The 1,096,155-nt window shown below is 40.8% G+C and overlaps 6 protein-coding genes and 1 non-coding gene across 9 annotated transcripts; 5 read left to right on the forward strand and 2 right to left on the reverse strand.

Moving 5' to 3' along the window:
- Positions 1 to 14,553: 14,553 nt before the first annotated feature.
- LOC136884557 (uncharacterized) lies at positions 14,554 to 69,851 on the forward strand. The gene is made up of 8 exons (XM_067156813.2): positions 14,554 to 14,614; positions 17,822 to 17,986; positions 30,640 to 31,082; positions 36,910 to 37,956; positions 49,070 to 49,196; positions 55,363 to 55,789; positions 64,050 to 64,387; positions 69,413 to 69,851. The coding sequence occupies exons 1-8, from the start codon at positions 14,571 to 14,573 to the stop codon at positions 69,609 to 69,611; spliced, it is 2,790 nt and encodes a 929-aa protein (XP_067012914.2). The 5' UTR covers positions 14,554 to 14,570; the 3' UTR covers positions 69,612 to 69,851.
- A 21,971-nt stretch (positions 69,852 to 91,822) lies between these two features.
- LOC136884449 (carboxyl-terminal PDZ ligand of neuronal nitric oxide synthase protein) lies at positions 91,823 to 719,776 on the forward strand. 2 transcript variants are annotated; one of them, XM_067156624.2, is made up of 10 exons: positions 91,823 to 93,002; positions 449,303 to 449,374; positions 491,058 to 491,150; positions 501,762 to 501,817; positions 526,106 to 526,214; positions 650,646 to 650,808; positions 679,423 to 679,604; positions 683,582 to 683,800; positions 687,862 to 688,026; positions 716,971 to 719,776. In XM_067156624.2, exons 1-10 carry the CDS (start codon positions 92,895 to 92,897, stop codon positions 717,958 to 717,960), a joined length of 2,157 nt encoding a protein of 718 aa, XP_067012725.2. In that variant the 5' UTR covers positions 91,823 to 92,894; the 3' UTR covers positions 717,961 to 719,776. The 2 variants fall into 2 exon arrangements, with proteins under 2 accessions (XP_067012725.2, XP_067012726.2); XM_067156625.2 differs by lacking the exons at positions 91,823 to 93,002; positions 449,303 to 449,374; positions 491,058 to 491,150; positions 501,762 to 501,817; positions 526,106 to 526,214 and adding an exon at positions 631,916 to 632,326.
- Positions 643,895 to 644,013, forward strand: LOC136884595 (5S ribosomal RNA). Its single transcript, XR_010861383.2, has one exon. It is a non-coding gene; the product is annotated as a 5S ribosomal RNA (ribosomal RNA).
- Positions 719,777 to 767,992: 48,216 nt separating the features above from the next.
- On the reverse strand, positions 767,993 to 811,628 carry LOC136884036 (uncharacterized). Its single transcript, XM_067156054.2, has 8 exons — positions 811,446 to 811,628; positions 809,957 to 811,350; positions 801,010 to 801,306; positions 794,101 to 794,232; positions 788,644 to 788,839; positions 783,656 to 783,870; positions 771,481 to 771,717; positions 767,993 to 768,464 (listed from the first exon to the last, which is right to left on the reverse strand). The coding sequence occupies exons 1-8, from the start codon at positions 811,540 to 811,542 to the stop codon at positions 768,183 to 768,185; spliced, it is 2,850 nt and encodes a 949-aa protein (XP_067012155.2). The 5' UTR covers positions 811,543 to 811,628; the 3' UTR covers positions 767,993 to 768,182.
- A 330-nt stretch (positions 811,629 to 811,958) lies between these two features.
- Mvd (mevalonate diphosphate decarboxylase) lies at positions 811,959 to 862,724 on the forward strand. 2 transcript variants are annotated; one of them, XM_067156039.2, is made up of 10 exons: positions 811,959 to 812,283; positions 816,690 to 816,760; positions 827,458 to 827,525; positions 830,489 to 830,535; positions 834,218 to 834,349; positions 837,568 to 837,767; positions 839,629 to 839,751; positions 843,234 to 843,404; positions 856,637 to 856,795; positions 862,132 to 862,724. In XM_067156039.2, the coding sequence occupies exons 1-10, from the start codon at positions 812,232 to 812,234 to the stop codon at positions 862,270 to 862,272; spliced, it is 1,164 nt and encodes a 387-aa protein (XP_067012140.2). In that variant the 5' UTR covers positions 811,959 to 812,231; the 3' UTR covers positions 862,273 to 862,724. The 2 variants fall into 2 exon arrangements, with proteins under 2 accessions (XP_067012140.2, XP_067012141.2); XM_067156040.2 differs by lacking the exons at positions 811,959 to 812,283; positions 830,489 to 830,535 and having other exon boundaries at positions 816,731 to 816,760.
- Positions 862,725 to 888,461: 25,737 nt separating this feature from the next.
- LOC136884482 (arrestin domain-containing protein 2) lies at positions 888,462 to 942,022 on the forward strand. Its single transcript, XM_068229835.1, has 7 exons — positions 888,462 to 888,627; positions 896,086 to 896,238; positions 901,426 to 901,637; positions 914,013 to 914,198; positions 919,689 to 919,883; positions 931,801 to 932,371; positions 940,484 to 942,022. Exons 1-7 carry the CDS (start codon positions 888,510 to 888,512, stop codon positions 940,606 to 940,608), a joined length of 1,560 nt encoding a protein of 519 aa, XP_068085936.1. The 5' UTR covers positions 888,462 to 888,509; the 3' UTR covers positions 940,609 to 942,022.
- Positions 942,023 to 965,920: 23,898 nt separating this feature from the next.
- On the reverse strand, positions 965,921 to 1,056,205 carry LOC136884381 (hexokinase type 2). The gene is made up of 8 exons (XM_067156520.2): positions 1,056,049 to 1,056,205; positions 1,030,464 to 1,030,603; positions 1,028,316 to 1,028,531; positions 1,019,258 to 1,019,357; positions 1,007,343 to 1,007,532; positions 986,372 to 986,527; positions 974,512 to 974,782; positions 965,921 to 966,273 (listed from the first exon to the last, which is right to left on the reverse strand). Exons 1-8 carry the CDS (start codon positions 1,056,155 to 1,056,157, stop codon positions 966,181 to 966,183), a joined length of 1,275 nt encoding a protein of 424 aa, XP_067012621.2. The 5' UTR covers positions 1,056,158 to 1,056,205; the 3' UTR covers positions 965,921 to 966,180.
- Positions 1,056,206 to 1,096,155: the final 39,950 nt, after the last annotated feature.

Raw genomic sequence — 1,096,155 nt, forward strand, 5'->3', positions numbered from 1 at the left:
TAAAAACCAAGATGTAAATCCTGTGCAAAATGCCGAGGCTTTATTTAAGTCATTTATCGAAGAACATAACCTGCCTGTAAATTGTGCCGACGACGCGGGGCTTTTGTTTCGCAAAATGTTTACTGATTCGGAAATCGCTAAATGATAAGGGTGAGCTAGAACGAAAATAGCACCTGTCATAACAGAAACGCGCATGGAAGAAAGAGCGAAAATTGTATCACATTTGCAGGAGAATGCATTTTCCGTTGCTAGGCCTACTGATGGTAGCAATAAAAGAGACTTGAAAATATTCTATTGTTGTAAAGCATTTTAGGCCTAAACTCAAGGAATTCAGAGTTGTCGACTCTCTGCGCCTAATTTAGAAGGGAATGCTACTGGAGCTAACATTGCCACTCTTTTGCTCTCAACTTTTCAGAAATTCCGCATTCCATTAAAAAAACTGCCTACCGGGCAAGTTGGTCGTGCGGTTAAGGGCACACAGCTGTGAGCTTGCATCCGGGAGATGGTGAGCTCTAACCCCACTGTCGGCAGCCCTGAAGATGGTTTTCCGTGGTTTCCCATTTTCACACAAGGCAAATGTTGGGGCTGTAACTTAATTAAGGCCAAGGCCGCTTCCTCTACTGTATTTAGTTACAGTAACTGCTGCTGCGTCTTGAAGATTGTGGTGCAGAATAGTAGCTGTGCGTGTAAGATGTGTACATGTAGATATGCATGTATACCAGTCTTTTATCCCATGCAATGATGTTTTTTTATTGAATGGATGCCTTGGAACTTTTGCCACAACCTGAAGACAACATTGTGATTCAAGTGAACAATGTTTGGCTATGCCTACTTGTCTCATGTTTTGTTGCATCAAACTGCTCATTTTGATGCAATCTGCCATAGACAGCATATGACGAGCCATTTTAGTGTATACAAATTAGACATACTGACACTGCTTGGACATTACCTCTGCTATTGTGTACCGTGCTAGATTTGTTTACCAGTCATGAGTCAAATGCTGTGAAAAAGGCGCGGTTACCATGATTTAAGCTTTAGAATGTCAGACAACTATATATCGTTGTTGGGGCACTTGTTTAAGTGCCAGGAACGATATATCTTTGTTTGTACATCGCACCTTACTATCTGCATTCAGTACTATTGTGAACGGCAGATGGCAACATCTCACGAGTTCTTTCGTTAGAGTGAAAAACGTAGTTCCTAATTTGATCACTAGGAAGCACATTTGTATATTAATTTTATGGGTGCTGGGCTGAGTGGCTCAGACGGAAGAGCGCTGACCTCCTGACCCCAACTTGGCTAGTTCTATCCTGGCTCAATACGGTGGTATTTAAAGGTGCTCAAGTAAGGCAGCCGCTACTCGGTTTTGAGAATATGTAATTCTCATGCAATTCTGCTTAAAGTCTGTTGGCTCTGTGGAGATATCGCTGACGACTGAACAAGCCAATCTTCGCATGAAATATGCGGTCACACAGGTTACATCTAAAAGTGGGCGGAGGACATGGTAGGATCTGACGTTTCCGCTTTTCATAGGTTTCAATTTCTTTTCTGCGATGTGCCTGCTTAAAAAGTGATACACCTTATGCAAGAGCTTTGTACCAAAGTACACTGTGTTGTGCAGTTTTTGCCCAGCTGTTAGCCAGGTCCTATTCATAGTCTTCTTAAGCTGGTCTTCATAACGTTTCAAAGGAGCATCTTGAGGTCTTTTGCCATGACCAATCTCACTGTAGAGAAGTTGTTTAGACAGTCTGCTACCATTCATACCCTGGATGTGTATCAGACCATCTAAGCCAATAAGGGATGATGAAAGGCTTATATGGTGTTCATATGTACCTTGTCAAGAACTGTCACTTTCGAAACCGACTTTCAACCTATTAGGTCGTGTTACGTACATTTAGTACGTGTTGAAGAGATGTTAAGTACAGAACAAAAATATGACTTTTTGTTGTATCTCCATTTTACGTTAGATTTGGCTGTATTTCTCGATGGTACGTAAATTTTGTGATTTTACGCGTATATTTCATTGTTTGACACACTTATAAGAAAGTTACAGTCATCAAATTTTGTACGGTAAGCACATTGATACGACCAATGGCCATACGGGAACCAAACTGCAGGATTCTAGCTTATACATACGTATGCAAAAAATAATATAAAGTGTAAAAAATGTACCCAAATATCACACTATTCAAAAATGTAGAACGATAAATGGGGCATCTGACGGCGCGAACCGTTTGTTGATGTGATGTACCGTTTAGGAGCAGTGTATCTCGAAACGAAGGTCTGCACTTATAAATGTGCCATGCTTGTGTGTCATCTATAGAAATAAAATCGTAACGACTGAATGTCTGTACATTGACTATTTTGGCGAAATTTCCCTACAGTTATCCGTTTCAGGTGTAATAATGACCATCTGCATATTTTTTAGCTTTTGTGTTTGTTTGTTTCTCTGAGTTCTTATAACTTGAAAACTACTGGATATATTTCTACCAAACTTGATATTTGGAATCCACCTGTACTTGGGTAGGGTTTAGGGCCAATATTATTTCTGAATACCTAAGTTTATTGGGGGTTTATTCGAAACCGAAACCATGATTTTGCACTCCCTCAAAATATGCACTCCCAAAATTAATGGAAATCTACCGTCTTTAATGGAAATCAATTTTTAAAACTTTTCACATGAGTGCATCACTTTGATAGGAAGATTAATAAGGGAGATAACATGAACGGTCGGTTTTTCAGGTTCAGTCCAGCGGACATAGCCCAAATGTATTGTACGTGGAGCAGGTTCCTTAACTATCTACATAAATAAAATCATAACGACTGTTGAGTATTTTGGCTATGTTTTCGTATTGCTATCCGTTTAAAGGATACTAATGATCATCTGCAGATTTTTGGGCTTTAGTTTCCTGAAAGTCCTAATTTTTACCGCCCCCCCCCCACCCCCCAAAAATCATGAATGGAGCACAATCTGTCCGACGAGGTAGAAGTTTTAAATTTGACAAAATTATACGTTTTAGCCTGTAACCGACGGAAAACTGCCAAGATTTTCCAATTTTTATCTCCGAAGAATATCGAAATATCGAAGCAATTCTAATGAAGTTGCGGACCTTCGTTTCGATGTATTTCGTGGCTAAATAATAAGTCCTATCACAAAACGGATTGCACAATCTCCGTTCAAATTATTGGAGTGATCTATACCTTTGGTCCTATGTCTTTTTGTCGTATTTCTATCCCTTATATGTTAGATTTGTCTCTATTTCTCAATTGTAAGTAAATTTTGCACTTTTTACACGCATCATTCACACTTTGAATCACTTATAGGAAGGATAGAATCATCAAATTCTACACGATCATTGGCCCACCCAATAGCCATATATGTGAGCCAAATGCTATGTTTGTAGCTGTCAAATCTTCCATGGTCGCTGACAGCTGTCAAAAAAGCACCTGTAACTTTTTAATTGCCCGCTACCACATTTCAAAGTTAGTAGCTAAAGACAGCACCACGATGCTTTGTTGATTAAAGATGGCCGCTGTTAAAAAGCACGTGGGTTTGAAGAGCTGTGGAATTTCAAATTGGCCTCTACCGCATGCATAACACCAGCCGCCATCTTGCGCTGTAGCCTCTAAGCTAGCTTTCTTCATAAGAGCAGCCGCCATCTTGCGCAAGCTTCCCTGGGGCGTCTCATAGGAGCTGCAGCTATCTTGTGCGAGCACCCATAGGCCATCTCATAAGGAGCTGTGTATAGCCGCCATCTTGTAGAATTAGATAGCCGCCATCTTGCGTAAGCGTTTCTAGGGCGTCTCATAAGAGCAGCAGCCATCTTATGCAAGCGCCCTTAGCCGTCTTATAAGAAGCTATGTATAGCCGCCATCTTGTAGAATTAGATAGCCGCAATCTTGCGCAAGCATCCCCAGGGCATCTCATAAGACCCTATGTATAGCAGCCATCTTGCGGCCACCATCTTGCGCAAGCACCCTTAAGGCGTCTCATAAGAGTCTATGTATAGCCACCATCTTGTAGCCGTTATCTTGCGCAAGCATCCCTAGGGAGTCTCATAAGAGCCTATATATGGCAGCCATCTTGCGCAAGCACCCTTAAGGCGTCTCATAAGAGCCTATGTATAGCAGCCATCTTGTGCAAGCGACCTTAAGCCGTCTCATAAGGAGCTATGTATAGCCGCCATCTTGCGCAAGCATTCCTAGGAAGTCTCATAAGAGCCGATGTATAGCAGCCATCTTGCAGCCGCCATCTTGTGCAAGCGCCTTTAAGCCGTCTCATAAGGAGCTGTGTATGGCCGCCATCTTGTTCAAGCATCCCTAAGGCGTCTCATAAGAGTCTATGGGCCGAATTCATAGACAGCACTTATACATAAGTGCCCCTTATAAGCCAGGTTTCATTTCATATTACTTACTTAAGTGTCCCACTTATTGCTATAAGTGGACCTCCAACACACATATAAGTGTCTCACTTATGTTGCAGCAAGATGGAGGATAATGATTTTGCTGAATATGTTGCATTTCGTTCACAGAATGCTTTCCGTGCACACAGTAGAGATGGAAAATCCTGTCGAAATGTAATGTGACCAACAATTTAATGAAGGTTTCGTTTTAGTAAAGTGAGAGTTTTGAATATTCTCTTTCCTTTGATTGAGAGAGTGAACATAATCTCTAGAGGACTCACAATCTCACCATTAATGAAGATATTGTTTTGAGATTTTATGCCACCTCTTAATTTCAGGTTATTATTATTATTATTATTATTGTTATTATTATCATCACCATCATCATTACCGGTATTTCACTTAATTTATTGGAAACGTGTTACCAGTTGATAAGTTATCAAGACTGTAGGCCTACGGAATAGCAGTGGCGGCTGGTCGTATCTGAGGCTGGGTGTTGCACCAACATGTTCAATGTTGCAATTTTAAATGAGAATCTAATAGAAATAACAAGAATCCCTAGTATCCGTATGTAATGAACTGCATTCATATTAAAATTGAAATACATATCCAGCAATTAAAACACAGGAAATAAGAATATAACTACAGTTATTCTTATCTCACTTGAATTGAAAATTCGCCCTCCTGTTTTTCATTGATGCAAACTTGTCAGTCACCCGTTGATTGAAGTCCGCGATTTCCATCAGCAGATCTCTTTCTATAGAAAGCATCGCCAAGGCCGACAATCTTTCCTGGGTCATAGAGTTCCTTAAGGAAGTTTTTATTTTATTCAAAGTAGAAAAACATCTTTCTGCTTCGACAGACGTCATAGGGATTGTAAAATTAAACTTCAGCAGTTTCAAGCACTCAGTTCAGTGAACGTCCTCTCCAGGTTGTTGGTTATTATAAACTCTGCTAAACTAACAGGACCCGACAATGATCTGAATTCTTGTGCTAAATAGGGGCTGTCTGGCCGAGGCGGTAAAGGCGTGCTCGGTTCGCCCGGAAGGACGTGGGTTCGAATCCCCGTCAGGAAGTAGTAAACTTTAAGAAACGAGATTTCCACTTCCGGACGTGCATATGGCCCTGAGGTTCACTCAGCTTACACCAAAAATGAGTACCAGGTTAATTTCTAGGGGCAAAGGTGGCCAGGCGTAGAGCTAACCACTCTACCCCATCATGTGCCGAGGTTAACAATGGTGGAAGCCTTTACCTTCCACTCCTACAAGGGCTTTCATGGCCTGTACGTAGGTGACTTTGCTTTGCTTTCTTGTGCTAAATAGATGGACGATAGTTCATGGCGTAGTTTCAGTTTGTCCAAAACCGTATACACTATTTGTTGAAACTAAACTACACAAACACCGGCAGCTTTGTGACGAACTCTTACTCACAATTTAGAATCCATCAGTTTTAATAATAACGCACAGAAAAATTATCTAGAACCAAAATACTCAATCACCTGAAAACACACCAAGGCCTGCACGTGATAAATGTAAACATAACGTCTAAACACCAACAACTCCATGTCGCAATAGTCCAGCCGTTTACCAACATGTGACAATGTTGGCACAAAGCTCGTTTTACGGTTGGCAAATGCATAACATGAAGTTATGCTGATGAGAAAACGTTTCCTCCGAAAGTATATCCTCAAAACAAATTTTGGGATTTAATAAAAGGTTATGATTGCCCGTGAATTACCAATGTTGGTAACATTGTGAATGGTGCGGTGCAGCTTACCCTTACCCTAGTGGCGTGGAAAAGAAATTACCGTTGCGAGTGGAGAGAAAGCAGGGATGAAGTCATCTCTGCAGAGTGGTGCAATCTAACGGGGACATTTGGAGTTGTTTTTCGATAGGGGACTTGCTGGTCTCATGCAACTCCCTAGGACCGATACTGGCGGGCTTGCTACCTGATGCTATACATCGTATACAGGCTTAGGCTCGACCCTGCTGAAACTAAATAGCGGCGCGCTGTGCGCTAGGGAGTTTGGCGTAGGAAAGTCAACCCCCTGAGTTTGATTTAAAGACGGCGGAGTTTAATGGTTCGTTACGAAGTATTAGTACATCGAACGATAAAAGGTGCTTGGTTTTAACACATTTTAGAGTACATGTTAGGTTTATTAAACTGCAAAATAGGAAGAAAAGACGACAAATCAAGCGTAAAATTATTGGGAGTTGTGCAAACCTGCAACAATACCACGCACCGCCCCTGCGAAATAGTAAAGAACTGTACTGAGTTATAAGAAAAATGAACGTGTTGCACTACAACAATTTATTTTAAGGTTGATCTGTGCTAATTATATCAGGTTAGTCAACGAATCGTTTGCCAGATTATATTAGAAGTTTCTGACATTATGGCATCACACACCAAAACATACTATTTACATTTTATTGGGGGAAGTAATTAGGCCTATTACAACGTAACGGTTGTGGATATACTTGTCAAATCATTAAAAGCGTTGTAAGGCTAGATATTCTACATTTCGATGAATATTTGTATAGGTTCGAGTACCTGAATAACTATAAACATATGAAGAAGAAAATTAGACTCTGGACATTTTCGTAGTTTGCATTGTCCACAACAAGTTTTTCCCACGTCATTCATATTCTGATGAGAAACTGCGTCGGTCTGTTTGTTCTACATTATGCGCAAGTTCTTGCAGGTGTCGTCTCAGCTCGCTGTTTTGTTATCCATTCTGATAACCAAATACAATATAGACGGTCTTTTAATCTCTTCTTCTTCTTCTTCTTCTTCTCCCTGATGGGGGTTTTGGGTTTTTTAAACATCTTTTAACCTCAAATATTACCCGCGCGGTCATGCGATGTCCTTCGATTAACAAAGCACAATAGATCACCCCACTATTCGGTAGCCAGAACTGCACGATCCAGGAAGCATGGGGCCTATAACAACTTTCCTCTGTAATAATTAAGTCATGCAGGACGTGTGAAGGTTGTTGATTACTATACAAGTCTGTAATAATATTACAAGTGATGTTTACATGATGGACATCGAAGAGTATTATAGGTTGATCAGGCTCATAACGTACGTTCGGTATGAGCTTTCTTGGTGAAAATCCAAGCAATGGTCCAGTCAACCCAGGTGGTGATTTGAAGTCAATCTTGAATGAAGACTCAATAACACATTTATGTGTGATGTTGCTCACGGTAATTGAGAACTTGTAATTATTATTACTAAAACTCTCATCACTAAACTGTTCGATTAACGTACTTTCAATGTAGTCATGCATATCGTCTATTGAATAACTGCCTGACGGTAGCGTTAGCACATACTTGTCGTATTAGAACTTGTTTACGCCATCACACGCATTATAGATTTTATTGTAGCTTTCAAACGACACAAGTCCAAGACTAACTGGCTAATGACCTAGTTCGATCGGTGGATTAAAGTAGACGTTTGTTTCAGGTTCTTCTCCGCGTAGGTACAGCGAACGTTCAACTGAGTTGAGGGGGTTCGATTCCCACCTCAGCCATCTTCGAAATGTTTTTCTGTGGTTTCCCACTTCTCCTCCAGGCAAATATCGGAATGGTACCTAATTTAAGCCCCCTCCCCCTCCGACTAAGAGTCTCACGCTCCAGGACACTGCCCTTGAGGCGGTAGAGGTCTAATCAACCCTCGTTGAGTCCGAGGGAAAACCACCCCTGGAGGGTAAACGGATTAAGAAAGAAGTTTTACAAAAAAGGCTGAAGTTACAATTATCCTGCCACCTCCTCCGTACAGCATATGCTTCCCCTTCCTTCCTCCGGATAGACACAACCGCCGTTTAACAGTCCGTCGCTTTCAATCAATCAGTCAGAGCCGTTAGAGATAGGCTGCGGAGTCGCGAGGAGTCGACTCCAAGGCGACAAGCAGAGCCATCACGCGAGTATACGAGGAAATTGAATGCCACCAACACGGGGAGGCCACAGCTGTGGGGTCACCGATGTCGTACATTTTTAAAAAAATTTTGTTTGACGTCGCACCGACACAGATAGGTCTTACGGCGACGATGGGACGGGAAAGGCCTAGGAATGGGAAGGAAGCGGTCGTGGCCTTAATTAAGGTACAGCCCCACCATCTGTCTGGTGTGAAAATGGGAAACCATGGAAAACCATCTTCGGCGCTGCCGACAGTGGGATTCGAACCCACTATCTCCTGGATGCGAGCTCACAGCTGCGCGCTCCTAACCGCACGGCCAACTGGCCCCGTCGTTCGAAATTTAGGAGGTTGATCCTCGTCAAAGTAAACAGATGCAGGTACGTGTTGGAAGGTACTTGCCAATAACTCGTATCAAATATAGTCTCTACTGTATTTGCTCGTATCTAACAAGAAAGACCACCAGACAAATGCTAGGGCTGTACCCTAATCAAGGTCACAGCCCCTTCCTTCCCACTCCTAAGCCTTTCCTATCCCATCGTCGCCATTACACCTATCTGTGCCGGTGAGACGTAAAGCAAATTGAAAAAAAAAAAAAACAAGAAAGACCCTTTAAATATAACAGTATTTATATGTGTTGGCAGTTTGCTAGAGAACGTATCGCCGTTGGGCTAGTGGTTAACGCTCCTGACAGTCACGCGGGCACCTCGAGTTCGAGGAGGGTGATCTGTGGCACCATTCTTTTCTTTTACTTCTCCTTTTTTCTTTCTTGCCTACTTCTTTGCAGTTTGCTTTACGTCGCACCGACACAGATACGTCTTATGGTGACAATGGGATAGGAGGGGCCTAGGAGTAGGAAGGAAGTGGCCTTAATTAAGGTACAGCCCCAGCATTTGCCTGGTGTGAAAATTGGAAACCACGGAAAACCATCTTCAGGGCTGCCGACAGTGGGGTTCATACTCATTATCTTCCGTATGCAAGCTCACAGCGGCGCGACTCTTACCGCACGGCCAACTCGCCCGGTTTACCTAAGCTGTGGTTTGTCAAATCATCGCTTTTCCGTTTCTTTCATAACCATTGATGTAATTATGATTAAGAGATAAATTTGTAGCAATATGCAGTAAAAAGTAAACAAAATATAAGGAGAGAAGTAAATACATACTAGGCCCTGCTATGTTCGTTCTAAGCACACTTATTTCCGGCCTGTTCAAAGGGAGACGGAAATTTGCGATGTATTCCGCTACGCAGCGAATAATATTAGATATAATTGCTGATGTATGCGTTATTATTTTCTTTCTTTTCTCTGTTATGGCAAAACGGGTGTACCACATTCCCCTCCTAGAAAAGGGAAGGAAACGACTGTTGATGTAAAGCCCCAGCGAATGTCTGGCATGAAAATGGAAAACTACGGAAAATCATTCAACGCAAGCGATAGTATGGCTCGAACTCACTACATCCCGAATGCAAAGTTCACGCAGTTCGTTCACATTCAAATGACGTGCTATTATACTCGAAGTCGACTCTTCGCATGCGCACCGACAGTCGAGAAAGTCGACTTTCGCGATCCCGGTGTTCATTCGCGCGCTACTCGTCTCCTAGTAGAGTACCTCAAATGTCAAACTCGCCATACTGACGCAACTTTCATGATCACAATCACAGCTGCCTCATTTAAATGTAAGTTATCATTTGCTTCACGCGTGTGTTTTTATTTGCAAAGTTATTTATCTTATCTAGTAAAGTAAATCTTCTCTCATTCTTTGTAGACACGGAGAATTTTCATACATCCTGGCAGGCATAAAAAATTAAGTGCAGACTGGAACGTTTTTGGACGGGCTATGTTTACTTACCGTACAAACATGGTTATTAGGCAAATTAGTTCGTAGATATATTGATAATGGACTTTTGAGGCACTATATGATTTAAATGTGATTATCTTAGGTTGAATTTGTTTATACTCTTTGTTTTTAATTGTACAGCCAAACGCAAATTGAAAATACTGTAGGGCCTATTGTTTCTTTACGGGTATATTTAAATTTGTCATAACTTATCACATACGGAACATTACAACTATTATAACTTTTTTATAAGGTCATCACACGTCGTTCAGCAAATTTGTGATTCAATGTGTTTAAAACCATAGATTACGGTACGGTACAGTATATTTTAAGTGCATTTCATGATTTTGTATGTTAAAGAGGTTTTAGAATTTTTGAGCTGGTGAAGAGAACTGAAGGTTCTCGAAACATGTTGATACTCTCAGAATTAATGGAAAGTAGTGATTGTAGATTTAGGTATTGACAAGGCGGACCCAATAAAAGAAAAGAAACACTAATTGTAACAGTTAATAGGGATGAATTGAACCAAAATAGTCAAAATGCTTCCGCATTTTATCAGATGGCTTTATACCGTTCATTGAACTACCTTTTATTCGTCATAAAAAATGTATTTTCTTTTATATCTATCTTCTGTCTCTTATTCTTAATACTTTTCAGACTTTTTTGGTTACAACTCAGTTTTAATTTTTTTAAATAGTTTGCTTTACAGTACGGCGTACCGACCGTCTTACGGCGTCGATGGGATAGGAAAGGGCTGGGAGTGGGAATGAAGCGACCGTCATATTAACATGCAGACCAAGCATGTGCCTGGTGTGAAAATGGGAGACCATGAAAAACATGGAAAACCATCTTCAGGGCTGCCAACAGTGGGGTTTGAACCCACTATTTCTCGAATGCAAGCTGATAGGTACGTGGCCCAAACCGCGCAGGCATCCACTCGGTTACAACACTTTAGTTCTACCAAGCTTTCCTAGAGCTATATAATCAAAATCTTTCAGGCTATTCTGAAGTGGTCCACTCCTCTCATTCCTGCCAGTTCCTAGAGCTCCTGTATTTGGCATTAATTTATCCCATACTATCTATGTTTGTAACACTCTAAGGAAGTAGAAGTTAATGAAATCTTACTCGGAAAGAGTGTCAGGAGAGATGTGTTCTTTGCGATGTCTGGTAACCCACAATCCCGCCCCAGAAGTACATTTATTTTTATAACGTAAAGAAGAGCAATATACTCCATTTTTCTTTCCTGAAGTAGCAACTTCCATTCCTACTGGCCAACGTAAAGTTGCAAGTGGCACCATTCCTAGCACTCATAATAAGTAGATTCTATTACTAACCCGAGCACAATAAAAGCGCAGTGGGCTTGTCTAGTCCCTACCCTAACCAGTGCAGACCAGTGGTCTTGTCCAGGCCCTACCCTAACCAATACAGACCAATGGTGTTAGCACAGGAAGCTAAAGGCCTAACGCTGCTTCGCAGCTTCTAACCTGGGGGTTATGCCCCAGCCCCCTTTGTTGGTCCCCATCCAGTGGTCTTGTCCAGGCCCTTCCCTAACCAGTACAGACCAGTGGTCTAGTACAGGCCCTTCCCTAACCAGTACAGACCAGTGGTCTGGTACAAGCCCTTCCCTAACCAGTACAGGCCAATGGTCTTGTCCAGGCCTTTCCCTAACCAGTACAGGCCAATGGTCTTGTACAGGCCCTTCCCTAACCAGTACAGGCCATTGGTCTTTTCCAGGCCCTACCCTAATTAGTTCCGACCAATGCTGTTTCCACAGGAAGGTAGAGGCCTAACGGACCCCCTTTGCTTGTGCCCATATGACTAGCTTCCCAGCTCCATCCAATGGCCTTAGTAGAAGTAGAGAGATTGGCAGCCTTGTGCTCTGCTTGACTACATCCGTCGCGAGAAGGCCATGCGATGTAAACAAAATCTACTCCAATAAATATGCCTTTGATAATTAACGATCAGCCTTGTCAATACTTAGTATTGTTTAATTAATCATTTTTATCACCTCATACACCATACATGTTTCAGAGACCTTACTGTCCTTTTCCTCAGCAGTTTCCTCTCTCACTACCAGTTGTCTCTTGGAGCTCTTTACTTACTATTACACATAAAACACGAAAGTTCTTTACATCTCTTAATAGAAATCTAATATGTGTCATAATTAAAATAAAATATATCCTAAATCTCATAAAAGAACATTAAAACTATACCTGTACTTTTCTATTTACAATTTTCTTAAAATGTCATCCTTGTCTAAGAACACAATCAATTTATTAAAATTAGCGTCTCATAAAATTTTTATTAATATCTTCCAATTCAAAAATCATGTCAGTTAAATTTTGTTGATATTTTCATCTGTCCTCGAAAATCGCTAGTTGTAGCTCTGCACTCCAACCTAAATTGACAAAGGACAGTTGTTCCGCGCATACGTGTATGCGGCAAAAGTTTGGTAATACGGGCGTAAGTGTTGATCCAAGCTTGTCTAGAGCTCCTGTATGCTGTAGTTCTCGTTTCTGTATACTGCAGTTCCTGTTACTCATAGCTGATTTTCTTTTCCGTCTTCTATACCTGGAAAAGCACAGACGAGCTTCTGCATGCAGCTGTCTCGTTTTTTGGCAGTACGATCAGACGTACTTCTGCGTTCTATTGTACTGCTTCATGCAGCTCATTGAAGTAACTTGTATGTGTCATACACATCTTATCTTCTTTTCTCTTATCCGGTTGGTAGGTGCAGAGTGGGTGTCGGCCCACAAGTGGCCACGGCTGGTCCCCACCGTTGGCTGTCCTGAGAATGTTTTTTTGTTGTTGTTGTGGTTTTTCATTCTTCTGCACTAAGGCGAATGCTGGGACAGTTCCTAGTATAGGCCATGGCTGCCAGCCCCCTCACCTTCTCAGAGTGTCTCCTTCACTGTAACAAATCTGGCCTGAGAGACAGCGTTACAGTGTAAGAGACACCTCCCCTTCAAGGGAAGAATGAAAACATTTTAGTATTCTTAATACTTTCCACCTTTTCAGACTCATTTTGGTCACAACATTATAGGTAATAAATAATAATCGTATGGCCTCAGCTACCGTGTAGACCAGGGCCTCTCAAACGCCCAAACTCTCACGCGTGCAGAGCGAGGTGCATAGGCTCTGTGCACTGTGCATCGGTACGCTTCGCCTCAACTCGGCTTGACTCGGATGGTGTAGTGTGCTGAGAGCGACGAAGCGTTTGGTGGTAGACGACGTGTTTATCAGTGAAATAGACAAGCGCACGACAACAACATAATAATGGAGCAACCTGTTTCGAAGAAAGCAAAGACTTCCGAAAGTCCATTCCAATCGAACTGGGAACTTTCGTATTTTTTTTTGTTTGTTTGTCGTGACGATAACGCCAAATGCTTAATCTGTGGCACGATAATTAGGTGCGTAAGAAAATCATCTATTGAAAGACACTACAACAGACTACATTCGGAAAATTATTGTGAAATCATAGGAGACGTCAGAGAGAAAGAATTAAGGAAGTTGAAACAGCTTCTATATCTACAAATGAGTTTTGTTCCAGTACTGTAGCATTTTCATTTTGGTTACGGGTTCTGCATTTTTTAAAATTATGTTTACATTCCTCTCAAACATGTATGTGTATTTCTAATTCACTTTTTTAATTTTTTTAATAACACTGGTAACCTTGTCCCATACAACTGTGCGTCTCCGCTCACCACACGTAAACATTTCGCAGTGGGGGAGAAACAGCAGTGAAGGTGAGGAACGCGGAGACAGGCCGAACGGGGAGACAGGTGTAGGGAGAGAGGAGTGGGGGGTCTGCACTCTGGTCAACCAAGCGAAGTCGTCTTTTGCACCGTGCACAGTGCATGCACCACGCGCATGCACCCTGAGAGGCCCTGGTGTAGACATTTTAATTTGATGCCATCTGGCTGTCTGCTTGTCAGTTTCGATGTTCCATTTTACTCTAGGCCTACTAGAGAGCAGAGTATACTGAAACTCTCTTGGGCGTCCGCGGCCAAAATTTAATGAATTTTATCGGGTAAACACCAAATGTGTCACCAGAGATCTTTTACATGCCGATATCGTACGACATGGAGTGTCAAATGGACTTTCTTCCGTCCTTCAAAAATCAGATTACCTCTGCTAGGTTTGAACCCGCTACCTAGGGATCCGTTTATATTGGCTGGCACTCTACTGCTGATCCACAGAGACAGCTAACATTATAGGTTTTCTACAAGGTTTTCATTTCTCTTTACAGACAGCCCCTGTATACTGTAGTTCCTCGGCCTTAACCCTCACCGTGAAACTGCATTAGATCTAGGCAGAACATATCTATCTACTTGCCAAACATGTTATATTAAAATAATATTTACATTGTTGTATTTATTTGATGTGTTTATTTGCAGAACCTTCAACGAATCCGAAAGAAATGGCCGACGATAAGGAAAACATGAATACTACGAACCGTCAGAGGTAAGTTACATTCAGTAATAGTGAGTTATATTATACCCTGGGGGTCAGTTCCTATCAGTATTTGATATATCTGTATTATTAATAAAATTTTGTTGTACATCTGCTTGGTTTTTTAAAATTCTGGTTAGGCTCGAAACTACTTTGATCAATTGAGCTAAAATTTGGTGAGGATTTGGCTTGAAATCCTGAATCGCACAAGGGATGCATTTTGATATATTTCACTGTTTTGAAGTAGTGGAGGATTTTACGTTGGTTGGCAGGCAAGGAGGCTGAATACTTCATCACATTTTCTAACACCAGAACTTACACAGCTGGAAACTATCTCAAACACAAGTTACACTCAGTGTTATCACAATTGTCTCTCTCACAGCTCTTTATACAAAAATTTAAAGAATACATATGTTGTTTATAATAATTTTATCTGTCCAAGTTCAGTAGTATGAAGCACAGTATAATGAAATGGAAAAGAAACGTTTGCTAGGAGGATTTGAAACTACTCTAGCTCCCTGTTTCTACACTCGCATAGGTAACATGCGTCTCCCCAACTTGTTTCTAACGTATTCCCACGTTGTCTTGTTTTTAGAGATTTCAGTTAAGTATGGCACATTTCTACATTTGTTTACTTCTCGAGCCCAGAGCCAAAAGTCAAGGGAATGAGTGGAGGGTAGCCTTGTGATATTTAATTGATAATACCTGATATGGTTGTATAGATTCTCATGTAAACCTGGCGGTTGAAACTTGGCCAAACCGTTATGAAGAGTGTGCTTTTTTTTCTCTTAGGGACTGTACATATTTACACTGATAATTGTCAAATATGAACAGTACACATTTCTCTCAAGTCACTGAAACAAATACACTTGTGAACTTCTTCACTGTATTGTACTTTTGCGTTATATTTATTATATGAATTTATCAACTCGATGAGCAGCCGCAACATAAAGTGATGTAACACACTGCCTGGTTTATTATGAGACAGTACACAGCCAGGTACTGCAATTAAAGAAATTTTATTCATTTAGCTATGCCATCCATTCAGTTCATCACCAGTCATATTTTCTGATGCATTTCCAGCACCGTATAAGTCTGTGGGAGATGTCATTCTCTCCAGATTCAGATTAAGCCTCATTCTCTTCAATTGTATCATCACTTTCATCACCTCTGTTGCACACTCTTCCGACAGCTGTAAAATTGTACTATTCATGCTTCCATATGCCTCTTCTGCCATTTTGTGAATATGTACAGAGAACATGATGCAATGCGATGAGAGGTCTTGAAAACCATGAAATGGTGTAAAGTTCTTCGCGTCTGCAGCAGTGAAGTGTGGTGCTATGTATTCATGACAAAAAGTTATGTACCTAATCGGTGTTTACACAAAATATCAACAATCTTTGTTGTCAGAGATAAGTAAAAGCTTATGCTGACTTTGCCCATCATATGAGCTGTATGGAAAAACTGTCACACAAATATTCTGAGAAATAAAACTATTGAGGTTCCACCTTAATATTCCTTAAAAGGAAACAATCTAAGTTCTGCCTTATTCAGTACATTTTAAATGTGAATAAGGTGGAACCTTTGTTTCCTTTCACCCCCTGTGGGTGGAGGACACAGATGAAGAATTCACCCACGGTATCCCGTGCCTGACGTAAGAGACGACTAAAAGGGGCGACCAAGGGATGATCGAATTAGAACCATGAGACTACTTGTGATTAGTACCACCCCGTGGGGAACACCGTGGGTCGCTTTTACTGGCGTGTAGTACCACTATGTTGGATACCAAGTAGGTTTGTGATTAGTACAAAACGAGAGCGCAACGGCTTTTACAGTACCTGTGATTAGTAGCACTATACGAGCGACACCATGGGATGAGGGAAGCCATGGTTCAGGCTTGCTTATGGTTAGTACCCACTATATGAGGAACACCACGGGTTAGTACGAGTCCCTGTGGTTAGTACTCTTTTGTGATGAACACCATAGGTTTGCGTTGCCTGTAAATGGCGCCGCAATGTGTGAAACACCATAGGTCTGTAATACATGTGCAAATTTCATTACCTGTGAGTAGTACCATAATGTGTGGAATACCGCGAGTCTACACTACTCTTGATTAGTACCACAACATGACAAATACCATCGTTCTACTTTCCTAGCGATAAGTACCATTGTGAGGGCCCGCTGTCTTGGATTTTGGACCCCTTTCAACTAAAAGTATCATCGATTCAGTATTGTTCTATAGAAGCAGTCCCTTGGCGAGTAATACTATTGTTCTACGCCAGCTTTTGTGCATGTGAGGCACTGTGGGTCAGTTCCACTGGTCCTTTTAAATTCATATCCATCCATTCATTCCTCGTCCTCACATTTGTAATTTTGGTCAGTGGATGTTTTTGGGCTGTTAATTTGTCATTTCTCATTTTATCTCATTTCGTACAATTAGGGGCCAATGACCTAGATGTTAAGCCCTTTTAAACATCATCATCATCATCATCATCATCGTTTCCTTTCAAGGAGTGTTTGTGTGATAAACAAAGTCAATACAGAACAAACAAACAAAAAAAGTGATATTCATAAACTGTAAGGAAACCTATGTCGGCCAGTGTCCAGCTTACAAGTGATAAGGTTTAATTATTTAAATATAAGAGTTGTAGAACTAAACAAAGACACAGGACTAGTTGTAAATTGAGGGTGGTAGAGGTGCTTTGTTAATTCAGAGGTTCGGAAACTAGATGCTGAAAGTTATTAGTCTATAATGGAGATATATGGAGAAAGTCCATTTGACACTCCATGTCGTACGATGTCGGCATGTAAAAGATCTCTGGTGACACATTTGGTGTTTACCCGACAAAATTCATTAAATTTGGAAACTAGATGCTGAAATTTATTAGTCTATAATGGAGATATATGGGGGATTTTTATTTTAAATCTGTTTCCACTACTGGAAAATGTCAAGGAGGAGGAGATCATCTGTTGGCTTTTGACTAAGAATATTCTGCATTATTAGATAAAAACTTAAAAAAATATATTTGAATGCAAACGTTCATGTAAAGAAGATACTATTTGTCTTGACGATACTAATTCCTTCTTCCTTCTGCTTTATTGTACTGAAGTAAATAGGACTTTTAGCTGCTTTTATTAAATATTGGCCTAGACCTAAAGGTGAAATGCTAGATACTGAAGGTTTGATCACAATTGTAATAAGTTTTTCTTGACTTTCAGACATACCTCAACAGTGAAACCCGTACAAAAAAGGAACGTGCTGAGTAAGGATAAACCCCAGGTTAAGAAAACTGAAGTTTTGAAACAGGTTCATCACCCACCTGAGGAGAATTCTCAGCCCAGAACTCGACGTGTGCAAGAGAATCAAGATAAAGAGAAGTTGCAGTAAGTTACTAATTAATTTGTATCAAATGTAGCTTGTCTTTTTGTAATAATGCAGGTTAGCTTCTCTCTGACTATTTATAGTACAGTGGAACCTTGGATTGAGAGCTTAATTCGTTCCGGCAACATGCTCGTAATCCAAATCGCTCGTATATCAAAGCTCATTTTCCCATAAGAAACTATTGAAACTCGGATGATTCGTCCACAACACAAAAACATTTATTCGCATAACATTTCTAGAACAAAATATAACGTAAAACAAACTGCACCTTACAATAGAATCATTGTTGGTGTGAGGGTGACGAGAGATGACATGAGAAGAGTTACTGTGTAGCATGAATTTCACTAACGGAATCGCTGCTATCGGTTGACTCATTGGAAGTGTTTTCTTTTCGTGCAGCTTTAACGAGGAGCCTGTCCAATGGCTGTTGCTTTTGCCTCTTTTTGAGGATTTCACGAATATATGACATTGCATTGTCATTGAACATATTCATCCACTGTAATCATCTCCTTCTTCCGACCGAATTCATTTTTAGCCTTCTTTTCGTTCACAGGGCCCATCGTTGCAGAACAGTTATATCACAGATGACAGAAACAAAACATGTACACTCGTACGGTGTTGACTATGCGAGCGATGCACGCCAACTGAAGGCCAGCGCGGGAAATGATTACACACACACTTTCCCAGCAAAAAGAGTGGCAGGGGGAGGGGAAAACAAAGGCACAGGGGAGGTGGAAACGTACGTACACATGATGCTCGTATTGCAAAACCTCACTCGCTTATCAAGTTACAATTTATTTAAAATATTTGCTCGTCTTGCAAAATACTTGTAGACCAAGTTATTCGCAATCCGAGGTTCCACTGTACTTTATTTCATCTTGGCATTAATCCAGTAGACTGTGCAGTTGACGTGGATATGGAACTGAGAGGTGTTTGACCTTAAGTCATGGGTATATTCCCCCCTAGATTGAGAAACACTGGTATGTTTAATTTTGAATATTTATTCTCCCCCTCCTACCCTACAATTATCTAGGATGATATTCTAAAAGTCTCTTCCCACTGGACACAACATTAGATTGTTTCTCGTATGACTGCTCGCTCATAGGTAATATATATATTGGAACTGCCACGGGTTTGTTATTCACTACACATTTTCCTTTCTATTGAGAGAGTTTGTACTTTTTCATTGATTGTACTATATCAAGTACAGTGAAAATGGATTGGAAGGAAGCAGAGACTTCCCCATAGTACCAAAAATTTCTGAATTACTTAAAATAATATAAGAAAAGACTGGACAAACGATTGATAGGGAATATGCCATGTGGGTGATTGCTGTAAATGCAGATTAATTATTTATTGATTGATTGAATTATTTATTTATTTATTTATTTATTTATTTATTTATTTATTTATTTATTTATTTATTTATTTATTTATTTATTTATATTGATATTTATTTATTTACAAAACTTTTGCCAAAATTTCAGATTCACTAATAGAACTCTCCAGTACAACAGTATTTGAGATCATTAAGTGGTATAAGAAGGGAGTTCCGTGCAGGACTGAATAATCCCAGTACTGGTAGATTATCAAAACTGAGTCTAAGGGAACGGAGGGAAACGGCGAATCGTGTGAAGAAAATCTCCAGTGATTACTGAACAGGAGAGTACAGCACAATTAAAGGACTAGTTGAGCAAGTTCATATTGGGACTGTTTCGAGGGTACTTAGAATGGGTATGGTGCCAAAACTCCTACAGGAAAATAAATTTGTAAGTAAGGTTAATCAGAAGCAGTATTCGCTGTTGGCAAAGGAATATATGCCATATTTACTTGCATATTCGAATTTTTGTTTTTTTGCTATAAAAAGTGGGAAGTGTGTCAGTGTCCCATTTTGTTTGGTACATACCGGTACCGTATTGATTCATATCATAATGAATGCCACTGCATAATGGTCGCACCCCAGTTTTTTTCCTTAAAATTTTTGAAAAAGAATATCCCCTCTAAATGGACACTTTTATTTTCAACAGAAATTCTTAGTAATATTCAAAATGGCTCATTTGGATGAATTGCAGAATAAAACTGCTTGACAGAGATCAACAGCAGGCTTAGCTGTGCTCATCACTTAACCGTACAGCTTCTGTGAAAGATAGAAGTTATTTCCATAGCGTATGTGTAAAGCGGGTGACAGTGTGCTGAATTTTTAGAGAGTGTGTGTGGGGGGGGGGGCGTAATTGATTATGATAAATGAATGTTGGAGTAGTCGTGTTGAAATTAAAGTATGAAAACAATGCATGAAAACTCACAAATGGCAACTTATTCTTCTTAACAGGCACAAAATACACTGAACTAGATGATAATAATAGATGTAGTAATGATCATCACCAAATGACCTCGACTACCTTTGTGCAGGTCTTCCGAAGTGGTGCCATCTAGGTGACCTTCCTACCAATTTCAACTTTCTGATTGTGCTGCTATCTAGGAATGCAACTGGAACTCTGTCACGTGATAAATTTCATTTTAATCTATGTTGACAATTGATCACAAGTTACTAAAGTAGGAATGGGTCTACGTATTCAGTAAACTTTAGAAATTTTTAATATGTCGTCCTATTCAAACCCATAACATAACTCCATCATTATGGTTAGTCCACACCAAAGTTAATAAACAATGTTAACTAAACAAAGTTAATAAACAATGTTAACGAAAACATTTCTCAAGATGTTAATAAACTCTTGTTAACAAACCTCTTTAACATTGTGTCCGCACCAAATAAACTTTTGTTAACAAACTTCTTTAACATTGTGTCCACACCAAAATATCTGTTTGTGAGGTTACAATGGATAAGGTCAGGAAGAAGAAAATACAGCTACAGCTTTCATTGTTTTAATGAGTGCAATTAGAGAAAAATGCAGACGCAAAGTGTGGCAAAGAAAAATATTGGAAAAGCGTTTAGAATTAAGTTTGGAGAGGACACTTAGGCCTATGTCAGAACTTTCAATTCATGATGCAGCAGGCTTTCAAAACTTTCTGAGAATGTCCCCACAAGACTTTCAGTTCTTGTTGACAGTAATTGAGTCTGAAATTGGAAGAAAGGATACAAATTTATCGGAATGTCATCTGCATTAATGTTAGACTAAGTATAACTTGAAGATTCCTAGCGACTGGTGACTCCTACCAATGATCATGTAAGAGTGTAAGAGAAATACTCCTACACTTCACTTATGTATTTGTATGGTGTATATGAGTTGCTTGCAATTCGACAGTCGATTTCAAAAATTAATAAAAATATTGTATTCCGCGCTACGAATTTGCGTGTTCTAATTGCGTCTTTGCGCATGTGCGAACCGAAATGTTAACGAAAACACGAAATGTTAATGAAAAGTTTCATTCACAAAAGTTAAAGAAATTTTGTTTGTCAACATGCTGGAAAAGTTAATGAACACGCTATTTTGTTTATTAACAGACAGAAATGTTCATGAACATTGTTCATTAACAGTGTTTATTAACAAAGTTAACGAAAACATCTTGGTGTGGACGCACCTTTAGATGGAGTAATAAAAGTCAAACTTGTTTCAACTCGTTTGAGCCATCTTCAGAGAAGAAGCTGGTAAGCGGAAGTGAGCTTGTCTGAGACTGAGAACATTTATGTTGAACAGCTGGGACTGGTGCGCATAGAGCCTATTTATTCAAAGACAACAGTGTGTGAAGATGTCAAGATTGTCCTTGTCCTTTTGTGTTTTCATGTTTGTTGTCTGATCTTTCTGTTGTTCCCTCTTCCTATATCAAGCAATTCCAACTGAGGTGCTCCCACGGCCCCGGCAGCAGCCCCGGTGCCGTGCTAAAGTACCGTTGAGGTGGTGGGGGAAGGAGGGTAAGTGGCAGAGGCAGAACCACAGTTCGTCAAGTCAGCGTGCAGCTTATGAAAACAATATTATTTATGACAGTTCTGTGAACATATAAACACAAAATTCATTCTGTACATACTTTGCGTTTGCCTTAATGTTCATTTAGCGTTTAAGTAGATTGCTGACATCGTACAATCGATATGGGAGTAGAAATTTTAAGTATAACCTCCAAGTCCGTATCAGACAGAGAAGTCCTAGTTCTCCATTTATTTAAAGTCAGAATTGAAAACATCTATTCGCATGCATACGTTGTACCGAACATTGACGTAAATTTTAAGGCAACTGTTTGAAGTTATGGAAATTCTTGTGGTTGAATACCTTTTGTAAAAGGATATTAAAACACCACTGTAGTGGTAGTACCTGTCCTATAGGATTGCGTCGCACTCTAGTCTTATCAGCTCTGTTTGGAAATATGGTGATTTTTCAAGACCTGCTGAAAATGGGGTCATAAATATTTCAAGTTGAGGTGCCATATCATTCATTTCTTTGAATCGGGCATTGAGTTCAGAGTGCAAAGTCTGTAACGACGTCTCATAGTCTCCAAGATTTTCATAAGTAGACAAACGTAAGTTCCTGTACATGACGAGAGATGGTTTGTTTTGACAAGCTTTTCGCCTCAAAGTGAGCCACAGCGCGTGGACCCAATACTTCCGAGCACTCTGTTAAACATTCTTTTACAAATTCACCATCAGTAAAGGGTCACCCACTTTTTTGCAATTTTCAGAGCAACAGTAGCCCACAACGTGCTTGAACTGCGCCTTTCAAAGTGTTGGGTTCAAGTATCTGTGGGGCAGGGAGATAAAATAATTAAAATAATTATTTCTGTGGGTCCTTTTTTGCAATAGGACTTATGGCGATGATGGGATAGGAAAAGGCTAGGAATGGGAAGAAAGTGGCCATGGCCTCAATTAAGGAACAGCCCCAGCATTTTCTTGGTTTGAAAATGGGAAACCACGGAAAACCATCTTCAGCGCTACCGACGCTAGGGTTCGAACCCACTGTCTCCCGGATGCAACCTCAGAGCTGAACGCCCCTGACCGCGCCGCCTCCTCGCCCGGTGTGTTTTCTTAGCAGCACATCTAAGTCTAATTCTAAACATTTCTTAATAATAAAAACAAAAATAGATCTAAATTGCATGTAAAACAATTCCTAATGAGTAAGTTATTATGTATCTCTGAAGAACTTGGCAATTCCAATTTTAACTTAGCAATTTGTTCGGTTCTTGCTGCGCCAACGTCATCATAGGTGGAAACATGTTTATTGTGGTAGTGTAGTCGAACAGTTGAAGACTTTACGCTTAAAATGACATGACAAATTAAACATTGAGCTTTCCCTTCGGCATTGAGAACAAAATATGAATCCCCCCATGAAGGATTAACATTTTTAATGAAGGAGAAACCAACTGCTCCACTGTTCTATTGAATAGATTCTACTGAGAATGACACACACACACACACACACACACACACACACACACACACACACACACACACACACACACACACACACACACACACACAGAATGAGTATGAATGAACTGTCTCTTACGTACACATGCAATGACCACTGCGCGGGGTAGGTGGGGAAGGAGGGGAATGGTGCTGCTGAGTGCAGCGCTGGTGCGCCCGGGCACTAAGTGCTTGAGTTGGAAAGGCCTATCCTATACTGACCTCCCATTATGTTCATCCTGTTGTGTGTTCCTGTCTCTCAACTTATGACTCTATTTCACCCACTCATTTTCAAGCTTAGTATGGTAGTGAATTACAAGCTAGAATGTAATACATAGAGTAGCTATCACGCTGTGTAAGCGAGTGTGAAAGAGAGCTGGAAAATTATTTTTTCACACAGATCTGATTCATTGGGTATAATAGTTAGAAATCAGTGTTCTCCCCAGAAAGTTTAGTCAGGCGAACTTCTCGTGTTCTACTGCTCGTTCATAATCTTGCACTCGGTTACTGTAGAGTGTCCTATGGGTTTGTGACCTCATGCGGAATCAAGTGCTCACATGCGTGCACGACATTACATGAGGTGGTGGTGATTGTTGTTTTAAGAGGAAGTAGATTGATGATTTCACGGCCCGTAATTGTAAACATTGTACTAGCTTTTGGGCTTTTCCGTGTCAGAAAACAAGATGAAATTCTTTATGTTTTGCAGAAAACTTTCTCCGCATCTTCAGAAGAAAATCTCGACTGCTCATGAGAAGGACTTCTCCATTAGTCAAGCTAAACATTTAAACTCTGGTGTTATGGATACAGTTATGCTGACAATAATGAATTGTCATTTAAATAAACAGTTTTATATTTAAATTTAAATTTGGAACACCTAATGACTCAAATGTATGTTAATATTGTGTAACTAGCACATACTAAGGTTGTTAGCCGGCTGCTCTGTAAAAAGGGATTATTTGAGTATATGAAATTATCGGATAGAAAGTGTAACTATTTGATGCGAAGTTTTCCTTAATCAGATGTACCCTACGCAGTCGCTATGTACTGGAAATTAAAATTGAATATACACAATATGTAACAGTTTAGTTTTTTATGAATTGATATGTTGTTGAAAATTGTTAAATCAATAACTGTTTTATCACAAAGATGTGGAGATATCCAGGCACCTCCAATTTATCACACACTAATGAATTGTCATACATTTCAAACGAAACCTTTCTACACAACATTTTAATAATATGGACTGGAAATAAAATTGAACAAATTGTATATTCATCTCTTTCCTGATTCAAAACAGCTCTCTGATTCACATGAACTGATATGCATCTTCTTGCTCTGATTCACTGTTCCACGCTCTGTTCCATGAAAAGTATGAATTTTGTATACGTATGCCATATGGTTACTCCTTTCAGTTCTTGCATAATAACTCTGAATCTGTGGTACAGTCTAATATAAAATGCTGCTTTAAGAAACGTTTTGTCATGCTGGCGTAATGGGTTTCCTTACTGAACTCTGTACCAGTAAATATATTTTATGTATCTCTACAACTGCTCTGCAACTGACGAGAGAACTTCAGTCTAATTTTAACATGAGGTTTGTTATATCTTCGTGACAGTGACTTTCATAACATAATGAGTTGGATAAAGAGACTGTATGTTACATATTTCTAGGCAATGAGCTCTTTCTTCTCTTTAAAATGCTGAGCAAACATAACCTTCGGAGAGTCGTGCCTTTTAATTTTCTTTCCTACCTCACGGATGTCATTTCCTGCTGTGTACTAAACATTTTCAGAGTACTTGGTGAATGACTTGTAATTTGTAGCACAGCAGTCATGATCAGTATTGGTGCTGTCATCAGAAGGAACCATAATACGTAGATAAGAGAAGCATCACTTCTGTCGATTGGTTAGTCCGTCCCAGTAAACACTTCTTTGTGCTAATCTTAATTGCTCTGCATTGGAATTATTTTTGTTTCCTCTCCTATTACATTTGGATGAGAAGAGGAATTCTAAATTGTCGGTAATGCCTTGGGCAGCTACCATCTCCTATCATTAACTAAACACTCTTACCCTATAGAGAAATGGGACAAGGTTTGGACACACACATACAATGCTCTTCAAATGTTCTGAATAGAGTATTTTGCTGCTTGGGATACCACTTGTCTCTCTTCATGTTATTCACGTACGACGTAGTCAGCTATTTGTCTTGTAGCAAAAACCTGTGACGAGAATTTGTGCTTTACGGTAGCGAAAATTAAGATCTTTCAATCTACGTAGCCTTCTTATAATAGAAAAGATATGAACTTACTTAAAATAAGATACACTGTATTGCTTGAACATAAGCGTGCAAAACAGAATATAGGCATATTCACACTACGATAAATAAATCCAAAATATAAAATACTTACGGCAGCAGGAGTCCAGGGTTTACAATGGCTACACAGAGTGTTCAGTGTAGTTTGAAAAGATAAGATACCTACTGGTTGGAGCAAGGGTGTCATTATCCCCCCTGTTTAAGAAAGGAAATTGCCAAAAATGCTCCAACTACCGGGGAATAACACTCCTTTCTCACGGGCTTAAGATTCTTGAGAAAATCTTGCAGAGCAGATAGTGAGTCATCTTAGAGCCACAGTTAGAAGAGGAACAATATGCCTTCAAGCCTAACAGGTCCTCAACAGACCTAATTTTCAGTGTCCGTATGTTGCTGGAGAAATATTGGGAACAAGACGAAGATCTGTTTATGGTTTTCCTTGATATTGAGAAGGCATATGACAACATTGCAAGAAGGAAGGAATGAGAATGCCTAAGAAAAAGGAATGTGCTGGAGGGACTGGTGAGGAAAGTTCAGATGCTGTATGAGCACTGTACCAGCTATGTGTGACTGGGTGACGGACATTCATCCTGGTTCCAGACCAAAAGTGGAGTCAGCAAGGCAGTGCACTATCCCCATTATTGTTTATCATGATCATGGATGACATAATGAAGAACATCAAGAAAACCTCTTAACTAAATGCAATGGCTTTTGTTGTTATAATCTGAGGAGAAACTGGGGAACAAGTACAATTGACACAGTGAATGGAAGGCTGAGTTCCAGGAGTTCAATGTCGTGATGGCAATAAACAGATAGGGACGACCTGCGAACATCCACTAGAAAGTGTCGAAAACATTACATACCTCGGCAGTGTAATATCTCAAGATACACTAGCCACCAAGTAAGTGGCAAATAGAGTGCAGAAGGGTACTTTTACCAGCAAGTACGAACACTCCTCTGGGATCCCAAAGTATCAACAAAATCAAAGCTGGTGGTGTTCAGTCTTAACCTATGGTATTGAAACCTGCATCTTCACCAAGAAAGACTCCTCAAGGTTGCAGGCATCTGAGATGAAGTTCCTTAGGACCACAATTCATAAAACCAAACTGGAGAAATTAAAGAATGACGTGGTTAGAAAGGAAGCTGGGATTGAGACATCGTTGTTAGATCGAGTCAGCAAGTCCAGATTAAGGTGGTTTGGGCATGTAATGAGGAAGGAGCCAACAAGAACAGATTATGTTAACTTGGAGAGACATGTGGCAGGAAAACGGATGGTGGGAAGACCAAGAGCCCACTGAATGGACATCGTACAGATGGATATTGCAGATCAGGGAAGGACACTGGAGGATGACTTTAACAACAAAACACATCTCAACAAGACAGAATGGAAGAGGCTCACAGACAGTACCCGGGAAACTGAAACTGCAAAATGATATAAAATAATTTCTGTCAATGATGAATTTGACACACATGTGAGAGTAATCAGACAGCTACAGACACCTGTTGTCTTTAGATTGTACATGTATATCATGGCAGCTGTAGTGCTGCTTGCCTCTGCCCGGAGCGCTAATCGAGCTGCTATAGCCACTCTATATGTATTATATTCTAGCTCACTGGTAGTGAACACACATTCCTCATAATGTAACCAAGCCACATGCCATGCATCTTGCACTCTCCTTATTTGTCTCTTTAAATGATGTGCAAGTAAGTTGACACTGATGACTTTTGCAACTTGAAGGTGGTTGGGTTTGGGAGATCCAAGATAATTACCACTATAATTACTGTATGACTTGTAAGAGAACAGATGGTTAAACAAGCGGTGTGCAGTATTCATTTAAGTTGACCCCCTTTGGTTTTTGGCAAACCTGGTCAATCCAAAATAGCCAAGGAAACTGTTCTGTAATAAAGACATTTTTTCTAGGTGAGGGGTAATCTCTCAAGTATTTTTCTTGTAGAATACTCTTATTTCAAGGTGTAATAGGAACTGACATGTTCACTAGGGCTCCATTTGACTTGGATAATGTAATAGTGATGACAAGGGGAAGGAAGGAAGAGGAAAGATAAAACTTAATGGTAAAATTCTGGAAGTGGTTAAAAGTTTCAAGTACATGGGAAGTGTGATCACAGAAGGTGGAAAGATAACCGAGGAAATTGGGAAAAGAATACAACAAGCCAACAGCTTCTATCAGACTGTAAGGGGTATTTTGTGGAACCAAGATGTCCCGAAGAAATGTTATATTGGACCTATTATGAACCCGTACTGACCTATGCAGCTGGATCATGGACTATAACAAAACGAGAGGAGAGTGGAATACAGGTAGCGGAGAGGAAATTCCTAAGAGGTATCGAGGGCAAGGCCAGAAAGGATAAACTTAGAAATGAAGAGAGAAGGAAAAGGACAGGAATCTAGAAACTTAGACAGGATAGAAACAACAAAGCTAAAGTGGTATGGGCATATGATGAGAATGGGAGAAGAGAGAGTTTTCCAGCTAACTCATTCCCGGTTGCTTGCATTTTGCCCATTGTGCTAAGTTGGGTTCATCAGTTGGTAATAGCACACCCAGCAAGATGCATGGCTAGTGTGTACCGTGGAGGCCTGGGGTGAAACGCTGGCAACCAGGAATGAGTTAACTGGAAAATTTATAATGTCCAATAACGGACCATATACATTGGTATTATAAATTGAAATGGAGGGGAAACAGCTACAGATGAACCATCAGTTCAAATATCTTCCAAGTGTTCGTTATCTCTGATACTGGTTCTATAGACAAGGAAATTTCCCACAGAATTCGGGCAGGCAGCAACTTTTACAAAATAGTTAGACATAATATGGAACAAGAAAATACCAACAAAATGTAACAGTCATATATGAAACCAATCCCCACCTACGGTTGTGAAACATGGACCATGAGAAATAAAGATGTTAGTAGAATTCAGGCAGCAGAAATGAGATTTGTTCGTAGCATGATCGGTAAAACACGGAGGGACATATTCCGTAATGAGGAAATCTGCAAGCAGGCTCAAGTTGTAAGACTGCAGGACAGAATAACAGCGCGGCGACTGAGATGGTATGGACATATGCGACGCATGGGAGATAACAATTACCGAAACAAATGTATGATCTAAAACTTGAAGACAAAAGACCAAGAAGGCGACCAAGACTCAGGTACAAGGACATGGTGAAGATTGACATTCAACAGCGAGGACATACTTTGGAAAGCATCGAAGAAGGGGAGAAGTTCAGAGACCACAGGTGGTGAAGCTTCATTCGCCGACCCATTTCTTAAGATGGAACGACGTGGGATATGTATGTATGTATGTATAAATTTACTCATTCGGGACAAATATTTCAGGTTCCCTATGGGAATCAACATCTATATCAGAAGAGAGTGTGCCAAAGAAAGCTTTTTCAGAGAAGTTAACAGGAAAGAGACCATGAGGAAGAACTTGAAAGAGGTGGACAGTTTCATTGTGGGAGTGCATAGGAAAACCAGAAGATGTACTATAAAAAGAAGAGTGGTGGAGAGACAGGCAACGATGGAGGTCCTTGATTCACAACCCGACCCGGGAAGTTGGAAATGGGGTACAGTATTGTAATGCAGTATTTGTCCTCACTTGCTTTGAAGTCAGTGTATTTGTGAAATTTGGAAAAAAATGATGCAAAAATTCCATTTCTGATTTTTTACATTTTTACTTTGTTCATACCTTGTACTTTCATTTTGCACTTTGTTTTATTTAAGCATCAGCCATTTAAAGCCCTTAGCGGCCATTTAAATGACTCTGCCCGAGTGGGTGTTGCCTCACATTGTCACCATTGTCTTAAATATGTTTAGTTTTGTTCTTCGTAGATTCACCAAAGCATGACAGTAGCAACATGAAGACTATATTATCTCGCCAGGTAGTATGTAAAATAATACCTGTTTATCAAAGACTTGCTTTGAATGTGATGTTGGAGCGTTGCACAGTGGGTAAAACACAGAATGCCAATGAATCATTGCATAGTGTAATTTGGGCTAAGAGCCTGAAGGAAGTGTGTGTCAAAGAAAAAACTGAAGATTGCTGGAACATCAGCAATTGCTGAAATTAACATGGACTGTGAAGCAAGTGAGAAACGAAAAGCTAGTGTTAAGGGTGTGAAGTTAGCAGAATTAGTGTAATGAGGAATAAATGTAGACTTGACCTGAAGGAAACTAAAACTCTCAAACTGCTGGTGAAACTAGGAAGAAGGCAGCAGAGGGTCCAACATATGGTACTGGGGAATTTTAAGTCAACTATATTTAGGTACTGGACTATTGTTCATCTCAAAAATTTCAATCTCATTTTTCTCAGAATTTTTTTCCCAGCAAAATGCTCCTCATGCCACAATTTTTAATCAGTCTATTTGAAACTCTTATAATAGTTTCATACACCGTACAACAGAATAATAAACTGATGTGCAAATTTTAGAATGTGTGCTTGCGTTCAGGAGCAATTGCTTTTTTCCCCCCATGATCATCATAAATATGAAAATTGAGTTATGCCTATGTGAAATAATTTGTTCCTTTTAGCGTAATTAAAATTTTTCAAAGCCCACACATCACATCTTTTATATTAGTACTTTAAAACTGAGATAAAATTTTCAGCCAGATCTGGTGAGCCGGTTGGTCTGAGGAGCATTTTATAAATACATTGAGAAGCTTTAAAAGTTTAGTTAAATTTTTAATACCTCAAAAACTGTTGATAGAAACTTTGTATATTGTATCATACTGATACTGACATAAAATTATTAAAATCCTAAGGTGAAAGGATGAAAATTGTTGATTTTAGGTAATATATTTTGTGTAACTTGACCACCTGTCTATGTTAACCAGGTTTTACTCTACTTGTCCTAGGTACTCTGATCCTCAATCTTCAATGGATAATGTTATTTGTATTGTCTCAAACCTTCACTTCTTTGAATTAAGGTACTGCTGAATATTTGGTTCGTCCTTTAGAAAGTACAATCCGATTTCAGAAACTTGGTGCAGCAATGGCGAGCTGAACGTCAAGCTCGTCTGATGTCCAGGTTGATGAAGAAGACTGGCCATGGAGGATATTCCAGTGCCGTGTTTGGTACCGTACCTGCTTTGGATCAGGAAAATCATGCCCCCATCCCTAAAAAGATGGAGAAACGGGCCGCAAAAACTGTGGACCCTGCAACTCGTTCTTTGGTTCATGCGTTACGCCCAAACCCTGAAGCTCCAAAAACTCGCAGAAAGCCTCCTCAGAAGGCACTTAATATTGAAGAGCGCAGGTCAGCAATACATGCCTTTGCTGGTAGATCTACCACAGTACCACCAAGGCTCCCGAGCAGAACCGATTCACCTTCAAGACTGCGACCTGACCGACATGGGACTGTGTCATTGGCATCCAAGGAAATAAAGGAAACTGTTCCAAAGAAAGCTCCGAACGTGGATGGTGAGTGAAATTCCTGTATCTGTTTCTCTCACTCCATATTCCGCTATGCCTCAATTTTTAAGGTGTCCTTGTAGTGTGTTCGTGGGGGAAGACTGCTTCTTTTCATATGGGTGAGCAGAAAGTGAAAGAAAAAATAGTTCCAAATAGGTAAACATTTATGTGGCCTGAATGCTGCTAAGTTGCATGTGTATTTGAAAGTAATGAACATGAAAGGTGACAAATGTTGGGATTAGATTTGCAACTCAGGTATAGAGTTAAAATCTTCAATGACTGAGGACACTGCCATCTTTTAATTATGTTAGCAGCCACATCTGACCTTCAGAAATATCAGACACCTTGGCATAGTTTCTAGTTGGGCGCTAGTAACCCAAATCATCCACATCCCACAAGCCAGGAAAGTAATGATGTGTAAGCATAAGCTCTTATGGTTCCTATGACAGCTTGCTGTAATCCCAGTCATAATTGTCCTTGCTATTATCCCTGTCAAGTACACGTAGGATATTAGATTAATTTAACTGAATTGATTCATTTGATTCCCTTCACGTTACTGAATCGATACAGTGAGCCGATTCACGGCTCATTGGTCATCGATCCTATTGCGTCTGTGTAGTGTGTACTGATAAGACAGCAGCAACAACATTCACTGCTTGTTGCTGCCATCCGGTCTTCATTCTATGAACTGCATTCCTATGCATCATCTAGCTTTCAGATTCCCGATCCTCCTGCAGTCGCTTCTTCGCATCAAGTTTTGATGTTACAAAGCCTTCCCCCGTCAGTTACAACTCCATTAAAGGAGTGTATAGAATTAGATGAAAAATATTTGTACACACAGTCATCAGATAAGAACACAAAACTTATGTAGTTATTGTTATTATAATAATAATAATAATAATAATAATTTTCTTAATACAGGTAGATCTCATTATACGCAATAGTTACGTTCCGTGGAATTCCCGCGCGTACCGAATTCGCTTAAATTGAAAGTCATTTTATATGTAAAATATAGGGTTAGGTTTCCATTTACTCACATCGTAAGTTTAAAATAGCAGAGATTGTTGGTATTTTTACAAAAATAACCATTATCATGTTTTTGAAACACACTTTAATGCAAAATTTATGCATTTAAAAATTTAACACTGAAACACACAATAATAAACTAAACTCTGCATACAAGCTCTTGGCTTTAGCTTGAATAGCAGCTCCAGAAAGAGGCATGTGTTGTTGGTTGTGATGCTCAATCCAACCCATTCTTTTCATCGCTTCCAAGCGGAATTTGGTCACTGTAGTCACACGAGTTATTAGAAGATTGAGCAGTTTTTTGAAATGATTCTGCATTGTCACAAATAGTTCTCACAGTGGATTCATTAAGCCTCAAAGCACGCTGAGTGTCAACAATACGCTCATCTTTCTCATAGTGATCCAAAACAACTTTGTTTCTAACGTATACGACTTTGGTACACGCTTCTTTCCTTCGACAGGCACACTTTCTTTCCTTTTACCTGGTGTGTTAAATACGAAAACTTTAAAGTGCAACTTCACAGATCTACTGACCAGAACTGATGATTCACGTCTCGACAAACACGTGAAATTTTCTGACTTGAATGTATTTCAGATAGTTGTCTCGGGGACAGTTTCCGGTGTTTTCTCTTCACATTATGGCCGCAAAACCTATGAAATAGAATTTTCTTTCATTTTACACTCTAATAAAAGAAACTATTAAGCATTTTCTGCCGTGTTCGTTACATTTTCTTGTAACCATTTTTATGTTTTCTTAGTTTAAGATTTTAAATGTAATGCTCAACCCGTATTGTAACTGTAGATATGTATGCCTTTTATGTTGTCTTTTTTTTTTTCCACCAACACTGTGGTGCAACATACGTGATGAAATCCAAGAATTAAAATGTCTTCCTATTTTTTATTTCTAAAAGTTGGCAGGTATGTTATCTTTTTAGGGTACACCTGAGGCACTGTTGATGGAAGACAGGTTTTTTTTTGGGGGGGGGGGGGTCACCTTCACCTATTACCAAAATCTTAGACTATTTATATCAGCACGATACTTTCTAATACAGGCGCACTCTATATTATTTGGGCCTGTCCACTGTATGAGCCACATAATTTTATGGTCGTCCTTGCTTGCTAGGCAATTGACTATCGCTCACATAAAATGTATGTTCCTTATATGCATTTGCATGCGTATGTACAGTTTTAAATTGAAGATCACACCTTTTCCATTCCAAAATAACATTCTTGTTTAAATTTGACAACCAACAATTATTGTAATATAAAAATCAAGTCAACAATGTTAGGTAGTCATACTTCCCTTCACCCCTTCCATGGCATGACCTCCATGTCCATAAGTATCTAGAGTATTATTATTGCTATACTAGCCTTCTCCTTTTATGACTGGTATTTGTCTTGGAAGCAACATTTCACTGTTATACCGTCTCAATTTCATTGTTTACAGTATGTCAGTTACTGTAAACACTTGTTGGATGAGTGCATGATAAACAATGAAACTGGTTGTGCGTTTTGCATTTTTTTCCCCCCAGGTTTAAATAAAATAATATGCTTTCTTCAGAATCACTCATATTAAGTTGAAAGTGCACATTGCCATAATATCAATGTAAGCATCAATTTGCAATAACAGAACTAGTCTTAAATATTGGCAGTTATGGTGAGAGATGAAGAAAAGTGGAAGAAGGCTCTGAAGGCGTGCTCTTTATTTTCATTCCTTTTATCACAGTTCTGAGATCATATTTCTCCAGATCCAAAACTAATCTGAATAAAAGATGGCCCTCACTTTTTCCTCCAAAAAAATTAAATCAGACTTAAAAAGTGCTTTGTAAAATCATATAAATGCCTTTCTTGTACAGTACGCATTTTTAGACAATCTTTGTCTTCGCGCCAACACTGGACGTTGGCTTCAGTTATGCCGTATTTTCTTGCGGCTGCACAGTTATTCTTTATTTCCGCGGGTTTAACAGTCATTAACTTAAAATTGGCATAGTAATTTCAAAGAGAATCTGTTGGAAATTTGCCTGCTGTACCTTTTCCGCGCATCTCTACAATACTATCGATAAACTTAACCATAATAGGTTAATATGGTTGTTTGATCCTGTATTGACTTGTCTGAATCTATTACAGAACTATTTTAAATAGTTTTGCAAGATTTTCTACAATACGACTATCCATGAGGAAAATATTCTTGCTGTCTATAAAACTGTTACATTTATTAAACGTCAGGTACGACCGGCTGCTGCTACACGCACATCTCGCTTGCCGGGTTCGGCCGACTTAAGCAGCTAGCGATGTATGTAGGCCTAATAACGACATGGACATTGAAGGTCAATGAACGAGTTTATTGCCCCATGGTATGGCCATCTGCTCTTGCATTTTTCGCACACATACCTCACAATTTCACCGTAGACTTCTTTAAAGTGTCCTTGTTGTGGGCCACTGAGGCATTTTTTAAGCTATCTTTGTCTACTAGAAAAATGAATTTCATTTTATGGGTCTGTATTGAACTTTGATTAAACCAAATAAAATACTAGAGTTATTCACTTTTTTAGTACAAATTAAATATTGTTTGTTAAATAAACATTTAATGGGACTGGTTTCGACCTATTTAAAGGTCATCTTCAGCCATATCGCATGTAAAGTATTTGAAACACAGTTGTTTTAAAGATGATCTTAAAACATATAAGTTTGACACTGAAAAATTGTTTATAGAATTTCCTGAAAACACATTTGTTGTAAGAAATTAGTTCACTTAGCTCTAGGAATATACAAGAAGGAAGTCTTAAAATATTCTTTGCAGTATTCAAGAATGTAGATAAAATTCAAAATTCAGTCTCGATGAGATGTGGAAAAGGGCATATATGCATAGTGTTGTTGTTGTAGAGGAGAAGTCGTCTTATGATATTCTTCTTATCACTGTGAAGCATAGATACACTTTAAACTCATTCATAATCTTCATGATTAATAGACATTTAATTTGTATTGAAAAGGTGGAATAACTCGCTTATTATTTAATTTGGTTTCATCTTTGTCTTCACGTTAATGCCGTATATTGGCTTTGATTTGGCCTATTCCATATTTTCTTGCACCTGCACAATTATTCTTCATTTCCGCATGTTTAATAACCATTAACTTAAAATTGTCATCATATTATCGACAAGAACTCGTTAAAAGTTTGCTGGAAATACTTGTTCCACCTATCTTTACAATAAAACGATCCATCACGAAAATATTCCTGCTGTCTATAAAACTTTACTAAGCGTCAGGTACAGTAGATGCAGTATAACTCTGCCACTGAGTAGCCGTGGCCTTTAAAAGAATTCGAAGGTTCGCATGTTTTGATGGCATTTTTCAGATATGAGAAACATTTTTGTAGAGGCTAATAGAATGTCATTCTGTCTTCACTATTTGTTGAGATCCAGTGATGTTAGAGGCACTGTACAACTGGTTGCCACGGCTAGCGATGTGTAATAAAGGGGCGGACTATAGTTGTCAACAAGTTTTGGGTATGCACGGGTTGGATGGGGGTGTCTGAAAAGAAGCACCGTTGTTACCATGGTAGTTGCCAATGGTGTTCATTACTGTTAGGTCGTGGATGCAAGACGACCCTTGATTTTTCACGAGATTCTGAGAAAAAAGGGTCGTCTTAGATTCAGAGAAATACAGTGTTTTCCTGTCTCTACCAATTTTTTAAAAGATTTTAGTTTTTAAAAAAAGTATGTGGTGAAGTTTGCAGAATGACATTTTGACATGAAATATGCAGATTTCTGGTTCAGGGAATCTATTGAAGAAGGTCCCAACACTACATCTTCAACAGTTCTGGTGTTTTTTCCTTGCTTTCTTTGAGAGTTTTCCAATAAAATTGCTACCTTAGCTGCTCTCGGAATCCATTCGGCAAAATTTTTTGGGTGATACGAAAATGGTTTAAATCTACCTGGCAAATGTCCAGAAATAGCATTAAAGTATGATGCCTTAGACATTTTTTCTCTTCTTACATCAGAACCATGATTATCTGTCTTAATGAAGTGGGTGGGATAATCAGAAAAGAGGGATAATCTGTTTGATTTGTTTTTACTGGGGTTTTTTTCCATGATCATTTAAGAAGTCTGTAATGTACTTCTGAACTTCACTACCAGCATTTTTTTCTCTCTCATTTGTTCTAATTCTCATTTTGCTCCATAAACAGCATTGAGGCTTTCTGCATTCATTTGTTGCAACAGCCTCATTTATCAATGAACCAACATCAAAATAAGGATCACTATCACGGAGTTGCTACAAAGTTTGTTCGAAAGCAGAGAAATACGCTTGTGATATAGATTCCCACAGGATACTTGAAATATTTGTCCTTATTGAGTATGTAATTCCAGTATAATTGGTCCTTTATTGGAAATTACAAATTTTCAAGCTAAATCATTCTTGGTTGCCAGAGTTTTTCCCCATTGTGCCAATTTGAGCTCATCAGTAACACAGCTATCAAGATGCTTGGGCTAGTGCATGTAGTGGGGGGCCACTGCACAAGCTACTTGAAGCCTCCAGCAGTGCCAATGCATTCCAAGAGACTTGGCCTCTCACAAAAATTGATGCCTGCCAGGCCATCAGCTGATATAGATTTTGATTCCCTTGGAGAATTTGAAATATTTGTTCTGAATGAGTAAATTCATAATTCCAATGATTGACAGATCTTTCTGAAATGAGGTCTTGAATGTTCCATTTATTAATGCCAACTTTTCTTGTTTTGTAATTATCAGTGCAATTTTATTTCCAATTTATTATTGCCGTTCATTTTTAATAATGTATTTTTCCATTACAGGTCCAAGACTCAACAGTGTCGTGAAAGAAAAATTTAAACCTCTTATCATAAGACACACCTTGGCAAGCAGACTGCGTATGGAGAAAGCTAACCCTTTGATAGGGCTTAATGTACCATCCCAGACTTTCAATGCTGTAAATGCAGAAAGAGCTTTGGATCCTGACCCAAATAAACCTGGCCCTTCAAATGCACGACAGTCTCGTTCTACTTCTGTTCCTGCTGTGCGTAAAGTAAATTTAAGTCATGCTAACTCTTTGATAGGGTTTAATGTACCATCCCTGTCTCTCAATACCATAAATGCAGAAAGCACTTTGGATTCTGACCCAAATAAACCTGGCCCTTCAAATGCACGACAGTCTCGTTCAACTTCTGTTCCTGCTGCGCGTAAAGTAAATTTAAGTCATGCTAACCCTTTGATGGGGCTTAATGTACCATCCCTGTCCCTCAATACCATAAATGCAGAAAGCACTTTGGATCCTGACCCAAATGAACCTGGCCCTTCAAATGCACGACAGTCTCGTTCAACTTCTGTTCCTGCTGCGCGTAAAGTAAATTTAAGTCATGCTAACCCTTTGATGGGACTTAATGTACCATCCCTGTCCCTCAATACCATAAACACAGAAAGCACTTTGGACCCTGACCCAAATGAACCTGGCCCTTCAAATGCACGACAGCGATCTAATTCTGTTCCTGCTGCACATAATGTAAATTTAAGTCATGCTAAAACCCCATCGAAGGTGATGGTCAATAATCCTCAGAAGGCTCCAGTTGCTTCACATACTGTTCCAAAGAAGTCAACTCTTGCTGGATCAAGGCAGAAGAAAGAAACAACTTCCCTGGAAAAGCCTAAAGCAAGTGGTAGGAAAAGTGTTTACAATGGAGTTACCTCCAAGGTGTCTTCTAGACCCAGTAGCATCAGACGGTCTCTATCCTGTATCTACTTCAATCGCTTGGACAAGTGCGACGCTCAAAAATATGTCATAAGAGGTCAGTCTGAGCCAGCCATGAAGGATGCAGATGAACATCATTCTGCAATGAAGTTTCAAGGTAATGTCAAACTCTTTGGTAAGCAAATATCTTATACATAAGCAGGGTTCCCAGTGACCTGGGAAGTCAGGGATTATCAGGGAATTACAAAATTGTCAGGGAAGTCTTTTAAAAATTGGTGTGTGTCTGGGAAAGTCAGGAAAGTTGACTGAAATTTGTTGTGTGTCAGGTAATTCATACTGATGACTTAACTGCAACCTGTGAATCCTTTGAAGAGAGGAAAAGTGATCAGTTGATGAGGTAAGTTGAATTTTATTTTAAAAAAATTAAAATTGTACATGTTTTGGACCATGGTAGCATTAAAACAAGATGAGTTTGTTGAAATGCTTAACAGTTTGTGGCGGCTCTGGCCCTACCAAGCTGTACAAGTATATTTTTATCTCAAAAAGGTTTCTTTACATTATCACAAATATATACGTCATCTTCAGTACGGAACCAAAATGAGAATAGTTACTTGTAACTTATCTTTACATTGCCGAGATAAGTGTATTTGTGCTTTGATATAGTTCTTGTGTACAGTTAACATGCTTTTCTTTTGTTTCAGGTCAGGCCTATGCATGAGATAAGATGGCAGGAAAAAAAATTTCTAATATCAGTGGCTGTATTTAACCCTTAATCCAGAGTTTGTAGATTGGCTCAGTGATGTACTGAACAATGAATTTGAAGCCTACTGTAATGTGTGCAGAAAGAAGTTTAAACTCAGCAGTATGGGGCGCCAGGCAATTCATTCACATAGAACTGGACCAAAACACACTCAGCTTCAGAATATTAAATCTAGACAGCCATCATTGTCATAATTTTTTGTCAAACCTAGCACTATAGTTCCGTTTTTATGAGTTTCGACGTGACAGTTAGCCGGAAGTCAGCCGCTGGTGCCAAATTGCCACGAATACAAACAGCTGATTTACGATACACAACACGAACAGAAATGTAAATACTGGAATATAAGTCCATAATCGGTTATTCTTTGTAGCAACATACATGATTCATGTAAGATCAATAATGCACAACACATTTAGGATAAGGCTACAAGATAAAAATATGTCAATGCTCGAGCAGATAAACTGTGAGAAAATTAAATTAAATGTCTACTCACCATGTAGAAGATCTCGCGTTGCTGTTAGATTCAGTTTCCCGTAACGAACGAAATAATCCTACAAAGCGAATATACCACTCTTTTCTCAGTCACTATCGGCATTGTCATCGTCTGAGGTTTCACTCTCGCTTGGCCCTAAAGAGATAATAAAGTCTTCAACATAATCGTCTGAACTACTTTATGCCCGTTCCTTCTGGCTATCCACCACATAAACTGGGTACTGGGGTTTGTTTTGTTTCAAGAGATGCATAAGATCCCCCATGTCATCGTGAACCGAAATATTGTGCTCCTTCAACCACTTAATCAACTCATTCTTTCTAGCTGCCATTGTTGGTGCTTTGTCAAGAATGACTCTCTAACATTACAAACAATTTCCCAGGCCCGGCTCCTTAGTGGAGTACCTCGTCCGAAGGGCTTTCTTCTCTTGGGAGCTTCATCCTTAAACGTAGGCGTCGACATAACAGAACATCAAATTCGCACACGGGCCTAAAATTAACCTACTATATAATTACCGAACGAAATGTTAAACTAAGCTACTATATAAAATAGATCACCTGTTAGACACTATTTACTACAATATAACGCGCTATACTATTAAAAATACTAAACAATACATTTATAAACTCTAAACTGCGAAATATAAACGAACAACAACCTAGCACAAAGACCGCGAAAAGAACTGAGCACAATACAACTCACAGCTGATAGCACGTGGTTACAGTAAACAACAAATCGACAACACTGCTAACCGCAACTGGAGTCTAACGAGCTCTATCGGAGCGATCGGCTGTCTATGATTGGCTGTTGATTAATTCACTTACCCTCCACCAAACGGCAGCGCTCAAACGTCAAGTCGAAACTCATAATAACTGAACTATAGTTCAACAGAATTAAGAAGTGTAGCTACTAGTTAAACAGAAACAAGTGTAGACGTTGGACGTGGATCTCGTGATCATGCCGCTGTCAAACCTTGTGTTAGTTCAACAGAAACAGTAAAGACTGAGGCAGGGATAGAACGTGGAAAGTCGGTACACTGTGCTACTTCTTATTTTAATAAAGATGAAGTAGCCAAAGCAGAAATTTTATTGGGCGTTAAAAGATCTTGCTAGTAAATACAAGAGGAGTTCATGTGCAGATATACGTGGTACATTTAAACTTATGTCCCAGATAGTGTAATTGCATCGAAAATCACCTTTGAAAGTGTTCCTACATGATTAATCGTGGTATTGCACCACATTTCAGCGAGTTATTAACAAACTCGTGAAGTTTCTTTTGATGAGTCACTCAGTAAGGTAACACAACAAGACAAATGGATCTCATTGTCAGATTTTTTGATATCAACACTCATAAAGTTGTTTCTATATATTGGAACAGTGTTTTTCTGGGTCATGTTACTGCCCAAGATCTTATGCAGTAATTTCATCCTGAACTGCAACCTCTTCAAAGAAGGTCTCAGTGGATAGGTCTAATGTGAACGTGAGCTTTCTCAGGAAGCTTAAAATGAAAATGGAGACAGAAAATCCTCAAAGTTATTGAACCTGGAAGTGTGTGGTTTGTATGATAGGTTGTGTGACTGTTATTATTATTATTATTATTATTATTATTATTATTATTATTATTATTATTATAGTGTAATGTACATAATATTTAGCTTCTTACTCATGTACATAGATCACTTTTATTGCCATACTTATATTTCCATTTACTTTATTACTTATTGTGTTCTCTTTATGTATTGCTTATTTTTTCAGTTTGTATCTTACTTTATCATTATGACTTTGTCTCTTTCTCATTATCTATATGCTCCGAATTTTATTCTATTTTATTTGTTGAACTCTGCTTTCTTTCTTCATTATATGTTGTCCAAATCTGTAATTTTTAGCTTATCTTTGATTTTATGATAGAATAGTACATTTCTTTTATATATGTATTATCTGTAGATCAATTATGTGGTTAAGTGTAAGAGAGGGCCACGAGCCCTAACTTCGCCACTGCTAAAGTCAATAAATAAATAAATAAATAACTAAATAAATAAATAAATATATAAAACAGATTTAATGATTGTAAATTGGGAGCTTAACTCATTCCTGCATAACATATATTATTTATTCAAAGACTCACCAGCTCGCCGGGCCCAGTTCACTGCAGTGACTGGTAGTACAATGTTCCCACTGAAGTATTGTACAGTCCGATGGCTTGAAAATGTTCATTGTCTGGAATGAGCCTTAGAAGCATTTCACCTTGTCAAGGCATATGTTGCATATGCTAAGTTGCCAGAAAGTAAGTCCTATAAAAATATTAAAGAACGAATCCAAGACCCTGTAATAAAATGCAAACTAGCATTTTTCAAAACCATTTCTTTGGAATGTGAGCCTTTTCTTACGCAATTTCAAAGTAACAAACCACTTGTTCCATTTTTATACTACCATCTGAATGAACTATTAAGAAGTTTGATTAATTGCTTTGTAAAGCATAGTGAAATCACAAATGCCATTGATGTTAGGAGTGCCGGGCTGAGTGACTCAGACGGTTGAGGCGCTGGCCTTCTGACCCCAACTTGACAGGTTCGATCCTGGCTCAGTCCGGTGGTATTTGAAGGTGCTCAAATACGTCAGCCTCGTGTCGGTAGATTTACTGGCACGTAAAAGAACTCCTGCGGGACTAAATTCCGGCACCTCGGCGTCTCCGAAAACCGTAAAAGAGTAGTTAGTGGGACGTAAAACAAATAACATTATTATTTATGATATTAGGAGTGTGATTTTGCTTGATCTACAGGACCCAACAAACTAATATAAGTAAATTTGATGTTGGATTTAGTATGAAAAAGGTACTTAAAGAACTAAAATTGTCAGAGAAATTCTTGGTTTTAAACATGAATGTCAGAAAATACTAGTGGCAGTTGTAAAAAAAAAAAAAAAACCTGTTGGATAAGATTCCTTTAAAGTATAGATTAGTGAAAGGTTTTAAGAGTTTGAACCCACATATAACATAGCACCAACAAAGTTTTGGTGAGACCCGAATGGAATATGTCTCGGAAATGTTGCATAAAGCTAACAAAATAACTGATAATATGGCCGATAGGGCTAAAGCGCAATATATTTCTTCATGTTGTGAATCAAAGGAAGCTTTGGAAACTAAAATCAAAGAATATATCTCAATATCTGATGACAGTATTACACCCTTTTTTTTCACCGATAGTCAACATCTGCCTCTGGCTCTTGATAATGTAGACTCTTCTAATCTCAGAGGGTTCCAGGCTCTTCATTCACTTGTTGACATAATTAGCGGGTAGCATAAGGAAATCTAATTACTACTTGAAATAAAATTTAAGAAGTGAGCTAAAATGGATTTTGTTATTATTCAAATAACCCTTTTGAGGGTACAATAAATCAACTTTGGTTACTTTTCTTTGCATTTAACTTCATTTCCAAACTTCCTTCTTTTTCTGAGAATGTTCCAGTTCCTCTTGAGTCCATTTTCTTCCAGTTAATTTCTTTCTCTCCTGAAATCCTGCCTTTTGTGTTACTTCTCTGAAACTTATTCTGTTTTCTGTCGTATCTATTTTAATTCCAGCGTTTTTCATATCCTTCTCAATTTCAATGAACCATGTTGGCTTGGACTTGTAACTGTTCAATAAGTTAAAGATTTGTTTAATTAGTCTATTGTTATTCTATAAATGTGTCCAAAAAACTGGAGTCGTCTTTTCCTCATTACAGTTGTCAGTTTTTGAACTTTTAAATATAGCTCTCTGTTTGATCGTAGTCTACATTCAGCATTTGTTGTTTCTTATAGGTCCCAGTATTTTTCTCAAGATTCTTCTTTCAACTTTTTCTCATTTTTCAAGATCCCCAATTCTTGTAAGTTTAAGAGTTCGTGCTGCATATAAAAATTCTAGCCGGGCCACTGTTTGATAATGTCTTGATTTCAAGTTCCCGGATAGAGATTTCTTACTGTATATATTTTTGTCATATGAAACATCCTTTCCATTTTGTTTACTCTTATTTCAATAGTTACTTTTTCTTTTGTGTTGTTTGTTATCCATTCTCCCAGGTATTTAAAGCAAGTTCAAGATGCGGTGGACTTATTTTATGATTGGACGCTTGCTGTGATTCGGGACCTCATTCCTACTCGTTCGATGTCCAGAAAATTCCCTCCATGGAAGAAGAGTGATACTAAAAGTGCTGAACTACAAAAATCGGTAGCCTGGAGACAATGGAAGAATGCGCCTTCCGAGAGTAATTATAAAATATTCTCGGACCTTCGCAAACACCACAAGTACTTATTAAGGCGGGATTACTCTGACTATATTAACGGAGCCTGCATTGAAGTAAGACACAACAGTAAGAGGTTCTGGTCACTTATAAATAGCAGAAGAGACAATAAACTAATACCGGAAGTAGTAACCTGGGACCAGTCTGTAGCCAGTGGAGCAGATAGATCTGAATTATTCAATGAATATTTTACCTCTAATTTTGTTAAACCTGTACAGTATGCTGATTTTCCTAAAATCAAACCTGTTATTTCCCATAGCTTCAGTAATATTTCCACCATTGAATCTGAAGTGTACTCCCTACTTTTGTCTTTGTCAGAAAATAAACCCACTGGTCCTGATGGTCTTAGCCCTATCTTTCTTAAGAATACAGCAGTAACTCTTTCATACCCTGTTAGTGTGATATTCAATCGGTGCTTCTCAGTCGGCTACTTTCCGAGCTCCTGGAAACTTGCGTATATCACACCCGTTCTTAAAGGTGGACAGAGGTCGGATATTGCAAATTATCGCCCGGTCTCTATTACCTGCTTTATCAATCATTTGTGAAAGGATCATCCATCAGCATTTGCTTGTGTTTACAAATCCATATATATCCCCTCAGCAGCATGGTTTCCTTCCTGGAAGCTCCTGCGTAACTAACTTGGCTATCCTCCTCCATCATGCCACGTCTGCCATCCACGCGGGCTCTCAACTTGATGTATGCTATATCGACATCGCGAAGGCCTTCGATACCGTGGATCACACCCGTCTTGCGCACAAACTTTCTGAACGATTTAACGTTCATGGGAGACTCCTAGCTCTAATTAATAGCTTTCTGAGCGAAAGACTACAGCGCGTTGTTCTTGATGGATGCAGTTCTTCTCTCACCACCACCCTCTCTGGTGTCCTGCAGGGTAGTGTCCTTGGTCCACTTCTTTTTGCCCTGTTCATTGATGACCTTATCGATACTGTTTCCCACCATTCATGTGAAATACTGCTCTTTGCTGATGATTGTAAAATCTTCAAGCAGATCGATTCTCCTTCAGATACAATCCAATTGCAAAATGCACTTGATTCACTGTCAGGTTGGTGTACTACATGGCGTCTTAAACCTCATCCCTCCAAGTGTTCCACCATTTCGTTCACACTTCGTAAATCCCCCGTTCTACAAGAATATCGCCTACTGAGCCAACCGATTGCTCTTGTTGACAATCAAAAAGACCTAGGAGTGCATTTTGACAGTAAATTGTTGTTTGTCTCGCACATAAACAGGATTACCTCACGTGCTATGTCACTCCTTGGTTTACTGTACAGGTTTTCTGACATCACAGATGTAAATGCCCTCAGAGCATTCTACGTTTCCTGTATCTTACCTATTGTTGAATACGCCTCTCCAGTCTGGTCCATTTCTGCTTCTTCAAACCTCAGTCACCTTGACCGTGTACAATCTTTTTTCTGTGCTATCGTCAGAGGCAGGGTCCCTGCATGTCGCAATCTAAGCACTATCCAAGTGCTTGGGAAACTGAACCTCAAGACTCTTTCTGCTCGGAGGAAAGTAGCCGACCTAAAGCTGCTATACAAAGCAGTTAATGGTCTGTTTAGGTCTCCAGATTTAGCTTCCTTATTCCCCCTCCACGTCCCATCCCGTAATACCAGAATGAAGACCCTATTCCATACTCCTTACTCCCGGCTTTCTCTCACCCAAAGGTCCCTTTCGGTACGTATTCCAGCAATGTTTAATACATTATCTATCAACAACAACCTAGATCTCTTCGTAACGTTTCCTTCCTTCTGTCATGATATTTATCACATAACTTAATTTTCCTTCTTGTTCTTTCCCGTTCTGCTTCTGTATTTACTGTAAATGTATTCTTCTTTGTTAATAACGTTGTTTATGTAAATATGTATTATATAGAATTGTACAGTTTTCATTGTGTATATTTGTGTCCTTTTTAAATATTTATATATCTTTAATTTTAAATTTATATCTGTTGTACATAGCTCAGATTGTTGTAATTCGGTGTTATGCTTTTTCTGATCCTGAATAAATAAATAAATAAATAAATAAATAAATAAATAAATAAAAATCTGTCTGAGATATTATGTTATTGTTAATTGTGGAATTTTGAGGGGCATTAATGATGTTTGTCATGAATTTGTTTTTTCAAATGATATTTGTAATCCTATTTTGACCGTCTGTTACTGTAATTCTCTTATTTGTTCTTGAGCATTATCTAATGAGTCTGTAACTAGCGCCATGTCATCAGCGAAAGCTAAACAATCTATTATTTTATTTGGATTTCTTCCTAGTTGAACACCTTTAGTATTGATGGCTTTCCTCCATTCTCGAACTACCTTCTCTAATGCACAATTGAAGAGTAGAGGCGACAAACCATCTCTGTGTCATACACCTGATCTCATTTCAAATGGTTTTGAGAAATATCCCAAAAATTTTACTTTGGATGTTGTGTTTGTTAATGTTGTTTTAATTATTTCAATTGTTTTCTTATCAAATCCAAATTCCTTTAAAATATCAAATAGAGTATTTCTATCAATTAAACCCTAGGCTTTTTTAAAGTCTACAAAAGTGATTACAAATTTAGAGTTTCAGATCTTCCTCATAGCTATTGTATTCTTTAGATTTAAAATTTGTTCTGAACATGACCTTCCCTTTCTAAATCCTGCTTGATACTCTCCTAATTGTGGGTCTAGTATTTCTTCAGCTCTTTTTAAGAGTACCTTGGACAAAATCGTGTATGTAATTTGTAAAAGGGAAATTGTCTTATAGTTGTTAGGGTCTGATTTATTCCCCTTTTTGTTCAGAGGATGTATTAATGTTGATGTCCATCCTGCTGGTAAAGTGCCTGTTCAGATTTGTTTGATTTCTGTTAAACCTTGTATCATATTGTCACTAGAGTATTTCCACAATACAGCAACTATATTATCTTCCCCAGGTGCTTTATTATTTTTAAGTTCCCTTATGATTTCTTTGAACTCCTCTTTTGTTGGTGGTTTTGAGTCTGGTTGTATTGTTGTTGTATTATCACAATTAGATTTCTCTTCTGGTGGATCGCTGTTATATAGTTCTTTGAATTATTCTGCAAGTATCCTACAATTTTTGGTGTTATTATAACCAATTTTCTGTGTTTTTGGATCTCTGAAATGTAAACTCGGTGGTGTGTGTTTTCTTACGCTGTTTTTGAATGCTTTGTAAAAGTCTCTTGAGTTCTGTTTGAAGTCCAATTCCATTGTCGTTAGTTGGTCTTTCATATGTTATATTTTGATCTTTTTGAGGCCTTTTGATGCAAGCTTCCTGGCTTCAATACAGGTGCTTCTATTTTTAATATTTTTGTTTGCATTTCATATTGAACCCTTTTGGAGGTCCATAAAGGATACCTACCTTCCTTACCTATCAGCAATTAGCATGAGATCTGTCTCTTGTGCCGTTAATGGGTTCGTCACTTGCTTCGGTAAGAGATGGGTTTCAGTATTTCTAATCTATCTACCAAATGAAAGATCAAATTTAAGAAATTATGGTTTATTTAAGCAATATTTTAATGAGGAAAATTCAGAAATCAACATTATAATTCAAACTTATCCAGTCAACACAACACTAGTTACAACGCAGAGGAGAGGTATACTGGTTTGAGGAGCTTTGACTTAACTGCCTAATGGGCATCCTTACTAGAAACCATTGTCACAAGTTAAGAGTGAGGAAAGAAATTCTGGAAATCCTTAAATTCAGCTTCCATGTGAGACTACATGTACTATCATAATGATTCGTGATGGTCCAGCCCTCGTAACACAAACTCTGGACTCTTGGTATAATTAAGGCAGTCCAATTGGTATGTGCCACACAGTGGTTGTACGGCATGGACCCTTAATTGAATCGATGTGACCTGTGACTGTCATGGACTGATATCTAACCTAATTTACTTTAAAGTCATTGTGGATGGTGACTGCAAGGAAAGTGATGCTAGAATGGCATATGGCCTTAATCTAAGTCACTGAGGTTGATGACCCCATGACCATCCAATTTTCTAAGCTGAAGGCTTAACATAATTGTTACATTGGTTGATGACCAAGGTTTCCACTTTACTAATCCCAGCACATTTAATGCTCAATCAATCAAAGTCAAAAAATACAATAACAATGTTCACAGTACTTTGTGACAATAAAATCCATTGCATTCGGACAAGTCCCCTTGAGCATTACATTAATAATTGAACTTTCCCAGCAAAATAAACTAAGATTTCCAGAATACATCGTCAAGTTATTTACTTGGCTTTAAGTTATTTCACAAATACGGTTTCCACTGAGTTTAATAATTTAATAAATTTAAAATGATTTTATAAATCCTAATTAACAACAAATTCTATCTCCGTGGACGAATGGTTTCTTTAACAAGTCCCTACTCAAATTTATTTATGCTTTTTTTAATAATGTTTATCGTCGCTTGATATCGTGCAGCTAGAAAAAATTTACGTATCATTTATTTCTAGTATTATATCTTGTTTCATGACATCCCACCATAACAAAACAATAAGCTAAATTGTACAAGATCCACCTTTTAAATACAAGATATGTTGTTGATTAAAATTACAACCTCATTCATTAAATGGTACCGGTTTCAACATGCATGGATGTCATCAGCCAAATAGGGTTATTATACAAAGATACACATTAAAGTTTAAACACACAAAATTGACCCTCATAATTAAACTACCTATAAGAAGTTAAAATAGAAAGCATGCTAAATGTCCACGTTTGAATGTGTAATTAGTACAAGATTGACAACTTGTTAATCACGAATAAAATAAAAAGCTGAGGCTGAGAAGCCTCATAGAAATAAGTTTGAAGTCTTTGACAGTCTTAAAATTTTTAGATTTGGGTGCTTTGTACAGCATTGGCATAAACGTATGTAGAGAAATGTATGCTAAGTGCAGTGCAGTAATGTTAAATACGTTGGAAGAAGTGGATGATGTTCCTCTGTGATCGTAAAAACAATACTAAGTCAGTAGATTATACATATAAAAACCATCTTCGTAAATACGATGTTATGTCGTATTTTTGGGGAGCGAGTGGACCTTGTGACCGGAACTGTTTGTTGAAGAAGTTAAAATATTCTCGATCCAATGCGGGCCTGTAGTATGAAAGATAAAAACGAATTAAACTCGGATGGTGGAAATGAGGAAAGAAAGTAAAGCTTTATGAAGAGACTCACCTTTTGGTTGGCTGGCTGTACACTGGTAATAGATTTTCCGTGGTAGGCCAGCATATACACGATGCTAAGCACAAATTTTACAGAATAGACCAGGATATTGAGATCCTTGACACACTTAGCAAGGGCCCTCTTTTAGATACTACCGAAAGCTGCTACATTCACTTAGACCAATTTTGTAATTCAAACTTTAATTTAAATGGCATCTCTGAGAAACTAGAAAATCCTGTTTGACATTCTCATTGCAGTGTTTAATATGTTCCTGAAACTAGCTCACAGATAGGACGTAACTCTTTGACGCGATACCCCCTCCTACCTCCAAAACCCCCTGATCCCGCCTCGTTTATCACCCCTCCCCCTACCTAATACACTCCACCCTCTCCCCTTGCTTCCCCACTCGGTCCACACGACTCCCTTGCCAGTTCTTCAACTCGACTCCACCTATTATGAAATACCAAATAGTATATCATCAACTCCAGTACTCTTTAGTATGAATTGTGGGAAAAGTTGACCATAGGTTTAAAATTGATGTGATTTCATTGTTTAGGTGTACCTTCTCCAATAGTAGAGGAGCCAAGCCTAACTGTTCCTCTCTGTAAGAGGAGTGTGACTTTCGTTACTCCTGTAGCCAATACCCCAGGGAATTGTTACACTCCTGAACCAGAAGTTCTCAGGTAAACAAATTCTCTTCTCAAAACAATTGTTCAACAATCAACTTTTTTTTGTGTATTGTATGTATTTCTTTCAAACAAAATATTGATAAAAATGTGAGCTTCATCTCTTTCCCACCTGGCTGACACAATCGTGCAGGTTAGTTTTTAAAAACCTGGCTTTTGCTATGTCTACTTGGATTGCAGTGATTGTGTGGGTCTCGCTGAGAGTATTTCTATTGTATCAGTTGCTGTGGTTGGCCAACAGGCGCCAGGCCTAGAATTTGTCGTCGCAAAATTGGAACCAAACTCTCTGTGTAAAGACAAACTTGCAAGTCCAGTATTCTTCAGCATGCAACCTGCAGGAAAAAGTGAGACGTAAACTTTTACCTGTGCCACTCAAAGAAAAGCAACTGCTTCAAAATGTTCGACGCACAAGTGTAATGTTGAGAAATTACCTATGAACAAAGTAAGCAGCACATCTGACTGAATTGTTTCCTTGTAAATTGCTCCAATTATGTCAATAATTTCAGTTCTTTGTATTTCCTTCCCAAATAATTTGTTACAAGCCATTTGAAATATTCTACTTTTTAGAACATGTATAGCAGAAATGATTTTTAAGTAATTCTTCCGTTTTCCATACCTTGTTACTATCACTATTCCAAAGAATATTCAGCTTAAAAGGGCTAAAAAAACAGGTGAAACGAAAAATCTTGCATCGTGATTCAAGAGAAGAACTTATATTTCTCATTTTATTACAAGAAGAGTGCATGTCATTTTCTTTAAGTATTCTTGTAGGATAGATACTTCGTACCTGTCAACTTTTCCGATTTAGGCAGGAGAGTCCCAAATTCGGACAGTTTTTCCCGCCTCCCGATTGTTCTATTATTTCTCTCAATTTTAGCTCTTTTTTTTTTTTTAATTAACTTCATATATTCGTTTTCAAATTCTGCCATTTCAGTTTTGTACGCCAGTGGCCGGAAGTCCTTCACTCATTGGCCGCTTTCAAATGAAATATCGACGTATATTGTTGGAGGAATTTGAGACGTTTATTGAAACCTGTATATCGGGATTGTCAATCTCTCGTTCTTGCGTGCTATGTTCATATTTATTCACATCAGTCTAATAGATTCTAGAGACTAGTCGCTAGATTTAGTCTTCTTTTAGTAATTTAGTGACAGAATTTCATAGTTAGCAATTAGTGACTTCTAGAGATTTTAGGAGCCATTTGGAGACAATTCTGACAAATTTGAATTTATTACTTGATAAAAATAACATTGCATTTCACATAATCATGTGGGCGTCTGGTGTAGTAAAATAATCTATGCATTTTCTAAGTAATGGTATCAGAAGTGTATGACAGATTCACATGTGTGGTGCATGAGTTCATACTATCTTCGGAAGTCTTATCAGAGACCGATCATCTCACTCGCATACTTCCTGTGAGGGAATAGAGATGTCATTTTTAGCCTTGTAGCCTTGTATAGCAAAAGTCAGGTTTTGAGATAAGTGTTATAATACACCCATGTTCATAAGAAACATAACACCTTGAAAGACTAGAGATAGGAAGTTCATATTCACAGGTCATGTTCAATAGTATGCTCTGCAGAAACGATTAGCATTTCAGTCACCTAAGTTCAGCATGTGTCCTGTTGTCTAGTAGGCACTAGATCCTCCATGGGTACTGACAACTTGTTCCATGCGTGATGGCATGGACGTGAATAAGGTGCAAATAGCGTCCTGGAGTATAGCCATCCATGCTGCGTTCACCTGGTTCCACAGTTCATCTTTGGTGGTTGGCATTGGGTCACAGCGCCGTACCATATCAATTTTCGATTGGCATCAAGTCTGGTGATCGGGCGGGCCAGGGCAACAGTCTGACATCCTGTAGCAAGAAGGGGGCATGCGTTCGTGCAGCAACACGTGGGCGCACATAGTCCTGCGTCTGGGGTGTCGTGCACAAAAGGTATGGCTACAGATCGCAGCATGTCATTCACATAGGTCAAACTGATCACAGTGCCCTGGACACGCACCAGCTGTGATTTGTGGTTGTACCCAATAGCACCCCACACCATAAGGCCGTGAGTTGGCGCTGTATGCCGTGTGTGAATGCAGTAAATGTGATGCCTCTCCCCCGTCTGCAGCGAACCAAAATGCGGCCATTATTTTCAAACAAACTGAACCTGGATTCATCTGAAAACACTGTGTGCTGCCATTTCTGTCCCCAGTTCCGCCGTTCCATACACCATTGTAGTCTAGCATGTTTATGCACATTAGTCAAAGGTAGGTGGAGAAGTGGACGACGCGCTGGTAACCCAGATAGTAATAAACGGCGATGGACTGTGACTCCTGATAGTACGATGTGTTATTCTGTTGCGCCAGAGCCGAGGAGGACACAGATCTGTCCTGCAATGCCATTCGGACAAGGTGTCAATCTCCTCGGGGAGTTGGTCTGGGTGGTGCGATCAGACCCATCTTAAAGTGATAAAAATCATTTTTGTCCGTATTGAAAGTTTCATGAAGTGTATAGGAAATATTTAAAATTTATTTCCACCTATTCATTACAATACAAGATGTTGGCATTTCAGTTAAAACATTTTTCAAATGTGAGACATGTTTCGCCTCTTGTTGTGAAGCATCTTCAGTCAGTGATCAAACCATTAAACATTACGGGCAAATATACGCTAACGTCAATAACAATTGCCCAGCATTTGGAATGTTTTTCCTTTACATTTAAATATTCATCCATGTAATCTTTTTTCATATCCATGTATTATATATTAGCATGTTATTTTACTTATACTTCAAACTCTGACAATGGCTTTAATCCATCAATTGTCACTTGTAATTATACGATACCTCCATTTTTAAATATATCATCCAAGAATCTACTATTTTAATATCATTTAAATGTATTTTATATTTTCAATGAAATGATTTTATATGCCTTCCACTATGTATTTAAAATCTAATATTGACTAAGGCTTCAAGCCATCATCTGTACTACTGTACCATCTAATGACATCCTATTCATCAAGTGAACTACACGATTTTATCATTATATAAGATTTTTAGTTATTTTATGAACAATTTTTATAATAACTGTAAAATGTTTGGAAATGTTGTCTGACAAAGATAATTAGGTTTTGATTAGTGACTGAAGATGCCTCACAACAAGAGGCGAAACATGTCTCACATTTAAAAAATGTTTTAACTTAAATGCCAACATCTTGTATTGTATTGAATAGGTGGAAATAAATATTAAATATTTCCTATATACTTTCAGACCCTTCTTGTTGTGATCTACGGCCTTCTGTGAACCATTCTGTACACACCCGTTGCACTGCCGACACACTTTGTCCCACAGGAGCAGCAATTTTCCAGATGGATGGATGGATGAATCCCGTTCTCTCATATCAATAATGCTCCCTCTTTCAAACTTAACTCATTTGATGGTACGGTTCTCGCACACGTCTGCGAGGCATCCTGCAAGTCTTCTGAAGTCACTGATCCATTACCCTCGGTTTATAGCGACAACGAGAGCCGCAGGCACATTTTACCAGTCGGTGGTGGTGTGCCGAGAAATTGATGTGGACCTTGAACCTGAGGGCCGACATGGTTCAAATGCTAATTATTTCTTCAGAACATACTAGTGCACATGTCCTCTAAATATGAACTTCCTATCTCTATAATTTCAAGGTGTTATGGCTTTTATGAACATGAGTGTATATAATACCAATATAAATGGTCCGTTATTGGACATTATAAATTTTCCAGTATACTCATTCCTGCTTGCCAGCGTTTTGCCCCTGTGTGCTAAGTTGGGATCATCAGTTGGTACTTAGCACACCCACCAAGAGGCATGCCTAATGCATACCGTGGAGGCCACTGCGTAGGCTACTTGGAGCCACAGGCAATGGCAATGCATTATGAGAGACTTTCTCATTACCAAAAATTGATGCCTGCTTGGCCATCAGATGATATAGATGTTATTCCCATAGGGATTTACTCATTCGGGACCAATATTTCAGGTTCCCTATGGGAATAAACATCTATATCATGAAAATATATAGCATAGTACTCGTGTATTGTGCAAGACATGTAGAATAAGCAATTTTGACCAATTGTATCTCCTGATTTTCATTTCATAATCTCCCAGTTTTTGATTTTGTAAAGTTGGCAAGTATGCTACTTAACAATTTTAACAAAACTTCTAGAACAGTAGATTCAGTTCACCCTAGACCATATTCAGTGGATGTATTCATGCAGAAAGAATGAACAAAACTATCTGAATTTTGTTACCACTTGAGGACGAGAGAGAACTTTTTTTACTCTGTAGTGAATGTAGATTTAGTGGGAGGGTAAAATAAGTTGGAAGAAGCAAAGATTGTTTTAGTAAACCAATAATGATAGCCCAGAATGTTGATAGCAATCAATGCCGTCTCACGAATGTCGGTATTGTCAGCAAGACTCGATAATAAGTAAATTACAACACCTATTTTAAAAGAAGTATCCAATCAGTGAATGAAAAGGACAAAGAGAAGACGGGTTATGGAACATGCACTATTTTCAAGCCAGGAATTGAATTTTGACTTGCCCTGTAATGTTGACTGTAACTGGCAAATGCCAAGTTTGTGTGTTGTTTCTCTGCAGACTTTGGTAGTATAAATTAGTCTTAAAGAGTTGGCACTGGTGCTAGATTCATATATACTAGCGAGGTTGCCAATTCCTTCATTCTGGCCTACAATGGATGTTTTTAAGGAGCTTTATTATTGTTAAGCCTCCCAGGTCTTTGATGGAGAACATTGTTCAATATAGCTAAGGTAAAGGAATATAAATAGGAGAAACAAAATTACTGGTCAGTGTGAGAAGAGCAAGCAACTGAAAGAGGACACAAGGACAAAGTTGAAAATGTGAAAGAACAAGGATGATCTCCCTCCTCTTCATACACTATAGTCTTCAAAGAGATAAGTGTTCTCCTGATCCATCTCTTTTCAGTCCCCGTTGAGCTTGTTCCTGTTTCATGCTGCCTTTGAAGGGCCGAGTACAACATTCATTGAGGTGCCATTTTCACAGATAGGCCTACTCGGTCTTGATTATGGAAGTGTAGGATAAGAAGAATGCCCGATAAATTTACAAAAAGATAAAGATGAATGCATGTGGTAAAAAACTAGGAACAGTGGACAAAAGTTCAAAAAGGAACCCAATAGTTCAATATAATATTTGTTTATTCTTTCCCATTACTTAAAAAATCAAATCAGAGTGGGAAGAGAAGGTAAAACTTGACAATACAAAACATTGTCTTGTGTTCCTAGTCTCTTCAAGCTTATATTCCTATATCTCCTCCTTTGTCCAGTATTTATCTACTTTTCTTCTATTCCTACACTTTCCACACTAAGATTGAAGCTCTATCATGACCCCGAAAGAGCGTTGATGCCCTCTCTTCTGGAGAAAGTGGGGAGAGTCTGATCGTATCAGGGGTTAAGAAGAAATTGATACAGAAGAACTGGGATTCGTGAAGCAAGAACCTATTTATTTCAAGACAGTAGTGAATGAAGATGTGAAGAATTGTTCTCGAAAGCAAATTCTTCATGAAATGTTAGTGTTACCTAAGAGTTAACTTCTTTTATATGGCAAAACTCCAAAAGATATATCTATAATATGGACTGTGAAATCATCAGTCTAAAATAAAAAAAGAATATATTATGTATTTCTACCAGCCGCAGCTTGAGAACAAACAAGTGAAAATCTAAAAGATGTATGTTCTGTCATTAAAATATATTTATCTACAAAAGTGAACATGAAATTAGGGTTAGAGTAATTTGTTACTGTGCACTGAATTCTGCATTTACTAACCAATAGCATATTGGGGTGGCAAAGGGTGGGAAATGCAGAATTGTGTTTGCCTTTATTTTATTGCAAAAAGGCTGTAGAAGCACCACCTTCCTCAGCCTCACTTTCATATTGTTAACTGGTAGTCCTTTTAAATGCATTGCACCCATTTTCATCAATATGTGGCTTGATATCAGTTATAACTTAAAATATGCCATCTTCATTCAGCAAACTATAGTTTACCACTAAATGTTTTAGTCAGACACAGCTGCAGTGGACCCTGGCTGGGATTTAATATGTTAATTGTTACAATTAGACATTTTGAGGAATGGTAATTTGTGTACTAAAACTGTTTCAGGAAGAGGCTGGTGAACTGGTTATCAAAACATGGTAAATCTCTTGATAACTATCATCATCTGAACTGGTTTGGCATCGATGCTAAATCCATGAGCCAGCCACATTTCAGTCTCCCCAGACCACGAACGCCGATGCTATCAGAAGTATCGTCTACAACTCCAGAGACTCCTGTGAACGAAACTATGACTTTGGAATCGGCAAGCGAGTCATCTCGTGAAACCCAAATGGAGACGGAAGCTGTGTCATCCAGACAGAGGTCTCCATTAGCTGCCATTTCTCTGAACGAAACTGTTACATCCTCCACTCTGCACTCTACACCACAGTTGGATGTGGTGAAGTCCACTGAAAGCGAAGAGAAAGAAAATGTTGGTACTAAAGAATTATTCATTCCTGAGGTACTTGGAGACCTGTACAAATTGATCCAACTGGTAAGTTTTCTATTGATATTCTTAATTGTGATAAAGAGGACCTGATGTTTGGTTACTTTTTTTGTGGCTAAATGCAGTAAAACTCATATCATCCAAAGTAATTGGGCCTGTGGTCTTTTTGGATTCGTGAATGTTCAGATTATCCTTTCAAAGAAATATACAGCTACAGTATTAACAACCACAAGGTAACGTAGCTTAGTGACGAGACAGAGGAGCTAGCATAGTGTCTCTTTGAGTGAAAGTGTCATAGTTGTCACACTTAAATATAAATGCTGCAAATGCTGTTGAATTGGCATTACACTATGTAGAACAGCAGACTTCTGCCACACTAACCGACACAATGTCTGTGGTGCTGGCGCAAGTTGCTGTGCAGTTTAGGTCACATGGCTATCAGCTTGCATTCGGGAGGCAGTGAGATCGAATCCCTCTCTTGGCAGCCCTGAAGATGGTTTTTTCGTGGTTTCCCATGTTTACACCAGGCAAATGCTGGGGCTGTACCTTGAGGCCACGGTTGCTTCCATCCCACTCCTAGCCCTTTCCTATCCCATCATGACCTGTGTCGATGCGACATAAAGCAGATCGGTGGGTGGAAGGTCTTTAACTATAAGTAGATTACTGAGTTTTCTGTTACTAAGATTTCTAGTTCATGCAAAAATTACTGTGTGTTCACACAACTGAGAAATGGTAAAACATGGAGGTGAAGTGTTGGTGAAGAAAATGCACGCGATAATTAAAAAGTTATGGGAAACAGGTACAATGCTGGAGGACTGGACACTAGCAAATATATGTCCTATACATAAGAAGGGGTCACGCATGCAATGCAAGAATTATCGAGGTATATCCTTACTGAGTATAGTATACAAAATCCTCTCTACAGCCATAACAAAGAGAGTTAGTAATAGAGCAGAAAGAAATATAGGGGAGTACCAAGCTGGTTTCAGACCTGGAAGATTGACGATGGGCCATATTTTCACCATGAGAATGACTCTGGAAAAGACATATGAATACAACGTTCGACTAGGGCATCTTTTTATAGATTTTAAACAAGCCTATGGCAAAGTTAAGAGATCGACATTGTGGGAAACAATGAAGGAGTTTAAATTCCCACAGAAGTTAATGAAATTGACAAAGATAACCCTGGAGAACAGCAGAAGTCAGGTAAAAGTGCAGGGAAGTCTGTCAAGATCTTTCAGAACTGAAGAAGGCCTAAGGCAGGGAGACCCCTTATCACCAGTGTTATTTAATCTAGTGTTGGAGAAAGCTGTAAGATCAGTAACTACTAATCCGGTTGGTAATATTTACAATAGACTGATCCAGATTTTGGCTTATGCAGATGATGTGGTGATATCTGCTAGAAGTAACGAGGCACTTACAACTGCCTTGAGGGAGCTGAAAGATGCGGCTGGGTCCTTGGGCTTGGAGATAAGCGAGGCTAAATCTAAATATATGGTAACGGAGTGAAATGGAAGGAACACTGAAAAACTCCAAGTGGATGGTTACACCTTTGAAGCAGTAGATAGCTTCACATATCTTGGCTCAGTAATAACATCAAAAAATAAAGTTGAGACAGATATTGTAAATCGAATTAAGGCTGCCAACAGATCCTACAGGGCACTGTATCCCCTTCTGAGAAGTAAAGACTTAAGCAGGAAATTAAAAACTGACACTCTACAAAACAATAATTAAACCAGTGCTTATGTATGGGAGGGAGGCATGGGTATTGACATAGGCCACAGAGAGGAGATTAAATGTGTGGGAAAGGAAAGTACTGAGGAAAATATTTGGACCAGTGAAGGAGGGAGATTTATGGAGAATCAGAACAAATGAAGAAATAAGATTATTGTATAAGGAGCTGGACTTGGTGACATCAATCAAAATGAGACTAATTGGATGGCTGGGGCATGTACAACGGATGGAGGAGGGAAGACTTCCAAGGAAAGCACCGACAGGACACCCTGGGAGCAGGAGAAGGAGAGGTCGGCCCTGGATGAGATGGCAGGAGGATGTGGAGACTGATCTGAGGACCGCTAGAGTCAGGAGGTGGCGTAGGCGTGCTGAAGACCGGGACGACTGGAGAGCTGTGGTCAAGGAGGCCAAGGTCCTTCAAGGACTGTAGAGCCATGGAGTAAGTAAGTTCACACAACTGTGGAAGTTAACAAAATGAACAGGATTAACAATATTGGTAAACATAGCATTACAAAATACACTAAAACCTCGTTAAGGCGTTTCAGCAAGGGACAACCGAAATGAAAGTATTAAGCGAGAAAACAGATGCTAGTAGAAGCCTTTTATTTTGGAGCAGCGGGTTATAAAACATTATTTTCTGGTCACACTCTTAGACAATGAATTGGAGGTTACACTCAATCGCATTCAAATCAGGAGGAATGACTTTGACTGCCATTATGAAAAATGAAGTCGAAGGTTTAAAGATAAAAATTTCATGATGTTCCGTATTGAACTGTATCACAATTAAATTTAAATAACAAATAACGTAGTTCAACCTATTCAATACAAGTAAATAAGAAATGTAGTGTTACATTCTTTTTTAATTATAACCAGAAGTGGTACTGGTTTCGACCCCAGTCTGGGTCATCATCAGCCGAATAAAAATGCAAAAACAATGCATAGGTAAATAAGAAATTAAAGGATGCGTCTTTCATAAAAACAGTTTAAGAAGCAATATAAGATAATGGGGATTAGCACTGCATGATTTTAAATAGTAAAATCTAGAAGTAGGTCGGTCACTTGTATGAAGTAAAGCGCAATCTTCTGAATAGTAGCACAAGACACGCAGCAAAGTTCGGCACTGTGTCTCAAAATGTTTACAAGAAGAGGTGAACAGTTAAGTGAACCAGCCTGCATATATTATCAGGCGTGAAGTCACAACACAATTTAATAAATATGAAGTCCCATAATTGTGTAGAAGTTGAAGATTGAAGCAAGTCGAAGGATCAGAGTCGAAACTCAAAGATGAGAGTTAAACATTTGCGACCTCTGCACGCTTAAAGATGCAGATGCCAGTCCAGTTTATTAACAAGGAATTTCATGACTTTTTCCGTATCCATAAATAGGCTATAACAAGACAACTATGCACCCTGCCAGTCAATTTCACACGATTGTGCTCCTCGTGCAACAAAACTTCACTGTAAAACTCAACAAAAAATACATTTATTTCTGAATGGAATGCAAAATAAAAGCACAAAAAGGCTCACTTTTTCCGTAAACACACAACTGTGGCGACGGCTCTTACCCGAGTTGTAAATCATGTTTCTTTCACAAGGGATGACAAATAACATTTTCAGGGCTAGGAATAATGTGATCGTACTTGTAAGCAGTAATAGCAAAAATTTGTGATGCAATAGGTATGTTTATATGCTCCTAATCCAGATATAGACTACCATATCATGCAACAAATATTTGCTTTGATAAAAGGAGAAACAGATATGTTTATGGCATTTTTCGATCGATTAATAGTTATTTCAGTGAAAATCCACAGCCTATTTCCAGCCATTCGACAGGTCAGGAATGGAATGAATGAAGCCTCCATCTAGCAGCGAGGGTAGAAATTGCGCTGTTTGCCGAAAACTGTTACACTCCTCTGCGGCAGTGATTAATTACTGACAAATGAAATGTTGGAGAGTGTTGCTGGAATAAAAGATGACAGGTAAAACCGGAGTACTCGGAGAAAAACCTGTCCCGCCTCCGCTTTGTCCAGCACAAATCTCACATGAGTGACCAGGATTTGTCTCAGAACCCACCAGTGAGAAGCCGGTACACTGCCGCATGAACCATGGAGGCTCTGCAATTAATTTCAGTAATAATTAAAACAGATGCGGAGATCACTAGCTGAATCACCCAGGTTATAACCATAACATCCAGACTTAGTTGTGGAAATCGCTAACTAGGGATGAAGAACAGAGTGTGGACGTGCAAACTACTGACAGTAAATACTAAAATATGGGTCTACAGTGAATGTGTCCTCAGTTCGCTTCTTTACAGCAGCAAGAGCAAGATCGGGAGTACCCTTGTCAGATAAGAGAAAATAATGTACAGCTTTGCTGTCTTAGGCAGGTCTTCCAGAACTCGTCCAGAGACAAAGTACCAAACACTGAAGTTCTACAGCATTCAGGGATCTCCAGTTTGTATGCTTACTCAGTCACAGATGACTCTTATAGCTGGGCCATGGAAGACTGACTAATGGACCCTGAGCGAATGCTTTACGGAGAATTGCTTTAGGGTACAAGGCCATTTAACATCATCGCTTCAGAGATTTCTGTAACACATGATATGAGCCAGTCTGATATTCAACTTTTGTCTCAGCAGGTGCTGCCATCAACTGAGACACTTTGCATTTGGCTGTGAGAAATGAGGAGCAGAGAAGAAACTGAACGAAGACCCGAAGGCAAAAAGAGCCAGATGGTGGGAGTGAGAGGCTTCTTCTACAGCTCCCTCATCCTTAACAGATCATAACTACAGAAGGGATTATCTCTCTAGGGTTTCCCTCTTCAGTCACTTAAAACACTGCAGAAACGGAATCAGATTGCTGTACCATGGACAAACATGCCTTCTATGATTAATAACAATATCCAAACTTCCAATTACTAACTCATTTTGTTTAAAACATATTCTGTGTTAGTTTGGACTGAAACTTCAGGATGGGTAGAAAAGTAAAATCTATTCTCGATCTCGTTCGGTCCAGAGAGGCCCAAGGCGACCTCTACTGTCTGCTGTCGACTATTTTGCGACAAGCAGGAGATACCGTGGATGTATTTCCCACCCCCAACCCACATGGCAGAGGGAGCAGTTGCACTTAGGTCATTGTTTATATTCTTCGTGTTACTATCCTTTCCTAATCTTCCATCTTTGGTATACACATAGCCGGGCTGAGTGGCTAAGACTGTTAAGGCGCTGGCCTTCCAAGCCCAAGCTGGCTGAATCCAGCGTCTTTGAAGGTGCTCAGATACATCAGCCCTGTGTCATTAACTTTACCGGTGCCGGACTGAGTGGCTCAGTCCGGTGGTATTTAATGGTGCCCAAATAAGTCATCCTCATGTTGGTAGCCTTACTGGCATACAAAAGAACTCGTGCGGGACTAAAGTAGTTTGTGGGATAAGGCCAATAATATTATTTGATTTCTCGGCACGCTAAAATATCCTGCGGGCAAAATCGCGGCATCTCCGGGAACCGTTAAAGTATTCAGTGAGACGTAAAGCCAGCAATATTATTATTAATCTTATTGGCTTTATATCCCACTAACTGCTATTACGGTTTTCGGAGACGCCGAGGTTGCAGAATTTTGTCATGCATGAATTTTTACGGGCCGTAAATCTAGTGACATGAGGCTGACTGACATATCTGAGCACCTTCAAACACTACCAGACTGAGCCAGGATCAATCCTCTGAGAAGGCCAACGCTTCCACCGTCTGAACCATTCAGCCCAACTATTATTATTATTATTATTATTATTATTATTATTATTATTATTATTATTATTATTATTGTACCGGGCGGTACACCTCCACGCCGCTAATTTAAAATTTGCGCCAGTTGAAACTCCTCTGCTGGAGGAAGTCTGAACTTTATATACGCTACTAATTCGCTACCTTCTCAAAAGATGTCACCACGTGGAAAGTTTTGAGTTTGAGACTGTGTCATTTTTGATGTGTTTTTGTTTTGCTTGAAGTAAGAAGTGTGAACTTTCTCTTCTAGAGGACACTACTGAAGATCAACAATAGTGCACCCTAGTGCGAAGTCAAAGAACTATTTTGTTGGAGACATTTTTATTTCAAATGTTTGTCTTTGCTAAATTTTTTTTCAGTTATTGTTTAAGTTGGCTGTATACCCCTCTCTTTCCCCTTGTTTTGCATTTAACCAATCCCGAATTTCTGTTATTAATTTCTGACCAATCGTAGGTATCTTCCCCCAACTTGGATATGTTTCTGTACCCTAGCCAATAAAGAGTTTGTGGGAGGGTGTTCTTATTCCCCTAACGCCTAGAACCTTCCGCGAGAGGATATAAACTGCTGATTTTAGGGTCTCCAGGCCACTTCAGTTCCATCTTTCAGTGTATTAAGTACATAGCAGGAGGCGGGAAGCGCCTCTTTCCTCGGCAACGGTCAACAACAAGGTAATGGCCGATTAATAACTTCTTTCTTTGCTTGCTCAGCAGTTTAACTCTCGGGGCGGGTTCTAAGCGTTCCACCATGTAACCTTTTCCTAAATGTAACTACTCTTTTCATATATTCTCTTTTAAAGCTACATACTGGGATAGAGAGTGCTAACCCTCTCGAGCTCCCACTCATATTGTTTTGAGGTGAACTTATTTTTCTCAACCTATTCTCGTTAACGTTAAACAAATTGTTCTCTTCTTAAGTCACCTCTTTAGTATGGGATTAGCCCTGGTATTATCGGCCTAGTGCCAAGTAGGTCTTAATCAAAGTGTATTAGGAGTGCAAGTTCGCCTCCTCTCAAATTGTTACCTTAGAGGTCATTTAATTAACCTTCTTTTTATTTTATAGACCTCAGTAGATTGGGTATTTTATCCCTGTGTTTATGTCCGTTGAGGACAACTTGAAGGTGGAGTTTGGTGTGGCCTGGGAGAGGCTTAAATTTGAGAGCGAGTGGCTCTTTTGAAAATTGAGTGTTGTATGCCTCGTGGAGGCTTTTCAGTGTAATTTGGAGCTAGGGCTCCTAGGCATGAATGGGGTTTTCTGCCCCTCTGTTGAAACTTGTGTTTGGAGGTAAAACTGAGCTGTTTGCCCAGGCATTGTGTTTTCAGGGCTCGAAGCCCAAATCCTGTAAATATTGTAACTACCCTTTGACTTGCTACTTTGTACCTGCCATGCTTGTTATTTCTTTGTCTTTGAAAAGAAAATATAACCTGGTTAAATTTTAATTAATTTTACTTTAGTAGCTTGAGACCCGTTCACCACCCCGCACCTTCTTTCACGCATACCTACCACTAAAACACGGTAACAATTATTATTATTATTATTATTATTATTATTATTATTATTATTATTATTATTGAAATGCACATAAAAGGAATTATCAGCAAAACTTACAAGATCGTGTGATTAAGCTTCATTGAGGCAAGTGTAAGGGAGGAACTGAGGTGGAGAATATTATAAACAAGCAAATTTATTTACGTGATGAAATTTGAAAACTTGCATTAAAATGGAATTTCACTCTGCTGCAGATGGTTTTACAGCCCACTAACTAATTTTACGGATTCCATAGACGCCGAGGTACAGTAATTTTATCTCGCAGGCCTTTGCTTTAAATTATTCATTCCTTTAAATACTTCAACATTCAAACATGAATGTTGTGAAAATGATTGCAGATACAAACATATGGGAACAGTGGCATGGGGGGGGGTAGTCGAAATGAGGAGATAAAAGCTATGTCGCGTATCAACTTGATAAAGATGGGTATATTAACAGACTTCGGTGGTGGGGTCTTGTGACGTAAATGAAGAACAGTCACCTGGGAGAAGAATGGGCTTGGATATTAGGTAGAGAAGCAGAGGAAGACAAAAGTGATAATGGTTAGGTTCAATTTTTAAAGATGATTTATAACTGTTCGGTTCTTCACTCTGTCAAAAAACTAATTTTCCGTGCGGTTAGGAGCGTGCAGCTGTGAGCTCGCATCCGGGAGATAGTGCGTTCGAACCCCACTGTCGGCAGCCCTGAAAATGGTTTTCCGTGGTTTCCCATTTTCACACCAGGCAAATGCTGGAGCTGTACCTTAATTAAGGCCACGGCCGCTTCCTTCCCATTCCTAGCCCTTTCCTATCCCATCGTCGCCATAAGACCTATCTGTGTTGGTGCGACGTAAAGCAACTAGCCAAAAAAAAAAATGAATTTTGAATAATGAACAAGAAAACATATGGTGACAGTGTTATCAACTTAATTAAAATAGGATGACTTGTTTTGTTCTTGAAATATCATCAGATTCAATGTGATTCGATACAATAAACAGGAAGAGGACAAGAACAAGCTCAAAAGGTCAATAATAAACATAAACTCCACATTTTCACATGCTGCAGTCTTCACACAAAAGGATCTTTTTGAATATCACAAGGATCTAGTATACTATAGTAAGTGAAATAATAAAACAGATTTGTGAATTGTAGCACAGTCAGTGTTTTAACATGACGATTGCAGTTCCCTTCCTGACCCGTCATTGTGTTTGTCCTATTTTTAGTTTTATATACTTCATCTTAAAGATAGGCTATAGAGATAATAATTCTTGTTACAGGGCTACCCGAGAGATCAGTGTGATGAGTGGCTCGTTCTGATCCGACGAGCCAACAAAGGTATTACCAATATGCCTCAGTATTGGGAGTGTTTAGCTGCTCTTGAAGAAGCTCGTGGGGACTTCAGTGCTGCCATTGACTGTTATGGAAGAGCAGTGGTCCGTGGAGCAGAAACTACACAGATCGAAGCCTCGCTGGAAGTCTTGTGGGATAAATTCAGTGCTCTTAATGTGACTAACACTCCAAAGAAAACTCCTTCAAAAAGAAAGACTCTTGATCCCAAACAAGTGTTCACGTCTTCCATCATAAAATTTGCTCTTCAACAAAGAGCAGTTAAGAGGTGAGCAGCAAGCCTTGTAAAAGGATGGTTATTCAGTTTTAGATCCCATTTAAACAATGATTACCACCATTAGTTAACTTTGTCTAAAATCTGAAGTGTGTATGGTATTTAAAGCCAGTCCTGTGGTGTGGAGGAGAAAGCCCTGAGCATCCAGGTTTGATTTCCAGTCATTGAAGTGATTTTAACCCTTTCCACTCAGGAATTTGATGTAGTCTGATGGTGCATTCTTCCAGTTCTATTCCTTGTGTTGAACATAGACCACAACTGCCTTTACATACCTGTAGCATGGAATAGGAATGGCTCTTTTGAAAACTCCATGATTTAGTGCATAGAAAACGTACAAATGTACTGGATGATTCAACAGGTTGTGCAGGAACTGAAGTACTTCATAGAGATCAGAGAGAATAACCTTCCAAATAGTAACTTGTAGTTTATGACAATACCCTACGTCAGGGAGAAAGCCTGGGAATGTCATCTTTTGTAACCGCCATTCAAGTGTTCATTGTCTAACTGCACCTTGTGTACAAACGACTATCACTTCATTGTCAGTCCTGAATGTTTTAGGAATGTAGAGCATTTTGGAGAAAATAACTATTATCCATTGCTGTGTTCCTTACATTCCCCTGCTTGCCCTGATGTAGGGTTTCATCCTAGATTATACATTCCTATGATCTGCATTCAGGGATGTCACCCAGGTGGCAGATTCCCTATGAGTTGTTTACCTGAACGTTTCTCAAATGTTTTTGTGCTGGGAAATTTATCAAACATTTCTATGATAAATTATACCAGTCCCTTTGTGGAGTAACAACACTGTGTTTATTACAAGCTAATCCTTTTATTAACAATCCCCGGAGTCTACCTAAACACATACATACACGTTACAACAACCGCTAGATAACGTGTGGTATCGCCTTGAGTCCTTCACACCCTTACATTTTATCCTATAAATGAATATTTGCCCCAGTTTGTCCTCTTGAATTCATCTTCATATTATGATCCTTCTTTACTTTAAAAGCTCTGTGCAGTATAACGTCATTCGCAAATTGCCTTACCTGCGATTCCAGTTAAGGGGGATATGGGTTCGAACCTCGCTAATTGCTGCACTCAATCTGCTGAAATCAAAAAGTATTAAAGATATCCACTTCAAACTTGGAACATGTAATCACCATGTTGATTAGAAGTTCTGTACATTGTGATACCTTTCAAAATATTAGCCTCTGTTTGATCCTCACTACATACAAAGGGAAATGATGTTAGAGGATGGATCATTATCTCATTGATCTTCATTGACACTCTCATGCATTTTAGCATTCAGCCAGCAAACCTCTGCGAATTAACCAAGTGCTTCCATAATCCTCCATTTGTAACTGGCTCTCTAGCTTCTTTTAGTTGCATACCTCTTAAAACTTTGTCTCCCTCTATGTCTCTTGGTTAAGAAATTGTTTTCAGTGTTATTTAAGAATATGTTTGCTATCATTCCTGATAACTAGTCCAGGGTTAACCCTTCCATTTGACGGTTGATTTTTGTTGGTGAATGCAAATCTGCTTCGGTTTAAGACTGTTCTTATTGGGTTATACACAATTTTCTATATGGGTCAGAAAAGATACCAAACATACGAAAACACATTAAAATCGGTATGAAACAGCAATCGATTTGTTTTTCACAGATGTTTCCCAAACAGCGGCTTACTCATTAGCACGGTATTTTCTAATTCCAATAGCCTGAACACACACATTCTTAAAAATTGTAATAGCATCACTGCAGAGGCTTGTGGCAAACATTTCCATTTTCTTACTTCGAATGGCATCACCTAACCTAGGTTTACGTGCACGAGTTATGAAAACACATTTCAAGCTCCCTGTAATGATTAACCTTTTCACAATAAATTTCCATGGGAACAGCCTATGAAGTTAGTTATGCACACTACCGTACTTGCGGAGAAGTATAACATTCCTATTTTATTTCGGTACCTAGTATTAAAATTAGGGAGTATTTTGAGGATACATGCAAAAAGGAGGTCCCTCATCCACCTCTACCTACAGCTGATCCCATTCACGGCCCAGTGCCCACTATCACCACGGAAGTGTCCACTGCCATAAAAACTGTTTCATCTAACCAGTGTGGCTTTGTTAAAAACAACAGAACAACAGATGCCATCCATGCACTTTGTCTATTGATGGAAAGACACCATGAGAAAGACTTGGCCTTTTGTTATTTGGAAAAGGTGTTCGACACAGTACCGCATGATCTCATTTGACTGGCAATGAAACTATACAGTGTATGTGAAGCCTATGTCAATTGGGTGAAACTTCTGTACCAAAAGACCACAAGTTGAGTACGGTGTGCAGCAGGAATGTCCGATACCTTCCAAATCAATCTTGGTGTCCATCAAGGATCAGCCTTGTCCCCACTGCTCTTCATACTCTGCATGAACGCCATCACTAGCGACATCCAGTCCAGGCATCCATAGACATTATTATATGTGGACGATGTCATGTTAGCTAACGAGACACGCGATGGCCTAGACCAGCAAGATGCGTCTTGAAGAATTTGGGATGCATTTAAATCTGAAGAAGACAGAGTACCTGGAATGCGGTGACCAAACTGATGCCACAATCACTGTGGGTGGGGTTCAACTTAATAAAGTGCCCTAGTTCAAATACCTTGGGTCATGCATTACCTCAGGCTGCAGTACGATTTCTGATGTCAAGACAAAAGTTAGCGCCGCACGGATGAAATGGTGTCAAGTTACTGGAGTCCTGTGTGATAAAATTCCATTGCATCTAAAATCTTATGTTTATTGCACAGTGATTAGACCGGTGGCCCTTTATGGATCTGAATGTTGGCCTACAACATCGAAGCACGAACAGGCACTTCATGCAATGGAAATGAAGATGCTGCAGTGGTCCAATTGCTTGACTCAACTAGACCACATCAGGAATGATGCTGTGCGAAAGAAAGTCAAGACTGCCGCAATCACAGAGGAAATGCATGAATCACGTCTGTGATGGTATGGGCATGTACTCTGTAGCAGTGAAACCTCTGCTGCAAAGACTGCCGTTCAACTGAAAGTGGAGTGTTGTCGAACTTGAGGACGACCTCAAACACACTGGCTGGATAGGGTGAGAGATAACAAGCGGCTCACCAAACTCAGCCCTCGCGACGCTACAGATCGATTGAAGTGGGGGAAACATTGCAAGAAGGCAGACCCCACAAAAATGGGAAAATGCAAAGATGATGAATCATTCACTTCAGCCTTTGTTTCTAAGGAGTTAACAACTGCTGTCAGTGCACTTATTGCAAAAACATGTTCTCCCAATGTTTGTTTGCACTAGTCCACAAGTTGGGGGGCATCATTAATAAACGTCAAAATCACCTTTGAATGTCTGGGAAAGCTCGCTCGTGCAGGTAGTGAGTAATCGGTAAGGAAGACAATCGATCGCATTCAGTGTAAATGCTGGAGTAGAGGGTATGAATATTGATAACGAAAAAACGAACACACCCAAATTTGTCCATAATGCACAGATTAATATGGGAATTTTCAAAGGACATAATAATATTGTCATTACAACGGAGTTCTATTCTAATGTACTACAATGGCCGCGGTCGAATTTGTATCTGAGTAACATCTCACTAGTGCCCTAAGCGCCCACGCTCTAAATTCTTCTTTTGCCTTGAATCATCCTTCGCAAGCTTATGACATCTTTTTCTTAGGTTCTTAATGTCCCATAACCATAATGAATAGAAATACAGTAAATACTTGAGAATTTTAACATTTCCTCATGCTAAATACGGGCTTAGCCCTAACGTGAATTACGTTAAATAAAATTTAAAATTGCATTGCTCTTATGGAATAATTTTCAGGACTTCAAATTTGTTCCTTCAAATTCAGGGTTACATTAGAGGTCATGCAAAATCGGGGTTGTACTGTATGTATTTAATAATAATCTTAAAAACACTCCTAAACCAAACCATAGTCCTAATGGGTCTTGACCTACCAAGTGACTGCTGCTCAGCAATTTATTGTTCAGCTGGGTTCTGAAAATAACCTAGGCGGGTTAATCTGATGATAGTGCAAAGTACATGTATTTATTTGTTTGTTTGTTTGTTTGTTTGTTTGTTTGTTTGTTTGTTTGTTTGTTTATTTGTTTGTTTGTTTGTTTATGTATTTATTTATGTATTTATTTATTTATTTATTTTCAAAGAGCACTCTGAGCCAAAGCTATTTATGGCACAATACAGGTCTCTTTCTTAAACAGCAAGTGCAGTTTATCACAAGAGTAATGTACAGTAGGAAGTTGTAACTACAGTACAGTGTGTAGGGTAGATATCTCCTTGTTTTATGCTGTCACTGTGTAAATAATGTGTGATAGTGCAATTTATGTTAAATCAGGCGAAGGTTTGAGGAAAAGTTATGCTTTCTATTGAAAACCTGATTTAAGGTTTAAAAAAATATCAGGTCCCTGTAAAAACCCTAAATGGGGTTCTACTGTATTTCACTATTGTGATGTTAACAAAATTGTTCATGGATTTTTTTCCCAGATATTCCGGTTTCCTGTATTGAGCAGTTTTTCCCCGTGCTCCTTCCATAAACGGAGAATCGAGGTTCCACTGTAGTACCATGCTGTACACTCATTCATTATAGGAATACTCTTGTTGTTTCACTGTAATTTATATTGATTAAATAAGGTGTTACCCAGTCGGTGATACTTTTAATATACTGTAGACCCTTCAGTTGTTATTCATGTAATGAAATAGACTTCTGCTCCAATTTTTAGATTTCTTAACCCTAATTTAGTGGCCACCTATACTAACAGCCTTTCTTAAGGTCGACTGGTGGCTGCTTGAGGCAGGTCTCTGTGGATAGAGACTTTTTTTGGGACATAAATGTATGATAAAAATACCATTATGCTTAATCTCTACTTCCTCCTAACAGTATGACCTGGTTTAAATTCTAATTTCTTTCTGTATGTTGCTGAGAACAGTCTCTTTTATTATAAAAGGAACTATCTGACATATTCTAGGTTGAGCTCTGACCTTGGTGTGGAAGCTGTGTCCTGTAACTACATTGTTACTCCTGTCCGACGCAGCACGAGGAAATCCACGTGCCAGTTTAAATCAACCCCAACTTCTCAAGTTTTTAGTAAGTTAGAAGAAATAGCCCCCGGAGTTCTTCAGGCGATGATGTTCCAGAAGAATGTAGCCTTAGAGCCTCGAGAATGAAGAGTGTTGGTATCCACCAGAGTTGACAATCCTGAAAGGGGTGCAGGAAGAATTTATTTCGTTCAGTGTTGTGTGACATGAATTCTTTTTCTCTGATTTCATAGCTTCCATCCATTGTTTCACAGGAACCTTTGTGTTTCTCTTTTAATTCCTTATTGAAGATCCCTACTGTAACATCTTATATTCTCACAGCATGTCTATATTCCTGAAGTATGTATTGCTGTAACAAGTTTTTTGTTTTATACCCCTTCATAATGGAAATATTATTGGGAAGAATATACTGTCATTATTTCATTGAGAATTAGAAATCTTTTGATATCTGGCACACCTTTAATATATTTAAGGCTAGAATGTTACCTTTTTTGTAAATAGATATTAACATTTTATAATGTAAATATAATATATTGAGAAATATCATATTTTTATAGTATGCATTGAATGTATCTGATAATCAGGTGAAAACAAATATTTTAATAAAATTTGTGTATGACACTAAATGAATGCCAATGTATGCTTAAGGGTGAAAAATTTTTAAAGAACTTGTATTAACAGAGTTATTTCAATGTTATAACACACAAACTGATGTAAGCTTTGTAAAGAAAGGACTCTGTTATTTTTCTTTGACTGCTACTGAAGATCTGGAAGGTCCTTTTAAAGAATATTTAACATTTAAAATGACTTTCTAGACAAAATTAGCTGTGGATTACTGTGAGAAGTAATGCATTAACAAATAGGCTACAAATGCTGATTTTCTTCTTGAAATCTTATTTTTTCTTGCACCATTTATTTTTTGTACTTTGCCTTGTGAAAGATGCAATATGAATTACAGAATTTGTTTGTAAAACCACTGACTTTGTATTAGGTTCTCGCTCTCTCTCATTTTACTGGAAATTCTGGATTGGAAACAATGGAACCTTTCCTTTTGGAATGTCAGGGGTTTATAATTTGCTTTCATGAAACTATAGATGTTAATTTTCTTATGCCTTGTCTGTATAATAGAGATTGTGGCCTCGATTCTGTCCATAGGTATATATGTAATTAATATAGTGTATAAAATCATAATTTACAGTGTGTTTAAAAGTTTTGTTTTGGGAGAAATATGACTGTACTGAACTTGTCTTATGCGTGTTATATTGTTAATTGTGTATATACGGTATTTCATCTTTGAGATACTAAATTATATTTGTACAGTAGCTGAGAATAAAAGAGAAATAATCCTGTACAAATTCTGTTGTGTTTAGTCAGAACGAATGTAATATTACTTAATGCGAAACTTAGAATAGTAAATAGAAAACATACACTTCTTGGTAACTCGAAGAAAAGAAAAAAAACTATCTGTACGTGACTAAACCAAACAAATAAAAGAACCTCCTCAGTTAGACCAGCACAAATTAGACTGTTTTCAATGGAGTTGTACGAGTCAGTGATGTGTTTGTACTCTGCCAACCCTGAGGTGCGACAGGAGATGCTCGGTACAAAATGATTAGCATTTCTTGAGACAGTCTTTTTCCTCGAGGCAGTATCTTTTAGGGCCTGAATCGTTCGTGGTGGATGTTGTCTGTTGGAAATTGCTCTTTAAGAAGGTCCACACATGCTCTATGCAGTTCGTATCTGGACAAGACTGGCCCGTCCATCCTCTGTATCTTGCGTCCCTCCAGGGACCCATTCACCATCCTGTAGAGTAAAACTTTCTCCTACGGTTTCTGCAAAATCAGTTGCTATGGGTTGGAGAATTTTTGTTCGTACACTGCTGCCTTCATGTTTCCTTGAATGTGAATCAGTGGTGCACAGCTGCTGGAAATGATACCTGCTCAGAATAGTACTAAACCTCCAAGCTGTTGGCGACATTCTACTGAGAGTGATTATTGTAAGGACTCTCCCGATTTAGGTGGGATACTCCCGATTTTTCATCGTTCTTCCCGATCGCCGAGACCTATCCCCCTCCCCCCGATTTTCAGAGCAGTTTCAATAATTTTTGTATTATATTAAACTCTAGCGCATTTCCTCGTATCGATATATGGCTGGTAAATAGTAATTCTAATAATCACAACCGGATGGCAGTCAAATACTGTACTCAAATAGCTTAATAATAGGAAGTGGAAGTTGCAAGCGAGTAACCTAACCTCACAAGTAGCATGCCATAGATGTCTTCCCGGGGCGGGACCTGCAGAAGTGCTCGTGTTACGTCACATAGTTGTGCTTCTTGGTTGTATGTCTTTAATATTTGTTTTGGCCAAAATGTCAAAAAAAAAAAAAATTTTGATTCAGTGTTTAAAAGTGCTGATAGGAAGGAGTTTCTGTGAATCCAGGAAGGGACCAACGTTCACGTTCTGTACTATATGTAGGTGAGATTTCTCAGTTGTGGGTGGTGGGAAGTGCAATATACTCAAACATTTGCAAACAAAAGAACATAAGGAGTGTCCATTGTGTAGAAAGACACCAGAAACTGAACTTAAAACCAAAATGTAAATCCTGTGACAAATGCCGAGGCTCGATTTAAGTCATTTATCGTAGAACATAACCTGCTTGTAAATTGTGCCGACTATGCGGGGCCTTTGTTTCGCAAAATGTTTCCTGATTCGGAAATCTCTAAACGATATGGGTGTGCTAGAACGAAAATTGTGGCTATCATTACAGAAATGTGCATGGAAGAACGGGCGAAAATTGTATCACATTTGCAGGTGAATGAATTTTCTGTTGCCAGGCCTACTGATTAGGATTGAGCATTATGTCCCTGTTTCGGCACACTGTGCCGGTGCATAGTTATGTTCCGGAACACGGAACGTCAGTTGTTCCAAAACATTCTCAAGCTAGACAGTTACTCTCTGTCCCATCAGAGGCGTCGCTATGCACTGCCCTTCACCTACTAGCTGACTGTCTATCCCGGCAGTGTGCCGCCATGTGCTGGAGTGTTCCGTGTTTCATCGTATCCTCTTTGTCCTGTGAGTTCCGTTGCACCGGCAACTGGCTTTCGGTACATGCAGATAATTTAGTGCGTTCTGTTTTGTAAAAGTGTTTTCATTGAAGCCTAGTAATATATACCATACGAAAGATGGTAAACTTTGAATAATGTCACACCAGAGTCCTCTTTACGACTTTTTTACTAGAATAAAACCGGACAGAGTGACATGCAATTTATGTTCTGCTATTTTGTCTGCAAAGGGATCAAGCGGCACAATGATGAGACATTTGAAACTTCCTGCAGTTTTTATTTTTGTGTTCTGCTTGTATAGGCATATTTTATTTTTAATCTCCTGTTCTGCTTGTATATAGTGTTTAATGTTTATCCTTGTGTTTTGCTTGTATGGGTTTTTTATTTTCGTGTTCCGCTTATATATTGTGTACGTAAATAGAGTACAGGCAAATGTTTCTTCAACTGTGCGAGTATATTTTTAATTGGTGAAAATAACATTGTGACATTTGTAAACACACCTACTGCCAGTGTAATTGTGACAGGTGTATTTCAGAATGAATGAAAACGTTCTTATCCTAAAAACAACATTTAGGCATGATTTTCTGGGTACCTATTTGAGTTCCTACTGCTTTTTCACGTATTAAATAACACTAGTATATTTTTTCACGTATATTTTCGCGTGTCGTAAATTTTTAACCTGGCCCTAATTTACTCGCAATATAGGCTGATACATTCAACTGTGGAAAATATCCTTTGATTAGTTACTTTTAAACACGTGTACTGCCATTGTAACAGGTTTATGTGTATTTCATATTGACCAAAAAAATCTTCACCTAAAAGCAGCCTTTAAACATTATTGGGCACGAATTTCAGTGTTCCGACTGTTCTGTGCAGCTTATGCTGGTCCTAACTACACACAGCTCGTCCGGTACAGCAGCACATTCCTGCTGAAGTGGAGCATGTCATGTTGCCTCACGAAGTTCTCTACCACGCAGTTACTCTGCCGTGTGCTAGAATACTGTACCGAAACGCTCCACCTCAAGCTCCTAATGTTCTGGAACAACTGATTGTTCTGGTCTGCCCAACCTTACTACTGATAGCAGCAAAAAAAGCGATTTGAAAATATCCTATTGTAAAAATGTTTAGGGCTGCTGAAATCAAGGAAATTCAGAGTTGTCTATTCCTTGTGCATAATTTATAAGGGAATGCTGCTGGAGCTAACATTGCCACTCTTTTGCTCTCAACTTCAGGAATTCTACATTTCATTGAAAAGCTGCCTAGCACTTAGTGCTGATAATGCTCCATTAATGGTAGGATTAAAGAATTGTGTGGCAGGATGTTTGAAGCGGGAAAATAGTGACATAATCACCGTAGGCTGCTCTTGTTGCCTAATTAACCTTGCTGCAGAGAAGGGTGCTGCATGCTTGCCTGTAAATGTAGATGAAAGTATAATTGATATATTTTATATGGAAAGGAGTGCAAAGACGAAAGAAAAGTTAAGAGAATTTCAGACTTTACACAACACACGAGATCAGGAAAATTCTGAAGTATGTGCCTACTCCTTGGTTATCACTAAGAAGGTGTTTAGATAAGATATTGCTGCAGTAGATCCCTTTGTTACTTAATTCAGGAGTGAAATTTTTAGTAAGGATTCTCAGATGATAACTTTGAAGACTTACGAAATTCCTAAGCACAGTCTAAGTGTAGATGTCTTGTTTGTCTGAAAAGGTGAAGCATTAATACCAATATAAATGGCCTGTTATTGGACATAAATTTTACAGCTAACTCAATCTTGGTTGCTAGAGTTTTGCCCCGTGTGCTAAGTTGGGGTCATCGGTTGGTACCTAGCACACCCACCAAGATGCATGGCTAGTGCATACTGTAGAGGCCACTGCGTAGGCTACTTGGAACCATCGGTAGTGCCAATGCACTATGGGAGACTTTCTCTCATTACCAAAAATTGATGCGTGTAAAGATGAAGTTTTAATTAATGCAGAAGTTGCAAATACAGTATTTCTGCTATAAGTAAGGCATCATTTTCTAGCCTTAGATTTTTCATTAACAAATTGCCAAACATTCTGACTGGTGAAATGGAACATTTAGATAAAGAAACCGATATTTTGTACTCCAGTTCTGTAACAATCAGCTCGAAGAAACAGACCTGGCGAAAGGAAGAATTAATATTCAGTGGAAATTGTCAGATGAAATCAGTTGATAAAAACAACAAACCAAACCCCATGGCGCAACAACCCCGAAGTGGCCACTGCTCAGTCTGGAGGCCTGCAGATTATGAAGTGTCATGTGGTCAGCACGAGGAATCCTCTCGGCAGTTATTCTTGGCTTTGTAGACCAGGGCCGCCATCTCACCGTCAGATAACTCCTCAATATTGTAATCACGGAGGCTGAGTGGACCTCGAACCAGCCCTCAGATCCAGGTAAAAATCTCTGTCCGGGAGTCGAATCCGGGGCTTCCGGGTAAGAGCCAGGCACGCTACCCCTGCACCGCGGGGCCGGCACGAAATCAGCTGATGGTGTACTTGAATATGGCAGACACTCTAAGGTGATGCCAAACCCCAATTCCACATAGCAATGCAGAATGTGAAAGGATTTTTAAGAGTTGCAAAAACAAAAACACAGTTCAGATCCTTGCTGCCTGAACAAACTTTGGAAAAAAAATTAACGTTGAAATCAGTTAAGCAAGGAAAGTGCTTTGAGCAGAAAGTTATTTAAGATTTTCTAAAGAGGGCTAAGTCAGCTACGGGTGTGTTGAACAACATTTAGTCGTAATGTGTTCAGCATGTTGAAGGATGAGAAGTCCCATGTTCCTAAAGTTCAGGTATGTCCAGTATTTAGTATTCACATTAGTGATGGGCGGTGTGAGACGAGGTCTCGAGATTTCTCGAGACTAGCGAAGACACTTTATTTCGAGAGCGTTGTCCCCGCATTGTGTGGCGAGCAGCGTGTCGTAGGCCTACAGGTAGCCTGGGCTTAATGTTGTTTGTGCCGAGTATGCGAATAGCCAACCACGAGCCTTTTCGATGCCGTCGGTGCTTGTCAAAAAACGGCTAGGGCGTTCATTTGTTTCATTTCTACCGAGGTCAGTTTCTACGCAGTATAACAATTATAAAGGATGAGCCTTCTGGCATTGTATGCAGCAGTGAGTACACGAATGAGTAGGTTAAGTACAGAAACTGACGGCTACTGTAGGTACCCCTACCTGGATACTGGAGACGTGCATTATTCGAATTCGAGACGGGACAAAATGCGCCTTTCTGCATATGCAACCACCATTACGCACGAGTGGAACGTGCAATCTAAAATGCCCGAGTTTCCTCGAGTTCTTTCGTCAGGTTGATGTACATCGTTCATCAGATCCCACATTCAATATCATATGGCCACTCTTTGTGTTGGCCACTCTTTGTGTTTACCGATATTTTGGTGACGAAGGAAATAATTCCTTACAATGTCATAAGAGTATTCGCGTCATAATTAGGTACTTCGGTATATGACGGTGCAATGCGTAATTGTACGCGACAACTTTAAGACCATGTCCGAAAGGCAACGTAAGTCATGGATGTACGTTATTTTGAAGAGATGCCACATAGCACAGCCAGCTGTGTTTATTCAAAAGGAGTAAAATACGTCGGCAGAAATACTTCTGGGATGATCCGGCACTTAAAAACAGTAGCGGCGATAGGGGGAAGGTTGAGGCAGTTGCTCCCACTTTGTGGAGAACACATTGCATTTGTATTCCATTTTAGGCGGCTGAAACTGGTAATTCTTTTTTTAAAGCAATTTATTCAAGCCTTGTTGTCTTTTCAGCTCTTACTCTATTTTCTTAAATGATTACAAACGTTTTGGCGAAAATGCGCACAAAATGTCGTTTGTCGCGGCTAAGCGATTTGTATAGCGCCACAGCAAGCAGTGAAGACTTCGCATTTGCATGTGCTGTGAGGAAGGGTAGCAGTCTTTTATTTGCCGAAGTTATGGACACTCACTGCCTTTGCTGGCGGGACCTGGTGTTTACAGTGTACTATGTTTTCTGGTATATGCTAGAGCAATTGTGTTACTTTCATTGATCTGTCTCAGTCTTATCCTTGGCTTTGACAATATGAAAGTGACTGAGGTATGAGCGATGCTAGTAAATTCATTCCTTATGCAGCCAGTCCCTGCTATGAATGGTGTGAAAATGTTGCTCATAGGGTCGGTTGATTGCATACATTTTAGTGGGCTTGGCAGACTGATATATAATAGCAACTTATGGCTTGGTGAGGAAAGCAACGGGAAACTACCTCACACCTCATTTCCCTAGTACGCCTCTTCAGTGATGCCTAGGCCATCTATGACAGCTAATGGCGAAGCTGTTGAGGATCGAACTGCACATGTATATATGGACACTCGGGTATGATTCACCCGCTTGCCTGCGCATTCGTCAGTCTGACAGCCAGTTTAGTGTCGGTTAGTTTCTTAGTATGTAGTCAATTAATAAATGATTGTAATTGTATTATCACGCCTTACTTCTATTAAATTGTAATGCGTGTGTAACTGTTCCTTCGATGAAAGTTTTATTGTATAGTATTGAATAAAAATCTCGAAAGAAACTATTATTACCGCTCTTAAGTTCGTAAAATGTTACCTCTCTGTCGAAATTCACTGAGAAAACTTCAACAACTTACCATTTTGTAGATTTTTTCCCTTTTATGTACACTCCCCTGTCGCATTATCCCACAATCCCGGGTATTGTTTTGTTGTCTGTGCAGTTTTTGTCTCCTCGCTTCTAATTCCCACCCGCCGCTTCTGCTTAAAAACGCATATCTATGAAGGGGAATCGTCACAGAAACCCCCTGTGGGTGGAAGCGGTATAGTAATACCCACGGTATCCCCTGCGTGTCGGAAGACGACTAAAAGTGGCTCTTAACTTGGGAGCGTAGGTTGGCGACCACAGGGCCCTCAGCTGAGTAATGATATTGCTTCCACTTACTTGTGGCAGGCTCCTAACTTTCATCTATCCTATCCGACCTCCCTCGGTCAACTCTTGTTTTCTTCCAACCCCGACGGTATTACAGCACATTCTCTTTTCACTTTCCAGAAGGCAGGCATTCGCCTGAGCACGTAACAACATTGTACCAAAATCTGCAACTTGACTGAAGAGTTCGATTCTGAGAAGAGAGCTAGTGTAGAGACTTGCGTAAATGCTAATAATAATCCATCCTCCACATACCTTTCCAGGCCTAATCCCACCATCTTGGTTTTGGTGGCCGCCTTCTCCCTTGTACACTACATCACATTTTGTTGATTATTGTATACGGTATAACTAGGAATATCCAATATCTACAACAAAAAGTGTTTATCGAAAAGCCTCAAAATACAACTGTACAAAACAGTAGTCAAACCGGAATGCCTATACGCGAGTGAATGTCTAGTACAGAATGAAATAATAATAATAATAATAATAATAATAATAATAATAATAATAATAATTGTACCGGGAGGTACAGTCAACTCCTCACATTCAAAATAAGCGCCTTAATGAACTCCTCTACCGACCAAAATGTGAAATTGGTACTACATAAAGTTGAGAATTTAATCAGAAGATGTCAGTACTGAAATATTAATTGTGTTATTGTGCAGTTTCCTAAACTGATTGAATTTCTCTTGGTTTTGTTTTTGCTGTAAATCAAGAAGTTTGGACATTTTTCCACAGATGTCACTACAAAAAGCTATAGTCATGCACTCTGGTGCAAGGTAAAGGAAGTGTTATTGAAAGAAATTTTGTGTTTATAGGTTTTCTCAACTTTCATTTGTTTGTTTATGTAATTCTAGGTTTGCAACACTTCTGCCTCATTCCGCCAGTTTTGAATCTGGCCAATGAAAATTTTCTGTAATTAATTTTCAGCCTATCACAGGCGTCTTGTTCGGTTTTGAGTGTAACTTTTGGGTTCAGCCAATAAAAATGAGAAGGTGTGTCCGGATTAGTCCTGAATTCTCTCGAACCTCCCCTGAGGGTATATAAGTTGCGACTTGTCCAGTTTCCTTGTCTATTGATCGTCGTCTTTCTGAGTGTGTGTGTTAGGGCAGTACATCAGCCAGGTAATGGCCACATAAATTCAATCTTTCTTGCTGTTTCCGCATACTTATCCGAGGGGAAGGTCGGAATTTTTAACTATGTAACCGTTTTAATGGAAACGTCTTCTTTTTCATGTAAAATTTCATAAAGTCTTTAACTGTAAATCGGGGATAGAGAGTGAGTTACCCTCTCGAGCTACCCTTCATCTTGGTTTGAGGTGACTACGATTTCGTAACTGTTTTCTTTTCTGTAATATATTAAAGTTATTTCCATGCGAGCCACCTCAGTAGCTTGGGACTAGCCCCAGTTTCATCGGCCGAGAGCCCTGTAGGTTTTTAATATTTCATTATCTGGGAGCGCAGTGTACGCCTCCATCCAGTTTGTGTTCGGGCCATTTATTTAACCTGTTCCTTTTCGCAAAGGCCCGGTAGGTTGGGTACTAGATACCCCTGTGTAAAACTATTTCCATTCGTAAGTCATGTCTTATGAGGCCAGAGAGTGTAAGATTTTGGTGTAATGTTGCCTTGAGTGGGCTGTAAAAAATCGAGAGCATGTAAGCGCTTTTCAAAGTTTTGTATTAGTGAAGGGTGCCTCTGGAAGGCTAGATATTGTATTTTTTGGAGCAAGTGCTCTTGAATTGGGGGATTTCTGCCCTTGGCTAAATTATTCCTCATTTTGAATTGTAAATTGTGTAAACTTGATCTTGTAGCTCGGCTCTTGTAACTCGAGGGCTTGAAGCCCACAATTGTTAAATGCCCTATTCTGGGGTTCTCTATTTTAATCCACAAATTAGTTATTGTTCACTCAGTGAAGAAATTTGTTAAGTTGGAAATTCTAAAAGAAATATAACCTTTAGTTAAATTTTTAATTCAATTTTTGATATTGTAGTTAGACCCATTCATCCCAGCACCTTCTTTCATCTCTTTCTGCTCCACGGATATCACCGTAATAATAATAATAATAATAATAATAATAATAATAATAATAATATTGGCTTTAGTCCCACAACTACTTTTACGGTTTTCTGAGACGCCGAGGTGCCGGAATGTAGTCCCGCAGGAGTTCTTTTACGTGCCAATAGATCTACCGACACCAGGCTGACGTCTTTGAGTACCTTCAAATATCACCGGACTGAGGCAGGATCGAACATGCCACGTTGGGGTCAGAAGGCCAGCTCCTCAACCGTCTGAGCCACTCAACCCGGCATTCTGAATTACAAACTGACTAAATTAGAAGTACCGGTACTGGAAAGAAGAATTATACGGAAAATACTCCGTTCGCTAAGAACTATAGAACGATGGAAACCAAGAAGTAATGATGAAATATATCGGAACATAGAACACATAAAAGAAACAATACGAAAGAGGCGTTTGATATATATATATTTTTGTAACTTTCCATGTTTCACAGCCGTATAGAAGAATCGACTTTACATTGCTGTTGAAGAGGCGAAGCTTAGTCTTCCTGGAGATGTTTCTATTCTTCCACACGGGATAGAGCTGGACAAACGCACCATTTGCCTTCCGGATACGGCTTCGAACATGTTCCTCTGCTCCCTCATCCGTTGTAACTATACTTCCAAGGTAGAGGAAGAATTCAACTCGCTCAATTCCCTTTCCATTTACTGTCAAGCTGGTAATGACATCCGAATTAAGTTACAAAACAGATCAATAACCAGCTACAGGTGTTCATAAATAGATGTCTGCGTCGCATAACAAATGTGAGGTGGTCAGACATAATCTCTAATGAAGATCTTTGGACCGTGACCAATCAGCAGCCGATTGACATCCAGATCAAGGAGAGGAAATGGCGCTGGATCGGCCACACATTCAGGAAGCCGGATGGAGCTGTTGAGAGGGCGATGCTGGACTGGAACCCTCAAGGCACCAGAAAGCGAGGTCAGCCAAAGAAGACCTGGAAGAGGACGATCGAAAAGGAAATCGCAGAGGTTGACAAGACCTGGAGCGAAGTGAAGAGAGTGGCCGAGAACCGTACTGTTTGGAGAAATTTCGCCAAGGCCGTATGCTCCAGAGGGAGCAACAGGAAATAAGTCAAGTAAGTAAGTTTGATATTTTTTGGACATTTATACACAATGGATGACAAGAGGTTAACCAAACAGTTCTTCAAATATTTTTGGAACAGAAGTCAACAACAAACTGCATTCATAAAGTCAAGAAAGATTTAGAATATATATATAGAATAAGAAGAGAGAGATTTTTAGAAAGAAAGTGTTAAAAATGGAAGTGTTCCAAGTTCTCAAGGGAAAGAAAACAGGGTCAAAATGGTCCGAGGAAACGAAAAGGAGGCAGGGTGGGGAGGTGAAGGAGTATTGGAGGAACAAGAAAGAGCAACAAAGGATAAATCATTGAAATTGACACGTGGTTCCCAGAAGACCCTAATGGAAAAATAAATAAATAAATAAATAATAATAATTACTTATGGTTAATTCGTTTGACTTGAGGCATGGAGGAGTGGAGGTTTTTTTTTTTTACAAGTTGCTTTACGTCGCACCGACACAGATAGGTCTTATGGCGACGATGGGACAGGAAGGGGTTAGGAGTGGGATGGAAGCGGCCGTGGCCTTAATTAAGGTACAGCCGCAGCATTTGCCTGGTGTGAAAATGGGAAACCACGGAAAACCATCTTCAGGGCTGCCGACAGTGGGGTTCGAACCTAAAGTTTTTAAAGGTAGTAAATATCATAATATGAAGATAAAATTGAAATGGTGATTTCAAAACATCCCAAATCCAGAGACTAAAATTTTTCAAGAGAAACCAAATAAAATGGATTTTTTTTTACAAATTATTATTTCAGCTAAATTGTTTAAACCCCGCACAATAGTTATCCTTTGTAACCCACCGACGGGTCACAGACAAGACTTCCCCTCTTCTGGGAATAGAGACCGAATGGATAACTATTGTGCGGGGTTTAAACAATTTAGCTGAAATAATAATTTGGCGAATGGCCCACTTCGTACCGTGATTTCTCAGCCGACAGTCATTGTAGAACGTGTTGTCGTATGCCACAGGACACGTGTATAGCTAAGAATGCCAGGCCGCCGTCAACGGAGGCATTTCCAGCAGACAGACGACTTTACGAGGGGTATGGTGATCGGGCTGAGAAGGGCAGGTTGGTCGCTTCGTCAAATCGCAGCCGATACCCATAGGGATGTGTCCACGGTGCAGCGCCTGTGGCGAAGATGGTTGGCGCAGGGACATGTGGCACGTGCGAGGGGTCCAGGCGCAGCCCGAGTGACGTCAGCACGCGAGGATCGGCGCATCCGCCGCCATGCGCCGCCAAGCGGTGGCAGCCCCGCACGCCACGTCAACCGCCATTCTTCAGCATGTGCAAGACACTCTGGCTGTTCCAATATCGACCAGAACAATTTCCCGTCGATTGGTTGAAGGAGGCCTGCACTCCCGGCGTCCGCTCAGAAGACTACCATTGACTCCACAGCATAGATGTGCACGCCTGGCATGGTGCCGGGCTAGAGCGACTTGGATGAGGGAATGGCGGAACGTCGTGTTCTCCGATGAGTCACGCTTCTGTTCTGTCAGTGATAGTCACCGCAGACGAGTGTGGCGTCGGCGTGGAGAAAGGTCAAATCCGGCAGTAACTGTGGAGCGCCCTACCGCTAGACAACGCGGCATCATGGTTTGGGGCGCTATTGCGTATGATTCCACGTCACCTCTAGTGCGTATTCAAGGCACGTTAAATGCCCACCGCTACGTGCAGCATGTGGCACTCCCGTACCTTCAGGGGCTGCCCAATGCTCTGTTTCAGCAGGAGAATGCCCGCCCACACACTGCTCGCATCTCCCAACAGGCTCTACGAGGTGTACAGATGCTTCCGTGGCCAGCGTACTCTCCGGATCTCTCACCAATCGAACACGTGTGGGATCTCATTGGACGCCGTTTGCAAACTCTGCCCCAGCCTCGTACGGACGACCAACTGTGGCAAATGGTTGACAGAGAATGGAGAACCATCCCTCAGGACACCATCCGCACTCTTATTGACTCTGTACCTCGACGTGTTTCTGCGTGCATCGCCGCTCGCGGTGGTCCTACATCCTACTGAGTCGATGCCGTGCGCATTGTGTAACCTGCATATCGGTTTGAAATAAACACCAATTATTCGTTCGTGCCGTCTCTGTTTTTTCCCCAACTTTCATCCCTTTCGAACCACTCCTTCTTGGTGTTGCATTTGCTCTGTCAGTCAGTGTATTTAGAAACATATGCAGTTTTCAATAGGCTCTCTACTGGGTTTTCCATATTAACAAATACGCAAACCACCCCAACACATGTACAGATTCCTCCTACAAAAATAATTAAACACACAATAACACCTCCAATGACAAAACATTCACGAACTCAGAAACAGTTGCTGTGAACGCGGAAAAACAGAACTTCTCAATGTTACCAAAATCACTGAAATAAAACCAGCAACGTCACAATGCAAAATTACGTGTTATATTGTTAAAGTGAAATTTATAAACTAGACATGTTGTAATTAAAGGAAATCACAGTATCTTGTCCTTATTTTGACAACGTAAAAATTACAATTCGTAGTTAATCGATTTACAAATGTGGCTATGGAATAGGCAAGTTCGGAGTATTAAAGGACCTACACACAATAACACCTCCAATGACAAAACATTCACGAACTCAGAAACAGTTGCTGTGAACGCGGAAAAACAGAACTTCTCAATGTTACCAAAATCACTGAAATAAAACCAGCAACGTCGCAATGCAAAATTACGTGTTATATTGTTAAAGTGAAATTTATAAACTAGACATGTTGTAATTAAAGGAAATCACAGTATCTTGTCCTTATTTTGACAACGTAAAAATTACAATTCGTAGTTAATCGATTTACAAATGTGGCTATGGAATAGGCAAGTTCGGAGTATTAAAGGACCTGGCGGGAACAACTGATGGCTTCCTCTACAGTAATTTGTTTTGAGCGATCCCCGCTTAAATACTACCGCTGAGTCAAGAAGGTGCCTCCTGCCATGTTCTCATTTCGTTGGAAATGCAAGTGTCACCAGTGCTGCTTCTCTGAGGTCCAACGAATCGCTGTGAAGTGATGTCTTGGCTATTCTTTCCACAGCACATCGGAGAAGGTGGGCACGCATGCGCAAAAGGTAGAGTTCCTGATTTCTGGCAAAAAGCTTAGAAATTCTCGCTGAGCTGTGATCTGCACAGCACCCGGCGAGGAGCGCACGACTAGCTACCTGACTGTGAGGGGAGCTGAATGACTTCCTATTCTTTGGCTGACGTCTTTTTAATGCACTGTATTTGACTGTAGATAATATTATTAGTTTATTCTTAAAATAGACCATGTGCTGCAGCACTTCAGCCAATAAAGTAGGGCCTCCCCTGGTTCTAAGTACGTAAATACACACCAAATGGATCCAATCATACCCACTGCACAATTCGCAGAGCATTCCATAAAGTATTCTTTAGTGGATTTTCTGCAACAACACCATAATCTCTGTCCTTGCGCTCGTTACGTGGATCATCAGATCCAACAAGTGACTTCATGAACTGCACGGTATGTGGTTGTAAATACTTCATCAGAGGGACTAAACATCATCAAATTTCGGTTACGTGAACGAATTCGATCCACGAAATGTCACTGTATTATTTGTCCCAAATGGAAGATGATAATTGCTTTTACTCGAAGAAAGTGTAAAATTTGCGGTAAATTAAGAAAATGTATGAAATATTTTACTTGTAGAGAATAATAATGGATACATACTTTACTACCTTACAACTATTTTTTCCGCCACATCGCAGCGCTTCCGTATGTGTTTTTGTTTGTCTAACACTTTCGTGTGTGATGTCTTTACTCAGTGAAGTTGTTTGAATTAATTATGTCGTTTTCTTCATGTTGCTCATTCGTTTTGTGCCCTAACTCATTCATTAAATGATATATTTATTGGTCCAGGGATCATGCTGTTTTGCTGTTTGAACTGCCTGCGCTAGTCATATGGACAATGATGAGAATTCACAGACATAGCACTCCCATTCGTTGGTGCTACTCCTGGACCTCAAGAAAGAAACAAAAGACGGCGCGAGCAGCGGAATGCAACATAACGGAGTCCCAACGATAAGTGGTTGGGGAGTCCTGTCTACAGCCCGTAAGTACTTATTTCTCTAGATTTTTCTCTAGTAACGACGATATTTGGTTCATTTACCGCAGATTTTACACCTTATTTGAGTAAAAGCAATTATTATCTTCCATTAGGGGCAAATATTACAGTGACATTTAATGGATCGGATTCGTTCACATAACCTCAAATTTATTTTGCTGAATTGTGATCGTATTGTTGTAAGTCGGGGATTATCGGCTTCATATTATATTTTAAGAAGCGGAAGTACTCTGGATCACCCCACTTACTATTATTTTGTCTACACTAACACATGGCGTGTGGTGACTATGAAATTTGAAAAGATAATACTTTGTCTTTTGTTATGCTGGATTTAAAGTATGTCATGAAACCTTCTTTCGTTCTTTGAAATCAATAATGTCATCTCTTTCTAAGCAGTACAAAGGGAATTTCTTCTTTATTACTTACACCCGTCGTACCTACATCTCCATTGTCTCCACACGTCTCTTCATCCCGGGTTTGTTCGGTGGTATTTGAAGGTGCTTATTTGCGTAAGTCGGTAGATTTACTGGTACGTGAAAATACTCTTGTAGGACAAAATTCCGGCACCTCGAATTCTCCAAAAACTGTAAAACCAATAACATTACATTAGACCTCTGGGCAGATTTTTCCCAGAAACCATAAGCAATTTAACTCAGTATATCATTCTTTAATTGCTTGAAAGCTACAAGAAAGATTTGGGAAAAAAACATATTTTCCTTTAAATATAGAGTAATATAGCACTAACCAACCCCAGATTTTTCAAGGAAAGAATTTCCTTTTTAAGAGCCCATTTTAATACGGTAAAATAGTTTTATTCCATGCTATAAAGAATTCGACATATTTTCAGACTCAGAAGTGTACGGAAAATGACACTTTACAGTATAGTAACTACTTTTCGGACACTTTTATTAGAACTCCTGATTGGTAGAACTCCGCTTCACAGTAATAAAAACGCTGATAGTCGGAGAGATTACGAATCTGCGAACACCAAACTTTACCTTGTTGGATTGTCTCTCCGCCTGATTGCAGCACTGTGATTCCATGCCCATCAACACACCAAAAAACGCCGCCTCTGCATTTCCATATCAATTCATCTTCCGCCATAACCATCATCATCATTTTACAGTTCCAGTTTCCCGGGTACTGTTGGCGAGCGTCTTCCACTCTGTACGTTCTGTTGATAATGACGTCCTCCAAAATCCTTCCCCGATCTGCAATGTCCTTCTTTACGATGTGCGTCCGATGTGTTCTTGGTCTTCTCACCTTCCGTTTTCCTGCCACATGTCTCCAAGTTAACATAAGCTGTCCTTGTTGGCTCCATCCTCTTTACTTGCCCAAACCACCTCAATCTGGACATGCTGACCCTATCTAACCATGATGTCTCAATCATAGGTTATAAACTTCATGGTTCTGATCCGTATTGAATTGTAAGTACAATATAATTATTAAATTAATGTAGTAATGGTCCACCTTTCAATACTATAACATGTAATATTCTAAATTACATTAATTAGGGACTAGTTTCGGCCGGGGCTGGCCATCTTCAGCCTTAATGTAAAACACCTAATAACTAAACAAATGTACATGCACACAATTGACATAAAACAAATGAAAACAAATATATACAAAGTGACAATAACTGGGATGGAATTATAAATAAATTTGAAAATGAACTAGGTTCTAACATCTTGAGTATGTTCATCATTGAGAATAATTTCAAGTATTAATTTATATACACAGAACTGTTAGTTCTAATACTGCTGATCATTAATATTTCAATAGTAAATGGGAACTGGTAAATGTTGATTCTGTACTTTGTCATCAAATCTATTTGTGTGGTGTTAGCTATATGTAATCCATTGGACACCGCTGTAAATAACCACTAGCTGACGGGGAACTTTTTTCAAATATTTTACCATTAACATAACCATCTTGACTATAATTTAAGTTAATCCATTTCCGACAGATAAATATCCCGTATTTCATAAAGTTCGTACTTCCTTCATTACTCCAGGACCGGAGGACCATGCTTACGATTCTGGTAGCTTAGTGGACTGTTCACTGCTTCAGATATGATATAAAAACCTAGGTGTCACCCGGGTGACAGCCCTAAATGCAGATCAGTGGTATATGACTGACTGTTTATTGAATGTTAGTCTATAAACAAAGTCATTTCCATACAGGCCATGAAGTCTCTTGGAGGGATGGAAGGTAAAGGCTTCCACTATTCGTAACGTTGGTGAGGTAGAGTCGTTAGCTTTACGCCCGGTCGCCTTTGCCCCGAGGAATTAACCTGGTACTCATTGTTGTTGCAGGCTGAGTGAACCTCAGGGCCACGTGCATCTCTAGAAGTGGAAGCCTCATTTCTTAAAATTTTCAACTCCCTTCCGGTGAATTGAACCCATGTCTATCCGGGTGAATCGAACATGCCTTTACTGCCTCCTCCAGGCAAACTGAAGAGGTAAATGAAGGTAACATTGAAATAATGTGTATTAAAGTTTTAATGAGTGTGTTCGAATTACGAAATAACATTAACAGTTAACAAGTTTGATAAAACTCTGAATGTACAGTATATTAAATAACGTGCAAGTACAAGCCCACAATAAGAGGATATATTGCATTAGATCAGTTTAGCTTAGTTTTGATTATGATAGGCTGCCAATCCCGGAGGTCCGAGTTCGATTCCCGGCTCTACCACGAAATTTGAAAAGGTGGTGGTGATTATTGTTTTAAGAGGAAGTAAAACTAGGCAACCATCCTCTATATAACACTAATCAGAGGGAAAAAATTGAAGGGATCCGACACTTCGAAAAATGAAGATATCGGCCAAAGGAAGACAAGGGCCACGAAGGGCGTGAAAATGAAAGACTCCCTAGCCCTCGCAAACCTAATAGTGTCGGGATCGGAAAAGAACAAGAGTTGACCAAGGGAGATTGGATAGGATAGACGAAAGTGAGAAGCCTGGCACAAGTAAGTGGAAGCAATGTCAGGACTCATCTAAGGGCCCCGTGGTCGCCAACCTGCGCTCCAAGTTCAGAGCCCCTGGGGCCCCTTTTAGTCGCCTCTTACGACAGGCAGTAAATACCGTGGGTGTTATTCTACCGCCCCCACCCACAAGGGGTCGAAATTTGAAAAGTTGTACGGGTGCTGGAACGGAATTACTCAGCCTCGGGAAGTCAACTGAGTGGAGAGGCGTCTGATTTCCACCTCAGCCATTCTCGAAGTGGTTTTCCGTTTCCCACTTCTCCTCCAGGCAAATGCCAGGACGGTACCCAACTTAAGGCCACGACCGCTTCGTTCCCTCTTCCTTGTCTATCCCTTTCTATCTTCCCATCCCTCCACCCTCCCACAAGCATAGCAGGTGAGACCGCCTGGACGAGGTACTGATCCTTCTCCACAGTTGTATCCCCGGACCCAAAGTTTCACGCTCCAGTACAATGCCCTTGAGACGGTAGAGGTAGGATCCCTCGCTGAGTCCGAGGGAAAGACCAACCCTGGGTGGTTAACGGATTAAGAAAGAAAGAAAGAAAGAAAGAAAGAAAGAAAGAAAGAGCTTTGCTCTGCGTTTTCAGAAGAAAATATCGTATGTTCACGAGCAAGACTTCTGTAATAATGCAGCAAGCAATAAATTAAATTAAAATAAGGGTGTAGCCTCCAATACTGATTTCTAAACGTGTGTTTTGTCAAATTCATACGTTTGTCTTCCCCTTTCGTTTCTACCGCCTACACATGCTCAAAAAGTAACTGAACAATAACTCCTGGGTTCCTTAAGATGTGTTTTCTTATTTCATCTCTTCTTCTGGTTTGCCAACGGCCGTAGCCATGTTGAGACACCGATCCCGTGAGATCTCCGAAGTTAAACCACATTGGGCGTGGTCAAGATTTGGATGGGTTGCCGCAAATACAGTAGAGACAATACGCGACACTTCCGGATTTAGCCTTGTTAAAATGGGAGACAATTCGCAAGTGGCGCTCCTAGTGGCGTGACCTGAAAATTCGCGCTAAATTCAAATATCAATGGAAATATATATACTGAAATGGATAAATAAATTATATCTAGAAAGAAATTGTTGCTAAAATATTAACTTCAAAGTTGCTAAAGCAATTCTGGGTACATGAATGAAGAATTATTTAACAGGTTATTATGTAAAGACTGACATTAGACATATAATCAAGATGTGAAATGGACTGCTGTGAAAGGGCTTGATCTTTCATTTATGCATTACTATTTTAGCTTTAGCATGCCTGCCTGAACTTTCATGGCTGGATTTTTTTTCTCATTTAAAAGCATTGTACTTCACATTAGGACAGTTGTCAATAAAAATAAAACTATTGGCACATTGCTTACACATATGATTCAGTGAATTTACATTTAAGAGCTGGACAATTTTCCTTTTAACTTGAAAGCCTACTAACAGAAAGAAAATATATCAATTTAGCCGCAAAAACATTCAAAAATTCCCTATAAGCAATACTTGCCATTACATTAGGGTAAAGCAAATTTGCATCATCATCACATTTCTATAATCACCCATATTTTCTTCAGTGCTTGACAACGCATTACGGCATTCCAAATGGGGTAACTTGGAACACAACCAGCCACACACATATGCATAGGCATTTTCCTGAATTAAATCAAAACCCACAGATCACACCTACAACAACACATCGGTAGGCCTATTGAAGGTTAACTGCTGCACTAATACAATAAAATATGCTTATTTTATTTTAAGCCAGTTAAAATATGGGTCGCGCAGGGCAGAAGTTTAGGAAGTAGGCCTTCTATAAAAATATATTTGTAACTGGAAAAACATATATGCAAACACAGTATTTACTTACAAATTCTTGTCACGAGGGAAACGGAAGAAAGACCGCGAATCCTTCTGCACTTTATAGTTATTGCAGCCAAACGCAGCACATATTTTTCCACTTATATTGATAGGAGATATAACGGAATGACACACGCTACTATTTACTTATGTCAACTTAATGCAAACGCAAATTGTCTCTACTGTATTTGGTTGACGCGCGCTGTTGGTGGGGGGGGGGGGGGGTAAGGGAATGGAGGAGTGGCAAGAAACTGGCCACCCTACCGCACGAAAACTCCGGCTCAGGCACACCTCTGCGGAGGTTCGGACCTGCCTTCGGGCAGAATACACCCTAAAGCGCTATTCAGAATGCAAACGTAACGTAACGTAACCTGAACCTAAAATTAACGTTTAACTTAGAAGTTTGGGCCATGTTATCTGATGGAACCATTCACAATGAGCTGACGTAAACTTAAGTGCGAGTCCGTAAAATTAAGGAATTGCAAACTCCAAGCTCTTGCGGTTAATTTTACGTTAGGTTTAAGAACCAGCCAATGAGAGCAGACGTAAACAATGTATTTTGTGAGCGATATCATGACTTCTTTCGACGAAACACTTGTAATTTTCTTTCAAAATAATCGTTGTGTGTATGTATGATAAAAGGAAAAAGAATTACAAAGACGCTGTGCCGAAAGAGGGTACGTGGAAATAAATATGCGGTAGCAATGAAATCTGACGGTAAATGGCGAGAGAAAAGCTCGCAGCGCTAGCGACCGGGCGAGAGACAATCCCTATCGTATTTCTTAACGTTATGACAGACTACTAGTTTGCAAAAACGATATCATTCAAACATCTCATCGGTGTGATAGCTAGGAGAATAGATGTCGGTAAGTTTTATTAGGAATCAAATCGTAAGATTTCATCCGCATGTACAAAACGAACTGCAATGCAGCAGATGACCGAAATCGCCCTGAAATGGAAATGCCGGGATGTGTCCGAAGTCTTCGGCTCGCCAGGTGCAGGTGTTTTGATTTGACACCTGTAGGCGACCTGCGCGTCGTGATGAGGATGAAATGATGATGAAGACGACACATACACCCAGTCCTCGTGCCAGGGGAATTAACCAATTATGGTTAAAATTCTTGTCCCTGCCGAACCCGGGATCCCTGTGGCCAAAGGCCAGCACGCTAACAATTTAGCCATGGAGCCGGACACCGAAATCACCCTGAGATAACCTACTTTGATTCAAGTGATGAACCCATTTTCCGCACGGTTATTTAGTTCGCCTTTTCATGTACACAGCTCCCAGGAGCAAAGCAAGAGATGTTTGAAGTACGGAAATATGAATTCCGTTACGACGTTGTTTGATTCCATCGAGGTATTAAAATATAAAACTGCGAGATACCTTAAAACCCGACTTCCGTGCCAAATAACATGGCAGTGTTTTGATTGGCTGCTGTGTACTCTTTACGTTCAAGCATTGTGAATACCACAAATTTTACGTTAATTTTACGGTTACGTTACGTCCTTACGTTTACGGTTACGGTTGCATTGTGAATGGGACCTTACTTCTTCTGGTTTCATTTAGTTAAAACAAATCTTTGAAAATCCAGTAGTTGGTGCGTTGATATTTAATATAGGCTACTATTTTCCATTCATTCGAAAATATCGCTTCCACTGTAAAAGGCTTCAATATAATAAATTCTACCACTAATAATTCCGAAAAATGCTAAATTTAATTTTTTAAGTGCTAAATTCCTAGTTTTAAAATGATATAGGCTAATATTCGTTCCTTTTAGCAAGAAGCTACGGTAGTCATGTGACATTGACTCATTTGGAATGCAAAACCGGAAAACCCTCAACTCCATTGTCTTGCATAATCTCTCAAAATATGTTTGAAGGGTCAGAGAAACTTCATTAAGAGCAACTAAAGAGCAACAAAAGAGCAACTAATCCTGCTTTTTTTTTTTAGCTGAATAGTCTAGTATGTCTTAAAATAATGAAGTAATTAAAGGATTGTTGACTGCTAACTTCATAATGCTAATATTTCTATAATAAACCTGGGCATTGTTTGTAGAGTGCGTAATTCATTGATGAGCCACCGGCTTCTCTTGGCAATAGTTTCGCGAGCTTGCCGTGAGATAGCAGCATCGCTGCCATGCATATGATGCCAGAGCCCGTCCCTCATTCCATGGTTTGCTGTTGCCGAAGCTGCGTCTGTTGTCCGGGGCCAAGCCAAGCGCCTGCACATGTGTACCGCGACTGACGGGGGCCGGTTGGGTCGGTAGTTAAACGGGGCGAAGTCGTGTTTTGAAAGTGAGCGTGAATGCAGTTCATTGTGAATGTGGTTTTCTCTTCCGGCTGTGAACATGAGTACACAAAAATATACAGCGGCACCAAGACGTAGATATTACATCCTTGTTTCTGTAATTACTCCGAATTTTTTATAAGTTTAATTAATTTCAGCAGTGCTTTCTTCTGTCCATTGAACAGTTAAAAGAGTATCTCCAATAGTTTTGTCAAAATAAGAGTAATTAATCTTGCACATAATTGGGTATCGCATTTCACTAGCATAATCTTCTGATTTGTTAATTCATTTCACTATCGTTAACAAACATAATCATATCGACAGCTTAAAGTATACTTCGTAGTGATTCTTATGTGTAAAAGAAGATTAAAAACAGGCTTTCACTCAAAAACAAGAACCGGCGAAGTTCGACCTTCAAGTTAATATTCCCGGCAAAAAATCATTGCCAACACAAGCTGTTCCTTCCGTGCGTTGTCAAAAGACTGATTTTTCCACGTTATTTCCTGACTTTATTTCTGGTGAATGCTGTAGGAGGAAAACAAAAGATCACAAAAGCTTGAAGGAGTAGCTTTAGAGTTATTTCTGTCTGGTGTTGTCGTTTCTGTATGTGTGTGTGAGTGAGAAGAAAGAGATGTTGTGGGCAACGTTGCCAGATTGGCATTGATGCTGTGTGGTCCATACAAACACGAGTTGAATGAATGACATTAGCTGTCAAATACGAACTCGCTAAAGATATTTACATATATCCGGTACTAGAATAGCCCGCTCCCTTATTAAAGACAGTGAAATATTCGAGCCATGACATCACATTGGTTCACGAGAAAGTGACGGAAGGAGTAGAGGGTGTTGAAGTGTGGGTTGTGAAAGGATTACTCGGAATTTTGTGGTAATCCAGAGTGTGACTGATAGTTTTTTGGATGAATCATCGCTGCTGTTACTAGTGTTGTGGACATAGTGTGGTGAAGTTGTGTGTGGGAATGCCCGTGTAAAGTAGTGAATTGTTAAAAGTGTGTGTTCAACATCTCCTCAGCCATGCCATCCAAGAAGCAGTACAACCTCGTCCAGAATGACGACTACGATACCCGTATCCCTCTACATTCCGAAGAAGCTTTTCAGCATGGGATTACATTTCAAGCAAAGGTAAGATGCTCAACCGGTGTTTTCTTGTTTGTTTGCTTGGTTTTTGTTGTTGCCTTTTTTGTTTATATCCAGGGTTCTAATGAAATGTTTTGACGAGGGGGAGAGGAATTAATTGTTAGTGCTAAATAGTAACATAATAATGTTAAACTTCATATAAGAATAAAATATAAATGTAATAATACGAAGTAGTTTGATGATTAATAGTATCGGTAAATGATATTTTAGTAAATATTATAATAAGAACGCTGTCACCGAATTTACTGGAGCAGCTTACTTTGACGTGATATTTTTTCTGTAGACTCTTTCCTGTGTGAAGTGTCTGTTGCAGAACGATACATACAGTCTTTATCGTCTCCGGTACACCATTCGATTCTGTTATCTTAATTTTAAAAATATAACTGTCTTCCTTTTGACGTTTTCCAAGTATTATTTCTTAATACATTCACCACTGGTAACGCTTATAGCGTCCTTTCATTTATAACGCTCCGATGTTAAGAAATTATCGTAGAATTCAATATTTAGTTATTACAGAACTTGAACTTCAAAATTTCATACTCCACCGCACGAAACTTGCCCATCGCAGAAGATGACTTCCCTTGAAAATGAACATATTGTGCAGGTGGTAGGATTCCAGACACTTCGGCCACCGGCTATCCGCAGTTCGAGAATATATTTCTTTGTCGGCCAGTTATTTTTTTTATTATTATTATTTTTTTTGCGGTTGAGTGTCAATAATTAAGTTTTCAGCTCCTCGATGATGAAAGAATCTACATCCCCAGCAGCTTTCGTGTTGATACAGCCTAACATTAACTGATGTAGTCTCTTTAAAGAAACTAAACTGAAACGGACTACTGAGACTGGTTTATACATTTAAGTTCAGATGAACATGCTTCATTAGCTGTGTATAGCATTGCAGATTCACATTTTTCAGACGATTACTTCAAGAATTGTTTGACAGGTGATAATTCATAAAATGGAGTAAATATTTTACCCCTGTCAAGGAAGGAGTCCTGTCTTTGATGAGTAGGGGAAACCTTCATTTTTTTTCCTCCTCCCCTTTAATTCGTGTTCTGGTCAGAAACCGGTATCTGATTGACAGGTATCCAAGACTAAATTTTTTTCAGACGCTTCCAAGGCAATTTTAAAACGTTTTATGTAAAAGTGTACATCTTTCGTTATTTGTAAAACTGGAGTCGACCCCATGGCACGGGCAATTGGTCATTGTAGTCAAGATAGCAACCAGGTTCAGTCTCCCGGTTGAGGTCAGTTAACTTTAGAGGGCGTTTAGATTTGACAACTCTGTCAGCTTATGGCGCGGTAAAGAAAAACCGACACCCCGGTGTCTTGAAACCTGTACGAACATTTAAGCAGTTATTATAAGCGTTTCTCCAATGAATATACTATCTTTAAATCAGTCTGTTTTCAGACTGACTTTGCTGTATGCGTCTATGGGAATGGAAGTTAACTGGACTCGGGATAATATCTTATTCCAACCAGTAGGATTTATGCCTTACTGTACTGCCAGAAATTTAAGGATGGCAGGAGGGCTAGTATGTGGTTGAAATGGTACATGCAGCTCACCTCAATTCGAGGTGTGTCTGAAAAGAGCTGCACCACCTCAGGATGAGGAAACGAGTTTACTTTTTTTTTCTACTTTAGTACAAACACGATGGATAGATGAAAGTTGTGGTGGCGGTGATTATTGTTTTAAGAGAAAGTACTCTATATAACACTAATCAGAGGGAAAAATGGAAGGGATCCGACACTTCGAAAAATGAAGACATCGGCCAAAGGAAGACAACCTAATAGCGTCGGGGTCGGAAAAGAACAAGAGTTGACAAAGAGAGGTCGGATATGATAGATGAAAGTGAGGAGCCTGGCTTAAGTAAGCGGAAGCAATGTCAGAACTCTGCTAAGGATCCCGTGGTCGCCAACCCACGCTCCAAAATTCGGATCCCCTTGGGCCCCATTTAGTCGCCTCTTACGACAGGCAGGGGATACCGTGGGTGTTATTCTACCGCCCCCACCCACAGGAGAGATGGATAGGAAGGGGCTCATCATAATCATAGATATTTCTTGATTCTCTAAAATAAATTTATTTAAAAAAAAACTGGTTTTCGGTTGTTTGCCATTCAGCCAGCCTATATTTGTAAGAAATAAAACAGAATTGTAATGTTAAACATCACACACCCACGCGTAGTCCCCAAGCTAGTGAAATTAACCGGTTAAGGTAAAAATCCCCTACCCGGCGGGGAATCTGACTAAAAAGGTTGCATTTATACGCTATTAGATCGCGTTTAAATTATAACATCCACTACAAATGACCCTAAATGCGGCTCGTTACTTACCTAACATAACGGAATCACCATTCCAGGTAGCCTATATGGCAAAGTCTGTATTGGAAAATATTAACCCATAATTAACACACACGGTTATAAATGACACGTTTGCAAATTTTCCCCGCCAGCGGTATATGATGGAAATAAAAGAAGTCACGTGTGGTTAAAATAATGCACGTAATTTATTTTAATAACATTGTTTTTCAATATTTTTACTAATTTGACAATGAATTTATAAAACAAAAAAGGGGTGTGCTAATAAAACACTGATTCTTCTCATATTGCTGTTATCACATCCTGGTGGGGTCGTGGCTGTGAACTGTGTAGCACATGTGGATTTGGCCCTGTTTTACAACCCTTCCTGACGTCAAACCTATGTGGTGGGATGTTTTCACTACTGCATGTTTCTGTGTGACATGTTGTATGAATATGAAGCAGAGCGTGTTGGGACAAACACAAACGCCCAGTCCTCGAGTCAGAGGAATTAACCAGACGCGATTAAAATCCCCGACTCGACTGGGAATCGAACCCGGTACCCTCAGAACCGAAGGCCTCAACGCTGGCCGAGGAGCCGGGTTGTGCTGATCTATAGTAATTGCCACGTAAGGAAATACCCCAGAAAGTAAATATCGCCGCCTGATGCTCTTCTTTTCTCTTTTTTGTAATGGCTGATCACTGCTGCAAACATGCCTGGTTACATATTAAAATCATCAGACATAACCATAACAAACTAACCTCAATGTAAACACCGATAATGAATGTTTCCCTACCCTAGTAAATGATAAATAAGATGAAATAAATCAAGATAATTATGAATATCTCTTCAATGAGGAATTAAGGAAATAAACACACTTTCTCACTTAAATTATCTGTCTTTATTTTGATATACAGTAGGCGTACTATAACCATATTCTTGAAAAGAGGGGCGTGTTAAACGATGCAATTTATTTAATAAGTCTTTGCAGTGTGATTTTCGAAAGTTCCAGACATCCAATGACTTCCCTTTCTTTTGCGCGAATTTTTCCTTCTCTCTTCAATACCGGTAACCAGTAAGGAGAGAGATTATTGGGCATATTTTCAGCCTGCAGGCTGGTTATATCTTCAAGCTTATCAGGAAACATATAGGAATACTAATGTGCCAAGCTCCGTGAACGGAATTTAGGTCGGCTTTCAAGTTCACTGCGGATTTGAAAATAATAATGTTATAAGTTATACTGCCAAAATTTCGTCCCGCAAGAGTTATTTCATGTACCGGTAGATCTAGACATGAGACTGACGTATTTGAGCACTTTCATCATTTCACAGAAACTATGTTATTAAATGCATTATCCGAACATGCCACAATCCTACTTACCTGGTATTAGCCAAATAGATTTACAATCCCACAGAAAAAGAAAATATGCTTTAAATATTCTCGCAAATGTATCACTAGTGACTTTAACGGCGATGCGGTGGCAACACGCACTTCACGCTAGAGCAGTGATTGAACGTTGCCAACGTGCCAGATTAACGGTAAATGTAAGACGTCGTATCGGCAAGTAGGGTCCCTAAACTGTATGGTTACCGACACTGAAAAAGACCCAACAGCAAGAAAAGTCACTATAAATCAATATATTAATATTACAGGGGAGAAAGGGTAAGGTTGCACCCTTAGGGTACGTCATTACACGGAGAGGACTAAGCGTAAGGCCGCGTGCACACCGAGCGCGCTTCGCATAGTGTGTCGCGTGTAGCGTGAAATGCTATGCATAGCGCAAGGCGTGCTTGCTGTTCACACCGAAAACTCTACGCCGTGCTCTCAGCTTAGTTTGGCACGGGCGTTTTAGGGTCGTCACAAACTAATGCCGTTATCCAAGTACACTAGAAACAGTTTACTGATGGATAACAGTTACCTAAAATTAAAAATTAGAAAGAAGAATCGAAAGTGGATTCATGAATTTAATGAAGAACGAATTACTTTCGGAGAATTCCATCGTTTGTACAGAGATGAAAGACTTTATCGCGATCAATTTCATGATTACTTAAGAATGACAAAAAATACTTTTGACGTCCCAGACCCTACAACTGAAATGTGGCGACAAGTAGCAGAGAAGTATTGGGAGAAATTCAATTTTCCCAGTTGTCCAGGAGCACCGTGCAGCAAACACGTGGAAATTAAATTTCCGGCTAAATCACGCTCTTTATATAATAATTATAAATAGTATTTTACAATACTGTTACAATTAGCATACACAATTTATCATCGTAACAAAAGTGAAGTAAGTATGTGAAATATTATATTTACTTCCAAGCCCACTCCTAGCCTGCAGAGTGATATTCTTCACGATACCACCCTCCATTTGCAAAATTATAGATTCTATGCACTTTGTCACAAAGTGTCCGGCTACATGGCTAAATGGTTACCGTACTGGCCTTTGGTCACAGGAGTCCCGAGTTCGATTCCCGGCAGTGTCGGGAATTGTAATCATAATTAGTAAATTCCAGGTCACCTACGGGAGTCAATTCAAAAGACCTGCACCTGGCAAGCCGAACTTCTCCTCGGCACTTCCGACACTAAAACCCATACACAATTTCATCCTGTCACAATGTTAAGCTCAGTAAAGTGTGACAGTAGAAGTAATATTACTGTATATGTTTACTGTAGGAATGCGATAAAACTGTTGTAGATACGTAAGTCCACTTATTTTGCAAAACAGTTACATTTTTATAGTTTTTGTGTCTTTGGTTCCATATTTCTTCTCTTTGAAACACTGCATTAATAATTTCTTCTTTCATAGCTGCAGATCCAGCTAGGTAACGCTAAGCAATTAACCAACACTGCGCGTTGTCTGGCGCTTCGCTTAGCTGTAAGGTAGGCGTTGAGCGCAGCAGAGCTCGGACGATGTGAACACCTGGCTTAGGAACAAAGCACTGGTTACGCTTAGCGTGACGTTTAGCGTTGAGCAACACGCGACACACTATGCGAAGCGCGCTCGGTGTGCACGCGGCCTAACTGGCTCCTGCCCTGAATTAGTGGAAGGACAAAAGTTCCGAAAGAAAACAGCTCAGTATGTCGCTGGTCGCAAGAGGAAATCTTTCATAAACCTGTGACTATAGGAGTTCTGGTGCCAGGACGGTGTCAGACCTGTTGTATAATCTTACCGTAACACATCTATCCGTTTCAGTACCTTCGGTGTAATATAGTTCAATATTTACAATAACCGCGGATGAAGGAAGTGCGGTTGCGGATAATACAGTGTTTTGTATATCCGCGTAGAGCTCTAACGATAGGCCCTATGTGTACGAGTATATTAAAACAACAAATACTATTGTACTATATACAGTACATACAAACATCATTATAGACCGTTATGCCTTCCAAGTGTTCGGTCTGCAAGCCTCTGTGAATTTACCAAACGTCACCACAATCCTCTATTTGCATAGTAGTGCTGTGGCCTCAGTTAGTTATATACATCTTATCTATAAATCGTTAGAAACTGAGTCTAACCATAGTCGTCTTGGTCTCCCTCTACTTCTCTTACGCTCCAAAACAGAGTCCATTATTCTCTGGGGACGATGACCTAGCTGTTAGGCCCTTTTAAACAACAAACACCATCATTATTCTGCTAGGTAACATCCTCCATTCGCAACATATGATTCCACCACCGAAGCCGGTTTATGCCTGCAGCTTCATCCATCGAGTTCATTCCTAACTTAGCCTTTATCTCCTCATACCTATCCTCGGACCTATATACAATACTACTGAAAAAAAAAGTTCAATGCAGCATAAGTAAGCATTTTTAGTCCGGCCCCCCCGGTGTAGGGGGCAACGCGTCTGCCTGTCACCCGGCGGCCCCGGGTTCGATTCCCGGCCGGGTCAGGGTTTTTGAATTGTAATGATTAATATCCCTGGTCTGGGATATGTTCCTTTCCTCCTCACCAACAACACTTCACACTTTCGCCATTACAATTACACGCAGGTTTCATATAACATGATGCCAGTAGGGGCAAAAGATCCACAAGGGTCGACGCCCCGAACAAATACCGCTAAAAAAAGAAAAAAAAATGACGTACCTAGTCAATGGGAGGTACAAACTGACACATATTTTAGAATGAATAGTTTGGAAATGGAACTGTCCGACTCGTTGGCTGAATGGTCAGCGAACTGGCCTGCCTTCGGTTCAGAGGGTCCCAGATTCGATTCCCGGCAGGGTCGGGTTTTTAATCGCTTCTGATTAATTCTTCTGGCTCGGGGACTGAGTTTGTGTTCATCCCAACACTCTTCTCATCATATTCAGACAACATACCACACTACCCAACCACCACAGAAACACGCAATCGTGATTACATCCCTCCATATAGGGTTGGCGTCAGGAAGGGCATCCGGTCATAAAACAGGGCCAAATCAACAAGTGTGACGCAGTTCGCACCCGCGACTCCACAGGGGTGGGAAAAAGTGGTAGGATAATAATTATAATAATAAGAAGAAGATGACGTTCGGAAAGGCAACTATGTGTAATGGTTGACAAAAGCACTAAATCAAAATAATATTTTATTGTGACTGAGCAGGCTCACCTCATTTCTGAACAGCTCGCTGGAAACAGAAGCCACACTTTAAAACCAATGCTGTAGAGGACAGATTAGGAGGGACGATAATCAAACTACAATATCATGTTAAGGCCAATTGGACAGGAGAAGCGTACGTAGTAGCCTCTTCCAGTCTCTTGAGACAAGAAATGGAAAACAAACTTGTCTTGAGTCTCCTGCACCTACTGTTTGTGTGCCAGTTGCGGGTTCAAGAGCAAGAAAAGAAATATTTTATTGCGAATGACCATAGCACGGGACGAGTGATACAGGTTCGCTTAGGTCTTCTTTCAGGTACTGAACAATACAGTGTTGTGTACGATTGTAACTGTTAGCAGTATGTCGAATAAAGGAGGGTTGTTATCAACATGCGTCAATTTCTGTTCATATTGTTTATTCGACTTGTTTCGGACTAAATGTTCAACACAATAAAAAGAGGGCAGGAAAGGACACGAGGCTTGTATGACTGCTATGTCCGCGCCAATGCCTGTAGCTCGCCAGGCTAGGGGCATGGCGGGTGCCTTATTGCTTTGTTTGGTGTTGAAGGAGAAGAATGCGACCTGGCAGGGTGGGGAGAAGTGGTAGGACTTCCTTTCATATAGCCTGCTCCCCTCCTTGAACCTCCAAGAATTCCTCACCTCTGTGTAACATTTAACTCGACAGTACTGTAACAAGCAGGAGGGAGAAGTAAGTGCGTGGCTTTCTAAATAGTGGCTGCATTCTCGTTTTAATAGTTTAACGTTAATTGTAACACGTTCGATGCCCCAGGTAATATTATTACAGCAAAAACCCTCTTCGACGGAATTACAAGGGAACAGGGAAGATTACCGCTGAAAACTGCTTCTGCTTAATGTAGGACAGAAGTGTACATTCTGTTTATTCGCACTGGATAGGCTACTTGAAAACACGTCAAACATAAGAATTCTTTAAATTGATCACTTCTTTCCTTCTGGTACAGAAATGTGCCTCAGTTTTGCCTGAAAGGAGATTGATCTGGGCCTCTTAAGTATCATGGTACAGTTTAAAGGGTATGAAATATTATTTCCGGTTTAATGGCTAAATGGTTAGCATGCTGGCAGTCGGTGCAAGGGGCCTCACCCAGATTCGATTCCCGGTTAGATCGAGGTTGTAGCTCGATTTTCGTGCCGTATTCAATTTTAGAGTCCGCCTCTCTGATGTAGTTGTTAGTGTAATTAGACTATACTCAAGGATGTCCGGGTTCGAGTCCCAGCTCTGCCACGAAATTTGAAAACTGGTACGAGGTCTGCCTTGAAAGGTCAACCGAGTATAGGGGGTTCGATTCCCACCTCAGCCATCCTCGAAGTGGTTTTCCGTGGTTTCCTACTTCTCCAGGCAAATGCTGGGATGGTACCTAACTTAAGGCCCCGGCCTATTCTTTCCCTCTTCATTGCCTATCCCGTCCAATCTTCCCTTCCGCCCCTGTTCAGCTTAGCAGGTAAGGCCGCTTGGGCGAGGTACTGGTCCTCCTCTTCGGATGTATCCCCGACCAAAATAATGTCTCCTGGTCCAGGACCCTGTCCTCGAGGCGGTAGAGGAGGGACCCCTCGCCGAGTCCGAGAGAAAAACCAACCCTGGGTGGTAAACTACTACTGCTTCTTCTGTTTCGTCCACCGCTTATCCCACATCTCTGGGGTCGCGGGTGCAAACTGCGCCGAACATGGGGATTTGACCCTGTTTTACGGCCGGATGCCCTTCCTGACACCAACCCTATGTGGTGGAGTGTATTCAGTATTGCTTGTTTCTTTAGCGGTTGGTAGTGTGTACCAACAGGGTCCATAGAGACAAATACCAACATCCAGTCCCCAAGTCGGTGAAGACGGCCAGGACTGGTTAAAAAGCCTCATCCGGCCGGGAATCGAAACCGGATCATCTGAAACGGAAGGCAAAAAAGCTGACCATTTCAGCCAAGGAGTCGGACATAAATTATAATACTTTATAAAAATTAATAATATTATAAAATACAATTTAGAAACTTAATTTTTCCTTTGTGTTATTCTTCTTTTGGCGAGCAGTGTATATTATCTACAAGGCAAGACTATACCTGCTGACTCTGTAGTACCGTACGCCCTGTTCACGATAAATGCCATCTAATGAACAGTGTCAACAGAACTAGCCGCTTAGTACATTTGCCAAAGACTGGTAAAAATATGCATTTTAAGTAGGCCTACCGTATGTTTCACGTATTCATTTATATATTGTCCGGGTCCATGGCTAAATGGTTAGCGTGCTGGTCTTTGGTCACAGGGGTCCCGGGCTCGATTCCCGGCGGGGTCGGGAATTTTAACCATCATTGGTTAATTTCCCTAGCACGGTGGCTGGGTGTATGTGTTGTCTTCATCATCATTTCGTCCTCATCACGACCTGTACCTGGCGAGCCGGACCCGTCCTGGGATCTCCCGGCACTTCTTTTTTGTAGCGAGTTGACCCTCTGCGTGATAACAATCAATTTCAGTCCAATGTCTTGTTCTTCTCCGGGCTTTGACTTCCTCCCAGTATTTCTTGAGCCAATCAGTCAGCGTCTTCTTGTGCTCTTTGGGTAGGGCTACAGGTTTTTTGTGTTTTGACTTTAATTAAGATTTGCTTTACGACACACAGATAGGTCTTACAGGGACGATGGGATAGGAAAGGGCTAGGAGTAGGAAGGAAGGAAGGAAGGAAGGGGCCGTGGCCTTAATTATGGTACAACCCCATCATTTGCATGGTGTGAAAATGGGAAAGCACGGATCATCATCTTCAGGACTGGCGACAGTGAGGTTCGAACTCATTATCTCCTGAATGCAAGCTCACAGTTGTGCGACCCTAACCACATGCCCAACTCGCTCGGTGGTTTTAATTACTGTACGGCTTAAAGCGTTGGTAGGTATACCTCTTTACCATCTATCTAAATTTGATCCCGTTTCACTTCTGTGATTATTATTATTATTATTATTATTATTATTATTATTATTATTATTATTATTATTATTATTATTATTCGAACTTTTGAAGGGTGGGATGAAGTCCATCCGGTGCTCCATGCCGTACGATGTCGGCGTGTAAAATATCTCGGTGACGCTTTTGATGTTTACACGACAACATTAATTAAAACAGCCGTAGATTGCCCAAGAGATATCCGGATTACACTGAAAGCTGATAGACTAAAACGGGAACTGGATATTTGCATGCAGGCAACATAAATAACGTCACATTAAAATGCCTGCGCACGACAGCTGAGACCGTACAGTTTGATGATGATAATGATAATCATCTGTGCATTGGAAAAAGTTGTAGAGAATGGGTTCAAATATTTAAAGCAAAATTAATCTACGAATCAGTTTTAATGGGACCATCAAACAAAATAATTTTAACACACCACTTAGCTTTCGCAGAGAATGGGAGAAGGAATTGAAAGTTCAGAGGCACTGGAAACACATTCAACTTGGCCGAAAGAACGATGACATAAAAGTCAGTTGTTTAGCTTTCGCAGACGACCTAGCGATACTAACAGACAGTGATATTTCAGCGATCAAACAGATTGAAGTCCTCAAGGAATGCGCTGAGAAAACTGGACTACAAATCTCATTCGAGAAGACCAAGTTTATTTGCACTAAATTCGACATTCAGGAATTACAAACAAAATATGGGCTGATCAGACGAGTTCCATACTTTAAATATCTCAGTGAGATCCTTGAACCAACAGGGTTGGAAAAGAAAGCACAGAAAGTTCGATTACAAAAACTCAGAAGAGTATATTGGAGAACCTGTGACATCTACAACAAGAAATGCGTGTCTATATATACAAAAATCAAACATAATACGGTGATTAAGCCTGAAGTGCTGTATGCATGAGAAATCTTGGTACCTAATAATAAAGGTGATCTAGAAAACATCTTGCAGGAGGTAAGGAAGATCTTGAGGAAAATTCTGGGCCCAGAGAAAAAAGAAGGGTGTAGACTCAAATCACGCAAAGCTACGGAAAGACTGTCCAACCTTGCCGCAGACGTCAGGAAACGAAGACTGAAATTCTATGGACACGTTCACAGACTATCATCTTCAAGGCTAACCCACAAGATTTTAACATATACTGAAAAAGTGAAGAACGTACCATGGATACAAGATGATAAAAATGATCTGGAAAAGGCCCAGATAGAAACATCAGAAATACTGGACAGAAACATTTACCGTCACAAGATAAATAGTTGGGTAGAAAAGCCAGAGAATGAAGTCCCTAAAAGATCGGGAACTAAGTGGACAGAAGAAAGGAAACAGGCACAGAGTGAATGAAAGCAATATGGTCTGTTAGAAAGGCGAATCATAAATGTAATGCGTAATCCACCAGGGTCCATACGCAAATAATAATAATAATAATAATAATAATAATAATAATAATAATAATAATAATAAAACCAATTAAAGATAAAATCCCCGACTCTGCTGGGAATCGAACCCGGGATCCCCCCTGGACCGAATGCCAGTATGCTAACCATTTAGCCATGGAACCGGACAGCTTATGCAGATCTAGTCATACTAGCAAAAACCCGAGGAAAATGAAAGATAAAAGTAGAATACCTTTGAAAAGTGTGTGGCTAAAATAGGATTACAAGTTTCCTGTGAATAAACGAATGGATCACTAGTATCAAAAATGCACGTGCAGAAATTGAAATATCCAAAAAGAATTAAGAGTCAACAAATACAAATAATTAGGTGATAGTAACAGTGGTGGAGAAGGAGAGCATGAAAGCACGATTTCCCAAAATGGAAAATTCTTATCACGTAATGATGAATATATACAACTAAAGGTCAGTGTCCAGAAATGCTAAATTGAGACACTACAAAAAACTGTAATTCTCACAGTAGCTTTGTATGCAACAGAGTTATAATAATAATAATGATAATAATAATAATAATAATAATAATAATAATAATAATGTTATTTGCTGTACGTCCCACGAACTACTTTTACGGAGACTCCGAGGTGCCGGAATTTAGTCCCGCAGGAGTTCTTTTATGTGCCAATAAATCTACCGACACGTGGCTGACGTATTTGAGCACCTTCAAATACCACCGGACTGAGCCAGGCCAGGATCGAAACTGCCAAGTTGAGGTCGGAAGGCCAGCGCCATAACAGTCTGAGCCATTCAGTACTGCATGCAACAGAGGGGTTGAATACCTTTTCAGATAGAAGAATAAGCAAAACAGAGAAGAGAATCCTAAGGAAAATGATGGGATCTGTTTGGGAGAATGGCATATACAAACTGACACCAGAACAAGATTTATACAAAACATTCTTTCGTTCTTTCTTAATCCGTTTCTCCTCCATGGTTAGATTTTAGCACGGAGTCAGCGAGAGATCCCACTTTTACCGCCTCAAGCGTGAGATTTTGGGTCGGGTGATACAACTAGGAAGGAGGACCACTACCTCGTCCAGGCGGCCTCACCTGAACAAGGGCCTTGTGGGGGGATGGGAAGATCGGAAAGGACAGACAAGGAAGACGGAAGGAAATGGCCGTGGCCTTATGTTAGATACCATTTCGGCATTTACCCGGAGACGTGGAAAACCACGGAAAACCACTTCGAGGATGGCTGAGGTGGGAATCGAACCCCTCTCTACTTAGTTGACCTCCCGAGGCTGAGTGGACCCCGATCCAGCCATCGTACCACTTTTCAAATTTCGTGGCAGAGCCGGGAATCGAACCCAGGCCTTCGGGCGTGGCAGCTAATCACACTAACCACTACACCACAGAAGCGAACTTGTCAGGAAAAAAGGGTCATGCTTTCAGAAAAAGATGATTAAGATTCTTTGGTCACCTGTACAGAATGGACAAAAGCAGATTAACAAAACAAATTTTGAAGACTCTGCTAATCTTCTTCTTTTTTTCCTATTGCTTTTCCCACAGCTGTCGGGTCGCGGGTGCGAACTGTGTCGCACATGAGGATTTGGCACTGTTTTATGGCCGGATGCCCTTCCTGACGCTAACCCTATATGGAGGGATGTAAATACTATTGCTTCTGTGGTGGTTGTAGTGTAGTGTGCTGTGTGAGTATGAGGAGGAGAGTGTTGGGACGGGCACAAACACCCAGTCCCTGAGCCAGAAGAATTAATCAGAAGCGATTAAAATCCCCGACCCGGCCGGGAATCGAACCCGGGACCCTCTGAACCGAAGGCCAGGACGCTGACCATTTTGAACACTCTGCTAATAAAATTTTAAAACTAGCATTTTTCAAAGAAGCCGAAAAAGATTTGGATGTAGCCTACTCAACATTAATGGAAGAGCAAATCGCTAATAGAAAACAATTTAGGAAAATATTTTTAATGGTAAATTTCCAGAGAAAGCCAAGAAAAAATCGGGCAGCAAATGGACGGAAGAAAGGAAACAACACGGAGAAAGGATGAAGTAGTTGTGGGAAGACAAGAAGAGGTGGCCTATACGATTGCCTAATCCAATAAATGAAAAAAATATATATATATATATATATATTTTTAAATGGATTACAATGTGTAGTGTCAGATTTTTGGCCTGGACCCAGCATGAAAGCAAATCTATAAAAGCGGATCTCGGGCATTAAGGCATTCTCGGTTGCCAATTGGCTGTGCCGAAATTCAATCACGCATCATTACGCGCTAAGTCAACTGCACTACGCAGCTGCCCCAAGCAGGCTACTTCCGTTGAGTTTTCTCCCGAAAAAGCAACACGATGAGAAAGAGAATGAAGGAGTAGCAGCGAAAGTCAATAGCGTGAGTTTGCATTCGTAGTCTGCCATATTTCGGATTCACTTGACTAAACTATTCTTCTTTTTGTTAAATTTTCTTGTTGCTATTTAAGGTGGCAGCTACTGTAGATTAGGGTTAATATAAATATTTACTTTTTAATTAAAATTGTCTTAAAGCCCATTTGAATTCACCCGCGAAGAGATCTGATTGGCTAACTTCAATCAGAACCTAATAAAATAACAACGGCAGAGATATCGAATTAATCTTTTCAAATTACTTATCAGTATAACCAACCCTCTAACACACATATACCCGGTTCATGTTGTTTGCGACCACCCTGTAAAAAAATTAGATGGCCTATTTATTAATTCAGAATCCTTAATTTTATAAAAGCGTTCTGTAAGCAACTAAGATAGTCTTTAGTTCATTGTAAAAGGAGAGTTTAAAACTCCTTTCTTCCATTGCGAGAATATTCTTGTTTGAATTTTTTTTAGAACAATTAGTTATAAAGTAAATTAATCCCGAGGTGTTTTAGCTCTTTATTGGCACACCCGTAATGGAAGTGAGCTGCATGTGCCCGGCAGTCTCCCTGCCATTCTTAAATCTCTGGCAGTACCAGTAATCTAACCCGGGTTTCCGATAAGCGTACGCAAGGGGAGGGATGTTTACCGGATTTGATCCCCTCCCTGAGCATTTGAACATCTCTCGTTTTTCAATTTGCAACATATAATGATAGGTTCGAATCTCATCGTCAGCAGCCCTGAAGTTTCAGCAGTTTCCCATTTTCACACCAGGCTGTAGCTTAATTAGGGCCACGGCCGCTTCCCACTCCTAGCCCTTTCCTGTCCCAGCGTCGGGGTAAGGCCTATCTGTGTCAGTACAACAAAAGCAAATTAAAAACCTGTTGAAAATAATATTATTCTTCTACCGCGTTTCCCACACCTGTGGATTCGTGGGTGCAAGTGTGTCGCTCATGTGGACTTGGCTCTGTTTTATGACCTGACGCTAAGCCTATATTTTGTGTTTCTGTGGTGGTTGGTAGTGTAGTGGGTTGTCTGTACATGAAGAGGAGAGTCCTGGGACAAACACAAACATCCGCCGGGCTGAGTAGCTGAGACGGTTAAGGCGCTGGCCTTCTGACCCCAGTTTGGCAGGTTCGATCCTGGCTCAGTCCGGTGGTATTTGAAGATGCTCAAATACGTCAGCCTCGTGTCGGTAGATTTAATGGCACGTAAAATAACTAATGTGGGACTAAATTCCGGCATCTCGCCGTTCCGAAAACCGTAAAGGTAGTTAGTGGGGCGTAAATCAAATATTTTTATTGTTATTATTATTATTATTATTATTATTATTATTATTATTAATAACACAAACACCCAGTCCCAGGGCCAGAACAATTAACCAAGTAATCAAGTGCGATTAAAATCCCTGACCGTGCCGAGAATCGAACCCGGGACCCTCTGATCCGAAGACCCAAATGCTGACAATTCTGCCAAGGACTTTAAAATAATGTCGGCCCCTCCTCCCGGTGTAGCGGTAGCGTGCCTGCCTCATACCCGGAGGCCCCGGGTTCGATTCCTGGCCAGGTCAGGGATTCTTACCTTGGTCTGAGGGCTGGTTCGAGGTTCACTCAGCCTACGTGATTACAATTGAGGAGCTATCTGACGGTGATATAGTGGCCCCGGTCTAGAAAGCCAAGAATAACGGCCGAGAGGATTTGTCGTACTGACCACACGACACCTCATAATCTGCAGGCCTTCCGGCTGATCAGCTTGGTAGGCCAAGGCCCTTCGGGGCTGTTGCGCCATGTGGGTAGTTGAAAATAATAATAATAATAATAATAATAATAATAGCCGGGCTGAGTGGCTCAGACGGTTAAGGCGCTGGCTTTCTAACCTCAACTTGGCAGGTTCGATCCTGGCTCAGTCCGGTGGTTTTTGAAGGTGCTCAAATACGACAGCCCCGTGTCGGTAGATTTGCTGGCACGTCAAAGAACTCCTGCGGGACTAAATTCCGGCACCTCGGCGTCTCCGAAGACCTTAAAACGTAGTTAGTGGGGCCTAAAACAAATAACATTAATAATAATAATAATAATAATAATAGCATTTCAACCACACGTATACCGCTACGGCCCATGGGATTTAAAGAAAATGCTATTTGTTCGGGGCGTAGACCTATAGAGATCTTTTGGCCCTACTTGCACCATGTTATATGAAGGTGCGTGTAATTGGAATGGAGGGGGTGGTGAATGTGAGAAAAGGGACGTTTTAAGGACGACACCCAGTCCCCAGGCCAGGGATATTAATAATTTACAATTTAAAACCCCTGTCCCAGCCGGGAATCGAAGCCGGGGCCACCGGGTGATAAGCGGACGCGTTGCCCCCTACACTGTGGGGCCGGACGCCCACGGGATTAGTCTACATTCTACCTTAAACATAAGGTCGAACCATCCTCTATATAACACTAATCAGAGGGAAAAATTGAAGGGGTCCGACACTTCGAAAAATGAAGATTTCGGCCAAAGGAGGACAAGGGCCACGAAGGGCGTGAAAATGAAAGACTCCCTAGCCCTCGTAAACCTAATAGCGTCGGGGTCGGAAAAGAACAAGAGTTGACCAAGGGAGGTCGGATAGGATAGATGAAAGTGAGGAGCGTGGCACAAGTAAGTGGAAGTAATGCCAGGACTCAGCTGAGGGCCCCGTGGTCGCCAACTCACGCTCCAAAGTTCAGAGCCCCTGGGGCCCTTAAACTTAATCCCGCTGTTTTTTACTGCGTCACGTTCGTGTGTGGGGGGGAAATATTAAAGCTTATTGTAAAATGAACGTACCTTGTAATAAAAATAAAACCGACGCTGGTCGGCAGTCTGCTCCATAATGAAGTGCAACAGCTTGTAAAACACATTGTTAATATTTGTATCGTATCGTATCGTAATATGTTTACCCTCCAGGGTCGGTTTTTCCCTCGGACTCAGCGAGGTATCCCACCTCTTCCGCCTCAAGGGCAGTGTCCTAGAGCTCCAGACTCTGGGTCTGGGATACAACTGGGGAGAATGACCAGTAACTCGCCCAGGCGACCTCACATGCTATGCTGAACAGGGGCCTTGTGTGGGATGGGAAGATTGGAAGGGATAGACAAGGAAGTGGGAAGAAAGCCTCCGTGGCGTTAAGTTAGGTACCATCCCGGCATTTGCCTGGAGGAGAAGTGGGAAACCACGGAAAACCACTTCCACAATGGCTGAGGTGGGAATGGAACCCACCTCTACTCAGTTGACCTCCCGAGGCTGAGTGGACCCCGTTCCAGCCCTCGTACCACTTTTCAAATTTCGTGGCAGAGCTGGGAATCGAACCCGGACCTCTGGGGGTGGCAGCTAATCACACTAACCACTACACCACAGAGGCGTTAATATTTGTAAGAACGGCAAAATAGCCCAGCTGTCCACCTGATGTGACAATATCGTGCACCGCGGATTTTTTTCTTTGAGACATGCCTTAACATTAAGGAACTTACCCCCTCTCACTCCCACTCCCCAGCCAGGATGAAAACGAAGTTTGTTATGGCATGTCTCGCTGGCTATTGACCCACCAGTTTGTGTTTTGCTTTCTCTGTGGAACATTACTTCACAAATTATTATTATTATTATTATTATTATTATTATTATTATTATTATTATTATTGCAGGTAATATTAGATTAGGGAATGAAGTCTTAAAGGAAGCAGATGAATATTGTTACTGTGGTAGTAAAATAACTAACGACTGAGCTCGATGGCTGCAGTTGCTTAAGTGCGGCCAGTATCCAGTATTCGGGAGATAGTAGGTTCGAACCCCACTGTCGGCAGCCGGAAGATGGTTTTCCGTGGTTTCCCATTTTCACACCAGGAAAATGCTGGGTCTGTACCTTAATTAAGGCCACGGCCGCTTCCTTCCCACTCCTAGCCCTTCCCTGTCCCATCGTCGCCATAAGACCTATCTGTGCTGGTGCGACGTAAAGCAACTAGCAAAAAAAAAAAAAAAAAAAAAAATTAAAAAAATAACTAACGATGGCAGAAGTAAGGAGGAGATAAAATGCAGACTGACACAAGCAAGGAAGGTCTTTCTTAAAAAAGAAATTTGCTCATTTCGAACATTGATATAGGAATTAGAAATATGTTGTTGAAGAATTTCGTATGGAGCGTGACATTGTATGGAAGTGAAACATTCACGATAATACTACCTTCGAAAGAAAGAGAATAGAACATTTTGGAATGTCGTGTAATTGAAGAATACTGAAGGTGAGTTGGGCAGATTAAATCACGAATGAAGAGATACTGAATCGAATTGGTGAGAGGAGATCGATTTGGCTAGATTTTACGAAAAGAAGATGTAGAATGATAGGACACATCTTAAGACACTCAGGACTTGTTCAGATACTTTTTGAGGGAAGTGTGGGTGGTAAGAACGGTAGGCGTAGACCGAGGTATGAATATGACAAGCAGATTAGAGAAGTTGTAGGATATAACAGTTACGTAGAATTGAAAAGATTAGCACAGAATAGGATGGCATGGAGAGCTGTACCAAACAAGTATGCGACTGATGACTCAACAGCAGTGACCTTTAATCAGTCGTTTGGCATCGATCGATATATCTAAGTGGTCGCAAGTTCTGTCAAACTTTTCTTTTCCAAACATCGCGTGTCGAACCTGTCTGTCTGTTAGGTCATCAGCCCAGAGGCTGGTTGGATCCTCAAATAGTACCACCAATGGCTATGCGGTTATAAGGAAACCGCAAAAACCAACGAGAGCACCAAAATGAGGCGTACTAGGCAAGATGAGGAGTGAGGTAGTTTGCCATTGCTTTCCCCTCTGGGCCAGAAAGTGCTACTGCAGCACGACTAACCGTATGAGCCAACACCTTTCATAACACTCAAACGTACAAGTCGTACACCGAATGTCATTACTTAGCACCACCCATACCCCAGCAACTTCCATATCGTCACAGCCATGGATGAGACTGGGACTTCGGTGGAAGCTACACTTTACTCTGGCCTGTGCCAAGAGATGGATGCAAAAATACTGCATCCATCAAGAAATGACAGCAGGCAATATTGAACCTAACTGGCAAATATTTCGTCAGCATAAAGGAGACTACCCAAAAGTTGCTGTATGTTACGTATGTGTAACCGCAACATTTTCCCAAATACATTTTCATTGCTAGAAATTTTAGCTGTGTTGCCTGTACAAACGAACGATCTTCTTCAACATAATGTCGCCTAAAAACATATTTTGCGTAATTCCACCTGGAAAAGCAAGGCACTCCTGAACTTACATAGGAGTTAAGTTCCTAATTCCTAATTCAGGATGTGTTGAATGAACTAATGAAGAAATCAAGAAAATGCGCCGTTTGGACATTGCTTTGTGATCCCCATATTTAGTGTCAACAGTTTGTAGCTAGTACATAGTGTATATAATATGTCGATTTCCTCGTACTGGAACTTGTAAACAGGTATACCGTATTCAGTACAATAATAAACTGAAAAATGGAATGGAGTAGGAAATCTTCGTAGAGTGCGAATTCAACATTATCTTGACCGAGTTCCATTCTTTCATTTATTAAAAGCAGTTTATTTTAATATAATCATTCAGGCGTACTAATACATATTAGTAATAGCAATATACTTAAAGTATCATTAAATTGGATTTGAATAGCCTGTCTTAAAAATTAACCCTCATCCAATTGTACAAATCAGTTTCATTTGGATATAGTTGGTGCTGAGTGGAAATAACGAGCGCAAAGAATATCTTTTTCGCTTTTATTAATAAGTTAATATTGTGTTTATTTCATGCTCATGAAAAGAATGTTAGCCGTACTGGAGATTATGGGATTAAGAGTAGATTAATAATAATAATAATAATAATAATAATAATAATAATAATAATAATGTTATTTGTTTTACGTCCCACTAACTACTTTTTAAGGTCTTCGGAGACGCCAGTAGATTATTATAAAAGCAACCAAAGGCAATTATGTGGACAATTGGGCTGCAGTGAGAATTGATTATTGGATGAGTTTTTGGTTCAAGGTACTGACTTGTGTTGTTCAGTTTACATGGACCATCTGCTAAAAGCTATAAAGTGGCAGGAAGTGAATCAATTAGGTGTACAAGTAGTGAGCAGTTTGATCTTTGCCGATGACTTGGAACTTGGACTTGGATGTTGAAAATATGTGCAGTGAGGATGATAAGAAAATTAGCCATCCAATATAAGGTGATGTCAGTAGGAAAGTCCGGCCTCTTGGCTAAATGGTTAGAGTGCTGGCCTTTGGGCACAGGGGTCCCGGGTTCAATTCCCGGCAGGGTCAGGACTTTTAACCATCATTGGTTAATTTCGCTGGCACGAGGGCTGGGTGTGTGTATCGTCTTCATTATCATTTCATCCTCATCACGCCGAGCAGGTCGCTTACGGGTGTCAAATCAAAAGACCTGCACCTGGCGAGTCGAACATGTCCTCGGACACTCCCGGCACTAAAAAGCCATACGCCATTTTATTTCATTTCAGTAGGAAAGAAACCTAAGAGAATTGAATGTCAGGTTGGGGATGCAAAACTGGAACACGTAGATCATTTCATTTATTTAGGATATGTATTTTCCCAGTGAGATTGAATCAAGGTGTAGCAAAGCTAATACAGTGAGCTCACAGTCGCGATCAACAGTATTCTGTAAGCAAGAAGTTAGCTCCCGGATGAAACTATCTTTACACCGGTCTGTTTTCAGACTGATTTTGCTTTACGAGTGTGAAAGCTAGATGGACTCGAGATATCTTATGCATAAGTTAGAAGTAAGAAACATGACAGTAGCGAGAATGATTGCTGGTACAAACCGGTGGGAACAATAGCAGGAGGGTACTCGAAATGAGCAGATCAAAGCTAAGTTAGGAATATAATAATTTCGTGTGGCTATTTCTAGCAGAGTGCAGCCCTTGTAAGGTAGACCCTCCGATGAGGGTGGGCGGCATCTGCCTTGTGTAGGTAGCTGCGTGTTATTGTGGTGGAGGATAGTGTTATGTGTGGTGTGTGAATTGCAGGGATGTTGGGGACAGCACAAACACCCAGCCCCCGGGCCATTGGAATGAACCAACGAAGGTTAAAATCCCTGACCCGGCCGGAAATCGAACCCGGGACCCTCTGAACCGAAGGCTAGTACGCTGACCATTCAGCAAACGAGTCGGACAAGTTAGGAATGAACTCGATTCATGAAGCCCTCCGAAACCACTGCTACTCGTTTCTTAAAGTTTTTGAACTTAGGGTAAACTTCCCCAGCGATTGGCTTAGAGTTTATCTCAAAAATCAATGAGTATTGGCTTGCGTCTTTTCGGGAATAACGACAGAAAATATGCTAAATTCACGAGTTATAGGATTTTCCGATTTTTTGGGGAGTGTTTCGCGAGTTAAAACATGTAATTACATGGTATTTTTAATGTGAACCATATTTTAAACTGTTTATTTGGTTTTTATGTTTTTCGCGAATTTTGACTGTCTGTAGCAATGAGTGTAGAACAATTGGTGTTTTAAAATTCATTTACCAGACACAGAACATTAATAGACGAAATAGGACAACGATATTTCAAAATACATTAAGCAAAACCAGTCATGTGGTACTTGTCAATGGACAGTGGCGTTAAGCACCCCGCGGGGCATGGCTTGTGAGGGGCCCATGACTATTTTTGGATTCAGTAGCTGAAGAGTGATTGTACATATTGATAAAACTACAGCGCACAGCACAGTATTATTTGTATTACATAGGGTTATTCCAAACGTAGTCCGACTCATTGGTTGAATGGTCACCGTACTGGCCTTCGGTTCAGAGGGCCTCGGGTTCGATTCCCGGCCGAGTCGGGGATTTTCACCTAAATTGGTTAATTCCATTGGCCCGGGGGCTGGGTGTTTGTACTGTCCCCAACATCCCTGCAACTCACACATAACACTATCCTCCACCACAATAACACGCAGTTACCTACACATGGCGGATGCCGCCCACCCTCGATGGAGGGTCTGCCTTACAAGGGCTGCACTTGGCTAGAAATAGCCCCACGAAATTCCAAACGTAGGCCGTCGTAGCGCAGAGCTTCTCTCGTCAATAGGAGTACGGTAGTTATTTCTGAAAGTGGGTTTTCCAATCTGTTCCAATAACAACCATCGCTTGCTGCCACTCACAACAACCAACAAGGCTTTTGAAGTAATTAGCCAGTTCTCAGAACCCAGTAGTCAGCGAATATGCGATAACAAAGGCATCCTCCTTATCTAAACTCTAAATACTGAAGTTTCGAGCCTGTTTATAACTCTCAGCAGCCAGTGTACCTAATAAGCCTACGATGGACGGTTGAGTTGTAAATAGTAGTAAATTATTTGGTCCTAGGAACGAGATTATTTCTTAATGTTGTTTCTTAATGTTGTGATGGTCAGCGTGTTTTGGTTACTGTAATTGGAATATTCGTTTCTTGTGTGTATGTGTTCGTACCATATGCGTGTATTATTTTTATACCTTCGGGTTTGAAAACTAAATTGTGTAAATTACTATATTATTATTATTATTATTATTATTATTATTATTATTATTATTATGCATCAAATCAAAAGACCTGCCCCTGGCGAGCCGATTTCCTCGGACACCTCTCGGCACTAAAAGCCATACTCCATTAATAATAAAAATAATAATAGTAATATCCTCCACCACAATAACCCGCAGTTACCTACACATGGCAGATGCCGCCCACCCTCGATGGAGGGTCTGCCTTACAAGGGCTGCACTTGGCTAGAAATAGCCCCACGAAATTCCAAACGTAGGCCGTCGTAGCGCAGAGCTTGCCTCGCTGTTCATTGTAATAATATACAACCTTGTACAACAAAATAAACTTGTAACTTTCCTTATCAGGAAACAAGGAGCCCATTTTCAGTTATTGCATGGGCGGGGGGGGGGGGGGAGCGAGCTTCCTAACGCCGCTACCCCTATCAATGGACGAAATTAAATAAATGAAACAAAAAAAATCAACGGGATTTGAACAAAGACACTGTGCGCACGTGTTTAGGATGTGTTCATCTCGAGCTTCAAGCCCTCTGAGACGGAGTTCAGATACCTATTGATTTTTCGTAACGGGTATTTTGGAGTCCTTGGCTTCCTGTAAGTTCTGCTTGGACTCTTTCGCTTGCTTTCCACTGAAGTGGAGGCCCGTTGCATTGTCATAATTCACGCCCGACCAAGCTGTGAGAGAAAGATAATTACTTCTCAGAATTACGCCTGCTGTCTTGCAAAGCTTCGGGGCGTAATTAACGGAATCGTTTGGGTTGTTAACCGTGTTTCAACACCTAACTCGTTCATTCATTCATTTTCGACGTGGACAATATCGAGAATGACATCTATAGCGATATTAATATCTAATAAGGTTGACAGCTTTTATTAGAGCAGCTACTGGACATTTTAACATACAATGAATACTACCTTCTTCTTCTTCTTCTGTCCGGCTCCATGGCTAAATGGTTAGTGTGCTGGCCTTTCGTCCAGAGGGTCCGGGGTTCGATTCCCGGCCGGGTCGGGGATTATTGGTTGATTCCAATGGCTCGGGGGCTGGGTGTGTGTGTTGTATTCAGCATTAGAAATCATCCTAGGTAGGGCCCTCATCTTCACAGACATGCAGGTCGCCTAATAGGCCGTCTACGAGAAAAAGACCCGCACCCGGCCTCTCCGGGGGCCATACGCCATTAATTGTTATTATTATAGGCGATGCAATGCCCACTTATCGATAATTAAGATATAGTTCATTTCATTATCCCTTTAACTTTTAGGGTTGGTTTTTCCCTAGGAATAGGCGAGGGATCGCACCTCTACCGCCTCAAAGACAGTGTCCTAGAGCGTGACACATTTGGTCGGGAATACTACTGGAGGAGGAGGACTAGTACCTCTCCCGGGCGCCCTCACCTGCTATGCTGAACAAAGGCTTTGTAGCGGAATGGGAAGATTGGAGGGGATAGGCAAAAGAGAGGGAAGGAAGCGACTGTGACCTTAAGTTAGGTACCATCCCAGGATTTGCACGGAGAAGAAGTGGGAAACAACGGAAAACCGCTTCCAGATGGCTGAGGTGGGAACCGAAACCAGCTCTTCTAAGCAATTAACCTCCCGAGGCTGAGTGAACCCCGTTCCAGCCCTAGTAAGCCCTACCACTTTTCAAATTTCGTGGGAAAGCTGGGGATCGAACCCGAGCCTCCGGGGTTGGCAGCTAATAACACTAACTGCTACACCACAGAGGCGGACAGATAATTATATACCGTACAAAAATATAAGCATAGCCTTTTTCTTACAGCGAATCTCTTAGTTTAGTTAAGACCGGGCCTAGGTGATCTCTTCACTTTGAAATTGTATTTCCCCACTCCCGCTCAGAAATCGCAGCTTTGAGAACTTTTATTCCAATGCCGAAAGAGAAATGCTGTGAATCCTGCATTTCTAACTCTGCAGGATGCACAATTCGAGTCCTTGAGCCTCTAGTCATTAAAATGGCATTCCCGTTTCGATTATTTATTTATTTATTTATTTATTTATTTATTTATTTATTTATTTATTTATTTATGGCCGCGCGGTTAGGGTCACTTAGCTATCATCTCGCCTAAGTGAGATAGTGGGTTCGAACCCCACTGTCGGCAGCTTTGAAGATGTTTTTCCGTGGTTTCCCATTTTCACACCAGGCAAATGCTGGGGCTGTACCACAATTAAAGCCACGGCCGCTTCCTTCCCAATCCTAGCCCTTTCCTATCCCATCGTCGCCAAAAGACCTATCTGTGTCGGTGCGACATAAAGATAATCGAAAAAAAAGCCTTGTTTTGCTTGGCGTAGTTCAGGCTTTAAAAAGCCTTCTCTTACAATAAACCGATGTTAATTACTAACCTAGGCCTACATGATACTGTACAATTTTTTATATTTTTTTTATTTTTATTTTTTTCTAGGGGATTTACGTCGCACCGACACAGATAGGTCTTATGGCGACGATGGGATAAGAAAGGCCTAGGAGTTGGAAGGAAGCGGCCGTGGCCTTAATTAAGGTACAGCCCCAGCATTTGCCTGGTGTGAAAATGGGAAACCACGGAAAACCATTTTCAGGGCTGCCGATAGTGGGATTCGAACCTACTATCTCCCGGATGCAAGCTCACAGCCGCGCGCCTCTACGCGCACGGCCAACTCGCCCGGTGATACTGTACAATTTAAGTAACTAGGAACTCATTTGAAGAACTAACTCGTAAGTAACTGTTTTACGAAATAATAATAATAATAAAAATAAAAATAACCGAACTCGATAGCTGCAGTCGCTTAAGTGCGGCCAGTATCCAGTAATCGGGAGATAGTGGGTTCGAGCCCCACTGTCGGCAGACCTGAAGATGGTTTTCCGCGGTTTCCCATTTTCACACCAGGCAAATGCCGGGGCTGTACCTTAATTAAGGCCACGGCCGCTTCCTTCCAATTCCTAGGCCTTTCCTATCCCATCGTCGCCATAAGACATATCTATATCGGTGCGACGTAAAGCAAACAGCAAAAAAATTGTATTTATTTATTTATTTATTTATTTATTTATTTATTTATTTATTTATTTATTACCGAGCAAGTTGCCGCGCGGTATGGGTCACGTAATTATCACCTCCCCTACGGGAGATAGTGGGTTCGAACCCCACTGGCGGCAGCCTTGAAGATGTTTTTCGGTGGTTTCCCCATTTTCACACCAGGCAAATGCTGTACCTTAATGAAAGCCGTTCGTGCTCAGAACAGATCTTTAACCTGAAGAGCATCATCAGGTAGGCTACAAGAAGACAGGAGGACACAGCTACGTGGTTGTGTTTGTTGACTTTCAGAAAGCATATGACTCCATTGACCGCGATCATTAATGAATGTTTTGGAAGAGTTTGGAATGGACGATACGTCAAGAAATTTGATCAAACAAACTCTAACCAACACAGTGTCGAAAGTAAAATTTCTGGGTGAGATCTCAGAACCGTTTACAATCAGAACGGGTGTCAGACAGGGAGATGGACTATCCCCACTCCTCTTCAACTATGTTTTGGAAAAGTCATTCGAGAGTGGAGGAAGTTGTTAGACCAAGAAGAAACAAAGGAAGATCAGTTCAGACTTGGTCCTAAGCACAAAGGAGTGTACGTTGACTGCCTGGCCTTTACGGATGATCTGACCATTTTTGTTAACACAGATTCAGCAGTCAACAAGATCAATAGGCTGTCAGAAGTTGCTGAAAAGGTAAGACCAAGGGTGCCCATACCCGGGCGCAAGGTGGGGCCGCTCCCCCCCCCCCCCCCCCTAGCTCTCAGGGAAAGGCAAAAATCTAGTCTAGTCAGGTGTTTTACTTTCAAGAAAATGATTTAAAAGTCAGTATTACGTAGAAGCGGTAGTACCGTTCCCCACCAACAGGCAGGGAACATCGTGGGTTATTCTACCGCAGAATACAAGTCGCCATTTATCTTCCAAAATATTAAAAATACTACGTACCCCCAGGTGTGACCCCCCCCCCTTACAAACTGTCATATGGGCGCTGATGGGTAGGACTCCAGATTTCTATTCCGAAGACAAAATATATGACAGATCTGTAATGGACCTGAATGGATGATCACTAATCTTGGAAAAATCGGTCAAGAATTTCAGATATCTTGGTGAAGTCATCCAGCAGAATGGATCAGAAGAGGAAGCAATCAATGTCAGGATGAGGAAGTTAGACCAGGCATACCAGATGACAAACAATATCTACAATAAAAAGTCTATGAGTATAGGGGACAAGTTCTGACACTATAACACAGTTGTAAAACCTGAAGTATTATATGCGTCTGAAACTTCGACCTTAAGTAGTAAAGGTCAAGCTGACCGGCTGGAAGAAAGAGAGCGCAGGATACTAAGAAACATCGTAGGTAATAGTTGGGTTGATGGACAGTGGCGAATGAGACCAAATGAGAATTTGTACACAAGGACAGAACCGTGGATGTTATTCTACCGCTCCCACCCACAGGGGGAGCCTTGTCTTAAGCACTCTCCGCTAAGTAACTTGAAATGAGACAACTGGGTGATGATACTAATCTTAAGCATGTCATATACACGTGTCTTTGAGTGCGGAAAATAGAAGCACGAATACTTGTAAATGTTCAGCGAACACGTACACCGGATTTTTTTTTTTTTTTACAAGTTGCTTTACGTCGCTCCGACACAGACAGGTCTTATGGCGACATTGGGAGAAGAAACGGCTAGAAGTGGGAAGGAAGCGGCCGTGGCCTTAATTAAGGTACAGCCCCAGCATTTGCCTGGTGTGTAATTGGGAAACCACGGGAAATCATCTTCAGAGCTGCCGACAGTGGAGTTCGAGGACACTATCTTCCGCAGTATCTCGCCCTTTGCTGAGTTTCTGGCATTGCTTCCACTTACTTGTGCCATGCTCCTCACTTTCATCTATTCTATCCGCCCTCCCTTGGTAACTCTTGTTCCTTTCCAACCCCGACAGTTTTAGAGCACTCGAGGCCTAGGGAGTCTTTCATTTTCTCGTCCTTCGTAGCCCTTGTCTTCCTTTCGAAGTGTCGGATTCCTTCCATTTTTTATCTCTGATTAGTGTTTTATAGAGGATGGTTGCCCAGTTGTACTTCCTCTTAAAACAATAATCACCATCACCACCTTAGGCCACTTCACAGCCCCCAGCAAGCGGTTTATAGTATGGGATGACAGTCTGAAGAGATAATACTTGAAATCCTACCACATCCATGATATGTTCAGTCTTTTTCAAACAACGTGATTTTGAAAGAAAGTCATCTTTTGAGACCGCCAATTTGTGTGCGCTTGAGTGTACAAATGTGTATTAAGACCAGACGGTTTATTGCAGACAAAGCAAAGGATTACATACAGTACTGTTCACATTGAGTATTGTGTCAGCTTGCTTAGCCGTTCAGAACAATAGCGCGAGAAGTTCATGACTCAGCTTAGACTGTCTCCCTGAATAGTAATATAATTTACATTTATGGCTTTTGACCCTAAGAACCATGCAGCCAGCAAAATACAAGAATGTAGATACCGTATATGTACATATATTAACACATTTTTGCTCTATACTGTAGTTACCTTTAGGTGAAAGAGAGATTGCCATAGGACGTAATTAGCTTCACTTGCAAAGAAAATTGACAAAAATGCACTTGTGGTAATAATAATAATGGCCGCCTCCGAGCATAACGGTTAGCACAATTATCTGTCGTCCTCAGAGGCCCGGGTTCGATTCCCGGTAATGCCAGAGATTTAAGAATGACAGGAGGGATAGTGAAATGAAAATCCACAGCCTGTTTCCACTCATACGACCGGGTCAGAGATGGATGAATGAAGCCCCTTCTAGCGGCGAGGATAATCTGCCGAAGCCCGTAGCACTCCTCTGGGACAATAATTAATGACTGACAAATGAAATGAAATGGTACTGGAGAGTATTGCTGGAATAAATGAGGACAGGGAAAACCGGAGTACTTGGAGAAAAACCTCTCCTGCCTCCTCTTCGTCCAGCACAAATCTCACATGGAGTGACCGCGATTTGAACCACGCAACCTAGCTATGAGAGGCCGGGCGCGCTGCCTCCTGAGCCACGGAGGCTTTCTAGGAGGGCTGGTACTGTATGTGTCTAAAATGGTACACGCTGCTCACCTCCATTGAGGGGTGTGCAGAGCTGCACCACCTCGGGACAAGGACACGATTTTACTTACTAACTGCTACTTGTAATAATAATAATAATAATAATAATAATAATAATAATAATAATAATAATAATAATAATAATAATAATAATAATTGACTTCAAAAAGGCGTATGATTCCATAGATCGGCAGACCCTGTTCAACATTTCAAGTCGATAGGAAAACGAGGGAATTGATGGAACAAACTCTGACCAACACAACATCAAAAGTTAAGTTCTTGGGAGAAATTTCTGAACCGTTCGAAATCAGAACTGGTGTCCGACAGGGAGATGGACTATCCCCGCTACTATTCAATTTAGTTTTGGAAAAAGTGATTCGTGAATGGAGAAAAGAAACTAAAAGTATAAACATTGGCAGACTTCTTGAAGACAAAATTCACCTTGATTGCTTAGCTTTCGCAGATGACCTTGCGATCCTTTCGAACAACAGACAAGAAGCAATCTACTCCATAGAAAAATTGAATGAAATAGCCGCAAAAACCGGACTTCAAATTTTATTTGAAAAGACGCAGTTTATGGAAGGAACTAAATCAAGATTCGACAATCAACCATTAATCACCAAATGTGGAATAATTTCCCAAGCAGACAAATTCAAGTATCTAGGTGAAATTATTCAGCCAGCAGGGTTAAATCAGGAAGCTAACAAAGAAAGAACTGCTAAACTGCAAAGGGCTTACAAAATCACATGGAACAGATACAACAAAAGATGTATATAAAAAAATGCAAAATTACGACACTACAATACAGTATCAAACCAGAGGCACTTTATGCATCTGAAACACTGATCATTGGCGGCAGGTCACGAATAAAAAGCATTGAGAAACAAGAGAGGACAATTCTCAGAAAAATCCTAGGACCAAAGTTCGAAAATGGAATTTGGATGAAAAAAGAAACCACACGAAATTTTTCAATTCACAGAAAAAATCACAGATACCATCAGAAAGAGACGACTAAAATTCTACGGACACCTACACAGAATGGATAACAACACGCTGACAAAGAAAATTCTAAATCTAGCTCTAACCCTGAAAATCCGCAACAATTGGTTAGCAGAAATTCATGAAGATCTACAAGAAATGGGTATTGAGGACAAAACCATTCAAGATAGAATGAAATTTAGAAGCTTAGTAAACAAACACAAATTTGCAGAGATACCAACAAGAAAAAATACAGCCTGGACAGAAACACGCAGAAAGGAACACAGTGAAAAAATGAAGAGATATTGGGAAGAAAAGAAGAAGAAACATTGTGCAAAATAAGTTCAAATGCGCTCCATAGTTGGGCACAACGAATCAAAATAATAATAATAATAATAATAATAATAATAATAATAATAATAATAATAATAATAATTGCCGTCATGGTAGACCTGATCAGTGGAGATGGTAGCCTAAGGTTTAGCAAATTAAAGTCCATCTTTGTGCCTAATGGATAGAATGCTTGCCTTTTGGTCCGGTGGCCGCGGTTTAGTTCTCAGAATCAACCCCCTTGAACCGTAATTTACGCTGGCTTGGACACTGGGTGTTAATGACGTCTTCGCCATTCATTTAATCCTCATTAGGTCACGACCAAACCTATACAGATACCGTGCATCATTATTATTATTATTATTATTATTATTATTATTATTATTATTATTATTACATACAAATGTTGAATTTACCAGTGATCGTACGTATCGTTAAACAATGCGTCAGATGCTTACATTATGACGTGCTCTAGATTTCCATCGTTCTCAATTGAGCTTTGGGCTTGACCGATAGCCTTGGTAGCCCTCAGTATACATCACTGTTGGATAGTTTGTTGCTCCCCGCAATCGCAGAAGTCTGACTGATCTTTCAAATACCCCCCCCCCCCCTATTCTTAGATTTACCTATTCCACTCCTCAAACGATTCAGTGCCTTCCAGGTTGTCCATTCCAAATGATGACCAGGAGGTGGAGATTCAGAAGGCACCATCCAGTCAGAAAGATTCTCCATTCTTGCTCGCCACATATCAGAACGTGTTGTTCTTGTTGGTTTATCCAGAACCTTGGAGACATTGAAGAAAATTTTCCTGGACATCAGTCTTCTGGTTGGAGGTTGATGTCCAAATAACGGGTGGATATTTGTGAGATCCACCTTCGACCTCTCTTGCCGTGCAAACACTTCTCGCCGAATGTTTGGAGGAGCAATACCAGCTAAGCAGTAAAGTTTGTCAGTGGGCATAGGTTTCAGACACCCAGTAACTATTCTGCATGTTTCATTAAGGGCTTTATCCACTCGCTTCGTATGGGCTGAGCTGAACCAGACAGGATATGTATATTAGACTGTGGTATGACCGACTGACTTTTAATTTATTGCGTGCAGCAGACAAGACATAAAAACAAATGTGGCAGCCCATGCGAAAAACTTCCAGGTCTGGTCCCCGCGGGCACAATCTACAGAACAATCACCCCGAGCAACTCGTGCTATTGCCTTTGATCTGTCAGACGGTACTCGGAACTCCTTCAAATCATGGAACAATGACGATGAAAACTGTGAAAGCTGTTATAGTATTTCTATTTAAAATAGTTCTATATAATACTAATTAAATATATTCAGTATATTATAATAATAAAATTATTATTGAGTCCAACTCTTTCGCTGAATATTCAGCTTCGCGGCCTTCCGTTCAGAGGGCTGTGAGTTCGATTCCCGGCCAGATCGAGGATCTTAGACGCGTTTGGTTAATTCTTGTGCCTCGATGACCGGGTAACTTATATGTGTTTGACCCTAAACCCATCTCCATATACATACTACTACACTGCTACCCTCAAAAGAAACGCAGTATAGTGAATACCACCCTCAAGTGGTATACGCAAAATTTCGCATGGGCGGGGAGGGTGTCACTTTTAAACTGGCTATTCAAATGCCATTTATCGGTAGGCCCCTACATTAATTGTGTTCCCTACTATTACAAAATACGTACCGGTTAACATCGCGCAGCTGTGAGTTTGCATGCGGGAGATAATGGGTTCGAACCCCACTGTCGGCAGCCCTGAAGATGGCTTTCCTTGGTCTCTCATTTTCACATCAGATACCTTAATTAAGATCACGGCCTCTTCCCTTTCACTTCTAGGCCTATCCTATCGTGGACATGACATATTGAGAATTTCCTAACTGCTGACTAAATTTACAAACATATAAATCTGCATTTAACTTGAAAATCTGAACATCTGCATTTAAAATGGAAATTATGAAAATTAACATTCATTAAATAAAATACACACTCGTCGAACCTTGTACTCACACTTACTTGTTACCTGCTTACTTACACATACGTTATTTGAAGGGCGCCAGCTGTCACTCAGTACAGCAATAATAGAATGAGACTCTTGACTATCTCTAGGGTGTGGGGTAATAAGCTTACTTTCGACAACATACCATATAAGTTCTGGGAAAAGGAGATTGGCGTTCGGTTTCCCCATTAATTTTGAGGTTAAGATATTTTACTGTCAATGAAATGAAACCATGAATTCGTTTGATAGAACAATATATATTCTTTAAATAATATATCAAAAAATAGTGAGTCTTGTTGCGATAAACAGATGAGAATATGAAATTATGACATTGCAACTGAAAGAAACTAGGCATGAATTTGAATTCTTCTTGACCGGACATTTAACAATTTATACGAAATATTTCCCTCACTGATTCACTTGACTGTACCTTCAACACTTTTAGTGTAATTACGACGTATTCCTTTGATCTGGTGTTTACTGTAGATGTGTCACGCCTAACTTGGTGATATATCCTTGTGACTGCTTCTTCTCCATATCATCTGACTTCTTTGTAAGTCAATATGGTATTACCTCTTGGCAGGTCCAGGGTTGCCCTCTCTGACTTCATGGTAAGCCCTTGCGTTCGTGTCTTCCACTAAGTGACGGACCAACTAACTTTTGGCCTCACTCTCTCAATGACCAATGATTAATGGCTCACTGAGTCTTCTCCATCTCTCGTTCACACTCGTTCACTGACAAACTAAGGCCTCTTGATCTAGTAGACTTCTTCACTGTACTGCATCCGTATAACTAATGACTGACGCTACAATATGCATCCACCTTATATAGACGTTGGTTGACACAGCTACGTGATCTCCAAAAATAACAATGACATACTCCCACCTACGCGACAGATATTACATACAGTGGTGAAATAGCCCGCAGGCGGCTAACTCCGTGAGCGCATATCTAAATAAATACAATGCCGTAGCCATGGCGCGGCGATGACTTGGCAGAATCGCCACTAATCTTGCACAATGTCCCAACGTCACACCCAATCTCTGATATATACAACAATTCTCACTGTACAGGTATTGAATGTTATTCTACACATACGTATATATGCATACATCTAAGTACAATCTTGCAAGCAACAGGCAATTGCAAAATCGAATTAAATAAGACTGATAATTACAATAATAGTAACAATATCACAGATAAAATAATAATAATACTAACATAATAATAATAATAATAATATAGATAAAATCATACAATAATAAAAATACAGATATCATCTTGTAACGGGATTTGAACCGTTACAATATCTGTGTCGGTGCGACGTAAAGCAAATTGTATTTTTTTAAAAATCCGAATAAATGACATGACACCACACTGACAGCACAGAGGTTGTATGTCGAGAAGGGTAGCTTGCCATAATATGATAGGTATGTCGAGAAGGACAGCTTTCTTTTAACTTTATTTACTCTGGGGGATCACTTATTACACAACTCGCATAATTGCTTCAAGTTATCTTATAGATGGTCGCCATCACTGTTATATTTATATAAGCAAATTCGTTCTGAAGAAAACTTCGTCAGCTGATAAAGTGACAAGGGCGCTAGATTTCAAATTATTTTTTTCAAGTTGTTTATCAATATGACCAACAAAAACATACCAGGTGCACAAAAACAACTTGATATTCTACAAGAACAAGCAGCAAAAGTCGGACTTCAAATATCATACGAAAAAACTAAGTAGCCTATATTTAGTCTGATATCAAAAATGCACCACAAGAACTTATTGGCAGTAACAAAATCTCAAGGGTGAATGAATTCAAATACCTAGGTGAATGGATTACAGAAAATTGTAATGAAAGGAAATCCATAACTTCAAGAATTCAAAACATGGAAACTGCTTTCCAACTAACAAGAACCCTTTACAGTGATGTAGTTGGAACAAAATATTTACAGGAACTCACCCTATTAATTCAGCAATTTCCAAATGGACTCGTATTAGGTGTCAAAATCAGAGGCCTTATGTTTCCGACAAGTTGTTTCATCAGCTGAACGTTTCCCCTTTCGTAGCCATGACTTGACATATGGTTGTGGGTTAAATATATGCACAGGGGGTCCAACGCTGCTTATGAAAATAAGTAAGCTTGATCTTGCAACCAGCAGCCTATTTCTCTTTTCGGCGTGGATCTCATTGTACACCCATGACGTTTCAGCGCTATGTATAGATATAATTTATTCTTACTGAGTGTAAAAATGTTATAACGTCATTCTAAAGCGGCAAAATATTTTCCGGAACGGCGTTCCGGCCCGTTCCGGTCCAACTAAACCACTGCCTTTACAATAAACAATGTCTTTCATGGAACAATAAGATACATTACAATACAGGGGACAATCTTTGAATTTTTGTGTATCTTGCTTTCGGTTATTGGTTTGTTGGCTTGGAGTACGGTCAAATTTAACTACATGTAATGATTTAGATTACAATAAACGAATACGCTCTCCCCAGTTGGTGGACATCCGTAACTGGGAGAGAAGTGTATTCATTCATTCATTCATTCATTCATTCATTGCAATACAGTAGTTAAACCAGAAGCATTTTACGCTGCTGAAACTCTCAACTTACAATAAAAGAGATTAAAGGAACAATTAGAAATGAAAAAAACGAAAACTCATGAGAAAAATCTTAGGACCAAGAATCATAAACGGAACTCATTACCATAAACCTAATAGAAAATATAACAAAGGCTTTTCAGTCTGTCAAACACACAGCAAATACAATGTAAATTATAACACTATAAACATACCTGTAAAAAACACACTAACGTACAAAGAATGACATGTTTCGTTCTACAAGAACATCCTCAGATTCTATCAAATCACTTTAAAAACAATCTTATATATGTACAGTATTGTTTACGTAGCGTAAACTTGTCAATGAAAGAGAGTTTAGTGATAACATGAAACAGTAATGACAAAAATAAAATACATACAAGTATTAATATAATTAAAACTTACGTACTTATCTAGACTGCCGATGTTCAATCAATCAATAAGTCCTTTGTCACCAAATACTATTTCAAGACTGTGTATATTTTTATTTTTGTCATTACTGTTTCATGTTATCACTAAACTCTCTATCATTGACAAGTTTACGCCACGTAAACAATACTGTACATATATAAGATTGTTTTAAAAGTGATTTGATAGAATCTGAGGATGTTCTTGCAGAACGAAACATGCCATTCTTTGTATGTTAATGTATATTTTACAGGTATGTTTATAGCGTTATAATTTACATTGTATTTGCTGTGTGTTTGACAGACTGAACAGCCTTTGTTACATTTAACTAAGTCAACACTGGAAAACATGGCCTCATTCTTAACAAAATAAACCTAATAGTGAAATATACAAGCACATTTCCAAAATTACAGATGCAATTCGAATGGGACGAATCCAATTTTGAGGGCATTTGGAACGAATGAACTCTAACAAAGTTTCACATCAAATTTACACATTTCTACAAAACAAGGCCACTAGACCAAAGTGGTACAAATTGTTAGAGAAAGACCTCACTGAATTAGGATCGCCAAATCTACCAGATCGAAAGGAAATACAAAACATCATTCAGGCACGGGGATTTGAGGAACTAGAAAAAGAAACCCACACGATCGGCATGGTCGGAAGACCGGAGATGTGCACAATCAGTGAAGATGAGGAACTACTGGGCGAAAATGAAGGCCGAAAAATGTTGATTCCGCGTGGTCCTAGGTGACCCATTCGCGAAGAAGAATAAGAATAAGAACAACAACTTCTGACGCTCAAATTCCCGGTTCACTTTGTTTCCGACCTTCCTCTTTGTATGCAAATATCTGAAATGTATCCTTGTTTCCTGTGGTTTAAACTCCAGTACATGCAGAGGCGAATACAGGGAGGGGCCAAGGGGTGCTTTAGTACCCCCCGCCATCCCAACACACACACCTAGTTAAATTTAAAAGTTTGCGAAGTAGTTGTTGTTTAATGAAATTATAAGTAACAGTTTTTTTTGTTTTTTGTTTTTTTGCCCCCTGCAGTAAATACGTAGGCTGTGTCACCAAGGTGGTTAGCGTGCTGGCCTTTGGTCACACGGGTCCCGGGTTAGATTACTGGCAGGGTCGCGAATTTTAGCCATCATTGGTTAATTTCTCTGGCACGGGGGCTGGGTGTATGTGTCGTCATCATCATTATTTCATCCTCATCACGACGCGCAGGTCGCCTACGGGAGTCAAATAGAAATACCTGCACCTGAAAGACCTGCACCTGGCGAGCCGAACATGTCCTCAGTAAGGAAAAAATAGAAGGCCAAAAAATTGTATGTATTAAGATTTATTTCCCAATATTAGACTATTCCTACAGATGTTTGCCACCCTGCCAGTCACAACAGCCTCTACAGACAGAAGTTTCTCGGCTCTTCGTAAGCTAAAAACATTCAAGTAAACTGGGAGAGGACCGGCATAATGGCCTTGCATTAGCAAACGTCTATAAGGACAGGACAATACATGTTAAGTTTTCTTTGATCAAAGCCACGAGTGCTGGATATTTATAACTGGTCAAATGTTGAATGATGTGAATAGCTAATAATACGTAACTGTACGTAGTGAAGTTTATGCAGTACTTTAAACATTATATTATGGAATTTTGTGGTGAAATAAATATCAAGTTGCCTTAACTATCGTTTATTGTACTGTAACAATTTCCTTAAAGTAAACTTTACCGAGCTCGATAGCTGCAGTCGCTTAAGTGCGGCCAGTATCCAGTATTCGGGAGATAGTGGGTTCGAGCCCCACTGTCGGCAGTCCTGAAGATAGTTTTCCGTGGTTTTCCAGGCAAATGTTGGGGCTGTACCTTAATTAAGGCCACGGCCGCTTCCTTCCTATTCCTAGCCCTTTCCTGTCCCATCGTCGCCGTAAGACCTATCTGTGTCGGTGCGACGTAAAGCCAATAGCAAAAAAAAAAAAAAAAAAAAAAAAAAAAGAAAACTTTGCCGGGCTGAGTGGATCAGACGGTTGAGGCGCTGGCCTTCTGACCCTAACTTGGCAGGTTCGATCCTGGCTCAGTCTGGTGGTATTTGAAGGTGCTCAAATACGTCAGCCTCGTGTCTGTAGATTTACTGGCACATAAAAGAACTCCTGCGGGACTACATTCCGGCACCTCTTCGTCTCCGAAAAAACTCGTAAAAGTAGTTAGTGGGACGTAAAGCCAGTGACATCATTATTGAAATAAACTTTGGAAATTTCATCACTACGGAAGTAAAATGACCCAATTTCTCGTTTTTGCTTTGTGGTACCTAGTTTTTCTGTTAGCTCCTCCCTCTGGAGAATCCTGGATCCGCCTTTGAGTAGGCCCTACATGTAGTTTCAATGCGACGTTCAGCCCGCAACAGCACGGCAGTAACTAAGAGATGTAGGTTTGAAATCTGTGAGCAAGCAGGCAAGCAGTCAATAGGCCGTGACCCAAACTGCGTTGTGTTCCCAACCCTCACTGTGCCGCGTTAATGTTATATTGTTCTCTATTTCCGTCCTGACCCTCCACCTTTCCGCTCATTAAACAGGCCTTTTTCTCCCCTCCCCATAACCCTAAATCCTTTATGAAGTTTGAGTTAGGTCAGTAAGTGAAACTCACTTTTGATTACTAACGCTTGGATCTGCGTTTATATTATACTGACACTTTTTCATTGACCCTTTGGTAAATAATGGCGCAACATCCAAGATGAAAAGTAGGCCTATGTTTTAATATCTTCGTGAGGCTTGTTCCGCGCGATACCTGTGTAGGACAGTCACGATATCCCAGCTGAACCCGACACTGCCTCCGCTTACTTGTGCCAGACTTTTAATGTTAAAAAAACATTTTTTAGAAAAGTAAAACGTAAAATTAAGCAATTTCCCCTCGAGCCTGCTACGCTGGTGTAGCAGGGAGAGGGGTGATACTCCCACGTGGCGCGTCCCAGGTGGCGGATGGGGGGGTCCTAACCGGCTTGCCGGCGGACTTGAGGGAAATAAAATACCTCTCGCGGACCACACACACACTCCCTATGGGTGGGGGAGGCAGACGAAGAATTCCCCCACGGTATCCCCTGCCTGTCGTAAGATGCGACTAAAAGGGGCGACCAAGGAATGATCCAATTAGAACCATGAAGCTACTTGTAATTAGTACCATCACGCAGGGAACACCATGGGTTGCATTTACTTGCGCGTAGGACCACTATGTTAGGTACGCAATAGGTTTGTGGTTAGTAGCGGTCAGGATGTGGGTCCTACAGTACCTGTTATTCGTACCCCTATATGAGCGACATCATGGTTCTGCCTTACCTATGCTCACTATGTGAGAAATTCCACGGGATAGTACGAGTCCCTGTGGTTAGTCCACTTATGTGAGGAACGCCATAAGTTTGCGTTGCCTCTAAATAGCGCCGCAATGTGCGAAACAACATAGGTCTGTGTTACATGTGCGCATTACACTACCTGTGAATAGTACCATAATGTGTGGAGTACGCTGCGTTGTCATAGTTACCTCCCTTTGCGGCTTTTCGCTCTTTCATACAGGCTGAATATCTAATAAAACATGTAGGCTTAAAGCAATTCAATAAACTTTGCCCCGTTCTTGAGCTCATGCTAATAATTCTAGCATTTAAGACAGAACACGTCTTTGTCGATAAATATGAGATTTCATAATCACTAAACTGACAAGCATATCGTCGTTGCCGGGACAAAACCTCCTATGTGATAATATTTTTGGAGATACACTGACCCGCAGCACATACATTGTGAAGAGCGAGAATGCCTTGACAATCTTCACACAGTATTGCACCTTAGATGACAGAACGTTACCGGCCAAAGTTCTAAGCTAAAATATTTCACATAGGAGGTTTTGTCCCGGCAACGACGATATGTTAAATAGATAATAGAACTGCCGACAGTTGGGTTCGAACCCACTATCTCCCGAATACAATCTCACAGCTCCGGGACCCTAATCGCACGACCAACTTGTTCGGTTAGGATGTATTCTACATTGAGTTGCTTGCTTGAAGGGCTAGAACTGTGGATTTTTTTAAAAATTTGATTTTAATTATTCTGATAGGCAGAATCGTAGCCGATAAGACCTGTGCACGCACATACTTTTGAACATTTATGGAAAAATGAAATGGCGTATGGCTTTTAGTGTCGGGTGTGTCCGAGGACATGTTCGGCTCGCCAGGTGGAGGTCTTTCGATTTGATTCCCTTAGGCGACCTGCGCGTCATGAGGAGGATGTAATGATGATGAAGACGACACATACACCCAGTCCCCGTGCCAGAGAAATTAACCAATGATGGTTTAAATTCCCGACCCTGCCGGGAATCGAACCCGGGACCCCTGTGACCAAAGGCCAGCACACTAACCATTTAGCCATGGAGCCGGACAACATTTATGGAGAACAAGTTAAGCGAGTGCAGAAGATTACTGAGAACTACCCCCTGTGGGTGGGGGACGCAGACGAAAAATACACCCGCGGTATCCCCTGCCTGTCGTAAGAGGCAACTAAAAGCGGCGACCAAGGGATGATAACATTAGAACCATGAAACTACTTGTGCTTAGTACCATTACGTGAGGAACACCATGGGTCGACGTTACTTGCAGTTAGTGCCACCATGTGAGGAACACCATGGATCTAAGTTACCATTGAATTATGCCTTTATGTGAGGAACACCACTGTTCTGTGGTTAGTAGAGTTTGCGATCGTGTGTGTTCCACCGAAGTGGGGGAGCGGGCATTCGGCTGCGCGAACTAATGTCCATGTGCCGTAACATTGTGCTGGAATATGTCGGTTCCCCAGGGTTCAGAATAGATCTGCGCTACCTATGAGTAGTACCACTTCACGAGAAACACCTTGGGTGCACGTTGCCTGTGGTTAGTACCATTATGTGAGAAAAGACACGGGTTTGGCTGGCGGCCGTGGTAAGTTCCACTATGTACGAAAAGCATGGGTGTGTGGTATATGAGAGTAGTTCCATTATGTGACGAATACCGTGGGGTTGTATTAACTGTTGTGATGATGCTTGTTGTTTTTTTTTTTTTTTTTTTTTGCTACGGGCTTTACGTCGCACCGACACAGATAGGTCTTTTGGCGACGATGGGATAGGAAAGGCCTAGGAGTTGGAAGGAAGCGGCCGTGGCCTTAATTAAGGTACAGCCCCAGCATTTGCCTGGTGTGAAAATGGGAAACCACGGAAAACCATCTTCAGGGCTGCCGATAGTGGGATTCGAACCTACTATCTCCCGGATGCAAGCTCACAGCCGCGCGCCTCTACACGCACGGCCAACTAGCCCGGTGCTTGTTGTTTTAAGGGGCCTAACATCGAAGGTCATCGGCCCCTAATGGAACGAGATGGACGACATGATACATGATGTTTAAAATTTTAAAATGTATCCATTGAAGAGTTAAAAAAAATGGTGATGAGAAAATGAGTATGAGATAAAAACAGCAGTGGATCTAATTCGCAGTGCCTTATTTTCTAATAAAATAAGAGAAAATACAGGAAAAAAAGGAATAAGGCATTGCCTGGAAGTGCAGATATATATATACATAATTTACATTAGACGTTAAAATAATACATTAAAATACGCAACACAAACTAAAATGAAGTCAATGGGATAAAAGCTTAATTGACACAAATACACGAGGACAAAGGACATCATTAGACACTATAAAACAGACCACTATCCTTCATAAAGCGGATGACGAGGTCTGCTGACTGCTCGTCATCTCGCAAGATAAGGGAGATGGTACCCGGGAGGTGAAGACTACGGCGAAGATCGACCAGGTCCATACACTCCGTAAGGATATGTACCACTGTATTAACTGTGGTTGTTACCATAATGCGTCGTACACCGTTGGTCTACATTGCCTATGATTAGTAGCTCTTTGTGAGCAACACCATGAGTATACGTTGCCTCTGATTAGTTCCACTTAGTGAGGTACACTACACGAATATCGGCGCCCGTGATTAGTCCCACTATGTGCGGAGCACCATGGGTCTGCGTTGCTTGTGAGTAGTACCCTTAGGTGCGAAACACCATGGGTTTGTGTTACCTGTGAGTGATGCCACTGTGTGCGACATATGATAGGTCTACATTTCCTGTGATTAATACCACCATTAGAGAAACACCATGCGTCTACGTTACCTGTGATTAGTACCATTATGAGGGGCCGGCGACCTGGATTTTCGAAGTAATTCAGGCTTTGTGAATTGGATCCACTGATTGTTTTTGATTTCACAATCATTTTTTTTCATAATCATTCGTTTTAGAGTCTAGTCAGTGGATAAATGTTGAAGTTTTAATTTTCGTTTCGTGGCCCCTTTAAACAACAAACATCTGCATCATCATCATCATCATCACTGAGAACTTGGACCTGGATTTAGAGATCCGTGTACGAATACAAATGGCTCGTTCTAGCTTTCTGAGAATGAAGAATCTACCTACTGTGTGATGATAGAAGCTTCAGCGTGGAGACACGTCACAACTACGTTAAATGCTATGTATATTTAGTGCTTCTGTATGGCGCTGAAACATGGATTCTGTAAAGTAACACCACAGTCTAATATAACAGTCGCGAAGCTCTGATGATATTTTTCATCCGAGGCGACTACAGCGCTCCAAGCGACGAGGTAGAGGCAACTTGCTAGCAGACAACAGGGAACGAATTACCACCACAGTCTAAAATGGTTATAACTTCTGAAACATTCATGCAAATAATGTCCTGAAAAGATTATTGTAATCCTTATGAAATAGTGGAGGAGGTCAAACAATTTATTTCGATGAGGAGTTCGAGGATAATATCGAAATATTTATTTAATCTTAAGGAGTTATTTTTCTTTACCGCGGACTATAACATAAACTCGCTTTTAGAGGGCAACCAGTTCGAAAGTATATACCATCGCGGACTTTTTTGTAGAGGTTTCTATGCTTTACAGTTCGTACGCTTACACTTGGTGTCTATCGTTGACGGTTCAGGCGGCGTAAGCCAAGAAAGCAAAGGGTGACCGACCGACCGACATCGAACCTGCCAAGTTGGTCTAAGAAGGCCAGCGCTCTACCATGGTGGGTCACTTTCATTTTCATTTTCCTCCACCTGTGTTGTTCTGGTACAAGCCTCGTGTAGTCCCTCACTCTGTGAACCGCCGGCAGCTCACTTCTGTAGTGAAGTCATCTGCAGTATTAATTTGTTGCGTGTGTGTTTTTAGGTTTTAAATCGGTGCGTACTTGTATTGTGTTGAGTGAGAGTTGGTTGTATATTGCATAGTATTTGTGTGTGTTCATTATTTTCGTACTGTACAGAAGTTGCTACTGAAGATGTTGGTGTTGTAGTGTGCAGCGATACGCCATGGCACAACTAGTATTGATAAAAAATTTGTCGTGTGGTTTATTTATGCTTTAAATTTGACCACTTATTTTTACGACCGCATTTAATTTTTACTAATTTTGTGAATGATACGACAGCACAGTAGTACCCCGCGTTGCCTGGGGAAATGCATTAAATGCATCCTCACCCCTCGAACCCATAAACAATTTTTTTTTTTCTATTTCCTCCCCCCCCCCCCCTGTTTGCCTTACACTTCAATGCTGAGGTTTTTTTTTTTTAATGTGCCATAGTTTACCTCTGATTCTGTACAAAACAAAAATAGCCCCTATAAAACCTTCGTCCGCTTTAGTTCATAAAAATAATTTGTAGCTTACTTTCTTCCACATTTGTCTTGAATTTAAATACTGAATTTCACAAATTTATGTTCCGCCGTTTGTCCGTGATGCTGATGAGCAGAGCCATTCGATATGGCAACCCTGTTATCATAAGAGCAATACTGTTTTCATAACATGGAATGACCTATAAACATTCAGAGGCTTGCAGACTGAACGCTTAAAGGCATAGCAGTCTGTTATGACGATGTATGTATGCACGCGTGATTTTGCATTGCCTTATAAATGTGGGTTTTTTTTCATGTTACATGGTTCAGCCTATATCAATTTTAAATGAAAGTATACTTTTATTATACTTTATGCATTTTTATTTTACTAATTACTTTGTAATACAAATGCGATTTTTATTTCACATTACTTTTACCTGTGTATTTACCAGAATTAATTCAAATTCATGGTTCGTTGTGTGGGTTGCTCTAGTCACGTTCTAGTTCGTGAACCATGCGCAACGGCTGATTGGTCTGGTAAGCAGTCCTCAGAGTCGGGATACCTATTGCTCTGAAATAGAAGTGGGCATGTCGGACGTATTCTGAGTCGTGGCTCTCCTTGTGCCCAGACTGCTAGGACTATATACAGTAATCCACCAGGGTCTCTAACCCGTAAGAGGAGAGATTCTCATGGGGACTGTGTTAATAGGGTAGCATCCCCCTGTGGGTGGGGAACGCAGACGGAGAATACACTCACGGTATCCCCTGTCTGTCGTAAAAGGTGACTAAAAGGGGCGACCAAAGGATGATTGAATTAGAACCATGAAACTACTTGTGATTAGTACCATCACGCGGGGAAAGCCATGGGTCGCCTTTACTTGGGAGTAGTACAACTATGTTAGGTACACAGTAGGTTTATGATCACTAGCAGCAGAGCGGTTCACTGTGGGTTTCCAGTACCTGTGGTTAGTACCACCATATGCGGAACATCACGGGCTTTCGTTGCCTGTGATTAGTGTCATTAAGTGAGAAACCCCACGGGTCTGGGCGTTGCCTGTGATTAGTACCACTATGTGAGCGACACTGTTGGTCTGCGTTGCCTGTGATTTGTACCCACTATGTGAGGAACACCACGGGATAGTACGAGTCCCTGTGTATACCTATGTGAGGTGCAACATGGGTTTGCGTTGCCTGCGAGTGGTGCCATTATGTGAGAAATACCATAGGTCTGTGTTACCTGTACGACGTAACAATACTTGTGAGTAGTACCATAATGTTTGGAACACCGAGAGTTTACGCTACCTTTAATAAGTATCGCAACTTCTGCTTTACTAGCGATAAGTGCCATTATGAGGGACTGATGACCTGGATATCGAACGCCTTCAGACAAAAAACATCATCGATTCAGGATTGTGATATGGAAGCAGTCCCTTGGTCAGTAATATTGTTTCTGGGAAGGTGAGGCATTGCGGGTCGGATCCGCTGATTGTTTTTCGTTCATATGCATCCATTCGTTGTTCATCATCACGTTTTGAATTCTGGTCAGTTGATGGATTTTGTACTTTTAAATTGTCATTGCATTTCTTCTCAGTTCGTACCATTAGGATGCGATGTCCTAGATGTTAGGCCCCTTTAGGCTAAACAACAAGCATCATCATCAACATCAGAGTGGGTTTCGGGGCACAAGTGGCCACGGCTGTCCATGGTCCGACAACTCTACACTCCAACCGGTCAACCGAGCAGAGGAGGGATCTATTCGGGAGACGGAGAGGGGTTGGTTCCCACTGCCAGCTGTGTTGATCATGGTTTTCCATGTTTGTAGTGTCCGACTCGCTGGCTGCATGGTCAGCGTACTGGCCTTCGGTTCAGAGGGTCCCGGGTTCGATTCCCGGCCGGGTCGGGGATTTTAACCTTCATTGGTTAATTCCAATGGCCCGGGGGCTGGGTGTTTGTGCTGTCCCCAACATCCCTGCAACTCACACACCACACATAACACTATCCTCCACCACAATAACACGCAGTTACCTACACATGGCAGATGCCGCCCACCCTCATCGGAGGGTCTGCCTTACAAGGGCTGCACTCGGCTAGAAATAGCCACACGAAATTATTTATTATATGTTTGTAGTAAGGCGCATGCCGGGACAATTCATAGTATAGACCACGGCCGCCAACCCTCTCACCTTCTCCGCACGTCATCTCCTCCGATACAGATCTCCTGGCCTTAGAGACGGCGTCACCGTGTAGGAGGAATGAAAACATTTAGTAGTAGTGTATTAGCCCGGCTTTGGTGAACTTTTACCGAGCACGCTCAGAATGTTTTAAGCAATCTCCGGATCTATGGGAGTGACGGAGCCCCACTTCCATTTGACAGGCGAGGGACTCCTTGGATGGAACGAAACGAAGGGAGGAGTTTAGAAAATGCAGAGACTTGCAGTTGAACGCTGAAAGGCTTAAGAGTCTATAATAAAGATGTATGTATGTTGTTTTTCTTCATAACGTTACGAAAGGCTAAACTACAAATTTATAAGCGTTCTTCTTCTGAGGACGGCGTTTCCCTTCGGATATTGGTGATCCAGTTGATTATAATAACCCCCGAAATAGCGGCTCGAAAGATGTCAATGGAAGTTCGTTCATACTAGCGGCGCAGGTCTTTAAGCTGGGGATTTCTCCGTGCCCCACAGATCGTTGTCGTCCAGTTTTCCTGTCAGTGATGAGTTGGAGGAAGTTCAGATCATTCTCCTCTCATGATGTGTCCTATGTACAATCGCGATTACAAGAAGTTCGGGTGGAAAAGGAAACAGGTAACGTTTGGGCGAAGTAGTAATCAAGGCAACGTCACATGTGTTACATGTGTTCGTCTTCTAGGAGGTGTGGCTTGCCACGTTGCGCACTCAGAGGTAGTGGTGGTGGTGATAATTGTTTTAAGAGGAAGTACAACTAGGCAACCATCCTCTATATAACACTAATCAGAGGGAAAAATGGAAGGGGTCCGACACTTCGAAAAATGAAGGTATCGGCCAAAGGAAGACAAGGGCCACGAAGGGCATGAAAATGAAAGACTCCCTAGCCCTCGCAAACCTAATAGCGTCGGGGTCGGAAAAGAACAAGAGTTGACCAAGGGAGGTCGGATAGGATAGGTGAAAGTGAGGAGCCTGGCACAAGTAAGTGGAGCAATGCCAGGACTCAGCTAAGGGCCCCTTTTAGTCGCCTCTTACGACAGGCAGGGGATACCGTGGGTGTTATTCTACTACCCCCACCCACAGGGGGTGCACTCAGAGGCCAGTCCCAACTCCATTTTTTCGGGAACTGATTAAGATGGTTCTGTGGTTCAACGTTCTGGCTATACTAGCTTTTCCTAATCAAGGAAAACAATTAATTGACTGTAATTTAATTGCGATGAAGTGTGCACCACCCCAATATGTGGCATTTAATTGTTTGATCAGCACTGTCCGACTCGTTGGCTGAACGGTCAGCGTACTGACCTTCGGTTCAGAGGGTCCCGGGTTCGATTCCCAGCCGGGTCGGTGATTTTAACCTTAATTGGTTAATTCCAATGGTACGGGAGCTGGGTGTATGTGTTTTCTTCATCATCATTTCATCCCCATCACGACGCGCAGGTCGCCTACGGATGTCAAATAGAAAGACCTGCACCTGGCGACCCGAACCCGTCCTGGGATATCCCGGCACTAAAAGCCATACGACATTTCATTTCATTAGCACTGACAGTAACTTCATAAGAACGGTTTTCCTAACGCCCTTGCGTCTCTCATAATCATTTAATGCCAGGTTATTTTTACTTTGGCTTTTGAGGATAATAATAATAGTAGTAGTATTTAACAGGGCCTATATTGACGAAAATAAGGGTCATTCTTTCTTACAGTGGTTGAGCGCGATGCAATTTGATAATGAAGTCATAGTCGAGACCGCTAACATTTCAGCCCGACTTCGCACACAAGAATTACAAAGAAACTGAAGAATTTGACCCTCAATGAGTTGACCTACACATTACGTTTGTTGCCTTGAAGGAGTCGTGTGGTTCCTCCATTCATTCCCCTCTCCCTTCATTGTCGAGCCAGTTGGACGTGTGGGCAGGCGGGGAAGCAAGTATCTTCCCCTACGCGTGTGTTTTGTTCATGCTAGATATCCTCGTACTTCCGTTTATCCACCTCCCCTCACTCTTCAAATGCGTGCATGTGTTAACGCGTCTAATGGTTGTGACCAGTGAGAGAGTGTGTACGCAGGTACTGGGTGGTTCTGAGGGCTGTACTGATTTCTCGCCTGAAATTAATAATTTTGGCCACGAGATACTAAATACCTGAGCTTTCGTTTCTTGATGGTTGTTAGAAGCTTTTTTTTTTTTTTTTTCCTATTTAACAATTTGAGGACTTGCTCATTGGTCTTCCTTTCTACCCAGAATATTTGAAGCATTCTTCTGTACAAGTACATATGGAAAGCTTCAGTCCGCCTCTCCAGCAAAGGACGGAGCTCCCAGCCTTCAAAACCTACAGAACGGCAGGGAAAACATAGCCTCGCAACATGCGAACTTGGAGCCGATGGTTGAGATCTTTACTGGTGAATAGCGCCTTCGTACTGTTTTTATAAACGTTATAGAATGCTAAATGAACAAATCAAAATGTCAAATTTCATTATTTCGAAACGGTAAACGTTGGAGAAACTCCGAGCTTGTCGATTAATATGAAGAAAAGAAGGAATACATGGATTGGACATGTAATCAGACAGGAGAGTTTACTAGCCCTCATCCTGGAGGGCATGGTGGAAGGAACAAATTTTAGGGGAAGGCCTAGACTGGAATATATTGGTCATCTGGTGGAGGAGCTGTGATGCCGATCTTATGTAGAACTGAAGAGAATGGTACGAAACCAGAACCTTTACAACGCTTCTGGCAACCAACTTTAGGGTTGTAAACTTTAGTAGTAAAAGAACATCGCTTTGAAATATTATTTATTCGGGTGTGAAGTAACAGTGCACTCTCGTATATGAAATTGTATTTCGCTTTCAACTTGACCTTCACATGATTTCACCATTTTACATTAATAAGACCGGATACGACAGTGTACTACTGCAGTGGTATTGATTCCTACGAACGTGTCTGTAGGGTAGTTACTGTAGTTATAAAAACGATCTGAGATGAAATTGCAAACATTGCAAAGAATAAATGACACGCTGTTCACTTCGAGTGTTGTGTCAGCTTGCTTTGCCATTGAGGACAATTGTGTGGGAAGTTCATGACTCAGCTCTGGCAGTCGGTCTTTGTAAATAAAATAATAATAATAATAATAATAATAATAATAATAATAATAATAATAATAATAATAATAATAATAATAATGTATTGATTTATCCTTTCATGACTTAGTAATATTAGCATGTTAAGCTTCTGAGCTCAGACGGTGCGAAGCGAGATAATCTCCTGGTTCTTCTCCTTTCCTTCCTTCCTTCCTTCCTTCCTTCCTTCCTTCCTTCCTTCCTTCCTTCCTTCCTTCCTTCCCCACAACCAGTGCGTCTGAGTGTTATGAAAGGTGTTGCTCATAGGGTCAGTCGTGCTACAATAACACTGTCTGGCCCAGTGAGGAAAGCAATGGCAGACTACCTCACTCCTCATCTTGCCTAGTGCGCCTCATTTTGGTGCTGTCATTGCTTGTTGTGGTTTTCCTATAACTGCGTAGCCCTTGGTGGTGTTATTGGAGGATTCAACCGGACAGTCTGCTTTACGTCGCACCGACACAGATAGGTCTTACAGTGGCGATGGGATAGGAAAGGGCCGAGAGTGGAAAGGAAGCGGCCATAGCCTTAATTAAGCCCTCCCCCCTCCCCCCCCCCCGAGCATTAGCCTGGTGTGAAAATGGGAAATCACGGAAAGCCATCTTCAGGGCTGCCGACAATGGGGTTCCAACCTACTATCTCCAGAATGCAAGTTCACAGCTGTGTGCCCCTAACCGCACGGCCATCTCGGTCGGTATCTTGTCGTGTTTTGTTTTTTGTCACAACGTTGTGCCCAACTAAGGTCCGACTCGTTGGCTGAATGGTCAGCGTACTGGCCTTCGGTTCAGAGGGTCCCGGGTTCGATTCCCGGCCAGGTCGGGGATTTTAATCGCTTCTGATTAATTCTTCTGGCTCGGGGACTGGGTGTTTGTGTCCGTCCCAACACTCTCCTCTTCATATTCAGACAACACACTACACTACCAACCACCACAGAAACACGCAATAGTGATCACATCCCTCCATATAGGGTTGGCGTCAGGAAGGGCATCCGGCCGTAAAACAGGGCCAGATCCACATGTGCGACGCAGTTCGCACCCGCGACCCCACAGGTGTGGGAAAAGCGGTAGGAAAAGAAGTTGTGCCCAACTAAGGAACGTGGTTGAACTGATTCAGCAGATGAATTTGCTCTCTTCTCTTCCCAGAATCACGTCGTCTTTTTGCTGTGTTTTTCTTCTGTTCATGCAGTATTAGGTCTCATCTTGGGTTTTTCATCAAAATGATGTTTGTTCACCAGCATTCTTAAGCCTACGTCTGTCACATATAATTTCACCTGTTATGCTCATTTCTAGAAGGTCTTTTTCAATTTCGATTATTCTTGACTTTTAATGAGGAGGCGTAATGAATTATATTTTTAGTACCTAGGTCTTTCATTGTTCATTCTTTGAATACCGCCATAAAACTTCAGTCGTCTTTTTTCTAATAGTGTCTAATATAATGCTGGTATATTTCAGGAACCTCCTCTTCATACACGTGATATTATTATTATTATTATTATTATTATTATTATTATTATTATTATTATTATTATTATTATTACAGCAGAACCCCGCTTAACCGAACTTCGCTTAACCGAAATGTTCTTACAAAATTGTATTTTAATGCTTTGTTTTTAACCTCTCGTTCTTAGCCGTCGATATTAGTCATTCTCTTGCTATATGTGCAGAGAGCTACTTTGGCAAACCCTATTTTTATATTATGACTTATGCCAGAATGCACGCGTACCATGAAACAAAATAGTTTCTTACCCTCTAGTTCGTTCCATGATACATTTTTCTTGAACAAGGAGGAATTATTATTATTATTATTATTATTATTATTATTATTATTATTATTATTATTATTATTATTATTATTTGCGTATGGGCCCAATTGATCACGCAAAGCTCTAACGATTCTGTTTTCTGAGTTGCCAAACAGCTCTCATCCTTTCTCCGTGGATCCTTTTTCGTTCTTCTGTCCACTTTGCTCCAGTCTTCTTTTTTACTTCGTTCTCTGGTTGCACTTTCCATCCATTAATTTTTTTCCTGTAGAGGTTTCTGTCCGCGGTGTCAGTTGAGTCCATATGGGCTTTTTCCAGATCCTCATTATTATTATTATTATTATTATTATTATTATTATTATTATTATTATTATTATTTCTTAATCTGTTTACCCTCCAGGGTTGGTTTTTTCCTCGGAATCAGCGAGGGATCCCACCTTTACCGCCTCAAGGGCAGTGTCCTGGAGCGTGAGACATTGGGCCGGGGGATACAGCTGGGGAGGATGACCAGTACCTCGCCCAGACGGCCTCACCTGCTATGCTGAACAGGGGCCTTGCGGGAGTATGGGAAGATTGGAAGAGATAGACAAGGAATAGGGAAGGAAGCGGCCGTGGCGTTAAGTTAGGTACTGTTACCGTGTTTTGGTGGTAGGTAGAGGTGAAAGAAGGTGCGGGGTGGTGAACAGGTCTCAAGCTACGAAGGTAAAATTAATTTAAAATTTAACAAGGTTATATTTTCTTTTCAAAATTAAGAAATAACAATTACGGCAGGTACAGAGTAGCAAGGCAACAACAGTTCCAATTACCGGATTTACAGGATTTGGGCTTCGAGCCCCAAATTCACAATTCTTGAGCAATTAGCCCGACTTTACTCCAAAATAAATTTTACCAGAGGGGCCGAAAACCCCGTTCATGTTCCAGAGCACTTGCTCCAAATTACACAAAAAAGCCTCCTCGAGGCATACAACACTTAATTTTCAAGAAAGAGTCACTCGCTCTCAACTTTAAGCCTCTCAAAGGCCACACCAAACTCCACCTTCAAGTTGTCCTCTCTGGACATAGACACAGGGGTAAAATACCCAACCTACTGAGTGAGAAAAGATTAATTACTTGACCTCTAAAATAACAATTTGAGAGGAGGCGAACTTGCGCTCCTAATACGCTTTGTTTAAAACCTACTTGGCACTAGGCCGTTAATACAAGGGCTAATCCCATACTAAAGAGGTGACTTAAGAAGGAAACAATTTACATTAAGTCGAAGAAGAATAGGTTGAGAAAAATATAAGTTCACCTCAAAACAATATGAGTGGGAGCTCGAGAGGGTTAAGCACTCTCTATCCCAATATGCAGTTTAAAAGATAGAATAGATACAAGATTCTTTACATTTTAAGGAAGGTTACATAATGGAAAAACTTCGGACCCGCCCCGAGAGTTAAACTGCTGAGCAAGCAAGAAAAGAAGTAATTAGTCGGCCATTACCTGGTTGTTGACTGTCGCCGAAGAAAGAGGCGCTTCCCGCCCCCTGCTATGTACTTTACACACTGAAAGATGGAACAGAAGTGGCCCGGAGACCCTAAAATCAGCAGTTTATATCCTCTCGCGGAAAGTTCGAGGCGTTAGGGGAATGAGAACACCCTCCCACAAAAACTTTATTGGGTAGGATACAGCAACATATTCAAGTTGGGGGAAGATACATCCGATTGGTCAGAAATTAATAAAAGAAATTCGGGATTGGCTAAATACAAAACAAGGGGAAAGAGAGGGGTATACAGCCAACTTAAACAATAACAAAAATAAATTTAACAAGAAACAAACTTTTGAAATAAAAATTTCTCCAAAAAAAACCAGTTCTTTCACTCCGCACTAGGGTGCACTATTGTTGATCTTCAGTAGTGTCCTCTGGAAGAGAAAGTTCACACTTCTTTCTACAAGCAAAACAAAAATACGTCGAAAATGACACAGTTCAAAAACTCCAAATTTTCCACGTAGTGACATCTTCTGAGAAATTTGAAAATTAATACCGTCAATAAAGTTCAGACTTCCTCCAGCAGAGGAGTTTCAATTGGCGCACATTTTAAATTAGCGGCGTGGAGGTGTACCGCCCGGTACAGGTACCATCCCGGCATTTGCCTAGAGGAGAAACGGGAAACCACGGAAAACCACTCCACCTCTACTCAGTTGACCTCCCGAGGCTGAGTGGATCCCGTTCCAGCCCTCATACCACTTTTCAAATTTCGTGGCAGAACCGGCAATCGAACCTGGGCCTCCGGGGGTGGCAGGTATCACGCTAACCACTAAACCACAGAGGCGGAGATGATTATTATTATTATTATTATTATTATTATTATTATTATTATTATTATTCGTCATGAAGATTATGCAGACGCCTCAGACCTTGACAATAACAGTTCTGAGAATTGAGTTGCAGCAGATGATGGATTTAATGCATTGGAGGTACGATTGATTTCGAATTTTTATTAAAATACAGTACCACATGCTTTAATTACAGTACTGTAATAACATTACTGTATACAGTATTCTGTTCAGTAGTAACAAAAAATTGTTCCGTTATCTCAGATTGCTTTGCGCTTTGTTGAACAAATCAAGAATCTACACCAGCTGATGTATTGTTGAGTAAACGGTGGCTCGATGTAGCTGCACGACAGCGCTGCGCCTAGAAAATTCAGAAGAAAATAACTGATTTTATACAGTGAGTGATATTATGCAAATATTTTAATGTTAATATACAGTATGCACCTCTGCTTAACAGAGTTTATCCATTTTTGTTTCGACATTTAACTTCAGAAAATATTTACCATGTGTCATCTGAAAAAACACGTCAACCGAAGTGGCTCCGCCCCCTTTATTTTGGATATACGGCTCTCTACTGTATTTCTTCTTCTTCTTGTTCTTCTTCTTAGGAGCACGATGTTCAACTTTTCAACTTAGAGAGGGACTTGATGGTTGCCCAGTACTCGCACATTCTCTGAGTATGTTTCTCCCTTTCTTCGTCCAGAGGGCGTCTGTTTTCTCACAAGGTGGTCTGTCCTGAAACTTCTGTTTGATTATTCTTCTGAGAGGTGCTGGGTTTCTGGTGTCATTTTCAGTTACTTCTCAGATCTACAATTGGCGCCAAAGCGCAAGTGATGATGATGATGATAATAATAATAATAATAATAATAATAATAATAATAATAATAATAATAATAATCGGCTTCGCGGATGACTTGGCCCTTTTGTCCAGCGATGAAGTCACAGCAATAAAGCAAGTTGAAATTCTCCAAGAATGTGCCAGAAAGGTCGGATTTCATATCTCCTTCCAGAAAACTGAATTTTTCTGTGCAAAACTAGACATCCATAGTCTCAATACAAAATACAGAAAAATCAACAGAGTCCCTCACTTCATATACCTGGGCGAAATTATCGAACCAATTGGACAAGAGAAAATAGCCCAAAACAACCGTGTCCAAAAACTCAGAAGAGCTTATGGGAGAACAAGTGAAATCTACAACAAAATATGTATGTCTCTCCACGTTAAAATTAAACACTACAATACTGTAATCAAACCTGAGGCTTTATATGCAGGGGAAACTCTAACGCTTCCTAGAAAGGGCAAGCTGGAAAATATCCTAAAAGAAGAGCGAAAAATCATGAGGAAAATTTTATGACCAAGACACACGGGAGAAGGGTACCGCCTCCAAACCCGGAAATCCACAGAAAAATTATCTAATATTGAGGCAGACCTCAGGAAAAAAAGGCTGAAATTTTATGGACATGTTAAGAGGTTTCCAGAAAATAGACTAACCCACCAAGTTCTTGAAAGAGTTGATAAATTGAAGAATTTCCCTTGGATACAACAAAGAAAAATGGACATGAAGAACGCACAAATTCAACCTGAAGACATTTTGAATCGAAATATATATAGAAAGAAAATTGACAAGTGGGAAGTTACTCCAGAGAATGAAGTACCAAAAAGAGCAGGTACCAAGTGGACGGAAGAACGGAAAAGGATCTTTAGTCAACAGATGAAAGCATCCTGGATCCTCCGCAAACGAAATCATAAATAAAGCTTCATGTGTTCCAAAAGGGACCATTCACGTATAATAATAATAATATATAAAAAATCATTATCATATATATACGGTAAAAGTGCATAAACCATCAAATATGTAAATGATATTTTACACAACTTCTAAAATGTGGCCCGCAGCGTTTCGATAGTTGACCCCGAGTTGACCCTAAAGCAGGAGCTTGCATTTTGGTAACACGAATGGTCGCGCTGCGAGAGAAGTGTCAGTCATCCAGAGTGTTCATAGTATTTCGTAAAGCAATCATTATAAATATAAGTTCTTTCGTGGTTAATTGGATATATTGGATATTTAAGAAGATTTTAGAACAAAAATGGTGTCAATATCCCTTCGGGAAAATCAAATGATCATAAACATGTCTTTCAAAAAACAAAACACAAATCGGTAAGGATTTATTTGCATCTAACGAATCGTTTTCGAGAGTCATCTCTATGGAATGGGGAGTGGACAAGTGTAGGATTCAACGCAGCGAACGGGGAAAATTGACTCGTGGCCTATAAAACTAACACGAATGAAATAAGCTTTTCTCTAGAGCGTCATGAGATGAGGCCTCTTTGATAAAAGAGCCCCCTATATGTCTCTGTTATGGTCATCCATTAATACTTCACATCACAGTCTGCACGGCTGCTAGATAACATAGCGTCACACAGTTTGTATCGCTTATTTCGTGACGTAAGTTCCCAGCCATATGACATATATCTATCAAAATGTACTTACCCTGTCTCGTATTTAAATGCCTCGGTTTTTTTTTTACAAATATCACAGAATTTGAACTTACGTGGTACGTGTTATTAATTAGACATATTGTATCTACGGGTTTGAATATTAACGCGAGGTTTTCCTTTCTCCACATCTCTCCATTCTCCTCTATATAAAATCTCGGTGATTCATCCTGCTCCCTTTCATCTGGGATGTGTTTTTTAAATTTATTCTCCTCCACTTTCTGTCCAGATTACGTTTCATGGTCACGAACAATAACTGTTATCTTCCTCTTCGCTGGCATTTCATTTATCCTCAGAGAGAATTTCACCGGGTGAGTTGGCCGTGCGGTTAGGAGCGCGCAGCTGTGAACTCGCATCCGGGAGATAGTGGGTTCGTACCTCACTGTCAACAGCCCTGAAGATGGTTTCCGTGGTTTCCCATTTTCACAGCAGGCAAACGCTGGGGCTATACCTTAATTAAGGCCACGACCGCTTCCTTCCCATTCCTAGGCCTTTCCTATCGTACCGTCGCCTTAAGATCTATCTGTGTCGGTGCGATGTAAAGCAAAAAAAGAAAAAGAAAAGAAAAGGAATTTCATCCTCACTACTACTGTACTTATGAGTTATCACTAGTGGTCGGAAGTTGAGGGGAACTTTTTTTTTCCCTCTAGTGTCAGAAGATGAGGCCCAACAAAATATATGTTCATTCTGAGTGATTGTAGGCCAGAAAATGGTGGGTTTTATTTGTCCAATGATATAGGACCTAGATGTTTTTGAAGACTTTCGTGCCGGGCTGAGTGGCTCAGACGGTTAAGGCGCTGGCCTTCTGACCCCAACTTGGCAGGTTCGATCCTGACTCAGTCCGGTGGTATTTGAAGGTGCTCAAATACGTCAGCCTCGTGTCGGTAGATTTACTGGCACGTAAAAGAACTCCTGCGGGACTAAATTCCGGCACCTTGGCGTCTCCGAAAACTGTAAAATAGCAGTTAGTGGGACGTAAAACAAATAGCATTATTATTATAAGACTTTCGTCTGGAGCGTGGCATTGTATGGAAGTTAAACATGGACAATAACTAATTCGGAAAGAAAAATATAAGTTTTTGAAATGTGGTGTTACAAAAGAATGTTGAAGGTGAGAAGGGTAGATGGAATCGCGAATGAAGAGAGACTGAGTCGAATTAGTGAGTGGAGAACGATGTGGGTAAATTTGACCAGAATAGGAGATAGAATGAAAGGGCACATCTTAAGACACCCAGGACTTGTGCAGTTGGTTTTTTAGGGAAGTTCAGGCGGTAACGATGGTAGTGGGTAGACCAAGTCATGGAATATCACAAACAAATTCGAGTAGATATAGGCTGAGTGGCATGGAGGGCTGCATCAGTCCAGTCTGTTTATTAAAAAGTTAATTATTGGATTTCAAATCAGTTCAATAATATCCGCCATTGTATTTTAGTCAGAGCAGACAAAATTTAGCTGTAAGCACATTATGGATTAAACCAACCAAACTTGTAATGAGGAGCGCAGTTAAAGAGCTATTCTCAATATTGGGATAGCATTTGCAGGATCAGTGGGATGGAATGTAAATAAGTTAGAGCACCCAGCAAGGAAACAAAGCGAATTACAGAGGATGGTGGTTGTGGTATTTGTAAATATTTGCATGTACGCTTGTCGGAATGAGTATCATTGTTAACTTCCTATTTATACCACAAGTTCGCTTTACATTGAGCATGTTTTTACTAATTAACTGTCATGGTGACAAGCTGGATGGATTTATAGCTTTCGCTAAGCGGCAGCTTGTTATCATTAAAAGCCATGGTTCGATATAGCAAATTTCGAATACCTCTGTTATTATTATCATCGAACGTTTGTAATTTAAAACTTCTACTGTATAGATATGTAAATAAGTTACGGGATTGTGGGAGACTACAAAATGGAATGAAATGGCGTATGGCTTTTATTGCCGGGAGTGTCGGAGGACATGTTCGGCTCGCCAGGTGCAGGTCTTTTGATTTGACTCCCGAAGGCGACCTGCGCGTCGTGATGAGGATGAAATGATGATGAAGACTACACATAGACAGTAGGATTCGAACCCACTATCTCCAGGATGCATGCTCACAGCTGCGCGCTCCTAACCGCACAGCCAACTCGCCCATGGTGATATTAGGGTAAACAGCATGAAAAGTCAGGTTGTAAGTTTCACCAAGAGGAAAAGCACTCTCAGTTTTAATTGCTGCGTTGAGGTGGTGGTGATTATTGTTTCAAGAAGAAGCACCTTCTTTTATTTTTACAATTATGCTTTACGCCGCACCAACAGAGACCGGTCTTATGGCGACGATGGTAAAGGAAAGGTCTAGGAGTGGGAAGGAAGTGGCCGTGGCCTTAATTAAGGTGCCGCCCCAGCATTTGCATGGTGTGAAAATGGGAAACCACGGAAAACCATCTTCAGGGCTGCCGACACTGGGGTTCGAAGCCACTGTCTCCCGGATGCAAGCTCATAGCTGCGCGCCCCTAACCGCACGACCAACTGGCTCGGTGGAAGTACAACTAGGCAACCATTCTCTATTAAGTATTAAAAGGGGGGCGGATCCGACACTTCGAAAAATGAAGGTATCAGCCAAAGAAAGACGAGGGCCACAAAGGATGTGAAAATGAAAGACTCCCTAGGCCTTGCAACTTAATACCGTCGGGGTCGGAAAAGAACAAGAGTTGATCAAGAGAGGCACAAGTAAGTGGAAGCAATGCCAGGACTCAGCAAAGGGGCCCGTGGTCGCCAACCCACGCTACCAAGTTCAGAGCCCCTGGGGCCCCTTTTAGTTGCCTCTTACGACAGACAGGGGATACCGTGGGTGTTATTTTACCTCCCCCACCCACAGAGGGAGATGCCGGAACTCAGCTGATGGCCCCGTAGTCGTTGTAGTGTTGATGGGGGTGATAGTACCACAGATTCGCTTTACATTGAGCATGTTTTTTTACTAATTGTCATTGTGACTAGCCAAATGGATTTATAGCTTTCGCTAAGCGACAGCTTGTTATCATTACAAGCCAAGGTTTGATATAGTGTTAATATAAGGAATGATCTTCATTGGCATAATCACGTTAACGAGGTTGTAAATCAAAGTTACAGAGTTACAGGTGACAAGTTACAAGATGGTTACGACGGTATTTACGAGTTAGAGAAAGTATGTAAAGGAGAGGGCATGTATCACTCTGCTAAGACCCCATTTAGAGTATGGCTCCAGTGTATGGGACACCCACCAGGACTGTTTGATACGAGAAGTGGAAAAGATCCAGAGGAAAGCAGCACGATTAGTTCTTTGTGATTTCCGGCAAAGGAGAAGTGTTACGAAATGTTGCAAACTTTGGGCTGAGAAGACTTGCGAGTGAGGAACGAGATGCTCGGCTAAGTGGTATGTTCCGAGCTGTCAGTGGAGAGATGACATGGAATGACATTAGTAGACGAATAAGTTCGAGTTAAGCTCTTAAAAGTGGGAAAAATCACAATATGAAGATAAAGTCGGAATTCAAGAGGACAGATTGGGACAAATATTTATTTCTAGGACGAGGAGTGAGGGATTGGAATCAATTATCAAGGGAAATGATTGATAAATTTGCAAGTTCTTTGAAAACATTGAAGAAAAGACTAGATAAACAAATGATAGGGCATCTGCCATCTGGGCGACAGCCGGATGAAATTCAAAATCCGACATCGCTATATTGCGAGCCAAAATGCTGGCATTAGTAAGGTTTCGAAAATAATGCAGGTGAGTCAAGCTTGCTTCCTTATTGTTGGACTCGGGGAAATAGTCCTACCGCCACCCTCTTCCTTCCCGCCCCAGGCCCTGTTTTTTGTGTTGTATAACTCAGTCCCTTCAGTCTACCTGCGGTCACAGATGAACTTTCTGCAGCAGTTTTTTTCTTTTTATACAGTGCTTTAGGAAATCACAGTTTCATCGCGGTTTATTACTGAACTGTGTCGACAATGTCTACTGTATCTCCAAACCGACTCGAATGCAGTACAAACCATTACTGATGGAATGAAAACGTTTGTAAAAGCATGCAGGTTTGTTCGGGTCCTTGGCTCTACCTGGATTTTGACACCGCATCAAATTTTCCGGCTGTGTCCGAGGTGCAGTTCTTTCTATTTGATCTGCCTGTCGGATGATGATAGTAGGAAGAGAGAAAGTGAAACCGAATCCAGTAGACAATACGCGACACTTCCGGATTTAACCTTGTTAAAAATGGGAGACAATTCGCAAGTAGCGCCCCTAGTGACGTGACCTGGAAATTCGCGCTAAATTCAAATATCAATGGAAAAAACATATACGGAAATGGATAAATAAATTACGTCTAGAAAGAAAGTGCTATTAAGATATTAACTTCAAAGTTGCTCTAGCAATTCTGGATAAATGATGAATTATTTAACAGGTTATTATTTAAAGGCTGAAATTGGACATATAATCAAGATGTGAAATGGACTGCTGTGGCAGGGTTTGATCTTTCATTTATGCATTACTTTTTTTAGCTTTAGCATTCTTGCCTGAACTTTCATGGCTAGATTTGTTTTTTCTCATTTAAGAACATCACATTAAGACGCTTGTCAATAGAAATATCGGCACATTCCTTACACATGATTCAATGAATTAACATTTAAGAGCTGGACAATTTTCCTCCTAACTTGAAGCCTACTAACATAAAAAAAATCTATGAGTTTAGCCTCAAAGTCATTCAAAATTTCCCTATAAGCAATACTTGCCATTACATTAGGGTAAAGCAAATTTGCATCATCATATTGTTTCAACAAAATATGGACATTTCTTAAGTCACCCGTATTTTCTTCAGTGCTTGACAACGCATTACGGCATTCCAAATGGAGTAACTTGGAACACAACCAGCCACACACACATATGCATATGAATTTTTCTGAATTAAATCAAAACGCACAGATCGCACCTACGACACATCGGTATTGAATGTTAGTTGCTTCACTATACAATAAAGTGAGCTTATTATATTTTAAGCCAGTTAAAATATGGGTCGCGCAGGCCAGAAGTTTAGGAAGTACTATAAAAATCTCTTTGTAACTAGAAGAATATATATGCAAACACAATATGTACTTAAATTTTCTTGTCACGAGTGAAACAGAAGAAAGACCGCGAATCCTTCTGCACTTCATAGTTATTGCAGCCAAACACAGCACATATCTTTCTACTCATACTGAGGGGAGAAATAAAGGAATGACACACGCTACTGTTTACTTATGTCAACTTAATGCAAACGCATAAATAAGGCTAAAAACGTCACAAATAAATACACATGCTCATATGACAGAATCAGTAACTCCAGGTCAATCCGCTTGACAGAGCTCTAATCGCTGTCCCTTGATATCTCGCAGACTGTCGCGTATTTGGTGGAACCTCGTGTCGGCACATAGCCTATGACGGTCGTCTGACAAGAAGTCGCTTGCATCGCTGCTGCTCATGCGCCAATCTCAAGTCTCAAGGTCTGACAATAAACATCGGTTCCGTCCGCAGTGGTTGTTGAGACCTAAAGTGCTGCTGTGACGTTTCAAATTGATAGTGCAATTGCGCTTTAGTTCCATATTTGCTGCGAAATGAAGAGTTTAATAATGAACACGCACTTCTTTCAGAGAGCTCGCACTGTTTATCACGGGTAATGTTAGTAGCTCAGTGTACTCGTGCCGTACCTACAAGCTGCCGCGACTTCTCGTGAGACGCAGATAACACTTCTGTCGAATAGCACCAAGGGGTCTGCTGAAAGCTTGGGATCCTAAGTATTCGGCAGGCTGGGGACTTGGGTTAGGATTTTCAGGAGCTTAATCTTAGAAATAACAAGATCACCTTTACACACACACTCTTCCCTTCAGCTGTATTGAAAAGATAGGCGCACATTACTGTATATATTTACAAATTATATAATTGAGAATCCTGAAAATCTTTGTACAGGTTCACTTATTGCTCTTGGTTAGTCTCTCTCATAGTCCTTGACTGTCCAGTTCATTTACATTCAATCAATCAATCAATCAATCAATCAATCAATCAATCACTACTGATCTGCATTTAGGGCAATCGCCCAGGTGGCATATTCCCTCTCTGTTGCTTTCCTAGCCTTTTCTTAAATGATTTCAAAGGAATTGAAATTTATTCACCATCTCCCTTGGTAAGTTATTCCAATCCCTAACTCCTCTTCCTCTGTAATACAATAAGATCAAACCCTACAAAAACTTGGTAATTACTTAGCTTTTGATTGAAGATTTCTTCTTCCATTTGCGTCGGCTTCTTTCTTGACTTCTGATTTCTTCTTCCATCTGCGTCGACCTTCCCTCTTGATTTCTTCTCTGCGTCCACGATTCCGTAGTCGCGTTGAGTGATGCGATGTTTAGTTCAAGTGGATATGTAATTCCGGGACTCGAACACAACACCCCTCAAACTTCGTCGTCAAACAGAATAGTGTATCTCCCAACAGTTCTGACTATCAGACTATCTTTACTGATAGGGTAGGCTCGCTATGACACTCGGGCCTTCCTGACAAACAGTTCGTTGTTTGTGCCGTAGCAGCTCAAAGTCTTTGCACTAGCAGCCTGCTAACTATGTTGTACACAGTGATTCCTTCACTGCCTCGCTTAACTCTTTACAATTTCTAGACCTTTTTGCTTAGCCACATTTAACCGATTCTGCGGCTCACTGCTATGTACATAACCTACAAATTCTGTACTATTCTGGCGTACAGCCACACACATGTTGTTCGCACGGCAGTTAGACAGATTCTCCCCGATTTGTCGAAGTATCAATAATAATGTTATTTGCTTTACGTCCCACTAATTACTTTTTAAGGTCTTCGGAGACGCTGAGGTGTCGGAATTTAGTCCCGCAGGAGTTCTTTTACGCGCCAGTAAATCTACCGACACGGGGCTGTCATATTTGAGCACCTTCAAATACCACCGGACTGAGCCAGGATCGAACCTGCCAAGTTGGGGTTAGAAGGCCAGCGCCTTAACCGTCTGAGCCACTCAGCCCGGCCGTCGAAGTATCATTCCCTATATTTCCTGTTCGAAACCTCTCGAAGCTTTTCCCCTCTACTTCTGTAGAAATAAGACGTTTTTGAGTCTGATTGGTTCACGAATTCCTCCCAGTAACTGGTGGGGAGTGTCATGGAATTCACTCGAACAATTCTTTTCTTACTGCGTTAACAATCTATGCGATATTTTGCTTCTGTTCGCTTCTAGAAACATTTACAGAACTTTTTTTGCGTTTCCTGTTTTACACTGACGTCGTGGTGATTATTGTTTTAAGAGAGAGTACAACTAGGCAAGCATCCTCTACATAACACTAATCAGAGAGAAAAAATAGGAAGGACACTTCGAAAAATGAAGGTATCGGCCAAAGGAAGACAAGGGCCACGAAGGGCATGAAAATGAAAGACTCCCTAGGCCTCCATACGTAATACCGTTGGGGTCTGAAAAGAACAAGAGTTGACCAATGGAGGACGGATAGGATAGATGAAAGTGAGGAGCCTGCCACAAGTAAATGGAAGCAATGCCAGGACTCAGATGAGGGCCCCTTTTAGTCGCCTCTTATGACAGGCAGGGGATACCGTGGGTGTTATTCTACCGTCCCCACCCACGGAGTGGTGATGCGGTATAGATGGGATCCCTCACTGAATCCAAAGGAAAAACTAACACTGGAGGGTAAACACATTAAGAAAGAAAGAAAGAAAGAAAGAAAGAAAGAAAGAACAAAAACGATGCCAGAACTTGTCGTAGTTACAACACAAAGATTGTGTTTACTGAGGGTGACCAGAACGGAAGTGAGTTCAGAAATACTGTTTTCATATATAAAACTCTATAAACCTCAATTTCGATTTTATGTTTCACCCTTAACTTTAACCTTAACTGAGGTCCACGGAGTCTTATATTTTATTTCATGTCTTTGATTTCCAATCAAAGGTACTTCAACCAATAGGATCGGATTTTCAGTTTCGGAGTTATAAAGCCGAATTTGGGCGCATGGTTTCGTTACACTAAGGTTCAAAAATATGTAGTCTGATTTCATAGCCACCTGTTACATCTCAAGTGTGCGTCCAGAGGAAGATTAATGCCCGGTTGCAAAAAATCCAGTCAAAATTTGACCGAAGTTTGATTGACAATCATTCTGTAGAAACAGCAATCAGTGTTTGATCGACGATCAGTCTTCCATTAGATTTGACCAGCACGTTCATTCTGATCAAGCACTGATTTTCCAGCTCATTCAATGAAAAATTCGGCCCTCTCACTTTCTTACTGGGTATATACCCATTGTGAGAGTAATAAGACTAAAATCTCCACACGAAACATCTTATTCGCATATCGGCAGGGTCACGATTGGGCTTGGTAAAACCAGGAAAGAACAAGGAGTAATTCCCAGTTTTACGGGAATGAAAGATAAAGGATCAGCAGTCAGCAACAACATTTATTATAATCTTTCAAAAAAAAAAAAAAAAAATTCTTTGAATAACTTGATCCATGATTAAATACGAAATTCAAGTGACGTACACCTAGCCTTGAGCCGAACTGACCACCGGCCGTGCACATGATAGTGATTATAAATTGAAACTGAGAAAATTCAGAACTATCTGAATATTGCATTAAATGTGAAAGGCTGGCGCAAGCCAAACCAGTATTGAAACCTTACGTAGTAGTAAATGAATATTCAAAAACATCAAATGACGAAGCTAAATAGAAAAAACATGGGTTGCTTTAACAATAGATTGAAAAAGACACGAAATTTAATAACGAACTCGAGGCAGACTTGCAACATTAAATTCTCCACCGGGGAGATAACATTAACAATAATGAAAACATTGAGCTGTCAGATTAATATCCAACTCTGCAGTGTAAAATTCAAATCCTTTTAGGCAAACCAGCTCAGTAGAAAATGTCATCTTCTAGATCAGACATGCCGACAAACGTAGATTAAAAGTGTCCATAAAAGTAAAGCAGAATGCTAACTCCAGGCTCGCATTAATGAAATTTAATAGAGTTGAATTGCTGAACAGGCCAGCTGGTGCGAAGTAGAAGGTACTCGGCTTGACATAGTTTTGTTTATACAGGAGGGCAAGCCCGTGTCAACGGCCCCAAGCAGGGCGAAGTAATTACATGTCATGAGAAATGCCGCTTCCAAACACGCGGCGAGGCTTGCAGGCTGGGTGTGTAGTCCCCATGGACGTTGCTGCGAATTGACAGTTCTAGCGGGCTGCCCGAAGCAAAGTGAGGAACCAAGTCCTCACGCCGAGTCCTCAAGTCGAGCCTTGGAACAGAGTCCAGGTTCGGAGTCGAGTGCAGAGTGCAGAGCAGAGTGGAGTGGAGCATGTTGAGTAGCAGTCCTTAAGAAGCACTGCAGATTATTCCAGATTCAACAAAAAGTAGTGCTGCAAGACTAACAATAATAATTACTAAAAAGTACATGAGAAACCTTACCAAAAAATACAAAATAATGAAAAAAGATAAGTCCAGGAAGAATATTCATAATTTCCACACAATTAATAATATAATAAAGGCAAGGGAAAAAGCAGAAATAACCAATGAAAAAATAGAAAGACGCGGAAGAACACATTCTCGGTACCAGAAGGAGACAAGTTACCGGTGACGCAAGCAGTCATGTGAAGGTAATGTGACCAATCAACAGGCGACGTAAAAAATGACGTAGGTTAGCGAAGCGAAAGGAAGAAATAAGCAAACAGTGTTCGTATGACCTGTAACATGAGTGCACGCCAAGGGGAACTTGTTATAAATCAACGAAAAATAACTAAACGTAACATGATTAAAGGTAAGCGCAACATCATACTTAAATTCAAACAAGAAGAAAAGTACCGAAAATAGTGAGAATTGCCAATAAATCATACGTTCATGGGCGCATGAACCAGGGCTCTCATCCTCAAACAATCCGAACTTCAGGAGTGGCACTGTGTTTTTCAGTTGCTGAATATGCTCCCCAACAGTTCATCTCATGCCAGACAGATAGATGCGGTCCTCAATGAAACCTGATGGTTGATTACAGGTTGCTTAAAGCCTACTCCGACAGATAAGGTCTATTACCTGGCTGGAATAGCGCCACCCTCTGGACATTCAGAAGTAGCTGCCAACGGGGAGAGTCTTAAAGTGGAGCAGAACAGCGCCCATGCGTTGCTAGTCCTTCTCAACACGACTGAGATCTCGAAGAGCTTTCTGAAGATATCTGAAGGGCTTACTGTCTCACCAGAGAAGGCAAGGCTGGAGCTGTGGAAGAAGATCCCTCACCTCCGCGGATGGATGCCAGCGGCTGAGCAGTTACCACCTGGACATAATGAAAGCTGGCTGGTGTGGAAGTTCCTGAACAGGCTACGATCAGGAGTGGGAAGATCCAGGGATAACTTGAAGAAATGGGAGTTCAGCACAAGTGATACAAGATGTGAATGTGAACAAGAACAAACTACAAGCCACATGCTTCAGTGCCCTCTGTGCCCGACATCTCGCACAGAGGATGATCTACAAGCCACTCAAGAGTGCATTGGACATTGCAAAATACTAGGCATGTGTAATAAGTAATATGATCTCACTCGTTATGTTTTGTATACCACCAACTGACGTGTACATTAACTGTAAATTTGCCTGTTTTCGACTCGATGATAATAATAATAATAATAATAATAATAATAATGAGTATATTACTAATTTTGTCGCAAACAATTCAAAACAAAGCCTCGAGACTGTCACAGAACACGATCAGCTGTTTTCCGGATTCAATGCCACTTTGATGTCTTTGCTCGACACCATCCTTAACAACGACATCCTTAACGAATCAACACGGCATTGGCCTCGAATTACGGTGTTGCCAGATTAATTTTCTTTTTCAGATCTTCTATCAGTAAATCGGAGCAAGTTGATCGGGGCTTAGGTTTTCTGCGACGCAGTCAGAAATCAAAGTTGATGGGCAATAAACTGATCTGCCATCAATGACCGATTTGATGGAATAAGAATTCTCTCTTTACCCCGTGTACTGCAATAACCTTGACTTCTCGTGCTTACCATATCGTATGCAGCATGTGTTTGTTGACCGCCACGGGAAGTGCCTTGTGCTCATGCAGATTGCTCACTTGGTATTCTTGAGTGAATCGCCACGTGACAGGATGCACTAGCGTTTAATGGAAACTTAAGCTCTTCACAATATCTGATCCGCCGATATGTTCTTTGACATCTGGGAGGCTTTGTTCTTAAGGAGATATTTGACATCAAATTAAAACATCTGCAACAGTATAGTTGAGGTCATACGTTTACCCAGTTTTTTTTGCGTTTAATTTAATTTCGTGTGGTTATTTCTAGCCTAGTGTAGCCCTTGTAAGGCAGACCCTCCGATGAGGGTGGGCGGCATCTGCCATGTGTAGGTAACTGCGTGTTATTGTGGTGGAGGATATTGTTATGTGTGGTGTGTGAGTTGCAGGGATGTTGGGGACAGCACAAACACCCAGCCCCCGGGCCATTGGAATTAACCAATGAAGGTTAAAATCCCCGACCCGGCCGGGAATCGAACCCGGGCCCTCTGAACCGAAGGCCAGTACGCTGACCATTCAGCCAACGAGTTCTTTTCTTTTTTTTCTTTCTGTTTTTGCGTTGTAGATCAAGTTGTTACCTTCGTTCATCTGTCCTATTCTATTCCCCCTGTGGGTAGGGGCGGTAGAATAACACCCACGGTATCCCCTGCCTGTCGTAAGAGGTGATAATAAAAGGGGCCCCAAGGTCTCTGAACTTGCGAGCGTGGGTTGGCGATCGCGAGATCCTTATCTGGGTCCTGGCATTGCTTTCGCTTACTTGTGCCAGGCTCCTCACTTTCATCTATCCTATTCGACCTGCCTTGGTCAACTCTTGTTCTTTTCCGACCCCGACAGTATTAGCATGCCCTTCATGGCCCTTATATTTTTTTGCCGATACCTTCATTTTTAGAAGTGTCGGATCCCTTCAATCTCTCTCTGATTAGTGTTATATAAGGACGGTTGCCCAGTTGTATTTACTCTTAAAACACCACCACCACCATCCCCTGTCTGTCGCAAGAGGCAGCTGAAAAGGGCCCCAGGGGCTCTTAATTTGCGAGCATGGGTTGGCGATCACGAGACCCTTAGCTGAGTCCTGGCATTGCTTCCACTTACTTGTGCCACGCTTCTCACTTTCATCTATCCTGTCTGGCCTCCCTTGTCCGAGCTATTAAAAACAGCACGATTTCAGAGATAATCGCAGTCATCGCCACCAGAATATTAACAACGGGGGTAGTACCATTGACTTCCAAGGAAGCCCGCACAATTCTAGTCCATAAAAGTGGTGATGTAAATGATCCCAATAACTGGCGTCCAATTACTATAATATGCTCAGTTATTAGACGAGTCATCGAAAAAAGTTCTTGATAAACAGCTTCGGAACTACGTTGTGTTCCACGATAATCAAAGGGTTTTTACCAACACACTCATATAAATACCTCGATTTTAGAAGCCGTTTTACAGAAAATAACAATGCATGCATTATATTTCTGGACATTCGAAGAGCTTTTGATAACGTCGGACATGCGCACCTCCAGAGCACATTGGAGTTTACAGTATTGGAGTTCCCGAAAAACTGCCGAGGCTGCTAATAGCTTTACAAGATGGTAACGAAACACAGATACAGACGCAAAAACAGGGAATAAAACCTATCAAAATTAATCGTGGTGTGCTTCAAGGCTCCCCTTTGTCTCCGGAATTATTCAACATTGCTACAATCATATTGTGGAAGAACTATCCGAAGATTCTTTGGCAGGGAAGTACGGATATCCGCTTGCAAACCAACAACCTAACCTCGCTATTATGTGCTTTGCCGATGATACAGAAATATTTGGGGAAAACACCGAATTTGCCACCGAACTAGCCATGATACCCCATAGAAAGATTTAAGGAGATCGGTCTGAACAACAGCGCTTCAAAATAAGCTTGTCTTTTTTTTTTTATCAAGAAAGGTCAACTGACGCAGGATAATATCACCATGAATGATGACTGAAATTAAATCACAATGCAGTGGAAGTGCGATTCGCTACTTAGGGGTGAACTTCATTAATGAACTTAAAAACCGGCCAAGATGCGAAACAAGATTGACACCCCTGTTAGCTCACCATTATTGCAATCCGACGAGAAATTTTCAATTTTAAATAGTTCAGTATCACCCAGTATCACCTACTCTTATTTACCCACTCCAAGTTAATCCCTTAAGCAAGATTCTTCAAACTTTTATGCCAGACGCAGATGAAATACTAAAGAGTGGAACTAAAGATACATTACAACTACCAGTAGAAGTTCCGGTGTACATCGAAAGGAAGTATAAAGGCCTCGGTTTGTTTTGCGCTACTTGGGTAGTCAAACTGAAGAATTTTAACTTCTTCTTCTTCTTTGTCTGTCGCTTTTTACACATCTGTGGGGTCGCGGATGCGAACTATGTCGCACATGTGAATTTGACATTGTTTTACGGCCGGATGCCCTTCCTGACGCCAACCCTATATGGAGGGATGTAATCACTATTGCGTGTTTCTGTGGTGATTGGTAGAGTAGTGTGTTGTCTGAATATGATCAGGAAAGTTTTGCGACAAACAAAAAAAAACCAGTTCCCGGGCCAGAAAAATTAATCAGAGGCGATTAAAATCCCCGACCCGGCCGGGAATCGAACCCGGGACCCTCTGAACCGAAGGCTTCAGCGCTGACCATTCAGCTAATGAATCCGACAAACTGCAGCATATTAACATTTGTAATAAATTAACACCTGCAAATAACGGCTACATTAATGCAGCTAGGAACTTCGAGCAAGAACGTCTAAGTTGTTTGCAAGATCTGGGTATAGAATTGAATGATCAAGTTGTGTCCAAAAGTAGCCATTTTCCCAATGAAAGGAAGGTCCGGCAGTTACACTGCCTTCGAAATGTCCAGGCCGTAGTGTACCTCTGATGACGTCACGCTTTGGGGGGAATTGACGGCGATACGCATACGCTCCGCTTGAATAACACACTCGTTTTAATTACTTAAAGAACTGTTAACACCTTGTAAAACCAAAACCTATCATCAAATATTTGTTAATTCAGACATACAATGCATATCCTTCTCCGTAACGTTCTATTTCTCGCGTATATACGTTATACGTTCGTTTGCGTGAGTACAGCCTAACACTTTGAGACATATTCTTGCGATTGTATCAATTTTCCGGTCAACTGGAACATTCACATCATACACACTGACAGAAAACATGCAACCAATTACCATTACTATTTATTACAAATATAAATTATTTCTGTACCTCACTGTTTCCACTCTATGAACACTGCAGCTTTCCTAGACCTCTTATAGGAGGTTACACCAGTATGGAGTAGGTCTGCTCTCTTTGAAGTACTTTGTTGAATACACAAGTCGATGTGAATTTTGGAAAAGTTATTTAAAAACGTATTCACCCAAATATATATAGACTGTCCGGCCAGCTCTTCCAATTTCTTCCCGCAGTCACAAATGACTAGGGAATCTGCCAACTGCATTCGCTCCAAAGCCAAGGATTTTGTGACACACTTAGGATTGTCTGAATTTAGAAATGCCATCTTATATGTATCTGACACTAACACACAAAATACTTTGTACACCTCAATTCCAAGTTCTATTGACATGTCTGATGGATAGGGCCTACTTTAAACCCCCTCGATTTAGGAAATTCAGATATCTTACTTCTGGAGATAATTCATAAATAAGATCTGAATCTGTCAGAAGATAAGATTTACATAAATCACACTGCTGTTTGATACTCATTCATTTTTTATTTTTTTATTTTTTGCTATTTGCTTTTCGTCGCACCGACACAGATAGTTCTTACGGCGACAATGGGACAGGAAAGGTCTAGGAATGGGAAGGAAGCGGCCGTGGCCTTAATTAAGGTACAGCCCCAGCATTTTCCTGGCGTGAGAATGAGAAACCACGGAAAACCATCTTCAGGGCTGCTGACAGTGGGGTTCGAACCCACTGTCTCCGACTACTGGATATGGCCGCACTTTAGCGACTGCAGCTATCGTGCTTAGTGATACTCATAAATAAGACTTGCATTTTCAAATACACCGAATTCATATAAGCCGTAGGCCTGATTACATAAAAACATAGCGCCTACCTAATGTTATCCATGTTTATGACAATAAAAAATTTAACCATCTGGACGAGACACACTTATTCCTCTCAGAATGTGATTTTCAGAAAAGTGCTTGATACACACAACTGTGTTGTGATTAACTATTAAATTCTCCCTGGGAATAGCCTTCTTCCATAACTTAACTCGTTCTTCATCAGAAGGAAACACAAATACCGGAGTGTACTCTCCTTGTTTATAATTGGCTTTGCAGCCAGGCACACAGCAACTCTTAGCATGGTGATTTCCCTAACTGATCATCTTAATTCAAGTATATACAATTCGAGGTTAATAATAAAACACAGAATGCACTCAATTAATTTTACACTATAAATATAACTTTACACAAATAAACTACAAAATCAAAACACTGAAGAACGATCTTCTTAACCTATAGCTTCACATAAATACACGCTCACACTAAGTTTTCTTCACTAATTAACGACTTTCCACTTAATAATGCAGTCGATGACGACTCATTCTCACATATATCTGAGTGAACATGCGGCCATCGTTAAAAATTTCAGTAAAACTACGAAAATCTATGTTTAACTCTACTAACTCATGTGCTAAACTCCCCCCCTAACGATCAGCTGATCGCTTTCCCGCGCTCGTTACAGTACGGCCTGGACATCACGAAGGCAGTGGCAGTTACTACGAGACAGAGAAGTTCAGTCATGGACGAAGCTGCCGCACAAAGGAAAGGGCGTCGGTCTCTTCTAGGAATATACGCCAGGGAACAAATGGATAAGAGATCACCGAGCAGTGGCGGCGGTAAGGACCCCGCAGACCCCGCGGGACGGGAGGCATGGCTTGTGAGGGACCCACGGCTGTTTCTTAATTCAGTAGCTGAAGAGTGATTTTACATATTGATAACGGTACAACACACAACACAGTATCATTTGTATTACAGAGGGTTATCCCAAACTTAGGCCGTCGTAGTGCAGGACTTCTTTCGTCAATACGAGTACGGTAGATATTTCTGAAAGAATCTCTGTTTCCCAACCTGTTCCAATAATAACCATCCCTTGCTGCCACTCACAACAATGAACAAGGCTTTTGAAGTAATTAGCAGTTCTGGGAACCCAGTAGCCAGCGAAGATGCGATAACAAAGACATTCTCCTTATATATCTAAACTACCGAGCTCGATAGCTGCAGTCGCTTGAGTGCGGCCAGTGTCCAGTATTCGGGAGATAGTAGGTTTGAACCCCACTGTCGGCAGCCCTGTAAATGGTTTTCCGTGGTTTCCCATTTTCACACCAGGCAAATGCTGGATCTGTACCTTAAGGCCACGGTCGCTTCCTTCCCACTCCTAGCCCTTTCCTGTCCCATCGTCGACATAAGACGTATCTATGTCGGTGCGACGTAAAGCAACTAGCAAAAAATATATATCTAAACTCTAAATACTGAAGTTTCGAGCGTGTTTAGAACTTTCGGCAGTCAGTGTAGCTAAGTAGGCCTACGATGGACGGTCGAGTTGTAAATTATTTGGTCCTAGGAACGAGATTATTTCTAATATTGTGACGGTCAGCGTGTTTTGGTTACTACAATTGGAATATGCATTGTGTGGCGTGTTTGTGTTCGTACCATATAAGTGTATTATTCAATTCCTTCGGATTTGAAAACTAAATTATTATTATTGTTATTTTTATTATTGCTGTTCATTGTAACAATATACAACCTTGTACTACGAAATAAACTTGTGACGTTCCTTATCAGGTAACGAGGGGCCGATTTTCAATTATTGCGGTGGGGGGGGGGGGGGCGAGCTTCTTAGCGCCGCTACTGACCGAGGCGTATCCTTTGCGGAATGGAGAGAGGCCTTCAAGAAGACAGCGAATGTGCGCGCCGTTCGCTCCGCGCCGGGAGGGTCCCATGACAACAGCGTCTATCGCCATTGCTACAGAGAGCACGAAACCCTTGCCCAAGTCCTGGGTGCCTGTCCTCACGGGGAGGTATTGAGAAATTCCCGCCATTATTCGATAAACGGCACATGATGGCGAACTCGCCGAGAGATCACAGTTTCATTGTGCACGAAGAGATTTCTGGCCTACCTACCGGTGGGAGTAACAGCCGTATTGACACGGTAGCCTTTCAACCAGCCAGCAAGAAAGGACTGATCTTAGATTCCACAGCTCGCCTCGAGTGGCACATTTGCCAGCCTGAAAAGGTGGACGCCGAGAAGAAGTCGATTTACCAGCCAACTGTAAACTATTATACAAGCAAATATCACCTGGACAACATCTCCGTCCATGAACTCATGATTGGTACTAGAGTGTACTTAATTTCTTGTCTCAGCCGGACACGCCTTCACATCTCTATCGCCGCAATACGGGGTTCAATACTCCGCAATCATGCTATGTTCCAAATTTATTTCCGAGCCTTGTTATTGTTGTTACTTCTGTCTGGCACATTCTAGGAAATTCACTAATGACTTGGAAGACATTATTTTGTAGCTGATATACGTACACTCAACTCTCGATAGGGTTAAGGCTTCCCGGATAAGTAAAATTCGTGGTCAACCTGGCAAAACATTAAAAATAGAACACGCGTACTGAAAGTACAGTTAAAATGATAATAAATGATATTACTGTATTGTTTTGTATTAACTTTCCCAATACATTGCAGTAAAAGTAACAACTAGCACAATTAATACATGGAAAAATAAACAGCCCTTTTCGCTGAAACTAATAAGGCAAAGACAAATATTCAAACTAACTAACTTTACTGTTTTTGAAAATAATCAGTCACGGTTTTCTGCTTTTGTACCGAGAAACACTTTTTCTTTATTTTGCTTCTCAAAAGAAGTTTTTCGATGATGAGAGCATCATCCTGGCAGTATTACCCCGACCCTTTGCAATTCTGTATCACTCCAACTCCTAACACTCCTGCATTTTTTGTGTTTTTGATATTGCGGTTAAGCCGCAACGCGGTTGATCCGATTACGGTAAATCGAGAGTTGAGTGTACTTTGTTGTTGTGGCAGCCTCATTATGGGGAAAATTGTATAAATTAATGAATGACATTCAGTTGAGTGAGGGTGAGAGAGGGAGCTTATTCACTTAATTCCTCAATGAGCTTGAAAACTGACTTAATTAACAATATCTTGATTGATCATTTACCTGGGTAAGGGAATCTCCATTATTGATACTATAGTTTGTTGATGATTATGTCTGATGATTGCATTAGGCCTATGTAAGTAGTTAAGTTGGCAGCAGTGATGAGCCATTAATAAAAAAGAGATTTGCTTTTTAGTGTACAGCGTTGCGTGCCGAGTTCTATAAAAATGTAAACGATTACAAGAAAAGATTTGTTTAGAGTGTAATCGTTCCAATTAATTTGATTACTTTTACTCAATTAATTCCCAACTCTGGATATCTTCTATAGGCCCGTAAGAGTTTACTAAAAACAGCTTTGGCAAATCCGTCCGTCCGTCTGTTGTACTGGACCGATTTGGTTCACTTTTGTTTTATTCCCTCCGGAATTACCTGCCGGTGAATTATGAGAGACATTGATAGGTCTTTAAGTTCAACCAACTTTGAGTTATCATAAAATCAAATCATTAAATGAATACTCCAATAATATTGCAGGCGAAGGCTTACCCTAACCCGCAATACATTCTGTACTTAGCAGATTGCTAAGCGACTAACACTTTTATATTCTGATATTATGATTTTCATCCTTGACTCGTTGGTTGAATGGTCAGCGTACTGGCCTTCGGTTCAGAGGGTCCTGGGTTCGATTCCCGGTCGGTCGGGGATTTTAATCGCTTCTTATTAATTCTTCTGGCTTGCACTCTGGGTGTGTGTGTCCGTCCCAACACTCTCCTCATCATATTCAGACAACATACCACTCTACCAACCACCACAGAAACACGCAATCGTGCTTACATACCTCCAAATAGGGTTTGCGTCAGGAAGGGCATCCGGCCGTAAAACAGGGCCAAATCCACGTGTGCGGCGCAGTTCGCACCGGGACCCCACAGGTGTGGGGGGGAAAAGCGGTAGGAAAAGAAGAAATGATTTTCATCCTTAGTAATGTCAATGCGTGGAGCCATGTTAGATTACAACCTGTCAAGCCAGAGTGTAAACACTTACTCTGAATACTATTCCCTTCTGGATACTCTTTAATTCTCTAACCGTTGCCAGCTTCCAAATATATTCAACAGATGGTAGTGCGTTCCTAATAAATTACATGCTGCTAAGAGAGAAAAGTCTACGTACAAACAAACCCCATCATGACATTATCTGGGAACACCTATTGAAGGATAACCTACCTACACTAGAAAGAATGAAGGCCATATATCTTTTAAAAATGCTCTGCCTGGCAAAAAACTCTCCTCCTTGACTAACCTTTGAGCTAACAATATATAAAAAAATATTATTGTCTTCTACGACACAATACCAAGCTTTACATCAAGAACTTCAGGATAGAAAAAACGAGTAGGGTATATGGACAGATTTTTACCAAACAGACGACATGATGACGTAAGAGGGAATGAATTCTGACAACGAACTGCGGCACACCATAACGAGCTTCTTATTAAATATTCATAAAATCATTGAAAAGGACAGGCAAAACAAGACGAGTTATCTGACCTATTTATAACGAATGCTACGGTGCAGCACGGGTCTTCGAGTACACATTTATTGTGCAACCCTTTTCTTAACACGCATTGCGATTTTTACGCATAACAAAGCGCGCTGGTAGCGCTAATTGTGCATATCGATATATTGACTAATGACGGTTAAACTGTCCATAGCGTGCCCCCTTGCCCCTATCGTTACATGTCCGCTTGTGCACTTCGTCTGTAACTGCCAGTTTGTGAGATGTGTTGAACCGTGAAAATAGTTTCCTCTGAGTGATGTTCCATTATCTCACGGCGCGAGGTTGAACATGGAAATGGCTTCAGCTGCGAGTGTAATGAACGTTACGTTTATCGGCCGGAAGCGGGCTAGCCCGACTGTGTACACAACTTAAGCTATTATCTAACGGTTTCATCTGTCTTTTTTGAAGATCCATCTCTTATTAATGTCATGGTTTCCCACATCTGACCTTCTCCAATGCAGCAAAGAGGAATTTGGAAGGTCAATCAAATCCAAGGAGAGGATATCAAAACCCTGAGATTTGCCGATGATATTGTTATGCTATCTGACTCTGCAAAAGATCTGGAGAAATTGCTGAATGGTATGGACAGAGCCTTGGAGAAAAAATACAAGATGAAAATAAATAAGCCCAAAGCAAAAGTAATGGAGTACGCTCGAACAAAGTCAGGTGATGCAGGAAATATTAGACTAGGAAATGAAGTCTTAAAGGAAGTAGATAAATATTGTTACTTGGGTAGTAAAATACCTAATGATGGTAGAGGTAAGGAGGACAGAAAATGCAGAATAGCACAAGCAAAGAATGCCTTTCTTAAGAAAAGAAACTTGTTCACCTTGAACATTGATATAGGAATTAGAAATATGTATTTGAAGACTTTCGTCTGGAGCGTGGCATTGTGTGGAAGTGAAACATGGACGATAACTGGCTCAGAAAGAAAGAGAATAAGATCTTTCGAAATGTAGTATTACAGAATGATGCTGAAGGTGAGATGGGTAGACAGCAGTTGTATTGGAGGAATGGGTAGTTAGTCCTCTTTGGTTTTCCGTCATTCGTGCAGCTTCAAACTTCGCGAAAATATCTAATATAGTTCGTTTATCGAATCTGTGCCTAATTTTGAATTCGCTATCCCTGTAGAGCTCAAATCGGGTTTTGCGCAGTTCGTGCGGCTTGAATAATCTCCTGGATATCTTGAAAATTTTCCATGAACTGGAATATGTTTAGAATGTCTGCCATTGTATTATCCTCTACAGTCGACTTTGTGAAGTCAAAGTATGGGCCATTGGCGACTTTGAAATAAGGTCTGGTCCAAAATCTACTTTCCGAAAAATCTCGACTATGAATGAGAAAATGGTGACTTTGGAGGGTACAAAGTCGACTTTGCCTCAAAGTCTTGTTCTTAAATACCGGTACGACCCTAAGTGGTATGTTCCGAGCTGTCAGTGGAGAGAGGTGTGAAGTGACGTTTATGGAAGAATAGCTTGAGCGGAGCTTTTAAAGGTACGAAAGATCATAATATGAAAAAAAGAAATGGCGTATGGCTTTTAGTGCCGGGATGTGTCCGAGGACTTCGGCTTGCCAGGGGCAGGCCTTTTGATTTGACGTCGTGATGAGGATGAAATTATGATAAAGACGACACATACACCCAGTCCCCGCGACAGGTGAATTAACCAGTCATGCTTAAAATTCCCGACCCTGCTGGGAATCGAACCCGGGACCTCTGTTACGAAGGCCCAGCACGGTAACTATTTAGCCATGAAGACAGACATCGTAATATGAAGATAAAGTTGGTATTCAAGAGGACAAATTGGAGGAAATATTTATTTATAGGACGAGGAATTAGGGAACTGCAAAGTTTATCAAGGAAAATGTTCAATGAATTTTCAAGTTCTTTGATAATATTTAAGAAAAGGTTGGGTAATCAAGTAATAGAGAACCTGCCACGTAGAAGATAGCCTTAAATGTAGATCATTGATTGATTGAAGTGGCCAGACTAGGGTTATCACAGTGAACATTTTCGTGCTAGATCTAGTACTTAATTTGTCTATTACGTCAGTATTTTTTTTTTAAATGGAAATCTAGTACCTTCTCTGAGATACGTGGAAAATAATATTTATCAGAACGCACAAAATTGGTATTTGAGTATGTGTGGTAAATTTTTGATGTTCGATCTAGTGACCGTGTAAGATGGGATTGAGTGGGTACGACACATACATGCGCACCACTAGCCCAAAAAAACACATTGTTCATTAAAAATGTGTTCTATCGCATTCGGAATAGGGCATTTATGTCCATTTGCTTCAAATGATCGTTCCTGCTATATCCCTGAATACTGACCATTCCTCCTGGAACACTCTGTATATGTTTAGGCATTTCATTGCCTCACACTTTAAGAACCGTGAGAAGTTGTTCATTTCCTCAATAAAAGTGTTTGGAAGATCTAAGTTTTAGGCTGGCTTTCAATCCATTGTGTCCCTCACGTGCACCGAGAAAAGCAGTACTTAACATTTATTTTCTCACACTGTAAGAGCCGTAACAAGTTGTTCATTTCTTCAATAAAACTACTTATAGAAAAGTTTTGGGTTGAATTTCAAATCAGTGTGACCCTCACGGACGCTGAGAAAATTATTGCTGGGTTCATACTTATTTTTCTGTTATGTGAACAGCACCTTGTCGTACATAACTCATAATCTCTGTTTAATGTTTTTTTTTTCCCCTTGGTCTGTTCCTAATATTCTATTAAAAGAGTTCTCAAAAACATTACTTTTGCAAAAAAGAACATTGTAGATAACGTCACTGAACATTTGGGAATAATTTCAGTATAGGAGCTTTTAAGTAGTGTGACAAATCTAGCATTAAATTTCAGCGCAACATTTAGTATGCTTTCTGGATTATAGGTAAAACATATGTTTTTTAACAAGTTAGGAATGGCTGACTTCTCTTACATTTTCTTAAATATTCGATCTAGTGTACTCAGTTAAAATAATATTGTTCACATGTAATGACATTCTGCTTTAAGTCTCAAGACTGTTATACCTTTCAGGTTGTGAGCAACTGCACAAAAACCTCGACAGTGTTGTGGGTTCGACAGCAGGCCTGTTTATCATTCTGGTAATAACAACAAAACTGTAGATCTGAAACTGGAAATACGATAATTACGATCGATCAATCCAGTTTAATCAATCAAATCAGTCATTACTGATGTGCATTAAGGGCAGTGGCCCAGGTGCCAGATTCCCTATCTGTTGTTTTCCTAGCCTTTTCTTAAATGATTGCAAAGAAATTGGAAATTTATTGAACATCTCCCTTGGTTATTCCAATCCCTAACACCCTTTCCTGTCTGTCTGTTAGGTCATCAGCCCAGAGGCTGGTTGGATCCTCAAATAGCACCACCAAAGGCTATGCAGTAATAGGGAAACCGCAAAAACCAATGGCAGAGCCCAAATGAGGCATACTAGGCAAGATGAGGAGTGAGGTAGTTTGCCATTGCTTTCCTCACTGGGCCAGAATGTGCCACTGCAGCACGCCTGACCCTATGAGCAACACCTTTCGTAACACTCAGTCACTATTTGTGCTCCGAGTGTCATTACTCAGCACCACCCATACCCCAGCAGCTTCCATATTGTCACAGCCATGGATGAGACTGGGACTTCAGTGGAAGCTACACTTTGCTATGGCCTGTACCAAGAGATGGATACAAAAGTACTGCATCCATCAAGGAATGGCATAGGCGTGCTCCCTTTCCTATAAACGAATATTTTCCCCAATTTGTCCTCTTGAATTCCAACTGTATCTTCATATTGTGATATTTCCTACGTTTTAAGACACCACTCAAACTTATTCATCTACTAATGTCATTCCACGCCATCTCTCCACTGACAGCTCGGAAAATACCGCTTAGTCGAGCAGCTCGTCTCCGTTCTCTCAAGTCTTCCCAGCCCAAACTTTGCAACATTTTTGTAACGCTACTCTTTTGTCGGAAATCACCCAGAACAAATCGAGCTGTTTTTCTTCGGATATTTTCCAGTTCTCCAATCATGTAGTCCTGGTGAGGGTCCCATAACTGGAACCATACTCTAGTTGGGGTCTTACCAGAGACTTATATGCCCTCTCCTTTACATCCTTACTACAACCCCTGAACACCCTCAAAACCACGTGCAGAGATCTGTACCCTTTATTTACAATCCCATTTTTGTGATTACGACAATGAAGATCTTTCCTTAGGCTATATTAACGCTTATAGATACTTACATTCATTCCCACAAGGGACTTTCACCCCATCAGCGCAGTCATTAAAACTGAGAGGACTTTTTCCTATTTCTGAAAATCACAACCTGACTTTTAATCCCGTTTATCATCATGGCATTGCGTACTGTTCATCCCACAACATTTTCGAGGTCATTTTGCAGTTGCTCACAATCATGTAACTTGTTTATTACTCTATACAGAAAAACATCATCTGCAAAAGGCCTTATCTTTGATTCCACTATTTACTCATATCATTTATATAAGTTATATAAGAAAACATAAAGGTCCAATAATACTGCCTTGAGGAATTCCCCTCTTAATTATTACAGGGTCAGATAAAGCTTCTCCTACTCTAATTCTCTGAGATCTATTTTCTAGAAATATAGCAACCCATTCAGTCACTCTTTTTGTTTTTCAAGTCCTACTGCACTCATTTTTGCCAGTATTTCGAATATTTGCAGCAACTGGTCCTCTTGAGATCCAACTTTATCTTCTGATTCAGCTTTCTGCCTGTACCACGGGCAGTCAGCATCCCAGCGGCATAACGAAGAAACTTTCCAGTTGTCGGCGCGTGGTTCTATTGTATCAGATGGGATGAAACAGACACAGCCGACAGGCACTACCGCTACCTTCAGATTCTGTTATCAAGCAGACTACACCGAACTGAAGCTCGTCCATGTAGTTAAATATCAATGTTTATAGAGTCAGTAGAGTTTTTGCACTCGTGTCCTTTAATGGGTAAAAACCTATATCCTTAGTGTCTGTACGTTTCAGTACTATGGTTACTATCATTGTGTGAAGTGCTGCTATGCCATATGACAACATTATGTTAGCATTACCAGGGCCATTCATTGGGTTAACATAATCATTTCGGCTGTAGTTGGGCTGAGTGGCTCAGACGGTTAAGGCACTGGCCTTCTGACCCCCCATAGTTGCCATGTTCGATCCTGGCTCAGTCCGGTGGTACTTGAAAGTGCTCAAATACGTCAGCCTCGTGTCGATAGATGTACTGGCACGTAAAAAGAACACCAGCCGGACTAAATTCTGGCAACTCGGCATCTACGAAAACCAAACAAAAACTAGTTCGTGGAACGTAAAATCAGTAGCTTCATTATTTCGGGCGTAGCCTTCTTCCCTTTCATTGGCTGCTGAGTGTAAACATTTTTCCACCACTTAAAAACTAAGACAGATTATGTTCTCATGAGGAATTTCGCACTTAATTTTTTTTGAAACATTCAAAAAATGATGTTATAAGTATCATTTTAACAGGTTTATTGTGTATTTTCATCTTTCGGTTTGAATTACTGCGTTGATGTGTTGAAAGTTCCCTTTGGGGATCATTTAAGTACCTAGGTCTAAATATAAGGAAAGATCTTCATTTGGGTAATCACATAAATATGTAAATAAAGGGTATAGATCTCTGCACATGGTTATGAGGGTATTTAGGGGTTGTAGTAAGGATGTAAAGGAGAGGGCATATAAGTCTCTGCTAAGACCCCAACTAGAGTATGGTTCCGGTGTATGGGACCCTCACCAGGATTACTTGATTCAAGAACTGGAAAGAATCCAAAGAAAAGCAGCTTGATTTGTTTTGGGTGATTTCCGACAAAAGAGTAGCGTTACAAAAATGTCACGAAGTTTGGGCTGGGAAGACTTGGGAGAAAGGAGACTGGCTGCTCGACTAAGTGGTATGTTCCGAGCTGTCAGTGGAGACATGGCGTGGAATGACATCAGTAGTCGAATAAGTTTGAGTGATGTCTTTACAAGTAGGAAAGATCACAATATGAAGATAAAGTTGGAATTCACGGGGACAAATTGGGGCAAATATTCTTTTATAGGAAGGGGAGTTTGGGATTGGAATAACTTACCAAGGGAGATGTTCAATAAATTTCCAATTTCTTTGCAGTCATGTAAGAAAAGGCTAGGAAAACAACAGATAGGGAATCTGGCACCTGGGCGACTGCCCTAAATGCAGATCAGGATTGATTGATTGATCGATTGATTGATTGTAAATATCCAGCGGAGTGAAATCTAAGAGAAACCGTTACTTGACTAATTGAAATTTCTAAATAATCAGTTTGTTTTCTTTTCTAGTAGAATATATGTGATTATAGTTGATTATATATGGCGCGAACTTATTGGTGAAGTGTTTTCATACGTGAAAAAGTGATTTTCTCTGATGTTACATTTATGAGGTTAAAGTATCGCAGTTTGTATAATATGTATAATACGTGATATTTTCGTGTTAGCCAATACCAGATGTCCGGCTACTTCGGCCGCATTTTTTTTTTTAAATATTACGGTCTGAGGATTGGAGCAGGATTGGAGTCGGTCTTGGCGAAACCTGCTTTGTGTATCAGTCACAGGCGGCGGCAGACTCGGCGGCCGACTAGCCAAAAAACGGTCCGTGTGGCTCCATGTGTCATCAGCCTTACTGTGGGCAGGCTGTGTGTAAGGAAAACTGCCGGCGGATTCTGTCCGCCATTTTATTGGACGTGTCAGTATCATAGACATTTTAAAATCATTTGTAATATAATTACTAGTAATCATTCAATAACGTATGTGGGAAGTGAGAAAAGGATATATGATCCTAAGAAAACTGTCATTGGCTACTGAAACGTTTAGAACTACTGACAAAAATTGAAAAATATTTACTTTCACTGAAATCACGTATTACATCGCTTAAAATACGAGCGGCCTATACCATTTGAGGAATTCGGGTCGAGGCTGAATGTCAACAAGACCAAAAACATTATTATTGTGGCCAAATAGCTGGTGGCAGATCTAGGCATTTTGGTGGCAGGAAGACCTCTCCAGAAAGCTGTAAATATGACCTGTGTCTTAAAGTCAGTGAGGACTGGAGCCAATTCCTGGAAATGTAGTGCCGTATTGAGGCGGCAAGAACCACATTCCTCAAACTGCAGACAGTCCTCAAAGGGCGTGACCTCAACCTGGAACTTAGAGTATGTCTTCTCCGTTGTTACGTCTTTTCAGTCCTCCTTTATGGAGCAGAATCATGGACACTTACAGAAGCTTGAGGCATCGAGGTGTGATGCTATCACAGTTTGCTTCGGAACAACTGGGTAGATCGGATTCGAAACGAAGATGGTTCGACAGGGATGGGAAAAGAGCGGGAGATTATCAACACCTTCAAACCCGGAAACTCGTCTGTGTTGGTCATTTGATGCGACACCCAGAGAAGTGTGATCTACTCCATCTCATCCTTCAGGAAAAGATATGTGGGAGATGCGGCCCGGGTAGAAGAAGGGTCTTGGGAAACAATCGTCAGTGGTTCGACCTTTCCTCAGCTGCTCTCTTCGTATCTGCCCTCAATGGGATGACGTAGCCAACATGATTGCCGAAGTCTGCTTCAAGAAAACCATACTGTTATCACTGCTGTGAATGTAAAACCGCTCACTGCGATTTCAATTCTTTCATTTATGAAACGCGATTACTATAGTTTTCCTATAATACGTGCATTTATGTTCACAGTAGTGACCGATGCCATAGATAGATAGATGATGCAAAGCGAGCCATTTTTTTTGACTGAAATCTTCTGCATGTTTTGCCGTACAGCATAGCTCCATACGTGACATAGTACTGCGAAAGGATCGTGGTTTTATGTCGAGTATCACAGAATTGCAGTGTACGGCTCCGTGGCTAAATGGTTGGTGTGCTGGTCTTTGGTCCAGAGGACCCCAGGTTCGATTCCCAGTCGGGTCGCGGATTTTGACTTTCATTGGTTAATTCCGATGGCTCGGGGGCTGGGTATGTGTGCCCTCTTCATGATTAGAATTCATCATAGGTAGGGCCCCATCCTCGCAGACGCGCAGGTCGCCTACGGGAGTCAATTCGAAAGACCTGCACCAGGGCTCTTCAGAGGCCACACGTCATTATTATTATTCCTACTACAGAATTCCAATGTCTTGTGCCTGGTTTACGAACTCAGTAACGCAGATAGTGATTTATATGAGAAACAGCTTCAAAGAGTAGGTTTATGTGATGTGCTGCTTCTTCTTGTTTCCGAATTTGGCCGCTTATGGACCGCATTGAACCTAAGGCTTTCTCTTCGTCTTCTTCGTCTTCTTCGTCGTCTCTTCCTCCCAGAACCTCTTCATCTTCCTTTCTTTCTCAGATATGACCAATTGGGGGTCTACATTTTGGTGGTTTCTCCTGGAATGTTTTGATGCTGTCCACTCGGCTTCTAAATTCTTTTTTGTTGTGAATCATATCCATTGTAAGTCAGTTTTCTATTGCATCTCTTTTTACCTCTTCGAACCACTTCGTCGAAGCTTTCAGTCCAGTGATGTACTTGAATATTTTCTTAGTTAGCCGTTTCTCATCCATTCTTTCTAGATGCCCCTAGAATTTTATTTAGCCTTCGCTTTCGCATAGTGACAGTGATTTTTTTCGGTGTATTCATAGAGATCATCATTTTTTTCTATTCCTCCACTCCCCATCAGCATTTTTGTGGTCCTAAAATTTTCCTTAAGATTCTCCTCTCTTTTTTTTTTTCCGAGTTCTTGAAGCTCACCCCTTTCATTCATTGTCAGGCTCTCTGAAGCGTAGAGACCCTCCGGCTTTACCACTGTGCTGTAGCGTCAAAGTTTCGCCTTGTAAGATATTGCTCTTTTGTTGTATCTGTTCTGGCTTAACCTGTAAGCTAATTCCATTTTTCTAATTCTTGCCCTATTCGCCTCTTTATCCAATCCGTTAGGTTCTATTCATTATGTGATGAGCAATATAAGGAAATTCTAAGGAGAATTTTGAAGAAATATGTTCATATCTTGTATATTCATTTGATTAATAATGTATGATTTTGTTGTCAACTAGGAAATGTGTTACTGTAAATAAATGGCGTATGGCTTTTAGTGGCGGGAGTGTCCGAGGACATGATCGGCTCGCCAGGTGCAGACCTTTTGATTTGACTCCAGTAAGCGACCTGCGCGTCGTGATGAGGATGAAATGATGATGAAGACGATACGTACACCCAGCCCTCATGCCAGCGAAATTAACCATTGATGGTTAAAATTCCCGACCATGCCGGGAATCAAACCCGGAACCCCTGTGAACAAAGGCCAGCACGCTAACCATTTAGCCATGGAGCCGAACTGCGTTACTGTTACTCATCGTCTTTCTGGAGCTCCACGGACACCTTATTTATAAAAGCCAGGCGCTGTTTTTCGGATAAATGAAAAATGAATAACGTATTAGCTCAGCAGTCTTATATTTACTCTGTTCTGTTTTTTGGCAAAGATCGAGAAATGAATTTAAAAATGAACAATCGATATGTATACATTGAAAACATATTGTAATTTCTAGTATTTTAATTATACCTAGAGCTTTAGGTTTGGCCATGCATAATATTATCTAAATTTTCTGTCTTAGATTGAAATAATAATTCCAAAAAATTATATTTTACTTTAGATTGAAAGTATGGTTAAATTACTACATGGCTGATATATTCTACTGCATTTATTGGTAATTAGTTCATTCTAAAACTTTCGATAAGTTTGGTTATACTTAACCTGTGTCCGATAAAATAGCAAATTTGAAAAAAAAAATGGGTGATGGTTCAAACAAAATATTTCTTGTCGAATTTGTTGTGCGCCGCATACAACTTCAGAATTCGTTATGTTCTGAGCAATATGGTAAGGAAGTGTGGAGTTTAGGGAGAATGTGGGTTGTATTCCGAATTCCAAGCTGCCCTCCAGTTGAAATATGTGAAACAAATTGGACACCGGATGTAGACCCCGTGTTTAATGCAGCCAAATCAGTTTTATTTGGATTATCTGATGAGCAGCTTTATACTGTCACTGACTTTTCCATTGATGTTGGTGTTCTCAAGAGAATGCCTGATGGAGTTATACCAGATCAGGTATTCGTTGGACATGCAGTCCTCAATCTAAGCGATGAGTTTAATTCTATGATGCGTAGGTTAGCAACAGAATGCTGCACGTTGCCAGAATCGAGAGAAGTCGAACGTCAGTTAGTTTTGACTGGCATCAGACCAGTAGGAACCATTTCTATATTGACAAGATTCACTTGTTTCGGTGCTATGATTGTGTCTAAATTTGACCAAAATATAAAAGAATATGAAGGTAAAGATTTCATTGAAAAACAACCTGAGATAAAAATATGTGCGGGAGGCGAAGAAGGTGAACCATGCTGGACGAAAGATTTTGATCAGAAGACAGACACTATAGCTACTTCTGCAGCAGGATATTCAACCGGTGGCGGAGAAAGTGGCATTGGGAATGAAAATGAAGATAATGAAGAGGACGTTGAGGAATTTGAAGAAATCGAGGCTGTAATGAATGGCCACGGCTTCACAATTCGTGTTCCAAAACATATGAGAAAATTAAAATTTGATCGAGAGTGCAGATGCAACCCGGACGAAGAAAGTAAGGAATGCCACTGTGTTCCGAATCCAAACAAAGATGGGGTCAACATTTTTGCTCGTGAGGAGGAAGATGGCAATTTACTAGTCGAAATACCCGGGGATTGCCAGCCGTGTTCCATTGGTGGAGATATAAAACCACCCCAAGCTGGATCAGAGAAGTGCTATGTAATTAAGAAGTCTTACTCTCAGGGAAATATTTTTGGAGTTACTAATTTAGATATGAAATTACCTTTGAAGGTCCCAAAGGATGCCTGTCTTGTAAGAATATCGAAGAAAAGTCGTACTACCCACGAGAAAACCCAATATCTCTTTGAAATACAGACACCCCAGGAACCAGAAAAACCAAAGGAGAAAGTCAATCAATGCACACAGTACTTAGAAACTGACATTCCTAAAGAAGCTCCACCAGAGAGTGTTTCTGGTAAGGGTAAGGGTAAGGATAAGGATAAAGGAAAAGGCAAAGGAAAGGGTAAGAAAGGGAAAAAGAAGTGAATACCAGTTCTACACTCGAATGTTACCTGATCAGTAGGTATATTTGGAACATTTGATGAAGCCATTAAAGATATTCTGTTTACTTTTAATCGTGGTGAGGAATCGTCGCTTTTAGTCATTTAACCACAAAAAATGCCAAATCATGTGTTTTGAAAATTTACAACCGGTATTCTATAATCTAATATTTCTACTTCATCGGTATTTTTTATATAAAAATCTCACAAAATTCTAGATTTCCATATATGAATGACTATGAATTGATTTTTAATAATATTTTATGTAGGACAAAGATATGAGTTGAGAGCTTCATAACTGTTAAACTGTGATGTGTTGTCGTTTTTGATCGGATGATTTGTCAACTTTCAGTACAGACATAATTTGTTGGTATGTTGTGTGATGTTAATGTATCAAGAATACATATTTGAAGCATGCTTTGAGTATTACTTCACGCATATATGTTTCTGTCCACTTTTTTTAAAGGTAAAACGTGCAGTTGCAAGTAGGAAAATAAGACCTTGTGTAGGAAAATTATGAGCGTTTTTGACATTTATAAGGTGCAAGGAACAATATAATACATTAACATTAATGCCACATACAACTTAAAAAAAAAAAAATTGATCGATCAGCATTTGTGCTATACAGATCAGAGTGCAAAGAATACTTAATAATCACACACACATAATAAGCACACCCATTAAAAAAAGAAAAAAAGAACAGAAGTAATTGACACTGACAAGCACTCGAGGATAATCAGTCTGAGGTTGGCCATGTTGGTTCCTCCAACTCGTTGAACACTGAGAAGAAAGCAGAACACGAGTTCACACAGGATAGAGTTAACCAATCAGTCAATCATTTTATACTGATCTGCATTTAGGGCAGTCGCCCAGGTGGCAGATTCCCTATCTGTTGTTTTCCTAGCCTTTTTCTTAAATGATTTCAATGCCATTCGAAATTTATTGAACATCTCCCTTCGTAAAGTATTCCAATCTCTAACTCCCCTTCCTATAAATGAATATTTGCCCCAATTTGTCCTGTTGTATTCCAACTTTATCTTCATTTTGTGATCTTTCCTACTTTTAAAGACGCCACTCAAATTTATTCGTCTTCAAATATCATTCCACGCTATTTCTCCGCTGACAGCTCGGAATATACCACTCAGTCAAGCAGCTCGTCTCCTTTTTCCCAAGTCTTCCCAGCCCAAACTTTGCAACATTTTTGTAACGCTGCTCTTTTGTTGGAAATAAAATGAAATGTATGGCTTTTAGTGCCGGCATATCCCAGGACGGGTTCGGCTCGCCAGGTGGAGGTCTTTCTATTTGACTCCCGTAGGCGACCTGCTCGTTGTGATGAGGATGAAATGATGATGAAGACAACACATACACCCAGCCCCCGTGCCGATGGAATTAACCAATTAAGGTTAAAATTCCCGACCCGGCCTGGAATCGAACTCGGGACCCTCTGAACCGAAGGCCAGTACGCTGACCGTTCAGCCAACGTGTCGGACTCTTTTGTCGGAAATCACCCAGAACAAATCGAGTTACTAGTTCATGATTTGAATAATATGTTGATAGGTTTAATTTGAATCATCTGTGTCTGATGAGTTACTGAGAAGTAGATCTTTGGTATGTTGTTCAGTCTTCACCCCTAAGGCTGGTTGGATCCTCAACAGCTCCGCCGTCAGCTGTCATAGATGGCCTAGGCATCACTGAAGAGGCGTACTAGGGAAATGGGGAGTGAGGTAGTTTCCCGTTGCTTTCCTCATCGAGCCAGAAGTTGCTATTGCATATCAGTCTGCCAAGCCCATTGACATGCATGCACCAACCGACCCAATGAGTGATATTTCACACCATTCATAACAGGGACTGGCTGCATAAGGAATTGTATTTCTAGAACCGCTCATACCTCGGTCACTTTCATATTGTCAAAGCCAAGTATAAGACAGAGACAGATCAATGAAAGTAACAAAATTACTCTAGCCCATACCAGAAGACATAGTGCACTGTAAACACTAGGTCCTACCAGCAAAGGCATAGATCTTGTGGTAATTGTCGTCTTCTGGTATGGGCTAGAATAAATTTGTTACTTTCATTGACCTGTCTCAGTCTCATCCTTGGCTTTGACAATATGAAAGTGACCGAGGTATGAGCGGTTCTAGAAATACAATTCCTTATGCAGCCAGTCCCTGTTATGAATGGTGTGAAATATCACTCATTGGGTTGGTTGGTGCATGCATTTCAGTGAGCTTGGCATACTGATATCCCCCTGTGGGTGGTGGCGATAGAATAACACCCACGGTATCCCCTGCCTGTCGTAAGAGGCGACTAAAAGGGGTTCCAGTGGTTCCAAACTATGGAGGGTGGGTTGGCGACCACGGGGCCCTTAGCTGAGTCCTGGCATTGCTTCCACTTACTTGTGCCAGGATCGTAACTTTCATCAATCCTATCCGACCTCTCTTGGTCAACTCTTGTTCTTTTCCGACCCCGACGCTATTAGGTTTGTGAGGGCTAGGGAGTCTTTCATTTTCACGCCCTTCGTGGCCCTTGTCTTCCTTTTTCGAAGTGTTGGACCCCTTCTATATTTTCCCTCCGATTAGTCTTATATAGAGGATGGTTGCCTAGTTGTACTTCCTCTTAAAACAATAATCACCACCACCACCACCATCTGCTTTACCTGTGAATAGTACCATTATGAGAAACCTCATGTGTCTAGTACCACTAGGCGAGGAACACCATGGGTCTACTTCACCAGTGATTAGTACCATTATGAATGACAGGAGACCTGAATTTTGGTCCCTTTGGACAACAAGTATCACCTCAGAAAACGTAAATGGTAGGCCCCTTTAAACAACAATCATCATCATCATCATCATCATGTTCCATTCGCCAATACTAGAGTGGAGAGAAGTGAGGACTTCGACTGTGTCGGCGTGACATAAAGCAAATGAAAAAGAAATACTCATCCTAACGTGCTGTCGTTCACAGATCCAAGCAAGGTTGCCAGATCACCAGTATCTGAATGGGTATCTACAGTATCATTGGTTCGATAACAACGCGCAGTATGAAGGATGGGATTGCTCATCGTTGTATATCACGGGTGTCAAACCTCCGTAGTGCCTGTGCAAGAAATACAGGGGAACTTCGATATATTGAATCACTTCGGGAGCTAAATTTTATTTCGAGATATAGGGAATACAGGTTTTGAACATATGTATCTACGGGCTTATTCTGAACACATAATTTTTAACAGTATTTAAAAATATACAAACAAACTCTATTTTACGGCATCACTTTAATTATAAACCTATTATAGTAACTTTTTAGAAGACAGGGTACAGTACAAGTAGATAAAATTGGATGGTTCTGGTACCACCACCACCATCACCGCCACCCGCCCCTGGGAGAGGCCTCCACCTCATGGAATGTGCTGACAAAGAGTACATGGATTTATCGTGTGAATTTTTAATTAAGTAAGCATCCTAACATACAGCTGGCCCTGAGAGATAAGTGTCTCATCTGTCTCTCTTCTTTGAAGGTTAGGCAGCTCAGACAGCTGCACATCTCTGCACGCGTCCTGCTAGCCGTCTCTTCGGCTAGAGCCACACTTGTGTGTTTCCACGGCGATTTTATTAATGTATTGTGTATGGGGAAGTAGCAACGCTTCGCCATTGCTCTGCACATGGAAGGAGTTCCATTAAATAATAACACCGTTGTTGCGTTATGTGCTGCGTTGGTTGTTCGTTGTCGCCGTCAAAGAAAATATTCAATATCCAGTATTCGGAAGATAGTGGGTTCGAACCTCACTGTCGGCAGCCCTGAGGTTTCCCATTTTCACACCAGGCAAATGCTGGGGCTGTACTTTAATTAAGGCCACGGCCGCTTCCTTTTAACTCCTAGCCCTTTCCTGTCCCATCGTTGCCGTACGACCTATCTGTGTTGGTGCGACGTATAAAGCACCTTGTAAAAAAAAAAAAAAAAAAAAAAAAAAAAGAAAATATTGGGTCCATCCTATAATGAATGACATACCAAGTGGACAATTTGTGCTCCTACACAATAAACTAAAAGGCAACAAAGAGACATTTTTGAGTATTAGAGAATGTATGTGAACTCATTTAAAATGCTTATCTGTTTGTTGAAAAATGCTATCAGCAAAAGAAACACAACGTCTCCCCCAACACAGCGCCCGTTACTTATAACCACGCATCTCTCTTCATGTCTCTGTTTCTGAATACCTCGTATCGTACTTTCGTACCTCCGAAATTATTAATTCACCGTCTGATTCCACTTTGCAAAATGAAAGTACAAAACGAATGCAGATGGACCATGTGCAATATTCAAACAAGAGCACAATACAGCAGCGTCTTCAGTCCGCACGTGTAGCCAGACACTGAACGGGAAAACACGCAAACAAAATGGACCTCCGCCCATTCTCGACCGGGCGACCTTGAAGACGCACCTTGCCTGGTGTCCCGCGGCGGGAAATCACGCTGTGTGGCCGGTCCCGTCCATTAGTCTTGTGCATTTTTGATGCGCGATTATACGCAGTAACGCAGCGTGAAATCACGCAAATGTGACCCTAGCCTTGGGCTTGTACAACGTCATTTTCAGCTGGAGTTTCAACTACGACTCAGTGACGATGTTCCCCACGTGCATATCCATCAGGAACTGGCACGGACACCTTCGAGAAACTGGCAGATCGCTTTCGATATCGGACCACAACACCAAGCACGCTGACCGGGGGAGGGAGTTCAGTACCGATTCGTAGTCTGTCCCACCACTAATGATATTCATATCGTGGTGTATTAGATAATGTAAAGAAACATTTTGAGAGTCTCTACTAAACCGGCAATGATTATCTCCATTACTTCTCAAGATAGTAATTTTTGTTTTATTATACATTCAAACTATTACATACAAGAAATGAATAGGCCTACTTTGTTGCTAGGGGTACTTGGGCAGCAGATGAGCTATAATGTCAGTATAGTTTTTTTTTTGGCCGTATACCGTATTTGTCTTTTTTGTTGTTTGAAACAAAATGAGCCCCAACTTCCCCTTTGATGTCTCCCTGGACTCTTTTATTATAAATGGAGAAAAGTGTTCTCTTTTGTCATGTGATTTGTAACCATCAAATCAACAGTCACATTAAACACTAAATTTGTTTGCTTGTATTTTTAAAGGGGAGCTTTGACAACTAGTTGCTGTGACTCGTCAGTCAACGAATTTTGTGGCGAGCTGAAAATAGTTCGCGGACGCTGGCAGTCGAGTAGCAAAATATGCGTCTAAGTTAATCTCCGTCCACTAATGTTTGATATTATTCATGTTCTATTGTTTTCTCATATGCTTTATGAAATTCTTTACTGTGTGGTCTACGTGTTGCTATCATTTGAGAGCATTAATTTTGCACTAATCAACCGCCATAGGTTACGCTGGTCTCTCACTCTCTTATATGGCTGCGATAGTGTGAGAATGCTGAAGTTCAGGTATTTTTTTTTTTTTTTTTTTGCTAGGGGCTTTACGTCGCACCGACACAGATAGGTCTTATGGCGACTATGGGATAGGAAAGGCCTAGGAGTTGGAAGGAAGCGGCCGTGGCCTTAATTAAGATACAGCCCCAGCATTTGCCTGGTGTGAAAATGGGAAACCACGGAAAACCATTTTCAGGGCTGCCGATAGTGGGATTCGAACCTACTATCTCCCGGATGCAAGCTCACAGCCGCGCGCCTCTACGCGCACGGCCAACTCGCCCGGTGAAGTTCAGGTATAAGCGGCAATGATATCCAAGGCACGATCATACGCAGTGTGCTGTAAAAGATGTTACTTGTAGGGTTAGCGATGCTGCAGTTACAACTTCTGGTTCGATGAGGAAGGGTGCAGTCATCACAAGGCCTGGATTACTCTGATCCTGGCCTGTATTTTATAGCCAAGTTTCTTTGTGTGTGTGTGTGTGTGTGCGTGTGTGTGTGTGTGTGTGTGTGTGAACACTATGTTGCTCTTTTTATTAGATAGATACAGGGGTATTTAAATCCTATTTTAGTTTAAGTAATATTTTGATTTAAACACTGAGCGAGTTGGTCGTGCGGTTAGGGGCGTGCAGGTATAAGCTTCTATTCTGGTAATAGGGGGTTCGAAATCCGTGGTTTCCCATTTTGCACCAGGCAATTAATTACCTTAATCAAGGTCACGGTCGCTTCCTTCGCACTCCTAACCCTTTCCTATCCCGTCGTCACCGTATGACCTGTGTCAGTACGACGTAAAGCAGCGTGAAAGAAAAGAAGGATCTAAACATAATTTACATATATATATAACATTTAAGTTTTCAAACCCGTCAAAACTAATGCAAGATTAATAAATACTAGAAAATACTTAAAAACGAAAACTTACAATGAATAACAGAGTACTTACAGCTTACGAGTTTCTTATGGGTTATGGCGACGATGGGACGGGAAAGGGCTAGGAGTAAGTGGCCGTGGCCTTCATAAAGGCGAAGCATTTGCCTGGTGTGAAAATGGGAAACCACGGGAAAACATCTTAAGCGACCGCAGCTATCGAGCTCGGTGAGTATAGCTGAAAAAAGAAAACAGTAATTTAATTAAAACTGAAAAAAAAGAAAAGAAATGAGCTTCCACTTTAACAAACTAAACAGGGTTTAACATTATAATTTTGGTCATCCTTTGGTTGTTCTTATAACACTAATACCTCCCTAGAAAGTTCTCATAAAAACATGATTCCGGTTGGATAAAACGAATTTCGGACTGGAATCATTATTTTAATGTGGTAAATGATTCAAAGGCAAGCTGAACATTATATGATTATTTGCAGTAACAAGAGCGTGAGTTTGTAGAAATCAAGATTCTTTTCGTGACTGAGACATTTCTCACGTGAAGAGGCAACAGCAGTAAAAATGTGCTTTTCTAATATTTCGTAAACTCGTTGCATATCAAAGTTGAATTGTAATACATTTCCATTTTTTCTTGGAAGCATATCATGTGATGGTAAGTTTCGAACTTCTCAGTTCAGCTGAGCTAGTGTAGATTTCAAAAGTGAAAAGTGTACATGCCCAGGTTAGTATTTTGTGCCCATTTTTCGCGTTAAAAAGGAGCAGCAATCCAGAAAGGAGGGAGACAAGGCTGCAGTTTTTTTATCCCTGTTCTCAGTGTTCATATTGAACAGATGGTAAAGGAAATCAAAGAGGAATTTGGAAAGGGAATCACAATCCAAAGGGAGGAAATCAAAACTCTATGATTTGGTGATGATATTGTTATTTTATCTGAGACTGCAGAAGATGGAAAAATTGCTGAATGGTGTGGAGAGAGCCTTGGGGAAGGACTACAGGATGGAAATAAATAAGTCCTAGTCAAAAGAAATGGAGTGCAGTCGAACGAAGTCAGGTTATGCAGAAAATATTAGATTAGGAAACAAAGTCTTAAAGGAGTAGATGAGTAATGTTACTTGGGTAGCAAAATAACTGACAATGGCAGAAGTAAGGTGGACATAAAATGCAGACTAGTATCAGCAAGGAAGGCCTTTCTTATGAAAAGAAATTGCTCACTTCGAACATTGATATAGGAATTAGATGTTTTTGAATTTCCATTGTATGAAAGTGAAACGTGGACGATAACCTGCTCAGAAGGAAAGAGAACAGAAGCTTTTGAAATGTGGTGTTACAGAAGAATGCTGAAGGTGAGATGGATAGAACGAATCATGAATGAAGAGATACTGAATCGAATTGGTGAGAGGAGACCGATTTGGCTGAATTTGACCAGAAGAAGGGATAGAATGATAGGACACATCTTAAGACACCCAGGACTTGTTAAGTTGGTTTTTGAGGGAAGTGTAGGCGGTAAGAACGGTAGGGGTAGACCAAGGAATGAATATGACAAGCAGATTAAAGCAGGATTAAGATTAGTAGTTATGCAGAAATGAAAAGGTTAGCACAGGATACCGGGCGATTTGGCTGTGCGCGTAGAGGCGCGCGGCTGTGAGCTTGCATCCGGGAGATAGTAGGTTCGAATCCCGCTATCGGCAGCCCTGAAGATGGTTTTTCGTGGTTTCCTATTTTCACGCCAGGCAAATGCTGGGGCTGTACCTTAATTAAGGCCACGGCCGCTTCCTTCCAACTCCTAGGCCTTTCCTATCCCATCGTCGCCATAAGAGCTATCTGTGTCGGTGCGACGTAAAGCCCCTAGTTAGCACAGGATGGACTGACGACTCAACAACAACAACAACAACAACATTCTATTTTTTAGAAGATTAATTTGGTCAAAGTATATGAAGAATTCTGTGGAACACAGGTGTGGTTAATGTGACAGTATTCTTCTTCCTCCAAGAGCTCTGTTGTTCAGATGTTCGTACGACACACGCTTGTTTGTTTCACTCGCCCACTACCCGCATACGTACAGACGTGCTGGGGTTAACAAACTATGGTATGTACGTCGGCGAGTGTTCCCTTGTGCTTTACAGCGTACTAGCTCTTGTGTGCCCGTCGTCCGTCCGTCCAGAATGTTATGGGGGGTAAACTGGCCATCAGCTGTACATGCACCTCTTCGGCCTTTGATAAGGAAAATTTATTTTGAAAATTTGTAAACATAGACACGTGTTTCTTTGTCCATCCCTTGTCCCGTTTCCTACGAGCTAATATATGAGGTTATCTGTCGTGGCGGGTTTTTATGACCGGATGCCCTTCCTCATCAGAGGACTTAATGAGATGAAATGAATGACCTGATATATGATAATGGGAAGGGAGAGGGTGAAACCTGGTCCCGGCGCATAGCCTACTCCTGTCGAATAGCAGAAAGGGGTCTGCTCAAAGTTTAACGTCCCCATCCGACGGACGAATCACTATCAACAGCGTCATATGCCCTCACTCCATATGAGAACTGCGGAGAGGTTTGGAATTTATTCCAGGTTTTGGCACGCAATCTGGTGATTAAAAATTGTATACCACCACCTCTCCTACTCCGCCGACCAACATCCTGATGGTAAAATTTTTTTCGACCAACGGGACTCGAACCAGCTAACCACAGGCGCGCTTTGTAAATAAAGAAATGCATGTTTTATACATACTGTACAAATTTCGAAATGGGAATTTAGGATGTTCTGGCGCAGGGATTACAAGAACCACAGAAGGACCTGCATCACACGACCGCACAGGCAACCTCTACTAGACCCTGTTTAACTTCTTCTTAATCTGTTTACCCTCCAGGGTCGGTTTTTCCCTCGGACTTGGCGAGGGATCCCACCTCTAGCGCCTCAAGGGCAGTGTCCTGGAGCGTGAGACATTGGGTCGGGAGATACAACTGGGGAGAATGACCAGTACCTCGCCCAAGCAGCCTCACCTGCTATGCTGAACAGGGTCCTTGGTGGGGGATGGGAAGATTGAAAGGGATAGACTATGAAGAGGGAAGGAAGCGGTCTTGGTCTTACGTTAGGTACCATCCCGGCATTTGCCTGGAGAAGTGGGAAACCACGGAAAACCACTTCCAGAATGGCTGAGGTGGGAATCGAACCCACCTGTACTCACTTGACCTCCCGAGGCTGAGTGGACCCCGTTCCAGCCCAGGTACCACTTTTCAAATTTGGTGGTAGAGCCGGGAATTGGACCCAGGCCTCGGGGGTGGCAGCTAATCACACTAACCACTACACCACAGAGGCAGACGACACTGTTTATTTTCTTTAAAACCATAGCACACAGTGGGTGTTACAGTGTACGTTGTGGATGGTGCAATAATATATTTTTTAAATAAGAGGAAAGAACAAGTCATTTTTTGCTTTTTTTCTTTTAACCACACTAACCACTTCTTATGCTTATTTTAGCACTTGGTAAAAACATAATTAAATATTGATTACCATTTGCTTTACATCGCACCGACACAGATAGGTCTTATCGGGGCGATTGGATAGGAAAGGGCTAGAAGTCGGAAGGACCGGGCGAGTTGGCCGTGCAGTCAGGGGCGCGCGGCTGTTAGCTTGCATTCGGGAGATAGTGCGTTCGAACCCCACTGTCGGCAGCCCTGAAGATGGTTCCGTGGTTTCCCATTTACCACACCAGGCAAATGCTGGGGCTGTACCTTCATTAAGGCCACGGCCGCTTCCTTCCCATTCCTAGGCTCTTCCTATCCCAACGGCGCCATAAGACCTATCTGCGTCCGTGCGACGTAAAACAAATAGTAAAAAGAACTAATTAATGTAAGAAGTACGGTATAATGAGCAGTTTGTAATAAATACTGAAAAAATATGAATAACGATAGTAATAATATTGTTAATAATTTGTAATTAACATATTTGCAAATTGATATACAGCATTATTTTTACGTTTCTTCATTTGTGTCTTTGCTACTATTTGACATGACGTCATTCAGTTCTTGTTCTTTGTCACTTTCTTAGGGTTTAATCATGCGCACTGAATTTGTACAATAAGAGGTTGTGATAGTAATGGCAAGGATTACAGTAATAATAATAATAATAATAAGCGGGGCTGAATGGCTCAGATGTTTGAGGCGCTGGCCTTCTGACCCCCAACTTGACAGGTTCGATCCTGGCTCAGTCCGGTTTTAGTTAAACGTGCTAAAATGCGTCAGCCTCTTGTCGGTAGATTTATTGGAACGTAAAAGAACTCCTGCGGGTCTAAATTCCAGCACCTCGGCTTCTCCGAAAATCGTAAAAGTCACATCGACACAGATAGATCTTATGGGAAAGGAAAGGACTAAGTGTGGGAAGGAAGCGGCCGTGGCCTTAATTACGGCGCAGGCTCCGTCAAGACACAAGAAAGAGAATGCAAAGCTAATCTTTTACAGAAATGTTTAATTTTGGTATATTAATACCCCTGTGATTGGGGGTAGTATAATAACGCCCCCGCTATCCCTTGTCTGTCATACGAGGCGAGTAAAAGGGGCGCGGGGCTCTGTACTTAGGATCGTGGGTTGACAACCACAGGACTCTTAGATGAGTGTTGGCATAGCTTTTACTTAATTGTGCCGACCTGCCTTTGTCAACCCTTGTTCTTTTACGACCCGGACGGTATTAGCTGTCGAGCCCTTAGGGAATTTCTCATTTTTGTGACCCTTGTCTTTATTTACTTGAAAACTTAATTTTTTGAAGTGTCGGATTCCTTCCATTTTCCCCCTCCGACTAATGTTAATAGATGATGCTTTCCGAAATGTATTTCCTCTTAAAGCAATAATCACCACCACCATAACCTTAATACCGGTATATTAAGGGCACCCGGAAGGGGCTATGTCTGCCATGTTAAATTGGGCGTTTTTAAGGAACATTTTCTCATAAAGTTATGAACCAAGGAAATTCATGTTTTGTATACATATTTATTAGACCCTCTCACGTAGATAGACGGCATCATTTTTTAATATCTTCTGTTTTTTGAAAATATACATTTTTAAGCGAACATCAAAATTTTAGGTTTATTTAAAATGAGACATTTTGTTACATAATTAAGAAATTATACCTTTTATTTTAAAAATCTCGTGTTAAAATACGTAGAATGATTAGTTACATACCACCTACAAGTTTGGTTAATGTACGTTCAGTGGTATCCGAATAAATGTTCCTTAGATACATAAAAAACTACTTTTCAGGAAACGAGCCTCAAAGTTCCTTATGCATTCTACATTCATACAGAGGATCATCTGGGTTCTCTTCCATCTCATCTTGTAAGCTTCTATTTAACTTCCTTTCTTCTGTCTTCCAAGCTTCACCAGCTCCCTTTCTGCTGCATCTGCTTTCCTTTTTCTTTCCTTATCGATAATTGACATTTGTTTCAGTGTTGTGCCCTGGAGGTACCGGTATACGAAGTCTTTGTAGAACTTCGCTCTTCGAGATATTACCCCATTGTATATTGCCACGGCATCATAAACACCAAAGTGGAGTGTTTTTATACTCACAAATACTCTCTTGGGTATCCGAGTCCAGATCAAATTATTTAAGCATTCGTTAGGGATTTGGGTTTTACCGAGAAGGCATTTCCGGAAGAGTTTTTCATAGGATAAGTCTCTGAAGACTGGCCTTATGGATTCCACGACTGCAGACGGGGGACTGTGCTTGTGGTCGTGGTAGTGGTCGCAGTTTCCTTCATTTTTATGGTATTTGCACCATGTGTCCTCTCGTTTTGGACACAAACCGTGCTGCGGTTGTTCATTCTGCATCTTTTTTGTAGTCAATTGGGGAACACACATTTGCACATTCACTTGTAACATTCGGAATAACAACAGTGATTTTTCTCTTTCCCACATTCTTGCGCACCTTGAAAATCCTATTACTGTGTCTACATATCTTGTTCAATGTATAAAACCAAACGTAGAAAAGCAGCTGAATACTGTTGTAAAAGAAGCCGCCAAAACGAATAATAAACACATGCAGTTGTGTTCTCAATCATTCTGTTGTCGAGGTTGGCCAACAATTGAAAGTTGCACTTTCCTGCAGCAGGGATATCCTCTCGCAGAAAATGACCACGTTCTGAAACATAAACACCTTCAACAGAGTCTTTGTCACCGCTTATAAATGGAAAGTAATGTTATGTCACATCAGTTCGAGGACATGTCATGCCTGACATCTGCAGCACTCCAGGTAAAATAAAAATTAACACTCTTTCAAACGTCGCAGAGGTCTGAAACAAAAAGTATTCGAAAGAAGAAAGTCACAGGTACATAAAACTGCAAAAAAAAAAAAAAAAAAAAAAAAAAAAAAAAAAAAAAAAAAATCGATTTCACCCCTTCCGGGTGCCCTTAAGCGATTGTTTTACGTTTATCCGAAGCACACAATAACTTTTATTTTCAAAATATCTTCAATTAATGACCAGAATTCGAACCCTGGACATTTTGATGAGAAGCTATCAGTATGTCAGTAGGTTACTACGTACATTCTCTTCCTTAGAACTCAAGTTGGTTGTCGAAGTCACCTGTACTACTTGCATCAAGACCCACTCCATACTGGAGATGAGCACAAAAGACTTGTTCTCTGAGTTAAGTTTCCTATCCTGGAAAACAACCCATTTCTGGTCGTGGCTCCAGTCAGGATTCTCTCACTTCCAGGAATTGGATTTGCTGGTAATAACGGTTGACTGTCATTCCGTAGTGAGGTAACGTATGGTATATAAACCAGGTGAGGAGGTAACAGCTGTTACTTGAGTGGTTGTCTGACCTGGGATAATCAATATTTACCGCAGCAGCTGCTGGGGGAGAGAAACCACCCATGATGACGTGTACAAATTTGATACAGGGGATGAGAATAGCCGTACTGGTATCTTTTCAACCGTGATCGGCATCAAACGAATTTAAAAACTCAAACTAAGTCCGGTAATGCTGTAACACTGATAGGCCGTGGCCTACCAAGTGACTGCTGCTCGGCCTGAAGGCCTTCAGATACGAGGTGATGTGTGGTCAACGTGATGAATCTCTTCGCTATCTAGACTAGGATGATCCAGGTAGCAAAGCAAAGCAAAGTTATCTCCGTACAGGCCATGAAGGCCCTTGGAGTGGTGGAAGGTAAAGGCTTCCACTATCCGTAACCTCGGCACTTGATGGGGTAGAGTGGTTAGCTCTACGCCCGGCCGCCTTTGCCCCCAGGAATTAACCTGGTACTCATTTTTGGTGTAGGCTGAGTGAACCTCAGGGCCATGTGCACCTCCGGAAGTGGTAATCTCGTTTCTTAAATTGATACAGGGGACGAACCGAGCACGCCTTTACTGCCTCGGACAGGCAGCCCCTAATGCAGGTAGAAAAACCCAAACTAACCTGGACAGGTAAGAAGCAGGCTCGGTACCTCTGGGCCGCGTAGAAACGGTGCCAGGTTCAGTTACAGGCCCCGTGGTCATTCACTCACACTTCCAAACTAAGAGCCCTGTGGTCACCCTTTTAGACTCCTCTTATGGCAGTAAGGGATTCTGCGGATGTATTGCATCGCTTCCACTCGCAGAGGGAACAGGTGATGTCAGGCTATAAAAAGAATGGCGCCCACAAACGTTGAGAACCAATACACTTATCGACTATAGTCGACTACGGGAGTTAGGACAACTCAGATGCAATCGATCCTGGTCGACCACGGGAACGAACGTGTTACTTGGTTTGGTGTTACTACCACGAATGTCATGATCTTGAAACTATTTCTTCTGTAACATGACATCATTATTTTTTGTGGCGAATACATTAATTTCTCAACTTCAAAAACCGGAGCTGTAACATGAAAACTTATCTAATTTAGTTCTCTCAGCTTCTTGATCGATCGAACTTTTTTTTTTTTTTTCTAGACTTAAGAGTGTTGAGTTGAATATTTATAGAAGTAGACATTGTTTCAAAAGAGAATGGGGGAAAAAGCAAACAGCGATCCATCAGCCGTTATAAATATTAACTAGTCTTTCAGTAACTGGAGCATTGCCAAGCAGTAGTACAATGCAATCGCGTTAGTTGCTCGCTCGCCGCAAACTGTTGAACTGTGTCCTGTTACCATTTTAGTTAAAACTACTGTACTGTATATCGAGGTGGGAAATCAGCCCACGTGACACGTTAACTCACTCTACAGTATAGAAATGGGAAGCGGCACCGTTCGGAGTCACCTCTATGGATTGAGGATTGATTGCAATCATGTTTCCCACGCCTGTCGTAAGACACGAGTTGAACTGAATACTCCTTCCCCTAGTTTTGGACCACGACAAATTGAGTAGAGAGTATTATTTGATTGTAACACATATTCAATAATAACCATATTACAATTAATTATGCCAATTAATCTATATAAATACAATGTAGGCTACACCATATTTTACCGAGCTCGATAGCTGCAGTCGCTTAAGTGCGGCCAGTATCCAGTATTCGGGAGAGAGTAGGTTCGAACCACATTTTCGGCATCCCTGAAGATGGTTTTCCGTGGTTGCTTATTTTCACACCAGGCATTACTTTAATTAAGGCCACGGACACTTCCTTCCCACTCCTAGCCCTTTTCTGTCCCATCGTCGCCATAAGACCCACCTGTGTCGGTGCGACGTAAAGCAACTTGTGTTGTAAACTATATATTTAACCAGCGGAGACGGGGACGTTTATACATATATGTGGAGCTTACCCTTTCTCGATTTGCCGTCCATAATTTTTTTTTTTGAAAAATACATTTATAATAATGGCATTTGCATTTTGTTAACTCCATGGTAGAGTACGCCTGTCCTATCTAAAATAATTCGACACTTGCAAGTCAAGTGGATCTAGCTCTAAACAACACGTGCAGAATTATAGCAGGTTGTTTGAAATCCACTCCAGTCGAATGGCTTTATCACCCATTAGTACCACCCCCTGTTCGTAGAGACATAGCGGCAAATAAGAACCCTCTTCTCCTATATGGGCAAGGACCGCACCCGCTGCGACTGAAGACAAGGAAGTTTCCTTAGATACACTGCTGATAGTCCGGCTGCATGGCTAAATGGTTAGCCTGCTGGTCTTTGGTCACAGGGGTCCCGGGTTCGATTCCCGGCAGGGTCGGGGATTTTAACCATAATTGGTTAATTTCTCTAGCACGGGTTCTGGGTGTATGTGTCGTCTTCATCATCATTTCATCCTCATTACGACGCGCAGGTCGGCTACGGGAGTCAAATCAAAAGACTTGCATCTGGCGAGCCGAACTTTCCTCGGACACTCCCGGCACGAAAAGCCATAGGCCATTTCTTTTCTTTTTGAACGTTTACGCCCTTATCATGGTGAGGATTGGCTAACTTGGAAGTCCCCAAATAGTCTGAGATCAGATTAAGGATTAATTTGGCAAGATGGGGAGCTACATTGAATAAAACATCCAGTGTGATTGTGGAGAAGAGCAGTCTGTTTGGTATACGCTTTAATGTCGACGTGTCCAGCTTCATGCATAGAAGATGACCTTTACCGGGCCACAGCGAATGCACTGGAAGTGGCCAAGTTTTGGTCAAAAATGATATAAATTGTGTTGAATGTATGCTTCTCATACGGATATATTATTATTAGGTCAAAGATTTCGCCTTAATTCCAACAGAATCGCTCTTAATTGTAGGTTACCCTTTGGATGGAGGACGCAGATGAAGAATACACCAACGGTATCCCCTGCCTGTCGTAAGAGACGACTAAGGGATGATGGAATTAGAACCATGAGACTACTTGTGGTTAGTACCACCATGTGAGGAACATCATGGGTCTACGTTACTTAATAATAATAATGTTATTGACTTTACGTCCCACTAATTACTTTTACGGTTTTCGGAGACGCCGAGGTGCCGGAATTTAGTCCCGCTGGAGTTCTTTTAAATCTACCGACAAGAGGCTGCCGTATTTGAGCACCTTCAAATACCACCGGACTGAGCCAGTATCGAACCTGCCAAGTTAGGGTCAGAAGGCCAGCGCCTCAACCGTCTGAGCCACTCAGCTCGGCTCTACGTTACTTAGGAGTAGTACCATTATGGGGGGAACACCACGGGTCTGGACGTTGCCTGTGATTGGTACCATCGTGTGCATCCCACCGAGACGGGGCTGGGGGCGCTCGCCTGCTAGCGGGAATAGGTGCCGAGCGCTGCGCTCGATTGGGTTGGTTCGGTTCCACTGTGTTCAGAATGGGTTTGCGTTACCTGTGAGGAGTACCATTATGTAAGGGTTTTAATTGTAGTTTCGTTTCGTTGCACCTTGTACCATTAGGAGCCGGTGACCTTCGTGGATAGAAGCCAGCAGCTGAGTAGTTACCACCTGGACATAATGAAAGCTGGTTAGTGTGGAAGTCTCTGATCAGCAGTGGGAAGATCCAGGGATAACTTTAAGAAATGAGAGTTCAGTACAAGTGACACAAGTGGACAAGAACAAACAATGAGCCTCATGCTTCAGTGCCCTCTGTGCCCCACATCTTGCACAGAGGATGATCTCCTACAAGCCACTCCGAGTGCATTGGACATTGCAAAATACTGGGCATGTGTAATATGATCTCATATGCTATGTTTTGTATACCTCAAACTGACTTGTACATTAACTCTAAATTAGTATGTTTTCGACTCTAGTATAATAATTGTTCTTGTACTACCTTCTCCATTACTGAAGGTTGGCCACAATCACAGCGAAGTCTGTGCGGTGTTTGGTGTCCTCATCAGTCTACTAGGATCTAGTCCTGTCCAATTCTGTAAGTTTTTCAACCAAGAGTGTTACCTTTGACCGTGACATCTACGTCCATCAATTTTGCCCTGCATCAGACGTGCCAACTCCCCTGATTTAAGCGGGAGACTCCCTATTTTTGGTCCTTACTTCCTCCCTCCCTCCTGATCGCAGAGACTTATCTCCCGGTTTTGAGAACAGATTTAGTGTTATATTTTTTTTAAATCCCAGGTTTTTCCTTATTATTTAAGTAGCTTGTGAGAATTGATGTTCAGTAGGCTCTGGCAAGACAGACGCAATCAGCTGGTGATGTTCTTAAATAGGACAGAATGTCTAACGTAATGCTTTTATTTTATAATTTCCACATAGCAATGCCGATTGTGAGACTATTTTTTGGCATATTTACAAGGACAAAAGTTCGATTCAGATCAAAGTATCCCGAAGACGAATTCTGAAAAAAAATTAAATCTTTAAACCTGTTCAACAAGGCGAGTTCTTTGAGCACAAATCTAGTTCAGAAATTTATGAAGAGGCCTAAGGCAGTTACAATGTAGAGTCATGTGTTCTGAAGCCCAGATACTTGCAGTATTTCAGTATTTATAAATAAATTAATTAATAAGAGATATTACGTAATAATAATTTCGTGTGGCTATTTCTAGCCGAGGGTGGGCGGCATTTGCCATGTGTAGGTAACTGCGTGTTATTGTGGTGGAGGATAGCGTTATGTGTGGTGTGTGAGTTGCAGGGATGTTGGGGACAGCACAAACACCAGCCCCCGGACCATTGGAATTAACCAATGAAGGTTAAAATCCTCGACCCGGCCGGGAATCGAACCCGGGACCCGCTGAGCATTCAGCCAACGAGTCGGACAAAACTCTTGTCCTCATCCCGAGGTGGTGCAGCTTTCTTCAGGTGCACCCCCAATGGAGGTGAGCTGCATGTACCATTTCAACCATATACCAGCCCTCCTGCCATAACTTACTTAAATTTCTGGCAGTACCGGGAATCGAACCCGGGCCCCCGAGGACGGCAGCTAATAACACTAACCGTTACCTACGGAGGCGGACATTACGTAATTGATTAGTATTAAATATTCTTCAAAGTTACATCATGTGTTGTCGGGATATGCCGCAAACAATCCCCTGATTTTTTGACTTTTGAAAGTTGGCACGTCTGCTGCATGATTAATTTAAGTAGGTTGTACGTTTCATTCCAAATAATAATTAATAACAATAGCCTAGCTTTAGGTCCCTTTAAACAAGAGACATCATCATCATCATCATCATCATCATCATTGTAGGTTAGTTCAATAGAATATTGAATACATTTATCAAAGCTTTGGTCGCTCTTCATGTCGTCCGTCATTGTCTGTTCCCGCCACCGCGAGCACTGACGATAACCAGAGAACCAAAGCTACCTGTAATCCACCTTACTTCCGCGATGACAGTTGTGCAACGCTCAATCCTACCTTGAAGATCGTACCGCTAGAGTGGGAAAACCTTGGACGCATTCCTCGTCCTGACGTAATAACAGGAATATTAAGTTACTTTCTCAATGGGAACCTCGCCTCCCTCGCCTTATCTCTACACTCTAGTCCGGTCCAGTGAGGTTAAAATTACCACACGCGATAGTCAACCGAGAAGTCACCTTATTACAGCCTTTCGTAGTGGTCGGAATATTGTTTCGTTTTTAGAAGGAGCAAACAATAAGATTACGGGGATTTGGAGTATTACATTGTTAAACTAATGGACTAACTGGGCATGTGTATTTGTATTTATTCTTGAACATAACAGGCGTTCAGCCCAAATACATCTTCACAATGAAAACAACTTAAAAAAAAAGGGAGAAAAACACGAGACTCTTTGGGCATGCCATGAGGTCTATCAGATACTCCGGAAACGGGACACTCCCTAGGGAGGATCACCACAGCAGTCATCCTCAGACCCTACATGCCACATCTATCGACCCCGCTCGATATAAAATAAAAAAAATTAATTAACTAAAAGAAAAAAAAAAACTACCGTCCTACGACTACTGCTGTTTGGCCATGTCATCATCCCTGGTGAGAAAAAGACCGCCCTCCCATTGATGACACAACCGGCTCTATCCGTGGGGCCCGTAAGAAGCTCCCAACCACCCCTACCAGATGACAGCGCAGCTTTCTCACCATTCCATTACCGGCCGACCATTACCGGCCTAAACCGCTCTCCTTCTGTATCCCGCTTCTCTCCTCCTCGTTCAGCATATATCTCTTTTATTTCCATGGGGTAGGCCCGTCCTACCCCCATCCTCTTACGGGTATGTCCTGCTCTCCCTTACCAACTACTCCTTACTATCACTTACTGTGGTACATAAATCGTGAGAAAACTGCACATGTCCAAATTTTAAAAAAATAACTGGACATGTAGCTGTGAAATCCATAGGACTGATAGATCACTTAAGAAAAGGCTAGGTAAACAATTAACAGGGAATATGACGTAATGCAGAACAGTGGTAACTCATTATTTCTTTCTTTCATAATGGTAATAATAAAGAATACACTCATGTTCATTAAAAAACAGAACACCTTGAAAGACTAGAGATAGGAAGTTCATATTCACAGGACATGTTCATTAGTATGTTCTGCAGAAACGATTAGCATTTCAGTCACCTAGGTTCAACATGTGTCCTCTTGCCTAGTAGCCACTGGGTCTTCCATGGGCACTGATAACTTGTTCCATGCGTGGTGGCATCGACACGTATAAGGCGCGAATGATGTTCTGGGGTATAGTCAGCCATGCTCCAATTACCTGGCTCCACAGTTCATCTTTGATGGTTGGTATTGGGTCACGGAGCCGCACCCGTCGTTTCACCATATCCCACACATTTTCGATTGGGAAAAGTCCGGTGATCGGGCTGGCTAGGGCAACAGTCTGACATCCTGTGACAACAAGAAGGCACGTGCTTGTGCAGTAACATGTGGTCGCGCATTGTCCTGCTGAAATATGGCGTCTGGGGTGTCGTGCAGAAAGGGTATGGCTACGGGTCGCAGGATGCAATTCACCTAGGTCAAACTGGTCAGTTTGTCCTGAACACGCACCAGCTGTGATTTGTGGTTGTACCCAATCGCACCCTTACACCATAAGGCCTCGAGTTGGCGCTGTATGTCTTGTGCGAATGCAGTCATTGTGATGCCTCTCACCCTGTCTGCGGCGAACCAAAATGCGGCCATCATTTTCAAACAAACAGAACCTAGATTCGTCCGAAAACACTATCTGCTGCCATAAATTACACAGCACCGCTATCTCGATCTACACACTAAACTCTACATAGTTACAAAGAACACATTAAAAAAAAACTTACATAAAGAGCTTAGAATGAGGAAAGTTGCCCTAATTTGTCAATAAAAATACGTTTTTTTTGCAAGAAACTTATTAACATACGGAATGAAGTAACAGAATTCATGTATTTATTTACACTCAACTTAATCCGTCCAAGTACCGCTGCCAACATTTCTTTTCGATTCAAACATGGTGGTCCTGAGTTCGTGATGGTGGTTATTTATTTATTTATTTATTTATTGATGTCTTTATTTGTGGCTAACTTAGGGTTCTTGGCCTTCTCTTACACTTAAGCACATTATGAGGCTTGATAATGAATACAAACTTAATATTCAAATTTAATACACTGTATATAATATAATAATATAGCTTAATATAGACTAAAACTAAAAGATCTACATCCTAAGTCTAAAATGAACAAAATAAATCCAATATTAACTACTCTACAGGGAATTCATATAATATAACAGTAATTTATGTAAACTTTTGGGAACTTTTGTTGTAATGTGAGAAAAGCAGTGCGGGTATCAACTCATGTAGGCTATGTATGTGTGTATGTATGTATGTATGTATGTATACACGTTCTTGTACACTGTGCTTATGCCTTATTTTCTTCTTTCTAGGTGAGTGTTGGTGCTACATTTCTGGAGGTAGAAAGAGATTATAGACTGTACGTGAGTTTCTCGTAATTTTCCAGTAGAAAAATAAGATATTGCATTAAGTTGTTCATCGTCCGTTAAAGTCTTCAACTTGCAGGATGATTGTATCCTCGAATAGCACCACCAAAGTTTATGCAGTTGTAGAGAAATAGCAAGAAGCAGTGGCGGTGCTGTAATGAGGTGTATTAGGCAAGATGGAATTGGCTTTACGTAGCACCGACACGGACAGGTCTTATGGCGACGATGGGACAGGAAAGGCGTAGGAGTGGGAAGGAAGTGGCCGTGGCCTTTATTAAGGTACAGCCCCAGCATTTGCCTTGTGTGAAAATGGGAAACCACGGGGAAAGTGTACAGATCTCTGCACATGGTTATAAGGGTGTTTAGGGGTTGTAGTAAGGATGTAAAGGAGAGGGCATATAAGTCTCTGGTATGACCCCAACTAGAGTATGGGACCTTCACCAGGATTACTCGATTCAAGAACTGGAAACAATCCAGAGAAAAGCAGCTCGATTTGTTCTGGGTGATTTCCGACAAAAGAGTAGCGTTACAAAAATGTTGCAACGTTTGGGCTGGGAAGACTTGGGAGAAAGGAGACGAGCTGCTCGAGTAAGTGGTATGTTCCGAGCTGTTAGCGGAGAGATGGTGTGGAATGACATTAGTAGACGAATAAGTTTGAGTGGTGTCTTTAAAAGTAGGAAAGATCATAATATGAAGATAAAGTTGGAATTCAAGAGGACAATTTGGGGCAAATATTCGTTTTCAGCAAGGGGAGTTAGGGACTGGAATAACTTACCAAGTGAAATATTCAATACATTTCCAATTTCTTTGAGATCATTTAAGGAAAGGTTAGGAAAACAACAGATAGGGAATCTGCCACCTGGGCGACTTCCCTAAATGCAGATCAGTAGTGATTCATTGATTGATAGATATGGACATGCACGGAAAACCATCTCGAGGGTTGCCGACAGTGGGGTTCGAACCCACTATCTCCCGGATGCAAGCTTACAGCTGCGCGCCCCTAAGCTCACGGCCAACTCGCCCGGTGGGCAAGATGAGGAGTGAGGAAGTTTACCATTGCTTTCCTCACTGGGTCAGAAAGTGCCATTACAGCATGGCCATCCCTATGAGTGGTGTCTTTCTCAGTATTCAGGCGCACCCATTTTGCTCCGCCGTTGCATGAAATCCGGGTGCACCGATGCGGCGGTTTGATGTATGTCAGTGCTAACAGAGGTCATTTTTAACATTTCATATAAGAAAAATAGTTTCATGTTCCTGTGTTTTTTCCCTGATTAATGTAAGATTACAGCTATAGAAAATGAGTTCTAACATGGAAATATCATCATGGGAGACTACTGGCAAAAATGAGTGCGATTGGACTAGACAAAAGAGTGACTGAATGGGTTGCTATATTTCTAGAAAATAGATCTCAGAGAGTTAGAGTAGGTGAAGCTTTGTCTGACCCTGTAATAGTTGAGAGGGGAGTTTCTCAGGGCAGTGTTATCGGACCTTTATGTTTTCTTATATATAAAAATGATATGAGTAAAGGAGTGGAATCGGAGGTAAGGCTTTTTGCGGATGATGTTATTCTCTATAGAGTGATAAATAAGTTACAAGATTGTGAGCAACTGCAACATGACCTCGAAAATGTTGTGAGATGGACAGCAGGCAATGGTATGTTGATAAACGGGGCTAAAAGTCAGGTTGTGAGTTTCACAAATAGGAAATGTCCTCTCAGTTTTAATTACTGCGTTGATGGGGTGAAAGTTCCTTTTGGGGATCATTGTAAGTACCTAGGTGTTAATATAAGGAAAGATCTTCACTGGGGTAATCACATAAATGGGATTGTAAATAAAGGGTACCGATCTCTGCACACGGTTATGAGGGTGTTTAGGGGTTGTAGTAAGGATGTAAAGGAGAGTGCATATAAGTCTCTGGTAAGACCCCAACTAGAGTATGGTTCCAGTGTATGGGACCCTCACCAGGATTACCTGATTCAAGAACTGGAAAAAATCCAAAGAAAAGCAGCTCGATTTTTTTTGGGTGATTTCCGACAAAAGAGTAGCGTTACAAAAATGTTGCAAAGTTTGGGCTGGGAAGAATTGGGAGAAAGAAGACGAGCTGCTCGACTAAGTGGTATGTTCCGAGCTGTCAGCGGAGAGATGGCGTGGAATGACATTAGTAGACGAATAAGTTTGAATGGCGTTTTTAAAAGTAGGAAAGATCACAATATGAAGATAAAGTTGGAATTCAAGAGGACAAACTGGGGCAAATATTCATTTATAGGAAGGGGAGTTAGGGATTGGAATAACTTACCAAGGGAGATGTTCAATAAATTTCCAATTTCTTTGAAATCATTTCTGAAAAAGCTAGGAAAACAACAGATAGGGAATCTGCCACCTGGGCGACTGCCCTAAATGCAGATCAGTATTGATTGATTGATTGAGAAATATGTGCTGACAGTTTGCCTACCATATTGTTACACGCTGTATTTATAAGGGGCGATCAAAAAGTTTCCGTTCGACGGCCGGACAGTCCTGAATCGGGATGCCAATCAGGCAAAATCACCGTCAACATTGAGGCACTCACCGCACCGGCGGACCACGTGTTGAAGATCCCTGTGTGGTAAAACACCGCGGCCTGCTGCACATCCTCGTCGAAAGGTAGCGTCGATCATTGGAGGCCTTTTTGAGTGGATCCAAGGCGTCATAATAATGGCGTATGGGGTCTCTTTCTCGTAGACGTCCTATTAGGCGACCTGCATGTCTGTGAAGATGAGGACCCTACCTAGATGATTTCTAGTGTTGAATACGTCACCCACTCCCAGCCCCCGAGCCATTGGAATTAACCAATTAAGGTTAAAATCCCCGACCCGGCCGGGAATCGAACCCGGGACCCTATGGACCAAATGAATCGTTTGTTTCAGAAACGACACTTCTCCGAAGTACCAAATTGTTCAGAAAATAGGAAAAACTGTCTGTAGTGTGTAATGTCATTTCTATCCTTCCGATATCTATTTATGCTTATTCTACTGTTGAAATGACTATGACAGATAGGTTGTTTGTATGAATTAGTCCAATACGTTCCTTTACAGACTTTGCTGAAAATGGTGGAGACGTGCTGTTTCTGTAACAAACACCATTAATGAGAATATAAGGAAGTGTAACATTGAATTTAACGTCATTCCAATTTCAAAAGGAACTTTATTTGTACTGAGGAAATACAGTGTTTAAACCCATTATTATTATTATTATTATTATTATTATTGCTAGGGGCTTTACGTCGCACCGACACAGATAGGTCTTATGGCGACGATGGGAGAGGAAAGGCCTAGGAGTTGGAAGGAAGCGGCCGTGGCCTTAATTAAGGTACAGCCGCAGCATTTGCCTGGTGTGAAAATGGGAAACCACGGAAAACCATTTCCAGGGCTGCCGATAGTGGGATTCGAACCTACTATCTCCCGGATGCAAGCTCACAGCCGCGCGCCTCTACGCGCACGGCTAACTCGCCCGGTAAACCCATTATTTAATAGTTATTTGTAAGACTTACTTATTTGCACATATTATGATTAGACCACATTGTATAGAAAAATAAACAGAAGAATACTCTTTTTATGTACCTTTCCAAAGTTCGAAATATATATAAAACAAAACAACACAATATAATACAAGTAACATGTAAGTCTCTTATCTTTTAACAATGCTTCTCACTTCTATTGCGCTGATGTTGTCCATGCAAACAGTTCATTATAAAACTCATGGTGTTCTTCTGGTATGTAAGATTCCAACTTCTTTATGTCTGCTAATTTCTTTTCATTTAATGTAACACAGCCTTGTGGATAAGCAAGTCTAGTTGGTAACAGAGGGAGACGGGTTGCAGAAATAAGCAACTTGAAAGTATGAACGCACAGTCCATCAATACAGTATTTTCCTAAGACATGATTTGCCTCATACTGAAACTCCATAAATTGATTTATATGAAACGCGACTTTTGCATCTCTTTTCACACCTCTTCCTAGCGACTCAAGTGAAAGAACTGACTTTTTGAAGAATGTCTTCCACCAGTACTACTTTGTGAAGCGGGCTAGTTTGAGGTAAAAACAACACCTCTCCAGGATAAGTGTTCTTTCTGCACAAAACGGAAACTGTCATTCGCGACTGACAGGCAGAGATATATGGTAGAAGTGTTTATTCTGCACAAAATGGTAGCCCTTCGTGCATTAATCATGGCAGTATTAATAACTCATATAGTGTAAAAAAGTGGAGAAGTGCTGTTTCTGCAACAAACGATTCAAATGCTATCACGCTAACCATTTAGCCATGGAGCCGGACGAAGGCGTGATGATTGCATGGGGAGAGAGAGAGATCAGGACTATAGAGTGGGTGCTCGAGTGTCTCTCACTTGTTCGTAATGGATGAGGCTGGCCTCCCAGATCGACCAGCGTCTTGTGTCGAAAAGCGAACCGCATGGAACTTGGTGCACCATTCCACAACGGTGGTTTTCGATAGACATGCTATCCCATACACAGTCTTCATTCTCCGATGGCTGTCCTTCGGTAGCCAAGAACGGAATAATAGCACGTTGGTCCTGTTTGGACGCATTTGTTAATAACGTCGCCATATTTCACGTGGCCGCATTTAACGCACGCACCTCGGTACGACACTACTGTCACTTTAATCCCTTTGTCTACATGTCCGTGCTTATATACCCGCATCGGAGTCGCGCTGCGTTGCGTGTCCGCTGCAACAACGCCCCCAAACGCAAACTTTTTGATCACATCTTATACATACTTCAACAAGTTTAATGCTGTATTTTGCTCCGTGTTGTAAAGCAGTGTGACTTTGCCTGTGCATTAAGTTTCTGAAAATAGTATTTAAAAGTTACCATCAGACGCCCCATTTATAACAGCTAGCCTCTAAATACTGTAACTAGTGACTTTCACACTATTGAAGACACAGATATTTACTGTACTTCAACATACAACAATACTGTAAATACAATACCAGATATTTTATTTATTATAAATTCTTCCTCCACCTAGAGGGTGCCCAAAAACAAATACACAACACAGTGAGTATTGATATTTTGCCAGTAGTCTTCCATGATCTGCCCTGTCAAATGCCTTAAATAGGTCAATCGTGATAGTCCCTTTGACCTCCTGAATCTAAGATAAATTTTCTATATCTTGCTGAAATCCTACAAGTTGAGCTTCAGTGGAATACCCTTTCCTAAACCCGAACCGCTTACTATCGAACCAATTATTGATTTCGTAAACATGTGTAATATAATCAGAAATAATGCTTTCCCAAAGCTTACATATAACGCATGTCAAACTGACTGGCCTGTAATTTTTGGCTCTATGTCTATCACCCTTTCCTTTATACATAGGAGTTACTGTAGCAACTCTCCATTCATTTGGTATAGCTCCGTCATGCAAACAGTAATCAAATAAGTACATGAAATACAGTGCTATATAATTATATGGTAGCATATACCCAGAAATCTTTATCAATTCCAGCTGCTTTTCTGGTTTTCAACTTTTGTATCTTATTGTAAATATCTTTGTTGTCATAGGTAAATGTCAATACTTCGTTAGTATTAGTCACCTTCTCTATCTGGACATTATCCTTGTAATGAACAATCTTTACATACTGCTGACTGAATACTTTTGCCTTCTGTAGATCCTCACACACACACACACTCCCCTTGTTCATTAATGATTCCTAGAATGACCTTCGAGTACAAGCCATGAAGTTTTGAAATTGATTAATCGCATCACATTAACTCTTGACACGGTTGTTTGTGGTTTTCGTAAAAGCAAACATTGGTCAAGTGTTTCAACAAAGGGAATAAAACGTATTTTTTTAAAAAAAAAAATCAAATTAGTAGTTAAAATAACTCTAACCTACTTTACTACTCTTGAGCATCCTACGTCTACAAGTTTCCAGATATACTACAGTTCACATAATGATGTCCGAAGTTAGTTGGTGTTATCCAGGTTGTCTCATCTCCAGACAAGAGGTGGTATTGATAATGTACATAAGCTACCTGTCTAAACCCTCCTTTGTTATCGTTAATGCATGGACCCGCCTCCCTGAAGTCATTAAAATGTAGCAGGCGTATCCAGTCTGGGTGCCGCATTTTGTATCTGCATACAGCTGGTGACAAAGATAAGAGAGGGAACCAAATCACATTACCATACTGTTGTTAGGCTGGAATACACGACGAGTCATGTCCCGTCAAGTCTGCATCTCATAAAGAACACGGGGCAGTTTTTACACATCTTATGATTCGACCCCGGGATTGTTAACCTTTCTTCTGTCACGAGCTCTTTGAAAATCTGTGAAACCTATGAACCCCTTCCCTACAAAGACAAACCAAAGCATATAAACACAACTCTCCAGTGAGTTAGTCGTGCTGTTACGGTCGTGTAGCTGTGAACTTGCATTCGGGAGACGGCGGGTTCGAATCCCACCGTCGGCAGCCCTGAGAATGGTTTTTGTTGTGTACAAGGAATCGGTATACAGAAACACAACATAAATTTATTGCTTAAATAAGTTTTTACACAATATGTACATAAATATAACTGAACTTTTCTCGAAGCTGGATGAACTTGTACGCAATAAAATGATATTACAGTAGACTGAGGGTCTGTTGAAATATATACTTTATACACATGAGAGTTCTTTATACACACACGAATCTATCTTGCGGAGATAGTCTGTCAAATAAGAGAGAGTTCAAGATAGTCGAAAACTATCTGCCTTGTAGAATTACTAGTGTAACTTGCAATGAAAGTTCGTACTAACAGAATGCTAGTAATTGCCGTAGGCTTGTCAGGAGCTGACATAAATATTCACAATTAGTAGAATACTAATGTTGATATCGGAGCATAAGTGAGGACTGTGGGATGAGTAGAATACTGACATCGGGGCTCGACGTGGTTACAGGAAGCGGGAGGTGATGCAGTGTCTAGAGGTGAAACCTCGCAACCAGAATTCAGTCCACCTGTTCGATACACATGTTTAAGAGGGATAGCCTCCGTGTTCGACTGTAATCTGGCGTTGGACACTGGGGAGTCCTGGCCATGCCATGCCCCAAGTCTCAGACGGAATCCAGGAGATTTGGATCCGTTGAGGATTCTAGCCCTCCGACCGTGTAGGTCTTGGGTGCTATCTCTTAATTGGTTGAAGTCCTGGGAAGTAGCGGAATGCTGCTCCTTTTATAGTGCTGGCTGACGTCATAAGCAAGCGCACTGCAGTCACCTCGTAGAGTCTGGAAAAATCCGGGCTGCGGCGTGTTGCGGAGCTATCAGGCGCAGAGCTGAGATCGCAAAGGACACACAACAGTTTTCCGTGGTTTCCCATTTTCACACCAGGCAAATATTGGGGATGTACTTTAATCAAGGGCACAGTCGAGTCCTTCCCATTTCTAGCCCCTTCCCTGTCTCATTTTGCCAGAAAACCTACGTGTGTCGATGCGACGTAAAGCAAATTGTAATTTTGAAATTTAAAACACATGTAAAAACCGTATCAGGTTTTCAGTATGCGCCAGGTAATTGAAAAATGCAACGAGAGGAATAGACAGTTGTGTTTGTATTGTAGATGTAGAGAAAGCATATGGCAGGGTACCGAGGGAAAAAGATGTTCGCCATACTGGGGGACTACAGATTATTAAAATCAATCAAAGGCATTTATGTTGACAATTAGGCTGTGGTGAGAATTGATGGTAGAATGAGTTCTTGGTTCAGGATACTTACAGGGATTAGACAAGGCTGAAATATTTCATCTTTGCTGTTCGTAGTTTACATGGATCATCTGCTGAAATGTTTAAAATGGCAGGGAGGGATTCAGTTAGGTGAAAATGTATTAAGCAGTCTGGCCTATGCTGACGACTTGGTTTTAATGGCAGATTGTACTGAAAGCTTGCAGTCTAATATCTTGGAACTTGAAAATAGATCCAATGAGTATGGTATGAAAATGAGCGTTTCGAAGACTAAGACTAAATTGGTGTCAGTAGGTAAGAAATTAAACAGAATTGAATCTCAGATTGGTGATACAACGGAACAGGTAGATAATTTCAAGTATTTAGATTGTGTGTGTTCTCCCAGGATGGTAACATACTAAGTGAGATTGAATCAAGGTGTAGTAAAGCTAATGCAGTGAACTCGCAGTTGCAATCAATAGTATTCTGTAAGAAGGAAGTCAGCTCCCAGACGAAACTATCTTTACATCAGTCTGTTTTCAGACCCACTTTGCTTTAAGGGACCGAAAGCTGTATGAACTCAGAATATCTTATTCATAAGTTAGAAGTAACAGACATGAAAGTAGCGAGAATGATTGCTGGTACAAACAGGTGGGAACAATGGCAGGAGCGTACTCGGAATGAGGAGATAGAGGCTAATTTAGGAATTAATTCGATAGATGAAGCTGTACGCATAAACCGGCTTAGGTGTTGGGGTCATGTCAGACGAATGGAGGAGGATAGGTTACCTAGGAGAATAATGGACTCTGTTATGGGGGTAAGAGAAGTAGAGGGAGACCAAGACGACGATGGTTAGACTCAGTTTCTAATGATTTAAAGATAAAAGGTGTAGAACTAAATAAGGCCACAGCATTAGTTGCAAACTGAACGCTGAAAGGCATATATAATGATTATGCATGTATATAAAAACATACAAAATCCCATCTTGCCTCACCGCAAATCTTCGATGTGTTCGCCCGACGTTAAACCTCTAGTAAAAATGAGAAGAGTAACAATAAAGTCACGTTTGCAGGCATTGAATATACATTTTTCTTTCTTAATCTGTTTACCCTCCAGGGTTGGCTTTTCCTTCGGACTCAGCGAGGGATCTCACCGCTACAGCCTCATGTGCGGTGTCCTGGAGCGTGAGACTTTGGTTCGGGGGATACAGCTGGGAAAGAGGACCAGTACCTCGCCCAGGCGGCCTCACTTGCTTTGCTGAACAGGGTCCTTATAGAGGGATGGGAAGATTGCAAGGGACAGACAAGGAAGAGGAAAAGAAGCGGCCGTGGCCTTAATTTAGGTACCATCCCGGCATTTGCCTGGAGAAGTGGGAAACCACCGAAATCACTTCGAGGATGGCTGAGGTGGGAATCGAACCCGGGGCTCGGGGGGTGGCAGCTAATTACGCTAACCACTACACCACAGGGGCGGTCGAATATATATCATTGTATTTAAAATTGATTGCTCCATGCAGTTATGACATGCACAAATTATAAATGAAGTAAACAAGGTTAACAAAAAAATTATTTTACCAAAAATAAATACAATAAAGTGTAATTTGAAGAAAACAAATCTTTTCTTAACTTCATACCGGTACGGTCATTCATTTCTGTGAGAAGGTTGTTGTTTAGCATGAATAACAATGATGGAACTGTGGACTGGTCTGTGATAGACAATCGATTTCCTGCTTGCGTAATCTTTTTATTTATGTCATGTCAATATGAGGCACCTGAGTCAAGGCTCTTCTTGGTGCAATGCCAGATGAATTACAATGATGGTAATGTTTCACAATGCGTTCATCCAAACTACGGCGAGAATGAAACTCTGGGTCATGTGTTAGGACACTGCCGCAAAAAATAGTTGCTAAGGAACACCCGTCATCAAAGAGTGAGAACAACCTTAGTCTCTGCACTGAGAGATTTGAAGCGGAGAGTTTATGAAGAAGTACACTGTATCTCTTCCATGGGGTCTAACAGAAGAGCAGATATTGTTGCCATCTACCAGCACTTGACAAAAGAGTGACTAAATGGCTGAACGGGTGGCTTTGTTTCTAGAAAATAGAACTCAGAGAATTAGAGTAGGCGAAGCTTTATCTGTCCCTGTAATAATTAAGAGGGGAATTCCTCAAGGCAGTAGTGTTGGACCTTGATGTTTTCTTATATATATATCAATGATATGAGTGGAGTCATAGATAAGGCTTTTTTCGGATGATGTTATTCTGTACAGAGTAATAAATAAGTTACAAGATTGTGAGCAACTGCAAAACGACCTCGATAATGTTATGAGATCGACAGTAGGCAATGGTATGTTGATAAGGGGTTAAAAATGAGGTTGTGAGTTTCACAAATAGGAAAAATCCTCTCAGTTTTAATTACTGCGTTGATGGGGTGAAAGTTCCCTTTGGGATCATTGTAAATACCTAGGTCTTAATATAAGGAAAGATCTTCATTGGGGTAGTCACATAAATATGATTGTAAACAAAGGGTACAGATCTCTGCACATGGTTATGACGGTATTTAGGGGTTGTAGTAAGGATGTAAAGGAGAGGGCATATAAGTCTCTGGTAAGACCCCAAGTAGAGTATGGTTCCAGTGTATGGGACCCTCACCAGGATTACTTGATTCAAGAACTGGAAAAAATCCAAAGAAAAGCAGCTCAATTTGTTCTGGGCGATTTCCGACAAAAGAGTAGCGTTACAAAAATGTTGCAAAGTTTGGGCTGGGAAGACTTAGAAGAAAGGAGACGAGCTGCTCGAATAAGTGGTATGTTCTGAGCTGTCAGTGGAGAGATGACGTGGGAGGACATCAGTAGACGAATAAGTTTGAGTGGTGTCTTTAAAAGTAGGAAAGATCACAATATGAAGGTAAAGTTGGAATTCAAGAGGACAAATTAGGGCAAATATTCGTTTTTAGGAAGGGGAGTTAGGTATTGGAATAACTTACCAAGGGAGATGTTCAATAAATTTCCAATTTCTTTGCAATCATTTAAGAAAAGGCTAGGAAAACAACAGACAGGGAATATGCCACCTGGGCGACTGCCCTAAATGCAGATCAGTAGTGATTGATTGACTCGAAAAGCTGTTATTCTTGATCCAAACATCCAGTTGTATACTTATCCCAGGCCAAGGACGTGGACCTGAAAAAGAGGAGCATTCATGAACCATGCATTCCATATCTGAGAGACATAACATTCACCCAGAAAACTAGTCCTTAACGGGTCTGCTATTTGGAAGCAGAGGCAGTGTACCTCAGCATGCGTGCGAAATGTTGAAAAAGCTTGGAATCCAGCACACGACTTTGGAAAAAATGATAATGGACATTTTAAAAGATTCGGTGACTGTTTTAATTCATCGCTTATACTACTCCTAAATGGTAATTGTTTAATCTTTCCTTTCTTTATAATAATGTTAATATTTTCGGTTATCATCGTCTAAATTGTAAAAAATCAGGATCTTCGTGGTCATTCACGGTTTGGGAACTGATGTCTTTTGAATATATGTATATACAAAATAAAGTAAGTGCATAATGTAACGTGATGTAATACAGGGTCGTTCACTCAAAGTGGGGCCGGCTGGCCGGCACAACGCAGCGGGTAGATGAGCGAGCTGAACGTCAGACGAACACATGGCAACTCGATGAGCTTAAGGCCGAGAGAGCATGTAAATAACAAGCACACAGAATAACGCATAATCAGAGTAAAATAATTTCTCCCCTTTTCGCAGAAGATGTTGAAAATGTCCTCCGCATACATCTGCATATTTCTGGCTTCACCTAAGGAAATTTTCATTCATACGCTTTAGTTCATCTACCGAGATAGCCTCAATTTCTCTCGTGATATTTTGTTTGAGTTTATCTGTACAAAAACAAAATATTCTCCTGTAAAGGTGAAGGCTAAGCAGACTCTGTCCCAGATCAAGATCAAGAACTCTTGGTTATTGGAGCAGGCGGCAAGTGTCTATGAAGAGGGTATTCAAAACTTAGTTGTAAGGTATGATAAGTGTTTAAACAAACTTGGCGGCTATGTTGAAAAATAGAGTAAAATCCGTAGAATCTGCAGATAAATGTGTTGTTTGAAAATTGTCTTTCGTTGTGTACTTATTTTCAAACGACCTTTACTTAAAAAACACGCCTCATTGCTTTACGTCCCGCTAAATACTTTTTCATTTTCCGGAGACGCCGAGGTGCAGAAATTTTGTCGCACAGGAGTTCTTTTATGTTCCAGAAAATCTACTGACACGATTCTGACGTATTTGAGCACCTTCAAATACCACCGGACTGAGCCAGGCTCGAACCTGCCTAGTTGGGGTCAGACGGCCAGCGCCTCAACCGTCTGAACCACTCAGCCTGGGTGATTATCAACATAATTCACTTGTGTCACTGTCCTTATAATCACAAGTCTTGCCTGCGCACACCACACATGCACACGCACCTTCATTGTGTTCTGTCATAATTTCGTAACTATAAGTGGTAGTGGTGGTGATTATTGTTTTAAGATGAAGTACAACTAGGCAACCATCCTCTATATAACACTAGTCAGAGAGAAAAACTAGAAGGGGTCCGACACTTCGAAAAATGAAGGTATCGGCCAAAGGAAGACAAGGGCCACGAAAGGCGTGAAAATGAAAGACTCCCTAGGCCTCGAGTGCTCTAATACCATTGGGGTCGGAAAAGAACAAGAGTTGACCAAGGGAGGTCAGATGGGATAGATTAAAGTGAGGAGCCTGGCACAAGTAAGTGGAAGCAATGCCAGGATTCAGCTAAGGCCCCGTGGTCGCCAACCCATGCTCCAAAGTTCAGAGCCCCTGGGGCCCCTTTCAGTCGCCTCTTACGACAGGCAGGGGATACCGTGGGTGTTACTCTACAGCCCCCACCCACAGGGGGACCGTAACTGTCAGTGGCGTGCACTGAACCCCATCTAACCCAGCGCTGTTGGGGTAAAGAGCTTTGTAATAACATTTTCTAATTATTCCTTAGAACGCTTTTTACCCAAGCCAAGTACAGCTCTCTCGATAATCCACTCGCACTACCGCAGTTCAGCTTCTTAAGTGGGCTTGGGTGACGCATGCACTTGAAGCTTCCTCGAGACCGAGCTGTGGCCTCTCCCCCGACAGCAATTTACGACGACAGGCCAGATAGCTTAGGTAAGGAGTGTTAGTTTTCATACTGGCCACTCGAAGTCTTCAGCGCCACATACTAGAGACTGCAAGAACAATATAGATAGATAGATAGATAGATAGATAGATAGATAAAAGCCTTTATTTTCTGTGGCGAAGTTAGGGCTCTTGGCCCTTTCATACACTTAACCACACACATATTATTATTTGTTAATACAATGACACTGATTAACTTAAAATACTAAGAACTACAAATAACACTAATTTCTAAGACAAAAAATATGAATATATACACATCTTAACAGTATAGCCACTTGCTCATGCAAGTATATGAAATCAATTGTAATATAGGAGAATATATTTTAGCCTTGGGTTTCGGCACGTATACATTTTTTTTTTTCCCCGAGCAATTCATTGATGGCAAGTGTAGAGTGTGTGTTCCGATAGCCGCAGAAAAATATTTAGGTTGTCCAGCGTGAACACAGAGTTAAGCGCGAATGGTTGTCTGTGATGGTGGTATATAGTGAATTTTTGTAGTGTTCCTCTTGGATTATAGGTGAACGTTTCGCGAGTTCATGAATATAACGTGTGTTATACGTCGTGACAAATATTTTCCCTCGTTTGTCGTTGATGCACGTCCACTCAGTATGCGAGTGAAACTATAAAAGTTCAGCGACGGTAAAATACCAGTTAACTTTTGCTGATTAGTTTAGATTAGGCTTTTTAACTAAAACAAACAAATAGTTAGTCCCAGTGTGTTTTTGTGAAAACCATGACTGTACTATCACGAAGCGTCACCGGATGAAGCTGTAAGTACAATGTTTATAATCTGCTATAGATTAAGTTATGATGGTGTCGTATTTATTTATATCGTGTCAGAAACATACATAAGTTTAAAATTAAAGATAAGGAAAAACATAAAACATAATATAAATACTCCAATGGCGAAGAGCCACATTAAACTATGTGAGCCCAAAACCTTGCAACATCAAGTGCATTTGGCTTCGCTTTAACCAGGTCTTCTGTTGTGCAGCTGAATGGGCATGAACTGCATTGCAGCAAATGGGCTGTGGTCTGCTCTTCTCCACATACACACAAGGTACTGTCCACTTCGAAACCCCATTTCTTCTGGTTTACCCTGCACCGCGTAACACCAGAGCGCAGTCTGTTCTCAGTGCTCTCCAATTCACCCAATCTGTGACATGGCCAGGAGGGAGTTCCTCTTTTGGGGTCATCTATTGACTGATCCTCGTATGTTGACTCCTGACGCGCCATTCTTGAATTCTTGCTTGCTGCGCTGTTCCTACAAGTGTTTCGGTTACTCTCAAGAAGATTTTCCTAGACTTAAGCCGCTGGCGTGGTGGCTCATATCCAAACAAAGGGTGGGCTTCCGATGTCAACACCTTTCTCTTTTCTTTCTTGGCTGCCACTTCACGGCGAATATCGGGAGGTGCTATCCCTGCAATGCAATACACCTTTTCCAAAGGTGTAGGTCTCAAACATCCAGTAATAATGCGGCAGGTTTCGTTGAGTGCTACATAAAATTGTTTGGTATGGCAAGATTTGTACCACACCGGGCATGGTGTCGTTACTGCCGTGAAAAATATCAGTTTGGAAGTATGTGCGAGCGTGTGGTTGAACATATTCTTGAAAGATCTTTCTCAGGTAGGCCTTGCCACGAAAAATGCAGCCTTATAAAATGGTAATGTTGACTTTAGAGAGTGTAGTGGGGCTACGATTGTTTATATTTTTAAAAAACTTTGTTTCCAGCTGGGGTAATGAATATGCTCACCGCACGCCACTGGTAACTATAACCCCACCCCTCGGTCGATCCTGGCTACACTACTTAATGAAATTAACATAAAGAACAATTTAATATCATGATCATTGGGAAAAAATGGATGCAAAAATTAACGGAGAAGGTTGCTGTTGGGCTCCTTGCTCGTCGTTAAAACCAACATGTGTGATCGGCGTACTTTAGCAACAGACAGTGGTCGAGTTGGGAATAAATTAGCGCTGGTACGCTAGCATACACCGCTGTTTAGACAAAATGTTTCATGCTCCCTTTTTTCAACCACTTCCGTCGCACAGGAAAATGTAGTGTGTCTGAAAAAGTCGTCGTTGAGTGCATGGCATCATCTACAAGTAAGTCTCTCCCTGGCACAAAGTACCTCGCTTGGTTTGCATGTTCCTGAAAAACAACACATGCTCGACGACGACGAGTTGGTTGGGGCGGGCCACCTAGGGGGTAACGCACCCTCACAGGCCGGGAGAAGTGGAGAGAATGGGCGATGTGCTGGAGGAGAAAGATGGGTAAATAGATGTGAATAATTGAGGGAAGAGGAATGATAAGGCCTCTTGGCTAGGGAGATGGAAGGAAGTGGAGGTTTACACTAGAGTGCCAGGGATGAGATTGAGGTGAAAGGTGAGGATTTGAAGTGTTGAGGTGATGTTGCAAAGTGAAGTTACAGTACAATACAATACAGTGCAATACAATGGATTTATTTTGTCTGGCAAGATTAAGGCCATTAGGCCCTCTCTTCCACCTAACCAGAAAATACAGTATCTACATATGCAAAATTGAAATATCCTGCAACTACTAAACAATAGCCTACAATATTATGATAAAAAATGAAGATAGGAAAAATAGGAGAATGATGATGATGATGATGATGAAGATGATTATTTACACAGTTATGACATATTAGCTCATTTCTATTAACCTTGGTGATAACTGTGGGATTATATAAAGTCTAATAGTTTGAGGAAGGCTAAATCTACAATATTTCCATAACATTACTTAGTAGGTAGCGGTGACAAAGTTGCCTAAAACTAGCAGGTGAGGCTCCTCTGACAGAGACGGGTACTGTATTCCATTGTCATGCCGAAGAAATAGCAAATGAGTTTGTGTATCGTGTGGTGCGGTGAGTTGGAATAGATAAGAGTGTATCAGATTTTGACCGTGTTCCGAAACTGTGATTGGATGAGAGGTGGTGAAATTGACTATACAAGTAGGGAGGTGAAAATGAGAGGAGTCTGAGGAGATGGAGTGTCGGCGGTGATCGGAAGAAGAGACTAGTGGGGGGCGGGGGGAGAAGGTGGGCGGACGTGGTGACTAGGTTGAGAGGGAGGAGGATCAGGCCGGGTGCGGCGACGTGTTGTTGTGGGTTGATGTCTAGTTTGGGGAGGGGAGCGAGATGGTTCTACCCCTAGAGGGGTGCGCCGCAGATGATGAGGCGATCGACGTCTTCTGTAGTCGGTAGGTGGAAACGGACTAGGTACGTTGGTCCATAGCTGTTTTGGATGCGAAACGCCCTCCGGACTGGTATTTCTTCAATACGGAGTTCATGCAGGACTTCCTCTTCCGGGATGAGTGGGTCTACGCTACGAACGACACAACTGTACATGATGGCTTGAGCTGGAGTTGGCAGTGGTCACGATAGTTGGCGTGCGGCTTCTGCTGGTTCTGCTGCGGGGGATGATATCGTGGCTGGTGGCGATGCAGATGTATCTTCAGTTGACGGGCGGTGAAAGTAGCGGGAGGTGGGGATATATAGGAAACGGGACGGATCGCGGGTTGAAGGCATGGGAAGGGATGTTGTCATAATTGGCGAAGGATGGGAAAACGTAATAGTCGTGATGGGTGTGTACTGTAGGAGAAAGTGAGGGCGGGTGTGGTGGTGTTAGAGAAGGAGGCTAACATCCAAACTATGGAGTCGGCCGCTTGTTTATTTGAGTTCGGCGGAGAGCTGTAACTAAAGCCGAAGAGCCACCCGGCCGATCAAAAAATGATGAGATTCGTGGTAGTTCGGTGATGTCCTATACGGAGAGGTCGATGAAAAGTGCACATGCTTGAATAAACTGAGTGAGATGGTTTAATACAAGCGCAGATGTGCTGAGAGAGATAAAATTCCTCAACCATCTTGTCTGAACATGTTGATGCAAGTGTGTAATGGACTAGTAACTTATAACTCGGAAACAGTTCTCTAAACCCATGGGTAAATATGAAAATATCGAGCTCAATTAGTAGGTATTATTATTATTATTATTATTATTATTATTATTATTATTATTATTATTATTATTAGTAGTAGTAGTAGTAGTAGTAGTAGTAGTTTTTTGTTATGGCAGGGGAAAATCTTTTAAAGACACCACTCTGTGTGGGAGTTGGATTTCCACCAACTAAAAACCCCTGCCCTCTTCACTTTAACATAGGTTACATTTCTTTTAGAATCTCAAACTTAACAAACTTTTCACTTGGTGAACTAATAAAGTGACAGGTACAAATAGCCATCTGCTTGTCGGCGTGACATCAGAATGGAGTGATGTATGTTATTAAGTTCTTCCTTTCTCTTCTTTCTCCTTCATCCCCATAATGCTTGTCGCCATTGCCTTTACTGTGTTCCAGGCAAACGGGCTCCCTAACATAATCTGAACCAGATTCCCTGGCGTGAGTTGTCGGCCAAGTTGTTGGCAGGCTTTTCTTCGTTCTTCTTCCCATCGAACACAGTAGAAAAAGGTGTGTTCTACTGTATCCCTTTCAGAACAGTACCAACAACCATCTCCCTGCGTCTTTCCCATCTTCATGGCGTATACGCCGAATCTTCCATGTCCTGTCAGGATCTGCGACAGATAGTAATCTACCTGCCGATGTCTACATTTAAGCCAGTCTCCTATGTTGGGTATTAGCTTTTTTGTCCATTGGCCAACATCGGTTGTGCCATCCCATCGGTCTTGCCAGTCTAGTAAGAGTTGGTTCCTCGAGGCTTTCTTTTCCTCAGCAGATATAGTAGTAGTAGTAGTAGTAGTATATTTGTGTATTGTATGATCTGTCTTGTGTAACAAAACGTGAGGTTATTGTAACTGTTCGAGCCTAAGCTTCTCACTTGAGGAGACGAAAAGTTATTACCTTGGGACACATGGATATCAAATAAACTATATGTGGCTTGCCCGCAAATTGCCACGCAAATAGAAACAATTAACATTCCATGGTTTCCCATTTCTCTATGTGATGTTTGGGCGCCAGGGTTACAGTTTTAAACAAAACTGTAAACCAAAATTTATATTTACTAGCATAGAGACTTATACTTAAATCACAGGGGTAGGATTTTAAATAATTAACCATCAAGTATCGTTTGAGAACGCAATATAAAATACAAATGAATTTATAATTTAAAGAATGAGATGAATCGGAAAAGTTCCTTAAAGCGTGGAGGGATTTAGAATTTACGTTACTCAAATTACTATTGCTTGCTTTATCTAATTGAAGCTCACCAATTGCAGTTTCCGTTGAAGTCATCTGGTTTCCGTGGTTACTCGTTCTCTTCTTCTCGATGTAGAATTGGCTCCATAGACATCCTTCCTTCTCTGATATGGTACGGGCTATCTGGACTAACACTCCCTAATTGCCTAGTCTTTAAATTAGACATTGGCACTATACTTGTAAAAACTGATCAGCGTTGATCGTATGAGGAGAAAATTCAGAGATATGAATTTTTCCATGTTAGTAGAAATCTCGATCCAACTGAGCTATACTGTTTATACGGTACAGACTTGTACCAAATTCCATGGACTTGAACTAAACATAGTTCTTCGTCCAGAAGATTTACTGAATATAACACAAGCCGTAAGCTTGTTTCGTCTCACGCAGATCCGATAACATTACCGCAGCTGAGTACTGTGTCGAAGCGACAACACACTGTACAAAAATAACTATGTCTCGGAGAGACCACACACTGTCTCAAAATCAATAACGTCGTTCAAAGTAGATGTTCACAGTAGAAGTAGCGATGTGAGTGAGTATCCGTGACTCCGTGTTAGATAATATCACCGGGCTCTCCCCACTCTTGGTAGCAGCTCAATCTCAGATCTCTATATAACGAAGCATCTGATTCGTAGATCGCATTATCATCTCCCTCTTCTTTCTTCTTGACAAGACCAGTAGGCGTGGCGATGATGTAGTCTGCTGGTATGCAAGCCTCGCGCGCGGGTCGCTGTTTACTGCCTTGGTTCATGAGTTAAACCCAATGACTCATGTAATTTTCCCCCGCTATAAGAATAACCTTTTCCGTATACACAAGTATGAGATGCAATGACAACAACTATGTCTCAACATATTGACCATATTTACAGTACATAATGAATTCCTATCCTACCTAATGTAATAATTTAAATAATAAATGATGTTATAACTATATAATATGATTCCTTGTTTACAAATGATTGACGTAGAATAAACATGTTATTACGAATAATTTCCGATGGCGGATAAACTTGATATCTAATGATATCGCGTAAAATGATAGTACATTAAATTAGTTTGGCTGGAGAAGCCTGGACGGTTACATTATGTCACGATATTCTTGCTGTATGTATATTAATACGACTTTATTTAATGTAGAAACGCGTAATTAATAGTGTATAATTTATTATTACCTGTAAATATGATGTATAAATCCGATGCAATGTGCAACACAGGGTAATAATGTAGAACAACGCACCTGTGTCACTTGAGTATTACAGAACTTTCTCTCCATTTGTACATAGTTTACTGGAGACTCGAGAAGATACGAGAAAGCATGTTGTGTCATATTTTTCTAGAAGCATGGCCAGGCAAGGTATATAAAGAGACAGTCTTGGGTTGTTGAGTTGTTAGCGAGAATCGTTAGTCGAGTTACGTATGTGAAACTTACGTTGTGCTGTTAGTGTTCTGTGGTTGTTTGACATGCTAATGTGGCTGTTTTCTTCTTATTCTTATTCTTATTCTTCTTATTCGATTCACTCGAGTTCACGATGGTGGTTCAATAATGTGTGTATGTATGTTCAGTCCTCAGCCCTAAGGCTGGTTGGATCCTCCACAGCTCTGCCATCAGCTGTTATAGATGGCGTGGAGTGAGGTAGTTTCCCGTTGCTTTCCTCACCGAGCCAGAAGTTGCTGTTGCATATCAATCCGCCAAACCCACTGGAATGCATGCACCGACTGTCCCTATGAGCAATATTTTCACACGATTCATAGCAGGGACTGGCTGCATAAGAAATGACATTACTAGCATCACTCATAACTCAGTCACTTTCATATTGTCAAAGCTAAGGATAAGACAGAGACAGATCAATGAAAGTAACAAAATTGCTCTAGCCTATACCAGAAGACATAGTGCACTGTAAAGGCATAGTGTGTATATAATTTGTAAATGAAAGAGTGCACACAATTGACAACATGTCGTGTGTGCGTCTTTGTGATTACGATAAAGTCATTCTTTGAATTTCGAGGTTATTTCATTTCACTTAGTTGAATATGTTAATTATTTAGTCGAACGAAGACCTCTCGGATAATTATATTGTGGTTATTAGGCAGTCCAACCCTGTCCAGTTTTGACTGAAGGATTATTATTACTCCTAATGATCACGGCTATTGTATACGTACACAAGGAGACAAGAACATAAGTCAATGCATTTCTTATTTGCTGCACTTTCTACATTACATTCACACTTCCGGACATATCTTCATGTTTTTATAATGCTACACATTGTACATTACCTTCATATTTTATGACGCACATAACACCCAGAGCTCCACCCGCGATGGTTAGCTGGTGTACTTCAGGTGGCCCCAACCACCCTCCCCCCAACAGGGGGCCCCAACCACGCCCCCAACTCAGCGTGGCGATCAACCACAAGAAGAGATTCACCAACTAGTCGAGACATGCGACGCGCAGCTCTGGCACGAGGCAATGAATTACCTCTCGAAGGAAGAGAGAATCCATGTAGTGCAATATTGTACGCCATGATACCTCCCCTCAGTCAAGAGAACATTGCTGGCTCGTGTCAGAACTCGGATCGGTCTTCGGGCCAGACTCACCTTAACAGTTGCTAAGGAAAGTTCTGCACCCGAGTTCTCGGCTTGTTGATGAATCTCATTATCGCCTCCGCTGGGGACATTATTGGATATGCATCTTATATCTAGTGGGGGCGGACCGCACAGGGAACGAGGCTCCACCTGACAGCATCATTCATAATATGTGTATTTCTGGTACATCTTATCGAGTAGCATAACAGTGTCGGTAGATCAAGGGTGGGGATAATCCTCAAGTTCCCAAAATCTTAGTTTAGGTCGTAGATGAGAAGTTACAATTGTAGATAAATGCTGAACTCGCTACACTATACGCGTTAACTTGACAAACTCCATGGTTTGTTATAGTGTTCACTCGTGGGACAGGAAACGAGAGTGCGATGTCTGATTATTTAAACCTATGTAAATTATTTAGTGGAAAGGAAGACCTCTTGCATAATTATATTGTGGTTAGGCAGCCCAGGCCTGTCCAGGTTTTATTGAAGGATATTATTACCTCTAATAATGATCACGATATTGTTGAATTGTTCCTAAGATACAGTTGAAATATCGATCACAATACTGTTTGGAAAGTATACCCCATTTCAAACATTTTCGATGATTACTTAGTTTAAGATTCTGCTTTGCATTCATATCAGTGTTAACGTGAAGGCTAAACGCCTGAGAGTGAAACAGTTTGAATCTGATGGTTCATATGACAAAGAGTGATAGAATGTGACATATTCGTGGGAATGGGTGACAGTGACAGGTGATGCACTGAAGAATATCGTTGGCATTATAAGTGTATAATGATCTACCGCTTTCGCCTAATCTTCATGATGATGATTGTTGTTTAAAGGGATCTAACATCTAGGTCATCGGCCCCTGCCTATTCTTCATTTCATCCCGTTTGTTATCCAGTATCTGCAGGCGCTGCTTTCCGAAAGCGTCAGTTTGCTTATGCATTAATTATGCGACACCGTTTGAAACACTCACCAGCCAAACACTTGAGATCAACACTACGCTTCAAGACATTTTTGAACCGAAGTATCTATCCGCCAACCTTTCTTCTCTCGTCCTGTAATCCACCGTACAAGAGATTTTTAGGTAGCTGGTGGTTTGCATCCGGATAACATGTCCCGACCACCGTAATTGATTTTTGTGTGACCACTGTCTCAATCTATATATATAAAACAGAATGTATGTCCGTTCATCTGTCTGTTCCTTATATAAATCCATACCCTTCCACCAATCTGAACCAAAGTTTGTATACTTACCTTTAAGGACCCTGCGGGTAATCCCATCTACAAGAAAATTTTAACAGCTCTCTCTATTCTCTAGATTACCTTTGGCACATTAAAAAGGCCATTGTAGGCGAAATATAGAATTTGTCGCACAAGGACGAGACAAGGCTCATTTTAAGCCTCGCGACGCGAAGAACAAAACTCGGTAAGGCACTACGAGCCCCGAAAACCATGTTTTAAGGGCCTAAAACCAACAGTTATTGACATATTGCCATCACACTACCCCGCCCTAGGAATTGGATGAAGAAATGGCCAGCCGTGGCCTTGGCAACGTCAGCTCAAAGATTCTGCAGTAGAATACAGGCCTGCGGTTCGAAGTAGGCTCGTGCGTAAATGTAGGCTAGACCAAGGATACATTCTGCTGCATATATGCCTGTCTGGAAAACAAAAAAAAACAAAAACCTGCGGGTGGGGAACGCAGACGAAGAATACACCCACGGTATCCCCTGCATGTCGTAAGAGGCGACTAAAAGGGGCGACCAAGGCATGATCGAATTAGAGCCATGAGACTAATAATTATTGTAATAACTACCACCATGCGGGGAACACCATGGGTCGCTTTTACTTGCGCGTAGTACCACTATGCTAGGTACAAAATAGGTTTGTGATTAGTAGCAACATACGGTGAATCAGTGTGGGTTTTCCAGAGCCCGTGATTAGTACTATTGTGAGAAACACCACGGGTCTGGGCGTTGCCTGTGATTAGTACGTACTATGTGAGGAACAACACGGGATAGTGATAGTTCAGCTCCCCCTGATTAGTAACCCTAAGTGAGGAACACCATTGGTTTGTGTTGCCTATGAGTGGCGCTATTATGTGAGAAACACCATGGGTCTGCGTTACCTGTTCGACGAACAATACTTGTGAGTAGTACCCTAATGCGAGGAACACCGCGAGTCTACGCTACTTTTGATTAATACCATAACATGACAAATTCCATGGTTCTACTTTACTGGTGATAAGTACCATTACGAGGGGCCGTTGAACTGGATGTTGGACAACAAGCATCCTCGACTCAGGATCGTGCTTTAGACGCAGTCCCTTGGTCAGTAATGCTATTGTTTATCATAGTTTCTGGGTCGGATCCACTGACTGTTTTAAATGAATATTCATCCATTCATTCTTCATCATCACGTTTTTTATTCTGGTCAGTGGAGGATTTTGAACTTTTAAATTGTCATTACATTTCTTCTCATTTGGTACCATTAGCGGCCGATGACCTAGATTTTAGGCCCCTTTAAACAACAAGCATCATCATCATCATCATCATCATCATCATCATCATCAAAATGAACAGAAACTGACAATAAACGAAATAGACATTCAGAGACATAATTGTAGAACCAACAGATCTGTTGAATCTGTTTTCTAAGAAGCATTCGAAAGTTGGATTTTAGATTGTAAACTGAACACAGCATTCGCTGTAAAATTGTTCACCTTGATCATATTGTTCTTGTTCTGTATTTTAGTGTAATATTTCTTCTAGTATATTGCAGTCTAAATATCAACATAATTCATTTGTATCAGTGTCCTTACAGTACCAAGTCTTGCGTGCGCGCACCACACACGAACAAGCACCTTCATTGTGCTCTATCAACAAACTATAACCACCCCCGCCCCCCGCACCAGCCGATCCTGGCTATGCTGCTGATTAAAACTAATCAGAGAGGAAAAAGCTGAAGGGGAACGATACTCGAAAAATGAAGGTATCGGATAAAGGATGGCTAGGGCCCCGAAGGGCGGGAAAATGAAAGACTCCCTAGGTCTCGCAACTTAATACCGTCGGGGTCGGAAAAGAACTAGTGTTGATCAAGGAAGGTCAGATAGGATAAATAAAAGTGAGGAGCCTGGCACAAGTAAGTGGAAGCAATGCCAAGACTCCGGTGAGGGCCCCGTGGTCGCCAACCTACGCTCCCAAGTTGAGAGGCCATGGGGCCTCTTCTAGTTGCCTCTCACGACAGGCAGGGGTACCGTGGGTGTTATTCTACTGCCCACACCCACAGGGAGATATTTTGAGGGATAGTGGTCTGTTTTATCGTGTATAAAAAGTATTTTTCTTCTTCCTTTTCTATCGCTTTTCCCACATCTGTGGGGTCGAGGGTGCGAACTGTAGCACATGTGGGTTTGACCTGTTTTACGGCCGGATGCCCTTCCTGCTGCCAAGCCTGTATGGAGGGATGCAATCACTATTGCGTATATCTGTGGTGGTTGGTAGTGTGGTGTGTTGTTTGAATATGAAGAGGAAAGCGTTGGGACAAAGACAAACACCCAGGCCAGAAGAATTAATCAAAGGCGATTAAAATGACCTACCCGGCCGGGAATTGAACTCGGGACCCTCTGAACCGAAGGCCTCAACGCTGATCAGCCAATGAGTCTGACATAAAAAGTATTTTCTATCTGTTTTTAATTTTTAATTTTATTCTATTGACTCAGTTTTAGTTAGTCTATGTGTATTTTATTATGTTACTTTAACTTCTAATTTGAATTATGTATATGACTTCAAATGCAATCCCTTATCCTATTTCAATATATTTTTATATAATTTTATAAGGAAATAAGGCATTGCGAATTAGATCCACTGACTATTTTCAATTCATATTCATCATTTTTTAAAATTCTAGCAGTGGATACATTTTAAAATTGTAATTATCACTACATTTCCTTTCACCTTGTACCATTAGGGGCCTATAATCTAGATCAGGGCCTCTCAAACGTCCAAAATCTCACGCGTGCAAATCGAGGCGCAAGAGCTCCGTGCACTGTGCATAGGTTCCACTCGGCTCGGCTCGGACCAACGCTTCGTCTTTGGGCTCCTCGGCCAAGCTCGGCTCAACTCGGTTCGGATTTGGAGCGCTACGGAGCAAGTGAGGAAGAGGGAGACAGGGGGAGCGAGCGAGACAGGCGTGGGGAAAGAGAGAGACAGCGCTATTGCTCCAAATCGAGGAGTGGGGGTCTGCACTCTGGGCAACCAAGCGAAGTCGTCTAGTGCATGCACCAGGCGCATGCACCCTGAGAGGCCCTGATCTAGATGTTAGGCCCTTTTAAACAATCATCATCGCGATTATTAAAATCTGTGTATGGGCTATAATTATGAGCCATTGGCTACACTCAATTTCTGTGAAAACAGCTCATCAATAGAATCTTCCATTCCAGAAATATTTGGGGTGCAAGTTTTAGGTGATTCACCCTGTATGCTCAGATCAGCTAAGCAATACGCCCCCACGACTTCGTGAAGATGTTAGAAAAGCGGTGGAAGAACAAGAATAAGAACAAGATAATATTTAATATTGTATTAAATAGTTCAAGGGCGAAGATATCGATGGCGAACACGCTCAAATAAATTTCTGTTATAAACACAGGAGCAAAATTGTTTGGTTAGTTCTGACTTGCCGAGGAGTGTCTGTGTCTTTATAAATAGTGAGGCGAGAAGGAACGCTGGCAGGCGATCCAACTGGGTCGTCGTGCCAGTTCTACGGTCAACAATTGATGGAAAAATTGTTTATGAATGTTCCAAGAAACTAGAAGTTCACATACCAGTTAGTACAGTTTGCGGAACTGTATCACCCCTTCCGCGATGTTGACTAGCCGTAGCGCACGCACTCCTTTTGTTAGATCGTTAGTGCTTTTTATGTTAGACTAGCTGTAGAACTCGTCGTTGATGGAACAATATGTGCAAAGTTACCTAACTCCCCAATTACTTTCCGCCAGTATTCAGCCATGCGGTTTTACTCGGGACGCACCAATAATCCCATCAATCGGAGATGAGTGTAATGTTATTGTTGGTCAGTTTTATGAGTTTCAGATATCGTACGCATTCATATTTCGTTTTTTTCGAGGTGGTGGTGGTGGTGGTGGTGGTGGTGGTGATTGTTTTAACAGGAAGAACAACTAGGCAACCATCCTCTACAGTATATAACACTAATCGGAGAGAAAAAAATGGAAGGGATCCGACACTTCGAAAAATGAAGGTATCGGCCAAAGAAAGAGAAGGGCCACGAAGGGCGTAAAAATGAAAGACTTCCTAGGCCTCGAAAGCTTTAACACCGTTGGGCCGGGCTGAGTGGCTCAGACGGTTGAGGCGCTGGCTTCTGACCCCAACTTGGCAGGTTCGATCCTGGCTCAGTCCGGTGGTGTTTGAAGGTGCTCAAATACGTCAGTCTCGTGTCGGTAGGTTTACTGGCAAGTAAAAGAACTCCAGAGGGACTAAATTCCGGCACCTCGCCGTCTCCGAAAACCGTAAAAGTAGTTAGTGGGATGTAAAGCAAATAACGTTATTATTATTATTATTATTATTATTATTATTATTATTATTATTATTATTATTATTATTAATACCGTTGGCGTGGGAAAGAAGAGTTGCCCAAGGGAGATCGGCTAGGATAGATGAAAGTGAGGAACCTGGCACAAGTAAGTGGAAGCAGTTCCAGGATCTCGTGGTCGCCAACTTCCTCCATGGTACTACAGCCCTTGAAGGGCCTTGGCCTACTAAGCGACCGCTGCGCAGCCCGAAGGCCTGCAGGTTACGAGGTGTCGTGTGGTCAGCCCGACGAATCCTCTCGGCCGTTATTCTTGGCTTTCGAGACCGGGGCCGCTATCTCACCGTCAATAGCTCCTCAATTCTAATCACGTAGGCTGAGGGGACCTCGAGCCAGCCCTCAGGTCCAGGTAAAATTCCCTGACCTGGCCGGGAATCGAACCCGGGGCCTCCGGGTAAGAGGCAGCCACGCTACCCCTACACCACGGGGTCGGTCGCCAACCTACGCTGCCTAATTAAGAGCCCCTAGTGTCTCTTTTTATCCCCTCGTATGACACGCAGGGGATACCGTGGGTGTTATTCTACCGCCCCCACCCACAGGGTTATCTCAATGGGAGATTTGCCTGACTTATTCTAAGGACACTGGTATTACTTCCTAGCGTTTTGTTTCTTTGGCCATCTGAACAAAGACCTCTTGCCCTTACCAACTTCGTTTAATGAGGTTCATCCCAACCGAGACCATCATGGAACAATAAACACGTAAATTGCGATCATCTTGAGGCAAGCGATCGTTAAACTCTTCTACCCCACTGTTTATTTAGGTTTTTGTTGCGGGATTACCGTCACGTCGGTGCAATGGACATGAACACTATTGAATAATCGGCCTTCAACCGTAGATCACAAGGGGACAACAACCGATGTCAAGAACCTTCGTTATGGTCTAGGACAGGGATGGCGAACCTATGCCACGCGTGTCAGTAGGTGACATGCGAACACGATTACGGTGACACGCCACTTGCACATATTAACGTTATTATATACGTCTTTATATACATATCTCGTGCATCGTATAGTCATAATGTTTCAGGTTTCGGAAATTACCGAAAATCTAAATTCTAGTTCCATTCGGAAGTGCATTATGGCAACACTGTAACACTGATACATCCGGAAGCCAAGTGAAATAAATGTCAGATGCAGCCTGCGAGCCATTCGTTCACCCACATCAGTCAATTAGTGTAATTTTGCTTGTGTGTGGTTGCCAGCAGCAGGTAATTATTCTTAGTGTGTAACTGTTTATTGAATTTTGTAAAAAAAAAAAAAAATAGATGCTGTAACCGTACAACTAGGTTACAGATTCCATTCAGTATTATTATTATTATTATTATTATTATTATTATTATTATTATTATTATTATTATTATTATTATTATTTATTATTATTATTATTAACCCGATTCATTAGATTTTATATATTCTGTTTCTCATCATTTAGACTGTAATAATTAGGTATCACGTATATTATTGTATTTCATCATAGGTTAAGTGAATATGTTTGTAATTATTCTGTATTGTAGTAAGTGAGATTTGTTGGTTTCATATTGTCATGCTGTGGCTTGTAACTTTGGCTAGATGAGCTGGCATAGTATTTTGCAATCGAGGCTATGTTTAACTGGGAATGTTGTGTACAAGGAGATTTCCCGGTGACGCATTCGGTATAGTCATTCTCGGACCGCTTGGGTACGCTTAGACGACACATGACTGATGACATCAGTGCGTGGACACGTGATTGCGACCAAGTGTCAGTATTCGCCAGCTACTGTATGTGGAAGTGGAAGGGATGAACAGTGAGTGGGGAGATGAGTCGTCATCGCGAGGTGATATAAGTCGAGGCAACGGTAGTGAGAGATTCAGATGATATCACTCAGTTCACAGTACTCTGTTCTTACTCAGTTCATAAGCAGTTGATATCGTGCAGATCATATGTAACAGTCAGATGGATCAAATGGAAGAAGTGGTCTTAGTGTGATGGTCAGAGCTAAGAGTTGTGTTTGAAGAGGTAATCATCGAGGTAAGTCTACAAGTGGTGCTTGTATCCGAGCAGAGACGGATACTATGCTGATAAAGAAACATCATCTTCTTGTGAGGATGGACTTCACAAGGTGCTTTAAGAATATTTTACAATTTCTTGTAATATATTGAGTGGACGTAATTACATTGGAGCTCCCTACACGCGTACATGGTATGTAGGCCAACTCCTTGTGACATAAAGATTACAGCAGACGGCTCCCGACTTCAGCTCACAGGTTTTCCCAAGAATTTCAAGTTCAACAGCGGTGTATGCAGACAACAGGTAATTAAAGCATCAGACATGTTATGCATTCATAACATGAAGAAGAGAGTAATCAGCGGCGATATCACATCTCACTTCAAGTTCATGCCAATAGCTTTTGTTGTTTAGATTAAATTTTCCTTTTCTTTGTACCACAAATCTCACGATATATTTCTTTTGTTAAATTAAAAGACGTAAATGATTGTTCATTGTGACGTAAATTTAGTCATAAACTCAGTTTTATTTTTAATTATAATAAGTGATTCCAGTTCCATGTACAATCCTCAATTGTGGAAATGCAACAGTAATTTAATATTGTCCTGATCCATATCCCTGTATATTGCCAGATATGTGAGTTTATCACCTCACGCCTTGAGATAATTGATATGAGGTATGCTCTACCGAATTTTGTTGTTTTTATTAAAAAAGCAACTGGCGCTCAAACAAATGTTATGTATATTGTGTGAAGGAGATGTAAGTATAAGAGTAGTGGTCGGAATAGCCACAATGCCAAGAAATTATCCCAATTTCCAAATTTGGAGAAACTATCGCATTTTTTTTAAAAGCTCATATTGCACAAATGAGTGATATTAAGGTCAATTTTTTCAGTGCTTAGAAACTGACAGTTTACAAATATAGTTGACTGAATTTCATGAAAGCAGTACATGGGTGAACAAATTCGTACTTTCCTGAAAATCGAGTGTGCTTTTGATGATGAATACTCTCTCCAGAGAACTTAATACTTGAACAGTCCAACAGCCTCCCACAAATGTTTTCGGCTGAGAAGAAACTTCCTACAGCGCTACTTACTTTGTTTGGGTCATCAAACGCGTGCAAGCAGCTATTTTCTACGAAGAACGTTGTGAAGTCAAACAGTTAGAAACCGTCTTGTTTCGGACCTAAGTGCTTCTTGTGTGTTATTGAAGACAACGCGTTATGAATCTAACATAAATGACATGGCTACTAAGAATCAGCAACAAGTTCCACACTGAAGTTGAGAACGATATTTCATTTAAAGTTGTTTGGCAATATTGTGTGTTACAATTGGCGCTTATTGTATTTATTTTTTTCAAATAATTTTAGGTATTCTTAAAACTTATATATTTAAGAATGTATTTTAGCAGTATTGGCAAAATAGACCACGAAGCATGCGATCAAGTGTATTGTTTTACGATATATATGTAACAACGTTTTTTTACAACTGGCTTTACGTCGCACCGACACATTTAGGAAAGGCCGTAGCCTTAATTATGGTACAGTCCCAGCATTGTAATAACGTATTATGAAACATAATCAGGAATTAGAGATACAATTCGGGTGAGGGGGGGGGGTTGTAGCCATTCCAAAGAAATTAATAAGTGGCGCAGTTGATAGTTGAGAATAATAAACCAGACTTAAAATGACACACTAGTTGGAAAAGGTTCGCCATCCCTGGTCTGGGACGTCGGGCAGAATTCTTCTGGTCTCGATTACATCTCTACATTGTGCTTGGCGGGAGGAGAGATTCTTTTTTAACGTGTTCTTCGACAACGGGTACATGGAGGAAAAATTTAAGACGCTTTTAGTGTTTGGGTAGAGCGCGTATATCGTCGAGAATATTCAACTTGCTGTTATGTTCAGTGTCTCAATTGACAGATTAAAGAGGAGGCCACCTGTTGTAAAAAGAAAAAAAAAAGGTCAGAAATGTAGTTTTCCTGAAATAGTGCTTCAAAATAAGGCAAAATTAGTGCCAAATATGTGACGTCAGACACATGAGATGGCGCTGTTTTGACTCGCGCGCTCAGTTGGAGGTTAGCTGTCATCGTGAATACATCGTGGTCAGTTACATAGAACAACAAAATGTAATAATGGAAAATAAACATTTGATTAGCATTCGGTAAAAAATAGCGCAAAAGAAAGAGTTGAAACGAGAAAAGTGAATGATGAAGGAATAAGGAAATCAGACGAAAAGAGTGTTACTACGAGAAATTGAAACAGCGAAAACATAACTCTGATGTCTCATATCACAGTCCCATACTGCACCAAGTTGTTGCCCACATTCGAAGTGTACCACGTTCTTTTGAATGAAATTTATTATCCACGTAATATTTGTCTTTTATTTCTAATAAGTAAGTCTGCGAAACCCTCAAATAGTGACAGCCTACCGCAATTTTTTTTTTTTTTTTTTTTTTTTGCGCTCTTCTTTTCAAAAGTTCAGCTATCTGCTGCGAGAATGGTAGCATAACGTGTGATTTAACGCCACGCGTGCCCACACAGGATGTTCATACGCAGTAGCCTAGTCTAGAGGACTCCTGCGTGGCTTTCAAGCGTGTCTCCAGAATATTTTACGTGCAGTGACGTAGCTACATACAAGTGATCGAAGCTAAGCCAGCAATTTATAGAAATTTCAATCAGTTTCTTTTATAAAACGGGATATAAGGCTGTATAAGGTGGAATTAGTGGTAGCTACTGCAGATTAGTACACAAGAAGCGGGTGAAGGGAAGGGAACAGAAACCCGTAGTTCCATAATTTGATAAACCTTACTATAGCTCCATGCCTTTGCTGGCAGGACGTAGTGTTTACAGTGTACTGTGTGTTCTGGTGTGGGCTAGAGCAATATTGTTGCTTTCATTGATCTGTCTCAGCTTTATCTTTGGCTTTGACAAGATGAAAGTGACTGAGGTATGAGTGATGCTAGTAATGCCATTCCTTATGCAGCCAGTCCCTGCTATGAATGGTGTGAAAACGTTGCTCATAGGGTCAGTTGGTGCATGCATTTCAGTGGGCTTGGCAGGCTGATACGTAATAGCAACTTCTGGCTCGGCGAGGAAAGCAACGGGAAACTACCTCACTCCTCATTTCCCTAGTACGCCTCTTCAGTGATGCCTAGGCCATTTATGACAGCTGATGGTGGAGCTGTTGAGGATCCAACCAGCCTTCGGGCTGAGGACTAAACATACATACACACTATAGCTCCAATGATGTTAGGTTGCCTGGTCAGCAAGAAGAGATTAGTAAATCCTACGATCCGAAGCAGGCATGGCAGTCATTTGTTACGCTTTCTATATCTTTAAAACTGCCTTAAAGGTTAGGTGGGTTGAGTTTCTCGACTCGCCAAACACACTATATTATTATTATTATTATTATTATTATTATTATTATTATTATTATTATTATCATTATTATGCGTGAATGGTCCCTTTCGGAAGTTTTATTTATGATTTCGTTTGCGGAGGATCCAGGATGCTTTCACCTGTTCACTAAAGATCCTCTTCCTTTCTTCCGTCCACTTGGTATCTGCTCTTTTTGGTACTTCATTCTCTGGAGTAACTTCCCACTTGTCAATTTTCTTTCTATATATATTTCGATTCAGAATGTCTTCAGGTTGAATTTGTGCGTTCTTCATGTCCGCTTTTGTTTGTTGTATCCAAGGGAAATTCTTCAGTTTATCAACTCTTTCCAGAACTTGGTGGGTTAGTCTGGTTTCTGGAAGCCTCGTAACATGTCCATAAAATTTTAGCCTTCTTTTCCTGAGGTCGGCGGCAATATTAGATAATTTTTCTGCGGATTTCCGGGTTTTGAGGCGGTACCCTTCTTCCGTGTGTCTTGGTCCTAAAATTTTCCTCATGATTTTTCGTTCTTCTTTTAGGATATTTTCCAGCTCGCGTTAGAGTTTCCCCTGCATATAAAGCCTGAGGTTTGATTACCGTATTGTAATGTTTAATCTTAACTTGGAGAGACATACATTTGTTGTTGTAGATTTCTCTTGTTCTCCCATATGCTTTTCTGAGTTTTTGAACGCGGTTGTTTTGGGCTACTTTTTCTTGTCCGGTTGGTTCGAGGATTTCGCCCAGGTATTTGAAGTGAGGGACTCTGTTGATTTGTCCGTATTTTGTATTGAGACTATGGAAGTCTAGTTTTGAACAGAAAAATTCACTTTTCTGGAAGGAGATATGAAGTCCGACCTTTCTGGCACATTCTTGGAGAATTTCAACTTGCTTTATCGCTGTGACTTCATTGCTGGACAAAAGGGCCAGGTCATCTGCGAAGGCTAAGCATGGAATTTCAAGCTTGTTTTTTTGTGTCCCAATGTTTACTGGGTTCCAGCTATTTTGTGCTTTCAGTTCTTTTTCCCATTCCCGCATCACCTTACCTAGGACGAGGTTGAAGAGGAGGGGTGACAATCCATCTCCTTGCCAGACACCCGTTTTTTATCAGGAGTTCGTCTGAGATTTCTCCCATGAGACTTCGTGTCAGTGAGGGTCTGTTTGGTCAAGTTTAGCGTTTTGGAGTCTAGTCCCTGTTCTTTCAGGATGCTGAACAGAGATTGACGATCAATTGAATCTTAAGCCTTCTCGAAATTAACGAAGGTACAGAAGATTGGAAGGTTTCCGAGGGTCCTGAATTTTAGAGCAGTTTTGAGGCTGGAGATCTGTTCAGTGCACGATCTGTGAGGGCGGAACCCAGCTATATTATTATGCAATCCATAAAGGTGCGTACACACTAGGCGAATGCAGACGAAGTATGCGGCCGAATCTGTACGGCGTTCGTTAAAAAATGTGCTTGCTGTTCACATTACAATGAAGGAATGCGTTCTTTGTCATTCATTCGTGTTTGCGGGTTTTGCTGTAGACTAGGGATAAGAAATTGACAATTATTTTTGTACTTACCATAAAAATGGCACCGAGCTCGATAGCTGCAGTCGCTTAAGTGCGGCCAGCATCCAGTAATCGGGAGATAGTGGGTTCGAGCCCTACTGTCGGCAGCCCTGAAGATCGTTTTCCTTGGTTTCCCATTTTCACACCAGGCAAATGCTGGGGCTGTACCTTAATTAAGGCCACGGCCGGTTCCTTCCCATTTCTAGTCCTTTCCTGTCTCATGGTCGCCATAAGACCTATCTGTGTCGGTGCGACGTAAAGCAACTTGCAGTGATGATGATGATGATAATAATAATAATAATAATAATAATAATAATAATAATAATAATAATAATAATAATAATGGCGCCAGAAAATTACTTAATCACTGCTACTACGTCGTAAATTAAAGCAAACCATGTCGATTTAAATATGACATCAGCCCCGGAGCCTATTTTATTTGAATTTTCTTGTTTTTAATGTTCACGTGTAAACGATCCCAATAGGGATTCCATTTTCTTTTTCGTCTCTTTTGAGTCACACTTCATAACATCACTAATTTCCTCCCAGAAAACAGATTTTTTCATTTTATTTTTATAACCGTCATGAATAGGGTTCCACAAACACTCGTATTGTCTACACAACTCTATTAATATAAAGGAATGTCCCCTTTTCCGGGGTCGCTCAGCTGGCTACATGCGAGTTCCAGGGGTGGAACGTTCGTAGATGCCACGAATTTGTTGTATCGGGACAGTTAATAAAATTTTAATTCGCAGGGGCATTGGTGGCAGGATAGGCGATGGCTAGCACAAGAGATTAGCACATAAACAAAATAGACATTTATTGAATGGAAACAAAATTTGACATCATTCTCATGAATTAAAATTTGAAATTTTTACCCTTGAATGCGAAGGAAAAAATATTTACAAGTACTTTCAACTTCTTGAACTTCCCTGGAATTGATACATACATTTTAAAAAATCATTATTTTCTGTATACTCGTGTCCGACTCGATGGCTGAATGGTCAGCGTACTGGCCTTCGGTTCAGAGGGGTCCCGGGTTCGATGCCAGGCCGGGCCGGGGATTTTAATCGCTTCTGATTAATTCTTCTGGCTCGGGGACTGGGTGTATTTGTCTGTCCCAACACCCTCCTCATCATATTCTGACAATATATCACGCTACCAACCACCACAGAAATACGCAGTAGTGCTTCCATTCCTCCATATAGGGTTGGCGTCAGGAAGGGCATCCGGCCGTAAAACAGGGCCAAATCCGCACGTGCTATGCATTTCGCACCCGCGACCGCACAGGTAACAAAAGAAGAAGATTATCTCTATACTCTTCTTCCAGGCATCCATGTTGACTACAAAACAACGCGTTGATTTTTGTTCAGAGCGAGTACATGTGACTCCGAGGGCGAAAGGGCGAAAACCCTTCTACTCATCTGGTTCCACGACGTGTCAATGAGTCGGAAAATCTGCAGCACGTACACTGGCCGGGAAGAAGCAATCTGTCATAAGGAAGAAAAGTATTCCCTATGTCAGGAAAAGTGTTAAAAATCTAATCATGGGGTCGGAGTAAATTTAGGCGAATAATTTAGAGAGGGTGAGAATCTTCCCTTCTTAACGAACGGGCCCTTTCAGTAGGGGGGGGGGATTAATTTAGATTTTTAGTAATTTCGATTATTACTTCAAATTAGGCCGAAAAATGGGGAGGTAACCAGTTAAAACAGGTCCTAAGTTAGCCACGGGCCGCGATGGTTTAAAACGAGTGTTCGGCTTCTTGGTCCTCACGACCTAAGAGTAGGATGCCCGGGTCGGTAGGTTGATTATGGAGGATTCGAATATACACAATATAACCAAGCGGAGCACGTGCGGTCCACATTTTCCTCAATGTACCGCCTCCCGAACGAATCCGAGCGCAGGCAAACGAATGCGTTCGGAAGCGTTCGTTCGCCTTCGTTTAGGCGTACACGCTGAATGAACGTATGCGTTCCCTCGCCTGCGGTCGCATTCGTTCAGCGTAGTGTGTACGCAGCCTAAAACAGTTCAGAGCAAAGAGGATATACCAAGATAGAGATGAAACTCAACAATAAATTTCTGTGCCAACCAAGATTGCAGACTAGCAGTTACTTGAATCAGAGTTCAGATAGCGCAGAGTACTTCCGGCATGACGCACATCAGGTCATGCTTCCATCCGTTCCCCCTCCCCCGTGTACTGCCATATTTACCACCCCCTATCCCTACGATGTCCGGCTCCATGGCTAAATGGTTAGCATGCTGGCCTTTGGTCCAGAGGGTCCCGGGTTTGATTCCCGGCCGGGTCGGAGATTTTAACCTTAAATGGTTAATTCCCTTGGCTCGGAGACTGGGTGTTTGTGCTGTCCCCAGCATCCCTGCAACTCACACACCACACAAAACACTATCCTCCACAACAATAGCACGCGTTACCTACACTTGGCAGATGCCGCCCACCCTTCATCGGAGGGTCTGCCTTACAAGGGCTGCACCTGGCTAGAAATAGCCACACGAAATTCAGTTAAAATTCCCACGATTATAGAGTATTTCCTATTTTCATTCCCAATACATTGAAAACCTACAACCTGTTTTCCAGTCAGTGACCGGGTCAGGGATGGAATGAATGAACCCCCCCCCCCAACTTGCGGCGAGGATATGAATTGCGCCGGCTGTCGAGGCCTGTCGCACTCCTCTGGGGCAATGATTAATGACTAACAGATGAAATGAAATGATAGTGGAGAGTGTTGCTGAAATGAAAGATAACAGGGAAAACCGGAATACCCGGAGAAAAACCTGCCCCGCCTCCGCTTTGTCCAGCACAAAACTCACATGAAGTGACCGAGATTTGAACCACGGTATCCAGCGGTGAGAGGCTGTCGCCTGAGCCACGGAGGCTCTTCATTCCCAATACATTATAGTTCATATATTTTTATTTTCTTTGATAGCTGTCTCTGTGGATCCGTGGTAGAGTGTCGGCCTCCGGATCCCAAGATAGCGGGTTCAAACCCGGCAGAGGTAGTCGGATTTTTGAAGGGCGGAAAAAGTCCATTCGACACTCCATGTCGTACTACGTCGGCATGTAAAAGATCTCTGGTGATACATTTGGTATTTACCCGACAAAATTAATTAAATCTCAGCCATAGACGCCCAAGAGAGATCCGGTTTACTCTGTCTGCCATCTAACGGACCTAGAGTAAAACGGAACGTCGAAATTGACGAGCAGACAGCCAGACGGCGTCAAATCGAAATGTCTGCACACGGTAGCTGAGGCCATACGATTATATAAATATTTTCTTTGATAATACGTCTGCCAGTTATGGCCATCCATCAATACTTCACATCACAGCCTGCACGATTGCTAGGTAACATCGCGTCACAATCGCTAATTTCGTGACCCAGATTTACAGATGACCCCTGCCATAAGGCATATGTATGTCAAAAAATCTGTTCTTCAGTTCGCGTCTGAATCGCATATTATTATCATTAATTTATTCCAGGCTTCTTCCATTTCGGCTTTTCTATCCTTCCTCATTCAACTCCTGTTCTTATTAGATTTAAGAGGGTTCGATCTTTGATGGTGGCGATGCCGTTAGACGGTGTTTAAATTTGACCCATAACGCGTTGCTGGCATTAACAATCCCCTTGTGGAACAAAATTCTTCATGCAGGCCCCTGTTAAAATCTACTCCAATAGGGGACACATTGCAAAATGTAACATTGTTTACTGAAGTTTGCTTTGGCGAACGCGATTGAAGTACACTTCCTTCAAGGTTCGTCTTTGAGTAGTGGGCGACCCTGACTTTCTTGCTCCGGCCAGCAGCCAACCTACACAAGTTCGCTCCCACTCCGTTGGCGGGTTTTTGAAGAACTTTTAATAAGGAAACTCACAACTACTTTTGATGTAGCTCAGTGAAATATTACAGTGAAATACTGGACGTGATAATGTCGGTTTCTAGGCCTGTACAATCGCCAAAAGAACACGACTTTCCATCAAACATAATAATAATAATAATAATAATAATAATAATAATAATAATAAGTACGCAAACTGGAAATAGCCTACCAAACATCCCGCACAATCTACAACAAAAAATGCCTTTCCCAAAACACCAAGCTACGTCACTATGAAACAGTTCTGAAGCCAGTAGTTCCATATGCAGCCGAAACCCTGTCTCTAAATGCCAACAAAGGACTCCTTGAAGAACTGGAGAAAAGAGAACGCAAAATTGTGAGAGGAATCTTGGGATCAAAGTACAGAAATGGAATCCATCAAAAGAGATCCAACAAGGAAGTCTACACCAAAATAGAGAAAATTACAGACACAATCAGAAAAAGACGGGCACGATTTTACGGTCATCTGAAAAGAATGGGCGGAAGAAAGTTAACTGAAGAAATCTTTCACTTTTTTGATTCAAACCCCAAAACCACAATTCCCTGGTTTAGAAATACCAAAGAAGACCTGCAAATGCTACATATTTCAGCTGAAGACGCCCTTAACAGAGATCTCTTCCGCAAGAAAATATTGACGAACGGGCTAAACCGAGACGAGCAACCGAAGAGAAGACACGGTGCCCCTTGGACAGAGGAGCGTAAGCAGGCTCACTCACAAAGAATGAGGGAAATTTGGGCTCTAAAGAAGGCCAAGTTCAGTGTCAAATGCAACAAGACTTAACGTGGTCCTTGATGGCCCCAGCGAATTATATATATATAATAATAATAATCGACTCGTTGGCAGAATGGTCAGGGTACTGCCCTTCGGTCCAGAGGGTCCTGGGTTCGATTACCGGCCGGGTCGAGGATTTTAATTGCATCTGATTAATTCTTCTGGCTTGGGGGACTGAGTGTTTGTGTATGTTCAACACACCACCAACCACCACAGAAACACGCAATAGTGATTACATCCCTCCATATACGGTCGTAAAACATGGCCAAATCCACATGTGCGACGCAGTTCGCACCCGCGATCCCACAAATGTGGGGAAAGCTATAGAAAAAGAAGATTAATAATAATGAAATGAAATGGGGTATGGCTTTTAGTGCCGGGATGTGTCCGAGGACTTCGGTTCGCCAGGTGCAGGTCTTTTGATTTGATACCCGTAGGCGACTTACGCGTCTTGATGAGGATGAATAATGATGAAGACGACACATTCTCCCAGTCCCGGTGCCAGGGGAATTAACCAATTATGGTTAAAACTCTCGACCCTGGCGGGAATCGAACCCGGAACCCCTGTGACCAAAGGCCAGCACGCTAAACATTTATCCATGGAGCCGGACAACAACAATAATAATAATAATAATATCCGAGGGGATTGTTCGAGAGGATTCTGGACTAATCCGGGCACACCCTCTCAATTTTATTGGCAAATTCAAAAGATACACCCAAAAAGCAACAAGAAGCCTATGACAGGCTAAACAATAATTACAGAAAATTCTAATTGACCAGATTCAAAACTGGCGGAATGAGAAAGAAGTATTGCAAACTTCGAAATATATACGAAAAATAAATGAAAGTTAATTTACTTCACTTGAGAAAAAGCCATAAACACAAAATTTATTTCAATAACAACTTCTTTTACCTTGCACCAGAGTGCATGACCTCCGTTTTTGTAATGGCATCAATGGAGAAATGTCCAATCTTCTTGATGTACAGCAAAACAAAACAAAATAAATCCAATCAGTTTAGGAAACTTAGAAATGATAAACTTCTCAATTATTCATTAGTGACATCTTCTGATTAATGTCCCAACTTCATAAAATAGCAGTTTCACGTTTGTTGGATAGATAGATTTTATTAAGGCGCTTCTTTTGAATGAGCGGAGGTGAGGTGTACCTCCCGGCACAGACCTCCCCCTCCAAAGGTCCTTCCTTGGAGTGACGCAGAAGAAATTTGACAGAAGAAGATTTGTACATATACATTTTTACAGGAAAGAAAAATTGTTGAAAAGTCCATTTTAGCGAATTAATTGTGAAAACCAGCTTTGAAGTCTTTTGGCCATCGTAGAAGTTAAGTATATGTTGATGAAGTTTGACGGCCAGACCTGCCGCCGCTGCCGATATCCAGGTGAGGTCGCCCGGACCCCCAAGTACCCTCAGATACCCCTCTTCGGCTACTATGAGTGGGGTAGTCGTTGTGATGGTCGCCGCAGATCAGATGTGCAGACCCCAGATGGGTTGGCGGTGGAGATACCGCACTTCAGCCCTTGCCGGTAACGTCACCGAAGGCAACCAGTCTTCGTGATGCGTGTTTTCGCCTTCTTTATATTTCTTTTCCCACCTTCATCCGATATTATTACATAATTTGGCTGTTCGTGCAGTCAGTGGCCAAAAATGTAAAATAAAATAAACTCATTTTATGCAATAAACATAATTATGGAAGTGGTAGATCTGCTAAAAACTATAAGGAAACGAATAAAAAAAAACACACACACAGAGAAATATATACAGTAGATGGGAAATATATAAGCGAAATTGGAAATGAACCTCAGCTTCATACTCTGGCTAAGGTATTAAACCGAGAATGGAAGAAACCAGCAAGAACAGTTAAACTATGTGATAAATAAATAAATAAATAAATAAATAAATAAATAAATAAATAACATTTTAGAATTGGCTATACGTCGCACCGACACAGATAGATCGTATGGAGACGATGGGATAGGAAAGGCCTAGGAATGGGAAGCAGCTGTGGCCTTAATTAAGGTTCATCCCCAGCATTTACCTAGCGTGAAAATGGGAAACCACGGGAAACCATCTTCAGGGCTGCCGACAGTGGGGATCGAACCCACTATCTCCTGGTTGCAAGCTCTCACCTGCGCGCCCCTAACCACACGGCGAACTCGCCCGGGGGCAGTGGTTTTGGCACACGGTAATTAAAGTGAGGAAGAAGATGACGAAGACTTAGTATAGATAGATGTATGATGAACACTGGTTGCCACAGTTACCTCGGTGTCGGTTTTCTGTCCTCGTTAATTCCAGATAGATTCCCAATCCAAATCATATCCATATTAAAATACCCAAGTACATTGGTTTGCCGGTGGAAATTAAATATGGAGAGCGAAGAAAGTTAACGGAAAGTCATAGCGTGCCACTGGTCTTATTCCAAAATCGCTGCATAACGGTCTTAAAGTTCTCAATCTGCACCCCTTGAGCTACCTCCGGTGTAGCAAGACTTCTCCTGTGGAAGTCAAAATCTCAAGACTGGTTAGACCCGCGCAAACTACTTCCCACTAGCCACAAGGAGGACTGGGGTGTGTGGAGGACACTTGAGCCGATCAAGAACAGGTGACGGCGGATCCAAATCTGCTCTTTGACAGTGAGCTTTCAAGTCAGAAGACACACCTATGTGTCAGTTCCCTTCACCGAGCGAGTGTGCGGCCCCATGGCTAAATTGTTAGCGTGCTGGCCTTTGGTCACAGGAGTCCCTGGTTCGATTCCCGGCAGGGTCGGGAATTTTAACCATCATTGGTTAATTTCTCTGGCACGGGGGACTGGGTGTATGTGTCGTCTTCATCATCGTTTCATCCTCATCATGACGCACAGGTCGCCTAGGGGTGTCCTCGGACACTCCTGGCACCAAAAGCCATATGCCATTGCATTTACCGAGCGAGTCGGCCGTGCGGTTAGAAGCACGCAGCTGTGAGCTTTCATTCGGGAGATAGTGGGTTCAAATCCCACCGTCGGCGGCCCTGACGATGATTTTCCATAGTTTCGCATTTTCATACCAGGCAAATGGTCGAGCTGTAACGTAACTTCCGAAAACTTCCCAATCCTAGCCCTTTCCTATCCTTAATCGCCGAAAACCTTCGACATACTGGTGGGACGTTAAACAATAAATCGGTTCCCTTCATGCCCATGTTCCTGTTCGAACAGGACTCATTGCCTACCATTGATACTGCCGTAGGTTTGGCACAGGTTTAGACAAAGTAATTTGATGTGCTAATTTGATCTGTGCAATGCATTTCTATATTCTCCAAAGTGATTTTGTACTTAATTGTACAGGGTGGGGAGAATAACACTGGCCCCGAAAATATTTATGAACCTGATTAATTAAATATGTCATAACAGTTTACCCAGGAAAACTGTCCATGACAGGAAATGCTGGAAACCGTGATTTCGATGCACCGATCGGGGTCTGTCACATGTTTGCGCCTGCGCATCTCCCGACTGCGTCGCTGTGTCATTACGAGAGAGTGAGAGGAGCAGACGTGATTAGGGACCAGTTGAATGCAGCACAAAATGGTGCTCACGATAAAATAGCGCGTGTTCATTGTCGAGTGTTGCGCAAAACACGATTCGTGGAAAACCTGTGCGGAGCTGTTTGCGCAGGACTGCAAGTGTTTTGGCAAAACCTCCAGTAAAGTCTGCAATGCAAAACTTAGTGGCAAAATGGCGTAATAATAATAATAATAATAATAATAATAATAATAATAATAATAATATTTCGAGGCGTATTTTTTAAGTAAGGGCCGTTTTGTTGTAGACGCTAGTTGTTCGCTCGCGCGTCGCAACGAGCGCGTGCGTCGTGTGCCGACATGTCTCGGGAACAACGGTGCTCAGTTACAGCTCTGTTGTTAACCTGTACCGTAGAGGTGTGACAAACAGTTATTTTTTGTAACTGCTACATCTGTCACTACTACAATAAAGTTACTGCGAAAAGTAACAGTTAAAAATAACGTCCAACTTTACTCACCTTTCATTGGTCACAGCCTGGTCACGGCTTCAAGCTTGTTTGTGTTGCGAAGTCCCATCCATTCACTCGCACATACGCGCACGCATCACTACACTGTTGAAAGTCGGTGCAGCAAAACACGCTTTCCTATTTCCTTTAAAGTTAACGAGAAGCAAACAGCGGATGAAATGAGAAGACAACATAGCATCTTTTCTGAAATCTAGAGGAGTGAGTTTGACAATGCCCCGATCAAGGATAGAAGACAAGAAAACATGATGATCTGTCTGCCAAACCTCGACACAAACCGGTACAAGAGGATCGCGATTAAGTGAAATCAAGTAATGTTATGTTATCTTTAATATATTATCTATAATATCAATATGGAAAGTTAGCATACTCATTTATTTATGGTACAAGAAAGATTATACGGGTGAAACTTATAATACTATGTAGCTGGCCCTGCGTGAGATCTGAGTAAACGATTACCCCTGAGCTGTTGAATATATCATAACACTTTAGTTACCAGATGACAGCAGCAACTTAAACAAACTATAGAGTACCCTATATTATACACTATAGTGTATTTGACTTAAAGCAATCTCCTACGAAATCGCTCTCACTTGGAAGACATGCGCACGATCTGAACTCTGAAGGTCACATTCTGTGTCTGTAAGCTGCTACTAGTGACAGTTCCCACTTGCCGGTTACTATTTTCACTAGTACGTTATTCTGTAGTCGGAAGTCGGCAACCCGTTATTTTTTGTCCTCGTTACATTTGTAGCAGTGACAAAGTAAATGCTACGTTATTTTTCAGCCATCTCTACTGTACGGTTCTGTTGTGTGCATGTTCAATTGTTCAAGATTGTCGACTGCCCGCCCCGTGTGAGGTTCGATCAGTGATACGGTTTTTGTCGGCAAGGAACCTGTCTGTTGCGGACATTCACCGACAGATTTGCGAAGTGTACAGTGCGAATGCTGTGAGTGAAGACAAAGTGCGTAAGTGGGTACGATACTTCAAAGATGGTCGTGACAACGTCCATGATGAGGCCTGTTGCTCCGGTCGCCCAGCTCTGATCACAGATGATTTGGTGGCTTCAGTTGAAGTGTCATATTTGAGCACCTTCAAATACCATGCCCCTACGTATGGGCTATTCCATCTCCGAGCCACGGAGCCAATGGGACTTCCAGCGGGTCCAGAGTGTACCATGAGTACGTAGATTCGGGCAAAACCGTAATTGTCAGGTTCAACTGCCGTGGACTACCTGTAACTTGTTATTGGCAGAGGTCAGGGATTGTCAGGTTTTACATGTAGGCTCTTTTCTGCCTATGTGGTTTACCCTGACCCTTAATACCACACCTTAACACCACTTTCCCAACACAAACTCTTGCCGTCGTAACGAGTCTAACTCGGAAATGAAATGAAATGAAATGACGTATGGCTTTAAGTGCCGGGAGTGTCCGAGAACAAGTTCGGCTCGCCAGATGCAGGTCTTTTGATTTGACGCCCGTAGGCGACCAGCGCGTCGTGATGAGGATGAAATGATGAAGATGACACATACACCCAACCCCCATGTCAGCGAAATTAACCAATTTTGGTTAAAATTCCCGACCCTGCCGGGAATCGAACCCGGGACCCCTGTGACCAAAGCCCAGCACGCTAACCATTTAGCCATGGAGCCGGACTCTAACTCGGGAACCGGCAGATCCTCCTTGTATCACTTCCCACTCTTCCCTGGTATCTCTTTCTACTTAGAAATTAATAGCATGTCGGAGGCAATGCAGATTGAGCTGATTGCCACGCGGGGGGGGGGGGGGGGGGGGGAGCTGCATCGGAGGAAAAAAAAAGAAAAAAAGAGGTCAGAGCCTCCGTGGCTCAAGCGGCAATGCGCCGGCCTCTCATCGCTGGGCTACGTTGTACAAATCCCGGTCACTCCATGTGAGATTTGTGCTGGGCAAAGTGGAGGCAGGACAGGTTTTTTTCCGGATACTCCGGTATTCCCTGTCACCTTAAATTCTAGCAACACTCTCCAATATCATTTCACTTCATCTGTCAGTCATTAATCATTGCCCCGGGGAGTGAGACAGGCTTCGGCGGCCGGCACAATCCCTATCCTCGCCACCAGATGGGAGCTTCATTCGTTCCTGTCCTGGTCGAAAGACTCGAAACAGGCTGTGGATTTTCATTTCCATTGGGAGAGGTCACCGTCATCTGACTTCGATGATAAGAGCGAACAGATGGTCCTGGTGCAATACATCCACGGTATCCCCTATCTGTCGTAGGAAGGGACTAAAGGAGCCCTAGGGACTCTCAACTTGTGAGCATGGGTTGGCGACCACCAGCCCGTAGCTGAGTCAGGTATTGCTTCCACTTACTTGTGTCAGGCAGGCCCCTCGCTCTTCATTTTCCTGCCCGACCTCTCTTGGCCAATTCTTGTTCTCTTCCGACCCCGACAGTGTTAGTTTTAGGAGGCCTAGTTTGTTTTTCATTTTGTCGTCTTTCGTGGCCCTTCTCTTTCTTTGACCGATATCTTCATTCTTTGAAGTGTTGGACCTCGTCCTTTTCCCCTCTGATTAGTGGTAATAAAGGATGGTTGCCAAGTTGTACTTCCTCTTAGAACAATAATCACCACCATCACCTTACCCTCCGTGGCCGAGTACATTGTTCTCCTAGGTAACCGATCGTCCTCTATTCGCCTGACATGACCTGACCACCATTGCCGGTTGATACATGCAAATACATCCATTAAGTTCGTTCCTATCTTAGCCTTTTTAGCATCATTCCAAGTACCCTCCTGCCATTGTTCCCATTGGTGTTTAAGACAATCATTATCGCTACACTCTTGTGTGTTACTTCTAACTTGCGAATAGTTATATCTGGCTTCTACCCAGATTTCACTTCCGTGCACCAAAGTCTGTCTGGAGAAAATTTCGTCCGACAACTCACTTCTTTCTTACAGCATCCCGTAGATCGCAACTCCGAGCTCACTGCATTAGCTTTGTAGGCTTCTCCTACTGAACACGGCAGGAATTACAAAACGCGAATTCAAGACTCCGAACAGTAAACACGAAAGGTATTTATTTTCTTCTCTCTGAGATGTAGAGAGTCTTTGGTTGGTAAAGAAAGAGCTAATATTTGTTTTTGATGCTGTATTTGATGGCCTAACTGAAAGGAATAAAATAATGAATATAGAAGTTAAATTATGTCGTTGTAGATTTTCGCGACAGCTTCGCTACACCTTGCTTGTCAGTAGCAGGGATTGCCAATTAGAGGTGGGTGGGGAATTGTGTGTGTGTGTGTGTGTGTGGGGGGGGGATACATCAAAACAAAAGAAGGCTACAAAATGGTAAGTTCTTTTATGTTCTCTGGGTGAATTTCAACAGAGAGCTAAAGGTTGACAGTTTACCAACTTAAATGCGATAATATTAGTTTTTTTGAAATTTTCATTCAATTCTATACAGGCCTAGTAAAACTTACACCAAAGGAACAAATATTACAGATGTATTATAATTAAATCGAAGTACGGCGTGATTGTATAATTAAAAAATCATTTAGAATTTGACTGCACACTAAGAAACTAACAGACACTAAAGTGACTGCCAGACTGACGAATGCGACCTAGGACCTAGGGAAGGTTTTCAATCCCCTTCCCGAAGGGGAGCGGCGGGCCACCTAGAAGGTAACGCCTTCTCTCTGGCCGGGAAAATTAGTGTATCACACCTCAGTGTTCATTACCCTGTAAAAAAAAAATGTACCTCTGCTACCCTTCTTCACAACACTTGCAAAATGTCCACTACGTGCTGTGGTGCTATACAAATCAGTTAGCCGCGACGAACGACATTTCGTGCGTATTTCCGCTAATAATTTTGTTAATAATTAAAGAAAATAATTAGCTGATAATAGTAGAGCCTCCGTGACTCAGGCGGCAGCGCGCCGGTCTCTCACCGCTGGGTTCCGTGTTTCAAATCCCGGTCACTCCATGTGAGATTTGTGCTGGACAGGTTTTTCTCCGGGTACTCCGGTTTTCCGTCTCATATTTCATTCCAGCAACACTCTCCAATATCATTTCATCTGTCATTCATTACTCATTGCCCCAGAGGAGTGTGACAGGCTTCAGCAGCCGGCACAATTCCTATCCTCGTCGCTAGATGGGGGCTTCATTCTTTCCATTTCTGACCCTGTCGAATGACTGCAAACAGGCTGTGGATTTTCAATTAGCTGATAATAAGACAACAGGGCTTGCACAACTTGCTCGTTAGTATAATTCCTATAATTTTTTTCCACAAAGTTGATTGTGTTTCATTTCTTTCGATATTTCACAAGAAAAATGGTCAGATCTTGTCAAAGATTGTTCAGCATTGCTGAAGGTTTGACAAGATTTGGCATTTTTTTATTTTTTTATTTTTAACATGGAGGTAAAGCAAACAGAAGTTGTGGTTTTTGGACCAGTGGGATATATTCTTAAAAAAGAAGTGAAACGCGTAATAAACCATAATTTATACGGGGAAAATGTTAAAGAGGTTATCGTAAGTATAATTATTGCAATGTATTTACTGCCAGAACACCATTTGCAGAGGTTATGTGCATTTATTCACATTAATTGAATAAAAATAACAGCAGTGAAACGGAAATTCATATCTTATTACATGAAAACACATTAGAAGTTGATCGTCATAAATCGAAAATTGCTGATAGTGTTTATTTATAGGTTGTCGTAAGGTAATAACCATAAAAGCTGTCTGCTTGCTTGAGGTATTTCTCTTGCAATTTCCTCCCACACTGCTGTTATATTCATTTTATTGTTGTACTCACTGGATATAGGCAGGGGTGTGCCTCATACTTAGCAATTAATACACATACAGCATCGCTTGGTCATAAAGACGAAGCCATTTTTGTTGTTTTGATCCCCGTCCCGGCAATCCCAGCATGCATAGCGGCCTGGCGCGCGCCATTAATACTCGAATTCCATTAGTCAATTCTGTCAAAGAGTCGGCAGTTCTGTGATCGATTAGAAAAAGTCAAAATCTATAGCCCGTTTCCAGTCATTCGACCGGGCCAGGAATGGAATGAATGAAGTCCCCATCTAGCGACGAGGATAGGGATTGTGCCGGCTGCCGAAACCTGTCGTATTCCTCTGGGGTGATGATTAATGACTGACAGATGAAATTATATTGGAGTGTGTTGTTGGAATGAAAGATTACAGGGAAAACCGGAGTACCCTGTCCCGCCTTCGCTTTGTCCAGCACACATCTCACATGGAGTGACCGGGATTTGAACCACGGAGACTTTGATCGATTAGAACAGTGATATTCAAACTTTTTGGTCGGCGTACCCCAAAAATCCAATCGTTTTTCCTTCGTACCTGGGAAGTACAAGTATTTTGCGATTATACCAGAATTAACAAATGATTGTTTCTAGATGACAAATATAATAATAATAATAATAATAACAACAACAACAACAACAACAACAACAACAACAACAACAACAACAACAACAACCACCATCATGATAATCATCCGCTGCTTATCCCGCTTGCTCAGGGTCCCAGCACGCATTCAGGCATGAAAGAGTTGTCGGGGATTAAAGGTCGCATGCTCTTCCTGACAGCACGGGATTTTCAACTGACATCCCACCCCAGCAACACCAGGTATCAAACCACTGTCGTCGGGATGGCAGACAAACATCTAAGCCGCTACACCGTCTTGTACCGCTTAACTGCGGCCAGTATCCAGTATTCAGGAGATAGTAGGTTCGAACCCCACTGTCGGCAGCCCTGAAAATGGTTTTCCGTGGTTTCCCATTTTCACACCAGGTAAATGCTGGGGCTGTACCTTAATTATGACCACGGCCGCTTCCTTCCCACTCCTAGCCCTTTCCTGTCCCATCGTTGCCATAAGACCTATCTGTGTCGGTGCAACGTAAATAAAAAAAAAAAAAACCCGTCTTGTTCCTCAATAATAACAATATACATTGGCATGGGCAAAGGAAATGTCGTAACTCCTCCGGAGTAAAGTTTACGGAGGAAGTCCAAAACTAAGCAGTCAGCAATAGCCGAAGAACTGTTCCTGGCATTTTCATTGCTTGATCAATCAATCAATCAATCAATCAATCAATCAATCAATCAATCAATCAATCAATCAATCAATCAATCAATCAATCAATCACTACTGATCTGCATTTAGGGCAGTCGCCGAGGTGGCAGATTCCCTATCTGTTGTTTTCCTAGCTTTTTCTTAAATGATAGCAAAGAAATTGGAAAATTATTGAACATCACTCTTGGTAAGTTATTCCAATCCCTAACTCCCCTTCCTATAAATAAATATTTTCCCCAATTTGTCCTCTTGAATTCCAACTTTATCTTCATATTGTGATCTTTCCTACTTTTAAAGACACCACTCAAACTTATTCGTCTACTGATGTCATTCCACGCCATCTCTCCACTGACAGCTCGGAAAATACCACTTAGTCGAGCAGCTCGTCTCCTTTCTCCCAAGTCTTCCCAGCCCAAACTTTGCAACATTTTTGTAAGGCTACTCTTTTGTCGGAAATCACCCAGAACAAATCGAGCTGCTTTTCTTTGGATTTTTTTCCAGTTCTTGAATCAAGTAATCCTGGTGAGGGTCCCATACACTGGAACCATACTCTAGTTGGGGTCTTACCAGAAACTTATATGCCCTCTCCTTTACATCCTTACTATAACCCTAAGTACCCTCATAACCATGTGCAGAGATCTATACCCTTTATTAACTATCATATTTATGTGATTACCCCAATGAAGGTCTTTTCTTATAATAACACCTAGGTACTTACAATGATCCTCAAAAGGAACTTTCACTCCAACAACGCAGTAATTAAAACTAAGAGGACTTTTCCTATTTGTGAAACTCACAACCTGACTTTTAACCCCGTTTATCATCATACCAGTGCCCACCGTCCATCTCACAACACTATCGAGGTCACCCTGCAGCCGCTCACAATCTTGTAACTTATTTATTACTCTGTACAGAATAACATCATCTGCAAACAGCCTTATCTCTGATTCCACTTCTTTACACATATCATTGATATATATAAGAAAACATAAAGGTCCAATAATACTGCCTTGAGGAATTCCCCTCTTAATTATTACAGGGTCAGATAAAGCTTCGCGTACTCTAATTCTCTGAGTTCTATTTTCTAGAAATATAGCCACCCATTCAGTCACTCTTTTTTTCTAGTCCAATAGCACTCATCTTTGCCAGTAGTCTTCCATGATCTACCCTATCAAATGCCTTAGATAGGTCAATCGCAATACAGTCCATTTGGCCTCCTGAATCCAAGATATCTGCTATATCTTGCTGAAATCCTACAAGCTGAGATTCACTGGAATAACCTCTCCTAAACCCAAACTGCCTTCTGTCAAATCAGTTATTAATTTCGCAAACATGTCTAATAGAATCAGAAAGAATGCTTTCCCAAAGCTTACATGCAATGCATGTCAAACTGACTGACCTTTAATTTTCAGCTTTATGTCTATCACCCTTTCCTTTATACACAGGGTCTACTATAGCAACTTTCCATTCATTTGGTATAGCTCCTTCAACCAAACAATAATCAAATAAGTATTTCAGATATGGTACTATATCCCCAGAAATCTTGTCAATTCCAGCTGCTTTTCTAGTTTTCAACTTTTGATAGTAACTTGGGCCATTTATTCGACCATTGGAGTATTATTGATGAAAGAATTACTATTGTACTATATACAAACTGAAACGAATTTTAGAATAAAAATATACGATTATTATTATTAATGTTATTATTATTATTATTATTATTATTATTATTATTATTATTATTATTATTATTATCATCGTATGGCATTTACAAGCAAAATGTGTAAAAATATACAATTAACATACAAATTAATATATAGAGGTTAATTAAACTACTGTAGAATGTCCAGCTTCGACAGCCAGTCCACTGCACTTGATGTCAATTCATGCAGAGCCCGTAGACAGTGGACAGCTCTCAACAACATGAAGCAACGTCTGCTTCTCAGCACCACTCTCACACGCAGCACTTTTAACATTATCCCCACTTTTTCATCATATATCGCCACTTGCCGTGGCCTTTTCTGAAACGGTTGAGTTTTGACCACTCATGTCGAGGAAGATAGAAACCTGGCACTTTCTTCGTTGGATCTTTAATCAGAAAGGCGTTGTTGGGTGGACATTGTTCCCATCGCTGTTTCCATTCTGCTGTTACACTGAATTTTTCATAGGAGTGTAGATCAGTCCAGAGTGGATTCCTAGATTTTAACCTCATCACAGGTGGATGTCGTAAGGCATTGAACAAAAGTGAGTTCCCGTGTGCAAAGGTCTTCTCGAGAAATATACGATGAATATAACATATATTCATTGTATATTTTTGCACATTATGCTTGTAAATGTCATACGATAATAATAATAATAATAATAATAATAATAATAATAATAATAATAATAATAATAATAATAATAATAATAATAATAATAATAATAATAATAATAATCGGGGCTCGGTGTAGTGATACAATAACTTATTTCTTAACCCGTTTATCATCCAGCGTTGGTTTTGCCCCCGGACTCGTTATCAGCGAGGGGATCCCACCTCTACCGCCTCAAGGGCAGTGTCCTGGAGTGGGTCGGGGGATACAGCTGGGAAGGAGGACCACTACCTCGCCCAGGCGGCCACACCTGTTATGTTGAACAGTTGACCTCCCGAGGCTGAGTGGACCCCGTTCCAGCCCTCGTAGCATTTTTGAAATTTCGTGGCAGAGCCGGGATTCGAACCCATTTCTCCGGGGGTTGGCAGCTAATCACCCTAACTACTACACCAGAGAGGCGGACGTGGTACAAAAAAACAATATTTTTTTGAAAATGAGCAGGCTCGACTCTTTTCTGACCGGTTCGGTGAAAACAGTTGAAGTTACGCTAGATTTGCGTACCCCTTGAGATGTGCCCGCGTACCCGTAGTGGCATGCGTACCACACTTTGAATACCAATGGATTAGGACATGTTCTAATTCACTTTCCAGACTTTTGAAGATTTCTCAAGTATTGCAAGTGATCTGACGAGTATGACCTGTCTAAGGCATTTGATAGGGTGGATCATGGGAGACTACTGGCAAAAATGAGTGCAATAGGACTTGACAAAAAAGTGACTGAATGGGTGGCTCTATTTCTAGAAAATAGAACTCAGAGAATTAGAGTAGGCGAAGCTTTATGTGACCCTGTAATAATTAAGAGGGGAATACCTCAAGGCAGTATTATTGGACCTGTATGTTTTCTTATATATATATATATATATATCAATGATATGTGTAAAGAAGTGGAATCAGAGATAAGGCTTTTTGCGGATGCTGTTACTCTGTACAGAGTAATAAATAAGTTACAAGATTGTGAGCAACTGCAAAATGACCTCGACAATATTGTGAGATGGACAACAGGCAATGTGATATGATCGTAAGCGGGGTTAAAAGTCAGGTTGTGATTTTCACTTATATTGGTTAAAAAGGTCCCAAACCTTGACCTAAAGGTTGTATACAGGCTGAAGATTCCCAAAATAATGGGTGAAACATGTACCTGACCGTTAATGGAAAGTATTGAATAGGTGGTTTTTTTTATTAAATTATCCTTGATATCTATGCCTAACGTCATCTTCAATACGGAACAATAATGAGAGTTGTTACTTGTAATTGTAATGAGGTTGTAAAGGAAAGGGCATACAAGTCTCTGGTAAGACCCCAACTAGAGTATGGTTCTAGTTATGGGACCCTCACCAGGATTACTTGATTCGAGAACTGGAAAAATGCAAAGAAAAGCATCTCGATTTGTTCTGGGTGATATGCGACAAAAGAATAGCGTTACAAGAATGTTGCAAAGTTTGGGCTGGGAAGACTTGAGAAAAAGGAGACGAGCTGCTTGACTAAGCGGTATGTTCCGAGCTGTCAGTGGAGAGATGGTGTGGAATGACATTCGTAGACGAATAAGTTTGAGTAATGTCTTTAAAAGTAAGAAAGATCACAGTATGAAGATAAAGCTGGAATTCAAGAGGACACATTGGGGCAAATATTCGTTTATAGGAAGGGGAGTTAGGGATTGGAATAACTTACCAAGGGAGATGTTCAACAAATCTCCAATTTCTTAACAATCATTTAAGAAAAGGCTAGGAAAACCACAGATAGGGAATCTGCCACCTGGGGGACTGACCGAAATGCAGATCAGTAGTGATTTGATTGATTAATTGATTGATTGATGATTGATTGATTTGTTGATTGATTGAAGGTTCCTTGTGAAGTACTGAAAATTCTTGTGAAGTCTTCAATTTGACAAAATATTGATCGCAAACAGCAGGCTTTAAAGGACTTGTCTCTCGTGCACCAGAATTCGTCGGATGGCTATCTAAAGCAGAGAAGCTTATTGTAGCGCTCCTCGTCATGAGTTTGCACGACGCGGCGCATCTCGGTGATAGCCTAAAGCAAGTTGTCGTCATTAGTTTAACAAGACACTTCACTTAACTGAAGGATAGCGATATGACCTTGACTCTTCAACCTACTGCTCTCCCATGTGGCTCTGGACACGTGCTCTCCTTAATTAGTCTAATTAAAAAGGTCTGTCTGGAACCAGCCCGACTGCACGAATAGTTAACTGTGTGCCAAGAAGTGGTTTGATTTCAGGCTAGAGACATCTATTGATAGGAAAATAAAATGGAATGGCGTATGGCTTTTTAGTGCCGAGAGTGTCCGAGAAATAATTCGGCTCGCCAGATGCAGGTCTTCCGAATTGACTCTCGTAGGCGACCTGCGCGTCGTGATGAGGATGAAATGATGATGAAGACGACACGAACACCCAGCCCCAGTGCCAGTAGAATTAACCAATTATGGTTAACATTCACGAACCTGCCGGGAATCGAATCCGGGACCCCTGTGACCAAAGGCCTGCACGCTAACCATTTAGCCATGGAGCCGGACAGTAGTAGTAGTAATCTTCTTCAATGATAGCACCCTTCCACCCCATGGAATTTTTATAAAATAAGACAAACAGAAAGTGGCAATAATAAAATTGAATTTGCTTTACGTCCCGCTAACTACTCTTTTACGCTTTTTCGGAGACGCTGAGGTGCCGGAATTTAGTCCCGCAGGAGTTCTTTTACGTGTCAGTAAATCTACCAACACGAGGGTGACGTATTTGAGCACCTTCAAATACCACCCGTCCTGCCAAGTTCAGATCAAAAGGCACAGCGCCTCAACCGTCTGAGCCACTCCGTCCGGCCAAGGTGGTAATAAGCAAGGGAAGGTCGACTCAGTGGGTTGGCTCTTTTGAACATTCACAGAGACATAATTGTAAAACCAAGAGATCTATTGAACCTGTTTTTCTAAGAAACCTAAGTTGGAGTTTTAGATTGTAAACTGAACCTACCATTTGCTGTAAAACTGTTGATCTATTGTTCTTGTGCTGTATTTTAATGTAAGATTTTGTAGTGTACTGCAACCTGCCCTAAAAGGTATAGGTCATTTTTTTTTTAAACTGCAATCTGAATATGATCATAATGTACTTGTATCAGTGTCCTTATAATGACACTCATTTCATTATATTCTATTATCATTTGGTAACTGTAAGCCCCCTCGCCCTTAATCGTTCGATCCCGGCTACGCTACTGAGTGATAGTGTAAGATTCAGTGTGAATGTACTGAAGAACTTTGGAGGTTTTTTTTCTTCTCCAATTTCCTCTACGTCGCACCGACACAGACAGATCTTATGGCGACAAAATGAAATGAAATGAGTCCTGGCATTGCTTCCACTTACTTGTGCCAGGCTCCTCAGTTCCATCTATCCTATCCTATCCTATCCTATCCTATCCTATCCTATCCTATCCTATCCTATCCTATCCTATCCTATCCTATCCTATCCTATCCTATCCGACGTCCCTTGGACAACTCTTGTTCTTTTCAGACCCCGACTTTATTACGTATGGAGGCCTAGGGAGTCTTTAATTTTCATGCCCTTCGTGGCCCTTGTCTCCCTTTGGCCGATACCTTCATTTTTCGAAGTGTCGGACCCCTTTCATTTTTTCCCTCTGATTAGTGTTATATAGAGGATGGTTGCCTAGTTGTACTTCCTCTTAAAACAATAATCACCACCACCACCACCACCAGCCTGGGAGAGGTACTCGTCCACCTTCCCAGTTGTATCCCCGACCCAAAGTATCCCGCTCCAGGACACTGCTATTAAAACGGTAGAGGTGGAATCGCTCGTTGAGTCCGAGGGATAAACCAACCCTGGAGGGTAAACAGATTAAGAAAGAAAGAAAGAAAGAAAGAAAGAAAGAAAGAAAGAAAGAAAGAAAGATCTGTATGAAAAACACGGTTTTTAAAATATGTTTCTCGTAACTTACACTACTGTGAGAACTTAAGTACTAATAACTCAAAAATTATCAGAGCTGGATCAGTAACATAGGAGCTGCCTACGTAAGATGGTAAAGGCGTGCTTGGTTCAACCGAAAGAACGCATGTTCGATTACTGGTTAGAAAGTCGAAACATTTAAGAAACGAGGTTTCCACTTTTGAAGATTTTATGACAATGAGGTTCGCTCAGCCTACACCAAAAATGAGTTCCAGATCGTTTCTGGAAGGCGAAGGTGGCTGTGCGTAGATCTAACCTCACATGGCGCTGAGGTTACGGATAGTAGAATCCTTTACCTTCCACCCCTCCAAAGGCCGTCATGGTCTATACGGAGATGACTGCTTTAAAAAAAAAATGTTATTAGCTTTACGTCCCACGAACTACTTTTACGGCTTTCGGAGACACCGAGGTGCCGGAATTTAGTCCCGCAGGAGTTTATTTTATATACCGACACTAGGCTGACGTATTTGAGCCTCTTCAAATACCACTGGACTGAGCCGCTCAGCCCGGCACTTTGTTTTTTAGACGGCTAATAATTTCTACACTAACTTGTTTGATAGATAACTTGGATATGCATTTGTAATATTTATAATATTTTTAATATAATAATTTTTTTCGTCAAAGGTAGTAGCAGACTGGGATGAAATTCTTTTAAAAATTGCAAAAGATAGTATTTTTAAAAATTCCTTTCTATGTTCTGATCAGACTTCAATTGAAAGAACTGGTCTATAATATGGCATTATCCATTTAGCGTGAATAAATAAGTGGATAGCATTTGGACCTGAAAGGACCAATGGAACTTTTCATCCCAGAAAAAAGAATTTGTGATAATTTGTACTTCTTTTTTTTATGTTATTTTTTAGAAATTATAATTCCAAATAACAATACGGCGATTAGTCAACTCAGAATAAGCCCTTTTTTTAATGTTATGAGTTCCTTAGTCATGGCCTTAACATGAAGGGATTTATATAGCGTGCGGTAGGCTGTTAGTGCCGGAAGTGTCCGTGGACATGTTTAGCTCGCCTGGTGCAGGTTTTTCTGTATACCGCACGTGGGTGACCTACGCGCGTGAGTGTGAAATGTTGAAACTGATGACGATGTAGGGAGGGGGTGAAACTCGGTGTCGGAACATAGCTTGCGCCTGTCGAATTAACGCCTCCATCCAACGGACGAATCACTATCAATAACATCATATACCCTCACTCCCTATGGACACTGCCGAGAGGTTTGGAATGTAATCCAGGTCTTTGCCAGGCAATCTAGTGATTAGAAATCGTATGCAATCACCTCTCCTGCCCTGCCGGACAACATTCTAATGGTGACATTTTTTTTCCTACCAAGGGACTCGAACCGTGTTTCAGATAATAATGATAATAATAATAATAATAATATAATAATAATAATAATAATAATAATAATAATAATAATAATAATAATAATAATTTACCGGTTACCTCCATCGGGCGCGTCCCATTGGAATTGGGGAAGCTCGCTGGCTCTGCCGCCAGCAGAGTCAGAGGGTAGTAGGGAAATAAAATACCACCGTGAAAAAAAAAAAACTGGTCCCTTGCCAGGGTTACGGCGAAGACTGGTAAATGACCAGAAGCCAGAAAACATCTTGAGGCAACCTCTAGGGCTAACAACCCTAGTTGTAAAAGGATGGGTACCCGTCCAAAGCAAAGTCAAGTCAAAAAGCATGATGGCACAACATTTTAAGAAACATACCCCAGGGGGTAAATCTTCGGATAAATCCCTCGTCGTGAACGCCACGGCGCACGAGTCTCGTTCGGATTCTGGGGGAGACTCGACATCATGCAAGAGACGAGTCGGAGCGTCTCGGTGTACCCCGAAGAGTCAAAAACTCAGGCCAAAATCTAAAACCTTTCTAGCAACTTTCAACATAAATTCACTTACACAAACTGGCAAGCTGAAAACCCTCACCAAAGCTCTTCACGAAAATCAGATAACCATAATGGCCCTACAGGAAACAAGGTACCCAGATGAAGAGAGTTTTGAATCCGAAGGCTACCGATTTTTCAAGAGCAAAGCGCAAAGAGGAATCCTCAATGGAGCTGTGATGCTTGGAACCGTGTTTGCTGTTAGAACCAAGATCCTTAAATCGGTTGCAAATTTCGAACCTGTGAATGACAGATTGTCTATACTCGCAATTAAATGCGCGAACAAAACCTATGCTCTAGTTAACGCACATGCTCCTACAAACGATAAGAACAAGTCTGATCCAGACGAAGTTGATAATTTCTGGGACCTACTGGATGAAAAATTAAACAAAATCCCCAAACACCATGTCAAGCTTCTTTTGGGCGACTTCAATGCCCAACTAGGTCGTGAACAGAAGTACAAGAAAGTTATAGGAAATTACCCTGCTCACAAAAGAACCAATCCCAACGGCAAAAGACTGGTGTCCATTTGCGAAAATCACAACCTGCAGGTCATGTCGACCCACTTTGGCCATCTACCCAGAAAGCAAATGACTTGGCGTTCTCCCGTCCAAGCTCTCGGAGAGTTCCAAATTGATCATGTTGCAATCTCCAGGAGAAACAGCCCTGAGATTATGAATGTCAAGGTAAAGAAAGGCATCAATGTGGCCTCAGATCATTATATGTCTCTTATCAAATTCAAACCAATTCCCGCAAACACAAGGAAGACAACCAAACAGATCACACGCTTCGACAATGATACATTTCGGCAAAGGGTCGAGGAGTTCCAGGAGAAGGCTAGACCAAATGACTGTGACTTTAACAACGCGCCCCAGGGGCTCTGAACTTCGGAGCGTGGGTTGGCGACCACGGGGCCCTCAGCTGAGTCCTGGCATTGCTTCCACTTACTTGTGCCAGGCTCCTCACTTTCATCTATCCTATCCGACCTCCCTTGGTCAACTCTTGTTCTTTTCCGACCCCGACGCTATTAGGTTTGCGAGGGCTAGGGAGTCTTTCATTTTCACGCCCTTCGTGGCTCTTGTCTTCCTTTGGCTGATATCTTCATTTTTCGAAGTGTCGGATCCCTTCCATTTTTCCCTCTGATTAGTGTTATATAGAGGATGGTTGCCTAGTTGTACTTCCTCTTAAAACAATAATCACCACCACTTTAACAACGCCAAAAGACTCCTTGTTGAGGCCGCCAAGACGTTGCAGAAATGAAGAGAAGCAAAAAGCATGCCTGGTGGAATGGTACCTGCGAATCAGTCCTCCAAGAAAGACTCAATGCGTGGAAACAGTACTACTCTACGAAATCAGAAAATGATTGGGAAACCTACAAAACCCAACGTGCCCAAGCAGCTAGGGTGTTCAGAACTGAGAAACGTAAATACGAAAAATCTCTCATTGAAAAGATAGAACAAAACTTTAGGAAGAATGAAAGCAGAGAGTACTACAGAGTCTTCAAACGCAAACTCGCTGGCTATAAACCACCATCTCTATGCTTTGAGCGAAAGGACGGCACACTGGCGACGTCAAATGAAGAAAATTGCAGCATTCTGGCAGATTACTTCAAGAATTTACTTAATTGCTCTAAAGCGCAAAGCGCCATTGAGACCAAGGAACCCTTACTCAGGTACCCAGATTCCAGACCACCCGACAGGGATGAAATCAAGCGCCACATTGCCCGTCTCAAAAATAACAAAGCGCCGGGGGAAGACTCAGTAGCAGCAGAACTATGGAAATATGCTCCAGAGGAATCACTTGATATCTTGCAAAAGCAAATAGAAGAAATTTGGAACAAGGAGACCCTACCCGAAGATTGGAAAATAGCTTTGATCCATCCATTACACAAAAAAGGCAGCATGAAGAACATCAACAACTACAGATGAATATCTTTGCTACCCGTGACTTACAAAATTCTATCACATGCTCTCCTGGAGCGTTTGGAAGCACAAGTCGAACATCAAATAGGTGAATGCCAAGGAGGGTTCAGAAAAGGTCGCTCAACAGCTGAACAAATCCAAAATCTCAAAACGATCATCAGATATTGTGCACTAAGGTCCAAGCAGTATGTGTCTGTCTTTGTGGACTTTAAGAAAGCGTACGACTCCATTGACCGGGAAGTCCTGCTAAACATCTTAAATGAATTTGTAGTTGATTTGAAACTGCTGGCATTAATTAGAGCCACCCTGACCGATACAAAATCCAAGGTGAAGTTCCACGGATGTCTCTCGCATTCCTTTGACATCAAAACAGGAGTCCGACAAGGTGATGGGCTATCCCCGATACTCTTCAACTGTGTTCTTGAAAAGATCATCAGAACCTGGCGGGTGAGATTACAGGAAACCAACTACAGTCCATTGAGAATAGGAACCAAATCCAAGGGGATCGCAACAGACTGCTTAGCATTTGCCGATGATATTGCTGTTCTCTCAAACGACATAGAAACCGCTAGAGCTCAAGTTGAAATTTTAAAGGAAATTGCCGAACAAACTGGTTTGCAGATATCGTTTGAGAAAACAGAAGTAATAACTAACATCAAAAAGGCTCCACCAAAACTCCATACAAAATACGGGGACATCACCCGAGTAGACAAATTCAAATACCTGGGTATGGACTGGACAAAGAAGCACTTCAGGAGCGAGTACGCAAACTGGAAATAGCCTACCAAACATCCCGCACAATCTACAACAAAAAATGCCTTTCCCAAAACACCAAGATACGTCACTATGAAACAGTTCTGAAGCCAGTAGTTCTATATGCAGCCGAAACCCTGTTTCTAAATGCTAACAAAGGACTCCTTGAAGAACTGGAGAAAAGAGAACGCAAAATTGTGAGAGGAATTTTGGGATCAAAGTACAGAAATGGAATCCATCAAAAGAGATCCAACAAGGAAGTCTACAGCAAAATAGAGGAAATTACCGACACAATCAGAAAAAGACGGGCACGATTTTACGGTCATCTGAAAAGAATGGACGAAAGAAAGTTAACTAAAGAAATATTTCACTTTTTTGATTCAAACCCCAAAACCACAATTCCCTGGTTTAGAAATACCAAAGAAGACCTGCAAATGCTACATATCTCAGCTGAGGACGCCCTTAACAGAGATCTCTTCCGCAAGAAAATATTGACGAACGGGCTAAACCGAGACGAGCAACCGAAGAGAAGACACGGTGCCCCTTGGACAGAGGAGCGTAAGCAGGCCCACTCACAAAGAATGAGGGAAATTTGGGCTCCAAAGAAGGCCAAGTTCAGTGTCAAATGCAACAAGACTTAACGTGGTCCTTGATGGCCCGAGCGAATTAAATAATAATAATAATAATAATAATAATAATAATAATAATAATAATAATAATAATAATAATAATAATGGCGTATGGCCTCCAAAGTGGCGTGGTGCAGGTTTTTCGAATTGACGCGTATAGGCGGCCTACGCGTCTTTCAGGAAGGTCCTGGTGGTGGTTGTTATTGTTTTAAGAGGAAATAGGTAATCATCCGCTATTAACACTAATCAGAGAGAAAAAAATGGAAGCGATCCGACACTTCGAAAAATGAAGGTATCAGCCAAAGAAAGTCAAGGGCCACGAAGGGCGTGAAAATGAAAGACTCCCTAGTCCTCAAATACTCTGATAACGTCGGGGTCGGAAAAGAACGAGAGTTGACCAACTACTACTAAGATGTTTTCATTCCTCCCCTGAAGGGGGATGCGGGCCTCTTAGACGGTGACGCCGTCTCTCAGGCCGGGAGATTTGTTACGGTGAAGGAGATGCTCGGAGAAGGTGAGGGGGTTGGCAGCCGTGGCCTATATTTGAAACTGTCCCGGCATTCGTCTTAGTGCAGGAGAATGGAAAACCACGGAAAACCATTCTCAGGACAGCCGACGGTTGGGACCAGCCGTGAGGTCCAGCCTTGTCCCGTCTCCCGAACGCTGCGGCGTAGAGCCACGGTAGAGCCGTGGCCACCCTCCTCTGCTCGGTTGACCGGTCAGAGTGCAGAGCGGTTGGACCACGAACCAGACCCACTCTGCATCTACCGACCTTGACCAAGGAAGGTCGGATAGGATAGATGAAAGCGAGCAGTCTGCCACAAGTACTGTAAATGGAAGCAATGCGAGGACTCAGCTGTGGGCCCCGTCGTTGACAACCAATGCTCCGAAGTTCAGAGCCCCTGGGGCCCCTATTAGTCGCCTCTTACGGCAGACAGGGGGTACCGTGGGTGCTATTCTACCCCCCCCCCCGATCAACAGGGGGAGAGGATGATGTCCTACGTGCGATGAATTATATTCCCGAATACGGCATGGACACCCAGTCTCTAAATCAGAGAAATTAACCACTTAAGTTTAATATCCCTGATCCAGCCAGCAATCGAACCCGGGACTCATTGGATCTAAAGCCAGCACGCTAACCATTTAGTACTGTATTTCTGGTAATGTATATAATTCACATACTCGGGCAATACCTAGTGTCCTTCAGTCCTTCAAATAGTTAAATGCTGTAGTATTAAGTTAATATTGTGATTAGTTTAATTCTCTCGTTGTGGCCACATCATTATGAGTTGTAACTCTGTTGATCTTTGGGTTTATTGCTGGCTAGGGGTCGTAGTTACTTTGTTGAACTTGATGAGATTATTTGAGAGTAATCTCTGGTTACACCACTACGCACTCTGGTGTTGAACTGGCCGAACAGTGGATGAAGCTCCAGTGGATCGAAGCGGACTGGCAACAGGGGGCCTTGTCGACCTTGACCAGTTTACCCACAGCTCCTTTAGCTCACCTTACTAACCTTGAAGTCCTCCCGAAAGGGGAATGATCTCCGCAGAATGCCCGCGCAGACACTTGTCTCCAGGCACTTGTGTAAACTGCATTTAATTTATTAAATAACAAGTTGGGATTATCCAAGTACTGCATGATGTATAAAACAACAGTAATCCTTATTATAAGGGAAATACGTTAATACAAACCCTTAATGTCGCCTGTCGACTGGCATTTGTGAGATAAGGCACGTGTTCTGGGTGCCCACTTGACCGAAGAAGCGTGGAGGGAAGATAAGTCGCCCTAGCGAGATTCACGGGTTTCTAAATATTGAAGATTTCTGAGGGAGGGATACTGTTATTAGTAGATTCCGGATTATATGTAAGTTAATATAAAAATGAGAAATATGTAGCTAAAATTGACCAAATATGTAGTTAAGTACGTAATAAATAAATAAATAAATAAATAAATAAATAAATAAATAAATAAATAAATAAATAAATAAAAATATGTAACTTAATAGCTGAGCCTTATTTAATGTATTCTTGTGCACAGAAAGTGGGAAAAAAAAACGAAAAAAAAAAATTAAAAGTGCAGATGTTATTCAAACTTTAAGTTTCATTTGGAGGCACAAATTAATGACTAAATAATTTTCCACATTTTCTGCGGTCATCGAATGCCTTCTGTCTGTTAGGTTGTTCTTATATACAGAAAACGACCTTTCAGCTTCACATGAAGTAACTGGCACGTATTTCAAATTGCCCGGCAAAGAAACATTTAATTGTAGAGAGGAGAAATGTGATCTCATCAGACACAAATATGCTTATTAGAAAAAATGTTCCTGAACACTTTTGTGTGGAAGTCAATGGAATAACCGAAGAAGAAAGAAAGAAAGAAAAAAAGAAAGAAAGAGAAAAATCGCTTTTGACATATAGCTTTAAACCGATGACTGGCGAAGGGATCACAAAAGAAGAGTCACTAAATTTGAGAGGAGAACAACGTGATAGTTTGTGCAAGGGGAGATTGATAGACACTGCTCGAGACACCCAGGATTTGCACCATCACCATAGCTAAGGGATGCGATTCTTTGACAGAATACTTCACTTTAAATTAGTTTTAGATGTTACAGACGTACAGGCTTTTAAAACTATTTTCAAGTGTGTAATTTAAAACTCGAATCGGTGTAAAATTAGTGAAAAAAACAGAATTGTGTTTACTTTCAAATGCGCAATATACAGTACTTCAAAATATTTAAAATATGAAATGTTCATCAAAATATTTAGTCTGCATCGAAATATCCAAAAATATGTAACTTCAAATTCCTGGAATAATGGTCCTTTTAGTATGAATCGTTGACATGTTACTTTTTCTTGTAGTTACATATATGGGAACAGAATATGTAATTATATATAATCCGGGCTCTAGTTATTAGGAACTTGATATACGTACAAGGGTAGATTGATATCTGTGGAAGTTAACTAAGCTCAATTCGTGTAATTATGTAAGATTATCTCAAAGCCATCTTCTCTCCTCCCCGCCTCACCCCCTCGCCAGATTAAGAAGTAAATTACTATAATCTTTTTGATTTCTTATACAAGCAATTACTTGAGAACTGCTCAAAATTTTTGGGTATATTTTTTAAATTACTCTTCATAAACGTGCGCGCACATTCGTTCCATCTCTCCATTTTCCATGTGGAAGCCAACGGTATGGTACAGACATTCATACTGCAGAAATTTCAAATCTTGAACATGACGTGTTATCTCTAAAACTACTGCATCAGTTAACTTGGAATTATTTGGTTATCTTGAGTCGATGCATAAGTTCGTGCTGTTCTTATATTTTATTTTATTTTACTGTCACGCACTGTAACTCACAATCTCTCAGTGATGTATTCACCTCCACTCTCTATGGCCTTCTGACAATTTCTGGTAGCAGTTGAATGCCTCGCCTGTAGAACTGTTTTGGTTTTGACTGAAAGAAATCTATTATTAGAGAAGCTTCGTCAGGAAACACTTGCCCCTGAATGTGGTTAGAAAGAGAGCGGAAAAGATGGAAATCTGAGGGGGAACGGTCAGGGCAATACGGAGGTTGAGGAAGAGGTTCCCAGCCAAGTTCAGCAATCACACCGTTGGTCAGTTGCGCTGAATGCACTGCCCTTGAGGCGGTAGAGGTTGGATCCCTCACTGAGTCCGAGGGAGAAACGAACTCTGGACTGGAGGGTAAACAGATTAAGAAAGAAAGAAAGAAAGAAAGAAAGAAAGAAAGAAAGAAAGAAAGAAAGAAAGAAAGAAAGAAAGAAAGACATTTATAAAAATACCTGAAAAAAGAGAACATTATGGTAACAATATCGTAGTTAAAAGAGAAACAATTACAAGTTGCTTTACGTCGCACCAACCTAGATAGGTCTTATGGTGACGATGGGATAGGGAAGGAAGTGGCCGTGGCCTTAATTAAGGTAAATCCTGGTGTGAAAATGGGAAACCACGGAAAACCATCTTCAGGGCTGCCGACACTGGGATTCGAACACACTATCTCCCGAATAATGGATACTGGCCTCACGCAACTGCAGCTATCGAGCTCGGTAACAACAACTTAATTATTTAACAACTTAATTAAATAAATAAATTAATTTTTAATTGATTTGTTTCTTTTTCAAGTATAATACTGTCACCATATGTTTTCTTGCAGGTACTGTAGTTTATAAATGCATTATTCAAAATTAGTTGTGGCAAAACTGAAGAACAATCAGTTATAAATTAATTGAGTCGAAAACGGAAAGATGTGGCTTCAGATGTTACAGAAAAATATAACAAAATCAAATGATCGTAAATATATCTCTCGGTCTTGGCCAACCATCAAAGCCTGCTAATTTGAAATGACCACCAGTCGTAAGACATACAGTAGTCTTCATGGTTACTAGGGTTACACTTCCGTCGCTAACTTCCGAAACGCAAATTTTCAGGTGACTCCTAGCATAAATAAAAAATGAGTTTATGATGCTATGAAGCCCTAGATGATAAATGAAAAAGCAGCATCTATTTTAAAACCAAAGTAGCAGCAAGGCGACTACTAGAATAGGCAAGCCTAATTGAATGTTGGGTGGAGGTCCTGGTCGGAATAATGACTGGCATTGGTCTTCGGAGGTCAGTGATCTGTGCAACAGATAGCTTGACCAGCCGGCAAGCTATCAGGGGCGGGGGCGGGCGATGTTCCTGGGGGTTGAGAATTCGTTGGGATGATTCTTTGAGAAAGTGACGGTTCAAAAACATGGGATATGTTTTCATGAAGCAAATTTCCGTTCGTACGAATTGCAGTGTTAATTAACTTTCGTGTGGGTCGTTAAGCTGGTCCCGCGATATAGGGGCGCTGAGCCTGCCTGTTATCCAGACTTCGGGTTTGATTTCCGGCCAGGTTAGGGATTTTTACTTGCATTTGAAGATTGTTTCGAGGTCCATCAGAGCATTGATAAATATTTGAAGAACATTTCTATTTTCCGTAACATTCTCATATTCAAATTATCTAGATTTTTTTTTCTTCTTTAAATTTAATGGGTGGTCTACCATTTGAGATTCGAATTTCAAAACTGCAAACTGCGTCGTATGGCTAGTTGATCTCCGATGTTTGTCTGAAGTTGTGATTAAATACGAAAAACTTGCGAAACCTCTCACATTCCAGAGTGTTTTCTTACTTGCAAACAGTAAGCACGCCCAACAATAAAGTTTGCATGAGCCATATAACTATAAATTCTTTCATAATTATTAGCGAGAAGTTGCTGGATGGTGTGCACACCGTCTTGGAGGAGTGCAAGATACAAGATGAAAATAAACAAATCCAAAACGGAGTACAGTCGAAGTCAGGTGATGCAAGAATTGAGAGTGCTTTACGTCGCACCGACACAGAGAGGTCTTATGGTGACGATGGGATAGGAATGGGCTAAGGAGTGGGAAGGAAGTTGTCGTGACCTTAATTAAAGTACAGCCCCAGCATTTGCCTGGTGTGAAAATGGGAAACCACGGAAAATCATTTTCAGGGCTGCCGACAGTGGGCTCGAACACACTATGCCCCGATGCAGGCTCACAGCTGCGCTCGCCTAACCGGATGGCCAACTCACCCGTTAATTATTAGAGTAGAAAATGAAGTCTTACAGGTAGTAGATGATTTTTTTTTTTACTTGAATAGTAGAATAACTCACAAAGGCAGAAGTAAGGAGGACATAAAATGCAAACTAGCACAAGCAAGGAAGAGCTTTCTTAAGAAAATAAATGTGCTCACTTCGAAAACTGATGAAAGAATTAGAAATATGATTTTGAAGACTCGTCTGGAGCGTGGCATTGCACGGAAGTAAAACATGGACGATAACTAGCCCTGATAGAAAGAGAATAGAAGTGTTTAAAATGTGGTGTTACAAAAGCGTGCTGAAGGTTAGATCCAATTACGAATGAAAAGATACTGAATCGAACTGGTAAGAAAAGAACGATGTAGCAAAATTTGACGAGAAGAAGAGATAGACTTTTAGGACATAACTTAAGACCCCAATACGTGTTCATTTGGGTTTTGAGGGAAGTGTAGCTGGTAAAAACGACAGCGATAGACCACGGTATGTATATGACAAACAGATTAGAGTGGATGTAGTAATTACGTAGAAATGAAAAGGTTAACACGAGATAGGGTGGTATGGAGAGCTGATGACCCAAATAACATCATTATTAGAATTATTATTAGAATTCTTTTGAAGGATTCTTTGTTTTCTCCCTCTGCTCACTGAGAAATAGATGAGGTAGGTTTACGATTTTTAACTATCAGTAATTCATCTTCATACTTGAGCATTGGCTTTGTGGTGTAGTGGTTGGTGTGATATACTGCCACCCCCTGAAGGACCGGGTTCGATTGCTGGCTCTACCATGAAATTTGAAACGTGGTATGAGACTGGAACGGGGTCCACTCAGCCTCGGGAGGATAACCGAATAAAAGGAGGGCGGAGAGGTTGATTCCCACCTCAGCCATCCTCGAAGTGGTTTTCGGTGGTTTCCCAATTCTGCAGGCAAATGCTGGGATGGTACGTCCCTTAAGGCTATGGCCGCATCTTTCCCTTTTCCTTCTATATCCCTTCCTATGTTCCCATCCTCCGACAAGGCCGGCGTTCAGCATAACAGGTGAAGCCACCTGGATGAGACACTGGTCCTCTTCCTCAGTTGTATCCCCCGACCCTAAGTCTCAAGCTCCCGTACACTGCCCTTGAGGCGGCAGAGCTGGGATCCCTCGCCGAATCCGAAGGAAAAACCAACTCTGGACGGTAAACGGATAAAGAAGGAATGAAAAAAGAAGAAAAAGAAAGCAAAGAACTTCAGCATTGGACGGGGTTACTACCTGGATGGGTGACCGCTCGGGTACACCGTTGGCTCATCTCGAACTGTCGGTCATATTTTATCCGAATAGTCCTCAAAGGCACGGTTAAATTCGTATTTTCATACAAAATTATTATTTAAAAACCGCTCTTTTTTAACCGAGGGAGTGGCTCTGTGGTTTGGGTCGCGTAGCTATCAGCTCGCATTCGGGATATAGTGGGTTCGAACCACCACTGTCGATAACCCTGAAGATGGTTTTTCGTGGTTTCCCATTTTCACACTAGGTCACGGTTCAGAGCGTTCGATTCCTGGCCGGGGATTTTAATCACGTCTGATTAATTCTTCTGGCTCGAGGAATGAGTGTTTGTCCCAACATTCCTCTTCATATTAACACAACACATTCCACTACCAACCACTGAAGAAGCACGCAATGGTAATTACATCCCTCCGTCTGGGTTTGGCGTCGGGAAGGGAATCTGAACGTAAAACAAAGCCAAATCCATGTGTACGACACAGTTCGCACCCGCGACCTCACAGGTGTGGAAGTAGAAGAATACGACTAACGGTACCGGTAAGCAGAAACAACCCTCACCGACGATATGTTAAGAATCACTAATGGTGCATTCAGTGTCACATGACAGTAGACATCATAGACAGCACCAATATACAATATTATTTCCGTCACGTCAATACTCCCGTACTACGTTTTAAATACTTTTATAATTGGCTCGAACTGCGGAGAGAGAAGAATCGCTTCCCCGTCTGTGAGCCATGGTGATGCGCGAAAGAACAAGTTCTTTCAAACAGCTCCCTCGAAGTTGCGAGTGAAAGAGCTAACTTGAATAAAAGTAAGTAAGTTACTAATATCAAGCAGTTTATGTTTAATTTGGCTTCTCGGGCTATCCCTTGAGGGAAGTAGCCCTTTCTTGAAAAACTAAAAAGAGCAAATTTGTCAGACTAAGGCAGGGCCAAGCTCGGTATATATACATATCTGACTTTATAGTGAGTGCGAGTGTTTTGCAGTTCTTTTTATAATAAAATGTTAAGTTCAGTATTTGCTCTCTTCAAATGAATTTTATTCATACAAGAATTAAATTTTACACCAAACAACGTTAAAAGAAATGCACAATACTACACAGAACCCTGTCATTAAAGAGAAAATTGTATCAGAATACAGAACTGCATCTGCTGTTGGTTCCCATATACTGCCATTGAACTGGGTACACACACTTGTATACAAACTACCTTATTTAAAATAAGATTGGAATAGCATTAAATAAGTTGACAGACGTTAAAGACGAGGAAGTTTTAATAACTTATTCAAACCAGTCTGCGTATCACATGCGGTGAATATATTCTCGCGGCCGACTTGACGCGTCACTCAGGCTAACTAGCTGCGAGCGCAACGTTATCTAATTGGCCGTGGTATTCTACTCTTAATACTGAGGGATGTTCATACATGGCGTTCAAAGATGTTGGAGTAGTAATAAGTTAAGTGATATTCTAGGCTGAATACATCGCACTCTGTGATAAACTTCGATGTTACTTCATCTGTTGCTGCTTTAAAGACTAGGTGCTTAGCCTCACACGAATAAATAAATAAATAAATAAATAAATAAATAAATAAATAAATAAATAAATAAATAAATAAATAAATAAATAAATAAATAAATAAATAAATAAATAAATCACCACCAGGGCCAGGATTTTGATGACATTAAATGTTTAAAAAATGATTTATAAAATAAATAATAAAATAAATAAAGTCCAGTAAAATTACCTGAAAACTTTAAAAAATGACAAAATTTTAAATGAAATTTTATAATCAATTTACTAATCGAGTTGGTATAGCCTGTATTTGTTATTGGCGTTATAATAAAATTCTGGGCTTTTGCTATGTCGCACTGAACTTTGCTTCACGTCTTCAGAAGAAAATCTCGACCTAACATAAAGAAGACTTCTCCAGTTGGAAGTGTCTCTCCTGGAATGTGGACATTTACAAGAATTAAGGGGTGAAAAAAGTTTCTTTAGTTCCCAGATTGACAAAGCGTTCAGTCAGTCATTGCTGATCTGCATTTAGGGCAGTCGCCCAGATGGCAGATTCCGTATCTGTTGTTTTCCTAGCCTTTTCTTAAATGATTTCAAAGAAATTGAAAATTGATTGAACATCTCCCTTAGTAAATTATTCCAGTACCTAATTCCCCATCCTATAAACGAATATTTGCCCCAATTTTTCCTCTTGAATTCCAACTTTATCTTCATATTGTGATCTTTCCAACTTTTAAACACACCACTCACACGTATTTGTCTAATAATGTCATTCCACGCCATCTCTCCATTGACAGCTCGGAACATACCACTTAGTCGAGCAGCTCGTCTTCCCAGCCCAAACTTTGCAACATTTTTGTAACACTACTCTTTTGTCGGAAATCACCCAGAACAAATCGAGCTACTTTTCTTTGGATTTTTTCCAGTTCTTGAATCAAGTAATCCTGGTGAGGGTCCCATACACTGGAAACATACTCTAGTTGGGGCCTTACCAGAGACTTATATCCCCTCTCCTTTACATCCTTACTACAACCCCTAAATACCCTCATAACCATGTGCAGAGATCTGTACCCTTTATTTACAATTATATTTATATGATTACCCCAATGAAGATATTTCCTTATATTAAGAAGGTCGTTTTGATTTCTTTCTTCAGAACATTTGCTGCCTGCAGCCTTGACTTGACAAGCCGTGGCATTTATCTTGTTACCGACTAATTTGTTCCTCCCGCCTGCGTATCGTTTAATACATGACGTCATTATTCTATCTGCGAGTGCCAATTTAAAAGCCATGTTCTCCCCCAGGGGTTCGAGGTTTGCGCGAATATGGAGTTGCGAACACGGGAGCCCTAGCAGAGTCTAGCATAGCTTCCAGTGCCCTTCACTTTGTACTTTCATGCGGTATTTGACCTCCCTTGTTCACCTCTCCCTCCCCCCCCCCCCCACCTTCCCCGCTTCGTACGTGGAGGACTTCCGTTCGATTCTCGGCCAGGTCAACGATTTTTACATCAAGGCTGGTTCATAATCCATTCAGCGTACGTGATTATAATTGAGGAACTACTTGACAGTGAGATAGCGGTATCGGTCTAGAAAACCAAGAATAACGACCGGGTGGATTCGTCGCGCTGACCATGGGTCACCTCGTTATTTGCAGGCCTTCGGGTTGAGCGCTAGGTCAGCCAAGCCATAAATATTTGCGCACCCTTTACCTTTCCTTCCTGGCCTCCTTATCACTACTCATTAGATTGCATAAAAATCCAGCTCACGAGAACTTCTGTTAATAATAATAATAATAATAATAATAATGTCTTAATTTTGCGTTCTTGATTATTGATATTTTGTTGTATCTGTTCCAAGTGAGTCTATAGGCCTTCTGTAATTTTGAGATCCATTCCTTATTTGCTTCACAATTCAAGCCTGATGATGGCTGAATTACTTCTCACCGGGCGAGTTGGCCGTGTGGTTAGGGGCGCGCAGCTGTGAGCTCGCATCCGGGAGATAGTGGGTTCGAATCCCACTGTCGGCGGCTCTGAAGTTGGTTTTCCGTGGTTTCCCATTTTCATACCAGGCAAATGCTGGGGCTGTACCTTAATTAAGGCCACGGCCGCTTCCTTCCCATTCCTAGCCCTTTCCTGTCCCATCGTCGTCTGTGTCGGTGCGACGTAAAGCCAATAGCAAAATCAAAAAGAAGATCATCTGCGAAGGACAAACACTGCAAATGAATTTTATTTTCGCGTAGTCGACCAATGATCCTTTGTGTCATTTTCCCATGTCCTGATCATTTTTTCAAGCACAAGATTGAACAATAACGGGGATAAGCTATCTCCTTGTGGAAGTCCTGTGGTAATATCAAAAGGGTCAGAAAATTCACCTTGAAATTCAACTTTTGAGTTGTGTCAGTCAGCGTCTTACGAATTCAGTCTCTTGTTTTCTTGTCAACTCAGTTATCAAACCCGAAGGACTGTTCGCCTCGGAAACCTGATCGTTGGAGGCAGATCACTAATTAAAGACACAGGAGTTGAAAATCTTTGGTCCAGTCTACTCAAGAGGGAATCTGGATGAAACGGAAGTCTTGGGAGCTTTATCAGCATTCTGAAAAGATCGCCGACACCATCAGGAAAAGGCGATTGAAGTTCTATGGTCACATTCTCAGAATGAACAATAACAGGCTCACCAAAAGGATTCTCAACCTTGTTCTTTCAATGAACGTCAAGAGCAACTGGCTTAGTGAAGTAGAAAAAGGCCTTCTAGAAATTGGCATCCCACAGGAAGTTATTCAAGATCGACCCCAGTTCAAAAAAGCGGTCAGCAACGTCATTTTGCTGAGAAAATGAATACCAGGATCAATAAATCATGGGCTGAAGAACGGTGGAAAACGTTCAGTGCCTATACTAGACTTAACTAAAGTTGGCGTCTGACAGGTAAGGTTGGAGGGAGGAGCACTGCTGTGCCATTTCACGATGTTGCCACATTCAAGCATTCCTTTCTACATGCTCTTACCCCTCGCTTCCGGCTCACTTGTTCCCTCCTTTATTCTGACCGCTGTGATCTGTTGTAGACTACCTGGCCAGGCGGTGTCGTCCCATTTGCGATCACTCTTATACAAACAATCAGGTTGTTATCAGTGACAGTGACAGGTTTGGCAACTCCCAGCAAGACGAGCTGCCCTGAAGTTTTATCTCCATGGCAACCGCAGTCGCCCCACCCTCGTTTCCATGGCAACCACACAGCCACTCCCTTTATCCCGCCTCGGCAGGCAGTAAACGAACCTCCCTCTAAGAAATGTCAGACACCAACTCTTATTATTAGCAGTATAGATGAAGAGACAATTGGATTGGACATATCTTGGAGGCATGAAAGTCTTCTGCAGTATGAAAGAAAGAACTGTAGAGGTTGACCACCTCTAGGATATGTAAACCATATCATTCACGACAAAGGTTGTGGTAATTACTTGGACTTAGAGATTAGCCACAGACCGGAGTTCATGGAAAGCCATTACAAACCAGTCTTCGTATTGAACACAACAGAAGAAGCAGCTCATTTTGTCCTGAGGTAAATAGTTGTGAAAATTGGAATGGCATTAAGTACAATACTATCAATTTGATGCTGTTGCCGTACAGTTCCCGTTGTTGTAGGGCAGCTATCTCTTGGGGATTTTCTCTCTCTTTATCTCTGGTCCCACTCTTGTAAATGGCATATGGATTAAAATAGTAGTTAAATATTTTATATTTAAGGTCCACCTTTTCAATACAAATGATATACATTCATATTAACATTTGGGGACTAGTTTCGACCAAAATCATCAGTCATGAAGCAAATTATACAAATGTAGCGAACGAAATATACAATGTATTGACGCAATGGTCTTAAAACACTGTACGTACATTCAATAGAATTTTAAGGCTGGTTGAATAAAATAATTTCCGTAAAAAGTTTAAGCAATGGACGACACAGTGCAGTGTCAGTAATATTAAAAATGATATGTAGGCTACATACCATATGAGAAATAAGGTAATGTTCAAGATTTTCGTTGCACTACGTTAAAGAGATCCTTTTAACAGAGGTTCCTAAAATGCTGGATTGCTGCTCTATGTTTAAAAGTTAAAAAAAAAATAGATATTCATAAAATGCTGGTCGCATCACTTGAACTTTGAACGGACTGCGACGTATTTCGAGAGCCAAATTCAATTGCATTTCTATGCGTGAACCGCGACCAGCATTTTATGAATATCTATAAAAAAGAACTTTTTAACATAGAACAGCAATCCAACAATTTAGGAACCTCTATTAAAACGATATCTTTAACGCAGTGTAACGAAAATCTTGAACATTACCTTATTTCTCATATAGTATGTACATATCATTTTTAATATTGACACTACACTGTGTCGTCCATTGCTTAAACTTTTTACAGAAATTATTTTATTCAACCAACCTTAAAATTCTATTGATTGTACGTACAGTTTTTTAAGACCACTGTGTTGTTACATTGTTTATTTTGTTCGATATATTTGTATAATTTGCTTCATGGCTGATGATGACCTACCATTTAGGTCGAAACTAGTCGCTGAATGTTAATATAAATGTATATCATTGATAATTTGTATTGAAAAGGTGGACCTTAAATATAAGATATTTAACTACTGTTGTAATTCACAGTTCAATAGGGACCAATAATCATGAAATTCTTATCTTTTGAAATTGATTAAAAGTAATACTACTATATTCTCCAGTTGTTCCAGCAATCCTCTACGTATTAAATCCAAGGTCTCAGCAGCTTGATCACATTGTTCTAGTGGCTTAGTTTTGTTCTCAAACTTAGTGAGTTCTTGTTATACACATCTTCGGTAATTGGTACGCTTATTATCTTCCTGATTCTTGCCTCGATTGCTTCCTGTTCTAAGCCATTAAACTGAATCATCTCACCAAAATATCTGAAGTTCTTGAGTTCTGATATGTTTTCTCTTGTTGTGTTCATGATATTTAGAATTGGTTTGACGTTTGTCGTAAATTTTGTTTTATTCAGAAGAGCTCTGCAGGCCCGTCTTCATAGCTACTGCACGGATAATATTGATTCTTATACTACGCACAAAGATAGCCAAGTCATCTGCGAAGGCAAGGGAAATGTGACTCACCCCCTTTTTTTTTCTGGGTCCCATCTTTGAATTGTTCCTTCTCTCTTTCTCAGGTCTTATTGTTATGAGTATTAATACATGAATACATTAATTAATTGTGAGAACTGGCTGACTAATGTTCCATGTTCGAGTGTCGTGCAAGGTATTGCAGCAAGGTCACTACTCGCGTCTCACATTCTATTTTAATATTCAAGAGTTGCATTATAGAGTCACGCCATATCTAATCTACAGCCACTTATTTTCTGGTGTGGCAGGCTGCGATACTGCAGTAATCTAGAACACATTTTTCTTCCTAATGTGAATCAATAAATGGTGCTCGTTTATCACGACCTCCTCTGCGGGAGCCTCTGTGGACCAATGTAGTTCAGTGCGTTCGAGACAAGTTGAAGGAATTATGCCATCCTTTTATTCTCAGTAAAAACACGTGCATTTCGCGTATACTTGGGGACAAACCATGACGACCTCGCCTCACACCACTACCCTCCGGCGGCTGCCCGGTGTCTATTAGCGGCTTATAGGATTTTCTACGTCTACTGTAGCCGGAGTTGCCAAATCGTCTACCTCATTTGCGCTAAAAAATAACGCAAATATTGAATTCCGTAAAAATGTGTTATTTACGGACTTCATTATTTATCATTTGCATGTAAACTGATTTATTTATTTATTTATTTATTTATTTATTTATTTATTTATTTATTTATTTATTTATTTATTCCGAATGTCAAAAGGATCACTACACTGCACTCGACGTCCGGCTCCATGGCTAAATGGTTAATGTGCTAGCCTTTGGTCATAGGGTCCCGGGTTCGATTTATTTATTTATTTATTTATTTACTATTAATAATGTCAAAAGGACCACTAGACTGCACTCGACGTCCGGCTCCATGACTAAATGGTTAGTGTGCTATCCTTTGGTCACAGGGGCCCCGGGCTCTATTCCCGGGAGGGTGGGGAATTTTAATCATAATTGGTATACAGTATGTGTCGTCTTCATCATCGTTTCATCCTCATCACGGCGCGCAGGTCACCGATAAAATTTTAAACCGAGATAATGTTGATGAATACAAACTTAACTGTTATCTCGGTTTACGTAGCATTAAACTAAGATAATTTATGATGTCAAAATGTCCATCATGTCCAACTTCAAACCAGAATAGAAGTAGCGAAAACGTCCGATCACTCCACCTTTGATAAAACGTTGAAATTCCAAACAAAATGAGACTGAAAACAGCTCTGCAGAACCAAAATTTATTGTAGCGATGTTAAGAATCATCTAACTTATGTAACATTTGGTATAAACGTTCAAGAAATCGCTAATCCTTTTTACATATCATTATCCTCTATTTAATACGAGTATATGAGTGTTGAAATAATGTATACCGGGTGAGTTGGCCGTGCGGTTAGAGGCGCGTGGCTGTGAGCGTGCATCCGGGAGATAGTGGGTTCGAACCCCGCTGTCGGAAGCTCTGAAGATGGTTTTCCGTCGTTTCCCATTTTCACACCAGGCAAATGCTGGGGCTGTACCTTATTTAAAGCCACGGCCGTTTCTTTCCAAATCCTAGGCCTTTCCTATCCCATCGTCGTCAAAAGACCTATCTGTGTCGGTGCGACGTAAAGCCACTAGGAAAAAACCACCATACCGTGTAGGTGGAGGACGCAGACGAAGAATACGCCCACGCTATCCCCTGCTTGTGGTAAGAGGCGACTAAAAGGGACGACCAAGGGGGCGATTGTATTAGAACCATGAAACTACTTCTGATTTGTACCATTATGTGAGAAACACCACGGGTCTGGGTGCTGCTTGTGTTAAGTACCACTATATGAGCGACACCTTAGGTCTGCGTTGCCTGTGATTAGTAGCCACTGTGTGAGGAACACTATGGGTTTGCGTTGCCTGTGAGTGGCCCCATTATGTGAGAAACACCATAGGTCTGCGTTACCTGTGCGTCGTACAATACTTGTGAGTAGTACCATAATGTTTGGAACACCCAGAGTTTACGCTACTTTTGAATAGTACCGCAACTTCAGAAATACCATGGTTCTACTTTACTAGCGATATGTAGCATTATGAGGGACCGTTGGCCTGGATGTTGAACCCCTTTAGAAAACAAGCATCATCGATTCAGGATTGCGCTTTGGAAGCAGTCTCTTGGTCAGTAATATAGTTTCTGGGAAGATGGGGCATTGCGTGTCGGATCCACTGATTGGTTTATGTTCATATTCATCCATTCATTCATCCATTCATACTTCATCATCGGGGCCGATGACCTAGATGTTAAGTCCCTTTAAACATCAAGTATCATCATCGTCATCATCATGTGTTGTAAACATGGTTAAACACTCGTTTTTTCAACTGGCTGTTATCCATCTTCATTGTTGTTGTTGTTGTTGTTGTTGTTGTTGTTGTTGTAATTAGTCGTCAATCCATAGACTGGTTTGATGGAACTCTCCATCCCACCATCCCTGTGCTAACCTTTTCATTTCTACGTAACTGCTGCATCCCACATCTACTCTAATCTGTTCGTCATATTCATACCTTGGTCTACTCCTACTGTTCTTACCACCTACACTTCCCTCAATAACTAACTGAACAAGTGCTGGTTTCGTAAGATGTACCTATCATTCTCTCTCTTCTTCTCGTCAAATTTATCCACATCGATCTCCTCTCACCAATTCGATTCAGTATCTCTTCATTCGTGATTCGATCTATCCTCCATTTCACCTTCAGCATTCATCTGTAACACCACATGTCAAAAGCTTCTATTATCTTCCTTTTTGAGCTAGTTATCGTCCATGTTTCACTTCCATACAATGCCACGCTCCAGACGAAAGTCTTCAAAAACATACTTCTAATTCCTATATCTATATTCGAAGCGCGCATATTTCTTTTCTTAAGAAAGGCCTTCTCTACTTGTGCTAGTCTGCATTTTATCTCCCCCGCACTTCTGCCGTCGTTAGTTATTTTACTATCCAAGTAATAATATTCGTCTATTTCCTTTAATACTTCATTCCCTAATCTAATATTTCCTGCATCACCTGACTTCGTTCGACTGCACTCCATTACTTTTTTTTTTGGACTTATTTATTTTCATCTTGTACACCTTACCCAAGACTCTGTCCATGTAATTCAGCAATTTCCCCCACATCTTTTGCAGTCTCAGATAAAATAACAATATCATAAGCAAATCTCAGGGTTTTGATTTCCTCTCCTTTCTAAATTCCTCTTTGATTTCCCTTACTGTTTGTTCTATAGAAACATTGAAAAATAGGGTGGTGGGGGGGCAAAGTGCAATCTTGCCTCACTCCTTTCTGGATTGGTGCTTCTTTTTCAAAGCCCTTGATTCTTATCACAGCAGACTGATTTTTATACGGATTGTTTCTAATTCTTCGTTCTCGGTATCTGATCCTGATCACCTTCAGAATTTTAAATAGCTTGGTTCAATCAACATTATCAAATGCCTTTTCAGCATCTCATTATGTGACAAAAAAATTTAATTTCCCTGTTTCTGATCGTGTGTGACATCCTTTCATGAGCCATTGTAATTGCGCAGATTTCCACTACAAAAGGAAGAAAAAAAATCCTAAACCTAACTGCGATTGTGGTTCCTTTAAGCACACCATCAAACGTATTATCACCGAGCGTCCAAAAAGAAAGTACAGCGGCGACATCAGTGATTTTGCTTGTGTGTTTCTAGGGACATAAAGATATAGCTTGCTTTCCGAAATCGTGTATGTTTGTATGTATTGTATCTGTAAATAAATAAATAAATAAATAAATAAATAAATAAATAAATAAATAAATAAATAAATAAATAAATAAATAAATAAATAAATAAATAAATAAATCATTTCATTTTCTTCGTTCTTATATAGATCTTTATTACTCCTATATCTAAGCTCTCCTTCCTCCGTTTTGCACGTTTTCACGCCCTAAAAGTTAAAGACTGTCTCCGTTGTTGTTGTTGTTGCTGTTGTTACATAAACTATAAGTTAAATATTTCCTTTGTTTTTTCTTCTTAGAATAACCACTTTATCCATCTTCAAAGGAACTTTTTCAATATGTGGATGAAGTAAGACCTACTCCCATCGGAAGTGGATTCCTGTATTATCAGATACAACCCGACAACTTCAGTTCTGATGAATATGATTGTTGAATGTATAGTTATAATGAAGTTTATTTTCGTGGTGCCCAACATTTGTTTTATATTTTACACAGTCACGTTTTCAATGTTTTCTGCTGGACATATAATAATTGTTATTTCTCTTTGTTCCAGGTAAGTTGGAAATATCTCTGTCACAGCCTGTAAGTAGGACCATATGAGACCTTCTGTTCACGACGGGGGTTCACGAACTAAGTTCCGTTGCATGTACGAGGATGTAACTACTTACGTCACTTCTTCATTTTTAAGAAGGTAAGCCTTTCAGCAGAATATTGTCTTGTTTTGTATACACGTCAACAAAAGTTTGCCGTAATTGTGTTGCGGATAAACACACAAGAATATGATGAGCTCTGTCTAAAGGTTCGGCGTAGATCTTGATGCTGAACCATACGCAGAATGAACGAACTCTTATTTGTACTCTCAGGAGTAAGATCAAGTCTCTCTCTCTCTCTCTCTCTCTCTCTCTCTCTCTCTCTCTCTCTCTCTATATATATATATATATATAACATGTCAACTGAATTATTCTGTATGAAAACAAAATTTGGCTTAATTCAATGTATCCTTTTCTTTAACTGGTATTCCACACTTTTGTTGAGGAGTGTATCTTATTTTGTCTTATCTGACCTTAGAGGAGAATTTACTTAGTATTTCACCATAAGAAGGTGATTGCAGAGTTTCGGCCTTCTCAGAATATAGCAGTTGCAACCCACAATTTGTTTTTTTTTCGTCGCACAGACACAGACAGGTCTTACGGCGACGACGAGGCAGGGAGGGGCTAGAAGTCGAAAGGAAGCTGCCGTGGCTTTAATTAAGGTGACAGGAGAGGCCTACCGGGCGTTGGGATTTGTCATACAGAACACAAAACTGTTCAGGAAGACGAATTCCATCATAGCACTCTACAATGCCTTTGCACGAACTAAATTGGAATATGGTAGCGTTGTATGGGATCCGAGGTTCGATAAATATATTAAGTTAATGGAAAGACTGCAAAAACGTTTTGTAAGATTCCTACATCACCAAAACACATAGCTGGTATAGCTGGTACCCATTTATGGTGCCATACAAAAATTTACTAACCAGTGTCGGAGTGACCAGTCTTGAAATTCAGCGAAAAATAATCGATGCCAAGTACCTGCATAAATGATTAAACAATAAAATAGATGATATGTGTTTACTGTCCCTATCGAATATTCGCGTACTTGGCTTGAACTCAAGAGAACGCAGCACGTTTAGGACTGAAAGAGCTCTGATGACCGCCCACAACTGTTCACCACTCTATGGGATATGTATCAACTATAATGAACCGGTTAACATAGACAATAACTTGGACTTCGACATGTCAATATCTGTATTCATAAAACGTTTCGCAGCCACACTGCCACAACACTAAGAATTAACATTCCACTGAAAGCTGCCAGAAAGTTATTGTAGGTACCAAATAATTGAATAATTGAATGAATAATTTAGTTATTAAAAATTGTCTTTTTAGTTATTAAGACTGAATAATTTACCGGTAGTTATTAAGAATTGTATTTTTAGTTATTAAGATCGAAGACTTTGTGTCAATGTAATTTAATAAGTACTTTAAAGATTTTTAGGTTTACTGTAATTGGGGTTTACTACCATGTTGTAAACCGGCAATTAAATAAATACAATTAAATAAATCTCCAGCATTTGCCAGGTGTGAAAATTGGATACCGCGGAAAACCCTCTTCAGAGCTCCCGACAGTGGGATTCGATCCCACTACGTCCCGAATACTGGCCGCACTTAAGCGACTGCAGCTATCGAGCTCGGTTAGTTGCGTCCCGAATCTTGGCTAATGAATCTCAGATGTTCTGAAAAGAAAAGTCCCTTTGTTTCAGATTCCTATGACTATGGTAGGTCATTCAATATTGACTGAGTGGGGACTGAAAAAAATAGCATTTTCTTCTTCTTTTGCTTCTTCCACCACGTTTCCCAAGCCTTGTGGAGTCGTGGGTGCGAACTGTATCGCACATGAATATTTGGTCCTGACGCCAACCCTACCTGAAGAGATGTAATCACCATTGCGTATTTCTGTGGTGGTGGTAGTTGGTGTGTTATGCGGATGTGAGCAGGAGACTGTTGAGACAAACACAAACATCCAATCCCCGGGCTAGAAGAATTAATCACACACGATTGAAGTCAGTGACCCGGCCAGGAATCGAACCCGAGACCTTATGAACCGAAGGCCACCAACGCTGACTATTCAGCCATGGAGTCGGGCGGAAAAATTAGCATCTATTTTCTGAAAATTAACTTTCTTTAATATTTGCGAACACTTGTATTGTTCTCTTTTTTTAAAATTTTTATTTTTGAGAAATGGTCTTTGGAAAATTTCCGGCGTTTGCAGCTGTCAATCACCCCATAATAGAAATCGGTTTTATTTTAGATCAGGGCCTCTCAGGGTGCATGCACCGGTGCGGCGCAAGGTGCAAAAGACGACTTCGCTAGGTTGACCAGAGTGCTGAGCCCCACTCCCGGATTTTAAACAATAGCGCTGTCTCTCTCTTACCGTATGCCTGTCTCGTTCGCTCCGCCTTTCTGTCCTTTCCTCACCTGCTCTGCAGCTGCAGCGCTCCACCATCCGAGCGGAGTTGAGCCGAGCTTAGCCGAGTCGCTCCGAGCCGAACCGAGTCGGACCGATGCACGGTGCACAGAACGTCTGCACCTCGGTTTGCACGCGTGAGTTTTTGGGCGTTTGAGAGGCCCTTTCTTTAGATGAAGATGGACCAGCGCCAGCGGTAGATTCTTCGCATCACTTCGTCACGTATTTTTCCTTAACATGTTTTACAATACTGTCGTCCTTTTCCCACGCAACTCTACAATGATAAAATGTGCAAAACACTGTCAGTGACTCTGTGGCATTCAATACTTCATTTGAATGTTGCCTTACTGTCGTAGGAGGTGACTGAAGAGGTCCCAGAGGATCTTAACTTGCGAACGTGGGTTGGTGACCACGGGGCCCTTAGTTGAGTCATAGCATTGCTTCCACCTACATGTGCCAGGCTTCTCGCTTTCATCTATCCTATCAGACCTTCTTCTTTTCCAACTCAACGGGAGTCTTTCAGTCTCACGCTTTTCGTGGCCCTTGTCTTTCCTTGGCCGATATCTTCTTCTTGTTCCGTGAACCACGTGGTTCCTGACTATGGTGAGCTTTCTTCATAGCCCAGTATTCCTTCATCTACATCCAGGCTACAATGTTTCAGCTGTCAGTGACTGCAGAGTGTCGGATGTTCTGATCAGCATTCTACAACCTGTGACAACGTTCGGTGAATAGTCCTGTACTATCAACATAGATGAACAATGCACGCCAGTGACCTTACTGTCCTTCGAAATAGTCCCCTCCCATAACTATGCACTGCTGAGATCGATGATACGTGTCCTGGAAACTTTGCAAGAAGGCTCCCTTTGGAATGGTGTTCAAAAGCGTCGTCACGTTTCGTTGGATGTCAGGAATATAATCAAATCTCTTTCCTTTCAAAGCGAGCTTGAGTCGTGGGAATAGGAAGAAGTCTGGAGGATTGAGATCTGGCGATAACGCCATTCCACGCTTTGCCGTTTCGTTTCAGGGTCGTACCTGAGACACCAGGTTTCATCCTCAGTGACGATACATTTCAAGAAATTTGGTGTCGCATCCGCCGTTTCGACAAAATACTGTGAAGCCTCTAAACGTGCCTGCTTCTGATCGTCAGTCCAGTGATGTGGCACAAGACGAAAACACGTTTTCCTTTTCCCTAACTTCTGGCTAACGATTTGTCGCACGGATTCACGGTTAATCTGCAATTCATCCGCTACCATGCGCACAGTTAATCGCCGATCGTTCGTGATTAATGTCCTCACCTTCTCAATGTTTTCGTGACTGACGGCGGTCGCCGGTCTTCCTCTACGGGGGTTGTCAGAAACACTTTACCGGCCTCTTCGAAAACGGGCGAACCACTCGTACACACACTTCAAGGACAGTGCTTGATCTTCATAAACACGTACCAGCATCGCATGCGTTTTTTTCGGGGTCTTGCGAAGCTTAAAACAAAACTGTACATTAATCTTTTGGTCGTTCATGTTCCTGTTCGCAGTTCAGAACCAACGCACTAAACACGCACTGTGTCAAACAGGTCTTAGCACGATGCTCAAATGAACAACGTTGGCAGCAGGTGGTCAAAACCTGCTGCTACTCAGGTGCAGCGTTGTGTGTCGCCAGTGTTGCCGGATCGACCGTTCTGACTTTATTCACCGGAGTTTATTGTCACAGGTTGTAAATTTATCCCTGTTGAATATATCCTTGGGAACAATGTTTAAAAATGGTAGGTCTTTTCGAACCAGTTTCGTCCATTTAGCATTTGTTCCTTTCCCTCTAGAAATGGTGTTGAAGATTTTTGAGGCCAGTCTCTTGTTGTCCATTCTGACTGTGCGGTCGAAGAAGACAAGTCTCCTTTTACTCATGGCTGATATTATGCTCTGCAGATGTTGGTAAATCTCGTTGTTATGGCTGATTCTGTATTCGCCTCTCTCTTCCATTGTTTCCCTCTGATTAGTGTTAATGGAGTTGTACTTTCTCTTTCAACAATCAACACCACTGTCACTAGATACATTTTAAAATTGTAACTATTATTACGTTTCTTATCACCTTGTACCATCAGGGGCCGATGAAGTAGATGTTAGACCCCATTAAACATCATTATTTTTATCATCCTGGCCTGAGAGACGGCGCACCGTCTAAGAGGCCCGTCTCCCCCCTTAGGGGAGGAATGAAAACAAATTCTTTTTCTCTTTAAAGACTTCTCTTGGCTGTGTCATATCAGTCCTTGAATTTGTCAGTTGGGTCGATTATATGTATCCGCTTTTTGTAATTCGTCGAAGGCGACGCATTGGACAGACATGTTTAAATAATGGATCAACACATTCATTGCGGCATTAGTCACGTACAATCCTGCATATTCAACCCACAGAACAGTAAAAGGAAGCGGCATTAAACTATTTTCCATGGCTGCCACAACACTGAGGATTCTACGGTAATAAAGTTCTCCGTAATACAAAGCTTTGCATGGCAAGTTATATGAGCGTTACTAAGCAGCATAGAAGTTAACACTATGTTACGTATCAACGCTGAAGAGCGGCGTAAAATTAATGTTTAGAACAACCTGTAACCTATCACTCAGAAACATTGCCCATTTTTCGTAGTTTACCCCCCTTACTAATACCCGTTACGAACTGAATATTTCAAAACGGTTTCCTAGCTGTTCGAATTGTGCAGAGGGGTTTGAGTTTTGGTAGGCCTATGTGCTGTGTGTATTATGAAGGGAACTTTCATCGCGTAAGAATGAAGACTTCGTATTGAGCGAGGAAACTTTGTTAAATGCTTCAACATAAAAAGAGTGCCAATTAAAAAATTATGAATGACATTTTGTAATAATCACATTGATCAGTAAAAGATTAATTTTGTTCAAAATGAAAATCTACAGCTTGTTTCCAGTCTTTTGACCGGGTCTGGAATGGAATGAATGAAAGCACCATCTAGCGGCGATGATAGGAACTATGCCGGCTGTAGAAGCCTGTCGCACTCCTCTGGGCCAATGATTAATGACTGACAGATGAAGTGAAATGATATTGGAGAGTGTTGCTGGAATGAAAGATGACAGGGAAAACCGGAGTACCCGGAGAAAAACCTGTCCCGCCTCCGTTTGGTCCAGCACAAATATCATATTGAGTGACCGGCATTTGAATCGCGGAACCCAGCAGTGAGAAGTCGCCTGAGCCACGGAGGCTTCTAATTTGATTATTTTAAGATTTTTATTTTGTAGACACGAGGTCTCCTTTCTTGAATTTTAGGTATGCTGTAATTGGAGCTAGTCCATGTTGTATACTGCTCATTGAAAATCCACAGCCATGTTTGCAGTCAGTGGCCGGGTCAGTAATGAAATGAAGTGTATCTTGATAGATGCCAGTTTCTTTCCAACCGTGTCATTGCCGAAAGAATTCACGGCATTGATTACATGACGTTTTCTTGACGATTGCTTGTAAAACACGTTAAAATACGCATAATAAAAATCGAAAACGTGCACAGTAAATCCGAAATTTGAAATTTATGCACTAACTTTAATATATGCAAATATGCATATTTATGCACTGTTAAACCTAATAAAACCGAGCTCGATAGCTGCAGTCGCTTAAGTGCGGCCAGTATCCAGTAATCGGGAGATACACCGGGCGAGTTGGCGGTGCGCGTAGAGGCGCGCGGCTGTGAGCTTGCATCCGGGAGATCGTGGGTTCGAGCCCCACGATCGGCAGCCCTGAATATGGTTTTCCGTGGTTTCCCATTTTCACACCAGGCAAATGCTGGGGCTGTACCTTAATTAAGGCCACGGCCGCTTCCTTCCAATTCCTAGGCCTTTCCCATCCCATCGTCGCCATAAGACTATCTGTGTCAGTGCGACGTAAAGCAAATAGCAAAAAAACAAAAAAAACAACAAAAACCACAAAAACAAAAATCAAAAAAGAAAATGGTTTGGTTCTCGTAACTATCAGTTAACATGCCGGAGATAATAGGCTCGAACCCCGCTGTCGGCAGCTCTGAAGATGGTTTTCCGTGGTTCACACCAGACAAATGCTGGGTCTGTATCTTAACTAAGGCTACGGTAGCTTCCTTCCCACTCCTAGCCCTTTCCTATCCCATCATCGCCATAAGACCTATCTTTGTCAGTGCGATGTAAAGCGAGTTGTAAAAAAAAAAAAAAAAAAAAAAAAAACCGCATTTCCTTGTCTACATATCGGCAGACAAAATTTACACTTGCATACAAATCCGATGTGGACCTCGAACCAACCCTTCAGGTCCAGGTAAAAATTGAATAGTTCGGGAATCGTACCCGGGGCGTTCGGGTTATAGGCAGTCACGCTACCCGTAGACCGCGGTGCCGGCCATACACATATTTCCCACTAAGGACCAAGAAAGCCGGTGCTGGCAAGTGCGAAAACTACCGCACCATTAGTTTAATATCGCATGCCTGCAAAATTTTAACACGTATTATTTATAGAAGAATGGAAAGACAAGTTGAAGCCTTGTTTGGAGATCAAGTTGGCTTCAGAAGAAATGCAGGAACACGAGAAGCAATTCTGTCTTTACGTCTGATCTTAGAGGATAGAAATAAGAAGATCTAAAAAAGGCATTCGATAATGTTGATTGGACCAAGCTATTTGAGATTCTGAAGGTGATTGGGATCAGATACCGAAAACGAAGAAATATCTACAATCTGTATAAAAATCAGTCTGCAGTGATAAGAATCGAGTCCTGTGAAAACGAAGCAGCAATCCAGAAAGGAGTGAGGCAAGGCTGTAGTTTGTCCCCCCTCCTTTTCAATGTTTACATAGAACAGGCAGTAAAGCAAATCAAGGAGGAATTTGGAAAGGGAATCACAATCCAAGGAGAGGAAATCAAAACCCTGATATTTTCCGAGGATATTGTTATTTTATCTGAGACTGCAGAAGATCTCGAGAAGTTGCTGAATGGTATGGACGAAGTCTTGGGTAAGGAGTACAAGATGAAAATAACTTATTCCATAACAAAAGTAATGGAGTGTAGTCGAACGAAGGCAGGTGATGCAGGTAATATTAGGTTAGGAAATGAAGTCTTAAAAAAAAAAAAGCAGGTGAATATTGTTACTTGGTAGAAAAATAACTAACGATGGCAAAAGTAAGGAGGACATAAAATGCAGACTAGCACAAGCAAGGAAGAGCTTTTACTAAGGAAACAAATTTTGCTCACTTCAAACATTGATATAGGAATTAGGAAGATGTTTTTGAAAACTTTCATCTGGAGCGTGGCATTGTATGGAAGTGAAACACGGACGATAACTAGCTCAGAAAGAAAGAGAATAGAAGCTTTTGAAATGTGGTGTTACAGAAGAATGCTGAAGGTGAAATGGAGGATAGATCGAATCACGAATGAAGAGATATTGAATCGAATTGGTGAGAGGAGATCGATGTGGATAAATTTGACGAGAAGAAGAGAGAATGATAGGACACATCTTAGGACACCCGGGGCTTGTTCAGTTGGTTTTTGAAGGAAGTGTAGGCGGTAAGAACAGTAGGAGTAGACCAAGGTATGAATATGACAAGCAGATTAGAGCAGATGTAGGTTGCGATAGTTACGTAGAAGTGAAAAAATTAACATAGGATAAGGTGACATGGAGAGCTGCATCAAACCATCTGTGGACTGATGACCCAAACAACAACAGGGACCATAAGATTTTTTGATCCGTAGAGTTTCTGTACCATCTATTTTTGGCACTGGATTGGTTGTTGAGCCAAGAAACCGCTGTACGGCTCTCATCTGCGGGCGACTGCAATTATTATAACTGCACGCAAGAATTGGGATCGGTTTCCCTTTCAATAAACAGCGAGCGAGTCTCCACTCAAAGGGCTAGCAGTTTGGTGGTTTTTGTTTAGTATGACCTCAAGTGGAAGCTGTAGTGTACATACAGTAAAAAATACCGGTCTGTAACTCGGCGACGTAGCCACATCAAAGGTGGCCACTTCACTTTGCTATGTTATCGCTCGTCAGACATATGAGGGCACTCAACTATGTTCTAATTATGGGAGGATATTCAATAAACGAGTTAATGTTACAGCCGTGTGATAGAAAATGTGTGAGAGGTGTGTTCAGTGTTTGCCCGACTCCTTGGCTGAACGGTCAGCCTTCGATTCAAAGGGGTACCGGGTTCGATTCCCGGCCGGGTCGCGGATTCTAAACGCGTCTGATTAATTATTTTGGCTCGGGGACTGCGGCGTTTGTGTTTGTCTCAACACTTTCCTCTTCATATTCATACAACATACTACACTACCAACCACCACAGAAAACACGCAATAATAATTACATCCCTCCATATAGGGTTGGCGTCAGGAAGGCCATCTGGCCGTAAAACAGGGCTAGATCCAAATGTGTGACACAGTTCGCACCCGCGACCCCACAAGTGTGGGGGAAAAGGGGTAGGAAAAGAAACGAAAAGAAAAGAAAGATTTGTTCAGTGTTTCTGTATGCAGAATCTCCCGGCATGGGGCATGACATCATGAGTGATATGGTCCCTACTGCACTGATTGGTTCAGATGGTACAGCGCTGCCCCTTTGAACCCAAGGTGCTGGGTTCGATCGCGGTTCAGTCTAGTGGAATTTGAGGGTGCTCGTGTCAGTATTTTTATCAGCACGAAAAAGAATCCCTGAAGGTTGAAATTCCCACACCACGGCCAAATGTTGCTGTTTGAGTCATCTATCCATAGACTGATGCAGCTATCCATACCACCCTATCATGTGCTAACCTTTTCATTTCTGAGTAACTACTTCAACCTATATCTAATCTAATCTATTTGCCATGTTCATACCTTGGTTTATACCTACCGTTCTTACCGCTTACACTTCCCTCGAAAACCAAATGAACAAGTCCTGGGTGTCTTAAGATCTGTTCTATCAAACTATCTCCTCCTCGCATCAAATTTAGCCAAATCGATCTCCCTTCACCAATTCGATTCAGTATCTCTCCATTCGTGATTCGATCTACCCCTCTTTTCTATAACACATTTCAAAGGCTTGTATTCTATTTCTTTCTGTTTTAAAAACAATAAAAATGCTATTTATTTATTTATTTATTTATTTATTTATTTATTTATTTATTTATTTATTTATTTATTTATTCGGGGCGTCGACCTAGAAAGATCTTTTGGCCCTACTTTGCACCATATGTTATGAACCTGCGTGTATTTGGAAATTGCGGAAGTGTAAAGTGTTGAATGTGAGGAACATCCAGTCCTCAGTCCAGGGATATTAATCATTTACAATTTAAAACCCCTGATCCGGCTGGGAATCGAACCCGGGGCCGCCGGGTGACAGGCGGACGCGTTTCCCCCTACATCGCGGGGCCGGACTTCTTTCTGGGTTAGCTGCCGTCCATAATTCATTTTCATACAGTGCCACGCTCCAGACTAAAATCTTCAAAAACATCTTTATTATTTCTATATCATTGTTTGAAGAGAGCAAATTTCTTTTCTTAAGAAAGGCCTTGCTTGCTTGTGCTAGCCTGCATTTTATGTCCTCCTTACTTTTGCCATTGTTACTTATTTGCTACCCAAGGAGCATTATTCATCAATTTCCATTACGACTTCATTAACTAATAGAGTATATCCTGCATCACCTGACTTCGTACGACGGCACTCCATTACTTTTGTTTTGAACTTATTTATTTTCATCTTGTATTCTTTCCCCAAGACTGTCCATACAATTCAGTAATTTCTCCAGATCTTCTGCAGATTCAGATAAAATAACAGTCTTCTCTTCTGCTTCTACCGCTTTTCCCAAACCTTCTGACCTTCGGGGCGCGCAGCTGTGAGCTTGCATCCGAGAGATAGTGGGTTCCACTGTCGGCAGCCCTGAAGATGGTTTCCCATTTTCACACCGGGCAAATGTACCTTTATTAAGGTCACGGTCGCTTCCTTACCACTCCTAGACCTTTCTTATCCCATCGTCCCCATAAGACCTATCTGTGTTGGAGCGACGTAAGACAAATTCTAAACAACAACAACAACAACAACAACAACAACAACAACAAAACTTTTGGGGGTCGCGGGTGCGAATTGTTGGATATGTGGATTCGGTCCTCTTTTACTGCCGGATGCCCTTCCTGACGAAAACCCTAATGGAGGGATGTAATCACTATTGCGTGTTTCTATGGTGGTTGGTAGTGTGGTGTGTTGTCTGAGTATGAAGAGGAGAGTGTTGGGACAGACACAAACACCCAGTCCCCAAGCCAGAAGAATAAATCACACGTGATTAAAATCTCCGACCCGGACGGGAATCGAATCGGGACCCTCTGAACCGAAGGCTTCAACGCTGAACATTCAGCCAAGGAGTAGGACTCAGATAAAATAACAATATCATTGGCTAATCTCAGAGTTTTGATTTCCTCTCCTTGGATTGTGATCCCTTTTTCAAATTCCTCTTTGATTTCCTTTACCGCTCCTTTGAAGAGGAGAGGGGTATTGAAAGGATCGTTATTATTGCCGGGCTGAGTGACTCACACAGTTGATGCGCTGGCCTTCTAACCCTAACTTGACAGGTTCAATCCTGGCTCAGTCTGGTGGTATTTGAAGGTGCTCAAATACGTCAGTCTCGTATCGGTAGATTTACTGGCACGTAAAGTAACTCCTGTGGGACTAAATTCCGGCACCTAGGCGTCTCCGAAAACCGTAAAAGTGGTTAGCAATTATTATTATTATTATTATTATTATTATTATTATTATTATTATTATTATTATTATTTAGTTGGCACGTAAAATAAGTCCTACGGGGCTAAATTCTGGTACCTCGGTGTCTCCGAAAACTGTAAAACTGGGACTTAAAGCAAATGGCATTATTATTATTATTATTATTATTATTATTATTATTATTATTATTATTATTTAGTTGGCACGTAAAAGAAATCCTGCGGGACTAAATTCCGCCACTTCGGCGTCTCCGAAAACCGTAAAAGTAGTTAGCAATTATTATTATTATTATTATTATTATTATTATTATTATTATTATTATTATTATTATTTAGTTGGCACGTAAATTAAGTCCTACGGGGCTAAATTCTGGTACCTCGGTGTCTCCGAAAACTGTAAAAGTAATTAGTGGGACTTAAAGCAAATGACATTATTATTATTATTATTATTATTATTATTATTATTATTACTACTATTATTTAGATTTACTTGTTACGTAAAAGAAGTCCTGCGGGATTAAATTCTGGCACCTCTGCGTCTCCGAAAACTGTAAAGGTAGTTAGTGAAATGTAAAGCAATAATTATTATTATTATTATTATTATTATTATTATTATTATTATTATTATTATTATTTATTTATTTATTTATTTATTTATTTATTTATTTATTTATTTATTTATTTATTTATTAAGATGAAGACACCACGTATTCCCCGAGCCAGAGAAGTTAATCATACGCAGTTAAAATCACCTATCCGACCGGGAATCAAACTGGGGATCCTCTGAACCGAAGGCCAGTACGTTGACCATTTGGTGAAGGGACCTGACACTTACCTTTAAAATAATAATCCCATCACTAGCGTGTTCTGTGTTTGATACATCTCGTACTCTTGGAAGTGACCTCACCTTCTAATGCTGGCCAACAGCATCATTCCAATGCTCCTCATTCACACAGACACAACATTCTTTGTGAGTTAATCGACTATGGCAAAACAAAAGAACTTCGTTATCTTCTTTCTAGATTTCGACGTAATTCAGTTCCTAACCTTGAGACCACGTGGACACATAACAAAGGTATTTAACAGCGTTTCTCAGATTTTAGTGATTTGTAATAATGGAATTCGAAGGAAAGCTATAGTGATTAAAAGTCCTGCGAGATAAATTGTCGCAGCATTTGAAAGAAGTGTCATTAACCGAGAACAAAGGAGAAAAGAACATTCTCACCAGTTATCAAGGTTGCTTGAACGAATTTATAGTACCCTTAGGAATGTTTAATGTTAAGATAATTCCAAATAGATGCAGATTCTTGCCTATGACAGCTCATTTTTTTTTTAAATCCTCCTGGCACCCGTATTGATATTTTATGTCTCCCTTATTTCATTAAAAATGAAGATCGCGAAATTCATATTATATAACCCTAGCTCTTGTGTACTCGTAATTGATGGGTTTTACTAGGGTCCGTGAGGGCCCTTGGCTGAGTCCTGGTATTTACTCCTACCACGCTCCTCACTTTCATCTGAGATCTCTTCACATGGTTATGAGCTAGGGCTCGGATATTTAAGACCTAAAAATAAGCAAGTAAATATGACCTCAAAAGTGACGAAATATGTCGTAAATATGACAAAATATGACCCGAAAATTATTAATCTAAATATGGCCATTAAAAATAAGTTATAAATCTTAACGGCAATTCCTTTGATACATATTTGTTAACTAAATTCTTTATTCTTACTTTCATATTAATTTTCTGAATATACATCTTTAGCAGTTATTCAGTCTTTTGTCCTCGATTCAGTTATATACATTTGCGAATACATTACTATAAAGATTATCAAATCACACAACATTTTAAAAGTCCATGTGATTGTTGTACTGAGAGTTCAACACTTCTCACAATTTCAATACCTGCATGAATTTCTAAACTAGCAGCTTGTAAACGAGTACTTGGACTCGATATAATTCCAAAGTTCGTCGTAATGTATGTCATACTTTCTGACAAACCGTTGGGAAACAATTCCTGCGCAATCTTGATGCAAAATGCAAACTCGTGTCCTCATCCTGAGGCGGCGCAGCTTTTCTCAGGCACAGCCCCATTGGAGGTGAGCTGCATGTGCCACTTTAACCACATACCAGCCTTCCTGCCATTCTTAAATTTCTGGCAGTACCGGGAATCGAAACCGTGTCCCCGCAATCTTGATAGAAGAGGCAGAATATTCCACTTGTATTAACTGCAGATGTGATACCGAGAAGCAGCTTTGTGAATGCTACTTCGCATTCGATAAGTTGAAGATGATTTTGCACAACTACAGCTCTCTTCAAAACGCCGAAATATGACGCTCCTACGAAAATAGCTGAATACATGACCTTATGAAAAAAAAATAGCCAATATATCCATTTATATGACAAATAAAAATCACTGATGATAATCACCTGATTTGCACCAAAATCTAATCAGGCAAAGACATAGAGACAAAGAAGAAAAAGACTTTTCCTAAACATCCGAGCACTAGTTATGGCAGTATTTACGGATTGTAGTAAAGATGTAAAGGAGAGGGCGTGTAAGTCTCTGGTAAGACACCAATTAGGGTATTGTTCCAGTTTATGGGATCCACACCAGGACTACTTGATACGAGAACTGGAAAAGCTCCAAAGGAAAGCAGCACGATTTGTTGTGGCTGATTTCCGACAAAGTGTTCCGAAAATGTCGCAAACTTTGGGCTGGGAAGACTTGGGAGTAAAGAGACGAGATGCTCGACTATGTGGTATGTTTCGAACTGTCAGCATACAGATGGGGTGGAATGATATTAGAAGACGAAGAAACTTGAACGGAGCTTTTTTAAAAGTATGAAAGATCATAATATGAAGTTGGAGTTTAAGAGGACAAATTTAAGCAAAACCGAGCTCGATAGCTGCAGTCGCTTAAGTGCGGCCGGTATCCAGTATTCGGGAGATAGTAGGTTCGAACCCCACTGTCGGCAGCCCTGAAAATGGTTTTCCGTGGTTTCCCATTTTCATACCAGGCAAATGCTGGGGCTGTACCTTAATTAAGGCCACGGCCGCTTCCTTCCCACTCTGTCCCATCGTCGCCATAAGACCTACCTGTGTCGGTGCAACGTAAAGCAACTAGGGAAAAAAAAAAAAAAAAAAGCAAATATTCATTTATAGGACGAGGAGTAAAAGATTGGAATAAATGATAAAGGGAAATGTTGATTACATATCTAAGTTCTTTGAAAACGTATAAGAAAAAAACTAGATAACAGTTGATAAGGAATCTACCACCTGGGCGATACTTCTAAATGCAGATCATTGATGATTGAGGGTATGATGCGCAAAGGTATCACCCAAATATCACTATAAAATTAGTCAAAAATGGAACATAATTGCTTTTACACATATCAAGTGAAAAATCCCTGGCAAATTAAGAAATACCGTCGTTATTTGAGAAATATGAAAACATACTTAAGGCTTGTAGACAGGACTGGTTTATGTCGTACTACGCTGCTGGTGCCGTCTTTTGTTACTTTCTTCAGGTCCAGGGCTAGCACCGTGGAATGGGAGAGCTATGTCTGTAGATTCTCATTATCTTTGGCCAGTACAAACAGCAAAATGGAGGTCAAAAGAAAAATTGCATGATCCCTGGACCAATAAATATTTTTATTTCTGTTCGAACGAAATCACTAGTCCACTGAGTTTTTCTTAAGTACATTGGCCATATCATTTTGTCGCCTATTAAATATTGCATATCGCGATACAATTCATGAAATGATGTCATTGACAAGTGAAGAATGAAACGAAAGCAAAGAACTTCAGTGAACACAGATATCACACACGAAATTGTTCAAAGTGTAAGACAAAAGACATACGTGTGTCACTGTGAGCGCAACACCAAATGTAGTTGTAAAGTAGTAAAGTACGTATTCATATTCTCCAAAAAACATATATTTCTTAATTTGCCAGGGATTTTTCACTTGATATGTGTAAAAGTAATTATTATGTTCCATTTGTGACAAATTTTATAGTGATATTTAGGTGATACCAATGCGCACTATACCCGATGATTGATATCCAACCTCCCTTGGTCACCTCGTGTTCCTTTCCGACCCCGACGATTAGAGGTGTGACAAACGGCTATTTTTATGTGTAACTGCTATATTTGTCACTGCTATAATAAACTAACTGTGAAAAGCAACAGTTAAAAATAACGTCCAACGTTACTCACCTTTTATTGGTCACGGCTTCCAGCTTGCCACTGTTGCGAAGTCCCATTCATTCACTCTCACGTGCGCGCACGCATCACTACACTGTTGAAAGTCGGTGCAGCGAAACATGCTTTCCTATTTCCTGTAGAATTAACGAGATGCAGGAAACGGATGAAATGAGAAGACAACATAGCCTCTTTTCTGAAATCTAGAGGAGTGAGTTTGACAGTGCCCCGATCAAGGATAGAAGACAAGAAACTGTCGCACTCCTCTGGGACAGTGATTAATGACTGGCAGATGAAATGAAATGATATTGTAGAGTGTTGCTGGAATAAAAGATGATAGGGAAAACAGGAGTACCCGGAGAAAAGCCTGTCCCGCCTCCACTTTGTCCAGCACGAATCTCACATGGAGTGACCGGGATTTGAACCACGGAACCGAGCGGTGAGGGACTGGGGCGCTGCCGCTTGAGCCACGGAGGTTTGCAGTTCTGGTATTGCTTATATAAAAATAGATTTTGAAATAAATTGATTGAGGGTGAGTAGTGTGTGCTTATTTAACTTAAAGACCGACTGAATTATGAATATCTTGACGGATCATTTACTTGGCTAAGGGAACCTCCATTACTGTTACTTACATTGAGCTTAGTTGGATGATGGCTATGTTTCGTGATTTCAATAGGTAACTAGTCTAGTTGGCAGCGGTGATGTACCGTTCAAAAGAAGACAATAAGGTGGCGATATTTGCTCGTTAGTGTATAGCCTTAACGTGCCGAGATATTTGTGTAGTAGGGGAAATATGTCTAGAAATCTCTTACTAGAATAGTATTGTTGTAATTAGGATAGGCTTAACTGCAGTTTAGCATTTTAACTTATTAGACAGTATCTTGCTTTTACATTCAACGAAAACTTCTATTATCAAAGGGAGGGGTTAACCATGGGCTGATCATTATCAGGCACATTAACGAACATTTTCCTAAGTAACTTCGAAAACAATTTCTTAACCAACCAGCGTTCTAAAAGAATCTTACACTGGAGCAGATATGTAGATGACGTAATATGCATACAGTATATGATAATGATGTCACAAACGCACAACACTTATTACACACGCACTGAATTCTGGAAACAAACACAGTTACTGGAGGTAAGGCGCAATAGCAAGGAAGATAAGTACAGAAAAAACACAGTTCTAGCCCTTCAGGCAAGCAACTCACTGTTGAAAACATCCTAGAGATGTGAGCTACGAATTTTAGGTAAATAAAATATAATAAAGTAGGCCTAGGAGAATATATTATTTATTTATTCCCAAAAATTACAATTTTTTTTCTTAATCATCGTTATCCAGTCGATTAGATTAGCAGTTGCGTTTTTCTACCACTACGAGCGCTAATGTGAGTCAATGCAGAGTTTCACTTAAGCCTTTATAACTACATTCGGTGTTGACATTAAAAAAAAAGCAAAAAAAAAAACACATTACAGAAAGAATTATGTAAATAAATTAATGTGGATAGGATTTGGCTAAAAGAGAGGAGTAATGAAACAAGCGATTTTAGGCAGTTTTTCCCGAAATGATTTTCGAAATTTGAATGTTTAGTTTGATAGAGCTCTCCAAGAATCGCAGTTTGAAACCTTTCCAGGCTTTTCAGCCCTTCAACTTTCTGCACGATTAAGGAAATTGCTTAATTTTACGTTTTTCATAGCATGGGGATCCCTACTTTGTCTCCTAAGAAATGTTTTCGACATTAGAAACCATTGAAATAAGCAGTCTTTCGTAAAGATTATCGTATAATTTGTTTTGCAACAATATTGGAGATATCATAAATTCGGGAGAGAATAAACTGCCTCGCGCTCCGAAATGATGTGTTCGATCGGACATTTCTACGCCAGTACCTCGACAATAACGTAATTTCTCTAATACGTCTGATTTAATGGCCGCTACTTTAATCAAATTATACATATAACTGATCTTAAATAGCTCACCAAGTTTGGAGAAATGATGTTTAGCCGTTTTAAGCGATGTAATAAGTAAATAAATAAAATCTAGATAAATATTGAATTGAACATACTTTCAACTTTGCTGCAGCTAATACGCTATAAAAGAGACGAAGTATAATCAACTTTGCTGCAGCTAATACGCTATAAAAGAGACGAAGTATAATCAACTTTGATGCAGCTAATACGCTATAAAAGAGACGAAGTATAATCAACTTTGATGCAGCTAATACGCTATAAAAGAGACGAAGTATAATCAACTTTGATGCAGCTAATACGCTATAAAAGAGACGAAGTGTAATCAACTTTGCTGCAGCTAATACGCTAGAAAAGATACGAAGTATAATCAACTTTGATGCAGCTAATACGCTATAAAAGAGACGAAGTATAACGTGTGGAGAACTAGAATACCACGATATTTGTAATTTATTTTTTACTTCAATTTTTTACACTCGCAAGCTATCATCAGGGCTGTAGTCCCAAAATTCTCACAGGATATACTCGAAGAAAATCCCGAATGCAAGATCACCCTGACGTTAAATTAGTGGTTTACAGCTAGTTACAACACAGGTGGAAGTGGTGATTGTTTTAAGAGGAAGTACAACTAGGTAATCATCCTCTCTATAACACTAATCAGAGAAAAATAATGGAAGAGATCCGACACTTCGAAAAATGAAGATATCGGCCAAAGGAAGACAAGGGCCACGAAGGGCGTGGAAATGAAAGACTCCCTAGGCCTCGAGTGGTCTAATAGCGTGGGTGTCGAGAAAGAACAAGAGATGGCCAAGAGAGGTCGGATCGAATAGATGAAAGTGAGGTGTCTAGCACCCAAGTTAAGAGCCCAATTTAGTCGCTTTGTACGACAGGCAGGGGATACCGTGGGTGTTATTCTACCGCCCCACCCACAGGGGGAGGAAATGTTGACATCCTTACCCTTGATGTTTAGGGAGTGCTGTCATATTTTGGGACGGGCTGAGTGGCTCAGACGGTTGAGCGCTGGTCTTCTGACCCCAACTTGACAGGCTCGATCATGGCTCAGTCCGGTGGTATTTGAAGGTGCTCAGATACATCAATCTCGGTAATTAACTTGCACGTAAAAGAACTCCTGCGGGACAAATTTCCGGCACCTCAGCGTCTTTGAAAAGCGAAAAAGTAGTTAGTGGGATGTAAAAATATTATTATTATTATTATTATTATTATTATTATTATTATTGTTATTATTGTAGTATTTTGGCGATTTCTGCAACACTAGATAGTTATGGGCCATCGTACGGTTTATGTAGTTCCGATTTAGTGTGTGTTTTATTTTTCAAGGCGTCGAGAAAGTTTAAATTTAGTGTTGTCAGAATGTTGGAGTGTACAGGCAAAAGTGTAGTTTTATACACTTTATAATATGTAAAATTTGTGGCCAGGACTGGGTAAGGGGATAATGAATGGGAACATAATATGAAGCCTAGAGCAGACTCATCCTGGGGAACCAGCTGCTATGGTAATCTAAAGCTGAGGAATCTTGTTCCATGCTGGCGACACACATCTGCTCTCTGTTGATCTTATCACTGAACAGACACGCAACATGCACACAAAGCTTTTTTAAAGAGCGAACACACATCTCGAGCATCAGGGATGCATTGATCGGTCAGCTGCTGGATATGGCACTCGGCCAGTTTGGCCATTACAAACCTCCTAACATGTGCGCTTAGTACAGAAAAACAACAATGTCTATTATGCAGCTTATTGCAGGCGAGGATCCAAGGAATGCATCGTTTGAGGCGATGAAAGATGCAGAAATTCTGTCCGATATTTGTGAGAAAGACCATGACAGTTATGGCGTAAGAGCAACAATGTAGCTGATTTGAGAGTTGTTGTTTCCATGTGTTGGTCGACAACTTGAACATATTTCAGTCTCCATATTCTTTCAAAGAATACACTCATGTTCATAAAAAACAGAACACCTTGAAAGACTAGAGAAAGGAAGTTCATATTCACAGGACACGTTCATTAGTATGTTCTGAGAAACTGTTTGCATTTCAGCGACCTACGTTCAGCATGTGTCCTGTTGCCTAGTAGGCACTGGGTCCCCCATGGACACTGATAACTTGTTCCATGCGTGATGACATCGACGCGTATAAGGCGAGAATGGCGTTCTGGGGTATAGTCAGCCATGCTGCAATTACCTGGTTCCACAGTTCATCTTTGGTGGTTGGCATTGGGTCACAGCGCCGCACCCGTCGTTTCACCATATCCCACACATTTTCGATTGGCGACAAGTCCGGTGGTCGTGGTCGTGCAGCAACATGTGGTCGCGCATTGTCCTGCTGAAATATGGCGTCTGGTCTGTCGTGGAGGAAGGGTATGGCTACGGCTCGCAGGATGTCATTCACGTGGGTCAAACTGGTCACAGTGCCCTGGACACGTACCATCTGTGATTTGTGGTTTACTCAGTAGCACCCCACACCATAAGGCCTTGAGTTGGCGTTGTATGTCTTGTGCGAATGCAGTCATTGTGATTCCTCTCCCCCTGTCTGGGGCAAACCAAAATGCGGCCATCATTTTCAAACAAATAGAACCTGAATTCGTCCAAAAACACCATCCGCTGACATTCCTGTCGCCAATGACGTCGTTCAATACACTATTGCAGTTTAGCATGTTTATGCACACTAGTCAAAGGTAGGCGGAGAAGTGAACGACGCGGCGGTAAATCAGACCTTAATAAACAGTGATGGTCTGTCACTCCTGATATTGTACGATGTGTTACACTGTTCCACTGCCGCGCCAGAGCCGAGGAGGACGCAGATCTGTTCTGCGATGCCATTCGGATGAGGTGTCGATCTTCTCGATGGTGTGGGTCTGGGTGGTACGACCAGACCATTCTGTAAACAGCCGTTGCACTGCCGACACACTCCGTTTTAATGTTGCTAGACTACATAACAATGTTAACGTCCAGGAGAAACATAATATTTAAAAAAATCTGTGAAACTACTATGTAGAGATTGGGTGTAAATAGTGATTAAGCATAATTGTAATAAAGGTAGTAATATATACATTAAATGTAACTAGAAAACAGTTTGGATTGAAATAAATGTGAACTAAGGGATGGGAGTATTCTATTTTATTCTATTCTATTCTGTTCTATTCTACTCTATTCTATTCTATTCTATTCTATTCTATTCTATTCTATTCTATTCTATTCTATTCTAGTGCTAACGTTAAAACACTAGCAAACAATAAAAAGATAAAGAATCTTGTTTTTCGGATTTACCTTTGATATCGCCCTGTTCCTTCCCATACCAGCATCACCGAAATTCAGATGTAGGATACTACCACCAGCAAACATAAATGAGAAATAAAAATTAAGATATGAAATGTCCTATGGCTTTTAGTGCCGGGATATCCCAGAACGGGTTCGGCTCGCCAGGTGCAGGTCTTTCTAGTTGACTCCCGTAGGCAACCTGCGCGTCGTGATGAGGATGAAATGATGATGAAGACAACACATACACCCAGCCCCCGTGCCAATGGAATTATGGAATTAACCAATTAAGGTTAAAATCCCCGACCGGGCTGGGAATCGAACCCGGGACCCTCTGAACCGAAGGCCAGTACGCTGACCGTTCAGCCAACGAGTCGGACAATAAAGATATAATTCATCTACAATAAGAGACCGATATCCTTAAACGCCAAAATTAGACATTACTGCACTGTTATTCGACCAGAGGCCTTGTATGCGCCAGAAACACTTACAGTGAACAAGAAAGGTCTAATGGAAAAACCAGAGGCTAAGATTTTGAGAAAATTCTTGGGTCCCATCAGAGAAGAGGGGCTGCATGGGCGAGGCTGTGAAGGCATGCTCGGTTCGCCCGTAAGGGCGTGGGTTCGAATCCTCGTCAGGAAGTCATAAAATTTAAGAAACAAGATTTCCACTTCTGGAGGTGTACATGGCCCTGAGGTTCACTCAGCCTACACCAAAAAAGATACCAGGTTAATTCCTGGGGAGCAAAGGCGACCGGGCGTAGAGCTAAACTAGAGTGCTAAGCTAGAGTGCCGAGGTGACGGATAGTGGCAGCCTTTATCTTCCACATCTCCAAGGGCCTGTACGGAGATGACTTTGCCTTCGCTTTGCTTTTTTGCCATACAAGAAAACAGCGAATACAGAAGGCGTCACAACCACGAGGAAAAGGTAAGTGACACGTTTCGAAAAGGATTGCCTTTTATAGCCACGTGACAAGAATGAGCCCAGGCAGGATGTCTAAATGGATATTAACATACTTTCAAGATAAGAAAACCTTAGGGGTATGGTTCCCAGAAGTTGAGAAAGATCTACCAGAAATGGAAATTTCTCCTAAAGATATCCAGGAGCGTGTTTTGCTTAAGGAAAAAACTATGTACGTACAAAGGTTTCCAGGAAAAGCCGAAGCTGAAGACAAGGGAAAGCGTGGACCCAAGAGGGAAAAGAACAACACCGGAGATGAATGCAGGAGCGTTGGGTGGCAATTGAACTGACGTGGTCCTTAGTTGGCCGACACGAAGAAAGAAGTAATCCATCTTGCCAGCTCGAAAGAAGACGAAATGTAAACACGGGGAGATTTGTTTTTTCTCTCTCTCTCTCCATAAATGCACCTACTTCACCGTAATTCAACTTGTGATCTCTGGACGTATCGCCAGCACCAGCTGTTAAATTTAAAACAAATGTTCGAAAAAGCACATTCGAGCTGCGTAGGGGCTCTACGATTATACAGAGTGGTCAAAATAAAACTGTCCTGGAAAATATTTATAATAGGACTGACGAGCGATTGACCCTTATTACTGAACATCACAGAAGATGCTGGAAATGGCCTCGTGTAATGAAATAAAAAAGTGATGAGTCCTCAGCACTTCACTCAGAAACGACCGGCAGAACCCAAGACGCGAAGGTTCGTCTGGACGCTTTAACACATGTACTATTGTAACAAAGGCTTCAGTCTTCTGTGATGTCGCCCGTGATGTTCATTTCTTGGAGGTCCGCCTTAGTTTCTTCTATCCAGTTTATTTTGACATCCTTTGAGTTGATTACTTTAAATAATCTTTGGTGAGTCTGTCGCTGTCCATTCTATATGGCTAGAGACATGATTTTTTCGCATTAATTTATGCTCGATTTAGCGAAAATGAAACCATTTTTCTCATTATTTCGCGTATTAGGACTGACCCAATCGCTTCAATTTCGCTTTAATCCTTTCCTAAAGTTATTCATAAAATATTTAATTCGGGAAATTTGTGAATTACTTTTGTGAGAAACATTATTGATAATCTTTCATTATTCCGTATGTAATCTTGACTAGAACTGTAATATGGCTCTAATCAAGATTACATAACAAATTACCCTTTCACCCTACATGGCCATAGCTTTCACCCTATATGACCATGCCATTAAGGAATTTTAAAGAATATTAATACGAAGAGGTTCTTCTGTCAAAATGAGAAATTCTTAGTCTGTCTTCTGTTTCCCTTCACACGCGATATTGGGCTATCATTTCAACATCGTTATTTCCACGAATTTCGCTGCATTTTCGCACTTATCGCAAAATAAGTAAATTTCGCTTTAAACTGGCCTTGTCGCTTTAATTCGCGAAAACAAAATCATTAATTTCTTAACCGGAATCATATAATTCGTTAAGATATTTCAAAATCGCTTCAAAATATTTTTCATTAATGCGAAAAAATTATGCCTCTAGATATTTATTTATTTATTTATTTATTTATTTATTTATTTATTTATGTCTTTCTGTACATGGCGGGGCACAGGCTATGAAGCCTGCTATTATGCCAAACCATATATTTATGTACCTACATTAACATAATATACTGAACATTACAACTACTTAAAATTAAAAATAAGTTTATTATAATTTAAAGTTAACGTGAAATGTAATTTGAATGAAATGCAAAGCATCATAAAATCATTTTAACATTTTAAATTTAATTTATAATATTTACTATTATTAAAATTATATCTCGAAAAATATAAACTATAATGTTTCTAACCTTACATTGATATATGACCATAAAATTTCAGGCGTCTCTTGCGTACGGCATCAGTGAAGCTGTCAATCAATGAGTAGACGTCCGCCGTTCTCCTCTTCATCCTCATTCCATTTTCTCTCGTGGCACCATACATTTCTGGGAGAATTTTTCTATTATGATTATCATCATCAAATGCTTCTACATTCACTGTCACCTACTTGAACCCATTTACAGAACAATCACCCCAAGTACACGCTTCATCGATCCTGACAAAAATAGTTAGGTCCTTTCACCTGCTTCAATCCAAACAAACAAGACCTTGATAGGCAGACCACGGAAGACAGCTTGGGCAGCTTGGCATGAAGAAAAACAACCAACGAGAGTGTTTGTGTTAAAGACAGTGGAAGAATGCACGAAATGAACAAGAAGACCGGTGCACTGTATTAAAGGTCTGCATTCGGACCGGCCAGTCAGCTCTGCGCGTCACCTATAGGCCACGGCCGCCAACCCTCTCACCTTCTCCCCATATCTCTTTCTCCGATACAAATCTTCTGGCCCGAGAGACGGCGTTACCGTCTAGGAGGCCCGCCTCCCCCTTCAGGGAAGGAATGAAAAGATCTAATAATGCTATTTGCTTTACGTCCCACTAACTTCTTTTAGGGTTTTCGGAGACGCCGAGGTGCCAGAATTTAGTGTCGCAGGAGTTCTTTTACGTGCCAGTAAATCTACCGACACGAGGATGACGTATTTGAGTACCTTCAAATACCACCGGACTGAGCCAGGATCGAACCTGCCAAGTTGGGGTCAGAAGGCCAGCGCCTCAACCGTCTGAGCCACTCAGGCCGGCATGAAAAGATTTAGTAGTAATAGTAGTATGCAAGGGAACTCCAAAGAAGACAGGGTGAAAGCAAAACTTACCAGGAAAGAATATGAAATAATTAAGGTAAGAAAGGAGGGCAAAGTTTGGGAATCCTTCTTGCTAGTAACAACTGCGAGTGGTAAATGAAATGGCGTATGGCTTTTAGTGCCGGGAGTGTCCGAAGACATCTTCGGCTCGCCAGGTGCAGGCCTTTTTATTTGACCCCCGTAGGCGACCTGCGCGTCGTGATGAGGATGAAATGATAATGAAGACGACACATACACCCAGCCCCCGTGCCAGCGAAATTAACCAATGATGGTTAAATTCTTGACCCTGCCGGGAATCGAACCCGGGACCCCTGTGACCAAAGGCCAGCACGCTAATCATTTAGCCATGGAGTCGGACATTGCGACTGGTAAACATGTAGGACATGTGCCATGTAAACGTTATGATTCCTTATTGACGTTTGCATTCATTACCCCACATATGAAAGCACTCATGTGAAAAGTGCGGCCTAATACAGTAAGTCCATCGAATAGAGTTCAAATGATATCAAACAAAACATTACGCAGAAGTGTGGCAAAAATTCGTGCAGCTGATCTCCGTTCTTTTACGTTTCGATGATGTCCGACTCGTTGGCAGAATGGTCAGCGTACTCCCTCCACATAGGTTTAGCTTCAGGAAGGGCAGTCGGCCGTAAAACAGGCAGCCCTGAAGATGATTTTCCGTTAGAGATGGGTGAAAAATAACGTAGCAGTTACTTTGTCACAGTTACATGCCTGTAACTGTTACAAATGTAACGAGAACAAAAAATAACAGGTTACCGAGTAACGACAACAGAATAACGTACTAGTGAAAACAGTGACTGGGAAGTGGTAACTGTCACTAGTAGCAGCTTACAGAACAGAATGTGACCTTCAGATAGTACGGATGTTTTCCAAGTGACAGCGCTTTCGTATGAGATTGCTTTAAGTCAAATACTCTATAGTGTATTTGTTTAAGTTGTTGCTGTCGTCTGGTAACTAAAGTGTAAAATGTTATGACATATTCAACTGCTCAGGGGTAATCGTTGACTCAGACATCGCGCAGGGCTACCTACATTAAATTATTATTATTATTATTATTATTATTATTATTATTATTATTATTATTATTATTATTATTATTATTATTATTGTACGTTTCAACGGTGTAATTTTTCTTGTACCAAAAATAAATTAGTATGCTAACTTTCCATATTGATATTATAGATAACGTAACATAACTTTATTTTACTTAATTGATCCTCTTGTACCGGTTTGTGTCGAGGTTTGGCAGACAGATCATCATGTTTTCTTGTCTCCTATCCGTGATCGGGGCATTGTCAAAGTCACTCCTCGAAATTTCAGAAAATACGCTATGTTGTTTTCTCATTTCATCTGTTGTCTGCCTCTCGTTAACTTTATAGCAAACGGGAATGCGTGTTTTGCTGCATCGACTTTCAACAGTGTAGTGATGCGTGCGCGCATGTGCGAGTGAATGGATGGGACTTCGCAACAGTGGCAAGCTTGAAGCCGTGACCAGGCTGTGACCAATAATCAAAAGCTGAGTAACGTTGGACGTTATTTTTAACTATTACTTTTCACAGTTACTTCGTTGTAACAGTGACAGATGTAGCAGTTACAAAAAATAACCGTTTGTCACGCGTCTATTTTCCGTGGTTTCCCATTTTCACGCCAGGAAAATCATGGGCTGGACCCTGTTTAAGGCCACGGTCGCTTCCTTCTCACTCCTAACCCTTTCCTATCCCATCGTCGCCATAAGACATGTCTGTGTCGGTGCGACTTAAATCATATTGTTAAGAAAAATCTACCGTTCCAGCCCTTCAGGCAAGCAACTCGATGTTGAAAACATTCTAGGGATATGAATTACGAATTTTAGGTAATGAAAATGAAAAACCACAGCCTGTTTCCAGTCATTCGACCGCGTCAGGAATGGAGTGAATGAAGCCCCCATCTAGCGGCGAGGATAGGAATTCTGCGGGTTGCCGAAGCCTGTCGCACTTCTCTGGGGCAATGATTAATGACTGGCAGATGAAATGAAATTATATTGGAGAGTGTTGCTGGAATGAAAGATGACAGGGAAAACCGGAGTACCCGGAGAAAAACCTGTCCCAACTCCGCTTTGTTAAGCACAAATCTTGCATAGAGTGACCGGGATTTGAACTACGGAACCCAGCGGTGAGAGGCCGGCGCGCTGCCGCCTGAGCCACGGAGGCTCTACTATCGTAATATTCTTTTCTTCTTCTTAATCTCTTTACCATCCATGGTTGGCTTTTCCGTCGGACTCAGCGAGGGATCCCACCTCTAGCGCCTCAAGGGCAGGCTCCTGGAGTGTGAGACTCTGGATCGGGGTATACAACTGGGGAGATGGACCAGTACCTCGCCTAGGCGTTCTCACCTGCTATGCTGAACAGGGGCCTTGTGGGGGATGAGAAGTTTGGAAAGGATAGACAAGGAAGAGGGAAGGAAGTGGCCGTGGCCTTAAGTTAGGTACCATCCCGGCATTTGCCTGGAGGAGAAGTGGGAAACCACGGAAAACCACTTTGAGGATGACTGAGGAGGGTATCGAACCCCTCTCTACTCATTTGACCTCACGAGGCTGAGTGGACCCCGTTCCAGCCCTCGTACCACTTTTCAAATTTCGTGGCAGGGCCGGGAATCGAACCCGGGCCTCTGGGGTGGCAGCTAATCACACTAACCACTACACCACAGAGGCGGACTGTAATATTACTAAAACTAATTTTATTCCTACAATGACGCAAACGTTTGAACAGATGTGGAAAAAGAAAAATCGAGATACATGTTCCTAGAATGAGCATAAACACACAGCTGGAAGATTTAATGCTAGAACCTATTACTCATAAGATGCGATGACCTCTCAGCTACTGTGAAATGGTTTCTTTGTGTGGTTGCCTGAGGGTATGTCTACAGAATGGAACATTTCTCTGTCTGCCGTCCACAGAGCACTCAAGAGCCTACTTCCAGAGGTCATATGAAAGAGCATTGAAAGAAAGGGTAGGGGACATTAACTTTAACGGTTACTTATTTTTTATTACACTTTGTTTTGTCTTGTGTCTTAGTGGCAAGCCTCTTCTCTTGGTATGACGGGGGACACATTCTTACCGCTTCAGCTCATACCTTCCTAGCTACCTCACAGTAAGGAGACACCACCTGGGAGGATGAAGTAGCGGGGCGTTATTTCATTAAATAATCACAATATCATCAATTAAGAATGGAGACCTCGTAGGTAAGAAACACGCTGATTTTACAGGAGAGCACAGAAACTGGCCTCTGGCTGAAAATGGAGAACAAAATTGCGTAAATACAAATTATTAATTACATTCTGAGAATGGATAATGGTAGGCTTACGAAGATGATCTATTCACTCATCAAAAGCCACAAGACTGGAAGTATGTGGCTCAATTAAGTAAAAAACAAATAAAAAAGAAAGTAAAAGAAAAATAAAAGTAAAAAATCAAATTAAAAAGAAAATACAAGAAAAAAAAGCCTTAGCTTCCGCTGGGATTTCTGAAACTGATGTCTCAGACCGCCCTAAATTTTGCAAATTGGTAAATTCGTGGTCTCCTCTACCAAAGTTGTTGAATCTCGCTAAACTCCTTCACAGGAAAGAAAGGAAAAACTGTAACGGGAATCACGAAAACGAGCGTTCAAAACGATGATGATGATGATGCTTGATGTTTAAAGGGGCCTAACATCGAGGTCATCGGCCCCGTTCAAAACGAACTAGTCATAAGCGCTCCCTGATGGGTTTAAATCACTAATAAAAATAATAATGAATTACATTTCATAATCGCATTCGTTAGTATTTGCCGGGCTGAGTGGCTCAGGCGGTTGAGGCGCTGGTCTTCTGGGCCCAACTTGACAGGTTCGATCCTGGCTCAGTTCGGCGGTATTTGCAGTTGCTAAAATAATTCCTGCGGGACTAAATTCCGGCACCTCGGCGTCTCCGAAAATCGTAAAAGTAGTTAGTGGGGACGTAAAGCCAATGAAATTAATTATTTAATTAATTATCGTTAGTACTAATAATGAATTTTATTTCTTTAAAATTTTCATCATGCACTCGCGAGTTATCTGTAGAATAATAATAACGTTATTTGGGAACTTTCTTTGGAAATAAAGTCCGTGAATTATGCGTTACTATTCGGCTTAAAACTGAGGAAACAATTAGTTAAGACGTGACTTAATGTATGGAGCGTATTTCTGTACGAAAGTGAGACCTGGACACTAGGAGTGGCAGAGAAGAAGAGGGTAGAAGCATTTGAACAAGGATGCTGTAGAGGAATACTGACAATTTGTTGAAGAGATAGTTACTAATGAGGAAGTAATGGAATGATTTGGAGCAACCCCGAGGTTGTCATTGAATATGAAAAAAAGAAGAAAGACATGTACTCAAACATGAGAGTTTATTAGCGTTCATCATGGAGGGCTCTTTGGAAGGAAGAAGGAAGACCTAGATTGGAATATATTTGTCAACTGGTGGAGGAGCTGAGATGCGAATCTTATGTAGAACTGAAGAGAATGGCACAAAACCATAACCTGTGGAAAGCTTCTGCCAACCAACCTTAGGGTTGTAAACTTTAGTAAAAATGAAATGAAATGGCGTATGGCTTTTCGTGCCGGAAGTGTCCGAGGGCAAGTTTGGCTCGCCAGATGCAGGTCATTTGAATTGACTCCCGTAGGCAACCTACGCGTCGTGATGAGAATGAAATGATGAAGACGACACATACACCCAGCCCCCCGAGCCAGTGGAATTAACCAATTACGGTTAAAATTCCAGACCCTGCTGAGAATCGAACCTGGGGCACCTGTGACCAAAGGCCAGCACGCTAACCATTGAGTCGAACTGTAAACTTTAGTAGTACCGTATTCGGTGAAAGGGAGGGCACAGTTCTATGGCTGAATTGAGAGTCTCGAGGGCTTCGATGCTCGGTTGGCTGGGGCATATGACTGACCAGTAGTTTTTATTTATTTATTTATTTATTTATTTATTTATTTATTTATTTATTTATTTATTTATTTAAGCACACTACAGGACTATGGACCCAATTACAGTGGCTACTACACTGAATGAACCAGACCAAAAACCAATTAAAATAAACAAACATGCATAAAAGTGGAGTATACCCTAAAGAATAGTGGGTATTTGGCGTTTGCCATTAGTTGCAAAGCTGCTCACAACATAACGAAATTTAGAAATTATAGGAATAAAAGCTTTCGCCCGTGGTGTTAACTGCAGGCGTGAGGAAATCCATTGTGGCTAGTAGGTGAAAAACCATCTTCAGAGTTTTCGACTTGGTGTTTATTATTTTAAGGAAAAGTACAACTAAACAATAAGTACATACGATCTCATCGTGAAATGCAAGCTTCGGTTGCCTTTTTCTTTTTTGTTCATTCGTATTTCGGTGTGAAGAACTTTTTCTTACGTAGCAGATAATAGCTGAATACTTGCTCTGATTTGTAGCGACATTTCAAGCTTACTGTTTGGTAGCGTTGCTCCTCTAACTGTGATGGTTAGTGCTGGTCCGTCCAGTGGAATGGAACACTGAACTGGCTGGCAAGGAGATTTGTTAATGCGGATAGCGCTATCTGTCACCAATATACTAAGGCGCATGTTGGGTGTCACGCTCCCCGTCTGTTTACTTGTGAGTGCCAACTTTCCCATCTCAAACGAAGCTATGCAAATTCCTTAAGACAGAAAGATGAATATTCATGCTTAGAGTAGGCCAGATATGTGGACTGTGATCGGTTACATTACCTATATAAATACAATTTTAATTTTTGTCTGTCCTCAACAATTTTTTTGCATCATACCGTTCAACTACGTGATGTGCCCGTCGTAGGTTTTGTACGATTGCATCGGTAGCGTAATCTAGCGCAAGTGAGTGGCAGCAGAAGAGACCGAACACGGCCGACTTGATGCGTCGCTCTAGCAAGGAGTGCAGCGAGGGATCCAGTCGGCCGTGGACCGAACATTTCATTTAACAAGTGTGAGTCAGTGCAATGCTATTGTTGAACTTGTCCGGCTCCATGGCTAAATGCTGGCCTTTAGTTCACGGGGCCCCGGGATCGAATCCCGTCCGGTTGGCGATTTTAACTGTCATTGGTTAATTCCGATAGCTCAGAGGCTGGGTGTATGTGTCGTCTTCAACATTAGAATTAAACATAGATAGAGCCCCATCTTCACAGACTCAAAACACCACTCCGGAGGCCGCACACCATTATTGTTGATTGGGTGGTGGTGATTATTGTTTTAAGAGAAAGTACAACTAAGCAACCATCCTCTATTCAGTGGTATTCAAACTTTTTCTTTGGTGTAACCCCAAAATCCCTTTGTATTACCTTCGTACCAGTATATTCCGATTATACCAGAAATAATAAATGATTTCTTGCTGGATGACAAATAATGTTAACCACCATCACCATAATCATCATCATCATCATGATCATAATCTTCCACAGCATATCCCGCTTCCTTACGCTCTGATGCATGAGGTTTTTTTTTGCTAGTGGCTTTACGTCGCACCGACACAGATAGGTCTTACGGCGACGATATGTTACAAAATGCCTAGGAGTTGCAAGGAAGCGGCCGTGGCCTTAATTAAGGTATAGTCCTAGCATTTGCCTGGTGTGAAAATGGGAAACCACGGAAAACCATCTTCAGGGCTGCCGACAGTGGGATTCGAACCCACTATCTTCCGGATGCAAGCTCACAGCTGCGCGCCCCTAACCGCACGGCCAACTTGCCCGGTGAAAGAGTTTTGACCGGGGATTTAAGGTCCCATGCCCTTCCCGACACCGCGGAGTTTTAAAGTGAAAATCCCACCCTAGCAACACCAGGAATCAAACCACGGTCGTCGGAATGACACGCAAGTAGCTAAGCGGCTGCACCACCCTGTTCGCCAATAATAACGATAATGTATTATATATATATATCGTTGCTGGGCAAAGGAAACCAGCAGTGGCTGGAGAACTGTTCCTGGCATTTTTATTGCTTAATGCCTTTGCAGGCAGGACCTAGTGTTTACAGTGCACTATGTCTTCTGGTATAGGCTAGAGAAATTTTGTTACTTTTATTGATCTGTCTCTGTCTTATCCTTGGCTTTGACAATATTAAAGTGACTGAGGTATGCTCTCGCGGACCAAACACACAGCCCCCTGTGGGTGGGGGACGTAGACGAAGAGCACACCCACGGTATCCCCTGCCTGTCGTACGAGACGACTAAATGGGGCGACGAAGGGGGTGATTGTATTAGAGCCATGAAACTACTTATGATTAGTACCACCACGCGGGGAACACCATGGGTTGCTTTTACTTGCGCGTAGTACCACTGTGTTACGTACCATATAGGTTTGTGATTCGTACTACTATATGAGCGACACCATGGGCGATCGACACCATGGTTCTGGCTTGCCTATGATTAGTACCCATTATATGAGGAACCCACGGGATAGTACGAGTGCGTATGGAGTCACTTATGTGATGAACTCCATAGGTTTGCGTTGCCTTAAATGGCGCCGCAATGTGAGAAACACCATAGGTCTGTATTATTGTACATGTGCGGATTTCATTACCTGTGACTAGTACCATAATGTGTGGAATACCGCGAGTCTACGCTACTTTTGATTAGTACTGCACCGTGGCAAATACCATGGTTCTAGCGATAAGTACGATTATGAGGGGCCGATGACTTGGATTTTGAACCCCTTTAGACTACAAGCATCATCGATTCAGTATCGTGCTATAGAAGCAGTCCCTTGGTCAGTACTATTATTGTTTTACGTCAGTTTCTGTGAATGTGAGGCATTGCGGGTCGGATCCACTGATTGTTTTAAATTCATATCCATCCATTCATTCATCATCATCACGTTTTGAATTCTGGTCAGTGGAGGATTTTGGACTTTTAAATTGTCATTACATTTCGTCTCATTTCGTACCATTATTGGCCGATGACCTAGATGTTAGGCCCCTTTAAACAACAAGCATCATCATCATCATCGTCGTAATCGTGACTGAGGTATGAATGATGCTAGTAATGCCATTCCTTATGCAGCCAGTCTCTGTTATGAATGGTGTGAAAATTTTGCTCATAGGGTTGATTAATGCACACATTTCTGTGGGCTTGGCAGACTGATATGTAATGGCAAGTTCTGGTTCGGCGAGGAAAGCAACGGGAAACTGCCTCACTCGTCATTTCCCTAGTACGCCTCTTCAGTGATGCCTAGGCCATCCATGACAGCTGATGGTGAAGCTCTTGAGGATCCAACCAGCCCTAGGGCTGAGGACTGAACATACACACAACGATAGCCCGATTATTCGACCATTGGAGTCTTCGGTTCCCTTCCCGGGCAGCGCGGCAAGCCGTCAGGAGACAGATGGGGAAAAGTGGTTTCTGATGAGTGGAAATACGAGGGTTTCATTGCCTAGCAACGATATATTTTATATACGAGTATAATTATTAATGCAACAATTACTATTGTACTATACACAGTGCCACTGGTAAACAGTTAAGGGCTGGTATTATAATGAGGGTGTAAACTGAAGATTGAGTTAAACTGTAAACTTAGTTTAAACCGATGTTGAGTCGTATAATGGCCGGCCTAAGTTAAACTGTGGTGAAGGAGGAAATATACGATCTTGGTAGCAGTGACTTGCGAGAAAAGATGACTGTCGATGTTTTGCAGTGACTTGCAAGAAAAGATGACTATCGATAAGGTTTTATTTACTTCTTATAGGTAAAATGGAGGATAAAAGCAATAAACGTTGTCCTAATTTTACTTGTAAGGAAGTAGAATTGCTTGTGCAATTAGTACAGAAATATTTATATATTCCGTGTAACAGTGGCCTTATGAACTCCTCCGAAATCTCCCATTGTAATAAACATACTACGAGAGGCATAAAACCGTAATGCTATTAGTAGCTGACTGAGGGGTCTACAGCACGATTTCTGAAATAGAAGGAAGTTACTTTATTTTCTAAAATTTACACTTTTGACATTCAAACCTTTTAAAAAGTGGTTTTTACATTCTTACCTTTTCGTTTCATGTTTTATTCTAGTGCCAGTTTGCTGAAACAGGGTTATGACAGTGTGTTTTGTAAGCCTAAACCTATTTAAAAACTATTTTTCATTCCATGAAGGTGACGTCCCGTTGTTCGAAAATCTCGTGGTGCCCGTGGTCGTTCAATAATTTGAACCACTTCTTTATCAGCGCTTAGTATTTCTTCAAACACTTCAAAAATATCTTCGAGATCCATTCATTCTGCCATGTTGTAAGGTTATGTATTCTTAAACTTCAGTTTAAACGGTAGATGAGTGGCAGTAAAATTAATATCTAGTTAAACTTAAGATTACGTTTTATAATACACGACTAGCAGATCAACGGAAGTTTAAACTGAACCAACAGTTTAAACCTCTATGATAAAACCGGCCCTAAGTGAATTGGTGAATTTCGAAACAAAACTTTAACAAAAGAACAATGCGGCCTAAGTAAAAATGTTTACATACGTAGTCAATGCGAGGTACTATTTTTTTTTGCTAGGGGCTATACGTCGCGCCGACACAGATAGATCTTATGGCGACGATGGGATAGGAAAGGCCTAGGAGTTGGAAGGAAGCGGCCGTGGCCTTAATTAAGGCACAGCCCCAGCATTTGCCTGGTGTGAAAATGGGAAACCACGGAAAACCATTTTCAGGGCTGCCGATAGTGGGATTCGAACCTACTATCTCCCGGATGCAAGCTCACAGCCGCGCGCCTCTACGCGCACGGCCAACTCGCCCGGTGGGTACTATTTTAGAATGAATAGTTCGGAAAGGGAACTATGTGTAATGGTAGACAAAAACACTAAATCTAAACGATATTTTATTGAAAATGACCAGGCTCTTTCCTGAAATGCTCACTTGAATTAGTTAGAAGCTACGATAAATTTGTGTACCTCTTGAGACTACCCCGCGTACCCCTAGGGGTACGTGCACCACACTTTGAAACCACTGCTCTGTATAACACTAATAAAAAAAGGAAGGAACCCGACACTGCGAAAAATGAGGATATTGGCCTAAGAAAGACAAGGGCCACGAAGGGCGTGAAAATGAAACTCCCTGTCCCTCGGAACCTAATAGCGTCACTCCCTGTGGGTGGGGGACGCAGATGGAGAGTACACTCACGGTATCCCCTGCCTGTCGTAAGAGCGGCTAAAAGGGGCGACCAAGGGATGATTTGAATTAGAACCATGAAACTACTTGTGATTGGTACCTTCACGTGGGGAAGATCATGGGTCGGCTTTACTTGCGAGTAGTACCACTATGTTAGGTACACAATAGTTTTGTGATTAGTGGCAGCCGAGAACGGTTCACTGTGGGTTTACAGTATCTGTGATTAGTTCCACTATATGCGGAACACCACAGGCTTATGTTGGCTGTGGTTAGTACCATTATGTGAGAAACACCACGGGTCTGGGCGTTGCCTGTGATTAGTACTCACTATGTAAGAAATACCATGGGTTTGCGTTGCCTGTGCGACGTACAATACTTGTGAGTAGTACCATAATGTGTGGAACACCGTGAGTCTTCGCTACTCTTGATTAGTACCGCAACATGAGGAAAACCTTGGTTCTACTTTACTAGCGATAAGTACGATTGTGAGGGACCGTTGGCCTGGATTTGGACTCCTTTAGACATCAAGCATCATCGATTCGTGAATCTGCTCTTGAAGCAGTCTCCTGGTCAGTAATACTATTGTTTTAAGAAAGTTTCTGGGAAGGTGGGGCATTCCGGGTCGGATCCACTGATTGTTAAATTCATATTAATCCATTCATTCTTCATCATCACGTTTTGAATTCTGGTCAGTGGATGATTTTGGACTTTTAAATTGTCATAACATTTAGGGGCCGATGACCTAGATGTTAGGTCCCTTTAAACAGCAAGCATCATCATAACGTAATAGCGTCCGGGTCGGAAAAGAACAAGAGTTGACCAAGGAAGGTCGGATGGGATAGATGAAAGAGAGGAACCTGACTCAAGTGGATGTAATGCCAGGCTTAGTTAGAGGAACCGTAGTCGCCAAAACTAGAGTCCCTTTTAGTCTCCTCTTACGACAGGCAGGGGATACCGTGGGTATATTCTAGCGCCCCCAACCATAATGGGTGCTGTGGGCCACCGTCTAAGCCACCGAACCCGCCGCTGTCTGCTTTGATTCCATAATAATTCTTAGAATGCTTGGCTTACGGTCAGAAGATTTTCAGACACGTAAATGCTTAAATTTGCATCTTGCGAAATATATCAGTCTTTGTGTTTTTTAATCCTTTTTAAAAATTACTCTGTTCACTTGTGGATGATAACGACGGTAATGAGTCATGACTGTGTAAAGAGTTGCTGCATCTCTTTGAACTCGCCATGAAGTGGCACGTTCATTAATGTCAGGATACATCCCCTGCAGGTTTTGTGACCTCGCCTGTATAGTACAAGTGACAAGCACACAATTACATTACTGTCCCCCTTTTACAAGCAATTGTGTTTTTGTACTCTCTGATTTCTTTGTTTTTTATTCTCTCTCTCTCTATGCTCCATTCGCTTCAAGGCGAAGTCCGTTCAGCTAGCGTAACCAGATGCTGATGATGATAATAAATGATTATATATTAGATATTCTCGAAAGATTAGAAACAATCATTAGAAAAATGTTAGGTCTAATGAAAAGTACTTAATTGTGGAAAGTAAGAAGTAATAAGAACATATATCAGACCGTAGAAAACATAAAAACCAAACCAAACCCCATGGCACTACAGCCCTTGAAGGGCCTTGGCCTACCAAGCGACCGCTGCTCAGCCCGAAAACCTGCATATTACGAGGTGTCGTGTGGTCAGCACGACGAATCCTCTCGGCCGTTATTCTTGGCTTTCTAGACCGGGGCCGCCATCTCATCTTCAGATAGCTCCTCAAATCGAATCACGTAGATTAGGGGTGAACCTCGAACCAGCCCTTAGGTCCAGGTAAAAATCCTTGATCTGGCTCCGAATCGAACCCGGGGCCTCAGGGTAAGAGACAGGCACGCTACCCGTACACCACGGGGCCGGCTTAGAAAACATAAAGCAAACAATAAAGAAAGAGGCTGTTATTTGTTTGGGTATATTTTTAACGATGGATGATAATAGATTAACAAAAAAGAGGAAGAAAGATGATTTAAATCCCTTTGGGAGGAAAAGTCAACAACAGTCTAGATTTAAGGATTCAAGAAAGATCTGGAACGAAATAAGATAAGATAAGAAGGAATCAAGGAAAAAGTTATTAAATATGGAAGGATTCTAAGTCAAAGGTGGAAAGAAAACTGGTGCTAAGTCGGTCTGGGGAGAGAAAGAAGAAATACAGCGAAAGTATGAAGGAGTATTCGGAAGAAAGAAAGAAAGAAAGAAAGAAAGAGGAAACATCATAGGCTGAGGAATTGACATTGGTACGTGGTTTTTAGCAAGCCATAACGGAAATAATAATAATAATTATAATAATAATAATAATAATAATAATAATAATAATAAAATCATGATTCTTGATTTTCTTGACCGGAACCGCTATCTCACAGCCAGATAGCTCCTTCATTGTTCTTACGTAGGCCGAATGGTCCGCGAGTCAGCACTCAGGTCCAGGTAAAAATCCCCTACCTGGCCAGGAATTGAACACAGTGCCTCTGAATAAGGGCGTCGCTCTCTCTCCCTTGACAGCGGGGAAAGAGTTAATAATAATAATAATAATAATAATAATAATAATAATAATAATAATAATAATAATAATAATAATAATAATAATAATAAAAATGTATTTATTTTACGTGGAAGTGTGGAAAATATTGCATGAGACACTTTTGAAGGGTTTGCACCAACAAGCGTGTGGGATACTTGCCCATTATAAATGACACATCCTTTTCCCACGACGTGTATCTCCGCCCTGGAACGACTCTGTGATTACTTCAGGGCGGCATCGTGCTTGTACCCTCTCAGGCTTCTTCCTTTGTGTTTCCTTTACTGGCGTTCGTGAGCATCCAGATCTCTTTTATTATGTCGCAGGTTTAATAATAATAATAATAATAATAATAATAATAATAATAATAATAATAATAATAATGGGGCCTATCATGCTAGTGCGTTGAAGATAGGGGAGAGATCGATTTTAATCTATCTCAGCCGCGCTGAGTGGCTCAGGCGGTTGAGGCGCTGGCCTTCTGACCCCAACTTGGGAGGTTCAGTTCTGGCTCAATCCGGTGGTATTTGAAGATGGTCAAATACGCCAGCTTCGTGTCGTTAGATTTACTGGCACGTAAAAGAACTCCTGTGGGACTGAATTCCGGCACCTCGGCGTCTCCGGAAACCGTAAAAGTAGTTAGTGGTACGTAAAGCCAATGGCATTATTATTAATCTATCTCAGCAGTACAACTGAGGTATTCGGCCTTAGAGGTTTTCTCAAGCTATTTTCTGGCTTCTCTTTTACCCTCCACCTTTATCCGGGCTTGGGACCGGCAATAGCACTTTTCAGGTACTCATTACACCCAAGAGACCAAAACAATATTTATACAAATCATCAGCAGAAGCAGATCATGTTTTCAGAAAAGGGAGATAAGTATTTTTTGGTTACCTGTACAGAATGGACGAAGACGAATTAACAAAACAAATTTTTGAACGCTATGGGAATAACAAAACTGAACAATTTTTTTTTCAAAGAATCTGAAAATGATTTGGAACTACTCAATAAAAAGGAACAAATTGTAAATAAAAAATAATTTAGGGAAGTAATATTTGATGGCCGCCTCTGTGGTGTAGTGGTTAGCGTGATTAGCTGCCACCCCCGGAGGTCCGGGTTCGATTCCCGGCTCTGCCACGAAAATTTGAAAAGTGGTACGAGGGCTGGAACGGGGTCCACTCAGCCTCGGGAGGTCAACTGAGTAGAGGTGGGTTCGATTCCCACCTCTGCCATCCTCGAAGTGGTTTTCCGTGGTTTCCCACTTCTCCTCCAGGCGAATGCCGGGATGGTTCCTAAATTAAGGCCACGGCCGCTTCCTTCCCTATTCCTTGATATCCCTTCCAATCTTCCCATGGTTCCTAACTTAAGGCCACGGCCGCTTCCTTCCCTATTCCTTGTCTATCCCTTCCAATCTTCCCATCCCTCCACAAGGCCCCTGTTCCGCATGGCAGGTGAGGCCGCCTGGGCGAGGTACTGGTCATTCTCCCCAGTTGTATCCCCCGACCAAGAGTCTGAAGCTCCAGGACACTGCCCATTGAGGTGCTAGAGGTGGGATCCCTCGCTGAGTCCGAGGGAAAAGTCGAACCTGGAGGGTAAACAGATGATGATGATGATGATGATGATGAATATTTGATGGTATATTTCCAGAGAAAGAGAAGAGGAAATTAGGCAGTTAGAGGACGGAAGAAAAAAAAAACACGGACAAGAGATGGAGAAGTTCTGGGATGACAAGAAGAATAAAAACTGCTTCACATGATCCTAATCGGCTGCGAGCTTGCATCCGGGAGATAGTAGGTTCGAATCCCACTATCGGCAGCCCTGAAGATGGTTTTCCGTGGTTTCCCATTTTCACACCAGGCAAATGCTGGGGCTGTACCTTAATTAGGGCCACGGCCGCTTCCTTCCAACTCCTAGGCCTTTCCTATCCCATCGTCGCCATAAGACCTATCTGTGTCGGTGCGACGTAAAGCCCCTAGCAAAAAAAATGATCCTAATCGAATGAATAATAATAATAATAATAATAATAATAATAATAATAATAATAATAATAATGTGATAGCGTCTGGCCTCGTAAAGGTCAGTTGCACGTCTTTCTGGTCCATGATGCCCGTGGGTGACCTGCACGTGTGTGTGGTAGTGTTCTTTTTGTAATAGATAGAGGATGAAACTCTGTATTAGCTCGTAGCCTACTCCTGTGGAATAACATTAAGGGGTCTGCTCGAGGCTTAACGTCTCCATCTGACGGATGAATCACCATCAACGGCGTCACATGTCCTCACTCCACATATGCACTGCGGATTGGTTTGCAACTGAATCCAGTCTAGTGATTAGAAATTGTATACCACCACTTCTCATACCCTGCCGGCGAACATTCTGATGATAAAAATGTTTTCCAACAGCGGGACTCGAACTGGCTAACCACTGTGTTAGATCATAGATATTTGACTCCTGAACGATCATGGCCTATTATTATTATTATTATTATTATTATTATTATTATTATTATTATTATTATTATTATTATTATTATTATTATACTTACTTACTTCCTCTTCATGGATTAGGCTAATAGCCTGTTCCGACCTCAGATTTCATTCCATCTCTTCATAGGACGACCATTATATTATTATTATTATTATTATTATTATTATTATTATTATTATTATTATTATTATTATTGCTTGGCTGGTGCAGCCTTGTAAAGCAGACCGGCCGTGCTAGAGAGACTGCTTATTGGTGTGTGAGTTGTACAAATGTTACGGACAGCACTAACGCAAGTCCTTCGACCTGACAGGGAATCGAACTCCGTACCAAGTTGCGGACCACTCAGCCATGGAGCTGGACATGACAAGAATGAAAGCTTCGTAGTAGAACGAACCAGGAGGAGTGAGGTCGGTGGTCAAGTCGTTGCTAGTTCCGCATACGAACTTGAGCGAAAGGTACCGATTGAGGACCGTAGAGAACTTGCGCGTACAGTACACCCATTCGATCTTCATACCAGGATGCGAATCCTCTACAGTAGAGTGGCGAACGGAACCGAGGTTGACCTGGCGTATCTCCCTATAGAAGAAAGGCCAAGAGGATGTCAACCGTAGGCGTGAATCAGTGAGCACATACCTTTGGGAGCGTCTCTTTTCCGGTGCCGACGAGACACCCAGGAACTCCGAGGAAGTGACTTCATGACATGATTGTCCAGGTGACTCACAGATCTGCTGCGTCACGTAATGGCTGAGCTACGTCATCAGCCTACATAACACTTTCTTTCTCCTTCGGTCCTGAAGATGCAAGCATTGCCGTCAGCACTTCTCTGATGGGGGGAAATCCTCCTCCAATTACTTGTTCAGTAAGGTGGTTCGACCTTGAGCCTTTTGGGATTAACCAAGTAGATACGGCGATAATTCTTTACTCCACTACTGGGATAGGAGTGGAGAAAATAGCTGTTGGTCTGTTGTGGGTTCTCACGGGAGCAATTTTGAATTTATGGTGATAGACCTTATAACGTCCTCCTCCTTAATGAAACGCAGTGGCGTATGCTGGGATTAAGACCTGGGCTACCACTAGACTTAGGTTACCCCTTTTCGATAGTTGCTTTAGCGAATGTCAAGCCTTCAGCGTTTTGAACCGCAGCCAATAGCCAATGGAGTAGCCTGCTGTGTTGTCAAGGCTGCTTCACAAGCTACTGCCCTGGCCTCTGCTACTGCCAATGCTCAACCCCTGATCATTGGCTATGGTAGCCTAAGGTTTAGCAAATTAAAGTCCGGCTTTATGGATTACTGGATAGAATGTGTTTGCCTTTGGTCCGATAGCCCCGGCTCAATTTTGAGAATCAACCCCCTCATACTGTTAATTCCCCTGGCTTGGGGACTGGGTGTTTATGATATCTTCGCCGATCATTTATCCTCATTAGGTCACCACCAAGCCTACACAGATGCCATGCACCATTATTATTATTATTATTATTATTATTATTATTATTATTATTATTATTATTATTAGCCTCCGTGGCTCAGACGGCAGCGCGTCGGCCCCTCACCGCTGGATACCGTGGTTCAAATCCCGGTGACTCCATATGAGATTTGTGCTGGACAAAGCGGAGGCGAGACAGGTTTTTCTCCGGGTACTCCGGTTTTCCCTGTCATATTTCATTTCAGCAACACTCTCCATTCTCATCTCATACCATCTATCAGGCATTAATAAATCACTTTGGGAGTGGCGACCCCATCGTACTAATAACCTATATCTGCTTCATTCATTCCATCCCTGACCCGGTCAATGACTGGAAAACAGGTTGTAGGTTTTCATTATTATTATTATTATTATTATTATTATTATTATTATTATTACATAAACATGTCGAATTTTACAGGGATCGTACCTATTATTCACTGGTTAATTAGCTTCCTCGGGAGAACTGAAAGAATGCATTTCATTCTAGCAGATCTACCTATAGAAAGAAAACTGTATTACTCCTAGAACAGCAGCCCTAAGATGTAATCCTACAAGGATATAGAAGTAAACGGGAGTGAAATAGCAGCATTCTGTTATCTCTATAATTAAGTCAGATGTATGAGGGAGAAAGTATATACGATGCGTAACGCGTGGTTGATAGCAGTGGCTATCTGACGGAACGAAGCCTAGCACACAGCTATCACCCTGGTCTCACAATCAGCACCTATAGGATACACGTCAGCAAGCCGCGTGAGGTAGGTCGAGGGGAGAGGGACGAGAGTCTGGGCTGCAATTTCAGTCTCCGATAGCTTTCTCTCAGAAATACGTGCGACGTTTTTTCTCATTTCTTTCAAGTTTTGTAAATGGAACAATGCGTCAGATGCTTACATTATAATGAGCTTTAGAATTCCATCCTTCTCAGTTGAGGTTTGGACTTCACCGACAGCCTTGGTAGCCCTCAGTATACGCCACTGATGAAACGGTTAGTGTTATTAACTGTTGTCTTTCGAGGCCTAGGCTCGATTCCTGGCACTGCCAGAAATTTAAGATTGGCAGAAGGGCTGGCAATTGTTTAAGACTCAAACGGTTAGGTGGGGTCGTTTATGGTATCATTCAGACTGCACACCCCTACCACGTTCCCCGCTTTACTCCCTAACTGTTGCTCTTCCTTGTTCCTTACCCTCAGCCGAAGGATAATGGAGGGTAGGCGAAATAAAATTGGCCAGGAAAATATTTCTAAGACTGATGCGGAACAGAAGAACTGCCCATCACAGGAAATGCTGGAAACCGCGATTTCGATGCACCAATCGGTTGCTGTCACATGGATGCGCATCTCCCGAGTTCGTCGCTGTTTCGTGACGTGTGTGTGTGAGTGAGGGAGAGGAGCAGACGTGTTTAGTGACCGGTTGAATGCAGCACAAAATGATGCTCACGATAAAACAGCGCGTGTTCATTGTCCAGTCTGACGCGAAGCACGATTTGTGGAAAACCTGTCCGGAACTGTTTGCGCAGGAGTTTAAGACTGGAAGTGTTTTGGCAAAACTCCAGTAAAGTCTGCAATGCAAAACTTAGTGGCAAACGATGTCTGTAGCGAATAACAACCGTAACTATCCGAAAACATTGCTCGAGTGAAGGAAAGCTTGGAAGGAAGTCCGGGGAGATCTCAACGCCGTTTTTCTGTGCAAGTGGGAATTAAGAGGTCGTCGTGTAGAAACATGATCAAAAACGACCTGCATCTGTATCCTTACAAATCTACTGTTATGCATGCGTTAGAGCATCCAGACGAACCTTCGCGTGTTAAGTCCTGCCTTGGTTTCTGAGTGAAGGGGAGTCAGGACTTTGGGATCCTCAGTTGTTCATTTCTTCAGATGAGGCCATTTCCAGAATCTTTCGTGCCGTTCATTAACCAGGGCCAGTCTTATTTTGCCCACCCGGTAAAATGTGTTTTAGTATATGTTATATGTTCACTATACTGGGGGACTATGGGATTAAAGGTAGATTATTAAAATCAATCAAAGGCATTTATGTTGACAATTGGGCTTCAGTGAGAATTGATGGTAGAATGAGTTCTTGGTTCAGAGTACTTACAGGGGTTAGACAAGGCTGTAATCTTTCACCTTTGCTGTTCGTAGTTTACATGGATCATCTGCTGAAAGGTATAAAATGGCAGGGAGGGATTCACTTAGGTGGAAATGTTGTGTAACATTTTTTGCTGATAATAATATTAAATAAATAAATAAAAATATATAAATAAAATTACTCAAAAACTTAATAAAATTAATAAGCATAATTAACCGAAATGTCCGTAGTATGGGCGCCAGAGTTCACCAGAATGGATCTCTCGAATTTAGATAAGAGCATGATAAACTTTATATCCCAGGGCGTGTACATAATGCTGCGTACTGGTACATCTGCTGCAGGCCTTACCTAACCTCCTGAAAACGACTAATTAGGTAGGAACTGCACCTAGGTTCATCAATAACACTGATTCTAAAATAGCTAACTATATTCTGAACAAATTCCGTGCATGAGCACCTCATCAACATACAACATTATACATATAATACACACATAAAATATTGCTGGAAGACTCCGTATTTACAACAACAACAATAATGAAAATCGTGGGAAAACGAAAGCGAGAACTAAGCTACCATTTGTAGATGGTCGATGAACAATGTACATGTATGAAGATAAATACCTTTCACTGTCTCTATATCAATTCGACTTACCGATTCTCATAATCGGCAGTTATCACATCACACAGATACTGTACCTTGTACTACTGTGTTCACATATTTTAACACTTGTTGTAAAGATATATACACACGTCTGTCGATCCTCAACATATAAATTTATGGAAAGTCTGAGATAGCTTTCACCAACATATAATGCTAGGCCGCCACAAGTGCTACCATACTTAATGCGCAAGCACTCTCCACAATCATCCACTTTCCACGAACATAACAAGACTACGCTCCACGAACGTTTGAAGTCCAGTCCATTGCAGCCGTGTCACTCCAGTACCGTGTATCACCACCACTTCCTTCCCGTACAGTGCGTCAATTGTAGTTGTAGTTGTAGTTATCTTCCTTCTCGTTCCTTTACAATCACCTCTACAATCACCCTTACAATGTCCCCTTACAATGTTTCCGGTTGCCGCCGTATGATCAACCTTTATAGACATCAACATCCCCCTCCTCTCAGATGATACTTCTGGATTGGTGCTTGCCCACCAATCATGAGTGATCTCAACTCAAGACCAAGCCCTGAACTTCTCCTTGCTTCCAAGAGATTAACAAACACTCGGGAGTTTTACATGAATCGTCGAATTTCCCTGGTACAACAACAAGCTCATCTCATCAGGCTGGGATATATACATGACTCATGAATTTCCCGACACAAGTACACAACAACAAACACTGGGGTAGCCATATGACTCATTCAAATTACCAGAGTTATTAAAGCAATGTTTTCCCACTCGTGCAAAACAAATTACTCATACATACATATGTGGATATCTTCCAGCTTATAAATATAAATGACAAAACATACAAATGAAATACCGATAATAATAATAATAATAATAATAATAATAATAATAATAAATCGAATACTGATAATAATATCTCTAACTTCTACATATAATTCGGGGGTGTGATATATGTACTATCACAGTTGTAAGCAGTTTGGCCTATGCTGACGACTTGGTCTTAATGGCAGACTGTGCCGAAAGCCTGCAGTCTAATATCTTGGAATTTGAAAATAGGTGCAATGAGTATGGTATGGAAATTAGCCTCTCGAAGACTAAAGTGATGTCAGTAGGTAAGAAATTCAACAGAATTGAATGTAAGATTGGTGATATAAAGCTAGAACAGGTTAATAATTTCAAGTATTTAGCTTGTATGTTCTCACAGGATGGTAATATATTAAGTGAGATTGAATCAAGGTGTAGTAAAGCTAATGCAGTGAGCTCGCAGTTGCGATCAGCAGTATTCTGTAAGAAGGAAGTCAGCTCCCAGACGAAACTAGCTTTACATCGTTCTGTTTTCAGACCAACTTTGCTTTACGGGAGCGAAAGCTGGGTGGACTCAGGATATCTTTATTCATAAGTTAGAAGTAACAGACATGAAAGTAGCAAGAATGATTGCTGGTACAAACAGGTGGGAACAATGGCAGGGGGGTACTCGGAATGAGGAGATAAAGGCTAATTTAGGAATGAACTCGATGGATGAAGCTGTACGCATAAACCGGCTTCGGTGGTGGGGTCATGTGAGGCGAATGGAGGAGGATAGGTTACCTAGGAGAATAATGGACTCTGCTATGGAGGGTAAGAGAAGTAGAGGGAGACCAAGACGACGATGGTTAGACTCTGTTTCTAACGATTTAAAGATAAGAGGTATAGAACTAAATGAGGCCACAACACTAGTTGCAAATCGAGGATTGTGGCGACGTTTAGTAAATTCACAGAGGCTTGCAGACTGAACGCTGAAAGGCATAACAGTCAATAATGATAATGCATGTATGTATGTATGTATGTATGTATGTATGTATGTATGTATGTATGCATGTATATTTGATGGAAATTCAACTCTTGGTGCAAATATTAAAGTTCGCATGTATGTATTCAGCTTTAGTATGGCCTCCAGCTCTCGAGGGAAGTTTTATGTCACTGATCCCGATTTTCCAGACTTTGTGAACAGTGTACTAAACGGCGATTGCTATGAGAGCAATGCGAGAGATGGGTGGATAATGATCCTGAGTTTCAATTGGGAAGTTCTGAAGCACAATAGAACTAACCAATCTGTCTCTTGCAGCTGTCCGTTATGTTGATGCAAGTGTAATTGACTAGTATAACTTGGAAACTATTTTCTAACCCATGGGAAAATAATGGAAATATCGAGCTCGGTGATTATTATTATTATTATTATTATTATTATTATTATTAATGTAGTTATGTCTGGACTTTATTTGTTATAGATTGTGGTCGTATTATTTGTGTGTTATTTGTGAGGTTATGTCATGAAACATCTGCTGTATGTATATTAATATGAGTTTAATGTAAGAACACTATATAATTTATTATTAGTTGTATATATGATGTATAAATACAATGCAATGTTGTACAACACACGGTAATAGTCCAGAACAACGTATCTTTGGAACTAGAGAATTACAGAAAATTCCATTCATTGTAAATAGGCTATTGGAGAATCTCGCAATTTTGAGAAAACATGTTGTCATATTCTTCTAGAAATCCTGTCAGGCAATGCATATAAAGAGGTAGTCGTGACGGTTGATTGGAGTTTTTGACGATAGTTGCTAGTGAAAGTCGTGAACTCACGTTGTGATTCTGTTGACATGCTAATGGACCAGTCTTCTTCTTCTGCTCCTTCGTAGTGTTTTTTTCAAGATGGCAGTTTATTAGTGCATGTCTGTAGAATATGTATATATCATTTGTAAATATGATAGTGAACATAGTTGACAGCTTTTCGCGTGGGCATCTTTGTGGTAACAACAATGTCAAAACTGCCGTTCCCTTGTTTGTCCCGAATGTCCAGAGAACAGATTGTAAAGCACTTGCATCGCTTGCGAAATCGAAGAAAAGTCCAAAAATGTTTCTTATTTCTAAATTTTTTACTCTGACGGTGCTTGATATTGATTTCTCATTATTAATTTTCGGATCATCTATTAGTTTAAAAATGAAAATTAGTATTTTTTAGGATCTTGCAATTCTTTCTTGAGTTTGGTGGAAGAATCCATTAAGCATACCAAATTTGTTAACAAATTCACATGGGCTATGTAAATACTTCTGTCGCTGTGGATTTTCGTTTGGTCTTTTCACATACCTTCATTTTTGTGTGTGTCCGGCTCGTTGGCTAAATGGTTAGCGTGCTGACCTTTGGTCCAGAGGGTCTCGGGTTCGATTGCCGGCCGGGTCGGGGATTTTGACCTTCATTGGTTAATTCCGATGGCTCAGGGGCTGGGTGTGTGTGCTGTATTCATCATTAGAATTAATCATAGGTAGGGCCCCATTCTCGCAGACGCGCAGGTCGCCTACACGACGTCAGCTAGAAAGACCTGCACAAGGCCTCTTCGGAGGCCACAAGCCATTATTATTATTATTATTATTATTATTATTATTATTATTATTATTATTATTATTCGAATAACCCTTTTGAGGGTACGATGATTCAATTTTGGGTACTTTCCTTTGCATTTAACTTTCTTAGTTTACAAACTTCCTTCATTTTCTGAGAATGTTGTTCCTTTTTCTCTTGAGTCCATTTTCTTCCAGTTGTTAATTTCTTTCTCTCCTGAAATCCTTCCTTTCATGTTACTTCTCTGAAACGTGTTCTGTTTTCTATATCGCATCTATTTTGATTCCAGCGTTTTTCATACCCTTTTCAATTTCAATTTCAATAGATTTGTAACTGTTCAGTAGGTTGAAGATTTGTTTAGTTAATCTATTGTTATTCATTCTATGACCTGGCGAGTCGAACTTGTCATCGGACACTCCCGGCACGAAAAGCCATACCCAATTTAATTTAATTTAATTTAATTTAATTTAATTTTTAATTTAATTTTTAATTTAAATTTTAAATTTTAAATTTTAAATTTTAATTTTTTAATTTTAATTTTAATTTTTTAATTTTAATTTTGAATTTTAATTTTATTTAATTTTATTTTAAATTAAATTAATTTAAATTTAAATAACTGTGTCCAATAAACTGGAGTCTTATTTCCTCATTACAGTTATCAGTTTTTCAACATTTAAATATAGCTGTCTGTTTGATCGTAGTCTAAATTCGGCGTTGTTGTTTCTTCGTTGTCTTCTTATTATTTTTATAGGTAGTAGTAGTAGTAGTAGTATTTTTTGTTGGTGTGATGTCAATGTCCGAACGCTCTAATTTGTTACGGAGGATGTCATGTGGCATAAGATCGAGTGCGTTAGCAAAATCGATTACTACTGCATCAATCCTTGACCCGTTGTCGAGCTTATCAGATATATCTTGACATAGAGAACAGGACTGGCTTTCGCAGGAGAAGCCTTCCCTAAAACCATGCTGTCCCTTAAGTATCACAATCACAATCCACCATTGGAAAGAAAGGTGGAAAACTGCAGCCTTGCCTCCCTCCTTTCTGGATTGCTGCTTCTTTTTCTCAACCCTAGATTCTTATTACTGCAGACTGATTTTTGTACAGATTGTAGATAATCTGAAGTGCCTATTTTATATATTTTTTTGCTTTGAGTGCCAAAACTTCCAGGCTCTATTTCCTCCACCATATTTCCGTGTCTAGCCAGACTGAATCGCACATACTATAATGCATTCTGCAAAGTTGGCCAGCTCTTTTTTTAACCCAAATTTTAAACAATTTACCGATTTTAACCAGGACCGAATCTGTGATCCTCAGCACTAGACGCAGTATCCGACCTCCAACGAGTGGCTGCAGCTTGGTGGGAAACGTGGAAAAAGAAAGTAATGCGGCAGTGATAGCTGCGCTGACGTTATCTCAGACTTAATTGTCACTTGTGTGCTAATTCTTACAGATTCTAATCTGTTTCTTTTTTTACGCGTTCTGTGCAGAGTAATTGCAGCTTTCCCCATCTAGGTGGGCTGTAATTAAGACTTTTAAAATGAGCGTCACTCGCCTGGGAAGCTGTTGTTGAACATAAATGAGCTCTCACTCATTCAGAATCTTGATTCCTGGTGAACGTGCCATGAGACAGTTTGATGTCAAAGAGAAGCGAAGTCATCTCCGTATGCCAAGAGACAGTTTGATGTCAAAGAGAAGCGAAGTCATCTCCGTATGCCATGAGATAGTTTGATGTCAAAGAGAAGAGAAGTCATTTCCGTACAGGCCACGAAGATGGAAGGTAACCTCGGTGCTTTTTGGGATGCAGTGGTTAGCTCTAATCCCCGTCGCCTTTGCCTTTACTTGTAGGAGTAAAACTGTAGTCATTATTGATGTGGGCTGAGTGAACCTCTGGGCCATGTACCCCTACAGATGTCAATTCTAATTTCTGAACTTTTCGACTTAAGTGGATAAATCCAAGTACCATGGACGAAGGGGCTTCAACTCAAAGGAGAAGGTACAGGAAGGAAATGGATGTTCCTTCAACCTTGCATCATAGGCTACAACATGGCTAACTCTCAGGGGAAGAGAATTCCATAGCCAAGTATCAGACACAAGAAATGAAAGGCTATACACTGATATATGATTTATGTGTATAGTAAACGAAGAGTTGAATCGATTGTAATAATAATGAGTGGAGGAAAGGTAGCAGATTGAGGTAAGATTACTGTGGGTTTTCTTCACTCAGAATTTGTAAAATGAGTGTAGCTGATCGACCGACCGACTTCCTACTCTTTATTCCACTGAATTATACTTGTTATGAAATACCCCCCTCCCCCCCAATAGCCTCCATGGCTCAGACGACAGTGCGTCGGCCTCTCGCCGCTGGGTTACGTGGTTCAAATTCCGGTCACTCCATGTGAGATTTCTGCTGGTCAAAGCGGAGGCGGGACAGGTTTTTCCCCGGGTACTCATGTTTTCCCTGTCATCTCTCATTCCAGCAACACTATCCACCATCATTTCATTTCATTTGTCAGTCATTAATAATTGCCCCAGAGGAGTGCGACAGGCTTCGACAGCCGGTACAATTCCTACCCTCGCCGCTAGATGGGGGCTTCATTCATTCCATCCCTGACCCGGTCATTGACTGGAAAACAGGTTGTAGGTTTTCATTTCATGAAATCACCCCCGCCACTGTCCGACTCCTTGTCTGAATGGTCAGCGTTGAGGGTTTCGGTTCAGAGGGTCCCGGCTTCGATTCCCGTGCCGGGTCGGGGATTTTAATCGCTCGTGATTAATTCTTCTGGCTCGGCGACTGGGTGTTTGTGTTTGTCCCAACACTTTTCTCTTCATATACAGACCACATACCACACTACCAACCACCACAGAAACACGCAGTGGTGATTACTTCCCTCCATGTAGCGTTAGCGTTAGGAAGGGCATTCAGGTGTAAAACAGGCCTAAATCCGTATGAGCGACATAGGTCGCACCCGCTCCTCCAAAGGTGTGGGAAATGCGGTAGAAGAAGTAAATAATATGTGAACGAAGTTTGGTTGAGAGTTGTTCTGGAACATACACACATACAGTACATCGATAATCTTGGTCATTTTGGATAGGCCGTAATATTTTTTACTCCTTCTCGCCCCAATACCATTGGGGGCTGAATATGGACTTAAAGGACATCCGGTGTGTCACCATTCTTCTCAGGGACCCCGAAAATTATGGATTCGATGCTATTTTCAATTATTGTTATATGTAACCCCCCCCCCCCTCCCCAACCCTTTCCTTGTGGTGTCTTATCCCACAATATTTTTATCCAGATAGTAAGAAATATGTGTGCCAAGTATTGTTGAAATCGGTGCAGTAGTTTAGGAGGAGGAACAAACCCACATACAAACGATGTCTTTTATTTATATTAAGATTAATCAAACAATAACGCCCAAACTTAATCGCTTGTTAATTGGTGCTTGAGGTAAGTGGAAGTTTCTCTAAAAAGGAGGGGGGGGGGCAAAGTTAAGTCTGGTAGACCTAATAAAATATTATGTCCGCCTCAGTAGTGTATTTGTTAGTGTGATTAAGCTGTCACACTGGAAATCCCGGGTTCGATTCTCGGCTCAGCCACGACATTTGAAAATTGGTACGAGGACTGGAACGAGATCCACTTAGCCTTGGGATGTCAACTGAGTAGAGGAGGTTCGATTCCCACCTCAGCCATCCTCGAAGTGGTTTTCTGTGGTTTCCCATTTCTCCAGGCAAATGCCGGGATTGTACCTAACTTAAGGCCATGGCCGCTTCCTTCCGTCTTCCTTGTCTATCCCTTCCAATCTTCCCATTACCCACAAGGCCGCTGAGGCCGCCTGGGCGAGGTACTGGTCCTCCTTCCCAGCTGTATCCCCGACCAAATGTAATACGCTCCAGGACACCGCCCTTGAGGCGGTAGAGGTGGAATCCCTCGCTGAGTCCGAAAAAAAAAAGTAACCGTGAACGGTGAACGGACTAAGCAAGTATTAATTAAAATATTACAAATAAAAAGACAAAACTGTTTACTGTACATGTTTGTGTCCTTTTCTTTTGTATAAGAAACGTATTCTGCACACGTTTTCATGAATTTGTTGTTGTGTTTCTCCTGAGTTGTGCCGTACTTTTATACAGTATTCTGCCTTTGGATCATTGAAATTCAGGATGGTTATGGCTTCTGAGTGATATCACGGGTTGTTTGTAAATATACTCGTGTAAGCTCTGGCCAAGCACATTTTCTTACTTGAAAGGAAATATGTACACTGATTTGCAGAAAGACTGGTCTGCAGAGAAATGTTTAATTTTATACATTCTCCAAACGTGGCTATATTCGTGAACTGGGGACAACCGGTGGCCGAATCCTACCACCTGCAGACTATGTTCATCCTATTCCAAACAAGAACATTTTGAAAGAAAGTAATCTGCAGCGGGGAATTTCTCTGCTGGAGTGGTGCATGCGACAACGATTGCGCCTAACGTGCTGTGTGTATGCAGCTTATCATACACTGTGCTGCGGCGGGTAGCATTCATCAGGCTATCAGAAAATCAACATTGAGAATATTGTCTGGCGGATGGAACAAAGAGTGAAAGCGTTGTTCCTAGAACACTGACGTCATGGTACAACCTCCACCTTCCTCCATAGCCGTGCGTGATAAACTGATTACGACCGGGCGAGTTGGCCGTGCGGTTAGCTGTGAGCTCACATCCGGGAGATAGTGGGTTCGAACCTCACTGTCGGCAGCCCTGAAAATGGTTTTCCGTGCCGAGGTGCCTGAATTTTGTCCCGAAGGAGTTCTTCCACGTACCAGTAAATCTACCGACACGAGGCTGACGTATTTGAGTACCTTCAAATACCACCGGACTGAGCCAGGATCGAACACCGCCAACTTGAGTTAAGAGAAAGAACGTGTTCCCATCTCCTCTTAACTCTATTCAGACCGAGCGAGTTGGCCGTCCCGTTAGAGGCGCGCACCTGTGAGTTTGCATTCGGGAGATAGCGGGTTCGAAACGTATTGTCGGCAGCCCTGAAGATGGTTTCCCTTGGTCTCCCATTTTTACACCAGGCAAATGCTGGGGCTATGCCCTAATTAAGGCCACAGCCGCTTCCTTCCCATTCCCAGGCCTGTCGTCTCCCATCGTCGCCATAAGACCTGTCTGTGTCGGTCGATGTAAAGCAAAATAGCAACAACAAGCTGATTGTGATTTTTCTCAAGATTGTGGAGTCTTATTCTATCGGTGATTGAACTCGAGTAAGGAAATGCTTCCTCCATTCGCAGCTCTAGTTTAGTGGAAGCTGTCTGTCATTATGTCCCAGAGGCTTTCAACTTGGGAGTGTGGGGTGACGATCAGGAATCCTTTGCTCAACGTAGGATTGTTTACACTGTGCCAGTGACTTCTCAGTTTCACCTGTCATATCTTATCGTCGATGTTTTTCTTCTGACCCAGGCAGTGTTAGGTTTTGAGCCCTAGGAAGCAATTTCACGACCTTCATGACACTTTCTTTTCTTTAACCGATTCTTTCGTTTTTTTGAAGGTCGGACGTAGTTCTAGTTAAGGATAGGAAAGAGCTAGGAGTGGGAAGGAAGCGCGCGTGGCCTTAATTAAGGTAGAGCCCCAGCATTTGCCAGGTGCGAAAATGGGAGACCAAGGTAAACCATCTTCAGGGCTGCCGACAATAGGGTTCGAACCCGCTATCTCCCGAATGCAAACTCACAGGTGCGCGCCTCTAACGGGACGGCCAACTCGCTCGGTCTGAATAGAGTTAAGAGGAGATGGGAGCACGTTCTTTCTCTTAACTCAAGTTGGCGGTGTTCGATCCTGGCTCAGTCCGGTGGTATTTGAAGGTACTCAAATACGTCAGGCTCGTGTCGGTAGATTTACTGGTACGTGGAAGAACTTCTGCGGGACAAAATTAAGGCGTCTCAGAAAACTGTTCGTAGTGGGACTCAAAACCAATAACATTATTTATCTATTTATTTATTTGTTTATTTACCCATTTATTTATCGAAAGGGTTTTAGTGCCGAGAGTGTCTCAGGACATATTCGGCTCGCGTGGTGCAGGTCTTTTAAATTGATGCCCATGGATGACCTGCGCGACTGGATATGATATGATAATGAGGTAGTGAGTGGTGAGGCCCGGTCTCGGCACCAGTAGTGGTGATTTGGGGAGGGGGCGGGGGCTCTCCACTTTATGGAGAAAACTTTACATTCTTATTCTATTTTAGCTGGCTGAAGCCAACGGCCATAGCTGTGTTGAAACACCGGATCTCGTGAGATCTCCGAAGTTTAGCAACATTGGGCGTGGTCAAGATTTGGAAGGATTGCCACGCGCTGTTGGTGGGGGTAAGGGAATGGAGGAGCGGAAAGGAACTGGCCACCCTGCCGTACGTAAACTCCGGCTCAGGTACACCACTGGGGAGGTTCGGACCTGCCTTCAGGCAGAATACGCCCTTACTTTACCGTAGCCGGCTGAAACTATGAATCATATGAATTATTTTAAAAAATTGTGCAAGCCCTGTTGTCTTATCAGCTAATTCTTTCCTTTATTATTATTATTATTATTATTATTATTATTATTATTATTATTATTATTATTATTATTATTATTACTAGAGGAAATACGCACAAAATGTTCGTCGTGGCTAACCGATTTGTATAGCACCACAGCAAGTAGTGGACACTTTGCTTATGCTGTGAGTAAAGGTAGCAGGGGTATATTTCTTGCCAAGGTAATAGACACTGAGGCGTGATGCACCCGCTTGTCGCGTGCACAGAGAGCATCAGAATCCTTACCACTTTGTAGCTTTTCTGTTTTTTCCCCCCACCGCCTGCTATATCCCCTAAACCCGGGCTTAGTGTTTGTACATTCCCCCCGCCCCCACTTCTTATTCCAATAGCCGCTACTGGTCAGCAGTATATGCGACTCCTGTCGAATGATACCAAAAGGTCTGCTCTAGGTTAACGTCTCCATCGGACAGACTAATTGTGGGATAAGTGAAAGTTCCTCTGAAAGGAAGTGTGTAGAGTTGGAAAATATACATATTTTCGTTAAAATATTTATAAAAGTAAGCCTAATTTAACAATGCCTTTCGTCTTCGTCTGCATAACAGATTACGCCTTGCTATGATCATTGTCACTAGGAGGGCCGTCTCCACTAGGTCATAAGGCTGGGTCAACCTTTTCTGTGCCCGTCCTTCAATCTTACATCTAGGTCAGGGTCGGGAGCATGGACTCTTAGCATACTTCCGTAACCACCAGGAAACCAGCGCCAGTTCAATATGGTGTTATTACCTTGGTCTGTTATGGTCAGTTGCGTCACAGTTCTTCGCCAGCTGCCTTGTTAGTGGCTCCGCAGACCAACAGGTGTCCGATCATAATGTCCTATTAACTAATAGTACAAGAGCATTCTGGAATACCTTCATCACGTAAATGTTGCAACTTGCTTTACTAATTTTGTTCTAGCCTTAGCGGAAACACCTGTGCAGCAGCTGAGAGCGCTAGTAGCCTTCATGATTCATAGAAGGCATTCATTAGAGCATTTCTACAATAAGCTGATGTGAAACGCATACCTACACTAGAATATATTCATTTTCAGAATCACATACTGACATTTGTAAACATTTAAAGGCATGTGCTTCTAATTTATAAATTGAGATGTTATTCTCTTAAGGTATTTATTATTGCAGTTAATCACATATTATTTTAGTTTCAGACGGTTGGGACGTTGCCCTTCTGACCCTAACTTCGCAGGTTCGATCCTGGCTCAGTCGGTGGTATTTGAAGGCGCTCATATACGTCAGCCTCGTGTCGGTACATTTACTGACACGTAAAAGATTTCTTGCGGGAATACATTCCAGCACCTCGGCGTCTCCGATAAGCGTAGAAGTAGTTAGTGGGACGTAAAGCCAATAACATTATTGTTATTATTATTATTATTGTTATTATTGTCTGGCTCACCGGGCGAGTTGGCCGTGCGCGTAGAGGCGCGCGGCTGTGAGCTTGCATCCGGGAGATAGTAGGTTCGAATCCCACTATCGGCAGCCCTGAGGATGGTTTTCCGTGGTTTCCCATTTTCACACCAGGTAAATGCTGGGGCTGTACCTTAATTAAGGCCACGGCCGCTTCCTTCCAACTCCTAGGCCTTTCCTATCCCATCGTCGCCATAAGACCTATCTGTGTCGATGCGACGTAAAGCCCCTAGCAAAAAAAAAAAATGTCTGGCTCTGTGATGTAGTGGTTAGTGCGATAGACTGCCACCTCCGGAGGCCCGGGTTCGATTCCCGGCTCTGTCACGAAATTTGAAAAGTGATACGAGGGCTGGGACGGGGTCCACTCACTTTTGGGAGGTCAGCTGGTGAGAGGGGGGTTCCTTTCCCACCTCAGCCATCCTCGAAATGGTTTTCCGTGGTTTCTCACTTCTCCAAGCAAATGCCGGGGTGGTACCTAACTTAAGGCCACGTCCACTTCCTTCCCTCTTCCTTGTCTATCCGTTCCAATCTTCCCATCCCCCAGAAGGTCTCTGTTCAGCATATAAGGTGAGGCCTGTTGGGAGAGGTACTGGTCCTCCTTTCCAGTTGTATCCCCTGACCTAAAGTCCTATGCTCCAGGACACTGCCCTTGAGGCGGTAGAGGTGTTATCCCTCGCTGAGCCCGAGGGAAAAAACAACCCTAAAGGGTAAACAGTTAAAAAAGAAAGAAACAAAGAAAGAAAGAAAGCTTGCTGTAACTTGCTTTACATCGCACCGACACAGATAGGTCTTATGGCGACGATGGGACGGGAAAGGCGTAGGAGTGGGAAGGAAGTGGCCGTGGCCTTAATTAAGATACAGCCCCAGCATTCGCCTGGTACGAAAATGGGAAACCACGGAAAACCATCTTCAGGGCGTCCGACAGTGGGGCTCGAATCCACTGTCTCCCGGATGCAGGCTCACAGCTGCGCGCCCCTAACCGCACGGCCAACTCGCCCGATAAAGAAAGAAAGAAAGAAAATACGTTTATTATTGTTATTATTATTATTATTATTATTATTATTATTATTATTATTATTATAGTTATATCTTTATTTTAATTCATGTATATTCATAGTATGGAAGAACACTTCATGTACTGTGTGAGCGTTAGATTGTCTGTATATCTATTTCCTTGTTCTTCCTTGTCTAATATTTTCTTTGTTTTTATTTTGTATTTATTTTTACTTTCATATGTATTGTAAGTATTGGTGTGTTAAGAAGATACTTTTGCCGGAATGAGTGACTCAGGCGAATGAGGCGCTGGCCTTCTGACCCTAGCTTGGCAGGTTCGATTCTGGCTCAGTCGGGTGGAATTTGAAGGTGTCGGGAGATTTACTGGCACGTAAAATAAAATCCTGCGGGACTAAATTCCGGCACCTCGGTGGTAACTATGTGCATTACTCAGTTGGATCACGTTATTCAGAATAATCAGCACTGACGTCATTACCGACCGAACATTCACGTTCATGTATTAAGTGGCCTGTGTAACAGTCAGTGAGACATTGTTCAGTATAGTGGGGATTCTTAAAGTGTGAGATCACTTCTTGTGCATTACCAGTGTTCCAGGTTTGTTTGTACCTCGGTGACGAATCTCATCAGAATGTTATTGTTGGACGATAGACGACAGGAGTTTAAGGAGGCCTTGATGACCACTCAGCACAACACATTCTTGACGTATGTTATCACAACATACATTGTCCGGCTCCGTGGCTAAGTTGTTAGCGTGCTGCCCTTTGGTCACAGGGGTACCGGGCTCGATTCCCGGCAAGTTAGGGAATTTTAACCATAATTGGTTAATTTCGCTGGCACGGGGGCTGGATGTTATGTGTCGTCTTCATCATCATTTCATCCTCATCATGACGCCCAGGTCGCCTACGGGTGTCAAATCAAAAGACTTGCACCTGGCGAGCCGAACATGTTCTCTTACACTCCCGGCACTAAAAGTCATACGCCATTTCATTTACAACATACATACATACATACATACATACATACATACATACATACATACATACATACATACATACATACATACATACATACATACATACATACATACATACATACATTTCTTTTGTTATTAAAGGGGCCGTTCTACGGAAGACCCCATTTACAGAGTAATAATAATGAAAATGAAAATCCACAGCCTGTTTTCAGTCAGAGACCGGGTCAGGAATGCAATGATTGAAGCGTCCATCTGGCGGCGCGGATAGAAACTTTGCCGGCTGCCGAGGCCTGTAGCACTCCTCTGGGGCAATGATTATGAATGCCAGATGAAATGATACAGGAGAGTGTTGCTGGAATGAAAGATGACAGGGAAAATCGGAGTACCCGGAGAAAAACCTGTCCCGCCTCCGCTTTGTCCAGCACAAATCTCACATGGAGTGACCGGGATTTGAACGACGGAACCCAGCGGTGGGAGGCCGGCGCGCTGCCGCCTGAGCCACGGAGGCTTGCCAGAAATAATAATGCTATTGGCTTTACTACACCCCACTAACTACGCAGGTGATTCAAAAGGTTATTTGCACTAACGCGCCGCAGCAACGCGCTGTGTGTCGCAAACGTGGGCACAGCGGAGAAAGGGACAGACACTTCCCATACGTCTGTTAGGCAGGTCGCTGTGGTGTCTCGTCTAGTATTGTGTGAATAGCGGCCAAATGCAATGGCGCGTCATCTGGACGTTCACTCCAAATATGAGGTGCGTGCGACAATCCGATTCCTATGGGCCAAAAGGAAGAATTGCACGGACATTAATCGTGAAATTAGTGCTGTGTATGGGGAGCGGGCCATTTCCCGGCAGGGTATCGTAAAGTGGTGTCAGCAATTCGAAGCCGGACGCACGGATATCACGAACAACCATCGCGAAGGCAGGCCCGCAACGTCCAGGACCCGTGCAAAGGTCATCAATGTGAATGCGATCTATTAGACAGAACCGGCGCATTAAACTGAGAGAAATCGCAACGCAGCTGAACATGTCATATGGCAGTGTGTAAACTGAGAGAAATCGGAGGCCCGTGCTCAGTTCCCGGTCAGGTTAGGGATATTTACTCGGAGAGGTTCTCTCAGCCTACTGATTACAGACTTGGAGCTATCTGACAGTGATATGCAGGCTCCGGTCTAGAATGCCAAGAATAATGGCCGAGAGTGTCGGTCGTGCCTACCACGTGGCACCTCCTGGCTGAACAGAGCTCGCTTTGCTAGGGTATGATGGCTCTTCGGGGCTTTGCGCCATGGATTTTGGTTTGGTTTTGACGTAAATGTCTTATGGCTGAGAGTCCCCTGAAAATTTGCGTTACGGAAGTTAACGTGACAGAAGGTGTCTAGGCTGTGATGAAAAGAATGGATGGATGGCCAGACAATGTTACCTAGCAATCGAACCCTGAGTTGTTGACCTCAAAGCCTCCACTTTGACTATTCATCCAAGAAGCTGGACAACTCTGTGACCTATCTCTTTCGAAATTCTCGTCGTCAAGTCTGAACCCGCATAATATTGCTTCTCGTGAGATGCACGATGTATTTTAATTTTCCCCGCAATCTATCGGCCATGACTGTATTTTCGTTCTTCTAGGGTTCATATCACTTCCTCCTTGGAATGATGTGAGAAGTCCTGATAAGCTGTTTCTACCGTCTAAAACAGCACTCACTATACAGACGTACCAACTCCCCCGATTTAAGCGGGAGACTCCCGATTTGGAGAATAGATTTAGTGTTCCTGTATTTTTTTGAAAATTCCAGGTTTTCACTCGTTCTTTAAGGGTTTGGGAAGAATTGGTTTTTAATGGGCACTGGCAAGACAGATGCAATCAGCTGGTGGTGTTCTTAAATATGACAATCTCTAACGTAATGCTTTTTATTTTATCATTTACACATAGCAGTCCCGTCTGTGAGAGTATTTCCAGCATATTTACGAGGACAAAAACTCAGTTCAGATCAGTGCTTCCTGAAAATGATTAGATTAGCAGGTTGCCTTTTTCTACCACTACGATCGCTAATGTGAGGCATTACAGAGTTTCACTTAAGCCCTTATAAGTACATTCGCTGTGGATATTTTTCAAAAAACTCAAAAATCCCCTGAGGGTATTGAACCATGGAACACATTAGAGAAATATTTTTTTAAATAAGTAAATTTGGCTAGGATTTGAATAAAAAAGAAAACGAGAAAAGAAATAAGCGTAATATACACTTTTTTTCGGAACTGCATTTAGGCCTGAAGTGTTTTTATATTTGTTGTTTTTAGTTTCGTAGAGCTATCCAAGACTCACAATTTGAAACCTTTAGCCTTTCAACTTTCGGCACAATTGAGGAAATTGCTTAATTTAACGTTTTTCTTAGTATGGGGACCTCTACTTAATCTGCTAAGAAATGTTTTCATCATTAAAATTTTGTGAATAAAAAAATGACAGTAGTTTTGAACCACGAAGTAGAAGGTGGACGTTTAGAATTATATGTGAACTCGTAGCAGAGCGTGGTTTCGATACACGGACCTCTGGGTTATGGACCCAGCACGCTTCAACTGCGCGACAAACAATCGGCAACAATGTTGTCCCTTCCCCTGACGTGTACAACAGTAAAATTATACGAAGACAATCTGAGAATCCAGCGAACCGTTCTTCCTAACTTTTCGACGTTTGCACTCATCTAACTTTAATCAAATGGTCTGTAATATTTCCACCCTTCTTTATCTGACGAAGTCGAAGGTCATTTTCTTGACACAGTTAAAACACGAGCTGACCTGGACCTCACACACTCCCCAGGGATCAATAAACTGGCAACTTGTTGCAGCTCAGCGAAACAGAATAATTCGGTAACGGGCGAGTCGTTTGACGAGGCCCACGCAAGCGAACGAGGCTTGCTTGCTCGCTCTTTTGGTTTCAAGTGGATGCTCAGCGTTCACCTTCATGCTACCTTCTGGTGGTGATGTGAGTAACCAGAGTATTACAAAACTTTCCGTGCAGCTCGAATTCGTAATAAGCTTCTCCTGCTTCCAATAGTTTTCTGCTTTTTGGGTAATTTAACAGCTTTATGATACGGATATCGTTACGGCACGAAATTCTGAAGGGAATAGTTTCTGATCACGACCATTGTATCCTCCCTGTAATAACTTTGGGATGTCACACCTGGACACTGAATGAATTTGTCAAACAAAAACTAGGCCGCCTCTGTGATGTAGTGGTTAGTGTGATTACCTGCCACCCCCGGAGGCCCGGGTTTGATTCCCGGCTTTGCCAAGAAATTTGAAAAGCGGTACGAGTGCTGGAATGGGGTCCACTTAGCATTGGTAGATCAGCCGAGTCGGAAACCATGGAAAACCACTTCCAGAATGGCTGAGGTGCGAATCGAACCCCCTCTACTCAGTTGATCTCCCAACGCTGAGTGGACCCCATTCCAGCCCTCGTACCACTTGTAAAATTTCGTGGCAGAGCCGGGAATCGAACCCGGACCTCCGGGCAGCTGATCACACTAACCACTACACTACAGAGACGGAAGAATAAGTACTTCAGTGGTCATAGTATGTCATTTATACAGGGTGGTCGGAAATAGCGTGAACCGTATCGATCGTACAGATAAATAATTTGAAGAAAGTAGACAAGCTAGAATTATGGGCCGTGAAAGCATCAATCGAAATATTGAAAAAAGTAAATCGATATTTCGCGCCATTGTTGTTTTATTAGCTGCTGATGTGAGCCAGTCAGATCGCTTTGTGGGCATATCCAAATGGGCTTTGCGCGTTTGTGTAGCTAATTCTGTACGTTGATTAAGACCGGCTTGAGACCACCATTGGAAGGAAAAACTTCCCAGGAGAAGTAGAAACGAAATCTTGACAAGTGTTTTTTTTTCAGAGGAAAGGAAAAAAAAGAGATAAGCCAACGAATGAAGCTGTATTGGCAGAAAATCAAAGCTAGTGGAGGGAAAAGGTGGTCCAGGATACCGTACTTGTTTTTTCGTGGTCCACAGTTGCCAAAATCGAGCATAATAATAATAATAATAATAATAATAATAATAATAATAATAATAATAATAATAATAATATACCGAGAGAGTTGGCCGTACGGTTAGGAACGCGCAGCTGTGAGCCTGCATTCGGGAAATAGTGAGTTCGAATCCCACTTTCGGTAGCTCTGAAGACGGTTTTCCGTTGTTTCCAATTTTCACGCCAGGGGTCGTACGTTAATTAAGGCATTGACCGCTTCCTTTTCTTTCCTAGCCCTTTCCTATCCCATCGTCGCTGTAAGACCTATGTGTGTCAGTACGACGTAAAGCCAATAATAATAATAATAATAATAATAATAATAATAATAATAATAATAATAATAATAATGGAGCTAATAATAATAATAATGGAGCTAATAATTGGTGGCAAATATCGAATAAAGATAATCGAAAAACAACAAAAGAAAATCCTCAGAACAATCTTAGGACGAAAATGAAAATTAAATTAGGATGAAAAAGAAATCACGTGAAATATATCAAGTTACAGAAAAAAATCACAGATACTATCCGGAAAGGGCGACCATAATTTTATGGTCACTAATATACAATGGATAATAACAGGCTCACAAAGAAAATGTTTAAGCCTAGCCTTATCAATGAAAAATCACAATAATTGGCTAAAAAGAAATCAGTGAAGGATGAGACACCATTCAGAACTTGAATTCACAAACACCCATTTTCTGTAAATTCCACTCGACTTGGATGTACTGAACAACATAAAATGGAACCCAACGAGATCATGTAGAGATATTGGGAAGAGAAGAGGAAGAAAAAACAAAACAGCGCTAATAAGTTCAAACGCCATCCTTAGTCTGGCATAACGAAGGAAAAAAGAAATAGTAGTAGTTTACTCGGAGGGGTTGAATTGACGCTAGGAGCAGACGTATTGTCATGGCCCTCTGTGTGCTCACTGTCGGGACATATCCAAAGTTCAGTGTGTTAGTTGTTAGAACTTAACTTCTCCATTCCCTTCGAAGTCGTGAAACTTCGGTAGGATGCTTTTGTTAGAATAGGAAGTTTGCGATGGATTCCCTTATACTTTGTACACCTAGCAGGTTAGACTGATGTTGATGGGTGTGCTTAATCAACACAGGAGCGTGTCTGAAACACGAGATGCGAACGCCTAAGAAGGAAGCCACCGATTCTTACAAAACTCTCTTGTACTCAGCCTGTCTGCTGGGTCTGCTCGAAGGAGCCCAAAACGCTTAAAAAAATTGTAACCAAAATATGAGAGAATCAACATGTTAACAGTTTTAACACTTATTAAAACGAAAAATTCGCATTAACAAATAACACTATGGGCCTTTCAGAAAAAAATATATCTTGGACGTATTCTACTACTTCTTCTTCTTTCGGATGGACCACGTTAATTCGAATTCAGTTTCATCTGTTTCTGGGTTTTAATCCTCGTCCAGTTCTCCTTAATCCTTTCAATCTGCAATCTCCTCCTTTCTTCTGTCCACGGCGCTTCGGTACGGGATCTAACTTTTTCCCGAAACCTCGTGGTGGCCTTGATCCTCATCTTGAAAGTATTCCTGTTGCTGATTTCCGTTCCGCCGTGAGCTTGCATCCGGGAGATAGTAGGTTCGAATCCCCCTATCGGCAGCCCTGAAGATGGTTTTCCGTGGTTTCCCATTTTCACACCAGGCAAATGCTGGGGCTGTACCTTAATTAAGGCCACGGCCGCTTCCTTCCAACTCCTAGTCCTTTCCTATCCCATCGTCGCCATAAGACCTATCTGTGTCGGTGCGACGTAAAGCAACTAGCAAAAAAAAAAAAAAAAAAAAATTTCCGTTCCTTGTATTCTCATTTCTTCCAGGCTCTTCTTCACCGTAATTTTCCTGGTCTCAAAAAACCTTATTATTTGATTGGACGTATTATTGTAAATATTCTTGTTAATCCAACCCTTGTCCCGTTTCTCTACGGGGTGAGATGAATCTGTCGTGGCGGGTTTTTATGACCCGATGCCCTTCCAGACGTCAACCTCATCGGATGACTTAATATATGATAGTAGGAAGGGAGAGGGTGAAACCCGGTGCTGGCACGTAGCCTACTCCTGTTGAATAGCACCAAGGGGTCTGCTCAAGGCTTAACGTCCCCATCCGACGGACGAATCACCATCAACAGCATCATATGCCCTCACTCCATATGAGCACTGCGGAGAGGTTTGGAATTTAATCCAGGCTTTTGGCACGCAATCCAGTGATTTGAAATTGTATACCACCACCTCCCCTACCCTGCCAGCTAACATTCTGGTGGCGAGATTTTTTTCGACCAGCGGGACTCGAACTGGCTAACTACGGTGTCAGACCGATTAGACTTCAACGCCTTAACGATCGTGGTCACCAGGCGGGCGAATATTAATAATAATAATAATAATAATAATAATAATGCCCGCCCATGTGATGTAGTGGTTAGTGTGATTAGCTGCCACCCCCGGAGGTCCGAGTTCGATTCCCGGCTCTGCCACGAAATTTGAAAAGTGGTACGGCGGCTGGAACGGGGTCCACTCAGCCTCGGGATGTCAACTGAGTAGAGCTGGGTTCGATTCCCACCTCAGCCATCCTAGAAGTGGTTTTGTGTGGGTTTCCGCTTCTCCTCCAGGCAAATGTCGGGATGGTACCTATCCTAAGACCACGGCCGCTTCCTTCCCTCTTCCTTGTCTATCCCTTCCAATCGTCCCATTCCCACGAGGCAGCCTTGGCGAGGTACTGCTCATCCTCCCCATTTGTATCCCCCGACCAAAAGTCTCACTCTCCAGGACACTGCCCTTGAGGCGGTAGGGGTGGGATCCCTCGCTGAGTCCGAAGGAAAAACCAACCTTGGAGGGTAAACATATTAAGAAGGAAATAAATAATAATAATAATAATAATAATAATAATAATAATAATAATAATAATAATAATAATAATAATAATAATAATGGTTTTTACGTCCCACTAACTACATCTTTTTTCGAAGATGCCGAAGCGCCGAAATTTTTTTCCCACCGGAGTTCATTTACGAGCCAGTAGATCTACCGACACAAGGCTGACGTATTTGAGCACCTTCAAATACCACTGGACTGAGCTAGGATTGAACCTACCAAGTTAGGCTCAGAAGGACATAGCTCGATTGCCTGAGCTACTCAGTCTGGCAGATTAGTAACTACTGCTTTAGTTTTCAATATAGAGATCGCGGGAGAAATAGAAATACTGGATAGAGATGTACTGCAATTTACATCAAAGCACGACAGTTTCAGGAAAGGACTGCTTCAATAAACCGCGCGCTGGAATCGAGGATAACACTTCCAGTGACTTATTATTATGAACGGGAGCTGTCAAACACACGACAGCAGTCGATCATCGTCAACAGTCTGTAATGAAAAGTTCTCTTTTATTGCTGTTGAGAATCGTTACACGAGCATCCACGGAGTATGGAGATGACACATATTATTATTTGCTATACGTCGCACCGACACAGATAGGTCTTATGTGGGAATGGGCTAGGAGTGTGAAGGAAGCGTCCCTGGCGCTAATTAAGGTACAGCCCCAGGATTCTGTGTGTTTGTTAGCTCATCAGCCCAGAGGCTGGTTGGATCCTGAAATAGCACCACCAAAAGTTATACGGTTATAAGGAAACCGCTAAAACCAATGGCAGCACCAAAATGAGGCGTACTAGGCAAGACGAGGAGTGAGGTAGTTTGCCATTGCTTTCCTCAGTGGGTCAGAAAGTGCTATTGCAGCACGACCGACCCTATGAGCAACACCTTTCATAACACTCAGATGCAATAGTCGTGCTCTGAGTTTCATTACTCAGCACCACCCATACCCCAGCAGCTTCCATATTGTCACAGCCATGGATGTTGACTGGGACTTCGGTGGAAGCTACACTTTACTCTGCGGTGTGCCAAGAGATGGATACAAAAGTACTGTATCCATCAAGAAATGGCAGCAGGCAAACCCCAGGATTCACCTGGTGTGAAAATGGGAAACTACAGAAAACCATCCACAGGGCTGCAGGCAGTGGGGTTTGAACCCACCATCTGCAAACTCACTACTGCGCGCCCATAACTGCACGGCCAACTTGCCCCGTATTATTATTATTATTATTATTATTATTATTATTATTATTATTATTATTATTATTATTATTCCTTTGCTTATGAGACCTAATGTTTACAGTGCACTATGTCTTCTGCTATGGGCTAGAGCAATGTTATTACTTTCATTGATCTGTCTCGGTCTCAACCTTGCCTTTGTCAGTATGAAAGTGACTGAGGCATGAGCGATGCCGGTAATGCCATTCCTTATCCAGCCAGTCCCTGCTATGAATGGTGTAAGAATGTTGCTCATAGGGTCGGTTGGTGCGGGCATTTCAGTGGGCTTGGCTGACTGACATGAAATAGCAACTTCTGGCTCGCTGAGGAAAGCAACGGGAAATGACCTCACTCCTTATTTCCCTAGTACGCTTCTTCACTGATGCCTAGGCCATCTATGGCAGCCAGCTGCTGAACATTTATTATTATTATTATTATTATTATTATTATTATTATTATTATTATTATTATTTAATGTGGCCGTGGTTAGCCGGTTCGAGTCCCGCTGTTCGAAATCAATTTTACCTTCAGAATGTTGGCTGGGAGGGCAGGAGATGTGATGGTATACAATTTCTAATCACATACCGCAGTGTTCGTATGGAGTGAAGGCATATGAATGAATGCTATTCTCTCCCAGTCGCGGAAGACCACCAGATGAGGAGACAACATTCGTTTATAGTAATCCAAATTATTACATGGTGTTAGTTTTGATAGTAATGTTCGAAATGTATGCTGCATGTTGTTGTTTGAGTCGATTCAGTATCTCTTTATTCGTGATTCGATCTATCCATCTCATCTTCAGCATTCTTCTTTAACACCACATTTTAAAAGCTCCTATTATATTTCTGAGCTGGTTATCGTCTATGTTTCACTTCCATACAATGCCATGCTCTTCAAAAACATCTTTCTAATTCCTATATCAATGTTTGAAGTGAGCAAATGTCTTTTCTTAAGGTAGAGCTTCCTTGCTTGTGCTAGTCTGCATTTTATCTCCTTGCTTCTGGTATCGTTAGTTATTTTACTACCCAAATTACTTTATATGCCATCTACTTCCTTTAAGACTAATATTATCTGCGTCAGTTGACTTCGTTCGACTGCACTCCATTACCTTTCTTTTGGACTTATTTAGTTTCATTTTGTACTTCTTATCCAATACTCTGTCAATACCATTCAGCAATTTCTCTAAATCTTCTGCAGTGTCAGATAAAATAACAATATCATAGGCAAACCTCTGGGTATTGATTTCCTCTCTTTGGATTGCGATTTCCTTTCCAAATTCCTCTTTGATATTCCTTACTGCCTGTTCTACACGAACATCGAAAAGGAAGGGTGTGTGTGTGTGTGTGTGTGTGTGTGTGTGCGTGCGTGCGTGCGTGCGCGTGCAAACTGCAGCCTTGCCTCACTCCCTTCTGGATTGCTGCTTATTTTTCAAAGCCCTCGATTCTTATCACTGCAGACTGAATGTTATAGACTGTAGATCATTGTTCGTTCTCGGTATCTGATCCCGATCCTCTTCAGAATCTCGAGTAGCTTGGTGCAATCAACATCATCGAATACTTTTTTTCTAGATATATGAACACCATGTACGTGGACTTGTCCTTTTAATTCGATCCTCTAATAAGATCAGACGTAGAATCAGGATTGCTTCACGTGTTCCTACATTTTTTGTGAAGCCAAATTGATCTTCTGCCAATTCAGTTTCAACTTTTTTTTTTCAACTTGCTTCATACCCAATAAATATTGTACAATCGCGATCACAAGAATACCGGGTGGAATAGGAGACAGGTAACTTTTGGGCAAAGATTTTGGCCAGCCCTTAGGATGAAGGAGAAGTAACCAAGGCAACATCACATATGTTCGTCTTCCAGGAGGTAAGTCTTGCGACCTTGAGCACTCAGAGGTCACTCCAACTTCATTTCTTCGGGAACTGATTAAGACGTTTCTATGGTTAAATATTCTGGCTATACTAGCTTTTCCTAATCAAGGAAAACAGTGATTTAACTGTGATTTAATTGCGATGAAGTGTGCACGTTGTAATCCCACCCCAACATGAATGAATGAAAACCTAAAACCTGTTATCCAGTCAGTGGCCGGGTCAGGGATGGAAGGAATGAATGAAGCCCTTATCTTGGGCGAGGATAGTAATTGTGCCAGCTGCCGAAGCCTTTCGCACCCCTCTGGGGCAATCATTAATGACTGACAGATGAAGTGATAGTGGAAAGTGTTGCTGGAATGAAAGATGGCAGGGAAAACGGGATTACCGGGAAAAAATCCTGTCCCGCCTCCGCTTTGTCCAGCGTTGGTTTGATCAGCGCTGGGAATAACTTCATTGGAATGGTTTTCCAAACGCCGTTGCGTCTCTGATAATCATAATTATTTAATGCCAGGTTATTTTTACTTTGGTTTTTGAGGATAACAAATTATTATTATTATTATTGTTAGTAGTAGTAGTAGTAGTAGTAGTATTTAACAACGCCAATATTGACGAAAATAAGGGCCATTCTTTCTAACAGTGGTTGAGCGCGATGCCATGTGATAATGAAGTCATAGTCAAGACCGCTAACATTTCAGCCAGACTTCGCACTTAAGAATTAAAAAGAAACTGGAGAATTTGATCCTCAATCAGGTGACAGACACATTACGTCTGTTGCCACGAAGGAGCTGTGTGGTTCCTCCCTTCATTCCCCTCCCCTTTCATTTTCGAGCCTGTGTGACGTGTGGGCAGGCGGGGAAGCAAGTACCTTTCCCTCCGCTTGTGTTTCGTTCATGTTAGATATCCTCGTACTTCGTTTTCTCCACCTCCCCTCACTCTTCAGATGTGTGCATGTGTTAACGCGTCTAATGGATGTGACCAATGAAAGAGAGTGTGTAAGCAGGTACTGGGTGGTTCTGAGGGCTCTACTGATTTCTTGCCTGAAATGAATATTTCTGGCCACGAGATACTAAAGATTTCGATTGTACAACCATAGCCCTCTGAGGTATTTCCTAGACCTTAACCATGATGCAGAGTCCAGGATATCTGTCAAATATTCATACTATATTTGAATGGATGAAGACAGTGAACCACCTCTTCCTCCTTCCCCTCCTCCCCCTCCCTAGTCAGAGATGACCAACCGTGGGAGAGAGCACCCGCCCTTGGCAATCATCGTAATTACATTCAGCTGTACTAACCGGCAAAATTAATGGATTGCTTAAATTTTCAAAGGCAGGTCCCAACCTCCGCAGAGGTGTGCCTGAGCGGGAGTTTACGTACCGTAGGGTGGCTAGTTCCTTTCCGCTTCTCCATTCCCTTACCCCTCACCAACAGCGCGTGGCAACCCCTCCAAACCTTGACCACGCCCAATGTTGCTTACTGTAACTTCGGAGATCTCACGGGATCCGGTGTTTCAACATCGCTATGGCAGTTGGCTTCAAAGTATAAGAAAAAACATGTTAAATTATGAAACGTGTATTTATTATTTACATTATTTTCATGAAAAACTATCTAAGTATCGTTATCTGTCGTCCGGCCCGAGGTGTAGGGGGCAACGCGTCCGCCTGCCACTCGGCAGCCCCGCGTCGATTCCCGGCCGGGTCAGTGGTTTTCGATTGTAAATTATTAATATCTCTGGCCTGGGGACTGGGTGTTTGTGTCGTCCTTAACGTTCCTTTCCTCACATTCAACACTTCCGCGATTTACATAGTACACGCAGGTTCCTCACATATGGTGCAGTTAGGGGCAAAAGATCTGCATAGATCGACGCCGCGAACAAATAGTATTAAATAAAGAAACAACGTTATCTGTCTGCTACTCTTCATGTGTTGTCTTTTCTTCTAATTTTGTTAGTTTAATAAACCTTGCATACGTTGTGAAATTTGTTAAATTTAACCAGCTTTGGTTGTTCGATGTACTGTACTAATGCTTCGTAATGGACCAATGAACACTGCCGGTTTTGAATCAAATCTCAGGGGTTTGCTTTCCTACGGCAACTCCCAAGCGGTAAGCCTAAACCTGTACGTGGCATTAGGTAGCACGCTCACCTGTATCGTTCCTGGGGTGATGCACCAGACCAGCAAACCCCCTATCGAGAAACAACTCGAAATGTCTCCTTTAGATTGCACCAGTCTGCAGAGATGATCCATGCCTGCTTTCTCTCCTCTGGCAACGGTAATTTATTTTCCACGCTACTGGGGTACGCCATACCGGTCCATCCGCAATATTACTAACATGTTTTATCAGTGAAAGACAGGAGGGCTAATTTTCAATTCAGGTGAGATAAGAATAACTGTAGTTATGCTGTATAATTAGCCTCTTATTTCTTGTCTTTTAATTGCCAAATATATTTCAGTTTTAATGGGAATGTAGTTCATTACTTACCGATAATAGAGGTTCTTGTTATTTCTGTAGGCTTCTCATATAAAAATATGACGTTGAAAATTTTGATGCGGCACCCAGATTCAGATACCATCAGCCGCTACTGGTAAAACTAGTAAATTCAGATGAGTCAAGTGCAGTAAGTCGTTCATTGTCACTGCCTCTCAGTTATACAATGATCTTAAACTATATGAAATACAGTAGACTAGTGTCAAAACTCAGAAAAATATCCTAAATGCCGCTACCTTTCTACTTATTAAGCCATATAAGTGAATTTTCACGAAATTAATCAAATAGTACGAAATATCATAATCTCCTAGATGCTTAGTTTTATTCTTAATTCACCCTCGGCATTAAAATTCTTAGGTTTCTCTTACGCCTTCTCTTCCTTGTTAGTATAGTCTACGTTTATGAAATGGTGAAAGTATTATTGTAATTTCTTGGATGTTTAGTTTTTAATCTTATTCTTATATCCTCAGTAGGAAAATGTATCTTACGCTTTTTATGTATTCTTTTTATTAGTTTATACATTTAAGTTAAAGTGGCAGTTAGTTACAGCCAAAAGGACCTCTAGTCTTACTTGTAATTAAATTTAAATAAATATATTTCTATTTCTACAGAAGCCTCCTTGGCTCAGACGGCAGCGCGTCGGCCTCTCACCACTGGATACCGTGGTTCAAATCCCGGTCACTCCATGTGAGATTTGTGTTGGATAAAGAGGAGGCGGGACAGGTTTTTCTACGGGTACTCCGGTTTTCCCTGTCATCTTTCATTCCAGCAACACTCTCCATTCTTATTTCATAGCATCTATCAGTCATTAATAAATCACCTTGGGAGTGGCGACCCCATTGTACTAACAGCCTGTATATAGTTCATTCCGGTCAAAGACTGGAAAACAGGTTGTAGGTTTTTCATTATTTCTATTTCTAAAATATGCTTTTTCCTTTTGAAAATTTCAGTGATCCATTAATTTTGCTAGACAGTGTAGTAGTGTTAGTTTTGTACGGTATCAAACATCGTACTACATATGAATGAAGAGTGAAGGCATATGTTGCTGTTGATTATTCGTCCGTCGGATGGGGACGTTAAGCCTTCAGCACACCTTTGATGTCACCCTTTCCCTACCTAATTATCATCATCATCTCATGTCCAGACGTGTAGGTCGCCCGTGGACGTCAAGTAGAAAGACTTGCAGCAGACGAGACGAACATGTCCTCGGACACTCCCGACGCTAAACCCCATATGCTAAATAAATTATTGTTGTAATATTATATATTCGATATTCTGTGACAGACAGGCTTGTTGGCGAACTTTCGGGTCACTCTGTATACATCACAGAGTGTCCCCATTTTGTTTGCCAACGTCCAGGGCTCCATTAGTCGCGGCCATTGTGACATCTACTGGTAGTATTTCGGGAAGCGGTCTTGACGTCAGCGTCTAGACACGTGGTTGCCCTCTACCTCGTGTACAGTGTATTACTACTGTTCAAAGAGATCTCACGTGATCGGTCTGTTAATTGTGATCTTCAATGATCCTCAATCGGCGTCCTCGGCGCCTTTTCACGGCGGCAGCCGTCAGTTTCTTGAATGGATGTTGACTTCATTAATGGGTTTGAGTTGTTATCTCTAAGTGCAGAATGAGCTGACGGCATCTTTACACGTAAAGTGAGGATGTTTAATGATTTATCTTTAAAAAGATACAAATGAAGTGACGAGTGGCTTCGCGGTTTGTGGCGCGTAGCTGTGAACTTGCATTCGGGAAATAGTGGGTGCGAACCCCACAGTCTTGAAGATGGTATTACGTGGTTTCCCCCTTTTCACACTGGGCAAATGTTGGGGCTGTACCTTAAGGCCATGGCCACTTCCTTCCCGGTCCTAGGCCTTTCCTATCCCATACTACCTATTTATTTATTAGATACAGCCTCTGGAGGGCCATTTTACACAGATACCACTAATAAGTGCAAACATATGGGAACAATGGCAGGAGAGTACTAGGAATGAGGAGATAAAGGCTAAGTTATGAACTCGGTGGATGAAGCTGTACGCATAACGGTAGTGAGGTCATGTGAGGTGAATGGAGGAGGATAGGTCACCTAGTCGAATAATGGGCTCTGTTCTGTTATGGAAGGTAAGACAAGTAGAGGGAGACCAAGACGACGATGGTTATGGTTATACTCGATTTAAAGATAAGAGGTATAGAACTAAATGGGGCCACAGCAAATAGAGGATTGTGGGGACGTTTAGTACCGGCCCCGTGGTGTAGAGGTAGCGTGCCTGGCTCTTACCTGGAGGCCCCGGGTTCGATTTCCGGCCGGGCCGGGGATTTTTACCTGGACCCCAGGGCAGGTTCGAGGTCCACTCAGCCTACGTGATTAGAATTGACGAGGTATCTGACGGTGAGATAGCGACTCCGGTCTAGAAAGCCAAGAATAACGGCCGAGAGGATCCGTCGTGCTGACCACATGCCACCTCGTAATCTGCAGGCCTTCGGGATGAGCAGCGGTCGCTTTGTAGGCCAAGGCCCTCCATGGGCTGTAGTGCCATGGGGTTTTGGTGACGTTTAGTAAATTCACAGAGGCTTGTAGACTGAACGCTGAAAGTCATAACGGGTCTATAATGATAATGTATGTATGTAATAATAACAAGTTTATATAAGTATAAAAGATAACAGTCGGTATAAAGAATAATATTAAGTATCAACAGAAAATTATTACCACTAACAATGTAACAGCAATGGCAACTTCGGTTGCAGAGTTAGGAAGAAAAAGTTCGTGGGTTGGATGGACGGAAGAAAATGGAAACCTGGAGAGGACTGTGTCGGTATGACTTAAAGCAAGTAAAAAAATCCTATTTTCACACCAGGCAAATGCTGGGGCTGTATTCCTACCGCAATGTAGGGGTGCCGTGCCTGCCTCTTACCAGGAGGCCTCGGGTTCGATTCCCGGCCAGGTAAGGGATTTTTACGTGGATGTGAAGGCTAGTTCGAGGTCCACTCAGCTTACGTGATGAAATGGCGTGTGGCCTCCTGGGAGGCCTGTTGCAAGTCTTTTGATTTGAGTGTCCGAGGACAAGTTCGGCTCGCCAGAGGCTCATTTGACTCCCGTAGGCGACCTGTGCGTTGTGATAATGGAATTACGATGAAGACGGCACATACACCCAGTCCACGTGACAGGGGTATTAACCAGTTATGTTTTTAAATTCCCGACCCTGCCCGGAATCGAACCCGGGTCCCCTGTGACCAAAGGCCAGCACGGAGCCTGAGGTGGTGGGGCTCGTTTCAAACACACCCCCGTTTCTTCAAGACTACGTTGATTTTACTCATCAAGGAGGCTGATGTACGGTGCATGCATTGAACTTTGCGTGTTCCGAGGGCGAGGACTCGTGTTTGGCTCACGAGTGTACTGTGTTCGAGAGCGGCTACAAATAGCCTCCCGTGAGGGAGTGACAGATTCCCAGAAATAAGTTAAAGCTCGTTCAGCTCAATTTCCGGGAGTCTCGGCACAATGGAGTTTCCATCCACTTACGATAAGCATACTCGGTATGATGCATGGCCGTATATATTCCAGAAAAGTTTGCAATATCTCCAACCCTGCAGCTACTCTAGAGTTAACTACATTTTAGAATGTACTTAAAAAAAGAAGACTGAATTCTCCTTCATGTTTGTCCTCATATCACTCTCAATATTCCTTTCGAATCTTTCTTCTTATCCATATTTTAATTACTTACCTGTCTGTTACTATTCTTTTCTTGTCTTTCTGCCTTTCTTTGCTTTCTCATTCTCTGCCACTGTATATCTTACCTTCCTCCTCTTCTGATCATCGGAGTGTTCTTCCCATTCTCTACTACTACTACTACTACTACTACTACTACTACTACTACTACTACTACTACTACTACTACTACCTTATTCCGTATTGTTAAATTCCATTCATAGTCCGGATAGTAGGCTGGCCTTTGGTACGAGGGGGTCCCCCTGTGGGTAGGGGCGGTAGAATAACACCCACGGTATCGCCTGCCTCTCGTAAGAGGCGACTAAAAAGGGCCCAACTTGGGAGCATGGGTTGGCGACCACGGGGCCCTTAGCCGAGTCCTGGCATTGCTTCAGTTACTTGTGCCAGGATCCTCACTTTCATCTATCCTATCCGACCTCCTTTGCTCAAGTAATGTCCTTTTCCCAACCCGATACTATCTAGTGTTAGAGAGTCTTTCATTTTCATACCCTTCGCGGCCCTTGTTTTCCTTTGGCCGATATCTTTATTTTACGAAGTGTCTGATCCCTTGCATTTGTTCTCTCTGATCAGTGTTATGTAGAGGGTTGTTGCGTAGTTGTACATCGTCTTAAAACAATAATCACCACCATTGGTCCAAGGGGTTCCGTATTCGATTCCCGGCCGGGTCGGGGATTTTAACCCTTTATAAGGCGGTGGGAATTATTTTCCCACTTTTTTTTCTTTGTCATTTCTGGGCGCTGGGAGTTTATTTCACATGTATTGTTGTGTGCTCCACTGTTGGGAATATCTGTGGAACTATTCTGAACTCCTTGGAATCTTTAGCTTCTTTGGAAAACATCTGAATAGCGATATCGTGCCAGCGCAACGCCTGTTGCGAACAAGATTTATGAAGTGAAAATAGCGTTAAGAAATAAATATTTTATAAGTCTATATACTATTTACATGAATTTTCTTTGTTTATTGTACACTTTTCTCATTTGTTCTGAGACTATTTACTACCTTTGACCAATTGAAGAGTTCTGAGATAGGCCTATAAATTTCTTTCACATTGTGTGTGGGAATATGCTTCCCATAGCCCACATAGGCGTCCGAAATATTTCTGCTAAATAAAAAGGGAACTAACTGAACTGAAATTGTGTCATTAGGTGAGCCATGGGAAATATGTTCCCACTTCTGAATGGCAGACAGAAGGCGGTGGGAAGTAAATTCCTATCTTATTACTGACCTCCTGAGCAATGGATTGTCTTTTTCCCTGTTAAATTGTATTATTTAGCACTTATATAGCCTGTAAATAAATTGAGTTAGAAAAGAAAGTGTTTTAATGAGTACTGCCTTATAAAGGGTTAATCTAAACGAAACGAAATCAAATCAAACCAAATCAAAAGAAACCAAACCCAATGGCGCAACAGCTCCGAAGGACCATGGCCTACCAAGCGACCGCTGCTCAACCTGAAGGCAGTGCCATAGTCCAGCATCATCTGGAAATTTGGCCACATAGTACACAGGTGTCGTCTTTCTTTTTATTCTTTCATCGTGCCCTTTTTCTACTTCGTGTACACAATATTTATTAAATTTCCTTCCTTTTTTAATCCCTCTTTCACTACATAATCCTGTGTTGATTATACGTCCTTGTGGCGGCCTCTTTAGAGAGGAAGTTGTAATAAAGACATTAATTAAATAAATGATAATGATAATAATAATAATAATATTTTGTTAACTTGCAATCTACTCTGTATAACATTACTATGGTGTTTTGAAAAGAGGATAGAAAACACGATTATATATACGCTTTACGTCGCACCGACACAGACTGGTCTCATGGCAACGATGGGACAGGAAAGGGCTGGGAGTGGGAAGGAAGCGGTTATGGGCTCAGTTAAGGTACAGCCCTAGCATTTGCCTGGCGTGAAAATGGGAAACCACGGAAAACCACGTTCAGGGCTGTCGACAGTGGGGTTCGAACCCACTATCTCCCGGATGCAAGCTCATAGCTGCGTGCCCCTAACCGCGCGGCCAACTCGCTTGGTGTGTGAAATGATTAACACAGAAAGAATTTCCTGGAAAGCAGAGGACGTTGAGGAACATTCCTACGTCATGAACAACCATGATAACGGCAGGAGGTCAATGGCTCTGTTCAAAATTGCTCTAACGAGATACCATACACATTAGGACCAAGGTATTTGGCACCACACTGTCAACCACTCCAAGGCTACCTAACGGAGAGACAGCAAGAGCATCAACAAACACTGCTACCACTGTGAATGTGCAATAATAATAATAATAATAATAATAATAATAATAATAATAATAATAATAATAATCCACAGCTTGTTTTGTTTCTAGTCATTCTACCGGTTCATAAAGAAAGGACATCAGTCAGATTTTTTCGAAATTGAGTTAACATTGAATTTCTCATCTTGAATGGTCATCACATCGTTTCACTGTGATATTGTGATTGGAAAGTTAGCGTTTTATAAAGGAACGGCATCGGTCCGGAATGAAGCCCTACTTTTATGAAATACCATAGAGGCGCTAGGTGCTTGTCTATTAACAGCGCGCTGATCCCTTGTTTTTATGCATTGTTTTGAGGTCATTTGACTGTGTAACTGCATCATTATTCTATAATGAAGTATATTTAATAATTTTTTGTTATACAGAACCTATAAAACTATATGTTTTATCATTTACTGATGGCTTGAGCGTAAACACTTTAAGACTAGGTAGCTCCAGTCGAGTGCCGTAATTTTTGCCAATAAACTCTGCGTACCCAGCAGGAAAGATACCTATTAAGAAGAAGAAAATTGATTATCTGAAGAAACTGGTCCAGTATATACCTGATGTGTATCAGGAGTACTTTACGGAGCTGACTTCCTGGCGTACTGTGACAGGAGGAGATGACAATGAACATGATTATTAGAGGAGGATACGGAATATTTTGTCTGATTTCAGTAACTGTTCTTCATCCTGAGACTCAGAACTTTGTTATATCATAATATTATATTATATTTCTGCGAACAAAAAAGCTGTATTGAAACTTTGAGTGGTTAGATAAAGCTACTCAGCTGTAAATTTCTTTTGTAGAGAAAGGTCATCAGTCCACAAGATTTTAAAAATCTGTATAATTCAACTACTGATGATAAATCCTAAAATATGTTCAGAGGAATCCTAATTATGCATTCTCTATTTGATGGTAACAATATTTACATTTCTATTATGATGGTAAAATGTCCAGATAGTTTTTCTTGATTTCCCAACAGTTAGCTAAAATGGACAGAAGCCCTTTCTTATGAATCAATTCGAATAGAATGAATGAATGAAGCCCCCATCTGGCGGCGAGGATAGGAACTGTGCCGGTTGCCGAAGCATGTCGCACTCCTCTGGGGCAATGATTAATGACTGACAGATGAAATGAAATGGTATTAGGGGGTGTTGCTGGAATGAAATATGACAGGGAAAACTGGAGTACCCGGAGAAAAACCTGTCAGCTTTGTCCAGCAGAAGTCTCACATGGAGTGACTGGGATTTGAACCACGGAACCCAGCGGCGAGATACCGGTGCGCTGCCGCCTGAGTCACGTAGGCTAATCATAATAATAATAATAATAATAATAATAATAATAATAATTGTACCGGGCGGTACACCTCAACGCCGCTAATTCAAATATTGCGCCAGTTGAAAAACTCCTCTACAGGAGAAAGCCTGAACTTTAACAAACTGTATCAACTCAAAGGTTTCTCGGAAGATGTCACTATTGTAAATTTGGTAATTTTGAAGAGTTATGAACTGTGTCTATTTCGATTTGTGTTTGTTTATTCCGTATCAAGAAGTGTGGACATTCTCTTCTAGATGTCTCTACAGAGAAAAGACTACGATTGTGCACTCTGGCGCGAAGTGATGGAACTGTTTTTTGAAGAAACCTTGTATCCATAAGTTTGTTCTTTGTTAAATTTCTTTCTTTCAAGTTTTGGGTTGGCAATATTGATCTCTGTTCCCGTCACTTTTGAATTCAGCCAATCCCGAACTTTCTAAATTAATTTTCCTCCAATCCTAGGTTTCTTGTTCATGTTGTGTGTAACTTTTGATATTAGCCAATAAAACGAAAGGGTGTGTCTACTCATTCCTGAAAGGTCTCGAATGTTCCACGAGGGTATATAAACTGCTGATTTTCTTGTCTCGGTGCCACTTCTGTAACATCTCTCTTAGCGTGTGAATATGTAGCAGGGGGCGGGAAGCGCCTCCTTCTTCAAGCAGCAGGTCATCTACAAGGTAATGGCCTGTTAGCATCTTCATTTCTTGCTACCTCAGCCGTTTAACTCTCGGGGAGGGTTCGAAACCTTTAGTTTGTAACCTACCTTTTACAATGTAAATTTCCTTTCTGTGTATGTAAAAACTTCTAATCTCTTTTACTATAAAGCGGGGATAGAGAGTGCTTCACCCTCTCGAACTCCCCTTCATTTTGAATTTGAGGTGACTATGTTTTCGTAACCGTTTTTCTTTTCCTTCTTAAAGTCTTAAACTTATTTTGCCGACTAGTCACCTCCATAGATTGGGATTAGCCCCTGTATCATCGGCCTAGCGCCACATAGGTTTTTAGACAAAAACGTTGTGTAGGAGTGCAAGTTATCGCCTCCATTCTATTTTGCATTACGGGCCAGTAACTTAACCTGATGTTTGTTTTTCCTCATGCAAAGGCCCTTTAGGTTGGGTATCTGATACCCCTGTTTCCCTGTATGTGTGCTTTGAGGGAGTTAGGAGTGAAGTTTGTTGTGGCCTTTGATAGGCTTGTAAAATTGAGAGCGGGACTGCTCTTTCCTAATTTGATCTCTGCGTGCCTCTAGGAGGCTTAAAATTGTAAGTAGGGGCAAATGCTCCTTGGTATGAAGGGGTTTTCTGCCCTTCGGTAATGGGTGGTTGTGAGCTGAGGGCTCAAGGAATGTAAAACGGGGCTCGAAGCCCAAAACTTGTAACGACTGTAATCTATAATTTCTTAATTTGTTGATTTGCTACTTGGTACCTGTTACACTTTTGTTATCTGTTGTCATTTGTTGATTTTGAAAAGAAAATATAACCTTTGTTAAAGTTTTAAATTAACTTTAATTTGGTAGTTGAGACCTATTCCAGCCCGCACCTTCTTTCACCTCTGCTGTTCCACAGATACCTCGGAATAATAATAATAATAATAATAATAATAATAATAATAATAATAATAATAATAATAATGGATATTTTTGGACATTTATACAGAATGGATGACAACAGGTTAACCAAACAGATCTTCAAATATCTTTGGAACAAGAAATCAACAATCGCACCAACACAGATAGGTCTTATGGCGACGATAGGATAGGAATGAACAAGAAATCAACAATCGCACCAACACAGATAGGTCTTATGGCGACGATAGGATAGGAATGGCCTAGGAATGGGAGCGAAGCGGCCGTGGCCTTAATTAAGGTACAGCCCCAGCATTTGCCTGGTGTGAAAATGGGAAACCACGGAAAACCGTCTTCAGGGCTGCCGACAGTGGGATTCGAGCTCACTATCTCCCGGATGCAAGCTCACAGCTACGCGCTCCTAACCCCACAGCCAACTCGCCCGGTGATGAATGAAAGAATGAATGAATGGTTCTGACACTAGTAGAAGATGGTTCGAACAATCGAAAAGTTTGGAGGTTTTTGTTACGAGTTAGAGGTCTTTTAGACTTTTAGTGGAGGGATTTTATGCCGTGGAGTTGGCAACCCTGTTCATCACTTCGTTTATAAAAGGCGACTATCTCCTCTCAAGAGACCGCCACGTCAGGGAAGGCGCCGTCACGGCCCGGAAATGTATGATCGACCGTAAATGTGTTGCTGTTGTTTGCAAAGTGTGTCGGCGCTTGCGAATTCAACATGATCTCTTCTTCTTCGTATCCAGGGCTGTATCAGATCTCTCCTTGTGCTACAGTGAGAGTTACGCTGCTAATGGCGTGGAGATAAGATGCTGTGTAACACCGGGATGTAATTTGATAGCACGGAGACGAGAGAGGATTTCTCCTCATCTCCAATGCGCGTGTCTCTTAGCTGCTAGCAAATTAACTTACAGACTGATTTGCTCGTGTCTTGTTCCGGAGGGTTTAAATTCTCATGTGAGATAAAAATACGAAGAGCTGTTGAAAGCTACTCTCTGGATTTTATGTTGTTTTAAACTGTTTGCATTGGTTGAATGCTAGGATTGGACATAATACGTAAAGCGTCTGTGTCTTTTTCCAATCCTAAAAGTCAAATGCGCATACTTGTACGTACTGTGTAGCCACTCGCAGAAAGCTCACGGAAATGCTGACTGTACTATCCCTAGAAAATTGGAATTAATAATAATTATTATTATTATAATTACTACAAAAATTGTTTATCTAAAGTCCTCAAAATACAACACTGCAACACAGTAGTCAAACCGGAATGCCTATACGCGAGTGAATGTCTAGTACTGAATTCCAAGCTGAATACATTAGATCAGGGCCTCTCAGGGTGCTTGCGCGTGGTGCATGCACTGTGCACGGTGCAAAAGACGACTTGGCTTGGTTGACCAGAGTGCAGACCCCCCACTCCTCGATTTGGAGCAATAGCGCTTACTCTCTCTTTCCTCACGCCTCTCTCGCTCGCTCCGCCTGTCTCCCTCTCCCCCACTTGCGCCGTAGCGCTCCAAATCCGGGCTGAGTTGAGCCGAGTATAGCCGAGTAGAGCCGAGCTTAGCCGAGTAGCCCAGAGAAGAAGCGTTGATCCGAGCCATGCCGAGCGGCGGCGATGCACAGTGCACGGAGCTCTTGCGCCTCGCTCTGCACGCGTGAGATTTTGGGCGTTTGAGAGGCCCTGCATTAGATTATCGAAAATCCGGATAATCCGGAAAAATTAAAAAAAACCAACAAGTACAGTGAATGTTATATAATCTGTTAACATACGTTGTACAGTAATACCTTTTTTCAGTTGTACAAGAAATGTAAGAATTCTTCTCTTACATTTATGACTCTGTTTGATGCACTAAAATAATGTGCGAGGTTTTTTCTGTTTTACATTTGAATAGCGTTTGCGCACAGCACGATCACGAAGACATTTAACTAACAGGAGTTCTGCCAATGTGGTTTCAGTCTAGGATTCTAAATAGGCCATCAGTTTGTCCAGCTGCATTGTTGCCTCTCTATGAGTCATTGTTTCTTCTGAGGGAGCGCCGGTTTAATTTTCGAATTCGCCATCAGTGAATTAAAAGTGCGTTACATTCAGAAGAGGGTGCATTCGAATCCCACCTCCGCTGTCCTGGGAATGGTTTTCCACGATGCCCATGCTCAATTCCAGGCGAACGCCGGAACGGTACCTTTGGTAGACAGTGGCCGAATTACTTCCAATGCCTGTCCTCAACTATCCTTGGCGTAAAAGACATTCAAGAAGAGTCGACGCCGTAAAAGAAATACTGTACGAGTAAAAATAAATTTTTATAATTTTTGATCCTGATAAACCGGAGATTCGGATTAATGAGGACCAGATGAACGAGGTTCTTGTGTATTGGAAAGAAAAAAATATACGGAAAATACTCGGTTCGTAAGAAGTACAGAACTCTGGAAATCAAGAAGTAATTATGAAATATACCGGGACATAGGAAATATAACAGATACAATGTAGAAGAGGCGATTGATATTTTTTGGACATTTATACAGAATGGATGACAACAGGTTAAACAAACAGGTCTTCAAATATTTTCGGAACAAGAAGTTTTCCTGGATTCATGAAGTCAAGAAAGATTTGTAAAGAAACAACGTAAGGGAGGAAGAAGCAACAGAGGGAGATAAAGTTTTAAAAAGGAATTGTTAAAAATGGAAGGATTCCAAGGTTGGTCCGAGGAGAGGGAAAGGAGGCAGAGTGAGCAAATGGAGTATTGAAAAAAGGAGGAACAACAAAGAAGGAAGCATTGAAATTGTCAAGTGGTTCCTAGAAGACCTTAACGAAGAAATAACAACAATAATAATGATGGTGAATGCGCAGTTAAGATTGGCCTTAAATTCTCCTATACCAAAACCCACTTCATTTCTAACATCATATATACTCCACCACATCTTCTGAGTACCCACGGCAGAAACTTGAAAGTGGAAATATTCACGTGCCTTGATGAATGGGTTGAATCCAATAATTCTGAGAAGTATGCCGTCTTAACACGTGTCAACAAGTTAGAAACAGCCTTCCGACTCTCAAAACATATACCTATAACAAGAAGTCCATCTCTTGAAATGCAAATATTCGACACTATCAAACTGTAATTAGACCTGTAGCATTATATGCAGCAGAACTTGCGAGCGCATAGCCTGCTTGAAAAACTAGCAATTAAGGAAAAGATGATTATCCGAAAAAATTATTTGTGCCAGTCTCAAAGAAGGTGTTCGCAGACTTCGGAGCATCTTAGACATATACACCCTCACTGAAAAAAAAATTAAGCGTAAAGCGGAAAAGAAGGATAGCATTTTACGCTTGCCTCCTCAGATTGCCAGCTGAAAGAATCTGTAAACGTTTGTTATCCTACTTTAGAAGTCTCAAAGCGATTCCTCCTTGTTGGCGGAGTTCGATAAAGAGAAACAGACATTCAACTCCGAGTATCACTCAATCACAAACTTAGACAGGATCACGAAGAAGAAGTTCCAGCCCGACTGAAGCATGTTCATTCTGTTGCATGGAAGAAAGCACACTCCGAAAGGATGACAACCTGGTGGACCCGCAAAAAGACAGACGAAGAAGAAATAATAATAATAATAATAATAATAATAATAATAGTAATAATGCAATAGTCAAATCGTCAATCCTCTACGCAGCAGAGTGGAAGACCACCAAGAGCCCTAGAAATACAAGAAAAGAAGTTCCTGAGAAGGATAGGTGGACCAAGGATCCTGTCAGATGGAAGGAGATAGTTCAAACCAAAACCACGAAGTCTACCAACACCATGAACCTGTCACAGATGCGATTAGAGGAAGATGGCTGGCTTTCTATAGACACTTGTATAGAGTGGACTCCCACAGGCTGTCCTACCAGATCTTCAAAGTAACCAGCAAGGTTAAAGTCACTGGATCGCTGTGGATCCAGCAGGTAGAGAAGGATCTCGAAGAACTTGATGTTAATAAAACCGCAATAATTTAACAAAAGCAACTACCGTTCGACTATTAAAACCAGACCCTTCCTAACATTTCTTACAGAAGCAAACCACCGTGAGATCAGGAAATGTTCCTAGGAATGCAAGATGGAGTTCAGCAAGAAAACGGAGGAATACTGGGCTGACAGAACAGGTGAATATTCCAAGACGAAAGCAGCAGCCAGACCCATGAACAAGAACATCAGAAGCGGCAAGAACACAGCTGAAGCACAAGCACCGTTTCGCAAGCAGCCCAAACCAACTAAAATAATATTTACAATTGGCTTTACGTCGCACCGACACTGATAGGTCTTACGGCGACGATGGGATAGGAAAGAGCTAGGGCTGGGAAGGAAGCGGCCTTGGCCTTAATTAAGGTACACTTCGTTTTACTGGGGTGAGAAGTCAGGAGGGAGCTACAACGGTTTCGGTATTACTGCCAACTGAATGGAAATGAAATCTGAATTGAATCGATAGTATCATCGATCGATACGAATTTTTCTAAACGGTCGTTTCCGTGTAGGAGTTCTAGGTTGCTCCTGTGATGTACTTTGATTTTCCTCACTCATGCTCAAGCTTAACCTATATTTTGACTTTGCTGTGTAAATAACAACAGTATTTAAAGTGTTGCAATTATACCGCCAGATGTCTCACGGCGATGCATAGTTTATTCATATTTTTGTGTGTCAAAGGTTGTCAGAACGAATCTCGAAGATAACCGAGGTCTACCAGTTCAGCGCTAGGGCGCCGAAGTATCACTAAAAGTTTTGCGGATAGTACATACCCCAACATTTGCCTGGTGTGCAAATTGGAAACCACAGAAAGCTATCTTTAAACCCACTACCTCCCACAGCGCACAGCTGTGCGCCCCTACCCGCACGGTCAACTCGCTCGATATAATAATAATAATAATAATAATAATAATAATAATAATAATAATAATAAATTAAATTAAATTCGGAGAAATCTTCCAAATGGCTGAAATAAAGTATCTACCGAGCAAAGTGGCCGCGCGTATTAAGGCGCTGCAGGTATGGAGCCAAGCTTTGCGTTCGTGAGACGCGTGGGTTGGAAACCTAACGTCGGCTGTTCTGAGAAAGGTTTTCTGTGGTTTCACGTTTTCACTTTCAGACAAATGCTTGGACAGTTCCTATTCATAGGGTAGAGCCGATTCCTTCCACCTCCTTACCTAATTTCATTCACGGTTATTCCTTTAATCTTCATTTGGTCCTCAACTGAGGTTGGCGTCAGGAAGGGCATCCGGCGGTAAAAGCATGCCGTCTAAATTCATCTCACCTGATCTCCAGTCCGCCTCCTCAGCGTAACGGTTAGCACTATTAGTTGCCATCCTTGAGGGTCCGGGTTTGATTTCCGGTACTGCCAGAAATTTAAGAATGGCTGGTTAAAATAGTAGTCTACATGCAACTCACCCCCATTGGGGGTGTGCCTGAGAAGAGCTGCACCACCTTGGGCAGTCCGGTTCCGTGGCTAAATTGTTAGCGACCGAGCTCGATAGCTGCAGTCGCTTAAGTGTGGCCAGTATCCAGTATTCGGGAGATAGTAGGTTCGAACCCCACTGTCGGCAGCCCTGAAAATGGTTTTCCGTGGTTTCCCATTTTCACACCAGGCAAATGCTGGGGCTGTACCTTAATTAAGGCTACGGCCGCTTCCTTCCCACTCCTAGCCCTTTCCTGTCCCATCGTCGCCATAAGACATATCTATGTCGGTGCGACGTAAACGACTAGCAAAAAAAAAAAAAATCCTTCCACCTCCTTACCTAATTTCATTCACGGTTATTCCTTTAATCTTCATTTGGTCCTCAATTGAGGTCAGAGTCAGGAAGGGCTTCTGGCCGTAAAAGCATGCCGTTTAAATTCATCTCACCTGATCTCCAGTCCGCCTCCTTAGCGTAACGGTTAACACTATTAACTGCCATCCTCGAGGGTCCGGATTCGATTCCCGGTACTGCCAGATTTTAAGAATCGCAGGAGGGCTGGTATGTGTGCCTGAGAAAAGAGCTGCACCACCTCGGGCAATCCGTCTCCATGGCTATATGGTTAGCGTGTTGGCTTTTGGTCACAGGGGTCCCGGCTTCGATACCTGACTAGGTCGGGAATTTTAACCATAATTGGTAAATTCCCCTTGCATGGGGACTGGGTGTATGTGCCGTCTTCATCGTCATTTCATTCTCATCAAGACGCGCAGGTCGCCTACGAACGTCAAATCAAAAGACCTGAACCAGGACCCTCCGGAGGTCACACATTATTATTATTATTATTATTATTATTATTATTATTATTATTATTACCTCATATCCGACACCGCATGAAAAACCAGGACATACAATAAGTCTGGTGATTTAGTTTGCGTTCTTCGAAAACTACAAGAAAAAGACAATGTTATTTCAGTACCGTTGCGACTTCTTCTAAGTGATTTGAACATGATCATTATTGGAGTACAGTCGTCGTCGATCAATAATTTCAAGTCTCCGAGGTAGACGATGTTGAATCATCTTCTGTAAAGCCGTATACCCTGTTTTTACTCCTGGCTCAGCAGCTGCTTCTCGGTCCAGATTAACTTTCAGATAAAATATACACTCTTAAAGTTGAGGGTGCAATATAACCAGACTCTGAAGAAGGTAGTTACCGAAGAAAGAACTTTTTAATAAGTTAAGCCTGCGAATATAACTAGATATCTCCCGCAAGTAATACAGCGTTCAGAAAATTACTGAGTGCATACGGTCGGTGCTGCGCAAATCAGTACGAACTCTTGGGACGGTGTGGGTGACTTGCACAATTTGGAGTGAATGTCTCAAAATCGCAGGTTGACATTTCTTGTAGAACAGTAGTAGGAAGTCGAAACCTCTTGAAAATATTCACAAAGAAATTCTTGATTATTCCGCACACTCAAAACAACATACAAATTACTTTCGAGTTACAGTCGAACCTCCATTACTCTAATTTTCAGTGTCTTGAAGTAACTTTAATTTCCCGGCTGTTTGTCTTATTCTTCACGTGTATTTATTTATCTATTACTTAGAATTCGGTTACACGAATTTTTCGATTTGTCGAAGCAAACATTTCCTCTCTTGAAGAAAAAAAATACTCTGTAACTCGAATTTTGTGTAATACGGCATTTGTCGTTTGTTAGAAACAGTTAACGAGTAAAGAAATATTTACAGTGATGCTGGGAGCTAATATGATGGGAGCCGGAGAACTAAAACTTCTAATGATAGGAAAATCGGCGAAGCCTCGCTGTTTCTCGGCTGTGAATTCATTACCGGTCACGTACGAAAGCAACCCCCGAAGTCGCGGATGACAAGCTCCATTTACGAATCTCGGCTGCGTGGTATTGACGAGAAGTTTCAACGTGAAGGGAGGAAAGGTTGACAGTAACAAACAGAAGAGACTAACGGATTTTTCTCCAAAGGTGTTATCCGAGGTACCTTTCTTGTTTCACCACTGTATGTATTGTACCCGTCTTCTAAAAGGTTACTGTAATAAAGGTTAAAATTAAAGTGATGCCATAAAATAGAGTTTGTTTGTATATTTTTAAATACTGTTAAAAATAATGTATTCAGTATAAGTCCGTAGATTCGTATGATTCAATTATGTGCTATACTTGTTCAAAAACGGTATTCTCTATATCTCGAAATTTCGATAACTCGAAATAAAATTTAGTTCTCGAGGTGATTCGAGATATCGAGGTTCCACTGTCTTAATTTTATACTTGAGTCCCAAGCCTCATAGTATACTTTCAAGGGATTGGAACAGAATTCTCCTCCCCTAGGATCGCCTGTGAGTTCATTTTAAGGTAGGAATCAAAAATGTAAATCCAATGTTCTTTGTTGCGACCGTCATAACCTAAGATGTAAAGAAATCATCACACTCAAGTGATTTTTTTCAAGCAAATTAATCATCCATGGATTAAACATGTATAATTACCCGTATGGGTACTGGATGAGAGGAAGAGAATCGCCGTTCGTATTCCAGTTCAAGAGGTTCAGATCTGATTGAGGTAATAGGATTTTTGATGAGCGAAAAAATAGTGCATTCGGCGCTCAATATTGTAGGATTTATGGTCAGTTGCTGAAAATGGATGCTTTCGTACGTTTTGTGATAGTTAAGACATCTTAACACTCATCGGATGCTAATTTCACATGACCACCGGCCATAAGACATAGCCAGCACGGTTGCTAGGTAACAATGTCTGGCCAAACATCCATACCTTACATCACAGCCTGCACGGTCTCTAGGTAACATTGGTCATCCATCCATACCTTACATCACAGCCTGCACGGTTGCTAGGTAACATTGTCTGACCGTCCATCCATACCTTACATCACAGCCTGCACGGTTGCTAGGTAATATTGTCTGACCGTCCATCCATATCGTACATCACAGCTTGTACGGTTGTTACGGTTACGGTGGTGGTGATTATTGTTTTAAGGGGAAGAAAAACTGGGTAACCGTCCTCGATTAACGCTGATCAGAGGGGAAAATGGAAGGGATCAGACAGTTCGAAAACTGAAGGTATCGGTCAGAGAAAGGCAATTGCCACAAAGGACGTGAAAATGAAAGACTCACCGGACGAGTTGACCGTGCGGTTAGGGGCGTGCAGCTGTGAGTTTGCATACGGGAAATAGTAGGTTCGAACCCCACAGTCGGCAGCCCTGAAGATGGTTTTCCGTGGTTTCCTATTTCCCACCAGGCAAATGCCAGGACTGTACCTTAATTAAGGCCAAGGCCGCTTCCTTCCCGCTTCTAGGTGCGTCCTATCCCATCGTCTCCGTAAGACCTATCTGTGTCGGCGTGACGTAAAGCAAATTAAAAAAAAAAGAAATACTCCCCAAGCCTATATACATAATATCGTTGCGGTCGAAAAAGAACAAGAGTTGTCGAAGGGAGGTCGTATAGGATAGATGAAAGCGAGGAGCCAGACACAAGTAAGTGGAAACAACGCTAGGACTCGGTGGTCGCCAACCCTCCACTCTCAAGTTATGAGCTGCTGGGCCCCTTTAATCGCATTCTACCACCCCCCACCCACAGAGGGTTACTAGCGTTACACTTCCGTCACACATGTTGTGACGAGCTTTCGTAACGCACATTTTTTCATGATTCCTAGCGGTGAGACTAGGGGCTACCTGGCCGAGGCGGTAAAGGCGTGCTCGGTTCGCCCGGAAGGACGTGGGTTCGAATCCCCGTCAGGAAGTCGTAAAAATTAAGACAAGAGATTTCCACTTCCGGAGGTGTATATGGCCCTGAGGTTCACTCAGCCTGCACCAAAAATGAGTACCAGGTTAGTTCCTGGGGCCAAAGGTGGCCGGGCGTAGAGCTAACCACTCTAACCCATCATGTGCCGAGGTTAACAATGGTGGAAGCCTTTACCTTCCACTCCTCCAAGGGCCTTCATAGCCTGTACGGACTTTGCTTTGCTTTTTGCTAGCGGTGAGACATATTTATGCCAAGAAAGAAAAGAACGTGAGGTACTTGGCGTTGTGGAAAAGGATCTCCTAGCTGCAGCTCTCTCTTCAGAACTACTCAGTAGCGGAGTGGAAACTGCGTCTTACCTCGCCTACAGCACAATGGATCAGCCCGTCTCGACAGTTTCATGGCATAATATGGAAATGAATCAAGACTACGGCCAACTAGAGGAATTTAATTTAACTTGGAATTCAATTTGCTTTCTAAGGCTCTTTAATCAAAGAGTTTGAATTCTCCGAGGAGAAGTGTTGCGAACTACTCTCAGGTGGTTAGAGCTGTAGCTGCTTACAGGGATCACATGGCTTTACCACACACTAACACCGCCGTCTTAATCTAGTTGTTAATGCCGACGATAGTTAAGTTATGAAGATTATTTGTTTATTGCCTTTTAAATTTATTGCAGAGATGTCGGAGTTTTATCTATTAGGAATAATAACAATACTGAGCTTGATAGCTGCAGTCGATTAAGTGTGGGCAGTATCCAGTATTCGGGAGATAATGGGTTCGAACTCCACTGTCGGCGGTCCTGAAGATGGTTTTCCGTGGTTTCCCATTTTCACACCAGACAAATGCTAGGGCTGTACCTTAATTAAGTTCACGGCCGATTCCTTCCCACTCCTAGCCCTTTTCTGTTGTTAAAAAAAACTTTTTGAGTGAAATGTACCTGAATTGAAAACCAATTCTTCCCTGTCATTACTGTACTTTAAAGTCCGGCTCCATGGCTAAATGGTTAGCGTGCTGGCCTTTGGTCACATGAGTTCTGGGTTCGATTCCCGACAGGATCGGGAATTTTAACCATAATTAGTTAATTTCCCTGACACGGGGGCTGGGTGTATGTGTCGTCTTCATCATCATTTCATCCTCATCACGACGCGCTGGTCGCCTACGGGTGTCAAATCAAAAGACCTGCATCTGGCGAGCCGAACTTGTCCTCGTACACTCCCGGCACTAAAAGCCATACGCCATTTCATTGCTGTACTTGAAAGATATTTAGCCGAGCTTCAGTTACATTTGTGGACACCGGAAATTCAGCAGTGTTGTTGTACCGGCCCCTTTGAATTATTTGTCATTTCTTAAATTACGTTTTTTTATTTGTCTGCTCTACCCGACATTTCTCAACACCAGTTGTCTTATGTGGCAATTATTCATCATCAGTTTGTTTGATAAAATGTTAGTATGTGCATGCATCCGTACCACAAAATTGCTGTAACTTAGATTTAATAAGTGACATTGTCTTTTCTTTTCTTTCAGGTGAGTACTGCTTGTGGGATTCTGACGTCACGATGGTCTTGGTGAGTGGTTTTAATTCTTAGGATCGCGTATTACATCGCCAGGGGAGTAAATATTTCGGAGTTCTTCTCTAAGAACCTGCAAACTCTCCCGATATTTTATTGTTGCTTCCCGACATCCCTATGAGTTAATATTGTTTCACTCGATTGTCGGTCAGTGACTGTAGAACGAAAAATACAAGTTTTATCTAAAATATACGGTGAAAGGACCGATATCATAGTGGTAGTGTGAGGTAACACTGCGTGCATGCGGAGCACTTTTTATTCAACGGGCGTGTTAGTTTTAGACAAATCACCACCAACATTCATCACAGCAAGATTTTTAAACTGTGTTAAAATTTTTTCAACTTTCTTTCTCGTAAAATTAAGTGTTTACTGTATATGAAAAAAATATTTCTTTCTTATTAGTTTTTATTCATATGAAGGTAATGTTTTTTTCTGTGTGTATCTTATCATTTGTATAAAACACTGAAGATGACCTTAACATAGATCGAAACATGTCCTTTAAACGTAATGACTGTATATTTTTGCACAGAACTGGTGGACAGTACACTGTATGAGTATGTAATTTTCGGCTCCGAATTTTTAACTATATTAAGTCAGTAAAGAACCGAAGATTACATTTATCACAATGTAAGAACTGTGTATTGTTATATTTTCATTGGACCGAGCGAGTTAGCTACACATTTCGGGTTCAATAGCTGTGGGTTTGCACTCGTCGGGCAGTGGGTTTCCAACCCCACTGTCGGCTTCCCTGAAGAGGGTTTTCCGTGGTTGCCCATTTTCACACTATAGTCGTTATATTGAAAGATGAGTTGTGACAGTTCTTAGAGGGAGGTCCGTTTACTGCCTGTGCGGATGCGCAGTAGGGAGTAAAGGGTATGGTTCCCATGGAAACATGGGTGGACCCGTGTTGCTTGGAGTTGCCAAACCTCTCACTTCTGAGTTACGTACAACAGCACACAGCGGTCTGAACGAACGAAAGGAAGCGAAGCGAAGGGGAGGAGAAAAGAATGCAGGGATATGGCAATACGGTGGGTGCAATAGCACGCTTTTCGGGTATAGGCTGTATCCCAGTTAAGATCACGGACTCCTCCTTCCCAGTCTTAACTCTGTGCTATATGCCCTGCTCTATGCCTCTGTGCTGTGACGTAGAACAGATAGGATATTTTCGTTGGCTCCTCTACTTACGTCACGTTACGCCGTTTATTTCTGCAGGTGAACCCAGAGTAAAAACAGTGTTGAGATGTTGTGTTCGTAAAGGGAGATGTTCATCAGACAAACTGATACTGGAAGTTAATGACAGGTCTCCCTCCCTCTTATTGATTCTCTTGAGCCACAAACGAGGCGGAACGGCCGGACAATGGCGCTACCTCACATCAGCAACAGGGCTGACCAACCTGGCTCAAGAGGTCATCTTCCACTACCTGCCGCGGGATGAGACTTCGATCTCATCACGTTTGAAATTCAAATACATACAGCATTAAGATCTCCAGAGACTGGACGTCTCTTGAGGTATCCATTATTTTTCTTCTTCTTAGGACGCTGGTGATCCATTTGATTATGAATACTTGCCAAACAGCAGCTCTCCAGATTTCGGAAGATGTTCTTCCAAACAAAAGGCGTAGGTCCTTGAGCCAGGAATTCCTGTGTCTGCTCGCAGGTGTTCTTCCTTCGTATTTTCCACTTAATGGTGTTTTTTTTTTTCTTTCTTGCTATTTGCTTTACGTCGCACGGACACAGATAGCTCTTCTGGCGACGATGGGATAGGAAAGGGCTAGGAGTGGGAAGGAAGCGGCCATGGCCTTAATTAAGGTACAGCCCCAGCATTTGCCTGGTGTGAAAATGGGAAACCACGGAAAACCATCTTCAGGGCTGCCGACAGTGGGATTCGAACCCACTATCTCCCGAATACTGGATACTGGCCGCACTTAAGCGACTGCAGCTATCGAGCTCGGTTAATGGTGATTTGGAGAAGCCCTATCATACCGTCATGCGTCCAATATTCTGTAGTATGCTGTTTTAATGGTCCTCTGAAACTCTTTAATTTCACACATCTGTCCAAGGACCGGGAGTTGGAGACTGCAAGCCAAGAATTTCCACCTTTTAGTGAATTACACGGAAACCGAACACCAAATTATTTTACTTCCCGAGCATTAAACACTTTATGTAGACAAGGAACTGAAAGAATGCATTATTATTGATAAATATTAATTTTGTTAAAGAACTAACTTATTCCACTCCATGTGAGATTTGTGCTGGACAAAGCGGAGGCGGGACAGGTTTTTCTCCGGGATTTTGGTTTTTCCCCATATTTCACTGCAGCAACACACTCTGTCATTCATTAATCATTACCCCAGAGACGTGCGACAGGTTCGGCAGCCGGCACAATTCCTATCCTCGCCGCTAGAGGGGAGCTTCATTCATTCCATACCTGACCCGTTCGAATGTCTGGAAACAGTCTGTGGATTTTCAACTAACTTATTCCACTGTAAATAGGGCAAGTTAGACAGTAGGATTATCGGTCTGTGCACACTGGGCGCTGATTTGTGTCAGACCATTGGCAGCTTGTATTAAATATTTTTAATTAATCGCATGTAGATAGGTTTTAATGAATTTGTTTTGTTTTACCGACACGCATATTCAGGTAATAATGTATATGTTTTAGAGAGTTTACAGTTTATTTTAGTTGAGGCATGCATAGTTTGCTTAAATTTCACTTGCATACTTTGAATGTGCAATATCCAGATATGAAAATTGACCTCTCGAAAGACTGTGTTATTTCCGAGTAGGATTATTACGCCTGTTCAAAACTGGTGTGCAGTTTTCGTTTACTTCTAAGGACTACCACAGTTTTCCTGTCTGGCTCGATGGCTAAATGGTTAGCATGTTGGGCTAGGGTCCAAGGTATCTAGCGTTCGATTCCCGACCGGGTCCTCGGTTTTAACCCCCTGTGGTTGGCGGCGGTAGAGACCTGTTAAAAATCGTTTATGATTAAATCATTACATAATCACTAAACCTAACCTAACGTAGTTTTGAGTGCGGACTCTACACCGCATTTAAATCTTATTTTAACTGTATATTTTAACTGATTTCCAAACTTTGAGACCTCTCACTCCGAGGTTGGGTTGCCAGGTTTTTGAAAAGCCAATAATGGACAGGTCATGTCAACACGACATAACGACATTTTCTCAACAAAACACACATACGTATATATATTATTGTACCGTAATTACACTGTGGGCGCGAACCTTATTACAGTATTTTGCTGATACATTTTCCACATCAGAAGTTTAAGACCCGTATTTTTCTGCACTTTTAGTCTTTTATCAAAAATTCTGAATCTCCCTTAATCTCACATTACGATAACACTAGTATGAACTCTTCTACTCTCATCCCACCACAGCAAAACAAACTGCCAGCTTTAACGATTACTGATAAAAGAATTTGAAAAATGGAAGAATGCAGAGTTTCGTTAATTTTTTATCATAAACCAGATACCTTATGCCTTGTCAAGAAAACAAAACCTCTTTACGTTTGGTGTCCGCGTCTTCAGAAGAGCATCTCACGAGGAAGGCTTCTCCAATAATGAAAGTTTCAATTTAGACGTTACTAAGAGAAGTGTAAGTGGTACGTTCATTCGTCACCAAATGGCTCACCGTACGCGGTACAGCGGTGGCATTCGAAGCGGAAACTGACGGCACCATCAGAATCGGTCTGTGAATGGGGGGTGGGGAGGGGGGTCATTGAATTGCGGCTGCATTGCACCCCTCAGCATGAAGAAATAGAATGACAGCACGCACTTTACACTTGGCGGGAGACTTTATTGTCCTAGGCATGTTTACGCGCTCACTGCGTGCTCAGATGAACTGACCAGTGCGAGGTTACGCGGTCGACAGGCATGCTAGAGACATTGCGTAACACATCTGCAAAACGCTTCATAGGATTCTTACTGTGGTTTTAATTTCGCGACCGATCGGGGTTTAAAAAAAAAAGCCCTCGTATTTCCACAGCTTCCAGTATAATTCTCGACCTGTAGAGTCTAGTGTCGGTAAGAGCTCGGACCTCTTGGAACACGACATCATGACCCGACGGATATTTCTTGACATGGCATAAGCCAAAACGGCCATATCATGACTGCAAGTACGGGCCGTGAAAGCTTCAATGTTAACATGAGATATTCTAAGTCTTGCTCCCGCGAGTTCCCCCCCACCCCCCCTGGGCTGACGCCGGCGGTTCCCTCGCTCGGCTGCTACACGTTCCAATCGTAGTGCAGAATCACTAGATGAAGAATAATGAACGGAAATTGAAGATCGGTAAATATAATTTTAACCATGGCAGAAGTGAGTTGTTTAAATATGGGTAAAAAAGGGCGTGCCGTATGGTGTTAAAACGGGACAGTAATTCAGATATTCAAATGCGGGACATCTGGCAACCCTACTCCGAGCTGACCGTGCGGCCCAACTCAACACTCCCCGACACTTCCAGCCTTAGAGGGAGAAGTAACGCATAGATGAAGAAGAATGCACATGGCTACTTCGAAAGCAAGTCGTTCTCGATGACGTAATAGTCGCCAAGAGAAGAGACCTTTTAGAGAAGGGCCCGTCGCGAGCTGACCACGCTGCTAAATACGTCGTCCTCGGTAATGGGGCCTCTGTTTTGAGGAGCTGCGCTGACAGCCTGACGGACGATCCTGTTCTCCGCCTCGATACGCTCCACCAAACACTTGTTCTGCTCAACATTCCTCGCCACTTTAAATTTATACCACTCTCTTTATTGAGACGCACGCAGGTGGCTTTACGACGTCACTGACGAGCTTCGGGTTCACATCTTGGTTGAGGAGAGTGTGACATTCACATGCACGATTCTCTCTTCTCTAATTTGTAATTCGGAAGTCACTTTTGACATCCTGTCTGCTCATCCATCAGTTTACTTTGTGCAGACCTTCTTAGTACAGGTGTGACAAACGGTTATTTTTGTGTAACTGCTACATCTGTCACTGCTACAATAACGTAACTGTGAAAAGTAACGGTTAAAAATAACGTCCAACGTTACTCACCTTTCATTGGTCACAGCCTGGTCACGGCTTCAAGCTTGTCTCGTTACAGCTGTGCTGCGAAGTCTCATTCATTCACTCGCACATGCGCGCGCACGCATCACTACACTGTTGAAAGTCGGTGCAGCAAAACACGCATTCCTGTTTGCTATCAAGTTAACGAGAGGCAGACAACGGATGAATTGAAAAAACAACATAGCGTATTTTTCTAAATCTAGAGGAGTGAGTTTGACAATGCCCCGATCAAGGATAGAAGACAATAAAACATGATCATCTGTCTGCCAAACCTCGACATAAACCGGTACAAGGGAATCGATTAAGTAAAATGAAGTAATGTTATGTTACCTATAATATCAATATGGAAAGTTAAGCATACTAATTTATTTATCGTACAAGAAAAATTATACAGGTGAAACTAACAATATTATAATGTAGGTAGCCCTGCGTGATGTCTGAGTCAACGATTACCGCTGAGCAGTTGAATATTTCATAACAGTTTACACTTTAGTTACCAGATGACAACAACAACTTAAACAAATTCACTACAGAGTATATTATACCCCCGGCCCATGGCACTACAGCCCTTGCGAGGTGTCGTGTGGCCAGCACAACGAATCCTCTCCGGGGCCTCCAGGTAAGAGGCAGGCACGCTACCCCTACACCACAAGGCCGGCAGAGTATATTATACACTATAGTGTATTTGACTTAAAGCAATCTCCTACGAAAGCGTACTATCTGAACTGTGAAGATCACATTCTCTGTCTGAAAGCTGCTACTAGTGACAGTTCCCACTTCCCAGTTACTGTTTTCGCTAGTACGTTATTCTGTTGTCGTTACTCGGTAACCTGTTATTTTTTGTTCTCGTTACATTTGGAACAGTGACAGGCATGTAACTGTGACAAAGTAACTGCTACGTTATTTTTCAGCCATGTCTGATTCTTATCACGGATAACGGTTATTAACTCGGTTTAAAATTTTATCGGGGAAAGATTGCCCGGTAAAACAGAAAATGTAAGATAATAGCCTTTCATTTTGGCACCCGTAGACGGCTAGAATATTTAAATGAAAAAAATCACAGCGACGAGGAATATAACCAAGATTATGCAATAAAACGTCCTAGGTGGATAAATAGAACGCGCTACATACTTTAATAGCCACGCGAAATTATTATTACCTGGAATTCCCAACACAAAGGTGGGCTTAAGATGAATTGTCGATTATAGCGTATATCCTATACGGTACAGGACTGGATGACTTTTTATGAAAGGAATACTGCCTTGTTTTTTTTGTGTATTTATGTAAAAATAAAATAAAAATTGACACCCTTCCCCTAGCGAGCTGCAGCAAGTGCTCTAGGTAGGTTCTCGTCAAGGGTATGCAGGTATAGAAGAAAATGAAAAGGCAGATAAACTGGCGAGGAAAGGGGCAGAAACGCATTTTGTAGACCCAGAACCTGTATGCGGGATTTCCTATGGACAAGCCCAACACTGCATAAGAAAATGGGTACAAAAGAAACAAATGGAGAACTGGAAAAATACTCCAGGATGTAGGCTTGCAAAGGGACTGATAAAAGGACCAAACAAGAAGCATACCAAAGAACTGTTGAAACTCAGCAGAGAAAATAAGATGGGTAGCAGGACTGTTGACAGGACACTGCCATCTGAAAATACACTACATAGAATTGGAGTAATAAGAGACAATACATGTAGGAAATGCAATGATGCAGAGGAATCAGCTGAACACATACTTTTCGAATGTGAGGCGCTGGGTAGAATCAGACTCACCAATCTAGGACTAGCAGGTGAAGAGAGAGAAAAAAAATCCAAGGAGACCCAATAAGAACAACGTGCAGCTTTGTGAAGGGAACAGGTATATCTAGGTAGGAATGAAGGAAAAACATGGTAGCAAAAGATCTTAGAGGTCGACGCTAATTAGGAACTAATATTTAGAGGCCCGATGAAGAAAAGAAGAAGAAGAAGAAGAAGAAGAAGAAGTTTCTCGTTATTGTTCTGAAGTTCAGAAAGGAGCCACTTGTAATTTGTAGGTATGAAAGGTTATTATATCCAGTTATGCCTGCGAAGAACTTCCTAAATCAGCTCCGTTACTCCCACTTCGTTCTTGAAGCTACATGTATAGTTATAGCCTCGCTCACAAACACCTCTTCTTCCTGCGACATCTCGACACAGTGTGGGCAGATGTGCCTGGGATACAAGTCAAGTTACAGAGACACTTCAGTGACTTTTGGTCGCGCTGTTACTCGCCCGATAGGAGAGGCTGAGCATGCGATTGATGTAGGAGGGTCATCCAGAAATTGTTTCCTTATTTTTTAAGAAAAAAACAGCATAGTTGCACGAAGTAGATTGGCATCCGATACAGCAATGATAGAGCTATTTTTCGACATAATCCCCACGAGAATTGAGACTATTGTCATATCCTGGGATCAAATTTTGTATGCCGGTGTCGTAGAAGTCAGCCGCCTGCGAATGGAACCAGGGAGTGATATTCGTTTTCATCTCTTCGTCCGTGAAAATGCTGCCAGAAGGTGCAAGATAAAAAATCGCCGAGAGCAAGAACAGGACTATACGGTGGATGCTCAAACACTTCTCAGCCGAGCTCCTGTGCGCCGAGCCGTATGTGGGCGAGCGTTGCTGTGGATCAGCGCAAGACCTACACTGAGCATTCCAAGCCTCTTGTTTTGAATGACCCATCGCAATTTCCGTAGGAACTTTATCACAGACCGAACCTCGCAAGTGGTGGGAGAAAGAATGCGACTCGCCATTTCGAGCCACTGCTGCTGCGCTGCTGACTTGTCCGGCCGGTAAATAATTGCTACGTCATAGTTCTGTCGCGCATGCTCATATTTCCCGGTTAAATACGTTTACATTACAAGGAAGGAAATAGGGAAACATAATTTCTGGATGACCGACTTATACGAAGGGCGTACTATAATGTTTTATACTTTATTTCTTCTACCCAAACGAAGTACATTACATATCAGTTGTTACGTCGACCTTTTCAACACAGTCTCCTTGTAACTGTAAGCGCTTTTGCCATCGATGTGTCAGTCTCTCCAGACCTTCCTGAAACCATTTTTTCGGGGTGGTGCGTACTCATGCCTTGACAACTGTGTCCAGTTCTGCAAAATCCGCAAAAAGGCGACCACACAAAGGTTTCTTCATGTTCCCGAACAGGTGATAATCACTTGGTGCCAAGTCGGGAGAGTACGGTGGGTGTGGCAGCACCCATTGCATCGACTGTTGTTTCGTTTGTGGCTCCTGGCAATGGAGCCATGTCTCATCACCAGTCACAAGCCTAGCCATGAAGTCGGCTGGATCTTGATCATGACGTTGCGAAAGTTCTCTGCAAACGTCCACACGCCTCTGCTTTTCGTCTGCAGACAAGAGTCTAGGCACCCACATGGATGACATCTTCCCCAGCTGTAAGTGGCCGTGCACGTTCCGCTGCAGGGTGTTTCGGCTAATTCTCGTGGCTGCCTTCATTTCCGTAAATGTGATGCATTTGTTTCCTTGGATCGCCTGTTCGACCCGGGCATTGTTGCCTGGTGTTGACACTGTCACATTCCTTGCAGAACTGGTTCTCTTGTCCAACAATGTACGCCCTGTTTTTCAACCTTCCACCCAGTTGTAAACTGTTTTCCGGGATGGCGCATGTTCTCCACAGACTGCCACCAAGCGCCGATGAATTTCTGCAGTGGTCACGCCTTCTTTCCTTAGGAACCAAGTCGTATAGCGCTGTCCCTGACGGTTGCTTTCCATGTTGTCTTCTCCTATGCTGACAGTGTTGTTATGAAATGGCTATGACGAGTGCATTCGTTGGACCCTGTGAGTGTGCTGCTACCAAGCGGTGGAAGAAGACACTAGTTACATGACACCACCTTCAGAAGTGAAATGTGAACCATTCCCGGACATACGCCCCTCGTACTATGTTCCCTAGTAGTTAATTCTACCGCTTCTAACTTTGGATTGAGAGTATAAGGGAGATGAGTAGCCTATTCTAAGCGGGCGGCCCTTTCAACACCTGTCTCATCAGCTGATGAATTTATAGCCTCCCTGGAGCGCCTGTGTTCGAAGCCCGGCCGGTTAATTAGCGGTTCGTGTTAATGACCTGAGTCAACCACTGGAGGCTTCTCCTATTTACCATATTTATGAGCCTGTTAAATATTTCATGTACATAGTGAGTGACCTGCACATACTGTAATCTGCAGGATTGCCAACCCGTTGCAAGTATGTGTGTGCAGAAAATTTCACAGTGTTACACCAACGAATTTTTCAATTATCCTGTTGGAATTACAGTGAAAAAGAAGAGAATTCCTGTCAATATTTGCTTCCTTCTCTTCTCTTCATCCTCTCACTGTGTTTTTTCTTCCGTTTTATTTACAAGTTATTTTACGTCGCACCGGCACAGATAGGTCTTATGGCGACGATGGGATAGGAAAGGGCCAGGAGTGGGAAGGAAGCGGCCGTGGTCTTCATTAAGGTACAGCCCCAGAATTTGCCTGGTGTGAAAATGGGGAACCACAGAAAACCATCTCCAGGGCTGCCGACAGTGGGGTTCGAACCCACTATCTCTCGAATACTGGATACTGGCCGCACTTCAGCGACTGCAGCTATCCAGCCTGGTTTTTTTTCTTTCGTCCATGCTGTGGTGGTTCTCACCTTGGGTTTTTCAGAAAAATGATGTTTGTTCAACAACGTTCTAAAGCTAAGACTGCCCCATGTAATTTCACCTGTGATGCTGATTTCTAGAAGGACTTTTTCAATTTCGATTATCCAATTATTAAAGCCCCGGATTTTTATGCAGTAACAGGTTAGATTGCGAACTAATTTGGTTATATGGAAGTGTCGGCCACCCTTTCTTCCATAATGTAGCAAGAGTAACATAAATTGTAGGGGTTCTGAGGTTGGCAATCTCCTAATGTTTATGCAATTCTCATAGCAGAATTGTTATGAAGGTAGACTATACTTGCTACATGCTTCAGTAATTTTGCATTCTAACCTATGCATAAAAATCCGGTCTCTACCAATTATTCTTTACTTTTACTGAGGAGGCAATATTATTAAAATTCTTTCATTTGTACGACATGAATGTATCATAGTTTTTTACTCTATAATAATTTAAGATTCTATTCTCCTACTTCTTAGTTTTTGCTAAGTGGTTTAACACTTCGTACTTACTTATGAATAGTTTCGGGAAGGATAGGAGAAGGTATCAACGATGGCCGTAATTACTGTACATTCCATTAGTACTTGTTTGGTTGTGTTTTCTAAAATGTCTCTTTATTTTTCGCTCAAGCTAGTCTTACGGCGTTTAAATCGTTCCAAATTCAAGCCGTCATTATTGGGGAAGTCTTCATTATGGACAGACAAGATGTTCTTTTGAAGATGTGGAGGAAAGTTCTCTGAGCGAGTTGGCCGTGCGGTTAGGGGCGCGCTGCTGTGAGCTCGCATTCGGGAGATCGTGGGTTCGAACCGCACTCTCGGCAGCTATGAAGTTGGGTTTCCGTGATTTTCCAGTTTCACACCAGGTTAGTGCAAGGACTGCACCTGAATTAAAACCACAGCCGCCTCCTTCCCACTCCTAGCCCTTCCGTATTCCATCGTCGTCGTAAGACCCATCTGTGTCGGTACCTTTGTGAAGCAAATGATAAGAAAACGTAATAATAATAGTCTAATAATAATAATAATAATAATAATAATAATAATAATAATAATAATAATAATAATAATGATAATGATAATAAACTGTAAGAGAGAATATCATGAGCCATAAGAAAGAGGAGACTTATCTTCTACAGGCACATTGTGAGAATGGCAACAAGAGGCTGGCGTCAAGAATCTAAATAATTTCCAGAGGGAAGGTATAATAAAAATTTCGTGTGGCTATTTCTAGCCGAGTGCAGCCCTTGTAAGGCAGACCCTCCGACGAGGGTGGGCGGCATCTGCCATGTGTAGGTAACTGCGTGTTATTGTGGTGGAGGGTAGTGTTCTGTGTGGTGTGTGAGTTGCAGGGATGTTGGGGACAGTAGAAACACCCATCCCCCGGGCCACTGGAATTAACCAATGAATGTTAAATTCCCCGACCCGGCCGGGAATCGAACCCGGGACCCTCTGAACCGAAGGCCAGTACGCTGACCATGCAGCCAACGAGTCGGGCAGAGGGAAGGTGAAACATGCTAAATGGACGAAACTGGTTCAAAAAGGCGTAGCATTAAAAAGATTATCACATACATATATTCAACAGAATGCTGATCAGAACATCTGACACTCTCCATTCCCTGACAGCTAAAACATTGTGTCCTGGAGTAGGAGTGAAGTGGACTCAGGATAGTCTTGTCTATATCGGTGCAACGTAAAGCAGAATACATATTTTAAAAAGTGTACTGAATCAAATTGATGAGAGGAGATCTATTTGGATAAAATTGACTAGAAGAAGAGACACGCTGATTGGACACATCTTTAAGACAGCTAGAACTTGTTCAGTTGGTTTTTGAAGGAAGTGTAGGGGTAAACCAAGGTATGAAGATAACAAACAGAATCGTTTTAACAAAATTTGCTGTTGTAATCCGGGAATTGACTTCACAATGTCTCTTCGAGGTTTCGTGCATCGCGTGGAAACTGCAGTTTCACACAGATAACATTTTCTGATAAAAATAATAAAATACTGTATTATCTAGTAGTTAGTGTAAATTAAAATCGGGTAGGCCAAAAACAGGTTTTTGTTTAAATATTATATTAAACAAATTGTATTTGTGTATAATAATATTTTTGCTAAATTTACTGAATTTATTGTATTCTCATGTTTTTTCATAGTTTGAACATTTTCTTGTTTTTTTTTACATGTTATGATCTTTATAATATGTATTTTTATAAAATCCACCAGTGAATGGAGAATGTCTCCGTTGGTGGCATGTGTTTAAATAAATAAATAAATAAATAAATAAATAAATAAATAAATAAATAAGAATAGATGTAGGAGTTTCATAGAAGTGAAAAGTTTAGCACAGGGTAGGGTATGTGGAGATCTCCATCAAACCAGTCTATGGACTCATGACCCAGTCATCAACAGTTATTTTACAAGCGTTTTATGAGACTATTGTCTGTGTATAACTGTTTCAGTTGCAACCGGTCTGTAAAAGCAAGCTTATTTTGTCTCGCACTAAAGTGAATATTGTAATTGAATATGACGTTTCCTTTTTGTGGAGGGATGAAGTAAGCAGCTGGTTTGAGATTAACTTTGGCTACTCTAATAGCACTCTAGTTGTGTTACTCGTCATATCACAAGTAATCCGTGTTGCGGTGGGATAAGACAATTACAGTTGATAATTGTGGGCTATTAAGGAGGGGGATTTACGAGCTGCGCATGCGCTCACACTTCATTTCAGTGTATTGATTGAGAGTTGACAATATCCCTGTTAGAGACAGCGCCCAACTACATTACATCATACAATGCGTGAGTTATCCAAAGCCAGCTTCCGACGGGCCAATCTTCCTGCGCATTGCCTCACTGAAGATGAACAATAAGCAGTTGTGATGACCAGGGCACGGAAATTGAATACCAATACATTGCTAGAAAGACCTTTGAAATGACCAAAAATATCCAGAAAAGGACCTAAAAACTAGCAATAAGGACTTTAAATGCGGTCCAGATTCATTCATAATTTTAGTTCTAAATACATATTTAATGAAGAAATATGAAGTTTGAAAATGCAATATGCTGGCGGCATGCAACATATAGTGCAATAATATAAGAGCGAAATGCATTTTATTTTTTGCTAGTGGCTTTACGTCGCACTCACACAGATAGGTCTCATGGCGGCAATGGGATAAGAAAAGCCTAGGAGTGGGAGGGAAGTGGCCGTGGCCTTAATTAAGGTACAGCCCCAGCATTTGCCTGGTGTGAAAATGGGAAACCACGGAAAACCATCTTCAGGGCTGCCGACAGTGGGGTTCGAATCCACTATCTCCCGGATGCAAGCTCACAGCTGCGCGGCTCTTCTTCTTTCTGACAGTATATATTGTTATATTAACATACTGTAGCTTAAAAAAGGAATTTCGTGTTTTTTGAAAAAAAGTACTTGCAAAATTTAGAATGAAATATTTTGTCTACCTGGAATGAATGAATTCAGCGAACCCGCAATGGACGTTGCGGAGAAAGAAATTGAAATTAGTATAATTGGAGTCATATTTCTCTTAACCACATTCTGGTTACAGAAATTAGAATTCGGAAATCGTACCTCAGTTGGCTTTGCAGTATATCACAATAGTCATCTCCAGGTTCTTAGGTGTGAGGAATCGTCGGTTTTCAGATATCACGTTGCGAAACATCGAGAAGCTTCTCTCCACATCAAGGGATGTTAAGGATTCATACTTGAATAGGTTGAGTGCATTACCAAGCAGTAACGCGGCGTCACAGAAGTGTGATGCAAGTTTTGTTTTGCTCGTCTAACATAGAAGAAAAAGTGAGCCGTCATTTAGTAATGCACAACCTACGGTTTAATTTATAACAGTTTATAGTTGGGACACCTTATTCCTAAGAATTACAGAGATCGACGTGGGGCCTTCCGGCTTATGTCAATCTTTACTCAAACAACAGATAAGAAGGTACTTGGTTAATTGGTTTATCGGATATCTACCGTATGTGCTAACTTTGATTGTCAGATAGGAAGCCAGGAATACATTCTCTCCGTCTCTCAACAACTGACATCTATATATATAAAATTGGATGTTGGTATGTTTGAAGCTAATAGACTCAAAAGCAACTGGACCGATTTCGCTAAAATGTTCACAGTTTGTTATTATTACATCTGAGAGGGATTATGAAGTGCTTTGAACGAAATCTGGTTGGTAGTTCGGTACTAACGGGTGAAAAATAAAATAGGGGAAGATAAGCAAACCGTAAGACAAGTCCGATCAGCGGGTTGCCTACTCAACAGTATGTGAAGATTATGATGTGTTAACTTATTTCTGCTTTTATCAAATAGTGTGGTGGCAGGACACCCCTCCCAGCCCAAGGGGAGAGGATGAAATTTAAAAGTAATCGAAAACGACCGATATTGGTGTCGTATATGCTGAGGAAAATAAATGTACACAGGCAGGACAACATCTGTCGGGTTTTGCTAGTACTGTATAATGTGGAAAAACGGTCCCAAACTCTGCAAAACAACATTCGTAAAATGCACTATCAGCAAGTTAACATTATATATGCGCCAGAGTCAGAAGAAAAGTTATATTATGCAATATAAACGTCTAAATATTCGCCATTAAACTCAAAATCTTTTAAATATGCATGAATTTGCTCCCCAAAAAAGGTCAAAACATGCAAACATGTAGGGGGAAAAAGAACGGTTATTTGGAATCATAAAGTCATAGATTGAAAGTTTGCAAAATGTTTGAAGTGTAACCAGCTTATTTTAAAACACGTATTTTCATGGAAATCCGGGCTCTAGCGATTACTCCGTCAGCTCATGAAGTTCAAAGACAGTTTCAAGAAAGATTCCCAATTGGTGAAAATCATTTACACACAACACCCTGCTTGTAGGGTAGGCGTCAGGAAAGGCAAACGGCTGTAATCCTGAGCTTAATCCACACACCTTGCCGACCCATGTGATTAGGATAAGGCGGAGTAGAAGAAGGAGAAGAAGAAGTGTGGTAACCCTGAGTCGTTATTTTCTAATCTGGGGCCTAGTTCACTGTAGCCTTACTCCGGGGTCATACAGATCAGTTGAGACGCTATGGGCAGAATGCGGGTCACGCACCTTGAATGTTTGCAGTTGGTGTCAGCATGGCGCACCAATTAGATTTGTTGTGACTGTACCAGGCTCTGCCAGTTGGTTAGAAGTGAACAAACGTGTGAGAGGAAGGGAGGACTGGCTGGAGAAACATTCGTTGTAGAACACACAAAATCCGAGCTGTAGTATGGATCGAGCGGTTCTTGCCAGGCGAAATAACAGGCATTCCATTCATCTCCTTGTAGATGTACTATATGACCATGTAAAAAAGGTAATATTCTTCTTATTAGCCAAAATATGATCGAAGTAGTTGAGTTAAAAATGGTTCTTTAAAAATAATAAAATGGCTAAAAACTCGGTAGTAAATAGGTGATATTAGGGTGGATTACGAAAAGGCAGATCTTGCTCAGAACAAATATTTAATTTGAAGTCCATAATCCGCGACAGGGAGCCTCCGTGGCTCAGACGGCAGCGCGTCGGCCTCTCACCGCTGGATACCATGGTTCAAATCCCAGTCACTCCACGTGAGATTTGTGCTGGACAAAGCGGAGGCGGGACAGGTTTTTCTCCGAGTACTCCGGTTTTCCCTGTCATCTTCCATTCCAGCAACACACTCCATTCTCATTTCATAGCATCTATCAGTCATTAATAAATCACTTTGGTAGTGGCGACCCTCATTACATCCCTGACCCGGTCGATGACTGGAAAACAGGTTGTAGGTTTTCATTTTTAAATCCGCCACATATTAATGAACTCCAAGGACATAGTTGTACATAGCTTAACACAGGGAAAATAGGCCAATATTCATTCGATTGTTATATATGCTACAAACGTAGTTGACAAATGCTGCACATAACCCCGTATTGGCATGCTTCAGAGCAATCAGAAACAACTTCATTAATGTCAAAATTCTAATTACAACATTTCAAAATAAAATGTTCAAAATTTCCCGCCTTTTTAACGGTTTTCTTCACAACTCCGTTACTGTTTCACGGATAATTATGAATTTTTCAGAGTTTCCTCCCATAATGTTGTACTACAATCTGTACCTCATTCAAATCAATGGGATTTAAATTAGATTTTCTATAACATATTTATTTACAAAAATATTAATATTTTCTGGTGCTCGGAATAAAAAACCAACAAAAAGTCCGAATTACAGTCTATGTTAATGATTGAGGTTCATTTTGTAGCTGGAGGTTTGATACACACTTTAAAAAAGGAAAAGTACGAAAATTCTTATAAACTTGGGATTTATAAGGGAAACAGAGTGATATATTGTTAAAGAGGCGGGAATTTTGAACATTTTATTTTAAAATATTAAAATTATTAAAATTCTGACTTTATTGAATTTGCTTCCGGTTGCCAGGAAGCATGCCAACACTGGGATATGTGCAGCAATTGTCAACAACAATTGTAGCATATTTAAAAATCGAATGAATATTAACATTCTTTTTTCCTTTTTTACGCTGGGTCTGCCCCCTTAATAGATTTTTAACAAGACCTTTGACTCTGTTGATAGGGAAACATTGCATAAAACGATGCGGGCGTTTGAAGTTAAATCAAAATTGGCAAACCTAATACGTGAAACCGTTTCAGACACAATACAAAAGGTAAAATTCATGGGAGAAATGTCGGAACATTGCGAGATAAATACAGGTGTAAGGCAAGGCAATGGTTATCGGCCATCATCCTTGAAGACTATACAGCACATTGTAGTGTTCACTCATAGTCTTTTGCACTGACTGACAGTGAGTTTCAGGCTGAGAGGAAAAAGAAGGATCTCGTCCTGTAGCATAGTGAAGTAGTATGTCAAGTGGCTTACTGTAATTGAGCTACAATGTTATAGAAGTTAGTGCCACAGGTGGTAGTTAAGGATATGAAAGGGCGCTGGGGAAATGGCCGTGGTCGATGACGTGTGACAGGGTCTAATTGCCAGCCTTTCGGGTCAGCACTTGTGAAATTTTACGTGTAATTAGTTTGGAATTGGAGTGGAAGTCCTGCCTTGCCTGTCTCTCTGTGCTGAGAATCTGAGGATAGCAATAATTGTTTAAAAATAAGATGAAGTTTGTATTGACATATGAGAAGGCACACCCCTTTAGATTACCCTCCACGCTCTCCCGCCCGCCCACTTTGCGTACCACTGGCATAAACTAATGATTATACGAGTATTATAATCCCTAGAATTTGTTACTCTCGCTACATTACGCAAGAGCGGTTTAGACGACAAATCCTACTAAAAATTTTTGTTTGTTTGTTTGTTTAACCCTTGTCCCGTTTCTCTACGGGGTCGGGTATGAGGTGAAGTGAATCTGCAGTCGTGGGTTTTTATGACCGGAAGCCCTTCCTGACTTCAACCTCATCAGAGGAGTTAATGGGATGAAATGAATGACGTGATGTGTGATAGTAGGGAGAGGGTGAAACCCGGTGCCGGCACGTAGCCCACTCCTGTCGAATAGCACCAAGGGGTCTGCTCAAGGCTTAACGTTCCTATCCGATGGACGAATCAGCATCAACAGCGTCATATGCCCTCACTCCATATGAACACTGCGGAGAGGTTTGGAATTTAATCCAGCCTTTTGGCACGCAATCTAATGATTAGAAATTGTATAACACCACCTCCCCTACCCTGCCGGCCAACATTCTGATGGTGAAATATTTTTCGACCAACGGGACTCGAACCGGCTAACCTCTTTGTCAGACCGTTTAGACTTCAGCGCCTTAATGATCATGGCCACCAGGCGTGCTCTCTCATTGCCTAACGTCCGGGGTCTAATTATCTTAGACATTAAACAAATGCATGTTTCATTGGCTCTTAGATAATAAAATATAACAAAAATGCAAAGTAATATTTTAGGTGGGGGGGCAAACATTTGGTCCTCGGGGCCTTTGGGGGTTCTGTGGGGGGAAATTTTGACATTAACTTCATTTCTTTTCAGGGTATTAAGGGGGAAAATACGACATACCTATAAAGACAGCATAGGGTTATTTTTGGTTGTATCATATAGCCTATGATATGTTCGGGACTATACCAAGTTTTGAAGTTTATACCGTGCAGCCACTTGTACCTGGCAACTGAAGAAGGTATAACAAACATAAAATGATACGAAATGTCACCACAGCTTACATAAACTGTCTGAACCAGAAAATGATATCAGATGATACATAGGGTCGCTAGAGGATAAAAATGTTATTTTTCTTTAAATCTTTTATGTAATACTTGTTAGAAAAAAGTTAGGTTTTCTGGAGATATTTAAACGTTTGTGAAAAATGTAATCGTATTCCTCGTACTGTAAAAAACACATCGAACATAAAAGTCGGAATTTATACGAGGGCTGTTAATAAAGTAGTGGCGACGAAGTCCAAGCACTCGCAGGAGATCGGGCATGCGCAAATAGGATATGGGAGTGGCCAGGTTGGTATTGTGCACTTGACGGGCATCCAGTTGGGAATGTTGTTGCTGTTTGGCGTTGAAGTGAAGTGTGTCGATTTCACCGCTCTGAAGCATGTTTTCAAAGGGTAGTCAGCATTCATGGATTATCCGCGGCTCAGGCGGCAGCGCGCCGGCCTCTCAACATTGGATAACGTGGTTCAAATCCCGGTCACTCCATGTGAGATTTGTGCCGGACAAAGCGGAGGCATGACAGGTTTTTCTCCGGGTACTCCGGTTTTCCCTGTCATCTTTCATTCCAGCAACACTCTGCATTAACATTTCATTTCATCTGTTAGTCATTTATCATTGCCCCAGAGGAGTGCGACAGGCTTTGGCAGCCGGCACATTTCCTATACTCGCCGCTAGATGGGGCTTCATTCATTCCATTCCTGACCCGGTCGGATGACTGGAAGCAGGCTGTGGATTTTCAATCAGCATTCATGGATTAAAATCGAGGTTGCCCGTGGCATCATATTGTTATTGAGGATTATGTGAAGCCTGTGATGCGAGAATGCGTTGCCGTATAGGAATGTTGCACGATGAGTCAAGGCGTTTCCTGCGGGTGGGAATGAGACTACAACGGTGGCATTGGGAGATCTTAGAGCACCCTCCGTACTCACCAGACTTCGTCCTGTTTCCGAAGTTGAAGGAACACTTCTAAGGCTGCGAATTTCCTGACGCTGCATCAGTACTCCGTGCTTTAGGGCGCGCCGTCGTTACCATCAACAAAGAACGCCTTGCCAACGGTCCCCAACGGGTTCCCGACATTTGCCAAAAAGTAATAGACTGTGAGGGTGACTGCATTGAAGGAATGTAATACAATTGTAGTTGTGAGTTAATTATATACTGTGTTCTATCAATATTGCCAGTACTTTAATTACAACCCTCGTATTTTTCACACAGTTTTTCTGTTTTCCTGTGGAGCTATAATCGTTAGGGTAATATAATTGCAAAGGTTAATAACTTTGTGTAACTGCTGCATCACTGGTAATGTTTGTGATACAGCCAAGCACAGATGTGACACAGATTACGATGAATAGCTCCGCTTTGATGTTCCAAATAAACTAATGATTTGTACGTCAAGAGCAGGCTTTTTTGTTGTTGGTGTTACATCTGATGGTAGTCAGTCTATTAGGGTTATATGATAAGTAGTTGTCTCTCACGTGTGATCAATAGAGAGTGATTATTTATGCTCTAGTAAGTTTAATTGCGATCTTTATCATTTGATTCTGAGAGTCCTCTTCTCCTGAGTGCAGTTCGGTTGTGGGAGTTGCATAATTACTAGGAGTCATCAAAGGCTGTGCTGACCAAACAAGGCTTTACGGCAAACACAAGCGAACCCCGTATAGCGGGCTGACGGAAAGGACAGGCTTTATTCCTTCCCTCCGATCCTTCCTACTGTTCTCTTCAACGAGAGGAATTCAGAAACAGCCTCATTATCACAAAATATTTTCATTTTCTTGTCTTAATATCACAGCAACTGCTGAAACTGATTCCCATGTTGTTTTATGCATACCTGGCATCTTCGAAGGAAATTCTGTGACAAGCGTTGTAATTCGTCTTCTGTTACTTACTTGCTTGTTATATCTGCTTTACGATTTTACAAGTGTGCGTTTACTTCTGCTTTACAGACGAACTCGCTACGCGTCGCTGGTGTAGCAAAAATGAACAATCTTTTATTTTATTATTTTTCTTGCTAATCAGCTTGAGTGGGGTTTAAACCTCAAGCAGGTAAGGTAAAAGAATTAAAATGTTGTTTACTTCAGAGAATTCATGAGCAAGGACATCCGTGAGGCTGAAATGTGGCAATCTCATGATTTCTCATTCCAAAAGTACTACATTATTATCAGAAAAATATTTTAAAGATATTTTCTTTATTTCTTCATTTCTTCTGCTTCTTCCTCTTCGTCTTCTTCTACTTCTTATTTCTTCAATCATTTGTTAGGCTAAGTGGATCAGACAGTCGAGGCTCTGCCCTTCTAATCCCAACCTGGCAGGTTCGATCCTGGCTCAGTCCGGTTGTATTTGAAGGTGCTGAAATACGTCAGCCTCGTGTCGGTAGATTTACTGGCATGTAAAAAATACTCCTGCGGGACTACACGAAAACTTCCCAATCTAATGTACACATTGTGTTTAATACAGTTATTAATAAGAGTTTAAAAAATAGTCAGTTGAAAAGGTTCCGGAAAAGTCCAGGTTTATGAGATGGAAACAATTCTTCCAAATCCAAAATTTTAGTACAAACAGAATAAAATCTTATGCAAAAACCATATAATTTTTTATACAATGAAATGAGAAATTTCAAATTAATTCCCACTGCTGTCTTTATACTGTCACGTAAATAACAATCACTGAGCGCGTTTATGAGTTTCGCGAAGAAGAAGAAGAAGAAGAAGAAGAAGAAGAAGAAGAAGACAATTCCAGTTTAAAGGCAGTACTTGAATAAGTCTGGGTTAAGGAACTCTTGCTAACAAATGCTATTTGTACGTACGTTTTTAGAGTCTTGAAGGCTACTTACACTCAATTACAGTAGATGTGTGTTCATTCATTTGTTTTCGCACCATACTGCGACTCCCGCCAAGAATAATTCCTTGAATTAAAGTCCGGGAAAATCCCAGAGCAGTTCTTCCTCGCAGTATCTTAGAATAACAGCGAGCGTCGCGGATGAACTCCGTATATCAAAGTAATACATGTTTATGTGTTGTGTGTGTGTCTTGTTCTACTGCCAATAGCCAGCATTAATGATACTTGCTGCTACAGTCTTCCTCGAAAGTAAACCTGCAGCCTGTGAAATCAAGAGTGATAGTACCAAACGCAGGGGCCCATATCTTAGATGCTACGCCCCTTTAAACAACACCTGCACAATAGTCGTGCTATGGGATTTGCATAAACGTAAGGGGTACGGCCCAGCAGAAACCCAAGAATTTACGTTAGTCTCTCTACAGTATGGAAGAGCGCCCTATTCAGCTCTTTTTAATAACCAAACTTGTTTGCATTCTAACATATTACAATATAACAATTCGGGGTATAATGATAATGATAATAATAATAATAATAATAATAATAATAATAATAATAATAATAATAATAATAATAATAATAATAATATTAATACCTATTGCCTATATGCAAGTGAATGCCTGGTCCTATAGATCAGATAAACTTGAGGTTCTAGAAAGGAGAATCATGAGAAAAATCTTAGGCCTCTGAAAACAACAGAAGCACGAAAATTAATGCAATTTTTCGGACATACTTACAGAATGGATGATTCCAGATTAACAAAAAGGATTTTCAAGTACCTTTGGGACGAAAAGGCAACAACTAGCTGGATTCAAGAAGTAAATAAGTTTACATTCTAACCTGTTACTGCCTCAAACTAGGACTCTAACGATTATGATGATGGTTACTGTTGTTTAAAGGGACATGGCATCTAAGTTACCCTTGATTTCCCGGGCTGCACGTTTACTTGAGAGAAAGATTTAGAAAGAAATAATATAAGAGAAGAAGAAACTATGGGCAGAGAGATTGCTTTTTGCTATTTGCTTTACGTCGCACCGACACAGATAAGTCTTATGGCGACGATGGGATACGGAAGGCTTAGGTATTGGAAAGAAGCGGCCGTGGACTTAATTAAGGTACAAACCCGGCATTTGCCTGGTGTGAAAATGGGAAACCACGGAAAACCATCTTCAGGGCTGCCGACAGTGGGGTTCGAACCCACTATCTCCCGATTACTGGATACTGGCCGCACTTAAGTGACTGCAGCTATCGAGCTCGGTAGAGAGATTTTTAGAAATGGGGTAGTAAGTATGGAAGGATTCCAGGGAAGTTTGAACAAGAAGCCTGGTGCGAAGTGATCCCAGGACAGAAAGAAACAGCATAGTGAAAGGATGAAAGAATATTTGAAGGAACGGAAGAGAAAACAACAAAGTATGATGAACTGAATTGAAATTGGCACGTGGTCGTTAGCAGGCCTCATCGGAAAGAATAATAATAATTATCATTATCATCAATACCAAAAGATCTCTCGTAGTAGGTTAGTTTGTTGTCGACCGAGCAAGTTGGCCGTGCGGTTAGGGGCGCTCAGCTGTGAGCTCGCATTCGGGAGATAGTGAATTCGAACTCCACAGTCGGCAGCTCTGAAGATTGTTTTCCGTGGTTTCCCATTTTCACACCAGGTAAATGCTGGGTTGTACCTTAGTTAAAGCCACGGCCGCTTCCTTCCCGCTCCTGGCCCTTTCCTATCCTGTCGTCGCTATAAGACTTATCTGTGTCGGTGCGACGTAGTAAAAGTTTGTTGTCCTTCGGTTCTCAAGATTGTGCGTTGGATTCTGACTCAGGCTATTGTTTCTTTTAAAAATATAATAGAATACTCCCCTCCCCCTGTCTCGGGTCACTCGAAACAGGGGAGGGAGTAATCATTTAGTGTACTTCAATGTGATTTGGTAAATGCATATGAAAACCTACAACCTGTTTTCCAGTTATTGACCGGGTCAGGGATGTAATGAGTGAAATATATATAGGCTGTTATTACAATGGGGTCGCCACTCCCAAGGTGATTCATTAATGAGTGATAAATGCTATGAAATGAGAATGGAGAGTGTTGCTGAAATGAATGATGACAGGGAAAACCGGAGTACCCGGAGAAAAACCTGTCCCGCCTCCGCTTTGTCCAGCACAAATCTCACATGGAGTCACCGGGATTTGAACCACGGCATCCAGCGGTGAGAGGCCAACGCGCTGCCGTCTGAGCCACGGAGGCTCTGGTACATGCATATAACAAGACTAAATATTTACAATTAAATTTATTCACTATTTCAATCTATTTTCTTTTCAGATTGTTTATTTTGTCCCAGACGTCAACCTCGTTATATAGTCTGGAAAATGCATGTATCCTACCCTCCCTGAGTTGTTTGAGTACTTGAATTGTCTACTGTTTGGATGAATTTGAATAACTGAAGGAATGCCTGAGTGCCTGTAATTAATTCACATGCAGTTTAATAGATGTGTGTGTTTGAGTCATCAGTCCATAGACTGGTTTGATGCAGCTCTCCATGCCACCCTATCCTGTGCTAACCTTTTCATTTCTACGTAACTGTTGCATCCTACATCTGCTCTGATCTGTGTCATATTCATACCTTGGTCTACCCCTACCGTTCTTACCACCTACACTTCATTCTAAAACCAACTGAACAAGTCCTGGGTGTCTTAAGATGTGTCCTATCATTCTATCTCTTCTTCTCGTCAAATTTAGCCAAATCGATCTCCTCTCACCAATTCGATTCAGTATCTCTTCATTCGTGATTCGATCTATCCATCTCACCTTCAGCATTCTTCTGTAACACCACATTTCAAAAGCTTCTATTCTCTTTCTTTCTGAGCTAGTTATCGTCCATGTTTCACTTCCATACAATGCCACGCTCCACACGAAAGTCTTCAAAAACATCTTTCTAATTCCGATATCAATGTTTGAAGTGAGCAAATTTCTTTTCTTAAGAAAGCTCTTCCTTGCTTGTGCTAGTCTGCATTTTATGTCCTCCTTACTTCTGCCATAGTTAGTTATTTTACTACCCAAGTAACAATATTCATCTACTTCCTTTAAGACTTCCTTTCCTCATCTAATATTTCCTACATCACCTGCCTTCGTTCGATTGCACTCCATTAATTTTGTTTTGGACTTATTTATTTTCATCTTGTAGTCCTTACCCAAGACTTCATCCATACTATTCAGCAACTTCTCGAGATCTTCTGCAGTCTCAGATAAAATAACAATATCATCGGCAAATCTCAAGGTTTTGATTTCCTCCCCTTGCCTCACTCCTTTCTGGATTGCTGCTTCTTTTTCAAAGCCCTCGATTCTTATCACTGCGGACTGATTTTTATACAGGTTGTAGATAATTCTTCGTTCTCGGTATCTGATCCCTATCATCTTCAGAATCATAAATAGCTTGGTCCAATCAACATTATCGAATGCCTTTTCTAGATCTACGAATGCCATGTACGTGGGCTTGTCCTTCTTGATTCTATCCTCTAAGATCAGACGTAAAGTCAGGATTGCTTCACGTGTTCCTACATTTCTTCTGAAGCCAAATTGATCTTACCCCAACTCAGCTTCAACTTGTTTTTCCATTCTTCTGTAAATAATACGTGTTAAAATTTTGCAGGAATGAGATACTAAACTAATGGTGCGGTAGTTTTCACACCTGTCAGCACCGGCTTTCTTGGGAATAGGTATAACAACATTCTGCCGAAAATCGGATGGGACTTCTCCTGTCTCATACACCCTGCACACTAAATGAAATAACCTTACCATGCTGGTTTCTCCTAAGGGAGTCAGTAATTCAGAGGGAATATCATCAATTCCAGGTGCCTTGTTCCTATTTAGGTCTCTCACAGCTCTGTCAAACTCTGACCTCAAAATTGGGTCTCCCATTTCATCAGCATCAACAACCTCTTCATGTTCCAGAACCAAATTATCTACATCGTTACCTTGATACAACTGTTGGATATGTTCCTGTCATCTTTCTGCTTTGTCTTCTTTCCCTAGAAGTGGCTTTCCATCTGAGCTCTTAATATTCATGCACCTAGATTTCCTTTCTCCAAAGGTTTCCTTGATTTTCCTGGTTTAATAGATAACGTGAGAAAATAATGAATAGAGACCCTACGATACAACAATTTATCTATTGCTACATTTAATAATAACTTTACACCTTCACGAAATTATGTATTTTTTACTTTCTTATTTTCTCTTATTGGTTTTGTGACTATATAAAAATAGTTGTTTGGTGCCAGGAAGATAAATTTCCAAATATAAATTGACAACTTAATGAAATATGTCACAATTAATCGAAGTTATCCCAGACACGTCCTGGGATTACACAAGCCGGGCTGAGTGGCTCAGTCGGTTAAGGCGCTGGCCTTCTAACCCCAACTTGGCAGGTTCGATCCTGGCTCAGTCCGGTGGTATTTGAAGGTGCCCAACTACGACAGCCTCGTGTCGGTAGATTTACTGGCACGTAAGAAGAACTCCTGCGGGACAAAATTCCGGCACCTCGGCGTCTCCGAAGACCGTAAAAGTAGTTAGTGGTACGTAAAACAAATAACATTATTATTATTATTATATTATTATTATTATTATTATTATTATTATTATTAGGATTACACTTTGTTTCACTACCTGTGCATATATTAATATTAGACATTTCTCCTTGTTTTGTTGAGGCCCCCTGGACCACGCGGGAGCTTTCTTCGTAGCTCAGTATTCCTTCATCTTTGTGCTGTGGGTTGCTTCCCTTTCCTGAGCGGACTTCACTTCCACTCCAGAACACAGTGTTTTAGCTGTCAGTGACTGGAGAGTGTCGCATGTTCTGATCAGCATTCTAAATTAATCCCTGTTGAGTATATCCTTGGGAACAATTTTTAAGAATTCCAGGTCTTTTCGAACCAGTTTCTTCCATTTAGCATTTGCGTCCTTCCCTTTAGAAGTGGTGCTGAATATTTTTGAATCCAGTCTCTTGTTGTGTCCAATCTGACTAGCAATTTAGTCTCCTTGACTGAATGTTTAGTATAAAGATCTTCAGTTCAGAGGGCCATGGGTTCGCTTCCTCGGATTTTTAACCATATATGGTTGGTTCCTCTGGATTGCGGACTAGGTGTTTGTATTCTCTTAATGCACTTCTGTTCATATAACACAACGCAGGTCATCTCACTACCAACAATCTTAAAGACAGGCCGCAGGCCTGGTTTCAGCTAGGGCATCCGGCCGTAAAATTAGACCAAATCCTGATCCCTTGTAGACCCCAATAAACTGGGAAAAGAGAAGAAGAAGGAGAAGAAAAGGTATGATTTAAATAGTTAAATTGTTTCCCCATATTATTATTATTATTATTATTATTATTATTATTATTATTATTATTATTATTAAATCTTCAACTTCATCATTATCATCATCTTATTCTCCTTCGACACTCACACTCACACTCACTCTCTCTCTCTCTCTCTCTCTCTCTCTCTCTCTCTCTCTCTCTCTCTCTCTCTCTCTCTCTCTCTGATAAAGAGAAATGCCCCTAATATGAACCGACATCATAAGAATGTCCACAATGTTTTAATGGCGATACATGTCGGAAATATGTAAAGTGACACTTTTTTTTTCTTACTATTTGCTTTACGTCGCACTGACACAGATAGTTCTTATGGCGACGATGGGATAGGAAATTGCTAGGGGTGTAAAGGAAGCAGCCGTGGCCTTAATTAAGGTACACTACTGAGCTCGATAGCTGCAGTCGCTTTAGTGCGGCCAGTATCCAGTATTCGGGAGATAGTGGGTTCGAACCCCACTGTCGGCAGCCCTGAACATCGTTTTCCGTGGTTTCCCATTTTCACACCAGGCAAATGCTGGGGTAGTACCTTAATTAAGGCCACGGCCGCTTCCTTCCCACTCCCAGCTCTTTCCTGTCCCATCGTCGCCATAAGACATATCTGTGTCGGTGCGACGTAAAGCCAATAGCAAAAAAAATATAATAAGGTACAGCCCCAGTATTTGACTGGTGTGAAAATGGGGTGTACGGAAAACCATCTTGAGGGTTGCCGACAGTGGGGTTCGAAGCCATCATCTCCCGAATGCAAGTTCACAGCAATGCGACCCTAACCGCATGGCCAACTCGCTTGGTCTGTGACAAGAAGCTACAATCCTATCCCTAGACAATTATCTGGAGTCTCTTGAAAAGCGAATCTCAAGAAATTAGATTGTGAATTATTAGAATGTCGTCGTCTTTCTAATTGAAGGATATCCGTCTTCGTTCTACTGTCAGATTTTTTCTTCTCGCTTGTTCTGTTCGAAAACAATCAATTCGCTTCCTCGCTGTTCTCTTACTGCTCTCTCTCTCCTTTTCCTCTTGAGGTGGATGAGAAATACGTTAAGACGACTGTTTGAGTGGTCCACTCTTTCTTCTCGAGGGAGGTTGGCACGCCTGATGTATAGATCTCTCCGAGAGTCTGGTTGCTAACAAGGGAAGGGCCACACAAGGAAATGGGATGTCTCAGACTGACGAACTGGGATTTAGCGAAGTGGAGGAGAATACATGTACAGAGTGCCCCAGTGTCTAGAAGTGTTTATGAACTGCTGTTGTTATATATGACAGCCACTGCTTTTTTTATCCGAAAATCTATTCAGTTGGAAACCGAACTGTAAGGAACAATACATGAAAACGAGTCGCCTGTCAAAAATTAGATGGATAGATGTTGTTATTGGCGTAGATAAAGCCACTAGGCCTTTCCTTACACTACACCAGTTATTGTACATTCGAATCATTACTATCGTAATTAATACTAAATAAAGCAGAGATTTTGAAGGTGGTCGCGATCAGATACCGAGAAAGGAGAATTATCTACAATCTGTACAAAATTCATTCTGTGGTGATAAGAATCGAGAGCTTTGAAAAGAGACATAGTGCAGCAAGGAGTGAGGCAAGGCTGCAGTTTTTCCCCTATCATTTTCAATGTTTACATAGAACAGACGCGAAAGGAAATCAAGGAGGGATTTGGAAAAGGATTCAAAGTCCAAGGAGAGGAGATCAAACCCTGAGATTTGCCGATGATATTGTTATTTTATCTGACTTTGAAAAAGATCTGGAGAAATTGCTGAATGGTACGGACCGAGTCTTGGAGAAAGAGTTCAAGATGAAAATAAATAAGTTCAAACCCAAAGTTATGGAGTGCGATCGAACAAAATTAGGTCATGCAGGAAATATTAGATTGGGAAATGAAGTAGATAAGTATTGTTACTTGGGTAGAAAAATAACTAATGATGGCAGAAGTAAGGAGGACATGAAATGCAGAGTAGTACAAGCAAGGAACTCCTTTCTTAAGAAAATAAATTTGCACACCTCAAACATTAATTAGAGAGATGCTTTTGACGACTTTCGTCTGGAGCGTGGTATTTTATGGCAGTGAAACATGGACGGTATCTAAGTCAGAAAGAAAGAGAATAGAAGCTTTTGAAATGCGGTGTTACAGAAGAATGCTGAAGGTGAGATGGGGGTAGATAGAATGACGAATGAAGAGATACTGAATCGATTTTTTTCTATTTGCTTTACGTCGCAGCGACACAGATAGGTCTTATGGCAACGATGGGATAGGAAAGGCATAGACATTGGAAGGAAGCGGCCCCAGGATTTGCCTGGTGTGAAAATGGGAAGCCACGGAAAACTATCTTCAGGGCTGCCGACATTGGGGTACGAACCCACTATCTCCGGATTACTGGATACTGGCCGCACTTAAGCAACTACAGCTATCGAGCTCGGTCTGAATCGAATTGGTGAGAGGAGATCGATTTGGCTAAATTTGACCAGAAGAAGAGATAGAATGATAGGACAAGTCTTAAGACACCCAGGACTTGTTCAGTTGGTTTTTGAGGGAATTGTAGGCGGTAAGAACGGTAGGGGTAGATCAAGGTATGAACATGACAAGCAGATGTAGGATGTAGTAGTTATGTAGAAATGAAAAGTTAGCATAGGAGAGGGTGGCATGGAGGGCTGCATCAAACCAGTCTATGGACTGATAACTCAAACACTACACAAAGCAGAGCTACTCCATCATAATCAAGATATTTTAATAACTGAAATAGAATTGCACTCCAATGAGGCATACATAGTTACACGATTGTAGCAATAATAATAATAATAATAATAATAATAATAATAATAATAATAATAATATGTTAAAATTAAAAGCATTTGCCCAATTATAGAACGCTTAGAAACAAAGACTGTGATACAGTATTTTCCTTGTCTTTTCTTCTTAGAACTTCTCTCCCTACGTCAGCTGATCATGTGCCCCTGTTCCTCCGATATCCACTCTTCGAGGTTGACGTCGAATTAGGAAAAGCAAAAAATCTGTAGAATTGATCTGTCGTCAGAATTCCACCCTGCATTACTTTCTATTATGCACCACTGGAAAAAAGAATTTATTGTTACCGAGCGAGTTGGCCGTGCAGTTAGGGGCGCGCATCTGTGAGCTTGCATTCGGGAGATAGTGGGTTGGAACCCCGCTGTTGGCACCCCTCATGATGGTTTTCCGTGGTTTCCCATTTTAAGACCAGGTAAATACTGGGGTTGTACCTTAGTTAATGCCATGGCCGCTTCCTTCCCACTCCTAGCGCTTTCCTATCCCATCGTCACCATAAGACCTATCTGTGTCGGTGCGACGTAAAGCCAATTGTAAAAAAAAATATTAGTTCCTGTATATTTTTTATTGTATTATCAGTTTTCTCGTTTCGAATCCTGAAATTTGAATTCGCCTTTCGTTGTATTCTTCAGTTTGTATTTTTATTTGTTTGTATTTAGTTAATGTTTAGTAGTGTAATTATTAATTGTGTATTAAACATTGTAATTGGGCAAAAGCCTGTTACATTCATCATTCAATAAATAAATAAATAAATAAATAAATAAATAAATAAATAAATAAATAAATAAATAAATAAATAAATAAATAAATAAATAAATAAGCCCAACATTTTTCAAAGAAGCCGAAAATGGTATGGAACTACTCAACATTAAATAGGGAAAAATTGCAAATAGAAAACAATTTAGGAAAACAGTATGTGATAGTAAATATCCACAGCAAGCCAATAAGAAATCTGGCAGTGAATGGACGGAAGAAAGAAAACAACACCGAGAAAGAATGAAGAAGTTGTGGGAAGACAAGCAGAAGAAAAAATACTGCTCCATGTGGTCCTAAGATGCCCTAATCGAATGATTAATAATAATAATAATAATAATAATAATAATAATAATAATAATAATAATTACTACCAAATATGGGCATATCGCTCAGGTAGGCAAATGTTAGTATCTAGGTGAAATTATTGAACTAGCAGCGTTAAATCAGAAAGCTATTAATGTAATGAAAGAATTGCAAAACTTTAAAGAGCATACACAATTACTTGGAACAGATACAATAAAAGGACTATATCAAAGAAGGCAAAATTACGACATAACACAGTAGTTAAAACAGAAGCACTTTATGGTACTAACTAGGTATAATTGGTGGCAAATCTCGAATAAAGATGATTGAAAAATCGGAAAGAAAAATCGACAGGAAAATCGTAGGACCAGAATGCGAAAATGGAATTTGTATGAAAAAAGAAATCACATAAAATCTATCAAGTTACAGAAAAATCACAGATACAATCTGGAAACGACGATTGCAATTTTATGGTCACTTATATAGAATGGATAATAACAGACTTACAAATAAATAACATTTTAAACTTCGCCTTATAAATGAAAAATCACAATAATTGGCTAAAAGAAATCGCTGAAGACCTAAATGAAATTGGCATTAATGAAGAAACCATCCAAGATAGAAAAAAATTCAGAGCTTTAATTCTCAAACACAAGTTTTCTATAAAGCCCACCCTAGTGAATACAGGATGTACTGAACAGCGTAAAAAGGAGCACAGCGAGAGGATGAGGAGATGTTGGGAATAGAAGAAGAAGAACAACAAAACGTGGTAATAATTTCAAACGCGGTCCTTATTTGGGCATAAGGAGTTAAAAAAACTACATGAAATGTTGTAACTGAAAGTTTTCTTGTTGATATGTTGGAACTAGCACTGTTATTGGACTGATAGCTTGGGTAAGAGAGTTACATAGAAATGTCGATATCGAATTCCGATGCCAGCCTCTCGTCTAATGGATATTCTCCAGCGGGCTCCTTGCTTGTCGTGAACTTAGAAAAAAAACACACTGCTAATTGAAGAATCCGTGAGGGCGTAGAAGTTGGTAATCTCCATTCTTCATCCTTCGAAAACAGCGTCAAGATTCATTAATGTTCTCCTGATCTTTGCTGTCGGTTTATCAATCAAGACTTAATTTGCAAGTTAGTTTTGGAAAAGAGGCAGGACAACTTTGGTTTACATACTACTTATTAGTTTTGCAGTTCTATCTTTGAGGCGTATTTACTACGAAGGCTGTTCGATAAGTATGATAGCAACAACTTGTACAAACAATAGGATTACCTTTTCGTATCAAGCCAGTGAAAGTTTGCCAATCATTTCCTTTTACTGCCATTAGACCACATCTCACACCAGCTGTAAGATGTAAGGTTTGCTAGCCTGTTGCATCCCTTTTAAGGCAGACCCTCCGACGAGAGTGGTCTACCACGGCTAATCCCTACTGCTGGTGCGGGATCACCTAGCGTTAGGGTGCGGTTATCATGCGCTAACGAACCCCTGCCGTTTATGCAACTCTTCCTACGTGGTTGTAGCGCTTCATCATACTGAATAGGAACTGTCAAGTCAAGTCGACGAAAGTATGCCCGGTACCACGGCAGGACATGGACTCGAGTCCCCGTCAGAAATAAAATAAAATAAAATAAATAAATAAATAAATAAATGAATGAATGAATGAATGAATGAATGAATGAATGAATGAATAAATAAATAAATAAATAAATAAATAAATAAATACATCTGTCTTCGATCGTGCGTCCAGTTCGCAGGAATTCGTCGAATGATCCAATATTACAGTCTATACTGTCGGCATTTCAAAAAGTTACTTTCGAATTTCAAATAACTTACTTTCGAGTTACATTTTCTCTGTACGCCATTAAGTTGAATACCTATGTTATAAAAATGTATGTGCATTGAAGATGCAGCTTAGTTTCTTACTGGTGAAATTGAAGGATTTTTGACGTCATCTGAAAATTTGCGTTACGGAAGTTAGCGTCACGGAAATGTGACCCTAGCAACTATGCAGGCTTTGATGAAAGGTATGTATGGATGGCCAGACAGTGTTACCTAGCAACCGTGCAGATTGTGATGGTCAGACAGTGTTACCTAGCGACCGTGCAGGCTATGTCTTATGGCTGGTTGCCATCTGAAATTAGTAGCCGTTGATGGATGCCCATGACCGAGAGAGAGACTTATGATCATTTGATTTTCACAAAGGGAGAAGTGCCAATTTCGCAATTTCAGTAGTACATATAATAATAATAATAATAATAATAATAATAATAATAATAATAATAATAGCTTTAAGTTCCGCAGATAACTTTTACTGTTTTCGGAGACATCGAGGTGCCGGGATTTAGTCCCGCAGGATCTCTTACGTGCCACTAAATCTACCTACTGACGTATCTGAGCACCTTCAAATGCCCACCGGACTGAGCCAGGATCCAACCTGGCAAGTTCGGGTCAGACGGCCAGCGCCTCAACTGTCACCACTCAGCCCGGCTCAGTAGTACATCTTTAACTCAAAAATATTGTATTTCATTTTCCAAAATGTTGTATTTAACATAACATTTTCTTCGTTAATTTATTATTGATAAAGTAAATATTTCCGAGATATCAATGGCTTTTCTTTTTCGATCAAAAAATCAGAGGAGAAACATACCTGGAACTGGCACTCGTGGAGCTCCGTTGCATTACGATATGACTGGATTGAATGTCGAGATCCTACTGAGTGGGCCGCAAAATTCCGCCCGAACAAACACCATCAGAATTTTTTCTTAGTGGGTAAATTGTACAAGCATGTTTTCCAAAATGAAGCTATTATTGAGGAGTTCAATTTAACACTACAAGCATACATGTACTTGAATGGTGGCCAAGGTGATGACCACATAAGTAGAAAATCGGTAAATAGAATAGAAATCATGATCACAATAGAAAGGAGAAGAGGCCTATCAGCGGGATAATGCTTGGGGGAGAGGAGTTTAGAAAGGTAGAGAGTTTCAAGTACTTGGGAAGTATCATGTAGGAAAGTGAAAGAAATGATACGGAAATAATCGAGCGTGGAAGACAAGGATGAGTATCCCCGAAAAGTGCAAGAAGCCTGGTATCGCTATGTACCTATTCTGATGTATGCAGCAGAAACGTGGATAATGAGGCAGAGAGACGTAACTATACTAGACTTAACTAAAGTTGGCGTCCGACAGGTAAGGTTGGAGGGAGGAGCACTGTACGTGCCATTTCACGATGTTGCCACATTCCAGCATTCCTTTCTACATGCTCGTACCCCTCGCTTCCGGCTCACTTGTTCCCTCCTTCATTCTGACCGCTGTGATCTGTAGTAGACTACCTGCCCAGGCGGTGTCGTCCCATTTGCGATCACTCTTATACAAACAATCAGGTTGTTATCAGTGACAGTGACAGGTTTGGCAACTCCCAGCAAGACGAGCTGCCCTGAAGTTTTGTCTCCATGGCAACCGCAGTCGCCCCACCCTCGTTTCCATGGCAACTACACAGCCACTCCCTTTATCCCGCCTCGGCAGGCAGTAAACCGACCTCCCTCTAAGAAATGTCACACGCCAACTCTTGTTATTGGCAGTATAGGATACAGGCAAGTGAAATGAAATTTCTGAGTAGCAGAATAGGAGTGACCAAGAATGGATAAGATGAGCAATGAGAAGGTTAGAGATATAGTAAAAGAAGAGTCACTACAGAACAGGATAGAGGCATCTAGACTTAGATGGTATGGCACATGAAGAGGAAAAACCAGAGGAAATGATACCGAGTAGGATGAAAAGGAGTGGAAGTGTGTGTACAGAGAAGAGTAGACGACTGGGAAAAATTGAAAAGGGAGAAGCAGTGGGAAGACAAGAGGAGATAGACAGGCTTATGTTCCAGACAGACCTGGCCAACAGCTGGAAACTACAGATGATGATGATGATGATGACTGTATAATTCTTAGATATAATAATATACAGTTAAAAAAAAAGTAAATTGCTTATTGAACATTTGCCCCTTACCTGGCGGCCATCCAGTTCAGCCATCTCTAGGAGTGAGCATGCAGTTCTTAATGGCTGGCGCAAGAATCAGCCTCATTTAAATGTAATTTCTTTGCATCGTAAGAAGTAGTAGATTACGTGAGAAGTAATCTAAGCCGTCATCAATTAGGACGGTCCCGTACGCTATTGGAAATCGAACGTTTAGTAGACTTTGGGTGTGTAAACGTCCACGTCCTAAGTGGCCGGGGTGGATGCTGTGGTCACCATGCAGAGGGTGTACACTGTAAGCTTAACTTCCAAACTGAAGCGATACCACTGTTGACTGTTAAAGTAACACAACGTGACATTAAATGGCGGGTACATTCAAGTTGAAAGGAGATACAGTGAAATTGATCGATAAGGCGCTTTCATGAATCTCCTTCAATCTTTTGAATCCCCCCATACATTTCGTGTTTACTTCAACAAATTAACCAAGATGTACTACACTTTTGTCAGACGGATACATGTTTAGAACGCTCAGAAGATGCCCTTTGTTGCCCTTGTCTTTCCTCTAGGTTCCTTTCATCGATGAATTAGCTTCCATTCGGGAGACTTGCGGTTTCGAACACAGGCGGTAGCAACCCCAAGTATGGATTTCCCTGGTTTTCCCATTTACAGCAAAGGGCAATTTTTTCTCCTCCTTGTTCCTATTCTTCTTTTCAGCTTCTATTTTTTCCTCTCCACTTTCTTATGTCACATCTACTTTCCTTCATTTTCTTTCTCTTCCTTCTCTGTTCTTTTTACTCATCTTGATTCTCCTTGCTCTTAAAATCTTTCTTCTTTACATTGCTATGAAACTGTTGAGTACCACGTTATCGTCCAATTAAATCAATCAATTCAATTCAATTCAGTTCAATTCAGTTCAATTCAATTCAATTCAATTCAATTCAATTCAATTCAATTCCCTGTGCACCTCAAGAAGAGGGCGTCCAGTTTTTATGTATATTTCTGACAGGGACTGGAATCCATATCCTGCCGTGGTACCCGGCGTTCTTTTGTCGACTCGACTTGACAGTTCTTATTCAGTACAGTGACGTAGGGGGAGTTGCATCAACGATAGGGGTTCCTCGATTTTAGCATTCCTGCCGCTTACAGTGCAGCTTCGTAGTTTAGTAAACCTGACAACTAGTTGATGTTGATTATGAACTGCATTTCTGTAAACAGGTTTGAACGTAAGATAGAAGGTAACTTCCTGTTACTTTATATATTCAAATTCTCCTCCTTATTAATTTTTATCAAATTTATTTTGTTGCGCCCCGCGCGCATGACTCGAAAGAGTAAGATTAAGTCGTGGCCCCATTGGTAAAAGCTGCATGTTAACGTAATGGCTGAGCTCAGACTATTAAGCCAGCTTGCTATCTAGTTTAGCTTAGTGGAGACGGTCGACATGAATGGATTTAATCAAGAACAACGCTTTAGTCTCGGCATAGAACCATTAATTATGTCTTAATGGGCGCACCGAGCTGCAATTAGCACAGTAAAGAATAATAATAATAGTATATCAGCCATGAGCTGCCGTGTTGACCCTCACCAAGTCAGAAGTCACTTGGGAAATTAAATGCTGGCCTCTCAGAGGAGGTTCTCATATAAGGAGAAATGTAATAAGTATGAATGGTAGATCCAAGATATCTGACTTCTTAGTTAAGTGGTCAGCATTGAGGTTTTAGTTTCAAAAGTAGTTTCAAAGGGTATGGGTTCGATTATAGGCCGGATCGGGCGATGGGTTAATTCCAATAGCCGGAGAACTGTATTTTACACACACCTATTTCTTCAGCTCCACGGTCGCGGGGTAACGAGCCTACCTCTTACACGGAGGACTTGCGTTCGATTCTCGGCCAGGCGAGGAATTTTAATTCGAATCGGAAGTGTGGTTCGAGTTGCACTCCGCCTACGTGTGAACTATTTAGGAGCTATACGATGGTGATATGGCGAGCCAAGAGTCACCCCGTAATCTGCTGTCCAAGGCCAATGAGGGCTGTATCATCACACATCATACTACCAACACAGAAATATGCAACAGTGAATAGGTACGTTCTTGCTGAACGATTTGGCTGCATGGTTCGGGACACGTCGTTGTGAGCTTGCGTCCGGGAGATTGTGGGTTTTAACCCCATTGTCGGCAGCCCTGAAGGCTGTTGCTCGTGGTTTCGCATTTTCGCACCAAGCTGTACTGTTAGTTGCTGGCATGTTTGTCCATGTTGATGGATGTATAATATTACAAGTAAATCGCTACATACAGAGTATACACAACAACATGACATGTAATAATAATAATAATAATAATAATAATAATAATAATAATAATAATAATTTAGAAGTAATAAGTATCCTACACGATGTCTGCTGTTTTTTTTTCAGTTTTCCATGTTGATTTCAAACCTGAATTCCGGTTTTCTCTATCACGTGAGATTTTAAAGATGTTGACACAGTTTTATTTTGTTAAGAAAGAAGCCATACTTTCCAGTGTCGATTTAGTCAAATAGGACATAACGATCTTTCCAATCTATCAAACACACAACATTTCAATACAAATTGTAACACTATAAACATACCTGTAAATATACGCCCTATTATACAAAGAACGACATGTTTCGCTCTACAAGAACATCCTCAGATTCTATCAGATCACTTAATCATGCGTAAATATGTACAGTATTGTTTACGTTGCGTAGACTTGTCAATGATAGAGAGATATGTGATAAATTTAGAGCCCGGATTTTTATGCGTTAATAGGTAGAATGCAAGCTTACTGAAGCGAGTAGCAAGTATAGTCTACCTTCACAACGACTATGCTATGGGGTTTGCATAGACATTAGGGGTACGGCCCGTCAGAACCCCTATAATTTATGTTACTCTTGCTACATTATGGAAGGGCGGGTGGCAGACACTGCCTACTAATCAAAATTAGTTTGCAACCTAACCTGGTACTGCATAAAAATCCGGGCTTTAGTGATAATATGAACAAATATTAACAAATTATGATTTTATAAGTACTCAACCAAAACCGTATTAATATAATGAGAAACAAAATTTTGTACTTAACTGGATTGCCGAAGCTTAGTCCGTTGTCACCAAACACTATTTCACGACCAGTACTTATAAAATTATAAGAATTTGGAATGTAAAGCTTAAAGAGCATAACATTTTGCCGGTAACTTTGGGGAGAAAAAGCAAAGGCATTGAAATAAATTGCCTAAGATTTGCGGACGATTTTGCTGTATTGTATGAAAACCTAACAAGTGCGACAACACAAATCAATCTCTTGGAAGAAATAGCCAACAAGGCAGGTTTGAGAATCTCCGTAGAAAAACAAAATTTATTACGAATATCAAGAACGCTCCAAACTTTTTGGCAACAGATATTGGTCTAGTGGAAAGAGCAACGGAATTCAAATATCTGGGAGAAATAATTCAAGGAAATAGTTTAGAGAAATCTGCAGTAGAAGAAAGGGCATACAAGCCATATGGTATCACAAAGAATTTTTATAACAAAAAGTGTCTATCTAAAAATCTTAAAGTAAGGCACTACACTACAGTGGTGAAACTTGAATGCCTATATACACGTGAATGCCTGGTATTAAACTATAGATTAGATAAACTTGAGGTACTAGAAACGAGAATGATGAGAAAAATCTTAGGCCCTATGGAAACAAATTAGGATCTAATCATGAAATATACAGGAACATAGAAAACATAACAGAAACCATAAGAAAAAGGAGATTGCAATTTTTTGGACATATTTATAGAGTGGATGATTCCAGACTAACAAAAACGCAACAACTAGCTGGATTCAAGAAGTAAAGAAAGATTTAGAAAGAAATAATATAACAGAAGAAGAAACTATGGACATAGAGATTTTTAGAAAGAGGGTAGTAAGTATGGAAGGATTCCAAGGAAGATTGAACAAGAAGCCTGGTGCGAAGTGGTCTGAGGACAGAAAGAAGCAGCATAGTGAAAGGATGAAAGTATATTGGAAGGAACGGAAGAGAATACAGCAGAGTATGAAGATTTGAATTGAAATTGGCACGTGGTCCTTAGCAAGCCTCATCGTAAATAATAATAATAATAATAATAATAATAATAATAATAATAATAATAATAATAATAATAATAATAATAATAAATAACAATAGGTAAAAAATGTCTAGGTCCAAATGTAAAGAAAAAGACACGTGGAGTCTCAAATCTAACAAAGAATTGAATCAAAGAACAGAAGGAGTGGTTCAATTGATGAGGAAGGGAAGGTTATAGCTTTATGGATACTTGTTGAGGATGAGCAGCAACAGAATAACGAAGGGAATTACCTTATATCTAATGGTGTGGTCCAGAATATGTGCAAAGTCCTTTTCTCGGTCAATTTCGATCATATCTATTCTCTGGTTGCTTCCACCGTCAGTAACACACGACACTCCTCTTTATGCACCTCGTTAACCTTTTTGAGAGAATGCTGCTGCAATTCTAAATCTTATTCTAGTAGTGTGCCAACATTCCTAAACAAGTCACACATGAATCAAGAACATGAACTAGGGTTTCCCAGGCTCACTGTAGTGTCTGCAGTAGACTCCGTCCCGGCTATGTCCAGGGAGGACCCGTGAAGGAACCACGTTGTATCGCGTTTTCAGCGCGTCTTTCCACTCTGATCGGGAGGGTCCATTTAGTGTGTCGATCCATCATTTAGCCGGTGTGTATTCCTGATAGAGCATGGCTCCCTTACGGTGAGTTCTTAATGCACGTAATATACTATATTTTTCCTTAGCATTTCTCTTAAGGCGACACTTCGGAGATAAAAATATATTTTTACCTAATGCATGGATTTTCACGAAACTTTGAGGGAATGTCACGTACATAAAGGTAGAGATATCACGAACATTCCTTTCATATACAGTTAATAGTTTTTCCAAAATATTTTTAAAGAAATTTTAATTCCATTTTTTCCATGAAATTTAATTAACATGTTAATTAATGTAAATTCGTAATTAGGTAGATAATACTTTTTTTAAAGCACTACGTATCTATTTTTGTATACATAATTTATATAAGGAGATATATCGTACTAAAATTTGTGTAATGTTCACGTTGTGAAATTTTAGACTTAAAAATTCCCTACTACTAGACAAAATTCTGCAATCAAAAATTCTATACGCAGGTTTTTAAATATAAGCTGTGATACATATACCATGCAAATGTTGTTACATTTGGCAAAATATTATGGGAGAAAATCGGATTTAAATGTAAAATTACAATTGGCAAACAAAGCATTATTACAGTGATAAATTGTTTGAATTTAGCGGAATAACTTCGTGACAAGAAAAAAGAAACACAATCCCTTCAATTTGTCATAAAAAGTTCACCAAAATGACGTAAATATCAATTTTTATCACCGGAATTTCGCCTTAACTCCTTGCGCTAAGTTCTTCGAGTTGAGTATCATCTGCATTTCTTAGGTCAAGTCTCCGAACACACAGTTTTCTCTCTTCTACCAGATTGCGCGCTGATGTTACGTACTCATTACCAGCCTTCTCTAGTAAGTGACAGATGTTAAGATGTTGAATTGGTGTCTCCTGTTCTACCTTCCACAGCCAAAGCCCCTTCATTTACCTTGCAGAGTATGGAGAGCTGTCTGGCGTGTATGCAGGTAAAAAGTCTACCATAACACTTAAATATTGAATGTATGTTTAACTATGAAGAGTTTTGATTGTGCTTCTCACGATCTTGTCGACATGAATTAAGGACTGCGGAATTTCAGTTTTATTAGCGTTCTGCAGAGGGTATATAAGAGTAGACCATATGAACTGATTAAAAATGAAAAGATATTGGCGGAGAGTAAACGCAGAGAAGGCTAAAATACTGCAACCATTGCCAAACGCGGTCCACAGAAGGCCGAAACGAAGGGGAGAGAGAGAGAGAGAGAGAGGGAGAAAGAGAGAGAGAGAGAGAGAGAGAGAGAGAGAGAGAGAGAGAGACAGCCAGCCCTGTAAGTTGGAAATGCATTTCTAATATTTAAGAAATTCATTCATTCATTCGTTCATTTATGCTTCACTCATAAATCTATTACAATCATTCGTTCTTAAAAATGGTGGTAGGATTTCAGATTGTACTTTGAACTTAAAATATTCCTAAAATCCTCACTAATATTATAATCTCCCCTCCCAGCTGAACTGGTGTTACGCGTTCATTCCTATTCATGCGTGGAGCTTCATTTGTATTCATCAGTATCTCTGGTAATATCAGCGCAGCAGGGCTACTTCATGTAGTGACACGTGAAACACATGGATGTCTGCGGTTACTCCCACACGAGATAGCGAGCGGAATTCATTGAACCGCAAACGGGGATATGTTGGTCACTGTATTGCTGTTTATTTTATACTAGATGGTCGCGATACATCGAGCAAATATCGCATCGAGCAAATATCGAACCATGGTGTAGCGAATTACATTTTGATTCAGGTTTCATTGGAGAACTTATTGACATAAATATGTTTTAGAGATGGGGGTGGGGTCATTCGAAAATTCGTGTAACATTATACAGTCGAAGCAGTTTACTTCTCTATTCGTGTTTCGTTCTTGACAACTTTTTGCTAACTTCCACAGAATTCCCGTAATGTTCTTTTCATCCTACATTCTGACATTATTACCTGTTTCTCAATATATTTCACTCTAACACCCGATTTCTGTCCTTATCCCAATAATCTCCCATTCCTAATCTAGCATCCTTTTCATCTTGGTTACCCAATAATGATCGCATAGATGTTTAATCTAAATAGGCAATTCTAACTTCTCTTACTTGAAACAACTGAGAGACTTTCCATAGAATTTTCTTGATAATAATACAGCAGTGGTTTACCTTTGCCTTCTCCTGCGCAGTCATAATGTCCTTGCCGCTGGCACCGAGGTGTTCATCCGCCTGAGATATTCACCTACACTGCTGCTGCCCAGCAATAGGAGGCAGCCGCTCCTAACATGGAGAACAGACGCTGCGGTTATCGGTTCAGGTGGGCCTTTCCTCCACTATGGGGACCATCACCCCATCTAAAGGGTCTCATCCGCCCGAAGCCGTTGGTCCTCTTGGAGAGTTGAGTTATTTATCGCCGCTCAACACTCGGCGTTGAGTCGCTGGCTGTACGGTCTACTTCATTACCGTAGCAGGATGTCCTGGCCTGACTGGAAGAACAAAGATATCAGTTTGGCTACCAAGTACAGAGTAGTCAATGCGATTATATTCCCACTGTTCATGTATGGATGTGAGAGCTGGATTCTGAAACAGGCAGACAAAAAGAAAATCGACGCTTTTGAGCTCTGGTGTTGGCGAAGAATCGTACGAAGAACGTGGATTGCAAAAATCACCAATAAGGCAGTTTTAGAGCGTATCAAGTCCCGTATATCATTGGTTGGTAAGGTTATGAATATACCTCGGATTTGTAGGTGGTAATAAGTTAGAATGCCAAGTAATTTGGTTTGTAGGAAGTGTCATGCAACCCGTTGTACCAGAATGTAGGAAGAGTAGCATAAATGCAAGGAGTTCTATAGGCTGTACCCCTAATATCTATGCAAATCGCATGGCATAACCGTTGTACAGTGCAGGGTATACTTGTTACTGGCCTAAGTAAGTTTGCATTCTAACCTATTAGTACCTAATTATCCGGACTCTAGTTATGAAGCTGAGACTAGCATACGTTGGCCACATTATGCGATCAGATGCATTGAAAAAAGCAATCATGCTAGGAATGGTCAGCGGTACAAGAAGACCAGATCGCCAGAGGACTTGTTGGTTAAGACACCATTAAAACAGGCACAACCCGCACCCTGGAACAACTAAAGGAGGCAGTGTGGAACAGGACAACTTGGAGAGCGCTAATTCACAGAATAGCCGAGGGTCGGATCCGACTGAACGGATGACCATCATCATCATCATCATCATCATCATCATCATCATCATCAACAACAACAACTTCTCTCATGCCCGGGTTCTCAATCTCGTTTACTACTTAATCGTGGTAAAATGATTAATTTGAATTTCTGTTGCATCAATCCCGGTTTTGACATCTTACCGCGGTAAAAAGTTAACCGGTCGTGAGAGAACGGTTAAACAGTTAACCGAGTCTTTCAAGGCCTACGTGCCCCATATAACCTCACATTGCGTGCATTCCAAATGCCGTGATGATATCGTTAAAATGGATTTTGCACCACTTATCGTTATCGTCTTCACAAAGACGCACACGCGGGATGCTCTCAGCTGTGTACACTATTTTATTTACAAATTATGTACACACATTAATGAACAGCCATCTTGAATAAACACTTAACCGCTACATTAGCATGTCAGCGGATTACCAACACAACAAAATCTCAACCTAAGTTCACACACTCGACTAAGTACTTTCACTAACTAACTGCTCAACTCTTAAGACATCATCGTATATCTACAATATCTTGAGGATGATGAACAGAGAGAAGGAGACTGTGGTGTTCTCGTTACACACATTAGGTGACCAACTCGAGTTCACAACTCATAGAAATGACCCTGTTTCGCCAAGAAGTAATGTAAGTCAGTGACCATTTCAGTTTCAACTGCACTAAAATTTGGCGTTCTCGTTCACCCTTCCTTCATCTTAGAAATGAAATGCTGTAGTAGAAGATATGATAAAAAATGACTACAGTGATGCTGATAAGGAGAAAATGATTATAAAACTTTAAAAGAATACAGGACAGTGTAAAATAAAATAAAAATACAGCTTGCAATTCCAGACAAATTGTAAACGACTCAATTGTTTAACATCTGTGGTGAATATATCATGAGGCATGCCTTCGACATATGGGAAGGAGGATTTTCGATTGGTGGGAAGAGAATTAATAACCTCCGTTTTGCGAGACGACACCACACTTGTAGCCAACAGTGTACAGGTGCTTGTCGAAATAATGGATCGTGTACAACAGGAAAGTCACAATCTTGGCATGGAAATTAAGACGAAACTAATGATTGTCAACAAAGGTGCAGAGATTCAGCTACCACAGCACCTGAACAATCTTCAAAGAGTCCGTCAGTTTCCTTATCTTGGTACAATAATCGAGGATAAAAGTAGCGGCGAAAAAGAAATCAAACGTCGCATCATTCCAGGACGTACAGCTTTGGCAAAATTAAAGATGATCTGGCAAGACACGAAGAAAGGGTAGTCCATTCGCTTCTGTTCTCGATCTTCCTGTTTGGATGAGAAAGCTGGACCATAAAAGCTGAAGACAGGAACTGAATCAACGCCTTTTAATGTGGTGTCGGAGAAGGATGTTGCGATACCGTGGACAGACACGCGAACAAATGATTATACCATCCGGGAAATTCGAATACAGAAAAGTTTATGCCAAGTTGTGTGGCAGAAAATCCTGAAATTTGTTGGTTACATTATGAGAAAAGAGGATGACAACCTGGAAAAATTAATTGCCCGCGGAAAAGTTTCTGGTACAAGGTCACGAGAACTGGTCGCCAAAAGATGGGTTGATCAAGCTAGAGAGATCATGTCCGGAAAACGCAAGTTCGTACAGAATGGCATCTGCTTATAAAAGAAACCCAACAACGTGATTGGGCCACGATACTGAGCCATGAGTGGAACAACTGGAGAGTGAGGGACTTTCGATAATATCACTGTCTTCTGGATAAATTAGACACACGACTGTCGAAAATATCACTGCTTTCTGGATAAATTAAGGACAAGTGACTGTCGAACTCATCACTGCCTTCTGAATACCACTTCAAGTTAGCGACAAAACGAGCGTCAAGCCGCGGTATCAAAACCAAGGATTAGCAGTGGTGCAACAGTACTAGGGTTTCGTAACGCCAGTTGTTGTTGTTTGAGTCATCGGACCGTAGACTGATTGGATGCAGCTCTCCGCGCTACCCTATCCTGTGCTAACCTTTTCATTTCTACGTAACTGCTGCATCCTACATCTGCTCTAATCTGCTTGTTATAGTCATACCTTGGTCTACTCCTACCGTTCTTCTGCCTACACTTCCCTCAAAAACAAACTACACAAGTCCTGGGTGTCTTAAGATTTATCGTATCATTCTATCTCTTCTTATGGTCAAATTTAGCCAAATCGATCTCCTCTCACCAAGTCGATTCAGTATCTCTCCATTCGTGATTCGATCTATCCATCTCACCTTCAGCATTCTTCTGTAAAACCACATTTCAAAAGCTTCAGTTCTCTTTCTTTCTGAGCTAGTTATCGTTCATGTTTCACTTCCATACAATGCCACGCTCCAGATGAAAGTCTTCAAACACATCTTTCTAATTCCTGCATCAATGTTTGAAGAGAGCAAATTTCTTTTCTCAAGAAAGACCTTCCTTGTTTGCGCTAGTCTGCATTTTATGTCCTCCTTACTTCTGCCATCGTTAGTTATTTTACTACCCAAGTAACAATATTCATCTACTTTAAGACCTCATTTCCTAATTTAATATTTCCTACATCACCTGTCTTCTGTCGACTGCACTCCATTGTTTTTGTTTTGGACTTAATTATTTTTCTTCAGCGATTTCTCCAGATCCTCTGCAATCTCAGAAAAAATAACAATATCGTCAGCAAATCTCAGGGTTTTGATTTCCTCTCCTTGGATTGTGATTCCCTTCCCAAATTTCTCTTTTTAGATCTAGGAGCAATTTTTAACTGTGGCTAACAACTTAACACTCGTATGCGATGTGGATTGCAATAACGGGGTATATGTACGTTTTTTTCACGATTTTACGCTAAGCTTTTAACATTCAAAGACCAAACATTACTGCCTACTGGCCAAGGGTACGTATTGCAAGGTGCAAGTATACTTGCACGACCGTAGGTCGGTAATGTCTTTGAGGTTGAGCCAGAGGTACTCCTGAATCCTGTGGTAATGTGATAGGGAGGGGCCACGTAAAATAAACGGTGGATGGTACGTGCGGATATTGACGGGGTGGAACCTTTGGTTGTAGGGCTGTTTTTGTCTTATGTAAAAAAAAAAAAAAGAAACAAGGCATCGCTGGTATATGTGTTTAATTGACTGTACAGTTGAAGGTGTGCCGTGAAACTACCTCTGTCCACAATCTGTATCCATTTATACAGGTGAAAAGTTATGTATGCAGTAGAGGGTTAAGGTGTATCCTATCATTCTATCTCTTCTTCTGGTCAAATTTAGCCAAATCGATCTCCTTTCACCAATTCTGCAGTCTCAGATAAAATAACAATCTGTCTGTTAGGTCATCAGCCCAGAGGCTGGTTGGATCCTCAAATAGCACCACCAAAGATTATGCGGTTATAAGGAAACCCCAAAAACCAATGGCAGCACCAAAATGAGGCGTACTAGGCAAGATGAGGAGTGAGGTAGTTTGCCATTGCTTTCCTCACTGGGTCAGAAAGTACTATTGCAGCACGGCTGACCCTATGAGCAGCACCTTTCACAACACTCAGGTGCACTAGTCATGCTCTGAATGTCATTACTCAGCACTACCCATACCCCAGCAACTTCCATATTGTCACAACCATGGATGTTGACTGGGACTTTGGTGGAAGCTACACTTTACTCTGGCCTGTGCCTGTGCCAAAATAACAATATCATCAGCAAATTTCAGGGTTTTGATTTCCTCTCCTTAGATTGTGGTTCCCCTCCCAAATTTCTCTTTGATTTCCTTTACCGCCCGTTCTATATAAATACTGGAATGGAGATTTTCCGAGAATGGTGCACCCGTGTATTTATCATCAATCAAGATAATATTTTTGCCTACCACTGGTTGCAGTGTTGTGAAGCGTGTCCCTGCATGCGACTACTGTGGGAGCTTGGCTGAGCGCACTCTGCTAAGTTTAGCGCGGAACACATGTTTCATTTAGATCATAAACTACTTGTTTTGATGTGTCGTCTCCGCGCCCTTTGAGCTCTCACATTGATGCCGGCTTATTACAGAGCGAGGAGCAGTGTATCACAAGTAGCATGTGAAGAACATTTCGAAACCAGCCCGAATCAATAAATGTTGTTGTTGTCTTGTTGTTGATGTGCTTGGAACTGACTGAGCGACAGTAACAAAGGAACTGTATCTAATAAAAAAAATTCTCTTCACTGTTAAACTGTTACAATCCAGTTTTTGTGAGAACGCAGAAAAAAAGGGAGGCAGGGGCATCGCACCCAGACTCTCTCGTAACGAAATTTTTAGGTCGCCACAAGAACCGTTCTTCTTTCTGACCATTTTTTAGTTCCCCCCTTTGCATGGATTTAGTCTATTTCTACGGCCGGATAACCTTTCTGACGCCAACCCTGTGTGGAGGAAAATATTCACAGTTGCATGTTTCTGTGGTGGTTTGTAGTGTGTGTTGTTATGTATGCTAAATGAAGATGATTTCTTTAAAAAAAAAATAATTGTTAGGATCTTCAGTTTAACGAAACTAATTTTAAATAAGTACATTTATAAAATACTTGAAAAATCCACAGTTCTAGCCCTTTAGGCAAGCATTCAATGTTGAAAATATCCTAGGAATACGAGCTACGAATTTTAGTAAAATAAAATACAGTGAAGAAAATGGAAATTGCAACACCCAGAAGGAGTGGTGCTACATTGCTGCAATTGAACATGCAGGAGGAGTGTTCAGTTGTGATTCGATTATTACACTTTCAGGTCCCTCTGACCGCAAGGCCATGAGCTGCAATACATTGATTAATTCGTCGAAGCATGGAGTCAATAAGGCCCTGGATCGCTTCCTGAGTAATTGTGGCCCATGTTTGCTGCACTGCACGGGTCTGTTGTTCCAGAGTTGTGGGTGGCTGAGGACGGTTGGCCAGTTGTCCACCCATCATGTCCCACACATGCTCAATAGGACTGAGGTCCGGGGATCTGGCGGGCCATTCTAAGGTTGTGATGTCGTGGAAAGCTTCTCTGGAGATGCGTGCAGTGTGAACCCGGGCATTATCCTGCTGAAACATTCCATTAGCAATGTTCGCCGTCATAGGGACAACCACTGAATTGAGTACCCTATCAACGTACTGTCGAGCAGTCATAGTGCCCTCAACAAGCACTAATTGTGATTTCACATTAAAGCCAATAGCTTCCCAGACCATAATGCTTGGTGTTGGCCCTGTGTGCCTCTCGACAATAGGATATGGGCGGCCTCTCTCCCCGGTACGTCGGCGCACACGATTCCGGCGATCACTGCGGGCAAGACAGAAGCGCGATTCATGACTAAAGACGACCCTATGCCATTCGTCGACCCACGTCGATCTTTCTCGACACCAGGCCAGCCTTACACGTCGTTGTTGTGGGGTCAATGGAACACCTTCTGCAGGGACACGGGCTCGTAAGCCAGCTGCACGCAGGCGATTACCAACTGTTTGTTGTGTAACGTGGGGTGCCACAGCTGCTCGACTTGGCGCTGCTGTTGCATGGGGTTCCATCTGGGCATCCGAATGGTGCGGCGATCCTCTCTCACAGTTGTCGGTCGCGCTGGGGCTGTGCCAGGTCTACGAGTGTGGGTACCTTCATTTGACCACTGCTGTCATACACGTTGTACCGTAGATGCCTGTCGGCCAACACGTGCAGCGACCGTCCTTAGCGATAATCCAGCCTCACACAGCCCAATTATCCGAGCCCTCTCAAACGGCGACAGTTGTTGATAGCGTGATCTTCTCTGTCGTCGAGGCGTATTTGACGGGGACACTTCACGGCGCAGACTGCAAGTTAACTACGCTACACCAGAGTCCGTATACTAGAGTTGATTCCTCCGCGACCAATCACGCGAGGAGACCTGTAGCAGCAATCCAATGGGTCTGAAACTTTGATCGTTTACATACCTACATGGCATCGTTCCATATCTTGAAAATCAACACAAACGACCAATGCCTTCATGGTGTTGCAAATTCCATTTTCTTAAGTGTAATGTAAAGTATGAGAATATATTCTTTATTTATTCCTAAAATTTACAGTCCTTTTCTAAATCATCGTTATCCGGTCGATCAGATTAGCATTTTGTCTTTTTCTACCACTACGAGCGCTAATGTGAGTCAATGCACTGTTTCACTTAAGCAGCACTATGAGCGCTAATGTGAGTCAATGCATTGTTTCACTTAAGCAGCACTACGAGCGCTAATGTGAGTCAATGCATTGTTTCACTTAAGCAGCACTATGAGCGCTAATGTGAGTCAATGCATTGTTTCACTTAAGCAGCACTACGAGCGCTAATGTGAGTCAATGCATTGTTTCACTTAAGCAGCACTATGAGCGCTAATGTGAGTCAATGCATTGTTTCACTTAAGCAGCACTACGAGCGCTAATGTGAGTCAATGCAGAGTCTCACTTTAAGTCCGTATAACTACATTCGCTGTGGACATTTTTCAAAATCAAAAAACACCTGAGGGTATTGAACCAAGGAACACAAGGAGCACAGAACTGGAAAACATCCAAAGAAAAGCAGCTCGATTTGTTCTGGATGATTTCCGACAAAAGAGTAGCGTTACAAAAATGTTGCAAAGTTTGGGGTGGGAAGACTTGGGAGAAAGGAGACGAGCTGCTCGACTAAGTGGTATGTTCCGAGCTGCCAGTGGAGAGATGGCGCGGAATGACATCTGTAGACGAATATATTTGAGTGATGTCTTGAAAAGTAGGAAAGATCACAGTATGAATATAAAGCTGGACTTCAAAAGGTCAAATTGGGGCAAATATTTGTTTATAGGTAGGGTAGTTAGGGATTGGAATAACTTACCAAGGGAGATGTTCAAGAAATTTCCAATTTCTTTGCGATCATTTAAGAAAAGGCTAGGAAAACAACAGATAGGGAATCTGCCACCTGGGCGACTGCCCTAAATGCACATGAGTAGTGAATTGATTGCTTGCTTGCGTGATTGATTGATTGATTGATTGATTGACATTACAGAAATAATGATGTAAATAAGTTAATTTGACTAGGATTTGAATAAAAAAGAAGACGAGTAAAGAAACACGCTATTTTAGACTGTTTTACCGGAACTGCATGTAGGCCGAAAGTGTTTTTCGATTTTTGTTTGTTTGATAGAGTTATCCAAGACTCAAAATTTAAAATCTTCCGAGTCCTTTAGCCTGTCAACTTTCGCCACAATTGAGGATATTGCTTAATTTTATATTTTTGTAGTATGGGGCCCTACTTTGTCTGCTAAGAGATCTTTTCAACGTTACGAAGAAAATATATGGTGGAAGAATTATACCTGAAAAATCACCTGCGTAATTACAATAGAATTACATATTTCGTTCTTGAGATAACATCATCAGTTTCTATCAAGTCACACTCAAAAGATTTAGAAATGTGTAAACATTTGTGTTTATTTTTGTTTAAATCATAAGAAGCTTGACATTTTGAACATATTTTAATGAAGTCCTCTCTTCTCTCCATTCTTTTGAGTGTGATTTTTTCGAATCTGATAAATCTATAAATTAACGGAGTCGAAACTAAAAAATGAGGGAATGTTCTCAAAATATTTTTGTCTTTCTTTGATCTCGACTCTCTCAGTAAGGCTTTTTCTGTTCATTGCAAGGCACTTCGTTGCATAAAGGGCCTCCGGACGAATGACGGTGCGGTAGTTTCTGAGCTTAGCGCTTATCTGTTGACACCCTTGGTTAGATGTTACGCCATTTCCATTTTGTTCATGCGTGATAGGAAGGCTTTTTTTTCTCAGGTATGTTGGGTTATATCCACTCACCTAGATACCGGTATTTACACTTTCCTACCCGCTTGATTTTTCCTTGTCCAGCGTTATATCTGTCATGAACTAAGTGTTCTATAAGCTGTCTGGAGACTTTTTTTTACTGCATGTGTGTTAAGCTGGTTGACCGCCTGTGGGTGGGAGCGGTGGACGGCATGCCCTGCCTTTTGTAAGAGGTGACTGAAGGGGGCCCCAGGGGCTCTTAACTTGGGAGCGTGGTTTGCAGACCACGGGGCCCTTAGATGAGTCCTGGCATTGCTTCCACTTACTTGTGCCGGGCTCCTCACTTCATCTATCCTATCCGACCTCCCTTGGCCAACTCTTGTTCTTTTCCGACCCCGACGGTATAACGTATGGAGGACTAGGGAGTCTTTCATTTTCACGCCCTTCGTGGCCCTTGTTTTTCTTTGGCCGATACCTTCATATTTCGAAGTGTCGGATCCCTTCCATTTTTTTCCCTCTGATTAGTGTTATATAGAGGATGGTTGCTTAGTTGTACTTTATCTGAAATCAATAATCACCACCACTTAAGCGGACTGGTTTGTTTTGTAGCTGTCTGTAGTGAATCGGAAAAGATTGCGAGATCATCTGCAAAAGCAGGACAGCCAATTTAGAGGGTTCATGTTCCTGCGGCCCAATCCGACTCCACTTTCTCGGCCCCTCTACTTCTCATTTCCGTGCGCCACTCGCGGATGACTTTCCCCAGAACACAGTTGAAGAACAGAGGAGAGAGCTCATCTCCCTGCCTGACACCCTCCTTATTCCAAAGGCATTAGAATTAAACTTAACTTTGTGACTCAGACACATGCTCGTAGGCAGGTGTGTAGCGGAGAGCTGTTACCACTTCTTGGAAGAAAATCGCAGCTTAGCGGGAGAGGCGGTACAAGACTTGAGATAAATATGTGAAATGCCTAACGATTTTGTCCGTCGAAATGTGCAGGTCATATAATCTCTCTCGCCTACTTTTTTAGTGTTAAAATATTTTATAGGAGATAAAGTAGGAGTTTCCATACTACGAGAAAAGTAAATTCAAGCAATTTCCGCAATTGTGACAAACGTTGAAGGGCTAAAGGGCCCGGGAGGGTTTCGAATTGTGAGTCTTGGATAGCTGTATCGAACTAAAAAATAATTCCAAAATAATTTCCGGCCTAAATGCAGTTCCGGAAAAACGGTCTAAAATAGCTTGTTTCCTTACTCGTTTTCTTTTTTTATTTGAATTCTAGCCAAATTCATTTATTTCCATAATTATTTCTGTAACGTGTTCCTTGGTTCGATACCTCACACGTTTTTTTTTATTTTTTGAAAAATGTGCACACCGGACGTAGTTACAAGGGCTTAAGTGAAACTCGGCATTGATTCACATTACCACTCCTCACATTCGCGCTCGTAGTGGTAGAAACAGGCAAACTACTCATCTAATCAACCGGTTAACGATGATTAAGAAACGGATGGCAATTTTTAGGAATAAATAAAGAATATATTCTCATACATTATTATATTTTATTTACCTAAACTTCGTAGCTCATATTCCTAGGATGTTTTCCAGTTTAAGTTGCCGCTGTGTTTCTTAAACTCTGGAGATCTAGATGCTGAAATTCCTAGAATTCATGGCAGTTGCCATCTCATTACGTGAAAAAATAAAAAAAAATGAAAAAGAGTCTGGAGAAGACTAGAGGAAAATGTCCCGCGGTATATACAGTATGCGAATCTTCTTCGGGAGCTGAATTTGATCTGTCTATTTTGGCGGTGGACTGCTCCGCAATGGACATCCATCAGTCGTAATTTTGTGGTAGGTGGTTTGCGTGTGACGGTGACAGATGTTGAAGTTAGATGACCCTTAAGACATTCCAGCGATGCATGTAGCCGTCATCTCGGGAGTCCAACTGGAAAATTGAATTAATAAGAGCGTGTAACACTCTGGTAATGAATCATCCGCCTGACTGAAGCTAGCGGGTACATTGCTGTCGCAGAAGATCGTTGCTAAGACCAGGAAATCAACACAGCCATTGGTATCTGTAGCAGCAACCAAAGCTTTCGTTGGTTAAATCTACAAAGATCGTCATTAAATGAACAGGGTTACCATAATTAGGCAAGCAACTCAATGTTGGAAACATCCTAGAGATATGAGCTACGAATTTTAAGCAATAAAATATAATAAAGTATGAGAATATATTCTTTATTTATTCCCAAAAATTGCCATCCGTTTCTTAATCATCGTTATCCGGTCGATTAGATTAGCAGTTTGCCTTTTTCTACCACTGCGAGCGCTAATATGAGTCAATGCGAAGTTTCACTTACTATAAGTTTTTATGACTACATTCGGTGTGGATATTTTTCAAGAAATCAAAAACGCCTGAGGATATTGAATCAAGGAACACATTACAGAAAGAATTATGTAAATGAATTAATTTGCCTAGGACTTGCATAAAAAAAGAATACGAATATAGAAACTAGCGATTTTAGGCTTTCTATACGGAACTGCATTTTGCCCGGAAGTGATTTTCGAAATTTATTTATTTAGTTTGATAGAGATATCCCAAACCAACAATTTGAAACCTTTCCGGGTCCGTTAGCCCTTCAACTTTCGGCACAATTGAGGAAAATGCTTAATTTTACGTTTTTGCTTAGTATGGGGCCCCTTACTTTGCTAAGAACTGTTTTCGATATTAGAAAAAAAAGGGAGGTTACCATAATGTGAAGTTTAAAAATTGGGGGATTCAATCCAGTGGTTTATTTCCCATTTTATTCAGTGACTTGAGCAAATTATTTAGAAAATCGATTTTAGAGTCTATGCTGTACATATGTTACATTTCTTATTTGAAACAGTACAGTTAACAAAATGTTACATTTTAATCTGTTAGCTTAATTCGCTTGTCTGTATACTGAAAATTTAGCTCAAGCCGCTCTGAAGCCACGTGCAGATTCAGCGAAGCGATCTGATTTTCTAACTTCAGCAGCTGATAAAATTTATTATAACTGCGTGAGATACAGAATTATTATTTTCAAATTATTTATCAGTGGGACCAACCCCCTAATGTTCATATAACCGGTTCACGATGTTGACGACCACCCTGTATAAATGCATTTTACCTGTGTATTGTTCGAATCTATGGTTAAGTGGTTAGCGTGCTGGCCTTTGGTCGTAGGGGTCCAGGGTTCGATTCCCGCCAGGGTCGGGAAATTTAACCATCATTGGTTAATTTCTCTGGCACGGGGGCTGGATGTATGTGTCGTCTTCATAATCATTTCATCCTCATTACGACACGCAGGTCGCCTACGGGAGTCAAATCAAAAGACCTGCACCAGGCTAGCCGAAAATGTCCTCGGACACTCCCGGCACTAAGGGCCATACGACATTTCATTTTTTCACCTGTGTAGTGAACAGATTCCCTAGTAGTTGTTTACCTAATCTTTTCTGAAATAATTTCAAAGAATTTGGGAATTTATGGAGGATTTCTGTTGATAAATTATTCCGGTCCCAAAATTCTTCTTCTTTATCTGATTACCCTCCAGGGTCGGTTTTTCCCTCGGACTCAGCAAGGGATTCCTCTTCTACCGCCTCAAGGGCAGTGTCCTGGAGCTTCAGACACTGGGTCGGGGATACAACTGCGGAGGACGACCAGTACCTCACCCGCTATGCTGAACAGGGGCCTTTCGGGGGATGAGAAGATTGGAAGGGATAGACAAGGAAGCGACCGTGGCCTTAAGTTAGGTACCATCCCGGTATTTGCTTGGAGGAGAAGTGGGACACCACGGGAAACCACTGCCAGGATAGCTGAGGTGGGAATCGAACCCATCTCTACTCAGTTGACCTCCTGAGGCTGAGTGGACCCCGTTCCAGCCCTCGTACTACTTTTTCAAATTTCGTGGCAGAGCCGGGAATTGAACTCAGGCCTCCGGGGGTGGCAGGTACATCACACTAACCACTACACCACAGAGGCGGACGTCCCAAAATTCTCTTCCTATAAAATAATACTTTTTCCCAATCTGTCCTCCTGCATATCAGATATTATATTTCCTTCTGTTAAAAGCTATGTTCGAGCTCATTCGTCTACTAATGTCATTCCACGCCAACTCTCCACTGACAGCTCGAGACATACCACTTACACGAGCAGCTCCTCTCTTTACTTGCAAATCTTCCCAGCCCAAATTTTGCAACATATTCATAACAGTGCTCGTTTGTCGGAAATCACCCACAAGTTGTGCTGCTTTCCCTTGGATATTTTATAGTCCTCCTATTCTAACTGGCTCCTTATTAGAGCCTTATATAGCCTTTCTTGTACATCCTGCTACACTGGCACTGCTACTGTCAAAAAAAAATCCTAAATTCTCTTATAACCATGTGAAGATATCTGTAATCTTTCTTTACAGTCTCGTTAATGTCATTAGCCCACTGAAAATCTTTCTTAATACAACCTGTGACAATAAAGTTCGGCCAATGAAGTCAGAACTGTTGATCCGGCAACACTGGCGACACACAACGCTGCACCTGCGTAGCAGCAGGTTTTGACCACCTGCTCCCAACGTTGTTCAGTTGAGGATCGTGTGTATGTGTGCCGTGTAAGACCTATTTAACACAGTGCGTGTTTAGTGCGTTGGTTCTGAACTGCGAACAGGAACATGAACGACCAAAAGATCAATGCACAGTTTTGTTTTAAGCTTGGCAAGTCACTGAAAGAAACACATGCGATGCTGGTACGTGTTTGTGAAGATCAAGCACTGTCCTTGAAGTGTGTGTACGAGTGGTTCGCCCGTTTTCGATTAGGCCGGGAAAGTGTTTCTGACAACCCCCGTAGCGGATGACCGCCGTCAGTGACGAAAACATTGAGAAGGTGAGGACATTAATCACGAATGATCGGAGATTAACTGTGCGCATGATAGCGAATGAACTGCAGATTAAGCGTGAATCTGTGCGACAAATCGTTACCCAGAAGTTAGGGTAGAGGAAAACTCGTTCACGTCTTGTGCTTGCATCACTTGACTGACGATCAGAAGCACGCACGTTCAGAGGCTTCACAGGATTTTGTCGAAACGGCGGATGCGACACCAAATTTCTTGAACAGTACCGTCACTGAGGATGAAACCTGGTGTCTCAGGTACGACTCTGAAACGAAACGGCAAAGCGTGAAACGGCGTTCTCCGGGATCCCCTCGTCGGAAAAAGGTCAGAGCCGAAAAGTCACGCATCAAACTCGCTTTGAAAGGAAAGAGATTTGACGATATTCCTGACATCTAACGAAACGTGACGAGGCTTTTGAATACCATCCCAAAGGAAGCTTTCCTGCAAAGTTTCCAGGACATGTATCGCCGATCTCAGCAGTGCATTGTTATGGGAGAGGACTAATTCGAAGAACGGGAAGGTCACTGTCGTGCATTGTTCACCTATGTTGATAGTCGAGGACTATTCACCGAACTTTATTGTCACAGGTTGAATTAAAACCTAGGTATTTACAGTGATTCCCATCAACACAGTAATTAAAACCGAGAGGGACTTTCCTCTGGGTGAAATTTACCATCTAACTTTTGATACCGTTTGCCACCATACGATTCATTATCTGCCGTCAATCTCACAACATTGTCGAGGTCTTTTTGTAGTCGGTATAACATCATCTGCAAAAAGCCGTATCTGTAATCCCACTTCTCTACTTAATAATGCATATACTGTATATCAGAAAATACAAAGGTCCAATAACAGAGCCTTGTGGGACTCCCCTCTCATCAATAATATTTGGAGGCATAATTTGAAGTAAAAAAAAATTTATAAAACTTAATGTGAATATAGCTTATTAGCCCGCCTGGTGGCCATGATCGTTAAGGCGCTGAAGTCTAAAAACGGTCTAACACCGAGGTTAGCCGGTTCGAGTCCCGTTGGTCGAAAAAATTTTCACCATCAGAATGTTGGCCGGCAGGGTAGGGGAGGTGGTGGTATACAATTTCTAATCACTAGATTGCGTGCCAAAAGCCTGGATTAAATTCCAAACCTCTCCGCAGTGCTCATATGGAGTGAGGGCATATGACGCTGTTGATGGTGATTCGTCCTTCGGATGGGGACGTTAAGCCTTGAGCAGACCCCTTGGTGCTATTCGACAGGAGTAGGCTATGTGCCGGCACCGAGTTTCACCCTCTCCCTACTATCATATATCACGTCATTCATTTCATCTCTCATTAACTCCTCTGATGAGGTTGACGTCAGGAAGGGCATCCGGTCATAAAAAACCGCCACGACAAATTCATCTCACCTCATACCCGACCCCGTAGGGAAACGGGACAAGGGTTGGACAAACAATGTGAATATAGCTTATTACATGCCAGTCTTCGTAGTTGCGGTGCAATGCTGGATTCCAGAAGAAAATTCTGTAAAAATAATCCTGTATTTTCTTATCCGAACAGAACTTGATCCTAATTAGTTCGGATTAGCCGAACACTAGTACAACTACACTACTCGTCTATGCAAGTAGCTCTGTCTATTTTAGCGCTACAGGTCCTCCGACGTCTGCATAGACCAGCTCAAGAGCCACTATATATCCCCGAGGCACGCCCAAGCACTTCCCCTGGGGACAGTAGGGTTCCAGCTCATCTTGGCTATGTCGTCTCGTTTCTTTTCTTTTTCATCTTCTGCCTGCTTGAGAATCCAAGCTATTTCCTTCTAAGATTTCTGTGTCCGATAGGGATAACACAGATCAATGTTTCCCGCGTTCCCAATGTTGTTGCTGCGCTTACACTTGTTCAATTGTTTCTTATGATATAGCCGGTCTGAGTGGCTCATACGGTTGAGGCGCTAGCGTTCAAACGCCAACTTGGCAGGCTCGATCCTGGCTCAGTCCGGTGGTGTTTGAAAGTTCTCAAATACGTCAGCCTCATCTCGGTAGATTTACAGGTATGTTTAAAAAAACTCAAGCGGGACAAAATTACGGCACTTTAGAGTCTCTGGAAAATGATCAAGAGTAGTTTGTGGGAAGTAAAATAGCATTATTATATGAAGATATACCGAGCTAGTTGTCTACTCGGTTTGGGTCACTTATTCGTGAGCTTGCATTCCGGCTGCTCTGAAGACGGTTTTCCGTGGTTTCCCATGTTCACACCAGGCAAGTGTTGGGGCTGTACGTTAATTAAGGCCACGGTCGCTCCTTTGTCAGTCATACGCTTGTCCTATCTGTCTGTGTTGGTGCAACATAAAGCAATTGCCATTGTTATGATACGATTAACCTTACATAGTATAAATTTCATGATCCGTATTGACAGTGCTGAATTGTGCACAGTATAAGCCTTTATTTTTCCTCCTATTCAATACCTTATTCGTCCTCCCCGGCGGAGTTACAAGTTCATGGCCGGCTTCTATTCCAAGAATTTAATTTTAGAGATTGTTTTACTTAGAAAGCATACATGTTTCGGCCCTTATTTATGGGCCAGCTTCAGTGGACATTTTTAAGGTACAGCGTGATTATACTGACATAGTATAGTATAATAATTCAAAATTATGATACACTACACATTAAAAATCACAAATAGTGGAATTAAAAGTGTGTGTAACATATCTTGCGTTCGCATAACAATCGTCAAAACTTTCCAAGCTCTAATTCTGAATTGAGTCGTATAAAAGTGAGTTTGCAGTCTTATTAAATAAGGGTTGAGACATGTATGTTTTTAAAGTAAATTTGTCATGCACTTGTAAACCCCCTCCCACCCCCGAGGCGGTTGAATAACATTAAAAGACATAGCTGTGATCATTTGATATTCCGAAAGGGAAATTTAATAAACTTTTGCCTGATATTTCGTTTTTATGTCGGATTCGGCGAACAAAAGTCGAAAATAGACTCAGTTTAACTAATCCTTTCGGGTATGTCACCAGAGAATTCCTTACCTGCCGCGACATCGTTCGGTATGGGGTATCCAGTTGTGTTCTTTCCTCCCTTCGGAAATCCGACTACCTGTACCAAAAAATTCGGTGGTCGAGTGTTTAACCCTGTCATCAACGACGGTCACGCAACAGCTAGTGTTCTCATGCAGGTGAACGTCTTGAATTTGTTAATTTACTGTTACGTCAATACCGCGGCACGTGGCATCCGACTGAGCCAGATGAAAGGGATCCCATAGGCATGTGGTGTAAGCAGGCAGGTCATTGGCAGATCGTATCATAACATTGGCACGCATCTCGCAAACAGTTCAGTTTTGAACATACGTTTGCAAGACTTTTATCCTTGTGCTAATATTTACGCTTCAACCGTGTATTTTACGCCATTATTTGTGCATATTTGATCTATCTGCTCGTGTCGTAGGCTGAATGATTAGTGTCGTAGTCTTCGGTTTATAGGGTTCAGGGTTCGATTCTTGCTCGTATTGGAGACTTAAGCCGCATTTGGTTATACGTCATGGACTAGGTTTTCGTGTTAGTCTCAATATTCTTCCTAAGCCGTCGTCTCCAAACGGAGGTAGACGATCCACACGGCCAGCTCTGATCTTGACGTCGCAGCCATGCCATGTGGATTTATTGGAATATCTCTCAGGATTCTTAATGCAGTGGTTTCCCGTTGCCTTCTGCATCCGAATGCCGTTGACCAAACTGGTTCCTCCGCCTTTGGGAACAATTTCTTGTCCCCAGGACAATAGACTGCCCTTACCCATACCCGCTCATCCACTCTCAAAGAGACTGTTGGCACTTGGTATAGGGGATCTCCTTATACCGGGAGATAATCGGTCCCTTCATTCGTTAGCCGCCTGCATATAAAATATTATTTTTATATGCACTCGTTGCCCCCTCTCTACCGCGGGGAGGTGAATGTCAGGATTTCACCGTCATTGAAAGAAGGACCAAATGGCATTTCCTTGTTTCTCTGGTTCTTTAGAGAGGGTTAGTCTCAATACACACATCTTATTTTATAGCATCGGCATGCAATGCTAGTCACAAAAAAAAAGGAATATCACCGTCCTATTCTAGTTTTTAATGGATCATCACTGCTGCCAACTTGGCTAGTTGCATATTAAAATCATAGGAAATAACCATAGCAAACTAACCTCAAAGTAAGCATCAATAATGGAGGTTCCCTTACCTAAGTAAAATATCCAACGTAAGATGAAGTAAATCAAGATATTCGTAATCAAGCCTGTTTTCAGGATTAGTGAGGAATTGAGGAAGGAAACACAAACTCTCGTCCTCATCAGTTTAATGTTACACATTTCCGCCGCTATTTTGATGCACGCATTGACATAACCATATTCTTGAAAAGAGGGATACGTCTTGAACGATGCAATTTATTTAATAAATATTTGTAGTGATTTTTGAAAGTTCTCTAACTCATAGAATGTCGTCCCTTTGTTTTGCGTGCCCACGAACCTGCTACGCAGGCGTAGTAGGGGGACAGGTGATACTCCCACGTGGCGCGTCCCAGGTGGCGGATAGGGGGGTCCTAACCGGCTTGCCGGCGGACTTGAGGGAAATAAAATACCTCTCGCGGACCACACACACACTCCCTGTGGGTGGGGGAGTCAGACGAATAATACACCCACGGTATCCCCTGCCTGTCGTGAGAGGCGACTAAAAGGGGCGACCAAGGGATGATTGAATTAGAACCATGAAACTACTTTTGATTCGTACCATCACGCAGGGAACACCATGGGTTGCCTTTACTTGCGAGTAGTACCACTCTGTTAGGTACTGAATAGTTTTGTGATTCGTAGCACTCAAGCGGGGTTCAGTGTGGGTTTCCAGTACCCGTGAGTCGTACCCATGTGAGCAACACCGCGGGTCTGGGCGTTGTCTCTGGTTAGTAACACACTATGAGCGACACCGTGGGTCTGCGTTGCCAGTGATTAGTATCCACTATGTGAGGAACACCACGGGAATGCCGGTGCCCGTGATTAGTACAACTAGGTGAGGAACCTCATCGGTTTGCGTTGGCTATGAGTGGCGCCATTGTGTGAGAAACACCATAGGTATGTGTTACCTTTACGACGTACAATACTTGTGAGTAGTACCTTAATGTTTGGAACACCGTGATTTTACGCTACCTTTGATTAGCACCGCAGCTTGAGAAATACCATGGTTCTCTTTTACTACCGAGAAGTGCCATTATGCGGGATCGTTGACATAGATATTGGCCCATTTAGACAAGCATAATCGATTCAGGATTGGGCTTTGGAAGCGGTCCCTTGGTCAGTAATATTGTTTCTGGGAATGTTAGGCATTGCGCGTCTTATCCACTGATTGTCTTAAATTCATATTCATCAATTCATTCCTCATCATCACATTTTGAATTCGGGTCAGTGGATGAATTTTGTACTTTTAAATTGTAATTCCATTTCGTCTCATTTCGTACCATAGGGGCCGATGACCTAGATGTTAGGCCCCTCTAAACAACAAGCATCGTCATCATCATCATCATCATCATCATCTTTTGCGTGAATGTTTTATTTTCACTTTAATACGCAGTTAAGGAAGAATTGGACGAAATAAGACCGTATTTCACACCAACTACGTTATTACATGCATTATTCGAATATGCCACAATTCTGCTTACTTGGTATTATCCAAATAGATTTACAATCCTTACTTATTCTCGTAAAAGTAACACAACACAGCAGTGGCAGTACGTATAATCTCGCAAGTTACGAATAAAATATGACCACACTAGCAAATGTGCCCGAGTGCTTCGCTATGGTATTCTACATTGTATATGGATTTCTCCCTAAATTGCCGTAAATGTGGTAAGTTTACACTGACTGACTGACAGAGCAAATGCAACACCAAGAAGGAGTGGTCAGAACTTTATGCCAATTGCAGGGTAGACTGACGTCACTGAGGTATGCTCATGATGTGTAATGCGCCGCTGTGCTGCGCACGTAGCGAACGATAAATGGGACACGGCGTTGGCGAATGGCCCACTTCGTACCGTGATTTCTCAGCCGACAGTCCTTGTAGAACGTGTTGTCGTGTGCCACAGGACACGTGTATAGCTATGAATGCCAGGCCGCCGTCAACGGAGGCATTTCCAGCAGACAGACGACTTTACGAGGGGTGTGGTGATCGGGCTGAGAAGGGCAGGTTGGTCGCTTCGTCAAATCGCAGCCGATACCCATAGGGGTGTGTCCACGGTGCAGCGCCTGTGGCGAAGATGGTTGGCGCAGGGACATGTGGCACGTGCGAGGGGTCCAGGCGCAGCCCGAGTGACGTCAGCACGCGAGGATCGGCGCATCCGCCGCCAAGCGGTGGCAGCCCCGCACGCCACGTCAACCGCCATTCTTCAGCATGTGCAAGACACCCTGGCTGTTCCAATATCGACCAGAACAATTTCCCGTCGATTGGTTGAAGGAGGCCTGCACTCCCGGCGTCCGCTCAGAAGACTACCATTGACTCCACAGCATAGACGTGCACGCCTGGCATGGTGCCGGGCTAGAGCGACTTGGATGAGGGAATGGCGGAACGTCGTGTTCTCCGATGAGTCACGCTTCTGTTCTGTCAGTGATAGTCACCGCAGACGAGTGTGGCGTCGGCGTGGAGAAAGGTCAAATCCGGCAGTAACTGTGGAGCGCCCTACCGCTAGACAACGCGGCATCATGGTTTGGGGCGCTATTGCGTATGATTCCACGTCACCTCTAGTGCGTATTCAAGGCATGTTAAATGCCCACCGCTATGTGCAGCATGTGGCACTCCCGTACCTTCAGGGGCTGCCCAATGCTCTGTTTCAGCAGGATAATGTCCGCCCACACACTGCTCGCATCTCCCAACAGGCTCTACGAGGTGTACAGATGCTTCCGTGGCCAGCGTACTCTCCGGATCTCTCACCAATCGAACACGTGTGGGATCTCATTGGACGCCGTTTGCAAACTCTGCCCCAGCCTCGTACGGACGACCAACTGTGGCAAATGGTTGACAGAGAATGGAGAACCATCCCTCAGGACACCATCCGCACTCTTTTTGACTCTGTACCTCGACGTGTTTCTGCGTGCATCGCCGCTCGCGGTGGTCCTACATCCTACTGAGTCGATGCCGTGCGCATTGTGTAACCTGCATATCGGTTTGAAATAAACATCAATTATTCTTCCGTGCCGACTCTGTTTTTTCCCCAACTTTCATCCCTTTCGAACCACTCCTCCTTGGTGTTGCATTTGCTCTGTCAGTCAGTGTATATTAAATTGCACGTCTCTTCGCGATATCCGAGAAACAAAACAGGTAGGTCGCCATACGTTGTTTCCGATGTAAGGTAGGCATTGGGGAAGTTTTGTTGGTAATGGCAGACCACATTCCTACTGTCAATCACAATCGAGTCGGGAGTTTCTGTTATAACGGTAGGCTCACTTTGCAACTGCCATTCACAGTAGAGATGGAGGGTTTTCATTTTAAAGGCAGACCCCTTTTCCTAATGCAGTCACAATCGAGTTGGAGAGAGTTGTTTATAATCGAGATATACAGCGCTATCTAATGTATCGACAATCGAGACACGAAAATAAATCATAGGACCAAAGTTGCAGATCACCGAGCTCGATAGCTGTAGTCGCTTAAGTGCGGCCAGTATCCAGTATTCGGGAGATAGTAGGTTCGAACCCCACTGTCGGCAGCCCTGAAAATGGTTTTCCGTTGTTTCCCATTTTCACACCAGGCAAATGCTGGGGCTGTACCTTAATTAAGGCCACGGCCGCTTCCTTCCCACTCCTAGCCCTTCCCTGTCCCTTCGTCGCCATAAGACCTATCTGTGTCGGAGCGACGTAAAGCAACTAGCAAAAAAAAGTACTACTTCCCGTTTAGCTACTAACTACCCAGAAACGAAGGTCTGCACAGTCATTAAAATTACATCCATGATTCGATATTTGAACAGCTCGGAATTTGTCCTCAAAGAAAGGAGTGTCCATGTTTCGGGATTAGCACTGGCATACATGCGGAGTAATTAAGGAAGAAAGTATTACCGTTAAGGAAATTGAAATTAACAGAAAATGGGATTATAATTGAGGAGCCTCCGCGGCTCCGATGGCAGCGCGTCGGCCTCTCACCGCTGGATACCGTGGTTCAAATCCCGGTCACTCCATGTGAGATTTGTGCTGGACAAAGCGGAGGCGGGACAGGTTTTTCCCCGGGTACTCCGATTTTCCCTGTCATCTTTTATTCCAGCAACACTCTCCATTCTCATTTCATAGCATCTATCACTCATTACTAAACCACTTTGGAAGTGGCGACGCCATCGTACTAATAGCCTATATCTGATTCATTCATTCCATCCCTGACCCGGTCAATGACTGGAAAACAGGTTGTAGGTTTTAATTTTCAGGATTATAATTGAGGACAGCCGTATAGTACAAATGTGTAAATACCAAGTGGATATATTGGAAAATATTATGCCCCTCAATAAACTGTGATGCTATGAGTTACGTATATAAAAAGGCGGTATAAGAAAAAATTTAGGCGCATGTTTCTTAGGTAAGCAGATTAGAAGATGACATATGGTGTTATTACTTAGGCCTGAAGAGACAAGGCAGAGGCAAGAAATTAAAGCGGAAAATAGAAGTAGAAAAGAAATACAGTAAACAGTATAGCAAATGTCAGAAAACACCGTACGGTGTTAAATAATGGGCTACACTCCGCGGTACTGTTAAAATATTCACAACGCCCCGTAGTGCTATTCGAGGACGATTGTAACCTTTTAGCCAGTATCCCGCAGAATGGCCGATGGACGTCTCTCTTGCTTTCTATGCAAGGAACAACCACGAGTTCACAGGAATGATGATGAAGATGGCAATACGTTACTTCCCTGCTGGCAGGTAGTCAGAGACGTTGCCATGGCAACATGTAGGTTCGTTGTTGGTCTGTCGGTCACAATGCAGAGCATGAGACCCCCAGAAAATATTAATTTCCTCCGTCTTTTGAAGAGTAAGTTAAATTATGTGCATAACAAAAGTTTCCTAATAATGAAGGGATGTTTCACATATAGCTCACGGATTTTAAAGAAAATAAGATAAAATGGAAGGAAACTGTTCTGGTTTTCCTATAAACCACCCGTCCTTTCAGAAGTTTTTAAATCATATGCATATCAAAACCTTTCCCGGGATGGGTATACTCTAAATATGAAGTTTGGTTGAGATCTATCCAGCCGTTTCGCCCTGATGGCGGAACAAACGGACATGAACAATAAAAACCACTGATACGGTCTTGAATTGACCTAAAACGGATGAATATCTGAAAAATAGGCAAAACAAATGACATTACAGACAGCGGACCCCCTACAACTTTATGTATATAGATACTGCCAGCATGCAAGATGACCGGTAACTCTAAGACGTCTTATCTGCAAGTAGGATCCCTAAATTGCATTTACCAGGCGAGTTGGCCGTGCAATTAGGGGCGCACAGCTGTGTGCTTGCATTCGGGAGGTGGTATGTTCGAACCTCGCTGTCGGCAGCCCTGAACATGGTTTTCCGTGGTTTCCCATTTTCACACCAGGCAAATGCTGGGTCTGTTCCTTAATTAAGGCCACGCCCGCTTCCTTCCCACTCCTAGCCCTTTCTTATCCCATCGTTGCCGTAAGACCTATCTGAGTCGATGCGACGTAAAACAGATTTTAAAAAAGTAGATCATAGACAGAGTTTTCGTTTGTCTCAACACACACGTCTTATTTTATACACAATACATCACAGTGTCTACCACTACAGAAACAAGCAAAAGTGAATACATCCTTCCATATAGAACTGGCGTCATGAAGGGAACAGGGTAGCTGCTAGAGGAAAGCTTGGCACGTCGTTCAGTCTACTGCAGACGTTACCAGCGTTAATATAATTTACGAGCAATGAGCTTGTTACGACCTGTTATGATCGGTAGCAGAGAATAGGCATCGGTGCTTCATGCTACTGCAGTTTCGCATGTCACTTGTTCCTTCCCTATCCAACAGGGGTGTCAGATGTGGGGTGGCTGTCGCGGCATTGTTAATACTATTAATATTATTATTTGTAAAAATCAGTCTGCATTGATAAAAACTGAGGGCTTTGAAGAAGAAGAAGCAGCAGCATTCCTGGAAGGAGTTGAGCAAGGCTGCAGTTTATACCCGCTCCTGCTCAATATTTATATAAAACATGTAGTAAAGGAAGAGGAATTTGAAAAGGGAATTACAATCCAAGGAGAGGAAATCAAAACCCTGATATATGATGATGATATTGTTATTTTATCTGAGACTGCAGAAGATAAATCTGAGACTGCAAATGATACAGGGAAATTGTTGAATGGTATGGACATAGTCTTGTGTAAGGAGTTCAAGTTAAAAATATATCAATTCAAAACGAAAGTAATGGAGTCGAGTCGAGCGAATTCAAGGTGATGTAGGTAATATTAGATTTGGAAATGGAGTCTTAAAGGAAGTAGATGAATATTGTTACTTAGGTAGTAAAATAACTAACGATGGCAGAATTAACGAGAACATAAAATGCAGACTAGAACAAGCAAGAAAGGCCTTTAAGAAAATAAATTTGCTTACTTCGACCATTGATGTAGGAATTACAAAGATGTTTTGAAGAATTTCTTCTGGAACCTAGCATTGTGTGGAAGTGAAACATGGACGATTAAGTACTTCTGAAAGAAAGAGAATGGAAGCTTTTGAAATGTGGTGTTACAGAAAAATGCTGAAGGTGAGATGGATAAATCGAATCACAAATGAAGAGCCACTGAATTGAATTGGACCGGGCGAGTTGGCCCTGCGGTTAGGGGCGCGCAGCTGTGAGCTGGCATCTGGGAGATAGTGGGTTCGAATCCAACTGTCGGCAGCCCTGAACATGGTTTTCCTTGGTTTCCCATTTTCACAACAGGCAAATGGTGGTGCTGTACCTTAATTAAGGCCACGGCCGCTTCCTTCCCACTCCTAGCCCTTTCTTATCCCATCGCCGCCATAAGGCCTGACTGTGTCGGTGCGACGTTATGCCACTAGCACTAGCAAAAAGGAAGAATCGAATTGGTGAGAATGGTTTTCCGTGGTTTCCCATTTTCACACCAGGCAAATGCCGGGGCTGTACCTTAATTAAGGCCACGGCCGCTTCCTTCCACTTCCTAGGCCTGTCCTCTCCCATCGTCGCCATAAGACATAACTGTGTCGGTGCGACGTAAAACAAAATAAAAAAAATAGAATTGGTGAGAGGAGATCGATTTGGCTAAATGTGACGAGAAGAAAGAATGATTGGACACATGTTAAGACACCTAGGACTTGTTCATTTTTGAGGGAAGCGTAGGCGGTAAGAACGGCAGGGGTAGACCAAGGTATGAATATGACAAGCAGATCAGCACAGGATAGGGTGGCATGGAGCGCTGCATCAAACCAGTCTATGGACTGATGCCTCAAGCAAGAACATTATTATTATTATTATTATTATTATTATTATTATTTCGTGACGTAGCGTTGATACAATATGTACAGTACAAATATACATAAACATAAAATACACGTTACATTACACGAAATACAGATATAATTTTTTCGAAGCCGGGCTGAGTGGCTCAGACTGTTAAGGCGCTGGCCTTCTGACCCCAACTTGGCAGGTTTGATCCTGGTTCAGTCCGGTGGTATTTGAAGGTGCTCAAATACGACAGCCCCATGTCGGTAGATTTACTGGCACGTAAAAGAACTCCTGCGGGACTAAATTCCGGCACTTCGGTGTCTCCGAAAACCGTAAAAGTAGTTAGTGGAACGTAAAGCAAATAACATTATTAATTTGTTCGGCCTCACTGAGTCCATTCAGTAATCAGCGACGGCTATTCCCTTTTTGGTCGCTTGAACGTGGTCTTGAAGTGTACATTTGACAGGGCATTAGTTGACAATTATGCGTGTGTGGGGTAGTTTGTATTTTCCTGCAATCACAATATTCTGTCTGTTTTCCTCAATACCCCCGCACTTCTTGAGGTTGTCCCTAGATCTTTCAACGCCACTCCTCAAACGATTAAGTGACCTCCAAGTAGCCCAGCTGAACTGTTGTCCAGGCGGGGGAGATTCATGAGGTTGCATCCATCTGCTTCGTCACAGGTGGTAGTGGTTGTGATTATTGTTTTAAGACGAAGTACAACTGGGCAACCATCCTCTATTAATCCTTATTACAGTGAAAAATTGAAGGGGTCCGACACTTTGAAAAATGAAGGTATCTGCCAAAGAAAAAACAAGGGCCACGAAGGGAGTGAAAATGAAAATCTCCCTAGGCCTCAGAAACCTAATACCGTTGCAGTCGGAAAAGAACAAGAGTTGACCAAGGGAGGTCGGATAGCATAGATGAAAGTGAGTGAAAGCAATGCCATGACTCTGCTAAGGCCGCGTTGTTGCCAACTCATGCTCCCAATTTGAGTCATTGGGTCCGCTTTTAGTCGCCTCTTACGGCAGGCAAGGGATACTGTGGGTTTATTGTACCTCTCCCACCCACAGGGGGATCACAGTCCCACTCTAAAAATACTGGATTGCAAATGCAGTACTTAATTAACAATTTTTTGACGTTTTAACTCATTTTGTTAATTGACCATGTAGGTGTCCAGCTTAAAACTTACATATTTGACATTTTTGACAAAAAAGAGGATGATTTGTGCGACTGTCGCCTATAAAGACCGTTAATTGGTGGTGCCTTCGGAGTCGTTATTATAACCGTTTTCTAATGTAGTCTGTTCATATCACATTGCAGTGGACCTATGTTGGAGCCTTGTGGGAAGCTCTGTTTGGAGGGAAGCAGTTTCCTGGTAAAGAATAGGTACTTTATGTGGTTTAGGACGTTCATAAAAGGATAGGAATAACTAGTCGTCGGGATAAATAGTTATATTTAAAAATAATTAGGTCTACACTTGATCCTTACTAACGAGGATAAGAGTAAAACGGGCCAATACTTAAACATTGTAACCAGTCGACGAGACTAGTGTATTCAATTTTCAACAGAGTGTTAACAAACCAAACTATTTTTACAAATAATATACATATATTATTTAAATAAATAAATACATGTGACCTTCAATTTGGAATTTTTGGAAAGCTTGCGTTCTTGGCTTTCGTAGCTCAGGCAGCAGCTCATCGGCCTCTCACCGCTGGGTTCCGTCGTTCAAATCCCGGTCACTCCATGTGAGATTTGTGCTGGACAAAGCGGAGGCGGGACAGATTTTTCTCCGCGTACTCCGGTTTTCCCTGTCATCCTTCTTTCCAGCAACACACTCCAATACCATTTCATTTCGTTTGTCAGATATTAATCATTACCCCAGAGGAGTGCGACAGGCTTCCGCAGCCGGCACAGTTCCTATCCTCGCCGCTAGATTAATTCATTCCATTCCTTACCAAGTTGAATGACTGAAAAGAGGCTGTGGATTTTCAAAGCAAATTTGGGTTCTTGGTAAGGAAAGAAAAGAGTAAAAGTAAATTATCGTTCTCTTAGGGCACTCAGCTTCGTTTAGCGAGAAGAAGGCGGTGCAGCAATGAAGCAATCTCGCAAGGGGGGGGGGGGGTGTGAAACATATCGCCTGGAATACAGGCATGCAACTTTCATAGGGAACGGCTGATTCTAGATGGGACAGGTAAGTGAGTATCCCTACCCGCTGTAACGGGTACCCGTGAATTTTCGGTTCAGGTAACCGGCGTAATGGATACTCAATTACCCTAGTCTCATTATTAACCCCAGTACGTATTCAAATGTGTAAAACGTTCCATGGTAACGCACCAGTGTCCTTAACTATACCCGTACCTGCAATTACCGAAACATTGAAATAACTCTGTGTTCCATTTCAGACACAAAACTGAGCTACGGTGTGTTGATCCGCTTGCGGAAAGCAATTAAACAGTGGAGTACTGCCGTAGCACCTCTGTTGATGGGGCTTGTTCGTTCAGCACTGAAGGACTTCTTAATTGGTAACATCATATTGCAGTGGACCTATGTTGGAGCCTTGTGGGAAGCTCTGTTTGAAGCACCTCTAATTGGCGACATAACGTGCGCGCCGAGAAATGTTAATAAGCGACAATGGATGTGGTTTGAGGTGACTCGCTTATGACCTGGCGTCTGGAATGTGGCGTCTTGCCAACCGCCTGGCCACTCCAACCGTGTATATCATTCAGCAGAGCCATGGAGCTGATGAATGCCTCACTGGCAGACACACGACCTGCGATGAATATACCTTCCTCTCGCACTGAACCTCGTGCTCGGGCAATCGTGCTGATCGATTTATTATCATTTTGGCATTGTAATTTTCTCGAGCTTAACTTCTTAGCACTTCCTATAAGCTTCTTCGCACAAAAAGGGATCACGAGATCTACAGTATTTGCTTCTGTCTATTATTCAAAAGAATGCTGGTAAAGCCTAATGTCTTGATGTTTACGCACTTTGCCTTTGGGTGTAGAATTAATGTTGCTGGTGGGAGCAGAAGTAGAAGTGGAAGAACAATGCACTTTGATTAAATTCTAATCTCTTGTTCTTTATTAAGACTGAATATTTTCGAATGAGGGCTAGCAGTCGATAAATCACTTCCATGGAGTTTCTTTTTACCATTGCTTATACGCCAATTATCCATGTGTTTGGCGATACTTGCATCAGTTTGTTGTAAATCGGACTAACCACTTCCACTAATCACGCACTAGAATTCACCTGTTTACTCACTGTCTTTGAACTGACTGCAAAGGCCTGGCTAAAATTGAGTCGACAATGGAGAAATAGAAGAATGTACTGTAGTAAGGAAGTGGCGGTCACATTGATGTTAAGTGTTTGGTAAGCTGATACCGCTGCGGGTGGCGGGTGAAAGAGTGCTGTATGTGATTTGTTACTCGCACCTTTTCTCAGAATACGTGCTGGCAGGATCTACTAGTCAGTTCTTGTGAAATAAGGTAGCAAAAGTACGAGTTTATTAGTTTTGAATGGCAGTGGAAGAGCTTCGTGCCTAGCTCCATGGATGTGAGAATCTGAGGATAGTAATATTTGTTGTACTTTGAGGACCACAGATCTATAGGGTGCACGAAATGTGGCCCAGTAATCACTGGTAGTAGCAGGGGGACCAGGGCAGTCAAAATACAGGGCTAGTCTCTTTTTAAAGTCAAAAAACAAGGGGGTTGATTCGGGAGAATATAATGGAGACAAAGGCAAAATACACTGACTGACAGAGCAAATGCAACACCAAGAAGGAGTGGTTCGAAAGGGATGAAAGTTGGGGAAAAAACAGAGACGGCACGGACGAATAATTGATGTTTATTTCAAACCGATATGCAGGTTACACAATGCGCACGGCATCGACTCAGTAGAATGTAGGACCACCGCAAGCGGCGATGCACGCAGAAACACGTCGAGGTACAGAGTCAATAAGAGTGCGGATGGTGTCCTGAGGGATGGTTCTCCATTCTCTGTCAACCATTTGCCACAGTTGGTCGTCCGTACGAGGCTGGGGCAGAGTTTGCAAACGGCGTCCAATGAGATCCCACACGTGTTCGATTGGTGAGAGATCCGGAGAGTACGCTGGCCACGGAAGCATCTGTACACCTCGTAGAGCCTGTTGGGAGATGCGAGCAGTGTGTGGGCGGGCATTATCCTGCTGAAACAGAGCATTGGGCAGCCCCTGAAGGTACGGGAGTGCCACCGGCCGCAGCACATGCTGCACGTAGCGGTGGGCATTTAACGTGCCTTGAATAAGCACTAGAGGTGACGTGGAATCATACGCAATAGCGCCCCAAACCATGATGCCGCGTTGTCTAGCGCTAGGGCGCTCCACAGTTACTGCCGGATTTGACCTTTCTCCACGCCGACGCCACACTCGTCTGCGGTGACTATCACTGACAGAACAGAAGCGTGACTCATCGGAGAACACGACGTTCCGCCATTCCCTCATCCAAGTCGCTCTAGCCCGGCACCATGCCAGGCGTGCACGTCTATGCTGTGGAGTCAATGGTAGTCTTCTGAGCGGACGCCGGGAGTGCAGGCCTCCTTCAACCAATCGACGGGAAATTGTTCTGGTCGATATTGGAACAGCCAGGGTGTCTTGCACATGCTGAAGAATGGCGGTTGACGTGGCGTGCGGGGCTGCCACCGCTTGGCGGCGGATGCGCCGATCCTCGCGTGCTGACGTCACTCGGGCTGCGCCTGGACCCCTCGCACGTGCCACATGTCCCTGCGCCAACCATCTTCGCCACAGGCGCTGCACCGTGGACACATCCCTATGGGTATCGGCTGCGATTTGACGAAGCGACCAACCTGCCTTCTCAGCCCGATCACCATACCCCTCGTAAAGTCGTCTGTCTGCTGGAAATGCCTCCGTTGACGGCGGCCTGGCATTCTTAGCTATACACGTGTCCTATGGCACACGACAACACGTTCTACAATGACTGTCGGCTGAGAAATCACGGTAAGAAAGTGGGCCATTCGCCAACGCCGTGTCCCATTTATCGTTCGCTACGTGCGCAGCACAGCGGCGCATTTCACATCATGAGCATACCTCAGTGACGTCAGTCTACCCTGCAATTGGCATAAAGTTCTGACCACTCCTTCTTGGTGTTGCATTTGCTCTGTCAGTCAGTGTATATGTAGTCCAATTCATCACAATTTTTGTACTACAACTATAAAATGTTAAACCAGCAATTGCACTTGGGGGTCTGTTTCTAATAACGAGTGCCCGTGTTATGATGACCAGGGAACGGATTTATATGTACATATATACAGGATGACCCAAAAGTCCGTTAACATTTGACGAGGCAATACTGCACGGAACACTGGAGGTAGAGGGGTAATAATTGACACACATGATTGGCATGGTATGGGGTTTTATTGACGCCAAAATAAAGCTTGACTAACCATACCTTTCCTGGTAACGTCAACACGCCGCGATTGCAGGGGCATCTGACGCCCTCTTGTATACCGTACACGGGTCTCATGTGGCATCAGTAAAGTGTTGCTGTCCAGCGCCATCTGTTGGACTGTTTCTGCATTCGTTGTTGGTGTCAATAAAACTCCATGCCATTTCAAGCATGTGTGGCCATTTGTACCTCACGTGTTGCTGTTCATCGCCATCTGTTGGTTATTTGGTTTCCGTTCCCTGATGACGACTTCATCCGTGCCGTAAAAGTACTTACAAAATGACCCAAACGTCCGCTAAAATGACTTAAAATGATCGAGAAAATGTCCCAAAAATAGGAAGGAAAATATATATTTACCCAAAATAATAAATAACGTAAATTGTCCACAGTCGAGCAATCACTAACATCTCCTTTACCTTCCATATTGGGATTGTCGTGCTAGTTGTCCATTTGCGAGGAAGTTTGCTCTCGGTGATATTCTGGTTGAAGAGTGTAGCAAGTAATTCTGAAGCAGGTTTTCCAGACATTTTCCATATTTCTGCTGGTATGTCATCTGGGTGTAAGAAGTCATATCGGCAAGTAGGGTTACTAAATTGTATGGTTAGCGACTCTGAATACATCCCAACAGGTTAGAAAATAAGTATAAATCACTGCCTTCAGTATTAATAGGAGAGAAAGAATAAGGTAGTACTCTTAGCGTATACGCTGACATGGCAGTGAGTATAATTAATTGTTCGTTGTATCTTCGTGCTGCTATGAAAGTTATGTTGTTACCACTGTAAGCAGAAATTGAAGGATATCTCGGAATTTCTGTACTTTCCTTCCATTACATGTTGGTGCGAAATAAAAGACCACCCTCAAAAAACAAACACGTCGACTGTGACATATTTATTTTGGGCATGAGCATCAAGACATGGCTATGTTTATGTTACTTAGTGAGCTTGGCTAGCAGGATCTGTAGATTGTAAACAATTGCTTTTTCCTGTTTTTCACTAGTGGAATTGGTTGTCTTAAGTAGTATAATTGGATGGTTCTGCGGCCTCCTCCTCCTCCGGCTCTCGGGAGAGGCCTCCTCCTCCCGCGGGAAATTTGAATTTTGGCGGGAAATTTGAATTTTGGCGCGAGATTTGAATTTGTAAACAAAGCCACGTGCTTTTTGACAGCTGTCATCGACAACAACGCATCGCTAACCTCAGTACTGCCATCTTGACGGGCCTAAACCTCACTAGTGCCAACTTAACCTAACTAGAATGAGGTAAACAAACCCACCTGTTTTTTGACAGCCACGTGCTTTTTGACAGACAGCAACGCATCGCTAACCTCAGTACTGCCATCTTGACGAACCTAAACCTCAGTAGTGCCAACTTAACCTCACTAATATGAGGTAAACAAAGCCACGTGTTTTTGACAGCCACGTGCTTTTGACAGATTTGTAAACAAAGCCACATGCTTTTTGACAGACAACAACGCATCGCTAACCTCAGTACTGCCATCTTGACGGGAATAAACCTCAGTAGTGCCAACTTAACCTAACTAGCTCGAGATAAACAAAGCCACGTGCTTTTTGACAGCCACATGCTTTTTGACAGCTGCCATCCGCCATCTTTAAACTACAGAGCGCTGTGCTGCCCTCTTGCGTCACCTGTCATCGGCAGTGCTGCCATCTTGGCGGGCCTAAACCTTAGTGCTACCAACTTAACCTCACTAGCTCGAGATAAACAAATCCACGTGCTTTTTGACAGCCACGTGCTTTTTTGACAGCTGTCATCCACCATCTTTAATCCATAGAGCACAGTGCTGTCCTCTTTAGCTACTTACCTTTGAAATGTGGTGGCGAATAATTTGAAAAATGCTTTTTGACAGCAGCCATCTTGCATCGCAAACCTCAGTGCTGCCCTCTTTAACTAGATACCTGTGGTAGCAGACAATTCCACGTGACAGCAGCCATCTTTAATCAAGAGAGCACCGTGCTGCCCTCTATGTGGTGGCGGCAAATTGAAAAATTCCACGTGCTCTTGTTTGAAAACAAACTCACGTGCTTTTTTGACAGCTACCATCCACCATCTTTAATCAACAGAGCACAGTGCTGTACTCTTTAGCTAGATACCTTTGAAATGTGGTGGCGGCAATTTGAAAAATTCTATGTGCTCTTGTTGGGAAACAAAGCCACGTGCTTTTTTGACAGCTGTCATCCGCCATCTTTAATCAATAGAGCACCGTGCTGCTATCATGCGGGCAGTTTCATCACCTATCACCCGCCATATTTAATCTACAGAACACCGTGCTGCCCTCTTTATGGCTACTACCTTAAGCATGTAGTAGCGGGCAATTTGAAAAGTTCTGTTAGCTATCATCCGCCATCTTTAATCAAGAGAGCACCGTGTTGCCATCTTTAGCTAGATACCTTTGAAATGTGGTGGCGGCAAATTGAAAAATTCCACATGCTCTTGTTTGGTAAACATAGCCACGTGCTTTTTTAACAGCTATCATCCGCCATCTTTAATCCAGAGAGCACCGTGCTGCCCTCTTTATCGCAGTAGATGTAAATTCGTCACCTGTCATACGCAGTGCTGCTATCTTTAGCTAGATACCTTTGAAATGTGGTGGTGGATAATTTAAAAAGAAAAATTCTACAGCAGTCCTCTCTCGACGCTAATTGCATAAGATGGCGGCTATACATGACTCCTTAAGGGTGCTTACGCAAGATGGCTGCTATACACAGGTTCTTATGAGACGCCCTTGGGATGCTTGCGCAAGATGGTGGTTATACAAGGCTCCTTATGAGACACCCTAGTGATGCTTGCGCAAGATGGCGGTTGCTCTTATGAGGCGGCTTAAGGGTCCTTGCACAAGATGGCTAGAGACGCCCTAAGGATGCTTGCGCAAGATGGCGGACACAAGATGGCGGCTATACACGTCTCCTTATGAGACGCCTTAAGGGTGCTTGCGCAAGATGGCTGCTGCTCTTAGCTTAGAGGCTAACGTGTCGTGCTAGTTCGATTCATTAAATTTAGGGCTTAAATGCAAAATGTTAAATATCTCGAAAGCAGTGCACCGTAGAGCAAAACGGACAAAATTTTTCTGCCTAATACCTAGGTTCGCAGTATGAGGAACAAGAAAATCATAGTCTAATGATGGGATCAACGGTTCGGTTCCTACTTAGGCCCTTTGGCATTTGCTCTGTTTTAGCTTGTATTGAAGCGAGTCTTCGTAACGTGATCAGGTTTAGCTATGGTAGAGAGTATAACGTGCCGTGCAGGTTCGATTCATTAAATTTGGAGGCTTAAATGCAAAATGTTAAATATCTCGAAAACGATGCATCGTAGAGCAAAACGGACAAAATTTTTCCGCCTAATACGTAGGTTCGTAGTATCAGGAACAAGAAAAAACATAGTCTAATGATGAGATCAACGGTTCGATTCCTACTTAAGCCCTTTGCCATTCGCAGCTATCTATTTCTACAAGATGGTGGCTGCTCTTATGAGAAACAAGATGCCTTGAGACGTCCTAGGGATGCTTACGCAAGATGGCAGACACAAAATGGTGACTATACATAGCTCCTTATGAGACGGCCTAGGGGTGCTCGCACAAGATGGCGGCTACTCTTATGAAGAAAGCTAGCTTAGAGGCTACTGCGCAAGATAACAGCTGCTGTTATGCATGTGGTGGAGGGCAATTTGAAATTCTATGTGCTTAATCAACAGAGCACCCTGCTGCCCTCTTTAGCTGAAATGTGGTGGTGGATAATTTGAAAAATTCTTTTGACAGCTATCATCTTTAAACAAAGGCGACTATACATAGGCTGTTAAGGCCTTATCATTCTCCTCCTCCTCCTCCTCCTCCTCCTCCTCCTCCTTCTCTACCTCCTCCTCCGCCTCTTATGTCAAGGCATAGCTCGAACAAGTTTAAACCTGCATCGCGAAGGCAAGCGTGTGCAGCGATAACATTATTGTGCATGTTTAGACTTTCGAAACATAAGAAGAGTAGAATCAAACGCTGTACTCGATACGACATGTGATCAGAACATTGATTGATGCGTTCAGAAAACAAAATAAGTGATCAAGACTAGAATCGAACAATGTACTCAATACATCATGTGTTTAGAATATGTCAGGGGATACGCTTGTTCTAAGAAGATCAGATTGAAACATAACAAGACTAGAATAGAACACTGTAATCGATGTTGTTAACTTCAACATGTGATCAGAACATTGATTGATGTGTTCAGAACACAAAATAAGTGATCATGACTAGAATCGAACACTGTACTCGATACAACATGTGATCAGAACATTGATCGATGTGTTCAGAACACGAAATAAGTGATCAAGACTAGAATCGAACACTGTACTCAATACAACATGTGTTTAGAACATGTTAGGGGGTACCCTCGTTCTAAGAAGATCAGAATGAAACATAACAAGACTAGAATCGAACACTGTAATCGATGTTGTTAACCTCAACATATGATCAGAACATTGTTTGATGTGTTCAGAGCAAAAGTACAATTTTGATGATTTGCGCAGCTAACTCGCTCGGTAAACGATATAGCCAAAGTATAACTTCAAATTATTTACCTTCCATCATTCGTCTTGTGTGTAAAAATCAGTCGAACAAGTTATCGCATAAACATGGCTGAAAAAAAAATCGTGATAGGGTATGGAACCCAGGGGTTACATCTTATCAGAAGGGCAAAAAGGATGAAAGGACTCTTCCTCCTCCTTACCGCACATTCCTTGGCTAAAGGGCTAATGGGCTAAAGGGCTAATGGGCTAAAGGGCTAAAGGGCTAATGGGCTAAAGGGCTAAAGGGCTAAAGGTGCAACAACCTCATCGATCGCTATCAGCAAGAACGCTTGTACTTTGTTAAGTGTAGAAAATTAATCTTTATTGGTAAATGGTTTTATGTTCAGAACAAGGAATGGAACCTAGGGGTTACGTCTTACCTAATAAAATCCCCGAGGTGCGATGAGTTACGTTTTTCGAACTAGTGTTTGGAACACTGAACTTTTCAAGATGGCAAGAGTGAGGTTAGCAATGTTCTGTTGTTGGATTTTAAATTCCGCGCTACAACATGCATAAGGTGGCAGCCCTTGAGGTTTACTCCCGTAAAGATGGCAAGAGTGAGGTTAGCAATGTTCCGTTGTTGGATTTTTAAAATTCCCCGCTATAACATGCAAAAGGTGGCAGCCTTGAGGTTTACCGCCGTAAAGATGGCAGCAGTGAGGTTAGCGACGCTCCATTGTCCTTCAAAGTGAGGTTAGGGTTCGTCAAGAAGACAGCTGTCAAAAAAGCACGTGGCTATGTTTACCAAACAAGAGCACGTGGTCGTGACGTCACGGTCACGTAATCAATCCTTAGCTCGACGTCGCTAAGAGCAGCATTAGGATTAGCTATGCTTAAAAGTCTTGGGAACAGAGCAGCAGTATGAATTGCTATGTTTCAAAGCGTGTACACATCACCTATCGATTTTACATACATCGACCATCGAACTAAACTTCATCCGCTAGATCGTGCTGCTATCTTAGCATGACTTTAAAGTACAATGAATAGCCATGTTTCAAAGCGTGTACACATTACCTATCGATTTTGCACGCATCGACTCTCGTACTAAACTTCTCCCGCTAGATTGTGCTGCTATCTTAGCATGACTAAGATGCATGAACTGAAAGTACGAAGAATAACCATGTTTTAAAGCGTGTACACATTACCTATCGACTTTGCATGTATCGACTCTCGTACTAAACTTCTGCAGGTAGATTGTGCTGCTATCTTAGCATAACTTATACGCATGAACTTAAAGTACAGAGAATAGCTATGTCTCAAAGCGTGTACACATTACTTATTGATTTTGCATGCAACAAATATCGTACTAAACTTCTTCCTCTAGATTGTACTGCTATCTTAGCATAACTTATACACATGAACTTAAAAGTAGAAAGAATAGCCATGTTTCAAAGCGTGTACACATTACTTATTGATTTTGCATGCATCAAATATCGTACTAAACTCCTTCCGCTAGATTGTGCTGCTATCTTAACACAACCTATACGCATGACCTTAAAGTAAAAAGGTGTGTACACATCACCTATCGATTTTGCATGCATCGAATCTCGTACTGAACTTCGTCCGCTAGATTGTGCTGGTATCTTAGCATAACTTATACACATGAACTTAAAAGTACAAAGAATAGCCATGTTTCAAAGCGTGTACACATCAACTATCGAATTTGCATGTATTGACTCTCGTACTAAACTCCTTCCGCTAGATCGTGCTGCTATCTTAGCATAACCAATACGCATGACCTTAAAGTAAAAAAGAATAGCCATGTTTCAAAGTGTGTACACATTACCTATCGACTTTGCATGCAACAAATATTGTACTAAACTTCTTCCGCTAGGTTGTGCTGCTATCTTAGCATAACCTGTACGCATGTACTTAAAGTACAAAGAAAAGCCATGTTTCAAAGCGTGTACACATTACTTATTGATTTTGCATGCATCAAATCTCGTACTAAATTTATTCCGCTAGATTGTGCTGCTATCTTAGCATAACCTATACCAATGAACTTAAAGTACAATGATTAGTCATGTTTTAAAGCGTGTACACATCAACTATCGAATTTGCATGTATCGACTCTCGTACTAAACTTCTGCAGGTAGATTGTGCTGCTATCTTCGCATAACTAAGACGCATGAACTTGAAGTACAAAGAATAGCTATGTCTCAAAGCATGTACACATTACCTATCGATTTTACAAGCATCGACTCTCGTACTAAACTTCTTCCGCTAGATTGTGCTGGTATCTTAGCATAACCTATACGCATGGCCTTAAGGTACAAAGAATAGCCATGTTTCAAAGCGTGTACACATTACCTATCGATTTTGCATGCATTGACTCTCGTACTAAACTTCTTCCGCTAGATTGTGCTGACATCTTAGCATAACTTATACACATGAACTTAAAAGTACAAAGAATAGCCATGTTTCACAGCATGTACACATTACCTATGGATTTTGCATGCATTGACTCTCGTACTAATCTCCTCCCGCTAGATTGTGCTGCTATCCTAGCATAACCTATACGCATGACCTTAAAGTAAAAAGAATAGCCATGTTTCAAAGTGTGTATACATCACCTATCGATTTGCATGCAACAAATATCGTACTAAACTTCTTCCGCTAGATTGTGCTGCTATCTTAGCATAACTAAGATGCGTGAACTGAAAGTACGAAGAATAACCATGTTTTAAAGCGTGTACTCATTACTTATCGATTTTACATACATCGACTCTCGTACTAAACTTCTTGCGCTAGATTGTGCCGCTATCTTAGCATAACCTGTACGCATGAACTTAAAGTACAAAGAATAGCCTTGTTTCGAAGCGTTTACACATTACCTAATGATTTTGCACGAAACGACTATCATACTAAACATTTCCCACTAGATTGTGCTAAAATCATGTAAGTGTGCTGCTATCTTAGCATAACCTATCGATTTTACATGCATCTACTATCGTACTAGACTTCTTCCGCTAGAGCATGTAGCAATCGCTTTTGAGTATCCCTAACCCATGTGCATGAACTTAAAGCATAAAGATGAGCTATGTTCTAAAGCGTGTACACATCACCTATCGATAATGTATGTATCGAATATCGTACTAAACTTCTCCTGCTAGAGCGTACGAGTATCGCTTGTGCGTGCACGAACTTAAAGCATAAAGAATAGCAATGTATAAAAATCCTGTAAACAAAGCAGCAGCATTACGTATAGTTAAGATTAAATGCGTGCACACATCATGTATCCATGACGCACACAGTACTAAACTTATTCCATTAGAATGTACAAAGTTCGCATGTGTTTGTGCTGCTATCTTAGCATAGCCTATATGAATGAACTTAAAGCTTAAAGAATAGTGAAGTATAAAAATCTTGTGAACATAGCAGAGTGTTAACTACGTAGGTGTAGACATTGAACTTTACATGCTGAGGCAGCATACTACGTGACCGTGACGTCACGACCACGTGCTCTTGTTTGGTAAACATAGCCACGTGCTTTTTTGACAGCTGTCTTCTTGACGAACCCTAACCTCACTTTGAAGGACAATGGAGCGTCGCTAACCTCACTGCTGCCATCTTTACGGCGGTAAACCTCAAGGCTGCCACCTTTTGCATGTTATAGCGGGGAATTTTAAAAATCCAACAACGGAACATTGCTAACCTCACTCTTGCCATCTTTACGGGAGTAAACCTCAAGGGCTGCCACCTTATGCATGTTGTAGCGCGGAATTTAAAATCCAACAACAGAACATTGCTAACCTCACTCTTGCCATCTTGAAAAGTTCAGTGTTCCAAACACTAGTTCGAAAAACGTAACTCATCGCACCTCGGGGATTTTATTAGGTAAGACGTAACCCCTAGGTTCCATTCCTTGTTCTGAACATAAAACCATTTACCAATAAAGATTAATTTTCTACACTTAACAAAGTACAAGCGTTCTTGCTGATAGCGATCGATGAGGTTGTTGCACCTTTAGCCCTTTAGCCCTTTAGCCCATTAGCCCTTTAGCCCTTTAGCCCATTAGCCCTTTAGCCCATTAGCCCTTTAGCCAAGGAATGTGCGGTAAGGAGGAGGAAGAGTCCTTTCATCCTTTTTGCCCTTCTGATAAGATGTAACCCCTGGGTTCCATACCCTATCACGATTTTTTTTCAGCCATGTTTATGCGATAACTTGTTCGACTGATTTTTACACACAAGACGAATGATGGAAGGTAAATAATTTGAAGTTATACTTTGGCTATATCGTTTACCGAGCGAGTTAGCTGCGCAAATCATCAAAATTGTACTTTTGCTCTGAACACATCAAACAATGTTCTGATCATATGTTGAGGTTAACAACATCGATTACAGTGTTCGATTCTAGTCTTGTTATGTTTCATTCTGATCTTCTTAGAACGAGGGTACCCCCTAACATGTTCTAAACACATGTTGTATTGAGTACAGTGTTCGATTCTAGTCTTGATCACTTATTTCGTGTTCTGAACACATCGATCAATGTTCTGATCACATGTTGTATCGAGTACAGTGTTCGATTCTAGTCATGATCACTTATTTTGTGTTCTGAACACATCAATCAATGTTCTGATCACATGTTGAAGTTAACAACATCGATTACAGTGTTCTATTCTAGTCTTGTTATGTTTCAATCTGATCTTCTTAGAACAAGCGTATCCCCTGACATATTCTAAACACATGATGTATTGAGTACATTGTTCGATTCTAGTCTTGATCACTTATTTTGTTTTCTGAACGCATCAATCAATGTTCTGATCACATGTCGTATCGAGTACAGCGTTTGATTCTACTCTTCTTATGTTTCGAAAGTCTAAACATGCACAATAATGTTATCGCTGCACACGCTTGCCTTCGCGATGCAGGTTTAAACTTGTTCGAGCTATGCCTTGACATAAGAGGCGGAGGAGGAGGTAGAGAAGGAGGAGGAGGAGGAGGAGGAGGAGGAGGAGGAGGAGAATGATAAGGCCTTAACAGCCTATGTATAGTCGCCTTTGTTTAAAGATGATAGCTGTCAAAAGAATTTTTCAAATTATCCACCACCACATTTCAGCTAAAGAGGGCAGCAGGGTGCTCTGTTGATTAAGCACATAGAATTTCAAATTGCCCTCCACCACATGCATAACAGCAGCTGTTATCTTGCGCAGTAGCCTCTAAGCTAGCTTTCTTCATAAGAGTAGCCGCCATCTTGTGCGAGCACCCCTAGGCCGTCTCATAAGGAGCTATGTATAGTCACCATTTTGTGTCTGCCATCTTGCGTAAGCATCCCTAGGACGTCTCAAGGCATCTTGTTTCTCATAAGAGCAGCCACCATCTTGTAGAAATAGATAGCTGCGAATGGCAAAGGGCTTAAGTAGGAATCGAACCGTTGATCTCATCATTAGACTATGTTTTTTCTTGTTCCTGATACTACGAACCTACGTATTAGGCGGAAAAATTTTGTCCGTTTTGCTCTACGATGCATCGTTTTCGAGATATTTAACATTTTGCATTTAAGCCTCCAAATTTAATGAATCGAACCTGCACGGCACGTTATACTCTCTACCATAGCTAAACCTGATCACGTTACGAAGACTCGCTTCAATACAAGCTAAAACAGAGCAAATGCCAAAGGGCCTAAGTAGGAACCGAACCGTTGATCCCATCATTAGACTATGATTTTCTTGTTCCTCATACTGCGAACCTAGGTATTAGGCAGAAAAATTTTGTCCGTTTTGCTCTACGGTGCACTGCTTTCGAGATATTTAACATTTTGCATTTAAGCCCTAAATTTAATGAATCGAACTAGCACGACACGTTAGCCTCTAAGCTAAGAGCAGCAGCCATCTTGCGCAAGCACCCTTAAGGCGTCTCATAAGGAGACGTGTATAGCCGCCATCTTGTGTCCGCCATCTTGCGGAAGCATCCTTAGGGCGTCTCTAGCCATCTTGTGCAAGGACCCTTAAGCCGCCTCATAAGAGCAACCGCCATCTTGCGCAAGCATCACTAGGGTGTCTCATAAGGAGCCTTGTATAACCACCATCTTGCGCAAGCATCCCAAGGGAGTCTCATAAGAACCTGTGTATAGCAGCCATCTTGCGTAAGCACCCTTAAGGAGTCATGTATAGCCGCCATCTTATGCAATTAGCGTCGAGAGAGGACTGCTGTAGAATTTTTCTTTTTAAATTATCCACCACCACATTTCAAAGGTATCTAGCTAAAGATAGCAGCACTGCGTATGACAGGTGACGAATTTACATCTACTGCGATAAAGAGGGCAGCACGGTGCTCTCTGGATTAAAGATGGCGGATGATAGCTGTCAAAAAAGCACGTGGCTATGTTTACCAAACAAGAGCATGTGGAATTTTTCAATTTGCCGCCACCACATTTCAAAGGTATCTAGCTAAAGATGGCAGCACGGTGCTCTCTTGATTAAAGATGGCGGATGATAGCTAACAGAACTTTTCAAATTGCCCGCTACTACATGCTTAAGGTAGTAGCCATAAAGAGGGCAGCACGGTGTTCTGTAGATTAAATATGGCGGGTGATAGGTGATGAAATTGCCCGCATGATAGCAGCACGGTGCTCTATTGATTAAAGATGGCGGATGACAGCTGTCAAAAAAGCACGTGGCTTTGTTTCCCAACAAGAGCACATAGAATTTTTCAAATTGCCGCCACCACATTTCAAAGGTATCTAGCTAAAGAGTACAGCACTGTGCTCTGTTGATTAAAGATGGTGGATGGTAGCTGTCAAAAAAGCACGTGAGTTTGTTTTCAAACAAGAGCACGTGGAATTTTTCAATTTGCCGCCACCACATAGAGGGCAGCACGGTGCTCTCTTGATTAAAGATGGCTGCTGTCACGTGGAATTGTCTGCTACCACAGGTATCTAGTTAAAGAGGGCAGCACTGAGGTTTGCGATGCAAGATGGCTGCTGTCAAAAGCATTTTTCAAATTATCCGCCACCACATTTCAAAGGTAAGTAGCTAAAGAGGGCAGCACTGTGCTCTATGGATTAAAGATGGTGGATGACAGCTGTCAAAAAAGCACGTGGCTGTCAAAAAGCACGTGGATTTGTTTATCTCGAGCTAGTGAGGTTAAGTTGGTAGCACTAAGGTTTAGGCCCGCCAAGATGGCAGCACTGCCGATGACAGGTGACGCAAGAGGGCAGCACAGCGCTCTGTAGTTTAAAGATGGCGGATGGCAGCTGTCAAAAAGCATGTGGCTGTCAAAAAGCACGTGGCTTTGTTTATCTCGAGCTAGTTAGGTTAAGTTGGCACTACTGAGGTTTATTCCCGTCAAGATGGCAGTACTGAGGTTAGCGATGCGTTGTTGTCTGTCAAAAAGCATGTGGCTTTGTTTACAAATCTGTCAAAAGCACGTGGCTGTCAAAAACACGTGGCTTTGTTTACCTCATGCTAGTGAGGTTAAGTTGGCACTACTGAGGTTTAGGTCCGTCAAGATGGCAGTACTGAGGTTAGCGATGCGTTGTTGTCTGTCAGAAAGCACGTGGCTGTCAAAAAACACGTGGGTTTGTTTACCTCATGCTAGTTAGGTTAAGTTGGCACTAGTGAGGTTTAGGCCCGTCAAGATGGCAGTACTGAGGTTAGCGATGCGTTGTTGTCGATGACAGCTGTCAAAAAGCACGTGGCTTTGTTTACAAATTCAAATCTCGCGCCAAAATTCAAATTTCCCGCCAAAATTCAAATTTCCCGCGGGAGGAGGAGGCCTCTCCCGAGAGCCGGAGGAGGAGGAGGCCGCAGAACCATCCAATTATACTACTGTCTTATAATGTTTTGTATCCGTCTGTTGCAGTATATCGGCACGCTGGATGTTCCTCGACCGACGAGCAGGGTGGAGATCGTGGCCGCCATGAGGAGGATACGAGTGAGTATTCTGTTTTATCACCTAGCTGTCAGATCGAACCCAAATACATCTATAATGACATTGAGGTTGGAATAATTATGTATTATAGTCTGGGAAAGTCATATAAACATAAAAGTTTTGTCTGTGCATGGCTTAGAATTAAAAAGAACGGTATTTGTGTATTGGCCGTGTCCACAGCAACAAAGAAATGCACGTTTTCATTTTTCGTCATCTGTATGTATGTATGTATGTATGTATGTATGTTTGTATGTTTGTTCGGGCATCCCGAGAAAATGGCTGAACAGAATTTAATAAAAATCGGTATGTGAAGTCGGGGAATGAGGCACTACAATCTAAGATATAAATAGTTTTATTCACGCTGAGTGAACTGGTAGTTTAGGGGAAGACCTAAAATTTAATTCTCAAATATCACTATTATTAGTGGTCCTATCGGTAAATACAACATAACTAAAGTTATATAAGTATAAATTTCCGATCATTTATGCCATGAAATGAAATGGCGTATGGCTTTTAGTGCCGGGAGTGTCCGAGGACGATTTATGTCATAATAGTGCATTATGCAACAAGCCTATAATGGCAATGATTAAGACACGAGTATCTTAATTAATTACCGTTATGGGCGAGTTGCATACGACTGTTTATGCTCGACGATAATTATAACTCTATTTATTAAATATTCATAAATTTCTGTCGTGATGTCGCTTGACAGTTGAGTTTACTGAACAGAGCGCATGCGCTGGGCTATTGATTCTCCGTGAGTGAATCAGAGACCTTGACAATGTCATATGTTTTCAAAGCTTTGATAGAAGGTTATAATAACCTAGCTTTATTTCAAATACAAATTGTTTTATTGTACAGTTGGTGAAGTGAATTTGTGGGAATATGTCGTGTGATTGTGGAATATTGGAAGCAGAAGGTGCATTGATGTTAATATGTGTGTCCGACATGTTAGTTTTTTTAAACAAGAGCGAAGCTATCCTTACCTAATTGGTCAGAAAGTTGTATCATTATGAAAATCTGAACTCTGATTGGTGTAGAACCTGTATAATAATAAAACTTGAACTATAATGAGCCTCAAAAAATTCAGTTTCCTGCAATCTAATATTTACTGTATGTCCGACTCGTTGGCTGAACGGTCAGCGTACTGGCCTTCGGTTCGGAGGGTCCCGGGTTCGATTCCCGCCCGGGTCTGGGATTTTAACCTTAATTGGTTAATTCCAATGGCACGGGGGCTGGGTGTATGTTTTGTCTTCATCATCATTTCATCCTCATCACGATGCGCAGATCGCCTACGGGCGTCAAATAGAAAGACCTGCACCTGGCGAGCCGAACCCGTCCTGGGACATCCCGGCGCTAAAAGCCATACGACATTTCATTTCATCTAATATTTATATCGTCTAGAATAAACATTTTTATCGTACCGGCTATGATAACAGATATATTCATGAATTTTAATTTTTGTTGCTAAGTCCATAATGAACGCCGAACCACGAAAAAATGGGTGAACAGAATTTATTGAAAAAACGGTATGTAAAGTCAGGGAATAAGGTGCTACAATCTAGGCTATACATAATTATATTCACGCTGGATGAAATGGTATTTTAGGAGAAGATGCCTAAAATTTAATTTTTAAATACCTATGTTATTGGTCCTATCGAAAAGTATTATATAATAAAATTAGTAGAGAGTACAGTTTCACATCATTTAAGTCTTATACGGTTTTTCCATACCGACTATTAAAATAGAATTCATGATTTAAGACTCGTGTTGTTTTGTCCATATCAACGCCAAGCATTACTAAGATGGAAATATTGTTTAATCGTGTTAACTGTCATTGGTTTTCGTCATGATTGTCTTAAGGCAGTCCTCTAAGGATGCATGCACCAGTGCATTGCGCGGTGCCCGGTGCAAAAGACGACTTCGCTTGGTTGATTAGAGTGCAGACCCCCACTCGTCGATTTGTGCGTTTGAGAGGCCCTGTCTTAAGGTGTCAAACTTCGTGGTCAACAGTCCACATCCACAAGGAGAATCGTGAAGATAATTATAGAGAATGAGATTTTTTTTAAAGGAACCATTGGTTGAAGAATATGCAAAGAGTCATGACTCTCTTTTTACATTAGATACCCTATTATCACAGAGTCGGAAGAAAATTACATGTGAAAGTCTACAATATCGAAAACCCATAAACTGATCAACAATAACATTACATTGACCCTTGTTGTGATGTGATTTGTCTCTTCTGCTGCCACTTATCTCCGACAGATGGGATTACTGCTGCGTCCCCAGTTGGCGGAAAGTAACTGGGGAGTCAGATAACTTTGCAACATTTTCGTAACGCTACTCTTTTGTCGGAAATCACCCAGAACAAGTCGAGCTGCTTTTCTTTGGATTTTTTCCAGTTCTTGAATCAGGTAATCCTGGTGAGGGTCCCATACACTGGAACCATACTCTAGTTGGGGCCTTGCCAGAGACTTGTATCCCCTCTTCTTTACATCCTTACTACAATCCCTAAACACCCTCATAACCATGTACAGAAATCTGTACCCTTTATTTACAATCCCACTTATGTGATTAGCCCAATGAAGATCTTTCCTTATATTAACACCTAGCTACTTAAAGTGATCCCATAACGAACTTTCGCCCCATCAACGCAGTAATTAAAACTGAGAGGACTTTCTCTATTTGTGAAACTCAGAACCTGACTTTTAACCCCGTTTATCACCATGCCATTGCCTGCTGTCCATGTCACAACATTATCGAGGTCATTTTGCAGTTGATCACAATCTTGTGACTTATTTATTATGCTATACAGAATAACATCATCCGTAAAAAGCCATATCTCTGATTCCACTTCGTTACTCATATACAGTAATTTATACAGTGTGATTCACTAGCCCCTTTCAATATCGTTTGCTGCAGCCCAACTAACGTGCACATTGTTTCCGGGGTGCTATTCCCCTCCAGGGGTACTGTATGGTACTAATGTTCAGTGAGCAAATTTTGCTGTCGTATGTACTCTTCTCTCAAAACGCTCTTTCTGTATACCTGTCAAAGACGCTTCTTACTTTCTCTACTATCCAGTACGAAGATAGAAAGGAAAGATGAAAGAGGAGAATGATGTAACAAATCCTCAAACGTGGTGATGATTAGGTCCCGGATGTTTATGCCCTGCGATATTTTTTCTTTAAAATATTTCCATGGAAAACACAAGTATAGCACGATTTTATATTTCTTTCTTTCTTTCTTAATCGTTTTACCCTCCAGGGTTGGTTTTTCCCTCGGACTCTGCGAGGGATCCCACCTCTACCGCCTCAAGGGCAGTGTACTGGAGATTCAGACTCTGGGTCTGGGGATACAACTGGGGAGGATAACCAGTACCTCTCCCAGGCGGCCTTACCTGCTATGCTGAACAGGGCCCTTGGTTGGGGATGGGAAGTTTGGAAGGGATGGACAAAGAAGAGGGAAGGAAGCAGCCGTGGCCTTATGTTAGGTACCATCCTGGCATTTGCCTGGAGGAGGAGTGGGAAACCACGGAAAACCATTTCCAGGATGGTTGAGGTGGGAATCGAAACCACCTCTACTCAGTTGACCTCCCGAGGCTGAGTGGACCCCGTTCCAGCCCTCATACCACTTTTCAAAATTTCGCGGCAGACTCGGGAATCGAACCCGGGCCTCCGGGGTTGGCAGCTAATCACGCTAACCACTACACCACAGAGACGGGCATACTTCTATCTACGGTGACTAAAATTACGCAGTTTTCACGGATCATATAAAGTCATATATTGGCTCTCTTAACCTTTTTTTGGCATTTTCCGGTAATTTTTCATATTATGGTCATACTTTCGTGTTTTTGTCATATTTTTCAGTTTTTCTCCTAATTGTTGTCTATAATTTCTTACAATTATCTTTGTTAGAAATATATCTTTATGTAAATTAGGAGGGTAAGCTGTATAGAAAGAGACATACGCGTGTAAAGCTACAGAAAGGTGCGCCTCAATTGAACTCTAATGATATGACGTATTTTAAATATGCCCCAGTAACATTCTGCGATGTTGAGCGATCTTTTTCCCGTTAAAAGTCAATGCTGCGTGAAAAGAGAAGATCGATTTGAAAACTTAAAAATATACGTAATTTGCTAATGTAATTCTTTCTGATCGCCCATCAAAATTTATTTCATTCTGTGTAGAGTCGAGAGTCACTTTAGAGAGAGAGTAATTCAATAAATTCAAAATATAATAGTAAAATTAATATTATTTCTTATTTATTATTATTATTATTATTATTGAATGTTCTAGATTTTGAAAGTACATTTTCAATATAATGTTAATTTAAACAGCGGCTAAATGTTCAAGATTTGGAAAATATGATAAAAAAATCATTTATTGTCATATTTTAATACTTTTTGGGTCATAAAAGCTTGCGTATTTCTAACATTTTAGGTCATAAACATCCGGGCCCTAGTGATGATTTTCCAATAGCTGTTGCTCAAGTGGTAGAGAACCTGACTGATAAGAGATATTACATTTCTGTTTATAGCTTTTCAATGCGGGCGAAGTCTTGTACTGGGGATTGACAGAGCTTCATTAATTTTATATCGACGACCTCCTTCGGGCTCGTTGGGGACATCGATTTATCGACAAGATAACATGTCCAGGAAGGAAGAGAGAGAGAGAGAGAGGGAGAGAGAGAGAGAGAGAGAGAGAGAGAGAGAGAGAGAGAGAGAGAGAGAGAGGTTCACTCCAGGTTACCGGAACACGGCAGTACCAGAGCTGTGTGTAATACAAGAATAGAGATCTGTCTTCGATCGCTGTGGAGTAGCTCCAGTATCTACTACAACCCTATAGGTAGTTCATTATGTATTTATTATATAGTAACGCTTCCTCAGTTTTGAGGTCGCCTAAAGGATGATGACGATGCTTGTTATTTAAAGGGTGGGGAGTGCAGACGAAGAATACACCCATGGAATCCCCTACCTGTCGTAAGAGGTGACTAAAAGGGGCGACCAAGTGATGATAAAATGTGAACTATGAGCATACTTATAATTAGTACCATTATGCGAGAAACACTGCGGGTCTGGACGTTGTTTGTGATAATGGTCATCGTGTGTGTTCCACTGTGTTCAGAATGGGCCTGCGTTACCTGTGATTAGTGCCGCTAAGTGAGAAACACCATGGGTCTACATTCTCTGTGATTAGTGCCGCTAAGTGAGAAACGCCATGGGTCTACATTCTCTGTGATTAGTGCCGCTAAGTGAGAAACACCATGGGTCTACGTTCCCTGTGATTAGTGCCGCTAAGTGAGAAACACCATGGGTCTACGTTCCCCGTGATTAGTGCCGCTAAGTGAGAAACACCATGGGTCTACGTTCCCTGTGATTAGTGCCGCTAAGTGAGAAACACCATGGGTCTACGTTCCCTGTGATTAGTGCCGCTAAGTGAGAAACACCATGGGTCTACGTTCCCTGTGATTAGTGCCGCTAAGTGAGAAACACCATTGGTCTACGTTCCCTGTGATTAGTGCCGCTAAGTGAGAAACACCATGGGTCTACGTTCCCTGTGATTAGTGCCGCTAAGTGAGAAACACCATGGGTCTATGTTCCCTGTGATTAGTGCCGCTAAGTGAGAAACACCATGGGTCTATGTTCCCTGTGATTAGTGCCGCTAAGTGAGAAACACCATGGGTCTACGTTCCCTGTGATTACTGCCGCTAAGTGAGAAACACCGTGGGTCTACGTTCCCTGTGATTAGTGCCGCTAAGTGAGAAACACCACGGGTCTACGTTCCCTGTGATTAGTGCCGCTAAGTGAGAAACACCAGGGGTTTGGATGGCGCTCGTGACTAGTACCAATGTGTGAGTAAAACCATGAGTCTGCGTTGCGTAAGAGGAGTTGTACAATTACGTGCGAAACGCCATGGGTTTGTGTTGCCTGTGAGTAGTGCCATTGTGTGTGACATTATTTGTGATTAGTACCACAGTAGGAAGAACGCCTTGGTCCTGCTTTACCAGTGATTAGTACCATTATGAGGGGCTGGTGACCTCTATTTTGGGCCCGCTTAGATAATTATTATCATGCCAGTAATGAAGGCATTGTGAATTGGATCCACTGATTGTTTTGTTTGACGATTAGGTTTTTCGTCATCATTCATTTTAGACTCATATCAATCATATCATTCAATATTGATCTGCATTTAGGGCAGTCGCCCAGATGGCAGATTCCCTATCTGTTGTTTTCCTAGCCTTTTCTTAAATGATTTCAAAGAAATTGGAAGTTTATTGAACATCTTCCTTGGTAAGTTATTCCAATCCCTGACTCCCCTTCCTATAAATGAATATTTGCCCCAATTTGTCCTCTTGAATTCCAACTTTATCTTCATATTGTGATCTTTCCTACTTTTAAAGACGCCACTCAAACTTATTCGTCTACTAATGTCATTCCACGCCATCTCTCCGCTGACAGCTCGGAACATACCACTCAGTCGAGCAGCTCGTCTCCTTTCTCCTAATTCTTCCCAGCCCAAACTTTGCAACTGTGAATACATGTTGAAGGTTTAATTTTCGTTTCGTTCACCTCGTACCATTAGGGGCCGATGACCTAGCTGTTAGGCCCCTTTAAACAACAGTCATAAGCATCATCATCTAACATCTAGGTCATGGCCCCTAATTGCATGAGATGGAACGAAATGTAATAATACTGACTAGGATTCAAAACAAATGGTGATTAAAAATGATTATGAATTTAAAATTAAGTGGATCTAATTCGCAATGCCTTATTTTCTGAGAAAATATAATTACAATAGACTAAGGCATTGCCTTGAAGTACAGTTATATACAGCGTGTATCCGTGATGGTGTTACCTGCTTTCAGGGATAAATGAAGGACGGCAAATTGATCAGTTGGAGATAAGGAGCCTTAATCCGGAAACGATCGAGTCAAAATTAAGCAAAAATTCTACTCCTGTAAGTCCATTTACCTGCACAAGTTTCACAAGCTTCTCCATTTACAAAAAATGTTCGAAATTGCGTCCCCCTGCGTCAGTGCTGGCATGGGAGTTCTGTCGTACCCGTTCGAATATCCCTGGCGTTTGTCTACTAATCCCAAGTTAACGGGTTCAAACCCGACTGATGTCGGTGGGTTTTAAGGGTGTTTAAAAGTGACAACCCCATGTCGTTGGCTTCCGGCACGTTAAAAAACTACTGCGGAATGAAATTCCGGCACACAGGCGTCTGTTAAGAACGGACGGACGTTAAACAACTTGGATCTGGCCGGGAATCGAACTCGCTATCCATCATCCTGTACAGCAAGTGAAAGAAATTTCAGTTCAGCTGGTAACTTTATTAGTCACAAAAGAAGCTCGCTTAACCAATATGTAAATGATGCTCTTTTGACTCATAAAATAAAATCCACAGCCTGTTTCCAGTCATTCGGCCGGGTCAGGGATGAAATGAATGAAGCCCCCATCTAGCGGCGACGATAGGATTTGTGTCCTCTGGGGCAGTGATTAATGATTGACAGATGGAATGAAATTATATTGGAGAGTGTTGCTGGAATAAATGATGGCAGGGAAAAGCGGAGTACCCGGAGAAAAACCTGTCCCGCCTCCGCTTTGTCCAGCACAAATCTCACATGGAGTGACCGGGATTTGAACCACGGAACGCAGCGGAGAGAGCCCGACGCGCTTCCGCCTGAGCCACGGAGGGTCCTCTTTTGATTCATAATGATGAATATTTGTGATGACGATGTTAAAGATAGTGACTAGTAATGTGACAAGTTGATCTCACAGTGTTCACAATAAGTTTGTAATTGCATTGCCGGCTCCGTAGTGTAGGGGTAGCACGCCTGCCTCTTACCCGGAGGCCCCGGGTTCGATTCCCGGCCAGGTCAGGGATTTTTACCTGGACCTGAGGGCTGGTTCGAGGTCCACTCAGCCTGCGTGATTACAATTGAAGAGGTATCTGACGGTGAAATAGCGGCCCCGGTCTAGAAAGCCAAGAACAACGGCCGAGAGGATCCGTCGTGCTGACCACACGACACCTCATAATCTGCAGGCCTTCGGCCTAAACAGTTGTCGCTTGGTAGGCCATGGCCCTGCGGGGCTGTTGCGCAATGGGGTTTGTAATTGCATTACTTCAGTGCATACTTCGTTAACGTATTTGCATAATGTGCAATATTTTATAGTCTACCGCTCTCTTTTAAGTTTGTTCGTGGCAACTTCGTCGATGCTGTCCGTAAGCGCTCCAGCCGTGAGAGAATGGTGCAGTTACGTTGTTGTGAGGGGTATCGTTAGCACTGTTGAACTGTTGATGTTTAGTTGTCAGGGTTAAGTAGTTCAATGTGTGGAGCGGCCACGTGAATTGACTGTGTGAGAGGCAGACGACTTTCTCTTTTGTGGCCAGAAGCCCTGTGTTCGTATCTGTCTGCATGCAGTTGCTGTGCGGCGTGGCTGGACTTGCGAGATGAAGTGGAAGTAAGACGGGTGTCTTATATTGTTGCGAGTAAAACACCGTCTCTTTTATAGCTCTAATTTAGTTCCTGATGACACAATAAATTATCTATATTATCTATATGCGAATAAGCCCCTTACGACTGCGCAGAGTACTTACGAGGCGTGCGTTTGCCTTCCTTCGTGCCCATATTTCTTTCTTTCTTTCTTTCTTTTTTTCTTTCTTTCTTAATCTGCTTACCCTCCAGGGCTGGTTTTTCCCTCGGACTCAGTGAGGGATCCCACCTCTACCGCCTCAAGGGCAGTGTCCTGGAGCGTGAGACATACGCCGGGGGATACAACTGGGGAGAATGAACACTACCTCGCCCAGGCGGCCTCACCTGCTATGCTGAACAGGGGCCTTTTTGGCGGATGGGAAGATTGGAAAGGATTGGGAAGGAAGAGGGAGGGAAGCGGCTGGGGCCTTAAGTTAGGTACCATCCCGGCATTTGCCTGGAGGAGAAGTGCGAAACCACGGAAAGCCACTTCCAGGATGGCTGAGGTGGGAATCGAACCCACCTCTACTCAGTTGACCTCCCGAAGCTGAGTGGACTCCGTTCCAGCCCTCGTGCCACTTTTCAAATTTCGTGGCGGAGCCGGGAATCGAACCCGGGCCTCCGGGGGTGGCAGCTAATCACACTAACCACTACACCATAGAGGCGGACATATTCTTTTACTCTGGGCTTTATTTCTGTCTTCAGACCATGTTGTTTCGGTCTTCTTCTTCTTCTTTGAGCTGTCCTATTGGTCAACTTGTCATTTGTGAATTTTGGATCTGAAGATACCCTGTTTTGGACAACTGCTGGTGTAATTCCTACCTGTTTCAAATCAGTTTTGATTTAGCCAGGGGCTGCCTGGGCGAGGCGGTAAAGGCGTGCTCGGTTCGCCCGGAAGGACGTGGTTTCGAATCCCCGTCAGGAAGTCGAAAAATTTAAGAAATGAGATTTCCGCTTCCTGAGGTGAACATGGCCCTGAGGTTCACTCAGCCTACACCAGAAATGAGTAGCAGGTTAATTCCTGGGGGCAGAGGCGGCCGGGGATAGTGCTAACCACTCTACCCCATTAAGTGCCAAGGTTACTTATAGTGGAAGGCTTTACCTTCCACCCCTCCAAGGGCCTTCATGGCCTGTACGGAGATGACTTTGCTATGATTTAGCCAATCCATTTCATTGTTTGACTATTAGTTCGGCAAGTCTGTTTGGGTGCATTCTCTTAATGTGTCCATCCAATCTTAACCTGCGTTTTCTCATGTCAGTGTGAATATTTGTGTATTGGTAGGTTTTCTGTCTGCTTCTGAGTCGGTATTGTCCGTCGCGTAGTTTTGGGCCTAGCATTTTTTTTTTTGTGACTTTGCGATCCTTTTTGTCAGTGTTCAGTATCTGCTTTCCTATTCGAAATGAGCGTTTCTGATCCACAAAGACATTGTTGTTTAATGAGTGTATTGTAATGTCCTATTTTTGTGTGTTTCGAGATACCTTTTTGTTGTATATATTTTGGGTTAATCGATATGCAGTTACCATCTTTTGTCATCTAATTTCATCGGCTTTTTTTTCGAGCCCATTTTTCTGAATTGTTTCGCCAAGATATTGTTGTACGCTTTTAGTTTTACCATATTTTGTTTCCATGAATTTTAGTGCTTGTTTGTTTTCAGTCATGTATTCTGTCTTCTTGAAAGATTTCTAAAGGCCGTTTTTCTCCGCAATTTTTTTCAGGAGTTCAGTGTAATTTTTGGCCATTGAAATGCCTCGGGTTAAGATTGCTAGGTCATCTGCAAATACTAGACAGTCTATCGCTGATTTTCCTCTGCCGAAAGTGTTCGGCTGGTGAATTTTGTGGACTAGTAAATTCCACTCCTCCTTGGATTAATAAAGTTTTGGTCACTATTCTTCCCCTTGTATCAATTTAAACATGGAAGATATGGTATATTTTTGAAACTTAACGAAAATGTAAGCAAATATGATGATAATTTAAAGATTTTTCAAATATGTTTATCTCGGAAGTCAAGCATTTGAGAATGATATTTGTAATTTCGCAAGATTTTCCTTTCTTTATTGCCGATGGATGCATATTATTCAATTTTATAATACATTAGCATGCTAATAAACTAGATATAGTTTTAATTTTGCGTTTCTATTCCTTAAGTAACTTGTAGTACATAGTAGTATGATAATATACGGATCTATTGAATTAATTTATGCTAAATACTAGGTGATGATCAGATAATTTCCTTGACGTATGGATACGGAATGACTGGTTGAACGACAGATACTCTTCAACGGAATCTACGATTTGTCTAAAGCATATGGGAATATAATGAAGCGAATTTACCCTGAGAAACGAATATGCACCAGGTTGTTGTAGCTCGTGTTCATAAATGATATCTCAGTTCAGAGTCTAGGTATGATTTACGACCCGATGCTTTGAATTTTGTAGCCGGAGCAGTATTTAAACAGGTGTATATTCAGTTAATGTTCCAACGCGGCGTAATAGAGGAAGTCACCGCGGGAACATTAATAGACGAAAGGTGCATTAAATTTGGCGCCCAACGTGGGGCAAGTTGAAGAGAAAGGTACCGTGGTCGCCATATATCATTAAATTTGGTCGCCCAACGTGGCGCAACAACATAAGACAGAGGCATCGGGAAAGGTTGCAAAATTAACAGGTGCATTAAATTTTGCGCCATTCTTGTATCACTTTTTCAAGGACGCATTTCAAGAGTAAAGGCGAGCTTCCGTCACCTTCCCTTACTCCCGTTTTGATTTCAAGGGGCTCTCAGATTTCCGCCATGAATTTAACCTTATGTCTGTCAGTGCCTGTTTTATAAGTGCAAGTGTTTTCGTGTCAAAACGTTGTTCTTTCAGTATTTGGAAGAGCGATTAGCGATCAACTGAATCATAGGCTTTTTTGCACTTAACAAAAGTGTATACTAAATGTTTGCTACTGTGAGCTTGCATCCGGGAGGTAGTAGGTTCGAATCCCACTGTCGGCAGCCCTGAAGATGGTTTTCCGTGGTTTCACATTTTCGCACCAGGCAAATGCTGGGGCTGTACCTTAATTAAAGCCTCTGCCGCTTTCTTCCCATTCCCAGGCCTGTCTGTGTCGGTGCGACGTAAAGCAAATAGAAAAAAAAATCTTCAATTTATTTACTTTGATTTATTCTTTAAATCCTCCGCTGTTATGTCTTATTCCATTTCTTTTATCCAGACATGTTGTTGTTTTTGTTTCCAAAGCTTCTCCAAAATTCTGCGGTGTTCTCAACAGATGACCAAAGAATGATATTCTCTTCGTTCTTATGAAATCCCTTATAGGTTTTATTTAGATTCAAGTTTTGTTTTGACCGGGCGAGTTGGCCGTGCGGTTAGGAGCGCGCAGCTGTGAGCTGGCATCCGGGAGATAGTGGGTTTGAGCCCCACTGTCGGCAGCCCTGAAGATGGTTTTCCGTGGTTTCCGATTTTCACACCAGGCAAATGCTGGGGCTGTACCTTAATTAAGGCTACGACCGCTTCCTTCCAACTCCTAGGCCTTTTCTATCCCATCGTCGCCATAAGACCTATCTGTGTCAGTGCGACGTAAAGCAAAAAAAAAAATGTTTTGGGCACGATCAGTCTGATCTGAATCCTGCCTGATATTCTCCGATGTGTGGTTCTAGCTGTTGTGCACTCTTGAGAAGATACTGGGATAGAATTTTATATGCAACTGATATTAGTGGGATTCTTTTTTAGTTGTTTACAATATTTTGTTCTATCTCTCTCCTCGTGTATTATTATTATTATTATTATTATTATTATGATTATTATTGTACACATTCAAATATTACCTATTTCTCTTGTATACCTACCGATAGCTGATACCACAGATGGCAAGAATCTCATTGTGTGCTTCTCATTCTGACTGTGATTACTGCTGTATCACCCCATTAGGTCTAATACTCGTTCAGTTTAGCATGTAATCCTCTCCCATGGGGTGCGGAGTGAGAACATTATCGAGAAGCTTCCACCTGTTCTAAAGAACAAAGGCGCATATTCTCCTGGAAGTGCTTTTATTGTAATCAAAGAAGAGCTCCTGTTGCTGGGGGACGAGATACAGTGTAATCAAGGACTGAAAATGAGTTTAAAGTCCTCGCATGGAGAAGGAATAATATTCATTCCCTGACCCTATTAAAACAGAAGCTTGGGAAAGAAACGTATCTCATTCTCCGCGCTGCTGCGGGGTGAAATTAGTTTTCCTTGTCTGCACAGCGTGCACTTTTGGGGTCGGAAATTGATCGGACCACATCCACCCAGGGTTGCCAATCTTTTTTTTTTAACAACGGGATTTCAGAAGCTGAATGGCATATACATTTGCGTTACTTGTAAGAAAAGAAAATGAGTACTGTGAAAATTGGAACGTAGCTACAACAGATGGAAGGTAACTGTGCTAGAGATTAAAGTTTAGTAACTTACATGTCTGACTCCTTGGCTGAATTGTAGGTGTTGAGGCCTTCGGTTCAGAGGGTCCAGGGCTCGATTTCCAAGGATTTCAATCGCGTGTGATTAAATCTTTTGGCTCGGGGATGGGTTGTTTGTTTGTTTTCAATGAGTTACTACTGATCTGCATGTAGGGCAGTCGCCCAGGTGGCAGATTCCCTCTCTGTTGTTTTCTTATCCTTTTCTTAAAGGATTGCAAAGAAATAGGAAATGTATTGAACATCTCCCTTGGCAAGTTATTCCAGTCCCTAACTCCCTTTCGTATAAACTAATATTTGCCCCAATTTGTCCTTTTGAATTCCAGCTTTATCTTCATATTGTGATCTTCCTTATTTTTAAAGACAGAAACTTATTCGTCTACTGATGCCATTCCACGCCATCTCTCTGCTAACAGCTCGGAACATACCACTTAGTCGACCAACTCGTCTCCTTTCTCCCAAGTCTTTCACGCCCAAGCTTTGCAACATTTTTGTAACGCAACTCTTTTGTCGGAAATCACCCAGAACAAATCGAGCTGCTTTTCTTTGGACTTTTTCCAGTTCTTGAATCAAGTAATCCTAGTGAGAGTCCCATACACTGGAACCATACTCGAGTTGGGGTCTTACCAGAGACTTACACGCCCTCTCCTTTACATCCTTACTACAAACCCTAAATATCCTCATAACCATGTGCAGAGATCTGTACCCTTTATTTACAATCATATTATTGTATGTATGTGATTACCCCAATGAAGATATTTCCTTATATTAACACCTAGGTACTTACAATGATCCCCAAAAGGAACTCTCACTCCATCAAGGCAGTAATTAATACTGAGAGGACATTTACTATTTGTGAAACTCACAACCTGAATTTTAACCCCGTTTATCAACATACCAATGCCGTGTTTGTCTACACACCCTCCCCTTCACATTCTGACTACACTACCAACCACAAAGAAGACGCAATTGTGATTACATCCCTCCATATATGTTGGTGTCAAGAAGGGCATCTGGTCGTATAAGAGGGCCAGATCAACATGTGCCACCCCACAAAGCGTGGGAAAAGTGGTAGGAGAGGAAGAAGAAGAATAAGGTTATAGTTTAGTACGTCCATGAAGGTACTCCGGTAGAGCTTATTAGAAAAAATACATGTAGTGAAACATGTCAGCTACAGAGTAAGTAGGCTACGCGGTTTGGGCCATGTGAGTGTTAGCTTGCATTCTGCATTCTGGTGAGTAATACAATTGCTCAACGCTAGTTTCTGGGACGGTGGGGGCATTGCGAGTCAGATCCACTGTTTGTTTTTAATTCATATCCATCCATCCATTCATTCTTCGTCATCAGGGTTTGAATTCTGGTCAGTGGAGGATTTTGGACATTAAAATAGTCATTACATTTCATTTCATTTCGTACCATTAGGGGCCGGTGGCCTAGATGTTAGGCCTCACCGAGCTTGATAGCTGCAGTCGCTTAAGTGCGGCCAGTATCCAGTATTCAGGAGATAGTGGGTTGCAGCCCCATTGTAGGCAGCCCTGAAGATGGTTTTCTGTGGTTTCTGTGGTTTCCCCATTTTCACACCGGGCAAATGGTGGTGCTGTACCTGAATTAAGACCACGGCCGCTTCATTCCCACTTCTAACCCTTTCCTATCCCATCGTCGCCATAAGACCTATCTGTGTCGGTGCGACGTAAAGCAACTTGCAAAAAAAATGATGTTAGGCCCCTTTAAACAACAAGCATCTTCATCATCACGTCCGACTCGTTGGCTGAATGGTCAGCGTACTGGCCTTCGATTCAGAGGGTCCTGGGTTCGATTCCCGGCCGGGTCGGGGATTTTAACCTTCATTGGTTAATTCCAGTGGCCCGGAGGCTGGGTGTTTGTGCTGTCCCGAACATCCCTGCAACTCACACACCACACATAACACTATCGTCCACCACAATAACACTCAATTAACTAGATATGGCAGATGCCGCCCACCCTCATCGGAGGGTCTGCCTTACAAGGGCTGCACTCGGCTAGAAATAGCCACACGAAATTAAATTATTTCATTCGACAACACTTTCTCTCCCTTTCACTCCACTCCGTGTACACACAGAGATTTACATCTTTGTAAACTGCGTTAGCGGCAAGGCTTCCATTTTAGGCGATAGCTCATTCCAGGGATGTGCGGAGTGGCCGTAGCGACCCGATGGTAGGAGGTGGTGCGGGTAAATGAAGGGACAAGATTAGCACCTCTGCGGACAGAGCGAAAGGATGGAGAAAGGCGGCGAAACAGGTCAGGGTTAATGGAGCTGGCGAGGGATTTTTCGGAGGAAGATCAAGTTGGTTCTTTTGACAAGGCTTTCTATTGAGGGAGGATAGCCGAATGAAGATGGGAGCGGTAAGTCAGCCATCCCGCCTGATTCTGTATTTTCTGAAGTTTGTTTAGATTGGTCACTGTGATGACTCCAGCCAGGAAAACCATAGGTTAGTATGGGTCTTACCATACTGAGGTAGGTTGTTCGTAGGGCCCCTTGTTTGAAGCCATTTAGGCTCCTGCTAAAAAATCCCATGACTTTTTATCGCTTTACGCCTTGCCTCCTCCGTCTGCAGGTTCCATTGGAGCAGCGTATAAACATATCTGCGTCCTGTTAGGGGTAACTAATCTAGATGACCTTGGGCGCTTAAAACGACGGCCAAAGGTGTCGTAGTTTCTCAACGACGAGATAAGGGGGTTCGGTTTAGAGATTAACCCAGAATAGAATTTCCGAGTAGTCTTCTTGACTCTGGTTCTAATCCCGTCTATCTTTAGAAATTCATGAATCTCACTATTGCGTTCGAACTGTAGTGCTCCTGGAAAAAGATGCAGCGCTCGGTTTGGGATGCACTGAGTCTTATCCAGCCGCGTCTTGGAGCCGGGCTGAGTGGCTCAGACTGTTGAGGCACCTCGGCGTCTCCGAAAACCGTAAAAATAGTTACTGGGATGTAAAGCCAATGACATTATTATTATTATTATTATTATTATTATTATTATTATTATTATACTGGGGGACTATGGAATTAAAGGTAGATTATTAGAATCAATCAAAGGCATTTATGTTGACAATTGGACTTCAGTGAGAATTGATGGTAGAATGAGTTCTTGGTTCAGGGTACTTACAGGAGTTAGACAAGGCTGTAATCTTTCACCTTTACTGTTCGTAGTTTACATGGATCATCTGCTGAAAGGTATAAAATGGCAGGGAGGGATTCAGTTAAGTGGAAATGTAGTAAGCAGTTTGGCCTATGCTGACGACTTGGTCTTAATGGCAGATTGTGCCGAAAGCCTGCAGTCTAATATCTTGGAACTTGAAAATAGGTGCAATGAGTATGGTATGAAAATAAGCCTCTCGAAGACTAAATTGATGTCAGTAGGTAAGAAATTCAACAGAATTGAATGTCAGATTGGTAATACAAAGCTAGAACAGGTCGATAATTTCAAGTATTTAGGTTGTGTGTTCTCCCAGGATGGTAATATAGTAAGTGAGATTGAATCAAGGTGTAGTAAAGCTAATGCAGTGAGCTCGCAGTTGCGATCAGCAGTATTCTGTAAGAAGGAAGTCAGCTCCCAGACGAAACTATCTTTACATCGGTCTGTTTTCAGACCAATTTTGCTTTACGGGAGCGAAAGCTGGGTGGACTCAGGATATCTTATTCATCAGTTAGAAGTAACAGACATGAAAGTAGCGAGAATGATTGCTGGTACAAACAGGTGGGAACAGTGGCAGGAGGGTACTCGGAATGAGGAGATAAAGGCTAATTTAGGAATGAACTCGATGGATGAAGCTGTACGCATAAACCGGCTTCGGTGGTGGGGTCATGTGAGGCGAATGGAGGAGGATAGCTTACCTAGGAGAATAATGGACTCTGTTATGGAAGGTAAGAGAAGTAGAGGGAGACCAAGACGACGATGGTTAGACTCGGTTTCTAACGATTTAAAGATAAGAGGTGTAGAACTAAATGAGGCCACAACACTAGTTGCAAATCGAGGATTGTGGCGACGTTTAGTAAATTCTCAGAGGCTTGCAGACTGAACGCTGAAAGGCATAACAGTCTATAATGATAATGTATTATTATTATTATTATTATTATTATTATTATTATGATTATTATTATTATTATTATTATTATTATTATTATTGTGATTTTGTAGCCGCATTGGACCACTGTAGTCAATTCGTGTCCGGTCTTCTATGAAGTTTTGTTTTCTCCTTTCTGTTCTTCCAGTATTTCTTCATTCTATCTGATCTTCGTTTTCGTTCTTCTTCTGAAAATACCCTTCAAGTTGTTTATCTTTTATCAATTTTTGGTAGGAATCTAATTTTACTATTGCCGGGCGAGTTGGTCGTGCGGTTAGCAGCGCGCAGCTGTGACCTTTCATCCGGGAGATAGTGGGTTCGAATCCCACTGGTGGCAGCCCTGAAGACGGTTTTCTGTGGTTTACCATTTTCACACCAGGCAAATGCTGGGGTTGTACCTTAATTAAAGCCTCTGCCGCTTTCTTCCCATTCCCAGGCCTGTCTGTGTCGGTGCGACGTAAATCAAAAAAAAAAATGTTCAATTTATTTACTTTGATTTATTCTTTAAATCCTCCGCTGTTATGTCCAATTCTTTTATGTCTTATTCCATTTCTTTTATCCAGACAGGTTGTTGTTTTTGTTTCCAAAGCTTCTCCAAAATTCTGCGGTGTTCTCAACAGATGACCAAAGAACGATATTCTCTTCGTTCTTATGAAATCCCTTATAGGTTTTATTTCCTGATATACTGCTGCATTTGGGATGATGCGCCATTCTTCTTTTTTGTACTTCTTATTAATCTATGTTCATACTATTCCTCTTTCTTTTAAAAAAATGTTATCTATGTTATTCTTTTGCCTTAGTTTAAGTGATGTTTCACTTCCATAAGTTATTTGAGGTTGGACTGCAGTCTTATAATATTTCAGTTTTGTATTTATTGACAAACATTTCTTGTTGTATGTATTTTTGGTTGCTTTTTGGGCTCTGGATAATTTATTCGTTCTCTCAGTCCAAGAGATTTTTTTTCATTTAAATTGTATGTTATACTTTCTCCACCGGGCGAGTTGGCCGTGCGCGTAGAGGAGCGCGGCTGTGAGCTTGCATCCGGGAGATAGTAGGTTCGAATCCCACTATCGGCAGCCCTGAAAATGGTTTTCCGTGGTTTCCCATTTTCACACCAGGCAAATGCTGGGGCTGTACCTTAATTAAGGCCACGGCCGCTTCCTTCCAACTCCTAGGCCTTTCCTATCCCATCGTCGCCATAAGACCTATCTGTGTCGGTGCGACGTAAAGCCCCTAGCAAAAAAAAAATACTTTCTCCAAGGTATTTAATATTATTATTATTATTATTATTATTATTATTATTATTATTATTATTATTATTATTATTATTATTATTATTATTAGCTGTGTCTTGGTTGCTATTCACCAGATCCGACTGGCATACTCGAGGATTGGTCCACGAGAGGACTTAACGACAGGGTGAATCTGTTTTCTAGATTGATGCCTTTGTCGACTTTCATGAGGTAAATAATTTCTGAGAAGCTCCTGTTCGAAATAAAGCTGATATGATCTCTGTTTGTTTCTGAAGTGAGCCGCTCTAATCCGAAAGGTAGATCGAGATTGTGTTGGGATACTAGGCATCTGGAGGGACACGGTGGATTGGTACTGGACAACTACGAGAGACCACCAAGGAAAACCATTGTTTGTTAGACAAGCACTAACAAATCTGACGGCTCCTTTGTCTTCCATCCAGAGACATGTAGTTTCTTATGGCACTATCTTCATTTCTACCAGCAATGCTTCCTAGCTCAAGCAGATTTGCGACCTTTCCTTCTTGTTCTGCTATTAGGATAAAACCGTCTAAAATTTCGTATTAGTTGTTTCTTGTTAAATTTAATCATATGAAATCTAAATTCGAGCGCTTAAATCTGCTTGAGCTATTCCCTGTTTCAAGGAGCGGTACAATTTTTATTCAGAATTAAATAGTTGTATTTGTTGTAGGTTGGTTTGAAAGTTAGCGGAATGTGCGTACTTTCTTCATCACGATGAAATCTGATAGGGACCATATGAGTAGTAGGGCTAGGTGCGTCCCACAGCTGGCCAATATCCCGCCAAAATTCAAATCTCCCTCCAAAATTCAAATTTCCCGCGCTATGACGTCAGCTTCACGTGACCCGCTCGGCGGTCTCTGATTGGCCCGCTGTGGGACGCACCTAGCCTCTCTACTCACATGCCATTTTCAATTCATCCTTCTTTATTTTTTCTCTTCCTTTCTTTCCCATATTCCTTCATTTCACTACCCTTTATTCTTCTCTCCTCAATCCACTTTGGACCGGGTTTCCTTTTCATTCTTCCTTGGAATCCTTCCATTCTTAAAACTTTCCTTTTAAAAATCCCTTTTTTCATAGTTTTCTCTTCTCTTATTTCTTTCTAAATCGTTCTTGACCTCTCGTATCGCGCTTGTTGTTGACTTTTTTTTCTCCCCAAAGTATTTGAATATCTGTTTTGTCAATCTGTTATCACCCCTTTTATAGATAGGTCCAAAAAATTGCATTCTCCTTTTTCTTACTCTTAGGAGAGAGAAGACGAGCTGCTCGATTAAGTGGTATGTTCCGAACTGTCAGTGGAGAGATGGCGTGGAATGACATCAGTAGACGAATAAGTTTGAGTGGTGGCTTTAAAAGTACGAAAGATAAAGTTGGAATTCAAGAGGACGAATTGAGGCATATATTCGTTTATAGGAAGGGGAGTTAGGGATTGGAATAACTTACCAAGGGAGATGTTCAATAAATATCCAATTTCTTTAAAATCATTTAAGAAAAGGCTGGGAAAACAACAGATAGGGAATCTGCCACCTGGGCGACTGCCCTAAATGCAGTTGATTGATTGATTGATTGATTGATTGATTGATTGATTGATTGATTGGCAGTATAATTTACGCAGTGTAAACTTGTCAATGATATGGAGTTAGGTGATAATCTGGACCATATGTGAGCAAGAAATGATTGTATGGGAAACGACCAAGACCGTATAATGAAATATTGTGTACTTATCTACACTGCCGAAGAATCGTCTGTTGTCACCTCTCACTATAACAGATCTGTGATCCTGGGAGAGGAGCTGTTTTGACCTTAATTCACAGTTCCTTGGGGAGGGAAGATACGTACAAAATACACTGACTGACAGAGCAAATGCAACACCAAGAAGGAGTGGTCAGAACTTTATGCCAATTGCAGGGTAGTCTGACGTCACTGAGGTATGCTCATGATGTGAAATGCGCTGCTGTGCTGTGCACGTAGCGAACGATAAATGGGACACAGCGTTGGCGAATGGCCCACTTCGTACCGTGATTTCTCAGCCGACAGTCATTGTAGAACGTGTTGTCGTGTGCCACAGGACACGTGTATAGCTAAGAATGCCAGGCCGCCGTCAACGGAGGCATTTCCAGCAGACAGACGACTTTACGAGGGGTATGGTGATCGGGCTGAGAAGGGCAGGTTGGTCGCTTCGTCAAATCGCAGCCGATACCCATAGGGATGTGTCCACGGTGCAGCGCCTGTGGCGAAGATGGTTGGCGCAGGGACATGTGGCACGTGCGAGGGGTCCAGGCGCAGCCCGAGTGACGTCAGCACGCGAGGATCGGCGCATCCGCCGCCAAGCGGTGGCAGCCCCGCACGCCACGTCACCACGTCAACCGCCATTCTTCAGCATGTGCAAGACACCCTGGCTGTTCCAATATCGACCAGAACAATTTCCCGTCGATTGGTTGAAGGAGGCCTGCACTCCCGGCGTCCGCTCAGAAGACTACCATTGACTCCACAGCATAGACGTGCACGCCTGGCATGGTGCCGGGCTAGAGCGACTTGGATGAGGGAATGGCGGAACGTCGTGTTCTCCGATGAGTCACGCTTCTGTTCTGTCAGTGATAGTCACCGCAGACGAGTGTGGCGTCGGCGTGGAGAAAGGTCAAATCCGGCAGTAACTGTGGAGCGCCCTACCGCTAGACAACGCGGCATCATGGTTTGGGGCGCTATTGCGTATGATTCCACGTCACCTCTAGTGCGTATTCAAGGCACGTTAAATGCCCACCGCTACGTGCAGCATGTGCTGCGGCCGGTGGCACTCCCGTACCTTCAGAGGCTGCCCAATGCTCTGTTTCAGCAGGATAATGCCTGCCCACACACTGCTCGCATCTCCCAACAGGCTATACGAGGTGTACAGATGCTTCCGTGGCCAGCGTACTCTCCGGATCTCTCACCAATCGAACACGTGTGGGATCTCATTGGACGCCGTTTGCAAACTCTGCCCCAGCCTCGTACGGACGACCAACTGTGGCAAATGGTTGACAGAGAATGGAGAACCATCCCTCAGGACACCATCCGCACTCTTATTGACTCTGTACCTCGACGTGTTTCTGCGTGCATCGCCGCTCGCGGTGGTCCTACATCCTACTGAGTCGATGCCGTGCGCATTGTGTAACCTGCATATCGGTTTGAAATAAACATAAATTATTCGTCCGTGCCGTCTCTGTTTTTTCCCCAACTTTCATCCCTTTCGAACCACTCCTTCTTGGTGTTGCATTTGCTCTGTCAGTCAGTGTATTTCATATCACGGTGTTGGTCGTTTCCCATACAATCATTTCTTTGCTCACATATGGTTCATATTATCACCTAACTCCATATAATTGACAAGCTTACACTACGTAAACTATACTGTACATATATACACATAATTTAGTGCTTTGATAGAATCTGAGGATGTTCTTGTAGAACGAAACATGTCATTCTTCGTATATATTACTAGTGGACCCATGCACTGCTTCACAGCATCCTTATAAATAGGTCAAATAACTCATCTTGATCTGCCTGTCGTAGTCACATTGTTTTTACTGCCCTTTTCAATAATTTTATGAACATGTAATACCGATAATATAGTTTATGGATTTTGCAAAAATAAAAAAATGTGTTTATTTTTAAAAAAGATTCCAAATACTAATTTTAACGTCTCTAACATCTTCAGTTGTACGATCCCACCCGTATTTGTGTCCTGCCCGACAATTTTCTTTCGCAAACAGTAAGTGGTAATATGTTTACCATACCGATTGGAAACGAACTTTGACTTAAACGGCATTCAGAGTGTCCCAGTTCATCTCAGCTACCCCAAAGGCTATGAATTCGTCACTAATATAGTCACTTTCGAATTTTTAAATTTCCCCCCCCCCCCCTTCCTTTAGGGTTGCTATGGGTTTCTTGCCCCTATAGTAATTTTTCCAGATAAAAGCAGAAATAAGTTTTAAAGAACATTTAAAGATAAAAATTTCATTGTTCCGTATTGAAATTATTGATGTTAAAAATTAAATAACTGGAAAGGAGGTTCAACCTATTCAATACTCAAAAGAAAGAAACGTAGCAATCACATTTCTATTTAAATGGGACCGGTTTCGACCTTAGTCTAGGTCATCATCAGCCATAAAAAACATGTAAAATGTTTATGAATGTTGGATGTCAGTTTCACACTCTGTTAGGCACAAAGACATGACACCACATTCTGTCCTGCACAAAGTCACAACACTAACAATCAACATGCGAAGATCAAAAAGGCTTAATTTTTCGTGCCTTCAACACCCCTATGTCCAAAAAAGATTTAAATAATGAATTAAACACCATCCGCAACATTGCTAAATTTAATGGCTTTAACAACTCCTTCATTAACCGCATCATCAACAAATTCAAACACCGTCCAAAAACCACTTTATCTAAAGACACAATAAAACCAACTGCTTTTTCCACCTTCACTTTTACTCAGGATGCTTATAAAATTACTAATATCTTTAAAAACATAATATGAAAATTTCTTTTAGAACTAACAATAGAAGTCTTGATATCTTACACAACTCTAAATCTCTAAATAAGTCTAATGCTTTTTCTAAATCTGGTGTATACAGATTTAAATGCAACAACTGCAGTTCCTCCTACGTCGGACAAACTGGCCGCAACTTCAATATCAGGTACTCTGAACATGTCAACGCCATTAAATACAACAGATTCTCTGCCATCGGACAGCACATACAAGACTCCAAACATAGTTTCACCAGTATTGACAATGACATAGACATACTTAAAATCATTAACAAAGGCCCCCTCTTAAACATTACTGAAAATTGCTTTATCCACCTTGACCAGTACTTCAACCCTAATTTCAATTTAAACGACATTTCTGAAAAACCCAATATCCTTTTTGACTTCCTAATTCTTCTTCTCAAAAATTCCAAATTCCAAAACCCCAATTCTATTTTCCGTGTCTTACATAGTTCCCACCCACATTTTCTACCTCCAATAACCCACCCTCCTAACCCACCTTAAACTACCCCTCCTTCATTTCCCTATCTTATCTTTCCTCATTACCATCTAACTTCAATTTCTTTTATTCTTTCTCTTATTTCACTATCACTCTTCCTCTTTTAATTTATTCTCCTCTTTCAAAAATTTTTGTCTTGCGCCAACTTCGACTACTTCAATCATAACCTAAAAATTTTTTCTTTTAAAAAAATAGCGCACTGTGCATATAAGTTTTCATTTGTTTTCCGATATTGCGCTTTTTACTACATTTTTTCTTCTCTCTACAATTGTTTTTTCAAGTCAACTGTTTACCAAGAACTTAACTGGAGTACGGGTGCTCATTCGGTTGTACTAATTGGCGTCGTATATTTTTATATACGTACTTGGCTTCCCGCAGCCGTGACAGGTTCTGGACCTTCAAAACGTTCTCCACTTTACTTTGGTGTTTGGCCGCAGCGCGTGACCTTGAGTGTGCCGCGCTGGTCACCGGGAGCTGGCGGCTTTCTACTACAGATCTGTTCGTCTGCGAATTCAAGCCTTTTTGATCTTCGCATGTTGATTGTTAGTGTTGTGACTTTGTGCAGGACAGAATGTGGTGTCGTGTCTTTGTGCCTAACAGAGTGTGAAACTGACATCCAACATTCATAAACATTTTACATGTTTTTTATGGCTGATGATGACCTAGACTAAGGTCGAAACCGGTCCCATTTAAATATAAATGTGATTGCTACGTTTCTTTCTTTTGAGTATTGAATAGGTTGAACCTCCTTTCCAGTTATTTAATTTTTAAAGAACATCATAATCTTCACATACTCTTGGGTAGGCAACCCGCTGATCGGACCTGTCTTGTGGTTTGCTTATCTTCCCCTATTTTATTTTTCACCCCTTAGTGCCGAACTACCAATCAGATTTCTTTCAAACCACTCCATAATCCATCTCAGATGTAATAAGAACAAACTGTGAAAATTTCAGCAAAATCGGCCCAGTAGTTTTTGAGCTTCAAACATACCAACATCCAATTTTATATAAATAGGTGCGATTTTTACAGGTATGCTTATAGTATTTTAATTTGCTTTTGAAATTGTTGTGTGTCTGACTTAATGGGAAGTTTTTATTAGATTTAATTAGCTGACACTGAAAATATGGTGTCTTTCTTAACAAAATAAGGACATTCTGGTTTCACTACTGTACTGTAGTGCCTTATTTTCAGATATTTAGATAAGCATTTCTTGTTATAAAAATTCTTAGTGATGCCATAAGCTCTTTTCATCTTGTGTAAACTTTTTTTTACATCAGATTTTTCTAAACAATTTTTTGAATTCCCACAACTCTACTCGACCCGTACGTGTTGTCAAAACTTTTGGAGCACTTTTTGTGTTTGTAATAATTTTTTTTTCCTACTGAGATTCTCAAGCCTGTTTTATTGGCTATTTCTTCCAAGAGATCGAATTTTGCTGTTGCATCAAAGTGCGTACTTTGTTTTGTTTAATCTGACTTTTCGCTCATAGTAATTGGTGGAGTTTCGTGACGCCTTGAAAATTATCCGAATTTGTTCTTGTGTGTGGGATGGTTTTATTCTTGCTCTGGAGAAGTCGTAATTGGGCCACACCGCCGGTGTAGTCACGCTTCTACTCAGCCGACTCGCTGTGGCTTTGGGCGCCGTCCAAGTTGGACGGACGCCTCCAGACGCCTGTTGCCTACTACATGTGAACAATGGGTGCTTCACTTCGGAGATTACGTCATCGTGGGTAATGAGTTAGGCAGGGGTGGTACTACTACCCCCCCCCCCCCTCAGGGGAACTACATCCTAGTTTGTGAGCAACTGCAAGAAAACCTCGACAGTGTTGTGCGATGGACAATTCCACTAATTGGAAAAGTCCTCTCAATTTTAATTACTGCCTTGATGGGGGTGAAAGTTCCTTTTTGGGATCATTGTAAGTACCTAGGTGTTAATATAAAGAAGGATTTTTATTGGGGTAATCACCTAATCTGGACTGTAATAAAGGGTACCGATCTGTGCACGTGTTTATGAGAGTAATTAGAGGTTGTAGTAAGGATGTAAATGAGAGGGCATGTAACTCTCCGGTAAGAACCCCAGATAGAGCATGGTTCCAGTTTATGGGACCCTCACCAGGATTACTTGATTCGAAAACTGGAAAAAATCCAAAGAAAAGCAACTCGGCTTGCTCTGGGTGCTTTCCAACAAAAGAGTCTTCTTCTTCTCCTTCAAATAAAGTCTAAATTCTAGCGCTGAAATCTTCTTGAGCTATTCCCTGTTTCAAAGAGCAGTATACCTGTTCAAAAAATTCACCAGGAACCTACTACGCTGGCGTAGCAGGGAGAGAGGTGATACTCCCACGCGGTGCGTCCCAGGTAGCGGATAGGGTCTCCTAACCGGCTTGCCGGCGGACTTGAGGAAAATAAAATACCTCTCGCGGACCAAACACACAACCCCCTGTGGGTGGGGGCCGCAGACGAAGTATACATCCACTATATCCCCTGCCTGTCACAAGAGACGACTAAAAGGGGCGACCAAGGGGTGATTGTATTAGAACCATGAAACTACTTTTGATAAGTACCACCACGCGGGGAACACAATGGGTCGCTTTTACTTGCGTGGAGTACCACTATGTTAGGTACCAAATAGGTTTGTGATTAGTAGCAACAGAGTGCGTTGCCGGTTTCTACAGTACCTGAGAATAGTACCACTTTAGGAGCGACACCGTGGTTCTGGCTTGCCTATGATTAGTACCCACTATATTAGGAACCACGGGATAGTGAGGGTCCTTGTGGTTAGTACACTTCTGTGATGAACACCATAGGTTTGCGTTGCCTGTAAATGGCGCCGCAATGTGCGTAACACCATAGGTCTGTATTACAGTACATGTGCGAATTCCATTACCTGTGAGTAGTACCATAATGTGTGGAATGCCGGCGAGTTCACGCTACTTTTGATTAGTACCGCACCATGACAAATATCATCGTTCTACTTTCCTAGCGATAAGTACCATTATGAGCGGCCGATGACTTAGATTTTGGACTCCTTTAGACTAAAAGCGTCGTCGATTCAGTATTATGCTATCGACGCAGTCCCTTGGTCAGTAATACTATTACGCTATCCCGACACAGCGGGGCTGGCCTCAAATTGTAAAACAAGTTATTTTAGAATCACTAGTAAAACTACGAAGAAATTTAATTATTACACGTATTACAACGTTCCAAATTACACGACATGCAAAGATTTAATCAAAAATTAATTATTATGCAAAGCATTTAAAATGTATGGATGAGACCATCTTAATTCTGCCTCTGTGGTGTAGTGGTTAGTGTGATTAGCTGCCACACCCGGAGGCCCGGGCTCGATTCCAGGCTCTGCCACGAAATTTGAAAAGTGGTACGAGAGCTGGAACGGGGTCCACTCAGCTTCGGTAGGCCCCCCCCCCCAACAAAGCCCCTGTTCAGCATAGCAGGTGAGGCAGCCTGGGCGAAGTACTGGTTCTCCTTTCCAGTTCTATCCCCCCCCCAGTTGTAGCCCTTGAGGTGGTAGAGGTGGGATCCTTCGCTGAGTCCGAGGGAAAAAACGACCCTCGAGGGTAAACAGATTAAGAAAGAAAGAAAGAAAGAAAGAAAGAAAGAAAGAAAGAAAGAAAGAAAGAAATACAATGTTAAAACTTACCTAGACATTTCAACCGGACTTGTAGAAATTAAACACCCTGTTGGCTGAAATAACTTTTTCACAGTACACTTACTTGTCACCGTATAAGTTTACAAGGAATGTGCATATTAAAATAGGGATGTACTGAAACACTACCGATAAATGTCTCACGAGTAGTACCCGGTATGCGCTTGTCGATCGTCATTTGTTTGTATGTGTTTTTAATGGAAGTTACCAAGTTAAATGATGAAGTTAAAGATTTAATATATCGTTACGACAAGACAGAAAACAAGAAAACTGTGATGACTGACTATTGCTCTGTCCCAAAATCAAGCTCGACCGTATTCATACCATCAATTTCCTAAGCAGGATCTTTTCCGTAAAAAGTGGTTGCATGCGATTCGTAGGCAGGACCTACGAAATAAAAATGTGACTCCTAATATCAAGGTCTGCTCGAAACATCTTGTGGTTGAAGATTGTCATTACTGAAACTGGTAAGTAAGCTAATTAATACTAATTAAGAAATAATTTTATAAAAAGGTAGTGACATTCTGAAACGTTAATATGACCTATTTCAATAATTTTAGGCGAAAGACTTAAGGAGAACGCTTTACCTTCGATATTTTCGTGGTGTGGCACCGGTACCTTGGAAATAACTCCGAGAACCAGAAGATATAGAAGTAGGAAAACAGCCATAACACCGTATGCGGTGCGGTACCCTGAATCAAACAGTGACCTATAATTTGACACTGGAGCACCATCAATTTCAGACTTCCTGAACACGAAATAATTCATTAATTCCAAATTTGAAGTCTTCATACTGTATTTGTCTTATGATCCGAAATAAGATCCTGAAACTCGTGCGCTGCGGAGGAAATGAAGTTCTGTCGTACTGGATGTAGCCCCAGGCACTGCTGTCACACCAATGTCGTGCCTTATGTACGCCTCTAACCTGCAAAGAAAAGAATAGACCGTATTAGGAATATTTTCAAAATGCTATTTGTACTTAAATAATTCAGTCTTAACAAAAACGCAAAAAGAATGAGTTGCTGCATTTAGTCCTTACCTTTCAATCAACTCTTGCTTTTTTCCGGATATTTTTCCGCATCGTTTCTTCAATTTTGCTTCCAAAACCGCAATCATTATTGCACCTATACCATTTTCCGTCTTGTTAAAAACATTAGCAGAACATGGTAACTCCATTTTCATGCATTCAAAGCAAAAGTTTCGTTTCGATGATCTCAAATGTAGGAATATTCCATACAAGTCTTATGTGAAACAATCGAGCAGCGGAAAGCGCATACCGGGTGTTACCATTACGCTGCCTAGCGGACAAGTTTTGCGTGATACATCCCTATTGTATTCCGCTTCCCCCCCCTCAACCTGAAGTCCATTAGCAATGCAACCCTCGGCTGTCTTGCTGACCTTGCTTCAGACAGGGGGTGGCCAACCTTGCAGATACCGTGAATATTGTTGGTCAAAATTACACGCAAGTCCGAATTACACGGACTTCCCCTACTGTATTTTGCAGCATTTCCCGTCGGTCGATTTAGACGTTGTATTTGATTTAGAAATAGCTTCTTTTTCTAGCCTCCTCTGCTTGTACGGACGCAAACCTTTTCTTGGAATAACTCAGTTCCTTTTTGATCGCCGTGATACAGGAATACCCTTGAACCGGTGACTAAAAAAAGGGACGACAGATGTCACATACTCCGTCACGTTCATTTACTGCACCCCAATGAGTCGTGGGGCTGACAAATGAGCGGCCATTGTCTGCTGACGTCACCGACGAATACCACCCACGTCAAGACATTTGGCTTCTGTCACTATCGAAAGTATGCAATGAGCACGTTCAATTGTGTGCAACGGCTCCGTACCTTGTTCATTGTTCGAGCGGGAAATGGTTTGACGTCCAGTGAGAGCAGAAGACGAAGATGTTTCATGGAATTCATTCCATAAAAGTAATAAATATCATACATACACACATACATACTGAACCCATGACCTTTCACCTTCCAAGGGTTTAATACATGCAACTTAATTATATACTCTTATGCAGCGAGCGAGTTGGCCGTGCGGTTAGGGGCGCGCGGCTGTGAGCTCTGCATTCGGGAGATAGTGGGTTCGAACCCTACTGTCGGAAGCCCTGAAAATGGTTTTCTATGGTTTCCCATTTTCACACCAGGCAAATGCTGGGGCTCTACCTTAATTAAGGCCAATCGTCACCATGCGACCTATCTATGTCGGTGCGACGTAAGGCAAATTGTAAGAAAAAATCCAGTTCTCACCAGACCTGGTGTGGCTCCCATGCACTGGGACCATTTATTTATTTTATTTTTTGTTCGGGGCGTCGACCTAGAAAGATCTGTTGCCCTACCTGCACCATATGTGAGGAACCTGCGTGCATTTTGTAAATGGTGGAAGTGTAAAGTGTTGATTGTGAGGAAAGGAACGTCAAGGACGACACAAACACCCAGTCCCCAGGCCAGGGATATTAATCATTTACAATTAAAAACTCTTGACTCGGCCGGAATTCGAACCCGGATCTGCCGGGTGACAGGTGGACGCGTTGCCCCCTACACCGTGGGGCCGGACCACTGGAACCATACTCTTGCCAGAGACGTACACGTCTTTACTGCAATCCCTAAATACCTTCATAACCATGTGAAGAGATCTGTAACCTTTAACACCCTCGTTAATATGATTACCCTATTGAAGATCATTCCGTATATTAATTAACACCTAGGTACTCTCAATGTTTCCAGTGAGATACTATCACCCCAACAACCACATACCAACAGTAACATTGCCCTGATTGACTGTTGTCACGTGAGGTGTGCTTTGTCTCTTCTGATTTCACTCATCGCCGTTAGATGGCACTACTGCTGCAGTTACGAAAGACTAACCCGTCAACGACGGCAACTAGTTTATATCTAAGTGTGGAAGTGTTTCTTTTAAACTAGACCCAACTCTCGTAGACATGTCTGTACCCACACACTCCGCTCGCCCGCTGAATGAAGTTCGTATTTTACAGACAGTAGCGAAGTGGATTTTAAAATGTATGAACTCTTTATCCCCATCACTGAGGGAAGAAAAAATGATAGCCGTTCTTTTGAGCATTTTGGACTGAAGAAGTGTCTAAATCTCGTTCTTTTATCGCCCGAGGAGAAAATGCCGTACAGTTCTCCTAGATAAAAAAAAGAATAACACTTTCATACAACGCATTTCACACACACTTGTCTTATTTTCCCCTAACTAAGGACATAATGTATCCCGGCTTGGAATTTTCCCCGACTTTATCATAGCAACCTACAGTTTTACTTGGAATCCGAAGCACTGGGGTGTGACGAAACATTTCGAACATCTAACGTGCATTGAAGGGTATTCGAAACGAAGCCGATTTGGTACGAATCTAACAATGATATCACACCGGCTACTGCAATCACGATAAATAAATAAATAAATAAATAAATAAATAAATAAATAAATAAATAAATAAATAAATAAGAGGGAGGAGAGAGAAAATGCCCAAGGGATAGCTGCCGTAACAGGATCAAAGTGATAGTATTGTAATGCCATTCAAATATTCATACATTATTTTAGAGGATAAAATGAACTGATAAATAAATAATTACTGAATTTACCTTCAGAAAAGTTAAATGATCTTCTTGTTCTTCTGTGCGAATGGGTCACTTTAGACCGCGCGGATTCAACACTTGTTGAGCCTTTCCTCCTTGCCCAACAGTTATTCATTTCTGTTCCTCCGGCCAGGTACGTCGTGTTGGTGTCTTCTCATCTTCCTCAAATCCTCTTGTGCGAACAATTTTCCTGATTACATTTCTATCCGGCAGATTTGGTGATAATAATTCAGTGAGATCTTTCTCTAATATACCATCTTTTATCTCGTACGTTTAATTTGCAAAAATGTGTGTATTCGATAAGTAAGGCTGTTGTTATTCATTCTTTCCAAATGGTTTATAAATTGAATTCGTCTCAGTCTCATTGTGTCAGTAATTTTAGATATTTTGAAATATATTTCCGATTTGGGTTTGGGGTAATGTATAGCATTTTATTTGTCTTGGCCCTCAGAAATTTTCTCATAAAATCAAATGATCATAAATATGTCTTTCAGTTAAATGTGATGTGATGTACTGGTGGATGGCCATGATATACAGATCCATGGCCTGTGTACAGCTCACAAGGTACCGTTGCTAGGTAACATCACGTCACACATTTCGTTACATGAACTATTTCGTTGCACAAATTTTCGAATGGCACCCGGATCTAAGATATATTCACGTAAAAACTAAGTAATGAACAAACGAACGAACTAACTACGGTTTAATTATAGAAATCTGACCCCTTCTAATATCCTTTGCAGAAGTTAACTACAATGCGACTAGGAAATGGTCCACCGATCTCGATAGCTGCAGTCGCTTAAGTGCGGCTAGTATCCAGTATTCGGGAGATAGTAGGTTCGAATCCCACTGTCGGCAGCCCTGAAAATGGTGTTCCGTGGTTTCCCATTTTCACACCAGGCAAATGCTGGGGCTGTACCTTAATTAAGGCCATGGCCGCTTCCTTCCCACTCCTAGCCCTTTCCTGTCCCATCGTCGCCGTAAGACCTATCTGTGTCGGTGCGACGTAAAGCAACTAGCAAAAAAAAAAAAAAAAAAAAAGAAATGGTTCGAGGAACTTAACAGTGAGTTCAGCAAGAAAATGGAGGAATACGGGGTCAACAGGAAAGCTCAAGGTACCAAGAAGGCAGCCACTGAGCCCACCACCAAGAATTGCAGAAGTGGCAAACAACAACAACAACAACAACACAGCTGAAACACAAGCACCTTCGTCCACAGGTGGTCCAAACAAACTCGTAAATAAATAAATAAATAAATAAATAAATAAATAAATAAATAAATAAATAAATAAATAAATAAATAAATAAATAAATATTGCCAGGCTGAGTGGCTAAGACCGTTGAAGCGCTGGTCTTTTGACCCCCAACTTGGCAGGTTCGATCCTGGCTCAGTCCGGTGGTATTTGAAGGTGCTAAAATACGCCAGCCTTGTGCCGGTAGATTTTTTGGCACGTAAAAGAACTCCTGCGGGGCTAAATTTCGGCACCTCGGCGTCTCCGAAATAGTAATAGTAGTTAGTAGAATGTGAAGCCAATAACATTATAAATAAATAATGTGGGAAGCAAGCAGGACGGGAAACGTAATAATAATGTTACTTTTTTATGTCCAAGTAACTGCTTTTGCAGTTCCCTTGGACGCCAATTTTCCAGAATTTTGTCCTGCAATTGTTCTTTATCGTACTGGTAAATTTAACGGGACGAGGTCGGCGTATTTGAGCACCTTCAAGTACTGTCTGTTTGAACCAGGATTGAAATATCGGTGTGTGTTTTCGTCCACGGGAGGCGTAGCATCCTCCGCCGACACCACATTTCATTCGTTTGGTGACGGCAGTGCCGAAAAGGTTTGCGATTGTCCGTCGATTTCTCTTGAAAATTGTCGTAGGGAAACATTACGCGAAGTATTCACAGTTATTGCTACAACTCTCTTAAGCGAGTTGCCTCTTTTGTTCATGTAATGCACGTCTGTAATGTTCCTCCATCGATCGACTTCTTCTCCTTGGATGTGCTGTGCATGTGTCCGTGAGAAACGACGTAGTGACCTCCTTCACCGCCATTATATTCCACTCCAGTAGCAGTTATAGCTAACGACGCTGTATGAAGAAGAGAGGAATCTTATATAAGAGAGGGAACTGCTTTAGACTTTGCTACCAACATCCTTAGGCCCAGTAGCCGAAAACACCTGTTAGAGAAACATTCTACAATGTGGACAATGTACAGTATTTTGAGGACATAGTAAGACTGGCCTGGAGTTGGTTGTCAAATCTGTTACTTAGTTCTCAACCATTTTCGAGGAGACACTCGATTTGGGACCCAGACTATTGAAGGATTAGTACAGACAGAAAATAATGTAATTCATGTAATTTGTGTTAATAATATGTTTTCTGTTTTGTTTTAAATACATGGTTAAGAAATTCACAGTTCTAGCCCTTGAGGCAAGCAACTCAATTTTGATAACTTCCTAGGGATATGAGCTACACATTTTAGGTAAATAAAGTATAAAACAGCATGCGAATATATATTTTATTTATTTCTAAAAAGTACAATCCTTTTCTTAATCATCGTTATTCGCTCGATTAGATTAGCAGTTTGCCTTTTGTTTTTACCACTACGAGTGCTAATGTGAGTCAGTGCAGAGTTTCAGTAATAATAATAATTGTACCGGACATTCAAAAGAAGCCCCTTAAGGAACTCAATCAAACAAAACGTGAAACTGCTACTGCATGAAGTTGGGACATTAATCAGAAAATGTCACTACTGAATAACTGAGAGGTTTGTCATTTCTAAGTTTCCTAAACTGATTGGATTTTTTGTTTTGTTTTGTTTTGTTTTGATGTACATCAAGAAGTTTGAAATTTTCTCCATAGATGTCTCTACAAAACTGAGGTCACGCACTCTGGTGCAAAGTGGATTAATTTGTTATTGAAAGAAATTTTGTGTTTATAGGTTTTCTCAAGTTCATTGAAAAATATATATATTTCAAGGTTTGCAACACTTCCTTCTCTTCCCGCCAGCTTTGGTGTCTGGTCAATAAAAATTTTTCTGGAATTATTTTTCAGCCTATCACTGGCTTCTTGTTGGTTTTTGGGTGTAACTTTTGATTCTGCAAATAAAATTGAGAGGGTGTGTCCGGATTAGTCCAGAACCCTCTAGAACCGTCCCCTCGCGTATATAAGCTGCGGTCTTTCAGGCTACCTTGTCTTTGGATCACCGAATTTCTGAGTGTGTGTGTGTGTGTGTGTGTGTGTGTGTGTGTGTGTTAAGTCAGGAGGCGGGGCGCCTCATTCTTCGCCAGGCAGTTCAACTGCCAAGGTAATGGACACTGTCTTATTTTTCCTATAGCTACCTCCTCATACTTACACGAGGGTAAGTTTCTAATTTGTAACTATGTAAACTCCAGTTTGTTAAAATGTAAACCCTCTTTCGGCAAATGTGAAATTTCATAGAATCTTAAACTGTAAATCGGGGATAGAGAGTGCGTTACCCTCTCGACTTCCCCTTCAACTTAGTTTGAGGTGACTATGATTTTGTAACCTTTTCTCTTTTCTGTAAAGTGTTAAATTAACCTCCATTCTAGTCGCCTCTGTAGCTTGGGATTAGCCTCTGCATCATCGGGTCGAGAGCCCAATTAAGGTTTTTTAATGTTCCAGGAGTGCAAGTGTACGCCTCCATTCATTTTGTGTTCGGGCCAGTAATTTAACCTGTTCTTCTTTCCACGAAGGCCCAGTAGTTTGGGTAATAGATACCCCTGTGTTCAAATTATTGTAAATGTTAGGTTGGGCCTAGAGAGGCCGGAAGGTGTTAGATTTTGTGTAATATCGCCTTGAGTAGGCGCCGTCTCCTTGATTAATGCCGGAGAGCATGTAAGCTCTTTTCTGAGATTTATGTAACACTGAGGAGTGCCTCTGGAAGGCTATAGATTTGTAACCTTCGGAGCAAAGTGCTCTTGAATTGGGAGATTTATGTCCCTGTCTAAATAACACCACATTTGCGAAATTGTAAATTTGTAAACTAGGGGTATGAGGCCCAAAAATTGTTAAATTCCTTATTCTTGAGTTTTCCAATTCTTGAAGTTGTCATTGTACCTGTGAAAAGTTAAGTTTGTGATTTAAAGAGAAATATAACCTTTATTTTTAAAGTTTAATTTAATCTTTGATATAGTAGATAGACCCATTCCACCCAGCACCTTCTTTCACCTCCGTATCAATAATAATAATAATAATAATAATAATAATAATAATAATAACAATAATAATAATAATAATAATAATAATAACAATAATAATAATAATAATGTTATTGGCTTTACGTCCCGCTAACTACACGTTCGGTTTTTCGGAGACGTCGAGGTGCCGGAATTTAGTCCCGCACGAGTTCTTTTACGTGCCAGTAAATCTACCAACACGAGGTTGACGTATTTGATCATCTTGAAATACCACCGGACTGAGCCAGGATCGAACCTGCCAAGTTGGGGTCAGCACGCCAGCGCCTCAACCGTCTGAGCCACTCAGCCCGGTGCAGAGTTTCACTTAAACCCTTATAACTACATTTGCTGTGGACATTTTTTTAAAATCAAAAAATCCCTGCGGTTATTGAACCAAGGAACACATTACAGAAACAATTATGTAAATAAGTTAATTTGGCTAGAATTTGAATCAAAAGGAAAACGAGTAAAGAAGTCGTGAGCTTATTTTATTATTATTACATTACCATTAAATATTTTAGTGTTAAAGGGGCAGTTATGTATTTTGGGATTGTGTTTGAATAGTTTTTGAAAAACTGTTGGTTTGTGATACCAGAGTTGTGGGGGACTACTTTAAACCATTTAATGGATATTATCTATTGCTTTTTTTAGGTTTTTATTTTTATTTATTATAGCAATAGTTTAGATTATAATAGGATTTTATTTTATTATGCATGAATTAGTAGTTTTCATTGAGTGGGAAGTATTTAATTTGAATAGAAGTTCTATTGTTATGAGAAACACGTGATTTTAGGGTGTTTTTTCGAAACTGCATTTACGTCAGAAGTGATTTTCGAAATTCGTTTCCTTAGTTTGATAGAGCTATCCAAGACTCACAATTTAAAACTTTCCCGGGCCCTGTAGTTTGTCTGCTGAGAAATGTTTTTAACATCGAAACCTCTAACAATTGAATTAACACGGGCGAAGCCGCGGCTAGATGCTAGGAAAAAAAAACAAAAAACAAGATGTAGTATTCGAAATAAACTTTGAACGAATTGTACGTTACGAGGGTGAAAGTGCTTCACAGATTCGTGTTTCCTATAAACAACCCCCCCTGTGGGCGGGGGGGGGGGTAGAATAACAACCATGGTATCCCCTGCCTGTCGTAAGAGGCAACTAAAAGGGGTCCCAGGTGCTCTGAACTTTGGAGCGTGGGTTGGGAACCAGGGGGCCCTTAGTTGAGTCCTGACATTGCTTCCACTTACTTGTGCAAGGCTCCTCACTTTCAACTATCCTATCCGACCTCTCTTGGTCAACTCTTGTTCTTTTCCGACCCCGACGCTATTAGGATTGCGAGGGCTAGGGAGTCTTTCATTTTCACGCCTTTCGTGGCCCTTGACTTACTTTGGTCGATACATTCATTTTTCGAAGGGTCGGATCCCTTCCATATTTCCCTCTGATTAGAGTTATATAGAGGATTGTTGCCTAGTTGTAGTTCCTCTTAAAACAATAATCACCACCACCACTTCCTATATACAACCTAACTTTCGTAAATAATTAACGCTATTTCATATCTGTGTACGTAGCTATTCAGGTCAGCTGTTTTGTCACGCAGGTAGGTCGCACAGCGTCATCACCATGGCAACCAGTAGACAATGGAACACCTATTAGAACACTTAATTGCCACGTCCTCTCCACAGCAGCTGTTTGTCCGACTGGACATGGTTACCAACGTGAACCTTATACACTGCAGAATGCCAATGATATTAATTATCATGACCGTTTACGGAGCCTTCAATGATGATCAGTAACTCCATGTAAAGGAATTATTGGCTTTCCCCGTGGATCTGTGGTAGAATATCGGTCTTTGGATCGTAACATTACCGAGCTCGATAGCTGTAATCGCTTAAGTGCGGCCAGTATCCAGTATTCGGGAGAGAGTGTGTTCGAACCCCATTCTCGGCAGTCCTGACGATGGTTTTTCGTGGTTTCCCATTTTCACACGATGCAAATGCTGGGGCTGTACCTTAATGATGGCCACGACCGCTTCCTTCCCATTCTTAGTCCTTTCCTGACCCATCGTCACCTTAAGACCTGTCTATGTCGGTGCGACGTAAAGCAACTAACAGCCCTGAAGATGTTTTTCTGTGGTTTTCCTACTTTCACACCATGCAAATGCTGGGGCTATCTGTACCTTTATTTATTTATTTATTTATTTATTTATTTATTTATTTATTTATTTATTTATTTATTTATTTGCCCGACTCATTGGCTGAATGGTCAGCTTTGAGGCCCTCGGTTCAGAGGATTTCAGGTTCGATTCCCGGCCGGGTCGGGGATTTTAATCGCATCTGATTAATTCTTCTGACCCGGGGACTGGGTGTTCATGTTTGTCCCAACACTTTCCTCTTCATATTCACACAACAAAACACCCTACACTACCAACCACCACAGAAACAGGCAATAGTGATTACATCCCTCCATATAGGGTTGGCGTCAGGAAGGGCGTCCGGTCGGAAAACAGGGCGAAATCTTCATGTGCGACACAGTTCGTACCCGCAACCCCACAGTTTTGGAAAGCGGAAGAAGAAGAATAAGATGTATTTATCTGTACAGATGTCTCCTCCATATTCAACAGACACTATGCATGAATTGAATAAATGAATGGCTGCATGAATGGATGAATGATTGCATAACTGAATTGTATAACAACCCACTGCGCAGAGAGGATTTCTAATTGAATGAGATTTTTTTTTACGTCGCACCGACACAGGTATGTCTTATAGCGACTATAGAACAGGAAAGGCCTAGGAGTCAGAAGGAATCGGCCGTGGCCTTAAGGTACAGCCCCAACATTTTCCCGGTGTGAAAATGGGAAACCACGGGAAATCATCTTCAGGGCCGACAGGGATTCAGGGATTCGAACCCACTATCTCCCGGATGCAAGCTTACAGCCTCGTGCCCTAACCGCACGGCCAACTAGTCCCGTGAAAAAAGTAGCATTGGGGTAACCCACTCATACTTCCCTTTAGGCGGTGATGGGAAAGGGGCGAAATATACACACAATAGAAAACTACCAATAGTAATGTAGAATCCTTAGTTTATGGGGATGCTGAGATGAATAGTGATACTCCAGATGTCGTTCATGTCCAGGTTCAGTCCCGTCGGAACGGGAATGAGAAGGGGTGAAAAACAAAATGAAAATCCGCAGCCTGTTACCAGTCATTCCACCGAGTCAGGAATGGAATGGATGAAGCTCCCATCTAGAGGCGATGTTAGGAACTGTGCCGGCTGCCGAAGCCTGTCGCACTCCTCTGGGGCAATGATTAATGACTGCCAGATGAAATGAAATGATATTGGAGAGTGTTGCTGGAGTCAAAGATGACAGGGAAACCCGGAGTGCTCGGAGAAAGACGTGTCCCGCCTCCGCTTTGTCCAGCACAAATCTCACATGGAGTGACCGGGATTTGAACTACGGAATCAAGCAGTGAGGGGCCGGCGCGCTGCCGCCTGAGCCACTGAGGTTTCAAAGGCGGTGGTGGTGGGGCAGGGGGGGGGGGTTGAAAAAGAACGTCTAAAATGACCATGATTACGGATGAATATGTGTATGATCCAGCATGGCTCTCAACCAAACTTGGTAGACATATGACTTACTTTCTGGAAGAAATTGCTAGGGGGGGGGGGGCTAAGATAACCTAGAATCCCTACGGGCGGGAGTGAAATGTGAAAAATAACCACAACTACCGTTTTAGTGTCGAATCCATAGTTTTCGGGGTCGCCGAGAGGAACTGTGACACTGGATGCCGTTCAAACCATAGTTCAGCCCCAGTCGGAATGGAGGCCGAGAAAGGGTTAAAAGGAATGTCCAAAATTACCGAGATTATGGATGTATGTGTATAACTAACTATATGGTAAGAATTTTATCTTGACGACGTACGCATGTTATATATATATATATATATATATATATATTTGTGGCTGATGATGGATCTTAGTGTCCGAAAACTGGTTAAAAACTAAATACTTGTGTGCTGATACGACTGTTTTATTTTAATAATAATAATAATAATAATAATAATAAGGTGATCAGGGTGGATAACAATAGGCTAACAAAGAAAATACTAAATCTCGCAGTATCTCTAAAAAGTCACAACTGGCTTACAGAAATAAACAAAGATCTTCAGGAAATTGGTATTAATGAAGAAATCTTGCAAAACAGAAAAAAATCAGAAATCTCATAAACAAACACAAATTTGCTGATCAACCTAAAAGACAAGGTACACGATGGACGGAAGAACGCAAAAAAGGAGCACAGCGAAAGGATGAAGAGATTTTGGGAAAAACAAGAAGAAACGTTGTGCTAAATAAGTTCACACGCACTCCTTAGTTGGGCATAACGAATAAAAGAAAATTCAACCATCAGCACTGTTTTTTCATTAAGGGTCTTTTATTTTATGATGATTATAACTCATATAAGTTAGCAGTCCGCCTCTGTGGTGTAGTAGTTAGCGTGATTAGCTGCCAACCCCCGGAGGCCCGGGTTCGATTCCCGGCTCTGCCACGAAATTTGAAAAGTGGTACGAGGGCTGGAACGGGTCCACTCAGACTCGGAAGGTCAGCTGAGTAGAGGGGGTGTTCGATTCCCACCTCAGCCATCCTCAAAGTGGTTTTCTGTGGTTTCCCACTTCTCCTTCAGGCAAATGCCGGGATGGCACCTAACTTAAGGCCACGGCCGCTTCCTTCCTCTTCTCTCCTTATCCCTCCTAATCTTTCCGTCCCTGCACAAGGCCCCTGTTCAGCATAGCAGGTGAGGCCGCCTGGGCGAGGTACAGGTCATCCGCCCCAGTTGTATCCCCCGACCCGGAGTCTGAAGCTCCAGTAGACCATTTAGGGTAAATTGATGACGAAATAAGAAAGAAAGAAAGAAAGAAAGAAAGAAAGAAAGATAGAAGAATTTAAAATAGTGATGGGATGATCGAATAAAAAATAATCGCTTATTCGATTATTCGATTATATTTACCATTCGATTATTCATTCTATTATTAAAAAAATAGGATGGGGGTTGAACACCGTGTCGATTAAAAATATTTAAAAAACTAAGGAAATGTTTGAAAAACGTTTTGAATGAAAATTATGAACTTCACACTAAGATACGTGTTATTCCTAAAATTGAAATTTCAGTAATAATTTTTTTTTTGCTGTTGGCTTTACGTCGCACCGACACAAATAGGTCTTATGGCGACGATGGGATAGGAAAGGGCTAGGAGTTGGAAGGAAGCGGTCGTGGCCTTAATTAAGGTACAGCCCCAGCATTTGCCTGGTGTGAAAATGAGAATCCACAGAAAACCATCTTCAGGGCTGCCGACAGTGGGATTCGAACCCACTATCTCCTGGATGCAAGCTCACAGGTGCGCGCCCCTAACCGCACGTCCAACTCGCCCGGTCAATAATGAACAGCTGAGTAATGAAGTTAATAGTTGAAAAACCTTGAAAGTGCATTCCTGAATAATTCTGTTTTTGTGGTATAGGCCTACTGAAGTACAGAATTATTGATTTAAAAAAAATAGACATTGCATTGCTTCGAAACAATTTGAATCATTCTCTGAAATATTCCGTTAACGTTAATATGTTAATGACATCATGAATATTATATTGCTTTTGAATTTATACGAAAATGAGCTTGAGTATGGATTCCCTCCCCCCTCAAAAATATTCTGCTACCGAGCTCGATAGCTGCAGTCGCTTAAGTGCGGCCAGTATCCAGTAATCGGGAGATAGTGGGTTCGAACCCCACTGTCGGCAGCCCTGAAGATGGTTTTCCGTGGTTTCCCATTTTCACACCAGGCAAATGCTGGGGCCGTACCTTAATTAAGGCCACGGCTGCTTCCTTCCCATTCCTAGGCCTTTCCTATCCCACCGTCGCCATAAGACATATCTGTGTCGGTGCGACGTAAAGCCTAGGTGCCTGCGTAAAATGGTTTGTTCCTTGATGACGCCGTTGTACATGTCCCTTCTCACCCAAATTTTCTCACGTTTTAAGTTGCTGGTATTCCTCAACACTATTTCCGCTTTCAGGGTTGATATTAACTTAACCTTGATCGGTCTCCTACCCTTCACTTTCCCCACTCTATATGCGTCGTCTATGTCCACTTCACTAAAATTTATCTTCATTTTACTTTGTATCACTTCTACCACTTTAAATACTACTTCCCTCTTGCTTTCGTTGTCTCCTTCCGGAACACCATAAATTAAAAGGTTTTTCCTCCTGAGCTCTTGGTTTGTCCTGTTTTCAGACCACTTTACTTGCCTCAGTTCCTCCTCTAAAACCCTGACTTTGGTCTTCAGTCGTTCTACTTCTTCCGTGTTATGAGCCACTCTCTCTTTTATCACATTCATCTCCTCCTTAACACACTGTTTTAACTCTTGTATTTCTTTATTTATTTCCTTGGGTTGTTCCCTGATTAGGTCTCTTGTTTGCTCGTCCTGACATGCTTCTTTGATCAGTTCCGTAATCATTTCGAATTCTTCCCATCCGATTGCACCAACTGGTCCAGGCCCCAGGTTTAGCTCAACTCCACCTATTTCCAATAAGGTTGCTATTACTGCGGCTACCATCAAGGTTACCAATACACCCATTTGCTGCCCATTTTTCATCTCACCTCTCACTTTTTCACATTTCACTCCACCTTCCTATAGCTGCCCTGCACTGCACTAGTGAATCGCCCATGTTCAGCACTCTACTCAGCACATCCGCTCACTCCACTGTCTCACTCACGACTGTGACGTAAAGCAAATAGGAAAAAAAAAAAATCTGCTGGATCTGCTACTGTTTCATTCCACTCTGTAATAAACTTCATTGCAGAAGAGTATTAATTATAACTAACCGTGCTGTGGTTCTCTCTTTGTTGCAGTACGAGTTCAAGGCTAAAGGGATCAAGAAGAAGAAAGTGATCGTTGAAGTGTCTGTGGATGGCGTCAGAGTCACACTGAGAAAGAAGAAAAAGGTGAGGGAATGGATCTGAATTGATTTTAATTCTAATTGAATGTTACTTTATTATGATCATCGTCAATAGAAAGCGAAATGCCTTCGGAGCCAGCTTGCTCCCCGCTCTCGAGGAACGAGAGCAGCTTAGCGAGCAAGTAGGGGAAGTGTATGACGTAGTATGTACTGAAGGCCAGTGGCGCAAGTACAGTACGGTCACGTTATGCAACCCGCCTGACTACCGCTCTCTCTTGTCACGTGACAAACACCCGTCCCGTGCGGAGCAAGTAACACCGGCTCCCTAGACCAACTACGTGATGACGTCTGACCTATACAAAGACTATCCTATGAGATCCTGGAAGTTGATGGTACTTACAGCGCTCAAAAAAAAAAAAAAAAAAATCAAAGATTCATATTTTTGTAGATTTCCTTCCCTCCAAATGAGTAAAGAAAATCCTAATTAAATTGCGGTATCACTTGTTATGAATGACGCTCATTATCGTGATTTCCTTTGTTCTTTAGATATTTTGTACGTCAAAATCACTCCATTTGTGTCGTACCTGTAATGAAACCCCTTTATTTCCAAACCCACGTGATACAGAAGGGTGTGGTGTAAATTTCATTGCCTAGTTGTTAATACTTCAAGTATAGCTTGCATTTGAAAGATGATGTGTTCGAACCCTGCTGTTGGCAGCCCAGGAGTTTGTTTTCCGAGAATTGTTATTTTCTCTCCAGTCAATTAATTAACGGCTTAATTATAGTCATGGTCGCTTCCTTGCCAGTCCTCAGCCTGCCCTGTCCCGTCGTCGCCATAAGGCCTGTCTTGAGTCGGTGCGACGTAAAGCAAATAGCAAAGAAAATGGGTGGCTAAGTTCCTAGAAAATTGAACTCAGAGAATTAGTGTAGGTGGTTAATAGAGGGGTTCCGCAAGGCAGTTTGATTGAACCTCTGGTTTTTTTTATATATACACGGTGTTAGATAGATCGGTAAGGAAACAAGGCGCCCCTTCCGCCGGACAAGTGTGTTCCGATAATTTCCCTAGTTCCACAAAATTTCGCTAGATGTCAGTTCAAACTGCGGGCCGCGCGTAGCGAGCGGATGAGTAATGTAGTGAGTTGACATGACATGTGTTTGATTGTTTTCTGCTACACAGACATCTTTTTTTTTTTTTTTGTGAGTACTTTGAATTATTTTTAATCTTAATGTTTCTAATATGACATGAATGACAGCCATCTTCAACAGAGTACGTAACCTTTGTTTTCGGGGTAATGGGGAGAAAATGTTCTGTGCCAAACTGTAAAATAGGTTATAAATCACAGGAGGGGTTAGGGGAATGTTTCATTGTTTAAAGCCCCTTCAGACAAAGAATTGTGGCAACAAGCCATTCCAAGCACGTACAAAGGTGTCTCCGATAAATACTATGCTTGCGAATCCCCCCCCCCCCGAATTTTATATTGAGAGTGGAGAGCAAAATCCGATTGTGCAGTAATTATGCAAATTCCAACACGTCCCAAGTTAGATGATGTTCCTGGACGTCTCATCTGTCTTTCTAAAGGGGAAACAAACAGACCGCCCACTAAGAGGAAGGGGCATTGTTGGATTCTACCAGTAAATGTAAATCAAGTAAAATTTATCGGATGGAGCAACAGCTAACAGCGTCACTTTACGATTTGCCGTCTACTTCTCTCAAAGACGCATTTCCTTTTTTCCGAAATTATACATTGCCTTCAGAAAACTGGACTAACAGAGAAAATGAAATAGAATTTAATTTATTTAATTTAATATATTTATTATATATTACCGGTATATATTTAATTTAATTTAATTGATTTTTTGGAAACGGGGTTTACCCGGTACTAAACAGTTAATTCTGCTCGAGGATGAAAGAATTAAAGTAAATATTTTGCATAATAATGTGGATCTGACTCAATTTAAGTGTGATTTGCAATATCTTAAAGGTCTTCAAGATCTTATCAACGTTTTGGCTGAAGGAATCTTGGCACCGGTGGGCCACCCGGAAACCAGTCTCATAATATAAAACTAGGATGTGATAATATCGATCTTCTCGGAATGTGGAGGCACTGAGAAACGCGAATTATTGGCTGGAGATGGTATATGTTTTAAATGCGCGACTATGGAGCATGCATTAAGAATTCACGAAAAGATACTAGCAAATAAAACAGAAGGGATTAAACGTTCTTCTTAAGAAGGCCATTAAAAACCGAAGACAACTGAAATGTAGAAATTCTATCATAAATAAATTAAAATTAAAATTGAATTCAGTAAAGGGAGAACTTATTAAAATAAACGACAAAAATGAACGAATGTTCTGAAAATTCACATGCGCCTCTTCCTACCCAGGTAAATGAAATGGCATGTGGCCGTTAGTGTCGGCAATGTTCGAAGACATGTTTGGCTCGCCAGACGCAGGTCTTTTGGTTTGAATCCCGTAGGCGACCTGCGCGTCATGATGAGGATGAAATAATGATGATGAAGACGACACATACAACAACCCCCATCCCAGAGAAATTAACCATTGATGGTTAAAATTCCAGACCCTGCCGGAAATCGAACCCGAGACCCCTGTGACCAAAGGCCAACACGCTAACCATTTATCCATGGGGCCAGACCCTATCCAGGTAATGATTAAGGAATGTATTGAATCCGGTAGGAGATCGGCAAAATTAAATCGTCGCTATACCGGGGACTAGTTTACTTTCGTGTTTGCAACTAGACTTAACTAAAGTTGGCGTCTGACAGGTAAGGTTGGAGGGAGGAGCAATGCACGTGCCATTTCACGATGTTGCCACATTCCAGCATTCCTTTCTACATGCTCTTACTCCTCGCTTCCGGCTCACTTGTTCCCTCCTTCATTCTGACCGCTGTGATCTGTTGTAGACTACCTGGCCAGGCGGTGTCGTCCCATTTGCGATCACTCTTATACAAACAATCAGGTTGTTATCAGTGACAGTGACAGGTTTGGTAACTCCCAGCAAGACGAGCTGCCCTGAAGTTTTATCTCCATGGCAACCCTCGTTTCCATGGCAACCACACAGCCACTTCCTTTATCCCGCCTCGGCAGGCAGTAAACGGACCTCCCTCTAAGAAATGTCAGACACCAACTCTTATTATTAGCAGTATACACATAGACATCCCATAGGATATTACTTCTTGCGGGATAATGATATTCTTCAATTGCCATCTGTGGAAATTCTGCGAACATATTTGCCAGTTGTTCACATAGGATGTGGCTTTGATCCTAATTCTTTAAAGCTCTCAAGCTTTATTTTATTAGACGAAATGCAAGTTCTTAATAGTATTTCTATTAATTCTAGAACAAGTACATATGGTGGTCTTATTGACAATGGAGAACAAGACAACAATGAAATGACAGGTCATGCACCAGTTTCTATATTTCAAGCTTTTTCTGACTCCCGTGCACAACCTATTGCTAACTGTGGTTCATGCGGTCCAACTTACTTACGCAGCTTATACTACAGGCCGTTTCACTTCTGGAAAATGTGGGAGATATCGCCGATGGAATTTTTGCTGACGGAGCTACAACCAGTTGCGGCGTATGGAAAGAACTAGGCGTATCTGGGAAATTTGATTCCCTAAGTAATTTCTTCTAATATCTACTAGCCTACACGGTAAAAGAAAGGTGTACGTTTTTTCTGACGCACGGTATCTATTGAAATGCGTAAGAGATCGGCTGGTACAGAAAATACTTTTTGTCATCGATGGAATGCATGTAAAATGGACAGATTATGAGAATCCGTTTGCGGCCAATACTTCAAACTAATTTATTTGCGTATTTATCCTTACCGGTCTTTCCCCACACTACTGTGGGTATGAACTATTTGGAGGGATGTATTCACTTCTGCTGTGGTGATAGTGTGATTGTTTCATTGTAAATGAAGAGGTGTGCATTGAGTTAAACACGAACACCGAGGAATTAACTAGATATGGCTTAAGTCCTGGATGTGGCCGGGATTTGAACCCACGACCTTCCGAAGCGAACGCTGTGATGCTGACCGTTCAGCCAGTGAGTGGAACAACATTTTCAACCCAGGAGGAATTAGTTATAACTTAATTCAGTGTGTTACTTGAATATACTTTTTTTCTTTCGAAATTCACAGCGTTGCAGTCAAAGATGCTCCAGTAGCAGTCATAAGAATAGCCCTATATAAAGGTTTAGTCTCTGTCCATTATTATTATGACCTATGGAAACTTGCCTTATATTAATAGAAGCAAATACTTGTTAATCACAGTACGTCTGAACGCCTTCTAACCAGATGGACTAGTAAATGTAGTAATAAGTGAGTAAACGATTATATGGTGTACGTACCGCAAGGTTCTGCATTGGGGCTTGTCATAAGTGCGGCTTACATTTACAGTGCAGCCTGGTAGAAGTACTTACACATCTCCCATCCGTTTGCTCTGTGCTCGAGAGATTTTCCACCGACACGTCACGGGCAGGCAGTTGCCTCACCTCATGAAATATGAAAGACTCTTGTAGTTCGCTGAGGAGTGATGGATTTGACGTGCTGCAGTATTAGCGAGGTGCCAGATACTTCATCATCGTCAACAGCACCAATAACCGAACTTCAGCACAAGGAGAAACAGCCAGGTGGGAGAAATTCACACGGTTCGAATCCCCGAATAACAAATATCACATTCAATCCTCGAAGATTGATGGACATAGGAATTTAAAAATTCTGTATGAAAAGATGGTGAATAGGTTGAGATGGTGATAACTTAGAGGTGAGCGTACTGAAAGTGATTATTTTCATCTAATGAAGTAAAATGATCGTCTCATAGGATTAATTTGCTAGAGGTGGTGGCGGATTTTGCTGGCATTTGGTTGTTTGGTTGTTTCTGTATACAGTATGATTCACCTAAAACTTGCACCCTAAATATTTATGAAATGGAAGGTGCTGTTTATGTGCTGCTTTCACAGAATGAAGTGTAACCAAGGGCTCATACTTGTAGCTATTATTAGAATGTGTATTTATTTTAGAAAGGTACTTTTGTGAAATGGAACAATGGCTGTTGACATTGACAAAAATCTAGAGTAAATCAGAAGATCAATGGCGTTATTTTCGGGATTCTAGTAGAAGTAGTATACGAGCTATCGTACTTTGAACATTGTACAGTATATACCAGCTGGAGCACATCAAGCTTGGACACGAGGTCAGTGGTCCAGGTCCAAAACGTCGTCTACTGATGAAGTGCGAATTGCTTCATACACTAACGAAAACTTTCTACGCATATGGAGGGCAAGAAGGGGAACGGTACAGTGAATCATTCTCAGTAGAATGTCACGAACAGCCTGGAGGTTCAGCACTATTTTGCTAAAAAATGATTTCGCCACCGAAACACCACTGTTTCACATGGGGCCGATGACCTCGATGGTAGGGCCCTTTAAACAACAAACATCAATCATCAATCAATCAAAATTCAAGGAAACACGACGGCCGCTGTGTAGGAACACAACATTCTCCGATCCATTGTAAGTGGTTTTTCAGAGACTGTAGGAGACGAGTTTACTCCACAAGGCGATTATGCTCCTCCACTTTCTTCAGCAGCTGTGGATGGATATCTGGAGGAACGAGAGGTCGGCAGTATGCACTGGCCAGCGCCTTCTCCGGACATGAACTGCATAGAGCATCTTTGGACCTTTCTTAAAAGTGAAATTTCTACCGTCAACGTCCACCACTAACAATTCAGGCCCTAAAAGATGCTGTCATCGAGAAGTGGGCCTGTTTACTTCAAGAAATGCTCAATGCATGCCTCGTCGCATTCAAGACTGCCTCAGGTGGCAGTGGTTGTGATTATTGTCCTGCGAGGGAGTACAACTGTGCAACCTTCCTCTCTGGGAGTGCCCCAGGGTTCGTGGAGGACCAACACGTTATTGGCTCATGCGAATTAATTAATTAATTAATTAATTGATTTAATAAGCCTGTAGTGTCTCATGAAGGACAAAGGCCATCCTCGAGAGGGAGACCGTGGTCAAGTGAGATGGTTGTATGCCATTTTTGATAGTCTTTTTCCACTGGCTTAGCTTATACCTGCTTTAAAATTTCGCCTTCCCATGTGTTAAATTTTTTTCATCTCGAGTACTTATTTCAACACTAGAACTAAGTACAATCAGTAAAACAGTAAACCAAACCAAACCCCATGGCATAACTGTGAAACCCGAAGGGCCTTGGCCTACCAAGCGACCGCTGCTCAGCCCGAAGGTCTGCAGATTATGAGGTGTCGTGTGGTCAGTACGACGAATCCTCACGGCCATTATTCTTGGCTCTCTACACCGGGGCCGCCACCTCACAGTCAGAGCTCCTCTAGTGTAATCACGTAGGCTGAATGGACCTCGAACCAGCCATCAGGACCAGGTAAAAATCTCTGACGTGCCCGGGAATCGAACCCGGGCCTCCGAGTAAGAGGCAGACACACTACCCCTACACCACGGGGCCGGCAGTAAAACAGTAAGACCGAGCAAATGGCGGTGCGGTTAGGGTCGCGCACCTGTGAGCTTGTATTCGGGAGATAGTAACATCGAACCCCACTATCTGCAGATGGTTTCTCCTGGTTTCCCATTTTCACACCAAGCAAATGCTGGGGCTGTACGTTAATTCACGGCCACTTTCTTCCCTCTCCTGGCACTTTCCTGTCCCATCGTCGCCATAGACCTATCTGTGTCGGTGGGAGTTAAAGCAAATTTAAAAAGAAAATGAATAGGATTTGCAGTGAAATGCAACAAAACAAAACTCATGTCCAATAGACCATCAAACTCACTTAAAATCGACGGAAATGCACTGCAATACGTTGACGAATACGTTTGTGTAGCCCAACTGATTTCGCTAACACAAAGAATGGACATAGGAATAAAGAGAAGAATAACTCAGGCTTGGAAGGCCTTCTGAGGGCTGAAATTCATACAGCTGGATGCATCATTAAACAGGAAACTCAGACTGGAGGCACTCAACACATGCATCATTACCGCATTGATTTGAATGATTCAGTCACTACTGATCTGCATTTAGGGCAGTCGCCCACGTGGCAGATTCCCTATCTGTTGTTTTCCTAGCCTTTTCTGAAATTATTGCAAAGCAACTGGAAATTTATTGAACATATCTCTTGGTAAGTTATTTCAATCCCTAACTCCCCTTCCTATAAATGAATATTTGCCCCAATTTGTCCTTTTGAATTCCAGCTTTATCTTCATATTGTGATCTTTCCTACTTTCCTCACTGCAGGGCCGTCAAGTTCTGTTTACTCTCAACGCTGTAATGTTGAGAGCTAATATAGACAGGGGGTGTCCACAGGGAGGAGTATTATCACCAACATTATGGTGTCTGGTAGTGGACGAACTACTTACCAGGTTAAATGTTGGAGGAATATACGCCCAAGGCTATGCAGACGACATAAGCCTGATGGCGGTAGGAAATTTCCCCAGTACGGTTTCCGAACTCGTACAGAGCTCTCTACGTAGGGTGGAAAGATGGTGTCACGAGACAGACTTGTCGGTTAATCCCGATAAGACGGAGCTCGTGGTATTTACCAGGAGGAGGAGGCTAGACGGACTGTCAGAGCCTTTCCTATTCGGAAAAAAATTAGTTAAGACAACCTCGGTTAAGTACCTAGGGGTAATCCTTGAGGCAAGACTGAGTTGGAAGAAACATATAGATCATAAGGTGGATAAGGCTCGCAAGATTATGTGGGCCTGTCGCAGGGCCGTCGGGAAGACTTGGGGCCTAAGACCTAGGGTGGTCCAGTGGCTCTATATCTCCATTGTACGGCCCACGATCACCTATGCATCTATAGTCTGGTGGCCAGGCTCAGAGAGTAAAACTGTGAGCACCAAGTTAAACAGTGTCCAAAGACTTGCGTGTCTAGGAATAACAGGGGCACTGGATACTACACCATTATGTGCAATGGAGGCCATCCTAGGTTTTCCCCCCTTACATTTATATGTTAAGGTAATAGCGGGAATGAGTGCCTATCGCCTTTGGTCACTCGGAGGATGGTCCTTCAAAAACCCGAATAGAGGTCATGCCTCTATTCTTACAAGGCTTCACCAGACTTGCCCTATGACAATGATGATCGGGGATCTGATGAAGCCTAGCTTTAATTTGAATTATAAATTCACAGTGGTGATACCCACAAGGGAGGAGTGGGCCGCGGACGCTGGGGCCCGTCTTAAGTCTGGGGGCTGTACATGGTACACAGATGGCTCGCGGACGGAGGCGGGCACAGGCGCCGGGGTCTGGGGGCCTAAGACAAGGCTCTCCCTTCCTATGGGTAAATATGCTACTGTTTTCCAGGCTGAAGTATACGCAATACTAGCCTGTGCTTTAAATATATGGAAAATGCCTGGACACAGAAGACACATCACTATATGTAGTGATAGCCAGGCAGCGTTAAAAGCACTATGTGCAGTTAAAACAACATCAAAACTGGTATGGGAATGCCAAAGGATGTTAGATCAGCTGTGTGAGTTTAGCTCAGTTACCTTATTATGGGTTCCTGGGCACACAGGAATCAGTGGAAATGAAGAAGCTGACAAACTAGCGAAACAGGGCTCAATGGGTTCCTTCACAGGACCAGAGCCCTTCCTGGGAGTGTCACTCCGAAGTGTGAGACTGGCAATATCCCAATGGATAAACCAGTCTCACCTAGATATTTGGAAGAGGTTAACCATAGCAAGACAGGCACGTGAACTTATCAAAGGGCCTAGTCAAAGCTATAAAAAGGTCCTAATGAATTTGAATAGGACCAGAATGAGAATGGTAGTTGGACTGTTAACAGGCCACAATACCTTACAGAGACACCTACACATCATGAAAATCACCCAGGATCCGATGTGTAGAAGATGCGGCAAGGAGGAGGAGACCTCCGCGCATGTGTTATGTCAGTGCGAGGCTTTTGCAAGCACTAGACATCGATACCTGGGCTCACATTTTGTGAGCCTGGAGGACATCAGGAACGCCAAAATCCGGACACTAGTATCCTTTATAGGAGCACTAGGTCTGGACTAGGCAAACCCGCTCAAGTGGCACAAAGGGTCTTCATAGACCTACGTGTGGAGCTCTGCAAAAACAGGGCTCACCCATTTCTTATCTATCTATCTATCTATCTTTCCTACTTTTAAAGACACCACTCAAACTTATTCGTTTACTGATGTCCTCCCACGCCATCTCTCCACTGACAGCTCGGAACATATCTCTTAGTCGAGCAGCTCGTCTCAGTTCTCCGAAGTCTTCCCAGCCCAAACTTTGCAACATTTTTGTAAGGCTACTCTTTTGTCGGAAATCACCCAGAACAAATCGAGCTGCTTTTCTTTGGATTTTTTCCAGTTCTTAAATCAAGTAATCCTGGTGAGGGTCCCATACACTGGAACCATACTCTAGTTGGAGTCTTACCAGAGGCTTATATGCCCTCTCCTTTACATCCTTACTACAACCCCTAAATACCCTCATAACCATGTGCAGAGATCTGTACCCTTTATTTACAATCATATTTACGTGATTACCCCAATGAAGATATTTCCTTATATTAACATATAGATACTTACATTGATCCCCAAAAGGAACTTTCACCCCATCAACGCAGTAATTAAAACTGAGAGGACTTCTCCTATTTGTGAAACTCGCAACCTGACTGTAAACCCCGTTTATCAACATACCATTGCCTGGTGTCCATCTCACAACATTATCGAGGTCATTTTGCAGTTGTTCAAAGTCTTGTAACTTATTTATTACTCTAATACAGAATAACATCATCTGCAAAAAGCCTTATCTCTGATTCCACTTCGTTACACATATCATTGATATACCGTCCGGCTCCATGGCTAAATGGTTAGCGTGCTGGCGTTTGGTCCAGAAGATTCCGGGTTCGATTCCCGGCCGGGTCGGGGATTTTAACCTTAATTGGTTAATTCCAATGGCTCGGGGCTGGGAGTGTGTGATATATTCAGCATTAGAAATCATCCTAGGTAGGTCCCTCATCTTCACAGACACGCAGGTCGCCTAATAAGCCGTCTACTAGAAAAAGACTTCCGCTCACTAAGATGGTCAGATGATCAAAGACACAGATCCTACCTCTCTCCCCAGAAGGAGCGGGGCGAGGTCGAGAAACAGGAAATGGTGCAACCATCAAAGAGAACCAATCAGAATACAGAGTTCACATTCGAATTTCCCATTCACCAATTACATTTACTCGTATTTTCTCCAATCAAAAGTCTCTTCTTTCTCGCTGACACGGCGTAGTACAGCATGTTTCATAATTTTGACAAAAAACGAAAATATTAAAATTCACAGATAAATAATAATTTTGATACAACCCATGAATAAGAGTTTCTAAAACAGAATTTAAGATGATCTGGGTAGACCCAGGTTTATGAGATCGAAACAATTCTTCCAAGTCCAAAGGTCGAAACAGAATAAAATCTTATACAGCAACAAATAATTTTTATTACAGTAACATAAGAAATTTCAACCCATTCCCACTACTGTCTTTATACTGACACGTAGAGATTTTTTGTTACTCTTAATTCCATAACGTAGATCAGACTGAGTGATATATTAAGTGACAGATTTGTTTAAAACAATTCCTTTCTCTTTGTTTTCAGAAAAAGCAGTGGCTGGACGAAAACAATCTAATCCTGATGAATCACCCCATCTACAGGTGAGTGTAACCTACAGAGTAATCTAGTCGTTTGTCCTCTTACAATGTTTGATCGTAATTTGAAATTGCTTACAACTGAATCTTACGTCAAAGGCGGTTGTGTGTATATCTCGAATATCGACGTGTACTTATCGTTCGACAACAACCAGAACAACTTATAAGGCATTTTTCTCATACAGGTCTCACTCAGCATGTATTATTATTATTATTATTATTATTATTATTATTATTATTATTATTATTATTATTATTATTATTATTATTATTTATTGGTCTTGCGAGGAACACCGCGGGTCTGGGAGTTGCCTGTGATTAGTACTCACTATGTGAGGAACACCACGGGTTTGGGCATTGCCTGTGATTAGTACTCGCTATGCGAGGAACACCGCGGGTCTGGGAGTTGCCTGTGAGTAGTACCACAATGTGAGGAACACCGTGAGTCTACGTTACATGCGATTAGTACCGCACATGAGAAACACCATGGTTCTGTTTTGCCAGCTATAAGTACCAGTATGGGTGGCCGTTGACCTGGATTTTGAACCCCTTCAAAACACAAGTATCATTGATTCAGGATTGTGCTTTGGAAACAATCCCTTCTTTAGTTTTTACCATTGTTTACGTTAGTTTCTGGAAAGGTGGGGCATTGCGGGTCGAATCCGCCGATTGTTTTAAGTTCATAACTATTGTTCATCGTCATATATTTGAATTCTAGTTAGTGGATTGATTTTGGAATTATTTTTAATTTGTAATATTGTGAGTTGGATCCGCTTGATTATTTTAACTTGTATATTCATATTGATCTGTTCATTCTTCATCATCAAGTTTTGTATTCGGGTATTGGAATTTTGAATTCTTATTACATTTCGTCTTATTTAGTACCATTAGGGACCGGTGACCTAGATGTTAGGCCCCTTTAAACAGCAACCATTATCAATACCATCATGATCAACAGATGGGATAGGTGAAATTAAGGAGCTGGCACAAGTAGGCAAAAAGAATACTTTTTCTTGTTATTTGCTTTACGTCGCACCGCCACAGATAGGTCTTACGGCGACGATGGGATAGGAAAGGCGTAGGAGTGGGAAGGAAGTGGACGTGGCCTTAATTAAGGTACAGCAACAGTATTTGCCATGTATGATGATGGGAATCCACGGAAAACCATCTTCAGGGCTGCCGACAGTAGGGTTCGAACCCACTATCTCCCGGATGGAAGCTAACAGCTGCGCGCCCCTAACCGCACGGCCATCTTGGCTGGTAATTACCCTTTTCAGTTTTCATACTATATAATGACAGGAAGAGGATACAATGGATGTATACCACCCCGAAATAATACAGGGAGATTCTTCGACTTCCTGACGGAGAGTCGAAGATCATCCTTTCTGGTGGAACAGCAGGCGCTAATAATTACAAAGCATGTCGTTATGAAGTTACGAAACACTAAACAGTCATGCTATACGATCGACCCCAGTGCACCTCTAGGGTATCACGTGCACAGAGAAAGTGTCCCTCCTTTGGGAAGCCTCGCGTGACCCCAGTATTACGAGCTCGCTACAAGGCAAAGAGGATTATCGGATAATCCTAGACAAGACGCATGATCCTCCCCTCCCTGCTCTAATAAGTTCTGCGAGGTGGAGCTGAACACATCGCTTCTCTTCTCGTCATCGCGACTTGGATGGTGAAGTCAGGTGACAGTGTTACCTCTGTTCTGTGAACCAGACAAGGTTGTACAGCCGAGGGCACAGATAATATGATAATTTCACACCGTTTAAATTGATTTATTGTTTAATTAATACATGATTTATTGTCCACCTCTGTGGTGAAGTGGTTAGTGTGATTAGCAGCCACCTCCGGAGTCCCAGGTTCGATTCCCGGCTCTGCAACGAGATTTGAAAAGTGGCACGAGGGCTGGAACGGGGTCAACTCAGCCTCGGGAGGTCAACTCAGTAGAGGTGGGTTCGATTCCTACCTCAGCCATCCTGGAAGTGGTTTTCCCACTTCTCCAGGAAAATGCTGGGATGGTACCTAACTTAAGGCCTTGGCCGTTTCCTTCCCGTTTCCTTGTCTATCCCTTCCAATCTTCCCATCCCCCAGCAAGGCCCCTGTTCATCATAGCAGGTGAGGCCGCCTGGGAGAGGTATTGGTCATCCTCCACAGTTGTATCCCCCGAACCAGAGTCTGAAGCTCCAGGACACTGCCCTTGAGGCGGTAGAGATGGGACCTCTCGCTGAGTCCGAGGGAAAACCCGACCCTGGAGGGTAAACAGATAACGAACGAACGAACGAACGATCGTATGAGTCCTAGTGCCGGGAGTGTCCGAGGACATGTTTGGCTCGCCTGGTGCATGTCCTCTTATATGACCTGGACTTCCGCGTGTGGGATTATGAGAAGTATTGAGAGAGTCGGCGCGAAGCCCACTCCTGACAAACAACACCGAGGGATCTGGTCAAGGCTTAACGCCTCCATCCGACGGACGAATTACCATCAACAGCGTCATATACCCTCACTCGATATGAGCACTGTGGAGATGTTTGGAATTGAAACCAGCATTTTGGCACGCAATCTAGTGATTGGAAATTGTATACCACCACCTCTCCTACCCTACCGGTGGTAGTGGTGATTATTGTTTTAAGGGGAACTATAACCGGGCAACCATCCTGTATAAAAAATGGAAGGGATCCGACATTTCGAAAAATGAAGACGTCGGGTAAAAAAAAGACAACGGCCACGAAGGGTGTGAAAATGAAACACTCCCTACACCTTGAGTGCTCTAATACCGTTGGGGTCAGAAAAGAACAATAATTGACCAAGAGAGGTCCAATAGGGTAGATGAAAGTGAGAAGTCTGGCACAAGTAAGTAGAAGCAATGCCAGGTATTAGCTAAGGGCCCCGTGGTCGCCAACCCATTACAGCTGTCACAAACGGTTATTTTTATGTAACTGCTACATCTGTCACTGCTACAATAAAGTAACTGTGAAAAGTAACAGTTAAAAATAACGTCCAACGTTGCTCACATTTCATTGGTCACAGCCTGGTCACGGCTTCAAGCTTGTCTGTGTTGCGAAGTCCCATTCATTCACTCGCACATGCGCGCACGCATCACTGCACTGTTGAAAGTCGGTGCAGCAAAACACGCATTCCTATTTGCTATAAAGTTAACGAGAGGCAGACAACGGATGAAATGAGAAGACAACATACCGCCTTTTCTGAAATCTAGAGGAGTGAGTTTGACAATGTCCCGATCAAGGATAGAAGACAAGAAGAGATGGTGATCTGTCTGCCAAACCTCTGCACAAACGGGTACAAGAGGATCGATTAAGTAAAATGAAGTAATGTTATGTTATCTATAATATCAATATGGAAAGTTAGCACGCTAATTTATTTATGGTACAATAAAAATTATACGGCTGAAACTTACAATAATATTATAATGTAGGTAGCCCTGCGCGATGTCTGAGTCAACGATTACCCCTGAGCTGTTCAATATGTCATAACAGTTTACACTTTAGTTACCAGATGACAGCAGCCACTTAAACAAATACACTATAGAGTATATTATACACTACAGTGTATTTGACTTAAAGCAATCTCCTACGAAAGCGATCTCACTTGGAAGACATGCATAATATCTGAACTCTGAAGGTCACATTCTGTGTCTGTAAGCTGCTACTAGTGACACTTTCCACTTCGCAGTTACTGTTTTCACTAGTACGTTATTCTGTTGTCGTTACTCGGTAAGCTGTTATTTTTTGTCTTCGTTACATTTGTAACAATGACAGGCATGTAACTGTGACAAAGTAACTGCTACGTTATTTTTCAGCCATCTCTACAACCCATGTTCCCAAGTTGAGAGCCCCTGAGGCCCTATTTAGTCGCTTCTTCGACAGGCAGGAGATACTGTGGGTGTTGTTATTCTGCCGCCCCCATCCGCAGAGAGACCCTTCTGCACTGCTGGCCATCATTCTGATGGTTATAATTTTCCGACCAGCGGGACTCCAATCGACTAACCAGCGTGTCATCCATAGGCCTATTGCTTGCGCCTTAATGATTGAGGCCGCCAGGCAGGGTATGTCCCATTAAAGCACCGGCATCGGTTTTTACTGTTTTCCTATAACTGGTGCTATTTCAGGATCGAGCAAGCCTCTAGACTGGATACTTGACAGACAGGATATGATGTCCCCAAACCGAACCCTCGAAGGGCGTTGGCGTACTAAGTGACCGCTGCCAGTCCGAAGGCCTGCAGATTACGAGGTGTCGTGTGGTCAGCACGACGAATCCTCTCGGCCGTTATTCTTGGCTTTCTAGACCGGGGCCGCTACCTCACCGTCAGATAGCTCCACAATTCTAATCACGTAGGCTGAGTGGACCTCGAGCCAGCCCTCAGGTCCAGGTAAAAATCCCTGACCTGGCCGGGAATCGAACCCGGGGGCTCCGTGTAAGAGGCAGGCACGCTACCCCTACACCACGGGACCGGCATTGAAACAGACACAGAGTATAAAAATATATCACGTATGAATCTCCGGTCAGCAAATAAGATATATAGATGTCAACAAAGAACATTATTAACTTTACATGAAATACTATGTAACACCACCATTAACCACAGCCCATTATGTAAAACATGCAAACAAATTTCTCCAACAAAATTTCAACCCTCCAAAATCTACCTGTATTGTTGAGTAGGTACAAGCGACCTTTGTATGATACACTTGCCCATCTAAAGCACTCGTAACCTTAAAACTCACCAGAATTGATGGTACAATTGTATTTCATATATTTTTTAAAAGAACATAATCCTCATGTTCACTCACGGGAATTGGGGTTAGGTTTAGTTTACGCACGTTCATTGTAAAACGTTGAAAAATTAATTACATCATTCTTGCACCACCGTTTAGGATTAATTTAGTGTCTAAATCATAAATCTTGGTCATGATTTTTCGGATCTTTCTGGGTCTGATTTAATTTTCTTTGGCTGATAGGGCAAATGCTAGGATATACATCATTAGTTTTAACTTCGGAAGTTTGCATGGCACTCGAATTAGATGACCACCTTCTATGGGTATATAATATCTTCCCTAACAATACATTTGATTTCAAAAATGATAGAATGATTAATGCACATAACATTATTAGACCTATCATTCGGTTCGAAGTTTTCCTTACGAATGCTCTTAACCCAATTTTGCCTTAATACTAGGTCTTTTGGAAACGGGAACACTTAAGCTTGTGCCCTACCTCGTACTTACATCCAGGCGCACAGCACATTAAACTATAAACATATTGCATAGGTAACTAAAAATAAAGATAACACTTTCAGAGAAGAACACGAGAATCAACATTAACCAAATCACCACCGATATTACGGCACTGAAAGAGGATCTATAACTTTCTTACGGCTATAAATAACTATAATGTACGATTAATAATATGGAAATTCTAAGTTCCCAAGGAGGGAATTTGATATTTTTCCACCAATAGAGCATGTCAAAAAACATATCAGATGTAAGGCTTTTCAGGCGTTTGCTCTATTAACCAGCGTTTCGTCTTAGGTCTGACACTAGACTCATCAGAGTGGGATGTGTCAGACCCTACCCACTGACGCTGGGGTGTATGCAGGTGAACATAACATAAAGTCGGTTATTTTCAATTCTTTCCCCTGATGGGGGAAAGCGGGCCATCAGCTCAACTAAGGAGCTCTTCGGCCATCGAATATGAAGAGTTATAGAGAAAAACAATGTGAGAAGGTATGTATCGTACATACCGAAAAAGGAAAACTAGGAATGAGTTTGGCGCAGGGGTACCATCACAGCAAGCCGGGCCCCAGGGAAGACCCGCAAAGCGCCCCGCACAAGCCAGCCCCTACAAAGACCCGGAGGAGAGGAAACAGGACGTTTATTTGTATTGACGTATCTCGGGCGCGCATTTCGGAAAAGCTTTGCATAGAAGTACAAAAACATATTACATCAAATGAGTTGATAGAAGAGGGGGGTGCGGAAGGAAGTTGGAGTACGGTGTAGGATAGTATTGTAGTAGAAGGTAGTAGAGAGTCCTAGTCATATTCGTGACGGAAGTGACACGAAGGAGGTCCAAGATCTGGAGAGGGGGTAAGATGAAAGTTGGCTGTGGAGCGGGGAGGTTGACAGTGGGCGGCGTAGGGGAGGGTGGCGGGACAGGTGGTGAGCTAAGTGAAGGGCGGGGAGAGGACGGGGGGCCGGTTCGAAGTGAGGAGCGAGAAGGCTCCACTCGATACGCTCGCCGACGAAAACGGATGCCAGTAGCAATGAGGTGATCGACGTCTGCATCTGATGAAAGTTGTAGGCGCATCATGAAGGTCGGGCCGTCATCGTTAAAGATGCCAATCGCCCGGCGAGCTGGGACTCCTGTATGTTTCAGTTCAAGAAGTAGTTCCCGTTCGGTGATGGCAGGGCCAGGCCCACGGATGACACAGCTCGGAGGGTGAGACAGTTAACTCGCTGGAGTGGAAACGTCTGCATTGCCAGGAGAAACTGATGGAGCTGTGACGGTGTTATCCATGAGGGGGGGGGGGGGGAGGGTGCAACGTAGAACGGCTGAAAGACTGATCCAGGGCAGGAAGGGCAGGATCAGTGTCGCAGATAACACTATTTGGAGAAAGGGACTGTTGTTGAGCTGGAGCATCGGCTGTTTGGTCGGCGACGGTAACATCAATGGAGGAATCAGGAGGCAAATTGTGACGGGATAGGGTGGTGAGCGGGGCAGACATAATAGGAGAAGGATGACTTGTCGTGGTAAGGACGGTTGAAGTAGTCAAAGTAAGAGAAGCAGTTATGGTGGAGGGGGTGGTCGTAGTAATAGTGGTAGTGGGAGTAGAGGACTGCGCTGATTTACGCGGGAAACTGGATTGAACGGTGATAGGGGGATCTGGAAGATGGCGCAGGTCCCGTAAGAGATGCTCTGGAGCGGAGTACTGTTGGCTACTGAATGTATGATTCGAAGCAGTGTATCGATTCATTCAAGTGTCCGAGTGAATCGATTCACAGGAACGGCGAGCTCACGGCACACGATTCAGCTTACTGGACGTTGACGGGGAGCCGAGCTTCCGCTGCAGCGAGACAGTGAATCATGGCACATCGAAAGAATCGCGAACGAGCGCGGCTCAGTGAGACACATGATACACACGGCTCCTTATCGGCTCACTGGACACGCGGAGAGCCGAGCTTCCGCTGCAGCGAGACATACAGTGAGCCATGCTACACTGAAAGAATCGTATGCTATAATGGACTCTCGAGCTCAGCTCATTTGAAAATAATACCCATTTGCATTCACTGTCCTCTTCTTACAGGGGGTTTAAATAATATATGGATTTATTTGCAGTGTTAAAAAGGTAGTCACAACATAATTCTGAAGTAGCTAGTAAGTAGATAGGCTATTAGGTTATACTATTTATTAGTTTAATGAATCTTAGTATTATAACTTAGTTGACATTTGACAATTAAACTCGACTCTAGCCTGCGCTATGACTATGAGTCATGCTCATGACCACTCAAAAGTACCTGTTTTATATTGGGAAGAACGGCTCAGTATTCTCTCAGTTCATATGTCACATCGTTGCACAAGACTTGAATCATATGTGGACAGACGCAATAACAGTATGTTGAATCAGAAAACCAGCGGGCTACTGTACATCTCGGGTAGCCTATACAAAATACGACGATTAAAAAAAATCCTCAGCTGATAGAAAAATACTTTTTTTAAAAAAAGACTGAGCGAGTTGTCGTGCGGTTAATATCGCGTGGCTATGCGCTTGCATTTGGGGGATGGTGCGTTCGAATCCCACCGTCGGCAGCCGTTGAGATGGTTTTTCCGTAGTTTCCCCATTTTCACACCAGGAAATGTGGGACTGTACCTTAATTCAGGCCATGGCTGCTACCTTCCTAATCCTAACCTTTCCCACCCTGCATCGCCGGAAACCTTCGATGTATTAGAGTAACTAGGATTTTTTCTAAGAAAGGAGTTCATAGTATGAAGACCAGATGGCAGCTGCGAGCACTGAATGTTGTTGCTGTTGTCTTACCAGTACATACTACACAGATGAAGTAGGAGCGGTGACCAATGAGCCGTGAATCGGATCACTGTATCGATTCAGTAACGTGAACGGAATCAAATGAATCGATTCAGTAAAATGAATCGAATGTCCCATCACTAGAGCGGAGACCACGTCATGATTATAGAGTCTTGAGAATGATGGGATTGAAGATCAAGCATTGCGCTTCGATGCAGGTGAACTTATCAGAAGCGTATATAAGAGACACAGTCTGATAACTGCATACGGGAGATAAAACTCCACAATGGAATTATTGCCTCTGCAATATGTTTATAGTTTACTAATACTCAAATTTCCTTAAATATTTGGTAACAACACGACTTACACAAATCAAAACAAACGCATGCTAGCACGCCAGCTGCCGCCATTATGGACTGTTTCGATAGGTCAGTTAAGGTCTGAGGTATAGGGATCGTGCGTAACAACAAATTTTCCACCGCAGCGCCCCTAGCGGAAGAGACGATTATTCATCGGTAGGAGAAACACCAGAATAACATTAGCTGTCGTTGTTTACTTATTGAAATATGTTGTGAATACGTATAATTTGAATTAATCAGCTACGTCGAATGCAGTTGTTCTTGTAGGTTTTCAGAAAATTATGTGGAGTTCTAAGTATTTTAGGAAATCTACTTTGAGGAACGGAAGAGAGCTTAATGGTGGTAGCCATCACATATATCAGGTAGAAGAAAAACTTTCAAAGGAAATAGGCCTATCTGGTATATGTTTGAGAGAGACAAATGTTAGTCAAACCCCATATAATATTAACATCAAGGTTAGAATTTTTTTAAATTCTTAATTTAGATCCTTTTCATATTTTATAAATTTGTAATAATCTTAGTTTTAACATTATTAAACATATACCCGGTAACCTTCATGTTCAGTTCAAATTTTCCGGTTACGTGAACGAATCCGATCCACGAAATGTCACTATTATTTGTCCCAAATGGAAGATAATAATTGTTTTTACTCAAATAAAGTGTTAAATCTGCGGTAAATTCAGAAAAAGTACGAAATATTTTACTTGTAGAGAATAATATGGATACATACTTTACTACCGTACCTTACAACTATTTTTTCTGCTACGTCGCAGCGCTTCCGTACGCGTTTTGTTTGTCTAACACTTCCGTGCGTAAAATTGTCAGAGTTTTTGAATCACATTTTGAATTATCACTGGGCAATTATAAATGACAAAATAGTACATTTACATTTCCCTGGCCATGTGAAAATGGTAAATAATCAGTCTGAATACCTATACCAACCCCCATGGCACTACAGCCCTTGAAAGGCCTTGGCCTACCAAGCGACCGCTGCTCAGCCCGAAGGCCTGCAGAATACGAGGTGTCGTGTGGTCAGCATGACGAATCCTCTCGGCTGTTATTCTTGGTTTTCTAGACCGGCTGAATACCTATACTACAAACAATTTGGGGAGATTGTGATTCAGGAACAGAATTCGTGTTTTCTTTCATTTCACTTTGTCTCCCTTTCCTCCTCTAGTACCTGACTGTCAGTTTCCTCCGTATTTCGTCCTCATTAGTTCTTCCTGGTAATAAATGCAAAGTAGGCTTATATCCAGGGCTATCAGGGTCTCTGGTAGGTGTTCCATCAATGAAGTGTCGGATGCAGATTCTGAATTCCTGGCAGGGACCCACGGTTTTCCATCAAGTGTTGAACGTTTTAAAGATGTTATCCATGCTTCCCTTCTGATCTTATGGGCAGCTGCGGCTGGAAAACGAAAAATAATTCGTTCCTGGTGGGCTGTTTTAGTAAGTGTAATTACAACCGTACACGGAACAGTTCACGTGACATTTACTGCGTTTACTGGTTCTATGAGTTTCGTTCATGCTTAGAGAATATGCTGAAAGAACCTAATCAAAACGTAGGCTACCGGTACCTCAGTAAGCAATGTGAACAGTCAAAGACTTACAGCTAGTAAGATAAAAAAAAACCCACCATTCACTAACTCGATGGTGAAAAATGCTCCTACCGCTCCTACCAGTTACTTCAGATTAAGCCACCAGATGGCAGCAGTCGCTATACGCACGGTCCCTATTGTAGTTGGCCTTGGCTGAGAGGACGTCGACCCAGCCCTCAGATCCAGGTAAACATTCCTGACCTGACCGGGAAGAGGCAGGCACGCTACCCCTAGACCGCGGGGCCAGCATAAGCTCCCCTAGTCCGCTAATGAGTAATGATCGATCACGTGTTTCACAAGCCTCCCTCCAACGCAACGTGAACACACAGCAATTAAAAGAAAATTAAATTAGGACCGTGATCAAAGGGCGGCGCCAGTTAGCAAACAGTGGGAGCAGCGAGGGTGTCTTCTCTCTGGCATCGGCCACACCACAGACAGCATCTAGCACACACGTTTCCAAATCGCGACTCGCGAGTTTTTTTTAAATATTTTAAGAAATCTGAAGAAAATTTACGAAACTATTTCATAGCACGTTCAAAATTTTTATACCCTTTATAGACCCTAATCGGAACCAAAAATGTAAAATCCAAACTTCGGCGGAAAATGAGTCTTCACAAATGCCAGTACTAGGTCTTAACCATTGCAAAAATGGCTATGAGATCCATGCCAACCTAACTGTGGACCTTTCATGAAACGTAGCACGCAATGAATACCAAGAAATACTTTAATTACCATTGGTGTAAGAAGCGGAGCCGGCCCCGTAGTGTAAGGGTAGCGTGCCTGCCTCTTACCCGGAGGCCCCGGGTTCGATTACCGGCCAGGTCAGGGATTTTTACCTAGACCTGAGGGCTGGTTCGAGGTCCACTCAGCCTACATGATTACAATTGAGGAGCTATCTGACGGTGTGATGGCGGCCCCGGTCTAGGAAGCCAAGAATAACGGCCGAGATTCGTCGTGCTGACCACACGGCACCTCGTAATCTGCAGGCCTTCGGGCTGAGCAGCAGTCGTTTGGTAGGCCAAGTCCCCTCAAGGGCTGTAGTGCGATGGCGTTTGGTTTTTAAGAAGCGGTTTCAATTCTTCTCTCGTTGGTTGTACTGGCTGGTACACATTGCTCGAATTTTAGGTTCTTACAGATGTATATCATTGTTCCCTTCACACTACTGCCACCAAATTGTCCTTCCTTAAGCTTTGTTTTGACTGCATTTAATTTCAGTTTTTCTTTAGGACTTTCTTTGTCCTTTTTGTCAAATATTCATTCAAATGACCTGACCTTGTTGGGTACTCTTCTTCAAAATTCAATTGTCCTGGGTATAATATTGTATATTTTTAATTTCACTCTTTCATGCAATCGTAAAATAGCGTTTAAGTAATTAAAATTATGAAACCTTCGTTTTGGTTGAACTACGCATGTTATTTAATACTGGTACTTCTGTTCTATTTGCGGAGTTTTACGAAAATTGGCCTGTTATTCAAGTCCGGCCCGCGATCATACCTAAGGTTGCCAATGTGGTCGTCGTCCCGTTACAAACTGGAAATCCCTGATGATGAGTACATTCATATTATTTCCTGAGGGAAGCGTAAACCTCGAACTAAAATATCTAGGGCCTGTACTACGACAGCCAGATACATGTTTGGTTTCAATTTATGCGGCAGATTACGCATTTATCCGGAAGCTGGTGAGTTAAAAAACGCGCACTACGACGTTCGTGCATATGCAGTCTGGAGGCGTATTCTCTAGTTTAACTGTAGGACTTATCTGCGACTTAGCTCCTTTGTAAGAATCAAGATGGCTGCATTCTGTTCAGCTATCGCAAAGCTTTAAATGACGTTCCGAGCTAGCAAGTTGTTGCCACTCCCATGTGACTTGCACTGAAGCTTGCTTGTTCGTTCACGTGTCATATTTTCATGCTGCCACATCGTTGTTTACCGGTTCGAGTCTCTTTAGCGGAATATATATATTACCATCTAAATGCCCTAATCACTAGAGTGCGTGCCAAAAGCTTGGGCTCAATTTTGAAGCTCTCCGCGTCGCTCATATGAAGCAAAGGTTTATGGTGATCCTTCCGTCGAATGGACGCGTTGATTTCATAACAACTTACTACTAAGTACTTACTCAAAAGTACCCCGTGCGGGTGGGGGACGGACATGTAGAATCCACCCGCGATATCTCTTGCCTGTCGTAAGAGGCGACTAAAAGTGGCGACCAAGGGATGAACAAATTAGAACCATGAGACTACTTGTAATTAGTACCATCACGCAGGGAACACCATGGGTCGCACTTATTTGAGCGTAGTACCACTATGTTAGGTACACAATAGGTTTGTGATTAGTAACGACAGTGTGTGAATTAGGAGGTGGGTCCTACAGTACCTGTGATTCGTACCCCTATATGACCAACACCATGGGATGAGCGACACCATAGTTCTGCCTTGCTTATGCTTAGTTCCCACTACGTGAGGAATACCACGGGATAGCTCGGGTCCCTGTGGTTAGTCCACTTATGTAAGGAGCGCCATAGGTTAGCGTTGCGTGTAAATAGCGCCGCAATGTGCGAAACACCATAGGTCTGTGTTACATGTGCGTATTACACTACCTGTGAATAGTACCATAATGTATGGAATACCGCGAGTCTACGCTACTTTTGATTAGTGCGGCCAAATGACAAATAGCTTGGTTCTACATTCCTAGCGATAAATACCATTATGAGGGGCAGATGACCTGCATTTTGGACCCGTTTCGACTACAAGCATACTCGATTCAGCATCGTGCTATAGAAGCAGCCCCTTGGTCATTAATACTATTGTTTTATGCCAGGTTCTGTGCATTTGAGGCACTGTGGGTCGCTTCCACTGATCGTTTTAAATTCACATCCATCCATCCATCCATCCATCCATCCATCCATCCATCCATCCATCCATCCATCCATCCATCCATCCATCCATCCATCCATCCATCCATCCATCCATCCATCCATCCATCCATCCATCCATCCATCCATCCATCCATCCATCCATCCATCCATCCATCCATCCATCCATCCATCCATCCATCCATCCATCCATCCATCCATCCATCCATCCATCCATCCATCCATCCATCCATCCATCCATCCATCCATCCATCCATCCATCCATCCATCCATCCATCCATCCATCCATCCATCCATCCATCCATCCATCCATCCATCCATCCATCCATCCATCCATCCATCCATCCATCCATCCATCCATCCATCCATCCATCCATCCATCCATCCATCCATCCATCCATCCATCCATCCATCCATCCATCCATCCATCCATCCATCCATCCATCCATCCATCCATCCATCCATCCATCCATCCATCCATCCATCCATCCATCCATCCATCCATCCATCCATCCATCCATCCATCCATCCATCCATCCATCCATCCATCCATCCATCCATCCATCCATCCATCCATCCATCCATCCATCCATCCATCCATCCATCCATCCATCCATCCATCCATCCATCCATCCATCCATCCATCCATCCATCCATCCATCCATCCATCCATCCATCCATCCATCCATCCATCCATCCATCCATCCATCCATCCATCCATCCATCCATCCATCCATCCATCCATCCATCCATCCATCCATCCATCCATCCATCCATCCATCCATCCATCCATCCATCCATCCATCCATCCATCCATCCATCCATCCATCCATCCATCCATCCATCCATCCATCCATCCATCCATCCATCCATCCATCCATCCATCCATCCATCCATCCATCCATCCATCCATCCATCCATCCATCCATCCATCCATCCATCCATCCATCCATCCATCCATCCATCCATCCATCCATCCATCCATCCATCCATCCATCCATCCATCCATCCATCCATCCATCCATCCATCCATCCATCCATCCATCCATCCATCCATCCATCCATCCATCCATCCATCCATCCATCCATCCATCCATCCATCCATCCATCCATCCATCCATCCATCCATCCATCCATCCATCCATCCATCCATCCATCCATCCATCCATCCATCCATCCATCCATCCATCCATCCATCCATCCATCCATCCATCCATCCATCCATCCATCCATCCATCCATCCATCCATCCATCCATCCATCCATCCATCCATCCATCCATCCATCCATCCATCCATCCATCCATCCATCCATCCATCCATCCATCCATCCATCCATCCATCCATCCATCCATCCATCCATCCATCCATCCATCCATCCATCCATCCATCCATCCATCCATCCATCCATCCATCCATCCATCCATCCATCCATCCATCCATCCATCCATCCATCCATCCATCCATCCATCCATCCATCCATCCATCCATCCATCCATCCATCCATCCATCCATCCATCCATCCATCCATCCATCCATCCATCCATCCATCCATCCATCCATCCATCCATCCATCCATCCATCCATCCATCCATCCATCCATCCATCCATCCATCCATCCATCCATCCATCCATCCATCCATCCATCCATCCATCCATCCATCCATCCATCCATCCATCCATCCATCCATCCATCCATCCATCCATCCATCCATCCATCCATCCATCCATCCATCCATCCATCCATCCATCCATCCATCCATCCATCCATCCATCCATCCATCCATCCATCCATCCATCCATCCATCCATCCATCCATCCATCCATCCATCCATCCATCCATCCATCCATCCATCCATCCATCCATCCATCCATCCATCCATCCATCCATCCATCCATCCATCCATCCATCCATCCATCCATCCATCCATCCATCCATCCATCCATCCATCCATCCATCCATCCATCCATCCATCCATCCATCCATCCATCCATCCATCCATCCATCCATCCATCCATCCATCCATCCATCCATCCATCCATCCATCCATCCATCCATCCATCCATCCATCCATCCATCCATCCATCCATCCATCCATCCATCCATCCATCCATCCATCCATCCATCCATCCATCCATCCATCCATCCATCCATCCATCCATCCATCCATCCATCCATCCATCCATCCATCCATCCATCCATCCATCCATCCATCCATCCATCCATCCATCCATCCATCCATCCATCCATCCATCCATCCATCCATCCATCCATCCATCCATCCATCCATCCATCCATCCATCCATCCATCCATCCATCCATCCATCCATCCATCCATCCATCCATCCATCCATCCTCACGCTTTGAATTCTGGTTGGGAGGGGCTGCCTGGCCGAGGCCGTAAAGGCGTGCTCGGCCCGGAAGGACGTGTGTTGGAATCCCCGTCAGGAAGTCGTAAAATTTAAGAAATGAGATTTCCACTTTCGGAGGTGCATATGGCTCTGAGATTCACTCATCCTACACCAAAAATGAGTACCAGGTTAATTCCTGGGGGCAAAGGCGGCCTGGCGTATAGCTAACCACTCTACTCCATCACGTGCCGCGGTTAACAATGGTGGAAGCCTTTACCTTCCACTTCTCCAAGGGCCTTTATGGACTGTACGGAGGTGACTTTGTCTGTGCCGGCCCCGTGGTGTGGGGGTAGCGTGCCTGCCTCTTACCCGGAGGCCCCGGTCTCGATTCCCGGCCAGGTCAGGGATTTTTACCTAGACCTGAGGACTGGTTCGAGGTCCACTCAGCCTACGTGATTAGAATTGAGGAGCTATCTGACGGTGAGATGGCGGCCCCGGTCTAGAAAGCCAAGAATAACGGCCGAAAGGATTTGTCGCGCTGACCACACGACATCTCGTAATCTGCAGGCCGTCGGTCGCTTGGTAGGCCAAGGCCCTTCAAGGGCTGTAGGGCGATGGGGTTTGGTTTGGTTTGGAGGATTTTGGACTTTTAATTCGTCATAACATTTCGTACCATTAGGGGCCGATGACCTCGATGTTAGGCTTCTTTAAACAGCAAGCATCATCATCATCATCATTTACTCAAAGGTGAGATAAATGCTTGCCGATCGTCGTCTTTACACCTATCGGTGTCGGCGCGACGTAAAGCAAATTGTAAAATGAAAAATAAAATAAAAGGTCCTAGTATCCTCAGTATTCCTGAATGGGCCCTTTAGATTTATTTATTTATTTATTTATTTATTTATTTATTTATCGTATATAATAACTTGACGTATTAGGCACAACAAGCAACTGTACAGTAAAATAGAGAGCATTCCAACAGCTATGAGGTAGAGAAGACTAATGTTCTATGGCACATAGTCAGGATGGACAGCCAGAGAGTCACTTCAAGGATCTTCAACACTGTATCTAGAGGCAGAGCAACTAATGCCAAGTGGACGAATTTCGTACGGAAAGACCTACAATACATAAACATTGATCACATTGGCATTTACAACCGAGGTCAGTTCAGAAAGTTAATCAAGACCTCTGACTCTCTCCGGTCACTAACAGCTAAATCACTGCGTCCAGGAACAGGAGTGAAATGAACTCAAGAAAGAAAAGACATCCATGAAAGAATACAGGCCTAAGAAGCAAGGAAAAAGCTCACCAGAGTTAAAAACCACGTGTTCTACTGTATTTTAGTCCTAAACGAAGAAGAAGAAAATAAGAATTTGACATATTGTGAATTCAGTGTTGTGTTGATTTCTGCATTTTTAATTCTCACAACATTGGAGAATATGTTTATCGTGGAACAGTCAGCATGTGCCCTATCAGAGATATTCATTACCTCTCTCTCGATCTGAAAAGTGGCGCCGTGGTAAATGTTTGCAGTCAACCAGGTATCCCAGCGTAGTTCTTTTTTTGCTAGTTGTTTTACGTCACACCGACACAGATAGGTCTTACGGCGACGATGGAACAGGAAAGGGCTAGGAGTTGGAAGGAAGCGGCCGTGGCCTTAATTAAGGTACAACCCCAGCATTTGCCTGGTGTGAAAATGGGAAACCACGGAAAACCATTTTCAGGGCAGCCGACAGTATGGTTCGAACCTACTATCTCCCGGATACTGGATACTGGCCGCACTTAAACGACTGCAGCTATCGAGCTCGGTCCCAGCGTAATTAAGGCCACGGCCTCTACATTCCCAATATTTGCCCTCTATTATTCCTGCCATTGCCGAAAACCTTTGGTGTGTTAGCGTGACGTTAAACCATTAGAAAAATATATATTGCTTGTATCTGTTACCTGTGCACTTACGTACGGTATACCGTATTTACGCGAATAATCCCCGCACCTTACTATTAGGAAGGCTCATTTTGAAAAATGAAATTAACTAACTTTCCTTCCATCGAAGGAGAAACGTAGGCATAAACAAATATTTCATGTCTTTCCGCGGGGTCCACGTGGTCTTTACGCAAATATGAACGTGTAAATTTACGGATATAGCTGTTTTGCTTGAACGTATTTGAGGTTGTGCTTCTCCGCACACTACCTTTTACGTGATGTTGTGGCGTTCCTTTAATAAAACGCTGAATACAAAAGAATAACGATTTCCCTCGAACTTAACAACTATGAAACACACCGTCTACACACCGAAGTGAAAGTGCTGAAAGTTACCCCTGCACGTTCCGGAAGACGCATTCTATCCTGATACAGAGGCATTTTGAATTCAAATTACTCTGTAAAATACTATTTTTTAAATGTAAAGGCAGTTTTAAATTAAAAGTCTGAATTGTTTTCCGTTTAAATATGACGAATGGGGGCAATTTTCTTCCATCTGCGGTTACACAAAGCATAACTATACATCGAACATAGAAAAGTGGGTGAGCAGGAGCGTGTTGCCAACCTTGACGCAAATAAAAACCGCGTCATTTTTTAAAATGTGCGGGGATTATTCGCGTAAATACGGTATTTAAAACGTGTTTACTACGTGCATAAAATAGCTTTCCTAAATTGAAATTTCTCTTACAAAATTTAATTGTTTTTGTATCTGAAATTGCAAATAATTTACCAAATATAATTGATTTTACTTTTTGCGAAATTGGAACTGATGAATTATTTATTTAATGTGAATATACAGGCGGCAAGCCCAATTACATTATTCACTCATTCAGTGATGTTTCTGTATAGAAATATTACGAATTAAATATTTAACATACAAGGAATAAAGAAGGAAAATAAAACTAGAAGGAAAACATACAATTCGTTCAACAAAGTCACAGTAATGCAGAAACGAAAATGACTCGTGTATCTAAATTTAATATTAAATAGATATAGTATACCGATAACCATCCCGTCATGACCTAAATCAGTAGCTCTGGAACTTCGAAGAATGAAATTATCGTTGAAAGAAAGGGAAGGTCCAGAAGGAACGTGATACTGAATGACTTCTCTCTTCATGTTCGGAAGAGAGCAAGAATTGAACAAGCAATGTTTCGATAGGAAACATGAAAGAGTGTGGCACAAGTACGTGGAAGCAATGTCTACCCACGCTTCCAGATTGAGTGCCCGCGAGTTACAGGTAGTGCACAATATAGATGTATTTTGTACACCACTATCCACTACGGACAGTGAACACGATATTTTCAATAGTTAATTTACCCCAAGGGATTTTCGAACTTGTCACCGGCGCGGTGTCGTGTCCTATAGGTAGTTCCTCTTTAATCTCGCCATCTCGTTCTTTTGTTTCAAACTCTCTGCAGAGCATTCGAAATCCCCTTTCTCTCCTGACCTAACACGCTTCCAGCATTTCCAATATCTCACTACAGACTGTTTCCGTTGTTATGCCTTCAATTTTATTCCTGTCTGTCTGCTTGATGTCGGCAACTTGAGTCCTCTTATTGATTTATGTAGGAAAACAAGCTACCGGTATTGCTTGTTCCAGTCCGACTGGGTGACAGAGTTTATTAACTTCGTAATTTCCTTCCTTGCTTCCTTCCTTTTCCGTTCAGAATACATCACTCGAAATGATAGATGATAATGATCATGATGATGATCTCCGTGTTGCCCATACATGATCTACGCTAGGCAGTGCGGGATATAGATCCAAAGGGACCGATGACTGAAATTTCGTGATTTCCTTACAAAAAAATCAATTTTTGGTATTATTGTTAAAAACACCAATCCTTCTATTATCAGAAAATGGCAGAATTGTTCAAGTTCCGCCATTTTTAAAAGTCGTACAGACATCATAATGGACTGCCATGCTGGTATGTCCGCCACGTCCACCTCACACTGATGGCACCTTATCTCATATTTCGGCAGTATTTTGCAGTTTCCGTTTGAGTTTGGCTCCAAAGTTTGACAAATGACAGTGGTATGTTTCACTGTTTACATCATCATGTTTAACAAAAAACAGGTGCATTCAAAACTTAGATACCTTTTTCTCACATTTCATTTTTTCAATGCTTTGATTCCTGCAAAAAGCTCCATGTTCAGCAGTTCTTGCCTGATTGATGTGAAACTTTCTGGAGTTATAGTAACGTTACATGCATTTGATGACGACAGTATATTATTTTCGTATAGAAATTAGCAAACCAGAACTTGAAAAAGTTCTAGTCTGATGTATATTTGAGCAGAAATACGTTTTCTAATTAAGTTATATTTGTGTATGCATGTAAACACCATTATCGAATTTTGAAAACATAGAAACCAAAATTGTGTCTCAGGGAACTTTTTTCAGTAACTCACAACTAAATACCAAAAAATAATAACTGAAGGAGATTAAGTCAACCCAGTACTTTGAAACTCGGTATAATAGGTAAAATGCACTTCATGATTGTGCTAACAAAATTTCATGTCGATATCTGCAAAATTATAGAAGTTGAAAATTTGTCATCGGAGCTTCCTTGACAAGTATTCAATTTCACCCACAGAACAGCTAACAAAGCCACCATTATGAAATCATTTAGTTTTTAAAATTCCAATTATTCAGAAGGAAACAGTATTCAATAATATTAAACACGGTTAAGCAATGTAAAAAAGCACAAACACGTTAAATCTAAACAAACTAATCTAACTTTAAAATTTTTCATTCCATACTTTTTTTTTGCAATGAAATCATTCAGATTATTTTGATTTTTTTTTGCAAGATGTCATATTCAGTAGAAAGAGAATTTAGTCGTTCTTGTACCAATGAATTTTGCCATTTTAGAGTTTCAACCATAGGGTCTACCCATTAGCAACAAAAGAAATGACAGCACCCTCCGCTGTCTTAGTCCAGTTTCGTTTCTAACCAACTCCGTCCTTCCAACCGGGGTCTGCACACTGTTTTTGCAGTTGCTGTACATTGCGTGCACCATATCTACAGTTTGTGTACCTAGTCTCTTTTTGACCATGGTTTCCCACACCTTCTCCCTGCGTATACTATCAATACCTTTGTTAGATATATACACCTCATGACCAGACTCTTCCATTATCTCATTTCTTTTCCCCTATTGGCCTCATGCTGAAGATTGGATCCACTGGATATCTACCACTACTGAAGCTATACTGTTCCTCTTGCAACCCTCATTCCATCTTTCTTCTCATTCTCCCCTCTAACATCCTTTCCAGTATTTTTGCCACGTGTGGTAAGAGTGTGATTCCTGTATAGTTACCACAAACATTTTTTTGCGCCGTCTTCTAAGTAAGGAGTGGTATTATTATTTCTTTTACTCAGTCTTCCGGCACACGTTTCTTTCACCATACGCCCTTTAGCAATATGTACACCCATTGTAGTCCGACAATTCTAGCAGCCTTCCCCACCTTCTTTTTACTGATTGCTAATTATCATCTTCTACTGTTGAGTATTACTACCGTCTCCTCTGCACAATTTCTCACGTTCAGCGTTTTATCAAAATACGCTTTTCATCTTCTCTTTATTTCTTCTTGATGTGTTATCAACTCTCCACCTTCCTCTTTCATAAACTTTGTATAAACACTTTCTTTCCTATTACTTCGTATAATAATATGCCGAGCAAGTGACAAGTTTGACGGCAACTCCTAGGTAGTTTTAATTGAAAAATGTCCGTTCAGCGGAACCATTTGTTATCATGAGACACTTATAATTCCTCAGTGCTGCCATGCCATTTTGAAATATTGATTGTACTTCATTTTAAAAATTGAGGCTGTATGACATCGAAGGAAATTTGGACAGTGGAGCAGGTCGCTAGGAACATTCTTATGTGTCAGCTATGGTGACAGGTGTCTAGCTGCATGCTTCGTGAACTGCATGAAAGACAAGTGATATTCGCACGAAAAACATCTTCTGTATATTCAAAGAGTTTACTGAAAACAGCGTTGGCAAATCCGTCCGTCCGTGCTATTGAACCGATTTTATTCATGTTTGTTTTATTCTCTGCGGAATTACCTGCCGGTGAATCGTGAGACATTGATAAGTCTCTTAAGTTCAGCCAACTTCATAAAATCAAATCATTAAACAATCACTCCAATAACTGCAGGAGAAGGTTTACGCTAACCCGCAGTACACGCTGTACTAACCAGTTGCTGAGCGACTAACAATTTCATTAATATTCTGGTATTTATGTGATGTTCATCCTTAGTGATGTCATTGCAAGCAGCCATGCATGATTACTACCTGTCAAGCCAGAGAATATACACCTCCTCTGATGACGGAAGAATACTAGTCCCTGTTAGATACACTTTGATTCTCTAACCTTTCACAGCTTCCAAATATATTCAACAGATGGCAGAGCGCTCCTAATAAACTTAAATGCTGCTAAGAGAAAAAGTCTACGTACAAGCAGACCCCGTGGTGACATACATCTTAGACATTATCTGCGAACACTTATCGAAGGATAACCTAGGTGCATTAGAATGAGGGCCATGTATCTTTATAAAAAAGGTGTCTGCCTGGCTAAAGGGCACTCCTTCGAGAGTAACTTATGACCTCACAAGACAACCGTTCTATATAGAAGAACTGCAATTAAAAATACTATTGCCTTCTACGACACAATACTAAGTTTTACATCAAGAACTACTGGATAAAAAAGCCAATATATAGATAGACTTTTACCAGACGGCATGATGGCGTCATGATTAGAGTCCGGATTTTCATGCTTTAATAGGTTAGAATGCAAACTTACTGAAGTGAGTAGCATGCATAGTCTACCTTCACAACGATTGTGCTATGGGGTTTGCATAAGATTTAGGGGTACGGCCCGTCACAACCCCTATAATTTACGTTACTCTTACTACATTATGGAAGAGCGGGTGGCCGCCACTTCCTACCAATCAAATTAGTTTGCACTCTAACCTGTTACTGCATAAAAATACGGGCTTTAGTCATAATGAATGAATTCTGACTACAAACTGCAGCACACCATAACGCGATTCTTATTAAATATTGATAAAACTATTAAAAATGACTACGACAAACATATCAAAACGAGTTACCTGACCCATACATAATGAATGCTGTGGAACAGCACGAGTTCTGTAGTTATTTTAAAGAAATTCGACTCGTCGTTGTAAATGAGAAACTAATTGCAAATTTGTTGGTAAACTTATCCGCTGTTCATTCAACCACATTATTTACTATGTGAGGCCTAAATTTGATCTGCTGTCTTGGGGCCCTTAAAGAGCGCGGGGCCCAGAGGTGGCAGCCTACTCTGCCTATTGGGTAATCCGGCACTCACGTCAGAAATATCAAAACCGTTTTTCCACGTCCGTTCAGCATGTGATGCAAAGCGCACTGTAACATCAAATACTGCACAGGATAGGTCGACTCTACTAGAGCAGTAGTGGATTGCAGATTAATAGAGTACCTAACAAAAGTTTAAGACGACCAGCGAAAATCTTGTCATTAATATAAAGAAAACCATAGTTACGGTCATAAGTAAACAAGTAATCCCTGCATGTGATCTAGTAATTGACCATAAACCTGTTGAAAGAGTCTAGAAATACACTTATCTCGGCACCATCGTTAATGACCAATGGGATAATTCGGATGAAGTGAAGTCCCGCACTGGAAAAGCTAGGACGGTGTTCAACAAAGGGAACACTGTTTAAAAGTCGTGACTTAACACTAGTTACAATAATGGGACTCCCTCGCTGCTATGTATTTTCTGTTCTCTATAACGGTGTTGAACATGGACTTTAACGTAGTCGCTCAATAGAAAATTAGTCATTTGAGATGTGGCTATACCGAAGGATGCCAAAAGTGCCATGGACAGATCATACTCTTCTGGAAGCCGGGCCAGGCAACATATACAGTGTGAACCGAAATTCGCGCACTCGGGCGTTGCAGCGCAACTCCTCACATGCGGCATTAAAGATGTTTCTCACTAAAGTTCGTCCTGCGAGTATATCCGGCAGAAAAAGGACGTTGAAAAGTGGCAATCTGGCAATACTGAAACCACATGTGGGGTAACTACCTCTGTCAGCACATATTAGTCGTGCTGTACAGTTGGTGCAGTAGATAGAAGTTTGGGTTAGCATGCAGGAGGTCGAGGGGTCGATCCTGGGTTGAGGCGTATGTTTTCTTATTTCGTAAATGTAGTCCAGGTGGTATGGTATCTGGCATCTTAATCGTTAACAGCGATTGCAGCGGGTCCTCTAGAAACCATTTGCACTTACATACTACGATCCTAGAAATGGACGAACAATCGTTTTCATTGGTCAGCTTTGAACGTCGTGGGCGTGAATTTATTCACTTTTGATGATTGAGATGCCAGATACCATACCACCTGGACTACATTTACGAAATAAAAAACATACGCCTCAACGCAGGATCGACCCCTCGACCTCCTGCATGCTAACCCAAAGCTCTATCCACTGCACCAACTGTACGGCTCGACTAATAGGCCTATGTGCTGACAGAGGTAGTTACCCTACATGTGGTTAGAGTGTTGCCACATTTCCACTCTTCAACGTCTTTTTTCTGCCGGATATACTCGCAGGACGAACTTTTGTGAGGGACTTTTTTAATTGCTGGCATGTGAGTAGTTGCGCTGCGACGCCCGAGTGCGCGAATTTCGGTTTACCCTGTACGAAGAGGCAGTCTTGAGAGTTGAGTTGTTGTTTAACAAGAGTTATGAGCGCAAGTCGTTAATCGAGTATGTGAATTTGTTACGGCGGAAGGTTGGTTGACATTCAAGTGTTGCAGTCTCCAGTCTTCGCAGTAGTAGTAGTAGTAGTAGTAGTATTTTCGTGTGTGCGTCTTTGTGGATAGAACATACTTTCTCTTAAATAATAATCACCACCACCACATCACAGTGTTTCCGACTAACCTGTATTTTATTCAAAGTTGCACTGAAAGTTTCTAAGAAGTGTGTATTTGTAACAAACATACCACTCTAGTAGTACTCAGTTTAGTCCATTACGGTGGACAGTGACGTATAGTATTTCTGATGATTACATTTAATTCTGTTGCAGGATCTTCTACGTCTCGCACGACTCTCAAGATCTCAAAATCTTCAGCTACATCGCTAGAGATGGAGCGAGTAACGTGTTCAAGTGCAACGTCTTCAAATCCAACAAGAAGGTGAGTAGTGTCGCTCATGTTTTAGTTCTCGCCTTCTCCAATTTGGCGATATTTTGGCTTCTCATTGAGGGACAAAATTTTATAGCAGCGAGGAGAGAATCTGCATGTTTTTCACTGTGCCTATTTCTCTGACATTTAGTGCACTTCAAGAGAGATATGTGTTTATAATTCATTTTGTTTGACAATTACTTTTGTGGGCAAAACGTACTAGCAAGGTTTGCTAGTCTGGTCTCAACTTTTGCCCTTTTCCTTCGAAGTTAGAAGGCCCCATTGCTGTATCTTAGAAGTGAACTTTCCACAGTGCGTAGAATGATTTATTTCTTCTTCCGGGTTGAACCGTGTTATTGTTTTCTGTACGTTCCGTACAGGTTTGTGGGAGTTTCGAAGACATTGCAGTAATCTTTGTCAAGGCGACTGAAATACCGCTACTCGATCCCAGGTAATCAGAGTCCAAGGCAGCAATCAAACTACGAAGAACTAAATTACCCCATTGCTGTGTTATGCCAATATAGCATTGATTGTCCAAGAGTATAAATGTTTCCGCTCTTGTCATATATGGCTTATTGAGCATAGTTCAGTATGTTCTTATGTAAGAATTGTTTCGCCGTTGTTTTCAATAACTTACCAACTAAAGAACAGGAACACATAAATGCAATTCAAATGGAAACCGCGCAAGAAAGTTTTTAAGTTGGTGAATACACAAAATACACGCGAATACACTTATTTTAATCCATGATTTTAATCTTATACGGTCAGAGACATGGTAGACATTACAGGAAAAACTTTGGATATTGTTAGACGGAACTATTGGGAGAGCCTCATTCATAGGTCTTCGAGCTGAATAATTTATGCCAAAGAGACTTTTCATGTGCGGTTTCCACTTGAAATTTCGTTATGTTTTTCTGATTTCCATTGTGATTGCAACCGCTTCCAGATTTTCTTTCACTGATAGCAGATGTACTAATTTGCACTTATAGCGAGTTTTCTCTCATGGAAACATAAATAATATTCAAAACAAAAGTAATGGAGAGCAGTCCAATGAAGTCAGGTGATGCAGGAAATATTAGATTAGGAAATGAATTCTTTATTAAAAAATTAATTTCGTGTGGCTATTTCTAGCCGTGTGCAGCCCTTGTAAGGCAGACCCTCCGATGAGGGTGGGCGGCATCTGCCGTGTGTAGGTAACTGCGTGTTATTGTGGTGGAGGATAGTGTTATGTGTGGTGTGTGAGTTGCAGAAATGTTGGGGACAGCACAAACACCCAGCTCCCGGGCCGTTGGAATTAACCAATGAAGGTTAAAATCACCGACCCGCCCGGGAATCGAACCCGGGACCCTCTGAACCGAAGGCCAGTACGCTGACCATTCAGCCAACGAGTCGGACGGAAATGAATTCTGAAAGGAAGTAGATGGATATTGTTATTTGTGTAGTAGGGTAGGGTAACTAACGATGGGAGAAGTAAGGAGAACATAAAATGCAAACTAGCACAAGACAAGAAATTTGCTCACTTCCAACATTGAAATAGGAATTAGACGTTTTTGAAATCTTTCGGCTGGAGCGTGGCATCAGTAGCGATGATTAGGGTGGCGGGGCGAGGAGAAGGGGAGGGGGAGATTGCCCGTCGACTTTGCGGCGAAATCATTAATTTTTATTCCATTTTAGCTACCTAAAGCTAGGATTTAATAAAAAAAAGGCGATTTATACAACCCGTGTTGTCTAATGTCTAATTATTTCCTTTAATTTCTTTAAATATGTCGGGCTGAGTGGCTCAGACGGTTAAGGCGCTGGCCTTCTAACCCCAACTTGGCAGGTTCGATCCTGGCTCAGTCCGGTGGTATTTGAAGGTGCTCAAATACGACAGCCCCGTGTTGGTAGATTTACTGGCACGTAAAAGAACTCCTGCGGGACTAAATTCCGGCACCTCGGCGTCTCCGAAGACCTTAAAAAGTAGTTCGTGGGACGTAAAGCAAATAACATTATTATTATTATTATTATTATTATTATTATTATTATCATTATTATTATTATTATTATTAATTTCTTTAAATAAAGAAGTACTTACCGGAAATATGCACAAAAGTCATTCCGCGCAGTTGACCGATTTTTCAGGGCCACAGCAAGAACGACTAATGAGCTTCTAACCTTAAAATCAGAAAATAGATCCGCGCAACAGCGTGTAGAAACGCGAATAGTATCTGTTGGCATAACACCTTAGTTTCATGCATGTGTAATTGGGAAAGTTTTATTGAATATTATTGAATCAAAATCTCAAAAAAGCTATTATTACCATAGTTAAGCTGGTAAACTGTGAACCATTAATTATCTGTCAAAATTCGCCAGGGAGCGTCCCATTTTGTACCTGTTTTGTTGTTTACCCCCACCCCTATATTCCCCAGGCCGCCGGTACTCTTTTGTTTTTTCTATGAATGTTTTTGCCCCCTGCCACCACCATTTCTAATTTCCGATCACCGCTGCCGCGTGGTATTGTATGGAAGTGAAACATGGACAATACCTAGCTCAGGAAGGAGAATAGAAGCTTTTGATATGTGGTGTTACATAAGAATGCTAAAGGGAGATGGGTAGAGATACTGAATGGAATTGGTGAGAGGAAATCGATTTGGCGAAATTTGACCACAAGAAGAGATAAAATAATGGGACACATCTTAAGATACCCATGGCTTGTTCAGTTAGCTTTTGAGCGAATTGTGTGCTCGAGGGACGGTATAGGTAGCCCAGCAATAAATATGACAAACAGTTTTGAATAGATATAGGTTGTAGTAGTTACGTAGAAATGAAAAGGTTTGCACAGGATTGGGTGACATACAGGGCTGCATCAAATCGGTCTATTGACTGATCACCCAAACGATAACATTAGTGGAGAAAGGAGTGATGTAACACCAGTGCATTGCACCGTGCACGGTGCTATGTTGACCAGAGTGCAGAGACTTACTGCTCGATTTGGAGCAATAGCGCTGTCTCTCTCTTTCCCACGCCCGTCTCGCTCGCTCAGCCTGTCTCCCTCTTCCTCACTTGCTCCGTAGCGCTCCAAATCCGAGCCGAGTTGAGCCGAGCTTACCGACCAGGCCAGCGACGAAGAATTGTCTGAGCCGAGCCGAGTGGGACCGATCCACTGTGAACAGGAACTCTTCGCCTCAATTTGCACGCCTGAGATTTTGGGCGTTTGAGAGGCCCTGTTCTATGTATTAGTCAGAGTCTATACAGCTTCTGGCCTCGCTGAGTCCGTGAAGTCCGAGCGGGCTTATGCATCGGAGGTCCGAAAGTTTGATGCAATTTGATGGATTTGTATAATTTGGAAACAATTCTCTAACTCACGGGTAAATAATGAAAATATCGAGCTTGATTATTATTATTATTATTATTATTATTATTATTATTATTATTATTATTATTTACGTAGTTATGTACGGACTTTATTTGGTATAAATCGTGGTCATGTCCGCCCCCGTGGTGTAGTGGTTAGCGTGGTTAGCTGCCACCCCCGGAGGCCCGGGTTCAATTCCCGGCTCTGCCAAGAAATTTGCAAAGTTTTTTTTATATTTTGCTTTACGTCGCACCAACACACATAGGTCTTATGGGGACTATGGGATAGGAAAGGGATAGGAGTGGGAAGGAAGCGGCCGTGGCGTTAATTAAGGTGGGGTTCGAACCCACTATCTCCCGGATGCACGGTGACAGCTGTGCGCCCCTAACCGCATGGCCAACTCGCCCGATAATTTGAAAAGTGTTATGAGGGGTGGAACGTGGTCGACTCAGCCTCGGGAGGTCAGCTGAGTGGAGGAGGGTTCGGTTACCACCTTAGCCTTCCTCGAAGTGGTTTTCCGTGGTTTCCCCACTTCTCCTCCAGGCAAATGCCGGGATGGTGCCTAACTTAAGGTCACGACCGCTTCCTTCCCTCTTCCTTGTCTATCTCTTCCGATCTTCCCATCTCCTCCACAAGGCCCCTGTTCAGCAAAGCAGGTGAGGCCGCCTGGGCGAGGTAATGGTCCTCCTCCCAAGTTTTATCTCCTGACCCGATATCTGGCGCTCCAGGACACTGCCCTTGGGACAGTAGAGGTGGGATTCCTCACGGAGTCCGAGGAATAAACCAACCCTGGACGTTAAACGGATTAAGGAAGAAAGATAAATCGTGGTCATATTATTTGTGTGTAACAAAACACGTTAGGTTATGTTACCACACGTCTGTAGTAAGTATAATATAAGATTTTATTTAATGTAGGAACACGTAGTTAACCGAATATAATTTGATATTACCTGTAAATATGATGTATGTATCCAGTGTAATGTTGTGAAATTACGAGAAAATGTGTTGTGTCATACTTTTCTAGAAGCCTGATCAGGCAATATGTATAAAGAGGCAGTCTTGGGAGCTGGAGTTGAGTTGTTTAGCGAGACTTGTAGGGGAAGTCGTTAGCTGAGTGTGTGAACCCATGCTGTGATTCTGTTGGTAATCGGTTTACATGTTAATGGAGCAGTGTTCTTCTTCCTCCTCCTCTTCTTCTTCTTCTCCTTCTTCTTCGTGGCAGTGTTTTGTCCAAGATGGAGTTTATTAGTGTGTGTATTATGTGTATATAATTTGTAAATAAAACAGTGTACACAAAAGCACGAAAGCTTCGGCTGTGAGCGCTTACTTGTTCATGTCATGTAGATGGACACGCTGAAGTGTTCTCGTCTTAGCGCAAATTTCAAATACTTATTCGTGTTTTAAGGTTTATTTAAAAGTAAAATTTCATCATCATTATACTGTAAGTCGTGGTAAGTACTTGCAGTAATTATGTTTCTCCACTCCTTTTTAAAGCCAGAGTTTGTAGTTCGTTAACTTGTGAGCTGTTTTGCTGTAGCCTGGATGCTGGCTCTATGCTAATGTCTTCTCGTTTTTGTTAACTCGCCCTGATCAACTAGAAGACTACCGCTCAACTCGCTTTTCTACCCCCGCTTCTATACACCCACCCAGCACTTTGCCCCAGCCCGCTCGCATAAAACAGAACAAAATTAATGCGCGCAGTTCTTACCACTACTCCGCTTCGTGCAGCTTTAATCAGCGTGGCCCATATTTTCAAACGAGAAAGTGGAAGATTTATAAAGGACTTTTTTTCTATCTCGACAAACTGAAATGTAGTTACCTGGATAAGAAACTTTTTTATACATCCAAATGTGTTAACTCTCAGCTACTTGGGAATACATTCTTTAGATAAATTTTGTAGACACAATCTTGCGGCGGCATCGGACAAAATTATACAGTAGAATTCGTCAAGGCATACTTTGCCTTAAGCAACTTATTCCGGTCAAGACTCCTCAGCCGCCCAGCAAAACTTACTATTTATAAAACCATTGTTAAACCAGTCCTCACTTACGCCTCAGAAACATGGCCCCTGACGGAAACCAACGCAAGGCTGCTTGATGGATTCGAGAGGAAAGTTCTGAGGAGGATAATTGGTCCCGTGTGTGATAAAGAACGATGGTGAACAAGGTACAGTGCAGAATTGTACACTATATACACCGATGCTCCACTAACAGAAATAATACGATCAGGAAGGATAAGATGGGCAGGTCATGTGGCAAGAATGGAGGAGTCTGAGGTGACAAAGAAGATTCTCTTTGGAAACCCAGGAGGACAAAGAGGACAAGGTAGACCTCGAATAAAATGGTTGGACGGAGTGGAAGATGATCTACGAGAGCTGGGATGCAGAAATTGGAGGAGGGCAGCATGTGACCGTGATGGGTGGGAGAAGCTCGTTGGAAAGGCCAAGGTTTACCCTGGACTGCAGCGCCACAGAAGAAGAAGAATTCGTCAACTCTTACCACTATGCAGGATAACTTCATTTGTACCGCTAGAAAATTATTTCAAGGTGCTAATAGGTTAGATTCTGATCTTTTTCAACACGCAATGCACTAATGTGGAAATTTTTGCATCAGAGACGTCTCGTCTTAAGGATTACACGAGCACGTGAACACCCTGGTAATCCCCCTCCCAAAAATGCAATTTGCATGATATTGTATGATAAAATGTTTGTACGTTGAGAACGTGTTTACGAATTTGTAAGTGCCGATTCAGATTTCGTTTTCATTTGCATCATACGCCACGCTAGCTGGGGCCTGTTCCACGAACGAACTTTGCAACTTTTCAACTTTGCACTTTTCACTTTTCAAATTTTGCAAAGTGCAAAGTCTTTCTGTTCCACCATGGTCTAGGTTGTACTTTTCAATTTTTTCGCAAAGTGAAAAGTCTTTGCGAATGAGTGATACGATCGAGTTTATTCCATGAGCAAACTGTATAGGCCTAATACTCTACGATTTTAATGCTTTACTTTTCGCGGCGAATTTGACGGTATAATTGTCGTACAGTTTACGTTTTTATCATGGGAAAAAAGGTTATTACAAGTAGCTGGCTGTGCTGGAAGTTGTCAAGGAGAAACGTGACATACTTTTTCGACAACTTTAAAGATAACCTCTCAAATTATGCCACATCAATATTAACGAGAGTAGGCTGCCGTCAACACATTCACACACAGAAGGAAATTCACCCCTCATTAGAAATGCTGTCGCTATATTGAGTGGATTATCAGGCCAACGTACTGTTAGGAAATATTACATTTACTATAACATCTACGACTTTGGTAACAGTTCGCAAATAATTGTTTTGATGTCCCATGCATTGCTGCTACACCGTGCAGCTGGGCACCATTTACTAACCAATGTAAGCATATAAGAATTTGTGTTTTTCCGGAAAGGGATTGACTTCTTTTTGTTACATGTTTCAATAAATGTCCGATCATTTCAAGAATATAATGAGCCTGTGTTGGGGTAATACGAAATCACTCGCGAAATTCCGTCGAAGTGAGGTTATGAAAATTAATCTCGTCTTTGTACGTTCTCTTATTGGATTCTTCATCACTGTCCTCACTTGATGCTAATAAAAGGTCACGTCGTAACGTGTTTATATCACTAAACCAAATTCTACGCCGAGAAACTAGTGTACATACTTGTTAATTAACATATGAAAAGGGAATCATCTCTTTGCAAGATTTATGAAAACTTTTCACTTCATTTCTTTGCACTTTGCATTTCTGTACCAATGGAGGAACATAACAGGCTTGAAAAGTGAAAAGATTCCTAACTTTTCACTTTTCACTTTGCAAGTTAAATCTGAAAAGTGATGGTGGAACAAAATCTGAACTGAAAAGTGCAAAGTGTAAAGTGAAAAGTTGCAAAGTTCGTTCGTGGAATAGGCCCCTGATCGCAATCCCGTTGTGAACTAGAAAGTTGAGCTTATTGCATAGCTAGAGCTGGAAGGGGCAATGCTGTTCGTATGGCATATATGAGCACAATTCCTGTGTGAACACGGTCCCGCTTCCAATGCCTTCTCCTAAAGTTCTTCTCAAATCCCAAATCGCACAGTGCGTGGCAGTGAGTAAGGCACAGGGCTACTACCACAGAGAACTGCTCAGCGCTGTGTTTATCAGGCGCAGTTGTAGCATAATAATTGATTAATAGTCCGAAGAAGCTTTTTCGCTAACTACTTGCTTACAAAATAGATTTATACGTCAGCTTGTTTATTTGAAAAATATTAATTAAGTACAATTCCTACAATTATGTTAGCAACCCTTCAGATGGATGGGAGTATATATTCGTTGAAGTGGAGGGGAGGATATTTTAAAGCCATATTACCGCTATGTAACTTATTTTTAAATCTCGGGTGTTAACTCATATTTTATTCATGTCTGTTTATTCTATAATATTATTGACAGCACAATATGGGCGTAAGTAGGCTCCTGTTAACGTGTTAACCGACTGAGGAAAAATTTATACGTAGGTTTTTTTAAATCTACTGTCTGTTCTGTGTGCACATCCAAAAATTTAAACCACGCGATGCCACTGCTGTACTTCCTTTCGTGCGGAAAAATTGGAAAAGTCTTAACCAGAGCTGTGTAGATTTGCGTACAATGAGTTCATACTACTGTCATGTAAATTACGGCTACAGTAGGTTCTAGAAAACTTAAATTCCGTAAGAAATTACAAAGAAAAACTGCAACAGATTTTCGCGAAGGTCTTTGTTGCTACGTAAAGAGGGAATATAATTGCGTTTGAAAGGAGTTTCCTTTCGATATGTTTATGTACTTTTAACCGTTAGTGAGACAAGCTGAGGCGTCCAAACAGTAGTCTATATATATATATATATATATATATATATATATATAAAATAACATATGTCCTGACTGACTGACTGACTGACTGACTGACTGACTGACTGAATCATTACCGCCGAGCCAGAACATAAAGAGGTAATTTTGGGGATGCATTTATATTTCCGTGTAGGCGCTCACGAAGGAGGGATTTTTGGATATTCCATAGGTGAGGGGGCAGGAGGATGGAAACATTTTCAAAATGTGCATATCTATATTTCTAAAACTTAACAGTTTAAAGGGGGCGAAAATTGGTATTTGCAATTTCCTTTAAAAATAAAGAAACCCGTTATTAAATTGTTTTCGAAAAACCCACTTAATGGGGGGGGGGGGGTGTTAAAAATAAGTGAAAAGCTGGTTGAATCTTTTTTTTTTTGCTATTGCTTTACATCGCACCTACACAGATAGGTCTTATGACGACGATGGGATAGAAAATGTCTAGGATTTGGAATGAAGCGGCCGTGGCCTTAATTAATGTACAGCCCCAGCATTCATTTGCCTGGTGTGAAAATGGGAAACCACGGAAAACCATCTTCAGGGCTGCCGACAGTGGGATTTGAACCCACTATCTCCCGGATGCAAGATCACAGCCGCGCGCCTCTCACCGCACGACCAACTCGCCCGGTGAATCTTTTTTATGATGATACCTATGTCTCAAAAACTGAAGATGCTACAGACGTGAAAATTGGAACATGTATTTCTATTTTTTTCGGAAAAAACACTTAGTGGTGTTGAAAGAAGAGGAAAATGGGTGAATGTTTAAAATGAATGTTTTTCAAAAGCTTAACATGTTACAGACGTAGAGAGGTATTTGGAATAAAGGAAATCGTATGTTTTTGTTTTTGGAAAATCCGTTTGGAAGGGGGAGGGGGAAATGACCGAAAATTTGTTTTCTTTCCTCTTCGTTCTCCAACGGCCGTAGCCGTGTTGAAACAGCGGATCCTGTGAGATCTCCGAAGTTAAGCAATACTGGGCGTGGTCAGGAGTTGGATGGGTTGCCACGCGCTGTTGGTGGGGGGTAAGGGAATGGAGGAGCGGAAAGGAACTGGCCACCCTACCGCACGTAAACTCCGGCTCAGGAACACCTCTGCGGAGGTTCGGCCCTGCCTTCGGGCAGAATAACCCTTACTTTACCTCTTCGTTCTATTTGTTCAAGTTCTTCATTATGACACGAAGAGTAGTGTCGATGCAAACTTATTTTATTGTCCACATTTCGAATTTTGTGGTACTTCGCCACTTTGATAAATTCGGTTAAAAAAACATATTTCCTCCCATTGATGATTGAATAGTGGGGTCGAAAGTCTACTCTGTTTTGTCTTTACATGGAAACCAGCCATAGTGCACGCGGCAGTAGTCAAGATTTCTCCGCTGTTGTAGTAGAGTTGATTTTCACTGGATGCTATTACAGTGCTTTGTGCCAAGCTGCACGACGACGTCTGCCGTAGGTTATTAGCTCATTTCCTGTCGTTTTATTCAAGCTACCTTACAAGGCAATATTGTAGGGTAAAGAAACATCAGGATTTGTTCATACAATTATCTTCTTCCAGACGAATAAACGAGGTACTGTTTCTTCCCTCTCGGATTAAATTTGTTCGGAAAATAGTCTAGACACAATGTAGTTGGAGTCAAGTCGGTTCGTGACTGAAATATTTAGCAGGGCTCAGCCAGAGATTGTATTTCTTACCTCCGTGCAGGTTAATTTTGTATTGTCACAGACTGGCAAGCTGATCTTTCACACACTTACAACCCTTCTACCACATGCACAACGCATCTGTTGGGAAAGTTGCATAATTAGCACGGATACATTACTATACCCGGCGATCCCCTATAACAGCGTTACGGACATCTTATCTTCTGAATGGGTGTGAGAGAAAACGCACTCAAGTACCTCTTACCCTTTACTAGTACTGAATTAGAAAAGGAGAACTTTCTTTTCTTACACCTTCATAAAATGTAAGGACCGCAACAGGCTTAATTCAGGTTCGGTTTTGAACATTGCCTCTTTCGAACCTGATTTCAAGAAACTAATTGTATCAAACAAAGTCCATTGATGGCATTAGCAGTGTTCCAACTGGGCAAGTGATCTGTGTAACAATTACTACAGTTTTTTTCAGATAACAAAAATTGTTATTATTATTATTATTATTATTATTATTATTATTATTATTATTATTAAATTAAGAGCTTGTTATATACTTTCTCGTCAGTAGTAAATTGGAATAGCCTGTTCAGAATTCCTACAAATTTTAAAGTAGATTATAGAGATCGAACAGTCATCTTCTAGTTGTACAAGAACCAAAATGCACTAATAGGGCAGAGAGAAGAGAAAGCTGAAATCACCAAAGGAGTACGGCACGGATGCAATCTGTCAACTCTACTTTTTAACATATACATTGATGAAGTAATGAAAGAGTTCATATCTGAATCCACACATGGGTTTAAAATCAATGGTGAAACATATAGGCCTAAAACAACACGCTTTGTTGACGGCATTGTTCTGATTGCAGAAAATGTACAAGATATACAGATCTCTGTAAAGAAATTGAATGACCTCTTAAGAAGTATTAGCAACATGAAAATAAATAAATCGAAACCGAAGATAATGTTGTGCACACGTAACGGAAATCAGACTGCAAATGTCTGCTTGGATGGAGAAAGACTTACCCAAGTGAAACAGTTCAAATACTTGGTAAGTCTCATCTCGTCACATGGAAGATGTTAAACTGATGTCCGCTCTCGTAGTGCTCAGGCCAAAGAAACCTTCGGTGAGGAAAGAAGTCTACTAACATCAAAGGCTACCTCACTTTTAATGAGGAAACATTTTACTAAAAGCTTTGTTTGGAGCATTACAAGCTGGACTCTGTTGAAAAGAGGGGCAAGGCAAGAATAAGAGTTTTTGAAATGTGGTGTTGGCGTCGAATTCTACGAATACCATGGACAAGTAAGGTGACAAATGATGAAGTTTTGAATAGAGTGGAAGAGAAACGCTCATTATTACCAACTATTGAAAATCGACGGAACAGCTGGGTTGGTCATCCATTGCGTCATTCACCCTTGTGCATCTCACTGATCGAAGGAGAAGTGGAAGGGAGACGAAAAACAGAATTTCTAGATGACAAAAGAAGAAGGCGCCCCTACCAGCTAATTAAACACCTGGCTCAAGAGCGGAAGTCGCTGGGAGAAGATCATGCTGCCCACCAACCTTCGGGTTGTGGAGACAAAGAAGAAGTCAGTAATCAATATAAAGCTATACATATCTCTATTCCACAACTTCTGTAAAATTAAATATGTGCATTATACTTCTAGTTGGGGAGTGATAGTCGAATTCTTGAGCATTTGGCTTCATTAGGAGCAAATTATATCTAGGCATCTACATTACTTCCCCAGCATGCCTTCAAACCATCTAGAAATTAATTCCTCTCGAATTTCAGAATTGCGCTATTAAATCATAGCCATAAAAGTTTAATTTAATGGAATACATTTAATTTCTACGAAGCTGAAGGTAATACCCACGTTCTATTAATTAAGCAACATTGGGCGTGGTCATTTCCCGGATGGGTGACCGCTCCGCGCCGCCGGCTCATACCTAACTGTGCTAGTCACGTTAGTCTGAAAATTGTTAACAGAGCAATGACTTATGGAAATAATAATAATAATAATAATAATAATAATAATAATAATAATAATAATAATAATAATAATAATAATTGTACTGGGGTTACACCTGCTCCGTGCATTTGAACGGCGCGCCTTCTAGAATGTCATCTGTGGTATGAATCTGAAACTGTGTATCTGAAGAAGTTTGAACCTTTAATCCGTAGATATCTCTACTATCGGCTCATGTGCCCCTCTGGGTGGAGGATTAATTTTTAAGAGAAAGTTCACTTTGCTATTTTGATAAACCTTATGTGTTCTTATTTTTCTTTGTGCTGAAGTTGTCAGCACTGCCATGGCAATTGCTTTTTTGTGCTGAAGTTGTCAGCAGTACCATGGCTTCCCCGCTATAATAATAATAATAATAATAATAATAATAATAATAATAATAATAATAATAATCCTGCCCTGTGGTGAAGAGGTGGTGATTTATTAGTGACTGATAGATGCCATGAAATGAGAATGGAGAGTGTTGTGTCCGTCTCTTATTTTACGGTCCTGGGTTCGTTTTCCGTCCAGGTCAAGGATTTTAATTCTGGACTGAGTAGCAGGGCATGGTTCACTTGATACGAGATTTTCTCAAGCTCTTAGTCACAGGAAGAAAGCGCACAGTGAGAAGATGGCACTACTGACCTAGTGTACGTAGACCAACACTGGTTGCCATGGTTACAGTGATGTCAGGAAATTAATAACGCTGATTCCAGATGGCTACTGCCTCCTAGTTGTAGATTTTTCGTTCTCAGTGTCACTTCACATCTGTATGAATTCTGTATGAATTCATTCATATGCTAAAGTCAAGGCTTTGTCGCTGCAACCACGTTTGTCTCTCCTCTGCTGAGCGTTTCAGGTCAACATACTTTTTTTCAAATTAATTACAATGTTATTACATACAAGCGGCTAACGAATGATGGGACCGAGTGTATCCCGGTATAAGGAGATCCCTCTGCCAAGTACCAACACACTCTTCGTAGGGTGGATGAGCGGGTGGATATTCCGGGCACCCTATTGCCCATGGGGTGAGAAATTGCCCCTAAAGGCGGATGAACCGACTTGTTTTGGTCAACGGCATTGGGATGCAGAAGGCAACGGGGAAACTACTGCATTATTATATCTCGTAATGCAACAATGCAATCGTCTCTTCTTGAGCAAATGATTACTGTATGTATAAGGCTACCGAAATAGACTTCATATCATTGTGTATTCTTCGCACGTTATCCACTATCCTTGCAAACGATACGACGTGCTGACTGCTAAGATGTGTGCTACTCACACCAGTAGCCTAAAGCATTGACATCACTGCATCGATTATTTATGGATGGAAGCTGCGTGCATTGACCTTGTCAACAGCTCTGACAAATCCCGTCAAATCTGGCCCCTGTCAGATACCACACCGCAACACTCTGCCGTTCCACCTGTGTACTGTGCAACGACACGTGTAATTCACGGCTTCTGGAAGTTCGATGCCACACCATTCGTAATAATTAGGGCCCGGCTGCTTATGACCTAAATGTTAGAAATATGCAAGCATTTATGACCAAAAATGTATTATGACAACAAATATGACTTCAAAATATTTTGGTAATATTTTTGAAATCTTAAAAATCTTGCCGCTGTTGAAATTAACATTATATTGAAAATATATTCTTAAAATTTAGACATTCAATAATAATAATAATAATTAATACGCCCAAATGATAATATTAATTTTTATTATTATAAGGTATTTTGAATTTATTTAATTACTCAATCGAGATGTAACTCTCGACCCTGCACAGAACGAGAAAATATCACATTTTGATGTTCGATCAGATATAATTACAATAGCAAATTATGTACATTTTAAAAGTTTTCAAACAGGAACGATCTTCTATTTTCACGCAACATTGACTCGTAACGGGGAAAAGACCCCTCAACATCGGAGAATGTTTTTGGGGCTTGTTTGAATTACGTCAAATGAGAGTTCAATTGAGGCTCATATTTCTGTCGCTTTCTACGTATCTGTCTCTTTCTATACAGTTTACTCTCCTAATTCATATAAATATATAGTTCTAAGAAAGATAATTGTAAGAAATTGCAGATAACAATATTAGGAGGTGTGAAAAATCCGTCTTTTAGAAGAGTGCAAGCAGGTATGAGAAAATGGAATTAAAAAAATAAAAATACATATGACACATGTATGAAAATTTACGGGGAAATATGACCATAGTATTAAAAATTACCGGGAAATGACAGAAACCATTAAGAAGCTAAAATATGACCTTTTTGGCCCGTAAAAATATTGCATAATTTTAGTCCCCGTAGATAAAATCATGATTAAGTTGTATTTCCCATGGAGAGAATATAAAGAAAAAAACATGACATGTTATAAATATCTGGGACCTAATAATAATAATAATAATAATAATAATAATAATAATAATAATAATAATAATAATAATAATAATTTATTTATTTATTTATTCGAGTCAAAATCACCACAATAAAGAAATTAAAACTTATCACAGGGAGGTTAACAACTGACTTAACACAAGAGACTAAATTCACATAATTCACTAATTAAATATGTACCGGGTGGGCAATATAAAACTGACTCGGAAAATATTTAAAATAGGGCTGACGCGGGATTGACCCTTGTCAACAAATCTCCCAGTGTGCAGGATGCGGGACGTAGACTGCATTTGTATTGATTTGTTAGAATAATGTTGACTCAGACATGTTCTATGGTACCTGTTCGGACTTTCCCTGGAATAATAATAATAATAAACAGCGAGAAAACAGATTGTAGAATATCAGAAAGTAGCAAGGAAGACTGGGCCACAATTCCCGGATCAAAGAAGCCTCCAACACTTTAGAGTTGAGAGAGAGAGAGAGAGAGAGAGAGAGAGAGAGAGAGAGAGAGAGAGAGAAGGATCAAGATAGTAAAGAGCTTCAACTACTTGGGAGAAAGAATACAAAAGAATGGATTGGGAGAGGGGGAAATTCGAGAGTGGGTGATAAAAAAGGAAGTAGTCTGTAAATCGACGAAGGGTCCCTACAATAAGGAGGTGCTGTCGTGTGGGGCTATCTTAATACACCTACTCACGGTCATGAAACCCGAATGTCTGTACGTAACAGAAACGTGGATTATATCTTGGAAAGATGGGCTGGAAGATATTAAAAAGAAGAGAAGAACAGAAGAAGTAGGAGAATGTATGAAAAGATACTGGCAGAAGTCAAAGCACGGAAGGCGAAATATTAAAGTAAATTTTGTGAATGGTGATCCATAAAAGACCAAAACGAAGAAGAAGATGATGATGATGATGATGATGATGATGATGATGATGATGCTGTGGAGTTAGCCCTGTTTTACGACCAGGCTCTTCCTAACACACCGAGCTCGATAGCTGCAGTCGCTTAAGTGCGGCCAGTGTCCAGTATTCGGGAGATAGTGGGTTCGAATCCCACTGTTGGCAGCCCCGAAGATTGTTCTCCGTGGTCTCCCATTTTCACACCAGGCAAATGCTGGGGCTGTACCATAATTAACGCCACGGCCGCCTCCTTCCCACTCCTAGCCCTTTCCTGTCTCATCGTCACCATAAGACCTATCTGTGTCAGTGCGACGTAAAGCAACTTGCTCTTCCTGACACCACAATGTAAAGCGATTGATTCACTATTACTAGTGGTACTTGGTGATGGATGAAGGGGGGTGTACGATAAGGCTGAAAGCCCCAATCTTTCTGGCTATCTTTTTTATTTTATATATATGCGAATAAGCCCATTAAGAGTACGTAAAGTATTTCCCTTCCTTCGTGCGCATATTTATTTCATTCTTCTACTGTGTGTTTCCTTTCTGCAGACCAGGTTGTTCCAGTCTTCTTCTTTGGACATTCCTCTCGGTAAATTTCTCATTACCGGGCGAGTTGGCCGTGCGCGTAGAGGCGCGCGGCTGTGAGCTTGCATCCGGGAGATAGTAGGTTCGAATCCCACTGTCGGCAGCCCTGAAAATGGTTTTCCGTGGTTTCCCATTTTCACACCAGGCAAATGCTGGGGCTGTACCTTAATTAAGGCCACGGCCGCTTCCTTCCAAATCCTAGGCCTTTCCTATCCCATCGTCGCCATAAGACCTATCTGTGTCGGTGTGACGTAAAGCAACTAGCAAAAAAAAATCTCATTTGTGAATTTTGGGTCTGACCTGTTTCAAATCTGTTTTAATTTCGCCAATCCATTTCATTGTGCCTGTTTTAGCCTTACAGTACTTCTGTTTTCATAGAATTCGCCTCTTTGGTAGGTCTGTCTGGATGCATTCTTTAATATGTCCACAGAATCTTAGCCTGCGTTTTCTAATGTCACTGTGAATATTTGTGTATTGTTTGATTTCCTGTCTGCCTCTAAGTTGGTATTGTCTGTTGGTGAGTTTTGGGCCTAGAATTTTTCTTATGATTTTGCGTTCCTTTTTCTCAATGTTTTCAGTGTCTACTTTCCTGTTCAAAATTATCGTTTCTGATCCATAAAGACATTCTGGTTTAATAACTGTATTGTAATGTCTCAGTTTAGTATGCTTGGAGATACAGTTTTTGTTACAGATTTTTTGAGTTAGTCGATGTGCAGTTTCCATCTTTTGGCATCTAATTTCATTGGTTTTTGTTTGGAGTCCATTTTCCTGAATCGTTTCACCAAGGAACTTAAGTTGTGATACTCGTTTAATTTTGCCTTATTTTTTGTTTCCATGAATTGTGGTGCATGTTTGTTGCAGCTCATGTATTCTGTCTTTTCAAAAAATATCTGAAGACCGACTTTTTCTCCAATTTCTTTCTGGAGTTAAATCTGATTTTGGGCTGTTGAAATGTTTTTGGTTGCTATTGCTAGGTCGTCCACAAATGCTAAGCAATCTATCTCTAAGTTTTCCTGTGCCTAAAGTGATTGGTTGGTAAATTTTGAGGGCCAAGTTTATTATTATTATTATTATTATTATTATTATTATTATTATTATTATTATTCCGAAGGTCGTTGAGGTCTCCTTCATGGGATGTTCTATACAAGTTAGGAACATGCACATTGTTTATTAACTTCTCACAAGAGATTCACAACCTACGCCCGACTAACCTACGGAATGCTTTTGGCGGGTCTTTTAGCGCGGGAGAGGCGAGACAATGAAGTTGTCAGTTCTGCCGGCAGATCGCAGCACCGCACAGAGCTTGGCGCGGTAACGAGTGACGCAACAATATTGATGCTACTATGTGATCAAGGCAGACTAAACAACGCCATCAGCTGTGTGGTGCTTGAACAGCTGTGCGGTGTTCAAGTACACTCGACGTTGTAAGGGGAACCCAACGGCCATCGCGATGCCCCACTCCAGACAGTCCCTAATTACTTTCTCTTTAAATTCCAGAAAGTTATACTACAGTAATCCCTAGGATTTTTAGGCACTACAGTAGGGCATCATTTATCCGAAACCATTGGGGGCTGGGGATTTTTCGGTTGAATGATATTTCGGTTGACCTATCATTTACGAAAAAAATTTGTTAAACACAAAATTGTACATCTGTATATATATTGCGGTAGAAGTCTTCATTTTTTTCTTGTCATCTAAATATCCTTATTCTTTTGGGATCCGAAAATTTTCCTAAGTCTTTTCCTTTCTTTCCCAGTTCCTCTTTTTCACTTCATTTATTCTGATCCGTACAATGCCTGTGGTTTAATTACAGTTGCGTGCTGCGTGAATTTTGCCTGGAACGATGTCCATCTCTTTATGTACTTGAATCGGTTCTGAACTTCTTGTATTATTTTTAATAAACAAACTTGCTTATCTGCAAGAAATGATGCTCCAGACGTTCAATAGCAAATAATAATATTAATAATAATAATAATAATAATAATAATAATAATAATAATAATAATAATAATCCGAAACGATTGGGGGCTGGAGATTTTTCGGCTTAATGATATTTAAGGATTTAAATATAAAACATAAATGATTATACATTTCAGTGTGATTTGATTGAATGGTTTTCCGTGATTTCGCATTTTCATACCAGGCAAATGCTGGGGTTGTACCTTAATTAATGCCATGGCTGCTTTCTTCCAACTCCTCGCCCTTTCCTATCCCATCGTCGCCGTAAGACCTATCTGTGTCGGTGTAACGTTTTATTATTATTATTATTATTATTATTATTATTATTATTATTATTATTATTATTATTATTATTATTATTATAGGGGCTGCCTGGCCGAGGCGGTAAAGGCGTGCTCGGTTCGCCCGGATTTTAGAGTTACTCTGGATTTTTTCTTCTAATGTTTACACAGTAGGCCTACTTTTAGCAATCATATGTCGGCAAAATATAAAATAATAAGTTAGGAAGAAATTAGCAACAATGTAAATTGATCGATAATGTTGCAGACGGTCTTGGCTAATACATGAGACTAGGGGACCCGCGCGAGAAATTTCGCAGGTTTATAAAGTATATGGTCGAGTAGCCCACTAGTGAACCAAGGAACACACAAATCAGTACAATATTAGACAGTCTTACTTACCACCTAATGTAATCTTTGATTTTTTAACATTTATGGTATCCACTTGAACGGAAGCAAATGCAAGTGCATTATTGTACTGAGGAATATTCCGGAAGTATTTTTTTTGTTTTGCTATCATTATTTTCTTAACTGATAATCACAGCATATCATAATGATATAAAACAGGCGTCCCAGTGGCCAAAATATTAAGTGGACAGCAATAATGGCGCGTATTTTCCTATAGCAACAGTATTTACAAATCGCACACTTCGTACAATTTCTTTAAACTCGTTTTTTTAAAGAGAAATTATGGATATTTATGAAATGAGAGTGCAATTTGTCACTGGCAATGTCTATTCTCTTTCTTTTGAATGCTCGTTTGTGACGATCGGTTACTTGTGTGCGCCGCAAAAGGGATCTAAGCTACTGAAAAATATATATGATGATGATCTCCTCTTTGCCCCTCCAAATTATAGAAATCGTTCAGTGTGATACACCGAATTCCATCGCTACGCAGTTGTTGATTTCCCCATTTTTGTACTCGTCATATTATTTATGACTTTACTTCAGTATTGAACACTTCCCCTTTCTTTTGCGACAACTTCACAGCGATGATTGCCTTGCTATTTAACACACATACTGATTTTAAATCTACAATCTACTAAAACAAGAGTTTGAAAATAAGCTTTACATTGTTGTAAGCAATCCGCAAACGCATAACAAACAAAAATCAACATTAGACGTTATAGCCGGTACATTTTTCCGAAAATGTGATGAAAATTACTCCCTTTTGTAAGATATGTCGTACTAAGCGATTGTTTTAAATATAGGATTTAGACTGGACCGTAAGACCGCCTGATGGCCATGATCGGTATGACACCGTGGTTAGCCGGTTCGAGTTCCGTTAGTCGAAAAAAATGTTCACCATCAGACTGTTTGCCGGCGGGGTAAGGGAGGTGGTGGTATACAATTTCTAATCACTAAATGGCGTGCCAAAAGCCTGGATTAAATTCCAAACCTCTCCGCAGTCCTCATATGGAGTGAGGGCATATGATGCTGTTGATGGTGATTCGTCCGTCGGATGGAGACGTTAAGACTTGAGTAGACCCCTTGGTGCTATTCGACGGGAGTGGGCTATGTGCCGGCACCGGGTTTCACCTTCTCTCTTCCTGCTATCATATATCATGTAATTCATTTCATCTCATGAACTCCTCTAATGTAGGAAGGGCATCCGGTCAAAAAAACCCGCCATGACATAATCATTTCACCTCATACCCGACCCCGCAGAGAAACGGGACAGGGATTGAACAAACAAACAAACAAGCAAGCAAACAAACAAACAAACAGTTTGACAGGCCCCTTATATTTCGCCGTTATATCCAGCACGTCGTTAAAAGCGATGTCGCAAAAAAACGGTTTCGACTCTAGTTGCGATTGGTTACAATTAAACCCCGGGTATTTAGGCCGTAATAAGTTAGAATGCTAACTAATTTGGCTTGTAGAAAGTCTTGTCTAGGCTGCTTTGCCACAATGTAGCGAGAGTAATATATTCTAGATTTTGTACTGTAATAGGCCATACCCCTAATTGTTATGCAAATTTCATAACAGAACTGTTATGCAGTTAGCAAGTCTGCCTTCTAATCTATTAATGAGTATACGTCCGGGCTGTTATTATGACACATATTAAGAACCATAACTTGGTATTTTTGATGTTGATACTCGTACCGTATTTCCAACGGGTTGCGTTAATCAGTCTAGTTTTGGTTAAATGTATAAGTGGTTACCACTAATGTTTATAACGACGTGATGGGCAAGTTTTTAATCTGAAATAAAACGGAACGGAGAATTGATGCAGACCTGCAAAATTAAAGTTGGAAGTAAAAATTAATCCGGGAAAATCCAAAGAATTTTTTTATTAGAACGGTGAAACTCCTTATATAAATGGTGTACGGTTCAGTACGAAATTGATGATTCATAATTTTTGTGCACTGTCTGCGAATAGGAAAGAACAACAGCTTGGCATCATCAACCAACCAATGATAATGATCAACATTTAGAGATGTCACCCTCGTAGCAGATTCCCTATGAGTTGTCTACGTAGATTTTTCTTGAACGTTCTCAAAGAGCTTGGAAATTTGTTGAATATTTCCCTTGATAATTTATTCCAATCTCTTCCTCCTCGTCCTATAAATGAATATTTGCCCCAATTTGTCCTGTGTAATTCCAAATTCGCCCAAGCTTATTCGTCTGCTAATATCATTCCACGCCATCCCTCCACTGACAGCCCGGAATAACCCGCCTAGTGGAGCATCTTACTCCCAAGTCTTCCCAGCCCAAAGTTTTCAAAATTTTAGTAACACTACTCTTTTGTCGGAATTCACCCAGAACAAATCGTGCTGCTTTCCTTTGGATCTTTCCCAGATCTCGTGTCGTGTAATGCTGGCCTGGGCCCCATGCACTGGAACCATACTGTAAATGGGGTCTTACCAAACACTTATACGCCCTCTCCTTTGCATCCTTGTATCCGTGCCATGCTGAGTGGCTCCGACGGTTGAGGCGCTGGCCTTTCGACCCCAACTTGGCAGGTTCGATCCTGGCTCAAGTCCAGTGGTATTTGAAGGTGCTCAAATACGTCAGTCTGTTGTCGGTAGATTTACTGGCACATAAAGGAACTGCTGCGGGACAATCCTGACACCTCGGCATTTTTGAAAACCGTCAAGAAAGTAGTTAGTGGGACATAGTAACAATTCATTCATTCATTCATTCATTCGTATCGGTCAACTTCGGACCACGTCATTTCAGCTGGTTACTCCTGACATTGATGTCTGCCCAATACTCCTGCATACATTGTCGGAGTCGTTCTTTCATCTCCTGTGTCGATGGCTTTCCTGTTTTTGATTTTGGATTGTCTCAGAAACCCTGGAACAGTTGAAGTTTATTTTTAAGTGGGACGCCCTCCTGGATGTCTTTGTGTGTGATTCCCAGTTCTTCAAGATATCTATCCACCTCAATGAACCAAGCCCCTTTGGTTTTCTTCTACTTTTGCGCTTGGTCACTCTTGTTTCGTCCATTCGTGTCACATGCCAATAAAAGATAATCCTTCGTTTCCGAATGGTATCGGTAATATTCTCTACGTGGGTGTATAGTTCGTCGTTATGGCGTCTTCTGTACTCCCCATTGTCCTTAATGGGACCTAAAATATTTCTCAAAATCTTCCCTTCTTTGGCCTTCAGTTTCTCGATCAATATATTTTTACAGCGATAGAAGTTACTTAGCTGATGTGGATTGTTTTCTTCTCCCAAAATCTCCTCATTGGGCACTGAACATTTCCCCCCGTTCTTCAGTCCATGCCTTACTGGTCTTGGTATTCATTTTCTCAGCAAAATGACGATTTTCAACTGCGTTTTAAACTGGAGTCGATCTTGAATAATTTCTGTGGGATGCAATTTTCCTAAAGGTCTTTTTCTATTTCACTAAGCCAGATGCTCATGACCTTCATTGAGAGAGCAAGGTTGTGAATCCTTTTAATGAGCCATTAATTGTGTTTTCCTGATGGTGTCGATGATCTTTTCAGAATGCTGATAAAAGCTTCCGAGACTTCCGTTTCATCCAGATTCCCTTCGAGTAGATTGGACCAAAGATATTCCTTATTATTTTCCTCTCTTGTTTCTCTATGTCTTTAATAATTGATCTGCCTCCAATGATCGAGGTTTCTGAGGCGTATAGTGTTTCAGGTTTGATAACCGAGTTGTAATGTCTTAATTTTGGGTTTCTGGATACTGACTTTTTGCTGTATCTTTTTCTAAACGAAGCAGCTTCGCCAGGCCCCGGTATACGTACTAGGTTATCACGATTATCGGATTCTGGGAGACCGAGATCGTCATGCAGGAATGTATCGGAGCTTCTCAAATCTCTTCTCGATCAATATTATTATTATTATTATTATTATTATTATTATTATTATTATTATTATTATTATTATTATTATTATTAGAAGAGGACCCGGGCTACTCTTCAGAATTCGTTGTAAATAGGTCTGATAACTCGTCTTGATATCCCTGTCATAGCCATATGATTTTGCCTGCTCTTTTCAATGGTTTTATGAATATTTAATAAGAAGCGCGTTATGGTATACCGCAGTTCGTAGTCAGAATTCATCCATTCTCACGTCATCATGCCGTCTGTTTGGTAAGAATCTATCAATATGTTTGCTTTTTTTAAACCCTGAAGTTCTTGATGTAGAAGCCAGAAATGGTATTCTTAATCGCAATTCTTCTGTAAAGAACGGTTGTCTTGTTACCTCATAGGTTAGTCTGGAAGGAGCGTTTTTTTGCCAGGCAGAGAATTTATTTAAGATACGCGTCCTTCGCTCTCTCTAATGCAACTTGATTATCCTTCGATAGGTGTTCCCAGATTATGTCTAACGCGTATGTCATGATGGGGTCTGTTTGTACGTAGACTTTTTTTTCTCTTAGCAGCATGTAAGCTATCAGGAACGCTCTGCCATCTGTTGAATATATTTGGAGTCTAGGAAAGGTTAGAGAATCAAAGAGTATCTAGAAGGGAATAGTTTTCTTCCGTGATCATAGGAAGTGTATACTCTCTGGCTTGACAGGTAGTAATCAAACATGGCTGCATGCAGTGACATTATTAAGGGTCAAAGTCACATATATCAGAGTATTAATAAAAGTGTTAGTCGCTTAACAACCTGCGAAGTACAGAATGTATTGCGGGCCAGGGTAAGCCTTCGCCTGCAATTATTGGAATGTTCATTTAATGATTTGATTTTATGAAGTTGGCTAAAGTTAGAGACCTATCAATGTCTCGTGATTCTCCGGCAGGTAATTCCGGAGAGAATTAAAAAAAACATGAAGCAAATTGGTCCAGTAGAACGGACGGACGGATTTGCCAAAGTTGTCTTTTGGATTATTATTATTATTATTATTATTATTATTATTATTATTTTTCCTAGTTGCTTTACGTCGCACCGACACAGATAGGTTTTATGGCGACGATGGGACAGGAAAGGGCTAGGAGTGGGAAGGAAGCGGCCGTGGCCTTAATTAAGATACAGCCCCAGCATTTGCCTGGTGTGAAAATGGGAGACCACGGAAAACAATTTTCAGGGGTGCCGACAGTGGGATTCGAACTTACTATCTCCCGAATACTGGATACTGGCCGCACTTAAGCGACTGCAGCTATCGAGCTCGAGTATTATTATTATTATTATTATTATTATTATTATTATTATTATTATTATTATTATTACACTATTCTCGTGTCTGCCAACCCTATTATCATTTGGAAAGCTGTACAAGTTTTTCGCAATTTGCATAAATATTAAACAAGTATCTGTACATTTTTATGTCAGTTTTGAAAAGTTCTAGCTTTAAAAATTTGAGAAGAAGGGATACCATGTCATAGCGACAGCGCAACACCTATTCTTCTGATAGGCTCGATACATGGAGATTTCCGAACTAGTTGGCTGAGCTGCTAGGGGCTTGCATTCGAGGGATGGTGGGTTCGAACTCCACTGTTAGCAACCCTGAAGATGGTTTCCCATTTTCACACCATGCAAATGCTGGGGCTGTGCCATAATTAAGAGCACGGCCGTTTCGTTCGTATTCCTAGTCCTTTCCTATCCCATCGTCGGGATAAGACCTATCTTTGTTGGTAAAAAAAAAGTGGAGATTTGCGGATACAAGCTCGTATTTTGAGACAGAGTGTACTTGTCCTACACCAAGCAAGACATGCCAGAGTCTGGGAAGAATGTCGTGGAGGGAGGAGAATTTCTATAAGCATGGTATAGAGGAGACAATTCTTTAAGACAGGTATTTGGCACAACCAAGGTCATTAGTCTTCTCCCCTCTCTCTTCATGTGTCACTTCTGCCCTTCTTGTTCAGTGGACGCGCGACGCCACGCCACTTGCCAAGATAGTGAAGCTCTCCTGCCAAGAGAACAGATCGCACTGGTCTTATTGCTCGAACACAAGTGTACTGTATGTCAGCACTACAACTTGATAGCCCACTTCTTTTACTGAACTGGAAACTTCGACTGATTTTTAACGTAGTCTCACGTTCCTCAACACGGGGCACATGGAAGGAAAAATTGTAAGACGCGTTTAGTGTTTAGATAGAGAACTAGTATATCCCCTCAGAGTATTTAACTTACAATTACGTCTAATGTCTCACGTGACAGGTAAAATCCACAGTTTTAGCTCTTCCGGCAAGCAGCTCATTGTTGAAAATATCCTAAGGATATGAGCTACGAATTTTAGGTTAATAAAAATATAATAAAGGATGAGAATATATTTTTAATTTATTCCTAAAAATTACAATTCTTTTCTTAATCATCGTAATCTGGTCGATTTTTTTAAAATTTCGTGTGGCTATTTCTTGCCTAGTGCAGCCTTTGCAAGGCAGACCCTCCGATGAGGGTGGGCGGCATCTGCCATGTGTAGGTAACTGCTTGTTATTGTGGTGGAGGGATAGTATTGTGTGTGTGGTGTGTGAGTTGTAGGGATGTTGGGGAGAGAACAAACACCCAGCCCCCAGGCCACTGGAATTAACCAATGAAGGCTAATATCCCCGACCCAGCCGGGAATCGAACCCGGGACCCTCTGAACCGAAGGCCAGTACGCTGACCATTCAGCCAACGAGTCGGACATCTGGTCGATTAGATTAGCAGTTAACTTTTTTTTCTACCACTACAAGCGCTAATGTGAGTCAATGCACTGTTTCACTTAAGCCCTTATAACTGTATTCGGTGTGGGCATTTTTCAAACAATCAAGAAGGAACACATTACGGAAAGAGTTATGTAAATAATTTAATTCGGCTAGGATTTAATGGTGGTGGTGGTGGTGATTATTGTTTTAAGAGGAAGTACAACTAGGCCACCATCCTCTATATAACACTAATCAGAGGGAAAATATGGAAGGGGTCCGACACTTCGAAAAATGAAGGTATCGGCCAAAGGAAGACAAGGGCCACGAAGGGCGTGAAAATGAAAGACTTCCTAGCCCTCGCAAACCTAATAGCGTCGGGGTCGGAAAAGAACAAGAGTAGACCAGGGGAGGTCGGATAGGATAGATGAAAGTGAGGAGCCTGGCACAAGTAAGTGGAAGCAATGCCAGGACTCAGCTGAGGACCCCGTGGTCGCCAACCCACGCTCCAAAGTTCAGATCCCCTGAGGCCCCTTTTAGTCGCCTCTTGCAACAGGCAGGGGATACCGTGGGGGTTATTATACCGCCCCCACCACAGGGGGAGCTAGGATTTGAATTTAAAAAATGAAAAGGAAGACGAGCAAAGAAACGAGCGATTTTAGGCCGGAAGTGATTTTCGAACTTTAGCTATCCAAAAGTCAGAAATTGAAACCTTTCTGGGCACTTTTGCCTTTCAAATTTCGGCACAATTGAGGAAATTGCTGAATTTTACGTTTTTCCTTGTATGGCCACCACTACTTTGTCTGCTAAAAAATGGTTTCAACATAATAAAAATATCTGAAACGTAATTTTCAAAGTAAGCCAAAATTTTTGCTAAATGTGTGACGTCACACGCGTACTCTGTTACAAGATGGCGCTGTGTTGACTCACGCGGCGCTTAGTTGGAGGTTAGCTGTCGTTGTGAATCCATCGTGGTCAGTTGTGTAGAAAAACAAATTTAATAATGGAAATGAAAGATTTGATTAGAATTCGGCAAAAATGTTCAAAGAAAGAGTTCGAACGAGACAAGTAAATGATGAAGGAATAAGAGAAATGAAAGGAAAAGAGCGTGATAGGGCGTTACTGTAAGAAATTAAAACAGCGAAATCAATTGACTCGGACATCGCGCAGGGCTACCTTCATTATAATATTATTTTGCGTTTCTCCCGTATAATTTTTCTTGTACCATAAATAAACTAGTATGTTATTTTCCACATTGATATTATAGATAACATAACATTACTTCATTTTACTTAATTGATCCTCTTGTACCGGTTTGTGTCGAGGTTTGGCAGACAGATCAGCATGTTTTCTTGTCTTCTGTCCTTGATCAGGGGCATTGTTCAACTCCCTCCTCTAGATTTCAGAAAATACGCTATGTTGTCTTCTGATTTCTTTCGTTGTCTGCCTCTCCTTAAGTTCATAGCAAATAGGAATGTGTGTTTTGCTGCACCGACTTTCAACAGAGCAGTGATGCGTGCGCGCATGTGCTAGTGAATGGATGGGACTTCACAACACAAGCTTGAAGCCGTGACCAGGCTGTGACCAATAAAAGGTGTGTAACGTTGGACGTTATTTTTAACTGTTACTTTTCACAGTTACTTTATTGTAGCAGTGCCATATGTAGCAGTTACACAAAAATAACAGTTTGTCACATCTCTACGAATGAAGTAAGAAAAGACTTACCTTCCTCTGGGATTTATGATACTGATTTGTCAGACCGCCCTAAATTTTCTAAATTGGTTAATTCGTGGTCTCCGCTACCGAAAGTTAGTAGGGGACAGACAGATTTTCAAAAAGGAAGTTTTAAGAATGAAATGATTCCACGGAAGAATAAAAAGGAAACCCGGTCCAAAGTGCTCTGAGGAGAAAAGAATAAAGAATGAAAGAATAGTTAAAATCTGCCGACACGAGTCTGACGTATTTGAGCACGTTCAAATAGCACCGGACTGAGCCAGAATCGAACCCGCGAATTCGGGGTCAGAAGACTAGCGCCTTAACCGTCTGAGCTACTCATCCCAGTCGGAGTTGATTAAGTACTTGTCTTCTGTGCTCTAAGGTTCGAACCCCGTCAGAATCATTTGGCAGAGGTCCCACAGGATGGAGTTGTAAAGTAAGTAAATGTGATCTTGCTTGTAAGGAGCCATTTAAGCTAAATGAGTTATGTTCCACGATCTTAACCCAGATTGGCTCTAAAGATAATCCGGAAAATTGTTCATTTTCTGGAGAGCACTTCAGTCCTAGCTGTATTCTCAGTCAGTGGTAATGAATTTGTTGAATGAGCCTGTTTTCGTGCTCTTGCAGGGCGCACTTGATACATTTAGAGGAAATGTTTCAGACGTGAAATAATAATAATAATAATAATAATAATAATAATAATAATAATAATAATAATAATAATAAAAACATCGCAATTGGGAAATATACCGGTGGTAATGATTCCTTACAGTAGTATGATATTAAAGATAAAACATAAATACAAGACGACGACAGCAGCAACAATAGCAGCAACAACAACAACAGTACAATAAGCGATTCCATTAAAAGGAAATATTACAAGAAATACGACAAGTTTAACATTCTAAATCCAACATCACACAAATTCACACACAACTTAAGTATTTCCAGGCCTCAACATACGGCCTACAATACTAATAATAATAATAATAATAATAATAATAATAATAATAATAATAATAATAATAATAATAATAATATTTGTTTTACGTCCCCCTAACTACTCTTTTACGGTTCTCGGAGACGCCGAGGTGCCGCAATTTAGTCCCGCAGGAGTTCTTTTACGTGCCAGCAGCCTACAATACTATAGATTGACCTTACTACTAGCTTAACATTACAACACCGTCATATATAAATTCACACGTACCTTATATAATTCAGATGCATTAGGGCCGGTATTATAATAGAGTTTTAAACTGTTGGTTCAGTTTAAACTTCGGTTTAACTGTTAATCGTGTATTATAAAGCTTAATCTTAAGTTTAAACAGAGATTAATTTTACTGCCACTCATCTACCGTTTAAACTGAAGTTTAAGAATACATAACCTTACAAAATGGCAGAACAAATGGATCTCGCAGATATTTTTGAGGTGTTTGAAGAAATACTGAGCGATGACGAAGAAGTGGTTCAAATTATTGAACGGCCATGGGCACCACGAGTTTTCCGAGCAAGGGGACGTCACTTTCATATATGGAATGAAAAATAGCTTTTAAATAGGTTTAGGCTTTCAAGACAGACTGTCGTAACCCTATTTCAGCAAATTGGTGCTAGAATAAAACATGCAACGAAAAGGTAAGAACGTAAAAATGACTTTTTGAACTGTTTGAATGTCACATGTGTACATTTTAGAAAATAAAGTGGGGCCGATGACCTTCGATGTTAGGCCCCTTTAAACAACAAGCATCATCAAGCATCATCAGAAAATAAAGTAACTTCCTTCTATTTCAGAAATCATGGTGTAGAACCCCTCACTCAGCCACAAATAGCATTGCGATTTTATGCCTCCCATAGTATGTTTATTAAAATTGGAGATTTCAGAGGAATTCATAAGGCCACTGTTTTACGAACTATATAAATAATTTTATACTAATTGGCACAAGCAATTCTATTTGCTTACAAGTAAAATTAGGACAACGTTTATTGCTTTTATCCGCCATTTTACCTAGAAGAAGTAAACAAAACATTATCGATAGTAATCATTTCTCGCAAGTCACTGCTACCAAAATCGTATATTTCCTTCTTCACATCGGTTTAACTTAGGCCGGGCATGATAAGACTCAACATCGGTTTAAACTCAAGTTACAGTTTAACTCAATCTTCAGTTTAAACCCTCATTATAATACCGGCCCTTAGTACCACAATTTACAGTGGGTCGAGCGTTGTATTAAAATATGACACCATCACATAAAAATTTACACAAAATTTACGGAGTACTATTCTGTCTATTCTTCAAGGATCTTACCTTTTTTGGGAAAAGACTATAAGCCAGCTGCAGGTAATGCATTCCAGTCATCGATTCCCCGATTTGCAAACGAATATTTACCATAGTTAGTTTTCTGCAATCTACCTTTTACTTTATGCGTATGATCTGTGCTACTTACGTAACATGGCTTTTCTAGGTGACTGTTCAACTTTCCCCAAGCTGGCTTATTCGTGTAAGCATAATACATGACTAGAGCCCAGATTTTGATGCATTAATAGGTTAGAATGCAAACTTACTGAAGTGATTAGCATGCATAGTCTACCTTCACAACGATTGTGCTATGGAGTTTGCATAAGGTGTAGGGGTATGGCCCGTCAGAACCGCTATAATTTATGTTACTCTTACTACATTATGGAAGAGCGGGTGACCGACACTTCCTACCAATCAAATTAGTTTGCAAACTAACCTGTTACTGCATGAAAATCCGGGCTTTACACATGACACATAACCGTGTTAGTTTCCTGCTAATCCCCAGCGTGTCCCACCCGATTTTCTCTATCATACTTGTTACACTACTTCTAGGGTTGAAATCGTTAAGCACGAATCTTGCAGCCTTTCGCTGTATCATCTCAAGTTTTGTTTGGTGTGTATCCCACACTGCTGCTCCCTATTTTAGGACTGGTCTAATGAGTGATGCAATTGCATGTTCTATATGAATCTATTAGGGCTACATACGTATTTCAATTTTTAGAAATAAAATTATTTTGGAATCAAATTCTCATACTCAAATTTTATGATAAGGTATAGGCCTACATTCTCGAAAAATTGAAATGAAAAATTCAGAAACATTATTTTAAGAGCAGTATTCCTAATATGGAATACCCATTTTGCGACAATTATGAAAGAGTTCAAAATAAACAATGAACATTGTAATGTTCATTAGTTGGAATCGCTTTCCTCTTGTTTGCTTCTAGTTTTATGTTAGATGGGAAGTATTCAACACAGGCGCTTTCCTTCCAGAGTTGTACGCTGGTATAGCGATGTTGTAAAATGAAGAGATTTCTTGCAGACCAATCATTTGAAAAGATTCTATAGCCTATCCTCACTTTCTTTATCTGTTGGTCCATTGTTGCATTCGTCTTAAACTGACAGGAATTGACTTTTCTCAAGTATGTCTCGATTTAGGGGATAAATCCCCGGTACTGTGAAACCCTTCGCAGCGATAGCGCAGCCTGAACCTTTAGAAAGGATCTGCCAGACAACCTTACAATGTAATGCAGCTTAAAAATGTTTGCATTTTAATTCAGAATTTCAGATCAAATGATGTCTAAATCTGGATAATAATGGAGTCTAATTACTCTATAATTATATAGGGTTATGTAGAAATGTAAAAATGTATAATACACCGTACCCAAAGTCAAATACCTTCATGCTTTTGTGCCCCCGAAGTGAAAGAAATACTGTCATATTTAATTTATTATCAATGTAGTCGGACATAGAATAATGTTATTGGTTTAACGACCCACTAACTACATTTTTAATGGTTTTCGGAGAGGTCGAAATGCCAGATTTTTTCCCGCAGGAGTTCTTTTATGTGGCAGTAGATCTACCAACATGAGCCTGGCAAGTTGCGTTCAGAACGCCAGTGCTCTACCACCTGAGTCACTCAGCCCAGCCACTAGAAATAGGTTGGAGTAATATTTATGTAAAAACAGAAAGGCATCTGCACCGGATGGTATACCCGTAGAAGTATTAAAAGTTCTTCAAGAAGACCAATCACTGGATATCCTGATAAGAGCTATTCAGTCTGGTATACACCAATGGATCAATCAATCAATCAATCCCTTCTGACTGGTTGACATCAACTTTCACCCCTATTCCAAAGAAACCAATGGCTAAATCTCACGGAGATTAAAAACTCATAAGCCTAATGAGCCACGATCTCAAAATTTTCTTAAAAGTAATACATGCAAGAATATACAGCAAATATGAATTGTACACAGATCTAAAATCGGATATGAAAATTAATTAGTTGATTTTGATGAGTTAGAAAACGTATCCGCAAAGGAAACCCCACAAAATTAAAAGGACCGAGCGAGTTAGCCGTGGGGTTAGGGGCGCGCGGCTGTGAGCCTGCATCCGGGAGATGGTGGGTTTGAATCTCACTGTCGGCAGCCCTGGAGATGGTTTTCCGTTGTTTCCCATTTTCACACCAGGTAAATGCTGGGGCTGTACCTTAATTAAGGCCACGGCCGCTTCCTTCCAACTCCTAGGCCTTTCCTATACCATCTTCGCCATAAGACCTATCTGTGTCGGTGCGACGTAAAGCCATGACCAAAAAAAAATTAAAAGGAAAGCAGGAACCATTCTGAAACAAACCATACCGGTACGTATCGGAGACATTCATTCTCATGCAAACATTAAGATGGTGTCTCTTTCCTCTTTCTACACCCTTCAGTTCACGAATATTAATTTCCTCACGAAGATATTGAGGTGTCTTGCTTAGGATCGTATTTCTTTTGACATGCTTCCTTTAGTGAGTCTCACCGCTTTTAGAAGTTGTCAGCCTGTTGTTATCCATTTTGAATGATTGTCCGAATAGTTTCGGTCGCTATTTCTAATTTTGACTGTGATACAAAACGTGATGAGCTTAAAATTGCCCCAGCCTCAGCATTTACCTGGTGTGAAAATGGGAAACCATGGAAAGCCATCTTAAGGGCTCCCGACAGTGGGGTTCGAACCCACCCATCTTCTTAATACAAGCTGCAAATTTCTTTTATGAGCCTCTTAATACCATATAAGAATAGGAAAACAGAATATCAATAGCTCTGACGGATTTGGAGATATCCGATAGTTCAGTTCGTATGAGTTTCGACTACATACATGAGCGCTGCCTTTTGGCTGAGGCTAAGTGAATTAATAAATAGCCAGTCATAGGCAGCCGATCGCTCCGATAGAGTGCGTTAGACTCTAGTTCTGGTTACCAGTGTTGTCGATCTGTTGTTTACTGTAACCATGTGCTATCAGCTGTGTGTTGTATTGTGCCCAGTTCTTTTCGCGGTCTTTGTCGGTTCACTCGATCATTCTGAACAAGCACCAACAATGGCGGTTAGAAATAATGAGTTGATTGAGTGGTTGAAGAAGCACAATATTTCGGTTTGCGATAACATTACGAAGGCGGTTTCTCATGTATGTCGTGGAACGAAACAAGCTCTGATACCCACTTTACGTGGTGGATGGAATAGCCAGGAGGCATGGGCATAATGTTCTTCGCCTTCCACCATACCTTTGCCATTTTAACGCCATAGAATTGATCTGAGCCCAACTGAAGGATTATGTAGCTGGGAATAACCTACTCTTCACAGTTTCAGAAGTTGAAAGACATCTGTGAGAAGCCGTAGGCCGTGTAAGTGCGGGCTGTAAGGCACAATCCCAGATAAGTGAAGCTTGGGACAGGGGGAGTATCACAGACGATTATGTTGAAGACATTATAATCTCGTTACGGTCAAGCGACAGTGAAACCTCAACAAACGATGACAATACCGATAGTGACTCAGAAATAAGTGGTGTATTCCCTTTGTAGGATTTTTTCTTTCCCGAGGACATGTTCGGCTCGCCAGGTGCAGGTCATTTTTTTCTAGTTGCTTTACGTCGCACCGACACAGATAGGTCTTATGGCGACGATGGGACAGGGAAGGGCTAGGAGTGGGAAGGAAGCGGCCGTGGCCTTAATTAAGGTACAGTCCCAGCATTTGCCTGGTGTGAAGATGGGAAACCACGGGAAACCATCTTCAGGGCTGCCGACAGTGGGGTTCGAACCTACTATCTCCAGAATACTGGATACTGGCCGCACTTAAGCGACTGCATGTAGGTCTTTTGATGAGGATGAAGCGTTGATGAAGACGACACATTCACCCAACCCCCGTGCCAGCGAAATTAGCCAATGATGGTTAAGATTCCCCACTCTGCCAGGAATCGAACCCGGGACCCTTGTGACCAAAGGCCAGCATTCTAACCATTTAGCCATGGAGCCGTACGGGGGAATTGAACTTATTAGCAACGTAAGCTGTTCTAGATGGTGAGTAGAAATTTTGTTTTCTCGCGTTTTATCTGTTCGAGCATTGATCTGATTTTATCTTACATAATATTTTATGTGTTATTGTTAATCTTATGTGAGTTTTGCATGTTGCTACAAAGAATAATTGATTCTGGACTTATTTTCGAGTATATACATTTCCGTTTGTGTTGTATCATGAATTAACTTTTTGTACTCCTAACAATTTGGCACCAATGTCTGTCTTCCGGTTGACTGTCAAGTCGAAACTCATAGAAACAGAACTATAGGTGGACTTTATCAACTCAGGATGTCCAGTACATAAGGGAAAATTATAGAGATGGTGACACATTCGTGAATGGTCACGCGAAAAGTGATCTGAAAGGAATCTCTATTATTTTTCTCTTCAAGTCCCTTTTCGCGTGACCATTCCCATTTTTAGGAACATCCTGCAAGAGAACACGACCAGCGGTTCAATTTAAATGTTCTTTATCTTGATGGATCTTAATGTACTTGTGAAGTTGAATGTTATCTGCAGTTATTGATTTCGCCTGACTTTCACAGTATCGACCATTTCTCATGCCTGTACTGGTATTCTTCGTTTCACGGCTAGAGAACCCGATCTGACAAAATGCCATAAATCTGACGAGCGCGCGACACGAATTGTGACCTGTCCATGGGAAAATAAAACTGGCCCAATTTCTTTTATAAGATTGACCAGGCGACCCGTGCGAGAAATCTCGCATGTTCACAAAGTATATGGTGGAGTAGCCCTCTGGTGAACTAAGGAACACGCAAATCAGTACAATATTAAACAGCCTTACTTGCCATTTAATGTAATCCTTGATTTTTTTAACATTTGTGGTATCCACTTGAACGGAAGCAAGTGCAAGTGTATTATTATACTGACGAATGTTCCGGAAGTAATTTTTGGTATCACTATCATTCTTTCCTTAACTGATATTTACAGCATATTATGATGACATAAAACAGACGTCCCAGCGGCCAAAATGTGAGGTGGACAGCAATGATGGCGCGTATTTTCCTACAGCAACAGTATTTGCAAATCGCACACTTCCTACTACAGCAACAATATTTGCAAATCGCACACTTCGTACAATTTTTAAACCCATTTTTAAGAAAGAAAATATCGATATTTATGAAATGAAGAGTGCAATTTGTCGCTGCTAATGTCTATTTTCTTTCTTTTGAATGCTCATTTTTCTCGATCGGTTACTTGTGAGCGCCGCAAAAGGGATCTATGTTACTCAAATAATATATATGATTCGGAATTGACTCTTGTTATTGAACGAGAGAACTGATCATCACAGGAAATACTGGAAACCGTGACTTCGATGCAGCACCTCTTCCGAATACGTCGCTGAGTCATTACATGTGTGTGAGTGAGTGAGAGCAGCAAACATGTTTAGTGACCAGTTGAATGCAACACAAAATGGTGCTTACGTCAAAACAGCGCGTGTTCATTGTCAAGTGTTACGCGAAGCACGATTTGTGGAAAATCTGTGCGGAACTGTTTGCCTAAGATGGGAAGTGTCTTGGCAAAGCCTGCAATGCAAAACTTAGTGGCGGTAAAATAGCGTGATACAGGCTCTGTAGAGAATTAAGAGTTCGAACACCATAAAACATTGCGCGAGTGGAGGAAAGGATGGAACGAAGTCCGACGAAATTTCAGCGCCGTTTATCTGTGCAAGTGGGAATTAAGAGATAGTGGGAGATATTGAGAAGCAGATGATGATGTCAGAATGTAAGACCAAAGGAACATTATTAAAATTCAGAGAAATTATTTTAAATTTGTCAATAATGAAAGACAGGCTTACGAATAGACACGTACTGTAAGAGGTGTGGTACAGTGGTTAATATACTGTATAAAAATTAGGATCTAAGAGAGAAACATAAAGCGTTGTTTATTGTTTGAGAATCCATGGAAGAGGCTCATCTTTTGAGAACATGTAGGAAGACTTGTTCTTGGAGTTAAACTGGGTGATGAATATAAAGCTAAAATAAAAAAGTAAAAAGAAAGAATTACGTACAATTATTAAATAAGGAGTGGATTTCACTGCGAAGAACAGCAACATTTTTCTGTATTCTAGATTTAAATAAATAATATTCGTCGTAGAAATAAAAAGACAGCTGATGGTTCGAGACAAAACCTAAACAGCTGGATAAATCAGACGCACGTGACTGTCGAAATTGTCACTGCCCTTTGCATAAAATGAAGACAGGTGATTGTCGAATTCATCACTGCCTTCTGAATACTACTTTGAATTGTTTTCGGGGAATAACATCGACCTCAGTTTTGAAAGCAAGGATTAGCAATGGTGCAACAGGTTAATGGCAATACCACGGTAAAAGTTTTACCACGTTTTCGTAACGCCTGATATTTTAGCAAAGTGGAGAGAAAGATTTTAAGTTGACAGCGCTGATCTGTGCCGTAAACTGTTTGAAATTCCGATCCAGCTGCTGCGTGTTGGTTAAACGGTGCTGCTTCTCTTTCGGCTTGCTACCACTTACGGGCCGTATTCGATCCCGGCCTCCCGAACGCACGCTAATGGCACGTGTCCTGACACGCACCTCTCTACGATATTGTGACGTAATACTGTAGAGAAAATGGTGACTATTTTTAATCACGCTCCTCAGAAGAGACACTTACTGCCGGAGTCGGCGGCGGGTCAACAAAACAAGCTTGCCTTCTTTCTCATCTTCATCTTCTTACTCTTCGTTTTTTGCACAAATTTATTTTATTATTGTGGCGGGTTTCACCTTGCCCTATAAATATTCCATGATGCTCCGTCTCTGTCTGATTCCCCCCCCCCCTCCCTGTGTTCCCTCCAGCGCGCTCTGCACTAGAATAGAGAACTACTGGCAGTCAGTTGGACTCCGCGATCCCGCCAGGTTACTGAGGATCAAACTCGAGCAGGCTAGATTGTGCGTGCGGCGAACACGTGGTCTTCTCCGGTGTTTGTGTGTCTGTGTGTGTTTGTGATAATGTGCTCGTCGGTTTCATTATTCCACGTGGGCCATTTAGTGGAGAGTTATATTTATTTTGTTCTTATAAATCGTGTTTTCTATTTTCTTCTCTTCATCAATATGATTCGCAAGTAATGTTTTAAAATCTCTTTCTGTCCGATCTGCGACGTATTTTGTAAATGAGAGAGCATGTTACAAGAGTTCGTAGAGTCAAGGTATGTTCAATCTGTTCTTGTGAAATTCTTGACCTTTAGGGGGTAAATCAATGAGTATGAAATTATTAGGGAAAATAAGTCAGGTGAAAATTTAAACCATTCACCTTTTGAGAAACATTCCTTTTTTTATTTTTAGAAAGTTTAAGCCTCGAAGAAAAATACTAAAGGGTGTAAACGCTAAATGATTATTGAAAACAAAACACGATATGTATATAATAATAAACAAAAAGAAATATGCACTTTGATGAAGGTCATCGCATTAAATGCAGAGTTATTCCTATAAATCGTGTTTTCTATTTTATGTTACCCTCATAAGTTTGATTCGCAGGGAGGTTTTAAAATATCTTTCTGTCCGATCAGTGGCGTATTTTAGAGACGAGAGAACATGATACCAGAATTCATAGTGTCAAGGTATGTTCAATCTGTTCTTGCGAAATTCTTGACCTTTAGTGGTAGTAAATTATCAATGACTATGAAATGATTAGGGAAAAGAATAATAATAGTAATGATGTTATTTGCTTTACGCCCCACTAACTACTTTTACGGTTTTCGGAGACGCCGAGGTGCCGGAAATTGGTCCCGCGGGAATTTTTTTACTTGTCAATAAATCTACCGGCACGAGGCTGATGTATCTGAGCACCTTATAATACCACCAGATTGAGCCAGGATCGAACCTGTCAAGTTGGGGTCAGAAGGGTAGCGCTTCAACCGTCCGAGCCACTCAGCCCGGCTTAGGGAAAATAAGTTAGATGAAAATTTAAAACATTTACCTGTTGAGCAACATATGTTTTCCTTTTTTAATAGAAAGTTTACGCCTGAAAACTAAACACAATATGTACTTAAGAATGTGCAAAAGGAAGTATCGTCGTTGAGCCTCGGATTACTGCTATGTGGCGGTGTGGGGGGGGGGGGGGGGATACTGACGCGCAGTGCATGGATCACTTAGAAGGAAAATTTGTTGATGCAGTTAATGTAAGTTACTGAATCTTAGATGACAGAATCTTTCTGATCAGAGTTCTAAGGTGAAATATTATCACAGAAGGGTCTTCATTAAATTTCATCCTACAACCTACAACAACCGTTCGAGTGACGAGTTCGTATTTGTTTAGTTTTTTATTTATTTTACAAGTTGCTTTACGTCGTACCGACACAGATAGGTTTTATGGTGACAGTGGATTACAGGAAAGGGCTTGGTTTGGGATGGAAGTGACCGTTGCCTTAATTAATGTACAGCCCCAGAATTTGCCTGGTATGAAAATGGGAAACCACGGAAAACCATCTTTTCAGTGCTGCTGACAGTGGGGTTCGAACTTACTATCTCCCGAATACTGGATGCCGGCCGCACTTACGCGACTGCAGGTACCAAGCTCGGTCAATATTTCCTTAGTGTTGCTCTCCAAATTACCAGGGAATTTGAACATTACCTTTTATTTTGATTTGTTTTGTCTTTCTCGTATTAATGTGCTTTCATTTCCTTATGGTGTTTAAGGACGTTGAATAGAAAATTAAGAGAAAATCCTCGCACTTTATAAAGAAAAACAAAAATCCCACGGTGTAGAAAAAAAAAGGAAAGGAAAAATAAAGATTACCATAATAACGTTTTAAATGCACGTATTTAACCTGAAATAAACCCTGAAAAAGTTAGAGTTAAGGGAAGTCTTTGGATTTTTTTTTCTAGTTGCTTTACGTTGCACCGACACAGATAGGTCTTATGGCGAGGATGGGACAGGAAATGGCTAGGAGTGGGAAGGAAGCGGTCGTGCTTAAGGTACAGCCCCAGCATTTGCCTGGTGTGAAAATGGGAAACCACGGAAAACCATTTTCAGGGCTGCCGATAGTGGGGTTCGAACGTACTATCTCCCGAATACTGGATACTGGCCGCACTTAAGCGACTGCAGCTATCGAGCTCGGTCTCTTTGGGGTTTAACTATAACGTTTTGTTTGATCCGTTTCTCACATAAGCACTAAGGGGTCGTAGTCTGTGAGTGAAGTGATACCGCGCGCATTGTTCTCCACACAGTCAACATCTACTGCCACGAGGCAAATGCTGGGGCTGTACCTTAATTAGGGCCACGGCCGCTTCCTTCCAACTCCTAGGCCTTTCCTCTCCCATCGTCGCCATAAGACCTATCTGTGTCGGTGCGACGTAAAGCCCATAGCTAGTATTAGTAACATCTACAGCTGGGTAATGATGACCGGATGTTCGGCATATCTTTACAATGAAACCCATGTACGGTAAAGCATGTATGTAAATGACGAAAGTGACACGAAAGGGAAAATAGATTTGTTTGTTTATTTGTCTAGCGTATTAACATTCAAAGACCTATACACAATTTATGTAGATAATAAGAGGAGGCTACTGCGAAATCACTAGGTTGCAATATCATTTACATATTCAAATTCAGATTGGAAATCCAGTGGATGGCTTCATTAGATGTGAGATGAAGATGTGCCAAAATGCCTTGGAAGTGAAAAAAATAATTGCCTGATTCAATTTACTTCGTTCTCTCATCTGCCATTTTCTTTTTAGAACATTTTTTTTTTCCACAAGAGCCAAATCATTCAATTCCTACATTTTAAACACCAGGTTCCATCCCGACATCGGATATAAATACTTCACCCTTTATAAGAACGTATGACAACAGAGATTGCATCTTCCAATGTCAGTCACCCTAGAATTTATTTATCATAAGTGTTCGTCTCTTCAAAAGAATTTGTGACGAAGTGCATTCATCCGAGAAATTTTCTAAACAAGTAAACAAGCACCGCACCTTTTTATAGTGCAATGTGCCCATTTTTTTAAATTTTAGAATAATATTTGAATATGTGTATCCTGTATAGCCTAGAATCTGGGCATCACATGCGTTGTTGAACGGATTTTTTGACGAATATTTAATCATCAAATAACTTCTTAAGTAACCAAGCAACACAGTTTTTAAGATAATGAGTTTACTTATTTTAATTTGTACAGTAATGTTTCGATGTATATATCATGTTTTTATCGCATCGCTGTAATGCCATTAAAATATTTAATAAAATGTAGCCGAGGATGGCCGAAACATGTTTTAGTTTTAGGCATGACTGTTTAATTGTTAAATGGTCGATTTGAAGATTTTTACAACTTGTTTTACGTCGCGTCGGCACAGATAGGTCTTATGGCGATGATGGGATACGAAAGGCTTGGGAGTGGGAAGGAGGCAGCCGTGGCCTTAATTAAGTTACAGCCACAGCATTGTCTTGGTGTCAAAATAGGAAACCACGGAAAACCCTCTGCCGACTGTGGGGTACGAATCACTATCCCCCGGAATCAAGCTCACAGCTGCGCGCCCCTAGACGCACGTCTAACTCGCCCGGTAATTTAAGTATTGAATAGGTGGAAACTCTATTATAAATTATTTTAATAATTCAGTTTTGCATATTGTTAATGTCAATTCGGAAGCAACTATGAAATTCATAAGTTGTAAAGCTCGAATTGGGTAGTCAGAAAGCAATATATTCAACCTTCTGTAACTGTTCGCTATAGTCGGTCAATGTAGCACCACATCTGCCTTGATTAGTCCTTATTCGATTGATTGGCGTGTGAGTAGGTGGAAGCCAACTGGGATGAGTCCGGACTGTCTTAATGGACCTGAGTAAGGAGAAATAATTGTAGAAATACACTAAGACGTTCTTCTCAGGATCCCACAAGGTCGAAATATTGGACCATCAGTACTAATATTATATCAGCTAAACATTGAAGATATCAGCAAGTCAAAATGTGATAAATTTTGTATAATCTTAAATATTGCCCGTGACCGTGAATTAATTCTTTATGAAATAATAAACACCTTTACCACATACCAGCTGTATTAAATTATTTACTTCAGAGACTCTGTCAATACACCAGATAAATTCAAACAAACTGGTGTATACAAAATCACCTGTAAAAGTTGTGAATGTTTTTACATTGGACAAACTGGAAAAAGATTTTGACATATTTCAAGTGTACCTGGTGGCACTTCTGCTTCACGAAAGCCTCCGTGGCTCAGGCGGCAGCGCGCCGATCTCTCACCGCTGGGCTCCCTGGTTCAAATCCCGGTCACTCCATGTGAGATATGTGCTAGACAAAGCGGAGGTGGGACAGATTTTTCTCCGGGTACTCCGGTTTTCCCTGTCACCTTTCATTCAGCAACACTCTCCAATAGCACTTCATTTCATCTGTCAGTCATTCATCATTGCCCCAGAGCAGTGCGACAGATTTCGACAGCCATCACAATTCGTATGCTAGCCGCTAGATGGGGGCTTCATTCATTCCATTCCCGGCCCGCTCGAATGCGTGGAAACAGGCTGTGTGTTTTCATTTTCATTAATTTACGACATAGTTCCTACGTCCTATATACTGTACATATTAGGTTTATTCCTATAAACGGTCGGCCTTAACCCTCTCATGCATGAATTCAAAAATAAATAAATTAAAAATATTTTAATGTGATTTTCCTGGTTAAAATGACCCTATCAGATGATACAAACTTAAAACACAAAATGAGGTTACCATACGTGGCGGAAATTTGATGTCCTCGTATGAGGACATCATGCATTTAGTGGAATAATGTCAACACGTGATACATTCACTACTTTGGTTTATTATACTAGTGTTTACAAGAACTTTTTACATCCGAGGCAATTGTATGAGTACAGCAAAATCACACTGGTCCTACGAGGGCATTTATATGTAACTGATGTACTTCACATGTTCATATTTCAGGCAAAGGTATGAAAACTCTGAAAACACACTGGACATAGTGTTACATTACATTTTCCACAAATATACTGGGTTTTACTTGCGCAGTTTTTGTCACGGCATCTATTAGCATTTCCAGCCTGTGTTTTCTGCGGATAGTGACCTACTCTACTCCATCCATCCTCTTTTCAGTAGGCACAGTATGTGTAGCCTGTTTCTTGAGTGGGGGTGATGGGCCATTCTTGCTTGGCCGGCCCCTCTTCCGTGGTGCTACTTCTGCCTTACCACTGAAGATGAGTCCTGTTACCACTCGACTCCTGAACTCGAGCAGGTCCATAGGGGTCTTACAGTCCATTTTCCATAGTAACCTAGCATTTACAACTGTGGCATTTAGCATATGGTAAAAAAATCCTCATGCACCATCTGCAGTTCCATATATCATTCCTGTAAAGAGCCACCAAGGAATTCATGAGATCAACACCACCCATATGGCCGTTATGTATTTCTATACCCTTCGGTCTGTCAATTTCAATGAATTTCTTCTCTTTTCTACATCATCTTCTGGCCTTACCAACTGGTTCTAAGCCTGCATAGGAAGAAATGATATGAACTGCCGAATTATCAACCCACCGGATTACTGTGATGCCATCTGTTGATGTTGTAACTGATGAGCTTCCTCGACCCTCTTTCTTTAGGGCCCTGACATCTTTCAATTTTTTAGTAGCATCCTTCAGCCTATTTTCTCTGCAGGTCCCTAAAAACCAGATATCAGTTTCAGCCCAAGGGGTAAGTTAAATACTGATATCTGGTGGGAATGTTTTAAACTACTATATTCTTGTCCTACAAAATCACTCGCTCATCTGATAACATTATACACCACTTGGAGAATCCTGGAAAATAAATATTGGATGAATCAGTTGAGAATACAAGCTAACCTCAAAAATAACACATGGTAGTTTGATGCATGATGTCCTCATATGTGGACGCCCGTATTATACCAATATTGTGCTAAGACTACAAACCAGAATAAGCTGAATTATAGTGGTAATGACAGTAGAATGTACAAAATGAAGAACCACACACTTACCTCGGGCATTTTCAAGATAGAAACAGCTCAAAACAATTGGAAACTATGATGACTTCTCACAACTTGGCGAACCATGAATATCATGTTTTCAATAATGCCAATTAAATACTTCCACCTGCTGGTTCTTTTAAAAACGGATGTTTTCCACTCTTACCAACCTAAAATAAACTTTTAATAACTTAAACTCCGTCTTTAGAAACTCTAGAGGATAAATAACGCCTAAAAATTCGGATGTCCTCATATGAGGACACCATGCATGAGAGGGTTAATAAGGTTTACACCGTAGGGAACTCAAAAATACATTCCATAATAAAGGAGGTTACTTCTTAATTATCTTAATTATAAACGAATTAATTAAAATGATAAAAATTTTAGTTTATTCTTCCATTTATTTTCATTACAATATGTTATATTGTGAACTTAATTATTGTTTCCTTAAGTTTAGTGGCAGGAATTGCCGAAAGGGATAATTGATTTCTGCGAATATCATTTTATAAAAGGCTATCAATACTTCTTAAGTTGTTTAGACGCATATTTTGCAAAGCTAATCCACCAATAACGATAATGGTTAAGAAGGAACCTCTCAGAACCTTTAAAAACATCCGTCCAAATATTAAATGTAATAAAGGCCTTTAGAATTGACGTTTATAAGGAAAGCATTGATGTTCTCATAGTAATTTAAGAACTATGCCGATCTGTGAAGAAATTGCTAAAACAAATCGACTAAGGGAAACTGATCGTCTGCTGCCAGAGGGCCATGAACCTTAGCGTACACAAGTATATCACTTTTCCTAGGAGGCTAGCACAGTAACATGTTGTTACATGCAGCAGGCCATGGACCTAGACGACACTGCAATCCCAGGGTTTAAAATAAAATAGTCACGTTCGCGCTCAAGGCTTTCACATTGCAGACGTTTCTACGTTATAATTAACAAATTAATAATATGTTAGGTTTATCATTACCGAGTAAAGGATTTGGTAGATTATTGGATTAGGATTACGAAATAAGGAAAGCAGAGACATCAATACCCAACGTTGGAAAACGATACGCATTTTTACCTTAAGAGCTTAGTTTTCTGTCGTGCAAACATTAGACTGAAATAACTGTAGTTTAAACACCATATCATCCGAAAATAACTAAACATTCATTTTAAAAATACATCTTTAGGGTTCAATCTATTCCTTTCTTCTCAGGTTGTTAACAGAATGGCACTATTTCTCGTCATCTCTTACAGTCCTGGACAGGAATAACTGATGGTTGTCACGAACTAACCGACAATCAACAAGCGAAGAAGCACGAATGGTTAACAGTTGATTTCTATGGTTGTTTTTGCTTTGCTTTAAGGGAAAATGGGTTGAAAATTCCCATTTTTTTATTTTATGATGTTGTTAGCTGAAAGCCCATTTTAAAACGTGCATGCGTGTTTTATGGTTTTTATTTTGCTGAAAAAGTACCCCAAATGCCATTTAATGTACATTTATATATGCCTCGTGACATAATAGAGCCTCGCCTCCTTGCTAGATATGTTCCTTCAGGCCTGAGAGTTGCAGGATTTTCTGTTTTCTGTATTCGTTCCTTTTTCTTTGGGAGGTTTCTGTGTTCAATGCGACACGGTTACGTGTCCCGGTCGAATTTGTTTTTATTCTCGTGGTTGTGTGTGCTTTGTATGTAACGGATCCTCATGTCCAGACCAGCAAAAATTTTTAAGAAAAGGAAAGTTCCATATAGGAAACTACTTTTTCCTTTCTAAAAATGAAATGATCAAAATTATATCTCCCGTCAACGGGTGCTAATTTCAGATGGCAACCAGCCTTCACGGTTGCTAGGTAACATTGTTTGACCTCACATCACTGACTGCACGGTTGCTATGGTTACACTTCCGTCACACATTTTGTTGCGTCACGTTTACACGAGTTTTTGAAAGAACCCCATTCATAAGACATATTTACGTATTTGTGGGATATCAGACACTGATTTTGGCTATTAATGATGCGTATTGGCATTGTGTGAGAGAAATGCGGGGTGTCTTTTCAAGGTAGGTATTCAGCCTGGGAGGAATTCACTGAAGATTTTCCAATATCTGTAGAGGATGCGTGTGGCTGATTTAGATGCAGAAAAGCTGGCAAAGAGGGCCAGAAAGCTGCAGAGGTCTAGCAAGGGCGCCAGAGATGACGAGGACAACAGTGAAAACCCAGAATATGGGAGTGGGATGCATTAAAAGTACCGTCAATTTAAAATCACTGTGTATCAACATGGTAATATAATATTGCAATTTTTTGAGCAAATTCTTTTTTAAATTTGCTTTACGTCGCATCCACACAGATAGCTACCATGGCGACGATGGGATAGGAAACACCTTGGAGTGGGAAGAAAGCGACCGTGGCATTAAGGTACAGCCCCAGCATTTGCCTGGCGTGAAAATGGGAAACCACGGAAAACCATCATCAGGGCTGCTGACAGTGCGGTTCGAACCCACTATCTCCCGAATGCAAGCTCACAGCTGCGCGCCTCTAACCGCACGGCCATCTCGCCCGGTAGAAAATTCTTTACCTAGATGTGTGTATTCATGGTTACAGTTATTCCATAGTTACCCGTGGTGTTACTGACCTTTATTTTTGTTTTCAATTGAATTATGGAAGTTAACAAACAGTTTTATGGAAAATATGGGGAAAATTTAATGCACTGATAGGAAAAATATAGAAAATTAACTTTTAACTCGCTATTAAAACAAAAATTCAGTATATTGATAAAGCATTTATCGAGGACAGATTAAAAGTTCAGTCTCCTAGGATTAATAGTTTTTGAGCTGAGGAAACCGTCCGACTCGTTGGCTGTATGGTCAGCGTACTGGCTTCCGGTTCAGAGGGTCCCGGGTTCGATTCCTGGCCGGGTCGGGGATTTTAACCATCATTGGTTAATTCCAATGGCCCGGGGGCTGGGTGTTTGTGCTGTCCCCAACATCCCTGCAACTCACACACCACACATTACACTATCCTCCACCACAATAACACGCAGTTGCCTACACATGGCAGATGCCGCCCACCCTCATCGGAGGGTCTGCCTACAAGGGCTGCACTCGGCTAGAAATAGCCACACGAAATTAAATTTTAAAAAAGCTGAGGAAACCGAGATGCGAGTTGAATGTCTATTCACCAACAAAATTATCTCGGATAATAACGGGTATTATCTCGGTTTAAATTTTACCTGAGAAGGTTGGCCGGTAAAATAGGAAATCTAAGATAATCTCGGTTTAATTTTACCGGAGAAGGTTGACCGTTAAAATAGGAAATCTAAGATAATCTCGGTTTAATTTTACCGGAGAAGGTTGACCGTTAGAATAGGAAATCTAAGATAATCTCGGTTTAAATTTTACCGGAGAAGGTTGACCGTTAAAATAGGAAATCTAAGATAATCTCGGTTTTAATTTTACCGGAGAAGGTTGACCGTTAGAATAGGAAATCTAAGATAATCTCCGTTTAATTTTACCGGAGAAGGTTGACCGTTAGAATGGGAAATCTAAGATAATCTCGGTTTAAATTTTACCTGATAAGGTTGGCCGGTAAAATAGGAAATCTGAGATAATCTCGGTTTAATTTTACTGGAGAAGGTTGGTCGTTAGAATAGGAAATCTAAGATAATCTCGGTTTAATTTTGCCGGAGAAGGTTGACCGTTAGAATAGGAAATCTAAGATAATCTCGGTTTAATTTTACCGGAGAAGGTTGACCGTTAGAATAGGAAATCTAAGATAATAGGCTTTCAAGATCAGCTCGTAGACGAGTGGAATACTTACCTAGCAGAGAAAGTTACAGCGATGAGGAATATGACCAAGGTTATGCAATAAAACGTCGTAGATGGATAAAAAGAACGGACTACATGCTTTGAGGACTACGATGACACTGATTTTGAAACACGTTTTTGGCTATCTAAAGCTTCGTCCGTGTTATTCATGATAGAATATAACCCGGAATTCCCAACATATACGCAAGCCTGAGCTGAATTCAAGATTATATATTGTATTGTATGCCTTTGCTGGCTGGACTTAGTGTTTACAGGGCACTACGTCTTTTGATATAGGCTAGAGCAGGGCCTCTCAAACGCTGAAAATCTCACGCGTGCAAATCGAGGCGCAAGAGCTCCGTGCACTGTGCATCGGTCCCGCTCGGTTTGGTTCGGACCAACGCTTCATCTCTGGGCTACTCGGCTAAGCTCGGCTCTACTCGGCGCAACTCAGCTCGGATTTGGAGCGCTACGGAGCAAGTGTGGAAGAGGGAGACAGGGGGAGCGAGCAAGACAGGCGTGCGATAAGAGAGAGTAAGCGCTATTGCTCCAAATCGAGGAGTGGGGGGTCTGCACTCTGGTCAACCAAGCGAAGTTGTCTTTTGCACTGTGCGCAGTGCATGCACCAAGCGCATGCACACTGAGAGGCCCTAGGCTAGAGCAAATTTTTCACTTTCTTTGATCTGTCTCTGTCTTATCCTTGGCTTTGACGATGTGAATATGACTGAGGTATGAGCGATTCTAGTAATGCCATTCCTTATGCAGCCAGTCCCTGCTATGAATGGCGTGAAAATGTTGCTCATACGGTCGGTTGGTGCATGCATTTCAGTGGGCTTCGCAGACTGATATGTAATAGCAACTTCTGGCTCGGTGAGGAAAACAACTGGAAACTATTTCACCCCTCATTTCCTAGTATTCCTCTACAGTAATGCTTAGGCCATCTATGACAGCTGATGGCAGAGCTGTTGAGGATCCAACCAGCCTTAGGGCTGAGGACTGAACACACACATATATATATTGTATTGTACACAATTGGGCATGGTGTTTAATGAAGAATTCCTTACAAAGAATTCCTTACAAAAGAATATTGGTGGTGATACTTGAAACCAATTAGAGTATATAGTACAAAATATTTCCAAAAATGTTGACTTTCTGATGTGATCTTCCAACAGTTAAAAATATATAACTTCTACAATACTTGGCGCAACTCATTGAAATCAGGCGACGTATATCATATTCGATGCGAGAATTTAGGACAAAAATACAAAGGTCTAGTAGCACATTTTTAGTTTCTAGATGACACTTCATGATTTTTTAATGTGGTCCTAAAGATTTGACTGGTACTGTATTTCTAGACACCTCTGCTCTTTTCGCGTCTTTGTTAAACTGGAGCAAAATAATATGTCGACTTTTTCTACATGCAAGGGGTTATGTATAACCACTGCAAAATTATTCAAAATATCGAATTATAAGAGCCTCCGTGGCTCAGACGGCAGCGCGTCGGCCTCTCACCGCTGGATACCGTGGTTCAAATCCCGGTCACTCCATGTGAGATTTGTGCTGGACAAAGCGGAGGCGGGACAGGTTTTTCTCCGGGCACTCCGGTTTTCTCTGTCGTATTTCATTCCAGCAACACTTTCCATTATCATTTCATAGCATTTATCACTCATTAATAAATCACCTTGGGAGTGGCGACCCCATTGTAATAACAGCCTATATATGTTTCATTCATTACACCCCTGACCCGGCCAATGACTGGAAAACAGGTTGTGTAGGTTTTTTCATCGAATTATAAATGCGGTTAGGATCGCGTAGCTATGAGCTTGAATTCGGGAGATGGTGGGTTTAAGTCCCGCCGTAGGCAGGCCCGAAGATGGGTTTACATTGTTTCCCATTTTCACACCAGGCTGTACCTTACTTAGGGCTGCTTCTTCTACCTTCCCAATTCCAGCGTCTTCCCATTCTTGAGTAGCCGACAACCTTCCATATGTCCTTCGAGCCAGAGCTAGAGAGTAAGTCCAAAGTAGCTGCATTTCGGGACATATGTTTGAACTTTTATAAGCAGAGACGGTATTAAATATAAAGGGTTTGATATGAATAGTCCTGCATCAACATATTTCAGAAAACTGTATTTTCATTCTGCAATATTCGTTTTCTTCTTTTAACTGCTGAAAATTATAATAATTCAGCGACTTTTACTCTGAGGACGAGATATAACATGACCTATACTCCCTGGCACAAACAAACTCTACCAGCTTTCGCATTAACCCACTTGTTCTTTCATTCAGCTCCTTCGACTGCAACCCACATTGCTTGCATTTTGATGGGCCGAATTCTGTAACCCGCCTAACCAATTTTGTGAGAAACAGCCACATCTGACCACAGCACATTGTTCAAACCGTTCCGGCCAATCATCATGCAAGCGAAAAATGATTTCAGCGAACTTGATCCTTCGGTCACCTTCTTCAGCAAACATTTGCTGGACGAAATGTGGCTCCATTTCTTTCAGGACAGGTCCTACTTTTTCAGGATGGTTCTAACCGCATAAACTGTTAGACCACTTTCGCTAGAACCTTGACGCAGTGACTTGTGCATACTTGCCAACCTTCAAGGCTTTCCCGTAAAATTTACGGATAGGCAGTATGTTCTACGGTTTTACGCACTAAGATCATCTTTGTAAAAATCGCGCCAGAACAAGCTTCCGTAGGCCGCCGATACATGCTGTGTGACCAGCGAATATTTATTAATTAAATTAAGAGGCGCTCGAAAGAGCATTATTTAACCTACACAATGTAATTACTTTTCATTATAATCTCTGATGGTTTTTTCTTCTTCTGCGTCCTGAATCAAGACCAACTACAATTATGTTGTATTGTAGTTGGTCTTGCCTGAATCCTAGTCGATCTATATCGATCTGTTTGTGTTGAAGGAGACTGACCCTTGAATAACTGTTCGCTTGCCCCTTAATGGATTGATTCGCTCGATAACCTTTACAGCCCTGTGTTAAAAAAACAGTTATGTTTTGTTCTTCACCACGAATTACGATAATAACGCAGTTTTGCTTCACCTGCCACTAACTACTTCTACGGTTTTCGAAGCGTAGGTCGTATTGTGTTTCATATTTATTGCCACATTTTGCGAAGCTGAGGTTCTGTAGGTAGTTGTGGAGTAACGTGAATTGTGTTTTTTGCTTATTTTGTCTTTTGACCGTGTTGTTTTACTGACAGGAAGTTGGCAGGTATGCTTGCGTGGACTCCTGGTAAAAAATCCTAGCAACGATAGCAACATTGGCGTTTGTTCTTGAGGTTTGCGGTCTTCCTGATCTTCTCGCATCGGCGACACTGATAATTGTTAGCAGCTTCCTATGCAATATAGCGTATACACTGACTTAGCAAATGTCATGGGATAGTCACCTAATAGCGTGTGGGGCCTCGTCTGGCTCTGCGAACTGCTGTGAGACACCGTGGAAGTGAGTCGACAAGTCCCTGGTAGTCCTCTGGACGCAGCTGACACCAAGTAGTTTGCAGAGCGGCCGCCATTGTTGGTCTGTTCGTGGGTGCAGGATCCATGGGACGGAGCCTGCGTTCAAGGACATCCCAGATATGCTCGATAGGGTTCATATCGGGGCTCGTGGGTGGCCATGGCAGTCGTTGGACCTCCGCTGCATGTTCCTGGAACCATTCCCGTGCGACGTGGGAGCGATGTGGCGGAGCGTTATTATCTTGAAACACCGCAGAACCGTCTGGGCGCTGGAAGGCTAAAAATGGGTGGAGATGGTCTCCGAACAGCTCAACATACCGCGTACCATTCAAAGTCTCTTCCAGAACAACTAGGAGGCCCATTCCATACCAGAAAATTGCATCCCAGACCATAACAGAGACACCAGCGCCCTGGACCACACCTTCGAGGCAGGCGGGATTCATCGCTTCATGTGGTCTGCGCTATACACGGTGCCTCCCATCGGCATGGTGCAGTTGAAATCGTGATTCGTCCGACCATATCACGTTACCCATTGTTCCAGTGTCCATCCCTGGTGAGTGGCGACAAATGCGCGTCGTTGTGTCCGATGACGTTGGGTTAACAGTGGCACCCGTGTGCAGCGCCGGCTCCCATACCCCATAGAACCCATGTTCCTACGGATTGTACACTGGGAGACGTGTCTAGCACGGCCTGTGTTGAATTGACCCGTGATTTGTTGCACGGTTGCCCGTCTGTCACTATTGTCAATCCGTCTCAGATGTCGCCGGTCACGGTCATCGAGGGTGGCTGGACGGCCGGCCGTTCGTCTGTTGTGGACGGCGATACCCGTATTCAACCATTCATGATACACCCTGGACGCGGTTGATCGTGTGAAACCGAATTCCCGCACCACGTCCGAAATCGCACTTCCCATCCGGCGGGCACCGACCAGCATAACCCGTTCGAACGGTGTCAGCTCACGACGACGTTCCATGTTACACCTGTCACATGCAGAGCCACTGCTCACAAGGTCTCCTATACAACTGCCGCTGGCACAGGGCGCGTGTGGTGCGCAGACAACATACCTGCGCATCAGTGCTCCGCTATCCCATGACATTTGCTCAGTCAGTGCATATTTGCATCTAATGTCACACGAATACCACGTTCAGCCCTCCACCACCTTTGCACGCGTATTATAGATCCCCAAACTTAATATCGAGCCGCTTTCTTGGCTCTCTCTTCCATACTTAACTTACGCACCATAATTGACCTGCCACAAACAAATGATGTGTCAAACAACATCTCAAGGTCTATAACGACTAAGTTTCAAAGTTGTCACTTAAGTAATAATAAAAATACCGTAATTTGAAAACAGGGAGTGACTTATCAAACACCCTATACATTATATGAACAGTATACATAGCCATAATTATGGAAAATTGAATTTCCAATCATTTATATCTGATACCTCTTTACCGTTCGAGCTTTAAAAAAATGGTGTCTAATTTCCCTTAGAAAAATCAAATGATCATAAATGTCTTTCAGTACATTAAATGAAACTCTAATTGTTAATGATTAATTTATTTGAATCTAACGAATCGTTTTTTGAGAAACATCTGGATGGAATTTGGAATCAACAGGTTTATGATTCAGTGTGTCAAAAGAAGGAAACTGACTCGGGTCATATGAAACTGCCACGAGTGAAATAATCAGTTCTCTAGAGCAGGGCCTCTCAGGGTGCATGCACCGATGTATTGCGTGGCGCAAGGTACAGAAGACGAATTCGCTAGGTTGACCAGAGTGCAGAGCTCCACTCTTGAAATTTGAGCAATAGCGCTGTCTGTCTCTATTCCTGCGCCTGTCTCGCTCGCTTCGCCTGTTCCCCCCTTCCTCACTTCCTCTACAGAGCTCCGACATACGGGGCGACTTGAGCCGAGCTCAGCCGAGTCTCCCCGAGACAGAACGCTGGTCCGAACCGAGCCGAGACTGACCTATGCACAGTGCACAGAAGCACTGCGCCTCGGTTTGCACGCGTGGGATTTTGGGCGTCTGAGAGGCCCTGCTCTATTGTATGATGAGATGAGGCCTCTTTGACAAAATAGCCTTCTGTTTGTCTCTGTCATGGCCATCTATCACAGCCTGCATGGTTGCTAGGTTACATCGCGTCACACGTTTGGTATCGCTTATTTCGTGACGCAAATTTTCAGATGACCCCACAGCCATAAGACATATCTGTCAAAAATGTGCACAGAACAGAACTTTCTTTTCAAATGTCATAGAAATCCCATAGTCCAGCTTTGAAATATTGATGCTTCTAGAACAAAATTTAAATGATTTTCTGATAGCAATAACTTGAAAACCGTAAAATACGCAATATATTTAAAATCAAATTTTAAATTATGTAAATATATGCAAGTTTACTTCAAATACGGAAATGTATTACAGCCAGAAATATGTTTCTAATCACTCTGAACATGAAAATCCACATCCTGTTTACAGTCATTCGACCGAGCCAAGAATGGAATGAATGAAACTCCCACCTAGCGGTGAGGATAGGAAATGTGCCGGCTGCCGGAGCCTGTTGAACTCCTCTGGAGCAATAATAAATGACTGAGAGATGAAATGTTAATGGAGAGTGTTGCTGGAATGAAATATGACAGGGAAAATCGAAGTACCCGGAGAAAATCCTGTCCCGCCTCCGCTTTGTCCAGCACAAATATCCCATGGAGTGACCGGGATTTGAACCACGTTATCCAGCGGTGAGAGGCCAGCGCGCTACGCCTGAGCCACGGAGGCTGTATGTTTCTAATCACTCTAAATGTCGTAATTCGTGAAAATAGGATAAGATTTTACTTATAACTAGTAAAATAATGTATTTGCATAGAAATCCCACCCCTATTTATTTCCATCAATGTTGCTTTTTGAATTTTATTTTTTATTTTGCTCACTTCGTTAATGCTGTTCAAGTATTCGTGAGTAAATTTTTTCTCAATCTATTGTTGTAAAGTCAGAATTCTCACATTAGATTGGCTCAGTTCAGTTGGTATTCGCTTTCTCTGCTCAAGTCCTAGCAACTTGAGTCACCTTTTTTTAATTGTCCTTGCTAGCGGTTTTTCTTTTTGTTTTAAGGGTTCATAACAACATAAATTGTAGACTCTCTGAATGTGCATGACAAACTTCCGTATGTTTACTGGCTTGTTAGAAACTCCTTTCATGGGGAGTTTTTGCTGTAAGTATTCCTCCAAGACCTGTCGTGAATCCCGCTATAATATTACTCTGGCTGTTTTACGTTGTCGTTATGCGGAACTTTCACCCGTAGGTGAAATCAGAATTACGTGGGCATGAATTTTCATGTCAAAATATTGGCGCATGCATTGGATGGGATTCGAATACGTCGCCCTCGTCGACAGCTTTCAATGTGTTGGATGTTTCGCCTGCAATGCAACCCGCACTGCATACTCTTGTATTGCTGGGAGAGTTCTGCAACCCGCAAACCACGATTACTTTCACAAGCTCTATAAGGATAGTTCTCAATTATGTCTGTAAATGTATGGAAGATGTAATAGACCACGTATAAAAATAAATTTTATTTCGTAACTGCCGTGTGCCCGTTGTTGTAAAAAAAAAATGCATCAGATTTTAAAGATTGGAATTTAGACCTTATAACATTTCAGATTGAACTAACACTTCGAGAGATATTTGGAAGTTTGTTAAGTGTTATGATCATGAATATTTCCGATATTATTTCTTGTAAGATGAAGTTTCTACAATTATATTATGTTCAGCTGTTCTTCACTCTGCCGAAACTAATGCGAGATAAAGAAAACACCGGAAGTTGCCCTGAAAATATTATTTTTATTAATATCACAATATGTCACAAAACTCCTAGAAAATTAGACAGAACATTTTGTTAACAACAAAAATGACATGTTTCGATCCTAGAAGCACATCATCAGATTCTTTCAAAATACTTTTAATATGTATATATTATTGGGCTGGAGGTCATAAATTTCCTGACACTATTGTAACCATGGCAACCAGTGTTCGTCTATGTACACTAGGTCTGTAGCGGCATCTTCTCACTGTACGCTTTCTTCCTGTAACTAAGACCTTGAGAAGATCTCGTATCAAGTAAAACTCGACTGTACGCTTTCTTCCTGTAACTAAGACCTTGAGAAGATCTCGTATCAAGTAAAACTCGTTCAACTCTTCAAATCAGAATTCAAATCCTTGAACTAGCCGGATAACGGGACAGGGAGACAGGGACGCTACCTCTACACCACAAGCCTGGCTTGTATATATTATTTAATTAGTATAGATACCTTTTGCGACGCTCACAAGTAACCGATCCTGACAAATGAGCATTCAAAAGAAAGAGAATGGGCACTAAAAGTGACGAATTTCACTTTCATTTCATAAATATCGGTAATTCCTTTAAAAAACGAGTTTTAAATATGTACGAAGTGTGCGATTTGCAAGTACTGTTGGTGTAGAAAAATACGCACCATCATTGTTGTCCACTTCACATTTTGGCCGCTGCGACGCCTGTTTTATGAGATCATAATATGCTGTAATTATAAGATAAGAAAAGATAATGAAACCTAAAATTACTTCCGGAACTTTTGTCAGTATAATAATGCACTTGCATTTGCTTCCGTTCAGGTGGATACCATAAATGTTAAAAAATCAAAGATTACATTAAGTGGTAAGTAAGACTGTCTAATATTGTACTGATTTGTGTATTGATCAGTTCACCAGGGGTTACTCCACCACATACTTCATGAATATGCGAGATTTCTCGCACGGGTCCCCTAGTAATAATATATTAGTATTTTATTTACGAGGTCTGGAATGTCCGTCATTTTCTCATTCATGAACCTCACCGTTGTTTGTGAATACGTACATTTATGTTTCGATTTATCGGAAGTCTTTGTCTTCGCTGTGGGTGCATTATCTGTAGCCCTGCATCTTTTAAGAGGGGATAGAGCAAGTACAGATTTTTTGTTCCCCTCTTAGTAGCCATTTACGACATGCAGGGGGTTCCGATAAATCGAAAGAAATGTGTAGCATCGTGATTTACGTCCGTCAAAATGGCAGCTGATCCAGCACACAACATTCCCATCCCATATCAAAAGTTAGCCTCACCTGTCAAGATCTACGTCCAACAGAATGGCCTCTGGTTTAGCACACAACAATTTTATCTCCATGTATGTTCGCAGGATACGCATTATGAGAAAAAGTTATGTTGCCTCCGATGGCGTTACCGTGTATAAGGTGGCTTAGATGTGACCCAGATGAAACGCCAGTCACAGACAGGGGAAACTCGTTTAAAACACGGAGCCATTTGTACATACTATATACATAGGTTATTCCATGCTAAAAAACAGTAATACTCTTATGACAACAGGGTTGCCATATCGAACAGCTCTGCTCAACACCATCACGGGAAAACGGCGGCACATAAATTTGGTGAAGTTCAGTATTTCATTTCAAGACACAAAGTGGAAGAAACTAATCTACTAATTATTTGTTTATGAACTAAAGGGAATGGGGGCTTTACAAGAGCTATTTTTGGTTTTTATAGAATCAAAGGTAAACTAAGGCACATAAAAAAATCTCAGCATTGAAGTGTAATGGAATTTGAAGGAGAAAATAGACAAACAATTTTCATGGTCTCGAGGTGTGAGGGATGAATTTATTTGCATGTAATAATGTTATCTATGAAACGCGCGGTACTACTGTGCTGTCGTATCTTAATGTTCTCAGTCATAACGCAAATATATCACTGTATTAATGTTAAAAGAAATAAATAGCACACACAGGCTGATCACATAACACTCCCTCAACACAAGAAAAGTACGCACTGATTTAAAGCCTAAAAACACACACGCAAGAAAAAATTACTGCAGACGACTTCAGTATAGAAGTGAGCTTCCGGCGTTTCACAGAGTGAGGGACTACACGAGGCTTGTACCAGAGCAACACAGAAGAAGGAAAATGAAGGAAGGCAACGAAGCGATGGCTGTTCCTGTCATTGAGCTTCCTCCCTACGAATGCATTTATGAAAAAGGAAATGTTACGTTGTTACTTTAATAACTCAGGGGCAATAGTGCCTCATCTTTTTTATCTATCTTTCATAACACATTACAAAGTACAGTATAATATCCCTTAATCACGAGGAATTATGGGTGTCTCAGTGAGGGTGTGTTCACTCCTTGTACTAGTGATGGGTAGTTCTCGGGAACTACTTCACTCTCACGAACTGTAAGTGTTCACTACTTCGCGAACTGTAGGACTCTGCTCTGCTCAACACGTGGAACACCATTCGACTAAATGTTTGTTTACCTTTTTAATGTGTCAAACATGGCTACATAACTTCAATGAATTGACTGGTCAAAAAGTTAAAATATTACAGATTTAAGCCTACAATCAAATTTCACTATAGGCCCTAATTATATATTACAAGAACAAAATTTCTTTTAACAAATTAACCTTTTAATTAGAAATATCAAGGTGTACACCTCATAGAATAATGACCATTCCCATTTTACTTACCTTTCATTTGTGTATATATATATATATATATATATATATATATATATATATATATATATATACTATTTTAACCATATAATGTATATTTTAATCCACCATTGTAATTACACCATAAGAATCATGATCTATACTTGTCTTTGTTTAATTATTCTCGGCTGATGATGACAGGGAATCTGTCGAAACCGGTACCGAATATACAAAAGTTGTGATGTTTTAACTGTAATGTAAAAATTTCACACAATATATAGTATTGAAAAGGTGGAACTTATTGTCCTTTCTTTGATGTCAATTAAAGAGTTCCAATAAATCGAAAGTAACATTACGAAATACGTCAACAAAATGGCAGTTGATGTTGAAGGGAGTGGGTGACAGGCAGCACCCCTGTGGCACCCTTGCTCAAAGTTCAATATTTCCTGCCATTTCCACTCCAGTTTTCACTTTTACATTCTTATTTAAATGTAAGTATTGATGCCACTAATTTTAGACAGACCCTCAGCCCTAAAACATATCCATGTTAATTTAAGTGATTTTCATAATTCAGTTTCATATTTGGATTCTATTAATGCGGGAGTAGGTTGAGGTGTATTTATGGTCGCAGAATCTCTGGATGTAATGATTTACAGATCTTCCAGGCATTAACTTTGGAATCCAAGGGAATGACATTCGAAGCTTTTCGTTTGGATCTAATAATCGTCTCTTTAGAAGAAAATATGTAGACAGTGCGGTGTTTTTTCTGTCCTGTAAATATGGAACCAGGAAGTTGGCACTGAACCAAGGAACTTTCCTCCTCAGAGAGTGGACACTGTTGGGCGGCTGATGTCTTTGATCGTTTCATAAAGGTACTCTGCCTCTTTTGTTAGCAGGTCTGCGTGAGTGAGGCGAGACCGCCAAGTATAAGAGGATGTATTTTAATGTTTGTGACTTGAATAGAATCGTCTACTTTGGCTGTCTGACGTTGATCTGTCTGCCTTTTCTGTAACGGTGTGTTTATGAGCAATTAATTGGTGCTAATATTAGAAATGGAGGGACTATGCACTGCAGGGTGCATTCATTTCGCCTGGTCTTAATATTGTCAGTGATCCCGCGTTAAATCCTTTTTAGAATGACTGAGACTTGGATTCGAATCCACTCCTCTTGTCAGTTTTTCTTGCAAGGCTTAAAATCCTCTTTGGATGAACTCCTCTACCAGACGAAGTTAATAGAACAGGCAAACTTGTTGTCAGCAATCGGCAAACGCGTAACAAACAAAAATGAACATTGATTATTATAGTGCATTTCTCCGAAAATATGACAAAAATACGCAGTTTTACACGATATGTCGTACTAAAGGATTTTTAAGTGCAGTGTTATATAGGATTTAAAAACGTCCGTTTGATTTCACGTCGTTAAAAGTTATGTCGTAATAAACGGTTTCCACTGTATAACGTTTTCTAAAGGGAGTAACCTTCGTCGGAGAAACGAATAGTTTTGGCCAAAAAGATACTCGTTTCCCAGTGTTAATTAACAGTTAAAGTCATCACAATATCAACTAATAATTAAGCCCGAATTTTTATGCTTTAAATAGGTTAGAGTGCAAAATTACTGAAGCAAGAAGCAAGTATAGTCTACCTTCACAACGACTATGCTATGGGGTTTGCATAAACATTTGGGGTACGGCCCATCAGAACCCCCATAACGTATGTTACATTGCTACATTATGGAAGAGCGGGTGGCCGACACTTCCTACTAACCGAATCAGTTTGCTATCTAACCTGTTACTGTATAAAAATCCGGGCTTTACTCATAATATAAATAGGGTCGCATATTTTCAAACAATACGGTGTCCCCAAACTTTCTGGCATAGCTGTATTTTATTTTCTTTTTTAAAAACGTTTTTGCGCAAATAAGGAGCGCGATTGAACTTATTTTGCAAATGATTTGCTTTCTTATCTTCATACCCCCTGTGGGTGGGGGACGCAGACGAAGAATACACCCACGGAATCCCCTGCCTGTCGTAAGAGGCGAGTAAAACTGGCGACCAAAGGATGATGGTATTAGAACCATTTAATTACGTGTGATTAATATCATCACGAGGGGAACACCATGGGCCGCCTTTACTTGCGAGTAATACCACTATTTTAGCTACACAGTAGGTTTGTAGCAACACAGTGTGAATCAGTATTGGTTTTACAGTAGCCGTGATTAGTACCATTGTGAGAAACACCACGGGTCTGGGCGTTGCCTATGATTATTTCCACTATATGAGCGACACCGTGGGTCTACGTTGCCTGTGATTAGTACACCTACGTGAGGAACACCATGGGTTTGTTTTCCCTATGAGTGGCGCCATTATGTGAGAAAAACCATAGGTCTGCTTTACCTGTGCGACGTACAATACTTGTGAATCTTGCCATAATGTGTGGAACACCGCGAGTCTACGCTACTTTTGATTAGTACTGCAGCATGACAGATACCATGGTTCTACTTTACTAGCGATAAGTACGATTATGAGGAGGCGTTGACCTTGTTTTGGGACCCCTTTAGACAACAAGCATCCTTGATTGAGGATTGTGCTTTAGAAGCAGTTCCTCGGTCAGTAATACTGTTGTTTATGATGGTTTCTAGGTAGGTGGGGCATTGCGGGTCGGATCCACTGATTGTTTTAAATTCATATCCATTGATTCGTTCTTCATCACGTTTTCTATTCTGGTCTGTGGATGATCTTGGACTTTTAAATTGTCATGCATGGTAAGTTATCTGAACCGGTAGCTTTCTTTTCATGTAATCGCTGAAGTGCCGATTCAAACTACCTCCTTGTTATTGTAGGACCTTTATCATCTTCCTCTACTTCATGTTCTGATTCAATACACCTTAGATAATTCTGCACATTTCCTTCTTCATACAGTTGCTCAAGGTATTCCTTCCACCGTGCGCTGATAACATCATTATCTATTACTATTTTCCATTTTTATCTCTTACTATGGAACTTTTCGCTTTAGGTTTCCGGTTTAATATGTGAATGCGCCTATACGCTCTGTCCGTCCTGCCTTCAACAATATATTTTCGGATATCCTCAGTTACCTCGACCATCCACGCTTCTTTCGCTCTCCTACACGGAGTTGTAATTTTTTTTTTACTTTTCTGTATTGTTCCTGTCTTAATTACATATCTTTGTAGTAAGCCTTTCCTTGTACATTCTTTGAGCATGGCCTTAAAATTTCAGTAGTCTTTTTCTAATAGTGTCTGATATTTTTTCAGAATGCTGATATAATTCAGGGAACCTCCTTTTGATCCACACTCCTATGTAAACTAGGCCAAATACTTTTTACGGATTTTTCCTTTCTTGTTTCTCTAAAGTTTTAGTGAGTGCACTGTCTCCAGGGATCAAGGTCTCTGATACGTATAATGGTTCAGCCTTAGTTAGAGTTTTAATTTAGCGCTCCGAGATATTAATTTTTGTTGTGCCTGTTCCATGTGATTTTATAAGCTTTTTGTAATATTAAATTATGCCTCTGTTTGATTCACGATTTAATCCGGATGGTTGGATGATGTCCCCTAAGTATTTAAAATTATTTACCTGAGAGATTTAGCCAAACTGAGTTATTAGAGGTTGTTTGTCTAAATATCAAGGAGATCCTTCCATGTGTCAGGTGTTCTCATATGATATTTGGAATTCAGTTTTAGATATTCCGTGAAGTTTTTCCAGACTGAATAATTGTTGTATAGAATCACCAGAACATCTGCGAAGGCCAAACGTTTGACGTGAATTTTATCTTTAACTCTCTTGCACATATTAATCACTTTTGTTTCCGTTTCCAAGGTTCGGACCACTTTCTCTAGCACAATATTGAATATTGATGGGGATAAGCCACCTCCTTGTCTGACCCCAGTCTTAATATTAAAAGGTTCATAAATTTCACCTAAGAACTTAACATTCGATGTGATATCAGGCAGTGTCTGTCTGATCAAATTTCTTGCTTTCTAATCTACTCTAAACTCTTCCAGCACACCAGGAAATGTCTGTATATTAAAAAAATCAAATGCTTTTCTGAAATCCGAATTACTTTTTTTACAGCGTTATGGCCATCTGTGGAGCGCGATAGAACTTATTTGGCTGATGTTGGTGTTTTTTTTTCTCCCAAAATCTCTTAATCTGGGCACTGAATATTCTTCTCCTTTTTTCGTATTGGTCCTTGTATTCATTTTCTCAGCAAAATGATGGTTGTTGACAATTGTTTTGAATTGGGGTCGATCTTGAATGATTTCCTGTGGGATGCCAATTTCCTGAAGGTCTTTTCCTGTTTCACTAAACCAATTATTCTTGACTTTTATTGAGAGAGTAAGGATGAGAATCTGAGCCTGTCATTCTTCATTCTGAGAATGTGGCCATAGAACTTAAATTTCCTTTTCCTGATGGTGTCGGTGATCTTTTCGGAATGCTGAGCTCCGGAGACTTCCGTTTCATCCAGATTCCCTCTGAGTAGACTGGACCAAAGATCTTCCTCAATATTTCCCTCTCCTGTTTCTCTTTGTCTTTAATGCTTGATCTGCCTCCAATGATCAAGGTTTGATCACAGTGTTGTAATGTCGATTTTTGGTGAAGATTGAAAGGCATTTTTTGTTGTTCGGCCAAGGGCTCTCTTCATTTTCTGGATGTGGACCTCGAGGGCCTTCTGTTCTTTTCCTGTTGGTACTACAATTTCTCCGAGATATCGGAACACAGTTACTTTTTTTTCGATTGTGCCAAATTTCGTGTTCAAATTCTGGAGGCTGCAGTGGTTACACATGACCTTGGCTTTTGAGAAGGAGATTTGTAGACCGAATTTTTCTGAGCATTTCTTGAGGGTTTCGATTTGACTAATTGCCTGTTGTTCGTTTGTTGCGAGGATCGCGAGATCATCTGCGAAAGCGAGACAGGAAATTGGCAACCATTAAGTATGACGGGAAAACATGTAAATTATTATTTAAAGTTAAAAACTTCATGATTGTTCCGTATTGAATAGAGAAAATAAGATGTACAATATTATAGGGAAGGATCCACCTTTCAATACTCCGTAGTAAAAAGTAGTTACAACCTGTTTAATGGGATCGGTTTCAACACATTTAGAGTGTCATCATCAGCCAATTAGCGAAGATCTTAACAATAACTAACATATTAAACATAGGCAAAATATTAACATTGTTAAGATCTTCGCTAATTGGCTGATGATGACACTCTAAATGTGTTGAAACCGATCCCATTAAACAGGTTGTAACTACTTTTTACTACGGAGTATTGAAAGGTGGATCCTTCCCTATAATATTGTACATCTTATGTAAATTATTGTTATTATTATTATTATTATTATTATTATTATTATCATCGCAGTACGCCAGGCCATTCCTTGAGATCGACCACCCTGCTCACGAGGCAAATTGTTCATCTCTTGAAGTATGATGGGTTCTTTACTAAAGATAACAAACATGAGACTTCGCTCACAAGTGGAGTGGTGACGTTGAGCATAACCACACCATTCATAAACGGCTGCATCACTGGTATTTCCCTCTAGAGCACACAGATACCTCCCCCCCCCCCCATACCTTCCTTCTTCCCACTACCTTTTCAGGCTGTGTTAATCGACTGCATTCAAACTTTCTCGCTCCTGAAACGCCAATAAAAAGAAGTTCTTTTTACTATTGTACCCCCACAGCCATTGAAGTATAATTGTCAACCGAAGAGATAGATATATTCTCTGAAATAGCGAATGTGGGTTCTAAGTAGCTGAGTGCCACTTCTATGTATGTATGTATGCATGTAAGGCGGTTTTTAAAGGCGAGAGTCCACCCTAAAACAATATTTTTCAAAAACTTCAATGGTTATTTCGGATCTTTGTAGTCCTTACTCTTAAATTGCATAACGACGATTTGGCTGTATTCGCATTACAAATATGTCTGAAAAAATATTTGGAATATGCACTGCATGAGGGGTGCGTGTGAGTTTGCATGATAAACATGTTTTCAAAATTTTTCTGAAATGGACAAGGTTGAAGAAGTGTTAAATGCGATAAAATCGTTTCCGAATTTGGTAGACATTCGGTATTCCTTGGGCTGCGAGAATTTCATTGGGCTTAGTAGACTCGTATGTAATGTAATGAAAATGTCTGGCTCGGGGAGAAAAACGAAGGGGAAATAGTAGAACTCTTCAGTGACGCCTATGTTGTCTATGAGAGCAGTTGGTGGAGCTGTTGAAGATACAATTGGCCTGCAGGCTGGGTATTCAACACACACATTCTTGAGCATACGAACAGCGTTTTTGATTTGTTATGGTTATCCTTGTGTGGAAAGTCAATATTTTGGTGAAAGATTTGTTTTCTCTTTTTTTTTTTTAAATTCCTCGACTACTTCTTCTATTTACTCAATTACTTGGGGGTTGACAATAAGTAGACTTGCAGTTGCACGTTGGATAATGTGCTAATTTGTGGAATTTCGCTCACCTAAATTGTTCTCGAATAGAAATTAATTAAATAAAATTGTTGAGTTTTTCATCATTAAATTTGGCTTAAGTCGGGGCTATGGGGAGCCTCCGTGGCTCATGTTGGCAGCGCGCCGACTTCTCACCCCTGGATACCGTGGTTCAAATCCCGGTCACTCCATGTGAGATATGCTGGACAAAGCGGAGGCGGGAAGGGTTTTTCTCCGGGTACTCCGGTTTTCCCTGTCATCTTTCATTCCAGCAACACTCTCCATTCTCATTTCATAGCATCTATCCGTCATTAATAAGTCACTTTGGGAGTGGCGACCCCATCGTACTAATAGCCTAGATCTGCTTCATTCATTCCATCCCCGACCTGGTCAATGACTGGAAAACAGGTTGCAGGTTTTCATTTTCATTATGCACACACTTAATTTAATTTGTCAGTGTTGCAGTCATATTAATTACTTGGTGTGCCCCAAGATACTAGAAATACTCGTGCCGATCACAATTTTTATTGCTGGATCCTTTTATTGTTTTTGAAGCCGGGCTGAGTGGCTCAGACGGCAGGTTTGATCCTGGCTCAGTCCGGTGGTATTTGAAGGTGCTCAAATACGTCAGCCTTGTGTCGGTAGATTTATTGGCACTTAAAAGAACTCCTGCGGGACTAAATTCCGGCACCTCGGCGTCTCCGAAAACCGTAAAAGAGTAGTTAGTGGGACGTAAAACAAATAACATTATTATTATTATTGTTTTTGTTTAATACGGTAATAATTAACCCATCGATTATCCTGATTATTGGTTGCATTTCCTTGTATGCAAATACAATATGTAGACTGTACTTACAGCAAATAAAAGAACTTGAACCTAATATAATTTGCCCGAGAAGGTCATTACACCCTTCATCTTTGAAACACTACAAGAATCTAAGTTCGTAATACTGAAAGAAGCATTCTGGCATTTCTTAGAGGTCTGTCCGTCTACTGCCTGACTGGGTGGGGAGAAGGGAGTAGGATCGTAGTTGCCATGGGAACGTGGGTTGCCACGGAGATAAGCCTGCTAGTATGCTCGTGTTGATTGGAGTTGCCAAACCTCTCACTTCTGAGTTACGTACAACAGAACACAGCGGTCTGAAGGAACGAACACGTGAGCTGGAAGCGAAGGGAAGGAGAAAGGAATGTAAGAATGTGACAACACCGTGCAATGCTCCTCCCTCCAGCTCTATCTGTCAAAACGCTTCTTTTAATATTACGGGTATAGCATTACACAGTCGCCACCGCCGTCGTAAAGGTAATATAATTAAACTGTATTCAAATAGGGTATAAAACACAACTGAATTTTTTTTACTCACCCGGTGAGTTGGTCGTGCGGTTAGGGGCGCGCAGCTGTGAGCTCGCATCCGGGAGATAGTGGATTTGAACCCCACTGTCGGCAGCCCTGAAGAAGAATTGCCGTGGTTTCCCATTTTTCACACGAGGCTGTACCCTTACTTAAGGCCACGGCCAATTTTTCCCCACTCCTAGCCCTTTCCTGTCCCATCGTCGCCATATGTGTCGGTGCGACGTAAAACAAATAGCAAAAATAAAAATAAAAAATCATGCAGTCAGACAATGAAGACAATTGCTTGAATTACGACTGAATGGTCTCTTGTGCGCGAAGATTGGTTGCGCTCTATGTTGCTCATTCCGAGACAGCAATAATCGCGCCGCCAAGTGGTCATCTTGTCTTTGTTCTTCTTAGTGTGATACGATTTCAAGCACTGAAGACATCCTCCTCTTGTGTATGATGCAGTAGAAGCACTGGACACTTTCCATAGCTGAAATTACAGGTTTTTTTTCGATTCAAACAGATTCAAACACGTTCCTTGTGCTGTCTTCTTCTATTGGTCTTACGAGCTCTTAGAGGCTGAGGCGTGAAGGGGCGGGGAGAAAGCATAAGACAACCAAGGAAGCGGGTAGGCGGGCGAGCTGTGGGGCATTGTTTACATTCCTTACAGAAACCAGAGCTGGGAAGTGGGCAGTAATGATAGTCTTCCATACGGGTCATATTCAAGAACAAGGCTTTGAGTAGATAGTTTACAAAGTCTGCTTTGATAGGAAAGTATAACTTTGCTCTAAGTTTGTTTCATATATGCTACTTTTTTCAAAGTGGATTTTGGTTGAAGTAGACATTTCAAAGTCGAGATTTTATGAACTGTATTCGAGTTTGGTGATGGTAATGTCCGTAATAATAGAAAACAATAGAAGAGTGGCTTCCGTCTAGCATTTTTAGTTATATCCGATCAAGTGTAGCGTACTTTATTTTTTGCTCAACCATGGGAGAAAAGGTGATGATGATGATGATGATGATGATGTTTGTTTTTAAATGGGCCTAACAGCTAGGTCATCGCCCCTAATGGTGCAACGAAATTAAAATTAAAACTTCGAAATACATCCACTGACTAGAATCTAAAACGAATGGCGATGAAGAAATGGTCAGAATGTTGAGGTTAACACTTTTAATAATAATAATAATAATAATAATAATAATAATAATAATAATAATAATGTTATTTGTTTTACGTCCCACTAACTACTCTTCTACGGTTTTCGGAGACGCCGAGGTGCCGGAATTTAGTCCCGCAGGAGTTCTTTTACGTGCCAGTAAATCTACCGACACGAGGCTGACGTATTTGAGCACCTTCAAATACCACCGGACTGAGCCAGGATCGAACCTACCACGTTGGGGTCAGAAAGCCAGCGCCTTAACCGTCTGAGCCACTCAGCCCGGCGTTAACACTTTTAACATGTTGGGGTGTTTTCCGCTCGAAGTGGAAAACATGTCAAGTCAATTCGTTGTTCGTGAGATGTCGGCACAGCTTCGGCAACTTCCGCCGTGTTGTTTCCATTCGAATAGATAGCCTAAACGACACAATTGAAATAGGATTATAGTTACAACACTCCGCAATACTCTTACTCTTTGTTAGAAGCTACAAATACAGTACGCGCACGTAAGTCATTCTCTCTGCACTATACCGGTACTAAAATTTATCGTCAGAAATGGAGTGGAGCAAGGAGATTACTCTGGACTTAATTAATGATATAATAGAAAGGCCTTGTTTGTGGAATGCCTTATCAAAGAAATACAGAGATAAAGCGAAGAAAGCCGACAGTTTCCTGGAACTTGAAATTATCTAAACTTGTTCCCGCGAGTGCATGGAAAAAAAAAAAAACTATCGTCCCTCCGCTCCCAGTACGGTACAGTCGAGAATTGTAGAAAGTACAGAAAAGTCGGGGACGGTAGCGGACGAAGTTTATACTTCAAAGTGGTTTGCTTTCGAAGTAATGAGCAGGATGAGAGGAGGAAATGTGCCTAATAAAACTGCATTTCAAAACCATAACAAAAAACACAATGACAATAACAAAGGCCAAATACTCTTCATCTGTTTTTTCTTTTTGCTAGTGGCTTTACGTCGCACCGACAAAGATAGGTCTTATGGCGACGATGGGATAGGAACGGCCTAGGATTTGGAAGGAAGCTACCGTGGCCTTAATTAAGGTGCAGCCTAGTGCGAAAATGGGAAACCATGCAAAACCTTCTTCAGAGCTGCCGACAGTGGGATTCGAACGCATTATCTCCCAGATGCAAGCTTACGGCCGCGTGTCCCTAACCGCACGGCCAACTCGCCCGGTAATCCTCTTCATCCGAGTCCTTGTCCTTGTTTGAAAATACTAGACACTACCTAAATGTATTACCACAAATTGACATAATGAACTACCTGTATATAGAAAAAGGAAGTCAAATTAAACATGTTTATTAAGTGTGGACACAATGTTAAGGGAACCGGGTAGTGTGGAATCACCAAAAATATCTTTTTTTTTTTGTTTTTAGGTTCAAAACATTCTCCATTCTTTCCCGATTACAACAATATAGAAACCATATTTGAGGTCATTATTGATATTTTAATGTAACCATGTTTACGTCAATTACGTGTAACGACACGCCTTCTTTTTGTTTACCGAGAATATTTCTTGTTCTACATCGTGTAACTGAAATTGGGAAAGTTTGTTAACTTGGGAGATTCTTCTGTTCATCACATTGGCTAGCCTGAGCACGCATTAACGAATGTCAGTCGTTTTACCGCCTTTCTATTGTTTATGTTAACGTGATGTTTACATTGTGATTGTGCTCGTATTCAAACTTCAACCTCATCTTTCCCAAAACACAATTGTTGATTGGTTATGTACCCTTTTCTCGGGAACTAAAAGCTGTACAATCCTGAAATTTCTACCACATGCTGTGCAAGTACCAGTACATGGCCTGTAGCAGAATCGCTGTGGAACCATTAGTAGTTATTGAGATAAGTTATGAAGTATAACCAAAAAATGCCATTACAAAATGTTCAAAAAGTTTGCTCGATTAGATTTTTTGTTTAAAAATCAACCATCAAGCCCATCCATATAAATCTGCTACAGGCTATTAACCACACATTTGCAAGTACATACTCCAATACGCAAGGTTCTGAGTCTTCTAGATCACATGAAAATGGTACAAAAACAAAGCAGCCCCATTTTTTTTTCAATTTAACCTTACGCCACTGTTCATAGTTTTTTTGAATCATCACGGAATTCAACTGATGTATACCCTTAAGTTATTCTAACAATTATTCAAAATCTCATAAATAGAGCTCAAGTAGTTTCGGAGATATTCAAGATTTATTGGGAACTAACGTTTACACTACCCGGTTGCCTCAAATGAAACAGTATTCAACATTTAACGTTTAACATGTTGTTGCTAAATGTTAATCAGTGGAGACCGGCCTTTGCGCTGCCGTACAACCCAACATCCCTCCTAAGCCATGGTATTATAAGTCACGAGGTCTAACGGTTTCAGTAATCCGAATGAGGCTCCATCATGGATCATTCCCTTCACATCTACATCGCATAGGGGTTTTGGATTCACCGCACTCTCGATGTCAGTATGCGGAGGATGGAGATCTCAACCACATTTTGTTTAAGTGTGGCCTTTATGATGCTTCTCCAACCCGCGTTCTATCTGAACTATTTGATCTACAAGTGCCGTTACCGACAAACGCTGCATTTGTGTTGCACGGTGAAAACAATTCAGTTCTCAATGCTGTGATGGGACTTTTTGACCGCGGATATCAGAATTTGACTTTGTATCCGTTTCCAGTGTTTTGTTTGTTCTCCCTATCTTCTCCCGGGAGAGAGATTCACTGTAGCGTTCTGTTACTTGAAGAATGTGGAAGATTTGGTTTTCATTTCTTATATATACTTTGCACTGACAATTTATATTTTTGTATATGTGCTGTGAGTGTTCCTTGTACATGAAGGATGACCAAATGTTGATGTTCATTGGCTCATGATCTATGAAGCGGAGTTTTTTTTTCTTTGTTTTTGCTAGGGGCTTTACGTCGCACCGACACAGATAGGTCTTATGGCGACGATGGGACAGGGAAGGGCTAGGAGTGGGAAGGAAGCGGCCGTGGCCTTAATTAAGGTCCAGCCCCAACATTTGCCTGGTGTGAAAATGGGAAACCACGGAAAACCATTTTCGGGGCTGCCGACAGTGGGGTTCGAACCTACTATCTCCCGAATACTGGATACTGGCCGCACTTAAGCGACTGCAGCTATCGAGCTCGGTCCGTAGTATTTCTTTGGGTCAAAGGACACAGTGGATTTTTTGGCGATGAAAAAGCTGACGTACTAGCCAAATGTTGTGCATCGGAAGGTCTACTTACAGCGCTGCAACTCCCAACATATTGCGTAACAACTACTTTTACAGATGACAAATTCTGCCTTTTACACTTAACATGTGACAACAAAAGGAATTTATGCCACCAGCAGGTAGTTCTTCTGTGCAAATCTTCACTCAGTCTTCGTGTAAACAAGTATACACGTAAATCGTCTCTGTCTAATCCCTCGATATGTTATCGTGGACGAAATCGATAGTTTTAAGTTGCCGTAATACTCTGTATTCGGAGTTAGGATCAAGTGGAGGTTTTTTTAAAATTTTTATTTTTTCTCGTATGTGGAATGCTGCAGGTGTGGTTGCCTCGTCTACGTCACGTTTTCTGTGGAACTGAACTGGCATGGTGTCGTCTTGGCAGATAACAAGAAGACGCGCCTGCCAACAAAGAGAAATGAGACATGGTGGTGGTCATCGCAGAGAGTTCCACTTCACCAAGATGATGTCCAACGTTTACGAAAAATATTTAACAAGAATCTCAGGCCATCACAAAGGGAATTAGGACAGTTAAAGTGAGACTAGTCCGTCTCTGTAGTGTAGTGGTTAGGTGATAAGCTGCCACCCCTGGAATCCCGGGTTCGGTTCCCAGTTGTCCACTCAGCTTCGGTAGGTCAGCTGAGTAAAGTAGGGTGGGGGGTGTCGATTTCCGCCTCAGCTATCCTCGAAGTGGTTTTCTGTAGTTTCGAACTTCTCCTCCAGGCAAATGCCAGGATGGTGGTGTCTGGACACTTCCCCACACTGACACATCCACACAGCCCTTGGACGCGGCTAACTGATTATTGAGAAATAATCTTCGCTCATTCGCCAGGGCGTATTCGCTGCGCTCACACACATCAGTTAAATAAAATATACATTTCGTTTAAACATTAAATATCTCCTAAAATAACAACATTTTGGAAAGAGTAAATGATTTTAAATACCTCGGCTACAAACTGTCTTTCTTTGAAGAACTGGACATAGCCGAGAAAATCTCCAAAGTCAACACATGTTTGGAAATCATCAATAAAGTTTTTAGACCATTATTAGTTCAAAAACACACCCACGCAAGAATCTACAAAACCTTGGCAAGACCTGTACTTTGCTATGGAAGTGAAGCGTGGATCCTGAGGAAATGTGATGAGAGATTAACTACAGCTGAAATGAAGTACATGCGACGAACAGCAGGTGTCACTAAGTGGGAACACAAAAGAAATATAGAAGTGATGAATGACCTTAAAATCAGACCTGTATTGGAATACATCTGTGAATACCAGAGAAATGAAGCAGGATCCCCAAAACTACTGCCCCGGTCGGAAGAAATCTCTGGGACACCCCAGGAAGAGATGGCGTGAAAATTCAAATCTTTTGTATAGAGCATAACAGTTCTTCTATAGGACTAATATATGAAAGGATGATGATGATGATGATGATGATGATTATGATATATACTTTATATATTTTAAAGTGTAAAATGTAGTTTTGGCGCAGTTATAAGTAGCCGTTTTTGAGATAAGCCGGACACACACACACACACACACACACACACACACACACACACACACACACACACACACACACTCTCTCTCTCTCTCTCTCTCTCCCCCCCCCCCTCTCTCTCTCTCTCTCTCTCTCTCTCTCTGTTTTTTTATTCGTTGTGCCCAACTGTGGGGCGCGTTTGATCTTATTTTGCACAATGTTTCTTCTTCTTTTCTTCCCAATATCTCTTCATTTTTTCACTGTGTTCCTTTCTGCGTGTTTCTGTCCAGCCTGTATTTTTTCTTGTTGGTTTCTCTGCAAATTTATGTTTGTTTACTAAGCTTCTAAATTTCATTCTATCTTGAATGGTTTCGTCCTCAATACCCATTTCTTGTAGAACTTCATGAATTTCTGCTAACCAATTGTTGCGGATTTTCAGGGTTAGAGCTAGATTTAGAATTTTCTTTGTCAGCCAGTTGTTTTCCATTCTGTGTAGGTGTCCGTAGAATTTTAGTCGTCTCTTTCTGATGGTATCTGTAATTTTTTCTGTGAATTGAAAAATTTCGTGCGGTTTCTTTTTCATCCAAATTCCATTTTCGAACTTTGGTCCTAGGATTTTCCTGAGAATTTTCCTCTCTTGTTTCTCAACGCTTTTCGTTTGTGACCTGCCGCCAGTGATCAGTGTTTCAGATGCATAAAGTGCCTCTGGTTTGATGACTGTATTGTAGTGTCGTAATTTTGCATTTTTTGATATACATCTTTTGTTGTATCTGTTCCATGTGATTTTGTAAGCCCTTTGCAGTTTAGCAGCTCTTTCTTTGTTAGCTTCCTGATTTAACCCCGCTGGCTGAATAATTTCACCTAGATACTTGAATTTGTCTACTTGGGAAATTATTCCACATTTGGTGATTAATGGTTGATTGTCGAATCTTGATTTAGTTCCTTCCATAAACTGCGTCTTTTCAAATGAAATTTGAAGTCCGGTTTTTGCGGCTATTTCATGCAATTTTTCTGTGGAGTGGATTGCTTCTTGTCTGTTGTTGGAAAGGATCGCAAGGTCATCTGCGAAAGCTAAGCAGTCAAGGTGAATTTTGTTTTTAAGAAGTCTGCCAATGTTTATACCTTTAGTTTCTTTTATTATTATAGATATATTATTATTAGTACAGTATAGACTAATAATAATTTATTAATCTTTTTTTTATTTGGAGTGGCGGCAGGTAGTTTAGGTGGGTCGCGCGCTGTAGCCTTGGGGGTGGGGGTGGATTTGTGTGGAATTGTCAGTCATTAATCAGATAGTCGCGTCCAAGGGCTGTGGAGAAGTGTCAATACTTTGGCTGTGTTGGGAACTGTCATAAGCTACACGTCGCCATATCGGCTAATTCATCATGATACTGGCACGATTTACACATTGCCTTTCTAATTTTGTGCGAAATGAATCGCAACATCTTTAGCAGGGACCTGAGTGGCCATTTTCATAGGACTTTTCCACTTACGATTCGCCTTTATTTCGTCGTCACATGAACTTGTCCAAACGAGAGGATGTTATCTCATACGTTTGCAATCGTGAGTGTTTATATTTTCAAAATTGACATTTTTGCACGACAAACTGCCGAATAAATTGTCAACTTCCTCCTCTAGAACCACATTCCAAAGCTTTGAGAGGAATGAAAACTGATTACCTACGTGAATACTGTTATTCCGTCCCTACATTTCACAAAAACGAGACTCTTTAAGAATTTTAAACACATTACAAAGGCGATAATTTCTGCCGATATTTTCGTCTCCCCAAAGTTTGTTTTTAAATTAAGAAGGAGAGGATTATACTAAAAGAAAACTATAGATGTACCTGTGGTAGTTATATTCTCTATCTCGTTACTGAATAGAAGACACAATTTTGAGGAAGACAGTCTGTTTCAAGGACGGATTATCTGAATTGATAAAACTAATCATTTGCGTAAACATATCTCAAAATACGCAGTTTCTGCGTAATTTTTCGGTGTGAAAAATCACCTGTATATTTTATTTTATGAGCTTCCTGAAAATGATCAAGGCTTCCACGGGGACGAAGCATAATAAAGACACAAAATATGGTTATATAATTGCTAATAAAATATAGCAAAATACTGTAGAGAAGATTTTAAGGACAATAACACGTTGTTATGTAGCACATACGTGATTTCGTAAAATCGCGTCAGATCCCTTAACTGCCGAGAAATTTAATATATTTTATGGTATTGTTAGGGATGTTTAGCATTTTGCAGGTCTTTACAAAAGGCTTGATATCGTTTTGCGAGCTTTCACCATCAATCCAATCACCTCAGTGCATTAAAGTTTGTACTTGTTTTTATTGTAGGGAATTGTACATTCATAGATAGCCTTCTTGTTATGTTCTACTAGACGGAAGCCCAACTTCTCGAAAGCGAACCTGACTGTCCCAGGTTCTAGTCCCAGAGAATTCGAGTGGGATTTTCCATAACACAAGCATTCTTCTTAAACCTCTTGCGTAGTTCTAAAGTAGGCAGGATTGTTCACAGATAAACGTGAACTTGCGTATTTGAAAATAAACTGGAATACCTCAAGGATATGTACTGCCTCCTTTGATATTTAATATATACCAAGAAACAATTTTTAACTTCGATGTTGCCACTGACTTGTTTAAATCAGGCAAAGCAGGGAGACTTTCGTAGGCTTATGATGATTTATTTTCGATCCTTCCGGCTCTGCCATGAAATACGGGCCGGGGAAGAGTTATCATGATGATGTAGTGCAAATAGTAAACTTTCTATTATTGTGGAAGAATGAGCGGGACGCCAAAAGGAGTTGACGTCAGAGAGTTGGGTGGTGACGTCCTTGGTCTACTTAACCGGCGCCAACACGCCAGGACGTCCCCCTTGATTAATTAAGATGGCTGACAAGGACAAGAACGGACTAATGAAAAGAAAATAGCTCAAGTATTTACTATAATACACAAGGTAGAAAAATGCAGAACTTCTGTCCGCGCCCACGTGAACTGTTACCCAACACGGATCAAATTTCTCCTCTGCGCTCCTGCCTTAAAGTCATTCCAAAAGAAAACATTCTTCGCTTTGATATATATAGAATGTTAATGCAATGCCTTGCAGTACAATAAAATTATCTGTAGTGTTAATATGAGAGTTAGAATCTGCAACTCAAGCTGTGTTCAATTTGACTATTTAGCGAATAACTGCCACAAAATCTTCCCTTAGCTGAAGGTTGGACAATGCCTAACGAGTCATTGAAGTCAATAATTTCGTCTAACAATTGTAATTTTGTTGATTACATTATTCTTAAAATGTCGTTAAAGAGCAAGAGTTATAGCATATAGCAATTATATCTAAGCCATGCAATTGAACCTCGTAAAACTAACAAAGAAGTAGTTAACAGTTTTGGAACGTCTTAAGTTAAACTGCTTCCAAAAATTAACAGTGAATCGAGGAATAGTCCTTCAATCCAAATTTATCTTTATAATGAGTTAGTTATGGTCGCTTCATAAATCAGCTTATTTTTCCTATCAACGTCTTATGACAGGTCTCTTGAGATTTCGAAACGAACTTGGGCTGTCAGATTCCTTGTACGTTATGATGCCAATTCTCCTACCTTTACCGTTATCGGCAGGTCCGGATGCCTCTTAGGCGACACTGTAACTTTTCTTCCTGAGGATATTTGCTACCAAGGACCGAATCTTGTTATGCCTGGCGTTCCGCAGCATCTCTCCATGAGGGCAAGATCACCTAAACATGAGGAAAGTTGTCTATCTCTCTTCGGTAATGCTGACAGAGGTTTACGTTCTGCGATCTGTCGGGAATAGATCGGACATCGCACATATTAGCACTCATTTTTTATTCCCTCACGCCGTTCACTGACTGATAATCCATTATGATTTCTATAGCTCATTCCACGTTAAGAAAACAGTATTGCTCTTATGGACGTACAAGGAGTGAACACACCCCCTCTGAGACACCCATAATTGCTCGTGATTAAAGGATATTATACTGGGTACTTTGTAATGTACAAATTATGTCCTATTATGAAAGATGGTTAAAGAGAATGAGGCATTTTATCCCTGAGTTATTAAAATAACTACATAATATTTTCTTTTTCATAAATACATTTGTAGGGAGGAAGCGCAATGGCGGGAACAGCCATCGCTTCGTTGCCTTCCTTCATTTCCCTTCTTCTGTGTTGCTCTGGTACAAGCCTCGTGTAGTCCCTCACTCTGCGAGTCAGTTTCTATTGGGAAGTCATCTACAGTATTATTTATTTGTTCCGTGTGTGTTTTTGTGCTTTAAATCGTGCGTAAATTGCCTTGTGTTGAGTGAGAGTTATGCGATAAGCCTACGTATGTGATTTCTTTAACATTAATACCGTGATCTTTTGTAGAGTCATCTACAATATTTATTTGTTGCGTCTGTTTTTTTAAGCATTTATTGCCTAGAGAAATTTATTAAATGCATCCCTCACCCCTGGAGCTCATAAAATTATGTATCTCTTCCCGCCCCCCTCCCTCCCAATTTGTCTTACACTTCAATGGTGAGGTTTTTTATGTGCCGAAGTTTACCTCTGATTCTGTACAAACAAAAAATAGCCCCTGTAAACCCCCATCCCCTTTAATTCATAAAACTAATTTGTAGCTTAGTTTCTTCCGCTTTTTGTCTTGAACGTAAATACTGAATTTTACAAATTTATGTGCCGCCGTTTTCCCGTGATGGTGTTGAGCAGAGCCGTTCGATATGGCAAACCTGTTATCATATGTGCAATACTGTTTTCTTAACGTGGAATGAGCTATAACCCAGTTATCTGCGGGTTTATATTGTTGAAATAGGGCCACAGTTTTACCTTTGTGAGGTCATTGATATCTTCTCTTGTATTCATGTATTGCACTCTGATGTTGGAAGCCGAAATTAAGCGAGTACGTTTTGTCAAAAAAGGGTCTTCTTAGTCCTCGAATCCAAGCTCTATGAAACATTTTGTTACTTTCTTTAATGACATTCCTTGTTGTAATTGTAATAGAAGAGCATAAATTTAAAGCAAATGCTTTGGTATTCATAACTAGATATAGGATTTGTATCCGATGCATATTTTGTTTGCCGATAAGTAAGTAGTCTTCCAAAACCGACAAGGAAGTGCGTTTGAAGGTAAAATTGGATGAATTATTAAGTTTGATAGTGATATATGTGCAATGTACATTGGGCATATTTTCATAGTTGAGATTAGTGCATGTATTTCAAATTTCGTATTTATTGCGCATGTTTTCGACTTTTATCATGCATATTTTAACGTGTTTTACGAGCAGTCTTCAATAAATTGTTAAGTAATGAATGCGGTGAACTCTTTCGGCAATGAAACGGTCGAACGGGACTCACATTTTTCCCCGTGTTCTATTGTCCGGCTCCGTGGCTAAATGGTTAGTGCCGGGCTGAGTGGCTCAGACGGTTAAGGCGCTGGCCTTCTAACCCCAACTTGGCAGGTTCGATCCTGGCTCAGACCGGTGGTATTTGAAGATGCTCAAATACGACAGCCCCGTGTCGGTAGATTTACTGGCACGTAAAAGAACTCCTGCGGGACTAAATTCCGGCACCTCGGCGTCACCGAAGACGTTAAAAAGTAGTTAGTGGGACGTAAAGCAAATAACATTATTATTAAATGGTTAGTGCACTGGCCTTTGGTCACAGAGGTCCCGGGTTCGATTTCCGGCAGGATCGGGAATTTTAACCATGATTAGTTAATTTCGCTGGCACGGGTACTAGGTGTGCGTGTCGTTTTCATCATCATTTCGTCCTCAACACGACACGCAGGTCGCCTACGGACGTCAAATTAAAAGACCTGCATCTGGCGAGCCGAACCTGTCCTCAGACACTCCCGGAACTAAAAGCCATACGCTATTTTATTTCAGTGTTCTGTTTACCCGAAATGCAATGTTTTTTCCTTTTACCCTGACACTAACAAACCCTTTCCACACTATTTCATTGGTTTTCAGTTTTCTTATGTTCTATGTTTATTTTTTCATAATCACATTTTCCCCACCACTTCATAATTTCCGTTTTCTTATTTAAAATCTCGTACACTTCAGCTTTCCCTACGTTGAACATCTTCATGTTCTACATTACACGCAATTTATCTTGTTCACTAGCATGAATCACTCTCTTTGTAGTGTTAAGGTCAAGCACATCTCGCTTCCGAAGCTATAATAACTATTGCCGAAGTACGTTGGTAATTTAAGCCCTTACAGGATGGTGGCTAAATATTGGCTTTTATTTATGACGCACCTGCAGGCACGGATCAAGGCACTGAATGCGTAATATAAAAATGTTAGAAGACATGATGAGATTGTGCGAATTGGTAGAAGAGTGTGAAGATCAAGATGGCTAGCCATCCGTTTAGAATCTATTGATAAAAATACATTTTTTCGCTATAATATTGCCCCGAATCTGTATCATTGTTGGATGCGACTGAATTGTTGAGCTGTGTTTACGTGTGTATTATCATCCAACATCAGAAGTCACAAATGAGCTATCTACTTCATATTATTTTACTAGCATATTTACCCATTCTTCGCACGGGTGTTGGTAATTGATTTCACGATTATTTCATGATTTTTTGCGAGGTTGCATGTCTGTATTCACACGTTTAACACGGCATGTTAACCTGATATTCTTCTACGAAAACACGTGGCAGGAACGGGAATTACGATAAAGCTGAACACGGTGGAGACAGAATGGGGTATATCACAGAGTTTATTGAACGATACAGCCCTGGTCCGATGTAGTGCGTAATTCTCCATACTTCTTGGTTACATATTGTTGTTCATCTGAAACCGGGAGAAACACTGTGGCTGAAGACTCATGAAACTAATCTTTGACAATAACCTCTCTTATTAGTTCTATTGAAAGGACGAAAATGGCTCTGTAATTAAACCATTTAACCCAACTTCAAATGGCATGACAGCCTGTAAAACAGTCCATTAATGATAACTCCCGTGTTATCCTCCTACAGAAAAGGTGCGCATGAGCAAAACATGCTCAGAAATTGATTTCCATTATGGCTGTTAGTTTTCCATTAAGTTTGGTCATGCATATTTTGTGGGAGGGTAAAAATCACTTTTTCGACTTCCTATAAACCCCAAAACCAATCCCAGATTTATAAATATTGAGCATAATACATACCCAAGGACAGATATAGACTTTGGTAGGGATATATAGAGAGTAATTTCCCAGTTATAAGAACTCAACAAACGCACGTACGGACAAATCGACAAACAAAGCTAAAAAAAAGGTCTGCTCGAACTTAGACTGAAAAACGGTCCGTTCATGATGTATGTTCAGTCTTCATGCTGGTTGGGTCCTCAACAGCTCCGGCATCAGCTGTCACAGATGGCCTAGGCATCACTGAAGAGGCGTACTAGGGAAATGAGGAGCGAGGTAGTTTTTCCGTTGCTTTCCTCACCGAGCCAGAAGTTGCTATTACATATCAGTCTGCCAAGGCCACTGAAATGCATGCACCAGCCGACCCTATAAGTAACATTTTCATACCATTCATAGCAAGGACTGGCTGCAGAAGGAATCGCATTACTAGCATCGCTAATACCTCACTTTCATATTGTCAAAGCCAAGGATAAGACAGAGACAAGTCAATGAAAGTAACAAAGTTGCTCTAACCCATACCAGAAGACATAGTGCACTGTAAACATTAGGTCCTGCCAGCAAAGGCATCCATCTCCCTTATTAATCCTCGTATCGAAATGATGCACATGAGAAAACATTTTAGAAATTGATTTCCATTAAGACAGGTAGATTTCCATTAAGTTTGGTTTTGTATATTTTGTGGGAGTGCAAAATCACGGTTTCGTATAAACCCCCAGTCATTTCAGGGAGTTAGAAACAATATTGGCCCTAAAACCTACCTAAGGACAGATGGATTCTAATTATGAAGTTTGGTATAAATATATCCGGTAGTTTTCAAGTTACAAGAACTCAGGCAAATAGACAGACACCAAAGCTAAAATATACACAGATTGCCATTATTACACCTGAAGAGGATAACTGAATGAAAATTTCGTCAAAATAGTAAATGCACAGACACATTGTCGTTACGATTGTATTTATATAGATTGAAATATTTAGTTGGCCTTGCAATGATTAGTTCTATGGTTTCTTTTACTGTATTTTGCGTAAAGTGATAACTTTCGAATTTTTGTGAATTCACACTCAGGCAAATAATAAGGCACTAAATTGTGAATCAATCTTTATGTATTTTTGAAATGGGATTAGACCGATTGTTAGACCGATTAAATAATATTTGCGGCAATAATACCGCTACTCTGATTGCCACGAACCTACCACGCTGGCGTAGCAGGGGGAGAGGTGATACTCCCACGTGGCGCGTCCCAGGCGGCGGATAGGGTGATCCTAACGGGCTTGCCGGCGGACTTGTGGGAAATAAAATAGCTCTCGCGGACCAAACACACAACCCCCCTGTGGGTGGGGGACGCAGACGAAGAATACACCCACGGTATCTCCTGCCTGTCGTAAGAACCTGCGTTGGCTGACCATTGTGTGAGGAACACCATGGGTTTGTGTTGCCTGTGGGCGTTACCGTAATGTGTGATACACCATGGGTCTACATTGCCTACGCTTAGTAGTACTATGTGAGCAAGACCATGAGTATATGTGGCCTGTGATTAGTTCCACTAAGTGAGGAACTCAGCGGTTTTGCGTTGCTTGTGAGTAGTACCCTTATGTGCGAAACACCATAGGTTTGTGTTACCTGTGTGCGGTGCCATTGTGTGTGACATACCGTGGGTCTACATTAGCTGTGATTAGTACCACTATAGGAGGAACACCATGGTTCTTCTTTACCAGTGACCGAGCTCGATAGCTGCAATCGCTTAAGTGCGGCCAGTATCCAGTATTCGGGAGATAGTGGGTTCGAACCCCACTGTCGGGAGCCCAGAGGATGGTTTTTCGTGGTTTCCCATTTTCACACCAGGCAAATGGTGGGACTGTATCTTCATTAAGGTCACGGCCGCTTCTTTCACAGTCGTAGCCCTTTCCTGTCCCATCGTCGCCATAAGGCCTATCTGTGTCGATGCAACGTAAAGCAAGTTGTAAAAAAATTAAAAATTGGTTAGTAGGTAGTGTCGTCGAGATCTCTCTTCCATAATGCAGCGAGAGTAACATAAATTCTAGGGGTTTTGGTAGACCGCCTCCCCTAATGTTTATGCAAAACTCATAGCATAACCGTTATACAGGCTAGAGTAGAGGTGCTCAAGCTGGACATTCCATCCCGCGAGCGCCCAGCTCTGTAACTTGGCGGACTGGCAGGCGATGAGCGTATACTGCTCAGCCACAGTGACGTTGTGGCTACGTCACAGGCTTTGAGGATTGGCCCAAGTTTCCCCAGCCACTCTCGACCACTGCGGCGATACCCAAGTTTGAAATGGAGGCCGAAAATAATGAAAGAAAGAGGGCAGAAATCTACATTGTAAGAAATAAGTTATTTAAGTTCATTGCAGTTTACGTACTTTGACCGGATACAATAGAGAGTTAGGCCTACAACCTCAGATATTTTTATAATGTACGGAATGAATTACAATGTTCACGATTACATTTTAAGAGGTGCCTTAGAAACATTTCTAATATAGTCCAGAGTTATGGTGGATAAGCTGTGGCTTGTGATTGCTTGGGTTTAAATTATTTGATAAACTCACCAAGAGTCCAGTTATGCTTACCGGAAATAACATCAGTTAGGTTATTTATTTGAAGGCATACTGTCTATCTGGTAGATATATTTACATTGTTGTACTTTAATCTTGGATATAAATATTGATCGTTCGCGTTAATGTGCAAGATTCGATCCTACATCCGTGAGTATAGGAGACGTTTACAATACTTGCTGAGCTACATAGCCGTACACGAAGCTCAGATGAAATTTATAAGCTACTGTGTAATCCGTATTAAGTAATAAATTGAACATCTTAATTGGCAGATTTTTGAGGTGTGTATCATAGAAAAAGGTATTTTGAAATAGAGCAAATCTTGCCAATTTTTATGAAGAGCCCTTGAGACAAACTTATGTCGTGTTTTGTGAAATGTCAAGGATATGCCTGCAGATCTATCATAGTCCTGAACAGCTGCATCACTTCTTGTTAAATTGCTAATCTTTGTTTTGCAAGGCGTAGCGGGCAAATGTCTGGGACATTTAGTGCCACATGCCCTCATCTTGATGGGGTACGCAAATATCCAAGGTTACTTGCTCTAATCTTGGACAAAGTGTTGTAACTTGTGTGATAGTTTGGAGGAGTAAGGTCAGTGAAGACCTCCTGAAGCTAATATAATCCGTCTTCCTTATTATCAAAGTATGTCTTTTTCGTTAAAATAATAATCATGTGTAATAATCATCAAGAGTGGTGATCTTATAACAGGTGCACCATCATATACATTGCTAACTGAAACATAAATCACGATCATGACCGCCTGATTAGGGAAAGAGATATTTATTAAATAATTTCATGTTCTCTATGAAAAGCGGTGAAATAGAAGAGAGAAAGAAAAAGGAAAATATTGAGAAAAATATGGAAACCATTGAAAACGAGGAAGGAGAGTTTAGTAATAGGAAGAATAAAGATCTGTACAAGGGCGAAGAAAATGAAAGGATGTCAGACACTATCGGAAAGAGGAGAATTAATTTTGTTGGTCACACAATGAGGATGGATAACAGCAGATTGACAAAACGAAGTTTACAAGCGCAAGAATGGCAACCAGTGGATCCAAGGAGTAAAAAAAGGTGTAACAGAGATTGTAATAACAGAAGATTGATTCAAAGTGTCAACGCTTTCCAGGAAAAGGAGAAGAGGAAAGGTAATCACAATATGTAGTCACAAGAGAGAGGAGGAAACAGTAAAGTGATAGGATGAACTATCGAAAGTCAAGAAAATAAGGATCAAAATGAAGAAGAAGAAGAAGAAGAAGAAGAAGAAGAAGAAGAAGAAGAAGAAGAAGAAGAAAAAGAAATGGACCACACTTGATGGGTAATCAACAGTCTGTAAGATCGTGTGTGATTCACTTCAAGTCTTAGAATGCCAAAGATGAAGCTTTAGCTGTCCACTGAAAGGAAATGGTTTCACGATCCGGTGAGTTGTACAGATGGTCAGATACCTTTTTGAGAAAATTGTGAAGTGAAAGAGGCAGCAGGTAAAAGACTTAACATTCACCAATATGTGGGTCCCAACAAACAAGAGGTATCTTGAATATTAGTGGATGACATTTAGATCCTCAGTAATTTTTTCTTATAACAATTACATTTTAGGAAAGGATTGAAATATTCTCGCGGGTGTTTCTGTATATATTATTATTATTATTATTATTATTATTATTATTATTATTATTATTATTATTATTATTATTATTATTATTATTATTATTATTATTATTATTGGAATGTGTCCGCAGCTTCGCTCGCGTTTATTAATTCAACCGTTAGATGTTTTAAACCATTTATTTCAAAGTTATTTATTTATTTATTTATTTATTTATTTATTTATTTATTTATTTATTTATTTATTTATTTATTTATTTATTTATTTATTTATTTATTTATTTATTTATTATACACAGTTGTATAAATTGCATGAAATACTTTATTTTATTTTTAATACTTTTGCTACTTTCAGGGTTTAAGATAGTTGGTTGGTGGATGACACAAATAATATTAAAACAATATGAAAGACCATGTTATATTAAAATACAAAGTTTTTTTTTCCTTATAGAGCCCCCGGGCGAGTTGGGCGTGCGGTTAGGAGCGCGCAGCTGTGAGCTTGCTTCCGGCAGATAGTGGGTTCGAAATCCACTGTCGGCAGCCCTGAGGATGGTTTTCCGTGTTTTCCCATTTTCACACCAGGCAAATGCTGGGGTCGTATCTGAAGGTCACGCTCACTTCCTTCCCGTTCCTAGCCCTTTCCTATCCCATCATTGCTACAAGACCTCTCTGTGTCGGTGCGACGTAAAGCACATTCTAAGAACAATCCTTACAGAGCTCCGGATAAACTAAGTGTCCTTTCATTTGGAACCAATGTGTATAGAGTGTTTTCCTTTCCAACTCTTGAACAATCCATGTACAGTTGGCCGGGGGATAAGCACGGTTTTCGAACGTGGAGTCCTACAACTTAAAGCGATTGGCCTTGTGCCTTGTTGATGCACATAGTGAAACTCAAACAAACGAGGAACTCCAGACGTCTAAATTGAAACTGGATATCCGAAGGGATGATTTAAATCCGGAAGTCTTAATTTAAGGAAAGATCTTCATTGGGGTAATCATATAAATATGATTGTAAATAAAGGGTACAGATCTCTGCACATGGTTATGAGGGTATTTAGGGGTTGCAGTAAGGATACAAAGGAGACGGCATATAAGTCTCTGGTAAGACCCCCAACTACAGTATGGTTCCCGTGTATGGGACCCTCACCAGGATTATTTAATTCAAGAACTGGAAAAAATCAAAGGAAAGCAGCTCGATTTGTTCTGGGTGATTTCCGACAAAAAAGTAGCGTTACAAAAATGTTGCAAAGTTTGGGCTGAGAATCGACTAAGTGGTATGTTCCGAGCTGTCAGTGGAGAGATAGCGTGGAATGACATCAGTAGACGAATAAGTTTGAGTGGTGTCTTTAAGAGTAGTAAGGATCACAATATGAAGATAAAGTTGGAATTCAAGAGGACAAATTGGGGCAAATATTCGTTTATAGAAAGGGGAGTTAGGGATTAGAATAACTTACCAAGGGAGATGTTGAATAAGTATCCAACTTCTTTGCAATGAATTAAGAAAGGGCTGGGAAAGCGACAGATAGGGAATCTGCCATCTGGGCGACTGCCCTAAATTCATATCAGTATTGATTGATTGATTGATTGATTGATTGATTGATTGATTGATTGATTGATTGATTGATTGATTGATTGATTGATTGATTGATTGATTGATTGATTGATTGATTGATTGATTGATTGATTGATTGATTGATTGATTGATTGAGAATGAATATGACATCGCCCGTGGCATGTCCAGTCATATTGGTGCCTTCAGTAATATTCGGCATCAGTTTGTTGACCGAGAATCGTGTTCCAGTGCAGAGGGAAGGGGGATTCATATTCCTGATAAGGATAAATCGGACCCACAATCGTCCGCTTGAAGATTTTTGAGGGTACTCGAAGTTGTTCAAGAACTCTGTCGTGTAGTTGACAGCCTCATCTGTATTGCACGTCGAGTCGTAAGGGTTGTAAACTTGTAGTACACCGGGTAATCCGTGTAAATATTGCTTGTTGACGACGTTGACACAGCTTCATTTCTTGGAGTAAGAATTTCACTTTGACACAGTCTGCGTGATCGGTGAAATGCTGTGCCAAGAATTTCAGATATCTGCGTGCCGTAGATTTGGCTGGGCATCGCACACGCTCACACAGATAAACACTTCCTCTTATTATTATAGATGCAGAGTGTGTCAGAACTGAACGCCAAAACTTCAGGAGTGCATTCCTCATAGTGATAAGTAGAGCATGAGCGCATGGCAACGTGGATCCGGAATAGTACCGGGTGTACCCGGAAACATTTACAATAGCACTGACGTCGGTTGATCCTTGTTAATGACTAAAGCCCGGATTTTTATGCAGTAACAGGTTAGATTGCAAACTAATTTGGTTGGTAGGAAGTGTCGGCCACCCGCTCTTCCATATTGTAGTAAGGGTAACATAAATTATAGGGTCTCTGACGGGCCATACCCCTAAAGCGTATGCAAATCCCATAGCACAATCGTTGTGAAGGTAGATGGATGCTACTCACTTCAGTAAGTTCGCATTCTAACCTATTAATGCACCAAAGTCCGGGCCCTATTAATGACCGTCACAGAAGTTGCTGGAAATGGCTTGAGCTGGGCAAATGAAAAACTGAGGATCCAGAAGTGCTGACTCGACTTTACTCAGAAACCACCGTCAGAACTCCACACGCGGAGGTTCGTCTGGACGATTTAACGCGTGTACAACCATAAATTTCTAAGGATACAGATGCAGGTCCTTTTTGATGATGTTTCAACACGGTGATCTCTTTCTTAATTCGCACTTGCACGGATAAATGATGTTGAGATTTCGTCAGACTTCGTTCCAGACTTTCCTTCAATCGAGCGATGTTTTCTGGTGATCGGACTCTCTTCTGATAGTTACGGGTTTTATTTGCTACATAGCTGTTTCACGTCACTTTGCCACTAAGTTTTGCATTGCAGAGTTTGCTGGAGGTTTATCCAAAACACCTCCAGTCTTAAACTGATAGGCAAACAGTTCCGCACAATTTTTCCACTTATCGTGCTTCGCATAACACTCCGCGCAATGGACACGCGCTGTTTTATCGTGAGCACCATTTTATGTTGCATTCAACTGGTCACTAAACACGTCTGCTGCTCTCACTCACTCATACGATATGACACAGCGACGTAGTTATGAGATGAGCACGCAACAGACATATGACAGCAACGGATTGGTGCGTCGAAACCGCGGTTTTCAGCATTTCCTGTGATGGGCAGTTCTCCTCCTCCTCTTGCACAGATTGGGCCGATATCATCATACTTGTAACATTAAAAGAAGCGTTTTGACAAGATAGAACTTGAGGGAGGAGCATCGCACGGTGTTGTTACCTTACTACATTTCTTTCTTCTCACCTTCGCTTCCACCTCACTTGTTTGTTCTATTGTGTGTAACTCAGAAGTGAGATATGTGGTAACGCCAAGCAATACAAGCCGCCCAGCATGCTAATCTCCATGGCAACCGCAGTGGTTCCGCCCTCGTTTCCTTGGCAACCGCAGTGGTTCCGCCCTCGTTTCCGTGGCAACCATACTCCCTACTCCCTTCTCAAAACCCAGTCAAGCAGTAAACAGACTTCCCTCTAAGAACTCTCGGAATGCATCTTTCAACATTAGGGCTATAGTATGTAACGACTACAATTTTATTTCAAGGAATAAATTTCGAAGTAAAAATTTGAAAACTTCAACACTCGATTGTGACCTGCACGAGGGAAGTGGTCCTGTCATTATGATGAAAACTCCCCCACTCAATTCTCACCGGCAGTAGGCAAGGCAGCACCTGCCATTATAATAAAAACTCGCACATTTTATAAAAAGTAACGATTACAAGTAAAATGTAGTTTCAAGTAATTCGTTCACTTTTACTCAGTTACTTCCGAAGCAGCCATCTTGTAACATATGACCATCATAATATGGCTAATACCTCAAGTTTGATCATAAATACGTAAATTTGACCATTCAGAATCGTTGAAACCACACCAAAAACCAACGCGGTTCACCCCCCTGTGGGTGGGGGGTGCAGACGAAAAATACACCCACGGCATCCCCCGCCTGATGCAAGAGGCGACTAAAAGGAGCGACCAAGGGATGATGGATTTGGAACCATGATATTACCTAACATTAGTACCACTATTCGAGGAACACCATGAGTCTACGTTACCTGTGATTAGTACCACTATACGAGGAACACCATGGGTCTACGTTGCCTGTGATTAGTACCACTATACGAGGAACACCATGGGTTTACGTTACCTGTAATTAGTACCGCTATACGAGGAACACCATGGGTCTACGTTACCTGTAATTAGTACCACTATACGAGGAGAACCATGGGTCTACGTTACCTGTAATTAGTACCACTATACGAGGAACACTATGGTTCTACGTTGGCTGTAATTAGTACCACTATACGAGGAACACCATGGGTCTTCGTTGGCTGTAATTAGTACCACTATACGAGGAACACCATGGTTCTACGTTGGCTGTAATTAGTACCACTATACGAGGAACACCATGGGTCTTCGTTGGCTGGAGGAACACCATGGTTCTACGTTGGCTGTAATTAGTACCACTATACGAGGAACACCATGGGTCTTCGTTGGCTGTAATTAGTACCACTATACGAGGAACACCATGGTTCTACGTTACCTGTGATTAGTACCGCTATACGAGGAACAATATGGGTCTACGTTGGCTGTAATTAGTACCACTATACGAGGAACACCATGGGTCTTCGTTGGCTGTAATTAGTACCACTATACGAGGAACACCATGGTTCTACGTTGGCTGTAATTAGAACCACTATACGAGGAACACCATGGTTCTACGTTGGCTGTAATTAGTACCACTATACGAGGAACACCATGGGTCTTCGTTGGCTGTAATTAGTACCACTATACGAGGAACACCATGGTTCTACGTTGGCTGTAATTAGAACCACTATACGAGGAACACCATGGGTCTTCGTTGGCTGTAATTAGTACCACTATACGAGGAACACCATGGTTCTACGTTGGCTGTAATTAGTACCACTATACGAGGAACACCATGGGTCTTCGTTGCCTGTGATTAGTTCTACTATACGAGGAACACCATGGGCCTTCGTTGCCTGTGATTAGTTCTACTATACGAGGAACACCATGGGCCTTCGTTGCCTGTGATTATTATACGAGGAACACCATGGGTCTACGTTGCCTGTGATTATTATACGAGGAACACCATGGGTCTACGTTACCTGTATTTAGTACCACTATACGAGGAACACCGTGGGTCTTTGTTGCCTGTGATTAGTACCACTATACGAGGAACACCAATGGTCTACGTTACCTGTGATTATTATACGAGGAACACCAATGGTCTACGTTACCTGTGATTCGTTCTCTTATACGAGGAACACCATGGGTCTTAGTTTCCTGTGATTATTATACGAGGAACACCATGGGTCTTCGTTGCCTGTGATTAGTTCTACTATACGAGGAACACCATGGGTCTTCGTTGCCTGTGATTATTATACGAGGAACACCATGGGTCTACGTTGCCTGTGATTATTATACGAGGAACACCATGGGTCTACGTTACCTGTAATTAGTACCACTATACGAGGAACACCATGGGTCTTTGTTGCCTGCGATAAGTACCATTATGAGGGCCGGTGACCTGGATTTTGGACCCCTTTAAACAACGAGCGTAATCTCAGTAAATAAGGCATTGCGAATTGAATTCACTGATTGTTTTGAATTCATGGTTATTTTTCATCATAATTCGTTTTAGATTCTAGGCAGTGGAGACATTTTGAAGTTTTAATTATTGTTATCGTCATTTCGTTGCTCCGCGTACTATTAAGTGTGATGATGTAGTTGTTAGGTCCCTTTAAACAACAATCATCATCATCATCATCATCATCCAGCGCGGTTCACTCTTCCCAAAAACTCAGATTTTGCAGATGCACAGCATTCGCTTAGAACGGCAGTGTACATTTCCACTGTGTGTGTGTGTTTTATAAACATCCGAAGCGAGAATTTCATTCACTCTTTCTTCTCAGTATCCTTTAGTGATGTCACACTCTCGGTCGTAGTCCGGTGATAATACAGCCACGGCACCTGCTAATACTAACCGGAGAGTTTATTTATAAGTTGGCCTCAATTTCTAGGGAAGCCTAAATTAACCTGTTTGAGTGCGCAAAGTGGTTCTGAATGCCCCCGAACAATTGATTGGCTGTAAAACAAGCCGTAAGTTCGATCGTTAACTCTGCAGTGTGAAAGAGCTTGCAGATACGTAAAGCGACTGGTCATTTGCATCACACTTCTCTGTACTCGAACACCCATTTCCACTGAATCAACCTTTCGTCGATCGATACATAGGGAAGAAGGATAACCCTAGGAAATCAACATACAGTCAGTCACTAAAGTCTACATACACCTATAGCTCATTCCATGTTAAGAAAACAGTAATACTCTTGTGACAACAGGGTTGCCATATCGGACGGCTCTGCTCAAAACCATCACGGGAGAACGGCAGCACATAAATTTGTGAAATTCAGTATTTAATTTCAACAAGCAGAAAAAAACTAAGCTACAATTTTTTTTTTTGTGAACTAAAGGAAAAGCGGGGTTTACAGAGGATATTTTTGGTCTGTACAGAATCAGAGCTAAACTATGTCACATAAAAAAACCTCAGCATTGAAGTGTAAGGCAAACTGGGGGAGAAAATAGACAAATAATTGTTATGGGCTCGAGGGGTGAGGGATGCATTTAATTGCATTTAATATTTTTTCCAGGCCATAAAGGCAAAAAAAAACCAGATGCATCATATAAAATACTGTACAAAAGATCACAGTATTACTGTTAAAGAAAGAAATCACACACGTAGGCTTATCGTATAACTCTCATTCTACACAAGACAATTACGCACTGATGTAAAGCCTAAAAACACACACACAACAAATAATTACTGTAGATGACTTCACTACACAAGTGAGCTGGCCGGCAGTGGGGGACCACGTGAGGCTTGTACCAGAAGAAGGAAAATTAACGAAGGCAACGAAGCAATGGCTGTTCCTGCCATTGTGCTTCCTCCCTACACATACATTTATGTAAAAATAAAATGTTATGTAGTTATTTTAATGACTCACGGGCAAAAATGCCTCATCCTTTTTATCTATCTTTCATAATACATTACAAAGTACAATATAATATCCCTTAATCACTAGAAATTTTGGGTGTCTCAGAGGGGGTGTGTTCACTCCTTGTAGGTTCATAAGAGCAGTACTGTTTTCTTAACGTGGAATGAGCTATAGTAAACGTTCTACCAATACAAGAAACACAAATAAATATTAAGAAGTGTTATACCACCTTGCTTCTTTACAGTAATTATAATAAAAATAAACTTTCAGGTACTTATTTTGTGACAAAAATGGAAAAAAAGAGCTAAAGGTATCACCTCACAATAGTCTACATACAACACCAGTGCTCACTCTCAATTTTTCGTAGGACCTCCCTCTGTGTTTATAGCAGCCTGCAGTCTTCTGGACATAGATAACACAACAGGTTCTGTCATCGATGGAGATATTTCGAACCATGCCCTCTTCAGTGCATCCTTCAAAGTACCTTTGTTTGTGATTCGATATTTGCGAAGTCTTTTTTTTTTTTTTCGATTTCAGCCCAGATATGCTCGATTGGGTTTAAATCGGTGACTGGGGTGGTGAGTGCTGTTGTTTAGGAACGCTATACAGGATCCATTCTCGGACGGTGCGAGCAGTGTGGTTTAGATCGTTATCCTGTTGGAAGATCCATTGTCGTCCAATCCTTAAACTTTTTGCAGACGTTTTCATATTTTGTTGTAATGTGTTGAGATACTGCCTGTGATCCATTATGCCTTCAATAAAAACCAAATTCCCCACCCCAGCCGCCGCCATTGATCTCCATACCATCACAGTGCCTCCACCATGTTTGACGGTTGGTACAAGTTTTTCAGTTTTCATATCTTCATTTGCTTCATGCCATATTTTACCACTGCCATAAGCCCTGAATACCTTGTATGGACTTTCATCCGTAAAGGGAACTCGTTTCCAAAACGTAACATCTTTCCCAAGATAGTCTATGGCAAACTCTATCTTCTTCCTCCGATTCTGCCCCGTAATTAGAGGTTTATGTCCTGCACTTCGTCCTCAATATCCGTTTGTCCGTAAAATCCTTCTTACGGTTTCGGGATGTACAGCCTTATGGGTAGTGTTTGCAATATCTGTCGCTATTTTAGGGACACTTGTTCCTTGATTGGACTTCATGTCTTCAAGACTGACCGAACATTATGGTCATTTATAGAGCCCGGATTTTTATGTATTAATAGGTTAGAGTGCAAAATTACTGAAACAAGTAGCAAGTATAGTCTACCTGCACAACGACCATGCTATGGGGATTGCATAAATATTAGGGGTACGGCCCATCAGAACCCCTATAATTTATGTTACTCCTGCTACATTATGGAAGAGCGGGTGGCCGACAATTCCTACCAACCAAATTAGTTTGCAATCTAACCTGTTACTGCATAAAAATCCGGGCTTTAGTCATTTAATGTGTGTGGACGGCCAGAACGTGATTTATTCATCACTAGAGCCCGGATAATATGTAATATGAAAATGAGAAATATGTAGCTAAAATTGACAAAATATGTTGTTAACCATGTAATAAATAAAAAATATGACAATTAATATCTAAGCTTTATCTGATGTATTCTTGTGTACAGGAAAGGAAACAAAACGGAAAAATATGGTTTAAAGTGCAGATGTTATTCAGCCTCTAAATTTCATTTGGAGGCACAGTTAATAACTAAATATTTTTCCAAATTTTCTGCGGTCATCGAATGCTTTCTGTCTGTTAGGATGTTCTTTATATACTGAAAAACCTTTCAACTTCACGTGGAGTCACTGGCGCGTATTTTAAATTGCCCGGCAAAGACATATTTAATTGTAGACTTGCTCAAGCAAGGAAGGTCCGTACTAAGAGAGAAGAAATTTGATGTCATCACACACAAATATGCTTATTAGAAAAATGTTTCTGAAGACTTTTGGTTGGAGTGTAGCCCTTTATGGAAGTGAAGTGAAGTGAAGCAGGAGAAGACAGAAAGAAAGAAAGAAAGAAAGAAAGAAAGAGAAAAGGCGCTTTTGACATATGGCATTTAGTATTCTCCCCAGAAATTTTCGTCAGCCGGATGGCAGGAATGAGTAGCCGGGCGGGGAAAACTACGTAGAAACATTTCGTTTTATTCCTCTCAGGGCATTATTAATAATAATACGGCATCAGATACTGTGTGCAAACATATTAATTCGATGCCATATGGCTGCTTGCTCGTCAGTGTCGACGTTCCGTACCGGTACTCTAGGCCTACTAGATGGAAGAGTAAACAGAATCTCTCTTGGGTGTTAAGGTCGAATTTTAGTGAATTTTGTCGGGTAAATACCAAATATGTCACCAGATATCTTTTACATGTTGACATCATACGACATGGAGTGTCACCCTTCAAAAATCCGACGACCTCTGCCGGGTTCGAACCCGGTACCTCTACCACTGATCCATAGAGGGCATTAACAGTAATATCAGACAGGTAAAATATTTTAGTGTTATTATCTCGAACAAGATGTTCTAGCGTTCTACTGCTCGTTCATAATCAAACACCGGCGCATGAGGAGTGCCATACGGGTTTCTGACGTCATGAGGAATCGAGTGCTCTCATGCGATTCCAAACACCGCTCGCGCATGATACTACGATATAGTCAAGCTAAACATTTAAACTCTGATGTAATTGATGCAACTATGCTAACAATAATGAAGATTTATCATTTAAATGAACAGTTTTACAGTTTAATTTGAAGCACGCAATGATTTAAATATGTATTAATGTTACGTAATTAGCGTGTATCTAGGTTATGTTAGCCGGGCGATCTGTAGAAACGGCAGGGCGGTGCGCCCACTAAAATTGTCGTAGGGAGACCACTGGCATTAAACCGAGGATTGAAAGATGAGTCACTAAATCTGAGAGGAGAACAATGTGACAAAGTTTGTGCTAGGGAAGATTGATAGACTCAGCTCGTGACACCCAAGATTTGCACCGTCAACATGACTAGGGGATGCGATTGTTTGACGGAATACCTCACTTTAAATTATTAAATTATTTGTATATGTTAGAGACGTACAGACTTTTTAAAACTATTTTGAAGTGTTTAATTAAAACACAAAAATTAGTGAAAAAAATTGTTTCAATTTCGCTATATCCTACAAAATATTTAAAATATGTAATATTTATCCAAATATTTATTATGCATCGAAATATGTAAAAAAAATGTAACTTTAAACTCCTGGAATAATGGTTCCTTTAGTGTGATTCGTCGACATTTTAGTTTTTCTTGAGGCTACATATATGGGAACTGAATATGTAATTACTAGGCCGGAAGAAATTTTCGAAATTTATTTGTTGAGGTTGATAGAGCTATCCAAGAATCACAATTTGAAACCTCTGCGGGCCTTTTAGCCCTTCAACTTTCGGCACAATTGATGAAACTGGTTAATTTTACGTTTTTCATAGTACGTTAAAACACAGCGAGGATGAAGGGATTTTGGAAAGAGAAGAAAGCAAATTCACCTGCTATGTAAGTTCAGTCGCACTCCTTAGTTGGGCACAATGGTGTGAAAAAATGAATAATAATAATAATAATAATAATAATAATAATAATAATAATAATAATAATAATAATAATAATAATAATTACAGGAAACCAACTACAGTGCATTGAGAATAGGAACCAAATCCAAGGGGATCGCAACAGACTGCTTAGCATTTGCCGATGATATTGCTGTTCTCTCAAATGACATAGAAACTGCTAGAGCTCAAGTTGAAATTTTAAAGGAAATTGCCGAACAAACTGGTTTGCAGATATCGTTTGAGAAAACAGAAGTAATGACTAATATCAAAGAGGCTCCACCAAAACTCCATACGAAATACGGGGACATCACCCGAGTAGACAAATTCAAATACCTGGGTGAGATCATGAATAATGGACTGGACAAAGAAGCACATCAGGAGCGAGTACGCAAACTGGAAATAGCCTACCAAACATCCCGCACAATCTACAACAAAAATGCCTTTCCCAAAACACCAAGATACGTCACTATGAAACAGTTCTGAAGCCAGTAGTTCTATATGCAGCCGAAACCGTGTCTCTAAATGCCAACTGGAGAAAAGAGAACGCAAAATTGTGAGAGGAATCTTGGGATCAAAGTACAGAAATGGAATCCATCAAAAGAGATCCAACGAGGAAGTCTACAGCAAAATAGAGAAAATTACCGACACAATCAGAAAAGGACGGGCACGATTTTACGGTCATCTCAAAAGAATGGACGGAAGAGAGTTAACTAAAGAAATCTTTCACTTTTTTGATTCAAACCCCAAAACCACAATTCCCTGGTTTAGAAATACCAAAGAAGACCTGCAAATGCTACATATCTCAACTGAAGACGCCCTTAACAGAGATCTCTTCCGCAAGAAAATATTGACGAACGGGCTAAACCGAGACGAGCAACCGAAGAGAAGACACGGTGCCCCTTGGACAGAGGAGTGCAAGCAGGCCCACTCACAAAGAACGAGGGAAATTTGGGCTCTAAAGAAGGCCAAGTCAGTGTCAAATGCAACAAGACTTAACGTGGTCCTTGATGGCCCCAGCGAATTATATAATAATAATAATAATAATAATAATAATAATAATAATAATAATAATAATAATAATAATAATAATAATACAGTAATAATAATAACGCAGAACAAAGAAAAATGACTTTAAAATCAACATCGAATCCAAATCATTCCTTAAAACGACAGGATAATGAGGCAAACATTGAAAAATGACCTAAAATAAAAAGCGAAATGAAAAATGACTTAATAAATACGCCTTTCTGTAATCAGAGGTTCATCATAAGGATTTATATGTACGAATTAAAATAAGACATGTCATCAAAATCCCGGGCCTGTTGAGGATCCTTTTTGGTGAGGATGAAATCTGTTTTGTTGGATCAAATACTGACTAGATACACAAGAACCTCGTTTATCCGGATTAAGTGAGCCAGGAACTGATCCGGATGATCGAAAATCAGGATAATCCGGAAAAACTAAAACGCAGATCTATTAACATAAATTGTACACTAATATCTTTTGTCATTTGTACAAAAGAAAATATAAGAACACTTTGCTTACATTTACGATTCTGTTTTATGCACTAAAATAATGAATCACATATTTTCCGATTGTACAGCGTTTGCAGGCAGCACAATCACGAAGACGTTTTACTGACATCAGTTCTGCCGCTGTGGTTTCAGTCTAGGATTCTAAATAGGCCATCAGTTTGTCCAGCTGCATTGTTGCCTCTCCATGAATCATTGTTTCTTCACCGAGCTCGATAGCTGCAGTCGCTTAAGTGCGGCCAGTATCCAGTATTTGGGAGATAGTAGGTTCGAACCCCACTGTCGGCAGCCCTGAAAATGGTTTTCCGTGGTTTCCCATTTCCACACCAGGCAAATGCTGGGGCTGTACCTTAATTAAGGCCGCGGCCTCTTCCTTCCCACTCCTATCCCTTCCCTAACCCATCGTCGGTGCGACGTAAAGCAATAGCATTATTTCTTCTGATGAAGCGCCGGTTTCATTATCGAATTCACCATCAGTGAATTAGTAGTGCGTTGCATTCAGAAGAGCGTGGGTTCGAATCCCACCTCGGCCGTCCTGGTAATGGTTTTCTACGTCTCAATTCCAGGTGAATGCCGGGACGGTACCTTTGATAGACCGTGGCCGAATTATTTCCAATTCCTGTCCTTAACTATCCTTGGCAGAAAAGACTGTCAAGAAGAGCCCACCCAGTCAAAGAAATATTGTAGAAATAAAAATACTTTTTTATTATTTTCGATCCGGATAAACCGGAGATCCGGATTAATGAGGGTCGGGTAAACGAGGTTCTTGTGTACTTTATTTCTTTAACACCGATCACGCGATGCGTGTTGGACGTGGACACGTGCGACCGTGACACAGGAGAGCCCTATAAGTGTTTAAAACTAGGACCGCGCGTGTGAAAGCTAGTGACTTGTTAATCGGGGAAGCGATGATCAGGATTTAGCAACGCCTGTGATGCGCTGGTTGAAAGACGACCAGGCGCGCATAATGTGACTGACACCGGGCCTGTTCTCGGAACTGCGTGCGGCTTGCTCCCACAAAGTCGAGGTGAACAGCGCTGCTATGACGTCATTGGTGACGTAGCCAGACACCTGTGTGTGCGAGACGAGGCTATTTTTAAAACTGTACTGTACTGTGAATGTGTGGCTCCCGCCCGCATCGCTGTTCACCTCTATTATTATTATTATTATTATTATTATTATTATTATTATTATTATTATTATTATTATTATTATTATTATTATTTCTCCTTTAGGGTCTTCTAGGGACCACGTCAAAAGTGCAATGCTTCATCTTTTGTTGTATCTTCTTCATCCTCCAATATTCCTTCATCTGATCAGTATGCCCCCTTTTCCTCTCTTTGTGCCATTTTGACCCTGTTTTCTTTCCCTCCCGACCTTGGAATCCTTCCATTTTAATATTTCCTTTCTAAAAATCTCTCTCTCTCTCTCTCTCTCTCTCTCTCTCTGTGTTGCTTCTTCTTCCGTTACGTTGTTTCTTTCCATATCTTTCTTGACGTCATGAATCCAGATTGTTGTTGACTTCTTGTTCCAAAGATATTTGATGATCTGTTTGGTTAACCTGTTGTCAACCATTCTATATAAATGTCGACAAATTATCAATCGTCTCTTCCGCATCGTATCTGTTATTTTCAATCAATCATCAATAGTGATCTGCATTTAGTGCGGTCCCTATCTGTTGTTTTCCTAACCTTTTCTTAAAGGATTTCAAAGAAATTGGAAATTTATCGAACATCTCCCTTGGTACGTTATTCCAATCCCTAACTCCCCTTCCAATAAACGAATATTTGCCCCAATTTGTCCTCTTGAATTCCAACTTTATCATCATATTGTAATCTTTCCTACTTTTAAAGACGCCACTCGAAGGTATTCGTCTACTAATGTCATTCCACGCCATCTCTCCACTGACAGCTCGGAACATACCACTTAGTCGAGCAGCTCGTCTTCTTGCTATTTTCCGGTATATTTCATCATCATGACTTTTTCATTTCTAGAGTTCTGTAATTTTTAGCGGACCGGTTATTTTCCGCACAATTTTTTCTTTCTAGTATTTCTAGTTTATTCTGCTTGTAATTCAGTACTAGACGTTCGTTCACTCGCGTATAGGCATTCCGGTTTGACTACTGTGTTGTAGCGTTGCATTTTGAGGGATTTAGATAAATACTTTTTGTTGTAGATACTCCTATTTATACAGTATGCTCTTTCAATCTTGTGTATCCTTTCTTCTACAGAGGATTATTATTGTTTTTATTATTATTATTGCGTTAGGGCGTACTAGGGACCACGTTCCAATTTTAATTCATCATCCTTTGTTGTAGTTCCGCCCTTTTCTTCCAATATTCCTTCATTGTTTCACTGTTTCTTTTTTCTTTCTTCAGACTACTTTGTGCCGGTTTTCTTTGCCTCCCTCCCTTGGTATCCTTCCATTTTTAGAACTTTCTTCCTGAAAATTAATCATTCCTTCTTCTTCTTCTGTGATGCTGTTTATTTCCAAGTCTTTTTTGATCTCTTGAATCTAGGTGGTTGTTGACTTTTTCTTCCAAAGTTACGTGAAGATCTTTTTCGTTAGTCTGTTGTCGTCCATTCTGTAAATATGTCCAAAAAATAGCAGTCTCCTCTGCCATACTGTTATAGATATGTTTTCTATGTTCTGATAAATCTCGCTATTACTTCTTAATTTCCAAAATTCTGTAGTTTTTAGATGGCCTGATGTTTTTCTTATAATTCTTCTTTCTAGTGCTTCCAATCTTTCAAGTTTATAATCGAGTACTGAGCATTCACTGGCATGTAAGCATTCTGGTTGCACAAGTGTGTTGTAGTGCTTTATTTTAAGATTTTTAGATAAACATTTTTGTTGTATGTATTTTTTGTTATACCATATGCTCTTTCCATTTTGTGTATCCTTGCCTGTATAGCAGATTTTTCCAGACCATTTTCTTGGATTGTTTCCCCCAAATATTTGAATTGCTTTACCCTTTCGATTGAACCAACATCTGTTCGTAGCAATTCGTCATGAATTTTGTTTTCTCTGCCGAAATTCTTAAGCCTGACATGTTGGCTGTCTCTTCCAGAAGATTGACTTGTATTGCAGCATTAGTCAGGGAAATGCTAGGCAATTTATTGCAACAACTTTGTTCTTTCTTTCTATCCAGAATAAGTCGTAACATATTATGGTGCTTCAGTTTTTCAAGATACAGTTGAAAAGGAGTGGAGATAAGCCATCACCTTGTCTGACACCTGTTTTTATTTTAAAACATCACGATATTATTATTATTATTATTATTATTATTATTATTATTATTATTATTATTATTTCCTCTTCCGTGTTTCCTTTTCATTCTTCATTGGAATCCTTCCATTCTTTTAAAAAGCTCTCTTTCTCGAGTTTCATCTTCTCTTATTTTATTTCTTTCTAAATCTTTCTTGACCTCTTGTATCCACTTCGTTATTGACTTTTTCTGCAAAAAGTGCTTGAATATCTGTTTTGTCAGTCTGTTTTCATCCATTCTATGTAGAGACATGTCCAAAAAATAGCAATCTCCTTTTTCTTAATGTTTCAATTATATTTCCTTCTTTTTTTTTTTGCTAGGGGCTTTACGTCGCACCGACACAGATAGGTCTTACGGCGACGATGGGATAGTAAAGGCCTAGGAGTTGGAAGGAAGCGACCGTGGCCTTAATTAAGGTACAGCCCCAGCATTTGCCTGGTGTGAAAATGGGAAACCACGGAAAACCATTTTCAGGGCTGCCGATAGTGGGATTCGAACCTACTATCTCCCGGATGCAAGCTCACAGCCGCGCGCCTCTACGCGCACGGCCAACTTGCCCGGTATATTTCCTTCTTACTTCTTAATTGTTTTGTTCTTTTCATTGGTCCTAAGATTTTTCTCACGATTCTTCTTTCTAGTACTTCCAACTATAGTTCAAAACTAGACTTTCACTTGCGTCAAGACATTCTGTCTTGTAGTGCCTTATTCCTTTAGATAAGCATTTCTTGTAAAAATTCTTAGTGATGCCATACTCTCTGAACATTTTGTGTACCTAGATGGTAGGCCCCTTTAAACAACAAGCATCATCATCATCATCATTTCAATACCATGTTCTAGGAGTTCAGTATTCTATGGCGAATTATTTAGTTTAAATAAAATATTTGTGTCGAGCAAGATCTACCTTTTCGAAGTCCACACTGATATACACCTAACTGCTTGTCAAGTTGTGTTTGTCGTCTGTTCAGTAAGATTTTTGAGAATACCTTGTTAAGTGATTTGCAGCAGATATACTGCTCTGTAGTTATCAACATTTTGCTTGTCACCTTTTTCATACACTGTCTGTATTATTTATTTATTTATTTATTTATTTATTTATTTATTTATTTATTTATTTATTTATTTATTTATTTATTTATTTATTTATTTCACAACTTTTTAGCTGGTAATATAGCACGTTTTTCGATATTTTACATGTAAGAAATAGAGTTTAATAATAATTTACATAAGTTTACAAAATACGCTTTCATTATTCTCTTCGTTATTAGGTCAGTACTGAGTATTCAGGAATGTTCTCACGATGTTGCAAGTCTTCAAAATTGCAGCCTTTTATACCACATTGTGAGTGTAAATGGGGAGCTGTAGTATATTTGAGTTTTCTGGAAATGATTTTAGTGTGAGTCCAGTGGGAGAAATGAGAAAAGGAAGAATTGTCACTCTGCCTTGTTTCCAGATCCTTGCTACTTCCGTAGCCAGAAGAGTAGCCTATATTTATCGACCTTCTCCCTGTATTTCTGTCTCATATTGTGGTCATTCGGGATAACGATGTCAATGAGATATGTGTGTGTTGATTCTTCTTGTCTGTTAATGATATGTCTGGTCTATTGTGTGGAGTTGTTTGATCTGTTTGTATCGTTCGATCGCAGTAGAGTTTAAAATCTTCATTTTCCAGTATTCTTAGTGGAGAGAATTTGTAGTAAGGCACTCTGTTCTGGATCAAAGATCGGGTCAGAGGAATTTCTTGATATGTAACTTTGGCTGCATTTTATATATATATACATTCGTTTAGCCCTTTAAGGAGCACGTGGAACCATTAAATAGCCCTGGTATTCTTCATCTTCTTGTTCTTCTTATCTTCCCAAAACTTCCTCATCCTTTCACTATGGGCCTACCGTCTTTTTTGTGTCCATGAGCTTTTCTCAGATGGATTCTTGGGTGCAAATTTTATGGGTGTTGATCTTTTGTCTGTATGTATTCCTTGTGATTGCCATTGGATCAACGTCGACTTCTGCGATGTCCTTTTGTGCATCCACTAGCCAGCGAACTTTGGTTTGTCGGTTTCCATTGATAATAAGAAATATTTTCTTAGTCAGTCGTGAGTCATCCATTCGTGCTAGATGTCCATAAAATTTCATACGCCGTTTGCGTGCGACTGAAGTGAATCACTCAGTTAATGCGTAGAGTTCTCCCGAGCTTTTTCGCATCCATTTACCCTCTTGAAACTTGGGCCCGAATATCTTCCTCAGTACCTGTCGTTCAATTTTCTCAATGTCATTATTATTACTTTCGTTTAGGGCGATTAGAGACCACGTCAAGTAACTATAAGACATTTTTGGAAGCCTTTCTTGCAGCCCAAAAATATTGCATTCTTTCTCTGTCTTCTCTCTTCTGTTCTGCTTTTGCTCATCGTGGAAGCAACTGAAGTTGTTGATCACTGATCTGTATTTTCATCGGTTTGAGATGTCCTCCTGATTCAGTCCCATGCTCTTGAAGTCCTTCCTTACTTCCTGAATGAACTATTTTTCCGAGACTTTACGTCTGTTGTCCAATACATTAAAAATCTGCTTCGTTTGTTGGGTTGTATCCATCCTGAACAGATGTCCGTAGAACTTCAGTCGTCATTTCCTTACTTATTCCATCAACCTTGCATAGTTCTTCTCTTCCTCGGAGTCTACATTGTCCGTCTCTTGTCTTAGAATCCATTATTTTGCGAAGGCTCTTGCGCTAATACTTTTCCTGTCCTTCAGAGGCATTCACTAGCGTACAGACACTCGGGTTTGATCACTGTGTTATAGTGGCTGAGAGTAGCTTTCCTTGAGATTGCCTTTTTCTTGTAGAGGACATGCGTCCTACGAAAAGCTGCGGCCATCTTCTCTCGTCTTCTGTTGTTAGATTCTTCCTGTTTAGTTTTTATCTGCACTATCTCACAAAGATATCTGAAACTATCCCCTTTTTCTATTTTAGCGTGCTCCGTTGTTGGGTGTTGAGATGCGGTTTTCTCGAAAGAAATTTAGAGGCCAGCTTTCTCTGGCTGCTCGTTCAGCATGTCTATTTGTTCCACAGCTGTCTCTACTCTTTTGGAGAAGGCCTGAGCTCATGAGCCTTAATTGTGATTCTAGTTTTTTTACTCATATCATTTCTATCCCTCTCCAGGCCTATAATTCCAGTTGTTCTCTTTAACTTTCATGCTTTTAGATAATTTCTTAACTAACTCTTTCACATTTCACTTGGAATCACTTTTCTATTTTCTTTATTTTTTCCTAAAATTGTATGGATCGTTATACATAAAGTCCCTTTTAATCATTACAGGATCAGATAACACTTTACAAATTCTAATTCTCGTAGTTCTGTTTTCTAGAAATCTAGCCACCCGATCAGCCACTCTTTTGTCAAGTCCAGTATCCCTTATTTTCGTCAGTAATCCCCCATGATCTACCCTTTGAAAATCCTTGGATAAGTCAATAGCGATACAGTCCATTTTACCTCCTGAATGTAAAATATGTCTTCTTCTTCTTCGTTTTGCCTCATGACTGAGGCGTCGTGACTATCATAATATTCAGCCCTCTAGCCTATGAACCATACTCCGCCATCCTTCCCTATCTAAAGCTTTCAATGTGGTTACTCAGCCAAAAATGAGGTGAACAGGTTTTTAATGTTGTGTAGAATCTCGGCATGTGGATTTGAGAAAAGAAACACATACTGGCGAAGGAATTGCATGCTTTATTTAATTAGCAACAACAAAGCCATCGCCATTGCATTCAGCCATTCACCACAATTCGCAACGCAACAGATGAACTGCCACAATCACAATGTAAAGTTCTTACTGAACACTCTGTATACCCGAGCGATAGTTGTCTGATACCCTGATGAACCCCCCCCCCCTAGCTTCAATTACAGCTGCACACCTCCGTGGCGTGCTGCGTATGTAACGTCGGATGACTCTGAAATGGCGTCCCAGTCCTCAACCAGTGCTTCACTGACGTCGTGTAATGTTTGTGGAGCATTTTTGTGCTGCCGAATCCTTCTCTGCAATACATCCCCTAAATGCTCCAGTGGATTTAGGTCGGGGCTCTTTGCAGGCCACCCCATCACAGAGATGTGTAATTGTTGGAGATGATCTCTGGTGTCTCGTGCAGTATTGGCTGTCGCATTATCATGCATCAGCAAGAAATCAGGCCCTACACCAAGAGTAGCAGGAGGAATATGGTCGTTTTACGATGTCCATGATGTATACCGCAGCATTCAGATGATCATTTAAAACCACAAGACCCGTACGATTATCAATCATGATCCCTCCTCATACCACCATATCTGTCCACCTTCTGCGTACGACCTTCAACGAATCGCTGTCCTCGTCGCCTCCACATGCGTTGACGGCTATCTGCCCCATGTAAGGTAAACCTGGACTCATCTGCAAACATTGCCTGATGCCAATATGTCAGTACCAGTGGGGATGTTCTCTGGCAAATGCAAGACGAGCTCTACGATGTCCCCTAGTGAAGGGGGTTACTCGAGCAGGTTTTGTAGGTCATACCGTATGTTATCCTCTCTTAATCAATTGCGTATGGTTTGAACACACAGCTGAACGCCAGAGGGTCTTGTAAGGGCACTTAGCAGTTCCCTGGCACTACTGGAGGGCCGGCATAATGCTGATAACCGTAGGAATCTGTCTTGTTGACTGGTACTTTTCCGTTTGCGGCCTTGTCCATGGCAGCTGATATACTCTCCTGTCTCTGCATAACGATGCTAGAGCCTGTGCACAACGCAGTGTTCTCCCCAGAAATTTTCGTCAGCCGGGATGCAGGAATGAGTAGCTGGGCGGGAAATACTACGTAAAAAATCAATATGATAAAATTTCAATTTATTCCTATCAGAACAATAACAATAATATCAGACAGGTAAACATTAACTGTAAAAGGGGAACTATTTTAGTGTTATCATCACCAACAAGACATAACAGAGCATTTTGGACTTCTAGTGTTCTGCTCATTCATAATCATGTAACTCCGGGATTTATCACTCAGTTGCTGTGGAGTGCCATACGAGTTTGTAACGTTCGGAATCAACTGCTCGTATGCGATTCCGCACAAATCCAGACACTGTTCACGCACGGCACTATGTGCTAGTCAAGCTAAACCTTTAAACTCCGATATAATTGATGCAATTACGCTGACAATAATGAAGGTTTATCATTTAAATGCCAACGGCCGTAGCCGTGTTGAACCACCGGATCCCGTGAGATCTCCGAAGTTAAGCAACATTGGGCGTGGTCAGGATTTGGATGGGTTCCCACGCGCTGTTAGTGGAGGGTAAGGGAATGGAGGAGCGGAAAGGAACTGGCCACCCTACCGCACGTAAACTCCGGCTCAGGAACACCTCTGCGGAGGTTCGGACCTGCCTTCGGGCAGTATAACCCTTACCTATCATTTAAATAAACAGTATTTTCATTTTAATTTAGAGCACACACCGACTCAGATATGTATTAATATTATGTAACTAGCATATGTCTAGGTTGTGTTAGCCGGGTGGTCTGTAAAAACGGCAGGGCGGTGCGCCCTTTAAAGAGGTCCTAGGGAGAACACTGCAACGGATGGAGACACTCTGAGGTCGGTAGCCCCATACCGCATTGTTCTTCCTTCTTGACGTAGGGCAACAGCTCGGGACACTTCCGCTTCGCATAGATGCATCATGCGGACTGTCTCATACTCGAACGTGGCTCGTATACTTGGGACTATTTTGTATTGCGACCCGATGGGACTGGAAGCATGTTTATGTTATAAATGGTAACAACTAAGCATTTTTTTCTGTTTGCTTTACTTCGCACCGACATAGATAAGGTTTTATGGCGACGATGGGAGAGGAAAGGCCTACGAATGGGAAGGAAGCGTCCGTGGCCTTAATTGAGGTACAGCCCCAGCATTTGCCTGGTGTGAAAATGGGAAACCATGCAAAAACCATATTCAGGGCTGCCGACAATGGGGTTCGAACCCACTGTCTCCCGAATACTGGATACTGGCCGCACTTAAGCGACTGCAGCTATCGAGCTCGGTCTACGCAATCAAACCACCGTGACTGCGTTACTATGGCGTGTATCAATTCGTATAAACCTGTACATGTTTCATGCTCCACGACATAAAATTTTACAGCATGTCAGCCATTTGTTACCCTAATTTTTGTGCCGAGTGTAATTTCACAAACTTGTCCGATATAATCAGAAAGAATTCTTTCCCAGAGCTTACAAACAATGCATGTCTAGTTGACTGCCATGCAATTATCGGCTTTATGTGTACGATCATTTCCCTTGTGTTCGGCTCCATAGCCTTTGGTCACAGAGATCACGGATTCGATTCCGGGCAGGGAATTTTAACCGTTAATTCCTCTGGCACGGGGACTGGGTGTATGTGCCGTCTTCTTGCAACTCTGTATTCATTTGGTATCGCTCCTTCATGCGAACAGTAATCGAGTTAAGTATTTCAGATATGGTTCGATGTCCCAATCCATTGACATTAATATATCCTCAGAAACGTTATAAATACTAGCTGCTTTTCTGCATTTCAAGCCAGATGGGCGATCTAAGATGCGATGGCTTGAACAGGTGTAAGAAGACCTGCGTGATTCGCGTGATTGACAGAAGTGGCGACTGGCATGCAAAACAGCGGGCCCTGTGGCAAAGCGGGACTGGTGCGAGAAGAAGTAGTTACGAGGAACAGACATGAAAGTAGTGAGAATGATTGGTGGTAAAAACAGGCGGGGAAAAAGGCAGAATGTCACAAGTAATGTAAATGCGATAATGGCTATATTTAGAGTTACCGACAGTGGGGGTTCGAACCCACTATCTTCCTAGTGCGAGCTTTACAGCTATTTGAACCAAACCGCGTAGACCACTCGCTTGGTTTTTTTCATTTTCAAAAGTTGATTACACATGCTTTTTCATGAAAACTGTTTATTTTTAATAATAATAATCGGGTGAGTTGGCTGTTCGGTTAGGGGCACGCAGCTGTGAGCTTGCAGTCAGGAGATAGTGGGTTAGAACCGCACTGTGGGCAGCCCTGAAGATTTTTTCCATGGTTTTCCATTTTCACACCAGGCTGTACCTTAATTAAGGCCACGGTCGCTTCCTTCCCACTCCTAGCTCTTTCCTATCCCATCGTCGCCATAATACGTATCTGTGTCGGTACGACGTAAAACAAATTGTAATAATATTCAATATTCATTCAATAATAATAATAATAATGAATGGGCCTTTATTTTTATCAAATGTATGGTCTTTTGCAAATTTTGTATGCGACCGTTCTTTCATTATATCATTGGCCTCCTGAGGAAAGTTGCACTTCTGCTAAGCTCATGGCCTTCTGGGAATGTCATGTGCGACCCCTTAATTCGTCACTGACGTTAAATAATCTCCTTTATGCTCGACGATGCCGAAATATAAATATTATAGGCTATGCCAGAAAACTGAATCTTAATGAAGATCACTATAGTTCAAGTTTCATTATGATACAGGTTCTCCACCAATCAGAGTTCAGATTTTCATTATGATGCAGGTTCTCCACCAATCGGAGTTCAGATTTTCATTATGATACAGCTGTTTGACCAATTAGGTAAGGATAGCATCGCACCTGCGCTTAACTCACTAGCTTCGCACTTGTTTCCAAAATCAAACATGTCGGACACACATATTAACATCAATACACCTTCTACTTTCAGTATTCCACAACCACACGGCACATTCACACAAATTCACTTCACCAACTGTACAGTAAAAAAAAAATGTATTTGAAATAAAGTTAGGTTATAACCTTCTATCAAAGCTTTGAAAACATATGACATTGTCAAGATCTCTGATTCACTCACGGAAAATCAATAACCCAACGCATGCACTCTGTTCAGTAAACTCAACTGTCAAGCGATATCTCGACAGAAATTTATGAATATTTTAAAAAACAGAATTTTAATCATCGTCGAGCATAAACAGTCGTATGCAACTCGCCTATAATGGTAAATAAGACACTCGTATGGAAATGATTAAACTCGCTTCGCTCGTTTTATAAACATAGTCGTGTCTTAGTTATTGCCATTATAGGCTTCTTGCATAATGTACTACTATAGTACTGCAGATTGCAAAGGTATGGATACCCGGGAAGAAACGAGTTGGTGGACGATCTCAAACCTAACTACACCAGAATTAGAGCTACATTTGTTCTTCCTTAGTACAGACCTACACCACTCTTCAGCATATTCGTCGCTTTACAGTCGGAACAGAAAGAAATATATATTTGCTTTTTAGGTCAAGCCTCGAATTTAAAAATCCATAAAGTAAAAAAAAAATCTGCCATCCGACCAATTAAAATTTTGCTTTAACATATTCCTAAGTTTTTTTAACGTATTTCCAAAATCATAAACTTTAGTAAGGTGTTAAACGCGGAATGGGTTTCTCAGTACTGCAAAGTCAGATGGAGTTGTGTTTAACGTCGTTTTGAATGCCGTACGTGCTCTCGATGTACATTGAAAATGTTCTGTATGGAAGGAATTGTAATACAGTATCAGACTGCTTAAAACGTTAGGAAATGAGGGACATTGCCGCCAGCGAAATGAACTTCAATAGTCTTGGAAATTCTTCAGTAATATATTAGCTCAGATTTGCCTATTTGGAAATAATAAAGAAGTGAATTAAGGAACAAAGGGAATCACTTTGTAATCCTAACCACTGTGGTGGTTCTTTAATGAGGAGTTTGACGGTTGTTTTACACGTGTGTGAGTGTGTGTGTATATATAAGTGTGTGTATATTTATTTTTAGCTTTTGGCGTGGTCCACCAAAGTCGTGCAACTTGTAATTGTCCTTTAACACCTGCACTTGAACAGTTTTAAAGCTGAACCCTGCAATTGAAGTGAACTTGTACGGTGAAAGGGTAGCAGCATTTAAACAACAAAAACAAACAGAATAAACATACCATGTATTTCTTACGATGTGACTGACTGGAACTAGATGTTGCTCTGTGTATCGCCACCCCTTAATGAGGGGTGGAGTGGAGATTATCCAAATACAGGGGGAAGTAAAAGTGGAAATTGCTATATACGTCACAGGATTGGCTGTAGAATTTTCGAGGATTTGGAGTGTTTAAATTCGAATGAAAGACAAGGTTTACAGCGGAGTATATTGAGCTAATTCAAAGATTTAAATCAATTCTCTCTCGGTGTCTTTAATTTTTGAAAGGAATTCATGAATATACTGAAATAGAACGTGAAAATATGACATTGGATTGAATAAGTTTGGTTAGAACTCCCTTTGTTTTGCATACACATCTTTGATTAGTCTTCAGTGTTCTATAAATTCATTGTATTGTGTAAGTAGTGCGTATTTTCTATACCGGAAGATTTGCGTGTGACTTATTAAATAGTAACTGGTTGTTGCAAAAGGATATATATATTTAAAAGAAAAGAGAGAAAAGAAAAACAAGTGAAGCGACGACTAGTTGATATTGTTAGTTGCGTGTGTTTGGCGCGCGGTGGCAGCAGTGTGCAACAAGATGGTGACGCTGTGAGATAGAATGCTGAAAGGAAAGACAAGCGAAGCCGCTGTTGACAGACCCCGTAAGAAGTTATCGTTTCGTGAGCCGGAAATCATGGGTTATTACCAGAAACAGGGGCCGGAGCAGGGAGTGGAGCCGATTTCCCGCAGAGCCATGAAGAGTGTCACTGCTGCTGCTGCTACATCAGCGACCACTACCACCAACACTACGACAAGAACTAATCTGTTAACTGGCAGTTTTGAAGATCTGGATCTCGAGGTAAGCAATAATAATAATAATGAACACATGTTTTAGTGTAGAGAGTTTTAGAATTTAATGCTTTGTCTCGCACCGCAAACGTAGCAGAATTAGTTGTCTATAACAGCCCGGATTTTGATGCATTAATAGGTTAGAATGCAAACTTACTGAAGTGAATAGCATTCATAGTCTACCTTCACAACGATTGTGCTATGGGGTTTGCATAAGCTGTAGGGGTATGGCCCGTCAGAACCCCTATAATTTATGTTACTCTTACTACATTATGGAAGAGCGGGTGGCCGCCAAATTAGTTTGCAGTCTAACCTGTTACTGCATAAAAATCCGGGCTTTATTTATAACCTTATTTGTCTTAGTGTTTCAACTAAAACTCTTATGTAACGCCTCCGTTTCTAACGTTATTCCCTATGTAGTGTTCGCTCCGTGTTGTCCTTTAATATACGGCCTGTATATTTAAGATAAGACCGTTGCCCCTATCTCGAAAATGTTGTGTATATTGTAAATTTAATGTTTCTTTTTCTGAAAACCTTTTCTCAGTATAGTATATGTATTGTATGTTGATGTGGCCTTGCTATGTTCAGGACATGTCACTTTTCCCCGTTTTCCGTTTTGACTGTTTGTTAGAATTAAGCACGAATTGGGCGTTTCTGGGCTATTTTGCCGTATTTTATAGGGCATGTAAATAAATGAAAATGAAAATCCACAGCCTGTTTCCAGTCATGCGACCGGGTCAGGAATGGAATGAATTAAGCTCCCATCTAGCGGCGTGGACGGGAATTGTACCGGCTGCCGAAGCCTGTCGCACTCCTCTGGGGAAATGATTAATAAATGACAGATGGAAGGAAATGGTCGTGGAGAGTGTTGCTGGAATGAAAGATGATAAGGAAAACCGGAGTACCCCGAGAAAACCCTGTCCCGCCTCCGCTTTGTCCAGCACTAATCTCGCATGGAGTGACCGGGATTTGAACCACGGAACCCAGTGATGAGAGGCCGGTGCGCTGCCGCCTGAGCTACGCAGGCTCCATGTAAATAAATATTTTATTTATTTTTATTGTTTTTGTAATATTTCTGTTGTTTAAGGTCAAATTTTCGTTATACTTTGTTCGAAAAAATGTGCTCTACTTTGAATATAATGTCCGATGAAAAATGAAATGTCGTATGGCTTTTAGTGCCGGGATATCCCAGGACGGGTTCGGCTCGCCAGGTGCAGGTCTTTCTATTTGACTCCCTGCGTGTCGTGATGGGGATGAAATGATGATGAAGACAACACATGCACCCAGCCCCCGTGCCGTAGGAATTAACCAATTAAGGTTAAAATTCCCGACCAGGCCGGGAATCGAACCCGGGACCCTCTGAACCGAAGGTCAGTACGCTGACCGTTCAGCCAACGAGTCGGACATAATGTCCGATGTTGCTTGTGTAAATGTTTTTGTGACATTTTCACAAAATTTGAATCTCGCGCCTCAAAGCTGAATAGTTGACGCTTATTTGTATCTCGTCTGAGTTTGCATCGTTAGTTCTAGAAGTTCTTTTAGAGTAAGACCAGTACTGCGGGTAATTCCGTCTACTGGAATGTCACCATTGTTAAGAGACCAGGAAATACCACAATGGCGTATCTTCTTATTTGTCTTAGCAATTGTAGCTCGTAACCGCCTCACTTTCTCCCCTCGCCTTTCTTAAAAATTTCAACCGAGCTCGATAGCTGCAGTCGCTTAAGTGCAGCCAGTATCCAGTATTTGGGAGATAGTGGGCTAGAACCCCACTGTTGACAGCCCTGAAGATGGTTTTCCGTGGTTTTCCATTTTCACTCCAGGCTGTACCTTAATTAAGGCCACGGCCGCTTCTTCCCCACTGCTAGGCCTTTCCTACCCATCGCCACCATACGAACTGTCTGTGTCGGTGCGACGTAAAGCAAATTTAAAAAAAACAAGACTAATAACAATGTTAAAGTCTAGGACAAAAATTAAAAAATAACAATCTTAGAAACTACAGTTTGGAGATGGTGGTGGTGATTATTGTTTTAAGATGAAGTACAACTGGGCAACCATCCTTTATGTAACACTAGTCAGAGAGAAGAAATGGAAGGGGTCCGACACTTCGAAAAATGACGGTATCGGCCAAAGCAAGACAACGGCCACGAAGGGCGTGAAAATGAAAGACACCGTAGGCCTCGCAAACCTAATACCGTCGGGGTCGGAAAAGAACAAGAGTTGACCAAGCGGGGTCGGATAAGTGAGGAGCCTGGCACAAATAAGTGGAAGCAATGCCAGGACTCAGCTGAGGGCCTCGTGGTTGCCAACGCACGCTCCAAAATTCAGAGCCCCTGAGGCCCCTTTTAGTCTCCTCTTACGACAGGCAGGGGATACCGTGGGTGTTATTCTACCGCCCCCAACCATACCGGGTCAGTTTGGAGATCGAGTATGAATCGTGATTAGGTGTAATTGTAATATTTAAGATAGTAACAGATATGAAGTAATTGGAACAAAATTATGCATGTATCAGCATAACATAAATTGCAGTAAATGATTATTCTCTCCCCGGTTCCTAGCGATCTGGAACTAGGGAATGGCATTATTCTTATTTATTTATTTATTTATTTATTTATTTATTTATTTATTTATTTATTTATTTATTTATTTATTTATTTTGTTATTTATTTAATTTATTTATTTATAACCGGCCAAACATGTGCCATCATATTCTGTCCAGCTCCATGGCTAAATGGTTAGCGTGCTGGCCTTTGGTCACAGGGGTGCAAACCATCATTGGTTAATTTCGCTGGCACGGGGGCAGGGTGTGTGTGTCGTCTTCATCATCATTTCATCATTATCACGACGCGCTAGTCGCCAACGGGCGTCAAGTCAAAAGACCTACACCTGGCGAGCCGAACTTGTCCTCGGACACTCCCGGCACTAAAAGCCATACGCCATTTCATTTTTTTCATTGTTCCCACCTGTTTGTACCAGCAATCATTCTCGCTACTTTCGTGTCTGTTACTTCTAACTTATGAATAAGATATCTGGAGTCCACCCAGCTTTCGCTCCCGTAATAATAATAATAATAATAATAATAATAATAATAATAATAATAATAATAATTACATTATCAAACATGAAGTTACCGGGAAAGTTGGGCCTGCCGTTAGGACTGCGCAGTTGTGATCATGCATCCGGGAAAGAATTGGTTCAAAACCCCACTATCGGCAGCCCCACAGATGGTTTCCCATTTTCACACCACGAAAATGCTGGGTCTGTACATTAATTAAGGCTACGGCCGCTATTTTCCCTATCTTAGGCCTTTCCCTTCCTTCCATCCCCGAGAAACTTCGATGTGTAAGTTAAACAAGTAGCAGAAATATGTTATTTTAAGTCCCTGTAAGTCTGCGGACACGAAGGTGGTGTATTGTATATCTCCGTACGTAGCTGGGATCGAAGTCACCAACTTGGGTACTGAAAGCCAGTGCTCTACCATCTGAGCCATTCAGCCTGATTCTCCATCTACTCCTTGCCATTTCAGAGACCTACATTATTCTACCCTTTATGGCCTCTTATTTACTGTAAATAGACAATTCTTCTTCTTATTTTGTTTCGACCAGTTATGGACCACGCTGTTTTCTGTCTTGAGCTTTAACACTCGCCCAGTACTCGCTCATCCTTCTTCGGTGAGCTTCCTTCGGTCCTTGTCTTGCCTGTCTTCATTTTAGACTTTATTCGAAAACTCTGTAGACCTTCAGGTTTCATCTTTAAAGGGTCCCGTTGAAGGATGTCATCATGTAAGATCCCCAATTGTTGTAAATACTTTTCCACCTCGTTGAACCAGACCCCTTTAGTTTTCTTACTCAGAAAGTAGGCAAAGATTCTGGTGTCTATCGTGTTAAGTGACTACAGGAAGAGGAAAGTGTTCTTCCCAATAGTGTACGTTATTTTCTCCATACGCAGATATAGTTCATGATTGTGCCTTCGCCTATATTCTCCATTTTCCTTTACTGGGCCCATGATCTTCCTTTCTGGCACTTCTACAGTAGTTGTTTTGCCAGACCTTCCTTATTCGTAGAGAGGCATCCTGCTGTGTACGGAGCTTCACGTCAAATGACTGTACAGTAATATCTAAGCTTGGATTTGAAACACATTAACCATTCTTCTTCTTATTATTACTGTTCGACTCATTGGCTGAATGGTCAGTGTTGAGGCATTCGGTTCAGAGGGTCCCGGGTTCGTTCCCGGCCGGGTTGGGGATTTTAATCGCCTTTAATTAATTCTTCTGGCCCGGGGGCTGGATGTTTGTGTTTGTCCCAACACTTTCCTCTTCATATTCGCACAACACAACACACTACACTACCAACCACCACAGAAATACGCAAACTTACATTGCAAAATTACATCCCTCCACACAGGGTTGGCGTCAGGAAGGGCATCCGGCCGTAAAACAGGGACAAATCCACATGTGCACCACAGTTCGTACCCGCGACCCCACAGGTGTGGGGAAACACGATGTAGAAAATTATTATTATTATTATTATTATTATTATTATTATTATTATTATTATTATTATTATTATTATTATTATTATTATTATTATTATTATTATTATTGCGAACCGGCCAAACTTCATTTCCACTTCCTTCTTATCATCCCTTCTTCCTTCCTCTTTCTCCACAGTGCCTTCATTCTTTCAGAATGTTGCACTCTTCAGTCCATCTTCCCCCTCTGCGCTCTTTCTTTTCTTCCACAAGAACTTTTTTGTTGGAACGTATTTTCCTGAATTGGTCTCTATCATGACATTCTTCATCTACACTTCCTAACCTCTTGAGTTCTTCCTTAATCTTCTTGGCATATGCCCCCCTGGCTCTTCAAGTAGTATATTTTATTAACAATTTGTTTATTTAAACTTGCTGGATCCATTCTGACCTGTGTCCATAGAACTGCAGCCGTCTTTTCCTTACTGTTGTTTCCAGGTCTTCTGTCCTTTTGTATATCTCCTTATTTGATCGTATTCTGTAGTTTCCCTCTACCACCCTTGGGCCTTAACACTTTGGCGTCGACGTGTACATTTGCTTTTTCCGCGGTAAACTGCTGAAATGCCGTATACATTTTTCAGGTTGTTGTGGGCTACGGATGTTCGTAATTTCATTCGTAGATGATAATCAAAGACATATTTTATGTTCAAAGTTACTATTTTTGTGTCCCCCCCATTGGGGTGACATATGGTTATTAGGTTGACTATGAAACAGAGAAAGCGCATGTCACCCCTACAGGGGTGACGGTCTTTTTACCTTTGTTGTTGTGGAACACTGTGCTCAGTACTGTGAACTGTTGAATTACGCGCCTTTCAATGAATTCCTTGTAATTTACAGTTTTGTGACAAGAAATTAATTCATGGTATGTGTTTCTGTGTTGAGTAAGCCATGATTACCAATAGAGAGATAGAAGAACAAGCTGAAAAGGGTTCGAGTGTTGAATCAAGAGATGTTGACATTTACGATTTACAATGTGATGCCACCTTTTCCGAGTCAGAATTCAACAGTAGTTTGTGTAGTGAGGACACTAGCAAAGATTCCGGTGCTGCATCGGGCAATGATTCAACCAAATCATCAGCCAGTGACAATTACTGGGGAACATTCCCAGGCTTGCAGAAACATTTTTTTAATTCACACGTAGCCCCGGTTTACAATTTCATCTGAGTGCTAAATCTCAACGAGTATGTAAGAATAAAGTAATAATAGACTCCAATCCACATTATTTTCCTTGCCATTAATAATTGAATTCTGATGGTTGCGTATGTCACCCCATATGGGGTGACAAATGTCAGAGAAATTCCACTGTTTGTTGCGCAATGCTCAGCGTGCTGAGAAAGAAATGGGCACTGCGCTGCACTCTGTGAACACCTTACGTGTACGCAATGCAGTACAACAGCGAATGGTAGCGCTAGTTTCGTGCGACAGCCTAAAGTTGAAAGGCCTGGATACACTGTCGTGTTACCCCATGAGGGGTGACATACTACATTTTGTATGAGGGTCCGTCACCCCACATGGGGTGACATCGTCTTCAAAGTGTTAAAGCCTCCTTAATATTCTCCTTTCAATCTTTAGTAGTTTTTCCAGGTTCGTTAGTGTTGCTGTTTCCACCCCATACAGAATAACTGGTTTTACCACAGCATCATAATGTCTTAGTTCAGCATTAATGGAAAGATTATTTTTGATGTAAATGGCTTTGGTGGCAGTATTTAGCCTTTCCAACTTAAGTCTCCTATTTTCCATGGCCTCTTTATCCATCCCGTTGCCACTGACAATCACTCTCATGTATTTAAACTGTTATTATTATTATTATTATTATTATTATTATTATTATTATTATTATTATTATTATTATTATTATTATTGTTTTCGAATAGGTCTACTATGGACCACGTTAAGCATCATTCATTTACGGTTCTTCCTCTTTCGATCGGCCCAGTACTTCTTCATCCTTTCGGAGTGGGCTTCTTTACGTTCTCGTGACCAATTGTTGCCGGTCCGTTTTTTGCTACTTTGATCTTGGAATACCTTAATTTTGTTGATGATTTTTCTGTATTCCTGTCTGTTGTACACTGCCTGCTGTGATTTATTATTTTCCTCCATATCCTCCTTGACCCCTTTAAGCCAGCTAGTTTGTGTCTTCCTGTTCTCCATGTATTCCAGAATTCGCTTGGCTGTTCTCTCTGGTGGCATTCTTTTAATGTGTCCGTAGAAGCAGAGTCTTCTCTTCTTGAAGGATGTTGTGATTTTTTTGGTCCTTTTGTATAGTTTCTCATTTGGTCGCAGTCTAAATTCTTGACCCACTTTCCTGGGCCCTAGTATCTTCCTCAAGATCTTCCTTTCTGTCTTTTCAATGTTTTCTAGTAAGCCCTTCCTGTTCAGTGGAATACATTCGATCGCATATAGACTTTCTGGTTTGATGACAGTATTATTATATTATATTATATTTTATTATTATTATTATTATTATTATTATTATTATTATTATTATTATTATTATTATTATTATTATTATTATTATTATTATTATTATTATTATTATTATTATTGTTTCCAAGTTAGCAATCCAGCAAGCAAGCCACCCTGCTTAGAGATTTACGTGATTATTGGTATGGTGATCAGAGCCATAGCTCTGTGAACCTTCCTTCGGTTTTAAGTGAAATCTGACTTCTCTGGAATTCAAACCATGGCCACTTTGCTCAGAAGCCAGTATCAGTGCTTCTCGGTTATCACGTCCATTTCTTGGCGATAAAAATGATGAACAGCGATGTTAATTCTTCTTCAGCAAACCATCGCTCCGCTTCATATTTTTATTCGTAATGTTTTATTACCTTCTTTGGATTGAAGGCTAAACTACTTTGACTATCGCAATGCAACGAGTGCTTTCCGACAATTTAGGGCAGAACTTCTTTGCCTCCATAGTTCGACACATGTAACGCCGTCCACCGATCGTAGAAATATAACAACAGGTTGAACTCGTCTAGTGTGTGTTCCTAATGAGCAGGAGAACTCAACGAAAAGAACACAAACATTCCTGACAGCACTTCCTCTTCACCCCCACATGCCGTAAAACTCACCGGAATAGTGAGTCACTGTAAACGGCAAACGGTTAAAAATGTCCTTCGGAAAGATGAAGAGAATACAGTTATGGAGGCCCTTAGAGGTACATCATCCCTCATCCACCTCAGGCTTCTCCTATGTCATCCTTCGGCGGAGACTTAGCACGGTTTAGGAGATTGCTTATCAGTAAAGCCCGGATTTTCATGCGGTAATAGGTTAGATTGCAAACTAATTTGAAATGTCGACCACCCGCTCTTCCATAATGTAGAAAGACTAACATGAATTATAGGGGTTCTGATGGGTCGTACCCCTGATGTTTATGCGAACCCCATAGCATAATCGTTGTGAAGGTAGACTATACTTACTTCTCGCTTCAGTAAGTTTGCATTCTATTAATGCCTAACATTCCGGGCTCTACATTCTCTCCATTCCGCAACTTTCTTTCTAAAAATAAGCCTGTCTTGAATTTGTTGCTTATTCCACCTTCTCGTCGATATTCGTGCACGTCTGTCAACCAGGGGTGATGGATTCTTCATTTCTCCAGAAGAGTAATTTATGCGCTATTCTCTGTGGGTTCTCTTCTTCAGTGCCCCTAATAGGCCAGCCACCCCTTTCTCACTGTAGTGGTGGTCTTTTCGATCCTCCTGGACTTCAGCGGGATGAATATCTTTCTCACACTTTCCTTGATCCTAAGATTTCCCTGAGGACTTCCTTTTCCTTAATCGGATGATCTTCTGTTTTAGCCAGTGTCTGCAGTAGTGTCTCAGTTCTTTGCTTAAAAGGAGGTGGAATTGAATCTGCACAACCTTGTGTACTCCCTTCTTAACCGAATCCAGGCGGCAATCAGGTCCAGAGGCGGAGTTGCACGGTGTTAAATGATGCTTGTAATGATTTCTCTAGGGATGACTAATAGTTTGCCCGGTTTGCTTATATCGAAAAATTGTCCTGCTTTTAGATTTCGTGTAAAAAGGTTCCCTAAAGAACAGTATGTTTCCAAGACAGCATAACAAAATTTGAACATGGTCCGTCAAGTAGCTTTTATGTGGAAAAAACAAAGATACCAAATATAAAGCATGCCCCGAAACAAAACCAAATTTTTTTTCTCAAATATTATTAGAGGTACGAATTAAATTCGTATACACCTTTTCCTGGGAAATCGATTTTCATTTTCAGTGTATTCGGTTGGCTCCAGTATTCAATAGGACTTACCGTTTAGGCAGCGTACTTAGTTTGAAGGGTCTCAGGCATACGTTTTCCTCTCAGCTGCTTCACACTTTCTTTCGCTACATAGCCCGCTTTGATGGTGCCGTGATATTAAGTAGTCTGTGTGTTAACCAAATATATCCGCTATAACCTATAGTTTTTACGTGATAAAACACAGATGACCAAACATACAGACTTTGAGATTTATCATTGGTGCCATCTTTTTTTTACTTATATCACAGTTCTTGCCGGAACCCTTTTGATATTCCGGGATGATAGAGCCTGTGTTACTCGGAATTATATTATCTTTCAAATAGTGAAAGAAATTGTAAATCGGTCTGGTAGTTTCTGAGATTACTCGTTTACGTGTAAACAATCTCACAATCTCTCTTAATGTGTTAGTATAGATGGGAGTCAGAATCTCACCCAGGTATAAGGGTTGCCCAAATGAAACAGAATTGTGTTGTTTTGTTATTGTTTTGTTTGGAATACGTGAACACATAGGAAATAAAGATTGATGTATGGGTGATATATCTCCTTTGTTGGTTGAAGTGTCCCAGCGGTCCACTTGACTGATATCCCGAGCGAACAGTGTCCCTGGTTGGCGACGGGACCCTTCTTCAGTGCGTCTCGGACTCATCATTACTTGCGAACCGAATGGTTTCTTTCATTTCCCCCTGTGGGTGGGGGCGGTAGAATAACACCCACGGTATCCTCTGCCTGTCGTAAGAGGCGACTAAAAGGGGCTCCAGGGGCTCTAAACTTTGGAGCGTTGATTGGCGACCACTGGGCCCTTAGCTGAGTCCTGGCATTGCTTCCACTTACTTGTGCCAGGCTCCTCACTTTCGTCTATCCTATCCGACCTCTCTTGGTCAACTCTTGTTCTTTTCTGACCCCGACGCTATTAGGTTTGCGAGGGCTAGGGAGTCTTTCATTTTCACGCCCTTCGTGGCCCTTGTCTTCCTTTGGCCGATATCTTCATTTTTCGAAGCGTCGGACCCCTTCCATATCCCTCTGATTAGTGTTATATAGAGGATGGTTGCCTAGTTGTACTTCCTCTTAAAACAATAATCACCACCACCACTACCTTTCTTTCATTTTCTCACTAGGCTGTACACTTTGCCTGCTATGATTTGGGCACATCCTTACTCTTTCTTGATGAAATTTCTAACACCATGTGAACACTGTACAGCGGATACACACTCATTCCATACACATCCTTTATAGGACGGTAAATTTCGACTCCGCTAACATCACCTGCCACCACAAACTGAATAACCGACGCTGGACAATTGTCGACAAATTCATGGCAGAACCATCCGTAGTCGCTTTGCTTTCGCGCGTAAACAGCACACAAACACACACACACCCTCTCTCTCTTTCCGACGATACCAGATTTCTTCCTGACATACGTAGCAATCCACTGACGCTTGCGCAGTGTTCTCTCTCTTCGATAAACGACACTCAGACTAAAGTCTGTTTCATTTGGACAGCCTTTATTATTATTATTATTATTATTATTATTATTATTATTATTATTATTATTATTGATTCGTCATGCCCAACTAAGGAGTGCGTGTGAACTTATTCAGCACAACGTTTCTTCTTGTCTTCCCAAAATCTCTACATCCTTCCGCTGTGCTTCTTTTTGCGTTCTTCCGTCCATCGTGTAGCTTGTCTTTTAGCTTGATTAGCAAATTTGTGTTCGTTTATGAGCTTTCTGAATTTTTTTCTGTCTTGCACAAGATTTCTTCATTTATACCAATTTCCTGAATATCTTTGTTGATTTCTGTAAACCAGTTATTGTGATTGTTTAGAGATATTGCGAGATTTAGTATTTTCTTTGTTAGCCTGTTGTTATCCATCCTCATCAGGTGACCATAGAATTTTAATCTTCTTTTTCTAATGATGTCTGTGATTTTTTCTGTTTCTTAGTAGATTTCTTGTGATTTCCTTTTCATCCAAATACCATTTGTTTTTCGATGTCTTTTATTTGTGATCTGCCAACAATTATCAGAGTTTCTGACGCATAAAGGGCTTCTGGTTTGACAACTGTGTTGTAGTGTCGTAATTTTGTGTTCTGGGGTATAGATGTGTTGGTTGTATCTGCTTCAAACAATTTTTTATGCTTTTTGTAATTCTTTCTTTGTTTGCTTGCTGATTTATCCAGTTTGTTTTTACAATTTCGCCTAGGTATTTGAATTTATATACTTGGGAGATTTTTCCATACCTAGTGATTAGAGGATAGTTGTTAAATCCTGATTTTGTACCTTCCATATACTTTGTCTTTTCATATGAAATTTTCAGACCTGTTCTTGCCGCTGTTTCATGAAGTTTTTGTACGACTGGAGTGTTTCGTGTCTGTTGTTGAAGAGTATTGCCAAGTCATCTGCAAAGGCGAGGCAATCAAGGTGAATTTTGTTTTTGAGAATTCTACCAATGTCGATCCCTTCAGTTTCATTTTTCCTTTCTTGAACCACTTTTTCCAGAACCAGACTGAATAGTAGCGGCGATAATCCATCGCCTTGTCTGACCCCTGTTGTAATTTTGAATGGCTCTCAAATTTCTCCTAAAAAATTAACTTTTGCTGTTGTGCCTGTTAGAGTTTGATCAATTCCCTTGTTCTTCTGTCGACTTGAAATTCCTCAAGTATGTTGAATAGAGTATCTCGGTCTATTGAATCATAAGCTTTTTTGAAGTCAACAAAGGTAATTATTGTTTGTTTTGTTTTACGAATTTGTAAAATTATAATAACAAATTATTATAATTATTATTAGAACATTATTATAATTTAGCCAACGGCCATACCATGTTGAATACACCGGTTCTCGTCCGATCACCGCAGTTAAGCAACATTGGGCGTGGTCAGTACTTGGATGGGTGACCGCTTGGGAACACCACGTGCCGTTGGGTCAATTCCCTTTTAGCCAACGGCTGTAGCCGTGTTGAAACACCGGATCCCGTGAGATCTCCGAAGTTAAGCAACATTGGGCGTGGTCAGGAGTTGGATGGGTTGCCACGCGCTGTTGGTGGGGGGTAAGGGAATGGAGGAGCGGAAAGGAAGTGGCCACCCTACCGCACGTAAACTCCGGCTCAGGAACACCTCTGCGGAGGCTCGGACCTGCCTTCGGGCAGAATAACCGTTAGCTTACCTTACCTTATAATTTAGACCTCGGATTTTTAGGTGCTAACATTTTCAATTTATTTGTCAAAAATAGGCTCTCAAATGTGAAAAAAAAGGCTTCAATTGTGTGTATTTTAAATTTCTATTAAGTAGACAACATTTCATTTTGTTAAATTCATTATAACAAAATAATCATAATTATAATTGTAATATAATTATATAATGTAATTATAAATAATAAAATTTATTATTATTATTATTATTATTATTATTATTATTATGAACTCGATATTGCGACATTGCTCGTTACGAGATTATTCTGGACCAGTGCCACAAGGAGCAGTTTGTACAAAGTTATAACGCGTGTTATAGAGGAGTTTGAGAGTGGCTCTGAATATTGTATGCTGGAGAGTGGAGTCTGACAGCAACAGCCAGAGCTCCTGAATTCTCGAGTAGAGATTCTGACGTCGAGTACATTCCAGTTTCTTCTTCTTTGTGTTTTGTCAGTTCCTAGACTGTTAGACAGAACAACATTTGTGTATTAAGATTCCTCGCCATGCTTAGATATTCCCTTCCCTTTGCAGCGGTTTCTGGCTTATGAGGTAACTGAAGGACTTGAATTTGCATGAGTATTAGGGGCAATTCTTTTTATTTATATCCCCTAGTACATATGCAACACTCTGAACAGGCTGTCTTTATGGCTGGAGGACCCATAGGGCCAGACAAATTATAATTTAGACCTCGGATTTTATGTGCTAAAATGTTATTATTCTATTAAAAATACATTTTATTTTGTTAAATTCATGATGACTATTTTGAGGGAATATAAAACAAATATCAGTCACTTGTTTGTTAAAATACTACTTTACCATGCGATGTGAAGTGGGGAAACTCTTGAAATCTATTAATTAACGATGACTAGATGCAGGCACTATGTTGTTTTCACTCGTGACAGACTACGATCGTACTGCAGGAGGTTCTTAAGGAAAACTTCCAGGGATTGTAGCTTACGGATTCCCAATTTTAAGCTTTTGTTTGAAGGGCATTACAAGATACTGAAAACTAGTCGGTAAATATTTTAGTTTCTCGGAATAATTTATAAGCTGCCTCAATCGAGTTAGGAGTAAAAATAGAATTATAGGAATACAGAATCCTCCTCCTGTTGTGTAGTGGTTAGCGTGATTAGCTGACACTCTCGGGAAACGTGTAAATATAACCTCATTTTAAGTTATCTCTCCAGGAACAAAATATGTTTTGCCTAAAATGTGAGGTCCAATTATAATCTAGCCCAGGGATGTTAAGTTATTTTTGCCGCCAGGCGAGTTGGCCGTGCGGATAGGGGCATGCAGCTGTGAGCTTGCATCCAGGAGATAGTGAGTTCGAACCCCACTGTCGGTAGTCCTGAAAATGGTTTTCTGTGGTTTCCCATTTTCACACCAGGCAAATGCTGAGGATGTACCTAAATTACGGCCACGGCCAGTTCCTTCACAATCTTAGCCTTTTCCTATCCCATCGTCGCCATGAGACCTATCAGTATCGATGCGACATAAAAAAATATTTTTCCCTGGGGTCCGCATTGATGGTAATATTAAAACAAAGAGGGCTGTAGTGCCCAAATATTTGGTTAAAGATGTAAATTAGTATAAATTAGCATTGTACGAGGGTTGTAAATTAAGCAGTGGCAATATTGATAGGACGCAATATTTAATTAACTAACAAGTACAGTTGCATAATATTCCTTCAATATAGTCACCTGCAAAGTATATTACCTTTCGCCAAATATCGGGAAGCCGCTGGGGACCGCTGGCAAGGCGTCCTCTGTTGATGACAGCGACGGAGACCCTACTGCGTGGTGTACGGATGCCACGTCAAGAAATGGCGGCCTCGGAAGAGTCCCTTCAGCTTCGGAAACTGGTCGAAGACACAAGGACTCATGTCTGGTGAGTGCGGAGGCTGTTGCAAGACCACATAAGAGCTTGACATTGTTTGCGACATGACAAGGTGCGTTGCCATGCAACACGATAGGGTGATCGTCTCGCAATAAACGTGGACGTATGCGTCGCATAGCCGGACGCAGATGTCGCTCCAGAACTCGGCAATAGTAGTGACTACTGACGGTTTATCCCGCAGGCACAACATCCATGCGTAAGAATAACATCCTCGTAATCGAATGCCACAATCAGCCGACTGGGTTCCTGTCAAAATTTCTGCGAGACCCATTTATATGACGCTTTAATTCAGGCTCGTGACCACGTCCCTTCAATGGCGACAATACGCTGCATAAATGCGTCTCTTTCGTTGCGGTATCTGTCCAGGTAGATAGCAGCCACTGCATACCGGTGACTTGAATTGGATCCCAAAGGGACGCAACTTTTCCTCATGTTAAGACATTTCGTTGCTATATGCCACAACGTTTGATGACTGAGACTAAACTCTACGGATAATTCCCGAACAGTCCATCGATTTTCTATGGCAGCGAGACCACTCACGATGTCAATATCATCTTTAGGAATGGAGGCTGACCTGTGCGGTGCAAATCCGCAATTTTATTCCGACCCGCACGAAACGCCTTGACCCATCGTGCAACCGTCCTATACGGTAATACATTTTCGCCACGGGCAACTTCGATTTTAATCCACGAACGCTGATCGCCTTTAGAACACATGTTTTAGGGCGGTGAAATGGGCACTCTTCACTTCAACGCCACACAGCAACAACACTCACAACTGGATACCCCTCAGATGCACACTACACACCTAACCGCTCCCATATCCTATTTGCGCATACCCGATCTCCTGCGATTGTCTGAACTACGTTACCATTACTTTATGTACAGCCCTCGTATTTCCGTACCATTTTCTTTAAAATTTCAACCAGCGGAGTGTTTAAATACAAAATATTTACGTACAGACAAAATTTTAGATCAATGATATTTTAAATTCACTGCTAATACGCACGTTTGAAATATTCATTTCACCCACCCAACCTCATTAGTAAGAGGAGCGGCACGTCGTGTAATGCGAAATCTTTTCAAAGTTTGGAATGTACCTAATTTCAGAAATGACCGAGCTCGATAGCTGCAGTCGCTTAAGTGCGGCCAGTGTCCAGTATTCGGGAGATAGTAGGTTCGAACCCCACTGTCGGCAGCCCTGAAAGTGGTTTTCCGTGGTTTCCCATTTTCACACCAGGCAAATGCTGGGGCTGTACCTTAATTAAGGCCACGGCCGCTTCCTTCCCACTCCTAGCCCTTCCCTGTCCCATCGTCGCCATAAGACCTATCTGTGTCGGTGCGACGTAAAACAACTAGCAAAAAAAAAAAAAAAAAATTCAGCAATGGTTAAGCAGTCCTTCAAGTGTTCATTAGTAATTTTGGATTTCAAGTTGAATTCGAGACTCGGTAAGTACGCTGTGTGATATTGACCAAAAATATGGCTAAATAAAATTCAACCGGGCGAGGTGGCCGTGCGGTCAGGGGCGCGCGCCTGTGAGCTTTCATCCGGGAGATAGTGGGTTCGAATCCCACTGTCGGCAGCCCTGAAGATGGTTGTCCGTGATTTCCCCATTTTCACACCAGGCTTAATTAAGGCCACGGCCTCTTCCTTCCAACTCTTAGGCCTTTCCTATCCCATTGTCGCCATAAGACCTATCTGTGTTGGTGCGACGTAAAGCAACTAGCGAAAAAAATCAAGAAACTCAAACGTCAAGAATTACCATTGTTTTACCCCAGTGCGGCATTAGTTGGATACCGCACCTTCCCAGGAAACTGGCCGGCTAACACACCACCTTTATTTTAAAGCTTTCATTTCTCACCCTGATGAGGTGGAGCGGGCCACCTAAAAAGCAACACCCTTTCTGAGGCTGGGAAATTACGTGTGGTTAAGGAGAGGCGACACAACTGCAAGCTTTCCTGTGATAAGCACAAATACAGTGCTGACGCTCTAGGGGAGATATATCTCCACTTGCTGTCTATGCCCTCTCGGCCTAGCACGACCAAAAACATGGCTTCCGACTGAGGTAGCAAATACCAATGTTCCGCCCCAGTTGTGTACCACACCTTCCCAAAACACTTGCCAGGTAGCACGCCGCTAGCGACACACTGCAGGCTATCCCATCTATCCCATGATAAGCACACTGCAATGTGATATGTTTAATTCGAAGTTTATTTCTGGACTCGAACTACCCAATTTTTACTGTATTACTGGGCAGCCTTCCCCTACTAGGGGGGAAAATGGATGCGGTCTGACCCTTCGAAGAAGGAGGGTAGTGGCAAAAAGAAAAAAATAGTGCCGCGAAGAACGTGAAGATGAGACTCCATGGGCTTGGCAAACCCTGTGGCGGTCGGAAGAGAACAAGGGAGGTCATGTATATAAAGTGACTGGCACACAGTGTGTCAGAGATAGAGATTTAATATGCAAAAACTAAGTCTGAATTTTCGCTGCTGCAAATGCGTGACGTATTCAGTTATCAAACAATTCACCGGAAACTAAAAAAGAAAAACCACAAGTTTCCGAACTCACCCGTTGAAAATTTGCGTTCATTTGCGTCATAAAAATTGTCACTAACATGGGCAGTGTTAAAATGACTTGAAATTCAATATAAACCTACGGTGTGTTGTTGAATGCTGCTTTTACGACTGTCGATAATTTTTTTACGGATTTCTGCGTGTCGTCTTTTCGAACTGTACTTGCTTCGACATTTCAGAGATGTGGTTAGTCGACTTGTTCTGTTACAACTGAAATGTTACGAAATTATCTTAATCGTGTAAATAAGTAACCTTATATGAAGTACTTCATTTAAAATTTATCTGAAAGGAAGAGAAAGATTGTTACTAATATCATTTTCTTTCTTTCTTTCTTTCTTTCTTTCTTTCTTTCTTTCTTTCTTTCTTTCTTAATCCGTTTATCCTCTAGGGTTGGTTTTTCCCTCGGACTCGGTGAGGGATCCCACCTCTACCGCCTCAAGGGCGGTATCTTCCAGCGTCAGACTTTGGGTCAGAGATACAACTGGAAGGGAAGACCAGTACCTCACCCAAGCGGCCTTATCTACTATACTCAACAGGGTCCTTGTAGGAGGATGGGAAGATTGAAAGAGATGGACAAGGAAGAGGGAAGGAAGTGGCCGTGGCCTTAAGTTAGGTACCATCCCGGCATTTGCCTGGAGGAGAAGTGACGAAACCGCGTAAAACCTCTTCGAGGATGGCTGAGGAGGGAATCGTGCCTCCTGTACTCAGTTGACCTCTCGAGGCTCACTGGATCCCGTTCCAGCACTCTTACCACTTTTCAAATTTCGTGGTAGAGCCGGGAATCGAACACGGGCCTCCGGGGGTGGCAGCTACTCACACTAACCACTACGTCACAGAGGCGGACTGTAAAATTTACTACTAGGGGTTAAAATTAGAAAGTAGTGCTTTTAAGTAGAAATATATTTTTGAAAAAGTTTGTAGGATGGGGATCTCTAGTTTGTTTGCTGCGAAATGCTTTCAACATAAAACCCAGGTGATGCAGGAAGTATCAGATTAGGAAACGAAGTCTTAAAGGAAGTAGATGAGCATTGTTACATCGGTAATAGAAGAACTGGCATAAAATGCAGACCAGCACAAGCAAGGAAGGCTTTTCTCTAAGAAAATAAATTTGCTCACTTGGAACATTGATACCGCTATCTCATCGTCAGATAGCTCCTCAGTTCTAATCACGTAGGCTGAGTGGACCTCGAACCAGCCCTCAGGTCCAGGTAAAAATCCCTGACCTGGCCGGGAATCGAACCCGGGGCCTCCGGGTGAGAGGCAGGCACGCTACCCCTACACTGCGGGGCCTCCAGTGTTATGTTTAATTCTTTCATATCTTTTATCCAGATAGGTGGTTGTTTTTGTTTCCAAAGCTCCTCAAATATTCTGCGTATTAACCTGCCTTGAGGTGTTCTCAACAGATGACCGAAGAATGATATGCCATTCTCCCTCTTTTTGGTACTTCTTATTAATGCATTTACTTACTATTCTTCTTTCTATTTTTAAAATTGTGTCTATGTTATACTTTTGGCTTAGTTTAAATAATGTTTCACTTCCGTAAGTCATTATATATTATTTGCTTAAAATTCGTAGGTCATGTCACTAGAATGTTTTGAACATTAAGTTGCTTAACTGTGGATTTCTGACTTATTTATTTTCATCTTGTACCCCCTCCCTTGGTCAAAATTTGTGGACAAAAAAAATGAAATCACTTCCCTATGGTTCAAGATGTCATGTGGCTTTATACGATATCGATAGTTGCGTAATCTAGAGTTGATTGGCCTGCCCACTTCATATGTTGATTCACTACGCAGACACGCTGTTGTTGAAGGAAGTTCGTTGTCTCCTATGTGTGCAGTGACCCGCCTATCACTTACGAACAGACGTCATTCATATCCAATGTTTATCTTGTTTCAGAGCCAGGCCATGCGGATAGTACGGACTGTGGGCCAGGCCTTCGAGGTGTGTCACAAACTGTCCATCAATGCACCCAGCCCGGAGGAGCAGGAGCGTGACCTGGTGGATGGCGAGGACGGGAGCGAGAGGAATAGCGAGGGCGTCAGCGACAAGCCACGCAAGGGTGAGTACATTCTTAATTAACTGACTGCTAATCGAAACAGACTTTCAACGTATTAGGTCGTGTTACGTACATGTAGTACGTGTTGAAGAGATGTTAAGTACAGAACAAAAATGGCCAGCCAGACACCATAGCTCAACTGGTAGAGCAACCGATGCGAAATCGGGAGGTTGTGGGTTCGGATCCCACTGGTGTCCGGCTGGCCATTTTTGTTCTGTACTTAACATCTCTTCGTCCGCCTCTGTGGTGTAGTGGTTAGCGTGATTAGCTGCCACCCCCGGAGGTCCGGGTTCGATTCCCGGCTCTGCCACGAAATTTGAAAAGTGGTACGAGGGCTGGAACGGGGTCCACTCAGCCTCGGGAGGTCAACTGAGTAGAGGTGGGTTCGATTCCCACCTCAGCCATCCTGGAAGTGGTTTTCCGTGGTTTCCCACTTCTCCTCCAGGCGAATGCCGGGATGGTACCTAAGTTAAGGCCACGGCCGCTTCCTTCCCTCCTCCTTGCCTATCCCTTCCAATCTTCCCATCCCTCCACAAGGCCCCTGTTCAGCATAGCAGGTGAGGCCGCCTGGGCGAGGTACTGGTCATACTCCCAAGTTGTACCCCCGACCAAGAGTCTGAAGCTCCAGGACACTGCCCTTGCGGCGGTAGAGGTGGGATCCCTCGCTAAGTCCGGGGGGAAAACCGAACCTGGAGGGTAAACAGATGATGATGATGATGACTTAACATCTCTTCAACACGTACTACATGTACGTAACACGACCTAATACGTTGAAAGTCTGTTTCGATTACAATGCGGTCGTGAAAATTCAATATTCATTGACATGCCCCACAACGGGCGACTTAAACGCACTCTACAGTGTGCTAGCAGCAGTGGCAGACCTGTAGCTGAGATCCTTTCAAACAGAACAAAGATGGCCTAGGCCACCATAGCTCAACTGGTAGAGCAACCGATGCGAAATCGGGAGGTTGTGGGTTCGGATCCCACTGGTGTCCGGCTGGCCATTTTTGTTCTGTACTTAACATCTCTTCAACACGTACTACATGTACGTAACACGACCTAATACGTTGAAAGTCTGTTTCGATTACAATGCGGTCGTGAAAATTCAATATTAACTGACTGCTGTTTACTCGATCAGGAAACTGCTGAACTAATGTTTACCTTGTCTTGCGTGTATCAGAAGTTGTACGGAAGTACTGCAACCAATTTTCTTCCCTCCCAGGATAGGTACACTTACGATATTTCAATTATTTCTAGAACATTCCATATTCACATAGCCACCGTCATTTGCAAAGTGGTGTACCAGGAGCTGTACGAAAGTATTGGCCCTACTTTTCGAACCTCGCACCCCCTGTGGGTGGGGGACACAGACAAACAATACATCCATGGTATTCCCTGCCTGTCGTAAGAGGCTACTGAAAGGGGGGACCGAGGGATGTTCATATTAGAATCATGAGTACCATCACGCAGGGAACACCATGGGTCGCTTTTACATGCGCGTAGTACCACTATGTTAGGTACACAATAGGTTTATGATTAGCAGCGACAGTGTGTGCCCCAGGATGCATTTTAGAGTACCTGTGATTCCTACCCCTATATGAGCAATACCATTGTTCTGCCTTGCCTATGCTTAGTACCCACTATGTGACGAACATCACGGGATAGTGCGGGTCCCTGCAGTTAGTCCCCTTATGTGAGGAACGCCATAGGTTTGCGTAGCCTGTAAATAGCGCCGCAGTGTGCGAAACACCATAGGTCTGTGTTACATGTGCGAATTTCATTACCTGTGTGTAGTACCATAATGTGTGGAATACCGCGAATCTACGCTACTTTTGATTAGTACCGCAACATGACAAATAGCGTGGTTCTATTTTCCTAGCGATAAGTACCATTATGAGGGGCCGATGGCCTGGATTTTGGACCTGTTTCGACTACAAGCATCATCGATTCAGTATTGTGTTTTAGAAGCAGTCCCTTGGTCAGTATTACTATTGTTTAACGCTAGTTTCTGGGAATGTGGGACACTGCGGGTAGGATCCACAGATTGTTTGAACTCATATCCATCCATTCATTCTTCGTCCTCACGTTTTCATTTCTGGTCAGTGGAGGATTATGGATTTTTTAATTATTTCTCATTTCGTGCCATTAGGGGCCGATGACCTAGATGCTGTTAGTCTCTTTTCTTGGTAAAAGAAGGTGGCTTGTTATTATCATTATTATTATTATTATTATTATTATTATTATTATTATTATTATTATTATTATTATTATTATTATTATTACCGAGCGTGTTGGCCGTGCGGTTAGGGGTGAGCAGCTGTGAGCTTGCATTCGAGAGGTATTCGGTTCGAACACCACTTTCGGGACCACTGAAGATGGTATTCCGTGGTTTCCCATTTACACACCACGGCCACGGCCTCTTCCTTCCCACTCTTAGCCATTTCCTGTGCCATCGCCGCGATAAGAGCTATCTGTGTCGGTGCGACGTAAAGCCAACTGTAAAAATTCTTTTTCTTCTTCTTATTCAACAAAAGGGCATATAGAATTTAAGACAACACTAATTCAATGAATCTCTTCAGGAAATGATGGTCTGTTATTGTAGTGTTGTTCTGCATATATGCAAGAAAGTAAAGTTTGAGCTGCAAAGTTGGCAACAACGTTGCAGTTGGCAGGGAATTGAAGTTTGCCCTGACACTCAAGACGGATCACAGCGCGATCGATTATGATAACTGGTATTTTTTTTTTTTTTTTGCTTTACGTCGCACCGACACAGATGTGTCTTATGGCGACGATGGGATAGGAAAGGCCTAGGAACTGGAAGGAAGCGGCCGTGGCCTTAATTAAGGTACAGCCCCGGCATTTGCCTGGTGTGAAAATGGGAAACCACGGAAAACCATCTTCAGGGCTGCCGACAGTGGGGCTCGAACCCACTATCTCCCGATTACTGGATACTGGACGCACTTAAGCGACTGCAGCTATCGAGCTCGGTAACTGGTAATAAATAGGAACTGTCTAACCGATTTCTTACCGCCTGAGTCATCCATCCTTGGTAACAGGTAACCTAGAAGGCAGGCTTTGTTATACTGTGGCAGTAAGAATTTGTGTCGCCATTGTTACAAAAATTGAAATTTCAGTGAGGGCCCCCGAGCCAATTTTTTAAGATAGTGTAATATCCCTCGACCTGTCCAGGAATCGACCCTCCCGCATAATATGGTTCAGTAATTTTAGGACACTGCCCTTGGGGGGATAGATGTGGGATTCCTCGTTGAATCCAAGGGAAAACCAACCCTCGCCGGTAAACGGATTAGACATTAATAATAATAATAATAATAATAATAATAATAATAATAATAATAATAACTGTACCAGGGGCACACTTTCCTCGGCTTCTTAAATTTCGCGCCTTCTCTTCGGCCATCTATGCCAGCGAACATGAACTTTTTAAAACTTCCAAAATCTTTCTTCTTCGATGGTGAGATAGCTCTGCCATCTACTTTCTAATGATATCTGGTGTACTTGAAACAAACTGATAGCTTGGGAAATTTTGTTTTTGTTATTGGTAAACCTTTTTTTATTGAGGATTGATTTGTTTTGATGTACCGAAGTTGTCAACATTTCAGCTGCTTCATCATGCATCGCATGCTTGTAATTATGTTCTCTAGCCAATCAAACCTGGGGGTAGGTATGGAAATTCAGCCTATCAGAGTACTGTATTTTAATTTAGTCTGGAACTTTCCCTTACGGGACTATTTAAGGAGGGTACTTTAGGGCCGCCTTGTCTGAATTGTTCCATTTCCTGAGAGTGGGACTTGACGGAGGCCAGAGAGGACTAGGGAGACGGGGCGCGGCCGGTTTGAAGAAGATCCAGCGCTAAAAGGTAATGGCAGAATTTACCTAAACGTGTGATCGTGCCTGCGGGTAGTTCAAGGGGAAGTTTTCAGCCGTTTTCCTTAATATCTGACATGCAATCTTTTCTTTTTGGGGTTGAAACATAGGACCTTCTGAGCAGTCTTCGGACTCTATTTCTATTCCCTACTGAGAAAATATTTCATGTGAGGGAGCACGAGTTTTGACCCTCAGTTCCCTCCCCTTCAACTTTTGAGTTGGGTGAGTAAAATTTTCAACCTCTAAATTTTGGAAATATTGTCTCGGCTTTTAACATTTTCCACCTTTGGTCACCCCTTTAGTATGGAATTAGCCTCTGTATCATTGGGCCTTAAGCCCGCGTAGGTTCTTGTCTTTTCCAGAATGTTCCTTAAAGAGTGCTGTTGTTTCGCCTCCTTGCCTTTTTTAATGGCTTGTTTTGTGTAACTTTTTTCATAAGGCCTTGTAGTATTATTATGCCCTTGCTTATTCTTAATTATTCTTCAAGTAACTGTGTCTTCGTTTTGGTTCCCTTTTGGGGACAGTAATTAAACTTATTGTGGAACCTTGCCATAGATAAGCCCACCATCGGGCAAACGCATTTGAACACTTTAAAGTGGGGTTACCCTATGGGTTGCCTAATGGAATTAAGTGTGTCCAAAGCAACTGATTGGCTGTTCGAGTCTAGACTCTTGTATCTTGGAGCTGATACTCTTATTAATTGTACCTGTTCGGAGCAATTACGCTCTTTCGTATGTAATTTGATTACTGTGAGTTTATCCCAAGTTACTTTGTACCTGATTTGGGACTTCTAAGTCTAAGGCATTGTTAAAACTGACGAGCTCATTGTTAATTTTTTCAACTTTTTTTTATACTATTGCATTTCTCTGTCTTCCTCTCTCTCTCAATTTTAAGGAAGAAAAGAAATAAAATTTCCAAATTTGTTAAAGTAAAAGTTACTCTAAGTTATCCCCTGTCCAGCCGATCAACCCAGGCATTTTCTATTCCTCTGTGAGCTACGGAAATTACGTATCAATGATAATAATAATTATTATTATTATAATAATTATAATAATCAAGACAAGCCAAACTTACATTATAAAACAGGCGTATTACCAGAAGCATTTCATGCGTCAGAAACGACCTCAACTGGAGCACCAGGCATCATAGAGACAGAAAAAATAGAACGTAAAATTCTCAGGAAAATATTTGGTCCAATGCACAGAGATGGCATATGGATGAAACGACCTACCGAAGAACTGTACCAGCACAATGACAGACTAACAGACATGATCAGGAAACGCAGACTAATTTTCTATGGGCACATTCAGAGAATGAATGGGCAAGAACAGACTTACAAAAAAGAATCTTATGTAGTAAACAGTTCAAGCAAGAAAACAAATTGGTATCATGAAATAGAGGAAGACTTAAGGCAGGTGGGGATCAACAGACAAATGATAGGAGACAGAAAAGAATTCAGAAACAAAATTAGGAATACAAAATTTATAGTAAATGAGAAGAAGAAGAAGACAGGAAAATTGTGGACAGAACGAAGGAAACAGGAGCACAGCCAAAGGATGAAGACATTTTCGGGAGCGAATAGGAAGAGGGGAAAGAAGTGAAAATTGTGTCATCGTAAGATATTCGAGTTCAAACACTTCCATAAGGGCAAAAATGATATTAATTAATTAATAGTTAATTAATAATAATAGTAATTTCTGTGCTGTTGATACTACTCTCAACAGCATTGCCTTCAAGGAAGAGGGGCTGCCACTTACAATGGCCTGATCATCATTAATCTGAATTCAAAATTCAATTTTTCTTAAACTTGGCCATAGACGCCCAAGATAGATTTGGTTTAGTCTGCCATTTAGTAGGCTTGGAGTAAAGCGGACCGTCAAAATTGACGAGCAGACAGTCAGAGAGCGTCAAGTTAAAATGTCTGCACACGGTAGTTCAGGCCGTACGACCATCATAATCATCTACAAACTTACTTACTTGTATGCGTACAGCACTGACTTTTACTCCTGAACATGTATCTTCTAGAGTTGTTGTTTGGGATGCAGCTTCCGGGCCATCCTATCCTGTACTACATATTTTCATTTCTACCTAACTACTATATCCTATCACGTGTTTGGCATATCCATACCTGGCTCTGCCCTTATAAATTAGGAAATCAAAACTGTTCAGATTTGCCCATGATATTACTTTATCTGATTCTGTAGAACATACCCTTGCTGAATCGTATGGGCAGTCTTGAAAATAAGATCAAAACAAAAGTAATAGAGTGCAGTCGAACGAGGTCAGGTGATGCAGGAAATATTAGATTAGCAAATGAAGTCTTATAGGAAGTAGATGAATATTGTTACTTGGGTAGAATAATAACTAAGGATGGGAGAAGTAAGGACATAAAATGTAGACTAGCACAAGCAAAAAAAAAAAGGCCTTTCTTAAGAAAAGAAATTTGCTAACTATGAACATTGGTGTAGGAATCAGAAAGATATTTTTGAATACTTTCGTCTGGAGTGTGACTTTTGGAAGTGCAAACATGGGCGATACCGGGCGAGTTGGCCGTGCGCGTAGAGGCGCGCGGCTGTGAGCTTGCATCCGGGAGATAGTAGGTTCGAATCCCACTATCGGCAGCCCTGAAGATGGTTTTCCGTGGTTTCCCATTTTCACACCAGGCAAATGCTGGGGCTGTACCTTAATTAAGGCCACGGCCGCTTCCTTCCAACTCCTAGGCCTTTCCTATCCCATCGTCGCCATAAGACCTATCTGTGTCGGTGCGACGTAAAGCCCCTAGCAAAAAAAACAAAAAAACATGGGCGATAACTAGCTTAGAAAGAAAGAGAATATAATCTTTTGATATGTGGTGTTACACAAGAAAGCTGAAAGTGAGATGGGTAGATCGAATCACGAATGACGGGAAACTGAATCGAAATGCTGAGAGGAGATCTATTTCGCGAAATTTGACCAGACGGAGACACCCAGGACTTGTTCAGTTGGTTTTTGTGGGAAGTGTATACGGTAAGAATGATAAAGGTAGACCAAGGCATGAATATGACAGGGAGATTAGAGCAGATTGGCATAAAGAGCTGCATGAAATAAGTCTATGGACTGATGAACCCAAACAAAAACAACATAGTCGATGCCTGCAGCTTTCTCATTAGGTAGTGTGCTCACTCACTTGGTGTGTTCCTCACCGTTGTAAATGTTGTTCACGATATTCTTCATGACATCAACAGAATAGAGAATCGGACCTTTGGAAATACCAACTGTCCCTCCTCCACCTTTCTTGGAAATTTTGTGACTGATACTTTATGGAAAGCTATGTTAGTAGTACTGTTTACGCACAGTACGTTACTTTCACAGATTTCTTCTTTCCTTTGTGCACTGTTTTCTAAACAACTTTCGAAGACAATTCCGCGAATAGTCTTGCGGAACAGACACGCGGCTTTCGATTGCCAAATCCTTGCCAAGAATATTCAGTGCGTAAACATGCACATTAACAGAAGGTGGTAAGAAATAACCTGAAATATCAAACAAACAAACGAACAGATTGGGTGCTCTATATTCGACCAATTAGCGAGCACAGCCTTCTTGTTTGTACATTGTGAATTTATTTTGTATGACTCATCCTAGAACATTTTCATGAAAATATTGAAGGCAACATTCTGTATGCACACTCATGTTCATAAAAACCAGAACACCTTGAAAGACTGGAGATAGGAAGTTCACATTCACAGGAAATTTGTATTAGTATGTTCTGAACAAATGATTAGCATTTGAGCCATGTTGGCCATCAGGTTCAAGGTCCGCATCGATATATCGGCGCACCACCACCAACTGGTAAAATGTTCCTGCGGCTCTGGTTGTCGTTATAAACCGAAGTTAATAGATCAGTATGACTTGAGCAGTCGTGCAGGATGCCTCGCAGATATATGCGAGAACCGTACCTTTAAATGAGTGAGTTTAAAAGAGGGCGTATTATTGGCATGAGAGAACGTGATGAATCCATCCGGGAAATTGCTGCTCGTGTGGGACGAAGTGTGTCGGCAGTGCAACGGCTGTGTACAGAATGGTTTACAGAAGGTGGAAGAACACGTCGAGATGGGTCTGGTTGCGCCACCCAGACCACCCCCGGAGACGTTCGGCACCTCATCCGAATGGCATTGCAGGGCAGATCTGCGTCCTCCTCGGCTCTAGCACGGCAGTGTAACACATCGTACACTATCAGGAGTGACAGTCCGTCGCCGTTTAGTACGGTCTGAGTTTCCGGCGCGACGTCCACTTCTCCGCCTACCTTTGACTAATGTGCATAAACACGCTAGACTGCAATGATGAATGGAACGACGTCACTGGGGACAGGAATGGCAGCAGATAGTGTTTTCGGACGAATCCAGGTTCTGTTTGTTTGAAAATGATGGCCGCATTTTGGTTCGCCGTAGACAGGGGGAGAGGCATCACATTCGTACAAAACACACAGCGCCAGCTGAAGGCCTTATGGTGTCGGGTGCTATTGGGTACAACCACAAATCACAGTTGGTGCGTGTCCAGGGCATTGTGACCAGTTTGACCTACGTGAATGACATCCTGCGACCCGTAGTCATACCCTTTCTGCACGACACCGCAGACATCATATTTGAGCAGGACATTGCGCGACCACATGTTGCTGCACGAACACGTGCTTTCTTGTTGTCACAGGATGTCAGACTGTTGTCCTGGCCTGCCCGATCACCGGACTTGTTGCCCATCGAAAATGTGTGGGATATGGTGAAACGACGGGTGCCGCGCTGTGATCCAATTGTAACCAGCAAAGATGAACTGTGGAACCAGGTGAATGCAGCATGGGTGGCTAAACCCCAGGACGCCATCCGCGTCTTATACGCCATCACGCATGGAACAAGTTGTCAGTGTCCATGGAGGACCCAGTGGCTACTCGGCACCTAGGTGACTGAAATGCTAATCGTTTCTGCAGAACATACCAAAGAACATGTCCTGTGAATATGAACTTCCTATCTCTAGTCTTTCAACGTGTTCCGTTTTATTTATGAATATGAGTGTATCATTCCTTACGATACAGGTGGAATTTTTTCATAAAAATAATGGGATCATGTTTTTCTTTGGGAAATCAAATGATCATGAGTAGTTTCTAAATGAAACTCTAATTGATAAATATTAATTTATTCGCATTTAATTTGTTTTCGAGAGATATATCTATGGAAATCGGCGTCTACAAGTGTAGGATTCATTGCATCGAATGGGGGCGGAATGTCTCAGGGCGTATGAAACTACCACGCATGAAATACAGTCGTACCTCGATATCTCTAATCTCAATATCTCGAACCTCGATATCTCGAACCTCCATTACTCGAATTTTCAGTATCTCGAAGTAACTTAAATTTCCCGGCCGTTTATCCTATTCTTCACGTGCATTTATTTTTCTGTTACTCGAAATTCGGTTACAGGAATTTCTCGATTTCTCGAAGGAAACGTTTCCTCCCTTGAAGGAAAAAAAAAAAGTACTTTGTAACTCGAATTTTGTACAACGACTGTGCAATACAGCATTCGTTGTTTGTGAGGAACATTTAACAAGTAATGATAAGGTTACGTTGATCCTGGGAGCTAATATGACGGGAATCGAAAAACATACTTCTAGTGATCGGAAAGTCGACGAAGCCTAGTTGTTTTTCGGGTGTGAATTAATTATCGGTCACGTACGAAGTCGTGGATGACAAGCTCCATTGGCTGCATGGTTTCGAACCTACATATAAAGTCAGTCGAATATAAATGACAGCGTTTCTGACAGAAATAAATATTGTTGAAAAGTACCTGAAGGAAAAGAAGGTTAATAGTAAAAAAAACACAAGAGACGATTTTTTCCCAAAGGTGTAAATGGAGGTATGTTCCTTGTTTCACTACTGTATGTACTGTTTCCGATCTTCTAAAAACGTTACTGAGCCCCACTGTCGGCAGCCCTGAAGATGGTTTTCCGTGGTTTCCCATTTTCACAGCAGGCAAATGCCAGGGCTGTACCTTAATTAAGGCCACGGTCGCTTCCTTCCAATTCCTAGGCCTTTGCTTTCCTATCCCATCGTCGCCATATGACATATCTCTGTCGGTGCGACGTAAAGCAAATAGCAAGAAAAGTTACTATGATAATGGTTATAATTAAAGCGATGCCGTATAATAGAGTTTGTTTGTGTATTTTTAAATACTGTTAAAAATAATGTGTTCAGTATAAACACACACTCATACACACATACGATTCAGTTATGTGATATACACTGACTGACAGAGCAAATGCAACACCAAGAAAGAGTGGTCAGAACTTTATGCCAATTGCAGGGTAGACTGACGTCACTGAGGTATGCTCATGATGTGAAATGCGCCGCTGTGCTGCGCACGTAGCGAACGATAAATGGGACACGGCGTTGGCGAATGGCCCACTTCGTACCGTGATTTCTCAGCCGACAGTCATTGTAGAACGTGTTGTCGTGTGCCACAGGACACGTGTATAGCTAAGAATGCCAGGCCGCCGTCAACGGAGGCATTTCCAGCCGACAGACGACTTTACGAGGGGTATGGTGATCGGGCTGAGAAGGGCAGGTTGGTCGCTTCGTCAAATCGCAGCCGATACCCATAGGGATGTGTCCACGGTGCAGCGCCTGTGGCGAAGATGGTTGGCGCAGGGACATGTGGCACGTGCGAGGGGTCCAGGCGCAGCCCGAGTGACGTCAGCACGCGAGGATCGGCGCATCCGCCGCCAAGCGGTGGCAGCCCCGCACGCCACGTCAACCGCCATTCTTCAGCATGTGCAAGACACCCTGGCTGTTCCAGTATCGACCAGAACAATTTCCCGTCGATTGGTTGAAGGAGGCGTGCACTCCCGGCGTCCGCTCAGAAGACTACCATTGACTCCACAGCCATAGACGTGCACGCCTGGCATGGTGCCGGGCTAGAGCGACTTGGATGAGGGAATGGCGGAACGTCGTGTTCTCCGATGAGTCACGCTTCTGTTCTGTCAGTGATAGTCACCGCAGACGAGTGTGGCGTCGGCGTGGAGAAAGGTCAAATCCGGCAGTAACTGTGGAGCGCCCTACCGCTAGACAACGCGGCATCATGGTTTGGGGCGCTATTGCGTATGATTCCACGTCACCTCTAGTGCGTATTCAAGGCACGTTAAATGCCCACCGCTACGTGCAGCATGTGCTGCGGCCGGTGGCACTCCCGTACCTTCAGGGGCTGCCCAGTGCTCTGTTTCAGCAGGATAATGCCCGCCCACACACTGCTCGCATCTCCCAACAGGCTCTACGAGGTGTACAGATGCTTCCGTGGCCAGCGTACTCTCCGGATCTCTCACCAATCGAACACGTGTGGGATCTCATTGGACGCCGTTTGCAAACTCTGCCCCAGCCTCGTACGGACGACCAACTGTGGCAAATGGTTGACAGAGAATGGAGAACCATCCCTCAGGACACCATCCGCACTCTTATTGACTCTGTACCTCGACGTGTTTCTGCGTGCATCGCCGCTTGCGGTGGTCCTACATCCTACTGAGTCGATGCCGTGCGCATTGTGTAACCTGCATATCGGTTTGAAATAAACATCAATTATTCGTCCGTGCCGTCTCTGTTTTTTCCCCAACTTTCATCCCTTTCGAACCACTCCTTCTTGGTGTTGCATTTGCTCTGTCAGTCAGTGTACATGCTGAAAAACGGTATTCTCTATATCTCGAAATAATGATAACTCGAAATAAAATGTAGCTTCCGAGGTGATTCGTGTTATCGAGGCTCCACTGTAGTAAGTTCTCTACAATGCGATTAGATGAGGCCTCTTTGATAAAGAGCCTTATTTTGTGTGTGTCAGTCATGGCCACCACTAATACTTCGGGTCACAGCAGCTTTCAAGATCAAATCGACCGTCAGTACTCTAATGGCCATTGCTCACGGTAAAATGTTTCGTAAAATTTATTGTACAATTAATTTTATAAAAATTTGGTGAAAACAAGTTGTGTGTTGCTCACGATAAAATTATTTTATAAAATCCGTGGAAGCATCAGGATGGCCATCTATGAACTCGCTTCTGAACTAAGGTTTGTCTGTGCTGCCATCTATCGATAAACTTTTAAACCAAGAATCAGCTGTTCAACTTGCAGTGTATTTGAGAGTATGGCTCCAACAAACAAAGCAAAACTTTCTGCTTTAGCTGCAATTATATGTTGTACAAGCTGCCTCTGTGGATCAGCCGTAGAGTGTCGGCCTCCGGATCCCAAGATAGCGGGTTCAAACCCGGCAGAGGTAGTCGGATTTTTGAAGGGCGGAGAAAAAAGTCCATTCGACACTCCATGTCGTACGATGTCGGCATGTCAAAGATCTCTGGTGACACATTTGGTGTTTACCCGACAAAATTCATTAAATCTCAGCCATAGACGCCCAAGAGAGGTTCGGTTTACTCGGTCTGCCATCTAGTGGGCCTAGAGTAAAATGGAACGTCGAAATTGACGAGCAGACAGCCAGATGGCGTCCAATTGAAATGTCTGCACACGGTAGCTGAGGCCATACGATTATTATTATTATTATTATTATTATTATTATTATTATTATTATTATTATTATTATTATTATTATTATTATTATATGTTGTACAGTGGTAAAATGGAGGAAAAGAAATGCCAGGAAATGCTGGACTCAGGATTGGGTCAAAAGAAGAGAAGAAGGCGGAGGATTGCTGTCCTTGGTCGAAAATTAGTTGAGGTTAGAAGACCAGGATTCATATTGGAATTCGGTGGTTGTGTTTTCTGCCTCTCTTCTTGCATTTCTGTTGTGATAAAGTGGCGTTTTAACTTCGTGCAAACAAGGATATTTCTGGTATTCGTCCAGTAAAACACTAACAGTCCACCCGGATCCTGCCAGTTTAGAAAGAAGTGTTTGTTTACAATCGAGCTTCACAATCTTCTCTTCGTGATGTCAGCTTCGCTAATTGGTTCGTTTCGTAAAATTAATTTTACGGAATGGAACATGTCTTATTTTATGAAAAGTTTTATCAAAGGTTTTATAAAACTTGAATTTGACCGTGAGCAACAGAAATTTTATAAAATTAAATAATTATACAATAAATTTGACAGAAAATTTTACCGTGAGCAACAGGTATAACGCCCCTAATTGATAACATGTCTTTCAGTCAAGGCCATCAATCAATAATTCACATCACAGCCTCCATGATCACATTGACCATCTGTACTCCAACGCTTCTCTTTGATAATACGTCTCTGTCATGATCATCCATCAATACTTCACATCACAGCCTGCACGGTTGCTAGGTAACATCGCGTCACGCTTTTTTTATCGCTAATTTTGTGACTCATATTTTCAGACTAGCATGTACCTACGGCTTCACCCGCATTTATTAATTCAGCCGTTAGATATTTTAAACTACTTATTTAATAGCAAAATAAAACATATTTTATTAATACATATCGTTTGTACATAGTAAATTGGATGAAATGCAGTACTTTTGTTTTTAATAGCTGTGCCCGCGACGCTTTGAATTTTCTTTTTGACTTATAAAGATTCCTTGTCAACTTTTGAAGTAAGGTATTTTTTTTTCTTTTGCTCTTCGTATTAATCTTATTGAAAATCTCTTTATATGCAATGTTTTGTGTACGATTTTCTTGGGCTAAATCAATAACGCTAGTGGCACCCCTCGCTCGTGAACATGCGACGTATCGCTGCCCATGCCAGCTTTGCTCAGCATTTGCCCTTGTGACATGTTGATTGTCATAGCAAAGCTGATATTCATAGGAAATTTCAGTCTTTTGAAATCAAAGGGAAAATTCTACGGTATGATGGGAATACGTGGTAGAAATACCGTTTCACCTTTTCCGCATCCGGATATTTGTTCGCAATGGCACTATTCGCAATCTAGTACCATTGCAAAGTTTCAATGGGTCTAAATTTCCGAGTAGTATGATGGTCACTTAAGTTCTAGTTTTGAGGGAGTAGATCAGGCACTATTATACTGTTTAAAAATTCTGTTGGATAATTAACAGCTTCATCCGGCTTGCAAACTGTATTGATGGTCCCGAGCCATGGCATTTTTATATCAAGACGTGTTTACAAGCACCTCTCAAATTACTGTATTTGGAAGAGGACACAGGTCCGTATGATATTTTTCACTCAAGATACAGTCAGCACTTTAGGTGGCGGTAACTTCTCAGGAAGAACTCTTTCTTGTAGAAACCTCCTTCGTTTGTATCTGGAAACTCAACAAGTAAAGAATTCAAGTAGATGCATTTGTAAATGTCGTATTAATCTAGACAGAGAAGTGTGTGCCTTACGAGACGGATCGACACACACAAACAATAATGACATTCCCTCTAACGAGAATACTTTTGTTTTTCAGGAAACGGGAAGGGTTCTAAGGAAGCCACTACACTGCCCAGTCTTACTGTCAGTTTATTTTCGCAGTCTCCAACTGGTTTATGTCTCCATTACTTAAAATAAAGACGTGACCGTGAACTACTTAACAATATGTCGCTAAGAAGAGCAAAAAACTATTAATAGGTTCGTTAGTCACTTAACTCGCGCGACCCGTGTGCGGATGACGTGTGACAACTACCATAATACCCGCTGCAACTTGAGGCCAACATCCTTTGAAGAGGGTAAACTGTCTCTAAAACTTAGTCCGTATATCTCTGGACTTGAGAACACACATGAGGCTTAAATATAAAAACCAGCATTTTAGTTGGAAGGAGACGAAAGGAACAAAATTAGGGAATACGTAATTGGGGCTGGTTTATCGTATAATGGCCAATAATAGATTTACTAAGAAACTGTTAACTGTAATCAGTTCAAAAACGGTCAAGATAAACTGGTTGAAAGAAATTAACTAGCACTTACAAGAATTACACCTTACAGACTACACTATAAAAATTCGTAAAAAGGACCACTGGAAAACAGTGGACGGAAGAACGGAAGAAAACACCACAGCGAACTCATGAAGAGAATTTTTTTTTTTTGCTATTTACTTTACGTCGCACCAACACAGGATAAGTCTTATGGCGACGATGGGACAGGAAAGGCCTAGAAATGGGAAGGAAGCGGCCGTGGCCTGAATTAAGGTACAGCCCCAGCATTTGCCTGGTGTGAAAATGGGAAGCTACGGAAAACCATCTTCAGGGCTGCCGACAGTGGGGTTCGAACCCACTATCTCCCGGATGCGAGCTCACAGCTGCGCGCTCCTAACCGCACAGCCAACTCGCCCGGTGAAGAGATTTTGGGAGAAGAATAAGAATAAGAAGGGGAAGCCGTAAGACGAAGCTAACAAGTTCAAACACGCTCTTTATGTTGGGTATAACAAAGAAGGAAAGAAGAAGAAGAAGAAGAGGAAAAGGAAGAACCGAGCGAGGTGGCTACATGGTTCGGGTCACGTAGCTATGAGGTGCGTTTGGGAGATGCTTGGTTCGAGTCGCATTTTCGGTAGCCCTGAAGATGGTTTACCGTAGTTTCTGATTACGCATTTTCGCACCAGGCAAATCAATCTATGAATCAATGTTATTCAGTGCAGTCGCCCACGTGCCAGATTTCCTATTGGTTGTTTCTCTAGACCTCTCTTAAATGATATCAAAGTATTTGGAAATTTATCAAACATCTCTCTTGGTAAATTATTCCAATTCCTACTATTATCTTCCTATAAACAATAGTTTCCCCAATTTATCATCTTCAATTCCAACTTCATATTATGACCTTTCCTACATTTAAAAACTCTACTCAAGCTTATTCCTCTACTTATTCGTCCACGCCGTCTCTCCACTGACAGTTCCGAACATACCACTTAGTCGTGCAACTCGTCTCCTTTCTCCCAAGCCTTCCCAGCCCAAAGTTTACAATATTTTCGTATCACTACGCTTCGATCGGAAACCACCCAGAAGAAATCGTGCTGCTTTCCTTTGGATCTTTGAATCTTTTACATTTCTCGAATCAGTCAATCCTGTTGAGGGGTCCCATTCACTAGAACCGTACTCAAATTGGTGTCTTACCACAGACGTGTATGCCTTCTCCTTTACATCCTTACTACAATACCCTCATAACAATGTGAAGGTTGTTAATGTGATTATCCGAATGAAGATCTTTCCTTATATTAACACCTAGGCACTTACAGTGATTCCTAATAAGATACTATCACTCCATCAACACAGTAATTAAAACTGAGGTGAATTTTCCTGTTGGTAAAACTTACAACCTGACCTTCAAACCAGTTTTACCATCATATCATTGTCTGATGCCCATCTCTAACTTTGGCAAGATCTTTTTACAGTCGCTTCCAATCCTGTGACTTATTTACTACTCCATACAGCATAACATCATTCGCAAAAAAAGCCTTATCTGCGATTCCTCTTCTTTACTAATATTATTTATGTATATAAGAAAAAACAGAGGTCTAATTACACTCCCTTGCGGGAACCCTCTCTTGAACGTTACTGGATCAGATAATGCCTCACCTACTTTGCTGTACCTTTATTAATGCCAGGGTCACTGCACTTCTTTGATTCGTCTTTCGACCTCTACGTGCGAAGCAGAGAGAGTGAGAGAGACGCGCGCGTGGGTTGGCAAGGTATGGTCTAAGTCACCTACTGTATAACTTCCAGTGGTTCAAACTTCGGAGGAAAAAATCTGCAAACTCATTTCCATTAATGAATGAAACTTCCGAGCTAATTGTTTCACTGGTTTGAATCGATCAAAAGTGGGCAAGAGTGTCTTTTCAAATGAGATGCAACACAATTAGTTTTCAAGGTCGTATGCTTCGTTGTTTGACCGTGAATTACTCAAACATCCTGAAAATGTAATTAGCCATTTTCCCGCGATGTCTTAAAAAACAAACAAACAAATAAAAAATGCAGTCGGGAGATAGTGGGTTCGAAACCCACTTGTCGGCATCCCTGAAGATGGTTTTCCGTGGTTCCCCCATTATCACACCAGGGAAATGTTGGGGATGTACCTTAATTAAGGCCACGGCCGCTTTGTTCGCATTCCTAGTACTTTCTTATTCCATCTTCGCCATAAGACCTAACTGTGTCGGTGCGACGTAAAGCGAATTGTAAAAAAATTAAATAAATTGAACTCAACCTGCCTTCGACTTGTCAATGCCTAATGTAATGTAAAAGCAAAATTAAAGTAGTTGATGTTTGAGTCATCAGTCCATAAACTGGTTTGATGCAGCCCTCCATGCCACCCTATCCTGTGTTAACCTCTTCATTTCTACGTAATTACTGCATCCTACATCTTTTCTAATCTGCTTGTCATATTCATACCTTGGTCTACCCCTACCGTTCTTACCACCTACACTTCCTTCAGAAACCAACTGAACAAGTCGTGGGTGTCTTAAGTTGTGTCCTTTCATTCTATCTCTCCTTCTCGTCAAATTTAGTCAAAATGATCTATTTCAAAAGCTTCTATTCTCTTTCTTTCTGAGCTAGATATCATCCATGTTTCACTTGCATACAATGCCACGCTCCACACGAAAGTCTTCAAAAACATCTTTCTAATTCCGATATCAATGTTTGAAGTGAGCAAATTTCTTTTCTTAAGAAAGCTCTTCCTTGCTTGTGCTAGTCTGCATTTTATGTCCTCCTTACTTCTGCCATCGTTAGTTATTTTACTACCCAAGTAACAATATTCATCTACTTTCTTTAAGACTTCATTTTCTAATCTAAAATTTCCTGGAGCACCTGCCTTCGTTCGACTGCACTCCATTACTTTTGTTTTGGACTTATTTATTTTCATCTTTCGTTAAAGTTTAAAAAAAATTAAAAATTGAAGTTCCCGGGAGAAGCATTTCTTTGTTGTTTTTTGTTGTTTTCTTTTTAACGATATGAAATAACTGGTTCACCACATGTTGCCAAACTTTTCTGCGTTATATGGAACAGCTTTTAAATAATGGTTTTGCTTTGCTTTTATTTAGTTAAAAAACTGAATGTAGTATCTGCTCTGGATCGTGAATGAAACTGGCTTGTCCTATATTGTTTTATATAATAGGAGTCAATCGAGGGATGTTCCAACAATCAACGCTTTATATAACCTTTGTTAAATTATTACCGGTTTCGATTCCCCTTGACATCATCATCAGTTCAGAGCAAATAAATAAATCAACAGTGACATTTTCAACATACAGTAGCTGTTACAAAACAATGAAGGGTATTCCCCCAACTGCTTGTCAGACTGACTTAACTGCAAATTGTCTTAACATCGGTACTTCTATTCTTCATCAACGATTCGACTACGAATATTACACATTTAAAAAAAATGTTTTATATCCACAGCAACAACATTAGCATTTCATAGCACCTCTCAACTTCAAGTTTTTATATATTCTCTTAAAACTCTGCTCAACATTGTACACACGCATTGCAATTATTTGTGACCCGGATCTTAGGACATTCTTTAAGTTTAACGTGTTTTTATGATATATAACACATGTCAACCATTTTAAGTGCGTATGAAGGCAGATTTCATGTTGAACGTTTGTTAATACCCTATTTATTTATTTATTTATTTATTTATTTATTTATTTATTTATTTATTTATTTATTTATTTATTTATTTATTTATTTATTTATTCTGAACTGATGATGATTCCAATTGGGTCGAAACCGGTATTCATTTAATAAATGTTATATATTACATAAAGTGTTTGAATGGTGGAACATCCTTCGGTTGATTCCCATTATATGAGTCAAACGTCAACACGGAAATGGGAGTTATAAATTATGATTCTCGTATATTCACCAGGCAAAACAAAGTGTGTACGTCACATTTGTTTATTGTCAGTAAGACTTAATAGTTATCCTTAAGAGAAGCAGTTGTGTAAATTCACTATCAACAATTCATTTATAAGACAATAATGTTCACCTCCACAGTCGTCTTCTTCTTCTTCTTCTTCTTCTTCTTCTTCTTCTTCTTCTTTATCTCAGCCTTTTCCCACATCACGTAGAGTCAGCATTGTTTTGGTGGATTCTTCTTTTCCATAAATGTCAATCCAATGCTTCTTCCCTCTTCCAAACTTTTTCTCTTAGGTCCCCTTCTACTTTGTCTTTCCATCTCATTGTTGATCTTCCTCTCTTCCTTGGCCCTTTAATTTCCAGGTTTCCAATTCTTTTCCCCACGTAGTTCTCCCCTCTTCTCTGCAAATGGTCATACCATCTTAGCCTACTTTCTTGAACCGTCTTTCCTATGGGTTCCACTTTCACTGATCCTCTGATGTAATCATTCCTTACTCTGTCCTTTCTTGCAACTCCACTCATCCATCTTAACATTCTCATTTCTCCCACTTCCATCTTTCTCTCTTGGGCTTTTGTGATCCGCCGAGTTTCTGCACTATAAAGCATCGCAGGTCTCACCACAGATTTATGTCCGGCTCCATGGCTAAATGGTTAGCGTGCTGACTTGTGGTCACAGGGGTCCCGGGTTCGATTCCCGGCAGGGTCGGGAATTTTAACCATCATTGGTTAATTTCGCTGGCTCGGGGGCTAGGTTTGTGTGTGGTCTTCATCATCATTTCATCCTCATCACGACACGCAGGTCGCCTACGGGTGTCAAATCAAAAGACCTGCACCTGGCGAGCCGAACATGTCCTCGGACACTCCCGGCACTAGAAGCCAAACGCCATTATTATTATTATTATTATTATTATTATTATTATTATTATTATTATTATTATTATTATTATTATTATTATTATTATTATTATTATTACCAACAGATTTATATAGCTTTCCTTTCATCCTGCAACTGACCTTCTTATCACACAATACTCCACTCAATTGCTTCCAATTCATCCATCCATTATTTACCCTGCGTTGTATATCAGCCTCCACAGTAACCACAGAAAATAGACTACACACAAGACAAACTGACTTATCTGGATGAAGCCTCTTATATTTACAGTAATCAGAGTAGATATGATATAGGATGTTTGGGCTTATGCCGTGTCAAGAAAATAAGGTGAATATCTTAACGTTTCGCAGAGAAACCGGAACTCTTGCTTGTCTGTTTCAAGCGGAACTAGGCGAGATCTGGATAAGTGAAGGTTCAGCTAATCGGAAAAGTTCCTTTACGACGTAGTTAAAATAACAAAAATGCGAGGAGCTCTCTGCGAAACGTAAAGAACTTCTTCATATTTTCTTGACACGGCATAAACCCAAAAAGCCTATATCATGTGTATAAGTACGGGTCATGAAAACATCAACGGTATTATTCAGAGTATTAAGATAACTCAACTTATCTGGTTCTTAACGGGGACTGGTTTGTATTCTTGAATAATAGACTTACCTGGTTTTACCCTGGGATGACTGATAGGATGTACAAATAATAATTTTGTTAGTATAAATTAGCTAGCTTCTTACTCAGAGGCCTTCGGTTCGATTTCTAGCCCGGTCTGAGACTTTGCGTGAAGTTGAGGACTGCTTCGAGATGCTGGAAGTGGCTTCATCTGAATAAATGAAAATCTGAGGATCCTAACGTCCTGACCCCACTTCACCTCAGAAATCACTCGCACTCTCCAGATATCACGGAAACACACAGGAGAATCGTAACAAAATGGAACACAACGCATTTTTCACACACATTGTTAAGTGTACAAAATTTGTGTTGAATAACGAAAGGAAATTGCAATATTTCGCATCTGTGATCTTTGCCACGGGGCATCTAATTTTATGTGGTACCACAAGGACTTATTTTCAATTTCAAGAATCCAGTATGAGTTAGTTTGTATACGAACCCCTACATCAGAATAATTGTGGAGCTATCTGACGGCGAGATGTGGCCCTGCTCTAGAAACGCAAGAATAGCGGCCAAACGGATTCCTCACGCTGACTCCTAATCTTCAGGTTTTCAGGCTGAGGTAGTTCCGTAAGCCACGACCCTTCAGGACTGCAACGCCATATTTTTTTTTTTTTTTTTTTTTTTGCTAGGGGCTTTACGTCGCGCCGACACAGATAGGTCTTATGGCGACGATTGGATAGGAAAGGTCTAGGAGTTGGAAGGAAGCGGCCGTGGCCTTAATTAATGTACAGCCCCAGCATTTGCCTGGTGTGAAAATGGGAAACCACGGAAAACCATCTTCAGGGCTGCCGATAGTGGGATTCGAACCTACTATCTCCCGGATGCAAGCTCACAGTTTTCTTATTTTAATTACGTCGTTATCCAGATCCATATTTACCCATATCTCGCCTAGTACCGCTTGAAGCAGACAAGCAAGTTCCGGCTGTACGTGCGAAATGTTGTACATTCTGTCGGCGGGGTGTAGCCGCCTGTCTTTGTGGTCTTGCTGCCGATGGGTTACGGCACATTAAGAGAATATATTAAAGTTATTCTTTGTCTAAAGGGGACTGCGCAGATATTAACTTGAATGTTTACGGACAATGTTCTTCTATTGTAAGTTATTGCATGTATCCAAGGAGCGCCTATGTAAACGCTTTGTTGTATATTTTAAATGTCTGTGTATTTTTAACAACCTCTTTACTGTCTTGTGCACGTCTGGTAGATTGATTGTGTTATGGACGCAGCCGGACGGTCGGTGCTGCCATGTAAAAACTATGTTATGTATTTTAGCTCAAGGCTGCTTTGACCGCTGTGAAGCCTTCCTACGCTGTCTTGCTTCACTTAGCGACCCCCTCTTGATGAGCTCTAGAATTTTTAATAATATACACTCTTTAATTTATTAAGGCCCAGTTTCCTCAACGAATGTTAAGTGTTAACACTGCTGTTAAGGAGACTGAACACGTAATTTAACAAAATGTCAGTCTCATCAAAAATTGTTAACTCTAACATATTGTTAATACTTGTGTTAAACATATTAACAGCTGTTATAATATATTTCAGAATGGTAGCATGTAGAAGACGTAGGATTGAAGCGTTTTGCTTTATGAAGACTTTATAAACTAAAGAAGGCAAAGTAAGACCCATACTAAGAAAACGACTTTTTAGAATTGTCAAGAGTGCTGTTAAGGAGGCTTGCAACATAATTTAACCAAATGGCCGTCTCATCAAGAATTGTTAACTCTAACAAATTATCAATAACATGGCAGCAGCCCTGTGTTAAACCTCTTAACAGCTGTTAAAATATATTTCAAAATGGTAGCATGTAGAAGACGTACTATTGAAGCTTTACTAATGTATGAACATTATTTATAAACTGAAGAAGTAAAAGGATGACCCATACTAAGAAAAGAATACTTTTTCTAGTTGTCAAGAGAAAGTTTACTACAAAGATATCTAATTACCAAAGTCATAATAAACTAAGTACTAGAAGAAGTTGAAAATAATTTAGAGTTTCCCACAGATTGAAATTTATCAGTGTCTCCAGTGCAACAGTTGATTATAGTTCTTATATGTTATGCTTCAGACTCTTTTCATGTAGACGACTATGTTCATGAGTGCAAGACAAAAGTGTGTAGAATTCTGCATAGAATTGCTGCTGCCATTGCATCATTACATTATTTTGCCCGCAGTAAAAGAATGCCCGAAAATCATTCAAGACATATCAATTATCACATTTTCCCCGTGATGTAGGACCCTTAGATTGCATCCATATAAGAATATATTGAATGTTCCTTCATGTTTCACAGAGTTCGATAGCTGCAGTCGTTTAAGTGCGGCCAGTATCCAGTAATCGGGAGATAGTGGGTTCGAGCCCCACTGTCGGCAGCCATGAAGAGTTTTTCAGTGGTTTCCCATTTTCACACCAGGAAAATGCCGGGGCTGTACCTTAAGGCCACGGTCGTTTCCTTCCACTTCCTAGGCCTCTCCTCTCCCATCGTCGCCATAAGACCTATCTGTGTCGGTGCGACGTAAAGCAAGTACCACCTTCATGTTTCAAGCACACTCGCATACTTTCAAATTAATTCTATAACAACATTTGTCTCGAATTAATAATAATAATAAAGCCTTTGTTGTCTCTTACTTGACACGTTTACGTCTTAGCGATCTGCGCCAAGCATAACCTATAATCATGACCAATATAATCGTCATGCTATAATGATGCACTGCCGACTTGATGCGTCGCTCTAGCTAGCTCAGCGCAGCGAGGGATCCAGTCGGCCGTGTATAATGTCAACCATGTGTGACAAAATAGTATTTCAACGCACCGCTAGGAGCGCTTTATGTAAAGAAGCAAAAGACGCTCAATGCCAAACGCGTTCAGAAATCTCACGGAAACGTGTTTAACAGTTGTTTTCTAACAAATGTTGGGCATATGTTCGTGAAACAGGGTAATTTTAACCGAGCTGTTAAATTAATAACAACTGTTAGTTAACATTTGTTAAGTAAAATTTAACACAGAGTTGAAGAAACTGGGCATTAGAGTGATGTCTTCTCTTTGACTAGCTAAGGTGTACAGTTTTATATTATCCAGGAAAAGTTCGACCTTTATAATATTTGGAAAGTCTATTCTTTAAAATAAAGTTAAAGGAACATGTTTCGTCCCTCTTGGGGGCATCTTCCAGCTTACAATGGAGAAACGTTTAATAGTAGAGATAAAATATTTAGAGTGTCGTTACGATACATACGTCTTCAGTAAACTTAAAATCTATAAGGTCTGTTAAATGATGAGTCTTTTGTGTATCATTAAACAGCAGAGTGTCGCCGGGCTGGCATGACTGAAAGGCGGGTGGCTTACGTGCCAGGTGCACCTTACAGTCAAGCGAGAGTGCGAACACACTCGGCAGGACACTGGAGCAGTCACGTTCAGTTGTGACTAGTAATGTTTCCTCGTTCCATACTCAATGAAATGTTGATTGGAGTACAGTATAAAAATAGGCTACACGATAGTCGCACGAAAACATACCTTTTTAAAATAATCATGTTTGACTTCTGCTTGATATTAACAGACACGGTTTTATTTTCTCATAGTTACACATTCAGAGAAAACTGACAAGTTACAAATGGCAAAATACAATGATATTGGGTGTAACATAGTAATTAAAAGCTAATTATAATCATTATAAAATATCAGAGCCATCTTATTAACAGTGCCTATGGCAGTACTTATTATTATAGTTATGAAAACAAACTGAAAGAAATTATAAAATAAAATAAATTAATAAATCAAATGGCTACAACCCAGAAATGGTAGACAAAATTATACGTAAAAAAGAAAGTGGAGAAAAAAAGGAAAACCATGAGAGAAGAAAGGAGATCTCTGAACGTAGTCAGTTTGTAACATTTGCGTATTTTGGAAATCAGATTTTAAAATCGCTAATATATTTAAGAAATGTCAACTCAAAACAGCATGTAGAACCAGAAATAAAATATCGGAACATACATTTAATGCACATAGTATCAACAAAAAGGATATCTAAACCAATTTGGGAGTATATATAGGTTCACTTGTAACGACTGGAAAATGTGTTACATAGGAAGGACTGGCCGAGCCTTAAATCAAAGATATAAAGAGCATTTCAAGGCAATAAACTAAAACAAATATTCAGCTTTTGCGGAACACATTTATAACAATAATCATACCTTTTTAGGGATCGAATAGGACATGAAATTAATTATTAAAGGTACAGTAATTGTGGATTTGAACTAAATACCCGCGAAAATATTGAGTTATTCCCGGCGCAGATAAAGGAGCCTGATAAAATTGTAAATGAAACAGTCACAAGCAACATATTGTTCACAACCTTGAGGTGACGTAGTATCATGTGCTTCCAGCGTGCCCTGTACTTAAAGCTGAACGTTCGTCTAATACTAGATCAAAAGCCTGAACACGAGGATAATCTAGCCCTTCCTATTTATTTATTTATTTATTTATTTATTTATTTATTTATTTATTTATTTATTTATTTATTTATTTATTTCGCGGGACTCAGGCTATGAAGCCTGCTATTCTGTCCGACCATACATACACCTACATGAAGAGTTAAATATACACTAAATTATCTACAGTTTAATATCTTAAGGTATCAATTAAATGTTTTAATTAATCTAATACTTAGCTATGATCTAATCCTACTATGTTATGTCAGATATTTTTATAACATCATTATTAAGTTCTACATTTCTTGTATACAACCTTTACACGTGTTTTTATTTTTTCGTATTTTACAGTAAATCTCAACAGGGCTCTGTTTTTAAAACTCAATGTGACAACACACTCATGTAAGTTCAAATGTTCTTAAAATAATTTCAACACTAATGATGGACCTTAGAGTCCGAACACAGGTTTCAAAATAAAATTTAGTGTGCTGATACGACTGATTATTTATAAGGATAAATTAAAAGCTAATGAAAAGAAATTGATACGAGTAACTAAAACTAATCCATTATACCGGGAAGGCAAAATAAAACTGCCCCAGGAAATATTTGCAATAGAATTGACACGCGATTGACTCTCGTTGATGGACATCACACAAGATGGTGGAAATGGCGTCATCGGAAGAAATGAACAGCTGAGGATCCGAAAGTCCGGACTCCACTTTACTCACAAACCACCGGCAGAACTCAACACGCGAACGTTCTTCTGAACTCCTTAAACGCATCCACAACAGTAAATTTGTAAGGATACAGATGGAGATTCTTTTTGATAATTTGTTTATTTAATCGTATGGTGATTTTATACAATATATATACAAGGCAAAATCAAACTTTAAAGTCCATCCTTCTCAGCCATTCAGATAAACGAGGTGTGAGAGCGAACACCTCATCAGGAGTGCCAGGGTACGAATAAAGAGGACAGCGTTGGACCAGGTGTTCAATCGTCTGTTCTTCCAGGTTACAACACGACGGTCTTTTAATCCCCACTTGCACAGAAAAACGGTGTTGAGATTTCTTCGACCTTCGTTCCAGGGTTTCCATCACTCGAACAATGTTCTTTGATGTACGAACTCATGTTGGGTAGTTACCGTTTTTATTCGCTACAGAGTCCGTTTCACGCCATTTTGCCACAAACTTTTGCATTGCAGACTTTGTTGGAGGTTTTGCCAAAACACTTCCAGTCTTGCGCAAACTGGTTTTTGTACGAATCGTGCCTCGCATAACACTCGACATTGAACACGACCTGTTTTATCGTGAGCACCATTCTGTGTTGCATTCAACTGGTCATTAAACACGTCTGCTCCTCTCACCATTCACACGTAATGACACAGGGATGTACTCGGGAGATGCTCAGACATGTGACAGCAACCGATCGGTGCATCCAAATCGCGGTTTTCAGCATTTCCTGTCATGAGCAGTTTTCCTCTTCATTAACATGGGTCAGATCCGCGTCATTATCATCAATATTTTCCGATCCAATTACAACGGAATAACTTTGAAATTCGCTCAAAATTTACAAAATTTGCACATAAATTCACATAAATCACAAATTCACACACAACGAAAATTTTTGGGATGTTGCAAGAAAGTGTCGTAAATTTGAATGGAATATTGCTCGAGAAAAATTAAATTCAGCATGTAAGATAGAAAAATTCGGAAATAATAGATGTATTTTTCTCTACTAAATCGTTATCTAGAGGTTTGTAGAACCATATGATTCCATCAAAATGAACGAAATATTATTTTTTATCTCCAGATACCACCGAGCTCGATAGCAGCAGTCGCTTAAGTGCGGCTAGTATCGAGTATTCGGGAAATAGTGGGTTCAGACCCCACTGTCGGCAGCCCTGAAAATGGTTTTCCGTGGTTTCCCATTTTAACACCAGGCAAATGCTGGGTCTGTGCCTTAATTAAGGCCACGGACGCTTCCTTCCAATTCCTAGCCCTTTCCTGTCCCATCGTCGCCATAAGACCTGTGTCGGTGCGACGTAAAGCAACTTGTAAAAAAAAAAAAAGTCTCCAGATACAACGAAAACACATCGTAGAACCTCCATAAAATGGATTACAACGCAAGTTTTGCAGACATTAAGTAAACAAAATTGGGGTTGAATAACGAAATAAGATTGTAATTTTACGAGACTGTTGACAATATCGTGAGCACATAATTTTACGTGGAACCACAAGGGACAAGGAGTAATTGACGATGCTATTCGGTTATCGATCTTTGGTGCTGAGTTCAATAATGTTGAAATTTCTATAAATCACTGGGGCCGATGACCTCGGATGTTAGGCCCCTTTAAACAACAAGCATCGTCATCATTAGAGCCCGGATTTTGATGCATTAATAGGTTAGAATGCAAACTTACTGAAGTGAGTAGCATGCATAGTCTACCTTCACAACGACTGTGCTATGGGATTTGCATAAGCTTAAGGGGTATGGCCCGTCAGAACCCCTATAATTTGTTACTCTTACTATATTATGGAAGAGCGGGTGGCCGACACTTCCTACCAACCAAATTAGTTTGCATTCTAACCTGTTACTACATAAAACTCCGCTCTTTAGTCATCATAAATCACTTCTTACGATAAAAATTTGGATGGTCAATTTTGAAGGCTGTACTGAAGTTGATTTCTCAATGTTTTCTGCAATTCTGAGGACTGTGTATTGTTACTCCTGAATGTATTAAAATTATTTATCCAATTTTGAGATATAAAACTAAAGTCGAAAATTGTATTTAAGTCGAAAGTGAAAGAGTTGTAAAAAATGTTCTGTCTACTTTTAACCTCTCAGTTCATTTCGACATACATTCTTCCTTTGCGTGGTGTTTAGGCTTAGTTTTATCTTCGCTCTCCTAATTTGACGCTAGTGTTGCACTGTGTTTCTTTGTGGGCATTGCCTGTTGGGATCTATTGAGCGTCAAACCTCGCAATAGATCGGTTATATTATTTGAATCTTCCGAGGATATAACTTACCGCTCCCACCTTCATTTGGCTAACTTCCTCTCTGTAGAAACCATTGTTAAAAGAACCGACTTGATCTTCCTTCGAAAATCCCTCGCCGGCTCCATTAACCTTGACCCTTTTCTCCACCTTTCTCTATCCTTTCGCTGTGTCCTCAGAGGCGTTAATCTTGTCCCTCCGTTTGCCCGTACCACCTCCCAACAATCGGGTTACTACGGCCGCTCCGCATGACTCTGGAATGAACTACCATCTAAAATAAAAGCCTTTCATCTAACGCAGTTTATAAACCATGTAAATAAGATGTGAATCTCTGTGTGTGCATGAACGGGAATGAAAGGTATTGAAAGTGTTGTCGAGTGAATGAATTACTGTGTGACTGTAATTATGTGAATAATGTAATTATTGTGAATATTAGCTTAGTGGGTCTGTAGCTAATGTACGTGAGGCTTACCCCTTTTCACTAGACCAATCATAAAATCCGTATGTTATGTGGTAAATAATAATAATAATAATAATAATAATAATAATAATAATAATAATACCGGGCGAGTTGGCCGTGCGCGTAGAGGCGCGCGGCTGTGAGCTTGCATCCGGGAGATAGTAGGTTCGAATCCCACTATCGGCAGCCCTGAAAATGGTTTTCCGTGGTTTCCCATTTTCACACCAGGCAAATGCTGGGGCTGTACCTTAATTAAGGCCACGGCCGCTTCCTTCCAACTCCTAGGTCTTTCCTATCCCATCGTCGCCATAAGACCTATCTGTGTCGGTGCGACGTAAAGCCGCTAGCAAAAATAATAATAATAATAATAATAATAATAATAATAATATGGAGAAATATCACTACACTATAGTATGTTGATTGTAGCATGATGATGATTATTATTAGTTCCAGATATAACTGCCATTCGTGGTCTAAAAGTTATGGGAATCAACTCGACAACTCAAATTTTAAAATACCTGCTTCTCTTCTGATTTTCAGATACGATTTCGGATCCGATCAGCTGTGACACTTTGGCTGTGGATGACACCAGCTCACTTCAGGACACTCCAACGGAAACCCAGCAGCAAATGTCTACTGCTCAACCAACCAATCAGCGCCCCCTGAGGCTCGATATCCTGCCGCCACCGCCAGCCTCTAATTCCAGCCGTCGGTCGCCTCTAGTAAGTTGTTTATAATATTATTATTACGAACTGTTCTTACTCTATACATCATAGTTGCGCCCATGGCGCCTGTTAAGACCAGCACAGTGAAGTCGGACTGGCTTCAGTAGTAATCAGATACTGGATAAGTTAAACCTTCGCCCGTTATCTAGTCGCAGGAAAGTAGCCGACCTTAGATTCCTATATGACGCTGCTAACAGTTTATTTCGTTCTCCTGAATTTGCATCCTTCTTTTCCTTATATGTTCCAACTCTCAAAATCAGGATTAATCCGCCCCTTTATATTCCGTATTCCCGCGCCTCTCTCTCGTTCAAAGAAGTTTATTTATCCGCATACCAACCCTCGTTAACTCTTTATCTTCTGACAGGAACTTGGCAGTTTTTTCTCCGTAAGCCTCCTTTAATCGATTCTTCCTTAACTTAACCTAGTTCATTTTCTTCATATTCCTTTTTTCTCTTCTCATTGCTGTCCACTCTTTTGTACATAATGTAATGTCAAACACAGCGGTTTGAACGAACGAACAAGTGATACGGAAGCGAAGGGAAGGAGAAAGGAATGTGGCAAACCGTGCAATGTTTCTCCCTCCAGCACTATCTGTCAAACCACTTTTTTTCTATTGGCTTTACGTCGTTCCGACATAGATAGGTTTTATGGCGACGATGGGAAAGGAAAGGCCTAGGAGTTGGAAGGAAGCGGCCGTGGCCTTAATTAAGGTACAGCCCCAGCATTTGCCTGGTGTGAAAATGGGAAACCACGGAAAACCATCTTTACGGCTGCCGACACTGGGGCTCGAACCCACTATCTCCCGAATACCGGATACTGGCCGCACTTATAAGCGACTGCAGCTATCGAGCTCGGCTTTAAGTAAATTATTGTTATTTTTTTTTCATGTGTAGATACAAGTCAGGGATGGTTAATGAAGAAAGGGCATAGCCCCACATACACGAAGGTGCCTCCATCCCCACGTAATTTTTTTTTGCTAGGGGCTTTACGTCGCACCGACACAGATAGGTCTTATGGCGACGATGAGATAGGAAAGGCCTAGGAGTTGGAAGGAAGCGGCCGTGGCCTTAATTAAGGTACAGCCCCAGCATTTGCCTGGTGTGAAAATGGGAAACCACGGAAAACCATCTTCAGGGCTGCCGATAGTGGGGTTCGAACCTACTATCTCCCGGATGCAAGCTCACAGCCGCGCGCCTCTACGCGCACGGCCAACTCGCCCGGTCCACTTAAAATTACAATATGAAATGATTACAAGTGTAGGCTACATAAAGTTCTTATATACATTTACCAATAGTTATATATATATTATATATATATATATATACGTATTATTTACAAGCCAGCCCCGTGATGTAGGGGTAGCGTGCCTGCTTCTCACCCGGAGGCCCCGGGTTCGATTCCCGGCCAGGTCAGGGCTTTTTACCTGGACTTAAGGGCTGGTTCGAGGTCCACTCAGCCTACCTGATTAGAATTGAGGAGCTATCTGACGGTGAGATAGCGGCCCCAAGAATAACGGCCGAGAGGATTCGCCGTGCTGACCACACGACACCTCGTAATCTGCAGTCCTTTGGGCTGAGGAGCGATCGCTTGGTAGGCCAAGGCCCTTCAAGGGCTGTAGTGCCATGGGGTTTGGTTTTTTGTATTATTTACATAATATTTACAGGACCTATTCAACATTCAAGTAATTCTACTTACACGCACGCTAATCCACACATATACTCCTGCTAGGCCAGCTCGTTTATACCCACATTCAGCCTCACATACTTGGGATCACAAAATATTTCATCTGTCCTCTCACGCATACCGAACATTCACACAAGTACAAAATGACGTTACATACAGAAGCTTTCATTAAAAATACATTCTTTTTACCTCTTTACAAACGTTTTCGGTAGGAACTTCTTTTTTCTGTCCGACTCGTTGGCTGAACGGTCAGCGTATTGGCCTTCGGTTCAGAGGATCCCGGGTTCGATTCCCGGCCGGGTCGGGGATTTTAACCTTAATTGGTTAATTCCAATGGCACGGGGGCTGGGTGTATGTGTTGTCTTCATCATCATTTCATCCTCATCACGACGCTCAGGTCGCCTACGGGAGTCAAATAGAAAGACCTGCACTTGGCGAGCCGAACCCGTCCTGGGATATCCCGGCACTAAAAGCCATACGCCATTTCATTTTTTTTTCTGTGGTGAGAGAACAAATAAAGAACTCACTTTGATGATAATTATGTAAAGCAACTCAAAGAACAAACATCATGCGAGTAGAGTTGCCACGTCCACTGTTCTGATTGAAGCATACAACTCTTCAGTAAAATACGAATTCCATAATATTATGTAAAATGAACTACTGGGAAGTTTAGCAGAAAAATTAGTACAGAGACGAAAGACGTGATCTATTCGATCATAAATAGCAAACAATGTTTTTTTTTCAGTGTATAAATTCCTTTAAACCCTTATGTTTATTTAAGATTTAAAGACTATGTTCCAAAAAATACGAATAATGCTTTTAAAATGTTAGGCTTCATTATACGGAATTCATTATCATTTCGTCTAAAGACACTCTTATCCTTGTTTAACTCATTTGTTAGGTCCAGACTTGAGTATGGCTCAATTATTTGGAACCCAGGGATCACAAGGAATATCAATCTTATCGAGAGTACTGAAAACAAGTTTTTAAAATTCATGACTTATAAAATCACAGGAAATTACCCAACCTTCATAAATTATTTAGGTATACTGAAGGAACATTGTGTGAATAGCTTGCGCCATGGACGAAGTTGCAAAGATTTGACTTTCCTATGTATGTATGTATGTATGTATGTATGTATGTATGTATGTATGTATGTATGTATGTATGTATGTATGTATGTATGTTTAGTCATCAGCCTTAAGGCTGGTTGGATCCTTAACAGTTCCACCATGAGCTGTCATAGATGGCCTAGGCATCACTGAAAAGGCGTACTAGGGGAACGAGGAGTGAGGTAGTTTCCCGTTGCTCTCCTCACCAAGCCAGAATTTGCTATTGCATATCAGTCTGCCAAGCCCACTGAAATGCAAGTACCAACTGACCCTATGAGCAACAGTTTCACACCATTCATAGCAGGGACTGGCTGCATAAGGAATGGTATTACTAGCATCGCTCATACCTCAGTCACTTTCATATTGTCAAGGCCAAGGATAAGACAGAGTCAGATCAATGAAAGTAACAAAATTGCTTTAGCCCATACCAGAAGACTTAGTGCACTGTAAACTCTAGGTCCCGCCAGCAAAGGCATTTGACTTTCCTAAATAAAATAATTAATTTTGTAGTTGATGACTCAAATATATTGAAGTCAATAACATTCTATGTGCCACATAAAGTAAGTCGTCCTAGAAATATAGTCTTTCTATCAAAGGCTAAGACTGAAATCCATAAGAACACTCGAATTAACAGAGCAACGAGACTCTACAATAATATTCGTCCCTATGTTGATATTTTTAGTATGACTTCGACATGTAACACTGTACTTCTGAATATAATTTGATAGATTATGAAGACATTAAAAAAATAAAACTAGTATAAATGCTGTAATCCATCTTATTAAATCCTGTTAAAATAATTGTTTTAAATATTACACTAATTTTAATAAGAATTAGTACTGTAATATAATGTTATATTATCCTTAATGGTTTTTTTTAGTAATGTGACTTGTGTGTTACTCGAATTAATCTTTAAGATTATTCTAGCTATATATTGTTTTTGTTTTTATTTTGTATTTTTTAACGTCTACGTAACAATTGTCGTGAACATTGTAATTGGGACTCATGGCCTGTTATGTTCACAGTAAAGTCAATAAATAAATTAGTGAACTGTTTCGTAGTCCTATGATGGAGTAGAGTTACGTATATCTGTAATGGTGGATGGCCTTTAAGTCCCTTGTTACGTGCTCGTCTCTGTGTGTGTAATGTTTGTAATGCGATTTCTTGTGTGTATTTCAGAGTGGAGGCGAGACATACACGTCGCCCCTAAGTGAACCACTTCGCCCCAGTGGAGACGGCCTGCCCAGCGCGGGGACTCCCCTTAGTGCACACCACGAGCTTCAGCTGCTCCGGGAACAGCTAGAGCAGCAGGCACAGCAGACCCAGGCCGCCGTGGCGCAAGTTCACCTGCTCCGGGACCAGCTCGCTGCGGAGACTGCCGCCCGCCTGGAGGCACAGGTGAGTAACCATAGTTACTAGAGTTGGGTCGTTCATGAACTAACTAGTTCATTTGAACGACTCTTTTATTTGAACTGGTACGAGATCGTTCAAATATTTTGAACGGGTCGTTCACGCGAGCATACAGCATGTGAGAGAACGAAGACCTAAGCAGCACCATCTGTTGTAAAATGTACGCACTACCTCGCGCTTCGTTCATTTGAATGACTTCGTTCATTGAACGAAGTGCCGCGAGAATTGTTTACATGTTGACAGCACAAATGAACTACCTCGTTCATTTGAACGACAATAATAAGCTTGCACACGAATGGTCAATGGCGTGCCGTGTTAGTGATCACGTGACAGCACATCTCGCACATTTCTCAACTGGGGGAGAAGGAGTTATACAAAATTAGAAAGTTTATCTGTCTCTCCGTCTCTCGTAGATACCATTTCTTCACTTAGGCAGACTGGCGGTGGCATTGTATAGTTTTTTCTGTTCGTTCTCATAATAAACTGACCCGTTTGTTTGAACGAAGTGCCGCGAGGGCTGATTCTATGACATCGCCTCATGATCTACCTCGTTCATTTGAACTAGTTCACTTGAACGACTCAAGGCTATGAACGGTATCTAATGAACTAGTTCAAGCAAATGAACTAACTGGACCCATCCCTAATAGTTACTGTCTATAACAGGGCCTCTCAAACGCCCAAAATCTCACGCGTGCAAACCGAAGCGCAGAGGCTCCATGCCTCCGCTTGACTCGGATGGTGTAGTGCGCTGAGGGCGACGAAGCGTTCGGTGATAGACGGTTTGTTTATCAGTGAAGTAGATAAGCGCAAGACAACAACAAAGTAATGGAGCAACCTGTTTCGAACAAAGCAAAGACTTCCGAAAGTCCATTTCAATCGAAGTGCGAACTTTCGATTTTTTGGCAGCCGTGACGAGAAAGCCAAATGCTTAATCTGTGGGATAATGATTATGCGATCATCAAAAAGGTCTGTTTTCATTACAAAGACTTTGCTTGAATTCAACCAGAATTTGTCGAAGGAAGATTTTCCTAAGTTGCATCGAGAAGCAGCTAAGATTATTTTTATGTTTGGTTCCAGATTCATATGCGAAAACATTTTTTTCTGTTTTGACTTCTACGAAAACTAGATTGCCTGCGAGTATTTCTTATCGTAATTTAAAGAACGCTCTTAGAATTGCTCTCAGCCGATTACTGGTATAATTGCAAAGAAAAAAGGAAAAGAAGAGCTAGAGAAGATAAATTGTCTGCTCAAACCAAATTGAAGGAAGAGATTTTTAACACCGGTAACGTTGTCCCATACAACTGAGTGTCTCCGCTCACCGCACATGAACATTTCGCAGTGAGGGGAGAAACAGCGGGGAAGGTGAGTAAGGCGGAGACGGACCGAACGGGTGAGATGGATGTAGGGAAAGAGCGGCGGGGATTTGCACTGTGGTCGATTTAGTGAAGTCTCGTATTGCACCTTGCGCCGTGCAGTGCACCGGCGCATAGACCGTGAGAGGCCCTGGTCTGTAATATGGAGGTGTACTTCTCTAGAACCAGCTCCTCATAGCATAGCCTATGCTAGTAACATATTTCATTTCACACTACTACGTAATTACCTTCTTTCCGTACTCAAAAGAGTGCGGAAAATGATACTTTACAGTTTCACTCTGGTTTATTAGAAATCTCTCCTATTTGCCCGCTGTAGCGATGATAGCAGCTACCACTACACAGCGAGGGGCCTTCAAATAAGGCCAGTTGCCCCATGGTATTTAGCGGAAATTCTTAGAACTACTTGAAGAAAATAAGAACATAATAGGCAATATATTTAAGAATCCACAGTTCTAGCCCTTCAGACAAACAACTCAATGTTAAAAACATCCTCGAGATATGAGCTATATATTTTAGGTAAATAAAATATAATAAAGTACTAGAGGAACCGCGCTACTCCACAGCATTCGTTATAAATAGGCCAGATAACTCGTCTTGATATGCTCGTCGTAGTCATATTATTTTTCCTGCCCTGTTCAATAGTTTAATGAACATTTAATAAGAAGCGCGTTGTGGTATGCTGTAGTTCATCATACCGTCTGTTTGGTAAAATTCTATTCATATATTCGCATGTTTATCCTGCAGTTCTTGATGTAAAGCTTGGTATTGTATCGTAGAATGCAATGGTATTTTTAATCGCAGTTTTTCTATACAGAACGATTGTCTTGTGAGTTCATAGGTTAGTCTCGAAGAGCGTTTTTGGCCTGGCAGAGAACTGTTTTAAATTATGGAGTCTGTTTGTACGTAGACCTTTTTCTCTTAGCTTCATGGAAGTTACTAGGCACGCTCTGCCATCTGTTCAATACATTTGGAAGCTGGGAAAGGTTAGAGAATCAAAGAGTATCTAGCAGAGAATAGTATTCTTCCGTGATCAGAGGAAGTATACACTCGATGGCTTGACAGGTAGTAATCAAACATGGCAGCATGCAATGACATCACTAAGGATGACAATCACATATAACAGAATATTAACGAAAGTGTTAATCGCTTAGCAACATAATGTATTGCGGGTTAGAATAATCCTTCGCCTGCAATTATTGGAGTGATCATTTATGCCTGGTTTCCGGAATGGGGAGATATCTGTCCGATAGCTATTGATCTGTTACAACTGCCGACTCGACAAATCTACGCTGCATTGCACACCGGAATAGCAACTAACTTATCGAACTGCTAACTATTAGCTCGTTGATCAGGTTTCGGAAATACGCACTAGATGCCACCCATCGCACTGCTTTGCTTTTGTGCTTTACTTGTGTTCCCTAGACTGTGAGGCGCATGCGCATAAGTAATGCATCACATTTGAGCTTTCCGTGCAGATTCTGTTTTCTCCTCTTTGCCATGCAGCGAGAAATTGGTATTCGACTAGTTCTTGCAGACGTGGGTATCAGTTTCGCACTGTGTAAGGACAGTCAAAAGAATTTGACATTGAAGATTTATAATGAAATATGCACACTAGCAGCACATTTCACGCGGATTTAGTTTCCACTGAGCCTTATGAATATATAGTATCTATTCCCTGTTATTCCAAAATATGAACATTGTTTGACCACAGTGCAACGATTATTATTATTATTTCGTATGGCATGAGGATACATTGTTACAATTTGGTTATTAACTATATTTATACATTTGAGCTCATCAATATCTGCATTGCTGCTAAAGCTGAATGTCCAGTTTTGTTAGCCAACTCACAGCTTCATCACTGGCCTCGTGGATATCCTTTATTGTCCCACTGAATCTTCGGAGTGGGCACTCTGTGACGATATGTTGTACGGTCTGAGGCATATCAGAGCAGTCGCAATAAGGATCGCTGGTAATCTTCCACTTGTGTTTCCAACGATAAATATCGGGTAATTAACATAATTATATAACCTGTTAGTTCCTTAAGAACAGTCCCACGACAAAAGTGTGTGCTCACTGCCAATGAAAGTAAACCTGCAGTAGACCTACTACGATAAATGTGTAACTATCTGCTATACTCATTTACTGGTACCAGTGCTTCTATTGACACGAATGCAGTCACAGATACAAATATGATAAGACTCGGTGGTATTGAGAGTCAGCTAGTAGGCAAAGGGCAGTGCGTAGCGGCGCTTCTGACGGGACAGCGAGTCACTGTCTCGGTATCGCTTGGGAATGTTTCGAAACAACTGACACTCGGTGTTCCGGAACAAGGGAACCTAACTGCGCACCGGCACAGTGTGCCGAAACAAGGACATAATGCCCAACCCTAGATGAAAGTCATCAGAAACATCTTTCTAATTCCCTTACCATTGTTCGAAGGGAACAAATTTCTTTTCTTAAGAAAGACCTTCCTTGCTTGTGATAGTCTGCACTTTATGTCCTCCTTTCGTTAGTTATTTTTCCACCCAAGTAACAATATTCACCCTCTCCATTTGAGTGTTTATAAAGAATGCATGACTGCATTTATATATTCGTATTTTGTTTTTCTGTCCAAAAGGAATTACCCTGTATCATACCCTTGTCCTCTCATGGTATTTGTGTTTTTTTTCTCAGGCTCGTACCCACCAGCTGTTGGTCCACAACAAGGAGCTGCTGGATCACATCTCTGCTCTTGTGGCGCATTTACAAGAGCAGGAGAGGCAGCAACAGCAACAACGACATCACCAGCCGCCTGTCTCCAACACCCAGCCTCAACAGCACGTCACGGTCGTTCCTCAGGTAAGACCATCCTCTATGCTTCTCTTGGGCATGCCTTCTAACATGTAGAATATATGTGGAGGAAGCAGTCCCTTCTATAGTCTCAGCTGTCCCATTGGTTAACGATCTAACAGAGGTGTAGAACAGTGATGCACAAAATGTGACTCTGGAGACAAGAGCGCTTGTGTTGATTCTCAGAGAGACATCGTATTTTATAACTAGGTACTCCACCCCAAAAGGGAAGTAAAAAATAATTAACGGTTATATCATGTATCAGATTCCTCACGCAATTACATTTTCTGTTGTGTCTTTTGTCTGGGTTTCTTCTCTTGAAAAAGAGGACAAGTCTGATCGCATAGGCAGCCTAGAGGTGTCACATGCAAATGCAGAGGCCATACATTCTTCTTCTTCTTCTTCTTCTTCTTGCGTTAGGGCCTACTAGGGACCACGTTCCAATTTCAATTCTTCATCCTTTGTTGTTGTTCCTTTCTTTTCTTTCAATATTCCTTCGTTATTTCACTATATTTTTTTCTCTTTCTTCAGACCACTTTGTGCCAGTTTTCTTTGCCTCCCTCCTTTGGAATCCTTCCATCTTTAAAACTTTCTTCCTGAAAATTTATCTTTCCATTACTTCTTCTTCTCTGATGTTGTTTCTTTCCAAGTCTTTTTTTGATCTCTTGAATCCAGATGGTTGTTGACTTTTTCTTCCAAAGATACGTGAAGATCTTTTTGGTTAGTCTATTGTCGTCCATTTTGTAAATATGTCCAAAAAATAGCAGTCTCCTCTTCAGTACTGTTATAGATATGTTTTCTATGTTCTAATAAATTTCGTTATTACTTAATTTCCAAACTTCTGTAGTTTTTATAGGGCCTAATATTTTTCTTATAATTCTTCTTTCTAGTACTTCCAATCTTTCAAGCTTATAATTGAGTACTAAGCATTCTGGTTTCACAACTTCATTTTAAAATGTTTAGATAAACATTTTTTGTTATACCATCTGCTCTTTTCATTTTTTGTACCCTTGCCTCTATAGCAGATTTTTCCAAACCATTTTCTTGGATTGTTTCCCCCCAAAATTTGAATTGCTTTATCCTTTTGATTCAACCAACAACTGTTCCTAGCAATTTTGGAGCATTTTTTTATATTCGTCATGAATTTTGTTTTCTCTGCCGAAATTCCTAAGCCTGCCATGTTGGCTGTCTCTTCCAGAAGATTTACTAGTATTACTGTTATTGCAGCTTGATGCAACGACTTAAGGATTCCACTACTTACGAATTGTAAAATCTATATTTTTTGACTCATTGTACAAAAATCTTGACGTTACCTCCCCTGTGAATAATGATATTCCAGTAAAATTATTTGTTTGTTTATTTATTTTTGTGGAGAAAGTCTGCCTCGGGCCTGTCTGCATTGCAGGTCTTGATGTTATGCCACTGTTCTCCAAGTTCTTACAAATGTTCTACCTTCTGCACGCTGCCTTCTCTTGGTTTCCAATCCCCAGTGGTGTTTATAGAGTCTTTATCCGTGATCCGTAGCCCACATTTCTGGATTTCTTGGTCGTGTTGCCGAGTTGCAAGAACGAAAAATATAGAGATTCGCAGTTACCCAAATACACAGTAGGTAGGGAAGTATCAAGTTGCTTTACGTCGCACCAAGACAGATGAGTTTTAAGGCGACGATGGTACAGGAAAGGGCTAAGAATGGGAAGGAAGCGGCCGTGGCCTTAATTAAGGTACAGCCCCAGCATTTGTCTAGTGTGAAAATGGGAAACCACGGAAAACAATCTTCAGGGCTGCCGACAGTGTGGTTTGAACCCACTATCTCCCGAATACTGTGGATACTGGCTAAGCGACTGCAGCTATCGAGCTCGGTGGGGGGAGTATCGACGGGCCTCAAGTGTGAAAACCACATGTTGAATGTGAAGCAGTCATGTTAGCAAGTTGGTTGGTTCTTCCCCTCATTCCCCTCTGTAGCCCATCTTCAGGATTGAGCCAGGGGGCGTGCGGACTGGTGGGGAAGCAAGTACCTTCCCCTCTGCACGTGTTTGGTTCGTGCTAGATCTTCCATCCTGTACAACACTCCCTTCTCTTATACCGTCCTTTCAAAATAAGATTGCTCCCTGTGGGTGGGGGATGCAGACGAAGAATACACCCACAGTATCCCCTGCCTGTCTTAAGAGGCAACTTAAAGGGGCGACCAAGGGATGATTGTATTAGAACCATAACACTACTTGTGATTAGAACCATCACGCGGGGAACATAATGGGTGGCGTTTACTTGCGAGTAGTGCCATTATGTTAGGTACACAACAGGTTTGTGATTAGTAGCAGCAGAGAGTGGTTCACTGTGTGTTTCCTGTACCCGTGATTGGTACCATTGTGAGAAACACCACGAGTCTGGGCGTTGCCTGTGATTATTACCACTATATTTTTTAGATTTATTATTTTTCTTTAGATCTACAGTAATAATACCCATTTGATCCGTTATAAAGAAAAATAACAATGTCCAGCCTAAGCCAAATTTCATACAACTAACTTGGTGGACCCCCACACAGGCGGAATACCAGACAACCATGCAAGGTTCCACCCCTAGCTAAATCTGTTAAGCTGCCTCTAACATGGACGGATGACCAGCTCACATGCTAGGGCACCCCCTACATCTAAATTAAGCCTATAACTAATTACTTACAACATTAAATCTATACTAATTCTAACCTAGTACCTCTTATCATTAACTAATAAATCACTCACTAATACTATCTCAATACACATAAATACACCTTCACTAGAATAAATACCCATTAAACTTCGCTTTCTTATCATCTCCTGCTGAGTATACACACAAACCTTTGCACATTCCATTCCTCCTACATTTCCTCTACTTGACTCTCTCAGGGTTGCTGATTCCATGCTTCAGCGGTATTATGAATGTCACAGACCTCATACACGCTAACCTTAGCACATTCCATTCCTACTACATTTCCTCTACTTGACTCCCTCGTGGTTGCTGATTCCATACTTACGTTGCACTCACATTCTGCTAATACGTATTCTACTCATGTTGCAACTTTATCACTGCACTACCTGTCTGTTCCTGCTCATCTTATTCAACCATGCTTAATCTAATTAAATAATCATCTAAAACCAACTTTGCTTGCCGATTTACCATTAACTAATAAATCACTTACCAATACCATTTAAACTTCGCTACCTCTCTTATCATTCATCCATCATCATCTTTCATACTTAACACTTCAATTCCAGTCCTCATTTACTTTATAATTATAATACACATTAAGACATCTTTACTTGAATAAATACCATCTAGACTTCGCTACCCCTCTTCTCATCCATCCTTCGAATTCAACAATCCATCCATCTTATATCTCAAGACATCATTACTTGAATAAGTACCATACAATTACAGTACACTTAAAAACACCTTATCACCCCGCTATCTCTCTTATCATTCATCCATCATACAATACACATGCAGACACCATCACTTCTTTACTTTAACCATTACAATGCCTTTCGAACTCAACAATCCATCCATCTTATATCTCAAGACACCATTATATGAATAAGTGCCATACAATTACAGTACACTTAAAAACACCTTATCACCTCGCTACCTCTCTTATCATTCATCCATCATACAATATACATGCAGACACCATCACTTCTTTACTTTAACCATTACAATTATAGACACCATCACTTCTTTAACCATTACAGTGCACATACAGACCCCATCACTTGAATAGATACCATCTAAACTTCGCTACCTCTCTTATCATATATCTATCTTCATCACCTTTCATACTTAACACTTCAATTCCAGCAGATACCATCCAACCTCCTTTATATCTCCAAACTCGTAACAATTACACTACACATATAGACATCATTACTTGAGTAAGTACCATCTAAACTTCGCTGCCTCTCTTATCATCCATCCATCTAAACTCTGATCCAACTTCTAAACATCAATACATATCTACCACTTATCATTCTTCACTTGAATAAATACCCTCTAAGCTTCACTACCTCTCTTATCATCCATCCATTGCACTCCACAATCATTCTCTTCAATTCCATACCACATATCCTTACATATATACCTCTTATCATTAACTAATAAATCACTCACCAATACGATCTCAGTATACATAAAGACACCTTCACTTGAATGAATACCCTCTAAACCTCGCTACCTCTCTTATCATCCATCCATTGAACTCCACCATCATTCACTTCAACTTTGACACAACAATCACTTATACTTAACACCGCCCCTTACAGATATCTATTTCATAACACAGGCAAACCATGTTACTTACTACTGTTACTTGTCTTTTTACTTCTCGTAATTACTCCTTCTTCCAGTTTTCCCTTTTTACCCCATAGCTCCTTCAAACTCAAGCTTCTCCCTTTAACCACGGCACTTCTTACTTCTGCTTCCTCCCTCAAACCATTATTCTCTCTCCGATTCTGTCCACTTGTCTTTCCCTGTGATTCTTCTTCCATCCTCTCTTCCTGCATCCTGCTTTCTTCACTCTCGCTGACCTCCGACACTAGTTCGTTCATTAATTTCCTGACTACTTCCATCCTCCTTGCATTTCCTTTTTCTTCAGCTCTTTTTACGATCGCTTCCCAGGAACCCCATCTACTCAGTGTTCCTCCCTTTACAGTATGTACATCAGCCCTGGTAGTTTCTTCTTGCCTCGAACTCTCAGCCCTGCTTTTTCCTTCCTGCCTCACATCAGCCCTGGTAGTTTCTTCTTGCCTCGAACTCTCAGCCCTGCTTTTTTCTTCTTGCCTCAAACTCTCATCCATTGATTTCAGTTTCGACACTGTCCACTTCCGGGTCCAATTCCTGTCGCTTACCACAAGTATCTGACCACTAATCCAGCCCCTGGATTTCCGCTTTCACTAAGTGTTTCTTTAGAATTTTGAAATTCCTACTCTCTTCTCTTCCGAAATCCCTCTTAACTCCAATTTTCTCACTCTGCAGATTACCAGCGTTCCTTATCACTATATCTGCCATCAATGAAGATAGCAGCGACACTTTTATGGGCCTGTACCCTCCCAACTTGCCAACTCTCTCCACATTGTCTATATCGACCTCACTGAAATTAATTTTCATTTTATTTTGTATGAGATCTACCACTTTGTAAATAATGTCCACTTTAGATTCTGACTTTTCTTCCTCCACCCCCTAAATAAATATGGATTTCTTCTTACGCTCCTGTCTGCAAACTGCTATTTCTTTCTTCAGGTTTACCACCTCCTCTTCCATATTTTTTATTTTCTCCCTTAGTGACACCAGATCTTTCTCGCTGTCTTTCATTATTGCCTTCGTATTTTTCATGTAATCCTGGATCCACTGTCTCGTCTTTTCGTACTCCTGGACTTGCTCCTGAAGCATCTTTTTTAATTGCTCGAACGGGCATAACTCCTGTACTACCTCTTTTACCACTTTTCTCATCCTATCCATCTCTTTGCCGTCCACTTGGCCCGACCGCTTCCCCACTCCTACTCCACTCCACTCCACAGGCGCACGTCACACGACACGTCTGTTCTCCTTACTGGCTTCCGCTAGACTGATTACCACTATATGAGGAACACCACGGGAATACCGGCGACCGTGATTATAGTACACCTAGGTGAAGAACACCATGGGTTTGTGTTGCCTATGAGTGGCGCCATTATGTGGGAAACACCATAGGTCTACGCTACTTTTGATTAGTACCGCAACATGACAAATACAGTGATTCTACTTTACTAGTGATAAGTACCATTATGAGGGGCCATTGACCTTGATTTCGGGTCCCTTTAAGCAATAAGCATCCTCGATTCAGGATCGTGCTTTAGACGCTGTCCCTTGGTCAGTAATACTATTATTTATGATGGTTTCTGGATCGGTTCCACTGATTGTTTTAAATTCAAATCCCTCCATTCATTCTTCATCACATTTTTTTAAAAATTCTGGTCAGTCGATGATTTTGAACTTTTAAATTGTAGTTACATTTCGTACCATTAGGGCCGATGACCTAGATGTTAGGCCCCTTTAAACAACAAGCGTCATCATCATCATCATCATCATCATCATCATCATCAAAATAAGATTCGAACTTAGGCGAAGCAGAACGACCCCAAATATTCCTACCTGTTGTTTGCAAAATTGCATTGCCTTATTTTCCCCATTTGACTCTAGGTGAAAATTACAAGTTAGTGTTTTGTTCCCATCCTCATTTCCCCTTCAGCACCACTAGTGAATACTGAACGGCATTTCCCCTGCTCACTACATATTACACCATAAGACAAGAAATATTACCACTGTTTGATAACATCTAGCAAAGAAGGAACTGTTATCTTCAACATATGCAGCACACACGCAGATTTCATCTTCATTTGTTCTGTACTACTGTGAGGTTTGCATGTTGTTTCCTCCGCATGTAAGGTTTTCAATGTTCGCCTAATGGTGCCTTGCTTATGCTTTTCATCTACCACTGTTTCTTACTATGGATTAATATTTATAAGGCATGCTTTATTTTCTCTTTATTATTTGACGGTAGACACTGACTTTTTGTTCAGTTTATTATTTATAATACCGCCATGTTTTTGTTGGAATGGTATTGTATTTTTAGTTTATTTTCAAGATATTGTTGTTTTCTTTTGTTCGAGTTTTTGAATCTAATAGTAGAATAGCGCTGATATTCGATGGATTTAACTGCTTCAAGCTGTTATGCATTTTTATTGCCTCTCAACCAGAATAATTAAGGGAAGAAATTACTCACGTTTTGCATTTTTTGTAGTTAATTCTCAAAAAACCTCACTTGTTTTTCACGAAATTTGGCGCACTTATAACAAAGCCTGGGCAAAAGTTCAGCCTATTTCCGCGCAGACATCAGGCGCGGTTTCACTGTTAATTGTTTCTTTCTCGCGGACTTCTCGCACAAGGCTGCCAGCTTTTGAACTTACGAGCTAGTGGTACATTGTTAGGTGAAAGCATGCCGGCTAGTGACAAAGCCATTGGACTGTGATGTAGTAGCGGGAGTCTGGGGGGGGGGGGGGCGTAAGACCCTATGTTAGGACAGCCAAGTGGATTTAGGCCTCTAGCATTTCATAGGGCCATTACAGGTTGCATTTAATTGTGTTTTGTTGTGTGCGGATTGGTAACGGAACATATTTGTCTTGAATGCTGGGATGACGTCGTATCCAATTACAGTACCGGTCAAACGTTTAGGACCACATAAAAAATTCATGAAATGTAATCTAACGACCTAAAATTGTGGTACTAGACCTCTGCATTCTTTTTTCCTGAACTCTCTCATCTAGTATGATATACGTCACCTGATTTCATTGAGTTACGCCAAGTATTCTAGAAGTTATAAATTTTTAACTGTTGGAAGGTCACATGAGAAAGTCAATCTTTTTGAAAATATTATGAACTATATACTCTAATTGTTTGCAAGTATCACCACCAGGATTCTTTTGTACACTTAGCGATAGGTGGGGGTCGTTTAAGTACAAACATAACAATTCGGGAAAATGCGGCACCGATTTTTTGTGCCCTTATTATTATTATTTTTTGATGGTAAATTTTTACTTGTTCTTGTCATAGGTCTCAGTGTGAGCTATTGGCATCAGAAATATGTTCTTGAATCATATCAGCAGAGTGCAAATGGAACCATCAGGGCAGATAAGTCTGACGCCGATAGCTCGTACTGAGACCCTGGGCTATACATGACAAAGAAAGAAAAATTAACAATTTTGGCACTGCTTTGAGCAAAATAAAACACGCAAAAAATGGTTCCTCGTATATTTGGAATTTTTATATGCATACTAAATTGCCCCCCCCCCCTATCGCTAAGTCTACAAAACAATCTTGGTGGTAATATTTCCAACCAATTACAGTCACATCATATAAGCAAAATTTTTGATTTTTTGGGGTGACCTCCCAAAAATCAAAAATTCATAATTTCTACAGTACGCGGACTAATTTAATGAAACCAGGTGACATATATCCGATTATATGTGAGAGCTCAGACAGAAAATTACAGATGTCTAGTAGCACAATTTTAGGTTATACATGACATTTCGTGATTTCTTAAAGTGGTCCTAAACTTTTGCCCGGTACTGTATGTCACAGCCAGTGGAAATGCCAGTGCGAGCTTCAGCAATGGAGAATGGCGCATATTAAAGTACATTCGGTTATAAAAATAAATGCACGTTGGGGGCTGGTGGTAGGTCCCTGGCTGTAGTTCTGAACACATCTCCCATCTACAAGCTATTCCACATAACATTCGTTCTCATTCAAATCCATTATAACGCCGTAAAATTTAGGGTGCTTAACTAACTTGCATCTACAGTGAATAGTACATTTTTAGGTCAAGAAATGTTGAGTTACTTAAATTACAAATTACTGAGGTAGTTAGGTACATTCTGCATAGGGTCCAGTATATGTTGGCTTACTCCTGTTATTTTCATGATCCATTATTGACGGTATCACATCTCGCATTCTTACTGTGACCCGGGGATTGTTGACTTCCTGAAGCAACTTTCATTTGCAGCAAAGACATCTCCTTACAATGTTTTATTCACGTATCATTACTAATCAATTATGAAACAGAAGAAAACTGATAACTGAACAGGGTGTGTTCCTGTTGCAAATGTGATGGTAGCATGACGCGATTTCCTATCTGTGAAATTCAAACTTGCCGAGTAAGTTATGAGCTTAATAAAAAGTTTGAGGTGTTAGGGGTGGTGGTCTATACCGCAGAAAATATGGAACATCTATCTGAAATGTTTGGTAATTTGACAAGGCATCGAGAGAGAAGCATGTCAGATAGAAGTGTAAGAAGAATGTTTCAATAATAATGGTATTGTTTTCACGTCTCACTAATTACTATTACGGTTTACGGAGGAAGAATATTTTGAGATAATCCATTGACCTATGCTTACCACAAGATCTACATGAAGACGATCCCGACAAGCGCCTTCATTTCTGTAGGTAAGGGTTGTTCTGCCCGAAGGCACGTCCGAACCTCTGTAGAGGTGTTCCTGAGCCGGAGTTTACGTGCGGTAGGGTGGCCAGTTCCTTTCCTCCATTCCCTTACCCCCCACCAACAGCGCGTGGCAACCCATCCAACTTCTGACCACGCCCAATGTTGCTTAATTTCGGAGCTCTCACGGGATCCGGTGTTTCAACACGGCTACGGCCGTTGGCTTCAGTTCTGTGAAGGGTACACAATTCAAAATGAGTTTGATCCTACATTCTACAAACGGATCTTGTGGTGCGACGAAGCTACATTGAAACTGAATTGACGGTATTAATAGGAATAATTCATAATTATGTTCAGTGGCCCAATGCAAATCCAAATCCAGGCGCTGAAAGACAAGGTTTTCTTTGCATAATTTTCCGAAACAGCCCAAGACTCGGAACTATTTAAAGAAGTTATTGATTGTAAATTTCTCCTGAACGTATTTCATGTTCTTTCAAACAATTTGAACCATTTAGAATTGCCTATAAAATTGTTTTAATGTCAGAGATGAAAATTTTAAATTTTAATTCATAAAATATTATAAATTAAAACTTAAGATAATGAGTAATTGATTCCGATAGTTAAAGCAACTTACAAGAGAATAAATACAGAGGCTTAGGACACTGGGTTTGTTAGTTGGCATGAAGAGGTGCATTGTTTTAAGTAAAGTGATAAAATATTTATAACATATTATTGACAGTTATTAGCAGCATGTGGCATAAAACACACTATTTATGCACACCATTTGAAAGGCAATTGATTGCTTAGATTGACCGATAACTTAATTTGTTACGATTTTTAGTAAAAATTAGTACATTTTATTGATATCTGGTTAAGGCCCCCTAAAATTAATTAATTAATTAATTAATTAAATAGAAGTAACAGACATGATAGTAGCAAGAATGATTGCTGTTATAAACAGGTGGGAACAATGGCAGGAGAGTACTCGAAAGGCTAAATTATGAATAAACTAGATGGGTATAAGTACCGGTTCTTTAGTGGGGGTATATGAGACGAATAGAGAAGACTGGGTTATCTGGGAGAGAAGTAATCACCCATTGAGGTAATAGAAGTAAAGAAGTAAAGTAGAGGGAAATCTAGACGAGATGCTTACACTCAGTTTTCATTGAAGTTAAGATTAGAGGTGACAAACTAAATGAGGCCACAGTCCTAGTTACAAATAGAGGCGTTCAGAGGCTTGCAGACTGAACCTTAAAGACATAACAGTCTGTAATGAAGATATGTGTGTAATTTTTGTGTCAAATAATGGAGAAACTTCCTCAATATATATTTAACCAGCACAACTGCAGAGAGGTACTTTATTTTTTGTATCTTTTTCAGACCTTTTAGTCACCCCAAAATTTATTTTTAAAGAAAATATTCGACAAAAAAATGTTCAGGTTGGAAAGCGTTTTATGGGTTGTTCAATACTGAAAGTCGTATTGTAAGAACAACGAACTTATGAGTTTGTTATTTAAATTACACAGTGAATCATTGACCAAACCATCGTTATTTTCATTATCTCGTTTGTGTATTGCTTTACGGATAGAGTCATCAGCCGCCCGCATATAAACACATAGCCACTCGCAGCTACCTCTTCGTTCTCGAAAAAAGACTCTGTACCATCCCATTCAGTATTCAACCTAAAATAAGAAAGAAATGCGTCCGTATCACCTAGCTGATCGTAAACCTGGAAAAGAATACTGTCCCGCATTGCAAATGTGATTATAGACCTGAATTTTATGCTCGGCCGCAACACATGTGAAATACTGCACCGCAATACACAGGTGATAACTTACCTTAGATGCTGACCCGCAAAGTAGGATTGACGTGAAATCGACAAGAAATATTCGTCCGTATGTGATAAACACACAGAAAGGATGCGTCCATTCGTGGCACATAATTCCATTTGTTTGTACGCTGTATTGGCAAGGGTAAAATTCCAAGGCAACTTACCCGCCACTCGTTATGCCAGGGTTGGATTACCACTCACTACATGCTAACCTGCAGTGATTAGTGCTAAAAACAAAGCAATGAATGAATGAATGAATGAATGAATGAATCAATCAATCAATCAATCAATCAGTCAGTCAGCCAATCAGTGAATCAATCTTTCACCACGGATCTGCATTTTGGTCTGTCGCCCAGGTGGCAGATTCCCTATCGGTTGTTTACGTAGTATTTTCTTAAATGATTTCAAAGAAGTTTGAAATTTATCAATCTTGGTAAATTTGCTAATCCTAAACTCCTCTTCCGATGAACGAGTATTTGGCCCGATTTGTACTCGTGAATTCCAACTTGAGCCTCATATTACGCTTCTTCCTACTTTCAAGAGCTCCACTCGAATCTGTAATTTACTAATTGTCATTCCAGCCCAATTTTCCACTGACAGCACAGTCGAGCTGTTCGTCTCCTTACTTCCATGTCTTCCCAGCCCAAGGTTCTCAACATCATCGCACTGTCAAGTGCTTTCAGCGTTAGTGCAACAATCTGTTCCTCGCACGCGTATTACAGGGCAATTTCCTTGCACAGTGAGGTATTGTCAACAAGAGATTACAAGTACAGTGTTTTCCTGAAGAAGCCTTGTATTATTTTTGGAAATTAGTTATATTTCCCAAATAGTTCGGGTGTCTTCTTCGACTTTTCCACAAATAATTGACAACCTATTTCTTGAACGTTGACACACGATTCTCTTTCTTTGCCAAAAAACTTGTGAAAAAACCTACTATCCTTTTAGGATACTCATCCTAAATACTTGAAATTATATGTTGCTTGTATTCCCAACCTGACATTAAGTTCTCTTAGGTTCCTTACCTACTGACATCACTGTAGTCTTGGAAACGCTAATTTTCTTATAATATTCATTGCACCTATTTTCAAGTTCCAAGTTATTAGATTGCAGATTTTCAGCACAATCTGCCATTAAGACCGTATCGTCAGCATAGGACAAACTGTTTACTACATTTTCACCTAAGCGAATCCCTCCCTGCCACTTAATAGCTTTCAGTAAATGATACATGTAAACTATGAACAACAAAGGTGAAAGGTTACAGCCTTGTCCAACCCCTGTAAGTACCTTGAAAAAATAAATAATTCTACCATCAATTCTCACTGCAGCACAGTTGCCAACATAAATGCCTTTGATTGGTTTTAATCACTTACCCTTAATCCCGTTATCCCTCAGTATGCCTAACATCTTTTACCTCGGCATTCTGTCATATGCACAAAAAGAAATAAAAATGTATTTTCTGGTGAACATAATGTTTTAAAAATGTGACTCAGTTCTCCACGCTGATACTGCGTTTCCTAATTCCTGTATTTGGAGTCAAAAAGGGAAACACGCCTGCTGATGGAATTGTCCCTTATCTTTGGTTTGCTGGATATTTTTGCAGTTCAATGAAAGTTACCTTCAATTACATTGCTACGCAGTTCAAAATCAGGACATAACATAACGTAGCACTTGTTGTTACATAATTCAGTTGTATTAGGCTGCATTGAAAATTAATAATTTGTGATGTTTTATTTTATTTTTTGTAGTTCATTGTTTTTACTGCATGTAAATAAAATTTAGTTTTGTATTGAGGTTTGTTTATATAATTATTTCTGTGGCATCCCGATGTGAATGTTGATTTTATGTTTTATCATTTGTTGCATTTTCTGTATCTTTTGTTATAACAGTGATTGATATAACCATCGTGTTTATTTTTTGGTCTGTAGTTATGTAGTGTAAGGGTGTTGAGAGGATGTAGTTAGGTAAGCTTGTGGAGTATTGTTTGTGCACAGATTTTCAGAGAAATGGTTATAAAAATATTAATTTGTAATGACTTCCATTTAAACATTCAAAGATTGAACATATTCAGACTGGATACATATATGCCAAGCTTTAATATTTTTTTGCAATCTTATTAACATTACTTTATATACCATTTTCAATCCCAAGTAACAGTGCTCTAAGTAGCTTCAAATTTTCCGCTTCTTAGATTTGTTCGGTAAAATGGTTTAATTACTTTGGGAACCCGCGAAAATTATTTTTTTTCTCTATTTTGAATTCATAAAAATTATTTGCATACATACATCGCTCGCGTCGCCTGGTAAGGAGAGATAGAATAACACGGATCACGCATACTCAGTACTCAGTAAGGCATGTATTCACGTTTTGAATAAAAATCTATTACTATTCAACCAATTTTTTTCAAAGATATACAGTGAAACACTTGCATTTAGGGAGGATGTTTACACAATAAGAAGTTCGCACATAGTCTGCTGTTCCTTAAATGATTAACAAAAAACTTAAAATTTTTGTGATATATTCTGTATGATTTCCCGAAAATAGCTTATTTCTATTAGTCATCGCGTAAGTGGTCGGAATGCTGAGAGGATCATGTGTAATTACTGGGAAGGCCATACTTAGAAGCACATGCTTCAATGTTCGCTGTACCCATTGCCCTGTACAGAAGATGAACTATTTCAAAGCACACAAAATGTATTTGAAGTACCAACGTTTTGATGGAAATGTATGTGACAGTGTGTTATTTTAGCTGTATATTCCAGACACGAGAAGAAGAATAAAATTACTTCCCCAAATAACATTCTGTAAAATTATTTTAATAGTTCATAAATATTTTTTATTAGTTAGCAGTTATCAACTCAGCTTTCTAATAAGAAAAGTCACAAAACACAAGACACTGCAAACAAGCTACTCGACTGTCATGGCCGCTCTACAGAAGGCTTCAAACGCTTCCCTGTTGATGTAAGCACTAAACAGAACACTGTTCTCATTCTCGTTTCAAAATAAATCTAGTAATCGGAATGACCTTCTTGATCGGAATTCCACACTTTTCCCCTCTCTCTCTGGCAACCCTTGACGTAGACTTTACATTCTCAAGCATTTCGATGCCATTATCTTAGTGTAGTTATCATCGGTCAGTTGTGAGAAAAAATGTGACTTACTGATTTGACTATCTCATGAATCTTTCATTTCTTCCTAAGACAAAGGCTGGCAAAATTCCGCTCAATCAGCAGCTCTTCAGCTGAGGCAGGTAGAGGAGCAGAGTATGCTCTCTGACGGAAGGTACAGCCTAGCAGCTACTTGCACGGCTCTCAGTTACAACTAGTGAGGAGACGCAAATCTAAACAGATTTAAACTTTTAAGAGTTCTATTGTACCTATTGTGTCGTTCTGTTCAGTGTATTAAATTGCGGTGAAGAAACAAAAATGATATTTGTATACAGACGACAAGTGCCAAGTAAATATATTTAATTACCGTATATTCATTTAATTAGGTTATGCGTAGGAAACAAAATTAATTATCTTAAGACGTAGAATTTCACGATTGCTAAATGGTATTATAATACATAAATTTGGGTATGTTAGGTCGTGTATTAATTATTATAAGCTGACACGCTTCGAACCTGCGACCAAGATCGTCTTCAGAGCAATAAAAAGTATTTCAGTTGCAACTGTCACTCCCTAGACTCGAGATAGAGAGACCCTGTTAGAAATACAGTAGTCACAGAGAAAGATGTTGACAAGTTAATTATGGAGGGTAATCATGATCTACTCAGTATATAGCCGTCACCTTTGTTAAACTTATTCCTGTGTTGAACAAATTCTATCGCATCACGAATGATTCTAGGTATGAAATGTTTCTCTTTACAAATGACAGAAATAGCATCAAAAATGATCTGATAGTCATTATGTATGGCATGTTCCTCCACAGCAGATTTCTCTGTCTGGCAAACACGTGGATGCCTGCGAGGTTCCTTAACACTAGCTGCTACCTTCCTAGACGTTTGGCCAACATAAACAGATCCACAGGAGTTCCTGTTGTTGAGTCATCAGTCCATAGACTAGTTTGCTGCAGCTCTCCATGCCACCTTATCCTGTGCTAACCTTTTCATTTCTACATAATCATTGCATCCTACATCTGTTCTAATCTGCTTGTCATATTCATACCTTGGCTATCCCTACCGTTCTTACCGCCTACACTTCCTTCAAAACCCAACTGCATAAGTCCTGGGTGTCTTAAGAGGCATCCTAACATTCTATCTCTTCTTCTCGTCAAATTTAGCCAAATCAATCTCCTCTCACCAATTTGATCCAGTATGTCTTCATTCGTGATTCAATTAATCCATCTCACGTTCAGCATTCTTCTGTAACGCCACATTTCAAAAGCTTCTACTCTCTTGCTTTCTGAGCTTGTTATCGTCCATGTCTGCACTTCTATACAATGCCACGCTCCAGATGAAAGTCTTCAGAAACATCTTTCTAATTCCTACATCAATGTTTGACGTGAGCAAATTTATTTTCGTATGAAAGCTCTTCCTTGCTTGTGCTAGTCTGCATTTTTTGTCCTCCTTAATCGTTAGTTATTTTACTACCCAAGTAACAATATTCATCTATTTCCTTGAAGACTTAATTTCCTAATCTCGCATTTCCTGCATCACCTGCCTTCGTTCGACTGCACTCCATTACTTTTGTTTTGGACTTATTAATTTTCAACTTGTACTCCTTACCCAAGACCATACCATTCAGCATCTTCTCGAGATCTTCTGCCGTCTTAGATAAAATAACAATATCATCAGCAAATCTCAAGGTTTTGATTTCCTCTCCTTGGATTGTGATTCCTTTTCCAAATTCCTCTTTGATTTCCTTTACTGCCTGTTCTATGTAAGCATTGTAAAAGGAGTAAGGAATCATATATATTCCAGCACCGTTTAAGCCAATAGGACCTTTGACAGATCCTAAGCAATTGTCTATGATATTAGGCTTAAAGATGGTCTTGATATTGTGCCTTCTGAGAATATTGCCAATACTACCCGTGACAGATTGTATTAATGGCAAAAAGGCCAGAATCAAAGGATGAGAACCACGTGACAATCTGTCTTTTGGCTTAGGATGTAGCACTTCGTTAATCTGTTTCCTTGAGTAGCCATTGCTCAGGAATGTTTTGGTTAGGAACTCAAGTTCACAGTTTAACTTACTCTCCTTACAAACCTCTCTTGCTCGGCTGATAAGGGTGCTAAGCACAGCACGCTTGTGACAATGATGGTGACGAAAGAATCCGTGAAGATATCTATTAATGTGGAACCTAACGTTCCATCTGATTTCCTAGAAATCAAAACATCCAAGAACGACAAAAAATAATTATGTAGACATGTGATAACTAAATACTCCTTTGGCTGCTACCTGTACTCATAGAAATACTGCAGGCTAATTAAAAGTTTATTTAGGAATATGGCATAAACAATGATCGACAAACAAACTGTTCGATTGTATTGCATAAAAACATATGTTTTATTACTCTGATTTATTTCAAGATAACCCAATAAATGCACACGGACGCACAACACACACACACACATATCAAACCCCATGGCCCAACAGCCTCGAAGGGCCGTGGCCTACCAAGCGACTGATGCTCAGCTTGAAGGCCTGCAGATTACGAGGATCCTCTCGGCCGTTACTCTTGACTTTCTGGACCGGGGCCGTTATCTCACCGTCAGATAGCTTCTCAATTGTAATCACGTAGGCTGAGTGGACTTCGAACCATCCCCCAGATGTAGGTAAAAATCTTTGACCTGGCCGCGAATCGAACCCGGGACCTCCGCACACTGCCCCTACACCACGGGGCCGGCTATATATACATATGGTTCAAATCAACCATGAGTAGCCATGCTCACTATTTGCTGTCTATTTACAAGTCTCTCTTCCTTATGGCACAGCTGGCGGTCCGGCCCGTTGAAATTACCTGGAGACGGTTAATTCATACTTTAACTTCTCCGAGTCTAGTCACCTCATACAGCAGCTGTGCGTAGACCGCTGGATTTGAACACAGGGCCACGGTGTACACAACTCATGATGACTATCCTTGGTTCGGCTCCAGAGACAGTCCAGTAATTCACAGAGTCACAATACCGGCTTTCCTCGCTGTCTCACGGCTATCCTCAGTCCACAGAAATACTCAAACACACAGTACCCTCAGGTAGTACACAGTCTTCCGTTCCTTTCGTTGTATGCAGTCTAGCTACTTGACACTCCGACATACACTCACACTCGCTCGCAGCGGCCTTATATTTATACCTCGAAGATGGATTGTTAGAATATGCAGGGCTCGGCTACAGATTGAACATTCCTGCTTTACCTTCTAGAAATCGTGTGGAGAAACTAGATGAAGGGAACAATAGAGGAAAGGCTGCAGCATGTCCTAGGGCGGGCTGCGAGATTGCCCGATCTGGCTTAGTCATCCCTTCCAGGAAATACCGAAGGGCCTGTGACAAGGCTGACGGTCGCTTCGACACGCAACAACAATACCCTCAGACAGGTACATTGCTGTGGCTTTGCTTGCGCCTTGACTCCGCATACCGCCATCTAGTCTTTACAGCACGAACTATTATAATAACTCATGTGCTCTTCTGCGCTCATACCGTTAGCTCAAGAAATGGGGTCTCTCTAATTGCCCACCTATGCTTTAAGACTTGCGTTGCGCAACGTTGTCATGAAATCCAGGTGAGGCAGATCCTGACCTGTCCCCACCCGCATCTTTTGTGTCTGAAATATTATATATTCAGTGAATGTATTTGTTAATAAAATAGTTTTAATCGTTCACCTTGAATGTCAAAGTGGAGTCTTAGCTTTCCTGAAACTCTGTGCAGTGTTCTTTAGCATGTAACTGTAGCTGCTTTATCAGCCAACATGTAATATAAGCCAAAACAATGTAAGACTTGTTTGACTGTATGGTATTCTGTTGAAATTACTTACATAGTCCTTTCTCTTTCCTGAAATCAACTATTTATTCTTGGAGCATTTGGTAAAATGATACATATCCTTGTTCTTTTGGTCAGTCTTTCTGTGTCACTAATTCCTGCAGTTGCCAGGAATTATTCAGGGCATTAATAATAGTGGTAGTGTGTTTTAAAATGATGAATACCCATCTTCTGTATTCATTTTTAGTTTCTGAATAAGACCAAATTTTAGTAACTGAGGTAGTTGGAAGAAAGGCATAGCTGTACGAATGTCGTATCAGTACTTTCTGGAGCTCCTAACAAGACTTAACTGAGTGGATCCTACTCCCATAACCATCGACGGTTAGTATACCACTTACAGTTCATCCCAGCGAAATACCCTGACATTACCCTGGATGAAAACTTGTCCTGTTTCAACAACAATGTAACAAGTATTTCCTTCTTTTCACTCTCTAAACAGGCTAAAGTATACATTTCTCGAGAAGCTAAAACGAACAAATATCGAAACACTAATTGTATTGCCTAATTTTGATTATTGATATTTTTATTATTGTAATGATGTGTACAGGGGCGCTGGATTGAGCCTGTAAAATTGTCCCCAAAATAGTGGAGAGTGGTGGTCATGATTATTGTTTTAAGAGGGACTACAACTGGCTAACTATCCTCTATTAACACTAATCAGAGGGAAAACGTGGAAGGGATCAGACACTTCAAAAACTGAAGGTATCGGCCAAAGAAAGACAAGGGCCACCAACGGCGTGAAAATCCGACTCCGTAGGCCTCGAATGCTCTAATACCGTCGGAGTCGGAAAGGAACAAGAGTTGACCAAGGGATAGATAAAAGTGACAAAAGAAAGTGGAAGCAATGTCAGGACTCAGGTAAGGGCCCCGTGGTCGACAAACCAAGTTACGAGCCCCTGGGGCCCCTCTTAGTCTCCTTTTACGGCAGGCAGGTGAAATAGCTGAGATAAGCTGAAGAAAGCTATTCAGTGTTCGCGTCGTCGCATTACTATAAAGGGAAGGAATTCTATTCACGGTGTTTTCATTAAAACAGTTTTACGATACTGCCAAATGGCCTCAAACTTCCTCCAGACATCCTTGTATTATAAGAATAATATATCTGTTTTTTCTTTGTTGGACTATGATACTGGAACTTCTTCGAGAACACTTCTAGAGAGGAAGCATTTTCGAACAACTATGTATATGATTGGTGGCTGCTCCTTGAAGTAAATTCGTGCTCGTTATTTATTTATAGTGGAGAATATTTGAATTTACCTCCACTACAGTATTGCAAATAAAACTACTTAGACGAAAAATTATAAGGAATACAGAGAAGAAGTTCTAAAACTTAAAAATATTCCAGATCTGATTGAAGGGAATTATATTTAGTTAATTATATTGTATGATACGTCCTGCTCCCTGCTGATTAGTAAGAGTAGTGGCCTTCCATACAGAGAATCTCGTGTTCGAGGTTGGCGTCAGGAAGGGCATCTGGCCGTATATATATATCCATAAATTAATTATTCTGACTGATATCCAGAAATGCCTTCGTTCCATCTACGCCTCTTTTTAATAATACTAGTGGAAATATTATTAATTAAAAATACAAGAAGATGGGTATTTCAAAACACGATGTCAGTGTTGTTGAAAAGTATGAGTAACAGTTTGAGTTTGTTCAAAACAGTTTATTTTTTCTTTAATCATTGCAGCCAGTGATGTGAAGCACAAATTGGACAAGCCCAGTAATTATAACGGTAATTGGCGTTAGAGTCTATTCTGTCTCTATATTTATAATGTCAGTGAATTGGATCTATTGAGGAATGCTGTACTCAAGTTGCTTTCAACTTAACTGTTTATGAACTGCCTTCTTTTTTGCTTCGATTGCCTCATATGCTCTTCTTCTTTTTCAAGTATACCGTGTTTACAACTATTAAAACATTCACTTTATACAATTCATCTCTTTAAAACGATATTTATATGGAATACTACTAACGTATATATTGCCCTCCATGATTTGAGTTCCAATTTCTGAAATGTCTTTTTTTTTTTTTTTTTTTTGTCATATGTTGACATGTAAACCAGCCTCCGGACTACGTCTACCATCTGTGAGTTGTTTTATGCAACGAGACATTAGCACTGTATCCTACAATGTGTTCTCCGTATCTATGCCGTAACGTTTCCCACCATTGTTTTGCAGGTTTTTCGGATTTTTCAACTACGGTACATTGTCTAAATGATGAGATATTCCCCGCTATTACAGTCCCGTGCCAATAATAACTTCAAATGCCTTCAGTGATAAAACATGTGGAAGTCTCGTTGACATCCTTCCCATCGGCGGCCTGATGATGATGATGATGATGATACGACGTACGAGGTGAAGATGTTACTACTACTACTACTACTACTACTACTACTACTACTACTACTACTCGGAGACGCCGTCTCTCAGGCCAGAATATTTGTTACGGTGAAGGAGATGCTCGGGGAAAGTGGGGGGAGTTGGCGGCCATAGCCTTTATTAGGAACGGTCCCGGCATTCGCCTTAAAGCAAGAGAATGGAAAACCACAGAAAATCATTCTCAGGACAGCTGACGGTGGGGGGACCAGTCCCTCTCTGTCTCCCGAATTCAGAGGCATAGAGCCGTGGTTACCCCTCCTCTTCTCGGTTGGTCGGTCGGAGTGCACAGTTGTCCGACCACGGATCTGCCGTGGCGTATTGTTGGCTGAAACGTACTCTGCAACTGGCGACGATATGATAGGCAAGGGCTAGGAGTGGGAACGAAGCGATCGTGGTCCTAATTAATGTGTGCAGTCCCAGCATTTTCCTGGTGTGAAAATGGGAAACCCCGGAAAACCATCTTCAGGGCTGCCGACATTGAGGTTCGAACTCACTATCTCCCGAATGCAAGCTCACAGCTCCGCGCCCCTAACCGCACAGTCAACTCGCTCTGTCAGCAACACTTCGCAAAGCCCATTTGAAGCGCTCTGAGTGGCTCACTTCAGCAACTGATAAAATAACAAAATGATTTATCAATGTGACAACCCTCTAATGCTCATACACCCGGTTTACGTTTCTTCCAACCACCACCAACATATCTTCTGTAGCGGGTGTGACAAGAATAGCAACAGACGTTACAGAGTAAAAACGAACTAAATATTATTTGAAATCTTACACAAATTAGCAAACAAACATATAATTACACAATGATCACTTATTAACATTTGAACGAAAATCGTATACAACGTCGTTCTGAATTTGAACTTTGATATTTCGAATAGACACCTCCATCACTGGGAGAGCGGCTCCTTTTCTCACCAGCGGGGATGACACGGCCGGACAGTAGTTGTAGAAAGGGCACCCTGCACGTGAACTGGTTTTTCGCCCGTGTGGGGGGCCAACAAGCTAATTTTAGGATTATAGGGTTAATTTAGATGTAGGGGCTGCCCTAGCATGTGGACTGTTCATCCGCCCAAGTTAGTGGCACCTTAGTAGATTGAGTTTAGGGGTGGTGCCTTGCGGGGAGACTGGTATCCCGCCCGTGTGGGGGGGCCACCGAGTTAGTTGTTAGAATATACTGTAGGTTTGTAGGGTTGGCCCTTACATGTGGACTGGTCATCCGCCCATGTAAGGGGCCGCTTAGTAGATTTAGTTGGTGTGTTTTTAGTTCTGTTTATAATTGTTCAGTTTCGCTGGTTGTAATGGTTCTTTCTGTTTTATGTAATCTGGCATTGTGAACATGTATCTGGGCTAACAGCCTGTAAAGTTCAATAAATTACTTTCCATAGCTCTCGCTAGAATACACACTTCCACAATTAGGTCTAATTAAAATAGTTAACAATTCTTTCATCATGCTATTCAGTCTTGAATTTTTTTCTCCAAACACACTAACTTGTCTCGAAAATTGACAGTAAAATCCTTGCAACTTTACCATTAATATAATCTGTTCAAATGACATTGAACAGAAATAATTCTCTCAGGGAATGAAATGTTTATATTGTAACTACTGATTTCCAAAAAGAAGTTTAATATAATGAAATCACCTCTCGCTTTCCCATGGAAAGCATCCTTTCCCGTTTCCATTCTTCAGTTCACAAAGAAACATAGGGCTTGTCAAATGGTGTGCAATCTTGTGCATTTGTGCTTCACATCGCCGGTTGCGACTGTTACATATACAATTATTGCTCTCCTTGTTCCAGGTCTTTCATAAGGATTATAAGACCAGAACTAGTTCTTGATTTCCAGAGGAAAGTAACACACGTTGAATTTATCTTTGTTTCATGTTGGTAACATTGTGTATGTGCATGATTTTGTTGTTCTTTTCTAGTTCTGATTGGTTATAATTAGAACTCGGATTTTTGGGCAGTGTTAGGTTAGAATGCAAACTAATTTGGTAACTAGGGAGTGTTGACTAGCCCGCTCTTCCGTAATGTAGCAAGAGTAACATAAATTCTAGGGGTTCTGCTGGACCGTACTCCTTATGTTCATGCGAACCTCATACCACAACCGTTGTGCAGGGTAGTCTATACTTACTACTCGGTTCAGTAAGTTTGCATTCTAACCTACTACTGCATAAAAATCCGGACACTAGTGATACAATTAAGAAAGAGTTCCCTGTAATACGCAGGGTAAAGAGGTATGAGAACCCTAAGAAAAACATTTTAGTGTTAATTGTTGCATATTCCTTGTCACTCTTGTTTATTGCAACCATCATCATTCATTTCAGCACCGCCTGCCGGTTGAAAATTGAATGGATATTATTGGCTTGGAAGTCGAAGGAAATTTAAGGCCCTCTTTTCACTAGACTTCGACAGCCGAACACCGGGAAAGGCAGGTCCAAGTATTCAAACGGCAGTCTCCTTGAACCCTTCAGACTGGGTTTCCTGTGACTGCGGTCTCGTGGCCTGGAGGCAACATGTGCCACTCACCGACTCTCCTCCCCCCTTCATCTCCCATAAGGAAGTTAATGTATTAGCGGCTGAGTGTTGACATTCGTTACTTGAAACTCTCGCTACAGTAACGAGAGTAGTGAGTATTTTGGATGTTGAGGCGTTAATTGATGCTGTCCGAGATAATTATAAAACTTTTCCAGGTGTTTCAAGAATTTCTGAAACATTTACATAAAGTCTCCTGTTTGACGATCTAAATTATAGGATAAACCCTTACTCACCTCCTTCTGTTTCTTATCCTCTTCTCTGCAAAATGACGACACATAAACCCAGCCCCCGTGCCAGTGGATTTAACCAATGATGGTTAAAATTCCCACCCCTGTGACCAAATGCCAGCACGCTAACCATTCAGCCATGAAGCTAGACCCCCCTCCACCCCCACCCTCTCCCTCAGAGTGTAACCGTAAGCAAGCAGAAACATCGCAGCAACTTTCTCGGGTTCCATCATTGTACTGGCTAAGCTTATATCGAAACATATCTTGTTATTTTGCTAAAATCACAATGAGCCCTCATTAAAAAAAATAGTTCCAAGTTTTAACTAGTGGGTGCCGAAATAAAAACCGGCAACACTGCGATCCCCATAAGAGTTGCCGTGATTCTTGCAAGCCGTGGGTCGGTACATGAGAGCGCGTTCGCCGTCATTCTGTTCCCGCACACCCATTACAAAACCCACAAACTTAAAAAAGATGAATAATCATGTTGAAAAACAATATAACCTCATTACATCAAGTATTGAATATACTGCCCCTCAGCCTGTAGAAAAGCACTGTAGCGTCTGATGATATTCCGGTTCACTGTGCAATTCATCCTTATGAGTACTCTAAATTTCGTTATAAACTCATTGAAAGTTCCCTTGTGAGAGAAAAAGAAATGTCCTCTTGAACGCCCCCCTTTGAGAAATGAAATGGCGTATGGCTTTTGGTGCCTGAAGTGTCCGAGAACATGTTGGGCTTGCCAGGTGCAGGTCTTTTGATTTGACGTCCGTAGCCGACCTGCGCGTCGTGATGATGAAGACGACACATACACCCAGCCCCCGTGCCAGCGGAATTAACCACTGATGGTTAAAATTCCCGCCCCTGTAACCAAAGGCCAGCACGCTAACCATTTAGTCATGGAGCTGGAACTCCCCTCCCCCTCTGAGAGTAACCGAAGGCCGAATTCCATGTTGTTCCAAAGATAGACTGCCAAGAATTGTCATGTTTGAAAAGGAAACAAAAATGGATGTCTAAATCTCACGGAGCTTGAACGATTCCTCCTGTGTCCCTCTTTCCACTTTATGAAATGGTCGATTCCCGGAGCATAGTTTGAAAGGATCCGTAGCCGTGCATTACACTTCTGTTGGAAGGAGTGCATATACGTCAGGAGTGCGGTCCCTTATAACAGCTTGCAACTTTGCTACCCTGGTAACAGAAGATCTGTGCAGTGGATGTCAGCGACCTCTGACAGCTCATTGAACAATTTTTTTAGTATTTGAATGATGTGGCCTGATTGGCAGTTAAAGGAAAAGTAGTGATCCTCAACAACGATGACTCTCGTATAGTATAAAGCAGGTGATTATCCGTCAAAAACGCTTCATTGCGGGTCTGTGGTTTCTCTGATTTAATCACACATGAAATAGTTTGGCTTACCCGATATTAGCTTTTCCTCTTTACGGAACTGGGTCACTATTATCAAGCTAATACAGGTACGTCGATAATAATCTCATACCTCTTTCCCTCTGTGTACTTATGATATGTTTGTAGTAAATTATATTTATGGTCCTTGCTCGATTTTATCACCCAAAGTCTGATATCTCTTCAATAAATGCTGAGAATATTTAATTTGCATTTCTTATTACTCATTTGTCTTCAAGCTGTATATATTCAGATTACGTGAGTTTCTTCACTTTGACTAATTGCATTATACATTCGGACTGTCTCAAAAGTAAATGCGTAATTCATATTTCATTCTAAGTCAAGCAGACAGGCTGGTAAGAGTAAGCCTAATGTACTCCTTTGCACTGCATTTTATTTTGCCATACCATCAGTTCTATAAGGCAGTTTTGATATATGTTACGTGGACAATGCAGTTATTTTGGGGACAATTGTGTGGTTGTCTACTGAAGTGTGAGAGGAACTGGAAAAGTAAGATTCCCATGTATTTTTTCTCTTAAAATCTTCTTCAGTGTGCCGAAACTGATTTTGAGTAATATAAAATACCTAAAAATTAAACAACTTAATTAAATTAGAACGATAGGTTTCTTTCTTGAAAGAGCAGATACTGTCAAATCAAACTCAAAATATTTAGAAGTGTATAAACCCATATGCTTATTTCTGTTTAAATCCTTATAAACTTTATTTTGGAACTTATCTTAATGAAGTCTTCTCTTCTCTCCACTCAAGCGTAGAATGCCTGATGATATCTGGAAGCAACCATTGACAGAACCCTAAACCTTCAGAAGTACTGCATGAATTGTAAAATGAAAGTTAATGCACGAAACAAACTGTTGCATAAATTGACTGGATCACAGTGGGGAAGCCAACCACAGACTATCAGCACATCAGCCTCGTGAGTCCGTTGCAGAATATTCATGTCCAGTTTGGTTTCCATCATGTCATGTCGAACAGGTGGACGTAACCCTCAGTGAGACCTGTAGCTTAGTGACAGGCTGCTTAAAGTCTACCCCAGTCGACAGGCTGTATCATTTGGCAGATATTTCTCCACCTGTATTCGTAGAGAAGTAGCTGCGAACAAGAAGAGGACTAGATTAGAACAAGAAATTGATCATGCACTAGATGGCCATATGCCCACAGTTCAAATACTCAAGTCCAGGGAAACGTTTGCTGTGAACATTACAGGAACTCATTGAATGGCCTGAAATGACAAAGATTACAGCTGTGGAAAACCAACATCCCGCGACAGTTGGTAGTAGTGGATCGTTTACCACCTGGCAACTGTGAAAACTTCACTCTGAATAGACTGAGGACAGGAGAGGGCACACAGATGCTAACATTATCAAGTGAAACTGAGGTGAAGAACAAACGATGAAACATTTGCTTCGATGTCCGATATGTCCATCATCTTGTACTGATGATGAACTGTTTCATGCTTGACATTGCAAATATCGGTCACAGTTTGTATAACATAACTGTGGAAATAATATTTGACTGTGTACAAGATGTTTGGAACACGAGAATAATTTTAAAAGAAATCGCTTCGCTTGTGTGCAGGTAGCAGTACTCTTAGAGAATTGAGTTTTATGGAGGAGGCATATTCGGCGTAGTGTCAGTGGGAGAAATGTCCCGCAAGAAATGGGTACTCAAAAGGAAAATATTTTTCTCTCATATATTTGGAAGTGGCCAATGCCATGCCACTTGTATTTTACGGAATTTTTTTTTGTCTAGTTTTCGTTGAAGCTTCTAGATAGTTTAAGAAGTGCGCTGAGATTCATTGGTCCTGCTCTGTGTATGTTTTGGGAACGGTTATTGTTGCTATAGTCGGCACCTCAACCAATCGGATCGGATTAGAGTTGGTGAAGCATTATCTGCTTCTTGCAGTCACACATGATCCTGTACTCTGTACAACATAGCATTATCCGCAAAAAAAGCCATATCTGTGATTCCTCTTAGTTCTGCAGATCTCTTAATATGGTTGTGAGAGTACATAGGGGTTGTAGCAAGGATTTATTTATTTATTTATTTATTTATTTATTTATTTATTTATTTATTTATTTATTTATTTATTTATTTATTTATTTATTTATTTATTTATTTATTTATTTATTTATTTATTTATTTATTTATTTATTTATTTATTTATTTATTTATTTATTTATTTATTTATTTATTTATTTATTTATTTATTTATTTATTTATTTATTTATTTATTTATTTATTTATTTATTTATTTATTTATTTATTTATTTATTTATTTATTTATTTATTTATTTATTTATTTATTTATTTATTTATTTATTTATTTATTTATTTATTTATTTATTTATTTATTTATTTATTTATTTATTTATTTATTTATTTATTTATTTATTTATTTATTTATTTATTTATTTATTTATTTATTTATTTATTTATTTATTTATTTATTTATTTATTTATTTATTTATTTATTTATTTATTTATTTATTTATTTATTTATTTATTTATTTATTTATTTATTTATTTATTTATTTATTTATTTATTTATTTATTTATTTATTTATTTATTTATTTATTTATTTATTTATTTATTTATTTATTTATTTATTTATTTATTTATTTTATTTATTTATTTATTTATTTATTTATTTATTTATTTATTTATTGCGCACCACAGGGCTTAGTGTCCTAATGACAGTGGCAAGTACGTCTTATAAACTACAATTAACATGGCGGTACTTATATCTAAACTAACTATAGGGCCTATGCTAATTTCATCTAATCTAATCACCTATAATATTAATATAAAATATCGAAGTATTTTCCTAAAACCTAAAGAGCCTTATATTAATATGGTGAAAAAAACACACGACAGAGTAAAATGACAGAAGAAAGGAAGCAATTTATGTACAAGCATAATATTATAAAACTTCACCTTACAGTTTCCCCTATTTTTAAGACATCATACAATTGTGCGATAAAGTTCAGTTAGAAACTCGTGCATTGGGAGACTGAAGTCAATGCCGTTATTTCTCTGAATGGCACTGTTGAAGATACTAAAGAGAATTTTCACTGGCGAGTTATTATGGGCAAACGTCCAGGTTTTTCATTTAAAAATGTTATATTATATCTGAAATTGAAGCAAGGTTCATGGAAATTTAAGAGAGACAGTAATTCAGGATTATCAATGGCATAGCATATAATTTTAAAAATAAATTTTACTGCATCCTTCCGTCTGCGAATTTCTTAACTCTCCAGTCGGAAATTTAAAGGGATACCACTATAGGGTACCGTACGGAGGTAGCAGATAGTTTGTTTTATATTGTAAGTACTTTAAAAGGGTGTTAAGCTAACCACTCTACCCCATCAAGTGGCGAGGTTACGGATAGTGGAAGCCTTTACCTTCCAACTCTCCAAGGGCCTTAACGGCCTGTACGGAGATGACTTTACTTTTTAATATTTTAAAAATCTTTTATGGAATTTTTTAATCTGATGGACGTATGATTGACGCCTAGGGCTCCAAACGATGTGAAGGAGAGGGCATATAAGTCTCTGGTACGATCCCAATTAGAGAATGGTTTCCTCACCAGGAATTACTCGACTCGTGAACTGAAACCAATCCAAAGAATAGTAGCTTGATTTGTTCTGGGTGATTTCCGACACAAGAGGTACGAAAATGTTGCAAAGTTTGTGTTGGGGAGAATTGGGAGAAAGGAGACGAGCTGCTTAACTAAGCAGTGCGTTCCGAGCTGTCATTGGAGGGGTAGAGATGAATGACATTAGTGGACGAATGAGTATGAATTGTATTTTTTAAGTACGAAACATAAAGTTGGTATGAAAAGGACAAATTTCGGGAATATATTAGTTTATACGAAGGAGTAAGCGTTTGGAGTAATTTACCAAGGGAGATGTTCTATACGTTTCCAAAGTCTTTGAAATTATTTTAGAAAAGATTTAGTTAAACTAGTGATAGGGAATCTGCCACCTGGGCGACTGCCCTAAATGCAGATCATTGATGACTGATTTGATCTTTACTTCCGGAAGTACCGAGCCAGTTGGCTGTGCGGTTAGTCGCGCATCTGTAATATTGCACTGGGGAGATAGTCGGTTCGAATCCCACTGTCTGCAGCCCTGAAGTAAGTTTTCCGTAGTTTCTCATTTCCACACCAGGCAAATGCTGGGGTTGTCCCTTAATTACGTTCCACGGCCGCTTCCTTCTCTCTCGTAGCAGTTTCCTATCCCGTCGTCGCCATAAGACCTGTCTGTGTTGGTGCGATGCAAAGCAAAATTGTAAAAAAAAAAATTAAAAAACTTTCAGAACTATAATGCCTGAATGTGCGCACTTGATTTCGCTACAAAAAAGGTTTGAATATATATATCCTCTATGTTAATGAAGTTCGTAACATGATATGAACTTAATGCCTATTCCACTTCGGGGAATATTGTCTTAATAAATGCTTGAATCCTGTTGAAGACATCAGACTTTGGGTCATGAAACTCTCTGTGTTCTGATCTCAACAACTATTTTAACTTTGTGTATCTTTTTCTTCTCTCTCTTCTCTTTTCGATTCCATCCTTCCTCTATCTTCAGATGTCCATCCTCTGTGACCCTCAGACCCCTACTGTAGCATCCGTCTACCTGCCGGACTTCCAAGATTCTCAGGACATGTACCGGCACCATCAGCAGGCGCAGCAGTCTGCGTCCCTCATCGAGAACCGGGCAGTGTCTTCGGGATCGTCGCAGTACCTGTCAGCAGTGCCGGGCTCGCCGCAGCAGAGACACTCTATGATAGGACAAAATACTTCCCCTGGAATTTTCACTTTCAACATCCAACCACCCCCAGTTACACCTCCGTCGGCGGATCAACAGTTTCAACAGCAGCTGCTGCAGCGTCTTCAAGCTCTTAGTGGTTACTCTCCTCCCATAAGAACTCAGCAGTACGCTCAATACCAGTTGTACCCGCCGCAGCCGGTACCAACTTCGTCACTGTTTTCACCGTCACCTATAGGGTATCGTCTGTCTCAGGCGTCATCTTATTCTAGTTCACCCGTGATGCCACATAGAGTATCTCAGCAGGAGCCCGTAATGATGCAAGATCAACCTCCTGTGTCCGTTCCTAGCTCATCGGAAGATTACTCATCTACTCCTCCACATATTATAAGACCTCTGTCGCAAGTGGGTACTCTGACAACAACCGACAATGAAGGTCGCGTGCGGGTCATCGTTCCAATCCCTGCTGCCGACGAGGGCGGCGCGTCGACATCCTCTTCGTCTTCGGCGCAGCCCCCTACTCGATTAGACCCGCCTCCTCAAGGCCGACAAGAAAGTTCCAGTGCTTCAACATCTCCATCAGCAAAGAGACACAATCAGCTCGCATCCCAGATGGTTACGCTAAGAGTTTCTGGTGGAGATGATAATGCTGCTGGTGGCGGTGGTAGTAGTAGTGGTGGAGGAAGTAGAAGAGGTCTGGCTAACGGACCTCCCTTCATTACACGTTCCACGAGCGAGAAGGTTCCAAACCGCAGTGAACTTATGTCGCAGGTGCAAAGGACAGCTTGGGCGCGACACACCACTAAGTGACACCCGACAGGAACTCCGTCACATATCATCAGATGATTCCCTTTAACTCATGAAGAGTTTGGAATTACAATGCCACAGTGTGCAAGGGGATTAATATTATGGATTGAGAGAGATTAATGGGAAAGTCTCTCCTGAGTAGGCTGGTACCCCCACGCGCTCCCATCGTCGCCATCGTTTCGATTGCTTCAGATTAAGCATATCAGGGAATATAGAGTGAAAAGAATGACCTTGCCCACAGTCAGTGGCAATTAACATAGGGTAAAGTTCCCCACTCAAAAACTGGTCCCGCTAAGGAAGGAAACATGTAGAATAATGTTTTCCCGCAGATACTTATCTTGCTATACACCATCAGTGGCAATTTGTGTAGAGTGAAGTGTCTCCCAAGATTCTTGTGCCGCTAAGGAAAATAGCTCAGTAGTAATTTACGCTTGATTCAGTTTCTTGCTAAGGAAAGAGGTTTTTACACAATCAGTGGTAATTTATGTGGCCCAAGATTCTTGCGACACTAAGGGAAGGAGTTTACACAGTTAGTGGTTATTCATGCAAAGTGTCCCTCTCTTAAATGCTTGCCACGTTAGGAAAAGGGGTTTACACTAACGGAGGCGATTTATGTAGGTTTCTGTCTCACCCTATAACTTTTTCTTCTAGGGAAAGGAGTTTACAGATTATTGGTGGGAATTTATGCCTGGTAGTGTGTTCTGTTGAGGAAGAAAATGTTTACACACTATCAGGGATAATTAATGTTCGCTGACGTGTCCCACCCTATTCCGAGATCTATCAATCATGGGTAAAGCCAACCTGGCGACCCACAACACTGTAATATTGGGGAAACAAGGATGAAAGATTTTCAGTTATCCGTAAACTGAGAATACAAGATGAAATAAATGACACGTATGTGCAGTCTCTCAAGAAAGCAATGAGCGCGTGGTATTATGTAAGTTCCTCCCAGATACAAATTTTTTCCGAAACAGTTGAACTTATATAGAGATATAATGTCCGTTGTGGGACTGTACGGGGTTTGCACTAGGGCCATCAAGGAATTAAGTTTCCCTATTTAAAAAAATACAAAATAGTTACAAGAAATCCATTATTAGCGCCCGATACAGCAATGTCGGAGGTATTTTTCGACGTAATCACCACCAGAATTGAGACACTTGTCATATCATGGGATGAACTTTTGTATGCGGGTGTCGTAGAAGTCTGCCGTATGGGAATAAAACCAGCGTATGGCATTCGTGTTCAGCTCTTTGTCCATGTGAAAATATTTACAGGAGGACAGGAATTCCTTGAGGAGATGAAAATCACTGGGAGCAAGAACAGGACTGTATGGTGGATGATCAAACACCTCCCAGTCGAACTCTTGAGTGCCGAGCCGTGTGTGGGCGAGCATTGCCGTGGACCATCACAACACCTGCACTGAGCATTCCAAGCCCCTTGTCTTGAATGGCTCATCGCAGTTTCCGTAGAAACTTTATCACAGACCAAACCTCACAGGCGGCGGGAGAAAGAGTACGAGCTACTGCTGCTGCGCTGCTGACACCAGACGGGACTTGTCCGGCCGGTATTTGATTGCTACATCATAGATCTGTCGCGCATGGCTAAATACGTTTACTTTACATGAAAAGAAATATAAATTTCTGGATGGCCTCATTAAAATTAAGTCTGATCAAGTATTGTATGCGAGGACCTTACAATACCATGCGGTCATTCTCTTCTTAAGCTACTAAACATGAAATCTTGTCTTGATTAGTGATTTCGTTTAAACACGCCCTGACTTGTGAATATTATACTATACTTCTGTTATCAGGTAATATGTCAAAATATAGATGGATGAACTAATTCAGATTTTTATTTCAATATTAGACCGTTAGTTTCCAAAAATCTTTCAGATTGTTAAGATGTCGTATAAGAATAGAACATTTGATCAATGGTATAGGTGTTAACCTAGATTGCGTATTATGATAGAAAAGAAGTCATCTGTATATTTATTATCAATGAATAGACACGATACCTCGAAACCCAACAAGAAGTTTACTGTAGCAGAGAAATGTTCTAAAATTGAGCGCAGGATTATGTAGGCCGATTAGATATTCGTTCTGATTTTAAATAATAGTAGTGTAGAAGTGAAACGTGGAGTGTGTGTACGTCAGGAAAGAAAGTTACAAATCATTTGAAATATGGTAAATACTGCAACTGGTAACGATTTGAAAAGGGAAAAAATTATGTCAAATTTCCCTATGAGATAAAACAAATGGTCATAAATGTCTTTCATGTGTCTCGGTCATGGCTATCCATCAGCGGCTGCTAATTTCAGCTGACCGCCAATCATAAGACATAGCCTCCGTGGTCGCTAGGTAACAATACTGTCTGGTTGTCCATCCATACTTTATATCACAGCTTGCACGGTTGCTAGGTTACACTTCTGTCACACATTTTCTTACATCAAAGCCTCTCAAACGCAAAAAAATTCACGCGTACAAACGGAGGCGCAGAGGTTCTTTGCGCCGTACATTTGTCCGGCTCGGCTCGGTTCGGACCAGCGTTTTGTCTCGGGGTGACACGGCTAAGCTCGGCTCGGATCGACTCTGATGGTGGAGCGCAGTGGAGCAAGTGAGGAAGGGAGAGACAGGTGGAGCGAGCAAGACAGGCGTAGGAAAAGAGAGAGACAGCGCTATAGCTAAAAATCGAGGAGTGGTGACTGCACTCTGGTCAACCTAGCGAAGTCTTCTTTTGCACCAAGCGCCGCGCAATGCACCGGTGCATGCACCCTGAGGGGCCCTGTCTTACATGATACTATTTCGTTACACAATTTTTCGGATGATTTCCAGCTCTGACATATTTATGTCCAAATTTTGTCAAGTCAAAATAAAACATGTCTTAAAAGGAAGACGTATTAGGTAGGTGTTTGTATGTCTGCTACAAAATGATATGAATCTGATACTCATTGTTCAGAAAATTGGATCTCTACATACTGTTCAGTATGTCAAAATGCAACTTACGTAACAGTGGTATGCAATGACCCTCTAGACCAGGGATGGCGAACCTTTTCCAACTAGTGTGCCATTTTAGGTCTGGATTATTATTCTCAACTGTTTACTGTGCCACTTGTTATTTTCGTTTGTAATGGATACAACCTCTACCCCTACTAACCACCGCTACCACCGACTTCCATCCCTAATTCCAAATTGTGTTTCATAATATATTACATATATATATTGTAAAATACCAAATACATGTGATTGCATGTTTCATGGTCGTATTTTGCGAATACCGCAAAAATAGTTAGTAGCTTTGTCATTTATGTTAGGTTCATAACTTGTCTTCACAACGTTCACTGTAGAAAATATCTGCTTGCAGGCGTATGATGACCCAAACAAAGTAAGTAGCGCTGTAGCAAGTTTCTTCATGGCCGAAAACTTTTGTGGGAGACTGTTCCACTGTTCAAGTATTAAGTTCTCCGGCTTCTGGAGAGAGTATTCACCATCCACAGCACACCCGATTTTCACTAATGCTTCATCAAATTGTACGAAATTTTCACCCATACATGCTTTCTTAAAATTCAGTCAACTCCATTTCTAAACTGCCAATATCTAACCATTCAAAAAAAAAAGTCATTTGTGCAATATGAGGTTTGGAAATAAAGTGCGATACTTTCTCCATATCTCAATATTGGGATCATTTCTTGGCAACTATTTGTCTTACAAAATTCACAACAATAAACAGTTACTCACTACGAAAAACTACGCGATGCTGGCAACCACACACAAGCCAAATTTCACTAATTCACTTGATATGGGTGAGCGAATGGCTCGTCGGCTGCATCTGACATTTATTTCACTTGACTTCAGGACCTCTGGGTGTTGTAGTGTTGCCATAATGCACGTTCGAACGGAACTAGAATTTAGATATTCGGTATTTATTTCTTAAACCTGAAACACTATGACTATACGATGGATGAGATATGTATAGTCTAGAGTAAAAAACGTACATAAAAATGTTAAGATGGTCATGTGGTGTGCCACCGAAATCGTGTTCGCGTGTCACCTAATGACACGCGTGGCATAGGTTCGCCATCCCTGGTCTAGACGGTCTAAGCACTGTATTCAAGTAACTCGTTTGAAAACAAGAACTCTTTCTAAAAATATCCTTGACATACCTTTTCCTTTTCAGATTGAATTTCAGAATTGTGATTAAAGTACCAATTATTTAATTACACACTGTAATAGGCAAAATAACTTAGTTCAAGTCTAAAGAAATCGGTTATAAACTGTAGTATAATATCGACGCGGACGGTGGGCGAGCAATACCTCGTATTTGACAATGCTCTTCCGATTTGGTGTACTTGGGGACAAAACATGACGACCTCGCCTCACACCACTACTCTCCGGCAGCAGCCCGGTGTCTTTATTATGTCTACTGTAGCCGGAGTTGCAAAACCGTCTACTGCACTCGACACGAAGAGTGAAGAGAGTGTAGAAGAAAGTGGTTTGCCAGCCTCCCCACACCAAACAAGGATCACTTAGAACTCCTTAACTCAGCAGAGTGCAGGATGTGATTGACAGCTGGCTTCCAGCTCGCTTCCAGGAACTGAAGCCGTCATGCTCTGTCCCCAGGTATATTCCTAAGACTGGCCACACATGGATATGCAGTCCTTCAGAACAACGTTCGTTGTGTTCATTTTCTTGTGCTAATGTGTAAAGGAAAATGACTCTTAAGTGTATTATACTGTAGGATTGCGTAAATACGTCATGAGCAAATACATTCCTACTCTCTCTCGTTCTCCTCAACCTGATGGTTGGTAGATAGCATGACTGTTCTCCTCCAGCGACCTTCTATCCTGAGCCAGCTGCTTGATTAGTTGATATGGACGTCGCCCTTTAATGCCATCGACGAACCCTGCTCTTGGTCGTCCTCTTCTAGTCTCTCCTTCCAATTTCCCTTCAAGCAGTGTGGTGCACCTTGATGAATGCCGGAGTAAATGCCCTATCCAACTACATCTTGTTTTCGTGATCATTTCCTCTAGACTGATGGTTTCTTCAGCTCTCTTGAGAACTTCATTTGCTAGCCTGTGAGTCGAAGGTTTTCATAACATTCGACGTCAGTACCACATTTCGAATGCATCTATTGTTTTCTTATCAGTCTTTAATAGAGTCCGGGTTTCAGAGCTAGAGGTCGCAATGCTCCAAATGAAGCTCTAAATGAAATGCTTTCTTACTGGTAGGGATATTGCCTTAGAGGTCAACAGACTTCTTTTTTTTATTGAAAGCTTCTTTAGCCTGGGCTATTCGAGAACGGACGTCCTTTTCACACCTCCCATCAGATGCAATGATGCTTTCCAAATAACTGATTTACTTGAGCCAATTTTTCTCCTTCCAACCAAACATTAACATCCTGTTTACCATCCGGAGTACATTTCATTATCTTAGTTTTTATTTTGTTAACATTCATGTTACATTTTAGTATTAGTAGATCATTCAATTTCTTTACTGAGGTCTCTATCTCTTTCTCAGTTTCAGCCATGAGGGCAGTATCATCCGCGAAACGTATTGTTTGGTATAGTTGGCCATTTATTTTTATTCCATGGGTGGAGGTGGCTGAAAACTCTCTCATTGCTTCTGCTAAATACACATTGAATAACAGAGGTGACCGACCACATCCTTACCTTACTCCTTTTCTTATTTTCGCGTTGATTTGCTCCTTTCCCATAAGCGATGTCTGGTTCTTGTACAACTGATAGATGATTTTCCGATCTCTGCAGTCCACTTACAGACTTCTAAGGGCTTTAAATATAATATTCCAGTTAACATTATCAAACGCAATCTCTATATCAATGACAGCAATTAGGATATTCTTATTGATTCTTAGGGCTTGTTCATTAATTGTTCTAAGGCTCAGAATTGTTTCTCTTGCTCCTACAGTACGGTGCAATAAGGTTCATTTTACTGTACATAAAGACATAGGAAAATGAATGCAACGAACATTATTCAGATGGACTGCACATCCATATGTGACTGGGAAACGTGACCAGTCTTAAGAAAATTAATGGTCTTTTATAGCTTCACTAGTACCCATTCTTCATACGGATTTTAAAGTAAAGATTAAAGTGGATAAATTGAGGAGGCCAGAAAATGTATCTCTGTCTTACAACACGGTCTTGTGGACAATATTTACGATATTCTCATCGGGTACATAAATACAGCGTCTCTCATCTAAACCCAGACTGAACGTACTGTGTTTGTTCTCTGCGCTACTGCACCTGCCTCAGCCGAACTTACGTCGCGCGCGGCCGCCCTGCTTTAAGCGTGTATACAATCGTACATGAAATCTTATATCAGATGCTAGAAGTGTCGTCCTTCCTGGACTGTACCGGCATTTTATCTGGTAACCACATTCTGGATGACGCGAGTTAGTTCTGCCACTGTAATGTTCCTGATTTCATTTGCAATGTTTTCGTTCAGTTCCTCCAATGTGTGGGGATTTTTTGGTTGCAATTTTTCCTTCAGTTTACCCCACAAGTAAAAATCACACACTGTTAGATCTGGAGAACGAGGGGGAAACAGACCAGCACTGATCACTCTGTCTGCAAACACTTCCGAGATTGTAAGAAGGGGATCTTCTACTTTGTGAGCAGCGGCTGAATCTTACTTATTTTTCTTCTTCCGTTAACTGATGGAAGAACGGTGTCAAAATGTTATCTTGGTACCTCTCTGCATTTACTGTCATCTCGAAAAAACAGGCCAAATGATTCGTCTTGAACTAACACCACACCAAACACATATCTTCCTATCATAATGAGGGACTTCATAAACACCATTCTGCATACCAATAGCGAGAGATATGGCTGTTCACACGACCATTCAAATTAAACCAGAACTTTTACATACGAAAATACAGTGTTGCAGTGATAACTGCCTCACCATAACAGCTGAGATTCAGACAGGCGACTGATGCTTGCCAGGCCGAACACGTGCAGGCTGCTTGCAAGGTCAAGAACTATACACGCGCCTCCCATACTGAAGCTTACGTTTCGGAGAGTAAAAACGCAGCTTCGACGGTCATAGTTTATATGAGAGATTCTATATACAGGATGGAGCGAAATTCGCCGCAGCGCGACTCCTCACATGCAAGCAGTGAAAAAATGTATCTCACAAAAGTTCGTACTTCGAGTGTATCCGGCAGGAAAAGGACGTTGAAGGGTGGCAATCTGGCAACACTGTAACCACATGTAGGGTAACTACTCCTGTCGGCACATATTCTTCGTGCTGTACAGTTAGTGCAGTGGATAGAGTTTTGTGTTAGCATGCAGGAGGTCGAGGGGTCGATTCTGGGTTGAAGCGTATCTTTTTTATTTCGTAAATGTAGTTCAGGTGGTATGGTATCTGGCATCTTAATCGTCAACAGCGATTGTAGTGGGTCCTCTAGAAACCATTTGCACTTACATACTACGATCCTAGAAATGGACGAATAATCGTTTTCATTGGTCAGCTTTGAAAGACGCCCTTTCCACGTCGTGGGCGTGAATTATTCGCACCCTCCTCCAGTGGTCTCATAGATTAGTACCAAGTATTATTCTTGCCTCGTTCAGGTCCATTGCATTTCGTTAGGGCCTTACGTTACCAGTAGGCCTAGGAAAGTATTTGTTGTGTTCAGCGTTACAAAATGTTGTAAATGTAAGATACATGTGACCTAAGGTACGGTGTCTTACTGTATTACAGTACGTAATGTCCGATGGAAATTAGCAAATAAAAAATGTAACTCAACCCAGGATCGAACCCTCGACCTCCTGCATGCCAACCCAAAACTCTATCCACTGCACCAACTGTACAGCACGGGCAATGTTTGCTGACAGAGGTACTTACCGTACATGTGGTTACAGTGTTGCCAGATTGCCACTCTTCAACGTCCTTTTTCTGCCTGATATATTCGCAGGACGAACTTTTGTGAGAGACTTTTTTTTATTACTGGCATGTGAGGAGTCGCACTGCGACGCCTGAGTGCGCACCTCGACACTCGAGAGCACGCTACGTAAAGCTGGTCGTGACTGAACACTGGTTCTCTAGATAATGACGCGTGAATTATAGACCAACCAAATGTGAATCCTAAATCTACACAATATTAAAAAGATAAAAACACGAAATATAAATACGATGACGATAATGGAATTGGCCGAATAAATAAACCGCAGCCCACAGCAGTTCTCAAATATAGATGAGTACGCTTAGCACTCTCAACAATACAAATGCAGCCACCAGACGCTTTCCGTACAATTCTTCAGCTGGCCTGTTAACAAACGAACAACGCCTTACGCGCGAAATGACTAGCCTTTTCGTTAGTGAAGCTCAGTTTTCTCGAAAGCTGTTAGAGTTACAAAGAAAATGCTTATGACGTTTCTTGTAGAAAATTAAATTTCAAGGCCACACGATGCACTTCATTTTTGATAAGGTCAACCATTTTCCCGTTATTTTACTGGATGTAGAAAAGTTGCCCAAATTTGGGACGTACCCTTGTAAAATCCCCTCCACCAGTTCGAAATAGTGAAATATATCAAAATCAAAAGTATCCATTGCGTGACTCCAGATCTCAAGCTGTATCCTCACCAAATTTCAGGTCAATCAGTCCTGTAGTTATCGAGCCTATCCGAAACAGACAGACATACGCCATCTCATTTTTAGTAATAGTAAACATTGTGTAGCCTTTAGCGCTAATTGAAGAAGCGATTTTACTTACAAGCGAGAGGGAACTTGATCCTTCAAGCAAGATAAAGTGGCAATCATCTACTTCGGCCTACTGTGCGCCATTGGTCTGAAGTATCTCGGTGCTTTTCTAACTCGAAAACATATAAACCGATTTTTATATACAGGGACAATTTTTATTTATTTATGACGAGGATTGTCACTCGCCCGGTCGCCTGCGCTGCGAGCTTGTCTCCTGCGAAGCATTTAATACGGCCAGCTCTCGACCGGCACTGAGGCATCGAGTGCTTTTGCACAAGATATCATGTACTTTACAAACAATGACGTAATGAAAATGGCATTCGAACAACACACTGAACACTAAACACGTGGACACTTGACTAAACTGAACCTTACGGTGATAAAGCTCTCAGCAGACTGCAAAGGAGGGGAACTTGTGGTGCAGAGAAGCGCATTACGGCAAAGTGCTTGGCGGGAGATACTCTCACAGCACAGGGAGCCGGGCGAGAGACAATCCCCGTCATAGATAAAACAATGTTCCTATAGATCCTTTTCTGTGCAGGCTCAGTTCTTCTCATCGGTATGGGCTGCTTACTATCACACTATTTCCCAAGGGAGGCATGCAGTGAAAGAACATGTTGAGCAGGTCGGAGAGAAATGCACTTCTGGGACCCTTAATGGTTGGTCGTTTAAAAAAATTGAATCTTGCCAATTGTGTTTAGAATTTATCTTCATACAAAAGAGTTCATATATTACATTATCTTCGTAACTGGAACATGTTTTTCATTTTTTTTATTTGTACAGGCCCGTGTATTATCTGATAAAAGCCAAAAGAATGGGTCATGTTAAACGAGGAGAATACGTACAGGATTTCTAATTATATCTTCTGTATTTAAAAATGCCACCTGCTTTTTTGTTCGTAACTCCGTCTGTCAGGAAATTACGTCTTAACATAGTGAAAGAAGAATTTCGAGCATGCAGCCCAGAGCACTCGTATGACGAGTGAGGTAGCGCACAGTGTAATTGTGACCTGCTATGATGATAATAATAATAATAATAATAATAATAATAATAATAATAATAATAATCGTAAAAAGAGAAAGGGAAGAACACAAACTTGGTTATGTAGACCAAAGGTATCGACGAAATGTCACTGTAATATTTGTCCCAAATGGAACATAATAATTGCTTTTACACCAATAAAGTAAAAAATCCGCGGTAAATCAAGAAATACCGTCGTTACTAAAGAAATGTGTATACGTACTTATGGGCGTTAGACAGGACTCCTTTATGTTGTATTCCGCCGCTCGTGCCGTCTTTTGTTTCTATCTTGAGGTCTAGGGCTTGCACCGACGAATGGGAGTGCTATTTCTGTGAATTGTCATTATCTTTGTCTAGCGCGGGCAGTTCAAACAGCAAAATAGCATGATCCCTGGACCAATAAATATATCACTTAATGAATGAGTTAGGACACAAAACGAATGAGCAACATGAAGAAAACGACACCTAATTAATTCAAACAACTTCAGTGAGCAAAGACATCGCACACGAAAGTGTTAGACAAACAAAACGCATACGAAAGCGCTGCGACGTAGCAGAAAAAATAGTTGTAAGGTAGTAAAGTATGTATCCATAGTATTCCCTGCAAGTAAAATATTTCGTACTATTTCTTAATTTTCCACAGATTTTACACTTTATTGGAGTAAAATGAATTTGGGACAAATATTACAGTGACATTTCGTCGATACCTTTCGCCGATACCTTTCGTCTACATAACCCACAAACTTAATACAGTATATTTCGTAAGAGAATATGAGGTGATCAGGTCAAACAAAAAAGATGACAACACAAGCAATGTGAGGCTCAGCTAGATGTACCGTGGTTGCCACCTCACAGTACTGGAGGTGTAGAAGGACGTACACGAAGGGATATTGAACCAAATTATTTCCTATGTAGGGTATGTTAGTTTTGTAGAGATGAAGCAGTTAGTTCAGAGTAGTGGAACAAAGACAGCGAATAATCTTCCATTTTAGATGTTAAGACCTCGTATTACAACCTGAATCGATGTCAAATAAACCATTTAACTAGAAAGACTTTTTTTTTCCATTTGAACTGGGTTCCTAATCTATGTTCAACTCGTCGTGACCCACCTACTTCAGGGAGACTTTCTCATGTTCTCTGTGGAGAATGTGGGAGAAAAAGAAGAACCTGCTAAGACAATGAAACATATGTTTAAGGGCAGATTGCGAAGACAACCCTTTATTGCAACAACTAATCACCTTTTTTCTGTAAATGTTATTTCGAATGTACGCATGTCAGTTACTACTTCTGTCACTCTTGTAAGTATTTGGTGCTTATGAGCAATTCCAGTACATAAACAAAATATGGACCATCTTGCTACCATAATTCGACAAATGTATCTGTGAAAATTTCACTGGAAGTAGTGCATGAATTATATTTTACTAGATGTTACCCACGGCTTCGCTCGCGAGGATTTCGTAATTTAATACAAATTAATTATTCCTCTGTACTGCACTTCTTCTTAAGCCGTCGTCTCCAAACGGAGGTAGACGATCCACACGGCCAGCTCCGATCTTGACGTTGCAGCCATGCCATGTGGATTTATTGGAATATCTCTCAGGATCTTTAATGCAGGGGTTTCCCGTTGCCTTCTGCATCCTAATGCCGTTGACCAAACTGGTTCCTCCGCCTTTGGGAACAATTTCTTGTCCCCAGGACAATAGAGTGCCCTTACCCATACCCGCTCATCCTCTCTCAAAGAGAATGTTGGCACTTGGTATACGGGATCTCCTTATACCGGGAGATAACCTGTCCCTTCATTCGTTAGCCGCCTGCATGTAAAATATTATTTTTATATGCAGTCGTTGCCCCCTCTCTACCGCGGGGAGGTGAATGTCAGGATTTTACCGCCATTGAAACAAGGACCAAATGGCATTTCCTTGTTTCTCTGGTTCTTTAGAGAGGTACTGCACTAAGACATCTGAAAATCCCTCAAGTATAAAAACTCACCGAAAAATTGTATTTCATTTACGCCAGAACCTCTTTGTAAACCACGTTTTTGGCATTGCCTCTTGCGGCTAAGATGACCAGGCTACTGACAGAGCTAAATCTGGAACATGCGACATGGAAGACATGGAACTCTACATGTGAGAAACAGTCCTCTTTTAACTCGACAAAAAAAAAAGTTCCTTTATTTCTAAGGGAGATTCCAAATACCAATTTTCACATCTGTAACATCTTAGTTTTGAGATATAAGTATCCTCATAAAGAGAATTCAACTACTTCTTCACTTATTTCCGATCACCAGCTTAAGTAGATAGTCCGAAAACAAAAAAGTACTTGTTTCTTTATTTTTAAAGGAGATTACAAATACCAATTTTCACGCCTGTAACATGTTAAGTATACGAGATATAATGTATATATACTCATTTTAAAAACTGCCCCACTCCTTGGCTGAGTGGTCAGCGTTCAGGCCTTCGGTTCACAGGGTTCTGGTTTCGATTCCGGGCTGAGTCGGGGATTTTAATCGCGTGTGATTAATTCTTCTGGCTCGAGGACAGGTTGTTTGTGTTTGTCCCAACACTCTCCTCTTCATATTCACTCAACACACCACATTACCACCACAACAGGAATACACAATAGTAATTACATCCCTACACATAAGGCTGGCGTCAGGAACGGCATCCAACCGTAAAATAGCGTCAAATCCACATGTGCGACACAGTTCGTACCCGTGACCCCACAGATGTGGGAAAATCTGTAGAATAATAATAAGATACTCATTTTAAAAATTCACCCGCTTTTTTATTCTTTTCACCACCTTAAGTGAATTTTTCATCTATTTTAAAAAGAGATTCCAAGTAGGGCCTACCAATTTTAAGGTCTGTAATAACTTCAGTTTCTGAGATAAATGTATCCTCATATAAAGAATTCAACTCCTTCCTCACTTCATTTCGAACCCCCCCCCCCCCCCCCGTGAGTAGATTTACTGAAAACAAAAAAAAAGATGTGTTCTTTTATTTTAAAGGAGATTCCAAATACGAAATTTCATGTCTGTAAAATGTTAAGGGCAAAAGATCTTCTTAGGTCGACGCCCCGAATACATGACATAAAAAAAATATATTTCCCTAACTTGTATAATAGTGACTTAATTCAATTTTCTTCGATTATTTTGAGTCCACAATTCTTTGAGTATTTGGTTTAACATTCTTTTTAAATGCTATTTGTTCGGGGCGTCGACCTAGAAAGATTGTTTGCCCCTACTTGCACCATATGTGAGGAACCTGCGTGTATTTTGCAAATGGCGGAAGTGTAAAGTGTTGAATGTGAGGAAAGGAACGTTAAGCATGATACAAACACCCAGTCCCCAGGCCAGGGATATTAATCATTTACAATTAAAAACCCCTGACCCGGCCAGGAATCTAACCCAGGGCCGCTGGGTGACAAGGTTTTCATTGATCTAACACAGTCATCACAACATTCGACCTTCCTGTTCGGTAGCGCTGATTGGGAATTAGATGTGGGGAGAGGGAGAGGCGGCATAAAAATACCCGGGTTTGTGGGATATAGCCACCGGTGGAGGGGAGGGAATACATCAAAATTGAAAAAAAGAAAAGGCTACAGAATTGTAAGTTTTTTTGATGACCTCTGTGCGAATTTCGACAGAGATGTAAAGGTTTGGAGTTTAACAACTAAAGTGCGGTAGTAATCGATTTTTGAGATTTTGAATCAATATTATACAATGCAACTTTCACCAACGGAACAATACTTTCGCATGTATTACAATTAAAGAGAAGTACAGCGTTATTATATAATTAAAAATAATTTAGTATTTGACTACACACTAAGAAATTAAGACACTAGATAGAACTAAACAGGCACATTGCCTGAATGAGACTGCCGGACTGACGAATGCGCACGGCAAGCGGGTTTATCATACCCCAGCGTCTATGACCGTGGCAACAATATACTCCTGCTACCCTTCCTCTCAGCATATGCTGCACGCTGCTGGGCGAGTCTCCACTGCTTGGCGCTGTGCAAGTCGGTTACCCGCGACGAATGACATTTTGTACGTATTTGCGCTATTTGTCTTAATAATTAAATAAATTTAAGGAAGGAACTAGCTAATAAGACACCAGGGTTCATACAAATTGCGTTTTTTGAAATAATGGAAATAATTCCTATAATTCCTAGTTTCCTAGACAGGGCTCAGTGTTGGGCAAAGTGTAATTAGACTAATGACTGCAAACTAATGACTAAATAATCATGATTCATGATTAAGAGATCAACCCGTTTCGTTTATCAACCATGACTGATGATTAGTCCATTTTTAGTTGTAATCAGTCCGTCATGATTGAAAAACTGAGATTCTTTCTAGAACACATGGCACTTTGCAATGCAAAATAATTAATATAGTTGTAAGAAAAAATGAAAAAGAGAATCTCTGACAGTGGGCCATTTTTGTAACGATTCGAAATAATGTTCTAAATGCAAAATGAAAAGGATACAAACAGTGAATTAAAAATAATAAAAATGTATAAATAGAATAATTTCTTGAACCACATCATTTAAAGAACTACTTCCCTCAGTTGAAGGTTGCTACAATGGCCAAAGCATAACGAGACAATGAAATTTATAATTTGGACTTACAATGATAATTTTGTTGATTACTTTATTCATATAACGCCAGTAAAATACAAGAGTAAAGCATATAGCAATGATTTCTTAGCAATGAAAATGAACCTCGTAAAACTAACAAACAATTAAATTCGTATAAAAACAGAAATAAGGAAATGTGTTCCAAGTTGAAGGAAGGATTACATATCTGTACAAGGTGATATTCCGATACGATTGAGAAATTGTCCATTCAAAGGCAAGTGATGTTTTTATATTGGTTGTTCCTATCTGTCTTCGCAATCAGCGGTAAGAAATTGTCTGTTCTTGTGTTGTAGAGCGGATCTCAACGATGTACATAGCTGGTGTTTGTAAATTAGTTGTGTATAAAGATAAAAGGAGGTAAATAAAGTTTAATGGTACTGAAGAGTTAGTACCAGTGTTTATATGAAGAGTTATTCTTTACTGCTCCCATGATACCCATTTGTAGATTTAGAAATACGAGACATACCATAAAACACAAAATCACTGATACATTTTGCCACTGCAAGAATGATGCGGGGAATTTGTATGGTAAGTTTTTTGATACGCCATCATTTTTAAGGTCTCCGTGGGGACGTTTAAATCACTGCTGCGTGCCCCTTTAACGGGGTATGCCAATTCTAAATTACCTTTTTCTGACACGCAACTTTTTCCTAGAATTTAAAATATGCCAAACAAACTTGTTTGGACTTGATTAGCTTCAAACTTTGTACGAACATGCACCGATTTTGTTTTTCAATAATTTACAGTATCCACTGTCGGCAGCCCTGAATATGGTTTTCCGTGGTTTCCATTTACACACCAGGCAAATGCCGGAGCTGTACCTTAATTAAGGCCACGGCCGTTTCCTTCTCACTCCTAGCCCTTTCCTATCCCATCGTCGCCGTAAGACCTAACTGTGTCGGCGCGACGTAAAGTAGGCTAAATTGAAAAAAAAAAAACAAGAAAAGTTCTCAAACATAGAAATTGACATTAGATTACCAGAAAATCGTCCGGCTCTGTGGCTAAATGGTTAGCGTGCTGGCCTTTGGTCCAGAGGGTCCCGGCTTCGAATCCCGGTCGAGTTGGGGATTTTAACCTTCATTGGTTAATTCCAATGGCTCGGAGGCTGGGTATTTGTGCTGTCCCCAACATCCCTACCACTCACACACCACACATAACACTATCCTCCACCACAATAAAACGCAGTTACCTACATATGGCAAATGCCGCCTACCCTCATCGGAGGGTCTGCCTTACAAGGGCTACACTCGGCTAGAAATAGCCACACGAAATTATTATTATTACCAGAAATTCGATTGACAAAAATGATAATAGATAATGTAACCTCGCTTAAGAACTCAACACCTTGGCTTAACGAACTTCGTAAGGAACTAAAAAACGCAAACATAAGTTTAACAGACATCCTAGAAAGAGACATCTTTACACACAAAGTAAACAGTTGGGGAGCTACATCAGAGCAACCATAACAAAAACAGTACAGATCAAAGTGGTCGGAAGAACGTAAACAAGGCTTCTCGGAAAGAATAAAAACCTATTGGAAAAAAGAAAAAGGACCCACAGAAGAATAGTAACGTCTTCCAATATTGGAATAATTCACTAATCATAATAATAATAATAATAATAATAATAATAATAATAATAATAATAATAATAATAATCACTAATCACAATTTCCTCCTTCCTGCGTAGCCAAGTTGCATGGGTGAATGTGAGAATGAATGAAGTATTAACTTGAGTATTTATATAAAATCATGCACTCACGTAGATCGAGTTTCCCACCCAACTCTAGAACCGATGGAGTGTATATTATAAGTTACTTGTTTAACTTGTTTCTTTTAAAATTATTGTTAGAATCATCATTATCTTATTATTACTCACTGTCATCTAGTTACATGCCGGCCCCGTGGTGTAGGGGTAGCGTGCCTGCCTCTCGCCCGGAGGCCCCGGGTTCGATTCCCGGACAGGTCAGGGATTTTTCTCTCGACCTGAGGGCTGGTTCGAGGTCCACTCAGCCTACGTGATTAGAATTGAGAAGCTATCTGACGGTGAGATGGCGGCCCCGGTCTCGAAAGCCCAGAATAACGGCCGAGAGGATGCGTCGTGCTGACCACACGACGCCTCGTAATCTGCAGCCCTTCGGGCTGAGCAGCGGTCACTGGGAAGGCCAAAGCCCTTTCAAGGGCGTTAAGTGCCGTGGGGTTTGGTTTGGTTTTTGGTTACACATATAATCTTGTTTATACGTTATCATACACACTCCTATTCATTTGTAAAGATATACAATTTAACATGTAACAAAGAATGTGGTTAAGTGTAAGAGAGGGCCAAAACCCTTAACTTCGCCACATGTAAAGGAATAAATAAATAAAGAAATAAATGGAACAATTTTTAGGAGATTGATACAAAATTTCAAGGATTTCCGAGAGAAGGAAAAGAAGGAATAGAATAACATGTGGACAGAAGAGACGAGGAAAGGACACAGTGAAATAATGAAGAACTATTGAAAAGCAATTAAGGAATTAACAAAGAAACCGAAATGAATACAGTGGCTTATTTTGCGTGGTCCTAAGGTGCCCAAAATCGATAAAATAAATAATAAATAAGTATTTGCAAGATTTTTTTGCTTATGAAACTTACATGTGATTGAGCTGTCATGGAAGCATATAAGGAACTTTTTAAAATGCTAAGCTGGTTTCGTTACGTACAGGTAAAGTAAACTCGTGTCCTTCGCCCGAGGTGGTGCAGCTTTTTTCAGGAACACACCAATGGAGGTGAGCTGCATGTACCAATTCAACCGCAGCTATTTTTAAATTTCTGACAAAACCGGGAATCCAATCCAGGTCACCGAGGATGGCAGCTAATGGTGCTGACTGTTAGGCTACGGTGGCGGACGTTACGTGCAGGTTACAAAAACGAATGAAGAATATATGATAATTATATGTAAATAAACAATACATTCAGGTTCTACTTATAAACTGTCTCATATTTTTCACAATAACATGTTTAATTATATTGTTCAGCTCCTTAGAAAATGGTTCACATATTAGTCAATAATAAATTATGCTGAGAACAGGAAAAAAAAAGTGTGTTTGAAGCTACGTAGAAAATATTTCTGAAATGTACATGGAATGAACTTGTATAGAATGTTAAAATTTTGTTAGGTAGGTTTAAAAGTTCGTACGTACAAGTAACAAAAACGAATGAGGAATATTTGATCCTTATATGTAAATTTATTCAGATTCTGTTCATAAGTTGGGTCATATTTTTTCACAATAATATGTTTAGTTTTATTTATTATGCAATTTTACTGCAACAGGTGCAGGTTGCCCCAGGACAAAGAGGACCTTAACAACAATAATGGATTTTGTAGATAAAGTAGATAAAATTAAAAAATAAATGAAATTTCTTAGAACTGCCCTCCAAAAGACACGACTTGATCACGTGAAAAATGATGAGATCCGATCTAACCTAGATCTAAATGAATTGATGGAGGAAAGACGTAGGCCATCTAGACGTGAATGGTTTGAGCATGTTAAACGAATGAATAGCACAAGGTTACCATTTGCTTATTTGTAAAAGAGAATAACAGGTAGAAGACCAGCTGGAAGACCAAGAAGAAGAAGAAGATGGATGGATGGACCAACTGAAGGAAGACGTGGAGAGAAAAGGATGGAATTGGGAATCTCTCATGGACAACAAAATCTTTTTGAATACGCAAGTTTGGAAGACGCTCGTTTTCTAACATCCTACCCGGCTCGCTGCAAGGGCACACAGATGACGATGATGATGATGATGATGATGATGATGATTAGATAATGAGATTCTATGAGGTTACGTGTAGGCAAATGAGTGACGCGCGTCAAACATTTATCTGAGGTCCGCAAACATGGCTCTTAAAGATCATGATGTACTTTTTGAGTGTGGTAATGGCGATGTTAGAAATGAAATCTCTATTCAGCCCAAAGGCATTGCAGAGGTTGACAAGAAATGTAGGTATGGTTCCTCAAGCACCTAACATCAAGACGATTACAGGCATGGATGAGAGTTCGTACATTTGCTTATAAAAGTCCACCGTTTCTTCACAGATTCTAATTTTTCTGCATCAACCTCTTCTCGCTGGTTTTCGTTGGTCTCAAGTCATCAATGATGAAACCTTCAGAACAGCTTCAGCTATTCAGAAAATGATTAACATATTAGTTAGTAACAGATTGTGCTAAGAACAGAAAGAAAAAAAAAGATGTGCTTGAACTTCCTATCTGTGATTTCCAAGTTATACACACTTTACCAAAATCTTTGAAATCCTTCAATTCAGCTCAAATCGAAATCCATTCTATACATCAGACTTGTTGTGTTTGTACATGCGAAGTTTACGTTACAACTTTCATTTTCTCAAATGAAACGAAAACAAGAAGATGGGTGACTTGTGGGGTTTAAAAATAACCCATTCTATTGTCGGTAGGTAACATATTTTACAGAAGAAGACGGAACTCATCTTTATGACCCTTGTCTCGAAGAATGTTATTCAAGTCGCCTGTATCTAAATCATACGATGCGCTGCGTCATAAGGCTTTGGCAGCGGATCTACTATTAAGATTATTTTTATTTATAGAGAAGAATAGCACAAGTGACCTTCACGTCGGAACAAAGGGACATCCCACACTGCCAAATTCTTAATTCACAAATTTTTGTGTCGAAAGATATCAGGGTCGTCTTTTAAAGTAGGAGTATTTATCATTCTCTTTCAAGGGTAAAGTCTGCTCGCTGAAAATGATAATGCATTAGCTCGGAGTACTCGCTGACATGCGTTTTCTTCCTGCCACAAGAATTGAGCCTACTCTTATACGAAAAAAGAAAGAGCATCAAATAGTGTGTATCTCGTCCTGTGCTATGGTTTTTCGTAATAAAATATTTGTCCTTAATATTTTTACTGGAATGTCTTTAATTATCTGGCCTCAACATCTTAGGTTTTCCAAATGGTACAGAATAGCTCACAAATGTTCATATTAAAATCAAGAAGTATGTTTAGAAAATGGTATTTTAATGTTAAAAAAATTCTTAGGAAAGTACGAAAAACGTAAAATTAAGCAACTTCTTCAACCGTGCCGAAAGTTGAAGGGCTAAAGTGCCCGGAAACGTTTCGGATTGGAGTCTCGGATAGCTCTATCAAACTAAAAAAAAATAATTTCAAAAATTACTTCCGGCCTAAACGCAGTTTCGGAGAAACAGCCTAAAATCGCTTGTTTCTTTACTAGTCTTCTTTTTGATTCAAATCCTAGCCAAATTAACTTATTTCCATACTTCTTTCTGTATTGTGTTGCTTGGTTCAATACCTCAGACTTTTTTTTAAAATGTCCACACCGAATTTAATGATTAAAGGCTGAAGTGAAATTCTGTATTGACTCACATTAGCGCTCCTAGTGGTGCTTAAGTGAAACAATGCATTGACTCACATTAGCGCTCGTAGTGGTGCCTAAGTGAAACAATGCATTGACTCACATTAACGCTCCTAGTGGTGCTTAAGTGAAACAATGCATTGACTCACATTAGCGCTCGTAGTGGTAGAAAAAACTGCTAATCAAATGGACCGGATACCGATGATTAAGAAAAGGATTGTGTTTTTATGAGTAAATAATAATTATATTCTCATACTTTTTTATATTTTATTTACCTAAAATTCGTAGCTCATATCTCTAGGATGTTTGCAACGTTGAGTAGCTTGCCTGAATGGCTACAACTGTGGATCTTTCTTTCTTTCTTTCTTTCTTTCTTTCTTTCTTTCTTTCTTTCTTTCTTTCTTTCTTTAATCATTTATTTACTCGTGCCAGAAGCACCAGTTGAATGCAACACAGATAATGAACAATAAGAAGTAGAATACTTAAATTAAGATACATTACAGTCTATTATTAATAATCTATTATCGGCACACTTTATCTTGGTGCATTTGTGTACGGGGTTGAGGAGTAAGGAGGGAGCTGTCTCGGTTACGATAGTGCTGCCAGCTGAATGAAAATGAAATCTGAATTGAATCGAGAATATGATCGATCGATATGAAGTTTCTAAACCGTTATTATCTTAAGACAACAACTATGTCACATATACATTATATAACATTTCTCGATGCGAATCTTGTTCCTAGCATGAATTCTATAGTTTGGCTTTGCTGTGTAAATAACAACAGTACTAGTACGTAAAGTGTACGCCAGATGTCGGACAACGATGCTTAAGCGATTCATAGTTTGTGTTTCAAAGGTTGCAAGTACGAATCTCGAAGATTGCCGAGGTCGACCGATTCAGCACTAGGGTGTAAATGCACCAAGATAAAGTGTGCCGATAATAATGGTTATAAATTACCTGAGTCGGAACTGAAAGGAGATGGATTCAGATATTACATAACATTTCGAATGCAAATTTTTTGTTTCATTTGTGCTGACAGTCCAAGTTTCATGTAAAGGAGGATTGAAAATAGGAGTATCCGAACTAGCGGTGTCTTTCAGTGGGTTGGAAAGGGTTTGGGGCAGTTCCCACAGCTGGTAGATGTTACGCCAAGGTACAGTATGTATGTATGTTGGATATTCAGCCCGAAGGCTGGTTGTATCCTAAACAGGTTCACCATTAGCTGTCATAGATGGCCTAGGTGTCACTGCAAAGGCGTACTAGGGAAATGAGAAGTGAGGTAGTTTCCCGTTGCTTTCCTCACCGAGCCAGAAGTTGCTATTGCACATCAGTCTGCCAAGCCCACTGAAATGCCTGCACCAACCGACCCTATAGTCACTCAAAAAAGAGAACGAGCGCATGGTTTTGTATGTCTCTCATATGCATATTTCATCAGACTTAATTTTAATTATTAGCAAAATATAATTCATCTCCCATGTACATAGGAACCCTGGGGATACACACCAACATACATTATATGTACAGGTGCAATTGTTTCCGAGAAAAGTGTACTTTTTTATTCAGCAACGGTACATTTGGATACCGCTTCTAATCCTCCGATGATATTTTTCTTTTCAACAAGTCAGCTACTTAGTCACATAATTTTTGTTTCCTGGCTGTTGATTTCATAACGAAAGTTGCGACTGACAACTTAAACTCTGTTGTGTAGCATTGCCATAGTCGTAATATTGAAAGATGCGTTATGGCAGTTCTTATAGGGAGGTCCGTTTACTGCCTGGCTTGGTGGGGAGTAGAGGATATGGTTACCATGGAAACGTGGGTGGACCCACTGTGGTTGCCATGGAGATAAGCCTGCTGGATGGCTCGTGTTAGTTGGAGTTGTCAAACCTCTCATTTCTGAGTTACATACAACAGAACGAACAAACAAGTGAGCTGGAAGTGAAGAGAAGGAGAATGCAGGAATGTGGCAACACCGTGCAATGCTTCTCCCCTCCAGCCCTGTCTGTCAAAAAGCTTATTTTATTATTACGGGTATACTGTATTTCTTCCTCATCCCCAGTAATGAGAGCATCATCATCATCGGCGGACCTTAAATTAGAAATCTGACCGCCTACTGTCACACACTAAAGATATACCCACTTTTGACCGTTACGCATTGAATAACTCTCCATGGTATCTTACAACTGGTAAGTATAAACATGATGTACACAGTACTCTAGCTAAAGAGATCACGCAAGAACTCTCCTTTTGTGGTGGTGGTGGTGGTGGTGGTGGTGGTGATGGCGGTTGTTGTTGTTGTTTTAAAGGTAAGTACAGTACGTCTTGGTTAATTCGAATTCATGAATAATTCTCAGTTCTTGGCAGTCCTGTACAACACAACGTTGAAAATTTCTGTTTTATTCGAATGATATTACTTCGAAGTAAAAATACCACATTAGAACACTCATAATTTCAAAAATTGATGTTTAAAGATGATGGAAGGCTGCCTGGAGGAAGAGAATTGTAAAACTGTGGTGGTGCTGGAAGCGGAACAGTAGTTTTTGTGAAGCTGAGGAAAGATGCAAGTTCTTCGTCACCTGAGGATATGTGACTTCTAGATAGCGAAACTTGGGAGTTTCGGTAACCAGGTCAATCCGCTCATTGGGCCTAAACTTAGAACTGCAGATGGAGCTGATTAACAGCTGCCTGCAGATGAGAGTCCACTTGTCACTGTACGTATGTTGGGTATTCACCCGAAGGCTGGTTTGGTCCTCCACAACTATGCCAACAGCTGTCACAGATGGCCTAGGCATTACTGAAGAGGCGTACTAGGGAAAAGAGGAGTGAGGTAGTGTTCCGTTGCTACTGAAGACCATTCATTTCACATGGATTAAGCGACAAGGGCTATGCTTCGCTACCGACAAAAACTGATAAGGACGACTCAAACTTTAAGCAGGACACCCCTCGACAGTAACCAGATTTATTACTGTCTACACTCGCCTCTGTTGTAACCAATAGCAGATTGCTCTTGGCCAATAGCATGTTTGCTTTGTCAGTGACAGTGTACATGGAGTGCCGGTCCTGGAGCCGACTCGCTTGTTAGGTCTTCAGTATTGCACAGCTGCACGCAGTTCTGTCCAGTCACGCTGCTCGCTCTCAGAGGCTAAATGGTTACAACGGAGAGTTGACAACTCTGTGTCTCGAGTTGAGGAAATCCTGGCACTCCGCAGACAAGGAATGTAAACACAGCCGGCCAGCTAGGCTTCGAAAGCGTACCGGTCGTTAACGAGGAAACTGCAAGAACACAGTAAAGTGTTAGCGAGGATACCTACGTTTGATTTTCATTCCAACATTAAGCCCAGCCTGGTGCATTTAAATTGTGAAGTACAGTATGTTGTGTTATGTTCAGAACTGTTTACAAAATTCTCCATCATGTCCGCTTTAAAGAAAATGTGGTGATTACAATAATACTGAAGGTCGAAGTTATAAATCAAGTGGAAAACGCATCTCGAGAAATCACTGAAAAAGTAGGGATCGGGTGAGTACGGTGTGTGATATTGTTTAATTACAATTCGTGATTAATTCGATTTTTCTTTTCTGGACCCTCCAGGTTGTAATCAACCAGGTTGCACTGTACAACGAGGGCTCAGTGGTAGAGTATCGGCCTCCAGATTCCAAATAGTGGGTCAAACCTGGCAGACAAAGGCGGATGTTTGAAGGGCGGGAAAACGTCCATTCAACACTTCATGTCGTACGATGTCGACATGTAAAAGATCTCTGGTGACACATTTGGTGTTTACCCGTGTGAAGCAGAGAACTTCATTCGAAGTGATGAACAACTTAACGACACACCACATTTTCGATTCAGCTACAGCCTTTCTAGCAGTGACAAAGGCTAAGAAAAGGAGACAGCAAGAAGATCAAGGCTATCAACTGAGAGAACATTACATAGTCTGTGCGATTGTTCAGTAGGAGTTCATAGAGGCAGGTTCGCAATAGGTTTGTGGTTAGTAGCAACAGAGGGTGAATCAGTATGGGTTTTACAGTACTCGTGATTAGTACCACTATATGAGCGACAGCGTGGGTCTGCGTTGTCTGTGATTACTACCACTACGTTTGCGACAGCGTGGGTCTGCATTGCCTGTGATCAGTACCCGCTATGAGGGGAACACCACGGGATAGTACGAGTTCCTGTGATAGTATACCTACGTATGTGAGAAACACCATGGGTTTGCGTTGCGTGTGAGTAGTACCACAATGTGTGGAACACCGTAAGTCTACGTTACTCACGATTAGTACCACTACATGAGAAATACCATAGTTCTAGCTGCCTTTGTGGATCAGTGGTAGAGTGTCGGTTTCCGGATCCCAAGATAGCGGGTTCAAACCCGGCAGAGGTAGTCGGATTTTTGAAGGGCGGAAAAAAGTCCATTCGACACTCCATGTCGTACGATATCGGCATGTAAAAGATCTCTGGTGACATATTTGGTGTTTACCCGACAAAATTCATTAAATCTCAGCCACAGACGCCCAAGAGAGTTTCGGTTTACTCGGTCTGCCATCTAGTGGGCCTAGAGTAAAACGGAACGTCGAAATTGACGAGCAGCCAGCCAGATGGCGTCAAATTGAAATGTCTGCACACGGTAGCTGAGGCCATACGATTATTATTACCATAGTTCTTACTTTACTAGCGATAAGCACCATTACGAGAGGCCGTTGACCTGAAATTTGGACTCCTTTAGACAACGAGCATCATCGATTCAGGATTGTGCTTTGGAAGAAGCCCCTTGGTCAGTATATACTATTGTTTTCAAGATAGTTTCTGGGAACGTGGGGCATTGCGGCTCGAATCCACTGATTGTTTTAAGCTCATAATCATTGTTCATCGTCTCATTTTTTAAATTCTTCTCAGAGGATTAATTCTGGATTTTTTTAAAACTTTCAATATTGTGAGCCGGATCCACTGATTATTTTAAATTAATCCACTCATTCTTCATCATCACGTTTTGAATAAATTCTTGTCAGTGGATGCGTTTTGGACTTTTAAATTGTCATTATATTTCGTACCATTAAGGGTCGATGACCTAGATGTTAGGCTCCTTTAAATAACAAGCGTCATCATGTGGAAGAAAGCTTAGTGTTGTGTTAGTGGCAAAATGATATACTATATATCACAGTGTATGTAATAATGTAGGCAATAATAATAATAAACAAATCAGTGTACTACAGTGTTACGTACATCAATCTGGATAGCCGAACGTCATGCGTAGGCAGATACAGGAAAGCTCTACATAACATTTAGAAACACTGTATATCGTGTTTTATGTTTTGTGTGGTGGTTGGTGTTGTAAGTCAAAAACACTATGTTTTGTGTAATGCAGAAACTTAACGCTGGTTAATAGAGCAAACGCCTGAAAAGCCTTACATCTGATCTGTTTTCTGACATGCTCTATTGGTGAAAAAATATTTAAGTCCCTCCATGGGAACTTAGAATTTCCATTCGGAATTGCTAGGCGGGCAATAATTCCATTGTGGAGATTTATCTCCCGTATGCAGTTAAAAGACTGTGTCTGTTATAATGGGCTTCTGACAAGTTCACCTGCATGCATTCACTAGAAAACGGACTAGCATACCCTCCCTTCATGGATTACGAGGATTGGCCTACACAGACCTGGATAAAGCAAACGCACTTGCCAACACACTTGAATCCACCTGTATCCCTAATGATGACCCTTCTGACGACGACTTCATCGATCTAGTTGAAGATGAAGTCGAGGACCTAGGTGATACCATCCTTCCCCCTAATTTTAAATTTATCACCCCTCGAGAACTCTACTCAAGTATCCACAGACTCAAAAACAGAAAAACCCCAGGTCTGGATAACATTTCAGCTACTTTTCTGAAAAACCTTCCTAAAAAAGCCCTTACATTCATTACTAAAGTCTTTAACGCCATATTCAGATATGGCCACTTCCCTACACCATGGAAAACAGCCAAGGTCATCATGTTACCAAAACCCCTTGCAGACTCCACCTTCCCTCAAAATTACAGGCCAATCTCTACTATCTATTCTTTCAAAATTATTTGAAACACTCCTTCTTTCCAGGCTAAACACTATCATTGAGAATAATCAACTAATTAACCAAGAACAATTCGGTTTCCGAAGTAAGCACTCTACGGTTCATCAACTCATGAGACTTACAGAGGAAATCACCAAAAACTACAATGACAGAAGGCACACGGGAGTCTGTTTTCTAGACATATCGCGTGCGTTTGACAAGGTATGGCATGAAGGCCTCATATTCAAGCTCAACTCCTTCGGCATCCCCCCATTTATGATTCAAATAATCAAAAGCTACCTTGCAGACAGGAAATTCCAGGTACAAGTGAACAAAACCCTGTCCAGCCCTCGCCCCATACTGGCGGGTGTCCCCCAGGGTGGAGTTCTTTCACCAATTTTATTCAATTTGTACATGGCTGACATACCTAAGCCAACGCACGCGAAGGTCTACATGTATGCTGATGATACGGCAATATCCTCTGTCTCTTGGCAACCACCTAGAGCACAAAATTACATCCAAGATGCCCTCTCCACCCTCGAACCATGGTTTCGGAAGTGGAGAATCAAAATCAATGTCAACAAAAGCAATGCTACATTCTTTTCTAAACGTACTAGGATAAACCCTCTCCCACTGGTCTTTTTCGGCGAAGTGATCCGGTGGAGAAATGCAACTAAATACCTAGGTGTTATCCTAGACAGAGGACTCACGTTCAAAGATCATATCAATTCGATTTCGGCCCAAGCGAGCAGACGCTTATGTGAAATTATCCCACTTATGATAGCCGATCAAGGCCTAAATCTAGAAAACAGGCTCACGCTATACAAGACATCCATTCGACCTATTTTAGAGTATGCCAGTCCGGTCTGGGGAATGGCAGCCAAAACTCACCTGGATAAGGTGCAGCGCCTCCAAAACCGTGCGCTGCGTCTCATCTCTGGTGCTCAATGGTTTCAACGAAATCGAGATATCCACCAATCCCTTAGGATTGATGAGATCAGAAGCAGAATAAAGAAGACATCCCGGAAATTCTTTTCTGGTCTGACTACTAAGCCCAATCCCCTCATCTCGACGCTGGGCAACTATGATACCCTTGGTCTCCGCTATAAGCGACCCAAGGTTGTCTTAGATTAGTCGCCCCTAAAAAAGGGCGCAGGTCACATTCTGACCAGTACTGATTTAGTTGATTCCAGGTCCCCCTACCATACATCAATGCAGTCTCCTTCAACCAATTAAGAGATAGCACCCAAGACCTACACGGTCGGAGGGCTAGAATCCTCAACGGATCCAAATCTCCTGGATTCCGTCTGAGACTTGGGGCATGGCCTGCATGCACCCCAGCGTCAGTGGGTAGGGTCTGACACATCCCATTCTGATGAGTCTAGTATTAGACCTAAGACAAAACGCTGGTTAATAGAGCAAACGCCTGAAAAGCAGAAACTTGTCTTTTTCGGAAAACAATTTTTGTCCTTTGCGATTCCGCTTGGAGCGATTTTTACTGTATTATTATTATTATTATTATTATTTCTTTCTTAATCCGTTTACCGTCCAGCTTTGATTTTCCCCTCGGACTCAGCGAGGGATACCACTTCTACTGCCTTAAGGGCAGTATCCTGGAGCGTGAGACTTTGGGTCGGGGGATACATCTAGAGAGGAGGACCAGTACTTCGCCCAGGCAGTCTCACCTGCTATGCTGAACAGGGGTCTTGTAGAGGGATGGGAAGATTGGGAGGGACAGGCAAGGAAGCGGGCGTGGCCTTAAGTTAGGTACCATCCCAGCATTTATCTGGAAGTGAAGTGGGAAACCACGGAAAATTACTTCGAAGATGGCTGAGGTGGAAATCGAACCCCCTCTACTCAGTTGACCTCCCGAGACTGGGTGGACCCCGTTCCAGCCCTCGTACCATTTTCCAAATTTCGTGGAAGAGCCGGGAATCGAACCCGTGCCAGCTAATCACACTAAACGCTACATCACAGAGGTGGACTATTATTATTATTATTATTATTATTATTATTATTATTATTATTATTATTATTATTATTATTATTATTATTATTATTATTGCCGGGCTGAGTAGCTCAGACGTTTGAGGCGCTGGCCTTCTGACCCCAACTTGACAGGTTCGATCCTGGCTCAGTCCGGTGGTATTTGAAGGTTGATGATGATTGTTGTTTAAAGGGGCCTAACATCTAAGGTCATTGGCCGCTGGTATTTGAAGGTGCTCAGAAGATACGTCAGCCTCGTGTCAGTAGATTTACTGGCATGTAAAAGAACTCCTGCTGGACTAAATTCGGACACCTCGGCGTATACGAAAACCATAAAAGTAGTTAGTGGGACTTATTATTATTATTATTATTATTATTATTATTACACAAGAACCTCGTTTATCCGGATTAAGTGGGACCGGAAATGATCCGGATTATCGAAAATGCGGATAATCCGGCAAAAGCTAAAAAAACAAATACAGTACATGTTATATAATCTATTAACATAAGTGGTACAGTAATACCTTTTTTCAGTTGTACAAAAAAATATCAGAACACTTTTCGCACATTTATGACTGTTTTATGCACTAAAATAATGCGAATTTTTCGGTTTTACATTTGTATAGTGTTTGCGCGCAGCACGATCACGAAGACGTTTTATTAACAACAGTTCTGCGGGTGTGGTTTCAGCCAAGGATTCTAAATAGGCCATCAGTTTGTCTGGCTGCATTGCTGCCTCTCAATGAGTCATGGTTTCTTCTGATGGAACGCCGGTTTCATTTTCGAATTCACCAGCAGTGAATTAATAGTGCATTGCATTCAGAAGAGCGTGGGTTCGAATCCCACCTCGGCCGTCCTGGGAATGGTTTTCCACGGTTTCCCATTCTCAGTTCCAGGTGAACGCCGGGACGGTACCTTTGATACACCGTGACCGAATTACTTGCAATTCCGTTCCTTAACTATCCTTGGCGGAAAAGACATTCGAAAAGAGTCGACGCCGTAACAAAAAAAAATACTGTACAAGTAAAAATAAACTTTTATTATTTTCGATCCGGATAAACCGGAGATCCGGATTAATGAGGGCCGGATAAACGAGTTCTTGTGTATTATTATTATTATTATTATTATTATTATTATCATTATTATTATAGCTGCCTCTGTGGATCCGTGGTAGAGTGTCGGCCTCCGAATCCCAAGATAGCGGGTTCAAACCCGGCAGAGGTAGTCGGATTTTTGAAGGGCGGAAAAAAGTCCATTTGACACTCCATGTCGTACGATGTCGGCATGTAAAAGATCTCTGGTGATACATTTGGTATTTACCCGACAAAATTAATTAAATCTCAGCCATAGACGCCCAAGAGAGATCCGGTTTACTCTGTCTGCCATCTAGCGGACCTAGAGTAAAACGGAACGTCGAAATTGACGAGCAGACAGCCAGATGGCGTCAAATCGAAATGTCTGCACACGGTAGCTGAGGCCATACGATTATTATTATTTATTATTATTATTATTATTATTATTATTATTATTATTATTATTATTATTATTATTATTATTATTATTATTATTATTATTATTATTATTAGCCATAATATCAGATGCAAATTGTATTTATTTACATTGTATCAAAATGTTCTCTGTGTTTCAGCTGTCGGTATCGGACAAGGTTAGTCGCTGGTTCGAACTACTCAACGTTCCTCTGTCGAGACCAGAGAGTGGCTTTGTCGATGGCGGGAATGAGGACGAATTATTGGAAGTGGAGGTGGACTTCTCCGAGGGTTCAGAGTCTTTACTGAACCGTCTGCGAGGGAGGAAGCGGCGAAAAGCCTTACGTCTGGGCAGAGTGACAACCTTCTGACATTACATGTAGTATTAGGTGTGATAAGGGTTGTACTTAACTTTGTTGTCTTCTTGTCTTGCATGTGAGATTTTTCACATCAGCTACATCCATAACAAATCAGAATGAGCACATTCTTTATAACCTACAACGGCAACGATTAAATTTAGTAAATGAAATAATCACGTGTCCAGATTCTCTTTTTTTTTTTTTTTCAATAGATTTACAAGGTGAACCTAAAAACCATAGTGGTTCATCATTAAATCATCACAAAACCTCTCTTGTAAATGGCTGAATGTAATGTTCCGATTTCAGACGAGTTGTTGGAAAGAATAAACTTTCTGATTGCTTACAGCCTAATCCTTGATTTTAACAAATTTTCCATTTGGTTTAATGCTGAAAATAAATAGATATATGGACTAAAAATGGTTGAGATTATAGCAATTGTAGGCAACAAAGTTAAGTACAATCAAATTTAGCATTTTTTTGTATTATCAACAATAATTCTCTCCCATTTCTTGAAAGACATCCTTCATATCATTCCATGAACTTCTGTGGCGACTATTGTCAGTAGGTAATATTAGATTTTTACTGATATCGATTTCACAAAACCCATGGTCCTTATCAATATATTTAGTTTTTTAAAAAAATAATTTTTTCATTTAATTTGTATGATTCATATCCATATAAAACAAAAAGAATTGTGCATAATACGGCATTACTTTATTTCTAGTTAAATTATTTAAAATTAAAATTGATATAATATTGCACTGTAGATAAACTTTCGGACACAAACAGCTGAAAATTTAGGATAATGCCCATGAAAAGAATTTTGTTTCATGGCATAATTTACTTTGTTGAAACATTTGTTAGTGATTGATTTGGTAAAGAATACCTTCCCGTAATGACGTATCTCTAATATGAAAATGGCTGTCTACATTTAGGGACCATTCAATTTTTGTGTTCATATATATTATAAGAATGTATGTTTTTTAATCAATTATATTGTTGTGAACCTACAGCTAAGGCAATGAAAATATGGAGACAAGGCAGTTGATAGCAACTTGAGAAGCACACCATGAACGAAGTTGGTATAAGCAGTATCAACATACGTCACATTTTTATTAGAATTTATTCATTTATTGATCAAAATCACATGCTACAATATAATATAAACACCTTATTTTTATTTATTTTATTTATGAATTTTTATTTGCTGAGAATTAAACACTTTCTATACAGAACTTGATGAAGTTACAATACCTGCGTCAAGTTCACACATGGTGAGCGGTGTTTTGTGCAACATTAACTTTTATTGGTCTTTTTTGGTCCATATTGACTTTGACTTAACAATCTCACTTCACTGAAGAAACAGGAGTTGATATGAGTCTGCCTTGTCAATACTATGTTTACAAAATTGTTTAATAGATATTATCTAATCGCACATGTTTTGAAGAACACAAACTCCTAAAAATCTTGAGGAATTGATCAAAATCACATGCTACAATATAATATAAACACCTTATTTTTATTTATTTTATTTATGAATTTTTATTTGCTGAGAATTAAACACTTTCTATACAGAACTTGATGAAGTTACAATACCTGCGTCAAGTTCACACATGGTGAGCGGTGTTTTGTGCAACATTAACCTTTATCACAATTGATCATTTGCATTTTCACTTAAACTAGCCTCATTTACAAGGCAAAATGTCCATGTATTATGATTTTCCATATAATTTCTCTTATCAGAAGCTGTCGATTGAGCTGTTTGTATGTTAGAAAAACACAGTATCACAACACCACGATATATAATAAGATTTTGTAAATACAAACAAATGATATCAGAAATGTTCATATTTACAAACATAAATATTGTGCTTTACTGAGTAGAACAGAAGTGAGTTTGGAAATATATTTGCAATAGCTTAGAAATTATAGGTTCAAATGTAAAACACTGTACAAGTGGCTGTGTCCTTCCAAAGTGCACTTTCATGACTAAAGTCTCCTTATATACTGATTTTTCATATTAATGGCCTTTTTTCAACCTAATTGTGCTCTCTACATTGTAAATATCTAAAAACGCCAAAATGTCAATCTCGCCCGTAGATGGGTCTTTTTTTACCTTAATACCAAACTCCCTGCTTACTTGTTTGATGTTGTTCAAAAAGAGTTGAAGGCCTTCTAAATTGACAGCAAGTAACATGGTGTCATTTTCCCAGCAGATAATGTTCATTCACTTCCCATTGATCTTAATTCCAACTTCATCAAGGGAAATTAGATAAATAGCTTAGGAACATAAGTTAAAAATGGTAAAAACAAATGATCATAAATATGACTTTAAATAATTGAAAATCAAATTGATAACACTGTATTTGCATCTAATGAATCATTTTTGGAGACATCTGTATGGAATTTGGAGTTGACAAATGTAGGAATCAATGCATCGAAAGGGAGAAAGTGACTCGGGACGTATGAAACTACCACTAAAATGAAATAATCAGTTTTCTAGAGCAGCGGTTCTCAACCTTTGTGGGCCTGCGGCCCCTTTGCATCCGTAAACTATTTTACGCCCCCCTAATGAATTATTTATTTACAAAAGTCCTACATTTTTATTAGAGTTAATATTTCAAAACATGTTGTATAATTATTTTATTATTAATTATGAGTGCTTAATAAATAATATTACATATTTTAAGTCATCACTTTTGTTGACTTCAAAAAAGCTTATGACAGTATTCATTGGGAGTCATTACTGAATACCCTTTAAGAATTTTGCATTCACAGAAAACTGATCAACCTTATTGGAATCACTCTCAAGAATACTAAAGCAAAAGTTAAATTTAGAGGAGAATTGTCAGAGCCATTTACAATCAAAACTGGACTTCGGCAGGGGGATGGTCTCTCAACTATTTTGTTTAGTTGTGTACTGAAGAAGGCATGCGAGAATGGAGAAAGAAATGCCAACCGAACATCAAGATTGGTAGAAATATAAAACTAAACTGCTTAGCATTTGCAGACGATCTTGCACTACTGGCAAATAATGTGGAAGAAGCTAAAGTCCAAATTGAACAACTAGGAAACATTGCAGCAAAAGTGGGATTACAAATTTCATTTGAAAAGGGAGAAATTATGCCAACCTTTGAGGTGGACACCCCTGTCATTCAACTAAACGATAACAAAAAAATTAAGGTTGTAAAAAGTTCAAGTATCTTGGGGAAATTATAACTTGGAACCTAAGTGAGAAAGCCTCAATAGAATACAGAACAACAAAACTGAGACAAGCACAAGAAGTCACATGGTCAACATATAAGAAGAAATCGCTCTCGATAAACGCCAAATTCAAACATTATGGTTCAATAGTTAAACTTGAAGCAACTTATGCAAGCGAAACTCTGTTAAAGTTGAATACCAAAGCAACAACGAATAGTCCGGCTCCATAGCTAAATGGTTAGCGTGCTGGCCTTTGGTCACAGGGGTCCCGGGTTCGATTCCCGGCAGAGTCAGGAATTTTAACCATCATTGGTTAATGTCACTGGCACTGGCGCTGGGTGTATGTGTCGTCTTCATCATCATTTCATCCTCATCACGACGTGCAGGTCACTTACGGGTGTCAAATCGAAAGACCTGCACCTGGCGAGCCGAACATGTCCTCGGACACTCCTGGCACTAAAAGCCATACGCCATTTCATTTTTTGCAACAACGAATAAAATCCAAAAAATAGACAGAAGGATCATCAGGACAATCATCAATAAAAAACATCAAGTAAATGGACAATGGAGACGGCTGCCTAATGAAATAGTCTATTGAGAAAATGAATCAATTGTGGATACAATGCGAAAAAGGAGAAGTGCCTTTTTTCAGCCACATAGTAAGACTACCAGAGACCAGACTTCGGAAACAATTATTCAATTTCTTTTGTAAAAGTAAAACCACGAACAAGTGGTTTGTTGAGGTCCAGAATGATTTAGAAGAGCTGAATATAACTATGAAACAAATTGCAGAGAGAAAAGAGAAGAGGATTCTGAGTAGAGATACAAAACTAAAATTAAAATTTAAAATGATGAAGTTCTGGAAAGAGAAGAGGAAGTTTAGAAAACATTACAACTAATATTGTGAAGACTGTAGTGTATATGGATTGATTTTAGTGCTCCAATGTGGGCGTAAACTATGCAAATAAATAATAACCACTTTACAAAGAAAGTCATGAATTAAACAAAAAATAATAAAACAAGAGAATAAAACAAATGACAGTAAATATATAACAGAGGATTCTACACTCAGTGCAATTAACATTTTAACATTTCAAACTACATCAATCAATTAATACTGATCTGCATTTAGGGCAGTCGCCCAGGTGGCAGATTCCCTATCTTGCTTTCCTAGCTTTTTCCAAAATGATTTCAAAGAAATTGGAAATTTATTGAACATCTGATTTGATTTTGTAAGAAATAAATTAATGATTAATGAGAGGGCTGGCACTGGTTTTCTTTCACAAGTTTTTTAATGTTTCGTTCCAACTGTGATAGTGCACACCTCGGATCACTTTCAACATCTAGCTGTGCTCGGTATTTTGATTTGATGTAAGCCAGTGTAGAAAATTCAGATTCACATAGATATGTTCATGGAAACTGCACAATATAATATGAAAATAAAATAAAAATGTTACAATTATTTCCTGTAAATTTGACGCACATTCATATTTATCAGTTGATTTATTACTTTATTTTCATTGTTTTGGTCATTTTATTACATTTCTTATACACATAGAAGAAAGTGTGTGCAAAAGAAATGATAAAAATTTCAATAATGTTTACTATACTTCATGATAAAAATTCTTATATTTTTATAATTTTTTACACAGTTCTTGAAGAGAAATTCCTTGTCTTAACACTTCTTCTTTTTCTTCTTGTTTCAAACTTTGGCCGCCTGTGGACCGCATTGAACTTAAGGCTTTCCCTTCTTCTTCTTGTTCTCCTCCTTCTCCCAGAACCTCTTCATCCTTTCACTTCTAATCTTCCTTTCTTTCTTAGATATGACCAATTTGGGTCTACATTTTGGTGGTTTCTCCTGGAATGTTTTGATGCTGTCCACTCGGATTCTAAATTCTTTTCTGTTGTGAATCATATCCATTGTAAGTCCAATTTCTATTGCATCTCTTTTTACCTCTTCTACCCATTTTGTCGAAGCTTTCAGTCCAGTGATGTACTTGAATATTTTCTAAGTTAGCCGTTTCTCATCCATTCTTTTTCGATGCGTATAGAATTTAACTCTACTATAAAGTAGAATAATTTTAGGAATATAATTTTTCTACATGTGCGATTTAGCGGTGATGAAGATAAGTTTTTGTAGTTAATTTTTTTCTTTGTCACAATTTTATACTGTTTAGCAAATTCGTGTGTGTTTTTCATTGCTCACCACGCCCCCCCACCTCCAGGTTGAGAACTGTTGCTCTAGATTAGGGATGACAAACCCATGACACACGTTTTCAACATTTAATAAATAGGTCGAAAATCTACCAACATAACACATTTTAACATTACGCTTTAATAAATAAGTATGTCATGGTTAATTCTATGGCCATATTTTTCACAAATGTTATGAGGTTAAAGCAAAAATATATCTTATTTTTGAAATTTAATTTTCACTGATGTCTGCATAAAATCATGAAACATTCACTCAAATGGATTTATATGTAATGCAATCTAATACATAAACAAAGCGAAATGAGGGTGTTTCATGATAGTTTGAAATAAAAATAACCGATGGCACACTAGACCGTAAAAGGTAACAAATAAGACCTTAATTGATATGCTAGTCGGAAAAAGGTTTGCCATCCCTGGTCTAGAGTATGATGAGATGAGGCCTCTTTGCTAAAAGAGCCTTCTATATGTCTTTCAGTCATGGCCATCCATCAATATTTCACTTCACAGCCTGCACGGGTGCAAGGTAACATCGTATCACACATTTTGTATAGCTAATTTAGTGATGCAGATTTTCAGATGACCCCCAACCGTAACACATAGAGGGAGCAAATATAAACAGAATTTTATTTTTTATTAAATTAATTTATTTAAAAACACAAGGCAATTACAATTTATTTTTCCACATAGTTTCCTGCTTTGGAAATGCATTTGTCCCAGCGTATGGGCAGCTTTTTGATGCCCTCGTTGTAAAAAGAACAGTGTCGTGTCACCAGCCAGTTGCGCACAAAGTCTTCAACACTCTCGTCATCTTCAAATCGTTGCCTCCTAGAGCTTCTTTAAGCGGTCCGAACAAGTGGAAATCGCAGGCTGTAAGGAGGATGATCAAGTGTAGTCCAGTGATTTCCTGTAGCTTGGAGACAGTTAGAGCTGCAGTATGGGGCCACACATTGTCGTGGAGGAGGATGACTTGTCGAATCGGTTGGTCTTGTCTTTTGCGGCGATATGCAACCCTCGCCTTGTTCGACAGCTCGCAGTAGTAAGCAGCATTGATTGTGCGTCGCTCATACTCGTCGATCATCGTCAATAATATCTTTAATGGCACGAAGATGGCGATCGTGTTGTTGATTTTCCACACGTTTTCATCCTTCCTAGAACTTTCTATGCCAGGCAAATATATGCGTCCTTGACAATGTTTGATGACCGAACTGTGCAGTCAATCTCTGGCAAATTTCCACCGCTGTAATTCTTTCACAAGCAAGAAGTTTTAAGATTATGCATTGCTCAGTGGAGGGGTGCACCTGCTGCTCCGACATCGTGAGTGTTACTGATGAAACGGCAGGAAATATCTAACAGCACATTCTTTCTACCCCTAACGGTCCCGCCTAAGCATAGCAGAAGCACGGGGACAGTCCTACCAACTGTCGATGTTCAGGAACAAAAATCCTGTTTATATCTGATCGACCTTTGTACGTATGTCAAAAGAATAGAAGGAAGGACACAAGCTTGTCTCGCACTTTTCTTGTATCATATCTCTTCAGCAATGTAAAACTAGACACTGCCACTAATCTAATGCAAAGTTTAAGCAACTTAATTAGAACCACTTGAGTGCTGCTACCAGCTGTCATCTGTCTTGTCTCTGAGTGATATGTGCAGAATTCTTAAGTATTTGGTTCATGCCATATTTCTGTATGTACTGTTTACTATTTGTATGTAAATATTTAAAAATATGAAGATCAAAATCCCACAACAGAATAGTCTAGTCACTGGAAATCTAAGTTGTCAAGAAATTGCCAAGGCACACAAGAGGTATACCTGCATATATTTAACTGATTTGAGCCTAGCAGTTTCTTGCCTCCCTGTTTGAACAAATCTTTTGGATTTAAAGACGGATATCCAGTGAAAATTCTACTGTATTCTATCAGTGAGGATTTACTGATTTGTGATTTTAAATTTTGTCATTCGATGTTTCAGTGTGTTTTGACATAATAATTCGACTAGTTGACTAAAAGAGCAAAGGTTTATCATTTCTTTTCTTACAGGATAAAGAAAGAAAAAAATAATCCACAAATAGCCTTGGATAGTGCATTTCTCCCTACCATAAATAGCTAATAATTTTATGTACCTTGTCTCTCTATTATTCAATGCTATGCTGCCAGTGCTTTTAAACTTAATATAGGTACCTTCCTAAAGTTTTATTTTTTTCAATCAGACATCAGTGAATTTCAATATGAAATTTGGTAGGCACATTGTACTCTATACCTAAGCTAGACAAGACACCTAAAAACTTGTCAGAACACCTCCATTTACTTTGATTTTTACAATCCCTTGCCAGTACCTCTCATTTGCCAAATGAAATCAGTTTGAGACAAAACATTTATTCTTATAAATTTTTCAAATCTGTGAAATGAGAGGTTCAAATTTTTAAGCCAAATTTTTTTCACACATCAGCCAAAGAAAGACCCACTGTGTTCTTGTCTAAGGCTAAGTTTATACGTAAGTACTAGTTGAAATTATCCAGAATTCATGTTATTTTGACATTGCAATGTTTGAAATTTAGAAAGTCTCAAACTAGAAAATATTGAATATGCGATATCCCAGCTCAGTAGGAACAAATATGCAAGTCTTTTGTTTTTAGTGTACTTGAATCTGTTCAGCTTCCAAGATCCATCCTTAATCTTCATGACGAGAAACATAGCATAATATAATCTGCATAACACACTCATGTGCCTCCATTTTTACTCCAGTCACTTAGTCTCATTGATTCCCAGTATTATGAAATTATGAGAGAAGGTATTCAAAAGTCTCTGCTTCTAAAAGCAGGAGGTTATTCAAAGGTTAAAGGCTCAATATTCTGCAAATTTAAATTTAGCAGTGCTGAACCACATTCAGATAATGTGTTAATCTCACCTGCTGGAAAACTGAAAAAAGGCTTCCTCCTAAATTTTAACTTTCCCGAATTGTAAAAGGGCGAGCCTCCATGGCTCGGGCAGCAGTGCACCAGCCTCTCGCTGCTAGGTTCCGTGGTTTAGATCCTGGTCACTCCATGTGAGATTTGTGCTGGACAAAGTGGAGTTTTTTCTCTGGGTACTCTGTTTTTCCCCATCATCTTTAATTCTAGAAACACTCTCCAGTATCATTTCATTTTATCTGTCAGTCATTACTCATTGCCCCACAGAAGTGCGACAGGCTGCCGCGGCTGGCACAGTTCCTGTCCTGGCCGCTAGATGGAGGCTTCATTCATTTTATTCCGGACCCGGTCGAATGACTGGGAACAGGCTGTGGATTTTAATTTTTTTTTAATTCTAGAAGCTTCTTGATACAAATAAAGATGACAATGGACAGTGAGATCCAGTATTTTTGAGAAAGTTCCCATTGCAATGGACCAGAGGGGGGAAACCTGCTATCTAGTGGTAGTATATTGAATCAGGAGAGAAATGCACCATCTGTGGTAGATTTTAAAAATGATTGGAACTTGGTATATTTAGAAACACACTGAATATGTAGACCTTTGGATATTTTAGCAACATACATGTTTACGGTAACTATTTATGATTGAAATTAATTTAATTAATAATTTAGTTACCGAAGAATGTGGACCAATTCTGCATTTTATTGAGGAATTAGAACCTCAGCTAATAATACGTAAAAGAGGATGTGAGTAATTGAGATCCATGACTTGAACTGTACTATGTTCCCTAAAGTAATTGTAGTACCAGTAAGTTGGCTGCCATGTTCCATGAGTCAAAGACTGAATATGGTGCACTAGAAGACTAAACATTAACGTAATTATTATTACCTCTGTAGACCAAACTTATTAGATGGTAGAAATAGTGATAGAGGTAGTTAGTAACAATCAGTGGTTAATTCCGTATACCAATAAAATATTGCTCCCCTTTATTTCATGTACTGTACCTATTTACATTTTTTTTTTAAAACCATAGCGCAACAGCCCCAAAGGGCCATGGCCTACCAAGCGACCGCTGCTCAGCCCGAAGGCCTGCAGATTATGAGGTGTTGTGTGGTCACCACGACGAATCATCTAGGTCGTAATTGTTGGCTTTCTAGACCGGGTATTTACCTTTTATGAACATTAATTTCATGAAGAAATTTCTACGATGGTTGGTAGTGTGTTGTGAGAGAACAAAAGCAAACTGCAAAGCAGGGACAGTTCACACCTGTGACTCCAGCAGGGTGTAAGGGAAGCAACAGAGGAAAAAAAAGAAGGAAACTGCATGAAATTATTGAAGTGCTCTGTGACAGTACAGATAGGAAGTGTATTATCCCCTCAACTCTTCATCACAGTCATGAATGAAATCCACAAGAGTGTACAAAAAGAAATGGGAAGCAAAGAGCCAAAGGCCTTACCCTATGCAGATGACATAGTAATATGAGGAGAAGGTGAAATGGAAATAAGTGTGAAAAAGAGTAATACAGTAGTGACGAAGAGGTGATAAAGGAGGAAGAGGAAATATTGAAGTAAAAGGAAGACATTTAGAAGTTGTGAAAAGCTTCAAATACTTGGGGAGTATACTTGCAAAAGATGGGAAAATAAATTAAGAAATTGGAAAGTGAATGGGTTTTAGCAATGTGTGAGAGAAATGCTGTACTACACAACAAAGTGTGATGGAAGCAGAAACTAAGCAGCAGAGATGAAATTCCTTAGGGGAATAATTGGGAAGAAATGAAGGGTTAAACATCAAAAACATAGAAATCAGAGAGAGAATTGGCTTCCCCAAACTGCAAAATACGATGGAGACCGGTATGGACACATGATGAGAATGGAAGAAGAAAATAAAATTACCGATTCTTACACGTGTTCACGATATTTTCACCACTTGCTGTGTTGCAAAATGGCTTCTCGGTTGTAGGTTAGTAGACAATGGTAGATAACTGAAGTCAGAGTCAAGGTATTGCCTTGTATTCAGGGTCAGTATGAGATTCCACATAACAAAGTTAGTATTTACGGAGAAAATAATAGGAGGAAGACAATGGGGAAAGCCCTGAAAGAGGTGAATTGATACAGTGGAGGAAAGTATAGAGAAGCGGGGACTAAAAGCAGAAGAAATATTGGAGGAAGGAAGGAAGTGGTGGAGAGATAGAAAACCGTGGAGGTCCTTGATTCACAACCCAACCCGGAAGACTGGAAACGAGAGGAGACTGGGCATACTTTATTCAGTACATAAGCGTGGTCATGCTTATAAGCAATATTGTACTGTTTTCATATGTAAACTTTGGACACTTTTTAAAGCTTCATGCCTACGTTCATTACTAATTTACAGCACCAAGATTCAGGAACCTAATTAGATATCTGATGGAACATCCAGGTTCATTTGAATAAATGCCATCGACAAAGTGCTTAAATTTCAACAACCCTACAGCATAAGTAGAATTCTTGCCAAACAATCTGAAAGTTACTTCTGAACTGACAGGAAGAGACACTGAGAGACAGCAGTATTCTATACCAATTAACCACTGTATTTAGTTCATTTTTATTTCTTAGTTAATTTAAAGGTGCATTCAAAATGTAGCATATTCTTGTATGACTACACTGTGCCAAAGACTCTTATTGACTGAGATGGTATGTCCTGCCTTTGTGACACTGCACTAATTCTTCATGGCTTTCATTATTTCCAGATATCACCCTTTTCTCTTGTTATTAACTTTCTTAAAGTCTCCTTATGCCATCCTACAGAACCTGTCTTTGTTGCCTTCTTCCAACTTCGGTGTTACATGGGGCAGTACGCTATATCAGTCAATGATATATCAATATATGTTTTAACATTCCTAGTTTTTAAGCTTATGTTTTGACTTGACAAAATAAAGAATATTTAACAAACAAAATACATGACATTCAAATTTTTTAAATAAGTAATTATTGTATGCAGAAACAAATAAAACATTAGTTGTTTTGTATTTTGTGTCTTGCCTTAAATATTTACCTCCTTCAGGCCAACAACTCACTCTCTTCATCAAATTATAGGGTGTATCAGATCTATACTAACAACAAAATTAGGGATGCTCTTTATATTACGTTAAGAACGATATTGCAGTAGGATTGTCGGAGAAAACTTTTCTTTTTCGAGGAAATGAGGTTGCTTTGATACTTCCAGGCACTGTCTGTTGCTGTGAGTCAGATGAGATATGGGAAGGAAGAGGGAGGTGGGAGACCGGAGATGAGAGGTAATGCGCGATACACCAGACATCCTGAACAGAGTCGAAAGGTCACTACTACACCATTGTGAACCGTACATCGAAGTAGGAAGGGGGGCATATTGAACATCTACTGTAATCAAACCTTTGGGCATATTGTATCCATCGTTCAGCATTTCATTCCATTTACTATGTTGTGATTGAAGGAATACACAATTGTGGGGCAGCAGCGTTGCATCTTCAAGCATTTTAAATATTAACCCTTTATAAGGCAGTACTCAATAAAACACTTTCTTTTACCACTAACTTTATTTACAGGCTCTATAAGTGCTAAATAATACAATTTAAGAGAAAACAAAGAAAATCCAGTGCTCAGGAGGTAGTAATAATACTTCCCACCACCTGCTGTCTGCCATTCAGAAGTGGGAACATATTTCCCATGGACCACATACGGACACAATTTCAGTTCAGTTAGTTCACTTTTTATTAAGCAGAAATATTTCGGACACCTATATGGGCTATGGGAAGCACATTCCCATATACAATGTGAAAGAAATTTATGTCTCAGAACTCCTCAATTGGTAAAAGGAAGTAAATAATCTCAGAAAAATTAGAAAAATGCACAATAAACAAAGAAAATTAATGTAAACAGTATATGAGTCGCCTAAAAGCAAAACGGATAAAGTCCACTCCAGCACTTTTTGAGAAAATGACAAAAAACCACTACCACCTTCCATTAAGGCTGTTGCTTACGCAATATAAGCATAAAATCACAAAAAAATCACCGATTATTAGAACAAGTGATAATACTCGTAGTATTATTATTTAGACTGTTATTATTGTTTTAAAAATAGACTTTATTGATTTTGCTTCTAAGAAGTGGACTTTATTCACTTTGCATGTTAGCAGTATGGATTTTACTCGTTTTGCTACTATTTATTAAAAGCACAAAATACAAGAAGACATAATATCCATGTTTCTTTCACTATGGTATAAGAGTACCCTGGGTAGACATTTAAACACACAGTTCAGGAGCTTCCTGTGTTGCACTGCAAAGTTCATTATCGACATTTTCGTTGACATCTGACTGAAGACTCTCCCAAGAGTCAAAGAAGCCAAAGTACAATTCAAGGAGCCTTTTTACATATGACACTTTATTCTTGTTGACTGAAGTAGTATTCTTTTGAACAGGTGAAGGGTTTATAGCCAATACATTCTTCTTAGTTTTCATCAGGTATCTGTAGGTTCCAGTTCTATGATAGTAGAACGGCTCCCCAAGAACCATGAGATGAGACTTTTTGACCGTCTGAAAAAGTAGTGCTTGCAAGGTGCGAATTTAAAGTGCCATTGTTGAATAGGTTTCATGTGTTCTGTTGCCTCTTGTTTCCAATTAAATATATCCATGTCAATCCCGGGTTGACGAATTGTTGAAAATCTTGCAATGATGTTAATGTAGGTTTGTGGATCTTTGATTACTTCTCTCTTCTTGAATTCCTTTTCACAGAGACCGAATAATGGATCGGGGGAATGAAGGAATGACCTCTTACTGGAAAAATTAACTGTACCTCCTCTACGTCTCTTGGTGCTTGCAGGAGCCATCTTTGGAGCATAGCTATCATCGTTCAATTTTTATTTTGCCCCCCACATCCATCAGCGAAAAGCTTTATCTTCTTAATGTTCGTTAAGTCCAAGTTCTTCACTGAGATTGACTCTTTTCTTTCTTGCCTTTGATGGAGACAGTACAGAAGGTGATACTTCCATTTTCAAAATTGGAAAGCAAGCAATCTCTGTTATAAAACTATGAATAAAGCACTAGTAAAAAGCATGCAGCTTTAACATAATAGTAGCCATGTTGTATGTTGTTGTCACATGTCGCAGAAGTCAGGTTCTGGTTGGTTGAAACGTACTTTACTCGTTTTGCTTTTAAAACGTGGTGGACTTTATCCTTTTTGCATCTAACCTGAGTTTTTAAAGGGGAAATACTTTAAGATTTTATGGCTTTTGCGAGTATATTATTTCATGCTTCAGTAGACACATCTTTTACCGATATATTTCTACCAATATCTCATTTTTTGTAAAAAGTGGACTTTATCCGTTTTGCTTTTAGACGACTCATATAGACTTATAAAATGTTGATTTCGTGCCCTAATTTCACTTCATAAATCTTGATCACAACAGGCGTTGCGCTGCCACACGATCACTATTCAGATGTTTTCCAAAGAAGCTTAAGGTTCTAAGGAGATCAGAATAGTTCCACAGATATTCCCAAGAGTGCAGCACACATCAATACATGGAAAATAAACTCCCGGCGCCCAGAAATGACAAAAAACCGAGGTGGAAAAATAATTCCCACCGCCTTATAAAGGGTTAAAGAGAGAGGTGATGCTACCACGTGGCACGTCCCAGGTGGTGGATAGCGGGGTCCCAACCGGCTTGCCGGCAGACTTGGGAGAAATAAAATACCTTTCGCGGACCAAACACACAACTCCTTGTGGGTGGGGGACGCAGACGAAGAACACATCCATGGTATCCCCTGCCTGTCGTAAGACGCGACCAAGGGATGATCAAATTAGAACCATGAGACAAATTGTAATTAGTACCACCACGCGGGGAACAGCATGGGTCGCTTTTACTTGCGTGTAGTACCACTGTGTTTAGGTACAAAATAGGTATGTGATTAGTAGTAACAGAGCGCATTGCCGGCTTTTACAGTACCTGTGATTAGTACCACTCTATGAGCGACACCATGGTTCTGGCTTGCCTATGATTAATACCCACTATATGAGGAACACCACGGGATAATGCGAGTCTCTGTGGTTAGTACACGTATGTGATGAACACCATACGTTTGTGTTGCCTGTAAATGGCGCCGCAATGTGCGAAACATCGTAGGTCTGTACTACATGTGCGAATTCATTACCTGTGAGTAGTACCATCATGTGTGGAACACCACGAGTCTACGCTACTTTTAATTAGTACCGCTACATGACAAATACCATGGTTCTACTTTCCTATCGTCTATCGATAAGTACCATTATGAGGGGCCGATGACTTGGATTTTGGACCCCTTTAGCCTACAAGTATCATTGATTCAGTATTGTGCTGTAGAAGCAGTCCCTTGGTCAGTAATACTCTTGTTTTATGTAGGTTTCTGTGAATATGCGGCATTGCGGGTCGGATCCACTGATTGTTTTAAATTCATGTCCATCCATTCATTCTTCATGCTCACGTTTTGAATTCTGGTCAGTGGAGGATTTTGGACTTTTAATTGTCATTCCATTTCATCTCATTTCGTACCATTAGAGGCCGATGACCTAGATGTTAGGCCCCTTTACAAGCATCATCAACATCGAGTAATAAAGAATGTTAGTGCGACCAACAGACGATAGGAGAAACGATCTGGTGGATTCCTTGGCTGATAAGTATGTCTTAATTACAGTGTGTTCTTGTACTGTGTGTGTGCAGTTACAGCTGTTAAATAAACAAACTGTGGATGTTGCCTGTAAGAGACAAGGATAATTCTGAGGTAACTTGTGCATGCGTGTGGAGCATTATCTCTGTCTCCACCAAACACCTCACTTCCCCTCCCTCCCCTTCTCTTCCCTAAAGCATGGCAGCAGCTTGTGCTCTGGTATAGCAAATATGGTGAGTATGTCAATTTGAATTGCATGCCCGGAAGTAACCAAGTAACCCCATTTTCTCGAAAAGAATCATTTTCCCGCAAATCCTATTGCACCATCATTCCTAAGATAATACAAAGAGCGTCCCTGATATTTTTTGTCAGTATAGTTATGATACACACTATATACAACCTGCGACAATAAAGTTCGCTGAATGAAGTCAGAAAGGTCGACCCGGCAACATTGGTGACATGCAATGCTGCACCTGCATAGCAGCAGTTTTTTACCACCTGCTCCCAACATTGTGGAGTTAGGTCTTTCACGGCACACACACAATGCTTGTCTGATACAGTGTGTGTTTAGTGCGATGGTTATGAACTGCGAACAGGAATATGAACGACCAAAAGATCAATGTGCAGTTTTTTTTTTTGAGCTTGGCAAGACACCGGAAGAAACGCATGTGGTGCTGGTACATGTTTATGAAGATCAAGGGCTGTCCTTGAAGTGTGTACGAGTGGTTTACCCGTTTTCGAGGAGGCCGGGAAAGTATTTCTGACAACCCCCGTAGCGGAAGACCGGCGACCACCATCAGTGACAGAAACATTGAGAAGGTGAGGACATTAATCACGAACGATCGACGATTTGTCGCACGGATTCGCGGTTAATCTGCAGTTCATCCGCTATCATGCACACAATTTGTTACCCAGAAGTTAGGGAAGAGGGAAACGTGTTCTCGTCTTGTGCCAAATCACTTAGCTGACAATCAGAAGCAGGCATGTTTAGAGGCTTCACAGGATTTTGTCGAAACAGCGGATGCGACACCAAATTTCTTGAACTGTATTGTCACCGAGGATGAAACCTCCTGTCTCAGGTACGACCCTGAAACGAAATGGCAAAGCATGAAATGGCGTTCTCCGGGAACCCCTCGTCGGAAAAAGGTCAGAGCTGAAAAGTCACACATCAAACTCGCTTTGAAAGGAAAGAGATTTAAGGATATTTCTGACATTCAACTAAACGTGACAAGGCTTTTGAACACCATCCCAAAGGAAGCCTTCTGGCAAAGTTTCCAGGACATGTATTGCCGATCTCAGCAGTGCATAATTATGGGAGGGTACTATTTCGAAAGACAGTAAGGTCACTGTCGTGCATTGTTCATCTATGTTGATAGTACAGGACTATTCACCGAACTTTATTGTCACAGATTGTACAACAGTACTAGGTAAGTCAAAAAACAGTGACAATGATGAAACATAAAAATGTATCCAGCACTTTGTTTTTTTAAAGAGTCTACTGATTTTGAAATAATGCATGAAATAAGGAAGTGTCATTCAATATACAGATAATTTGAAATTTATTATATCTCCTTCATGTTTTATGTCAAATTCTCATGCTGCTTCCAAGTATCCAATGACCTGGTAACAGCACGTGGGCTTAAGGGTAAGTGTACATCTAGTTCTTCACCAGCGATGCAGTCAAGCCACGTTAGTAAACACGAGCTGTACGTTGTTCTAGTGTCTGAACAATGTGTCCTAGCCCTGCAACATATCAACCGTTGTGGCGTACTTTTCAGAGCAGATGATGAGCACATTGAAATAGTGAGAAATCTGGATCAACACTCAATATTGATAATTTTCTCCACAGTACCTCCAGCCTGTAGACAGAAGAAGCAACATCATTTAAATCCCAAATATAAAAACTGATGTCCAACTAAGTCCTCCTGCTACTAAGAAAACAGGGTGGGATTGCTTGAACTAAATTGAAAGATGCCCGTAAGATGACAGTAAATTTTGCACCAGTACAAGCTGCTGGCGGTAGAACGAGAAGGAGCAGGATTGTCTTCAAACCTGGTGACAAGAATGACTGTTCAGTTTTTGAGACTTTGTCACCTCCCTTTTGCACATAATTTTTCTGGGTTTCAGTAGATTAATTTTTAGATTATACTTGTTTAAGATAATTTACTATCCCATTAATACTACTTTGCATTGTAACAGGTGTTAATGTATCATCCCCAAAGATTAGACCTTTGAATATCTCAAGACATGGAGAGGCTTCTTTCTCAAAGCCTTCCGATTGGAAGATGTCATTAATAAACAATAAAAATTATATTGGTGACAGTTTGCAACACTGTCTGTGATCCAGTTTAGAAAATATCTCTCCCAATACTACCCCCGTTTCACTTGGATAGACCATTTAAATTCTGCATATGTGTTTTCAATTGCTCTTATCATGTTCCTTGATATTTCAGTCTGCCTTAACTTATAGACAACAGCCTGCCTACTCACTGAATCAAAAGCTTTCTCTAAATTAATTGCCGTAATGTACAGTTTACCTCTTCTTCTTCATGTATCTATCCATTATTGTTTTTACTGCCATTACATTACTACGTGTCCTCATTCCCTTTCTGAATGGTGATTGGTGTCATGACAGGATTGAGAACCCCCTGCCCAGTTCATTAGTACTTTTGTCAATATTCCTTTATATATACAGGGTGAATAGAAATTCGCGCACTCGAGTGTCGCAGCGCGACTCCTCACATGCCAGCAATAAAAAAATGTCTCTCACAAAAGTTCGTCCTGCGAGTATATCCGACAGAAAAAGGACGCTGAAGAGTGGCAATCTGGCAACACTGTAACCACATGTAGGGTAACTACCTCTGTCAGCACATATTAGTCGTGCTGTACAGTTGGTGCAGTGGAGAGAATTTTGGGTTAGCATGCAGGAGGTTGAGGGGGCGATCCTGGGTTGTTTGGTAAATGTAGTCTAGGTGGTATGATATCTGGCATCGTAATCGTCAACAGTGATTGCAGCGGGTCTTCTAGAAACCATTTGCACTTACATACTATGATCCTGCAAATGGACGAACAATTGTTTACATTGGTCAGCTTTGAAAGACGCCCTTTCCACGTCGTGGGCGTAAATTTATTCGCTGTGGACAATTAAGATGCCAGATACCACACCACCTGGACTACATTTACGAAATAAAAAACATACGCCTCAAGCCAGGATCGACCCCTCGACCTCCTGCACGCTAACCCAAAACTCTATCCACTGCACCAACTGTACAGCACGACTAATATGTGCTGACAGAAGTGGTTACAGTGTTGCCAGATTGCCACTCTTATGTCCTTTTTCTGCCCGATATACTCGCAGGACAAACTTTTGTGAGACACATTTTTTTTATTGCTGGCATGTGAGGAGTCGCACTGTGATACTCGAGTGCGTGAATTTCGGTTCACCTGTATATATCTTACTTAGTGAATCTTGCAATGTTACCACTGTACAGTTACTTGGATTTGATCCAGATGCAGCTCTATAACATGATCTGCAGAGCTGCAGAGCCACCAGAATGAAAGATATAATACACAGCAATTAGCAATCCCTTCATACTGAGTGTTGTTATCGAACCAAAGATCGATACCCATTCTGATACTGGTGATCTGACCGGGCGAGTTGGCCGTACGGTTAGGAGCATGCAGCTGTGAGCTCGCATACAGGAGATAGTGGGTTCGAACACTGTCGGCAGCCCTGAAGGTGGTTTTCCGTGGTTTCCCATTTGCACACCAAGCAAATGCTGGGGCTGTCCTTTAATTAAGACTACAGCCTCTTCCTTCCCATTCCTAGGACTTTCCTGTCCCATCGTCGCCATAAGACCTATCTGTGTCGATGCAACGTAAAGCAAATAACAAAAAAAAATCTGGTGATATGGCAACCATGTCAGGATCTGTGAACGACAGAACATCAGGTTGAAAGCATGAGAGAGCACACTTAACTACGGCTTTCTCCGATGGCTAAGAGTTGCCCATTAAATTCTGTATGAATGGCACACCTTGCAGCATGACTGGCCTATTACTGTGACCATAGAGTTAGTAAATAATACACTAGAGGTAGCACCAGTGCCACCGTCTGCAAGAGAATCACTGCAGCAAGCAAAGCATGTTGAAATCTCATCTGTCTGGCAAAAAGCTTGCTCTACCATACTCATCAATATAAACAGAGCACTTTTAAAACTGTGTGGATATTGATATGGTTTAAAATTCCTACATGTCAACATTCTCAGGTACTACAGTGTACTTGCGATGCTTCTGTTCAGTAGAAAGAAAGTCCAAAAAGCATATACAGAAGAAATGTGAGGTAAAAGAGAATGGATGTGATTAAGTAACACAAAATCAATTTACTGTTCCTATTAAGTCTTCAAACAATGTACTTTAAAATTAGGGGTACGCATATTATTTCCCTATCTTTTGGGTAAATGGCCAGGATTTAAGCATAATTTTATCCAACGACCGAAAACATTCTCTCTCGTACGAAGAGAATGAGCGAGTTCTTAGGCCTACAAGTAATCATGAACACGTTTCTCCGTAATGGTAGTGAATTCTTCCGAGTTAGGTAGTCATGAAAACGAAAACAGGAACATTAGTAGCATCAGATGATGTGTTCCCCCTCCATTAAGAAAGCCGGCTCCCAAAACTGTATGGAAGTCTTGGAATCTCTGTAAATACAAGTGTGTCGATATTAGATCAACACTTTCTTGATATGCGGAAGAAAGTTTTTTTTGAAACGTTTTAACTGTTAATTGTTTGTACAAGTCAGTTATTTATATCGTTGATGTCCCTCGAAATAGGGGGGTTACAAATTGAGATGTATGTTTATTTGTATTTTTTCACCGGGCAAGTCGGCCGTGCGGTTACGGGCGTGCAGATGTGAACTCGCATCCGGGAGATAGTGGGTTCAAACCCCACTGTCGGCAGCCCTGAAGATGGTTTTCCGTGGTTTCCCATTTTCACACCAGGCAAATGCTGGTGCTGTAACTTAATTTAGGCCACTGCCGCTTCCTTTCCATTCCTAGGCCTTTCCTGTCCCGTCGTCGCCATAAGACCTATCGGTGTCGGTGCGACATAAAGCCAATAGAAAAAAAAAGAAAAAAAACCCAACAATTTGAATTATAGGCTGGTTGGATTCTCAACAGTATTCTCTTTTATTTTTGATTAAATTTGCTTTACATTTCACTACACAGGTAGGTCTTTTTTTTTAAGGCTATTTGTTCGGGGCGTTGTTAAGGAATCTATTGTATGGTTGCATTGCGGCAATTCTATGTACAAAAGGAAAAGGACAGTCTCCTCATCTTCAAACAGACAGGTTCTCTTCTTATTAAGCTTAATTCTGAACATTTTCCTGGTAATAATTGTATAATTTTTTTGTAAATACCACCACTGCAGTTTTAAAGGATATGTTAGTAGGACTAATGGATGAATAAAAAGTTATGCTTTGCTTTCCAGGGCAGAATTCTTTATATCTAAACATTTCATTGTGACCATTTTTACATGAATTCTGATTTGTACATGTCTTTGTCTTGAGAAAAAATGTTATTTACAAAATAGTTCAACAAGTAGTTCACCTACCATCAACCAACCACCTCCAACAACTTTCTTGCAAGAATCTGTTTCATCCCAACATCTGAAATCTTGGTGATATTAATAAGGAGTTCTTTCATCACTGGATCACTCTCCTTAACTTCAGGTTGTAGAGTGCCCTGCATGCCACTGATTATGTCCATCAGTATATTGAGGATTATACCAGAACAAGATTCCTTGATGAGAGCGGGCATCTTTTCATGAACTTGGATGCACTTTTGGAACATTAATGATCCTCTACTTGGGGATAGGCCATTCCTCTTGATCACCTCCTGGAAACAGAAAGGTACATAATAATAATAATAATAATAATAATAATAATAATAATAATAATAATAATAATAACAAGAGCCTGGAAGTTAGGCAAAATGCCTTTTTTTACCTGGGTGGATATATCGAAGTGTCAAATATAGATAAAGATATTTCCATACATCTGAGAATTGTAGGACCAATCATTATTTCACATTATTTTCAGTTGTTATGGATATTTGCCGTTATTATTTACATATTAAAATTAATAATTGGAAAGAAAATAACATTCCAGTGTACCTACTGTATTAATAATGAGAACAATTTCATTTTAATTAAATAGATAAAAAAACATTTGAATATACACTGAAACCTCGTTAAGGCGTTTCTGCAGGGGACAAGGAAAAAGAACGTGTTAAGCGAAAAAAAAGTACTAATGAATATACGAATAAAAACTATCCAACAAGGATATGGATTAAAATTATCCACCTATTCAATACAATATGTCTGCAATGCAGATTTTTACATTACAATATAAACTTTGGTACTAGTTTCGACCCTGTTCGGGGTCATCATCAGCCAAAAGCATTCGATTATACAATTCAGTTATAGTGTTCTAAAACAATATATTTTAAAACAAAACACTATGGTTAAAATAAACTTAAAAGTTAAATGATGTTGAGGTACAGATAAAAACAAGTGTAATCTAGTAACATGGTGATGTGAAGTAGCTACAATAGAGTCCAGTCGTTATTTCTCATGTAAGTTCTAAAAGTATGCTTGTTGTGTACCACTGAGTTGAGTGAACACACTTATAATAAAATAATCGCTTCAACATGTTTTTTTTTTTAGATGTATTTCTGAGTCCAAATAGTCCAAAAGCGAATCTTTCCTGAAGATTCTGGTAATATCATGGCCTAGTTAGACACTGTTAAGTTATACACTATTTCAAAGTATTGGCATAGAGTAAAATTTTTGGTACTGAGAGCTTTTAAAATTTGTCTCTTTCACTTAAATTCTAACAGTAATGTGGCCTTGACACACCAGTTATACACTATCAGCCATGCTGCGCATACTGTCGCGCAAGGTCCAATTGCTCCGCAATGAACTGAGAAATCTACTTAAATCTTCTCACTAATATATTCAACCACTACGCACAGTGCTTGCCTTCAGCTTATTAGACTTCTACTGAAACTTATTCAATGATACGTTTTTAATTCGTCACATCAAGTGCATTTTATTTCTCTTCACTTTATTGTCTTCAAGTTTGCTCATTTGAGCACTGCAAAGACAGGAGTGAGCTGCGGGAAGCAGGTAGAGGAGGTGCTACTGGCCAGTTCATTCGCCAAGCTCTCGTCCTTTCTCTCTCGCACACAAATTGCTTCCCTACCTTGGCAATTGCTGCCACTCCATGAGGCAAACAGGACCGTGCGGCACTAAATGCAATATTTTTCAGTATTCTTGGACATACTCCACCTTTACATCTATGTAGCGTGAAATGGATGTGTTTAATTGCAATGAGTGGTACATACATACATTATCATTATAGACTGTTATGCCTTTCAGCGTTCAGTCTGCAAGCCTCTGAGAATTTACTAAACGTCGTCACAATCCTCGATTTGCAACTAGTGTTGTGGCCTCATTTAGTTCTATACCTCTTATCTTTAAATCGTTAGAAACAGAGTCTAACCATCGTCGTCTTGGTCTCCCTCTACTTCTCTTACCCTCCATAACAGAGTCCATTATTCTCCTAGGTAACCTATCCTCCTCCATTCGCCTCACATGACCCCACCACCGAAGCCGGTTTATGCGTACAGCTTCATCCATCGAGTTCATTCCTAAATTAGCCTTTATCTCCTCATTCCGAGTTCCCTCCTGGTAAGTTGTAATATAAATGTTATATGGGTTTACTTGTGTCCCCTACGTAGGTTTCTTCCTTCTGGATCTGCTGCCACTCCAGTTCAGTTCACATTCCACTGCATCTTGCTTTATCTGAATAAGCTACGATTTCCTTGGACTATCCTCAGGTCTACTGCTTTCAACTACAGTTTCCAGTAACTTTCTTGTAGTTTTCTGGGGTTCCAACTGTTTTAAATGACTAAACCACCTTAAACTTGTCTTGGATAAGAATTCATTTAAGCTGGATCGATAGGATGCGAGTGTATTTGTTTGGTACAATGTGAGCAGACTCCTAAAGTCTTACACTCGCATGTCACGAGTGTTGACATGATGCTGCACTTGAACAGCGCGTGAGATGGTGGATGTTGTGTGAGAAGGGACAGCAGCTGTTGCTGATATATTTATCATTGAGATAGTTAAGCGTGTCAAAAAAAATGGAAAACATACACACAGTAGTGGATTTTAAGGCATAGTGCACTGGATGCTTCAGCAAATTTCCTGTGTGAAGTTGAATACAAAGATGAAGGCACATACATATCCAGGTCAATCATTACTTCAACCAAAAAATCAGTCAGCGATGTCAAACCACTGAATTGATGCTGAATACATTTCTTCAAGTGATGGGCCTGACTTAGCAAACTGTGAAATTAAAAAAATTTATCAGTATGTCTCATGAATGTTCTTTATTTTCTTGTTGATTTCATCAATGCTCACGCAAGTTAATTTTCTCCACCATCCATAATAATACTGAACCCCTGGCATCTTTATTCTTGTAAGTAGAAAGCCTAACATTTCACAAAACTACTACTGCTTATCACATTTGCACACATTCAACTATTTTACTATATCTGCACTTCATTCCACTTCTTCCTTGTACCATCTTCAAGCTTTCAGCCGTCTTTTAATCTGTACTTACACAGCACTTGCAGGAAAAATGTTGGACACAATCCTTCACACAACCCCAAACAATTAAATTCGCATTACCTGTTGACGCGATACAAGTGGTGGGCCAGAGATGAGCACCCATCATGCGAGTCCTCTTGCTACAAATATGTATCAATGTATTATATGCACATATGAATGTATGTACATTTTATGATATGTATTACCATTCAAAGACATTATAATTGCAGTCCTCACCTTTATAATGAGGGCGAAGTTGCGAACGCAGTGATCGAGACAGGAAGTAGCACACTCTCGTTCTGAGTCAGTGAGATCTCTTCCAGCTGTCACCGAGTGGCACAAGAGAACAATAGCTTCTGCCAGGTGGGTGAAAGTGAATGATGCCGTGGTCATATTGAGAGGCAAGTCGTACACGAGCAGGCTCATGTTGTGGATGATAGTGTTCCATTCCTTACTTGTGCTGTTTGGTAGAAGCTGTAACATATATTTTTTATATGACAGCTGCAGGAGTAGATGTTTACATTTTTAACACTGAAAAGCTATTTGGAGTAAAATTTGACTCCACACATATTTCCTATTTTGAAACTACAGTAAAACCTCGTTAATTCGAAGTCGTTGGGACTCAAAAATCGGACTTCGAATTAACCGCCACTTTGCAATTCAGAAGTACCAACCCTTGCCGCATTACGAAATATTCAAGTGTGCAAGTGCAAATGTGCAAGTGCCTTATTAATTGGATTACTATACTGTATGCATTTTAGATGCCTAGTATTTACACAGAAAGTACCCGATGCCCTTAAAATCAAACTTTCCTATGACTCTATCCTTGTACGATTACCCGCCACGGCACTTCTCTCGTACTTCAGAAATGTAAACACTTTGCGCGTCTCAAAGTATTCTAAGACCCATTAATACATGCAATCACCTCGATTCACAGTTTAAACCTTTCCAATGCCATGGAAAAACTATTTCCGAAATGTATCCAACAAGGTGCATTTACAATGTTCAAATAATGCATTTGGATAAATCACTGATGAACATAACCTCACACAATTCAAAGATGAGGATAAATTATGCTGGTTCCCCTGTGCAAATGCACTATTTTTTGGATATCTGCACTGTTTGCATTTTTAGATGCTTTGTACTGGGATGGAGAGTGCCCGACGCCCTTAAAACATTGTAGCTTATCGAACTTTTCTATGACGAGGGGATAAAGTTTCTCGCTTCCATGTGCATTGCAATTGCAATGCACTACAATGACCCCCATCCCCGACCCTTGTACGATTCCTCGGCTAGCACTTTCTCCTTTAAAACCATAAGACTGTTTGGGCTCGCATTAAAATAAAGCAATGCAGTTTCATCGGCAATGACAGTATTGTTCAGTGCCTACGAATTTATTATATGAGCCACGCTTTTTCGTCAACTGTCGGCATTGCCAGTGTTCATGCATTCTGTTTTCCCGCACACTGCCTGTTGCGTGATATTACGGCGTTCCTTAAAAGGTTGAATACAAAAGAATTCCAATTTCATTCAACTTGGCAATCATGAAGCGCACTGTAGACCCACCGAAGTGAGTGTAAGTGCGGAAAGCTACCCCTCCACGTTCCGGAACACGCGTTCTATTATGACGCGGATAAATTTTGAGTTGAAATTAATCTGTAACATACTATTGTTTTAAAATGTAAAGGCAGTTTCGAATTAAAAGTTTGAATTTCGGTAATGGGGCCAGCATTGTACTTCGAATTAGGAATTAACCGTATTTCGAATTAAACAATTTAAATAACATGCAAAACTGTATCTCATGTTTCCGGGAACAAGAGCTTCTTCGAATTACGTGGGATTTTGAATTAACCGATTTCGAATTATCGAGGTTCTACTGTATAAGACAATGGTGTTGACTTGTTGACTAGAAGAGAAAGCACAGGGGAAGGAATTATAAAAATATGAAAATGTAGAGAGCTTCAAGTACTTGGAAAGCAAACTGACACAGGATGCAGGGCTGGAGATAGATATCAGTAAAGGATTCTTTATTTTATTTACAATTTGCTTTACATCGCACCAACACGTATAGGTCTACAACATAAAAATGATATGGAAGCCACCACCTTATCAATACAGTGTTTATTTACTATTAATTACAGTAAATCCAGTATCGGTTTCGATCCCTGTGGGGTCATCCTCAGCTGTCATATATCAAACTAGTTTCAAAAACATCACATTACAAAGCGTTGCATATGCATGAAAACTGACCCAATTTGACAAATGATTAAAAACACGCTATCACCCAAGACATCAAAATGTATATTGTTTGACACTTGACATAGTATAATGCCATACTAAGATGCACGCTGTAACTAAATAAACTTCAGCTCATTATACGCAATTTTAACTCAGCATTTAGCACATACTGAGAATATAGTACACAGACAATGCATCCGACCGATTATAAATTAAGACGTAATTCTTCATAACAACGTCTAGAACCTTCAAGATATTTATATCACCTGCAATATTATACAATCATCTGAAGAAGAAAACACTGAAATGAACTAAAAACAGTTATAAGTTTCAATATTAAATAGTAGCACTCCATAATACCTGTGTACGTACCATACCAACAGGAATATTGTAGTAACAACAAACATGTAACAAGTTAGAGTAGAAAGAGGACCCATTTTATTTTGTTTTTACTACTTCATTCATTCTTTAAACGGCCTGTTATATCGGGTCAACTTTTTATGTACATATAATAACTTCACAAATATCAGTGTACATAAGTAATGTAAAATTTTAATTTATGTTCATTAGATCAACGAAATAATGAGGTGACATGCCTCTCACAACATGTAACTTTTAAGTTAAAGAGGAAAGGACCCATTTTTATTATTCTTACTATTTGAACAATTGACTTGTTTTTAATGACTTGTCAAATTGGGTCAGTTTTCATGCATATGCAACGCTTTGTAATGTGATGTTTTTGAAACTAGTTTGATATATGACAGCTGAGGATGACCCCATAGGGGTCGAAACCGGTACTGGATTTACTGTAATTAACAGTAAATAAACACTGTATTGATAAGGTGGAGGCTTCCATATCATTTTTATGATGTGGTAGCAATCAATACGGAAATGAAGCTCATAGATTATGACATATAGGTCTTACAGTGAAAGTGGGATAAGAAAGGGCTAGGAGTGGGAAGGATGTGTCCATGGCCGTAATTAAGGTACAGCCCAAGCATTTGCCTGGTGTAACAATAGAAAACCATCTTCAGGGCTGCCGACAATGGAGTTCGAACCCATTATCTTCAGAATGCAAACTGATAGTTACATGACCCAAACCTCGCGGCCACTTGCTCGGTTGTAAAGGATTCAACAGGGGAATGCATTCTACCATAGTGATCACAAATACAGTATAAAGATTGGACTTTCCACCTAATCAATACTATTATTTATTATTATTTATTTATTCTCCAAGAGATTGCAATTCTGAAGAAGGGAACATTTTCACCATCCCACTTCAGATAATAACGTATTAAACTTAGATAACTTGCCCTCGAGCAAATTACATGAAGATTTTAAACTTATTCACCCCTCCAAAAAACATACACTTGTTTTATTGTAGAAGTCAAAGTATGTTAAAAACATCAAGACATGTGATACTTTATTATTAAATTTTAAGAAAACAGAGTCCATACTGATGCAAGTTCTATAAAAGCATAGTACCATTTAAATTAGAAATAAGACATTTTCAAAATTTAAAATAAGAGTATTTAACATTGTAATACAGGAATCAATGGACTGTTGAACAATTTTAGACTTTCATATTTCTCATCCAAGCACATTTTAACACTACATTGTATCAATGTAACTTAGAATTAGTCATTTAAAATTAGAATAAGTAGTGTTTTAACATTATATGTTATTTTTAAAAAAGATCAAGGTTTTTCAGCAGCTGAAGATGACCCATACATTGTGTCGAAACCGGTACTGTAATGTAAATATTTTTAAGTACCTTGTAATAAATAATAGTATTGATTAGGTGGAAAGTCCAATCTTTATACTAGTGATCATTGGAATTATCAATACATGACATGAAGCTAATAGATTATGATTCTACCACAGTGTGAGAAACCTGGTATGGAGGAAAGAAGTACCAATGAAGTCTAAGTCAGAGCGCACACTTCTTGGACACGCGATATGGGACAGGAGACACGACTGAAATAACTTGTCCTGTCCCGTGTCCCATAGGCCACGTACAAGCACATCTGTGGGCCATTAGCTAAGATGTCCTCTAGTGATTTGGAAGGCTTGTTGTAACAGTACTTCGAGAATTACGAAGAAGTCGGGTGACTAGATGAAAAAAGAGATTTTGGGTCAACTCATACTCGCATAGCGTGGACTGCCAAGAGAATGGTGCTTTCGTGTTGGCTGAGAAAAGATCCTTCATAATTGCATACATTTTATTACAGAATGAACTGGAAGACATTTCAAAAGTTACTGCATATGGTAAAGCCACTAATTGAAAAAAAAAAATAAAAAATTCAGGGATCCTATTCTACCAGCTGAAAGATTATTGATAACACTCATGCTGAATGCTTCGCCTATTTCTCGCCAGATATTTTGACATATGGACCTATTTGAATAATCCTTTAATCTGTAATTATACAGCACTTCATGCTTCTCCACTTCCGCTATAAAATTTGTAGTAGTTGCCTCTATTGAGCTGCATATATTGAAATTAATACACCAAACTCACGCGCGAAGTGATGGGACACGTCCTACGAAATGCAACAGGCGATACCTCGACGGGACATGTCCACTGACACATGGGACAGTCCATGCCCTTGACCGATAAGTGTGCGGGCTTCCTCTTGATTGCACGTGCTGTATCCACTTGGAACATGTCCCTTTTGTCGCATCCCATGCGTCATGTCCCTTGTCCAATAAGTGTGCGCTCCGCCTAAAGAGGCAAAGTACGAGATGTACTACTGCCCAACACTGTGATATGCAGCGGAGACCTGGACTCCGACAAGACAGGAGAAGAAAATCCAGGCCAGTGAAATGAAATTTTTAAGAGGCATGACAGGAAAGACATGAAAGAACAGAGTACAAAATGAGGATGTCAAAAAGGAAATCGGAGCTGAAAAGCTTTTCAATAGAATGGAGAGGGATAAACTTAGATGGTTTGCACATGTAAAGAGGATGGAAGAGGGAAGGATGACGGAGACCCAGATGACGGCTGAAAAAAATCAAGAACAGTATAATTAGAAAGAATATGGAATGGAACACAGTTTAGGAGGAACAATGGTGGTCGGATAGAGGGAGTTAGAAAGGTGCCTCTAACAACCCAACCCGGTGTGACCTGGTAAAGTGAAAAAGAATGATGATGATCTATATCCAGCAAGGACCAGCAAGGAGAGACAAAGCACGCAAGGAGTACATCATTAAGATAAATTCAAACATTTCAATTATTAGGAAGGTGTATGCATCAGCAGAAATGTATCAGGAAGAGGAAGGTGTACATGGAATTTTAAATGATTTTACTGTAGTTCATAATATTCATCAATTCTTCAATAAAATAATTATAATAGCAATTTCAGATGAATTGGGAAAATTACATTCGCAACAAACAAAAAATGTATTGGGCAGATCACAAGAACCAAACAGTGCAACATTCAAAGAGAAAATGAACGTGGAATGAATCAAGTGGTCCAATGTGGTTAATGATGATGATGATGATGATGATGATGAATCACAAATTTTCAACTGAAATGATGTACAGAAGGCCTGTAGAGATTTAAGAAGAATTAAGAACACTGCGATCAGAACGAATGAAGAAGCACTGGGCATATAAGAAGAATCAAACACACCGAGCTCGATAGCTGCAGTCGCTTAAATGCGGCCAGTATCCAGTATTCGGGAGATAGTAGGTTCGAACCCCACTGTCGGCAGCCCTGAAAATGGTTTTCCGTGGTTTCCCATTTTCACACCAGGCAAATGCTGGGGCTGTACCTTAATTAAGGCCACGGCCGCTTCCTTCCCACTCCTAGCCCTTCCCTATCCCATCGTCGCCATAAGACCTATCTGTGTCGGTGCGACGTAAAACAACTAGCAAAAAAAAAAAAAAAAAGAATCAAACAGTACAACCTTCAAACAAAAAGTGTACATGGAAGACTCAAGTGGCCCAATGTGGCCAATAATAATAATAATAATAATAATAATAATAATAATAATAATAATAATAATAATAATAATAATAATAATAATAATAACAAGAAGAAGAAGAACAACAACAACAACAATAATTGTGATTTGACAGAATGGAACATGTATTTCTGTTTTTAATTAAATGATCTCTTTTTTCAGCTATAATATCTTATTAAATGCTTCCTTTATCAGGTATTTTCTAATTTTAATTATCCATCATTAGTTTTGACAAGACTGTAAAACTTCGTAATTATACGAAAACAATACTGTACATTCGTACGCATGTTTAAAAGTGATTCGATGGAATCTGAGGAGCATGTCATTCTGTTATTCATGTTCATGTGTTCTTTGACAGGTATGTTATACTGTTATAAATTTTGTATTTTGAGATTCAACAGACAGTTCGTGGGGTAGATTACTGTAGTCATATCCTAGTTTGTGAATCATGGGCAACGGCTGAGTGGCCTAGTAAGTGGTCCTGAGAGTCGGGATACCAGTTACTATGGAATAGGAGTGGGCATCTTGGACATATTCTGGGTCATGGCCCTCCTTGCACTCAGGCGGCTAGACTATACAATCCATCAGGGTCCCTAACCCACAAGAGGAGAGATTCTCACTCGGACCATGTATAAGGAGGGTAGCATCTTACTTCACAGAATTTTTACCGAACATGCTCAGAACGGTTTATTATTTTCTTTTTACAAATGGCTTTAAGTCGCACTGACACAGATAGGTCTTACGGCGACTATGGGATAGGAAAGGCCTAGGAGTGAGAAGGAAGTGGCCATGGCCTTAAGGTAATTAAGGTACAGTCCCAGCATTTGCCTGGTGTGAAAATGGGAAACCACGGAAAACCATCTTCATGGCTGCCGACAGTGGGATTTGAACCCACTATCTCCTGGATCCAAGCTCACAGCTGCACGACCTTAACCGCACGGTCAACTCACCCAGTGGGGAATGTTTTAAGCAAGTCTAGGATCTAAGGAAGTAATGGAGTCCCACTTCCATTTGACAGGCAAAGGACTCCTCGGAAACAACTTGTAGAACTGGCTAAGTCAGCAAAGAGGATGCATCTGGATGAGTTAGGAGTTAATGGTATTCAGGTAAGGGGAGAAAATGAGGAAGAGATAGGGCATTATAAAGTGTCCCTAACAGGTGTTAAAAAGGGAAGGGCAGAATGTGGGGTAGGACTGTTAATCAGGAATACTATTACATGCAACGTAAATGAGCGAATGATGTGGTTAGATTTGGCAGTTGGAGGAATTAGGATGAAAACTGCCTCAGTGTATTCACCATATGGGGGTGCAGACAAGATGAAGTTTACAAGTTTTATGAAGTATTGAGTGACATTGTAGTCAGGGTCCACAGTTAGGATAGAATAGTGCTAATGGGTGATATCAATGCGAGATTTGAAAATAGAATTGAAGGATATGAAAAGGTGATAGGTAAATTAGGGGAGGTGAAGATATGGAAGCTAATAGGGATGTGAAACATTTACTGGACTTCTGTGCTAGTATGGGATTAGCAGTTACAAATACATTCTCCAAGCATAAGGCTTGTTTCCCCCTGTGGGTGGGGGCGGTAGAATAACACCCACGGTATCCCCTGCCTGTCGTAAGAGGTGACTAAAAGGGGCCCCAGGGGCGCTGAACTTTGGAGCGTGGGTTGGCAACCACGGGGTCCTTAGCTGAGTCCTGGCATTTCTTCCACTTACTTGTGCCAGGCTCCTCACTTTCATCTATCCTATCTAATCTTCCTTGGCCAACTCTTGTTTTTTTCCGACCCCAACGCTATTAGGTTTCCGAGGGCTAGGGAGTCTTTCACTTTCACGTCCTTCGTGGCCCTTGTCTTTCTTTGGCCGATATCTTCATTTTTTGAAGTGTCGGATACCTTCCATTTTTTCTCTCTGATTAGTGTTATATAGAGGAGACTGGGATTCTTTGAACATATCATGAGGATGCAGGATTCGAGACTTCTGAAACAACTAGTACAACACAATCTTGTCTCAAAAAATACCACAACAGGATGTAAATGGATCAGAGAAGTAAGAGAAGATCTGAAGGGAATAGGCCTTACAACAGAAGACACCACAAATAAGATAAAATTGAATACAAAACTCAAGAATACAAACCTCCGCTTTACCCTTATACAAAACAAACCAACAACACGCACATTTTCAACTGAGGAAAGGACACGAAGATCAGAGCGTCTGAAGAAGTACTGGGAGGACCGCAAAGCCCGAACAATCCCTCCAAAGAGACCTGAACGACGGACTGACTAAAGTGATCCTATGTGGTCATAAAAGAAGAAGAAGAGGATGGTTGCCAAGTTGTACTTCCTCTTAAAACAATAATAACCACCACCACCACCACCACCACCACCATAAGGCTTGTTCACTGCTACACATGGGAGGGTAAGGGACACCAGATCCATAACAGCCTATATCACAACCGACTTTGAATTCAGAAAATCTGTTAGGAATGTGCAGGTATTCCAGGGATTTTCCAATGATACAGACCACTATCTGATCAGTAGTGAAGTAAGTACCTCTAGGCCTATGATGGAGAAAGTGAAATCTGTCTGCAGACACATAGAGTAGAAAATATCCAGGACAAGGAAATTAGACAAGAACATGGATAAGATTAGTGAAAAGTTGAAAGAAAAAAAAAAAAGACAGTAACCACCTTCGGGATATAAAAAGAGAATAGATGGCACACAGATATACTGTAGCGGAAACAGCTAGGGGATGCCTAGGAACAACTGTCTGTAAAGATGGAAAAAAAGCAAACCTCTTGGTGGAACGATGAAGTCAGGGCAGCGTGTCAACGTAAAAGAAAGGTGTATGAGAAATGGCTCCAAAGAAGGTCCGATGCAGACAGGCAACTGAACAGAGATGAAAGAAACAGAGCAAAACAGATAATTAATGAATCCAATGAGAAGTCATGAGAAGATTTTGGTAATCTGTCACGAACAACTGAGCTCGTGAGAAGGAGGACAATGATGTCAATATTAATTCCTCACCCTTTGATGTTTCCTCTTGCTTTCTTTCCAATACGCCATCATTTCCTCTCCTCAGATCACTTTGTACTAGTTTACTTTTTGGTTTTTTTTGCCTTGGAATCCTTCCATACTTAACACTTTATTTCTAAATATACCTCTTCCTTTGATTTCATCTTCTGTTATCGTATTTCATTAATCTTTCTTGACTTCTCGAATACAGGTTGTTGTTGACTTTTTCTCCCAGAAGGTATATGAATATACTTTTTGTTAATTTATTTTACTCCATCCAAAAGATATTACCCCCCCCCCCCCCCCAAAAGTGATTTTACATATTTATTATTTTTTTTTTTTACAATTTGCCTTACATCACACCGACACAGGTAGATCTTACAGCGACGATGTGGGAAGGAAGCAGCTGTGGCCTTAATTAAGGTTCAGCCTGAGCAGTTGCCTGGTGTGAAAATGGTAAACCACAGGAAATGCTCTACAGGGATGCCAACACTAGGGATTTCTGTAGTTTCCATTGGACCCAGGATTTTTCTAATGATTCTTTTCAATATTTCAAACTACGAGGGTCGAGTCATGTCATGGCAACTATTTTTTTTTTCTCGTGAACAGGAGACAAAACAGAGAATCTAAGATATGGATTTGGAAATATAGGGCATGTACTTATGCATAGTGCCTGAAGACAAATTCTGACTTCAGGAGATTCTCGTAGGCAAGTAACAGAACACAGACCATTGGTAAACATTGTTTTATTATGGTATAGACAGCAAATACACAAGACTACGTACAAAGGACAGGTCTCCACTGGTTACAGACCTTCGACCTTCGAAATAATCAGCCAAGGTTTCCGCTGTGCGTTGCCAGCGGTGGGGCAGGCGCAATCGGCAGTTGATACTCTACCCCGTTTGAACGTCTCCACCCATCTTGCCACTGTTCTTCTATAGGGCATGGCATGCACACCTAATGCTTCCCGCAGCTCTGCATGGCATTGGCGTGCATTTCTGCTGTGGAGAACCGCTATTTTAATATACGATTGTTGCTCCTGCTTGTTGACTTCCAGTTTGCGACGCTCTCACTCACACATGAAATTGCGGGCATACTTAGACCCACACTGTTGTTTACATACACCATCTAGTGGCAACATACGCAAGTACATACCGTACGTTTTCAAATGCATATATTAGATTTTCTGTGTTGTCTCCTGTTTGCGAGGAAAAAAAAATAGTTGCCATGACTTATGATTCGACCTACGCATAATTTAATGTTAACATTTGCTTGCGTATACATTCTGGTTTCACTATTATTCTCACCCCGAATGGAAATGAGAAAGAAGCTATAATTAGAAGGGTGGGAAAGAAGGAAATGGCTTTCAGACTATGTCATGGGACTTACAAATCCAAGTCATATCCATGCATCATATAATCATTTTTCATTTTCCAGCTCCAATTTCCCAGGTGTGGTGTCCATATCCATTCAAGCAAAATTAAAACTTTACTGTACGGTAGTCAGAGCACAGCATCTATATGCAGTGGAAACTGTGACCAAAGTAACAGACCCAATCACTGAAAAAAGAGAACGGAGATTTCTTAGGAAAATCTTAGGTCCAAAGAAGTCACTAGATTCACAAGCCATGTTCCGATTGAGACTGAATCGAGAACTTTATGAAAAAGTTAAGAAGATAATAACTACTATGAGGAAAAGAAGACTATCATTTTATGGGCACATTAAGAGGATGAATCCAAAGAGACTAGTACACAGGATGCTTAGTCTGCAAGAAAAATGGAAGGCAGAACCTCTATGGCTTAAGGAGATTCACAAGGACTTGGACGAAGTGGGGATCCAGGAGGAAGATATACAGGAAAGAACAACATTTAGGAAGAAAATTGCAGGAATGAGGGATGCACTGGAGGAACTCGTCAAGGCATGTAACATCTCAGTTGAAGGACCCTAAGATTTTCATCTGTGCTATTTTAAATTCACTGATATTTCAGTATTCTTACGACACAACGTTTCATACGTCGCATTTTAGCCGGACGCAATTATCATTGAATTTTTATACTTACTATGTTCAATATCCTTGTTGCAGTTTTAAGGTTTGTACATTTATTTTTCAACTGAAGATGTCCTGATAAAGGATGAAACATGTATGGAATTTTAATGTTGTCTTAAAAGACACAAGCAATTTGTATGATTAAGAATTCCACAAGTAGAACAAAGGAGACGTCAAAGACTTAAGAACATCTCGAAGGAGTGCAAAGAAAAGGGAATAAGTTTGAGAGATAGGAGATCTGGTGGATTGTGAATATATGGTCCATAGATGACCTTAATGAATGAAATAAATACTACTACATGCCCTTCCCACCTTGCATATCCTATAGCACACTTTTCTAAATGATTTTCTTGAATTATCTCTGCCAGATATTTGAATTTCTTCACCTTCACCAATATCTGTTATTACAAATTTTGGAGAACTTTTTATATTTGTAATAAATTTGGGATTTTCCTTAATGTTAACATTTCAAATGAAATGAAAATATTGCAAACTTTGTGTGGGAAGACTTGGGAGAAAGGAGACGAGCTGTCAGTGGAGAGATAGCATGGAATGACATTAGTAGATGCCTATGCTTGAAATGAGTTTTTAAAAGTAAGGAAAATCATAACATGAAGAAGATAAAGTTAGAATTCAAGAGGACAAATTGGGGCAAATTTGTTTATAATACAAAGAATTAGAGATTGGAATAACATACCAAAGGAGATGTGTGATAAATTTCCAACTCCACTGAAAACATTTAAGGAAAGGCCACCTAAGCAACAGTCCAAAATGCAGATCAGTAGTGACTGTCTGAATGTGTATACTGTGTATACTATCAGCCATTTGAAAAAAAGAAATTAAAAAAAACAAATGCAGACAGACAGAATCATCTGTATCTCAGCTCAACTAACAAAAGTGATGAGCTACAGTAGTATATCTGCAGTTCTGTAGTTAAGGTTTGGATTTCACAATTTATATGAGATTCACCCTCTGGCAAAGTCTGCAGTTTGTTCTGTATTAGCTAAAATGTAAAATCAACCATAAAAATATAAAAATGGATTTTACATGAGCAATCACAACTTCTTTCAACTGTCCTGATAATGGACTTTCATTAGGTTGCCAGAGGGGAGGACAATATTAATCACTAATAACTTGCTCTGTACCTACCCTGATAAGGGCAGTTAAGAAATCTGCCTTTGAATAAATTTCTCTCCTTCCTTCTTCAGATACCTTCATATTGCCCAAATGAACGAGTTTAACTTCTAAGTCTGGATGAACAGGCACTTCATCTCCACAGGAGTTCCACAATGCTCTAAAGTAGAGGACAGTCCTAGGACTCGTGATAGTCAGCAGCTCTTCCTGTAGCCACATCATGGTCCTATCTGAAAGACAAAGTAAAAGAGGGTTATTCTAGATCAGAGGTGCTCATCTGGGCACTAGTTGAGGCTTGCCCAGTGTGGCCAGCTTTCGTAGTAAGCATATGCCACGGTGAAGCGACAGAGCGAACACACTTTGCAGGAAAGCGAGGGAGCATTGAAGTTCAATTGTGATTACGAAGCTCTCCTCCACGGCTCAGCAAAGTGCTGATTGAGACACATTATTTAAAATGAAACTCTATAATTGCAATATCAAAAAACTGACCTTTTCAAAATATTCTGGTTTGATTTATACTGTGCTCCATATAAACAGTTAGTGTTTTCTTATATTTATTCATTCAAAGAAAACTAACACGTTATAATTTTTGTGTAACAATCTACAAAGGTATAGGGTTTAAGCATACAAGCTACGATTTACAATTTCTTGGATGGGAATGTCAATATTGTTCTGTTATTTATGCCATTTCTTTATTTCTGTTATCCATTAAGCTTTGCTATTTGCTTAACATCGCACCAACACAGATAGGTCTTATGGCGAGGATGGGACAGGAAAGGTTTAGGAATAAGAAGGAAGCGGCCGTGGTCTTAAGGTACAGCCCCAGCATTCGCCTGGTGTGAAAATGGAAAACCACGGAAAAACATCTTCAGGGTTATCTCCCGGATGCGAGCTCACAGCTGCGCGCCCCTAACCACACAGCCAACTCGCCCGGTATATCCATTAAGCTAAAAGTAATATAATTACATAATGCAACAATGATTTTGCACAGTGCTGTAGTGTAGTGTGACTTCCCTGTCCACTGAATTTCTGAAAATAGTATTTAAAAATTTAATGGGCGTCGGTGATAATAGCTACCCTCTAAATGCCGAGAGGGAGTTTCATGAGTGAGAACATACAGTACACAGGATATTTACTATCCAAGATTAAAGTACAGCAACAACAACAATGTAAATATAAATCGTAATTCATTACATACATTATAAAAATATTTGAGGTTGTAGGCCTACCTCTTTATTGTCATCATCATCATCATCCTAAACCATCTCCAGTTTCCCGGGTGTGGTATATGAGCCTCCTCCATCTCATCCTGTCCTTGTACCATTCTTCCTCCACCAACTTGTCCCAATCATGACCTCTCAGCATTACATCGCTCTTAACTAAATCTATCCATTTCCTTCTTGGCCTTCCCACGGGTCGTCTTCCTTCTACCTTTCTGTCAAATTCCTTCCTTGCAGTTCTGTTTACTGGCATCCTCTTCATGTGACCAAACCACTTCAGTCTTGATATCTGAATCTTATTTAGGAGAGAATTGTCTATTCCTACTTCTTCTCTAATTTTCTCATTCCTAATCTTGTCTCTCCTGGTTTTCTGGATCATAGTGCGTAGGAATTTCATTTCAACTGCCTGAAGTTTGGAATTATCTCTATTGGTCAGTGTTGTGGTTTCAAGACTGTATGTAAGAATTGGTGTATAATAGGACTTGTACAATGTCATTTTTGTTTTCATGGGTATTTGCTCATCCCACAGCAGGTGTCTTACCTGGTGGTAGAATTGTGTTGCCTTATTAATCCGATTGTTCACCTCATGTTTTGCTAGGTTGTCATTTGATATAACGCTACCCAAGTATTTGAAAACTGGAACGCTGTCCAGTTGAGCTTCATTTAACATGACTATTGGTTCTGCTCCTTCCCCATACACTTTCATCACCACCGTCTTGGTCTTGCTGATGTTTAAACCATATTTCTTAAACTCCTCATTCCAGCTTTGTATTCTCTCTCCCAATTCATCTTCTGAGTCACTCCAGATCGCAACATCATCTGCAAATGTGAAGGCTTTGATATCTCCATGTTCTTTCCGTTTAATAGATTTCATTACTACATCCATTACAATAATAAATAGAAGTGGTGACAATGAGCTGCCCTGCTGCACTCCTCTCTTTGTTTCAAACCAGTCCGACAAACCACATCCTACTTGAATACAGCTTCTGTTCCTACTATACAACATTTTTACTTTGTCTATGAGGCTGTCTCGCACTTGAAGTTCTTTCATGCATTGCCAAATTCTTTCCCTTGGTACACTATCGTATGCTTACTCAATGTCCAAAAATATTAGGAATAAAGGCTTGTTCTTCTCCCAGTATTTTTCCATTAGCATCCTAATTGCAAATATAAGGTCTGTAGTTGACCTTCCTGGTCTGAAACCATACTGCTCTTCTTCCAAAATTGGTTCAACAATATCTCTGATTCTGGTCTCTATTATTTTTTCCAATATTTTCAGGACATGAGACAGTAGTGTGATACCACAGTAATTAGTACATTTTCGTCGGCTTCCTTTCTTGAACAGAGGTACAATGATGCCCATCTTCTAGTCCTCAGGAATAGTATTTTCCTCCCACATCTTGTTGAGCAGTCTATAGAGCCATTGGATTCCTGGAACTCCCGCTGCTTTCAGCATATCTGCACTTAGTTCATCTACACCCACTGCCTTTCCTTTCTTCATGCTCTTGAGCGCATTTTCAACCTCAAGCCATGTAATTGGTGGTTCAGTTGTGGTTCCTCGACTTGGCTCTCCTCTATCCGTTGTTATGTTTTCTGTATCTCCATTCAGCAGCTTTTCGAAATAGATCTTGAGTTCTTGTTTAATTTCTCCCTCTTCTTGTGCCAGAGTTCCATCATCACGTTCTATTGCTTTTATGGTCTCTTGATCCCTTCGCTTGTTTTTCACTACTCTGTATAGCAATTTCATATTTCCTCTACTGTCCTTTTCCAGTTTGTCTGCAAACTCATTCCATTTCTTCTCTTTTTCTTCCCTTACAATGTTCTTTACAGCAAGTTTCTTGTTCCTGTATACTCCTTGAAGTCTTTGAATTTCTTGTTCATTTCGTTCTTGTCCCTGTTTTTGTTTCTCCTTGTCCAGTGCCTTCTTTATTTGGTTTCTTTCTTTCAGCGCTGTTTTCACTCTATCATTCCACCATGGTGTCTCCTTTTTTCTTTTGATAGAACTTGTAACTCCACATAGGTTTTTGGCTTCTCCCACAAAGGTGTCTTTGAAGGCCTTCCATTCTTCATTAACGCTGGTTACTTCACACTTCGGCAAACTTTGTTGAATCCTTAGTTTGTATTCTTCCTTTATTTGGACTTCTTGCAACTTCCAAGTTTTAATCCTTGGTTTTTTCGTAATAAGTTTCTGCGTTTCATTTGTCTTATGTTTGAAGTCTACTACCAACAATCTGTGGTCACTGTCCATGCTTTCACTAGGGATGACCTTTACATCTGTGATGTACCTGCCACCATCTTTATTTGTGATTATGTAGTCAATCAATGTTCTATACTGGCCATCCCAACTGTACCTTGTTATTCTGTGACTGTCTCTTTTTTTGATTATAAGATCATTTCTTCTGCACAGATCTAATAGTTGTTCTCCTTCTGGGTTCCTTTGTCCAAATCCATGTGGACCAATGATGTTCTCGTACCCAAGTCTGTCTACCCCAACTTGCGCATTTAGATCTCCAATAATAATAACATTTTCCTCATTAACTGTATCTTCCAGGTCTTGCCGAAATTTCTCTTTGTCTTCCTCACTGCAGCCTGTCTGTGGGGCATACACTTGTATGATGGTGTACTTAGTGTTCTCCAGTTTCATGGACATTTTAATGATTCTATCACTTTTGCAGATAACTTCAGCTGTAGCATCAGTCCTTTCGTTAATTAAGAATCCAACACCATTTTTCGCTACCTTCTCCTGTCCACTCCAGTATAATTTATAACTTCCACGAAGTGTCTTACTTCCAATCCCTTTCCATTTGGTCTCACTTAATCCCAATATTGATATTTTTCTCCTATCCATCATGTCTAGGAGTTCTTCTTTATTGTATCTGGTCAAAATATATAAACCGCAATGAACAGAAATAACTTATTTCTTACAACGTAAATTGAAAATGATGTGTATTTCTGCCCTCTTTCTTTCATTATTTTCTGCCTCCATTTCAAACTCTGGGAGATCATGGGTTCAAATCCCACTGTCGGCAGCCCTGAATATGGTTTTCCGTGGTTTCCCATTTTCATACCAGGCAATTAAGGCCACGGCCTCTTCCTTCCAACTCCTAGGCCTTTCCTATCCCATCGTCGCCATAAGACCTATCTGTGACGGTGCGACTTAAAGCCCGTAGCATTTCAAACTCGGGCATCGCCAAAGTGATCAAGAGTGACTTGAAGAAATTTGCCCAGCCTTCACGGCCTGTGACGTAGCCACATCACTGTGGTTGAATAGCACATGCTGCGCTCCTCACCTGCCAGGCCACCCACTTTCAGTGCTGGGTGCCCGCGGGACGTAATTCCCAGCGTGAGCACCTCTGTTCTAGATATTGATATTTCTATCAGAAAAGTTGCTGTGATTCCCTTCATCAGTGATGACATTACTGATGAAGGGAATGGATGATTTTTCCAAAACATGTATGGTAAAATAAAGTTTATTTACATGGCGGACTCATGTTCTGTAATAGATTCCAACCACACAAGACCAACTGTGGGTAGCAGTGCATGATGCGTGGGTCCAGATCCCTCCAGAACGATTACAACATCTTGTAGAGTTGATGGCTCGCCGTATTGCTGCCGTTCTGAGGGCTCGCGGAGGAGAACTCGTTATTAACAATCACACTCAGTGTCTTCCCATGACTTTTGGCCACTCAGTGTATACTCTAAAGATGGTAATTGACGTTTCAAGGGAATAATCAGACCATTTGCTCAATTTTCTAAGAACTCTTTGTAGATCACTTATCTTACCTTTTACACAGATTCCTTCAAGAAACTGAGCTGCTACTATTTCCACAAGACGGAGAGCCTGTTCATACACTGACAAGGCTTTGGAGGAAAAGGTGAAAAACGTTGTCTGACTAGTCTCCATGGTGTGCGCCAACATAACCAGGATGGCTGCTTCATTCATACCGCTCTTCTGCTCGACTGTACCATCAACAAACGTCTGATAACATAAATATACAACAGTATTCAGTACAGCATTGAGTTTACTGAAGGAAAAACAGTGGGAATATGGAAAAGATTTGGTGATGGTAATCCTTGGTCTAGAGAAGTCATACGATAGTGTTAATAGAGAAAAAGTGTGGGAACTCTGGAAAGAAAAGGACATGGAAGGCAATCAAGAGAAGTAGTGAAAGCAATATATAAGAATTGTTCCAGCTGTGTCCAGACTCCAGTGGGGAGAACAAAATTCGTTTAGAAACCAAACTGGACTAAGACAGGGAAGTGTATTGTTTTCATTTATGTTTATAATGGTTATGGATGAAATTCTAAAGGAAACAAAGGCAAGATATGGAGGGGATATGAAAATATTGTTGTTTGCAAATGACAAAGTAATCTGGGAGGTCAACATTACAGAAGTGCAAATCTAACAAGAGGCTTTAAATGGCAATACAGTATTGAGAAATATGATATGAAAATCAGTGTGGAGAAGAGCAAAACAGTGGTAATGACAAGAGGAGAAAGAGAAGGAAAAGGAACCGTTAGTATCAGGGGGGAAAAACCTTGAAGTTGTCGAATACTTCATACATTGATGATATAGATGTTGATTCCCATAGGGAATCTGAAATATTTGTCCTGAATGAGCAAATTTATAATACCAATATAAATGGTCCGTTATTGGACATTATAAATTTTCCAGCTAGCTCATTCCTGGTTGCCAGCGTTTCGCCCTCGTGTGCTAGGGTGGGCTCGTCAGTTGGTACCTAGCACACCTACCAATACGCTGGCCAGTGCATACCGTGGAGGCCACTGCGTAGGCTAACTGGAGCCACCGGCAGTGCCAATGCACTAAGAGACTTTGTCTCATCACTAAAAATTGATGCCTGCTTGGCCATCAGATGATATAGATGTTGATTCTCATTCAGGACAAATATTTCAGATTCCCTATGGGAATCAACATCTATATCATCTGATGGCCAAGCAGGCATCAATTTTTAGTGATGAGACAAAGTCTCTTAGTGCATTGGCACTGCCGGTGGCTCCAGTTAGCCTACGCAGTGGCCTCCACGGTATGCACTGGCCAGCGTATTGGTAGGTGTGCTAGGTACCAACTGACGAGCCCACCCTAGCACATGAGGGCGAAACGCTGGCAACCAGGAATGAGCTAGCTGGAAAATTTATAATGTCCAATAACGGACCATTTATATTGGCATTACTTCATACATTTGCGAATTGAAATAATTTAAGATGCAAGGTCGGATAAGGAGATCAGCAGATGGGTACAAGCAGGAAATACGTTCTACCAGAATGAAAGGAACCTGGTGTGGAACAGAGAAGTTCCTATGAACTGTAAAGAGATAATGTACAAGATGTACTATACTCCAATATTAACATATGCATCACAGACTTGGACTTTGACAGCAAGAAATGAGAGTAAAATTCAGGCCAGTGAGATGAAGTTCCTGAGAAGTATAGTAGTGAAGACAAAGAAAGAGGCTGAGGTTTGTACATGTTATGAGGATAGAGGATGGAAGAATACCAAAACAATGTTGGAGGTAAAGATAGAAGGAAAGAGGTAGGCCTGGACTGGAATAGAATTACTGAAGAGGAGTGGTGGAGGAGAGGCAATGGTGGAGAAGTGCCATTAACAGGAGCTGGATAAGGGGAAATGAAATTACACTCAACTCTCGATTAACCGGGATACTGTAGGGTAATGCTTCTCGGATAAGTAAAATTGTGGTTAACCCACAAAAAGTTAAAAATAGAACATGCGTACTGAAAGTACAGTTAAAATGACAATAAATGATACTACTGTATTGTTTTTTTATTAACATTCCCAATTTGTTGCAGTAAAAGTAGCACTTAGCACAATTAATAAATGAATGGATGAAAACCATAACGGTATAAGTAGCATTTTGGTCATTCAGAGAAAAAGGTATTTAAACATCTTCAACACTCATATAAAGCATGCTATTTGTAGTTATACCACCCACCACTAGAGGGCAGAATATTACCGCTATCACTTGTATCTCTTTGCTGGTGAGAGGATACATCCTCCCGGAGTTACATCCAGCACTTAACTCATTTTTTGAAAAAATGTCACTTATACCGTTATGGTTTTCATCCATTCAAATGGAAAAATAAACGGCACTTTGCGTTGAAACTATTAAGGCAAATAAAAATATTCAGACAAACTAACTTTACTGTTTCTGAAAATAATCAGTCATGGTTTACTGCTTTTGTGCCGAGAAACAATTTTTCTTATTTTGCTTCTCAAGTTTTTCAAAACAAGTTTATCAGTGACTGGCCCTCGATGTACTCCAGCAATGACTCGACATTTGCCAAGGCAGCCCCATGCGTAACTGTGTGTTGTGCTTGTGCAGCGCGAGCAGCTGTTTCCCCCTCCTCATCACTTTCACTTCCCATTCCCTCCCTTCCCTTTACTTTGTCAACAATCTGTTTGTCTGTCAGCTCTTCGTAGCCTTGGTCGTTCTGGTCACAATCGAACCATTAACGAATATTATCTTCGTCACCTTCCTCTCCACCTGGGACAGTTTTTACGGCTTCAATCACTGTACTAACAGTATCGGCTTCATCAAATCCAAGAAATCCATCGTCTTCAGAAATATCTGTGATGTTTTTTTTCCCAAGACCGCACAATTGATATTGCGGCTAAGCTGCAACGCAGTTGATCCGATTACGGTAAGTCAAGAGTTGAGTGTAATGATGATTTGAGTTTTAGGCATAATAATAAGATTTTGGGCTTTTGCCGTGAAATTCCTTACGTTTCGCAGAGAACTAATCGAGAGATCTTGCTCGTGAGCAGACAAGATTTTCTTCTGAAGACATGGAGCAAACTTCTCTGCAAAATGTAAAGGACTTCACCTTATTTTCTCACAGGGCAAAAGCCTAAAAACTTATCGTGTCTAGAATTACTGGCCGTGAAAGCATCAATATAAATATTGAGTTTAATTTGAATTCAAAAACAAAGTGTCTAACATACAAAACCATTATTTAACAAGGAAATTGGTAGGATGTGTTGCTGATATGGCCAATGAGACCTTAGGGAGGAAAAAAAGAAGAAAGTTTGGTATACTTTGTCTTGTGGCAGCCCATGACTTTGGGAAGTTGTAATTAATTCAAGAATTAACAAAAATAAATAAATTTAAATAAAAATTCAAATTTTGCCATTCTTCAGCTACCTGGGGTTCGAGAAAGAGGAAGGTGTAAGAAGTGCTGGCCCCAACAGCTGGGATGACAACAGCAACTTCATGGCTCCACTTATGTTGAAAAGCAAGCAGCTGCAAACAACAAACTGCAACTGCGTTCTGCTAACCCAGGAGAATATGCAACAGCAGCTCCAAAACCAGGATGTCATCAATGAACCACATTAATGACATACTGAGGAGGAAGAAGAAGAAGAAGAAGAAGAAGAAGAAATAGAAATTTTATGACAAATTTACAATTGAGACTTATATTGACAAAAGAATTAGGATGATTTGCATCATGATATTATTATGGTATGTGGAGAGTCAAACAGATATATACAGTAATTCTCCTGTTTTTCTAAGCAAAAATACAATACAGGGTTATTCAAAAAGATGGACCCAATTTAATTAATTTGTATTTCACGAAATATACACGGACATTTGAGGGTGTTTAGGGGTTGCACTAAGGATGTAAAGGAGAGGGCATATAAGTCTCCGGTAACACCCCAACTAGAGTATGGTTCCAGTGTACGGGACCCTCACCAGGATTACTTGATTCAAGAACTGGAAAAAATCCAAGGAAAGGCAGCTCGATTTGTTTTGGGTGATTTCCAACAAAAGAGTAGCGTTACAAAAATGGTGCAAAGTTTGGGCTGGGAAGAACTGAGAGAAAGACTCTTTTCTTTTTTCAGGGCTCACCTGTTTCATGTTTTCCATCTATGAGATCTTTTAGTCCCCTGTTCGAAGATCAATGACAGTATATACTGAATAACACTACGATGAAATATAACATGAGGGAGTCTCTTAAAGCCATATTACGCTAACCAGGCAATGTTTTATCCACCATACAATTCGTTTTTCATCCAACACCTGTGATTTTAAGACAACTGTAACAAGATAGCAGTCCACAATAGTTCACTCTTATGGTGTAAAAGTGTTCACAACTATAAATAGTTTAATGCCATCATGTGAGGATTACGTTCATCGTTCCGTATGAATAATCATTCACAGCAATGTACCAATAACATTTCCTATCATTCACCCACACTTCAAGCTATTTTAATGGTCACTAAATGTTTTAATAGACATATTATATTCTTACTGATCATTTTTAAATTGTTGTAATTAGTTTTATCGCATTATTAGATGTTTTTATGTTATATGTACTGGGGTCAGGGCCCTGACCTACCTTGAATTAGTTTATTCTGGCTGATGATGCTCACAAAGTATGAGCGAAACATGTCCTAATTTTAATATCTGTTAATGGTTTTATCCCAAATATAAAGGATTACTATGTATTGGAAAGGTGGTTTTTATTAATGTATCAACTTCTTATTCTGAATTCCAATATTGCTCTATAATGAGATTCACAACTTGCAAAGTGGTATGTTCCGAGCTGTCAGCGGAGAGATGGCGTGGAATGACATTAGTAGACGAATAAGTTTGAGTGGCGTCTTCAAAAGTAGGAAAGATCACAATATGAAGATAAAGTTGGAATTCAAGAGGACAATTTGGGGCAAATATTCATTTATAGGAGGGGGAGTTAGGGGATTGGAATAACTTACCAAGGGAGATGTTCAATAAATTTCCAATTTCTTTGAAATCATTTAAGGAAAGGCTAGGAAAACAACAGATAGGGAATCTGCCACCTGGGCGACTGCCCTAAATGCAGATCAGTATTGGATTGATTGATTGACTGACTGATTGATTGATTGACCCAAGAAGATTAACGGAGAAATTTTGACATTTTCTGTTTTGATACCTTATTACAGCTACACCATTGTATGCTAATAAAAAATAAAAAAATCCAGAGGGTACAACTCGTGTATCCTGAAGTTTTGAGAAATTTGAAATTTAGTGTTCAGTCATTTTTCCCGTGATGTGGATACAAAGAAACAGACACATACACAGACAAACATTAACTGAACCTATTTTCAACTTCCGTATATTTAATCCAAGATAAAAATGAAGTAACTTATAAGACAAAAAGTTTGAAGTACCTATAATACATATAAAATTATACTTTTATTTAAATATATAGGTACTAATACACTACCTGCAGAATTAACAGCCACAGTGACACAGACTGCCAATTCTTGACCAGCAGATGAGAATGGAGGCTTGGTAACAAACACAGATTCAGAAATTTGTCTCCATCTATGACAGACTCGTTCACAAGGGCAGCAACCTGAAAGAAGTGATTATGCTAAATAATTCACGAGATTTTTCACATGGATTAATTTTCAGGAACATGGATACTCCACACAGAATTGCAGTGATAGCTAAGAGATGAGAGAAGACCAAAGGTCAACCTTAATAATGAGTAATATAAGATACCGTAATTAGATCTGTTAGCCAACTTTCTCTAGTGAAACTGGAACTTAATGTATTAACTTCACTATGTCTGGTTCAATTTCTTTCACTATACCCTGTCATGCCAAAAGTTCTGTAGAAATGTCCCCCCTGTGGTTGGGGGTGGTAGAATAACACCCACGGTATGCCCTGCCTGTTGTAAGAGGTGACTAAAAGTGGCCCCAGGTGCTCTCAGCTTGGGTGCATGGGTTAGCGACCATGGGGCCCTTAGCTGAGTCTTGGCATTACTTCCACTTACTTGCGCCAGGCTTCTCACTTTCATCTATCCTATCTGACCTCCCTTAGTCAACTCTTTTTCTTTTCCGACCCCGATGGTATTAGAGTACTCGAGCCCAGGCAGTCTTTCATTTTCACGCCCTTCGTGGCCCTTGCCTTCCTTTGGCTGATACCCTCATTTTTTGACGAGTCAGATCCCTTCCATTTTCTCTCTCTGATTAGTGTTATATAGAGGATGGTTGCCTAGTTGACTTCCTCTTAAAACAATAATCACTACCACCATCATCATCATCTGTAGAAATGACATCCACAATAAGTGAATGGATGTTATTTATTCATTACTGACTACTCATAGAATACCATCCACAAATTATCCAAAATATCCAGACTTTGCCTCAACGCACTTCTTCAAGTGATCTGGCCACTGGTATAATGCCACATGCACCAATTTTAGCAGTAGTGAGGATGCTGCCTTCACCAGATTTGCTTTTAAGGATTCAATACTTTGATGCCTCCTCCTCTCCAATGGATTAACATCAGAGCTTCGACCGGTGCTGTGAAACTTGGGCACATAATTCTCCAGCCACTGTTGTGTCGGCATGGCCTTATGGACACGCACAATATCCAGTGATTACCCACAAACAAGGTGGAGCTTAAGGGCTTCCACAACTCTCTGATGAGAAAATTTTAAGCATTCTTGGGCTACTTAATTGTATAAATTTGAATGTTTCATCAGGTTAAATTTTCAGCTCAATTCTACAGTAGTCAAAATAAATGCTGCATATTGCCAGAGTGTTAATATTGAACGTTGGGATCCAGAAATACGTTACGATATCAATACATTGGTTTGTTTGTAATGTAATTCTAGTGGAAACAGTCCATGTTTTTACCGTGAGAGGGCAGTATATGCAGTCTACGGTAACCGTGTCAGCTGTAAACATTGCAGTAATTGTGTTGTGTGTCATTACAAGAATTGTGGTGCTTCAGAATGGTTCGGACAACAATAATGTACGATCAGAGGCTCTGTACAGTCCATCTACTGGAGCAGGGAACGAGACAGGTGGACATTGCAGTAAATGTTGCTACGAGTCAAACTGATGTCTCTAGAATCGGGAAAAAGTTTCTAGTGACAGGATCAGTTGAGTGGCCGCAGAAGAAAAACAACAGGTGTGCAGAACCGATATCTGCATATAACAGCAAGTAGAAACCCTCAACACAATGCTACACGTCTACAGCAACAGTTCCAAACAGCCACAGGAGTGCAGGTGTCAACACAAATGATATGAAATAGGCTCCTGAGCAGGGATTACGTGCCAGATGACCTCTCAAGGCTCCTGGTCTAAGTCAAGTTCGGAGAGGTGCTCGTGTGGCTTGGGCACGAAACCACTCTTTGTGGACTAGGCAGCAGTGGGACACAATGCTCTTTTCTGATGAGACTATATCAGTCTCCACTCTGACAATACTGATATTCGTGTGTGGAGGCAACGAGGGACAACGTTTACACTCTAACTTTATCGTTGACCACCACCTTTATCAAGGCGGTTCAGTCATGTTTTGGGGCGGAATCACGTATGGCCGCAGGACACCCCTAATGCTAATATGTGGGAAGATGACTGGTGTGAAGTATCGGGACGACTTCCTTGCATGAATTGTGGCTCCATTTGGTGAACATTTTGGGGTGGGATTCACGCTGATGGACAACAATGCACGTCCCCATCGTCACAAACTTGTGAACACCTTCCTAGTGGAGCATGGAATCAGTTGGATGGAATGGCCTCCATATTCTCCAGATCTCAACTGAATTGCGAATGCATGGGCCATGCTAAAACGAGCGGTTTACAATAGTCCTGTCCAACCAGAGACCTTACAGGGCATCACTGAGGCCACTATGGAGGAATGGGACAATATCCCACAGGTGTATCTGGACAATTTGGTAAGGAGTAAGCCTAATCGCATTCAAAGGCGTCTCCAATTATGGTGGCCAACTGGTTCATAACCAAAGTGTTATGCAAGATGACAGTGAGAAGAAACTGTGTTGTTTGCAGTGGAACCTTTAGTAAGGTTTTGTTTATGATTTTTCCTTTGTATTTATCAAGTGGAAATGTGTTTATCTTCTTTATTTTTGGTTTCTTATGACTGTATCTGACAGAACAAAGTCAGTTTTGACCACTGTATTACACTGATATTCCTTTCAATGTTCAGTCTGTAAGCTTCCATGAATTACCGTATAATCTCGAGTACCATCTGCACTGTTTTTTTTTTAAAATATCGCTTCCAAAATTGGATGGGGATTATCACAGATATTTTCATTTAAGAAATATTTTCATTTTATATTTAAGAAATTGTGTTACGAGAAACTTCTATTACGCTCTCTCACAAGACTCTAACAGACACTTGAAGTGCGCCTGCGCTGTGAGTGAGTTTCTACATTGGTTGTTCCCCCTTCTGTCCCTTCCCCTTCCCTTCTCAAACGTAGTCTTGGTGGCTGGTTGCATCCAGCGTTAGATTCTCACTAATTATTTGTCGCTCTCTTGAGCAACTACTGGGAGGTTCCTTTCGAACCCAAGGCTTCTGGGCTGCGAACATCGGAGCGTAAGTCGTGAGTGAATGTTGTATGTGTGTGTATTGAGTGAGAGGTTAATGCTTGTGGCCGCGAATGTGTGTGTAAGTGGATTTGAGTTGTGCTTCTGTGTGTGCTGTGCTGTTTGGATGGGCCGGGTTCGTAGTCCAGGGGCCTATGGCCAGTTGAAGGCCGTTTCTTTTTCTTTAATGTTAACGTTTAATATTACTTTCTAGTACTACTTGTTTCCATTACATTTTCTGGAGATAATAGATCTCCTGTTCTTTCTTGTACGTAAGAGGCCAATAGGAGTTTATTGGTTTACTTTTGAAACAGTGCTTCAGTTATAATGTTGTACATATGTTGTTGTCAGTGAATAAAAGATGAATTTACAGATGGAAAGCTCCCTCACCTCGGTCCACCTAGCTTCCTCTCTGGGAATGTTCCTATTTTCCTAGGCTCTAATGTTAGCACCTTCTCAGGGTCTTATTTAAAATTTTGGGAAATTTATCTTTCCGAATGTGCGTAAATCGGGCATCACCGCTGGCGCGGCTTGGCAACTGCTCTCTCCGCTCTCAGTATATGCTACTTCCATGCTTGGCGTCAGTCTCACGCACATTCTCAGAGTATTAACATGAATTCCACAAAGCATTTGTGATCTTTTACTGCGAGTGAAACTGAAAGTACCAGTAGTTCGGGAAGCCAAAATTATTGGAAATCGTGCCGCAGGTAGGAAATATGATATTGACGAGTCGTGTATTCGCAATTGGAGAAAGAAGAAAAATGTACTATTAACATGTAGTGGTGATCGTAGAACTTTGAAATGCCAGTGGACAGGACTGTGAATGTTAAGGGTGCGAAAAGTGTTACCATTAGAACAGGTGGTAATGAAAAACAACGGTGCACGGTAATGTTGTGTATTCTCGCCGATGGAACCAAATTGCAGCCGTACACTGTTCTCAAGCGAAAGACGCTTCCTAAAAACTACCCGCTGGTGTTATTGTCAGATCTCAGAACTCCGGCTGAATGGACAGTTCACTTGTGGAAGACTGGGTAACGTGTGTCTGGCAACCTCGCCCTGGTGCATTATTGGGACAAAAGAGCTTGCTAGTTCTTGACAGTTACCGCGGCCACACAACAGACGCTGTGAAGAAACATATCAAGGATGGGAAAACAGACCTAGTAGTCATTCCGGGCGGGATGACGTCTATGCTACAGCCGCTGGATGTTTGTGCGAACCGTCCGTTTAAAGCAGCCTTAAAACAGCTCTATACAGAATGGATGGCGGCTGATAATCACACACTGACGCCAACTGGTCGTATGCAGCGCTCAGAAGTTCAGCTGCTGTGTTCGTGGATTTTGACGGCATGGAATCGTAAATAATTGTGACATCACTTTTTTTAAATTTAGTTTTTTCAAAATAAGGGTGCGGGTCTTATTCAGTGGCGGGTGGTATTCGAGATTATACGGTAACTATGGATCGCTATAATCTTCTATTTACAGCTAGTTCTGTAGCATCATATACTTCCAACCCTCAAATCTTTAAATAATTAACAACTGCCTCTGATTCTCCTACCCTCCATGGCTGAGATCATTATTATTGTAGGAAAACTATCCTCCTCCATTCACCTCATGTGATCTCACCATCGAAGCTGGTTTATATGTTCGGCCTTTATCTCCTTATTGTACTAGCAATCATTCTCCCTAATTTCAAATCAATTCCTTCCAACTTATAAATAAGATATCCTGAGTCACCCAACTTTCACCCCCATATATGAGGGTACTCCCAAAAATAAGGTCTCCTTTTTTTAAATATAAATACAGAACTCTGTTCGTGTGGCTGTTGGTCACAATATTGTGAAGAGTGTTTCCCCGCGCTCGCATATAAACATGCACACGCCGCGCTGAGGCACTTGGTCTTAGCTTGGCAGCCGTTGAGTATGGAGCTCCCATTGGATGTTACCGCCAAGTGCAAAGTGCGCACAGTTATTCGGTTTTTTAATGCAAAAGGTACTGAACCGATTGAAATCCATCGCCAATTGATGGAAGTGAATGGTGAGTCATGCATGGACGTCAAAAATGTTCATAAATGGTGTAGAGAGTTTGCAGCCAGTCGGACTGATATTCAGGACGAACGAACAAAGGAGCATGAGACAGTCGATTTCCGTTGAGACAGTCGTGAAGGTTGAGCAAAGCATGCGTGAAGATCGGCGGATCACCCTGGATGATCTCTGCACTTTGGTTCCTGAGGTTTCCCGAAGCACCACTCACAACTTCCTGAACAGCATGGCAGCAAGCTGGTATGACATGGGCATACAAAAACTGTCACAGCGTCTACAAAAATGCATAGACTGAAATGGTGATTATGTAGAAAAATAGCTAAATGTTCAAGCTGTAAAATGATGTAAACTATTGTAGAAATAAACAGGTCTATGTATTTATTTAAAAAATAGGAGACCTTGTTTCTTGAATTACCTTCGTAGCAAAACCAATCTGAAAACAGACTGATGTAAAAACAGCATTGAGACAGAGTTCACTTCTTTCTTAGACAATACCATTGAACAAAAATGCAAGATCACTCTATTAGCTCTGCTGCACCTAGATTCCATTTCATAAGTATAGGAGAGGGTTAAATACTCATACATTATCCCATTGGGATCCTTCTCTCCTTTTGTGTTTGGAAAGAAGTACCATATGAAATTACAAAATGGGAAGTCATTGGCCTTATTGTTGGTGTGAGATGGACAATTCCTAAGGAGACCCTGAACTTCCTAGGAATAAACAAAATCTCGGACACCTTTACACAGACCATAGCAGATTCCGAGTTGAAAAATTCATTGGCAATTGTTAGACACCATTTGTACTCCCCGACTTGAAATACCATGTATTGGATTTTATTTTTCAAATAAAATCTGAAAGAGAAAGATCTCCCTGATGGTTGGTAATTTTAATCTTGAGTTTTAATTCAAGCCCTGCTTAATCCAAATATTAGATGAAATAAATATTGTTCAAGTGAACTGATTAGGAGGCCAATCTTTTGATTCCCTAATAGGAGTGGCTATCAGCAAGATTATCTCTCTTGCTTGCCTTGCCACCTATTTTGTCTATATCTTATGTCTCTTCCCTTTTTTCTGTACTTATCCGGCTTTCTTCTCATCCGACACTTATCCCATATCGGGACTCAGAATCTGTTGGGACGCTCCCTCGATGAGTGTTGATGCCCACTCTCCTGGTGAGGCTGGGGGGTGGGGCACGAGTTCGTCGGGGACTGGGAAGAGATGGATGTTGAGGTGCTGGGACTGCTGGGTCTGTTTCTTCTTCTTATTATTATTATTGTTATCCCCCCTATCCACCTGTTCCTTCTTTCTTTAAAAATCCCTAACCTAGCATTCAAGTCTGTTACATTTCTTTCTAACTGACATTACCTTAGACGTTGAAATGCTCATTTTCATCTTGTACTCACTGCACCTCTTTTCAAACTCCAAGATATTAGATTGCAGGCTATCAGCACAGTTTTCCTACTACATCTCTACTGAACTGAATTCCTTCCTGCCATATTATACCTTTCAGTGTAAATGATCCGTGTAAACTATGATCAATAAGGTGAAACATTACACCCTTGTCTAACACCTGTAGGTACTTTGAACAAAGAACTCATCCTACCATCAATTCTCGCTGTGGCCTGATTGTCAACCTTTGACTGACTACCCTTAATCCCATAATCCCTCAGTATGACCAACATCTTCTCTTGATACTATGGTATATACCTTCTCTAGATCTCATTTCACCGACAATATGAATAAAAGAATTACTTACAAGACGAAGACAGTTCTCCTGTTCTGAGTCCGTCCATTCGTGTTCTACGATGACCTGGTACAGGGAGGAAATGACCAGGCTCCAGATGTTGGCATCTTCCAACATCTCATCTGCTCCAGCAGGCAGAACTGTTCCATCTGATAACTGCTGGACGGGAAGGACTTTAAGAGGCCACAGTGTCTTCAAAATGTTCACCATTAGAGAACACTGTTGTATGCTGGTCACGGCTTCCACGATCACTTTCCTCATGACCTCCTTCGGGTTCTGGAGACCCAGACGAATAAAGTCGGAGTAGAACTAGAATTAAGAAACCAACTCACTGTTCATATGAAAAGAGAACAATATCCTCAACAAGGCAACAACAACAACTAACATCTTCTATCGTTAATGCAAAAGAATAAACAAGTCTTGAATAAAGTCATTAACAGAGAAATACAAACATCTGGTTCCTAGGCAGAATGGTTGGCATACTGGCCATATGTTCATACGGCACCAGGTTTGATTCCCACCAGGGCCATGGATTTCAAATGCAAGTGGTTAATTGCTCCAGCTCAGGAATTGGGCGAGTGTGCTAGTCTTGAAATATTTCTTTTCACACAACGCACCGCACTACAAACCCCCAAAAGAGTAGTGTTACGAAAATGTTACGAACTTCGGGCTGGGAAGACTTGGATTATCTTCTCAAAAAACTACCTTAAAATAGTACCTTTGTGAAGCTTAACACAAAACTAATTATTAAAAAAAATAATAAAATAGGTGGGGAGGGTTGAATGGAGCGGCGAAGTGGGAATGGAAGATGGACCAGCTTTTGTTCTAATTTAATTTATAACAATTTCCTATTGACGTAAATAGATGTTAAAAAAATGTTAGTATACGGCACTTTTGTTCATAATATGTGATGTGTGTGTTTTTTCTTAGTTGTTCATTTTTAAAATGTTTTTGAAAAGGACTTTTTCATGTTGATATTACATCTTAATTAAAAAACTGTTCTCTTCAGCTGCTCTTCTGAAGTGAGTGTTGTTGTTTGACTTAACTTGGTGAAATTGGGCCCCTTGAATTTTTGTTATTTATTTTAAGGGACCCTCTGAAGCTGATTGCTGTCTTATTTTTGTTATGGAAAAGCTTCCCCAAAGTCTTGATATGTCATCAACCTACTGTGTCCTTGGAGGGATCTAGCAGCAGCTGCTGCAGCTTTCCGTCTAGTGAGAAGACTTTTCTTTTTTCGCTAGTTGCTTTACGTTGCACCGACACAGATAGGTCTTATGGCGACGATGGTACAGGGAAGGGCTAGGAGTGGGAAAGGAAGCAGCCGTGGCCTTATTTAAGGTACAGCCCCAGCATTTGCCTGGTGTGAAAATGGGAAACCACGGAAAACCATCTTCAGGTCTGCCGACAGTGGGGTTCGAACCTATCTCCCAAATACTGGGAGAAGACTTTGCTATGAAGGTATTCATATACACTTAGATCAAAGAAATAATCCAAATTGAAATTTCAATGAAATATAAAGTTATATATTGAACATTAAATACCGAGAGAGTTGGCCGTGTGGTTAGGGGCGTGCAGCTGTGACTTGCATTCAGGTGATAATAGATTGGAACCCCAGTGTCGGCAGCCCTGAAGATGGTTTTCCAAGGTTTCCCATTTTCACACCAAGAAAATTCTGGGGTTGTGCTGCATCCTTCCCACTCCTAGTCCTTTCCTATACCCCGGGTTTCCTTACTCACAACACATGCTAGAAATGCGATTACGACCTGATGGCACAATTCTGGGCAAAGCCCTGAGCTTGGAGGGTAAAGCAGAGGAAGGAAGGTAGTGGAGGGGTTAACTACTGCTGAGCTATCGGGAGCAAAACGAAGTCTTGTGACCCTCATGTAGTTGCCAGGAGCCGAAGTGAACGCTTGGGCAGCATCTAGTGAAATGGATGATCCTCCTCTATCAGACATGTTGCAGCACAAGGACTTGTCTACATGCACAGATTTTTTGCCATCAGATACTAATTGCACTTCTACAGGCCACTGCAAGAATCTCCATTACTTGCTATTGTGATGTACCAATCGGTTAGCTGCGTTGAATTACATTTTGTGGGCGAGTCTGAGTTGCTCAGAGGCGCTAACCTTCTGACCCCAACTTGGCAGGTTCGATCTTGGCTCAGTCCGGTGGTATTTGAAGGTGCTCAAATACGTCAGCCTCGTGTCGATAGATTAACTGGACCATAAAAGAACTGCTGCGAGACTAAATTCCAAAAACCTTTTTAAAAAAATGTTGTTAGTGGGCCATAAAATCCAATAACATTATTATTAATATTGTGTGCGTTTTTCCACTACATTTTTTAATTTTTAAGAAATTAAAGGAAATAATTAGGTGATAAAACAAAAAGTTTTGTATTTTTTAAAAAATAAATCCTAGTTTTAGATGGCTAAAACAGAATAAAATTGTATTTTTTTTCTCCACAAAATGGGAGGGAGGCAACTGTCCTCCTCCCTAATCACCACCACTGAACCTAGAAACTGACAGAACATCCAGGCCAATGAAATTAAATTTTTAAGAAGTATGAAAAGAAAGACAAGAGAGGAGAGAGTAATAGATCAGAATGTCAGAAGAAAATCGGAGTGGTGGCATTTTTTAGCGAAATGGAAAGAGATAAAATGGGATGGTTTGGACATGTTAAGAGTATGGAAGAGGGAAAGTTATTGAAGCAATGATGAGGCTAAGACTGAGGGAAGAACTACTAGAGGTACTCCCAGACTAAAGGGGTTGGACTTGAACGACAGAACAGTATAATAAAGAACCCAGATGGGAACACAGTTGACGACCAGCATGTGTCATGACTATATTGAACTGACTGCAGCTGGGAAAAGGAAACCTGTGTTCTCTCTCGGACTTTTTAAATGGGTGTACCGCCCGGCTAACATGACGTAGAGATGTGCTAATTACGTAATACTAATACATATTTGAGTCGTTGGGTGCTCTAAATTAAAATTCAGGCCTAAACACTGTAAAACTGATCATTTCAATGATAATTCTTCATTACTGTCAGCATAACTGCACCAATTACATCAGAGTTTAAATATTTAGCTTGACTATCATGTAGTGTGTGCAAGCAGTGACTGGATTGGCATGGAATCGCAAGCGAGCACTCGATTTCACATGACGTCACAAACCCATAGGGCACTCCACAGCAACCGAGTGGTAGACCCTTGTGTTACATGATTATGAACGAGCAGCAGAACACTAGAAGTTAAAAATACTCTGTTATGTCCTGAGATCGAGCAAATGAAAGCATCATATCTCAATACTACTGTGTGTTTTTAAATTCACCCCACCTAGGCTAACATATGAGCTCGTCAAAGAGACTTTCTTCATAGAACAACGAAGGCAAAAAATGTTTCTTCCATCTACAAGGGCATATCAGACATTTTAAAAGAGCAACAGCTGTTCATATCTGTTACGGTAATTATATCAAATGGAAATTCTAAGTTCTAGATATCTAATTCCCTCCTTGGGAACTTAGAATTTCCATTCGGAATTGCTGGCCGGGCAATAATTCCATTGTGGAGTTTTATCTCCCATATGCAGTTATCAAACTGTGCCTCTTATATAGGCTTCTAATAAGTTCACCTGCATACACCCCAGCGTCGTTGGGTAGGGTCTGACACATCCCACTCTGATGAGTCTAGTGTCAGACCTAAGACAAAATGCTGGCTAACAGAGCAAACGCCTGAAAAGCCTTACATCTGATCTGTTTTTTTAATTATATCAAAACTGCAAAATTGTGAAATTGAAATTCCTTCAAAATCTACCATATACAGCAAATATTAACCATCCACTCTAAGACAGTGCTTCGGCTAATTTCGTGGCTGTACACTGTAGGTTGTGTCCGTCGCAGGTCCTTTCACCAGTGACAAACAGGGCTATGTTCTCAGTTTTGGTGCAACATAAGACAAATAGTAAAAATAAATAAACAGGTAAATAATCGTCTAGCATCGTTAGGGGAACACCTCTGGAGGCATTATGATAAAAAATAATGTTTCTCCATACTGCACTGAGAGCACTAAGCATGCATTATATTGACAGCCATGTAAAACCATCATCAATCAGAACGCTAAGTGGAGAAAAGCAGAGTGAGGAGAGAATGAGATGATAGTTCGCATGATGTCAATGTTGTTATAACATATTTTTAACTTAATATTTTAGGTTGCAATAATAAGCCACAAACTGGACATCCTGCACATGAATAATAATTGAGGGTTTACTGTAATTAATGTACTGTATTTGATGCTAACCATTTTAATTATTTCACACAGAGTGATAACCTTTCAAGCCAGACTGCTGCCATGCAGAACTGAACCGCTTCCCAACCGAGCTAGTTAGCTGCGTGGTTTGGGCTAAGTAGCTGTTCATTTGCTTTCAGGAGATAGTGGGTTCAAACCCCATTAGAGACAGCCTTCAAGATGGTCATCCATGGCTTCCCATTTTCACACTAGGCAAACCTTATTTAAGGCCATAGTTGCTACTTTCCGAATCCTAGTCCTTTCTCACCTTTTCGTCGCCGAAAACCTTCTATGTGTTAGTGAGATGTTAAATTCCACGCAGTAATAGTAATGATCACTGTTCTCCCTAGGACCTTTTTAATGGGCGCACCACCCTGCCGTTTTTATAGAACGCTTGGCTAACACAACCTACATATGTAATACATATTTGAGTCATTAGGTCTTCCAAATTAAAAGTTAAATACTGTAAAACTGTTTACTTAAATGATAAATCTTCATTATTGTCAAAATAATTGCATCAATTACATCAGAGTTTCAATGTTAAGCTCAATTATCACGTAGTGTCGTGCACGAGCGGTGTCTGTATTACTCTTCAGTACAGAATAATATGAAATTTATTACCTATGGTATCTGCAAAGAAGTGTAACAACAACTACATGTACTGAATGAAAAAATTGAGAAGTATAGCATGAAAATCAGTACAGAGAAAAGCAAGACTATGGTGATGTCGAGAGGGGAAAGGCAAGGAAAAAGCACTGTGGAAATTGGAAGTCAAGAGTCTGGAAATTGTGGACAGCTTTAAATACCTAGGAAGTGAATTAATGCAAAATGCTAGGGTGGACATGGAGATTAACAGGAGGGTACAGCAGAGTAATGCATTGTACCAAAGTGTAAGAAAACTTGTTCGGAGCAAAGAAGTACCAAGGACTTGAGACTTGGATATTGACTAGCAGGCAAGAGAGTAGAATTCAAGCCAGCGAGATGAAATTTCTAAGAAGTATGACAGGAAAGACACAAGGAAAGACAGAGTGAGAAATGAAGATGTTAGGAAGGAAGTAGGGATAGGAAACCTAAATGACAGAATTGAAAAGAATAAACTAAGGTGGTTTATACATGTAAAGAGGATGGAGGAGAATAGAATTCAAAGAGAGATCCTGGAGGCAAAGTGCGAAGGCAAGAGAGCAAGAGGAAGACCCAGAACAAGGTGAATTGAAACAGTGAAGAACATTACAAGATATTAGAATCATTCCGTATTGACGGTTTTCACTTTACAATGGCGAAAAATGAGGGTATCCTCCTATTCAATACATCATATATTCCATCATTAGACGGAGCAAACAAATTCAGACATGTTTCGGCTCGCTTGAGCCATCTTCAGTGAAAAAAATTAGGGGGGTTGGAATAATTTACATAATATAAGTTGAAAAAATGCTAAAAAACATAATGAAAGAGCAAACAAAAAAACAAAAGAGAGCTTAGACGGAAAACAAAATTAGCACAAATATACAATATTTACATCAATATGCAGAGCAAAAAACTTACTGCGACAAAATTAAGTGAAACAGGTGTTAATTTGAAATAATAATTGATACTAAAAACTCCGTTAACCTAAGAAACAAGGGAATGAGAAAACAAATGATGCAGATGGAAACAAATAATAGTAGCGCATGGTGAAGTTGTGGACCTCATAGTTTACAAATTATTGGTTTAAAAATGACAAAACAGTTTGAAATTGCAGTCAAAATCATCCTAGTGGAAACCCATCACATCAAATTGGTCAGGAGGAGAGCGGGAGCAAACATTTTTGAGAGAAACCAAGCCTGAATTAACCTGCAGGCGAAAAGCCTGTGACAAGGAGAAAAAAACACCATGAAATTTAAGGCTTTAGAAATAGCAGCATTCTCAATATCTTCTCAATCTAGCGGTCCCTTTCTTCATTATTGTTTCATAATGTTGGCTGGTGTTTTGCCTTATTATAGAGGGGTCGGAAGGGCCGCATATAAAAATATGAGAAGCTGTGTTAGGTAGAAGACAGATGCATAGTAAATTGTAGTAATCTAGTGGAAACCGTCAATGAAGTTCTAATCTGTAATGGAAAAAAATGAGGTTGTATGAGAAACATGGGTTGATAAGTAAAAAGTGTGGAATGGTTGTGAAGAAAGCTTAAACTTACGGTGTGCAGTAGGTGGTTGTCCTCTCTAGTGGCCTGGCTTTCTCAAAGTAACGGTCTCGTTCGCGTGATCGAGTCTGTTGTTGGTTCGGCTGTGTTTGCTAGGATGGAAGGAGCGGAGGGGGAAGGGGAGGTGCAGGGCTGGTTTGAGGAAGGGAGGGGTGTTGAGTTGGAGAGATGGAGGTGGGTTTGTTTGGCAAAATATAAGGAATGAATGTTTCAAGAGGATGTTAGTTTATTCGCTGACTTCTAAAGCTGGAATGGTGTGGCCTTCACAAAGTGATGGTCTCGGTCGCGTGATCGAGTCTATTGTTGGTTTGGCTGTGTTTGCTAGGTTGGAAGGAGCGGAGGGAGGAGGGTTGTTGTGAGGAGGGGGGGAGGGGGGTGAGTCGGGGAGATGGAGGTGGGGTTTGTTTGTGTTATGGAAATTCTGACAAATGTATGGAATGAATGTTTCAAGTAGAATGTTCTTTTTCTCGCTGACTTCATTTAAATTGTGAGTGGGGTTCATAAACTGATCTAAATCGATGTGGATGCTCTCGAGAATGTTGAGCAAGGTGCCTTTTTGCTCATAATGCAAGATCTTCAGGTCTTTATCTATTGAAGTGTATTCGTGGCTGGATGCTTTATGGTGTTCGCTCATAGCTGAAAAACGATTATATTTGAGAGCGTTGCGATGTTCGGCGTATCTTATGACGAAATTACGGCCTGTTTGACCTATGTAGCTGGAATTACAGGATTGGCACTCTAATTTGTAAACTCCTGTTGCTATTGTTATTGTTGACAGTGTGTGGATTGAAAATGAGTTTGGAGTTGGTGTGGGAGGTTCTGTAAGCTATTTTGATGCTGTGTTTCTTGAAAATATTAGAAATTTGGTAAATGTTACTATTATTGAAAGTGAATGTGGAAAATTTTTCTTTTGGAGCGGAATCTTTTACTAGGGTAGTCTTGGGTCTGCTTTTGTATCTATTGATGATTCTGTTGATGAAGGTTCTATTGAAACCATTGTGTTCTGCAATGTTGTAGATGGTATTAATTTCTTTTTTGTAATTATTGCGAGATAAAGGGATAGTTAATGCTCTGAGGACCATGCTATTGTAAGCTGCTTTTTTATGTATGTCTGGGTGCACAGAGGTCTGATGGATGGTATTGATGGTGTGGGTGGGTTTCCTGTATATATTGAAGGATAAAGTGTTGTTGCTGTTGCGCGTAATGGTTAAGTCCAGGTAATTAAGGGCTTTATTGTTTTCTGACTCTATGGTGAATTTTATATGTGGGTCAATAGAGTTGAGAAATCCAAGTACTGTGTTGCTGTTAGTAACGTGGGAGTCTAAAATAACAAAGGTGTCATCTACAAAGCGTGTCCAGTGTTGAATGCCATTGATCTTGCCAATGCGAGCCGAAACATGTCTGAATTTGTTTGCTCCGTCTAATGACGGAATATATGATGTATTGAATAGGAGGATACCCTCATTTTTCGCCATTGTAAAGTGTAAACAGTGGAGAACGGCATAAGAAGACGAAATTTAGACTGGGACAAGATTATGGAAGAGGAATGGTGGAAGGAAAGAGGAAGATGGAGAAGTGCCATAAAAACCCCGTCCCGGCAGGAGCTGCGTAAGGGGAAATGATGATGATGATGTGTCTGTATTAGTGTGGAATCGGACGCGAGCACTTGATTCCGCCCGACATCCCCAACCTGTATGGCTAAGACCAACTACAACCTAATATTTTAGTTGAATCTTGGTATGGCACTCCACAGCAACCGAGTGGTAGGCCCTGGTATTACATGATTATGAATGAGCAGTAGAACACTAGGAGTTTAAAATACTCTGTTATGTCTAGTTTGTGATAATAACACTAACTAATTTTGGCATTAATATTATTGTTAATACCAGTAGCATAGCCAGGATCGACTGATAGTGGGGGCTTATAGTTACAAAATGTTGACAGAACATACTGAAGGTGCTTTTATGTGTGTGGTGTGCGCATGCACGAGTGCCATTATAAGGACACTCATAAAAGTAAAATACGTTGATGATCAGATGGCAGTACCGGTACACTAGAAAATCCTACATTAAAATACAGAACAAAAACAATATGATTAAGGTGAATAGTTTTATGGTGAATGGTAGCTTATGTTCAGATAATAACCTAAAATACAACTTTCGGTGCTTATTAGAAAATCGATTCAAGAGATCTGTTCATTTTACATTAATATTCATGGGAACGTTCAAAAGAGCCAACCCACTGGTTGTGCTTTCACTGGTTTATTGTCAGTTTATGTTTATTTTCTTTCGTAAAAATTCCATGGGGTGGGGATCTAACCCAAGTAACGCCCCCTTGGTTACGCCCTTGGTTAATGCTCTGAGGGGGACTACATTGAAATGTTATCATATTCAGTTTTTACCTAGTATTCCCTTTCCGGCTACTATTCCTGCCACCTGGGAGGAACACTGATGATAATAATTATACAGTTCCCCATCAAGACAGATCATTACCTTACCTTCTCATCCATTTTCTTCTCAATGTTTACAGCTTTGTTGAATGTCTCTGTCATTTCAGCAGTGAAACCCTCAGTGCACAGTATAGGACTTATACTGTATTTGGTAAGACAGATATTCATGATCTCCAGTTGAGATCTTAGCGGAAGCTTCTGCAAACAATCTAAAGCTAACAGTTTTAAACTATCATAGGTTTCATTTTCTTTAGCAATAGCAAGGTGAGAAATGGTTCGTTTGAGAATTATGTCCACTTCTTCATAATCAACAAATTGCATATTATTTTGTATACAATGAATACACTCCCTATTAGTTATTAATTCATTAAATTTGAACAAGGCCTTAAACCACTTCTTCTGAGTTTTGTCTTTACTAGAGACATTTTTCAAAATAATACTCAAATCAGCTTCTTTAATTTCATCATCTTCATCTCTAGGTTTAACGGCCATACTTGTAAGCATTGTAATCAGGTCTTTACAACGAGAAGAATCAATTCCTCTGGCTTTAACAGCATTTATATTTTCTAAACAGTTGTACATAGCTTCAGCTAAGTCATTTTGCAATGAGCGTTCGCCACCAAAGGAAGAATCACATTCAGCAAAATACATCCACAAATCACAAGTTATACAGGAAACAGTCTCAATGCCTGCTTCGAATAGTTTATCATGAAGTGAATTCATCAAGAATTTTTCATTGGATTCTTCACTCATCTTCCAGTCAGTATAATCATAGTCAACTGCGATTGAATAAATATCCAGCGTGTCAGATGAATAAATCTCAGAAGGCCCTTTATATTTTACATAATATTCCAAACAGCCGTTAATAAAAGAAAGCATGTTGGTTAGGAGAACACCTGCTTGATCATACATCAAGGTCTGAGTCATACCTGGCAGTTTCAAAGCAGGAGGGTGGATGACATTGTTTATACATTTTTCGTAGTGGCTGAGAAACTTTGATTGAATGTATTCAAGCATATCAGCAAAATTGTCATACCCATTAATAATAAAGGCAATAAGTTTGATATAGACAGCCTTTGCAAATTCTGCACAAGTGTACATTGTGGACGATGGTGGTGATGTTGCACTTTTTGCTATTGCTATTTCAAGTAATTCTGAGCTCAGAAAGGCAGGGCATAATATAACTGCTTCACACATGTATTTTAGTAATGACAGTTCATACACTATTTCCAAAAGGAGATCCTTACTTAATGCTGGAGAGCAGTCAACTAAATGTCCACAATTCGAATCGTCTTTTAACCATTCCTGTGCTTCCAAATCAGTATTAAGGATAAGAAATAAAGTACATTTCCTTAAACTATCTTCATTTTCAACTTTTTTACTTTCCACACAAATGATGTCTTTCAAAGTCTGAACCACTTTGTGTATCTTCGGAATATGGTCTGAAAAAAGAGAATAAATCTATTCTTAGCATTCTCTACGATACAAATTTGCATACACTCTCATTACACACTATAACCTAACTATTTATACTCGCCTGCATTTGACACTGACAGTTCTTTCAATATTCCTTCTCTCTTCTGAAGAGAAATGAGGGCACCTTGAATTGATGCCAATTGTTCTGTAAACTCCATTTGTATCGGAGGTATGTCTACGGGAAGGTTACTAATCTGAGATGAACCCTTTTAAAATATTCATTTCACTAACAACACATTCGTATGTCCCGGACATCGTCAAAACACATTTCGTTCCTTTCTTTTGTTTATCGGATCACTGCCCATAACCAACCTCACCTAAGTAAACATCCATAAAGGCAAGAATTCAATGATCATATTCTTTGCGGAGAGAACAATATTAGCGTAACGATAGTAAAGAATTTAAGAATTTGTATTTATAATAGTTATAATTCAATAGACGTAGAATGTTTGAGAAATGAGTCCAATGTAATTTAATTGTCCCATATAATATTACACTTACGATTTTGGACAGCTTGACAATAAGTAACAAATGAAATGCGACGCGAGATTCTCTTGTTTTGTTTCCCGTTAGTTCAAACGCGAGCTAAAGATATACATGTAACATACGTGTCGCTTTGCAGTATTATTAGAGGATGGTGAGGAAAAGTTAAGATAGACAGAAGCAGGGACTTCACTTCCATCTTACTTTCATTGAGGCAGCTGTGATTGAGAATTCTGTGATAAGTCACACAACCTAACCTTTATTAGTTTGGCACTGTGGATCCCCGTCACTTTCCACGGTGTTTATTTCTTTTACACGATTACATTACTCGAAAATATCACCAAGAAAGGTTTATAGAAGCACAATGAATATAGTTACATGTATTGCACCAGTTAATATCGCCGTAATCAAATATTGTAAGTATATGTTTTTTCCCTTTTTCATGTCGTAGTAATCAAATTACTTGCTGTTCGCAGTTGTACTCGCCGTAGTGCTATAATTATGTAGCCTATTTTATAATCTTGATCGATTTAGTTCTCTGAATCATCTCATTACAGTGCTTCCAGCCAAGGACTTCTTTCTTTCAATTGGGAGGGCTACAGTAGTCGAATTTCTAATTAAAAATCCGCAACATTTTTTTTTTTTCCCCCGTGAAACGCCACGAAATGTGTGTCCGTGAAAAAATCCACTATTTGTTAGCAATAGTAGGCGTACATGTTTGGTCAAGGTCACCCTATTTACATAGATGCTAATGATATCTTTAAGCCGTCCAGCTTCATAGCTAAAAATTGTCAGCATGTTGGCCTTTGGTCCATGGGGTCCCGGATCCGTTTCCCGGCCGGATTTTCACTTTATTGATTTATTCCCCTGGCTGGTGGGCTGGGTGTTTGTGCTGTCTTCAACATTAGAATTCCTCTTGGGGAGGGCCCCATCCCTATAAACGCACATGTCTTACAACATCAACTCTAAAGACCTTCACCAGGCCTCTCTGGAGGCCACACACCATAATTATATTATCTATAAGCACAAATATTCACTCAGATGGATATTCTCTGATGAAATGAATACCAGAATCGTTAGGTAAAATTTCGTGCTTGGTCTGCATATTCTTTCACTCTCCTGTTGTTACTTCCAGTTGCTCTTGCATGGCTGCCTTCTTTAATTGCTGATCTAGATGAAATTGCAGTAAATGTTTAAATTAAGTAACTTTTTCATGCTGTGTCAAAATATTTGAGATTTTATGCATTTGTTTAAGATTAGTGTAGAGCCTATGTATAGGACACTTCACCCCTCTTATAAATTAAAAAAATCAACATTTTTGAACATTTAATAGTTAATGAAATACTGTAAAGTGGGATAACTTCAGCCATACAGGGTAAATTCGGCCATTGATGAATAGCAACACTATTTTCTCCTGCCTCCTATGCTTCAGTAGTCCAAAGAACATCGATTTCTTTCGCAGCCCCGACTATTGTCTTGTTTGGTAACAGCAGAAAACAAACTGTTCCCTAGCCCCACCATTCTAATCTCCATTCCAGTGGTTTATGGGGTCAAAATGTAAGTACATCTGGTAACTGATCAACACAATTTGATGCATTTTATTCAAATAGGTTTCTCAGGGAATAGTTTTCTGATAAAAGTCGTCCTCTTCCGGGGTAACTTTGGCTATGCCAAGAATATACAGGAAAAATTACTAGGCCGCAGGTATTGTAATTGCAATCCTTTTTACCTCAAGAATGCTTTAGAAGAGATTAATAAAGGCACAGGGAGGGGAAAGATGGTTCCCATTTTCAATGATAAATGTGCCTGTAGACAGAATATGTTGCAGCATAGACGGGTATCAGTTAACATGGACGTTACACATTTAAAAACTTGATTGATGGCCCAGATATTTTCTCATTTAGAAGACGGTGTATTTTTCGACCTTTTCTCTCCATACAATTTTGTGTCTTTTACTTATTATCTTTTGTACCATCACAAATATTTATGGAATGCAACATGTAATTTGTAATATACAATGCCTGTATGCTTAGGATAAATAAAATAGTTTCTTCTATGGGGAAAATGTGCATTGATTGGAACTATCCTGTAAATTTGATCACTATATGTCTGTTTCACCACAAATCATTTTAATTTGTTATTGTTGATACTGGGCATTCTGCAGGTTTAAAAAGAACATTAATGGTGTCCAAATCAACACTAGTTAAGTCAAAGAAAACTTTTTTTCTTGAGTTATTTGTATGGTGGCCAAAGTTACCACAAAACATGGGGTAACTCCGGCCACTCTTTCGAAAATCATAAACCATTACTGAATAACAATTAGAATTATGTTCATATTTAAAAATGAAGAACAAACATAAAATGGATCACGTCAGTTAACTCGGATATGGAACAACTAGATATCTCACTGGGACAAACTCATGATCGACTACTGTTCTGTCAAGCCATTCGACACAGAGTTTTCCCAACATCCCTTACAAGTAAGAAGACTACAGGAACTAAGTGGTCAGAGGAGAGAAAGCTGGCTCATAGTCAGCAAATGAAGGAGTATTAGAAGAAGGAGAAGAAGAAAGCAACAACTTTACTGAAGAGTAGATACGAACCCCGTGGTCCTCAGTAGACGACAAAGAAGAAGAACAAACATGGCAGAACTTATATTTTTTCAGAAACTTAGAGGGAATATTTCACGTTTCAATTTGTAAAATATATGAAAAAGTGGCCGAACTTACCCCATTTTACGGTACCCATTAAAAATTAGACTAGGCCACAATCGTAATTCGTGCTCTAGTTGCGTAACATCTTCGAGTGCTACTCTCTCTCTCTCTCTCTATTCGTTTAGTCGATTCCGATTCTCTGTGACCCCATGAACTAAAATACGACAATTTCTTCTGTCCTGCACTACCTCCCGAAGATTTTCCAACCTGGAATTTAGTACTTCTGTGATGCCATCAATCCATCTCATTCTTAGCCGCCCTCTTCTCCTTGTGCCTTCGATCTTCCCCAGCATTAAGGTCTTTTCTGATGAATTGTGTCTTCTCGTGATGTGTCCAAAGTGCTTAGTTTTTGTTTCAGCATTAGGCCATCCAAGGAACACTCTGGTTTAATTTGCTCTAAATCTGACCTATTTGTTCTCTTCGCAGTCCATGGGACTCTAAGAATTTACCTCCAACACCACAATTCAAAGGAGTTTATTCTACGGCGTTCAGCTTTTCTTATGGTCCAGGTCTCACATCCGTACATCACAACTGAAAAAACCATAGCCCTTACTATACGGATCATTGTTGTTAATGTTTTGTCTCTACTCCTGAAGATATTGTCAAGATTGGTCATTGCCTTTCTACCAAGTAGCAATCATCTTTTGATTTCATGGCTACAGTCACCATCAGCAGAAATCTGTGAGCCAAGATAATTGAAAACAGAGACTACCTCCATTTTTTCTCCTCCTACATGCCATGAATTGACAGGTGTAGTTGCCATAATTTTTGTTTTCTTGACATTCAACATTAGTCCAGCCTTTGAACTTCCTTCTTTCACTTTCATTAAGAGGGTTTTTAAGTCTTCATTTTCTGCCATCAGGATAGTATCATCTGCATATCTCAGGTTGTTTATATTTAACCCAACTATTTTGATTCCTCTTCTTCATCTAATCCCACATTTCTCATAATGTGTTCCGCATACAGATTGAAAAGGTAAGGTGACAATATACAGCCTTGCCTTACTCTTTTCTGAATCTGGACCCATTTAGTTGCTCCATATATGGTTCTCACTGTATCTTCTTGGTCAGAGTATAAGTTCCGTATGAGTGCTACTACCGGAGAGTTAATGCAACATACATACACATTTTCTTTCTACGGTAAAGAAAATCAGAACTCTCTCAATTTCAGTGAGAGAATGTAAGTAATGTCAATGCACGTTGTCATCATTTAATACAAAAATAGATCCTGTCTGTTTATAGTTACATATTTTGAACATTTTTGTACATACGAGCTAGTATGTGCTTCGCTATGTAAATCTACATTGTATACAGAATTCTAGATGAAATTGTGTATACATTGTGAATAAGATTTTATTTAATTGCATAATGGCAGGTATTTAAAAATTAAATTTTAGGCTCTTTCCCCTAACCTACCATTTCATCCAACGTGAATAAAGTTATTCATGGCCTAGACTGTAGTGCTTTATTCCCTCACTTTACATACCAATTTTCATTCAATTCTGTTCTCCCATTTTCTCGTGGCTCTGCATTGAAATGGACTTAGCATCAAAACTCAAAATTCATGAATATCTCCGTTATCATAGCCAGTGCAGTAAAAATATATAGAACATCTTGATTGGAGTTTAATGTTATTGTCAACTTTCGCTTGGAGGGTTGTGCCAGTGCATAGTGAGCCACCTGGTGATGAACGAGTGTACTACTACAGCTCCACGGGTAAAGCATTCTTAAATTCAAACCCTCATTATTGTAGAAGACTTCCTCGTGAACAGTCGAGATTTTCTTCTGAAGATGCGGATCAAAGTTCTCTGCAAAACATAAAGAGTTTCACCTTGTTTTCTTGACACGGCATAAGCCCAAAAGCCCCATATCATGTCGTCTTAGTTATTATTCCATCCTGTGACTTTCCAGATATTTGAAGCTCACTGCCACTTCTAATACAATTTTATCATGCTTCTTCCTTGTTACCGCCATTATTTTACTCTTAATCTTTCTTAGCTTCATACCCCACTCTTCACTCCATGTATCTAGCCCACTCTGTACCTGTTGGGGCTCTGTGCATCTACATGAACTGCATCACATCAGTAGACTTATTGTTTCTCTTTCCAGGGGGAAAACGAGACGAGAAGTTAATCCTGCCATTGAATGATTCCATCAGCACTACGCTCTGTACAGAACAGGTGAGTTGATTGTTTGTTTATCCAACTCACTACTTTAGTATGATGATGATGATGATGATGATGATGATGATGATCATAATAATAATAATAAGGCACTCCCATTAACCATTCACATGTGAAAAAGCATAGAAAAATGACTTAAAACAATATGTAGTAAAGTAGCATTGAGAAGAGATCCTTCTTCTATGCTTGCCAAGGCAGAGGGATCCACCAACCTGCCCCTAGAATGGGACCGGGTATGAAGTGAGATGAATCTTCTTAGCCAGTTTTTACGAACAGAACCCCCCTGTGGGTGGGGGGACGGAGGCAAAGAAAGCACGCACGGTATTCCCTGCCTGTTGTAAGAGGTGACTGAAAGGAGCGACCACGGGATGATGGATTTTGAACCAGGAGATTATCTATGATTAGTACCATCACATGAGGAACACCATAGGTCGACTTCACTTGTAGTTAGTACCACTGTGTGAGGAAGAACTCTATGGGTCGTAATTAGTTGCACCAGGGGTGAATCACTATGGATTTACAGTACCCATGATTATTACCACTATATGCGGACCACCTTGGGTTTATATTATCTGTGATTAGGACCACTATGTGAGGAACACCACAGGTCTGGGAGAAGCCTGTGATAATTACCACTATGTGAGGAACACCACAGTTCTGGGAGAAGCCTGTGATAAGTACCACTGTGTGAGGAACACCATGGTCTGGGCGTTCCCTGAGAGAGAGAGCTTATCCACAGGGGATAGCTGCCCTAGAACAAGGGGTGCAGTACAGTAACAGCATCAAATAGATAATAATTTTTGCACTATTTATCTTAGAATAAAATGAGCTTGTTGTTGTTTGAGTCATCAGTCCATAGACTGGTTTGATGCAGCCGTCCATGCCACACTATCCTGTGCTAACCTTTTCATTTCCACGTAACTGTTGCATCCTACATCTGCTCTAATCTGCTTGTCATATTCATACCTTGGTCTACCCCTACCGTTCATACCACCTACACTTCCTTCAAAAACCAACTGAACAAGTCCTGGGTGTTTTAAGATGTGTCCTATCATTCTATCTCTTCGTCTCGTCAAATTTAGCCAAATCGATTTCCTCTCAATAATTCGATTCAGTACCTCTTCATTCGTGATTCGATCTATTCATCTCACCTTCAGCATTCTTCTGTAACACCACATTTCAAAAGCTTCTATTCTCTTTCTTTATGAGCTAGTTATTGTCCATGTTTCACTTCCATACAATGCCACGCTTCACACGAAACTCTTCAAAAAATTCTTTCTAATTCCTAAATCAATGTTTGAAGTGAGCAAATTTCTTTTCTTAAGAAAGCTCTTCCTTGCTTGTGCTAGTCTGCATTTTATGTCCTAACTTCTGCCATCGTTAGTTATTTTACTACCCAAGTAACAATATTCATCTACCTCCTTTAAGACTTCATTTCCTAATCTAATATTTCCTGCATCACCTGCGTTCGACTGCACTCCATTACTTTTGTTTTGGACTTATTTATTTTCATCTTGTACTCCTTACCCAAGACTTCATCCATACCATTCAGCAACTTCTCGAGATCTTCTGCAGTCAACAAGTATAATTAAAGAACCACCTAATCGATACTTTATTTTTTGCGTTGGGCAAAATTAAATATACATTATCACTCACAGAACATGTTTCGACCACTTAGTGGTCATCATCAGCTGTTGGTCAATAACCACAAGCGTATCTGTGCTTATTTTTGCGAGTATCGATTAGGTGGTTCTTTAATTATACTTGTTGATTATACTCATCGATACGGTCATGAAGTGGACAACTTGCAATACGAATGCTAACCAAGCAGGTAATATTACGAACATCTATCTTAGACTGAAGATGAAACTCGTAAAAATAAGCACAGATACGCTTGTGCTTATTGTCCAACAGCTGATGATGACCACTAAGTGGTCGAAACATGTTCTGTGAGTGATAATGTGTATTTAATTTTGCCCAACGCAAAAAATAAAGTATCGATTAGGTGGTTCTTTAATTATACTTGTTGATTATACTTGTTGATACAGTCATGAAGTGGACAACTTGCAATCTTCAGTAGTCTCAGATAAAATAACAATATCATCGGCAAATCTCAAGGTTTTGATTTCCTCTCCTTGGACTGTGATTCCCTTTTCAAATTCCTCTTTGATTTCCTTTACTGCCTGTTCTATGTAAACATTGTAAAGAAGGGGGGACAAACTGCAGCCTTGCCTCACTCCTTTCTGGATTGCTGCTTCTTTTTCAAAGCCCTCGATTCGTATCACTGCAGACTGATTTTTATACAGATTGTAGATAATTCTTCGTTCTCGGTATCTGATCCCAATCATTTTCAGAATCTTAAATAGCTTGGTCCAATCAACATTATCGAATGCCTTTTCTAGATCTACGGATGCCATGTACATGGGCTTGTCCTTCTTGATTCGATCCTCTAAGATCCGACGTTAAGTGAGGATTGCTTCACATGTTCCTACATTTCTTCTGAAGCCAAATTGATCTCCTCCCAACTCAGCTTCAACTCGTTTTTCCATTCTTCTGTAAATAATACATGTTAAAATTTTGCAGGCATGAGATACTAAACTAATGGTGCGGTAGTTTTCACACCTGTCAGCACTGGCTTGGGAATAGGTATAACAACATTCTGCCAAAAATTGGATGGGACTTCTCCTGTCTCATACATCTTGCACACTAAATGGAATAACCTTGCCATGCCGGTTTCTCCTAAGGCAGTCATTAATTCAGAGGGAATGTCATCAATTCCAGGTGCCTTGTTCCTATTTAGGTCACTCACAGCTCTGTCAAACTCTGACCTCAAAATTGGGTCTTCCATTTCATCAGCATCAACAGCCTCCTCATGTTCTAGAACCAAATTATCTACATCGTTACCTTGATACAACGGTTGGATATGCTCCTGCCATCTTTCTGCTTTGTCTTCTTTCCCTAGAAGTGACTTTCCATCTGAGCTCTTAATATTCATACACCTAGATTTCCTTTCTCCAAAGGTTTCCTTGATTTTCCTGTATGCAGCATCTACCTTTCCCAGGACTATACAACCGTTGACATCCTCGCACTTCTCCTTCAGCCATTCTTCCTTAGCTACCTTGCACTTTCTGTCCACTTGATTCTTTAGTCGCCTATATTCTTTTCTGCCCTCTTCATTTCTAGCATTCTTCTATTTTCATCGTTCATCAATCAGATCTAGTATCTCCTGAGTTATCCACTGATTTTTAGTTGATCTTTTCTTCCTTCCTAACATTTCTTCAGCAGCCCTACTGACTTCATTTTTCATGACTATCCACTCTTCCTCTATTGTGTTTCCTTCAGCCTTTTCATTTAGCCCTTGTGCAACATGTTCCTTGAAACAATCCCTCACACTCTTTTCTTTCAACTTGTCTAGATCTCATCTTTCTGCATTCTTTCCTTTCTTCAATTTCTTCAACTTCAGGTGGCATTTCATGACCAACAAGTTGTAGTCTGAGTCCACGTCTGCTCCTGGGAAAGTTTTGCAATCCAACACCTGGTTTCTAAATCTCTGCCTAACCATAATGAAGTCTATTTGATACCTTCCAGTGTCTCCAGGTCTCGTCCATGTATACAGCCGTCATTTGTGTTGTTTGAACCAAGTATTGGCAAGGACTAAATTATGATCAGTGCAGAATTCAACCAGCCGACTTCCTCTTTCGTTCCTTTGTCCCAATCCAAATTCTCCTACTGTGTTACCTTCTCTTCCTTGGCCTACCACTGCATTCCAGTCTCCCGTCACAATTAGATTCTCGTCACCTTTTACATATTGTATTAAATCTTCTATCTCTTCATATATTCTTTCGATTTCCTCATCATCTGCTGAACTAGTAGGCATATAGACCTGCACTATTGTGGTGGGCATTGGTTTGTTGTCTATCTTGACGACAATAATTCTTTCACTATGCTGGTCGTAGTAGCTTACCCGCTGCCCTATTTTTTTATTCATTATTAAACCAACTCCTGCATTTCCCCTGTTTGATTTTGTGTTGATAATTCAGTAGTCGCCTGACCAAAAATCCTGTTCTTCTTGCCAACGTACTTCACTTATACCAACTACATCTAACTTTAGTCTATCCATCTCCCTCTAACCTACCACAACGATTCAAACTTCTAACATTCCACGCTTCGACTCGCAGAATGTCAGTATCCATCTACCTGATGATCGCCCCCTTTCGTGTAGTCCCCACCCGGAGATCCGAATGGGGGAATATTTTACCCGAGAGAAGCCGTCATCAGTACATCATTCATAAAGAGATAGCTGCATGTCCTCGGGAGGTAGTTACGGCTGTAGTTTCCCGTTGCTTTCAGCCGTGTAGCCATATCAACACAGCTAAGCCATGTTGAGTATTATTACAAGGCTGTATTAGTCAATCATCTAGACTGCCGCCCTTGCAACTGCCGAAAGGCTGCTACCCCCCTTTCGATGAACGATTCCTTTGTCTGGTCTCTCAACAGATAACCATCTGATATGGTTGCACCTGCGGCTCGGCTATCTCCTTCATTGGGACACGCAAGCCTCCCCACCGCGGCAAGGTCACATGGTTCGCAGGGGAGGAAAAATGAGCTTATATATTTTTGAATTTTGAAATTCCCCTGTTGTACAGCTATCCCCGATCAGGAAAACTTTATTTTTCTTTACATATACTGTATAAATGGTGATTTACCATTGACAATGAATCATGTAAAGCATCTAAAGAAATTTCTTTTAGAAACGAAACAGGAATACCAAAACAAAGAAAGAAATTAACTGAAAATTTGGTGACAGATCCTCGTGCACCGAAGAGTAACTCAATCACCTCCCAGCAACTGGTGTGTGTGTGTGTGATACTTTTCTTCAAAGTATTTAAAACAGGGTTCATAGTGTCTCTTCTTTTCAGAATCGACCTCTTTGGCCTGTGAACTTTTACTCTCAAACCTTATTGTTGAATCAATAACAACGCGGATGTTCCTTTGCCTGTCAATCGTGACAATGTCTGCATGTTTACTGTATCCATCGCTAGAGATATAGTACACTTCTTCAAAGACTTCAAATCTGCCAGATTTTGTGAGAAGTTCTGCAGTACTGCTCCTGACCCTACGGTGCCTGTTATTTCTCAATAGACCGAGCTCGATAGCTGCATTCGCTTAAGTGCGGCCAGTATCCAGTAATCGGGAGATAGTGGGTTCGAGCCCCACTGTCGGCAGCCCTGAAAATTGTTTTCCGTGGTTTCCCATTTTCACAGCAGGCAAATGCCGGGGCTGTACCTTAATTAAGGCCATGGCTGCTTCCTTCCAATTCCTAGGCCTTTCCTATCCCATCGTCGCCATAAGACATCTGTGTCGGTGCGACGTAAAGCAAATAGCAAAAAAAAAATTCTCAATAGTTCCTCTTTCGAGCAGAAACCAAGCACATGAGGGAGGGTTTCTGTCTCGTTGCAGTGACTGCAACGATTATCTTGGCTTCTACCGAGAACGCTTCGGACTGCTATCACATTACATTTCATTTTAATGGTATTAGTCCATTGAGAAGTTGAAAGTTGTTTGTTCGTTGTAATCCAGGTTTTTGATTGGTGTTCATTCTGAAAAATGCAAGACACCTTTCCCGCAGTGTGGTAGTTTTATCCATGTTTCAAACTGCAGATCTCTCAATTTCTTCCAAAGAGTCTGTACCTTAGATTGTTCATTGGGAGTGAAGCAAAGGCTTCTCAGACTACCCTTTATTTCTTGTTTGTACCAGAAGTGGGTCAACAACAGAGTCCAACCTGTTACAGATGTTAATGTGTTGAAGGAAAGCTTCCCACGGTGCTGTCATAATGCCTAAACCACAAACTTTTTTTGAGCTGTACAGTCTGGATAATCCATTGGTAAACCAATTATATCCTTTACTGTACTTCTGATTAATTTATCTACATCATCTAAAAATCTGCGTTTGAGTTTCAATTAGGGTGCACACTGTAAAGGATAAAGCAAATGTGGCCAAATGTATTATTTATAATATACATTTTCTGATGTAGTTTAAGAAAAATTGAGTTCACAAGTCTCGATAAATGATCATTCAGTTTAGTTATAATGTTCCTTTCATCAATATTATTTCGTTGTACCACTACGTGAGGAACACCACAGTTCTGGACTGCTCCTCTGATTAGTACCACTGTGAGAGGAACACCATAGGTTTGAGTTACCTGCGAGTACTACATTACCTGTGATTAGTACCACTATGTGAGGAACGCTGTGAGTCTACATTACTTGTGATTAGTACCACTGCATGAGGTACATCATGGTTCTATTTTACCAGTGATTAGTACCATTATGGGGGAGGGGGCCACTGACCCAGATTTTGGACCCATTTAGACAAGCATCATTGATTTAAGATTTGGCTTTGGAAGCAGCCCTTTGTTCAGTATACACCATTGTTTTAAGTTATTTAATGGGAAGATGCAGTATTGTGGGTCGGATCCACTGATTGTTTTAAGTTCATAATCATTGTTCATTGTCGTCTTTTTGAATTCTAGTCAGTGGATGGTTTTTGGAATTATTTTAACTTTCAGTATTGTGAGTTGGATCTGCTGATTATTTTAAATTAATTCATTCATTCTTCTTCATCATAATGTTTTGAATTCTGGTCAGTGGCTGAATTTTGGAATTTTAATTATCATTACATTTCATCCCATCTCATTACCATTAGGGGCTAATGACCTAGATGTTAGGCCCCTTTAAACAACAAGCATCGTCGTCATCATTTTACGACCAGATGCCCTTCCTGACGTCAGCCTCATCAGAGAAGTTAATGAAGTGCAATGAATGACGTGATATAGGATAGTAGGAAGGGAGAGGGTGAAACCTGGTGCTAGCAAATAGTTACTCCTGTTGAATAACACTAAGGAGTCTGTTCGAGGTCTAGATGAGCACCATGGAGAGGTTTTGGAATATAATTTAATCCAGGTTTTTGGCACGCAATCGGGTGATTAGAAATTGTTTACCACAACCTCCATACCGCGCTGGCCAACATTCTGATGGCAACATTTCTTTCAACCAACTGGACTTGAACCGGCTAACTACGGCGTCGGACCATATAGCCTTCACGCCTTAATGATCATGGCTACCAGGTGAGCTAATCTGCCGCTAGAAGTATTCATACTTTTATAGTAGAATTAAAATGGTATATTTCCAAAATATACCATTTTGTGCATTATTATTGGCCGGGTGTGATGTAGACAAGTTGCCTATTTTCCATGACAGAGCTCGCATCATGACTGGCTACAGGACTGCCACTTTCATTAAAAATGTTTAAAATTGCGCTGTTGACTTTGTCGTGGCATGTACTGAATAAATCTTAAGTTTTGTCACTTTCTTACTTTTGTGGCATTTTGGCTGGATTTCAGGGAATTCTAGAGGCGAGTTGGCCACTTCTGACCTTTACCTGGGATCTTACACCCCCAGACTCGCTTTGCTTGCCCTTGAGACCGTTGATATTTTCCAGACCAATGCTTTTGTTTAAGGGCAATAAATTAATTCCAGTTTTGTCCACTCTCTGCATTGCTCTGACTCGTAATTTGCCAACATTGGCAACCCTTGTTGTTTACTTGTGTCGTCTGAGTCTTGCCACATTGGGTCTCTAACCTAATATTTTACCAATAATAATAATAATAATAATAATAATAATAATAATAATAATAATAATAATAATAATAATAATAATAATAACAACAACAATAATAATAAATAGTAGTAGTAGTATTCCTTGGTTATTACATGGAGGCATTTTGGTTTGACACGACTTAAGGCTGCCTATGTGAGAATTCCTCTCTTGATCTTCCTCTATTAAATGGCAGAGAAACCAGAATATTATTGGGTGACCTGTTGCAGTGTTGTAATAAATTTTGTCATTTGAACACTGTCATATGGCGAATGGCTGGGACAACGTTGGACCTCTTCCAGATGCCTTTTAACAACTTTTTGCAAGTTACCTGTTCATACCACTGCACTGCCCCTAAATAAATGGATGTGTACCACTAGTTCAGGGCTAAGTCCTTATTTATTATTGTATTATCTTTACAATTTTTCAATCAGCTATATGAGCCACATGGACTCCAAAATGAAAGCTTAGCGAACAAGTAGGGATGATGTAGTACTCGCTAAAGGTCAGTGGTGCAAAGGTATAGCACATCTTTCTGGACAGGTTAAATTGCGACACGATACACGTGAACTCATGTGAGGTGACAGTAGTGTGTTCCGCCTTTATCCTCACACCACACGACGTTCAAGCCTAGTCGGTAAATGTTGCATTTACTATGGAAGAAAGTTCAGCACAGCGTAGGCCATCGACGCCAACGAGTTTCAAATCTTCTTGGGAAGAATAGTATTTGATACTTTAAAAAAAAAACATACGTACACACAATATGTAATAAAATATTGAATCACATTAAAAAATTTAATCTGCAGCGCCATTGTTCCTTATGTTATGCCAACAACTATGATAAATATGAAGGCCGAGAAAGGATAGCGTTACTAGAAAAACTTAAAAATACCACATTTGAGGATGTATGTACACTGACTGAGCAAATGTCATGGGTTAGCGGAGCACTGATGCGCAGGTATGTTGTCTGCGCACCACACGCCCCCTGTGCCAGCGGCAGTTGTATAGGAGACCCTGTGAGCAGTGGCTGAGCATGTAACAGATATAACATGGAACGTCGTCGTGAGCTGACACCGTTCGAACGGGGTATGGTGTTAGTGCCCGATGGATGGGAAGTACGATTTCAGAAGTGGTGCGGGAATTCGGCTTCACACGATCAACCGTATCCAGGGTGTATCGTGAATGGTTGAATGCGGGTGTCACCGTCCACAACAGATGAACGACCGGCCGTCCAGCCACCCTCGATGACCGTAACCGGCGACATCTGAGACGGATTGTCAGTAGTGACAGACGGGCAGCCGTGCAACAAATCATGGCTCAATTCAACACAGGTCGTACTGGACACGTCTCCCAGTAGACAATCCGTAGGAACATGGGTTCTATGGGGTATGGGAGCCGGCGTCACACACGGGTGCCACTGTTAACCCAATGTCATCGGGCACGACGACGTGCATTTGTCGCCAGTCACCAGGGATGGACACTGGAACAATAGCGTAACGTGATATGGTCGGACGAATCACGATTTCAACTGCACCATGCCGATGGGAGGCACTGTGTATGGCACAGACCACATGAAGCGATGGATCCCGCCTGCCTCGAAGGTGTGGTCCAGGGCGCTGGTGTCTCTGTTATAGTCTGGGGTGCATTTTCCTGGTATGGAATGGGACCCTAGTTGTTCTGGAAGAGACTTTGAATGGTACGCGGTATGTTGAGCTGCTCGGAGACCATCTCCACCCATTTTTGGCCTTCCAGTGCCCCGACAGGTCTGCGGTGTTTCAAGATGATAACGCGCCGCCACATCGCTCCCACGTCACCCGGGAATGATGCAGCGGAGGTCCAACGACTGCCATGGCCACCCAGGAGCCCTGATATGAACCCTATCGAACATATCTGGGATGTCCTGGAATGCAGGCTCCGTGCCATGGATCCTGCACCCACGAACAGACCAGCATTGGCAGCCGCTCTGCAAACAATTGGTGTCAGGTGCGTCCAGAGGACTACCAGGGACTTGTCGACTCACTTCCACGGCATCTCACTGCAGTTCGTAGGGCTAGAGGAGGCCCCACACGCTATTAGGTGACTATCCCATGACATTTGCTAAGTCATTGTATATTTCATATTATCCTACTCAACTCTATTTATATTATAATGTTTCATAATTCCTCAGAGATGATTTATTTATGTACTGGTACGTATTTCATTGCTGTTGTTCAGATGATAACATTTCCGAGCAGCAAGTACATTACCGCTGTGTAACCCGCCTGTCCGCTGCTCTCTTCTCACGTGACCGACAGTCGTCCTGAGCGGAGCAAGTAACTCCGGCTCCCTAGAGCAACTACGTGATGACGTCTGCATTATAATGTGACTCATATAACTGATGATTGTCCCATGAGGGAAAGTTATGTCATATCCCAAAATAAATTTGCAGCTTCATATCTAGTTCACTGTATTATAACACACCCTTTTTTTTTGTATGATCATAAAATAAAAGCTGGTTACAAATCTAACGTAAACTATTATATATAGCTAGGTTAATGCAAAAGTCAATTTTCTTCAGTTTTTTATAGTCCTGTTTTTCCAAGCATCTTTCATTTTTAATACAGTTCTATTATATGGTATTGATAATTTAAAGGTACTACATTGAGATTAAATAATGAAAAAAATATTATTTGTATGGTATAGTTTTTTCTCTTGGCATTTGTAAAAGTCGATTTATTTCTGTTCTGACAAAATGTTGGTTAGCCTGTTTTTGCGAGCACCCGTTCATTTGTCCCCTTCCCTCTGGAAATGGCGTTGAGTCTAGAGGCCAGTCTCTTGTTGTCCATTCTGACTATGAGACTGTAGAAGATAAGTCTCCTTTTTTTTTCATGGCTGATGATATGCTCTCATTTATTTATTTATTTATTTATTTATTTATTTATTTATTTATTTATTTATTTACAGATATTCATCTCTCTCTCTCTCTCTACTAATAATCCATTCTATTGCTGCTGTTATTTATATCCTAGTTTTTATCCCTGTGTGTTTTATGTTGCAGATGCATGCCAAGACAACCATAATGGCGAGCAGTGAATTCACCGAAGACAGAATTTGGTTGAATGGCAGGTAAGTGTTCAGACTGCTAACACATAGAACATATGTGCCGTGGTAATTTACTGGAACCCTAATGTGTGTTTCAGTTTTTCAGTATCTTGTAGTGTAAAATATATTAGTGTATTTCTCTAGCCAACGGTTACCATGACACAGAGGTTATATCATCAAGCAACATGATGCCATCCATTTAAAAGATTTTTAGACTCTAATATACATTTGAAGCAGGTCAGCTGGAGTTCTAATATTTGAGTAGTTTATGATCACATTGAGAAATGTCCTTGAAGTTAATGGACTGTTTTCTTCAATGCAGCAATCATCTTACAGCATCCTGTTATTCCTAGCCCATTCCCAGTTACTTGGGATCGACACTACATGTGTATTAAGCCTAGTTTTACGGCTAGATGCTTTTCCTGTAGTTTTGCACTTTGGGTGGATTGTTTGGAACGGGCGATATTGTTGCAGTTAGTGTATAGATCAAAGTCCATCAAAAATCAAACTTGGTTAAAAACGTTAACTATCGTGTGGTCAAGTTAGTTTTCCGGTAAAACAATCAGGGTTCTCGAAAAGGAGCTTTGATATTTTCATGTACCGAGTTTAAACAATCAAACTCCAGTCTTAGCTGTGGAAGAATGACTAGGATTCATTTTTCTGTTGTATATTTTTTGTTTCACTGAGTTTTCTGCAGCTGTCCAACCTGACCTAAATGATGCAAGCTCACAGCTGCACACCCCTAGCCTTGTCCCAGTTGTGCATTGAAATTGCCAAGTAGAAGTTTGATGGGGTTTTTTTTGCTAGGGGCTTTACGTCGCACCGACACAGATAGGTCTTATGGCGACGATGGGATAGGAAAGGCCTAGGAGTTGGAAGGAAGCGGCCGTGGCCTTAATTAAGGTACAGCCCCAGCATTTGCCTGGTGTGAAAATGGGAAACCACGGAAAACCATCTTCAGGGTGCCGATAGTGAGATTCGAACCTACTATCTCCCGGATGCAAGCTCACAGCCGCGCGCCTCAACGCGCACGGCCAACTCGCCCGGTGAAGTTTGATGTTGGAGGGAAAGATATTGATTAATGTTTGATCCTGTAGGTCCCAGAATGTTTGTTTCATCTCTATGCTTTAGTGTTCAATTTTTTTGATTGGTGGAAGCATGTGTGTTAATAATGAATTGTGTAGGTCTTATTTTCAGAGTTAGGGTAGCAAGTCTGGGGGCTTGAGATTGAAATTATATAATAGAGTCAATGATTTTGAGATTTATTAGAACCTGGTGAGTTGGCCGTGCAATTAGTGTCGTACAGCTATGAGCTTGCATCCACACGAGGCAAATGCTGGGGCTGTACCTCAAGGCCACAGCCACTTCCTTCCCATCCCTAGCCTTTTCCTATCCCATCATCGCCATAAGACCTATTTGTGTTGGTGCGACGTAAAGCAGATTGTAAAAGAAATTTAAAAAAATAAATTCATTACCAAATTTTGGGCAATTTTTCATCCCTTTTTTTTCTAGGATTCCTTTATGAAGTTGATTCCTTAGGGTCTTTCTGTTCCTAATTTCTTGAAGTGCCATGATTAGAATATTGTGTCGCTGATGAACTTTAATTTTCCTGTTGCCATTGATGTTTTCACGGCCCATACTTATAGCCATTATACAGGCTTTGTGGTTTATGCCGTGTCAAGAAAATAAATGAGCTTTGAATTTTGGCGCCGCACAGTGCTAGCGTTCGAAGCGGAAGCTGACGGAACCATCAGAATCAGTCTGAGAGGGTCACATAACATAACAGGAGTACGCACATATGAAGGTATGACGTTGACACAAGTCTGGAATGAAACATCTGGTGATCAGGAACGTACGAATTTGAAAAACACCGAAACGAAATAACAGTAGTGAAGGGACTGGGAAGGGAAGAACCTACGTAAATCCTTAATGGCTGGCAGCCATCTATTACTTAATTGATAGTCAGTGTCCCTGTTGAAATTGTTAGAATTTCTATGTATTTCTACAGCTTCCCGTATAATCCTGGACCTATAGTGTCTTGTTTGGGTAAGAGCTCGAGCATCTTGGAACTTCTATTGGGTAATGTCTAAATTCAAAGCTCATTGTTTTAGAAGCCTTTCTCGAGGTCAGTCGGGATTTTCTTCTGATGACGCAGAGCATAGTTCTCTGTGAAACGTGAAGAATTTCACCTTATTTTCTTGACACCGCATAAGCCCAAAAGCCTATATCATGTCTATTTAATTTTCGTGGTTTGACCCAGGAAGTTAACATTATTTGTTGGGAAGCATGAGATTTGTTTACGTTTAATTGTGTGTGTATGTCTTGGGGGGTTCAGGCACTCTGAATGACAGCACATCAAATCCGAATGCTGTCTTCTCTGCAGTTTATGGTTGCAGATGGAATTTTTCTTCAATAGACCTTTCATGGTCAGCTGCCTGAGGTGTCACCTTGAGAAGAGGAAGAAGAGGATAAGTCCTCGAATTTCAATTCTGCATGTTATTCAGAAAGGTGAATTATACTAAGCCATGCCTAACATATTACAGACTATACAGCTGATACAGTATGCAAATGTAATTCATAAAGAAACATTCATTGTAGAACAGAATACTTAGACCTGTTATTAACCATAACTTTCATAGCACACTATTGCACACATCAAGTTTCAGCAGCTGTTTGATTCACACTAATAAGATGCTCACAGTCCCCACGAAGCTTGCGATTCTTGGATTGTTTGCTGTAGCCTTGGTTGACATCACAGCTGGCCTGGACTCGCTATGTGAACATGCACAACGTCATTTCCTACTCGCTTGGTGCAGATTATGGCAGTTTGTTTTACACATCTTGCCTCCCCTTCACCATGATCCTGTTATACTTTCTCCACAGTATAGTGTGTCAGGAAGATAGTGTTCCAAGTGTTGGAGAAGTCTTGTTTTGCCCCTCAGACATGTAGTTTTTGTGTTTATTCCTGGAAATCTGTTTTCTTTCAGAGAGGAATCATTTGATAATCCAAGGCTGAAGAGTTGTTTGGAAGGAAGTGAGTAAGATTTTAAATTGTATTATATATGAAGACAAGTTATGAAATAACAGAATTTTATTACAGTATAACTTTTTTAAGAGGGTGCATGCAGAAAAAGTGTTTGTCTTATTCTTTGACATAGAGATCGTGCTTTGCAACACACTTGTTCTACATATCCACAAGCTGTTCGGTGTGGTCTGTAAGAAACTTCACACTGCCTCCATTACCTTATGATCATCTGCAAACTTCTGACCTCACAAATGTTCTTTCAAAAGTCCAAACAAGTGAAAGTCTGATAGTGCCAAGTCTGACATGTATAGTGGATATTTCAACACTTTAAATTCCTAATCACCGGGCAAGTTGGCCATGTGGTTAGAGGCGCATGGGTCTGAGCTTGTATCCAGGAGACAGTGGGTTCGAATCCCACTGTTGGCAGCCCTGAAGATGGTTTTCCATGGTTTTCCATTTTCACACCAGGCAAATGCTGGGGCTGTACCTTAATTAAGGCCAACTCCTAGGCCTTTCCTATCCCATCATCGCCATAAGACCTATCTGTGTCGGTGAGACGTAAAGCCACTAGCAAAAAAAAAATTCCTAATCATGTATTGTATCCATTATATGTGCAGCCATATGGGGTGGGTGCTGTCATGAAGCAACAATACTTCTTCTGAGAGAAGTCCCGATCATTTTGCAAACTTACCTGTATGACACAGTATTAACCCATTCAAGTCACAATAAATGGCCACTTTGTTGACTGTGGAATCAGATTTAATTTGCCCGCCCGTAGTTTGAGCGTACCTGTCACACAAAAACAGGCATAAAATAAAATCTAATGCAGATGATCTCCTCAAATTTAGCATTCATGCCACTGAATGTTATGTATGACTTACCCATTCTTCATTCCTTGAGTGACTGCTGGCTGTGGTGCAAATAATTTCAAAAGGAGCGGATCTGTGTACTCTAAAATCATCACAGTTTCTGACATTGGGCGGACTATACATTTTCTTAAGTATTTCTGAAACACCACTGTATCTACAAAGTGGATATATATCAGGATTATTGTCTTTTTTCTAATTTCCAATCACTACGGTTCTTTTGTGTCATTGCACGCATGCGTTTGGAAGAACCTGGTGCAGCACTTTCACTCTCACTTTCTTCAATATTCTGCTCACTTCAGTAACTTTCACTGTTGCTATCACTTTCCTTGAACTCTGATTCATTTTCCATAACATCATTATTGCGGTAATCCCCATCGAAAACAATGTCTACAAGCGCTTTCAATATCTCGTCATTGCCACAAAGTCGGTTCTACTGCATAATGAATACTGGATACCGATGAAAATAAACTTTTATTCAACAATCCCAGTGTCACACAGAAATACAGACAGCATTGTTTACCAACAGTATGTGCCTCTAGTTCCCTACACTGTGTATTGTTAGAAATTATATTACAAACAGAATCTAATATACGAAGATAAGCAAGACTCTGCGTCGTTGCAAGCTGAGCTCGTCATTTGAATCGTGCGCCAGAACACTGAGTGCGACGACAGCTCATATGACGTGAATGGGTAAAGCACTAGTTGAAATTTGATACTTTTCCTGGAAGCACACAGATTAATGACCATAGACATTGCAAAATATTATCAGAATGACTCCCGGCAGATGCATGTGACTTGAATAATTTCTTGACAGGGAAGATGTGTGCTTCCACTTCTTTGATTGTTTTTTATTCTCTTGTTCATAGTTGTACATTCAGAACTAGTCTCCTTTCACTACGATGGAGGAAAGGATCTCCTTCGCATCTATAATAGTCAAAGTACTCTCGATGAATTGTCTGCTACTTGACACAGCTGAGTGAATGCAGTACAGAGTGTTGGGTATTAGCAGTGCACTGTTCCAGTTGTGAAGTGTGTTTCTGTTCTTTTCTGTCATAGAGTCAAGACTTGTCAGTGCAGTCAGGAATGCCTTGTGTGGCAGACAATATGACATCTGACTCTGGTAAATCTCATCTCAGCTGCCTGAATTTTCCTCTCATCCTTCTTTTTTATACTCTAAGTTTCACAGCCACAAGTCGAAATCGATATGTAATAAGTTACAAAGATTGCTTGCTTGTATTTCAATGGCTCTCTGGTTCCATATTTGGTTTATTTTATTTTATTTAGTATTAAAAACTTCATTTTCTGTCCGTATTGACTCAAGATTTTACAATGCTTGGTAAAGGAACCAAAAAACTGTGCTTTATTAATGGCAGATGTTTTGTAAAATCATTTATCAATTTTATATGAATTTCCTGTACATCAACTACACCAAATTATAGACTTTTTCAATCACCTAAAAAACAATTTTAGACGCACCAAATAATACTGTATTTTTTTAAAAACACATGTTACTTGTAATATACAATGGGTCAATGTTATCCAGCCATTTTTAATGTTTTTCATGTAAAATAGGACTTGCTGTTAAAAAACTGTGGTTTAAAATGGTAAATGCTTTGTAGAATCACTTATCAATTTCATATGAATTTCTTGTACATAAGCTACACCAAATCATAGAGTTTCAATCATATACAAAATAATTTTAGATGCACCAAATAATACTGTATTTTTTTTTCAAAAAAGACATGTTATTTGTACAGTACAATGGGTCAGTGTTATCTAGTTATTTTTAATGTTTTTCATGTAGAATAGGACTTGCTGTTAAAAGTATGCCAAGCATACATTCTATACTGATTCTATAGTATATTTTTACTTTTTTGAATGTTCCTTGCTATTAAACTTTCAATTGCTGGTGATGGCATAGTGGATTGCTGAAACTGGTCCCAAAGATGTATTTTACAATAAGTTAAATAAATATGTGATGCTCTAAACAGACCATTATAATAATGTATTGAATAGGTGGAACTTTTAGCTTTACCAAGCATTGTAAAATCCATATTTGGTCTCAAACAGCCCTATGGATAATTCCTCCATCTTGAATCCCGTTTAGTCATCTATGGAACCCATGAAAAATACCACGGGTAGTTGTTGGGTCCGCCCTGTCAATATTTATTATAAAATTTGTTAGTTCACACAATTATTATTTGTACGTGTTTCAAGAGATGGGCCACTCTTCATCAGTGAACTTGATGTCATAAAACAAAATGCCTCATATTCTAAGATCTATTAACTTACACTAAAAACACAAAAGAATTAAAATCATTAAAAAAATCTAAGACACATGCACTACAAATTTTTCTTAACAATGCATATCTAAATAGTATTAATAGTAATGTTTGTTCTTATTGTTGAGGAAGCACTTTAAAAATTTGTATTAAAAACCGTCAGTGATCTCTTGGATTAACTCAAAAATAAAACAGTTAACATCTTGATCTTGCTTGCTGTTGAAAATCCATCCAAAGTGTTCTTATTCTCCACTAAGTTATGGGCTTTCTGCCTTAAAAAACCTTATTTAGAATAAGTTGCCCCTTGAACTGTAGCTTATTTGAACAGTCTCGTCCTTTGATGGTGCTTGTCTATGGAACCCATCATTGATGTCAAACTTCCTTGATATATGTACTGTATTTGATATCTAACACTTTTTACTTTACATTTCAATAGAACCTTCCTTGAATTTTCTCCTGACAGTTTGAGGGTAATTAAATAAAATAATTTAAAATAAATTATAGAGTGGTTATCTTTACCTTCTTTCTTTGACCTACCAGTGAGAAGACTCGCTCAGGAACAAGGAGGTAGTGGAGAAGGATCAAATACTTGGCACATACACGTCTGTTCTAGAAACAATTTTCCCACTGCTGCTGGACTGGCTTCCTCAGCGGCTGGTTATGCTTGTCTGGGTGAGTATATGATTTTATGAGTGTTAGAAGTAAGTCAGACAATATTTAGGTAAAGTCATTTAAAGAAGATGTTAACTTGAATAGGAACATATGCTAGGATGAACATTATAACAAGTTTGTTTCTTTCCATTACTTTGGCAGGTCAGACAATAATGACAGACGAATATACTGTATTTAATAACTCAGGAGGGGTCGCGTCACTGTGTTTTAGACCGGGCACATACTTTTTTTTAATTCTTCGAAAATAGTTTCACTGTATGATACTTCCTCCTTTCCTGTACCTTTCAATGGACTCTTCCACTACACGTGTTCACATTCGCTATTCCTCCTTCTGTCACCAGTCAGTTACTGGAAAGCGTCTGTAAACCTGGTTGTTTCCACCGTGCGTGTCTCTTGACGTTGCTTTATTACGCGGTCCTGTATACCGTGCGCGACTCCTGATGTTTGCCATCTGCGGTCCCTGTAGTCTGTATACAAATGTTTTGTGAGTTTCATGGGTATATTTTTCTTTAATAATACAGCGTGTTTTGCTACAAAAACTGGTATTTAGTTTCATGGATATGCTTTTCTTTAATTATACAACATGTTTTGCTATAAGGAATAGTATTCTGTTTCATGGATATATTTTTATTTAACAATGCAATGTGTTTTGCAACAAAATTGGCATTTTGTTTCATTGATATGTTTTTCATTAATAATACAATGTGTTTAGCTATAAAATTGGAATTTTGTTCCCTGGATATGCTTATACTTAATCAACAGCGGCTTCAACTCATTTCCGAGTAATTAACTTCTTTCATTAAATTCACTTCTGTCTGTGGATGTACTTCCAGTGGTTGAATAGGCCAATTCTAGCATGGAATACGCGTCCACACAGATTGCACAGAATTGTTGGAGGAGGGCGTGGTTGTGCTGCACGGAGTTTTCGTGCTTCTCTCCTGGCCTCTTCACAGAGAGCCGCTCTGGTGGATGAATTTCTGGCTGGGGAAGACATTCATCGTATGGACTGGCCAGCGAGGTCGGCGGAACTGAATCCCATAGAACATGCTTGGGATGCATTAGGGAGGCGAATTGCATCCCATCAGCCTCCACCAAGGACCCTCCAAGACCTTTGCATTGCCCTTTCAGAGGAATGGGATTGACTGCCACAAGAGCTCTTGGACCATCTGATAGAAAGCATGCCACGTTGCTGCGAAGCATGTGTGGCCGTTAGGGGTAACCATACATCCTATTAACAGCATATTTTGTTGTGGAAGACATTGCCAAGTTTTGTTAGTTGTTGTCAAAGGTGTACCTTAGCTATTAGAAGCTTTCTGACCCTGTTTTTTTGGACAAGTTGTGTGGCATATGGTGTGTGAGTCAGCTTCCGTTTGTTCAGCAATACGTCTGACATTCCTATCAGGCGGTATGGCCTCATTTAGTGGACACTAGTGTACTTCCTTATCTTCTTCATCTTCTAACTTTTCCTGTCTTTATATTGGGTCACTGCTAATGCAGATTCTTCTCTTTAAGATCTTCAGAGCTCAGTTCCCCCACCTTCTTTCTGATCTCCCACTCTTCCATTTGCCCTCGTCATCCATCTTAATCACCCTTTTCCGAATATAACCCTGCTTTTTTTTCTTGTGATATGGTCAAACCACTGCAATCGTGCTTCTTGAATTCTTCCTGCTAGATCTCTAATGTTTCTCTGATATGTTCGTTTTGGACGTGGTCAGACGTTAAACATCTTCACTTTTGCCACTCTCATTATATTGATCTGTCCTAAGGCAAGGTTTTGATGCCATACATCACCATTATCTTATACGTTTTTCCTTTAATCATGACAGGACTTTGCTAGTGAGTTCCACGTTTCCAGTCTCATCCTAAGCCTTTAAAACTCTAGTGACAATGCCTGTAGATTCTACAGGGGCTCAAGCATAAGATGTAATTTAAAATCCTTGCCCGCAATTTTTGTGGGCTATGTGTTCGTGGTATTATGTAGTAACAAATTCTGTCACTAGATGACTCTTTTACACAGTTTTCATTATACAGTATTTTATACAAATCGAGGATACAGTGCAGAGAAGTGAAATAATGTATAGTCTAGTATGAGCAATGCTAGTAATGCCATTCCTTATGTAGCCAGTCCCTACTATCAATGGTGTGAAAATGTTGCTCATAGGGTCGGTTGGTGTATGCATTTCAGTGTGCTTGGCAGACTGATATGTAATAGCAACTTCTGGTTCAGTGAGGAAAGCAGCGGGAAAGTATGTCACTCCTCATATGTCTAGTATGTCTCTGCAGTGGTGCCTAGGCCATCTATGACAGCTGATAGTGGAACTGTTGAGGATCCAACCGGCCTTCGAGCTGAACGCTGAACATACATAAATGATTGTAATATTAAAGATGGCCCAGAAAGGGATAGCAGAAGACAAAGTAGTTGAAATAGCTAATTCAGAAGGTAAACTACATGGATTGGGAGTTGCTACTGGTGTGTTTGTAGGTATCGTAAATCATTTTGAGTAAGCCTAATATTAATGTTAACAGAGCAATAAATACGTAGTTTGTAATTACTTTTTTTTTTTTCGGTTTACATAGTGATAAATAACATTGTAGTTCCTGTAAACCATTCAAAATTGAATGCAGTAACTGAAATATAACTGTAGAAGGCAGCACCTTCCAGATTGAAGTCCTCTTTGAGGAGATAGGGAGGAGGAATTGTTTGTAAGTCAACTAAAAAATTACCCGGTTTTTGGGAACAAGTACAAAATATGAGTGTGGTCCTCGGAGTGTTAAACACGTGTAATAAAGTTAAAATATGAGACACTCATATTAAAAAGTATTGTAAAAATTTGTTTTATACTAACACATGTCAAGAATTTCAAGGTACCACATTTGTTCTGTTTATTTTATAAATCGTCGGGATAAGTGGCTCGGACAGTTAAGGCGCTGCCCTTCTGATCCCATCTTGGCAGGTTTGATCCTGGCTCAGTCCGTGGTATTGAAGGTGCTCAAATACATCAGCCTCGTGTCGGTAGATTTACTGGGACGTAAAAGAAACTGCGGGACTTAATTCCGGCACCTCTGTGTCTCCGAAAACTGTAAAAAAATGGTAGGTAGTGGAACATAAAGCCAATATTATTATTATTATTATTATTATTATTATTATTATTTCATAAATCTGTTATCTCCACAAATGCGAGACAGAAGTATGTGAATTTTATATCTTTTCCCCCTAGCATATACGTTGAAGGAGCTGTACAGCGTTAAGGGGGACATCACAGCTATTGCTAGGCAAGGTTCGGGCAGTGCTTGCCGCAGTTTACATGGAGGTTTCGTACGATGGCATAAAGGCTCTGCTGCTGATGGCACCGATTCAGTGGCAAAACAGATTGCTCCTTCATCTCACTGGCCTGAGCTAAGAATCCTCATTCTTGTTGTAAGTATATGTACAGTAAATTTTTTCATTCTGTCAATGATTTAAACAAGTGAAGTACAGTACTTAGAATATATCAGGTCCATAGCTAAATGGTCAGCATGTTGGTCTTTGGTTCAAGGAGCCCCGGGTTCAATTCCTGGTCAGGTTGGGGATTTTAATTTTCATTAGCAATTCTTTTGATTCATAGGCTGAGGATTTGAGCAGTCATCATCACAAGAGTTCATCTCAGGTAGGATCTCAACCTCACAGACATCTCTGGATGGATCAAAGTTGGAGCATGTATATCAGTTCCGCTATCTTGGCAGTGTAGTAACAAGATCTAGCCGATCATCTTCAGAAATTGCTAGTAGAGTATAGAATTGAGCACAGTTTTATCATCTTGTGAGAACACTTCTTTGTACCAGTTACCACAAAAAGTCTAGAAACCTCCATCCAAACCCAACAGAAATATCAGCAAAGTACAAGCAGTGGAAATTAAGTTCTTAACAACTATAATTCAGAAAACAAGGAGGGGCAAAATAAGAAACTACGAGATATGCCATCTTGTCCATGTGAAACAACTCCTTGGTGAGATCTGTGTCGAAGTCAGGCCGAAATGATTTTCTCATCTCAAAAGAATGGACCCACAAAGAACAACTAGAGTGTGATCCAAGAAGGAACTTGAAGGCAAAAGATCAAGAGATTTGCCAAGGAAGGAAAGGGTCGACCAGATGAGAAATGATCCAGCTTGGTCAGGTCGGAATTTGTGGCAGATTGTGGAAGAAGACACTTATATGGAGTGAAATAAGTGGAGAGTGCTCATTCACTGCACCCGGAAAACTGGAACTGGTTCAAGATGGTGAAGAATCACACTATACCATGTGGCTGTCAAATGGGAGGGATTGGGTATGACTTCTTCCAGACGAACAAACATGCCAGTCTTTGGAGTGCCCACAGTGAAATTTGGCAATAGTGGTGACAGAGAGAGTGTGTATGTGTGTGTTTCTTTTTTTTTTTTTTTTTTTTTTTTTTTCTTTTTTTTTTTTTTTTTTTTTTTTTTTTTTCACTGAAGGGATTAGAACCTCTCATGATACTCCAGTGCACGTTATAGGTGGAAGGATATAAGGACATTTTGAGCTGCCGCTGCAGTAGACCAGTTTGGAAATGATCACTGTGTTTCGCCACTATAAAGCTCCCTGCCATAAAGCAGGGTCTGTTGGTGAGTTAATTATGGGACGTAAGGTTGAAGAAATGGACTGGCCAGCCCACAGCCCTGACCTCAGTCTGGACACCTCTAGGATGAACTAGAACGGTGACTTCACAGGAAGAAAAAATGTCTGGCATACCCCTAGAGACTTTCTGACTTGATAGACAGTCTCCTATGCAGAGTTCAGTCTTTTTAATGTATTTTATTATTTACAACTTGCTTTACATTGCACATTGCACATTGCAGATAGGTCTTATGGCGACGATGGTATAGGAAATGCCTAGGTGTGGGAAGGAAGCAGCCGTGGCCCAAATTAAGGTGTAGCTGCAGCATTTGCCTGGTGTGAAGATGAGGAACCACGGAAAACCATCTTCAGGGCTGCCGACAGTGGGGTTCGAATCCACTATCTTCCGAATGCAAGCTTACAGCTGTGCCCCCATAACTCACGACCAGCTAGCTCAGTAGAGTTCAGTTCAAGCCAAGGATATATCCATCCCGTATTGATGTCCAATGCAGTGCAGCATATCCGAGCAACACGTAGAGTAGGTCTGGATATTTCTGATTAGATAGTGCATATGCCGATCGTATCCTTGGCTAGTTCTTTGCTTTCTATATTTCCTCACCTAGTTTGACTGTGATATACCATTGTTTGATGATGTTCTTCTGATATTCCAGGTAACCAATCAAAAGAAGTTAACGAGCAGTACTTTTGGCATGCAGAGAAGTGTGGAGACAAGTGAACTGCTGAAGTATCGTGTGTCTCACTGTGTGCCCGACAGAGTAGAAGCTATGGTTGAGGTTTGTATGATGGAATAGGTTAAAAGTGTTCCTTTGTTAGATATAAATTTGGGACTATACAGTATCAGTGTGTTCATTATTCCAATAGTAGCACAACATTTTGTTAACAGCTGTTGGCACATGTTTTCTGTTTCAAAAGAAAAGTATATATGTATATTATACTAAGGTCCACGAGAGTTGGAGTCTGACGTTTAGGGCTACCAGCGAGAAAAAGTTGACTAACACTGCTTGAAAATGGTCTGTTGCTACGGCAATGATAACAGCGATGCCCCATTTAAGAAAGCTATTGCTGTGTGGATTGGCTTACTCTCAGTTGCTTTTGTGATACCAAATGCAAAGGCCAATAAATGACTGGAAGAGGAAGAAGATTTTATGATATTATTTGGAGTGGTACTGTGTTAGCTGTGTTAGTTGTTGCCACTTCATATATTTATGTGTTTGTTTTCTGAGTATTGTATTCATTGTTTTTGTTGTTGTTAATCAGCGGCTAGTTGTGCACTTCTATTCTGTATTTAACATATGCATTTGTAGAGAAACTGATGACTATTTTGTGATTATCAAATCTCGTATTTATTGGCAGTAATGTGTCCCGTCTTAAATGCTGGAATTATTAGCACGAGCTTAGGAACGGGCCAAAGTTTATCGAATTGCATTAGGCCTACACGTTTTATTAAACACTCAGCCTGTATGAAAGGGTGATATGCCGCAGATGGAGATAATTATGACAACGCAGTGTACTTCGCAGTTACTGCTTTCAGATCAAAAATTAGATGGCTTTTCAGGCGTTTGCTCTATTAACCAGCATTTTGTCTTATGTGTGACACTAGACTCGTCAGAGTGGGATGTGTCAGATCCTACCCACTGATGCTGGGGTGTACGCAGGTGAACAGACGAAATGCTGGTTAATAGAGCAAACGCCTGAAAAGCCATACATCTAATTTTTGATCTGATTTTCAATATGCTCTATTGGTGGAAAAATATCTAATTCCCTCCATGGGAATTTAGAATTTCCATTTGGATTTACTGCTTTCGCCGCTCAAATGTCAGACTCCAACTCTTGCGGGCCCAACGATAGTCCAAGTTGCCCAACAGGTACCACTCCCAACATCCTGTTGGTTAATGCAATAAGAAATTATTGTAATTCTGAATTTCATGTTCGTTTTTATAAATAAAGAATATTTTAGCGACAAGACATACGTTTGTTAGAATTGTATAAAATAATCAAAATTGACTTTCAACCTATTAGGTCATGTTTAGCACGTGTTAAAGAGATTTTAAGTGCAGAACAAAAATGACCAACCGGACACCAATGGAATCCGAACCCACAAGCTCCCAATTTCGTGTTGGTTGCTTTACCAATTAAGCTATGGTGGCCTAGGTCATCTTTGTTCTGTTGGAAAGGATCTAAGCTACAAGTCTGGCACTGCTGCCATCACATTGTACTTAACATCTCTTCAACACACGCTACATGTACGTAACACAACGTGATAGGTTGAAAGTCTATTTCGATTACAATGCGGTTGTGAAAATTCAATATCCATTGTATAAAATAACTGCTGTAGGCTAGTTATGTTTCCAACTTGTGATTGGTAAAAATATTTAATATTTTTTTCCTGGTTACCTGGCATACTTTTTAGTGTCTAAATAGATAGCTTATTAAAAGCAAGGAACAAACTTTTAAACCTCAGCAGTCTTGTAAATCACATCACCACCCACTGTCATATGCTCTCTGTCGACATGAAAACCTTTCTCCTTCTTATGAAGAGAATGGTCCTTCCTTGAAACATGTACGTTTAATGTAGACAGCAACTTTTTTTTGTCATTGTATGTACAGAGAAACTTCGTTAGTGCGTTCCTCATTAACACGTTTTCCCGCTTAGCATGTTGTAAATTCGAAATCCCTATTCTCATCATATTAAATCTATGTAAAAAATAACGCAATTTTCGCGTCACGAATTTTCATTATTGCCGCTTAGTATGATCACATTTTTCCTAGACCTGAAAATGATAATGTATTTTTCATCCCTTCTGAAAGAAACATGATTTCCAACTTGGGTGGGAGCCGTCGCCACAGTTACGTGATTACGGGAAAAGGTCTTGCTGAACTTCAAAGGATAAGTTGCTTACTTTCAGGGAGCAAGCCGTTAGCCTCAGGAATGTTGCGTTATGTTTGCCAGTTAGCAGCGAGATTGCTGAATAGCAGAGTGATCCTGTTTGTGCTTGTATTTCACATTCCATTCAGAAGGTAGAAATGTATTTTGTGTTGAGTGGTACAGTGAAGTGTAGCGAATATTTGCTGCATGATACGGTAGCCTGTCTTTGGATTAGGAAAATAATCATGTGAAACTGACTAGGGTGATACATATTTGTCTTGTGATAGCCTAGTTATGGACATAGAAAATTTTGTAAAATTCCTTAATAATGAAGACAAAATTAAAATCTGTTCGAAAGTGGACTGGCAAAAGCGCGCAGAGGTCACAATTGTTTAAACTCGCAACTTCAAGTTTCAACTTGATCACTAAAGTTGGTCGTAGTTTTGTTCAATTCAAAATGGTGGCCAAAGTAATTCCTCACAGTTGTACAAGGTCGAGTGTAACCTCTAATTTGTCTATGAGTGTGAGCAGAAAATAATAATAAATATTAAATCTATATTAATACCGTATTTACGCGAATAATACCCGCATATTTAAAAACAATTTAAGGCATGAAATTGGAGTGCGGGTTTTATTTGAGTCAATGTTGGCAGTTTTTTTTCAAAACCAGCCTTCCTAAAGTTAGGGTGCGGGGATTATTTGCGTAAATGCGGTACTTCGTTGTGTTTTTTTTTTTTTTTTTTTTTTTTTTTTTGTGCCCCTGTGCACATATTTTTATATTTTCTCTGATTATAGAGTCCAGCTCTTGACTGACTTGCTCCCGCTTCTTCCTTGCAGCAACACATCTTGCATCTCAACTCCAACACGGGTGATACAAGCGGACCACGTAACACTAAAATCAGACGGTTCAACTTCAATAATGCTTATGTATATCAGCCAGGTTGGAACACAAAAACTAAGCCAACAGTATACAGATATCAGTTGAACAACACCAAAGGTCAACAAAAAGCATTGAAACAGAAAGACTTCCAGCTCAAGACTGTTTTAACGATCAACATTTCAGTTTTTTAACTTTCATCATGCCTTTTAAAAACTTTTTAACTAACATTTCATTTTGTGTGTTTCCTAGGTTTTTAATGCATCATACATGTCTTACTGAGAATGACCCAATGCCGGGTCAAAACATGTCTATTTATGTGTGAACTTGCACCTTAATTGGACGTAAAAATATATAGTATTGTCTAGGAGGATTAAAATAGTTTTGTAAATTTTTGTAAGAAAGAAAAAAACTAAAATGTCTTATCATTGTGTTGCCTAGTTGTAGCACTGAAATGACATTTAAAAAAAAGATGTACTGTATTTGGTAAAGGAACATTTTCTATTTTGTAGGCCATCAAGAATAAAGACTTTGAGACATTTGCTGAGATCACTATGAAGGACAGCAATCAGTTCCATGCTATTGGTTTAGACACGTACCCTCCAGCAGTGTACATGAACGACGTATCTCATACCATAGCTCGTGTAGTGCACAGATACAACTGTGTCAAAGGAGCGAACAAGGTAATTTATTACTACTTTTAATATGGTTATACTGTATTTGTTGGGGGTCTATCTGGAATTAGCTTAAGCAATTTAGCGTAGGCAGTTTAGTGTTGACAAAAAAAACCCCACCATAACCAGGCAACCAGTGTATGGAAGAAAGATGCCATTTTGATGGACGGAAAGGCATGCTTTTGTATGTTGGACATATTACATCTGTAAAGAGAGGCTGTAAACGAAGCAGTGGTGAAGAATTTTAATGGGAAAACATTAATTAAAATTCTGAACAGTGTAGAAGGATGTATGTATGCAGAAGGAAAATTATTTTGATCTATCGGAACCCTCTGTGGGTGGAGTGAAAGGATGCATTTATAGGGACCTGCGCTTTTTGCATTTGCGATAACACCAACTTTGAAAAAATATTCCCTGAAATGCTTGGGAAACAGTCACCTATACATAGCATTGTTAACAATTTGAAAATTGGACAGATTTATTTCGCGAAATAAAATGAAATGAGACAGTAACGCAAATATGTCAACTTTATAAGTTTTATATGCATAAGTACTCATCATTAACAGAAATGTTGAAGTGAAGTCTATTCCGGTCTTTAAAAATGAGAATGATTCAGTGATCACAAAAGGGTACAGTGAACTTCAAGAATTAATCAATCAAACTGCGAGATGGAAAAATATTGTGAAAGTTCTGATTAGTTTGCTTGACAGTCATCCTGAGTTTAGTGGCAGAACTCTCCAAGCAGTGTGGTAACCATGTGCTAATGTTGACTGAATGTTTCTCTCCTTGCTACTCAGGAGTTTTGAGCAACTTGCGTTGGAACAGGAAAATAACAGTGTTCTCCTTTGACAGTTAGAAAAAAAAAAGTATTTTTCTTTCATATTATGCCTTCTTCAATGATAATTGAATGATAAAAATGTGTGTCTTTAAATAAAACTACAAATTGTTCTTCAGTAATTTATTTACATGAAAATATACCTCTAAAATACCAAAATTTGATGGTAACAGGATTTAAAATAATCCAAATATTAAAATACAATGCGAAATTCTTCAAAAATAACCCCAATTTCCACCAAAAACTAAAACATTATTCTGTTCACACAGATCCCTATGCATTCATTATCTCTACCACCTGCATGTCATAAGCTACTCATCATAGGTAATAAATTTCATATTATTCCGTATTGAAGAGCAATATAATGTAATACAAGAGGTAAAAGATTTCCACTTATTCAGTACTCATTTACTGTAACCTAAAAAAAGTTACATATATTTGAAACTAATTTCTGTCTTGTTAGAGACCATCATCAGTCAAAATCATAATGTTAAGGGAAGACATGAATAATAGTTCAAATTTATGAAATAATAGTGTGTTGTTGACATTCGGTGCAAGACAAGTAAAGAGTTGAATGATAAGTACTCATCACGATCACACTTGTTCTAGTGTACGTTCTCAATGTTTTTTTTCCAATTTGAAGAATGCACCCCCGAAAAGACCAGGTCAAACACTTAAAATACTAGCCCTTGGAGAATCTTCCCAAATTCAGTTCAGCTGAAACAAGTGTGAACAGAATAATGTTGATGGGAAAGTGTTGAGATGTTCATTTGTTTTCAGTATGGATCCTTGAAAAAGCTGAAAGAACAAAATCAAAGAAATAGAATAGAGCTGAGTTGTAGATGGGAGTAGACTACACTATAGTCAGCCCCACCTTAAGCTACACTATACCTCCCTTCTCTTCCTCCTCACCTGCTATGCTGAACAGGGACCTTTTAGGGGGGTCTGGGGAGGTTGGAAGGGATAGATAAGGAAGAGGGAAGGAAGCAGCCCCGGCCTCAAGTTAGTTACCATCCCAGCATTTGCTTGGAGAAGAAGTGGGGAAATCACGGAAAACCACTTCAAGGATGGCTGAGGCAGGAATTGAACTCCCTCTACTCCTTGACCTCCCGAGGCTGAGTGGACCCTGTTCCAGTCCTCGTACCACTTTTCAAATTTCATGGCAGAGCCGGAAATCGAACATGGGCATCGAGGGGTGGCAGCTATATTCTACTAATTATTTTTAAAAAATGAATAAATAATAAACATGTACAGCACTGTGGGAATTATTTGGAACAAGTTTATTTTTATAATCTTTCCGATGGTTGACAACTACATGCTTATTCTCAGACCCCGCACTCTATGCATTCTTTGCTCTGTTATTTATTGGCAATTAGTCTGTTTATTCTGTGTGTGTCCCTTTTGAGGAATTTTTAGGTTTCCTCGAGTGGTTAGTAATACTGATGTCTTCAATGCTCTCAGGAAGCATAGTGTGATTGTAGCATTATCTCAGAATACTTCCATGACATAAGGAGAGTTAACTACTAAATATGGTGTCAGTATTAGTACTATAGATATACAGTGAAACTCGGTTAAGAAGTTCCCGCATAAGAAGTTTTCCCGCCTAAGAAGTGTGATATTCTTGGTCCCTTGATCAGTTGCATTAAGACATATGTATATTTTTCCCGTTTAAAGTGTTCTGTTGTAAATATATTTCCCGCTTAAACAGTTCAGATTTTAGAGCCCCTTGAGATAGAAAACGTCCGCTCAAAGCAGCCCGTGGTTAGAACCCTCCAGTCTCCGCGCAAGTTGCACCCTGTGTTAGACCGTGCGCGCGCTCGCGGTGTGTGTCTGGTGCGTTGCCTACGCTATAATACAAGGCCTTGAAATACACTCGTGGAAACGGGCTGCTTCCTAGTTCACCATTCAGCCGCTAGGATCGCGGTCTTGCCCCCTTGTATTCGCATGGCCGTATATGTCAATAAGTAAAGTATATCCTAAATAAAAAGAACTGAATGTTTTTGCGAGTATTGACAGTACTTTATTTATAGAGCGGTGCTGCATTGCCTTGGATATGTCATTGAAGTTTCAAAACTTTCCTTCTGAGGGGCTTCTTATCAAGTTTCAAAACTTTCTCTCTACTACTTGAGTGGCTCAAAGCAATGTTGTCTAACAGAGGTCTGAGAAATGCTCATAGTAGAAAAAGAGGTGGTTTGTCGCCTTTACACTTTCCACACTTAATTTCACTGTTGAACATGTCTTTCGAAAAAATAAACTTACACATTTTAGTAATTCTCTTCGGGACAAGTACTGCGTAGCGGAAGTGACAAATTCCGTCGCTCACTGCAGAAGTGCCACAGACTATTTTCGGTATCTGAGGGCTCCTCGATCTAGAAAACGAATAAGATACAATGTTGGACTTTGAGTAGCTGGAGAACAGATATGTTCTAAACAGCCTTTACAGTCTGTTTTTTCTTTTGCCACACGAACCATAATGTCACTGTATTCCGCTTGGCGTCTTAGGTAGCTGAAGAAGAGCTCGATGTCATAGCTCGTTAGGTTCCTCATCAATGCATAATGCAAATGTATACTTATGAGGTATTTTACGCAGGCCACAGTGGACTGGGTAGTCAAGATCTATGCCTGATACATTTCTCTCATGATTCCTTTTTACTTTCTCTGAATGCATTTTAAGTTTCTTAATATATGACAGGAAATCATTAATTAACCAACTGAGGAGTTCATCTTCAGTACTAAAAGATGTTTTTTTTTATGCTAGTGACTTTACATCGCACCGACACAGATAGGTATTATGGCGATGATGGAATAGGAAAGGCCTAGGAGTTGGAAGGAAGCGGCCGTGGCCTTAATTAAGGTACAGCCCCAGCATTTGCCTGGTGTCAAAATGGGAAACCACGGAAAACCATCTTCAGCGCTGCCGACAGTGGGATTCGAACCCACTATCTTCCGGATGGAAGCTCGCAGCCGCGCGCCCCTAACCGTACGACCAACTCGCCCGGTTAAAAGATGCTCGTTTGTTCTCGTTCCTGAATATGTCCCATGTGAGGTGTTGCAGACGTTATGCGCATTGAACAATTTAATAAAATGCTCCATGAAACAAATGGCTTATTTTAAACTGTATTTTATGCTCTCGGGAAAAAACCACCTCCATACTTTACAAACCAGAGATTGTTTCAGGGGAAAATACAATATTTTTAGCTCTTGCTACATTCATTTTCGTGAAATTTGTTGGGCAAATTATTTTCCTCGTTGGTTTCCTAATTTAAGATTTCTGAGTTTGAAGATGCCTCTCAAATGATTGCCGGTCACGGTAGCATAGTTTAAAAAAAGTCCAGTGACAAATTTTGGGATCGCCCGATTCTTATGACGTAACCCGGATCAAAACTTGGGAACAGAGACCTACTTCGATCAGCTTGAAGTCGTATCTCATGCGTAATACTTGCTCTGTATAATGTTTCGAACCTTGAACATTCACTGGAAACTTGTTAAACGAAATTCCACTACCTTTAATTTCTCGTGAATAAACCATGGCTGGAACTGCGAATGCTTAACATCAGACAAATACATAATACATTCACAACCAACTCGGTTAATGAACACGTTTAAAGGCGCGAGCCTGGTTAGACAGGGGGCAAGATAGCGATCCTAGCGGCCCGGCAGTGAACTTCAGTGTAACCACTTCCATAGCGTTTTACGGGCTCTATTTCCAGGCCTTGTATTATAACGTAGGCAGCGGTCTGGTGTCACGGAACATGTGCGGGCCTGCCACGACCATATGACGTCACGCTATGACAACACGGACAGCAGATGATCACTCTCGACTTGTGGAATCGAATCGAACCAACAGTCAAAATTTCCACTCCACCGTTCCATCTAGCGGAATAAAATCGAACGGGATTCTACGTAAGAAACAAAGTACGCAATGAATGATTTGATAAAACTTTAATGCAGTAATTTGCGGGCCGCGACAGGGTGAAGACATTAATCGAGGTGGCCTAAACATTAATTAAAAACCGTAAAGTGCATTTGCCCACAACATTACTGTTAACCTACCACAAAACTGAATATTCTAACCTGTCTGATTTTTCATTCCCTTGCTTATTTCCTTCCAGGCATTCTGTTTTACGTTGTTGCAATAATACTTGCGGGCCTTGCCGTAGAGGAAATTACGTTTTTGAACTAAACTGATAAGATTTTCCGTGTCTATTACTAGTGAGGTGAATAAAAACAACTTCGCGACTCTATGCAGGAAACAGCCGATTTGCCAGCAGCCAGCTGATACACATGCCGCCAAACAGCCGACCGAAAGATCCCGATCGTTTACGAAGTTGAACGAATGTTGATAGCCAACTGGGTGTTGAGGGAGGCACACATAGGCATTGCAATACCACGTGTTGGCATAAAATTGAAAGTTATTTTTAATTTTACCTTTATACGAGCTAAACATTGTATTATCGTGTCACTCGTAATTATTACATCGCATTATTAGAACGTAGCACAAGGATGAGGAGACATCAAATAAAATTCTCGCGGGGAAAGAAACTGTTTACGTTTAGATGTGCTAGCGTTGCTACTGCACCTTTATCTCTCCCACGTAATACCCCGGATACATTTCCATGCACTAATTTCTACCAACTTCGAACCTGTGTTTCTTTTCTTCATTACCTATAGCATGAAGAGGATTGAAGCGGGAAAATAAACTCAATACTGGCTTGGCCATGCGGTACTTGTGAAACAGCCAGAAACTACGCCCGTTGCCGTGACAACCAGTAGGAATAAGAGTAAGTTGCTAGATTTCCCATTTGCTGCCGTTATCCTTGAAGCAGGTGTCAGGGGTGTGAGGAAGATAGAAAGCACATGCTAACAAACTAGTACACGTCTTGTCTTTGCTTCTTGTAAGCCTAAGCTACGGATTGCCAAGCATAGTGTAGCGTCGTAATTAGTATGAATAGGAGTAGGTGAAGTTACTTGTACTTGTAATATCAACGTACAAGCTTTTTTTAAAAAGTGAAAATGAGCGCAACTCAGAGGAAAGAGATCAAGCGAAAGGCACTAACAATAAAAGACAAAGTGGAGATTATAAGGAAAGTGGCGTCATCTACACTTTCTCGTGTTGCTTTGGCAAAGGAGCTGGGGATGCCGCCGTCTACTTTGAACGATATTATAGCGAAGAAAGAAGAGATCTCTGCTTCTGCAGGGAATACTTCAGCAAATTGTAAGGAAGTTAAATCTGAAAAGTACGATGAAATAGAACAAGTTCTGCTAATATGGTTTAAACAGCAGCGAAGTTTAAACATACCTTTCAGTGGGACTATTGTGCAGGAGAAAGCCTCATGCAAATTAAGGGTACCTTTTACCGCGTCGAGCGGGTGGCTGGAACGCTTTAAAAATCGAGCCAGCATCGTTTACAAAGCCAGCCCCGTGGTGTAGGGGTAGCGTGCCTGCCTCTTACACGGAGGCCCCGGGTTCGATTCCCGGCCAGGACTGGGATTTTAACCTGGACCTGGTTCGAGGTCCACTCAACCTACGTGATTAGAATTGAGAAACTATCTGACGGTGAGATATCGGCCCCGGTCTAGAAAGCCAAGAATAACGGCCGAGAGGATTCGTCGTGCTGACCACACGGCACCTCGTAATCTGCAGGCCTTCGGGCTGAGCAGCGGTCGCTTGGTAGGCCAAGGCCCTTCAAGGGCTGTAGTGCCATGGGGTTTTTGGTTTTCGCTTACAAAACAATTTGTTGCGAAGCAGAGAGTGTAAGTTCGCAGGGAAGGGAAGTGTGGAAAGACATGGTTCTGCCTGCTAAAATAATCAAACCTTGCAACGTTTTTATATAACTTAATATGTTCCCTTCTCTTATCAAATATATTTATAATATGGTATGTTCAATTATTTTACTTTATCTCTAAAAATATTGTCATGATAATCAAATTTTTATATTGTGGCTTTCTGTAAGCAGCTCTTATATATCAGCCTATTTCGGTATTGTTCACAAACAAGGAAATCTGTTGGCTGTGTGTTTCACATGTATTTCAAAGTACAGAATAAGTTTTTGGGCATTACCCCTTTTAAGAAGTTTCCTGCTTAAGAAGTTTTTTTTTTGCAGTCCCTTGAAAAACTTCTTAACAGAGTTTCACTGTAATTATTCAGCAGCACAAACAGACTGGCTCAGTTTCACCGAAGAATAAGGGAAACCATTGCAGAAAAATAAAAGAAACTACACCAACTGATCAATGTTTTCTCTTCGGAAGAAGCAAATGAAATCTCAGACTCACTGCTATGTACTTGGCTCGTGAACTGGGGGAAAGGGGAGTAAATGAACATGTTTCTAATGTTTTTCCAGAAATCAGTCCGTTGAATAAATACTTGTACATTTCACAACAATATTTTCTTTAAATCCATATTGATCAAGGTAAGACAACATATTTGTTTACTAGTATGATTGATGGAACATTTTACAGCTCAGAGGAGATTATATACCAGAATTTTAACTAACAGTACTCAAGATAGACATTCCAGTTATTTATTTACTCGTGTCAGAAGCATACTTAATCATACAGTTGAAAATAAAGTAATAATTAAACTATTTACAAAAATTAACAGACAAAAGAAAATAGACCAAATTTACTGTACATCTAGATGGTGTTTTGCCAAAACTGAGCCACACCTAGGACGTTGTCTTCAGCAAGCATTAAATCTTGCTGTGAGCTTGCTTATTACTTGTGGACTTTATTTTTGATTACTTTTAGTCTTGTGTGTCCAATACTTTTAGTTGATGTGCTTTAAGATTTTGAGGTTTTAAACCAAATTTAGAAAGATGTTATCCTAATTAATGAACGTAGGTTTTTGTGGCTCATAGTATTAACATAAAGAAATAAATGAACTCGATTAAAGCCACTATATATATATTTATTTAATAATAAAGCCAAGCTTTCAGCAAAATTGCATTGGCCTTCATCAGGGCATGTGAAGTTTTGCCTCCGACAGTGAGCAAAGAAATTCTCCGAAGGAACGTGGAAGCCATGCCCATACTATCCACGGCCTACCCCACTAACTGCACCCAAGGATCGTGGTGTTGTGCTGTGGTGCCGTGGGTATTATGGGTATCCTGGAAAAAAAATTAAAACCCTATCTATCACTTCTACAGGTGTATGAATTAAAGGTCCTTGCATTCATTCAATCTAGCCTTTTGAGAATGTGGTAATCAATTAAAATATAACATTTTACTAGCATAAGAACAGAGGGTTTGAGAGAATTTTACTTTCTCGACGAAACGGCACTTGCCCTTAGTTCAGCTGGCCTGCTGTTACACAAACAGAAAAGAAAAACAAGCTCCAACCTTCTCGAGTTGCCGGCAGTAAATACTGCCTGTCACTCGCCCTCTCACTGGGGCACTCATCTATTTAAAACCAACATTGACACGTTCACAATGCTTATTCAATAGGTCATTTTATTCACGCAGTAACAACTGATGCAGTTATAACCATGCTCAAATCAGCCCAGGCCTTATTCATATCCAAAAAAAAAAAATCCTCTCAATATTTGTGCTGTTATATTACTTCATAATTCCTCAACTCTACGGAGGTCCGGAGTTCAAACATATTTCCCCTCGTCGCAGAATTACCACAATTCCTCAAGCTAGAGTTTACTACTATCTCAGATAATAATAATGATAATAATAATAATAATAATAATAATAATAATAATGAGAACTGTGTACCTGATATGAATTTATACTACCTTCATTAAATCGGCATAAAAAATCTGACCAATTTAATTAATTTAAATGAAATAAAATAACAAAAAGGTATTTAAACAATCACAAACAGAGTTTTCCTTTACAGGGTCCTAGCTAGGGTTGGTTGGGTGGACATTCGCACCTCGGCACAATGAATTAATTCTTCACACACATCAGGATGCAGCCAAGCCTTAAACTATCATGCAGCAAATACTATTACTTTACATTAAAATTGAGTACTTCGTCTATCCCATATTATTCTTATACACAGGCTTTTAGCAAAGATCCTAGCGTCATCTCAACCTGACTCCCCTTTGTATAGTCTTTCCAGATGAGAGAGATCCTTCCTTACCGTGACAAAATTCAATACCTTCTCCCCCCTTTTCCTTCGATAGTACTCAGCAAACAAAGATACAACCATGCACATACAAATGACATGACAGGGAGAGAAATTCATCCTATATTCCTAATTTGCTTCCTTCCCAGATAGCCTCCAATGATTAAACTTAAAGAGAAACTACTGACCACTCCAAGCGAACTATTTTAATTATTCAATAATAAAAATCATTCTAACCCTACCTACAGTTTGAGATACTCTAAAGGGAATATTAATATCACAAAAATCATAGCTTTGTACTCAACAGTGCTGGTCTGTCATCCATCGTCCGCCATTCGAGCCCATGGAGGGGCTCGCCTGAAGCTCTTACTCCATGATGCCGATGTGTGAGGTCACTGGTTCAAGATGTCCCGCGCTGATTCTGGAATAATCCATGGCGTTGGAGTTTGAACACTGAAATGACACTGTTTTCACAAATACTTCCTCCACCCACGTTACAGGCAAATTTTCCTTTCATCTAACCAGAATGAAAGTTATGAAATTATTCCCCTGATACAGGACGCAGCTAGTCTATCTTAGTCTGACAAAGGCAATATCGAACTCGCAGTTCCGTTATTGGAATCGTTTAATACTCCGCATTTCCCTGATATGGGGTACTTGTATTTGTTATAAAGCCCTGTCTCATGTGTTTTTTCCTGCGCGCTTCAAAAATTACGCCGTTATTCAGCACGATAAATCTTACTGAAATGTTGTTTATGTGATAAGACACTAATTATTCGTTCTACCTCTATTCACACGTCTGCATTCACACAGTCTCAAGCATATATTACAATTAATAGGCTCTCTGTCTCCACTACGGGATACTAATCGAAAAGTAGCATTCTACGTCGGATATACGGCACCTCATAGCTTCACAGTTCTCGGTGCGAAATTACAACGTAACTCGCGTCTTTTCGTGTTGCGTTGCGATCAAACTATAAAAGTGCACATTGTTGTTACACAGTTCAGGTTTTCATTGACGATTCGCACGGACATTATACTTCTTACACTCCCGTTTACGGCAAGTTTATAGTACAAAGAGAGGGAAAATCAGACCACAAACCGTCCGTGTGGTCACGCCATAGACTCCTCGAAGACTCATCTCAACCCTCACAAGTGCAAGCATATATGGGCTCACCTAGAGTGGGGGTTGCTTGGAGGACCTCCTCCCTACCACAATTTTCAGATTTCCAGATCCACAAGACTTATGAATCTCAGCGATGCGGCAGATTGTGTGGCCATCTACTCCGAAATACAAGATGTGATTCGGAGCGCAAAACGATCAGCGGTTTTATTGTAATTTATCTGTTTAAAATAGGAGTGGGACGGGAAATCCCCGTTGGCCATCTGGTTTCCCAGTTAGCGTTAGGACGCCAAACAACTTACGTCATCTCATTTAGACGCAAATTCATAGATTACATTCTTTTACTTTGGTTTATAATTTTGCCAGTAATCGAATATTCTTGTAATCACTCTGACATGTGCTTCCTGGTTAAATTAAACTCTATTATACCGAAAACACCTCTGAAATCACCTCCTCACGTTGGCTCTACTGTGAGTTGGCATTTGTTTTCGAGGCAGAGTCAACAAAAACTGTATTATTTTCGCCTTCTTCCTTCACACGCACTCAATTGGGGGGTTTTCTAAGCCATCATCTGCATGCTTCAGGTGCCGATCTGGTGAGAGGTATTGTGCAGCATGATGCAACCCCTAGCATCCTCATAAAGGAAGCTTCAAGCCTACTTCCTTCCCCAAATATATAATTCGAAATAATTGTTCACTGTGACAATATGGTCACAATATAGTGGCTTTGATCCAGTTCATTTATTTCTTTATGATGTTATCCTATTTTATAATAAGTTGTTGAATAATGTCATTTTAGGATTTTTATATTAGGACTTGTTCACCATATCAGTATGTTGGTTTTAAATTAGTATTTTGTCTAGTTTAATATGTTATTTTAGCTTCTAAATCTGTCTTAATTATTCAGCAGAAGAAGGTCCCTTTAGGGTTGAAGCATGACCTGATAGATATCATATGTACTGTATTGAATTGGTGACTGACTTTTGCTATTTCTTTGGAAGAAATTTTACCCAGCTATATTTCTAATGTTCATCGTAGACTTCAAAGAAAGTGTAGAAATTCTTCAGTGAGAACAATATTTGTGTCAGAGTGGTCAGGGAATACCCCTGACATTAAACCACTGGAGAACTTGTGGGCTATTTGCTAAAGGAGACTCAACAAAACTTAACTTTTACACAAAAATATGCATGATAAAGTCTCTAGTTACAGTGTGCTTTCATGATAATGATGATGAACTTAAAATACGTGCTTAGAGCTTGTGGAATCTATGCTAAATCATGTGAAGCAACTTACAAAACAGAATGGAGCACATATTAGCTATTAATAAAGATTAAATGTGTGTTGTTTTTTTTTTTGCTAGGGGCTTTACGTCGCACCGACACAGATAGGTTTTATGGCGACGATGGGATAGGAAAGGCTTAGGAGTTGGAAGGAAGCGGCCGTGGCCTTAATTAAGGTACAGCCCCAGCATTTGCCTGGTGTGAAAATGGGAAACCACGGAAAACCATTTTCAGGGCTGCCGATAGTGGGATTCGAACCTACTATCTCCCGGATGCAAGCTCACAGCCGCGCACCTCTACGCGCACGGCCAACTCGCCCGGTAAAGGTGTGTTTTAGGTGATTAAGTAAAAAAAAAAAAGAAAGAAAGAAGTATGTACAGTGAAACCTCAGAATGCGAGTAACTTGGTCTACGAGTGTTTTGCAAGAGGAGCAAAAATTTAAAATAAATTGAAACTTGATAAGCGAGCGAGTTTCCGCAATACGAGCATCACGTGTGCCTACGTTTTCCCCTCCCCTGTTCGTTTGTTGAATGGATGAATGAGGTCTTTGGTCCTGTAGTGAAAATAATCTGCCACTCAAAGTCTTGCTGGTTATGGACATTGCTCCTGCTCACGGCCTTGAGGACGACTTACTGGAGGAATTCAAGTTCATTAAGGTTAAGTTCCTTCCTCCCAACACTACTCCACCACTCCCTCCTATGGATCAGCAAGTCATTTCAAACTTCAAGAATCTATACACCAAAGCACTATTTCAGTGATGCTTCGAAGTGACCGAAGGAACAAACCTTACCATCCGAGAGTTTGGGAGAAAGCATTTCCCCATCCTGAACTGCCTGAAGATCATCGTTAAACCCAGAGATGGAGTCACCAAGACAACTCTCACTTCCGCTTGTGGAAAGCTGTGGCCTGACTGTGTTCTTGGACGTGATTCTGAGGGGCTTGTTGGTGAAAATGAGCCGCCGATTGTCGATGAAATTGTGTCCTTAGGGAAGACTATGGGGTTGGAGGTGAATGACATGGACATTCAAAAGCTGGAGGAAGAACATAGCCAGGAACTGACCACCAATGAACTGATGGACCTGCATCGCGAACAACAGAGGGAGATTATAGAGATCTCGTCCAGGGTAGAGGAGGAGGAAGATTAAATGGAACCTTTCACTTCAACTGAGTTTGGGGAGACGTGCAAAATGTGGGAAACGGTGCAATATTTTGTAGAAAAAACATCATCAGAATAAGGCTGTAGCAGTACGAGTGATGAATCAGTTCAATGGCAATGCAATGTCATATTTTTGTGAAATCCTCAAAAAGAGGCAAAAGCAACGGTCATTGGACAGGTTCTTCATCAGAGTTGCACGAAAAGAAAACAATTCCAGTGAGCCAACAGATAGCAGTGATTCCGTTAGTTAGCCGATGACCTTCGATGTTAGGCCCCTTTAAACAGCAAGCAAGCAAGATTCTGTTAGTGAAATTCTTGCTACACAGTAACTCTTCTCATGTCATCTCTCGTCTCCCACACACCAACAATGATTCTGTTGTAAGGTAAAGTGCAGCTTAATTTGTTTTAAGTTATATTTTGTTTCATAAATTGTATGCGAATAAATATTTTTGTGTTGTGGACGAAGCATACACGTTTCAATTGTTTCTTATGGGAAAACTTGGTTTGATATACGAGCGCTTTGGATTACAAGCATGTTGCCGGAACGAATTATGCTTGCAATCCAAGGTTCCACTGTAATTGTGTTCTGATTGATTCGCACAGGTTGGTAATAACTGTGTTTATGTCGAGATGTGCTTAACTTATGATGTAAACAGAAATAATGGTTGAAACAGTGGAGGGAAATGTTGGTAAAACTGTAAAAATTGGTCGATGTTATGATAAAAGTATAATTGTACTGTCAGCTTGATTCGTAAAGAGAATCTTCTCTTTTGCAGGTTGCATATACCTTCGATGCTGGCCCTAATGCCTGTTTGTATATGTTGGAATCAGAGGTCCCTGCTGTACTTGGGTTAATGAAACATATCTTTCCCCCTCGTCCTGAACATGTACAGTATGTCCGAGGACTAAAAACTGAAACACAATCCATATCACAGGTAAGAAATCTTAAGGTATGTATTAACGTTCGAAATCGCCTTTTTCGCCCAAAAATGCCATTTTAATTTTTTCACTGGAAATGAAAGCTTGAAGTCTCTACTTCAAAATGAGATATAATTCATACATATATTCCAACTGCAAGTATCCGAAAATAAGATTTAAATAGCCACTTGCGCGCGTGATAAGGGGCGTGGCTGCAGTGTCCTGCTTACATGTAAACATCGTGTCAGATTTTCTTATTCAAATTTATCTCTTTGGTGTGACATGCCTCCTGAGTACATAGTTTATAATTCTGACAAACAGATGTCAATACTTGTATATTCCAAAGACTTTTATTCCATTGCTAGGCAACGGATATAAACAAATATGTTTGCATCCTTGTGGCCAAGTGGTCTTTCACATTGTGACCAAAGAGTTTGTTTCTCTGTGAGTGTGTATAAAATGGGTTCTAAAAGCCGATGTAGAGCAAAGAAAAAGAGAAAATTCCATGGAAACAGACATAGCAAGGTGAATGTCAGTGTTACTTGTGCTATCAGTATAAATAGTGAGACGGAAGGTAGGCCTAATGTAAGGGAATCATTTGCTAGTGATTCTCAGTCCAAACTTCCGTCTGTAAATATTGAATCTGATAGTGTTAGTGACATTTACAATATCATTATTGACATAGAGTGCTTTACACATATATTATCTGCATTAGCTTGCCCTAGTTGCTTCAGCTGTAATACAGTTTTTGTAAAAAAAACCTAGAAATTCTGAGATTTGGTTGGGAAATGTCCCTTGCATTGTTTTGCAGCAACTGTGATTATGAATTCCGCAACTGACAGGAGCACTCATCGATAAGATGCAAAATTATTTGGAATTGCTTTACGTTCCAACACAAGCAGTACTCACGCCATGTCAAATGGCATATGGGCCACATTGTACCATTTGACAGCAACAAAGGTCCGTCCCACCCACCATTGGTGTCCTGTAGGAACTCTCAGTGAGCTAAAGCAAATAATGAGATTGAACAATTTTAATTCAAACCAAGCCTGTCCTTTGGCATTCTTCAAGCTGTGAAGCCTATATATGAGCAACTCACCGACCCAGAAATGCTAAGTCTTTGCATGGATTGACTCAAAATAATGAGTCATTCGATGCCATGGTATGGAGAAGGTGTCCTAATGAGACATAAAGGTGGGGCTTGATACCTTAAAATTAGGAGTGATGGATGCTGTTTGCCATTTCAACTGGGAGAACGGAGTGGAAATTGAAATACTGAAGAGGGTGGGAATTGCTTCTGGCAAGTACACATCATCTGGTATACTAGAAGCTGATGCAGTATGGTTGCACAAAGGTGCAAATCAAAGTACTGCAGAACAAAAGCAGAGGAGGCAGTACTTGAGAGGCAGAAGAAAACTAAAAGAAGACAAGAAACTTCTAAAAGAGGGTCCAACCTATGGAGCAGGCAAGTTTCTAGGTGCCCAAATAAGTGGATTATGTTCATAACTTAGTCCTAAAACTTCAGTGCTGTTTTTCTTGAATGTAATTTTTTGCACACCTTCCCACATTTCAAATAAATTTAAAGATCCTTAAAATTGAGATAGAAAAATAAATGATAGATTAAATTAAAGCTAATGAATGTGGGAATGTTGTAAACTAGTACTTTCTTAATATTGTGAATATTGTTATTGTTATTATTATTTTTATAGCCATTGTAACACGGGTTTTTAATTATTTTTAAAATTTTGTCAAAAATTATGTCTAGCTCCCTTTCTGTTTTTGATAATTAGAAGATCCTAGTTCACAACATTCTATGAATGAAATACTTCAACTTGGTGAAAACAATTTCAAGATAATAACATTTTTGGAAATTTTATGACATTTTGAAAATTTATGTGTTTTTTTCATTAAACTAAATTTTTGGGTGAAGATAAGACACAAAATTTTGATTGCATTATACGAAACTGTTAGTCTAATATTTTTTGTTTTATGGTTCGAAACTCAAAAAAATCGGTTAAGAATTTTGGATTTTCCTTCGAAACGTTAAAACATACCTTAAGTACACAGCCATTATAAAGCTATGTTTTCCCCTGTTCTGTGTATACATGAATTGAATGCTAACATAAATACTTACTGGCTCAGTTATTCATAGATTATGAGTAATCGTTTTGGAATGTATTCGGAGCTGCAGTACAGTATGGAAGCGGACATTTCTTCACTACGAAACACAGACTTACCGCATGATTTTTGATGCATTTTTCATTGTGCAGGCTGTACGGATGAAACTATTGACAAATTTGTGTGATGTCATCGGAGCTGCAGTAGGCCTGTACCCACTTTGAAGCGGAATCATAGTTCTTCTCTGACGAGTTATGTTGGCGGGTCTTATATGCGAGTTGTATTTTTAAAATTTTCTTTGTCTTAAAAAGCCAGGGGGGATAAATATGGTAATCAAAATTGATAGTTTTCAGGCTTGTGAATCTTAAGTAACTTGCGTATCCTCCCTAGTGTGGTAGCGGGCTCATCATTTCGAATGCCATTCATATCTCTCCAAGATGTATATTTTGATACCACTGCAAGCCTCCTTTGTAGCACAATACAGTGATAGTACACTTGGGGGGATAAGTAGCTCCACTGACTATAATGCCTGCTTAATCTTTCGTAGTCAAATATTACTCTTCCCACATTGTCCTGTCCTTGTGTTTATCCTGTTGTCTGGTCCTTTTCATGTTCCTATCTTTCAGTATATGACTAGCAAGCGAGTTGGCCATGGGGTTAGTCGCGTAGCTTTGAACTTGCATTCGGGATATGGTTGGCTCAAATTCCACTGTCGGCAGCACTGAAGATGGTTTTTCCGTGGATTCCCATTTTGACACCAAGCAAATGCTGGGGCTGTATCCTAATTAAGGCCATATCTGCTACCTGCCCTTTCCCATTCTTGCGTTGCCGAAAATCTATGATGTGTGAGTGCGACATTAAACCACTACCAAAAAAAGAACAGCAGTATCATCGGCATCGGCTGATACTCATATCCGAGTATTCATACTGTATTTCTCCTGTGATATTTGAACTCAGAGATACAGATGCCTTTGATGGCTAAGGAGACCAATCCTGGTATGAAACATACGACCACATTGGTTGTACCTTATAGAGGGTGGATGTCATGCTTGAGCCTGGCATTGTTTGCACGTCTGATGTTTCTCTGCTTCCTGCCTATGATGTTCGCACTCAAAATGTGCAACAGCAGCTTCAGTATTTGTGAGCCATCGAGTGCATTTTTCTGCAATGATATACCAAGTACTTGGATCAACGTCGGTGCTCCTGAAGATCTTCTTAATCTGATCTTTATAGTGCTGTATTGATTTCACTATACAGAATTTTTTGAGGGACTTTGTCATCTTTCATGAGCTGGACATGTCCAATCCATCTGAGTTGGTGACCAATGATGGTGGCTTCTATACCGTTCATCTTTGCCCTCTCTGAACTGTTGTGTTTGGAATGTAGTCATCCCACTTGATGTTCATAATATATCTGAGCTTCTGTTGATAGAAGCGTTGTAGTGTCTTCATATCACGCTGATATAGAGTCCAGGTTTCACATCCATAGACCTGGGTGGTGGAGATGACAACTGCTCGATACACCATCAATTTTGTTTATATTCTTAGATCTTCATTGAGGAAGATGGATGTTTAAGATGTCCGAAGGCTATATGAGCAGCATGTATTCTGTTCTCCACGTCCTTCTCCGTTGATCAGTCACTAAAGAGAATACTTCCTAGACAGAGGAAATGATCTACTTGTTCTAAAGGCATACTGGAGATAGAAATAGTGAAATCTGGAAACGCAGTTCCAGGAATTGGCTGTGCAAGTATCTTTGTTTTAGGAATGATGATGGTTAGGCCAAATCGTTCATATTCCCTAGTGAAACAGTTAACTGACTTTTGCAGCTCGTCAGGTGTGTGAGCTGGAGAAGCGTTGTCAGCCGCATATTGCAGTTCAGTAATGCAGGTCAATCAAATATAAACAGGGTGTTTGTTCCAGAACATTAACAGTTGGTAGGACCAGAACCGCACTTCTAGTACGCTTAGGTGGGGCCATTAGGAGTGGTGAGAGCCGGCCAGTACATACTTCCAACCACTTCATCAGTGACGCTCATGATGTTGGAGCAACAGGTGCACCCCTCCACTGCACATTGCATAATTATAAAATTTCTTGCTCGTGAAGGAATTCAAGCGACGTAAATTTTCCAGAGATTGCCTGCACAGTTCAGCGATCAAACATTGTCAAAGACGCAGGTGTTTACCTAGCATAAAGAGTTCAAGGAAGGACGAGAATGTGTAGAAAATCAGCAACATAATCGCTATCCTCGGACCAGCATTACAAATAAAAACATTCGCGCAGTTCGAGACATTCTTTAAGACGATCAGTGGGCAAGAGTTTCCGAAATTGCAAAACAGGTCAGAATAAGTTATGGGAGATGTCACGCCTTTTGACCGAACATCAGAAGTTGAGATGTTTGTGTAGGTCTGTTAGAGGCTTACATCAAGGTTTCCAGAAGAAGGTAATGCATTTTTGAGTCGGATCATCACCTGCGACGAAATGTGGGTCCACAACTACACTCCCAAAATCAAACAAGCCAGTAAGGAATGGCGGAGGAAATGGGAGGCAGCCCCAGTGTAAGCCAAGACTCGGCTGTCAGCTGACAAGGTTCTTTCAACAGTTATTTTTTTTTACCAGCGAGGCATTTTGCTCATCGATTTTTTGCACGAGTAACGCACAATCATTGTTGCTTACTACTGCAAGCTGTTGAACAAGGTGAGGGATGCATATCACCGCAGAAGATGAGACCAACTGATTCAACAGGAGATCCTCCTCCATGGGAATGCCAGGCCCCATACTGCAGCTCTTAACAGAAATGCACTGGACTCAACTTGATCATCCTCCTTACAGCCTGGACCTATCGCCCTGTGATTTTCATTTATTTGGACCGCTTAAAGAAGCTCTAGGAGGGCAACAATTTGAAGTTGACGAGGACGTGGGGGAATTCATGTGCAGTTGGCTCCTGACGCAACCAGCTTCATTCTATGATGCTATGATAAAAAACCTTCCTTCTCACTGGGAAAAATATATTTCTAAAGTGGTAAACTAAGTGGAAAAATAAGTTTTAATTGCCTTTTTTTTTCTTTTCTTTTCAGTAAATGAATTTAAAAAAAATGAAATCACATTTGTATTTGATTTGCCCTCGTACAAGGGGAGACTAGTAAGTCTTTCTAATTAGTCTGGCCTGACTGAATAGCACTCCATCAAGCCTATACTTAGTTATATGAATGTTTACAAGCTTCTTTCTGTTTCAGGAGGTGCTTTCTTCCTTAGGTGTGGAACCTCAGCAAACTGGTTTATTGATGGAGATGATACTGACCAAGCTTGGTGAAGGGCCTGAAAGACTGACTGATCCCAAGGATCATCTCTTGACTGAAGGAGGACTTCCTAAATAACTGAGAACCAACAAGAATTTGGCACATAATGTAACATTTTTCCCTCTTAGCTCTCCTGCCAGGTGTTGATATGTATTGTATGGGAATCTTTGGATTCATTTTTACCACAATGCCATTCAGCATTTGTTTCATCCAATGGCAAGGTCTGCTTTGTGGCTCTGCTGTCGCCATTTCTCCTGAGTGATGTCACAGTGCCGATTTATGTCTTAGTGTCATGTAGAGTGTCCATCTATCTCCGAACCAGTTGGTAAGCAACGTGGAAAGCCAACAAACTCTACATAGTTCAAAACATACCCATAGATGTAGGCATAAATGGATGCTGTGACAGTTGCCTGATTCTGAGGCAGTTAACAATTCTGGACCAACCAAATGGCCATATGGCTTGGGTCACGTAGCTATAAGCTTGCATTTGGAAGGTAGTGGGTTCAAACCCTGTTCTCGGCAGCCCTGAAGATGGTTTATATTGTGGTTTATATGTACTTTATTCTAAAGCAAGCAAATAATAATTTAAATCATTTTTACATTTAATTAATATTTTTTTAAATTTGCAATTATTTCAATGAAATCTCAGTTTGTTTCAGTTGAAACTATTTTCAGCTGCACTAACAGATGTTTGTCTGTCAATCAAGATCTTTAATTTAACTTGATGTAGTTCATTTGTAGAAATGGTTGTTTGCCAAAACTAAAAGAAGAAAATGTAACTAAAATGTTAGCTGCAAATCTTAATTTCACTGCTCCAGCCATGTTAATAACACCTCTCCATCTTCCTCTATCCATTGCAATTGCTGCTTTGCTCTTGTTCTCCTTCTTTCAGTCTTTGCCTCCATCATCCACTAAGGTAACCTTCCTTCTTCCATTTTCATAATCTGTCCAAACCATCTGTTTATTTATCTCCATTCTGGTGGAAAGCTTTTGTACTCCTTTTTCCATCCTGTCCTCCCCTTTTCTTACTCTATCCTTTCTTGTCTTTCTTATCATATTTCTTAAGAACTTCATTTCACTGGCTTGGATTTTACTCTTCTGTTTCTTTATCAGTGTCCAAGTCTCTGCTGGATATGTCAGTCATCATCTTCATTTTCTAGCTCCAGTTTCTCGGCTGTGGTGTATAAACGCCACTTCTTCCTGTCAGAGTATAGTTTCTATTCCTTTATGTTCTCCCACTTGACATTACTCTTGCTGCATAATGTCAATATGGAACAACCTCTTTACACTTCAGTGGTACTTCCTTTTTCCAGATCATGTTCTTCTCACTCTGGTAAAACGCATTTTTCTGTTATATCCTTTTACTAATTGCAATGTCCAATCCTGCATTCGTTCCATTCCCAAAGTACTTGAAGCTTTCCACAATTTCAATGTCTTGTTCCCCAATTTTTACAGTACCTTGCCCTTTTCTTTCTCCTGTAGTCAACATCATGGTCTTGCTTTTCTCCATTTTTATTTTGTTTCCATAATTACTAATACAGTAGGATGTTGATTATCCAAACCAGATGTTGTTAGGAGATGCAGAGAACCCAGTTGCCTGGTATTCATGTGCTTTATTGACTTTGAGAAAGCGATTGACTGGGTTCGGCAAGAGAAAATGATGACCATACTGAAAGAGACAGGCATAAATAACGAAGATAACTGCATAATTAAAAACCTATATTGAAAAGAGAAAGCCCATGTTCGAGTGGGACGCCGACTCACGATTTAAGTGACAATCAAACGAGGTGCAAGGCAAGACTGTACTCTGTCCCCACTCCTCTTCAACCTGTATTCACGGACCTGCTTCAGGGAGGCTCTGCATGATATAGTTTGTGGCATCATGGAGTAATGATTAACGTCTGATATGCTGACAGTGCTGTCCTTATGGCCAGCAGCGCAGAAAACGTGCAACAGATCTTGTTGAAAGTGGTGCTGACATGCAAAAACATTGTTCTAAACTTGATCTTAAAGAAGACCAAATATATGATTCCGAGCAAATACCCTGTTATAGGTCAACAGAGTTCCGATGCAGAGGGTCAAGAAAATTGTGTACCTAGGCAGCGTAGTGAGCGAACACTGGGACCGTTCGCAAGAAATAAAGTGCTGCATTGAGAAGGCCAGGGCAGCATTTACAAGCCTCCGTCAAGTGCTCTATAACAGAGAACTACATTACAACTTAAGGTTAGGATGGCATGGTGCTATGTCTTCTCCGTCATAATGTAAGGACTAGAGTACTGGACTTGACAAAAGCTACCATGAAAAGATTAGAAGTGTTTGAAATGTGGGTCTAACATGGCATGTTTTGTATCAGCTGGGTAGACAGTATATGCAGTGAGGAGGTATTGACCAGGGTATTTAAAGAAAAAGAACTGTGTAGGGCTGTTAAGATCAAGAAGCTCTCCTAATTTGGTCATATCATGAGGCACCTAGAGACTTACACCCTCCTGCAAATAATTATACGGTACAAGAGAAGATTTAGGGGAAGAGAGGTCCTGGGAGACCCTGCACGTCTTGGCTGGAGAACCTGCGACGGTGGTTTGGACAATCAACTATTTCACTATTCTGCACAGCCACCGACATAAATAAAATAGCCTAAATTTGCTAACATCCAGTGACTGATATGGCACAAAGAGGAGGAGGAGGAGGTCATATAATGCACAAAATTTAAGTCCTGAAGATAATTTTACCATGCAGATTGAATTATTCAGTATAAATTTCATAGTTGGTTTACCTTTCTTTTGTGAAATGATCTATTTTTTGTTGTTGAAATGTTGCTGCGTGTTTTCTAGCTGCAAGTTCCCTAATTTTGTTTCTGCTGTTAACACTTTACAGTTACGTTTAATGGAAAGTATCATGTATCGTATAGCATACAACACACAGAGGTCATAAGTTTATAAAACATAGTACAACAAAACATGATATGACACAACACATCAACTGCAGTACCTTTCTTAAACTGAAAAATTTGTAAGAATTTTTTGAAGTCAAATGATCAGTCGACATTATGAAACTATGTAACCTATGTACCCTAAAAGGTTGAGACAGGAACTTGATCAATAGGATGATAGGCATTCAGATGAAGAGATTTTAAGCTGTTCTTATGAAAGGTTTTGACCAGACTGAAAGCTAGTTAGAGGGTCTGAGATTCAGGATTTCCAGGGTGGTAGAAACAAATTGTCACTTGGTATACTGTATTGTTATTATTGTTATTATTATTTCTTATTGTTATACTGTACTTGCCAGCTGGGATATTTCTCAGACTGTTGTAGAGTGACAGATGTGGTGGTGGTGGTGGTGGTGGTGATTATTGTTTTAAGAAGATGTACAGCTAGGCAACCATCTTCTATGTAACACTAATCAGAGAGAAAAAATGTAGGTATCGCCCAAAAGAAAACTAGCGCCATGAAGGGCGTGAAAATGAAAGACTCCCTAGCCCTCAGAAACCTAATAGCGTCGGGTCGGAAAAGAACAAGAGTTGACCAAAGGAGGTCAGATAGGATAGATGAAATTGAGGAGCCTGGCACAAGTAAGTGGAAGCAATGCCAGGACTTAGCTAAGGGCCCTGTGGTCGCCAACCCACGCTCCAAATTTCAGAGCCCCTGGGGCCCCTTGTAGTCGCTTCTGACGACAGGCAGGGTATACTGTGGGTGTTATTCTACCGCCTCCACCCACAGGGGGAGAGAGTGACAGAGGGAAAACTTATTGTTCCGTCCGGATAGCTAACATTCAGATAATGGAGGTTCTACTGTATACTTGCTCAGTACGTCCAGTTGACCTTGTACTTTCTCTCTATTTGCTCCCCTCAGTGCAAACATTGATCATCTTTATCAGAAGTAATATCATCCCATGTTTACATTATGATTTTAGAACTCAGTATGTGAGTAGATTTGATAAATGAATCCATTGATTTCTTTTATTGTGACTGTTGAAAATGTTGATAATATTGGTGTTACCAGTATTACCTGGACTAAGTTGTTTGGTTGATCATGGTTTGGGGAGGTAAAAAGTTGGTTCCTCTTTTCATTTTGTATTTCGTAACCCTCTTGCTCTTATCCTGTCTGCAGGGATCTACTCGGAAGAAATTCAGACAATTTTATTTGTGATTTTACAACCAAAATATAAATAAACTAAATTTAAAAACAATATAATAACTTTGAGCATTTTAGAAAAATATCTTTGCTGGGCTGAGTGGCTCAGACGGTTGAGGCGCTGGCCTTCTGACCCCAACTTGGCGGGTTCGATTCTGGCTCAGTCCAGTGGTATTTGAAGGTGTCAGCCTCGTGTTGGTAGATTTACTGGCACGTAAAAGAACTCCTGCGGGACTAAATTCCGGCACCTCGGCGTCTCCAAAAACTGTAAGAGTAGTTAGTGGGACAAGTAACTAATCTCATTTTGTTCCGTATTGAAGATACAATAAGTAAACTCTTTCAAGATTAAAATTATTGTGTCCACCTTTTCAATACAAACACATATTTTTAGTGGTTAAATTCTACATGAATGAAACACACCAGTTAGGGACATGTTTCGCCCTAGTTATGGGCATCTTCAGCCTATATTAATCCTAAGGTCAAGAATTCAAAACTATAAACATTGGAACTTACAGTAAACTAACTTAATACTAAATACAATTGTCGTATGCTATTTACACAGTGTGTTGTAAAAATTCTTATGATTCAGGCGACTATAACAGCTGGAGAAACCCCAACTCACGCAGTGATAAATTCTAGTCAATACTATTGAGAAGCCCCAATTCAAGCTGTGATCAATCCAATCTGCAATTGGAGGTCTGGTCATTGTGAAAAAAAAGTAATTCGTTGTTCATAAATTCTGGCAAGGTTAATGCACTTATTGTACATACTGTACATATTGTAAATTGTGTAAATAGCATAAGACAATTGTATTTAGTATTAAGTTAGTTTACTATAAGTTCCAATGTTTATAGTTTTAATTCTTGACCTTAGGATTAATAAAGGCTGAAGATGCCCATAACTAGGGCGAAACATGTCCCTAACTGGTGTGTTTCATTCATGTAGAATTTAACCACTAAAAATATACGTTTGTATTGAAAAGGTGGACACAATAATTTTAATCTTGAAAGAGTTTACTTAGTTAGTGGGACGTAAAGCAAATAACATTATTATTATTATTATTATTATTATTATTATTATTATTATTATTATTATTATTATTATTATTATTGAAAAATATCTTTGACATATTATAAGTAACATGGAAGAAAATCAATAAATTTTGAAAAATAAAAATTAGTTTTCACTCATAGAAATATCAGACATTATTTTATGTGACTGCTTCACTATTAAACCTGAAAAAGAAATTTTTCACTGTGAATTATTTTAATATGAGTTGTGTACTGCAATTTGTGCATGAAGTTTGACTCTTAAAATGATTTACTGCACAAGTCACTTTCATCCATCTCACTTTATCTACTGGATACCGGGAGCAGCAGTGACTGTAGAGATATCTTCAGGAGAAAAGTACCGTAGTCACTTCCCATTTATACAAAATCACTGTCACTGTGTAAAGCATTTAAATGTACAAACACTTCAGAAACATCCAGCCTTAAACTTGGTTCAACCATTGAAATAAAACACTGACTCAAGCATACATAGAAAAAGAATATTCAGATATATATAATTATGGTTTGGGAAAGAACAGCTAACAAATGAAATATCTGCCAAACTATTAAACTAAATGTATAACAAAAGGAAATTAACCTGTTCATAAGACAAGCAAATACAGATTCAGGCAATGACAGTTTCAAACAATCATAACATAAACATCACATTCACAATCAACAGATTTAATTTGTCAAAAATAAAAATATTTTATAGGACTAATGGATCAATTTGTCCAGTAAAATGCAAACTAATCCTTTATGCCTGTTGTACGCCATCAAATTTTTCTTTCAATTCAATACTTCACAAGAAAATTTGTTGAAATCTTGTCAAAGATTGTTCAACATTGCTGAAGGTTTGACAAGATTTTAAAAGATTTGGCAAGCTTTGATAACATCTGTTTTAACATGGAGAAAAAGCAAACAGCAGTTGTGGTTCTTGGACTAGCAGTGGAATACATTCTTAAAAAGAAGCGAAACGTGCACTATACCATAATTTACATGGTGAAAATTTTAATGTGGTTATCTTAAACGTCATTTTTGCAATCATTTTACTGCCATGACATCATTTGCAGAGGTTATGTTATATTGCATTTACTCGCATTAACTGAATAAAAATTATAGCAATGCAAAGGAAATTCGTATGTTATTACATGAAAACATATAATATGCGAAGATAGTCATAAATCGATCATTGCTGACAGTGTTTACGTTTAGGTTACCGTACGGTAATAAACATAAAAGCTGTCCACTTCCTTGAGATATTTCTCTTGCACTCTCCTCATACGCTGCCGTTTTATTCATTTTATTTTGGTATTCTACAGAGTCCACTGAATATAGGCAGGGATGCGCCTCATACTTAGCAATTAAATCACAAATAACATCCCTCAGTCTTGAAGATGAGGGCATTTTTATTGTTTTGATTCCCGTCCCAGCATGCTTAGCGGCATAGCGTGCACTGTTAATACTCGAATTTCATTGGTCAATTTTGTTAAAGACTGGAGCAGTTATTTGATCAACTAGAACCTGTTCTAATTTACTTTCAGGACTTTTGAAAGCTTCTCAAAACTTGTCAAGTATTGCAAGTGACTTGACAAGTAAACTTGTGAAGTATTGACAATTCTTATGAAAACATGTGAATTCTTGAATTTGTCAAAAATTTGATAGTGTACAACAGGCTTTAAGCTACCTTCACGTTCCTCTTGTTGCCCTACAAATGACTGAAACAGGTAAATATAACAGAGCTGAAATATCAGCTTGCAATCTCTGGTACAGCTGAGTGCAAAAGGGTCAAACGAATGCCTTTATAGAAAAAGTTTTACTACGTTGTAGTGATATTTTCTTGCATTTATTTTAAATTTAAGCATGAGGGATTTGTATGTAATCGTTATGACATTAATTAATACAAAGTGGTTAGAATTGACTGAGCAAGTTCAGTAGGACTAGAATGTCAGCATTGAACTAAATTTAATTAATAAAGATAATCTTTGTCACCATATGTCACACACATTCTACCTCATTATGTTCCAGTTTCATCAACCAACCCTAGACCAGCTGGCTGTTGAACGCAGTTTGGCGTCGAACGACTTTGTGGATACACACAAGGTCTTTTTTGTGTTCTGGTTTTTTCTCCATGTAGGAAGTTTACCTTCATGGAGTAACTGTTCCTATTTTGTGTTTCCTGCATCAAAGTTGTTATACTGTGGATTTCAAACAACTATTGGAAATTAGTTTTCAATGGTAACAATTATTTGGTGTGACTGGAAAAGAAATTAATCCTGAATTATTTTAATATGATTGTTTACTGAAATTCATGCATGAAATATGACACTTAAATTATTCAGTGCACACGTCATTTTCATCCATCTCACCTTCTCTACTGGGTAAACTGTGAGCAACACTGACCTTACAAGATAATCTTCTCTGACCACATCCATATTTCCCTTCTATCATAATTTCTGTGATCAGTTGTATTAGGCTGTATTTGTCATTTCTGAAGATGCGACTGAAATAAGCTACTTTCCTCTCTTTTATGAGGGTTATGACTTTACATAATTTTCCAGTACAACAGAGTTCTTCCTTGTTGGTAACTTAGCCTACCTGTGAGATCTTGAACATTCTGTGCTACATCCACATGTAAAATGCTTGCAGTTGATTGATTGATGAAGCCTTTAGTGTCCAACTATCGACACCTTAACGCAGCACCAATAACATATAACACTTCACGACATGGCAACAAGTTTTTTTCAAGTCAGAGGTCGTAGTTGCACATAAGATGTTTTAATTTCAGAAATGTACTTCATGCAATAGGGGCTGCCTGGCCTACGCAGTAAAGGCGTGCTCGTTTCACCCAGAAAGACATGGGTTCGATTCCCTGTCAGGAATTGCAAGTAATGAAAATCAGGAAGTCAAAAAATTTAAGAAACAAGATTTCCACTTCTGGAGGTGCACATGGCCCTGAGGTTCACTTAGCCTACACCAAAAATGAGTGCCACGTTAATTCCTGGGCAAAGGCGGCTGGGCATATAGTTAACTACTCTACCCCATCAAGGGCCGAGGTTACGGATAGTGGAAGCCTTTACCTTCCACCCCTCCAAGGACCTTCATGGCCTGTTCGGAGATGACTTTGCTTTGCTTTACTTCATGCAATGTTGATTTGGGTTTTGATTTCTAGATCCAGATCCCACTTTTAAATGGAAGGTTCATCAAAAGTTAAGGCTAAAATCTGGTAGAAATGGAGTAAGAAAGAGTATGAGGGGAAAGGTGTGCTCATATTCAAGTGATACACGCCAACAATACGCAGGGAGTGAATTAATGCAGAATACAAGGCTTGTCATGGAGATTAGCATAAGAGGGTGCAACAGGGCAATGCATTCTATCAGAGTGTAAGAAATCTTGCCTCGAATAAGTGTAAAGATATAATGTACAAAATGTATTATGTAACCCATATTGACTTATGTGGCTGAGACTTGGTCAGTGATAAGTAGGGAGGAGAGTAGAATTCAAGCCAGTGAAATGAAATTCCCAAGAAGTATGAAATAAAAAATGAGGAAAGACAGTTTGAGAAACGAGGATGTGAGAAAGGAGGTCGGAATGAGAAATCTAAACGAGAGACTTGACAGTAGTAAACTAAGATAGTTTGGACATGTAAAGAGAATGGAAGAAATAAGAATACCAAAACAGACGATGGAATAAAGTTCCTGTGAAAGATAGCTAGAGGGAGATCTAGAACAAGGTGGAGTCCAAGAAAAAAGAAACTTGGATTGGGACAGGATGATGGAAGAGGAATGGTGGAAGGAGAGAGGAAGGTGGACAATTGCCATAGATGCCCCGACCTGGCAGGAGCTGGATAAGAGGAGGAGGAAGTCGTCCCAACAAAGAAACAGATCTGAGAACATTAGGCTCTATCTTGTAAGGAATGGTGTGTACTTATTGAAATGACTGTGAACAAAAGGCAGATCTCAGAGCAACAACCTTTTTCATCATTACTACAGCGAGTTTGAAATCCTTGCTCATGTTCTGGAACACTGTGATGATGGTCCATTCTTACTAAACTTGTGACGCACTGCCAGATCAGCCATTGCCAGTGCCTTGTAGGAAAATGGATTCAGTATCTGTAAAGAAGTGCATGGGCTCTCTACTGTTGAAAGCAATTGATGGTTAGATATCATTGCACTCGAGCCAAACTCTCTTCGGGTGGATGCAGCGTGTGTCTCAGCCTACAAGTGGCCACGGCTAGTCTATGGTCCAACAGCTCTGCACATCTCTACCGTGGCTCTACGCCTCTGTATTCAGAAGATGGGGAGGTGCTGGTTCCCACCGTCGGCTGTCCTGAGAATGGTTTTCCATTCTACTGCACTAAGGCGAATGCTGGGACAGTTTCTAGTATAGACCATGACCGCCAACCCTTTCACCTCCTCAATCAATCAATCAAACAATCAGTCACTACTGATCTGCATTTAGGGCAGTCCCCCAGGTGGCAGATTCCCTATCCGTGGCTTTCCTAGCCTTTTCTTAAATGATTTCAAAGAAATTGGAAATTTATTGAACATAAACCCAAACTGCCTTCCATTAAATCATTTAGTAATTTTCCAAGCCTTTTTTAATATTGTCAGAAACAACACTTTCCCAGAGTTTTTAATTTCCTGGCCTGAGAGACTGTGTCACTGTCTAGGAGACCCGGCTTCCCCTTCAGGGGAAGAATGAAAAAGTAATAGTAGTAGGAGGAAGAGGAGGAGGAGCAGCAGCAATAAACTCTCTTCGTTCATACATCATTGATCTTACCATCGAATTCCATGAAAAGCAGTCTGAGGAATTTACAGTAGTATCACAAAAAAAAAAAAAAAAAAAAAAGATGTCTAGAAACCAGTTGAATCACCCCTAAATTTTTTTGCCAACTTTTGCAAACAGCTTGGACTCACTAATGCCTTCTTCAACACACTTGTCATGATAGCACTGAAAGGTACATTTCATTGATTTCACGTATTTAAAACATAAAATCTGATTCCTGAATACCCATATATAATTTTACATAGTTACTGATTACATGTCTTCAGGTACTCTTCTCTCAGATGGTATAGTGCTGGCCTTCTGAGCTGAAGTCGATGGTTTGATCCTCATTCAGACGTGGTATTAGAAGGTGCTCAAATACACACATGGAACAGAATGTTGGCCGGTTACATCAAAACACAAACTAACTCTCCATGTAATGGAAATGACAAGGCTTATTTGCAGCTTTGGGTGTTGCTTCAATTGCAGAGAAAATTAGATTGGGTGAAGCTGAGATGGTTTGGACACGTGATGAGGAGCTCCATAGATTCAGTTGCCAGCACAGCACTTCGGCTCTACTCCAGAGGATTTGAATTTTGTAGAAAGCCAGAGAGGTGATGGATGGATGGACGGACCGCATGCTGTGTTCTGCAAAAAGTGGTAGAGACATTGCAGTATGCAGACTCCCCCAAGCAGGTATAATACCAGAATACCAGGAAAGAGAGTTCTGGTCATTTTCATCAGTTTGTTCTTTCACTGTTAGTCAACTTGGCATTTGTGAATTATGGTTCTAAAAATCTCCCCATTTTGAATGTCCTCTTGTGCGTATCCTACCAATCCTTTTGGCTCTACTATAACTTTTTAGAAAAAAATTAGTCTTTCTTTTGTTGTGTCTATAAAAAATTTCATCTGGATTTTCTGATGTGTCTGTGAATGTCTGTGCATTGTTGATGTCTTGTTTGTTTTTGAGTATGTGTTGTTTGCCTGTTAGTATTCAGCCAAGAATTTTCCTTACGATTTTGCATTCATTTTTTCGATGTTTTCAGTGTCTGCTCTCCTGTTCAAAAATAAGTGTTCATGATCTGTGGAGACATTCTGATTTAATGACCATTTTGATTTGTCTTGATGTGTGTTTTAAAATGAGTTTTTTGTTGTTATTTTGCGTGAGACGGTATGCTTGGTCCATTTTCAGGCATTTCATTAGCTTTTGTTTCAGTTCCATCTTCCTGAATTGTTTCACAGAGATATTTTTTAAAATTATTGTTATTTTTTAATTTTATTTTCCTCCATCATCTTGAACAGTTTCCTACCTTTGGTCAAGTCTGTTGTTAGATTTTGGATTGAAGTTTTATGACTGCATGTTCTTGCTGACACCATGGAGGGGTCTCTTGTATCTCCTACCATATTATCTCAGTGAATCCTGACCATCAAGTATGATAAATTACTATATTGTTTATATTATTGTACCAAATATTGTGTAATTGTTACTTTTATACTGAGAATAAATACTCTTTTTATATTGAAAAATCCGATCTTTTGACACCCATTGTGATGACATTGAAAGCTTTTTCTGTGGGTTATGTGCACTAGATGGTTGAAGATAGCAAAGAAAATAGGGAACAATGAATGTGAATACAGATCTTTAAAGTTTAATAGATTCCAAATACAAATCTGGGTTGAAGTATGTTGCCCATTTATATTGTAGGTGCCCGTAAGTTACTCATTTTCAAAATTTGTTACTCAAAAAAACTTACTGTCCATTTCCCTGTTCTTTAAAATTTGAACAAAGATTCATAAAACTAAAACTTTTGGACATGATGCAATCTTTGAGATTTGTTTTTGCATAGATTCTGGAATAGGTGAGAAAATGTGCAATAACTATGTAGGATTTCATATAAAAACCGAGTCTCTTTTTCAGACTCTCTGAATTTCTGCTGTTTGCTTAGGTACACATTTTTGGGTGAAGTATGTTTAGAAATGCATAAAAAAAACAATCTAACCCAAGAGCTGTGAAATGGATAGAAATGGAAACATTTCTCGAAGGAAAGGTAATTTAAAAATATAGGTAAATCCTGTTTGTTTATGCTTTAAATTCTTCAATTTTTTTCTTTTTATTATTCCCTCTTGCCGTATAGCAATTTTTTGTATGTGTTTCTACACATATACTAGTTTTCTGGTCTGGGATATAGCTCCTTACTCTTTTCGCATTGCTTACTAACAGTAATTCAGACTGATTTTTCACCTAACCTAGTTGTAGTTCTGAATTAAGCATACATTTGTACAAATCCCACTAAAACAATATTGTTTTGCATATAATAATTTCACATAACTGATTTAAATTTGGCACTTACCTGTTACTTTTTTTTAAATTTTTTTTTTTATGAAGGTTGAGTTATAGGTATTGATACACCATTCATTCTCTCAAAGTACAGTATCCATGTTATCTTGTGGCAAAACAGAACTAGTTCTAATAGAAGGCTAAAGTCGTACTGTGCACTAACGGTGCTGGTATACAAAGGGAGAGACAAATGCTGAGAGATGACTTTTTACTACAGAAGGCCTACATGACTACTCTGCCACGGATGCTTACATGGTAACTGCTGCGTGTGCACAGTGCAATCTCTCTCTCATACATATGACCCCCGGTTGCACCACATGCACGCAATCATTGTGCTGCAAATTGATGGGAAGAGTCTGCAGAAAGTGTCCCCACAATGCTGGTTGCAAGTTATGTTCCCAAAATAAACAGTAACACTGTCCGTTCATTGATGTACCCCATAATCAACATCACTAACATTGCTGAGGTTATGGCGAACTACTAATTTTCATTGATGTTTCATTTTAGGTTCACACAGTCAGTCTCATATCTCATCCAGCGTAACGATGCAGCATAGGAAAGCCTCTCTGTCGCATTCATATCACTCTAAGTAGGTTTGCCCAGCATCTTACGTTGCCATTTCTATAATTCTGTCATGGTGCATAACCCATTTTTCTCATTGCTAGGCAGTACTTCAGGATATGAAACACAGTTTGTTTGTTTGTTTGTTTGTTTGTCTGTCTTGTTTGTTTGTTTGTCCAACCCTTGTCCTATTTCTCTACGGGGTTGGGTATGAGGTGAGATGAATCTGTCGTGGCAGGCTTTTTATGATCGGATGCCCTTCCTGACGTCAACGTCATCAGAGGAGTTAATCGGATGAAATGAATGATGTGATATATGATAGTTGGGAGAGGGTGAAACCCGGTGCCGACACGGACTACTCCTGTCGAATAGCACCAAGGGGTCTGCTCAAGGCTTAACGTCGCCATCCGATGGACAAATCACCATCAACAGCTGCATATCCCCTTACTCAATATGAGCACTGCGGAGAGGTTTGGAATTTAATCCAGGCTTTTGGCACGCAACCTAGTGATTAGAAATTGTATACCATGACTTCCCCCAACATGCCGGCTAACATGCTGATGGTGAAATTTTTTTGACCAAAGGTCCTCGAACCAGTTAACCACAGTGTCAGACGGTTTAGACTTCAACGCCTTATCGATCATGGCCACCAGGCGGGCATTATTCCAGTCTCTTGGACTAATTCGCAAACCGTCTAGTTGGTATCCATTGACCAGCAGTGTGCAAACTACCTGCATGTCCTCTTCACTGATACCAGGGCAGCTCGGCTGAGGCCTGACACCTATGCGTTGGCATCCATCATTGAAGTCTTTTACCTACCATGCCACTATCTGTAAGTTAATACCAATTCCCCATATACCTCATGGAGCTTTGATGACATGTCCATTGGTACATTCAATCTTTATCTGACTATGCTGTTCACCTTTCGAGAACATTGTGGCTACTCGCCTAATGTGTGGTATAGGTGAGAGATACTGCGTTCATTTCTTGCCATGTTTACAAAATTGTTGCCACTTTTAAAGTACTAACCCTTGCATATTTCACTCTTGTTAGCTTTCTTACCTAAACATTTACATTGCTTACCACGAACCTGCTACGGTGGCGTAGCAGGGGAAGAGGTGATACTCCCACGTGGCGCGTCCCAGGTGGCGGGTAGGGGGGGGGGGTCCTAACCGGCTTGCCGGCGGAATTGAGGGAAATAAAATACCTCTCGCGGACCAAACACACAACCCCCTGTGGGTGGGGGATGCCGACGAAGAATATACTCATGGTATCCCCTGGCTGACGTAAGAGGCGACTAAAAGGGGCGACCAAGGGATGATTGTCTTGGAACCATGAAACTACTTTTGATTTGTACCATCACGCGCGGCACACCATGGGTCGCTTTTACTTGCGAGTATTACCATTCTGTTAGGTACTGAATAGTTTTGTGATTCGTAGCACTCAAGCGAGGTTCAGTGTGATTTTCCAGTACCCGTGAGTCGTACCCATGTGAGCAACACCGCGGGTCTGGGCGTTGCCTGTGAGTTGTACCACTATATGAGCGACACCGTGGCTCTGCGTTCCCAGTGATTAGTACCCACTATGTGAGGAACACCACGGGAATGCTGGCGCCCGTGCTTAGTACACCTAGGTGAGGAACCTCATCGGTTTGCGTTGGCTATGAGTGGCGCCATTGTGTGAGAAACACCATAGGTCTGCGTTACCTTTACGACGTACAATACTTGTGAGTAGTACCTTAATGTTTGGAACACCACGAGTTTACGCTACCTTTGATTAGTACCGCAGCCTGAGAAATATCATGGTTCTACTTTACTCGCGACATGTACCATACTGAGGGGCCTTAGACCTGGTTTTTGGACCCCGTCAGACATCAAGCATAATCGATTCAGGGCTGTGCATTATAAGTTGGTCAGTAATACTATTATTTATGACCGTTTTTGAGTCGGATCCCCTGTTTGTTTGTTTGTTTGTTGTTTGTTTTTGTTTTTTTGGGTTCATGTCCATCCATTCATTTTTCATGACATTTTTATTTATTTTGGTCAGTGGATTTCTTGATTTTTTGTTGTCATTTCATTTCGTACCATTAAGGGCCGATGACCTCGATGTTAGGCCCCTTTAAACAACAAGCAAAAAAAAAATACATTGCTTACCTTATATAACAATCACCGAGCAAGTTGGCCGTGCGGTTAGGAGTGCGCAGCTGTGAGCTTGCGTTCGGGAGATAGTGGGTTTGAACTCCACTGTCGGCAGCCCTGAAGATGTTTTTCCACGGTTTCCCATTTTCACACCAGGTAAATGCTGGGACGTGCCTTAATTAAGGCCATGGTCGTTTCCTTCCCACTCCTAGCCCTTTCCTATCCCATCGTCACCATAAGACCTATCTTTGTCAGTGTGACATTAAACACATTGTAAAAGAAAAATTATACAGCAATATTTTCAGTGCCATCAAGGAGACTAGATTTAAAACATAACTAATGAGTAAATATAGTGCCTTCCTCCACATCAGTAGATCTTAAAAGGTAAATAGGCACAACTGTGTTCACTCTGTCATATAGTTCTGGCTGTTGATACTCTCTGGGCTTCATTTCTCAAGTTCATGTATGCATGGACAACATTTGGCAGACACGTCTGTATAGTTTTATGTAACAAAGATAAGTTTGTAATGACAAAGTTTCAAGCCCTTGGCAAATTCTGTCTGCTCTGAATCCTGTAGACTTGGTTACAATTGCTCTACATCATTGAGGTGAGGAATTACGAACTGCAAAGTCTATTAGACCTTGCCTCAACTTCTGCACAATACCCAAATTAGTCCAAATGTAGTAAAACTACACTGAATTATTTGGGGCCAATGACCTTCGATGTTAGGCCCCTTAAAACAACAAGCATCATCATCATCACTGAATTATTTAGCTCCCTCTGTGTATCAGCCTCCAATTCTGAAGATAATGGGTTTAAATCCGGCAGAGGCAGTAAAGTTTTTGAATGGCGGAAAGAAGTCCAATAGACACTCCACATCGTATGATGTTAGCATGTGAAAGATTAATTAAAACTTCGCCATAGATCACCCAAAAGTCCTAGAACTTCGAAACTGACACACGGGCATGTCTGCACATAGTAACTGATGCCACATTATTATTGTTGTTATTATTATTATCATTGTTACTGAATCACACAATTCAGCAGAGGACCATAGAACTGCATACTGTGTATGCCTGGAAGCCCCAGGTTCAGCTCCCAGCCAGGGCATGGCTTTTTACCTGAATCTAAAGGCTGATTGAAGGTCCACTCAACCTATATGAGAACAACTGAGGAGCTATCTGGCAGTGAGATAGCAGCCCTGGTCTAGAAAGCCAAGAATAACGACCAAGAGGATTCGTAGTGCTGACTACATGACACCTTATAATCTGCAGGTCTTTGAGCTGAGTAGCAGTCATTTGGCAGGCCATGGCCCTTTGGGGCTTTGCACCATAGGGAAAAGAGGGAATGATATTTAAAGAAGTTGTAATTATCTGCTCTGTGCCAGGAAAATACACACGTGTGCATTGCTGTTTAAAAACAAATCTGATATCATGTTGCTTCCACGATTCAGACCTCTTCTTTAAAAAAATACCAGGTGTATGCATAAGTTTTTGCCGGTTTCTGTGTTAAAGAAAACTTGTAATTTTCAAGGGAAATTCATTTTTTGTTTATTCAAAATATTGGTCATCGGCTTCTACACACTTCGCCCATCTTTCAGGTAAGTTATGAATACCATGCCAGAAAAACTGCTTGTCTTTTGCGGTAAACCATTCATCGAGACATTTTCCAACTTCCTCGAAATTGCTGAAGTGGTGCTCTGCGAGTGCATGCCCCATTGATGCGAAGAGGTGATGGTCAGATGGCACCAGGTCGGGGTAGTATGGCGGGTGCGGAAGGATGTGACTTCAAGGTGGCTTTCACTAGTTTTGCTGTGTAAGATGGCGCATTGTCATGTAACAAAATCAATTTGCCATTTCTTCTGGCCCATTCTGGTCGTCTTTCGATCAATGCGTGGTTTAAATGAATCATTTGTTGGCTATAGCTTTGTGCATTAATAGTTTCACCAGGCTTCTAGAGTTCATAGTACACCATACTGCTCAGGTCCCACCAGACACAAAGCATGGTCTTCTTGCCGAAGCGATTTGTCGAAACCAGTCGCGCATGTTCTAATCGATGGAGCTTGTTCACCATATGTTTCTACCAGCAAACGATAACTTTCCACAGCTTTTTTCTTTTGATTAAATAAGAAAAGCAATGCGTGCCGCAAATGTTCTTTTTCAGGCACAAACGTCGACATGATCACTGAATGATACAACACAGACGCTAGTGTTTGATGGTCTCGGCTTGTGTGTTGGTAGGTTTATGTCAGATGAATAAACTGACGTATGTGTCAAATTCATACGCTGTGTACTGTTCGATGGTGCCGTCTCTTAGTGAAACCAGAAAAGACTTATGCATACACCTGGTGGTTACGGACTGTACACACATTTTATGGGAGCTGCAATCCATTATGATCGTTCTGTTTTTTGTCTTTTTCAAAACAATTAAATTATCTCTAGCTTTTTCTGCATAGTGAGAGCCGCTTGCTTACACTTAGTTTTATTAGTGCTTAGAACTTGTCCTGGGCTTCAGAAACATCATAAGTACAATAAACGGTAGTTTAATGTTGTACAAACGTGGTTTCTAACCGACTAGAAAATAGGAAACACTGTGCAGATAAGAAATAAACTCTCCAGCATACAGACTTAGTTTGCATAAAATATTAGATATTACAACATGGCAAGGAGAGAGGTGAAAATCAGAGTCTTCTTCACGACTGTCAGTTTGTTATGAGGCAGCATCATCTAAAATAGAGTCGCTTTAATAAACAGTGCTCCATCTTCACAACCGTGCTACAAACCAATAAACTGAATATCTGTTGGGAAGGAAGACGGCTTGTGTTCTCCCCAGCTGCCACATACATTGGAGTTCAACTTGATCGTTCACTCACAATCAAAGGACACTGCCATTCTGTTGGCATGAAGGTCAGAGCAGGGAACAGGCTTACTTGGGATATTAAAAGGGTCCACATGGGGAGCATATTCAGCAACTATGCAAAATATGCATTTGGTACTCTCTTCCTCTGAAGATAAGTATGCTTGTACTGGAAGGGCCAATTCCGTGCGTTCCAGGAAAATCTATACTGTCTTAAATGAAACATATCGAATCGTCTCTGGATGCCTCAGACCAATCGTCATCCTCTGCATGGCCAGCAAGCAATAAGACAAGGTCTCAGATCACGGAAGAGTTTCATGAACTGTGTCAAACGAGCAGCAGCTAAACCAAGTGCTCTCAGGAATGGTACTGGCAACAACAGTCGACTGTACCGGTCTGGAATAAGCCAACAATGTGGCACCTGATGACCTGCCCTTTGTCCCTTTACCAGTGCTCGTCTCTTGATCTGGCACTACGCAGCATGAATGCCATAAACATTGCCAAATTTTCGACTGATGTGTTGTAAATAGAAGCTGGCAAAAAAAACTCAGATTATTTTCACTGCTTTTTAATACGGCTCTCCATTACATTATGAAACTTTGGCAAAAAGAAAACCCACCTACAATTAAAATTGGAGCAAAACCGTCAATAAGGACAAACTGCCTGGGATTTGCGGACAATTTAACTCTCTTAGCCCTTGACTTCCATGAAGTTTGTACCCAGATCACCAGTCTCAAAAAAAGAAAAAAAAAGAAAAGCCTCAAAATAGGATTATAATCTATTTTTGAGAAAACTGATATCATGCCCATGAAACCCTTAGGCATAAATAAAGTCTTCATAAATTATCAAAAAATTAACAAAGTTCTACAATTTAAATATTTTGGAGAAATCATCACACACGACTCAGGGCCTGTACTACGACAGCCAGATAAAAATGCGGTATAAAATTATTTGGCAGTTTGGGCATTTATCTGGAAGTTCGGTTGAAAACGCATACTACTACTTTCTTTTATGTGCAATCTGGGAAAATATTCTCGAGTATAGCTATGCCGAAGTTGGAGAGGCTGTTAACGCTCTTATCTGGGACTTCGCTCCTATCGGGGATGCTACTGTAAAGAATCAAGATGGCTACACATCAAGATGAATCTACATCTGCATGATGCTGTGCAAAATTAAGTTGTTACAATGTAATCTATGTATATATTTATAAAGTATGTCATGCTTCCTGTCCAGCTATCACAGAATTCTGTAAAGATTTTCCAAGCTAGCAAGTTGTTGCCACGGACTATATGAGTAGCACACAAGCAGTCAACAGGAAACTTCATGAATAGCCGTGATCGTTAGGGCAATATCGTTTCCTGCTATGCAGTTTTTCGTGGGTTCGATACCAATAGTCTAACTTTTTTTACCTTCTAAATGATAGTCGGTAGGGTACTAGAGGTGGTAGTACACATTTCCTAATCATTAAAATGTGTGTCAAAAGCGTGGGTTCTATTCCAAATCTATCCGCGACGCACATATGGAGTAAAGGTATGCGACGTTGTTCATGGCGATTCGTCCGTCGAATGAGGATGTTAAGGCAAGGGCGCCCATACACGAGGGCAAGGTGGGCCCACGCCCCCCCCCCCCCCCCTCTAGTTCTCAGGGAAAGGCAAAAATCTAGTGTAGTACGTGTTTTCCTTTCAAGAAAATGACCAAAAGTCATTATAACTTAAAAGCTGTAGTACCGCCCCCCACCAACAGGCAGGGGATACCGTGGGTCATTCTACCGCAGATTAGAAATCGCCATTTATCTTCCAGAATATTAAAATTACTACGTACTCCCAGGTCTGGGCCCCCCTCTAGAAACTGTCATATGGGCGCCCATGTGATAAGGAGGTTATATTCCCTTTACTTAATAACAACTTGCTACAAAAGTACTTAAACTAAAGTGAGATAAATGCTTGCCAGTTACTATTTTCACATTGTATTGAAAAGAAAGAAACTAACTACTTATTCAATGAGCAAACAATAAATTTAAGTAGTGGTTGGCGTGATTAGCTGCCACCCCCGGAGGTCCGGGTTCGATTCCCGGCTCTGCCACGAAATTTGAAAAGTGGTACAAGGGCTGGAATGGGGTCCACTCAGCCTCGGGAGGTCAACTAAGTAGAGATGGGTTCGATTCCCACCTCAGCCATCCTGGAAGTGGTTTTCCGTGGTTTCCCACTTCTCCCCCAGGCAAATGCCGGGATGGTACCTAACTTAAGGCCACGACCACTTCCTTCCCTCTTCCCTGCCTGTCCCATCCAATCTTCCCATCCCTCCACAAGGCCCCTGTTCAGCATAGCAGGTGAGGCCGCCTGGGCGAGGTACTGGTCATCCTCCCCAGTTGTATCCCCGACCCAGAGTCTGAAGCTCCAGGACACTGCCCTTGAGGCGGTAGAGGTGGGACTCCTCACTGAGTCCGAGGGAAAAACCGACCCTGGAGGGAAAACAGATTAAGAAGAAGAATAAAATTAATGATCCTACGCTGGATCAGTGGCATTAATCACGAATATAAACCTTTCTTTCACCGTAACGCGCATCCTTGTAAATAGACAAAAAAAGATACCTAACCTGAATCTTAACTTTTGCGTCCAGGTTACATTTTCAGTGTTTTTATTTTCTATAACAGTTCAGTTTCGTTATACAGTTAATTAATTTTAACATTTCTTCGTATGTGTATATTTCAGTCCTAATTCTGTTTTTGACCTGAACTTCCACATTATAGCTTAATAAGAGTCTGATATTGGATTCTAGTAGTACAATTTCAAAAGGAATAGAGCTAAACAAACTAAAACACCAGGGAACACTTATACCACCGCACTAAATTTCATTATATTTTCAGTAACCTTATTACCAACCCAATAATAATGTTACTACATCTTCCGCATTACAATACCATCGTTAAAATCCGTTGGTAGTATGCAAGAAAATATTTAACTTCTAGTTTGCAAAACTGCAGCCTACGTATCTGGCTGTTTACCTGACAGTCGTAGTACAGGCCCTTAAACAAGTAAGAAACCTGGATATTGCCGAGCTGAGTGGTTCACGCAGTTGAGGCACTGGCCTTCTGACCCCAACTTGGCAGGTTTGCTCCTGGCTCAGTCTGGTGGTATTTTAAGGTGCTCAAATAAGCCAGCCACATGTCAGTAGATTTATTTGCACGTAAAATAAATCCTGCGGGACTAAATTCTGACACCTTGGCATCTCTGAAAAACTTTAAAGTAGTTAGTAGGACGTAAAGCCAATAACATTATTTATTATTAGAAACCTGGATAAATAGAACTAACAAAATGATAAAAGCTCAATATCTAATCTGGTCAACATATAATAAGATGATCCAACACTATAAAACCGTAACTCTCCCGGAAGCCACTTATGCTTGTGAAACCCTGTTCCAAATTTAAAATCTCACGAACCTACTATGCTGGCGTAGCAGGGGGAGAGATGGATAGGGGGGTCCTAACCGGCTTGCTGGCGGACTTGAGGGAAATAAAATACCTCTCGTGGTCCAAACACATAACCCCCTGTGGGTGGGGGACGCAGATGAAGAATACACCCACGGTATCCCCTGCCTGTTGTAAGAGCCGACTAAATGGGGTGTCCAAGGGATGATTGTATTAGAACCATGAAACTACTTGTGATTAGTACCACCATGCACGGAACACCATGGGTCGCTTTTATTTGCGCGTAGTACCACTATGTTAAGTACCAAATAGGTTTGTGATTAGTAGCACGCAGGAGCAACGTGCGGTAAACCTCCCACTTCAAGTGCACTGTTGACTTTTACAGTACCTGTGGTTAGTACCACTATATGAGCGACACCATGGTTCTGGCTTGCCTATGATTAGTACCCACTATATGAGGAACATCACGGGATAGTACGAGTCCCTGTGGTTAGTACACTTATGTGATGAACACCATAGGTTTGCGTTGCCTGTAAATGGCAATGTGCGAAACATCATAGGTCTGTATTACATGTGTGAATTTCATTACCTGCGTGGAATACCATATGCCTATGCTACTTTTGATTGGTACCGCACCAGGACAAATACCATGGTTCTACTTTCCTAGTGATATGTACCATTATGAGGAGCCGATGACTTGGATTTTGGACCCCTTTAGACTGCAAGCATCATCGATTCAGTACTGTGCTTTAGAAGCAGTCCCTTGGTCAGTAATACAATTGTTTTATGTCAGTTTCTGTGAATGTGAGGCACTGCGGGTTGGTCCACTGATTGTTATAAATTCATATCCATCCATTCATTCATCATCCTCATGTTTAGAATTCTGGTCAGTGGAGGATTTTGTACTTTTATTTTGCCATTACATTTTGTCTCATTTCGTACCATTAGGGGCTGATAACCTAGATGTTAGGCCCCTTTAAACAACAAGCATCATCACCAAATTTAAAATGAAAGAAGAACTGATCGGCTCTTCAAAACAGAAATAAGAACCATCAGAACTTGTAAAAAATACCAGGTCGAAGGAGTCTGGAGAATCCTGCCTTATGAAACTGTCTACAGAGTTATTGACCCAATCACCAATACAATGAAGAAGAAAAGAATCTTGTATTTCTTTCACATGTTGCAATTGTCAGGAAGTGGGATTTTACAACAACTAGTGATGAGAAATCTTGGAATGAAGATAAGAGGACAATGGATCCATGAAATTCAGTAAGATCTCAATGCAGTTGAGATAGCAAATGCAGAGAAAAAATAAATAAATATCCTTGTTAAGACTGCCAAATTTTCAGCAGAAATAATACATAGAAGGGCTATAGAGATTTCAGATGAATTGAGAAAATTACGATCAGAACAAATGTAAAAGTACTGGGCAGATCACAAGAACAAAACAGTAGAACCTTCAAAGAGAAAGTGAACGTGGAACGACGCAGGTGGTCCAATGTGTCCAGTAATGTTAATAATATTAACTAATATATAAGAATAATTTATGACTTCTGTCCTAATTTTTATGTATGATGCTGCCGACACGAATAAAGAAAGATTGCTGCACTCTTGCTATGTTAGTTGCAAAATACATTTCCATTGTTACAAAGCTATCAAAAATCCTATTTCCATTCCAGTAGTAACTGCAGACCTGTTAAATGATTTTTGTTACTAAATAACTCTTTGTATGGGATACCACGGTACAGTCATAGCATAGTGCCGCAGTCCTCACTGCTCTGACATTGCTGTTGATTGGGAAGATGGCTTCAAACATTAACAGTTACTCTGAAGGAGTAGAGAAATACTGCAGTGAAAAGGAGCACTGAATAGGCATCAGATGAAAAATATATTGCTGGAAATGACTGGCTTGAAACATTAAAATTTTAAAATTGTGGCCTATCAGAATGATATATCCCTATTTCATAACCTTTCATAAGGGGCTGAGTATATCCATGTAGACCAGTCGAGTTAGCCATGTGACTAGGATCACGCAGCTGTGAGTTTGCATTTGGGAGATAGTGGGTTCTAATTCCACTGTCATCAGTCCTGAAGAGGGGTTTCTGTGGGTTCCCATTTTCACACCCGGCAAATGCTGGGGCTGTACCTTAAGTAAGGCCACGGCCACTACCTTTCCAATCCTAGCACTTTCCCAACCCTCCATCGCCAAAAACTTTTGATGTGTCAGTGCGACATTAAACAAGTAAACTAAAAATCGCTTTGGTGGAAATGACTATTCGGTTTAAATAGGCTATTGTATTTTACTGTGCCAGACTGAGTGGCTCAGACAGTTGAGGCATTGGCTTTCTGACTCCAACTGGGCAGGTTCAATCCTTGTTCAGTTTGGTGGTATTTGGAAGTGCTCAAATACATCAACCTCTTGTTGGTAGATTTACTGGCAGGTAAAAGAAATCTGGCAAGACTAAATTCAGGCACCTTGGCATCTCTGAAAATCGTAAAAATAGAAAAAAGTAGTTAGTGGGACATAAAGCCAATACCATTATTATTATTATTATTATTATTATTATTATTATTATTATTATTATACTGTGAGCAACTCAATATTATGTCTCCAGCTGCAAGCTCACATTGGAAGAACAACGTCCCCATCCAATGGGCGAATCACCATCAACAGGGTCATGTGCCCTCACTCCATATGAACACAGCTTATAAATCTCATATTTTGTCCCGTATTGGCTCAACACAACTAAGGTCAAGTTATAAGCTGGATTATATCATAAATAAAACCATTATATAGAAATTGATATGCCTTTGCTGGCAGGACCTAGTGTTTACATTGCACTGTGTCCCCTGGTGCAGGCTAGAGCAATTTTATTTCTTTCATTGCTGTCTGTCTTATCCTTGGCTTTGACAATATGAAAGTGACTTGAGGTATGAGCAATGCTAGTAATGCCAGTCCCTGCTATGAATGGTGTGAAAATGTTGCTCATAGAGTCGGTCGGGCACGCATTTCAGTGGGCTTGGCAGACTAAAATGTAATAGCAACTTCTGGCCGACCGAGGAAAGCAGCGGGAAACTACCTCGCTCCTCATTTCCCTAGTACGCCTCTTCAGTGATGCCTGAGCCATGTATGACAGCTGATGGCGGAGCTGTTGAGGATCCAACCAGCCTTAGGGCTGAAAACTGAACATACATGCATAGAAATTGACAAGTATTGGAAGGTGGGAATCTCCTTATAACTTTAACCTTAGCCACACAGTGTTGCCAACCCATAAATCTTTTCTCCGCTAAATTTTAGTTGAAAATCTGCTAAATTTTGAACTGAAGCAAAAGAAGTTCAAAAATCCGTCCAACAATCTGCTGTCCGCTAAATGGAAAATTTATCCGCTGTTGCATTTTAAAATCCACCAAATCTGGCGGAAAATCCGCTGAGTTGGCAACACTGTAGCTTATGAACACTGCAGGGAGGTTTGGAATTGAATCCAGGCTTTTAGCACACAATCTAGTGATAAGAAATTGTTTACCAGCACACCTCCTACTCTGCCGGCCAACATTCTGTTGGTGAATTTTTTTCGGCCCATGGGACTCACACCAGCTAACCACGGCTTCAGATTATGGAGACATGATGCCTTAATGGTGGTGGTGGTGATTATTGTTTTAAGACCAAGTACAACTAGACAACCATCCTCTATATAACACTAATCAGAGAAAAAAATTGGAAGGGATCCAACACTTTGAAAAATGAAGTTATTGGTCAAAGAAATATAAAGACTCCCTAGGCCTCGAATGCTCCATTACTGCAGGGGTCGTAAGAGAACAAGAGTTGACTAAGGGAGGTCACATAGGATGGATGAAACTGAGAAGCCTGGCACAAGTAAGTGGAAGCAATGCCAGGATTCAACTAAGGGCCCTGTAGTCAACACCCCACACTCCCGAGTTTAGAGACCCTGTTACGATAGGCGGGGAATACCGTGGGTGTTATTCTACCGCCCCTATCCACGCCATAATGATCATTGGCATCAGGCAAGCTATTTTTTTCACAATAATGATAATAGTGTGTGGCTATTGTACCCTGGTGCAGCTCTTACAAGGTAGGTAGACCCTCCAAGGAGGGTGAACAGCATTATAGGAAACTGCTGGTTAATGCCATGCGTCACCATTTATTGACTATAGAAAATAATGAACTTTTAAAGCCCCTTTGAGCGCACTTTTCTTATTTTATTATATTGCTGTGTCTAGTGTATGAATTGCGAGGATATTCGGAACAGCATAGACCCAGTCCCCGAGCCAAGGAAATGAACCATTTAGACTAAAATCCCTGAGCCGACACGGAATCGAACCCGGGGCCCTCTGAACTCAGACCAACCAACCAAGTTAATAGAGATATTAAGACGGTCCTTCATTAAAAGCTCGAGAATTTAATATCCCTTCCCACGTTTCGTTTCCTTCCTACGCTCATTGTGAAAGGTTACATATGGGTTTTTTGTGTTCCGTTTACTTCTTTTCTTTTTAACATGTTCCGAGTAGCGTTCGTTTCAAGGCCGTGTATTCACGTATCAATGGCATGCTAGTGTTGTAATATTTCGGCATGGTTTATTGCAATGTTTACAAACAATTACAAAGAAAGTCGTTTTGACTCTTCTCAGTTTTCCTTAAGAAGTTAGTTTCATGCCCATGACCGATTGGAGTCAACAAAGCGTGACTTTTGGCATCAGAAACAAATATTTACGTTTTGTCTTGTCAAGGTCTCAGGGCTGCCCAATACCGCTGTAATTATACTGCAAGGCCAAGTTTAAGAGCCGATCTCGTTCATTTCGTACTTCTTGAAAATAAAGGAATCAATTCATACTTCTACACATTTACGGTGGTTCATGCTTTGTTGTTAAAAGAAGGAATTGTGTATTTCTGTTGGTGTCGGACTTCCTAACATTCAACACGTTGAGGAAGGGAAGGAAGGTCAATCGAAGTGTACCGTACGTCACGTCTGTGTTCCTCGTACTAGACGGGCGTCTGTCGGGACCCGACTGACAAGTGAGTTGAAAAGAAGATGGGTGGTCTCAAGGAATTTCGAATTTATTTCGATAATCCGCTAGCAACTTATTACGGCGGTCAGGTAGTATCTGGCTATTTATCAGTAAAACTGGATAAAGAGAAGACTATGAGAGGTAAGTTATATTTACGTTTGCTAAGTATTTATAAACACTGGTTTTCTACCTATTATATGTACTGTACCAATGATTTGTGCACTTTTGTATATTTTCGTATCCAAAGCTCTGGAATGTCATCGTTCATGTTCAAAGCAGCCTTAATTTCCTCTCAGATAATTGTATAGCGAAATATCACTCCTGTTTAGGTTAGACAGGATTGTGGCAAACGCCTGTACCAACGTCTCTCTATATTCATGTGGCCCACATTGCTCAATTTCACACTGATAGTGTGATTTACTGGGAAAAATAATTGGTCAGTATTGTATATAGAGAGAGAACTTTCCAAATACAATAACACTTATTCTTATTTCGCCTTCTATTTGTGGAATGTTGTGTTGCATTATTTGGCTATGCTGGCAGTGATATTGCGCGAAATTTGAAAAATGTAGCATTTACGTGGTCGAAATGTGCTGGTGAGTCAGTTGCTTTTGATTTGAAAACGCATGGAAGTTTGAGTAAACGTCACTAGAAGACTTGCATCATCTAAATAATTGTAATTTAATTCAAATAGTTTGTCGTCTTTGCAGTGTTAATTCACACACGCACAAGCACTGCTTAGGTGAGATTGACTGCTGTTTATTATTATGTTAAAAAACACGCCCGCCCCACATAGCTGCGAATAAGCTAAGTATGCTATGCTTCTACACCTTCTGGACACAAAGCGCGGCTGTTGCATTGGTAGTGATGGGCTAGCGACAGAATCGAGTAATGTGCTCTTAGAATCGGTATACTCGAGTCCAAGCCACCGCCGTCTCGATCCTCCCCGTCCAAGCATACTAATGTCGCTATCTGTGGACATGTCTATTGTACTGGATTGCACGGCATTCAGGGTCGCTCACAGAATATTTTTGTGATGTGGGTTGCAATATGTTTGCTGCTGATGCTGATGATTGGTTTTATTGAGTCATCGGTCGTCAATAATTTGACTGTTACGATAATTATTATCATCATAGGCAAATATTTATGACGTACTAACAAACCGTCAACTTGAAAGATAGACACGTAGGACCGAAGATGAGCGTGGGATGGGGACAGTTTCCACACTGTGGTGGGGAGCTTTTCTAATGTCGATAACGGCAGCGTTCTATTATTATTGTTATTATTAGTAGTATTATTACTTTTACTAGTGTGCAGCCTGGAAATAGCCACCAGGGATTTGTTGACAGCTATGAAATATTATTCCCGCGACGTCCTTGTAGGAAAACGTGTAATAATATTGTGCGAAATAATGACAATATTACTGCCATAGAATTTATTGCAAAGATACGTGTGTAGGGCGTTCAGAAACATACATGTGCTGTAGTATCACTCATTGTTATTGTCCAACTCGTTGGATGAATGGTCAGAGTACTAGCTTTCGGATCAGAGGGTCCCGGGTTCGATTCCTGGCCGGTTCGAGAATTGTAATCGCTTCTGATTAATTCTCCTGGCTCGGGGACTGGGTTTTTTTGTCCGTCCCAACACTCTCCTCTTCATATTCACACACCACACTACACTACAAATCACCATAGAAACACAAAGTTCGGTTTGGGGCGCGCGGCTGTGAGCTTGCATCCAGGAGATAGTGGATTCGAATCGCACTGTCAGCAGCCCTGTAGATGACTTTCCGTGAGTTCCCATTTTTCACACCAGGCAAATGCCGGGGCTGTACCTTAATTAAGGCCACAGCCGCTTCCTTCCACTTCCAAGGCCTTTCCTATACCATCGTCACGTAAGACCTATCTGTGTTGGTGCGACGTAAAAAAAAAAAAAAAAAAAAAAAAAAAAACTGCTTACATCCCGCCGCTATTCTTCGACCTTCGCTCAACTTCTAAAGACTACACTCGGTTTTGTTCCTTTGCACAGTCATGTGTTGCAATGATAAACGTCAAAACGGAGGGTGTATTTTGTTCATTGCGTTCATTGTTTAGCTAGAACAGAATGGCGTTCTGTCTGATGATTTGCTTCGTGTACATACATCACATTCCGGACGCCTAATTTTAATCATTTTAATACCCTACCTACATATCTGCCGAAAGTATGATGTAATTATAAACTATTCACCTGTCCCCTCGGACGATTGTAGGCATACTGTGACAGTGAAAAAAATGAAATGGCGTATGGCTTTTAGTGCCAGGAGATCCCAGGACGGGTTCGGCTCGCCAGGTGCAGGTCTTTTGATCTGACTCCCGTAGGCGACCTGCGCGTCGTGATGAGGATGAAATGATGATGAAGCAACACATATACCCAGCCCCCGTGCCAGGGAAATTAACCAATGATGGTTAAAATTCCCGACCTTGCCGGGAATCGAACCCGGGACCCCTGTGACCAAAGGCCAACACTCTAACCATTTAGCCATGGAGCAGGACACCGTGACAGTAATTTTAAATAATAATAATGCTATGAGTTTTACGTCCAATTCAGGACATTTTTATGGTTTTCGGAGATGCCAAGGTGCCGTTATTTACTCACCCGGGAGTTCTTTCATGTGCCAGCAACTCTACCGGCACGAGGCTGACGTATCTGAGCACCTTCAAATACCATCGGACTAAACCAGTATCGAACCTGCCAAGTTGGGCTCAGAAGTCCAAATAACTATGCTATCATTATTAGAATATAGGGCATATTCAGTGAGAGTGGGTGAGAGACGCCGTAAACGGATATTTTCATACTTTATTATGCGTATGTAGTTGTAGTAGGCCTATTATCTTTCGCAAGTCATGAAATTCAGATTATTTATTTTGCTCACTCATTAAGAATATTTATATCGTACCGGTCTAACGCAATCCCATAAACCCTCGGCGACCACTTGTACATATGCTCCATCCAACCAACAGTGGGCGAGATAGTGAATGTGTGACGTCATGCTGTCATCGAGTCTTCGCAAGCGAAAGGAGCCCGAGCCTGGACTCGAAAGAGTCGAGTACCGCGATTCAGGCATCACTCGCACACATCACTATGTATCGGCATTAAGCTTGGTATACCTTTCCTCCCGTCTTTCGTTATAATACGTTTTTTTTTTCTTTCTTTACAATTCGCTTTACATTGCACCGACACTGATAGGTCTTATGGCGACGATGTGATAGGAAAGGCCTAGGAGTGGGAAAGAAGCGGCCGTGGCCTTAATTAAGGAACAGCCCTAGGATTTGCCTGGTGTGAAGGTGGGCAACCATGGATAATGGGGTTCGAACCCACTATCTTCCAGATGCAAGCTCACAGCTGCGCGCCCTAATCGCACAGCCAACTTTTTTTTTTCTACTTGCTTTACGTCGCAACGACACATATGTCTTATGGCGACGATGGGATAGGAAAGGCCTGGTGTGAAAATGGGAAACTGCAGAAAACCATCTTCAGGGCTGCCAACAGTGGGGTTCGAACCCACTATCTCCCGATTGCTTGATACTGGCCGTACTTAAGCGACTGCAGCTATCGAGCTCGGTGCAAGGCCAATTCACCTGGTGTATAATAAGTGTCTTGCCCCAATCTTAAATATTCATTTGCCCAATAATTTACATATTTTGCCAGTAAATTTTGCGTAATTCTATTGTTTAGACAATTGTAAGCAGGGTTTAGGACAATTTGGCGAATTTTATCGTGTAAATTCACTCTAAAAGCATAAAGTACACAGGCTGCGCACTTTTATTGGCTAACAAGACAAAGCCAAATATATCACCGATTTTGGTTATACTTTGGAAGGCTGCTACATCAAAATAAACAAATACCGTTTCATGTCCGAAGGTTTGTGCCATTGGCCCTTATTAAAGGGGTTATTGGCTCCTCAAATTTAACAGCCTCATACCTGTTGACAATTTGCCTGTTAACATTTATAGCACCGCTAGTCGAGTGGACAGCGTCTGTGACTTCCACACGGGTTCAAGGCATGCTAACGCCTCATTTTTCCTTTTATCTCTTTTTTTTTTTTTTTCTGTTTTGTAGACGAGGAGGAAGTGCATAGATTAAAATATCAAGTACCTATATCATTAACTCGTTGCCAGGCTGATTAGCTCAGACCATAGAGCGCTGGCCTCTTGCTCAATCCATTTGTATTTGAGGGTGTTCAAATATGCCAGCACCGAACAAGTTGGACGTGCGGTTCAGGTCGCACAGCTGTTAGTTTTCATTCGATAGATAACGAGTTCGAACTCCACTGTCGGCAGCCCTGAAGATGGTTTTCCGTGGTTTCCGATTTTCACACTAGGCAAATGCTGGCTGGGGCTGAACCTTAATTAAGGCCACGGATGCTTCCTTCCCACTTCTAGTCCTTTCCTATCCCTTCGTTGCCATAAGACCTATGTGTGTTGGTGTGACGTAAAGTACATTGTTAAAAAAAAGCCAGGTTGGTGTCAGTAGATTTACTGGCAAGTAAAATAACTCCCGCAGGACAAGATTTCAACACCTCACTGTCTCCGAAAAACCGTATAAGATAGTGGGACGTAAAAGTAAAGCTATAAATAATATCATCACCAAGCGAGTTGAACGTGTGTTTAGGGTTGCATAGCTATGAGCTTGAATTTGGGAGATGGTGGGTTCAAAACCCACCGTCGGCAGCCACTGTGGTTTCCCCGTTTTCACACCAGGCGAATTCTGGGGCTGTACCTTCAATAAGACCATGGCTGCTACCTTCCCAATCCTAGCCCTTTTCCATCCTGACGTTAAACCACTAGCAACAAAAAAAATCATCATCATCATCATAAACTTGTTTACTATTGTCACATTTTGCCACTCGTTGCTTGACAAATCTTCACTTTCTCTAGTATTTTTTTAAACCACTGTTGCAGTTGTGATAAAGAGATGGAGACAGTGAGACTCTTTACGCTTTACAACCAAAATTCAACTTAAGACGATATTAGATGTGTTTATAATGATACAGTTTGTATTTAAAAATGCACATTTCCCAACAAAATTTCCATATGGACAAAGGAAGAAAGCAAGTTTTAAGATAAATGAAAAAGGGGAAGAAAATGAAGCACTAGCGCAACTCAAAGGTGAGACACACATGTTGAAGTCTGGTATAGTGAACACTAGACTAGTGATGCTATAGGTCCTTATACACATAGTGTGGTATGCAGACTATTAAATTTAAATACAATACAATACAATACAATACAATTTTTATTTTAAAAGACTTCATGAAATTATTATATCTGTACATGTTTTGGACTTCATTAGGCCTTGTTCAGCTACATATTAAAATACAATGAATAGACAAAATGGTGAAAAACCAAATGATACAAAATAAAACTTAAAAAAAAAGAATCTTGGAACTTTAATCTTGATGCAAGAAATCCATTAAAAATGGTATAATCAGTTTGGTAAAATCATATGTCTGGGCACTTATTCTTAGAATATCTTCTTGGAATATATTTTTAAAATGTTGAAGAAAAGCTCGGTATAATCTTGTGTGAGAATTTTTTTCTACATCTGAATTGGAGAAGATTTGCTGAATAATTAAAAATATGCATTAACACACTTAGTGGAGAATACAGTTATATACAACGGGCTTTCCAGCTCTCCATTCATTCGGTATCGCTCCTTCATGCAAATAGTAATCAAATAAATGTTTCAGATGTTTCACTATATTCAACTCATAGCCTTTAAAATATCCCCAGAAATGTTATCAGTCGCAGCTGCCTTTCTAGTTTCCATCTTTTGTATCTTTTTGTAACATAACCTAACCCCATGGCACTACAGCCCTGAAGGGCCTTGGTCTACCAAGCGACCACTGTCTTTTTGTAAATGTCTTTATTATGATAGGCATAGGGATTATAATTGACATATAGTGTTTAACAGGCCATCTTCTGGTAATGTACAGATATCCCTCGCTTTTTGTTCCGAGTAATCATTGCGTGATATGAAAATGCGTAAAGTGATTGTATTATAATGTGGATTAGATAGGAGAGAGGGACTATTTCTAGGAAAAAATTAAAAAGCCTAGAGTTTTAAGCAAGTGGAAATTTTTTATACATGCCATTAGTACCGTGTGAAACTCTACGTTCGTAACTCTGAGAGTCTTCAGTCATTTTCTCCAATTAGCTTCCTTATTTGTTTTATCTTGGATAATGTCATTCTGGATGCACTTATGCAGCTTTCTTTAATTTTTTCTGCTTGACTTCTTATGTTCTCAGGGTTAATTCTGAGATTCCTGCAGCTCTGACAATGTCTCTATTGCTATTGGCTTTACGTCGCACCGACACAGTAGGTCTTATGGTGACGATGGGACAGGAATGGGCTAGGAGTGGGAAGGAAGTGGCCGTGGCCTTAATTAAGGTACAGCCCCAGCATTTGCCTAGTGTGAAAATGGGAAACTACGGAAAACCATTTTCAGGGCTGCCGACAGTGGGGTTCGAACCCACTATCTCCCGAATACTGGATACTGGCCGCACTTAAGCGACTGCAGCCATCGAGCTCGGTCTGACAGTGTCTACAGAGCGTTCATTGCGTTCATATCGCTTTATAAGTTCCAGCTTCTCTTCGAGTGTTATTGACTTCCTTTGGTTTTTGCTTTTGGAAGCATTTTGATCTCCTTTTCACGTTTTTAGAAACAATAACACACAGCTTGCTAACTCAATGCTGTTTTTGATACTGACCACATGCCGCCAGTCAACTAAAGACAAAGCAACGCAACACAGCTACTCATTGTTCTCTTGGAGACTGACTACTTGCCACCCTGCAGCGCCGCACACTAATTTGTATATTTTTTAAACTTTTTATATAATTACGTATGTTTTTAAAATCACATTATAGCGGAAACACGTAAAGTGAGAACATGTATAATGAGGTATAACTGTATATCTGTTTTACTAGTGCAGTATATAAGGTATCTCCTCCTTTCTTCAATAATTCTCTTGGAATGTCATCAATCCCTGGAAATTTCCTTCCATGAATTTGTTGCAGTGCCATATCAAATTCTTTCTGGAGAATATCATTCACATGATCTGCTAATTTGAAATCACAATTTAGCTATCAGAACTAAATTCATTTAAAGCCTGATTTGCAATATTATACTGTATTAATACTAATGATTGACTTCACCTTAGATACAAAATTCTATTGAAGGAGATGTATAACTTATCATGTTAGCAATAAATATGTTCAAGCTCCTTTACTGTTCCACAATTTTAAATATTAGTTATTTTATATTCCTTTACATTCAGTCAAGAAGATAAAAAAATTTATTGTCTTTTTTTTTTTTTTTTTTTTAAGGGGATGGGAGGCAGCTTACTGAAACCTCACCCCAGACACTTACAGCTAGAGCGATGGCTCTTCTTCTTCTTCTCCTGCTTTTGGATTGCAATCATCCTCGAATGTGTCTTACATAATCTTGTCCTTCTCTGTATATTTTCTTGTTAGAACTTGCTATTTGCATTCTCCTTTCAGTGATGATTATTTAATACAAAGAATGTTTGTTTCATTGTTACATTATTTGATTGTTTGCAGGTATTGAAGTAAGGTTCCGTGGTCGTGCAGAAGTAGAATGGAAGGAGTCAAGAACAGTCCGAGACAGTAATGGGAAGTCACGGACTGTATGGGAAACTTACTCTGCCTGTGAATCATATTTTGAGAATAGGAAGTACCTGGTGGGATCTGAACGTGAGTCAAAATTTCTACAACTGTTTCATGTATCATGCAAGTGAATTAGAGCCTACATAGAAGAAAGGTTAAAAAATATGTTGTTTGCTATTGTTTGATTGTTTGTTAGAAGATAGAGAGATCTGATGTAAACAAATGAACGTGGCATGGAAGCCCGTAATCTGATTGCCTGCAGACTCTCCAGCGTTCTTCAGCCAGTATTTTCTGTTTCATTAAATTTATGGCAAGTGTTTATTTAAGTAAATGTATATCAGAATATTATTTTTATTATGTAATTTTAATCCGTAAATTTTGTAGGGTGGGAAAAAAATGTTTCTTACACTAAATTTTTTAACAAGGCTAACTGAGTGTACAGTAATGTTTAATTATAAATAGCTTTATTAGTATAGATCACGAAAATTATGAAGTATCAGTCGGACAAGCTTGTTACATTATGTGTTCTACAAATTTTGTCAAAGTATTGACCTACGTAGTGAAGGAAATTGATACCCCTACAGCTAAATTTACCAGTGTGTCAGTAACGTTGAACAATTTCGTTGCAGAGTTACAAACCATAGGGACTTCCAATGTAGGGACATTTTGTAAATGATAATTTGTTAAAGGCTTTGATGAAAATTTCTTTGAAAAATGTCAACCCATTGGTGATGAATTCAGCGGGATGTACATTTTTGAAATATGGTACAGTAAACTTTTGATTACTCCCCCCCTCCCCGCAATCTCTGGGCGATTTTAAATGTATATATTGACCAAGGCTGGTAACATATCCTACCAAACCAAAATAATTGCAGTTTGACAATGTGGAAATAGTTATTTGCATAACAGCCACGGAAAGTGATGTTTTATGTTACGAGTAGCATGTTTACATCTGAGTTGGTATTTTGAAACAAGTAACATAAACTTATTACTTTAGTGGCTGTTGCATACAGTATTTTTATTTCATTCTTCGGGGAATTTACATATTTTAAATTAAATATTTAATCGTAAATAATTTTTACACATCGTCACACAAATAATCATCATTGTTTAACTGGTGACTTTTTTTTTTGTTCTGTTGTGAGTAGGTTGCTAAGGAAGGTATAATAGGTGTGTACATGGAGTTGTGTGGTAATGAAACATCAAAATGAATGTTATTTGAAGCAAGGAACAGTCCACTAAGCTACCAGAGTCGTAAGCATAGTCATCCTGTCCTGGATTGATGAAGGTAATACGAAATTCATGATATATGCGATATTTATCTGTCGGAAATGGATTAATGTATACATTACATACATAAATGATCCACCACCCTAAGGTGATGCTTAACTGTGATATGAGACAGAACGCCCTAAACTGTATTTTCCTCCCAATCTCTCGCCAAAAAAACCCACACAATATGATCAACAAAAACAAATGTTATGGAAAACCGAGTATATAAATAATGTAAATAGACACTTAAAAACCAAATATGTATTATAAAACTTAAATTATAAATATACCAAACTATGTACAGTACTTTGAGTAACATTAAAAAATAAAAAAATTACAGAATAAAAAAAAAAAAAAAAGACAAATACGATTAGCCAATAGGCCAAACCCCTCCCATCTCCTTATTTCCACACATCCCTTATCCAACTCCTAAATCCCTCATTTCAGCTTTTACCCACCTGAATCTCCTGACCAGAGAGAAGGCGTTACATTCTCGGTGGCCCACCTTCCCCTTGAGGGGATGAATGAAAAGTTGCATTTTAAAAAAATGAAACACTTCCATGAAACATAATAAAAGCATTTTATGTGGAGATAACCGAGTACACATAAGTGTAAAGTTCTGTGTAATTTCGAGTTACAGAAAAACATTGTACGTGTGAGCTGGAAATACCCTTCAAGGTATTGAAAAGTTTGAGTCGCAGAAAATATCAAAACACACAAAATAGATAATTTAATTTACTGGTCGTAAAATCTACGTTTTAAGATTAGATAAGATTCCATTATTACTATTCTTCTTCTTTTTTCATGATATCCTCATCGGATATCGGCTGTCATCAGGGTGATCTGATTCTTGTTCTCAGCAACTCGGAAAAGAATGGCGTTACTGAGTCCATAACATTCTCATAGATTCCTTAGCCTCCTTCTTCTTCTTCTCCTCCTCCTTCCTTCAGTTTATATTTATCATTTCGAATGATACGGCCAAAGTACTCAAGTTTTTCTATTCGATGTTATGCATGGCCTCTAGCTCTTTGTTCAGGCGTTGGAGTATTTCAGTGTTAATGTATTCTGTCAACTCATGATATTCTGAGCACGTGTCGGTAGCACCACATCTCAAAAACTGAAGTTATTTTGGTGGTGTTCTCTGTTAAGGTCCAAGCCTTAGCACCATAAAGTAAGACAGAGAATCCATAACACCGAAGTAAACGGAGATGGAGGTTAATATTAAAGTGCCTGTTAGAGAGGAATTTGGTCATTCTCTTGAATGCAATCGCTGTCTGTTCAGTTTGAGACCTAATGTCAACAGCATTGTTCCAGTTGTGATCAAGTACTCAGCTGAGATACTTAAAACCTTGGACTTGCTACTGTCAAGTTAACAGGTTGAATGACATGTTTGCTTATGACCATTACTTAGGTCTTTTTTGTTTTTATATGCAGACCTGCTGCAGCACTGTGTTCAGCCACACAATTTAGTAATATTGGTATATCTTCAGCACTTGTTGTAAGCAGAACATTATTATCTGCATATCGCAGATTATCTATTGTGATTCGATTGGGAAACTCAAATACCCTTGAGATATAAAAAAAATAGAGTTTTTTTTATTTTTAAATGAGGGATTGTGGAAAATCTTCAAAAAGACACTTGTGAAGGGTCCGCACTCCACAAGTGTGTGGGATTCTTACCCACTAAAAACCACACACCCTTTTCCCACGATGTGTATCATCACCCCGGAACCGCTCTCGCATTACTTCAGGGTGATATCGTGCTTTGTCTTTCAGACGTCTTCTTTCTTCATTTCTCCTTTACGAACGTTCGTATGCTTCCAAATCCTTCTTCTTCTGACGAAGGACATTCTCCACGTACACTGCCACGAGATCCCAGGATTCCTGGTTTCGCAGCATCACCGAAATAATATTATCTGCTGTCAATTCTCCTAGTTCAGTTTCCACACATTTTCTCTGAATCGTCCAATGGCCGCAAAAAAAAAGGCGTTAAATACGTCGTCAATGTCATCACAGTATATGCATGCTGCGTCATTCGCTCTGCCCACTTTATGCAGGAATTTCCGGAAATATCCATGCTCTGTTAGAAGCTGCGTGAGGTAGTAATTTACTTCACCATGGACCCTTTCAACCCAGATATCCAAGCGTGGTATCAGTCGCTTGGTCCATTTGCCTCGAGGGTCACTTTCCCATCTGAGTTGCCATCGCCTCATCCGTTGACTGAAGGCACGCTTCTTTGCACATTTCTTTCCCAGCTCTCCTTGGGTTCGCCAGATTTCATGTCGCTCCAATGCAAGTAGGTCTATTGGGGCTATTGCTGTCACCGTGAGGATTGCAGGTTCGGAGACCGTGCGGTATGCGCATGCAATACGGAAAGCCGCTCTCCGTTGTACGGCAGCTATCCTTCTCCGATACCAAGCGAATCTCAAGGATTCAGCCCAGATTTCAGAGCCATATAAGAGCACTGACTGAACCGTCGACATGAGAAGACGTCGTTTGCTGGATTTCAGACCTTTAATATTTCCCATTAGTCTGCTAAGTGCAGTCATGTATTTTACTGCCTTGTCTGTCGCTCTCTGAATATGATTCCAGAATGTGAGCTTGGAGTCAAGTGTCACTCCTAGATATTTTGTGCTCGCAGATGTTTCAATCACTAACTCTCCAACAGTCATTGGTACAAGAGTTTCGATCCTTTTCCTCGTCAGAAGAACTATCTCCGTTTTGTGTTCGGCTAATGTTAGACTGTGGTTCATCATCCATTCTTTTATGCGCCGCATCACCTGGTTCAGTTTGATTTGAGCCATTTCAACATTACGAGCTACTATCAAGGCGGCCACATCATCGGCGTAGCCCACAAGCTTCGTGTCCTCTGGCATCTCCAAACGTAACAAGAGTTATTGATGTTTGAGTTACAGTGGTTTGAATATTTAAAAATCAATTTCTTCGTTTTTTGACTTACGAAATTCTGGTTTGTTCTAAAATGTATCAGATCATCATCATCTTCTTCTTCTTCTTCTTCATCATCATTGTCTTCGAGTGGCTTCTCCCACTAATGGTCGGCAACCTTGATGATGTATTTATCCCTATTTTGGACTTTCTTTCAGGGTTTCCCTATCTGTGGTATTTACCAGAGGTTCCACACCCAGGATACTCTTTCCCACTCACATCCTTGTTTCACTTCTATCTTGCCATCAATGATCAGTAGAGGGTGGTGATTTTTCGCACTTTGAATTCAGAAATTTAGTAATATATGAGAGGATGTTTGAGTCATTTACCGGAAGAAAAAAGAAACTTCTAGGTAGAACTCTTCTGGTCTCTGAAAACACCAGCATATCAGAGTGCACTACAGTGAACGAGTGCTAAAAGACTTTACTCCTCTACGGACCAAAGACAACGGTGTGCTTAAATGACCATACTTCTTTACGGGAGCAAAGGTGTTAAAAAGTGGTTTATATGTCATGAAAAATGAAAATTCAAAAGAACAAGCCTTTGTAAGCATTTTGCATTATAGCACTCTTGTAAAATTTACCACCCTTAATGATCAGTTGTGTCAGATGTGTGTGTGTTGAGCTCTCCATTCCATAGTTCGGTCTGATGCTGCCTATGCAAACGGCTTGTTTTCTCATTACCACTTAACAGATTCTGTGTAAAGATTTTAATCACATAGGGTTCAACAAGTTGAAGGATAAGGGTACATGTGCTCGAAAACCCAGATTCGTGCAGAAAATAACAAAAATTATGTAATAGAATAGTATAATATGTTAAATGTTCATGAATTGATGTCATTTATGCCATAAATGGTTCGTATTAACACATGATATGTGTCATAAAAAATCTCCCAGTGTTTGTTTGTTGAAAGTTGTTACATCTCAATATGCCTGTCTTTGCAAATGACATAATGCTACAAACTAGCCTGTATCTTGTGAATGAGCAGCTTTTCAGAGAAGTAATGCAAATGTAGAATAAAAAAAGTAATGATCTTCCCTTTTTTTGTTGTTGTAGAGGGCGATATGGCCCTCCCTGTTGGGAACCATGCTTTTCCATTCATATTGACGCTGCCTAACAACTTACCTTCATCTTTTGAAGGTCAATATGGCAATGTCCGTTACACCGTTAAAGCAACAATGAAACGACCATGGAAGTTTGACCACGATGCTAAAGCTGCATTCACAGTGCTGTCCCAACTGGATTTAAATTCCGAACGAAATATACAGGTAAAAATGTTCGTCATTTTCTTAATTTATGATGGATGAAGGCAGTAATGGCAGGGAATAGGAAGAATTGCAACAACTATGAAGGCATTTCACTGATAAGTACTGTATTTACTTACCTATAAACCCCCTTTTTCATATCTAATTTTTCAACTTCAAAAATAGGGAAAGGTATAATAGATTAGGTTGACACGGTTTAAATACGGAAAACGGAACGTTTAGAATCTTTAAATCAATTCACAAAGTAGTTAAAATTAAGAAATAAAAATGCTAACTAGATTAAAGGGACTATTTAATAAAGCCAAGCTTTCAATATGGCAATGTCCGTTACACCGTCAAAGCAACAATGAAACGACCATGGAAGTTTGACCACGATGCTAAAGCTGCATTCACAGTGCTGTCCCAACTGGATTTAAATTCCGAACGAAATATACAGGTAAAAATGTTTGTCATTTTCTTAATTTATGATGGATAAAGGCAGTAATGGCAGGGAATAGGAAGAATTGCAACAACTATGAAGGCATTTCACTGATAAGTACTGTATTTACTTACCTATAAACCCCCTTTTTCATATCTAATTTTTCAACTTCAAAAATAGGGAAAGGTATAATAGATTAGGTTGACACGGTTTAAATGCGGAAAAAGGAATGTTTAGAATCTTTAAATCAATTCACAAAGTAGTTAAAATTAAGAAATAAAAATGCTAACTGGATTAAAGGGACTATTTAACAAAGCCAAGCTTTCCACCAAATTATATTGGCCTTCATCAAAGCATGTGAAGGTCTGCCTCCGACAGTGAGCAAAGAAATTCTTCGAAGGAACATTGAAGTCCCGACCATACTATCCATGGCCCCCCACTAACTGGACTCGGGGATCGTTGCGCTGTGCCGTGGTGGTTGGGAGGGAAGTTACTGATTCACCGCCCTCTGTCGACAGTTTCTCAAGTGCATCGTGCTTTGCCGTGGTGGTGTTATGCATGTATTTCTGGAGTACAGATCTTCATGCAGTTGATAACTTGAAATCATCTTTCCTGTTGATGTGATTTGGGCACAGCTCGAACTCTATGGCTTCCCTGACAAGTCGAGCATAGAAGTCTTTTACAGGTGTGATGACCTTCATCTGTTAATACAGATGTTGATTCCCGTAGGGATTTCATGGTCTGTACTGTAGAAATGTTCTGCTGTGACAGACTGGTTTATAGCAAAAGTTGCTTCAAGTTGCACCGACACAGTTAGGTCTCATGACGACGATGGGACAGGAAAGGGCTAGAAGTGGGAAGGAAGCAGCCGTGGCCTTATTTAGGGTACAGCCCCAGCATTTGCTTGGTGTGAAAATGGGAAACTGCGGAAAACCATCTTCAGGGCTGCCAACATTGGGTCTCGAACCCACTATCTCCCGAATACTGGATACTGGCCGCACTTAAGCGACTGCAGCTATCGAGCTTGGTAGTAACATTCTTGACTGACCTGATGTGTTCTTTCACCCTGGTGCTAATAAGCCTTTTTTGTCATGCCAATATATGAGCAACCACAACCACATGGAACTTCATAGACGCTCGGTGTTTCAAGAAGATTTTTTCTTTGACAGGTCGAAACAGGGATTTGAGTTTCCGCCTGTGGTGGAAACTTAAATTATATTGTACTTCCTAAAAATACGTCCTATTGTCAGTTATACCTGGCCCTACTCTCTTCAGTCTTTGGTGTTTTCCATTCCCCCCAAAGTTTTCTTCTTTTCCTTTACTTTATCCTACACTCTATCATTCCACCATGTTGTCTCTTTCTCTCTTGCCTTTCCTGATGCTCTGCCAAATGTTTCCTTTGCACACCTTACAAATGCACTCTTAAAATTATTCCATTTCATTCCTGTTGAACATGTCCTCGGAATCAGTTTTTGTCATTCTTTCCAGAACTCTTCCTGAACATCCTTTTTCTTCAATCTCCAGGCCCTAATCTTTCTTCCTCTTTTGTCTTGTAGTTTTGTGACCATACCTACTTTCAACTTTGCTATCACTACTCATAGAGCATTTAATGTGCATTGATTTTAACGCCATCCACTTTTTTCTTCAATAGACATTAATTTTAAGGATCCTCATGAATGTCGCAGTGTCTGAAGAAATACTGGGAGGACTGCAAAGCCCAAACAATCCCTTCAAAGAGACCTGAACGACGGACTGACTAAAGTGATCATATGTGGTCATAGAAGAAGAAGGAGAAGAAGAAGAAGAAGAAGAAGAAGAAGAAGAAGAAGAAGAAGAAGAAGAAGAAGAAGAAGAAGAAGAAGAAGAAGAAGAAGAAGAAGAAGACATGTCTTTTAGTTTATAAGAGAATGATTTTTCTTTACCATTGTTTGTCAGCAGATCATTCATTTCATTTCCTTGTCCAGTCAGCATTTCCAGAAAACTGCAGCTGAGATGGCCTTGTTATTTCTTCTAAAAACTTCATGTGATTTGCGTGGGTTATTCAGGAGAGGACAGATAAGTACCGTATTTCTCCGAATCCAAGACAACCCTGAATGCAAGATGATCCCCATTTGTTCCTTCAAAAAAATTAAATCAGGCTTTAAAAGTGCTTTGTAAAATCATGTGAATGTTTTTCTTGTACAGTACACATTATTAGACTATCTTTGTCTTCACGCCAACGCCAAACATTGACTTTAGTTCTGCCGTATTTTTTGCGGCTGCACAATTGTTCTTTATTTCTGCGGGTTTAATAGCCATTAACTGACAGTTGGCATCATAACGTCAAAGAGAACCTTCAAAAATTTGCTGACAATACTTGTTCCACACGTCTCTACAACACGACGATCCATCAGGAAAATATTCCTACTGTCTATAAAACTGTTACATTTACTCAGTGTCATGTACTTCATACAGTTTGCATATTTGCTTGGAGATCTTTAGAAAATAGGTCCAGCAGCCAATGTTGTTGCTTCCTTAGCATCACCCAGGGGTCACGTATAGGGCTTTTTAAAGTTTAACCTACGGACGTGAAGCATTGTAAAGGAGTGTAGCAGAAGAGCCTACCCTGGAGATTGGTTTGATTTTCTAGAGGCCAATACAGAGGCTCTAGAATGGATAACAACTTTGGACATTAAAATATAATGTACTTGCTTTCTTGTTTATATATATATATATATGCCGTACGATAAATAAATAAATAAATAAATAAATAAATAAATAAATAAATAAATAAGTGTCAGGTACAGTAGGCTGACGCTACACGCACATCTCGCTTACCGGGTTCGGCTGACTTCAACAGCTAGCGAGTATAAGCCTAATAAAGGCGTGGACGTTGATTATCAACGAACGAGTTTATTGTGCCGTTGTATGAGCATTCCGCCCTTGCGTTTTTTGCGCACATTTTTTGACAAGTATTGTACGCGAAACTTTTCTTGATACCTGAGCTCCTTAGTGCTGAATCGGTAGACCTCGGTTATCTTCAAGATTCGTATCGGCAACCTTTGAAACACAAACTATGAATCGGTTATGCATCGCCGTGAGACATCTGGCGTACACTTTATGTACTAGTACTGTTGTTTTCACAGCAAAGCCAACTATAGAATTCATGCTAGGAACAAGATTCTCATCGAGAAATATTATATAATGTTATATAATGCGTGTGTGACACAGTTGTTGGCTTAAGATAATAAAAGTTTAGAACCGATCGATCATATTATCGATTCAATTCAGATTTAATTTCCATTTAATTGGCAGTATAACCGGAACCGGGAGAGCTCCCTTCTTACTCCTCACCCCCGTAAAACCTGGTATCAAGAAAAGGTTCGCATATTGTAACATATCGCCATATGCCCCATATTATTATGAGTAACACTCGATTCATTAAAAAACCGGATTATTGCATGTAGGAGGACAATGGCCATTAGGAAGCTATACTGCGCCTAGTTAGAGTGAAGTCGGTACTAAGCATGGATAGACGGAAATTTTTCAAGTTTGGACGAAACCGTTGGACGTGTAGGCGCGAAGGTTCTGTCCGCTGGTTAATATTGTCAACCAGCCACGTGCTGGAGTGGGGAGAGCCGAGCTTCTGGAGCTGGCAAACAGCAAGCGCAATGGAGACAACTTTACCCAACTTGGTATAAAATTTCATTGGAATCTGTCAGATGATATCCGTCACGGAGCCATATTCCACAGTCTGTTCGTATGGAGAAAACAAGACTTTAATTGTCATATGCCTGTGAATAATAATATTGTGTAATTATGCCTGTTTCATGTGTATTACGTTCAAACCTATAGCCTAGTTTGAACCTGTTTGGCCGGTGGACCGGAAGCCTAGTGTTAGCAGGGCAAAGCTCTTTGCCCGAACAGACGATGGAAGGTTGTTAAAAGAATTTGGAACGGGGAAGCCACGCTGTGTTAGAAGCTGAGTTTGTTTTATTATGGTGTTTTATATAGTACAAACAATGATCTGGACAGTTACCTCTGTCTAAAACATTCGTAATTGAGTAGTCGCCAGTGTGGGGGCTGGAGAATGACTGTATAAGTTGCTAACTTCAGACTGTGAGTTATTTCCTCGTTATATATGAGGCGTCTCATGTATGTACTTTGTTCACGTTAGCAACGAATGATCGGGACGCGGGCGCGGAATGCGAGTATGTTGTGTGCGTACCGTCTTTGATATTGCTGTTGTGAAGGACAGGAAACTGTCCGGGATTGGTTCCCGTAATCTAATGTTGCATATATTTAACTATAGCTCTGTTGCACAGGTTGTTGCCAAATTGCAACCTAATCATTAGGGGTGGATCCCATGTGCTCGTTGTATAAAGAAACGGCAAAGAAGAAGACTTCCACAACAACTACATTGGAGGATACCAAGGCCTACTGGAGAATCATGGCCGTCTTTGGACTCGAGAGGACGACGCTTCGATTCCTGGAGATCGCTGAGATGTCAGGCTAAAGCCTGAATGACACTGCCGTTGCTGGTTCCTGTCGTTAAAGCTAAGCTTTCTAATATCTATTAGCATGTTGTAGTTATCAGATATATACTATAGGCAAATTAGATTTCTATGTAAATATTTGTGCATATTTAAAGTCAGCCAGAGGGGCGTTTGTCTTGATTTAACTTCAGTAAAGTAAATGTGTTCATAAGCTACTGCATGTATTAGCTTGGGACGTGAGTGTGGTATATAGATAGTTGGGAATTAAAGGGAAGAATTAGAATATGGTTAGTGTTGTGTGATTTTTATTTTCTGGTGACATGTTTTTGTTTTGTCTGTGTGTTCTACTGTTTTATTTGAGATATATTGGATAGCGTCCTCACACAATTTTTAGGCCTTAAGCCTTAAATATCGCATGGGAGCGAGTGTCATGTTATCAGGATTAGAGAAGGATTTTTTTTAATCCTTTATTTATTTTCATCTTTGCACGCAGCATGCATTTCAGGCACCATTTATGATGTGCGACAGAGCTGTGGACACCATTGAGTGAATTAAGATCTTTAGATATGCAGGGAAAGCAGTTTTTGGAATTGATATGGGTCGGACTTATGTGACGCGAGTTGTAAGGCTAGGGGAAGCTTATATACGGTTAATGAAGGGTCAAAACTAGGGGAGTTAGCCTAGGGTTTGAAGCCAAGAGGCTTGAGTGCCCATTTGTGCTGAATTTAGTGGGGGTCGAACCCATGTTACGTTGAGCAAATGGCTCTGTAGCCCGGAATGGCTAGTGAGGCCAGCTATGTGTATGAAATAGGCAGTAGTCCTATATATATTGCTCGGATTGAGGCATTATCGTTTGTGAATTCGCCGGCTGGTGATGTGGGCTAATTGAAAGCAAGAACCGAGCTTGTTATTGTGAGAAAGGGAACCTTGTCTCGGGTACGGAGACCTAAGCCAGGCAGGCCAAGCTGGTTGGGATTATCCAGCAGTGAATGAATGAAGGCATTAGCTGACAGTGAGCTGCCTTTCAGAGATTATGTTATGAGTCCAGCCTGTTAGAACAATTCCAAGAAACCTGCACCCCTTTGCCAGCTTGTTGTGTTTAGGTTTCTGTGTCACAGCTGTGTGCATTCCTTTCAGTGAAAGTGCAAGTCGGAAGTATTGTGCTGGGCCATGCGCAAGTGGTCTATGCCCACATATCGGAGCTGAACCCCGATATATTCCCCATGATAATTCATTTTTCCATGTGTCTTCTTTTACAGGTGTGGTGTGTGTACATATGTTTTTCTGATGGTGTTGTGACCTGTGTTTTATTGTTTATTTTGCTTAACCAACATTGTATAAATGTGCGTTTATTTTAGCTCGTAAGCTAGTCGCTGGGTTATAAGGTTTCTAAACCATTCTCATTTGCATATGGCTCGGGCCATATTTAGAGTCTGTGTTATTCTTTTGTAAGGGAGAGTAGGATGGCTTGAACAAGAGGTTTATTTATCCCTGTGTCCGAATATATTTGTATCGGACTGTGTTTATATCATGTTAATGTGTATTTGCCTAATAGTGTATTTTCTTGATAACGCGGCATTTTCTTGGACAATTTAAGTATTGCAAACGTTAGATATGAAATTAGAAAGTTTAGCGGCAGCGACAAACCACTCGAGTGTAACGCATATCCAAGTACATTTCCCCTGTTATCATAAATGTTTGTTCATCGGGTCATCACCCGACTTGTGTAAATTTGTTTCACTTATTGTATATTTCAAATCATGTGCTCGGCACAGGTTTTCTTTTGCCCAGAGAGGTCGTTGGTTCATTTATTTTTCGTTATTTGTGACATTTAGTATGATTGATATCTATGTTTTATTGAATAAATCCATCTTTACTTTTTTTTTTTTTTTTTGGGGGGGGTTCTTATTCACTAGTATAATGATCGTAGCTCCTGTCCTGATACTATTTCAGTATGATTCATATTGTAGCTGGTTTTATTTTAGCTCATTCATATCAAACCTCTCCATGCGCTTTTTCCGCTGAAGCTAGCCCACTTTTATGACAGGGGATACGGTTCAATATAGTATGCATTTTTTTAAAGCTATCCCTGGCTTCACGCTAACACCGAATATTGGCTTTAGTTAGGTTTAATGCCTAATGCCGTATTTTCTTGTGGCTGCACAATTATTCTTCATTTCTGCATGTTTAATAACCATTAACGATTGAGATGGAAGGATACCATCCAACACAGCATTATAGAAAGAAACCTGGACTGGGACACAGTGTTGGAGGAGGAGTGGTGGAAAGACCGAAGAAAGTGGAGAGGAACCATATTTGCCCCTACCCGGCTACAGCTGGATAAAGGGAAAGGATGATGATGATGATGATGATGATGATGATGATGATGATGATGAACTTAAAATTGGCATCGTAATATCAGCGAGAACCTGTTGAAAATTTGCTGGCAATACCTGTTCTACGTATCTTTACAATACGACAATCCATCACGAAAATATTCCTGCTGTCTATAAAACTTAATTTTACTCAGTGTCAGGTACAGTGGACGCGTTATAACTCTGCCACTGCGTATAATTCGAAGGTTTGCATGTTTTGATGCCATTCTGCAGATTTGATAAACATTTTTATAGAGGCTAATAGAATTTCATTCCCTCTTCACTATTTCTCGAGATCCAGTGACGTTACACAGGGGCACTGTACAACTGGAAGCCACAGCTAGTGATGTGTAATAAAGAGACGGATGTTGGGTGACAAGAGTTTTATGTGCGCATGCGCAGAGATGTGAAAAGAAACACTGTGGTTACCATGGTAGCTGTCAGTGGTATTCATTACTGTTAGGTCGCAAATGCAAGATGATCCTTGATTTTTCATATGAGTTCTGAGAAAAAAACGTTGTCTTAGATCCGGAGAAATACCGTAGGTGGCTCGGATCTTGTTCAGCACCACATTCACACAAGATGTTAAGATGAGTTGTCTGTGGTGTTCCCCCCAACGGCAGAGTCCTAGCAAGGAAGCTCTTGCGGGATCTGAGGCGAGACCTTGCTGCTTGGTGACCATGGAGTGGATGTTGATGGTCATTCTCCTGCTTCATTCACTCGGCGTTTGCAGCAGTGGCCCTCCGGATGTTGGGTGAGGTATTCCAACAGTCGGGTACAGTTTCTGCACCGGCGTTGATTTTAGGCATCCCGAGATTATCCTTGCAGTATCGTTGACCACAATATCAACCTGCTTAGGATATACTGAAGCGTTCCACACAAAAACAGCATACTCAGTCGCTGACATGCACAGCGCAGGTGCAGAAATCCTCAGGATGTGTGGGCTGGCTCCTCAGGTGCTGCCAGTCAGCTTCTTAAGTATGCCATTGCGAGCACTGACCTTCTGTTTCGTGTTCAGACATTGCTGCTGTATATGATAGCGTGGTCTAGTGTGTGACATCTAGATTATCTGGTGTTGGGCACTGGCTTCAAACAAGCTGACCAACTGTAACTTATCACGTAATAGAAGTATTGACTAGGTTGACCTTAATTAACAAAGTATTTTGTAACTATATTCACATATGGTGAGGCGAGTGGTATCCGACGTCTCCTGCATCTTTAGTAACGTTGTGCTATGGACAGTCAAGGGCAATCATCAGTCAAGTATAGACACTTGCGAAGATTTGCTTTTGGCTTCCTCATCACATATGTTAATTCTCTTCTGATCACTTCTCTTTCCCTGCTGTGAATCACTTTGTTGAACTTCCTTACATACCACCTGCCTCTATTATCGTACAGCAACTGCAGTACTGCACAATACTGAGGCAGTGAGCTGAGGTTTTCCCAGTGCACTCACTCACACTCACTCATTTGGCTAGGTTGCATGTGCACTGCAGTTCACCTTTGCTCTTCACCCCTGCATGTTCAGCCTCCTAGATTACTGCTCCCACCAGTAATGGCAGCTTGTTCTTAATTACACAACTTTGTATAAATACAGCATGACCCAGAAGTCTGTTAACATTTGACGAGCCAATACTTTACTATTATAATATCTATCTATCTATATATATAAAATAAGAGTTTTGTCTGTACATTGCTCAGAATTTGAAAATAATGGTATTTCTGTATCGGTCATGTCCATAGTAACAAGGAAATGCACTTTTTACTTTTCCGTAATTTCTGTCTGTCTGTCTGTATGTATGTACACGCATCACGAGAAAACGGTTGAAGAGAATTTAATGAAAATCGGTATGTGAAGTCGGGGGATGAGCCTCTGCCATCTAGGCTATAAATCATTTTGCTCACGCTGAGTGAAATGGTAGTTTAGGGGAAGGCCTAAAATTGAATTCTCAACTATTTATGTTATTAGTGGTCTAATGAAAATCGGTATGTGAAGTCGGGGGATGAGCCTCTACAATCTAGGCTATAAATCATTTTACTCACGCTGAGTGAATGGTAGTTTAGGGGAAGGCCTAAAATTGAATTCTCAACTATTTATGTTATTAGTGGTCGTATTTTAAAGAAAATGAGTATGCAAAGTTGGGGAATAAGTTGCTACAATCTAGGCTATCAATAATTGTATTCACGCTGAGAAAAATCATAGTTTAGGGGAAGGCCTAAAATTTAATTCTCAAATATTGTTGTTATTAGTAGTCCTACCTTGATGAAAATCGGTATGCAAAGTCAGAAAATAATTCTCTATAGTCAAGGCTGTAAATTATTTTATTCACGCTGAGTGAAATGGTAGTTTAGGGGAAGGCCTAAAATGTAATTCTGAAATATTTCTTATTAGAGGTGTAATCGATGAATGCTACATAACTAAGGTTATATAGTATCAAATTTCCTATTATTCATGTCTTATACATTGTTACCGTACTGGCTATGATCACAAAGATATTCATGAATTTGGATTTTTGTTACTAAGTCCATATCAGCGCCGAGTAACGAGAAAATGGGTAAACAGCGTTCAGTGAAAATCGGTATGTAAAGTCAGAGAATAAGAAACTACAATTTATGGTTTACAAATCACAGAGTCGAAAGAAAACTAAATGTGAAGGCCTACAATATAGAAAGCTCATAACATTGATCAACAATAACATTACATTGACCATTGTTTGTCGTGATGTGCTTTGTGTCTTCTGTTGCCCCTCATCTCCAGTAGATAGGATTACTGCTGCGTACAGAGTATTTTTATTTGATTTACGTTACACCGACATAGATAGGTTTTATGGCGACGATGGGATAGGAAAGGGCTAGGAGTGCCTTAGGCCTTAATTAAGGTACAGGCCCAGCATTTGACTGGTGTGAAAGTGGGAAACTACGGAATACCATCTTCAGCACTGCCGACAATGGGGTTCGAATCCACTATCTCTCGGATGCAAGCTCACCGCTAACCACACGGTCAACTCGCACAGTCGTACAGAGTGTAACAGCCTGTCTGAATATTGATGGGAATTAGCTGGGGAGTTAGATAACTTTCTTCTTTAGCATGCCATTCCCCTGGTTTATAAATTTTCTGATACAACTGGTACGTAACACACTGGATCATCATAGCATTCGGGCTATTCAATCCCTACTCTGAGGCACTGATTGGAATGAACAGTGTGCATATTTAGCGGAATAATGGCAGATGAGTGTTCATGGCAATCTGCGGCCTGGTCGTCCCGGCTCTGGAACTTTGGACTATTAGATTGGCACCGCAATCTAACCGCAGCTCTGTTCGTTAAAAGTGATAAAACGTGCGGCTTTCCATTTGATCGAGTATTTTATATGATAGCATTGCTTTCAATCGCTATATTCATACTTACGTTTTTGTAATGACCTATGTTGATTTCAGGTTAGGAAAACCACAAAGTCAGTCTTTCTGAGAATCCCGTAGCGAAGCACGGGTACATCAGCTAGTATTATATATATTATAATTTTAATAAGAGGCAATTCTTCACAGAATATTGAAAGTAGAGAGGTAACAATTGACATGCATGATTGGCATGAAAAGGGGTTTTATTGACACTAAAGTAAAGTACACAAAATGACCAACAGATGCCGCTTTGTACGATACACAAGCAATAATTAGCATAACAATCGAGGTTCAGCAAAGACGATATTCTTTATAACACATGCTCAGCATGTCGGCCATCATTAATGAAGAATAATTCTAGTCGAGGCACAACATTGTGAACAGTACTGTACAGCATGTATGTAGGTATGATGAGAAATCGCTGTCGGATGTTGTCTTTTAGCATCTGTAATGAGATCGGATGATCGTGGTAGACTTGCAACTTCAGATAACCCCACAACCAATAATCACAGCAGGACGCGACCATCGCGATGCCACCACAACATTATGGCTCCTCTCAGCCTGGGAAAATCTGGACCACGCACAACGCAAATATGCGTTCAACAGAGCCAATCTCCTGTATATCGCCCTCTCAAGAGGATGGCAAGCAGCCATCCAGCTCGACCAAGCCACCGGAGACGAGGTGGCCTTATTACTCCAAGGCTTCCAATTCCAGCCTCTTCCGAGGATACCGGTCAGTCGCGCCCCAACAATCAGGGGGAGGGGTCGCGGCGGACGGGGCGGAAGAGGTCGAGGGACAGCAGCTGCCACAGTGGCAGCAGCACATCAACAGTAGACAAGGCGACAGTCACCTCTCCTCCGGCCTCATTCCCCCGAGTACGGAGGAGTCCGATACCACCACCGACCACGAGTGACCGAGGGAACCCACTTCAAGCTCCACCCAGACACCGGCGCAGAACCATCCGAGGACGGCCGCCCAGCAGACGCAGCCCCAGGAAGTCGGTCGGACAACGCAGAGTCCCATAGGGGAAGTTATATATATCTGTGCATTTTTAGGACTCTTAGTTCTTGCTTTGTTTTTATGGTGTTTCTTTGTATTTAAACTCAGTTGCCTATCTACTGTATAATATATATTTAAATAAAAACAGCACGGGTGGTTCCACGGCTCGATAGTCTCTTGCCCCAGCGCGGCTGCGCCAGTGCTTTTTCCCCCGTACCCGTACACGCGCCTAGCCAGTCGGCTATATAAGGCGAGGGGGAGAAGGCTCTGGGTCAGTCGCAAGCTGTTTGTGCCCTTGTTGTGGGTGTCAATAAAACCTCATGATATGTCAAGCATGTGTAGCCATTTGTACCTGGTGTGTTGCTGTCCAGTGCCATCCGTCAATAAACCCCATGTCATGCCAATCATGTGTCGATTATTACCTCTCTACCTCCAATATTCCATGAAGTATTGCTTCGTCGAATGTTAACGGACTTTTGGGTCGCCCTGTACATAAAACATTCAAAATCTCATCATGTTTTGACTTAGAATTGACTAATATTTTTAAAAAAGATTTTTCTCTCATTGTCTTGTGGAACTGATGCCACCCGGCATCGATGCCATCATCAGGACGAAAGGTGATCCTACTTTTGGAATGAAAAGAGTTAACATATGAAATAAATGGTGATAATGTGTATTTAAGGATTGGAATTAAAAGCAGTTTGTGCTTGTAGGAACCATACAAAGCGGTAAAGGAGAAATTCCTATGCTGTTGCTGTTGTAAGTCTGGACCCATCACATTGATAGCCACTGTTCCTGTTACTGGCTTTGTCCCAGGCCAAGACATACCTATCTTCTTGGAAGTGGATAACACCAATACTGATGTGGTAATCAGCAATATCATCTGCAAGTTGAAGAAGGTGAGTCATTCTTGATTGGTTAAACACTGTACAATAGAGTAAAATAATATATTATTATTGGTTCACCTTTTCAATACAAAATGAAAATAGTTAAATTACATAGGGACTAGTTTCGACCAAGTAATAGGTCATCATCAGCCTGAAGTAAATTAAAGCGTAAATATCGAAGAAAACATAAACAATGTAAACACAAGTACAGTCTTTTTAAAGGTACATACCATGTGGGAAATTGAATAGCAATATATTAAAAATATAATAACTCCTCCAATTGACGAAGCACTGAGCGGAAGTTATGTAAAGTTCGATGTGCCGTATATCATAAAAGTCCAGTGTGCATTAAATGATGTTATAAAGAAGAATTATCAGTTGAATGCTGGCTTCTTGAGTTTGCTGTTGTATATTCGAAGAAGTTACATCATTTTTTAAGGTATTGATAGACGTCAAAATACATGGATGTTGGAAAGGCTATCAATACCTTAAAAAATGACGTAACTTCTTCGAATATACAACAGCAAACTCAAGAAGCCAGCATTCAACTGATAATTCTTCTTTATAACATCATTTAATGCACACTGGACTTTTATGATATACGGCGCACCGAACTTTACATAACTTCCGCTCAGTGCTTCGTCAATTGGAGGAGTTATTATATTTTTAATATATTGCTATTCAATTTCCCACATGGTATGTACCTTTAAAAAGACTTTACTTGTGTTTACATTGTTTATGTTTTCTTTGATATTTACGCTTTAATTTACTTCAGGCTGATGATGACCTATTACTAGGTCGAAACTAGTTCCTATGTAATTTAACTATTTTCATTTTGTATTGAAAAGGTGGACCAATAACAATATATTATTTTACTCTATTGTAATCACAGTTCAATACGGATCTATCAATATGAAACTTATTTCTTTTAATTATTTCTTTTAAACACTGTACAGCATTACTAGAAGTAATCAGGAGTATGGAAGCACGTAAACACATAACAATGGGAAGCCACAGCTATTTTGTTTAAACTTTGAGACATTGTTCTACGTCAGAAATAAAAAGATATGTGTCTCCAATGTGTATTTGGATTTGTAACCGATATTACAATCTTTTGAAGCCTCCGATGCTCGGGCGGCAACGTGTTGGCCTCTCACCGCTGGGTTCCATGGTTCAAATCCCGCTCACTCCATGTGAGATTTGTGCTGGACAAAGCAGAGGTGGGACAGGTTTTTCTCAGGGTACTCTGGTTTTCCCTATCATCTTTCATTCCGGCAACACTCTCCAATATCATTTCGTTTCATCTGTCAGTCATTAATCATTGCTCCAAAGGAGTGCGACAGGCCTTTGCAGCCGGCACAGTTCCTATCCTCGCCGCAAGATGGGGGCTTCATTCATTCCATCCTTGACATGGTCAATGACTGGAAAACAGGTTGTAGGTTTTCATTTTTTCATTACAATCTTGTGATCTCGTAGTATATCTCTTCTATTATATGCATAACTTGTACATATAAACTTTGCATTATCATATGCTCAATAAATAAATAGCATATGTATAACATCACAAATTCTGTGTAATGTCATATTTAGGGCATTCACATTTAAAAATGAGTTTTAGATCTACCAGGACTGGGCGGGCCTTGCGATTAGGGGTGCGTAGCTGTGAGCTTACATCCGGGAGATAGTGGGTTCGAACCCCACTGTCGGCAGCCCTGAAGATGGTTTTCCGTGGTTTCCCATTTTCATACCAGGCAAATGCTGGCCACAGCCGCTTTCTTCCTAATCTTAGCCCTTTCCTATTCCATCATTGCCATAAGACCTATCTCTGTCAATGCGATGTAAAGCAAATTAAAAAACCTAGCAGGATAAGCTGTATTTAAGAAAAATTTAATTTTTCAGGGTTTTTTAAAAAGTCTTTTCTTTTTTCTTGGAAATTGTTGTGCAGATTTCTTTTAATGGAATGTGGAATTCCAAGTAGCAAGTAGAATTCATCCTGAGCTCTCTGGGTGGGGGATTTTTCCGTTAATTGTTTTTATCTTTTCCCTCTGCAACAATACAGATGACTAAATCAGTTATGGATATATATGTTATTTTTCTCTGTATAAAACAAATATTTTTCAATGATAAATGTTGGAAAGGAATAAACAAGTGTTGATCCAATTCATACATTTACATATTTACCGTGTTTCTTCAAATCCAAGACGACCCTCAATGCTAGACGATACCCACTTTTTTCTTTCTAAATAATTAAATCATGCTTAAAAAGTGCTTTGTGAAATCATATGAATGCCTTTCTTGTAAAGTACACATTTTTTTACTATCTTTATCTTCACACCAATGTCAAGGGCTTTAGTTATCCCGTATTTTCTTGCGGCTGCACAATTATTCTTTATTTCCACGAGTTTCATAACCATTAAAGTAAAATTGGCATCGTAATGTCAAAGAGAATCTGTTGAAAATTTGCTGGCAATACCTGTTCCACGTCTCTACAATGCGACGATCCATCAGAAAAATATTCCTGCTGTCTGTAAAACTGTTAATTTTACTAAGTGTCACGTACAGTAGACACGTTATAACTCTGCCCCTGAGGCTCGCATGTTTTGATGCCATTCTGTGGATTTGAGAAACATTTTTATAGAGGCAAATACAGGGACATTTTTTAAATCTATTCATGCGATTGTCATTCGCCTGGTCATCCACTCTGTGAACCTGTCTCCCGCCAAGTAGAATGTTATTCTCTCTTCACTGTTTCTTGATAACCAGTGATGTAAAAAACAGTGTTAAGTTTTGGTCCACCCAATCAATACACATCACTTTACAAGTGTAAATCTATTTAATTAAAAAACTTATTAAATATTAGGGACATGTTTTGTCTTTATTTGAGACTTCATCAGCCATAAAATCATGTGGTAGATTACAAAAACTCATTGTTTAGAATTTCAAAGAAATGGAAGAACCCAATGCCTTTTTAGGGATTACTTGAGAAACGCAAAAGATATATAAATATATATACATTATTTTCACAAAGTGACCTCACTTCTTGCAAAAAAATTTGTTGTCTTCAATGTTAAAATTGAAATATAACTTGAAATGTGACATGCCTGCCATAACGTCTCGTATGGAATACAATGTCCATTGTTGCTGTCCGTATTTAAAATGGAAGTTCCTTTATGAACTGTTGAGAGAACACTGGAGAAACAAATATACACATATTTAATGAGGTAATTTAACACTTCTTGCAAACAATCTTTCTGCAATGTTAAATATGAACGACCTTACTTGAAAATGTTGCAAGCATTGTTGGAATTTGGTAGTTTCAGTGTGTTGACGGGGAGATTGAAATTCTGACCTCGGAAATAGAATTGGTACACATCCACGTCAGAACATTTAAAAATTTTAACTTGTAAGGAATACTTTCAAATTGAGCTATTCTGGTAGAAGATATCTGAGCTTTATGAGATCGCCTGTCATATGGCAAAGATCAGCACTGCATGACCACCATATCCGTGGCTTAAATCTTAAGAAATGTTCCTTTAAAAAAAAAAAAAAAAAAAGACAAGTTCTGGAAAGAAAAGGATATAAAAATTAACGGGTTTAAAGCCCTCAGATATCTAAGAAAAGAGATTCCGTCATGAATGTATGACGTAAAAGCTTACCCTCAAATTGGATGAAACTCCCTACAGCTGGTTTATGACTGAGCCTCGCTCTGAATTGCTTCTTACCACGCTACTGCACATGTTATAGTTGTGTTTCCTTTCGCCCGGTGGAACTTGGCTAGTGGCGGTAGGGGGGGAACAGTGCTATTAGTGGGGGAAGGGGAAATAGCCCGGCCTTTAATGGGGGCGGGAGGGCGGGAAGTTATGAATTAGAGGAGGTGACTTCAAATTATTAATTTTTCGTGATGATAGAAGCGATGGTTTCTTAGTTTTAACTGTATCAATACGGATCTATACGATGAAGTTCGTAAATTGTACTAACCAGTGATGTTACGCAGAGGCACTGTACAACCAGTTACCGCGGCTAGCGATGTAGCCTGTAGGCCAAATAAAGACGCGGACGTTGAATGTCAAGTTTTATGCGTGCACGGAGGGTGAATAGGGAAACAGTGTGGTTACTATGGTAGCTGCCAGTGGTGTTCATTACTGTTAGGTCGCGAATGCAAGATGCCCTTGATTTTTCACATGAGATTCTGCGAAAAAAACGTTGTCTTGGATTTGGAGAAATACGTTTTATATATAGAGAGAAAGAGATGAACAAGAAAAAGAACACATACCGAGCGAGTGACTCTGTGGTTTGGGTCATGTAGCTATCGGTTTGCCTTTGGGAGATAGTGGGCTCGAACCCCACTTTTGGCAGCCCTGAAGATAGTTTTCGGTGGTTTCCCATTTTTACACCAGACAAATGCTGGGGCTGCACCTTAGTTAAGACCACAAACAGTTCCTTACCGCTCCTAGCCATTTTCTATCCCATCATCGCCATAAGACCTATCTGTCTCGGTGCAGCAAAGCTAATTTTAAAAACAATTTATGCTATCTGTGTTATTGATACTTAATTTGTAGCAATGAAATGTCTTCTACATGACATATGTATTTTTATGTTTAAGTCATATTTTGTGTTTTATAAGTTAAAATAACATGTTGGCTGCCGCCTGACACGCATGTGCATCATGCCGCTTACGCGCTACATGCCATTCATGCGCATGTGTGTCATTTTCCATGATGTAGTTTTGCTTGTCTTTACTGGTCAGCGCAGTGATTGGGCTTTGTTCTTCTGTAACAGCACTCAGATTGAGGTTCAAGTTATGTGTTCGGGTTGTTGGTTCATGACCTGTTGCTTTCAGATGTGGTGTAATAATGGATGAAAGTGGTAATGGCAATTCTACTGGTCCTTCAAATTTAAATAAATTAAAAAAACAGTAAACGCAAAAGAAAAATCAATGAGAAAGCCATGTAAATTGTGACACAAAATTGTCCTCAGTTCCCTGAAAAACCTGCACTTTGCTTAGAGCCTTGCTTCAGGATGTACTACTAGTGCTATACATCATGGGAATGAATACAGTAATACTGTATTCACTTCTACATCAAGAAACAGTTACTGAAGGATATTCGTGGTTTGAACGATTTTACATAACAGTGTAACATCATTCGTTACAATACAAAGTAAATATGCTGTATTAATAACATGCACATCCATGACGTACTGTTCTTCAGTGCCGATGGTGCACAGTGATGATTTTTTTGTGTCTGTGTGTAAAAACTTCACTTGTAATGTTAAAACTACCTTCTACTACATTTTAACTAATAGAAAGAAAAGAAAAACATAACAGCTCCTGGGGAAATTCATAGGTTTAATTAAGGTGGCAGTGAACATGTTAAACAGTTATGTTTTTCCTGGTCATAAATGTATGCACATTACCTTTTTTTTTCCACAGAGATTTGCCTCCTAAAGATAACTGTAGGTTTTTGTATCTATATATTAGTATTTGACTTTCTTTTTTTGTAGACTGTCTGGTTCAGTGCTAGACACCTTGGGCATGATAAAGTACGCAAGACAGAAGACAAAGTTGCTTCCGTGGAAACTAATGAAATGGTAGGGCTCACTGGTTGTGGGAACTGGACACTGAAACTTAAAGTGCCATCGGTACCAGCTTCTTATCTGAAACATTGCAACATCATTGACATCAAATACGAGCTGGGAGTGAGTACATGATCATTTTGGTTTTCCTTTTTGCTTCATTAAGAATGTCATTGATTGTACATCCCTCAAACTACATTCATGATGTTTGGAGATGCTGGAATCTTGTCCTGCAGAAGTTTCTTTATGTGCTGAAAAATCCAGGCTCTTTTTCTAAAAGACAAATTAGGGTTATTCTTGTCTAAGACTTGACTTAATCAGTAACAACAAATTTGAATTTTCCCTCCTAAGAGAAAGGGAAGTGGTGATTGTAATAGCAATGTAAATAGTAGGCCTATCATTTATTTATTTATTTATTTATTTATTTATTTATTTATTTATTTATTTATTTATTTATTTGTTTGTTTGTTTGTTTGTTTGTTTGTTTGTTTGTTTGTTTGTTTGTTTGTTTGTTTGTTTGTTTGTTTGTTTGTTTGTTTGTTCGTTTGTTTGTTTATTTATTTATTTATTTATTTATTCATTTATTCATTTATTTGTTTATTTGTTTGTTTGTTTATTTATTTATTTATTTGTTTCTTTCTTTCTTTCTTTCTTTATTTATTTGTTTATTTATTTGTTTGTTTGTTTGTTTGTTTGTTTATTTGTTTGTTTGTTTATTTATTTATTTATTTAATTAATTAATTAATTAATATATGACAGCATTGCAAGGGAGAGGGAATGGGAATGCCTGAGACAAAGGAATGTGTTGGAGGGACTTGTGAGGAAGGTTTTTTTCTTTCAGTAAAAATGTCTTTAATTATGCATCCCTCAACTACATTCATGGTGTTTGGAGATGCTGGAATCTCGTCCTGCACAAGTTTTTTTTATGTGCTGGAAAATCCAGAGCTCTTTTTCTAAAAAAAATTTAGGGGTATTCTTGTCTAAGACTTGACTTAATCAGTAGTGACAAATTTGAAGTTTCCCTCGTAAGAGAAAGGGAAGTAGTGATTGTAATAGCATTTGTAATGAGTACTGTACCAGCTGTGTGAGATTGGCTTGGTTCCAGACTGAAAGTGGAGTCCAGCAAGGCATTCCCCATTATTGTTTATCACCATCATGGATGACATAAGAAGAACATCAAGAAAACCTCTGGTGAACTAAATGCAATTTCTTTTGCTGATGATGTTATGATCTGGGGAGAAACTGAGGAACAAGTACGGTTGAGACTCAAGGAATGGAAGGTCCAGGAGTTCAATCTCAAGATAAGCAAACTCAAAACAGTAGTGATGGCCACAGAGAGGGACGTACAGCGAACATCGTGCTAGGAAACCATCCTCTAGAAAGTGTGAAAAGCTTTACGTACCTCGGCACTGTAATATCTCGAGATACACTAGCCACAAAGGAAGGGGCAAATAGAGTGCAGCGGAGCTCTCACTTTTACCAGCAAGTACGAACACTCCTCTGGGATCCTAAAGTACCAGCAAACTCCAAGGTGGTGATGTTCAGTCAGTACTTCATTCCAATCTTAACCATTGGTATCAAAACCTGCACCCTCACTAAGAAAGACTCATTAAGGTTGCAGGCATCTGAGATGAAGTTACTTAGGTCCACAATTCCAAAAACAAAACTGGACAAGTTAAGGAATGACGTGGTTAGACAGGAAGCTGGAATTGAGACATCATTGTTAGATCGGCAGCATGTCCAGATTGAGGTGGTTTGGGCATGTAATGAGGATGGAGCCAACAAGGACAGCTTATGCTAACTTGGAGAGACATGTGGCAGGAAAACAGATAGTGGAAAGACCAAGAAACCACTGCATGGACATCGTAAAGATGGATATTGCAGATCGGGGAAGGACACTGGAGGACGTCATTAACAACAGAATGTATCTCAATGAGACAGAATGGAAAAGGCTCGCCAACAGTACCTGGGAAACTGGAACTGTAAAATGATGATGATTAATTATTTATGTAGTTAGTTAGTGATCAGTTGGTCGGTCAGTTGGTTGGTTTTATAAAAAGGGTTTTTCAGTTTTCTGTCAGCCCAATACTTCTTCATTCTCGCATATTATAACTTTATTTTCTTCATCTGAAATTACCCATCCCTTTGTCCATCTGTTAATCTTGGCTTGTAGTCTGTTTGGTTTGTCTGTGAATTTCTTGATTTTCTCTGTTTTCTTTTTTAAATTCTTCTATTCTAATTTGTAGTTCCCTCATATCTTCCTTGATTTCTATAATCCATGTAATATTGCTCTTACTGTTCCATAATTTTTCTATAATTCTCCTGATGATCCCGTTTTCTGATGTCCTGAGTAGATGCCCAAGGAATGAGATTTGTTTCTTGCTGATTATGCTCGTTACTGGTTCCATTTGCTTGTAAACTGTTTTATTGTAAACTAGTTCCTATTATCCATTTTCTTGGTAGATTTTGTTTATGCAGATTCTGATTCTCCTTCTTTCAATCTTGAGTAATACGTCTACAGTATCTCTGCAGTGTTAATTGTTTTGAAAATGGTTTCACTTGTGTGGTTGCTTGGTCGGTCGTTTGTGACCTGTTTTATAGGACCAATCGCTGAAACAGTATTTAGGTTAGAAATGGTTGCAGTCTTTGGACTGGGATGACTTGGGAGTAAGGAGAAGATATATGCTTGACTAATTGGTACGTAATACCAATATAAATGGTCCATTATTGGACATTATAATTTTTCCAACTAACTCATTCCTGGTTGCCAGCGTTCGCCCCCGTGTGTTAGGTTGGGCTCGTCAGTTGGTATCTAGCACACCTACCAAGACGCATGGCTAGTGCATACCGTGGAGGCGACTCCGTAGGCTACTTTGTGCCACTAGCAGTGCCAATGCACTATGAGAGACTTTGTCTCATTAACAAAAATTGATGCCTGCTTGGCCATCAGATGATATAGATGTTAATTCCCATAGGTAATGAGACAAAGTCTCTCATAGTGCATTGGCACTGCCGGTGGAACCAAGTAGCTTACGCAGTGGCCTCGATGCACTAGCCATGCGTCTTGGTAGGTGTGCTAGGTACCAACTGATGAGCCCAACCTAGCACACGGGCGCAAAATGCTGGCAACCGGGAATGAGTTAGCTGAAAAATTTATTATGTCCAATGATGGACCATTTATATTGGTATTATAAATTTACTCATTCGGGACAAATATTTCAGATTCCCTATGGGAATTAACATGTATATCATAAGTGGTACGTTTTGAGCTATCAGTGGAGAGTTGGCATGGTTGAATGACATAAGTAGATGAATAAGCTTGAGCGGAGCTATTTAAAAGTAGCAAAGCAAAGTCACCTCCGTACAGGCCATGAAGGCCCTTGGAGGAGTGGTACTCATTCTTGGTGTAGGCTGAGTGAACCTCAGGGCCATATGCACCTCCGGAACTGAAAATCTCGTTTCTTAAATTTTACAACTTCCTGACGGGGATTCGAACCCACGTCCTTCCGGGCGAACTGAGCATGCCTTTACCGCCTCGGCCAGGCAGCCCCTTTTTAAAAGTAGGAAAGATAATAATATGAAGATAAAGTTGGAATTCAAGAGGACGAATTGGGGCAAAAATTCATTTATAGGACGAGGAGTAAGGGATTGGAATAAATTATCAAGGGAAATGTTCGATAAATTTCGAAGTTCCTGAAAATTTTAAAAAATTGTTATGTAAGCAATTAATAGGGAAACTGCCACCTGGCTGTCAGCCCTAAATGCAGATGATTGATTGATTTATTTATTTATTTATTTATTTATTTATTTATTTATTTATTTATTTATTTATTTATTTATTTATTTATTTATTTATTTATTTATTTACTTATTCTTCTTCTTCTTCTACTACTACTACTACTACTACTACTACTACTACTACTACTACTTATTCTTCTTATTCTTCAACTTTATACAATTCCACTCCTCTTCCTTGCATATCATCTGTTATTTGGAAGATGCATCGTGTCCTTGGTCTGCTCCTAGGTCGCTTTCCCTTCAGATCTTTGTCAAACCATTTTCGTGCTACCCTCTTCAGATCCATCCTCTTCAAGTGACCAAACCATCTCAATCTTGATGTTGTTGTTGCTAGAATTTTGTAGACCAGGCAAGTTGGTCATGTGGTTAGGGCCCCGCAGCTGTGAGCTTGGATCCAGGAGATAGTGGGTTTGAACCCCACTGTCGGCAGCCCTGAAGATGTTTTCTGTGGTTTCCCATTTTCACACCAGGCAAATGCTGGGGCTGTACCTTAATTAAGGCCATGGCTGCTTCCTTCCCACTCCTAGGCCTTTCCTATCCCACCGTCGCCATAAGATCTATCTATGTCGGTGCGAAGTAAAACAAATTGGAAAAAATAATTTCATAGAATGGTTTCACTTGGATGTCTTCACAGAGCTTTTCATTCCAGATCTTATCTCGTCCCGTTTTCTGCAGCATTGACTTCAGGAATTTAATTTCTGCAGCCTGGAGTCTGCTGTTATCCCTTCTGTTCATGGTGCAAGTTTTCAGACCGTTTGTTATTATTGGTACAAAGTAGGCCTTATACAAGTTTTTCTTAGGTATTAAAGGAATTTGGCTGTCCTAGAGGTGGTTCCTGGCTTGATGGTACAAATGAGCTCCTTTCTGAATACTGTTGGTGATTTCATCTGAGCAACGGCCATCTTGAGTTACAATACTGCCAAGGTATTGGAACTGATCAACTTCTGCTACCTTCTTTCCATCCAGCATAATATTCATACTTCTTCTTTGCCTGCTAACCTTCATGACTACTAATTTTTTGGCCAAACTCCTTAAATTGGTTGTTCCAAGCATCTAGTTTCTGCTGTACTTCATCCTCTTTCACATCGTCTGTGAGAGCCAATGCCTTGAAATCAGTACCGACACACTGTTTATTTCCCATCCTTACGATTTCGTCCATTACAGAGATGAATGGTGGTGGCAACATATGATAAAAACTTCATAATGATCTGTATTAACAAGTATTCTACATTAAATTGGGTAAGAGTTGGTCCACCTATTCAGTACGTAATGTCAATGACAGTATAACTATATTTTCATAAAAATTGGCTATATTCTCATTAAAACATTAATGGTACTAGTTTCTACCTTACTTAAGGTCATCCTCAGCCATTATATACTCAAAATTGGCATAATTAAAAAAATACTGAAAATACAAACATCTAAAATATTATAACACTTAAAAAAACCACGAGGCTTTGGTGAAATAAAGTACATTTTGAAGAGTGGCACCCATGTCCATCAGTTGTATAATACTGTATAATGTTATTTAGATGGAAATGTTTGTTAAGCTGATTGCACTGTTTGTTCAAGTTGTAGCTGTAGGAACCAGGCATAATCTTGATTAACGCTGTGACCTGTAATGAGAAAATATACTTGACAAATTTGAAAATAGGCTGAGGGGGACATGTACAAATTACAACTGTGGAACACCGTGGCTTAGTGGATGTTTGTAGGCTGTCAGTATGGATCGAATGTGTGTATCCAGAATAAACGTCCCCCTCTCACACAGCTTCATGGGTGTCTTTCAACAACTGCGGAGTGCCACACAATCTGTTCTGGAATATAACCCACACTAAACCACTTGTCTACAGATTGAGTGAGAGCATTTTCAACACATACTGTAATGGGGTCAGTTTTATTGTTTTACTATCTGGTTCAAACCTAGGTCACCTGGGTCAAATTTCCCAGCTTTTAATATCTCCATTGTGGATACTCCACTGGAACAGGTTGACCACATTTTATATCTATTAAGTATCCTCTCAAGAAACGCCAATTGCTCACAAGATGTGGATAGGAGAATTGGTGCTGCCCACTCAGCATTTGGACGTTTATCTCGTCGTGTCTTTGTGAATAAGAACCTTACAATGCATACCAAGATCATGGTTTACCATGTTGTTGCCATATCAGCACTGCTTTAACGGTTGTGAAACTACCATCAGAATATCAAAAAGCTAGAGTGCTTCCATCTGCAAAAACTTAGATCCATCTTGAACATCAAATGGGAGGACCGAGTCACCAACTTTGCAGTTCTTGAGAAAGCACATGCCACCGTCTCAGATGGATAGGGCACGTCCATCGCATGAGTGAAACCAGGCTTCCTCGTCAACTTCTGTATGGTAACTCTATTCCAGCACAAGAACTCATGGAGCCCCTTTGAGGCGTTTCAAGGATCAGCTAAAGCGTACTATGAAAAGAACCGGAATCAACACTCAATCCTGGGATATGCTTGCTGAGAATCATACACTTTAGTGCCACACTGTTTCTACATCATTTTTGGTATTTAAAGAGGAACGACAGCAATGTGAAGAGGATAAACAACAAGCACGGAAGTTCCGTCAAGCTCAGTTCCGCCTCCCCCCAACCATTTCATGTGATCTGTGTGGACGTATGTTTTGTGCCAAGATTGGACTACTACCGTATAATCTCAAATACCACCCACACATTTTCCCCCAAAATATTGGTTCTAAATCTTGGGTGCGGGTATATTCAAGCCATTCATTCTCGTAAATATTTACTGCGTTTACATGGAGTATTGAATTAGATTTGAATGCGGTTACCGTACTCAATATACCACATGGAAATGGGCATTCAGGTCTTATTGTGTTTTAGTTGCGTTCTAGAAAACAAGATTGATTTTTTCTCAATATGGTTACAGTGGCATGTAAACACAAAATGTAAGGTAATGAAATATGGTAAATCAAAGAATATGGGTAAATATGCGGTAAATATGAAAGCCGCTCCTGCAAATGCTCGATCGTCGTTTGTTTCACAAATTTTCATAAAAATTGGCTTATTCTCATTAAAACATTAATGGTACTAGTTTCGACCTTACTTAAGGTCATCTTCAGCCATTACGTACTCAAATTCGGCATAATTAAAAAAATACTGAAAATAAAAACATCTAAAAAATTATAACACTTCAAAAAAACCACGAGTCTTTGGTGAAACACAGTACATTTTGAAGAGTGACACCCATGTCCATCAGTTGTATATTATAATGTTATTCAGATGAAAATGTTTGTTAAGTTAATTGCGCTGTTTGTTCAAGTTGTAGCTGTAGGAACCAGCCATGCTGGGTGCGCGAATAGCTGATCTCGCGGGATATCATACTTTGCGAGAGTCAAGACTGTTGGTTACGGAAGTCTACCTCGCTCACATTCGAGTTCCGTATCTGTCCCGTGAAAGTGCTGTCTCAATAGTAAGCAATGGATTCAAAACAGCGTCTGTGGTCATTTAGTGTGCATGAGAAATTTAAAGTTGTAAGCGAAGCTGAAATATGCGGAAATCGTGCCATTGGCAGAAAGTACGATATTGATAAATCGTGTATTCATGATTGGTGGAAGAAGAAGGAAATACTTCTAAAAAGTAACGGCGATCGCAGAGCATTCCGTGGGCAGAGTGCATTGTTTCCGGAAATTGAAGAACGACTTCACAAATTCGTGATAGAAAAACGTGAGTTAGGATATGGTGTTTCTAGTGAAATGTGTCAATTGAAAGCACTAGAGATCTCAAAAGAACTCATAACACAGGGTTTTACTGCGAGCTGCGTATGGATCTGAAACTTTTATCGGAGAAAGGGATTGTGCATTCGGAGACGTACGTCTATTTCTCAATGTCTCCCTGGGGCATATGAAGAAAAATTAATGGCGTTTCAGCATCACATTATTCATTTGAGGAAGCAAAATTCTTATTTGCTGTCGCAAATTGGGAATGCTGACCAGACACCTGTCTATTTTGAAATGCCGTTGGAAAATAGAGTGGATACGAAGGGTTCTAAAAGTGTAACCATCAGAACAGGTGGTAACGAAAAACAACGACGCATGGTAATGTTGTGCGTATTTGCGGATGGAACCATTCTCCCTCCATATGTAATTCTGAAAAGGAAAACACTTCTGAAACGAAACTTGCCATCCGGTGTTATTGTTAGAACACATGAGTCCGGTTGTATGGACAGTGCGTTAGTTGAGGACTGGGTGAAGTGCGTTTGGCAACGTCGCCCGGGAGTTTTGTTACAAAAACGAAACATGCTTGTGTTGGACAGTTACCAAGGACATACAACTGACGCCGTAAAAGATATGATGAGGAAAGGAAAAACCAATCTTGCAATAATTCCCGGAAGACTCACTTCTATTCTACAGCCATTGGATGTGTGCATGAACCGGCCTTTCAAAACTGCAATGAAACAGTTGTACACCGAATGGATATCTGATGGTGATCGCGCGTTAACACCAACCGGATGAGTGAAGAGGCCTGAAGTGGGACTAATATGCAGCTGGATCAAGACCGCATGGGCGCGCATTCCCAACGATCTAGTGTCCAAAAGCTTTAAGAAATGTGGAATTTAATATTCAGTGGACGGTAGTGAGGAGGACTATTTGTGGAAAGATGCCAACAATGAAAGTTCCTATGGTGAAACTTCAGATGACAACGGTGAATTGTGAATGATCTGCGTATTGTACCAATTTTATTTACAATTTTTGTTATGATTTTAGTAATTTTAAGCTGTTTGAATTTATATTTGTGATATATTTGAAAAAATTAAATATGTACGTAAGTTATTTGATTTTTAAAATATTTTTTTGCATATTTTGCCGTCTCAAATTTAGGGTGCAGGTCTTATTCGGTGGCAGGTGGTTTCGGGATTATACAGTAAGTCATATGAAACATATTCATAAAGCATTGTGAGTCTGAAAATGTAAACTGCTGAAGAATATGTTTATTCGGATGCGAGTTGTAGCCAATAACGATCTGGTTTTTAAATCTGATTATCCATTCATCAAAGTTGATGGGCTTTCTAGGGGCATATGGGTACGGTGAGACAGTGACTGCTCTCTCATTCACAAACACACTGCATGCAAGGAAAGACGGCAAACCTTGAGGGACTCACCCTGTAGTTTTAACACGTTGACTACCAGGACACACAGAAAGAAATGTCCCAGTGGCCAAAGCTTTCTTTCTACTGTGCTTATAGTAAATTAGAAGTAAACCAGTATTCCAAGTGATATTTCACTTAAGTGATCAATCATCATCATCATCCTAAACCATCTCCAGTTTCCCGGGTGTGGTATATGAGCCTCCTCCATCTCATCCTGTCCTTGTACTATTCTTCCTCCACCAACTTGTCCCAATCATGACCTCTCAGCAGTACATCGCTCTTAACTAAATCTATCCATTTCCTTCGTGGCCTTCCCACGGGTCGTCTTCCTTCTACCTTTCTGTCAAATTCCTTCCTTGCAGTTCTGTTTACTGGCATCCTCTTCATGTGACCAAACCACTTCAGTCTTGATATCTGAATCTTATTGAGGAGAGAATCATCTATTCCTATTTCTTCTCTAATTTTCTCATTCCTAATCTTATCTTTCCTGGTTTTCTGGATCATAGTGCGTAGGAATTTCATTTCAGCTGCCTGAAGTTTGGAATTATCTCTATTGGTCAGTGTTGTGGTTTCGAGACTGTATGTAAGAATTGGTGTATAATAGGACTTGTGCAATGTCATTTTTGTTTTCATGGGTATTTGCTCATCCCACAGCAGGTGTCTTACCTGGTGGTAGAATTGTGTTGCCTTATTGATTCGATTGTTCACCTCATGTTTTGCTAGGTTGTCATTTGATATAACGCTACCCAAGTATTTGAAAACTGGAACGCTGTCCAGTTGAGCTTCATTTAATCTGACTATTGGTTCTGCTCCTTCCCCATACACTTTCATCACCACTGTCTTGGTCTTGCTGATGTTTAAACCATATTTCTTAAACTCCTCATTCCAGCTTTGTATTCTCTCTCCCAATTCCTCTTCTGAGTCACTCCAGATCGCAACATCATCTGCAAATGTGAAGGCTTTGATATCTCCATGTTCTTTCCTTTTAATAGATTTCATTACTACATCCATTACAATAATAAATAGAAGTGGTGACAATGAGCTGCCCTGCTGCACTCCTCTCTTTGTTTCAAACCAGTCCGACAAACCACATCCTACTTGAATACAGCTTCTGTTCCCACTATACAACATTTTCACTTTGTCTATGAGGCTGTCTCGCACTTGAAGTTCTTTCATGCATTGCCAAATTCTTTCCCTTGGTACACTATCGTATGCTTTCTCAATGTCCAAAAATATTAGAAATAAAGGCTTGTTCTTCTCCCAGTATTTTTCCATTAGCATCCTAATTGCAAATATAAGGTCTGTAGTTGACCTTCCTGGTCTGAAACCATACTGCTCTTCTTCCAAAATTGGTTCAACAATATCTCTGATTCTGGTCTCTATTATTTTTTCCAATATTTTCAGGACATGAGACAGGAGTGTGATACCACGGTAATTAGTACATTTTCGTCGGCTTCCTTTCTTGAACAGAGGTACAATGATGCCCATCTTCCAGTCTTCAGGAATAGTATTTTCCTCCCATATCTTGTTGAGCAGTCTATAGAGCCATTGGATTCCTGGAACTCCTGCTGCTTTCAGCATATCTGCACTTAGTTCATCTATGCCCACTGCCTTTCCTTTCTTCATGCTCTTGAGCGCATTTTCAACCTCAAGCCATGTAATTGGTGGTTCAGTTGTGGTTCCTCGACTTGGCTCTCCTCTATCCGTTGTTATGTTTTCTGTATCTCCATTCAGCAGCTTTTCGAAATAGATCTTGAGTTCTTGTTTAATTTCTCCCTCTTCTTGTGCCAGAGTTCCATCATCACGTTCTATTGCTTTTATGGTCTCTTGATCCCTTCGCTTGTTTTTCACTACTCTGTATAGCAATTTCATATTTCCTCTACTGTCCTCTTCCAGTTTGTCTGCAAACTCATTCCATTTCTTCTCTTTTTCTTCCCTTACAATGTTCTTTACAGCAAGTTTCTTGTTCCTGTATACTCCTTGGAGTCTTTGTATTTCTTGTTCATTTCGTTCTTGTCCCTGTTTTTGTTTTTCCTTGTCCAGTGCCTTCTTTATTTGGTTTCTTTCTTTCAGCGCTGTTTTCACTCTATCATTCCACCATGGTGTCTCCTTTTTTCTTTTGATAGAACTTGTAACTCCACATAGGTTTTTGGCTTCTCCCACAAAGGTGTCTTTGAAGGCCTTCCATTCTTCATTAACGCTGGTTACTTCACACTTCGGCAAACTCTGTTGAATCCTTAGTTTGTATTCTTCCTTTATTTGGACTTCTTGCAACTTCCAGGTTTTAACCCTTGGTTTTTTCGTAATAAGTATACATACTAAATACTGTACAATAAAAGTTTGTAGCATCCCGAGGTACCGCCGTGGTTCCACAGAAAATTTCACTGTATGGTTTTGGCTAGATGGTACTAGAAACTTGCATTACTCGATAATACCCATTGTAGCCAACAGACTTTGACGTGATTTGTTTACTAGCGTTTAACACTTCAATCCCAAGGCACTCATCGTTCTACAGCAGGGTGTTTGTGCAGAATGCGAGATATTTCTGTGTTTTTATACCAGTTATCAGAGAGTTTTGTTATAAAAAACAAAGCCGTTTTCTTCACGAACTCTGAGAGTAATGGCATTAGTCTTTCAATGTGAGAATTCTGGTAAGTAGTGTCCATTTCAATCTGATCTATTACGTTTTGCAAGATAAAAATGCTTTACAAAATTATTGAATTTGAATTATGTAAGAAATAAAATCCATAATGCAGAAACCAAACATGCCAGAATTTGTTGTGAAGCCATAGTGGTACTCTAGCATAGTGAAGTCTGTCGGGCTGTCAGGGAAAGTTATATAACAACAACTGCCGGTGGTACATTGTACTCCCATGGCCTTACGAGAAACTCTCTAAGCGGTACAGTGTACTGCTTCGGCAGCCAGTATGTTAAAGTTATTAAGATTTGTGTGGTATGGTACAGAACTGTAATGTCAACATTTGCTTGGTTCCCCCTTATACTGGACCCATGGGGTATGATGTTTTCTGTAAAAAATCTACAGTTTAGACTTGTGGAATACAGTACTTTAATTTAATGTTTACTGTGCCTGTTTTTCTGTTTCAGATAAAAGGCGTCATAGATGGACCTCATGCAAACATGAAGACTGAGATTCCTATAATAATAGGAACAATCCCACTTGTGTCATTCTTCCCTAACATGGTCCCAGCCTCAGCACCGCCTATGGTCCCCAGGGACAGTGATCTACCACCGTCTTTCAATGAAGTAGTTGGAGGAGGTGAACCTGCACTCGGCTGGAATGTCAACCCTACTCCCAAAAGTTCTCCTTACCCTTCAAAGAAAGATGTTGTTCCAGGGCCTTACCCACCTGGTGGTTCAGCTCCATATCCCCCACCACCTGGTGGATCATCTCCATATCCCCCACCACCTGGCGGATCAGCTCCATATCCCGCACCACCTGGCGAATCATCTCCTTATCCTCCACGACCTGGTGGATCATCTCCCTATCCAACAAAGAGAGGTCCCTCCGATCCATATGCACCTCCTACCGTTCTGTCTTTAAATCCGCCACCAGGAGTTCACGGACCCCAGCCACCAACCGCAGGCCTATCGAGGACATCAGCACCATATGCTCCATCAGCACCTTTTGATCCAAATCCACCTTATCCTGATATGCGTAAGTATCTTTGTGTTCAAGGTCATAGTTTCCGTGCCTTTCTACTTCTCTTCTTCTAATATGGATTAAGTACAGCATTATCAGCTTAGTTGACAGTAAAACACACTACCTCTCAGAGTAATCATTCTAGTTTTAAAGATTCTGAAAAACAGTATCAGTAATAAACTATAAAAAGAATACAGGTGGGGACGAGGGAGAGACTGTCTCGCTGGGTTTTCCTGACAACTTTGCCCAGCGCAAGTCTAACTTCAGGTAAAATAAAAGACACGTTAGATAGTTACTTCAATATAATTTTAATTACAACTGGCATCATAGTGGGTAATTGTCCTGTCAATAAATAAATAAATAAATAAATAAATAAATAAATAAATAAATAAATAAATAAATAAATAAATAAATAAATAAATAAATGTATGTATGTATGTATGTATGTATGTATGTATGTATGTATGTATGTATGTATGTATGTATGTATGTATGCATGTATGCATGTATGTATGTGGCAACCCCATCACCTAGTCGGAAACCACTGCAATCAGCTGCCCGAGAATTGGTGGGGACAATCAACCTAATATGGGAAGTCTTCTATTGAAAGAATCCACCAGTTTGGACAGCTATATAATCTTCCAAACGAAGACACTATTTGGATATGGAGGGGTGTCAGATAGAGAGGATTGTGGCGAGTCAGAGTGCCCAGAGACATAATGATCAATCATGCAGATTAATCAAACTAAGAATGTATTTAAGTTCAATAAACCAGGAAAGTTTTCGTATTTGGCTACATTAAATATCAATTCATTGATGAAGGTTGGTAACTTGAAACATCTAATAATAGATATTTGGAATCAACATAAAATTGTGATCACAGCTCTCAGGGAAGTTTTCGTATTTGGCAACATTAAATATCAATTCATTGATGAAGGTTGGTAACTTGAAACATCTAATAATAGATATTTTGAATCAACATAAAATTGTGATCACAGCTCTTCAAGAATTACGTAATACTGATCAGAACCCAATTAAATCGGGATGGTATCGTCTCTATAAAGGACATCCAGGTGAAAGAGTCATAAAGAATGTTCCTCAATTTGTAGTTGGTTTCTTGGTACACAATAGAATTCTAGATTCCATTATTGATTTTTCCTCAAATCCATCAAGAGTAGCATTATTAACAATTAAAGTGAAAAACAAGATCTGTACATTGATAAATGTTCTTGCCCCAACAAATGAAAAGAACAGAACTGACAAAGAGAAAACAGATCAATTTTGGGATGAACTTGATGAATTAGTAACAAATATACAAATATACAAATATACATGATTGTATAAGGAATGTTGTAGTTGCGTGCAAACACAAGTTGGCAGGACAAGTTGGTTCAAAATAACTAGTGGGCTGAGACAGGGAAGTGTTCTATCACCAATCCTGTTTACAATAGTAATGGATGACATCATGAGAATGGCAAAAGCAGCATATGGAGGAAGAGAAATGAACATGATGTTATTTGCAGATGATATTGTGATTTGGGGAGAAGACGACAGGAAGGTTCAAGAACAGTTGAATGTGGTGAATGGGAAGATTGAAGAATGTGGATTGAAAATAAGTGTAGAAAAGAGTAAAACTCTTGTTATGACTAGAGGGGAGAAAGAAGGGAAAGGTCAGATTAGACTTGCAGACAAGTCCCTGGAAGTAGTGGAAACGTTTAAATACCTGGTGAGTGAATTAATGGAGAATGCTCGACTGGATGCTGAGATTAGTAAAAGGATTCAAGCTGGAAGTTGTTTCTATCATAGTGTAAGAAATATGTTATGGGACAAAGATGTGCCAATGGAAGCAAAGGATACTATGTACAAGATGTATTACGTACCCATAACAACTTACGGAGCAGAAACTTGGACAATGACAAAGAAGGATGAGAGTCGAATACAGGCAGCCGAAATGAAATTCTTGAGGAGTATGATACAGAAGAGTAGAAGAGACAAAATAAGGAATGAGAAAATCCGGGAAGAAATTGGAGTGGAAAAAATGAATGATAGAATAGAGAAGAGCCGACTAAGATGGTTTGGGCACATAAAGCGAGAGAGCGACGAAAGAATGCCAAAAAAGGTGATGGAAATGCAAATTCAAGGAAGGAGAGGCCGTGGACGACCACGATTGAGATGGAAGGATACCATCCAACGCAGCATTATAGAAAGAAACCTGGACTGGGACACAGTGTTGGAAGAGGAGTGGTGGAAAGACCGAAGAAAGTGGAGAGGAACCATATTTGCCCCTACCCGGCTACAGCTGGATAAAGGGAAATGATGATGATGATGATGATGATGATGATAATGATGATGATGATGATGACTAACATTAAAATTCTTCTTGGACATTTTAATGCAAAGACTGGACATGAGAGAAAATTTCATGTTGTGGTGGGACGATGGCCAGCACATAAATTAACGAACAAGAATGACGAACGGTTAGTTGAATTTTGTATTAACCGTGGACTAATTTTAGAAACAACCAGGTTTAAAAGAAAACCGCATAAATTAATGACTTGGAAAAGACCAAATGTTAAATTGGGTGAATCCCAGATAGATCATGTGCCATGGATCTGTTTCCCAGAAATAAAACACCCTTGGTGAAGGTCATATGAAGGTTTATGATGAAGCTGTTGATTCACTGAAATATTTTAAAGCAGCAGGAGAAAATCAACTAGCAGCGGAACTCTGGAAGAATGCGAATGTGCAGAATGTTCAGAATCTACATAAACATCTCATTGACATTTGGAAAACAGAAAAATTGCCTGAAGAATGAAATGTTGCAGTTATACACCCAATCCATAAAAAAGGTGATATATCAGATCCTAGTAACTATCGGGGAGTTTCTTTGCTAGATATCACCTATAACTAAGATCCTGTATTCCAGAATCCATGACCAGCTTGATAGTGAATTGGGTGAATATCAGGGTTATTTTCATCCAGGACGAAGTTGTCCATTTCAAATTATCAGTCTCAAATGGACAATAAAACATCAGTGCATTAGGAGCAAAAATTTAGTGATCACTTTTGTTGATTTTCAAAAGACTTATGATACTATCCATCGTGAATCATTACTACATGTCCTTACTGAATTTGGTCTACATCGGGAACTTGTTAACCTTATTACGGTCACTCTGAGAAACACAAAGTCTAAAGTTAGGTTCAGAAATAAAGTCTCTGAACCATTTGAAATTCATACTGGTCTTCGACAGGGAGATGGATTAGACCATTGATGTTTAAATGTGTGTTGGAAAAAATTATGCGTGAATGGAATAAGGTATATCCGCTGACATATTGTCTTGCATTTGCTGATGATCTAGCACTATTAGTAAATAGTATAGAAGAAGCAAAATTTCAAGTAGAGGAACTAGGAAGATTAGCTGTGAAGGTTGGGTTGAAAATATTTTTTGAGAAAACAGAAATGATGCCATCTTTTCATGTTGATATTCCACATATTATATAAAAGAATACTCAGAAAATAAAAGTTGTAAATAAATGTAAATATCTTAGTGAAATTGTCACTTGCAATGCTAATGAAAAAGCATCCATTGAGACAAGCACAACAAATTACATGGCAAAGTTTCAAAAAAAAAAAAAAGACGGTCTTTTTCAATTAGTGCTAAATTTCGCCATTATAACTTGGTAATGATAATAATCGTATGGCCTCAGCTACCATGTGCAGACATTTCAATTTGACGCCATCTGGCTGTCTGCTCGTCTGTTTCGACGTTCCGTTTTACTCTAGGCCCCCACGACTCCTAAAACAGCTTTTTGATTTCTTTTGGAATAGTAAAACAAAAAACACGTGATTTAAAGAAATACAAACGGATTTGGATGAATTGAAAATTACTACAGAGCAAATTGTAAATAGAGAAGAGAAGAAGATTCTAAACAACAAATATACTAAACTATCACTTAAAACTTCAAAACGTAAGCAGTATGTTATATCAGCAGAAGAACGGGCTGCTAGATCATCTAGAATGAAGGAGTTTTGAGAAAAGAAAAAATTATCAAGTTTTAAAAAAGGAACTTATTTTTTTATGTACTTATTTTTTGAAGATTTTATTGCATAAGGTTGATTTTGGTGCTCCAATGTGCACGTAAACAGTGTAAATAAATAATAAATAAATAAAATTTTATTTTTTATTTACTCGTGTCAGGAACATACTTAATATATACAGTTAAAATAAAATAGTAATTAAACTATTTACAAAAATTACAAAAGTTAACAAACAAACAAACAAACAAACAGACAAAGGAGTTGACCAAATTTACTGTACATCTAGATGGTGCTTTTCCAAAATGGAGCCACACCTAGGTCATTGTCATCAGCAAGCATTAAATCTTGCTCTGAGCATGAAAATGGGCAGAGAGGACATTGGTTCATATGGTTCATTGTTCTTGACCGCAGTCGCACTTGCTGTCCTCTGATGTGAAGCCCCATAACTTAAGTGGGGACTTAGCCCTGCTGACACCAGTTCTTAATCGGTTAAGGGACCTCCAAACACTCCAGTCTTCATTGTAGCCAGCCAGAAGATGTTCACGTGGCTCCATCCAGTCTCGCTGCTTAGATTTCCACAAGGAAAGTCTTGCCTGGCTTTGATGTCTGGAGGAAACTTTTCCTGGATTTCAACCTAGATTGAGATTGTTGATGATCAAACAGTAAGTGAGCTTCAGCGATCTCAACCTTCAGTCGTTCTTGATCACTTTGGAGGTGCAATGCCAACAAGACAGTATAGCTTCTCAACAGGCGTATCTATCAGATTATTATTGGCCTGCTTTACTGGTCATACATAGGAAGTTGGGCTTTGTTTATGGATGTGTGTGTATTGTTTGAATATTTTTTGGAGTCTTCCTTGGGTAGCTTCTGATAAGTGGCAGTTTATTGGTCTATTTACAGTATGTATGCCAAGGGATATATATGGGGTTAAATTTGGTTTAGATGTGTGCATTAAGTTTTTGGAATGGGTTTGCCTTGGTTGCATTTTGTTAAGTTACATTATAGGTCTGCTCCAGTATACAGGGTTATTCACCTAAGATGTTACATGGAAATAACGTCTAAACCATTAAGGATATCGGTATTCTGTTTTCATATTCGTAAAAAATAATGTACTACTTATTCTCATGGGGTGATTAATAACTGAGATATTGATACTACACCATTCCCGCGTCCAGGTCGAGTCGCATGAGATCCAGGCTAGCTCGAATATAATCCCATTTCTCGCTATTCAAATTTTCTGGGCTATTGGTTCCGCATCCGTGATGTTCTCCTTCTGTGCGAATCAAATGTTAATTTTTTAATAATAACTCTTAACAATCTTCTCACGTCTTTCTTTACCACCGCCTTCTATGCTCCTTTCTCGTCGAGCGCTTGATGAAAACATTACTCCTTCGGCTCATAGGAGTACTGTGACGCTTTATTATCGACGTTCTGATGATTTGAACTCCATTTTCGTTCCAATTAGATCTTGTTGGGAACAGTGAACTGGCACAATACTAACTCCATATTTTTAAGTGGAACGGCACAAATACATACAGCTGGCCTAAAAGTTGAACTGCATACAAGTTCAAATATGTAAGTATTTTGAAAAATTGACAGTTACTTTTATGAGATATCAATAAAAAATACATTTGGGCTCTTAAGTGTCGCATCAGACAGCGTGAGGTCGGCCAAGGACATATTGGCACGCAAGCTGTTTCCTGGCATCGATTCCAGCCACAAAACGGATACCAGGCATGTACTGTATCCTGTGCTATGTTTATTTCTCAATTCATACAATAGTATGTACTGTACAGTCAAACCAGTGACAGTTATAGTTTTCGTTATGCTCCTGTGAAGTCAAAGTAATTATTTTATTCCTTTTAAAACCATCAACCCTCCCTGTCCTGTCATGAGTTCGCCTGTCATACACACTTTGCAAACCCATCACATGTGTACGATATGCTTACATGCCTGTGGCTGGAATCACACCCAGGAAACTGCTTGCGCATCAATATGTCCTTGCCTGAGTTCACGCCGTCTGATGCGGCATGTGAAACTGCACATGCTGTTCTTATTGAGATCTCAAAAAGTAACTGTCTGATTTTCAAAATAGTTACATATTTGAACTTATACGCAGTTGAACTTTTAGGCCAGCTGTATGTATTTGTGCTGTTCCATTTAAAAATGTGGAGTTAGTATCAGTATCTTGGTTATTAATCACCCCATGAGAATACATAGCACATTATTTCACAAACCCCTAGGTATCATCTAGGAATATGAAAATAGAATACATACAGATATCTTTAATGGTTTGGACGTTATTTCCATGTAACATCTTAGGGGAATAACCCTGTATAAAGAGGGTGAGGTTTGATTTAGGCATGTGAATGGATTACATTTTCAGCATTATGATGACAGACAGCTGACAGTCTAGCAATTGCCATGCACACCACTATGTAGCCTCACTGATATCTGGTGTTCATAATCAACATCATCATCATCATCATCATTTCCCAACTCCAGTTTCCCAGGTGTGGTGTACAAGTGCTTGCCATCTCCTTCTTTCTTCATACATCTTCTGTATGAATATGAGAAATTGCAGCTGAGCAGAGTGGCCTTGCATGTTAATGCTCTATGGCTATGGAGCTAAGCTCTGTATTCGGGGGACAAGTGGGTTCAAACCCCACCGTTGGCTCTCCTGAGAATTGTCTTTGTGGTTTCTCATTTTCATTCTAGGCGGATACGATGACATTTTCTATCCATAGGCCACAACCGATTCCCTCTCCTTACCCATTTTCATTCATCATTCACTTCAACTTCACTAGCTCCTCAACTGAGGAGGATATCTGGCCATAAAAGCATGCCATATAATTTCATCTCCCCTAATCTCCAACATGGTATCAGGAAATGAGACCAAAGGGTAGACATACATATAGATTAAAAATTATACCAAATATAAATTTCAGGACTCTTTAATCTGAAATTAGAATTAATTGGAGATGAGTGCTTTTTTTGTAAACATCTTTATTCGTGATATTTGTGTTTGTGGTTTCCAGAGAATACCTGTGTTTTTATTTTATATGGTGATAGTGTTCAAGTATTATCTCAGTAATCTATGATCTATTTTTGTTGATTTTTTAGGGTGTATATTGGATTTTATACCAAATGGGCTCATAGATTAATCTTCTGAGAATGTTATTTCTTGTTTTGAAATCTTGTCTTAACTGTCACCGTATTGAATTTTCTTGACTGATACCATGGAAACCATTATATAGATTGCACTCCACTAGTTCTTCATGGTGCCCTACTTATGGGAGCCATTTGCAAACGGACAATCTATATCTCTTGTACTGTACGCTAAAGGTTTCCACCTATTCAATACTATTTATTGTAACCTTAAAAAAGTTACATATATTTGATGAAACTTGTTTCAGTCTTGCTAAAGACCATCATCAGTCAAAATCAATAAAAGTTAAGGCAAGACATGAATTATAGATAAAATTTATGAAGCAAGCATGTGTTTGTTGAAATTTAGTGCAAGACAAGTAAAGATTTGGACGTTAAACACTCATTGTGTAAATTCTCCATTTTCTTCCAATTTGAAGAATGCACTTCACAGAAGACCAGGTGAAACACTTAAAATACTAGCACTTGAAGAATCTTCTAGAATTCAGTTCAGCTGAAACAAGGATGAAGAGAATGATGCTTTTGTTTTACATTATATTGCTCTTGAATACGGAATAATAAGAAATTCATTACCTATCACTATATCTTTTGGCCTATCAGGGTTGTCGTTGTTGCATGTCCAAATTTGCCCTACATGTGACCCCTGACTGGTGCCAAGATAGCAACCACATTGGCTGTTGGACCTAAAGTTTTGCTTTATACATTTCCCAGCAATTAGAGCAATATGACAAAAATGAGTAGAACTAGAAATGGTTCTTTTAGGAGCTCCAATGAAAACCTTGTTTGTACTATTGTAACAATGCATTCTTTTGCCATATGAAATAAATAAATTGAGCTTGATTTAACTGTATGTTGAATGCTTTTATTGTTAGGTTTGTGTTTATCTTATCGTCTCAGTGATATTTGTTTTTCTCCTTCAGCCCCACCAAGTTATGAGGAGTGCGTGTTTGGAAGGAAGGATATAAAGGAGAACGATGACTCCGATCACACTCATGGAGAAATGGGATTTGCTCCTCGCTATCCCATGTACCAGTTCAACCAATGAGGGGCAGCACCTCTACTCAGTGAGAATTAGAGTAGCATATCTTTTTCTTGTTTTTCAAAGCACCGAAAAGTATTAAAGCAGTTTTTATACTTAATGATAATGAGTCCATTAATGTTTAAAATGTGAATATTTTATTCCACCATCAGGACTCGAAGTGCCTAACCATGATGTCAGATGCCTTCAATCATGGCCATCAGGCAGTGATTGTTTCATTGTTATCTGTTGATGTTGTAGAAACGGAACACATAAAGTATAATAAGACAGGAAGATGGAAGAAACACAGGATCTTTCACAAGGATAAGGATACACCCCTTGAAGATCTCTATCATGAATGTCCTTCTTAGTCGATACTGACCTGTCTTATGCCTGTTGTATGCCATCAGAATTTTCTTTCACTTCAATATTTCACAACACAAGAAAAGTTGTCAAATCTTGTTCAACATTGCTGAAGGTTTGCCAAGATTTGATAGCATTTTGTTTTAACATTGAGGGAAAAGCAAACAGCTTTTGTGGTTCTTGGACTAGCAGTGGGATAAATTCTTAAAAATAAGAGAAACATGCAATATACCATAATTTATGTAGGAAAAAAATGAGGCTTTCTTCAACATACTAATTTGTGCAACTACACTAGTGTCCAAAAGTTAAGCATAGTCACTAAACAAGGCCATACCGTCTGATAGGAATGTCAGACGGATTGCTGAACAAACGGAAGATGAAGCACACACCATATGTCACACAACTTGTCCACAAAAAAAAACAGTGTCAGAAAGGTTCTGATAGCTAAGGTTCACCTTTGACAACAACTAACAAAACTTGGCAATGTCTTCCACAACAGAATATGCTGTTAATGGGGTGTATGGTTACCCCTAATGGCCACACATGCTTCGCAGCGACGTGGCATGCTCGCTATGAGATGGTCCAAGAGCTCTTGTGGCAGTCGATCTCATTCCTCCGAAAGGGCAATGCGAAGGTCTTGGAGGGTCCTTGGTGGAGGCTGATGGGATGCAATTTGCCTCCCTAATGTATCCCATGCATGTTCTATAGGATTCAGATCCGCAGACCTTGATGGCCAGTCCATGCGATAAATGTCTTCAACAGCCAGAAATTCATCCACCAGAACAGCACGGTGCGGTCGGGCATTATCGTCCATTAAGAGGAAGTCTGGACCAACCGTATCTCTGAAGAGTCGAATGTGTGGTCTCAGTACCTCCATCCCTGTATCTCCGAGCGTTAACAGTATTCCTCGGACCACCCGTGAAAATATGCAGGTCCATACGGCCATTCAACATGATGCCGCCCCACACCATGACGCCACCACCATCATATTGGTCCTGTTCCACGATGTTCCTGTGGTTGTATCAGCTACCCGGTTCTCTCCAGATGAATGCGCGATGGGAATCGTTCTGCAAACTGAAGCGGGATTCATCTGTGAAGAGCACATGCCTCCATTCATTCATGGTCCAGTTTCGATGTTGACGGCTCCACAGTAAATGGGCTGTCTCTGTGCTGGAATGAGCGGGACGCACACCGCTTGATGTCGGGCAAACAGCCCTGTTTTGAGCCTCTGGTACACAGTTTGCCGGGAAATGGCAATCCCTGAGATGGCTGCAAGCTCCGCCGACAATTGTCTTGCAGGTGCACTCCGATTTCGTCGGGCGGTTAAGATCAGATATTGGTCCTGCTGTGGGGTGGTTACCCTTGGTTGACCTGGTACTGGCCTACGACTAACATCTCCTGTGTCTCGAAATTGTATCCAAAACCTGGAAATGACACTTTATGGCACATTCAAGGATACGGCGATTTCGGTCTGTGTCTGGCCTGCTTCCAGGCGGCTAAATATTCTACCCTGCAAAAGGGGTCCAAATGGCGTCGTTGTGCCATGTTGTCACGTTCACCACGAGGCTACACTCCGCACACTATAACAGGGCAAACACGACTGAGGGAATATGGGGCGCAGGCACTGGCTGTGTTTGCCTTGCGGTTACGCCTCTAGTCAAAGCAGGGAACACTCCTTTCCTATACAGAGCGAACACGTAAGGTTGATAGGTGCATATGTCGTGCGATTTGCGATCTATTTCCTGTTGCCCTGCTTACTCGTAACTTATGCTTAACTTTTGGATACTAGTGTATATTGGATTCACACATTAATTGAATAAACATGATAGCTATGCAACGGGAATTCATATCTTATTACATAAAACATATTAGGAATTCCATAATAATAATAATAATAATAATAATAATAATAATAATAATAATAATAATAATAATAACAAAAACAATATATGAAGATCATTATAAATCAATCATTACTGACAGTGTTTACTTATAGGTTGTCGTACAGTAATAAATATAAAAGCTGTCCACTTCCTTGAGATATTTCTCGTTCAATCTCCTCATATGCTGCCATTTTATTAATTTTATTAAATTTATTTTGGTATTCTACGGAGTCTACTGAATATAGGCAAGGATGTGCCTCATACTTAGCAATTAATACACACACAGCATCCCTCGGTCATGAAGAAGCCATTTTTGTTTTTTTAAATTCCTGTCCTGCCAATCCCAGCATGCCTAGCGGCATAGTGTGCACCGTATATACTCGAATTTCATTGGTCAATATTTTTTAAAGACTTGGCAGTTCTTTGATCGATTAGAATATGTTCTAATTCAGTTTCAAGTTTGAAGACTTCTCAAGACTTGTCAACTATTGCAAGCGATTTGATGAGTAAACTTATGAAGTACTGTATTTACAATTCTTGTGAAGTCTTGAATTTGACAAAGTTTGATCGTGTACAACAGGCTTTAGCATTTGTTTTGTATATCTTTATATGAATCGCTCCATGCAAAAGGCTTCAGCCATGACATTGCTAAAATTAGGATTAGCGTGAAATATATATATATATATATATAGATAGGTGACTCAACAGTTCTACAGAGAAACATCATTCCACACCTTAGGTGGTAATTAGATGTGGGGTTACGTTTCTCTGCTCCATACAGAACAGTCAGTAATTTCCCATTCTGTTTGGAAGGTTGCAGTGTTGAGGGAAGCTTCACTAGTGTTCACTGTTAATATTAGTGCACCTAATGAATGACCATGTGGCCAGTGTATTTTACTTAGCGGAAGATTAGAAAGTATTGTTACTGCATAAAATGTAGTGTTTTATGAAAAGATGAAGATTTTGTAGTAACGTAAAGTAACTAATAGGTATTTTACTCATCCATATTGTGCAAAGCAGAGCACAATTTAAGACAAGCCACACACTTATCCATAATATGCGTGTTGAATTCACTTATTCTGCATCTCACCTGGTACGCCATCTGCACGACAGAGCCCTCTGCCGCACACCTAAGTTGCCATGTCAGACTGCTGATAGCTGCCCAAATATGCGTTCTTGTGCAGAAAGCTTCATTCATCATCATCATCATCATCATCATCATCATCATCATCATCATCATCATCATCATTTCCCTTTATCCAGCTGTAGCCAGGTAGGGGCAAATATGGTTCCTCTCCACTTTCTTCGGTCTTTCCACCACTCCTCCTCCAACACTGTGTCCCAGTCCAGGTTTCTTTCTATAATGCTGCGTTGGATGGTATCCTTCCATCTCAATCGTGGTCGTCCACGGCCTCTCCTTCCTTGGATTTGGATTTCCTTGGATTTCATTCATAACATAATGAAATAATACAGAATATCTTCTTCAGAAGAGTATATTTTGATACTAGCGGTGCACATATCTTGTAAAAGACTACTTCATTGGAAATCGAATCCCACCTCAGGAGTGGCTTTGTAGGGAACTGTAAAAAGTGGTAATGAAGTGATGTTTACAAATCAAATTACATTCAAACAATGAATATTGAATTTTCACGACCGCATTGTAATCAGAATAAACTTTCAAAATATTAGAACATGTTCCGTATATATAATATGTGTTGAAGAAAGGTTAAGTATAAAACAAAAATGGCTATCTGGACACCAGTGGAATCCAAACCAACAACCTTCTGAGTTCATGTTGGTTGCTCTACCAATTGAGCTATGGTGGCCTATGTCATATTTGTTCTTGGCTCATAACGGGCGACTTGCATGCACTCTACAGTGTGACGGCAGTAGTGCCAGATCTGTAGCTTAGATCCTTTCCAGCAGAACAAATATGATCCAGGCCACCATAGTTCAGTTGGTAGAGCAACCAATGTGAAATTGGGAGATTGTGGGTTCGGATCCCACTGGTGTCCGGTTTGCCATTTTTATTCTGTACTTAACATTTCTTCAATACGTACTGTATGTATGAAATACGACCTAATAGGTTGAAAGTTTATTTTCTTCTTATTTTTGTTTTTCTTCCTCCTTGTCTTTATTTGTTTTTATTTTGTATTTATTTTTACTTTCATATATACACATCTCAGAAAGGTTTTGCACCACCTGGGGTTCCGGGTTTCTAGGTTACTGATGACCCCAGGGAATGTATGGGATGCAAATGCACACTTTATGTCAAGCAGTGTCCAGCTCCATGGCTAAATGGTTAGCGTGCTGGCCTTTGGTCACAGGAGTCCTGGGTTTGATTCCCAGCAGGGTCGGGAATTTTAACCATCATTGGTTAATTTCTCTGGCACGGGGGCTGGGTGTATGTGTTGTCTTCATCATTATTTCATCCTCATCATGACGCGCAAGTCGCCTACGGGAGTCAAATCGAAAGACCTGCATTTGGCGAGCTGAACATGTCCTCGGACACTCCCGGCACTAAAAGCCATATGCCATTTCATTTTTTGTCAAGCAGTCAAGCATAACATGATTGTTGTAAAGAAATAGCAACAACAGGCGCAACACAAACACTATTCTTTGGCAATTTACATCTGCCTATCGATCATTGGAATCTGATTCTGCCCCTCATTATGGTGTTATTGCACCGTGTGTAGTGAATGATGATCAAACCCAAGGTTGCATGCTGTCCACAAGGCTGTCCAGGTCGATCCTGTCCCACTTTTCGATAGCAGCCCTCCGAAGGTCGGTCAGGTTGAGAGGTGGATTGGTTTGTAATCTCACTGCCTATTTCAGCATATCTCTGGTGAGTTAAATGGGATTCATGTCTGGAGACACCGCAGGCCAATCCATCCGATGAATGTGGGCCTCCCAGGGAAGAGGTTCACAAGATTGGAGTAGTGTGTGTGCATTGTCATCTTACACAACAAATCTGTCACCGAAATGTTGTTGGTATGGTTGAACAATGGGCCCAGCGATTCCGTTCCAATAATGTGTACCAGTCATATTGATCTTTATGATGACGAGTAGCACCCAACATCCATGCATAATGCTGCCCCAAAACATGACTGATCTGCCTCCCTGATGGGCACGTGGGATGGCGTTACCTCGCTCTCTCCAAATTCTCCTCTGACGATTATTCAGCGTCGGAAACATTCAGCACTTATCTGTGATGTGGACCTGCCGCCATTTTTCCCGAGTCCAATCCAAATGCTCTCTTGCCCATCTGCACCTGGTGTCATGGTGTATGTGCAGGTGCTCGTCAAGGAACTCGTGAGTGTAGGTGATCCCTATGGAAACATTTTCTGATTGTCTGTGTAGACACAACTCTATCAGTTGTCTGCCGTAAGGCATTTCACAGTTCTGTTGTGGTGTCTGCCAAGTTCTTTGCGAGCCAGATTCGCACGTAATGGTCATCAGTTGCTGTTGTTGAGCGCGGACTACCACTGCGAGGACGATCTTCAACATTTTGGGTCACACGATAGCAGCTGTATGTCCTGACATTGTTGCTATGGTATACACCGACTTGGCTGGCAGTTGCCCTCATAGAGAGACCTTGCTGATGCAGTGTCGCTATGCATGTACAGTCAACAGTGATAATGACTGATCAAGGCCTGTTTTCATACTGCACAGGACACAGATGTGCTCTTGTCATGTTGTGTCCACAGGTGACAGTAAGAGTGCACACTTCTGGACTGTTCTGAGATTGCATGTATTACCTCCACGTCCACTAACAGGTTGCGTTACATGTCATTCAGATGTCTGATTTTCAAGCAACAACTCGTTGAGTGAACATCCTTCATGAACACAAAAAACACAGGTGTGCAAAACATTTTTTTCGTTTTTTTTAGGTGTGTATTATAAAGAAGGTACTGTAATGGGCCTACTGCCTGTGTGCTTTCAGAGAGACAAATAAATAAATAAATAAAGAAAGAAAGAAAGAAAGAAAGAAAGAAAGAATTAAATAAATAAATAAATAAATAAATAAAAAAATAAAGAAATCAATCAATCAATCCTTGTGGTGGAGAATTTGAACTGACAACAAAAGTGCTAAGCTACAGAGTAGTGAAATGACCCAAGACCAAAAGCCAAGAGAAGAACTTGTTGTATCTCTACAATAACAATTTCCCTAGTAAAATTTTTTTCAGGGAACATTCTCTTTGTCACATTATATTTGAATCTGCAGTATACCAGAGCGTGTTATACCTCGCTTCTATTTTATTTGAGATGTAATGGACTCCTTTATTTTGGAAAAGGGTGAAGATGTATATGCTCATGAGTTATTTTCCCACTAGGACAACTCTTACTGTGAAATTTATTGCCATGTTTTTTGCATTTAATGTTATATGTTCTGAGGTCTAGTTTAGACCATTTGTTAATAAATGTACCTGTGTGCTAGATATATTTCTCACATCTTATATTGACTGCTTTAAATGTGCCTGTGTAGTAATTAGTTTATGTGCAGCTTAGTCCGTGAGTTTCATTATTCCTGTAATATAAGGTGATCAACTACCCAGGCTTGCCAAAAATTCTTTATTGCACTTAGTTAAGACAAAAAAAAAAATCTGTACTTAGAGCAAGCTATAGTACTTGGCTGTATGTGTTTAATATCATAGCAATTATATAGCCCTGTATAATAATTACAATAATCACAGTTATAAACTTGGATTTCCCACCTAATCAATACTTGATTCATTTCTGATGTATTTAATATATTTAGCAGTACTAGTTTTGGTCTCTATTAGAGGCCATCTTCAGTTGGTGAAGAACCTTATTTGATAAAACATGCACTAATGTTAAAACACTATTTATTTGTAAGTTTATATAAAACTATTTGTAATAAAACTTGTGAAGTGTCACTGGTATGGTCTTGATGCTCTATTTTTCAAACATTTGATGACTTATACATTTCTACATTAAAACAAGTACGTAAGGAAGCAAACTTTGGTAAAATGAGTTAAAACTTTCTTATCAGTATAATTGTGTGCTTGTCGACATCAAATTTGTCTTGTGGGTTTCATTGTTCGATGTTCTGAAGTAAAATGGTGAAAACATCCCTTTGATTTTGTTTACATAAATTGTGATCTGTTGGAAGCTAGCAATGGTATCTAGTCGGTCGCTTGCGTTCTTTTTGGGAGCATGTCGTGTATTGCCATAAGGTTCTTCAGCAGCTGAAAATGGCCTCTCTTCATCACCACCATCATCCTTCCAAGTATTGGGCCGTGAGGTCCATTATGGTCTTGCATTTTCTTTCCATCGCTTCATTGGACGTCCTACAGATCTGTGTCCTCTTGGTCGGTAGCGTAGGATCTCCTTTGGTACTCTTCCAGATTCCATCCTTTGAACGTGACGTTTCCAGTTTTCTTGGTAATCATAGATGTAATTGAATACTGGTTTCACATTCAGTCCCTTAAGCACATCTTCATTTTTTTTACGATTCCATTTTGTATAGCCTGCTGTTCTGCGTATGAACGTCATTTCACGTGCTGTAATTCTGGAAATGTCTCAAGTTCTTATTGTCCATGCCTTACTGCCGTAGCAAAGGGTTGCTCTGGCTAAAGTGTTATGAAGATGTTAGCGAGTGTGATTTATAATTCCTGTTGTTCTGGTAAACTTGGTTATTTTTGCAGATATATCAATTTCCCCTTGGTAAAATAAATTGTATCCCAGATAATTGAATTCATTGACTCTTGCCAACATTTTATTATCTAAACAGATTTTACTGGGGATAGGGTCCTTCCCCTTAAAGGCCATTATTTTGCTCTTTTCTGGTGAAATTATCATGTCGAATATTGAAGAGAGACTCTGGAGATTAAATACTGACCACTGAAGATCATCTTTTGATGATGCTACCAGTGTAACATCATCAGCAAAGAGTATGGCATCTAGATCTGTGAGACCGAAACCAGTACTACTAAATGTATAAAATACAGTAGAAGTTTGTTATAGCGAGAATTTAATACAGTGAAAAATTTACTCGCTATAGCGGATTGTCGTTATATCAGATTTTTGTATAAAAGTCGGAAAACCCTCCATATACAAGAAAAGCGGTATGAAACGGCAATCAGTTTGTTGAAAACTTGCAGTTCTGTGGATGATATCCACACTACGGCTTACTTGTTTGTTATTTTTCGAAATCCGATACTGCGTGAACATGTATGTTTAATTTCATTCTGAAAAATTACAGTACCATATTTCTCCGAATTCAAGATGACCCCCACTTTTTCCTTCATAAAATTTAAATCAGACTCAGAAAGTGCTTTGTAAAATCAAACGAATGCCTTTGTTGTACAGTCTGCACTTTTAGACTATTTTTAGACACTGAACATTGGCTTTCGTTATGCCATACCTTTTTTGCGGCTGCACAATTATTCTTTATTTCCACGGGTTTAATGACCATGAACTTAAAATTGGCATCATAATACCAAAGAGAACCCGTTTAAAATTTGCCGGCAATACGGTACCTATTCTATGCGTCTCTACAATGCGACGATCCAGCAAGAAAATTTCTTGCTCTCTATAAAACTGTTACTTTTACTCAGCGTCGGATATAACCGGCTACCGCTACATGCACGTCTCGCTTGCCGGGTTCGGCCAACTTCAGCGGCTAGCGATTTATCGGCCTGATCGCGGACGTTGAAGGTCAACAAACGAGTTTATTGCGCCGCGGTGTGGCCATTCCGCCCTTGCGTTTTTCGTGCACATACCTCACAATTTCATCTTCGACTTCTGTAAAGCGTCCTTGTTGCGCACCACTGACGTCCAATAACGGACCATTTATATTGGTATTATAAATTTACTAATTCGGGACAAATGTTTTAGATTCCCTATGGGAATCAACATATATATCATCTGATGGCCAAGCAGGCATCAATTTTTGGTAATGAGACAGTCTCTTAGTGCATTGGCACTGCCGGTGGCTGCAAGTAGCAGTAGCAGTGGCCTCCACAGTATGCACTAGCCAGCGTATTGGTAGGTGTGCTAGGTACCAACTGATGAGCCCACCCTAGCACACGAGGGCGAAACGCTGGCAACCAAGAATGAGTTAGCTGGAAAATTTATAATGTCCAATAACGGACCATTTATTGGTATTATAAATTTACCCATTCGGGACAAATGTTTTAGATTCCTTATGGGATCAACATATATATCATCCAACATTGCCTTCAAATGTCATTGAGAGAGAGCTTGCAAGTGCACATAGCAAGAAAACAATACCGCACCGAAATAAAGAATCACATTTTGTGGTAAACGTTTCAGTTTTCTTATTCAAACTTAACTGTACTACAGATGTATTATGCAAATGTATGGTAAGCGCCAGTAAAGAAACGATAAACTTCTCGCTATAAATTTACATGATAGCAGCCTTTCGGAAATTTAACCAGGCACGAGAAAATATAAAACCAAATACTGAAATCGGTGATCCACTCTGCCATATCTTAAGGTGTATCCCATTCTTACTTAATTTCAGTATTTAACATTAAAATTAAGCGATCCTTTAGTTAGCTTTTATTTTTAATGAGTTAACAACTGTTATTGGACACGTTATTTACTCATTTATTACAAAAACATATTCTCTTTCATTTCGAATTTTCTTTACGGAACAGCAGTCGATGGGTATTGCTAATCGACTCCAACATCGCCTTCGAAGGTCAACGAAAGAATTCGCTAGTGGACATAGCGAGGAACCGATACCGAAGGTAATTGAGCGCCTGCAACATACTCGCTGGGGTGCATAAATATCGGTAACGGGAAAAAAATCGCGTGCGCTTAATCACTTTACAATGGCGAAAAATGAAAGTATCCTCCTATTCAATACATCAATACATCAATACGGAATGATTCTAATATCTTGTAATGCGCTTAATCACTCGTTAATAACGGATAGATCAGCGATGGGGCTCTCACTGTAACCGAAGGATAATACACAGTTTAACATAGGAATTTTGAAGGGACAGCAAAATATTGTCTTATAACGGGGTTCTCATTATATGCAGTACTTGCTGTAGCGGACTTCTACTGTACATCAGAAATAAATCAAGCATTGATTAGGTGGGATATCTAAGTTAATAACTGTGATTGTTGGAACTATCAGTACGGGGCTAATGAATCTAATATACTATGATGATAATTATAATGTTAACATCATAAATCAAATATTTCTGACTTAAAACTTTTGAAGTGCTGTTTTTATGCTTTTTTTTTTTTTTTTAAGTTATAGGAGTTGATTCCAACTTGAAGAAGACTGTTCATCTGGAAATATATTTTTTATTTTTATATTTTTAAACCTTGAATTTTGAATCAATTTTATTAACATTTAGTTAATATTTTTTAAACAACCTGGCCTTTAAAAAAAGTACAGATTATTTGACCAATGTTCAACATGGGAAGGTTGGATACAAAGATCTTAAAAGTAAGAATAAATTGTAATAATCATAGTTTTTTAATTAAAAAAACTGCTCACCCTAATGTTAAGGGGTATTTTCACTGCTACAAGAATAATTTAATCATGGTTGTAAGTTTACCAAACTGTGTGCCTTATCCACAATAGGCCAGGCGTAATTATTCTTAGTAGTAATAACAATTATTTTTGAAAGTCTTGTTGAGCTGCCTTAGATATGAATATGCTATGGATAACACTTTCTTAAATAAAATATATAAATCAGAAATTAAGAGAAAATTTGGCATGATGTGAGTATTAATAATAATTAGAAAAAAATGTGGATTTTATTTTATTTGTATTAAGGTTTATTTTCTGTATTAACATAACATTTGAAACTCATGCATGAGAATCATTTTCCTAAAGTAATTATCCAGGATGGTGCAGAAGTAATGTATGTACTGTATTAGGATTTTTTTAAAAGTAATGCCAGTGTTTCTTGCACAGTATAAATAGAAATATATGCACATCTACCGAATTTTCTATTTTTGTTCATGTTTGCCTGATTTACATCAAATTTGGTGAGACAATTAATACAATCTAAATTATGGAGAAAAATACAATTTGGTTTACATTGAATAAGTGGCAGAATTATTGTATTTTTCACTTTTTTATATTTTTTATATTAAGTGTCATCATCATCATCATCACCATCATATGCATTTTCCAGCTGGTGGCAGGTCTGCTTGGAACATAAGCCTCTTCAGCTCTTCTTGTCTTCCCACCACTTCTCCCTCGTCACTCTTCTCTGTACACACTCTTCCACTCCTTTCATATACCTGTCTCTTGGTCGTTTTTGTGTTATTTCCATTACATGCATCCTCCTCGGTATCCTTTCCTCTGTCATTCTCTTCATGTGTCCATACCATCTAAGTCTAGATGCCTCTATCCTGTTCTGTAGTGGCTCTTCTTTTACTATATCTCTAACCTTCTCGCTTCTCTTTTTTTCCATTCTTGTCACTCCTATCCTGCATCTCAGAAATTTCATTTTACTTGCCTGTATCCTAGTCACAGCTCTCTGCCTCATTACCCAAGTTTCTGTTGCATACGTCAGAATAGGTACTGCATATAGTATGTCCTGTATATCACTCTTTTGCTTCTCTGAGGGACATCCTTGCTCCAAACCAGGCTTCTGACACTTTCCAGGAATGCTCCTGCTTGTCTTCGACCCTCAATTATTTCCTTATCATTGCTTCCACTTTCCTCTGTGATACTTCCCAGGTACTTGAAACTCTCTACTTTCCTAAGCTGTTCCCTTCCAAGCTTTATCGCTCTCGAGGTCTCTCCTTCTATCTAGTTATGATCTCTATCTCGTTCTTTTTGGCATTAAATTTCATTCCATATTGTTTCACTTCCTCTTCCTATGCATCTACCTGTTTCTGGATATCCTCTTCCTTTTCTGCCCAGATGTTACTCTTGAGAAAAAGCAAAGCTTGAGTGGGCATACCCAGTTTAAAATTGTCCCCATATGTAAAGAAACAGTTCTGGGTTGCGTGCCAAAAGCCTGCATTCATTTTCAGACCTCTCTGCATTGTTCATATGGAATGAGCGCATATGTCAACAGTGTCATACACCCTCACTCCATATGAATACTGTATAGAGGTGCTTTTAGCATGCAATCTAGTGATAAGAAATTATATACCACCACCTCTCCTCTCTTGCCAGCTAACATTCTGTTGTTGACATTTGTTTCGACCAATGGGACTTGATCCGATTAACCATGGCACAGATTTAATGTAATAAAACCTGTGACAATAAAGTTTGATGAATAATCCTGTACTATCAACATAGATGAACAATGCACGACATTGACCTTACTGTCCTTCGAAATAGTCCTCTCCCATAAGTATGCACTGCTGAGATTGGCGATACATGTTCTGGAAACTTTGCAAGAAGGCTTCCTTTGTTATGGTGTTCAAAAGCCTCGTCATGTTTCGTGGATGTCAGGGATATCATCAAATCTCTTTCCTTTCAAAGCGAGTTTGAGTCATGGGAATAGGAAGAAGTCTGGAGGATTGAGATGTAGCGAGTATGGGGGATGTTCAAGTTGCACCACCCCCATTTTTGCCATGACCTGTTTGACGATATTGGCTGTGTGTGGGAGAGCATTGTCATGGACAAAAGCCATGAACCTTGTTGTGTGCACTGGGGTCCTACCCTGCGTAGACGTTTCATGAAATGGGTCAAAATTTCAATGTACCGTGCAGCATTCAACGTCATTCTCTCAGGTAGAAATTCCTTGTGGATAATGCCTTGACTAACGAAAAAGGTTATGAGCATTGTTTTGATGCGTGAATTTTTGGCTCTGACCTTTATCCAATGAGGGGATCCCAGAGAACGCCATTCCATGCTTTGCTGTTTCGTTTCAGGGTCGTACCTGAGACACCAGGTTTCATCCTCAGTGACAACACAGTTCAAGAAATTTGGTGTCGCATCCGCCGTTTCAACAAAATCCTGTGAAGCCTCTAAACGTGCCTGCTTCTGATCGTCAGTCAAGTGATGTGGCATAAGATGAGAACACGTTTTCCCCTTCCCTAACTTCTGGGTAACGATTTGTCACACAGATTCAGGGTTAATCTGCAGTTCATCCGCTATCATGTGCACAGTTAATCGCTGATCGTTCGTGATTGATGTCCTTACTTTCTCAATGTTTTCGTCACTGATAGCAGTCGCCGGTCTTCCGCTACGGGGGTTGCCAGAAACACTGTCCCGGCCTCCTCGAAAACGGGCGAACCTCTCGTACTCATACTTCAAGGACAGTGCTTGATCTTCATAAACACGTATCAGCGTCACATGCATCTCTTTCGGTGTCTTGCCAAGCTTAAAGCAAAACTGTACATTGATCTTTTGGTCGTTCATGTTCCTGTTCGCAGTTCAGAACCAATGCACTAAACACGCACTGTGTCAGACAGGTCTTACACGCCAACTGAACAACGTTGGGAGCAGGTGGTCAAAACCTGCTGCTACGCAGGTGCAGCATTGTGTGTCGGCAGTGTTGCCGGATCAACCGTTCTGACTTCATTCACTGAAATTTATTGTCACAGGTTGTATTTAAGAGAAATTCAATAAATTTGTTTAAGCTACTCCAGATAGCATTTAACGAAGACTCATACTGTAAACAAATACTCTTGTCTCGTTAGTCACTGAATGTATTGCATTCTACTGGCTGCATGTAATAACTCCCTGAATAATCGGCAAATATTATGCTCCATTCCACGGTTGTTAGAATTTTTTAGTTTTGTAGCCATATAGTTAGGAATAAGATGATGTTAATATTGAAGGGAACCAGAAAAATAATCATTATCTGGGTTATGGGCTTCTTTTAGAGAACCTGCTAATTGTTTGCTTGATAGTTTATTGTTTGAATTATCTGAACCATGAAATTTCTTCTTCTTCAGTCACCCTTGTCCAAGAAGCATCAGAGTTTTTTAATGGATCATTGATCTCCATTTCATCCCTCTTCTTCTCCTGATCCTCTTTCACTGTTAATATAGGATGTATAAATCCATATTACTGAGAAATAATTTTGTGAAAATTAGCTCTTGGTAGGAAACAGATATGTCTTAACTCCTAGTATGGAATTATGATGAAGTGTCACTCATTAGAAAGGATATTTCACCATATATTGGCTTAAAATTCTGTGCTGTGCTATGTGCTATGTTGGTACTGAAAATGATCCTTGAATACCAATGAGGTTTCAAAGGTAATGAAGGAATAACACCTAAGTGTTATATTTCTCTTTGATTTCTGCAATATGTCCACATGTATGATGGCTGTGATGTGCCAATATTTGTAATTATAATAAAGAAATATGTATCAAAAGAAAAATGTAAGTTGTTCAAAAGCATTTAAATTTCAACAAGTCTGGCACATGAAGATATCCATGATGTAGAATCAGTGGTGCTTAGCTTTGGTGATGTTACACTGGTGTTATTTTGTGAGATATTTATGTTGAATGTTTACAAAAAGAAGTTTGTGAAATATATATTTAAGTCGTTGAATGTTTCTGATTTATGGCCCTTCCCTTTTGGTGTCCCTCAATTTTACTTGTTATACTAGCAAATGAACCCATGCTTCACCACGGTTTTCCACATTGTATACAGATTTCTGTGTAAATTGCTGTACACAGTGAGTAAGATTATATTAAATCGCATGTCTCTCATTGATGTATGAGAAACACTACTGGGAGGACCCCATACATTGTTTGCGATGTAAGGTGCGCATTGGGAAGTTTTGATGAAAATGGCAGGCCATGTTTTCTACCACAATTCACAATCAAGTTTGGGAGTTTCTACAATAAAAGTAGGCTCACTTGCGTACTGCCATTCACAATGGAGATGTGGAGTTTTCATTATAAAGACAGACCCCTATTCCTAATGCCAGTCAGAATTGAGTTGCGGGCTTTTGATTATAATCGAGAAATACAGCTCTGTCCAAAGCTAAAAACAAAGTGCATGTGTTGCAAAAATGAAATAAATATCTCTCACCAAATTGTGATGATATGAATTATGGATTTAAACAAGCAGTAACAGAGGAATATTTAGGCACAGGAAATCTTGGATAAGAAGATGATTTATGGTGTTATTGTTTAAGCCTAAAGAGACAAGGCAGAGGCAAGAAATTAATGCAGAAAATGGAAGTAGAAGAGAAATACAGTAAAAATTATAGCAAATCGCAGGAAACACCTTACGGCGTGAAATAATGGCTACACTACGTGTACATTTGAAATATTAATAACCCCCCTTAGAGTTATTTGAAGACAAATGTAATCTCCAATGGTATTCATCAAATATTCCGCAGAATGGCAGGTTGACGTCTATCTCACTTTCTACCCAACGAACAACCTAGAGTTTACAGAAATAATGACAAAAATGGCATTACGTTACTTCCCTGCTGGCAGGCAGCCAGAGATGTTGTCATGAAAAGAGGTAGGTTTGTTGCTGGTCCGTGCAGTTGTCCGTGACCCAATGCAGAGCATGAAACCCGCAGAAAATAGTAATTTTCTCTGTCATTTGAAGAGTAGGAGAAATTATGTACATAACAAAAGTTGTTTAAAATGAAGAGAAGTTTCACATACAGTATTCGTATTTTACAGAAAATCAATAGTATAGGAGAAAATTGAAAAAAAAAAAAAAAAGAAACCTGTTCTGGTTTTCGTATAAACTCCCAGTCTCTTCACCGATTTTTAAATTATATGCATATCTTAACCTGTCTCTGGATGAGTATACTCTAAATATGAAGTTTGGTTGAGATCTATCTAGCTGTTTCGCCATGTTGATGGAACAAATGGACTGACAAACAGATATAAAAGCTAAAAACCACTGAATATGGTCTTGAGAGTTGACCTAAAACGGATAAATATCAGAAAAATTGACTAAATAAACTAAATTACAGACAGCAGACCCCCTACAACATTATTTATATAGCAAAGTATGAAAAAGGAAAAAACAAGTGTCCTTTCCTATACATATTGGGTTGATGCATAAGTTTGTACGGTTCTTATATTTTATTTTATTTTACTGTCACTGTCACGCACTGTAACTCACAATCGCTCTGTGATGTATTCACCTCCACACTATGACCTAATGCCAAAGATCAGGTAGCAGTTGAATGGCTCGCCTGTAGAACTGTTTAGGTTTTGACTGGAAGAAACCTGTTAGCCATTGGTGAAGGAAAGCTTCATCAGAAAACACTTGCCCTAAATGTGGTTAAAAAGAGAGCAGAAAAGATGGAATCTGAGGGGGCAAGGTCAGGGTTATACGGAGGATGAGGAAGATGTTCCCAGCCGAGTTCAGCAATCACACCTTTGGTCAATTGCGCTGTATGCGGATGAGCGTTATCATGGAGCGATAAGACTGGTTGTTGTCGTTATCTTTTGTTGTCAGTAGCAATGGCAAGCCGTCTGTGCTTGTCACTGTACACAGCAGAGCTAATAGTAAGTTTTTCAGAAGAAGTTCATGGTGAGGAATGCCATCTTTGTTCCACCAAACACACAACATGATTTTCTGTGGATGGGCACTATCCTTGGCACAGAAGTTGCTTTTTTGTTTTGAGGAGCTAAGCCACTCTTTCCTCTTCTTCATGTTTGTCGACATACGAAGGTCGATCAAATATAAACATGATTTTTGTTCCTGAATATTAGCAGTTGGTAGGTCTGCCTCCGCTTCTGCTATGCTTAGGTGGGACGCTAGGAGTGGTGAGAGCATGCTGTTAGATATTTTCCGCCGTTTTGTCGCTAATGCTAACAGTGTCAGAGCAACAGGTGCACCCCTCCACTGTGCAGGGAGTAATTATAAAATTTCTTGCTTGTGAAGGAGTTACAGTGGTGGAAATTTACCAGAGATTGACTGCACAGTTCGGTGATCAAACATGGTCAAGGACGCGTGTTTGTAAGGAGTGGAGGAGGAAAGGGAGGCAGCACCAGTGAAAGCCAAGACTCGAGTGTCAGTTGGCAAGGTTCTTGCAACCGTTTTTTTCGATCGGTGAGGCATTTTGCTGATTAATTTTTTTGCATTAGTGATGCGCAATCAATGCTGCTTACTGCTGTGAGCTGTTGAACAAGGTGAAGCTTGCATATCACAGCAAAAGACGGGACCAATCGATTCGACAATGTGCGGCCTTATATTGCAGCTGTCTCCAAGCTACAGGAAATGCACTGGACCATACTTGATCATCCTCCTTACAGCTCGGACTTATCGCCCTGCAATTTCCATTTTTTCAGACTGCTTAAGCTCTAGGAGGGCAATGATTTGAAGATGACGAGAGTGTGCGCAACTGGCTGGTGACACGACCCTGTTCTTTTTACGATGAGGGCATCAAAAAGCTGCCCATACGCTGGGACAAATGCATTTCCAAAGCAGGAAACTATGTAGAAAAATGAATTGTAATTGCCTTATGTTTTTCAATAAATGAATTTAAATAAAAAATAAAATCCCATTAATATTTGACATTCCATTTGTCTGAAATATACACAAATCATACATTCACAATCAAGAAAACATGTGTTTCACAACACACAAACTCCAAACTCAGTTAAAACAACAGAATAATGATAAGCAATCCCTTCACGCCACATTGTTGCCAACCCAAAAAAATACCGCATGAACTTATGTATCAACCCTGTATATGTATGTGTTCGGTACTGGAAGACATACAGGTGGCTGGTACTGTACAAAACTCACGTGAAGGAACTTCCCCGATTGAATATGGTCTAATAGACGAAGTCGTGGAACTTTTACCACCTATACCATCCTTAAATAATATATATATAATAAAGTGTTTAAAAAAAGTCAACAGCTTACCTGAAATGGAGTACCTGGGGCTTCAAAATAACTTTTTGCGCGTGATCGTAAGCCAGCCAATGTACAACACTTGCATCTCACACAACACTGAATGCTAAACGAAACGCCCAAAGTATGACACATGGGAATGTAGCATCCTTCTTATGCCACCTGTAAGTTACTGCCATTTAGTATACCAACAATGGCCGGTGCTGCAGCCCAGCCGGCACTGTAGGACTCTCCCCTATAACATGGTGAACTTCAGGAAAGTTCTATTGGTTGCCTATGTTCCATTTGTGTTTAGCTTTACAATTAAAAACAAACAGGTCTATTGATGCAGTCTAAACATATCCAACCTATCCACGTTTGAATCATGTAGTACCTCGGAAGTCCATTCCCTCCATCATACAATACGACACGTGATCGTGACCTCGCTGAGGGATCACAGTTTCACGGTGCACGAAGAGGTTTCTGGCCTAGCTACCGGTGGGAGTAACAGGCGTATTGACATCATAGCCTTTCAACCAGCCTGCAAGCAAGAACTAATCTTAGATCCCACAATACACTTCGAGTCGCACATTGGCCAGGCCGAAGAGGTGGACGCCGAGAAGAAGTCGATTGACCAGCCAACTGAGAACTACTATAAAGACAGATATCACCTAGACATTATCTCCGTCCATGGACTCATGATCGGAGCTCGAGGCACAATCTCTAAATTTCTTGTACAGCTATGGGATCCTCTCGGTCTCAACCGGACAACACAACTTCATGACATCGCTATCGCCGCAATACGAGGTTCAATAACCATACTCCACAACCATCTACAGTATATAACATTTGAAGAACCATACATCATGTCATATTCCTGAGCCTTGTGACTGTCGTTATTTCTATCTGGCACACTAGCAAACTCACCAGTAACCTAGAAGACAAAGTACTGTGCAGTTGACATACTTTGTCCTTGTGGCAGCCTCCTCATGGGGGAAGTTGTATTAATCAATTCAGTAACAAATTTGCCTAATGACCTTGTTTTATCTGGCAGTAAACAAAGCATGTCCAATAATGTTCCAGTTTTCTCTTAGTTTTTATGCCTTCCAGGATGTGTGAAAATTCCTCCATTTATGTTTGAATAAGGAGGCTGTTGTGAGTTGTGTGACAGACTGCACTGTATTTGTAAATACATTTCATCATCATCATCATCATCATCATCATCATCAGTTTTCCACTCCAGTTGCCTGGGTGTGGTTTACGAGCTCTCTCCACTTCTGTCTGCCCATGTACCACTCTTCTCTCAAGACGACATCCCAGCTGACTCCTCTTGTTCCTATGTCCTCTTTCACTTGGTCCAGCCATCTCTTCCTAGTCTTCCTACCGGTCGTTTTCCGGCCACGACTGTGTGTAGCCATTGTTTTGCTGTCCTTCTATCGTCCATTCATTTGACATGGCCAAACCATTTCAAACGGGCCCTTGTCACTTTTTCATTCAGGGATGGATACACACCAGCTTCCTCCCTTATTCTGTCATTCCTTATCCTGCCCCTTTTTGTCTTCTGTGCCATAGTTCGTAGGAACTTCATTTCTGTGGCTTGTAGTTTGCTATCCACTTGTTGGGTTGTTGTGCAGGTTTCTAGGCCATATGTTATTATGGGGGTGAAGTATGATTGGAATAGAATCTGCTTTGATCTTAAGGGAACTTGTTCGTTCCAGAGGAGGTTCCGAACTTGATGGTAAAACTGAGCTGATTTTTGAATGCGGTTGTTAATCTCATGCTGTATTCTGTTATCACTTGAAATGATGCACCCAAGATATTTATATCGGTCTACTGTTTCCAGCTGTGTACCTTCCAGCATTATTTTTCCTTTCTTCTTCTGCCTGTTGACAGACATAGTAACAGTTTTTGATTTATTTATTGTTATATACCAATTTAAATGGTCTGTTATTGGACATTATAACGGACCATTTAAATTGGTATTATAAATTTACTCATTCGGAACAAACATTTCAGATTCACTTTGGGAATCAACATCTATACCATATTTATTGTTAATCCGTGTGCTTTCAAATGTTCATTCCAGGTGTTCAGCCTCTCTTGGGCTTTCTTCTCTGTATTTCCCCAAATTACTACATCATCTGCAAATGCAAATGCATTGATGTCCATATTGTTCTTCTGCTTAATTTCTTTCATGACTTCATCCATGACAGTGATAAAAAGTAAGGGTGAAAGGGTACTGCCTTGTTGCACTCCTTTAGTGGTTTGGAACCAATCAGAATTACCGTTTTCTATCTGTACGCAAGAGCAGCAGTCTTCGTAAAGCATTTTAAAAGTTTAGATATGTTAAGAGGTTTTTGAATTTGTGAGCTGATGAAGGGAATTGAAGGTTCTCAAAACATGTACTCTTAGAATTAATGCAGACAATAATCTTTGTGACTGTATATTTAAGTACTAACAGGGCAGATCCAATAAAAGAAAAAGAAACGCCTGTTTTTTTTTTCTTGGCGATTGCAATAATGTCCCCTCTTCTTGTACTCCCGTTGTCAGCAATACACTAGACTTCCTCAAAAACTTCATAATTCCTTTCTGAAAGAGAAGCTGCTAACTTGTTTATAATTTCATGGTGGCAAGCGTTATGCAAGAGTTCACCGTGCGGACAAGAGCCTAGAAAGCGTGCTAAGGTTTCTATCTCATGACAGTGTCTGCCAGGGGTGCAACAAATGCGATACAGGCCCACCTTCCAAAAAAAAATTCAGGCCCCCTCAAATAAAATATAAAACCTATGAATACTTGTAACAGAGGCTTGCAGACTGAACGCTGAAAGGCAAAACAGTCTATAATGATAATGTATGTATGTATGTATGTATGTATGTATGTATGTATGTATGTATGTATGTATGTATGTATGTATGTATGAATACTTAAAGTAAATTTAATTATGGCAGGTAGGGACCCTTTTCGGAGGCAGTCCTACCCAGGGAGTGGCGCCCGTGCCTATGTGAGTCCCAGAGCACACTGACCCGGTGTGTAACAGCTGGTAAGGGTCCCAGCTCAGGGTTACGGGGGAAGACCTCAACGACTTCTACAGCAGAGAATGTGGACTTTGGTACGGTGGAGATGGCGGAAAAAGCAGCCCTGTGTTCAGGGATTAATATGAGTACAACCTGCTGCCTTGTAGGTTGAGGTGACTGGACACCAAAGGCTATGGAGAAAACCCTGAAAGAAAATCTCTGTCTGTGTTAGGCTCAGCAGGTCAACAGAGGGATTACTGAAGAAGTTGCTTTCAAGAATAATATGAGTCTCAGATGTAGGAATTCACGACAATGACATCAGTTTGGTGTGAATGACGGTTTACAGCCCAATGTTACACCAGCTACTCAAACCAAATGAAGACAAAGTATCAGAGTGGGAACATTAAATATCCTGACATTGACAAACAAAACTGAAGAGCTGGTCGACCTCATGGAAAGGAGAAAACTTCTGATCATGGGCCTGAGTGAAACAAAGTGGAAGAAAACTGGGAAAATTGAATATCAGTTTGGACTATAGACTTTACTGGTCCGGAAATGAAGTAGAGTCTAAGAAAGGAGTAGAATTTTTAATACATAAAGACATAGATGCTTGTAATGAAATTTTGTTAGTGAAAGAATAATTAAGTTATCTGTGAATTTAGGAGGGAAAAAGTACAATGTGATCCAAGTCTATGCTCAACAGGTAGGATGCTCAAAAGAGGAAAAGGACAACTTCCTTCACAACTTGGAAGAACACACTGAGTATGACAATCTAATTGTAATGGGTGATTTTAATTCACAAGTTGGCTTACAACGAACAGGATATGAATCCAAACTGGGCCCGCATGGAATGGGAAACAGAAATGAAGAGGGAGAATATATGCTAGATCAATGCTTGAGAAACAACCTGATAGCGAGTAACACTTGGTTCAAGAAAAGGGACTCCCATAAAATCAAAAGATATAGCTGGGAAAAATGTTAATGATTTCAAGGACATTCTAAGTGAAGACCTTGGTGGATACCATAGACTGTTGGTTACAGTTATTGCAGAGAAAAGACCTCCCCAAGTCTGTAACAAAAGAGTCCCAAAAATAAAAACTTGGTGAATAACTGAGCCAAGTTTAAAGGAAGAATTCAGGGAAGGTGTCCGCAGGTTGTTGCTGAGAGAAGAACTGAAATTGGTAGATGAAGAATGGGATACTCTAAACAAGGTTGTGGTTGGTACAGCAGACAAAGTATGTGGACGACAGAGTCAAATAAGAAAACCTAAAGAAACTGCCTGGTGGAATGATGATATTAAAAAGGCTATCAATGACAGAAACCGTGCAAGAAGATCCTTATATCAAGCAAGAACACGGGGAGATCAACATGAAATAGAGGAGAAGCTGTCACTTTACAGAAAGAAAAAATTACAGGTCAAACAGTTGGTTGTAGCTGAAAAGCAGAAATGCAAGGGAGATCTGGCTACCAAAATAATGCAGGATGGAAATAAAAAACTGTTATTCAGTATTGTTAAGAATAGAAGAACTTGAAATAAATCTATCCAATCTGTAGAACTTCCTAATGGTGAGGTGATTAGGGATAAGACGAAAATATTACAGGAGTTCCAAAGGCACTTAGAAACTTTGCTGAACTGTTATGAAAATGTCACTCCATTAGACGACGAACCTTATGATTTTGGCAGCACAAATACCACTAGTCTGACATGGTTGGAAGTAGAGACAGCAATATCTAGGCTGAAAAACAACACATCAACTGGATCAGATGAATTAAGTGTTGAGATGATCAAAGCACTAGGAGAGTTTGGACAACAGTGGATGTACAGGGTAATAAATGGAATCTGGAAAGAGAAAGTAATATCCAATAACTGGAAGCAAGGAGTCATCATCCCATTATTGAAAAAAGGTGATAGAAAGAAATGTACCAACTACAGAGGTATTACTCTGCTGTCACATGGCCTCAAAATCTACGAAACCACCCTTGAGAGCAGGATTAGAAAATATGTTGAACCTACACTTGAGGAGGAACAACATGGATTTAGACCTCATAGGACTGTAGACCTCATTTTTGCCACCAGAATGGTCTATGAGAAGTACTGGGAGAAAGGTAAAACACTTACAACTGTTTTAATAAATATCTTTTTTTTTATAAATGTTATTTGTTTTACGTCCCACTAACTACTCTTTTACAGTTTTCAGAGATGCCGAGGTGCCGGAATTTAGTCTTGCAGGAGTTCTTTTACATGCCAGTAAATCTACCGACACGAGGCTGATGTATTTGAGCACCTTCAAATACCACCAGACTGAGCCAGGATCGAACCTGCAAAGTTGGGGCCAGCGCCTTAACCGTCTGAGCCACTCAGCCCAGCTATAACTGTTTTTCTGGACATCGAGAAATCATATGACCATGTACCACGCAGGCATATATGGGAATGTTTGAGACGTAAGAAAGTGCCCGATGACATCATAGCATGGGGACAACGATTATATGATGAAACCAAGTGTTGTATCGAGGTCCAGGGTGGAAGTTCAGGTTGGTTTGAAACGAAGAGTGGAGTCCAGCAAGGAAGTTGTCTTTCACCACTTCTCTTCATAATCATAATGGATGAAGTTTTGAAAGCGGTTAAAAGAAAGGATCCAACAACGAATGCCTTGGTTTTTGATGATGATGTAATGGTATGGGGTGAGACAGAAGTGGAAGTACAAACTAAACTAGATCTCTGGCATGAAGCTCTTACAACCTTAGGTCTCAAAATCAGCAAAACGAAGACAGCTGGCTTGGTGATGAGTAGAAACTCTCCAACTGTTCATCTAAGAATTGGAGATGAGGAGATGGATATTGTAGACAACTTCCAGTATTTAGGTAGTGTTCTGCCATCAAACAATACCGTACATCAAGAGATTAGCAACAGAATACAGAAAGCTTCCAAATTATATCACACTGTATATCAAATACTTTGGGATGAAATATTTCTGTTAGTTTCCAAGATCAGCTTGTACAAAATATATCTAGTACCTAAACTGACGTATGGCCTGAAAGCAGCAACACTTTCTGGACCAACAAAGAGTCGTCTTCAGGCAACAGAAATGAAGTTCCTCCATTCTTGTATACAAAAAACAAAAATGGATAAAATAAGGAATGTGGATATCCGGCAACAGCTTGGATTGGAAAGAAGCTTGCTGGAGACTCTAGAAGTGAAGAGATTGCAATGGTATGGTCACATGAAAAGAATGGATCCTCACAGGACTCCTCGAACATACTTTGACCACAATGTTTCTAGGAAGAGACCAAGAGGAAGACCTCGTGATGTTTGGGAAAAACAGATAATGAAGGACCTTCAATTTAGAGATGTGAACTGGTGTCGCATATATGAGCAGCGTCTGTGGATGGATAGGACAAACTGGAGGAGGCTTGTACGCAACAACACCCGGCTTGCTGGAGCAAAGAAATGATGATAATGATGATGATGGTGAGTAGTAATGCAATGTATTACTTAATTTTATACACTGTTGTCAAATAAACATTATATGAATGAAGGGATTATTATTTACAGTAAGATTACTAAAAAAATAATGTTTAATAGGTTTTATTTGCCTGCCTGCGTGATTTAACGGCTAAGCTGCTAATTTGTCAATCTTTACTATTTAGATGTTCCTACTTAATGTTAATTGGTTTCATTTCTCAATAACTACGGAACTATACTCTGCAGCCGATACCGAAGTCTCGGTTATGATAATTAATTCAATTAAAGTACAAAAAAATTTACGAACAAAATTAAATCAGAAACTGTCCAAATTAATTTTTTAAAACATCAAACCGCACAACAGATAAGCCTATTATTAGCTTTGCACCAAAAGAGCTCGTTAAAACTGAGTTGACTAATTGTTGCTACACAAATTTCTTATTGATTTTATACACTGTTGTTGAATAAACGTGTGACAAAAGTTAAATGTTTTGCACAATTTGTGCAAAATACGATCTCAGGTGCACTACACATCAAAAAAGTATAATTTTCTGACTAAAATATGATATAATTTCTCTATGTAAAAATTGTTAAAAATAAACTATTTTGACTCATCCTACAAAACTGCCCAGATCCTCTCCGTGCAGAGTGACATTACCATGTAGGTTGATTGCATCCCTCCATTCAGAACTGGTGATTCTTGCTCTTGTTTCTGGCCATCTGTTAGCGAAGGGACAGTCTTCATAGAGACTTTACCATTACAGTATATTAGAGAATATATTCTAAAAAATTATGAGACTGACTGACTACCCTTTTGACAAAGAAGAAAACAGTGCACTCCTTGCAAGAAGGGAACTTTACTTCTCTTGTTACATGTTCCAATATAACACAAACAACATGACTAAAACAAAGTTGGACATTCTGACCAACACAAAAACATACAAGAATACCATTAAAACATTCTTCAGCCAATAGCTTGGAATAAAAAAACCACAGTTTGAAGAGTGTTTTAGGTAATTTTTTGAATCCTTCTAACAGAAATAAAGCTGACCAATATTCAGCATTGTTTATAATATAAGGATATACTAGTTTTGTTTAAATAACAAGAACTATGCATGTTAAAAGACAACTACGTTTTCTTCTGTTCTAATTCTCTAGCTGCCACTGCTGCCACAAGGGCTGCTCCTCGTCCACTACCATCCTCCGATAGCATCAGGTTGAACTGTGGGCACAAATTTAAGAAGAAGCCATCAGAATTTTTTTTTTTACTGGATCTGATATCCTTAATATTGCATGGCATCTGGAAAAGCATTCTGTCATAAAATTGAGCTAAATGGACATTAGTGCCGATCCCATGTAGTTGGGAAAATACCAGGAAGAAGAAAAAGAAGAAGAAGAAGATTTTGTTATTGTTGCCACAATCACATACATTCTCTTTTCGATTGCAAGAATAGAGGAAGAACAGAATCGCTCCATATAAATCTGGAGTTCCTATAACGTATTAAAAAACACAGGACATTTTCAAATGCCTTTCTTAAAAATCTGGGACGTTTTGTATTTTAAAAAATGGGGCATAATAAAAATTACAAATTCAAAAGCAAATCTGTGACAGTAGTAAGGCCTCCCCTTTCTTTAAATTCCTGCTTCATCAACTGTCAGTAGTGTAATCTAACTAAGACAGCTTGAACTCAACCATATCTACTAAGTTTTAGGTATCTTCTTACAAGATGTCACCACTGTTGATTCTAAGTGCCACCTAGTGTGTTGAACTATAATTAACTTGGTCGGGAAATACTCATGGTTTACAGTTTGAAAATCTGAACTTCTTCAGCTGTTTTGAGTTGTCACTATCGTCTAAGGGGTGCGACGTGTAGATAACCTCCTTGTGGTGTACCGTGGGCAACAGACTGCTTATGCAGGATGGCTTATAGTAAACACAAATACGCGACCGAACTAGATCCTGGATCTTTCACGGTCAATCAAAGTTACATCAGAAGATGAAACCTACCAAAAGCTTGGAACCAGCACTCACATTCTACATATAAATGCAGAAGTCCTGTCAAAGGACAAATGTGAATAACTTAGTAAACTAGCTGCTGACCTGAAAATTGACATCCTAACAATATAAGAAACTCATTTGACAGAGGAAGATTTAGAAAGTAGAGGTAAGATTACAGGATACAAAATGATAGCGAGTCTTTTCTCACCTGTCCATGGATCAGTCATGTATGCCAGAAGTAATATTTGCAACATTTCAGGAGTGAACTCCTAAAGAGTTAAAGTTATAGATAATCACTGCCAAACTAAATCATTTGACTATTGCATCAGTTTACAAACCACCTCACTCCAACTGGCCAACTCCACCACTGCCTCCACTGCCCACCCCTTGTATATACGTAGGATACTTTAACAGCTGTCACACATCCTGGGACTACCCAAATGATGATGATAATGGAAAAAAAAGTGGCTACCAAGACCTATATCTCAGTTTTGATGCTAAAGCAGAGAAAACATTCCATTCTGCTAGATGGCAATCTGATACCAACCCTGATCTGGTTATTGTTTCCACAGATGAAAGAAAACTCCCCCTAGACCACACAAGAAAAGTCCTTCAGCATTTTCCAAGAAGCCAACACAGACCCACTCTTATCAGTATAGGTCTTGAAATACCAGTTGACAGATCCATACATAAACCAAGATGAAACTTAAAGAAGGCAAACTGGGACCAATACAGATCAGAAGTAGATAGTAATCTGAAATGGATTCCCTTAAAGGCAGAAAACTGCAAGAGGTTTATAGGCATTGTCATCTTTGCAGCTAAGCAAAACATCCCTTGGGGATTCAGGAAGCAATATATTCTGTGCTGGGATAAAACTACCGCCCCCAAAAAAGTAAGAAAGTTATCAGAAAACTGGTGATCCTGAAATGGGAAAAAGGATATTAGAAGATCTGAGTAAAGGAAGAAGAGAGAAATGGAGAGATCTAACTTCTCAGCTGAGCTTTATTCACTCCAGCAGGAAAGCATTCATTCTCATTAGGAAACTTGGTGCTGCTTCAGACATATGCAGGGAGGAGCCAGGAATAACACCAAATAAAATGGCCCCACATATCAAATCAAGAGCTGACAAAATTCCAATAGACCCCACAACGAAGAAACATGTTGAGAGAGAGATGAAGAAATTGGACAACAGTCTCCAAATTGACTCTACTGTTGCTAATTCATTCAGCCAAGAAGAAACTGAGAAGGCCATCAACATGCTAAAAATGAGGAAGGCCGCAGGTTTAGATGGTATTTTCCCTGAATTCATAAGATATCTTGGGAAGCATGGGAGAAATGGCTCAAGAACTTTTTCAGTGATGTAAGTCTGGAATGATTCCCCTGGAGTTCAAGATGGCTCACACCATGGCAACCAGCAGATGATCCCTCAAGCTACTGTCCTATTGCACTACTGCGTATTTGCTACAAATTGTTGGAATGCCTCATTCTCAGCGGAATCCAGGAAATAATAAATAACATAACACCAACATACTAGGCAGGTTTCAGAATCAAATGAAGCTGCTGTGAACAAGTATTAGCATTAGCATCATACATTGAGGCAGGATTTCAGAAGAAGCTAAAGACATCCATCGCTTTTGTTGACCTAACAGTGGCTAGATGGACTACTATTCAAAGTTGAAAAGCATACTCGCTGCAGAAAACGTACAGCCTTTCTGAAGAACATGCTGACAAATCAGTACTTCAAGGTCACCATAGGGCAAAAGACAAGCAAGCTGTTTACAGTAAAAAATGGACTACCTCATGGGTCTGTATTAGCCCCACTATTTTTCAACTTGTACACCAGTGACATACCTGTCCTCATCAGCAAGATATTCTGCTATGCTGATGATTTAGCCATCACTGACCAAACTGTCACATTAGAAGAGGGGAAAGCAATCTCTCCAATGACTTGAAAACCTTGAATGCATACTACACGAAGTAGAGACTTTGTCCAAATCGGGCCAAGTTAGAAGTATGTTCATTCCACCTGTGTAACAAAATAGCTCACCAAAAGCTCAATGTTCTGTTCTGCCAACAAAAAATTAAACATAATCACCCCAAGTACCTTGGCTTCTCCTTGGACTGTTCTTTAACATACAAAAAAACACCTGGGAAAACACAAGTCAGAAACTTAAGTCACGAAACCTCATGAAGAAATTAGCTGGGACTACATGGGAAGTTGATGCATCCTCACTACACACTACTGTCCTCACCATGGCTTAGCCAGTGGCTGAATATTGTGCCCCGGTGTGGCAAAGTAGTGCTCATACTAGCAAGATTGACGTCCATTTGAATGAATGTATGAGAACCATAACAGGCACACTAAAATCCACCCCAGTCCCGTGGCTACATACTATCAGTAACGTATCACCTCTGGAACTGAGACGGCAGGAAGCAACTATTCGTGAGTGGAAAAAATTACACCATCCTGATCATCCACAGAATCTCCCAATCCATGAGGTCCTTGCTGACCTATCCCCTTCTTGTCTTAAATCAGGGAACTCAATATAGCATGACATAACTGGCTTCAATATCCAGGAAAAGTGATGTCAAAGCTGGAGCTCTGCACGTGTGAAACACCAAGGCATCCATGACCCCACAACTGGACTCCCAGGATTTCACCTGAAGAGACACCAATGGTCTAAACTCAACCGTTTAAGAATAGGCCACGCTAGATGTAATGCCATGCTACATAAGTGGGGACTTTGAGAATCTCCTGCCTGTAACTGCAGAGCCCCTTTCCAGCCAGTGTAGTACATTATTGAGGAGTGCCCTTTGAGGAAGTATGATGGACCAGCCTGAGATGTCATCATTGCTACACCTCTCTTCTTAGAATGACTACAGCAACTGCACATTGATTTGTAAATGTGAATGCTACCAACATTCTTGTCCTTGTATATATTGTAAATTTTCTTTTTCTTTTCTATACTTGCCATATGATAAATAAATAAATACTTTTGTCTAATACACAGTGATCAACCAATCAGATTACTGCCTTATGATTTCATGTTCCACCAGTCAAAGGTCTAATTATGTTGAGGTTTGCGTCTTAAACCTCATTCCTCCAAGTGTTCCACCATTTTGTTCACATTTTGTAAATTCCCCATGCTGAACCAACCGATTACATTTGTTATATTGAAAAAAAGACTTGTGAGTGCATTTTGACATTAAACTGTTGTTTGTCTCACACATAAACAGGGTCACCTCGTATGCTATGTCACTCCTTGGTTTACTCTACAGGTTTTCTGACATCACAGATGTCAATGCCCTCAGAGCATTCTACATTTCCTATATCTAACCTATTGTTGAATACGCCTCTTCAGTCTGGTCCATTTCTGCTTCTTCAAATCTCAACCACCTTGACCATGTAAATCTTTCTTCTGTGCCAGGGTCCATGCCTGTTGCAACTTAAGCACTAACCAAGTGCTTGGGAAACTAAAGCTCAAAACTTTCTCTGCTCGGAGGGAAGTAGCCAACCTAAAACTGCTATACAAAGCAGCTAATGGTTTATTTAGGTCTCCAGAATTAGATTACTTATTTTCTATCAATGTCCCATTCTGTAGTACCTGAATGAAGACCCTTTTCCATATCCCTTACGCCAGGCTTTCTCTTATCCAAAGGTCCTTTTTCTGTATGTACTCAAGCAATGTTTAATACCTTATCTATTAAAAAGAACCTTGATATCTTCCTATCATGTCCTTCCTTCTGTCATATTTGTTATAATATGCTGTCTTCAGTACACGCGAGCCTCGATCCCATTGCCCCGAACCGACAGCCGACTGATGCCCCTCCCGGGGCGAGCCTCCTTATATAGAATCGAGGCTCGCGTGTACTGAAGACAGCACTCCCTGGGAGGGAGCGTCAGCCGATCGGCTGACGCAATGGGTCACCACGAGAGGCGAATGCCCCTCTGTGCTACTTTATTGAGGACTGATAAATACAAATTCAACAAGAAACAATTACAATGCAGGACAGGTCCGCGGCCTGAATGCAAAGTATATCAGGCCATGGAACTGTCCGTATATACAATAATGTGATCATATACATCAAAATCAAAGTCCCATAGGAAGTAATGCGTGGCCGTTTCAGCTACGTTTATGCGGTGCGGTCTATGGAAGGCCTGCGCCCAAGCCTGGTGGAGAACAGGCCACACTGCTGCAATATTGTTGGGGGTTGTGTCCGGGTACAACGCCACTGGTCGACTCCCTGGAGACATCCGTCGAGGGTTGGCTACAAACTGCGGGGTGAAGAGTCGCCGGATCCAGAAGTATTCGCCTTATAAGATATGTTTAGCAGGGAAGACAAGCCAACCCATGACCCAACAGAGCCATGAGAAGTAACCTGCCGCCGGTTGTCGCTGATGTGGGGAAGGTCGGGCAGCTCGCGCACAAGGAAAAGGGTGCGTTGCTGGGTGACGTGATGCATGGTCACCTCCTGGCAGGGAATGTCAATAGTGACCCCGAGGTAGGTCAGGATAGGAGTCGGGTGCAGCACCGATTTGGAGTAGTTCAGTGTAATGCCCACAATGTGGGTCAGATATGTATCGATCTCGCGCATGAGGGCGTCTGTGAAATCAGGACTGTGAATGAGCCAGTCGTCCAGATAGGGAATCATCTGGACGCTGAACTCCAGGGACAGAAGCTGCTGCACGGCAACAGCCCAGCGTTGCATGACTGATGGGGCCAGGCTCTGCCCCATCGGCAGGCGTGTCCAGCGATACCGGACCCCGCGGTAAAGAATACCGTAGGGGTGCCGGGTATCACGGGAAATAGGGATCTGGAAGAACCCCGACCAGAGGTCAAGCTTCTAAATGATGAGCAGGGATGAAGGTTAGTGCCTGCGCTGGGCCTTGAAGAGAGAATGTGGGGTGGTCGATGAAAAGGGTCCACGCGCTCAGGTCATAAATGACCTGCGCGGCCCCTGTTTCCTTAGGCACAAGGAACAGGGGGAAAGCCGACGAACACTCACCCCGCTCGAAGATGCCTGCGGCGTGCAGGTCAGCAATGACTTCATCCAGGAGTCGTGATGGCGGAGCGGGCCGGAAGACGGTGGGTGCTCCGGACGGACGTGGAAGGTAGACGCTGGACACCATGATGCTTGTTGCGTATCTGCCTTGAGAGGAACTTGCAGAATTAAAAGCAGACATAATCATCATCATCCTTTTACAATTCCAGTTTCCCAGATACTGTTGGTGAGCCTCTTCCGCTCTCTCTTATTGAGATATGTTCTGTTGTTAATGAAATCCTCCAGTGTCCTTCCCCGATCTGCAATGTCCGTCTTTACGATATCCATCCAGTTTGTTCTTGGTCTTCCCACCATCTGTTTGCCTGCCACATGTCTCTCCAAGTTAACATAAGCTGTTCTTGTTGGCTCCATACTCATTACATGCCCAAACCACCTTAATCTGGACATGCTGACCCGATTTAACAATGATGTCTCAATCCCAGCTTCCTTTCTAACAATGTGATTCCTTAACTTGTCCAGTTTTGTTTTTTGAATTGGGACCTCAGGAACCTCATCTCAGATGCTTGCAACCTGGATGAGTCCTTCTTAATGAGGGAACTGGTTTTGATACCATAGGTCAAGACTGTTTTGAAGTACTGATTGAACATCACCACCTTTCATTTTGTTGGTATTTTGGGATCCCAGAGGAGTGTTCGTACTTGCTGGTAAAAAAAAAGAGCTCTTCTGAACTCTATTTGCCACCTCCTTTATGGCTAGTGTATCTCGAGAGATTACACTGCCGAGGTATGTAAAGTTTTCCAGTTTTTAGGGGATGGTTTCCTAGCATGATGTTCGCTGATCATCCCTCTCTGTTTATTGCCATCACTACTGTTTTGGGTTTGCTTATCTTGAGATTGAATTCCTGTAACTTAACCTTCCATTCATTGAGTCTCAACTGTACTTGTCCTTCAGTTTCTCCCCAGATCGTAATGTCTTCTGCAAAAGTCATTGCATTTTGTTCACCAGAGGTTTTCTTGGTGTTCTTTATTTTATCATAGTGCACTGCCTTGCTGGACTCCACTTTTGATCTGGTACCAGGATGAATGCCTGTCATCCAATTGCACACAGCTGATACAGTGCTTATACAGCATCCAAACCAGTCCCTCCGGCTCATTCCTTTTTCTCAGGCATTCCCATACCTTCTCTCTTGCAATGCTGTCATATGCCTTCTCACTGTCAAGGAAAACCATAAAATCATTGCCTTTTTCCCAGTATTTCTCCATGAACATATGGACACAGAAGATTAGGTCTGTTGTGGACCTGTTAAACCTAATGCCATACTGTTCCTCTTCTAACTGTAGCTCTAAGATGACTTGCAATCTGCTCTCTAGACTTTCTCAAGAATCTTGAACCCATGAGAAAGGAGTGTTATTCCCCAATAGCTGGAGCTTTTTTGGCGATTTCCTTTCTTGAACACCCTTTCTCCAATCAGCAGGTACCTTGTCATTTACATTGAGCACCGTGTGTAGCCACTGTAAACTCTGGATTCCTGCTGTCTTAATAATAATTTCCATGCAGACAGAATATTGAAATTAAAACTCTTCGAAGTGCCTAAGGAGTGAATTCCTGGCTATCTCTGAGATGGTAGTTAATATGTTATTGCCCATTTCAACAACAGAATATTGTTTCTCTACCACCCCCACCCATAGGGGGTTGTAAATGAACTGACTCTGTCCCATGGTATCCCTGAGTGTTGCGGGGGTGGTACTACCACTTCAACGTAATACTGATTTTAAATCATTTTCTTGAAAGAAAAACACCTGACTACATTAGATTTTTGCCTTTCCCTGAGGGGTGGGGGTGGGGGGTTGTGCAGCCCCCTCTAGCCCCCAGGCATGGGCGCTCTTGCTCTGTCCACAGTTGGAGTCTTAATTTTACTCTGTTTAAAGAGGTTGTTGTATAAGATGGCTTGTGGAAAAAACATAAATGTCATTTTAGAAATATTTAAAATAAGATTATTTTCAGTGAACCATTGTACGAGAGTATCTAAATCTCTTTGTACTTTATCCATTATTTGTTCTTCAGTGTCATCTTCATAAAAAAGAAAATGTCATCTACAAATAACAGCATTTTACCATATAGTATCAGTTTTCCTATATTGCTTATAGTAATCAGGAAGAGTAATGGTCCTAATACTGACCCCTGAGGGGCACCAAATGTAACTGAGGTACATATTGTTTACTTGCTATTAACTTAAGTAACTTTGGAACCACCTATGTGCTGTTCTTCCTATTCCTCGTATTATGAACATGAAAACAGAGTATTGATATCTTTAATAGATTAGAAATTGTTTGAGTGTAACATCTTAGGTGAGCAAGCCTGTATAGATTTCAGTAGGATCATATTCATCTTTGTAATTAGTTGCAGAGTTGATGAAATAATGTACCAGTATATGACTAGGCCTAGTATTGTACATACCGTATATTTTGTGAGCTCCCGTATTTTAGTGTTCATGAGGTCCTTGAAGCCTGGATGGAAGCGAAACAGTGACCCATCCACACCAATAGTAACGTTATCCAATCCGATCCGATTAAGCAGCACTGCCATGGTGGCTGACAGCATCTTCCCTGCTCGTGAGGAGATAGCTTCGCAGATGAACCGAACTATCGCCAAATCTTGGTCACCTGCATTCGGGTGACCCATCTCCTTCATAATTTTCTTCATATTATTGTAGGTACCACGTTTATCACTGAAAAAAAAAAAAGAAAGTGTGGAAATAACAATTACCGTACGTGTCATCATTTTTGGAATTCAAGACATCGTGGTCACTCCTTTCAAATCCGATCCTTTGATCCATGCATAGGAAATTAAATTTTAAAAATAAATATGACTTCTTTGAGGGACAATAAATTAGTTATATTCTTACAAAGAGTTAGGTTAGATTAGGATATTGTTCCGAGAACACCCGTACATTAATGTACCGTAAAGTGGGGTTACTTTGCACCGTTTTACTGTCAATTTTAAGGTTTAACAGTATATAACTTAATGTATTAGAGATATTAAGGTAATTTTTTGTACACACATGTATGAAAGCCTGTTAATCCAGTTACTTGATTTACAGAAGTTGTAGACTTACAATTTTCAGTACTGTGGATAATTAAAAAGTGGTGCAATGTATCCTCATAGGGGGAGGATACTTTGCACCGCTTAATGAATAACATGGAAAATGAGGCAGGATATGACAATGGAGCATAGTTAGCACATTTAAATGTTACTTTACACCATAGTAGTATGTCAGCATTATAAAATATTTTTATTACAGTGATTAGACAAATAGAAATTTGGAATTTAAACATTCAAAAAATTGTTTCTGAACACTTTTCAGTTTTTTATCTCACTATTCACCAACACAAAATCGAAACACACTACAAACGAAACTTTGCTATGTCCAAATATGTAGCAACTCGGGAACTGAAAAATAACCACGGTTATTAATTGGCTTTGGTGGTTTAATGGCGCCCAAAATGTCCTCCCAACTGTACTCCATACTGTCAACAGTTTTTGGCCACTTCCATGCTCTTGCAGATCGTTCCATTGATGATATTACCACAGCATCTGAAGTAAAAGAAACTATTTTACCAGGAAAGAGCTCGTCTTCATACCTGAAAATAACAAACTCGCCTTTCTCTCTCTTGATAGGTTGCCACTTTTCTCCACTTTCCTCCACTTCTTCGGTTTCAGACAATCCAACGTCTGAAGAACTTGATGAGTCTTGAAGCGAAAGTATAATACTTTCTTTTTCTGATTCAGACTCTGTTACACTTAAATGAGATTCCCCTCTCTTTTTATCTGGCATTGTTGCTGTTAATTTTATTGCTTTCTGGAAACTTGGTTTTGAAGGGCCTGCGTCAGCCAAATCTTCTGCACAGATCTCATGAGCAATACTCTTCCCGGCTGGAACATCAACTTTCCTTCTTTTTCTTTGGGTGTTGCCATTTACTATGCTACATCTCTTTTCGGTCAAAAACTCCCTGAAGCTATTTTCGATACTACCGTCTGTTTCACAACCCTTGCCAGGAAGACGCTCTAACAGTTCATTAACATCACAAGGATGAATGCCACATTTCCGGAAGCCAGATTTTAGATTTTCTTCTGCGTGTGGAGATATTGCATCCATCAACTGATTCAATAGCCGGGGAAAGTGTTGCTTTTGCAACACTGCACTATGAATTCCAGCTTCACTCTCTTTGTACTGACCCAAAATCTTCCTCCATGCAGCTTTCATTGGCCGGAAAAAGGCTACATCCAGCGGCTGTGTTAGGTGGGTACTGTTTGCCGGTAAGCAAACAAACTGAATATCATTTTCTCTGCACAACTGTAAGACAATTGGTGTAATATGGGACGACAAGTTGTCCCCTATAAGTACTTTCTTCGCTACAAGTTTCTTTAATCTTGGGAGCATAAGACTTTGAAACCAGTCTGCAGTAAACCATCCAGATTTGGAATTATTGTATCTGCATCCTGTTGGACCTCCTTCACGCCAAGTTGACCACATATTCTGTGATCGGTAAACCACGTATGGGGGAAGGAGTTCACCAGCAGCTGAGCCACAGATCATGACAGACACACTTGCCTTTGAAGCATTACGAATATTTTCCGGGTACTTCACACCTCTCTTAGTTATAACTCTTTTGGAACCTGGGTCGTCTGTGAGGTTACTTTCATCATAATTCCATATGTTTTGCGGAGGTACCCCCTCCAGTGTGCCCCTCATATTACCTACATATTCTTGGAGAGTTTCTTTGTTTATAGATGCCCTAGATCGCTTTATATTTGCAGCAAATCGTACAGTGAGTTCTGAAAATATGTTCTCTTCTTTTTCGCTGAAAATAGGTGGTTTTCCAGGAATAGAAGAGTGATGTCCTTTTATCTTGTTAATAATAGTTCGCCTAGGTATACCAAAATGTTCTTCTGCGGCCCTGGTCGACATAATTCCATCCCTAACGGCTGTCAGACATTCATTCATCTTCTCCAGAGAATAATCTGCATAACGCCTGCTCCCAGGTTTTCTGACGTATTTTCTCGGCATAGTTCGTCTGCAACACAACAGAATTGCATATCTGAGTAGTGTGTTTGATCATATGTTAATACCATACATAACATAGTTCATATAATTAAAATACACTTATTTAAAAATGTTGGGGTTACTTTGCTCCACTTTCATGCTGGTGCAAAGTATCCCCAAGTAACTCAGAATGTTGACATGCATATGCTTTCACTCGAACTGTGCATTTCCAGCTTACTGTTTTAGAATAAACGGTATAATTCTCAGATGGTGGCTTATAAAGGTATTAAGTACAATTGGTCTTACCTGATTAGCACATCAGCAAGTATAGGATACACACAAAAGTTAAAATAAGAAAAAATCACACGTCTTAAAGCTTGAAATTCAATGGAGGCTCACAAGAGAACACAGCATTGTGGGAGGAATCTGTAACTTCAAAAAGTACCACAGTAATGACATCTCTTTGTACAGTTACAAACTAAATCAAACTAGTTCACATTTTACTCGTCAGAGGTCATTCAATGCCATTCGGCAAGTGGTGCAAAGTAACCCCTTACGGTATTTCTTAAGAGTTTATGTCCCGCATAATTTCAGAGTGTCACAGAGTGGGCAGCTGAGTGAGGCTACCTCTCGTATGACGACCAAGTCTGACAGGGAGTGGATAAGCAACCTGCTGTGATCGTGACTTCGAGCTTTGCAGTGAGCTGCCAAGTACAAGTAATGTCACCAACGTTGTCGATGTTTCCACGATGGAAAATTTTACTAACTTCCGTAATAATCAAGATATCAACGTAAGAGTAATACAGTCGTGTTGACCAGTTTTCAAACGTCTCCACATGTTAATTTCATTAAGATCCATCCAGGGATAGCTGAGATATTCCAGGTAATAGAAACTTCGGTCAGAGGATGACGCAAGCGCGATGGAGGTATAAAAGCCGGCTGATCACCACTACACGGCCTGCGCGGCACCTAAGGATGCGCCAGTGTGCGCCAACTGCGCAGGGGGCCACCAGGCCTCCCATCGCAGTTGCCCTGTTTACCGGGCCATGGCGCGGGCAGAGAGGAAGGAGGCCGGCGTCATGTCCCACCCCCATCCAGCAGGCCCCCTCCTTGGCAGGCTTGGCCTTATTCTCCGGGATCAGAGACTAAGTACGAGGGACCCCAAGGAGCGGAGAGGTGCGGCGGGCCCCAGAGGCTATTGACGCATGACTCCGCAACCGGCAAGGCCCACGCTAGTCACGGCAGTGCCCAGACAGACTGATCCCCTGATAACTGGACTGGTGAGGATATGGCTAATCACTTGTGCATGACACCTATTCTCAACTAACAACATCACCTGGACCTATCTAGAAACCACATCCCTTGCATTTGCTATTAAAAATTTGTCAGGTTTGACATATAGGCTCTTTCTTTTTCCGCTTACATGATGTTTTCCTGACCCTTAACACCATGCCTCAACATCACCTACCCAACACAAACTCTGGCCTGGTAGCATGTCTGACATGAGGACAGGTGGATACTCTTTTGTATCATTTCCCACTCATCCCTGATATCTCTTTTCTCCTTACGAATTAATAGCATGTCGGAGGCAATGTAGATTAGTGACAATTGCCACATGGGGAGAGCGGGCTTCGGGGTCCCTCTAAGAAAAAAAATCACCAGGAGATCGGCTACGCTAACTCGCCGGGTGAAGCGTTGTGATTTTCAAAGAACGTAACTCTACCCATGCGAAGTAAGACATTAACTTCGAAGAGAACTGTGAATATCCTCAGTGACGATGGACTTGTGTTTCTCGTGAATAAATTCTACTTCGGAACTTATACATTTCACGAGTAAGAGTTGACAACGGACTTATATTTTCGTGAGTGAACTTGACTTTGAACTTGTAACTTTTACGAGTGAAACTTGTCTTCGAACTTGTACTTTTTCTGTAAAGAATCGAACTGGTACTCACATCCTCGTGTGTTAGAACTGTTATAACTTTTCCTCAAGGTTTAATTGTTTCAAATTCTGATGAACTGTGATTTTGATCGGTGCACGAGTGATAGACTTAACATTCTAAATGGAGTGGTTTTGAATTCTTTAGTAAAGGTGAATAGCATTTAGAAATAAACCTGAACATTTTCAATGGAGTGACTTTACATTCTTTCATGAAGTGAATATCGTTTATCAAACTTTTCTCATAGACATGTAGTGAAGTTCACAACACACTGAATCCTGAATACGCTTAACTTTTGCATCACAATTATTGTTACACACAAATATACAAAAACAGCTCTCTCCATCTTTGCTTCTGTCGCCTTTCACCCTCGACAAAGATCGCTTATTTTCGGTTTTGAGTTCAGTCAAGTCCACTATGGGGGTGGCCTACAGACACTACCCATCAATAAGTGCAGTAGCACAGTATACTTACCTCGGAGATTTAACCTAATGCCGAAGTAAAGTCGTAGAGTATTTTTATGATCATTTCATCGGACACTCATAAACCTGTGGTGACATGTGCATTAGAACATTTTTTATTTCAGTGCAAGTAGACTGTATGAATTTTATTCAACTCTCAGTATTTTTTCTCTAATACTTTTGGAAAGCCACCGCAGATTCGAGAAGCTTCGAACTTAATACAGTTTCGTTTCAAGTGAAAAGTCACCACCAGTTTATTTCATGTGTGAGTTTAAGCATTTATTTCTCACATAGAACAAGTGTGCAGGTTCTAGTGACCACAGAAGCTACCCAGTGATCATAAATTGCGATATATCAGACAAGTGCAAGCCGTGTTGCTATAATCATACGCAACTCATTCTGGTGTTCGGGGGACTGTTAATATTTGACACTCGCACAAAATTAAACAGTGAGTGATCTGCTGCGAGACCTTCTAGAACGACGACGTGGGAATATGGTACCATGGTATGGCTGCCGACGAGGAAACATGGTGCTATGGAGAGGATGCTGCCCAGAAGATCGCCTAGGAAGACGACGTCCAGATCAATATGCACTTGTAAGGTACATTCTTTAAACTATTACTGAATAAATTCAGTTCCCAAGAAAGACTTCATTATTTTAGTTACAACCTCTCACTCTGTACATTGCTCCAGGCTATTACCGGTCATGCCCTGTAAAGACAAGGACTCGCTCTACCGCAATAAATTCAATGATTGAAAGTTCGTAAATTAGTCGGGCATTTCCTGGTACAGTATATACAGAGTGGTCGGACACAACGTGAACGTGTACCGTATACGGGCGTTAGAGGATTGGTCATGCTGATAAATAATTTGAAAAATGAGGGGGAGGGGACAATTTGGTAGGTCTTCTGAAATTGAAAACTCTGAATATGTTCTAGAATATGTTCAGATCAATTCCGAATCAGATTTGACTGAGGAGGAGACAAATCACACAGGAAAAACTCCAAGCATAGGTGATTCGGTGATTGTGAAATTTTGTGAGAAATGTTCGCAAGTATACGGGACAAGTTACTGAAGTTTGTCCTAAAGTGTTTAAGGTTAAATATTCCAGAAGTCTAGGTGGTTCAAGATTCAAGTGGCCGAAATGTGATGATATCTCTTAGGTTGATCCAGAGCAAATTCTTGAGCCTTCCAAATTTTTTGGCCGGCATGAATTCTACACTTCTCTCTACGTGTCATTGTCCAGATCTCAACTGCATCAATATGGGCGCATAATAAATTCTGTAAATTACTTCTTTACACTTCGTTGGTACTTCCTTATTCCAGACAACGTTTCTTACAATCTTGTAGAATGCACTGCCTTCATGTACCCTCTTGCTAATCTCCATGTCCACCCTTGTACTCTGCATTAGTTCACTCTCTAGGTATTTGAAAGTGTCAACAATTTCAAGGCTTTGATCACCAATTTTCTCAATGCCTTTCCCTTGTCTTTTTCCTCCTGATATCACCATGGTCTTGCTTTTCTCGGCACTGATTTCCATACCATACTTTTCAATTCTCTTGTTCAGTGCGAGTGAATCGAGTTGCTCTCGTAATTCTTTGTTGTTCATTTCTCAGACCATAATCTCATCTGCAAATCATCTCCCTATTCCCATATGCTTCCAATGTCTCCTTTAGTCCACAACCATTAGAAACGAAAGAGGTGACATAACATTCCCCTGTTTTAGTATAGTTTCATTTGTAAACCATTCCGTCGTTCCAACCAGAGTCTGTACGCTGCTGACGCAGTTGTACATTGCTTGCATCATTCCTACAGCCTGTGCAACCAGTCTCGTTTTGAACATGGTTTCCTACATCTTTTCCCCGGGAACACGATCGTATGCCTTTGTTATATCTATGAATTGCATGACCATATCCTCTCCATATTCTTTTCCATTAATTATCTAATGCTGAAGATTGGGTTCACTGGAGATCTTCCACTTCTAAAGCCATACTGCTCCTCTTGCAACTCTCCTTCTATCTTTCTTCTCATTCTCCTCTCTAATATCCCTTCCAGTATTTTTGCCACTTGTGATAAGAGTATCATTCCTCTATAGATATCACACACTTTCTTGTCCCTCTTCTTAAGATTGATATTATTATTCCCTTTCCCCAGTCTTCTGCACACGTTTCTGTTTCCATATGCACTTTAACAATCTGTACACCCATTGTAGTCGAACAGGTCCAGTAATTACCACTAAATCAATACCGAAAAATCTAATTCTATGTCGTTAAGTGTAATCGAGGGCCATGAACCATAACTTTGCCACTTTATAAAGACACAAATAAATAAACCATATACTAGTTAACAAAATGATTGATTGATTAATTAATACGAGTAAATGAAATAACTAAAGACTTATTGAACGACTAATAAATAAATTATTGTTCTACTGCAAATAGCAAATTTGCTACCTAAGAAACTACTTAACTATTAACCAACGAACTAACTACTAGTTAACCCTGCAGCATTGGTGCTCTACGTTGCGACTTGAGTGCTGATGTCTAGTCAGCTCACAGACCCATTAATATTTTAAAAATATTAACATTATAACCAAGAAACGGTTTGAATTATTTTAATACTTTGAATGATTTGTAAAGAATAAATAAATGTAAAAATCAAACACTTGAATTACATTTTACAGGTGGACTTTAAATTCTAAAAACTACTGTACTGTAAACATTTGTAATGGTAGTGGATGTTACACAACAATATACTGACGCCTGATATTTGCAATTATTTTTATATTAAACAACATTTTAAAATTTCCTTAAAATATAATCACTGTGGGCTTGAAATTCTACATATAATTGAATTTGCTATTCATAAACTATTTGGAAATTTGGCACCTGGCTTGAAAATTGAGCATGACTTAGGCATAAAAACCTTTTGCAAAAGTTGCAATGGTACTTGGTATTAATGTCTTTTCTGCACATGTAGCACATTTTCTTTCTCTTCCTTGTCTGATTCATCAGGTTTTGATTCTAAATCATTTTCTCAGTCTTTTTCTAGATGTTTACTGGCCATTTCACTAATATAATATATAATATATAATATATCATCATCATCTGTTTACCCTCCAGGTTCGGTTTTTCCCTCGGACTGAGCGAGGGATCCCACCTCTACCGCCTCAAGGGCAGTGTCCTGGAGCTTCAGACTCTTGGTCGGGGGATACAACTGGGGAGTATGACCAGTACCTCGCCCAGGCGGCCTCACCTGCTATGCTGAACAGGGGCCTTGTGGAGGGATGGGAAGATTGGAAGGGATAGGCAAGGAAGAGGGAAGGAAGCGGCCGTGGCCTTAAGTTAGGTACCATCCCGGCATTCGCCTGGAGGAGAAGTGGGAAACCACGGAAAACCACTTCCAGGATGGCTGAGGTGGGAATCGAACCCACCTCTACTCAGTTGACCTCCCGAGGCTGAGTGGACCCCGTTCCAGCCCTCGTACCACTTTTCAAATTTCGTGGCAGAGCCGGGAATCGAACCCGGGCCTCCGGGGGTGGCAGCTAATCATGCTAACCTCTACACCACAGAGGCGGACATATATAATATATAATATATAATATATAATATATAATATATTTCATTAATATAACAGTTCACAGTTCACACTAAACTCAGGAAGAAGTAAAAAAAAAGAAACATTATTTTTGAGACCCTAATGTGCATAGTTTATAGAAGTACTCTTGCACTTAGTTGTGTAACAAGAGCACTGGTGCCAAGTCGGACAGACAGACTCAAATAGCTATTATTTCCCCTTCTGTAACTGATCACGCAACCCGCGAGTGAGAGAGCAAGTTTTCATCCTCCACTCTGAAAGGGTAGGGACGGGTCACCTAAAGGGTTATGCTCTCACTTTCTCTGGTCATCCCGAGAGTGCAAACTCAAACTAGATTAAGAGAGAGGAAGGTGCGTAGAGAAAGAGGTTTGAATCATCATCACCCCCCTCACGAAGTATATAAAAAAAGGTATAGGTCTGTCAGATTAAGCATCAGTGCTGCAGCATTAATGAACAAACTAATATTGAATTAACTAAATAACTACCTATACATTAAGGGCACCTTGACTTGAAACCAACAAGTTGTAAGGCCTATTTTTTTTTACCTTTTTATCTAAGAAACTATTTGTTTGAGAACCAAACTTAGCTCATCTTTTAACATTTTGTTAAGAATGAAGCCATACTTTCCAGTATCGACTTAGTTAAAAGTAACATAAAACTTTCCAGACTGTCAAACACACAACAATTTCAATATAAATGATAACACTATAAACATACCTGTAAAAAGTACACACTATTATACAAAGAATGACAGGTTTCGTTCTACAAGAACATCCTCAGATTCTATCAAATCACTCCTGAAATAGCGAACTTAGCATCGACAGTCTAGATAAGTACAGAAGTTTTATCATTATGTTAAGACTTGTAAACTCATTATTTGTCAATACTTGTTCATATTATCACTAAATTCGCTATCATTGACACGTTTACGCAACGTAAACAATATTGTACATATATACCAACGAATAAGACTACTTAAGGCAGTATTATTGGACCTTTATGTTTTTTAATATACATAGTGGCACAAAAGTCACTGGACACTGGGCACTGATTTAAACAAAAGATTGAATTTATGTTTCATTACAAATACAAACAATGTTTACAATCATATTTTATGTTCAAACTGTTTTCCATCTGCATGAATACATCTTTCAAGTCTTTTGGGAACACTATTACATACTCTATGGCAGGGCCTCTCAGAGTGCATGCACTGTGCACGGTGCAAAAGACGACTTTGTTTGGTTGACCAGAGTGCAGACCCCCACTCCTCGATTTGGAGCAATAGCGCTGTCTCTCTCTTTCCCCACGCCTGTCTCGCTCGCTCCGCCTGTCTCCCTCTTCCTCACTTGCTCCGTAGCGCTCCAAATCCGAGCCGAGTAGCCCAGAGACGAAGCGTTGGTTCGAGCTGAGCCGAATGGGACCGATGCACTGTGCACAGGAACGCTGCGCCTCAATTTGCACGCGTGAGATTTTGGGCATTTGAGAGGCGCTGCTCTATGGAATAGTGTGGTATCACTGTCCAAATCATGAAATGCGTCGTGTTTGTAGTAATTTATATCAGCAATGGTCCGAGGCTTTTTAGAATAAGCAGAGTCCTTGACGATACCCCATAGGAAAAAAATCCATGGACGTGATATCTGGTTAACGTGGAGGCATGTCAATATCTGCTCTTCGACCACTTTTCTTTGGAAAGTTTCGTTTAAATAATCGCGGACGGCAGTGGCACAATGTGGTTGTGCCCCCATCGCGTTGAAAGTAAATTTCTTGAAAATTTTCAGCATACTCATAAGTCCTGGTACGATACCACATTATTCTGAAGCATATCCAAATACTTATCCCCTATCACTGTTCCGTCAAAAAAATATGGTCCAAGTACGCTAAATGATGATATTGCTCCCCAGACACTCACACCAGGTTGATTTAGTTGTTCTTCTAACAAAAGATGTTGGTTCTCAGTATACCAGTAAGTGCAGTTATGTCTGTTACTACTTGCTGGTATTAGGAGACTTAAGATAAGAAGACCCCTGGCTTGAACGGCGCGCCGCGGCGTGTCCGTGGCCTTCCTTAAGAACCTCCCCAGGAAGGCTCTGGCATGTCTCACCAAGTTGTTTAATGCGATCATAAGACTAGGGCATTTTCCCTCCTCCTGGAAAAATGCCAAGGTCATCATGATCCTCAAACCACTAGCTGATCCAGCTTTCCCGCAGAACTATAGACCCATTCCAGTCTTATCAATAATTGCTAAACTGTTCGAGTCTCTTCTCCACTCAGACTTTATCAGTTTATTAATGAAGAGAATCTTATCATCGACGAGCAGTTTGGTTTCAGGAAAGACCATTCACGACCCACCAGTTGTTAAGGTTGGTTGAAGAAATAACCAAAAACTTCAACCATAGACATCACACAGGAGTCTGTTTTCTTGACATCACGCACGCCTTTGATAGAGTGTGGCACCAGGGGCTGATCTACAAGCTTCACCTCCTTGGATTCCCACACTACATTATTAGGCTCCTCTCCAGCTATCTGTCAGACAGGACCTTTCAGGTCGAAGTTAATGTGGTACTCACAGACCCCCGCCCCCTCGCGGCTGGAGTACCCCAAGGCGGAGTACTGTCCCCGACACTTTTTAACCTGTTCATGACAGATATGCTCATACCGGCGCGCGCGAAAGCCTATCTTTACGTGGACGATACGGCTATCTCCTCTGTCTCATGGCAACCCGCTAGAGTACAGACCAATCTTCAGGACGCTCTGTCCACCCTCGAATCTTGGTTTGAGAAGTGGAGAATCAAAATCAATGTTAAGAAAAGCTCAGCCACTTTCTTTTCCAAAATAACCAGAAGCGACCCTCACCCCTTGAACTTCTTCGGAGAGGTTATCAGGTGGTCATACGCTACCAAGTACCCACCCTGCCGTAAGGCACCCCCTCCCCTCCGCCATTAGGCACTAGGTCATATTCTGACCAACCATGATCTTTACAAAACCGGCCACTAAATTCCAAAACAACCCACCTAGATAAAAACTCTTTCAGAAATAGCACTCAAGGCCTCAATAGGCCGACGGGCTAAAATTCTCACGGTGCAGGCCCAACCTGCACCAACGACACGGTCCCTGTGTGCTACTGTCAGCAAATATCAGGATGTCATCTGCATAGCAGACGGTGTTTATTTGCTTACTCTAATCAAAGACATAAACATAATGTGAAATTTAGGTGACTTTTCAAATCCAGGACCCTTAATGAACTAAATAACAAGCAATCTGACAAACCAACTTTACCTTTCTATGTCCGATACATATTTTGAAAGAAATGAATTACGCGTGTTCATTTTTTCCGACGTCGCGCCTCCAAATACAAGATTTTTCTTGGCTGCGTCTACAATAACAAGTCTGACTAACTCTCCCATGTACATTCCAGAAATCATCTTCTCATGCCTGAAACAGAACAAATGCATTGTTTGAGAATTTGTTTAATTAATAATATCATAAACACGTCATTGTGTCCCAATTTGGTATATAAATTTCAGACAGTACCACCACAAAGCCAACGGCCGTAGCCGTGTTGAAACACCGGATCCCGTGATATCTCCGAAGTTAAGCAACATTGGGCGTGGTCAGGAGTTGGATGGGTTGCCACGCGCTGTTGGTGGGGGGTAAGTGAATGGAGGAGCGGAAAGGAACTGGCCACCCTACCGCACGTAAACTCCGGCTCAGGAACACCTCTGCGGAGGTTCGGACCTGCCTTCGGGCAGAATAACCCTTACCTTACCACCACAAAAGATTCCAGTCAAATTTATAAATGACGCCGATATTATGGTTAGGGGAGTATTAAAGGAAATTTTGCAGCTACCCATGGATGTCCCCAATGATATGATATATGCTGAAATGAAATTTAAAGGTCTGGGTTTATTTTACGCATCATGTGAAGTATATCTGCAACATATTAATGCACGCAAAATTGTGAAATCTTCCAATAACTTTTTTTACACTCAATGAGAAACTTATGTCAAGCAATCAGCACGAGCCTCGTCGCATTGAATGTAGCAGAAACAGAATCTATTCGAGACAAAAGACATGGTTTTGTAGATACAAAGAAAGTTCGACTCGAATATAGGAGAAGATCTTTTGACAACTGGAGCAAGACCGAGCATAAAGGCAAAGGTGTAGTCTTATTTAAAGAGTATACTCCAGGTAGCAGGTAAGGATCCTTTTCGGAGGCAGCCCTACCCAGGGAGTGGCGCCCCTGCCTATGTGAGTCCCAGAGAACACTGATCGGTGTGTAACATCTGGTATATGTACCAGCTTAGGGTTACGAGTGAAGACCTCAACGGCATCTACGGCGGAGAAGGTGGACTTCGGTATGGTGGAGATGGCGGAAGGGGCAAACCTGTAGCGTCTGTACTCCAGAGGAGCGGCTACAAAAGGCGTCTGACTCCGTGTTAGGGGCGGCCTAATTTTGAACCTGGCAGTAGGTATAAAAATGCCTTTGGGTGTGGCGAGCCCATCGTAACAATAGCCTATATGGATAAAGCAGATTTGGTGCCTCGGAAAATCTTAGAGCGTCCCCTACCGAAGAAAGTGGAGAGGAACCATATTTGCCCCAACCCGGCTACAGCTGGATAAAGGGAAATGATGATGATGATGACTGCAGAGAATACATGGATCCGGGACCATAAAGGATTGTCTTGCAATGAATGGCTCGAGGTAATAAAAATGAATGCCAATGTCTCTGCTGTGCGTACTGTACCTGGCAGATCCCAGGGCAACAGCCTCAGTCAGCGTTGCCACAGATAGTTCGAAACTATACTACTTTCAAGAAGTCCATCATGATCTTCAAGAACCACGCTTGTGGACCTCAGATAAATGTTTGACGCGCGTCACTCATTTGCCTACTTTAAAATTCATACTACCTCATGTATCTACTGTGTCTGTATCCATTATTGTTGTCCTTCGGCAACTTGCAGCTGTTGCAGGAAGATTGTATAATAATAATAATAATAATAATAATAATAATAATAATAATAATAATAATAATAATAATAATAATAATAATAATAATAATAATAATAATAATAATAATAATAATGCCACCTCTGTGGTGTAGTGGTTAGAGTGATTAGCTGCCACCCCCGGAGGCCCGGGTTCGATTCCCGGCTCTGCCACGAAATTTGAAAAGTGATACGAGGGCTGGGACGGGGTCCACTCACCCTCGGGAGGTCAACTGAGTAGAGGTGGGTTTGATTCCCACCTCAGCCATCCTGGAAGTGGTTTCCCGTGGTTTCCCACTTCTCCTACAGGCAAATGCCGGGATGGTACTTAACTTAAGGTCACGGTCGCTTCTTTCCTTGTCTATCCCCTCCAGTCTTCCCATCCCCCCGCAAGGCCCCTGTTCAGCATAGCAGGTGAGGCCGCCTGGGCGAGGCACTGGTCATCCTCCCCAGTTGTATCCCCGACCTTGAGTCTGAAGCTCCAGGACACTGCCCTTGAGGCGGTAGAGGTGGGATCCCTCGCTGAGTCCGAGGATAAAGCCGACCCTGGAGGGTAAACAGATTAATAATAATAATAATAATAATAATAATAATAATAATAATAATAATAATAATTGTTACCGTGTTTTAGCGGTAGGTAGAGGTGTAAGAAGGTGCGGGCGTGAATGGGTTTCAAACTACGGAATCAAAGTTAATGTAAAATTTAACGAGGTTATATTTTCTTTTCAATATTAAGTAATAACAAAGAACAGGTACTTAGTAGCCGAAACACAATTTGAAATGTACAATTACAGGGGTTACAGAGTTTGGGCTTCGAGCCCTGAGTTCACAATTCTTGAGCAACTAGCCCAACTTTCCGATATACAAATTTTAACAAAGGGGCAGAAGACCCCAATCAAACCCTGGAGCACTTGCTCCAAATTACACAGTTAAGCCTCCTCGAGGCACACAACACTCCGTTTCCAAAAGAGCCACACGCTCTTTAATTTAAGCCTCTCCCAGGCCACACCAAACTCCACCTTCAAGTTGTCCACAACGGACACAAACCCAGGGGTAAAATACCCCATCTACTGAGGTCTATTAAATGAAAAGCAGGTTAATTAAATGACCTCTAAAACAATTTGAGAGGAGGCGAACTTGCACTCCTAATACACTTTGATTTTAAGACCTACTTTGGCTCTTAGGCCACTGATGCAAGGGCTAATCCCATACTACAGAGGTGACTTAGAAAAGAACAATTTGTTTTACGTTATCGAAGAATAGGTTGAGAAACAATAAGTTCACCTCAAAACATAATGAGTGGGAGCTCGAGAGGGTTAGCACTCTCTATCCCAGTATGTAGCTTTTCAAGAGAATAGAAGAAAAGACTAGTTACATTTTAGGAAAAGGTTACATGGTGGAACGCTTCGCACCCGCCCCGAGAGTTAAACTGCTGAGCAAGAAAAGAAAGAATTTATTAATCGGCCATTACCTTATTGTTGACCGCTGCCGAAGAAAGAGGCGCCTCCCGCCTCCTGCTATGTACTTAATACACTGAAAGATGGAACAGAAGTGGCCCAGAGACCCAAAAATCAGCAGTTTAAATACTCTCGCGGAAGTTTCTAGGCGTTAGGGGAAAGAAAACACCCGCCCACAATGTTTTTATTGGATAGGACCCCGCAACAGATACAAGTTGGGGGAAGATACACTAGATTGGTCAGAAATTACTAAAAGAATTTCGGGATTGGATAAATCTAAAACAAGGGGAAAAAGAGGGGTATACAGCCAACTTAAACAATAACAGAAAGAAATTTAACAAAACACAAACTTTTGAAATAAAAATTTCTCCAACAAAATAGTTCTTTGACTCCGCACTAGGGTGCACTATTGTTGATCTTCAGTAGTGTCCTCTAGAAGAGAAAGTTCACACTTCTTACTTCAAGCGAAACAAAAACACATCAAAAGTGACACAGTTCAAAAACTCAAAATTTTCCACGTGGTGACATCTTTTGAGAAAGTAGAGAATTAATAGAGTAGATAAAGTTCAACCTTCCTCCAGAAGAGGAGTTTCAACTGGCGCAACTTTTAAATAAACGGTGTAGAGGTGTACCGCCCGGTACAGACCTCCCCCCCCCCAAAAGTTCCTCCAGGGGTGACACATGAAATCAGTTTGAAACAAAGTCCAAGTAATGATGTTGATACGAAGATAGATAGCAGAAGCATTTACAAGATTTCTTAATTCAGTTTCAAAATGTTGTTGTTGCAGGTGAATGAAAGCCTTTAAGTTTGTAGAATTTGAATTTCTGAAGATAAACTTTTAATACTTAGAAATGAAGAAAAATTTTTTGCGCGGTCCACCAAATATTGCTGTTGAATTCCCAAGTGACGGTATTAAGGTTGAACAGGAATGTCTATGTAGTTGATGTAGGCTAAGTTGGATGGCCAGACCGGCCGTTACAGCTTGCGTCCAAAGGAGGCCGCTCGGACTCCTCAAGTACCCTGAGATACCGCTCGCCCGCCCTATGAGGGGAGCAGAGGTGTAGAAGCACGCCGCGCCCGCGGTGAACATATACAGGCTGCGGGCCAGTAGCAGGTCGTGCGCCGCACATCCGCCTTGGCCGGGAGGAGAGCTCCGGCTCGCCGTGCACATGTCGGCCTCGCTGGAGAGGAGGGGGCCCATCCCCCTCCCCAGTTGCTGCACGGCGCTGCGCGGCTGCGGGGGCACTGAAACATTAAAGCTAGGCGGCAGAATTGTGTTGGACCATCGTCTTCATTGAGGGTACAGGCATTATGGAGAGGTTGAGGGGCCAGCGGCGTGTAGGTATCCATGGCATTAAATATTATGAAGCCACAGTGTAAGGTGGAGCAGGAGACGGGAGCGTGGTAATGGCCGTGGAAAGGACAGAATGGCAGTTTAACGGGTCGGGACTGGTTTTACAAAATGCTTACATCTGAAACAAAATATTATAGGTAGTGCAGAATGCCTTAAAAGTGAAACTCAAAAAAAATATAACCTTCATATCCTTTCAAAATAATATAAAGCAAGTTAACACAGAAATTACACCGGCTTCACCTGGGACAGGTGAACTCTAAATATCCTCTCGGTGGCTGGATTACTTAACAATAAGGTAACCGGCGTAAGAAAATCGAGAATGATACAAGGCCCCTGAAATCTGGGGGCAAGCTTGCCCGCGGGAACAAAATTTTTGACCATTACTTGGTCACCTACCTTTAAAGGGGTGGGTCTCCGTCCACGATCATACCTTTCCCTAACCTTTTCATGAGATACCTTAAGATTGGCTTTAGCCTTCTTCCAAAGATCTTTAATATTATCCGGATCTATTGTCTCGGGCAGAATGTCACTCAGAGACCAGAGGTTAGAGAGCGGCGTGTTGGGAACAAACTTAAACATCAAAGAAGCTGGAGTAAACTTGTGTGATTCATGAACCGCCGAATTCAAAGCAAAAGCTAACCAATGCAGGGACGTGTCCCACCTAGAATGATCTTCATGATGATAGGCAATAAGTGCGGACCTGAGATTACGGTTAACCCGTTCAGCCAGAGATGGTTGAGGGTAATAAGCAGAAGTGGTTACATGAGAGATGGACAAGTCAAAACAGAATTTACGAAAAAGATTTGATGTGAACGCCTTAGCATTATCAGATACAATATATTGGCACGGACCAAAAGAAGCAAAAATAGAATTTAGACAGGTAATGGTGGACTGAGCGGTAGCCAGCTTAGTCGGAAATAACCAAGAAAATCTGGTAAAACCATCTACACATACAAAGATGAATTTGTTGGCATTTCCCTTCGACTGGGGGAAGGGTCCTACATAATCAATATACAGGCGTTCCATGGGGCGCGACGCTTGATGAGAAGACAAAAGGCCTACTTTAGTGGACATGGTGGGTTTACTGATCAAACAAGATTTACAAGCTTTTACAAGTTCCCGAATTTCACCGTCCATACCTTTCCAGATGAACATATCACGAATCTTTTCACGAGTTTTAAAGATACCCAGATGCCCTCCTAATGGGGTCTCATGATAATACTTGAAGATCATAGGTACAAGAACTGCTGGAACAACAACTTTCATCATCTTATCATGCCTCGAAGGGCAACATAAAACACCATTCCTCAGAACATAAGGGACAACATGTTCCCCAGAAGAAAGGGTTTCCATTATCGGAGCCAGCGTCGGATCTTCACGTTGGTATTTCTCGATATCCCTAAAAAGCATGGGAGCATCTGTTAGGATGGCATTAACCTCAAATAGCATGGACTCGGAAGGTGATGAACTGTCGACCGGTTCGTGGGTCTCGACGTCGTTATGAAACATACGGCTGAGTCCATCAGCAACAACATTTTCGGTACCTCTGATATGCCTAACATCAAACTGGAAGGCGGAAATACGAATAGCCCAGCGGGCTATACGACCAGTACGACGCGGCCTACCTAAGACCCAGCTTAAGGCTTGATTATCTGTCTCCAGGTCGAATTTGACATGTTCCAGATAGAGACGGAACTTTTCTAAGGCAAATAAGACTGCCAAACCTTCGAGCTCATAGATGGAATACTTGGCTTCTTGAGCCGACAATGTCCTAGACGCATAGGCGATGGGTCGCCTCCCTAGTTCAGTCTCTTGAAGAAGGACTGCCGCTACTGCTGACGACGATGCGTCGGTTTGGACAATGAATTTCTTCGAGAAATCAGGCATAGCAAGGACAGGGGCATTACAGAGAGCTAATTTCAGATCTTCAAAAGCGGCTTGTTGAGAAGGTCCCCACTCGAATTTGATGCCTTTCCTACGAAGAAGGTTTAAGGGCGCCGCTCTATTAGCAAGGTTAGGAATGAACTTTCTGAAGAAATTCACCATACCAATGAACCTGGCGATACCTTTAATGTCCTTGGGAGGTTTAAAATCACGGATGGCCTGTGTTCTAGAATGATCGACTGCTACACCATCGGGTGACACAATATGCCGTAGGAATGACATAGAGGGCTTAGCAAAGGCAACCTTGGACAACTTAACAGTTAACCCAGCCTTACGAAGGCGATCAAGAACTTCTCGCAGATGATCTAGATGTTCTTCAAAAGTCTCTGAAAATACTACGACATCATCTAAGTAGTGATATAAGTACTCGAATTTGATGTCGGAGAAGACCCTATCTAGCAGCCTAGTGAGCACAGCTGCTCCCGTGGGGAGCCCGAAAGGCACGCGGTTGTATTCATATAAATTCCAGTCCGTGGCAAACGCTGTAAGGTGTTTAGACTCTTCGGCAAGGGGAATTTGATTATAGGCCTGATTTAAGTCCAAGATGGTGAAGAACTTGGCCTTACGAAACCATGAAAAACAAGAATGAAGGTCGGGAAGGGGCACAGATTGTAACACCACCTTCCGATTGAGAGCCCTGTAATCAATGACAGGCCTGAAGCCTCCTTGGGGTTTCGGTACTAGAAAAATGGGCGAAGAATACGCTGACTTAGAGGGCCTAATAATACCGTCCTTCAACATCTGATCGATGATTTCCTTCAGAGCCTTCATTTTAGGTGGAGATAGCCTATACGGTGGAAAACGGACAGGAATCGAATCCGTAACCTCAATTTTGTATTCTATAAGGTCAGTAACACCAAGAGTATCAGAGAACACCTCGGGAAACGACTGACACAGTTTGCGAATACTATCAGCCTGCTCCTCAGGTAGATGTCTAAGGTCTAACAACATCTCATCCTGGGTAGGCGAAATAGAAGAACATGACACAGAATTACACTTTAATAGTGGGATTTTACAACTAGAAGCAAATTTGAATGTGCACGACCTAGACTTGAGATCGAGCACAAGACCAGTGTGAGAAATAAAGTCAGCTCCCAATATAATGGGGCAAGACAATTGCTTGGCCACAAACAATTTAATTTTCCATGTAAACTTAAAAACACGAATTTTGACCAGTAAGGAACCTAGAATTTCTAATGGAGATGAATTAGCCGAAACGTATTGAACAGGAGAAGAGACATAGTCAGGAAGTTTACAAACCGATTTCAATTTAGAATACCATTCAGCCGCAATAATCGAACAAACACTACCTGAATCTAAGAGAGCTGTTATAGGCTCGTTATTTAACTCAATCTTAAGAAAAGGAACAGGTGCGGGGGTATCCGCCGCAATCCTAAGACATTCTTTAGGGCATTCAAAAGATGAATTGGAAGGCTGATCGTTCTCTGCATTTACAATCTGTTTACTAGGGGCTGAGTCTCGGGAAGATGGATTAGTCGACTCAACCGAAGCCACTAGTCACTTTTTATTATTGGCATAGATGGAATTTGCACCAGAAGTTGAGCAGGAGGGGGTGCTATTTGAGTTCGGACAATTCTTGGCGATATGTGAGAAGGCCCCACATTTAAAACAGCCTTGTGCTGAACCAGCTCCATTATTTGCCCTACTACTTTTGACCAATGGACATTTATTGCGAAGATGGTCAGGCGACCCGCAAGCATAACATTTACGGGGTGTGACTGGTCGGCGAGGTGGAGGCCGAGTGTTACTAAAGGAAGGCGGGGGTTCTTTTGCTACACGCAAAGAATCGGCGTATCTAACTCCTTCCGCTGAGACGGCCAACGCTTCAAGTTCAGAAAAAGTTTGCGGGCACGCCGCAAAACACAAGTATGACCTATAAGATGGTGAAATGCCTTCCACAATAGCTTGTACAATTTGGTCCTCAGGGAAGTGAAGAGCAAACACCCTGGTATAAAACTTAATGTCTTGTATGAAATCAGCCAAGTTTTCATCCAACCTCTGTACTCGATAATAGTATTTCTGAATCAGAGATGACCTTGCGCGGGCAGGAATAAAATTAGCAAGTAGATGTGCATGAAAATCTTCGATGGATGACTGTTCAGCTATGGCTCTTACTATTTTGTCGGAGAGAATACCAATAGCATACGGATAGATAATTTGCAAGATTTGACATGGAGACAGAGAAAAAACAAGGGCATGATCCTGAAATTCCACTAGAAATCTTAAAAATGAAATTACGTCACTGGTGGTATTAACAGAAAACTTGGATATACCTCTGAGCAACATTGCCAATGGATGAGGCAAGCTACTAAATCCGGGTGACATAGTAGGTAAAGGTTTCAATGGCAAGGAAGTCAATTCAGAACGGATGTTACTCAATGATGCACGACGTTCAGATTCGTTGTCCAATGGGGCAGGGATAGTTTGAGCAGCAACGGTTATCCTATTAACTTCTCCCTTGGGAGGCGCTTCCTCACTACCTGCATTCACTATGGTGGGTTGATCAGATTTGGGAGGAACTTCCCCAGTTAACAATTGAGTGACCTTACTAGATAATTCAGAAATATTTTCCAGGAGCGTACTAGCTTCCTTCCTCTGAACGTCATTCAGTTTTAGAGACAACAGATCGTTAACCCTATTCGAAAAATGATATAGCCTGCCTTGCACACGCTTAATTTGATTAGGAGACGGATCATTTTCATCAAAAAAACTAACTACAGAAGCTAGCCCAGTAATATTCTCCGTGATCGTGGAAAGAGAGTCGTCAATTTCTTTCTCTCCCAAATTGGGGATGGAAATGGGCAAATCAAGGGACTCTCTAAGCTTGTTAGTGTCTATTGCAACCGTGCCTCCAGATTGCACATTTCTGATAGTTAATTCATAGATCAACTCCTCCTTGCGCAAATAGTTAAGAAGGAGAACATCGCGAGGGCCGGGCATGGTGACAGAACAATTTTGAAAAACTCAAAAAATTCCAGCAACTGGGAAAATAGTTAGAGTTCGGAACAAACAATGTTTAGCCGTCAAAAGGGGCTAAATTGAGACCCATTCAACCACGCTCTGCTACCACTTGTTACCGTGTTTTAGCGGTAGGTAGAGGTGTAAGAAGGTGCGGGCGTGAATGGGTTTCAAACTACGGAATCAAAGTTAATGTAAAATTTAACGAGGTTATATTTTCTTTTCAATATTAAGTAATAACAAAGAACAGGTACTTAGTAGCCGAAACACAATTTGAAATGTACAATTACAGGGGTTACAGAGTTTGGGCTTCGAGCCCTGAGTTCACAATTCTTGAGCAACTAGCCCAACTTTCCGATATACAAATTTTAACAAAGGGGCAGAAGACCCCAATCAAACCCTGGAGCACTTGCTCCAAATTACACAGTTAAGCCTCCTCGAGGCACACAACACTCCGTTTCCAAAAGAGCCACACGCTCTTTAATTTAAGCCTCTCCCAGGCCACACCAAACTCCACCTTCAAGTTGTCCACAACGGACACAAACCCAGGGGTAAAATACCCCATCTACTGAGGTCTATTAAATGAAAAGCAGGTTAATTAAATGACCTCTAAAACAATTTGAGAGGAGGCGAACTTGCACTCCTAATACACTTTGATTTTAAGACCTACTTTGGCTCTTAGGCCACTGATGCAAGGGCTAATCCCATACTACAGAGGTGACTTAGAAAAGAACAATTTGTTTTACGTTATCGAAGAATAGGTTGAGAAACAATAAGTTCACCTCAAAACATAATGAGTGGGAGCTCGAGAGGGTTAGCACTCTCTATCCCAGTATGTAGCTTTTCAAGAGAATAGAAGAAAAGACTAGTTACATTTTAGGAAAAGGTTACATGGTGGAACGCTTCGCACCCGCCCCGAGAGTTAAACTGCTGAGCAAGAAAAGAAAGAATTTATTAATCGGCCATTACCTTATTGTTGACCGCTGCCGAAGAAAGAGGCGCCTCCCGCCTCCTGCTATGTACTTAATACACTGAAAGATGGAACAGAAGTGGCCCAGAGACCCAAAAATCAGCAGTTTAAATACTCTCGCGGAAGTTTCTAGGCGTTAGGGGAAAGAAAACACCCGCCCACAATGTTTTTATTGGATAGGACCCCGCAACAGATACAAGTTGGGGGAAGATACACTAGATTGGTCAGAAATTACTAAAAGAATTTCGGGATTGGATAAATCTAAAACAAGGGGAAAAAGAGGGGTATACAGCCAACTTAAACAATAACAGAAAGAAATTTAACAAAACACAAACTTTTGAAATAAAAATTTCTCCAACAAAATAGTTCTTTGACTCCGCACTAGGGTGCACTATTGTTGATCTTCAGTAGTGTCCTCTAGAAGAGAAAGTTCACACTTCTTACTTCAAGCGAAACAAACACATCAAAAGTGACACAGTTCAAAAACTCAAAATTTTCCACGTGGTGACATCTTTTGAGAAAGTAGAGAATTAATAGAGTAGATAAAGTTCAACCTTCCTCCAGAAGAGGAGTTTCAACTGGCGCAACTTTTAAATAAACGGTGTAGAGGTGTACCGCCCGGTACAATAATAATAATAATAATAATAATAATAATAATAATAATAATAATAATAATAATAATAATAATAATAATAATAATAATAATGAGAGTATGGCCTCAGCTATAGTGTGGAGGTATTTTTATTTGATGCCTGTGCGTCAATTTCTACATTCTGTTTTACTATACCAGATGGCAGAGGAAAACCTGGCCTCTGCTGGACGATTTGTGGTTGAGTTTTAATTAATTTTACCAGCAAACACCAAACATGTCTCCAGAGATCTTTTACTTGCCTACATCGCACTGGGGGTTGCCTGACCAAGGCGGTAAAGGCGTGCTCGGTTTGCCCGGAAGGACGTGGATTCGAATCCCCGCCAGGAAGTCGTAAAATTTAAGAAACGAGATTTCCACTTCCGGAGGTGCATATGGCCCTGAGGTTCACTCAGCCTACACCAAAAATGAGTACCAGGTTAATTCCTGGGGGCAAAGGCGGCCGGGCATAGAGCTAACCACTCTACCCCATCACGTGCCGAGGTTAACAATGGTGGAAGCCTTTACCTTCCACTCCTCCAAGAGCCTTCATGGCCTGTACGGAGGTGATTTTGCTTTTGCTTTGCTACATCGCAGTGGCGAATTATATTGGTGGTTCTGCTCTGTGACGCCCAGTCCACTGCAGTAAGTGTAATAGACAAATCTAAATTCGTACTGCATACGGGAAGTGCCAATTTAGCTCGTGTGACCCGTCCTCCAGCACCGCAGAAACGCCTTACTCCATGTTCTATCAGCCTTGAAGTTCCCGAAAATGTTCAGAAAAAATACAGGTAAACATACATCTCAATTTGTAAGACCCCGATTTGGAGGGACATTGACGATGTAAATAAATAAATAAATAAATAAATAAATAAATAAATAAATAAATAAATAAATAAATAAATAAATAAATAAAATAAATAAATAAATAAATAAATAAATAAATAAATAAATAAATAAATAAATAAATAAATAGCCTTTTTTTCCGCTTATCGAAAAAATGTTGATCTAGTATCGACACACTCATATTTACAGAGATTCCGAGACCTGCATACATCTTTGGGAACCGGCCTTTTTAATGGAGGGGGAACATCATCTGATGGTACTAACATTCCTGTTTTCATTTTCATGATTACTTAAATTGGAAGAATTCAATACCATTACGGAGAAACATATTCATGATTACTTGCAGGCCTAAGAACTCGCTCATTCGCTTAAAAATATCCGTACCCCCAGTCTTAAAGTACGTTGTTTGAAGAATTAAGGCCACACTCCGGAGGTAAAAAGATACTTTACCTAATGCATGGATTTTCACGAAGCTTTGTGGGAATGTTACCTACATAAAGGTAGAGATATAACAAACATTTCTTTCATCTACAATTAATAGTTTTACCAAAATATTTTTTTGAAATTTTTAATTCAATTTTTTCATGAAATTTAAGTAATGTAAATTCGTAATTAGGTAGAAAATACCGATTTTTTCTGTTCATAATTTATATAAGGAGACATATCGTACTAAAATCTGTGTATATTTTACGTTCTAACATTTTGGACTTAAAAATCCCTACTACTTGAACAAATTTTGCAATCAAAAATTCCATACTGGTACGCAAGTTTCTTAATATAGCTGTGATACATACACCACACAAATTTTTTACATTTGGTAGAATATTACGGGAGAAAATAGGATTAAATGTAAAATTACAATTGGCAACCAAAGCATTATTACAGTAATAAATTGTTTGCATTCAGCGGAATAACTTCGTGACAAGAAGAAAGAAACTCAATCCTTTCAATTTCAGTCATAACAAAAATTCACCAAAATGACCAAAATATCAATTTTTTATCTCCAGAGTGTCGCCTTAACCTGAACAGTAAATTGATTTTGTGTTACTTAATCACAACTGAACACCGTCCTACCTTATCACGCATTTCTCCTGTATTTAAGCTATTTGGGTTTTCTTTCTACTGAACAGAACCATCACAACTATACTGTACAGTACTATACCTTGTACTGTAGTAACAGTCACTCATCTGTTATTTAGGATCATATGACGCACTTGTTCAATACTGGAATCAGTGAATATTGAATTTTCACGACCGCATTGTAATCGAAACCGACTTTCAACCTATTAGGTCGTCTTACGTACATTTAGTACGTGTTGAAGAGATGTTAAGTATAGAACAAAAATGGCCAACCGAACACCAGTGGGATCCGAACCCACAACCTCCCGATTTCGCGTCGGTTGCTCTACCAATTGAGCTATGGTGGCCTAGGCCATCTTTGTTCTTTGTTCGATTACTGGAATCAGTATTTCTCCTCATCCTTCATGCTCGTGCGACCCCTTTTGAACTGTTCTATCCACTGGTAAATACTTCCCTGTGGCAATTCATTGTACCCGTATTGTGCTGAAAATCTTCTATGAATATATGCTCCTGGTACACCCTCAGATCACAAAAAACGGATTACGGAGCGCTGTTCTTCCTTGGTGCAAGCTGTACTGATCTGATACCGCTGAAACCACTAGCGCCTAGTGACAGGATCGTACTATGAACCAAGGTTCTTAAACAGGATGCGCGCTTCTATGCTGTACCTTTTAGCTAATGTAACTGTTCGAGTTAACAATTGCTATTGTCGTAAGGTGACTATCGTTATTTAGCGGTTTTATTTCTTTCGTCGTTTCTTTTTCTTTTCTTTCTTTCGTTGTTGTTCTGTTTCATTTTGTGTGGATTTTTTGTGAATAAGAAGATAGGCGATACGCTTACTCTGTAAGTTCAGTATGTTTACTTGCTCTCAGTGTAGTAGTGTGTACAAAGCAAGATCTACTTTGCGGAGGCATATAAAACAGAAACATCCTCTGAAAATGGAAGAGAGAGCGCAAAACTGACGGAAATCTCAGGGTATTAGGATTCATACATGTAACATATGTAATGAAACTTTTGTTCAGCAATCGTGTCTGAAGCGGTATCAGCGTAACCAGCACTTTGATACTGTGTGTCTTTAATTAGCTTTGTTATTTTTAAAGAATTTTATAAAATACCATTTTGTAGATAAATGTGCGCGTAAAATAAGAAACTGTGAGTGTTCATATTCAAAGTTGACAACTGCTTGTGTTGCTTGCTGTCTTCTGAATAAACTCCCCGTTGACTATAGTGTGCTAAACTTGTACTCATTCACCAGCTTGAAAACACTAAATACCTGTACTGTATTATACGGAATATGACCGAATATTACCGATGTCTGTTATTGAGTATTTTATTTGTTTATTTGCGCGCCTGTAGTTTGCAAGTTCTCGCTATTTGCCTGCTGTGTTACGCATGCGTACATTGGAAGTGGTTCATAGTACAGGACTGTCTTTAGGCGCTTGTGCTGAAACCTACCACAGACGTAGCCAACGGTGCCATCTAGCGGCTGGTGAGCGCACAACGCCATAGAGCCTGCAGATGCTTACTGACTTGCCTATGCATTTACTCACTCTATGGTCTCAGCGACACAGTTCGTCCAACACACGCGAACAGGCTAGTCGTGCTGCAAGGCGTGCAGTTTGTACAGAACCTTATAGGTGACTCCTAGCCACCTTTTTGGAGAAAGCTGTAGTTTAAGTGCGCTTTCTCACGGCCGACTGGATCCCTCGCTGTGCTCCGTAAGGAGCTAGGTAGAGCGACGCATCAAGTCGGCTGTGGCTCTCTCATGCTTTCAACCTGATGTTCTGTCGTTCACAGATCCTAGCAAGGTCGCCAGATCACCAGTATGCAGTGGCGTATACTGAGGGCTACCAAGGCTATCAGTGAAGCCCAAACCTCAAATGCGAGCGATGGAAATCTAAAGCACATTATATTGTAAGCATCTGACACATTGTTCCATTTGCAAACCTTGAAAGCAATGAGAAAACACGTCGCACGTATTTCTGAGAACAAGGCTTCGGAGACTGATATTGCAGCCCAGACTCTCGTCCCTTCCCATCGACTCGCCTCATGCGGCTTGCTGCTGTCTGTCTACAGGTGCGGGGACCGCCGGAGGATAGCTGTGCTAGGCTTCGGTCCGTCAGATTGCCACTGCTAACTATCACCATGCGTTACTCATCGTATATACTTCCTCACCTCATCCTTCTGTCTTAAACATATAGATAACGGAGTGCTGGTATTTCACTCCCGTTTACTTCTACATCCTTGTAGGAAGACACTGCAGGGCTGCTGTTATAGGAGTAATATAGTTTTTTTTATTGGTAGATCTGCTAAAATGAAACGCAATCTTTCAGATTTAGTGTTCCCTTTTGTTAGTTGGAATCGAACCCGTGATCATGGGTCGAACACCACCACTGATCTTCCGAGGAAGATAATTAACCATTGAACGATGGGTATGACCGCTGTAAAATTCAACATTGTTATTTAACGATTATGATGATGATGTTAATAATACTAATAATAATAATAATAATAATAATAATAATAATAATGGTGCATGACATCTACATAGGCTTGGTGGTGACCTAATAAGGATAAAATGAATGGCGAAGACGTCATAAACACCCAGTTCCCAAGCCGGGGGAATTAACAGTATGAGGGGGTTGATTCTGAAAATTGAACCGGGGCCGTCGGACCAAAGGCAAGCATTCTATCCATTTGGCCTCAAAGCTGGACTTCAATTTGCTAAACCTTAGGCTACCAACTCGATTGATCAGGTGTTGAGTATTGGCGGTGGCAGAGGCCATGGCAGTAGCTTGTGAAGCAGCCTTGACAACACAGCGAGCAGCTCCGTTGGCTGTTGGATGCAGCTCAAAATGCTTAAGGCTTGATGTTCCCTAAACCAACTATCGAAAAGGGGTAGCCTAAGTGTAGTGGTAGCCCACGTCTTGATAACAGCATACGCCACTGCCAGTATGTGAATTGGTATCCATCTATGACTCGATAACGACACTCAATATGAAGGATGGGATCGCCAATCGCTGTATATTATGTCTTTCATTCTGGTGGTTCTGCAGCTTTACAGGTCGTTTTATGAAACCACGCTTGCTACATCGTACGGCGTGGAGTATCGAATCGATCTTTCTCCGCCTTTCCAAAATCCGGCTATCTCCTCCGGATTTGTACCCTCGATCATGGGTTCTGGAGACTGACACTCACTCTTTGATCCACAGAGTGAGCTATATGATTAATTGATGATGCAGTTCAAAGGCCATTACTACTGTGAAGGGACGCTCATTATTTTCTTTCCTAGACCTTGCCAGGGTTACTAAATCTAACTCCGCCATAGCCAGTCCCAAGCCCGGTTGAGAAAGGAAGAGGGACCCTGGTTACACCCTGTAGATATCTAAATTGACAACCGTATAGACAGGGAGTAGCGACGAGCACCAAATCGTGAAGTAATCAGAGGGTAGGCAAAGACGCTGAGGGGCAGCCCCCCAGTGTGCTTTGGGGACTGAAGGCATCTTCGAGAAAACGTTATTACTGAAACTGCAACAAAGAGAAACCGGACGGAAAAACAGATGACGATTTTTGGCATTTAACAGATCACGAATATTGGATGTTGGAATATACGAACATTGTGGCGAACAGGAAGACTAAAACAGGTCTGCGCAGAGATGATGAACTATGGAACCCGCGAGGAACAAGAAAAAGAGGAAGACCAAGAATGACCTGGAGGAGAAGTGTGGAGGAAGAGATGAGGGAGGACGGCAAATCCTGGGCAGGCTTACAGCTGATTGCCAGGAGACGGAACCAATGGAGGACTTTTGTTGCAGCCCTTTATCCCGAAAGGTGACACAGGATATAAGTCAAGTTGCTAAATCGGGATTTGAACAAAAGGTGGAAGCCGCGGCAATAGCCACTGGGCCACCGCGTCTTACTACTCGCTAAAAGGTACGTAAAGCACGTTGGAAACGGTCGAGTGTCTGCGGATAACCCGGAGCACGTGTTCGCTTATTTCGACCCCTCTTTCACTCGGCGAAGTTTCTGGGAAATCGGGTTGTTTCACTTGGTGAGTTCCCCTCGTAATGTTATGAGGGATGTCGATAGCTCGGCGGACAGGGACTCACTGCGAGGGCCGTTTCCCCACCACTGAAACGTTGCTCGAAACCTCAAGGGACCTTGGAAACCTGCCTGGGCATTCATTGAATGTGCTGTTGTCGCGTCATCTGAGCTGAATTTCCACGCTTGCCCTGTGTGCATTTTGTTGACATTTGAGCTTACCGTAACTGCCCTAGGATCGTCAGCGGACAAAAATCTTTCATATCTATAGGTCGTATTCACATGCACTAAAAACGGTAAAATATGCACTCATATATGCACTATTGCATACTCTAAAAAAATACTTATTTTTCCTTTATGTACACTGACTGACAGAGCAAATGCAACACCAAGAAGGAGTGGTCAGAACTTTATGCCAATTGCAGGGTAGACTGACGTCACTGAGGTATGCTCATGATGTAAAATCCGCCGCTGTGCTGCGCACGTAGCGAACGATAAATGGGACACGGCGTTGGCGAATGGCCCACTTCGTACCGTGATTTCTCAGCCGACAGTCATTGTAGAACGTGTTGTCGTGTGCCACAGGACACGTGTATAGCTAAGAATGCCAGGCCGCCGTCAACGGAGGCATTTCCAGCAGACAAACGACTTTACGAGGGGTATGGTGATCGGGCTGAGAAGGGCAGGTTGGTCGCTTCGTCAAATCGCAGCCGATACCCATAGGGATGTGTCGACGGTGCAGCGCCTGTGGCGAAGATGGTTGGCGCAGGGACATGTGGCACGTGCGAGGGGTCCAGGCGCAGCCCGAGTGACGTCAGCACGCGAGGATCGGCGCATCCGCCGCCAAGCGGTGGCAGCCCCGCACGCCACGTCAACCGCCATTCTTCAGCATGTGCAAGACACCCTGGCTGTTCCAATATCGACCAGAACAATTTCCCGCCGATTGGTTGAAGGAGGCGTGCACTCCCGGCGTCCGCTCAGAAGACTACCATTGACTCCACAGCATAGACGTGCACGCCTGGCATGGTGCCGGGCTAGAGCGACTTGGATGAGGGAATGGCGGAACGTCGTGTTCTCCGATGAGTCACGCTTCTGTTCTGTCAGTGATAGTCACCGCAGACGAGTGTGGCGTCGGCGTGGAGAAAGATCAAATCCGGCAGTAACTGTGGAGCGCCCAACCGCTAGACAACGCGGCATCATGGTTTGGGGCGCTATTGCGTATGATTTCACGTCACCTCTAGTGCGTATTCAAGGCACGTTAAATGCCCACCGCTACGTGCAGCATGTGCTGCGGCCGGTGGCACTCCCGTACCTTCAGGGGCTGCCCAATGCTCTGTTTCAGCAGGATAATGCCCGCCCACACACTGCTCGCATCTCCCAACAGGCTCTACGAGGTGTACAGCCGCTTCCGTGGCCAGCGTACTCTCCGGATCTCTCACCAATCGAACACGTGTGGGATCTCATTGGACGCCGTTTGCAAACTCTGCCCCAGCCTCGTACGGACGATCAGCTGTGGCAAATGGTTGACAGAGAATGGAGAACCATCCCTCAGGACACCACCCGCACTCTTATTGACTCTGTACCTCGACGTGTTTCTGCGTGCATCGCCGCTCGCGGTGGTCCTACATCCTACTGAGTCGATGCCGTGCGCATTGTGTAACCTGCATATCGGTTTGAAATAAACATCAATTATTCGTCCGTGCCGTCTCTGTTTTTTCCCCAACTTTCATCCCTTTCGAACCACTCCTTCTTGGTGTTGCATTTGCTCTGTCAGTCAGTGTATAATGTTGGTTCTCCAAATATTAACTGCTGAAGCAGAATACTTTTAACTGCTCTATCGTTTGGCATGTTTTCTAGTGGTTAATGCGTCTTCATACACCAAAGAAATGAAAGTGTAGGTTATAGATCCAACATAGTGGCGGCTCTGGCGAGCTCGCAATGCACTAAACAGGCTTGCCAACGTCGGCGCATTATCCGCAGATACTGAATAACACGAAAGGTGAACGGCAAAGACAGGTTAGAGTTACAAAATATTGGTCTGGACAAAACAATTGGAAAGGACTGGTTAAGTCCGGCTAGTGATAAGACCATGAGAACAAAGGAAATGGTTGAATTATTTAGTTTCAGGCTGTTTGTTTTAATTCTTCTGACAGGCATCGAGGAGGGATCTCTCCTCTCTGCTACTTCAGGTCTCGTATACTATTCTTCTTCTATGATTCTAGCATGCGAACCGAATACCAAAACGCCACCAAAAAAGTTACACACTATCAAGCTCTTGTTAATACTGTCGACGGTCAACAACAATGCATTATAAAGGCTTATTTGCATTGTTGAACAGATTTTAATATCAGTATACAATATGGTATGTTGTTTCATAATAATAATAATAATAATAATAATAATAATAATAATAATAATAATAATAATAATAATAATAATAATAATAATAATAATAATAATAATAATAATAATAATAATAATAGCAAATATGCATTTATACGCACGTATATTAAGAATTTGCACGTATCCCTATGTATACATTTTTTAATATGTATGCGTTATAAAACTTAGCCATTCGATTTAAAATTGTATGGTTCTTCTTTGTTTCTTATGGACATATTATATCTCGAGACAAACAAAACATGAAAATATGCCAAAATCCGCCCTCTATTCATAAAACTCAGGGCTTCAGATAAAATGTAGGACTCTGAACTATACTCAAACGTTTTATGTTGTCAAATTAATCCTACAGTAAATTTATAATCACAATTCCTATTACCTTTTCAAATGAAACTCGGGTGGCAACTTTTCAGCTTCACAACTGAATACTTTTTTGAAACAATCTGAAGTTTACTGAAGCATAAACAGATCTTAAGAAATATTTTCTGGATCTGTTCATTTCGTCATCGCCGTCAGCCTTAACTCATTTCTGAGTAGTTAACTTCTTTCAATAAATTCACTTCTGTCTGTGGATGCACTTTCGATGGTAGAACAGACCAATTCTAACATGGAATAAGCGTCCACACAGATTGCAGAGATTTGTTGAAGGAGGGTGTATTTGTGCTGCATGAAGTTTTCATGTTTCCCTCCTGGCCTCTTCACATCTGCGTCGTTCCCCTTCAAACAGTTTGACGGCAGCAGGGATGATCCGGCGCCAAACTGTATGGTCTTGAGCAAGCGTGTTTCAGGTTTGTGGACTGAGACCTGTCATCTTCATAGTGTGCTTAAACTGGTTCTTGTAGCGTCTCATGGAGGCTCCACGAGCTCTGGTGCCGGAACAAAGTCCACCATACAGGATTTGGCGTGGAAATCCGGTATCACTCATTCGACAGATATGTCCATTCCATCTAAGCTGATGACCAATGATGGACGATTCTACGCTCTTGGCATGCGCTTTCTCAAGAACAGCAATGGTTACATGGTCTTCCCTTTTGATCCTAAGGATGGAACGAAATTTTTGTTGACGGAAACGCTCAAGGTTTTTCAAGTCACGTCGGTAAAGTGTCCAAGTTTCACAACCATACATCAATGTTGTGATGCCAACAACGTGGTACACCATGAGTTTTTGCCTTCACGGTCAGGTTTTTATTCATGAACACCCGGTGTGATAGTCTCCAAATACTGCATGGGCAGCATCAATTCTCTTCCCCACATCTTGCTCATAGTTACAGTGCACAGATAGGATACTACCCAAGTACGAAAAGTGGTCTACCTGCTCCAGTGGAGTATCTGAAATGGAGATGTTGAAATGTGGAAAGGTTGTGCCTGGTGAAGATTGTGCCAGGGCATGCTCCTTTAAATTACAGATAACTTTAAAGCAAAAGTACAAGGAAATAGTGCACCAAATTCATTTTTATACTGATCTTAGGAAGAAGAGTAAGTGAAACTGCAGACATCTGCCAATAGTGATATAATAAATCGTATTTGGGAAATAAATGTAGCTATGTTAATATTATACTCACAATTGCATACCGGGATTCACAGAGGCAGAATCTACTTGTTTATCCCAATCGTTGCGTACCGAGTCCAGCGAACCATCGTCTCCAAATGCGCCACTTTCGGTGTTCACTATCACATACTCTTTTGATCTATCGCCGTCGAACAGTTCTACCTTAGAAACCTTCTCCGTATAACAGCAATTGGTGCCTGTCCCTGAAAGAGATATTATAACTGGTTAGTTGCTGTTGGCTGTTTGACGAGGGTTACCTGCTATGGGAAAGAGTGGACCGTACAGCCAGTGACATAATGCCGAGCATTGGTCAGTGGTTAATAACCTGATTCTCTCGAGGAGCTTCTTTAATTGGACAAACAGACCACACTTCTCGAAGCATTTTAGTCCTGCGACCCGTTGGGGCCTTGAGTGCAATTCTGAACATGGTGAAGTTGGACAGCATAGATGACAAACGGTGGAACTGTTAGAGCGGAATCGAGCTGACAAAAGAATATGGTCTACACCAGGGATTTCCAATTTGTAAGGACTCGAGGGCCGCATTGGAAACCTTAGGCATAATCGCGGACTGCATTTGAAAAAATAGGCCAATTTTCGTAAAATTCTCCACAGAGGTACCAGTATGACATAATATGCTTAGTTCAATGGAAATTAAGGTTTGATAATTTTGACGACTTAAAACACTATTTTACAATAGCGTAAAATAGTGAGATTTGGATTTTAAATAGTTAAAAATCACTAATCTATTCAAATCAAGAGAATACTTAAAAAAGAAGTAATATTAAAGAATGAATTAGTTCTGACTTGGGTCTGTTAAGGGGCGTAATGATACTTTATTTAACCAGCTATAGAATATATTTTTGTAAATTTTCTTCACATTATTTTTTGAAAATTTCTGGTCTACACCCAGAGGATAATTTGCTCTAGGGGGACTTTAGGCATTTTATAGCGTAGACCTTCAGTTCGTAGTTGCCCAGAGATGACATTAGGGCATTTGGCTTATCTTGCAAGCTGGCGTAGAATGTCCGGGCATTCTTTTTGATTCTGTTGTAGATATTTTCTATTTTGAGATCTATGCCTCGATTCCGTTCGGACCATTGTGTTCCTGAGATAAGGGGCAGCGCGTGGTTCTGTGCGCGCTGAACCCTATCCAGATGGGTCTTAGCTGTAGTTCCCCAGTCGAGACTGGCATACTCGAGGATTGGGCAGGATCGACCGATGATCATAGAACATATTGAAGGTGCTTGTGCGTGTATGGTGGGTAAGGCCCACACCGCCGGTTGCGCAGAAGCGTGTGACTGGGGAAGACCACTGATCTCTTGATCTCTATATAGAGATCAGTGGGGAAGACATGTCCATACGCGTACCGCCATGTTGTGGGCGTTCCTCAGCTTGACGAGGAGATCGTATGAAATTCAAGCATTAACTTACATTTCGTACACATGAAAACACCCGCCCTAGCAAATACATGACAGCTTACACCGACTACCGCGTAAACACACAATAAATATGCATAATATCGGGACTGTGGTAATATTATAAGATACTTATGTATAAAACTTGAACACATTTTGCACTGTACTGAACAATCTATACAAATCATTTGGACAGCCTATAGGTGGCGCACACAAAAGATGAAATAAGGAGAACCTTTAGCAGACTGAATAAGAAGACTGAAAAATACGCTACTAACAAAAATAAATATATATATTTGAAATTCAGTCCCCGATAACAGAAGAAAACAGTATATAGGCCTAGCGGTACCTCAAAAATGATCATGTCGCTCACCTTTATATAAGGGCCATAATAATAATAATAATAATAATCGTATGGCCTCAGCTACCGTGTGCAGACATTTCGATTTGACGCCATCTGGCTGTCTGCTCGTCAATTTCGACGTTCCGTTTTACTCTAGGTCCGCTAGATGGCAGACAGAGTAAACCGGATCTCTCTTGGGCGTCTATGGCTGAGATTTAATTAATTTTGTCGGGAAAATACCAAATGTATCACCAGAGATCTTTTACATGCCGACATCGTACGACATGGAGTGTCGAATGGACTTTTTCCGCCCTTCAAAAATCCGACTACCTCTATAAGGGTCATGTTTGTAACTGATATGTTTGAACATTCGGAACAGATACAAGTAATTGAAACCTAGGCTCTACACTTTAGCTTTATTGAAAATACGAAGGCAGCTGTCTACAACTTAAGTATGATTACATATCGTGAAATAAAAATTGCCTGTCTCTCAGCAGTTTGGAGAACACATTAATTAAATATTTACAAACTGCAATACAGATAGCAATAATCTTCAATGTCAACAAAAAGGAAACCTGTGAAATAAAATCTTTCTATAAGTCATTACAGCAAATTTTACTCAATTCTCTGAACAGGTTGTTTAAAAAATATACACTGACTGACAGAGCAAATGCAACACCAAGAAGGAGTGGTTCGAAAGGGATGAAAGTTGGGTAAAAAACAGAGACGGCACGGACGAATAATTGATGTTTATTTCAAACCGATATGCAGGTTACACAATGCGCACGGCATCGACTCAGTAGGATGTAGGACCACCGCGAGCGGCGATGCACGCAGAAACACGTCGAGGTACAGAGTCAATAAGAGTGCGGATGGTGTCCTGAGGGATGGTTCTCCATTCTCTGTCAACCATTTGCCACAGTTGGTCGTCCGTACGAGGCTGGGGCAGAGTTTGCAAATGGCGTCCAATTAGATCCCACACGTGTTCGATTGGTGAGAGATCCGGAGAGTACGCTGGCCACGGAAGCATCTGTACACCTCGTAGAGCCTGTTGGGAGATGCGAGCAGTGTGTGGGCGGGCATTATCCTGCTGAAACAGAGCATTGGGCAGCCCCTGAAGGTACGGGAGTGCCACCGGCCGCAGCACATGCTGCACGTAGCGGTGGGCATTTAACGTGCCTTGAATACGCACTAGAGGTGACGTGGAATCATACGCAATAGCGCCCCAAACCATGATGCCGCGTTGTCTAGCGGTAGGGCACTCCACAGTTACTGCCGGATTGGACCTTTCTCCACGCCGACGCCACACTCGTCTGCGGTGACTATCACTGACAGAACAGAAGCGTGACTCATCGGAGAACACGACGTTCCGCCATTCCCTCATCCAAGTCGCTCTAGCCCGGCACCATGCCAGGCGTGCACGTCTATGCTGTGGAGTCAATGGTAGTCTTCTGAGCGGACGCCGGGAGTGCACGCCTCCTTCAACCAATCGACGGGAAATTGTTCTGGTCGATATTGGAAGAGCCAGGGTGTCTTGCACATGCTGAAGAATGGCGGTTGACGTGGCGTGCGGGGCTGCCACCGCTTGGCGGCGGATGCGCCGATCCTCGCGTGCTGACGTCACTCGGGCTGCGCCTGGACCCCTCGCACGTGCCACATGTCCCTGCGCCAACCATCTTCGCCACAGGTGCTGCACCGTGGACACATCCCTATGGGTATCGGCTGCGATTTGACGAAGCGACCAACCTGCCCTTCTCAGCCCGATCACCATACCCCTCGTAAAGTCGTCTGTCTGCTGGAAATGCCTCCATTGACGGCGGCCTGGCATTCTTACCTATACACGTGTCCTGTGGCACACGACAACACGTTCTACAATGACTGTCGGCTGAGAAATCACGGTACGAAGTGGGCCATTCGCCAACGCCGTGTCCCATTTATCGTTCGCTACGTGCGCAGCACAGCGACGCATTTCACATCATGAGCATACCTCAGTGACGTCAGTCTACCCTGCAGTTGGCATAAAGTTCTGACCACTCCTTCTTGGTGTTGCATTTGCTCTGTCAGTCAGTGTATGACAGCAGAAATCTTTCTAAAAAAGTAAGATACATTTTTATCATTTTCTGGTAACGTGCCTACCTCTTACCCGGAGGCCCCAGGTTCAATCCACGGCCAGGTCAGGGATTTTTAAGTGGATCTGAGGGCTGGTTCGAAGTTCACTCAGCCTACGTGATTACAATTGAGGAGCCATCTGATGGTGAGATGACGGCCCTGGTCCAGAAAGCCAAGAATGACGGTCGAGATGATTCGTCGTGCTGATCACATGACACCTCGTAATTTGCAGGCCTTCAGGCTGAGCTACAGTCGCTTTTTACGCCATGGCCTTTCGGGCCTGTTGTGCCATGGGGTTTGGTTTGGTTTGGATATGAAATAACGTAATTGTATGAGTAGAAGTTAAATTATGATTCCTGTATGATTTGGATTTAGGTAAATGCTGCCTGACATTCGTTACACTGGTGCTAATCTCTATTGTGTATTTCTTAAAATGAAATTAATGTCTAGGGTTAGTTTGAGTTTCTCTGAGTGGTTTAGGCTTACGCAAGAATGTTATAATTTAAGATGTTAAACCCTCCTCATAATAGAGGATATTACTGCTTTTACAAACTCAAACTGAATTAACATTATCTGAACACAAATCAAAATTGAAAGTGCGTTCTAATTTTTCTCTAATATGAGCACCATGATTTACACCAGAAAGAAAATAAATTTAGTTGAAAGTAATGCACTTGCAAAAATATTAATATCATCATCATCATCATCATCATCATCATCATCATCATCATCATCAGTTTTCCACTCCAGTTGCCCGGGTGTGGTTTACGAGCACTCTCCACTTCTGTCTGTCCATGTACCACTCTTCTCTCAAGACGACATCCCAGCTGACTCCTCTTGTTCCTATGTCCTCTTTCACTTGGTCCAGCCATCTCTTCCTAGGTCTTCCTACCGGTCGTTTTCCGGCCACGACTTTGTGTAGCCATTGTTTTGCTGTTCTTCCATCGTCCAATCGTTTGACATGGCCAAACCATTTCAAAGGGGCCCTTGTCAATTTTTCATTCAGGGATGGGTACACACCAGCTTCCTCCCTTATTCTTTCATTCCCCTTACCCTGTCCCTTTTTGTCTTCTGTACCATAGTTCGTAGGAACTTCATTTCTGCGGCTTGTAGTTTGCTATCCACTTGTTGGGTTGTTGTGCAGGTTTCTAGGCCATATGTTATTATGGGAGTGAAGTATGATTGGAATAGAATCTGCTTTGATCTTAAGGGAACTTGTTCGTTCCAGAGGAGGTTCCGAACTTGATGGTAAAACTGAGCTGATTTTTTTAAATGTTAGATGATTAATATCATATTGCCATTAATGCTTTCACGGCTCGTACTTATAGACATGAGCTTATGCCGTGTCAAGAAAATAAGGTGAAATTCTAAACGTTTCGCAGAAAACTGTGCTCTGCGTCCTCGACTGACCACGAGAAAGGCTTCTTAAACAATGACACTTTGAAATCATGGTTAAACAGTTATTTTGATTAGTGTTTTCTAATGGAGATTAAGACTGACAAGATTGTAATGAGCTTTATTTAGACTTTACATTGTCATATTCTTCTGGAATAGCGCATTAACAATAAATTGTATTCTGTATTATAAAGCAAGTGTGATTAAATGGAGAACTTAAGACATACCATACCAATAAATCATTTTTCAGATGATTGATAATAATTTCAAGCAATACCTTACCCTAGTATTAAAAGGGTCTTATCAAGCTTTATCAATCATATCTTATGGATTTTAGGCCCAGGTTTATCAAATTTGTAAGACCGGTACACAGTATGTGTGAAAAAAATGTATTCTTGTTCAAAACAGCTGTTCAGTTTAAACAATTATGCCCGATGAATTGGAAAAAGGCAGAGAAGAAAAGAAGAAGAAACCTAAACATTCTAAGTGTCATGCCCATACGTTCTCTGAATTAACCACCGTACAACCTGTTTGGATATCAATTATGGTAACTGAAAGTCCTTTTATAACAGTTCAATTTCTACTCACATGTGAAAAGACGTACCAGATCCCTTCTGATAGCGATCTCTACAAATAACGGCTGCACACGAATTCACTCTCGTGAATATCTTTCCATTCCATACGTAAGGTCTAACTTACTTCCCTTTAATATTGCCGATCAATTTAACTGCCGTAATGAGTAGTAGGGCTAGGTGCGTTCTAAATCACTGGCGTCAGAATTTTTCTGCTGAGTCAGCACCCGAGGTCAATGACCCCCGGGGTCATCTTAACAGGGCCTAACCTCATTGCTGCCACCTTATGCACGTGGTGGCGGGCAATTTAAAATCCACGTGCTTTTGACAGCTGTCAAGACGACAGGATCAAACCACGTGGACGCGGGATTTTTAACAAGTGAACGTGGCTAACCCCAGTGCTACCATCTTAACAGGGATAAACCTCATTGATGCCACCTAATGCACGTGGGGGCGCGGAATTTAAAATCCACGTGCCTTTGACACCTGTCAAGGTGACAGGTCCAAACCAAGTGGACGCAAGATTTTTAACAAGTGAACGTGGCTAACATCAGTGCTACCATCGTAACAGGGCGAAAACTCATTGATGTCACCTTATGCATGTAGGGTCGCGGAATTTAAAATCCACGTATATTTCATAGTTGCCATCTTGTCAGCTCCTAACCACGTGGACATGGATTTTAAACAAGTGTACGTGGCTAACCTTAGTGCTACCATCTTGACAGACCCTAAACTCACTGTTACCATCTTAACGTCACAGGGGGAGCGGAATTTAAAATCCATGTGCTTTTTGACAGCTGACAGGTCCTAAACACGTGCACTTGTTTTGAACGTGGCTAACCTCACTGCTACCATCTTGACAGCGCCAATTCTCACCGCTACCATCTTAACTATATAGGGAGCGCGGAATTTAAATGATCTTGACAGGACTTAGCCACGCCGCGGATTTTTTAAACGATCCTAAAGCCAGAGGGCCTAACCACAGTGGATTAAGGCAAGCTGCCCTTCTCGACATGCCCCTTCCCGTTACCATCTTGGAGGGGGCCTAAGGGCTATAGTTTATGCCAAGCTGCCCTTCTCGACATGGCCCTTCCTGACAGTTTTCATGCAAGCTGCCCTTCTCGACATGGCCCTTCCCTGAAATAGTTTTCATGCAAGCTGCCCTCCTCGACATGACCCTTCCCCGACATAGTTCACATACAATCTGCCCTTCTCGACGAGACCCTTCCCGACGTAGTTTTTATGCAAGCTGCCCTTCTCGACATGACTCTTCCCCGACATAGTTTCTATGCAAGCTGCCCTTCTCGACAATACCTTCCCGTTATAGTTTTAATGCAAGCTTCCCTTCTTGACATGACCCATCCCGACATAGTTTTCATACAAGCTGCCCTTCTCGACCATTCCCGACATAGTTTTCATGCAAGCTGTCCTTATCAACATAATCCCTTCCCGACAGTATTTTTGGAGAGAGGATTAAGCAAGCTGCCCTTCTCGACATAGTTCCTTCCCGACACTATTTTTGGAGAGAGGATTATAGTTTTAAAGCAAGCTGCCCTTCTCGACGTTAAGAGCTAACTCATGACGATCTCCTAGTCTAGTTTTGTAAAGGGAGGATTAGTCAAATATTACCTTTTACCAGATATATTTACGTTATTAAACTGGAAAGCATGACGTAGCCTTGTCCTCTTGTTCTTTTTACCTCGTCGCATAAGTTTTTTTTACTCTTTTTGATTGAGGAGGGAGCGGTAGTAGTAGGAGGAGGATGCGTTAAGGAGAAGGTAATACTTTTTATCCTCTTAAATTTTTTCCTTTTCGATTGCAATCAGCACACACACAAAAATATAGTATTGAATGTGGGATAAGCAAATGCTGTATGTCTCCATCCGACAAGACAAAACATGTTGACAGGTTCAATCCTGTTACAGAGGACAGTTGTTATCTTACAGTAAAGATTTGAATAGACAGCATACATTTCCTATCGTGTTCTAATCAGAAAAACTTACCTTGATTGTACGGTAGGAGGAGGACGCGCGTTATCTTGTTGATTGATGGGATTTTAAAGTGTACAACTGTACTTCCTATTAATCACTACCACTATGAAGATAAAATAATTTTACGCGTTCAGTTGCTACTTAGCAGGGGAAACCATGAAAAATCTTTGTCCTACCTATTTTGTGTTAAGGAGATGGATTTTGCGGGATTCGAACAATGACACATGCAACAGATAAAGAATCTTTATTACAGATATAGATTTGGAAATCTGATTTAGTTACCATAACAGAATAAAAAATCATGGATCAAACCCTGTTGTCTTAACGCAATAGTTACCGTAACAGAACATTTTAAAAAATCGGATTCGAACTTTGATCCCTTTCTATTAGAAACACTGACGCATGCAGCAGAAAAAATCTGTATTACAGATATAGATTTCGTTCTCTGATTTAGTTATCGTAACAGATTAAAAAAAAATCATGGATTCAAACACTGTTCTCTTATCGCAAACACAATAGTTACCGCAACAAAATAAAAACTCATGGATTCAAACCCTGTTCTTATATTGCAAACACCATAGTTACCGTAACAGAATAATATTGTCAACATAAATGCCTGTGATTGGTTTTAATAATCTACCCTTAATCCCATAGTCCCCCAGTATGGTGAACATTTTTTACCTCGGCACCCTGCGATATGTTTTAAATCAATAATTACTAAGTAGATAAAATGATTTTATGTCAGCTGTGAGAGGGGGAGAGGGATGGGAAATGTATTGTTAACTTACCTTGTTTATAAAATTATTTTAGTCACTACTTACGTCAGGCAAGGGGATACCACAATCTAATCTAGCTATAAATCGAGCATAAAAATGAATCTGTTACGCAGAATAGCTCGGACGGCTACTCAGGTGACACCCTTTTTAGTCGCCATTTACAACAGGTGTTTCCTGCTTAGAACACTGATTTTTGATTGTAACACTTTAATCTTATATAATTGAACACTAGAGACATTTGATTGTCTACTGCTATGTTGTTATCACTAGATAAAAAATAGGAAACCACGTAAATCTATTATCTTTTTGCTGACGAACCACATAAATCTATTATCATGGCTGACGACATAGGTTCTTCCCCCTCTCTCACTTTCAACGAAGCAGCTTTCGCATGCCCTAACCGCGCAGCCAATTCGCTCGGTGTTGCAATAGCATTAACATATAACGCTACTTTACAGTATAAAATATGATTATTATTACTCTACAGCTACGCTAAGGTACATCCCCCATCATTTGCCTGGTGTAAAAGTGAGAAACCACGGAAACCTATCTTAATGGCTGCCGACAGTGGGGTTCGACCCCGCTATCCCCGAGATACGTCACCAAAACCGCACAGCTAGCGACCGCATTATCACACGCACAGGTGTTCAGAACACTAAATGTTTAATTGTAAACGAATAATCTATCTGCAACACACATACAATGGCTTTCTGTGGTTTTACATAAGGCACAGCCCCAGCATTTGCTTGGTGTAAAAATGAGAAACCACGGAAACCTGCTGCCTACAAATTCTTACTGCTTAAATGAAATTGTTATCGATGTTGACAATGATGAGCGACGCATCTGATTTTGAAGACAGCGGCCATTACATGGAAAGTGAACAGTTAGCAGATCAAGACGAGGAAATCTTGAAATGCATACCAGGGACCGATAGGCAAGAAGTCAACCGTGCGATACTACACTAGTTGTGACCCAAGATAAGCCAAGCTTCAATCAATCAATCAATCAATCAATCAATCAATCAATCAATCAATCAATCAATCAATCAATCAATCAATCAATCAATCAATCAATCAATCAATCAATCAATCTACAAAGATCCAGTTGTTTCCAACTTTCTCACTCTAGGCAGTATTGTGTCTCTCTCAGGAGGATCGTGCACGTAATACGCTCAATCTTCACCACTGATATGCATTTAGGGCTGTCGTCCAATTCTTCGCCTAGTCTTTTGTTAAACTATTTCAAATAACTTGGAAATTTACCGAACATATCCCTTGAGGAATTACTGTACAATAATTCCTATTTCCTCTTCTTATAAATGAATATTGGCCCCATTATGTCGTCTTGAATTCCAATAAAGTAGTGGCAGTACTGATAGAACGGAATATTTAATTAACTAACAAGTACAATTGCATTACCTTCCATCAATGTAGTCATCTGTAAAGTAGATTACCTACTCCCAAATGTCGGGAAGTTGATTGATGACAGCGACAGAGCACCCTATTGCGCAGAGTGCAGATGCCACGTGAGGAAATCGACGGCCTCGGAGGGGGTCCTTCAACTTCGGAAACAGGTCGATGTCTGGTGAGTACAGAGGATATTCGAAGACCTCCCAATCCTACCGTTGCAATAAGAGGTTAACGTCTTGACCCATCATGCAACCGTCCTATACGGTAATGCTTTCTCGCCGCAGGCTTCACGTAAACCTCGACAACACATTTTTACCACGGGCAACCTCGATTTTAATCCACGAATGCTGATCACCTTTTGAAAACATGCTTTAGAGCAGTGAAATCGACACTCTTCACTTCAACGCCACACAGTAACAACACTCCCAACTGGATGCCCGTCAAATGAACACTACACACTTGACCGCTCCCATATCGTATTTGCGCATGCCCCACCCCTGGCGAATGCCTGCACTACGTTGATACTACTCTATTTACAGCCCTATGATAGCATATCTACGCCAGCTACTTTCCGCCAATGTTCAGGCTGTTTTACTCGGCCTGCAGCAATAATCCCATTCATCGGAGACGAGTGGTAGCAGAAGAGACAAATCACATCACAACAGTGGTCAATGTAATGTTATTGCTGATCAGTTTAATGTGTTTTCGATATGATAGCCTTTACATTTTTTTTTTTTGATTTTGTGATATTAGGGCATTTAATGTCAAGGGAGTCTTTCCTCATTTTACGATTCCCTCTTGTCGTTATGGACCGATGACCATGCGGTTTCACATCTTGTGACAATCATGACAAAGACCACGACTGAACGATATTTCCATGTTAGCAAAGCTAGGCGTTGATATGGACTTGGCAACGAAAGTCTAAATTAATCGATTCTAGTATCATAATCGGTACGGTAAAACTGTGTAAAACATTAATGATCGGAAATTGTATTCTCTATAACTTTTGTTATGTAGTACTTTTCGATAGGAACAATAACGTAGGTATTTAAAAATTAAATTTTAGCTGCCTTCCCCTAAACCACCATTTCATCCAGCGTGAATAAAGTTATTTATAGGCTAGACTGTAGTGGCTTATTGCCTAACTTCACTTACCGATTTTAATTAAATTCTGTTTACGAATTTTCTCGTGGTTCGGCGTTTATATGGACTTGACAACAAAAATCGAAATTCATGAATATCTCTGTTATAGTCTGCGGGTCAATTTCAAAATACAGTATATACGGCGTAAATGATTGGAATTTTAAATCTATATAACTTTAGTTATGTAGCATTTATCGATAGGACCATTGTCAATCAATCAATCAATCAATCATGGGATCACGCATGCTTTGGAACACCCCTGGCTGCTGCCGGACTGCATTACACGCGTTCTCGCAGTGCATCCACATCGTGTATGGGAACCGCATACACTATGGTCTTTACATGTTCCCAAAGCCAACAATCTAAACGGTAATGGTCAGGCGAACGGACAGGCCAAGGTTTTGGCTCTTTCCGACCAAACCATCGCTCATGGAAGACCTGTGTTAGGTGTCGCCCAATCGTACGATGAAAATGGGCCAGTGCCACATCATAATAAGACCATAACACTACAGACTCCTAGGTTTATGACCAATGTTTAGCTAGGAACGTATTCCCGTCTTTTATTGCATACGTCTCTCCATAATTTTAGGTCTACCTTAGTAGTTACGCAACACAAGTCCACCATACCAGTCAGGGTAAACTTCTTGCCAATGTGTGTAATTGTCTTATTTTTTACTCCAATCGTCTTTTTCTACCAAGCATGCACTATGTTCTCTGTCAAGAATAACTTACCGGTAACAAATTACAGTGCAAGTAAAGGAAATGAATACCTTACCTATAATAAGTCCAATTCTGGTGTTGGTATTCTTCCAAGCACAGGACATCAAAGTACCTGTGGTGTCATTAAGCACGGCAAGCACATCGATTTTCATGTCCTGGAAAACAAGAGATGCATAATAGATATCGGAGAAATCGGAAATTCTCTTTACAAACTCCTAGGAGTTTAGAGAAGAGGAGCCATTACATTATGACAGGATGTCCATGAACACAATTCAGTCTTGGAAGCATCCATTCATCAACCATATCATAATTCACGAAACTCTCACCACAGTTGGTGGCTGGGAGAGAGGACTTAGAACTCATCCATTACTTCATTTATGCAGACAGTATTTGATTCAAGTCATACCACCAAGTCATTCACTCGGCCAATCAATCACTCGTTCATCAATGAATGCTCTCTCTCTCTCTCTCTCTCTCTCTCTCTCTCTCTAGCTAGTGGCTGCCCGTGACCAGTTGAGAGGAGTGTTATCAGTGGCGGCTCGTGGATATCAGCAGTCTCAAGTTCTTCAAACCATGTTATCAAGATACACACTTCGAACACTATACGGCGCAATGCATATCCAATTGTTTTGATTATGATGTTGATTATTATTATTATTATTATTATTATTATTATTATTATTATCTGCCTGTTAATTACCTGCCTGGTGTGAAAATAGGAAACCACGGAAGACCATTTTCAGGGCTGCCGACAGTGGGGTTCGAACCTACTATCTCCCGAATACTGGATACTGGCCGCACTTAAGCGACTGCAGCTATCGAGCTCGGTTTGTTATATAGTCACGAGAATTAATTTGTCTTTGGAAAGCCCTATTTTCATTGTCATTTTTCTTGGTCTCCGATTTTTTCAACAAGAAGTCTACCACACTCCTTCAGTTCGACTTCCTACTCGATAGAAAGACAAGAAAACGTTAGTTCTTTAATATGTTCGACGGTAATCATACTGTACGAAGTGCAAACATAACACTACGCCTACATATATATCACAACCTTCCTTTTCACAGTCACCTCACGAGATCATTCATCAACACAAAGCTAAACATCGCGCTCTCCAGTGAGTATGGCCAACATGAGTCAAGTGCGAGGAGACTAGTTACGCTCCTTACTCGTTTCGTTAGTTAATAGTCCTACAAATTACAAGACTATTTTAAACATATACCGACACATTTAACTCACGTAAGTGCCTGAGTAAAGTAGTTCCTATTTTTAGGAGAGAAATGGCACAAACTGACCCCTGTTAAATAGAAATAAAATCACCAATGTTTCGGGTAGGTTGGCTACAACGATAGGCCGCGGCAGAAACGCGCCGGAATCTCCGCTAGAACAGCACATCTGCACTCTGGCTCTGATTGGCTCCCTCAAGGCCAGTCAAGCGAGACTCGGAGTATTTGGTCCGCTATGAGAGAGCGCCCTCCTGCGCAGGGCCAGCAGCGTATCGGGCCGCAGTACAGTACAACTCGCGCCCTTGATTAGAATCTTATAGTAAAATATAAAATATTTCCCTTGTTAACATTTAAGATTAAAATTCCCGAATTTAATGGAACCCCGTGGGGGGCGCGCGCCTTAGCGCCTCCCAAACGAGCCGCCACTGAGTGTTATTCATTCGTGCACGACCATGAAATCATCCACTTACCAAGTCATGCAGTCATTCACTCATTCAATTCAGTCATAATGCATGTTTGTAATGGTAGGATAACTCCATAAGACTTGTGACACAAAAGTAAGCGCTAAATAAGATAAGACCAGGGATGGCGAACCTATGCCACGCGTGACACGCGAACACGATTTTGGTGGCACGCCACGCGATCATATTAATGTTTTTATAAACATCTTGTATTGTAGACTATATATATATATATATATCATGCAACGTATAGTCGTAGTGTTTACGTGTAAGAAATAAATCCAAATTCTAGTTCCATTCCGACGTGCAATATAGCAAAACTGCAACACTGATAGGTCCGGAACTGTTAAGCCCCATTCACAATGCAAACGTAACGTAACGTAAACTTAACATTAACGTTAACTTAGAAGTTAGCGGGCATCTTATCTAATGGAACCATTCACAATGCGCCGACGTAAACTTAACTGCGAGTCCGTAAAATTAAGGGATTGCAAACTCCAAGCTCTTGCGGTTAATTTTACGTTAACTTTAAGAACCAGCCAATCAGAGCAGAGGTAAACATTGTGTGTTGTGCACGATATAATGACGTCTTTCGACGAAACGCTTGTACTTCTCTTTCAAAGTTATCTTTGTGTGTATGTATGATAGAAGGAAAAAGAATTACAAATACGCTGTACCGAAAAAGTAATAGGTGGAAATAAATATCTTGTAGCAATGAAATCTGACGGTAAATGGGGGGAGACAAGCTCGCAGCTCTGGCGAACGGACGAGACAATCCCTGTCATAAATAAAACAGTGTCCTTGTATATTTCTTAACGTTATGACACACTACTAGTTTACGAAAACGATATCATCCAAACAAATAGATCCAAACATCTCATCGGGGTGTGATAGATAGGGTCATAGATGTCGGTAAAGGAGACCTTACATTTCTTTTTATTAGAAAAGGGGAAGCGAATCGTAAGAAAGACGAACAGTTCAGGTTTCATCCGCATGTCCAAAACGAACTGATGAGGGTCATTTCTTACAGTAGATTACCGAAATCGCCCTGAGATAACCTTCTTTGATTCAAGGGATGAACCCATTTTCTGCACCGTTGTTTAGATCGCCTTTTCAGGTACCGTAGGCCTACACAGCTCCCAGGAACAAAGCAATATATGTTTGATGTAATATGAATTCCGCTACCACGTTGTTTGATTCCATCGAGGTATTGAAATATAAAACTGCGAGATAGCCCAAAACCCGACTTCCGTGCTAAATAACATGGCAGTGTTTTGATTGGCTGCTGTATACTCTTTACGTTAATGTTACGTTCCTCCATTGTGAATACCACAAATGTTACGTTAATTTTACGGTTACGTTACGTCGTTAAGTTTACGGTTACGTTTGCAGTGTGAATGAGGCTTTAGAGTGGCTGGCGAGCCCTTCACTCATCCGCGTCAGTCAGTCAGTCAGTGAAGTTTGCAAGTAGTGTGTACTGTAGTTATCCCTAGTGGGTAACTGTTCATTGAATATAATTCTTTGGTAGTTTTGTATACGGACCTGTGATACATGTTTTCGGTGCCGAAATATCAGAAACATAACAAAGGTAGTGGCCATATTTTTCAAGAGCAGTGGACAAGGCTTGACGAAGAAAGACAGGAAGAGAGCAGATTACATCAGGTCAGTCACAAAGGTCAGTGACATTTTAGAAAGGGTATTTACCCTAAAATGGCAGTGGGCAGGCCATGTTGCTCGGAGAACTGATGGTAGGTGGACAAAGCTTGTGCTTGAGTGGTGTCCGAAAGATCATCTCAGACCAAGGGGAAGACCACCGGACAGATGGGATAAAGACATCCGGAAGACTACTGGGATCAATTGGCAGAACATCGCTCAAGACCGTCCCAGATGGAGAGACCTCATGAAAACCTACCTTGCTTCGGACTTAAAGAGGCCACATCGTAAAAACGATTGAATATGGCTGATAGTGATAGTGATAGAAAGAACAATAAAGCTTTGTGTTGCCTGTGTTCGGAAACAGTTGTATCCCGGACCTTTAATGTAAAGCGCCATTTCGAGACAAATCATTCAAATGTTTGTTCCATGCCAGATGAAGAAAGAAGAGAGTTCGTTTCACAAAAAGTCGAACAATATATAAAACACACTAGTTCTTTTTTATCATCTTTCAGGCCAAGGAATAATATCAGTGCGACTAGTTTCCCCTAGATTCTGTATGGTTCACCTGTCTCATAGAGATAGGTGGTGTGTGAGGTACCGATGCCGGTGCTCCTTCGGAGCTCCTCTGTCGGTCTTTGGTAGGTGTGTTGATTTGTGTTTTACTTTGTGTTTACACTTACGGTGGCCTTATCCTGGTTACTTGTTTTGTGGTAATTTATTTCGTTGTGTGATTTTATTCTCGTTTAATGATTGGAGGAGTGTTCATTAGTGGAAATGAGAAGTTTGTTTCTATGTATTTTAGTGTATCTATTTCTGAGTTGTGTAGTTTCTTCTTATTAGTTTAATTGTTGGTATGTGTATGAGTGTCCAGGGAGAAATTGCGTAATTTAGAATGGCTGACACAGTGAGTTCAGTGTACGATGTGGATTGGAGCTTGGTTTTCCATGAGATCCAATCCTAGCTGATGTTGCGTTAGGAGGTTTGCAACGCTGCATCGTGTATGAGTTCGCTTACTTATTTATCATTGTAACTGATTAATAAGTGTTTTTGCGGGTGGAATTATGGTAGTTAACAGCAATGGCAGCATGATGGTTTATTAGAAGGGCTTCACATGGGGCAATGTTGTTGTTACGCTGACCAGTGTCTATTCCCAGGTGACCTAGCTGCAGGTAGATGGGAGTATTGTGGGAGCAGAGGTTGCAAGAACAGTCCTTATCTTGTGTGTGCTTTGAAAGTAAGTGTGTTAATTGCTGTGTATTGTGTTATTTTTGAGTATTATTATTACTTGCTAAAGTGTAGTCAGGGTTGGTAAGTATGTCTTTAATTATTAGAATGTATTTTGGTCGTCGGTAGATAGTATCGGCTCTGTGTGGATCATACTGTCCAAGTGTGTTTATTAGTGGATTTTCGTGTTGTTGTGTGGAGTTATAGAAGTTTGTAGTTAGTGTGTGTACATAATCCAGTATGTACGGGACTTTAGTTATCTCGTGTAGTTGTACTGTAGGTATGGTGTAGTCTTTAACTGCTAAGTGTAAAAGCCAGTTCTGTATTCTCTGTAGGCGTTTTATACTGGATATAGGTAAAAAGCCAATGGCTGGATATGCGTATGTAAGGACGGGGCGTATAAATGTGGTGTATATGAGTTTGATGTTTTTCTGAGAGAGTGTACTTTTCCTGTGGATGAGTGGGTAGAGCATTAGGGTGTTTCGTTTGGCGCGTTGTATTGTGTTCGTGATGTGTTCTTGTAGGTTGAGTCGTGAGTCTAGTGTGACCCCTAGGTATTTGTGACTGTTGACTTGTTGTATGGCTTGGTTGTACAGTTGTAGTTGTTGTTGCGGTTGTTCGCGTCGGCGAGTGTAGTGTACTACTTTTGTTTTTTGTAGGTTGACTTCAATTTTCCATTTGGTGAGCCAGGGTTCGAGTTCGTTTAGGTGGTGTTGTATTCGTTGGGTGGCAATGTCTGGGTTCCAGCTTCTGGCCATAATGGCTGTGTCATCGGCAAAAATAGCTACTGCATAGTACAGCATGGGAAGCCGCTTTTTGATGGTGAGTTCTTGAAGGAGGCTTTCTTATTGTCGTCCGACACATTATTTGAAGACTTTTCTAACAAACAACTAATAATTAACAGAATTAAAGAAATGCCAGCCAGCATAAATACTGTCAAGGATAGAATAACAGGAATGAGTGAAGATGTTTCGAAGCAATTGAAAGCTGATTTGGATAACTCCCGCATGTATTCAATATGTCTTGATGAAAGCACGGATGTGACCTTACAAGCAAGGTTAGCTGTTTTTGTACGATTTCCTTGTGGAAATATGATGAGGGAGGAAATGCTTAAATTGCTGAGCTTGTGAACTACGACAACAGGGAAAGATATAATGAACGAAGTGAAGCAGGAACTTGTATTAAAAATGGGGTTTGACTTTGAGGAAATTGTGTCCGTGACAACTGATGCTGCCCCAAGTTTGGTGGGTATTCATAATGGGTTTGTGAAATTTCTTAAAGAAGAAGTTAAATATCCTATTTTACAGTTCCACTGTTTATTACACCAGGAAGCCCTTTGTGCGAAAGAATGTATGAAGTCATTTGAAAGTGTACTCTCGGTGGTAACTAAAATTGTGAACTTCATATCTGTAAAAGCAAAGCAAAGTCATCTCTGTACAGGCCATGAAGACCCTTGAAGGAGTGGTAGGTAAAAGCTTCCACCATTGTTAACCTCGGCACGTGATGGGGTAGAGTGGTTAGCTCTACGCCCCGCCGCCTTTGCCCCCAGGAATTAACCTGGTACTCGTTTTTGGTGACTTCATATCTGTACGTGCTCTAAATAATTGCCAGTTCTCGAAGATGTTACAGGACGTGGAATCTCAATATAGCGGACGTATAATGTACAATAATATTCGCTGGCTGAGTCGCGGGCAAGTACTCCAGAAGCTTGTTGAGCTCTTGGACGAAATTCGCTTCATGACAGAAAGACAGGAAGAATTTCCAAAACTCACGGACCCTATTTGGCTATGCGATTTAATATTTTTCCGTGATTTTACGGCAATATACAGTGATGTAAATACGGAAGTGCAAGGAAAGTGACATACTGCAGATAGATTGTTTCAGAACATGAAATCATTTCAAAGAAAACTTGAAGTATTCGTCAGAGATGTTGAAACAAAGACATTTAAGTACTTTCCTTCACTTAAAGTGCAACTCGAATTGATGTCAAATTTTGCAGATCAATTAACTTTTGAAGACACAAAAAGTATCTGTAAGAAGTGTGTGGTCATCTTATAAAATTCAAAACAAATAGTTTTCAAGAGATTTTCCCCAATTTCGAGATTTGGAGAAAACATTGCACTTTATTTCAAAACCTCATATTGTTCAAATGAGTGATATTAAAGCCATTTTTACTGGTTAGATATTGACCATTTAGATATGCAGAAGCTTGAATTTCAAGAAAGCAGTACACGAGTGAAAAAAATTCTTACAACTTGGTGAAGCAATGGTAAAAATCGAGTGTGGTGTGGATGGCGAATACTCTCTCCAGAAGCCAGAGAACTTAATACTTGAACAGTGGAACAGCCTGCTACAAAAGTTTTCGGCCATGAAGAAACTTGCTACAGCGCTACTTACTTTGTTTGGGCCGTCATACGCCTGCGAGCAGCTAATTTTTTACAATGAACTTTGTGAAGACAACAAGTTATGAACCTAATATATATGACATGGCTACTAAATTCAGCAAAAATTTTCACACTAAATATGAGAACGATATTTCACTTGAAGTCCATTGGTAATATTAAAGCCATTTATTTACTGGTTAGATATTGGCCATTTAGAAATGCAGAAGCTTGAATTTCAAGAAAGCAGTACATGGGTGAAACATTCTTACAACTTGGTGTAGCACTGGTAAAAATCGAGTGTGGTGTACTTACAAAAATGTATTTTTGCATTTAATAATACTTAACTAGCAGTTTCCCGCTGGCTTCGCCCACAATGTATAAAGTATGGTGTTGTTCGTTAATATCCTCACGCATGTATTTGCAAAGTTTCGAGTTAATGAAATAAAGCACATGATCTGCTGTGGTAAAAGAAGGTAATATTATGTCAACAAAACACTTGAAAATACATCACACATTGAATTTAACGTTCCTTGGAAAACACTACGCGCCGAACTGTTAAAAAGTCCTTCAAAGATCTTCGTCTTGGAGACAAATGTACTCATAACTTTTCTCAGGATCTACCGATTTAAGTAGTTATTACCTCAAAAGAAAGCGCTTGATCCACTGAATGTTTCAGACCAAAACTAACTGCGTACCTCAATTAGAACGAAGGATATGATTGCTTCAATGAGAAAAAATGTTGAAGAAATGAGACGTCAAATTGAATGTGCACTCATAACTTTCCTCAGAATCAACCAATTTGAATAGTTAAGAGCTGAAATGAAATAGCTTGATCCACTGAGTGTTCCTAGGTCAAAATGAACTCCGTACCTCAATTATAACCAAAGTTATGATTGCTTCAAAGAAAAAAAACGAAAAATGAAATAATTTGAGGAAGGCGGAAGTTAAGTGATTTATAGTACCTGATGACAAATCTGTGCATGAATACCTTCCAGTTAAAAAAGAATGAAGGAAATCGACCGGATAGAATGGCCGGACTGACTGACTTTACTTTTCATATTTTTTTTAAATATATAGATGTGGAAGCGTGTTACAATGGGCGCTTATTACTGTACATATATATTTTTTTTTACAAATAATGTTAGGTATTCTTACAACTTACAAAAATGTATTTTTGCAGTATTTTCCAAATACGACCACAGAACATGCAATCAATTGTATTACTTGTATATAATCAATTAATACATAAAATAATTTAATTAATACCATATTATGAAACATAATCTAATTAGGAAAGTCGCGGGGTGGGGTGGGGGGTCAGTTGTAGCCATTCCTTAAAGGAAAATAGCAGGTGGCACAGTAGATAATTGAGAATAATAAACCAGACTTGAAATGGCACACTAGTTGGAAAAGGTTCGCCATCCCTGTTTTAGACTATATAATATTGTTAACGTCTAGGAAAAAATACATTATACATCCTGTAACAATAAAGTTCGGTGAATAGTCCTGTACTATCAACATGTAGATGAACAGTTCAGAACCAACGCACTAAACACGAACTGTGTCAAACAGGTCTTACACGGCCCACACACGATGCTCAACTGAACAAAGTTGAGAGCAGGTGGTCAAAACCTGCTGCTTCGCAGGTGCAGCGTTGTGTTGTCTCCAGTGTTGCCCGGATCGACCGTTCTGACTTCATTCACTGAACTTTATTGTCACAGGTTGTATTTCGTGTAGTAGTCAAATAATTGTAAGAATGCGAATGTAATTCAGGTATCGAATTTAATGAATTGCAGTAAATGAGTTCTCTCTCCCCAGTTTCAGGAGTACAGGAACTAGGGGATAGGAGTATTCTATTCTATTCTATTCTATTCTATTCTATTCTGACAGGGTGTCCATTTGTCCCGCTTTTCCTGGGACAGTCCCGTTTATCGGCAAAATGTCCCGCTGTCCAGAAAGTTTAATTGAGGACGCCCAAATGTCCCGCTTTTTTGCGATTCCGCTTGGCCAATGTATCTTACGCTACGCTGTTTCGTTTAATATTGTTTACTTTGCAAGTACTGTAATATAAACATAACCATTCGCTCGTAGCATTTTCAAATAATAATATTAAGAAGAAGAAGAAGAAAGAGGGTAAATAACACACAACAAAATGCCAGACTCACCCCTCTTCTGTTTATGGCATCAACCAGCATTTGAACAACATTCTTGCCCACCGAGTCAGAACAATTGAATCCCTTGGTCCAGCGTACCAGAATCCCTTGGGTCAATCCCTTCTGGATCAGAGGGAAGCTGAAGGTGAAGCCCAAAGGTAGATTGTCATTTAGTAATCTGTATTCTTTGCAGAACTTGAATAGGCAAACAGCGATGTGGTCAAACAACTGAAATAAACATGTGGAACGGCATGTAGTCTATAATAAGTAAGTTTTCTAAGTTAAGATCTCGTTAGGAATATCTACAGCAGAGGTTCTCAGACTAATATGTGATTGTACCCCTCACTCATGGCTGAAAGTTCAAAATAAATAAATAAATAAATAAATAAATAAATAAATAAATAAATAAATAAATAAATAAATAAATAAATAAATAAATAAATAAATAAATAAATAAATAAATAAATAAATAAATAAATAAATAAATAAATAAATAAATAAATAAATAAATAAATAAATAAATAAATAAATAAATAAATAAATAAATAAATAAATAAATAAATAAATAAATAAATAAATAAATAAATAAATAAATAAATAAATAAATAAATAAATAAATAAATAAATAAATAAATAAATAAATAAATAAATAAATAAATAAATAAATAAATAAATAAATAAATAAATAAATAAATAAATAAATAAATAAATAAATAAATAAATAAATAAATAAATAAATAAATAAATAAATAAATAAATAAATAAATAAATAAATAAATAAATAAATAAATAAATAAATAAATAAATAAATAAATAAATAAATAAATAAATAAATAAATAAATAAATAAATAAATAAATAAATAAATAAATAAATAAATAAATAAATAAATAAATAAATAAATAAATAAATATCCCTAAATGATAGTTTTGAAAACTATGAGTATCTGACCAATTATTCAGGCATTTCTAATTTATAATAAACCATTATTTTAAATACACATCGTAAATAAGACGAGATTGTGAAACGAAATACATTTTATTATAACACATCAAGATAATTTTAGAGTTTGTGTGTATGTGTGTGTGTCACGTATAAGGTAGTGGGGACAAATTCCGTCCCCGCGCCTAATTTCGTCCCCGTAGGGATTTCCAGTTTGCACGGTTAGTACCTAACGTTTATCCGCGCGCACACGCGTAGCCTCATCCCGTTGTCTTGTTGTGAAAGTTGGCTGTGTCCACCACGTTTAGTGTCCGTGTACAAGGAGGATTCATTTTTCATGCTGAGCTCAGTTAGTGCAGCATTCAAATTGAGAGCCTGTTATTCCTAGAGTTGAGCACTGATACGTGTATGAAATACTGGACTGCATTTCAGTTGTGTGGTCTAGTTCCTGCCCTGTAATCGTTACAATGAGGCGATTGGCGTGAGTTACTCTAGCGGCCATTATAATAAATCAGGGAATGTTCGTAATTTCGTCCCCTTTCATTTTATTTGTTATTTATGAATATTATTATTTTCATATGGAAAAACGCAAGCAGTGGGATAAGGAGGCTATGAAAAAGTCGATTAAGGCAGTGAGGGACAAGATACCGTAATGGGTTACAAACGTGCAAGTAAAATGTTTAACATCCCACGAGCAACGCTGAAAGACTATGTTAAAAAGAATGTCAAGAAAACCTTTTTCATAAATGGCCTTCAAGTAATTCATTGTAGTGAAAGTGATTGGTAAGGTTAGAAAGGAAACAATATATTAAAATTAATTGTACCTTTCATAAATTTGGTGGGGGACGAAATTACGAACACATTTTTGGTATTTTAGTTTTTGTAGTGTTTATGTTTTTGTCAAATATTGACTACCTTACGTTATGATAGTTTCGTCGTAACTTGCCCGGAAGTGGAGAATATATTCAATAATTATATATATATATACACACACACCCCAATTTCTAGCCTTGTCCATAGCAATCCTGAATTTTTACAAGTCCAAATCTGCTAAGGGGATGAAATATGGGTCTCCTGTCTTACTTTTCCTTGCAGGTTCAAAGTAACTCTAACATAACCACTTACTGTAAATGAAAAATCACCTTTCGCTACTCCTCTAGACTGTATTGACTGATCAAAACAATTTACTTTGATTAAAGTCGATAAAGTGATAACTTACCTCTGGCCCTGGTCCCGTCATGACATTGGAGGGAACAGCGTATATTTTGGACTTCATATCAAAGCGCTTCGGTGACAAGGTGATAACGAGCACACGGAAATTCGTTCCTCCGAGGTCAAGGGCTAAGAACTTGCCATTCTCTACAAAAAGTATCAATCACTTTTATTAGCGGCAAACCATGGCTAGAAATAAACAAAAGAAAAAAAGTAGACGTACGCACTATTAGGGAGGATGTATTTGTATAGACATATATGGCAATTACATGCAGTCTTTTATAGATTTTCAGTGGTGGTTCGTGGTAAAATATATAGGAGGTTGCAGTTTATTTACAGTTCTGAAAATAAGATAAAGAATGTTTTTCTTTACAATGAAGTCGTGAATAACACAACTGTCTGCAGTATCAGATTTTTAAGTATTTATGAGACGGTGGGAAAATGCAGTGTTATAATTATTTGTAAACATGCATCTATTTAAATGGTATTTCATCTTTGGGTTTTGACATAAACCTTTGGAATATCCTGTAGTACACACGTCGTTTACCGGAAACTTAATTTCCTAATATTGAACTTTCGAGAACATTTTAATTTACGAAACATCATCAAGAAAGAAGATTTCTGTACTTGGATTTGTTTTAATTAGGGCCCGGACTTTTATGTAATATCAAGTGTAAAATATGTAATAGTATAGTATTAATGTACTAAATTTACGATAATGTTCGTGTACTCCTTTAATTATGACTGTGGTTATGATATGAGACAAATACCTCCATATTTCATGACAAAGTCATCATTGTTGCTTTAGATAATTTTTACAACCTACTATTTTCTCATTTTGGCAATATGATATAATCAAATTTAAGGCACAAGGTTTGCGAATGTTTTAAAAGTCGTGAACTAGTGCCTATCATTCGTGAGTGAAGTGAATTTCAGTGTATAGGTCGTGTTTGTGCTATTAAAATGCCATGCTGTGCGGTTACAGACTGAAAAAATCATCCCAACAACGAAAAGAAACGTAAGTCGACCTTTTATAGTCCGCAAAAAAAAAAAAAAAACCCAAACTTCGTGCAAACAATGGGTATATTTTTGTAAAAGAAAATACATGTTTAGAGTCTAAAATCGCACGTGTATGTTCCGAACATTTTCTGCCCTCTGATTTTGAAAGAGATTTCCAATCTTTACAGTTAGTCACTTGCTGCATAAAAGGAACAGTTCCTTACTAAAACATTTCCACGTTGAATTTAGAGAATTTAAAGCAATACGCGTGCATAGGGCACTTATTTTAAATTCTTTCAAGTAACTGGGAGCTGTAAATACTAAAATTTCCAGTATATTCGAACACTTAAAAGGATATTTAAACATATTAGCAAAAGGGCTCACTATTCTGGCTTTCAAAGTAGGTCTGCAATATTTACAAGAGCACACAAGTAAAATAATAAAACGAATAGTTTTATGCAATTACTTCGTGGTTTTCATCTGCAGATATTACGACGTAAAAGTATTGTTGATAACGTAGATAAGAGGAGCGCTCGGCACACTGATTTGCAGTAAGTTACGTCGCCTGGCAGACTAGAGTCCACTGACGTCACATGTTCCTGGCTGGATGTGCGTGGTGTTAACAACCAATCTCATTTTCAGTGTCTGTGTCTTGTTCGTCTGCCGGCTTTGACATCCTGCCAGTATCTCTTGAGCCCATCCATCAGCGCTTTTTTCCGCTCCTCTGGTAAAGGGCCTCTCCGTTTTCTGTGTTCTGTCTCCACCATACCGAGCTCGATAGCTGCAGTCGCTTAAGTGCGGTCAGTATCCAGTAATCGGGAGATCGTGGGTTCGAGCCCCACTGTCGGCAGCCCTGAAGATGGTTTTCCGTGGTTTCCCATTTTCACACCAGGCAAATGCCGGGGCTGTACCTTAATTAAGGCCACGGCCGCTTCCTTCCAATTCCTAGGCCTTTCCTACCCCATCGTCGCCGTAAGACCTATCTGTGTCGGTGCGACGTAAAGCAAATAACAAAAAAAAAAAAAATGTCTCCACCATAAAACCCTGATAGCTTTCCACCATCCTTCTGAAACTAACCCTGCCATTGATTTTATCTTCCGCAATACCCACCTCTCTCAGATCTTTCTCACACTCTTGGAACCATCTCAACTTAAATGCCTTTGGGTTTAGAAAGTTCCAGATTTCTTGGTGAGCTGATCATTATTCATACGGACGACGTGCACATAAAACAGCAGACTTCTCTTTCTAATTGTTGTTGTTATCGGTTCAATCTTGCTGCATACTTCTTTAATAGATTTTAGTCGAACCTGGGGGTCTACGTTGCTTCACGTCCGTAGGTTTAACCACTACACTGCCCTACACGTGTCCCCCTGGTGGTGCTAAGAAAGCAACAGTGATAAGATGAGACCGAACTGTCGGAAACGACCTCTCGGTCAAAGAGCGAACAAGAAGGAGACGTGTGGTCCTTTTCAGGACCTTCAAGTTCGTAGAACTGGACCATCGCTGCGCATTTGTCAATTGAATATCGAAGGGATTATTCGAGCGAAATGTGTGTATCTTCCCAGGATTGCACTGAAATATGCAGTTGATGTCATCGTGCTTCAAGAAACACACACAGCAGACGAACTACAGTTACAGAGTAGGGGGAAAATTCCAGGTTTTAAATTGGTAGCGTCTATCATCAGAATTACGGCCTTGCTACTTATGTCAGGAATTATATAACTAATCACCAATTACTACCAGTAAACTCTGAAAATGACATTTTTACTACTACAGTTAACATTGAAAACTTGACAATAGTTAATGTGTACAAGCCATCAGATATTACTTGGCCTAATCCTCCTATACCTTCTCTGCAATATTCTACTATATTTCTCGGTGATTTCAAGAGTCATCATCATCTTTGGGGATATAACAAGGATGACTCTAATGGTGAAGTTCTTGTGGACTGGATGGAAACTGAAAATTTGAATCTGATTTTTGATGCTAAGGACCTGCCTACCTTTCAATCAGCTCGCTGGTCTCGAGGCTACACCCAGGATCTTTGTTTCACAAACCGGCTTCATAATTCACACAATCAAGTTCGACGTACAGTGCTCAACGATTTCCCACGTAGTCAACACAGGCCTGTTCTCTTGGAGGTTGGGATGTCTTTACCTGTTGTTCGATCACATCCTAAACCGAGGTGTAACTTCAAGAAAGCCACCTGGACTGAATTTGCAAAGCAAACGGATTCCAATATAAGATAGATCAAACCAACATACAACAACTACAGCAGATTTGTAGGGGTTATAAAAGGCGCAGCCAGACGATGCATTCCTAGAAGATATCGTAAGGAGTATGTCCCTGGCTGGAGTTCAGAGAGTGAGGAATTAATAAGAGAGTATGAAGAACATCCTAATTCCGACAATGCACCTGGTCTCCTCCAGTCCTTGGATGAGAGTCGAAGAAGGATATGGCATGAAACAGTGGAATCCCTAGATTTCACCCATTCTAGCAGAAAGGCCTGGTCTATAATTAGGAAATTGGATTCTTCAAACCCTGCAACTAAAAGATCAAAAACAGCCATCAATCTGAATGATTTTGCTAATCATCTATATCAGTTTCCAAAAACACAAAAGACAAGCAAATCAAAAAGGATATCAAATTAAAGTTGAACATCAAGAAAAGAGCAGTGCCGCAGTCTTCTGAATGCTCTACTCCACTCAAAGAAGGGGAAACTAAAGCTGCAATAAAAAGTATGAAACTTGGAAAAGCTGCAGGATATGATGGAATTTATCCTGAATTTATGGCTCATTGTGGACCAGCCACAATAAAATGGTTAACCAACTTCTTCACTAATATTCTGCAAACTGGAAACATCCCACCTCTGATGAAGAAAACAAAGATACTAGCCATACTGAAACCAAATAAGATACATCTAAAGTGGAAAGCTACCGTCCAATAGCACTTCTAAGTGTCACATATAAACTCCTTGAGCGACTGATCTACAGTAGAATTTACGAAACAATCAACATCTACATTCCTATAGAGCAAGCAGGAATCAGGCCCGGAAGAAGTTGTAATGATCAAGTACTGTCTCTCACCACGTATATCGAAAATGCATATGAGAGGAAATCAGTAAGCGTGGCTGCCTTTTTGGATCTATCAGCTGCCTATGATACTGTCTGGCGAGAAGGACTCCTAAAATTTTTGAGTGTTATCCCATGTCGTAAACTTACGGCCTTACTTAGCAATATGCTTAGTAATAGGTACTTCCAGATCTACGCTGATAATGACAGAAGTAGAGTGTTTAAATTAAACGACGGTTTACCTCAAGGATCAATCGTCGCCCCCCTTCTTTTCAGTCTGTACATTTACGACTTCCCAGACACATCATCAAGAAAATTCATTTATGCTGATGACATTTGTTTGGTGACTCAGTGCGCCAACGTTTATGACGCTGAAACTACCTTAGCCACTGATCTGGAACCCTTGGATGTATACTTCAAGAAAATAATGGTGCCTTCACCTAAATTCTCAAAAAATAGTTATATCTACATTCCACTTACGCAACAGATAGTCTAATTACAAACCAACAATAAAATTCCGAGGTCAAGTGTTGCCGTTCTGCAGTACACCTAAATATTTGGGAATAACACTTGATAGAACTTTGACTTTCAAGCAACATCTCTCAAATGTAGCTGCTAAAGTTAAAACTAGAAATAATATTTTTCAGAAACTTGCTGGTACGTCACGAGGAGCCAATACTCATGTTCTAAGATCAACAGCATTAGCCTTATCATATTCTGTTGCTGAATACTGCTGCCCCTCTTGGATCAATAGTGTTCACACTAAGAAGATCGATGTACAACTCAATCAGGCAATGCGCATAATCACGGGTTGCATTCGGAGCACGAACACGCTATGGCTTACTGTTCTCAGCAATATTCCACCTCCAGCCCTAAGACGATCAGACGCTATCTTAAAGGTTTGGAAAAACATTCAGCAGAACCCCCAACTACCCATCCATCAAGATATTACACACACTGAACATCAACGACTGAAGTCAAGGAAACCACCCTGGCGTACAGCAATGGAACTTGAAAAAGCCTCTTTTCATATTAACAGTTCATGGAAATCCCAGTGGGATCAGTCTTCAGTAGTCAACACACATCTAGTTGAGAATCCTTCTAAGCGCGTACAAGGATTTGATCTTCCAAGACGACAGTGGAGAATCATCAATCGGATAAGAACTGGACAAGGCAGATGTGGTTATCTGTTGTGCAAATGGGGTTGGACTAGCTCTGCAGATTGTGATTGTGGTGCCTCTTCTCAGTCAATCCACCACATTGTTGCTGACTGTCCATTTCGAGCTTTCAAAGGAACGCTAATGGACATTCACCACACATCGGATGAAGCACTTGATTGGGTCAAAATACTAGACCTAGAGTTGTAGTATTGTACGGACTTGTGACTACGCACATTTTTATCCTGAAACTATATATATATGTATATGTACATACACTCATCATACGATAAATAAGTAAATAAATAATAAATAAGTCGAACCTGCCCGTTAACCCATCTTTTGCCCAATATCTTCCGTAGTAGCCTGCGTTTTTTTTCGATTGATTTGCTAATTGACTTGTTGAATGACTTATCCTTTTCGATTCATGCGCAGGGTCTCCGAAAAAAAAAAAGCATTTAAACCTTTTGGTCCAACAACAGTGCTGTTATGTCCTAATTTGATTCCGAAACTCAGCATATTTTTATTATAAATGTTTTAGTCAATTGGAACGCTCGCTCTAATGTTCGGATGCGGATATTGCTTGCTTCTTGTTCTGTTAGACCATTCTCTTGGATTACTTCACCCATGACGTCATGACTATCCCAAGCTTCCCATGGGCTGTATATTACACAATGTAAAGTTGTAGCTAATTTCCTGTCACCCTCTTGACCTGAAAATGAAATAAGTGTTACTAAATAAAGTTAATATAGAATCTGTCTTTACACCCCCCATTAAGCAGTGGCGGCTGGTGGTATCTGAAGCTGAGTGTTGCATAAAAAAAAAAACAATGTCACATTTTAATATGAGAAGCTTACAGGTGGTGGTGGTGATTATTGTTTTAAGAGGAAGTGCGTCTAGGCAACGATCCTCTAGATAACACTAATCAGAGGGAAAAATTGGAAGGGATCCTACACTTCGAAAAATGAAGATATCGGCCAAAGGCAGACAAGGGCCACGAAGGGCGTGAAAATTAATGAATCCCTAGCCCTCGCAAACCTAATACCGTCGGGGTTGGAAAAGAACAAGAGTTGACCAAGGGAGGTCGGATAGGATAGATGAAAGTGAGGAGCCTGGCACAAGTAATTGGAAGCAATGCCAGTACTCAGCTAAGGTCCCCGGGGTCGCCAACCCACGCTCCCAAGTTCAGAGTCCCCGGGGCCTGAGAAGCTTACAGAAACAACAAGAAACTCTATTAGGTAAAGTGATACTCAAAGCATATGTAAAGCCACTATTATTGCTCTTTCACTTTTAGACCTTACGTGTTAATCCGCCATTGTTGTGGTTATCTATGTATTGTTCCTCTTGACAGAGCTCTTGCTCTCTGGAACACTATTTGTCAATAAAATAACTTTTAAAAAAACTACATTCTTACTAAAACTGAAACATATCCGGCAATTAAAACACAGGAAATAAGCGGCTATTTGTAGAGTATAGCTGCACTACGGATATTCTTAAACCAAACCAAACCCCATGGCGCAACAGCCCCGAAAGGGCCTTGGCCTAGTCAGCACGACAAATCCTCTCGGCGTCATTCTTGGCTTTCTAGACCGGGGACGCCATCTCACCGTCAATAGCTCCTCAATTCTAATCACGTAGGCTGAATGGACCTCGAACGAGCCCTCAGATCCAGGTAAAAATCTCTGACCTCGCCGGGAATCGAACCCGGGGCCTCCGGGTAAGAGGCATGCACCCTACCCCTACAGCGCGGGGCCGGCTACAGTTATTCTTGCCTCACTTAAATTGAAACTTTACTCTCCTGATTTTCAATGAAGCCCGGTAGTTCTAAATTTTTAGTCTTGGATAGCTAAAAGAATTCAAAAACCACTTCCAGCCTAAATGCAGTTGCGGAAAAACAGCCTAAAATAGCTTGTTTCTTTAATCGTTTTATTTTGTATTCAGATCCTAGCCAAATTAACATATTTAGATAATATTTTCTGTAATGTGTTCCTTGGTTCAATACCCTCAGGTGTTTTATGATTTTTGAAAAATGTGCACACCGAATGTAGTTATAAGGGCTTAAGACAATGCATTGACTCACATTAGCGCTCGGGTTTGATGCGACAGAAATTCAACTTAACCACGGTAAGCTATTCATTTTACCACGGTTCATGGCCACTTTCTCCAAATCGAGTTACACCTGGTATACATTAAACCCGATTAACTTTAGTATCTAGTTTAAACCTGCGTCCATTTTCTCCATCAATTTCTGACACTCGTTTAGTTTAAAACGACAGCCCGTCCGTTTAAACTAATGATATCAAGTCTGCGCTAGCGTTGGCTGCACCAAGACCGACTCCAATCCTCAGACCATAAAAAAAAAAAAAAAAATAAATAAAAAAACCATGGCGGCCGAAGTAGCCGGATTGCTGGTATTGGCTAACGCGAAAATACTACGTACATGTTATATAAACGGCAGTTATTTAACATGGTAAATGTAACATCATAGGGAAAATCACTTTTACACTTCGCCAACAAGTACGCACAACATATAGTCAACTAGAATCACATATATTCTACTAGAAAACAGCCCAACAAGGTGATTATTTAGAAATTTCAATTCATTAAATAACGTTTTCTCTCAGATTTCACTTCGCTGGATAGATAAAAATACATGATAAAACTGTTAAAGTGATATTTCTAACATAATTTTGAATGATTCAAAATAAAGTAAGGTGCGAAATTCCTCGATTTAATCGCTCTCATGAGAACTGTGAAACATAATTTGTTACCTTAGTTTTGAAGTGGTAGACAATTTCTTAAATTCAGCACCCAATGAATGGGAAGTATACCCAAAATAATAATGTTATTGGCTTTACATCCCACTAACTACATTTTTTACGGTTTTCGGAGACGTCGAAGTGCCGAAACTTAGTCCTGCAGTAGTTCTTTTACGTGCCAGTAAATCTACCGACACAAGGCTGACGTATTTGAGCACCTTCAAATGCCACCGGAATGAGCCAGGATAGAATCTGCCAACTTGGGGTCAGAAGGCAGCGCCTTAACCAACTGAGTCACTCAGTCCAAGTACACCCGGAATGATTATGTTAACCCAATGAACGGCCCTGGTAATGCTAACATAATGGTGACATACGGCATAACAGCATTTCACACAATGATAGTAACCTTAGTAATGAAACGTTCAGACCCTCAAGATATAATAGGTTTTTACCCAGTAAAGAACATGAGTGCAAAAACTCTATTGACTAAACATTGCTAAACATTGGACGAGCTTCAGTTCGGCGCTGTCTGATTGATAACAAATAACCACAGCATGAATCTGAACGTGTTGGTAGTGTAAAACTCTACGTTAAAAACCCAGCTAATCCCTCAAGTAACTATATCTTCTGTGTAACAGTATACAGATTTCTCCATCTGTCACACTTATAAGTTTTGTTATACTCCAAGATCGAGCCAAACATTTCCGCAGGCAAAGCACAGATTATTATGAAATACACTTGCATCTAAATCATTCGACATTTTTGAAGCACATAGACACTAACGGAATAACACAATATCAGTTATATTCAATCTAAATTAATATTTTTCGAGGAACACGAATAATTTGGAAGTAGAGAAATGGCTTCCCTAACCTCAGACTTATTCTCAGAATGATGTATGCACGCTACAGTTTTCTCATGGACTTCAAAATAATCACGATATATATTCCTAATCTATTTCTCTCTTAATGTTCTATTCCGTATGAAAGTTAAGAATAGTTGTATGAGAGGCATTGCCATAGTTAGACTAAAACCTGGTCCACCTAGTGCACTCATGTTCTTTATGAGTAAAAACACGATCAAAACAAGCACATTCTCACATTACTGTGTATAATTACAGATCCTGTGTGTCCACTGACTCATATAAATACACTCGCACACTTATATTCTACAAAGAAACTAACATTTATCGTCAACTTTCATAAAATTACACCGACTACATACGATAACAACAAACCAAAACAAGCCAAATTTCAAACAATTCCGGCTACTCTATTCTCCATCTTTGAACGATCGAGAGTAGCATTAATGTCTGTGGATTGGAGTAGGTCTTGGCTGCACTGAAAGAATAGTCGAAGGCATGGTGGATTGGAATTGGCCAATCAGAGCCAAGTAATTCAATGACCGACACTTTTATCAGGACGAATAGAAATGAATAGTGTGACGACTCCAACGAGCTTTCTTGCTCGTTGGAGGAAAGCTCGGTTGACGACTCCCTCTGAAGCACATGTTAACCACGGCTGGCGTGATGCGTCGCTCTAGCTAGTTCCGAGCGCAGCGAGGGATCCAGTCGGCCGTGTGTTAACAGGCACGGTGTACATGTTATCCGCCACCAGCAGCGCTGCTGTCGATAAGAAGTCCAAGTACGTGCGCTTTTTATCTGTTTAATGTGGAAGTGTGCAAATAGTTTGTGGTCTTTTTTCGGTAGTATTATACGTGTAAAATATCTCGTTTTACCTTTTTGTGATCTGAAAAGTGAAAAAGAATAAGCACTTGAGAAGTAGGACGTTTAATTTGGCATACGCTTCAATTTACTACCGCATGTGAATATGCCTACAACGTGCTAAGTCCCGGGTTGCAAGTCGAGTTACGATAAACATTCGTATGAACATTTTTTCCACCACCAAAATATTCCAGTCTGTTCTCAAAGTGGTCGAAGGCTATCCCAAGTCAAGATCTGCCTTTAAGTTGATAATACCCTTAACATCATTTTTCAGTCAGATTAAAGCCATGGCAAAAGCTGTTCCCAAAGAGAATGCCAAAATCATAAGTACAGCTCAAGACAAAATTTACAGCAAGCTTATCTTTGATAAGCTACCATTATCAAGTTGGGAAGATGAACAATTAGCCCCTTTCACCAGTTCAAAAAGGAATGTTATTCATCACTTCTGTAGCTATATTGTTAAACATGCGAGCAAAGTGACAGACTGTACAGCATGTATTGGTTCTCTGAAAAACAATGCAGAGGCAAAAGGCAGTCCGTTTTCAGCTCTAACAAGTCTACCAGAATATAGTAACTCATCCAACTATCCCATTTACCCATTGAATGAATTATTATTATTCATGTTTTCTCATGTAGAGGAAGTTGTTGTGAGAAATTTTAGTGTACAAGAAGCATTTTGGGGAGAAATATTTCAAGAATTCCTGGATAGTTTACCTCCAATTACTGCTTCTCATGGACTTGGATGCTGTTCTGAACATACTCAGGAGTTGGTACCAAAATTAATTTTCCATTGTATACGTTTTATTTCCGAATAAAAGAAGTAACGAAAGAAATGCAAGCTCGTACGACCGCAAAACATACCCGAAAAATGTCCGAGGTGTCCAGTTAACTGACTGATGGGGTAAAGTGCGGGTAAGATTCATTAAGCTGAGCATGTTAACATATAAATTAAGTAGTTATATAGGAATTAAATGTGTATGACATACCGGTACGTAAGAATCACGTGCCTGCAGAATTTTAATATGTTTATATTACGTAGCATATACATTAGCAGTTGGACATGTGTTTTTAAGGTCATAATTAATCATTGCAACTGAGTTTGATTTCGTGGTGAATTAATGAAAGATCACTTAGCTCTATAGACACGTACACGTTTGATATATTCGTTAAGATACTGACGAACCAATTTCGGAAGTAATGTCATTAAATCAGTACTAAATGAAACATATTTCGTACGTATTTTTCACATATTACTTTCAAAACAAGGAGCACTATATCTTAATATGAACGAAACACAGATAGCACATAATCACTGTCATAGGTCAGTAGGCCTAAACAGAACGCCCAGTCTTGAAACATCACAATAATGAACAGACGGTTTTAAATAATTTATTAAACGATAAATTCCGAAATAAGTCATATGAGATATCATTTAGAATCACATGTTCGGAGACAGCTGATCACTATCTACACCAGCGCCGCGAGGTGAAGCCGCTACACTATACATTTCTATTCGTCCTGCTTTTATTTTAATATCGGATTTTTGTAGACATTTAATGCAATTCCTGAAGTCCAGACTGGATTTATGAAAGGAAAAGGTACTCGAGAACAGATCTTAAGCCTAAGACAAATTATAGAAAAGGCTAGAGAATTAAATGTTCCGGTATATCTGTGCTTTATTGACTACCAAAAGGCCTTCGATACTGCCAAATGGAACCATCTTTGGAAAATTTTGGATGACATGGGTTTTCCACTCCATTTGATTGATCTCCGCAAGTCCTTGTATAAGGAAAATACAGCCACTGTGAAGATTCAAAACAAACAGTCTCAGCAGTTTCGTACAAGGGCTGGAGTTCGCCAGGGATGTATCCTGTCACCGTTACTTTTCAATCTCTATGGTGAATATGCAATGAGAACTGCATTAGATGGCTGGGACAAAGGGTTTTCCATTGGGGGATGCAAGATCAACAACTTGAGATTTGCTGATGACACCACCTTGATAGAATTATCTGAAGAGGAGTTGACAGAGCTGATCAAGAGAGTAGAGGAAGCACGCCTAGAAATTGGATTACGCCTAAATCGACAGAAAACCAAAGTCATGATTGTTGATCGTAAGAACACCAAACAACAACAGTCCACATATCAAACAGATTGGAGGGTGTGAAGTTGTACATCAGTATGTATACCTAGGCTCCTTACTATCCAATTCTGGTGGTTCCAAAAATGAAATAAAGCGAAGAATTGAAATAGCAAAGATAGCAATGATCCGTCTGCGGAAGATCTGGAAAGATAACAACATCACCATTAAGACAAAAAATAAGCTCGTTGAATCTCTAGTCTTCTCAGTCTTTTTGTATGGCGCAGAGACGTGGACCATCCTCAAACGTGATCGTGAACGGATAGAAAGTTTTGAAATGTGGTGCTGGAGAAAAATGTTAAGGATTCCTTGGACAGCTCATCGCACGAACACATCAATCCTGAACCAACTTCAGATAAAAGTTCGTCTATCGTGTAAGGTCTCTCAGCGGATTTTACGCTACTTTGGACATATAATGCGCCGAGATGGTAGTCTTCAAAAGCTGATTGTTGAGGGCAAAGTCCAGGGAACCAGACAATGAGGACGAATACCAACGCGATGGATTGGCATGGTGAACGCCCCCCTACAGTGTTCTCTCAGAGTAACCACATTGAAAGCTTTAGATAGGGAAGAATGGCGGAGTATGGTTCATCGGCTAGAGGGCTGAATATTATGATAGTCACGACGCCTCAGTCATGAGGCAAAACGAAGAAGAAGAATGCGATCGTACATAGTGAATTAAAAGGAAATTATAAGGAGATTGCAATTTAAGGTCTGTGGTCCCCGATGTTAATGGGAAAAATGCCTGCTGCATAATATAATTGTTTCTGGCGAAATAGCATTATTTCGTGCAGTTGGCAATGTAATTGAATATCCTTCTATGATGCAATACAATCCTTGCCGTTCGCTTATGAATTATAAATCCATAAAAAAAACTCTTTTACATCCGATTTTCCAAAATGATAAACTTTTGTTGGAATCAAAGACTTTAATATTACTAATCTAGACTCACAGAGCGCGCTGATGCTATACGGAATATTGAACACTTTCGCGCATCGCCATGTTGCGGGCACTTCAGCTTCCAATGCCTGTTTAGCACGTGATAATGTTTACAGTTTCTTGCATGTTTTCGATTTGAATTATGTCTGTTAGTGGATCTGTTGTAGTATTATATGTGACGGAGTGATACTATATTATCAAATATCTTCAAGGAATGTGAGAGCTTGTACGATACGCTAGTTAAATTTTTCGGCAATATTAAAGGGAAGTAAGTTAAGCCTTACGTGTGGAGTGGAAAGGTACCGTATTCACCAGGGTGAATTCGTGTGCAACCTTTGTTTGTACAGTTCGCTATCAGATGGGATCTGGTATTTCTTTTCACATGTGAGTAGAAATTGAACTGTTAAAAAATAACTTTCAATGACCATAATCGAAAACTAAACAGGTTACAAGGTGGTTGATTTAGACAACGTATGGGCATTACATTTAGAATTTTTAGGCTTCTTCTTTTCTCTCTTTGCCTCTTTCCAATTCATCGGGGATAATTTTTTTTAACGAAACAGCTGTTCTGAAAAAGCATACATATTTTTCGTACAGACTGTGTACCGGTATTACAAATTTGATAAACTTGGGCCTAGAATTCGTAAGATATAACTGATAGAGCTAGATGAAACCCTCTTAATATTAGCGTAAGGTATTGCTTCAAATTATTATCAATTATCTGAAAAATTATTTATTGTTATCGTAACTTATCTCTTAAATTCTCCTAAATCCAAATCATACAGAAATGATCATTTAAGTTCTACTCATACCATTACGTTATGTCATATATAAACCAAACCAAACCAAACCGAAAGGCCATGGCCTACCAATCGAGAGCTGCTCAGCCTGAAGTCCTGCAGATTACGATGTGTCATGTGGTCAGCACGACGAATCCTCTCGGCCGTTATTCTTGGCTTTCTAGATCGGGGCCGCTATCTCACCCGCAGATAGCTCCTCGATTGTAATCACGTAGGCTGAGTGGACCTCGAACTAGCCCTAAGATCCAGGTAAAATTCCCTAACCTGGGCGTGGACTGAATCCGGAGCCTCCGGGTAAGTGGTAGGCACGCTACCCCTACACCGCGGAGCCATATTTCATATTCAGAAAATGATAAATGTATCTGATATTTTAGAAAGATTTTAGCAGTTGAGTGCTTTTTAAACAAACTGTTCAGAGACTTGAGTAAAATTTACTGTAATGACTTATCAGAGAGGAATGGTAAGCTATATACCGTTCATAGAAATATTTTATTTCACAGGTTTCTTTTTGTTGATACTGAAGATTATTGTTATCCATACAGGAGTTTGTAAATATTTAACTAATGTGTTCTCCAGTCTGCTGAGAGACAGCAATTTTTCTCTCGCGTTATGTAATCGAACTTAAGTTGTAGACCGCTGTCATTTGAACATGTATTCGTATTTTAATAAAGCTAAAGTGTAGAGCCTAGGTTTCAATTACATGTATCTGTTCCGAATGTTCAAACATATCAGTTACAAACATGACCCTTATATTAAAATGAGCGACATGATTTTGTTTAAGTACCACTAGGCCTATATACTGGTTTTTTTCTGTTTTCAGGGACTGAATTTCAAATAGGAGGTATTTATATTTATTTCTGTTAGTAGTGTACTTTTCAGTCTTCTTATTTAGTCTGCTAAAGGTTTTCTTATTTTAAAATTTTATTTTATGTGCGCCACCTATACGCTATCCAAAGGATTTGTGTAGATTGTTCAGTACAATGCAAAATGTGTTCAGTTTTTATACACAAGTATTTTTTAATTTTACCACAGTGTTGATATTATGTATATTTATTGCGTGTGTACATGGTAAGCTGTGTAGGCTGTCATTAATATTTACCAGGGCAAGTGTTGTCATTTGTGCGAAATGTAAGTTAATGCATGAATTCCATACTACGGTCTCCTCGGCGAGCTGTGGAGTGCCCGCAACATGGCGGTACGCGCATGGACATATCTTCCCCAGTCACACGCTTCTGCGCAGCCAGCGGTGAGGGGCCTTGGTTGGAATACGTCTTCTTAACCTTACTAGCACATCAAAATCATTTCCTATTTAAACCAAAGACTTCAATAAATTCTTCCATTTTTCTAATGCTAATACTACATTCTAATTTTAGTATTCTATTTAACTAAATACTGCAATAGTGGTAGTCAAAACTAACCTTTCTCGTAGGAAAATCACAGACACGTTAATATTATGTCAATATAGAAGGTTCAACTTTGAACTAAGTTTAAACTTGATACAAAGTTTAAACCAATGTGGGGAAAATTGATGCCAGTTTAAACTCAGACTTAAACCAGATTAAACTAAACCTAGTTTAAACTCATTAGGAGAAAACGGAACCGAGGTTGACGCACCCGGGCATTAATAAAATGAATGGTGGTGAATGAAAATGGATAAGGAGGTGGAAGGAATCTGCTGTGGCCTATGAACATGAACTGTCCCTGCATTTACCTGGAAGTGAAAATGGAAAACCACACAAAACCGTTTTGAAGACAGCCAACGATGGGGTTTGGCTCCATAGCCATAGAGCAGGGCCTCTCAGGGTGCATGCACCGGTGCATTGCGCGGCGCAAGGTGCAAAAGACGACTTCGCTACGTTGACTAGAGTGCAGACCCCCACTCCTCGATTTTAAGCAATAGCTTTCTCTCTTTCCCTACGCCTGTCTCGCTCGCTCCGCCTGTGCCTCCTTCCTCAGTTGCTCTGTGGCGCTCCACTAACCGAGCCGAGTTGCCCCGAGCTTAGCTCGAGTCGCCCCGGGACAAAACGCTGGTCCAAGCCGAGCCGAGTCTGACCGTTGTACGGTGTACAGAATCTCTGCGCCTCGGTTTACAGGCGTGAGATTTTGGGCGTTTGAGAGGCTCTGCCATAGAGTGTTAACACGCGCGACCGTACTCTAGCTTCACTATATCCTTTTAGTTTGTTTGTTAGTTAGTTAGATACTTATTGTAAAAACAAGTACTGTGCTGAGAAAAAGGAGAGAACAGTACACAAGTTGATAACCTAAAAAAGAATGCGTCTGTTAGCTGTAACTATGAGTTTGATCTACAAAAAAAAGCATAAGTATGAACAATTGATTGGTGTCATGCATCAAGTGGCTATGCGTCAAATCTTAGTTTTGAGCAAAACGCTTTCAAAGGTTTTCATATTTAAAGTCATCTTAGAAGAGAGTTTTTAGTCAGAATAAATAAATATTTTGTGCAGTTACGTAATGTGGTGAGCGTAATGAGATTATTGGAAATTAAACTCAATATTTTCCTTGCTTTCCTCAAATTTAGCTTAGCCGTATTTGCGATTTGCGGACCGAAGATACGTATCAAGAGGCGGTTGACTTGTTGATGCTCAGGGCTACGGATGCAACAACAAGGTAACCGCCAATATGTGAGATTTTGTTGTTAATAACCAAGAACCAGCGACAGAATCTTAGGTTTTCAATACCTAATACCATTTCAGTTAGTCATAAGAGGGCGCTCACGGGAGAGGGAGGGAATGACACAAGAGGGAGAGATAAGGCGGGTCTATCCCAAAGGTTGTTGACAAAGGTGAATAGATGGAGGTCGAGAGGGAGAGGCAGAGAGGCTGGATTCCAGCGCGCGGGTGGCCTGTAATCAAACGGAATGTCAACTCTGTAGAAGGCCGGACGTGTCGTTGCAGGGAGGGCGGCTCCTTTTTTCCTCATCGGGGGGGGGGGAGGGGTTCAGTAAGGTAGTTATAAGGGTGGTGCTCACATGTGGATAGGTTTCCCGCCCATGTGAGCGTCCACATAGTAGACTTAGTTTATTTTTATGTTTTAAGGTTTTAAGGGTGGCACTTGCTTGTGGCCCGGTTATCCGCCCATGTGAGTGTCCACATTGTAGACTTAGTTTATTTTTATTTTGTGTCCACATGGTAGATTTAGTTCATATATTTTTATATTTTTTATCTTTGTAACGGGGCCAAAAGCCTGTAATGTTCTTCAATAAATAAATACTAATTACTATACTAATTCCATTTTATTATATAAGAATTTCGCAGAAACATACAGACAAATACGTGTCGAGCTCAGAAACTCAAATAACAGAAAAAGAGAAGGAAGTGGTAGTATCATTTCTGAATTCTGACTACTTGACGAGGAATCGAACCGACATCCTTCCAGGTACACCTATACCACCCGTGCTAGCACTCCTACTTCAAGGCCTTAGCGGATGGCTTAAAATTAATTAATAACTTAATGAAAGCATTCGACCTTGCTGTACGTATTATAAACTGCTTGGTGAAATTAAGTTACTTATATCCAAGCAGCTAAATGTACTCTTATACTGCGATACAGTAAAAAAAAACACGTATGCACTAATGATCTATATATAAAAGAACATGTCCTGACTGACTGACCCATTCATCATCGCCGAGCCAAAACTACTAGATGCAAAGGAATGAAATTTGAGGATACATTTATATTACAACGTAGGTGCTCGCTAAGGGAGAATTTTTGGATATTCCGTTGCTAAGGGGGTGAAAAGGGGGTTAATTTTTAAAATGAGTGTTCCTATATCTCAAAACTTTAAAATTTTACGGGTATAAAAATTGGTATTTAGAATCTCGTTTAAAAATAAACACGTATTTTTTTTTGTTTTCAGAAAATCCTACTAGGAGGGGCGAAAAAGGGTGAAAAAGGGGTTGAATGCCTTTAATGATGATACTTATATATCTCAGAAACTGAGGATATTACAGACCTGAAAATTTTGAATCTCCCTTAAAAATAATGAAACACTAATTTTTTTTGAAAATCCAATTAATAGGGTTAAACAGGGGTAACAAATGGGGTGAATTTTTAGAAAGACTGTTTCTGCAGTATATCTCAGAAACTTGAAATGTTATAGACGTTAAAAATGGTATTTGGGATCACCTGTAAATGTAAAGAAACATAGGTGATATATTTTCGGAAACTCCACTTAAGGTGAACTAAAAAAGGGGTGAAATTTTAAAATGAACACGGCTACAGTATATCTCAAAAACGTAACATATTACAGAAGTGAAAAAATTGTATTTTATATCTCTATTAAAAATAAAGAAACACATATTTTTTGTTTTCGGAAAAACCTCTTGAGTGGGGGGTGGTGTGGTGGTAAAAATGACTGAAATGGGATTGAATTCCTTTTATTAAAATACTGATATCTCAAAAACTGAAGATGTTTCAGACGTGACATTTGTTATATGGAATCCCCTTTAAAAATAAAGAAATGCCTAACTTTTATTTCGGAAATCCACTTAAAAGGGGGGGTGCAGAATTGAAAAATTAGTTGAATTATTTGTATGAAGATACTATTATCACTAAAACGAAAGATGTTGCAGACGTGAAAATTGGTATTTGGGGTCTGCTTTAAAAGTAAAGAAATACGTATTCATTCGATTTCGGAAAATCCAATGAAGGGGGTGTGAAAGATTTTAAAAATTAATGGAATTAATTGTGTGAGGATACTTACATCTAATAAAAACTAAAGTTGTTACAGACTTGAAAATTGGTGTTTGGATCTCCTTTATAACAAAAAAAAAAAAAAACCAATGCATTTTTGTGGGAAAATCATCTCGGGGGCGGGGGTGAAAAGGAGTATAATTCCTTTTATGAGGACACATATCTCAAAAACTGAAGATGTCACAGTCGTGATAATTGGTATTTAGAGGATCCTTTACTAATAAAACAAGTATTTTTCCGGAAAATTCACTTAAGGAAGCGAAAAAAGTTAATCTTTTCATGGGGATACTTATATCTCAAAACTGAATGTAATAGACGCGAGCATTGGTATTTGGAATCTCCTTTAAACATAAAGAAACACGCCTTTTTCGAGAGGTTGGGGAATCAACTTAACGGTGGTGGGGTGAAAAAGAAGTTCAGACCAATTGATTTTACTGTTCATAATGTATTTGATTCTGATCATAAGCGATCATTTGTAATCTCTCCTGGGTTAGTTTTCAAGAGCCATCTTTTCCTTTGGAGAACTACAGTTAGATAACAGTAAATTCTCCTGGCATATAAATAAAAAGGTAAACACATTTGAAATAAATGAAAGGAATGATTATGACCGTGCAACTGTTCACCTCTATAATAAGGTCAATAATGCACGGAAGTATACCATTCGTATCGCCAGAGATCCCGCGCACTTGCCTACGCGTGACAATGGTGCTGGTCACATTGTCAACAATGACAATGGCAGCAGATGTAATTGACCGCCAAGTGGCGGTCTTGCATCTTGCTGCGGGCTCCAGAACATTAATAATAATAATAATAATAATAATAATAATAATAATAATAATAATAATAATAGTAATAATAATAATAATAATAATGATGTTCTGGACCGTCGTCAAAATGTGCCGACCGCGCTGTGGAAACGGGTCCTGGCCGGGTAATGACTACGAATGCAGTCCAGCCGCGGGTTCAGTACCGCAAAGGCACCCAAGACGACACCACGCCGGATCTCCTCAAGGATTTCATCCATATTAAAAATGCTTACAGGAAAAGATGGCAAAGATTTAGGGGCCCAACTGACCGGGCGGAATACCTGGAGCCAGCCCGGGAAGTACGAAATCGATTGCTGGAAAGAAGATTGATAAATGGGAGGAACATTGCCATCAGATCGCGAATTTTGGCGGATTTTGTACAAAATGTTAAGCAGCCAATTATAAATTTCAGTATAATACCGTAGCGAAGCACGGATATCTTGCTAATAATGATATAGAGTAAATAAAGCCTACAGGAATTTGTGTTTCATATTTCGAAATTCGTTCAATTTTCAATGTAAAACGTTATTTCCCTTATACAACTCATTAGTAAGACCAAAACTGGAATGTGGTTCTATTATCTGGAGTCCTTCAGACACTAAGCATATCAAATTAATCGATACAGTTCAAAAACAGTTATTAAAGTATGTTTACTGGAAACAATCACACGATTACCCGACATTTCTGTCCTACTCCACAATGTTATCTATCACATTGTAGTGTAAAAGCTTTGGAACATAGATGCAAAATGTGCATGATATTATTATTGTATAAAATATTGAATAGTAAAGTTAATGATGAAGCGTTACTTGCAAGTATACCATTTTACATTCCTCAAACGTCTGGTAGGTTCAAGAATTTATTTTACATTAAGAAATGCCACACAGAAGCCAATAAGAATTCTCCTCTTAATAAAATTCTGAAACTTTAAATACATATAATTTGGACATCTTTTTTCATGAATCAAATCAACTTTGAATTGGCGTGTTACTTTCCTGTAAAACACGTGCTCTTGAATAGTATCTCCGTTTTTTATACATGTCAGATTTCGTTCTTCTAGTTCTTCTTTTATTTCTCTTCTTTTATTTGAATACACAGTTTTTAAATGTGCCGATTGCAGAAACGATGACTAGACAACGTCTAAATCGAGCACGATCTTCCATTGCAAAAAACAATGTTCAGCCGATGTTTAACTAGACATAGTTTAAAGTTTCAATATTGGTTTGAAAAATGGAGATAGAAGTATCTTTCATGCAAGTCTTTGCATGTCGCAACCAATGAAATTCGTCGGTGTGCGCGTCGAACGCCAGTCAGCTGTTTGTCTTCCTACACATTATTCAAATATGGCTAAGCATGAACATGACTTGTTCACAGATAAGAGTATCGCTTTCGGTGGAAATTAAATCTCATAATATTATCGACACTAAAAGCGACTCGCCACCGTACGCGGAAGTGTTGCTACAGCAAGGGTAATCTACTCATGAATACGGTAGCTTCGACGAAGGGAAGATGAAGCAATAGTAACGTGTAAACGAGTGTGTTGTACGGGCCATATAGATGCAGCTTGCATTCTGGAGATCGTAGGTTCGAAATGCATCATCAGCAGCCTGAAGATTGTTTTCCGTAGTTCCCTATTATTACACCAGGCAAATACTATGGCTGTTATTATGGCCACGGTTCTTCTTCCCCAGTTCTCCTCTTTAAAAAATAATCACCACCATCACCACCACTTGCCTTTTCCTATCTGATAGTTGCCGATAACTTATACGATTATACACTGACTGACAGAGCAAATGCAACACCAAGAAGGAGTGGTCAGAACTTTATGCCAATTGCAGGGTAGACTGACGTCACTGAGGTATGCTCATGATGTGAATGCGCCGCTGTGCTGCGCACGTAGCGAACGATAAATGGGACACGGCGTTGGCGAATGGCCCACTTCGTACCGTGATTTCTCAGCCGACAGTCATTGTAGAACGTGTTGTCGTGTGCCACAGGACACGTGTATAGCTAAGAATGCCAGGCCGCCGTCAACGGAGGCATTTCCAACAGACAGACGACTTTACGAGGGGTATGGTGATCGGGCTGAGAAGGGCAGGTTGGTCGCTTCGTCAAATCGCAGCCGATACCCATAGGGATGTGTCCACGGTGCAGCGCCTGTGGCGAAGATGGTTGGCGCAGGGACATGTGGCACGTGCGAGGGGTCCAGGCGCAGCCCGAGTGACGTCAGCACGCGAGGATCGGCGCATCCGCCGCCAAGCGGTGGCAGCCCCGCACACCACGTCAACCGCCATTCTTCAGCATGTGCAAGACACCCTGGCTCTTCCAATATCGACCAGAACAATTTCCCGTCGATTGGTTGAAGGAGGCCTGCACTCCCGGCGTCCGCTCAGAAGACTACCATTGACTCCACAGCATAGACGTGCACGCCTGGCATGGTGCCGGGCTAGAGCGACTTGGATGAGGGAATGGCGGAACGTCGTGTTCTCCGATGAGTCACGCTTCTGTTCTGTCAATGATAGTCACCGCAGACGAGTGTGGCGTCGGCGTGGAGAAAGGTCAAATCCGGCAGTAACTGTGGAGCGCCCTACCGCTAGACAACGCGGCATCATGGTTTGGGGCGCTATTGCGTATGATTCCAAGTCACCTCTAGTGCGTATTCAAGGCACGTTAAATGCCCACCGCTACGTGCAGCATGTGCTGCGGCCGGTGGCACTCCCGTACCTTCAGGGGCTGCCCAATGCTCTGTTTCAGCAGGATAATGCCCGCCCACACACTGCTCGCATCTCCCAACAGGCTCTACGAGGTGTACAGATGCTTCTGTGGCCAGCGTACTCTCCGGATCTCTCACCAATCGAACACGTGTGGGATCTCATTGGACGCCGTTTGCAAACTCTGCCCCAGCCTCGTAAGGACGACCAACTGTGGCAAATGGTTGACAGAGAATGGAGAACCATCCCTCAGGACACCATCCGCACTCTTATTGACTCTGTACCTCGACGTGTTTCTGCGTGCATCGCTGCTCGCGGTGGTCCTACATCCTACTGAGTCGATGCCGTGCGCATTGTGTAACCTGCATATCGGTTTGAAATAAACATCAATTATTCGTCCGTGCCGTCTCTGTTTTTTCCCCAACTTTCATCCCTTTCGAACCACTCCTTCTTGGTGTTGTATTTGCTCTGTCAGTCAGTGTATATATAACAACCACATACAATCTATTTTTTAGTTTTCACTATTATGTGTGTTTACTTGACAGTAAATATAAGTGAATCCCTCGCAGTTGATGTATGTGACAGCCCTCTGATGATTGGCACAAGTAATTCTGACATGTATGTAGTCGAAGTGACCTATAATTCCATGGAAATTACCCCATGTATATAATAAAATATATCGATAACCATAAAAACTTCTTAGAAGTTAGGAAAACTGCTACTAAAATTATCAGGAACACCAAGAGGCAGTACAAAAAAAATATCATTGAACAAGCAGAGATGGATTTTCAAAGAAACAACACTAGAGACTTCTACCAAACTTTTAAATCTCAAATAACGTCCTACTCAGCCCCTACACTTCACCTTCGGGGAGGTGACGGAAAGCTGCAAATGAACAATGAAGAGTGCACCACAGTTATAGCAGAGTATTTCAACAACCTTCTAAATTCAAGGGAACCCAAGGAGAAACTGCATTTCGAACCTCAGAATGTTACTAAGTCGGACTGTCTCCCACCAACAAAGGGGGAGATCCAGAAAGCCATTTCAGAATTGAAATGTAACAAAGCAGCGGGCGAGGATGGAATCATAGCAGAGCTCTGGAAATACGCTGATGAGGAGTCAATCCAAAGTATCCATGAAGTCATATCTAATATCTGGGTGACAGAAACGTTACCTAGCGACTGGATTTCAGCTATCATCCACCCGTTACACAAAAAAAGGCCACAAATCAGATCTCAACAACTGCAGAGGAATTTCCCTTGTATCAGTGACGTACAAGATACTCTCCAAAGTATTACACACAAGAGTAGAGGCTCAACTAGACTCCTTCATCGGAGAGTACCAGGCTGGGTTTCGCAAGTCAAGGTCATGCGCCGAACAAATCCTGAACCTTAAAACCATCATCACTTACAAAAACCTAAGCGCCTCACTCTACGTGGCAACATTTGTTGACTTTCATAAGGCCTACGACTCAGTAGATAGAGAGTCACTCTTCCAGGCACTTGCTGAACTGGGACTAGATAAGAAAACCTTGAATCTAGTGAAAGCAACTCTTACCAACACTACAGCCAGAATCAAATTCAGAGGGGAACTGTCCCAGAGATTTGAGATCCAAACAGGTGTTAGACAAGGGGATGGCCTATCTTCAATCCTCTTTAACTGCCTACTTGAAAAAGTCATTCGTGAGTGGATGAAAATGCTACGGGATGACTCTGGATTGAGAATAGGCTACAAGAAAGACAAGTTAACAGTCAACTGTTTAGCCTTCGCAGACGACCTTACACTCCTGGCATCCAGTGTGGAGGAAGCTATCCATCAACTACCCTCTCTCGACCACATAGCAGCTAAAGTAGGGCTGAAGATCGCCATCAACAAAACACAGTTTATCACCAACATCAAAGATGCACCCAAATCAATCCCACTGGGGGACAAAACAGTACAAAGGACTAACTCCTTCAAAACACCTAGGAGAATGAATAACCCCAAACATGAATGAAGATCAGGCCATGAACAGCAGATGCATCAAATTGGAAAATGCCTACCACCTATGTAAGAGCATGTACAAATCCAAATCCCTCTCCCTTAACCTCAAAATCAGGCATTACACTACTGTAATGAGACCGTCAGTACTATACGCCTCAGAATGCCTAAACATGGTAAGAAAAGGGCAACTTAGAAAACTGGAGCTGAAGGAAAGGAAGATCCTGAGAAAAATCATGGACCCTATTAAAGAAGAAGGCAAGTACAGAATCAGGCACAACAACGAACTGTACCAACAATTGGAGAGCATTACAACATCTATGAGGAAGAGGAGATTGAACTTCTACGGTCATGTCATGAGAATGGACAATCAGAGGCTCACCTCCAGAATCTTCCACACCATCTCTAGAGGGAAAGCGACTAATGCCAAGTGGGCAAGACTCGTCAGAAAAGACCTTCAAGAATTGGACATTGCTCCCAGTGAAATTTATGGCAGGAATAGGTACAGAACGTTGATCAGAACATCAAACTCTCTCCAGTCACTAACAGAAAGAAACAGTACGTCCGGGAGGAGGTGTGAAATGGATTCAGGAGCGAAAAGACATTCACAGTGCAAGAATGAAGGAGTACTGGTCAAAGAAGAAAGCTGCTAGAGATAAGAACCACGTGGTCCATAGCAGGCCCAAACGGAACTAAAAAATAATATACCGGTTGCCAAGAAGTGTATTCAAGTTGACAGTTACCGGACTGCCCCTTTGTCAGTCTCAAGAAACAAGTCTCTTGAAAAGCGAAACCTTATTTTAAGCTCTATCTCCCCGTACATGTCAAGTAAATTGCTGCGATTTAGCAGCGGGCGACCCACAGAGGGGCCGTCGGACTAACCTTTCTTCCCGGAATCATCTCAACATGATAATACAAACTACATGTTTCATGGTACATAACCTCTGATTGTGATTCACTCCTCTCATTTGAGGTTAAACAGTGCTCTCGGCAGTGTTTAAACATGACCGGTAGAATATAGGTTTTAGACAGTGTCTAAATGATAAATTACGTCTCTGCAATGCGGCAGCCATACTTAAGCATTGTTTAAGCGTAGACATCTTCTAAACACCGTTTCTGCAATCGGGCCTATTTATCTTTATAGAATATTAATTTGCATAATGTGTCATGTTTATTTCGTACTCGGTTTAAGACTAAGACTGCGTAATTTAACTGCATAACTGAAGGTGTTACTTTGTGTTACGCAGCACTGTAAAATAATATTGTAGTAACTGTATATTTTTATTGTATTACTAAATTTCTCTTGTTTGGGTAGTTTACTGTATTCTTTGTATTGTCTCGTAATTTTTTCAGTTAATGTTTAGTAATGTATTTATTAATTGTACTGTATATTGTGAACATTGAATTGGGCGAAAGCCTGTTATGTTCATCATTAAATAAATAAATAAATAAATAAATAAATAAATAAATAAATAAATAAATAATACACTATAGGTCCTAAAGCAATAACTCGTACTACATACCTGTGATATATGAGAGGATGTTAAAGAACGCCAAATACCACTTGGTGAATCAATTGTTTGAATAAGGCGAATAGACGGTTGTTGAATAACTTGTAACCCCACATTATGATGGCGGAGCTTAGGTTTTCCTTCTGTTACAGCTGTTTAAATTCGAACAAAGACCCGTGAGTATTTGAGCAGTTAGATCGACTCTTTAGACCAGTATTCCGTTTTTGGAAATATTGTCGCTTAGCCGGTTGATGCATAACACCTTCTAATTAATAGTGAAAATTATTACCTTTGCCGGTTGGAAGATCTGTTACATATGTTGGGTAGCATTTTACAGATGATTTCTCATGCGTACTTTTAGCCAGCCCCATTTCAATAGCTTTGTCAAATGATTCCATAATTTTCTTCAGCGTAGCATCGTCAAGATCCAACGACTTACACAGGTCTCTGACCTGAAATAGAAGAAATTAGAAATATTTAAAATGAATTACAAGTTGGACCAGAGGTCTCTTTGGCTGTAACTTTTCTGCTGTACAGAAGAGATCATTCTTCCGATTCATTACCTGCCTGTCACTAGATGATGATGAGCCCCACCCCCAACCTCAGGTTCCGTTTCATTTCTTACTACTACTAAATGTTTTCATTCCTTCCCTGAAGGGGGGAGGCGGGCCTCCCAGACGGTGACGTCGTCTCTCAGGCCAGGAGATTTGTATCGGAGAAGGTGAGAGGTTTGGTGGTCGTGGCCTATACTAGGAATTGTCCCGGCATTCGCCTTAGTGCAGGAGAATGGAAAACCACGAAAAAGCATTCTCAGGACAGCCAACGATGATGATCAGCCCCTCACCGTCTCCCGAATACAGAGTCGTAGAGCCACGGTAGAACCGTGGCCACCCCTCCTCTGCTTGGTTGGCCGGTCAGAGTGCAGAGCTGTCGGACCACGGACCAGCTGTGCGTGACTACTTGTGGGCCGAGACCCACTCTGCATCAGCCGACGCCATTTCTTACTTGTTTCATTAAATGCAGCACTTCGTTGCTCTGAGATCGTTGGCTAATTTATGGCAAGAATGGGTGGATATTTTGTCTTTAGTTCAAAATTTTTGACCGTAGAAGTTTGCTTTTCCTCTTCTGCGATTCAGCGTTAACATTCCAAGTTCGTATAAAAGCACGTAGATTGTAAGATGATGTAACACGACAGGTTAAGAACCTACAGCAATAATGGCAGGCTGCTGTTCCATTATAGCAACACTTTGTTCACAAGAAATTAACCACCGTATTATTACACATCTTAAGAATAACAATATATATAAAATAAGAGTTTTGACTTACAATGCTCAGAATTTAAAAATAATTATATTTCTGTATCGGTCATGTTCACAGTAACAATGAACGTACCATTTCCTCTTCTATTACAACGTCTAAATTCAAACACCTCATTGTTTGAGAAGCCTTTCTCGTGGACAGTCGAGATTTTCTTCTGATGACGCAGAGCAAATTCTCTGCGAAACATAACGAATTTCACCTTATTTTCTTGACACGGCATAAGCCCAAAAGCCTATATCAGTCTATAAGGGAAATGTACATTTTAATTTTAATTTTAATTTTAATTTTAATTTTAATTTTAATTTTCCGTAATTTCTGTCTGTCTGTCTGTCTGTCTGTCTGTCTGTTTGTCTGTCTGTCTCCATGTATGTATGTAGGCCTATGTATGTATGTATGTATGTATGTATGTATGTACGCGCATCACGAGAAAACGGCTGAAGAGAATTTAATGAAATTCGGTATGTAGAGTCGCGAATAAGTCACCACAATCTCGGCCATAAATAATTTTACTCACGCTGAATGAAATGGCAGTTTAGGGGAATGACTGAATTGCGATTCTCAAATATTTGTGTTATTAGTGGTCCTACCGATAAATACTACATAACTAAAGTTATACAGTATTTATTTATTTATTTATTTATTTAGTTATTGACCACTGAACATAGCAGGCTTTCGCCCAGATACATGTTCACCATATCCATATATATATATACTATTCCTCTTACCCTCCTACTAAATATGATTCCTAATTTACATCTAACCCAAAATACAGTATATAGAACTGATTAAAAAGATAAATGATTCGCTCCTTATCGGAGACACTATATATATATATATATAATGCCTTTCGGCGAGGAAAAAAAAATAAATAAAACATATCGGCACTCTATGCCCTTGCTGGCGGGACCTAGTGTTTACAGTGCACTATGTCTTCTGGTATCGGGTGGAGCAATTTTGTTACTTTCATTGATCTGTCTCAGCTTTATTCTTGGCTTTGACAAAATGAAAGTGATTGAGGCATGAGTGATGCTAGTAATGCCATTCCTTCTGCAGCCAGTCCCTGCTATGGATGGTGTGAAAATATTGCTCATAGGGTCAGTTGGTGCATCCATTTCAGTGGGCTTGGCAGACTGATGTGTAATAGCAACTCCTGGCTCGGTGAGGAAAGCAACGGGAAACTATCTCACTCCTCATTTCCCTAGTACGCCTCTTCAGTGATGCCTAGGCCATCTATGACAGCTGATGGCGGAGCTGTTGAGGATCCAACCAGCCTTCGGGCTGAGGACTAAACATACATACATCGGCACTCTAGGGGGGTACATGACCTGCCCCCATCCTTAGTGTCAGCAACATTTTCCCATTCACTTCTTCCTCACACTCAAACATCTTAGTAAGCAGACACTGTCCTTGAACCCTGTTCAATATGGTTGGACCTGTCTGCTCTGCTTGCTCTTAGGGTACGAACATGCCGAGTGGATTACTCCTCGCTCAGCGCTCATCACTCCTGTGTCTTCACACAGGAAGCTGAGAGATGCAAAACAAACCCATACATTTCAATAGTAGCGTTCACTCATCTCTCTTCTCTCCGCTCCTCCCTCAAGAATCAAATCGGTTTGATTTTGGAGCGATGTGCTTCTTGAGCGCTGTTCTGTGATTGGTTGGCTCAAGGCCACGGCCGCCTACTCATAATATTATCGGCCTGCGTTCACTGAAGGTAAAATATCCATGTTGAATATTATCATTATACTCGGTAAATTTAATCTTTCGATGAAGTACAGATTGCTTTATTGAAGTGGAGAATAATATTATATTACTACTGCTTACGTTATTGTAATGACCAGTTCTTCTTCAATGCAAATATGACTGACATGATAGCTGCTGTTCTTCCATGGTTTCATATTGCCTTCAATTCCCTTCAGCAAATATTGAAATGTCTGCATTCTTCTTCTTCTTTTTCTACCGCCTTTTGCCACACCTTGTGGGGTCGCGGATGCGAACCGTATCACACATGTTGACTGACGCTGTTTTACGGATGGATGCCTTTCCTGACGTCAACCTTATGTGGAGGGATGTAATTACTATTGCGTGTTTCGGTGGTAGTTTGTAGTATGGTGTGTTGTCTGAGTATGAAGAGGAGAGTGTTGGAAAAAACGCAAATAACCAGTCCCCGAGCCAGAAAAATTAATGTCGCCAATAAAATCTCCGACCTGGCCGGGAATCGAACCCGGGATTCACTGAACCGAAGGGATCAACGTTGGCCATTCAACCAAGGAGTCGTATGCTGAAATGTCTGCATTGACATTCTTCAATAGTCATGGCATTTCTGTGGGTCTTTCTTCACTTCTTGGTATAAATGATGGAATTCACCCAATCTCTGCCTTCTCTTATTAATTGGATGTGCGCTGTATCTTCTGTCAGAACTTGAAATCAAGTACAGTTTGCTTGCTATCATATGTTCATCATCACTTCTGCTACTATACTTAACTATTATGTATGCTATTTTGCTTTACGTCGCACCGACACAGATAGGTCTTATGGCGACGATGGGATAGGAGAGGCCTAGGAATGGGAAGGAAGCGTCCGTGACCTTAATTAAGGTACAGCCCCAGCATTTGCCTGGTGTGAAAATGGGAAACAGCGGAAAACCATCTTCCGGGCTGCCGACAGTGGGATTCGAACCCACTATCTCCCGGATGCAAGCTCACAGCTGCGCGCTCCTAACCGCACGGTCAACTCGCCCAGTACTATTATGTATACAGAGGAGTATGAATATTTTCACGAAACAAAATTACATTTAAAGAACACAACCCTATCTTCTCTTGAATGCTGCACAATCATAACTGGATGGAAAACTTTTCCTCATTAATGAAGAAAGAGCGAGGATCTCCTACCCGGTATGTGCGCCTTTGAATGATGAGTGATGAGTGAAGATCACTGCTATGAGCACTGAGTGAGGAGTAATCCACTCGGCATGTTCGTACCCTTAGTTATCCTCTATTGTTCCATTCCGCTGCACACGCATGACTTCTATAGTTGCTGAGGTATACACTACTTCCAACTCGAAGTCTCCTAAACCCTGACTCATTATTTACGAGCAGCATTGACCAGTTCCTTCTTCTATTTTGCCCACACATAATTTTTTTGCAGCACATAAGTATTTATTTAAATTATCAGTTTTGGTCCATTCCTTCACTACCCATTTAGTAATTTTCCGTTCATCCCCTTGCTTAAGTATGGCTTGTTCCTCTGGATTCAACAATTTATTTCTCACTTTATCTAGAGCAACACATTCTTTCACCAAGTGCAGATCATTTGACACTTTCTCGCATAATAAACACCGTGTCTTATCAGCCCTTCTTGTCCATCCAACTAAAGTTATACATTATTAAATTTCCGTACCGGCTATAATAACAGAGATATTCATGAATTTTGATTTTTGTTGCTAAGTCCATATCAGCGCCGGGTCACGAAAAAATGGGTAAACAGTTGTTAATGATAATCGGTATGCAAAGTCGGGGAACTACAGTCTACGTTATAAATAATTTTATTAGATGCCCTAATATCACAGAGTTGGAAGAAAACTAAATGTGAAGGCCTAAAATACAGTCTAGGAAGCTCATAAAATTGATCACCAATAACATTACATTGACCATTGTTTGTTGTGATGTGCTTTGTGTCTTCTGCTGCCACTCATCTCCGATAGATGGGATTACTGCTGCGTTCCGAGTGTAACAGCCTTCCTGAATATTGGCGGAAGTAGCTGGGGAGTTAGATCTCTCTTCTTTAGCTTGCCATTCCTTTCCTCTGGTTCGTAAATTTTCTTATACTACTGGTGTATAACACACTGGCTCATCATAGCATTCCAGCTATTCAATCCCTACTCTGAGGCACTGATTGGAATGAGCAGTGTGCACATTTAACGGAATAATGGCAGAGGAGTGTGTGCTTCCTGGTCATTCCAGCACTGGAACTTTGGACTGTTTTAGATCGGCACCGTAGTACTGTTCGTTAAAAGTGAGAAAATGTGCGGTTTTTCATTTGATCGAGTATTTTATATGATAACATTGCTTTTAATCGCTACATTCCTACTGACGTCATTGTAATGATCTATGTTGTTTTCAGTTTGAAAAACGACAAAGACAGTCTTTTCGAGAATTCCGTAGCGAAGCACGGGTACATCAGCTAGTAGGTTATACACATTTCTTAGCACGAATAAGGATCGCGGTAAGAGATCGCAATAAATAAATCACCCACCCATCTCCTTCGTCGGCTTTGTGGCATGACACAAATATTGTGGCCTTTCGACCGGTTCTGGTCTTAAGTGCCCTGACTTACATTGCTTACTGACGGATGGCTGCGTTGTTTGAGACATGGGATTATGGCTAGCCTGTGTATGTGTATGTTCAGTCTTCAGCCCTAAGGCTGGTTGGATCGTCAACAGCTCTGCCATCAGCTGTCATAGATGGCCTAGGCATCACTGAAGAGGCGTACTAGGGAAATGAGGAGTGAGGTAGTTTCCTGTTGCTTCCCCCACCGAGCCAGAAGTTGCTATTACATATCAGTCTGCCAAGGCCACTGAAATGCATGCACCAACCGACCTTATGAGCAACATTTTCACACCATTCATAGCAGGGACTGGCTGCAGAAGGAATGGCATTACTAGCATCGCTCATACCTCAGTCACTTTCATATAGTCAAAGCCAAGGGTAAGGCAGAGACGGATCAATGAAAGTAACAAAATTGCTCTAGCCTATACCAGAAGACATAGTGCATTGTAAACACTAGGTCCTGCCAGCAAAGGCCAGCCCGACGAATAAATAAATTCGCTTTGTAAGTACGTTAAGTGCGACCTTATGGGACTGACGTATTGCCAGTTAGACGACCTTGAGTAGGGCAGACAGTGAGACAACGCACGGCCTAGAATGACGGGCAGAACTTCTCTCTAGGCGGGAGGGAGGGGAGTTGAACTGACAGCAAATCCACTATAGACAATACTGGACTCTTCCGTATTCTCCCGCACCAACCCGCACTAAACTCCGAGACATATTGACAGTGGCGCACCTGGCGGCCCGACCTTAAACACAAGGCGGCAAGATTGAAACTACTGTACAAAAGTTGCATGTTAAAATAAATGGAAGTAAATAATGATTTTTGCTTTGTCCTACTACGAAAGTTGAATGTTAATACGGACAAAAACGCTGGTAATTTCACGGTTGAAAAAGTCTAAAGAGCTTAAATGTTTTAACCTATTTTTTTATTTTCAGAAGAAGCGAAACCACGATGCCCAGGGTGTAGACAAGTGCTCAGCGGAATGCTCTTAAGTTATTGCACCACACTTCTGTTTTGTCAACGAATATTCTCTTAATTTATTAATTTAATGTATCTTGAACACGTCAGAATTTGGATTCTTCATTCAATATTTGGTTAATGTGTGTAGTAATCAGTAGCGGCCGGCCCTGAAGGACTTCCGAATGGTGTCCTACCTAGAGAACGAAAAGTTTATTTTATTTTCTCTTGACATTTGAAGTCAAATAATACTGGACTCGAATGATGCTAAGAAAATTATATTTCACTAGCTGATGTACCCGTGCTTCGCTACGGGATTCTCAGAAAGACTGAATTTGTGGTTTTCCTAACTGAAATCAACATAGGTCATTACAAAAACGTAAGTATGAATGTAGCGATTAAAAGCAATGATATCATATAAAATACTCGTTCAAATGGAAAGCCGCACGTTTTATCACTTTTAACGAACAGTGTTGCGGTTAGATTGCGGTGCCAATCTAATAGTCCAAAGTTCCAGAGCTGAGATGACCAGGCCGCAGATTTCCATGAACACTCATCTGCCATTATTCCGCTAAATATGCACACTGTTCATTCCAATCAGTGCCTCAGAGTAGGGATTGAATAGCTCGAATGCTATGATGTTCCAGTGTGTTACATACCGGTAGTATCAGAAAATTTATAAACCAGGGGAATGGCATGCTAAAGAAGAAAGGTATCTAACTCCCCAGCTACTTCCCATCAATATTCAGGCAGGCTGTTACACTCCGTACGACTGGGCGAGTTGACCGTGTGGTTAGCTGTGAGCAGCTGTGAGCTTGCATCCGAGAGATAGTGGATTCGAACCCCGTTGTCGGCAGCGCTGAAGATAGTATTCCGTGGTTTTCCACTTTCACACCAATCAAATGCTGGGCCTGTACCTTAATTAAGGCCTAAGGCACTCCTAGCCCTTTCCTGTCCCATCGTCGCCATAAAACCTATCTATGTCGGTGCGACGTAAATCAAGTAAAAAGTACTCTGTACGCAGCAGTAATCCTATCTACCGGAGATGAGGGGCAACAGAAGACACAGAGCACATCACGACAAACAATGGTCAATGTAATGTTATTGTTGATCAATGTTATGAGCTTTCTATTTTGTAGGCCTACACATTTAGTTTTCTTTCGACTCTGTGACTTGTAAAATATTTTATACCGTAAACTGTAGTTTCTTATTCTCCGACTTTACATACCGATTTTCATTAAATCCTGTTTACCCATTTTCTCGTTACTCGGCGCTGATATGGACTTAGTAACAAAAATCCAAATTCATGAATGTCTTTGTGATCATAGCCAGTACGGTAACAATGTATGAGTCATGAATAATAGGAAATTTAATACTATATAACCTTAGTTATGTAGCATTCATCGACTACACCTCTAATAAGAAATATTTGAGAATTATATTTTAGGCCTTCCCCTAAACTACCATTTCACTCAGCGTGAATAAAATAATTTACAGTCTAGACTATAGCGACTTATTTCCTGACTTTGCATACCGATTTTCATCAAGATAGGACTACTATAACAATATTTGAGAATTAAATTTTAGGCCTTCCCCTAAACTACCATTTTTCTCAACGCGATTTTCATTAAATTCTCTTCAACCGTTTTCTCGTGATGCGTGTACATACATACATACATACATACATACATACATACATACATACATACATACATACATACATACATACAGACAGACAGACAGACAGAAATTACGGAAAAGTAAAAAGTGCATTTTCTTGTTACTATGGATATGACCGATACAGAAATACCATTATTTTCAAATTCTGAGCAATGTACAGACAAAACTCTTATTTTATATATATAGATTGTAAAACTGTAAATTCTCATCAATAAAGAAGACTGTTGGACAATAAGTTTTCAAACTTAGGTGACTACCTTTCAACGCGCAGTTCACTGGTAAATGTTTTCAGGTTGAAGATAAGGCACGGACTCTCGAGTTTCCGTCCGAGGATATAGTGTGGGTGAAGGGGTTGAGATGTAAGGGGGACGCGTACTGGAGGACGGTTTCGGGGGATGGAAGGGTGCGTGAAGAGGCTTTCACGTGTGCAGAGTCCGTAGCAGTGTAGCAGTAAAGATGTTCCCACAAATCCCTATACGTACATCAGCTAAATCCCCATGGTTGCCTACAATAAAAATAAATAATAAGTTATGATCTTGTTTGCCCTATTATTTATATTTTAAGAAGAAAAGTAATAAATAACTATACTGAAATGTAACATTTGAGACCAGAAATTTTGATTCCAATTGGGTCTCTGTCTTGCATCCCGTGTTTTGTGAGGGTTGGCAGCAGTGAATTAGTTTGTTTTCGCGCGGAAGACTTGAATGAGTGCGGTGGTACTGGTCAGTAGCAAAAAAAGATTTGTTGGAAAAAGTACTGTGCCCCCCCCCCCTCCCCCGACTTTAGGGTCCACCGGTCGCCACTGGTAGTATTTATGAAGCCTACAATATTATTGTATTTATCAACAATGCGTTCATTATTAATGATAGCTGTTCATTTAGAGGTAGCGCGCTTCGTTCGCAATGAAGGAATACTGTACACCGCTAAGACATCTTCTTCGAATGTCTCCGCTCGAGTCAGCGTGTGCCAGGCGAGACCGCACGAGAGTAAAGACACCTTGCACCCAGCTCCTCTGGCGTGCGCTTGACCTTGACATGCCTGCTTTAGGGGTTGAGGTCTCCTAGCTAGATGTGTTGTAATGTCTGAAAATATCTCCAGAGACTGCTTTCCCGTATGGCACTGTCGTAACCAAAAGACTAAGAGGGGTGGCAAAAATAGGTAGTCACCACTCGGGATAGTCTGATGATGATGATGATTATTATGATGATGCTTGTTGTTTAAAAAGGCCTAACATTTAGGTCATCGGCCCCTCGAAATAGTCTGATATGATATTAAACAATGTTTATAATTCCAGAACTTGCAGAACCGTAGGTCGGTAATGTCTTTGAGGTTGAGCCAGAGGTACTCCTGAAGTCTGTGGTAATGCGATGGGGAGGGCCCACGTAAAATAAACGGTGGTTGGTTCGCGTGGATGTTGACGGGGTGGAAGGAGTACCTTTGGTTGTAGGGCTGTTTTGTCTTATGTTATGTAAAGAAAAACAAGGTGGTGGTGGTGGTGATTATTGTTTTAAGAGGAAGTACAACTAGGCAATCATCCTCCATTAACACTAATCAGACGGAAAAATTGAAGGGATCCGACACTTCGAAAAATGAAGATATCGGTCAAAGGAAGACAAGGGCCACGAAGGGCGTGAAAATGAAAGACTCCCTAGCCCTCGCAAACCTAATAGCGTCGGGGTCGGAAAAGAACAAGAGTTGACCAAGGGAGGTCGGATAGGATAGATGAAAGTGAGGAGCCTGGCACAAGTAAGTGGAAGCAATGCCAGGACTCAGCTAAGGGCCCCGTGGTCGCCAACCCACGCTCCAAAGTTCAAAGCCCCTGAGGCCCCTTTTAGTCGCCTCTTACGACAGGCAGGGGATACCGTGGGTGTTATTCTACCGCCCCCACCCACATGGGAGAGAAAAACAAGGCATCACTGGGATATGTGATTAATTGATTGTACAGTTGAAAGTGTGCCGTAAAACTACCTCTGTCTACAATATTTATCCATTTATACAGGTGAAAAGTTATTTGTTGCCTAAAGGCAACAGTATGCAGTAGAGGGTTAAAAAGGCCTAACATTTAGGTCATCGGCCCCTCGAAATAGTCTGATATGATATTAAACAATGTTTATAATTCAGCTCGATAGCTGCAGTCGCTTAAGTGCGGCCAGTATCCAGTAATCGGGAGATAGTGGGTTCGAGCCCCACTGTCGGCAGCCCTGAAGATGGTTTTCCGTGGTTTCCCATTTTCACACCAGGCAAATGCCGGGGCTGTACCTTAATTAAGGCCACGGCTGCTTCCTTCCAATTCCTAGGCCTTTCCTATCCTATCGTCGCCATAAGACATATCTGTGTCGGTGCGACGTAAAGCAAATAGCAAGAAAGAAGAAGAATGTTTATAATTCCAGGTGCAGACACCTCTCTTGACCCTCTTTCCCCGCCCCTGCGGGTGACCATGCAATTAATACACGATAATCTAAAAAGGAAGAAAGACATGAAATAACGTACGATACATTTTCATACTGAAGGTAAATTACAATTAAAACTTATCATCTAATAATATACTATAATATTTCTTTTTAACATTTCAGAAACATATATTAATTTGGTGTAATTCACTTACATGATTTAATACGGTATGTGGAAATATAGCGGTGTTGGTGATTATTATTTTATGAGGAAGTACAACCGACACTTCTAAAAATGAAGGTATCGGCCAAAGAAAAAACACAAATAGTGTGAAAATTAAAGACTCCCTAGCTCCCGGAACCTAATGGCATCGGGGTCAGAAAAGAACAAGGTTGGATAGCATAGGTGAAAGTGAAGAGCCTGGCGTAAGTAAGTGGAAGCAATCCAGAACTTACCTATGAGCCCCGTGGTTGCTAACCCACGCTTCCAAGTTAGGATCCCTTGGGCCCCTTTTAGTTGCCTTTTACGATAAGTAGGGGATGCCGTGGGTGTTATTCTACTGCCCACAACTACAGGGGGAAGGAAAGATAGCGGTATTTGAGACTTTTCCCTGAGTTTGGCATTACTTAGCTGTATTTAATGTAGATTAAGGTCATTGTACACTCATGTTCATAAAATACAGAACACCTTGAAAGACTAGAGGTAGGAAGTTCATATTCACAGGACATCTTCATTAGTATGTTCTGCAGAAACGATTATCATTTCAGTCACCTAAGTTCAACATGTGTCCTGTTGCCTAGTAGGCACTGGGTCCTCCACGGGCACTAATAACTTGTTCCATGCGTGATGGCATCGACGCGTATACGGTGCGAATGGCGTCCTGGGGGTATAGCCATCCATGCTGCATTCACCTGGTTCCATCATCTTTGGTGGTTGGCATTGGGCCACACAGCGCCGCACCCGTCGTTTCACCATATCCCACACATCTTCGATTGGCGACAAGTTCGGCCAGGGCAACAGTCTGACATTCGACAACAAGAAGGCACGCGTTCGTGCAGCAACATGTGGTCGCGCATTGTGCTGCTGAAATATGGCGCCTGGGGTGTCGTGCGGAAGGTGTATGGCTACGGGTCGCAGGATGTCATTCACGTAGGTCAAACTGATCACAGTGCCCTGGACACGCACCAACTGTGAATTGTGGTTGTACCCAATAGCACCCCACACCATAAGGCCTTGAGTTGGCGCTGTATGTCTTGTGCGAATGTAGTCAATGTGATGCCTCTCCCCCTGTCTGAGGCGGACCAGGTTGCGACCATCATTTTCAAACAAAAAGAATCTGGATTTGTCCGAAAACACTAACGCTGACATTCCTGTCCCCAGTGACGTCGTTCCATACACCATTGCAGTCTAGCATGTTTATGCACATTAGTCACAGATAGGCTGAGAAGTGGACGACGCGCCGGTAACCCAGAACGTAATAAACGGTGACGGACTGTCACTCCTGATAGTGTACGATGTGTTACTCTGTTCCACTGTTGCGCCAGAGCCGAGGAGAACGCAGATCTGTTCTGCATTGCCATTCGGATGAGGTGTCGATCTTCTCGAGGGGTGGTCTGGGTGGTGCAACCAGACCCATCTTGTCGTGTTCTACAGCCTTCTTTGAACCATTCTGTACACACCCGTAGCTCTCCCGACTCACTTCGTCCCACACGAGCAGCAGTTTCCCGGATGGATGCGTCACGTTCTCTCATTCCAATAATGCGCCCTCTTTCAAACTCACTTATTTGACGGTACGGTTCTCGCATGCGTCTGCGAGGTATCCTGCACGTCTGCTCAAGTCATACTGATCCATTACCTTCGGTTTATAGCGACAACGAGAGCCGCAGCACATTTTACCAGTCGGTGGTGGTGCGCCGAGTTATCAATGTGTGTCTTGAACCTGAGGGCCGACACGGTCGAATGCTAATCATTTCCTCAGAACATACTATTGCAAATGTCCTGTGAATTCGAACTTCCTATTTTAGTCTTTCAAGGTGTTCTGTTTTTTTTTTAAATATTTTATATTATGAATATGAGGCGGTGACAATAAACGACTTAGGCCAACTGCACTTTACCGTACGATGCAGTGGAACCTGAAGAAGGGTGTTAGCTGTAAACCTACTGTACCGATCATGCACTTGACGCATGTGAGCAATAGACACAGCCAAATATCGAAGCATAATATTTTAAAAGGGTCGGTCACCATTTCGATCTTGTAGAAAGATGTCACATGTTAATCTGTACGAATATTGAATATGAAGAGAGTTACAATAATATTTCTTCCGGACTACCACTTCAATAATGCCGCTGGAATATATTATTTACCTTGTAGAACACCTACGCCGCTTCTGTGGTGTAGTGGTTAGTGTGTAGTGTAGTAGGCCCGGGTTCGATTCCCGGCTCTGTCACGAAATTTGAAAAGTGGTACGAGGGCTGGAACGGGGTCCACTCAGCCTCGGGAGGTCAACTGAGTAGAGGTGGGTTCGATTCCCACCTCAGCCATCCTGGAAGTGGTTTTCCGTGGTTTCCCACTTCTCCTCCAGGCAAATGCCGGGATGGTACCTAACTTAAGGCCACGGCCGCTTCCTTCCCTCTTCCTTGTCTATCCTTTCCAATCGTCCCATCCCCCGCAAGACCCCTGTTCAGCATAGCAGGTGAGACCGCCTGGGCGAGGCACTGGTCATCCTCCTCAGTTTCATCCTCCGAAGCTCCAGGACACTGCCCTTGAGGCATCCCTCGCCGAGTCCGAGGGAAAAACCGACCCTGGAGTGTAAACAAATTAAGAAAGAAAGAAAGAAAGAAAGAAAGAAAGAAAGAAAGAAAGAAAGAAAGAAAGAAAGAACACCTACGCTGTGCGTGAGATTAGAAATACATATGAAGGAGTAATTTACAGTCCAGGGCAGTTTTAAACCAAGTATGTCTCTTAAAACTGTCCAGCTCCATGGCTAAATGGTTAGCGTGCTGACTTTTGGTACATAAGGTACCGGGTTCGACTCCCAGCGGGGTCGGGGATTTTAACCTTCATTGGTTACTTCCGATGGCTCGGGGGCTGGGTATGTGTGGTGTATTAATTATTAGAAGTCATCATAGAAAGAGCCCCATGGTCATAAACGCGCAGGTCGCCTACACGACGTCAACTCGAAAGACCTGCACCCGATCTCTTCGGAGGCCACACGTCATTTTTATTATTCTTAAAAATGTCATTGGCTTTTGTCTACCTTAACACTTTTTCAGCTCTTTGTCATGCATAAAATGCTCCTTGCGACAGAATTCTAATCAGTTTCAACTGAACTTTTCAGAGAATGTTTGAATATGTCTTCTTCTTCTCCTTCTTCTTCTTAATCCGTTTACCCTCCAGGGTTGGTTTTCCCTCGGACTCAGCGAGGGATCCCTCCTCTACCGCCTCAAGGGCAGTGTCCTGGAGCGTGAGACATTGGGTCGGGGATACAACTGGGAAGGAGGACCAGTAGCTAGCCCAGGCGGCCTTACCTGCTATGTTGAGCATGGGCCTTTTGAGGGATGGGAAGTTTGGAAGGGACAGACAAGGAATGCCCCAGGGGCTCTGAACTTTGGAGCGTGGGTTGGCGACTACGGGGCCCTTAGCTGAGTCCTGGCATTGCTTCCACTTACTTGTGCCAGGCTCCTCACTTGCATGTATCTTATCCGACCTCCCTTGGTCAACTCTTGTTCTTTTCCGACCCCGACGCTATTAGGTTTGCGAGGGCTAGGGAGTCTTTCATTTTCACGCCCTTCGTGGCCCTTATCTTTCTTTGACCGATATCTTCATTTTTTGAAGTGTCGGATCCCTTCTATTTTTCCCTCTGATTAGTGTTATATAGAGGATGGTTGCCTAGTTGTACTTCCTCTTAAAACAATAATCACCACCACACCACCACAGACAAGGAAGAGGGAGGGAAGTTTTTTTTTTGCTACTTGCTTTACGTCGCACCGACAGAGATATGTCTTATGGCGACGATGGGATAGGAAAGGCCTAGGAAGTGGAAGGAAGCGGCCGTGGCCTTAATTAAGGTACAGCCCCGGCATTTTCCTGGTGTGAAAATGGGAAACCACGGAAAACCATCTTCAGGGCTGCCGACAGTGGGGCTCGAACCCACTATCTCCCGATTACTGGATACTGGCCGCACTTAAGCGACTGCAGCTATCGAGCTCGGAGGGAGGGAAGTGGCCATGGCCTTAAGTTAGGTACCATCCCGGCATTTGCCTGGAGGATAAGTGGGGAAAAAGATGTAAAACCAGGAAACCACTTCGAGGATGGTTGAGGAGAGAATCGAACACCCCTCTACTCGGTTGACCTCTTGAGAATGAGTGGACCCAGTTCCAACCCTCGTACCACTTTTCAAATTTTGTGGCAGAGCCGGGAATCGAACCCGGGTCTCCGGGGATGGTATGTTTGAATATGTACATAAATTAAAAGTAGTTCTGCATTTTATTATTAGTTGGCTATTATCTTTGGCCCGATAACCTAGATGTTAGGCCCTTTTAAACAACAAGCATCATCATTATCTTCATATTTTTTCTCCTACAACAGCACGAAAATAGATTTTTGCTTATTCAATGAATAATGAAAAATTGCAAAAATGATATCTTCAGTAGTTTATACCTGACTACAAAATGATGAGTTGTTCTTAAATATATCAGTATTTTTGACACGTTTGCCGAATTACAGCCCAAAGAAATAAACACTGTGCAGCAAGGAGTTTTTTCCATTCATAAAAATAAAAATTATTCGTCAGTAACGTTGCAACCAATTAATTAATCAACTGTAAATTTTGTGTGAGGCTGTAGCTTATTAATATGTACCCGGGTTTTAAATGTGGTTTTGATATGCGGTAAAATTTAGAAGTTCAGAATTTCTCTCATGACTCCCCTTAATAAATTATACACTGGTGCAGAGTATATTTAATCACACACGGCCAACTAGATCTACTCTGCGCTAGCTAGAGCGACGCATCGAGTCAGCCGTGGATTTAGATTCTCACCAGAGATAACTGGTTGTCTGTCACTCGACTGAAAACGCTTTTCGACTTTCAATTGTTTGACCACCTGTATGCTGTTCCCGATTTGTGCTATGCTTACTCTTGTAGTGACGTTGAAATGTGTTGCCGGTGTGCGGTTTAGAACTAACACCTGGTAAGGAATGGTATTGTGTGGAGGGTTATCGGAACGTTTTAGTGATTCTTTATGACAGTGAAATTGAAGACTTCAATATACAGCCACTTGGAGTCAACAAGAAAGTAAGTTTAAGTTTTACACTCTCTGTATTCAGTAAGCCTATTATTATCCTTTCATTAAACAACAGATTTTTTCTTGAACGCCACAACGTATTTAGGTTGATTACGCATTAGAATGCGGGATTTTTGTCAGATAATTGTACAAAAACACAATATTTTCACACCTCTACTCGTTCCTTGTACCCGAATGAATATACTTTATCTAATACTATTTGGCGGCGCCTATAAGAGAACTGCCGAATCTCTCTTAAGGAAGTCGTGAAATTTCTGACTTTATCACAGTTGCTGAACATATTCCCTTCATCATTCCATTAGTTTTTAAGAATTCATAAACCTCTTTCAACATATGCATTCGAAGCAAGTGAACTTGGAACATGCAGTAAGATAAGTATATTTAGAATAGAATCTAAATTACAGCAAGTTTAGAGAGAGAAAAGAAATAAAACTTTAGAATCGCTAGATGCAGATTAATGATCTGAAATGCAGGATCGGTAAAATGCTACTGTAAACAGACAATTTTAACCATGGTAGAAGTGAGTTTCTGACTGCCGAAAAACGGGATAGTACTTCAGACCCTCAAACACGGAAAATCCCATATAATACGGTAGGCCTACACCTAGCAACGCTACCTGTGAGTGCTGTTTGAATGGGTCGGACTCCCAACCATACACACAGACTGTAGGAATGTTTCTTATCGGCAGTCTCACGTTTAGTGTTCTGTCTTGACGGCAAGAAGCGTCTTACCGTTGGAAGATCGGGTGAAAAATGATACGCGATAGCGAAAAAGGATTATGAGGGGGGGGGGGGGGGGGGGGAAGTGTGGTAACACTCAGATCGATTATATTGTAAATCTGTTGCTTGAGTGGTTCAAAAACATTAACATCAGTGGGTCGTTAATGAAAGAAAAGGCTCTAGAAATTGCTGCAAAAATCAGGGTTACGGATTTTTCTGTCAGCAACGGTTGGCTTAAAATAAAGATTGGTGGTGGTGATTATTGTTTTGAGAGGAAGCACATCTCGACAACCATCCTCTATTAACACTAATCAGAGGAAAAATATGGAAGGGATCCAACATTTCGAAACATGAAGGCGTTGGTCAATGAAAGACAATGGCCACGAAAGACGTGAAAATGAGACTCCCTAGGCCTCGGGGACATAATAGCGCCACGGTCGGGAAAGAACAAGAGTTGACCAACGGAGGTTAGATAGGGTAAATGAAAGTGAGGAGGTGGTGGTGGTGATTATTGTTTTAGGAGGAAGTACAACTAGGCAACCATCCTCTATATAACACTAATCAGAGAGGAAAAAATGAAAGGGATCCGACACTTCGAAAAATGAAGGTATCGGCCAAAGGAAGACAAGGACCGCGAAAGGCGTGAAAATTAAAGACTCCCTAGGCCTCCATACTTAATACCGTCGGGGTCGGAAAAAACAAGAGTTGACCAAGAGAGGTTGGATAGGATAGATGAAAGTGAGGAGCCTGGCACAAGTAATTGGAAGCAATGCCAGGACTCAGCTAAGGGCTTCATGGTCGCCAACACACAGTCCCAATTTGAGAGCCCCTGGGGCCCCTTCTAGTCGCCTTTTACGACAGGCAGGGGATACCGTGGGTATTATTCTACCGCCCCCACCCACAGGGTGTTGGGATATGAAAGGCCTAGGAGTGAGAAGGAAGTGGAAGTGGCCTTAATTAAGATAGCCTACAGCCCCAGCATTTGTCTGGTGTGAAAATGGGAAACCACGAAAAACCATCTTAAGGGCTGCCGACAGTGTAACTCGAACTCACTATCTCCCGGATGTAAGCTCACAGCTGCGCGCTCCTAACCGTACGGCCAATTCACTCGGTTTAATATCTAACATTGTTTTTAAAATATATTTTCAAATTGAAGTATTTGCAGGGTTTTGTGAATGGAATCAGAATTTTGAAAGTGAATACAGTGACACATCCATGAAAGATTCGTTATAAGGCTACGGTTTTTACCCAACTATCAATGTGCAATTCTATCTCAGTACAAAAGGTCTAGGCTAGTGTAGGGTGTCCAGATATGCTGTGTCCAACGTATTTCCCAAACAGTGAACTAGTGGGAATGTGTCCTCTTCTAGTTCGCTTCCTGTGAGTAAGGCCGGTGAGACTACCGTACAGAAATGGTGATTCCCTGCCTTTCGTCTGATGGGACTAAAATGGGTCTCCAGGGACCCTTCCCTTGTGCCACACCCCTCACTTTCATCTTCATCACTGTATGAATAGTTGAATTACAATAAATAAATAAGTAAATAATAAATAAATAAATAAATAAATATGCGTTTAGAGCAGTCAGTCAGATGGCAGATTCCCTATCAGTTGGTAACCTAGTCTTTTCTTAAATAATTTCAAAGATTTGGATATTTATTGAATATCTCCTTATAAACGAATATTTCTCCCAATTTGTCCTCTTGATTTCCAACTTCATATTGCGGACTTTCCTACTTTTAAAAACACCAAACTTACCGAGCGAATGGCTGCGCGGTTTGGGTCATGTAACAGTCAACTCGCATTCGGGAGATAGTGGGTTCGAACCCCACTGTCGGCAACCCTAAACATGGTTACCGTGTTTTCCCATTTTCACACCAGGCAAATGCTGGGGCTGTTACTTAATTAAGGCCACGGTGGATTCTTTCCCCACCGGGCTCGATAGCTGCAGTCGCTTAAGTGCGGCCAGTATCCAGTATTCGGGAGATACTGGGTTCGAACCCCACTGTCGGCAGCCCTGAACATGGTTACCGTGGTTTCCCATTTTCACACCAAGCAAATGCTATGGCTGTGACTTAATTAAGGCCACGGTCGCTTCTTTCCCGCTCTTAGCCCTTTCCCATCCCATCGTCGCTATAAGATCTATCTGTGTCGTTGCGACGTAAAGCAATGTGCAAAAATCGAACTTATTCGTCTACTAGTCTCATTTCACGCCATCTCTCTACTGACAGCTGAGAACATTAGTTACCGTGCAGTCGAGCAGTTAGTCTCCTTTCTCTGAAGTCTTCCCAGCCCAAAACTTTGCAACATTTTTGTGACTCTCCTCTTTTGTCGGAAATTACGCGGAACACACAGTGCTGCTTTCCTTTGGATATTTTCCAGTTCTAGAATCAAGTAATCCTGGTGAGGGTCCCACACACTGGAACCATACTCTCACTGAGGCTTTATCAGAGATTTATATACCCTCCTAAATACCTTCATATCCATATGAAGAGATCCGTATACCCTTTATATGCAGTCTCGTTTATGTGATTACCCCAATGAAGATATTTCCTTATATTAACAAGTAGATACTTACAGTGATCGCCATGAGAAAATGTCACCCCATCAAAGCAGTAGTTAAAACTGAGATGACTTCTATTTGTGAAATTCACCACCCCATGTACCATCATACCACTGCCTGCTGTCCATCTCATAATATTGTCAAGGTCTTTTTGCAGTCACACACAATACTGTAACTTATGTATTACACTGTACAGTAAAACATCATCCGCAAAAAGCCTTATTTTTGATTCGAGTCCTTTACTCATATCTATACTAATATTATAGAGAGGAAACATTTGTATATTTGTTTTTAACGCATAGACTAAAAAACTACGGAACCGATTTAAAACATTACTTCACCTATAGAAAGCTGCATTGCTAGTGGGTAACATGGGTTGTATTTTATTTCAAAATAATTCGAGGGGGGGGGGGGAGGCGACGGGGGAGATATAAAAATAACAGGCTAATATAGGCGAAATATCGAATTTGTCGTACAAGGACGAGACAAAACCCATTTTAAGCCCCTTAATGCAAAGAACAAAACTCGGTAAGCGCTACGGGCCCGAAAACCATGTTTTGAGGCCCTAAAACCAACCGTTATGGAGATATTGTCACCACACTACCCCTGATCTAGGAATTGGATAAAAGAAATGAACTGCCGTAACCAGCTCCAGGATTCTAGAGTAGCGAGATTATGCATGTAGTTTGGGCATAGCTGCCAACCAAAATTGGTACACATATGACTTACTGTTTGTTTTTCCAACCCTTGTCCCGTTTTCTACGGGGTCGGGTATGAGGTGAGATGAATCTGTCGTGGCAGGTTTTTATGACCGGATGCCCTTCCTGACGTCAACCTTATCAGAGGAGTTAATGAGATGAAATGAATGACGTGATATATGATAGTAGGGAGAGGGTGAAACCCGGTGCCGGCACATAGCCTACTCCTGTCGAGTAGCACCAAGGGGTATGCTCAAGGCTTAACGTCGCCATCCATAAGAGCACTGCGGAGAGGTTTGGAATTTAATCCAGGCTTTTGGCACGCAATCTAGTGATTAGAAATTGTATACCACCACCTCCCCTTCCCTGCCGGTCAACATTCTGATGGTGAAATTTTTTTCGACCAACGGAACTCGAACTGGCTAACCTCGGTGTCAGACCGTTTAGATTTCAGCGCCTTAACGATCATGGCCACCAGGTGGGCTACAGATATGACTTACTATTTGGAAAAAATATACTTCTGTTTAAGACAAAAGGATGGAAAGAGGGTGAAGTATAAAAATAATAGTACACTTAAGAAAATGGAAATTGCAACACCATGAAGGCATTGGTCGTTTGTGTTGATTTTCAAAATATGGAACGATGCCATGTAGGTATGTAAACGATCAAAGTTTCAGACTCATTGGATTGTTGCTACAGGTCTCCCCAAGTGATTGGTCGCGGAGGAATCAACTCCAGTATACGGACTCTAGTGTAGCGTAGTTGACTTGCAGTCTGTGCAGTGAAGTGTTCCCCGTCAAACATGCCTCGACGACAGAGAAGAGCGCGCTGTCAACAACTGTCGCCGTTTGAGAGGTCTCGGATAATTGAGCTGTGTGAGGCTGGATTATCGCTCTTAGGACTGTCGATGCACGTGTTGGCCTACAGGCATCTATGGTACAAAGTGTATGGCAGCAGTGGTCAAATGAAGGCACCTACACTCGCAGATCTGGCACAGGCCCAGCGCGACAGACAACTGTGAGAGAGGATCGCCGAATCATTCGGATGGCCCGGATGGAACCCCATGCAACAGCAGCGCAAATTCGAGCAGCTGTGGCACCCCACGTTACACAACAAACAGTTGGTAATCACCTGCGTGCAGCTGGCTTACGAGCCCGTGTCCCTGCAGAAGGTGTTCCATTGACCCCACAACAGCGACGTGTACGGCTGGCCTGGTGTCGAGAAAGATCGACGTGGGTCGACGAATGGCATAGGGTCGTCTTTAGTGGTGAATCGCGCTTCTGTCTTGCCCGCAGTGATCGCCGGAATCGTGTGCGCCGACGTACCGGGGAGAGGGGCCGCCCGGATCTTATTGTCGAGAGGCACACAAGGCCAACACCAAGCATTATGGTCTGGGGAGCTATTGGCTTTAATGTGAAATCACAATTAGTGCTTGTTGTGTGTGTGTGTGTGTGTGTGTGTGTGTGTACTCAATTCAGTGGTTGTCCCTATGATGGCGAACATTTCTAATGGGATGTTCCAGCAGGACAATGCCCGGGTTCACACTGCACGCATCTCCAGAGCAGCTCTCCACGACATCACAACCTTAGAATAGCCCGCCAGATCCCCGGACCTCAGTCCTATTGAGTATGTGTGGGACATGATGGGTCGACAACTGGCCAACCGTCCTCAGCCACCCACAACTCTGGAACAACTGACCCGTGCAGTGCAGGAAGCATGGGCCACAATTCCTCAGGAAGCGATCCAGGGCCTTATTGACTCCATGCCTCGACGAATTCATCAATGTATTGCAGCTCGTGATGGGCACATCCTGTATTGATTGTTGTCCAAACTTGCGGTCAGAGGGACCTGAAATTGTAATAATCGAATCACAACTGAACACTCGTCCTGCATCTTCAATTGCAACAATGTAGCACCTCTCCTTCTGGGTGTTGCAATTTCCATTTTCTTCAGTGTGTGTGTGTGTGTATTATATCTGCTCCTAAACCACTGGAGCGATTTCAACTAAATTTGGTACACTTATGACTTAGTATCAGGAGACAAACCGCGGGGGTGAGACACCCCTAGCACCCTTACGGGCAGGAGCGAGTGGGTAAGGTATAAAAATAATCTACAATAGTATCGAATCCACAGTTTCCTTGGTCGCTGAAATGAGTAGTGACACTCTGAACTTTTAAAGTTCATGTTCAGCTCCCTTTGGGGTGGGTTTGATGGGGGAGTGAGATATAAAAATAATCGAAAGTAGTGTCAAACCTACAGTTTTTGGGGTCACTGAGATGAATGGTGACAAACCAGATTTTTTATCTCTTAGGGGCGGGGGGCGAGAGGAAGACAGTCTCATTGACAGCTGAAAGCCTGTGCATCGTATCTATAGTGCGACGGCTAAATACATATAGTTATCACTTACTAATTTTTGACTGCATCAAATACTTTCCAGTCGATTCGAGCTTCCATAAGGACAAAGTTTTACTCAAAAAGTGAAATCAAACATCTAAATAATTCTAAAACTAAAAAATCGATCGTAACATATCAATCTGCAAGTAGAAAAGGAATTATATAAAAATTCACTTCACACGTAACCGATAATACAAATCTTGAAGGTAAACATTCAGAAACTATCCGGGCAACGCCGGGTACTACAGCTAGTCATTTATATAGATAAGAAAACATTAAGGTCCAATAATACTGCCTTGAGGAATTCCTCTCTTAATGATCAGAATCAGATAATGTATAATACATACAATATGGGCTCTCTCCTAATCAATCCTAGTAACCTAAACCTAGCTTAACCTAACTTCATGTACGGAGCCTTATAAGGTTCATCACAAAGCAGTACTCATTTTGGCAGGCGTTTTACTGGAATTATTCTGTTATGTACTATATTTGATCCATAAACAAATCCCCCAAATCGCAGATACAATGCGTACGCAAAGAATCCATTTTTATTCCTGGAACACCTAGAAAGAATGTACTCAATCTAACAAAATCCAGCAAAAATTAAAGGACCACAAGAATTAGGATCACCAAATTTACAGAAAAATCACACACATACTAGGGTGGTGGTAATTATTATTTTAAAATGAATTACAACTATATTCGGCGACAACAGAATTCCTAAGCGGCCCCTTTGATGTTATAACGGTAGTCAACTGAAGAACTGAGGAAAATATCCCTCGGCATGTGAACACTTCTTCTCTTTCCCCTTCTCCTTCTCGGTTCTCGTCCTGAATCTGGCGGGTGATGTAAGCGGCTTTTATATTCAACATATATATAACATCAAAGGGGCAGTTTAGGACTTGAGTTGATTCAGAGTATAGGCAACCATCCTCTATTAACGCCAAGCAGAGGGAAGAAATGGAAGGGGTCTGACAATTCAAAAGGACCACGCATGGCGTGAACACGAAAGACTCCCTAGACCTCCATACATAATACCATCGGGGTCGAAAAAGATGATTTGACCAAGGGAGGTCGGATAGGATAGATGAAAGTGAGGAACCTGGTACAAGTACGAAGGTTGGAACTTAAATAGTGGCAACTATTTATTTACAACAGGTACAAGAGAGTTACATGTTAGCAACCTTTACTGTCCTTCAATGTAGTCACCAACGTTGTGTAGAACCCGTTGCCAGCAAAGTCATAGTATACCTTTAGCAGAGCCTGTTCTGTTGATGGTGCGAATGGAGCGGTCTACTGCCTGTCAATCTCTGCAACAGTTCTGAAGCGAATGCTCACGAATCGTCTGGTTTCGATCACTGTCCACTAACGCGGCAAGAGCATGCACTTTTTCTTCACTCGTAGGACGACCTGCCCGTTGAATGTCTGCCACAGATTGCCGACCATCGTTGAAGGATTTTACCCAAAGTGCCACTGTTCTGTAAGGCAGTGCAGAAGCCTATTGAAGACCTTAATGACACTGTCGTGCTGTACGACCTCGGGCACATTCAATCTTGATCCAACTCCGTTGTTCCTGTTGGGAAAACATAGTGACAACGTTACGTTAGACCGCTAGCTCACACGTGACTGTGTTTCTCTCGCTTGTGCGCACGCAGGTGATGTGGGAAGGGCGAGTCCATTTGCTCTGAGGTAAGGTAGGTATGTAACCAACGTGTGCTATCAGCGACAATATTAGATTCCGCTGCATAGCGTCTCCACAGCAGTGTTGCCACTATTTAAGTCCCAACCCTCGTAAGTGGAAGCTAAGGGCCTCGTGGTCGACAGCCCACGATCCTAAGTTAAGAGCCCCTGGGAGATACCGTGTATAAGAAATAAAAGAAAAAGACCACTCAAGCAATGGAATCACACTCGCTTGTTGCGAATGAGAGGAGGTTGGGCCAATAGAGAAGTCAACAAATGTTGATTCCACATGGTCCTAAGCGATCCATTCGCGAAGAAGAAGATGATGAAGAAGAAGATTATATAATCAATGTAGTTTCTTGAGAATATTTTATTCCTTTTCTTGCCAGTCGACGAATATTTATGAAAATTTCATGTGGCTATTTCTAGCCTGGTGCAGTCCTTGTAAGGCAGACCCTCCGACTAGGGTGGGCGCCATCGGCCGTGTATAGGAAACTGCGTGTTTTTGTAGTGGAGGATTGTATTGTGTGTGGTATGTGAGTTGCAGCAGTAATTTTAGGGACAGTTCAAACAGCCGGTCCTAAGAGGTGACTAAAGGGGACCCATTTAAGGTTCCATGAACCTACCATGCTGGCGTAGCAGGGGGAGAGGTGATACTCCCATGTGGCTTGCCGGAGGACTTGAGCGAAATAAAAGAGCTCTCGCGGACCAAACACACAACCCCTGTGGTGGGGGACGCAGACGAAGAATACACCCACGGTAAGATGATAGGGATCAGATACCGAGAACGAAGAATTATCTACAATCTGTATAAAAATCAGTCTGCAGTGATAAGAATCGAGGGCTTTGAAAAAGAAGCAGTAATCCAGAAAGGAGTGAGGCAAGGCTGCAGTTTGTCCCCTCTCTTTTTCAATGTTTACATAGAACAGGCAGTAAAGGAAATCAAAGAGAAATTTGGAAAGGGAATCACAGTCCAAGGAGAGGAAATCAAAACGTTGAGATTTGCCGATGATATTGTTATTTTATCTGTGACTGCAGAAGATCTCGAGAAGTTGCTGAATGGTATGGATGAAGTCTTGGGTAAGGAGTACAAGATGAAAATAAATAAGTCCAAAACAAAGGTAATGGAGTGCAGTCGAACGAAGGCAGGTGATGTAGGAAATATTAGATTAGGAAATGAAGTCTTAAAGGAAGTAGATGAATATTGTTACTTGGGTAGTAAAATAACTAACGATGGCAGAAGTAAGGAGGACATAAAATGCAGACTAGCACAAGCAAGGAAGAGCTTTCTTAATAAAAGAAATTTGCTCACTTCAAACATTGATATCGGAATTAGAAATATGTTTTTGAAGACTTTCGTGTGGAGCGTGGCATTGTATGGAAGTGAAACATGGACGATAACTAGCTTAGAAAGAAAGAGAATAGAAGCTTTTGAAATGTGGTGTTACAGAAGAATGCTAAAGGTGAGCTGGATAGATCGAATCACGAATGAAGAGATACTGAATCGAATTGGTGAGAGGAGATCGATTTGGCTTAATTTGACGAGAAGAAGAGATAGAATGATAGGACACATCTTAAGACACCCAGAACTTGTTCAGTTGGTTTATGAAGGAAGTGTAGGTGGTAAGAACGGTAGGGGTAGACCAAGGTATGAATATGACAAGCAGATTAGAGCAGATGTAGCATGCAATAGTTACGTAGAAATGAAAAGGTTAGCACATGATAGGGTGGCATGGAGAGCTGCATCAAACCAGTCTATGGACTGATGACTCAAACAACAACATCCCCTCACTGTTGTAAGGGGCGACCAAGGGATGATGGTATTAGAATAATATCATTACTTGTGATGAGTACCATTACGTGCGGATCACCATGGGTCGACGTTTCTTGTGACTAGTACTGCCTTGCAATTAACCATGGGTCTACGTTGCATAGGAGCAGTACCATTATGCGAGGAACACTGCGGTTCTGGGCGTTGTTTGTGATAAGTACCATCGTGTGCATTCCAACGGTCAGTTCCACTGTGTTCAGAAAGGGTCTGTGTTACCTATGACTATACTGCTAATAAGAAGAGATGGTGTCTGACAGGTAAGGTTGGAGAGAGGAGCACTGCACGTGGCATTTCACGATGTTGCCACATTCCAGCATTCCTTTCTGTACATGCTCTTACCCCTCGCTTCCGGCTCACTTGTTCTCTCCGTCATTCTGACCACTGTGATCTGTTGTAGACTGCCTGGCCAGGCGGTGTCGTCCCATTTGCGATCACTCTTATACAAGCAGGTTCTTATCAGTGACATACAAACAGTCAGGTTGCTGTGAGGAAAATCCTTACTGAAGGATTAGTACAGGAAGACATCCCTCAAGTAACTGGCGAAACTGGGAATCTTACGAATCGTATGTTGAAAGTCATTAAATTACTTATATTTACCGTTTGAGACTGATGCGTTTATGTCGGGATTGACAGGGAATAAACAGGACTCAAATAAACCTTTTATTTACCGAGCTGGATAGCTGCAGTCGCTTAAGTGCGGCCAGTATTCAGTATTCGGGAGATAGTGGGTTCGAACCCCACTGTCGGCAGCCCTGAAGATGGTTTTCCGTGGTTTCCTAATTAATTTACACAGTATGTTTCTACTGCCGGATGCACTTCCTGGCTAATGAAGACGAAATGTGTTATGGTGAATAAAATTGGGTTAGGGGTGCCTATGGATAGGAACTGTACCGGCATTTGCCTGGAAGTGAAGATATTAAGCCACAGAAAACTATTCTGAGAAGAGCCGACGGTGGGATTCGAACCCACGCGTTTCCCAAATGCAGAGCTTGGCTCCATAGCCACAGAGCGTTAAAACGCGCGGCCACTCGGTCTACTTTCATCTAGATAAATAAAATTATAATTTTTGTCTGTACGCTTCGATTAGATGTACAAGATTCCAGAACTTAATGTTAAGAAAATGTTTAGATTACAATAAGTTGAAAAAATGACGATTCTATAATGATAGCGCGAAGAGAATATATTGCGTTCGGAAAATAGTGGGTTCGAATCCCATTGTCGGTAGCCCTGTAGATGGATTTCCGTGGTTTCCTATTTTCACAACAAACACAACAAGCCAGGGTCGTTTCCTTCCCACTCCAAGCCCTTTCCTATCCCATTGTCGCCGTAAGACCTATCTGTGTCGCTGCGACGTAAATCCAGCGGTAAAACAAACCCTTGTCACCAAACATCCTCACTTTTCCGTAAATTTCTGTAAGAGTATCCATTATATAAAGCTACGCCTTAATTAGCAGTCCCCTTGCTGCGTTAAAGTTGGGAAACCCTGACAGCTGCTGAAAATTTTACAGTGATCGCAAATGAGACAAGAACTGGTCTTTCTTCACATTCTTGTTTTCCACTGTAATGGAACTGGTCGCAAATAGAACAAATTTTGCTCTGGAATGGAATTAAGGGAACATTCCTTTCCGATAAACTCGTAGCCTCCTCTTCAAAGAATTCTCTTGCAGCGCATATCATTTCTCTTCCTTGGTGATGAATTGTCACACCATGGCCGGCGGTATTTTTTTCACGAGGTGGACGAGTCCTGGGCCTCCCTCTCCCTCGAGGAGTATTCATCGTACTCAAAATATAAATACAATGATTGCACGTGCGTACGTACGTACATAGTATTTAAAATACAATTAGAAACTTACTAACGGCCACTCACACTGAAATGCTTGCAACAAGATCTAGCTCACAAGTGAAGTGAGAGGTTTGGCAACTCCCAGCAAGACGAGCCTCCCTGAAGTTTTATCTCCATGGCAACCGCAGTCGCCCCACCCTCGTTTCCATGGCAACCACACAGCCACTCCCTTTATCCCGCCTCGGCAGGCAGTAAACGGACCTCCCTCTACGAAATGTCACAAGCCATCTCTTATTATTAGCAGTATAGTACCAATTTATGAGAAAAAGACCACAATGCAATCAGAGGTAAGGCTTTTTGCGGATGATGTTATTCTCTATAGAGTAATAAATAAGTCACAAGATTGTGAGCAACTGCAACGTGACCTCGAAAATGTTGTGAGATGGACAGCTGGCAATGGTATGTTGATAAACGGGGTTAAAAGTCAGGTTGTGAGTTTCACAAATAGGAAAAGTCCGTTTTAATTACTGCGTTGATGGGGTGAAAGTTCCTTTTGGGGATCATTGTAAGTATCTAGGTATTAAAATAAGGAAAGATCTTCATTGGGGTAATCACATATATGGGATTGTAAACAAAGGGTACAGATCTCTGCACGTGGTTATGACGGTATTTAGGGGTTGTAGTAAGGATGTAAAGAAGAGGGCATATAAGTCTCTGGTAAGATCCCAACTAGAGTATGGTTCCAGTGTATGGGACCCTCACCAGGATTACCTGATTCAAGAACTGGAAAAAATCCAAAGGAAAGCAGCTCGATTTGTTCTGGGTGATTTACGACAAAAGAGTAGCGTTACAAAAATGTTGCAAAGTTTGGGCTGGGAAGAATTGGGAGAAAGAAGGAGAGCTGCTCGACTAAGTGGTATGTTCCGAGCTGTCAGAGGAGAGATGGCGTGGAATGACATCAGTAGACGAATAAGTTTGAGTGGCGTTTCTAAAAGTAGGAAAGATCACAATATGAAGCTAAAGTTGGAATTCAAGAGGACAAACTGGGGCAAATATTCATTTATAGGAAGGGGAGTTAGGGATTGGAATAACTTACCAAGGGAGATGTTCAATAAATTTCCAATTTCTTTGAAATCATTTAGGAAAAGGCTAGGAAAACAACAGATAGGGAATCTGCCACCTGGGTGACTGCCCTAAATGCAGATCAGTATTGATTGATTGATTGATAGTCATGGCTTTTTTTCATGACTTGCGAGATGCGTATTGTGAAAACCACTAGTGTTACATTTGCGGGTATAAGTAAAGTATTTTTTTATTTCTCTGTAGGATTGTAAATCTGTTTGGATAATACCAGGTAAGCTGAATTGTGGCATGTTCGAATGATGCATTTAATCATGTAGTTGATGTGAAATGACAAACGCAGCATTTTATTAATACGATCTTATTTCGTCCACTTCATAGGTATAGTATTTAACTAGGATGTATGTATAAGAAGCAAGAAAAATCTGCAAAAACTCCTCTGAAAAGGAAAGTAACGTTACCTTCTTTATAAAGATCAGTTCAGATGAAATGGAAGGAAATTTCGTTATCAATCTAATTTTGTCTTTTCACGACTTTGGTGCGGTTTGCAGACTTAGCCTTTGTGTTTTCTTATTAACTTACGGCATGTGTACTGTGCATGTTATTTCCTTGTGTGTATTATTACAGCGTGGTTTCACTTCCGTCCGACAAGTACAGTAATAGCAAAATTCAAGAAAAGAGCTGAAATATTTACACCAGGCAAACACCAAAGAATACGGTTATGTAATGCGTATATGAAAATAAAGGCAGAATTATATAACATTAAATTAAGTGAGGGGGAGAGAGTGTGTTTATTTCCTTAATTCCTAACTGACCCTCTCTGATGTAGCGGTTAGCGTGATTAGCTGCCACCCCCGGAGGTCCGGGTTCGATTCCCGGCTCTGCCACGAAATTTGAAAAGTGGTACGAGGGCTGGAACGGGGTCCACTCAGCCTCGGGAGGTCATCTGAGTAGAGGTGGGTTCGATTCCCACCTCAGCCATCCTGGAAGTGGTTTTCCGTGGTTTCCCACTTCTCCTCCAGGAAAATGTCGGGATGGTACCTAACTTAAGGCCACGGCCGCTTCCTTCCCTCTTCCTTGCCTGTCCCATCCAATCCTCCCATCCCTCCACAAGGCCCCTGTTCAGCATAGCAGGTGAGGCCGCCTGGGCGAGGTACTGGTCATTCTCCCCCGTTGTATCCCAGACCCAAAGTCTGAATCTCCAGGACACTGCCCTTGAGGCGGTAGAGGTGGGATCCCTCGCTGAGTCCGAGGGAAAAACCGACCCTGGAGGGTAAACAGATTATGAACGAATTCCTAACTGACCCTCTGCGGGTGGGGGACGCACATGTATAATACACCCGCGGTATCCCCTGCCTGTCGTAAAAGGCGACTAAAAGGGGCCCAAGGGGCTCTCAACTTGGGAGTGTGGGTTGGCGACCACGTGGCCCTTAGTTGATTCCTGGCATTGCTTCCACTTACTGTACTTGTGCCAGGCTCCTCACTTTCATCTATCCTGTCCGACCACCCTTGGTCAACTCTTGTTCTTTTCCAACCCCGACGGTATTAGAGCATTCGAGGCCTAGGGAGTCTTTCGTGGCCCTTGCCTTGCTTCGTCCGTTACTTCATTTTTCGAAGTGACAGATCCGTTCTTTTTTTTTCTTTTTCTCTCTATACCCCCTGTGGGTGGGGGATGCAAAGGAAAAATACACCCACGGTATCCCCTGCCTGTCGTAAGAGGCGACTAAAAGGGGCGACCAAGGGATGATTGTATTAGAACCATGAAAGTACTTTTGATTAGTGCCATCTAGCGGGGAACGCCATGGGTCACCTTTACTTGCGGGTAGTACCACTATATTAGGTACACTAGAGGATTGTGGTTAGTAGTAGCAGAGAGTGGTTCACTGTGGGTTTCCAGTACCCGTGATTAGTATCATTGTGAGAAACACCACGGGTCTGGGCGTTGCCTGTGATTGGTACCACTATATGAGCGACACCGTGGGTCTGCGTTGCCTGTGATTAGTTCCCACTATATGAGGAACACCACGGGAATACCGGCGTCCGTGATTAGTACACGTAGGTGAGGAACACCATCGGTTTGCGTTGCCTATGAGAGGCGCCATTATGTGAGAAACACCATAGGTCTGCGTTACCTGTACGACGTACAATACTTGTGAGTGGTACCATCATGTGTGGAATACCGTGAGTCTACGCTACTTTTGATTAGTACCCCAACATTAGAAGAGGTCCCTTGGTTAGTAATACTATTGTTTATGTTAGTTCTTGGGTCGGATCCACTGAATGTTTTTAATTCGTATCCATCCATTCCTTTTTCACAACATTTTTTATTTTTGTCAGTGAATGATTTTGAACTTTTGTCATTATATTTCGCCCCATTAGGGGCCGATGACCTAGATGTTAGGCCCCTTTAAACAACAAGCATCATAATCATCATCATCATCATCATCATCATAATCATCAATTCCTAACTGAGCTTGAAAACAGACTTAATTATGAATACCTTAACTGATCATTTACTTGGGTAAGGGAACCTCCATAATTGATACTTACATTGAGGTTAGTTTGTTGATGGTTATATCTCGTAATTTCAATACGTAACTAGTCAAGTTGGCAGCAGTGAAGAGCCATTAAGAAAAAAGAAAATAAGGCGGCGATATTCCCTTTTTAGTGTATAGCTTTACGTGTCCAGTACTATAACATAAGCCGTATCTAATGAGTAAGAGAGCTCTTCCCCATCGATCAGCTTTGGAATATTCCTTACACACCAGCCAACGCAAATAAGTAACTCCCTTTTTTCACAGATTTCCTGAGTAATGGCTCTGTGACGTTTTGTAAAGAGTGCTCTGACAGTCTCCATTAGTACACCACCTCACAAACACGATTTAAATCAACTACTCACTTACCTCACCAGTTGGCTCTATTACGGATTTCCTTGACATTTTCGGCTGCTCTTTTGGGAAATTCTCGGTAGCTAATACACGTAAAATTTAACCCAACATTTTACAGACACACGTATACGCCATGATAACAATAAACCTTCGTATTTTAAAACATGACTGACGAATCTGACGATTATGAACACCGCCATATAAAGCTGAACTTTCTGAATGAGTGACAGAATACCAGCCAATTTCGCGCAACGCCATATGCCAGGGTAACTATGTGGCTTTGACTTTTTCAGATATACGCGCGCTGATGGAGTGAAAATTGGTTTCGTTTTACGGCCTCGTTTTCAGCTATAAACTGAGCCTAGAGAGTGTTATGTGAGGAGAGCGACATGTAAACTCGTCGGTAAAATGAAATGGCGAATGGCTTTTAGTGCCGGGAGTGTCCGAGGACAAGTTCGGCTCGCCAGATGCAGGTCTTTTGATTTGACTCCCGTAGGCGACCTGCGCGTCTTGATGAGGATGAAATGATGATGACGACAAATACACCCAGCCCCCGTGCCAGCGAATTTAACCAATTAAGGTTAAAATTTCCGACCCTGCCGGGAATCGAACTCGGGACCCCTGTGACCAAAGGCCAGCACGCTAACCATTTAGCCATGGAGCCTGACAACTCGTCGGTGTCCGGATATTTGCGATCACGGAAATTTGCCGTCACTGAGATGTGTTTGTGGCCGAGTTGCAAGATGTATCTGCCTCCAGAGAAGTGCGGTCATCACTAGTCTACCAAAATGTTATATGAACTCGATTTTGGAGGTTGTTAATGAAATACACAATAGGCTTATAGAAAATTCAATAACACCATTATTTTCCTCGTTCCATTACACGTTAGGTCTCGTAGGTTTGGAATGTGTAACTTGGGCGTATTTTAATATTATTTTATCGCAGCTGGAACGTAAAAAAGTGTCCCTTTCTAAACGTCTTTGAACGATGCGTCAACTTTAAGATATTGTTTCTCTAAATGATGCGCGCGAGAGAAGAACGTTGTTCTAGAAGCGAGCGAGCAGGAGCCTATGCAGGTTAGTGGACATACCCCGTGATTAATCTAATGAGGCCAACCCCCTGTTGGAGTGACTGCGTATCTCCTGTGACTGCTAGGGAATTTTTGTGAGTGGGCTCAAGTGTATCTCAGTGACTGCAAATATCCGGCGACCAACTCGTCTGTCAAAGGAATGCAGGTCATTAACCGACCTTCCTGGTAGTTGGATGAGTAGGAGCAGTCATCGGTACCATCCGAAGAGATAGGCCCAGTCAAATGGTCACATAGTGCACCCAGAGGGCCAACTCAACGAGAACAAAGCAGCGGCCTTGATAGTGTAACAACATTTGTCCCCAGTGCATTGTTGTTTTTGGCCGATATGTCTTGCATTTCCATTGTCTACTTCCCTAGCAAATGGAGAATAGTAATCATAATGATTCTTAAACCTGAGAAAGACCACCTTTTCCCTCCAAATTACCGACCCATCTCACTGTTGTCCCTTATTTCTAAACTATTCGAGAGATACCTCTTAAAATGCTTTACATTTTCACCTGAACTGTCTTCTTCCCGTAGCGTAAGTGAGCACTATTAGGCCTATAGTGCAAATACTTAGTAAACGTCCTTCCGAGTGACCGGCGGGGAGTGGACACGTTAGGTAGTGTGGGAGATCTTCTTAGCTCTCTCTCTCTCTCTCTCTCTTAGCGGTTTACTATACCGAGCTCGATAGCTGCAGTCGCTTACGTGCGGCCAGTATCCAGTATTCGGGAGATAGTAGGTTCGAACCCCACTGTCAGCAGCCCTGAAAATGGTTTTCCGTGGTTTCCCATTTTCACACCAGGCAAATGCTGGGGCTGTACCTTAATTAAGGCCACGGCTGCTTCCTTCCCACTCCTAGGCCTTTCCTGTCCCATCGTCGCCATAAGACCTATCTGTATCGGTGCGACGTAAAGCAACTAGCAAAAAAAAAAAAAAAGGTTTACTATCTCTTAACTCGCTTTGCTGGGTTGAGTGGCTCAGACGGTTAAGGCGCTGGCCTTCTGACCCCAACTTGGCAAGTTCGATCCTGGCTCAATCCGGTGGTATTTGAAGGTACTCAAATAAGTCAGCCTCGTGTCGGTAGATTTACTGGCACGAAAAAGAACTCCTGCGGGACTAAATTCCGGCACCTCGGCGTCTCCGAAAACCGTAAAAGAGTAGTTAATGGGACGTAAAACAAATATTATTATTCTTACTTAACTCCCTTGTTGACACTTTGTGTTCAACCACTGCATACAGCAGTTAGCACGATGCGAAGACGAAGACTGGCAGGGAGACGAGGCAGACCCCCTCGATTGCCCCTCCTAGATGCGCGACCGATCCTCGCAGGATGTTTACTAAGTATTTGGACTATAGCTGCCGTCCTCGGAGGCGCGGTTTCGATTCCCGGTACTGCTAGAAATTTAAGAATAGCGGGAACGCTGGTATGTGAATTAAATGGTACATGCAGCTCGCCTCCATTTGGGGCATGCTCTCGGGATTGAGGATACGAGTTTACTTACTTTACCTGAACTGTTTATGAGTTTTAGAATTTGCTTTACGTCGCATCGACACACATAGGTCTTATCGCGACGATGGGATAGGAAAGGGCTAGGAGTGGGAAGGGAACGACCGTGGCCTTAATTAAGCTACAACTTGGTGTAAAATGGGAAACCACGGAAAACCGTCTTCAGGGCTGTCGACAGTGGGGTTCGAACCCACCATTTTCCGAATGCAAGCTTTTAGCTACGTAACCCAAAACCGCTCGTTGCAACCTTAGTACTTCGCGTTCAGGACTAAACGTAGTGCTCCATTACAGATACTACGACTGGTTTTTGACATTACAACTGCTATGGACTTAAGCCACGGTATTCTCTGCCTGTCGTAAGAGGCGACTAAAAGAGGCGCGGGTTGGCGACCACGGGGCCCTTAACTGAGTCCTGGCATTGCTTCCACTTACTTGTGCCGAACTCGCTTCGCGTCGGTTGCTCTACCATTTGAGCTATGGGGCCTAGCGACCTCTCTTGATTAACTCTTGTCCTTTTCCGACTCCGACGCTATTAGGTTTTCGAGGACTAGGGAGTCTTTCATTTTCACGCCCTTCGTAGCCCTTGTCTTTCTTTGGACGATACCTTCATTTTTCGAAGTGTCAGATCTATTCCATTTATCCCTGTGATTAGTGTTATATAGAGGATGGTTGCTAGTTGTACTTCCTCTTAAAACAATAATCACCACCACCACTTAATGCACTTGGCTGTTGCTCAAAATAAAATCCCCCCGAAAAGGCCCGTTCTTTTGAGAAGCGAAGCTTTCCCTCTCCCCCAGACTGTTCTTCTTCTCCTCAAAATTCCAAACAATTAAATTTTTAACAGTTTTAGAGAAAAGGGTGTTTCTTTCCTGACATGGGGGGAGGGGGGGGGAATTTCTACCTCCATGACAGATCGTTTTTCCCCCGCCAGTGTACGTGAAGATGATTTACCGACTCGTCGGCATATCTCGGAAATAGATACGTAGAAGGATATTGTTTTCGCCCCGGGACTCTCATGTACTCGCTAAAAGAAACACCTAAGCGTTTGCCGTCTGAAGGACAATGTACCGAGTGTGAGAAGAATCATATTCACTCGACGATATTAATCGTAACGTTGACAATTACATCGAGATCGAACCTACAACATTGCATGCCTAAAAAGAAACCGCACCGAGCCACGTGACCGAACTTATATTGCCAATAAAAGTCAAAATAAATAACGCAGGAAGAGACATAAATAAATAATACACTCAAAGTGCGCCGTATTTACGTAGTCTTTCGGCACTGGTTCGATTCCCTCCATATCCGTATCGGAATCCTCACCTACACTTAACGACGATGAAGTATTTATGATAAATGTACACAAATTATGAACCAGTAAACTACAGAGTCCGTAATCCCACTCAATTATATCATTAATAATAATAATAACAATAATAATAATAATAATAATAATAATAATAATAATAATAATAATAATAATAATAATAATCGTATGGCCTCAGCTACCGTGTGCAGACATTTCAATTTGGCGCCATCTGGCTGTCTGCTCGTCAATTTCGACGGTCCGTTTTGCTCTAGGACCGCTAGATGGTAGACCGAGTAAACCGAAACTCTCTTGGGCGTCTATGGCTGAGATTTAATGAATTTTGACGGATAAACCCCAAATGTGTCACCAGAGATCTTTTACATGCTGACATCCTACGGCATGGAGTGTCGAATGGACCTTTTTCTGCCCTTCAAAAATCCGACTACTTCTGCAGGGTTTGAACCCGCTATCTTGGGATCCGGAGGCCGACTGTGACGAAATGGATAGGTTAGAAAAGTAAAAGCAAAGAAAATATATTCGGGCAATGCTCACGATATTTACTATTCACCTACTTACGACGCTTTGATATGTCAAATGAGACAATTTGAGAGTTGGTCTTAGCTGGGGCTAGAGGCGGCAAACTATCGATAGTAATCGCCATCGGTATTTTCCGATATTATGAGTTCTACTATCGATAATAATCGATAGTTTGTCCGGCCTTGCGGTGTAGGGGGCAACGCGTCCACCTGTCACCCGGTGGCCCGGGTTTGATTCCCGGCTGGGTCAGGGGTGTTTAATTGTAAATGATTAATATCCCTGGCCTGGGGACTGGGTGTTTGTGTCGTCCTTAACGTTTCTTTGCTCACATTCAACACTCTACACTTCCTCCATTCCAATTACACGCAGGTTCATATCACATGGTGCAAGTAGGGGCAAAAGATCTCTATAGGTCGACGCCCCGTACAAACAGCATTTAAAAAAAATCGATAGTTTCCAAAAGTGGAATGAATCATACCATTATGCTTGAAAATAGAACATTTATTGAACACAATCTGCACAAAATCATTATAAAGTACAACAATTCCATGATATTTAATTTCTGAAATTCAAATCGGAATCACTCATAAATCTCTTCAGTGACACGTCCGAGATATTCTCGGGCTGCACACGCTTGCCCATAACGTGACCGCCTGAGAAATTCTTGTTCAGCTGCAGTGTTCATTTTGCGATCGCCCGACATTTCCTTGGGTATTGTAATATATTTGGAAAAATGTTTTACAGCATTCTCAACAGCTGGCAGGAGATTTTCAGTTGTTTTCCTTAAGTCTCTGACCTGAAATGTGCCTTATCTTTTCTCGCCAACATACAATCTCTGACAACATGTAAATCTCATTTTTTGTCCCGTACTGGCACCAACTCAACTAAGGTTCGGTTGAATGGAGGATCCCACCTTCCAAAATGCTAAATAGTCTTTCTGCCGGCACTGAAGTCGCAGGTACGCAGAGATACCTAAATGCACACCTTTGAACTGGAACCAACTCCTCACCAGTTAACTGCAAACAGCGGTACAATTTCTGTTAGGGTTTAAAATAAGCCAATGAGTCGGGGGAACCTATCGTTGACTATTGATAGTAGGCAACTGATTATCGATATCAGACGGTAGTGGTCACTATCGATAGTTTTCCGCCTCTAGCTGGGGCATACAACCTTTTCTTGAGCCCTGAACTTCATAGTGCATAATGGGAACTAGAGCTCAAGAAAAAGTTCGCGTACTATACATTAAAAGCCTCGATATTGATCTTGAGACATTACGCTGCACCCACTTAATTACATCAATTAAAGTATTTTATCTGCTACTTCTTTGTCATTAAGATCGTTTTCTATCATTAGTATTATTGTTTATCTTTTATTCTGTATTGTAATTAGATTAGGTAATACATTTATATTCTATGATATTCTTTGTCGATTTGGCAACCTCAATCATGCTCAGGTAATACTTAATAAGTTGGAGAGGTTAAGTACACAGATTTCTACTCTCGATGGAAAACATCTTGAATTGGTTTTAGAAGATCATGATGATCTTTTTAACAGCGAGTCTGAGTATTATGCTGTAGAGAGTTACAGAGATAAGTTGGATGTGATTAGGTTAAAGATGCCAACCATTTCTTTTAGTACTGGTAGACCTATACTAGCAGATAACAATTCCATAGTCTCTCCATCCTCGAAAAAAAGATAGTGATACAGAGACTGAAGACTAATTTAATTCATGAATGCATGTACCCGGTTAGTCGATTGATCAGTTGCTTTCCAGCCACTATCGACAAATTATCCAAAGGTAATAGAGAGTCTAACTAACAGATCTGGTCGTAAAGACATGTTAATTGAGTACTGTATTACAGAATTTATTGTGTTAGTCATTTATACTATTTCTAATAAGACTGTAAAAGCAGATTTCACTGTCTAGTGTGAAAAGCTAGTGTGTCAGTTAAGGAATTTAGAATCTATGGGTGTGACAAGGGATGGATATGGAGCTATGCTCTTTCCTTTTATACAATCTTGTTCACCTGAAGAAGATTTAAGGGGTTGGTTCAGAAAGCTAACGTCCCGCTGTGGGTGGCGGCAGTAGAATAACACCCACGGTATCCCCTTATCCCCTACCTGTCGTAAGAGGCGACTAAAAGGGCCCCAAGGGGCTCCTAACTTGGGAGCGTGCGTTGGCGACCACAGGGCCCTCAGCTGAGTCCTGGCATTGCTTCCACTTGTGCCAGGCTCCTCACTTTCATCTATCCTATCCGATCTCCCTTGGTCAACTTTTTTTCTTTTTCGACCCCGACGGTATTAGAGTACTCGAGGCCTAGGGACTCATTTTCGAGTCCTTCGTGGATCTTGTCTCTCTTTGGCCGATATCTTCATTTTTCGAAGTGTCGGATCCCTTCCATATTTCCCTCTAATTAGTATTGTATGGAGTACAGTTGCCTTTCATCTTCAAATAATAATCATCACCACATCACCACCTCAGAAAGATAACGTCTAAAAATACTGATGCAGATTGCAATTATAGTGATAAACTGGAAACATTGCTTAAGTTCCTCAAAAAAGAAGTGGAGGGGAAAGAACGAATAACATTTGCTCAGGCAGGTTTTGTTTTATGTCATAAGAGAAAGCATGAAAGTGTGGAAATGACATTCCGGAAACGAACGCTTACCCATTGCGAACTCTTTGTTCTCTGCTAATTCTTAAGGTATCGAGCTCGATAGCTGCAGTCGCTTAATTGCTGCCAGTATCCAGTATTCGGGAGATGGTAGGTTCGAACCCCACTATCGGCAGCCCTGAAAATGGTTTCCCGTGGTTTCCCATTTTCACACCAGGCAAATGCTGGGGCTGTACCTTAATTAAGGCCACGGACGATTCCTTCCCACTCCTAGCCCTATCCTGTCCCATCGTCGCCATAAGACCTATCTGAGTCGGTGCGACGTAAAGCAACTAGCAAAAAAAAAAAAAAAAAAAAAAAAAAAAATCTTAAGGAAGGAAATCAAAGTGTAGATTAAGTCGTGGCGAGATGGCGCGAGATGCAGCAAGATTTCGACTAACTTATTTTTACGCTAAATGCCATTGCTTGTATCTCTCCTCACTGCCTTATGAAGGAAATGGTCTTAATGTAAGTAGATTACAGAAAGAGCTTCTTTGTTTAAAGGTGTGTCACTAGCACCATCTCTCCCCTAGTGTCCGGGTGAGATGGTGTTATGTACTTTGTGATAGTACATATATCACACCCCCGAATTATATGTAGAAGTTAGAGATATTATTGTCAGTATTCGATTTATTATTATTATTATTATTATTATTATTATTATTATTATTATTATTATTATTATTATTATTATTTCATTTATATATTTTGCCATTTATATTGGTAAGCTGGAAGATATCCACATATGTAGGTATGAGTAATTTGTTTTGCACGAGTGGGAAAACATTGCTTTAATAACTCTGGTAATTTGAATGAGTCATCTGGCTACCCCAGTGTGTGTTGTGATGTACTTGTGTCAGGAAATTCCATTAGTCATGTATATATCCCAGCCTGATGAGACGAGCTTGTTGTTATACCAGGGAAATTTGATGATTCATGTAAAATTCCCGAGTGTTTGTTTATAACTTGGGAGAAAGAAGAGGCTTACTCATGATTGGCTAGCAAGCACCAATCCAGACGTATCATCTGAGAGGAGGGGGATGTTGATGTCTATAAAGGTTGATCATACGGCGGCAACCTAGGAGATTGTAAGAGACATTGTAAGGGTGATTGTAGAGGTGATTGTAAAGGAACGAGAAGGAAGATAACTACAACTACAACTACAACTGAGGCACTGTACTGGAAGGAAGTGGTGCTGATACACGGTACTGGAGTGACACGGCTGCAATGGACTGGACTTCAAACGTTCGTGAAGCGTAGTCTAGTTATGTTCGTGGAAAGTGACTGATTGTGGAGAGTGCTTGCGCATTAAGTATTGTAGCACTTGTGGCGGCCTAGCATTATATGTTGGTGAAAGCTATCTCAGACTTTCCATAAATTTATGTTGAGGATCGACAGACGTGTGTATATATCTTTACAAGTGTTAAAATATGTGAACACAGTAGTACAAGGTACAGTATCTGTGTGATGTGATAACTGCCGATTATGAGAATCGGTAAGTCGAATTGATATAGAGACAGTGAAGGGTATTTATCTTCATACATGTACATTGTTCATCGGACTATTTACAAATGCTAACTTAGTTCTCGCTTTCGTTTTCCCACGATTTTCATTATTGTTGTTGTAAATATGGAGTCTTCCAGCAATATTTTATGTGTGTATTATATGTATAATGTTGTATGTTGATGAGGTGCTCATGCACGG

Source organism: Anabrus simplex, chromosome 12 (genome assembly GCF_040414725.1).
Source record: "Anabrus simplex isolate iqAnaSimp1 chromosome 12, ASM4041472v1, whole genome shotgun sequence".
NCBI lineage: Eukaryota > Metazoa > Arthropoda > Insecta > Orthoptera > Tettigoniidae > Anabrus > Anabrus simplex.

Bases quoted from the DNA above. Each gene is read 5' to 3' on its own strand.
- LOC136884557 (XM_067156813.2), top strand. From the start codon at position 14,571: ATGGCCGACGATAAGGAAAACATGAATACTACGAACCGTCAGAG. The intron at 14,615-17,821 runs GTAAGTTACATT...CTTGACTTTCAG, and splicing joins AATACTACGAACCGTCAGAG to ACATACCTCAACAGTGAAAC. The intron at 31,083-36,909 runs GTGAGTGAAATT...TTTCCATTACAG, and splicing joins GAAAGCTCCGAACGTGGATG to GTCCAAGACTCAACAGTGTC.
- LOC136884449 (XM_067156624.2), top strand. From the start codon at position 92,895: ATGCCATCCAAGAAGCAGTACAACCTCGTCCAGAATGACGACTACGAT. The intron at 501,818-526,105 runs GTGAGTGTAACC...ATTCTGTTGCAG, and splicing joins ATGAATCACCCCATCTACAG to GATCTTCTACGTCTCGCACG. The intron at 526,215-650,645 runs GTGAGTAGTGTC...ATCTTGTTTCAG, and splicing joins TCTTCAAATCCAACAAGAAG to AGCCAGGCCATGCGGATAGT.
- LOC136884036 (XM_067156054.2), bottom strand. From the start codon at position 811,542: ATGGAGTTTACAGAACAATTGGCATCAATTCAAGGTGCCCTCATTTCT. The intron at 801,307-809,956 runs GTAAGGTAATGA...TCTTAATTCTAG, and splicing joins AGAAGAAAATGGATGAGAAG to TTCTACTCCGACTTTATTCG. The intron at 783,871-788,643 runs GTAAGATAAGTG...TTTGTCTTTCAG, and splicing joins TGAAGGAATCTGTGTAAAAG to ATAGGACCATGATGTGGCTA.
- Mvd (XM_067156039.2), top strand. From the start codon at position 812,232: ATGAATATAGTTACATGTATTGCACCAGTTAATATCGCCGTAATCAAA. The intron at 837,768-839,628 runs GTAAGTATATGT...CTGATATTCCAG, and splicing joins TAAGAATCCTCATTCTTGTT to GTAACCAATCAAAAGAAGTT. The intron at 839,752-843,233 runs GTTTGTATGATG...TCTATTTTGTAG, and splicing joins GAGTAGAAGCTATGGTTGAG to GCCATCAAGAATAAAGACTT.
- LOC136884482 (XM_068229835.1), top strand. From the start codon at position 888,510: ATGGGTGGTCTCAAGGAATTTCGAATTTATTTCGATAATCCGCTAGCA. The intron at 919,884-931,800 runs GTGAGTACATGA...TTTCTGTTTCAG, and splicing joins ACATCAAATACGAGCTGGGA to ATAAAAGGCGTCATAGATGG. The intron at 932,372-940,483 runs GTAAGTATCTTT...TTTCTCCTTCAG, and splicing joins TCCACCTTATCCTGATATGC to CCCCACCAAGTTATGAGGAG.
- LOC136884381 (XM_067156520.2), bottom strand. From the start codon at position 1,056,157: ATGGAATCATTTGACAAAGCTATTGAAATGGGGCTGGCTAAAAGTACG. The intron at 1,030,604-1,056,048 runs GTAATAATTTTC...TACTTTTTGTAG, and splicing joins AGATCTTCCAACCGGCAAAG to AGAATGGCAAGTTCTTAGCC. The intron at 1,019,358-1,028,315 runs GTGAGTCTGGCA...CTTGTTTTCCAG, and splicing joins ATGCCATAAACAGAAGAGGG to GACATGAAAATCGATGTGCT.